Source organism: Pan troglodytes, chromosome 3, assembly GCF_028858775.2.
Source record: "Pan troglodytes isolate AG18354 chromosome 3, NHGRI_mPanTro3-v2.0_pri, whole genome shotgun sequence".
NCBI lineage: Eukaryota > Metazoa > Chordata > Mammalia > Primates > Hominidae > Pan > Pan troglodytes.
In genome coordinates this window covers 168,038,681-169,192,113 of record NC_072401.2, presented here as the reverse complement: position 1 = coordinate 169,192,113, position 1,153,433 = coordinate 168,038,681, and the positions used below count along the sequence as shown (strand labels likewise).

At 35.1% G+C, this 1,153,433-nt stretch overlaps 1 protein-coding gene and 2 long non-coding RNA genes across 6 annotated transcripts; 2 read left to right on the top strand and 1 right to left on the bottom strand.

Moving 5' to 3' along the window:
* Positions 1-122,044: 122,044 nt before the first annotated feature.
* Positions 122,045-145,729, top strand: LOC107974127 (uncharacterized). The gene is made up of 2 exons (XR_008547834.1): positions 122,045-122,106; positions 145,573-145,729. It is a non-coding gene; the product is annotated as an uncharacterized LOC107974127 (long non-coding RNA).
* Positions 145,730-308,240: 162,511 nt separating this feature from the next.
* Positions 308,241-818,499, top strand: SPOCK3 (SPARC (osteonectin), cwcv and kazal like domains proteoglycan 3). 4 transcript variants are annotated; one of them, XM_054683476.2, is made up of 11 exons: positions 308,241-308,345; positions 308,866-309,054; positions 481,840-481,885; positions 544,738-544,852; positions 632,405-632,528; positions 655,881-655,995; positions 757,427-757,546; positions 788,957-789,178; positions 801,610-801,672; positions 806,070-806,207; positions 808,583-818,499. In XM_054683476.2, exons 2-11 carry the CDS (start codon positions 308,866-308,868, stop codon positions 808,750-808,752), a joined length of 1,302 nt encoding a protein of 433 aa, XP_054539451.1. In that variant the 5' UTR covers positions 308,241-308,345; the 3' UTR covers positions 808,753-818,499. The 4 variants fall into 4 exon arrangements, with proteins under 4 accessions (XP_054539451.1, XP_054539452.1, XP_001151431.3 ...); XM_054683477.2 differs by lacking the exon at positions 308,241-308,345 and adding an exon at positions 308,459-308,589 and having other exon boundaries at positions 808,589-818,499; XM_001151431.5 differs by lacking the exon at positions 308,241-308,345 and adding an exon at positions 308,460-308,589.
* Positions 817,276-827,591, bottom strand: LOC129143792 (uncharacterized). The gene is made up of 3 exons (XR_008547660.2): positions 827,086-827,591; positions 818,415-818,498; positions 817,276-817,362 (listed from the first exon to the last, which is right to left on the bottom strand). It is a non-coding gene; the product is annotated as an uncharacterized LOC129143792 (long non-coding RNA).
* Positions 827,592-1,153,433: the final 325,842 nt, after the last annotated feature.

Sequence of the window (1,153,433 nt, the reverse complement as noted above, 5' to 3'; positions counted from 1 at the left end):
CATCATATTACCTGACTTCAAATTATAATACAAGCCTACAGTAAGAAAACAGCATGGCACTTGTATGAAAATTGATGCATTGATCAACAGGACAGAATAGAAAACCAAGAAACAAAGCCACACACCTACAGCCAACTGATCTTTGACAAAGCCAATAAAAATACACTTTGGGGAAAGGACACCCTGCTTAAAAAATAGTGATGGAAAAATTGGTGAGCAATATGCAAAAGAATGAAACTGGACCCTATCACTTACCATATACAAAAGTTAACTCAAGATGAGTTAGAGTCTTAAATGTATTACCAAAACCTGAAGCTATAAAAATACTAGAAGAAAACCTAGAAAAAACTCTTCTGGACCTTGGCCCAGGCAAAGAGTTAATGACTAAGCCCTCAAAAGCAAATGCAACAAAAACTAAAATAGACAAATGGTACTTAATTTAACTACAAAGCTTCTTCACAACAAAATAAATAATCAACAGTGATCAGACAATCTAAGAATAAGAGAAAATATTTGCAAACTATGCATATGACAAAGGGTTAATATCTAGAATTTACAAGGAACTTAAGCAACTCAACAACAGTAACAAAAACAAATAACCCCATTAAAAAGTGGGCAAAGGATATGAACAGACATTTTTTCAAAAGAAGACCTACAAATGGCCAATAAGCATATTAAAAAATGCTCAACTTCACTAATCATCAAATAAATGCAAATCAAAACCAAAACGAGACACCATCTTATGCAGTCAGAATGGCTATTATTAAAAAGTCAAGAAATAATAGGTGTTGGTGAGGATACAGAGAAAAAAGGATGCTTATACACTGTTGGTGGGATGCAAATTAGTACAGCCAGTATGGAAAACGGTATGGCAATTTCTCAAAGAACTAAGAGTAGAATTACTATTTGATCTAGTAATCTCACTATTGGGTATCTACCCAAAGGAACAGAAATCATTACATCAAAGAGATACCTGCACTTGTATGTTTATCATAGCATTCTTTACAATACCAAAGATATGGAATCAACCTAAGTGTTCATGAATAGATGATTGGATAAAGACAATGTGGTACAAATATACCATAGAATACTACTTAGTCATAGAAAATAATGAAATCATCTCTTTTGTGGCAACAGGAATACATCTGGAGGCCATTATCACAAGTGAAATGACTCAGAAACAGAAAGACAAATAGCAAATGTTCTCTGGTAAGTGGTAGCTGAATAATGTGTACACATGGACATCGAGTGTGGAATAATAGACACTGGAGAATTTGAAAGGTTTTGAAAGTAGGCAGCAGGTGAGAGATGAGAAATTTCCTAATGGGTACAAGGTACACTGTTTATGTAATGGCTTCACCACTATGCAATATATCTATGTAACAAAAATCCCATTATACCTCCTAAATCTATAAAAAAGAAAAATTAATTAGATATTAATATGTCATATGATCAAATATTAAAAATAAATGGAATATACTATAATATACTCTTGTTATAAATCATAATTGGTAAGTATCTACTTTTCAATGACCAAGAAAATGTTGTGTTTTTCATCAATCACACAAAACAAACCAGATGATTATTTAAAATATTTATTTTGTCAATATTTTAACATAATAAATATCGGCATAATTTAAAATTTAGGGATTTATTTCTGCAAATAACCCAGAAGCTGGTGAGAGGCATGAGGGGTATGCAGCATACCCGTCACCCCCAACCTGGCTGCCAGGCACTGAAGAGCAGCAACAAGGCTTCTCCTTTCCCTGACTATAATGCATGGGAAAAACACACACTTGAGCAGAGCTTGTTTCATTCGAGATTCATAAGGTCTTCTCCATATTATATCTGTTATTATTTGGAAGGCAGAGCATTCAGTTGTTCATTTTAACATAACTTTTTTTTCCTCCCAGGATACAATGTTTATATCCTTATTTATGAGCATTTTTTAAGTACAAGTACTTATTTAAAGATCTTTCCCAAGGAGGCTTTCTTAGGAAAATATTTTAAAAACACATTTTGTAGGAAGTAATACATTTATGTTAAAGTCTATGTTTCAATTCTGCTCCTACTGGGATCTTAACAAGATCTTATTGGTGTATGTGTTTAGTATTTCATTATTCTGTTTGTATAAATAATTTTACATTTCTTTTATTTTTTGATACATGGTGACTAATACTATCCTATAGGTTTTGTGTTAATCATGTAGGTAATATTTTACTATCTAACCAACTTAGAACAAGTTTGAACAGAATAGTCTAAAATCATACTGTCATGCTATTTTCCCTAAAAATAAAAAGGTGATTTTATAAAAATATACACTCTAAATTATTCTTTTTATGATATAAAAATGCACACTGCTTGAGCTGACATAATTAAATTGCCTATGTACCTAGATGATTTTTGGTAAGAAAAAGAAAACCCTGGAGCATTTAAATGATTTGCTACATTCATTTAAACAGGGTATTCAATAGTACCTAGTCATACATTTTCATTCTTTCTGCTCCTGATAGCAGGAATAAAGGTATTAACTTTTTAGAGTGATTTTTAATGCAATAAATTTGTTATTTTTTTCTGTTTAAAATACTACCCCCAGGGGGATTGCAAGTATTATAATTCTATATAGTTACCTTTTTATTACAAGAGTTACTTATCTTCCCACTCATGAGTAACCATGCTTACGTCAACCACACTTGAAATGTAATATTTTTATTCATTTTAGTATCAAATTAGAAATCATCCATCTTACAATATCTGCCAGCAAAATGTTTCCTCTCTCTTAAACCAGTAATTTCAATGTATGATTAACCTATTACTCTTCATTCTTCATGCCTGGCTTATCTCTGTTGTTATTTTCTTGTTGTTTCTTATCCACGTGTGTACTATACTTATTATTACATGTATTATACTTCAGCGATGGCAGAATATAATTAATACTCCTGTTATTTTTAATCATTTTAATATGCTGATATTTATGTCTATTTTATTGTTACATTGAGCATAAAAGGACTAGCAAAGAAAAATTCTATAATTTTTTTTTTTTTTTTTTAGACAGAGTCTCGCTTTGTTGCCCAGGCTGGAGTGCAGCGGCGCAATCTCAGCTCACTGCAAGCTCCGCCTTCCGGGTTCAGGCCATTCTCGTGCCTCAGCCTCCAGAGTACCTGGGACTACAGGCACCCGCCACCACGCCCGGATAATTTTTTTGTATTTTTAGTAGAGGCGGGGCTTCAACGTGTTAGCCAGGATAGTCTCCATCTCCTGACCTCATGATCCACCCGCCTAGGCCTCCCAAAGTGCTGGGATTACAGGCGTGAGCCACCACACTGCCAAAAAATTCTATACCTTTTTTTTTCTAAAAACTTTTGATAAAAATGCACAGGACTAGAAGTCTTGGATCTTTAAAGATACTATACATAAATGTTTCAAGAGTGAAAATTAAATTTAATTTTAAGAACTTAAAAAAGAGGGAGCTTTAGATCAGCTTAGTTAAAATATAGTACATTAATATTTGATATATATATATATATTTTTTTTTTTCTTTTTGAGACGGAGTCTAGCTCTGTCACTATCAGGATGGTTTCGATCTCCTGATCTCGTGATCTGCCTGCCTTGGCCTCCCAAAGTGCTGGGATTACAGGCGTGAGCCACTGTGCTCAGCCTTAATATGCTTTTTAAAAAATGTCTATAGACTGCTCAGACGCCATTAACTAAGAAAGGTATAATCACTTTTAAACTAATGTAAAAGTTAGGAATTGAAAAAGAAAAGTATAGTCTTCAGGAAAGTAGTGGAATAAGAAACTAAAATTGTATCCCTTCAAAATAGGCAATTAAATTAAATACTGGGAAAAGCTGTCAGTACAAATTTTGGGGAACACGGAAAATTAACCAAAGGTTTGCAACAACCAGTGCTTGCTTAAGAAAAACAATTGAATCTTGATAAGAACAGTTAAATGTGTGGCATTTTAACTACCCCCATTCTCATTTCCCACTTTTCAACTCTGGTAGTATTGGAAGTAACAGCTCACATTTCCAGTACCATAGGAGAAGATTGGACCTCATTAATGAGCAAGTGTAATTTTTTTTTTTTTCATCTGTGTGTTGGTTCCTTGGAAGACTGGCTCAAAGGGCTTATCTTTATTTCACCTGACTCAGAACTTGCCCAGCGCTAAAGCTGCCACCTAAAAGGAAATGAAAGGATGCATATGTTTAAAGCATGTATAGGCAAATATTTTAATTGTTTCTGTGTGTGGTTAGAAAACAATTGAGCCACACGACAGACTAACTTAAAACTTGGGAGGAAAGTCTGGGAAATGAGATGTCTATGAGTAATTTGAAAAACTCTTCAGAGGATGTAATTTCCAGAGTTGCTAAATTATAATATTCAAAATATCCAGTCCCCAACCAAAAAGACTGAACATGCAAAGAAATAAGAAATTATTGCCCATATTGAGGAAGAAAAAAGTAGTAAATAGAACTGTCCAAGGGGAAGCCCAGAACTTAGATTTTCAAGACAAAAACTTTAACTCAGCTATTTTAAACATGTTTAATGAGCTAAGGAAACAATGTCTAAAGAGAAAGACAAATTGGAACACTGTCTCAAAAAATATAGAATATTAATAATGATATTTAAATAATTAAAAGTTTACATAGGAATTAAGAAGTTGAAAAGTATAATAACTGATATGAAAAATTATATAGAGGGGGCTCAATAGCAGACTCAAGCAGACAGAATAAAGAATCAGCAAAACTGAAAGTAGATCAATTGAGATAATCCAGACTGAGGAACAGGAAAAAAAAAAAAAAAAAAACTGAAGAAAGTCTTGGAGACTTCTGTACCAATTCATTCATAATGAAAATCCCAGGAGGAGAGAGAAAAAGGGGCAGAAAGAAATTTGAAGAAATAATGACTAAAGATAATCATAATTTGATGAAAAATGTTAATCTACACATCAAAATGCTCAATGTACTCATAGTAGAATAAATTCAAAGAAATCTATAACTAGATACATAATTAGACTTTCAAAAGTCAAATATATTGAAAACATCTTGAAAGCAGCATGAAAAGATAATCATCACATACAAAGGATCTTCAATGAGATTAACAACTAATTTCATATCAGAAAACATAGAGGTAGTGGGATGAAATATTTAAAGTAGTAAAAGAAAAGAGTCACGCAAGAATTCTATATCTGGCAAAACCATTCTTCAAAAATGAAGGAAAAACCAAAACATTCCTAGATAAAAACAGAGTTTATCACTAGCATATCTGCCATACAACAAATTCTTTTTTTTAGTTTTATTTTTCCATAAGTTATTGGGGTACAGATTGCATTTCGTTACAACAAATTCTTTTTTTATTTAATTTTTTAATTTTTTTAGTTTTATTTTTCCATAAGTTATTGGGGTACAGTCGGTGTTTGTCTACATGAGTAAGTTCTTTAGTGATGATTTGTGAGATTTTGGTGCACCCATCACCTGAGCAGTATACACTGCACTGTATTTGTTGTCCTTTATCCCTCGCCCCCCCTCCCACTCTTCCCCCAAGTCCCCAAAGTCCATTGTATCATTATTTTTTTTTCAATGCTACTTAATGCTTTTTATTTAGAGATGATGTGTTGGCCTTCTTTTTTTTTTATTATTATACTTTAAGTTCTGGGATATATGTGCAGAATGTGCAGGTTTATTACATAGGTATACACTGCCATGGTGGTTTGCTGCACCCATCAACCTGTCATCTACATTAGGTATTTCTCCAAATGCTATCCCTCTTCTAGCCTCCTACCCCCCACAGGCCTCAGTGTGTGATGTTCCCCTCCCTGTGTCCATGTGTTCTCATTGTTCAACTCCAACTTATGAGTGAGAACATGCAGCATGTGGTTTTCTGTTCCTGTGTTAGTTTACTGAGAATGATGTTTTCGACCTTCATCCACGTCCCTGCAAAGGAGAAGAACTCATCCTTTTTTATGGCTACATAGTATTCCATGGTGTATATATGCCACATTTTATTTATCCAGTCTATCACTTATGAGCATTTGGGTTGGTTCCAAGTCTTTGCTATCGTGAACAGTGCTGCAATAAACATACGTGTGCTTTGCTATCATAAACAAATAGTATGTTATACTATTTACATGTATTGATCAGTTACTATTTGTTTATGATAGCACATAACATAGGGAGACTAAAGATCTAATCAATTGCAAACAGAGGACACTTCTCATAAAAAAGGAAGTACCGCTTGGAGGGCAGAGCGAAGTGGCAGAGAGAACCATGGATGTACTGGGTACCTTCTTCCATTCTTTCTGGGAGAGCAACTATTTGTGACTTTTCCCTGGAATAGAGGAATGTGATGACATGTTTCTCGGTGGATTTCAAATTGGCTACAGATTTGTGGCTGCTATGTTTTCTCTTCTTCCCTCTTTTTAACGGTTGTTAAATTTCTATCTCAGCATTATGTTGGATGTGGACAGTAAGATGGATAACTTATCATTTTATATCACTTTCTCAGTATCCAAAGATGCTGCATTTGAGCTGTTGTGCTTGAGAAACTGCACATAATGAGCCTCACCTGGACCCAGGCCTAATTCACAGTACTCGATCATGGTCTTCAAGGTTGATGCCATGATTGGGGGCTTTGGAAGACAGTGACTGTAATTTGCATTATGGAAATGATATAAATTTCTGTTTTTTAAGCCACCTAGTCATTGGTACTTTGTTAGGGCATACTTAGTAAATTAATAAATAGGTCATCAGGATAAAGTATGAAAAATTATTATACATTTTCCAAAGTACAGGTCATGGGTAACCTTGAAAACACAGTTTATGTTGAGTTGTAGGGATAAAGCCTTGGAGTAGGTTCACCTGAGAAAGAGAGGAGAGAAAATGATGATGGCAAGTAGAGAAACACTTCGAGAAGTTTGCTGAAAAGGGAAGGAAAGTAAAGAAGCATCAGACAGAGAAAAAATAATAGCATATTTGTATACTGCTACGGGCTTAATATTGTCCCCACCAAAATTTATATTTTGAAATCCTAGCCCCAGTACCTCAGTCCTAAAGTCTCCACAAAATGTGACTGTATTTGGAGATGTGATCTTTAAAGAGGTTAAAATGAGGTCATTAGGACTGGCCCTAACCCAATGCAAATATGACTTATGTCTGTAAGAAAAAGAAATTTTGGGCCAGGCACGGCGGCTCATGCCTGTAATCCCAGCAATGTGGGAGGCCGAGGTGGGTGGATAACCTGAGGTTAGGAGTGCGAGAACAGCCTGGCCAATATAGTGAAACCCTGTCTCTACTAAAAATACAAAAATTAGCTGAGCGTGGTGGTAGGCACCTGAAATCTCAGCTACTCGGGAGGCTGAGGCAGGAGAATTGCTGGAACCTGGGAGGTGGAGGTTACAGTGAGCCAAGATATCTCGCCATTGTACTCCAGCCCAGGTGATAAGAGTGAGACTCCATCTCCAACAAAGAAATTTGGGCAGAGACATGTACATGTACAGAGAGAAAATGGTGACACAGGAAGAAGGCTGCTATCTACAAACCAAGGAGAGATGTCTTAGAACAAAACTGCCAACAACTTACTCTCAGATTTCTAGCCTCCAAAGCTGTGAGAAAATAAATTTTTTCATTGAAGCCACCCAGTGTTGGTACTTTGTTATGATATCCCTAGGAAACAAAAACATAAACTTTTGGAATAAATCAACAAAAAAAGGAGAACTACATAATGGGTGAGAAAGGGGAAGAGTTTTTGGAGCAATGTCCTTGATGATCCTATAGAGCATGAGATCTAGGGTATAGCTGGAAAGTATGACCTTAGGAAGGAGCAGGAACAGTTTATCTTTAGTAATAGAAGATAAAGTTAGTAATATGGGTCCATATATAGGCTGATAAATGTAATGTTAAGGACATTTGGAGTTTCTCTGTAAATTTTATTTAATTTTCTCCGTGAAACAGGAAGCAATACTTAGGTTAAGGGAATAGAGGTAAAGTCATCATTTGAGAAAGTGGGAGATGAATGGACCTGAGAAAGTCAGGACAGTTTCCAGCAGAACTGAGGGGCTATATCATGCTAGTGATAATGAGTTTAAAATGAGATGAATAAAGATAAGTGTGTCTTTTATTCTGTTTCCATAAAGCATCTGAGATTTAGAACTTCAATTTAAATTGTGAATTATGTATTTATGTAGACAATAAACAGATAATTTTGAAGAAATGAGAGATGATTTACAGGGAAGGTTACAATTCATCTACAAAATATGAATCTAGGTTTTTTTCAGGGGAATTTGACCTTCGAAATGATTGATAGAAAAATGTAGCAAAAGGTCAGATCAAAAAGGGGAGAGGGTCTATGTGAAGTCTTTCCTTATGCATTTATGACACATAGAAGAGTTAATATAGTCTAACTGCCTGGGCTAAGGCCATAATTTTTAATTTTGAAGAATCCTTTCTTCAGTTAGAGTGGGATAAATACTTCTCCCATCTCAGGAGAACTTCAAGAAATTTTGTGAAAAAGCTCATCAGGCCTTAAAATCATCTACTTCCCATTCTTTTTTCTTTTTCCCTTTGCTCAATCACCTTCTCCACGCTTTTATCACTTGCTTGTCAGACAGCCCCCAACATGTTCAGAATTCTCAACTGCCATATATCAGTACCATATTGTGCAAATGCTATAGGAGTTAAGACTGATCTTAAGAGCTGGCATTTAAACATACCTTTACAGTGAACATCACTTGTGTCATTAGTAGTCAGTTAAATGAGGATGAGTAACACATCTTCAAAAGATTCAAAACAAATCACTTGGAAAAATACAACTGGACATACAAAAATCACATCTATAGAGTCACATATTTCACATTTATCTGTGACTGTCCATTAAATAGTATACTTGGAAGCCAACTTCAGTGATGAGTACATAGCTAATTTCCAAAAACAGCCCATTCCAATTTTGTAGAGTTGTATTTATTATAGTTTTCAATTAATCATAATCCTTTGGGATAAGTGATGGGGCTCATTATGAATGCATTTGTGTATATTTTCATTCACTACACACTTTTCTATTTTACTTATAGAATTAACATAGGATACTGAATATATATATTTATATTTATATTTTATTTATATTTTATTTATATTTTAATATTACACATATTTTACATATACAAATTCTGTAACAATAATACGTTGCTATATTTTTGTTTCCTTTTCTCGTGCCCCTTTCTTGTCTGCACCATTCAGCTTATAACAATTTTGTCTGTGCAAATTTGAAATTTTACATTTTTACCCACACAATACCTAGACTATTTTATCTTATGTGATATGCATTTATAAAATGTCATTTAATTTTTATGATTCAAAATTAGTATCAATCAATATTCTCTTATAACTATTTAATGAATAACTGATGAGTATTTTTTATTTTGGGGCAAGTGTCACCTCTGATGACATCACTAATATTTTAATCTATTGAGTTCATATTGCTGGTCCATACATCCCAGGGAAGGAGAATATAAGAGACTGTGTAAGTATGCTTAGAAATACTTTAATTAAAATGATTAAATTAAATTTTAAAAGCAAAGTGAATAAGAATAGTCAACATGACATAATTACAATAAATCACTCTCTAATATATAACAGTGATAAATTTTAACCCAGGTTCTAACTTCTACTAGCTACGTGACATTGGAAAAAATTCACAATTACTCTAAATTTTAGTTCTCCTATAAAATGGTAATCCAATTATTTATTTTACTAAATTATTATGAGTTAATTAATAAATGTAAAATTTTAGCAAATAGTAACTGATCAATACATGCAAATAAAGGGCCACTCTTTATGAGGACAGCTTAAAAACCAAGCACCCAAATAAAATCGGGTACCTGCACTATATACTCAATTTGAGAGAGAGTTTTCTAAATCTAGTTTTATCTGGTTCTTTCTACTTATTCTCATGGCTGGAAGTTTTTCTGTTGCATTTCCTCATCTCAGGCTAGGTGTGTCTTGTGGCAACATCATTCTCTTTTACCTTCTGCCTTTTACAGCCTCCAAATCACATGTAGTTCAATAATAATTGATATGGAAAATTTATGTAACTTTCCTGTTTGATAAATGTGTGCATTTCAAGAGAATAAATAACCTCCAATGAAGTATATGTCATCAGACTATAATCTACAAGCTTTGTACAAAATTTGTGTTACTTATCATTCCTTAAAAATATTAGACATGTTTTATGGCTAGGGCTCTTCCTATGAGCATCAATACAACATCCTAGGTTTTGAGTCTGTTGACTTTCTTACTTTTAAAATCTCTTCTCCATCATATGTAAACTGACTTATTTGCATGATTGTAACCAAGTCATAGCTGTTATGAATAACTACACAAAAATCAAAATCTCAAAATATCAAAATCTCAACTCCGGCAAATTCTTCTCTGACCATACTTCTACATTTTTAATTCCTAATAATCCCATTTCAGTATACTTCATTTTACTGTGGTCTTTAATCTGTTAATCCTACTAGTTTTTTGTTGTTAATTACGGCTGGAATCATATAAGTTATCTTCCAAATGAAGACGCTTTTAAGAAGAAAGGGAACACTCAAACTATTCAAAATTATATGATTACTTGAAACACTTGCTTATTAATCAACAAATAGGATTCATTATATTCATAGACCTCTGAACAGTTTTTTATACCTAAATGTGGTATTATTATTTTATATCCAGGCAAAGTTTTAAATGTAATATTGATTCTCTGAATATTAAAAATAGTATATGAGAAATATTACCCCGTTATTGATTCACATATACTTTAATCAGTTTCCTAGCCATACTTACAGCAATGGACAAGAAATATCCACTATAAAATTAGGGTATTTTTTCCAGTAGAGTTTATTTTTCTTTAAATAATGTTACTTCTAGTTTTCTTCAAATTTCCATTTTATGCTTAATGAGTTTAAAATTGCTAATCATTTTAACTGAAGCTTCTCTTTGTAATGCTATTTTTAAATGAGATAAATATTCTCATGTGCTGGAATAACTGGTAAGCTGATAACGAACTCTGCTTAGTGGAGACCATTGACAATTTTATTTATTTGCATTGAAATATACAGAATTTACAAATATGATGTTTGTCTCCATCCAGAGCACTTTTCGTAACAATATATTGTAAGACAATGTGTGTGAAGTAATTTATTTGTATTTGTACTTTTTCAAAGTTTTGCCTATTTTGATTCTTCAAAATTGTGGTGATGGCTTTTTTAAAATAGCTTTTCTGGAACCTCTCACAAAACATAGATAGCAATAGAATAGGAAAGACAAAAATCCATGGACAATATTGACAACAAAAGTACATAACAAGTTACTTCTCTAGTACCAGATATGCAAATAGCAGCAAACAACTAAAAAAGAGAAGACCTGCATACTATCTGAGTCAGTGAAAGAGGACAGCATAGAGAGTCAGTAGAGTTTCCAGTGAATCTAAGAACAGAACAATTCCCAAAATTGCCACGTATACACTGGAGAGCATGTGGTCAATTTGTAATCAGAAGCTGAAACTAATAGTCCACATGCTCCAAGACAAGTTCTACAAAGGCTGGAGTTGTCACATAAAAACTCTTGAAACTGACCAATCGGGATTATTTTTTTTGCATAAGTTTGCACAAAAAGCAGAAACTGCTGGAAACTGAGTCAACTTTGAGGTCAAGAACAGTAGAGTTAAAGGAAGAATGCAGATACTAAGATAAGTGAAAAAGGAAAACAGAATTGGCACTTCGCAAAAGTGCAAGCTACTTATTTTGAACCGTTAAACAGAGACAACAAATAAAACTTCTATGGAATTAGATTATTTGACTTTTGTACAACATTTTCTGCCTAATTCATAATTCCTGAAAGTTTGGAAATGCAAATTTCATATCGAAATAAACAAAGAACTGGAAAAGTTCAAATCTTATGCAAAAGTTTTAAAAAAGTATAATAAGGAGCAGAATAACATCCTTTTTCACCATGAAATTATGCCATAAACCACACCAACAAAATATATAAAAACATGGTTTACTCTTTTGAAATTAGCCAAAAGACATGAAAATAATAATATGTAACCTCAAAAAATTATACAGAATAAAATAACTCAGAGTTAAAAGAACTCAGAAAGAAAGGAGGCAGAGCAAGATGCCAGAATAGAAACCTCCCACAAAGACACCAAGTTAACAACTATCTACACAGAAAAATACACCTTCATAAGAGCCTAAAATCGAAAAAAACAGTCCTGACTCATCAATGTCAATCCCCCAAACCCTGGCAACAGCGGCATGGTGAGGAAAACGTCTGTGGCATCGGGCAAGGCAGAACAGAACACCTGTGAGGCATTGAACTCAGTGCTGTCGTGTTAAAGCAGAAAGGAAAATCAGACCAAACTCAGCTGACACCTGCCCAAGGAGAGAGGACTTATAAATCAGCCCGAGCCATAAGGGACTCACCAGTCCCAGCTGTTGAAACTCAAGTGCCTGCAAACCTCTCCACCAAAGGCTACAGCACTCTGTGACTCCAAGTAAACTCGAAAGGCAGTCTACGACATAAGGACTGCAACTCTTAGGTGAATCCTAATGCTAGTAGGCCCAGAGACAGTGGACTGAGGGGCATGCAAAATACTGAGACCTTAGCTGGGGCAGCCAAGGGAATGCTGGCATCACCACTTCTTTAACCCCAGGCTGCACAACTTGAGGCTTTAAAAGAGTCCCTTTCCTTCTGCTTGAGGAGGAGAGAAGGAAGCGTGGGGAAGACTTTGTCTTGCATCTAGGATACCAGTTCAGCCACAGCAAGATAGGGAACTGGTTGGAGGTGTGAAGACCTTGTCCCAGGATCTATCTTGCAGACAACATTTCTAGCCATACCATGGGACAGAAGTGAACCTGCTATCTTGAAGGAAAGGACCCAGTCCTGGCAGCATTCATCATCTGCTAACTGAAGAGCCTGTGGGCCCTGAATAACCAGCAGCAATGCCCAGGTACCACACTGAGGGTCTTGGGTGAGTCTCTGAGAGTTGTTGGCCTCTGGTGTGACTCAGCACATTGCCAGCTGTGGTGGGTATGGGGCAAAATTTCTACCTGAAAAGAGCAGAGGGAAAATTAAGGGGAGTTTTTCTTGCACCTGAAGTACTAGAACAGCCACAGAGGGGTAGAGCACCAACTAGGCTCTTGGAGTCCTCGATTCCAGGACATAATTTTGGATGGCATATCTGGACCTGCCTTGGACCAGAGTGGAGTCCACTGCTCTGAAGGGTGAGTACCAGGCTAAGCAGCATTCACGACAAGCCAACTTAAGAGACCTTAGGCATTAAGGGAACACTGGCGGTAGTCTGGTAGTACTCCTTGTAGGCAGTGCCTATGAGGTGAGGCTTCTCTGCCTTTGGAAATGAGAGAGAATAGTGGTTAAGACTGCATCTTTTGGTTTCAGTACCAGCTAAGCCACAACACAATAGAATCCCAGGTAGACTTCTAAGGTTTTTCACTCTAGTCTTTGACTCACAGACCTGGCTGGCTTTGCTACCTGCTGATTGTGGAGCCTTGGGACCTTGAATGAACCTAGGTAGTAGCCAAGGAGTGGTTACGCAGGCCTTGGGCAAGACCCAGTGCCATTCTGGCTTGAGGTTTGACTCAGCAAAGTCATAGTAGTGGTGGCCGCAGGGGTTGTTGTGTCAATTAACCTCCAGCTTTAGGTGACTCAGAACAAAGAGATTCTGTATGTTTGGGGGAAACGTAAGGGAAGAGAACAAGAGTCTCTTCCTGAAAATCCAGAGAATTCTCCTGGATCAGGTCCAGGACTATCAAGATGGTACCTCTACAAGTCTACAAGGACCACAGCATTACTTGCCTTGGGATGCCCCCTAAAGCAGATACAGCTTAGATCACAACACCCAAGTCCATTTAATTATCTGAAAAGCCTTCCCAAGAAGGACTGATACAATAAAGACTACAATAAATACCTAACTCTTTCATGCCCAGACACCAATGACTATCTACTAGTATCAACAACAATTCAGGAAAACGTGACTTCACCAAGTGAATTACATAAGGCACTAGGAAACCAATCCTTGAGATAGAGAGATATGTGACCTTTTAGACAGAGAGTTCCAAATAGCTGTGTCGAGGAAACACAGCACTCAATAAATGCAATTAATTTGTTGCCTACAAGAAACACACTTCACCTAGAAAGATATACATAGACTAAAAATAAAGGAATGGAAAAAGATATTTCATACCAATGGAATCTGAAAAGAGCAGGATTTGCCATACTTACATCAGACAAAATAGATTTCAAAACCAAAACTCTAGGAAGAGACAAACAGGTCACTATATAATGATAAAGGAGTCAATTCAGTGAGAGGCTATAGCAATTGTAAAAATATATATGTATCCAACACTGGTGCACCAAGATATATAAAGCAAATATTATTAGACCTAAAGAGAGAGATAGGCCCCAATACAATAATAGCTGGAGACTTTAACACCCAACTTTCAGCATTTAACGGATCTTCCACGTCAGACTTAATCTGCACTATAGACCAAATGAATCTAATAGATATTTACAGGACATTTCATCCAAGAGGTGCAGAATACATATTCTTTTCCTCAGCACAAGGATGGTTCTGAAGGATAGACTATATATTAGGTGACAAAACAAGTCTTAAACCATTAAAAAAAATACCTGAAACAATATCAAGTATCTTTTCTGACCACAATGGAATAAAAATAAAATTAATAACAAGAGGAATTTTATAAATTATAAAAATACACGGAAGTTAAACAATGTGCTATTGAATGATCAGTATAAATAAATTAAGGAAATGGCAAAATTTCTTGAAACAAATGATAAGGGAAAAACAACATATCAAAACCTATGGGATACAGCAAAAACAGTAAGTAGAAGTAAATGTATAGCTATAAATGTCTATATCAAAAGAGAGGAAAAACTTCAAACAAACAGTCCAATGATGCATCTCAAAGAACTAGAAAACCCAAAATTAGTAGAAGAAAATAAATAATAAAGGTCAGACCAGAAATGAATGAAATTAAAATAAAAATAAATTACAAAAGATCAATAAAACAAAAAAAATTGTTTTTTTGAAAAGTTAAACAAAATTGGCAATCCTTTAGCCAGACCGAGAAAAAAGGAGGGAAAATTCAAATAAATAAAATTAGAAGTGAAAAAAGGAGACATTACAACTGATACGACAGAAATTCGAAGGATCATTAGTGGCTACTGTGAGCAACTACATGCCAATACACTGAAAAATCTAGAAGAAATTGACATATTCTTAGATACATACAACCTATCAAGATTGAATCTCAAGAAATCCAAAACCTGAATAGACCAATAACAAGTAACATTATTGAAGCTGTAATAAAAAGTCTCCTACTAAAGAAAAGCCAGACACCTGATGGCTTTAGTGTTGAATTCTACCAAACCATTAAAGAAGAATTAATATCAATCTCACTCAAACTACTCTGAAAAAATAGATGAGGTAATACTTCCAAAATCATTCTACAAGGCCAGTATTATCCTCATGTCTAAACAAGACAAAGACACATCAAAAAAAAAAAAAAAAGAAAACTACAGGCCAATATTTCTAATAAATATTGACCCAAAATTCTCAACAAAACACCAGCACTTTTGACATAGTTCTAAGAACTTACACTGAGGAAAAGTAGTCTCTTCAATAAATGGCGCTGGGAAGAGTGAAACTAGACCCTTATCTATCACCACATACAAAAACCAAATCAAAATGGATTAAAAACTGAAATCTAAGACCTCAAACTATGCAACTACTACAAAAAAACATTGGGGAAAATCTCCAGGTCATTGTTCCAGACAAGGATTTCTTGAGCAATATCCACAAGCACAGGCAACCAAAGCAAAACTGGACAAGTTGGATTACATCAAGTTAAAAATCTTCTGCGCAGTGAAGGATACAATCAACAAAGTGAAAAGACAACCCACAGAATGAGAGAAAATATTTGTAAACTATTCATCTGACAAGGGATTAATAACCAGAATATATAAGGAGTTCAAACAACTGTATAGGAAAATAGCCTAATAATCCAATCAGAATATTAGTCGAAGATTTGAGTAGACATTTCTCAAAAGAAGACATATAAATGGTAAACAAGTATATGAAAAGATGGTCAATATCATTGATCATCAGAGAAATGCAAATAAAACTACAATGAAATACCATCTCACCCCAGTTAAAATGGCATATATCCAAAAGGCAGGCAATAACAAATGCTGGCAAGGATGTGGAGAAGAGGGAACCATTGTACACTTATGGTAGGAGTGTAAATTAGTACAATCACTATGGAGAACAGTTTGAAGTTTCCTCAAAAAACTAAAAATTGAGCTACCATATGATCCAGCAATCCCACTGCTGGATATATAACCAAAAGAAAAGAAATTAGCATCAAAGAGATATTTGCACTCCTGTGTTTGTTGCAGCACCATTTGCAATAGCTGCTGTTTGGAAGCAACTAAGTGTCCATCAACAGATGAATGAATAAAGAAAATGTGGTACATATACACAATGGTGTAATATTCAGTCATAAAAGATAGAATGAGATCCAGTCGTTTGCAACAACATGGATGGAACTGGAGATCATTATGTTAAGTGAAATAAGCCAGACACAGAAAGACAAATATTACGTGTTCTCACTAATTTCCGGGATCTAAAAAATCAAAACAATTGAAATTGTAAACATAGAGAATAGAAAATGATTACCAGAGGCTGGGAAGGATAGTTGGGGGGCAGGGTGGAGGTGGGAATGGTTACAAAAAAAAGAAAGAAATAATAAAGCCTAATATTTGATATCACAATAAGGTGATTACAATAGAGAATTATTCAATTGTACATTTTAAAATAACTTAAAAGGTATAATTCGATTATTTGTAATTCAAAGGATAAATGTTTGATGGGATGGATACTCCATTTCCTCATTTTGTGCTTATAATTAAGTTAATGCTTGTATCAAAGCATCTCACTTACCCCATAAATATATACACCTACTATGTACCCACAAAAATTGTTTAAATCAATTTTTAAAAGAACTCGGAAAGAATAAGAAATAAAGAAAAAAGTTATTACAGAAATGAAGACTAAAGTAGAAGCAACACAAGAAGAAATACATGCAACAGTTAATTCCTTAAGAGAAATAGAACTTGAAATGGATTAAACAAATAAAATAGGCAATGAATAATTAAGAAAAAGTATTAAATATTAAAGCTAAACAAAGTATATCTGACATTATAAATCCTTGAAAAAGAAAACCAAAGCAAGAGAACAGATATAAATATTAAATATAATTAAAATAAAAGTTGTTCTAAATAGATATCATAAATGATTTGTAACTGCATATTAAAAATGCATTCACATACTAATAATATTGATCCAGAATGACCAACAGCAAAACATACTTAAGTAATGTTATTTAACTTTAAAGAAAAGAAACCTTTGTCATGTAGGAAGAAAATAGGATGACTTATTAGAAAAATTAAAATTTGATTGTTATAACACTTTTCTACAGAACTGCTTATGTCAGCAGAAAAAAAGTAACATACTTAGGAAACTTGGTGAGAGGAAATTTAATTTAAGGAGTTTTATATCCAGGAAAAAAATGAAATTTAAGTGTAAAAGCACACGTGCATTTGTCTGTTGTAAAACTAAGATACCTCAGATAAAACATTTCCAGACATTGAAATTATTTAATATATAAAACATTCCCAAGTAACATGGTTTCTTGTCCTGGAAACATTTTTTCATTAACTTCCAAATTTATGAACATGAAAGAAGTCAGGAATTTTTGTTCCTATGACTTCCCTAAAATGTTACCAGAAATACTAACATAAGCATTGGTGATGAGCATTAAAGATACAGCTAATTGCAGACTTTAAGACTAAACGGATAATAAGAGTGAAAAAATATATTTATGTACTGTAGTATGCACTGGCTATATACTATACCAATAATGGTATAGTTCAACTATTTTTTTAAAATGAAAGAGAATGGGAAGAGAAAAATATCAAAAGATAATAAAAATGTTATCGAAGCCCTACAAGGGCTGCCCATTCACCTTAGTAACAGCCCTAAATATGGATGACAATATGACAATTGTTATGATGGCTCAGTGAACATAAAGAATAAAATTTTGAAGGTAATGGCAACTCATTCATTCTCTGAATGATTCTTTTCATTTAATTCATAATCAACAGACATTTATTGAAGAGCAATTGTATGGCTGACACAGTTCTCATTGCTGTATTTCTAATAAGTATAATATAATATTGAAAATGTAATATCTACAAAAACGAAGTTTAAGCCATTTAGCTTGTCTTGAAACATCAAATGGTTGCACAAAAATATGCCAATGGTTTTCATAAAGTTGCCCTTTGTTTAAGTTGAATATTCCACTTCTCTTATAGCACAAGAGGTAGGCTGTGACTACAGTAAGTCAGGATCCTATTAGAGCTAGCATGATTAATCATTTGTGTGCTGTAAAACTAAGATACCTCAGATAAAACATTTCCAGAGATTGAAATAATTTAATATATAACAGTTATTCCCAAGTAACATGGTTTCTTATCCTGGAGACATTTTTATCATTACCTTCCAATGTTTTGTTTTTACATCTTAGTAAGACATCACAAAAATAACATAAAATACATTCAAAATTCATTAAAGCTGATTAAACCAATACCAAACAAGTAAAATTGCCTAAGTATAATAATTGGTTCTTACACAGGAAAAAAAAAATCATCCTATTGTGTTAGGGAAAGACTTTCATGAAAACAGACTAGAAATTTGGGCTTAATATATAAGTAGGATTCTGAATGACTAAACCAAGAAATAAACATGTTATAGAAAGTATTAAATGAAGAGGTGGTTGAGAAGTAGAGGCAGTGTTTATACTGTAAATATTATGATATAAATCCATATGTAGATTTCATTTTGACCTTGACTATTTAACATAGAGCTATTTTGAAAATGCACATTTTGTCAAAGGTGTTTTCTTTACCAGCTTTAATAGAAAATGAGAGTATTTATTTATAATTCCTCAGACAAATTCAATTCTGCTTACTGCCTTTGGGTTAGCACATTACTTTCAGGTCATAGTTAGCAGCAATATAATGCAAGTATTTTGTGATTTAGACATGAGCTAGAATTTAAATTGCATCTTCTGATATTTTGCTGTTTCAGGATAAAAATGAAATGAAATATGCTCCTTATGGAGCACATTTTTTTGTGAAGAAAACAGAAAATAGAATAATGAGTGAATAAGCTAATAGGTGAATTGTAAGTTAACTATAAATAAAACAATAAGCTAAATAAGTGCAATATGTGCATGTTGAATAGTGATCATTGTTAAAGAAAAAGATAAAACAGGGAAAGGGTAGGACGGTAATTAGGTTATAAAGGTCAATAGGAAGTACTCCATGAGAAGGTGACAGAATGGAGCCATGAAAGAAGTGAAACAGTGAAGTGAGAGAGACAGGCAGGCAGGACACCAAGTGTACAGACATGGAGGCAGGAGTGTGCCTGGCCGTGTTAGAGAACTAGCAAGGAGACTCATGTAAAGTAAGGAAGTGATAGGAATAGGGAATAGGAGCACAGAGGTAACCAGCAGTCAGCTATGCCAGGACCTTATGGCTATAGACTGCCTTTTACGATTAGTGAGATGGTAAGCCATAATGTGATAGAGCATGGGATCACCACAAGCCAAGCTGGTTTTAGTAGGATCATTTTCTCTGCTGCACAGTGATAGAATGTAGAATGGAAAAGAACAAAATCAAGAAGACCAGAGAGTAAGCTATTTAGTAAGATGACTGTGGCATGCCTTATGACGGCAGCAGTGGGGTGACACGGAGAGAGTCTGGATTGATAAAACACACAGACGCAAAGTAACTGTGAAGCTAATGGAACTTTAGCTTTGGGACTCTCCCCTGCACAGGCTCCTTCCAAAGAAGGCCTGTATCTTGAAATGAATGTCTTATGGCTGCTAGCGTGTATGCATGAGGGACAGTGGATAAAAAGTTGAGGAGATGGAGGACTGAATACAAAGGAGAAGCAACTTTTGGGCCAGAAATTAGCCTGTGGGAAACTCTTCCAAATATGAGATGTGTAAATTTTTAAGTGCAGATTTTTGTTCTGATTAATATCTAGCCAAAACAGAAGTTCCTGCCTGTCAGAAGCATTTGATAATTCTTCATACGAAATTATAAACGCTTAATTTTTAAAATATTTTGATGAGAAGAGCATGAAACAGAATTTACCACAATTCCTGTGGTTATAGGTCAGCAACTTACAGTGTTATTACAAATAGTAAGTTCAACTGTGTTTGAAGTCTCATATTTTATGCATTATCATGAAATGCATCAATGAAAATAACTTAAAATTCATAACTAACCACTGAAATATAGGCATCAATGACAAACTGGGTAATGTAATAAATATTATCCGCTCAAAAGATACCTAAAGTATCCCTACATGAAAATTGAGATGCCTTGAAATGTTGTCATGTATGAAGGAAAATATGTAAAGATTATTCCAAATTCCAAAGACTTTTCTAGAATATAAGCAATCCAATAAACTTAATACTTGTATTGCATCGCCAAAAGTAAGTTGTAAAGCTGAAATTTCACAAATTTTATTTCCAAAATAAAAATTTTAAATTTTCAATCAACTGTTATGAAGACGTTAAATGTCTTTTTCTTCTCTTTAAGAATATTTTAAGAATCATCATAGGAGAAAGTATTCAAGAGCATGAAGTTAGAATTTATAGGGAGAAATGCTATAAAGATATGTCATGTAATTACATAACAAAACATTATTTTATTTTGTATTTTATAATTTTTTGCCATTTATCAGCTATCCAAATTTTGTATTATATTGTGATTTCTGTTATAAATATATATTCACATTTATGCCTAATTTTATTTTCAAAATTTTTGATTTTGTTTCTTGAAGTGGCCTGTCTAAATTGGAAAGGCTTCAGGTTTTATGCAAACCCTATAATTTGAAGGAACAGCTGAAAAGGTTTACTGGTTGATTGAAGTGGGGCATGAGAAAAAGCAAGAACTTAAGAAGATTTACCAATGTTTCGGTCTGAGCAACTGGAAAGCTGGAATTGTCATCTGCAGATATCAAGAAGACTATGAAGGAGCATATTTGAGGAAATAATAAAAAATTCAGTTTTTAACATGTTATCCTTAAGGCATCTATTAGGTGGGGATGGCAGAGTTTAGAGTACAGGATAGAGGTTCAACTTGAACATGTAAGCCTGAGAAGCATCAGCTTATTAATAGCATTTGAAGCCATGAGACTTGATGAGATACCACCTAATGACATCTAACAAGGCCTAACCATGTTTCAGTCAACAGCAAACCATATATACGATGGTGGTCGCATACAATTATAATGGAGCTGCAAAATTCCTATTGGCTATGAGCTTCAGAGTCTTCTTAACTTTATGGCAGAAGCATTACTCACAGTTTTGCAGTGAGGTGGGTATAAATAATTCTTCACTGCCAGTTATATAAAAATATAGCAAAAACATAGCACATTCAATTACACACAGTTTATATACTTAATAATGATGATAAATGACTATATTGCTGGTTTATGTATTTACTACACTGTACTGTTTATCATTATTTTAGAGTGTCCTTCTTCTACTCATTAAAAAAAAAAGTTAACTATAAAAAGCCTCAGGCAGGTCATTCAGGAGGTATACCAGAGGAGGGTATTGTTATCGTAGGAGATGACAGTTCTATGCCTGTTATTGTTCCAAAAGACCTTCCAGTAGGACAGGATGTGGAGGTGGAAGGCAGTGATATTGATGATCCTGATCTCATATAGGCCTAGGCTAATGTATGTGTTTGTGTTTTAGTTTTGTTGTTGTTGTTTTGTTTTTTGTTCTTTTGAGACAGAGTTTCACTCTTGTCACCCAGGCTGGAGTGCAGTGGTGCTATCTAGACTCACCGCAACCTCTGCCTCCCAGGTTCAAGCGATTCTCCTGCCTCAGCCTCCCGAATAGCTGGGATTACAGGCATGCACCACCATGCCTGGCTAATTTTTTATTTTTTAGTAGAGACGGGGTTTCTCCATGTTGGTCAGGCTGGTCTCAAACTCCCGACCTCAGGTGATCTGCCTGCCTTGGCTTCTCAAAGTGCTAGGATTACAGGCCACTGCCTCTGGCCTGTGTCTTAGTTTTTAACAGAAAAATTTAAAAAGTAAAAAATCAGAAAATAAAATTTTAAAAAATAGAAAAAGCTTATAGAATAAGGATATAAAGAGACAATATTTCTGTACAGCTGTACAATGTGTTTATGTTTTAAGCTAAAGGTTATAAAAGTCAACAATTATTTATAAAAACTTTATACAGTAAAAAACTTACAATAAGCGAAGTTTAATTTACTAAAAATGAAAGAAAATTTATTAAATAAATTCAGTGTAGCCTAAGTGTACGGTGCTTATAAAGCCTATACTAGTGTACAGTAATGTCCTAGGCCTTCACCTTCACTCACCACACTCACTCACAGACTCACCCAGAGCTACTCCCAGTCCTGCAAGCTTCGTTCAGGGTATGGTCCTATCCAGATGTACCACTTTTTTTCTTTTATACCACATTTTATTGTACCTTTTCTGTGTTTAGCTACACAAATAATTACCATTGCGTTACAATTGCCAACAATATTCAGAACAGTACCATGCGTTACAGGTTTGTAGCCCAGGTATGTAATAGGCCATACAATCTAGGTTTGTGTAAGTATGCTCTGTGATGTTTACATAATGATAAAATTACCTGAGAAGGCATTTCTCAGAATCTATCCCCATTGGTACGTGACACATGACAGTACATAGCAGATATGGAACACATAGTTGAATCTATAAATCTAAATATTAGGGAAGAGATTTGAGATAATGAAAACAATTTAAGGGTCATCAGCACAAAAACTTTTTATATGTCTGAATAAGACCATGATGAAGTGAAGATAAAGAGAAAAGAGAAGTGACTCCAGAACTGAGCCCTGCCTGGGTCATTCACTTGTTAAGGATGAAGGCAATGAGGAGCAATCAACACAGGAGAGTGAAAAAGGAGCAGTTAGAGGGGTCAGAGTAACACAGGGAGTGTGATGTCCTAATACACCACACACATGCCAAGAGAGTCTGAAAAGCTTTATTATTCCTATAATGTGGTTATCAAACTGATCCAAAGTGGCTTGAGAGCTGAGAAAAGAGAGTCGGTGGGGGGAAACATTATGGCTAAGAGGTGGGGCTAGGTTGACACTTCCTAGACTTCCAAAGGTGTGAAACTCCCATTGCTGCCCAAGAACATAGCATGCAGGCTTTCTTATCAGGTTGCTCAGATGCAGAGAAAAAAAAAAAGGTGAGGCTTGAAAGGCACCACGGTGGCTTCAGGAGAGAATGCAATGAGGGAATTGGGAAATAATAGAAATGAATAATTCAGAATTTTCTGTAAAGGGAAGGAGAAAAAGAAAGAGGTGGTAGAAATAGGGTCAAACGGATATTTTAAGATGGAAAAAATAACAATAATTTGATAGGAGTTATGAGAAAGGAAAACCTTGATGCAGGAGACGGAGGCCAGGTCGCTTGAGTGGGCAGAAGGGAGTGAGGCTGAAGTTCCCGAGTGACAGGGTGGAGCGTAGCGGCACAGAGTAGGTGGGGTTTAGATGAGCTGGGCGACAGCTTGTTGGAGCTGATTTCTTTTTTTTCAGCTTTCTCCATGAAATAGGAAATTAGGTCATCATGTGAAAGCCAAGAATAAGGGTGTCACCTTAGGGCAGAAAAAAAAAAGAGAGTAATAACCATCTTCGCTTTAGTTAATGGTACCTGGAAATTCACCCAGGCAATACAAAGAATGCTTTGACACTGTGAAAATCTCTTGCCTTGAGTTATTTCTAAGTTCCCTTCTGTACCATAGGAATAGCCATTCCTTATAGAGTACTTTCCAAAATGAGGCAGAAGCGCCTGTACTTGTGTCAAAAAAAACAAAAAAAAAACAAAAAAAAAAACTTCTTTCTAAAGGATAAAACCTATTTTGTCCTTTGTAATTAGAAAGAAACCTTAGCAGGTTTTATATGAGATTCTACAAATTTTACCTACATTGATCCCCTTAAAGAAAAATGCATGACATATTTAAAATGCTATGCCTCAAGGTCACTGCCAAGCATTCTTATTTTATGTAGAGGTGCTATGTGCCTCTATTCAGATTTTATTTTGCCTGTTTGTTAACCTCCAGACACAAATGATTCTTTGGAAGGAACATCTTAAATTTTATATAGTTTTAGAGAGCCTTTTGCTTCCTTTCTTTTTCACATACATGATCGTCAACCTCTGAGTAATTGTAGTTTACAGACCAAAAGTAACATAAGCATAGATATAAATATATATGTACCAACACATATATATTTAAATATTCACTATAACCCTCAAAAAAAGAGAGAGGTGGGATTTGCCCATTTGAATGCTAGAAGCATTCTGTATAGTGGATACCAAGAAATCATAAATTTATAATATGAAGCCATTGTGGCTTGAGGGATAAATATTCAGTACCTGGTATTACCTGATAAAGTCATACATATGTATAGCTCCATTTTATGTGATAATTACTGAATCTAGCTTTAGCATCTGCTTTTACCAGATAAACTGAATGTATTATTTTGGATAAGGCGGTCACAATAATTCATAGCCTTGTGAAGATTTGGCAAATAAAGGGGTCATAAGAGAGAGAGAGGAAAGTTGACTATAAAATTTTATTAGAAGATTAATATAAAATAACAATTATCTGCATTATATACATTTTTAGAAATTGTAAATTGCATCTTTAAACTCCAGATTCTCTAGGAACAAAGTTAAAATAAAGCTTAACCCAAAGACATCTGGAGGATTTATGAATTATCCATTTTAGCCTTTGAATATTAAAGTGACTTTTATCACATTTCAAAATAGCTGTGCATCTCCTTTCCACTTACAAACAAATAACTCAATGTTTCTTTGATTTTGTTCAACTGCCTACTATCTAAAAGCAAGTGATAAGCTAAGAAATGTATTTTAATAATGAAAAAGATAAGCTGAAGAAGAATGTAGGCAGTTGTTCAGAGATATGGGTGTAATAAATCCACCTTCACATCTAGAGATTCTCTGCTTAGTATGATCAACTTTAAGTTGAATCTTTAAGCTGACTATATCCTCAATGCCACCTTATTTTTCCTTGGTATGGTTCAAGAGCACAGATCTCCCTGAGACATCATTATTTTCTTAAAATATTTTGAATGAAAATAATAACTCTTTAGGCTGACTCATACTAAAATTGAAATTCTTAGTTTTAATAGAATTTCTCATAGTTTTTCAGTATTAAAAATTAGATGTAAAAGGAAAATTACTGCAAAATAAATGAATACTAAAAGAATTAGAGAAAATATAAATATTTTTTCTTGAACTAGGGGTGCTCATTCTAACCTTTAACGTAAAGAAGTACATTGTAAAGAACTAATAGATTTTATATATAAAAGAAAATATCTACACATGGGAAACAAAGTTTATAAATAACCTTAGTAGATGAAGAATTTTTAAATATTAAGAAACAATAAACACACAAAAGTAGAAAAGAGTAGACAGGGTGAAAGAAAATCTCAAAAGAAGTAGGGATCTCCAATGAATGTTAAACTATATTCAAACTTCAATTCATCGAATAAATAAAAGTTAAAGCAAGAGTAGAGTAGCATGTTTTAAAATACTCATTTAGCAATGATCTTTCAAAGTGAAAATTAAAATGCATAGTATTCATTAGTGGTCCAATCATATATTGTTAATGCATGATGCATAATGTTAAAACTTACAGAAAGACAATTTGTCAATACATATCAGCATGTTGCCATCTTTTGGTCTAATAACTATACTTGTAAATTTTTGTTTCAGGGGAAAATGAAAGATATACATAGTGATTTTATCTCTTGGTAGTTTTAAATTTATAAAATCCATATAGGGAAATAATTTTGTTTTTTGCTAATTTCTCCTCCCTCTCTTTCATCTACATACCTGCATACATGGATATAGGTATGTAATACACGTATGTAGGTATATAATCTGCTTCTGTCTTTCTGTTCTGTCTCTGTACACAGACACACATGCAATAGGTCACAATAGATGTATGTATGTACATTTATATATTTTACAAGATGAATATTTTGACATATTTGAAACATGTATGTATATATGTATATGTATATACATGCATGCATATAATACTGTATCATATACACACATAAATACTCACAGTGTAGGTAAGTACATTTTATGTTATTGATAAGAAGTTCAACAGTTTTGCCTACTGTGACATTGGACTTTTCTACTATCCTGAAAACTCTGTATTCTTTCCTTATAAGTTTCAAAGAATCCATCAAACAAAACTCTAATTATTGCTTGCTTTATTTATTTATTTATTCACTTATGTATTTATATTCCTACTCTGTGCCAGGCACTCTGCTGTACATTGGTAATAGAGTATTGAATTAGACAAAGAGCTTCCTTGCCCTTCTGCATTGTAGGTATTGAAATTATAAGTGCAAGAACTTTCATGAAGGAGATTTTCAGGGTGCTATAGTATCATTAAATAGAACCGAAGTAGTGATGGAGAGGGAAGGTTTGCATGAAGAAACAGCATTAAACTGAATATGAAGTAGATACATGGGGCTTGGGCACTAGAAATTGCAAAAGATGAAGGTTATGATAAGCACAAAGAAATTCCAGCGGAGGTACTAGCCCTTGGCTTCAAGAGTAGAAACAGAAGGATAAAGAGACCTGTATGGTTGAATCTTAGGAAGGAAGAGAAAGCAAGGTAACAGTAGAGCTTCGTGACAACACACAGATAATTAGGGGCCGGATCATGTAGGAATTAGTTGATAAAGGTTTAGGTTTTATTTAAATTGTAATGGAAATTTATTGAAGATTTATATATAAAAAACTAAAAATGTAAAAATTTACCTTATAAATATTTTGGAGAACAATCTGAAATGATCACCACAGTCCAAAAAAAGAATGGTTGTGATTTGGGCTAGTGTGATGGAACTGTGAATAAAGACAAGTGGACAAATATGACCCAAATTTTGGAGAAATAAACAGTAGTACTTATTCTTGAGGTGGGTAAAGGTAGGAAAAGGAAATTGAAAAATGAAGCAGGAATCTAAGGATTCTCTTTTGAGCAACTGGGTATCTATAATTTCTCTTTGCTGAAATGTGGAAGATTGTAAGTATCAGGGATAATAAATATCAGGAGTTCAATTTCGGTCATTTTAAATCTGAAATTCTTGTGAAACATCCAAGGTGACATGTCAAGATTGTAGCATATCTGGAATACAAAGTAAACATTTAAATTGGAATATGTATCTGTGAATATTATCATTTTTAGCATCATAGGTATAAATGAGGCCATCTAGACAGAAAGTTTTTAAAAAACTGCAATAACTAGGTCCTAAATTCCTTAACTTAGAAATTTACGAAAATACAGACATGTAACCTCAACACTCTGAATCTCTTCTTCAGTCAGTCTAGGTTTCAGGGTCCAGGAATATGCAGTTTTTAGAAAAGTTCCCAGGCTCACTGAATAAATCTTAACAACATGATTGTAAATATGTAAAAAACATCAAAAACTTTTAATGCTAAATTAACAAATTATTTATCACAGTGAAATATTTTTAACACGTTTTACTCTAAATTTGACAGACAAAAGAAAAAATTAGCTGTATTGGCAAATATATAAACGAGGTAATTCACAAACTTTGAATACATGTATAAAATCTGAACACCTCCCCCAAATTGAATAAACATTCCTTTTTAGCCTCTATTAATTATTAAATTTGAATTTACTTAATATAAGACTACAAATAAAGACAAAAAATTGCCAAGGATACAGGTAATAAGATTCTGTTCTATGATCACATGCAATAAAATTAGAAATTAAAGCCAGAAGACAGCAAAAGTAAAAATTAATCACTTCTGGCCAACTCTTGAATTAAAAAAGAAAACATAATTGAAATTACCAAGTGTGTAGACTTGAAAATCAACAGAAGTGTTACCTACTAAAAACATGTAGGATGCAATTCAAATAATATTTAGGGGAAAATTTATAACCTTGAAAGCATTAATCATTAATCCAGTTATATTGAAAATGAATGAACTATTCAAAAGAAGCTAGAAAAATTTTCAAATTACTCAGTGAACTAAAAAATATGGCAGAAAGCACAACTAAGGGTAAAAGTAACTATTAATAAAATAGTAAACAAAGAAAGAAGTGATCAATACAATTAAATGCTAATTATTTTAAAATACAAATAAAATAGACCCATATCTGGATAGACTCATCAAAAAATCATAAGTAAACAATGATTAAAATTGGAAAACTGACAAAATTTGCATTTAGAAGAGATTTTTAAAGAGTATATCAAAACATTTTGAAGAAATATAAGCTAATTTTGAAAAGAGATGAATGCTTTATTAGAAAGAAATTAATTACCGAAATTTAAATAGATTAATAATTAATTTATAAATTAAAATTATAATTTAACATAATGTCATGAGTCCTAAGTAATATTTTTAGATGGTTTGAGCAAAAATACAAACATGAATAGTTTCTTTCTTCTGCAGATTTTTCTAGACTTTGAAAAAATTGGGACATCTATTCAAATGATTTTAATAATCTATTAGGACATTAAAATTGACATTTGACAAAGGCAGTGTAAAAAAAAAGAAGCATTGTTATTTGAAAATAGATGAAAAATCATAAATGAAATCAGCATATTTCTTAAGCAAATAAGAGTGAATGACCCTAATAGCATGAGGAAACTTTCAAAACAGAAGCAGCAACTGGGGTATGATTTTTCCTACTTCACTCAAAAATATACCAAGGATATAGATTATAAGATCCTGTTTTATGAGGGCAATACAATAAAATTAGAATCTGTCAGGATTTATCAGGGCTGTGTGTCAGAATTTAAGAGAGAGACATTAGCTCTTTCTTGGACTGTGAGGTTTTATAAACTGCATGATTATGAATAAGACAGGGTAAACCCTAGCCTGACCAAGCTTGGTACAGGCTAGAAGCTTTTGGCTCACAGCTGTAGAATATGGAGAAACCTTGACTTCCATCCCTGTTCCCCAACTTCAGCAGTCATTGCTGGGATAACATTAGCTCCTTTCCTGGAGTTTCCTGGGATTAGAGCCCAAGTATTACAGTTGCAGCTGTATGATAACAACATAGACAAATAGCTTCCAGTCCTGATGAGCCACATCAGCATTCTACCAGGTTTGATAGCCTACCATACTTGTTTTTTGCATATTTTTATAGAAAAATTTGAGTTCGCAAATTATTCTCTTCTGCAAGAGACCAAACCACTTTCACCAAGGCTAGTTTGCAAGGGAGTTGTTTTGGATGAATTAATGGTTACCTTATAGTCTGTCACCCTTTGAACTGGTGAGCTCTGTGCATCACAGCCCACTTTGTCAGCATTACCTATCATCTCAGCCCATTGGATATGCAAGGCTAGTTGCTGACTTCCTCAAGAAGACACAGCAGGAATAATTGATTGCTGCCTAGGAAAAAATGGTCATCATTAATACCTGAAGCTCTCTCAATAATATGGAATAATACCATGTCTGATACCATGTAGTACTATCACTACTATTCCACAGGAAGTGTTTTTGTTTGTTTGTTTTTACATCATGGCCAGAGGGTAGTCATGAAAAGTGGGGCCCAGATAACTTGGAGTGGCTGTGTGATGAAGGTCTGAGAAAATCTCTCAAACCTTCTCCAAAATCTAGAAAATTATTGCCATTCTCTATGACGAGAGATGTGTTCAACATGGCATGCTAACTCTGGAGATCTGAAGTCTATTTTTGGCACTGGTTTGTTTCACAGAAACAGCAGTATGGCCTGATGGAACGTGCCAGGAGGTTGGTAGGATCTTAAAGTAAGATTGCATTTTAAAAGGTATTGAAATGAGTACAGTTCTCCCTTGCCTTATTTAGTACCTAATGAAAATATAGCATCATGAAGTATTAATGGAATAACTCAGCCTCTATGAGCATGCACAACAAATCCAGAACAATCTGGATGACAGTCTTCCTGGAAGGATCCAAATGAAAGACTGTTAATATGTACAACTCTCATTCCCTGCCTCTACTTTCTCTGGGAAACATTTATTTCTAGAAGCATCATACCTTCTGTCTCATACCTGGGTGATCATCTTAGCAATTACTCAGAACTAGTAGTCACATTCTTCACCCATGTGGTCCTGTGGTAGTTCAAGTTTATTTATTTTGTACCCACACAAAAGTAATGACAGCCAGCATAATATCTGTGAGTCAGAATATCTGAGTTGAGACAGTGTAGGAGTATCAAGTATTGCTTCACACTGGGGCCTCCGTAGAAAGTCAGGAGAAAGCAGCACCTTCAAGTTGATGTCACCTACCTTTTGACAAATAAATAGAATCTAGTATTTCCAAATGCCTGAGACAATGAAATTGGAAGAATATAGGAAAAGTGAGATCATTCATATATTTCTGCTACTCAAACTTCTGCCATTTCTCTACTTCTGGGCCCCCAAGAGATTGCAGAGAGAGAGAGAGAGAGAGAAATTCTTGCAAAGGATGACCTTATTCAGGGCATGTGTGGTTTAAGTGTCCCAGTGGAACCTCCAGTCCTATCAGTGAGTGGCAAATGCAGGGTCAGCACAAATGCTTTCTAAGGTAAATTCTCCAGAGTTGTATTGCCCTTGTGTTTTGTAAGTGGTGTCAACAGACTAGTCCTAAGCTGTTTGGATGATATCTACTAATCCCAGTAGATAACTGAGTCATCCCTCTAAGGCAGAGGTCCCCAAACTTCTTGGCACCTGGGACCTGCTTCATGGATGATAGTTTTTCCACAGATGGTCTATGTGTGAGGGAGACGGTTTCAGGATGAAGCTGTTCCATCTCATAAGGAGCACACAACCTAGATCCATCGCATGCACCATTCACAATAGGGTCCACACTCCTAAAATAATCTAAGGCCACTGCTAATCTGACAGGAGGCAGAGCTTAAGTGGTAATGCTTGCTTGCCCACCACTCACCTCCTGGTGTGTTGCCCAGTTCCTAACAGGCCATGGACCAGTGGGGGTTGAGGACCCCTGCTCTAAGGTTTCAGTGGTGTATGTGTGTGTGTGTGTGTGTGTGTGTGTGTGAATTCACTCCTCTTGTTTCTATAGTTGAGTCTCCAGTTCAACACAAATCATTAGATACTCTGGACTCCTGAAGTCCTAGGGCAGTTGACTTGAAATATCTTGGAGACCACAGTGTGGAAACATGTACTTGAATTACACTAATTCCAATGAGATTAGATTTCATGATGTAAAGAAATTTTGCAGATGAAATTAAGGTCCCATTTCATTAGCCTCATGAAATGGGCTAATCACATGAGGTTTCTAACCTTAATAACCTTAAATAGGGTTATTATCTAAATGGACTAATCACATGAGGCCACATGAGGTCAAAAACAAGAACTGGCCTGTAATCCCAGCACTTTGGGAGGCTGAGGCGGGCGGATCACGAGGTCAGGAGATCGAGACCATCCTGGCTAACACGGTGAAACCCAGTCTCTACCAAAAATACAAAAATTAGAGGTGCGTAGTGGCGGGTGCCTGTAGTCCCAGCTACTTGGGAGGCTGAGGCAGGAGAATGGTGTGAACTCGGGAGGCGGAGCTTGCAGTGATCTGAGATTGCACCACTGTACTCCAGCCTGGGCGACAGAGCCAGACTCAGTCTCAAAAAAAAAAACAAAAAACAAAAAACAAAACAAGAACTCAGAAATCTGAAGCATGAAAAGGATTTGATGTGCCATTACTGGCTTGAAGATAATGGGGAATATATGGCAAGGAATGGCAGTCAGCCACTAGGAGCTCAGGGCAGTTTCCAGCTGACAGCCAGCAAGAAAATGGGTACCTCAGTACAACAACATCTAGGAACTTAATTCTTCCAACAAGAAGCATAAACTTGAAAGCAGATTTTTCACCAGAGAATTTAGTTCAGAAATCAGTCCAGACAACACCTTGATTTCAGCCTTGAGATGCCCTGATGCCATACATTATGCCATGCTGGGTTTCTGACCTATGAATTGTGAGCTAATAAATGGACGTTGTTTTCAGCTACCAACTTAGTGGTACTTTGTTATGAAACAAAAGCAAACTAGCACAAAACAATATTATAAGAACGATATTTCCACTCAAATTTCATAAGTAGTTGGGGAGGGCAAGATGGCCGAGTAGATGCAAACAAGTGGAACAGCTCCCATGGAGGGAGTGAGATGACTGGTATGCTGTTAATAAATCTTCAGAGGGAAGGCATTGAGAGTGGATGGAGGGAAGACACAGAAGCTAGGCTGAAGGGGGAGAAAGCTGGCCCCACATGGGCTACCATACACTGGGACTCATTTTTGAGCTGTAACAGCTCCAGGGGAATGGGTGAGCTGAACTGGCAAGGAGTAACCTGCTGCTGCCACAGGCCTCTGGAATCATGCAGGAGGGGACGCCTCAACCACTCACGAACACTTGAGGTGGCAGAAAAAACTGCTTAGAGAAGTGGTGAGGCAGCAAGCCGCCTGATGTGGAGCCCAGAGGGTTTGGTGAAGGAGTGTTTGTAGTGGAATATATCCAGGCTATCCCTCTAGGCTAGACTTGCTCCCAAAAAAGACTTTAGCCCTAGGGGAATAGTCAGACCTGATCTCTGCAGGGCATTCTTGCACATCACATGGGGCTGGTATGACCGGAGCACTCCTTGGTCTTCTGGTTTCTCCCAGGGAATCATTCTGGCCACACCTGCTTACACAGCAGTCTCTGGTGCCTGGGGTTTCACACCATAGCTTCTGCACCAGCAAACCATACCTGACCAGTGGAGAGCTCCAATGAGGTGGTTTCTATGGCTGCACAACAACCTGCACTTTCCCTCTCCATATTGCAGCTTCCCCAGCCCACTCCATTTCCCACATCACTTTGCTGACACATGTCTACACAGGCAGATTTTGCTTTACTTGCCCTACCAGCATGTGGGTGTGCAGTATGCTCCCCACCCAACCCTTGCTGACACCATTGTAGATGGAACCTTTGTGGGCACAGACCCAGCCAACCTCACCCATGCCTGTGCCCCACCGTTGAACTAAAACCAAGCAAAGAACAGAGGATCCTCCCACACCCTGAGTGATCACTTCTGTTCGTGGGCACAGAGAACATGCCAAGACATGCACTGGCCAGCACCCCGCACCAATCCAACACCACCTCCAGTGCGACAGTGCACACAGTCTCCAGCAGGGCCACCCACCCTGGCTTGCCCCACAGCTACCTGACCTGAGCCACTGCCGTAAACAACTGCAGGGAGGCAGGCACCCCTGTATCTACTAGCACTCTGTTGTAGCTGCTGCACCTCAGCCCCCACTATTGCAGTGGTCTCCAAACCTCGACCAGCCAGAGAACAAAGTCAGGCCCCAACATAAGAGCATGCAGTTTAGGAGTTGGGAGCTGAGCACTGGCCCAGTAAAATCTCCCAGAAAGGAAGCCAGTTTGATGAATCCACGTTATACCCCAATCAAACCCTCCAGGTCATCAAATAGGATTAAAAGACAACCCTTTGAAGGTAAGCAAACTCAAAGATTGAAGGTAGAAAAGCCCACAAAGATGAAAAAGAATTACTGCAAGAACGCTGAAAACTCGAAAAGCCAGAGTGCCTTTTTGCCTCCAAATGACCATATTACCTCTCCAACAAGGGTTTGGAACTGGGCTAAGGCTGAGATAACTGAAAAGAAAGAAACAGAATATGAAGAATAATGTTCATTGAGCTACAGGAGTACGTTGTAACCCAATGCAAGGAAGCTAAAAATCATGACAAAAAAATGGAGGACCTGACAGACAAACTAGACAGTATAGAGAAGAACATAATTTATCTGATATAGATGAAAAATACAAGAATTTCATAATGCAATCACAAATATTAACAGCAGAATAGACTAAGTGGAGAAAAGAATCTCAGAACTTGAAGACTGACTTTCTGAAATAAGACAGACAAGAATAGAGAAAAAAGAATAAAAGGGAATAAACAAAACCTCTGAGAAATATGGGATTATGTAAAAGGACCTAATCTATGACTGATGGGTATACTTGAAAAAGATGGGGAGAAAGGAACCAACTTGGAAAAGATATTTCAGTATATTATTTATGAGAACTTCCCCAACCTTACTAGAGAGGCCCACACTCAAATTCAGAAAATGCAGATAATTCTGGTAAGATACTTCAGAAAAGGATTATCATCAATAAACATGATTATTAGATTCTCCAAAGTTGAAGTAAAAGAAAAAAATATTAAAGGTAGCTAGAGAGAAAGGTCAGGTAACCTACATAGAAAAGTCCATCAAACTAACAGTGGACCTCTCAGCTGAAGCACTGTAAGCCAGAAGAGATTGGGGGCCAATATTCAATATTCTTAAAGAAAAGAAATTCTAACCCAAAATACCATGTCCAGCCAAACAAAGCTTCATAAGCAAAGAAGAAAAAAGATCTTTTTCAGACAAGCAAATGCTGAGGAAATTTGTTACCACTAGATCTGCCTTACAAGAGTTCCTGAAGAAAGCACTAAATATGGAAATAAAAGACCATTACCTGCCACTATAAAAACATATTAAAATACACAAACCAGTGACACTATAAAGCAACCACATAAGCAAGTCTACAAAACAATCAGCTAACATCATGATGACAGGATCAAATCCACACATATCAATATTAACATTAAACAAAAATGGGCTAAATGCCCCAATTAAAAGACACGGAGTGTCAAGCTGGATAAAGAACCAATACTTATTGGCACGTTGTCTTCAAAAGAGCTATCTGACATGGAGTGACACACATAGACTCACAATGAAGGGATGGAGAAAAATCTAACAAGCAAATGGAAAATAGGTTAAAGCATGGGTTGCAATCCTAGTTTTGGACAAATCAGACTTTAAACCCACAAAGAACATAAAAGACAAAGAAGGGCATTACATAATTGTAAAGAGTTCAATTCAACAAAAACATCTAACTATTCTAAATATATGTGCATCCAACACAGGAGCACTCATATTAATAAAGCAAGCTCTTAGAGACCTTCAAGGAGACTTAGACTGCCACACAATAATAGTGGAAGACTTTAATACCACCACTGACACTATTAGACAGATCATTAAGACAGAATGTTAACAAAGACATTCAGGACCTGAACTCAGCACTGGATCAAATGGACCTGATGATATCTGTGGAATTCTCCACAAAGCAAAAAACAAAATACAAATCTCATCAAAACATGGCATACTCTAAAATCAACCAAATAATTGAAAGTAAAACATTCCTCAGCAAATGCAAAACCAAAGTGCAATCAAGTTAGAAATCAAGATGGAGAAATTCACTCAAAACCATACACTTACATGGAAATTGAATAATCTGCTCCTGAGTGACTTTTAGATAAATAATGAAATTAAGGCAGACATCAAGAAGTTCTTTGAAGCTAATGAGAAAAAAGAAACAACATACTAGAACCTCTGGAACACAGCTAAGGCAGTGTTAAGAGGAGAATTCATAGCACTAAATGCCAACAAAAGTTAGAAAGATCTCAAGTTAACAATCTAACATTACAACTGAAAGAACTAGAGAAGAAGAGGGAACAAATCCCAAAACTAGCAAAAGACAGGAAATAACCAAAATCAGAGCTGAACTGAAGGAGATCTATTAATTTGTTCTCACGCTGTAATAAAGACATAACAAGACTGGGTAATTTATTAAGGAAAGAGGTTTAACTGACTCACAGTTCCACGTGGCTGGGAAGGCCTCACAATCATGGCAGAAGGTGAATGAGGAGCAAAGTCACATTTTACATGGCAGCAGGAAAGAGAGATTTTGCAGGGGAATTCTCATTTATAAAACCATCAGATCTCATGAGACTTATTCAGTACCACTAGAACAGTATAGAAAAATCTGCCCCCATGATTCAATTATCTCCACCTGGCCCCACCGTTGACACATGGGGACTTTTACAATTCAAGGGAGATTTGTGTAGTGACACAGCCAAACCATATCCAGAGATGAGGACATGAAATCCATTCAAAAGATCAATGAATCCAGGAACTGGTTTTCTGAAAAAAAAAAAAAAAAAAAAAATGGGTAGACCACTAGCTAGAAAAATAAAAAAGAGAAGAGTCAAACACCATCAGAATTGACAAGGGGGATATTAGCACTGACCCTACAGAAATGCAATCAACAATCAGAGAATATAATGAACACCTCTATGCATATAACCTAGAAAATCTAGAAGAAATGAATAAATCCCTGAGAATATACACCCTTCCAAGTCTGAGCCAGAAAAAAATTGAAACCCTGAATAGACTAATAACAAGCTCTGAAATTGAGGCAGTAACAAATGGCCTACCAACCAAATAAAGCCCAGGACCAGATAGATTCACAGCTGAATTCTGCCAGATGTACAAAGAAGAGGTGGCACCATTCCTACTGAAACTATTCCAAAAAAAATTATGAGGAGGGACTCCTGCCAAACACATTGTATGAAGTCAGCACCATTCTAATATCAAAACCTAGCAGAGATAGAACAAAAAAAGAAAATGCCAAGCCATATCTTTAATTAACATCAGTGCAAAAATCCTCAACAAAATACTGACAAACAAAATGCAGCAGAACATCAAAAAGCTTATCCACCATGATCAAGAAGGCTTTATTCCTGGGATGCAAGGTTGGTTCAACATATGCAAATCAATAAATATGATTCGTTACATAAAGAGGAATAAAAACAAAAACTACATGATTACCTCAATGGACACAGAAAAGGCCTTTGAGAAAATTCAACATCCCTTCATGTTAAAAACTCTCAATAAGCTAGGTATTGAAGGAACAGAACAAAACTATTTTAAAATCAACAAGAAACCAAAAAGCCTGAATAATCAAGATAATCTCAGGCAAAGAAAACACAGCTGGAGGCATCATGCTACCCAACTTCAAACTATACTACAGGGCTACAGTAAACAAACAGCATGGTACTGGTACAAAAACATGCACATAGACCAATGAAATAAAATAGAGAACCCAGAAATAAGACCCCACACCTAAAACTATCTATTCTATGACAAACCTGACAAAAACAAGCAATGGTGAAAGGATTCCCTATTCAGTAAATCACATGGGGATAACTGGTGGTCATATGCAGAAGATTGAAACTGAAACTTTTCCTTACACCATATACAAAAATTTACTCAAGATGGATTAAAGGCCTAAAATAAAACCCCGTATTATAAAAACTCTGGGAGACAACCTTGACAGTATCATTCAGGACATAGGTATGGGCAAAGATTCATGAAGATAATGCCAAAATCAATGGCAACAAAACCAAAAATTTACAAATGGAATCAATTTAAACCAAAGAGCTTCTGCACAGCAAAAGAAACTATCAACAGGGTAAACAGACAGCCTACAGGATGGGAGAAAAATTTTGCAAAGTATGCATCTGATAAATGTCTAATATCCACAGCATGTAAAGAACTTAAATGTACAAAAAGAAAACAAACACTCCAATTAAAAAGTTAGCAAGGGACATGAACAGACACTTTTCAAAAGAAGGCATACATGCAGCCAACAAACATATGAAAACAAGCTCAACATCACTGATCATTAGAGAAATAAAATCAAAATCATGATGAGATACCATTTCACACCAGTCAGAGTGGCTACTATTAAAAAGTAAAAAAATAACAGGTGCTGCATGGAGAGAAAGGAATGCTTATACACTGTTGGTGGGAGTGTAAATTAGTTCATACACTGTGGAAGACAGTGTGGCAATTCCTCAAAGTCCTAAAGGCAGAAATACTATTTGACCCAGCAATCTCATTACTGGTTACACAAAGGAATATAAATCATTCTATTATAAACATGCATGCATATGTCCATTACAGCACTATTCACAAAAATGTGGAATCAACCTAAATTCCTGATATGGTTTGGCTGTGTCCCTGCCCAAATCTCATCTTGAATTTTACGTCCATAATTCCCACGTGTTGTGGGAGAGACCTGGTGAGAGATAACTTGAATCATGGGGATGGTTTTGCCCATACTGTTCTCATGGTAGTGAATAAATCTCACAAGATCCGATGGTTTTATCAGGGTTTTCTGCTTTTGCATCTTCCTCATTTTCTCTTGCTGCCACCATGTAAGAAGTGCCTTTTACCTCCCATCATGATTCTGAGGCAACCCCCCAGTCATGTGGAACTGTAAGTCTAATTAAACCTCTTTTTCTTTCCAGTCTCGGGTATCAGCAGTGTGAAAATGGACTAATACAGTAAATTGGTACCAGTAGAGTGGGGCACTGCTGAAAAGATACCTGAAAATGTGGAAACGACTTTGGAACTGGGTAACAGGCAGAGGTTGGAACAGTTTGGAGAGTGCAGAATAAGACAGGAAAATGTGGGAAAATTTAGAACCTCCTAGAGACTTGTTGAATGGCTTTGACAAAAATGCTTATAGTGATATGAAAAATAAGGTCCAGGCTGAGGTGGTCTCAGATGGGATGAGGAAATTGCTGGGGACTGAAGCAAAGGTGACTGTTGTTATGTTTTAACAAAAAGGCTGATGGCATTTTGCCCTTGTCCTAGACAGTTGTGAAATTTTGTATTTGAGAGATGACTTAGGGCATGTGATGGAAAAAAAAAAAATCTAAATGGCAAAGCATTCAAGAGGTGACTTGGGTGCTGTTAAAAGCATTCCATTTTAAAAGGAAAACAGCATAAAAGTTTGGAAAATTTGCAGCCTGATGATGCAATAGAAAAGAAAAACCCATTTTTTTGAGGAGAAAAGTCAAGCTGGCTACAGAAATTTGCACGATTAACGAGGAGCCAAATGTTAATTCTGAAGACAATGAGGAAAATGTCTCCAGGCCATGCCATAGGTCTTCAAGGCAGCCCCTTCCATCACAGACCCAGAAGCCTAGGGGGAAAAAATGATTTTGTTGGCTGGGACCAGTGTCCTTGTGCTGTGTGTAGCCTATGGACTTGATGCCCTGCGTGCCAGCCACTCCAGCCATTGCTAAAAGAGGCCAAAGTACAGCTCAGCCCATGTTTACAGTGGATGCAAGCCCCAAACCTTGACAGCTTCCATTTGGTGTTGAGCCTGTGAGTGCACAGAAATCAAGAATTGAGGTTTGGGAAGCTCCACCTAGATTTCAGAAGATGTGTGGAAATGACTGGATGCCCAGGCAGAAGTTTGCTGCAAGGGTGGGGACTTCACGGAGAACCTCTGCTAGGGCAGTGTGCAAATGACATGTGGGGTTGGAGCCCCATACTGAGTCCCTACTGGGGCACTGCCTAGTGGAGCTGTGAGAAGAGGGCCACCATCCTCCATACCCAAGAATGGTAGATCCATCGACAGCTTGCATTGTATGCCTGGAAAAGCCGCAGACACTCAATGCCAGTCATGAAAGTAGGCAGGAGGGGGGCTATACTCTGCAAAGCCACAGGGGCAGAGCTGCCCAAGACTATGAAAACCTACTTCTTGCATCAGCGTGACCTGGATGTGAGACATGGAGTCAAAGAAGATCATTTTGGAGCTTTAAAATTTGACTGCATTGCTAGATTTTGGACTTGCATGGGCCTTGTTTCGGCCAATTTCTCCCATTTGGAATGGTTGTATTTACCCAATACCTGTACCCCCATTGCATCTAGGAAGTAACTAGCTTGCTTTTGATTTTACAGGCTCATAGGCAGAAGGGACTTGCCTTGTCTCAGATGAACCTTTGGATTGTGGACTTTTGGGTTATTGCTGAAATGAGTCAAGACTTTGGGGGAATGTTGGGAGGGCGTGACTGGTTTTGAAATATGAGGACATGAGATTTGGAGGGGCCAGGGGCAGAATGATATGATTGGCTCTGTGTCCCCACCCAAATCTCATCTTGAATTATACTCCTGCAATTCCCACGTGTTGTGGGAGGGACCTGGTGGGAGATAATTTGAACCATGGGTGCAGTTTCCCCCATATTGTTCTCATGGTAGTAACTAAGTCTCATGAGATCTGATGGTTTTATCAGGGGTTTCTGCTTTTGCATCTTCCTCATTTTCTCTTGCCGTCACCATATAAGAAGTGCATTTCATCTCCTGCCATGATTCTGAGGCCTCCCCAGCCATCTGGAACTGTATGTCCAATTAAACATATTTTTCTTCCCATTCTTGGGTATGTCTTTATCAGCAATGTGAAAATGCTCTAATACAATTCCCGTCAATGATAGACTGGATAAAGAAAATGTAGTACATATATACCATGGAATACTATGCAGCCATAAAAAAAGATCATGTTTTTTTGCAGGACATGGATGGAGCTGGAGGTCATTATCCTTAGCAAACTAACACAAGATCAGACAACCATATACTTCATGTTCTCACTTATCAGAGGAAGCTAACTGATGAGAACATATGTACACATAGAGAGAAACAATGCATCCTGGGGCCTATTGGGGAGTGGATGGTGGGAGGAGAGAGACATCAGAAAAAGTAACTAATGGGTACTAGGCTTACTACCTCGATGATGAAATAATCTGTACAACAAACCTACATGACACAAGTTCACATGTGTAACCAACCTGCACATGTGCCCTTGAACTTAAAAGTTAAAATAATTAATTAATTAATTAATATAACTGCATAAGTGGCAGTTCTAATCTATATGCAAACTTATAATTTAATAATACTAGTAAATTAATTATAAAAAATAAAGGGAAGTGCTAGGAAAAGGGATGATAATTGGAGGGTACAAATCTGTCAGTATTCAGAAATTATTGTAAAGCTATAATAAAATTAGTATGATAAAATTGCTATATTAAAACAATAGACAAATATATGTATGTAGCATAACAAAGAGTTTCTAAACAGATAAATATGTATATGGGAATTGATATGTGCAGAATCAGCATGCAAATAAATAAGGAAAGGACAAATTTTAAATAAAAAGTATTGAGAAAACTAGATTTTAATATTAAACTAAATAAAATGTAATTAAATCCTCATTTCACACATAACAATAAGTTCTAGATATTTTAAATATCTGCATTTTAAAAAACAAAGCCTTGAACTCTTACTAGAAATCTAGAAAATTTTTATGACATTCATGGTATAGGAAATAATTGCTAAGCTCATTTTTTCTCCCTTGCAAGGAAAATAAAGTCATATTCCATGAAGTTATTTATTAAATTTAACTATATAGAACTTAAAATTTTACAAAAGTGCTACAAAGTAAAACATAAGTAAACAACAGAAAAAATATTTTTACAATATGTATGCTAACAGATATGTATGTTTATATATATATAAAAAATATATAAACATGTATTTTAATATATCTACATATTCTGCACATACACATATATGTATGTTTATATCATATATTACGATACAAATGATATATACAAAATATATCTTAGTATATATTCTGTACATACACATACATATATGTATATTTATGCATGTTTATATAATACAAATATGTATATTTAAATGTATCATATATATATCAAGAACAGCCAGTTGAAATAAAGTTGCTAAAGAAATGAATGAGCAATTTTACAGAAGGAAAGTGGGAATTGTTAAAATATGTATGCCTAGATGCTTAACAACCAGAATTAGGGAATTGCAAAATGAAATAAAAAGAGACACTTTTTACATGTCAGGTTGAAACAAAAAGTCTATAAATTCCAAGGATTTATAATGATGAAGTCTTAGAACTGCCAATAAGAGGGTACATTAGCATAACCTTTCTACCATCTAATGAGATACTTTCTAGTAGGATTAAAAATGGTCACACTTCCTGACTCAATAATTTATCTTCTAGATTTATAAGTTGGAGAATGTGTACTCAAAAAGTCACATGTACTCAAAATCTCATTTTCAAGAATAGTCAAAATTGTGTCTCTCATAAACATTAGTCAGTATCCCAAACATTACAAGAAAAAGAAACACATAGAATATCACCTATTTATAAAATAGCATACTACACAACAGTAAAAACAAATTTTATCTACACGAGTAAATTGTTGAGTATTTTTGCCTTAAATATAAATTGGTGAATGAAGAAAGTAGAATTGAAGCTACTTGGAGAAATGGTTGATTCTAAGACTGGCACTAGATTTATATAAAAGAAGAAAGAATCATCTTGTAGTGCCAAAAAGTAAAGAAGTGAGAAGGAAGAAAGAAGGAAAAGAGGGAAGAAGAACTATAGTAATGAGTTTATATAAAAGGGACACAAAAGACAACTGAAAAACTGACTGAAGTTTGAATAATAGGAGCAACCAAATAATAAATGACTATTACCCCAAATATAAAACAAATATCCATCAATACATACTGATATGGCTTGGCTCTCAGTCCCCAACCAAATGTCATCTCAAATTGTAATTCCCACGTGCCAAGCAAAGGACCTGTAATCTCCACATGTCAAGGGAGGGAGGTAGTTGGATCATGGGGGCTGTTTCCTCCATGCTGTTCTTGTGATATTGAGTGAGTTCTCATGAGAACTCATGGTTATTTTATATAAGTGTTTGGAAGTTCCTCCTTTATTCTCTCTCCTGCTGCCTTGTGAAGAAGATGCCTGCTTCTCCTTCTGCCATGACTGTAAGTTTCCTGAGGCCTTGCAAGTCATGCAGAACTCAATTAATCCACTTTCCTTTATAAATTACCCAGTCTCAGAGAAGTTCTTTACAGCAGTGTGAAAATGGATTAATACAGTGAATTAGTACTGAGGTAGTGGGGTACTGTATAAAAGATAACCTGAAAATGTGAAAGCAACTTTGGAACTAGGTAACTGGCAGATGTTGGAACAGTTTGGAGGGCTCAGAAGAAGACAGGAAGATGTAGGAAAGGTTGGAACTTCCTTGAGACTTGTTGAACGGTTTTGACCAAAATGCTGATAATGATGTGGACAATGAAGTCCAGGCTGAGGTGGTCTCAGATGGAGATGAGAAACTTCTTGGGAACTGGAGCAAAGATCACTCTTGCTATGCTTTAGCAAAGTGAAGGGTGGCATTTTGCCCTGACCTAGAGATCTGTGGAACTCTGAATTTGAGAGAGATAATCTGAAATTAGAACATATGTTTAAAAGGGAAGCAGAGCACCAAAGTTAGGAAAATTTTCAGCCTGATAATGGACCAGAAAAGAAAAAGTTCATTTTTGGGGGAAAATTTCTAGCTAGCTGCAGAAATTTGCATAAGTAACCAGGATCAAATGTTAATCACCAAGACAATGGGGAAAATGTATCCAGGGGATGTCAGAGATCTAGGTGGCAGCCGGTCCTATCACATCCCATAGGCCTAAGAAGAAAAAATAGTTCTGTGGGCCAAGCCCAGGGCCCTGCTGCAGTGTGCAGCCTCAGGACTTGGTGCCCTGTGTCCTAGATGCTCCATTTCTAGTTATGGCTAAAAGGGGCTAAAGTTCAGCTCAGGCCATTGCTTCAGAGGGTACAAGCCCCAAGCATTTGTGGCTTCCATATGGTGTTGGGCCTGCTGGTGCACAGAAGTCAAGAATTGAGGTTTGGGAATTTCTGCCTAGATTTCAGAGGATGTATGGGAATGCCTGAATGTCCAGGCAGAAGTCTGCTGCAAGAGGCAGAGCCCTTATGGAGAACTTCTGCTATGGCAGTGCAAAAAGGAAATGTGGAGTTGTCGCCCCAACTGGGGCACTGCCTAGTGGAGCTGTGAGAAGAGGGCCACCATCCTCCAGACCCCAAAATGTTAGATCCACTGACAGCTTGTACCATGCACCTGGAAAAGCCACAGGCACCCAACACAAGCCCATGAGAGCAGTGTGGGAACTATGCCCTGCAAAGCCACAGGAGTGAAGCTGCCCAAGGCTTTGGGAGCCCACATCTTGCATCAGTGTGACCTGGATATGAGACATGTATATCAGGCGGAATTCACCCCCAATATTTCACATAGATTCTTTTCTATTTTCCCTAAGTGTCAGCCAGTCTGAGAAATAAAGGGATAGAGTACAAAAGAGAGAAATTTTAAAGCTGAGTGTCTGGGGGAGACATCACATGCCGGCAGGTTCCGTGATTCCCCCCAAGCTGCAAAACAAGGAAGTTTTTATTAGTGATTTTCAAAAGGGGAGGGAGTGTACGAATAGGGTGTGGGTCACAGAGATCACATGCTTCACAACACAATAGAATATCAGTGCTTCACAAGGTAATAGAATATCACAAGGCAAATGGAGGCAGGGCGAGATCACGGACCACAGGAATGGGGGTGAAATTAAAATTGCTAATGAAGTTTCGGGCATGCATTGTCATTGATAACATCTTATCAGGAGACAGGGTTTGAGAGCAGACAACTGGTATGACCAAAATTTATTAGGCGGGAATTTCCTCATCCTAATAAGCCTGGGAGTGCTACGGGAGATGGGCTTATTTCATCCCACCTCTGCAACCATAAAAGACAGCTGCCCCCAAAGCAGCCATTTCAGAGGCCTACCCTCAGGGACACAATCTCTTTCTCAGGGATGTTCCTTGCTGAGAAAAAGAATTCAGCAATATTTCTCCCATTGGCTTTTGAAAGAAGAGAAATATGGCTCTGTTCCACCCGGCTCACCGGCAGTCAGAATTTAAGGTTATCTCTCTTGTTCCCTGAACATTGCTGTTATCCTATTCTTTTTTCAAGGTGCCCAGATTTCATATTGTTCAAACACACATGCTCTACAAACAATTTGTGCAGTTAGCGCAATCATCACAGGGTCCTGAGGCCACATACATCCTCCTCAGCTTGCGAAGATGATGGGATTAAGAGATTAAAGGTAAAGACAGGCATAGGAAATCACAAGGGTATTGATTGGGGAAGCTATAAGTGTCCAAGAAATCTTCACAATTTATGTTCAGAGATTACAGTAAAGACAGGCTTAAGAAATTATAAAAGTATTAATTTGGGGAAATAATAAATGTCCATGAAATCTTCACAATTTACGTTCTTCCACCGTGGCTTCAGCCAGTCCCTCTGTTTGGGGTCCCTGACTTCCCGCAACACATGGAGTCAAAAGAGACTATTCCAGAGACATAAGATTCTAACGACTGCCCTGCTAGATTTTAGACTTGCATGGGGCCTGTGTCCCTTCGCCTTTGTTTTGGCTAATTTCTCCCATTTTTAATGTGAATATCTATCCAACACCTGTACCGCCATTTTATATAGTATTTATTTCATTCTAATCAATAGAGGGACATTTTGCAAAATACCTGACCACTACTCCTCAAAATTACGATGACCTTTAGAAATAGGAAAATCTGGCTGGGAAGACAGACTCACACCTGTAGTCATAGCGCTTTGGGAGACTGAGGTGAAAGGATCACTTGAGGCCAGGAGTTTGAGACCAGCCTAGGTAACATGGAGAGACCCTGTCTCTAAAACATTATAATAATAATACAATAAAATTAGTAGTGTGTGGTGGCATGTGCCTGCAGTCCTGGCTACTTGGGAGGCTGAGATGAGATAATCTCTTGAACCCAAGAGGTTGAGGCCACAGTAAATTGTGATCCACTGCATTCTAGCCTGGGTGACAGAGCAAGACCTCTTGTCTAATAAAAAAAGAAAGGAAGGGAGGAAGGGAGGGAGGGAGGGAGGGAGGGAGGGAGGATGGAAGGAAGGAAGATAGGAAAGTCCAATAAATTCTCACAGCCTAAAGTCATGACAACTAAATAAAATGTAGTTTTCTGGAAGGGATACTGGAAAAGAAATAGGACATTAGATAAAAACTAAAGAAATTTGAATAAAATTATGGACTCTAGTTAATAACATTATATCAACATTAGTTCATTAATTGCAATAAATGTACCATACCAATATTAGGTGTTAATAGGGTTATTAGGTAATAATAGGGAAAACTTGATGTAGTGTTTATGAAAATTCTCTGCACTAGTCTCTCAATTTTTCTGTAAATCTAAAATTTATTTTAAAAATAAATTTATTAAAAAGGAAAAGCAGAAATAGGATGATACTATTTTTTAAAAAGAAGAAAGTGTACTAAAAGGCAAAATTATTTGAGGGTGTATTATTATATATTACATCACATTATATATTTCATATTATTTTGGTATCTTTTATTTTTAATCCTTCAAACTTAAAAAAAGTTTATATGTGAAGAAAAGGGAAGTTCTGTTGCGAGCACATGAAGTTGGATTATCATTGATGCGGACCATCACATAATTACTGACTTGTTTTATTTTTAAAATTTGGCAAATAATAATTGTACATATTCATGGGGTACATTGTAATGTTTCAATAGATATAATGTGTAGTGATCAGATCAGGGTAATTAGAATAGCCATCACCTTAACATCTATCATTTCTTTGTGTTGGGAATATTCAATATCCTCTTTCTAGCTATTTGAAAATATATATTATTGTTAACTACAGTCATCCTACAGTGCTATGAAACAGAAGAATTTATTCTTCCTATCTAGCTGTAATTTTGTGCCTTTTAGCAAATCTCTCCCTATTCCTCTCCTTCCCAGCCTCTAGCCTTCTCCATTCTACCTTTTACTCTGTAAGACCAACTTTTTTAGTTTCCACATATGAGTGAGAATGTGTGTTTTCTTTCTGTTCCCAGCTTATTGCACTTAACATAATGCCCTTCAATTTCATCTATGTTGCCTTGAATGACAAGATTTTATTCTTTTTTGTGGCTGAAGCGTGTTCTATTGTATGTATATACCACATATTCCTAATCCATTCACCTGTTGTTGGACACCTCTGTTGATTCCATATCTTCCTATTGTGAAAAATGCTGTGATAATGGAAATGCAGATGTCACTTTGATATACTGATTTCCTTTCCTTTGGATAAATGCCCAGTAGTAGGATTGTTGGATCACATGGTTTTCTATTTGTAATTTTTTGAGGAAACTCCATAATGTTTTCCATAATGGCTGTGCTAGTGTACATTCCACCAACAGTGTATAAGAGTTTCCTTTTTCACCAAAACTTGTTAGTTTTTGTCTTTTTAATAATAGTCATCCTAACTGGGGTAAGATGATACCACCCTAAACACATCTGATTTTCTATGACTTGATTTTATGTTACATTTCTTTTCCTTCTCATAGCCACGTATTTTAATTGTGATAAGGAATTCAAACAACTCTATTTAATATTTAGCTTTATAAGTAGCAGCTGGAACATCTTGGCAAATGTAGATGTGCCACAACTTCTTTGCCTTGCAGAATCTTTTCCAAAAAATGGAGTTCATAAGAAGCCACCTCAAACCAGGCCACCAGGACTGCAGATTTTTGGATCCTAAATGCTAACAGGTAATTTTTGTCTATGAAAAAACTTAAAACAGCTGAAAGCCTACAAAGATATAATGATTTGGAAATAAAATTGGCATGTATTTATGCTATATTATAGATAATATGCCTAATTTCCTCCACTTTGTCTCTACACAGGTCAAGACTGTGCACCCCAGAAGTATGAAAGAAGCAAAAGTGCTCTTTGTTCTCTTCTTATATTCATTATTCAAACTCACTTTCTACATACAGATGGCAGAAAGCATCTGGTTAATGGGACCTCTATGTAGTTTTTAAAAGGTTCCAAGAGTCTTTTCAAAAAGGGGTAGTAGCAGGGTGCCCAGCTTTCTGTAAAAAAAGAAAACAACAACAAAAATGAGTGGTATAAAGAATCCAGAGAAGGAAGAGGAACCAGAGGAACACACTGAAAGTACAAAGCAGTGGTTATTCAGTCACTACAGAGACAGTTCTGCAAAAGTGATAATGTGGTAATTATTTAAGACTGTGCTAAGTGGACTTGACAGGTAATTACTAATGACATTCTTGTTGTTATGGCCCAATGGGGAATACAGATAAGCTGATGCAAGTCATTTGACTAAAAACATCTGGTTAAAGATCATTGTTCTCTGACCGAGTTGGAACATAATATTAATTAGAAACCAAAGGGGTGAATGGTTCTGTATATTACCAAAGCACTACAATAGCCAGTCCTTCCAAATCTGCAAGTTGGTTCACTGGTTCAACCTCATCTTGCTTTCCTTCAGTCGTAGTGAGAAATTAGCTTCAAGAACTCATGAGAGAAAAAAGTCAATTTTCTAAAGCAAAGTTTTGTGCATTTATGAAACCTTAGAGGAAAACCTATTTATTTACAACAGTGGTTCTTAACCTTTTTGTAAAAGATGACAGACCTGTTAGAGAATGTGATAAAAGATATGGTAACTTTCTCTGTTTATAAAATGAGTGCACATACGAACCTTTAGTGTTTCACAAGCAATATCTTGGGGATCATTCAGGCACTAAGAAATCACAGGTTAAAAACATAATTTTTAAAAACATTTGAAACCAGGAAACTATTGCAGCCTATTACTACTTCTACAATGGCACAAGTGTTTCTACAATCTTAAATAAAAATAATTGTGAAAACAAGTACAATGCTGCATGTTGTTATTAATTTATATAAAACATTTAGACACAGATTAAATTTAGCATTTAAAAGGTGGAACATATATTGGTTTGGTGATAGGGAGCAACAAATTGTACTGAAAGCTTTAAAATATGGAAGGGAGACTGTCTCAAGAAAATAACTTTTCACTTGAAATTGGAAGTGAATAGGAGCAATGAGTTTGCTAAATAATTTATAAATATAATAAAGAAAATATGTAGGGATGTTTTAAGTAGCCTGTGAAACATCAGAGAATAAGATAAATATTTTTATTCCATAAAGTGTTATTTTGGCAACACAACAAATTTATAGGTGAAAGGAGATTGCTGAACCTAAGCAGAAAACAGATGTCAATAACAGTCTTTTTAGATATATATGTTTAATTATTTTAAATATATGTTTAAATTATATGTGTTGAATTATTTTAAACATATGTTTAAATGTTATATGTTTAATTATTATAATTATTCAAATCTAAATTTTATTGTACAGATGAATAATATCTTTTTTTATTTCTGAATTGACAGATATTTATGGAATGCTTGTGATATGCCTACCTAAAATAAATCGATTTGTACTCCAGGAGGAGATAATAGTAAATTATTAAACAAAATGTATAGTTGTTTTTTTCATGGAACATTCATCAAGCTTCCATGTTAGAAGAGGTGGCAGAGTTAGGGGCTTCTTGTGATCTGATCTTAGCCTACCTTTCTAACCTTTTTCTTTTTTTTTTTGTTATTATACTTTAAGATCTAGGGTACATGTGCACAACGTGCAGGTTTGTTACATATGTATACATGTGCCATGTTGGTATGCTGCACCCATTAACTCGTCATTTACATTAGGTATATCTCCTAATGCTATCCCTCCCCTCTCTCCTCACCCCATGACAGGCTCTGGTGTGTGATGTTTCCCACCCTGTGTCCAAGTGTTCTCATTGTTCAATTCCCACCTATGAGTAAAACATGCAGTGTTTGGTTTTCTGTCCTTCTGATAGTTTGCTCAGAATGATGGTTTCCAGCTTCATCCATGTCCCTAGAAAGGACATGAACTCATCCTTTTTTATGGCTTCATAGTATTCCACGGTGTATATGTGCCACATTTTCTTAATCCAGTCTATCATTGATGGACTTTTGGGTTGGATCCAAGTCTTTACTATTGTGAATAGTGCCACAATAAATATATGTGTGCATGTGTCTTGATAGCAGTATGATTTATAATCCTTTGGGTATATACCCAGTAATGGGATGGCTGGGTCAAATGGTATTTCTAGTTCTAGATCCTTGAGGAATCGCCACATTCTCTTCCACAATGGTTGGACTAGTTTACAGTCCCACTAGCAATGTAAAAGTGTTCCTATTTCTCCACATCCTCTCCAGCACCTGTTGTTTCCTGACTTTTTAATGATCACCATTCTAACTGGTGTGAGATGGTATCTCATTGTGGTTTTGATTTGCATTTCTCTGATGATCAGTGATGATGAGCATTTTTTCATGTGTCTGTTGGCTGCACAAATGTCTTATTTTGAGAAGTGTCTGTTCATAACCTTCAACCACTTTTTGATGGGTTGTTTGATTTTTTCTTGTAAATTTGTTTAAGTTCTTCGTAGATTCTGGATATTAGCCCTTTGTCAGATGGGTAGATTGTGAAAATTTTCCCGCATTCTGTAGGTTGCCTGTTCACTCTGATGGTAGTTGCCTTAGCTGTGCAGAAGCTCTTTAGTTTAATTAGATCCCATTTATCAATTTTGGCTTTTGTTGCCATTGCTTTTGGTGTTTTAGTCATGAAGTCCTTGCCCATGCTTATGGTACCATTTCTTCTGAAACTATTCCAATCAACAGAAAAAGAGGGAATCCTCCCTAACTATTTTATGAGGCCAGCATTATCCTGATACCAAGGCCTGGCAGAGACACAACAACAAAAAAAGAGAATTTTAGACCAATATCCCTGATGAACATCAATGCAAAAATCCTCAATAAAATATTGGCAAACCAAATACAGCAGCACATCAAAAAGCCTATCCACCATGATAAAGTTGGCTTCATCCCTGGGATGCAAGGCTGGTTCAACATACACAAATCAATAAAAGTAATCCATCATATGAACAGAACCAAAGACAAAAACCAGATGATTATCTCAATAGATGCAGAAAAGGCCTTCAACAAAATTCAACAGCCCTTCATGCTAAAAACTCTCAATAAACTAGGTATTGATGGGGGCGTATCTCAAAATAATAAGAGCTATTTATGACAAACCCACAGCCAGTATCATACTGAATGGGCAAAAACTGGAAGCATTCCCTTTGAAAACTGGCACATGACAGGGATGCCCTCTCTCACCATTCTTATTCAACATAATGTTGAAGTTCTGGCCAGGACAATCAGGCAGGAGAAAGAAATAAAGAGTATTCAATTAGGAAAAGAGGAAGTCAAATTGTCCCTGTTTACAGATGACATGATTGTATATTTAGAAAACCCCATTGTCTCAGCCCAAAATCTCCTTAAGCTGATAAGCAACTTCAGCAAAATCTCAGGATACATGTGCAAAAATCACAAGCATTCCTATACACCAAGAACAGACAAACAGAGAGCCAAATCATGAGTGAACTCCCATTCACAATTGCTTCAAAGAGAATAAAATACCTAGGAATCCAACTTACAAGGGATGTGAAGGACCTCTTCAAGGAGAACTACAAACCACTGCTCAACGAAATAAAAGAGGACACAAACAAATGGAAGAACATTCCATGCTCATGGATAGGAAGAATCAATATTGTGAAAATGGCCATACTGCCTAAGGTAATTTATAGATTCAATGCCATCCCCATAAAGCTACCAATGACTTTCTTCACAGAATTGGAAAAAACTACTTTAAAGTTCATATGGAACCAAAAAATAGTCTTCATTGCCAAGATAATCCTAAGCCAAAAGAACAAAGCTGGAGGCATCACGTTACCTGACTTCAAACTATACTACAAGGCTACAGTAACCAAAACAGCATGGTACTAGTACCAAAACAGAGATATAGACCAATGGAACAGAACAGAGCCCTTGGAAATAACACCACACATCTACAACCATCTGATCTTTGAAAAACCTGACAAAAACAAGAAATGGGAAAAGGGGTCCCTGTTTAATAAATGGTGCTCGGAAAACTGGCTAGCCATATGTAGAAAGCTGAAACTGGATCCCTTCCTTACACCTTATACAAAAAATTAACTCAAGATGAATTAAAGACTTAAATGTTAGACCTAAAACCATAAAACCCTAGAAGAAAACCTAGGCAATACTATTCAGGAAACAGGCATGGGCAAGGACTTCCAACCTTTTTCTCTACCACTTCTCCATTGTTCTCATTACTATACATATGCTAACCTGCTTTTAGGTCCTACCTTTTGACCTTTCATATTTGGTGTTCTTGGAAAGGAAAGCTCTTCCAACAGTGATCACCACCCCAACATCTACTCATAACCCCAGTGTCCTCTAGCTAACTCCAACTTTTTTTTCAGGTCTCATTTTATTCCCCTCAAGTTTATTTGAGCTTTTGTAGTTCCCCAAACATATTTTTTATATTCTTCATACTTCAAATTATTTGCTCAAAGTCTGTGTTATTTTACTAAATGAAATGATCCATAATGACATGGATTCCAAGGCTCAGCAAAATTCCTCGAACAGGGTAGGTAGTTGATAAAGATTTAAAGAATAAATCAAGATGTGAATAAGCAAATTGTTATCTAATTATTACTGAGGGATTATAATTTATAGGAGATTTAAGTGTGTGTTAAGGGATAAGACCTATGAAAAGAATGCAGAGGTCCATTGCTGATGGTAGAAGATGCTGTCACTATAAGCAAAAACTGTATGTCACACCTATAATGGAAGTCATAAAAACCTATTTGGTTGAGACTTCAGCTCATCCATTTATCCCTTCATCTATCCAACCATCCACAATTTACACATTCATAACAATATATGGAATGCCCAATAAACAGTAAGATATTGCTCTCTATTTGTTTTTCATAAGATTCTCTAGCATACAATACAGTGTTTTGGTATAGAGTAGAAGCTCAACAAATATTGATTGAAGCAAATGAATTCATGTGTTGATTTTGAGCCACAGAACTAAATAAAATTAATACATTCTAAGCTCAAGGTAAAAGGAATTTCTAGGTTATATTTCCTCAAATACCAGTATTTTGGCCCAAATTATCCATGTTGAATATTTATATTGCATAAACAGGTTGGCATATTTAAAAATTAGGCTTTCTTTTTCTTTCATTAGATGATTTAATTCTGAGTTTAAATCCATTGCAAATAAGCACAAAAAAGGAGTACATAGAATCACACACTTACAAACACTTAAAATCAAAACAGAAAAACAGTCATCATCTGTTCCTTTCTCATCAAACCTTAATTTGATATGCAAATTAGTATGGCTTCTGCCCATATCTAAGTTTTACTTGGGTTTGCTAATTCATTATACATAATATAGCGCACAGACACAGACATCTATTAAAAAATTACACTAAGATCTTGTTATAATTTCTAATATTTTATTTACAGATACTGACAGTGTGATGATTTTTAATATTCCAAGGTAACCAGTGATTTTACTGTAAAATGTTCACTAATCTATTTTCCTGATTACATATTTGATTTTATTCTAACAAAATGACCGTGTTTTCTTGTTATATTTCATATACAAGGGATACAAAGTTGAATTTAATAACAATGGGCTCATTTTGCAGAAGAAGTAAAACCCTAAACTAACTTTTTGAATGTGAAATATCCCTGAATTTATCCTCCATACATAAGCTAATTATCATCTTCAACTAAGATATTAATGTAAATAATTAGTTTAGATTTACTGAATTTGACACATGGCTTGTAAAGCAGAATTATAGACAAACATCTAGAAGAAAAAGTTTACTTGATTGTATTACTTATTATTTAGTTATGTTATTAACTACTGTATATGAATTTTCTATTTTTATTATTGAATTATTCATGTGTAGCAATACTGTTTTTCTCATTCAATTACTTAAAAGAATTATGTAAAGATAAATTTATAGTGGCATATATTAAACCATTGACACAATAACTTCAATACACCAATCAAATGTCATTTGTCATCATATGATATTCTAAATTTACCGAAGAAATCATCAGTATCGATTATTACAACTTTTTAAAATTAATTTTTAAGAGATCCTGACTTCTTTTTAAAAAAGTGAAAGTCATGCCTAATACCTTTGTCTTTAAAAATCTTTATCTATACCTTTATAATTGGTCACATCTATTAAAAAAAAAAAAGAATTTGGTCCAAATTGATTTTATCTCCATTTGAACCCCAGAACATCAGTGAAGGGTATCAGAATATTCCATTCCAAAATATGTCTCTTTAGCATACAGATTATTTTGAGCTAAAGGACATGAAGACTAGTGGATGCAAGAAAAACTCTTTATCTCCTCCTAACTGCCCAAAAATAGAATACAAATGTCCCCTTTTGTTAAGGAAATTTTCATTTACAAATAAAATTTCCATTTATACAGTTATCTCCATACCAAGAAGAGAGCTAGTGTCTGAGAAAACTCTTATCACCTGAGAGATTCTTATCTGCCTAATAAGACAACGCTTTTTTACCACACATGTCTCCCTTCGCCTTCCCATTACTCCCCTCCCCCACCTGGAAGTCCGAGACCCCTTTTCCTTTGTTTAGTCTAAGATGGTATATCCACAGATATCATCTAGCCACCTCCTTGACAACCACATTCTTTGAGAATTCCCATGCATACTTAATAAAAGTGGTTTTCCTCTTGTTAATGTGTTATCTACCTGTTTGATATATGGGCCCCAGCCTAGGAGCATAGAAAGAAAAATATTAAATATTTTTAATTTCCTCACATAAGGTAGAGTCATAGTCATAATTCGCTCTGCTTAGTTCTTCTTCTTCAGCCTCTGGGCATACGAATCTGTCACATACCTCAAACTTGTTGAAGGAATTGATGAGAGCTCAATGTAATGGCTGAAAACAGCTTGACTACCAATGTAAAAATAATAAGAAACATACATATTGGTCTCTTCCCCTGTCCCTGACACAGGGCTTTTAAAAATGGTTATAATTCCTGAGCTTTTGGGGTGCTAGGAAAATATTTTGTTTCGATCTTTGGTCTCTGTCCCTGTTCCTGAGACACCTCCTGATATTGTTACCATAGGTAGTCAGGCAAACATTGGCAGGGCAGGAGAGTAACCGCACCCGCTACCAGGAATATCAGGCGACCATCAAGGTTGTTAAGCTGTCTATCTAAAATAATAATTGGATTCACCTGGTGCCAGGGAACGGCAGGTCTCCCGATAGAGACAAAACACGTAAAGTTGGTGATAAGCAGCTTTCTGATAAGATCTCAGGAGTTGAGTCACTGGGCTCACACATGCAGAATAAAAAGCAAAATGGCAGAGTTTAGCTGGTATATGACCTTCCGCTAGAAACACTTGACTGGTAAGGGAAGAACCCCTCAAGTGAACATGTGCATAATTTCTGTAAACACACTGCACACGCAGCCCCTCTAAAGTGCTGGCAGGCCACTGGACATGTGGACATCCCACCCCAAGGGAAGAATCAGGGGAGAAGAGACAGAACCGCTTGGAAGCATGCCAACATTTAAAAGCCCACGTCAAAAGTCAAACAGCTCACTTGATCTCTCAAGTCACCCACTTTGCCCTCTTCCAAGTGTATTTTACTTTCTTTCTTTTCTGCTCTAAACTTTTTAGTACATTTTCACTCCTGCTCTAAAGCTTACCTCAGTCTCTTCCTCTGCCTCATGCTCCTTGGTCAAATTATTTCTTCTGAGGAGGTAAGAATTGAGGTTGCTGCAGACTGCTATGGATTCATCACTGCTAACACTATCCTTGTCAATAGGGGTGATAAGAGAGTCTTCTGTTCTAATATTTGATCTTTGACCCCAGTTTCTGGCACATAGCTCTTATATTCTTTGGAATTTCCTGGGTGATAGGAGTGTCTGTTGTTCTAATGAGGCCACACTTTGTGGGCTCCTGGATAGAGACTGGTCACTAGAAAGACCAACCCATAATTAGAAGCTTGGAGCTTTCAGCCCCATTCCCCATTCTCCAGAAATTAAAGAGGAACGGTAACTACAGTAAATAATTAGCCATACCTACAGGATGAAGCTTGTGGCTCACGCCTGTAATCCCAGCACTTTGGGAGGCCAAGGCGGGCAGATCACGAGGTCAGGAGATCGAGACCATCCTGGCTAACACAGTGAAACCCCGTCTGTACTAAAAATACAAAAAAAAAATTAGCCGCTCGTGGTGACGGGTGCCTGTAGTCCCAGCTACTCGGGAGGCTGAGGCAGGAGAATGGCGTGAACCCCAGGGAGCGGAGCCTGCAGTGAGCCGAGATCGCGCCACTGCACTCCAGCCTGGGCGACAGCGAGACTCCGTCTCAAAAAAAAAAAAAAAAAAAAAAAAAAGGCCCTGAAATATGGGGCTCAGAGAGCTTCCAGGTCTGCAAATACATGAGTATGCTAGGAGGTTGGCACACCTCAACTCCCTGGGTAGAGAAGCTCTTGCACTCAGGACCGTTCCAGGCCTCACCTTGTGCATCTTTTCATCTGGCTGTTCCTCTGTATCATTTATTTTTATCTTTTATTAATAAACCAGTAAGTTAATTGTTTTTCTGAATTCTGTGAGCTACTCTATCAAATTCATCTAACCCAAGTAGGAGGTAGATATCCCCAATTTGTAACTGGTCAGTCAGTCAGAAGTATAGGTGACAACCTATTACTTCTAATTTGTATCTGAAGCTTGGGAGTCGGGGCAGTCTTACAGGACTGGGTCCTCAACCTGTGGGATCTGATGCTATCTTCAGTAGATCCTGTCTGAATTAAATTGACTTTAGGAAGCCCAACTGGTATCCACTGGAATGTTGCTTAGTGTGTGGGAAAAATATCTCCCGAGCACATGTGGTATCAGTGATGTTAAGGGGTGAGTCACAGTAGAAAAACCACCTTTGTTTCCCCCATATTTTAAAGCAAGAAAAGGGGGAAACACTTCAACAATAAATTCATCTGTCATTTAACTACACTGATGCCTTAGGCAATTGTCTTAAGTTCTCACTTTTGTTTCTGTGTTTTGTCCTGTAAAATGATGTATAAATACTAAATTCCTCATAAAATTGTGAGAAATAATTAGATAGTCCATTCAATATAGTTAATGCAGTGTCTGGGTTCATTGTAATCACTAGATGTAATTTAGCTTGCATTAGCAACAGTATTAATATTTGTATTATATGCATCATGTAAATCTATGAATTTCTGTTCATGAAAATTAATTATTTTTATAATAACTATTGCTTATAGATAGAATTTCTTATATCTGCACTTACTGTTAGAGGAGGAGTTATCCTTTGACAAACTGAATTTTACCTGAGGCCTGTGCTCCTAGAAAACAGGGAAAGTTAAAGGAATTCTTTCTTTTTCTGCTCCCTTTTGTATTCCAGGGAACAACTTACTGTATGGAATTTTCTGTTTTTTTTATATGACTTAGACAACACTTGTGCACCCTTTGCTTACCTAGGACAAGGCCAGGCACAGAACTTTCAAATCCTCATTCTTGACTTATAAATGATTAGCTAAACTGTTTTGTACTGTTAAAGAAAAAGGAAATTATCCATGATACTTATTATATATGGTAAGGAAGACTTCATTCAAGGGGGATTTTTGCAATAAGCGTAGGGATCATCACTGCAATGAGGTTTTACAATGGGAGAGAAATTGAGCTCAACTCCAAATAAAGCATGGTCAAGTGGTAATTTATAGACAAGAAGCAAAGTTGGGGTCAGTGGCAGAAACATTACTAAAAGGAAACATCAGGGATAAGGGAGAATCTGGCCAAACTGACCTAGCATGATCTTGCTGAAGGCAAGCCAGGGTGATCGGGGTGATCAGACATCAACTGGGGGTTGGTGGAGTATGAGAAACTCAATCAGATATCAAGGGTGATTAGATATTGAGAATAGGGAATTGTGGTTAAACTGTTCTAGCAGGATTCTTGTTGAAATCAGACAACGCAGACATGAACAGGGAAGTCCAAAAGTTGAGGACTACTTGAGCAGAGAGTTTAGAAGAAGCCCGAGGAGAAATTATCAAGAGAGGTATGTTTCTTCAGTACCCACTGATCAATGGAAACAAAACTTCGCTTAAGCTTCTCTCCTTCCCTCAAGCCCCTGAAGTTGGGCCCACCCTCAGCCTGAGGCAGTGTATACCCTCTCTTTAACAACCTCAAGGGCCCCTCACAAAAAATAGGCTGTCCACAAAGTAAAAAAATTTTGATTTACTATCAAATCCATACCATCCTTTCATCCTACTTCTTTACATCAGTTCTTCCATGTCTATAAGTAAGACCACTTTTTGACTAAACCTTTAGACACTAACAGATCATCGTATTTTTTCCTATTGCAAGAGTCCCCTCCAACTGCCACCTTGCAATACTCCTCTCCACTAAAATTCTTCCCTTACTAAGTCTAGATTTGTTAATTTGACACCTGGTACAGGTGTGGGTAGTTCTGGCAAGTTGATTCGCCATGTAATGAACTAGTAAATATTAGTTATATATACCCTTTATCTTTCTTCCTTTTCTAGGAGTAATTATATATACTGAAAGGGGATGTTTGCATGCATAACCAAGACAGTAGTCACCTTTAATCTAACTAGAATATGAGCATATATAAATGTGTCTAGCTTAATACATAAGCTCCAAAGACGGCCAGGAACATTCTTTTACTTTGAACAGAACAGTATTAAAAATGTAAATAGGTTCTTTCTCTGAAATGTTAATAAGGGATAGGTCAAAGAAAATAGAGTAAACATCCATTTTTAGTTGTTTAGTACTATATCTTCACTCATGCTACAAATCCCCAGAAATGTTAAAAACATTAAGTTTGCAAATATATGCATAGCTTCAATAAAAAACATAAAGGTTAATAATTAACAGGATAAGAAAAAAAAATTTTAATGTTATAATTTCAAAGAAGGAAAATGTGACTTTCCCTCCCACTCGAATATCACTGGTATTTTCTGATCATCTGCTTCTAATGAATATGTGACAAGATTCTTGGCTCATCATTGAAGGCTGGTCTTGCCTTTCCCCTCCATAAGGACAAAAAACAAGAAACAAAGACTCTTTTACTTTATTTTGATTTTCCTTACAAAAGGATTTTGTTTTTGCAAGGAAAAACAATTCTTCATAAAAAGTAGTTGTATGCTACAGACATTTTATGAAAACGTAAGGGCCTCACAGTGAATTTTAGGACCAGGCATGCAATTTAATAATAATAAGAGAGATCATTTTTTTAGAGGACTCATTCTCCCATCTTAAGCCTCCTCCACCCCTTGCCTAGTTTCTTTGAAGTGAACAATTTCTCACACTTTGTTATGCAGAACAATTCAAGAATTTCTTATCCCCACAACAGATTCAGCTCTAGGAATACTATAATATGTGCAAATATTCATTAATAATTCTACTAAGCAAATATTCATTTACTGCATAACTCTAACCCTTAGCAACAGAAAGCACTGGCAAAAAATCTTGAAAAATAAACCATAATAGTATTATTGAGCAAAACCTTCTAAGTATCATTTCATTCTCTGACAGGTTATCTAAGTGGAAGGAGCAGAACTAAATTTATCCTCCCCTTAATATTAATCATGGCACTTTCATGGCAAAAGCATCTTAATATACTTCTCTTATTGCTGTCTCTTTAAATTACGCTTTTAACATCACAACTGTTTACGTGATACTTTACACAATGTATAATTGTGAAAAATACAGAAGAGAACAACCTAACCGAACACTCCCCTTTTCAATTATGAGAGTGTATTAGTCTGTTCTGACAGTGCTATATCTAAAAACAAAACAAAACAAAAACAAAAAACAAGACTGGGAAATTTATAAAGAAAAGAGGTTTAATTGACTCACAGTTCTGCATGACTGGGGAGGCCTCAGGAAACTTAACAATCATGTGCAGGGGGAAGCAAACACATCCTTCTTCACAAGGTGTCTGGAGAGAGAAGTACCAGCAGGGGAAAAGCCAGACACTTACAAAACCATCAGATCTTGTGAGAACTCACTCAATATCACAAGAACAGCATGGTGGAAATAGGCCTCATGATCCAATCACTTCCTGCGGGTCCCTCCCAGGACACATGGGGATTATGGGAACTACAATTCAAGGTGAGATTTGGGCAGAGACACAGCCAAACCATGTCAATCTGCCCCTGACCCCTCCAAAATCTTATGTCCTCACATTTCAAAACACAATCATGCCTTTACAACAGTCCCACAAAGTCTTAGCTCATTCCAGCATTAACCCAAAGGTCCAAGTCAAAAGTCTCATCTGAGACAAGGCATGTTCCTTCCTCCTATGAGCCTGTAAAATCAAAAACAATTTAGTTACTTCCTAGATACAATGGGGGTACAGGCATTGGGTAAATATACCCATTTCAAATGGCAGAAATTGGCCAAAACAAGGGGGCTAAAGACCCCATGCAAGTCCCAAATCCAATACGATGGTAATTGAAACTTAAAACTCCAAAATGATCACTTTTGACACCATGTCTCACATCCAGGTCATGTTGGTGTAAGAGGTGGGCTCCCACAGCCTTGGGCAGCTTCATCCCTGTGGCTTTGCAGGGTATAGCCTCCCTTCTTGGGTTCTTTCACAGCCTGGCATTTAAAAGCCCGTGACCTTCCAGACCAGCATAGTACTGGCACTGACCCAATGTCTGCAGTGGCTACTGCCTGGCTACTTCTGATGTTTATTCAAGGCCCAAGGCTACTTTAGTTAACAGGTAGTTGATCCTACCAGGACTAAGCCTGCCTATCAATATAGCAGATTTCCTTCCGGAGCAAGGTGAATCTAGGAATGCCATCCAAGTGCAAAGGCCTAAAACTGGGACTTTCAGGAATCTGTTGGTGCTTTACAACTGAGCTCATACCCAAGTTGCAAGACAAAGCCCTCTGTTTTCTTCTCTTGCCTTTTCCCAAGTGGAAGGAGTCTCTCCCTGTACTGGACTTTCTGGAGCCGGGGGAAGGGTGATGCAGGCAATCCTTTGGCCACCACAGCTAGCATCTCACTGAGTTGCATCCCTAGCCCACTGCCTCTGAGATCAGCACAGCACCAGGACTCGCCCAAGGACTGCCGTCTCTATGGCCTGACTGCCACTCAAATTTATTTGAGGGGGTCCCAGGCCATTTTTGTCAGCTGATAGTGAAGCTGGCCTGGACTCAGATTTCTTCTTCTGGGATGGAGGATGTTCCTCTGGCCCAAGACTGGTCTAAATACTCCCTCTATGGGCACCAGCCGAATTCTGTCCAATGTGTGTACCACTGTGACGGGGCAGCACTGAGTCCCAGTGCAGAGTCCCACACTCACTTTGCTCTCCCTCCCCAAGCACATTTTTTGAGCTTACTCAAGAAAGCTCAACAAAGATTTTCTGTCCACACTGTGCTGCCTGGGGTTGGGGGAGGAGCGGAGTAGGCAATGCAAGACTATCTTTCCCACCCTCTTCAACTCTTAAATGCAGTCTTGCTTGTTATGTTACAACCGGTTACTGTGATCACTCACCTGATTTTTTGTTGTTGTTCCGAAGAAGACACTTTCTCGTGTGGGTGGTTGTTCAGTTTAGTGTTCCTACAGAAAGAAGGTTTGCTGAGGGATTCTATTGAGCCATCTTGTTCTGCCTCCTCTGATAGTGCTTTTGTATATTTTACAAACCTATCTCAAATTCAAAATTGTTCTAAACTAAAGCATAAAAGGCCAATATTTCCAATGGTTGGTTCTGCTTTTTGTCCCCAAGGTTGATTTTTAATTTTTTAATTGAGTTATATCCCCTTTCAGGGTTACTTGGAATGGGATGCCTCATGAGTCAGAGGGTAAATTACTGCAGGCAGTCAGATTAAAAGAACCACAGGAATATAGAGGGTTCGAGCACTGGCTAAAATAAGACTCTTTTATTTCCTTTCACTAGAGATCCTGTTTGGTAATATATGTTTTTAGTTTATGTCCCTCTTCTTCAAGCATCACAGTTAGCTTACAGACAGCTAACCTCCAGTCTCACAGATGTATTTTTCTCTGGATTTGACTTAGAATATCTCACTCTACCATTCTTTCATGTAGAGCTTCCCTTAATACATTTTTCTCTAGTCCCAAAACTTCTTTTCATAAACTAATATATTTCTGACTTCCTAAAACTCCAAACAGCCAAAATAAAATCAACATTATTTTTCTTTTAAATTTTTCTAAACTGACCTTATTTTCCTGCTAGTTCTGCCTCCTTTCTTTATAATTATAATGCATTCTTACATACGTATTAAATCTTAGTTATAAAGGGAACTTCCCTAAATTATAACTTCTTCCTAGACAGGGAGGTATAGGCCATAAATATAACTTGGTAAGTTAATATTTTTTGACACAGGCTATGTAATATATATTATTCTTTGAGTCTTTACATATATACCTAGAGAGACTTCTTAATTTTCTAATTCATGAGTTTCAAACATGTTTGTCAGATATTTAGTAAGCATAACAGAAAAGCTGGATTTTGTAAGCTGATGTGAAATGTATGGATTATTACCCAACTGCAAAATTATTTTCTTTTACATTATGACAGCATCAACTATCCTTTCACCTCTCTTCACCCAAATAAATCAGATAATCTTATAGCACTCTTCTGTTCAATTTGCTTGAATTTTTTTGTTCTTACCCTCAAATAAAGCATTGTTTTATTATTTTCGAATAACTAAGTCTAAGAATTACTTTTGCAGTCTGTATTTTCTTAAAATGGGCACTCTCCAACATTATTATATCATTTTGTAAAATCAAAATAGAAAATAAATGAATATTAAATTATAATGAAAGTGTGTTTCTATTGTTCTTATGTGTCGTAACCTTTATTCACTCTTTAGTTTGCTATGAAAACTTATCTTGCTATTTTGTAGAGAAAAATAAGAGAAAACATGAAGATGTATTTCTAGAGATAAAGAAATCATTTTATTCTCAAGCATTTTATCCTCTCAAATATCTGCCTTTGAATTGATCACTACAGAACTCATCATTACTTCATAACTCATCTGTGAGAGGCAATGTAAGAAAATTAATTTCTCAAAATGTGAATGATACTAATAGGAGAAGAGGATGCTGTATTACATCTATTAAGTTTTCAAAAGCATCAGATGCTGCCAGGAAAAATACTCTCAAGACACATTTGATAATAGTGCTCAGTTCATAATGAGGTTCCTCTGAATCAATTTTGCATAGTCTCTGTATCAACTGTAAGGAGATTGCCTATTAACAAGTGGGATTGACACTCAGCAGAATGGTGACAATAATGTTTTATCCTTGCAATCCTAATATGCTGATGCTAACATTTTTGTCTCCTCTATTATATGTCTCACTCTTAGCAAATCTTAACGCTCTAGATGTACCCAGTTGCTAGATCTTGCATTATCTCCTATTCACGTTGTATCTTTCATGATTTCATTCTTGCCACCTACTCAGAGATTTGAGGACAGGAGGTGGTAAAGAATAAGTATGTGACATTAGCCTGTAGTAGATTCCCAGTTCAAGACCTTAAACCCAGGCCAGGCTTAAGAAAGAGTGTATGAAAAAAATAAATAAATAAGAAAAAAATAAAAGAAATTATCTAGTTGAATGCCAACACAGTCACAATTCAACATGATAATTTTCATATGGATGGGATTCAGGACACACTACCCCACAATATGGCACTGTGGCATTTCAGAAGATGGCAGGAGTAGGAAAAGGCCTCTCTTATCTTCTCTCACAATTTTCCCCTGAAGAAGGCCGTAAGAATTCTTTTTAAATTCTAAAGTAGGTAATAAAACTCTCATCCCAGATGAGACCATGGCCTCCCAGGTCTTCTCCCTATGACTGGAGGAAATGAATGAAGATGCAGAGACACCAAAAATGAGAAATAAAAAAATCTAAACAGCTCTTTCTAAGTTTCTCCAAGTTTATTACCATTGCATCATCCTTTTTTATCCTACAGTCATACTCCTGCACAGCTGTCCATAAAAATACACAGATTTCTCCATTGCTTTGGGTCTTTGTTTCTGAAGGCTCAATGTCATGTAAAACTCAGTTTAAGTTAATATATATGTTTTTCTCTTGTTAATCTGTCTTTTGTCATAAGAGTCTCAGCATAAATCTTGTGATGAGTGAGGAAAAAATGTGTTCAACCCTACGGTTTCTGGCACCCAGTGCTGGGTGGCTGAGACACCCCACTTACACTGGAGCCTGTGAATGAGATTCATAAACAGCTGGCAAAAAGCTGGTGAAAGGTGAACATTCTTACTAGTCAGTTCACCTGCTTCTCTACAGTTCCTGGTCAAGAGACAAAGGTAAACATTTCTTCTGTTTCTTCCTTTCAAAATTTAGATGAACAGAAAAAAAAATTTTGGATTGTAATGCTTGTGTAAATTTAATCTTTTGGTACCCATTTGTTATTGATCCTTTCCCTCCCAAGGACAGCTATCTATTTCCTGTTTGTCTTATTTTGTGTTCTGAGAGAAGTTGGCTTTGTAACCACTGAGAATATTCTGTCTGTCTCTGTCAGCTGGGTGGTGCAAGTGTCAGCTTGCTTTAGGCAGCCAGTCCAAGAGGCTGGTAGCCCAAGCACTCTCTTTGATCAGTCATGCCAGCTGTCAGGGAAGTTTATAATAAGAGGTCCCAGTCTTCCAGGGGATTTTGTCATTTCAACCTTTGTTATTTTACAACAAAGGTATTCTTTTGACAGCAAAGGTCTTTTAGCTTGTTTCTGTTGTGGTTCTGGATCTTGAGAAGGTTGCATCTTTTTGCATTCTTTTTGAAGATGTTTCTTGCATTCATAGTTAAGTCATAAAAGGCTTACTGTGTTTGGTTTTGAGTCACTTGATAGATATCTTTGATTTTTTTAAATAAGAAAAAGTGAGTTCAACATTGCTAGGAAGGGTTTTTTTATTCTTTGTTTTAAAGATCTCTATGATCAGAAGTCAGCGTGGTTGACAGCTGGTACTAAGAATATATCAAGGATACTATTGAGTCCTCTATTCTCTCCAATGGGTCATGCTTCTCCTATGGGTACTTACTCGTCACCAGAAATCACTCTTTTTGAAACCCTGCTAACCATATATTCTGCTCTTTCTGTTTGTTTCCTTTCTTGTTGGAACGATTTTTGCTAAACATAATGTAGAACGTCATTGCCCTCTTTGGGAAGATTAAAATCCCCTCAAACTGGCTTCTGTAAGATTCTTTTATTTGCTTCTGGTCCTCCTTCCTCCTTTTGTCATCTTCAGTCATTCATCCAGTTTCCTTGAATTATCTGTTATGTTGCCCATCTAAGCCCTAAGCATTATCTCACATACTTTTTTTTTTTTGTGGTCAGAGCACGTAATGTCCACTCTCATTACATTTTTCAAAAATACATCTTGATTAACTATAGTCACCTTGCTACACAATAGATGTCTTGAGATGTATTTATATATAATTATGGATACTCTGACCAACATTTTGTGTGTTTCAGAACTTTTATGAAATTTTTAGAATTTTGGTATGTCTTTTATAATGTTATCAGTTATAATTTTATTTATTATGTTAAAATGTTGTATCCCACAGAAATAACCAAATTTTCTTGTCAATTGCATCATTATTATAATAAATTCTCATTAGATCCATAACAGTGATTATTTTAGCTCTTTTCTACAGTTATTGTTTTACTTTGATTCTTCTCTGCAAATATTTGCAACCAGTAAAAGTCCAACATTGGTTTTTCTTCAAGGAGATTCATGAAATAGACTCTGATAAGTACTTCAGAATATAGGTTTCTTATAAGTTTAAGTTCACACCATTGGATTCAGTAAAAATATTTAGAAATCCAATAACGAAACTGATGGGTTTATACAATCACCAATCAAAATTAAACAGATCAATAATTAATTACATAGGACTGAATGAACTGAAGTCATTTTTATGAACTTTTATTTGAAGCATTGCTGCTTCTTTAATGTTTTGTTTTCCAAATTTAAGAAAACATTTCCTACTCTTAAGCTATCTATAGCTTACACAATTTAGTATTTTTTTAATAAACAAAGATAAAACAATTACTTTTTTTACTGCCTTATCTCTCTATAATTTGGAAACTATTAGTATTCTTATTTTTATGGTAATATAGGTATTTGCACGAATTAAATAAGAATCTGTTTCTGTAACAGGACACAATTTGAAGCACTGGTAATATTACCAAGATTTTGACTGGAATATCATATTTTCAGATATTACCAGACAACTTTAAGAAACCAAGGTTGACTTTGTAGAGCAAATGAAAGCCTTTGCTTATTATAGTTTGGGGCTGGTGGGAGGAATTGGCTTTATATCCTACATACATGATTCCCATATATGGTTCTTGTACATGGTTGCCTTAGTGATGAGTAAGGGATGTCACTTCCTAATAGGCCCAGGAATCTTGATATATTTTCTGCATATTGATAAGAGTTATATTCACTTAAATATGTAGGTATTACAGGCAAAGTCTGATGACGAGCCCTTAGCTTGGTTTCCTAGCATTCAGAGACTTTCAAATGTCTAATCTGAGATTCCTTATTAAAATTTTCAGCAAAGGAGACTTAAAAAGAGACTATATACTCAATGACAGTACTAATACTTGCCTTACTTGTGTAAATAATCAGGCCATGTTTAATAAAACAAAAACTTTTGCAAACAAATTAGTCTTACTTTGATCATCTTTGGTAGAAATAGAGGTAACTGTAGAAAGAAAAAATATGATTCAGAAAAAAAATATGTGGTACACTTGTTATTAGATTCTAGCCCTATTCATTGTTTTTGAGGTTGTATTACAAAACCTGAACCAGATTATCCAATATCTGACTATAACTCTCCAAACTAATGTTTCCAATTTTTCTTCTACTCTTCTCACTTGCTATCACCAAATATTAAAACTCTCCTTTTCTGAATACCCGCAAACTAAAGCTGGACAGCTTGACATAGACTTCAGAAAAGTCATCACAACTGCTTAAATACAGACAGGCTTTATGCCTGTTGCTATGTGGGATACTCCAAAAGTTTACTGGGGCACCTTATGCAGACTACAAACAAGGAAAATCTTTCAGATTGTCACTGCCTACCCTCCATTTGAAGATGCTTTAAGCTAGTATGTAGAAATCATCTCTACCAGATCTCCTCTAGACTCAAAATTGAGTTTATTCGTAGTTCTAGCCTGTGTCTTTCTGTTGTTTTCATGTAAATGTCTCTTAAATTCCTGATTGATTACACCATACAGTCATAACTTTAGTGGAAGCAGCAACACTGCCTTCTGAAATGAGATACAACTTAAACTGTTGGGACCAACCTAATTCTGGGACTGAAAGACTGGTTTATTAACTTATTAGACAATTCACCAATGCATTTTCAGATGGGAATGATGAGTGTTAGGACATACTACCCCAAAATATGGCACCTTAGCATTTGGGAAAACAGCAGAAGCAGGTAGATCTCTCTGACTCTCTTATTATTATCCACTAAAGAATACCATAAAAGGATTATCTAACTTTTCTCTACAGTAGGTCACAGAACCGTCATTCCAGAAAAATCTTCCCTATACTTGGAGGAATAAAGATATAGAGATGTCAGGAAAAATCTGAAAAAAAAAAAAAGATTTTGCTAACCCCCCGATCCTTCCAGTTTATTACCATTAGATGGTACTCTTTTGTTCTCCAATCATACTTCTGCACAACTGTCCATACAAATAACAGATTTCCCCATTTCTTTTGGTTTTCATTTCTGAAGGCTCTCATTTGGTGCAAAACTTATATTAAATAAATTTACATGCTTTTCTTTTATTCATCTGTCTTTTGTTACAGGCATCTCAGTCATAAACCTTGCAATCAGTGAGGAAAACAAATCTTTATTTTCCCTACAATACCAATTTATTTATTAGAGGACAATTTCTGCTTCCTAATAACTATAAGGGATATATTTCTTCTACCTGAATATTATGTGAAAAAATGCTGGTATTATTTGAGTCCCCAGTACAAGCCTTACCTAAACTAACTCCGAATATTTCAGTCATGAGAATTGTATATATTCTTTCCTTTGTTAAGCTAATTTATTAAATAAACTATGGCAATTTTCAGTAGCATATGAAAATGTTACTCTGCTGATAAGAATTTTCAAGAGAGCGTGAAATTTTTACTCTGTAGGAACTGGCTGTTGCACAACTCCTCTGGTGTAACTAATATTGACCTGAGCTAACAATCGAAGGTGCGTCAGAAATATACTCCAATAATCAGATTAAAATATGTGATTTTCTAACAATTTGAATCTATCCCTGGGAACACAAGATAAAAATTTAGAAGCAGTTTGGGTTAATAATGATACAGAAAATAAAAATGTATATGAAGTCATTGACATATTAAGTTAATATTTTCTTTCCATTTGTCCAACTAGTTAATTGGAAGTTTGGAGATTAAGATCTGCTAATATAATTATTTCCTAATAAACAGATTTATTTTTCTTCCTTTTAGAAATAATATGGCATATAGTATTGTAAAATGAAAAGCAGAAATGAGTACAAGCCAACCTCCATGAGAACATGGAAGTCTATATTTAAACATTATGAATAAATCCAAGAATAGCTGTGGTGATGTACTTATCAGAGAAAATGTTAGGAAGTGATCTTAACTTTAATCTGCAATTTGTGGGCACTCCTATAATTATTTCCACATATTGTACAATTTGCCTTGCTGTAAAGTATTTCTGTAAAACAAAAATTCTAATTTAGATAGTTTCTTATCTGTTGTTACTTTCACTCCCTCCACTTAATTATATACTTTATTCAAAATATGGGCTCAATAGAATAATTCATTCACTGCTTCATTGTAAACAATTCATAAATACTTAAAACTATTAAGAAGTGTCAAATAATTCTTTTACCAAAAAACTAAAATAACTTTCCATTTAAATGCAAGAAGTCAAAATATGAAGTTTTGTTTTGCATAGACCGTTTTCTACTTTGGGAATTAAACTTTTATATCAACAGATTATGTAACACAATGTATTATAGTTAGGAATCGGTTATATTGTGAGTGGAAAGAGTATGTTAAACTTATGTAAACAATTTAAGTGTCTTAATGACATAAAATATATATTTCTTTGGAAACGTAGTTTAATGGTTGCCATGGATTTTTTGTAAAAATGAAAATTTTACTTTCCCTCTTAATGGCTATGAGAGAGATTTATAGATCTGTTTCTCACAAATAATGTCTGACAATAGAAGCATTGTTACAATTTTACCAGATATACTTAATCATGAATAAGTAAATCCTGCATAATATCTTCCCTAGCCACTATTCCACTTTCCTATTTCAACCAGCTCGTTTTCTCACCAAGGTTTTCACCAAGGACAAAACCAGATGCCCAGCTCCCACTGCCCTGAGTGGGGCCTCTCCTGGGAGCCTTCCACCAGCCTCCCGAATCAAAGCAGGAGTTGTTCAGGAGAAGGAATATTTGAAGATTTTAAATGAGACAAACAAATTTCTAGGGGAGCATATGTAAGTCTGGAGCTGTAGTCTGGGGGGATATGACACAAAATTGTGTAGTTAAAAAACTTTCTTCAGATAAATCTAATGACTCTGTACTGTTTCACCTGCCTTCTGTCCACACACTCTCTGCTGATTGATGGTGCAATATTAAATATTACCAGACTCTTTATATGTTATATTCTGCCCTGCTTTCCAAAAACCTGTAACTGAAATACCTTTCTGATAGACATTCTAGGTCCTGGCAAGTATAGTTCTCATATTTAGTGTGTATATTTTATTCCCACAGTTTATTTACCTACAAAATATATTGTGTCATCAAACAACAATAAACCTGGGCATAGGAAAAGATATTTTAATCAAAGTTATTATTACAATGAGGGGAGGAAAACTGTTGAAATAGGGAGATGTAGGGTTGTTGCAATAGGAAAATCTTCCACCATGTGATCTACAAGCATAGGTAGAGAGAGGGAAAGGCTAGGATTAAGAGCTCTTTCTGCCCCTAAGACCCAGCACTGACGTAATTGATTTGCAAATTACAGACTTTGAAGAATGAGTCCACATTGGAATAGGCAAGGAATCTGTTGATAATAGACTCCTAGGCTTCCAGGAAAACTGGCATTTTTTTTTCCTAAGAAAGGGGTACATTTTTCTTATGAAAATATCCCAGTAATTTGATTCATTGAACTTTTTGGAAATAATTCAAGGTTACACAGATCCTCCTATTCTCATTTTCTGTAATTAACTAGTTATGCTATAAATATGTAGATGAAACCCCTACATTTTTTTCTTTTCAATCTCCAGAAATACTCTCCAAATCTTAAAACAATTAAAATTAAAGAAGTCTCCTACATCTGTTTTTCTGTTAGAGTACATTCATCCCCAACCTCAGCTTACTCATGTCAGGTTTCCTTATTTCATCCATTTTAAAATTGCAATCCCAGCAGCTTATGGCTTGGTAAGCATGTCAAAACAAGGTTATGTCTTCAGAATTACATTTGAAACCTCACTGAGTTCTGAAATATCCTTTGTCAAGGAGAGAGCTACAGTATATATTCCCCTATGAAATTCCAGAAAAAAAATGTTTATTTTGTATCATTAACATTGTCCACCTGTCTAGTTGTTCTTTTTATTCATTCATCATGTACTGTATTTATGATGTGTTAGGTGCTAAGGACACAGAAATGGAAATACATGCCCCTGGCTCTCAAACAGCTGAAACTTCAGCAGAGACACAGACATACGCAGAGACAAAGATTACACCACCGTATGATAACATCTTAATGTTTATAAGCTCAGGGTACATGGACAAATTATATTTCATGCAACAGTTTTACATTAATATAGGATTTAGAATCCATGAAAAAGTACAAATTAATAATTTTCACTTCTTTATGAGGTTCTTAAAATGTCTTATCCTTAACAGAAACCACAGATGAGAAATACAAGAAGTGTCTGGTACAACATGACTGCTGTGATTATTAGTCTAGGTAGAGTAAGTGCCATTTAGAATTTAGTGAGTCAGGGCCTGGGGATGCATACACCACCTGTCACTCCCTCTTAACAGCTCTGATCTTGGTCAACTTCTTAGAATATTATTGCACCATTTTTCAATCTCTGCCTGCAGTAGTTTAACACAGTTCCTGACACTTATTTATTTATTTTGCAATCTAAGTTGATATAGACAAGCATTTTTGAAGGCAGCCCTAAGGCCAAGGAGAGTATTTATATCTACTGTGATGCAGAGAATAACTGAGCCAATAAAGCATTCAATAGATTTTGCACTTTTCCCATTATGTTTCTGAGCTTCCTGTGGGTATTCTATGAAAGACTGTAGATGTTCTTAATCAAGAAAAACAACGTATTTCTTCCATCATTCTGTACTTGTAATGTTTTTATTTAAACAGATTTCTTGTCAAGTGATATTGAAGTTTCAAAAATATTTTCTTTATCCACTGGAACATGTACAATGATTCCCATGTATTGGTATTCATTGACCATATTCAATTAATTTTGATAGCCTGAGAAATGCATTGAGGTTTTCCACATAAAAATTTTCTCCTTAATATAAGTCCACATGAAATTCAGTCATGGCCAATACAGCTAAAAAGCAAGTACCTAGTAAAGCTCCATTGTGAACACAGAAAAACCAATTTCCTTAAAGTTTTCAACTTTAAGGAAGTGTGGAAGCCTGAAATGTCTAAGCTGTTGTACTGCTCACTGCTTGCTGAATTTCTAGTATTTCAGTATGGAAGATGCTTTCCCTCTGAGGCTCCCTGGCATCCCTGACCCTTGGCACATCCAAAAATTAGGATAGATATGTAGGTAAATAGGTAAATAGATAGATAGATAGATAGATAGATAGATAGATAGATAGATAGATAGATAGTTGACAGAAAAAAGAAGCAAGGAGAATCTAGATGTTGAATCTGCCAATATCTAGATATATATAATGCTAGATATAGCATTACATGGAGGAAATGCTATGTAAATTTGTTTTTAAGTAAGTGTAAATATTTTCAATTAAAGAAGTTTTTATTTTTATTTTTAGTTATTTATTTATTTTTTTGAGATGGAGTTTTGCTCTTCTTGCCCATGCTAGAGTGCAATGGCGTGATCTCAGCTCACCACAACCTCTGCCTTCTGGGTTCAAGCGATTCTCCCACCTCAGTCTCCCAAATAGCTGGGATTATAGGCATGCGCCACCACACCGGGTTAATTTTGTATTTTTAGTAGAGACGGGGTTTCTCCATGTTTATCAGCCTGGTCTCAAACTCCCGACCTCTGGTGATCTGCCTGCCTTGGCCTCCCAAAGTGCCCACACCCGGCCTAAAGAATTTTTAACTAAGAAATTCATTACATTTTCCCTCAAATTAGTATGAATAATGGAAAAGAATACAGGGCTACTGTGGAGGGAATAAGAAATAAAGATGGGCTAGCTCATTAAGAGTATCACAATGTGAAGTGTTCTGACGAACTCACATCCCTTCATTTGAAAAGCACTGCAAGTCATAAACCTGTAATGATGTATCCAGAATCAGGGCAAACTGTTTTATTCAATATTTATTTCTTCTCTAATTTTCACCTTGATGTGGAATTCTAAAACATAGAACTTGATGACTTAATAAAATTCAATCTTTTTTTATCATTAGGTGCCAGCTCTTCCTTTAATATGTCTAGACTCATCAGAATCTCTAACTGCTGTTTTTAACTAGTTTACTCTTTATGTATAAGGCCACTGGAGGACAAAGAGAAAAGCTGGACCTGTTCATGTGAATGATGAAGTTATATTTTTCTTGTTCCTAGAAATAGATGATGCAAGAAAACTCTTTTCTTAACATTATGCACTTAATTTGAATGATTAATTAGGTTCTTAGTTTAAATTTCCTTATATGATAACCTCCTATTCTGTGACATTTAGCAAGCACAACTTAAATATATGAATTCACAGAAGCCACATGCCTTCAATTACAAGTCACTGCAGCATTGATAAATCCCTCATACGGGAATTACTTGATTGATGGTTTTCATGGATAGTTGGCAAGAAGATAAGAAGAGGGATATTAATAGCACTTTCTATATTGGTTTTAGTGAACTGATAAACAGAGAGGGAATATGACAAGCAATACCAACAATCAAATCTATCGGACTGTTGAAAATGGAAACTACTCTTCAAAAACAGAAGTTAAGCTGGAAAATTCTTTTGAGTTTGCAGAATTCAAATTTTCATTTTCATGTCTCACATTTGCAAAAAAATGAAATCAAATAACATGTATTAATTTAGAAACTCAAAATTAAGCTTAAATTATTATAAGTCTTTCAACTCCAGAACTAGGTTAAATTGTTTATGAAGAATTAAATACAAATGTGAAATCATGAAAGGCATACCATTAAGTGACTTTCTTACATAATGAAAAACATTCAAGGTTATTAGAACAAAATACATAGCTTGTTCTTTTATCATTATTCTATTATATTCAAAACTTTATATTTAATGATCCAGTGTGATCCACTGAACCCCCAAACATGATAAACCTAGCATTATCTATTATCTACTAATTTCATAATGACTCAAAACTCCAAAGCATGAAAAGTTCTAGATTTCTTATATACATGATAGGTATGCATTTATATTCTATGAGTCTCTTTTTGTCAAATCCTGACCAAAAGTTTCAAAAATTCATGTTGCCAAATGCCTTAAATTCAATATGAAAAATTTGAATTTTTTAAAAATGGTAACAATTTGAAAGGAATATTTAAAAATATGAATGATGATGGAAAATGATAGACTAGAGATGATTTAATCCAGGGAAAAGAAGTCCAAATGTGTGTACTTAAATTTACCCAGTCTCTGTGAGACTAATGCCACAAGCCTGGGAGGCACTATAAAGAGAGAAGGCAGCTTCCTTACAGAGGATCATATATTAATTCATCTCTTAATGTCTCCAGAGGACAACTGTATATTTCAATCAAAGATTATTAAATACCAGTGATTTCAGGTGTCATGTTCCTATCCCAAGAATAGAATTTCTGACTCTTCTATATTTCTTGATGTTTTCTGTCACTTTCTCAGTCCCTCAGTATCTGCCAAATCTCTCTTCTCCAGTTGTACTTCCTTGGAGTTGCATTGTCAACATTACATTCAACAAATGATAATTGAGAATACGGGCTGGTCCACGGTGATTCAACATCAAAGAAGAGAACGTGTCTGTATTCATGGAGCTTACATTCAAGTGTCATGGAGAAAAATGTGTCAGGTTATAGGAATAAAGAGAACGTGGTGAGGGCACTATTTTTAAGGAAGGCTTATCTGAGGAGCAAAGAAACCTGTGCATTTAATATCTAGAGAAAGAGTGTTGCTGGCAGATGCATCTGTAAATGCTGGAGAGCTGAAGTAGGAACTAGGCCAGTGGAGCTGAAACAGAATAGGGAGGAGCAGAGTGCTGGGGATGAGAGGAGGGATGTTACTGCATGTCAGATCCTAGTGGATCAAACTACCGAATTCAAGTCATTAGAAACCTTACGATAGCCTCCAAATATATAGAGGGACTTGCCATTTTTCTCTGAAAACACAAGAGAAAATTCTCTCACATAGAAGTATACATTCAAACCTAATGTGAAGATGATATTTTAAGAATAAACATTATTAATCATAAGAATAGATTGACACTAGTTATATAATCTTTTAGAAGATCATATTTTTAAAACAATGCATATGTATTTATTAGCTCCACAAACATGTATCAGCCTCCATCAATATGAATATAGTGATATTGGCACGAAAATATAGTGATGGAGCTGCAGTTCCTGCTTCCAAATGAGCTCCAGTAATAAGATCTTTGCTAAGTATACACAAGACTGTAGAAAAATCAAATCAACACTGTACTGCTCATTTATAAGAGGATCATATGGTTCTGAAATTGTTTAGTTGTTTTTAACCCCCTCTGTCTTATTGTAAGTTTTGTAAGATAAAATGTTGACTGGTTTGTTTATTGTTGTATTCTAAACTCGGAACAGTATTTTAAATATAGAAAGCAGTCATAATTATTTATTGCAAGAATGAAAGAACTAATAAAATAAACCTAATAAGACCTACGATCATGATGTATTATGAGGGTTGTGGGACACACCCTGGACCAGGGAGGTAGCGCAGGAGAAAAGTTCTTTAGAGAGTTTCTAGGCAAGATAATAGCTGAGCTGAAGCTTGAGGCACCCATAAGAGCTAGTCAGAGGAGGCAGAGAAAGCATTTCAAAGAGAGGAAATAGTTTGTGTGAAGGCATATAGTTTACAAAACATGGGCTATTCCAAGGCTTTTAATACATTCTCTATTACTTGAGCAAAGGATATCTATGAGAAAATGGTTTGTGATCAAGAAGTTTCCTATATGTCATGCCAAGGCGTTTGTATTTTAGACTGAATGTGATGAGTACTGATTGAAAGAATAGGACCCTTACATTGCTATTTTAGCAAGATCAGTCTATTGGGAATGAGGAAGATGTTCTGAAGGAGCCAAGAACCAGGGAGTAAAACCTAATTAGGAAGTGTTTACAGTACTCCAGTTAAAAATAATAAGGGCAGTGGCAATGGGTGTGATGAGGCAGAAAGAATATTGAAGGATACATTAAGACATGATAATTGCACATTGAGAGTAAGGGGCAAAAAGATGGCTGGCATGGTTTACAAGTATTCACTCCTCATTTGTCCAGGATTTATTCCTACTAAAGGAAGAGAATAGGCAAACATTTGTTCCTTGATACTTAAATACCATTTTAAAGAGTTCAAAATCTCTATCTTCTAACCCTAGCTCTCTTGTATGTGAACAAATCACTTTTCTTTCCTATCTATTCACAAACTTGGTAAGAAACTCCATTAGACAATAGATGAGAATGCATGTTAAAAGTCACAAAATTTACAAATGTTACTGTCATTATCATTTTACTATTTTTATATACTACTTTTACTTCCCATTCCATCTTACATATTTGATTTTACTTAAACTTTCCCACAGTCAGTCTCCTGCTTATATTTCTTCATTTTTCTCTTTTTCTTCCTCTGTCTCTCTCATTTTTTTGTTCTCTCTTTTAACGTGATACAGTTAAGCTAATTCCTCCTCCCCAGCAATGAATGATTTCACCGTTAAGAGAAACTTCAACAAAGTACATATCAGACTATTTTCTGCATTATCATCTACAGCATAGGAAGTATATATATATATATACACACACACACATATGTGTATATACACATATATGTGTGTATATATGCGTGTGTATATATATATGCTAACAGTCATATGGAATGTGTCACATCACAAATTTTAGTATTAATCATAATTATGATAACAATAAATTGATTTTTGAAGATTTACAAATTGCAGGGCGTTTGCATTGTCTCATTTAATTCTTACTGTAATCTTGTAGATAAATAAGACTGTCCTAATTTCACCTAAATCCCAAATCTGAAAGAAGCATATGTAGCATACCCAGTGTAGGAAGATGAAGATCAAATCCGTATGCACATGTCTCCAGAGACTTTGCTCTTAGCGTTCACCTTCTTCTATAGAAATATACCTACTGAGATAAAAGGATATTTTTTGGCTGGGTTACTACCTTCCTATTTCTAAGTTCATTTATTCTATAAGTATATATTTGATACGATACTGTGCAAGATGCTGGAAAAAAGCCACAACAATGCGTAATACAATACAAAATATAAATACAATGCAGGTAAGTGTAAACAGGTTATGAAAATTACTTATTTGTACATAAATATAAAATGCTTTACATTAGATTGTATTTAAATTTAAGGAAGTTTCTAAAATAAAGCATAAAAGCATACAATTACACAGAACGTTCAGAAAAAATTAAGTTTAGGACATTAATAAATCACTGTTTTAAGGAAACCAATTTCTAGATCTTTACCTTTCATATGCATTATTTCTTTTAAAATCTGCACAGAAAATCACCTATGGTGAAGATCTTGAAGAAATTATCTTTTCCCATCTCCCTTTTTGTAACTGCCTTTATTTCACACTTAAAAATGGAAAGCATATCTGGAATCTTCCTGTGACATATTGTCGAAGGTTGTTAACTTCTGTGGTACCATACAGAAGGGCATTTACAAATACTGATATTGAATGTGTGTGTAAATGTTTCTCATTTATAAGTAACCAACTTTTGCAATCAAGTAGTTTCCAATCTTTGCTTTCAACAAAATGAAAGTCTCATGAAAAATCATCTGATGGGCCTTCAAAATTAAATTTGGAGTATAAATAACCTTGTGAATTCAGCAAGGAGTTCAAACTTGTTTAGTGACATTGGTATAAGAAATTTATCTCTGTCTTGTATTTAAAATATTGTCAGTCTTTATTAATATAATAAGAAAAATAACAATAGGGCTGGTGTTATATCCTGTGTCATTCCAGCAAAAGTTGGAATAAAATAATAATAAAATTATTTTATATTATTTTAACTTATTTTATATTATTTTAACGGGTTGGTTTAGACTAGTTAGTTTAATGCAATTATTTATATCTGATATTGTCACTTTATTATTTGTTCTTTGTTCTTTCCCTCTGTTTTTTAATCTTCTATTTCTCCTTTCCTGCTTTCTTGTAGGTTACTTCACCATTTTTTAGTATTCCACTTTGATTTATGCGTAGTGTTTTTGAGTATATCTCTGTGTTTTTTTTAGTAGTCTCTCTAGGGATTACAATGTACATAAGTAATGTATCATAGTCTACTAGAATCAACATTTTATTATTCAAGTGGCATGCAGACTATTCACCAACAGTTAGGACCTTTGACTTTTTCTGTTTGTGATATAGTGGTCTGAAATATTACTCCTACATACATTGAAATATTAAACAAAGTTTATAATATTTGCTTTCACCATCAAATATGATTTTAAAAACACTAGGGGAGAATAGCTCATTTTCTTTATCTAATATCATCCCTTTCTTTTGCTCTTTCCTTGTTCCTGATGTTCCATGTGTCCTCCCCTTATCATGTCCCTTCTGTTTGAAGAAATGTCTTTATCCATTATTTTAGAGCAAATCTGCAAGTCATGGATAAATCTTTTCTTTTTCATCGAGAATATGTCTTTTTCACTGAGAATATGTCTTTTTCACCTTCCATCCTCAGGGATAAATTCTCAACTGAGAAGTTTTGTTTCCAAAACGTAGTTTCCCTCTTTTTTTCTGGACAGTTTTAATGAGAAATCTGTTACATTTTGATTAGTTATCCCTCTATACATAATGTATCTGTTGTTCTCTTTGGTTCCTTTCAAAACTTTTTCTTGGCCTTTAGTATTCAAAAATTTGACTCTGCTATGTCTTGATATGAATTTCACTGTTTGCCATGTTTGGATATTGTTCAATTACTTGAATCTTTAGGTTTACATCTTTTTTTTTAATTGGGGAAGTTTTATGCCATTGTTTTATTTCTTCACATTAGTTTTTTTTAAATTCTTTATCATGCCCTCTTCTTCTTGGGCTCAAATGACATGAATTATAGATCATATCTATTGTCCCACAGGTGTTTGAGGCTCTGTTCATGTTTTAAAAATCATTTTCATGTCTTTTATGAAGACTGGATATTTTCTATTGTTCTATCTTCAAATGTGCTAATTATTTTCTCTTTCATATTCATTGCACTAACACACTTGTTCAGTTTTTAGTTCCGTCATTGCTTGATGAAATTCTAAAATTTCTATTTGGTTATTATTTTGTCTATTTCTTTGTTTGGACTTTGTATTTTTCCATTTGTTTTAGGAGTGTTCATAATTGTTTGTTGGAACATTTTTATGATACCTGATTTAAAATATATGTCAGATAATTCCAACATTATGCTATCTCAGTGTTGGTAATTGTTGATTTTCTTTCCCTATTCAAAACTAAGATTTTTCTGGTCTTGTTAGCAAAACTATTTTGAATTATGTCCTGAACATTGTGGGTATTAAGTTGTGAGATGTGAGTTCCTATTTAAATCTTCTACTTTAGCAAGCAGTCAACCTGTTAGGATGAGAATGCACATTCTCGCTCACTTTCATGGGCTATGGTTTGAATATCAATTTAGTTTTCAAAATATTTGCAAGCAATTCTGGTCTGCTTCACTTGTGTGCTACTCAGAGGTGAATCTGAGAGGTTGGTGTTATTTCATAAAATGGTTTAGTGTTTTTGCTCTGTCATGTCTGATTGGTTTTATACATGGCCCTTCAAAAATTTTAACAGCACTTCATACGTAGATTCAAAGAATTCTTTTCTCCAGCTCACACCTCTCTGTAATCCTTCTCCAAGTCTTTAACTGGGAGAGATGGGGAGCTGTGTGTTTGTTGTCATTCAGTTAGCATGAGGCTGAGAAAGCCAACGGGGCTTCACTCCAAGGGCTCTCTGCAGTGCCTGTAGGAATAAGGAGAGGACTGACTCATGATTGCCGGGTGGAAATGGTTGGCAAGGCTTTGTTGATAGTCTACATGGTCATAACAGTCAGTGGGAAGACAGAAGGGTTTAGCATTTTGAATGGTATTCTTCTGGAATAAGGCAAATTTAGCCAAAAAGGTTTGGTCTTGTAGGGATACTCATTTTCTCATCTTTTTATTCCTCTTTCAGTGTCTTTTAATTATTGTTTTATGTATTTTGTGCAGGGCTTTTATTTGTAATTATATATATAGTAGAATGGTAATTATATATATATAATTACTATGTGTGTGTATATATATAGTAGAATATATATATAGTAGATCTACTATATATAGTATATATATATAGTATGTATATATATAGTAGAATATATATATAGTAGATCTACTATATATATAGTGTATATATATATATACTATATATGTGTGCCATGTGGGTACTCTTACCTTTTCAGCCTCACTCCTACACTTACACACTCGGCTCCAACTATAATGAACCACTGTCACTTCCCAATTTGCCAAGGTTTTGCCTCTTCTTGACACTCACTTATCACTTTTACCTTGGTAGAAACAATTCATTCTGATATATTAATGTACATATAACCAATTCCAGAAAAACTTCTTAAGTGCTCCTGTTACTGCCTATATAGAACTCAAAAAGTAGCACTTATTATTCAATATAATCAAATTTCACCCTTGATTAACATTGCCTTCCTCAATAGACTATTAGTGTAATAAGAAAGTTACTATTTCAGTTTGTTAATTAGTTTATCCCCAGACCCTGATACATTGTAACTCTAAAAATATTTTTTAAAGAATACGTGTGTGATAGAAGGGTTTAGGCCTGGGTGACAGAGCATACAATGGTGTCGTATATAAGACAGAGGACCAAGTAGGTGACTCAATTGCCTAGCAGACAAATTACAATGAGTCTTTCTTTGTACTTGGTGACTTTTTGTGGCAATAGCACTTCCATTTTCATATAAGTGCATTATAGTATGGGAAGGTCCTGGTGGGTCTGTATGTTTGTTTCCCACATGAGCCAATTGCAGTTAAAAGTATGTATAAATCAGCACAAGATAAGAAAATTTGAGGCAGGGTGTGGTGGCTCATGCCTGTAATCCCAGCACTTTGGGAGACTGAGGTGGGCGGATCACGAGGTCAGGAGTTCAAGACCAGCCTGGCCAACATAGTGAAACCCCGTCTCTACTAAAAATACAAAAATTAGCCAGGTGTGGTGGCGCATGCCTGTAGTCCCAGCTACTCAGGAGGCTGAGGCAGGAGGATCACTTGAACCTAGGAGGCGGAGGTTGCAGTGAGCCCAGACTGCACCATTGCACTCCAGCCTGGGTGATAGAGTGAGACTCTGTCCAAAAAAAAAAAAAAAAAAAAAAAAGAATTGAAAACATTTTAAGTATATAAGGAGTAATGTTTCTTATAATCTGAAGTCTGGACATGTTTAATTGAAAAATACATGCTATTGTGAATGAATTCGGTCAGACTTGTAACTGTCAATCCAAGACAGCAAAGGGAATTTGAAGAGGTCCATAACACAGGAAAAAAGCATAGCTCCCTTAAAGATGTTAAATTAATGAATAAAAAGTATTGTTTGTCCTTGGCTCTAAGTTTCTAAAATGCAGCATTGCTTTGAGGTTATCCTTTCAAAACCTAATGTGTACAAAACCTAATTCTCTAAGTTGTTGAAATGTAACAAAAGACACTTGTTATAAAGGAAATCTGAGAAATTATTTTTAGGAAACTTATGAAGACACTGAAATACAGCTATTGATACAGTATTGTCTCTTTTTAAAAATTGATCATATTAAACAAGCAATACAGAAAAAGTCATAATGGTAAAAAGCACTGATGAGATGTTGTGTTTCCAGCCTGGCATATAAGGAGTTCAGAAGTCCACACTCCATCCTAACAAGTAAAAAGCAGAACAAACTGAAAAACCAGCAACCTTTCTTAGATCTGTCAGAGAAATGAGGCCACAGGGCAAATTGCTGCCTGCAAAATTGGAGAGATAGATGGATACACACAGAGAATCACAACTTACAAGGTAAAAATAAACAAAAACGAAAACTATAGTGGAAACCTCCGTGGGGACAACTTCTGGGGTAGGAAAACCTGAATTGCAATTGATAAATTCCTGGAGGCTTAGAGTAGACAAGTCTGAGAGTTAAACATTCCCATAGAACCCAGTCATAAGGGGGACCCTATGCTTTTGTGAATTTTACCTTTAACAGTTCAAACAGTTCTCACACTGAATGTTGGAGAAAAACATCCTCTCATACTTCTGGTGGGAGAGGGGAAAAGTAACACTTGAAATATGTCAAAGCATTGTGTTCTCAACAGCCTGAACTCAAGCAAAGTTAATTTAACCCAGCCTAAACTGTTGGGGAGTTTTCAGGGCCTAAATGATCTGTGTGAAGAGAAGTATTCAACTTCAGCCATCTCTAGCCCCATCCATTCTGGGTAACAGAGTTTTAAAGTTCACAAGACAGAGGCACAGGGTCACTGAAAGACTGAAAATCATAGAACTATAGAATTCACCCCAACTCCACACTTTACCATCAATTACAGTAGTACATCATGCCCAACTACCAAGAAAAAAATTGCAAGTTATGTTAAAAGGCAAATAACACAGTTTGAAGACAAAGAGCAAGCATCAGAACCAGACAAGGCAGGGATGCTGGAATTATCAGACTAGAAAATTTTTAAATTTGCCAAGGGCTTTAACAGATAAAGTAGACACATGCAAGAACAATGGGCAAGGTAAGCAGAGAGATGGAAAATCTAAGAATAAAATAAAATAAAATGCTAGAAATCAAAAACACTGTAACAGGAATAGAGGATGCCTTTGATAGCTCAGTAGACTGGGCCCAACTGAGGAAAGAATAACTGAGCTTGAGGATATCTTAATAGAAACTTCCAAATTTGAAAAACAAAGTGAAAAAAAAAACTGAAAATAAAAAATCCCAGAACAAAGATTCAAGAACTATGGGATGACTAGAAAAAATGTAATATACATGTAATGGGAATTAAAAAAAAACAAGAAGAAAGGAATAGAATAAATATTTAAAGCTACAGTGATGGAGAATTTCCATCTGTTAATGTCAGACACCAAACCACAAACCCAGGAATCTCAGAGAATTCTAAACACGATAAATACTTTAAAAAATACATCTAAGCATATTATATATTCAAACTTCAGAAAATCAATGATAAAGATTAAATATTGAAAAAAAGCTAGAGGTGGTGGTTTGGGGGACTCCCTACCTATAGAAGACCAAGGATAAGAATTACATCAAATTTCTCCTCAGAAATCATGCAAGCAAGAAGAGAGTAGAATGAAATATTTAGTGTTGACAGAAAAAAAAAATCACTCACCTACAGTTCTGTACCCTGTGAAATTGTCCTTCTGAGGTGGAGGAGTAATAGACTATCTTAGACAAACAAAAACCAAGAATAGTTTGTGCGCAGTAGAATTGACTTGAAAGAAATGTTAAAGTTAGAGAGGGAAAATAACATGGTCAGAAACTCGCACCTACATAAAGAAAGGAAGAACATTGGAAAATAAATAAGTCAGAGAAGTTAGAGAAGGAAATAACAAATAAGTTAGAGAAGAAAAATAACATGGTCAGAAACTCGAACCTATATACAGAAAGGAAGAACATTGAAAAAGAAGTAAGTGAAAGTAAAGTAAAACCTCATTATCTTAACTCTTGTTGTAACAGACAAATATGACAAACTATTCTACTGTATAAGTTATACACGTTTATATTTACTTATGTTGAAAAAGTCAATTAATGAGACTGTCAGGTAACCTGAGAAAATGTCTCTGAGACTCTTCACAGGCAGCAAGGAACACCACCTGTGAAAAGTGAAGGGAAAAGAATTGGCAAGAGGGAGAATCCAAACTAAAATGTCTTATTCTAGACATAATGTATAAATGAAGTCGTGGAATACAGAAATTTATCAGAAATTTGAAAAGAAGTAATGAATCTGAATAGGTGAACTTATTTGTTAGTAGCCTAGGTCCTTATATAATTGTCTGTAAAGGAAAGTATTTCACTGCAGAACAGGATACTATCTTAGCAGAGCATCAATTTAATACAATTTTTAAAAAATCTTATAAATTTTACTTTTTATATTAGCATACTCAGCAATGACTTTGCTTCAGAATGGAATTGCATTATGAGACTCAAAACTGAAAAAAATGTCATGCAAAATATTAGAAATGTCTGAGTAATGTCATATTCAGACAATGTCTAATAGATAAAATTATTAAAAAATTCTCAAAAAATAAAAATGCTAAAGCATAAATTAAAACAAAATACTGCTTTGTTAATAATAGTGTTTGTAAGACATACCCACAGAGGTGGAGCTCTTGTAAACCTAGTTTGCATTTTATGGTCTAGTCGAGGGTCAACAAACTTTTGCCAAAGGCTAAAATCATCACCACCACCACCACCACCACCACCATCACCACCACCACCACCACCACCACCGCCACCATCACCGCCGCCGCCGCCACCACCACCACCACCACCACCACCACCACCACCACCACCACTCCCTTGTTTTATAAATAAATTTTATTGGAACACATCTATGTCCTTGTTTCCTTATTATCTATGGCTGGTATTAGCGTGGTCTACAAAGCCTAAAACATTTACTCTTTAGTTCTTTACAGATGATGTTGCTGACCCCTTGGTCAAGCTTGAAGGTTTGAAAGAGCCTCTACTTTCTTATGAAGCCAGATTAAAATCTTGGGAACTTCCACTCCTCTGGCTAGCCACATAATTCAGAAGATAAAAGCATATTTATAGATAATATCAGTCAGGAGTCCAACAGAAAACATAGGTCACCCATATTTAGATTATTCCAAGATGATTTATCAATAAAACAAAGATTTATAATGGTATAGATGGGTATATAGCAGAGAAGCTGTTACTGCAAGAGCCAGAGGTAATCAAAAGAAGAGGCAGGTACCAGAACACAAAGGAGAGAGAGAGAGAGAGAGAGAGAGGAGGGAGAGAGAGAGAGAGAGAGGAGGGAGAGAGAGAGAGAGAGAGGAGAGAGAGAGAGAGGAGAGAGAGAGAGAGGAGAGAGAGAGAGAGAGGAGAGAGAGAGAGAGGAGAGAGAGAGGGGGAGAGAGAGAGGAGAGGAGGGAGAGAGAGAGGAGAGGAGGGAGAGAGAGGAGAGAGAGGAGAGAGAGAGAGGAGAGAGAGGAGAGAGAGGAGAGAGAGAGGGGGAGAGAGGGAGAGAGGGAGGGAGGGAGGGAGGGAGGGAGGGAGAGAGAGAGAGAGAGAGAGAGAGAGAGAGAGAGAGAGAGAGAGAGAGAGAGAGAGAGAGTTGTAGAGAAGATTACCTTGAGAGAAGCAGTAACCTTTGGTCCAAAGACGCAGGAAGCTTGACTGACTTAGAAGAGAAAAGAGCTAGAGCAATAAATCCCTGACCTCATTTTCCCCTTCCCTCCAATCTCCCACTGTGTATCTCACTGGGATTTGAAACAGAAGACGCGGGGCATAGAAACCAAGACTTTCATTGTAAACCAGGTCAGCCTCTTTGGGTAGAAGACAGAGTAAGAAAGGTGAAAAGTGGATCAGAGATGAAAAGCCATTAAATATGACTAGAGAAATATGATTGACTTTTTCAATAAGTGGGGTGCCCAATCAGCCATTATAAAAACAAACCAATTGATGTTCAGACTAACAGATTGAGAGACAGAGAGAGAGAAAGGGAGAAAGAGGGTGTGTGTGTGTGCGCACACGCATGCCTGCAAGAAAAGAGACATGAATGGTTAGGAAATTCACCTCAAAGTCTGTGCAAATACACACATGTGTGTGCACATACAATAAATAATGGGAAACAATATGAATGGAATTAAACTGTTTTCCCCTAAGGATGCAAATTTCTAACATGATATGAATCAGGTTCTCTAGTTACTCTAGAATATTATTGAACAATTTCAGAAAACAGCAAAGATATCAAGCTCTCATGCATGTTCTTGCCAAATCATTGTCTATAAATTATTTAATGAGGAAATTTTCAATTGCAGCTATGACCAAATTCAAACAATGACATTAAGTTTTTGAGAATATCCTCTGTCAAAAATTGTTTATGTAGGTTGCAGCAAATACAAGCTATACCCATAATCTGTAATATAAGTCATTTAATTCTTGTATTATAAATATAAGAAGTTCTGTAAAAATATCTTCAACACTTAATTAGATTAAGATATTTTTATTGGAAGCATAAATTTCATCTAACCTTTTTGTAAGCCATGACATTGCAAGTTGTTCATCAGTATCTCCCTTGCATATTTCATAGAATCAGGAAATTTGTGAACAGCTTTGCAGTGGGCTAAAACAATTACTGAGTAGGCTATTTTCTATTAATAGCTATCTTTGCCTTCCATTTTATCTGAGCTATTTTTCAAATCCATTAAACTATAAAAAAAAAATCCTATTGCAAATGATTTTGCCTATAAATATGCAAATAAACTCTGTCCACTGAAATGCAATTGATTATTCCCTGTGGATATTGACCAATTTTGCATCTATTTGTAAATTCAGTTCAGCATTCCAGAGTACCTAATACATGTGTGGTTTTATGAACTCTTCTCAGAACCAGTTGTAACACCTCACTGTTCCCCTCATTAACTGAAGAGTTAAACGAAATCCTTAACACATGTCTATTTTATATTTAATGATCTCTACGAGTGTCATGATTTTACCATGAAAAAAATGATCTTTTACTAATAGCATGACTAAAGCTAAGGGACATGATTTAGACTGGAGAAGACACATTAGCTTCTTAAGAAGCTTTAAAAGATATTGCTCATTCGCTAGAGGGTAGAAGCAGGATTGCTCAGCGGCAGTTCAAGTAAACATCAATTTAAGCACCATAGGCTTTAGGTGTCAAGTTGATAAAGGAAACACCTTAAAAAGACAAACACACACAACGCTTCTTAACTTGATCTGTGATTTTTATGATCAACTACAGTACTTAAAAAGCCTGCTGCCGAGTACTTCGAAAACACCTCAGAGAATGACAGGGTATGATTTCTGTTCTTTTTTATGGTAGAGAAAAAAGTAATTTTATTGTTGTTTGAATATTTGTATACACATCCTTCAAGCTTGGGTTCTCTTATTATGAAGATTGTGGGTTTCCTACTGTTACATACTGTTATCAGGTTAAGGAGAAAAGGTTCACATCTCCTGCAAGATTAATTAGTTTTTTTGCCAATTTTAAAGGTACCATCTATATCTTGTAGGCTCAGAGAGAATTTGGCAGCATCATCAATCACTTCCCAGTTTGCTTTTATACTAGTATATATAAATAATCTGAAGGTGAGCATGCTTTGTGTATAGTTACAGAAAAATGTTTTCCCTTGAAGTTTTACAATTTCATGTACAAATTGACCCATAAGAACCTCTGATAATAGCTCAAAGGTTCAACCTATATAACATGTAAATATTAAAGTAAATGTTTTAAAATGTGTGTCCTTTGTCATGGAAATTATGTTTAATGCCATAAACTAAAGTTACGTGTGATGAGCAATTAGAAATACAACTCAGATGTTTTCAAAAATTGATGAATAAGTGACAACCTGGTTTAAAGAAATAAACAAAAAATAACAATAACAAAAGGCTGTAGTTAGGATTTAGATCTATTAACCCGTTGAATGGACATATCAGCAAACATTAAGGAAAATAACATTCATTAAATATTGATAATAAATCTTGTTAACAAGTTCAGCAGAGGCCAGACATAGTAGCTCACAGCTGTAATCCCAGCACTTTGGGAGGCTAAGGTGGGAGGAAGGCTTGAGCCCAGGAGTTTTAGACCAGCCTGGGCAACATAATGAAACCCTGTCTCTGAAAAAAAAAAAAGAAAGAAAGAAAGAAAGAAAAGCTGGGCATGGTAGGGTGCACCTGTGATACCATCTACTTAGGAATCTAAGTTGGGAAGATCATTTAAGCCCGAAGAGATCAAGGTTTTAGTGAGCCATGATCGTGCCACTGCACTCCAGCCTGGGTGGCAGAGTGAGACCAAGTCTTGGAAAAAAAAAAACAAAAAATCAGCAGAATAGTAGAAAAAGTCTTTTCTCATGCCTCAGCCACTAAAGGTTAGGGGGGAAGCTATCCCTTAGTTCGTCCTCATTCCCTATAGACATTAAAGCTTTGAATTTATGAGTTGATAAAAATAAGCATAATCTCAACCACATCTTTTTTAACAATTGATGACTTATTACTAATGACCAAAAAAACAAAATTATCATTAGTGGTGCTTAAGTGCAGGGTCAGTGACCTATAGAAACTTTTGTAGCTTGCTGTGTGAGCCTTAATGAGTCCCAGACAGCCTTGGAATGTAGCCAAGAAAGCAAGTTTAGAGGCTGTTAAACATATGGTGAAGAATAAACAGATCTGCTCACCCCAGGTTAGCTACTCAACCATTTCCTTGGTTCAGATTAATAGTTTGTCGCAAACCGGAAGACTATCACTCAAAATGATTTATAGCTATATGGTAGCCCAAATTTGTAATTCATAAGCTTACTGGTAAACAAGGAGATAGTTACGACATCAGCTACAAGGTAGATTTCAGGCAACATGGTAAATCTGACACTGGCTGCTTCTATTTGTAATATTTGTTGGCATAAAAATTGAACACAAAAGTTGGAAGTTAATTTGGCCAAAAGTAGAATGATTAGAATAATATACCACTCATCTCTTTTGTATGTTGACATATTTCTCCATTATCTCTTTGGGTAGTTGATCAAGGGAAATTCTATAATTTCTGCCTCTAGGGCAAAGTGAATCTGCCTTCATAGGCATTTAAAATGACAGATTTCATGATTTGGGGTATAGGCTTGAACGTAAGGCTAAGCATAAAATGCAGGTATATTTTAAATACCATTCCTCACTTATTATACCCATTGTCTGCATCACACACACATACATACACAAAACTGTATAAAAGAAATAGTGCGTATGTTCTGAACCTTCAAAAATAACAAATTTTAGGTTTGAAGTCTCTTAGGGCAATTTAAAAAATTCCAATAGTCTTTTGTTTATTGAACATTATTTTTTTGTACAGAATTCTCATACACTTGTTTCACTAATATAGAGTACTGCCTTTAATAAAAATTGAGATTTTATACTTTCCAATAAGTGTAAGTTATGCCATCTTCTCTTTTCTAGATCATTGTGGTCTTAGTTTGCTTAAAAAGTTTATCTTGCTTCAGGGGCTAAAATTTTTGCTTTTTATTCTTAACACATTTCTACTTTGCCATCCGCAAGCTGTATCACTTGCCCATTTTAACATACCAGAAATCTTTGGAAGCATCATTGCTTCCCATCAGCCATGGGATGTGCTCTGGTTACCTTACTTCTTCCATTTAAGTTCTAGCTCTGCTTACCTGTCAAGGAAACCCTGGTTTTCCACAGTGAACAATAGTGTAATGAAAAGAAAGGCACAGCATGCGAAAAGGAGATGTGTACCATGTCTGCTGGGCAGTCAGGGTGATACCAGGGACTAAATGCAAATTTACACTTCTAAATTTTACTAATTATAAGCTTCTGTCACTTTACAATATAATATCCTTGAGCCAGTTTAACTGTATCATGCTTAATAATGGATTAACTTCCAATACTGCCTACACTTCATATATATATATATATATATATATATATATATATATATATATATAACTATAGTTATATGGAATATCTGTTTAACACTTTTCTAAGTGATGTGAAAAACTACTTCAATATTAGAAGAGGGGATGTAGCTCATTGAAATATTAGAAGAGGGGATGTAGCTCATTGAAGAACAATTAAATTAATTGCCTTTTGCCTATTTTTAAAAGGTAAAAATACCTAAAGCACTTCATATATATACACACATATATATACATATATATATGAAGTGCGGGCATATATATACACATATATGAAGTGTGGGCAGTATTGGAAGTTAATATGTATAAATATATATATGTGTGTGTGTGTGCATATATATATATATATATAAAATCACAGAGTCAAATCTATATGCCTGTCAATAGCTCTAAATATTGATGTACCTGTGAATAAGCCTGTGACAGCCTATAGGTTGATTCATTTATCTCTATCCAGTCAGTCTCTTATTCTATTATATAATGATTTCCTATGTTGCCCTCTGTCTTCAGACCCACAATGCTTCTTCCATGATCCTCACTCTCAGCTTATAAACTTTCTTGCTTATTCACTAACAATATTAATTCAAAGTGAAGGAATATTCCTACCATCATATCTATTTTTTTTTAGGTCTGCCTCAAGTAACACACACGTGTTCCTAGCCATCTAAGGCCAGACTCCATCTTGCCCTAGCTCTCATTTTTCCTGCTTACTCAGGAATATTGCTTTGAGTCTCTTGTATACTTTACACATCATTAACTTTTTCCTTTTCACTGGATTATTCAAATCAACATACAGTCAGAACTTCATTTTCTCTCATATTAAAAAGAAACAAAGAAACAAAAAACTTCTCTGGACCCCACATATGCTTCAAGTCACCTCACTGTTCCTCTGATTCCCTGATCCCTGTTTTCAATGTTAGTCTTCGATTATTTTTGAATCCACTCCACTCAAGTTTTTGCCTTTGTTATTCCAACAAAACTGTTTTCTTCAGAATCCCAAATTACTTTCATATTTTTAAATCAAAGGCAAATGGCCAAGTCTCACCACGCTTTATCTATCAGCAGTATTTGGCTCATTTCATTGGTCTTTTGAAATCTCTTCTTCATTCAACTTTCAGGATACTATCCCCCTTGAAAAACAAAGATAGAGTGGCAAGTATGAGGCTGTTGGCATGTTAGGGAGCAGATTCTGTAAGGATCCTGTGTGTAACATTAGGAAGCCTAGATTACCTGCAAGCCACCTGGAGACAAAACAGAATTTTATGCATAAAAGCAACACAATAGTATTTGCTTTGGAAAGAGAAATCTGAAGGGAGTATTAGTAAAAAGAGAGAGAGAGAGAAAGCAGGTGATTGCATTTTTGCTCCCAAATATTCCTACCCAATAAATATTCACTACCCAAATATTCACTACCCAATAAAAGAATTATCCATCTACCCTCTTCGCAATAAAAAGTGAAGTATCTCTCTCTAGGCCAATTATATTTCTGTATTCATTGTTAGGCTTGGCCATGTGACATATTTGGACCAATAAAAGATAATTGGATTTGAATTATGCTATGTTCAAGCAGAGGTTTTAAATGTAATTGTGTGATCTAGCTTGCTGGTTGTTTCCTTGTCTTCTGAAGTGAGAATAGCATGTCTCCAGGAATAGTTGTCTCCTTAGGCTGGGTTCTAAAAAGAAAAAACACGCAGAGTAGAGGCAAGTAGAGCCTAGCAATCACAGTGAACAATCGATCTGTAAGCTAGAAGTGCTTTCTGTTGTTTTTAAGTCACTTTGCTCTGGAATCGGAAGGCAGACATAAGTTTATTTTCAACATAAAATAAAAGATACTTGGTAACTGATTATTTGAAATATAAACAAAATGGGAGAGTAAAAGAATAACCTGGTGTTAGAGTGAAAGGGTTTCTTTTTCAGAAATATGTGACTGATGTTAGATATATAGTTAACTTTCTTCAGAAATTATATTGAAAGCTGAAAAGAAATGGCTACAAAATTAATCTTACATGAAGCCAGAAAACCATTGACTATGGAGATGTCTCCTGTCGTCTTCAACAGGGTGCAAAACTGCTTGTGGTTGGGAGCAAAATTAAATACGAGAAAACTGTAGATTCTTGGAAATACATCTTCAAGTCAACACACTGGTAATTATAGTAACAGAGAAAATATTATTTCAACAATTCTTTCTAAATTAATTTACAGATTCAGGCTGAAGAATGGCAATACTTTACTGCTAATGTTATTCAATAAATTGAAGCGATATTTTTGCTCAAAATTTGGTTTGAATAATGTGCAATTTAGCCCTAAAAATCTTAAACTTGTATCTGGGAGTTATATATTTTCCTTATTGAAACCAAATAGCCAAGTACCCAATTATAGTTATATATAATATCTGTTTAACACTTTTCTAAATGATGTGAAAAACTACCTCAATGTTAGAAGAGAGGATGTAGTTCCTTGAAGAACAATTAATTACCTTTTGCCTATATTTAAAAGATAAAAATGCATAAGGCAGTTGAACTAATCTCATTTAAAGTTCAAAATAATCCTGCTTTACTGGCCTTATCTCATTTAATTTTCATAATAACCAAAATAGGTATTATCTTTATTTCCCCCATTATATAGAAGAGCATAAGTAATTTTCCTAAACTCATGGAATAAGAGAGGGAGCTGGAGTCAAATTTCTGTCTATTTGCTTGCTATACATATTTTCTGCCTCTATTGGACAATGCAAGTATTTAACCATGGAAATATTGTAGCTTGCAATTCATGGATTGAAGTACTGCATACAATTTTAAAAGTAGCAAGTGTTAAGATTATAATTCATACAGGATATATCTCAGGATAAATTGAAGATCCATTATTTAAAGACTGAAGCACAAAATAGGAATTAGTTGGTGGTGATGTATACTGAATTGCTTTGAGAATAATTTCTTTTCTTTTATTATTATACTTTAAGTTTTAGGATACATGTGCACAATGTGCAGGTTTGGAGAATAATTTCATTGGAAGCCCCCTGCACTCCACGCACACAAACATATCCTCATCTGATTGACAAATATTTTCCTATGATTATGTGATTACCAGGGCCTCTTTCTGTTATTACAATACCACCTGCCCACTCACCATAAGCAATTATTGGTTCCAGGTTGTGTCGGGCCTATGCCACAACTGTCTAAGTCTTAGATTTTGTGTTTTTACATTTAGACTACGAGGAAGTTACTCAATCTCACTTTGGAGCTCAAGTTTGAAGTCAGAAAACTTAAGAAATATTAGTGGCCACATGTTATTCAATGCTTAATAAAAGATAAAAAAAAGAAAAAAAAAAAGAAACTAACAGGCAACAAAAAGGAGGGAAAAGAGAGGTCCTCATGGAGTTCATGTACCTGGTTCTAATTGTTCCTACGTTTCCTGTGGGGTTTTGTTTTGGTTTTTTTTGAAACTTGTTTAGATTTCCTGAGGAAATTAATTCCACACTTTATTTAAACTTGTTTGGGTTCAGATTCTACCACTTTTAATCAATATAATCCTGAATAGACAAAATTTCAGAAAGCTTTTATCTTAGCTTAATAAAGTTATCCACAAAACATTTATTACACATTTCAAGGTGAGTTCTAAGAAATTAGGCGACACAGATAAAGCATTATTCCTTGTACAATAAAGAGGAGAGACAGACATTGGTAAGGAGACACAAAAATTGCGTATGTGCACAAAAATTGCTACAAGGAATAATGAACTTTGCCTACTTCATCTAGTCGACAGCTGGATCAAAAAAACTCCTATCATCTTCCAACTGTATACCCACAACAAAGGATGAATTTACTTTCCTGAAAAGTCATTTAATGTGAAAACATCCGAATAATGTCAAAATGAAATTCTCTGTCACTTACATGCAGAAAAAAATAAAATGCTAAAGAGTACCCCCATCTACTCAGCCAGTAATATGGAGCAAGAAAATAAAAAATACAACCACACCCTTCATATTTAGCCTTGAGATGATTGGAGATTATCAAAATTTTAACTCACTTCCATAAAACAAACTGAAATCTGGAGATTAAACCTAACAAGTATATGTATGCATAAATGTATATGTGTGCATGTGTTTTTGAATATATATGTATATGTTTTATGTATCTAGTCTCAACTATAACAATTCTCATCACAATCAAAATTTAAGTTTTTTTCTGAATTACAAAATTTAAGTATTTTTCTTAATTACTTAAGGAAGCTTAAAAGACTGGTAAGAAATTATCACCTTGCCCATCTTCTGTTCACTGCTCTATCCCTAGCCACCAAATCCATTCCTGATACAGGGTAGGTATCAATGGAGAATTGCTGAACAACTGATAGATCATATTAATAAAAATGATATTAGATAATATTGACCTGAGATTTCCAAGGAGCAGTGAAAGACATAAGTGTGAGATGATTGGAGATTATCAAACTTTCATCTAAGTTATATTATCAAAGTTGCGGTTTCTCAAGAAGTAATGAAAGAAATGTGTGAACCCCATAGCAGTTCATGGAACATTATCTAGTTTCTGAAAAGCCCAGTGTCCACCTAAGTATTATGGAAGCCTTCATCCATCAAACCATTATTTTGAGCTCTGGTCCTATGTACATACTCACATATTCTGACAAATCTACAATCACAATAAGATGGAAAAGGTAAAACTGAAAAACAGAGGCAAATAACAAACAAAAAATAAATATATCACTACACTGGGACAGTAGCAGCAGAATGTGATTGTATGGAAGTTGGTGACCTGTAGCAGTTTACAAGAACTCTGTGAGAACCCCTGAAAATGCTCACATCTTACAAATATTTAACACAATATTATTATTTTCCTCTTTTTCTCTTGAATTATGTTTATCTTCGAGATTAATTGTTTTTGGGAAAAAAATAAAGTTATCCAAGAGAATTATTTATTGAGCCTGGATCTATGGGAAGTACTAGTTAGAAGAAGGAAAAAAATCAAATATTCACATTTGGGAGAAGACGGTTGGTAAGGCTAGAAAAGAACCATGTATTCAAAAGTAATTTGTCATAGAAATAGTTTTGGTTTTGGTCAAATACACAAATATTTGTGTATATATTCTATGCATATAAGGAAATCAAGTAATATATAAATGATATATCTCAAGTAATATATAAATGATTTTCTTATTAAGAAGCTTGATATAATAAGAAAACTTGAGAACTCAACAAAACAATATCTTTTTTAACAGCATTGAATAAACTCTTCTCACAAAATCTTTGAATTTGTCTTTGATTCAGATTTGATCTCTCACTTAGAAATACATACTCACTGAATGGCAAAACATGTTGTTTAACAACATTAGTGAGAATTTATAGTTATTTTGAAAATCTGCTAATCTCATAATAATGTGAGGTATTTTAAAATTTGATTAAACTCTAAAGCATTACACTTCGATGTCTTTTTTGTTATTTTAATGCTCACTGTAATATAACTTACTAGCAGTAGGTTTTCTTTAAAAGAAAACATTCATTGATAAATGAATATTTGCATTTGAGCCTGGATCTCAAAAGAATTTTTGAGATCTAAATGGATAATTTAGAGTTTTTCAAAAGAGTATGAATTGCTCTGATATTTGTCCACTGAGTACTCAGAAGTCATCTTGGTAGTATTAAAGAGAGACAAGAGAATACATCAATTACTAACGAGATTTATAAAATTGAATCCAGGGCATCTAACAGAAATAAACTGAGGATATATGATGGAGTGAAAGGAGAAAAGTAGAGTCACGAATTAAAATTGGCTTCCATGGAGTATCGCTACAGCATCACCACCAGCAAATAATTATCAAGCATCACATATAATAAATATAATACTAAGGATGACTACTCTTGGATATGGTAAATATATATTTTTAAATATCTTAGTTAGTAAAAGCCAAAACCTAAATGTTAACTTAGGTCTTTTAGGCCTATATTAATTATTTCTTTCTGTGTACCATTTGTATTCTCTGATTCCAAAAACTTGTATCCCTTCTGCAGGCAAAATATCCTCACCTTATTTGAAGGTTCCCAGCAGTCTCATCCCATCACAATATTAGCTCAAAGTCTAGGATCTCATGACCTAAATCAGTCCCTAGTGGGATGAGGCTGCCAGGGCACAGTTTCTTATATACAGTTTCTAGAATGCAGTTCTTCTTTATCTTCAGACCTATGAAACTAAGGAGACAAGTAACTTGTCTCCAACATATCAATATAAAGTTTGGGTAGGTGTAGAATATTTGTTCATCTCTGTTCAAAAAGTAGAGGGATCAATGAGAGGCACAAATGAATCATTGATTTATAGTAATTCTGAGTTCCAGCCTGGCAAATGCTGAAAATGTATTCATTAGATTTCAAGGGTGCAATTAGTTCTCCATGGTCCTAGGCTCTGCACTTTGGGATCTGGCTTCTGCTCTTTGGGGGATGCTTCCCCTACCCTAAGCTGCCCATGAAAAGTAGCATGGGTTTGCAGATGAGTAGTTTTGTCAGCCCGCCTCCAAATTTTAGTAGAATTTCAATAGGATTTTGTGGGTCCAATGACCTCTTTACAATTTATACTGTTTCTGTTCCTTTTAGTAAAAGATGTCATAGTTTCTATGGATGTAATCTCAAAATCGTGGTGGCTCTTCTGTGATTTTTTTTGTAAGAATTATCCATTTAGATTTCAAAAGCCGCAGCTACAAGTTTCTATAATAAGCTCTTCTCCACCTCGGGCTCCTGTTGAGACTGCTGAGGGATAACAACCTTAAGCTTCCTAGATGACCAATTTTTTAAATTGAGAGGATCTGTGGAGCACCCCCTTAATCTCCTTAGAGAATCTTTGATTTGGCACCACCTTTGGTCTTTCTGTCATCTTAACAAACACATTTGCAGTCACATCCCCAGATTCATCTTTAGAGCACGTATTTCTGGCAATGCCCCAGATTCAATATTTGCTCCGAAGCCAATTCTTAATTTTGGCATGATTGTCATTTGGAAAGGTTGAGAATTTTCAAAACCCTCAAGACTTGACTCCTTTCCATTTTCCAGTTCTTCCCTCAACTTATCTTCCTATTTTCACATTTTACTCTAAGCAGCACAAGAAATCACATGTCACATTCAACACTTTCCTTAGAAATCTCCTTAGTTAGATCATTCAAGTAATTAGGCATATTTTCTACTTCACACTGTAGTGCAGGCAGTCACATTGCTAATCTTTTTGGCACTACATAAGGCAGATTTGCCTTCCTGCAGTTTCCAATAATACATATTTTACCTCCTTATGTGGCCTCAATGACACTGTCCTCAATGTGCAAAATTCTACAGTCTGCTGAAGGCAGTGTAGGCTTTTTCTAATACACTTCACAAAATTCTTCCAGACACCACCCACTCACTGCTCAGTTCCAAGGCCACTACCACATTCAGGTATTTGCTACAGTAGAACCCAATATTTCAGTACTAATATTATGATTAGTTACTGTATGAGTCAGGTTTCTCTAGAGGGACAGAACTAATAGGATTGATGTACATATGACGGAGGGTTTATTAAGGAATATTGACTCACAGGATTGCAAGGTGAAGTCCCACAGTAGGCCATCTGCAAGCTAGGGAGCAAGGAGCCAGTCCTCAAAAGTAGGGACCTCAGAAGTAGGGAAGCCAACGGTGCAGCCTTCAGTCTGTGGCAAAAGGTCAGAGAACCCCTGGCAAACCACTGGTGTAAGTCCAAGAGTCCAAAAGCTGAAGAACTTGGAGTCTGATGTCCGAGGGCAGGAAGGATCCAGCAAGGGAGAAAGATGGAGGCCTGAATACTCAGCAAGTCAAGTCCTTCCAACTTCTGCCTGCTTTATTCTAGCTGCACTGGCAGCTGATTAGATGTTGCCCACCCAGATTGAGGGTGTGTCTGCCTCTCAAATTCCAATGACTGAAATGTTAATCTTCTTTGGCAACACCCTCACAGACACACCCAGGAACAAAACTTTGCATCCTTCAATCCAATCAAGTTGACACTCAATATCAACCATCGCAGTTACCCACTGCTGCATAACAAATTACCCTATAACCTAGCATCTTACAAACAAACAAGTGTAGCATCTTATAAACCCAGCATCTTATAAACAAATAAACAAATTCCCAACCTAACCTAGCATCTTACAAACAAACCTAGCATCTTATCCAAACAAACCTAGCATCTTACAAACAAACCTAGCATCTTATCCAAACAAACCTAGCATCTTACAAACAAACAAACAAATTCCTAAAATGATTATCTCATAACTTCACTGGGTCAGGAATCCAAGTGTCACTTAGCCAGCTGGTTCTGTTTCAAGGTTTCTTACAAGGCTGGCAATGAAAGTATTGATTGAGCTGTGTTCTCATCTGAAGGCTTTTCTGGGAGAGTATCTGTTTCTAAGGACACTCACCTTGCTGTTGGAAGGATTTAGTTACTTGTGAGCTGTTGAACTGAGAACCTCAATTTCTCACTTGTAGTTATCCAGAAACCTCTCTACCATATGGACCTGACAACATGTTGGCTCCTGACACAGCAGCTGGCTTCCCTTAGAACAAATGGCCAGGGGAGGAAAAGAGAGCATCCCAAGACAGATTCCTCTGTCTTTCTGTAATTTAATCTCGGAAGTGACATTTCACCACTTCTCATCACCACAGTCTATTTGTAATAAATGATACAACCTAAGTTTAACATCAAGAAGTGGGAATCATTTAAGTGTAATTTAGAAGCTGCCTACACAAGATTCTAGTCTGAAGTTTTTCCTCCACACCACAGTAGGAATTTATTATTACATTTCTTCTGTATCTCTAGTGACAAAATCTAATGGTGCAAGTGCAACACATTAATGGAATTTTTTTCTTCTGGGCAAAATATAATCCATTTTACAATTATACCTTAAGTTTTCATAAATAAAGGGTGGTAAAACCTGCCTAGGTTAGGATTTCAAAAACTATTACTTTTAGTATTCTATTAGTGTTTTCATTAGTATCAATATTGTCATTTTGAAATTGATTAGAGACAATGATTTATGGATCTTTCATATTTTTATGTAACTTATGTGCAAGGGACTAACATACTCTGTTCCAGAGTCTTTTCAATTTTTGTGTAGTGAATAGCTTTGGAAGGTGGTGTGTCTCCCTCTAGAGCGAAGAATAGACAGGCTCAACACCCAAGATAATAAAGTTAATCTCATCATTAAGAGCAAAAGTTGGACACACTGTCAATTTTTAATTTTTGTTTTCTAAACTCAAGGTTCCTATTCTGTAACACAATACTCTGTGCTTGCAGGTTGTATGTGGCCAATACTCTATGCATTCAGGTTATATCTGGCCAATACTCTGTGCATGCAGGTTATATTTGGCCTTCTTAACATGGATTAGGGCTCAGAAAACAGATACAAACATGCTGATACTCTGGTTACTGCTATTACTATGTGTAATATTTACCCTTCATCTTGGACTCAGGAGTCTTATGTCTTCAACCAGCATCTATAAACTATGGCAGACGACTGTGTTAACTTTTAAATAGGGTAAAATCTCAGGCCTTCATTGTTCTCACAACGGTTTTGGTAAAATTTATTAAATTTTCATTAAAGATCTTTATTATTGATGAGTAATACTCCATTGTGTGGATGTACCACTGTTTGAGTGTCCATAATTCATCTACTTTTAAGCTAATATTGTTTGAAAGATGCTATCTGATTTGTTTTAAATTTTAAGGACCTATAAACAATTGAAATTGTATCCCCTCAATTTTATCCATTCACATCTTTGCAAACAAAAACTATAACTAAGGATTATTGCCGTTTGTAAAGTTGTGTTTATATTGTTAGTATTTTTTAAAATTCTACCAGTGTTTCCTTTCTAGAAAATACTACAGAATTTAGATTAATTATATGAGGATACTTTATGTAGAAAAAAGTCTATGTATTTTCTCCTGAATGTTGGGAAAATGCCATTACTCATTTTACTTTAAAACACTTGAGTCTAGGCTGACTCTCTTTTCGGACTTAGCCTGCCTGCACCCAGGTGAAATAAACAGCCATGTTGCTCACACAAAACCTGTTTGGTGGTCTCTTCACACAGATGCGCATGAAATTTGGTGCCATGACTCGGATTGGGGGACCTCCCTTGGGAGATCAATCCCCTGTCCTCCTGTTATTTGCTCAGTGAGAAAGATCCACCTAAGACCTCAGGTCCTCAGACCGACCAGCCCAAGGAACATCTCACCAATTTTAAATCAGGTAAGCGGCCTCTTCTTACTCTCTTCTCCAACCTCTCTCACTGTCCCTCAACCACTTTCTCCTTTCCACTCTTCAATCTCTCCCTTCTCCTAATTTCAATTCCTTTCATTTCCTGGTAGAGACAAAGGAGACACGTTTTATCCGTGGACCCAAAACTCCGGCGCTGGTCACGGACTGGGAAGACAGCCTTCCCTTGGTATTTAATCATTGCAGGGATGCCTGATTACACACTCACGTTTCAAGGATGTCAGACCACGCAGGGACGCCTGCCTTGGTCCTTCACCCTTAGCGGCAAGTCCCGCTTTTCAGGGGAAGGGGCAAGTACCCCTCAACCCCTTCTCTCCTTGTCTCTACCCCTTCTCTGCTTTTCTGGGGCAGGGGCAAGTACCCCTCAACCCCTTCTCCTTCACCCTTAGTGGCAAGTCCCGCTTTCCTAGGGGGCAAGAACCCCCAATCGCTTATTTCCGCACCCCAACCTCTTATCTCTGTGCCCCAATCCCTTATTTCCACACCCTGACCTCTTATCTTTGTGCCCCAACCCCTTCTCTGCTTTTCTGGAGGGCAAGAACCCCCCACCCCTTCTCAGTGTCTCTACTCTTTTCTCTGGGCTTACCTCCTTCACTATGGGCAAGCTTCCACCTTCCATTCCTCCTTCTTCTCCCTTAGCCTGTGTTCTCAAAAACTTAAAACCTCTTCTACTCACACCTGACCTAAAACCTAAATGTCTTATTTTCTTCTGCAATGCCACTTGACCCCAATACAAACTCAACAGTAGTTCCAAATAGCCGGAAAACGGCACTTTCAATTTTTCCATCCTACAAGATCTAAATAATTCTTGTTGTAAAATGGGCAAATGGTCTGAGGTGCCTGACATCCAGGCATTCTTTTACACATCAGTCCCTTCCTAGTCTCTGTGCCCAGTGCAACTCGTCCCAAATCTTCCTTCTTTCCCTCCCGCCTGTCCCGTCAGTACCAACCCCAAGCGTTGCTGAGTCTTTCTAACCTTCCTTTTCTACAGACCCATCTGACCTCTCCCTTCCTCCCCAGGCTGCTCCTCACCAGGCCGAGCTAGGTCCCAATTCTTCCTCAGCCTCCGCTCCTCCATCCTATAATCTTTTTATCACCTCCCCTCCTCACACCTGGTCCGGCTTACAGTTTTGTTCCGTGACTAGCCCTCCCCCCCCTGCCCAGCAATTTACTCTTAAAAAGGTGGCTGGAGCTAAAGGCATAGTCAAGGTTAATGCTCCTTTTTCTTTATCCCAAATCAGATAGCATTTAGGCTCTTTTTCATCAAATATAAAAATTCAGCCCAGTTCATGACTTCTTTGGCAGCAACCCTGAGACACTTTATAGCCCTAGACCCTAAAAAGTCAAAAGGGTGTCTTATTCTCAAAATACATTTTATTACCCAATCTGCTCCCGACATTAAATAAAACTCCAAAAATTAAATTCCGGCCCTCAAACCCCACAACAGGATTTAATTAACCTCGCCTTCAAGGTGTACAATAATAGAAAAAAGTTGCAATTCCTTGCCTCCACTGTGAGACAAACCCCAGCCACATCTCCAGCATGCAAGACCTTCCAAACGCCTGAACCGCTGCGGCCAGGTGTTCCTCCAGAACCTCCTCCCCCATGAGCTTGCTACGCTTGCCAGAAATCTGGCCACTGGGCCAAGGAATGCCCGCAGCCCGGGATTCCTCCTAAGTCGCATCCCATCTGTGTGGGACCCTACTGAAAATCGGACTGTTCAACTCACCTGGCAGCCACTCCCAGAGCCCCTGGAACTCTGGCCCAAGGCTCTCTGACTGACTCCTTCCCAGATCTTCTTGGCTTAGCGGCTGAAGACTGACACTGCCAGGTTGCCTCGGAAGCCCGCTAGACCATCACGGACGCCGAGCTTCGGGTAACTCTCACAGTGGAAGGTAAGCCCGTCCCCTTCTTAATCAATACGGAGGCTACTCACTCCACATTACCTTCTTTTCAAGGGCCTGTTTCCCTTGCCTCCATAACTGTTGTGGGTATTGACGGCCAGGCTTCTAAACCTCTTAAAACTGCCCAACTCTGGTGCCAACTTAGACAATACTCTTTTAAGCACTCCTTTTAGTTATCCCCACCTGCCCAGTTCCCTTATTAGGCCGAGACACTTTAAATTATTTGCTTCTCTGACTATTCCTGGACTACAGCTATATCTCATTGCCACCCTTCTTCCCAGTCCAAAGCCTCCTTTGCATCCTCCTCTTGTATCCCCCCACCTTAACCCACAAGATACCTCTACTCCCTCCTTGGCAACCGATCATGCACCCCTTACCGTCTCATTAAAACCTAATCACCCTTACCCCACTCAATGCCAATATCCCATCCCGCAGCATGCTTTAAAAAGATTAAAGCCTGTTATCACTCGCCTGCTACAGCATGGCCTTTTAAAGCTTATAAAATCTCCTTACAATTCCCCCATTTTAGCTGTCCTAAAACCAGACAAGCCTTACAAGTTAGTTCAGGATCTGCGCCTTATCAACCAAATTGTTTTGCCTATCCACCCCGTGGTGCCAAAACCATATGCTCTCCTATCCTCAATACCTGCCTCTACAACCCATTATTCTGTTCTAGATCTCAAACACGCTTTCTTTACTATTCCTTTGCACCCTTAATCCCAGCCTCTCTTCGCTTTCACTTGGACTGACCCTGACACCCATCAAGCTCAGCAAATTACCTAGGCTGTACTGCCGCAAAGCTTCACAGACAGCCCCCATTACTTCAATCAAGCCCAAACTTCTTCCTCATCTGTTACCTATCTCGGCATAATTCTCATAAAAACACACGTGCTTTCCCTGCCAATCGTGTCCGACTGATCTCTCAAACCCAAGCACCTTCTCCTAGCCCTCATGTCTTCGTGCAGCGGCTGCCACTGCTTTAATACTTTTAGAGGCCCTCAAAATCACAAACTATGCTCAACTCACTCTCTACAGTTCTCATAACTTCCAAAATCTATTTTCTTCCTCACACCTGATGCATATACTTTCTGCTTCCTGGCTCCTTCAGCTGTACTCACTCTTTAAGTCCCACAATTACCATTGTTCCTGGCTGGGACTTCAGTCTGGCCTCCCACATTATTCCTGATACCACACCTGACTCCCATGACTGTATCTCTCTGATCCACCTGATATTCACCCCATTTCCCCATATTTCCTTCTTTCCTGTTCCTCACCCTGATCATGCTTGATTTATTGATGGCAGTTCCACCAGGCCTAATCGCCACACACCAGCAAAGGCAGGCTATGCTATAGTACAAGACACTAGCCCGCCTCTCAGAACCTCTCATTTCCTTTCCATTGTGGAAATCTATCCTCAAGGAAATAACTTCTCAGTGTTCCATCTGCTATTCTACTACTTCTCAGGGATTATTCAGGCCCCCTCCCTTCCCTACACATCAAGCTAAATAGACACTTTCACTGAATAAGTAAAGGCCTTTCCTACAGAGTCTGAGAAGGCCACCGCAGTCATTTCTTCCCTTCTGTCAGACATAATTCCTCAGTTTAGCCTTCCCACCTCTATAAAGTCTGATAACAGACCAGCCTTTTTTAGTCAAATCAGCCAAGCAGTTTTTCAGGCTCTTAGTATTCAGTGAAACCTTTCCTCCATCTTCAAGAAAAGTAGAACGGACTAAAGGTCTTTTAAAAAAACACCTCACCAAGCTCAGCCACCAACTTAAAAAGGACTGGACAATACTTTTAACACTTTCGCTTCTCAGAATTCAGGCCTGTCCTCAGAATGCTACAAGGTGTACAGGAGCCCATTTAAGCTCCTGTATAGATGCTCCTTTTTATTGGGCCCCAGTCTCATTCGACACCAGACCAACTTAGACTGTGCCCCCAAAAAAACTTGTCATCCCTACTATCTTTTGTCTAGTCATACTCCTATTCACCGTTCTGAACTACTCATACATGCCCTGCTCTTGTTTACACTGCCAGTTTACACTGTTTCTCCAAGCCATCACAGCTGATATCTCCTGGTGCTATCCCCAAACTGCCACTCTAAACTCTTGAAGTAAATAAATAATCTTTGCTGGCAGGACTATGCTGAATCTCCTTAGGCACTCTCTAATCAGATGTCCTAGGTCCTCCCAATTCTTAGACATTTTATACCTGTTTTTCTCCTTCTCTTATTCCATTTAGTTTTTCAATTCATGCAAAACCGTATCCAGGCCATCACCAATCATTCTACACTACAAATGTTTCTTCTAACAACCCCACAATATCACCCCTTACCACAAAATCTTCCTTCAGCTTAATCTCTCCCACTCTAGGTTCCCACACCTTCCCAATCCCGCTTGAAGCAGCCCTGAGAAACATCACCCATTCTCTCTCCATACCACCCCCAAAAATTTTCGCTGCCCCAACACTTCAACACTATTTTATTTTTCTTATTAATATAAGAAGGCAGGAATGTCAGGCCTCTGAGCCCAAGCCAAGCCATCGCATCCCCTGTGACTTGCACATATAAGCCCAGATGGCCTGAAGTAACTGAAGAATCACAAAAGTGAAAAGGCCCTGCCCCACCTTAACTGGTGACATTCCACCATTGTGATTTGTTCCTGCCCCACCTTAACTGAGTGATTAACCCTGTGAATTTCCTTCTCCTGGCTCAGAAGCTCCCCCACTAAGCACCTTGTGACCCCCGCCCCTGCCCACCAGAGAACAACCCCCTTTGACTGTAATTTTCCATTACCTTCCCAAATCCTATAAAACGGCCCCACCCCTATCTCCCTTCACTGATTTCTCTTTTCGGACTCAGCCCGCCTGCACCCAGGTGAAATAAACAGCCATGTTGCTCACACACACAAAAAAAACAAAACACTTGAGTCTAAACTGAGGAACACCTGCTTCTTCTGGAGCCCAGCCTGAGAGCATTTCAGTATCTCATGCACCAGAATGATAAACACCTGTGTGCTTGGTCATGAAGTTACTGACCTTATGCCAAAGGAAAGTGAGCTTGGCTGGAAGTTTGCTATTGTCTAGCAGAATCTTGATATCTGTGAAATGATAACCCAGTTATTCCATCAGGGAATTCTTGTATAGGTAGGTGTCCTGTTCAGTCAGTTCAGTATCCATCTACTTAATAGATTTTATTTAGCATTTTATTAGTTAAATTATGAAAATAGAAGCTACTCTAGTTATTCTGAGTGAAAAGATACATTGGGAATTAAATAGAATTTTAAAATCACTGATAAGGTGGGATAAAAAGTTTATGAAGGTTTTCAGGAATTTCTAAATTGTAGTGATGACAAGGTAACCATCACCAATAAAATTAGCCAACTGCAGATTCAAGGTACACTCTTTTCAGGGGAATGCCTGCAAGCCACAGATAAAGGTTTATATCTGCTGTCTTCCAATGCCCACAGACCTGCTGACAGCAGCATAGTGGCATTGCTTTTCTTTTCGTCTCCCATATTTTCCACAATTGCCTCCAAAGCACAGAATCTAACTGAAAATTGATGTTAAGGAAGTCTTGGCACTATGGTTTTCAGACTTCACATACAAGGGATAACTTAGAAGAATAGAGATGGCAGTAAGTATCAGCCAGTGAGACACAGTAGAGTCCACCCTTTATCATCATCCTTATTAATCATTTTATTTTATTTTTTAATTAAAGCATGGTGAGTTTTAAAAACTATTGTTTGAGCATGGATTTAAAATTTAGAAAAGAAAAAAAAGTCAACAAATGGAAGATATAGAGCCCATATATCATTGAAGGAGTTTTGTACAATGGAATTCAAATTATGATCATAAAAAATGGAATTTTAGACTTTGTATCCCTCTTACTAAGATTAAACTTAGGAGGGTCATATTCCATTGGCTGGCTATTTGATTCCTAGACCTGTGGGTTCTACATTTCCAGAGAATGTGCTAGGACAATACCTCAAATTCACAAACTGTTATCTCCTAGAGGATGCCAACCTGTATTTCAATAAGCCATTCCTCCATTCTATAAGGCCAGATGCTTCTGGATGTTAGGGTTCATTGGTAATGCTGAAGAACATCATAGCTATTATCTCATTATCTTACATTTCACTGTGATGTGATTTCCTCATTCAGAAGCATTTCTGCTTAGACTCCTATAATAAAGCATAGGTCATTCAGAAAGTTGAGTGTATAGGTCTGGAAGTGGCATAATTGACATAGAAGTAAATACAAACTCAGAATGTATTAATTTAATTGAAGATAAATTACTACCTTTTGCTTGCTAGAAGGAATCTAGTATAATTGACATCTGGTATTAGGCTAGTTCAGCTGAAGTATGGCTATATTGGAGGGCTATAAGGTATTCCTACCACTCTATCCATTCCATTCCCAAGATCAAACATGCTGTGAGGTGCTTAGAAAGTAGGTTGTCTGAAGTACATGGAAAAGTTATTTGGATTATAAAGAGCCTCCTCTGAGGTAAGGGCCCTTTAGTAAGCATCCCTCTGTGACACAGACATTAATTTAGCCTATTCAGAAAGGAGAACTCACTCCATTTCCCCCACTTTATCAGTCTTTGTATTTGTCTTTCCAAGTCTTCGGTTATCAGGATAACCATTGGTTCTTTACATCTCTGTTTTCAGGAAAAGGGGAAAACAAGGTGTTTCAAAAATTTTCCACATAGAAGATTCACCTTCTCTAGTGTTGTTTATGAATATCTCAAATGGGATTGTAATATAGGAGTAGAACATTTTCAATTCATCCATGCATATCATGCAGGACTTTCTGTAAAATAGGCCCAATTATTTTTTTCTACTCATTTAACTGACAGCCAAAACTTCCTACAAAGACCTATGGGCATACTGAGAGAAGCACTGTACCAGATCTGTAACTGAATCACAGGAAATATCAATAAATTTTTACCCTGAAACTTACTTGAGCCTTGAGCAATGTATTCTAGCTAGATTGTATGTATGCAGATTCATGAATACTCGCATGCCTCATGATGGAATGCTCCCATGTATTTTTGATTCTGAGGCTACAGTCACCTCTACCTACCTGATTTGTGATGGATAGCTCTGGACATATGGTTAAATGGCATCTAAGAGTCATACATTCATCTTCTATCAGATTCTGGTAAAAATCCAAACAGCTGATTTGCCAAGGGAATTGCTTTCTAGAGAGGGAAAAGTTAGGCTTGAAATTTTAGTGTCATTCTCTAATTCTCTATTGTAGGCTGCCATCATCACTGTTCAGTGTTTCAGACGACCATAGATATTCCAAACACGGTAATACCTGCTGGGACACATAGGTGAGTGAAAGAACAATGTATTCTTCAAGGTTTATGACAGCTATGTAGCCATTTCATTCTCTGAATTTCTGTGAAAGTTGGCATATTTGAGTAAACTAGATTAGATCAGAACAGAATTGCAAATTGTTACATTTTTATTAGCAATAGATGATGTAAATCATTGAAGGGATTATCGGGAAACAAGTAGGTTGACAAACTAGGAAGATAATTATAGTGGCCAAGTTGGAAAAAGGAGAAGGAAAATACTTAGAAAGTCATTTAGTTACTCCAAGTAGAAAATGTTAAAGTTCAAGTGAAAGCCATGGTAATAACAGTTGAGAAAATGAGATTCAGTTGAGAATTGTGAAGGCAAGAATAGCTTGATTTAGTGACAGATTAATTGTGAAGGAAAAGAGAAAGGCATTGGATATGATGCCCAGACTTTATGTTTTGGCAATTGGTTAGCTAATAGTGTCTTTCACAAAAATAGACAATACTGTATAAAGAGTCTCTGTAGCAGGACTGATCTAGGGGAGCATTCAATTTTTAAACATGCTTACTTTGAGGCCTCATTTGAAGCCTGTTATCTATGTGGGACTAACACAGAGAATAGAAGCTTGAGCTGTTGATTTAGAAGTCACCAATGTTTGACTCCTGGCAGTTAAATATGCAAAAATTAGTAATAGAGTCTTTAAAACTGAAATATAACTGTTGATGTGCAACTAATATTTAGTGATAAAGATGTTATTGGAAGATTATTGGTGAATCTCCGCATTATTACCCCTAATTTAATGGCTTAAAACAACTGCCATCTTAATATGCTTCAAGATTTTGTGGGTCAGGAATTTGGAGATGGTTCATGCGAACAGTTCTTGCTTAGGATCTCTCTTGCAGTTTCAGCCATTCGTTGGCTGGAGCTCCAGTCATGTGAAGGCTGGACTGTGCTGTCATCAAAAATAGCTTGCTTGCATGGCTGTTGGCTGGAAGCTCAGCTGTGCAGGTGACTGGAGTTGCTGCTCATCTCTGTGTGAAGTCTTCTTCAAGGCATTATGACCTTGGGGTAATAGGAATTCTTATATGACAGCTAAAGGCTCCAGGTTGACTTATAACAGCACAAAACAGAGTTATAGCTAATTGTCTTCTATGACCTAGACTCAGACTGCATGTAGCATCACTTCCTCTGTATTTTCTTAGTATAAATAAACACGGATTTTAGTACCAATATAAGAGAAGATGACATAGATACCCTTCTCAGTGGAAAGAATCTCAAAGATTTTACAGATATGTTTTAAAACTGACAAGCTTCCATCTCAAATGGAGCTTCCTCATAGCTCTCTTGTATTAGTTTCACTTTACTGTTGTAACAAATTCCTACAAATTTAATCCATTAAAGCAAAAAAAAAAAAAAACATTTATTATCTTACAGTTCTGAAGGTCAGAAGTCTGAAATGAGTCTTACAGAGTCATGGTCAATGCTTGTGTCCTCTGTGGAGTCTCCAGGGGTGACTCTCTTCCTTGCTTTTTCTATTTTCTAGAGTCAGCCTGCATTCCTTGGCTCCTGGCCCCATCACCCTGACTTTAGTATCCATTGTAACATGTCTTTCCTAACTCTGATCCAGGACAATCCCCTCATCTTGAAATCCTTAATTAAATCATCTGTAAATCTCCAGTTAGCATGTAAACTAATAAATAAATAGGTTCCAGGGGAAGGATGTGGATACCTTGGAGGGGCCATTGCTGGACTTACCACAGCCGTGGATGGGAACTGGAAGGCTTAGCATGTTTTCACACAATTTGTATGTAAGCAGAACAGATAGATTTATAAGTATTGACCTGCTGTAACCCTCAGTCAGCTTGGCTCTATAGTTTCAAAATATGTTAATATTTATAAGAACATTTAGCGATAACTTTGTTCAACTCCATCATTTTGCAAGTTATAAAGCTGAATTCCATTGGATTACATACATGCTCTAGCCTATTTGTAGCAGAAACATATATAGAATATAATCTGTCTGACTCCTGGCCTAGCATTCTTTCAATTACACTACTCGGCCTGTGAGTTTGACAGAAAATTGTAGTCTTGATGACTTTACATACAGTCCAAGAAAAGCAGTGGAAAAGCATCCACACTCCTTTTTTGCTCATGCTAACTGCTTCAGGATGAGAGACTCTTGCAAAAGAATATTCATGATGATAGTACGAAAATGAAAATCAGTCACTTACATCTACTTTCTGACTTTAAACCAACTTAAATTCTATATCATTTTCTTTATTCTTTTTCTTACTGTGGACGTGTTATTTATTTTCAGTCTTTAACAGCATATATACATAATTTTATTTTCCATTTGGGCTAAATCTGAGTGCTTCGGTGCTCAGAATACCTGGATATATGTTTTTTCTTCATCTGTGCTTATTCCTGAAGGACTAATTAATATATTAATATGTGCTAAAGCTGCAGAAACTAGTAATACTATATTTTTAAGGTTAGCATATTGAGTAAATATACCATTATATAGTTTTTCTTTTATAAAAGAGCTTCTTTGGTCAATTTGCATTTATAGTCAGTCAAAATAATTTTCTATATTTATGATAGATGGCTTAGGGATACCAATTATATTTCTGATATAATAAGTCATAGAACTTGAGTCCCAGTTCAACAACCCACACAGTAAACTAGTTCTTTAACCTCATAAGGTTGTTGTCAGCATTAATTCACAATTGTTTGAAAAACTGGTTTGTAAGCTGAAAAAATGTCACATGAGTAGTAAATATTATGACTACTGTCACATTTCTTGCCTTTTCTTTCAGGGTCGCTATTTCTTCTGCTAATGAATAAAACCTCAATTTATCTCCCAGTATAAATAGCATCTACAGGGATAATGTTAGTGTATGATATTTTCAAAGCACCAGAAAAAAATAATCAAGTCACACAAACAAAAGAATGTGGTTGAAGAACTGGAGTTATCCATCCTGATATGATGTTTTGAAGGTCATCACAGAGCCATGATGGATCAGACGTACTCTCAGCCTGTTTTTTGCCTGCAGTATAGAAGCAATTTTTGCATGTCATTACCTTTAGCTACAGCCTACTGTCATTGGCCCTTCCTCTCACAGTGACCTTTAGCTTGTTTCACCCTGGGGAAACTGCTAAACTTGTATTTAGCAGATTCTGTACTCCACTCCTGGAGATTTGGATGAAGTGGGTTCTGGGTATGCAATAGGAATCTATAATATTGCCCAGATGAATCTGATTCAGCCAGTAGATTATACCAGGAAGCAGGATCCTAGTATAGCCATGTTAGAGTACAGTCTTTGTATATTCATAAAAGTAGAACTAAAATGTATTTACAACTCAATTTATGGATGTAGGTCAGTTATAATACCTAGTTACATTCATGCAATTCCTATACCAGTTTGTGAAACTTGCTTAAGTACTCTGTCTCTCTAAGGACCTGGCTCACATAGCATCAGATTGCAACTGCTTTTTCTCTAATTTTACCTCTTTTTATTTGATTGAGACCCATGATATGTAAAGCTGGTATTCACTAAATGTTTTCTTTGTGTTACATTTTACAAAATTTGAATTGTAAGAAATCATTAACTTCTCAAGAGACTTTTTCAACATATAGTTTGTGTTTTGCTACAGTTTCTTCAGCTAAGCTATGGACTACATGTTCCATATTCCTTCATATGCATGCAGAGTTTGCTTTCATCAGTGTTACTACATATAAATTAGTTAGACATTATGGTCAGTCCCATTCTACAGAGGGAGATTGGACTTAAAATTATTATCTTAATAAAGACAACATGAAGTTCTAACCCACTACTTCCTTTACTGACTTTGCCTGGAGTAAGCATCCTGTATTCAGGAGCAGGTGTTAAAGGTGGCAGGCCTGTGTTTCTTTTTCTTTCTCTTCCTTTTAATGTTTTCCTTTTCTTTCTCTTCCTTTTAATGTTTTCCTTTTCTTTCAGCACAGGAAATTTGTATGCAAATGTATGTACCCACTTTCTCCCATTTATGCAAGGAAACAATCGTAAGTGAGATATTATTTGTTGAATTAGGGAAGGATAAAGTGTTTAGCCTTCTAATTTCTCTTAAATATCCTTCCAATGACAGACACAACATCTGCAACTTTTCTTCAACTTTACCTCTCAGTGGTATGAAAAACAATTTTTACAAATACACTGGCTTTACAGTCTTCAAAGATACAAAACTGTACAAGAAGGAACTTTACTGTATTTAGTAGGTTGCTGCTTTTCTTACATAATAATATTCTTGTGCCAGAAGAATTATTTAAGGGATTACCTAATTATGTCACTGGCAAGGATTTAGTAATGGTGAATATTTAACATTTTAAGAAATAGTCAAGCATATTGCTGAAGTTTGAATGTGTCCCCCAAAGTTCAGATGTTGGAAACTTTATTCCCAATATATCAGTGTCGAGAGGTGGGACCTTTAAGAAGTGGTCAGGTCATAAGGGCTCTGCCTTCATGAATTCATTAATGTCATTATTGAGGGAGTGGGTTTACTATCACAAGAGTGAATTTTTCATAAAAGTGAGTTTGGCCTCTTTTGCTATCTTGCTCACATGGCCTCCTACCTTCCTGCCTTCTGCCATGCGATCATGCACCAAGGAAATCCTCCCAGGAAGCGGCCCCTCAATTTTGCACTTTCCAGCCCCCAGAACTGTTAGCCAAATAAATTTCTATTCATTATAAATTAGCCAGCCTGTGTCACTGCAGCACAAAACAGACTAGCACAGCCATAATACATAAAAGGATGAAAAAAATAAAAATATGTAATTTGAAATAGGTAGGATGAGCCACAGTTGGAAATCAATTGAGAATTATCAAGCAAATTATAAATTAAGCTGATTCTCTACCTCCTCAAAAAAGAAAAACAAACAAAAAACCTGGAGTGTATATTTACTTCAATAAGAACCAGTTTGAACATTTAGGTGATATGGCTACTTAAATCATCACAGAAAAAATAAGTGCCTATGAAATCCCATATATTTAGTAATATATACAGCAGAGTTCCTTATCTGAATTAAATTACTATCTGGTGTATATTATGACCTTTCCTATCACATTTTATTATGTGATTGTCCTTCGTGAAATTTCTCTAATGTGCATATATACCTTTAAATCTGCAGAGACGAAAAATGCCTACAGGAAAAGGTCACACCACTGTACACTGTGCAGCTCCAATTTCAAGGGAATATGAAATTCAGGGACTGAGTAGCTCTGGATCGCTTCCATGAAACTGTCAGGAGAAAGCGGCGGCCTTTAATGATCACAGGCCTCTATGTTCAATTGAGTGTGACTAGATGAAGCAAGAATTCAAACTGAGTCTCCTCGGTGAATTGTCTACTGATTGAGATGTAGCTCACTGAGAGGGAAATGGTCCCAAGGGATTGTGAGTCTATTGAGAAAGCAGGAGCAAAACCTGCTTTCAGGCATGGTTTGGGTGCGCTAGGAATTCTAATGTAGTAAATAAGTAAAGAGTGGGCTGAAGTTTTTAAGGTATTTTCTTTTATGTCTATTAGACATTCTAGATATGTTTTAGGGGATTTTTTTATTCCCTGAAATTTCAACAGGAAATAGTTTTTGCAGTAAATCATGGTACCTTTAGAAACATCTTAACCTCTGATTGTAGCTAGATTTCCAATAGTACATACCACCTACCTAAAAACAGATTGATCTACATTGAAATAGAAACAAACCAAAACGGACAATAATAGCCAACCCATTTTTGTGCATTGATATATAATCAAACTACATTTTACTGTGTGACCAAGGTCCTGGTTATAAAATGATACCAAGAATTGAACATGAAGAAAGGTCATTTTACCCAATCTATTTATTTCACAGATGAGCAAGCTGAGAGCCTATAGTACATCAAGAGTAACTGGCACATTAAACATCAGAATCCCTGTGTCTTTCTCATGAGTCTAAGATTTTTATCATTATGCTACAATGAAAGTAATGGAAGTTCTACAAATACATACAGTCGGTACACTTATATAGCATTTGTTCAAAAAGGGTAATCTAGACCAGCACCATTAGCGTAACCTGGGAACTTGTCAGAAATACAAATTCTCAGGTTCCATTCCAGACTGAGAAACACTCAGGTTGGAGTCCAGAAATCTATGCTTAAAAACTTCTTCTCCAACTCCGGGTGATTCTGATGCATATTAAAGAACCATTTTAACAAAAGTGATTTCAGGGCCACTGATGTATGTAACAAAACTTGGAACATCTTAGACCTTTGCTCTTTCCACATATATTTTAGAATCAGCTTGACAAATTCTATAAAAAGAAATTATTGCTGAGAGATATTAAATTGGTATTGCATTCAATCTAGTGGTCAATTTTCTAATTGACACAGTTTGATATTTGGTCTTCCTATCTAAGAACATGAGTTAGGTCCCCATTAATTCAAATGTTATATAATATCTTTAAATAAAGTTACTTAGTTTTCTTGATTATATCCTTGTTCATATTCTGTCGTATTTGTCTCTGTATATTTTTGTTTATATTTAGCATTATATTTTCTATTAGCTCATACTGGTTTACTGAAATGCAATACTTTTTAAATACTGACATTAAAATCAAAACCCTTTCTTAAATCTCTAATTAATTCAAATAATTTTTGTGGTATATTGGCTAATGACTCCATTGGTGTGTTGGTTAGATTAATGTCCTGTGCCTGAGTTTTTAAAATGATTCTAATATTGAACCATTATAATATTGTTGGTTATAAATTTGAGAGGAAATACATTTTATTAGGTAAAGTGCTCCTACTATAATGTAATTTTTCAAAACTTTTTAACATAAATCATTCTAGAGTCTGCTTGGGCTGCCATAGCAAAATTCCTCAGGTTGGTTAGCTTAATTAATAAAAATTTATTTTCTCACAGTTCTGGAAGTTGGAAGTCCAAGATTAAGGTACCAGCAGGGTTGGTATCTGTGAAGCCCCTATCCCTGGCTTGCTAAAAACAGCCTTCATCTTATGTTGTCTTCAAGTGACTTTTCTCTTTGTGTGGTGCATGGAGAGAAAGAGAGAGAGACAGAGACAAAGAAGGACTCTCTGGTATGTCTTCCTCTTCTTATAAGGACACTAATTTTATTGGATTTGGGCCCCATTCTTAAATCTCATTTAACTTTAATCATCCCTTTAAAGACCTTGTCTCCAAATAGAGTCTATTGGGGATTAAGATATCAACATAAGGATTTTAAGTGGACCCAAATCAGGCCACAATATTCTGCCTTCTGGCTTCTCCAAAATTCATGTCCATCTTACATGCAAAATACATTCACCCCCATCTCAGTATCTTCAAGATTCTTCATGCATTTTAGCATCAATTCCAAGTCCAAAGTCTCAACTAAATAGAGTCCTAATCAGATATGGGACACCAGGTATGATTCATTCTGAGGCCAAATTCCAATGTCCCAGTTTGAAGGCCATAAGCCAAAAGAATTTTCTCTTAATCTTGGGGAGGCCAGCCTTTTGGGCTAGTCAAACTTTCAACTGATTAGATGAGATCCACCAAAATTATGAAGGGCTGTTGGCTTTATTCAGTCTACCAACTTAAATATTAATCTCATCTAGAAACACCCCCACAGAAACACTCAGAATAATGTTTGGCAGATGCCTGGACACCTCACTCCGTGGCCCAGTCAAGCTTACAAGTAAAATTAACCATCACAATTATTATTATTATTATTTTGATACAGTGTCTTAATCTGTTGTTTAGGGTGGAGTGCAATAAAGCAATCTCAGCTCACTGAGAACTACGCCTCCCTCGTTCGAATGATTCTCCTGCCTTAGCGTCCTGAGTAGCTGGGATTGCAGGTGCCCGCCACCATGCCTGGCTAATTTTTGCAGAGACGGGGTTTCATAACATTGGCCGGGCTGATCTCAAACCCCCTACCTCAAGTGATCTGCCTGTCTCAGCCTCCAAAAGTGCATGGATTACAGGGGTGAGCTACCACACCCAGCCTGATTTTTAAATTATATTAATTATATTTTTAATTATATTTTTTTCTGGATCCATTATGAGAAACATGCTTGCATATATGCTACTATTATGAATTATATTGACAAATTATTATATCAAGAATACACCAAAATTGATAATACAATAACATGATTCTGTACATTATTAGATCATTTCGTTTCTTAGGGTACTTATAAGAAAGATTAAAAATTTTTTTTCTTCTTTTTCCTTCTGCTTTTTCTTCTTCTACTTCTCTTCTCTTCCTCTTCTTCTTCCTCCTCATTTTCCTTCTCTTTCCATAAAGTTTATATAACATGGAATTAACTGTGCCTTGAAAATTTTTGTTTTTATGTGAAAAGGAATTTCAGACTTTTAATATTTGTTCATTAGTATTTTAACTGCTAATTCAGTATATTTAATTGGTAATGGATTATCCAAGTTTCCTATTTTTTCCTTGGTTTAGTTTTTATTATATTTTCTCTAAAATGTTCTCATTTTTAAACATTTTAAATGTGATCTGCCTATAGCATCTGTGGCAAAGGAACTTAAGCTAAATGACCTAACCCAGCTTTTATCAGAATTCTGTATTGGAGTATTGGGGATGTACATATCTACTAATGAATTGGTGATTGGCTCGAAACTATTTTTCGCATGCGTATAGCTATCTGGAGATTCTTGAAAGAAAGTGGTATGATTAACATGATTGAATTCAGGGTATATCAGGTCTTTGACCATCATAAAAATAAAGGTACATAGTATCTCATTCTATATGTTAACAATTTTTAGGAGAGGACAAGTCAAACAACGTGCCAGTTCAACCATTGTCTTCTGCCTCCGAAAGTGGTAAACAATTATCAAAAATTTGACAGTAAAGCTAGAAAGAAAGAGTGAGGGAAATGGGTAATTTATAAAGAAAAGCAGTTTAATTGGCTCACAATTCTGTAGGCTGTACAGAAAGCATGATGCTGGCATCTGCTGGCCTTCTAGGAGAGGTTGTGCTTAGGAAACTTGAAGTCATGGGGGCAAAGGGGGAGCCAGCACTTCACGTGGTTGGAGCACGAGGAAAAGAAAAGAGCAGACAAGTGCCGCAAACTTTTAAACAATCAGATCTTGTGATACCTCACTCACTGTGCCGGGGACAGGACCAAGGAGGATGGTGTTAAACCATTTAGAAGTCTGCCCTCATGATCCAATCACATTCTACCAGACCTCACCTCCAACATTGGGAATCACCGTTTGACATGAGATTTTGTGGGGACACAGATCCAAACCATATCAGATGAGTAAATTTATTTTTGAAATCATGACTGTCTGTAACATGCAGAATAAAATTGGAAGACACATTAAATTACCTAGTCTCAGGTATTTCTTTACAGCAGGTGAGAACTGACTAACACATCATCTCCCCACATTCCCCTCACTCTTTCACTGAGCACTTAAAATATTTCAAAAGCTTCTCTTTGTGTGTAATAACTTTATTGATAAAATTGACATATCATATGTATTAATGTCCCAAGTCTACCATAACAAAGTACCCAAAATGGGTGGCTTAAAACAGTAGACATTTATTTTCAGATGATTCTCCAGGCTAGAAGTCAAAACTCAAGGTGAAAGCAGGACCACGCTCCTTCTGAAATTAGTAAGGGAGTCCTTCCTTCATTCTTCCTAGCTTCTGCTGGTTTGCTGGCAATCACTAAAGCTCCTTGACTTTCAGATGCGTAACTCCAGTTTCTCCCTCCATCTGTCTTCACATGGTGATCTCTCTTTATGCCTCTGTGTCTTCACATAGTCATATGTGAAGTTCTTTCTTGTACAGTGTGTTGTTCTTTTTTGCTCAGTTTATAAAGACATTTTATCATCTGGCTGCTTACTTCAGTCTCTCCTCCTAACATTTTTCCCTGGTAGATTAACTTCATTAGCCTCATTTTACTTAGATATTTGAGTAATATTCTCATCCTGATACAGGGATTTGCATGCTTTTTCCTCAGTGATGTAAGAGTTCTACTTTTCCTTTCTCTTTCTTCATCTACTTAATTTCTTACATAGCTTTTATATCTCCACTTATATGTCATTTAATAGAAATTTATTTATGTTCAATGTTCTTTTTAATAAGAACACTTATTTCAATTTTTATTCATAAATAATTGTGTAATTATTTGATAAATGCTTTTTCCCTCTTCTAGTGTGATAGCTTAGTGAAAATTAGCAGATCATATTTTTTGTTGGTCAATACTCACTGTAGGAAGAGGATGATGACATCATAGATCCTAAATTTAAAGAGGTGGAATATCCCTGATCCAAATTCATATTTTGAAATATTTACATATGCATAATGGAATATCTTGGGAATGGCACCTAATTCTAAATACAAAATTCATTTTTGTTTTATATGTACCTTATCAAATAGCCTAAAGGTAATTTTATACAAGATTTTAAATAATTTTGTGCATGAAACAAAGTTTGTCTACATTGAACCATCAGAAAGCAAATGAGTCACTATCTCACCCACTCATGTGGACAATCTGTGGTTGACATTATCATCATTCCTTACTCTGAATTTATGTGCTACAAATAGGCAATCATTTTCTTCTACATATTCATGCATAAGTACTGAACAGTAAAAAAAAAATAAATAAATAACGTGCCATTAATACAGTGAAAAAGCAATGTGTTCAGGGTAGCTAAGCAGCACAGTGGCATCACCAGAATACCTAGAACAGCTGCTAAAGAACAACAACAAAAAACAATTGCAGGCTTTCAGTCTCACCTATGATTCTGTGTTTTGAATAAAAGCCTACTGTATACCCGTATTTTAGTTTTTTAGGTGGGAAGAAACATCAGAAGCTGTTGAGGGACCAGAAAGTGGGTCCCCTGGGAGGAGGAGGCATTCTGTGGGATGGCTTTTTAAATGTTTCCGTCAGAGTCATCTGCCTCATTAACAATTTTTGTGTTAGAAATCTCTTTGATTTTATAAACTGGCATGATTTTTTTCTAGTATGAATGCACATTGCACTAGTGCATGCATAAGCCCATCATGTTTTCACCATGTCATCTATAGACTCTTTTTCTGTAGTGTTAATAACATCATCTTCATCATCACCATCCTCAAGATTACCTTGATTCAGAACCATGTTGGCTATTTTATTATCAGTCAATAAATAAATAATTGGAGCCTCAGGTTCAATGTTAAAAACTTCTTCACTATCCACTTTTTTCAGTTTACTGACTTACTCTAAAGATATATTTTTTGCAAATGTAAGGAGGACATGCGTTTTCTTTCTTACTTGGCACACAGAATTCTTGAATGTTACTATTCTTGAATGTTACTACCTTGTTCCTCATCACGGACATAGTCACAGGCTTTGTGCCAGGCATGCACAACTGTGTCCTCAGCCACTGTATTCCAAGCATTGGCAACAGCACATATGGCATCCTTCATGCTAAACTCCTTTCAAAAACCTTCCACACCCATGCCTCTGTTCACTACTGCTAGCATGCTGTTTAAGAAAGTGTTTGCATATTTACTGTTTATTGTTTTATGAATGCCTTGGTCACATGGCTGAATTGATGAAGTCACATTTGGAGAACAGTTCATGGCATACACATTATTTTTGATGAGAATTTCAACTGCAGTATGAACAGAATGTTTTTCAAGAAATGACAAAATTCCGCAGCTGTCATCCATCCTACTTCCCTGCAGTAGGCACCAGTCACTGGTACAAAATGTTTGTGAAGCCAATCAGAAAAGGTGTCCCTAAAAATCCATGTTTTTTGTTGTTGTTGTTGTTGTTAGCATAAAAAATGCACTGATAAGAAATCTACTGTTTGAAAACATAAGCTTTTGCCCCAGATAGCAAGTTTACACGTATGCATGCCTGCTGCATTAGCATATCCCAGCCCAGTTATTCTGTCCTTGGCATCTTTAATTTCTATAGGGTCTGTCTCGTTAGCTGTAGTCAGTGTCTTTCTGGGGCAATAACACCCAAATGATGATGTTTTATTAGCATTATAGACTTATTATAGCAACAGATTTTTTTTAATCAATGATGACCTTGGCATACTCATCAATGAACTTCTCCATTGCTTCACGATTAGCAGATGTTTGCCACCACAAATCTTTAAAAATGTAATGCTATATCTTTTCTTAAATTTTCGCAACCAGCCTGTTGAATATTCACAGTTCCTTTCCATTTCAGTTCATTGTAATAGATCTTTGTTTCATGATCAGTGTACCATTAAGTGGCATCTTTTCACTGTCATGCTCACAGGTCAACTTTTCAAATGCACGATCGAGATATTCATTGTTAGCATTAAGTAGTATTTTTATATTTTTCATTAACTTCTGTTTATGACTTGCAGCATTGACCTTCAACAGTGTGTCCTTCTGTTCTTCAGGTCATAAATGATGGTCATTCCAACAACATGCTCTTCTGTAGGACGTTTCACACTTACACTGCTGTGCAGTTTCTCCAACAGACACAGAAACTTGTCTTTCTGTGCTATAGATAAACATACATGCTTTCTCTTTCTCTTATCAATGTAACCCATAAGATCTCTGCAGGCCTTTTTTTTAGCATTCTCAACAATATCTTTATACCACACAGCAAAGAATAAATAAAAATCATAGTGAATAATGCACATAGGTCTTGGGCCCATGTGGGGCATCATTGGAAACTTGCTGTTGGAACATCTGGCCTGCATAGGTGTCATTTATACCCTTTGTAGTCATGCTTGCATGGGGGAATCTGGGTATGTGTAAATATGCTACAGCTGAAGAGGCCTGGGAGGGTATTTTTTCCCATGGGGATGCTGAATAAACTTGTGTTGCGTGCCTGAATTTTGACTGCTACTCATCACACGTGGCCAGGTGTGGAATTTTCCATTTGCGGCATCATGTCAGTGCTCAAAACCTTTTGGATTTTGCTTATTGTAGCCTTATAGTTTGAAGTTGGGTAATGTGATAGCTCCAGATTTGTTCTTTTTTTTTCTTTCTTTCTTTCTTTTTTTTTTTTGAGACGGAGTCTTCACCTCCCAGCTTCACACCATTCTCCTGCCTCAGCTTCCAGAGTAGCTGGGACCACAGGCGCACGCCACCAAGCTCGGCCAATTTTTCTATATTTTTTAGTAGAGACAGGGTTTCACCGTGTTACCCAGGATGGTCTCAATCTCCTGACCTCGTGATCCACCTGCCTCGGCCTCCCCAAAGTGCTGGGATTACAGGTGTTTGCCACCACGCCTGGCCAGCTTTGTTCTTTTTACTTATGATTGCTTTGGCTATTTTGACTTTTATTTTTGGTTCCATATAAATTTTAAAATGGTCTTTTTTTTTTTTTTTTGAGATGGAGTCTCATGGCCCAGGCTGCAGTGCAATGACACAATCTTGGCTCACTGCAACTTCCCCCTCCCAGGTTCAAACGATTCTTTTGCCTCAGCCTCCTCAGTAGCTGGGATTACAGGCACCTACCATCATGCCCAGCTAATTTTTGTATTTTTAGTAGAGACGGGGGTTTCACCCTGTTGGTCAGGCTGGTCTCGAACTCCTGACCTCATGATCCACCCTTCTCGGCCTCCCAAAGTGCTGGGATTAAAGGCAGGAGCCACCACGTCCAGCCTACAGTGGCCTTTTCTAACTCTGTGAATAATGAGTGTCATTGATAGTTTGATAGGAATAGCATTGAAGCTGTATATTTCTCTGAGCAGTATGGCCATTTTAACAAAGTTGATTCTTCCTATCCACGAGAATGGAATGTTTTTCTATTTGTTTGTGTCGGCTTTGATTTCTTTGAGCATGTTTTGTAGTTTTCATTGAAGACAGCTTTCACCTCCCTGGTTAGCTGTATTCTCGAGTATTTTATTCTTTTTATGACTATTGTAAACGGAGTTGCATTCCTGATTTGGCTGCCAGCTTAGACGTTATTGGCATGAAGAAAAGCTATTGATTTTTCTACACTGATTCTGTATCCTGAAACTTTGCTGAAGTTCTTTATCAGATCAAGGAGTTTCGGGACTGAGACTGTGGGGTTTTCTAGGTATAGAATCATTTCATCTGCAAACATGGGTAGTTTGACTTCCTCTTTTCCTATTTGGATACCTTTATTTCTTTCTCTTGCCTGAATGCTCTGGCTAGGACTTTCAGTACTATGTTAAATAGGAGTTGTGGGAGAGAGTATCCTTGTCTTGTGCTGGTTTTTAATGGGAATGGTTCCAGCTTTTGCCCATTTGTATGATGTTGGCTGTGGGCTTGTTATAGATGGCACAGATGTTATACTTCTTACCATTTTGAAGTATATTCCTTCAATGCCTAGTTTGTTGAGGGTTTCTAACCTGAAGTGATGTTTAGTTTTATTGAAAGTCTTTTCTGCATCTATTGAGATGATGATGTGGTTTTTGTCTTTACATCTGTTTATGTGATAAATCACATTTGTTGATTTGCATGTGTTGAACCAACCTTGCATCCTTTAAATGGGTTCTTTTGATTTTATCTTTTTTTATGCCCTTAATGGTTTGATCGTGGCAAGAGGTGGTTATAGTGGACTGGCTTCAATTTTATATGATTTTAGGCAGCCAAGGCTCAGCTCCGCACTTCTGGGCTGCATGCTCTAACTCTATTATTAGGGCCCCAGCTTTGTTCTTTGAACCCTGGAGGTTATGATCCTGATGTGTTAGGGGGGTCAAAGTATTTTCAGACCACTGGCCACAACACTCTGATGGGTGGTGCTGACCAAAGAACATCATTGGGGCAGTAGCAATGAGGTCTGTGCTCATTCATGTGTGAGAGGAGCAGTGGCAGTACCGCAGGGTGCATGGGTGTTGGCTGGGCTGGGGTACCAGTGGGGAAGGGGCTGTGGCCTTCATGTACATGCTGATGCTGGTGGAGGCAGCAGCAGAGGATGCAGGACATTGGTTCACCTGAGGATGCTGGCTTTCTTTTGTGTGTGCTTTTGCAGCAGTAGTGGTTGTTGCTCAGGGTGGGGGACAGTGTTGTTGATGTCTGTGTGCTTGTTGGTGCCAGGAGTGATGGCTGCACAGAGAGTGGGCAAAATCGCTGGCATCTATCTGGGCATGTGTTCACACCAGTGGTGCAGTGGTGGTGGAGGGGGATGGAGTACGCTCATGCCAGCAGTAGTGGTGTAGCAGGGGGCATGGGCACACACTGCCCTTGCAAGGGGAAGGAAGCAATGTCTGCCCACACACAGGCTCAAGGCAAAGCAGAGGAGGGGTGGTTGTGAGTGAGTGCATGCTGACAAAGCAGTGCTGGGGGAGGGTGCCGGTGGGCTGATGCTATCAGTGGGTGCCATTCTGCTGGAGCGCTGATGGTCAGGCGTGGTCTGCCAGTGAAGGAGCTATGATGTAGGCCTCTGGGATGCACCCTGGTTGGGCATCAGAGACTGCATGGCAAGTGGACATGGCCAGGCTGGGGTCCTGGGAGTGGCCAGCAGACATGGGGCACCAAGACCAAACTGGCCCCATCTCACTGGCAAGACTGCTCTGCTCTGTCTTGCTCCAACATCCTCCTGAGGCTAAAGTCTTCCAGAGGACCATGGTGAGCCTTGGGGGATGGGCATCTCTGGCCATGCTCCACTGCATATGTTCCTGCACCAAACCCGCTGGGCTCTGCACAGGCTGCAGTCCTGACCCTACTGCCTCTCTAAGCAGTCTTCCTTTCCAGCTCAAGTGTCTGTGGGGGTTGCTAGGTTTCCAGCTGCCAGGATTCCAGACCTCTGGAATATGTAACAAATGAACATGATATGGCTCTAATGACTGGAGGAACACCAGTGTCCTTTACCTTGAGCCAATTCAGGTAAAACGACATAGACATACGTGGAGTGGTTTTAGGGAGCAGAGAGTTTAATAGGCAGGAAAGAAGGAAGAAGTTCCCCTGTATTAGACAGAGGGAGGGGAGCTCCAAGCTGACAGAACAAACTGTGAGTGTGACAGAAAACAGTTGGTTATATTAGGAGGCTGGAGGAAGAAGTGTCTGATTTACCTAGGGCCCAGGGGATTGGTTTGACAAGGAATGTCATTCACGTAACCCACAAAAAAACTGTTCCTCTCACTGTAACATTTTAATATGCAAATGCACAGTGTCGTGATATTTTACACACGTGGAAGTATCTGGAGGTGGCCATGATGCTTGGCACACATGTTGTCAGAGGAAAAAGGCGGGAATTGCCATATTGGATGGACCCAATTTCTAATGGCCATCATTTGCATATCAAAGCTTGCCTGCCTAGCCCTTCAAGCCCTTTTTCTGCTAGAAAAGAAAAGTTTCTCGAGCTGCTTTAAAAGAAAAAAAGACCTTACCAAGGACCCCTTATTCTCTCTATCTGCCTAAAATAATTTCTTAATAACTCCTATAATACTGCCCCCTGAGAAGATGTCACCCTAGCTGCTATTAGGGGGTTTTGGGCGACAACTCTTTCTGGATACTTCTTCTGGAAAGGGGCGTAGAGTGGGGACAGAAGCTAGGGTTCCTCCTGGGGTCGATCTAAGAGTCCTTGGAAGAATGGAGTGTCCATGCATCGTTTGGTTTGCAGCACCATTTGGAATTTGATTTTGCTTCTACGCAAGAGGAAACAATTCAAGTTATAGTATTGTGTATACAAGCTCCAAATATTAATACAAGACATATAAGCAAGAAGGGGCTTAAAAAAGGAGCTAACCAATTCCATAAAGAAGGCTGGAATTCATTAAAGAGGGATTGTAGCAACCTGGGGCCTGCATTTTCTCTTAGCCTGTCAATAATTTTGATGCCATCTTTAAGTACCTGTAGATTTTCCCCTACTTTACTAGGGGTGTTAATCTAGAAGCAGTGCATTTTATTTAAAAGTGCACAGGTGCCTCCTACTTCAGCTGTAAGGACATCCATGACCCGCCATCTATTTTGTGCTACTACTGAGACTAAAGGATCTATAGATTGTTATTTTGCCTCTATGGCCCTTACAGTTGACTTCCAACCTCAATGCATCATAATAGGTATATTAAGTACTGATCTTTCAAGGAGAGGGATGCCCGTAAACCAGAATAGACCTTGGCTATAGAATTTCCCATTTATGGTTTTTCAAGATGGGACTGTCATTTGCATGCCCTCTCCAGTCTGCCCTTTCAGTTAAATCTCCATATGAGGGCATGGAAATGATAGATTTCTTTGTTCAGCGTGTTTGAGATAGTGCAGTTTCTAGAAAAGAGCCTACGTTAGGGATGTCCACAGATGATGCTGCCATCTCGGTAGAATTTAAAAATAATAAGTCGAGAGCTACTACTACTATAGTACAAGTTCCCTTCCAATGCCTTCGGATAATTAAGTGTATCCAGGAGCCACAAAGGAAATCTAGCCCTGTTCCTTGAAGGGACGGTTTTAAGTTGTGGCTTGTGAGAGACACCAGCAAATTTTCCTCATATCTTAGAAGTTTCCCCTCTTTACATATAATAGGGGCATCCTTGGGATAAGGAAATCAAATATTTAAGATAGTCATTTACGATGCTGTTTGGAATTTGACATACCAAGTGAGAAGGGTCCACTTGACAAATGGAGTTTCAAAAAATTAGAGACATAATATGTGCTGGCCAATATCTTAGATGATGATCCTTGTGGCAAGGGCTCTTAGTCCAGATGTCTCCAGTTTGCCTATAGATCTGTAACCTGCTACTATTAGCAAACATCATACAAGAGTCTGGAAATCTATCGGAGGGAATGTTTGGAAAGGCCCATGTGTTATTCTTTACATTATAGTCAAGGTGGTTATTTAGAGCATGCCACTCCCATTGGGACTTCCAACCAGGAGGGGAAGCTAGATTCTGAAAGCCCCCTCTAGGGCTTCTGATCCTTTTATATTACGCTTTTTGCAGTCTCCTCCCCAAATCTTTGAACTATCAGCAATTACAAGTGTGATGTTACAATATCTGAGATCTCCCACGTATGGTCCTTCCCGCTGCTTTTGAAGCCGAGGGAGGTGTTTGCTATTACTTTGTCAACTTTCCCCAGCCTAAGGGTGTGAAGTTTATCTTTGGGGAGAGTGTTCTTTGGCACTTGGGGGCCCAGTGTTCTCTGAGGGGAGTTAGTCACCTAATTGTAAGTGCTCCCATACCTTGCCCAATTTATGCCTGATAAGTCTTTAAGGGTTAAAGGGAAAGCCAACAAAGGGAATCCTAAGATGGTGAGATCCAGGTCATTGTAAGGTTCCTTAATGTCATTGAACTGAGCAAACCACTTAGGAGAAACTCAACAATTAGTCTTATTGTACGAATGGGCCATGGCAGATATGGTAGGAGCTAAATGGTGTGATGTATTACTAAGTTGTATAAAAAGTCCTAACAGACTTAGTGATAGCAAAATGCTCATGTTTACTTCTTGTTAGTAACAGTTATTACTGCTATGAGGATAATAATTAAGCAAAATGCTATAGTAATTGAGATTCTCTTTCTAATATTCCACACTGAGGGTGCTACAGTATATAGTCCCACTGCAAATAGAGTGAGGATAGCAATTCCCGCAAGGATGGCATAGTACATAATTTCCATCTAAAAGAAGTTCTAATATTTGGCTCAAAAGGAGAGGTAGAAATGACAAAAAGTATTTGGTGAGGTAGGAGTGAGACTGAGTAAGATAAGTAGTTCTCACTCAATTGCTTATTTTTTGTGTGTGATTTTCAGCTTAAGATCTCCTATTTCACCACATTGATATTCAGGACATTCCTCTGGGCTGCCAGGGGTTACTCCCTCAGCTCTCCAGGCTTTGACTTGAGTGTGATGTATGCAAGAGTCAATTCCTGTAACTTATATTGCTGAGGGGGTTGAAAGAAGAACAGTGTAAGGCCCTTCCCAGCTTGAGCTTAGGGAGGGAGAGAGAGAAGGGAGAGCCTTTACCAGTACTATATCTCATGGGTTAAATAGAGGTGGTCCAATTTCCTGGAAATTGGCTTTCACTAATTGTGCTAATTCCTGTTGGAAGGGAGCCAGAGAGGTTACATGCTTAACTAGCTCAGAGGTTTCCCGATCTAATAGAAAATCATTGGTAAAGAAAGGCCATCTGTTCAGCAACTCAAAAGGGCTAAGACCTAATTTTGAAGGGGTGTTTCTTATTCATAGTAAGACCATGGGAAGAAGAGTGACCCAAGGAAGAGGATTTACTTGCGATAATTTTCTGAGGTGTCTCTTGATAATATCATTAGTTTTATCTACCTTTCCTGAGGATTGGGTTCTCCAAGCACAATAGCAATGATATTCTATGCCTAGTGCTTTTGAGACCCCTTGTGGGACAGCTGCCTTAAACGAGGGCCCATTGTCACTTCAAAGGTACTTAGGTAGACCAAGGCAGGGAGTTATTTCATTAACTAACACTTTTATTACCTCAGAGACTTTTTCTATATGGCATGAAAATGCTTCTACCCAGTTAGTGGAGGTAACTACCCATACCACCAGGCATTTAATACCCTTTGTCCTTGACACGTGGGTGAGGTCTATCTGCCAGTCTTCCTCCAGATGACTTCCTATTTTTTGGGTTTGAGGAGGAAGGAGTTGCCTGTTCAGGGGATTATTTTTAAAACAGACTTTACAAGCGTTAACAACTTACTTGACTGTTTTTAGTAAGTTCTCTCCTGAAAACAATCTCTGGGCATACTGATAAGTTTTATCCTTTCCCAAGTGAAAAGTTTGGTGAAGGATTTTTAAGGGCTTTCCATTGGCTGGAGGCTGGCAAGTGGAGTTTGCCATCCTCTGACTATAACCATCCTGAGGGCTGAAATGTATACCCTCAAGAAGTGGCCCATTCTATTTCTATAGGGCAGTATTGAGGTTTAGTTTCTGTTATGGAGCCTTCCGAGACTAGAGGGGTTTGAAGTGTATTGATGTTTTGAGGCTTCCTTGCCACTGACTTAGCTGCCTGATCAGCTAATCTATGTTCCTCAGCTACCTAATCTGTTCCCTTTTGATGCCCTTACAATGCATCACTGCTATCTCTTGTGGAAGGAATACTGAGGATAATAACCTATTAATTTCCAGGTGATATTTTATAGGAGACTCATTGGTGGTAAGAAAATGTCTTTCCTTCCAAATGGCAGCATGAGTATGGAGAACCAGGAAAGTATACTTGGAGTCAGTGTAAATGTTAGCTGCCTTTCCTTTGCTTAATTCAATTGCTCTTGTAAGAGCTATTAGCTCAGCTAATTGAGCGCTTGTGCCTGGAGGGAGAGATGCACTTTCAATGACGTCATTTAGAGTGACTACAGTGTATCCTGCCTTACGGATCCCTTGTTCTGCAAAACAGCTCACATCTGTGAAGAGGGTCCAGTCTGGATTGTCTGGTGGAGTTTCCCTGAGATCTTCCCTGGCTGCATAGGTCTGTACTATGACTTGTTCACACTTATGCTCAGGTTCCCCAGTTTCCTTGGGGAGGAAAGTGGCTGGATTTAGGTGAGAACAAGTCTTTAACTGGATGTGGGAACCCTCTAACAGCAGGGCCTGATAGTTAAGGAGTTGGCTCTCTGTTAGCCAAAGGCTCCCCCTATAGTGCAATAGTCCTGCCACATTATGTGGGGTGTAAACAGTTAAATCATTTCCTAGGGTTAATTTGGAGGCTTCTGGATCAGCAGAGCCACTGAGGCAATGACTTGGAAGCATGCTAGCTATCCTGTAGCCACCAAATCTAGTTCCTTACTTAGGTAACCCACTGGCTGTTGATCTGGTCTTTGGGTCTGTGTTGAGACTCCCGGAGCCATTCCCTTCTTTTCTGATACATACAGATTGAAGGCCTTCCCTACAGGGAGGCTGAGAGCTGGTGCCTTAAGCAAGCCTTGTTTTAGCTGGTTAAAGGCCTTTTGTGCTTCAGATTCCCAGGTTAAAAGATTAGTTTTAACTCTCTGAGTTTCTTTTATGAGGTTGTATAATGGATAAGCTATGTCACCATACCCAGATATCCATTGTCTACAAAATCCTGTAATGCCCCAAAATCCTCTTAGTTGCTTGAGGGTTTTGGGGAGAGGAAAGGAAGAAATAGGCTTAATGCTTTCTTCCCCTAATGCTCTGGTCCCCTTAGATGGCACTAAGCCTAGGCACTTCACTGAGGTTTTGCAAAGCTGGGCCTTGTGTTTTGAAACTTATATCCTCTGTTAGCTAAGAAGTTGAGAAGAGCGTTAGGGCCTTTCTGAGAAGCTTCCTTAGTTGGAGCACAGAGCAGAACATCATCAATATACTGCAAGAGCCTAACTTGGGGATGAGATAACTCAGAGAAGTCTTTTGACAGTGCCTGTCCAAACAGGTGAGGACTATCTCAAAATCCCTCAGGCAGCACCATCCATGTTAACTGCGCGGTCTTGCCAGAGGGATCTTTGAATGCAAACAGGTATGAGAGTCTAGATGTAATGGTATGCAGAAAAAGGCATCCTTTAAATCTAGGACTGTAAGCCATTTAGTTCCCTCAGGTATTTGAGTTAACAGGGTCTAGGGATTAGGAACCACTGGATGGATTGGAACTACAGCTTCTTTAATAAGGCGGAGGTCCTGAACTATCTCCATTCCCCATTGGGTTTCTGCACTCCTAATATTGGGTGTTGCAAGGGGCTATTACAGGGTTTGAGGAGACCATGCATCTTTAGGTTATTAATAATGGTTTTTAGCCCTTTCCTAGCCTCTGGCCTCAGGAGATACTCTTTCTGGTTAGAAAAGTAGTGGGATACTTAAAATGGTCTGGACTGGCCTAGCGGTTACAGCTAGACCTATTCTTGAGTTGCCCACATTTCTGGATTAATGTTAGCTTCCATCAGGGGGAGATAAACCATTTATCCTGAGGCTATAAGGATGCTGGTCCCCACTAGGCATAAGGCTGCTCCTCTGCCTAGTAAAGGAGGGAGACTTTCAGGCATGATTTAAAAGGCATGTGTAGATAGTAAGTCCCCCATCTGCAACTAAGGCATTGAGCAAAGTATCGGGTTAGAGTTTTTCCTGAGACACCCCTATCGGTCATGCTATGGGAAGAGGGGAGCCCTGGATTAGAGAGGAGGAGAGAGACACTGGCTTCAGTATCCAGAAGATCTACCTTCCCTCCTTCAATCTCCAGAATCACCCAAGGTTCCTGTGCTGTAATGGCAGCCTGAGCCAGGGGTTTGAGCCCCAGGACCTGTCAGTCCTTCTGGACCATTTGTGAGACTGGTTCTGCACCCAGTGAACTCTGCCTCCAGGGGCAGATCCATCTCCAGTGGTTTCTGCCACAGGCTGGACAGGACCAAGGTGGCTTTGTCTTGCTGCCTGGACATTCCTTCTTAGAATGCCCTGACTTGCCACATCAATAACAGCTAGTGGATGCACCTCAGGGATCCTGGACTTTGCAAGCTTGCAACACTGCCACTAAAGCCTCTGTCCTTCTCTTGTATTTCATCTCCTTGCCTTGGACCTCTTCTAGATCCCTATTGTAAAAGACCAAAGTGGCTATTCTCAGGAGGTTTTCTGCACTGCTCTCTGGTCCTACAGCTTGCTTTAGTAGTTTCCTTCTAATATCAGGAGCTGCCTATGTAATAAACTTGTCCTTCAGGATGAGCTGTTCTCAACTGAATCAGGGGATAAAGAGGTGTGTACCTCTCTCAGCTTTTCCATAAAGGCTGTGAGATTCTCGTCTGGTCTTTGGTCTATCATGGACAGTTTAGAGTAATTGAGAGGTTGGGCCCTGGTTTTCTGGAGGCCCCCTATATGTACCTTAAAAAGTGCTTCCTTTTCCATTCATCTCTTGGGTTATCGGGGTTTCAATCCAGGTTGTCTACTGGAACTGCTTCCCTTACTAGTGGAAATGGAGTTTCCACTTCTTCCTCACCTTCCCTACCCCCTTTCCCCCTTGATCTGCTATGGGAGGCATGTTTCTTGTCTCTGCATTTTTCTGCTGCCTGCAGAACGGCCTCCTTTTCAGCTGCAGTGAGGGTCTGACTTAGCAGCAACATAACATCCCACCTTGTGGAGTCAAACATCTGAGTTAAATTTTGGAAAATTTCTATATACCTAATGGGATCGTCAGAAAATCAGCATAAGTCTCCCTTTATTTGCTTAAGGTCTTATAATGAGAAGGGAACTTGAACTCTCATGGCACCATTTCTATCAGGTATTTCCTGCAGAGGTAAGAGTGAAGAGGGGAGAGTAGGATATACTGGAGATGGTGGAGCTGGAGAAGCTGATGGTAGTATTGTAGGGAGACTGGAAGGGTTGGGAAATTCAATAGCTGTCTCAGGTTGCTCCTCTGGAACCTGTTTTATCTCTGCAGATCTATTCCCTGTGGGCTTGCCTGCCATGGCTGCTAAAAGGGGGGCTCCAAGCCGAGAGAGGAAACCCTAACTGTGGCAGAAAACAGTTGGTTATATTAGGAGGCTGGAGGAGGCAGTGTCTGATTTACACAGGGCCCAGGGGATTGGATTGACAAGGTATGTCATTCATATGCCTGCAAAAATACTGGCCCTCTCGCCCTAGCCTTTTAATATGCAAATTCAGGGTGCCATGATGTTGTACACACGTGCACACATGGAGATATCTGGGGGCGGCCATGATGCTTGGCACACATGGTGATGAGAAGAAGGCGGGAATCGCCATATTGGATGGACCCAGTTTCTAAAGGCTGGCATTTGTATACCAAAGCTTGCTGGCCTGGCCCTTCAAATCATTTTTCTGCTAGAAAAGAAATGTTTCTGGAGCTGCTTTAAAAGAAAATAAAACCTTACCAAGGACCCCTTATCCTATCTGCCTAAAATAATTTCTTCATAACTCCTATAATAAAAGATGAGGTGTTGAATTATAATCCTTCTTGTATGAGTCTATGGAGTAGGGATTAGCAAACTTTTTCTGTAAACGGCCAGATAGTAAATAGTACTGGCTTTGCAAGTTTTATCATTTCTATTGCTGCTGCTGAGCTCTGACATTACAGCATGAAAACAGCCATAAACAATATGTAAGCTAATGGGTGTTGCCATGTTCCAATATAACTCTATTTAAAGGAGCACAGATAGAAAGCACGGAAGATAATTTATGTATAAATAATATTTATTCCTTATATGACTGCTGCTATTTTTTGTTTGCACTAAAATTATCAAATTATTATGACAACTTCCTTGAGAGAATACTAACCTTTCTTCATCATTTTACTTTAAAATATTCAAAATGTTTTAAGTATGCTGACAATAATTTAATAGCATTAAAATGATGAAATGGTGAATTCCTGAAAAACTAATTCACACCCACAGTTTGTTAGTAAATGAAAAAGCTAGATATTAATTATAGGGATTAACATTTAGTATGTGCCAGATCACAGAAATGTTCAGCAATTTATTTAATCTATTTGATTTTAAGCTTCTAATTTGAAATATTAGATTTTAAAGTTAAAATACATTTAATGTGAATTTTACATTAAAAACAAGGATCTTCCTCACTTAGTGAGTGTTGTCATATTAAGATGAAGACCTTGAATTCCCATGCACATTGCTGAATTGTAACTGGGAAAGAAAAATCGCTAATAAAATTGCTGATTCACGTAATTACGAACAGAAATAAATTTCATAGGCATAAGCAGCGATGTGTCACTCTTGTCATCTCTGCCTTATGCATTAATTTTTTGTTTACATGATATAATTTTATGACTCTAGGGTCTCAATTCTAAAAATTAAAAAAAAAATACTAATATAACATCTTAAATTAGCAGCCAAGAAAGGAAAAGGAAGTGAGTGTAAATAATAGGAGATGCTAATTGCATAATTTTACTGTTCAGAATTTGGAATAAATGTCTAATTATTCCATTTTTCTAATACATTTATAACATAAAATTAATACAATTCTGAGTTTTGTTAGGTTTAAGAGGAATTTAACATTTTATATTCAAAAAAGACTGGCTTTATTTAAATTTTATGAAAATGTGCTTTGATGTATTAGTGTCTATAGGAATAATTTAGCAACCCTTCATCTGTAGTGTAATTCCAGGGAACTTCTTTAATAACCTTTGCTATTTTAGCACCTGTGAAAACAATGTTCTTCTAACTTACACTTTTAATTTCCATTATCTTAATTTGCATCTATTAAACTGTCTAATTTAAATTCACAGTTTTTCATTAAAAAGACTTAACCAATGATATGGGAAAGATACTCTGGGACTTTTTCCCCCAAATCTTTGTCACCTATGAATTTCATCCCTTACTAAATCTTGGGTAGAAATTTTATTCTGGGCAATATATTTTCAAAGGATAAAATATGTTTGATTAAGGAAAACACCAAATGTTTTAAAATTAATCTCTCTCCTAAATTAATAGTGTGAGTACTCTTATAATAAGTCAAAATACAGCAAATCATATATAGAAATAAAGAAGGGGGCAATTGTAGGCCAAGAGCATTTTTATGTATATTATAATACTACATCTACATTGAACATCAAGAATGTTATACCCTTCACGTCTACTGATTTTTCATCCGTATCTTTATCCACAAAATACTTTGGGACACTTATTTTTAATTTTATACTTATATTCCCACATACTGATTTTATATAGTTATCCACAAATATCCAAAGTTTTAAAAAGAGCTGTGTAGAAGCTTATTGGTTTTCCTTCATATGTTAGTAAAGATAATGACATTGTCCTTCTTGACAAGGATATATACATGATAAAGATGCAGTTTAAAATTCTAACATCCATTAATTAAGTAAATTTAGAATGCTGATCATGTCTTTGAGGTGCAGATCATTGTGCTGGGGCTTGTGTGAGATAAAACATTGAAGTTTTGTCTACAAAGAAGTCTATGTTATAGAAGTTATACTGTAGTAGAAGAAATTTGTAGTCATCATTTTATGTACATTTTGAATCACAATAACCCACTGCACTTTTGTAGCTTCTGTTTGGACTACAGGGAATAACTTTGTACTGTATGGTCTAGCACTGTAACAGGGTTTGATAAAAACAGTTGAATAAACTGTTTCCAGATGGCTCTGTTATTCCCCTTCACCTTTAATCCCCCACTTTTCCCAACCTGAGGCAACTACAATTCTGACTTCTATCACTCATTGGTTAGTTTTTTCTCTTTTTAATCATTTTGTAAATATAGGCATATAAAGTACACTATTTTGTGTCTGGCTTTCTTTGCTCATCATTATATATATGAAATTTAGCCATGTTATTATGTGCATCTTTTCTTGTATTTAAAAAAATCACTGCATGACGTTTGCTTGCATGAATATATCATAGTAGCATATCCATGTGGTTATTTGTGAGCTTAAGTTTTCATCTGATTTATTCATATCATGAACAAAACTACCATGGTTTGGATATTGGATATAGATTCACTATACTTAATAGTGGAATTTGCTGATTTAACAGATTGGCAGCTGCTTAGCAATAGCAGATAATGTCAAACCATTTTTCAACTATGTAATGATATATCATTGTAATTTTTATATGTATTTCCCTGGTAATTAATAAGACTGAGCAACTTTTTATATGCTTAACTGAATTGCGTTTTTAAGTCTTTGTCAATTTTAGTTTTTAATTGAATTGTATTTTTTTCATATTTGCTTGTAGACTTCTTTAAATATTCTACACATGTGTTCTTTATTATATATATTAATTATAAAACTATTTTCCCAAATTATGGCTTGTCATTCTTTTTATCATGCCTTTTTAATACAAATTCTTAATTTTAATTAAGACCCCTGCAAATCTTTTGCTTTAGGATTAATGCATTTTATAGTTTTGTGCATTGTTTATGAAATCTTTGCTTACTCCAGGATCATGGATATATTCCCTATCCCCTAGAAGCTTTATTGTTTATCCTTTTACATTTGATCTCTCATTCTTTTCTGATTTAATTTATTTATTATGTGATGTGGAAGTCAAGTTTCACTTTTTTCATATTGTTATCCAATGATTTAAACATCATTCGTTTTTGAAAGGCCATCTTTTCCCCCACTGAATCGCAGTGGGCTTTATTTTAAATTAGGTAGCAATACATGTATGAACCTTTTTGTTATTGTCGTCGTCGTTTTTTAAATGCTTTATTTGTATATCTTTGTGCTAATCTAGCTTTGTCTTACCTACTCTTCTAAGCTATTTGTGATAAGCTATTCTTGAGTTTCTAATTTTCAGTGTTTTATAACTTTAAGTATATTACAAAATGGTACTGCATTCAAATACCTTCCTAAATTTTAGAGCTATTTTCTAGTAGTAACAGTCAGAGCTAGTTGATTTTAAGACTAGTTACCTGTGGCATACAATAGCAGATGGAAAGAAGTAATTGTGAAAAACAATTGGTCAGGGGAACTACGACCACTATGACCAGCTTTTTTCTTATGCTGGACAGCAGACTCAAGATTATGACAACCCCCTCCCCCATCATTATGAATAATATATGGATAGTCTTTATTACTTAGGATTTAATGAAAATTTTAAAAAGATAATAATTTACTTAAAAATGCCTGAACTTTTGTCTGAAGTGAAACTGTGTACTGAACTTTTGTCTGAAGTGAAACTGTGTATATTTGACTAAACAAATGACAATTCATAAAGAGAGGTGTTTGTATGTATTTTGTTTTTCTGTCAAAGAGTATTGCAGAAATCTATAAGTAACATCAGTAATGTAATCTAGTCTGAAATTACTTCTAGAGGTCCTGTTGATTTGCTTCTGAGTCATGTGCTAAATTATTTTATTCTCATTATATGGAAATTAAGTGTAATTGCTGCAAAGCTTTCTGTAGTAAAACTGATAATTATATTAATTCTCAATTATAGCAAGTTGTGCAAAATTTGCTTAAAGTAAGAAATCTTTATTTTTAACTTTTCAATAGAGGCTCTGTTTTCTTCCCTTAAACTCTACATTCTAGAGTGTGTTTGCTGCTGTTCCACTCCTTTCGCTAAATCTGAGTGAACCAACTGCAGGAAGGAAATTTCTAGATCTCATCTCAAATGTGCTATAGAGTTATTTCCTCGGCACCAAATGAAAATTTATTTTCCCCTCTTGCGTGCTTCACCATCTACTAAGGTATTCCAGGGTAGTACAACAGGTAGTCAGGAGTGCTCTGTGATTAGGTGTAGCAAGTTACCTGGAGCTAGTAAATTCCAATGTCTGTTACTAATCTCCTCAAGAAGGTGGCTACTTGAAACATTCGTTTACTTCAAGAAATATAAATCGTATTTTCCATATGTTCATTAACAGTTGTCTCAAGAAGAGCAAATGAACAAAATACTCCATTTGAGATAGTTAAAGTGAAAATAGATACAGAGATAAGATCATGCTTCAATGGACTTTTCAAAATACACCATTTAGGTAATCTCAGTTCATTGACGTTCACTTTTGCTTTTACAGACTATTTTCTAAATCACAAATATAAAGGAAAGATTCTGAAATAATCTTTTAAAAATTAAAGGTTAGAGAACAAGAACAGAGAAAGCAACACACTAGTCACAGTATTTGAGTGTCTTGTTTTAACTTTCATTTTGATTTGTAATGACTGTAGCTTCTCCATCAGAGTTGATGAAAAGGTCAAGAAAATGGTTCGAAAAAGAAAACTACTGGCCTAAGAACAGAAAATTATCAAAATAATATAGTTATTTTCTTTTCTTCTTTAAAATTGTTCTTTCTTTTCTCTTCTGTTCTCTCCTCTGCTCTCTTCTTTTTTCTCCCCTCATTTTCTTTTTTCATTTTCTTTCTCTCTCCTTACTTTTTTCTTTCTTCTTCTCTTTCTTCTCTGCCTAATATTCAAGTTTCTGATGTCTGTGTATTTCCAGTATTGTTTTTGAGGGTAAGGACGGCACATATGTGGCAGAATAAAGACAGCTACCATAGAAGTGAACATCTATATGCTTCTTATTCTAACAACAAGAAATGTTTCTGCATACCTTAAATGTGTCTCATTTAAGTAAAAAGAGGACGAAACAGAAGAAACAGAATAGAAATGTTTTGTATTATTAGTTGAGATTCTGAGTTATCAAAAAAACTTGGTACATTTTCTGTATACATGCATTAGATCGTTTAAATATATTTCTTTACGTATCCAGAAATTTTTCTGTTAGACTCTCATTGCTGGTTTCCACATCACACTAATCACATATGTGTAAATGAGACTCATTTCAGTCTCATTTCTTGATCCTCCGCATTGTTTTACATTATCTCTTGTCCAAAATACTCTTTCCAAAGTTATCCTAGACTTCCATAGTATACACAATTCTGAATTGTTTCTATTTATCTAGCCATTGCTTCACTTTCACTATATTAAAACACCTTTTCTCTGTCTTTAAATATTTTATTAATAAAGATCTCTGCCTAGCCCTAGGCTTTTCTTTTCGGATGTTTCTACTCTCAGTGACCTTATCAATTTCCTTGGTTCAATTAGTAGGGTAATGCTTATGACTTCAGTTTACACCTACAGTCATCCATTTAAAACGTTCAAATCAGTATATCCAACCTGCTACTAGAAATTTTGTCTGGCTGTCTTATAGGTAATGCATTCAGTATGTTCACCATTGACCTCATTACTTTCCAGAGCCCTCTCCTACCCAACTTGCAAAATTTGCTCCTCATTTAATATTCAATTTTGGCCAATGGAACAATCATTTATTTGCCTCAAACAGAAACTTTAGAATCACTCCTGACCCTTATTTTCTTCTAACCTACAATACCCAGTCCATATAAATAAACACCAAGCTTTTTAGTTCTCTTTCCAAAACACCTTTAAACTTGTCTATGTATCTCTAATTCCACTAACATATCCTATTCCAAGACATCCAAGATCTTTTCTTTGGACTATTATAATAGATGGCTAGTGAACTTCTCTGTGTCTAATCTTCTTCTCTTCTAATCTATCACACACTGATAAAAGAATGTGATCTTTTAAAGTACAAATTCTGTCAACTTTTGGCTTATTAATTGTTTTTCAGAAAAAGTTCAAATATTTTAACATGATTGTCAAAGCTCTCTGTGATCTACACCTGCCTATTTGTTAAGATTCCATGTGTTATAGTGAGCAAATTCCTACTGAAACTATTATAAGCAAAATATGAAACTTTAAATGACCCAAGGTAGAATATATATGCATGGGAGAATATATATATGGTATATTGCCAAGTTAGAATATCTATCTATCTATATGGCCAAGATTAGAAAATGAGGTATCTGGTATAGTGTAGAAGATTCTCTTTTCAACTCTCATCTGCATATCTTGAGTGCTCATTACACATTTTTTATGAGTTTAGATTGGCTTATTCTGTGTTCTATGGCACACATTACAACATAGATACTGGTTAGCACTCTGAATTTTATGTTTTGTTTGTTGCAGGGAACAAATAATATAAAGCCTGACATATTTAATCAAACTAAATTTATCATAAAGAACTCTGACATAGAATGTGTCAAAACCCATTCCTAGTCAATTGATTGTATTGTTGAATTCTCTGAAATATTGTCTGTTATTAAAGCAAAACTAAGATTATTTAACTCATTGCAGTAAGAAAAAATACCCTTTTGACAGACTACTTAGTGTTTCAGAAGAGGAAACACTATTCCTCTTCAGATAAATATTCAGATATGGAATATTTATCGGACTTTGAGGTCTGAGCTTCAGTGGCTTCATGATATATTTTCACAATGGTGAACTGTTGCAAAGTGGGGTTCATTTGTGATATAATAATTTAGAAATGACACAGCAAATCAAGCGGCTTAAAGTGAGCTTGTTGCTTATTAAGTAAGCAGTTTGCCTAGATAAACCCTCTATAGCCTTTGATAAAGTAATCTGTAGGGATTTCCTGAAGAGAACATGATAGTTATTTACTGACTTAGTCTCATATTTCCCTTGCAAAGTTTTCCTGGAAGACACAACTAAATAATATTGGCACACATGGCCTATTATTATTTAAGTCATATTTAAAGACATTTTCTCAGGTCACAGTCTCCTCATTGTTTTCATTGTTCAACCATTCCTGGAAGATAGACCATTACAGTCTGAGGACGTAATCAATCCTGGTGTGTATCACTATTTGAAGAGTCATGCTTGAATATCAGGCTTATGGTGGCACTGGTTTCAATTAACATATATATCAAGATTTTCTCTTCTTTGGGGTAGGTGATTGTTGTATCATCTGATGGATTTATAAGTCTGAAGATTATACCTTTAAACACCATAGTAAAAATAAATATTAACAGAAGGATTCTGGTTTGTTTGTTATGTAATTCTAAGTCAAGAACCAAAAGTGGTAAGATTAAGCCTAGAGAACATATTCTATCCCCAATATGAACTCTCAGAATTAGATACATGGGTATTAGCCAAATACCTAATTTCATCATGTCTTCATTTTATTCCCAAATCTGCTAAGTAATATTAAAAATCAGAAAAGAGTATAGCTATATAAGTACAGTAGTCTTCTTCTAAGATGGCATGTATATTAATTCAAAAGGCCAGTGTTATATCTAGGGCTGCTCTGTTTTGGACCACCATCTGTCCAATCTCATAAACTTCTTAGGTGAGTAGGTCTATAGGCTGACTGATATTGTATATGTTCCCTGTCAATGTTTTAACATTTAGAATTCTCCCCACTTGCCAGGCATCTTGTAAAACATGATATATATAAGCTTCAGGTCAAAAAACAATCCAGTATTTTCTTTGGTATGGTTAAGGTTCTAGATGTTAAAAGGAGACCAACTTTTCTCTTTATAAATAAATCTCTTTAACCACTTTAACCACTTCCAACACTATAAGCGTCTGCTGATTCATATGGCTTATGTAGCAAGGCTTCTTACAACATAGCAGGCGTTCTTTCCTGCTTTGTTATCCACTCAACACTGACAGCTTTTCATATTGTTCAGTAATTGGGCCAGAGAAGTATCGCTAAGTATGAAATACGCTGAATTCAGAACCCAAAGAGGCTCATCAGGCAATGAGATTTTCTGGGAGTAGGAGGGGCAAAATGTAATAATTAGCCTTTACTTTAGAGACCACACACAGGCATGCCCCTGACCCCTGAACTCTTGGACTCCTAAAATTTTATGGATGAATCCAGAACATGAATCTGTAGAATATCCAGACCAGAATCTGTGCTCACCCTCCAGAACACGTGCATCTTAACAATGCCTCCATGGTGCTAGTTACCTCTTGCCCATCTGGTCCAAACAATATGATCTCATCATTGTAATGTATTGATGTGATTCTCTGCAGGATGTCAAGATGGTCTGTACTTCCTTGGACTATATTATGTTATGTTTCTGATTGGGATAGGAAATGATTTATTCACCAAATCAGTGGCTGCATACCATATACCTGGGGTCATATAAGACTGCTGTGACAAAAGCACTACAACTGTAATAGCAGCTGCAATTAAGGCCACTATTGGACTGAGCTTGCAGTAGTCTACAGTCACATTGGTGAATGTGTTTGAAAGTGTCAATCTGTACTTTATCTGCTATCATTATTTGGGTCCTCACTGGCAGTGAGGAAATGAATAATCCAGTTCTAAAATCCCATGTTATATACATCGTTGCAGCTGGGTTCTCCAGAAGCAGGTGTTGGGACATATTTTGGTGCATGATGTTAAGGATTAATACCTGTGTGAAGTAGGTGAAGTTAGCAGGATTAAGTAGAAGACAAAGCTGAATAATGATGTAGACCTGAAAAAGCTTTAGTCTACCTAATAGAGAGTTCTAGCATAAGTATTGTTCAAAAGATTGCTCCATGTTAGGCCAAAATAGTTGGGCCTTTTTACCACCACCTTGCTCAGTCTCAAGATTCAGGATTCTGTGGGAAAGGTGTGGTATTGATTAGTTCTCTTTGGTTGAGCTAAACTATCCACTGACTGTACTTGTCATAGGTGGGCAGAAAGTCCTTAATTAAAAAGGGATGTGGGTGGTATTTGTGTCTAACACAGATGGTAATTCATGTTTACGGTACCTTCTCAACATCAGGTTCATGAATTCCTAGTGCATCTGAGGAATGCTCAGTCAATTTCCAAAGGGGAGAGAGCACAACTAAATCAATGTGCTCAACTCAAATATTACAAGGCACCTACATTTATGAGAATGTCTATTAAATGAATTGTATTCATTAGAGTACAGAAAGGTAAATATCTTTACTCAGCTCTGTAGACTACTTCCTTCATCAACTTTCACATGTTTATTTTGCTTTCATGAAAGACATTTATATATAAATGTACAAATATATAAAAATGTACAAATATATAAATATATATTTATATATTTATTATAAATATATAAATATATATTTATATATTTATTATAAATATATAAATATATTATAAATATTTATATATTTAATATATATTTATATATAATATATATTTATATGTATAAATTTATATATTTAATATATATTGTTTATATTTATATGTATAAATATATATTTATACATTTATATATACATGTATATATTTATATATACATGTATATATGCATGTATATATTTATATATAAATATATATTTCTATACAAATATATACATGTATATATAAATAAATATATTCAATATATAAGTATATATTTATAAATTTATACATTTATAAATGTATATATAAATATATATTTATATATTTATACAGTTATATATAAATGTATACATAAATAAATATATTTAATATATAAATATATTTATAAATTTATACATTTATATATAAATGTATATAAAAATAAATATATTTAATATATAAATATATATTTATATATTTATACATTTATACATTTATATATCAATAAATATTAATATTTATATAAGCATATAAGTATATGAATATATTTATGTATTAAATGTACATATTTATATATTTATAAATAATAAAATGTATAAATAAATAAATATTAATATTTATATAAATATATAAATGTATATAAACATATATATTTTTTCAGGCATTAAGACATCTAGATCTGTGTAAAATAAAAACCTTACACTCTCAGCTTTGTACATTCTCTCTACTGCAGCTTGGTCTGACTTCACCCGAAGAGTCAGTAGGTAGAAAAGTGCATGATCTATTTCTTCTCTATATCACATGAAGCAGTTTGAAACCATCCCATTTCAGTATGCTTCAGATACTTTTTCTTCTAAGTGATGTTTATAGCCTCTACAAGGGTCTCTGCATCTCAAATATATGCCAATACTGTTCTGGTGATATCACCTTGCCTCTAGAAACAAGGCTGTCTTAATGAGGAGTCCTTTTCAAAAAGCCTTATAATCGACCACATTTTGCAGGGTTTATCTCCAGCCCACTGAATCCTTAAGAATCATTTTTTAAATCTTCAGTCCCAAAGTAGATACAAAGCTAGCCATTTGAGTTGAGCCAGATATTATTTCCTGAGCTATTTAGTCTCCAAAGCACACATGCCAAAGTCTACAAATGGTTATCTTGAACATTATCTCACAGAGCTTTAGGTGATATAGGTTTATCTTCAAAAGCAAACTGGCAATTCCAATAAAATAAATTCACCATCTCCAATCTCCACAACTTTCTAACAAATCTTATTTATGTTCTTCAGTCAGGTAATAAACTAAGGGTCACAAACCAGATTCCAAATATTTTATCTAGTCCTATTTAGGTGATGGTATTTCTGTCCAAACTTTAAAACAACAGGAAAAGTCTCATTTAACATATTTGTGTATATAGATCCACTTCTCCCAGCCATAGAAATACATAAGAATCCTCATATTGTTTATCTGCAGAAGGATGGTAAATTTAGGAGAAGAAAATGGCTCAGGATTTCACAAAGCGAAAATGGCAAAAGAAATAATTAAATTGCAAAATAGATTACATATAAATAGTTCAATGGTACTATATAGCTTTCATTTTGAGGATGTAATGATATAATACATGTAACATGCCTACTACATATCATGTGATTTGCTTTATCTGATCCCATGTATCCTTGAAGATGTAGTCTCATAGATACCTCTGTTTTGGAGATGAGCAAACTACAGCTGCATGATTTGTTAACATTTCACTACCAGTAAATGGCATTCTACATTTCAAACCCAGTTCTGTCAGCGTTCAGAGCCCAAATATTTCCAAAGATGTTTTTCCAGTCTGTATTTAGGTATGATCAGCAATGAAGAGATGGAAGGAAATTAAGGGTCCTGCTTAATCTTCTTACATTTATTTATAATCTAATTTATGTTTGTATAATATAACTCCTATTGTACCACTCACATTTTGTCACTGCCAGGCATTAGTTTGTCTTTAATCAACCTAGTGTGTTTATACTAAAAACATCCAAGATTGAAATGGATAAATTTGAAGAAGGCCATTTGGGTGATCATAGAGGAATCTCAATATTAATGACTCCACAGTGCAGGTATCAAATAATAATTTATTCCTATTGGTGGAACCCAAGAGAGAGATTTGTGTGTGTGTACCACCCATATATACATAATATATATACATACATATATGATATATATTAATATATAAAATAGATAAGATATAGATGTGTATTTACATGAATATATGTGGGTGTATATGTAGAGAGAGAGGACAGTAAACACACACACATATTCAAATAAGATAAGATGATTTGCATGAGGGTGCATTTATGTATAAGATAAGGTGCATTTGCACAAAAAACTTGAATACAGAATTGAAGATAGACAAATTATTTAGATTGTTAAATTGTGTAGGAGAGGGGCATTTACTTCAGCCACCCGTATCTAGGCAGTAACCATAAGAAATATTTTAAGTACTTAATATATAGCAGGTGGATAAAATAGACACATTTTTCTATCACAATGCGGCTTATATTTTATCAGCATTAATAATTAAACAAGTAAAAGTAAGGGTGTTTGGTTGGTCTATGGTGAATGGGGTCACCACTACTTAACCCATGTCTGTTATTAGAGGTAATTAACAACACCTCTGTTTCAAACAAACAATTATAATTACACTTGCCAAATGCATTCCAAAATATTTAGCTATTAATCATTTATTGCCTCTTTTATCAAGAGCCAGTCTTAGGTTACAAAGAGAGAATATCCCCTTAATAGGCAAAAGTAATTTCCTAAGGTGAATATACAAAATGGATCTTTAATGACTAATCCTCATCAGCTTTTAACTTAAATGCCTGTCTCATCTAAATTAGCTAAGAGATTTAGATGATCAAATATGATAACCTGTTAAGAACCCTTGGATTACATACCATAATTATGTGACTCAAAATAAAGCCGTATCATTTACATGGGGTTAGATTGCTAACTCGCATTTGCAGAATATTTTATTCAGCACTTACTCTGGTGTGTAATTGAACATGAGGAGGGGCTGTAATGTGGACAAGTTATATTTTTTTTTGACTTTCAAAATTCTTTTTTTTTTAATGTGTGTATATATTTTATATTCCTTTTTTTATTTTTTTATTATACTTTAAGTTTTACGGTACATGTGCACAACGTGCAGGTTAGTTACATATGTATACATGTGCCATGTTGGTGTGCTGCACCCATTAACTCGTCATTTAACATTAGGTATATCTCCTAATGCTATCCCTCCCCCCGCCCCCCACCCCACAACAGGCCACGGTGTGTGATGTTCCCCTTCCTGTGTCCATGTGTTCTAATCTAAACCTAATAAGGACCTGAACATTTTGTGTTATTATTTCTGAGCAAGTTCAACACGGCCAACCAACCATGTCACTGCAGCTGCCACCATTATTGCTACAGGTAGCGAAACCTCATATTTGTGGTGCTAATTGACAAGGTGAGACCATGGCAGTTAGCATTGGCCAGAGTAGACTCACAGAGAATCTACATTTCCCAGTGACAATCTGGAGAGGTTTTGATACAAAGCACAAAGCTGTAGTATAGCGATGCCCAATGGGAACATTGACCAATGGAAGACAGGTTTTGGCAGGGGGCTTTTGGATAAATTATTCACAGTTCTTCATGGCAACTGAAGAATGACAAGGTTCATATATTTGGAAAGGAGACTTTTACTTCTCATAAAGGGTTGCGGCCTGCAGGGTGGCCAATCTGATATGTTGGGGAGCACAGCCTCCAGTCAGAAGCCCAAAGCAGTTTGAGGAAGAGGAAAGGGGATTACGAATTTATGCTGAGCAGTAGGGCTGACTATGCATACTAAATAAGCTATAAGAAGAGCCATAAATATTTATAATGGGAGAAATGCGCGCATGCGCGATGGAGCTTCATCCTCTTTCATGGGTTCCAGGTAGACTGTCCAGAACCACTCTGTGGTTGGTGGTTTCTTCTCAGGAAAAACGTTGGTCAACTGTTGTGTCCAAACAGCAAAAGAGAGGGCAGTGTCAGTCGGTTGGTTGATATCATTGGTGGAGTTTTTTGTAAGGGCTGGTTTCTGTATAGCCTTTAGGGAAGATAACTTAATAATGACTGTTAGGGAAGTAGGGAGTATAACTAAGCAAGGTGTGTCTGACCTTCTGTCTGTCCTGACCAAAAACTCAGTTTTCAAGTTTACTCTGGGGTCCCCTTGGCCAAAAGGGGTTCCATTCAGTCAGTTGTGGGGCTTTCAATTTCATTTCTATTTCTCACTTACCTGGAAAGGACCCTTTCAAGACATACTACTTCATGTAACCTCCGTAAAGATACACAGAGAAACTGGGCAGTTATCTGCTTCTGGCTGGGATAGGATCTTACACAATGCTGTTTCTTAAAAATCCTTTTGAACTTGAGGAAAACTTACTCATTTCCTTTATTAATAAAATATGTCCCACCAATTTCCCCAGAGGCAAACCTTCACTCCATTGCCTATTCATTTATTATCTTATTTTTAAAATATGTGTTAAGCATCTACTATGTGCTAGTAACTATGCAGGATATAGCAATAAAAAAATAACAGAAATAGTTTCTACCTTCCTGGAGCTCACATTCTAATGTTACAGAGTAAAAGAAACACATGAATACATATATATTTATGTAGGCATAGCAGTTAGCAATTAGTGCTGTGCAGAAAAATGAAGCAGTGGAAGGGGAGGGATTTGTTAGTTAGCAAAAGGCTCTTCAAGGATCTGACATTTGACTCTAAATAAAGGGGGCTGGCCAAATGAATATTAAAAGAAAAAGACATTCCAGAAGGAAGAGTTAAGGCAAAGGGCTGCAGAGCTGCATGCTTGGGGCTTTCACAGAACTGGAAGTCCAGTGTACCAAGGGAAGCCATTGCTTCTGATGTTCTTGTTTTAGGAATGCATATTCATGGCTAAGGACACAAAGGAGTAAATATAAACACAATAATAGCATGCTTTGTGCACAATGAAGGGCTATCCTTAGATCCCGTTAATTTTTATCAGAATGAGCTTTCCAAATCTCAAATAGAGGCAGGGCATCACTAATATGACATGAGCATATGTATTTGCAGCTAACTAATTAAGCCTCATTCTTTGCAAATATTCACTTACATCACATCTCTTTGTGAGAAAAAAATCTATGATGTCTGAGAAAATTTTTTTTGTTATTAAAAATTAAGTGTTATTAAGTGTCTCAGTCCCTCTTGTGACAGACTGATAATGTGGCCCATTTAACAGTCCCTGTGAATGAATTTACGTAAGAAAAGTCCCACATTTACTTTCCTTTGAATGAATGTAAATATGATATCAATGGAAATATGAGCATTTTAGAGATAATAGGAAGGGAAATGCATAATCCACATATATAGCTATATTTCATCCTTGACAATGGTGATTAGATGGTTCCCAATTTGAATATTACTTTCTATTCAAACCAGTGTTTTCAATTCCATAAATATTTATTGTGTGCCTAGTATCTGCAATGCACTGTTCCAGGCTGTGGGGACATATTTGGAAATACAACACAGGAAAAGCTCTGCCCTCTTGGACTGATTTTTCTGTTTTGTGCTCTTAAGTTTGTACCAGATTTTAGGTCTGATAGGAATTTATTTTGTAAAGCTATAATAAATTTTCAGATTTATTAAATGTTGATTTGGAGCATAGAGATACGAAATTAAGGCAACCACTATGGAACTCAAGAGTTCCATTTGAAAGATTTATGCTTTCTTTCTTTCTATATGGGCAGCAATTTAAAACACCTTTTTTAATAAAATGGTATGCCATTTTAATAAAAGAAAATGTTTTTATTAATAGACGTATTCTAAGTTGTGAAATAGTGTGTTCATTGTGGTGCTTAAAACATCCTAGCAAGCTTTAGTTTAAGCATTTTATTTATTGCTATAAGTATGTTTATCTACAGTAGTTTTACAAGCAAATATTCCTAAGTGGTAATACAGCAATTCTGCTTTACTTTTTCTAAAATTTACTCAATTTACATTGACTTGTTTGCTCTCTTTCATTCTTTTTGACACAGCATTACAAAGAGATTACTTAAGTGAGCGAAAACCAGACCATACATTTCTTGCAATTTCCATAAATCCACTGTGGAACTTCAAAAGCAATATTTAAAAAGTTAAGCAACAAGACAAGGTGTACTTAGAAATAAAAATAATGGATATTTTCTCAAAGAACTACAAGCACATGTTTTGTACCTGTAGTCCAAGCTACTTGGGAGGCTGAGGTGGGAGGATCACTTGAGTGGAGAAGTTCTGGGCTGTAGTGCCCTGTGCTCATCAGGTTGTCCTTGGCATCAATATAATGCCCTCCTGGGAGCAGGAGACCACCAGGTTGCATAAGGAGTAGTGAATTGGCCCAGATCAGAAATAGACCAGGTCAAAATTCACACACTGATCAGTAGTGTGATTGAGCCCCTGCACTGCAACATGAGCAACAAAGTAAGACTCCATCTTTAAAAAGAAAAAAAGAAAAAGAACACTGTTTTGCATGTTTATAGAGCTAATCGTATGCTAACTGCCTCTTGATTTTATCTGTCAACATTTGGATTTTAAGAAATGTTGTTAATGGCATTATCTTTAGAACTGGGTAGTCTCCAAGATGTTGCCTCTCTACTTGTTTCATTCAACATATGTTTATAAGGTACATACTATGTTTCAGGCACCAGGACTATAAACAAAGAAACAAATAAAACATGATCCTTATACATTACATTTTATTAATAGAGGCAGAGTCATGAGAAAATAATTACACTGAAATATGGCAGGTATATTTAATGTGTGGACTATGATACAAGTTCTATGATTGGAAAAGTAAAAAACCATTCTGTTTCAAGGCATCTATAAAATAACTGAAATATCTCAAGATAAGATGGAAGGATATTCTTAGTGTATCATAGCAAGAGAGAAGGGAGTGGTGTAAGGAAGAATTCTCAGGGAATGTCACTTCTAAGCCAGGTCATCAAGGACAGAGATTTTATCAAGCTAAGAAGAGGATAAAAAGTGATACAAGTAGATGAAGCAGCATGCAAAATAGCATAGAAGAAAAGGGGATTGTGGAGTTCTAGAAACTGTAGAGTGATCAGTGTAGCTACAGAAGGTAACTGATTTTAAACAAATACATATTTTTACTCTAGTAGCAGTGGGATAAATAGTTTAGAGGGAGCTACATAGAAAAATGGGTGATTTGGGAAATAGTTGTAATAATCCAGGGAATAGTGATTTTCTTCTTCATAAAGAGGTAGCAATGAGAAAAACAATTTAAGAGAGAGCATAGATGAAGAGTTGATCATACATGGGAACTGGTAGGAAATGGTAAGAGAAAAGAGGTATTAAGAAAGACTTCTAGTTTTCAGGAGCTATTCCTGGAAAAAATGGGAGCATGAAAATATAATTTCATAAAACATTAAATGTGGAAATGGCACAGATTTTGGAGATACTATGTTTAGATTGGGAGATTAGAGATAGCTAAATATTAATAGAGCACAGGAAAGAAGAAGGAAAGTGTCTAATGTAACAGAAAAGACAGGTGATAAAAACCTTAAAAGCTGACACTGCATTTCCCAAGTAGAACATTTTTAGTGACCAGAAGGAGGAGTTCCAATGGGGCAGTGAATTAAAATTTAAGATTGTAGTGAATCTAACAAAAGGACATAGAGCCACAAAACATGCATTTCTTTTTAAGCACAACGGGCCTAATGGGAAGCAGGAAATATATATTTTTGATATTTCTTTTATTAAAGAAATGATAATTTAATAAATGGTGCTGGGAAAACTGGCTACCCATATGTAGAAAGCTGAAACTGTATCCCTTCCTTACACCTTATACAAAAATTAATTCAAGATGGATTAAAGACTTAAACGTTAGACCTAAAACCATAAAAACCCTAGAAGAAAACCTAGGCATTACCATTCAGGACATAGGCATGGGCAAGGACTTCATGTCTAAAACACCAAAAGCAATGGCAACAAAATCCAAAATTGACAAATGGGATCTAATTAAACTAGAGAGCTTCTGCACAGCAAAAGAAACTACCATCAGAGTGAACAGGCAACCTACAAAATGGGAGAAAATTTTTGCAACCTACTCATCTGACAAATGGCTAATATCCAGAATCTACAATGAACTCAAATTTACAAGAAAAAAACAAACAACCCCATCAAAAAGTGGGCAAAGGATATGAACAGACACTTCTCAAAAGAAGACATTTATGCAGCCAAAAGACACATGAAAAAATGCTCATCATCACTGGCCATCAGAGAAATGCAAATCAAAACCACAATGAGATACCATCTCACACCAGTTAGAATGGCAATCATTAAAAAGTCAGGAAACAACAGGTGCTGGAGAGGATGTGGAGAAATAAGAACACTTTTACACTGTTGGTGGGACTGTAAACTAGTTCAACCACTGTGGAAGTCAGTGTGGCGATTCTTCAGGGATCTAGAACTAGAAATACCATTTGATCCAGCCATCCCATTACTAGGTATATACCCAAAGGACTGTAAATCATGCTGCTATAAAGACACATGCACATGTATGTTTATTGTGGCACTATTCACAATAGCAAAGACTTGGAACCAAGCCAAATGTCCAACAATGATAGACTGGATTAAGAAAATGTGGCACATATACACCATGGAATACTATGCAGCCATAAAAAATGGTGAGCTCATGTCCTTTGAAGGGACATGGATGAAATTGGAAATCATCATTCTCAGTAAACTATCTCAAGGACAAAAAACCAAACACTGCATGTTCTCACTCAGATGGGAATTGAACAATGAGAACACATGGACACAGGAAGGGGAACATCACACTCTGGGGACTGTTGTGGGGTGGGGGAGGGGGGAAGGGATAGCATTAGGAGATATACCTAATGCTAAATGACGAGTTAATGGGTGCAGCGCACCAGCATGGCACATGTGTACATATGTAACTAACCTGCACATTGTGCACATGTACCCTAAAACTTAAAGTATAATAATAATAAAAGAAAAGAAAAGAAAAAAAAAGAAATGATAGTCTTGAAATACATTTAGGTTTATTTTAAAGCCAGTATAGAATTTGAAGATAAAGATAGGAATAAGAGTGGATAAGGAAAAGTCTCTGAAGATATGGGAAATTTATTCAACATACAATTGAAGTACAAAAGAGGAAGCAACTTCCTCTGCCTGCGAGAGTTGACAAGCACTTTGTGGTAAGCATCCTATCCTATTTATTACATTTTAAAATATTTAACAACTAGTGCCATAGAAATGTATATGTGCCTTTTTTTCTTTTTCTATAACGATATGAAATGTTACCAGTGCAATTTATCTCTTCTGTCGTCCTTTGCATGGTGTGTTCAATCTAGCCAGATTATACCTAAATATATCTATTTATGGAATAATGAAAGAATGGAAGACCTATGAGTGATTTAAAGCTTCTCTGGTTATCAGTTTTACCCAATAAATGTCATTTTCTGTTTAAAGATCACAGTGCTCCTGGTGTGTGTGTGTTCCTGTTGCTGAACCTTATTAAAGGTTTGCTAACTGCATAAAGATGAAGGAGTACCAACGTAAAAGGGTAAAAGGAAAAGATGAAGGTTGTTTGTTTGTTTATTAGAGTGGTAAGGTATTTTAGGTTTTGGTGTGACTAACCTTTTCCTGGGAATGCATTTCAGGCTACTCTAATCTCATTCATTAAGTCACTACTCAAGGAAACTCAGACTAATGCTATGTTCTTGCAGGAAGTATTTTTTCCTTTAGAATAACTTCTCTCATTTTTCTAAAATAATATCCTTATAAGATATTAATAAACATTATCTGATAAAAATACTACTGGCAAAATAATCAGATAATGCAAAAAAGATTGCCCTGTTTTAAAAATTTCAGAGTGTCTGTGATAGCTTCAAAGCACATCTCATATTCTTTGGTAGTCTTTTTACCAAAAGGAGTCCAATTCTCTCCGCATTGAATACAGGATGGTCTTAGCAACTCGATTTTAACCAGTGCTAGTAGGTGGAAGTGCTGCTGTCGAGACTGTGCTAAGTCATAAAAAGGCCACGCAGCTTCCTCCAGCTCCCTTTCTACTAGCAGGATGCTTATTCTTGAAATACAACCACCACGCTGTGCAAAGGCCAAGCAGCCACATAGAAAGTCCATATGTTGGTGTTCTGGCAGCACCTCAAGCTGAGGTAGCAGCTGACAGATGAACTATAAGAAATACAGTCAATTGAAGGTGCAGGTGATTCCAGCATCCAGCCTTTGCCCAGCCCCAGCTGATGCCAAGTAAGCCCTATCAAACCTTTCATGAAGATTCACAAGCAAAGTAAATGTCATTGTTATAATCTTTGGATTTTGTAGTGGTTTATTATCTAACTGTAGATACTAGAATGACCATCTACTAGCTAATGATATAATGCAGTTTGTGAGAGGAAGAAACTATATGTTGTTTTCTGAAATTTTCTCATAAATGTGTGCACTGTAGAATCCAATTTGAGGAATGCTTAACAGCAGTCTTTTTTCTGAACTTTTCAATCATCCTCTTCCTTTAAAAAAATTTGCTGAGCATTATATAGGGTATATGTCTTAAAATGTCTACTGTTTTCATCTATGATTTTCCAAAACTATAACCCGATAATGCTGCATTTTTCCAAGGGGCCTGTCACTTCCACTACACATACACATACACACACACACACACCCACCCACACACACACTTTCCTTTATTGTTAGGACAGAATAATGTATAAAGTAGAAGTTACCCCAACTTGTTATTTTGGTTTATTAGAGAAGAATTTATGAACCAAATAATTTGGGAATTTCTTGGACACTATATTTTAAGCAAATGAATACTGGATAGAGCTGGCTATTCGAAGTACTTTCATAAAATATTGTGTTCTATCAAAACCATCTTTTTTCACTATGTGAATGTACATAGTATGTTTCCTTACTGATATCATTTCGGTCTTATTCTTCTTTGGTTATCACTAAACTTCTACCTTCGCATTCATACATTTCCATGAAACTATGTGCTTTCAAGAACTACATTTTGTACTCTGCCTTTCCTCTTCAGAAGTATATTTCTTTTGATTATGGAATACCTGTAGCACATTGCCATTTTCCAATCTTGATTTCCATTTCACAAAGTCACAGTGAGAACAATAAGATTATATTTACCTTCCTGTTTTAGAGTAATTTCAGTTTACTTACTATCTATCCTTGATATGTTGGTTTATAGATACTGAATCTATAAATATACTAAAATGATAGAACCTTAAGCTATGGTGCTGAAATGCAATTTCAAATCACAGATGGTGTTTTCAAACAGAGAAACTCTTCATAGATTTTATTTTCTCTTCCGTAGTCTCAAAGCTCCAGGATAATCTGCTACACTGTAATACAAGGTTTCATTAGACCTATTGAGTTTCTATATTTAAGACTCAGAGTACTGAAAAACACACTATTTATTTTTTGTATGTTTTTCATTCTTCCCATATTCAATTCCCTAACTGTAATCAAATTTTGAAATTATTTCATTTTTAACAGTTTTTCTATCTATACTAAATCAATAATAAATGCATATGAAGTCCCTTCTAAAAAAGTATCATGTTTAGGACAAAACAATCCTGTATTAATAACAGAAACACTCTTTTATCTGTATGTTGTTATTTTTTGTATGGCATCTATGAGTAAAACTAGAAAACAACATAGCGTGAAGGAACATAGGGCTAATTTTCTGAAAATCTAGACAGTAAATTAAATTTTATGATAAGCCAATAATTAATTAGCTATGGGTGAATGGACAAATATAATTACAATAAAGCATTATACAATTCCAAAATAATAATTCTGCATTATCCTATGTCAATTTTTAAAGCATCTAAAATGTTTTTTCAGAAGTTGTTCTGAAATATAAGAAAATAAGTTAATTCAAATATATTTATTCAGTATCTCTTATAACAGTTTTAGACATAAGAAATACATAATGAATTGGAAAAGAAAATCTTTACTCTCTTTAAAATACACTGCAGTAAGGGTTATAAAGAATAATTGTATAAAGGAGGAAACAAATACAGTCTTGTGTCACTTAGTGACAGGGATGTGTTCTGAAAAATGTGTTGTTAGTTGATTTTGTCTTTGTGTGAACATCCTAGAATGCACTTACACAAACCTACATGGTATAGCCTACTACACACCTAGGGTATATGATACAGCCAATGGCTCCTACTACATACCTAGGGTATATGATATAGCCAATTGCTCCTACTACACACCTAGGGTATATGATACAGCCAATGGCTCCTGCTACACATCTAAGGTATATGATATAGCCAATTGCTCCTACTACACACCTAGGGTATATGATACAGCCAATGGCTCCTGCTACACATCTAAGGTATATGATATAGCCAATTGCTCCTGCTACACATCTAGGGTATACGATGTAGCCAATTGCTCCTACTACACACCTAGGGTATATGATATAGCCAATGGCTCCTACTACACATCTAGGGTATATGATATAGCCAATGGCTCCTACTACACACCTAGGATATATGATATAGCCAATGGCTCCTACTACACATCTAGGGTATATGATATAGCCAATGGCTCCTACTACATACCTAGGGTATATGATATAGCCAATTGCTCCTGCTACACATCTAGGGTATACGATGTAGCCAATTGCTCCTACTACACACCTAGGGTATATGATATAGCCAATTGCTCCTACTACACACCTAGGGTGTATGATATAGCCAATGGCTCCTACTACACATCTAGGGTATATGATATAGCCAATGGCTCCTACTACACATCTAGGGTATACAATATAGCCAATTGCTCCTGCTACACATCTAGGGTATACAATGTAGCCAATTGCTCCTACTACACACCTAGGGTATATGATATAGCCAATGGCTCCTACTACACACCTAGGGTATATGATATAGCCAATGGCTCCTACTACACATCTAGAGTATATGATATAGCCAATGGCTCCTACTACACACCTAGGGTATATGATATAGCCAATGGCTCCTACTACACATCTAGAGTATATGATACTGCCAATGGCTCCTGCTACACATCTAGGGTATATGATACAGCCAATGGCTCCTGCTACACATCTAGGGTATATGATATAGCCAATGGCTCCTGCTACACATCTAGGGTATATGATATAGCCAATGGCTCCTACTACACATCTAGGGTATATGATATAGCCAATGGCTCCTACTACACATCTAGGGTATATGATACAGCCAATGGCTCCTGCTACACATCTAGGGTATATGATATAGCCAATGGCTCCTGCTACACATCTAGGGTATATGATACAGCCAATGGCTCCTGCTACACATCTAGGGTATATGATACAGCCAATGGCTCCTGCTACACATCTAGGGTATATGATATAGCCAATGGCTCCTACTACACATCTAGGGTATATGATACAGCCAATTGCTCCTGCTACACATCTAAGGTATATGATATAGCCAATTGCTCCTGCTACACATTTAGGGTATACAATGTAGCCAATGGCTCCTACTACACATCTAGGGTATATGATACAGCCAATGGCTCCTACTACACATCTAGGGTATATGATATAGCCAATGGCTCCTGCTACACATCTAGGGTATATGATACAGCCAATGGCAGGTTACTGCACTGAATACTGCAGGCAATTGTAAGACAATGTATATGTTTGTGTATTTAAACATATCTAAATAGAAAAAACACATTGAAAACATGTTATTATAATTTTATGGGATTATCATGGTATATGTGGTCCAACATTTGCCAAAATGTTATGCTGCACATGACTGTAATTCAATTTCAGGAAATACTAAGGGCTAAAAGAAAGAAAAAAATCAAAGCAAAGCATTAATGAATTAGTAATTAGGACCCAGGTTAGCAGTAGTGTATGGGTTGCCAGAGACACAGAATATGTAGGTGATAAAATCTATGGTAAAAAAAATAATATTTGAACGTACATTTGAAAACTGTGTAAAACCAAGGCATGTGAAGTCTTGGAGAATAGCATTATAGGCAAGGCGAAAAACCATCCAAAAAGCCCAGATGAGAGTCATTTTGAGTACTGAAGAAATCAGAGACAGTCGTTGCAGCAAGAGAAGCAAAGAAAAGAGCTAGAGTATAGCACGGCATTAAGAGCACTGCCTGGAGCCAGAAAGCTTCAGTTAAATCCTGGCTCCGCTATTACATAATGCCGGGCAATTTATTTAGCCCCTCTGAACTCTCTTGTTTAATCTGTTAGTTGGGACTAATAGCATTCTTGTCTTATAGAATTAACAGGAGTATGGAACGATTAATACATCTGAAGGCCTCGGAACAGGGTGGGAGCTACATCAGTGTTCTCTGATGCTGCACTTACGGTAGGTGAGGTCACAGAGTTAGTCAAAGACCAGATTATATAGCACTTCGTAGGCTATGACATGAAGTTTATATTTTATTCCAAATGTGATGAGAACGTTAGAGAATTCCAAGAAGATGACAGATGTGATCTGATTTATATTTGGAAAAGATCAGTTTTTGTGTGCTGAATTCAGGACAGATTGTGCCATGTGGTGTTTGATGAGCAAGGAGACAAGTTATGAGACTATTTCCATAACCCGGGCCAGAGGTGAAGTTGGGTTGTGCACTGATGAAATTAAAATACTTTTATTGGTCTTGATTTTCACAACCGTAAAATTGATTCTATACCTGAAATATAATTCCTGGACTTGGATATGAGATATTATGGAACATTGAAAAAATATGAATCTTTAAAGTATAAGAAATATCTTGATTTTAGTCCTACCTCTGCTATTAGTGTATTGTATTAACTTGGGTTGGTGGCTTGATATTTCTAACATCACTTATACAGAAAATCTGTCACTTAACTAGATGACAAAGGAGAGGACTTCTGGCTCTAAAATTCCATGTTACTTCTGGTCCTAAAATTCTAAGCTAACTTTTATTTGGAGTTTAAAATATATATTTTAATATGAAAAGATAAATAAAGTGTTACATATTGAATCAAAAATAATCTTTTAAATTGTTGATCAGTTTAAGTTTAGCTTTTATTTCAAATAAATTTGTTATTTTCCAAATTGAAAATATTTGTCAGATAATTATCAATAATCGTATAATTTTCTCATGTTTTATAAGGCATGCATAGTTTCTTAGTTTTAGAGTTATGGTTAAGGGAAAAATCCAAAACATTTCGAAAATTTGCATTCATCAAAGTGAATTGTTCAGTTATTTTCAGAACTACATATGATTATGTCTAAAAATATTTTTAGGATAAAAACTTCTCAAGGCTAACACATGAATATCAATTTAAATTTATTTCTGTAGTGCACAGTCCCTCACTGGCATTTATACCCATCTCTCTTTCTCCTGTTTGCTATGATACTGCTTTCTCTTTATTTGCTTCCCATCCCTTGCATATTCTTGTCCAAAGCCAACAACCCAGCGTTCTATATCAGTTCCCTCCAGTTTGTTCTTAAGGCACTTCATGTTTTCTGTTGAGCATTAGAGCATTTTATGAAAATAAATGAGCATCATAAACTCAGTAGCAAAAATAATTTAAGAACTTTGATATCTTAGGGTTGCAAGTTCTTCTGAGGCTTTAAATTCCTTGGATTTTTCTGATTTAAAACTCTATATCAGGGATAGTTTTCACAAAGAATACAGCCATTTTTTCATTTAATTGCATACTTCATACTTTGTTTTTAACCAAATATTTACTTTAAAAATTGCAGCTAAAAAGTTTTTAGTTTTTAAACCAGTGTACTGCCAAGAAACATTTAAATCAAGAAACTTAGTATTAGGCTAAATTACTTAGTTCAATGAGTTATTTAATAGTAATTTTCCCTTAATTCTACATAAAATATAGAATATATTTTCTTCTAATGTTATCACACATGTTGATAGATGTTAGGAAGTATACCATAGCTTTATCTGGATATGATGTGCATTTTACTTCTTTTTCTTTTTATTACTTTTATAAATGATAATGTTAACTGTACAGGTAGTTTTTAATTTTTACAAAGTACACTTTTAGAAAAGTATCCATAAATTTTTGACAATGCATTTAACAAAAAATGCTCTTAGAGAATATAATAGATATCATTAACACGTTAAAGTGATTGTAAAATAAAATTTATGAGAAATGATATAGAGTTTCAAAACCATATTCCAAAAATTGTCTGAATATATTAGAATAAACATGTTTGATAATAATAAAAGATAGAAATGAAACCATAATCCATTTTTAGAATACTACTGAACTAAAATAATATCATTATGATAATATTCCATAGATTTGAATTTATATATTCTTTGAAATTTCAATATATTCAAGAAAAAATTACTCAAATGCTGTCTATTATCATTTGTCTTGAATATGATGAGGCAATTTTGGTCCTTACCATGAAAAGAATATTCCTGTGTATATTACCACTGCTATCTTATGATAAGGGGATATGATAACTCTCTCATTTTTACATTTTCTCTTTCTTGCTAAAATAGACTATAAAGTAATTAGCCAAGAGACAAGAGGCTCAGAGGCAATTTTAAGTGCTAAAACAATGACATCCAGTTTTTTCTTGCTTCAATGATATGAGGATATGGGGAAATAGCAGCAAATTGAGCTTAAGAAAGACTCTTGAGAAACAAAAGTTGAAAAATAATAGGGACATGGGTATCTAGAAGGATTAAAAATGTTCTCCCCTCTTGCCACTACACTCCAGCCTGGGCGACAGAGCGAGACTCCCTCTCAAAAAAAAAAAAAAAAATTCTCCCCTCAATGTTTAGGAAAATTGGCCCGAGAGGTCCATCTGATTTTAGAATTACAGGAAAAATGGTCAAGATTACATGTTAGGGCTGCCTTTTATCTGATTTGTCTATAAAGTTTCTTTAGATATTTTATTTCACAATTTAATTATCAAATTAATTTGTACCTCTGTTTAACAGGGTAGCATGCAATAAGGTAATTAGTTCTGATTCATAATATATGAAAGAGGTTTTGCTTTCAAATGTTAATATTTAAGTTGATTTAAGACTATAGACTAAAATAGTAAATACAACATTAACTCTTAACTTATGCTTATTCTCCATAGATGTCAAATTACAGGTAACTATGAGTTTTTAAATAGTCTTTTAAATCAAAATGAGTATTTCCAGAACACAGAATTCATATGAAAACTAAAACAATACACCTCCTTAAGATGACACGTAGTACTACCTTCATAATAAAATATCCGGGGGAGAGTACAAATGATGAAAGGTTTTAAAACATGTTGCTGCAGGCATAAAGACCTGCATATTTATTTAGGGAAAAGAAAATGAAAAAAAATTTAAATCAATGTTTCATAGGTTGTCTCTTTTATTTAAATGAAAATTACTAAAACATTTAGAACATAAAATCATACTAAAGATAAGTGTCAGACTACAGGCTAATGTGAAATAGCAAACAAAACACTGTTATTCAACAATTTCTGTAATTCACGTTAGTGCAAAATTGTCTATATGCAAGTAGCTGTGTTATCTGAGTTGTTAATCCTTATACACTATGAGATTTAGAAAATATGTTTAAAAATCCTTGTTCATCTCATAGCACTGTGAAAGCAAAAGTTGCTCCAAAGTTAAACAGGCAGGGAAGACTTTTTCAAGCTATTGCAATAGTGGAGAGAGGCCACAGCTGTCTGCACTCAACGCCACTGAAACAAAGGGCAAGAATTTAAAAAAGCTAGAGTGCAGAAAGGGAAGATCAAAGGCCATCTCTGTTGTAACTACAGAAAAAGTTAGACTCCTACTCAACCGCACAGCCTGGGAGACAGGGGCACTATCTTGCTTGATAATTACATTTCAAAGGGATGACTCCCAGGTTCTTGACAGCCCTGGGTTGTAAAATTGGCAAGTTTTTTTTTTTTCAAGATTTACATTTCAAAGGGGCAGAGAAAGAATTTACAGTTATAAGTTTTCTAAGGTAAGTGCTCCAAGAAAAAAAACGTCAGAGCATACAGTCAGGAAGAAGCCTGCCTAAAATCTAGTCACAAGGGAAACATTCAGGCTCCCCTGGTCAGCATGCATGCACATATGCACATACATGTTCGCATGTACCAGCAAAACAATAATGGTGATCATCATAACAACACCTAGGTGCTATATTTTTATGATCTTATTTACTAATCTGAGTTAATCATCAAATCAATCCTATACTCTTGTTCTTATCATTATTCCCATTTCAAAATGAGGCATCTGAAACTCAGATACGCTAAGTAACTTGCAGAAAAGTTTAGAACATAAATACATGTAGTATGAATTCTTCAGACCCTAAACTCTTAAAAATCAGGTAATAGGCAAAGCATCTTTGATTACATTAAGGTATTCTTACTTAATTTGAACCTCACTGAGGTTTGCTGGGCCCCTTTCCTTGGCTGATGAATGTCACAGAAAAATAAAACTCAAGTTGCTTCTACTCAGCCTCAGCACTTGGAATGGCTCTGTTTAAAGAAGCAATGGAATGGCTCTGTTTAAAGAGATGACACCAAGAGAGGCATCCCTCCTTTCCCTGTGGGAACTAGAGTGCATCTATTCTGTTTTGTTTTGTTTTGTTTTGTTTTGTTTTGTGAGATGGAGTCTCATTCTGTTGCCCAGGCTGGAGTGCAGTGGCGTGATCTCGGCTCACTGCAACCTCTGCCTCCCGGGTTCAAGCGATTATCTTGCCTCCACCTACCGAGTAGCTGGGACTACAGGGATGCGCCACCACGCCCAGCTAATTTTTTGTATTTTTAGTAGAGACAGGGTTTCACCATGTTAGCTAGGATAGTCTCGTAATCCAACCGCCTCGGCCTCCCAAAATGCTGGGATTACAGGCATGAGCCACCGTGTCTGGCTGAGAGCATCTATTCTTATTTCCAAGAAGGCTGTCTTACCCTTCTGTCTTTCCATCCTCTTGCATGTGGGTCTGAGATATATATATATCTCAGTAGTATATATATACCCAAAACAACCTGTAGTATACCCAAAAACAACCATTATTCCCCCCAAATATAGATATATATATCATATATCTATATATCACATATATATGAGATACATATATGAGATAGATATATATGAGATATATATTTTTATTTATTTCCATCCAGCAAGAGGATGGAAATATATATGAAGGAAAAAGAGGACTCTTCTTCCTTTAGAGGAGATGAGGCTAGAGGTCTAGTACAGGAGCACAGGCCTGGAGTGAAAAAGACCTTTCAATGTTAACCTTGGTGATTTCATAGGATTAATAAGGAGAAAGATGGATGAGCCATGGGTAATTTTTAGCTTCAGAGCACGCATTGAACACTCCAGCAAGCCCCCTGTGCTGCAGAAGGTATGTTACTCACATCACTAAGGAAAATTCTTTGCAGTCTTTACTAAATTTCAAAGATAAAATGGTCATTTCCATCTCTCCTTCCTATAAACCACGAGTCTTATCTTTGTTTAGCCAAGTATTTCTGATTGAAAGCAAAAGGAGTATAGCTCTTTGAGTTGTATCCAGGATGAAATGATGAAAGGAGTGTTGAGTTGGAATGGATGTACAGGAAGAAGAATATGAGTTTGCCAGTCAATTCATCCAACAGCCTTTTTTTTTTTTTCTTTATTCCATATAGTGGGAGATGACTACCAAAAGCTCAGTTCTAGGGGTTTTATTCCAACTAATCTTAGCCGGTTCAGCCAATAAACACTTCTGGAAGATTAGAAGATGAGAAGAGAGAGATGCCAGGGGATTCCTTTTACTCCTTTTTTTCTGTAAGTAAATGGCCGTCAATGGCTGCATCTCCTCTACTGACTAAAAAAATAGCAGTTTGAAGAATAATGAACCCATTTGTAATCAAAAGGAGCCAGTATCTATACAAACACAGATAACACAGAAGCAAAGAAGAGAGGACAGAAAAAGCAAGCAGCAGAAGGACATTCACCAGAAAATGTTAGTATACAGCAGAGAAAAATGTTTAATCATATATTTCACTATAATTTTTAAATGAAGCAATTACTTGTATAAAAAAGAACACAAAGGTCTGTTATTCACATTGTGGTTTCACAGAAGAGTTGGAGAGACAGCAGGAAGAAAAAAACATGAGAAAACATAGCTCAGAAATAAAAGTTAAAAATTAAAAATTAAATTGTATTTATTATTATTATTGAGACAAGGTTTTGTTCTTTCACCCCAGGCTGAAGTATAATGGTACAATCATAGCGTGCTGTAACCTCCAACTCCTGGGCTCAAGTACTCCTCCAGCCTCAGCCTCCAAATTAGCTGGGACTGCAGCTAATTAAATTATTGAATTAAAAAATATTAAACTGCCATATCGTAAAGAGTAAATTTCTTGAATCTGAAGATTAAAACATATACTATATGTAAGAAAAAGGTAAACATAATGTAAAAAACAGTATTTCACTAAAATGTCTAGACTTCAAAGATAAAGAGTTCTTTGTTTACCCAGGTAGAAAGAACTGGTTGTCTATAAGGAGAAATGTTATTTGCTTCATGGTTCATACTTTCGAGCAATATTTGCTTTTAGAAGCCAGAGTAAGAATGTCCATAGATTTCTGGGGAAATGAAAGTTATAACTAAGAATGTTACAGTCAGGTAGACTGGGATTAGAGTATAAAGGCAACATCAAACATTTTCAAACATCGGTGCCAATAAACCTTTCTTCAAAAGTTATGACAGGATGAGTTTTAGCCAATCAAGGCTTGTATGGGAGTAAATATTGCAGATTGATGCTGAGTATTATATCTATTATGATTAAAGGGGAGAATGTAAGTGTTGTGAATGCTACTGGAGTTTTTATTACATAAATATTAATAGCTAGAACTAGAAAGGAGAAAGAAGCTGAGAGGTAGTGTATGTATCATCTTTAACATACAGGGATTAAAAAAATTTCTAGTACAGTGTTCTGGGCACAGTGGCTCACACCTGTATTCCCAACATTTTGGGAGGACAAGATGGGAGGATCACTTGAGTCCAGGAGTTCAAGAGTAGCCTGAGCAACATAGCGAGATTCTCCAATCTCTACAAAAAATCAAAACATTAGCCAGGTGTGGTGGTATATGCTTGTAGTCCCAGCTAATTGGGAGGCTGATGCTGGAGGATTACTTGAGTCCGGGAGTTGGAGGTTACAGAACGCTGTGATTGTACCATTATATTCCAGCCTGGGATGAAAGAACAGACTTTGTCTCAATAATAATAATAATAATAATAATAATAATAATAAAAAGTAACATGTAAATATACTTAGAATACAAAAGTTTAATCAATGAATAGTGAGCCAGCTGCAAAGACTTGCCCTCACTGTCTGGGGGTTGATTTCAGTAAGCCAATTACAATGGGGGATGGGGGTGAGGTGCAGAGAGCATTAGGAGTGCCTATAGGTCAGTTGGGAGTTTCTCAGGTGAGGCATCCCAGGTAGCTCCTTGGGGTGGGGAGGGTGTGGGGGCTGATGGAGTCTGCATAGTGGTTACTGGGATACACGTTTTTGTTAAGTTCAAAGCCCTGACTGTTGGCATCCAAACATCTCTTCCCTGCTCATTGCCTCCCCCAGCCACTCAGCCATGCTGATCCCTTCAGTGTTCTTGGTGGGGTGAGAAAGATGTGGGAAAGCAGGGGAATTGCTCATTACACTCTCAGTTTCACCTGTGGGAGGAATCATCGGCCAAGGGGGTCTCTCTTGGCACTGAGCTGTGTGCCCTTTGGGTGCCATGAGTAAGGTGAAAGTTTTACCCCTTTCATTGTGTCTATTCTAAGATGTTTTTACTCCTACATTACTGGAACTTCTCAACTGAACTCTTGAACTCCCACAAGAGTACTTTTGTCTGGTGGGTGGATGTCAAAATCAGTACAATGTGGGGAGATGATAGCAGAAAACTTCTATTCCACCATCTTGTTGGCTTCATTCTGAGGGAGGCCATATTTTGGGAAAATGGTAGCATATTGTCTGGAGTGCATATAATTATGAACTTTGCCTTCTAATTCTGAATTCACAGTTTCTCTCAAATCTTCATGTAGTTTCTTTCTTCGGTCATTCTCATTCAGTGCCAATAGTAAACCAATACTGAATGAGATCTTGACTTCATTTCTTAGTTTATACCAACTTTTCCAGACAAACATTAATATAACTAAACAAAATTACATATTAATTCTCTTTGCCCGAGGTTCAGTGGAAAGTTTCCAATTATAAATAGATGTTTTAGGAAGACTTTATTATTGGTATGTCCAAATTTTAATTAAAGAGATTGAATGAAGACTGAAGCTTTTCTTGTTATGCTTCTTTGTAAGTATATTGATAAAAATTTCTTCTCACACGAAAATATTTATCTTTTGATATGAATAACACTTTATTTTTAATTGGAGTTTTTACTTGGAGTTTTAATGGTGTTGAGTGTATGTTATGCATTTAGATTTTATGACATGATATTTGCTATAGATTTTACTGTACTTTGCAGTATGTGAAGGTATTTGCACAGGTTAATTTCTATATTATCAAGTAGAATAGCTTATCTAGCATTTTAAATGGAAATGTTATGGAATGCTGTGAATTATGGCTTGATATGCAGAGCCAATTTTCTCAGGTTTATAATAATTTATGTCATAGGTCTCCTATAGTAATTTGAACAGTTAGAAATTGATTGTAACTTTCAAAGTTTTTTTCCACATAAATACTGTCACTCCTGACCTCTTTTTCTGGAGTTGCAGATTTTTTTTTTTTTTTCAGCGTGTGACTTGGAATTTTGGCTAGGGATAAAGTTGTTTTCATTAATCCCTTACTATTTGGTATCCCTAGAACTTTCTTAAGAATAAATTAATTTTTTATGAAAAATAAAAAGATTCTGCTTCATGACAATTTGAGGCTCTTAGGAAGCCATATCTTTTGGTGCGGAGAAAATAAACAGAACAGATATATGTGGATATTTGTATTGAATTGTGTATGAATATATATTTTTAACATTTCTGTGTAGGTTCTAGTTCGTACTAGTTAGACAGAAAGCTAGTAATACACTGTAGTGATGAATAATATTTATCCTTTTTTTTAACCTTTCTATTCTTTAAAAAACTTTTCAGCTCTGAACTGATTATAGGTCATGAGGCATAAATCTACAGATTTCTAATTAATGTGTAAGCCTATATTTTCTTATATCATAACCAGTCTGTTATGTAAGATTTCTATAATACTGTTTTTAAAAGTATTATTATACTTTTTTAAAATTATTTATTTATTTATTTATTTTTAGATATGGGGTCTTGCTCTGTTGCCCAGGCTGTAGTGCAGTGGTATGATCAGGGCTCACTCTACACTCTAACCCTCGGCTCAAGTGATTTTCCTGTCTCAGCCTCCTGAGTAGCTGGAACTACTGGCACATGCCACCATGGCCAGATAATTAAAAAAATTGTTGTAGAGATGGAAGTCTTGCTATGTTTCCCAGGCTGTTCTCAAACTCCTGGCCTTGTGCAGTCCTCTTGCCTCAGCCTCCCAACGCACAAGGATTACTGCCTGGCCAAAAATAATACTTTGTCACCAAGAATAGTGTGATTTTAAATATATTCGAGCCCCTAGGTAAATTAATTAATTAACTAAGCTGGCAAGCATGACCAATGTCAGTTCAGTCTTGTTCATTCTATGCTTGCAATAAATCTGTAGTTAGATGTTAATGAAGGCTTCAAGTTCACCCATTAGTCACTGTATTTTTCTATGTGATTCCATATGCTTATTAAGTTGTTTCTTTTAAACTACTTTTTCAACTAACCTCATTTCCCTGAATAAAAGCTATAGAAGAAAAAAAACCCTCCTAACATAATCCTTTGATCAAAATGTACAGCTATTAAAGGAACTGAAGTTGATTGCTCCTAAAGGCACATAATCCCATTTTTCCACAACTGTGTACAGCCATAAATGGGCAAAAACATGCAGGCCTGCTTCTCTGATCCTGGGCTTTGAATTTTTAGTGATGACAGCTAACTAATAAGAGCTCCCAAAGGTAGCAAACACATAGTAACCGGCTGGAGGGTCTCTTTAGTCCTATGTGGAGACAGTACATCTGTGGAAGAGGCTCTTCTTCCACACGTTTAAATTGTCTACAAAAGTAAATCTTTAACTACACATGAGAAAGAGAGGGTAATATTTTTACATCGCAAGTGCCTCTATCAATGTTTGTGAAAAACGGTGGCAAAAAGTCTGTTGTTACTTTGACTGGTAACATAAAGTTAAGAAAAGTGACCTGTAACTATCTCAAAATGTTCTTGTTAAAATCTATTTATTATATAGTATGGCCCAAAGATTGATCAACTTGTGGGGGGTGATTAAGAAATAGACACTATTGTGGCTCACACCTATAATCCCAGCACTTTGGGAGGCCGAGGTGAACGGATCACCTGAGGTCAGGAGTTCGAGACCAGCCTGGCCAGCATGGTGAAACCCCATCTCTACCTAAAATACAAAAATTAGCCAGCTGGTGGCAGGAGCCTGTAATCCCAGCTACTCGGGAGGCTGAGGCAGGAGAATTGCTTGAACCCGGGAGCAGAGGTTGCAGTGAGCTGAGATCGCACTATTGCGCTCCAGCCTGGGGGACAGGAGCGAGACTTCGTCTGAAAAAAAAAAAATTAGACACTAATGGAAATGACTTAAAAAGATAAATATCAAGGAATATTGGAAAATTGCAAGAAAAAGTGTTTGAATGGCAATGTTTAGGAAGAAGTAAGACTATAAGACATTAGAAACCAAAAGAAATACATTTTGAGAGTGAAACCTCCTACTGTGCTTTAAATTACAATTAACTTTTTAGGGGAAATGTCCCTGGCTTTCAAATACTTGACATTCATACAACCTAAACTTCATACATTAAATTTTGATGCCTAAATTTGTATATTTATGCAAAATGTTGCTTTTCATATATCATCGACAATAATTCCAATCCTCATTGCCAGCCTCTACCATTGGAGAAAAGGTCCAGGTGTCAACCTAATCAAAAGAAGGTGTTTGCCAGCTTTTAATATGGCCAAGGGGCTGTGTCTAGTGTAAGCAACTCTGTACCCCTCACTTGCTATGAGAATCATAATTTTATCTCACAGTTTTAATATGGTTTTGACTCTTATTTATATAATCTCTCTCAAAATGTATCTATAAATGATTCTTTAAAGTCACAGGTTTTGGTTTTTATAAGTACATTAAATACAGGTCAGAAGCCCCCTCCACATATGCAAATCAACCTCAGCTAATTTGATTCATCATATTAATCACCCTTAGGGTATTTTAGAAAATGTATTTCCCCGTAAACATCAATAAATATTTGAAATATAATAGTAATCATAACAATTTATTATAACATTGTTCATCCTGACTCCATCGAATGGCCATTCATCTGAACAGTTATTACGATATCCATACAGTATTCAGATAACTCTCTTTGACACTAATAAAGGGCATATGACATTTTCAAAATTCGTAATCTTTCTCTTTGCTTGAAAATCTATTGGAAACAGTGTTTGGCAATAGTTTTGAAATAATATCCTTTGGAACTGGTTCATTTTTAAAGATCCTAATATTACCTCTCCTCCATGTACCTCCAGTATTTCAGAAACAAAATGGATTTGGAGAAAATATCTTCTTTATTATTATATTACATTAATTAAAATAGCTCTGACTCTATAAATTTTCATTCTCTTTCTCTAGTGCTTAATTCATTTATTTCTTTCTTTTCTGTCCATATTTTTTCCAATCCAGGATTGGTGTTTTTTCTCCAAATCTTTCATAAAATATTGATACAACCACACGTCTTCACAGTGTTTCTTAAAAGCACAAGTTCTCAGTTACTTGTTAAATGTAATCTGCAATGCTGGATGCCAGAAGAACAAATAATAAAGAAACAAAAGAGCCAGTCAGCCAAATGGGATCTACACTTCTCAGGAGAGGCTCAGTATAGTCCTTTTATTGGTGTGAGAGTTCAGGGAAAGCCCAACCACTTGATGGGAGAGAGAGAAAATTTTATTACATTTTCCTGGAGATCATGTCTAAAGGCAAGGTAGCTGAACTTCAGAGAGGTATCACAAAACAGGTTGCATTTAGAGCCAGTCAGTGCCATACGGGAGCCAGAACTCTCTGCAACCGACTGACATCCCACCCTCACTAAGTCAATAAAGAGGAGTGAGAAGCTAGGTGGTTGTCAGCCTGTAGATGAAGTATGCAATATTGTGCGAGGTTATTCTCCCACTTCCTCATGGGGGAGGGAGGGAAGGTGCTTTCCCCTTCTTCAAGACAAGTGAGAGAGATTTCAAAAGATTATCCTCCTAGTGAAAGAGTGCTATCTCATTCTTCTGATGGAGGATACTGATAGGCAGAACTTATAGATCTACCCAATTGCCACCATAAGAATGCAGTGTGGCCACAGAGTTCATGGGAGAGCATTGTAGGAGCCTAAGAGAGTGCTGGTTTGTTGCTTTCTGTACCCATCCCACATGTGAGTGAAGAAGAGTGGGATGCTTAACAAGTGATCTCTGAATTTTAGGGGCACAAATAAGCATGGAACCCAGTGCCACCTTTCAGTCTAGAGATTCCTGAAGGCAGGTAACACAATCTCTCTGGTCCCTGCTAATCCCTCCTTGAAGAGCTCCATGCCATTCCAGTTTCCAGCCACCTCAGGTCATATGAAAAGATGGTCTGCCATTCTTGTGGCTTTCTCACGAGGAACGCAGAGGATGGAGGTGGGGAAGGAGCAGCACATCTCCACAGGCAACTACAAAGCCGGGTGATTGCTAAGCCTGTCCTGGAGAAAGGATGAGGCATCCATACCTGAAGAGAACAAAAGGATACATGGAAACCCTCCTTGGGAAGTGGTGTTCTCAAGCTAGAAAAGGCAAAGACAAAATTGATTCTTAATTCAAGAAACTCAGGCACACCAATTCGCAAAGACTACAGCATAATCAGAGCCACTGACATTACACAGACGCTGACTGAACCAGAGAAAGACCATAAACCTCTTTGCAACTGTGGATTTTCAACGTATCACATAAGAAAGAAATATCCAGCGGGGCGCGGTGGCTCACGCCTGTAACCCCAGCACTTTGGGAGGCCGAGGCGGGCAGATCACGAGGTCAGGAGATCGAGATCATCCTGGCTAACACGGTGAAACCCCGTCTCTACTAGAAATACAAAAACAAAATTAGCCGGGCGTGGTGGCGGGTGCCTGTAGTCCCAGCTACTCGGGAGGCTGAGGCAGGAGAATGGCGTGAACCCGGGAGGCGGAGCTTGCAGTGAGCCGAGATCGCGCCACTGCACTCCAGCCTGGGTGACAGAGCAAGACTCCGTCTCCAAATAAATAAATACCTAAATAGAAAGAAATCTCCCACTTCTCATCTCTATCCTTAACCTCAAAGGCTCCTAAGCCTAGAAAATGAAGAAGGAGCCAAGACTTTGGGGTCTGACCACACCTGCTTTCCCCTACTTTAAGCAGCTGTACATACTTTGGTGGTCTGCTCTGGGGAAAGGAGTGAGATCATTTTTGAATTAAACGTGAAACCAAAGTTAGAAAGGAATAAGTCTGAGGCTTAAACGTTAAAATTCTGCTATTCTAGTAAACCAAGTGACAAAACAGTTGCAGAGCCAGAAAATAAAGTGTTGTTAAGGACCTAAGCATGCAGTGGGAAAGACAAAAAAGCAGTTACTGGGAGAAATAAACACATAAAAGAACTGAGATTACTCGTGTATATATAATAGACATTTAACAAGTGGATTTTATCCTAACTCTTCTGAAGTTCTGTTCCCTGCAAAGGTATTATGGCCACATATCTCTAGATCTGGTGTTAATATGCATTAGAATTTTTTCTTAAATAAATATTAAAAGTAGCCAAGTCACAGTGTGTACACAATTCTGGAACACTGGTCCTACAGATTAGGCTAGGCAGAGCTAGACAGCCGAGGTTACACCATAATCAGCATTCCAGTAACAACCCCCACCCCACTCCACCTTGCCCAGTGCTATCGATATTGATAGGAAAATGAGACGACCCTCCGTACCATTATGTAACAATGGCAACACTCTAGCCAGTCAAAGAGATGGCTTTATTAGGAAAGAGAGCCTCTGGCACTCAAGGCTGTCATCACCCAATCCATCTCTGAGCTAACTGAGTGTTCCTGAGCCAAATTCCTGCTAAACTCCCCAAATATCAGAAAAATGAAACCCCCAGGCCACCAGATCTGTCATGGTTCTTTCCTTTAGATATTTGCATTCCACTGATATGCATGTCTATTTTCCCTGATCTGCTAGTCCATCAACCCTGCCTGAAAAATAAATGAGGTTAGTGTGGCATGAATTGTACTTAGTGTGCCCATGGTGGGTCTTAATGATTACGCCTTCCTCTCCTAGGGGCTCACAAATCATTCGTTTAATAATTGGATTTAGAATCATTTGGGGAATTGATGTCAAGGTCACAGACATGTAGTTTACAAAAGGCACCTGCTTTCCCTTTCAGAGGATCAGAGTAGGAGTCTTCCAGCACCTCTCCGTCTTCAGTGGCTCACACAGAGCCCCTGCCAGTGGTCTCCGTGGTGAAATGTCTCTATTCCCTGACAAGTCCTCAGACCTGGAGAAATGAACACATTTAAAATTGCTAGGGGTTTTCTTATAAACCCTTCACCCACCTTAGGTTTAAATTCATTTTCCTCAATGTTCATTCCAACTTTTTTGTGTGTCAGAAATTCATTCTATTTAGAGAAGGTGAATGCAACATCAATGTATTGATATTCAGTTTGTTGAATGAGAGCGATTGTGAATCTTATATAATCTGCCAATTCATGGAGGATTGGGGATGTACTTAATTATAATATCTAGCATTCTACTTCTGCATGGGACATTGCTGATAAAGATTTCCTTATAACTTAGCTTTGAGAGATCTAATTCATCCATTAGGCTCCTGCTGAGGCATATGTAATGTCTAAAGACTTCTTAAGATGAAAAAATGAATATGTATTCATTTCAAGTCAAATTTCTGAAGTTACTTCCCAATATCTGGAAACAAGTCTTACAAATGTGTGTGGAAGGATAAATTTTGTCTAATAGTTATGTGTTAAAATCATTTAAATTCATCTCATTTTATTTCTAATTTTTTTGGCATACCATACATGTTACCATCCAAGAAACTAGCTTTAATGGGTAATTTGATTTAAACTCTACAAAGTTAACTAGCACATTTGATCAACAAGTAAATCAAGGTCCCATAATGATGGAAGAAATGAATGCCAACTTTTAAATTAAAAATTTAGAAAGCTTATTTTTGTACTATGTATAACTCCTCATTGTTAGATTTTATTTGCTGAGCAATGAATAATTTTTCTTTTTACGTATTTTTAAGTTTTGTGCACATGGGTCTTGTTTTCTGTGGTATAGTTCCCTACAATATCTTAGAATGTGTAGTACTGTTTGGTTAAGAGACTGAATAGATTCATCACATCCAGTGTGGAACTGTAATGTGGGACTGATTTCCACACACAAAAGCTCCAGATGTTTATATGTTTCCCAATATCAACTTAATAGACTGAGAAACAACGGCAAGGACAGTGAAAAGCTCCCTTTGCCCCCCATGCCGTTTCTCCATCTCCCAGAATCAAGCAGTTGTTGCAGAGTGCATTTTTAAAAATTTTAGGTGAGACACTGTAATGTTTTAAAATGTCATTGATTTCTTAAAAATTGAAAGTTAAAAAATTTATAACATTAATAAACATATTGCTTCTTATTTTTAAGTTTTGTTTTGTAAAGAAAGGAAAAGTCTGGATTTTCATTTTTTTTATGGCTTGGGAAATTCAACCTAAATTTACCAAGTGACTAAAATAAATAATAGTGTACAGCATAGATATTAAGCTTTTCAAGTAGTCTGAGATACCCACAATAAATTCATTAAAAGTTAAGCAAATATGACAGATATTAACTTGATTTTTTTTTTCTTTTTTTTTTTTGAGATGGAGTTTCGCTCTTGTTGCCCAGGCTGGAGTGCAATGGCGTGATCTCGGCTCACCGCAACCTCCGCCTCCTGGGTTCAAGCAATTCTCCTGCCTCAGCCTCCCCAGTAGGTAGGATTACAGGCATGCACCACCATGCCTGGCTAATTTTGTATTTTTAGTAGAGATAGGGTTTCTCCATGTTGGTCAGATTGACCTCAAACTCCTGACTTCAGGTGATCCGCCTGCCTTGGCCTCCCAAAGTGCTGGGATTACAGGCATGAGCCACCGAGCCCAACAAGAACCTATAGTCTTATAATTATCTACAAGGTTGAACATTATCACATGAAAATACATATAGAAAAATGAAAACATAAGTATAAGATATGGCATTGGAAAATCTGTGAGAAACAAAGGAATTGACTCTGCTCTAAGTAATAGTTAGCAGTAACATCTGTCCATCTTTATTTTCTATATCTTTAGACATGCACAATTTTGTTCATGATTTATCTACTATAATTTCAGATAACAGTTCTAAAGTATCAACCAAATGAAAGGCGATTATCACCAAATTATAACACTAGATATTGACAATATCTCCAGAATGGAAACATTTTAAAATTTTGATAAGGACCACATACTGCATTATTAAACTTCTTGGAATTTACCAGGTAAAATTTGTCCAGGCTGAATCAGGAAAAATACAAACCTCAAAATTTCACTCTGTATTAAATTGTTTATATCATATTTTATTTCAAAACTTTGAAAAAGGCAAGGCACTATCCTTATTAATAAATGATGACCTATTCTTTAGGGCTTAATTTGCTCCATCTGAAAAAAAGTGATATTATAAATAGAAAACTATATAATCAAAAATATATATTGTAATGATTTACTTGGAAGCCTCTGAACTTAGTGTATTATTCATAATTCAAAAACATTTACTGAAATAAGGTAATTTTCACTTTCATGAACAAAACTTTGTACAGACATAAATTTAAAAGCTTGTGGTCATCCAATATAAGTGACAAGAAATCACATAATGTGCGTTACCTGTTATCCTTTTAAAGAGTTAGTTTATTATATCTTAACACCCATTCTAATCAACCAGATACACTTTCTCAGACCATAAGCATGGCAGAAATAGAAGGCTATTTAGAGTAGAAAAAATCATTGATTTTAGAAGTGTCCACTGATAGACTATGAACAGACACAGAAACAAAAGAGTTAAAACATAGATAATGTGTTCTGTTATAATTAATTATGCAATAAAATAATTGTGATTCATGAGTATAAATTGACAGTGAGTCATCAGAAAGTTTAGGTTTAAGGTCCACATGTAAAAAGGTAGAAGTGGCTGGGCACGGTGGCTCATGCCTATAAATCCCAGCACTTTGGCAGGCAGAGGCGAGTGGATCACCTGAGGTCAGGAGTTTGAGACTAGCCTGGCTAACATAGTGAAACCCCATATCTACTAAAAATACAAAAAATTAGCCAGGTGTGGTGGTGCATGCCTGTAATCCCAGCTACTTGGGAGGCTGAGGCAGGAGAATCGCTTGAACCTGGGAGGCAGAGGTTGCAGTGAGCTGAGATTGCACCATTGCACTCCAGCCTGGGTAACAAGAGTGAAACTCTGTCTCAAAAAAAAAAAAAAAAAGGTAAAAGTATGTTGTGTTAGTTTCCTAGGGATACCAGGGATATCATAACAAAACACCACAAAAACAATGGCTTAAAACAACAGAAATTTATTCTCTCACAGTTCTGGAGGCCAGATGTTCAAAATGCAGGTGTTGTCAGGGTTGATTCCTTCTGGAGGCTCTGAAGGAAAATCTGTTACGTGCCTCTTTCCTCACCTCTGGTAACTGGCAGCAATCTTTGACATCCTGAGCCTTATAAAGGCAATACTCTAGGCTCTGCCTTTGTCTTCACATGGCATTTTCCCCCATTTCTGTCTGTATCCAAATCTCTCTTTTCCTATAAGACATCAGTTATTTAATTAGAGGTCACCCTAATTTAATATGACCTCATCTTAACCTTATTCATATGGAAAGCCCCTGTTTCCAAATAAGGTAATATTCATAGGTTCTGGATATACAGATTTGCAGGGGCCGGGGTGGGGGTGTGTGGAAGTGGGACAAGCAGACTATATAACCCAGTTCAAGTCTATTCTATATTACAGAACAGATTTCCGTTAATTTTCTGACAATTTCACCACAATTGCCCCATCAACAATATGCTAGCCTCAAAAACATTTCCCTTTGCACAATTGCATATTAGAATCTCTGTAAACAGAATATATATATATATATATATATATATATATGTATATATGTGTGTGTGTGTTTGGTTATACATAGATATATAAACTATTCATAAATATATATGTATGTATAAAAATATATATATATAGAGAGAGCCCCTTTTTATTTCAAAGTTAATTTTATAGAACTGACCTCAGTTGCATGTGTTTCTAATTGTTTCTTTTCTTTAAACTTCGAATTTTTAATTGTGATGGTAAAAAACACATAAGACCTACCGTCTTAACCACTTGCAAATATAACAAGCTTCCTAAATGAAAAGCACTACTGTAAAACAAATTCCATTAAATAAGGTGAAAATAAATTGTCAGTAGAAAGGGGAATTTCTAAAAACTAGCAAATTAAATTTATTCCAACTTAACCGCACAAGAACTTGGTGATTTTTCACAAAATACCTTTGTGTTTTATTAAGAGAACAGTAATCATCAATGTTCATGGATGAAAAGAAGGGATTAAAAACTACAAGACCATGGCAAAAATGAGTATGTTTGAAACTGCAATTTGACATCACCTTCTGAATCAGTCTATGACCCTCAAAAAAGGGCAATATAATTATTTATGAATTAACATGGATTACTTAACAATTACCATAGTAATTTCTCCTTTCAAATGTATGACTCATTTTGATTGTTCAAGTGATTTTTGTCTAATAAGAGTTATCTATTATCATTAAGTAGAAGAATGATTGCCACAAACGAAAATATCCAAAAGTACAATCTATAATTTTTAAGAATGCAAATAAACTAAATCCTTGGAGCACCTTTAAATAAAGGTATCACAGAAATATCCAGAACAGGAGTCAAATACATCATTTTGGCCAATATGGAGTAGCAAGGTTTTCTACTTCACAATTGAAAGAGTTGTAGCTTTTATAATTTCTTCTCAACACTGTGAAATACGTAAAACAAGAAGATACTTCTGAGTCCTACATTGTCTTATTCTCTTGTTATACGTAGTCTTAAAGGGTCAGTAAGTGTGTTCTGAAATGTTTAAAAAGCTAATTTTATACTAGTGAAATCAATAAATAACGATGATAGTAACACAAATTAACTGAAGTGTTAAATCAATATAAAGGACTTGAATTTTATGCTAGTTTCAATTATCTACTTTAACGTTCTGCTATGAAAAAATCAAGAGTTGACTATAAGTCAATAAAACAGTCTCCTACACTTCATGGATATTTTTACTGCAGAAAAATTATTATTAGGATTGCCTGTGGTTTTGGATTGCATATTCCCTGTTCTCCAGAACTACAATAGTGGATACAAACGTGCACACACACACTTTGAGAATAGATTCAATATTACACCTGCACTTGCTTAAATTCAAATTCAGTCTCTGCTAGTAGCTATGAGATAGTGGTTTAGTTTCTTATTCTCTGTTGTCTTTGCTTCATCTGCTGTGAAATGAGAATCGTATAGAAGCCCTCTCATATGCTTGTATGTAGATTCAAATGAGATAATGGACATAAAAGTGCTCAGCTCGGGGCCTGGCAAGTAGCAAGTGATTAAGAACATCACCTGTTCTTACCTGTTCTGATTTATACCTGTATATCGGAGGAGCTTTGCCCCACATGCAAGAAGACGAAGAGCAGGGCTTTCGTGGACAAACAGCACATGTTGAGGGCTCCATATCTTTGTGAAAGAGTTAAAAGCCGTATGGGTAATAATGATGAGCAACAAAAAGCAACATGTAGTATTTGGAAAATGACTGTGCTTCAGAGATACATAACTTTTTTTTTTTAGATGGTGTCTTGCTCTGTTGCCCAGGCTGGAGTGCAGCGGTGCGATCTTGGCTCACAGCAAGCTCGGCCTCCCGGGTTCATGCCATTCTCCTGCCTCAGCCTCCCTCCCGAGTGTCTGGGACTACAGGCGCCTGCCACCACGCCCGGCTAATTTTTTATGTATTTTTAGTAGAGACAGGGTTTCACCGTGTTAGCCAGGAGGGTCTCGATCTTCTGACCTCGTGATCTGCCCACCTCGGCCTCCCAAAGTGCTGGGATTACAGGCGTGAGCCACTGCGCCCCGCCGGATATTTCTTTCTTATGTGATACTTTGAAAATCCACAGTGGAAAGAGGTTCATGGTCTTTCTCTGGTTCAGTCAGGGTCTGAAAAGGAACTTTTATACTGCTGTTCATTCAACCTGGAACGCTTCCCGTCATACGTTTTTGTGGCTTGCTCCCTATCTTCGTAAATGCTTCTGCTAAATATCACCTTCTTAGAAATGCCTCCACTGACTGCCCTCCCACCATATACTCTCTTTTCCCTTATCTTCCTTTATTTTTCTTCCTATCAGTTATACTACTTGGCAACTTCATTTTCTTTTTTAAATTTCTTCTCATTATTATATGAGTCATGACAATGATCACTGTTTTCTTTGTTCAATGCCATAATTTCAATGAACAGAAAATCATCCTTGACCAAGTGGACACCACAAAAATATTGGTTGAATGAATGGATGAGTGGATGAATATGTTTCATCCATTCATTGTGAATATTTCACATTCACAATGCCCAAATAAGATAGGTATTGCTTAGATTCCCATTTCACCAATAAGAAAGTGAGATATAGACAGGTTAAACAACTTGCCCAGCTAGTGAGCTGAGCAGCAGAGCCAGAACATTTTGTCTGATTTCATTTCATAGGTATAAAGATATAGACACCAACTATGTTACAAATCCACCCTTACCCCTTGAAAAGCAATTCAAAGCTCATATCCTTCCATGATGGCTCAATAGCACTATTCGCAGGTACAATTATTAAAGCCTTACAAAGTACACTTAAAATCCTGACCCACTTAATGCCAGATCGAAGAGTTATGTATATTAGCTAATTAGTAACCAAATAACATTCTTTAAATCCTCTAGGAAATGTGTTTCAGAGAGAAATTAGCAAAACCATTGCCAAATCGCTGGTTCATTTGCCTAAGAAGTCACTTTTTTCATTATTAATAACCTGTGTTCCGGGTATTGAGAGCCTTAAAAATCAATGAATATTGTTTCAGTGTAATTGTCAGGCTTCAGACCATAAAGCACTACATCATAGATTTTCAATAAGGTGGTAATTGTGGACAAAATTGCAATAGAAATTTACTCAGTAATAATGTATTTTCATAATGTCTGTGCTCACTGAGAATCATTATCAGCTGAATTTTTTTAGGGTAGGGCCGCAGAATGGGAGATTATGAGTTGGAGCTAATGGACTGTTCAAGTTTTATGATAATAATAAGCTTTGTTCTTATTTAAGGGGCAGGAATTCCAATATTCAAAATGCCATTTTCCTAGAGAAACAGATTATCTTCTTGGTCATGATTTCTTATGATTTGAGTAAGGAACAGTTTATTTCTGACTCTGTGAAATGGGAATTGTGAAATGCAGTTATCAATACCATCACCAAATGTATACAGCATGTACCTGTTATCAGACACTGAGATCCATGTATAATTTGTTGATTAAAATTGTCTCTTGGAGAAAGACAAAGACAAGTTAAAGGTTGAAAGAAGAGCAGCTGTGGTTAGAAAGATGCCGCAAATAATTTTAATTATTTTCCTTGCTTTAAAAATATTTAAAATACAGAAATACTAACCAGATGCTAAAGGTAAGTGTTGCATTCATAATTTCTTTGGAAACAGAATGGGGCTTTCCTTACCATTTAGAAACTCTCCCTATCCTTAATTTCCCACTTCAAACTAATTCAAAATAGCTAAGCTTATTGTTTTAAATCTCATCAGCCATTGAAAATATTGGTTATTACTCCTTATCTAAGTGTTTCCTTTCATTATCTCTTCTGACACAGCAACATGTTTGTTTTCCTCTTAGCACCTGACATACTTCTTTATCTCCTTTGAAGTTTTTCCCTTGGTTACCAGGTCATTAAATGCAGAAGTTCCTCAAGCTTTGATGGTAGATATCTTCATTCTATTTACTCTTCATTAGACACATGGTGTCAACATCTTACCTATAAACACACTTACATAAATGTACAGCCCTAGCCCAGACCTTTTCTAATATTAGCACAAGACTCACAACACATCTTATTACTGGATATGTCTTCTGGGATGACTCATAGGCAATCCAAATTCTATTATTTCAATAGCGAACCTGTGATCTTATTTCCAAACTTCATCAATATCCAGTAATAATTATCTCAGCAAATGGTATCATATACAATCCTGTCACTTGTTTTTCTTTTACTCTACTCTCTAATTCTCCATATTTGATTCATTACCAAATCCTACCAATATTATATCCTACATCTTGAATCCATCTAATTGTTTCCATTACTATCACAATAATCCTAGCCAAAGTCTTTTCTGATCTATTAAAATAGTTTCCAAACTGCTAACAATCATATCTATACTGTTACTTTCTGCAATCTCTTCTTTGTAATGCAACTGACGTAATTACTCCAGACCACAAGTCTAATAGTGTCAGTATCTTGCTTAATTCCATTCAGTGGCTTCCCAATCGGTTCCATTCAAGGAAACTGAAAATTGCAATGAGTACTTGAAACATAAATTCAATACAGGAAATTGCTTACTACATTACTGAAAGGCTAAAAGAGCAAAAATCAGATAATCCAGAGTTTAAAGATGACAGAAAGCAATTACTCTCTCTAGGACTCAGGAAACAAAAGGGAAGAGTTAGTATTCCAAGAATCTCCAGGCTCAGAGGAGCCGTCCTAATGGACTCTTGATCAGACCTGTGAAAGGAAACTTCTTACAGCTGGTGCAAAGAAAGACAGAAGAAGTTGGCGACTGGAGCCCAGTGCTGCTGCTGTTTCCTAGAAAACAGGAAGAAAGTAACATCTCCCTTCTTCCTACTTTTCAGTCTCCCTCTAGAATGCTTACCTACCAGCAGAATCTAAAAGAAGGAACTCCAGGACCTTGTTAGGGGGCGGTGAGGAGCTGGTCCACTTCCCACAAGAGCAAAGGGTAAAAACTGCCTATTTGTAATGCAGAAAAGATTTTTTTTTCAATTAAAATCATTACTGTACAAAAAGAAAGAAAAGAGAAAGCGATGTTTGCAACCTTGAACAAAACCTATGGGTGCCATGGCCATGGCCACCTCTGTCTTTTGCATTTCTGACTTAAGTCACTCCTTCTCTATGTTAACTAAAGGTCAAGACTGCAAACAGTAAGAGTAAGTCAATACTTGTCTTCATGTATTTTGGAATATGATTAAATAATCACCTAATGCCTTCCAATAAAATAAAATCAAACCCAATGCCTGTATCTATGTCTTACTTTATGTGAACTTGGAACTCCATTTTCCTCAGCCAGTTTCCTATAGGGAATAGGTAACATTTCTTTATTGAGGAAGGATACAATCACTCTAAAATTCTTGGAGTTGAAGCTGTACTCTTTGTGATACACATGATGGTTTTCATTCCTGGAAGCTGTGCTTAATAGATAGTAAAATTAAATTGTTTCTGTCTCAAATTTTTCTTGATATTATAAAAATTTAATTGGAGAAATTTTTAAGTCAGATGAAAGGCAAAATTATGCTGGAAGGTGATATTATTAATAACATATCTCTCATTAGAAAGTTAGGGAAAATATCATAATTATATAGTGGTAAAACCAATTTCAAGATGTTCCCTTTAGTTATACTGCCAATGTACAAAAAGATATAGAAATTAATTGTACTCGTAGCAAAAATTGTTAGTGGAAAAGTTTGTCTAACAGAGGTTTATATCTTTAGGACTCAATCAAAATTTTAATGAAGGATTACAGTTGGGACTTATGAAAAATAAAGAACTCTATGTGGATTTAGCCTGAGCAAAATCATTTAGTCTAAAACATTGATGATTTAAGGATTTTAGGATTTAAGCTATTCACTTCCTTGTGTGTATTAAGGTTGTTTTATAAGATCTGCGCTGAATTTGAGCCATTAAAGAATCATTTGCCAAAACAAATTTTCAGTATGGTGCAGCTATGTAGGAATTTTCCCTTTGATTTTGCAGATTAAAAATCTCCTCTTCATCTTATTATAACTGGCAATATATTCATCTCAGTTAACACCACTTTTTTTTAAATATTAAAGCTAGTGAAGCAATGATTATCTTAATTTTTTAGGACACAGTCTCGTAACTCCAACAATCAGTTTACTTAATTAAGCACTGCCTGTCACAGTTACTAATATCGATCATGTTATGTATATTTATTAGTATTCTGACTTAAAAATTGTTAAGTGCTTAAAAACCTTATCATTTGTTATTGTTACTTATGCTTCAGGAGCCCACTTAAACATTTTAAAATGAGATTTTTAGAAAAATGATTAAAATTACTTTTTTATGAATATGTAAGTATACATCAGGTATTAAAGCGATACATTAAATAAGAAAAAATTCCACTGCTATATTCAATGGTTTGGTGACATAAAACTTTGAGACATCAGCAATGTAAGAACTGGACTCAGATAACATGATACAAACGTAGGAGTGAATTGTCCTCTATTCCAATAATTATTTCATATTTTGATATTTATGCTATTTCAGTTTCTTTTGTATAATTGGTTCTTCTCAGCAGATGACACTCAATGTGCATTTTACAATTTGTAGGACTGATTTTCACTAAGTACGAGACATCTGCAGACTGTCTGCTGGGCCTGACCAGTACCTTGAACAATCAGACTAGACACATTATACATCTGCCATCTTTGATCATATAAACTGCTGCAAGAAGCAAAATGAATTTAAATTTCATACTGAAAAGAAAGTGTCTGAATGCCAACTAGTACACACAAAAGATTACTATCTGCATTGCCAGGCTTGGTTTGTCTGACTTTAAATGTTTTAGCAGCTAATTCTTATGAACTACTGATGTTCTCATCATTTAGCAAATGGATCGAACCACTATAGCAGTTAGCACCCCGCCTCTTCTGCTTATCATAGTTAATGTGTTATGAAAAAGGCTAGTGTGAGACTTTTAAAAAATGATGAGGTTTGTTTACATTCCACTGCTAAACAGAAAATAATAATCTAGGACTTAGAGATAATCTTCAACAGGTTTAAGGCCATGACAGGGTAAATGAAGCTAATGTTTCTCCTTTTGAGTATTTCTTTGGAGGAGTGATGATGATCTGTTCACTTGGGAAGATTACAACCTGCTCCCAAGTAGCCAAAAATCATGTCATTTCTATTACTGCAATTGATTTTAAACAGAGAAAAATAATTTTAAAACAGTTACCACTTAATAACACTAGCTTTGTATCACTTATTACACTTTATTGTTGACAGTTATGACTGAAAACATTCTACTTAAAAATACTTTAAACAATGCTCATCTAAACTAATGCTAAATACATCAAAATAATAATACAGATAATAGATATTTCGCCTGAATTCTCTTTTTGGTTTTTAACCCTAATTTATAATGCAGTAATTATGTCATAGCTTCAACATCGTTGTCACCTGGGCATATGTGAGGATTCTCAAGAAGAGAGCAATATATAATATGAGGATTGAATAATCCTCCAGCAAGGTATGTTTTTTTATAATCATAAAATTTCTCATTGTACTCAATATTGGAAACAATTTCATTTTTGCAAAAGTCTATTATCCCAAATATTCAAGTGATTTTGGCTTCAAACATTCTCTATTAAGATAGTAATTTAATCTGGGAAGAAAAAGCACATCAGCTGCTCTTATAGCCTGCCTAATTGAACATCAGAAACGAAGATCCAGGATTTTTCCAAAAGAGCCCTCCAGCAGTTTATCCATTTCTACTAGCAACAGAAACGTTGCTGGTTGTCAGCCAACTAATTGCACAAGTTTCTAGGTCCTAGGGTTCTAGAAATGTGACAAATCAAAAGCTAAGGAGTACGCTCAGAAAATATCTTCTACTAAGGCTTCTTCTACCGCCTTGCTTCTTTCTATAAAATGATGAAAATTGCATTTGCCTTCTATCTGTAGAACAATACAAATTGCTGGAGCAGGTTGTTGACTTATTGACTGATTCTAACTATGTTCCTAGTAGCTTGAGATGCATGTACCTGTAGGACAGCATTACATGGAAATTGTCTTTACCCTATGAAGTGGAAATTTAAGGAAGCCAATGCTTATACTGGCAGTCAGGAAAGGTAGATGCAAATCATGAATGTAAATGTTGAGAAAAAAGTAAATCAAGATAAAACAGCAAGTGGGAAAAATGCTCATTCTTTAAGGATTGGTAATAAGTGCCTTCTGTAAAATTGAAAGCAGTGGATATGACCCCTGTGCCTAAAGTTGCAGGTTTTCTTTTTTCAAGAGAGTGTTCAGTTATACTGATCACCAACCTTTAATTTCCCTGGAGACTGCCTTAGCATCAACCCTAGAGCACACCTTAGACTTGAAATCACCAGGTCTCTAATTGTCTCTGGGATGATAGATTGTGATTGTATGATAACAATTCTGCATCACAGTTGGGTGTGAAAACGTTAGGCTGGAAATATCTTCTGGAATTTAGAACACAAACAAATTTGGCTAAACTCTGTAAAGTTATAGAAACTCTCCTACTAATTCATGATATTATTTCAAATCATGATATCACTCCTATCATAAACACACACACACACACACACACCCCTATGGAAATTATATTTTTAGATAGATACACTCTTTAATATTGAGTACTTATCCTACACTCAGTGTCAAAGCAGTAAAATTTTATGGGCCTATTTTTAAAAATCTATTCTATTTCATATAATCTTACCTTTTAAGATCCAGCACAGAAAATAACATCAAAATTTCTTCAGTGATCCAAGCTAGAATCTTTAAAGTGTTTGATAAGTCAATCAAAATATATTTATTAAAATGTACTATATGTCAAACTATGTATTGTAGATACCAAAAATATAATAGTGAGTAAGGCACACTGAGTCTCTGCCCTCAAATCATGATCTATATTTTTTTTCAGAGGGTGCAGAAAATAAATGCACATGAAGTATATAAGAAGGAATATTTTTGGTGCCAATGAGAAGAAGATTTTGGATGCATAAGAGAAGATTGCGGGTATTGGGGTGTGGCTTTAGCCAGTGCAACAGTAGAGGTCTTTTTGAGAAGATGTCTGAGCATAAGACAATCATGCAAAATTTCGAAGAATCGTGTTTTAAGCAGAAAAGAGAATGAGTACAAAGAACTTGATATGAGGCTGAGTATGCTGTGCCGAGTGAACAAAATATAGGCAAATATGATGAGAGCAGAGGGAAGGAAGGGTAGGATAGAGGATGGTATATGGTAAGAAGCAGTCAGAATCCTGTCTCCAAAGGCCAACTGCAATGTAAGGAGTTGGTGAAAACAAGTCTGAATTGACCCACTGGCCTACAATATTTATACGTGTATGCCTTTCAGTTAAATCATTTGAGCAGGTGGAGTTAAGCTCCTTCAAATATTGATGCTACTGAAGCATTTAAAAGGAAAATCCTAACCAGAAGTGTTGTTTGACAAAGTAACAGGAAATGAAAGTGGTCAATAGTAATTCTGTAAAGTATGGCGCTTAATTCTACCGGATTTATGTCCTATCTTCTCCTTAACTCCTAAGGATGGATACTGAACCCGTCTTCTTAACTCTTCTTCAACACAAGTGACCAGACAGAGTAGTTGGCAACCAACAAACCTGCACGTTGCGCACATGTACCCTAAAACTTGAAGTTTCATAATAATAAAATTAAAAAGAAAAAACATATACTCACAGGACAAAATAACAAGACCTCTCAAGATAAAAACAACAAACTGCACAACATATGCTACCTGAAACAGAGTTACTGAAAGAAAATAATTTTAAGAAAGTGAAAATATATATAAAGAATTAAGGAACAACACAAGAAATGATAATAAATGGCTGGGTAAAAGCATTAAATATAAAAATTGTATAATAGTTCAAGTATCTGATGGAGAACAGTAAAGTTGAAATAGCTAAGTAATTAATTGGGGAATTGGAAGAACAGATTGAGGAATTCTCTCAGCATCCAAAATAAAAGTAGAAATAAAGAATGTATGTGAAATAAATCTAAGCAACATGGAGGACAGAAGTAGAATTCATAGCAGCATGAAAACAAGAGTCTTACAAAAATAGAAACTAAGTCAGAGATTAATACATATATGAAGAAAAATTGAAATAAATTTCCCAGATCAAAATACTTTTTCAAGTTCCCAGATGGAAAGAGCATAAATGAGCCACACAGGAGGGATCAGGGAAAACTCACACCAAGACTTTTAATAAATCTAACATGGTTAAATACAAAGGTAAAATGTTAGGAGCTTAACAGGAGAATAAGATTACTAAGGAAGGAATAAGAACTAGGTTGGCATCGGAATTAGTTGCAACTTTGGTTGCAGAAGCCATTAGAGTGACATTTTGGAAAATGAAGGGAAAAATTGGACACTAAAATTTTATATCCATCTAAATTATCATATAAGTATGACAGCATAATAATATTTTCAGGTATATGGGGTCTCAAAAAGATTACCACATCAAAGCAGACATTGAAACCTCTTTTGCAAGAAGCATGAAAGTAAGTAAATAAATAAATCTAGAATGTGTTGAAGGCATGTGGGAAATAAGTGTAATTAAATATAATGATAATAATTGTTGTTCTAAAGAAACGTTAAGTCCATTTGTTTATGTTATAAACAAAATATTGACTCATATTAAAAAATTGTAAATATTACCTTAAATTTTACGTAGTATTACTTAAAGAAGAAAAATGGAGAGATAAAAGAAGTATGAGAGCACATTGAAATGCTTGCCTTGTTAGGGGAAATATATAGGGAAAAAGTTTGTGAAATCATTTAAGATGAACCCATTTTAGTATCATATTTAAATTAAGGGCAACCATCTTGCATAGTAAAATAGAATGTATAACGTAATTCATCAGAAAAAAAGTCAGTCTGTTCAAGCACAGCACAAAAAGAGGAAAAATCCATTCTTTATTATTCATAAAATATACAGTATCGATTAGCACAATTACATATTGTTGCAGTGAAAGATTTTAAAATAAACCATTGTAACCCTGAGATTTGCATTCCTTACTTTAGAATCACACAGGAATGTTTTTTCATTGTATCTCTCTAAAATATGCTTTGATGTTTTTCCACTTAAACTTGTGAGTAAAAACAACAAAAATAAAATAAGCGGAATAAAATAATGATGAAAAAGTTCAAATCAATTAAAAATAACATTATAGGGCAAACCGCTTGGCTCCCCTTCCCCACTGTGGAAGCTTTGTTCTTTCGCTCTTCGCAATACATCTTGCTGCTGCTCACTCTTTGGGTCTGCACCGCCTTTAAGAGCTGTAAAACTCACAAAAACAAAAAACAAAAACAAAAACAAAAATTATAGAGTTGAAGGTGTTTTTTCAGATACCAGTGGGGATAAAAGAACTTAAGTAGTTTATAATCTAATTAATGTATTTAACATACATAAGAAGACCTCTCAACGCTAAGGAAAAACAGAAGGCTCCAAGATGTACATGTAAAGGAAGTGTAATAAATAATAACAGATTAAAAGAGAAAGTAAACCAGAGCCCATGGCTCAAGGAAGTTTTCTTGACAGAGATGGAATTTGAGCTAAGACTATAGATTTGGAGAGGGTGAGGAAGAAGAGAGTATCACTAACTGACATATGCTATGTGCCTGGCACCCAACACATTTTATGTAACTTAGTTACCAAAATTCCATTGACTGAGGCTCAGACAGTTTAAGTTAATAGCCATGATTCGCACTGCTATCTATTTGCAAAGTTCATATCTGTACCCAGGTATTGACCCCAAGACCTATCTACTTTCCATTACACAGTGCTAAAATGTATTTTAACCTGAAAACAGGCAAGCAAAAGTAGCCAAAATTCAGGGGAAAACATGATTAAAACATCCAGGGGTTGTCCAGAATAATTTTATTGGTACATACAGTTGTTTTGGGAGGAAAAGGCAGAAAAAGCTCAAAAGATAAGTGGAAAGTGGACCTAAAATAGTTGAACTCAGGCATTGAGAGCAGCTGAGGAATAAAATTATAAAAATATCAGTTTAGGAAGATTAATATAATGTTTAATAAGCAGAAGCAATTAAATAGAAAATAAAGGCAACGGGACCTGTTGATTATGGCAACAGTAAAGAAAAGCCTGACACAAGTTTGGAAACATTTTCTGAGACTGTTTAGAATAGACGTGTCATTTAAAAAAAGAGAAAATATTAATGTTCAATTACCTGCAGTACTTTTAATTTTAAGTGGGATGATTATCTTGGATATGCTTTAAACAGTAACTAAAGTTTATTGCTTCGATTTGTTTTTATAACAAATATAAATATTAATACATATTGTAAACAAAATGCCTTTTATACTTCTGTAATTTTTGGATAGACAAAATTAATTAAGCATATGTGTGTGGAAAGTGGAAAGTAGCACATTGTTATCTGAAGAATGAGATGTAGAATAAATAAAGGTTGAATACAATATTTCCAAATAGCAATGAAGTGTCAGCTGAGATTCAGTAATGTGAATTCCAAATGTGTTTGATAAAGATGATTTCAACGCTTCCCAGGAATCTTTCAGGGCCTGGAATAGAAGTAGAGATTTTGGCAATGAGCTTCTAGATGGATCTAACTACTGTAAATTTATCAATTAGGGCAAGTAAATCAGTACTGTTGTTTTAGTATTTTGTATTCTTACTATTTTTTTCCTACATATTGTTTCAATTACTGCAAGAGAACTATTAAACCACCAACTGTAATTGGAATTTATCTATTTATTTTCACTTCTGACAGTTTTTGCTGTATTTTTGAAACATTATTAAATAGGTATATTAAAGAGGTAGTTTGCTATGTCTTTTTGATCAATCAACCTCTTCATCATTACAAAATGTCCTTCATCCTGTGATACTCCTTGTGAAGACTTCTACTTTGTCTGATATTAACACAGACATTTTATTTTTTTAAGTTTTATCTATGTCTTTGTATGTAAAGTGCCCCATTTGCACAACTAAAATTATAGTATCTCTTGACTGGTAAGAGAATGGAATAGAAGTGGTAAGAATAGGTACTGGGTACTGGGCATTTAATACTAAATGAAAGTGATAAGATCATAGGGCTTATTACATAATTTATTTCTTATTAATCAAGCAATCAAATGAGCCTGAAGTCTTCCAAAGATAAATACAGAACTAAAAGAAACCCATCATTCTTTTACATTTTATAACATATACGAGTTAGACATTAACTTCACAATAAAAGCAAAGGGCCCACAATAATTTCTTTATAGCTTTCCCACATTGAAATGCAAATAAACGATTTTTTAAAGTGGAAATTAATGAAGAAACAGTAATGAACCTCAACTATAAATGACAAAGAGTGTGTGGCAAAATGTGAAATTTATGCCAAGATAAGGGATGAAGAAGAAAGTTAAATATTTTTCAGATCTCAGAATAACAGAGATTTCCCTAAAAGCAAGTGTCTGGACTGTGAAAGGCCTTTTCTATGCGTCTTTGATTGTTAGGAAGAGAATCTGATGGAGAGAGAAGTGGAGAATACATCTGCACAGATCAAGTTTGATAGAACAAGAACAGAGGTGGATACAAAGTAGAAATCTGGCCAACACAAAATTATTGGTTTTTCTTACATTTGGATAGCTTGTTATCAAAGAAAATGATTCTTACTACTGCAAAAGAGTTTTTTTTTAATTCTACTTTAAGTCTTATAGCTAGTAAATGGAGAAAAATATATTTTGATTACCATGAATTTCTATTGCGCGGCCATTTTACCATATCATAGTTGTATTTAGAAGAGCCTCTTTATTCTAAGTATGGCATCAGATTGCAGTGAGTTTGCTCTTCTTTTCATTTTCTCATTCACGACACATCCTTCTATGTCATTAACTAGAACCTTCAAATGACATTGCCAGCATTGGTGATCTTGACTACGTGTGTATGCTTTCTCTGCCACCAACCACACCACATTGGCGCTCATACCTTCGAGGTAAGAGTAGTGTGGGAATAAACCCAAGCAATAGTCTATCTTGCTCTGATTCCCCATGCAGAACACCAAGTCATATCTCTACTGCTTCTCCTGAAGTTACTAACTTAATTCTTTCTCTAATATTGATGCCATCTTCTGCTACTACAGATTCCTGTCTCTGATCAATACTTATTTACTGGTAATACTGACCATTCATTGGAAATGCTTTAAACATTTTACTATTGATTTGGAGGGCCTTTATTCTATTAGTTTTCTTCTATTCTTATTTAGAGAATTTTCAATAATTGGATGCTAATTTTAATTAAATTAATTTTTGGATATTTTTATATAATGTGTAATGTGTTTTATTTTCATTGTTGGTGTAATATTGATGTTAATTCCAACACTAGTGTCTGTAATGAGAAACTTGTACTTTCTGTCTGGAAATATGTAAGGTTTTTTCACAGTATCCTTAGCAATCAGTATTTTCATAAAGATAAATCTAGGGTGGTGCATACATTCATTAAATATAGTTCATTGGTACCAATGAATTTGTAAATTGAATATTACTAAGCTCAGTACATTTTCTTTATTGTGTTTAATAATTGCTTCCCTGTATCTTTCCTTTTACCCTTCCCAAGTTCCTATTGGACCTTTTTTCAGTCTCTCACCACTTTTTTTTTTTTAATTTTAAACTTTATCCTTATAGGGCAAGGCAGGAGTTATTTTACTTTTGTTTGCTTTTTGCTTTTCCTGTATTATTTCTTTATTCTAAGTTGTGAAATATTATTTTCAATTGAATTCCTAGATTAAAAATTTAGAGGTAAGCAATGATCAGTTCGATATTCCATTTGTCTATTAACTTTTAAATTTTATAATCTTGGTAGTCATCTTTGTAGAATTTTTGAAGAAGCAGTTGAACAGTTATGTGTAGGTGCATATGTTTTATATGCATATTCTTAAGAATTCGTATCATTTATTTATTAAAGTAACTTCAGATCTATTTGTAAAGAAACCACCAAGCATTTGCAACTTTCTCTTTCTCTCAATTCATTCTTTGAGTAGTAATTTTCCTTTTTCAGATTACAATTGTGTTTCACAATGGCCACTTTTGTGTTCTCTAATAACAACAAATTTTGTCATTCATATTTTCAGAAAATTAGAAAAACAGTTTTTGCTTTTAAACAACACAAGTCCATAAACTGGTGAACCCTCAGTCTGCCTAAAGTGTGGGGAGCAGGCGCCTCTGCTGGACCTACCTGGGGCAGCATCCTTCTAACCAGCATCAGACTAACAGCTTCTTGCTCAACAGCAAAGTTCACTTCCTGCTCCTTGTGTCCCCTGAAGGTCAACAGGATTGAGCACTCCTCAACAGGGGGAATGCGACAGCCTTTCTTAGAGAGCATCCCCAGGCTCCGAAAAGCTGAAGAATCTTAAGGACTTGTAGAGCCCTCACCTTTGACTCAGTTCTTGAGAGCGAGCTTATTCTTTCCCTTCTCTGAGAACAGGCCTGGTAAAACAGAAAGTAATATACCTGCAGTCTACCATCATCCATGCTCTTTCTTGCTCTTTATTTACAGTCTAGTGCTGAAGTAGCTACTTTATTTTCAAATTTTCTGTATTTATTAATTTTTCTATTAACAAATGCATTTCAGGATATGCTTTTTCTTCTAAGCACCAATCTGTCCATGAATCAACAGTTGTTTTAACCCATGAATCCTTTAGAATAGTGACTTTTGCATTGACAAAGCAAAGGACATTTCAAATACTTTTGATGATTTTAAATTATATGTAAACATATAAACAGAATATGTAGGCACATGTACAGCATATGCATTTATATAAATGCTGGCATATATATTTTCTTTTGGCATAATACACTGTATTTTCTAAATGTCTCAAAGTTGTATAAGAATATACTAAACTTTTTCAGTTGTGTGTGTATATATTTATGAATAATAATCCTTTCAACAAAATTTTATTGGACACTATGTGTCAGACATTCTTTTAGGCACTGGATATACAAAAGTAAATAAAACAGACAAAAATCTCTACTGTCAAGGAGCTTACATACTAGGAGAGGAGACAGGCTAGAAAAGCAAGATAAGTTCTATTGTGTGTTGATTTCATACCATGCAACTTTACTTAATTCGTTTATTATTTCTAACAAGTTTTTGGTGGAGTCTTTAGAGTTTTCTACGTGTAAAAACATGTTATCAATGAACAGAGACAATTTCACTTCTTCCTTTTCAATGGGGGTGCTTTTTTTTCTTTGTCTTGTCAATTGCTCTGGCTAGAGCTTCCAGCACTATGTTGAATAAAGTGGTAAGAATAGGCATCTTTGTCTTGTTCCTATTCTTAATGGAAAAGCTTTCAACTTTTTACTGTTGATTACGATGTTGGCTATGGTTTATCATATATGACCTATATTGTGCTAAAGTATATTCCATCTTTACCTAATTTGTTGAGAGTTTTTACCATGAAAGAATGTTGAATTTGGTTAAATGCCTTCACTGCATCTGTCGAAATGATAGCATGGGTTTTTCCTTCATTCTGTTAATATGCTGTATCACATTTATTTATTTGCCTATATTGAACTATCTTTGCATCTCAGATATGCTGTTGGTGCGTGATTATTTTAATGTACTGTTGAATTTGGTTTGCTAGTGTTTTGCTGGAGATTTTTGCAGCTATGTTCATGAAGGACATTGGTCTATAATTTTCTTTTTTGTGTGTGTGTCTCTGCTTGGCTTTGGTGTCAAGATAATACTGGTCTCATAAAGTATGTCTGAAAGTTTTCTCCCACCTTCGTTTTTGTGGAAGAATTTCTATTAGTTTTTTAAATGTTTGGTAGAATTCAGCAGTGAAGCCAACAGGTCCTGGGCTTTTCTTTGATAGGAGACTTTTTGTTACTGATTCAATCTCCTTATTTATTGGTCTGTTCAGATTTTCTATTTCCTCATGATTTAGTCTAGATATACATCTAAAAAATTTTCCTTTTCCCCTAGGTTGTCAAATTTATTGGAATATAGTTGTTCATAGTATTCGTCTCTTATGATCCTTTGTATTTCTGAGATACCAGTTGTAATGTCTTCTCTTTCATTTTTTATTTTATTTATTTCTGAGTCTTCTTTTTTGTTAGTCTAGATAAAGGTTTGTTGATGTCATCTTTTCAAAAGCAAACTAAATTTCTATTTTTTCTATTATTTTTCTATCTTCCATTTATTTCTGCTCTGATTCTTCTCATTTCTTTCCTTGAACTAGCTTTGAGCTTTGTTTCTTTTTCTAGTTTTCTGAAGTTGTTTTTACATTCTCTTTTCTTTTTATTTTATTTTAGTTTATTTTTAACAATTTCAAATTTTATTTTTGAAACAAGGGTTCATGTGCATGCAGGTTTGTTACATGAGTATATGGCACCATCAACAGTAGATTGAACATTAAGTTATTTCATTAAGTTATTAAATACCTAATAACATTAAGTTATTTCTCTCTATTATTATTAAGTTTACTTCTATAAACTTCCCTTTTAAACTGCTTTTGCTGTGTCTCATAAGTTTTGATAAGTTGTGTTTTCTATTTTCATTTGTCTCAAAAAATTATTTTCTTTTTAATTTTTTCTTTAATTGGTTTTTAAGAAGAATGTTTTTTAAGGTCGACATAATTGTGAATTTTCTAAAATTCATAATATTATTGATTTATGGTATTTACCATTTTGGCTGGGAAGGGTACTTGACATGATTTCAGTTGGTTGGGGAGTATACTTGACATGATTTCAATCTTCTAAAAAGTTTAAGACTTATTTTGTGGCCTAACATATTATTTATCCTAGATAATGTGCTTGAGAAGACTGTATATTCTGCTGCTATTGGATAAAGTGTTCTGCATACATCTATTAGGTCCATTTAGCTTAAAGTGTAGTTCAGGTCCAATAGGTCTTTATGGATTTTCTGTCTCGATGATCTGTTCATTGCTGAAAGTGGAGTATTGAAGTCCACTATTATTATTATATTGTAGTCTATTTCTTTCTTCTGATCTATTAATATTTTATTTATATATTTAGATGCTCTTATAATACATATATAAATGTGTTTATAATACATATAACTTCTTGATGAACTGACATCTTTATAATTATACAATGACTTTGGCTGTTATCATTATTTAAAAGATTTATAGGAAAATATTGACTAAATGGGTGAACAGGTGGGTAATCTCAGGAGAGAAACAGAAACTGTAAAAGAGAAGCAAGTGGAAATTTCAGAACCAAAATATACAATACATAAAACTAAAAAAGGAGGGATAAGCTAACCCAAAATATATATTAGAGACATACAGATATCAATACTGATATCAATATAGACAATTGGAAGTATAACATATGATTTGATATTTTTGTAATTGGATTCCCATGAGAAAAGAAATGAAAGAACAGAATAAATAAATATTTGAAGAATTAATGATGAAGAGACTTCAAAATTATGGTGGAAACTTTAATATCAATAGAAAAGAAAAAAATTGCATAAATACCAAGAACATTTTTTTCTTATCATTATTATAAGTGGTTTAACTTTTCATCCTATACAAATCCTGTATATTACGGGATTTATAACAAACGCAGAAGTTATGTATATGTATATATATACACACAGCTGTATATATGTACAAACTGATACATATATCAGTATATACTTATATATATGAACACTGATATATAAAAGTATATATTTATATATGTACATTGTTTATATATATCAGTTTATATATGCAATTACAGAGATGAATAATTTATATAAATGGTGGATGTTAAAATCAGTTATACATTTTTAAGTTTCTTGAATTGTATGTAAAGTAGTATAATATTAATTTAAAACTCGATGTGATATAAGTTAATGATGCACATTGTAGTCCATTCAGCACACATTAAATTTAAAGCAACAGTGTGTATCTAAAAAGCCAATAAAGTATATAAAACCAAATATGAAAAATTACTAGGTTAATCCAAAAGAAGGCAAGAAAGCTATAATTAATAGGCCAAGTTGTTGGACTAGATTAAAAAGAAAGACTCATTTCTATGCTATTCACAAGGGACATTTTAACTATAAAAATATGAAGAATTTGAAAGTAAAGAGAAGGGTAAAATGTACCACGCAAACAATATACAAGAGAGATTGTGTGCCTATATTAAAATAAACAAAACAGACTTCAAGACAAGGAGTGTTCACATGATAGACAGGCCATAGATATAGAGATCTACATCATGCAATAAAAGGGTTAATATATCAGAAAGACATAACAATCAATAATTTGTATGCATATAATAACAGAGCTTTTACATTTATGAAGTTACCATGATGGGAACTAAAGCGATAGTCATATCTACAATCATTGTTGGAGAATTTAGCCTCTTACTAAATGATGGACTAAGCAGTTCAAAAATAATAAATATATGAAAAATTGATCAGTACTTTTGAACAACTTAATCTAAATGCATGTAATGAATACTGCACACAGTAACTTCAGATTAACATTGCTAGTATTTTATTCAGGATATTTTCATCGTTATTCATAAGTTATATTGTTTAGTTGATATTTTCTCCAGATTTTACTAGCTTTTATCATCAATATACTTGTTTCATAAAAATAATTTAAAATTTTAAATCTTTTTCAGAGATCTGGAATAGTACATATAACATTTAAATTTTATATCTTTAAAAATTCGATAGAGACAAAGTAAATTGAAAATCTTCTGGAAAGCATACAATCATCCTAGATGCCATTAAAACCATTAATGATTTATGGCTTCCATAATAAAATGTCAAAATATCAACATTAACAGGAGTTTGGAGGAAGTTGATTTCAACCTTCATGAATGGCTTCGAGGGATGCAAGCCTTCAGTGGAGGAAGTACCTGCAGATGGGGTGGAAACAGCAAGAGAACTAGAATTAGAAGTGAAGCCAGAAGATGTGACTGAATTGCTGCAATTTCATGATCAAACTTGAATGAATAAGGAATTGCTGCTTAGGCATGAGCCAAGAAAGTGGTTTCTTGGGATGGAATGAAATCTATTTATGGTGAAGATGCTGTGAACATCGTTGCAATGACAACAAAGGATTTAGAATATTCTGTAAACTTAACTGCTGAGTAACTACCAGGGTTTGACAGAATTGACTTAAATTTTGAAAGAGTTTCTACTGGGAGTAAAATGGTGTCAAATAGCATTACAAGCTATAGATCAGTCTTTTGGGAAAGGAAAAGTCAAGTGATAGAGCAAACTTCATTATTGTTTTATTTTAAAAAATAGCCACAGCCATCTTAGCTTTCAGCTACCACCACCCTGATCAGTCAGTAGCCATCAACATCTAGGCAAGAACCTCCACCAGCAAAAAGATTATGACTCACTGAAGGCCCAGACCATCATTAGCTTTTTTTTTTTTTTTTTTTTTTTTTTTTTTTTTTTTTTTTTTTTTAGACGGATTCTTGCTCTGTCGCCCAGGCTGGCGTGCAGTGATGTGATCTCAGCTCACTGCAACCTCGTCTCCCGGGTTCAAGCAATTCTCTTGCCTCAGCCGCCTCCTGAGCTGGGATTACAGGTGTGTGCCACCACACCCGGCTAATTTTTGTATTTTTAGTAGAGACAGCGTTTCACCGTATTAGCCAGAATGGTCTCGATCTCCTGACCTCGTGATCCGCCTGCCTCGGCCTCCCAAAGTGCTGGGATTACAGGCGTGAGCCACCGGGCCTGGCCGATCATTACCATTTTTAACAAAAACTATTTTTAAATTAAAAAAGAAAATCTGGCCGAAGTCCTCTAAGAATTCATCCAGAACTGGTATTTCCTCACCATTCAATACTCCGTAATATATCACCTCCGTGGTTAAAATGTTGATAATTTGTATAGCTATGTATGAAAATTAATATCTTTAATCATTCTCTTTCTACTGTAATCAATTTTGGTAAACACTATTTTCTTAGAGATTTATTAATTTCACCTAGGTTTTGAATGTATATGTCTACAGTTGTAGAATATACTTTCTTGTGATTTTTTTCAAGTGATATATTTTCTTTATTACAAAAATAATTCACTTTCATTGTAGAACATTTAGAAAATAGAGATAATTTTTTTTTTTTTTTGAGACGAAGTCTCGCTCTGTCACCCAGGCTGGAGTGCAGTGGTGCTATGAAAATACAGATAATTTTTTTAAAAAACCAACCCACTCATCATTTACCCCACCCCTCTGAACAGCTAAATATTGCTACTTCTGGTGTTTATTCTTCTGGGCTTCTTTTCCAGGCATAAATACACTTTAAAATATTTGCTTAACAAACATCAGATCTTACCTGATTATTGCTTTTCAACATTCTTCTTTACCTGATTGAGTGGTAAATATTGTACAGTATCAATCAATATAAATATTTATAATTTGCAATTGTAAATTTTAGTAGCTTCTGGTATTCTATTCTAAGACCATGCCATACACTTTTAATTATACATTTATATACATTGTATATACATTTATTTTTTATTTCAATAGTTTTTTGGGGAACAGTTGGTGTTTGGCTACATGAATAAGTTCTTGGTGGTGATTTCTGAGATTTTGGTGCACCCATCACCCGTATCTACCCAGAGGAAAATAAGTCATTATATGGAAAAGATACTTTCCTGTGATTTTTGTAAAGTTCCTCTATTGCATTTTGAAGAATACATTAGATTTAGAAGAGCCAAAATGATAAGTGAAATCAGTGTAGAAACAGAAACTACAAATCATTATTTCTTACCTTATCTGTACTTTTTCTCTGTCTTTTTTTTTTTAATTTGATGCATTAGTCAATAAGGTCTTTTTAGTTTTAAGATTTTTGTCTTTATTTGAACTTGAGACAAACCTTTTTATGATTATGATTATAACAAAGATTATTTTATCTATTAAACTGGTAGATTTGTGCTCCAAACGTTTTTCTCTTTTCTTTAATATTTACATCATTTTTCTTTTTGTACTATTATCTTGCACCTTGCATTTCTTTAATCTTTCAATTATTAAATCAGATACATAATAGTTTTCTTTTATCCATAGGCCAAATGATCCAAGTCCCTCAATGGATGCTTGAAAGCTCAGATAGTGCTCAACCCTATAAATACTATGTCTTTTTGATCTGATAATGAGGTGGCTACGAAGGGACTAACTAGCAGGAAGTGTATACAGGGTGGATACACTGGACAAAGGAAGGCTCCATCACCCGGGAAGGACGGAGTGGGATGGCAACAAGATTTTATTATGTGACTCAGAACAGCATGCAATTTAAAACTCATAAACTATAATTTTTCACTTACTGGATTTGGATGTGCATTGACCACAAGTAACTGAAACCAAAGAAAGTGAAACTGTGGATGATGGAGGCAACTGTCCTACTATATCTTTACAATATCCCATTTAAGACAATTTAACTTCTTAATTTATAGGATTTTTTTCTTCATATCAAGTGTCACAATTTATGGATGTAGGAATGTCTAGAACAGTAATTTTACTTATACTAAAATCTTCTTTTTGTCTGTTTGTTTTAATAAATTCTGTTTCTACTATGTTACTTCTTCAGTTTAGTGTGTTTTGTTGCCTCTCACTTACGGTGCTGTTATTCTAGAAAATATTCGAGAATTCCGATTGCATTTTCATATTTGTATGTGCTAACTTCTGTTTACCTTTGCATTCTTTTATTCTGCATATTTATGGCTGTTATTTGTGTTAGTTATTTCTTTTTCTGAGTCATCAGATTTCTGCTTGTTCTTTTCTAAGAATTATTTAAAATGAAAGTGGCACACTCTATTACTTATTTTTTTCATCTTTTAAGGGGTTTTAAAAGATATATGTGGGAGGTCGAGGTGGGTGGATCACAAGGTCAGGAGATCGAGACCATCCTGGCTAACACGGTGAAACCCCGTATCTACTAAAAATACAAAAAATTAGCCAGGCGCTGTGGTGGGGCCTGTAGTCCCAGCTACTCGGGAGGCTGAGGCAGGAGAATGGCGTGAACCCGGGAGGCAGAACTTGCAGTGAGCCAAGATAGCGCGCCACTGCACTCTGGCCTGGGTGAAAGAGCGAGACTCCATCTCAAAAAAAAAAAAAAAAGATGTATGTGTCTTCAATCTAACTTCTTGTTTTAGCCTTCCACATTAAACGTTTTTTTTCTTTTGCCATAAAATTATAAATTTTTCTTAAGATGGTTGACATTTTTTAGCTTCCATTTATTTTTAAATGAGAACAAAATATGGCAAAAATATTAACTAGCTTTTTTAAAATCTTTTTTATTATCTCAAGTGTATCATTAAAATCAAAGATTGGCCTAGCACGGTGGCTCACGCCTGTAATCCCAGCACTTTGGGAGGCCGAGGCGTGTGGATCACGGAGGTTAGGAGCTCGAGATCAGCCTGGCCAACATGGTAAAACCCTGTCTCTACAAAAATACAAAAATTAGCCGGATGTGGTGGCAGGCACCTGTAATCCCATCTACTCAGGAAGCTGAGGTGGGAGAATTGTTTGAACCTGGGAGGTGGAGGTTGCATTAAGCCAAGATTGCACCACTGCACTGTAGCCTGGGCAACAGAGTGAGACCGTCTCAAAAAATATAAAAAAAATTAAAGTCAAAGATTATAATAAGTTCTTTTCAGTGTTTTTGCCCATGATTAGCTTATCTGTTGTACAATTTTTATAATATTTAACTGTAAATAAAGGTAAAAAATACACAAATGCAGTAACAATCTTTGAATTTAGCCTACATTGATGAAGCTTTGAAAAATAATTAAATTAATAAAATTAAAATAGATTAGAAAAAATATAAAAATTATCCTTTAGTTCACTCTATTAAAGAGGCCTGTTTTCATTAAGCTTAATGCATAAGAAAGGTATATAATAAGGCTTAACATATGAAAATGCTTAAAGAAAGTGATAGTGTTATAACAATATTTGGAAAGTATTACCTAAATTCTCTTTTCTAATTGTAGCCTTTACAAATATACTATAACGAATGTTCGCTTACATTGTTAGTAATTGTTTTTGCATTACTCTGTATTTTGAAAAATTGCTGTATGAATTAGAGAGCAAATAAATATGCAAATTAAATATTTCAGGAAATAAAAACAACATAAAGGCTAATGATAGCAATATAATTTTGAAAATGCCTACATAATTTCAAAACACTTTCTCATTTCTTGTTCACGAGGCACTTAACACTTTGAGGTTATTATCAATATCAATAGTAAACTAAAATTACTAATTGATATTGCTAAATACCTGCAGTATATCAGAGATTAAGTTTCCTTCCATATTTTTGTTCAAGAATGTCTTCTTCAAAATATAAAAGTTTATACACCAATAATGTTCAAGCTGAGAGCCAAATCAAGAATCCAATCCCATTTATATCAGCCGGAAAAAAAAAAGAAAAGAAAAAATAAACTTAGGCATGCATCTAACCAAGAAGGTGAAAAAAACTCTACAAGGAAAGCTACAAAAACTGCTGCAAAAAATCGTAGATGACACAAACAAATGGAAAAACATCCCATGCTCATGGATTCAAGGAATCAATATTTTCAAAGTGCCCACAATGCCCAAAGCAATCTATAGATTGAGAGCTATTCCTATCAAACTATCAGTGTAATTTTTCACAGAATTAATAAAAAGAAAAACTATGCTAAAATTTACTTGGGACTTAAACAAGAGCCCAACTAGCCAAAGCAATCCTAAGCAAAAAGAACAAAACCAGAGGCATCAAATTACCCGACTTCAAGCTGTACTATAAGGCTATAGTAACCAAAACAGTGTCGTGCTGGTACAAAAACAGACACACAGACAACTGAAACAGAATAGCGAACCCAGAAATAAAATTGCACACCTACAGCCATCTGATGTTTGACAAAGTCAACTAAAATAAGCAATGGAGAAAGGACTCCCCATTCAATAGATAGTGCTGAGACAGTTGGCTATCCACAGGCAGAAGAATTAAAGTGGACCCTTCCCTTTCACCATATACAAAAATTAATTCAAGTTGAGTTAAAAAATTAAATGTAAGACTTCAAACTATCAGACTCCCAGAAGGAAACCTAGAAAACACTATTCTGGACATTGGTCTTGGGAAAGAATTTATGACTAAATCCTCAAAAGCAGTTGCAACAAAAATGAAAATTGGCAAGTGGGCCTAATTAAACTAAAGAGCTTCTTCACAGCAAAAAAGAAAACCCACAAAACTATCAACAGAGTAAACAACCTACAGAATGGGATAAAATACTGACAAACTATGGATATGGCAAAGGTCTAATATCCAGAATCTATCAGGAACTTAAACATTCAACAAGCAAAACACAAATAGCCCTATTAAAAAGTGGGCAAAAGACATTACAACAGACACTTATCAAAAGACAACATACAAGTGACCAGCAATCAATCACATGAAAAAAAAAATGCTCAACATCACTAATCATCACAGAAATGCAAATCAAAACCACAATGAGATACTATCTCACACCAGTCAGAATGGCTTTTGTTAAAAAGTCAAAAAATAACAGATGTTGGTGAGGTTGCAGAGAAAAGGGAATGCTGATACACTGTTGGTAGGAATGTAAATTAGTTCAGCCACTGTGAAAAGCAGTTTGGAAAGTTATCAAAGAACTTAAAACAGGTGAGGAGCCAAGATGGCTGAATAGGAGCAGCTCCGATCTACAGCTCCCAGCGTGAGCGACGCAGAAGACGGGTGATTTCTGCATTTCCATCTGAGGTACCGGGTTCATCTCACTAGGGAGTGCCAGACAGTGGGCGCAGGTCAGTGGGTGCGCACACCCTGCGCGAGCCGAAGCAGGGCGAGGCATTGCCTGACTCGGGAAGCGCAGGGGGTCAGGGAGTTCCCTTTCCTAGTCAAAGAAAGGGGTGACAGAGGGCACCTGGAAGATCGGGTCACTCCCACCTGAATACTGCACTTTTCCGACGGGCTTAAAAAACGGCGCACCAGGAGATTGTGTCCTGCACCTGGCTCAGAGGGTCCTACACCCACAGAGTCTCGCTGATTGCTAGCACAGCAGTCTGAGATCAAACTGCAAGGCAGCAGCCAGACTGGTGGAGGGGCGCCCACCATTGCCCAGGCTTCCTTAGGTAAACAAAGCAGCGGGGAAGCTCGAACTGGGTGGAGCCCACCACAGCTCAAGGAGGCCTGCCTGCCTCTGTAGGCTCCACCTCTGGGGGCAGGGCACAGACAAACAAAAAGACAGCAGTAACCTCTGCAGACTTAAATGTCCCTGTCTGACAGCTTTGAAGAGAGCAGTGGTTCTCCCAGCATGCAGCTGGAGATCTGAGAACGGGCAGACTGCCTCCTCAAGTGGGTCCCCGACCCGTGACCCCCAAGCAGCCTAACTGGGAGGCACCCCCTAGCAGGGGTAGACTGACACCTCACACGGCCAGGTACTCCAACAGACCTGCAGCTGAGGGTCCTGTCTGTTAGAAGGAAAACTAACAAACAGAAAGGACATCCACACCAAAAACCCATCTGTACATCACCATCATCAAAGACCAAAAGTAGATAAAACCACAAAGATGGGGAAAAAACAGAGCAGAAAAACTGGAAACTCTAAAAAGCAGAGTGCCTCTCCTCCTCCAAAGGAACGCAGTTCCTCACCAGCAACGGAACAAAGCTGGACGGAGAATGACTTTGATGAGCTGAGAGAAGAAGGCTTCAGACGATCAAATTACTCCGAGCTACGGGAGGACATTCAGACCAAAGGCAAAGAAGTTGAAAACTTTGAAAAAAATTTAAAAGAATGTATAACTAGAATAACCAATACAGAGAAGTGATTAAAGGAGCTGATGGAGCTGAAAACCAAGGCTCGAGAAGTAAGTGAAGAATGCAGAAGCCTCAGGAGCTGATGCGATCAACTGGAAGAAAGGGTATCAGCGATGGAAGATGAAATGAATGAAATGAAGCGAGAAGGGAAGTTTAGAGAAAAAAGAATAAAAAGAAACGAGCAAAGCCTCCAAGAAATATGGGACTATGTGAAAAGACCAAATCTACATCTGATTGGTGTACCTGAAAGTGATGGGGAGAATGGAACCAAGTTGGAAAACACTCTGCAGGATATTATCCAGGAGAACTTCCCCAATCTAGCAAGGCAGGCCAACATTCAGATTCAGGAAATACAGAGAATGCCACAAAGATACTCCTTGAGAAGAGCAACTCCAAGACACATACATAATTGTCAGATTCACCAAAGTTGAAATGAAAGAAAAAATGTTAAGGGCAGCCAGAGAGAAAGATCGGGTTACCCTCAAAGGGAAGCCCATCAGACTAATAGCGTATCTCTCGGCAGAAACTCTACAAGCCAGAAGAGAGTGGGGGCCAATATTCAACATTCTTAAAGAAAAGAATTTTCAACCCAGAATTTCATATCCAGCCAAACTAAGCTTCATAAGTGAAGGAGAAATAAAATACTTTACAGACAAGCAAATGCTGAGAGATTTTGTCACCAGCAGGCCTGCCCTAAAAGTGCTCCTGAAGGAAGCGCTAACCATGGAAAGGAACAACTGCTACCAGCCACTGCAAAATCATGCCAAAATGTAAAGACCATCGAGACTAGGAAGAAACTGCATCAGCTAACGAGCAAAATAACCAGCTAACATCATAATGACAGGATCAAATTCACACATAACAATATTAACTTTAAATGTAAATGGACTAAATGCTCCAATTAAAAGACACAGACTGGCAAATTGGATAAAGAGTCAAGACCCATCAGTGTGCTGTATTCAGGAAACCCATCTCACGTGCAGAGACACACATAGGCTCAAAATAAAGGGATGGAGGAAGATCTAGCAAGCAAATGGAAAACAAAAAAAGGCAGGGGTTGCAATCCTAGTCTCTGATAAAACAGACTTTAAACCAACAAAGATCAAAAGAGACAAAGAAGGCCATTACATTATGGTAAAGCGATCAATTCAACAAGAAGAGCTAACTATCCTAAATATATATGCACCCAATACAGGAGCACCAAGATTCATAAAGCAAGTCCTGAGTGACCTACAAAGAGACTTAGACTCCCACACATTAATAATGGGAGCCTTTAACACCCCACTGTCAACATTAGACAGTTCAACGAGACAGAAAGTCAACAAGGATACCCAGGAATTGAACTCAGCTCTGCACCAAGCAGACCTAATAGACATCTACAGAACTCTCCATCCCAAATCAACAGAATATATATTTTTTTCAGCACCACACCACACCTATTCCAAAATTGACCACATACTTGGAAGTAAAGCTCTCCTCAGCAAATGTAAAAGAATAGAAATTATAACAAACTATCTCTCAGACCACAGTGCAATCAAACTAGAACTCAGGATTAAGAATGTCACTCAAAACCACTGAACTACATGGAAACTGAACAACCTGCTCCTGAATGACTACTGGGTACATAAAGAAATGAAGCCAGAAATAAAGATGTTCTTTGAAACCAACGAGAACAAAGACACAACATACCAGAATCTCTGGGACACATTCAACGCAGTGTGTACAGGGAAATTTATAGCACCACTTGCCCACAAGAGAAAGCAGGAAAGATCCAAAATTGACACCCTAACATCACAATTAAAAGAACTAGAAGAGCAAGAGAAAACACATTCAAAAGCTAGCAGAAGGCAAGAAATAACTAAAATCAGAGCAGAACTGAAGGAAATAGAGACACAAAAAACCCTTCAAAAATTAATGAATCCAGCAGCTGGTTTTTTGAAAGGATCAGCAAAATTGATAGACTGCTGGCAAGACTAATAAAGAAAAAAAGAGAGAAGAATCAAATAGACGCAATAAAAAATGATAAAGGGGATATCACCACCGATCCCACAGAAATACAAACTACCATCAGAGAATACTACAAACACCTCTACACAAATAAACTAGAAAATCTAGATGAAATGGATAAATTCCTCGACACATACACTCTCCCAAGTCTAAACCAGGAAGAAGTTGAATCTCTGAATAGACCAATAACAGGATCTGAAATTGTGGCAATAATCAATAGCTTACCAACCAAAAAGAGTCCAGGACCAGATGGATTCACAGCCGAATTCTACCAGAGGTACAAGGAGGAACTGGTACCATTCCTTCTGAAACTATTCCAATCAATAGAAAAAGAGGGAATCCTCCCTAACTCATTTTATGAGGCCAGCATCATCCTGATACCAAAGCCGGGCAGAGACACCACCAAAAAAGAGAATTTTAGACCAATATCGCTGATGAACATTGATGCAAAAATCCTCAATAAAATACTGGCAAATCGAATCCAGCAGCACATCAAAAAGCTTATCCACCATGATCAAGTGGGCTTCATCCCTGGGATGCAAGGCTGGTTCAATATACACAAATCAGTAAATGTAATCCAGCATATAAACAGAACCAAAGACAAAAACCACATGATTATCTCAATAGATGCAGAAAAGGCCTTTGACAAAATTCAACAACCCTTCATGCTAAAAACTCTCAATAAATTAGGTATTGATGGGATGTATTTCAAAATAATAAGAGCTATCTATGACAAACCCACAGCCAATATCATACTGAATGGGCAAAAACTGGAAGCATTCCCCTTGAAAACTGGCACAAGACAGGGATGCCCTCTCTCACCACTCCTATTCAACATAGTGTTGGAAGTTCTGGCCAGGGCAATTAGGCAGGAGAAGGAAATAAAGGGTATTCAATTAGGAAAAGAGGAAGTCAAATTGTCCCTGTTTGCAGATGACATGATTTTATATCTAGAAAACCCCATTGTCTCAGCCCAAAATCTCCTTAAGCTGATAAGCAACTTCAGCAAAGTCTCAGGATACAAAATCAATGTACAAAAATCACAAGCATTCTTATACACCAACAACAGACAAACAGAGAGCCAAGTCATGAGTGAACTCCCATTCACAATTGCTTCAAAGAGAATAAAATACCTAGGAATCCAACTTACAAGGGATGTGAAGGACCTCTTCAAGGAGAACTACAAACCACTGCTCAACGAAATAAAAGAGGATACAAAGAAATGGAAGAACATTCCATGCTCATGGGTAGGAAGAATCAATATCGTGAAAATGGCCATACTGCCCAAGGTAATTTACAGATTCAATGCCATCCCCATCAAGCTACCAATGACTTTCTTCACAGAATTGGAAAAAACTACTTTAAAGTTCATATGGAACCAAAAAAGAGCCCTCATCACCAAGTCAATCCTAAGCCAAAAGAACAAAGCTGGAGGCATCACGCTACCTGACTTCAAACTATACTACAAGGCTATAGTAACCAAAACAGCATGGCACTGGTAGCAAAACAGAGATATAGATCAATGGAACAGAACAGGGCCCTCAGAGATAATGCCGCATATCTACAACTATCTGATCTTTGACAAACCTGAGAAAAACAAGCAATGGGGAAAGGATTCCCTATTTCATAAATGGTGCTGGGAAAACTGGCTAGCCATATGTAGAAAGCTGAAACTGGATCCCTTTCTTACACCTTATACAAAAATCAATTCAAAATGGATTAAAGACTTAAACATTATACCTAAAACCATAAAAACCCTAGAAGAAAACCTAGGCATTACCATTCAGGACATAGGCATGGGCAAAGACTTCATGTCTAAAACACCAAAAGCAATGGCAATAAAAGCCAAAATTGACAAATGGGATCTAATTAAACTAAAGAGCTTCTGCACAGAAAAAGAAACTACCATCAGAGTGAACAGGCAACCTACAAAATGGGAGAAAATTTTTGCAACTTACTCATCTGACAAAGGGCTAATATCCAGAATCTACAATGAACTCAAACAAATTTACAAGAAAAAACAACCCCATCAAAAAGTGGGCGAAGGACATGAACAGGCACTTCTCAAAAGAAGACATTTATGCAGCCAAAAAACACATGAAAAAATGCTCACCATCCCTGGCCATCAGAGAAATGCAAATCAAAACCACAATGAGATACCATCTCACACCAGTTAGAATGGCAATCACTAAAAAGTCAGGAAACAACAGGTGCTGGAGAGGATGTGGAGAAATAGGAACACTTTTACACTGTTGGTGGGACTGTAAACTAGTTCAACCACTGTGGAAGTCAGTGTGGCGATTCCTCAGGGATCTAGAACTAGGAATACCATTTGACCCAGCCATCCCATTACTGGGTATATACCCAAAGGACTATAAATTATGCTGTGATAAAGACACATGCACACGTATGTTTATTGTGGCACTATTCACAATAGCAAAGACTTGGAACCAACCCTAATGTCCAACAATGATAGACTGGATTAAGAAAATGTGGCACGTATACACCATGGAATACTATGCAGCCATAAAAAATGATGAGTTCATGTCCTTTGTAGGGACATGGATGAAACTGGGAATCATCATTCTCAGTAAACTATTGCAAGAACAAAAACCAAACACCGCATATTCTCAGTCATAGGTGGGAATTGAACAATGAAAACACATGGACACAGGAAGGGGAACATCACACTCTGAGGACTGTTGTGGGTTGGGGGGAGGGGGGAGGGAATAGCATTGGGAGATATACCTAATGCTAGATGACGAGTTAGTGGGTGCAGCACACCAGCATGGCACTTGTATACATATGTAACTAACCTGCACATTGTGCACATGTACCCTAAAACTTAAAGTATAATAATGAAAAAAAAAAAAGAACTTAAAACAGAACTACCGTTCAACCCAGAAATCCCACTACTGACTATATATCCAAATATAATAAATCATTCTATGAAAAAGACACCTGCACTAGTATGTTCATTGTAGCACTATTCACCATAGATACAGATTCATCCCAGGTGTCAAACAACATTAGATTGAATAAAGAAAATGTGGTACATATACACCATGGAATACTATACAGTCTTAAAAAAGAATAAAATCATGTCATTTGCAGCAAAATGAATGGAGCTATAGGCCATTATCCTAAGCAAATTAACACAGGAAAGGTGAACAAAATACTACATGTCCTCACTTATAAGTGAGAGTTCAATATTGGATACTCACGAACATAAAGATGGCAACAGTAGACATTGGAGACTCCTATGAGAGGAAAGAAGGAGGTGGATAAGTGTTGAAAACCTAACTCTTGGGTACTACACTCACTACCTAGATGATGAGACCATTCTGCATACAATATATTCATTCCACCTGCAAAATTCTCATGTAACAAACCTGCATATGTACCCTCTGAATCTAAAATAAAAGCTGAAATCCTTTTTTAAAAAAGTTTGAATTACCACTTGAAGAATATATTAAATTTAGACAAGATAAAATGATAAATGGAACCACTATGGAAGCTGATATGGTTTTGTTCTGGGTCCCCTCCAAATCTCATGTTGAATTTTAATTCCCAGTGCTGAGGGAGAGATCTAGAGGGAGGTGACTGGATCAAGGGGGCAGATTTCTCCCTTGCTAATTCTCATAATAGTGAGTGAATTCTCTTGAGATCCGATGGTTTAAAAGTGCGTGGCACTTCCCCTTCACTCTCTCTCTCTCTTCTGTGCCAAGTGGAGATGTGCTTGCTTCCCCTTCCCCCTTCTGCCATGATTGCAAGTTCCCTGAGGCCTCCCCAGCCATGCCCCCTGTCTAGCCTATGGAACTGTGAGTCAATTAAATCTCTTTTCTTTATAAACTACCCAGTTTCAGTATTTCTTTATAGCAGTGTGAGGACAGACTAATACAAAGCAGAAAATAGAAGTCACGTTCAGAAAACCACTGGTACATCATTTAGGTGGAGATGAGAGGGTTCATGCAAGGATCATCAGACACTGAGAGCCTTCTTTGGTTTTTCCTGTGTCACTTCTTATCTCCCTCTTTTGTTTATTTCTTGTTTACTCGTGCATCTCTTGTCTTCTACATCATATTGAAGGTTGATCCCATGCTCCTGGTCAGTAATTTAGATACTGTCTTATACTCTCAAGGAAAACGAAAAGTTGCCTGCATATTCAGAAAGGAGACAGGTTAGTGACTGTGTGTGTTATCTGTCCAAAAGACTGACAGTTTCTTCTAGTAGATGCTGAGATCCACATTGACGAAATGTGTATTCTGCAGTTATAGCATGTCCTCTAAATGTCAGGTAGGTCAGCCAGACTTGGTGGCTCATGCCAGTAATCCCAATGCTTTGGGAGGCTGAGGTGTGAGGATCACTTGAGCCAAGGAGTTTGAGACCAGCCTGGGAAACATTGAGAAACACCATCTTTAATAATAATCATAATAAATTAAACTAGATCAAGTAGGATGATGGGTTTTCATAGATCTCAAAATTCTCCAACTATTTAATTGCAGCTTTTTCTATTCCTCCTTTGTATTTTGAAGCCCTCATAGTATGTGAACATGCATTTAGAATCATTAGGTGTTCATAAATTAAATCCTTTATTACTATGTAATACCCTTCTTTACAAACATTTGTAATTTTTCTTGTTCTGAAATGTACTCTCTGATATTAATATAGTGGTATTTTTTCATCCGTTTAACTTAAATTTATGTCATTATATTTAAAGCGTGTGTCTTGTAGAAAATATATATTTGGAAATTTCCTCTTATCCAGTATGACAGTCTGCAACTTTAGTGTTAAAAAAATTCATATTCACAGTGATTTTTCGTTGTTGTTGAGTTTAAAGATACTGTATTTTTGTTTTCTATAGGTATTTTTTCTTCCTTCTTTTGGGTTGATTCTTGTTTATAATTCTATCTCTACTGATGACTTATTAGATATTGCTTTTAAGATTTTAGATGTTATATTTCTATTTAAAATAATGTATTTTTTCATATGCTGTCATCACATAATGTTACAGAGTTTCATGCATAGTGTACAGATGATTCTCGATTTACATTGGGGTTACATTCAGAAAAACGAATCGTAAGTTAAAAATTTATTTAATACATGTCACCTATTGCACATTATAGCTTAGGCTGGCCTACTGAAAACATGCTCAGAACACTTACATTTGCCTACTGTTGGACCAAATCATCCAGCAACACAGTGCACTGTACGGCATGGCTGCTTACTCTCGTCATCGTGGGGCTGACTGGGAGCTGTGCCTCACTGCCCTTGCCTAGCATCGTAAGAGAATATCAGACTTCATATTGCTAGCCTGAGAAAAAAAATTTGAAGTACAGTTTCTACTGAATGCATATCAGTTTTGCACCATCATAAAGTACAAATATTGTCAATCAAACTAGTCAGGACTATTTGTATAGTTCTTTATTTTAGACAGGGTCTCACTCTGTCACCCAGGCTGGAGTACAGCGGCCCATTCATAGCTCACTGCAGCCTGGACCTCCTGTGCTCAAGTGATCCTGTCACCTCAGCCTTCTGAGTAGCTGGGATTATAGGCACATGACACCGTGTCCTGCCTGTCTGCAGTTCTATTATACCCCTCTTACACTTTGTGCTATTATTGTTACTATGTATTCTCATTCTGGTTTTTGTTATAAAGCCCACAATACATTAGTATTACTTTAGCTTACAGAGCATCAATGATCATTTATGGTGATTAAAATAAGAAAAAGTCTTCCATATTTACCTCATGTATACCATTTTTAATGTAGTTCATTTCTTTCTGTAGATCCTAATTTTCCTCACGTGTCACTATCCTTTTGCATGACAAACCTCCTTTAACATTTCATGTAGTGCAGATTTTCTAATCGCGCTCTTTATTCACTATGGTTTTTCTGAAAAAGTCTCTTTTATGCTATTAAAATCTGGGATGACAGTTATGATTTCCCTCATACTTTAAAGAGATCACTTCGTTGTCTTCAGGCCTGCACAGCTTCTAATGAGAATCCTTGTGGAATTCTTACATTTGTGGTTATATATGGGATGTTTCTTTAACCTTTGCCTGACTATCAGTAGTTCTTTTTATTTTTGTTCTTCAGGAGTTTATGATGTGTATAGGTGTGGCTTCCATGTGTGTGTGTGAGCCTGTATGTGTGTTTCCTGCTTAGGATCTCTGGGCTTCTTGCATGGGTGGCATGTTATCTTTCAAAAAATTCAGCAAGTTCTAAGCCAGTAACACTTCTAATAATTCTTCTACCCAAATCTCTCTCTTTTCTTCTTCTGGAACACGTTTCTTTTCTGTAGCATTGCTTGATACTGTGTCACGATTACTGGATGCTCTATTCTGGTTTGTGTTTTTTTTTCCTTATGTTTTCATTTGTGCAATCTCTATTGACATACTTAAGTTTGCTCATTCTTTCTTCAGCTGTATCTAGATGCTTCCAGTATGAGTCTGCTAGTCAGCAGATCTTTTTTGTTTCTTTTTTTTTTTAGACGGAGCCTTGCTCTGTCGCCAGGCTGCTGGAGTGCAGTGGCATAATCTCGGCTCACTGCAACCCCCGACTCCCTGGTTCAAACGATTGTCCTACCTCAGCCTCTCAAGTAGCTGGGATTACAGGCACGTGCCACTATGCCCAGCTAATTTTTGTATTTTTAGTAGAGATGGGGCCTCACCATGTTAGCCAGGCTAGTCTCAATCTCCTGACCTCGTGATCCACCCACCTTGGCCTCCCAAAGTCCTGGGATTACAGGTGTGAGCCACCGTGCCCGGCCTAATCAGTGGATATTAAAATAAAATAATATCTCAAATTAGTCAGGTGAGTCTGATATAATCACAACAGTCCTTAACAGTCAAATAAGGAGGCAGGAAAAGGGTCAGGTAACACAGATAAAAACAAAACAAAACAATACAACTTAATCAACAATTGGAAGGGGAACATATGCTAAGAAAAACAGGCAGGTTTTGGAAGCTGGAGAAGGAAAGGAAATGGGTTATCCTCTAGAGCTCTGGAAACAATGAAACTTCTGACACTTTAGTTTTAGTCTGGTGAGATCTGTTTTGTACTTCTGAGATCCAGATGGGTGAGGTAATATACGTGTGTTGTTTTAGACCACCATGTTTGTGGTAATTTGTTGCAGGAGCAACAAGAAATTATACATTGGTTTTCCTACCAGGCACAGGGTATTTACTTGTACATCTCCTCCAGAAGCAAAGTATAAATTGTCGGTATGCTAAAGCCAGAAATGTTTCCTACTCTTTTCTCAGAGGTGGACAGATTTTGTTTCTATGTCTTCCCTGGAAGCAATAAATTTTCACCTCAACCCCATAGCCAAGAAGGCTTAATGGCCTCTCCTAGTGGCCTAAGGCTTTGTATTCTTATGAAAGAAGGGTGAGTTGCAGTAGGGCAGATCTTTGCTCCTGTGAACAAGCCTCATCTCTTAGACACCTGCTCTGTCAATGGGGCTTCTAGTCTTATGCCCTGCCACCAACCTTTTTCATAAGTGTCTGTTGGAAGCCTGTGGAAAGGAGCCTGAAAGTCAGTCTCATCTCTTTTTCCATCGTATGCTACTAAGAATTTTTAAAACATCTTTTTTTCTTTGCAGTAAATGTTCACAGGACGGCTCCATGAATTGAAAGGTTTTTGTGAAATATGAGCTATAAGGGAAACACTCTAATATTTTTATTTTGCATTGTATTTACCACAAACATGTTTCCAGGGAGTTCTTCATATCAACTCAGGTCGTGACTACCCATAAAATTTTCTTTAAACATTTCCCTTCCATTATGCTCAGTCTGCATGTTCTCCTGCCATTTTAACACTGAGATATTATTTAAAAGCACCTTAGGGTTACAGTTAGTGCTTCATACAGTTGCTTCATATCCACCCACTTATACATCACTAATTTAACCTTTTAAAATAGAAATTAGCTCAATTTGGAGAAAGCCAGATTAAAGTTGGAACAGGTTAGGATGAGAAAAGACAGAAGGCAAGCCAGGAGCAAGGACAGAAGAGTCAGTGGTTCACATTGCATGAAGCATACCAGTTGGAAATCTCATGTGATTTTAACCTGTATCCCAGCAGAGAGAATTTCAAAGCTGTCATATCAAATAAAGAAGTTCAAGGTAAAAGCCAAGACTATCAAAGGCAACAGTGGATAAATTCTTATGAAGAGATAAAAGGTGTTGAAAAACACTTGGGATTATTGCCATCTTCTTAGAAGATTTATAATTCTTCACCGTGGTTGGATCATGACCAAGGAAAAAGAAGGAAAAGATTTCTTCTAAATATGTAGACTCTCCTATGTTTCAATCTTGTATTTTTCAATTGTAATGATAGACAAAATTTTTGTTTTATTCCCACATTTTACTGACAGTGCTGAAGTTACCAATAATCTTTCTTTCAGTTTGCAATTCCCTAAACATGACACCAGTTTTCATTCTTTGACTACTTCATGGCCTTCACTACCCTTTAACCCATAATTTTCAGCACAGCACAGAAATTAAGCTACCATTTTACTTCTCTGACTCTTTCTCATCAACACCATCATTAATATTAACTTCTCTAATCTCAGAATGCAGGCTTTGCCCTCATTGTCTTCATAAATTTTTTCAATCATCAGTAACTTTAATTGCTCATCTTACTGATACCAACTCCTTTGTCTGTCAAGATTTACCATGCTCTTACACCAATATACATTTTCATTTTTCTTTTTAGTACACATTTACAGTCAAGCAGGAATAATCTCTTCCTATGCTTCGCAGCTCTCAATATCTCTAACTTTTAAGCTCTTTGCAGGAAAGAAAAGCACATCTTTTCTTGCTTGCACTATATACTTAAATGCACATTAAATACATAAAGTGAGATTTTGGGAGGGCAAGTGCATTGCTGTAGAATAAGGTAGAGTTACTTTTGTATTAGAGAGTTTAGAAAACAATGTCTGAGTGGCTATTTCTAGTTATAGCACAATAAGCAAGAAAAGTAACATTATCCCCTAAATCACGGCTTGTTTCTGTTATGGGCCTGGAAAAGGATCCCACTTCGTACCATAGGAATTTATAACCCTCCCAGGTAAGGTTATAGATATAGAGTCATCTAAGACTGAGGGAATACATTTTTAAACCAAATAAAGTTAAGAACTGAGATTGGATGAGCCCTCACTCTGGCTGCAGCACTGGCAGTCCTTAAATGGAAAGACTTTTGTGACTGGGAAAGAGAAAATCCATCCAGGCTAAAATGCAGCCAGTGTGTGTCAAGGCTGGGAGTGGGCATGGGGCTGGGGAAGCATTGCTAAGTGTTTTAAATGAAATTTTAGAAGGAGCTTGATAAAAATTTTCCTCTAGGACATCAGTCATCATAAAAGTACTTAATATGAATCATCCTGCAGTTTTTCATAGTCCATATTCCTGATGCCTAAGTCTCCACACCTCACCTCCGGCTCATTCTTGTAAACTTAGAAGACTAAATATCTATATTTAGAGTTTAAAATGTTGATAACTTTAAAACAATTACATTATCTTTTCAAATTAACAAATAATTTATGTGTTGACCACAAAGTACTGCATGCTTTGCTAAGTGCCTAAAATATAAAGAGGGATGCACACCAAATCCTCTCCCATGATATTGGAAGAGAATGTTTTTTAACAATTACAATCTAATTATTTGTAATAATTCTTCTGGTTGATATCTCTAAAAAATATTGGGAATGTATAACAAAGAAGGTAATTAATATTTCATAAAGCAATTCAGGAATACTTCAAAAAGGTAGTACAATTTGGTCTCATTCACAAAGTATAGATGGAAGCTAATAAAGAAGATAAAAAAGAGAAAGCATAAGAAGCATTCTGGGCATGGCATATTTGGAAAATTCAGCAAACCTGAAACCTTGAATTATAGGTGCATGGTAGAAAGTGCTAGGTGAGAAAGGTAAAAATGAACTAATTTTGAGGGTTTTGTTGAAAATATCATAATTAGGATTTTTGACTTTATATAATAGACAATTGAAATTGTTTTGTCAGGTAGTTGCATAATAAGACACGTGATTTAGGAAGATAATTTTGAATACAATGTAACAATTAAATGGCAGGATAGAGAGAGAGAAAGGGAGACCAGTGAGTAGAAGGTTTTGAAAGAGAACAGGTAAGAAATGATGTGGGCCTGAATTAGGTCAACAGAAGTGATGATTAAGAGAAGGGGATTGCTATTCCTAAAATGAACTTGGTCAGATATCATGTGGGTCCATAGTAAGAGGAGGACAATAGAAAGGAGTGCAGGGATAAGAGGAGATGTCAGGATAAAGTAGAATGGATAGGAATTCAAGTGTTAACAGTGGGTAGCAAGACAGGTATGAGCAGGGCAGGAGAGGGCTCCCCCTCGCACACACAAGGAGTGTCAGGTGACCATCCAGTGATGGTCAGGCAGTTGTTAACTGTCACTCTAAAGTAATAATTGGTCATAGCCATTGCAAGGGAAAGGCAGTCTCCCAGTAGATTAAAAAAAAGACCTGAAACTGATGATCAGCAGCTTCCCAATAAGATCTCAGGAGGGGGTTCAAACATGCACATTAAGAGGCAAAATGGTGGAGTTTAACTGGTATGCTAGACTGGTGAGGGAAGAATGCCTCAAGAGAGCATGCGTACAACTTCTGTAAACACACTGTGCATGCCCTCCTCCCATGTGCTAGCGGGCCACTGCACATGCAGACAGTCCACCGCAAGGGAAGAATCAGGGCAAAAGAAATGCAAGACCCTGGAAATACGCCAATGTATAAAACCCCAAGTCAAAAGGTCAAACCACACACCTGATCTCTCAAGTCGCCTGCTTGGCTCTCTTCCAAGTGTATTTTACTTCCTTTCACTCCTGCACTAAAACTTGCCTCAGTCTCTCCTTCTGCCTTATGCCCCTCAGTCAAATTCTTTCTTCTGAGGTGACAAGAATGGAGGTTGCTACAGACCTGTACGTATTCACTGCCGGTAACAAAAGCTGACCTTGGAAAGTTAGAGTCTCCAAACATGAATTAGGAATAGGGATGACAGGCTGGTAGAGCATTAGTTTCAAATGATACTGTAACTGCCCAATAGGTTCATTTTGCCCACTGCCCAGATAGAGCTAATTTATCAAGATAGGTGAATTGCAATAGAGAAAGAGTTCAATTCATGCACAGGGGACTGAACAGGAGACCAGACTTTTATTATTATTCAAATCAGCTCCTCTGAAAATTCTGAGGCTAGGGTTTTTCCAGGATAGTTTGGGGGAAAGGGGATGACTATAAAATAGGTGTTACTGACTGGCTGGGGGTGCAATTATAGGAGTGTGGAAAATGGTCTTTGTGCATGTTGAGTCTACTTCTGAGTGGGGACACAGGACAAGTTGGCAGGTCCAGGTGGAGTCATCATCTTCAGAAATGCAAAAATCTGAAAAGAAATCTCAAAAGGCCAATCTTTGGTTCTACAACAGTGATGTTGTCTGCAGGAGTAATGGTGGAAATTCCAAATTTTGTGACCTCTAGAATAATAGCTGGTAATCTTTAGGTCTACACCTTAGCGGGATTCAGACTCCTCTATCCTAGTGGTCTCATTAGCTTCACGGGGCAGTGGAGTTTTGGGGAAAGGCTATGATCATTTAAACTATAAACTAACTTTCTCCCAAAGTTAAAGGGCCCAAGATCAGGAATGACTCACGAAGGTTTGAAAGTTAAAGGTAAGATGGAGGTTGGTTAGACCAGATCTCTTTCTCATAATATACTCACTGTTATAATTTTTGCAAAGGTAGATTCAATTCTAGGGCCTGGAAAGTCAAGTGATTCTGGGACATCTGTCCATATATAGGAAATTCAGATTTCAGGCTGGGATCAAGTAAAAAGTTTCTTTCACAGAAAAATGAAATATGTGTGTTACACTGAACCTAATTTTACCTGTCCAAAAAAAAAAAAAACAAGGAAGCTGTATTGTTACAGGGCCTTTCTCTTAGGTAAGGAAAAACAGGCCCCAATAACAAGTTATGAGCCTGGAGGTGATGTTCTAATGAGAGGACAGGATACCAAAAGATGGTAAAAAAAAAATACAAACTTATCTGTCAATTAAAATAAATAAATAAAATAACTTAGTATACAAAACTGTTCACAAAACCAACAGCTACATGACATTTTTAATTTATATCTGCTATGCTATCATTCCTTTTGGCAAAACTGCATTAAACAAAAAAATTTCATGTTAGTCTTCTATGAGCTGTGACTAGACAATAATGAATGGTATTTGTGATAGTATTTGGGGAAGAATGGATCAGGGAGCACTTGGAGTTTGCTATGATAAAGGACTGTAATATACACTTTCCAAAAGTGATTGGAGTGAAGCTAAAGTCTATTGGTTAAAACAAGAAGTAATGTAAGCCACAAGGAGATTATAAAGAGATTATAAATAATCTTGCTTCTAGAGAATCTTCTGAAATAGCTGGGAACTAAATTTCCCATAATGAGTTAGCAGTCATCAGTCCTATAGTCAGTGAGGCAATGTGCCTCCAAAAGAGAGGTAATCTCAGAAGGTTCTAAAATTTAAGAATATGCTGGAAATTAAAGCACTGCCAAGTTATAACAACAATGACAATAAGATATCTCCAGTGTCTGATTGTGTGGTTAGTAAAATCAATCCATGATATCTCCAGGATTTAAATAATTTTGAGTAGTCTTAATCACTCTCAGACCTTCAGAGGGACACATGTACTCTATTGCGGAGATAAGGTATCATTTTTATAACTGCCTAAATATCTAAATTATTATTTAGGCATTTCTCTAGAAATAAACATATATGGATTTATTATCAAAATATCTTACTTAATTTGGAAAGAGTGCTATAATTGTCCCATAACTGATCATACGCTTGAGTTATGAAAATTATTTAATATTATTTATGATGACGAAGAAAAAATCTGATTTTCTCTTTCTCTCAACTCTGAGTCTAAAAGGCTCATAAGCATTATGCAATCTATTCTACTTTAAGCAGGTTATTGATTAAACTTTTACAATAGTGGCTTATGACTTTGTTTTATGTTTTATGAATCCTAGTTCAACATTAATTTACTTAAATGTATCATCTCTCTCTTTTGTCCTGTCCATTCTGTCACAGAGATTTCTCCATTTGAGCTGAGTTGCTTTCTCAGAAACATGAAATAAGTGTGCTTCACCAAACCTAATTGTACTTGTCAGAAAAAATACTGTATTGCCATTACAAAAATTGTCAAGACAAATTAAGTCATAGAGAATGTGATAATTCATTTGGGAAATCATGTTTTACAATTTGTTTCATTTTGTGTGACTTAACATAGTTCTAAAAGAAAGAAATAAAAAAAAGTTCTCTCTTTAGAAAATGTATGAACACCATAAAGAATGACAGTTCTGTGAAAAGCTGTCTCTAGCTAAATGATAGATCTACTTCCAGACTTGAAAACAAACGGTGTATTAAAGATTGGTATAAAATATGTCTTTGACTGCTATATAAACATTTTAGTAATGTGATTTCTTTAGAAGGTATGCTTAATATCTCTGCCAAGGAAGTTTCTGAGAAAATATGGTTAAATATCTGACCTCACCTCTCAGTCACAAATTCTACATTCATATTTATTACTATATAGATAATAAAGATAAGGAAAGATGAAAAAGTGACTACTCAGTTTTAATGACTAAATCATGTTTCAATTTCAGTGCTCCAAATCATGCATTAAGAACTGACTGTAATAGCATGGACACCTGACATAAAAAACAACAAATGCCAGGCTGGGCTTGGTGGCTCACACTTGTAATGTCAGCACTTTAGGAGGCTGAGGCAGGCAGATCACCTGAGGTCGGGAGTTTGAGACCAGCCCGGCCAACATGGTGAAACCCTGTCTCTATTAAAAATGCAAAAATCAGCTGGGCGTGGTGGTGCCCAGGCTACTCGGGAGGCTGTGGCAGGAGAATTGCTTGAACCCAAGAGGTGGAGGTTGCAGTGAGCCGAGATTGTGCCACTGCACTCCAGCCTGGGTGACAGAGCAAGACTCCATCTCAAAAAAAAAAGAAAAAGAAAAAAGAAAAGAAAAAAAAGTAAGCTTTTAAGGGTGAAATAAATTACATATTAATACAATTCTAAGTTAATATTATTAACAGAAAACATGAGACAAAAAAAAAGCATTAAAAACTTTCTTTCAAATATTCTACTTTCATGCTGGTCCTAATTGGTATAAGTAGGAAAAGGAGAGTTTAAGGTGGGAGCATAAAAGCATGACAGAATATAGATTTAAGGATCACAAAAGTTGGTTTGAATTCTGCCTTTACTACTTTCTAAATATACATTAATACAGTGTATGGTATATTGCATGTAATACTATACATTAATGCACTAGTGGTAACTATCCATTAATACATCTTACTTTTATGCATTTCAACATAAACTACAAGTATCAATATCCTTCTTTGAGTATCTTGGCATGCATGTCAGTATCTAGCCATCCATGTTTGTTTACAATTTTCTCCTTTTGCTGTAAAACTCAGAGGCAATTAAATGTACATACTTAACTGCACACTCATTGAGCTTTTGACAAATACAGTCAACAGTGTATCCCAAACCCCACAAAATAGACCATTACTATCTCCCAGAAAGTATAACATTGTTTCTCAATATAAAACACTTCAGTCATCTTATGACTTAAAGCTGAAGAATTAGACATTGATTAAAAATCACATTGGTAATATATGAAAAATAAATGAACAAGGCAGTTTTGCTATTCTTACCATGACAACTGGAGATGATAGGAAATCGAGACTACTACAAAAAGGGAGCAATGATTAAAAAAATCATTCACTCAAGATCAAAAGAGCAAAGCCAAAATGGTACCATAAAGGATATTGTAAGCTCAGGAGTCAGAATTCAAAGAACATGACATCTTTGTATGTGTTTGTGTACCAAACGACAAAACGTATGTACGTTCACCTGTATTACTCAATAACTATTTGTTTAATTTTTTAAATGAACATTTTGATAAAACGTATCAAGCAAAAGTAATAGTAACATCAGAGATAAATTACACAGCTTCTGTAGTAAATAACACAACATTATTAAAAAAGAAAAAGTAAATGATTAATTGGAGATGTTGAGCTAAAAAACAAACCAAAAAATAAAAACAAGAGATTTGAGTTTGGAAAACTTTTTTTAAAATCTTTCCCTTTCAGAGTCCTCCATATCTAACCAATCTTCAAGAGGCATGTGACTATATCTAAATAGCTTTCTAATTCTAAAAATTGCTTATTTTCCAAATTACTCTGTTGACTTCCTTCTTCCTACTCTTCTATACCAATGACTGTGTCATCCTGAAATAAACTACAATGTTTAATGTTAGGAAATTCAAAGGCTTGAAAGTTTGATCTTAGTAGGCTAAAATATGTGAAAGGCATAGAAATAATGGTATGCAGAATATTAGAAGAATAGACAAACTAATTGGAATAGTACTCCTCACTCAACTGCAGGTAGGCACTGCTGGAGTACTTACCAGGGACAACTGGCTGTAATTAAGCCATGTGGAATTTGAGTACATACCCATTATGAGATAAATTAGGTCACAACTTGTATAGTTTCACATAATGGAAGAGTGCCACTCTGCATTCACTATATACATGATTATCTCTAAATATAGCAAGACCAACAACAATTTCAAGTGCATAAGTTGATGATAAAAAGTAATCATTACAATAAGTGAAGTAAGATATCAGCTTTTGTTGGAGTAATACACTAAAGCCTTGCCACTCATTAACAACCTTCGATATAGTCAGAGGAATTAAATCCTGAAGAATAATCCTCCTTCACTCATGAAACATGACCTATGAACACATATTTACACACTTGTACACACACACACATATATATATATATATTTAATTTTGACTTTGTTGGTTTGAGTTATCTATTTTAAATTCATTTATTGGTTTGGCAAAATTTCATCATTAGCCTACTTAATTTCTACATCTTCGTGAAACTTCCACAGTACTTGAGAAATAAATCTCTTTTAATCATCCTCCACTTCCTGAGAGGGTAACATTCCCCTACCTGTGCCCAAAAGTTCTTTCTATTGTCTGCAGGGAGACTCATTTTTTCCTGCATTCAGAAAATATTGACTTAAATTTGCTTCATAAGTGTACTGTATCTCTTATTCCCTGAGATCCTACAAACTAAGTACAGCAACACTATTCTTCATTTATACAGCAAGTGAAAAAAAAAAAAGGACTTTCTCTGAACCCCACACCTAAGGGCTCCATTTTCCCAGACAAAATAATTAATACTTATGGGAGGGCTCAACTGGAGAGCATGCAGTTGTGGATGTCGCTGCCTTTAAGCCCAGTTGTTGTTACCTCCTTTTGTGCTCATTGCAGTGTCATTCATTCATGGAAACTTTGATAACTGATACCAGAAAACTGGGCTGCAAATCTGGAAGGACTATTTTTAAAAATTTGCAGACTTTAGGCACCAAAACTTTTGAAATGTCTCTCCACATCAAGTCAAATATATTAAACCACAGGAATATCTTGCTTTAAACAGTTTTCTGGAAATCTTTAAAAAGTTTATATATTAAAATTGTGTTAAGTAAATTATTTTGTTCTGTGATATAAATTTATTTTTTCAATATATTGATTTACAGTTTATTAGTGCATGCATTTATTACATTTTCACTAATTTAAATCTTTTAACTTCATAATCTAAAATAGTATATTTTGTACTTATTTCTGTTTGTATGTATGCATATGCATATATATGTATGTTTAAGTCTCAAAAAATTTTCTATGTTTTTGTGAAGTTTATAGATCTTGGATGCTAGCTGGTTTTTTTGTTGTTGTTGTTTGTTTGTTTGTTTTAGACAGGATACCAATCTGTCACCCAGGCTGGAGTGCAGTGTGGTACAATCTCGGCTCACTACAACCTCCTCCTCCCGGGTTCAAGTGATTCTCCCACCTCAGTCTCCAGATTAGCTAGAACTACAAGCATGTGCCACCACTCCCAGCTAATTTTTGCATTTTTTGGTAGAGATGGGGTTTCACCATGTTGGTCAGGCTGGTCTCAATCTCCTGAACCTCAAGTGATCCACCCACCTTGGTCTCTCGAAGTGCTGGGATTGCAGACATAAGCCAATGTGCCCTGTGTATTCTGGCCTTTTAATGATCATTCTTTAAAAATGCCCTCCCCAAGACCAATATTGATAATATATTATCCTAAACGTGTCTGTAATAACTGCAAACAAAAAGACAATCCAGGAAACTGACCTAACTCAACCCATTTACTCTCATTAAATTTGTCTATGCCAATATGAATACAAGAAGAAGGCTCTTAATGTGTTTCCTCAGCTACCTTTAGTTGTCTCAAAGATTCTTTGTAAAACCATCCATTCCTGCTTTCCACAACCTCTCCTCTCTTACTTTTTTTACCTCCAAATTCCTCTTTTTCTAAATATAACAAACTGTCATATGATTCTGTCCATCTGAAGTCCTCTCACTTACCTAATCACTTTATATAAAATTCCTACATGTTGCTTTTTAAAGCTAAGTTTTTTTTATTATGATGGAAATATCAAATCATACTAGAAATTGCAGAATGTTAGAAGCAAAATTATCTGTAGGTCTTTAATTCATGTTTCAAATTGTTAATATTTGGTGTATTTGCTTTACATATTTTTACATTTCCTTATAGTGTATAAACAATTCTGTATTACTACTTTATACATAGTTTCTGCTGATTATAAAAGTAACAATTGATCATCACAAACATTTTGAAAAATTTCAGTGCAATAATTTTTTATGAAAACACCCAGAATCCCCTTACACACAACTATTATTAACATTTTTCTGCATGTCATTATAATTTTTCTATGCGTATTTTTATTGAATTATACACTATATGTACCTTTATAAGCACAATTTATTAAAAGAAACAGGCATGGGTGCAAGATAAAGCATGATTAAAGGAAAGAGGTATATTCAAAGCAGCTCCAGATGACTATTTCATAGTATTTCTAAATTTAAAAGACATATTGATGTGAATTTTAATGCTGGAGAAAATAACTTCTTAGGTTTTTTAATAATAATGCAAACACTTAAACAAATGATAGCATCTAACATTTAACGAAGACATACTCCAGTCTGGACATTGCCAGTTCCTGTGTGTGTGTGTGTTTCAGTTTAATAATAACTTATTATATAAAATAATATAAATATATAATATTTTATTTTCTGTCTATGAGTGAAGATAGGCATAAAGTAGTTACATAATCTCCATTTTTTTAATGCATTAATTTTGGAATGCCTATTATACTAGGTCCTGCATTCGTTTGTAAAGATAGAACATGAGAAATACCACAAAATCTAAGGTACCCTGACAGTAAGTGTCAGGCCAGAATGTGAAACCAGGGTTTGAAATGCTCCTACTCTGGAGCATAGTTACTTACTATTACTCCATGCTGTCATTCTGCTGCTTTCTGGTTTTGTCAGAGATACTTTGTTATTTTTGCCAGCAGGGTGTTCTAAAAGTAAAACTATTTTAGCAATATTTGCAAGTAATAAGTAGAACAGAACATGAAACTATTTTATGACCAGTAAATCTGGCAAAGATTCCTTAAGAAATGTGAAATGAAGTTAATGCAACTGATGTCATGATACCATGAAATGAAGAAATTGGGTTACAGAATGGCTTAGACCAAGACGTCTGACCACAGATCATGCAATTAGGTTTCCTTTTTTTTTTTTTTTTTTTTTTTTTTGAGATGATGTCTGACTCTGTAGCCCAGGCAGAAGTGCACTGGTGCGATCTTGGCTCACTGCAACCTCCGTCTCCCGGGCTCAAGTGATTCTCCTGCCTCAGTCTCCCAAGTAGCTGGGATTACAGGCGTGAGCCACCACACCCAGCTAATGTTTTGTATTTTGAGTAGAGACGGGGTTTCACTATGTTGGCAAGGCTGGTCTTGAATTCCTAACCTCAGGTAATCTGCCTGCCTTGGCCTCCCACAGTGCCAGGATTACAGGTGTGGGCCACTGCGCCCAGCTCTTTTTTTTTTTTTTTTTTTTAGATGGAGTTCCGCTCTTGTTGCCCAAGCTGGAGTGCAATGGCGTGATCTCAGCTCACTGCAAACTCCGCCTCCCCAGTTCAAGCGATTGTCCTACCTCAGCGTCCCAAGTAGCTGGGTTTACAGGTGCCAACCACCACACCTGGCTAATTTCTATCTTTTTTTTTTTTTTTTTTTTTTTTTTGTATTTTTAGTAGAGACGGGGTTTCACCATGTTGGCCAGGCTGTTCTGGAACTCTTGACCTCAGGTGATCTGCCCACCTCAGCTTCCCAAAGTGCTGTTTTTACATAAGTTTCTTAATTTGAGGCTTGAGTATAAGAAGCTTCCCAAAACGATTGTTCAACAATTTCCCTATCTTAAATTTCTTATCCTTTATTCAGTTTTAAGTTGGCTAAAGATTAACTTCAACAATTTATTTAGTGTAATTCTATAGAAAGCTTATCATCTGAATTTTACATATTACATAATGTATTTTAGTTGACTTGATGTATTGACATAAATTTAATAATAATATGACATCAGATTTATTTATCTTTGAGGAATTTCACATTACACAGTGGTGTGTTATCATCCAGCATATTTTCTAGACCTCAGTAGATAATATCTGCTCTTTTAATGCCTTCAACATCGGCATACATTTAGAATTTTTTAAAATCTATGTCATTCCCAATTTTTGCTAAAAAATTTCCAAGTTTGTGCCTGTAAACTAGAAAGCAATAGTCATATGTGAGCCAAAGAATACCAAATTAAAGACAGGAAGAGTATTTACACATTATACTCTGGATGCAAAATCATCAAAGTTATCTTCTTCTAGTTCACTCTCCAGAGGAAATTGCATGGGCCTTCTTGAGGAATCTGACTAGTTCAGTAAGAAAAATCAATGCCCAGATAGAAAACTCTGCAAGGAAGGCAGCAGTTTACCATTTCTATCCTCATGTTCAGGGTTTCCAGTCAGATTTAATACCCAAAAACAGATAACTAGGCGGTAACTTTGGGCTATCGCAACACGTAGAAACGTATGAAGAGATTGAGAATTCTCTCTCCAAATACCAAGCATGAAATTGAATAAATCGAAGAAAATTATCAAAAACAACCATTCCTCAGGGTTCTAGAAATTGATGAAAGACAAAGTAAGTCATGGAGTAGCATTTATTCATGAAAAATTGATAAAAGTTTTGGAGATAAAGAGAAGGCAGTAGGCCTTTTTGCTCATGGCTGCTACCATTTTAGTCATTACAGCTCATTCAGAGTGGATGTTTTATTAGAGCAGGACTTAGGAGGAAAACCAACAGCTTCTGAACTGCAGTGTAGACATGATTCTGGAGACAGGGCAAAATGAATGGCTGATGTAATTTTTAAGCAAGAAGCAAATGCAATAGGAAACGAATGTGGAAAACACACCACTCTGCTGGTGTGAGGAGGCAAATAGTGGTCCAGTCAAAATTTTAACAGAGATCCTGGAAGTAAGAGAGCCATAGCAGGGCTAAGATAAGCTGCCCAATAGCTCTTTCTGACTAGAAAACTTTATGCATCTAGAGAGAGGAACTGTGAAGTCCTGGATGAAAGTATAAGTCCAGGCAGACTTAAAAACTGGCTGAACTTTGAATGCACTCCCCAAACTACACATAAATACACCAGCAAAGCATATATGCTTTATAGAATTGAAGTATTTGAGTACAACCCCTTCCCAAATTATTAGCTGACCACTAAGCTATGCAGTGACACAAAAGATCTCAGTCAGGCTAAAAAATAAAAATAGGATTTAGCAAAACTGTGGAGAGTCATAGTGGCTGCTCACACTGAGACAGATTCAGCTAAATCATGGGGTAAAACAATCAGAATCAGGTATTACTAAAATATGTACTATAAAACATAAAATATCCATTTTCCAAAAACAAAAAATCCTAGAAATATTCAAAAAATATGACCAATAATCAGGTTAAAATATTATCAGTACAAACTGATGCAAATTGGGCTAAGTTAGGTCTAACAGGAAACATTTTATTCAACTATTATATATATGTTCAAGGAATTGAAGTATATATGATAACTTAGAAATGAATGATCACAATGACTTAACAAACATGGAATGCAAATAGATTAACAGCACCTATTTTAAAAGTCTGAAATAAAAATTTTAAAGTTGAAAATTAAAATAACCAACATGAAAAAATTACAATATGGATTCAACCACATTTGCCAAGGCAAAAAGCAAAGAGTAACCAATAAAAGGTGAGTCAGTACCATTGGATTTGGGCCAGCGTTTAAACAGCTTTGAAGTCATCACTCTTGTTCTTGCAATAAGGAAAACCTTAGCAAATGAAAAATCAATGATGTGGATCAATCAGAGCATTGAGGTTGTAGGGCAAACAACCAATCTGAAATCTGGAGAAAAAGGCAAATCCATAGTTACATCTGAGACCTGCTTACCTGGTGCAGATGCTGCCAGAGCAGTAAACAGGGAGAAACACCCACATTGTTAGAAGCTGAGTGTGGAGTGGTATGAGAATGAGAAATTACTGGGGTCTGCAGTGTTGGAGAGCCCAATTTTATAGGTTTTACCTCCAGAAACTGTGCCAGGTTCTTATAGTGAAAAGCAGGAAAGATCCCCGTGTGGCTCTGACAAAGGGAGGGAAAGAATAACCCTTGAGAGATACTCCAGAACATTCTTTTTAACAAAGACCTACTCCGCAGAGAAAGATGTTCTACCACAGCCTAATCTCACCTGAGGAAAGAACATTTCTCTGACTCCAAGACCCTGCAGCCTTCCAGTCTCGCATAAGGAGGAAGAGGAGAGCTATACCCCTAGAGAAACCTGTGAAGGATACAGGCAAGAGAATGCATTTGGTGGGCACTCTGGAGAAACAGCTGATTCTAGAACTGGAAAAGAAATGTAGAAGATGATGCATGTGAAACATCTTGGAGTGTCAGAAAGCAAGGAAGTGCTCAAATACACACACACGCACACAACACACAGTGATGGGAGTATGTCAAAGGCATACAGGAGTCAACTGAAAGAACTGCCACTGGCCAAAGCAGAAACAACTTGAGCAATAAAATAAAGTAGTATTAGATTATAAAGCAAAATATAAAATAAATATTCAAGAGTTTCTTACTCTCTACTGATAAAAGTGAATGATTGAATAAAGAAGGAAGACATGAAACATCCGTGCATTCCAAGGAACTTATGTAAATGATCCTCTCTCAAGAAGGTGGAATATAACTCCCAACTCTTTAAGTGTGGATTGTTTACAGTAAATTCTCTCCAAAAAGTACAATTTGGAAAGGGGGGTGAAGGAAGAGTGACTTTAGCATGGGGGGATAGGACAAACACAATCAGCCAAGTGATCAAGGTTAACAGCAACAGTGAAAAGTCACATTGCTAGTTGGTACCCTTGATATGGTAAGATGGCACTTTACCTCTGTGTTCTTCCTCCCAAAACTTCCAAACACAGTCTTAATCATGAGAAAAATAAAATCATACAAATTTCAAAAAAGGGACATTTAAAAAAACCTGACCAGGATTCCTTAAAACAGTCAGGATCACAGCCACCAGAAGCCTAAGGATTCATGCCTACTAAATATTACGCATTCCTCTCAGTAGGACTCTGGGACAGAAAAAGGACATTAAGAAAAAACTCAACACAGTATATACTTAGTTAATAATAAAATGTATCAATATTGATTCATTCATTGTAACACATTTACCCACAGTTAAGTAAGAGGTTAGTAATGGGAAAAATGTTGTACCTACATAATTTTCCTACAAATTAAAAATTGTACTAAAATTATAAGTTTATTTTTAAAAAGTGTGAGTCATGTTAAAAAACTAAGGGTGCTAATCTAACAGATTCCCCAATGCCCAAAACTGCAACAATTTGAGCAATAAGATAAATATTATTATAATGCATTAAGATAACATATCCCTATAAATATAAATAATTAGTGGAAAAACATATATCGGAGAAGAGATAGCTTTTTTACAGAAGAATTCAAACTAATAAATGCAGAAAGAATGCAAGAAATTGGAAAATCTTGACAATGCAACAATTATTACTGTGCTATTTTAAAGGCACAGTAATAATTGTTGCATTGTCAAGGTTTGATAATGGATGCTAAAATTAGTGGATAAACACCTAAGAGAAAATAAGATATTTGTGTAATCTTTTAGTAGTTGCTAAAGATATTTACTAGTTGCTAAAGGAAAATGTTTATGGTGGGAAACTTTAGCAAACACCACCTTCTACAAATGATTTAGTTTAACATAAATAACAAGACATAGCGACATTATATGTGCTGTCAGATATGATGAAATTAGAGAATCCTTACTTTTGTGACATTCATGCCAAAAATAATAATCTCAATCAAATACTAAGAAAGCATCAAACAAACCCGAACTGAAAGACTTAAAATACTTGACCAGTCCTATTCAATCAAAAAGTGGGCAAAGGACATGAACAGACACTCTTCAAAAGAAGATATTTATGTGGCCAACAAATATGAAAAAAAGCTCAACATCACTGATCATTAGAGAAATGCAAATCAAAACGACAATGAGACACCATCTCATACCAGTCAGCATGGCAATTATTAAAAAGTCAAGAAACAAAAGATGCTGGCGAGGCTGTGGAGAAATAGAAACGATTTTACACTAATAGAAACGATTTTACACTGTTGGTGGGAATGTAAATAAGTTCAACCATTGTGGAAGACAGTGTGGTGATTCCTCTAGGATCTAGAACCAGAAATATCATTTGACCCAGCAATCCCATTACTGGGTATATATCCAAAGGATTATAAATCATTCTATTATAAAGATACATGCACACATATGTTTATTGCAGCACTATTCACAATAGCAAAGACATGGAATCAACCCAAATGCCCATCAGTGATAGACTGGATAAAGAAAATATGGTACATATACACCGTGGAATACTATGCAGCCACAAAATGGAATGAGATCATGTCTTCTGCAGGGACATGAATGAAGCTGGAAGCCATCATCCTCAGAAAACTAACACAGGAACAGAAAACCAAACACCGCACGTTCTCACTCATAAATGGAAGCTGAATAATGAAAACACATGGACACAGGGAGGGGAACAACAAACACTGGGGCCTGTCGTGGGGGCAGGGCAGGGGAAGGGAGAGCATAGGGGCAAATAGCTAATGCACGTGGGGCTTAATACCTAGGTGATGGGTTGATAGTTGCAGCAAACCACCATGGCACACGTTTACCTATGTAACAAACCTGCACATTCTGCACCTATATCCCGGACCTTAAAATAAAATAAAATTTAAAAACAAAAAAAAGTGTCAAGACCATCTACTGGGGAATGCAACTATAGACCCTAGTGGGAAAATGACAGCTTTCCTCCTAGAACACTAATCCATCAGAGCCATGTTCACAGACCTGCATTCTAACTGTTGGGTGAGCTCAGAATATGTGTCATTGGTTAAATGTAAATGCTACATCCTCAAGGATAGTGCACCCTGACAGGTGCACTCAACATTGGCTTCTTAGCTGAATATTAAGTAATATATTTCAGTGTTCTGTTTCATTGCATCAGGGTAATTCATTAACTAGGAAGATCAGTGGGGTTCACAAAATTGTCTCGAACAAATCCCTTGTGAAATATCTTGCAATAAATTGATCATTCGGTAAGATCACTTGGGTAGTGATGAGAAAAGTGGCATTGCAGTAAGGAAAGACAAATCCACACCCAGCATAGGTATTAATTCCAGTAAAGACTATCCACTCCTCCAGAGTAGAAAGGTGTGATGTCATCATACAACCAAGTGGCTGACTTGTCTTAAAAGATGGCACCATAGCAAGATCGCATCTCTAGTCTCTGCTCCTGATGATTGAATAAGCAGCATCATGAAGAGCAATGTTAGCCTTGCTGATAAGGAAATGTTGAGTCCATTTCTAACTTTCACCTCTGACTCTTCATATATCTATTTTGCGTGTGCTATGGTATAGATATCCCAAAAATAGTTTTGTGTACATTTTTACATTCCTTACAAACTTGTTATCAAAAATATTAATATTGTTTATTAATTATCTTAATATAAAAATCTCTCAAAATAAAAAATTATTTGGATGGTTTAACATCAGAAATGTATTAATATAAGGAATATTTCTTGATGTTTAGAAATTTTTCTTGGGGGGCAACATGTGCGGTGGCTCACACCTGAAATCCCAGTGCTTTTGGAGGCCATGAAGGGAGGATCACTTGAGGCCGGGAGTTTGAGACAAGCCGGGGCAATATAGAGAGTCCATCTCTATGATAAATATTTGTTTTTAACTGACTTTTATAGATAATACAAAAGACGTGATACATTATATTACACTGATTCATTTCGGAGAGCTCAGAGCTGAATTTAGTAAGCAAATATAGTACCCAAATCACTTAGGGTTTCTACGTCATCCTCCAATATATTACAAGACTGTGGTCACTCACCAACCTTTTTAAATTTCATATATAGAAGAACAGTGTTATATAGAATAAGCAGCATTGGAGTGAGTGGGAATAATGAAACCCCAGGAAAGCTTTGCTATGCAATAATTAGTCCTAAGGTTCTCCTACCTTTGTAAAACCTACAAGAAGAAGATATACATGAGGCTTTTGGGAGAATAAAGTAATATACTTCATGTAAAACATTTGTAAATTAAAAGGAACTATAATAAATTGAGAGTTCTGTCTAAAAGGCATTAGCAACTTTTTTAAAACTATGTGTACTTGTTTGCATAATTACATACAAATTTATGAAAAAAATATACTTGTTCAAATCCAAAATAGTCTAGTTTATAAATTGCCAGTAAAATAATTTTACTTGTCAAATATATATTTCAAAAGGTTAAATAGTTATTAAACAAAAATTGTAATATGAAATTTAAACAAAGCCATACAAATGAAAACAAAAACCACGTTAATCACTCTCAAGTTCCAGTAACAATGTAACATTTTATATACACTATGACTACTATGTCTTTTACAAATTTGCTATTTCTAGTTTACATTGTGATTTATATTTTTTTAATTTATACTTTAATAAGACTATCATAACAGTATGTGATTGGAAATCACTACATTAAATCAATCAATAGGAGAAACAAAACAAAACTAAAAACCCTTAAATGAAATAGTAACTATGATTTTACCGGAAAAAAAAGTTTAAAACTTAGTAACTTCTGATGACAAATATTTCTTCAGAAAGATTGTGGAAGTTTCTGAGGCTAATCTGAAGAATATAAAAGATGTCTGACTTTTTATAAATGTGCTTACAGTACTTTATAAGGGCTTAAAAAATACAAAACGTAAAAATTGAAAACTATTAACAAAGGATCAATACAAACTAGTTTTATTCTGTTTTATGAAAATTAGCACTGAAGCACTGGGTTTTAATATTTTAAACGTAAATGTGGTAATAACTCAGTTTATAAAGTATGATAGGAATTATTGTCCACAAACTAGTCTGAGCTTCTGAACACAATCTTATCAGCATGTTTACAAAAGAACTTCAGTTTTGAAGATAAAGTAATTAATGAAATGAACTATTAGGTTGAAAATTAAATTAATTCCTCAGAAGAAGTATATTTTAACAAATAGGATCTTAAAACTATTAGAGCAATAAATTGCCTCAGATAATTTTAATCAAATTTTAATAATATTTCAATACAAATCAAATCATTCTGGTTACATTTATGTTAAAGGATGCATGACATATGCATGCTTGCATAATTTCCTAATTTGGAAAGCTTTATGTGTTGCAAAGGCACTTGAAAACTAAAAGCCTATACTCATTCATTTGAGAATATTTTATTCTGCCTGATCTCTCTTAATTTCTATATCTCAGTTTACAGAAGCCTCAATCTCCCGAGAAGAGCAAAAGGATTCAAAACTGTTAATAACTAACTCGTCAATATCTACCACTTATGTGAAATAAATCAATAGGGATAATAAATTATTTAATACTTCAATGCATGTCGTTATACAAATATTTATTCATTTTATAAATAATGTTCCATAGTTGACCCAAAACTATCCGCAGTGAATATTTTCTGTCTTAATTATGTTTACCTTTGCTATTCTTTTGAATTCATATATAATTAAATTATCTTTGAGGCATCCCAGAGAACTAAACTTGTTAGCAACATTTCTACGAAAATTTGTTTGGTGACGTGTGATTTAAGTGGCATGGGAATTTTATTCAATTGGATCTAAATATGAGCAAATGGCTCTAAAAAAATCCCTTTTTCTGAATTATAATATTATTTGGAAAGCTAGTTAATTTTTATATTTAATTAAAACACTCACATGGCATTTGATTAATAGTTCAGGACATACATTGAAATATACTACATAAAATAATTGATCAATATCAATAAATTGCTTGGTTGGGAAGGATGCTTCTCTGTTAAATTCTAAAGAAATAAGTTACTACCAAAACACTCTACTCTGTGAAACCTTCATCATATGGTTGCCTTAGGGCATCTAAATCTAAGTTGCATGAGAGCAGGAACTTGTCTGTCATGTTCTTTGATATATTCCAATTACTTGGAAAAGTGGCTGTAAGGAAATAAATAAATCTCTTCCTCAGAAGACATTCAGTGTACAGGCCATCCATGTCTTCCAACCCCGGGTGTCACACAAGGTCATAAACTTGATTCTGATCATATTTCTTGAGTCTGTACCAATAAATTTGATCATTGAAGTAAACGTTAAAAAACGGAATTTCAAAATGTAAAGAATATTTAATGTTTACACATTTCTTCAAAGGAAATGTGATCACTAAAAAAGTTGTAGAATAATAAAATGTCTAAATTTTGAATAAACAAAATCACAATTAAAAATATGGGTGTGTGTGTGAGTGTGTGTGTATGTGTGTATTTAAAGAAAGCAGTTGGGTTGTTGGATGAAAGTATACACTTTGAAAGAACAAAGTATGATGGAAACACCTAGAAATAAGACAAAATCAAAATATCAAAATTACTTTTCAGAATTATTAAGTTTAGTATATGAAACATCAAGAACTAAGCACAACATTTTTTCTGAGTTCTGCTTGAAACATGAAAGAAAATTAAGAAATGGATAGGTCTAGTGGATAATCTATGTTAAGAGATGGCAGAGAAGGAAAAAATGTGCTTTTCTATTTAGTTTCTATATTTTTCTAATTATGAAGATAATCTTCAACCTGAAAGAATAAAACAATAGTTTTGGAAGTACAACTCATGGTTAAGGAGGAGTTGGTAAGAGTTCACCACAAGTCTTCAAATAAATCAGGTCTCTAGCTGAGATGAGTTAGATTGAGGTGCAAATTTTACAAAAGTTACTTCAGGTCTAGATACCACTAGTATTTGAAGAATCATGGAAATGAGAGCTTTGACAGAAGATTTAAGATAGGCAAATATCATGCTTTTTCAAAGAAAAAAATTGTAAAGGCCAGGTATAATTGCTAAGATTTATATCAGTCACATATTTATATTGTTTTAATTTGTATTAAATTATTTAGATAGTTTGTAAGGTTAACTAGTGAATAAAGTATAACTAGATTCTAAATATCATTCATTCAAGCTATAAAGAAAATTACTTCTATTTCTTTAGGGTTTTTGAATAAAAAAATGTAGACGTTTTGTATAAACATACTATATTAAATTTGCTGGTAAGGTTTTGCCTAAAAATAAATAGCTATTATGAATATTTGAGGGTTGGTAGTCATAGATTTATTAAAAAGACATTACCTAATGACAATAAAAAAACTGAAATCAAGGGCTCTGTATTTGGCCCTATCTTAATCTATAGTTTAATCAAGTACTTAGATCAAGATAGAAAATGCAAGTATATCACAATATTAAATTTGAAATAATAGCTAATACATTGAATGATGGAATCAATGGCAGCAAGGTTGAAAATGACTGCTGGACTAGACTTTAGCTCAATGAGTAGAGACATGTTTATCTTTGTATAAGTCTCTTTTTAAAGATTAGACAAAAATCTATTTAACAAGGAAAGGGATAATATATGTCTATTATCTTCACATGGATGAAGAACTATCTTGTAATTATTACTTAGGGATCAAAATAGCCTATTTATAAAATGATAAAGTTAACGATTTTATTAATAGTAAGGTTCACAGGACAAAGGTAACATTTCCGCAGTTATTTTTTATTTTATTTTTATTTTTTTAAGACGGAGTTTCACTCTTGTTGCCCAGGCTGGAGTGCAATGGCACAATCTCGGCTCACTGCAGCCTCTGCCTCCTGAGTTCAAGCAATTCTCCTGCTTCAGCCTCCTGAGTAGCTGGGATTACAGGAACCTGCCACCACACCCGGCCAATTTTTTGTATTTTTAATAGAGACAGGAGTTTCATCATTTTGGCCAGGCTGGTCTTGAACTCCAGACCTCAGGTGATCCACCCACCTTGGCTTCCCAAAGTGCTGGGATTACAGGTGTGAGTGACCGCGCCCAGCCCAGCAGTTCTTAATGAAATTCAACATAGAGTCAAAGTATGGCATTCAGTTGGAAGCATTTATTGTAAAGGAAAATAACATACTGAGAAGACTGAAAAACTGTTGAGTAACAAGAAGGCAAGTAACAAGAGAAAATATTAAACAAAAAGAAATACACAGCCAACAAGTATATTAAAAAGTGCTCAACATCACTAATCATTAGAGAAATACAAATCAAAACTACGATGAGATACCATCTTACATCAGTCAAAATGGCTATTATTAAAAAGTCAAAACATAACAGATGCAGATGAGGTTGTGAAGAAAAGGGAATGCTTATACACTGCTGATTGCAGTGTAAATTAATTCAGCCATTGTGGAAAGCAGTTGGGTGGTTTCTCAAAGAGCTCACAACTACTATTCGACCCAGTAATCCCATTATTAGGTATATACCCAAAGGAATATAAATCATTCTACAATAAAGATACATGCATGCCTATGTTCACTGCAGCACTATTCACAATAACAAAGACATGGAATCAACTTAAATGCCCATCAATGGTGGACTGGATAAAGAAAATGTGGTACATATACACCACGGAATACTATGCAGCCATAAAAAGGAACAAGATCACGTTCTTTGCAGCAATATAGATGGAGCTGGAGGCCATTGACCCAAGTAAACTAACACAGGAACAGAAACCCAAACACTGCATGTTCTCACTTGTAAGTAGGAGCTAAACATTGAGTATGTGTGGATATAAACAAGGAAGCAACAGACACCAGGGCCTACTTGAGGGTTGAGGTGGGAAGGAGGCTGAGGATCAGAAAACTACCTATCGGGTCCCATGCTTATCACCTGTGCAACAAAATTATCTGTGCACCTAACACCCATGACACACAATTTACCTTATAACAAACCTGCACATGTACCCCTGAACCTAAAATTTATTTTAAAAAGAAAAACAAATGAACTTGAAATATCTAGTCCAGAGAATCAGAGATATCTGGTGAAGTATGTATGAGTTCAAACAAGGGAAATCTAGATTTACATTTTAAAAATTGGAAATCCTTTCTTATCTTGTAATACATGCCCATCTAGAGGAAGAGTAGGGATAAATATGCAAGTAGCAGAAAAAGGCAGAATGAATTATAAGTCATAAAGAAGAAAATTGCTGCAAAGTGAGTGGAAAGAACATGAAGTTGTGATAGCGATCCTGGTTGATAAATACAAATCATGAAGTATAGAAATTAAGTTAAATGGTTATTAGTAAATATGAATAATTTACATTATGAATAATCTTCTAGATAAAAAAACAAGCACAGAGAAAACAGAGATGGGAAAGTAAGAAGCTTGCTTAGGATACAGAAAATGGTTCAAATTGATTACAGTTTTGCTAACAAAAGGTAATAATCAAAAACGTCTACTTTATTTTATTTAGAGAGGTGATATGATTTAACCTATGCTTCATAAAACATAATCTGGCAGTAGTGTTCAAGACAAAATAAGAGCCTATTCCAATGAGAGTGTGCGGCAAGACAATAGTACTAGGAATGGTGGTAGTGGCATAAGGGTTGTCAAAGACATCACAAGGTACAGTTAACAGAACTCAGCAACTAAATGACTAAAAACAAAGGCAGTTCAATAATGTACTATCATATTCAAAAAGAGGACAGAGGCCGGGCGCGGTGGCTCACGCCTGTAATCCTAGAACTTTGGGAGGCCCAGGCGGGCAGATCACGAGGTCAGGAGATCGAGACCATCCTGGCTAACACGATGAAACCCCGTCTCTACTAAAAATACAAAAAATTAACCGGGCATGGTGGCGGGCGCCTGTAGTCCCAGCTACTCGGGAGGCTGAGGCAGGAGAATGGCCTGAACCCAGGAGGCAGAGCTTGCAATGAGCGGAGATCGAGCAGCCTGGGGCGACAGAGCGAGACTCCGTCTCAAAAAAAAAAAAAAAAAAAAAAAAGAGGACAGAGGGTCAGCGATGCTGAATGGAGAAAGAGTGGTATCATTAATAGAAATAGGGTAGAGGAAAGGGCCAAGAGGTGAAACAGGAAGCATAATGACACTTTGGCACACACCAAGTCTGCAGCACCTCTCACATATTAGAGAAGTATCTGTATATCCCAAGGAATATTTCAATTCACACCGACTTCTGTCACCACTTAGTTTACTTCATGTAGCTATGGTTCACTTCATACAATATGCATTTTTCTAAATCAACATATGTACATTTTTAAAAATTACATGTTAATAAGCCTTAGGAAAATTTTCCAAATCTTTTAGTGTCATTACCTTTCATTGTATTTTATTTTTTATTTTTTATTTTTTTTATTTTTTTTTATTTTTTTTGAGAGGAGTCTCGCTCTCTCCCCCAGGCTGGAGTGCAGTCGCGAGATCTCGGCTCACTGCAAGCTCCGCCTCCCGGGTTCACGCCATTCTCCAGCCTCAGCCTCCTGAGTAGCTGGGACTACAGGCGCCCGCCACCGCGCCTGGCTAATTTTTTGTATTTTTAGTAGAGACGGGTTTCACCGTGTTAGCCAGGATGGTCTGGATCTCCTGACCTCGTGATCCGCCCGCCTCGGCCTCCCAAAGTGCTGGGATTACAGGCATGAGCCACCGTGCCTGGCCTTTAATTTATTTTTATAGGTTTAGGGGATACAAGTGCAGTTTTGATACATGGATATTTCCTGTAGGGGTAAAGTCTGGGTTTTTAGTGTATCCATCATCCAAATAGTATACATTGTACCAATTCAGTAATTTCTCATTCCTCACCCCTCTCCCAACCTCCTACCTTTTCAAGACTCCATTGTTTATTATTCCAGTCTCCATGTTGATATGTACCCATTATTTAGTTTCCGCCTATAAGTGCTAACATGCAGTATTTGATATTATATATATCATATTATATTATATGTTATGTCATACTATATATGTTATAGATAATATATATAGTTTTATATAATGTTATATATTATATTACATATAACATTATACATATAATATATATAACGTTATATATAATAATATGCTTTTTATATATAACATTTTATTTATTCAATCATCTGTTGATGGACACTTAGGTTGATTTCATATGTTTATTACTGCAAATAGTGCTGCAATAAACATATGCGTAAAAGTATGTTTTTGATATAATGATTTCTTTCGGGTAGACACCCAGTAGTGGGATTGCTGCATTGAACTGTAGTTCTACATTTAGCTCCTTTAGAAATCTCCATGCTGTTTTCCATATATTTTGTACTAATTTATGTTCCCAGCAGTGTGTAAGTGTACCCTTTCTGCCACATTTTTGCCAACCTGTATTATTTTTAGCTTTTTAATAATAGCTATTATAACTGGTCTAAGATGTTATATTATTGTGGTTTTATTTTGCATTTCTCTAGTGATAAGTGATGGTGAGCATTTTTCAAATGCTTGTTGGCCATTTGTATGTCTTCTTTTGGAAACTGTGCCTTCATATCCCTTGCCCACTTTTAAATGGGATTATTTGTTTTTCTCTTGTTGAGTTGTTTGAGGTCCTTGTAGATTCTGGATATCAGTCCTTTGTCAGATGCATATTTTAGAAATATTTTCTTCCGTTCTGTAGGTTGTCTGTTCACTCCATTGATTATTTCTTTTGCCGTGCAGAAGATTTTTAGTTTGAGTCCCATTTGTCCATTTTTGGTGTTGGGGGTTGTTTTGTTTTGTTTTTGAGATGGAGTCTCACTCTGTTGCCCAGACTGGAGTGCAGTGACAAGATCTTGGCTCACTGCAAACTCCACCTCCCTGGTTCAAGCGATTCTCCTGCCTCAGCCTCCCGAGTAGCTGGGATTATAGGCACAGGCCACCATGCCTGGCTAATTTTGTATTTTTTTAGTAGAGACAGAGTTTTGCCATGTTGGCCAGGCTGGTCTTAATATCCTGACCTCAAGTGATCTGCCTGCTTCAGCCTCCCAGAGTGTTGGGATTATAGGCATGAGCCACCACGCCAGGCCTGAGTTGTTCATTTTTTTTATTGTTGCATTTGCATTTGAAGTTTTAGTTATTGATGTTTTGTCTAGGCCAATATAAAGAAGAGTTTTTCCTATAAAGAATTTTTATAGTTTTTTGTATAAAACATTGTGTAATTTCTGGTCTTAATTTGTCTTTAACCCATCTTGAGTTAATTTTGTATATGGTAGGCGATATTGGCCCAGTTTCATTCTTCTGGATATGGCTGTCCAATTCTTAGAGCGCCATTTACAGAATAGTTTGTCCTTTCCAAAGTGTATGTTTTTGTCAACTTTTTCAAAGGTCAATTGGCTGTAGGTATGTGGCTTTATTTCTGGATTCTCTATTCTGTTCCATTGATCTGTATGTGTATTTTTATACCAGTGAGATACTGCTTTGCTTACCATTGCCTTGTAATATCATTTGAAGTCTGATAATGTAGTGCTTCCAGCTGTGTTCCTTTTTCTTAGTATTGCTTTGGTTATTTGGACTTTTTTGGCTTCATATAAATGTTGGGATTGTTTTTGCTAATTCTGTGAAAATTGACATTGGTATTTTGATAGGATTTGCATTACTTGTCTAGATTGCTTTGGACAGTATGTTCATTTTAATGATATTGTTTCTTTCAATCCATGAGCATGGGATGTTTTTTCATTTGTTTGTGTCATCTATAATTTGTTTCATCAGTGTTTTGTAGTTTTTCTTGTAGAAATCTTTCACCTCCTTGATTAAATGTATTTCTGGGTATTTTATTTTGTGTAGTAATGATAAATAGTGGTTACTTCTTGATTTGGTTCTCAGCTTGATTATTATTGGTCTATAAAAATGCTACTGATTTTGTACATGTATTTTGTATTCTGAAACATTGCTGAATTCATTAATCAAATTTAGGAGTCTTTTGGAGAAGTCTTCCAGATTTTGTAGGTATAAGTTCATATTATCAGCAAATAGAAATAATTTGACTTCCTCATTTCCAATGTGGCTGTATTTTCTTCTTTTAATCTTGCCAATTGCTCTGGCTAAGATTTCCAATACTATGTTACATAGGACTGATGAGAGAGGGCATCCTTGTCTTGTTCCAGTTCTTAGGGGAAATGCTTTTAGCTTTTCCCTCTTCAGTATGACATTAGCTGTGAGTTTCTTACTTATGTCTCTTCTTATTTTGAGGTATGCTTTTTCTATGCCTAATTTGATGAGAGTTTTTATCACGAAGGGGTGCTGAATGGCAGTAAATGCCTTTTCTGCATGTATTGAGATGATTATATTTTTCTTTTAATTTTAATTCTGACACCAAGTCAGATCCAGAACTGGGTAGGGTCCAGGAGACTCCCTGAGGCCTGGATTGCCCAGCTTCTCAGTGGAAATGTACACCACAGAGAAAGTCTCTCTCCCTTTCCACACGCTGAAGACTGACAGTTTTTTGGCAGGGCCACAGCCTGGGCTGTTGCCCACAGCTCCTTTAAAAGTATGTAAAGTTTCTGGCCGGGCACGGTGGCTCACGCCTGTAATCCCAGCACTTTGGGAGGCCAAGGCGGGTGGATCACGAGGTCACATTTTTTTTTTATCAAGCTCCTGCGTTCCTTCTTGGATAAAAATTCACAGTATGAATCTCTACACACTATTTTGCTCTTTCTAAGTGGGTGAGGCATGGAAACAAAGCCTTCAATCTGCCATCTCGGGGGAAAAAACTAAAAGAATTTGATGTATAACATACATACATAAAAAGAGTATAAATTCATGCATATATAGTTTGATGAATTTATAATAAATAAACTAATATGTGTAACCAGCACCAAGATCCAGAAATCACATATCTTCATCACCACAGAAGACTCCCTTGAACTGGTTTAAAAACTCCTCTCCTGAGGTGATAATTGGTCTATCCTAATTTCTAACAGCCTGCCTTTGCATGTTATATAAATGAACTAATACAGTATTTACTCTTTAATGTCTTTCTCCTGCTCAGATTTATAATATTTATTTATATCTTTTGTATAGTTGAAGCATCTTTATTTTTATTACATATAATAGTTTACTTTCTGAGTATACCACAATTTATGTATCCAATCTACTCTTGATGGACATTTGATAGACATTTGGAAAGCTTCTAGATTTTGTGTTACTAATTATGCTGCGATTAATATTCTTATACATGGCATTTAGTGAGTGGGGTGTGTGTGTGTGTGTGTGTGTACACAATGCATATCTACTGAGTATGTACTTTATAACTAGAGGAGGAGTTACTCGGTCAAAATTATGCATATGTTTGGTTTTAGCAGATAGTGGCAGCTTTCCAAAGTGGTTGTACCATTTATATTCCCACTAACATTATTAGAGAGTTCTGGTTGCTCCATAGTCTCACCAACACTTGAAATTGTCAGAGGCTCATATTTTAGCTATTTCCGGTGGTGATTTTAATTTATGTATCCTTGATGACAAATAAATGTGAGTATTTTATTCAGAATTGGCATTTCTGAGAAAAAATTAAAAAAACAAAAAAATAGGCATTTTAAATATATTTACTGAACAGTTACATATTCCATTTTATAAAGTGTCTATATAAATCATTGGCCTATTTTTCTACAGGTATTTCTTTTTATCTAAGATTTGTGTTACTTCTCTATATATTCTGAGTATGAGTCTGTTACCAGATATATGTATTGCAAATATCTTCCCCCATTCTGTGGTTTTCATTTCATTTATTTTCTTGTGTCTTTTGAACAGACATTCTTCACAATAATGTAAGTCAATTAAAACATTTTTCTTTCCTTATGGTTTGCATTGTCTTATATTCTGTTTAAAAATATACTCCAGGTCATGAAATTGTCTTCCCATAATGTCTTCCATGGACTTTATCATTTACCTTTTACATTTAGACCAGCAATTCACGCATAACTTGTTTTCTGAATGGTGTGTGGAAACAGTCAATATTGTTTTTAAAAATGCAAATACCTCAAAAAAAGTCATTTGTGAAAAGAGTATATTTTCTATATTGTGCTGTGGTGTCACCTTTATCAATCATCTGGTGTCTGTATATACGTAGAACTCCTTTTCGAATCTATTTTTTTACTGATCTATTTTTTATCTTTGTGCCAAGACTATGATGTTTAATTATTATTGCTTTGATAGATGGCAATATCAATCTTTCAATTTTATTCTTCAAGAATGCCTTGATGTTTCCTGGACATTTGCATTTCTGTATAAATGTTAGAATTAGCTTATCAATTTACATACACATAAACACACTCACATTCCAACTGATATTCTGATTGAAATTACATTGACTCTATAGAATTGATATTTTTACAATACTGAGTCTTTCTATTAACATATTATTACATTTCTTAAGATATTATTTAATTTCTTTAAATAAGCAGTAAAATTTAAATTTTTAAAAATAAACTGTCTTATATATTACATTTTGTTAGCTTTATTCCTAGATATTTTCCTGATTTTTAAAATAAACTGCTTGGTACGGTAAATATAAAAAAATTGTCATTCAATTATTTTATAGTATTAGATTTTGTATTTTGTATTTACTCAAGGTAGTGCTCAGTGAGCTGCTACTGTAGATTTTTCTTCAGTTTTCATTTCTTGTTTTTAGAAGCTCTTCTTCCTTTGTGGATGTCTTTGGTTCCTTGATATTCCTTTTAGGATTACAAAGGGTTATGAATGCTACTATTCTCATTATACAGTTGGAGTGCAGAATTCGCTAAATGCCATGCTGTTAGAAAATCTCTTAGGTAAGCAGTTTCTGTCACAGTAGTCACCCTCAGGAGTGACAATGATGAAGTAAACCACCTATATGTGTGTGGCAAGGACATGATAGATAACCTTTGTGTTTTCTTTCCCCATCAAGCTGTAGCAGCTGTTTGCATAGATAACAGTGACCAGTAGTAATAATACATTCTAGCAAATTCCTTTTTAAATATTAATGCCAGGAAGTAAATAACTTAATAACATATAAGTAAAAAATGATGAATGCTATGAGTAATGCAAAAAGTTTCATAGCAATGAATGTTATCTGTTTGATACCTAGCCCTCCCTGAATTATCCATCATGAAAACAAGGAGTATGAACACAGAGTAAGACAACATGGGAGAGTAGAAGAGAGAAAATCAAATAAGGAATCTCAAATGCAGCCTCTCCCTTGCCTCCCAACCATTGTGAACACAAATCTCAATGAACATTTTGGTGAATAAGGCAAGTACATTTAATTAATTTTAGTCAAGCAGGCAAGCACAGCTTTCATTTTGTTTTGTTTTAGATATTGAGGTCTCGCTTTACAGAAAACAATTGTTCAAGGGATAACTGATTTATAATAATCCCTCAGTGTGCTCATGAAGAATATACAGTGATATAAGTATAGCTAGAAGGATGTGAATTTCTCACTACTATAACAAGGATTGGTTTAAACTGGGAACAGTTACAAGCAAACTGGGCTTAGGGAAGATCAAATGTTATGGAACAGAATTCAATTATTCATTCTCTGATTTATTTTTTCTTGGTTTCCAATATTAATCCAGTACCTACTCTATGTGAACAGAAAGGGAAAGGAAAAAAGGAAAGAAAGACAAAAAGGAAATATGTTTCCTGTCCTCAAGGAATTCCCATTTAGCGGGCATTAAACATTCTGATTTATAAACAGTGAGTTGACATTGAGTACAAATATTATCTTCCTAAAATAAGCTATTGGTTAATAACAGTGACTATATGAGAGCCTGATGTGTCAATTACAGTGGTTAAGATTTGAAAGGATATACTTAGTTGGCATGAAAAAAATCTAGGACCTTTTCAGTGTAACTGAGGATTCACTGAAAGTGCTCATTTCTGATATTCTGGAGACAGTGTTATTGAAGATTGGCTTTACAAAATTTTAAGTGGCAAAATGTAATTTCAGAAAACACAGAGTGCCTGGTTAATGGAGGCATGCACCCTTTTTATGCAGTTGTTTAACTGCAAATGATCCAGAGGCTAAGGCAGATTATGTTCCTAGATCTATTCAGGGTCCTCAGAGAGGCCCATCTATGAAAATATATATTTGCCATTATTTTTGTTAAATATAATTGGGAAGCTGGGGTCTGAAAGAAAATATACAATTGTTTTTTGAGAAAGGATAATATTATAAAATCAGATAGAAAACAGTCTGAATTGTAAACTTTAGGTATTCCTTCTTGTACTTCTGCTTTGAAATGAAGGGGAGAAAAGTATAGTTAAGGGCACATTTATTCCTTTGTGCCCTTTCTACATATTGCTGCTTATCTATAGCAGTACTTCATAAGCTCATGAAGTTGTTGCTTTATGACATGTTATTGAGCTCTTGACCTATACTTTGAGTAACTTTATTTTCTAAGTTATAACCTAGCCAAACTATATATATATATATATATATATATGAATAATACTGTTAAAATTCAACAAACTGGGAATGATTTTCATATTTCAATTTAAAATATGTAAAGCTAGAAGAAGATAATACTTCAATCATAGTTCAGAAAGCAAAATCCAACACTTTTCAAGTAATTGCTCTAAAATTCCTCTCAACTGATCAGTTCTTCATAATCAGAAGATTTTTTATTCTTTCTTATTTTCAAGAACATCACATTAAAAATATTTATGAAAATATTTATGAAAACAAGAACAGAAAGTCCAAGAGAGGAAAATGGAAACCAGCAGAAGGCTCTACACATTACATTTCCACTACAAAACTATAGGCAACTTCTGAAGGAAATAAGAAAAGATAACAAGTATTTACCCTTAACCATGTGCCCTTTATTCTGCTTGACAAATGTTTATTTTGAGCAGCAAGTACACTGAATGATTAGTAATGAAGGCTCATGGTATGAAATCCATAACTTAAGATTCAGGACAAAATATATATACCTGAAATCAAACAATTTCTAATTGTAGCATTCACATCAATATATTTGCATTTTAAATGTTATGATCTAGTAAATAAATTCTAGCTGCTAATTGTGAGATGCGTGATAAGAAAAATTGCCACATTGATGGCCTTTTCTTAAATTAATATGTAAAGCACTTTACTAAACTATGGTTCTCAATTGTTGAAGTAAGTAGACTTTTTTTCCTTTTTCTAAAACATCTCAACCAAGCCAAACTATACACACACACACACACACATATATGTATACATATATGTATGTATGTATATATGAGTATATATATGTTTTAGAAAACTTTTACAAAAAGAGAAGAGCTTATATAAAAATTTATTTCAACATTTTGTAATTTTTAACTGAGTAAAATATATTTTAATATAATCTTTGTCAGTTTACAGTTTAAGATATTCTCTAGAATTTCACTGCATATTTAACATAATAAAACATACAGGCCATTCATTCCTATATTCATTTTATAATCGATGATGTCATGAAGAATCTATTCTTAAGGAACTGTTGCTTTCCTATTTCTCCATAGATAGTAAACTTCTCTTCCTAGTGGCTTAGAAATCTTTGAATAAGTTCAGCTAATGTTCTGTTAGCTCTTAACCATCGTTTTCTACACCCATAGGCTTTTCTATAACTAGACTTTTAGAGAAGTGACCTACTATTAAGCAGAGGTTCTTTTTGTCTCATTTGTTTTTTTATGAGAACAGAAGGTAAGTGTGAAGCAAAAGCAAGTATTTATTTGGATAAGATGAGTATAAAGTACATTTGATTTTACAGAGAGAAAGAGACAGAGAGAGAATAAATAAATAAATAAATAAATAAACAAACAAACAAACTGGCTTGATGTAATGTTAACCTCTAAGCCATTAGTAATCTATAACCCATATAAATCATCCTCAATATCCAAATATATATGGAAAAAATCGAGTAAGTCTTTTCATGCCAACATTACTCTTCAGTACACACTTCAGTGACTAATTTTTCATTTTTCTCTTTACACTCTTATAGCATATAAGTACAAAGAACTTAAAAAATAATATTAACCTGACATTATAAATGGTTTTTTGTCTTCTTATTGTTAGGCTTCATAGCTTCATTAACCTTTTCTCCCAAACACTATTATTTATATTAAGTTTATACTTTCATTCTGCAAAAAGAGTAACATAAAACTAAATTTCATAAGAAAATGAGACACAATATCTATTTCAAACAAATATTCCTTTCGTATAAAAAAGCCGGGTAGATGATGTATGTGAGAGACAGCAAAAGCTTTGCTGGCTGCACTGGGACAAATGAGAGGAATGATGGTGTTACCAATGGGCATTCACTGGGGTGACGCTGACCTGTGTCAGTCCTCCGCTTTCTTCCATTCAATACAACATATGTTTGATTGAAGGATTTTTCTCAGGTAGGCCTTAACAGTTACTTCATTAATGATCCCAGTTTCAACCAGTGACCCAGAAATGAAACGCTACATTTCACAAAACTGCTGGAGAACACTATAAACAAGACTTAAAAAATGTTATGTCCTTGAAAACATGAAATCCAGTATACTGGCATATGTCTTTTACTCAAAATAGAATTCAAAAACAAAATGTTCCATGGGCCACAGAAGCCAGGCTAAGTCTGTGTTTAAAAAGAAATACAAATCTCTTCTCTGTAAGTCAAACATCAGAAAATCTGAAATGTGAAGCTACTGTGGTACAAGATCAACCCTACAGTTTCTTTCATATACCAGTTGTACCATTTCAATATTATTTATAACTCTGAGGAGACTACACAAGTTATTTCACGATTTTTGGAAGTATTGATTTCAGAAGAGAATGGAGATTTTTTTCACTTACACAAAAACCATTAAACCTATTTTGGCACTAACTGATAGCCTAAATGCTCATCTTTAATTCAAACAATAATTATGCTGACCCAATTCTTAAGAAAAAAACCTTGCTTAGGAATTTATATGTTTAAATAAAATATTAAGGCTTCTTTGATTCTCACAAAATGAAGTGCAAATGTAAGTCTAACAGATAATCAGTTTAAATACAGTATATATGAAAACTGAATTTCATATCAACCTGCATAGACATTTTCTTGACTATTTATATATAAAATGATTTTAGATCATGATAAGGTTATACTTATTTAACCCAAACATCTTAAAGATCTCTCTCTCTCTCTTTCTCTCTCTCTCTCTACCTACCTACCTACCTACCTACCTACCTACCTACCTACATACCTACCTACTTACCTACCTAACCTACCTACCTTACTATCTATCCTGATGTAATAGTGGGGATGTAAAAGACTTAATTCTGTGATTGCTGATCATTTAGCACCAGTGACTGCTAAGTAACTTCTACTGAAGTGTTCTCCAAAATGCCCACAACTTTGCATTCACACCAGCAAAACATGTTCTAGTTATACTGCATTCCCACCAGCATTTGGTATTGTCAGATTTTAATTTTAAGCATTCTAAATGGCATATAAAGTAAACTCAGTGGGTTTCATTTTGTATTTCCCTAATGACTAATGATGTTGAGCTGTTTTTGTTGGACTAATTTCTCATGTGCACGTGTTCTTTGATAAACTACCCGTTCAATCTTTTGTCTATTTATTTCTAGTTACTATTATAATTTACTTTTGATCATTTTTAAGATATTCAATAAATATGTCTTTTACCAGATATATGATTTGCGAATATTTTCTTCTATGTTGCGTTTGGCCTCCCTAATCTCTAAACAATGTCTTTCAATATCCAATTTGTCATTTTTTTCTTATGATTTTTTTTGATATTTTATCAAGGTAATACTTAAACTAAGGTAACAATAGTTTTTTAAATATATTTTATTTTATAAATTTTATAGTTTGGGGGTTTAAATTTCAGTCTATAGTGAATTTTGGTTTTGATTTTGTATCTGCTGTGTAGTGTTGATTGAGGTTCATGTTTTTGCACATGGATAGCCAGTTGATCCAGCAGCATTTGCAGAAAAAAAAAAAAATAACTACGCTTAATGCATTGAATTGGCTTTGCACCATTGTTTGCAAACAATTAATGACATACATATCTATTCCAGGATCCTCTTTTTATTTCCAATGATCTATATATCTATTCTTTTGCCTATACCACGAGTCACCAGATTTTTTTTTTTTTTTCAGTAAAGGGCCAAATAGTACATATTTTAGACTTTCCAAGTCTCATATTTTTCTTTGTATTTTTACTTTCCTAATCTTTAAAAATACTTGTAAAAGGCCAGGCATGGGTGGCTCATGCCTGTAATCCCAGCACTTTGGGAGGCCGAGGCGGGCTGACCACGAAGTCAGGAGATCGAGACCATCCTGGCTAACAGGGTGAAACCCCATCTCTACCAAAAATACAAAAAAATTATCCAGGCGTGGTGGCGGGTGCCTGTAGTCCAGCTACTCGGGAGGCTGAGGCAGGAGAATGGCTTGAACGCGGGAGGCGGAGCTTGCAGTGAGCCAAGATTGCGCCACTGCACTCCAGCCTGGTGGACAGATGGAGATTCCATCTCAAAAAAAAAAAACCAAAATTTGTAAAAAATAGGCTCACAGTTCATACAAATAGAGACTATGGGCAGAACTTGACCTGTGGGACATATGTTGCATTCTCTTAGCCTATATCACACTGTCTTGATTAGCATAGCTTTTCAAAAATTACTGAAATTAAATAGTGTGAGTTTTTCAATTTTATTGTCTTATGTCGACTTTTTTGGCTACAATAGTTTTTTTTTTTTTTTTGCTTTTCTATATACATTTTAGAATTAGCTGTTAGTTTCTATAAAATTTCCTTAGGAGATTTTGAGATTTTGATTGAATTGCATTAATCTTTAGTTTGGTGAAAATTAAAATCTTAATAATATTGATTTCCTCAATTTGTGACTACAAATTATCTCTGATTTATTAGATTCTTTTGTTTTTCTTCATCAATGGATTGTACAATTTTCAATATACAGATGTTGAACATAGTTATTAGATTTATACCTATTTTATGGATTTGATACTATTATGAATTATAAGGTTTTTTAAAATTCAAATGTCCAGTTGTTCATTGTCAATAAAGAAAAACCACAACGATCTTTTCCTGAATTTTAACATTATGTCTTATGAACTTTCTAAACTCACTTAGTTCTAGAAGTTTTATAGTAGTTCTTTTGGACTTTCTATGTAGACAGTGTCATCAGTAAATAAACTAGTTTTATTTCTTCCTTTCATTTTTTTTTTCTCTTTTGTGTGGTCTTGCACTGGCTAGGACTTCAAATACAGTATTCTGTAAAAGTGGTGGAAGTGAGGGCTGTTAATATGCTTCTGATCTCAGGAGAGAACTTACTCTGAATTTAATCATTAAGTATAATGTTGATTGTAGTAGTGGTAGTTTCTGCTGCTGTTGCTGATCTTTTACCAGATTGAGGAATTTTTCTTCTTTTTATATATAGCTGACATTTTATCATGACTATTTGTTGAAGTTTATCAAATATTTTTTCTTCGAGTATTTTTCTTCTTCAGTCTGTTGAATTATATTGATGGATCTTCAACTGCTGAACCAGGTTGGAATAAATACCACCCAGAAAATGGCTGACTAGAGATGTCAGATGCCAGTTCTCAGAAAGAAGAACCAAAGTTGGTTCTTGCACATAGTTATTCATAACTCGAACAGAGCATGAAGGGGAAAGTGCTGGAGCCTAGCAGAGCCTCATGGGATGAACCTGGGGCACAGTAAAAGCACAAGCAAGAGGCTCTTAGAGTCTGGTTAGGATCCCCGAGGAACTCGTCATCTGGCAGAAAGGGCAGGTGAGAGTGCTTCGTCTCTCCTCGCCCCTGCAGCTGACCTCAGGTATCCAAACTGTTGGAAAGCTCCTCTTCCCTCATGAACCCAAACAGTGGTGTGGGTAGCAATTTTGGAACTTCTTAAGAACATTACACCAGACCACCAACTCCCACAGAATCTCTGGCCCTTCCTCCCGACCCAAGAGGCAGTGGCAGGTGCCAAACTGGGGGCACAGCCATTGCGGGGACTGCGTCCTGCACAGAGAACCTGAGCCCTTGTGTCTCCACATCACCAGAGCCCCTGCAGACATTCCCTAGCCTCTGCCACACAGGGCTGGGGGATCCAGGAGAACTGAGGGGTACCCAGTGGTCTAGGTCTCCTCTTGGGACTACTGCTCCTAAGGGAAGGGAGAATGCAGAGCACCAAGGAAACACCACTTGGGACAAAGAACACAGGGTCTCCAGGGAGGGGAGTAAGACAGCTTCATGTCTCCAAGTCTTTCCCAAGTTCCTTATCATCACAGAGACACTATCTCTAGCTTTCAAGTGTATCAAGCAAAGATCCTTGCAGTAACCTTGTCTCCCAAGGCTAAGACTCTTCAAAAATACCAAGAAATCCATGGCAAATTGTCTCTCAACAATGTCAATCGTTTTTGTTTTTATTTTCTTTAGATGGAAGACAAAATCGTAAGCATTCTATGTCCTAATTTAAGCAACTAATTGTGTCCTGTTCTCTTGTCTTGCTTTATGTATCTGTTTCCATTTTTTTAATGTCCTTTCCATTAAAATATTGTCTTATTTCCCTTATGATTTTCTCTTGGATGCAACTATGAGTAACGTATTGTTTAAATTTCTAATTATTTTAGAATTTTCCATATTTTCTGTTATTAATTTTTGACACTTGATTGCATTATAATAAAGAAATATACATTATAGAATTTCAGTTCTTTAAATTTGTAAAGTTTTTTTCTGGCCTCACATATCCTCTATCTTGGTGATTACTTTCAAATGCATTTAAAAGAAAGTACATTCCCTTGAGTATTCCATAAATGCATGTGAGTGTTCCATAAATGTCAGTTAGGTCAAGTTGGTTGATAGTGTTGTTCAAGTCTTCTTATACTTATTAGTTTTCTGTTTATTTTTTCAATCAGTTCTTGAGAAAGGATTGTTGAAGTCTCCAACTGTAATCGTGATGTATCTATTGTCCTATCATCCTTAACTGATTTTGCTTCACATTTTGAAGCTCTGTTCTTAAGAGCACATTCTTTTAACATCACGGTAGTTTTAAACATTATGTGATATCTCTACCCTTAACAATTTTTTATTAGGCAATATCTCTGCTCTTGGAAATTGTTAAGTCTGCTTTGACTGATATTAGTATTCCATTCCAGTAAAATTTATCTGCATAATTGGATTACTATTTACGGCTTTTTTCTTATTTTTAAGCAGCTGTCCTGATTTTACAATATACATCTTCAGTTATAACTGACTACCTTTAATACTATTATGCTGTTATATTTGTAGTGTTAGTAACTTACAAAAATGGAGCCCCAATACCTCTCTTCCATTTCTGTGCTGTTATTTTTATGAAATTCATTGCTGCTATTTTCCTTTAGACAGCCAGTTCTCTTTTAAACTATTTACATGGAGAAAAATGACTTTATCTGTGTTTATTCAAATCCATGTTCTCTTTTCTGTATGTGCAGAGCTATGTTTTTGCCTAGTGACAAATTTGTTCTATCTGTGGAATTTTCGTTACTATTTCTTCTGGTGAAAACCAACTAGCAAAGAATTCTCCCAGTCTGTCTAAAAGATATCTTCACTTTTTCTTCATTGTCAAAAAAATATTTTCACTGACCATATGATTTAGAGATGACTTAAATTTTAATTTCATCAGGTTGATGATGGCAGTCCATTTTCTTGTATACATACTTTCTGACGAGAAGTATTCTGTAACTCTTGTTCCTTATATGTTGCGTTTTTCCCTCCTCTGGCTGCTTTCAAGAGTTTCTCTTTATCTCTTTATCTTTGCTTTCAGCATTTTGACTATAATATGTCCAGTTTTTTGTTGTGTCTCGTTTCTCTAGTTTGTTGCTTTGTTTTCTCTGAACTTGTCAGAACACCGGTATAATGATTGTCATTAGTTTTGAAAATTAGTCATTTGTTTGTTTGTTTCGAGATGGAGTCTCTCACTCCATCTCCCAGCCTGGAGTGCAGTGGTACAATCTCCGCTTACTGCAACCTGTGCCCACAGAGTTCAAGCAATTCTCCTGTCTCAGCCTCCCAAGTACCTGGGATTACAGGAGTGCACCACCACACCCAGCTAATTTTTTGTATTTTTAACAGAGATGGGATTTCACCATGTTGACCAGGCTGGTCTTGAACTCCTAAGCTCAAGTGATCCACTCCCTCTTGGCCTCCTGAAGTGCTGGCATTATAGGTGTAAACCACCGCACCCGACCTGGTTAGTCCTTTTCTTGTCAAAATATTTCTTTGGTCACTGTCACTCTGTTGTCTCTTTCTTAAATCCCAATAATACGTATGTTAGGCCATTTAATATTTTCCCACAGCTCTTGCATACTTTGTTCCTTTTCTTCCTTCTGTCCTTCCTTCCTTCCTTTTTTTCTGTATGTCTTTCAGTTTGGGTGGTCTGCATAGATGTGTCTTCAAAGTTCACTGATTCTTTCCTCAGCTATGCAATAATGAAGGTATAGAAGGGATTCCTTATCTCTGTTACTATTTTTTTCTTTTTTAGAATTTCTGTTTGCTTCTTATAGTTCTTATCTATCTGCCAAAACGTCCTATTATTCATGCTTGTTGCCCACCTTTATCATTAAAACACTTGAGAGGTTAATTATATGGACTGGTTTGCAGATAAGTTTTTTTTTAAATATCTTCTCTACTTTCAATTTTTGGTCTTCCCTTTGTTGCTGTGCCTCAAAGCTTCTCTTTCTGTCCAGGCTCTAACTTCTTCTCCAGCAGTAGACTACCATTATTTGTTAGCCTAGCGGTGGGAGGAGATGGTGGGGAAAAAAGTATTCTCTTCTTTCTGGGTCCCCAATCCTAGCTATGTGGTGTTTCCCTGGTTTCAGGAGATGGGCCTTCCCAATGATCCTGATAGTCCTTCTTCTTTGCTTTCTTTCCAATGTTCTGCACCAAGAATAGTTTCCTTCCCCTTCCCCAGAAGTAGAAGATTTTTGTTTGTTTTACTGTTTTTGATTTTCTTCTCCCAGCAGCAGATCTTCACTTGTGCCCTGAGAGCAAAGTTTTGCTCTTCTAATTCCAAAACATTTAAGGTTTTGTTCTATAAGGTAGGAGGATCCAGCTGAAGTTTCTTGCTTTTCCAGAATGGCTGTTGCTCCTGTGGTCCATGTACTATCAGGGACACTTTTTTTGTTTGTTTTATCTCTTACCCTGGCTGCAGTCTTTATTTCGAGCACCCAAAGATTTCTATGGGGAAGAGTGTACCAGTGAATATAATAAGTTCTCTTTGTGTCTGCATTTTCCAGGGTTTCTGTGTTCTCAGACTCACCTACACTTGGCTTTTAACAATTTGCTAAGAATTTTTAGATGACAATGCTATTCTTCTTAATAGCATTTATGGTACCCAACACCTACCCTATGCTATGTTCCTTGGAGGCACTTATCTTTCTTTAGCATATAGACTTGTGAGTTATTCTTCATCCAGGTCTTTTCACTGATTCAAAATAGTATTGCTTTTATAAATTATATAGCTTTTTCTTGTGATAAGTGCAGGAGCAATGTGTTTTCCAGTATTTTATTTTCTAAGTCAGATACCTGATACATTTGAAAAGCTTGAATTATATTTGAATTGAATTTTATGTGATTTTCATATAGAAAGCAAGAAATCTTAAAAAGCATCATTTTATATACAATCTTTGTTACAAAAATCTAAAGCAATATTTTATATATACACATATTTAAAATTATTATTACTTAATGAGATGGGGTCTCACTATGTTGCCCAGGCTGGTCTTGAATTCCTGGGATCAAACAATTCTCCCACATCAGCCTCCTGAGTAGCTAGGATTATAGGTGTGCAACATTACACCTAATATTTTATATACTATTTATTATATCTATATAATATATTACACATTTTATAATACTTTATAAATGATTCTAAGAACCAGAGTATATTATTTTACCTGTGTCCCAAAGATTATTTTCATATATGATATCACAAATATTGGTTGCATCCAGATTCTGTTGAGTCTCCAAATGGAATATTACAATTTCTGCAGTGTAGTAAATCACTGCAGCAGGTGAGTGGCTGCCAGAATGAATGTTTAAAGGGAACTTTATATCAAATTACTGAGTATATATGCTTTTACTTGTTTCAGGTTTAAAATATAGAGAAGTTAAAACACAGAAATAAAGTCCCGTATAAGTCAGGATGGCATAAGTGGACTTCAAGTGGTTAAGGTCTTGCATTGTCTAAAACAGCACTGTCCAATAGAAAATTATACAAAGATGAAAATGAAATAATCAGATAATGAAATAATCAAAGTGATAGCAAATTTCCATGAAATATATGTGTGTGTAAATATGTTTGTGTGTTTTAACAAAGATAGATGTTCATTCTTTGAAAAGACTAACCAACATTGTGACCAAGAAAAAAAAGGAAGCATAAATAATAATAATAATGTATACAGCTAACAAAAAAGTGACATTTATATACATCTTACAGATTAAAAAGATATAAGTAGCTTTATGCTAATGAATTTGATGATTTAGATGAAATAGTCAAAACCTGAGAAAAATTTAAGCTTTGGAGATAAGATAAAATAGAGAATCTGAATAGCCTATACCTATTAAGGAAATTGTATCTGTAATTAAAAACAAAAATTAAATACCTTAACACAAAGAAAAATTCCATGCCATAATGGATTCAGCAATGAATTCTACCTAATAACTAAGGAGGAAATATAACTTTTCCAGGAACTAGCAAAAGAGAAACTTCCTCAGCCTTTTCTCTTGCAAATCATTAAACCTCATTTTAAAAATAGGAGGCCATTAAGAGAAGAGAAAACTGGTTATTCTCATGAATATAAAAGCAAAAATCTGAAATAATATTTGCAAACCAAATCCATTGAGATGAAAATGAATAATATTTTATAATTAAGTTGTATTTAACTCAGGAATGCAGAGTTAACCTTTAAAAAAATCAATTAATGTATTTCCACTAAATAAAACAGAAAAATCATATCATCTCTGTAGATGCAGTAATAAATAAAAATTAATTAATGATAGGCCGGGCACAGTGGCTCATGCCTGTAATCACAGCATTTTGGGAGGCCGAGGTGGGCAGATCACCTGTGATCTGAGTTTGAGACCAGCCTGACCAACATGGAGAAACCCCATGTATAATAAAAATCGAAAAAATTAGCCAGGCATGGTGTTGCATGCCTGTAAACCCAGCTACTCGGGAGGCTGAGGCAGGAGAATCACTTGAACCCAGGAGGCACAGGTTGCAGTGAGCCGAGATCGTGCCATTGCACTCTAGCCTGGGCAACAAGAGTGAAACTCCATCTCAAAAAATAATTAGAATAATAATTAATGATAAATACCCATATAAAGTAGATATAAGTGAAACAAACTTCCTTAATCTGTTAAAGAGTATCTATAGGCTGGGCATGGTGGCTCAACCCTGTAATCCCAGCACTTTGGGAGGCCAAGGTGAGTGGATCACTTGAGGTCAGGAGTTTGAGACCAGCGTGGTCAACATGGTGAAATCCCATCTCTACCAAAAATACAAAAATTAGCTGGGCATGATGGGATCTCTTTGAGATAATCCCAGCTACTAGGGAGGCTGAGGCAGGAGAATCACTTGAACAGGGAGGTGGAGGCTGCTGTGAGCCCAGATTATGCCATTGCACTCCAGCCTGGGTGACAGAGCAAGACTCCATCTGAAAAAGACAAAACAAAAAAGGAAAAACAACTATCTACAAAATATTTACAGCAAATGATGATAAATAGTGAAATATTGAAAGAAACATCTGAGATTCGGTGGAAGATGTCAAAATCCTTTTTTCTTTTAAATGTTGTACTGGTTCTAGCCAGTGAATTAGACAAGCAAATGAAATAAAAGTTACAAAGACTGAAAAGAATTTCTACTAGGGAAAAAAAGCACAAAATCGGGTATGGCCAAGAACTCAAGCAGGCTTATCATAAGATATGCAAATAGTCAATACATATATAAAAAGGTGGTCTATTTGATCTGACATCAGTGAAATGGAAATTAAAAGTAATGCAAATTAAAAATAAGATGCAACACATACTTTCACCAGTGTCTAAATGAATGATGTAACAAATGTAGCTGAGGAAATGGAAAAACTGATCTTTTATATATACAGGTGATAAAAAGTTTAAATTTCTACAGAACTACTGGAATTACCTAATAATGTTGAATATGCATATATCTTACTAACCAGAAAATCTACTTGTATGTTTGTACTCAATATAAATGTGTCTGTGTCTATGTATGTGTGTGTATGTATTGTTGACCTGTTAAGCTTGATTCAATTGAGAAAACAAGGTAAATTTACACATACACATATACACATAAACAGACACAGACACATTTATATCGAGTACACACATACACACACACACGCACACACAAACATAGACATATAATTTGTAATAGCCAATACCTAATAAAAATCTAAATGCCTATCAATAATCCAATGGTGAACAAATAAATTTTTATTTATTTATGCAATTTAATACTAGAGCAATGAAATGAATAATATTACCTTAAACACACCAACATGGATAACTGTCACAATGATAGAGGCAGGAGGCAGCTAAATGTCTAGGCAGACAGGGAAGGGTCTCAGAGAACCCCTGACCCACCCAGATCACTGTTTATAGGGGGCTGACCTAAACATGCCCACAGTGAAAAATTTCATCCCTTAAGCCATGCACAATAAGGGAAATAAATCAACGTGGAGTGGCTCAAACGAAGGGCCCGCATGCACACTGGAAGCATGGGGTGGGCCCACCAAGAATTCATGGCTTATGCTAGGAAGGAGCCTGGCCTCTTCAGCTCCTGTGTGGGAGCCCTGGTATTCAATTGTGAGGTGCAAACCTGTTTGCAGGACCCCTCTTTGCTGAGAGCCTTCCATTTGCTTATTAAATTCTGTCCTCCTCACCCTTCAATGTGTCCGCGTGGCTAATTTTTCCAGCTTGTGAGACAAGAACTGGATTTAGCTGAACTAAGAAGCAAAAATCCTGCATCAACAACATATGGCTGGATGAATAAAGACAGACACAAAAGTATAAATACATGTATATTTGCATTTATATAAAGTTTTAGAAGCAAAACTAAACTCTAGTGTTACTCTAGTGTTAGAAACCAGAAATTTTTTGAGGGAGAGTAAGGGAAGAGTTGATGGGTAAAGATAGGAAGGATTCTTCTTATACATTAAAAATATTTAAATTCTTGTGTTAGGTAGCGGTTACACAGATATTCTCTTTGAGATAATTCAATGGGTTTCACATGTATTTATATTTGCCTACTTTCCTTCTATATGTGTTTTATTTCAGTATTTTTAAAGCAAAAAGACAAAACAAAAATGAGAAAACTGTATTATTTTTAGATGGCATAATTTTTTTATAAATTCACATCTCCTTGTATTAGTCAAACTTCTTCAAAGAAATGAAACCAGTTGGATGTGCATATATAGAGAAATAGATTATTTTAAGAAATCAGCCCACATAATTATGGTAAATGGGACATCCGAAATTTACAGGTTGGGCCTGCAGGGTGGAGACACAGGGAAGGGCCGATGTTGCAGTTGGAATCCTAAAGACATCCGCTGGCTGAATTCCCTCTTGCTCGGTATGGGGAATGGGGTGGGAGAAGTTAGTGCTTTGTCCTCTTCCGGCCTTCAACTGACAGGATGAGGCTCATCCACACTGCAGTGGGCAATCTGCTTTATTCACAATCTGCTTTATTCAAAGTCTACTGATTTCAATGTTAATCTCATCCAAAAACATGCCCACTGAAACACCAAGAATAATGTTTGGCCACATATCTGGGCCACATATCTAGGCACCGTGGCCCAGCCAAGTTAACACAAAATTAATCATTACACTTCTTTTCTGAATCATATTTATATAAAACTTTTCAAATATTAAACAATATAAAATTATTCAACAACATACCAATTGATTAAATGCAATCCAGAAAGTGAAATGCAAAGGACTAAAAGCTATTACTTTCATTTTTTAAAGCTCAATCCTCTGTCACATTTTCCCCTTATTCCTTATAATAAATTTATACAAACCAATTAAACTTTAATATTTAGGCATGACTAACAGATAGCTGTTAAGTAAGTAGACTATAATTTGGGGAAGCATATATAAAATCAATAGTATTTAAGATCATGTTATCAATTTTAAGTTTCACTTATACATAGAAAAATGTATTCTTAGCCAGTGTATAATAATTGATTAATGGTTTGATAACTATATGTTCTAGAATGTTAAAGCTAGATTGTCCAAATTTCTGTCTACAAAGAATTCATTTTTTATTTAATGATGACTGATCTCTCTAAGAATACATAATATAGAGACTTTTAAAATATATATATAATTCTGTTAGCAAAATGGGTAGACTTAGTAGTAATTTTCCTCCAAGTTGATTAGAATTCTAGGGATTTGCATTTTGGTTCAGTTTAATACATTTGTCAGATGGAATCTTAAATTATATAGTAAGCTCTGAAGGCTAAATTCCTTTATAATGGCATTGTTTCAAGATTTCTCATGCTGATTAATGCAAATCTCTAAATGGATTCTTATTTGGTTAACTGTAAAGCTTGAATCAGTTGAGAAAACACTCAAGGTAAATTGTTTGCATCATTTAGGTAGTCACTTTCCCCTCAAAGTTGTACACAGCTCTGTTAGTGTTGTTTTTAAATTATCGTGGTTGTATTTATGATGTCTAAATTGCATGCTTTGAGATTGAATGAATGACATTAGTATTTCATAGATATGTTACTGGTCATTTTGATAGCATGCCCTGTGAAATAACAAAAATGTGGCTTATTCATTAGAGATTTGCAAGTAAATTCTACAATTTCATTTTTAATGATTGAGTATAGGGATTAGGTGGGTTTGTCTTATTTTGTTTTATGCTAGAAAACTGAAAATAGGAATAATTAATGGCTAATTTAAAAATATATTAAAATTTTCTCTAACACTTAGAAGGTACTCAAAGTCACCCCTTGGTCTATGATTTCCAATGTTCTCTTGCACTCTGTTCCAAACTCTCAGAAATTTTGATCATTAAGAATACACAACAAAAACAAAGTATTCTATTTCCTCACATGTAATCAGATACCTAGTTTTTAAATCTATTTTTATCTCCCTGCCTTCTATCCCTCCATGTTTCTCTACTTAAGGTAAAGCTGGTTTGTAGACTTTTCTCTGCCAGGGAGAGAAACAAGAAAACAAGTTTAAATATGCCCCATATTGAGCACTGGAATTTGTAAAATAATTTTGTGTAAAGATAAAGGAATATTTTACTGATGAGAATCTTCAGGGGAATCTGAGTAGCATTTTTCAAAATGTAGTCTATAAACACCTGTGGGATAATCACCTGGGTATATTATTTAAATGTAGATTTCTGGACCCCATCCCGAATATCTGAAGGTCAGGGTGGGAGATTGGGATGGAGTACGGAGAGAGTGATAAACCTTGGATTCTACATATTCATTAACAATTTTCCTTTACACAGTTTTTTAAGAAAAATATCTGTTGTAGGATATTTTACACATTGGTAGAAATATTTTTAAGTAAAAAAGGAATGGTAACATTTGTAAGTCAAGTTTTTCCTATCACAAACTTCCACCGTCAGCCTGATTTCAAATGAAGAATTATGCAAAGGAGCATACAAAATCTAGCAAGGTAAGACCTTATAGGTTATTAAAATCTAAAATTCTAAGTCTACATATTTGGACCAGAAAATTCTTTGTTATTGGGAACTATTCTGTGCATTCTAGGATGGTTAGCAACATTTATGGCCTCTACTCAGTAGATGCCAGGAACACATCCACCTTATTGTGACAATCAAAAATGTCTTCAGAGAATGTCAAATGTCCTGGGGAGTAAAACTGCTCCACCTCTGTTGAGAAACTCAGGTCTAGGGAAATGTTCACAGGAAACAGATTTCTTTTTCTTGTACTTTCATCTACAAGTGTTCTATTTTTTGATGACTGTGAAATTTGAATAATCTGGAAAATATCTACCATTCATATAGTTGTTTATATTTTCAACTTTTATTACAAGTAGCCTAAAAAAGTTGGTCTACTTTTGACAAATTGGCTTTAACTGGAAAAGCTAATATTCTTTTTTGCCTCCCCGATCTATCAGTCACCCTTTCATTCTACCAAACCATTATCTTGTCCTTCAGTATTATTTTTTGGCTAACTAAATTGAGATATTTTTTTTTCATGGTTAGAAATGGAGAGTCAAAAGTTATTTCAAACTAAACTATTTTATTACATATAAATATTTTTTTGTCTTTCCAGAGAAGTATGATACTCTGCAACCTTAATTAGCTACATTGCTAATAAATTACTGACTGAGTGTAAACAGTGGTAAAATTAGCCTAGTAATTTTATATTAAATCCCCAGTCTTCCATTAACTTAATTTCATAATTTCTCATTGGTACCACATTCAGTTAATGGTATATCAAATGTTCTCCAGTGTTTCAGATATGCATGAGCCAAAGCTCCCAAAGTCATGACACTCCCAGTCTCAATATGAGATTTGCTGTTTCTTGGATCTACACAACTGCCTGCTGGTATCCCTGGGAGTTCCATTGAGGACTCAGAGGAACATATGGCCCTATGTATTGTGTCCTAGGTTCATAATGAAGAATAAGCACAAAACATGTCAGAATTATGCTGCACTGTCAGGAAAATTCCAATCAATGTAAGCTCAGCAGCTTTATTCTCTAGAAACAGTGTTCTGTCTCTAGAGAGCCACCTACGTGGGCATAAAAATGGAAAACAGCAGCAGTATATACATTCTGTGAGCTGGCGTCCTAGAATGTTTAGTGGTTTTCTTAAAACTGCTTTCTGATAAATCTCCATGAAATACATTTTTTCTACTTCCAGTAAAATAAATTTAAACTTAAAATAGTTTCATGTGCAAGAATAAAGTGTTGGTTGTATTTTAAGGATGAGAGGAGCCTTTTTTTCTTAATTAAAAATTTTTTCCCAGGATTAGTAGACCTCACTGTTGTATAAGTATTCAGAAATCACAAGGGGGCACTCTTATACTAAATACACCAGGAAAAATGGTAAGATTTCAGTGTGTGACTTTTTTTAAGTAGTTTTTTTTTTTCATAACAGTAGTTCTATTGATATATACAAAATACTATTTTTAATGATAAATTTAGAATATTCCTCACATGTTACTGTGTCCATAAAAAAAAAAATCTCAATTCACTAACAATTGCAGCAAAAAGTTTAAATAATTGGACTCTCTTTAAAATTGTACTACAAAAATAATTTTCTCTTGAGAATGAGAAAATATTTCCATTGAGAATAAAAGTTTTAGAATGTATGGAAATGACTTTTTTTCTGCTTATACTTAGAAATATATTAATGAGTTTTCCATTTGCAATGTTTGTTTGGTCAGCTAGTAAACATTTAACATTCCATGAATTTTACATGATTTAAACATTTTAGCAGGAATGCATAATATATTTTACTTTAAAATGAAATTGTATTATTCTCTTTATATGGTGCAAATGTTATCTGGAGTGTTTCAGAGACGGTAATGATATTTGAGGATGAACCAGATAGAGTTTTTACCGTTATGACAACATTAGGACTAGAAATATGAGGTAGTAGGAGTAGTAATAAACTAAGTGTTTCACATGAGTATAAAGCCAACATTATGCTAAGTCATAAGATAATCTATTCCTCTTATTAATAATCATAAATAAAAATGAAAAATAGATAATAACTCTTACAATTTTAATTTTAACACGTTTTATGTGAAGAGGCTAAGGGTATTCCAAGATGAACAATAAATGACAAATTTATTGATGTGGTATTACCATTTTAATTTAACCTGATTTCATTAGATTTCAATTGTTTCAAATGAATGATTTAAATGAAAGTTAAGCCAATCAATGAAAGAATTATGAATAATAAATATAATCATGTTTCCAAGGAAGCTACCCATAATATCTAGAGAAGAGCTTAGAGTAGTTAAAGAGTTCCGGGAGAAGTAAAAAGAACCCTTAGAAGTTAGAAAAGTTAGGGGGGGCAAGATGGCTGACAAGAAGGAGCGGCGATCAGAGGCTTCCATCAAAAAGAACCATAATAGCATGTGAATCTTGCCCCAACAACCAAGCTATCCAGGTTTTCTCATCAGAACTGACTAGGCGGCTGGCGTGATCCATGGAAAGGAAGGAAGAGCAATGTGGTGCCATGGCCCACCTGAGAGTCACAGAGGGCAGAAGAGCTCCCACCCCCCAGCCAAGGGAGGCACCTTCTTTAGTGACATCTCCAGGCGTGGGAGCAAATCAGATGAATAGGGCCTGAAGAAAACACCCAGCAAACCACAGCAGCTCTACAGAAAAGGGACCTGACCATTGAAAGATAAACAAACATACAGAAAGCAACAACAGCATCAACAACAACAAAAAGAAAAAGTCCCCACAAAAGCCCCATCCAAGGGTCAGCAGCCTCAAAGATCAAAACTAGACAAACTCATGAAGATGAGAAAGAATCAACAAAAAACATGCTGAAAACCCAAAAGGCCAGACTGCCTCTTCTCCTCCAAATGATAGCAATGCCCCTCCAGCAAGGGCACAGAACTGGACAGAGGATGAGATGGACCAATTGACAGAAGTAGGCTTCAGAAGATAGGTAATAAAAAACTCTGCTGAGCTAAGGGAGCATGTTCTAACCCAATGCAAAGAAGCTAAGAACTTTGATAAAAGGTTAGAGCTGCTAACTAGAATAACCAGTTTAGAGAGGAACATAAATGACCTGATGCAGCTGAAAAACACAGCAGGAGAACTCTGTGAAGCTTACACAAGTATCTATAGCTGAATCAACCAAGCGAAAGAAAGGCCATAAGAGTATGCAGACTACCTTGCTGAAATAAGATCCTAAGACAATATTAAAGAAAACATAATGAAAAGGAATGAACAAAGCCTTCAAGAAATATGGAACTATGTAAAAAGACCGAACCTAAGATTGATTGGAGTACCTGAAGGAGACGAGGAGAATAGAAACAAGCTGGAAAGCACACTTCAGAATGCTATCCAGGGGAACTTCCCCAACCTAGCAAGACAGGCGAACATGAAAATTCGAGAAATACAGAGAACATCACTAAGATGCCCCACAAGAAGATCAACCCCAAGACACATATTCATCAAATTCTCCAAGGTTGAAGTGAAGGAAAAAATGCTAAGGGCAGCCAGAGAGAAAAGCCAGGTCACCTACAAAGGGAAGCCCATCAGAGTAAGAGCAGACTTCTCAGCAGAAACCCTGCAAGCCAGAAGAGATTAGGGGGCCAATATTCAATATTCTTAAAGAAAAGAATTTTCAACTCAGAATTTCATATCCAGCCAAACTAAGATTCATAAGCAAAGGAGAAATAAAATCCTTTCCAGACAAGCAAATGCTGAGGGATTTCATCACCACCAGGCCTGCCTTGCAAGAGCTCCTAAAGGAAGCACTAAATATGGAAAGGAAAAACCGGTACCAGCCACTGCAAAAACACACCAAAATATAAAGACCAATGATACTATGAAGAAACTGCATCAACTATGCGCAAAATAACGAGATGGCATCATGATGACAGGATCAGATTCACACATAACAGTATTAATCTTAAATGTAAATGGGCTAAATGTCCCAAAGAAAAGACGCAGACTGGCAAATTGTATAAAGAGTCAAAAAATCCATCGGTGTGCTCTATTCAGGAGACCCATCTCACATGCAAAGACACACATTGACTCAAAATAAAGGGATGGAGGAAAATTTACCAAGCAAATGGAAAGAAAAAAAAAAAAAAGCAGGGGTTGCAAAGCTAGTCTTTGAAAAAAACAGACTTTGAACCACAAAAGACAAAGAAAGGCATTACATAACAGTATAGGGATCAATTCAACAAGAAGAGCTAACTATCCTAAATATATATGCATCCAATATAGGAGCACCCAGATTCATAACACAAGTTCTTTGACACCTACAAAGAGACTTAGACTCCCAGACAATAATTGTGGGAAACTTTAACACCCCATTGTCAATATTAGACAGATCAGTGAGACAGAAAATTAACAAGGATATCCAGGACTTGAACTCAGCTCTGGATCAGGTGGACCTAATAGACATCTACAGAACTCTCCACCAAAAATCAATAGAATATACATTCTTCTAAGCACCACATGGCACTTACTCTGAAATTGACCACATAATTGGAAGTAAAATACTTCTCAGCAAATGCAAAATAACTGAAATTATAACAAACACTCTCAGAACACAGTGCAATCAAATCAGAACCCAAGATTAAGAAACTTACTCAAAACCACACAATTACATGAAAATTGAACATCCACTCCTGAATGACTCCTGAAAAAATAATGAAATTAAGGCAGAAATCAAGACGTTCTTTGAAACCAATGAGAACAAAAAGACAGTGTACCAGAATATCTGGGACACAGCTAAAGCAGTGTTAAGAGGGAAATGTATAGCACTAATTGCCCACATAAGAAAGCTAGAAATATCTCAAATTGACAACCTAACATCACAATTAAAAGAGCTAGAGAAGCAAAAGCAAACTAATCCGAAAGCTAGCAGAAAGCAAAAATTAAGATCAGAACAAACTTGAAGGCTTTAGAGACCCAAGAAAACCTTCAAAAAAATCAATGAATCCAGGAGCTGTTTTTTTGAAAAAATTAACAAAATAGGCTGGGCGCGGTGGCTAATGCCGGTAATCCCAGCACTTTGGGAGGCCGAGGCGGGCAGATCACAAGGTCAGGAGATCGAGAATATCCTGGCTAACACAGTGAAACCCCATCTCTACTAAAAATACAAAAAATCAGCTGGATGTGGTGGTGGGTGCCTGTAGTCCCAGCTACTTGAGAGGCTGAGGCAGGAGAATGGCGTGAACCCGGAAGGTGGAGCTTGCAGTGAGCCAAGATTGCGCCACTGCACTCCAGCCTGGGCGACAGCGAGACTCCATCTCAAAATAAATAAATAAAATAAAATAAAATAAAATAAATACACCACTAGCAAGTCTAATAAAGAAGAAAAGAGAGAAGATTCAAATAGACACAATAAAAATTGATGAAGGGGATGTCACCATTGACCCCACAGAAATGCAAACTTCCATCAGAGAATACTAAAATTACTTCTATGCAAGTAAACTAGAAAATCTAGAAGAAATGGATAAATTCCTGGACAAATACACCTTCCCAAGACTAAACCAGGAAGAAGTCGAATCCCTGAATAGACCAATAACAAGTTCTGAAATTGAGACATTAATTAATAGCCTATCAACCAAAAAAAGCCCAGGACCAGACAGCTTCACAGCTGAATTCTACCTGAGGTACAAAGAGGAGCTGGTACCATTCCTTCTGAAACTATTTCAAGCAATTGAAAATGAGGGACTCCTCCTTAACTCATTTTATGAAGCCAGCATTTTTTCTGATACCAAAACCTGTCAGACACAGAACATTTCAGGCCAATATCTCTGATGAATATCAATCCTAAAATCCTCAGTAAAATACTGGCAAACCAAATACAGCAGCACATCAAAAAGCTTATCCACCACAATCAAGTCAGCTTCATCCCTGGCGTGCAAGGCTGGTTCAACATACACAAAGCAATATAATACATCACATAAACAGAACCAAAGACAAAAACCACATGATTATCTCAATAGATGCAGAAAAGACCTGTGATAAAATTCAACATTGCTTCAAATTAAAAACTCTCAATAAACTAGGTATTGATGAAATGTAGCTCAAAATAATAAGAGCCATTTATGACAAACCCACAGCCAATATCATATTAAATGGGAAAAAGCTGGAAGCATTCCCTTTGAAACTGGCCTAAGACAAAGATGCCCTCTCTCATCACTCCTATTCAACATAGTATTGGAAGTTCTGGCCAGGGCAATCAGGCATGAGTAAGAAATAAAGTGTATTCAAATTGGAAGAGAGGAAGTCAAATTGCCTCTATTTGCAGATGACATGATTCTATATTTAGAAAACCCCATGATTTTCAGCCCCAAAACTCCTTAAGCTGATAAGCAACTTTAGCAAAACCTCAAGATAGAAAGTCAATGTGCAAAAATCACAAGCATTCCTATACACCAAGAACAGACTAACAGAGAACCAAATCATAAGTGAACTTCCATTCACAGTTGCTACAAAGAGAATAAAATACCTAGGAATACAGCTAACAAGGGATGTGAAGGATCTCTTCAAGGAGAACTACAAACCACTGCTCAAGGAAATAAGAGAGAACACAAACAAATGGAAAAACATTCCATCCTCATGCATAGGAAGAATCAATACTGTGAAAATGGCCATACTGCCCAAAGTAATTTACAGATTCAATGCTATTCCCATCAAACTACCATTCACATTCTTCATAGAATTAGAAAAAACTACTTTAAATTTTATATGGAATCAAAAAGGACCCCATATAGCCAAGACAATCCTAAGCAAAAAGAACAAAGCTGGGGGCATCATGCTACCTGATTTCAAACTATACTACAAGGCTACAGTAATCAAAACAGCATGGTGCTGGTGCCAAACAGGCATATAGACAAACAGAACAGAGGCCTCAGAAATAACACCACACATCTACAACCATCTGATCTTCAACAAACCTGACAAAAACAAGCAATGGGAAAAGGATCTCCTCTTCAATAAATGATGCTGGGACAACTGGCTAGCAATATGCAGAAAACAGAAACTGGACCCCTTCCTTACACCTTATACAAAAGTTAACTCAAGATGGATTAAAGACTTAAATGTAAAACCCAAAACCATTAAAACCCAAGAAGAAAACGTAAGCAATACCATTCAGGACATAGGCATGGGCAAAGACTTCATGACAAAAATGTCAAAAGCAATTGCAATGAAAGCCAAAATTGACATATGGGATCTAATGAAACTAAAGAGCTTCCGCACAGCAAAAGAAACTAGCATCAGAGTGAACAGGCAACTTACAGAATGGGAGAAAATGTTTGCAATCTACCCATCTGTCACAGGTCTTATATCCAGAATTTACAAAGAACTTGAACAAATTTACAAGAAAAAAACAAACAACACCATCGCAATTGGGTAAAGGATTTAAACAGACACTTCTCAAAAGAAGACATTTATGCGGCCAACAAACATATGAAAAAAAGCTCAACATCACTGATCATTAGATAAATGGAAACCAAAACCACAATGAGAAACTACCTCATGCCAGTTAGAACGGTGATTATTAAAACATCAAGAAACTATAGATGCTGTTGAGGCTGTAGAGAAATAGAAATGCTTTTCCACTGTTGGTGGGAATGTGAATTAGTTCAACCACTGTGGAAGACAGTATGGTGATTCCTGAAGGATCTAGAACCAGAAACACCGTTTGTCCCAGCAATCCCATTACTGGGTATACACCCAAAGGATCATAAATCATTCTATTATAAAGACATATGCACACATATGTTTATTGCAGCGCTATTCACAATAGCTAAGACATTTAATTAACCCAAATGTCCATCTATGATATACTGGATAAAAAAATATGGTACATATACACCATGGAATACTATGCAGCTATACAAATGAATGAGATCATGCCCTTTGCAGGGTCATGGATGAAGCTGGAAGCCATCATCCTCAGCAAACCAACACAGGAACAGAAAACCAAGCACCACATGTTCTCACTCATAAGTGGAAGTTAAACAATGAGAACACACGGACACAGGGAGGGGAACAACACACATCAGGGCATGTTGGGGGGTGGGGAGCCAGGGGCGGGAACTCAGAGGATGGGTCAATAGTGAATAGTGGCAGCAAACCACCATGGCACACGTATGTCTATGCAACAAACCTGCACATTGTGCACGTGTATCTCGGGACTTAAAGTAAAAATTTTTTTTAAAAAGTTAGATATACTTCTGGCTCTGCCATTTCATTAGTTGTACAACTATGCGTCTATCTATTAACCCCTGAGGTTCTCATTTTTTTCATTGCAAAATGAGAAAAACTTTATTAACTTTTAAGTTCTTTCTATTTCTAATATCTATGGTTCTAATAATGATCTTTAATAATAGTTATGCCTCATATAATAAGCAATCATTTGCTCGTCCTTCAAGTAATTAAGAATCAGAACAGTTAGTAGAGGAAGACAAACTACTTATTCATGGAGTTCTTAAATGTCAAGTTACATGATGATATGTTCTAAGATTGCGGTAACCCTATGTGAAATTTTACAAAGCAATATATAATAATCATTTATATTAAAATATATTTAAGAAACTTGCAGGACCTAAGTTAACATTCCAGGAAAGTTATGTGACTTTTGGAAATAAATACTGTTGAACCAATGCTAGAGAAATGACAGTCATCGTTATAAGCCATCAGGGTGGGGATTTGAGAATTTCTTCTCATTATACTAAGATTTGCCTTTTAGAATTTATATTTATGCCACATATAATCATATGTTGGTTGTGGTTCTATGTATGAATTTTTATTATATTGATTTTTAAAATGGCCTGTGTAATTTAAGAAAATGTTACTATTAATGATTACATTGGGCACTCATTTTTACATTGGGTTTAATCATTCAATTTCAACAATATTTCTTTAGCTTCTTGTTCACAGAAGCCAAACCATATGTCAAAAGCTCACAGCTGGTTTTAGTCACAAGCTTTGAATTGGAATTTAAGTTTTCTAATTCAAATCCCAGTGATTTCCCACAATGTAAGAACTACCAGAAAATATGTTTTCTGTGTAGTTGACCATTAGTCTGAAGCTTTAGAAATATCTTAAATTTTAAAGCTATAGGTACTTGAAAAAAAACTATGTTTATCACGATTTACTTGTATTAAAATACAATTGACTCTAATCACATGGATGTTTTAAAGAAAACTGCACCCCTAAAAAAGAAAATCCAAGTTCTCTGTCAACATATTTTCTTAATATTGTCATGGTATATGTCTACATCACGGTCAAAAGTGTCGTGGGTTTTGAAAAAATATGATAATATCCTTTAAGGAGAGATGGTAAAAAAAGAAAATAGACATGACTGGAGAAGTGTTTAAATGCTAGAGCCATGAAAAATCTCTTTTTCATTCAAAAACAAATTTAATTTGTTTCATTCAAAAACACCTATTGTTTTTCAAGATATACTCTATTGACTCAGACCTGAAATTCTGAGTAATGCACATACACCAGGAATGACAAATCACACTGAGAAAAGACAATGTGTATGACCGCATAGTCTTTCTGTAATATATCAAAATGTGAGTCTGAGGTATCATTTTCTCTTTTTCTTCCTTTTCTTCCTTCCTCCTTCTTTCAGTTTTTCCTTTACTAATTCTTCCTACAAACTATCTTTGACTTTATCCTTCTCTACTTTATTTTTTATACAATATAATTGCCTAGTAATTTCTTCACATCAGTTATCTGCAATATTTCCAAGAATATTTTTTAGACATACTAGTAGGAAAATGCTGTGTTTCTGTTTCCTGTGTTTGTTTTTTACTTAATGATTCACCCAGAATTTAGTGATGGGTTGAGTCAGGCTAGATTTTTATGCCAATAAATGTAATCACCAGCTGAATGCTTTCTCTTCCAACACCTTTTATAAAACTAAATGACTCATGATCTTTCTTTAAATTAAAATATGTGGCTAATTTTCCCTTTCACTCATAATATGCATTATAAAAATATTAAACCCTAGAAAATAATAACAAATACTATTATATTATTATCATCATGCTTACACAATATTATCTTTTTTGTTTTATTAGTTTTATCTTCATTTTAATTTTGATCAATTTTTGATCACACTATAAACAATTTTATGTTGTTGCTGTTGTTTTTTATGTATTTATTTCATTTCTCCACATAAAATGCCTCATGTTCTTTTAAGATCTTTGGCAACATGTTTAATTGCTGTATAATATCCCATTGGTATATAATATCCTTTTGGTTAGTTATATGATAAAATCATGTTTCCATTGTTTGTTATTATCGTACAGTGAGAAAATGTCCCTGTACTTTACATAAAACACAAGAATTGCTTATTGTGCTGACTATATAAGTTGATTTCATTTTGTTGCAGCTATAAATGATACTGTAATAAATACTTTTGAGTGTCATATTTTGTTATTTTTGTTGCTTCTTTATTTACTTTTGGTAGATTCCACAAATGAAATTATTGACACAAAGGGTAATTATAATGTAAAATTTGTAATAATAAAACCCAATATTTTCCCAAAGATTGTATTACTTTATTTCTTACTAGTTGTATATAAAACAACCCATTTTACCACACTTCTGTTAAACCATCAGTAATTTTCAATCTTATGATTGAATCTTATGTTAATCCACTACAAGAAACATGAATTTCAAAACTTACCCCAGTGGTCCATTTGATATTTTCCACACAATGTCAAATGACATCATGGGAAGCATCCTTTTGTAAACCAAAGTTGACCAGAAGTGATCTCTGTTTTAATTAATTAAGCAGCTCTTGGTATTAACATAAGAGTCAAGAAATTGTACCCCTAATTTTACAGCTATGTTTTAATGAATTTTACTAATTAGATGCCCCATTGAGGATTGTCTTTTTGATTTAATTATTATGTAACATTTCTAATGTCATCAGAAGATAATTCTAAGAGTATTTTTCTTAGTAATATTGCATCTATTTATACAAAGGAGAAAGGTTCACACGAAGCTGACTGGTGAGCTGTCTGCATTAAGATTTTCTGATTATGCTGTACCTCATCCTTTAGATATTTTGGCCTTTCATACTGTACACTGCAGGCTGGCATCCCATATTAAATGGAGTTCCCGAGTAACCTATATCTTTAACTGGGTGTTTGTAAATGTTTTTAAGAAACTGTTTGAAGATTCCCATTCTTTCATATGGCATCATCATGTTTTTATTTATTGAAGAGATGCATATTTAGCACCTCAATTAAGAACCAAACACTAATCATCAAACACATACAAATAATAAAGAATGTCCCTGCCTTCAAGAAGTTTAGATTCCAGAGAGTAATGAGACAGGAAGACAATTAATAAGAAAAATTATTCTTTTACTGATAATGAGCAATAGGAGCACAAAAAAAAATAACAAAAATTGCCCAGAGAAACTGGGGCCTTCCGAGGCATTTTAAAGAAGAATTGAGGTTTGAAATTATGCAGGTGTCATGAAACTGTCTAGGAAGATGAAATGGCATGTGTTAAGATATGGAAACTTTTCACATGTATTATAAAAATCCAAAGGAGGATAGAGTCGTAAAGAAAAGTGTAGTAAACTGTGAAAACTGCCACAGAGATGTCAGGAGGAAGACACAATGTTATTTGGACCTTGAGAAATAGTTGCAGCACTGTGGTATGGGCAAAAGCCAGATTGTTTTGAATAGAGTGGTGAATAGGGAGTGAGAGAGTAGAGACAATAAAATGAAAGATATAGACTCATATCTAGGTGGTGGAATAAGATTAAGGGAGGTTGGTTTCATTTCTGTTTTCATCAGTAACTCATACTTATTGACCACTTACTCTGCATTGTAAATTGTAAAAATATAGCAGAGAACAAAAGAGAATCTCTGCTATCTGTTACTGATTTTCCATTTGAGGTAAATGGGGGTATAATATGAATATACACAAAGTAAATAAAATAATCTTAGGTATGTAGATTCCTTAAAGAAACCCAACAAGGTAATATGGCATTTAGCCACACGGCAGACCTGCTTGGACCAGAGGTCATGGAAGATCCTATGTTGAAGTCATAGTTGGTACTTAGCCATGGGGCAGAACTGCTTGGACCAGAGGTCATGGAAGATCCTATGTAGAAGTCATAGTTAAGCTACAAAATTTATGTTGTAATGAAGACAGTCATGAAAAGATCTGATGGAAGAGGATCCTAAAAAAAAAGTGGAAAGGCATTGAGACTGTTAGGAGCATCACATATTGGAAGCAGGGAAGCTAGTGTGTAGCTAATGAAAAAGAGAGAGAAGAGACAACGGGGTGGGAGGGAAAGTTGGCAGGCACATTACCAGAGGGCCATGTGGGAAGGAATTAGGCATCCCAGTTTGTACTCCAGTTGTAATGGCGATCTGTCAGAGTCTTAAAGAAGGAAGCAGCAAAATATATATTTTAGGAAAATTGTTTTGCCTGCTCTGTGGACTTTAAAATAGAGGAGAGAGCAGCACAATAAGAGGAAGCAATGGGAGTTGAGCTTCCTGCTAATTTAAGCTGTTGCATTGGGAGAAAGTTATGTTCTTTTGATAGTTACCATATTTTCTTGAGTATACTATATTTTGTAAATTTGTACAAGCTACTTGAGCCTTATAAGCCTCAGATTTCTAAGCTATGACATGGTTTAGTAAAAATAACTTTCCTACTCCTCACTGGTTTGTTGTTTGGATTAAGTAGAGTCATGTCTATGAAAGCTTTAAATAAGCTGTAAAGCATTTGACTTGTGCTATTATGGTCTGCTCTCTTAAATTGGCATTGGCAACAACATCTGCTTCCTCAGAGTTACTTCTGACATTGAAAGGACTAAAAGGAAATATAACATAAAACAGTTTTCTTAATGAAACTCAACAAAAAGTAGATACATTTCTGTGAAATATGACTTAATGGTTTTGGTTTTGATGCTTAGTGACTTTCCCAAATTCCCACAGTTATTTATTAGCAGACTTGACCTTACTCAATTTATCATGCTCAGATGTCTATTCTTCCTTTCAATATTCAGAGATCAAAGATTAAAATTCCAGCCCAAATAATATAAAAGAAACAGCTTAAGGGATTATGCTTAATCAAGATTAAAATTATGCTTATTAAGTCAAGAAATATGGTATCTTCTTTGTGTATATATAAATGTATATATATTTTTTAATTTTTTGGGTGGTTGTTATCCTGATTAGTTGTGAAAAGACTCAGTGTGACTGAATCACAAATTACAGATGCATTTAGGGGAAAAGTCAAGGCTTTTTATTTTCCCACTAATGTGGTCTCTATGCATTTTCTGTCAAATTTAACTTTTAAGTTACATAACACTCTAAGCTACATGGCCACTATTGGTAAGTAATGGTTTGGTTTCTGATGTGTTGTAAGTACACACTGCTTTCTGCTTACTCCACTCATGGAAACAACGAGCAATCTAACATCAAAATGACACTGCAATTTTGTTTTACTACTTAGTATTTTTTATTTGTTTTGTCAATTATGAGCAAATTTGAATATCCAAACTTAGAATTCAGTTAGATTCTTGACCTGTACATTTTAAATAAATTCTAAATTCATCAGATTGCTCCATTTCATTTCTAATCAGAATTATATCCTTTATTGAAACTCATTTTTTAAATTTTATTTTATTATTATTATACTTTAAGTTTTAGGATACATGTGCACAATGTGCAGGTTAGTTACATATGTATACATGTGCCATGCTGGTGTGCTGCACCCATAAACTCGTCATTTAGCATTAGGTATATCTCCTATTGCTATACCTCCCCCTCCCCCCACCCCACGACAGTCCCCAGAGTGTGATGTTCCCCTTCCTGTGTCCATGTGTTCTCATTGTTCAATTCCCACCTATGAGTGAAAACATGCAGTGTTTGGTTTTTTGTTCTTGCGATAGTTTACTGAGAATGATGATTTCCAATTTTATCCATGTCCCTACAAAGGACATGAACTCATCATTTTTTATGGCTGCATAGTATTCCATGGTGTGTATGTGCCACATTTTCTTAATCCAGTCTATCATTGTTGGACATTTGGGTTGGTTCCAAGTCTTTGCTATTGTGAATAGTGCTGCAATAAACATACTTGTGCGTGTGTCTTTATCACAGCATGATTTATAGTCCTTTGGGTATATACCCAGTAATGGGATGGCTGGGTCAAATGGTATTTCTAGTTCTAGATCCCTGAGGAATCACCACACTGACTTCCGCAATGGTTGAACTAGTTTACAGTCCCACCAACAGTGTAAAAGTGATCTTATTTCTCCACATCCTCTCCAGTACCTGTTGTTTCCTGACTTTTTAATGATTGCCATTCTAACTGGTGTGAGATGGTACCTCATTGTGGTTTTGATTTGCATTTCTCTGAAGGCCAGTGATGGTGAACATTTTTTCATGTTTTTTGGCTGCATAAATGTCTTCTTTTGAGAATTGTCTGTTCATGTCCTTCACCCACTTTTTGATGGGGTTGTTTGTTTTTTTCTTGTAAATTTGTTTGAGTTCTTTGTAGATTCTGGATATTAGCCCTTTGTCAGATGAGTAGGTTGCGAAATTTTTCTCCCATTCTGTAGGTTGCCTGTTCACTCTGATGGTAGTTTCTTTTGCTGTGCAGAAGCTCTTTAGTTTAATTAGATCCCATTTGTCAATTTTGGCTTTTGTTGCCATTGCTTTTGGTGTTTTAGACATGAAGTCCTTGCCCGTGCCTATGTCCTGAATGGTAATGCCTAGGTTTTCTTCTAGGGTTTTTATGGTTTTAGGTCTAACGTTTAAGTCTTTAATCCGTCTTGAATTAATTTTTGTATAAGGTGTAAGGAAAGGATCCAGTTTCAGCTTTCTCCATATGGCTAGCCAGTTTTGCCCGCACCATTTATTAAATAGGGAATCCTTTCCCCATTGCTTGTTTTTCTCAGGTTTGTCAAAGATCAGATAGTTGTAGATATGCGGCGTTATTTCTGAGGGCTCTGTTCTGTTCCATTGATCTATATCTCTGTTTTGGTACCAGTACCAAGCTGTTTTGGTTACTGTAGCCTTGTAGCATAGTTTGAAGTCAGGTAGAGTGATGCCTCCAGCTTTGTTCTTTTGGCTTAGGATTGACTTGGCGATGCAGGTTCTTTTTTGCTTCCATATGAACTTTAAAGTAGTTTTTTCCAATTCTGTGAAGAAAGTCATTGGTAGCTTGATGGGATGGCATTGAATCTGTAAATTACATTGGACAGTATGGCCATTTTCACGATATTGATTCTTCCTACCCATGAGCATGGAATGTTCTTCCATTTGTTTGTATCCTCTTTTATTTCGTTGAGCAGTGGTTTGTAGTTCTCCTTGAAGAGGTCCTTCACATCCCTTGTAAGTTGGATTCCTAGGTATTTTATTCTCTTTGAAGCAATTGTGAATGGGAGTTCACTCATGATTTGGCTCTCTGTTTGTCCGTTATTGGTGTATAGGAATGCTTGTGATTTTTGTACGTTGATTTTGTATCCTGAGACTTTGCTGAAGTTGCTTATCAGCTTAAGGAGATTTTGAGCTGAGACAATGGGGTTTTCTAGATATACAATCATGTCGTCTGCAAACAGGGACAATTTGACTTCCTCTTTTCCTAATTGAGTACCCTTTATTTCCTTCTCCTGCCTAATTGCCCTGGCCAGAACTTCCAACAATATGTTGAATAGGAGTGGTGAGAGAAGGCATCCCTGTCTCGTGCCAGTTTTCAAAGGGAATGCTTCCAGTTTTTGCCCATTCAGTATGATATTGGCTGTGGGTTTGTCATAGATAGCTCTTATTATTTTGAGATACGTCCCATCAATACCTAATTTATTGAGAATTTTTAGCATGAAGGGTTGTTGAATTTTGTCAAAGGCCTTTTCTGCATCTATTGAGATAATCATGTGGTTTTTGTCTTTTGTTCTGTTTATATGCTGGATTACGTTTATTGATTTTCATATGTTGAACTAGCCTTGCATCCCAGGGATGAAGCCCACTTGATCATGGTGGATAAGCTTTTTGATGTGCTGCTGGATTTGGTTTGCTGGTATTTTATTGAGGATTTTTGCATCAATGTTTATCAAGGATATTGGTCTAAAATTCTCTTTTTTTGGTTGTGTCTCTGCCCGGCTTTTGTATCAGGATGATGCTGGCCTCATAAAATGAGTTAGGGAGGATTCCCTCTTTTTCTATTGATTGGAATAGTTTCAGAAGGAATGGTACCAGTTCCTCCTTGTACCTCTGGTAGAATTTGGCTGTGAATCCATCTGGTCCTGGACTCTTTTTGGTTGGTAAGCTATTGATTATTGCCACAATTTCAGAGCCTGTTATTGGTCTATTCAGAGAGTCAACTTCTTCCTGGTTTAGTCTTGGGAGGGTGTATGTGTCGGGGAATTTATCCATTTCTTCAAGATTTTCTAGTTGATTTGCGTAGAGGGGTTTGTAGTATTCTCTGATGGTAGTTTGTATTTCTGTGGGATCGGTGGTGATATCCCCTTTATCATTTTTTATTGCGTCTGTTTGATTCTTCTCTCTTTTCTTCTTTATTAGTCTTGCTAGTGGTCTATCGATTTTGTTGATCCTTTCAAAAAACCAGCTCCTGGATTCATTAATTTTCTGAAGGGTTTTTTGTGTCTCTATTTCCTTCAGTTCTGCTCTGATTTTAGTTATTTCTTGCCTTCTGCTAGCTTTTGAATGTGTTTGCTCTTGCTTTTCTACTTCTTTTAATTGTGATATTAGGGTGTCAATTTTGGATCTTTCCTGCTTTCTCTTGTGGGCATTTAGTGCTATAAATTTCCCTCTACACTCTGCTTTGAATGTGTCCCAGAGACTCTGGTATGTTGTGTCTTTGTTCTCATTGGTTTCAAAGAACATCTGTATTTCTGCCTTCATTTCATTATGTACCCAGTAGTCATTCAGGAGCAGGTTGTTCAGTTTAGACCAAAATACTTTTGGATTTGTTGGACTACCTAAAAATTGAACAATAAACTTATAGCAAAATTACATATTCTGTGGCATAAATCTGTTATTTTAAAATGAGTCCAACTTGAAACTAATAGTGATTCATTTTTTTGAAAATTATTTATTGAATACCTTCTCTTTAATAGAAGGGCTAAGGCACTGTTCTTAGTACTTGGTGCACATGGATAGGAAAAAAAAATCCTGACAAACATGGAAATAAGTTTCTAGTTGTAGGAGACAAACAGTAAGCAATAAACATAATGTTGAATAAAGTATATGATATTAGAAGTAAATGAGCACTAGGACAAAATTAGAGCAGGGTAAGGATTTGTGTATCTATTTAATGTGTTCTTTTTTTCTGATGATCTACTTTTATAGAATTGGCATCCTCGGCATCAAACTCTGCATTTATAGTTTCATTTTGGTGTTCAGCCCAGACTGGCAGGAATTCTTCAATGCCATTTCCTAATTTCTGTGGGACAGAATCTGACTGTTCCAGCTTGAGTCAGGGTTATAGTCAATTATGAACCAGGGCCAAAATATGTCTTATAGATCTCCAGTTAGAGGCTTATTTCTGTGTATAGAAGTTCTCACAGATGAGGGTGGTGAGCTAGACATTCACAGTGCATTGGCTTTTTATCTTCCAGTTCATAATTGTAAAATGGCTCATAGAGGACACATTCTTAGAGCACCCATTCAGTGTCCCAATTTAGGGGCAGATTGGTGAGACAGTTTGATAAGAATTGTATTCATACATCTCTTTTTTTTTTCAGGGAGGAATGTCTTCTCCAGACAGTCTTCTTCAGACTCTCATATCTCATTGGTCAAGACCAGGCCACTAGTTCAAAAGTTAATATCTGGCAGTTTGATAGGAAGGCCACGCCGGTAAGGAAAAGGTGGTAGGAGATTTAGTCAACCCATGGAATCAGCTCGTATTGAATTATCAGGTTTTTTGACACTCCCTCAAAGTATTGATTTAAGTGCATTTTATTTATCCTTTACTCATTAACCTTTATAGAGGTTAAGAATAAATTAATTTTCTATGACATTTTATTAGAAAAATTAGCTTGGTTAAAATTTTCAAGAAACACTAGGAAGTTTGTTAGTTAAATATTGTAAATTCCCTTAAACCAATACTTACATAAATAACTTATTGAACATAAGTAATATATGAAAAAGCCAAAGATCTTAAAGGTATAATTTAATATATGATTACCAATTCTTTTACTCAGGTGACTCAATTAAAATGTCTAAAGTCATGTTTCCATTAATAAATTTTGGTTTAAATTTATGGCAAACACATAGAATTTAATCATAAATTAGGATGTTTTTGGAGAATGGATTTTGGGGGATATTAAATATAGAGCAAAAACTCAAAAATCATTCCTTTAAAGACAATGTTTTGTTCTCCCTTCTCTGTGAAACACAGGGACATTCTTCCCATACTGAAGACTAAAGAAGATGGCAAACATGTTATTCTTTCTTTTAATAAATAGGTCTTGACTGATAGTTACTATTATGAAGCTTAGGGTACAATGTTAAATTATTCATATACTGTTGTTACAGGGAAGGGGTCCCGAACCAGACCCCAAGAAAGGGTTCTTGGATCTCACGCAAGAATTGAGGGTGATTGCATAGAGTAAAGTGAAAGTAAGTTTATTAAGAAAGTAGAGGAATAAAAGAATGTCTTCTCCATAGACAGAGCATCCCCGAAGGCTGCTGGTTGCATATTTTTACGGCTATTTCTTGATGATGTGCTAAACAATGGGTGGATTATTCATGCCACCCCTTTTTAGACTATATAGGGTAACTTCCTGAAGTTGCCATGACATTTGTAAACTGCCAGGGCCCTAGTGGGAGTATAGCAACAAGGATGACCAGAGGTCACTTTCTTGGCCATCTTGGTTTTGGTGGGTTTTAGGCAGCTTCTTTACTGCAACCCATTTTATCAGCAAGTTCTTTATGACCTGTATTTTGTGCTGACCTCCTACATCATCCTGTGACCCAGAATGCCTAATCATCTGGGAATGCTGCCCAGTAGGTTTCAGCCTCATTTTACCCAGCCCCTATTAAAGATGGAGTTGCTCTGGTTCACACACCTCTGACACTTTGGTTTTAGGGACATTGCTGTCATCCGGTGAAGATATTGGCATGAAAAATTAATTAAAATAAAGTATAAAGGCTAAAATAGAAACATGGGAACAAGATACAGTATTTACTGGGAACATGGAGAAGGAGTATCTACTAGCATTGCATAGAGAAATAGAGGAAGTTTCCAGAGAAAGGGGGCATCTGAGCTGGTCGTATAAAAATTATTTTCCCAGAGAGTAGAAAACAAGTGGCCTCCAGTAGGGAGGAATCAACATACAACAAAGCACAGAGATAGGAGAAGGCACCGAATATTCAAGGAATGCTTAATCCTTGCATTAAGAACAGAAGAATAAGAGTAAGAAAATAGACAAAGATGGGACTGGAAGTATGATCCCATGACACGATATGTTCTAGGAGCACTGTGAAAGATCCTTTTATGATGTTGAGGAGAGGGACCTTTTTTAAAGCAGCAGGAAGCTACCAACTCACCAGAGGTGTTGAAAGAAGAGACGTTATGAACTCGTTTAATTTTTAAATTGTCATTCTGACAGCAACAACGAAATACCATTAAACACCCACCAGATGTCAAAAACTAAAAGGACTAATGACATGAAAAGTTGACAAGAATATGGGAGTCACTGGTGCACTCAAACACTTGTGGGAGTGTAAAATGTACATCACATTAGGAAAGTGTTCAGCAGCTTTTTTTATAGTGTTAAACAAATAAACTTACCCTATGACCCAGGAATTTTATTCCTAATTATTAACCCAAGAGAAATGTGTGTGTATATATATATATATATATATATATATATATATATATATACACACACACACACACACATTTATTATATATATATTAAATATATATATTTAAAAATATATATTTAAATTGCACAAGAATTTTACAGTAGTATTATTTTACAGTAGTATAATAGCCAAAAATTGTATTCAATCCAAATGTCCATTAATGGCAGAGTAGACAAACATATTGTGATATATGCATACAGTGGAATACTACTTAGTAATAAAAATGAGTAACCTACTTTAAAATGGGACAACACGAATAAATTTCAGAAATATTATGCTGAGCAAAAAGCTAGTCACAAAAGAGTATGTACTGTGTGAATTCACTTACATGAAGTTAAAGTAGAGCCAAACGAATCTATTCGTTTGAATAGATCATGACTAGATTAAGTATGTATTTATTAAAACTCATTAAATATTTCATAGTATCTGAATTTTATTTAATTTTGCTAATTGAGGCAAACATTACCTCAATTTGTAAATATATGACATCTTTGGAGGTAGCAGAGGTAAACTACAAAGGGAAGAGACTGATACCAAGAATAGCACGAAGGATGACTTATTACAGGTAAAAGGTACGGGTTTGAATGAAGACAGTGTGATGACATGTAAGAGAGCAGATTTTATACAATTTCAGAGGAGATGATTGGGTTCACAAGAGCGTGATGTCAATGTTGGTGGGTGAAAACAAAGAGGAGAAAATTAAGAATGGATGTACTTTGATGTCATTGTTAGAAAAAAACATTGAAGGGCAACAGACCAAGAATAGCCAAAGTAATAGCCAAAAATAATGAAGGCTGACATTGTCAGACTTCAAAACTTACTCTAAAGCTTCAATAATAATTACAGTGTGGTGTTGGTGAAAGAATAGGCAAATAGATCAATGGTACAAATAGATAACTAAGAAATTGACCACACAAATATAGTTAACTGGTCTTTTACAATGGAGCAAGGGCAATTGAATGCAGAAGAGATAGTCTTTGCAGTCAATGATGTTGGAACAACTGGACATCCATATGTAAAAAAGTGACAGATTTTATACTTTTCACAAAAAATGAACTGAAAATGAATTGTAGACCTATAGGTAAAATGCAAAACTATAAAACTCTTATGTTAAAGGAAAATTTTTGACAAATTAAAGTTAACAGAGTTTAACTGAGCAAAGAATGATTGGAAAATTGGGCAGCCTCCAAACCAAAATGGGATGAGGTAGACTAGCACTGCCATGTTGTCAAAGAAGATTTACAGACAGAAAAAGGAAAGGAAGGCACAGAAAATGGAAGTGAGGTACAGAAATGACCAGATTAGTTATAGCACAGCATTTGCCTTATTTAACATGGTTTGAACAGTTGACTGCCACTGACTGGCCGAAGCTTGGTGATTGGTACAAGAGAAGGTTACAGTCTGTTTACACATCCAGTTAGGTTATACTTTCTATGTACACAGGGATCTTCAGGCTGCACTTAAAATATGTAAGAAGGTAGCGTTCAACTAAACTTAATTTAATACCTAGAAGGATCTTGGGTTTGGCAATGAATTCTTACATATAACATTGAAAGCATGGTCCATGAAAAAAAAATTGATAAGTTGAATTTCATTGAAATTTTAAAACTTCTGCCCTGCCAAAACACTGTTAAGAGAATGAAAAGACAAGCCAGAGACTGGAAGAAAATATTGACCAAACACATATCTGATAACAGAGAACTATCTAAAATATACACAAAATCCTTTAAATTCAACAATAAAAAGAGAAACAACCTAAAAAAATGGGCAAAAGAGATCTGAATAGACACCTCACCAAGAATATACACGGATTGCATATAAGCATATGAAGTGATGGTCCATGTCGTATGTCATTAGGGAATTGCAAATAAAAAGAACAATGGAATACCACTACACATCTTTCAGAATGACTGAAATATAAAACACCAATGACAGCAAATGCTGGTGAGGTTGTGTAGCAACAGCAACTCTCGTTTATGGCTTGCAGGAATGTAAACCGGTATAGCCACTTTGGAAGATAGTTTGGCAGTTCCTTACTAAGCCAAACATATTTTTACTATGTGATCAAGCAATCACACTCTGATATTTACCCAAATGAGTTGAAAAGTAATGTCCACATTAAAAGCCTGCACTGAAATATTTATAGCAGCTTTATTCATAATTGCTAAAACCTGGAAGCAACCAAGAGGTCCTTGAATAGGTGAATGGATATATGAATTGTGGTATACGAAGACAATTGAATATTATTCTGCAAGACAGGAAAATGAATTATTAAGCTACAGAAAACTTGAAAGAATCTTAAATGCATATTGCTATGAAAGAAACCCACCTGAAAAGACTGCAGACTGTATGATTCCACTTATGTGATGTTCCGAAAAGGCAAAACTATGACAACAGTAAAAAAGATCAGTGGTTGCCAGGGTTTTTAGAGGAGGGAAGGAAGGATGAATAGGTATACCTCAGGGCATTTTGAGGGTGTGAAATTATCTCCTATGATACTGTAATGGCAGATACATGTTATTATACATTTTTCAAAACCCACAAAAGGTACAACACAAAGAATGAATCCCAATGTAAACTAGGGACTTTAGTTAATAGTAATACATCAATATCAGCCCATCAATGGTAACAAATGTCCCACACTGATGAAAAATGTCAATAGGGGAAATTGGTGAGTATTGGGGAGGGAATATATGAAAACTTTCTGTACTTTCTGCTCAGTTTTTCTGTAACTTTAAAGCTCTTCAAAGATATTTATTCAGGAAAAATACTGAAGAAAAGATTCAAAATAAAACAACGATTTCAGTTTGATATAGGCTATGTAGGTCACATTTGTTATTCAGGTGAAGAAACATAAAAGCAGTGAATATATCTAAGATCCAATAAGAAATGAATGTAAATCTACATACAGAAAAAAAATAATAGTCTACCTTAGAAATCTAAGAAATATTAGCATTTAAGATTAAGTTGAAGGCTGGGCGTGGTGGCTCACGCCTGTACTACTAGCACTTTAGGAGGCCCAGTCAGGCAGATCACTTAAGGCCAGGAGTTCAAGACCAGCCTGGCCAACATGGCGAAACCCCATCCCTTCTAAAAATACAAAAATTAGCCAGGCATGGTGATGCATGTCTGTAATCCAAGAATCGCTTGAACCTGGGAGACAGAGGTTGCAGTGAGCCAAGATCACAACACTGCACTCCAGTCTGGGCGGCAGAGGAAGACTCTGTCTCAAGGAAAAAAAAAAAAAAAAAGAACAAGTTGACAAGCCAGAAAAAGAGAGAGCGAAGGATTCAGTAGGAGCTGAGAAGGAACAGAATGGATTGGTTTTATGTAAGCCAAGAATGAGTAGGTTTTGTTGTGTCAAGTGCTGCAGAAAGATAAAGTAGCTTATAGACAGTGGGAAACAATGTGAAACCTAGGCTACTATTTTTAGTAAAGAGGTAAGGATTTAAGCCAGTCTGTAATGAGTTGAATTTTAAAAAAGGGTTTAAAAATTTAAATTGCAAGAGCAGAGTCATAATTGAAAAACATGATGAAAAGAAAGAAGAAAGGGCAACCACCACTGAGTCATGATATTTTTCTGAAATTTCAAGGCAGCTTTACCTCGCTGGACTTAAAATGGAAAATTCAGGTCTTTGATGAAATTTTGATGTTGCTATTGTTGACATAGCATATAGCCAGTTAGTGATATTCTAGAGAATTTTGAACCATACCTACAAAATGTGGTAAGTTCATGGAATATTTAATATGTAAAGGAAATTTCTCCAGAATAAACCTAGCAACAAATGATTAAAGTTGTTTTTTTTTTTTTTTTTTTTTTTTTTTTTTTGAGACAGTCTTCTAGAGTGCAGTGGCATGATTTCAGCTCACTGTGACCTCTGCCTCCCGGGTTCAAGCAATTCTCCGCCTCAGCCCCCCGAGTAGCTGGGATTACAGGTGCCCACCACCATGCCTGGCTAATTTTTTTTTTTTCTGTATTTTTAGTAGAGATGAGGCTTCACCGTGTTGGCCAGGCTGGTCTTCAGCTCCTGACCTCGTTATCCACCCACCTCACCCCCCCAAAGTGTTGGGATTACAAACTTGAGCCACCACGCCCGGCCATGATAGAAGCTTTTGTGTGTGTGTGTGTGTGTGTGTGTGTGTGTGTGTGGTTTTCAAAGTGACTGTATAATTTTTATTTTATTATTATTATACTTTAAGTTTGAGGGTACATGTGCACAATGTGCAGGTTAGTTACATATGTATACATGTGCCATGCTGGTGTACTGCACCCATTAACTCGTAATTTAGCATTAGGTATATCTCCTAATGCTATCCCTCCCTACTCCCCCAACCCCACAACAGTCCCCAGAGTGTGATGTTCCCCTTCCTGTGTCCATGTGTTCTCATTGTTCAATTCCCACCTATGAGTGAGAATATGCGGTGTTTGGTTTTTTGTTCTTGCGATAGTTTACTGAGAATGATGATTTCCAATTTCATCCATGTCCCTACAAAGGACATGAACTCATCACTTTTTATGGCTGCATATTATTCCATGGTGTGTATGTGCCACATTTTCTTAATCCAGTCTATCATTGTTGTACATTTGGGTTGGTTCCAAGTCTTTGCTATTGTGAATAGTGCCACAATAAACATACGTGTGCATGTGTCTTTATAGCAGCATGATTTATAGTCCTTTGGGTATATAACCAGTGATGGGATGGCTGGGTCAAATGGTATTTCTAGTTCTAGATCCCTGAGGAATTGCCACACTGTCTTCCACAATGGTTGAACTAGTTTACAGTCCCACCAATAGTGTAACAGTGTTCCTATTTCTCCACATCCTCTCCAGCACCTGTTGTTTCCTGACTTTTTAATGATTGCCATTCTAACTGGTGTGAGATGGTATCTCATTGTGGTTTTGATTTGCATTTTTCTGATGGCCGGTGATGGTGAGCATTTTTTCATGTGTTTTTTGGCTGCATAAATGTCTTCTTTTGAGAAGTGTCTGTTCATATCCTTTGCCCACTTTTTGATGGGGTTGTTTGTTTGTTTTTTTTGTAAATTTGTTTGAGTTCATTGTAGATTCTGGATATTAGCCCTTTGTCAGATGAGTAGGTTGTGAAAATTTTCTCCCATTCTGTAGGTTGCCTGTTCACTCTGATGGTAGTTTCTTCTGCTGTGCAGAAGCTCTTTAGTTTAATTAGATCCCATTTGTCAATTTTGGCTTTTGTTGCCATTGCTTTTGGTGTTTTAGACATGAAGTCCTTGCCCATGCCTATGTCCTGAATGGTAATGCCTAGGTTTTCTTCTAGGGTTTTTATGGTTTTGGGTCTAAGAGACACGTGAATGTTTCTGCTTGTGATGTTAAAACAGAATCCCCTGGAAAGCTAAAGATATTTTTACACACTTTATCTTTACCTCTAATTTGTATTTTATTATTAAATTTAACATGAGGTGTCAGACCAAAAAGTATAGCTTTTATTTTTAAATGTAGTATTGATTACAAGAAAGTATTTGTCTTATGAACCCATTTTCTGTTTAGAAAAAAAAGTGGAACTCACTGCCAGCACTTATTTAATTTAACATAAACATGCTCTTTGAGGCTGAAGAAAATGTGACTGATTTTCAATGTGAAAATAAGACATAAAAACTGTTCTTGGAGTTCTCTAAAACCAAAACTGGTCTCTAATCCTAATGTAACAGAAATGTATGTGATATAGGATTAGAGACAGAGTATTCTCGGGACAAATGAGAAATGGGTAGATAGTTAATTTCCTAAGATAATCAAGTTGACCATAAATAATTCAGCATTTAGGCAGTTTGAATGGTCAATCACATTTGCTTTTGTCAAGTATATTTGTGTTACTCTAAAAAAATGTTTATCAAAATAGTGAGAATAATCATGAAATCACAAAGGTGATTTACTGAATAAATGAGATATAATGTTTTAGAAATACTCAGAACAACAAACATTTTAAATTTTTTTTTGTTTTCTGACGTGCTTTTGGTTGTTAAAACGTAGTTCATAGGGCTGGGCCTATGTTCCCAACTTTTATTAGGTTTTTCTTGTTGGTTTTTTTGCAATACTTTCTTTTAGTCTAAGTAGATATTTTCTTCACTTTTTTTGCTAAACATGTTAAATCTTGAAATATATTGTATGAGGTTTTAAAATAAATCTAAGTTCTGAAATATTCATACTCTTTAGTTGTCATTGTACATAAACAGTACAGTATACCAAAAATAGTCTATTTATGTTGATTTCATGTCTTTTGAAGATAAATTACTAAACTTCATCATGTTTCTAGCAACAAACACACACATGAGAAGGTCGTGACATAGTTGAAGCTTTCTACTTGCAGCAATTAAATCGGTCCCACAGGACAACTCTGAGAATTGCTAAGCATTCTATGATAATCGTATTTCTATCAATGAGCTGCTTATTAGGTTGCTCTGGTTAATGCAATTAAATTAAGAGCAACAGCTGGCATAAAAATAGATTGCTACAGGATGATTGCTAATAATTGTAAAAAATTGTTCCAGAACCTTTTTAGTTTTACCTGGGATAAAAAACCATGAAAGTTCAATTTAGTTATGTTGATGTAGAAAATATTTGTAACAATGCAAAGATATAACAATGGGTATTAGTTAATTTCAAGATAGTACAGTCATATAAAGTAATACTATGAAATCATTTAAAATTATATGTTCAAGACTGTAATGGCATGAAAAATATTAATAATGTATTGGGAAGATGAAAAATTCAATTCCAGTGTCTTTTGGGGAAGACTAATTCTTACTGTAACGGGTGATATATCTCATGCAGTTTCTGGAGACCTGAACCCAGTCTCACAGAGAGAAGATGCCAATTCTACAAGCTTTCCTTCTATGCTTGTATTTAAGTTCAGTTCAGGTGGGAAAGAAAAGTTTCCTCACCACAAGGAACAATATTTTGATCCTTAGGTTTCATGCATTTCCTTAATTTTTACAGTAATAGAGAAAAAAATTATTGTGAAAAAATGGTTCTCAAAGGTGCCTTAAAATAAATTCATTATAAATTAAAGTCAAAGAATGACAGATTTGGCGGGACCCTTAGAAGTCATCTGGTTTCACCTGTTGTTTTATTGCTAAGAGACATTGAGGAAATAAACTCTTGACATAGTTTTGAGCTCAAAAGTTGATGGTACAATTGGGGCTAGAATTTGAAACATAAATATTATGCAAAACTCATAGATTTTACGTATGGAAAAAACCTGATAGAAATTTAATAAGAAATTGACAAAAATCACAATTTCTCAGTATCACAACTCTCAGAAAACAACAGATGGCTTAGTAAAACACAAGTAAGGATGCAAAGTTTTGGATAAGAAAATTTTCAAACATGATCATATATAATATATCTATAGAGATATACACATATGACTGTAATTAACAGAAAAAAATCTATTACTTTCAAATGAACATTGAACATTCACAGAATATGATCGTGTAGTAGGCCACAAAGAAAATCCCATCCAAAATTTGAAGTAAGTGTTTTCAAGCCACAATCTATGTAATATGAGTCAATACTTAAAGAACATATATGTTCAAGTAAATAGTCTACTGGCATGTTTAAAAATGCATACACCTAGATAACTCTTTGAAGAATAAACAATAAAAATTAAAAATTATTGAGGATTAAATGACAATGTATCATTATATGTAAAAAATAGTGTGATGCGCTCAAAATAGTAAATAGAGGGAAAATTTTAGCCTTAAGATCATGCACTGGAAATCAAAACAAAATAGAATAATTTTATTAGAAAACAAAAATAACTTTAAAAAACACAAAATTATTTCCCAAAACCCACAAGAATAAAATAAATAAAACCAAATATACAAGAAAAAGAAGAATGGATCAATAAACCTCTGGAACATATGATCACAAATGAAAAAGAACTGAGGAACAAAATGAGAAACACAGAAAAAGACTAAAATATATATTTAGAATACAAACATTCTAGAAGCATATTTTGTACATCTAGAGTTAGATAAATGCAAATGACTAGAAAAGTGCATAAATTTCTTGGGAAATGTAATTTCATGAATTAGAAGCTTGAATTGATCAAAACTCATAAAAGGTATGCTGAAATCTACCACCTGAATAAAAACAAACCAAAATAATATTATGAATTACTTCATTTAATCTGCCTCAACAATGGGCACTACAAGTTTTCTACCAGTTTATGTAAGAACATGATACAAAACAAAAATATTTCCATATTCAATCTGCAAGTGAAGGAGAATTCTTATTTAATATTTTTTAAATTTCAGTAGCTTTTGGGGTACCAGTGGTTTTAGGTTACATGGATTAATTATATAGTGGTAGCTCTGAGATTTTACCAATATGTAGCTTTTTGTCCCCCGCTGCTCTCCCACCCTCCCCCTTCTAAGTCTCCAGAGTTCACTACATCATTCTGCATGTCTTTGCGTAGTCATAGCTTAGCTCCCACTTATAAGTGAGAACATACCGCGTTTGGTTTTTCATTCCTGAGTTACTTCACTTAGAATAATGGCCTCTAGCTCCATCCAAGTTACTGTAAAAAACATTATTTAATTCCTTCTTATGGCTGAGTAGTATTCCGTGATGTATGTATACCACATTTTCTTTATCCATTCGTTGATCAATGACCACCTAATTTGGTTCCATATCTTGCAATTGTGAATTGGGCTGCAATAAACATACATGTACATGTATCTTTTTCATATAATGATATTTTTTCCTTTATATAGATACCCAGTAGTGTGACTCCTGGATTGAATAGTAGGTTTACTTTTAATTCTTTAAGGAATCTCCATACTGTTTTTCACGGAGGTTGTACTAATTTACATTTCCATCAGCAATGTTTAAGGGTTCCTTTTTCACCACATCCATGCCAACATCTTTTTTTTTATTATTTTTAATAATGGGCATTCTTGGAGGAGTAAGGTAGTATCTCATTGTGGTTTTAATTTGCATCTCCCTGATGATTAGTGTTACTGAACATTTTTTTCTTACATTTGTTGTCTATTTGTATATCTTCTTTTGAGAAATGCCTATTCATGGAATTTGCCCACTTTTTTATGGGATTATTTGTTTTTTTCTTGTTGATTTGTTGGATACACGTGAAGGAGGATTCTGACTTGAATTCTAAACATGAAAATCCCCGAGAGAAATCTCTCTTGTGAAAATAAAATCTAAACCTAAAATATTAGAAAATAAAATTAAATAATACATTAATAAATCATAACTGATCATGGTTTATCCCCATGTGATAAGAAGTCTGTTTAATTTGCCACATGAAAACTTGGGGGAGAAGACGGAGAATCATGTGAAGTTAAAAAGCTTTTGATAAAAATATGTGAAAATTGTTGTATTTAGATGGAAAACCACGTCAACATAAAAATCAGTTATCTATAACAATCATTATATTTAATGAAGAAATAGTGAGTACTATACGTCCTCACTGACATATGAATATGTCCTCTTCAAAATTTAGGTGTTGCTAATGTCATAATGTTTTTAGAAGTGAATAGACCCTGAGGGGTTTATCCCTCATGAATGGGATTAAGACTATAAACGAGGCTTCATGCAGTATTCTCCCAGCTTGTTTTGTTGCCCTTCTAGCTTCCTCCATGAGGAACAGTGTTTCTTCCCTCTGGAGGATGCAACCCTCACCAGACAAGCAAACCTGCCAGCACCTTGATCTTGGACATCCAAGTCTCAAGAAATCTGAGAAACAAATTTTCTGCCATTCTTAAACTACCAGTCCAAGGTATTCTGTTATAACAGCAAAAATGTAAAAAGACAACAGATAAATTATCATTACATAATAGAGGAAAAAACACCAAAATCTCCTTTCACCAGTATTACTTAGTATTTTATTAGAGATCCTACCCAATTTAAATACATAAACATCGTGAAAAAGTCATGTAAACTGCAAGGACATAACTTTATCAAATGATGAAGAAATAACTGTCATTATTTACAGTTAACTTATTTGATTTACTACAGCCACCAACAATCAATTAGAAACAATATTTGAAACAGGATTAACAATAACAGTAGCATTACCCTGAACAGCAATACCATACATTTCCAAAATATAAGAAAAAAGTAAATGTTTATAAGAAGAAAATTCTAAAATGGTACAGAAACTTGGTAAAGAAGACTTGTTAGTTGAGAGACACACTAATATCTTCAATAGGTATGTAGATAAACTAATTTCCTCCCTCTTTCTTGAGTTACTGAGCAGTTTATAGTATGTCTTATATATGTTAAAGGAACTCTTTAAAAAATACCCCCATCTTTTGTCCATAGATTTTGCTAACATCCATTGAATGCTTAAAGCATGATAATATTTATTTTCTTTTTAACCTATGATGCACTAAGTAAATTTTTTAAACTCACTTAAATTAGATGTTTTCTATTCTGTACCTATCAATTTAATCTTTTTTCCATTGAATTGTAAAACATTTTCTTATTTTTTTGCATAATAAATGAATTGATCCTATGTTGTGTGTATCAAATATATTTTCTTTCAGTTTTTGCTATTGTTTTGCTTTTGTTTTGGATGCTTAATTTGTTTTGCCTAAAAATTATTTTCTTTTAATGTTATCAAATTTAACTATTTTGATGTTTTGGCTTTCTGGACTTTGGTTATGCTAAACAATGTGTTCCCCATTCTAAGATTACAAAGTCAATAAACATTTTTTAAAGATTCTGTTTCTATAATTTAAATGTTTGATACACCCAAGATGTATTTTGATATGATGAGTGAGGTATTAGATTTTTAAGTCAGTGTTATGCTGGCACCCACAAGATTCCATTCTTTAACTTTCAAATACTTACTTAACTTTATAATTATCTGCTTCTAGAAGATTTGAGGAAAATTAATCCATGTAACAACCCCTACCAGGCCATTTTTTTCAATTTCATTTGTGCCAGTTAGCACTTTTAGTATAGATTATAATTTTTTTTTATCTTTTTGTGGTCAGTAATGGTGATTTATATTTTTATGGAAAATCATTAGTTTCTTCTAAATTCTTTAAATTTATTTGCCTACAAAGGGGCTAAAGATATTTGTATTACTAACATGTTTTCTTCAGAATATGCGACTATTTATATAGTCAGAGGCCAACTTTGGAGCATTATTCTTGTTTGTATTCCTAGATTAGGTTACCTAGATGTTTTCCATGTTTACCCAAACATTTCTAAAGTTATTTATCAATTCCATTTTTTTAAATTAATATTTTTGTATTGCTTTATAGTTTCAACGGGCTTTCCTGGGTTTCTTTTGTTCTTTTTTGGTTCTTTATAAGTTTTTATGAGATAGTCGCTTCATTCATTCATTATAAAAATGTGTACTTCTCAAAGTTGTACATTTAAGGTTAATCATATCTTTGTCTCTCTCTTTCTCTTTTATTTATACCCATGGAAGAACTCCCCATTCTCCCCTCTCACAGTCCTTGTAAACCACAATTGTATTTTCTGCTTCTACTAGTTCGAGCATTATAGATACCTCATGTAAGTGGAATCATGCTATCTATTTTTCTTTCTGTGCCTGGTTTGTTTCTCCTTCCATACTGTCCTCTAGGCTTATCCACATTGTAACAAATGACAAGATTTCCTTCTTTTTTTAAGACTGAATGTTTTTCCATTATATGTATATGCCACGTTTTCTTTATTTATCCATTAATAGACTGGTACTGTTTCCATGTCTTGACTATTGTGAATAATACTGCTATGAACATGAGAGTGCAGATATCGCCTTAAAATCCTGATGTCAGTTCTTCTGGATGTATACCCAGAAGTGAGATTGCTGAATTATGTGGCTGAATTATGTGAGATTGTTTTTGAGAAAAGTACATACTATTATTTTTTTTGTAGATGATCCACCATTTTATGTTCCCATCAACAGTGCATAAACAGAGTTTCAATTTTCCACAAACTCCCGCAAACTTATCTTTGTTCTTTTACAACGGACATCCTAACAGGTGTGATGTGACATCGGATTGTAGTTTTGATTTGCATTTCTCTGAAAATTAATGATATTGAGCACTTTTTCATATACATGTTGGCTATTTGATGTCTTCTTTGAAGAAATGTCTGCTCAAGTCCATTGGCCATTCTTTTTTTTTTTTTTTTTTGGAGTTTTTGCTATTGACTTGTAGAAATTCTTTAAACATTTTAGAATTCAACTCCTTATTATATATACAGTTCGTGAATATTGTAGGTTGCCTTTTCATTTTGCTGATTGTTTCCTTTGTGGTGCAAACTTTTGACCAACAGAACAGAATAGAGAGCCCAGCAATAAACCCACATATATATAGTCAACAGATCCTTGAAAAGAGGTCCAAGTATACACAATGGCAAAAGAATAATCTGTTCAACAAATGATATTGGAAAAACAAGATATCCACTTATACAAAAATGAAATTGAGACCCTACCTTATATCATAAACAAAAATCAACTCAAAATTAATTAAAGACTTAAGTACTCCTCCTCTGGGTAGCAACAAGCAGCCTGTGGTGGCCAGCCCCTAAATCATTCCTCTGGTCCCCTGGCCTTTTCCAGTACCAATATCTGCCCTAAAGTGGGCTAGGGAAGATAAATGACAATAAAAAATCTGTCAAAGGAAAGAAACTTGCAAGATAACAAGACATTTTCTCCCAGAGAGGAGATAGAAATAGATATATTGAATAATCAAATCAGTTAATCCTTTAGGAAAAAGCTCTGGTGCTGGCAGCTATTGACCAGTAAGTTCTGTGCTTTCCTTTTACAACTGGGAATTTTTATTTGGTTATTCTGTTACTCATCCATCATTGTACATTGGATGTACAGAGGGAAGATATCATGTCTATTATTTGATGGCTAGGATATCAGTAGCTATATCTTATATTGATGGAGAGGATGGCCCACTGCTCAGAAAACCCAAATTTAAGCTGATGGAACAAAAATTTGGCTCATTTATGAAGGACTGAGTATATGCAAGCATGGAAGAACACATGGACATATAGATACCCAAAGGATAGTTGATCATATGTAGATAGATACAACCCAATATCTATTCTCCCTGTCTTAGTAAAAACCATCTTGGGTTTTGCTGAGCACATTGCTAAAGCTAAAAGACTACATTCCTCAGCTTTGCTTGCAGATGGGTGTGGGCCAATGCTTAAGTTTTGACCAATGACCAATGACCATACATATTCAATGTATATTGAAAAATATACCCTTATTATACCTTTCTTTGCTCCCTCTTCAATTCTATTGTTTGAATATGATATCTGCATGTCCAACAGTCATCTGGGATAACATGAAGGCCACTACCTTGGGATGGTTCAGAGAACTGGAAGAATTTCCAGTTTCCCATTAATGTGACACTACCTTAAGAGACATGCTTATGTATGGAATCCTATTATGTGCTATTATACTAGCTAGATAAGGACGACGTTAATTTGGGTTTCTATAATGTATTCGGTCAAGCTTCATTCTAGTTGATATATGTTTTGTCAGCTGTTAAAAGTTTTATTATTCATCTCTTTCATAACCTTATATTTATCCTTCCTGATTGGCCATGGGCTAAGAAATAAGAACTAATATTTTAGTATTATTAAAGTTCTACTAATTTCCCACATACTGCCTTTACTCTTTAGTTTACTATTTAATATGATTTGTTATAATTATTTGCATATTTCTAACAGTGACTTCATTAACATTAAATATTCCCATCGAGCTATACATAGCTATACAGCCTTGTCAGGTTATATAACTTTAAAAAAACAATTCTCTATTGAATTTGATCTTATGTGATATTAGTATATCAACCCATGCTTTCTTTTCCTTGTATATACCTGGTTTTATTCACATTTTAATTTCAACCTTTTGAATCACTCTTTCTTTTTGACAATTTATTGATATAGTCAATTTGAAGCTTAGTTATTGATCAAATCTGATAATCTTTTCTTACAAAGTGAATTAATTGCATTTAACATGTATTTCATAATCAATTTAGTTGGCCTTAAGCCTGTGTTCTAATTTTAGTATTATATATTGTTTTATTTTCAAAACTTCCTTGCTTCTTCATTTAGTTTCTCTTTTTAATTATGTAATCTTTGTTCATGATTTTTCTAACTTGAAAAGAATGGTTTCTTTAGTTCCTTCAATTTTTACTATTTTAATATTGAGTAATATAGGTAAACCTTCAATTTGCAACAAGAGAGTTCAGTAGGTGATGGCTGGGGAACACAGAGTTGAGTATGTCTCTTTTAGTCTTGACATCATCAGGAAAATCCACAGGAAGCAGATTATGAATAACAATGCAGATACAGCTTAGGATAACTTAATTAATAATTTCAAAATGTTTAGACATATGATATGTAGACCTCTGTTTGTATGTACTCTGGCCCCAGACCCCGAAAATTTTAGGGGCAGACATATATTTTAAAAACCACCATACTGAAATATAATTATTATTAAATATTTGAAGCAACATTAAGTGTGTTCAAAAGCTTCTCCCATTCATAAGTCTTGAGATTAAATTAATATACTTAGCGTAACTGTGATCAGTAATACTATGCCTGTGAAAGACCCATTTTCTCTCTTCAAGAAGCACAAACCCCCAAACTCCTATTACACTTGAACATTTCCAGTCTGAATTTACCAGTGGATTCATTTATACTCACCTACAACATTTGAGAGTGTGAAATGTTCTGCATCGTATTGACATATTATGAATTTTTATGTAGTAGATGTGTATCACTTTGTCTTTGGAAATAATCCTTCATACATAGCTTCTATATTCCCTACTCATTGTTCTTCTATTTCTTTTATCCCTTGAAGCAAATACAGTTTTCTTCTGTTTTGTTTTAATTTAATGAACTATTATCTGTTGATCAAAATATGTGAACTCAAAGGACTACTTTGAGTTGATTGTCATTTAAGTCAATACATAAAAGAAGTTTGATGAGGCCAGTATGACAGAGCAAGAGAGTTATTTGTGAGGCTGATAAAAATATTGCAAAGCTTACCAGACAGCAGTGGCAGTGAGTAATATCTGCCTGAAGAACTCACTCAGTAGAACCTATCTATTTTCTAAACTTATAGTAGTATTGCGATGTCATTTTAATTGCTTATTAATATGCAAATTCTCAATGTGATTTCCTTTTCCCTATAGTAAGATAAGAGGCATTTTACAATGGATTTCAAAAGGGGAAGATTCTCCCAATGGCAAAGGATGTTCTATTAAATGTTTCAGGAAGACTCATTTTACCACTGAAATATTTAATATGAATATATTGTCTTGTTTTAAGGTGAGAAAGGTAAGCTTAACTCAGGGCTCATAATACTCATGTGGCTCTGATGGACAACACTGACCTTCTATGTGAGCTTTTTAATTTGTAAAACTAAACTGAAATCTCATCTTCAGTGTTTCCATCTTGAAACATCAATAGTTTCATAATAATTTCTGGAGAATTATAAATCATTTTCTCCTCATAAACTAATGAATAGGTTGGAACTAATCTAAAAATAGGGACATGATTCATTCTGAAACTCCCCAAATATTTTATTTTATTAAAAATGATTTCATATTCAAAGAAGACTTCAGGAAATACGGAAAATAGAATACAGTTATTAACTTTCACCCTCTCTTAAAACCACACTAAAATAAAGATAAATCAATTTTTAAAGGTGCATAAATGAACAAGGGAAGAACAGAGCAGGTTACATCAGCTACAAAATGCCGACGATGAACATTAGATGTCGAGAGAAAATAATAAGTGACCCCAAAACACAGAGTCCTTAGAAGGTAAACAGGGAAGCAAATTAAACCATAATAACACTGCACCATCCCCAGAAGACTACAGAACAAGTGGCACCCAGTTACTTCTTCATGTGTAAGTGAAGAGAGGGTTAAAATAAAGAGGATTGGCTGAAAATTCACTTAAGAAGCATATTACCAAATCAGATCTCCCTGAGTTAATACTCAGAATATATAAGCCCCATTATACAGTCAAAATATTCAGCCAGTATATGAGTTAAAAGAAATAGTTATCTGAAATATGAGGAAGCATCTGAAATAAAACATAGAAAGTAGATAAACAGAAGAAAGTAACATGGAGGAAGCAAAGTTTGTGCAGATTTTAAAAATAATTCGAAAACTATAATTAGCATCCTCGGAAAAATTGGCAAAAATATTGCAACCATCAATCAAGAACAGAGTACAGTAAAATCGGGGACTGTCAGAGGAAACAAAGAGCTCTTGAACATATATGTGTTCACATATATATATATATGTATATCAGAAAGGCATATCTCAACACAATATTCAGGAACTGCCTTTGAAGAGAAAAGGGGAATTATTTTCTCTGAGAGCGGAGAAAATGTGAACAGACACATAAAAGTGGGCCGAAGACTTTTTTTTTTGAAAAGTTCAAGAGGTTAAAAACACAAATTAAAGGAATTCTAGAAAAGGGGAACCAAGAAAGTTGGGATAAAAATCACTAATAAGATATTGTTAATGAAGATTTTTACTTCCCTTAGCACACTCATAAGGGGACCTACTAGATGGTGTATTCCACCAAACAAGGGCAAATTCTGAGAAAGAGGATGGTGTCAGGTACGGGGATGGGAAGTCTGTGGCAGAAGAAAGGCATCAGAACTCAGCAAGGTGACGGTGAAGGTCAATCCCAGGAGGACAACTGTGTGCCAAACCTAGAGACAAAGACAAACCGTCCAGGTGGGAGCAGTCCAATGGCTCTGAATTAGATTTCCTCCAAAAGAGAAAAGCTGGCAAAATTGTTTTCTCTGTCATTGTTGGAGAGGATTTAGAGAATTGGTAAAAAGCTAAAACGTTAAAAATTGAAAAGATCTAAAAAGAAAAGAACATCAACAGTAAAAAATTTGCAAGAAAGGAAAAGCAGTTACAACTTATTACATGGTTCAACTCGGAAAAGCATTTACTTCATGAGATGAAGGCAAAAGCCATATGTATGTATTATCGAAGTGATAATACACTGGTGCTGGGATGATGCAGGTGTGTGGGCCACAGGTAAGGTGTAGAGAAGAGAAGGAGGCCAGGAGAATCAATAAAGGAATACCTAACAACAGAAAAATAAAGAGTAGTAACAAATGTATAATGGAGAGATATGGAAGTGAAAGGTAAAATTAACAAACGGCTCAAAAAGATTAAGAAGTGAGAGAAATGGGAGTATTGTTCATACAGTGCTATGTATGTAGAATGATTTATCTTGCATTGAGAGGCTGAGGCAGGCAGATCACTTGAGGTCAGGAATTCAAGACCAGCCTGTCCAACATGGTAAAACCCTGTCTCTACTCAAAATACAAAAATTAGCCTGGCGTGGTGGTGCATACCTGTAATTCCAGCTACATCAAGTTTCATGTCAAGCTCGATAGTGAGCTATGAAATACATTTGTTGGTTACATTCCTTTAACCAAATGAGCACAGTTGGAAATAACAATATAGAAAATATCAAGGCAATAAGAACATTGTTATCAATGTAGTAAGGGTGAGTTGTTTTTGTGAAACTTGTGTCTGTGTGTATATGAGTTTTTGTGCTTTGTGTTAGTGTGACTAAAATAAAATGTATTTATGTACTTCTAATTTGAAAATCCTTTGTTTAGTTAGTCTAATTCTCTAGTTATAAAGAGGGAAAGAGTGCCAAGTAGGTGTTGACTTTTACACATAAGCAGACAACTGAGAACAAAAGTCCTCTTACATGAGGGTTATTTACAGTAAAACATCTAATGTAATGGAGTGTTCATAGCCTGTAAAATCAAAAGGCCCTGCAGTGATACTCCAGCCCTATCATTTAATTGATTTACAAATAGTGTTGACCCCTACAGTTTTCTGTCATCTCTTCTGCTCTTTTTGTCTATGTTGTTTATAACATTTGTATTGTTTTATCATTTTAGAGGTTTCCTAAGGAGCCAGAGATAAATGCCTATGTTTGATCCCCCAAGGTTTGACTACAGTCTGCTATCCTTCTTCTATTACACCATGTTTAGGAAAATGTGCTACCTGAGGAATTGTATTGCTTACTAACTTTATAGTTTGTGATAACATTTATTCTGTGGCCTTCAGCTTCTTTGTTCATAAAATAATGAGGCTGGACTTGTGTCCTGTCTCTACAAACTCCACTTCAAAAACTGAAGCATTTCCTTTATTTTATGGCCTATTCCTTTCCAACTCCTATTTTTAGAATTTTTCAATATAAATCTTCCAATTTGAATAGTTAACAGTAAGTCTCATAATTTCATGAGGAATTATTTTTCTCTTTTTCAGAAAAGCGACACAAAATAGAAGGCAAAGCTTACCAAGTTACTAGGATCAAGTCACTGTGGTAAATAATATGAAATGAGTTTTCACTTTGGTATTTAAAATTTTTCCCTGGACCAGATACCAAAATGAAATTTGTTTGACTAAGAAAATCAAGTGTTAGTTTGAGTTTATGCATGTGTCTCTGTCTCTGTGCCCGTGCAGATAGATACTTGTATACTCGTTTGTCTTTGGGGTTTGTCACCATCACTAAAAGAAGTTCTAACAAAAAAGGTTAGTAGAGTTGGTGGATGAATTACTTCTTTGAGGCTGAGATATTCTAATAAGATGCCTAGGCAGATTAAAAACTATATAGATTCAGAAGTTCCAGATTAGAAGATACTTTCCATTTGTTGTTTTCCATTCAACTGAGCCAGAAATTTCCTTACAGATATTTCTCATACCAAGTATTTCTCCAGCTACTACCCGACGTTATGCAATGACTGAAAATTTGTCAAATCATCACTCTGAATGTAATCTCTAAGGCAGTATTTTTGGATTCTTCTAACTGTGGTGGATATTTGCTATATTTTGTGATATCTTTTGAAGAATCTTCTGTTTAAGGAAATTTCTTACAGGTCCTGCCTATCCAAGACAGAAGTCAGAAGCTTGCTTATACAGTCTTGTTGAAGTTACGCTCTATGGATCAGACACTATTACATTCCAACAATGTCATACCGCATGCATAACTCAGAACACATTTTTCTGGTAATGATGGTGGAAGTGAATAGAGTGATAGAATTCACAGGAACGGTTCTGGATAGGCCAGTGTTTTTGAAAGTTTAGTCTTCAAGAATGCTTTTCTGGCTCTCCTGGATACTTCATGAGTTTCCACAAATCTTTTTATTAAGCATGTTCTGTTTAACCTCAGCTGTCTGGATTCTGTAGAAAGAGAGTGACCAAAAGACTGAGATTTTTTTTCATGTCTACTCATATTAGGTGAAGAACTAGGGCAGAGTCAAAAAGTATTAAAAGGGAAAACTATATATGATGTAATCAATAAGATAACCTTTTCAAAATTTAATTCAGTCTCTCTTATATCTAGCCACAGATTTGCTCACTCATTTTGTTGAACACCTATTTTGGGCCCAAGGCATGCAGAGCTCATTAAACAAGCTCTCCTCCTACAGGAATATACAGCGTAGTGGGAATATAACAAACGGACAAAATTTTAGGGCACTGTTTCAATAAGTACTAGAACATAGATATGCACAGAGAAAAACAGAGAGCAGAGAGTAGCCAGTCAAGATCAAGGGAGTCAAGATCAAGGGAGTCAAGGAAGGCTTCCTAGAGGAAGGGTTATTTAGGTTGAATAGTCACATCTCTTTCTATGACTTACAAATCTCTTAATCCTTATCCTAAAGTTAGAAAAAAATATGTTAGCCAAGCATGGTGACTCAAGCCTGTAATCCCAGCATTTTGGGAAGCCAAGGCGAGCAGATCACCTGAGGTCAGGAGTTCGAGACCAGCCTGACTAACACGGTAAAACCCCATTTCTACTAAAAATACAAAAATTAGCCAGGTATAGTGGCAGGGGCCTGTAATCCCTACTTGGGCAGCTGAGTCAGCAGAATCGCTTGAAGCCGGGAGGCGGCGGTTGCAGTGAGCCGAGATCGCGGCATTGCACTCCAGCTTGGGTGACAGAGCGAGACTCCGTCTCAAAAAAGAGAAAAAAGAAAAAGAAAAAGAAAAAAAGATATGTTGTCTTGTGCAAGGAGGTAGTTCATGAAGAAGAATGAACCAAAAAAATCTTGCCTTAGGAAATTGTAAAAGAGCATGTGTAAATGACTTAAATGGGACTGTGTGTCACACATTTCTCCATCTCCTTTTACAGGAAATGTCTAATCCCACCCTTCTCAGATACCTTCCTTTTTTAGTTGTTCAATTGGAATATGTAACCTATCTTCTTTTTAATAGAAAAGACTTAGCCCCTCCCTGAGAATGGATATAGTACATGGGAGTATTGATGGCTCCATATCATTCAACGATGTGGAGGATGTTGCCTATGGTTAAAGAAAATTAGGTTGATGTGTAGAGAAACTGAAAGATGTGGCATAGTCATGGTGGCTGTCAAGCCTCAGATCATTACGTTTGAAGCCCAATTACATCCTAGTGCTCCTTGCAGTGTTTTCATCCCCTCCTTTGATTAAGTCCATCAGTCCTGATTGAGTTCAGATGCCTATTACAACATGCCACACACACACACACACACACACCACAAAATAAGTGACCTACCATGATAGACTTTGTATTATTTATCTACTGCTGCATAAAACATTATCTCCAAAACTTAGTGGTTTAAAACACTAAGTATTAGGCGGGGCACAATGGCTTGCACCTGTAATCCCGGCACTTTGGGAGGCCAGCGCGGGTGGATCACGAGGTTAGGAGTTCGAGACCAGCCTGGCCAACATGGCAAAACCCTGTCTCTACTAAAAATACAAAAATTAGCCGGGTGTAGTGGCAGCTGCCTGTAATCCCACCTACTCAGGAGGCTGAGGCAGGCAAATCACTTGAACCCGGGAGGCAGTGGTTGCAGTGAGCTGAGATCGTGCCATCACACTCCAGCCTGGGTGACAAGAGCAAGACTCCGTCTCAACGAAACAAAACAAAACAAAAAACCCAGTAAGTATTTATCACTTCTCATAGTTTCTGTGGGTCAGGAATTCAGGAGGAGCAGTTGACTGGTCAGTTCCAGTTCAGAGGCCCTCATAAGGTTGCAGTCAAAATTTTGACCAGAGCTACTGTCATTCAAAATCTTAACTGCATGGAAGATGTGCTTCTCAGGGGGGCTCACTCAGGTGTCTGGCTGGCTGGTAGCAGCCATTTGTGAATAGTCTCAGATCTTTTCTATTCCTGTCTCTTGAGTGTTATTACAACATGGTGGCTAGCTTTTCTAGAGCAAGCAGTATGATAAAGAAACACACACAGAGAGCCAGGTGAAAATTATTATTTTTATTACCCAGCCTCAGAAGTCACATCGCATTATTCCTGCCATGTTTGATGTGTAAGACATGTGTCACTAAGTTCAAAGTATTTGCAGACACGTTTTAAAAATATCCCACTTTTACGAGTTTCTTTCTTGCTTTTTTTTTTTTTTTTGATGGAGTTTCATTCTTGTTGCCCAGGCTGTAGTGCAATGGCGTGATCTCAGCTCACTGCAACCTCCGCCTTCTGGATTAAAGTGATTCTCCTGCCTCAGCCTCCTGAGTAGCTGGGATTACAGGCGCTCGCCACCATGCCCGGCTAATTTTTGTATTTTTAGTAGTGACAGGGTTTCATCATGTTAGTCAGGCTGGTCTCAAACTCCTGACCTCAGGTGATCCAAAGTCCTTGGCCTCCCAAAATGTTAGGATTACAGGCGTGAGCCACCGCACCCAGCTGAGTTTATTTCTTTCTATCTGAAATGGTTACCCAATATCATCAGGGACTCATGTTCCTATCGTGTTTTTCTGACATCTTCAATAATTGACTTGCATTATAGAGATGACAAGATGTTGGTAGAGTTCTAGCCATCTAGGCCTTTATCCCAGAAGTGGGAAGAAGAAAACTGGTAGTACCCTTACCTTGTAAAGACATTTCAAGAGAGAATTAATGAATTCTATTTAAACTTAATTGGCTAGAACTATGTTGCTCCCTCAGCTACAAAGAAGACTGAGAACTATCGTCTTTTATTAACAGCTAAACTTTAGAGTTCTGTTTCAGAGGGCTGGTGAAGGCAGATATCAGGGTAGAGCCAATGAATTAATTATTTAAAAGCAGTCAAGAATGTCCAGGTGCAGTGGCTAATGTCTGCAATCCCAGTACTATGAGTGGGCAAGTTGGAAGGATTGCTTGAGGTCAAGAGCTCAAAACAGAGTGAGACCACCATCTCTATGGAAAACAACAACAACAACAGCAACAACAACAACAAAGAACTTAGCCATGCGTGGTGATGGGCACCTGTAGTCCCAGCTACTTGGGATGTTGAGGTAGGAGGATCACTTGAGCCCAGGCGTTCGAGGCTGTACTTGTGCTGGGATGATGGGGGTGTGTGGGCCGCGGGTGAGGTGAAGAGAAGAGATGGAGGCTATGGTTGCACCACTGCACTCCAGCCTGGGAAACAGAGTAAGACCCTGACTCTACAAAACACATCAAAATAAACAAACAAACAAAAAACAGTCAAGAGATTCCTGGTTTTGGTGAAAACAATGGTGTATCCCATTTTACCCAGAATCTCCTTCTTACAGCAGAAAAAAAACCCTGAACACAATTCAAAAAATCAGTATAGGAAGACTCTGAAAGGTTGGAAAGAAGGAAATGAACTGCTTAGGGACCTCAAGAGTTGAGAAACAACAGGAAGATGAGTTCCCTGGGCTCCTTATTCTTATCCGTATATCCCAGACAAGGTAATGCAGAAGGCTCCAACCTGGAAGTGGCAAGGGGAACAGACAAAAATCCTCAGAAAAAAATCTGGTTTTCTTTAGCAAAGGACTTGGAAAAGGGTAGCCTTACAGTGAAACCTGTTTTTGGCAATAACCACTCTACTCCAGCCAAATGTCAGTGAATAAACTGCAGTTTTATACAGGGGCACCTGTAATCCCAGCACTTTGGGAGGCCGAGGCAGGTGGATCACAAGGTCAGGAGATCGAGACCATCCTGGTTAATACAGTGAAACCCCGTCTCTAGTAAAAAATATAAAAAATTAGCCGGGCTTGGTGGCGGGCGCCTGTAGTTCCAGCTACTCGGGAGGCTGAGGCAGGAGAATGGCGTGAACCAGGGAGGCAGAGCTGAGCCTCCACCCTTACTAGTCATTGAGAGATTGAATAAGGCAGTGTGAGTCCCAGATAATCAGCACTCCATTTTTTCCCCAGTTATTAGTGTTACTGGAGTCCAATGGGGAGTCAAACTTCCATACTCACCAGTTATTAACAAAGGTGACTGAGGTATTGGGAGTAAAAGCTAGTTGGCATTTCTGCCTCCAACCCATCCTTTAATGTCAGGTGGCTCCAGAGTAGTTGAGGTTTTCCCCTCATGCTAAGCAACAAAGAGGTGTGGGTCACTCTTCTAATTCCCACCTCCCAGATGCCACTATGGCTAAGTAGGGAGCTCAGTTCCCTGCCTTGCTCCCCAACTCAAAGGCAAGGAGGTATCCCACTTTTGATGGGAAGATGTTGGCAGTAGCTGAATGTCCATCTCAAGCATCTTCCAAAGGCAATATGTTGTTCCACTTTTGCCAGCAGTAGGGTTGGCAGGACCCAGTTGGAAAGCTGAACTTACCCACCTAACTCTGGTTATATAATTCAATAAGGGGTGCATACTTAAAAAAAAGATGAAGTAGAATCCAGTCATAACAGAATATCCAAATTGAGAAAGGCAATTGACACACATTAATACTAAGGTGAAATCAGTTGTTTGAGTTAGCTGACAAAGATTATTGAAGCATTAAAATTCTTCAACAAGCAGTTACAAATTCTCTTTAAAAATGAAAATAATAAGAAATATTATCAAGCAAATAGAAAAATATAAAAAGAACAGCCAGGCGCGGTGGCTCACGCCTGTAATCCCAGCACTTTGGGAGGCTGAGGCGGGTGGATCACGAGGTCAGGAGATCGAGACCATCTTGGCTAACACAGTGAAACCCCGTCTCTACTAAAAAATACAAAAAATTAGCCAGGCCTGGTGGCAGGCGCCTGTAGTTCCAGCTACTTGGGAGGCTGAGGCAGGAGAATGGCGTGAACCCGGGAGGTGGAGCTTGCAGTGAGCCAAGAACACACCACTGCACTCCAGCCTGGGCGACAGAGTGAGACTCTGCCAAAAAAAAAAAAAAAAAAAGAACCAGGTGGAAATATGGAAATTATAGAACTGGAAAATATAATAACTGAAATAAAAACCTCACTAAGTGGTAGGGTAAAGTTGACCAGTCATAGAATCTGTGAACTTGAAAATCAGTAAACACATCAATTGAATTTATTTAAAAAGTACAGAATCTCAGTGAGCTGTGAACCAATAACAAAAGAACTAACATTTATTTATTGGAGTCAAAGAAGAGGACTCAGAAAAAAATGCTGGCAAACTACTTGGAAAAAAATAATGGGCAAATACTCCCCAAATATGGTGAGGCAGAGACCTACTAATTCAAGAGATGAATTAACACCAAATAAATATACCCCCCCACACATTCTAAGCTTCTGAAAACTAAGAATAAAGCAAAACATCTTGAAATTGTCCGGAGAGAGAGATTGTGTTACATAGAGAATAACAATTCACATAACAGTGGATTTCACATATGAAACAGAAACCATGGAGCATAAAAGAAAAGGTTGCATCATTTTCTAAGTGCTAAAATAAAAGTACTGTCAACCATGAATTATATATCTGGTGAAACTATCATTCAGGAATGAAGAAGAAATAGAGATAGTCTCAGATGAAAGAAAACTAAAAACAAGAATCAGAGTGAACAGGCAACCTACAAAATGGGAGAAAATTTTCACAACCTACTCATCTGACAAAGGGCTAATATCCAGAATCTACAATGAACTCAAACAAATTTACAAGACAAAAACAAACAACCCCATCAAAAAGTGGGTGAAGGACATGAACAGACAATTCTCAAAAGAAGACATTTATGCAGCCAAAAAACACATGAAAAAATGCTCACCATCACTGGCCATCAGAGAAATGCAAATCAAAACCACAATGAGATACCATCTCACACCAGTTAGAATGGCAATCATTAAAAAGTCAGGAAACAACAGGTGCTGGAGAGGATGTGGAGAAATAGGAACACTTTTACACTGTTGGTGGGACTGTAAACTAGTTCAACCATTGGGGAAGTCAGTGTGGTGATTCCTCAGGGATCTAGAACTAGAAATACCATTTGACCCAGCCATCCCATTACTGGGTATATACCCAAAGGACTATAAATCATGCTGCTATAAAGACACATGGACACGTATGTTTATTGCGGCATTATTCACAATAGCAAAGACTTGGAACCAACCCAAATGTCCAACAATGATAGACTGGATTAAGAAAGTGTGGCACATATACACCATGGAATACTATGCAGCCATAAAAAATGATGCGTTCATGTCCTTTGTAGGGACATGGATGAAATTGGAAACCATCATTCTCAGTAAACTATTGCAAGAACAAAAAACCAAACACCGCATATTCTCACTCATAGGTGGGAATTGAACAGTGAGATCACATGGACACAGGAAGGGGCACATCACACTCTGGGGACTGTTGTGGGGTGGGGGGAGGGGGGAGGGATAGCATTGGGAGATATACCTAATGCTAGATGACGAGTTAGTGGGTGCAGCACACCAGCACGGCACATGTATACGTATGTAACTAACCTGCACAATGTGCACATGTACCCTCAAACTTAAAGTATAATAATAAAAAAAAAAATAAGTAAAAAAGAATCACTAGCAAACCTACCTTTGAAGTATGGCTAAAGGAGGTTTTCTAAAGAAAAAGAAAATGATAACCAAAAATAGTCTTAGAACTTCCTAAAGGAAATAAGAACATTAAAATGGGTAAAAAGTAGGGTAAATAAAATAATACTTTTCTTATAAGTTAAATCGTATTTGATAGTTGAAGCAAAAATTATAATGCCATTTAAATGTGTTGCCTCATGTATGTAGAGAAAATATTCCAGGTAACAAATGAAGGTAAGGTCTTTTAAATTTTGTTCAAAGAGGTAAAACCTCAATATGAGAAGTTAAGTATGTATATTTTGTTGTCTAAAATAACTAAGATCTTTGGTCATAAAATAAATCTCAACCAATTTAAAAGAACGAATCATACAGAATGTGTTCTCTGACCATTTGGAAAAAACTAGAAATTAATAATAAAAAATATAAAAATCTCCAAGCATTTGGAAATTAAACAGCACATTTCTAAATAATGTATGTCAAAGAAGAATTCTGAAAGAAAACCAAAAATACATTGAACTGAATAAAAATGAACACGAAATACATAAAAATATGTGAAGTGAAACTAAAGCAGTGCAGAGAGGGAAATTTCTTCCACAAAATGCTTATAATTAGGAAAAAATAAAATTCCAAAATTAATAACCTAATTTCCTACCTTAAGACATTAAGAAAAAGGGAGCAAAATAACCCAGACAAGCAGAAGGAAGAAAATAATAAAGATTTTTTTAATTAATAAAATTGAAACCAGGAATATGTTAGGTTGATGCAAAAGAAATTGAGGTTTTTGTCATTAAACGTCATTAAAGGTAATGGGAAAAACTGCAGTCACTTTTGCACCAATGTACTAACAGAGAAAATCAATAAAACACAAAGTTAATTTATCAAAAAATTAACAAAACATCATAAAACTCTAGCAAGACCAACAAAAGTGGAATGAAGAAACAAATCACCAATATTGGTAATAAAACGGGCGCTATTACTACAGATCATGCAGCCACAAGAAAGATATGAAGAGAATGGTACAAATAACTTTACACTCATAAGTTCAAAGACTTGGAAGAAATGAATCAGTTCCTCTAAATCCACCCACTACCAAGCCAAGATGAAATATATAATCTGAATAGTTCATATACCAAGTAAAATATTAAATTTGTTATTAAAAACTCCTTTAAATAGTCAAGAAAAAATACCTCAATTCACAGTACAACCCGAGCTAAATTGAGCTGTGTCATTGTCGATTGCAACCCAGACCTTGATTAGAAAAGTAAACTTTTAAATTATTGTTGCCTGTTTAAAAAATTTTAAGAGCAAAAATATTTTACTTATTAAAAAAACAAAAGAGTTTGCATTATTGATCTGTGCTATCCCATGTGTATTTATGTTCTAAAAAGTAAGACAAGAATTTGCTTGATTCACAGGGGAATTCTCTGAGCATCAATGAGCACTAGAAAGCTTTCCAGGCAGCTAAGTGAGGCATATTAGATTGAAAAACACTTCAAAAACATTATTTTAAGAGAGATTTTTTTTGCTTCAACTTTTCACTGTTATACACTCTATTTGTGTCTATATATTAACGTTTTAGATAAGGAAAAACAACATTATTGTGAACATCATGTTATTTCACATCTCTCTGATTTTATCCACCTTCCTCCCTCCACAAGACATGTTATTTTTACCACTCTTTTTCTGACTATTAAGGCTTATTTTTCAAGGTTCACATCTTGTCTTTTAAATGACCCCTTTCTTTGTTCCCACAGTATCCCCTGCAGATCTCTGGTAGAAATTGGTTACATTTGCCATCTTTGATCCTGCCATTGGTGAAACAGTGCTCTAATCTTCTGTTCTTTGAAGAACTAGTCCCTCTCAGACTTACAAATCAAAGATTTGGTAGAGACTGTTTCCTATCACTGCTTGAGTGTTGGGTTATCACTGTCCACTTCTCATCATCTTTGCCACCAGGGATTATTTTAGGGTTGGACATGTAACCAGATGAAAACCAATATGATACAAGGTCAGAACTGTTAAAGCTTCCAAGGTGGAGGAACTCTTCTTTTCTTGTGAATGAATTTTAGGACAAGAATCTCTCCCTTTTCCATAATGTGAGATTTGTAAGTGCTATGCCATTGTTTAAGGCACCTGAATTTGGAAGGTTGAAGTTTCATGTTATAAAGTCCACTGATTGAACTGGCACATGATGGAGAAGCTCACCAGCTTTGTTTGAGCTGTTTGTCTGAGGTCAAGCCTACCTGTCAACTTTTTATTTCTATAGGACAATACATTCAGATTTCAGTGCCCTCATTAATTCAGGAAGAAACCTGCTCCATATATTATCTATCTTCACTCATCATACTCTAATTAAATTATTAAATTATGTGTTTTTGCTCACAAGAGTGTGAGAGATCATGTTTCAACTTAGCCACATATTTTATCCCTAGTTTGAAGCTTATTGTATAACATTTAGAGAACAATCAATAAACATTTAAAAATTGTTTCACATTTTAGTTTAATTTTTAAACTAAAATTAAACTAATGCCTGTTAAAGCCTGTTAATATCCTATTCCTTTCCTTACTTTCATTTATCTTGTAGAAAACAGGATGCTTGGCACGGTATGTATGGACAGTAATCCTAACCTTATACTCCTTCTTAGTATGACTGCCTCACATTAAGGGAACTCTCCATTTACCCAAGAGGACAAAAATAAGTGGCATGAATTTGCAATAGCACTTGGGATAGTTTTTATCCTCTGAAAATAGCTAACCCATGGTAATTTAACAGCGAATGATATATAATGCCCGTTTTGCACTAGTCAGCTAAAAATAAACAAACAACAACTTACAAAGATAAACATAGAAGGTTCTTTGTAGATCTTGACTATAGAAACTCTATAGCTATTTTAGAACAATATACCTTACTCAGCAAGTAGAATTCTGAGTCAAAGAATAAACTGGCTCCCCATATATTTTTATATTAAGATCATTAATAAATATGCAGGTTTAACAAAATTTTAAAAACACATTGGTATAAATCTCAAGAACCGAGGTGTTTTTAGAAATCTTTTTCACATGCAAATTTTTAAATTGAATAGCCTTAATATAAGAATGTGTGTCTTTCTGTGCATGGGCATAGAGTGAAATTATTTTTAAAATATTCTTAAACATTTTATTTTATCCTTTTTTGTGTCAGTGTCTCATAGCCCTCAGGAAAATTTAAATATTTATAATTAATGCTCATTGAACTTTCAGAAAGTCTTTATTTTACGAAGTCAAAACATATATCTCAATTGAAAGAAAACACAAACTTTAATTGTCTTATTGGCCATTTTCCTATCATCTCCTTAGTAATCAGTTAATTCAGTCAGATTCACCCTATGGTTTAAATGTTGAAAAATACCTTTTTAAGAATTATAGTAATTGAACTGACTAATGAGTTTCCAATATCTACTACAACTGTTAAAGTCTGTTTATCCACTGAATGTTTTAGATTAAGTTAAATCACAAGAGGGCCTGTTTATCAAATTAGGTACCTAATATCTTCCAAGTTTGCTTCAGTGGGTTCATCTCTAAAAACAAAGAAACAAACAAACAACAACAAAAGTCTGTTAACATCCTATTCTAGAAATTCCATTCTGGTTTTGTTTGTTTTTGATATCCTCAATGCACATACTAGTAATGGTGCTACTTTCTATTAAATTAAGAACACATGATTTTTAAGACGTACAAGACTTCAGTAAATACAATTCCAAAATGAAGACATAGAGTGTTCCTTCTTGACATCATTTTATGACGTCTTTAATTTACTCCTGAGTTTTTAATACCCAGGGTTTTGCTTCATTTTTTTCATCTTTTATATGCTTAATTTAAACTCATAGATGGATTTGGTATAAGGCACAATTCTAGATGGTTGACTTTTATATATCAGGTATTGTTTCCCTAGCCTTATAATGAAATGTTTCAGAAATGGCCAAATTTTGTTTTTAGGTTAACTCATATATCATTAAACTACAGCTTTGGGTGAAGTCAGACACTTGGAAATCCCTTAATGCACACGTCTCCTTACCTTCCACCAGCTGGGAAGGTAATGGGAAGCATGTATTCCTACAGGGAAGACAAACAACATTTGCTTGATTGGCAAACACTTTTGCAATAAGGAGAGAGAGGCAGTCTTGGTTAATTCCCTTCTCAGCCAACCAGTCGGATTGCCTGCTGGGCTACTGGCTTGATGCTGCTGAGATGAAAGATTCCAGTGGACAGGGTCATCATTTGAGTCAGGGACTAAGGTGCTCATTATACAAGTGGAGCTGCTTCTGCCTAGCTTAGCAAGCTCCCTGAAGTAGCCATTCTCTCTTTTCCTGCCTTTAATTATAGATGAGTCCTAGCTCTTACTGAAATAGAGATAGATAAATAAATATGCAACAGGTGGAGAAGGAAAGCTATGGGGGCAGAAGAATTAAAGAGCATAAACAGAAGATGATTCAGAGATATTTCTACATAGAGAAAAAATATCTAGAAACAAAGTAGCTTGATCATTCTCCAGAACTTTCCTTTGCACTTACTAGCTATAGGATCTTAGGCAGTGAAGGCTAAAAGGTAGCATGCATGTAAATTGCCTGGCTCTGTGTGTGGCACATGGAAGTTGTGCAATAAATTGGACCTTTCCTGCATATCCTCATGTTGGTTACAGATAACGGAGTAGCATGCTTTTATAGTTGTTGGGAAAAAAATAACCTATGAAAGACCACTCCGTGTGTGTGTGTGTGTGTGTGTGTGTGCACGTTGTGCACGCATTTAAATAAATGGAGTTATATGAAGGTCATGGATCCAACCTCAAAGGCGGTTAGAAATGGACCAGCTGTCATTATATATGCTTAGCATTTTTATTTCTAGAGCTGTGGCATGTCTGAAAATGAGGGTAAGGAAACCTTCAGAAGAAATACATTTAATTAAAATAATACCTATCAAAAATGTTCCTTACATCTTTCATGATAGATATTTGTGGATTGATTTACTGAATGTTTAGAGAGAAAGAACTAAAGGGACAAATACACAAATATGAAAGCAAAGTTCAATCTAGCAGTGGCCTCAGCATTGGCTTTTCATAATGTATCTAAACTATGATTCTGCATCAGGTGGCAGAATGACAACAAAGGGGCTGGGAATCTGAAGACCTGTGTCTTGCTCTGAGTTCCAATTTTGTAACGCATGATCTGAAAAATAAAATCAAGTCCCAGCCCTGGCACCAGCGTCTCACTTTACCCACCTCATATGCTGCACCCTGCTTTCTGCTTTTTTGGCTTCTCCAGTTTTTTAGACTGGCTCTCCATCTATCTGGGAAGCAGTCAGTGAAGTATTTCTTGTCTACTCACCCACCTTGACTTACAAGGCTCCTGACTACTCTTCCAATATCTTACCGCCCACCTAATCCTCTTCCCTTATTATTCTCTGCTGTGTTTTGCTCTCAGCAAGCTTTCAATGAATCCCCACTGAGGTGATAACTGATAACCAAGGTGTTAACTGAAGTGTGAATTCTCCTAGGATTATTTAAACCTTGAAAGCAGGCTGTTTGAGGACCAAAATATTGATATATAGAGAAACTGACAGAAACCTTTCCCTGTGATTAATAACATCACAACATCACACCTACTAGACTTTGACTGTCACTACCAACATGCCCACTTATCCTAGACAATGGCAATGGCTTGGAAAGAGAAGCTTAAGGAGCTGTAGGAGCAGTCAGGGTGACTGGACCACACCAGGCCAACACAAATACACAGTAGACAGGCTCACTCTGCCTCTTTTGACTTTAGAATTTTAAACTTGCAATTTGCTAGTAAATCCTACTCTATCTTCAGATCTGTAGTTTAAAACCCTATCAAAGGCATTTCTCCCAAGATGAATTCAACTGTCATTGTTTGTTTTTCAACAAATGTCACAACTTGGAGACGTCCCTGTGGAGCTGCAGTATGGGAAGCTGCCAGTGAAAGCTAAATGTGAAAACATGCTATGAACATTGGAGAGTCAGCCACAAAATAGACGTATTTGGGGGGGAAATGCGGTAAAAACATAAATATATGTGCTTCCATAAATCTAAAGGTGACCATGTTGGCCTTAGATGGTGCCAGTTATTGAGCTAAAATGTATGGCAGATGCTGAAGGGGATGAGTGTTAGAGCATTATTCCTCATCAAGTATTTTGTAGCTAATAACAACTATCTTTTTAAAAGGTAAGTTACAAAGGTTAGAAGGTCATTTTTACTTTTAAAATTACTGACTCCTGCCAAGTATCAGTTTCTTGTAAGAAACAATTTCTGTGCTTTCCCTATTAGACTTAAATTTAGAAATAATGAGGTTTTAAAACATGATGAGATATTCTTATTAATAATAAAGTATCTCTTCAAATTTTGAGGTAGAGAGCTAACGATGAGAGTGTCGGAGGTCAAAGGACCAGGGGTCAGGAAAAGGTGATAGCGGAGAATGGACCACCTACTATTGTCTTAATAAATTTACTAAACAAGAATTTAAATATGTAAACTACATGGTAATAACCCTCAGTGAATAGGCAAAAATAAATATCTTTGAAGAATTAGCACACATCTATATTCTTAAAGTTTTCTGACATTTGTTCGTGTCAATCAGGGCTCCCATGAATTGCAGTAGTATGTTCCGTGTTTTTCTCCACTAATTTCATTCATCACTGTAGAAATGGGGGGAATTGAGAAAAACATCTTTTTCTGAGTTACAAATAGTAATAGAAATTTCTTTCCTATATAAATATTACACATATATTTCCTACCATACATATTATACATTTATTTTGAAATATTACATTAAAAAAGGAAATTAACATTAAACATTGAGTTTGGTCGTTATGTTAATATAGATTGCAAAATGTTAGACGAGATTGATATGGAAAATGTGTACTGCTGCTATTCGAATAGCTTCTGAAGTTTTGGAGGCTACAAGAAATTTTCAAAGGTCGTAGCTTTGGGAGATGTAGTCTTGGCTGAAATCTCTAATAATTCAAATAGAGATTCATAATGTTATTGCAGTCTATTGGCTTACAGACATTTCTTGATTTATGTGTAATACTCACTTCACCTAAATTCTCTAAATATGAGAGAGTCTCTGTATCAGATTTTCTCTACAAGGGGCTAATTACTGATTTCCTTCCAGTTTATTTAGAATATGTAGAAACGACAAGGAAAGCCAAATATTTTGTCATAAATAGAAGTTTGGAATATCAAATTGGTGTTCGGGCTTCAAAACTCTCTTCTTATTTTGCAGGAGGGAGACAGTAGGCTTTTAAAGTTTCAGATTCAGGTTCTACGTTCTAAAATGAAGTTGCCAGGGAGTTTTTATAAAGGGAAAAATGCAGCTACAGTATGTGGGAGATATAGGTGTTCTCAAACGCCCTACCTCGTTATGCTTCTCTCTCTCAAAACAAACAAACAAAAAACACACACACACACACACAAAAAAAAAAAAAAAAGAAGGAAAAGAAAAAAGGAAACTGCAACCTTTAACATGAAACTTTGCTGTCGGTAGTAATCCAGAAGCTCACAGCAAACTTTAAATTTTCTGAAATTAAACAGATCTCCCAAGACCTTGTGGATAGATGGCTTTTCTTTAGGGAGGAGCTGAGTTCAGGAGCTTTACAGGGTAGGAAGTCCAGGTATTCTTATTTATTGATGCATAAAGTTTTCCTCAGATCTTGTTTCTCACGTCTGCCTGACAACCCTGGAAATTGTGGAGCAGAGGCAACTGCGAGAGATAGTACACTTTGTGTTAAATCCAGGAGCAGAGAATGAGCTGGCTGTCTCGCGAACATGAGAACCTCTTCTGGAGGGGAGAGGTTACAAAGCAGATAAGGATTCCTAGGCTAGGAGCTACCTCGTCCTCTGGCTCCAGCCAAGCGTCCTATCCGGAGCCAACTGCAGCTGGGATCCAGCGAGAGGAAGGTGGGATAGGAGGAGGTGGAAGAGGAAAAAAACGGAGGTCGGGGAGGGAGGGGGAACGGAGGGGAGTAAGCTGGAGATCCGCGCGCGAAGGGAGGGAGGAGATGGGGGGAGCGCGCCGGGCGCAGGGAGCTGAGTGGACGGCTCGAGACGGCGGCGCGTGCAGCAGCTCCAGAAAGCAGCGAGTTGGCAGAGCAGGGCTGCATTTCCAGCAGGAGCTGCGAGCACAGTGCTGGCTCACAACAAGGTGATGTGCCAGGAAGCGGTTTTGTGCCCGCTCGGGCTGCTGCGGCTGGGGCTTGCTTCCTTATACCCACCTCTCCTCCCCTGGGTCTGCGTGTGTGTGAGTGCCCGGCTTTTGGGGGTAAAGCCTGCGGGGAGGGGACACGCTTGCCTCTGCTTGTCTCCTCCTCCCTCTACCCTCGTCGTTGCTAATGCATGTTTTCCAGGGTCGCCCCTGGCTTCGTACCCCTTATTTGACACTGACATGCCCCCCCACCCCCCGTTGTGTCTCCTCTCCCAGATGCTCAAGGTGTCAGCCGTACTGTGTGTGTGTGCAGCCGCTTGGTGCAGTCAGTCTCTCGCAGCTGCCGCGGCGGTGGCTGCAGCCGGGGGGCGGTCGGACGGCGGTAATTTTCTGGATGATAAACAATGGCTCACCACAATCTCTCAGTATGACAAGGAAGTCGGACAGTGGAACAAATTCCGAGACGTAAGTTCCGCGCACCCCCATCCCCGGGCACACGCGCGCGCTGCTCCGAGGCGGGGGCCACGGCCGCCGGGTGTGGGTGGGGAGTGGGCTCCGTTTTCTGAGGAGAGGGGTTTAGGGAAACGCGGCGGCGCAGGGCTGCTGGGGAAGTTCACAGTTGCGCTGCCCCCTCCCAGCTGGTTCAAGGGCTTGCTTCTTGGATGCACAGGAGTTCAGGTCTCACCAGGTTCCCACTCTTCCTCCCCCACCCTGCTCTCCCCTGTGCCCCCTCCCGGCCCACAAAGGTTACAAAGTGCTGGCTCTACCCTCTCAACTTTTGAATGGTGTTTCTGGCACTGGTAAACACAGCAGATGTGCCTTTGCGATGTATCGCTACTAAAGTAACTAGGATCGATCCCGTCACTAATGGTCCATTAAGGAATTTGAGGGAGGAGGTAGGAAGATGTAAGATTTATAAATGCCCGCTCTCCAAGGGTGGGAGGATGTTTGGCGGCACCAGTAAGGACTCGTTGAACGCTCCCGCTTACATAAAATTGTCGATCGGATTTGTGCTTCGACATGACTTTAATCCAGAACATCTTTGCAATGCATTTGATTACATTTTATTCCAAAATGAATCACTGCCTTGAACTCTGCGGGAAGAGGTTGCGAGGGCGGGAGGATTGCAGGTGACAGCGATAAAAGAGTTAAACCGTAGACTCCCCTGGGGAGTTTTCAAAAGGGTTATTAAGAGGGAGCCAGGTTTCCACACTTGAAGCTAGTGGCCATGGCTCGCCAGTCATTTTTATTTTCCTCACCTGATCTGAATGGAGCCCAGTAAGAGCTGCTCACGTACAGAGCGCGGTACAACTGGAAGCCTTGAACTTGGTTGTCCCAGTGAGGAGGCCGCCCTGATGGCTGAATACCGCCCCCAGCCCACCCTTTAAAACGCGGAAGGCCTGAACTGGAGCGAGAGTGATTCCCAGACACATTGCCAATCCTTACCGTGACATTTGAGAGAATTTCTCGTGGAGTCCATCTGCAGTGCCCTACGTGGAGATGAGTTAACTTCTTTCATTAGCTCCGACTCAGTCGCCATTTGGGAAAATAAACGGGAGCCTAGGCTAGCTTTCATCCTGCCTCCTCTAACCCATTCTCTCAGCCTCTCCATGAAGTAGCTGACAAGCCAAATCTAGCAGAGGGATTCTTGAAGAAACACAAATTTTTACTTTAAAATTAGGTTTAGCCATTTGATTGAGAATATTTAATGGAGAACTTTGCCTACATACTTCATGAACAAAGCTTAAGCATCATTTTATTGCTAAATAAATGCCCTTATAAAAGAATACCCGTTGCATATTTGTTTTAAGTTTACACCAATATTGAGTACAAGCAAAAAGGATAGCGAGTGAGATATTCCTAAACCTAAAGAAAATTTGTTTATCATGCCCTCATTTGGCAAAAACAAAAACGAAAAAAATTGAACACTTCATCAGTATTTGAACAGTGTTTGACATTATGACATTTCATTATTTAATGGCTGCTTTAAAATCTTCTAGAAATGAATTTTTGAAAGACCTCTCAACAATGGGATATATTTAGTAGATAATACTGGTTGCATGCTGTTTTCTATTTGTTTTGGGGTTTTTTTGATAAAATCAACTACACAAGATTCTTCGCTGAGAGAATTGTAAGAGTATTACTATCTTCAATGAGAGCAGAGATAAAAGCTTTCTTCTCTAAAATGTATTTTAAATTTTGAATAACTTGGTATTCTCTTATTTTATTCAAATTACTTTATTGAATTATTGAGGGACTTGGACAGTTTGTGAATGTGTTTGACTTAAACTATTGAGACAAGCTGAGTTGCCTACTATAGAGCTAAATATGCTAGAATTTATGGAGTCAATTTCTATAGAGACAGAGATTTTATTGCTCTATCATTCTCAGTTATTCTTCTAGGATCTCAAGGAAAAAGTCCATCAAAATTGTACATAAATTTTAAAAAGGATTTACTGATACATTTTATGCAAATATCTGTTTCGAAGTATATGCAACACCTAAAAATAAATACTGATTTATTTGAAAAATTTTCATCAGGTTTTAGTATTACCATTTTAGTAAAACAGTTATGTTTTTGCAAAGATGACTTCCGGAGGGAATGGAGCAGATAAATGCCATCATTTTTTACCCTTGAACCACCTGTTGCTTATTATTAACATGATAAAAGGTATGCTGACAGTGTGGTTTCTCAAATAATAATTCAGAATGCATAATATATAATCCTTATCTAGACCATCCACCCCACTGCTATTTATGCATATTCTTTCCCTTTTGGGGAATCATTAGCTTAATAATCTTTTCTGTAGCTCTCAGGATGTTATTTTTCAGTTGGTTTTCAGCTGGAAGCACATGGCGATAAGGCATTACTTGAAATACTACTATACTGCATGAATCTGCCTTTAAATGTTCTGCATGAGCATTCATATCTCAAATAATGATTTATGTACTCACTTTATATGAGGGCAAAGAAATGGAATTCTGAACCTCTTATCTGAGAAACAATTTAACTGAAGTACTTTTGTGCTTTTTTCCCATAAAATATAATTAATTTTATTTATAAAAAAGCCTTGGAAAGCATCAGCATAATTATTGCTTGGATTAATCCTTATGATTATTTTTTCTTCCAAAGTGACTGTTTTACATAATCAGCACTGTTTAATAAGTGACTCCTTAATGAAAGTTTGAACTGTTCCTTCTTTTGAAATACATTTTAAAACTATCTTAAATAATATTTAAAAGTACAATTTAGCATTATATTTTAATTGAATAATTTAAAAAATAAATGTTAGTCTTTATATATTTGTAATATAAATATGTAAATATAGTTGATTTACAATAAAGCTTTAGGAACAAAGAGCATGGATAGAGTTACGAGAGAGTAGGTGAGCATAAGAACTACTGCCGTTGAGGCTCATTTTCTTGATTTCCTCAATATAAATGCTAGAGAAGCAATGAAAGCAAAGACAAGCTTACAGTGAATAGGTATTAACACAGGAGAAACAAGTTTGCAATGAGTAGGTATTAACAGAGGAGAAACCTCAAGTATTTTTGACTGCTCTATGCTAGCAATGTCTGTTGAATAAAGTTTGTTACCTTTGTTGTCTTTTTGAAGGATGCTTGGAGTGTATGATGCTTAATGTTATAGACATAAAGAGCTTTCACTGTTTTGAAAATTATTAATTTATTTGGTTATTAGTATAAAAATTCTGATAAAGATTTTAATATCTATGTTTTAGGAAAGCATACAAATTTCACTTAATCTAAAGATGCAGAAAAGTCAACACATTTAAACATAAGTACAGTAGATAGAACCAGCATGCTTTACTTAGGTTATAATTATGTGATTTTGAAATAAAATAAAATAAAAACTCCCTCAACAGTGGTATATATTCAGTAGATATACTGGTTACATGCTGGTTTTTTTTTGGTGGGGGGCTCTGTTGACTAGTGATAAAATTAAGGACACAAGATTCCTCAGTGGGAAAATTGGGGGGTACCATTACTTTCTCCCAGAGCAGGAGTAAAGGATTCATTCATCCCATTCTTGTGAATATATTAGAAAAACTGGAAATCAGCATCGTTATGAGGAAACTGAATTATTAGCTCAAGTGGTTTATGTATTGCATATTTCAAATATTTATATTTTATAGTTTAATTAAACCATACCCTTTATCATGTAATAAATGAGTATGGAATTTGGAACCAATGAATTAATTAGTAATGCATGGTATAATAACATTATCAAAATTATCTATTATTGATTTCACTGAAATACATAAATTAATTAGGAATGACAAAAAAAGATAAAATATGAGAAGCCCTCAAATATTATATTTTGGAATCAATATAATAAAAACTTAGAAAAAAGAGGAATGATGGCCATGCTAATTTTTAAGTAACTCATATAATAAAAACAGGATTGTACCCTTTAATGGAAATTCAAATAGTTCTAGATTAAATTAAATTTGTTTTTCAATAAAAATACCTGGGGCTCATTCTGAACTTTTTGTTTTAAGGAATGGTGACCACTAGTGTTATAGAAACCATAATCAACTTCAGTTTACATTTATTCCTTAAGTGATGTTTAATATCCTTTGAGTATATTTAACGTAATAATAAAGTTCTACAGTTTAACTTTACAGATTTAACCTTAATGTAAGCTAGAGAACATGTAGAATATTGAGAAAATGTAAAATACAGGCTGACATGTCTCAGAGGCACTCAAATTATAAGTTGACTTTTAAAAAATACCTGATTTGCGGGTGTTGAATAGTAAGCAGAACATTCTTAATTTGTTTTTTCTTTTTATTTGCCTTTTTCATCTAAGGTGAGGCTCTTAAGTGCACAGATTATTTAAGAGATAATGGATGATGGTGTGGGATAGTTCCTGGCACTTAGTGGGCTACAGAGGGGTAAAGATTCTCGAGGGTCTATCAACTTCTACTGTTGTTAGAAAGTAAATACAACAATTTGTTTCTATGTCTACTCCAAATAAAGTATTCTGTGGCTCTACAGGCCATTAAAATTCAAACAATGAGAATCTTTAAGGAATGCTGTCTCAGTACTTTGTTTAGGTTTATGATGTGCCCTGATTATATTTCTTGAGTTACAGGCATACTCTTAGCATTGAGGGATCCTCCTTTCTGGCAACAAAGTTGTGCTATTATACTTTTCAACAATATGTATCAAAAATAAAATTAAAGATTTATTCGTAATTTGGATATATTTAATAAAGTGAACTACTGTTCTCTCTGTTTAAGAATGCTTTCTCAGTAATGGATATCCAATTCTTATGAAAATGTACATTTTCAGTGTTTCTCACTATGAAACAACATTTGTAACTGTGGTAATAATTACCTATATTTCACTGTAGTTGAGAACATAGGCATTTCTTGGGAATTCTTCACAGTTAATTGAGTGCATTATCATGAGTGTTTTTCTCTCTTTCTTTTGCTTTTTTGGTGATTACAGGCACTGGGTTTAGTTCTTAAAAGCTTGTGAATATAGTGTATATATTTGCAGATCAGAACTGGTGAAGAGTGTAGCATGCAGTAGTATTTTTATTGGACTATTATTCATATTGTTTAAATCATGGGGAGATTTAATGGAGAGAGGCAATTGACCTCTTAAGAGAAGCAATAGGCAATCTTTGATGATTCTGGGACCAGTGAGTAACTACAGCAGCAAAGGGCTAGACTCTGGCAGCATCCTGACTCTTGTTTTTGTCATCAGGATCCTAGTTAAGCCATGATCACAGTACAAACTCCACACTCCTATTTTTTAAACCTGCTACTACAACCACTATCCAGCTTGCCAGTCAGGATTTAAGTTTGGTTTTGTCATCAGGTATCACATGACGAAGGAAGGCAGGTCAGAGAATGTCCACTGATCTGCTTGTTTCTGAAGGGAATCTTAGCTAGAGCTGGTATCACATTATCAGATTCTGTCAGGAGGTATGAATTGATCACAAAACTTTACTCGATTTTCTATGTGTTCATCCTAACAGAAATGAAAGAGAAGCAAGCAATACTTTTAACCCTCTAGCTTTCATAACTTCCAGTCAATGACTAGAAAAGTGTAACTAAGTGTAAAAGTGTAAGTAAGAGAAACAAATTACTCTATGTATGTTGTATATGTTTATATGTATTTATGTGTGTAGATTCATGCATAAATGTATATCTACATATATGTGTTATGTGTGTATGTCAAGTTGACAACAGATTAATCTGAAAGCAGAGGCAATTATATATTGTGCTATAGGTTTTTTGTATGCACCAGATATGTGTATAGTTATTACACATAACATGTTGAGTAGAAAGCCAACATCCATCTAGCCACCCCCAAAATGTTAAGACATGTTAGGTTTCTTTATTTATTTTTTTTCTTTTCCTGGTTAGGTTTTCTGCATCTTATAACTTAAGATGATTTCATTTACTGTTACATGTGTGGACACAGTGTGCTTTTCTGTTTCTTACAGCTAGTCAGCTTGCTTGGGATTATATATTTAAACTTTTTAGCTAGATATACAAAAGGAACATCGTGTACCGCTATAGAGCATTTATGTTGCTACTCTGACAGTAAGACTTTGGGGTTGGATGCTTTTAGATCTTATGATTGTGACTCAGAGTGACATTTTATGTTCTTACACAACTTTAGTTTTCATGATCTGGGTCATAATTTTATTTCATTTTATGTACTTATTTTTAAAGGCTGATCTTTGACTTCTGTAAATACTATCCAAGTCCTGTAAGCTCCTGGAGTATTTATATGTCTTTTTTCATTTATGAAAATCATTTCATCTTTTCTATTCTTTCTACCTCTTCTAGTTTACAGATTTGGACACCCCATTAGACTGTGAACTCCCTACAGCTACAGATCGTAGTCTCCCTTCCTCTCCACAATCCTACAACTCGCCTAGTATTACCACAATAATTGTCTCAGAGTTATCACTAGAAAATACTTACTAAATGAGGTGACATTATATTCAATATACATTGCCAACTGAAAAATCCTTACCTAAAGGTTTTTTAGAACTGTGTTGTCTTTTACTGGTCAGTTCAATTTCTGGCCACCTCAAGCCCAGTTTTGTAATTTAAATAAAATTTCAATTTTTATAAAATATAAAGTTATAAGTATTGAACCACTTTAGCCCTATAAGTTCCAAAACGTGCCAAAATAGAAATGCCGTGTCCAAGCTGTCGTGTCCAGTTTTAGAATGGTCAACAGCAGATGACAATGACAGGCATCATGGTGCTCCCTCGGCCAATTGGTTCAATTCCTTTTTCCATAGTTCCTCTTCAACAACATAATTGTGTTGCTCTAACATCTTTAAATATTTTTGCTGCCTAATAGGTAATATCAAGCACTAGCATCTTCCCTTTCTTCTTCAACTACTGAACTTCAATTAATGGTTGTATAGGTAAATCCAGATACTTTACTGACAGTTCAGATTTATTTCTTTCTCTTCCACCTCACTTACAACTGCCAATGCGTTGGTTAGAGAGAGGTTAAGTTCCTGCAGAAAGGAGACCCTGAATCAGAGTACCCGAGTAACGATAGAATTCTCTTTTGCAAGCATGAGACCATCAAGAAACGGGTGTCCAGGCCTGGGCTTTCAGGGTTACTCCCTTAAGCAAGCTTCTCTATTAATGGCCATTTCCTATCTAACAGGAGGCGTTTAAGAGAAAATCTAGGACAATCACCTTGTCCCAGAATTCACCTGAAAGTCATCACACATTACTTCTACTTGTATCCTACAGGCTTGAACTTAGTTACATGTCAACACCCAGCTACAAGGGATACTGGGAAATTTAATCTTTAATGGGAATGATCAGCACTAAAAGAAAGCAAGCGATACTCAATACTTGGAGAAAATGTTGGTAACTACGGTATCTGGTTATGCTCTTTCAATCATCTAAATATCTCTTGAAAATATTCTCAGTCTCCACCCCCGTGTCCTCTGATGGGAATGTTTTTTATCATTGCCTGTCAGTTGTTTGCCTCCCTAATCAATCTTTCTTCCAAATTCCATATTATCCCAGTATCCCCTTAGCCATGATGGACATGCTTGAGTAGTGCTTGCTGGGCCAAAACTATGACACCTAGTACCTCCTGTTCTAGATGCAGGAGTTTAGTAGTAAGTAGTAGAGTGCTAATTTCTAAAAGGAAATTTCGAAGGTCAAAACCAAAGCAGAGTGTCCAAAAAGCTACCATGTTAAGGAGAGCCTGAATCTACTTACCAATGCTGTTTTCCTTTAGTGAAATCATTTAGCATGACTTCTGTGAAATCTTTTTGAGCTGTAGAGCTTTGGTCATAGGAATGGAATTCCCTGTGTTAAGGCATTAATGGTGATTGGTGGGCAAGAATCAGAATTTACTTCTCACATCTCTTAGTCAAAGAACAGGATATTTTCTTGCTGTTACTGGTGTATTTCCTCTGATGCAGAAAAAGGAAAGTACCACTAATAACATTTTGCTGAAATAATACTAGAAGTGACACCCTTGCCAGGTTCATGCAGCTCTTAGGCTTGAAAGCAAAGAAAACAATCTTTTTGGTTCTAGTATCTCTGGGACAGTTAGGAAATAAAAACTGCAGCAAATCAGATTTGCCAGAATTCCCATACAGGCTTTACTCTTTAGATTTTTTTTTTTTCTTAACATGGGAGATTACTGGCCATTAGAATGCCTGAACTTCTTAACTGAATCATAAACAGAGATGATGAATTGCACTGTCTATCAGGTTTTGTTTTTTGGAGAGATCCTTGAGTTTTTCCATCTTCATACTTGCTACAGAAAAACGTTCCTATTTATTTATCATTTTTCATATATATTCATGGCATGATTATATTACAAGGGATGATTATATAATTTTGCTTAATATGTTACACATAATTAAATTAATAATAGTAATAATATAGTATACAAATATGTAAGGTAAAAGGGTAGGTAAAAAGTCTTCATAAAGTTATTTTTCCCTTGCAGTCATGTCATTTCTCCCAAAGGATTGATGCTTTCCCTAATATTCTTCCACCAGAAGTTATCTGGCCTTCAATTTTCTGCTCACAAGCTGTTTCCTTTATCGAGGAAATAATGGTCTGAATCAGAAATGTTGTCTCCCACCTCCGAATATATATTGCAGATTTTTCTATTTATAAATTAAGAATAATGGCCTAATAAAAATTTTTATTCCCTCATTCAGAAATAGCACCATTATATTTCATTAGTTCATTTATTGGTTTTAAAAGCATCATGTTGAATAAATAATAATAATCTTAATCTGTGTGAGGTAGATTCTTCCTGTTTTTATATGTGGCTTGTATATTTTGGAAACTTTTAAGCCATATTATCACTCTTGTTGTAAAACAGAGATAATTAAATTCAGTATTCTGTTTTCATAACGGTTTGATTAGAAAAGTTATTGATTATTTAAATTATGTTATTTCAATATAGAAAAGAAAGTTTTGGACGGGTGTGGTGGCTCATGCCTGTAATCCCAGCACTTTGGGAGGCCGAGGTGGGCAGATCTTGAGGTCAGCAGATCGAGACCATCCTGGCCAACATGGTGAAATCCCATCTCTCCTAAATACACAAAAATTAGCTGACTGTGGTGGCACGTGCCTGTAATCCCAGCTACTCGGGAGGCTGAGGCAAGAGAATTGCTTGAACCAGGGAGTCAGAGGTTGTAGTGAGCTGAGATCATGTGCCTGCACTCCAGCCTGGCAATAGAGCAAGACTCGGTCTTAAAAAAAAAAAAAAAAAGTTTAAGTATCTTTTTATTGCATTTATCTGTATTATATATATTTTTTGTTAAGTTTGAACATTTGGTAGCTTGGTTTACTGTTGATTAGGAAATTAATTAGGAAAAAACTTACATTTGATATACGTGGCTATTTTAAACAATCAAATAACGAGTGGTATATACAAAAATTGCTTCTTTTTCCACAGCATTCTCTTAAGCTTTTTTATGTGGATTTAGAATGAACTATATGTTAATGTTTCTATTTTCAGATTGTTATAGCATTTCATCAGTAAAATATCCCACATCTTTATCTACATTTTTGAATATGCAAGGACAAATAAACTCTATTTTAACTTTTCCATACTATTTTTTCATCGATTCCTCTTTTTGTCTTATTTTATTCTCTGAAAATTCCAGCTAACTATGGTAATTAAATTTAAACACAATGTCTTTAATAGTGCACTAAACATGTATATAGTAAGCAAGATGACAAAGATAATAAAAATGAAAAAATATGTGTTAGAAAACTATGATGTCAGAATTTATAAATACAACTTTATTAGATATTTGATGGAAATAATTTTAAAATCTTTTAATTTAATTAATGGCTGTTTTCTAACCAAATTACTTTTAAAAATAAGTTAAATCCACAAATAGTCTGTATTTTATATGTGAATAGGGTACTCAAAATTTGACTCACTATGGCTGTAGAGAATGATGATGGTAAAAATGCACTCACCCAAAATATCAAATGAGGTAAGTACTAAAAATTTATAATAAAAATATGACAGACTCTTCCTTGTCTAGAAATTGATAATAATATAATAATAACAAGCACTTTAATACAGCATATCACATGCAAGGAGTATTATAAGTTCACTTTTAATTTAATTTTTTAGGAATAAGGACTGGCTATATTGCCCAAGCTGGTCTCGAACTTCTAGGCTCAAGTGATCTTCCTACCTTGGCCTCCCCAAGTGCTGGTATTACAGGCATGATTCACTGTGCCTGACTAGTTTTTAAAAAGTATTAATTAGTAATATCCCCATATGGAATGTGCAACTGTTAATCCATTGTGCAGCTGAGGAAACTCAGGGCCAAGATCACACAGCTAGTATCAGTCAGGGCTCTCTCCAGTAGTAGAATTTTGGCTCCAAAGACTTTGTCCTTAAACACAGAAGAGTAATGCTTCTTCATCTGTTAATGCTGTTTTGGGTCTGTGTTATATGCTAGGCACTTTAAATATATTATCCCACTTTAATATATATATCTCTCTCTATATATAATATAATATCTCCCTCTATAAATATATATTTATATATAAACATAATATACATAAGCATATATAAATATATATGCTTATATATGAATATTCATATTTATAAATGAATATATAAATACATATTTATAAATGAATATATACATATATTTATAAATGAATATAAAATATATATTATATTATATATTCACATATAAAATATACATTATTCATATATAAAATATAATATATATTCATATAGAAAATATATATTCATATATAAAATATAATACATATTCATATAAAATATGTATTATATATTATATGTTTACATATTTATATATTCATATATAAACATAATATCTATGTTTATATATTTATATATTCATATATAAATATATATCTATGTTTATATATTTATATATTCATATATAAATATATATCTATGTTTATATATTTATATATTCATATATAAATATATATGTTTATATATAAATATATAATATATGTGTATATATTATATATTCACATATGAATATATAACATATGTGTATATATTATATATTCACATGTGAATATATAACATATGTGTATATATTATATATTCACATGTGAATATATAACATATGTGTATATATTATATATTCACATGTGAATATATAACATATGTGTATATATTATATATTCACATGTGAATATATAACATATGTGTATATATTATATATTCACATGTGAATATATAACATATGTGTATATATTATATATTCACATGTGAATATATAACATATGTGTATATATTATATATTCACATGTGAATATATAACATATGTGTATATATTATATATTCACATGTGAATATATAACATATGTGTATATATTATATATTCACATGTGAATATATAACATATGTGTATATATTATATATTCACATGTGAATATATAATATATACACATATGTTATATATTCATATATGAATATATATAATATATATATTCATATAAATATATGTTATATATTCATATATGAATATATAACATACGTGTTATATATTATATATTCATATATGAATATATAATATATATGTTTATATATTATATATTCATATATGAATATATAATATATATGTTTATATATTATATATTCATATATGAATATATGTTTATATATAAATATATATGTTTATATATAAATATATATAATTTTTAATTGTAAAAAGCACTACATAAAATTTACTATAGCCATTTTTAAGTGTATAATTCAGTAGTGTCAAGTATATTCACATTGTTTTGCAACCAATCTCCAGAACTTTTTCATTGCAGAACTGAAACTTTATACTCATTTAACCACATCCCATTTCGCCCTTCCTCCAGCCCCTGGTAACAACCATTCTACTTTTTGTTTCTATGAATTTGACTACTTTAGATATATAGGTGGAACAACAGTATTTGTCTATTTGTGACTGGCTTTTGTTAGCATAACATCCTCAAGTTTCATCTATGTTGTGGCATGTGACAGGGTTTCCTTTTTCTTAAAAGACTGAATAATATTCCATTGTATGTATATTTTACATTTATCCACTTATCTGTCAATAAAAAACCTTGGGTTACTTCTACCTCTTTGCTATTGTAAATAATGCTGCTATGAACATAGGTATGCAAATATTTCTTCAAGATCCTGCTTTCAGTTATTTGGATATATACTCAGAAGTGGAATTGCTGGATCATCTGATAATTTTGTCTTTAATTTTTTTAGGAACTGCCATACTGTTTTCCGTGGTGGTTACGCTGTTTTACAGTCCTACTCACAATGGATAAGTGTTCCAATTTTTTTGCACCTTTGCTAACACTTGTTAATTTACATTTTGTTGTTGTTGTTGTTAGTAGCCATCTGAATGGATGTGAGTTGATATTGTGGTTTTGATTTGCATTTCCCTAATGATTAGTAATGTTGAGCATATTTTCATATACTTGTTAGCCACTTGTACAGCATTTCTGAAGAAATGTCTGCTCAAGTCCTTTGCCCATTTTTAATTGGGTTACATGTTTTACTTTTTGGTAAAATCTTTTAACAATCATAAAAGTAGAGATTATTAATCTTCTTTCACAAATAAAGTAACTCAGTATCAGCAAGCTTAATCAACCTGCTCAAAATCAGTGAAGTTTGAAACGACTTTCTAACTCTAAAGACCATGTTTTTTTAAAATTAACAGTTGACCACTTTAAAACAGTTACTACAGACAGCTCAAATTGCTTTTTTTGTTGTATTATATTATATTATTTATTTTTTAAGAGACAGCAATTTGCTCTGTTGCCCAGGCTTCAGTGCAGTGGTGTCATCATAGCTCACTGCAGCGGGAAATTCCTGGGCTCAAGTGATCCTCCCACTTTCGCTTTTCAAGTAGCTGGGACTACAGGCATGTACCACCAGGTGTGGCTAATTTTTTTTTTTTTTTTTTTAACTTTTTGTAGAGACTGGGGTTTCACTTTGTTGCCTAGGCTGGTCTCAAACTCTTAGGCTCAAGCCATCCTCCCGCCTCAGCCTCCCAGAGTGTTGGCGTTACAGGTGTGGCACATTGTGCCTGGCTTGGTTTTCTATCTTTTGACATAAAGTTGGTCCTTTTAAACGGTCACATTGACTGTCTATTTTCTTACCTGCTAGACCAAGGAATTGATTAAGGTTTGCAATTTGTATTAGAATTTATTGTCCTTTATACAGAATATGATCTTGCTATAATTTGATCCGTATATCTTGAAGCTGCAGTAGGAAACTTCTAGTTGCCTGTCCTTCATTAGTCTTACAAATGTCAGTAGTTTCAAATCACATACTGTTCAAATAGTAATGTTTATCCCTACAGAGGTACTATATTTGGCAACAGCATATTACTGGCATTTTTATTACTGACCTTTTCTGATATCAAAGTGCAGGTCTGAATATCTTATGTGGTCAGAAATAGCTGTTAAAAGAAATACTAGGCTGGGTGGGATGGCTCACGCCTGTTAATTCCAGAACTTCCAGAGGCCAAGGTGGGAGGATGACTTGTGGCCAGGAGTTTGAGACCAGCCTGAGCAACAAAGCCAGACCTCATCTCAGCAAAAATTCAAAAAAAAAAAAATTAGCTGGGTATGGTGGCACATGCCTGTTGTCCCAGCTATTCAAGAGGCTGAGGTGGGAGGGTTGCGTGATCCAGGAGGTAGAGGCTGCAGTGAGCCGTGATCACACCACTGCACTGCAGCCTGGATGGCACAGTGAGATCCTGTCTCAAAAAAAAAAAAAGTTCTTACAGTTTCTGTTGTTTGGATTAGAAGTTTAACATCTTCAGAAGCTGTTTTTTAAGTGTTACTGTGCCTAATTTTTAATTTCTACAGTTGTGCCACCACCCCCTCCTTTTCTTGGCTGAAGAGAATTTGACTTCTTCATATTATCAAATTATGTAAAATGGAAAAAGGAATTATTTTCTTTAATTAAATTCTAGGATTCACAACTTATTATCATATGTAATCAACATACATATCATTTGTAATACAACATAAGTGTAACCATTGCTGAATGGGTTCTGAGAAAACCAAGCAATCTCTGTCCTAGTAGAAAACATAGTTTTCTGTTTTCCATGTTGAATATCAAAGACAGATGTAATGTTATTGGCTTAAAAAAATGAAATCCTATCATATATAAGATAGGGTGGAATATATGTAAGTTTTTAAGAATATTTTGTTGTCTACATATATTTTGAAGTCCTCTACGTCTAGAATTTCATTTAAGATATTATGAACAATGACACTGAACATGGGTTCTGTTTTGGAGATTTTAGCAAAAAAGCAAAATTAATTTGCTGCTACACTGAAGAAAATATAAATTTGAGTAAATTAAAATTCAGTGATTTCTGTAATTTATTTTTAAGTTACAGAGAACTTAATGCTAAATTTTATACTAAGTATTTATGTGAAATAAATGGTTATATGGAATATTCTGTAACGAAAATTAAAATAAATCTTTCAGTCAACTTGAAATCTTTATGTTGAGTGTTCTAGATAATTTTGTGAGTTCTTTATTCTTAGCATAAGTAAAAGCTCATTTAGCAGGAATGAGAAAGGAACCAAAAATGCCAAAACTCAATCTAATTAATTGTCTTCTGATATGTAAAACATTGCAGGACATTGTGCGCCTGAATACTGGTAAAATATTAGATATACCTCCTAAAAATGGTAATTTGATAGTCCGTTAATCACAGCTCACTTTTGCTTTTCTATTACCAAACTACTTTGTGACTTTCAAAATATTTACATAGGGTACAATAGGCAAGATACTCTGAAATACGAGCTTGCTAATTGCCTTGGCACATGGTATTAGCATCGGCTGAGAATCAGTTTTAGAATATCAAGACAATATTTATAGCCTTTCATGGCATACAGTATAGTGCGAAATTATAGACAACCTCCTAGTCTTCCAGTAAGGCTGCCTGAGGTGCCCTTGGCAACATCTGATATTCTCCTCGGATGTCCCTGAGGCAGTCAGATTCATCTAAAATGAACAATCCCTGAGGCAAAACTTTTCTAGAACATTGTATCAACAGCATTAACCTAGTATTACCTGAGACATTTTTCCTTGACATAAAATATATTTTTTTGGAGTTGAGATGTTATACACTTTATAGTTTTAAAGAACTATTGTACTTACTGAAACAGTGAATTAAAGGCACACTCCACACTGATAACTAGGAAGTGCTAGTTTGGAAGCTGTGAAATTTGAAAGTAACACTAGGCAAAGGAGCATTTGTACATAGACCACACACTTAGTACATTATCCTTGGAATTTCTTTTTGATTAAATATGCTAACTTTCTTTGCTAATGTTATTGTCATTTAAAATTGTTTATTTCAGAATTTAAAGTTTTTTTTTGTCTTTCGTTTACATATTTTTCTAGATAAAAATTTTTTAAAATGGGAAGGTTGTCTATGGAGAATGACATGTTTAATTCAGATAACAAATTAGTGGTCAAGATAGGAAAAAAATCCCACATTTGTTTTTAGGGACTAAAATATATTAAAAATTTTTAAATGTATACCATGAACCAAGTTTTGAATATGTTTGAGAAGCATAGGCAGTTTTTAGGTCAGTGAATGAGATCTGGACATCTAATTTCAGAACTGCTTTGTTTGCTTTGAGTTGCTGAAAGCTACCTGGCTTTGCTACAAGAAGTCTTATGTTTATTCTTGGAAGGAGTGCCTCTTTATTGAATATGCTGTTTGCTCTAATGTGTAGATTCTAGAGGATCTTTGGCATCACCCTCAAAGGTGACAAAAGCACCCCTGGTGCTAGTTGCTACTCTTGAACTAGGATCAGAAGTCAAGTAAAACGTCAAAACATCATCTAAGGCCAAGTTAATGTTTACTGGGGATCTCAGACACTTACTTTGCTATTAACACACGATTATTTTTTAGCTAAGGGCAGTTCCCTGACTTCTGATTGTTCAGCCTATGTGCCCCTGAATAGCTTTTAAGTGCTATTCAGAAATGTGCCATGTTAGAAACATAAGAAAGCTTGTTCTTGTAGCAGTAGTTCTTGTAAGTGGTAGGTAGTTGCATGATTTAGGAATTGTAATTAAAAAAAGTTTGTTCTTAGTTATTGGACTTTCATAACTTAATTTTCACCTTTTTATTTTTGGACTATACTGTGATGTTTCTGATTTGTGTTTGTTGTTTGCTAAAACCCTTTGGTTTGTGGGTTTAACTTTTTTTTTTTTACTTTAATGAAACTGTATATTTAAATAACTTCCTCCTAGATGGCCTAATAAAAAATCCATAGTTTAATTTTTATAGCAATGTTGCAATATTTATATCATGTATAGCCATTTAGTATGTGAAAATATGTATTTCAGATTGAGTTTTAAGTTGGGCACATGTTATATTATCCACCACCAAGTTTCTTTCTTAAATAAATATTGGCTAACTCACCTAATAATCAAAATAAGCTGTGTAAACGACATATTAATAGAATTTTGTATGTTATACGAATTTGCAGTAGCATATTTTTTAGGTTTTTGAAATATTTTCATATACAGTCTTCTCTCAGTATCCATGGGGAATTAGTTCCAGGACACCCCCACCAGGAGAGATACCAAAATCCATGGATCCTCAAGTCCCTTATATAACACAATGTAGTATTTGCATGTAACCTACACTCATTCTCCCATACACTTTAAATTACCTCTAGAGTACTTATAATACCTTATACAATATAAATGCTATGTAAATAGTTGCTTTACTGTATTTTTTAGGAAAAAATACCTAGAAACAACAACAAAAAAACATCTGTACATGTTCAGTAGAGAGGCAACCATCCGTTCCTTTTTTCCTCGGTATTTTCAGCCTGTGGTTGGTTGAATGCATGGACGTGAAATTCATGGATACAGAGGGTCAACTGTATTACAATTTTTAACTGAAATAACCTTGTAAATAAAATTGTCCAACTTGTTAAGGATATTCAAATTATTATTTAACAAACTTTTGTTTAATTCTTTTTAAAGTTTACATTCATTAATAAAAGGCAAATAAAGTAGCCACATAAATTTTTTTTCACAGTGTTTAACAAATTGTTTTTTGTTCTTTAACAAAGCCATTGGATAAGGCAATTTGTACATGTGTTTAGTTTGGCAATGTAGTTTATCTCTAGTCTCTGATCTTATTTATATTTATTTTAGGATTTCTCTGTACTATTGTCATTCAGTTATGAGTGTTTACTTTTGCAACATAATAAAGTGTTTCTACATGTATTAAACTGATGCTTTTCCAAAGCTAATCTTCTGGGCCAAAAATCCTTAATTATTTTGGGGCGCAGAAACTCAGAATTTGAGGATATCTATGGTCACTTTTTCAGAAAATACTTAGATATACAAAAAATTGTGTATAATATTCAGAGAATTCACAGTTCTCAGCTGTGATTATTTAAAACGTAGGTAAAAGTGAGTTGTGCAATGCCATCATTACTACAGAATACAACTCTTAAAGCTGTGCAAAAAAAAAATTTAAATGACCTTGCTATTACAGGAAGTTTATTATTGATGATATCTTGGACTCTTGTCTTCCTCCTCAGCTTTCCCAATCACATCACTTGCATATCCTGTCAGGGTCTTCTCTGCAGTATTTTTCAAATCCAAGACTGTTCACTCTTCTTTGGGCCAGATCCTCATTATCCATCCCTTAGGCTAGTCTTGTAGATAACCTTCATGTTTTCAGGCTTCTCCCTGCCTGCAAGCACCAGTAATACTTTTTTGATCAATTATTTTTTTCCCAAATCATAGTTCTGATCTTGTTCTTCTGTTTAAAATCTTCTATTCATCTTTTAATTTATTACAGAACAGGATTGCATATAGCTGCAACTGTAAGTTGCCTTCCAAAAATCTGTAAACGGTATTTTTTTCGGTGGGATAAACCGCAAACTCCACATAATGGATCAGTTCATATATATGTATAGTCACGTTAGAGGGAGATCATGTGATTCCTAAGTCTACTGGAGACTCTTCAAATATTGTAACATATACTTGGAGGGTGGCTGTTCATCAGAAGAAGTCTGAAGTGAGACACAGAAAAATCATTTACCCAGGCAACCTTTGCCAGTACTAAGGAAAGACAGTGGTCATTTCTAACATTACTCTAATGCTCTACAACATGTACAGGTCAAAAATTTTCCTTTCTTCAATTCCATGCTCACCCAGCAAATTTCTGATTTTAATGTAGCTCAGCCTCAGGGAGCAAATGTACCAGTCTTCCTGAAACATGTTTTCTGCTAACAGAACAAGGTTTCTGAGGCTTTAGGGCTGAAGGCCAAATCATGGATGGTGGGAAATTCATCAAGGTAATACTGCAGTGTGAGCTCTTTCACAGGCAGCCAGGATGTTCCTGATGATAGACAGGTCTTACCAGAAGCTTTCTATTCAAACATCAACACCAAACAACATCCACATTTCCTATTCCCAAATCCAAAAGCTCTTCACTACCTGCCTCCAAACCATATTTGCTTTCGGATCCTTGTTTCTTCTTTCATGCATTCTTCACACAAATCAGGTATCACCTATCTTCACGCCACATTTGCTGCTCTTTCTTTTTTTGTGTCTTCCTCACAGTGAGTTTTTCATCTAGAAAAGGCGGCCTTTGTCCTGTTATGTATCTCATTCTCATTTTTCATGACTTATTTTTATGTTTTCCTTTTTCCATGACCTCTTCCATGATTACTATAGTCACATGCAACCTGTCTTTTTCATGAGTCCCTGAAGCACTTTTTGAAAGGCGGTGTCAGCAGTGGAAACAGCCGTGTTTCTTAAGAGTTCTGTACCTTGCACTCCAGGAGTGCAGAAGGAGTAGTAGTCATAAAACATTCAAATATGGGTAAGTGAAGCAAACTGAAACCTATTCTTTGCAGATCAGGTATAGGAGTTAGTAGTTAGTATAAATACCCCAACCCAGGTTAATATTATTAGTTGATAATACAACATTTTATCTTATTTCTTCTGTAGAAATTTTCTATTGATCCTGGCAGTTACGGAGCACATATTCATTTTTAATTTCTAGACAGTCTTTCCTAAATTTTGATTTTTGCATTTAAACTCTCATTTACTTTACAAGAACACTGTAACTTTTTACTATCATGTTTGAACTACAGTAAATATATAGTAAATATATATACAGTAAATATATATATGTATATTATCGAGGGTTTGCCATGGCATATGCAACATGTTTTTGCTCTTCCAAGCAGCCAACTCCTGATCTATGAAAATGTCAACAGTAGGCTGCTGGGTTTCTGCTGTAAGTCATCACATAAATTAGGTGCCCCAAGGTAAGCTTTCAAACCTAGAGAAAGGGTTCTCACTGCATCTTGTCTGAACTCAAACTTTCTAAAAATGAGAAACATTTTAGGTAAGAAGAAACACTGGTGAACTGCTATTAAGACTCAAATGATTCATTCTAAGATTCACCCTAAGATTCATTCTCTGTGTGTAAAATTACAGAAAAGTGAAATTTATAGACTTTATTTTTCCTGGAAAAGCATCTATTTTAAGATAACTTTTAAACCTGATTTTATAATAAAAATGGTAAGAACAATCACTTGGGAAAAACCAAATGATTGTTATTGAGAAGACAAATAATCTAATGTATATTAAGTAATGTGAAGTTGTAGTCATGAATTTTAAAAATGACAGTGTTTTTAGTACCCCAAACAAAATTGAAATCATAATTTCTCGCAAAACTGTTTTTTTCTATTTGCTGATAATGTTATAGTGTTATGCATTCAACTCTGGAGAATCTAAAATACTAATGAGAGACAAGTGGGTTTATAATCTATGCTATATAGTTACTTAAAAAAGATAACGACAAATATTTTTATAGGTATTTTATTCTTTAAACTACATAAAAACAGTAGTAACAACAAATACAATACTGAAACCATTACAACTGCTACCTATTGGGTGGTTTCATGATGGTATGCTTTGCTATATTCTTAAAACCTTTTCTAAATTTACATGTTGGAAGACATCCTCAACCAATATAATAAAGGTTGCATCTTTGCATCTACACTCATAAAATCAAAAGCAGAAATGAGGCTTTTGAGAACATAATTTGGTATCAAATCATGCACTCCAATTGCTTGAATATTACCATAGCATTTTATAGTACAGGATTATAATGTTTCAATTTTCATCATAATAAAAAAGAAAAATATTTAAATCAAGCAGTCTTGTGACAGTACAATAGATTAAGTCATCTGTGTGATGAAATGCCACCTTGACGTTTACAATTTTTTATGGTGACTGCTTATTGATATTGTGATCTGATATGTTATATATTTTGTGCTCTTTTGTAAAATTTCTAAAGATTCAAGATTCACCATGTGTCATCTTTTAGGATTTCATCATCAAACACTGGTAATGCAAGGTAGTTGAATGTATTTATATTGAAGCCTTGATGTTTTGACTTATAATTGGTGTTGAAATTGATCATGGAGGAAAAAGAGATTTCTGTTTCCTCCATTATATTTAAATGAATATTTCTGGTAATAGTGTTTATGTTTCAAACTCTAGCTCCATTTTATCCATAAAGTAGCAGATGATATTGGCGAAAAGACAAAATGAAAGACCACCAAAATAAAAGAAAATTTTCTTGTTAAGTATTAAAGTTTTCTCACTTATAGGGAGAGTTAATTTTATAATATCACATAACCTTTTTTATAATGTTATCATTAATGCAATTTGTGACATGAAAAAAGCAAGAATATTTAATATCATCAAATAGCAGAAAAGATTTAAAAATAGTTACAATTTTGAATAAACTGTGACCTATCTCTCTGGCATTTTGGCTCCACGTAACACAGAATTGCATCTGTTTTTGCACAAACACAGGAAGAAATTGCACATGTAAACAGTTTTATTCCATGGACAAAAATAAAACATTAAGTTGATTTTCCCTAGCAAGGAACTGAGGCCTAGAAAAGCAACTTTGCCATTTACTTTGCCATCAATGAGCATAGGCTGACACCAGGCCATCTATCTAAACTTAAACGATTCAATCACATGCTGCCAGTGACAGTATTAACATTTCTGTAAATAAACGTCTGGAAAATGCTTAGATGTAGATTGTGCTCCAGCATCTTCACTACAGACAGGGGTAGTGGCCAAACCAAATGTTCTAAGGTAATTCTTAAAGGCACATGGACAAATGCTCTATGTTTCATTTGTTTTGTATTTTGTCATGTAGCTTGAAAATATTCAAAAGTCACTCTAATTTTCTAAAATACCTTGACCACACTGTTTCTAATACCCTAGAGTATAATTTTCTAGTGACATTATGTAAGCAAATTGGAAAAATGTACTTTATCAATTTTGAAATGGCTCTAAATGTATTTTGAATTGAATATGATTTCTGTTCTCTATTATGATGTAGTGGGTGGAGAAATGTGTCCCTTGGCTGTTGGTTCTCTGAATTACATTAAATAGTTTACTGAGACAGATACAACTTGTGCTATTATCAAAGCAATAGGAATAGAAAAATATGGTTTAGGTTAAAATCATCAAAATTTTCTTGAGTCCAGGTTTCTGTCTATATTCAGAGGTATAAGAGTAAATCTTTGGCTGGGCGCCATGGCTCCTGCCTGTAATCCCAGCACTGTGGGAGGCCGAGGCGGGTGGATCATGAGGTCAGGAGTTCAAGACCAGTCCTGGCCAACATGGTGAAACCCCGGCTCTACAAAAAATACAAAAAGTAGCCAGGCATGGTGCTAGGCGCCTATAATCCCAGGTACTCAGGAGACTGAGGCAGGAAATTCTCTTGCAACTGGAAAGCGGAGGTTGCTGTGAGCCGAGATCACATCATTGTACTCCAGCCTGGGCAACAAGAGTGAAAGAAACTCTGTTTCAAAAAAAAAAAAAGTAAATCTTTTTTAAAAAGTCAAATAAACAAAACAAAACTGTACTGAAAAATCTAAAATGAACACAACACAGAGTGTAGTGCTTTGGAGTAAAGGCATATATTAGAACAGGTTTTGTCATTTATTATGTGTTTGTTTATATTAATAACAACCCTGTATTGTAGGTATTATTGTCATTATTTTCCAGAAAGCCAGAATAAGCAGACAAACAGATAATAGTGGTCAGAGATTTGCCTAATGATGCTGGAGTCAGTATGTTTACACTGTCCATTGTATAGCAATTTGAACAATTTGGTAAATAGTAATGCAAATAGGTCTTGAAGTTTCTGTTTTATATCTGCATAGCTCAGCAAAGGAAAATTGCTTCACTAAAACAATTGATTAAAAGTATGCTTTTGTCTGTTGTTAAAATGAAAAGTACTATATTTACTATGTTCCAATATGTACATGTATTAGTCCTTTTTCATGCTGCTGATAAATACATACCCGAGACTGGGCAATTAACAAAAGAAAGAGGTTTAATGAACCTAGAGTTCCATGTGGCTGAGAGACCTCACAATCATGGCAGAAGGTGAAAGGCATGTCTCACATGGTGGCAGACAAGAGAAAAGAGTTTGTGCATGGAAACTAACCTTTTTAAAACCATCAGATCTCATGAAACTTATACACTATCACGAGAACAGCATAGGAAAGACCTGCCCCCATGATTCAATTACCTCATAGAGGGTCCCTCCCACATCACATGGGAATTCAAGATGAGATTTAGGTGGGGACACAGCCAAACCATGTCATTCCGCCCCTGGCCCCTTCCAAATCTCTTGTCCTTACGTTTCAAAACCAATCATGCCTTCCCTGCAGTCCCCCAAAGTGTTAACTCATATCAGCATTAACTCAAAACTCTACAGTCCAATGTCTTATCTAAGACAAGCAAGTTCCCTTCCTCCTATGAGCCTGTAAAATCAAATGCAAGTTAGTTACTTCCTAGATACAACAGGGGTACAGGGATTGGGTAAATACACGCATTCCACATGGGAGAAATTGGCCAAAACAAAGGGGCTACAGGCCGCACGCAAGTCCGAAATCCAAGGGGCAGTCAAATCTTAAAGCTCCAAAATGATCTCCTTTAACCCTATGTCTCACATCCAGGTCATGCTGATGCAACTATGTATATTAAGTACATAATATATGTTAATCATTATTTCTGTCATTATCAATTACATAATTTATAACTTAAGTTGAACTTAAAAAAAATCGTTCATTGTTTAGCAATTAAACCACATTCAGATTAAGCATGTTTTCCAAAATATGGAGGATGTATCATTTTCCAATAAATCAGAAGTGTCTATGCAATAACTGAAATATGTGATCAGATATTAAATTAAAAATGTGTATATATATATATATAGAGAGAGAGAGATACACAGAGAGAGAGAGCCTTCTGCGCTTACCTATTTTGCTCTCGAGCTAGTCATATATTTGTATGACTCAGCCTTTAAAAATGAGAATGATATTTGTTTTTTCAGGAAATGAGAGGATTATTATGAATATCAGGCAATCAAATGTATGAGAAAACACTTTAGAAAATAAATTGCTAAAATATCATTTCAAAAACAAACATTCTTCATCTATATAAAGTCCTTCTTTGCTAAATACACACATTTATCTTTTAATATTTACAGAATTTATAATAAATAATCATTGAGATTGAAAACATGTCAGTAAAGAGGAAAAGACCTCTTTGTTTTTAAATAATCATGTGTGCCACTTTTAGCCCACTACCCAAGACGTACCATCTCCTCCCTGAAGAATCCTTGTGATAGTTGAAAAGATTGACATGTTGAATAATGATTCAATGCACTGTGACAATGGAAGTCAGATAAGTACATGCAAATTACATCTGTAGTGGGAGGTGATTCAATGAAGGCCTCACAGAGTCCATGACAATCTGTGTTTTGATGAATGAGCAGAGTTTGTTCTTTGAACAGGTGGAAGAAAGCATACCTGACAGGGATCTACACGTGCAAAATTATAGAGGTATAAAAGTACGTGGCGTGTTCCATAGGTATAAGAAATTAAATGTGCGTAAACAAATTGTGAATGATAGAGAGTCAAGACAGAGGAGACTGAAAATTATTAGGACTAGGATCTGAAGTTCTTTCCAAAACCTGCTAAGCTGATGATTTTCATAAACAAAGGAGCGCTCCTACAATTGCCTCCTTGACAGATTTTGATGGATATCCACAAAGTCAGAGAAAGACTTTTGCAGTTGCTGCTACCTGAACAACTTGTGATGTCCCCCTTCACTGCCCTATATTTAATTCAAAATAGAAAGCAGAGTGAGAAATTAGTATAAGGAATTCCCATTAAGTTCTGCTTTTTTTCCCTATGATGTCTACTTTGCATTATTTTAGAAAAACTATAAATACAAAATTCACTAAGGTTTAAAAATTTTTTTTGTATATTGTAATTGTCTGAGTGTCCCCAGTTGTCTGAGTGTCCCCAATTTGCTAGTGTTCTAAGCACATGCTCCTGCATTCTCAGGTAATGCAGTACACAATTATTGATCTTCTATGTAATGGATGGTGCATCCATCCACATTTTATAATCTGGCTATTTAAGTGAGAAAATGAGAACTGAGGAAAATGTGTATTCTAGATAGGGCAACAGGAGCTCTTTAAGGAAAGTGGGGATTTTTTGAACATAGGACGTACAAAGACATGAAAGATTTTCTTCTAGCCTCCAAACACAGAAAACATGATTCATTTCCATACCATATCAGATTGAAAAATTCTTCAGTGTTAGCATTGTGAAATATCTTTGAAATATCATTTTTATTTAAAATTTATAGGCCTTTTGCATTTTGTTCCATTCTAGTACTAGTGAAAAATTCTACTCATCCATCAAAACCTAGTTTAAGAATCAAAAAACATATTTGCTTCAATTTAAAAATAATATTTTCAAATATTACTTAGAAAACTGATATATTGGGAGTTCAGGAGAAACCACTACATTTCCAGTAACATGGAACATTCCATATCATGGCACCCAATACAGGAACCCCAGTCCGAGAAGCACAATGTTAACAAAAGCCATTTTACCTTTCTCTTGGCTTATTGAAACTAAATTGCAGATGCCCTTCTGTCTTTAGTGGTGACTCTAGTAGTTGTGATTGTTGTACAGCAAACAAGACAATAATTGAATTATAATATATTCATCCACTTCATTTGTAGATTAAAATGACAAAAAAGAAATTTCACTATTAGTGATCTATGTGCAAATACAAATAAATAGTTAACTAGCATATGTAATTTTTGAAAAGAGTGATTGCAAACAAATATAACTCTAAGCTGTTAACAAGATTTTAATGTTTTCCTTATCAAGATATTGTTTTAAGATTCTCATTAGTTGTAACCTTTATAGGAAAGTTTCCTTGCTAAATATTAACAAAATAATCACTATTCCTTTTCACAGATAAAATCATGCTAAATTTACAGAAATATTTTCTCATATTTTTAGCAGATCTACATGTAAAAACAAAAATCTAAATCAAATGTCATTCAGCTTACTATCATCAGGTGGTAAATATGTTATCAAAAATGTGCTTAGTTCAACAAGGAGTAACGGAATAGAAATGAAATAAAAAATAAAGACCAGTTAAATTTGGAATATTAGAATGAGAATTGAAGATGTTTGCCCAAGATGACATAGCTAGTAAGTCTTAGAGTTGGTCTGTTTGACTCTGAAGCCAAAGATCTTAGTCAGTGTTCTCTACTGATTTCCTAAATTACAAAGAATTTTCCTAAAAGTAAGTGACTTGAGTCTGTAACTATTTGGAGAGAAATAATGCTCCAAAATAAAATACACCAACTACATTTCCTATTATATCTCTGCTCGCAGAGGGAACAACTGTGAATAAAATAGCAAACTACAAATAATTGAAACAAATGTTACCTCTGTTGTTATTATTATACCATTTTAATTTTACTTATCATTCAATAAACTCTAAGAAATTGCCCCCGACCAGTTTTTTTCCCCACTTTTCGGCAATGGTGATTCAAAGACAAATATTTTAAGGGAACTACCTTCATCTTTTCAGTTGGAAAATTTCTTATAGAAGAGGTTTCATTGGCACAGTATTGAGGAATGAGAAAGTGTTTGCCAAATACTTAGGGATCTGGGAGTAGGGGTTGCCTTCAAATCAGATGGAGCCCTGAGTAAGAGTATCAAGTACCTCAGAAGCTCAGAAGGCCATTTACACAACAGGCTTCCTTGGCTTAGCATTAAAATGCGTTTTCATGTAATGAAAAGCATTGCGGCTCAATTCTTGGTTAGCAGAGACAATCTGAAACTGAATTTTTTTTTATTATTATACTTTAAGTTTTAGGGTGCATGTGCACAATGTGCAGGTTAGTTACATATGTATACATGTGCCATGCTGGTGTGCTGCACCCATTAACTCGTCATTTAGCATTAGGTATATCTCCTTATGTAGTTCAGAAAATGAGTGATCCAAAACTTATAATTGCATATTAACTTATTGAAATAGGTTTACATTTGTATTAACTATTAATCGAAAATTGTCTAACATGCTTCACAAGATTTAAAATGAGATATTAAAAGAAATATTTTAAATAGGGCTACAGATGGTGGGTTTGTAGGTAATAAATGAATAAACAACATTGTTTTAAATTATGCTATTCATTGTTTAAAATAGTTAAAGATTCGTGTTTTAAAAATATACAGCTATAGTGATTTTACACCAAATACATGACATATGATGTAGTAATTGAAAATATTATTTTATTTTTATTTTCTACATTTTTTTTAGTTTTTTTATTAGAAAGTAAGACAGTATTCTGTTAATATATAATCTTTCTAAAATAAATCTTTCTAAAGTCATAATGCTAGGACTCTGAGAGTCGTAGTATTGGAATGTTCATTTACCTCTATAAGCAGGTGTTTATTTTGTCAAAGTAATAGTTTATTGTCAAAGAGTTTAAATAAATCACAATATTATATAAACAGTAAATCAACACATCTGTCAATACTTATTACCTATGCATTCTCATGTAATTTTATGTCAAATAAATAAAAACAACTTATAGACAAAATTCACAGTTTATTTTCATAAAATTTAATTTAATTTTTATAGTTGACACGTAATAGTTGTGCACGTTTATAGGGTACACAGTATTGTTTAAATACATACTACATAGTGATAAGATCAGGGTAATTAGCATATCCATCATCTCAAACATTTATCTTTTTTTTGTGTTGGGAACATTCCATATCCTTCTAGCTTTAGTCATCCTACAGTGCTATACAACACTAGAACCTATTCTCCTGTCTAGTTGTAACTTTGTATCCTACAACAGATTTTTTTCTATGGAGTACTTTCAAATTGGCAGCTGGCCTCTTAGTCATTTAGTTTTGATAATTTTCAGCAACATAAGTTTTTCATTACATTAAAAATCTCCAAGTCCAGGACTATCACAAAACAAAAGAAAAAAGAAAAAAAAATTGGTATCTGTTAACAGAATTACTTGAGTCTTAAGATGGAGTTTTATTGTGTTCAGTTGATATAATGTTTCATTTGAACTGAATATCTCACATTTCACTGTAAATATTTAGTTTTCCTCAAGACTCATTAGCTACCAAAGCAAACATACATTTGTTGAGAAAAGTGCCACAAGTCATTCTTGCTGATGAACTTTTTAAACAACATAATAGTTTTATTTTTTTATGTAGTTCTTACATATTTTGAATCAGCTTTCGTTTAATAAAAATAATTCATTAAATTTTGTTTGCAGATATATATATTTATATATCCACATACATATATGTTATTTTCTCTTCAGGATTTAAAGGTTCAATTTGTGTATGCAACATACATAAACATACTTCTTTTTTTTTTTATTTTTCAAGATGGAGTTTCACTTTTGTCCCTCAGGCTGGAGTGCAATGGCAAGATCTCAGCTCACTGCAACCCCCGACTCCTGGGTTCAAGTGATTCTCCTACCTCAGCCTCCCAGGTAGCTGGGATTACAGGTGCATACCACCATGCCCAGCTAATTTTTGTATTTTTACTAGAGATGCAATTTCACCACATTAGCTAGGCTGGTCTCGAACTCCTGACCTCAGGTGATCCACCCTCCCCGTCCTCCCAAAGTTCATAAACATACTTCTTTAAAAAATCTAAAATTATAGGAATGTAATAGGAATGTACAGGTAGTTACATTAAATAAATTGAAAAATCAAGATTATTTTCTAAATTATTTCAACAAATTAAAATTGAAAATAAAAACCTAAACAGTTTTCCTATTTAAAAATTATTTTGGGGCTGGATGCGGTGGCTCATGCCTGTAATCCCAGCACTTTGGAAGGCCGAGGTGGGCAGATCATGAGGTCAGGAGTTCAAGACCAGGCTGGCCAACATGTGAAAACCCGTCTCTACTAAAAATGCATAAATTAGCCAGGCATGGTGGCGTGCCTGTAATCCCAGCTACTCCGGAGGCTGAGGCAGGAGAATTGCTTAAACCCGGGGGACAGAAGTTGCAGTGAGTTGAGATCATGCCATTGCACTCCAGCCTGGGTGACAGAGTGACTCCGTCTCAGGAAAATATATATATATTTTTCATATATATATATATATAATATATATACAATATATAATATATATTTTATATATAATATATATATTATATATTGTATATATATATACAATATATAAATATATGTATTATATATTATATATAATTTTATATATAATTTATATATATATAATTATATATAATTATATATAATTATATATAATATATAATTATATATAATTATATATAATTATATATTATATATAATAATATATTATATATAATATATATATTATATATTATATATATAATATATAATTATATATATAATATATAATTATATATAATTAATATAATATATAATTATATATAATTATACATATATAATACATATAATATATTATTATATATATAATTATATATAATATATATAATTATATATATATAATTACATATAATATATATAATTATATATAATTATAAATAATCCCAGCCCATTGGGGCACGGTAGTGGGAAGATCACTTGAAGCCAGGAGTTCAAGGCCAGCTTGGGCAACATAGCAAGACCCCTTCTCTACCAAAAAAAAAAATAGCTGGGGATGGTACTGTGCACGACCCCCAACACCCATAGACATAGCTACCTAGGAGGCTGAGGGAGGAGGATTGCTTGATCCCAGGAGTCGAAAGGTGCAGTGAACTGTGAGAGTAACACTACACTCAAGTATGGGGTGACAGAGCAAGACCTGATTTCTAATAAATAAATAAATATTATTTTCATTAGGACAAAGGCTGTTGCTATAACAAAGACCCGTCGCCCCCCACCCCAAAAAAAAACAGTGACTTTAAAAGGTTAGAAGATGATTTTTTTCTCATGTAACAACTCAAGCCTAATTAACCAAAGAGAGTTCTGACAATGGCACAGTGTGGGGGTGACATGGTCTGGCTCTGTGTCTCCATCCAAATCTCATCTTGAATAGTAATCCGAATTGTAATCCCCACATGTTGGGTGAGGGACCTTGTGGAAGGTGATTAGATCATGGGGTGGTCCCCCCACGGTGTTCTTATGATAGTGGAGGAGTGCTCATGAGATCTGATGGTTTTATAAGTGTCTAGCATTTCCCCTGGTGGCACTCATTCTCTCTCCTGCCGCCCTGTGAAAAGGTGCCTTCCGCCATGCTTGTAAGTTTCCTGAGGCCTCCCCAGCTATGTGGAACTGTGAGTCAATTAAACCTCTTTTCTTTATAAATTATTCAGTCTCGGCTATTTCTTCATAGCAGTGTGAGAACAGACTAATACAGGAGGATACAAGTTTTTTCTTTGTTGTTTTGTTTCACCCTTGTATCCAGAGAGTTTCTATCCAGTGGCTTATGATAGCCACCCTCCTTGTGCCACGACATCTATATTCCAGCCATTGGGAAGGGGAGGAAAGGAGGAAGGGCAGGATTACTTTGCAGGGCTCAACCTAGGAAGTTGTATACAACAATTTCACTCATATCTGTTTTGCTAGGATTTAGTGATATGCGTTCACATAGTTACAAAGGGATCAGGAAGCCAAATCTTATAGCTGTGTGTACATCTAAAACTAGAGGTTCTATAACTATCTCAAGGAAAGAATGGGTATTAGATGAAAACAAGCAGTTTCTGCCACAGAAATGTTAGAATATATTATTTTAGAAATTTTACAGGGAAACAGTCCTTGCCTTAAATAGTAGTGTATCATTTAGAATATTTCCGGCTGCAAGTATTAGGCAATGCAGCGAAAAGTGGTTTGAACTATAAGAATATTTTTTACGTCATATGGGTAGAGCTGTGACAAGATTGGTTATTTCATTTCTCAAGGAATTTTTCAAGGGCTACACTCTTTTTCTTTATTTTTACTCCACATCTTCAGCAAGATTGTCATTCATAGTTTTTTCTACAAGGTCGTAATTGGCTGTTGTAGCTCCAAGGCATTACATTCCCAGAAAGCTACATCCAAATGCAGGGAGGGCGGTTCCTCATTGCTTTACCTTTCTTTTCTGTCTTTTTTTTTTTTTTTTAATCGGATAGAAATATCTTTTCTGTGATCTCCTAAGCAGTCTCATCTCAGGTTTCCGTGACAAATATTGGGTCATACATTCTTTGCCTTGGTTTCAAGGAGTATTAATACTTGCTATTTTTAGCCCTTTAACAGAAAAGAAGATATTTGGGAAAGTCTGCTGTAATGGCATCCAAAAGTCTCTACCACAATTAAATAATGTAACTTAAAATATGTATATAGGTAAGATGTTTGCTTATTTACTAAAAAAATCCCTAGAAAGTTTATGAGGAAGCTATTATACAAAATGGAAGTGGTTTGCTTCTTTAACATTGGATTTCTAATACATACAGTTTTTCATGACCTTATATTACTGTAGTAATACTACTCATAAGCCTTACTAAAAAAATCAGTAAGTAATATTTTCACATTATAACAGTAAACACAAAATACAGAAATTCGTTAATAGCTGAAAAGATTTTGGAGTGTCAAGTCATGACTTCATCTAATTAAATATTTTATAATTTATTCACACATTAGGAATAATCATGTTTTAATTGTGTATGCATCAATACAAATATCAAAAGAACATGATTATTATTTTATAATATTCACTTTTTAAAAAACCAAATAAAAGAAACATAAAAATGACAAAAGAATGCTTAAGTGGAGAGAAAAAATTACTATTAAATATCTTTAAATATAGGCCAAATGGTTTAGTATTCCCCTTTATCTACATCTTAATATTGCTGACATCTGGTTTTGAGCTAAGAATGCATGAATAGGGGAAAAAAAGCAATCTCCATAGTTTTTTTTTTTATTGAATACACATAAGTTTATTTTGGGAACAGTTCATTTATCAAAAGTATAAAGAGATCCTTATTTCATGGGTAGAAGGTGATGCAGTCATATCTCTACCCTTCACAGTTGAGATTGGCAACATGGTTTGTAATAGAAGTATTAAAAAATCAGAGGGAGAATTATAACAGTTAATTTCATTGCAAATAGTAACAATTGGGTTATTTAAAGTGGTTGTGGCATAAATGCTAGGATGCATGTGGTAATCCCAAATGCCCCAATCCCAGGTATAGCAAGTGTGTTTTAATGATACCTGCTAACTAAAATGGTCACTTTCACAAAGCTGACTATATTTTATACACTTTGCATAAACTGTCATGTAGACAATCTATTTTTTCTTTCTCTCATGTCTATATAAACCTTTATAAAGACTATAAAGTGATTCTGTATATACTACTTTAATCAAAATTCCTATGTGATTTGCATAAATAATAGATTGCAGTTGCTGCTATGAGACTGCTGATATAGAACTGCATAATTGGAACAAAATTTGATGAAAATTACATTGTTTCAAGTGTGCAGGCAGGACATGGCATCTAAGAGTGAAGTTTAACACTTAATCCAAACACTTATATTTGGAGTAGGTGAAGCAGGTAGTACTAACAGTGGTTTTAAAATTATAAAACAACATTTTCTACACTGTTATTTAATAAATTACACTTAATTTTTGAAGCCAAAGTGTATTCAGTTGACCAAACAATCAACAAATTCTGGTCTATAAATTAAATAAATTTCATGAAGGTGAACAAAGGTGAAGAACAGTAATTATATTTTCATGAGTTTATGATAACAATATATAAAACTGAAAAATTTGCTCCAAAAGAAGTCATACATAAATCATACCATCAGTTTGGTTTATTCTGGAAAGGTCTGCAGGTATAACTCTAAATTTCTTTAGTTAGGATCCTTAGAAGATACATTAGTTTAAATTTCATTCTCCTACAATACTGCTAACTTTAGGTACATCACAGAACTACCAGATGCAATGTTTGGTTTAGAAATTGTCCCACATTAGTAGTCATTAAAGAAGAAAAAAAAAGATGATTTCTTCTTCTGCTATGATTCAGTAAATGTGTTTTTAATATGCATATATTTATGTGGGAATATATTTTTGCATCTTGATAATTACATAAATTTATACAAGTATTTTATTAATTAGAAGTATTACTCTTGCAAAAGCAGGCATGCATTTATTTTGAGATATTTATTTCCAATAATAATAAATAGGATTTCAATTTAAGAAGTGCATTAGATATATTAAGGATGATATGACAGCTTCTGTGCTCATAGCCTCCATATTTTTCTCTTCCCAATTCTCATATATTTTGTAGAATTTTGGGATGTGGATTGTGTATTCTACATTATTTCTTTTAATGACTGAGGAAAACATTATCATCAATCACCATCATTATTTCAAATAAGTTTTAACCCATTATAATTTTATAAAAATGTACAGTAATCATAGTTGTTACTACTGTTGAAAAGAGATAATACAGTATAGCTTTGATTTTCAAATTTTTTATGTTCTTACCTAATTCTTAAAGGAATGCATGTTTATTTTTCTTCTCTTGACTTTTCTCTTAGAACTTAAATTATCTCTCTTTTCTTTCCATCTCTGTCCCTGCTTTTCTATCCATCATGCCACCAAAGAGAAATTGCCAGTATCTTAAGGAAGAAATTTTACTCAGCTCAATTGTTTTAAAGTGTGATGAGAAGCTTTAATAACCTATGCAGCAAGAGTTAAAATTAAGTTGTTTAATTATAGCTGGTGTGCCCGCATACACAACAGTGGGTGGCTTCTGCTGAAGGGATGTGTTTGGGATGAATTGCTATAAAGAATGCCATACCAAGAGGATACACTTTCTTTCTTTGCCAACCAAAATTTCCAGGTACTTTTGTTTTTATACAATAAATAGTGTTTTACTCTCCTACATTTACAATAAAGTGACATGTTATAACTCAACAGAATTTCCAACTTGTTTTCTCAACTTCCAAGGTTAGAAATTGATAGTTAATCTTGTGGGAGCCCTGTTGATGGTGAAATCAGCAACTCTGGGGAGGCAGTTTACATCATTTGACCTTCTCTTGCTCCTTAGTATCTGCTCATTATCTGATGACTTTCCTATTCATCGCTGTTATCAGTTGTAATATTATATGTATGTTATTAGAGTAAAATGCTTAGGTTTGAAATATACGAAAAAATTGTTTGCTGAGAGCACTTTATGGTGTATCTAGTGGCTGATGGAGCCCATTGCTTTTTCAGTATAGTACTCCTTGCCGTACTTTGTAATTTCAACCTATAAATTTAGTTAATGAAATCTAATGTGCCATCCTTAAACAACATAAAGGATATATTTTATAATAGTATTGTACCTGTGTCAGCGAAATAGACTAGATTTTAATTTCTACACTAGTCTTATGTGTTTAACAGTAGATGCTGTTGTGTTTCTTTGAATACATAGAAATATCTAAGCTGATCATCTGTTTAAGCAGGATTTCAATCCATCAAGTAAATGAATCCCCTTCATATTTTATCTTTTGTATCCTGAATTTTCCTACAAGCAGTGATTATTGAAAAATACTTGATTGTATTTTTAGTAATATCTATGGAACAGATTTCATATGCTGCTGCTGAGTTTCCCTTCTGGAGAAATTCAGAAATTTAAAAAAGTACTTTCTTGTCTATATAGTAATTATGCCAACATTTGAAAGCATCTATTATGTCTTCTGTTTTCTCAGTCAAACATTCACTATTAAATAGATTACATATTATTCATGGGGTTTTTTCATTTTTAGTAATTACATATTTTTTATTTATTTGTAGAATTTTTCTAAAGAAGGATTATTTTTTCCAAATTTGTAAAGATGCTCAGAGTTTAGAATAGTACATATAATAAGTACAGAAAAGTTCAGAAAAATTTTTCTATGATTTCATTACCCAGAGATAATCATAGATACATGTATTGGCACTTAAAGTTATTATTATTATTATTATTATTATTTATTTCACACATTATAAGTTGGGTTTCACAGAAAACCAGCTTTCAGATTTGAATGCAAGAGGTTTCCTGGGGGCTATTCTTGCAAACATCTGTGAGAGGACAAGGCGAGAGAACTGAGTAGAGGAAGAAGCTGACCTAGAATGAATTCATAGCAGCTGTCATAACCAATCACATGAAGAACTGTGGAGCTAAAATGGCTCTTAAGAATTCAATCTCTTGAGGCAAGGGGCCAGTCTTTGTTCTTGCACATTGACTAGTATTTGAATATGGGTAACCCAGGGATGGAGTGTACCTTTGGGTTAGGCAGCTGCCATTGGCAGAAGGCAATACCTGGAGAATATCTCACCTATAAGCCATCAGCAGCTAACACACCTCACAGCTGGGGAATCAGATACCTGAAGAGGTGTCTGGGGAACACTACATCTACTAAATACACACACACACACACACACACACAAATATTTAGCATATTGAGGATCATAACTAATATACTTCCTTGAAATTTTTTATACTAACAATGATTTCTGTGACTTTATGTATTAGAAATTTCAGGCATCAATCAGTGCTGTGCTGCTTTCAAGTAACTTGAATGCAATTTTTACTTTTCTGATTTTTTTTCTGATAAGTCTATACAAATAGTGATCACTTTATTATGTACACAAAAATATACTTATGGCCAATGCAATATGAATAATGGGATATTTTCCATAAAAAATGATGGGTGTTTTTAGCTACTACCTAATATGTTTTCTGGAGCTTCTTAAATTAATAAATAAACTTAAGAATCATATATTATAGGTCTGATTAAATAGGATTTAAATCTATTACTTTTGCTCCAATCTATTACATTAGAGACAAATTTATTGAGTTTAATTTTGTAACCTAAGTAGGTTGCTGTAAAAGTCTGCCCTTGAGTGAGCTGAAATCTGTTATCAGATTTGAACTATCGTTCTCAGAAACTGAGCTGGGCAAAGAGATGAGGTAGGATTCAAAGCATGGACACTAAGAGATCTGAAACAGCGTTACAAAATAAAAGAAAAACACAAATAAAAACTAACAAAAAAGTATGTTCTTTCCTAATTTTTTAAATTATTATGAGCAATATCCTAATTGTAGATTGTATATACTGGCCTTGTATCAACCAAATGCAGATTTTGGTACTTCTACATCTAATTGACATTTGTTCATTTTAGATGTATGTGTGGGCATATTTGCGTAGACATGGGATTCATTAACTCTTACTTTTTAGAGAAGTTATAACTTCAACAAGGTGGAAGTTCACTATTTTCCTCCAGAAAGCTCTGAGACATCTATAACCAAACTATCACATAGGGATGTCATCTAGCAGGGCCACAGCCATTCCAGATATTCTAATCTGGCTTTGGGGGTTGTGACAGGAACCTCCACAGAAAGACTTTAATTTTTTTTGATACTAAGCAACAAGAAGTTTATGATAGTATTAATAACACCAAATGGATCTCATTCCTCGTAGCTCCATTTTGACATTCTTATTTTCAAGAGGAAAATATATTGTCAAGACTCATATTACTATGGTTGGCTAAAAATATGTATAATCTGATTCCAGCTATATTCTATTTTAGGGAATTAAATACAGCCATGGACATAGATTTTTTATATATCATAAAGATGGGCCAAACACAAATGAATAGAAGGCACACTCTTTAGTGAGACAAGCTACATCAGCAACTTTAGTGGAATTGTCAAGAATGTTGCAAAGCCACACACTGGTTGGCCCTTTTGGAATCAGAGAGAATGAGGTGCCTTCTGCAGGCTTGCCTTACACAGTTTGGATCTGTCCTTTATAAATGGTAATGAAGAAAATAATGTTTTTTGTAAGGATCAAAATACTTTTTTGCAAAGGCCATTGGAGATTCACTTCATTTTTCATGCTTATTTTTTGAACACAGACTTAAAACATAACTTCAGATGAGCGTGGAAGTGGAAATAGCTAATTGGGGCAAACCTTATTTTTGTCCAGTTTCTTAATTATTCTAACGTTAATTTTCACAGGTTTATTCCCAGTTTTGTGGGATTTTTTTTTTCTGGTTGAAGGCAATGAAGACATTAGAGTACAATCTTAAAATAATATTAAGGAAACTTAACTTTTGAGCATTTATGTACAAATTTAGAATTAATGAACTATAGATTTCTCACACTTAAATTTCCATTAGTTTATTTTCACTTTTGTTATAATTTCATCTACCTTATAAGTAAGAGCCTAAATTTCACATGTCACAAATTAAAATGTGTAAATTTAAAATAATTTCTACTTTTATAGATGTTTAACTTGTCTGTTTTGCATTTAGTATCATTTTTGAGTAGCTGAGAAGGTACTCCTTAATCTATATTATTGAAATTGGTGAATTTATACAACTGTGCACAATTCTGCATTTAGGTAGATTTGAAACTTTATTTGACCTCTGATAAAGGCAAATTGAAAGCACCCATGAAAGCTTTAACAAAAATGTGTGTAATAATCCATCCCAAGGCTAGAAATTCAAGGTTGGGTAAATTATCATGGCTATCCAGAGTTGACCCAAGCCTGGTAGATGCACCCTAAGCTAACCCTCAATGAGTCACACCCTCACACCCTTGTATTAACTTCTACCCCTAAGTGTAGGTGGAAACTGTGATATGCTTCTCAACAATAAACCTTGATAAAGGTAATAGAAGGTCATTCCCATGATTAGCTTCTGTTATATGGCAAAGATAATGTTATATGGCAAAAATAAATCATATATACTATGATAATGCCATAGTATATAAAATTCCATTTTAGCAGACTGTGGGAAAAGATTGTCCTGCTGGCCTTGAGAAAGCAAGCTGCCAGTATATGAGAGGGCCTGTGCGAGGACCATCTGACAACTGTCAGTGGCTCCTAGGAGTCAAGAGTGGACCCTGATAATATAAAAAATGAGGTATTCACTCCTACAATAGCAAAGAAGTGAATTTTTGTCAACAAACATCAAAGCTCAGAAGAGAACCCTGAACTCTAGAAAAGAATGCAGCTGCACAAAATATGAGGTCTGCAGCTATACTCAGCCACCATTTCAGACAGATGATTCATCTTGTAAACAGATGATGTAAACTTACGGAATCAATAAATTCAGTAAGGCACTATAAATGTAAAAAAAAAAAAAAAAGAAAAGAATGCAGCTGGTTGACACCTTGATTACAGCCATTTGAAACCCTGATTTAAGGACCTAGTGAAGTTGTGTCCAGACTACTGACACATGGATAGTGTGAGATTAATGAATGAGTGTTGTTTTAAGCTCTTATATTTGTGGGTAATGTGTTACATGGCAATAGATAACTAATACAACAAACGTGTTAATGTTGGCAGTTCTGTGTAGTTTAATGAAATAATGAAAATGAAAATAAAACCCCAAAATACAAGCAAGTACAACATAAAATAAGAGGAATATTTTGGTTTATTTATATACCAGGGTGCTAGGCATTTAAAACGATATAGTAGCTTTTGGTATATCTTTAAATGAATACAAATTGGTTGCAAAGTATATACTCTTTGCAAGCATTCTGAGTATACACAGAGTATGCTCTGTATGATACAATTTTTTCTTAAAAATTAGTAGATATAAATGCATTACAAAAGAACTGATAGGATATACACTAAATTAAATATGGAGAAGAGGATTATGATAATCTAAAATTTCTTTGAGAGTGACATCAGCAATACGACAGAATAGGAGGCTCCCCACTGGGTATTTCCCCCAGCAATAGTAACTTGGCAGCCATTCACAAATAAAAGTACCTTTGTAAAAGTTTTGGGACTCAGGTATTCGGTTGTGACACCCCAGCGTGTCTCTGAGAGCCATTTTGAGAAGGAAGGTCTGCACCCAGGTGGCAGAGCTTCCTTGACCATGGTCCCTGCCACAGACACAGAACAATCCCATCCTCCTGTGAACACATCTGCAATGTGTTTTAGCCTTGGTCCTGCCTCCAGCATCATCTACCAAGGGACCTGAAAAGAGTCATACACACCCACACTTTGGGTAATAGGCCTGCTGACCTTGGTTCCACAGTAAATACTAAAACAGCTCTGAACTTGGCTCTAGCCTGTCTCAGTCCCAGTCTAGGAGAGGTCCTGCCTAGCTAGGGACTCACCCAGTGACATGCCTGTCTATGCCCTCAGATGCAGGCCCACTAACCTGGTCCCAGAGCAGATCCTGAAATGGCCTGTAACTTGGTTCTAGCCTCTCTCAACAGTTCTGCACTCCTATTACCTTCTTGGAAACACATACATGGTGACCCTGCAGGCAGGCATGCTTACTCTAGTCTGACTTTGGATCTTGAAATGGCCTTGTAACTCATCCTCAGTCCCTCTTAGTCATGGTCTGAAAAAATGGCACAAGGGGTAACCCAAAGAGAGACTCACTTGAAGCAGCTCTGTACTTTGGCTCCAGCTCCTCTCAGCTACAGTCTGAGAACAATCTTGCCTGCCCAAGTACCCAATGGGTGAGACACCCATCTATGTCCCTTGGTCTGACTGCAGATCCTGAAGCAGCCAAGTGACCTGTCTGCAACTCTGCTTACTCATGGTCTGGGGCAGTACTGCCCACCCTGGAACCCAGCAGGACTCACGCCCATCCATGTCACTAGAGGTAGGCCTGCAGACCTCAGTATCAGCTCTGGACCCTGAAGCAGGCCTGACTCAGTTTCAGACCCCCTCAGCTGTGATTTAGGGGCTAGTACTGCCAACTCAGGTATCTTTACAGGGACCGAATGGGAGACCTCCCAGATACCTAGTGGGAGCCATATCCATCCAAGCCATGGTAACAGTCCCCATGTCTTTGGACCCTACTGTGGAGCCTGAAGTGGTGTATCCTTGTCCCAGCACTAGCCCTACTGGCCAAGGTCCTGGAGACAATCCAGTCTTCTCAGGGAACAGACAGGATCCACAACTACCTAAGTCCCTGAAACAGGCCTGCCAGCCAGGGACCTGATATTGGACCATGCAGCAATACTGTGACCTGGTTTCAATACTAATAAGCTACAGTCCTAATGGCAGTCATATCAGCCAAGGTACTAAAACAGGAAAAGGTCTTTTCCTGCTGAAACTAGTCTGCACACTCGGAGAGGCATTAACTCCTTCAGATGCACAGACACCAATGAAAGGCTACGTGGATCACAAGGAATTAGAAAAGATGACACCACAAAAGTAAACTAATAAAGCTCTAGTAGCACGCCTGAAAGAAATGGAGATCTATAAGCTGCCTGATTTAAAGAAATTCATCTTAAAGAATCTTTCATCTCAATGAGATGCAAGAGAATGCATGTAGGCAACTAAACAAAATCAAGAACACAAACATGAGAAGTTGAACAAAATAAGTCTCATACAAAAATAGAAAGTGTAAGAAAGAACCAAACATAAATTCTAGAATTGAAAAATACAATGACAGAAGTGAAATATTCATAGAGAATTTTAAAACCTGCCTTAGTAATGCAAATAAAAGAATCAGTGAACTCAAAAACAGGGTGTTTAAAGTGAGACAAACAGAGGAACAAACTGAACAGAAAATGAAAAAGAGTGAAGAAAGCAGAGGAACAATCAATAGAGAATGCAAAACAGTGTAGAAAACATACTGGACCTATCGGATACCAAAAAGCAAATTAATATATGCATTATGTGATTTTCAGAACGAGAAGAGAGGGAGAAAGTGGTAGAAGGCATATTTAAATAAACAATGGCTGAAACATCCCAAATCTTGAGATATGGACATCTAGATTTGTGAAATTCAAAAAACCCCAGGCAAAGTCAATCTAAAGAAGATAACCATGAGATATGTTATAATCAAATGGTCAAAAGTCAGACGGAGAAAAAATTAAAAGCAGCATGAGGGAAGTGGTTTGTCACCTGTAAGAGAACTCTCATAAGATTATCTTTGGGTTTCTCAGCAGAAACATTGCAGGCCTGAAGGGAATGGATTAGTATATTTAAAGTGTTGAAACAAAAATAACTGCCAATTAAGAATACTATATATGGTAAAACTGAGCTCACTGATAAAGACAAATATATAGTGAAATTGGGATATTCTGATACTGCAATGGTGATGTATAAATGGTGCTGCATAAATCACTTTTAACTTTATTAAAAAGTTAAAAGGCAAAAGTATTAAACTAACTATAGCTATGATAATTTATTAATTGGTGCATGATATAAAAATGTGTAAAGTATTACCTCAATAATATAAAATGTATGTGGAGGAGGAAAGTAAATGTGTGGGGTTTTTATGCGATTGAAGTTAGTTATAATTTTGAAATAGACTACTATATTATAACAAAGGTATTTTATGCAAACCTCATGGTACTAACAAAGCGCAAACCTCTAACAGATATGTAAAATATAAAGGGAAAGGAATAAAACCGTAATACTACAAAGAAAATCAACAAGTTAAATAAGAGACAGCAAGAGAGAAAGAAAGGGACAAAGGTACTATAGAACAACCAGAAAACAACAAAATGGCAAAGTAAGTCCTTGCAAATTAGTAATAACTTTAAATGTAAATGAATGGACCCAACAGACACATAACGAAGACTTCACCCAGCAGCAGCAGAATACACATTCTTCTCAAGCTCACACAGAACATTTTCCAAGATAGATCATATGTTGGGTCAAAAAATAAGTGCTAACAAATTTAAGAAGATTATTTCAAGTGTCGTATTCTACCACAATAGTATAAAACTAGAAATCAATAACAACAGAAAATTGGGAAATTCACAAATATGAGGAAATTAAACAAGACATACCTGAACAACCAATGGGTCAAAGAAGAAATCAAAAGAGAAATAAAAAAGTATCTTGAAACAAATGAAAATTGAAACACAACATATCAAAAGTTATGGGAGGCAGCAGAGTAAGTTCAAAGAGGAAAGCTTACAGTGATAAATACCTACATCGAAAAAAAATAATTTCAAACAAATAACTGTACATCTTGAGATGTCAGAAAAAAGACACTAAGCTAAAAGCTAACAGAAGGAAAGAAACAGTACAAGTTATAACAGAAATAAATGAGACACAAACTAGGGAGGCAACAGAAAATAATGGTAAAGGTAAGAGTGTTTTTCTTAAAAGACAAATAAAATAGATAAATTTTTAGAAACATACAACCTACCAACAATGAATCAAGAAGAAATAGAAAATTTAAACAAGCCAATAACAAGGGTGAAGATTGACACATTAATAAAAATGTCTCTCAACAAATAGAAGCCCAGGAACAGATGGCTTCCTGAGGTGAATTACACTAAGCATGTAAAAAAGACTTCATTCCAATTCATCTCAAACTCTGCCAAAAAAAGTTTGGAGAGAACACTTCCATATTCATATTATGGGGTTGGAATATTATGAGGCCTATGGGGTTGGAATATTATGAGGCCTAATACCAAAGCCAGAAGAGGAAATTACAATAAAAGAAAATTATAAGCCAATATCCCTGAAGAATTTAAATGTCAAAATATTCAAAAAATACTATCAAACCAAATTCAACAGTGAATGAAAAGGACCATATACTATGAACAAATAAGATTTATCTTTGGAATGCAAAAATTGTTCAACATAAAACAATCATTAAGTGTGATATACGACATTAACAGAATGAATAGTAAAAATCAAATGATCATCTCAATAAATGGAGAAAGACTATTTGGAAAAATTCAATATACTTTTATGATAAAAACTCACAAAAAAATTAGGTAAAGAAGGAATGTATTTCAACTTAATGAAGAACATATATGAGAAGCTTGTGGCCAACCTTATATTAAATGGTGAAAGCTGAAGGTTTTTTTTCTAAGATCAAGAACAAGAGAGGATCACCACTTTTATCACTTCTATCAGCATATTACTGGAAGCCTTAGCCAGAGCATTAGACAAGAAAAAGAAATGTAAAACTTTCAAATATGAACTGAAGAATTTAAATTGTCCTTGTTTGCAGATGATATAATCTTATATGTAGAAACATATAAAGACTTCACAAAAAAACTGTCAGAACTAAGACATGAATTCAGTAGAATTGTATCATACAAAGCAATATACAAAATTATTTGCATTTCAATCTACTAACAAGTATCTGAAAAAGAAAGCAATCCAATTTACATTAGCATCAAAAAGAATAAAATGCCTAGTAATAAATTTAACCAAGGAATTGAAAAATCCATACACTGAAAACTAAAATATTGATGAAAGAATTTGAAAAACACACAAATAAATGAAAAGATAACCCACGGATATATTCGTAGATTGGAAGATTTAATGTTGTTAAAATGTCCATACAATTGGCTCTTGAGCCACTTGCTTGAGCCCACTCCCACTATACTGAGGGTAATTTCATTTCAATAAATCTGTGCTTTTTTTGCTTCATTCTTTTCTTGCTTTGTGCATTTTGTTTAATTTTTGTTCAATAATAAAAAAATTTAAAATATCCATACAATCAATGTTAATTATAGATTTAATGCAATCCTTGTAAAATTTCCAATGACATTTTTCACAGAAATAGAAAATAAAAAAACAATCCTATACTGTGTATGAAACCACAAAAGACCCTGAATAGCCAAAATAGTGATTAGAAAGAAGAACAAAGCTGGAAGCATTACACTTCCTGATTTCAAAATATACTACAAAGCAAAGCTATAGTAATCGAAACAGTATGTTCTGGCATAAAAACAGAGACTTAGACCAATAGAGCAGAATAAAGAGATCAGAAGTCAATTAATGCACTTAATGGTAGACTAACCTTTGTCAAAGGGGTCAAGAATACAAAATGAGAAAAGGATATTGGATATTCTCTACTATAGATGGTAGTAGTAAAACTCGATATACAAATGAAACAGAATGAAATTGGACCCTTATCTTATATCATACACAAAATTTAACTTAAAATGGATTAAAGACATAAAAGTAAAATCTGAAACAGTCAAACCCCTAGAAAATAAACATATGAACAAGGCTCCTTGACATTTGTTTTGGCAATGATCTTTTGGATATGATACCAAAAGCACAGGCAACAAAAGCAAAAATAAACAAGTGAGACTACATCAGAATAAAAAGCTTCTTCATCGCAAAGCAAATAATCAAGAAAATGAAAAGGCAACCTATGTAAACTATTTGTGAACCATAAATCAGCTAAGGGCTTAACATCCAAAAATATGTAAAGAATGCATGCAACTCAATATGCCAAAACAAATAAAATACAATTCAAAAAGGGTCAAATGACATGAATAGACTTTTTTCCAAAGAAGATATATGAATGTCCAATAGGTATGTGAAAAGATGCTCAACATCACTAATAATCAGGAAAGTGCAAATCAAAATCACAAAGAGATATCACCTTACTTGGCTACAAAGGGTATTACCAAAAAGATCAGAGATGAATGTTGGTGAGGGTGTCAAAAAGGGAAGCCTTATACACTGTTGGTGGAATTGGAAATTAATACAGCCATCATGGCAAGTAGTATAGAGTTCCCACAAAAAATTAAAAATAGAGTTACAATACAACCTAGCATTCTTGCTCTGAGTATATTTCCAAAGGAAATAAAATCAATATGTTGAAGAGATATCTGTATCTGCATATTTATTGCAGCATTATTCACAATAGATGAAATATGAAAACAATCTAAGTGTCCTTCGTGAATTAATAAAAAGTGATATATATGTACAATGGAATATTATTCAGCCAAAAAGAGGAAATATTTTCATAGGTGACAACATGAATGAAACTGGAGGACAGATTTCACCTATACTAAGTAAAGTAAGCCAAACTCAGAAAGACAAATATTGTGGGATATCACTTATATACGGAATCTTAAAAAGTTGAACTCGTAAAAGCAGAGAGGAGAACAGCATTTGGCAGAGACTGGGTGGTGGAAGAAATGAGATGTTGGTCAAGGATACAAACTTTCAATTATGAGATGAAAAAGTTCTGGGGATTTAATGTACAGTGTGTGAGTGTGACTGTAGTTAATAATACTGTATTATATACTTGAGTGTTTTTAGACAGTAGATCTTAAGTGTAATCACCACACACACACAATGGTAGCTATTTGAGATATGAGGGATGTGTTAATTAACTTGGTTTTGGCATATCAGATTTCACAACATGTATGTAATATCACATTGTACACCTTGAAACATACAATTTTTATTTATTGTACCTCAATAAAGCTGGAAAAAAATAATAAATTTTTTGGACCTTTAAAAGTTTATAAAATCAGCTTGTTTCTTGGTTAAATACTTATGAATGGCATTATTGGCTTATATGGTAAGTATATTATTAATTGCATTTGTAATGAGCTGACAAACTATTTCTAAATATGATATGGTATATTAATTGATTTTTAATGTTGAAGCAGTCTTGAACATTTTGCATATTTAAGTGAACTTCAAATTTGACTTTGTCTAGTGTACTTTTCTTATTATATATTGTTGGGTGTTATTTGCTAACATTTGTAAAGGTTTTTTATTTTTTGCCCTTTGTCTAGACTCATGAGAATACTCATCTGTAGTTTTCTTGTAATGTGTGTAGTTTTGATTTTGGGGTGAGGTTAACTTCATAAAATGAGTTGGAAAATGCTTCCTTCTTTTCTTTCTTTGAGAAGAATTTCTGTAGGGTTGTTAACTATTCATTCTGAAATGTTTGACGGACTTCAACAGTGAAGCCTGGAGTTTTCTCTGTGAGAAGAACTTTAAATGCAAATTCAATTTCTTTAATATATCTAGGGCTATTCAGGTTACCTCTTTTCTTGTCTGAACTTTGGAAGTTGGCATCTTTTAATCATTTTGTCAATTTCATTTAAACTGTTGCGTTTATTGGCAAATAGTTCTAATATTCCCTTATTATCAATTTAATGTCATAAGATTTATAGTAATGCTCCCTCTGGCTTTCTTTATATTAGCAACTGTGGCTTTTGAAAAATAAATCTGGTGGATGTTTAACAAGTACAATGATATTTTCAAAGAACCAGGTTGCTTTGACTGGTTTTTTTTTTTTTCTGCTCTTTTCTTATTTATTTTCTCTGCTTATTTGGGGGTCAAATTTATCTCCGCTTTCCATGTTTATTGATTTTAGGCTTTTTATTTTGGCATTTTAATTATTTTAATCTTATTACTGTCATTGTGCTCTTGAAGTTCCCCATCTTTCATCTATTGTCCACTTTCTTCTGCTATAACATATTAATGATAAATTTTAAAGACCTTTTTTCTTATCGTTCCAGTATCTGGGCTATTTCTAGTTCTATTCTGTCCACTATTTCATTTATCAGTAGTGACCTCTTTTCCTCTTTTGTATGCCCTGTAATTTTTTATAGAATGCCTGATTTTGTGAGTAAATGTATAAAGGAACAATAGAAAGTGAGTTAAGTAATATTTACTCCCCAAAAGGGGCCTCTCTCTTTCTCGTCCGGTCTTTGGTGTGGGAGTCATAATCAATACAGCGGGCTGTTTTAGCTGAGTTCGGGTTTGATTGCTGCCATATATACCTTTCGTGCATGAGTCTTCAAATTCTTTCAGTCGTGAACCTCCACTACTTTGTACTATCTGGATTATCGTGGGATTTTTCTCAATATTCTTTCTCAACCTCAGCTTTTAGCAGCAGACTCTTTTATGAAACTCAGAACTGCAGATTTCTCAGTATTCCTTTCACTCATCTGGTGACAAACAACCTCTGTCTCCCACTCAGTTCAGGGTAGAGTGGGCAGTCTTTTTTCTTCCCCTTACCCTTGCATGGCAGCCCAGATCCACTTCATATTTGTACATTATCTAAGGCACAATAAAGTGTCCTTCATGGCTTTGCATAGCAAATGTCCTCTGTAATTAATGGTGTCAGAATAATGTTTACTAAAGTAGCACTGCACATAACTCATACTCATTTTAATTGAGGAATCATTTGATAATAAAGGAGTTCATTTTTCTAAAATTATTAATCATAAGATATATATAAAAATGGAAGATCCTAATCAAAAGATTTTAAGTGAAAAATTAATGTAATCGTATTTATAGTGTCTTAGTGACCAAGAAAAAAAATTAAACAGCATAAAAAGATTAATCATAGCACTTTACAATAGCAAAAAAAGACTGGGGCAAAAAAATACCTCTAATGCCCAGCAGTATTTCATTTATTAAAGAACTTGTGGAATCAAAAGTGGATGGTTATAAATGAGGGAGAAAAATTGTAATGTGTAGGGTGTTATATCATGGAGAAAGTAGAGACCATGTTGGGTTCATAATTAGGGAAGTGATAAAATGAGAAAAAAATGTAAGAAAGGGTAGTCTGAAAATTAATTCTTGCTGATAAATAGGAAGAAAGAGTACAATGAGGGAGATCATCCTGGCAAATTGTCATTGAGAATGGGAAAAAAAAAAACAAAACTGGAACCCTAAAGTTGCTTCTAGAAACAAGAGGCAAAGTTTTGTGTGAATGAAACGTAAAAGATGAAACAGAAGTTGCAGCATGACATCCTGAAAGAATTGTAAGGTCACCATGAAAAATGAGATGGTACATGTCTGATGCTTTAGGGGAATATGATACTTGCAACTCTATTAACTGTATATGTTTTTAAAATTAACCAATATAAAATTAATCTAAAATTATAATTTCTGGCCTCTTAGTGAGATATCTTATATCTAGCAAGTGGACTACTGTCTTTTTTTTTTTTTTTTGAGGCGCAGAGTCTTGCTCTGTCACCCAGGCTGGAGTGCAGTGGCACGATCTCGGCTCACTGCAGCCTCTGCCTCCCAGGTTCCAGCGATTCTCCTGCCTCAGCCTCCCAAGTAGGTAGGACTGCAGGCGTGTGCCACCACGCCCAGCTAATTTTTGTATTTTTAGTAGAGATGGGGTTTCACCATGTTGGCCAGTCTGGTCTTGAACTCCTGACCTCAGATTATCCACCTGCCTCAGCCTCCCAAAATACTGTGATTACAGGCATGAGCCGCTGCACCTTGCTGGACTACTGTCTTGAATAGAGACTTGTTTTCTTTTGTTGTTGTTGTTGTTGTTGTTGTTTGTTTTTTGTTTTTGAGACAGAGTTTTGCTCTTGTTGTCCAGACTGGAGTGCAATGGCATGATCTCGGCTCACTGCAACCTCCGCCTCCTGGGTTCAAACGATTCTCCTGCCTCAGCTTCCCAAGTAGCTGGGATTACAGGTGCCCACCACCACGCTCAGCTAATTTTTGTATTTTCAGTAGAGATGGGGTTTCACCATGTTGGCCAGGCTGGTCTCAAATTCCTGACCTCATGATCTGCCCACCGCGGCCTCCCAAAGTGCTGGGATTAACAGGCGTGAAACACCACGCCTGGCCTAGAGATTTGTTTTAAATGTGAACAAGTATTTATGAAATGAGAAAAATGTAAAGCTGGAATATGTATTTTTAAATGTAAAATAATTTTTTTAGATTTTTCTCTTTGTATTTTGAATCTTATTCTAATTTTGCACTTAGGTTTCTCGTTGAGTTGTAATATCCAGGTATAATATTTTATAATTAATTGTTGAATTTGATTTTGTTTTTCTGAAAAACATTCATCCTAAAGAGAAACTCTACATACTATGGGAGTCTTCTAAATTATTCTTCCATCTCTGTCCTCTTTCCAATATCAATATCATCTACTTTTATATCTTTAGAGCTCTGTTGTAAAATAAATCTCAGCAAATTGTAGGACTATTGGGCATATGTTATATTTGAGGGTACATATGCAGTTTGGAAATAGTACAAAGCATTTTACTGTCCCCTTTCTGTAATACAGTAGTTGTAAAAGTATGTAGGTTATCAGAATCTGGGATAAGGGTGAAGGAAAGAAATGAAATAATATTTGCATTTTTATTTTAGAAACTCGTTGGTTCAAAAAAAATCCTATCATTGTATTGTCAGGATCTACCTTCTAATTTTTGTAGAAGGGCAGCTGTTACTAGAGAGGAATGCCCCTCCCACACTATTTGTTTATGCTAAAATATGGTGAACTCCAGTCTTTCTGGTTTTTCATGTTTCTTGTCATAGATATGACTTCACTGACGACTGTATTTTCCTAATCAGCTCAATTATTTGTGGGAGAAGAACCCACACAGCAGATGGCATTTATACAGGGAAACTTGACTTATGGCCATGGCAGAGCTTTGGATGATTTAGGGTTGGTTCTCTGGTGGAGAAAGAAAAAAGAAAGGGAAGAAGGCAGAGGAATGAGAAAAAAAGTTAAGATTAAAGAACAGACAGAAATCTTTACTGACTGTTAAGTGTGTAGGCACAGGATGAGGCACCTGCTCTTGAAAGTATGGGTAACATTGGAGGTCAGGATAAGATGGCTGCCAATTTATCAATGGTGGGAATATTACAGTAAAAGATAAATGCGTGACATATTGTCAACTGGGTTTAATCACTGTTTTAATATTTAGTTAAAAGTGATTCCTAATCCCCCCATATTCCACGCCCTGATGAGAGTCCAATGCCTTAAAAAATTTTTAAAGATTTCTGTGAATGTTTAAGAACCTAAGATTGTTATGATTACTACCACATTTTATGTTTTGCTTTCACCCAGTTAATTTAATCTATTAACACAGAGGTAGAACCCAGACTCTTGATTTCCAACCATCCACAACACATAATGCCAACAAAATATAATTCATACAAGGCAGATAAAAGGTAACCAACTTGTTTGTTTGAAATAGGGAGGGGCAGGGGGTTTTACATTACATATTCAAACAACTTACAATTGAATATCAGACATCTCTGTTCTTAACAACAATTTCTACTTCCTTCACTACTACATCAATGTCTAGACTTACCCCAGCTCACTCTTCAACACCAATTGCCTTCCATTTCATATTTAAAGGAAGTTAATGATGATTTTGTTTTCTTCCCTAGAATACTACAGATAGCTAATTCTCTCAGAGTCTCAGCTTCCAAATTAAGAAATTTTAAAGGTATTTTAAAATCAGACTGTTCTTATACTCAGAGGAAAGCTGGTGATAAGTGTTTTATTTTCCAGTTTTTAAAAGTTGTGATATAATGGCTAAGAGAATCAGTCTTCCTGGAATAGTATACTGGTTTCATCTCAGGTTAGCAAATCTATTCCTTACTTCTCTAACCTATAAAATGGAGATGACAATATAATCTATTTTATAGGTTAGTGATGAGACTTAAAGGAATTAATTCTGGTAAAGTGCCTGCCTGCAGTGGTACCTGGCTCAGTGTGAATGCTCAGTAAATGTTATCTCCTACTAAATCTTGCATAAATGAGTTTTTTGCTGGATACAACAGAGTACCAATTATCATGGGAAAGAATGATATATAGTGAATTAGGAGCATTTAAGACATACATAACCAAGTGTCCATGCTATTTGCCTTCTGAATTCCTGTGAGTTGAAACATGCCACCTAAAACTGAACTGGCTGTTTCTTGATTAAATTTAGTGATATATTCTCTTGTCAGACTAAAGGAATAGTTAATGCCCAGATACATGTATGATGATTCTTTTGGGGAAATAGGCATAAGAGTGAAAGGGGATTAATTTCAAAGTCCCTCAATATTGAAGCCTCATTTTTAAGGAATATGTTCAATGTGCACATAAAAAGAACAATTTCTTTCAGTGTATATACATTTAACAAGAACAAATGGGAAGTTAAACAAATTACCTTCACAACCATTTTGATTTATTAGCATCTTGGTAACTCATGAACCATTTGGGCTTCAAATAAATGATCCTGGTATGATATTCAAAAAGGTTTTTCAATCAATGTTTTATGACCATCTCTAATAAAAGTTTCTATGTCTAGATATTTATTCTACATCTTCCTTTAATGGGCCCTGAGGGTAATGTTAGGTTGATTCTGGTAAGCTCTCATGGCTGAAGACTATTTGCTGTCATTGTTCTCATAGGCTTTTAGACAATCTCTTATTTACAGTCTGATAAATTGTAGGCTTCTCTTCATCCTATTTTTCAAAGGATAGCTTTTATTATTCTGGGAATTTGTTTCTTTTAGACAAACTATAATTTTATGTGGCTATTGTACCCTAAGATTCTTTTTGCAATAGTAAAATGCTAATATCAATGAATATCACAAGGCTTTTATTCTCTTTATTCCTATTTTGTTTTGTTCAGACTCTTTTTTTATCATGAAAGCACTTCAGTATCACATTTTATTCATATGTCTTTAAGAAGATAATTCATTAGAAATTCCTTCTATGCATTTTGTTTTAAAGAGGTGTCATTTTTTTTCATGCTGAGTATTTCAACCTAAATTCTGACTAGAAGTCATTTTTTATTTTTGTACTTGAACTTTTTATTTCCGACTTATGAAAAAAATCTTTTAAGTAAGTGTAAAAGATATTTTGGAAAGAAGATTATATTGGCTTTATGATGTGCATAATAAGCTACCTAAAAACTCAGTGGCTTAAAACAATGATCATTTATTATCCTTCAGATGTCTGCAGTTGGGCTGGGCTGGGCTGGACTGGGCTGGGCTGAATGTTTTCATTAGGATTTTCTGGCTGGGAGTCTCTGCTTGTTACTGCAGTTCTGTGGGTTAGTTGGAGTTGCTCTGTTCCATATTCTCTAACTGTCTTAGGACCAGGAGGGCCTGCTGTAATCATTGTAATGCTCAAGAAATAAGAACAATCAGGAACTTGGACAGTCTCTTCAACTCTGTGCTCAGAATGGACACACTGCCATTTCTGCCTTCAAAGCAAATCACATGGCAGGATGCAAAGTTGAGGGATAGGCACCTGCTTTGTCAATGATGATGCCATGGACAGGATATGAGTACAAAGACATGTAAAAGATTGAAGTCAGTGTTACAATCTGCCAAAAGATAAGTAAGAAAGAAAATGGGCCGGGCACAGTGGCTCATGCCTGTAATCCCAGCACTTTGGGAGGCTGAGGCGGGCAGATCATGAGGTGAGGAATTCAAGACCAGCTTGACTAATGTGGTGAAACCCTGTCTCTACTAAAAATACAAAAATTGGCCAGGCATGGTGGCGTGCGGGCCATCCTACCTACTCAGGAGGCTGAGGCAGGAGAATCGCTTGAACCCAGGAGGCAGGGGTTGCAGTAAGCTAAGATTGCACCACTACACTCCAGCCTGGGCAATACAGCAAGACCCATCTCGAAAAAAAAAAAAAAGAAAGAAAAAAGAAAATGAAAACTGCTTTGCGAACACTTGTCAGGTATGTTTTTATGATTGCAGATTTTTTTTTCCATTGACTTCTGACTTCTTCCAAATATCTTTCTTTGAGCATAAGACTCAGGAGTAGATTTTTTTTTTTTTGTCTTTCTTTTGTCTTCAAGGAATTCCTTCTAGAATCCTTTTATTCATATATAAATGTGAAAGGGTTAGGTGGAATCAGATTGGGGGGGATCATGTTAGTTCTGGCTAAGTATGCATACTTTCTTTTCTGCTGGAAAACTAGACAGATATTGCAGTCTGTGGTTGTTCTTTGAGGGCTAGAAAACTAAGCATTACTTAAAACTTGATAACCAAGGGGAAAAAAAGTTGCCAGATTAGGCAGTATGCATTCTCTAATATTTTGTTGTAAACAGAAAAATTGCTAGAATTTTACAAATTGTAACTCTCTACAATGAGTTATTTAGAAAGTCATTAAAGGATAGATTAAAAGACAATAGCTTAAAAATCATGAAGTTCTAATTTTTCTGCTATTATTTAATTTATCCAATAGCATCATATTGGGCATCTTACTGAACACCTTATTGAGCATCTTATCACATGTGCTGGGTGGGGATACTACAGGGGACTTCATGGTACTTACATTTTAGTGGTAGAAGACACATAGGAACAAAAATGTGTATTACTTGGGTGACTATTGAAATGAAGAAAAATATAGCAGATAAAATTAGTGAGAAGAAGCAAACATGTCTTCATGTATTGGGTGGTCAAAAAAGACCTCTCTGCAAATGCAACTACTGAGTATAGCTTGGAACAAAAGGTAGGTAAGAATCATATGTTTATTTAATTAAAGAGCTTTCCAGTTAGAAGACAAAGCAAGTGAAAACATCCTGGGTTGGGAGTATGGGAATTTGAGTTACACCAAGGAAGTCTTTATGACTGGAATGAAGGAAGCGGAGGGGAAATACAGAAGATAAAGTCAGAGTGGTAGTAAGGAGGAAGATCATAAAACAACTTTTTAGGCCAAGACTAACAATCATAACTTTAGACAGATAAACAGTTATTGGAAGGTTTTAAACAAGCAATAACTTGATCAAATTGTCTGGAGAATAGAACAAAGGTAGAAACATGGAGGCAAGTTAGAAAATTCTTCCAACAGTTTCAGAAGATGACCCGTAGCAACAGAGATAGTAAGAAGGGGTTGGACTGGAGATATATTTTGAAGGAGGAGGTCACAGAATTTGCTAATGAATCCTTGGAGAGAGGAGTCAGGGATGACTCAAGGCTTTTTGTCCTGTGCATTTTAAGAATAGAGTTGCCTTGTAACAAGATGGGGAAGATTACTCAAGGAGGATGTTCACAGAGAAATTCAGGAGGTTTTTAGGGAGAATGTTAAGTTTAAGGTCAGTAGGGATATAGATTTCAGAGTCTGGAGGATTAAGGGAAAAATGGGAACAGAGGTATACATTTGGAAGTCATTAACCTATAGGTTATATGTAAAGCAGTGGATCTAGCTGAGGTCCTCTTTAATTAATAATTATGAATCAGTGCCATGGATTGGTCCTATTCAATATAGTCCAAGTTAATGTAAACATTTAAATAACACCCAAATAATTTTAATTTTAATGTAAATGACTTCTATATTTTTAAATTTTATGTAATGGTTCCATATCTACTTATTATCACCTCATCGGGCTGAAAATTTGTCTGTAACATATGCTTTTAAAAACAAAATATTTTCTCTTACATGGATGTTCTTATTCTAAAAATGTTCGGCCATGTCTTCCTGATTTAAATCTAGCCTTTCTTAAGTACCTGGATTATTGGACTCATAGTCATAATCTTAGCTATTTTTCTGGTGGCTATAAAATATAAATAGGCCAGGCACAGAATGAACCACCAACCAGGTTATTGATTCTAAAATATAAATGCTGCAATATCACTGTGATTCATCATTGTGTGCATAAAAATGAGACCACCTTATAGACCTCAGTATTTCTTGCTTATTAGAACCTATTTACATATTTATAGAAACGTAACCTCTCTTTCAAGGTTCTCTTAATTTTATCCTTTCTCCTCACGGGTAATGAAACTTGAGCTCGTGATTGTGGCTTAACACTCACTCTCAGGCTGCTGCTCACATGGTGATGTCCCTGTTCTGTCCTGACCATGACAGCCGCTGCTTTTGGGGGCATTCCTCAATGTTCAGGTGTTCCTGCTGCTAAGTACAACTTTGTATGAGTGGAATCATCCTCGATTCTACCTCACAGTCTCCTTGGCATATGTCCTCCTCCTCTGATGTCTATGTCAGAAGCATTCCAGAGCAGGGTTTTTTTAAGACCCTGAGTGGTTACTGTTTTTCTGTATTTTACTTGGCTCTTCTCTACCAAGGTGCTCCCAAGGAAGGCTGAGTTCATTTGAAACAACAGTGCCCAATTTTACTCAAAAGTACTACTTCTCTCAGACCCTCAGGCTCTGTCATTGAGTCCAGCTTGTAAACTACTCCCCTTTCACTGAAATGGAGTCCCTCCCTGGAAAGCCACATTCCCTTCTTGCAGTATACCTTCTTTGGGGCATTAACCTTGCTCCTCTGTCCATCCTGTACTAATCCTGGCATATTTGCCATTCTGTGAGTTACTTAATTCTCACCATTATATTTTGAGTTTTATTCTAGAAAACTCACAAGCCCCCAAGTCCATCAATAGACACAAATTTTAAGTGTAAGGTGAAAGATTTCTTCTTAGTTCTCCTAAGAGACATGCCTAAAATTCAGTTCTGACATAGCTGAGACCCCTGCCTCTTACATACCGTGAATGAAAAGATCTTTATTAATATAATGCGGTATCATTCTGACATGCATAAAACAAAATGTGCAAAGTCTACTTCTTTAGAAGGTTAAAGTATAGCAGGTAAAAATCAATATAGATTGTCATGGCTGTTCATTAAATTTTTATATTAAGATTGTAAGAAACCCATACATAATAAATTAGATAAAGAAAATAGAACATCTATGAATGAATAAAAGTTACTTGATTATAAAATATATTTCCTGTGGGAAATTATGTTAGCAACTCAAAGAGTTTTGTGGAACCAAAACTGCTCGGGGAAAGAATGGGAAGTAGATTAATAAGTAGATTTATGTGTATGTGCCTGCCCTGGGACATTTGTAAGGATTGTCTATGGTATTTTTTGTTTTGTTTTAAAGACTTTGAGCTGGACACAGGCTCTGCAGCAGAGAGTCTGGCTCATTGGCTGTGGCTAGCATAGACACATAAAAATGGAGACTTTCATCCTAGAAAGTTTCTACGTTGGCCAATAAGGAAGAAACTAAGGAAAATGCAGTTTTGTAACAATGGAATGAAATATAATATCTAATCAGGGCCTATATCCAGTGTAAATCTTACCCTAGCCACCTTGAGTTCCATTTGGCAGACTCTTCCAGGACTCTGATAAAAATAAACTGTTTCGTGCAAATAGCAGTGTTACAAGTCAGTCATCTTTACAAAATTTTACTCAGGAAATCCCAAAAATAATTCTGGAAAAGAAATAACTGCTTGCAAAATTTTTAAATTGACATTGAAAGTTTTTCATCAAATTTAATTTGATATGACATAATTTCAAACATCTTATAAAAATTGTCATTTTAAAACCAATTAAACAATTCTCTTTAAGCACCTAACAGGATATAAAAATATACCATTTTATAATACCATGTATTTTATTTTAATTATGTATGTATTTTGTATTTACATCATCTTTTATTTTTATGAAATCATGGTTTTTATCCCCTTTCTTAAATTGTATGAATTCCCTAAATTACACAATGAATTTTTGAAAATCTTTTGCTCAGTATGTTATTATCATATCTCTTTGAATAAAACTAAAAAGTTATTGAAATTTTTTCTCACATCATAAGTCTCTAAATGTTAAAAATGTCTATAGGATTAAGTTATGTAACAATTAATATATGTTGGTCAAACAAAGAGCATATATTACAAACGTATTCCAATTGTTAACATAAAATGTTAGGAAGGAGGTGAAATTGGAACTTTCAGTGAGACAAATGGGGACGTTTGGTGACTTGATTAAAGGTAATTTAATGGACAACAGTATTTTAAATTGCCTTAGTGATTTTCACTTAGGAGGCTTTTTCATCTTGGGGTAATGCTCAATGTATAGTAAGAGTCTGCCTAAGTGAAAATTGTTATTTATATGGAAGAATGTTAAATTATTTAAACAATGGCAAAGGGTTGAATGTAAATGTTGAGAAGTGAAACCCTCACCATTGGCACTCATTCAGGCAGAGTAGTTTTAAAAATAGAAGTTTACAGTCACAGAAATTGAATCCTGTGAAAGCATTCACAGCATCATACCTCTTAGAAGATCTTTGTGGTGAGCTCTGGGCTGGGAAATGTGGCATTATGTTTGTCACTACAGCTGCTGCTGGCTGCTGATAATATAGCACAATGGCCAAAGGCTTAGAATCTGGAACTCAATTACCTGGGTTCAGTTCCTGCTTTGCACATAGCTGAGTGACCTTTGGTGAGTTATTGAAACTTCCTGAGCCTCTGCTTCTCTATAGATAATTCAGAGACAGAAAAAGAGGAAAGCAGCTCTGATATTTGGAAAAAGAACTTGAAATCTTACAGCTAGGTCTTAGTATTGGTAGGAGCTGGACTGACAATCACAGCAAAGCCTTGGTGTTCTCCTATGAGACATAAAGAAATCTCACAGAACATCAACATCAGACAAGATGATTCTGGACCTGTGTAAAGATAAAGACAGGCAAGTTGACAATGTTGACTAAGTGCAGATAAAAGAAAAAGGTCAGTGTAAAAACCACAAAATGTCTGCTGATATGAGTGATTGCTGCTTTGTTAGCTTTATTATAGTCTGCCCTCCATTTAGAAAACATTTATTAATATACCTAATCATAGAACTATTCCTGTCCCTTCACAGTACCCAGTCCAGTCTGCCTTCTGGAGCCCTCTTCCAAAATCATCTTGCCTAAGCCTGAATCCCATAATAAGTCCTTCCAATCACTCTCTGAGGTGCTCCATGATTCTCCACGTACATCCCTCACTGCCACAAGTATTCAATCCAACTCATGCAACTATAGGCGTTCCCTTTGTGGTCCTTGCTTGGAAGGCATGTCAGTGGTGATGATAATAGTGGCATCTTCCTTATAAGGTTTTCATGATGATAAAGTTAATTAGTGTGTGGAAAGTGCTCAGAACATAACTGACTGGAAAAAAAAAAAAGTGCTGTTAGTTGTCCCTCTGTCCCTTCTTCCTGGGCCTTTTGATCTGTGCTCTTCTGGGTTCTTCTCCTGAAGAATTGCCATCCTCTACCATACCCCTGCTCTCAGGTTACTCAGGCCACGGATCAATAACTCAGTTGTCTGCTCATGTCAGGAAGAGCCCATGATAACTAGTTCCTCATCAAATAATTGCCCTTCTAGTTTCTTGAACTTGGCAAACACTTTTCACCTATTTGGTAGAGGTTAGTGGAATACTGCCTTGTTAATGATAAAATTGGGGCTATCTTGAAAAAATAGCCCTGTCTGTCGTCTTCATCAACTGATTTGCTCAGCAATCAACAATGCTGTGGACATAGAGTTGAACAAACATAGTCCTTGCACTTAGTACTGCTGTGATCTCATGCTGTGCTTTTGTGCTGAGTAGCTATGTTTGCAACGTTTGACAGGTCTCTCTCTGCCCCCGTGAACCACTTGGCCTTGTCTCCATATGGAGAAGTTCTTACTACATGCTTGCAAATGCTGAGGATTTCCCTGCCATGTTATGAACAGTCTTATTTCTACCCTGTCCAGTTCCAATCCCTTTCTTTATATCACACTCATTATCTAGGTGCTGCTGCTCCATGTTTAGTAGACTAGACTGAATGGGATATAGCGAATTGATACCCAAGAACTGAAAGAGATGGAAGCACTTGCCTTTATGCAAAAAACTAGTTTAATATACATACTGTGAAGATACATTGACAACAAAAAAATGGCATTTAATTATATAATTTAGGAAGATTTAGACTAGAGCAATTCATTAGAAAAACATACAATTTGAAATTCTCTGGTAAAAATGGGCATGCTAATAGAATGTACATTATAAAGTGGTTGGGAAGATGAAGATGAAGTAGTTGGTGAGAATTTAAGGTAACGTGCTTAGCTGGTTGCTTCCGTGTGCTAATCACTCAATATATCTGTGATAGGTAGAAAAATGGTTCCCCAAAGATGGTCATGCCCTGATCCCTGTAATCTGCATATATTACTTTACATAGCAAAAGGGATTTGGCAGATGCGATTAAGTATTTGAGACTGGAAGATTATCCTGAATTTTCTTGTGGCCCAATGTAATCACAAGGGTCATGATAAAAGGGAGGCAGGAGGGTCAGAGTCAGATAAAGAGATTAAGTCACAGAAGTAAAGGTCAGAATGACTGGGCCATGAACCAAGGAATGCAGACAACCTCTAGAAACTAAAAAAAGCAAGGATAGCATTCTATAGCACCTCCAGAAGGAATGCAGCCCTGATTACACCTTGATTTTAGTCCAGTGAGACTCCTGACTTCTGGAAATAGAAGATATTAATTTGCATGGGTTAAATCATTGTGTGTGGTAAGTTGTTACAGCAGCAATAGGAAATTAATACAATACACTAAATAGATTTTTTATTATTATTGATAGTATTGTATTAGTTTGCTGGGGCTGAAATAACACACTACCAGAGTGGCATAAATAGCATAAATCTATTTTCTCACAGTTCTGAAAGTTGGAAGTCTAAGATCAAGGTGTGAACAGGGGTGGTATTTCCTAAGGACTCTGAGGGAAGGCTCTGTTCCAGGCCTCTGTTTAGCTCATAGATGCGTATCTTTCCCAAGCCTTGACAGCATCTCCCCCTCTGTCCATGTTTCTGTGTTCAAGTTTCCCCGTATTATAAGGACGCCAGTCATATTGTATATAGGCCCACTCTAATGAATTCGCTTTAACTTGATTACATCTGTAAAGATCCTGGCTTCAAATAAGGTCACACTCTGAGGTACTGGGGCTTAGGCTTTCAACGTTTAAATTTTGAAGGAAACAAAAAATCCATAATCATTGTTTTGTGCCTTTAAAGCAAATCCTAAAATTTTAGAGCAATGACTATATTCTCAGAAACAAAAAGTATCTAAGGATTATTTTAGTCGTAACTTTGATTTGACAAAGGTGATTCTTTTAAAGGACACCATAATTGGGAATGTGCTGTATTGCAGAGGGACCATGACTTATTGGTTTAATAAGAAGTAGTATCATTGATTCTACCACTGGGATACAACCTCAATTATGGGAAATGGCAATTTAGCAGTTCTAAAAACAACTCCCTTTTATAATTATAGAGAATTTCCTTTAGCGGCATCAGAAGTTCTATAAGTCACTCATGTTTTCCCATGAGGTCCCCATAAGTATGCGGTTACTACATCATTTTGAGCATCCCTGATAATTCTGCAGGTAGTAGGTAAAACAGCTTGTCTAACATAGCACGTGGCAGCTGTATCCTACTACAGAAGAAGGAAACCAAATCATAATTAACAAAAATCTGACTTTCATTAGATTTGTCCTGGATCAGTGGGGCGTAAAACTTCAAGGACTCCTTTGAGAATGTATATTACAAAAGAAAAAAAAAAGATTAGTTTCTCATGAGAAGAGTTTGTGTGCATGCCTGTGTGTATGTGTGTTGGTGTGCACGTGCACGCGCATTTAAGTTGCATAATTTTCAAACAAGTTGAAGAACTTTTAAAGCTTATTTATGGAGCCCCCAAGGTCCCACTCTATAACCTTTTATCTGAAGCAGCTTTTCCTCAAGGCCTCTCGTTTGTTTTAGCCACCTTTCAAGATGTCCTATCTTTATTGGCTTCTAGAGCCTTCATTCTCATCCGATAGGCTCTAGGCTCATCTCTTGATTCCAAGCCAGTACCTGCTACCTAGTGTTTGACCTGACTGGTCCTTTAAAACTTCTCTGAATGCTGCACTTCATCACCTGCCTCCTCCTTGTTTCAACCCGGGGAACTGTAAATCCCTATATATTTTTGGTCACCTCTGTTTAGTGGAGTAAATTTTTTTTTTCAAAATTTTAGAGTATAATCTGTAGTGTATGTATAACTAGTAATTTTGCTTATATCTTCTTTCCCTGAAACATAAAATGTACCCTTAAAATGCATTTTTATAAGAAAGATAATGTATTTTTAAATCGTATATGTTATCCTTTAAAAAATACATTATGATTTTAAAAATTTTTTAATAAAATTGCTATTTGCTTTATGAGTTCCAATATTTCTTGTACTGGACAAATCATACACTAATATAATATCTTATGACTGCTGTTTACATTAATATTATATAGTTGTATGTTTTATTTGGATGGATATTCCATGTGTTCTTGCATAAATAAGTAAGGAATAAAATGTTATTGTTTCATTTCTGAAGCTATTAAAAAACAATGGTAACCAAATATTGAAAATCTTGAGGAAAATGTAGCAAAGAACTTAACTTGGAATGAATTATGTTGCATGTTACCTTTGCTCTAGCTATTCCTCTGCCTGGAATGTCTGGTCTATCTTTGCTTTCTCCCAGTTAAAACTCCATCAATGAAGCATTTCCTGAAACCCTCAGGCCTGTAGGGCCCTATGAATCCAGGGATTCTCTGTTTCAGCAATGACCACATAAGGCTACAATCACTAATTTCTTCTTCCTCTCCTCCTAGTCTTGCTCGTCATCCTCCTCCTTCTTTTTTGTCAGTTTTTCTCACTGTACTCTGAGATTCTTGAAGTCAAAGTTGGTTATTGTTTGAAACCCCAGCATTAAGCACAGTACCCATTACTCAGTAGGCACTCAAATATGCCTGTTCGATTAAGAAAAGAAAGCTCAAGCCAGTAAAGAAATGATTGGGGAGAGGAGTTGGAATATTCTTTGTATTATAACACATTTTTCTTGTCATTGTCACTATGAAATAATTTTAGAAGGCCATATGAAGAAATTTACTAGCAGGGTGTAATAAACATCCTTCAGATTCAGAGCACTGGTTGGATAGATATAGTGGGGGAAAAGACTAACACTTCTTTCCGGAAATTTACCAAGTAGTTGGAAATACAGCCTCAAACTACGAGAAAGAAAAGTTACAAAATTCAAAGGAACTTAAAAATATGGAAGGCAATATTGTGCAGGCAATTTACATATATATTGAGAATCTGTAATAAAGGTGATTGTACTCACTGTAGTAGAAGGAGCAGAAAATAATGAAAAGTAAAAATACAGAGATATTTCACTTTGTGTTGCAACATCAAATAAAGTGCCACTTCTGCATAGATAAACAAAGTGCTTACGGGTATCCATTTCTCGCCTTTCATCCTGAAGAATGAAAGTGGGAAGTCGTAAAAACATAACTCAAGGCAAGTGAAACATAAACATGGAATACTGTCCTGGACTGCAAATGCCTCGTGCTAATGAATGATAGAGATGAAACGAAAACATTTGATTGGCATATGGCTCTATACATTTCCAGCCTAATTAATATAGAGAATATGAAAGAGAAATAAGAGAAGGATTTATTTCTGTGATCAATTTTCTAAGATTTTTAAATAATTTGTACCTGAAATATTATTTAAAGTAACATGCTCTTGAAAAAGCATAAACTCTGAAGTTTTCCAAATTCCCTGAAACCTTTGGTGAATTGTCAACCAGATGTGTCTTTCCAAAATGAAATACTTGCATATATACATAAACACATATACATATATACACACACACATATATATAGATGTATACATACATATGCACACATATAGGTAGATATTCTCTATGAAAAATGTTTATTATAAGTCATAACCAATTTATAAAAAATATGTCCCTAGATATAACTTGAGTATAATAAAAACTAACTGATTTAACTCATTTGGACAAATTAAGGAAAACTAGTTTGAAGTTGCTTATATATTTTAGGAAATATGCTTTCATTTATATCTATATATACTAATGTGAACTATCAAAAGGAAGAAATAATTATTAGGAATCCTATTTCAATAAATAAATATGAATGGTTGGTTGTCAGTTTATATACATAAACATTGGATTGGGCAGCTTTTGCCTTCATTATGTGCTGTTTTAGAAAATGAATGACTCTCTGTTGGGTATGAAAAATGGTATTTGATTATTTACTTCCAAAGTGCGAAACTAAAAATTGGTATAGTCCCAGTGTAAAGAGAGATATTAAGTCAATGAAGTTTGTAAAAATGGCTTTGTGAAGAAATTTTGATTATGAACTTTGGTTCTGATTTGGCATCAGCAATACTGGATTTGTAGGCACAGCAAATGTTGTACCCTGGCCCTTGCTATGTCTGGCTGTCTCTGTCAGTCTCTTGGTGCCTGTCTTGAGTGCCCACTGCTGAGAGATTCCAGGCTGGCCTGCACAGACTGCTCTGCCTAGAGACTCGCCAGAAGCAGCTGACTTTTGCTGTCCTTCCCATTAGCTTCTTTCATTTCTTAAAACCCAGTTAAGTTCATCTCCTTCCATATCTTTTTACCTTTATGCAGTATCCTCTTTATCCTGTTCCTGTACTTCAGCCTTTTCTATTGCTTTTTTCATTATGGGGCTAGTAGGGGGTGGTAATCTTCTTCTTTTTCTTTTCTTTTTTTTCTAAATTTACTTTTTATCTTTCTATTTATTCCTGTCTCGTCCCACGTACAAGAGAATATAAATAGATGAAATCATGATAATGATGCCTAATAAGACAGAAATGCCTTTATGTTAAGGAAAATTATGCCATAGATTTTAATGCAAAGTTAGATATAATCAAAATATAGTATCATTAACTTTCAAAATATTCTTACTTCCCTAGGGTTTGTTTTGGATTGTCTCACCTGCCTTGTAATTTTCTTCTAATTAAGTCTATATTGTTTTCTCGAACAAACATTTAAGAGGAAATATAAAATTTGGTCATTTGGTTAATAAGTACATTATATTATTATCTAATGATTGTAAATATTAATATTTCAGCTAAAATAAGGCCTGATTAAGCAATTGATTATTAGCATGAGAACTTAAGTACCTTTTGTACATTTTTCCCCATTGGAAAATGGGTTACATGCTGTAGACAAGTACTTAAACACATACTCATGGAAGCTAACCTGCTTTGTATTTGGAAATGTCTGAATTATATTAAATTTCTAATGATGAATTGAATACCTTATACCTTTTATTAGATGTAACCAAACAAAACTGCATAATTTCAGTTCTTATCAACCTGTGCACATTCTACACCTTTAATGTGTAGCTGGTTAGTTTGAATAATCAAAATAAATAATTTGTCAAATAAGCCCTTCTTTCCTCATTTATTGCTTTAGTAAGTCAAATTTTTATTCATAGCAAAAGTGTTTTAACTGAAAAACGTGGGGGATTGGGTGCTTTAGTCTTTCAATCATCTGTTCTTAATATAGGTAAGGCGAAATACTTGAAAGTTACTCTCCTCTTGATAATTTCTGCTTCTTTGTTGCTTGCAAATTTCTCCCCATTTTTCCGTCCTCTTCTCCTCACCCCATTTGCTTTTCTTTTGAAATCATGAACCCTTAGAACTGACTTGATTTTTTTCAGCTGTAAGTCAGAGGCCACTGTACTGTCAGTAAATAGAATAATCTAAAGTTTGAATTTTGAAAAGTTGGAACACTTGAACTCTGACTCTTCTCTACCTTGGGGCTCTAACAACTCCACGTTCTGAAACATGATGTTCTTTCTGAAGTGTTTTCAGGTTTTCAATAATTGTTTATTTTCTTTATCAAGTTTTCTTAAGAAAAGGTAAACTTAAAAACTTGGTAGAGACTAACAGCTTAAATCTTGGGCTCAAAGCTGAATTGCTGGATTCAAAGATAAGTTCTGCCACTTTCCAGCTGTGTGACTTTGGCAGGATATTATGACTCGTGTGTGCTTTGGTCTTCTCGTTAGTAAAACTGGAATGATTAGAGAATTGTCATGGAGATTTAATGAGTTAATACAAGTTAAGTATCTAGATTAGTGCCTTTCCCATTCAAATTGCTCAATAAATGTTAGCTCTCATCATTATCTCTGCTTAGAAAAGTGTATAGTTGATGATGGCCATATAGCAAATATTATTGAATGAATGATGGATTGCCTCTATGTACTGTCAGCACCTGGTGCATTGTTAGCGCTTTTGAGTTGCTTAAAGGTATCGGACATTCAAAAACTGTCTTAGAGTAGATAAAGTTTAAGTTACTTTTTCTTCTAGCATTTTATATAGAACAAATCAAATACACATCCCTTATTTGTATGTACAATAGTGAAACAGTAACTTTCCTAAATGGTGACCCTGGGCATAAACATAAGAAATGACTAGTCTTTTGAATTGAATTTCAGCAATGTTAATACTATTCTACCATTATTAAATATACTATTTGTATTAGTCCATTCTCAGCTGCTAATAAAGAGATACTTGAGACTGTGTAATGTATAAAAGAAAGAGGTTTAATGGACTCACAGTCCCACATGGCTGAAGAGGCCTCACAATCATGGCAGAAGGAGAATGAAAAGCAAAGTCACATCTTACATGGTGGCAGGCAAGAGAGCTTGTGCAGGGGAACTCCCATTTATAAAACCATCAGATCTTGTGAGACTCATTCATTACCACGAGAATAGTATGGGGGGAAACCACCTTATGATTCATTTATTGCCACCTGGCTCCACCTTGACACTTGGGGATTATTACAATTCAAGGTTAGATTTGGGTGGGGACACAGCTAAACCATATTATTCCTCCCCTGGACCTTCAAAAATCTCATGTCCTCACATTTCAAAATCAATTCTGCTTTCCAACAGTCCCCTAAATTCTAAACTGATTTCCGCATTAATTCAAAAGTCCACAGTCCAAATTCTCATCTGAGACAATGCAATTCCCTTCCTCCTAAAAGCCTGTAAAATCAAAATCAAGTTAGTTACTTCCCAGATACAATGGAGGTATAGGCATTGGATAAATACACCCACTCCAAATGGAAGAATTAGCTACAGACCCCATGCAAGTCTGAAATCCAACAGGGCAGTCGATTCTTAAAGCTCCAAAATGATCTCCTTTGACTTCGTGTCACACATCCAGGTCATGCTGATGCAAGAGGTAGGCACACACAGACTCGGGCAGCTCCATCCCTGTGGCTTTGCAGAGTACAGCTCCCTCTTAGCTGCTTTCACAGTCTGGCATTGAATGTCCATGGCTTTTCCAAGCACACATTGCAAGCTGTCAGTGTATCTACTATTCTGGGTTCTGGAGGATAGTGGCCATCTTCTCACAGCTGCACTAGGCAGTGCCCCAGTGGGGCTTCAACCCCACATTTCCCTTCTGCACTGCCCTAGTAGAGGTTCACCGTGAGGGTCCTGCCCCTGCAGCAAACTTCTTTGTGGGCATCCAGGCATTTCCATACATCCTCTGAAATCTAGGCAGAGGTTTCCAAACCTCATTCTTGACTTCTGTGCATCTGCAGGCTCAACACCTCATGGAAGCTGCCAAGGCTTGGGGCTTGCACTCTGTGAAGCCATGGCCCGATGTGTACCTTGGATCCTTTTAGCCGTAGCTAAAGTAGCTGGGACTTAGGACACCAAGTCCCTAGGCTACACATAGAAGCGGGGCTGTGTGCCTGCCCCACAAGACCATTTTTTTCCTCCTATGCCTCTGGGCCTGTGGCTGGAGGGGCTGCTGTGAAGGTCTGTGCCATGCCCTGCCAAGACATTATTCCCATTGTCTTGGTGATTAACATTTGGCTCCTTGTTACTTATGCAAATTTCTGCAACTGCTGGAATTTCTCCCCAGAAAATGGGTTTTTATTTTCTACTGCATTGTCAGGCTGCAAATTTTCCAAACTTGTATGCCCTGCTTCTCCTTTAATCCTAAGTTCCAATTTCAGATCATCTCTCTCAAGTTCAAAGTTCCACAGATCTCTAGGGTAGGGGCAAAATGCTGCCAGTCTCTTCACATAGACAGAGTGACATTTACTCTAGTTCCCAAAAAGTTCCTCATCTCCGTCTGAGACCACCTCAGCCTGGACCTTATTGTCCATATCACTATCAGCATTTTGGCCAAAGCCATTCAGCAAGTCTCTAAGAAGTTCCAAACTTTGCCACATCTTCCTGCCTTCTGAGCCCTCCAAGTCTCTAGGAAGTTCCAAACTTTCCCAGATTTTCCTGTCTTCTTGTGAGCCCTCCAAACAGTTCCAACTTCTGCCTGTTACCCAGTTCCAAAGTTGCTTCCACATTTTTGGGTATATTTACAGCAGCACCGCACTCTACCAGTACCAATTTACTGTATTAAGTTCTTTCTCCTGCTGCTAGTAAAGGCATACCCAAGACTGGGTAATTTATAAAGGAAAGAGGTTTAATGGACTCACAGGTCCACATGGCTGGGGAAGCCTCACAATCATGGCTGAAGATGAATGAGGAGCAAAGTCACATCTTACATGGCAGCAGGCAAGAGAGCTTGTGCAGGGGAACTCCCATTTATAAAACCATCAGATCTCATGAGACTTATTCACTACCATGAGAACAGTATGGGGGGAAATCACCCCCATGATTCAGTTTTCTCCACCTGGCCCTAACCTCGGCATTTGGGGGTTATTACAATTCAAGCTGAGATTTGGGTGGGGTCACAGCCAAACCATATCACTACTATTCATACATACGTTAAAGGTACCGATATGAACAGTCCCCTGAATTTTCAATACCTGCAGTAACATATTTATTAATACATATACAGAATTATAAGTATATATTGATAAACTAAAAAAGGTCTTCTCAACTACTTGATACTGGAGCAAACGTTCCCTGTCTACATTTGACTCAATTTAATCCTGGTGTACCTTCTCACTATACAGATCCTCTATCACAGAAAGTGGGGTTTTGTACTTCTTAGGATGAATTGTTTCACAAAAGATACTAATTAATTTTCCTTCATGCTCTTATCTTCATAATAGTGAGAAATACCATACACTTTGATGATTTATTTACAGTTTTCCGAAAGTATTTTAACAGGCAGATGGAGTTTGACTCAAGGTAATTACACCAAATTGCAAGGCACTTGCAGAAAGAAATACCAACTTTTAAATCATGTCTCATAATTAGGAATTGCCAAAGGCAGTTGGTGAAAGAGGAATCTTGGTAAAAATACCCCCATTCTCACCAAAACGCAATCTTAGCTTTCACAATGGCAAAGGAATTACACTCCTTACATCCTCCATTTGAAACTATTTTTTAAAAATTAAAATATCAATACTGTGAATATGATTTTTTGCGTGCTTGTTTCTTGGATTATTGATGATCTCATTCTTTGTAATCAAAATGCATCATTCTTAAGAAAGATATAGAAAAGAGTACAAAAGGTCAAGGTGAAATTTGCATCAGGAAAGACAGGAAAGTTACGTAAGGAGTTCAGCTTGCCCCAGCAAGAATAAAAATAAAATAAAATGAAACATCATATGAGGACATTTGAGTTGGAAGTGTCCTATAAACTCCTAGAAATATACAGAAAGTTAATTTATTCCTGATTCTTTAAAAATATTTAGGGCATGGAACTCCACTATAAGTGTAATTCGTTATGAAAAGACTCAGTTTCTTTCTTAAGACTAAAATCTTTGAGAAATACTCAGAATAGTTTCGCTTAATATTTTCTTCCGCTACAGAATCATGATACAAAAAGGCTCCTTGGTATTTTAAAACCATTGCCATTTTCAAAATCCCATGCATACATTTTTAACAGTTTTCAAAAGAAATATGTAAACTGCTATTCTCCCGCTAAGGAGTGAAATTAATGATTGGTGGGCCACATTTCAACAGACCATTTACCTTCCATTGTCATAAATATTAGCTGTCTGACAGGACACTATTAACCAGTCCCCAGGAAACTGATTGCTGAAAAGCCTTACAGGTGCTTTTATAACCAGAGTTATAAAAATACAGAAAACTCTTAACAGCAAGAGCACATGAACTCTTGACAGTCTAGTAAGAAATTCAACATTTTCCTGCTCTTGAGAGATGGATTGTAGTACAGTGTCACTGACAGATCAGTTTACCTTTTAGTACAGTACAAAAAGAGAGAGTTGTAGGCTGTCAACAACTTCAGGAAGTAAAAAAAAAATGTATATAGCCTTGAGGTACAGTTGAAAAGAATTGTGCCTACTGGATTCTGTGGAACATTCAGTTATGTTTTAATTTCTTGGAATGTTAGGTACTGACTTCTTATTTTTAAAAAGATTTTTTTTCTGCAATCTTCTAGTTTTTTCCAGGGAATATTAAAATGGTGTAAAATTTCTAGTTCTCTACAATATCAAAGGAAATAGCTATATTGGATTTGATAAAATACAAGTTTTATAACAGTAGTAATTTTCCAAATTTTTGCTATAGAATTTCATTGCATGTGGGTTATGAATTTCTCATTGTTGTCTATAATCCTCTATTTTGAGCAGTAACTTGTCATCCATCTTAGAGTTTATTGCCTTTTCATTAAGATGTTATTTAAACCATATAAAATTTCATAAGTCAGTTTCATAAATAAAGATTTTCTTTTTTTTAAGGATAAAGATTTTCTTAACCCATTCCAAATAGATTATATTTCTTTAGTTCACATATGTCCTCTCAGGGTGATATCATATCTATCAATTTACATTCAGATTTTTCTTGAATCTCTGATAACTCCCTCTTATGTGCAACTGCAATATTGTGTGATCTATAATAGTTCGGTGTGTGCTCAACAGGCCTCTCTCACACTACATGCTCCATTTGAAAGTCATTCCTTATGGCATTTATATATAGCTTTAACCATTATATTTTTGGTTTATGTATATTTTTCAGTACATGTATGCTTTCAGGTATTGTTTCTAATTTCTAGGAATTAAACCAAATTTAACATTGAAAGAGGTTAGGTTTTACCTTGTTTCTTGTTTAGAATTGGTGATCCTGACTTTTAATAATCGCCATTCTGACTGGAGTGAGACGGTATCCCATTGTGGTTTTGATTTGCATTTCTCTAATGACCAGTGATGATAAGCTTTTTTTCATATATTTGTTGGCTGCATAAATGTCTTATTTTGAGAAGTGTCTGTTTATATCCTTTGCCCACTTTTTGATGGGGTTGTTTTTTTCTTGTACATTTATTTAAGATCCTTGTAGATTCTGGATATTACACCTTTGTCAGATGAGTAGATTGAAAAAATTTTCTCCCATTCTGTAGGTTGCCTGTTCACTCTGATGCTAGTTTCTTTTGCTGTGCAGAAGCTCTTTAGTTTAATTAGATCCCATTTGTCAATTTTGGCTTTTGTTGCAATTGTTTTTAGTGATTTAGTCATGAAGTCTTTGCCCATGCCTATGTCCTGAATGGTATTGTTTAGGAAAAAGTCAGAAAACAATAGATGCTGGCGAATTTGTGGAGAAATATGAACACTTTTACACTGTTGGTGGGAGTGTAAATTAGTTCAACCATTGTGGAACAGTGTGAAGACTCCTCACTGATCTAGAACCAGAAATATCATTTGACCCAGCATTCCCATTACTGGATATATACCCAAAGGATTATAGATCATTCTACTATAAAGACACATGCACACTTATGTTTATTGCAGCATTATTTACACCAGAAAAGATTTGAAACCAATTCAAATGCCCATCAATGATAGACTGGATAAAGAAAATGTGGCACATATACACCATGGAATACTGTGTAGCCATAAAAAAGGATAATATAATGACCTTGCAAGAACATGGATGTACTGGAAGCCATCATTCTCAGCAAACTAACACAGAAACAGAAAACCAAACACTGAAGGTTCTCACTCATAAGTGGGAGTTTAATAATGAGAAGACATGGACACAGGGAGGGGAACATCACACACCGGGGCCTGTGTGGGGGTTGGGGGAAAGAGGAGGGAGAGCATTAGGACAAATACCTAATGCATATGGGGCTTAAAACCTAGATGACAGGTTGATAGGTGCAGCAAACCACCATGGCACATGTATACCTATGTAACAAACCTGCACAATCTGCACATGTATCCTGAACTTAAAGTAAAATTTAAAAAAAAGAATTTGTGATCCTAATAAATCCCATATAATCTCATTAATTTTTTTGAATTCATGTTTATATCAAATTCATGTATGCTGACTTAGAACAAATAAATACTTTTAAATTTCAGAGCAATATAATCACATTAATCATAAAACCTCACATGATTATGGTATATATGTGAATATGCTGAAATATTTTCTTAGCTAGAATGTTACTTATTTTGAGTGATACAAAAATGAATAAATTGGAGTTAGAATTAGTTTATCATCAAATTACATTGATCACAACTTCCTATTCCCAACTGAAGCTTTGTTAGTTCTTGTCTGGACAAGTCTGAATAGTTTTGTTTTTTCTGGGTTTAGTATTTTAAAGAAAATGAGATCCGGAAATTTTAACCTTAAATCCTAGGATTGTATTTTTTATTCCAGGTCCTCAAATAAAATTTCCAAGATTTCCTCACATGTCTAGATTTTATGGAGTAAATGAAGACTTTTCTTCTAATAGACTATAATTGATAAGCTATAACACCAGTTATATCACATAAACACATCATAACTCTTGTCCAAAGACATAATTTATGTTCACATTTAAGGTCAGGATTTTTTTCTGTATCATACTAACTTGAATCATATTCATTGTTCACTTGAGTGATTATCAGCTAATTTGCTGATTAAGAAAATCTGGTATAAAGAACACATGTTCTGAATGAAACTGGAGGACATTATGTTAAGTGAAATAAGTCAGGCATGGAAAGATAAGCTTCACATGTTCTTAATTATTTATAGGAGCTTAAAATTAAAACAATTGAACTCATGGAGATAGGCAGCAGAATGATGGTTACCAGAGGTTGGGAAGGGTAGTGGGGAGGGGTGGGCAAAGCGGGGAGAGTTAATGGCTACAAAAATATAGTTAGATGAATAAAATCTAGTGTTTGATAGCACAACAGGCCAACTATAGTCAATGATAATTTATTGTACATTTAGAAATAAGAGTATAAGTGGTTTATAACACAAGAAATGATAAGTACTTGAGGTGATGGGTACCCTGTTTCCCCAGATGTGATTATTACATGCTGTATGCCTAAGTCAAAATATAGCATGTACTCCATAAACATATACACCTACTATGTACCCATAAAAATTAAAAATTAAATAAAATTTTCATGTAAAAAATAAATGTTTTAAAAAAGGAACACACGTTCATGTACTGACATTTTCTCATATTTAACATGATAAGGATTACCTAAAATTTAGGTTTGGCAAAAAAAAAAAAAAAAAAAAAATCCCCCGACAAAAAAACCTATGTTTTAATTGTTGCATTCAAGTAGTACAAAATTGTATTTAAATAAAAATTATAATAAAAGCTAAGAAAAATTTTAAATAACACTTTAATATAATTCAAACATGTTTTAGTATCAAATATGTGTCATAAAACATGGATGATGTATAAGTTGATATTTATATTGTATTTAGTAATTATAAATAAAAAAACTAACCACCCAGAGAATGAAAATAAGCTGTCATTGCCACTGCTGAGTTCACCTGTAATCTCTTCCACAGTTTAATTTTTCCACTATAATTTTGCATACTAAACTTAATTTAGTATGATTATTGTATGAACACTGCACGTCTTCATATTTGGTGGTAAAAATTACCCTCATATTTAAAATCATATAAGAAAAAGTCGAGAGTAAATACAGTTGGCATTTGCTGAACATTTCCCATGATAGGGGAGGCAGAATTATGCAGTGGAGGCAGAGCGCCATAATTATATCCCAGCCGCAGCACTTTCAGTAACTCTCTTTCCTCTTCTGTAGTATTAAAAGGTGACAGGTAATAATGTATACCTTCGAGCAGCACTGTCCAGTGGGCCTTTCTGTGGTGATGGCATTGTCTATATTCTGTGCTGTCTAACACAGCAGTCATCGGGCACATGTGCCAGTTGAAGTGAAAAACTAAATTTTACTTTTGATAATTTAAACTTAAGTAAGTACATGGGGCTAGTGTCAACTGTATTGGACAGCACAGATTTGAAAGAGTGTTGTTCAAGTGTTAAATGAGATAATTCATAGATAGTGCTTAAAATAATGCCCAGGGTAGGGAGGAGAATATTTTCCTCACCCATTGCTAAGTTTGGGGCTAAGTCTCCTATAACAAAGGCAGATTAACAAAAGTAATGCATACAGATTTATTTAAGTTTAGTGTAACACAAAAGCTTTCCTAAATAAAGACATCAGAGAAACAGATAAACTGGTGTATTTTTTTGTGCTAGGTTTGGTGAAGAGGTGGTTAGTCAGGGAGAAGTGTGATTAGACAAAAGGGTATGACCTAATGTTCATAAATTGGTGGGGAGTGGTTTAGCAAGACCTGTTTGTCCAGAGCCTTCTCTGTGTCTTCTTTTTTTTTATTATTATACTTTAAGTTTTAGGGTACATGTGCACAACGTGCAGGTTTGTTACATATGTATACATGTGCCTTGTTGGTGTGCTGCACCTATTAACTCGTCATTTAACATTACGTATATCTCCTAATGCTATCCCTTCCCCCTCCCCCCACCCCACAACAGTCCCCGGTGTGTGATGTTCCCCTTCCTGTGTCCATGTGTTCTCATTGTTCAATTCCCACCTATGAGTGAGAACATGCAGTGTTTGGTTTTTTGTCCTTGTGGTAGTTTGCTGAGAATGATGGTTTCCAGCTTCATCCATGTCCCTACAAAGGACATGAACTCATCATTTTTTATGGCTGCATAGTATTCCATGGTGTATATGTGCCACATTTTCTTAATCCAGTCTATCATTGTTGCACATTTGGGTTGGTTCCAAGTCTTTGCTATTGTGAATAGTGCCGCAATAAACATACGTGAGCGTGTGCCTTTATAGCAGCATGGTTTATAATCCTTTGGGTATATACCCAGTAATGGGATGCTGGGTCAAATGGTATTTCTAGTTCTAGATCCCTGAGGAATCGCCACACTGACTTCCACAATGGTTGAACTAGTTTACAGTCCCACCAACAGTGTAAAAGTGTTCCTATTTCTCCACATCCTCTCCAGCACCTGTTGTTTCCTGACTTTTTAATGATTGCCATTCTAACTGGTGTGAGATGGTATCTCATTGTGGATTTGATTTGCATTTCTCTGATGGCCAGTGATGATGAGCATTTTCTCATGTGTCTTTTGGCTGCATAAATGTCTTCTTTTGAGAAGTGTCTGTTCATATCCTTTGCCCACTTGTTAATGGGGTTGTTTGTTTTTTTCTTGTAAATTTGTTTGAGTTCTTTGTAGATTCGGGATATTAGCCCTTTGTCAGATGAGTGGATTGCAAAAATTATCTCCCATTCTGTAGGTTGCCTGTTCACTCTGATGGTAGTTTCTTTTGCTGTGCAGAAGCTCTTTAGTTTAATTAGATCCCATTTGTCAATTTTGTCTTTTGTTGCCATGGCTTTTGGTGTTTTAGACATGAAGTCCTTGCCCATGCCTATGTCCTGAATGGTATTGCCTAGGTTTTCTTCTAGGGTTTTTATGGTTTTAGGTCTAACATTTAAGTCTTTAATCAATCCATCTCGAATTAATTTTTGTATAAGGTGTAAGGAAGGGATCCAGTTTCAGCTTTCTGCATATGGCTAGCCAGTTTTCCCAGCACCATTTATTAAATAGGGAGTCCTTTCCCATTTCTTGTTTTTGTCAGGTTTGTCAAAGATCAGATAGTTGTAGCTATGTGGCATTATTTCTGAGGGCTCTGTTCTGTTCCATTGGTCTATATCTCTGCTTTGGTACCAGTATCATGCTGTTTTGGTTACTGTAGCCTTGTAGTATAGTTTGAAGTCAGGTAGAGTGATGCCTCCAGCTTTGTTCTTTTGGCTTAGGATTGACTTGGCGATGCGGGCTTTTTTTTGGTTCCATATGAACTTTAAAGTAGTTTTTTCCAATTCTGTGAAGAAAGTCATTGGTAGCTTGATGGGGATGGCATTGAATCTATAAATTACCTTGGGCAGTATGGCCATCTTCACGATATTGATTCTTCCTACCCATGAGCATGGAATGTTCTTCCATTTCTTTGTATCCTCTTTTATTTCATTGAGCGGTGGTTTGTAGTTCTCCTTGAAGAGGTCCTTCACATCCCTTGTAAGTTGGATTCCTAGGTATTTTATTCTCTTTGAAGCAATTGTGAATGGGAGTTCACTCATGGTTTGGCTCTCTGTCCGTTATTGGTGTATAAGAATGCTTGTGATTTTTGCACATTGATTTTGTATCCTGAGACTTTGCTGAAGTTGCTTATCAGCTTAAGGAGATTTTGGGCTGAGACGATGGGGTTTTCTAGATATACAATCATGTCATCTGCAAACAGGGACAATTTGACTTCCTCTTTTCCTAATTGAATACCCTTTATTTCCTTCTCCTGCCTGATTGCCCTGGCCAGAACTTCCAACAATATGTTGAATAGGAGTGGTGAGAGAGGGCATCCCTGTCTTGTGCCAGTTTTCAAAGGGAATGCTTCCAGTTTTTGCCCATTCAGGATGATATTGGCTGTAGGTTTGTCATAGATAGCTCTTATTATTTTGAGATACATCTCATCAATACCTAATTTATTGAGAGTTTTTAGCATGAAGGGATGTTGAATTTTATTGAAGGCCTTTTCTGCATCTATTGAGATAAGCATGTGGTTTTTGTCTTTGGTTCTGTTTATATGCTGGATTACATTTATTGATTTGCATATGTTGAATCAGCCTTGCATCCCAGGGATGAAGCCCAGTTGATCATGGTGGATAAGCTTTTTGATGTGCTGCTGGATTCAGTTTGCCATTATTTTATTGAGAATTTTTGCATCAATGTTCATCAGGGATATTGGTCTAAAATTCTCTTTTTTGGTTGTGTCTCTGCCCGGCTTTGGTATCAGGATGATGCTGGCCTCATAAAATGAGTTAGGGAGGATTCCTTCTTTTTCTATTGATTGGAATAGTTTCAGAAGGAATGGTACCAGCTCCTCTCTGTGTCTTCTAAGAGAAGGATGTTCCTTTCCTCTGGTTATAGGGAGGGCATCTCAGGAATGAGGATATTATGACCTGCTTTATGAGAGAAGGGCAAATGGAAAGTAAGAGAGAAACTTCTGCTTCTGATATTCTCTCAGGTTCCAAGATGCCATATTTTGGGTAGTTGTTCTGAACCCTATCACAATCATATATTAATTATTATAGTAATAATCACCATGGTACATATTGGGATAAATGTTAAAAAGACATGTTTTCTTTTAATACTTTTAGTAGTTATGAGAGATAGTTATTACTTTTTAGATGAGAAAATAAAAGCTTAATTAGGTTAAACAACTTACCTCAGATTATAAAGGATTCACACCAAGGACAGATGGATAATTAAACCTCTGTTCTTGCTAGTTCCTGTGCTTTTGCTAACATATATCATTGTATATGTTTGAGGATTGAGCTCAAGTAAGATGTTTGCTTTTGAAATTTTTGTTCTAACTATGTATGTATGAACACTTTTCTGATTAACTAGCTCTGCCTTCCTTCTAGTTTGCATGAGTAGGTATTTTACTGTTACTGAGATCTTTCCATGGAAAAAGCAGACAATAAACAAAATAAAAATATTTTGATGAACATTTACCTCAGTTACATTTCTTTAAAGATCCCAAGTGATATCTATTATAAAGATTTCAATTATAAGTTCAGGTAAAAAGTTTAGATAATATGTGTGGATTTGATTTTGTTACCCATTTTATTTCTCCTACACTATTTCAAGTAAATAGAGTTTCTTTGAATTGAACTATGTGAAAACTGTAATAATCTTAGGCTTTTACTAATAACTATTACACATCACACTCTGAAAGAAAACCACTTAAGGGCTAGTTCACATCTTAGAAACTCTCAAAGGTTATTTACTTGGTTCTAGAGAGAATGGTGTTCTGGTAAGGAGAATGATCTTTTGTGTATAATAACAAATCCTGACAAAACTCTACTGTACTTCAGAATAAAAACAAGATGTGTGATAAATTGTTGCTGACAAGTTGGTGATGACACCCACTGCATTTCATACAAATGTGTATATGTATTCACATTTGATGGCCAGGCATGACATTTTAATATATTTTTCAATTATTGTTTAAATAATTATGTTTAAAACCCCAGCAGAGACCATTCTTGGGGGTGATGACATGAGGGCTATATTATCTCTGTGACTTATTACCAAAGACTATAGTGTATATCCTATCTCTATATTTTTTAAAAAACATCTCATTTAAGGTTAGAGATTAAAATTACTGTAAACTACAACTGAGTAGGCTTAGATTTGTATTCTTTCACATGTATATTTATTTTCTCTATCCTCCTCAGACTATAAACAATCATCTTCAGCCTCAAATATCTATGTTAATATTAGTAAGTAAAATGCTGTAAGGATATAGTTGTTTTTACACTTGATCTATATAGCACTCAAACATATTTGCCATTTAAAAATAAAAATTGAAAATAATATAAAGACCTCTGGATTATTATCAAAACAAAAATCCACAATGACTTGCATATAGGGCTTGTTGCAAACCCTATTACTTTCATTACTTTCAGTGAAGTGGAATTGATGTGGCACAAAAGAAATACAGGCAGAAGGGGTGGCAGATTTGCAAAGATGGGGAGAAATATCTGAGAAACCAAAACTACGTTTGGGGGTGTGTCTGTGTGTGTGTGTTTAAACAATAATAAAAATTGCACTAGCATTTCCAGAAGTGTGCTTTTTAGAACTCTGGATTGGTAATATGTTTACTGTTACATTAAAAAGTTTAAAAAAAAGTTTTAAACAATGATTTATTGTGTTTCTTTTTTAAAAACCTTTCCTATCTGAAAATGCTTGGTAAATGTCTCACAGAAGAAATATAATATGTGACATTTTTCCAGATGTTTTTAATGTCAGAAACTCCCACCCCAACTACCCCCACCTCATTTTTTTTCTGTTGATCAATCTACAAGGTTATTTAGATTTAAAAATTTTATATATAGTTGGTCAAGAAAATTTCTAATAGTTTTATGCAAGTGTTGTTTTATTGCTTTGCATGAGTAACATTTAAACCAAAAAAATTGTAAATTGCTTTAAATTATTATATGCTTCACCTTTTAAATTCTTATCTTTCCGAAGTCATGATATAATACTATACTTAGACCATGTCAGAGCTTGGGAGATAAACATTACAATCTTTGTAGAGCTGGTTGTTCTCAAAAATACTATGGCTAACAAACTAAGCTTTATAATTTTGAATTTTCTCCCGCTTTCTTCTCTACTATTTTTTTAATTCATAATCTGTTTCATAGATTGTTAAAGCAGAACTTGGGCAAAACCATAGGTTTTGAAGGAGTTGTTCTGAATATTATATTTTCTGTACTTCCACTACCCCTCCCAGAATAATGCACTGACAGATTTTGCAAGTAAAACTTAATGCAAGAGATCCAGCATTTACTGTCAGAATTTCAGATCAGGTTTCAGTATCATGATATTTGATAAAAATTACAGAATATTTTCAATGAGCCCTTTGGTAGAAATCCATTGTTTGGCCTAATTCCAGTTTAAGTAATTGTCTTTCTTTAAATCTTGCCCTGTAATTTCCATTCTTGAATTGTGGAAGAGTCTTAATAATTCCATTTTCAGCTCCAGATGTTTTGGATGGGAAGCTCTGGATGCTGTCAATGCTTACCATGGGATTGGCATAGCTGATCATGCTTTAGGGCTCATTTTGAAGAGGCTGTTTTACATAAAATAGGGAAATTATGCACACATCAGTAAGTTACAGAATTTCTTTTTCTAATTCTTTGCTTTATGTTTTTACTTTTAAGTAAATCCTGTATTTCACATCCTTTATAATTAAAAGAAAACTCATTTATGCCTTGTAGTTTTTGTCCATGGAGTAGCTGTTGTTTATCTTTTCACATGCCTGAACTACAAAAAGGGGACTAAAGCACTGAAAGATTAACACTCATGCTCGAATCATTGCTCATGGTGCAGATAGATTAAGTTGTGCATGTGTACATATGTGTGCAGACATTTCTTCAGTTGTTACAACATAATTGGGAGGTTATCTGGAAGCGTTCTAAGTTACTGCATCCCTGTGTTTTTATGGATTGAAGTTGAAAGAGTTATGAAACAGAATTATCATCATTGCACCCTTATTCCCATTAACGATATCTCTATATCTGCACTGGCCCATAGAGTCGCTATGAAGTACTTGGAATGTGGATAGCACAAGTTAAGATTTTGCTGTATATGTAAAACAGAACACACAATTGTGAAGACTTAGCGTTAAAAATAATGTAAAATATCTCAACTCATATTGACTAAATGTTATGATACTATTTTGAATTGTATTAAGTCAAGCATATTGTTAAAGTTTATCTGTTTTGTTTTAACTTTTCTATGTGGCTGCTAGAACAACTTTTTTTTTTACTTTTTAAATTTTTTGTTAAATTTTACTTTAAGTTCTCAGATACATGTGCTGAACATGAAGTTTTGTTACGAAGGTATACATATGCATGGTGGTTTGCTGCACCTATCAACTTGTCATCTGAGTTTCAAGCTCTGCATGCATTAGGTATTTGTCCTAATGCTCTCCCTCCCCTTTGACTACTAGATTTTAAATTTCATATGTGGCTTGGATAGTATTTCTATTAGATACAGCTGCATTATGTCTTCAAATATTGCAGTCAATATTTTTCTCCCTGCTATTTTCATTTAACTTCTTTGACCCTTTCAAGCCTTTCTATGTTTTCCTGTTAACAAAGTCCACATTTAATACTCTCTGCCCAGTGATTTCAAATTTATTCTGTGAAAGTTTTAAAACTCAAGTGAATTAAAAGTGTGTTCAATCTTTAATGAGTTGAAAAATATTAGATTTTGAGCTGCTTTACACGGCAATTTTACTGTATCTCATGTGTTGTTTTCTTTCTTTCATATGTTTATCATAACTTTAGTTTTAACTTGGGAATATTGTTTGGTTCCATTTTCTGGATTTAAAAATAGTAGATATTAGCAGATATGCTGGGCGTGGTGGTTTACGCCTGTAATCCCAGCTCTTTGGGAGGCCGAGGCGGGTGGATCACTTGAGGTCAGGAGTTCAAGACCAGCCTGTCCAAGATGGTGAAACCCCATCTCTAACAAAAATACAAAATAGTAGCGGGGCGTGGTGGCGGAGTGCCTGTAATCCCAGGGACTCAGGAGGCTAAGACAAGAGAATTGCTTTAAGCCGGGAGGTGGAGATTGCAGTGAGCCAAGATTGCACCACTGCACTCTAGTCTTCGACAGAGCAAGACTCCGCCTTAAAAAAAAACAGTGGATAATCACAAAATTTTTGAATAAATTATGATACATTTATAATACATTACTAGATATACTGTATAACTTCCTGTTATGAGGGCAATAAAAACTTACTTGGATGAATGATTTAACACAGGTATTAGGTTAAAATAATTTCAAGGCAAAACATTAGGATAATTGAATACTGTTTTTCCTCTCATCGTCACAATTACCAAACACCAAGAAAGCAGGAGAGATTGGAAAGTGCAGCATTATTGTCACTACTTTGCTAGATGCTAGCAATTTCATGTAAGGTTCCTGTGATCCGATTTTGGAGATGCTATTCTACAGAGCTTCTATTTCTCAACCATGGACTCCAATAAAGATGACATACTGTAATGACGCCCTGAAAATCTGTAGTCATTCTGTAATGTGAAGATTGATTTACAAGAGGATCACAGAAATGATAGAAATTTTCAATTTTTGTTGAATCCCAAGTAATCATAGGCAGGGGGGGATTTCTGAACAGGTTATGGGAGGATTGTACTGGAAATGAATGTTGAAGAAACTTCTTTCCTCCCATTTCTATTGAGGTAATTTCTTTCTTTAGCTCAGTTGTTTAAATCTATGACAGCTGCATAGGAACTGAGAACTAAAATAATCTTTTAGCATTGCAGCCAGCTATTATTTTTCCTTCCCCTAACCCTCTCATATTGGAAAAATAACCTCATTTTTTCTTGGTTGCTGACCACACTCATTCTGCACGTATGCTTTGCGCTGGGGCCTCTGAGTGTCCCTAGGACCGTAATCCTGGTCCCAAAACAGGCACCAAAATTGAGCTGCTCAAACCCTTTTCTGGGAATTTTGGAGATGAGGCTGGAGGGAATATAATCTTACTCTCTTTCTAGATGCAGTGTTCATAAACATTGTGTGTGTGTGCACGCGTGCATGTGTGTGTATGTGTGTGTGACAAGGATCACTTAGGTGAAGTCTATGAACCCCTTCTTGGAATAATATTTTTATAGGAACATAATAACATACTTGGGATTGTAAAGGACACCATTTTTATTAAAATTTATCAAAATATAACAGAAAAACTAAATATGTGATAAATATTGTATGTGATCCTTAACAGAGAGAACAAAAACTAGTATTGGGGGCTTGAGGCAGAAATGAGAATGAAACAGGTGTGTAGAGAAAGCAGAGAGGAGAACGGAAAGGAAGGCTCTGACAGTGATTAAAGCCCTAGCTCTAGTTTTTCCCTGAAACCTACCTATGTCTTGTCATTTTTTCCCCGCTTAAACTAATTTGAAGTCGGTTACTGTCACTTGCAATCAGAATATCACTAAGTAATATAATTGTCTTTGTTAGTTGATGACTTAAAAACTCCTTGTGTTTTGATGCTATGTGTCATTTGAACGCTAGTGCTGTATTCACTGTGTTTAATAGACATCTAACATGCTAGGAAAAATACTGCTAAAATTTAAAGCCACAAAGTGAAATATACGACTTTCTGTCTCTTAAGATTTTTAAGGTAATGATATAGAGTGTTGTCCAGTAAAACTTTCTATGGTAATAAAAATGATCTATATTTGCATTATCCAATACTGTAGCCACTAGTGCTGTGTGGTTATGGATCACTGGGAATGTGGCACGAGTTTCTGAGGAGCTGAAGTTTTAAAATTTAATTTAATTTTAATTATTTTGATTTAGGTTCAAATAGTCACATACGGGACAGCAATCCTATAAAGCAATCCTCTTTGATTTATATAATCTAACAGTTTTCTAAGAAAGAAAGTCTAGAATTGATGCCAAAAGCTGCTCTGCTTTACTGTCCCATGGGCACCCCATTTATTCCCATGGTTTTTTGCTTTGTTTTGTTTTTGTTTTTTGAGAGTGATCGCTAAGTGCATGGCAGGAAGATAGCCTCATGGAGGGCAAAGAGCATTAGATGATCTGCAGATGATCTGTAATTCAGTCAAAGCCTGATCACACATACTAACCATATGTGGTGGTAACCTTAGGCAAGTTATCTCACCTTACTGAACCTCAGTTTTATCATCTGTAGAATGGCAAAAATAGTATCTCTCTCATGGTGTTGTTAGAATAAAATTAAACACCTTTAAAGAGCTTAGCATAGCATCTAACACTATTATTAATCAATAAATGATAGATATGATTGGATTTCTTTACATTGGGTAATTGTTAAAATATCCAAATAGATAAGTTCACTTTTGTGCATGCTAAACAAATAAATAGATAGGCTAAACAAACAAAACATTTCATCTTAAGAAAAAAATTAATTTTTTTCTCAGTATATTTGGAGCAAATTTTAAAAAACATATTTTGATAAATACTCTGGTCAATATATTAAGATAGATATTAGAGTGGATTACTACTTTGGAAGCATGTGATGCTTCATTTATTTGTTTTCTTGAACTTTTCCTACTTTTTAGAAATATGATTTATCCTCTTGAAATAGGAAATTCTGCTCTCAGCCATCAACAAGCACTCATAATTACATTTTACTTCTATTTAAGTGCACAGTGATTATTTAAAAAGTTGAAATTTCAGTTTAGTCCAAGCTTAGATGATTATTTAAAGTGTTCAAGTGTTGCTTTTATCACACAGATGTGTCAGATATCTGTTATGAACTGTCAGGAAAATGAGTGTTCAATGATGCTACTCGACTGTCTGGATTAGTTATATTCTCTACCTTGAATAAACTGAGAAACTACTCCATGGTTCGTTGTTATACATGTAAAATATCAGCATTGGTTATGTTCTCCTAAAATGTTTCTATCCTTAATCATTTTGCGGCTCTCTTCATCCTTGTGTAGTTATTGGTGGATTATCTGATCTGCGTACACTGAAACTTTGAGTCATCTAACAACTATTCCACAGTGTTCTGGAACATTTGTATTAACGGTATACTTCAGCTTGGAATCTTAAGTTGTAAAATTATGTATGGATGTTCCCATAACTAATGGCCACTTTAGGACGCACGGTGTTATTTTTTATAATGATGTAAGCTACTTATATTTGTATCTCAAAATACCTTATCTCACTTTTTAGAACTGTTGTTGTTTCTCTTTATTAATTTGCCTTGGGGCTTCATTACATATTTTAAATTTTAAGTAAAAATTTCAGAGACTCATTGTTGTGTTTTCTATGAACAAAAGAGGTTTGTTGATAGGGCCCGTCTCTACTGTCTAGTGAAAGCCAGTGTGACACTAAAAATGCAGTAAGTCATTAGCTGTGAGATGGCTTACTTAGCAGAGCATAGCAATGAAACCATACAGCTGCTGAATATGACAATATTTTCACAGTTAGAGGAAAGATATTTAAGATTTTATTTCACACTTTAATTCCCTCCCTTCTTTTTCTCTTTATCCTTCTATAACATTGAAATTAAGAATGTGGAAAGTGAGGCTGGGCATGGTGGCTCACGCCTGTAATCCCAGCACTTTGGGAGGCCGAGACGGGCGGATCACGAGGTCAGGAGATCGAGACCATCCTGGCTAACATGGTGAAACCCCGTCTCTACTAAAAATACAAAAAAAAATTAGCCAGGCGTGGTGGCGGGCGCCTGTAGTCCCACCTACTCCTGAGGCTGAGGCAGGAGAATGGCGTTAACCTGGGAGGCAGAGCTTGCAGTGAGTCGAGATCACACCACTGCACTCCAGCCTGGGCAACAGAGCGAGACTCCGTCTCAAAAAAAAAAAAAAAAAAGAGGAATGTGGAAAGTGAGAAAACACTAACAACAAAAAGTTAGCCTGAGCAGCCTTTGGGATTGTTGGCAGGCTTGCACCAAGTGCTGCCGCACCCTCTGTCTTTAGCTCTTGCTAGCCTATGTCATCCTATCCAAAGTGAGGATGCTATGCAAAACCTTAGAGTGTCATTTCCTCAATTTAGAGTAATGAATTTTAACTCGACTACGCATTGCAATCACCCCAAAAGAACTAAAAGTTGTTGATGTCTGAGGCCTACCCCAGAGACTCTAATTTAGCTCATCTTGGGTGTGGCCTGGGCATCGACATATCTAAAAAACTGTCAACAGATTCTAATTTGCAGTGCAATTTGAGAACCAACTCAGTAAACATCAACATCTGTCGTGCTTCACCAGATGATGGGCTCAGATGCAATATTGTCTTCAACTGCCTCAATCAAAAAGGTAAATAAGGCAATCAATGCTCTTAAATTTTATACTCTGATCATAAATATTTTTAAAATAAAGGACATGCTTATCATTCACAGTAATTTGGGCATTCATATTGGTGACTCTCTGGATTACTTGATTGTGTTGATACAATGAATTTCCCAATATTGACCATGGGTATCAGCTGCCATCCTTAAGACTACTTAGGAAAGCTCTACCTCTGCAAACACTAAGTCAGTATATTCACACTGACACAATCAGATAACCCCTTGCAGCCTTACTCTCTCACTTTGTGGATCAAACATAATGTCCTTACTTCTTCAGTAATATCAAATATTCATCTCCCATTACACACATACCACTATAGTGATTTATCACAATCATAAGTCTACGGGTTTTCTATTTTCCTACTATATTTAGGCATTTATTTTTCAGTACGGTCTAAGCTGGTTTGCACTCCCCAGACAGTTTAATATTTGGCTGTGTCTTCCACTCTTTCCACCCTCTTTCAGGATATCTCTTCCTCTGATCACTTCTGATTTCAACCTCGCCTTTCCCTACCTTTCCTGGTTGTATGTAAGATTTCCTTTGAAAATCTACATCTGTTCTTTCTTTTTCACCTAAATACATCTATTTATTCAGTAACTTTTCTGCCAAACTCCTTTAGTATTTAAAGTATTCATTTTTACATTAAAAAAAACCATCAGTAGTCTTTATAGTCTACACACTGACCTTCAGACTAACCATGCTTCTAATAATTCTCTGTAAAAAAATTTAATAGGGTCTTTATTGCCAAATTCAAGGATAGCATTTCAGGGCTCTAAATGCTGTAGGGAAACAGATTAAAAGCCCTTATTCCATTCATGCATTACTTTGAACAGTTATGGAATATCTACTGCGTAGGTGTCTCTTTGAAAAATAAAATTAGTTACACATCAAGAGAACAATTCAGCTGTTTATTGAACAGTTATTGTCAGTCAGATGCTTTCCCCCAAATCACCCAATTTCATCCTCATGACAGCCATTTAAATGAAATACCTGAAGCTTAGAGAAGTAACCTGCCCAATGTCACAAAGCAAGTAAGTGGCTGAGTTCAAATTCAAACTCACATCTCTGCATCTATACTTTTAGTATATGTGTGTGTGTATATATATATATACGTATATATATATACACACACCATATATATAGTGCATATATATCTCTCAAATGTGGAAGGTTCTCTACAATTAAGGAACTCATACGTTAATAATAATAACATTTGATATTTTGTTAACAGCTTAAAGAAATCCTGATATATAGACCTTAAGACTCCAAAATGAGAGAAAGCAATGTCATGCGATAGTAATAGCCATGTGTTCATGTGCAAACACTAATAGGCCCAATCAACATTTAGATTTTGACTTGATTTCAAAATATTAGTGTATAAATTAACAGTGTAAAATTATGAAGTTATGAGCAATATCAAGCAATAGAAGAATATTTTCTTCAAAGCATAATTGTAGCCCAGGGTGTATCAGTTTATAGTATCCCATTGGCATACTTCTTTTGGCAGGTATTTCCCTCATGAAGACTTCACAGGAATCTTTAATTGTTTGCAAATGAACAGTTTTTAGCCAGAAGCACCCTTCTGTATAGCAAATAGGGATTGCTTAGGGAAAAAAAATAAAATGAGTAAGTCAATCATGAGTAAGTAAATCAGCATGAGAACAAAGATTATGCCTTATTTGCTGTTGTTTTCTCAGTACATAGGAAATTTTATCATAGTAGACCATATATATTTGCTATGCAGAAGAATTAATTGAGAACTACTGAGAGAACTGAATGATATACAATTGTAATTGCTTTCAAATATCCTTTAGACCAAAAGCAGATATTGCTCTTGTGGTCACATGGCTTAGAGTTCTTTTTGATTTAATTTCCTATATGCATTATTAATGCTCAGTGAATTTAGTTCAAGAGACATGTCCAAATTTTCCTTTTTTATATGATAGATATTCAAAAGAATTACTCAAATTAATACATCCTTCAAAGTGAAACAAAATATTCAGTCTATCATGTAGCACATCTTAATTTTATTTAGATGTTGTTTGATTCTAAGATAATGTTCCAAATTTTTTTTAGCTTTTCAGAACAAATGTATTCACCTTGTTCACTTTGCCTTGCAAATTATTTTTAATATGTATGAATAACTTTATGAAATTAATTTATTCAGTTTTGGTTTCAAGGAAGGCACTATATTCAAAGAAAAAAAATTTGTTAAATAATTTCAAAATCTGAAATTAAATTTAAAAAATTGCATATGTCCCTAAGGGCTATTGGTTTATATACACACATGAAGGTATATATGTGAAGACTATACATGGTTGTATTTATAGGAAGCTTAGAGAGATATCAGTTATAACAGAAATCTGTAGTTAGGGAATGACTTACTTTTACAGAAATAATTATATTGCCCTCCTTTTAATGATGACTAAACAGGTAAGTGGTAGTACAGTAAAAGTTTAACACAATTGGTTGAAGCCAATTAGTTATAGTATTTTATAATACTTAAGCCACTATGCCTCATTTGTGAACTCTGAGAGTCTATTTCTCAGAGTCTATTATCATCTCTGACCAGATGATAATAGAAAGTTCTTTTATAGAACGGTTTTTCAGTCTCACCACCACTGACATATTTGGCTGAATAATTCTTTGTTGTGAAGTAGAGGCTCTCCTCTTTGTATTAGGACATTAGTGGCGTCTCTGGTCTCTACCCACTAGATGCCAGTAGCAACTCCCCAAACACCTAAATTGTGACAATCAAAAATGTCTCGTGATATTGGCAAAGATCCCCTGGAAGACAAATTCACCGGTTCTCAAGAACACTGTTGAGAGTGATGAAATATGGAAATGAGGCCATATCTCCATCATTGCAGTGGAACTCCTAATTTCAAAATCACCAGTGAACTGCTGGTTACAGAGGTCATTTTTTGGATCTCAATTTATTGTTTTATCGGCAGTATTTTTCAGTTGATCTTTCTTTCTTTTTTTTTTATTATACTTTAAGTGCTGGGGTACATGTGCAGAATGTGCAGGTTTGTTTCATAGGTATACACGTGCCATGGAGGTTTGCTGCACCCATCCACCCGTCACCTACATTAGATATTTCTCCTAATGTTATCCCTTCCCCAGTCCCCACCCTCCAGATGGGCCCTGGTGTGTGATGTTCCCCACCCTGTGTCCATGTGTTCTCATTGTTCAAGTCTCACTTATGAGTGAGAACATGCAGTGTTTGGTTTTCTGTTCTTGTGATAGTTTGCTGAGAATAATGGTTTCCAGCTTCATCCATGTCCCTGAAAAGGACATGAACTCATCCTTTTTATGGCTGCATAGTATTCCATGGTGCATATGTGCCACATTTTCTTTATCCAGTTTATCATTGATGGGCATTTGGATTGGTTCCAAGTCTTCATTATTGCGAACAGTGTCATAATAAACATACGTGTGCATGTGTCTTTATAGAAGAATGATATATAATCCTTTGGGTATATACCCAGTAATGGGATTGCTGGGTCAAATGGTATTTCTAGTTCTCGATCCCTGAGGAATCACCACACTGTCTTGCACAATGGAGTACCTCTGGTATAATTTGGCTGTGAGTCCAACTGGTCCTGGACTTTTTTTGGTTGGGAGGCTATTAATTGCTGCCTCAATTTCAGAACTTGTTGGTCTATTCAGGGATTAGACTTCCTCCTGGTTTAGTCTTGGGAGGGTATATGTGTCCATGAACTTATCCATTTCTTATAGATTTTCTAATTTATTTGCATAGAGGTATTATAATATTCTCTGATGGTAGTTTGTATTTCTGTGGAATCAGCGGTGATATCCCCTTTATCATTTTTTTATTGCATCTATTTGATTCTTCTCTCTTTTCTACTTTATTAGTCTGGTTAGTGGTCTATCAATTTTTTTGATCTTTTCAAAAAACCAACTCCTGGATTCATTGATTTTTTGAAGGGTTTTTTGTGTCTCTATCTCCTTTAGTTCTGGTCTGATCTTAGTTATTTCTTGTCTTCTGCTAGCTTTTAAATTTGCTTGCTCTTGCTTCTCTAGTTCTTTTAAGTGCGATGTTAGGGTGTCAGTTTTAGATCTTTCCTGCTTTCTCTTGTGGGCATTTAGTGCTATAAATTTCCCTTTCCACACTGCTTTAAATATGTCCCAGAAATTCTGGTATGTTGTGTCTTTGTTCTCATTGGTTTTAAAGAACAACTTTTTTTCTTCTTAATTTCATTATTTACGCAGTAGTCATTCAGGAACAGGTTGTTCAGTTTCCATGTGTTTGTGCAGTTTTGAGTGAGTTTCTTAATCCTGAGTTCTAATTTGATTGCACTGTGGTCTGAGAGACAGTTTGTTATTATTTCCGTTCTTTCGCATTTGCTGAGGAGTGTTTTACTTCCAATTATGTGGTCAATTTTAGAATAAGTGCGATGTGGTGCTGAAAAGAATGTATATTCTGTTGATTTGGGGTGGAGAGTTCTGTAGATGTCTGTTAGGTCCGCTTGGTCCAGAGCTGAGTTCAACTCCTGGATATCCTTGTTAATTTTCTGTCTCATTGATCTGTCTAATATTGACAGTGAGGCGTTAAAGTCTCCCACAGTTCTTGTGTGGGAGTCTAAGTCTCTTTGTAGGTTTCTAAGAACTTGCTTTATGAATCTGCATTCTCATGTATTGGGTGCATATATATTTACAATAATTAGCTCTTCTTGTTGCATTGATCCCTTTACCATTATGTAACGCCCTTCTTTGTCTCTTTTGATCTTTGCTGGTTTAAAGTCTGTTTTATCAGAGACTAGGGTTGCAACCCCTGCTTTTTTTGCTTTCCATTTGCTTGGTAAATATTCCTCCATCCCTTATTTTGAGCCTCTGTGTATGTTTGCACATGAGATGGGTCTCCTGAATAAAGCACACTGATAGGTCTTGACTCTTTATCCAATTTACCAGTCTGTGTCTTTTAATTGGAAAATTTAGCCCGTTTACATTTAAGGTTAATATTGTTATGTGTGAATTTGATCCTGCCATTGTGATGCTAGCTGATTATTTTGCCCATTAGCTGATGCAGTTTCTTCATAGCATCTATGGTCTTTATAATTTGGTATGTTTTTGCAATGGCTGGTACTGGTTGTCCCTTTCCATGTGTAGTGCTTCCTTCAGGAGCTCTTGTAAGGCATGCCTGGTGGTGACAAAAATCTCTCAGCATTTGCTTGTCTGTAAAGGATTTTATTTCTCCTTTGCTTATGAAGCTTAGTTTGGCTGGATGTGAAATTCTGGATTGAAAATTCTTTTCTTTAAGACTGTTGAATATTGGCCCCCAGATCTTTCTTTCTACATTGAAATACCCTCTTCAGTTGGCTTCTGAGAAACCACACTCTTGATTTTTCTCAGACCTCACTGGCATCTCCATCTCAGATGTTTTTCTTGGTTCCTTTTCATTTCCTTGGCCTTTAAATTAGGGTGACACACAGCCTTACTCATGACAACTCATTTTTCGTAAATTTCCTTGGTGACCCTGATCAGCCGACCCTGTTCAGCCCCATGGCTTAAAAAACATTATATACTTCCCACATTTATAACTTCAGATGTCACTACTAATATATCTAACAGCTTAATGGTACTTCCACTTGATTATGCAATAGGTTTCTTCAAGTTCATATGTCCAAAGCAGAAATACTGGTCTTCCTGCCTGCCCAGCTACTTCTTCCACAGTCTCCCAAGTCAGTAAATGGCAATCCTCTTCTTTTACTTTATTCAAATGAAACAAACAAAATAATCCTTGACTTCACTCTTTAATGGTGCATATTCAATCTATCAGTAAATCATGTTGACTGTATTTCAAATAAATCCAAAATCAGTTTCTCCCCAACTCCAGCATGACCATCCTGGATATATTATCATGTATCTCTGGGATTAATTTAATATCTCCCAATTTACTGTGTTACAGTTTTTTTTTTTCTGAACAGCATTTCGAGTGGTCCTTCTGAAAATAAAATGAGCTTTTATCAACACTATTAATTTTGAGATGCCTATGACAATGCTATGTTAAACCCTCCAATGGTTCTCTGTCTCATTAGGGTCTTTGCTCAACAACTGTCTGCTCTCTGGCTTTCTGCTTAACTCTGACCTCTTTTCCACTCTCTTCTCCAGCTTCCTGTTTTCAAACATGTGATATGTTGCTTCCACATCAAGATTAATTGCACTTGTGTTTCCTTTTCCCTAAGGTTTTTTTTTTCCCTAGATATCTGCATGGCTCTGTCCTTCACATTTCTTTCAGTGGGACCTGTCTTGTTTAAAATCACAACCTTCCACTTTTCTCTTATTTATCTTTCCTACTTTCTCCCTTCTCCGTATCATTTATTACCTATCACTATCTGACGCTCTTCACTAATATTCTTTTTCCTCTGCTTTTATATTTTATGGAGTGCTTGTTAAGCCCAAAACCTAGGTCTATGCCTGGCTAATAGTAGATGCTTACTAAAAACTTGCAAACTGAGCAAATGAATGTATGAAATGTAAACAGCATTGAGCGGCTATGTTTTTTTCAAGTAGACATGAAGCACTTGAAATTATTTTAAGAAATTAGTGCATAATTTTACACAGCATATTTTCTTATGTTCGGGTAATTGACTGTACATTATGAATAAGGGATATTTTTAGTATAGTTGAGAAGTTATTTCTAATAAAGCACAGAGATTATTGTTAGGGTGCTTTTAGCAGCTTATTTGTAGAAAACAGTAGAGAAAAAAGACTGTTTATGTTAGTTCCATAGACTTTTAAGTTGAGCTTATAGATATCACCAACAGAAGAGGAAAAGAACAAAATAGGAAAAGGGGAAGGCTAGAAACAGGAAAAAATATATGAAGCAAGTAGTAGCAAATAATGTTCTGAAGAGCATGTGCTCGTTTGACTCAGTTGTATTCTGGTGACTTCTTCCACGCCTGGAACATAACATGTGCTGTGTAGTATTAGTTATGTGAATGAATTATGGATAAATATCTTCAGTGACTTTTAAACCCTCTGCTCTCTCACCCATCTGGCTGGCCCCATGTTAACTCTCATGCCACTTTCCAATCCTTGCTCATATCTATTATTTTGTTGGCTAAGTACCTCATTCATTAATAGAATTTTACATATAAGCTAAATGTTTATTTAAAGTATTTGGCCTGTTTCACACTGAAGTTTTGTCTTTTGGAGCAGTGAGGTGGTGAGCAGTGCCTGAACTCAGGGTTTTCCATTTGGAAAATCAGTGCTTTTAGTTTTTGATTTTTTAAACCGTATTTTTTGTATAAGATGCTATTATAAACCAGCCCAATTTCAGGGATAAAAAATGTAAAAAAATGGCAGCTGCCAGTTTTAAGACACAGTTGATTATCCTCAACTCAGCAAAGTGAAAGGTATGTATGTATGAATCAAGAAAATATAGTAGTTGGCTTTTCTACTGCCTGCATTATGTTATCAAGGATGAGAGGGAACTAAAAATAATGATCACTTACTGTTTGCTAGGTATGTGTTAAGAGCTTAATTTTCTGTTATTTAATTTGTAATAAAAAATATTATCACACTTGGAGATAGGTGACAAATCAGAAATTCAGGAGGTGAAATTGAAATCCATGTTTCTCTGAATCCATAACCCAAAATCTTTCCACTTTACAAGTTACCTGAAGATACCTGAAGGACAAAAGTATATTTGGCACCTCTTTCAGTTTGACTATGATTCAGTAGGAATGTGGGAGGGATGTGTGGTCTATTGGACAGAACCGATGTATTTGTTTACTTTTATGCATTAATTGTTAAGTTATCTGAGTAGCATATGCCCACAGTTTTAAAGACTTGAATAGTGCTCAAAGGACATAATAAAATAAAATAAGTCTCTGTCTCTATTTCCCCTCCTTTGATGCAACCATGATCTATTTTTAAACCATTATTCTGGCTTTTACACATCTCTATATTTCTAAATACATGTGAAAGTTGCTAAATATTAATTCTTCAGCTAGTGGCATAATATTATGTATTGACTTCCTTTTATCATCATGAGGACCTGGTTGTTTTGTTGCATCCACACCTTTGTTGCCTTGCTCCATCCTCCAATTTATTTAGCTAATATTTTCACTAAATCAAAAATATTAAAAAAGAATTTATATTAGTATACCTTTGTCCCTATTGTTCATTTTTGAGCATTATTGTGTGCTCTGATCCATTTTCTATTCTTAACCTATTTCCTAAAATTAATAATTCGGCAATTAGTTTTCATCGGCTTAATCTCCTTTGCATCTATTGCTACTTTTCCTCACACCTTCCAATAAAACTTTAGTTCGGTTTTCAATGAGGTCAACAGAAGGTGTGATTTCTTTATTCACATTATTTTCTTCCATTGTTTTGTTCAAAGCATTCCTCCTAAAATAACTATACCCTTTCTATCTTTGTTGCTGTCTTGTGACTCTCATTCCAAGACATTCTTTGTCAGTATATTATACTTTATTTGCTTATTTATATTGATGGATTTTTTTTCTTGTGGCTGCCTCTTTTTTGATTTACTACTTTAATAGGAAAGAATAGCTTCCAGTAGTTTCGTTACCATAGAAGCATGATGATGGCATGCCTGCTGATTGAATCTTACTGCATCAACCTATTATGCCTTAGTGTGGTTGCCAGCCTGGGTTCTCATCTCACCACCATTTTAGAGACATCCTTGACTATTCTTTTGACTGGGTCTTCAGTTTTCTCTATTTTGTGGCTGCTATTTACTTGCTCATATTGCTTGGGGACCTCTTCCAGCAGTCCCCTGAAGAAGAGTCTGTTAAACACAAAAGTTTTGAGACTTTTCATGTCTAAAAATGCTTTACTCTTCTCACATACTTAATTGATGTGTCAATAAAGTATATTCTAGATTTTGGCAGGGTAAAAAACTCTAAATTGCAAATAATTTTCCTTTAGAAGCCATTGGTCCATTGACATCTTCATTCCAGTGTTGCTGTTGAGAAAGCCCAAGCATTTGATTTCTTTCCTTTGCAAATAAGCTTATTTGCTTGCTGAAAGACAGTTAGATTTTTTCTTTCTTCTAATTACAATATTTTGTCTTATAGTTTTCAATCTGTTGTGCTGGGTTCTAGGTAGCCCTTTTAAATTTGGGAACTGATATACTTCAATTATGATTATTTAGTTTATACTTTGTTGCCTTCTGTTATCTCAGTGGAAGGTATCCTGTACTTTTATTCAGAAGTTGGACTTCTGGATTTGCCCTCTAATTTACTGATCTTTTCTTTCCTATTTTCCATTGCTATCTTTTTGCTCTAGTTTCTGGAGGTGTAATAAAATTTATCTGCCACCTGTGTTGTGCAAGCAAAGACAGATGGACAAGCGCACACACAGCAGACCTATTGGATGAGCTGCCATTGGGGAAAACACAGTGGCAGAATAAAAGCAAGTTTTGAGATTCCCATTTATGACTGCATTCTAAGGCTGAATTGGACACCAGATTTCGGAGAGGGACCCTGATTTTAGAGCTGTGGGGCTTTTAAATGTAATGGTTGGAAAAGCACTAGGTCCTCCCCTGTTGTGATTAGAGATTAGGATAAACTAGAAATGTGGTGTTGTGGAAAAGTTGCTCTATTTATAGCCTTTCAAGTCAACCCTGTTGGTGACAGACGAGCACTAGGACATCTAGAAAAATTAGGAGGCTGAGGTCCAAAACCTTTTTTTTATGACTGTACAACATCTCATATGAGCTCCAGATTTGCCATATTGGCATTTTGGTATGGAAAAGTATAAAATATCCATCCTTCTCCTGGTGTAATTGGGGCTGAAGTCCAAATCTGTCAGCTGATCAGGACTTATCACCTTAAGCAAGGAGCTAAAACTGTTTTCCATAGAGCTTCTCAGGAGGCCAACTCCTCTGGGGTCAGCCTGATGGGATTGCAGGGGCCAAGAGAATTTTTCCTCCCCTTCTGAAGTCTAGAATCAGCTGAAATGAACTGACAGTAAATAGATTAACAAGAAAAAAGGTATATACGTTTATCAATGTGCACATGAACATGGGAATCCCTCTATATGAAACTTAAAGAAGGGCTAGATTGTTGATGCTTAAATAGCACCCTCTTTAAAGCAGAGAGAACGATGGGGGATGGAGGCAATTGTGAGGGGTAGCAAACAATTTTCAGGGAAAATAAATAAGCCCAGAGAACAGACCGTGGGCTGAGACAAAGTTTTTCTGAACTCTGGGGGAGGTGGCAGGAAATTGAGGGGTGGAGCTTCACTGTGAACAAAGGTTTTCTCATTTTGTTGATAAAATCTCCCAGATAATTTCTTGAAACTATCATCAGGAGAATAGATACACAATCTGTCTGGTTGTGGTGACAACTTTTAGTCTTTTCTCCAGTGCTTAATGTTTCCTGGTTAATAGATGAGATTCCTAGGGAAAGGGTCTTAATACAATGACAATTATTTGGAAGAAACTTTCTTCAGGCAGATAAGTTCCCTGTCACCTAGTATAACTATATAGTATTGGGAAAAAGAGGATCTAATTGAATGAGTCATGATGTTATTTGCTATGGATTACTTTAAGTGCAGTGAAGCTATGCACATCATAACACTGTTTAGGTATAAGCTATGTCTATTAAGATAAATATGTATAACATTTTCCAGTAATCTTCCAGAATATTTACAACTGTTACCAACAATATGTTCTACAAGATTTCTTGTCTTAAATGGAGTTGATGGAGCATATACACTCATTCACTATTATCCAGTGTGCTTTGTGCTACAAGCAACTGAAAACCAAATTCAAATTTAAAAGTAAATTAATGCATCATCTCACAGAAGAAAATCAAAGGTAAGATGGCTCCATCCAGTGCATTCAGCTACTTAATTATGAGACTAAGCACCCAGATTCTTTGAATGTCTACATTCTGCCATTCTGTATGACAACTTCTACTGCAGACTTGACTACATCATATTGGCAAACTCGTTCAGGTATCATATTCAGATACAGTAATGTCCAGGAAGGTAAGAGGGGCTGCCTACTTCTTGGTGGGAGTATAAAACTTTTCCCAGAAGACTGTGGTGCAGAATTGGGTTACATGGGAACAACTGAGTCACATAGCCTTTTGTAAAACAAAAATTGGCTAGAGTAAGGTAATTACCACAGCTAAGTTAGAGTACTAATCTGAGAGATGAAAGATATAAGCTATAATGGAGATGTTATTTAAGTTTCTTTTTACCTTGAATGGAAATGGTTTTGTAAAATGAAATTCAGGGAAATAACTGAAATTTTGACAAATAAAATTCTTGTGAAAATATGAGCCATTGTTGATTGTGTTAACAAAACTCAATCATTTTGTTTGGAAAATTCTCATAGCCACATCCTCCAGTTTTACATTTAAAGAGAAATAAAAGCACTTTTATATATTGAAAATATATCAAGAAATTGACTATTAATTATTACCCAACATGTCAGCTCTATTAGTTCATGTGTTTCTATTTCATACTAGCATAACCTTCAGATTGGCAATAATTTTAAATATGGTTTTTCCAGAATTACTTTCCATGGTTTCTACCAGAATTATTATTTCTCACAGAAATTTGGGCCATATTTATAAACACATTTAACATTTTTTTGTATATTTCTTTTTCTAGTGTAGTTCATTAATTTATATGTATCAGCTGAGTAAATAACATTCAGTGATGGGCACATAAATTATTTTCTAAGTGCCTTCTGAAAAGTTGCTTGATGCAATTATATATCCCATTTATATGCTCAGCTTCTTATCTGCTTTCTTACATGGTTTTAAATGGATCATCGACTAAATGAATCTATTATATGGGCTTACAGATGAAACATGGTTGTAGAATTGAAGGGCTTTGGCTAGAGTCCCTTCATATCACAGAGAAAAGTAACCTAGTAATAAGGTCTTGTCAGATTGATTCTATTAAGTGAAATTTTTCATAGTCCTTATCTTCCAACAAAGTTTTTGACACTGCTGTGTTTAACATTTTATTGTTGTTAAAATTTTAATGAATTAATTTAATTATAAATCATATTAATTGAAGATGATGGATTTGCATTAATTTATTCTAGTCTTATGATTTTTTCCTTTTCAAATGATTCCTGTAAATGTTTAGAAGATAAAAATATCTCAAATAAGAGCTTCCCTCTAGTATATTTCCTTTTATCCACTTTTGCATTTGTTCTTTTCTTTTTTGAAAACACAATGACATTTTTTAGGGTATCTTTTCCAAAGCAAATTGGCTTTCTCTTAAGACAGCTCTTTCTCATCAGTGGGACTGCAGCAAGGAGCAAGCTCTCACTTCTCCTTTCTCCCAATCTTATGCATTCTTGATATGGGCTTATTTATATTTTTATTTACAGGATCCAAAAGATAGGTTTTCTCTTTAAACTCTTAAAGTAGATGGGAAATGAACAGAGTAATTCTAGGCTATGAAGTGTAAGCAGCTGTTCCTTCTTCCAAGGCTGGAAGAAGAGAGAAATGAAATCCTGTATCTAATTATTGTTTTTCATTCACCTCTAAAAGTCTCTGTATATGTCTCTCTCAATGACAATATAAATCTTCAGTAAATGATACTATATATGTATACGACAATTATGAAATAATAAGAATAATCTTTTTTAGTGACAAAAATTCAGTAAATAGGACTAAACATTGAAGGAAAAATAGTAGAGTTAATAGAGATGGTCTGAAGTTAAAACCTAATGTTTTCAAGGTTTTCATGATACCCTATTCCAGAACCTTCTTCCTTTATCATGTCTGATCCTGCTATGTCTGTAGATACTATGAAAAATAAAGAAATGATCTGAAAGGTGCTTGGATTCTAGTTATATAACATCACTGAATAAAAAGTGACTTTTTAATAAAATGGTGCTCAGATAATTGGTCATTAAAGAAAATATAAATTTGAAATACTATTAGAGTCAAAACCAACACTAAAATAGATTTAAGATTATTTAAAATGTTAGATATTAAAATGTGGCATCATAAATATCTTAATAGAAAAATATGAGTATTTGATTTTTATTACTCCTAATAGAGAAGGATTACCTTGGCTTAAAACCAATAGAAGAGTCATGTTAGAACAGTTTAATACATTTGAATACATACACATGTATTAGATTTTTTTTTGCATCAGAATTTAGGCATATTTTAAAATGTAACAGTATGAAAAATAAACATACTTAAGCCCAAGTATTTTAGTAAATATTTTTGTGATTTTGGTGTTTTAAAAACTTTTATCCCCTGTCCTTTTTCTGTATTTTGCCTATTACCTACGATGGGCAGGAGTTAGTTGTATAGTCAGAAAATACATAAAAAGTGATACCCCTTTATGAAAGAATCAATGATATATAGGAATGAGGTCAGGCTAAAGTGTTGTAAAGTTGATAACTGAGATAAATTAAAATTGTATTTTAGATTTTAAACAGCATATATGGAAAAATCAAATTTTCTCCAAAGAATTAATCAATAAAAGTGATAGGATTTTCAATTTTTAAATAAAAATAATGGATTTTAAAATTTATTCTATCCTCCTCCATATTGAATTTTTTAAAAGTTGGAAAACTAAGTTTGAAATGTAACCACACCTATTTTATATGATATTTGATTAACTCAGGTTCTACTATTTCTTTATTTTCCACTAGATCCCATGGATGAGAAACACTCAGGAAAAAATGACTGTATTTATGATTTTTGTTTTCACTGAGCATTTTTAGTAGCAATTTATCTACTTATTTATTTGGGTATCGCCTCAAGATATTTCAGAGGAGATGCAATTTTTCTCTCTGTTCAGTCCATATTTGCTTTAGAGAAGCACTCACATAAGGAAGAGAAAGGGAAATAAGAGGCTGCATTTAGGACCAATACAATATTTTACATAAAAATTACCTATATTTAGTATTTGGCAAAGCTATTTGGGGTAGCCATTACCCCAGAATTATAATGCTGGATTTTTCCATAATCAAAGGTGTTAATTTTATGGGTGAGAGAACTGAGGTGCCATAGGATTAAATGACTTAATCAAGGTCATTCTTTCGTCAAACAACTACTGACCACTCACTAAGCCATCTTCTCAGCACTGGAAATCTAACATTAATATATTTCATGAAAATTTCTACTGTCCTGGAACTCATATTCTAATGGAAACTCCCCAGTGTTCTTAAATGCCATTCTGTATACATTCCAGTACTTAACACTCCCTCAGCATTTGAAAATTTTGTTAATATGAGTAAACACTCATGTCTGGTATTTTAAAAAATTATAAAATGAAATATTTCTCAGAGTTTTTGTAATCTAGGTCCTCTCCAGCAATTCTAAATGGGCCAGAAATACCAAAGATTCATAAAAAATAAACTGCAACAATAATCAGCAAAATCGTTTGACAATATGTTGACTGATAGATCTTTATTATTGCAAATAGAGAATACTGGTGGTTAAAATAAGTGTTTCAAAACTTGTCTGAAATATATAGAATCTTTGATATGACAATAGGTTTCACTTTCACTGTTGACCACTTGAGTACTTTTATTGTCATATTTATGTTGTTCTTTTTATAGAAATATATGTTATTGTTATACACAGCCCAAAAAATGGTATTAAGAAAAAATTTCGAAGCATTCATAATCTCACAACTAGAAAATAAACTATTTTTAATCTTTGCGTCATATCTTCACCACACACGCACACACACACACTCACACACACTTAAGTATCCTCTGTTCCTAGATGGCCATAGAACAGTGGTTCTCAACTTTAGCTTACATGAGAATTACATTGAGGCCTTACAAATTCCTGGGTTGCACCACCAGTTTCTGAACCTCCTGATTTGGGGTGGGGCTAGAGATTTGCATTTTCAACAAGATTCCAGGTGATGCTGACACTGCTTGTCTTGGAGTTCACACTTTGAGAACCACTGCCTTAGAGGGGAAAAAAAAAATGAAAATAAGCATATTTGGACATTAGCTAAAAGGTGGGATATTCTTTGTATCCCTTCACTGTTTGTTGCTTTAGGAGGGTTTTTACATGTACTTTTAAAAAGTGGTCTATTCTTCATAGGACGCTGAAAGGATATGGTTGCCTTTTTAGCTCATTAACAGATCAAATCGGAAGTGGAATGACACCTATAGCAGCATTATGTACACTGGAGAATGAATGTGTTTTCCTTCAATCATTCCATTGACAAGTGCTTTATTCAGCAGTCAATCACTAAAACTTTTGTTTTAGTTTCTGGTGGATTAAAACAGCCTAACAATTTTACACACACACACACACACACACACATATACACACACACACACGTTTTATATAGGACAATAAATAATATATCTAGGTTGAAAAAAAATGGCGAGACATTGTATATGTTCTGGGTTTTTGATCTGCCATGAATTTCCAGTACACTTCCAATATGACTCATATAGTACACTGGTGGTCAGAGTGTTCATAGGCTGCTAAGACAGGTGAACTCACTCCAGTGAGATGCTGGACAGTGAGAAAGATTACAACTACTTGTGATTGAATCTAATTAAAATTACTGTCTTCCCCTGATGACAATCCCAAATTATTCTTTTAGATCTATGCACTTTCTATTAAAAATGGTAAGATTGGGAATTACCTTCTTCCTCCCATGTGTGCTACATTTTAAAAATTGAACATTGTCATCTCTTAAAACTTTCCAAATCTTCTGTATATTTTGAATGCTAGTAGATATAAAGGCTTAAAACAGGACATTTTCTATGTATGCATTTTCAGACTTTGAAGATAAATGACAAGACAAATGGTCTTTTCACTTTTCATCTAGACATAATATTATGTTCAGGAAAATTTAAATCAGTCACTAATTATATATAAATATGTAATTATTAATGTAATATTTAATATATTAAACACATATTTTATATATATATTTATATTTATATGTGTTTGAGCCAACAGCATCTTAAAAGTATTTTCTTAAGTTCTACTTGAACTAAAAAGTCAAGATCAGTGTTGGGATCAATCTTTTTCACTTTATGGATCTGGAAACTCTAAATAGAACTGGGAATAAGGTATTGAATAATGCTGACCAATGCACTAAGAAAACAGTCAATAAAATGAAACTGAGAAATAATCCAAGCTAGGAAGGTAAATATGCTACATAGTTATATCTTTTTACATGACTTTTAAGGAAATCTCCTATAATGGAGCAATGTGGGGAATATAATAACAACTGAAGGACTGTATGCAACAACATAATAGAATATTCTGAGTAATGGTAAATACGACTTTTGAAGTCCTTTGAATACTTTTGATAACCTTCAGAACACAACTTTAGAAAGAAAATTAAAGTTTGTGATGCATAAATTAAACCAGCAGAAATTCTTTTTTTATTATTATTATACTTTAAGTTTTAGAAATTCTTAAAGTGACAATCATATTTGGTAAAGCCATAATATGAATAACTACCCAGACAGTTTTCATGCTATTAAAATGATACCAAAATTGAAAAATAATAGCAAATAAAAATTAAATTGAGAAACCAGTTTATTAATATCAGTACTCCTTGCCATTTGCCCTCCAATAACAATGCTTCCACTCCCAAATATCTAGTTTTTCCTTCAGGAAAATTTAAATAAAAGGTGTACAAGTCATCAAGCGCCACGTGCGATGGCTCACACCTGTAATCCCAGCATTTTGGGAGATTGAGGCAGGCAGATCGCCTGAAGTCAGGAGTTCAAGACCAGCCTGGCCAAAATGGCGAAACCCTATCTCTACAAAAAATACAAAAAAAACTAGCCAGGCTCAGTGACGCACACCTGTAGTCCCAGCTACTCAGGAGGCTGAGACAGGAGAATCACTTGAACCAAGGAAGCAGAGGTTGCAGTGAGCCAAGATCATGCCACTGCACTTCAGCCTGGGCAACAGAGCAAGACTCTGTCTCAAAAAAAAAAAAAAAAAAAGAAAAAGGTGTAAAAGTTATGAAAGTTATAAGGCAAAGCATAATAAATATAGCATGCCTACACCAACATATTAATTTTTGTATTAGTTGACTGTGCTTATTTTGAAGAACAACAGATTCTGTTTGAAATTTATTAGCTGCCTAATACTCTCAAGTGATTTTTATAGCAATTTATTTTGTAGTTTTAAACAGAGATAGAAAATTTTGGACACAACCTTACTAATAGGGGAAGGACTTCTGAGAATGTCCCATGAAATGCTGTGTCCATTCATTACCTGTCCTCTTGCAGCATGAATCACAGGCATCATTTAGAAGCCAAGGGAAAACAAAACAAGCTTCTAATTACTAATTATGTTAGAATTAAACCCAAGTTAAGTAAGATAACTCGTGTGATTAAAAATAAAATAGATTTTACTTCACTTTTCTCTGTTAGGCAGCCCCAGCTATCTATCTGACCACAGTAATCAGGCTCTGTTCTGTAAGACATCTACTACTGGATATCTGCTTTACAAAAGAATGCTGGACAGTGCATTCATTTCCTATTGCTCTGCAACATATTGCCTCAAATGTCGTGGCTTCAAACAGCACAAATTTATTATGTTACAGTTCCGGAAGCAGAAGTCTACAGCTGGTCTGATGAGGCTAAACTCAAGTGCTGTGTTACATCTGGGGACCTGCAGGAGAAACCTCTTCCTTGCCTTGTCCAGTTTCTAGGTGCTGCTGGCATCCCTTGGATCCAAGTTCCATCACTCTGACCTCTGCTGCCATCCTTACATCTTTCATGCTGACCCTCCGGCCTTCCTCCTAAAATGATCCTCCTGATTACATTGGGCCCACCTGAATAATCCAAATACTCTGTCTATCTCAAGATCCTTAATTTAACCAGTTTGGAAAAACCCCTTTGCATTGTAATATAACATATTCCTGGAATTAGGATGTGGACATATTTGAGAGGCCATTATTTTGCCTACTATAGGAAATAATGGAAATGTTTATCTAATGATAATATTTAGTCTCTGCAGTGGATTGAATGGTAGTCCCCAAAAAGATACATCCATGTCAAATCCCTCAAACCTGGGAATGTTATCTTGATTGGAAGAAAGGATTTTAGCAGATGACATTAAGGACCTTGAGAAGAGGAGGCCATCCTTGATTATCCAAATCCAATGGCATGTGTGTATATATAAGAGACACACAGATGAGACACATGCAGAAGAAGGAGAAAGTGTGTAGATGGAGGCAGAGATTGGAGTGAAGTGGTCACAAGCCAAGGAATGCCAGGGTTTATGGGCAGCTATCCGAAGCTAAGAGAGAGGTAAAGAATGGATTTGTTCCCCTAGCTTCTGCCAAGGCTTTGATTTGTGGCTTCTGGCCTCCACTACTGAATAAGAATACATCTCTAGTTTCAAGCCACCTAGCCTTTGGTAATTTGTTACAGTAGCCAAATGAAAGCAATATAGTCTCTAAATTTCAAAGTTCAGAAATATCCTTCAAAGGCTAAGGACTTTTTAAAGGAGATTAAAATAAATAACTTTTGATAGTTATCTATTTCATAAACTGTAACTGTATAATCTTAAAGACCTTAACATGCTAAGACATGTCTTTAAAAAAATACACAGAACTTTCATCTCTAGAGACGTGATTTGTCATTTATGATAATATTTGACTTGTCTTCTGTGATAACAATTGAAAGATAAATGCTTGGTCTCTGATATGAAATGTTGTAGAAGTTGAATGATTTTATATAGCATTAAAAAGAGTTGACTGTAGTTCTGCTATTGATGATTTACGCAAAGTAAATTTTTAAATATCTTGTGTTCGTATTGGTTGAATTCAAATGATTTTTAAGAGAAGGGATAGAGTGGACATGACATCATTTATCCTAGGTGAAAAATACAAAACTTTTTAAAAAATTCACATGAAATGTTTTTTTTTTTTATTATACTTTAAGTTTTAGGGTACATGTGCACATTGTGCAGGTTAGTTACATATGTATACATGTCTTTAAAAGAATACTTAATAAGGGAGTTAGGTGATTATTTATTGGTGTTGGTATTTGTTTCTCAGTCTTTACAAATTTTCTTGGAGAGATGCTAGATAAAAAAGTAACATTCAAATATAAATACCTGGACTTCACTAAAACTTTCTAGGGAAACAACCATATACTTACAAATGTCCTAAAATATTATAGAAATACAAATATGGAACAGATTTTTCTTAGGTTTTGAGATTCATAGTACTTATACTTCATGGGTTGGTTTGTTCTGTTTCTCATAATTTCTCTTGCAGCGTTAAAAAAATTCTATTCAAGCTTTTGAAAATGTTTAAATTGCTTTCAAATGAAAATAGTGGCATGGTGAAAATGATTGAGAAAACCATACACAAAGACTTTAAAACAGAATGGTCTACAGTTATCAGAGAAGTGAAGGGATTAGGACTGTTATCTCTATACTCCCAGGTTTTTGTTTTGTTGTTTGGTTTTGGTTTTTTTTGGGGGGGACGGAGTCTTGCTCTGTCACCCAGGCTGGAGTGCAATGGTGTGATCTCAGCCCACTGCAATCTCCGCCTCCCATGTTCAAGTGATTCTCCTGCCTCAGCCTCCCAAGTAGCTGGGATTACAGGTGTGTGCCACCACAGTCAGCTAATTTCACACCCAGCTAATTTTTGTATTTTTAGTAGAGATGGGGTTTCACCATGTTGGCCAGACTGGTCTTGAACTCCTGACCTCAGTTGATTCACCGTCTCAGCCTCCCAAAATGCTGGGATTCTAGGTGTCAGCCACCACGCCCAGTCCTACTCCTAGTTTTTGATGTCATAGTGTAGCACATTTTATCTTTGGTTGAGTTCATTTTAAAAAAGTTTATTTTTAATAATTTAATTCTTAATGTGATAGAGAAAGTGGCAAAACTTTAGCTGTGGACAATGAAAATAAAGTAATCCTGGCTATGTCACTCACCATGAGATCTTGTTCATGTCTCGGTGTGTTTGTACAATTAATTTAGTAATATTTTTAAAAACCCTGAACCTTAGATTTATTCGACTAATATACATTTAGAATATCAGGTCTATTAAGGTTTGTTAATTTTTGATCACCATTTGGTCTAGAGTCTTGAACTCTACCTAACATCAATATAATTGCTTAACAAAAATAGACATGAATGACATCTCTAAGCTATTTATTAGTAATATTTCCCTCTGGAGTTAAGACATCTTTTAAGTAAAGATCATATTTTAGTATCTTGAAGCATATTTTAATCTAAATTTTTCTAGTGACATGGTTTATAATACAGTATTTTATGATTCAGTCCTTTGCTTGTAATTCTTAATTCTGATTGACTGTAAGACAAAACTGATTTTATGTAGCATTTCTAGTGGAGAAATTGTTAGTCATACCTTGTAAATGTCTAACTGTCTTACTTGGACTGGGTTTTTTTTAACTGCCATGTTTTGATAATTATATTGATTTTACACAGATGAATGTGGTGTTTAGTTGCAAACTGCTGGTGGAAAGATGTTTATATTAAGTACAAAAACATCTAAATTAAATACTATTTTTTATTTTAAGTTTCACAAATGACATATTAGGTTAAAATATGGGTAATGAGTATGAGCCATCAGAAATTTTTAGGCATTATATCTAATGGCTTGACTTCTTTGTTTTCTCTATATTGACTTTGCCTCTTATTCTTATATTCCATATATTACCCACTAGTTATGTAAAATACGCTTTTTTCCAGTAAATTAAAAAAACTCCAAATTTTTATGTCTAATTTAAATATATTTAACTTTGATAATTAAAAATTAAAACAATCTATTATTTTTAAAATATTTGATTTGCCTGGGTACAGTGGCTCAAGCCTGTAATCCCAGTGTTTTGGGAGGCTGAGGCAGGAGGATTGCTTGAGGCTGGGAGTTTGAGACCAGGTTGGGCAACATAATGAAAACCTCTCTCTACAAAAACTGGGAAGCTGAGCGGGGAAGACGGCTTGAGCCCAGGAATTGAAGGCTGCAGTAAGCTATGATTATGCCACTGCACTCCAGCCTGGGTGACAGAGCAAGATCCTATCTCAAAAAAAATTTTTTTTAATTAACCTTATTTTTGGAAAACATAATTGGAAATATGTTTTTGCCTTAGAGTGTTAAATATAGATGTCACCAAAACACCCTCTCATGACAAGATAGCTTCCAGATTTTCACTGTGGAGATTAAATCAAAAACTGTGCAAGTTGAGCATAAGAAATTTTAGTGCAACTTTAAATAATATATATCTCACCCTTTTATGCAGTTTCAAAACTGACAGTTTTTCTCCTTCCATTATGACAAATTTATATTTTATTTTTTATCTAGGTTCTTTCACTGTGAAATACAAGCTTCTAAATTTACGTATTCTCAAGTCCATAGGTTTAAGTGCATTTGCTGACTACATGTTTTATGATTCTACATAGCAGTTTGTGCTTTAACTATAATATTTTTTAAAATATCATTGTATTTGGAGTGACAAGGAAATGAAGAAATATTATATCTGAAAAAAAAAAGAAAGAAACAGAATGTCTGAAATTACAAAAGGAATAGACCAAAAGTATACAAGAAAGAGATTGCTCAAGCACTAAACAGAATGGGATGAAACAGATGAAATAGAACACTAGCAAGGAGAAACTCCAGTGTCCTGTGCCCTGCCTCAGTAAATAGATGATTCTGGAGACAGGGCACCAGATAAGAGTGTGTTTCCAGTAATATTCCCCAGGGCTGTTTTTAGTGAGTCCAGAGCTAGCACATTGGCACTTAAGCCAGGTATCTGATACTCTACAGCCGTATTTCTCAAACTTGGACTTCCATCTGATTCATGTAATGGGATGCTTAAAATGCTGTTTGCTAAGCCCTATCTTCACAGTTACTTATTCAGTAGATCTGGGGCAGGACTTGAGAATCTGCATTTCTGAAGTCTTTGTGGGTGATGCTGATTATGCTTTTACATGTCTCAAAGGCAGTATGTTGAGAACCACTACTCTGTGTCATTCTCAGTCTTGTACCTCTCCTGGTGTGTTTGTCTTAGGAGATGGTGTCAGTGGCCAGCAGCCCCTGAATCAAGGGTATAGAGCAGGAACACAGTACGCTCTCAGGGTCATTTCTCATCAATGCATTTCACTCCACAGTCTGGTAGGGTTTGGAAATGGCCCAGGTGCCCACAATAATACAATAAACCCCATCTATCACCCTGGAATCCTCCATTCTGGGTGGGCCACGAGGGAGACTGTTGGGAATGGATGTTCTTGGTAAACCTAACAGAAGAGACAAACTGAGCAGGCAGAGTGGACTTTAAATTCCTTCATGTAGAGGGGTGATTAGGAGGAGAACAAATGGCAATACTAGTTTCCAACCCTTTGAATGAGAACTTTTTTGCTTATCTGTGGTGGCAGGTATCATGAAAATGTTGCACAGACCTTTTGTTTAGCTCATCAGCTATCATTAGTGTTAGTGTATTTTATGTGTGGCCCAAGACAATTCTTCTTCTTCAGATATGGCCCAGGGAAGCCAAATGGTTGAACACTGTTTGTCTTCTCTGGGCCACAGTATATGAACACCTCCATATGCTACACGGGAATGGGCAGTAGGCACAAGTAAGACACAGGGAGATAAATACTGAGAAGAAGAAGAGGACCACTACTTTTTTTGCACAAAGTAATAAATGGTGGTGTACCCAAAATTCATGTGGAGAAGACTAAGAAGAGAGGTAAGTGATCTACAATGTTAGATGTTACAGAGAGGTCCAGTAAGATGAAGGGTAAAAAGCCTTTGTTTGGCAATAAAAGAACTAACTTTGGGAGGAGTTCGGTGAAGTGGTCTTGGTAGAAGCAAGGTGGTTTTGAGCTTAGGAATGAATGAGAGGAGGTGTAAGGAAAGAGTTTTTCAATGTGCTTGAGTATTCGGGGAAAAAGTGAGAAGGTCTATCTAAACAATTTTGCAATTTATGCATGGAAAAGAAGCTTGAACAATTTTATCTGCTGAAAGCAAAGATCTAGTAAAGAGAGAGTTTGAAAAACAAGAAGGAAAGAGGTAATTAATTATTGGAGAGGAAGGTGATAATTGATTCTGCAAGTTCTTTTGGGAAGTGAGAGAGGCCCAGTGTCCAGAGCACCAAGGGAGCTATTAAACGTCTAATGCTGTTTCAAAGGTCTTCCTCTGACTGCTGTCACAAGTGTATGGTAATTTATTTTGATAATTTCATTATACCTCTTCTATAATGGGAAACCAAAGTTTGAAGAAGTTTAGGAAAATTTATTTTCTTCTCAACTTTTTCAGATCTTTGCTATTTATCATCACTCTATTTTTGTCCACTTCTATACATGAATAATTGGTTACCAATTAAGAAATTTTCCAGGTTGTGCATGGTGGCTCACGCCTGTAACCCCAGCACTTTCGGAGGCCGAGGTGAGTGGATCTCCTGAGGTCAGGAGCTCAAGACCAGCCTGGCCAACACGGTGAAACCCTGTCTCTACTAAAAATACAAAAATTAGCTGGGCGTGGTGGCAGGCGCCTGTAATCCCAGCTACCTGGGAGGCTGAGGCAGGAGAATTGCTTGAACGTGGGAACCAGAGGTTGCAGTGAGCTGAGATCATGCCATTGCACTTCAGCCTGGGCGACAGAGTGAGACTCCATCTCCAAAAAAAAAAAAGAAAATTTCCAACAATCTTTTACCCAACAACATTTTAGGTGGCTTATTTTTTTTCTATAATATAAAAAAGTAGTTTTTTTTCTGTAATATAAGAAAGTAGTCTTGGCAATACAACTAAGTGCAGAAGAAATCAGTTCGACTTGATTGTGTATGTGTGTGTGTTTTTGGTATCCTGTATTTGTCAAAGCAAATTAGTATCTGTTGACACATATGAGGCAAAATAAAGTACTAATACTTGATTTTGAGTCAAATCTTACTACTATTGTTCATAAATACTTTATTGGAAACCTTTATAACATATCTCTTTTTAAGTTTAATTTTCCCTTCTAAAATATCAATCAATCAGTCAATCAATTCTCCTCACCCAATTGTCTATTCTATAGCTGGTCCATAATGGTCCAAGCCATTCATCACCAGGATACGTCCTGGCTGTACTTTGCAGTATGATGGTAAAGTTGCCAGAAGAAGAGAGAGGGGAATACATAGGCCCAGGCACAGGGCAGGTTTCTTTAGTTTTGTTTTCTACCAGCAACAGTATGAGATTTTGTGAGTAGGGAAAAGTGAGGGGTGGAAGAGGAACCAGAGGCTGAAATGGAAGTTGAAGTAGGGTTGAAATGCCTGGAACAGATAAAATAAAATTAAACAGATTTTGCTGGTGTTACTGTGTATGTGGTTTTCTAAAAGGATAAGTTGTGTGCTAATTAGGACTTGACTGTAAGGATAAAAGGCTGGCACACTGAGGTGAGCTCAGGTATAGTGGGCCTGAGAAGAAGATCATTGTCTATTTTAAGGACTTTTTTTTTTTTTTTTGTATTGCAGGGGTTGGAAATTCATAGGTATATAAGCTTATCAATATGTTGGCAATGAACTTTTTTTTTGTTTTTTTGACAGAGTTTGACTCTTGTCGCCCAGGCTAGAGTGCAATAGCATGATATCGGCTCACTGAAACTTCTGCCTCCTGGGGTCAAGCAATTATCCTGCCTCAGCCTCCCAAGTAGCCAGGATTTCAGGTGTGCACCACCACGCCCAGCTATTTTTTTGTATTTTTAGTAGAGACGGGGTTTTGCCAAGTTGGCCAGGCTGGTCTCGAACTCCTGACCTCAGGTGATCCACCCACCTTGGCCTCCCAAAGTGCTGGGATTACATGTGTGAGCCACAGCGCCCGGCCTACAATGAACTTATTGTGAGGCCTTCACAGACTTGTCCAGTCAGATTGTGGACTGACTGACCTTATTGTAGGTGTCAAACATTGTGCTTGATGTAGGGTTAGGAGTTAAGAGTTTGGGCAGACTGTTGCCTCTTTTAATCCAATAACAATTTTCACTCTTTTCTTTTTTAAGCTGGGTATATAGTAACCTAGAATAAGTATGTATTTTCAAGCCTCTGTTGTGGTTAGGTGTATTTTGTACCTGTTATTGCCAATAGGATATGAGTAAAAATAAAGTGTGTAACTTCTGGATTGTGCTCTTGAAGAAAAAGGAGGTCATGCCCTCCATTTCCCTTTTCCTTTCTTCCTTGCAACTGTAAATCGGAAATAATAATTGTGGGATCATCTTAGAACATGAAATGAAGCCAAGATGTTGAAGGTGATAGAGCAATCAGAAACAGCATCAGTCACCAACACTGTCAAACTGAACTACTATTTCTGCATCCTCTGAGTGATCTCCTACATGAAAGAAAGAAATGGAGGGTTTTTAATTTTTATTTATTTATTTTTTTGAGACGGAGTCTCCCTCTGCCACCGGGGCTGGAGTCCAGTGGCGCGATCTTGGCTCATTGCAAGCTCCGCCTTCCGAGTTCAAGCCATTCTCCTCCCTCAGCCTCCCGAGTAGCTGGGACTACAGGCGCCCGCCACCACGCCCGGTGAACTTTTTTATATTTTTAGTAGAGACAGGGTTTCACCATGTTAGCCAGGATGGTCTCAATCTCCTGACCTCGTGATCCGCCCGCTTCAGCCTCCCAAAGTGCTGGGATTACAGGCGTGAGCCACCACGCCCTGCTGGAGGTGTTTTTTTTTTTTTTTTTAAGCACCGTTTTATTTTTATCTTTTGTTTCAGCAGTCTGAGTCCTAACTAATATACTTGTTAAGATCTCTAATCAATGTATTCAATAAACGTTTACAGAGTGCTGTATGCCTGGCACTTTTCTAGATTCTACCAAGAGTGAACAGCAGTCCTCTACCCCAGCCAAAACATAAAAATAAATAAATAAATAAAAATCTCTGTGCTCAAAGAACCTTGTAATGGAGGAGCTACCCCATAAGAAGGATAAATACATGGAAATATATAATTTCTTAATTAGTACTACGGAAAAAATATAGTAAGGAAGGGACGAAACTAAATTTTAAGTGATAAGTAAACTTTAAGATAGCATGACAAGAAAAGACTTCACTAAGATAGTGACTTTAGAATTAAACACTGAAATAAGCAAGGAAAGCAGCCATGCAGATACTGGGCCAAGGGAGGACATTCAAGCAGAGGCCCAATGAGAGCCAAGACCACAAGACCTTATTGTGCTATAGCAAGGGGAGAATACAATTGGAGGTAAGTGAAGGAGAAGACAGTTTTAAAAGATGAGATCAGTGTGATAAAGGGACCGTATATTTAGAGTCATGGTAAGTATTATGGCTATTCCACAGAGGAACTGTGAAGACCATTGAGGGCTTCTATCTGATGACATAATTCAATTTATGTTTCAAAAGAGGCATTCAGTTTAATTTGTAGAAAATCAACTGAAAGTCTCAAGAAAAAAAAAAGAAAAGAAAAGAAGGCAAACTTAATAGAAAGCTGTTGCATCATTTAGATGAGAGACGATGGTAAATGGGTTACGCTGTTGACAGGATATATTTTGAAGGTACAGCTGACCAAATGGAGGGTGTGGGGGAGAAAAGGGCATCAGAGATTTCATTAAAGATGTGGCATGAGGAACTAGAAGAACAGACTTTCTGTTAACTGAGATGAAAATATCTGACTGCATGAAAACCTGATGCTGGCTGTGGGGAACAAGAAATAAGAGGGGTTTTAGACATTCTGAATGTGAGGTTCCTATTAGATATCTGAGTGGAGATATTGAATAGAGATGATAGACATCTCTGAAGCGTAGGGGAGAATCTGAGTTGGAGAAATAATTTAAGAAGTCTCAGCATCTAGACTATATTTTAATCATAAGACCAGATGAAGTCCCTGGGGAGTGACAGGTTAAAAAGAAAACAAATTCAAGGACTAGTCTGTAGCCTTGGGCCATTCAACATTCACAGGTCAGGAACATTAGGAGGAAGCAACAAAAGATAATAGGTGGGAGGAAAATATGTGGGGGTGGTATCCAGAATTCTTAGTGAAGAAAACATACCATTAAGAATGTCTTTTTGGGGCAGGGCGTGGTGGCTCAGGCCTGTAATCCCAGCACTTTGGGAGGCCGAGGCAGGCAGATCATGAGGTCAGGAGTTAAAGACCAGCCTGGCCAACATGGTGAAACCCTGTCTGTACTAAAAATACAAAAAATTAGCCGGGCGTGGCAGTATGCACCTGTAGTCCCAGCTACTTGGGAGGCTGAGGCAGGAGAATTTCTTGAACCTGAGAGGGTGGGAGGTTGCAGCAAGTGGAGATAGCACCATTGCACTCCAGCCTGGGTAACAGAGCAAGACTCAGTCTAAAAAAAAAAAAAAAAGAAATGTCTTGTTGGAGCTGTCTTTTCTGGGCTCAGGGAAAAGCAGAAAATATGACTAACTGAGTACTGTAGTCTGCAGACACGCCATGTGTTAATTGGACTGTCAATCTGGCAGAGAGTGGCAGAGGTGGGTGGAACAGTATACAGTCAAACCTAGAACCATGGAACATCTTGGTACAGACAGATAATGGCTATTGTAAACTATGACTGAATCCAGCCAGGAGTGTAGATTATCTGAATCACTGCAGATCTACACATTTTAACCTTAGCACAACTACCAGTATATTTTACGCTTTTTAAAATAAATTTGCAGTGCCTAGTCTGGACAGCTCATGAAATAGAAAGCCACACCACCATCTTCAGGAGAAGAGCTGTGAAAGAGAATCTTAAGTTATAATACTTTTCCTTATAAAATTATGCTGGACTTCTAATGATATATAGCTACTGCTGATATCATTTATTTTTTATTATTCATTAACTTATATATCATTCATATATAAAAATCATTTATAATAGGATGCTTTGTATCATTGTATTGAAATATACTTTATCACTTTAAACATTATTCAACTTTTCTATGTTCTTGTAATTTTATTTGCCTCACTCAATGTTATGCTTCTTGAAGACTAAAATGATACTTTTTAACTTTCTTTATTCTGTCCTCTGCTTGTTCTACCTTTTTTTCCCCTTTCACAACACTAGTGTTACTGAGGACATGACGTTTAATTTTTTTAAATAATCTCTTTAGCTCTGAAAACTCTCCGTATTCTTTTTATTTAATTATTTGGTAACATAGTGTTTAGTGCTAGTTACCGTTATGTTAAGGCTGGTACTACTATTATTTTGAATAAAAGATAGAGACGTTTGGTAAAGATTGCGAAGGTGGGTAAATTTTATTGAGTTGATTATTGTTCTTTAGCACCACTCATGTGAAAATATCGAAAATTTATTTTATAATTTAGTGTTCTCCAGAAGTTGTAAATGAGTTAGCAGTAATTATACATTTCATTAATATTCATATATCTCTTTACTATATTTACTTCCTCTTCAAATGGCAGCTCTAAGAAATGAAGGAAGAATAACGGATATGTATAAACATATGTCTGTGTTGTATTATATTCATCAGAATGGGTGATGACTTCACAAGTACAATGTGACAATGTTTTCACGCTACATTCTAGTTGTATCATGTTCACTGAGGTATTGTAATCCTAAAGGAACTAAAATGACTTTTCCTGTCTATCTATAGGGATGACAAAGGTAACTTACGGCCCTTTACACTTTTTATTGCGTAGTGCAATATAATAGCAAAACAAATGTACAATTGAAAATTATTAATGGGAGGCTGAAGTGGGTGGATCACTTGAACTCAGGAGTTCTAGACCATCTTGGGCAACATGGCAAAACCCCGTCTCCACAGATCAAAAATTAGCCAGGCATGGTGGCTCACGCCTGTCCCAGCTACTTGGCAGGCTGAGCTAGGAGGATTACTTGAGCCCAGGGAAGCCAAATCTGTAGGCTGCAGTGAGATGTGGTTGCACCACTATATTCTAGACCCTGTCTCAAGAAAGAGAGAGAAAGAGAGAGAGAGAGAGAGAATGAGAAGAGAAAAAGACAACAAAAGAAAAAAGAGAAGAGAAGAGAAAAGAAAAAAGAAAAGAAAAGAAAGGAAAAAGAAAAGAGGGAGGGAGGGATGGAGGAAGGAAGGGAGGGAGGCAGGGAGGGAAGATTATTAATGAAAAACTTGAAATTATGGTTTGCCATGGGTAAATTCACAGGTTTCTTTTTGTATTTCTTTGCAGTTATCTGACATTATGTGAATGATTGTACATTTTATTCATGATTTTTATGTATGACATTTATAATAGTTTTATTAAATATAGTATTAATATGTTGAAATTACCTGAATTATTATTTCATAGGGGATGGCTTCTTAGTGCCCCCAAGCTGAGAGGAGTTTCAAAGCAATTATATTTTGACAAAAATGTTTGGAACAGCAGGCTATCACTGCTATGTGGTTGTTCTCTAAGGGTGAGGAAATGGGGAGCTAGTAGATGAACATGAATCCTACTGATAACATTTTTCCAAGATTAGAAATGAATAGTATAAAATTTTATTATGCAGTCACATAATATAAGGGATTCTATCAGATAAAATTTTGCCTTCCACTATCTCTTTCAATATTTTCCTCTTATCTCTTCCTATTGCTTCCTATCACTTGATTTAGCTCCGAGGTAGGAAAATTAATCTCATCCACATTCACTTTTTTTTTTGTTTGAAACCAGAGAAGAAATCTCTACATGAGGTATTAATGGATTCTGACATCTCTCATCTAACACTATAACACAAACCTCAAGGGAAAATACAATTGAATTGCTGACACGAAGAGAGATGAGAACTGGCTAAGAGAAATTTTTATGAGGAATTTATTATTGTTATCCATCCACTGATCTGGAAAAATATGAGCCATGTCCAAGAAAAGAATAAACTTCTTTAACCTGGAGAAGTCCTGTGTGCTAAATGTCAATATTCTGGAACTGCTCTGATCATTTGCTTATGAATTTATATAAATTATATATTATTTAAATATATATTAGATTTAGGCATGGCTATCATTTTTTCATGATTGATTTTAAATAGATTTAAAAAAACACCCAGGTTAGATTGTTGAACTTTTCAGTGCTGTTGAATGGTTTCTGGGTCTGCAGAATAACTATCAAAATCCACTGAATGATAAGGACTACTAGTAATCCAGTGGAGTTAGGCATTTTGTTGTATTGAAAAAATAGACATTTGCTAATGATAAATGTAAGTGACTTAATCTTCATTCAAACTATGATGTTACCCAATGTTGGAATGGATTGAAATGGTAACATTGGGAAGAATAGATCTTTAATCTATAGGTTATAGATTTTAAAATAACCTTTCTAAAATGAATCCTTTTATTTATGCAAAGATAACCATTTTTGATGTTTAAAAACTTTTTTAAAATGCACTTCTGTTAAAATGAATGAAGTTATAATCATGTAAAGTCATATTTCCTATTATATCAAAGGTTAATATTTGTTAAAATGTGCAGTTAGCAAATTCAGCCACAAATCCTAAATTCAAGGACAAACAAAAAAATCCTCTTCATTATTTCTTGACAATGTATGCTAACAGAAATTACTAACTATAATACTAAGTACAAACACTGAGTGATCGAATTATTTATTTTTCCAAAGCATTTTTATAATCAATGCTAGATTGTCAAGTCGTTACTACTTTAACATGATAGCCAGAAGCATCAATATTGTTCTTGTTTACATGAATGGTCTTTAACATAAGTATTAATAATAACTATAATGTCTAAAATTATAATATCTAAAATTTTTACAACCTTACTATGTACCAGATATGGTGGTAGGTAATTTATATATATTAGTCCATTTAATCCTCACATCAACCCTCTAGGATAAAATACTGTCATTTCCACTTTATATATTAGAAAATTGAAACACAATGTTTTTAAATAACTTGTCCAAAGCTTCATAGCTAGAAAGTGATAGAGCAAGGATCTAAACTAAGAAACCCTGGATCCAGAGTCTAACTCGTTAACCACATAATTATTGTGCCTCTTGAAATTAGGTGTAATTTTGAAACTTGCATTTAATATACAAAGATATGTATGTGTACATTGTTTATGACCCTTATTTATAGAAACATAAAATCTACCATGTATGTAATTTAAGAGATATACTGCTTTAACATAAAATATTTCAGTGGAAGCGATTTACCCATTTTTAAATGTAGCTATTTTCATCAGAAAGGGGTTTATTCTTTTATTTCTTTCTTTCCTTTTTTCTTTTTTGGTTGAAACCTTTGGGGCATTAGTAAGAAGAAAAACGATTATTTGACAGGACAGTAGTGATGATCACACAAGATCACATCCACCTGTCTTCTGGGCTCAGTCAGGTAATGAAAATTGTTAAATATATGTTAACATGAAATAGTGGGTAGCAGAGTACCCATTATGTTATAGACATAACATTCTCTATTTAAATACTTCAAATGTGTTGTTTTTCTGATATGCATCAAACAAACAAGTCTATGACTGATGTCATCCCTCAGCCCTTCACTTGTGGTTTATTTTTGCTATATAATAATGCAAGTATTTCTCATGATGGTTTAAATGACTTCAACAGATGTTACTTTGGAGATGAGTATTTTGTTAAGAGATGATATCAACCTTTGTTATTCATTCTGAAAACTTTAGTAACCCGTTATTTATTGGCAGAACTTATTTTTAAGGGATATTATAATAAAAATCATCAAAAGACATTTCTTTATAAGGCTCGGGGATGTCAATTCCTAAAACATCTGCTCTCATATGTATTTATTGGGAATTATTTCATATCCTCACTCCATCCTTTCACCAAAGTATATATGATTACTCTCTGATCACACCCTCTATGCGAGAGATTGTTGAAATGCTGCTCTTCACCTCTCTTAGAGCCTACATTCCAACATAATCAATAGGAATTTTGTTTCTATTTAATTCTAGAATTGCCATTACAGATTATTTTTGTTATTCTCCATAGTCAAAAGGAAATGGTGCTCCCCACCTCCTCACCCCGCCTTCTAGTTCAGAACTTAAAATTGCAGTGAGCCAGCTTTTGTGTATTACAGCTGTTGGTTCACCTTTCATGTACTTGGGAACATGATGAACTTCTTGATTCAGCCCAGATTTTTAGGCATGTAGATAAATTGGAAGGGCTGAGATTGGTCACTGAGAGAACAGTGAGAGTCTGAAATAATCAAAGTACAAGTAAGAAGGGCTTAAACCAGCAGCGGATAATAGTAGAAGAGGGGATAAAAATGGGAAAGTTGATATGGGTTACATAAAATCTCTTCTTATAGATTTGCTATTGACCCCTGAGTATTTAGGAAGAAAGTGACAAAATAGCCAAAAGAAGCCAGCATTTATGCTTCCTGATCAACAAATGCCAAGTTTTCTTTCTTTTCCTGTAGAAAAAATATAACATACTTGTAAAACAGGGCATAATGCCACTTTGATGAAGCTTCTTCAAGAATAACTGTACATGAAATATGAGCAATTTGTCTATTTAAGATTTAACTGAGATGGCAGCTGGTGTTCAGAAGGATTCATTGACATGAATTTTAAAGTTGAAAATGCTACATAAGCAATCATAAAATATAGACACAGTCAAAATAAATGAGACCATCTCTAAAGATATGAACTATTCACAAGGACATTCTGACTCCATAACGTCAGTGCCTTTTAAAAAGATTAATATGGTTATTTCTAGGTATTATTAGGATGAATTTATTTAATTAAGAGTGAACTTTAGAGATAGGCATTCTTTGAAATCTTATGGAGCAGTAACCGAAAGAAAAGTAAGGAAATAATTACACTGGATTTATAAGTGATTATGGAGCTCCTCTAGTAAGAAAGCACTTAAATAAGATGTGTGATTCTCATTATGTTCTATAAGCTATAAAATCACTTTAGCTTCCGGATCTAGGTTGTTTACTTTTTGGATTAATTATAATCATACACACATAGAAAGAAACATCACATTCAATACATTATTGCTTAGCGAAATTCAAACAGTCTGGCAAGTAGGAGAGGGTGTTATAATACTGAAAGAACTTTTCAAGCAGGAGATCAGAGCTCATATGTTGGTTTGACCAAAAGGATCTCATGCTTCTAATTATAGGTCACATAATCCTGCATACCAAACATTTTATGTAAAAGAATAGTAGAAACTGAGGTAGGTGCCATTTCCTCTCACTGTTTTTCTGCCGTGCTACCAAAGTGGAGTCGGAGTCATCCTAATTTGTATTTCTGCTGGGTTTCATGGCACAGTCTGTTGGGTCTTATTAAGCTTTGTTGCATTTTAGTCAGACTTTGTTCTCCTCTGTTTCAAAGATGCAGAATGAGACTAGGTCTTTCCCTGGAATGTGTGCATTGACTTCCAGAAATCTCTTTATTCCTTGCAGCCTAACCATCAGTTCTCAGGATAACTGGAGATTGCACTTTGCTCCCCAGAGCCTCCCTTGGATTTTCACCTTCTGGGAGAGCCCTTCCCACCCTGCTGCTCTGCCCCCAGACCTCAGTTGCTTGCTGTTTTGTACTTCCTGAAAGCCCAGGGTATGTTCTGTCCACAATCCGGCATTGACCCTGGCTTTGGGCAAGCTCTAGCCTATAACTCTTCATGAAGGTCTGTGTACTACGTGGGTGGAGGGTTCCCCTCACTTGGTTGCTCTGCCTGAGCCAGCCTGTTGCAGCTTTCTGCTGCTCTGTGCACTCTAGGGCAGATCTCTCCTCACTCTTGCCCGGGACTCAGGCTTCCTCATATGGCCCCTAGGTGCTCAGTAAAGGTCCTGTGGAAAAGAATTGGTAGGCAGGTCAGAACACATTTTGTGACTAGGGCTCTTAAGAATTCTGCTCCCTCATACCAGCCCACAAGTGGCAGTTTAAATTGTGTTACATATTGTGCTGATGTTCCTTTTCCTCTTTTAAAAATTTTTATGGATATGTAATAGTTTCACGTATTTATGGGGTATATGTGATTTTTTGATACAAGCATACAATGTGTAATGATCAAATTTGGGTAATTGAAAGATCCATCATCTCAAACCTTCATCATTTCTTTGTGTTGGGAGCGTTCCAGTTTTTCTCTTGCATTTACCATGGCCCCAGTGTTGAAGGCAACCATTGGTCATTTCTGTCCCAAGAAGCATTTGTCTATATCTGGAATTCAGTGCCTCTAATTTTCCCTATGGTGGGATATATATATATACATATACACAAAAGTATATATATATACACACAAAAGTATATATGTATATACACAAAAGTATATATATCTATATACAAAAGTATATGTATATACAAAAGTATATATATAAAAGTATATATATACTTTTATATATATACATATGTGTATATATATTTGTGTATATATGTGTATATATATACATATATAGTATATATTATATATGTGTATATATACACATATATAGTACATATATACATATATAGTATATATATATGCGCATATATACATATATACTATATACGTATATATATGTGTATATATATACTATATACGTATATATGTGTATATATACTATATATGTATATATACGCATATATAGTATATATGTATATATATACATATATACTATATATGCATATATATACATATATACTATATATGCGTATATATACATATATACTATATATGTGTATGTATATATATACTATATAGTATATATACATATATACTATATGTGTGTATATATATACACATATATAGTATATATGTATATATACAAAAGTATATATGTATAAAAGTATATATACTCATATATACTTTTATATATATACATATATGTATATATATTTGTGTATATATATATTTGTGTATATATATACACACAAAAGTATATATATACAAAAGTGTATATATATATACTTTTGTGTGTATATATATTACAAGTGTATATATATACTTTTGTGTATATATATATTACAAAAGTGTATATACTTTTGTGTATATATATTACAAAATATATATATATACTTTTGTATATATATATTTACAAAAGTATATATATAACTTTTGTAATTTATTTGACTTGCTTTCATTTTTCATTTCAAAGAGGAAGCAATCATCTTTTGTAATTTTCTATATCTTAACTATAATTGGAGCTACACTTATTATGTTTCCAGGTTTTTGCCATTAAAATTAATATTGCAAAGAATTTTCTTCCTCATGCCTTTTGGGGGGTGTGTGTGTGTGCGTGCATGCGCGCATGTGTGTGTATGTGTCTGTACACATACAGATACCTCTTGGGTATTTTTATAGGAGTGAAATTTCTGGGACATAGAGCATGCATAAGTCATTTTATTTACATATATTTTGTACTCCATGAGATGTTATTAAAGCCTTAATATTTATTTAGGTTACCACATATTTTTCCTTTTCATTACTCTTTATTGCTTACTGAATTTTAGTGCTTTTCTCTGTGATCATATCCTCCTACCTGAAGAACTACTTTTAGTAATTGTTTCTGATGTGAGCCCACTGCTGATGAATTCTCTGTTTCAGTTTGTTTAGAGATATTTATTTTTCTTCTGCAATTTGAAGTGTATGGATACAGACTTCTGTTCTGGAAGCTGTTTTCTTTCAGGACTTTAAAGATGTTTAAAATCATTAACTTCTGTTATTAACATCTTTCCCCTGTCTTCTGGCTTTCATAATTTGAGCTGAGAATAGTTAGCTCTTAATTTTCATTGTTGCCCCTTTGAAGGCAACCATCTCATATTTCCCTACTTCCTAACAACTGCATTTTCCTTTTACCTTACATTTTCCCTTTACCTTACACTTTATTGTGCCTGGTTAGTTTTTGTACGTTTGTTTCTATTCCCCAACATGGAAATCATATTTCTTGAATCTATAGCACATTTCACTACTTTTAAAAATACCTCAACAATTATTTCAAGTATTACAGCAGTATTACTTTCTCCTTCTTTCTTCAATTATAATTATACATAAGTTACCCAGGACCAATATTTTATCTTATGCTTCAATTTTATTTTCATTTAAAATATTATTTTGGTGCTTCATTCTGGAAATTTTGTCCTGAAATATATTTCAATCAGTTATTCTTCCTTGACTAATTCTTGTGTCATTTTTTTTTTTCTGTACAAGGCCAGATAGCAAATATCTTTTACTTTGCGGGACACACAGCCTTGGTTCACAGCTAGACAACTCTACATTGAGCACAAAAGCCGCCACAGACAATATGTAACCAGATGGGCATAATTGTATTTCAAAGAAAAATATCTCTCAAAGCAAGGAATAGGCCAGATTTGGCTCATAAACTTCAGTCGCCCACTCTCTGGTTGAATCTAATCTGTTAGTTGTTCACAATATCAAATATTATATTTCCCGTAGCTATATAATCTTATAGGCTCCAGTTCCCTGGTGAAATTTAACATATTTCCTGCTATTTTCTAAGCATATTATTTTAAATTATTTTAACATAGTATCTCATAATTTTAATGTGTGCATCTGATTCTATTGTTTGTTTTTTCTCTTAGTCCTGTCTCTTGCTATGCCTGTTAACTTTCCATGAATGCTGGAGTCTTAGTATGAACACTGTAGCAACTCTGAATGAGACACTATCTTTAGCACATGGTTAACGTGGAAACATAGCACCTTACCACAACACGGGTTTGAGTCATATCAAGGCTGAGTTTTAGTACCCAAAAGACCTGGTCTGTTTCTTGTTCAGCATTACTCAGAGTTATTTATTTTCAGAAATCTCAAGTGAAAGTCTTAGGAATTTACCAGAAGCTCTATTCATTGCCAAGTCTTGTCTGTCACACTTTATCTCCCTGCCACTCTGTGACTGCTGAAAATTACATTTAAAGGCTCACTCCTCCATACTGGATTCCTCATAATTTTTTTCTGTACTTGCACTGCTTATAAATTCGTGAGTATTAGAGGAGACACGTGCAAGCCTTCTTATTTTTCCTTTCTTGAGGGAGCTCGTATATTTAGTCTTGGCTGTCTTAGGATCCCTGAATTTCATCTCCCAGTCCTAAGAAATGGGAAGAAACTCTGTTCGGGTTCTCTGTCTCTTCACAGCCCTTCTACTTAGCTTATCAGCACCTTTTTCTCAACTTAGAGAAAGGTATTTTTACCTGTTACTGAGAAGTGGCATAGCTATTAGGTTTTCGTCCATGAGTCCCTATTCTCCAGGATTTTGGCTTTTCAAGTACTGACTCACTTGCTAGCTCTCCGATGCCTTCAGATAGATGTGTATTTTCTCATTGTTTGTTTGTCGAATTGACCTCTCTCTCGTTTATTTTAGAGGAGAGTTTGGTCTGCTATAAGCTAGTCTGGTATTCCTGGAGCATGAACATTCACCTATGACTTTTTAATCTCTTGAATACAATTAAAAAGGGAAGTTTTCCCCTCTTTCTCTCACTTTGCGCTGGTGATTTTCAGCTGGCTGTTTCAACTTTGTTCTCTGCATATTTCTTCTCTGCTGTGTGCCTCAGATGGTCCTATAAACTCCTTTAGCCACACTCCCTTCCTGAATGGCTTCTTATTGGGTTTAGAGAGTGGGAAGCAGCAAATGAAGGAGCAAAGCACTGCAGCTGAGAGAGGCTGAGACATTCATCCCCTCTCTTCATGGAAAAAGATACTCTTCACCTTTGTCCATAGCGCTTGTGCGGTGGGTGATCTTCCACAGATGCCGCTTCCTCTTGGTGTTGGTACCATTACATCCTGCTTCTTTCTTGTACCGTAGGCCTATGGGTAGGTAATGAGGTTAACTGCTGTTGCTTGAAACTTGGCGTGTATCCTGCCTTTGGTTGTCCCTTTAATCCTGCCAACTTCTCCCTTAATAGACCCTTAGGTAAAGTTTTTATCAGTTAATCCTTTGAATGTGCCATCTATCTGCTCAGACACTGACTGAAACCCATTCTTATTCCTATTCTGATAATTAGATGGTATTTTAAGGCTGAGTAGCTGGGATAGTTTTTTGCTGAAAACTGTGGCCTTTTTATTTATGCAAACTTGTGTTTAATTGAGAGCAAAACCTAAAAGATAGTTAATGGTAAAAAAAAAAAATTTGTAAGAAGAACCCTCCTGCCATGCCAAGTGCATACTCATATAAATGTATAATCATAAAGCACAGGATTAAAAAGCAAAATGTTAGGTTACTGTGTAGAAAAAGATTTATAGAGTTGTTCAATACGAATCTAAGTAGCAATGTACTTCAGAAATTAGTCAGTAATTAAAATGCAGTGGTTTGGACTAAAGTGAGATTAAAAAAGCTCAACTGGCTTTAGTTTGTCACTGTCATTGACTTTGAGTATTTTTCATACTACAACAATTGGCCTAAGATTTGCACTTCTTCTCTTGACATGTTGACCTTTCCACGTTGATTCTTTCTACCTGCTGCTAAGATACAAAATCAATATGATCAAGCAGGCAAATCACCTGATACTGAAATAGCCTGATAATAGGGGAGGAAATCTAGTTATCCAGTGTCCTTGGATATGCTTATACAAGTATACAGACAAGCACACAGGCCTACTTTCATGTAGTTCTTGGTTTACACTTACACATCTAATATATATGATTTTTTTTTAAAAAGAGCACTTTTGAACAGAGTCCTTGGAGCATATATTTTAGGGAAATTTTTGATGGGGTCTCTCCTTGATGACACCCCATGGTATTTCTATCTGTTTTCATTCTAAGGCAATTTTGTGAGGCTTCTTCCAAACCTCATTTCTTTCCTATTTCTGCGTTTCACCTGACATAGAACTATTTGAAACCAGGTCTGTAATGGAACAATTTTAAAGGAGTAATACAAAGGAATGGTGCAGTCTTGATGTTTTCCTACCCTTTCCCATCTTTTCCACCTCCTGTTGGAGACATGACAATCTTTTGGAGACATGACAGCCCCCTCAATCCCTATGTTTTCCTGCAAGAGTCCTGGATCTTACTGAGGAAAAGAGTGAACCCATTGTTTCTTTCATATGGGAATAAAGTAGGTAGGCAGACCCTGACAAAATCCCTTAAACCATAACAAGTCAGTACCTATCTAGTCATAAATATGCTTTAATACACTATTTAAGCAATTTATATTTAAAAAACTGACAGGAGTTGCATACTTGTAACATTTTAGAAAAGTCATTTTTAGAACACTTTGCTCTATTTTTAAAGTGTTTATGGTTACTTACTGTTCTATCCTCTGTGAAAGACACTCCTCTAGGGGATTCATATGATTTAGACATTTTCAGCAAATTATATTGTACTCAGGTATTTTATGAGCTAATAGTTTTTAAGAGTGATCAAGCATATATATAGATTTAAGATGCTAGTATATTTCCTGTTGAATGTTTCACCAAACTAAAGCTTCTTAAAAGTTACTTTGAGGCTGGGGGTGGTGGCTCATGCCTGTAATCCCAGCACTTTGGGAGGCTGGGGCGGGAGGATTGCTTGAGTCCAGGAGTTCGAGACCAGCCTGGGAAACATAGTGACACCTCATCTCCACAAAAAATAGAAAAAAATCAGCCAGGCATGGTGGCTCACTCATGTAGTCCCAGCTACTTGGGAGGCTGAGGTGAGAGAATCACCTGAGCCTGAGAAATCAAGGCTGCAGTGAGTCGCGATTGTGTCATTGCATTCTGGCCTGGGCAACAGTGCAAGACCTTGTCTCAAAAAAAAAAAAAAAAAGTGCTACTTTTAAGCTAGTGGCACTATCTTTTATAGTCTATTGTTATGAATTCAGTCATCAACTCTGGCAACAGGATGCTTTTCAAAATTTACAACCTGCTTTGGCCTTTGTCAGCAATCTTCCCATAACTCAACTATGATAATGACATTGCATATTCGCACATTAGGATGAATTAATGTTAACTAGAGATAAGCTGAGATATTTACTTTTAGTATCTGGTTAGAAATTAGTCCTAAAAATTTTTAATTGTTATTTTAAAAAATTAAGCAAGTATTATGTAGAATAATGTCTTTTAATAGTTTGTTTAGAGTGAATAGGTCAGATGGGGCTAATTGTGATCATCCTGTCAGTGAGGGCCTCATTCTGTTTGGCTGGGATTAGGTCTCATGAAAAAAAAAAGTGATCGCTGTGACTGCTCAAATTATGAAAACCTTTCTAGGATTGTGCTGCAATTGCAAAATATGTTCTTGAGTCTGCGGGCTTTGTTATCTATCTTAATGATCTTACTTGCATGTTTACATTTGGTATTTGCTTCAGTTAAGAAATTTCACCAGTTTTTAGTTTTGAATTTTTTTCCTCATTTAATAATTTCATATAAAGTATACGTATAGGCTATATATACAAATATATAGTCTATACATCCACATTTGAAAATATGTCATTTATTTCAAAAAAGGGAAAATAAATAACACATCAATTATTTTATATTAAATTATATTCTTTTGGCCCTGTAAGTGTCCAGTAGCTTATTATCAAATAGAATATATTAGTATGTCATTCCAAAATATTGTGATGATAACTGTGTAGCAGATCCTTGATGATCATATTTTCAAAAAAATGAAAGAAAGTAAACAATAAAATCTCTCAACCAGTATAATAAATTATATGGTGGCATTGTTAGCACTGACACACTCATCTTCATTTTAGGAACATTCACTAGTGGTTACTAATCTTAGGTTGAAAGGAATTTTTTTTAGAGATATTTAACTATATTATTAAAAGTTTCCTGGAATTTGGGGCTCTATTTTGGAATTTTTCCCCCGTAAGTGTATTTATTCATTTATCCATAAAATGTTTATTACTTCCTTACTCATAATAGGGGTTCAATGGGTATTGTCTTATGGATAAATGATTAAATAGAACGCAAATGAAGGTGATATGCATACTTTCTTTGATGAATTCTTCCCTATCACCTTTTTGTTCTTTGGTTCATTGATCTTTCATTGATTAAGAGTCTGTAATTTATCACCCCTGACACTGGATTTCACACTAATAAGTTCAGAGACAGGAATCATATAGATAAGAGTTGAGAATTCTTTCTGCAAGTGTGTATTTCTTAAAAAACGTAAAGACATTTTTGTACCCAGACCCCTCCATCACCTAAAAAGAAATGTACATATGGTGGTGAGAGTTTATTTCTTTTTCTTTCTTTCCTCTGAGAAATAGAGAAAAAGAGGCCATAACCTGAGGAAAGATGGGAGAGGACATATTTCTGCTTCAAGAAAGAAAGATGTGGAATACTCTTGGGGGAATGGGGGAAAGTGAATGCATTATAGGACAAAGGGTGTTGGGTACCATTAAGCTCCCATTTGAGATGAGAGATCACAAATGATGTCAAAGCTTTCTTGCCTGAGTGCTTCCCTCCAACTACATGCAACTTTGTGATTTCAGACCCCAAGGAGGGTTAGATGTGGCTTAAAGAATTATGCTTTACCCAAGCAAATACCCTAGAGAGAGGAAGGCATCAGGGAGTTGTGTGTTTACATGTCTAAAAGAAATGTAAGTTCAGGCTAGTAAGGCTAGAAAGTAAGAAATGGAGTTCAGGCTAGTAAGACTAGAAAGGAGGACATGGGGGTGGGGTGGTAAGGAACATAGAAAATGCAGTAGAAAGATATGATTTTATGATGGAGTATACTATGCTGTTTATTTTCTTTTTTCTGAATGGAAGCTTTCATTGTTCCTTCATATAGTATTTTGGTTTTTCTCTGTTTTCTTTTTTCTTCTTTAAGGTCTTGTTTTTCATTCTATTTTATTTTTAGAGCAATTTTAGGTTCTTAGCATATACTTTTGTATGCTTCAAGAGTTTCTCTTTGTAAAACAAGTAAGACCAAGAGGTATTAGAAGAGTTAAACTTTATTTTTAATTTTTGTGGGTACATACTATATATATATAATAAACATATATATTTATAATATATTTATATACAAATATATAGTTATAACATATATATAAATATATATTTATAATATTTATATATATTATATAAATATATATTTATAATATTTAGATATATATTATATAAATATATATTTATAATATTTAGATATATTTTTATATAAATATATATTCATAATATTTATATATATTTTATATAAATATATATTCATAATATTTATGCATATTATATAAATATATATTCATAATATTTATGCGTATTATATAAATATATATTCATAATATTTATGTATATTATATAAATATATATTCATAATATTTATGTATATATAAATATATATTCATAATATTTATGTATATTATATGAATATATATTCATAATATTTATGTATATTATATGAATATATATTCATAATATTTATGTATATTATATGAATATATATTCATAATATTTATGTATATTATATGAATATATATTCATAATATTTATGTATATTATATGAATATATATTCATAATATTTATGTATATTATATGAATATATATTCATAATATTTATGTATATTATATGAATATATATTCATCATATTTATGTATATTATATGAATATATATTCATCATATTTATGTATATTATATGAATATATATTCATCATATTTATGTATATTATATGAATATATATTCATCATATTTATGTATATTATATGAATATATATTCATCATATTTATGTATATTATATGAATATATATTCATCATATTTATGTATATTATATGAATATATATTCATCATATTTATGTATATTATATAAATATATATGTATCATATTTATATATTATATAAATATATATGTATCATATTTATATATTATATAAATATATATGTATCATATTTATATATTATATAAATATATATGTATCATATTTATATATTATATAAATATATATGTATCATATTTATATATATTATATAAATATATATGTATCATATTTATATATTATATATGTATAATATTTATATATATTATATAAATATATATGTATAATATTTATATATTATATAAATATATGTATAATATTTATATATTATATATTTATAATATTTCTATATTATATAAATATATATTTATAATATTTCTATATTATATAAATATATATTTATAATATTTCTATATTATATAAATATATATTTATAATATTTCTATATTATATAAATATATATTTATAATATTTCTATATTATATAAATATATATTTATATTTATATATTGTAAATATATATTTATAATATATATATATTATATAAATATATAATATATATTTATAATTATATATTTATATAATATATGTTTATAATATAAATATAAAATATATATATTTGTGGGGTACATGAGATATTTTGATACAGAAAGGCAAAGTAAAATAATCACATCAGAGTAAATGGAGTATTCATCACCTCAAACATGTATCCTTTGTGTAACAAACAATCCAATTATACTCTTTTCATTATTTTTAAAAGTGCAATTAAATTATTTTTGACTACAGTTACTGTTCTGTGCTAGCAAATACTGTTTTCTACCTATCTTTCTAACTACTGTTTTTACCCATTAACCATCTCCACTGCTTCCCCCACCCCACTATGCTTCCCAGCGTCTAGTAACCATCCTTCTACTCTCTCTCTTTCCATAGTTCAATTGTTTTAATTTTTATCCCCCACAAATAAGTGAGAATATGTGAAGTTTCATCTCTCTGTGCCTGGTTAATTGCACTTAACATAATGACCTCTAATTCCAGCCATGTTGTTGCAAATGACAGAATCTCATCCTTTTTATGGCTGAATAGTATGCCATTGCGTGTATTTACCACATTTTCTTTATCCATTCATCTGTTGATGGACACTTAGATTGCTTCCAAATGTTGGCGATTGTGAATAGTGACACAGAAAACATGAGAGTGGAGATATCTCTTCTATATACTGATTTCCTTTCTTTTGGGTATGTACCTAGCAGCAGGATTGCTGGATCAAATGGTAGCTCAATTTTTAGTTTTTTGAGGAACCTCCCAACTGTTCTCCATAGTGGTTATAGTAATTTACATTCCCACCAACAGTGTACGGGGGTTTCCTTTTCTCTACATCCTCACCAGCATTTGTTATTACCTATCTTTTGGATAAAAGCCATTTTAACTGGGGTGAGATGATATCTCATTATAGTTTTGATTTGCGTTTCTGTGATGATGAATGATATTGAGCATATTTTTATATGCCTGTTTGCCATTTGTATGTCTTCATTTGGCAAATGTCTATTCAGACCTTTTCTCATTTTTTGATCAAATTATTAGATATCTATCTATAGAGTTGCTTGAATTCCTTATACATTCTAGTTATTGATCTCTTGTGAGAAGGAATCTTTCACTTCTTTTGTTAAATTAATTCCTAGGTATTTAATTTTATGTGTGACTATTTTAAATGGGGTTACTTTTTAATTTATTTTTCACATTGCTCACTGTTGGCATATAGAAATGCCACTGATTTTTGTATGTTGATTTTGTATCCTGCAACTTTACTGAATTTGTCCTAATTACTTTTTTGTGATGTCTTTAAGTTTTTCCAAATATAAAGTTATATCATCAGCAAATAATGAATTTGACTTTTTCCCTTACAATCTGGATGTCCTTTATATCTCTCTCTTGTCTGGTGACAGTGGGCATCCTTACCGTGTTCCCAATCTTAGAGGAAAGGCTTTCTGTTTTTCTTTATTCAATATGATACTAGCTGTGGGTCTGTCATACATGGATTCTATTATGTTGAGGTATTTTTCTTCTATCACCATTTTTTGCAGGTTTTTATCATGAAGGGATGTCAGATTTTATGAAATGCTTTTTTCGGCAACAATTGAAATGATCATATGGTTTTTGTCCTTGATTCTGTTGATATAACACATTGATTGATTTGTGTATGTTGAGCCACCCTTGCATCACTGGGATAAATCCCACCTGGTCATGACTAATGATCTTTTCAATGTGTTGTTGAATTCGGCTTGCTAATATTTTGTTGAGGATTTCTGTGTTAATATTCATCAGGGATATTGGCTTGTAGTTTTCTTTTACTTATGTATCTTTGTCTGGTTTTGGTATCAGGGTAAAACTGGCCTAGTAGAATGAATTTGGAAGTATTCCTTTTCCCTCTATTTATTGGAATAGTTTGAGTAGGATTTATATTAGTTCTTTAAATCTTTGGCAGAATTCAGCAGTGAAGCCAGTGGGTCCTGGGCATCTCTTTTATTGAGGACTTTTTATTATGACTTTGATTTTATTAGTTGTTATTGGTCTGTTCAGGATTTGGATTTCTTCCTTGTTCAATCTTGGTAGGTTGTATTGTCTAGGAATTTATCTATCTCTCCTAGATTTTCCAATTTGTTGGCATAAATTTGCTTGCTCATAGTAGCCACTCATGATCCTTTCAATTTCTGTGGTATCAATTGTAATGGCTCCCTGTTCATGTCTGATTTTATTTACTTTGGTCTTCTGTCCCTTTTTTTTTAATTCATTGGTCTGCCTAAAGGTTTGTCAATTTTATCTTTTCAAAAAAAAAACTTTTTGTTTCATTGATCCTTTGCATTTTTTCTTTATTTCAATTCATTTTTTCTGCTTTAATCTTTATTATTTTTTCTTCTACCAATTTTGAGTTTAGTTTGCTCTTGCTTTTCTAAATAAATGATGCATTCTTTAAGACGCATCATTACATTATTTATTTGACATTTTTCTTAGTTTTTGATGTAGGCACTTATATTTATAAACTTTCCTCTTAGTACTGCCTTTGCTATATCCCATAGATTTTGGCATATTGTGTTTTAATTATCATTTTTTTCAATAAAGTTTTCAAATTTCCTTCTTAACTTTTTAATTGACCCAGTGGTCATTAAGGAGCATATTTGTTTAATTTCCATGTGTTTGCATAGTGTCCAAGACTCCTCTTGTTATTGATTTCTAGTTTTATTGCATTGTGGTCAGAGAAGATGCTTGATATTATTTCATTTTTTTTGGAATATTTTAAAATGTTTTTTTATTTTGACATGTTATTCTAACATGGTCTGTTCTTGAGAATGATCCATGTGTTGAAGAGAATAATTTCCAAGCTGTTGGAATGTATTTCCAAGCTGTTGGATGAAATGTTCTGTATATACCTATAAAGGTCATTGGTTATATAATGCGGATTAAGTTTGATGTTTCTCTGTTGATTTTCTATCTGGGAGATCTGTCCAGTGCTGAAAGTGGGGTGTTAAACTCTCCAGCTATTATTGTATTGGCCTCTCTCTTTAATCTAATAATATTTGCTTTATGTATCTGGGTACTCCAGTAATGATTGCATACATATTTACAATTGTTATATCCTCTTGCTGAATTGACCACTTTATCATGATATGATGTACTTCTTTGTTTCTTATAGTTTTTGTCTTACAATCTATTTTGTCTTATATAACTACTCCTGCTCTTTTTTTGGTTTCCATTGGCATGAAATATCTTTTTTCACCCCTTTATCTTCAATCTATATGTGTCTTTACAGGTAAAGCATGTTCCTTGTAGGCAACAGATCATTGGGTCTTTTTTAAATTTTTTTAATCCATTCAGCCATTTTATATCTTTTAATTGGATAATTTAGTCCATTTAACATTTCAGTGTTATTATTGATAAATAAGGACTTGCTCCTGCCATTTTGTGATTTTTTTTTCCTGGTTGCTTTGTGGTCTCTCTTCCTTGGTTTCTTCCTTCCTATCTTTCTTTTAGTGAAGGTGATTTTTTCTGGTGGTATGATTTTTTTTTTTTTAATTTTTGTGTATTTGTTGTAATTTTTTAATTTGAGATTATCACGAGGCTTGTAATTACTATATTATAAATGATTATTTTAAACTGGAAACAACTTAACACTGATTGCATAAACAACCAAACAGAAAACTAATAAAACCCTACACTTTTAACTTTGTTCCTCCACTGTTTAAAATTTTCTTGTTTCTATTTATATCTTATTGTAACTTCTCTGTCTTGAAAAGTTGTTGTAGTTCTTATTTTTGATTGGTTCATCATTTAGTCTTTCTACTTAAGATAATATTAGTTTACACATCATAATTATAGTGTTATAATATTCTGTGATTTTTTTTTCCTTCTGACTGAAAAACTCTGTAGCATTTCTTGTAGGATAGATCTGGTTGATGAAATCCCTCAGCTTTTGTTTGTCTTAGAAAGCTTTTATTTCTCTTTCATATTTGAAAGATATTTTCACTGGATATTCTATTCTAGGGTAAAAGTTTGTTGATGTTGTTTTTCTTTCCTTGCTTCAGCACTTTAAGTATATCATGCTGCTCTCTCCTGGTTTGTAGGGTTTCCAGTGAAAAGTCTGCTGCCAGATGTTTTAGAGCCCAATTGTGTGTCTCTTTTTTTTTTCTTTTTGCTTGCTGCTTTTGGGATCATTTATCCTTAACCCTTGGGAGTTTCATTATTAAATGCCTTGAGATAATCTTTGGGTTCAATCCACTTGGTGTTCTATAACCTTCTTTTACTTGAACATTGATATCTTTCCCTAGATTTGGGAATTTTCTCCAGTATTATTCCTTTGAATAAACTTTCTACCTCTATCTTTTTCTTTACCTCCCCTTTAAGGGCAATAACTCTTAGATTTGTCCTTTTTAGTCTATTTTCTAGATCTTGTAGGTGTGCTTCATTCTTATTCTTTATTCTTTTGTTTTCTCTGACATCTTATTTTTAAATAGCCTGTCTTCAAGCTCATTAATTCTTTCTTCTACTTGCCCAGTTCTGTTATTGAGAGACTCTGATACATTGTTCAGTATGGCAGTTGCATTTTTTCAACTCCAGAGTATCTGCTGATTCTTTTTAATTACTTCAATCTCTTCGTTAAATGTACCTGATAGAATTCTGAATTTCTTCTGTGTTCTCTTGTATTTACTTGGATTGCCTCAAAACAGCTATTTTGATTTCTCTGTCAGAAATGTCACATATCTCTATTTATCCAGGATTGGTTTTTGGTGCCTTATTTAGTTCATTTTGTAAGGTCATGTTTTCCTGGATGGTCTTGATGGCTGTTGATGTTTGTTGGTGTCTGGGCATTGAAGAATTAGGTATTTATTGTAGACTTCACAGATTGGGCTTGTTTGTACCTGTTCTTGTGAAGACTTTTTACATACTTGAAAGGACTTGGGTGTTGTGCTCTAAGCCATATCTGCATCAGGGTCCACCAAAAGCCTAGTAATGCTGTGATTCTTGCATACTCATTGTGGTACTGCCTTGGTGGTCTTGGGTAAGATCCAAAAATCTTCTCTGGATTACCAGGCAGAGATACTTGTTCTCTTCCCTTATTTTCTCCCAATCAAATGGGGTCTCTGTGATGACCTGCCTGGAGTTGGGCATGAGGAGGCACAAGCAACCCTGTGGCCACAACCAGTGAGACAGCACTGGGTCAGAATTGAAGCTAGCACAGCACTGAGTCTCACCAAAGGCCCATGGTAACCGCTGCCTGGCTACTGCCTATGTTTGCTCAAGGTCCTAGGGCTCTACTATCTGCAGGTGGTGAAGCCAGCTAGGCTTGTGTCCTTCCCTTCAGGGCAGTGAGTTTCCCCAGGCCTCAGGCGGATCCAGAGATGCCATCTGGGAGCCAGGAACTGAAGTCAGAAACCTTAGAAATCTACCTGGTGTGCTATTTTATTGAAGGTAAGATGGTGTTGAAACTGCAAGACAAAGTCCTTCCCACTCTTCCCTGTCCCTTCCATGGACAGAGGAGCCTCTCACTTTGGCAGACACACAGGGAGTACTGCCAGGCTAGTGCTGATGCTCCCATAGGCTAAAAGGCTCATCAGCGAGCTTATGGTAAATGCTGTCAGGCCTGGGATTCACCCCTCAGGGTAGTGGGCCACCCTCTGGTCCAGGGCAGACCTAGAAATACCATCCAAGAGCTAAGGCCTAGCATCTGAGACCCCAAGAGCCCACTTGGTGCTCTGTCCCACTGTGGCCAAACTGGTCTCTGAAGCCAGCATTTCTCAAAAATCTTACTCAAGGTCCATGGTGTAGTACCTGGGTATTGCTGTTGGTTCTTCAGTGACCAAGGGCTCTTTAGTCAGCAGGTAATTCATTCTTCCAGGACTAGGTCCTTCCCTTTCAGGGAGTGGGTTCCCTTCTGGCCCAGGGTGTTCCCTGATGTGTTGTCTGGGAGCTAGTACCTGGAATGGGGGCCTCATGTCCCTACCAAGGGGTGGGCTTATATTCAAGATGTAAGACAAAGTCCTCTTTACTCTTCCCCCTTTTCCCCTCAAGCAGAAAGAAGGAGTGACTTTTTTTTTTTTTTTTCTGTATGCTATATTGCCTGGTGTTGGGGAGGGGCAGTACAAACACTTCCTTAGCCGTCCTGGCTGGTGTCCCACATCCCCTGTCTCTGAGCCTAGGACTTGCCTAGCAATTACAGTCCTTATGGCCTAGAATGCCTTTCTAGTTTATTTGGTACCCCAGAGCACTTTAGCCCATGGTGGCGAGGCTTGACATAACCCACGTTTCAACCGCTGGGATGGACAATTCTCCTCTGGCTAGGAGTGGTTTAAATGCTCCCTTTGTGTGTGGGCATTGGCTGAGTTTAGCCCAGTTCTGATTTTCACCATGACAGAGCAGTACTGAGTTCAGGGCAATGAGTTCGGCAGCACTGGGTTCCACAATCACTGTACTGTGTCTCCCCAGAGAACACATATTCTCCACGCCATGGAGGCCACTGCTTGAGGATGGGGTAGGAGTAGTATAAGCAGTTCAATACTGTCTTTTTTACCATCTTCAGTGCTTCTTGGTGATATGAAGTAAAACCACGTAATGTGATTGCTCACCTGATTTTTGGTTCTTATGAAGGTGCTTTTTTTGTGTAGATGTTACATTGCTGTTCCTGCAGGGGAAGAGAGGAAACTGGTGAAGGCTTCTATTTAGCCATATTGGTCTGCCCCATCTGGAATGTTCTCCAGAATATTTAAACTTTAGGTTGTTGTCTACTGAGGCCTGATCTTTGTGCTTTATTATGAGGTCATTCCAAATAACAGCTGAAAAAAGAGATGTCACCTGTAATCTATCTTGTTACCTGAGGTTTCAATCTGATCTCCTTATAAGGCTTCCTCTTCCCAGTCTCCACTTGTTCTCTTTTCAGCTTAGGTACACAAATAAAGTGGTTATTTCAACCCACAAGGATCCAAATTATGACACTCTTGCTTATTTAGATTTTAGGCTACAAAAAAATGAAAAGAAAAAAAAAAAAAGTAAGAGGGCCAGGTGCAGTGGCTCATGCCTGTAATCCCAGCACTTTGGGAGCCCAAGGCGGGCAGATCACAAGGTCAACATGGTGAAACCCCGTCTCTACTAAAAAAAAAAACTTAGCCTGGCATGGTGGTGCACACCTGTAGTCCCAGCTACTTTGGAGGCTGAGGCAGGGGAATTGCTTGAACCTGGGAGGTGGAGGTTGCAGTGAGCCAAGATCACATCACGGAACTCTAGCCTGGCAGCCTTGTGACAGAGCAAGACTCTGTCTCAAAAAAAATAAATAAATAAAGAGTAAGAATTATGAATTGAAGATACTGGTGAGTCTTAGGCATTTAGAGAATTAGCATATTGAAGGAAACAACCTGGAGAGATAGGAGTAGTGGTTGGTGAGGAGGATGTTTCAATTGAGTTCTTAAATAAATAGCACTTATTGGTAATTAACAAGCATAGATCATAGCACTTATTGGTAATTAGCAAGCATAATATGATCATGTGAGTTTCAGAGGTATGTAGAGAACCATACATTGAAGAAGAGGACAAGTCGCTGAGAGGCCAGGACTGAAAGTCATCAGTGTGGATAATGAAATTACCAAGGATTTTGCTAAGAGTGGTTGTGGAGAAATTATCATTAAGTCAGTCTCAGGGAATAAGTAGGGAGACTAACGAGTCTAAAAAAGGTTATAATTAGGGAGAAAGTTAGTGAGTATAACAAGAAGGGTTTGGAGAACCAAAGCGATAACATTTTGGGGAAGTGGGAGGGAGAAAGAGCTTAGAAATGACTAGCAGGCCCTGTGACAGTTCTTGAGAAGTCAGCTGGACACCTACTCCATGTCTAGGCCTTTGCAGGAAGAATGTAATAAAGAAAACAGCCACCACTTAAGAGAACATTAGGGAAAGCAGTATCCTTAGTACAGAGCCAGTTTCAATTAGTGAAAAATATTAATGAGAATGTCGAGACTAAAGATGTACGAAGTTTCACCAAAACTGACCATGAGTTTCAAAGAATTACCATGCATAGGTTCCAGGATATATATAGGGGTGTTACATAACTGAATGAAATTTGAGAGTGATGGTAACACATTTGGAGTTTAAATCCTAGAAACTCATTATGCAAACATAAGAAACTAGAAAGATTTGTATAACACTCTCTATTTCACAGAAATATATTCTAGAATGTGCAAGTGATTACTTGTTTCGGAATAATTGGATTTTGGAATATAATGATTTGATTGATGGTATTTTGCTTAACTGAGATCATCTACTTATAAATTAACCAACATTTAAATAATTAACATACAATAAAATAGAATCATCAAAACTCTTTTAAGAATATTTTAATATTTTTATTCTATGTAAATCCATTGCTTTTCAGTTGATATTTTATATCCTAATTATTTGTGCATATTTTTAATGCAGAAGGGATAAGATGGGAGGGTGAGATTGACTCTACATTGATTAATAAATATAAGAAATAATTTTCTGAGAGAGAATGAGGGTTGTGTGTGTGTGTGTGAGAGAGAGAGAGAGAATGTGGGTGTGTGTGTGAGTGAGAGAGAGAGAGAGAAAGACAGAGAGAAAGAAAGAGAGAAGAGAGAGAGACAGAGACAGACATGGAAAGGAAAGTGGAAGAGATACCTTTAGGATGTTTTTGATTACTGAGCTAAGCAAGCAGTGAGTCACTTTTCGTAACAGAAAAGAGAAAGCTGGCAGCTACTGAATAGAGTCAGCTGGTTAGAAGATGTCGGTCAGTCAGAGAAAGAGAGGACGTCTAACAATAGCTGCCTGTGTTACATGGCATTTGAAATTACTGAGATAAGAGACCTTGGCAAATTACACCTTGGTTGCTTTATTTATTGATGGAAATAAAATATTTTATAGGAAGTAAATTGATAGTGAGAGTTTGGTATTCATTACTTTTAAAAAGGATAGACATGTCTTAGTGATCCAAGCTTAAATTCACATCAAATGTGAGAATAAATAACTTCTGAACATATTATAAATAAAAAGTAAAGCCTAAGTGATGTTAGTTATACTTATTGTGATAGCTCAGACCAAATTGTACATAATTGTCATGAAGAAAGAAATTAATGTGTCAAGTTATAATTCAATTTTGAAAAGCTCTTCAATGCTTTACCAAGATGCGTTTGAATAGTAATATCAGTTTTTCTGTGAAGTAATAGGTTAATCATTCAAAAAGGGAAACTTAAGCAGAGAAAAGGAAAAATTACAGACAGTGACAGACATGATTCAAACTGAAGTCCATTAAATGCCAACCCAGTGTTCTTTTAAAATGGTAGCATTGGGAGATATACCTAATGCTAGATGACGAGTTAGTGGGTGCAGCGCACCAGCATGGCACATGTATACATATGTAACTAACCTGCACAATGTGCACATGTACCCTAAAACTTAAAATATAATAAAAAAAAATTTTTTTAAGTATAAAAAATAACAAATTTTAAATAACTACTGCTTATGTACCTGGTGGTTTCAGAAGGTAATGAAATGAAGAAATTATGATTAAGAGAAACTTTACATTTATTATGTAAACGTGAAAGATACTCATAAAGTATAGCTTTGGGTATATGCCACCAATTTCTGAGCCTTTACAGAAATTTGTATGTCAAATATGCTTGTTTTTCATTATCTCCAACTTTTGCAGGTATTAAATTTCACGTACCTCTGATCTAAGTTATTTGTCACATGTGCATCTAATTTTCAACAAGAAAAGATTATTTTGATATATCAAAATGATCATTATATTTTTCCTTGTGTATTCATATTTTGTGCCTTTACAGCCACTTCAGTAGGAAATCAGGAATTATATATGCTGTTAGATCTGCTATATTTAATTCCAATATTTTAAAATATATAAATAACTTAAAATCATAAAACTACTAAAAAATGAAGACAATGTTAAAACCTTGCAGTTTTATGCTTTTAATACATTAACCGAGATTCACAAATATAATTGTATATATTAACTATAAAAAGTATAATAAAAATGAATGGGAAAAATCTCTAGAAAGAATCAAAAACAACTATTATATTTTTATTCATTTACTACATAATGATTCTACACATCCTATGTGACAGACTTACTGTACTTGGTGCCCTGGAGCTTATGAAGATGAGTTAGACGCTGATCCCTTCCTTCTAGGTGCATAAATTCCAATAAAGTAAATAATTCATAAGATAAATAAGCATAAGCTTGTTAGATAAGGAGCCATACATCAGAAAGTGATAGATAAAATGTTACAGGCATTTTGAAAAAAAAGGCATAGCTTCTTCTGGGGAACCTGGAGAGGCTTTTTGGAATATTTGGCATGAAGCTGCTTATCAAAGGTTAGATAGTTTTTGGAGTTGAAGACAGTATCAAAGAGTGAGAGCTAACCCACCAACAAAGAGATGATAAAGCGAGTTAATTAAAATGCTTGGAACAGAAAAATAAGCTAAGTGGGAGAATCAGAGATGTGAAACAGAGAAAAAAAAACAAGGTTGGAAAATCGTTGGACTTTGTTCTGTAGGTGATGAGAATCTTTGAAGATTTTAAACAAGGCTGTGAGACAATAAGAGCTGTACATCAAGATTAGTTCTGTAAATATGGAATACTTTCCTAAGTGGGGCATTATTTTTGAAAATTTTAAAAGTAAAAAGAAGGAATTTAAATAAATAATAGATAGATTAGATGGAGAGATAGATAGTTTATATCTCCTTACCTGGAGCAGAAGCCACTGAGTCACAAAGTTCTAGGAACATTTAAAAATTAATCAAGAAAAATTGTGGAGAGTGAATGAAGACTAGGCAGAGATTGGGCAAGCCCTATAAGTCTGCAGTCTTAGCAGGAAGAACCCACTTTATTCTGTGTTTCATCTCTGGAATTTCCAGCAGGTTCTCATAGTAAATCTCTGAGAAAGATTCCTTCTTGGTTCTAGCAGGTGGAGGGGAAGAGTAATCATGGCTAAAAACAGAATATTCTCCACAACAAGACTTAGTTTCCAGTAGAAAAGACCTTATAAGAGTTGTGTTACAGGTCTGGGATAAAGGCATTCCTGCCACTAATAGATACTCTAGGTTTTCTGTCACACCTAAGATAAGGTGTTAGGAAGGAAGCTATACCACAGGGGACACATTTATGAAGGTCACAGGCCAGAGACACAAGCACACTAAAAGATTAAGGTTAATTATGCATTATTTAGTTTGCTGTTTTTGTCTTAATTTGCTTAGAATAATGGGCCCCAGCTGCATCCATGTTGCTGCAAATGACATGATTTGATTCTTTTCTATGGCTGCATGGTATTCCATAGTGTATATGTATCACATTTTCTTTTTCCATTCCACCACTGATGATCACCTACATTGATTCCATGGCTTTACTATTGTGAATAGTGTTGTGATGACATGAGTGTGCATGTCTTTTTGGTGAAATGATTTGTTTTCTTTTGGGTATATACCCAATAATGAGATTTCTGGGTCAATAGGCTCACTACCTAGGTAACAGGAACAATTGTACCCCAAGCCTCAGCATCATGCAATATATCAATGTAAGAAATAACAAATCTGCACATGTACCCCTTGAATTAAAAATTAAAGTTGAAATTTAAAAAATTAATTGTAAGGTGGCAGATAGCTTCCACTCCACACATCTTACCATGACACCCATAAGACTCCAGTAGAATAATAATAGTAGATTACAGTGAAAAGCAATGTAAGACACAGATTTTTTTCTGAGGAGCAGTATTAACAGAAGCCTAATGTCAAGAAAAGAGAAAAAAAAATGAAGATACTAGAGACTGATATACCAAGACAGGTAATAAAATGAATCATATAAAATACTCAAAACTTGAGAATATAAGTTCTCAAATAAAACTGAGAAGGCAGAAAACAAGAGGCTTAAAGAAAAATGACATGCAACAAATTGAAAGCAGTTATTTAAATGTTAGATATTAACCCAAAGCCCAACTATATGGTGGTTCTTAGAAACTCAACTTAAATATAAATATATAGATAGGTTAAAAGTAAAGGAATTAAAAAACACATGACATGCTAACTCTAATGAAAATAAAATAAGAGTAACTATATATTAATTTTAGATAAACTCACCTTCAGAATAAATAAAATTATTAGGGATAGAGGGGGGCATTACACAATGATAAAGAGATCAATTTTCTAAGAAGACATAACAATACTAAACATGTATGTACCGCACAACAGTGTCAAAACGTGTAAGGCAAAAACTGAGGGAACTGAAAAGAGAAATAGACGTATCCATTACTATAGTTGAAGATTTCAACATTCCTCTTTCAGTAATTGATATATCAAGCAGGCAGAAAATTAATGAAAATACAAATGAATGTACAATAGTATTAATCAACTTGATGTAATTTACATATTTAGAATACTACATCAAGGAACAGCAAAAAAACACATTCTTCTCAAGCTCATATGGAATACTCATGACAACAGACTATACTCTGGACTAAAAAACACAACTTATCATATATTTAAAAAATAAAAATAATTGAAAATATGTTCTCAGAGTATAACAGAATTTATTATAAATCAGTAACAGACAGATAGTTGGAAAAATCCCCAAATATTGAGGGACTAAAGAACACACTTCTAAATCACATATGGGTCAAAGGATAAGTATCAAGATGTTTAAAAAATAATTAGATCTAAATTTAAAAATGAAGTTACAACTTACCCAAATTTGTAGGATGCAGCAAAAGAAATACTTATAGGGAAAGTGATCATGATGAATATCTATGTCATCAAAGATAATTCTAAATTCAAGAATCTAAGTTTACACCTTAGAAAAATTTGAGAAAGTATTGTATTCTATTCTCTGACTAATCCTAAAGTAAGCAGTAGAAAAAAATAACAACTGCTTTTAAAATAAAGTTTATTAAAATATAGTTTGCTGGGATTTTGATTTTGATTGCACTGAACCTGCAGACAAAAATGACAATAATTGGCATCTGAATGATATTGAAGCTTCCTATCTATGTACATGAAATATCTCTCCATTTATTCAGGTCTTTTTATGGCATTCTTCAGAGATTTATAGTTTTGCACATAGAAAGCCAATAGCTGTTTTGTTAGATTTATGCCTAAGTATTCCATTGGTTGATAATGTTGCAAATGGTTTTTTTTCTTTAGAATCAAATTCTTATTGTTCCTTGAAAGTATACAAGAAAGCCAGTAACATTTGTATATTATCCTTGTATGCTGTGTTTCCTTGCATTCTTGCTTATTAGTACCAGGAATTTTTATTTCATTGCATTTACTAATAAAACAATCATGCTAGTTCTTTCTTTTTAGAAGGTCATTAATTATTAAAATAATTATACACATACGTGCACATACATATATATATTCAGATTTTTAAATTTCCTCATGCAAGTTTGGGAGGTTTATGTCATTCACAGAACTGAATCATTTTGACTAAGTTATAAATTTTGTGAGTACAGAGTCCTTCATACTATTTGTTTATTATCCTTTTGATGTCCATGGGTGAGTAGTAATTGATTCTTCTTATATTTTGATTTTGGTAACTTCTTCTTTCTCTCTCCCTTTAGTTACTATGGCTACAATTTTATTTTTCAAATAACATTTAGGTGTTAATTTTATCTACTGTTTCCATTTTGAATTTCATTTCTGCTCTAATTTTTGTAATTTTTTTCTACTGCTTGCCTTAGGATTAGTCAGAGAATAGAATACAATATTTTCTCTGGTTTTCCTAAGGTGTAAATTTAGATTATTGAATTTAGAATTATCTTTGATGACATTACTGTTATTCAATATCCTACTGGTACAATAAGACAAAATGATAGAATAAAAAAAGAAGTGAAAGTTATGTAGATTCACAAGGAAGAATTAAAACCATCTGTGATGGTTCATTTTATGTGTCAGCTTGACTGGGCCAGAGGGTTCCCAGATATTTGGTTAATCATTATTCTAGGTGTGTCTGTTAGGGTGTTTCTGAATAAGATTAACATTTGCATGATAAACTGAGTAAAGCAGATTGCCCTCCTCAATGTGGGTGGGCCTTATCTAGTTTGTTGAATACCTGAATAGAATTAAAGGCTGAGTAAGAAAGAATGCCTTCCTCTGACTGACTGTCTTCGAGCTGACAGTGGTCTTTCTCTGCCTTCAAACTTGGATTCAGACTGGAACTTATACCATTGTCCCACTCAGACTCAAACTGGATCAATACCATTGGGTCTTCTGGGTCTGAACTTCTAAGGTCCATAACCATGCGAGCCAATTCCTTAGAATAATCTCTTTCTCTCTGTGTCTTTCTCTATGTACATTATTCTGGAGAACCCTGAATAATACATTATCTTTGTTATTCTATGACAATGTCTTGTATATAGAAAATACATATGAATCTAATAACAGTAATGAGTGAAGACATAATTTACTTTGTTTCTGATCTTAAAAGGAAAGTGTCTAGTTTCACATCATTAAGTATAATACTAACTCTTGGGTTCCTGTGGATATTATTTATCAAGTTAAAATGTTCACTTCTATTCCTAGTTTGCTCATAATGAGCAAATTCACATTATGAATATATGGCTGGCTTTGTCAAATATTTATTCAGCATTAATTGATCGTTAGATTTTTTTCTCTTTACTTTTTGATATGGGTGGATTACATGGATTGATGTATGAATTTTGAACAAGCTTGTATACCCAGAATAAATTTCATTTTGCCAGGGTATATACTTATTTTATATGTTGTTGATTTTTACTTGAAAATATTTAGTTGAGTGATTTTACACATATGTTTATTAGTGTGTGTGTGTAAATTTATTAATACTTACAATGAAAAGAGCTCAACAGTGAGCAGGAAGAAAATAATGTGTGTATATTATATTTAAAAAATATTGTTACATTTTTGCTCATGCAGTACTTCAGCTGATAGTCCTCTGTCTTCTTATAATTTTTCTGAATTATTGTATTTTTAATTTTAATAAATGGTCTCCTTTCACATGTATTGTCACATGTATTATACTTGATATTAAATACAAAATATTTGCAGGGAGTTTAAATTTACCTCTATTTTATATTTACCAAAAATCTGTTACTGAAAGTTAAGTCACTGTGGCAGATGCAGTTTAAGAAAACTATGGATTTATTCTAGCCCAAGAATTCTTAGTCTATTTACTGTGTACATGCATGCTATAATGTGAGGTAAAGGCACATAAGTTTGGAAGAAATCAGAATGGGCTTAATAGAAGAGTCATCATTTGACATAGACCAAAGATTGCATATTGAGTTTCCTCAAGGATCTAGAACCAGAAATACCATTTGACCCAGCAATCCCATTACTGGGTATATACCCAAAGGATTATAAATTGTTCTACTATAAAGACACACACACACTTATGTTTATTGCAGCACTGTTCGCAATAGCAAAGACTTGGATCCAACCCAAATGCCTATCAATAATAGACTGGAAAAACAAAATGTGGCACATATACACCATGAAATACTATGCAGCCATTAAAAAAGGATGAGTTAATGTCCTTTGCAGGAACATGGATGAAGCTGGAAACCATCATTCTCAGCAAACTAACACAGGAACAGAAAACCAAACACCATATGTTCTCACTCATAAGTGGGAGTTGAACAATGAGAACACATGAACACAGGGATGGGAACATCATGCACCGGGGCCTGTCAGGGGATGGGGGGTTAGGGGAGAGAGAGCATTAGGAGAAATGCATAATGTAGATGACGGGTTGATGGGTGCAGCAAGCCACCATGGCACATGTATACCTATGTAACAAACCTGCATGTTCTGCACATGTATCCTGAACTTAAAATAAAAAAAAGACTCATAAAATTAAGGGATATATTCTGGTAATTGGTTATCAATATGTATTGATTATTTGCGGTAGAAATTTGAGTAATTCCCCAAGCAAACAAAAGGATTCTAAGATTTGCAATGTAATTATGGTGCAATATGGCATGTGAAATAAATAAAAGTAAATAACAGCAGTAGTGCATTGTAATCGAAGCAACATCTCCAAGTTGCAAGAATTAAAGTGGGCGATGTTGATAATAAGAAAATACTAAAATGACTGAAAAGAATTAAAATTAACCACTTAGTCAATCAAAATTATTCAGAATTTCTCTATCATTTTCATTATATAATATTTTATAGAACTTACAAACTATTTGGCAAAAGGAAAAATGAAATGCATAGACAAATGAAAAACTCGCTATTATTTATTTGACATTATAGGAAGTATAAAAAGTGACAAGGTGGAACACATTTTGCATCAGGGAAATTTTCAGAGTTGGTGAGTGTAATAATTTTAGGAGCTTGTTTAATTTTTCATTCAAGCCTTTGAATGGAAAATTTTCTCTATTATTCTTCACTGTTGGACATTTTACAGCTTCTCAGCATTTTCCTCAGTATGCGGAGAAATTAAGTTAAAAGGACATAGACTTTGCCACTGTGTAGAACAGAATAGAAAGTTTACAAATTACTGATCAAGACATGGAAAGATCTGTCTAAAATTCATATTTTGGATATTCTGGTAATTTATATTCTCCAAGTTATCACTGTTCTCAATTTCTACGAAGAATGTAGAGTTACCTAAATAAAAGGAAGATCAAAAGCAAATCACTGCAAGTTTCAAATACATTTTATCAAATCAGATCAATGTAATAATTCAGAGGAGAGAGAACTGAAAGAAAGGCACTAAGATAAAATGAGAATGCTTGCCAGGAGCGTGTGAGGTGATCAGGGAGCATGTTGGGACCCTTTGTTACAGAAGGAAATCGGGAGACAACCCAGAAGGCACATCAAAGAGGATTTATTTATGTTTGTGATACTAATGGGGAAATCCCTTAGACTAGAGATTAACATTTTCTGGGTCAGAATGCACTGTTCCTCACGGCACAGTCCCTCACAGCTTCCCTTGGCTAGGAGAGGGAGTTCCCCGACCCCTTGTGCTTCCTGGGTGAGGCGACACCCCACCCTGCTTCGGCTCGCCCTCTGTGTGCTGCACCCACTGTCTAACCAGTCCCAGTGAGATGAGCTGGGTAGCTCAGTTGGAAATGCAGAAATCACCCACCTTCTGCATTGATCTCTCTGGGAGATGCAGACCAGAGCTGTTCCTATTCCGCCATCTTGCCAGCCAACCCCTGGTGGAAGGAGGACAGGCACTTATTTTCACAAGGCAGCAGGAAAGACAGAGATATTTTTTATTCTTAATATCCATTTTTTCACTTACTGCCTTACCATTGTCATTGCAGGGGAAGAAAAACTTACATAATTTCATTTTGAATATTATTTGGCAAAAATATAGATTATAAATTATTGTTCATAGGACATAAGGATTTAGAAAGTGAGTAGAGGGAGAAATGATTCATGGGGATTTTCCACTTTCTTTATCCTTTAGGATTTCATTATTTGGCCACAGTATTACAAAAATTAAACCTTTTCTATTATTCTCCAGGATTCATTAGAATGCACATTTGTTTCTGATGGTGACACTGCATATGACATGTAAAAAGTCGTGTCCAACACGGTATTAAATAAATTATATCCTAATGAGGGAGCAGCAATTTTCATGTTTTAAATTATATATGAAGAGATACAGTATTAACATTTAAATATCAATATATAATCTAGAGAGTGATTTTACATATTTCTAAAAACCTGCTGATATCACCATTTGCAAATGAGGAAATTAAGCTTTGAGAGTGAATATAACTTTGTCACATAATTAATAATTTGTAGTGTCATAATTCCATGCTGATCTTCAAAATCTCTGATCCTACATATATTGAACAGTTCATTATGAAATAATAATGTAGCATGTTATTAGTACTTGTAATCAGTTCATTGTTAATAACATGCTCTTTTTGTTATGCCATGTAGGTATTTAAATATTCCAAAGTCCTTTAAAATAAGAGAAATATAATTTTTTATTTGGTGTCTAAGCCCAAAGATGGTCAGAGAGGCATCCAGGGCTAGCTGTTAGGGGACAATTTGCAGTAGTTCAGTGTGAAATGCTTTAAACTATGATGTTTCTGTTGTACTTAGCTATCATTAAGTATTTGGCCAAGTCTGCACTAATAGGATGTAGCCATAGCAATGAAAATATTTTTATTTGATTATAATTGGATCATTTTGATTACTTGTTAAACTTTTAAAGACAGTATGTCCTGATTTCTACTTAGCCCTCTCAATTTCTTAGATCTGCATTATTTGTTGGAACAATGTAATGTTAGTTAATAATGGTTAATTTTGTTCTTTAAGCCATTCAACTATACTTGGAAAAGAAAAACAGGTTAGTAAAATAGTTTTCAAAATATTCATGTCAGCTGAGCTCGGTGGCTCACGCCTGTAATCCCAGCACTTTGGGAGGGCGAGGTGGGTGGATCACCTGAGGCCAGGAGTTTGACACCAGCCTGACCAACATGGAGAAACCCCATCTCTACTAAAAATACAAAATTAGCTGGGCATGGTGGTGCAGGTCTGTAATCCCAGCTACTTGGGAGGCTGAGGCAGGAGAATCACTTGAACCTGGGAGGCGGAGGTTGTGGTGAGCCGAGATCTCTCCATTGCAATCCAGCCTAGACAGCAAGAGCAAAACTCTGTCTCAAAAAAAAAATAAATAAATCCATATCTACTACTGTTGCCTCAGAAATTAAAAATATTACATGCTAAAAATATTTAGAGACTTCACCAAAGAGGGCATAAAAATGGCCAATCAGCACATGAAAAGTTGATCAACATCATTAGTCACTTTGTAAATGCAAATTAAAACCAAAATGAAATACCACTATACATTATTAGAATGACCCCAAAAAAGGGGTGAAAAGAAAAAAAAAGACAATGCCAAGTGCTCATGAGGATGCAGAGCAATTGTAATTTTTACACATTACCCCTGGGAATGTAAAATGGTACAACCAATTTGGAAAGCAATTTGGCAGTTTCTTACAGTTAAACCTACACATACCGTATGACTCAGCAGTCCTACTCATAAGTATTTATGCATAAGAAATAAAAACATATGTCCACACAAAACTTGTTATAAATATGCATAGCACTTTTGTTCGTAATTACCCCATACTGAAAACTATCCAAATGTGCAGCTGCCGAAAGGATACCCAAATTGTTGTACATACAGACAATGGAATATTACTCAGCAATAAAAAAAAACCCAGACCACTGAACATTACCACAATATGGATTAATCCATACTACAGGAAAGAGCAAGAATTGAAAAGCTGTGTACTCCATTATTCCATTTGTATAACATTTGAAAAAGACAGATCACTGGAGGAAGAAAGCAGATCAGTTTTCACAAAGGCCTGAAGATAGAGGATTTACTATAAAGGGATATGAAAGAACTTTCTCAGGTGATGGAACTGTTCTATATCTTGTTTGTGGTGATATTTACATGACTGTATATATTTGATACAACTCACTGATGTGTACATCTAAAGGGGGAAATATGACATGCATAAATTAGACCTCCCATAAAATTGACATAAATTTAAAACATATATCATTTTTTTAAAAGTCTAATTTGTGGGATTAAAAATTCCCCAATATACTGGATATGTGTATTTTGGGCTGAAGCTGTCAAGGCCTTAACTTTAGATTTTGTATAAAAGCCATATAAATTTTCAAAAGTAACCAATCACAGAATAAAGAGTGTACAATTGTCATAGCAGTGCACGGGCTAAAAGAATTAGAAAACAAAGCAAAAACTGATATTTTTAAAATTCAGGGAAAAAATTAGAAAATTAAATTTAAAGAGTAAGATAGAATATCTTAACTCATGCCACTTCCTCTGGGAAGCCATCTCTGGACATACTATGTGAAATTGCTACATCCTAGACATTCTTAGTCTTCTGTATTTTCTTGTAGTTTTTGTTTGTTTGGTCGGTTGTTGTTTTTTTATTAACAGTTATATTATCTCAAATGGCATGTAGAAATACATGTATTTATATATATATGTACACACACATATATATAAACTTATTTTTAATCTTTATTGTAAGTTACATATCAGATTTGTCTATTGTTTTTCATTTATAGAATACCAGCACCTCATAACTAAGTGCAGTTTCAATATGTATATGCTGACCTAATGAATTGATGAATTATTGAACATAACAAATAAGCTTGGTTTTTGACATATGCAATAACCACATCTACGATGAAGAATGATTGATTAGTTCTTTATTGTATGGGAACATATGTGAATGACTAAAAATAAACCAAGTATTTACAACTTGTTTAGTACAATTACAAGGTAGGATTCATCATCGAATGTAGGTACTAGCTACTATAAAAGGGATTTTTTTATAGTATGCAAAGTTTTAATACTTGCATTGACCTTAAAAATGAGCAGCCAGGCATGGTGGCTCACGCCTGTAATCCCAGCACTTTGGGAGGCCCAGGAGGGCGGATCACGAAGTCAAGAAATTGAGACCATCCTGGCCAAGGAGGTGAAACCCCATCTCTACTAAAAATACAAAAGTTAGCTGGGCGTGGTGGCACACACCTGTAGTCTTAGCTACTCGGGAGGCTGAGGCAGGAGAATTGCTCTAACCTGGGAGGCGGTGGTTGTAGTGAACCAAGATCGTGCCACAGCACTCCAGCCTGGTGACCAAGTGAGATTCCATCTCAAAAAAAAAAAAAAAAAAGTTTTCATAGGTGTTATTTGCAAGACAACCTACACTTTCTCCATGTTTGGAAACAGAAAGTAATTCAACACTGGTGGCCTTGCACACCAGGTTTCTGAGAAAAGATTAAAACCCTAATGCAGTGATTCTCAGTGTGGTACTGACCACAATGGCATCAGCATCATCTGAAACATTATCAGAAATGCAAATTCTGAGGTTTAACCCAAGACCAGCTTACTGCACCTCTGAAGGATGAGCCCAGAAGTTTATGTTATAACAAATTTCTATGTAACCAGAAATCCATGTTATAGAAGGCGTCTATTGTATGTTAACTTTTCTCCTATGCATCTAGAATAGTACTTGTTATATATCATCCTGCAGAAAAATTAAGAAAAGAGTCATCTTTACTTTTGCTTCTAAGATTTTTTTTTCAGGAATAATTTCTCTTATTTCTGATAGACACAACTCATAAACTCTCTTAGTGTCAGTATATTGGTGGTATATGTTATCAGCGTTTGCTTATCTACTACCATCTTTTTCTGGTTCCATAAAAACAACAGCTAAAAAAAACTATACCTACATCATTGATTTTATTAAGCACAATTCTGATAGCTAAAGGCAGAAGGCTTTTATTTAGATTATAAATAAATGATGTTTTGAAACAATGTGTACCAGAATTCTATCCTGATAGTCCATTTTAGCTCCCTAGTATGTGGGAAGTAAATGAAACATGAGGAAATGAAATATCTTCCATGTCAGTAATGGTGTTTACTTTATATATGATAACTTGAAATAAATTCAATAACTTTAGGCGATTTACTGCAGGAGCAATCTCAGATAGCATGTACTCACCATCAAACAGTTCTAAATGACTCTGAACGATTCCTAACATCTATCTTATGGTGAAATGTTGTAAGAATTGTTTAAGCACCTAGGAGGAAAAGGAACAGATATGTTCTGGGGATAAGATTTGTGGAAAAGTATGCTCTGTTGTCACTAGTATAAGAAAAAGTAAATTTTCTGTCAGTGGTTCTTACTGTAACGTCAATATATTTGTTACAAATGTCAGAATAATTGTGTTCTGTATTTCAAGAGAGTAGTGATGACACATGTTTTGAAATTCTACATCATAATATGATAGTTAAGAAAGCAGAAACTGAGGATTCTCTGCCTAGTTTCAAATTCTGGCTCTGAAATTTATAAGCTCTGTGGTCTTGGGCATGTTCTTTATGGAACAGCTATGTTTCAGTTTTCTCACTTACAGAAAAGAAGTTATAGTAACAACTGTACCTCATAGAGTTATGATTATTAAATGAGTAAAAAATTTTAAGTTACTACAAACACTGCCTGGTACAGAGTAAGCATTATCTAAGAAATAAAATTATTTGCCAACAAATTATTTAGATCATTTTGTTCAAAGAAATATGTCTTGTTTATATTCTTATAGATCCAGGTAGGCCAAGTACTATAGTCTGCTATTCCTGCATCATGATTGCTATCTGGGCGGTCTACTCATTAATATTCATTGTCAAGTCCCTAAACTACCTTTACTTATACATTTCTGAAGATGGTGAAAAAATACTATACTTGAAAAAGTTTAAATTTGTAATCTCATTAATTCAATGATCAAATATTTCTCAGTCAACTGTGTTGTGCGTTGTGCTAAAGGCTGTAGAGGCTATATAAAGAATGAGCCTTGGTTGTTTTTAGGGAGCTTTTGGCTCTGTTGAGTAAAGTAGATATTTATATAATATAGCAGAAGTAGAAAGTGAATATTTTCATCTGAAACAGGGAAAAATACAATGACAGTTTAATGACACTTCCTCTGGGCTTGGAAGAATAAAAGTGTTGATTGTAGCAAAAATGCTGTGAAATAAACATTATCATTATTCCCATTTAACAGTTGTAAACAGAACAAATCTGGAATTTCAAGGTAACTTTCCTCAAGCCACAGAGCCCGTCAGTTAGCAGAACCCAGAACCATGTTCAGACTCATCTGATTCCAAAGCCAGATCCTTTTTAGTCTACTTCTTAGGTAAAGGGATGACAGAAATAAGATCTATCTGAACTTCCACTATCAGCATCCTTTTGTTTTAACTTCTCTTGTGTTTGAGCTATTGATCGTTAGTGAGTGGACAGTATGTTAGTCTCACTTTAATAAATGGATTTTATTATATGAAGCTATGATGTAATTAAAATGTGGTTCATTTTGCAATAACAAAACAAGGACTAAAATTAATGTCTTCTGATGAACTATTATAGTTAAGTATATTATTTCCCATAGATTTTCAGAAAACATTAAAATCAATAAGCTAAGTAAAATTTCGCTATTTTATTATCAAATAATTTTATTTTTATGACATTTAAAAACCTTATTTGTTGAAAAATGGTTGAAACAGATAAAGAACATAACCCCATGAATACATTAGTGAAGAACTGTAAAAAGAAAGTTTCCACCGATAATTTACTTTCTCATAGCCTAGTAGGTCAAATATCTTATTCTGCTCTTCCCACATCACCATTGTAATCTGGGTAGTTTATCCCAACAATGGATGTTTATTATTAAGTACCCATAATATATCATGTGCTGTGTTTGACATAAATACCTATATCATAATGAGATGTCATTTCTGTTCTGGGAACTTAAACTGAATACAAATATATATTACTTCTACTTTGAGGTGGTATGGACTTACCATCTTGCCAAATAAGTTGCCATCTGTACAGGGCCTTATAAAAATGGACTGTATTTCCCCAAGTAAAAATGATGAAGGAAAGTTTTACGGAAACTCAGTATAGCACAGCATGAAAATCCAGTCATTCCTAGAATGTATATTTAGAATGATTCTCTTCTCTTTTGGCTATGACACATCTTCCATCATGACGCTAGATTCCTCTTTTCAAACGATGAATTTCGCCACATGGCTCTCCCTCATTAAAAGAAAAATTACCTCCCATTGAAAGGAAGGAAGCAGATATTTCAAATTAGTATTGTTTGATTCCAAAGTCACCAAATTCATGACCTCTTAAAAATGGTCATGGAAAGAACATTGAAACTGGAGACAGAGGTCCTGGAATAAATTTAACTTTCATTTTTTAACAACCAATATGACCTTTCTGGGCACCTGCCAGAGATCAGTCCAATTTGATAAGCAATTTAATAGCTAAGGAAAAAAGTCTGTTTGGGCATTTTTTTCTCTCTTTTCATTTTTTCTCTGCTCTATAAAGTCTTTTCCCTTCCAGGATAAGCATCTCAAATTCCTATAGTCATTCCTCAAAGGACATTTGTGTTTTGTTTTTTTTTTTTTCTAGATTCAACTATCAGACAAGGGAGAAATGAACTGGGGTTATTACTTCCTTTGATCCCAACATTTTGCTTGCCTGAATTAGATGACATTAGAGTTTTTATCCAGATCACTGTTAACTGTGTCAAATGGTTTGCTCATATAAGCTTCCAGTCAAGTGAACCCATCACCCTGGATCCCTCTGGACAAAAGTAGAGGGAAGGGATCAAAAACAGATTCTTCAATTAATAAGCCTCCCACTGTCAAACTGAATTTCCAGGGGCTGTTTGTACCTACAAGACTTTTTATTATATAATGGGTTTCTATGTATGATTGCTCTCATTTTTAATATATTTATAAATCACATTGTCGTCTAATTTAACATTCTAATGTGAAACTTAAAAATATTATTTCTTGATGGTTATTAATAATCAATGTGTAGTTTATATTTACTTTCATTCTAACTTTCACCGAAAACACCAAGATGTAAATTGAACTCTTAGGAAGGTGGGCACCTCAGATACCTAAGCTCCTTTAGTGTGGATCCCTCCCAGACTTCCCACTTCCTATGATAGGAAATTTAGAATAATTTCAAGACCAAAGGCAGTACTAGTCATCACTATGACCTTTTCGGCTACACTCCACATACATAAGGGCTGTTGCAAAAGCAGCTGTCAAGACAATGTTTCTGGACTATGCAAGTTCTATCTAGATTTCCATTGACATCAGTGTATTTGCCTTGGGGCTGTGCAGTGACATTGAGTATCAATGGTGAACTTATTCTCAGAGAAGAAAAAATATAAAAGAGAGAAATATACAGAAGAGGAAAATATTGCAGAGAAACTGAACTTAAAAAAAGAAAAAATATGCAATAGTTTCTTATGGTAGAACCAATGTTATTATGCACATTTCCTGTTTGGAGGTTGACAGAGATTATGATTTCCAGCATATTCAGGCAATGATCAACTATATCATTTTTCTGGTTCACATTTTCTCATGATATGGCCTATATCTTTTAATAACTTTTAATATATAATAAATTGAGAGACCTAATATTAGGTGCTCTTGTACATGTATGTTAGCAACACATATTCTCATAAACCATGAAATTTGAGACTAATTATTATACTGTGCTTATCCTCTTAAGTTTCAAACATTGCAAACCAAGGATTATTCTCCATATTTTACATGACCTTGAAAAACACCTGACCTTTCTGCTAAATAATCACCCAAGTTACTGACATTTCATATCAATAAAAAGTTTTCAGTTAGCCTACCCAGGCGATGTACCATTATTTAACATTTTGTGATCTTGGTAGAAAAATGTAACATAACAATTTAGGTTTAAAAGCCCTGAAGCTAAAGAAACTAATTTCTAAGACTTCAGTGTTATAACTGATGTTCAGGAACTATGAACAAAGAAAATTAATAACTTGTATAAGTTTCTATAATCCTCTCTTGTTATCCCTATCTTTCTGAAATTCATATAAATTTTATCAATGGGTTTCACATCATTCATGCAGACTCAATACTCTGCTGAATGATATAACCTAGTTTGACCACAGCATTTCAAGTAGACAATTATACTAGCAAAAGTCCTAAACTAAGCCTGCCCCTAAAGTAAGTATAAAATGAACCTGAAATGAAAGGTCATACTTAGTTGTCTAAACAAAATGACAATACAGTCCTTCACACAGCGGAGCAGTCTGCATGGAGATACCAGGTTGTACACTCAGCTATATTGTAGATAGAAGCACTGGGAAAGGAAAGGCCACGTCAGTGGGCTTCATCCAGCCACAGGGACACTTAGAGTTGAGCAAGTTGAATTCATTATTCACTGCAGCAAGAGAGAATGCACATGGTGGGGAACCGTGGGGCATCTCAGTAGGAGCAGATGACAACCTGACACAGGATTTGGGCTTGGTTGGAGGAATCTTAGGGAAAGTCTGAGGAAGTAGAGGTTTGCTTTGGGTTGGGTGTTGACAGAAATTTTCTGGCAATTCTATGACTAGCTATCTCAATACATCTTGTCTGTAGGAAGAACAGCCTAGGGCAACCATAAAGCTGTAATTAGTTAAGAAGTACCACTCATTCATTGTGTGAGGGGGGCTCTTTGGTATTTTGAAGTTTTTACAACGATGTTGTTACAACGACGTTGTCTGAAATGAATGTTCTTTAAGATTGTTAATATCCGACAGGAGAACATTATGGCTTATCTGTGAACCCAAGAATTATAAAATCACAATGGGCCTGAGCTGTGAAGTCAGATCAGTTTCCAGTATCACGGTTGGCCTTTCTCTCTCTCTGTCTTTCTCTCTCTCTCTCTTTCTCTCTCTCTCTCATACCCATTTTCTCTCTTTATTACTCTCTCACCCCTCCCTCTTCCCTTCCTTCCCTCCCTCTGTCTTCCCTCCCTCCCTCTGTCCTCTCTCTGCCCCTTCCTTCCCTTCCCTCCCTCCCTCCCTCCCTCCCTTTCTTCCTTCCTTCCTTCCCTCCTTCCTTCCTTCTTGGAAGAAAAACCTCCAACATGGCAGTCTTTTGAGATTTGTGTTACAACTAAGAACTGAACAAAGATCAAGGAAGGCTGTAGGTCCCTGACCCCACAACCTCACCAAGACATGAGAATAAGAAAATCTTAGTCTAAATTCATCCAACTTCATTTTAGTAAACAAGCATAAAACAGTCATATTGCCTGCTCGTATGTCCTTGAATATCTTTCCATAGATATTCCTCATAACTATGAAACTCTGTTGTTGAAGTCCCCAAAGCAGTCACGGACAATATGTAAACAAATTACAACACAACTTTATTTACAAACAGACAATGGCCAGTTTTGGCCTGTCAGCAGTAGTTTACAAAACTCCCACGTAAAGGCAAAACCAACTGATCTTCTGGTCATATTGGGCAACTTCTGTAAAAGATTTGGCATAAAACCAAACAGATCACACAAGGGATTTGAGGCTCACACTTTTTCTATCCAACCATATGACTAACTTATACTACATAATTAACTACCTTTCTTGTGCAGATTTCTATGACACGAATATTGATTCCTGACTAGGGGATTTCAAATGCTAATTAATCAAGTGCTAAGCACCTTTTAAACATAAGTTGCACACATGTGCTTCAAACTCTTCATACCAAAGTATTTAAAGAAAATTATCACTCAGATGATGTATTTGTGAGATTTGGGTTTGTCAGGACAGAGATTCACTTGGGTACCCTAAGTATTGGATATTGAGTGTGAGGATGCATGCGTTGATAAGAGAGATGCATGAAGGATTCATGGGAGGAACAAAACTGTACTACAGCTTGACATTAGGAAGGCTGGAATGAAATGCCATTCAGGAGATGAGACAGAAGTTGGCCAGTTCTTTTGGTTTTCTCCTGTATCTTAATAAGACTCAATTCTGCTTTCCCTACTCCTATTACCTTATCCATCCTGTATCTATATATTTTCTCCTTCACAATTGCATATTAGCTGTAGATTTTGCTTAGCCATCCCTTGACTTTCTCCTATTTTTGGCTCCCTCCTTGCCTCTCTCTTTCCCAAGGTATTTCCACCTGCTGATGTTGCTACTGAATCTTTAGTCATTCACAGAGTTCCCATTTGAATTCTCCAGACAGAGATTTTAATGACAACTTAATCCTGTTGTAAAAATATTTTTCCATCCTTGGTTTTGCTTTTCCTTTTTGGTGGGGTTGTGGCAGAAATATCTAAATTGTGTGTTAGTATTGTCTTTATTTCATATTAACTACACATGAACATAATATGCATGAGTGAGTGAGTGAATATATGAATGGAGAGTTGACTCTCTACAATGTTAACAGGAGAGCCACTGACTTTTTTTCCTTTTAATATTATTTCATAGTAAAAAAAGAAGACATCAACACTTTATTTACTGAAAGTTTGTTAAATGCCAGAAATTGTGCTTGGTGTATTTATGTGTTCCATGTAGTAATATCTTCAAAGCCCAGCAAAGGTGATATTATTCACAGTTTTTCAGTTGAATAAATTGAAGCTAAAAGTATATAATTTTTTCAGTGACCTTCACCAGTTAGTTGTTGAGCTAGAACTTTTACCTGTCTGTATTATTTCTAGATTTTCTGCTATGCCATGCTGCCTCAAAAGCCAGCATAAGAGCAAAAACAGGGATTTATCAGGTGAGCTTCAAAGAAGCATTCTTTGAAGAATATAGGATATCATCATCAAGAATATAGGACATCTGTAATTCCAGCTACTCGGGAGGCTGAGGTAGGAGAATCACTTGAACCCAGGAGGAGGAGGTTGCAGTGAGACGAGATCGTGCCATTGCACTCCAGCCTGGGCAACAAGAGCAAAACTCCATCTCAAAAAAAAAAAAAGAAAAAAGAAAGAGAATATAGGACAGAATCATCAAGATAAGACAAGAAGTTGGCATAGAAAACGGTAATCTCAAAGTCTCCTTTTGACTTGTGGTGGGTGTGCCTCCTCCCAGCCTCCTTGCAAGAGATAATCTAACATGCCATTTATTTTTCTATCTCGGGTAGGTAGAGGTAGATAGTATGACTACCATCAAAATCTGAGTTAAAATTGCATGGCCTCTGTTGCTTTTGTCATTCCACTTACTCTTCTAAATCTCACTCTTAACCTATTCCCTCAAGGTGCCCCCTAGATTTTTAAACACTCTGTTTAGACGTCACTCCTAGAGCTCTGCTTTCCTGAAATGGAATATGATCTTAAGTGACTCTTTGTCCTTTCTATTTCCTTTGGATGAAGATGAAAGAAAGGCTCATTCCCGTTAATAAGAGCACAGTACTGCTCAAGATTGCTGTAATTTCTTGTTAGGAATGACTGATTGTATGTTCTCAGGGAATGTTTGCAATACAAAAGGAAAGTTAATCAATCAAAATAACTAATTGTTGGGACAATTGGAAACTTGTTTGCAAGTGGCATTCCTTAGTATCAACTGACCTTCTTATGCCTTCTTACTTCCTCAGCCACTAGTGCAACAGAACATAAGTCAGACAATATTGATGGCAAATTGTCTCTTCACCTGCAAGGTGAACTATCTTAGAGAGTAAGCAGTTGAATATTAGGGACATATAGAGTTCTAAGGCCAAAATCCATGAAAAGTACTCAAGTTTGGAAAATGGTGGGAGTGGAGAACATCTGTTAAAGGCAAATTTGCCATCTATGCATTTTGCAAGAACTCTGCTTGGTGAGAGATTACCTCCTCCCCCCAGATAGCAGATTCTCTCAACTTCCTCTTTGTAGGGATTTTAAACTCTACTCACTGCTTTTTCAACTGTCTAAATCCTTTTATCTTTATAGCACATATGGCCTCCCACCCTGAAACTGGTAGGCACAGTTTTTGATCTAATTTAATACCCACATTACAGTATGTTTTAAATATCATATCACCAAGTCCATAAACATCTATGCTAATGTATGAAGTAGCTCAGCACTGCTCAAAACACATTACAGTTGCCAACACCATAAAATCCCATTTACTTTTTCTTAAAAGTGTTTGATATCGAATTTGCTTTCCCTGAACTGTAATTAACAACATTCTGAACTGCTTACAAGATTCAATTGACTGGCATTATTAATCACACATTCACAGAGAAGTTGACCATTACATTTGATTTTTTTTCTTTCTTATGTGTTTTTGGCATCTAATCACTGATGAAAACTAAGGAAATGGCCCTTTTCACCATGTTCCATGAACATTTATTTTCTTGGTGTATTTAGTCTATAAAGATTTATCCCCATTTCTATTGGATGCTGATTCTAAATTTCTATAGACATGGAATTAAACCAAGAAACAGTATTTCTTGTCAAGAGGAACAGTTTATTCCAGATAATTAAATCCAGAAATGTTCAAAGAAAACACAGCAAGGAGCATAAATTAGATTCTATCAAGGGATATAGGTTGTTCCTCACGAATGGATACTGACAAAACAATTTTGTGGGAAGCTTTGAAAAGTCATTAATAGTTTTGAAAGTTTTGAAGACTAGCACATTTTGAAGAGGAAAGAAATAAGGTTTAGTTCTGTGTTTTAAAAATTTACTTCAGATATTCACAGATGTTTCAATGTTTCGTTTTCTTATATTTGACAGTATCTTTGAATATGAATCTAAGATTTCTGTGCATATACCTTTATAAATGCTAGAGACTTTTTTTTTTTTTTTATTTGCCCAAATGCCATTTGGAGATGCAAAGAATAAAATGTAAACATCTAAATAGAATAAATTTAGAAAAACTGAGATCTTCCCAGTGATTGTAAAACTGCTCTCCTATTTATAAAAGTTATATAGAACTGTACTGAGTACAAAGCCCCAGAGTCAGACTCTAAGCTCCAGGCATACAGGGAGCACTTTAGCTTTTGCCTAGAGCTGCAATATAAGACGACTGTAAGTATTTGCTGAGTAAATCAATAAGCAATAATAATTTAGGTTAGGATTCCTAAATTATTTTCCGTAGCAGATTGCTACTTGCACTTGGAAATTAAATAATAAAATTAAATATTAGAAAATTGACGCATAATAAAATTAACCTCTTCTCATCTGTAAATTGAGGTAAAGGATGATACCTGCATCATAGGGTGATTATGGGTTATTATTATTATTATTATTCAAAGAAAACTTAATACCTGAACTCTCTCTAGGTATTAAGGACTCATGAAAATATGTTAATTTGTTGATTTTTCCAGAATGCATACATCAACCTTAAAACACTTTGGCTTGCTTTGAATCTGGAAATAAATAAGAAATATATATCTTGCAAAACCAACTCTGATTATGAGTTTGCCTATATATTTCACCTTAGACAACTTACCTTTTGCTATACTACCTATAGCCGTCCCCATTCCTTCCCAACCTTCCAGATCCCTCTGAAAACACACACACACACACACACACGCACACGCACACACAAGAGTTATGACCTGGATACATATAGGTATACATTTACCTATTACATAGGTAATAAACATTATGACCTGATAATACAGAGTTTCTGATCTGATAGTGCCTGTAGTTTCTAGATTTCTCTATACTTCCTTGCATCTCCGTCTTTTTGTTAGTACTTCTGCATGAAACATCTTACCTAAGCCACAGCTCTCATGGCATGCATTCTGACCCTGATCATGTCAAACTAAGGAAGGTTTAACATTTTGTATTAATACATAGCTACATTATGTTGCTGCCATGACTCTCTCTATAGAATGTAAATTACATGAGAGCAGAGACTATGTTTATGCATTTTCATCTTCCAGTGGTTACAGGCTACCATGGTATGGCATAAAGGTGTTAAAGGAATAATTTGTTAAATTAAAGCCACGTTTCCTCTCCATGTTGCCTCCTTTTTCTTTTCTTCCTTCTTTCCTTCTACCTTTCTTTCCTCTCTTATATTTATGAATGGACTCACCTGCAGGTAATAAGTGCAATAAATAAATTAAATATACAAAATACATTACAATGGTTACCAATAGTAATATTTTCTTCTATAATATTCAAAACTTACATAACTTTGGGCCATATTAAGGTGCAAATGAGGAGTACAGAGCATCGATAAAATGAATTATTTGTTAAATATTAGTATTGGGCCACATTAGAAAATCATTCTTTTTCTTTTATTCAAAAAAATGAACAGGGAAGCAGAATTTTATGTCTTAGATGTTTGAAGCAACTTTCTTTTTTTCTAACTTAAAACACATGTAATATAGAGATTGTCTTTCTGTACACAGGATTATTCTAAAGGGAATCTTGTTCTCTTAAAAATGTTCTGGTAGTTTGAGCTAAGATGCAATTAGATAAGAACATCTTGTGCATTTCCTTGAGTTTCATTTCTACACTTTTCATTTGGGCTATAGCTTTTTTTCCTGTTATGGGTGAGAGAACATTAGTGCAAAATAGTAGGCAATGCAGGATTATTTGTCTCTAAAGAATTTTGGTGTGTGTGTGTGTGTGTGTATGTACAATGATTTTTGAAAACTTATCTCTCTATATTTAATGAAATTATTATCCTTTTAAAACTGACATTTTCAAATCATAAAATAAATACTGAAGGAATCCCATTATTTTAGATGCATATATTATTTAGAGTCACAATATAAAATGAAATGAGAAATCTTCTGGTGCATTTCATCTGTACAATTTTTTGCTTCTTATTTTGATCTCAATTGACGTATTTTAATGCAATGTCTAAAATATCAACTCAATTCCATGCATAGTTTTACACATAAGTCTCAGATTGCCAGATATTCATTTCAATCTCATGTGCAGACTTGACTGAATTATAGTAAACGTATATTTATTGGTATGTTTCTAAAAGGATGTAAAAATCGTAAGCTAAGTTATTAAAAGACTATATAAAATTTAAAATGTTTCTAATTTTTAGCTTTTGATGGCTCAAATCACATCTTTTTGATTTTCTTGTTATACATTATTGTCTATTATATTGGCTAATGCAAAAAAATAGTTTCACAGTGGGTCATAAGCCTAATCAATTAGTGGACACCTAAGAAAATAGGCAGTTTGTACAGTTTTTTAAAATTGTTTATTTTGTAGATTATCATTATAAGGGATATTTGTGAACATACAGGGTACAATTTTTACATTGGTTTCCATTGCATAGAGTGTAAGCATTATTTAAAATCTTCTACTGTGTGTAGTTCATTATAATTAGAGATGTAAATTCAAACTATATATTAGCTATGTTATAAAATTTTTCTGTGATTTATTTTTTAATATAATAGACTTTTCTTTTTTTTAGAACAGTTTTAGGTTCCTAGCAATATCGAGCAAGCAGAAGGTACAGAGTTTTCCCACATACTCTCTGCCTCCAGTACTCAGGTCTCCCATGATCAACATCCCTACCAGAGTGATCACACTTTGTTACAATTGATAAACCTTCTGGACATATCATTAGCCTCCAAAATCTATAGTTTACATTATGGTTCACTGTTGATATTGTTCATTCTACTGGTTTGGACAAAAGTATAATGGCATGTATCCACCATTATAGTATGGCACTAAATAGTTTCCCTGTTCCCCAAATCCTCTGGGCTCTGCCTCATTCTTCTCCCCACCCAAACCCTGGCAACCATTGATCTTTTCATGCCTCCATAGTTTTACCTTTTCCAGAATGCCATACAGTTGGAATAATACAGTATACAGCCTTCATAGATTAACTTCTTTTGCTTAGTAATATGACATTAAAATACATTTCCCTCAATGTATTTTAACGGCTTGGTATCTCTTTTCTCGTTAGTGCTGTGATTCATTTTAATGTAAGTTTTTAAATGTGCAAACATATTTATCTTCCATGGCTACATTTGTTGATAGCTGCTTGATGGGCGTAGATTAATGTAAGAGAGAAGAACAGATATATGTCCTAAATCACATACAAAATAGAAGTAAAATATTGACTAGGTGTGGTGGTGTGCACTTGTAGTCCTAGCTACTTTCAAGGCTGAGATGGGAAGATTTCTTGATCCCAGGAAGTCAAGGTTGCAGGGAGCTGTGGTCATGCTACTGAATTCCAGCCTGGGCATACAGTAAGACTTCATCTCTAAAACACAAAAAGAAAAAAGCAAAATATTGTTATTGTTTTTATCTCCCTTTACCATAAGCAAAAATGATTTAAGTGTACTTTTCCCAGCTATCAAATTAACTGAAATATTCACAGCCTTTTGGAGATGTGACATTTTATTATTGGTTGAATTCGTAGATTTTTATCAGAAATTGCAAACTTTGAGGCAGCAAGTCTGGGAGACACATCTCTAACTACATTTCTCTATGTCATAGAGATCAGTGTGGCTCAAAGAATGGTCCACAGATTGGTGCTGCTCTGTAACCCGAGTAGGATGGGTGCAGAAATTGAGTGTCAGCATTGGAAAAGCGTTCACAGCAACTTGACAGAAAAATTATATATTGATTAATTCTAAAAGCAATGAATTTGCCTTTGTATTTTGCATGTCTTTTTTTCATTTCAATTTTTAAGTGGTTAATTTTCTTGTATTTTGTAAAAGGTTTGTTCCATAATCGATTGGAAAAAAAAATAAAACTAGTTCCTCCTGACAAATAGCTTTAGAAGCGCTGCCAAATAGTACAGGCATACACAGCAAAGTTTACTGAATTTGAAATTAAACAAAATGAGTGCACAATAGGGCAACTTTAGTTAACAATAACTTACTGCTTATTTCAAAATAACTAAGAGTGGAAATGGAATGTTCCTAAACCAAAAATGATACATGCTTGAGGTGATGGATATTTCAATTTCCCTGATTTGATCGTTACACATTGTAAATTTGTATCAAAACATTATACATACTCTATGTATAACTATTATGTATCCATGAAAATTTTTTAAAGGAAATGAGTGAGATTTGACTTCTCTTTCTTTGAAAATCCTGACAATAGAAAACATGAAGTACTGTTTTGTCAAATGAGAAAAAGAGTTTCCACAGATTTTTCAGCAACTCCTCGCCCTCCCTCTGTGGAAGAGAACCTCTAAAATGGCTGCCATGATCCCTACATTCTGGTATTCATGCTTTTGTGCTCAAATTTGGGCTAGTGACTCACTTCTCCAAAAACAATGCTATAGCGATAGGATGTCATTTTGAAATCAGCTTTAAAAAGACCACATTCTATATTACCCATCCTCTCACGCTCTCTTGGAGTTCCCACAGTAAGGGAAGCCATGATGTGAGTTGCCCTGTGGAGAGGCCCATTTGGCAAGGAACTTGAACTGAGCCAGTGAGAAACTGAAGCCCTCAGTTCAAAACTTAGCAAGGAACAAATCCTGCCCCCAAATACGTGAAGTATTGGTCAAGACTTCAGAAGAGCTGGCAGCCTTGGTTGACACCTTAGTTTCAGCCACGTGGAAGAGTTGCAGGCAGCAGCGTTCAACTAAACCATGCCCAGATTTCTGATACTCAGAAAGTGTAAGATAAATGTCTGTTGTTCTAAGCTGCTAAATTTTGGCATAATTTATTTTGTAGCTATACACAAGTGATAAATCTTTACTGAAAAAGGGGGTGAGTCACGTACTGCCACTGCAAACTCAAGTGGATTCCTGGGGAACTGTTGTTAGCTACTATCTTCCACATAACCCTTTACTGATTATTATGATTCTGTTTTAGCTTTCAGGTAAACTAGCTATTTTATTTTTTTTTTAGAAAGTGTGTTGATTATTTGGCAGTATTATTTTAGTGTTTTGAAAAAAGTGAAATCTAAAACTAAATATTGGGACAAACTCCAAGATATACACATTATACTAAATTTTTGAATAGTGCAAAGGGTGTTTTGAAAGTCTTCTGTTTATATAATTTTAAAGAGATAATAAAGGATATAATAGTCACAAAGCAAAGCTTTTAGATAAGAATGAATCATATTTTAGTTCAAAGATTTTAGAAGCCATGAACTATGAATGTAACACTGTTACTACAGGTAATAGCAACTATGCATCAGATTCTCAATTTATACATGTAGAAACCAAATAAGAACAATGAAATAAATTAAAAATAGCATCTTAAAAACAAAAATCAAAACTCAGTGGGAACAAAACAGCTCTCAGTTTGTGTCTAAAAACAGATATGTTCAAAAAAGGTATTCACAGGTATTAATCACAATAAAGGACTCAAAGGGAAATAATTAAAGTTCAGTTATAAATACATCCTCCCTAATACCTAACCAGTATACAATATGAAAGAGCTTATTTTTGCTACTAGAGGGGAAAAAAAGCACAGAAATACATTCTTGGCTCAATAATGAAACAATGAATGCACCATTTTTCAGGATAGTACTTTCTTAAAAAGATAACTATTATTTTACTTTCATTTGTGATGACCGTTATTTATTTTATACAATATTTAGTTGAAATTTTGAACAGCACTGTATTTTTGTTGACTCTATATGAAAATATTTAATCAGACGGACATGCATTTAACATTTTTATGTTATATAAATGTATGTATTTATATTTGATGATATAATTAGTCTTATAAACTATATTCAATACTTAGCATTATAGATGATTTAAAATTATGAATTATGAACACTAAGATAATGTTATAAATATCAAATGTAAAATTATGGAAATACTATAAATATTTTTACATTATTAATATGATACAAATGTATTAATATTTATTGCACATATGGAAACATAATTTTTACAAAGAATGCAAAATAAATATGGAAATATTGGTATTGTTATTTTGCTTAAGCAGTAAACAATATCTAAAGTTTTGATTTACTAATCTAAGAAGCATTCTAGGATTAGAAGCACATTTTTAGTACTTAGAGGCACTTGACCTTAATTTAGCCTTTGATTTTCATTTTAAATTGAGGATCATGAAAATGTGGAATAGATATTTGCAACCTGTGTCTAAAATGTTTTCTATATAGTACATCATAAAGCTTTTTATAATCTTATTTTCCTTGGCTTCAGAATACATATCGTGATTTCTTTTTCTAAAAATATGATAAATTCATCTGTAGATTGTATCCAAAGCTAGATGAGATACTGATGGTCAGAAAAGAAAAATAAAAGTACTTAGAAAATTTAGAGACATTAAGATTTGAGAATAGAATTATGCAAATTCTATTAACGTTCTTAAAATTAATGTTCTTTAAGAACAATAAACATCTTCTCCATCTCAACAAAAGATTTATTGTTTCCTATATGGAAATAGGGAAGTATTCCATTAAATATTGCTTTCTCATTTTTTTAAGCCTTCTTTTGTGGGTGAAGTATAGGATGGTATAAGATAGTGTAGTAAAAGACCAGATACTGAATATTTTAAGCTTTTCGGGCCTTATGGCCTCAGTCATAACTACTGAACTCTGCTGTGGTAAGCACTAAAGCAGTTATAACATGTAAAAAAAGGGGTGTGGCTAATAAAACTTTATTTACAAAAACAACTTGTGGGCCTGGCCCATAGGCCATCATGGCTGCTGACCTGTGGTATGCTGGAATGGTTTCAAATGAAGGCTTTGGGGCTATACTTCTGGGGTTCTAATTTCAAGAGCACTTCTAAATAGTTGTGTAAACTTTAGCAGATCATGTAATCTCTCTTTGCTTCACTTTCCCATCTGTACAATGGGAGTGATAGAATCACTTACCTCTTGCAGGTATTGAGAGTAAAGTGTTCAGAACAGTTCCTGGTACAGGGTGAGTGAGTAATAAATTCAAGCCACTATTTTTATTAAATGTTTTTACATGTGTTAATGTCTTTATAGTTACAATGAAGATTCTTAATATTTAAAAGTTCTTACCACAATGAGATACCATCTCGCACCAGTTAGAATGGTGATCATTAAAAAGTCAGGAAACAACAGATGCTGGAGAGGATGTGGAGAAATAGGAACCCCTTTACACTGTTGGTGGGAGTGTAAATTAGTTCAACCATTGTGGAAGACAGTGTGGCTATTCCTCAGGGATCTAGAACTAGAAATACCATTTGACCCAGCGATCCCATTACTGGGTATATATCCAAAGGATTATAAATCATGCTACTATAAAGACACATGCACACGTATGTTTATTGCGGCACTATTCACAATATCAAAGACTTGGGACCAAGCCAAATGTCCATCAGTAATAGACTGGATTAAGAAAATGTGGCACATATACACCATGGAATACTAAGCAGCCATAAAACAAGATGAGTTCATGTCCTTTGCAGGGACATGGATGAAACTGGAAACCATCATTCTCAGCAAACTATCAGAAGGACAGAAAACCAAGCACCGCATGTTCTCACTCATAGGTGGGAATTGAACAATGAGAACACATGAACACAGGGTGGGGAACATCACACACCGGGGCCTGTCAGGGGGTGGGGGGCTAGGGGAGGGATAGCATTAGGAGAAACACCTAATGTAGATGACGAGTTGATGGGTGCAGCAAACCAACATGGCACATGTATACCTATGTAACAAACCTGCACGTTGTGCACATGTACCTTAGAACTTAAAGTATAATAAAACAAACAAAAAGTTCTTAATTTATTTATTGAGGCGAAGTATTTCTTTGTGTCTTTCTCTGAAATAAATGAATTATAAGTTTTGTATATCAATTTAAAACTAACCAGTACACATTCTCTATATATTCAGAGGGATTCTAACCTCAATTTTCAGAGACTTTCAGAGACAAATGAGGAATTGTCCCAATGGCACTGTCCTTTTGACACTATTTATTTTATTTATGTTTTTAATCTGTGGTAAGTCAGGGGGCATAAAATGCTCTGTAAAAAATAAAAGGCTCACCAAAGTGTTATAAATGAATTCTTTCAGGATTCTAGGACACAACTTGGAAAATGAGTGCTACCTGGGTAATAAATGTGACACTTGGGGGCTTGAAGCAGATAGTTTGTCTCATATAGATAATTCCTTTATACCCAGACAAAGCTTTACCTAATCTATTTTGTGATCAAATCATGTATTAAGTATTTCTACACAGGAAAGTTTCCTCTTTTGTGAAATTTATTGGCTTAACTGTTATGCTAGCCATTCTTCCCCTAATAAGATGAGATGTGTAAATGAGATCATATATATGCCATAATATATAACCTATTTCAGAATAAAACAGATTGCCATTGCTATTTTTTAGCTTTAGAACTAGCAATACCTTATGATTTATCCAAGCTATCAAAATACAGGAAGCAATAAAAGTTAATTATAATAGGAAAATTCTAAAGTTTGGTTTGAGAGGGTTTGGGAGATTATAATCACATAATACAGAAATCATAGAAAATTTCCCTCCCAACTCCTTAGCATAGAGCTACAAAATCATTATATTATTTATATTTCTGTATAGATATATAAAGATTAACAAAGTATTTGTCAATAAGTGGAACAATAGCATATTAAACTTTGCTTTGATTATGGAGATTTGAATGAAAATAAAATGGTTGTAGAAAGGTTAAAAATCAGGGGTCTCCCTGCCATTTATGCTTCCCACAACTATAAATATTTGGCTGGTTGACCTACTCCTTGGGAAAAAGTAGGATCTTTCAGTGTGGGACTTCTGGCCCAATCTTTTCTTTCCTGGAGAAGACTAGGGGCCCAAAATACTTTCTGTAATTTTTGTTGTGTTTGTAATTATGTTCTATTTGGGTGGAATTTGAGACTAGGACCTATTTTTCCACTTACTGGCTTGTGGAAAAAATAATTCAACAGTGATGGTTGTTGCTTTCAAGCGAGACTTAATAGAAACCAGTGGGTCAAGATTGGGGAGTTAGTCAGGAAAGTAAGTTTGGATTCAGAATAACTGATGGGCAGTAGGGGATGAATGAAAAATCCAGAAGGGAAAACAAGCCAGTGGGTAAGAAGGAAAAACTCAGAGAAATATGGATGGAATACAGATTAACATTCATATGCAGAGCCAAGTTGCTACATGATTCCTCAGGATTTTCTCTAAGATTCTTCTACAGGGTTACATAACCATTTTCTAAGGCTAAAGCCAACATTTAGCATCAGGTACTCAGTAGGGGAATGACATTGGAAGGATTTGCGTGATTAATTACAGCAAAATCCTGTGAACAAGGGATTGTTTGGAGGTTCTGTATCTGTGTATCCGAAGATGCACTGTTATGAAAGACATGCTTGACCTGACTCAAGATCTTGTATATTTTTTTCATCTTAACCATTGACTAATTGTATGGCCTGGAGACCTTCCAGCTAGTCGTTGTTCTGCAACAAACCCGCCTGCTACGAACCAGCCCAAAATGTAGTGGCTTAAAACCACAGTTTATTATTTTTATCTTATGATATCATGTTCTGACTTTCCTAGCTGGCTGCTTCTCACTTTGAGTCTCTAAAGTGATGGCAGTAAAATGGATGCTGAGTTTTGAGTCAGTTAAAAGTTCAAAATGGTTCTCTCACATGGTTGGCAATTGATTTTGGATGTCATCTGGTAGCCCTGCTGGGGATATAGACAAATGGCTTCTCTATGTGGCTTGGGTTTCTCTTATGGTGGTTGGCTGAAAGGTTTCTCATGAACTAGCACGAGAATGTCCTGAATGCCATTCTGCCACATATTATTAGTCACGCAAGTCATAAAACCATATGCTGTTCAAAGGGAGGAGGATGAAAATTCATCTTTTGTTATGAGTAAGTAGCAGGATGAATATGCAGTGAGGAAAGCCATTGATAAAGGCCATCTTTGGAGATCATCTGTGCCTATACAATAGAAGCTTTGGATTCTTTATCTCTAGGAAGAACTAGGTGATACTTCAGATACCTTGGGAAATTAAATTTTTGGGTCCCTATGTCCTATATCAACATGTTTATAAGTTAGGTTCACCATGAAGACTTCTCACTAGCAACATTTCAGATTTATTTGTTTTCTCTTCTTGCTCCCATCATGCTTTGAATAGGTTTCTCTTTACATACTTAGTCCATTCTGAATGCATCTGGCTTTCACATTAGATTCTGAGCTCCTTGAAGTCACAAGCTGTGTACCGCTCAATTTTCTTTTTCCTTAGAATCTACTGGAGCACAATAAATATGTACTGGAACAGTTGAAAAAAATAAAATCATAAGTCTGATATGACACTGGAAGATTAATAAGGTCATAATTTATATGCATTTGGCATCAGAAGTCAAGGGTCAGGGGTCACAATGGAATGATCAAAAATCTGCTTTCTAACCACCTATTCCATATATTATAATCTTCCTAAAATATACCATATATTTTATTCAAAATTTTTATTTTTACATGATATAATTTAATAAATATATTCATTTGTAGCATAATGATTGACGACAATTACTAGAATGTTTTCCTGGCTATAAAAATAATTAGTGCCATTTTTAAAGGCATATTATGAACTAGAACTATATTAATAGTTTGTATACATTAATTTAATATTTACAAAGCTTAACAACATTATTATTAGTCTCAATTTTCAGAAAATAAAATTGGAAGTCAGAGTTGAAATATCAGAGTAAATGGTAGATATAGGGTTCAAGTTTAGACTTTTCTTCTTCTAAAAGCTTGGTCTTTTCCCTGATGTTCTATTATTCCTTACTGTTTGCTTTCTTTGATATTTATTTTTCATTCTAATATATTAATTGAAACTGTTAAGCTAAAATTTGAAAATTTGTTCCAGGACAAATTCATCCTTAGATCTTCATAATTATTCTTTTTAGCATTTTATTAAATTTTTATTTTTTCATCCTAATTTAATTGAAATTGGAGCCAATTGTTATGTAAACGAGATCACTCGTTAAACAGTGAGGTATTCATTTTGGGGACAAGAGGAAAAATGACATTTTAAACATTTTAAACAGTGATACATTAATGAAATACAATTAATAAGTATTAACATAATAAAATGTAATTCTGAATGCCTTAGAGTAAACAATGTAACATCAATTGGGACCCTGTGAATTAAAAAGAAAAAAGTAAGACAGTACTATTGTAAAAGCCTGTCTCCTTTTTGGGTGTAGTATAGCATTGATGCTATTACTTTAAGGGAGAATATTGCTAAGATGTTCATTTTAATAATAAAGTGTCAGTAAATATAGTTGGCAGTACCATAGCTGAATCTAATGTTGGTTTTTATGTATTTCAATTGGATGACTCTATACAGAGGTCTTATATGAAATCCTAGATAGTTTGACATCAGACTTCAGGTAAGAAAGTGAAATGTTATAGGAATATTATCAGCTAAACTCTTTTCATATAGATCGACCAGAATATTCTATACCCCACCTAGAACTGGACTGTCATATTTGCTTAGAATATGGGCATAGTGTAACAAAAATAGTTACCATTGGTAATCATCACTTTGACATTCATTTCATATTTGAAGTGTGTCTTCAAAAGCATTATCCTCTGTGTCTCATTTTATAATGATGTGATCTTTTTATAGCAGTTAACATAAATTGCAAAATAGTTGTGAAAATATACAACAAAATTGTGTTCAGTAGACTTCAATAGTGTCTCTGTTTAGTAATATTTAAAAGTGTGGTGCTTTGTAAACTTTTTTTAAACATAGATTTTAGTAAGATTTTATTGCCGAAACCGCTCTTCATAGCCGCTGGGATGACTTAAATGGCTTAATAATGGCTAACATAATGCTTGAGTATTACTCTTTTTATGTTCATCTGTAGGCATTTATGGAGCTTTTGGGCCTCAAGATCTCCTATTCCCAACTGATTCTGTATCAAACTCTGTGAGGATGCTTAAGCAATCTCTGACCTAGTTCTGTGCCAATCCAAATTATTCCTTCAGACAATGGGAGAGTTTATCAGTACAGATGTAGCTGTGTGGACACAAATGAACCTAACAGTTGACCTTTCCATGTAAGCTTATCCTTCCGACCCACTTCACCTGTACAAAGCCTAGTTGTAACCAGTTATTGGAACAGGAAGCTAGCTTCTCCATATTGGGTGTGGTGTTTATTTACACTGATCACCTTTCTGAACTTATAGTTATATTCTGTATTTATAAGAAAATAGAAATTTAGTCAGATATATTTGTATGTTATTTATTATAGCTAAATATGATAAGTAATATAAAGGCATAGAGCATGGACATATGACAGCATAGTTATATAAATGACAGTAAGTCGATACCAAAGAGTATTATATAGCCATTAAATATTTTGGAGAAGAAAACCCATACAGTTGTAAAGTGTTCTTAATAAAATATTACACAAAAATCTGCATTTAAAATTGAATGTTTAATATACTTTCAATATTATATTTGTGGAGAAAATCTGTTACTAGTAGCAGTACTTTGTTGTAAGATATTTTGATTCATTTGTCTTTATTTACCAACAACCCTACATCAGCTGTATTCAAATGAGTGAATTTTTCTTCCAGAGGATATTTGGCAATAACTTGTTACACTTCCCTTTTGTCACACCTTGTAGTAGTATCCCCACCGGTATCTCATGAGTAGAAGCAGAGGATGGTACTAAATAGCGAGCAATGCACACAATAGCCTCCCTACCCCTAACACAACAAAGAATTATCTGGCTCAAAATATCAATAATGACAAGGCTGAGAAACTATGCTCTACAATACATAGGTGTGTTCAATAAAGTGCACATATATTTTATTTAAAATTAGAGAAAAAGATGCAACATTAAAACCACAAGGAAAAAGACAGTTTAAACAATAAAACACATAAACCCAATTTTTATGTATACTTTATTTTGTGGAAAACTTACAGTTATTATTTCTGTAAGTACAAGAAGTTGGCAGTGGTTTAATATTAAAGTCTAATGGTGTCTGTAACTCACTCCATAAGTTTTTGACCATATGTGACAATAATCCAATTTTGCCTCTTGAAACATTCAGGATTGGTTTCAGTCGTTTAAACCCAGAATTTCTCCAATTGAGGGCAACTCTTGTAGTTGTTTTCTTAATCCCTGGTTGGCTTATTTTGGATATAAATTGAAGCCTGAGAACAACCAATATTCACACAAATGTTTTGAAACAAAAGAAATTGCGCCTGAATGAACACTTATGTGAAAATACTTTTATTTCTCATCCTGGCAAAATTCCTAAGATTTAATGAGGTGAAACTGTTTTTTTGTTTTTTTGTTTGTTTGTTTTAATTTAAAGAAAACAAGTCTAGTGATGTGAGAACACAAAGAATATGTCTAAAAATGGCTTAGTAGTGGGACTGCTTTGCATTTCCATCATATATGTGTCTGATCCCCACAGTGGCCAGGCTTTGAGATTGCCCTTGACATAACCAGGAGAACCAAGTTCATGTTTTACAATTGTGATTATAGATTTTTATATAGCTGTGGTCCCAAACGAACCAAGCTTGACCATATGATTCTGAAGGAAGATCATTAAATGTGGTTGAGGTTAGATTTTAAAATTATATTCTTTTTAAATATACGTTCCCCTAATTCCTGCTTATCTATGCAGGTGTTCAGTGTTGCAAACACTATGTGCTGTGTGAAACATGCTGCTTTGACATCATCTGACTTCAGTGCTAACAATGTCAGTTCTACACGTTTTCCACCTTCTTGGGCTCTGTGATGTTTACATGAATGGAGTCACTATTACAATAAAAACTTAGCCACATCTTTTTGGGTGTTGCCACTGGTAGCTGTACCATGTCAGTATAGTCTGAGATGACAGCAAAAACATTTTTTCTTCTTGCATTTACTATAGCAATAAATGTACGTATTTAAAAATTTGCTGCATTTGACTTTTTTTTTTTTTTTTGGAGAGGGCATTGGATTTGAAAATAGGAGGAGGAGGAGTTTATGGCTGTTTGTAAGAAATCAGAAAAACAAAGGATTTGGTGAGCAGTAATGACAGCTTGTCCGTGGTGTTGCCCAAAGACACTGACAGACATAAACTTGACCCTTACGAGTAGCTATTAAGATTTAGCACCTCCTTTATTCCAGATACTGTGCTGGCATTTTACACATTTGATAACTAATCCCAATATCTCCCACTCAAATAGGTAGATATTATTTTTCCAACTTTCATCACAGGAATCTGAGGATAGTCTAGGCCATCGTCTTTTCTAAAGTGATGCAGCTAATAAGTGGTAGAGCCGCACTTAAAATTCTGGTTTGCCCGTCTCCAAATCCATCACTCACGTGTGCATGTCTAGCTTTCTGTTCTGCTTCAGGAGAGGCCTAAAACTGTAGCTGCCCAATTCCTCCCCATGCTTGGAATGAATCATAGTCATCATCCTCAAATAGTAAGATACATTTTTAAAAATAAAAGATATTAAATGAGTATGTTACGTTGCTCAGCTCAAGTTTTGAGACATTTAGTGGAGTAATTTAATTTGAAAGTCTAATTTTCCAAGAATTGTATCATGCTATAATTGTATTTAAAAATATTTTAAAGACAATACATAATCAGTGTTTATTTAATTATCCAGTAGCATTATCCTTTCTTAATCTAATCCTAGATAATTTAGTGGAAAATCTATGTGTATAGATTGCTATAATTTGCCCTCCTCTTAATATAACCCTATCTGGACATAAATATATCAACTACATTGATGTCATTTTTTTCTTTTTGTTTCATTTTTTAAAAAATTTGAAGTTGGTGGGGTGCAATTACTGAAGGTAGTGATTAACTGTTAGTCACATTAAAAAAACTTCTGAAACTTAATTTAAAATTTTCATAAATAAATTAAAGGATTGCATTTATTTCTATGATTGAAGTCAGTGCTACATTTTCTTCCTTATACAGTGGAGACACTAAAAAAGAGGCTAGAAAGAAGATTCAAAAAAGGAAGATAAGTCATTATATAAAAATGATAATTGCACTCATATGTTTATCACAGCACTATTCAGAACTGTAAATATATTAGATTTAATCTAACTGCCCATCAACAGTTGATTGGATAAAGAAAATGAAATACTATTCAGCCATAAAAGGGAATGAAATTATGTCTTTTGCCTCAACGTGGGTGGAACTGAAGGCCATTATTTTAAGTGAAACAACTCAGAAAGAGAAAGTCAAATACCTCATGTTCTCACTTGTAAGTAGGAGCTAAATAATGTGTACACATTGACATAGAGTATGAAATAATACATGAGATACTTGGAAGGGTGGGACGGTGTGAGGGGTGAAAGCTGAGAAATTACTTAATGGGAACAATGTACACTATTCAGGTGATGGTTACACTACAAGCTGAGACTTCACCACTATGTGATATTCATGTAGCAAAACCGCATTTATACCCCTTACATTGATACAAAGAGAAAGAATCTCTGCTGACCCCTTTTGAATTCTGTAGCTTCTGTAGCTTTCCAATTAACTGACTTGAGTGGGTCTAACAGTTTAGAGCTTGGAAATGTTACAGCTTCACCATGATGTGCTACTCTCTTTCGGCAGGTTACCATAGTGACAACAGTATGTTAATTTCAACAGTGATATCTTTTTAATTTATAATAAAATATGATATTAATGAGGAATTTTATAAGGCTTTTAGAGTGGTAAAAACGGTAAATAAATAGACATAGTCTATTTGGCCTTACTTTTAAAAATTCTTTTCAGTATACGTTGCGCTACATTTGTGCTGTACTGTCATATTTACTAAGTATATCGTAAATATATTGCATTGATTCTTTTCCATATTAAAGAATTAAACTTTAGGCAGGACTTAATTAGGTGTGCATTCTTTTCAACCTCTAGATTGCATTTTGATGAACTTCTTAGATATTCGATTAGCAAGAGAATGATTTGCATAAAGCATATTTACACTCCATGGGCCACTGCGGAATCACTTGGTATTTTCCCTGCTAAATTAATAGTTCCACTTATTGTTGTACTAGGGGACAATGAAGTTGTATAACTGGAAACTGGTAAGATACTTTATAGCTTATTAGCTTTAGGTAATTATCTGCATGTTATATTATGCACTGAATTGTAATTGAAAATATTGCATTGTAATATTTAGGAGAAGTGGCAACCAAAAATAGTTAAATTGTTATAGTAACCATTGACTTGCAATGAAAATGAACAGGTTTATTGAAAGACATTTCTGTAACTTGAAAACAGTGTGTTCCTTTTTGATAACTATTCTTTTTCTCTTGTTTCTTTTTTATTTTTATTTATTTATTTTATAATTTGCTGCTTGCCATTGCAGGAAGTAGAGGTTTGTATACAGCTTCTGTGTTTCATATTTAATTTTAGATTTTATATGAACCCTTGCATTTTAATTACTCGTATACACTCAATTCACATTATTTTCCCCCTTAGGATGATTATTTCCGCACTTGGAGTCCAGGAAAACCCTTCAATCAGGGTAAGAATCTAACTATTTTAAAATAAAAACCTTTACATGTTCATAATCATTGTACTTTTAGAAATGATATTTATTATCTGGTTAGGCTTGAAAATACTAAATAGAAGAGCTTACATGAATGGAAAAATTTGTGCAATAATTACTTATATTTCAGCATAATATTTTTAGAAGTAAGCTAATTAGTTATGATTATGTCAGGATGTCTTTTATTTTTAGATACATGTTTTAGATGACTGATTTGGGCTTCTGAACCTTACCAGGTTTATTTTTATCAGTAGATACAAGTCACTTCATCCAGTTTTCAAGTACATTCACTGGGCAATAGATTTATTTGTACAAACTTTTAAAACAAATGGCTTTTTTTTCCTCTTTTCCAATTAATAAAAGGTTTCCTTTAAGACTAGTAAATTAGTAATTAGACTCAGCTGGGGTCTTAACAAGCCCCAAAAGGAAACGTGTTATACAAAATTAGGGCTTCCCCACCTCCTTTCAAACAGTTTGCAATTCTGATTAACTTACCTTTAAAAGGAAAACAGGAAATAGGGATGAAAATGAAAATACTTCTACATGTGCAATGAGAATGGACACATCAAGCCCCAAGCAATCATAGTTACATAAATGACTAAAGAGATTTGTTTACTAAAGTTCACATTTAAAAAGTATCTTACTTTTAAAGTTTCTTTTTGTAACTTTCTGTAGTCTCTGCAAAGTAGAAAAAAAATTTATTCTTTACATAGAGTATATAGTAACCGTGCAAAAGATAATACTTTGTGAAGTAGTCAGACTTAAAAATAGAAGTTTTTGTAAGAGTGTTTAGTAAGTGATTAGATGATGAAGACACAATATGTTATTTAAAGGAGCTCAGAGTATTTTGCTATGTTACCAGATTTTTACTTAATATTTGGGGTGACTGCTACAACAACCAAGCTGTATGAGTGAGAAACCACCTGTGTGGACCTAGACATAGACCATCATCAACATTGGTATTAACATGGAGTCTGAAACAGTCATTCAAATCTAATATCTTCTTAAAATGACTTTTTTCTTATATATTTCATTTGATTTCACTATTATCCAGTGTTTGTTTGTGAGATCAGCATTTTAAAATTCTAAAAGAATTAATTTTGAATTTGTTACTAATAAGTCAAGCCAATGCTCTAAAACACAGGCAATAAAAAAATAATGACATGCAGACAGAGATGTTATTTACTGGCTTTCTTGGGAAATGAATTTTTATGATGGAATCACAAACCTTGTAAAATGGGTGTGAGCTATGGAATTTGTCATACTTGGTGCATCCAGTTATAATAAAGATGCTTTTATTTTCCTTTATGTGTGCATGACAATGTGTTGAATTGCAATTTATCTCTCATAAAAAAGAATGCTATTTGAGAGTCTTCCAAACAATTAATGATACAAGATTGATTTGCTTTAATATTAAGAGAGGTTTTTAACCTACTAACTTAAAAATATTACGTTTGTCAGGCAGGGATAAGCTTATGACATGATAATAGCTAATGTTTATGAAGAATGTCATATTTTGAGTCACTACTCCAAGTGTTTGATATATATTACTTAATTTAGTTGTTATAACCCTGCAAGGTAGATGAAGAAGTTAAGATATTGAAAGCAGTTAGTTAAGCTCCTGCTCAGGTGGCAGAGTGGAGATTTAGATTCAGTCAGTCTGAACCCCCAAACCTGTTTCCTAACTGCTATGCAATATTACCACTCATATGATAACACTAACAAGAAATAATGGCATCCCGATGATATTTTGAAGTTTATGCTTTAAAAATGCACATTTACTTGAACAAAGCTTTATTTCTATATGTTAAAACAGTATTTTTAGACTATCTGATCTCAAGTTTTGATTTCTTGAACATATATAGTTGATAAACATGTAAGAAAGTTTTGTATCAAAAAAATAAAAATCGAACAAAAATTAGATTGAGATATGTGTATTTGTTTTTGGCTTTGAGTCAAATTGACCAGCTAGTTGTAGACCACACTGAGGAGTGAGCAAAATAATCCTATTTCCATCTAAATAGTGTCCATCATCTAGATAGAAAAGACATGAGATATGTTCATTTCTAGTATGTTTCTTGCTTTTCTTGGTGACAGACTCTTCCTTCAAGTATTATTTTCTTTTTTGTTTGTTTTATCTTTTTCTTTTTTTCTGTGCCTGGTTTATTTTGCTTAACATAATGACCTCCAGTTCCATCCATGTTGCAAATGACAGGATCTCATTCTTTTTATGGCTGAATAGTACTCCATTGTGTTCAAGTCCTATATTTTCTTTCTTTTTTTTATTTTATTATTATTATACTTTAAGTTTTAGGGTACATGTGCACAATGTGCAGGTTAGTTACATATGTATACATGTGCCATGCTGGTGTGCTGCACCCATTAACTCATCATTTAGCATTAGGTATATCTCCTAAAGCTATCCCTCCCCACTCCCCCCACCCCACAACAGTCCCCAGAGTGTGATGTTCCCCTTCCTGTGTTCATGTGTTCTCATTGTTCAATTCCCACCTATGAGTGAGAATATGCGGTGTTTGGTTTTTTGTCCTTGTGATGGTTTACTGAGAATGATGATTTCCAATTTCATCCATGTCCCTATAAAGGACATGAACTCATCATTTTTTATAGCTGCATAGTATTCCATTGTGTATATGTGCCACATTTTCTTAATCCAGTCTATCATTGTTGGACATTTGGGTTGGTTCCAAGTCTTTGCTATTGTGAATAGTGCCGCAATAAACATACGTGTGCATGTGTCTTTATAGCAGCATGATTTATAGTCCTTTGGGTATATACCCAGTAATGGGATGGCTGGGTCAAATGGTATTTCTAGTTCTAGATCCCTGAGGAATCGCCACACTGTCCTCCACAAGGGTTGAACTAGTTTACAGTCCCACCAACAATGTAAAAGTGTTCCTATTTCTCCACATCCTCTCCAGCACCTGTTGTTTCCTGACTTTTTAATGATTGCCATTCTAACTGGTGTGAGATGGTATCTCATTGTGGTTTTGATTTGCATTTCTCTGATGGCCAGTGATGGTGAGCATTTTTTCATGTGTTTTTTGGCTGCATAAATGTCTTCTTTTGAGAAGTGTCTGTTCATGTCCTTTGCCCACTTTTTGATGGGGTTGTTTGTTTTTTTCTTGTAAATTTGTTTGAGTTCTTTGTAGATTCTGGATATTAGCCCTTTGTCAGATGAGTAGGTTGTGAAAATTTTCTCCCATTTTGTAGGTTGCCTGTTGACTCTGATGGTAGTTTCTTTTGCTGTGCAGAAGCTCTTTAGTTTAATTAGATTCCATTTGTCTATTTTGGCTTTTGTTGCCACTGCTTTTGGTGTTTTAGACATGAAGTCCTTGCCCATGCCTATGTCCTGAATGGTATTGCCTAGGTTTTCTTCTAGGGTTTTTATGGTTTTAGGTCTAACGTTTAGGTCTTTAATCCATCTTGAATTAATTTTTGTATAAGGTGTAAGGAAGGGATCCAGTTTCAGCTTTCTATATATGGCTAGCCAGTTTTCCCAGCACCATTGATTAAATAGGGAATCCTTTCCCCATTGCTTGTTTTTGTCAGGTTTGTCAAAGACCAGGTAGTTGTAGATATGCGGCGTTATTTCTGGGGGCTCTGTTCTGTTCCATTGATCTATATCTCTGTTTTGGTACCAGTACCATGCTGTTTTGGTTACTGTAGCCTTGTAGTATAGTTTGAAGTCAGGTAGTGTGATGCCTCCAGCTTTGTTCTTTTGGCTTAGGATTGACTTGGCGATGCGGGCTCTTTTTTGGTTCCATATGAACTTTAAAGTAGTTTTTTCCAATTCTGTGAAGAAAGTCATTGGTAGCTTGATGGGGATGGCATTGAATCTGTAAATTTCCTTGGGCATTATGGCCATTTTCATGATATTGATTCTTCCTGCCCACGAGCATGGACTGTTCTTCCATTTGTTTGTATCCTCTTTTATTTCATTGAGCAGTGGTTTGTAGTTCTCCTTGAAGAGGTCCTTCACATCCCTTGTAAGTTGGATTCCTAGGTATTTTATTCTCTTTGAAGCAATTGTGAATGGGAGTTCACTCATGATTTGGCTCTCTGTTTGTCTGTTGCTGGTGTATAAGAATGCTTGTGATTTTTGTACATTGATTTTGTATCCTGAGACTTTGCTGAAGTTGCTTATCAGCTTAAGGAGATTTTGGGCTGAGACAATGGGGTTTTCTAGATATACAATCATGTCATCTGCAAACAGGGACAATTTGACTACCTCTTTTCCTAATTGAATACCCTTTATTTCCTTCTCCTGCCTAATTGCCCTGGCCAGAACTTCCAACACTATGTTGAATAGGAGTGGTGAGAGAGGGCATCCCTGTCTTGTGCCAGTTTTCAAAGGGAATGCTTCCAGTTTTTGCCCATTTAGTATGATATTGGCTGTGGGTTTGTCATAGATAGCTCTTATTATTTTGAGCTATGTCCCACCAGTACCTAATTTATTGAGAGTTTTTAGCATGAAGAGTTGTTGAATTTTGTCAAAGGCCTCTTCTGCATCTATTGAGATAATCATGTGGTTTTTGTCTTTGGCTCTGTTTATATGCTGGATTACATTTATTGATTTGAGTATATTGAACCAGCCTTGCATCCCAGGGATGAAGCCTACTTGATCATGGTGGATAAGCTTTTTGATGTGCTGCTGGATTCGGTTTGCCAGTATTTTATTGAGGATTTTTGCATCAATGTTCATCAAGGATATTGGTCTAAAATTATCTTTTTTTGTTGTGTCTCTGCCCAGCTTTGGTATCAGGATGATTCTGGCCTCATAAAATGAGTTAGGGAGGATTCCCTCTTTTTCTATTGATTGGAATAGTTTCAGAAGGAATGGTACCAGTTCCTCCTTGTACCTCTGGTATAATTCGGCTGTGAATCCATCTGGTCCTGGACTCTTTTTGGTTGGTAAGCTATTGAATATTGCCACAATTTCACAGCCTGTTATTAGTCTATTCAGAGAGTCAACTTCTTCCTGGTTTAGCCTTGGGAGGGTGTATGTGTCCAGGAATTTATCCATTTCTTCTAGATTTTCTAGTTTATTTGCGTACAGGTGTTTGTAGTATTCTCTGATGGTAGTTTGTATTTCTGTGGGATCAGTGGTGATATCCCCTTTATCATTTTTTATTGCCTGTATTTGATTCTTCTCTCTTTTCTTCTTTATTAGTCTTGCTAGTGGTCTATCAATTTTGTTGATCCTTTCAAAAAACCAGCTCCTGGATTCATTAATTTTTTGAAGTGTTTTTTGTGTCTCTATTTCCTTCAGTTCTGCTCTAATTTTAGTTATTTCTTGCCTTCTGCTAGCTTTTGAATGTGTTTGCTCTTGCTTTTCTAGTTCTTTTAATTGTGATGTTAGGGTGTCAATTTTAGATCTTTCCTGCTTTCTCTTGTGGGCATTTAGTGCTATAAATTTCCCTCTACACACTGCTTTGAATGTGTCCCAGAGATTCTGGTATGTTGTGTCTTTGTTCTCGTTGGTTTCAAAGAACATCTTTATTTCTGCCTTCATTTCGTTATGTACCCAGTAGTCATTCAGGAGCAGGTGGTTCAGTTTCCATGTAGTTGAGTGGTTTTGAGTGAGTTTCTTAATCCTGAGTTCTAGTTTGATTGCACTGTAGTCTGAGAGACAGTTTGTTAAAATTTCCGATCTTTTACATTTGCTGAGGAGAGCTTTACTTCCAACTATGTGGTCAATTTTGGAATAGGTGTGGTGTGGTGCTGAAAAAAATATATATTCTGTTGATTTGGGGTGGAGAGTTCTGTAGAAGTCTATTAGGTCCTCTTGGTGCAGAGCTGAGTTTAACTCCTGGGTATCCTTGTTAACTTTCTGTCTCGTTGATCTGTCTAATGTTGACAGTGGGGTGTTAAAGGCTCCCATTATTATTGTGTGGGAGTCTAAGTCTCTTTGTACATCACTCAGGACTTCCTTTATGAATCTGGGTGCTCCTGTATTAGGTGCATATATATTTAGGATAGTTAGCTCTTCTTGTTGAATTGATCCCTTTACCATTAAGTAATGGCCTTCTTTGTCTCTTTAGATCTTTGTTGGTTTAAAGTCTGTTTTATCAGAGACTAGGATTGCAACCCCTGCCTTTTTTTGTTTTCCATTGGCTTGGTAGATCTTCCTCCATCCTTTTATTTTGAGCCTATGTGTGTCTCTGCACGTGAGATGGGTTTCCTGAATACAGCACACTGATGGGTCTTGACTCTTTATCCAATTTGCCAGTCTGTGTCTTTTAATTGGAGTATTTAGTGCATTTACATTTGAAGTTAATATTGTTATGTGTGAATTTGATCCTGTCATTATGATGTTAGCTGGTTAGTTTGCTCGTTAGTTGATGCAGTTTCTTCCTAGCCTCAATGGTCTTTACAATTTTGCATGATTTTGCAGTGGCTGGTACCAGTTGTTTCTTTCCATGTTTATTGCTTCCTTCAGGAGCTCTTTTAGGGCAGGCCTGGTGGTGACAAAATCGCTGAGCATTTGCTTTCCTGTAAAGTATTTTATTTCTCCTTCACTTATGAAGCTTAGTTTGGCTGGATATGAAATTCTGGGTTGAAAATTCTTTTCTTTAAGAATGTTGAATATTGGCCCCCACTCTCTTCTGGCTTGTAGAGTTTCTGCCGAGAGATGAGCTGTTAGTCTGATGGGCTTCCCTTTGTGGGTAACCTGACCTTTCTCTCTGGCTGCCCTTAACATTTTTTCCTTCATTTCAACTTTGGTGAACCTGACAATTATGTGACTTGGAGTTGCTCTTCTCGAGGAGTATCTTTGTGGCGTTCTCTGTATTTCCTCAATCTGAATGTTGGCCTGCCTTGCTAGATTGGTGAAGTTCTCCTCGATAATATCCTGCAGAGCGTTTTCCAACTTGGTTCCATTCTCCCCATCACTTTTAGGTACACCAATCAGACGTAGATTTGGTCTTTTCACATAGTCCCATATTTCCTGGAGGCTTTGTTCGTTTCTTTTTATTCTTTTTTCTCTAAACTTCCCTTCTCACTTCATTTCATTCATTTCAACTTCCATTGCTGATACCCTTTCTTCCAGTTGATTGCATCGGCTCCTGAGGCTTCTGCATTCTTCACGTAGTTCTCGAGCCTTGACTTTCAGCTCCATCAGCTCCTTTAAGTACTTCTCTGTATTGGTTATTCTAGTTATACATTCGTCTAAATTTTTTTCAAAGTTTTCAACTTCTTTGCCTTTGGTTTGAATTTCCTCCTGTAGCTCAGAGTAGTTTGATCGTCTGAAGACTTCTTCTCTCAACTCGTCAAAGTCATTCTCCATCCAGCTTTGTTCCGTTGCTGGTGAGGAGCTGCGTTCCTTTGGAGGAGAAGAGGCGCTCTGCTTTTTAGAGTTTCCAGTTTTTCTGTTCTGTTTTTTCCCCATCTTTGTGGTTTTATCTACTTTTGGTCTTTGATGATGGTGATGTACAGATGGGTTTTTGGTGTGGATGTCCTTTCTGTTTGTTAGTTTTCCTTCTAACAGGCAGGACCCTCAGCTGCATATCTGTTGGAGTTTGCTAGAGGTCCACTCCAGACCCTGTTTGCCTGGGTACCAGCAGCGGTGGCGGCAGAACAGCGGATTTTCGTGAACCGCGAATGCTGCTGTCTGATCGTTCCTCTGGAAGTTTTGTCTCAGAGGAGTATCCGTCCATGTGAGGTGTCAGTCTGCCCCTACTGGGGGGTGCCTCCCAGTTTGGCTGCTTGGGGGTCCGCAGTCAGGGACCCACTTGAGGAGGCAGTCTGCCCGTTCTCAGATCTCCTGCTGCGTGCTGGGAGAACCACTGCTCTCTTCAAAGCTGTCAGACAGGGACATTTAAGTCTGCAGAGGTTAGTGCTGTCTTTTTGTTTGTCCGTGCCCTGCCCCCAGAGGTGGAGCCTACAGAGGCAGGCAGGCCTCCTTGAGCTGTGGTGGGCTCCACCCAGTTCACACTTCCCGGCTGCTTTGTTTACCTAAGCAAGCCTGGGCAATGGCGGGCTCCCTCCCCCAGCCTCGCTGCAGCCTTGCAGTTTGATCTCAGACTGCTGTGCTAGCAATCAGTGAGACTCCGTGGGCGTAGGACCCTCTGAGCCATGTGTGGGATATAATCTCCTGGTGCACCGTTTTTTAAGCCCGTCGGAAAAGCGCAGTATTCGGGTGGGAGTGACCCGATTTTCCAGGTGCTGTCTGTCACCCCTTTCTTTAACTAGGAAAGGGAACTCCCTGACCCCTTGCGCTTCCCATGTGAGGCAATGCCTCGCCCTGCTTTGGCTCACGCACGGTGCGCTGCACCCACTGTCCTGCGCCCACTGTCTGGCACTCCCTAGTGAGATGAACCCAGTACCTCAGATGGAAATGCAGAAATCACCCATCTTCTGCATTGCTCACGCTGGGAGCTGTAGACCGGAGCTGTTCCTATTCGGCCATCTTGGCTCCCCTCTCAAGTATTATTTTCAAAAGCTTATTGATGTATTGAACATAAAATCATTTAAAAGACAACTTTTTATGAGTATTTTTAGTTTTTAATTTACCATATTTTTCACTGAATTATGGACATCCATATTAGATCACTATAAGTTGATTTTCCCCTATTTCATTTATAAGAGGTTTGCATGTTTTCTTAAAAAAGTGAAGAAAAAGTTACGTTGTCATTATATTTTTATACTGATATTTATACTATTTTAACAATTAATATATGCATTTAAAGTTATCTTCTACTTTAATTTCTATAGAATGCACCATAAAGCATGAAGAAATTAAGGTGTCACCAATGAAAATGTTAATTAATATTTCATAATATGAATGGTGTAAATTCTCAGCACAAAACTCCTTTCTATATATGCATACCAATACATACATACGTACATAAACATATCGATTACATATTTTCACTTGGACAGACACATTTACACTTGCAAATTTGCTTCTAGATAAAATAAACTAATTGTTCGTGTACACCTGATCTACCTTTTGGTTTAACCGTGACATATTTTTCATCTCATTTAAGTTTCTTTTAATCAATCATTTTTCCAGTTTCTTTATGTTTTACCACTAAAACAGTAAGAGTTTTGGGGAAATAAAATGTTTTCAAATGAGCTTAAGTAAAAACTATTTTGATGATGGTAATCTGCTTCAAAATGAGCTAAAGCATGCCAATACCAACAATATATTGTTCTGGGCATCTCCACACTGATTTTTCTGTGATATTACTTCTCTTCATTAGTGCAGTTAATCATGAGTTGACATGACAGAAATTACCTGAAAAATTGTTTTGATGAGGACATACATCTTGAATAAGGCATAAAATGTATATGCTTTGCTACATTTACTATGATAAATAAACTGAAGGGAAAATGCAGGTGTGAACCTAGGTGGTAGCATGATAAAGATTTTAAACAATTAATCAATGCTTTAGATGAATATGCTGTAGCTTTCAAAAATAAATATTCACAACTTTCCATTCACTGTGTTAAATCTGCCTTGTTTGTGGTCATAAATTGATATTGGTGTGTAACGGATACATCAGTAAAGTTCCTAGCAGTGAATCTTGACAGTTGCTCAGAGAATCTGCTTGAACTGAGGTACCCTATCTACAAGGATCACCTTTTATTTAAGTGTTATTTTCTCCAGCACACGATAAATATCATAAATCTCTAGGTGTCCTAAGGTGAAAGATTTAGAAGGAAAATATGCTTTCTAGGTTTTCCTAACTTTGCTATCCAAAGGAACTTGGAGTGTCCCTACTTGTTCTCTACCATGGCAGTAAATTATTATGAATAAATTAAAAATGAAGAAGATCAATATACAGAGATCCAGAGATATAAGAACAAACCCGTTTCATTTCTTGATGTGTTTCTCCTGCTCCTCCACGTTTTTGGGGATGTTGAATTAGGGGCAAGAAGTGTAGCTGTGGCTTAGGTCAGCATCCTTCTGTCTTTTCTCAGCGGTTTCATTGTGTGCTTTCTTCTTAAATCAGAGCCTCTCAGGAAGGGCAGCCTAACTCCTACTGGTTCATTAGATTGCAGTTAATTCTCTTTTTTTTATTTATTTGTTTATTTATTTATTTATTTTTGAGATGGAGTCTCACTCTGTCGCCCAGGCTGGAGTGCAGTGGCCTGATCTCGGCTCATTGCAACCTCTACCTCCTGGGTTCAAGCAATTCTCCTGCCTCAGCCTCCTGAGTAGCTGGGATTACAGGTACCCTCCACCACACCTGGCTAATTTTAGTATTTTTAGTAGAGACAGTGTTTCACCATGTTGGCCAGGGTGGTCTCCAACTCTTGAACTCAGGTGATCTGCCCCTTGGCCTCCCAAAGTGCTGGGATTACTTGTGTGAGCCACAGCGTGTGGCCAAGATTGCAGATAATTCAATGAAAGTTCCCAAAGAGGATGTATGTGAGGAAACCATTTCTAAACTCAAGCAGCTCAGATAATCTAGCCATGAGAGACAGATACACGGCAGCTAAACTTATAACTAGAGGAAGCATTCTGGCAAGAATTAGAGGGTCTGGGGAGAGGCAGTTTTGAGAAAAAAAAAAAACAAAAACCAGCTCTTTGGAAGGGCAGTCATGTGTTTAGCCATATACTTATCCATTGTATTTATTGCTTCAGAATCATTTCTTAGAGCTTTATCTGATTCCCATCATTTTTTCCATCCATTTGCAAAACATCTCACATATAATAACATTCACAGCCTGATATGTCCTTTTGCAATCAGTATTTGGCTACAAAGGAAAAGCTGTTAAGATTTCATCTGGAGCTTTTATTCCCTTCAATGAACAGAGCTGTTCATAGTATTATGGGTGTAATTATTTCCGAAACTGAAAAAGACTAGTGTTTGAGGAAATGCACTCCTAACTTAGCTTCCTCTTCTTAAAATGCATTATTATTATACTTCTTAAGGAATAGTTTATGTAGATTAGACAATATCAATATTGGCTGTCTCCCAGATGTCTTTAATTTTTACTTATTTACATGAGTATCATTTATTTTTTATGCTTTCAGATGGCATTTATTGACAGTATTCTGAAACAATAGAAAGGTCTGATCCATGCTTCACAATAGGGGCATGGTGGTATCATAATGCTGCTTTGTTTAAGAGCTTAGGGACTTTTGGCATTTTTCTAGTGGAAAAATTGGTGTTCCCAGTATTGAAATTCAGTGGAGGAAACATGCAAGGATGATTACATGATTACAGTATTTTCTGAAAGTGCTTTCAGTCATTTAGAAATGTAAATTCTGAGCCTTTATTTGATTAATTCACATGAATTGATTTAGGAGTTTTGAATATTTTTGGACAAGTTCCCTGTTTAGATATTCAACTTCTAATAATCTTATCAATGTATATATCCTACATTGGTTGTATCATCCATATTGGCTACCTTAGATCATAGAAGTCCTTTGTATCCCTGAGGAAAACCTGCTAAGAAATTATATTCAAGCTAGAAACCAACAGTAAATGCTCATTTATTCTATGTCAGATTTATTACCTAAGAACTACATAGGGCTTCTAAATGAGAAATTTATTTCATTATCCAATTCTTACTTCTTTATACAATGATGGTGTTTTATTTGTTTTACACCATAGCCCATAAAATATAGCACCAAAAATCTTTGATTGTTTTGTTCTATACCAAATGAAAGTACATGTTCCATAAAATAATAAATACTGTGTAAAGGTCTGTGTTTTTAATTCATAAGGTAAAATCAAGATTACTATATAATACTTGATTTACTTCATATCACATTAGCCTACATAGGTGTGCAAGAAGGCAAATTATATCTATTTTCCATTTCCTTATATGTTATTAAATTGTAATCAAATATATAGAGCAGGAAGTTAATCAAATTAATTTAGAAGGTGTTCAGTGATTTAAGAAACAATATTCTTCACAAGCCGACCCTGACTTTCAGGAAGTGAAATGACAATGGCAGAATTTAAGTGAAGACACACAATCTAGAAATGGAACCACTGCTCTTTTGACAGGCGCCACCTCAGTGGCATCACTGCAAAGTCCAGATTGCCTGACACCCTGATAACCAATGATTGGGGGTCAGGTCAAAGTCAGGGTCGGCTTGTGAAAAGTTGTTAAACAACATGCTAAGTGTGAAATGTCAACCCTCCCTCTAAACTTTCCCTGTTCAGAGCATCAGATGAAGACTTCATTGGGTTTTACAGTGGTTTTCTGTGTTTTGCTAGTCCATTGAAGAAGGGAGTTTGAAAGTTGTTGTATACTGCTAATGATTGTCTGCCCATGTCCTTCCTGAAATAGCATGATTGTTTATGGAAAGTATCTTTAATAAAGCTGGATACAGTTTGTCTTGGAAAAAACAAAGAAAGAAACAATATTATAATCTGAAGCCTTGTTAATCTAACACAACAAGAAGAATTATTAAGATTGAAAAAACTCTGGACATACATAGAAAGTCATACTTTTACCAGGAGGCCTCTGCTGGCTAGAGAAGTGATTCTCAGTCCTTGCTGTGCAGGAGAATTACTTCACACTCATTTAAAAAGTATAGTTGTCTAGGCTTGATCCCTGAATGTTTTGATTCAATTGATCTCTTGATCCCTGAATGTTTTGATTTAATTAATCTGGGCACTTTGGTGTGTGTGCTTAGGCTTTTTTTTTATTATTTTCCTTTTTAAAAAATTACAGTAAAATATATATAAGATAAAATTTACCATTTTAACCATTTTTAGGAATATAGTTCAGGGGCATTACGTACATTCATATCGTTTTGCAATCATTGTTATTATCCATCTCCAGGACTCTTTTCATCTTCCCCTTAATGACTATCTTCAGTTTATTGGGTATGAACTGAAACTATACATGCATTAGACAATAACTCTCCTTTCTCTCTTCCCCTCAGCACTTGGCAACCCCAATTGTGCTTTCTGTTTCTTTGAATTTGACTTTTCCAGACATCTCCTATAAGTGGAATCATACAATCTTTGTCCTTTTGTGGTTCACTTATTTCACTTAGTGTAATGTCTTCAAGGCTCAGCCATGTTGTAGCATGTGTCAGAATTTCCCACTTTTTAAGGCTGAGTAATATTTTATTGTATGTATATCCCACATTTTGTTTCTCTGTTCATCTATCCATAGACACTTATGTTACATCCACCTTTTGGCTATTGTGAATAATGCTTCTATGAATGTGTGTGTCTAAATATGTTTGGGTCTCTGCTTTCAGTTCTCTTGGTTATATACCTGGAAATGGAATTGCTGGATCATATGGTAATCGTATTTATTTGGGAAACAACCATATTGTTCTCGACAGCTACTGCATGCTTTTATATTCTCACCGGCAATCCACAGGGTTCCAATTTTTCCTCATCCTTGTCAACATTACTATTATTTTAAATTAAAATTTATCCCAATGGTTGTGAATGTGATTGTGTTTCAAACTCCAAAATTTGTTATTTTATGCAGGTATAGTAGAGAATCATAGGGTACTAGCAATGGCTTATCAAAATAATTCATTTCTGTCATTTTCTTTAGTAGTACTGAGAATTTTGTGTAGAAAGAGTTCTTATTAAAACAGTCCAAAGTGTCAGAGAATTTTAACTAACCTATTCACCTTTCAGATCTGGTGCCAGAAGCAGGTACCAAAGGGCTTTGAGAATAAATTGTGGGAAGCAAGAAAACCCCCAAAGAAAAATCATTGCCTCCATTGAACACACACTCCCTATATGTCAAGTATTTTATAGAAGACACTTACACTACCTTAAAAAGTAGATACAAAGCTAGTAAGTGGTGTAGCGGAGGTTTGGAATTTTGTATTTGTGGTTTTGAAGGACATTTACTCTTTTGTTATGAAATACCGATTTATAATCAGCTTACCTGGTTTATTTCTCAACTCAGAGTATACCCTTTTCATGAGAAGACATGGTGGGAATGGCACAGGTGAACACAGGCAGCTAAAGGGTCAATCATTTGGCATATGTTGTTGAATCATATATAGAATTGTTCCACAAGAGAGCATATGAGGTGTTTGTAACTTGTATTCTAATTTTTAGAATCTCGAAATATAGTGTTTTAAACTGACTGCCTCTAATGTCTGATCTTTATAAATGATCTTTAGATAAATTTAGCATTCATCTGATAATACATCACTTAATATCTAGATTTTAGAGCATGATTTTTCTGATTCTAATGAATATTTTATACCAAATATTATTTAAAAGTCCTTTCTCAGGTCAAAATAAATCTATTTGCATTGCTCCTCAAACTGACTCATGGTCTATATAAAAAAGAGGTGATATAATCTGAGTTTGTATTTCAAAATCCTCATTGAGACACCAGCGAGTCTAGTGTGTTTGTTTGCTTTCACATAAACCCTCTAAAAGTTCCACGTGTAATCAACCTGTACTTCACTTCCAATCTTTAGACAGTATACTTTGTTTTGTGGAGAAGCTAATATCCTAAAGAATTTGAAATTTGCTAGTATTGTACCCACTTTACTTACAAATATTTTATAATTCAGTTTTGAACCTTTCTTGTTAGTAAGTAGGGAAATAACTCAAAGACAATAAAAACTTCAAAGATGCTTGAACCCAGGAGGCAGAGTTTGCAGTGAGCTGAAATCATGCCATTGCACTCCAGCCTGGGTGACAAGAGCAAAACTCTGTCTCAAAAAAAAAAAAAAAAAAGAAAAAGAAAATTAACTTTTCTTGAAATACATTGGAATATGCTGTGCTTCTATCTTTGCATATCTGATCATCTCCATAGGTTTAAGATTTAACTTTCATATGAAAAAAAGCTAAGTGATTTTTCAGTTAACACTTCTCATTGGAGAACTAGATAAATTATCTTTTTATGGTTCAACCACCAGTAATTCTTCAAAGTAAACAAGCACTTTTACATAAATACCTGCCCCCACATATGTATCTATCATTATTTATCCATGATGTCATGATGATTATTGTGTAATTAATTGTGCCAAAATTACAAGGATAAATAAAAATGAATGAAGGATAAATAAATATACTATGACTGCTCAATTCTTCAATCCCAGTTGTATTGAGATTGCATCTAACTGGATCCTTCCACTTAATCAGAAATGAATTAATATGGCCTTAGATTTAGAAACCCATAAAATTATCTTCACTAAAACAAGTTTCTCTCTATTACACATTTTCCACCATGGAAATATTCTTTCATAATTTATGTGTTAGCTGAAAATACATTTTTCTAAGGCATTTGTTATGGAAGGAAATGCTATTTCCTAAGCTGTTGAAGTTTCCAGGTATGTTCAGTTTTATACAGTTGTCAGGATCTTCTAGTTTTCCTATCATCTGAATAACAAAATACTATGTAATAATATATATTGGGCATGTCTGGTTTCTTCCGACACTTATTTTAAAACAGTATAAAATCACCTGTATAATACTTTCACTTTTGAAATACATCACACACTACTTTTTTTTTCTTTTGCATTTTTGTAAATTACCTAACAATCTAGTATCTAAACTCTAGACTAATGCTTGTTTACATAGTCTTAGATGTCTAGAAAGATGATGAGTTGAACATATTTACTTCTACTGTTGAATACTAGGTCTTTTTTGACAATATAATTAATATATAATTATTTTAGGAAATTGCCTCTTACATGCTTTAATTAAGATAATGTCTAGTATTTTTATACACTTCCTATAACTTTCTAGAGGAAACCATATATGGAACTCAGGAATAGTTCTACTTAACATATTTTCTTTTCTTTTCGATACAAAGTATCTCTCAGGAGTGCAGTGACACGATCTTGGCTCACTGCAATCTCTGCCTCCCTTGTTCAAGCAATTGATTCTCCTCGCTCAGCCTCCCAAGTAACTGGGATTACAGGTGGACATCACCACACTTGGCTAAATTTTGTATTGTGTAGAGATGGGCTTTTGCCATGTTGGCCAGGCTGGTTTCAAACTCCTGACCTCAAGTTATCTGCTGGCCTGGGTCTCCCCAAGTGCTGGGATTACAGGCGTGAGCCACAGCACTAGGGTTACTTAACATATTTTCGACCACCATTTAGCCTTCTCATTTAGTTTCAATTGTTATAAAATAGATAGTAAAGATAGTGGAATCCCCAGTGAAGACAAATATTAAAATGCCTATAGAAAAATCATTGTCTGACTGCCAAAGTTAGAATCTAAATTTTTATAGTGTCTTAAGTTTAGGTCAATAATGTTAAGTGAGTTGGCAAGCTTCATAAACCAACCAATCCAATAATTCTAACATAACCCATAAATTCATATTATGCATTTTTCTTAGTGGCTTATTTTGGGAAATTCATACAATGATTTAAAAGTCATAATTTGGCATTTGCAAAAAGAAACAAAAGTTTACGACTAGTTATCAATCAATATGAACTTATATGTCTAGCCTCATCAGGTTGTTAGAATACATCTTCAGTCAAAAGCAAAATAGTACTTTCCTGATTTTTAAATCTTTAAATTTCTACTTAGTATAACTTCTCTCTACTCAAATTATTTTTATAGTTACCCTATTTTTAAAATACTCATTAGATGTTACAAGCAGTTACATTTATGACAAGATGTCATCTATCAAACTCAAGCTCTACTTTCCCTATGAAGATACCTCTTATGACTGTAAATGCATTCTCTTTTAAGTTCACTATACTTATCTTCAGAAATGCCTGCCTTAGAATTCACTTGGTCTTTGTTTTGTGAGAGTTAATGTGCCTTCTTGATTGAGATCGTAAGCTCGTCAAAGTCCTAGCATGTAGTTATATCCATAAGTCCTCTACAAAGTCCTGTACCATTGCAGATAAATATCATATACTCTTCACTAGAGTCAAATTTAGACATTTCTCTTTCTCCATTTTGTTTCTGTTTCTGAGTCTTTGCTTCTGTCTCCCCACAACTTCTTTGTTACTTCAAGTCTAGTTTTAATAATCAGCCTTCCTCTTAACACTATTGTTTATTTCATGCTCATTGTGTACAATTATCTTACAATAAATTGAGTTTTAAAAATAAATAAGAATCTCAGAAAGGTGCCAGGTGTGGTGGCTCAGGCCTGTAATCCTAGCACTTTGGGAGGCCGAGGTGGGTGGGTTATGAGGTAGGAGTTCGAGACCACCCTGGCCAACACAGTGAAACTTCATCTCCACTAAAAAACACAAAAAATTAACTGGGTGTGGTGATGCACACCTGTAGTCCCAGCTACTAGGGAGGCTGAGGCAGGAGAGTCACTTGAACCCCGGTGGCAGAGGTTGCAGTGAGCCGAGATTGTACCACTGCACTCCAGCTTAGGCGACAGAGTGAGACTTTGTTAAAAAAAAAAAAAAATATATCAGAAAGAAAAAAAAGATAATAAAGGAACAGAATAAATATTTGAAACAATAATGACATAATTTTTCAAAATTTGTGTCAGACAACAAGCACTGATGCAGGAAGCTCAGGGAACACCAAGAAGAATAAATGCAAAAGAAAACCACCCACATCTAGGCATATTATTTTTAAGCTGCAGAAAATAAAGCAAAAACAAAAACAAAACAAAACTCAAAAGAAGCCAGGCAGGAAGAGGGGAAACACATTTCCTGTAGAGAATCAAACACAAGAATCACATCAGCTTTGCCTCAGAAACCATGCAAGCAAAAAGAGTCAAAAAATCAACATGCTGAAAGGGGGTAAAAAAAACAAGTTAGAAGAATATACCCTGATGTACCCTGTTAAATTTTACTGCTAAAGTAAAGAAATAAAGAGTTGTCCAGACAAGGAAAATCGGGGATTTGTTGCCAGTAGACATACATGACTTGCAGGAAATATTAAAAGAAGTTCTTCGGAGACAAGGAAAATGATATAATTCAGAAACTCAGATCTACATAAAAAGGAAGGTTACTGAGAAAAGAACAAGGGAGGGTAAAAATGGATTTTTTTTCTACTTTTAGTTTATTTAATAGATTGTAGTTTGTTCAAAATTATAATAGCAACAGTGTATTCCAGTAGATATGCTTATATATCTGTCCTTATTTATGCTTATGTATAGATGAAATGAATGACAGCAAAGTTATGGAAAGAAGGAATTATAAATATTTTATTATTGTAAGGTACTTGCACTACCCATAAAGTGGTAGAGTATTATTTAAAAGTGGACATGGATTACTTATAAATACATGACACAAACTCTAGGGAAACTACTTAAAACAGTATAATTTAAGTAGTAGAAACTACTTAAAGCAGAAGTATAATAAATATTCTACGAAATGAGAAAAATAGAATCCTAAAAAATGCTCATTTAAAATCACAAAAGGCAAAAAATGAAAGAAAATAGAAACAAAGCACAAAGCTAACAAATAGAAAACAGTAACACATATGGTAAATATTATTCCAACTATATCAATAATTACTTCAAATACCAATAGTCTAAATGCGCCAATTGAAAGACAGAAACTCTCATAGTGGGTCAAATACGAGAACCAACTATATGCTTAAAAGGAACCCACTTTAAATTTAAAGCTATGTATAGATTAAAAGTGAATGGATAGAGAAAGATATACCATGCTCACACTAATAAAAAATAAGCAGAAGTAGTGGTATTAATTTCAGAAAAAGTAGACATGAGAACAAAGACAATTATCAGGGACAAAGAGGGACATTACATAATGATTCTCCAAAAAGATAGTCTTTAACTTGCATATGCCTAACAAGAGAACAAAATATGTGAGGCAAAACCTGAGAGAACTACAAGGAAAAATAGTTGAATTCACTATTGTACTGGAGACAACATCCCTCCACTAGAAATGCACAGATCTAACAGGCAGAAAATCAGTAAGAACATAGTTGAACTCACAGCACCATCAATGAAACAGATAAAATTGACATCTATAGACTGCTTCATCCAGCAACAGCAGAGTAAACATCCTTTTCAAGCTCACATGGAACATTCACCAATATAGGACACATACTGTGACATAAAACACACCTGGACAAATTAAAGTAATAAAAATCATACAATAACTTCTGACTGCCCATAATGGAATTAAAGTTGAAATCAATAACAGAAAGATAACCAGAAAATTCCAAAGTATGTATTGATTAAGCAACATACTTGTAGATATCACATGTGTCAAAGAAGAAATACCAAGAGAAATTTTAAAATATTTTGAATTAAATAAAAGTGAAAACAAATTATCAAAATTTGTTTGTGGCGTGCAGTGAAAGCAGTGCTTACAAAGAAGTTTATACCATTGAATGCATACATGAGAAAATGTGAAAGATCTAAAATCAGTCTTACAGGCTCTTAGTAAACTTGAAAAGAAATTTAAGTCTGAAGTAAGAAGGAGAAAAAAATAATAATTAGAGCAAAAATCAATTAAATTGAAAAAAGGAAATCAATAGACAACAAAACCAGAAACTGGTTCTTTGAAAAGGTCATTAAAATTGACAAAACTCTAGCCAGGCTAAGAAAAAAGAAGGGTCACAAATTACTATTATCAGAAGTGAAAGAGACAAAATAGCTACAGATTTCATGAACATTAAAAGGATAATAAGTAAATATTATGAACAACTCTGTGCCCACAAATTTGGTAACTTAGATGAAATGGACCAATTATTTGAAAGACACAATCTGCTAAAACCTGAACAAGAAGAAATAGTCAATTTTAGTAGCCTGATATCTATTAAAGATGTTGAGTCAAAAACTAATAACCTGTCAAAACAAAAAATATGAAACTCAGTTGGATATACTGGTGAGTTCAAATCAACCTTTAAAGAAGAATAAAACAATTCTCCGCAATTTTTTAGAAGATAGAAGAATCAAAGGAAATACTTCCTAACTCATCCTAAAAGGCCACCATCATGCTAATATCAAAATCAGACAAACACATTACAAAGAAAAGAAAACAAACACTGTAGACTAGGATCTCTCATAACATGGGTGCAAAAGTCTTCAATAAAGTATTGGCAAATCCAGTCCAAAAATGTATTATAAGATTAATGCACTACAATCAAGTCAGGTTTATCTCGGGAATGCAAGGCTGGCTCAATATAATTCAAAACCAGTTATCCCAACACATTAAGAATATAGAGAAGAAAAAAAATTACATAGTAACATAAAGAGATGGAGAAAAAGCATTTAACAAAATTCAACACCTATTCATGATAAAAACTATGTATAAAGTAGGAATAGAGGTTGACTTCTGCAACCTGATAAAGAACATCTATAAAAAACCTATAGCTACCATCATACCTAATTATGAGAAACTCTAAGCTTCAGGAATAAGAATGTTCCTTTTCACCACTGCTTTTCAACTTTATAACAAAAGTCCTAACTAATGCAATGAAACAGAAAAGGAAGCAATGATATACAGATTGAAAAGGAATAAATAAAACTGGTTTTGTTCCCTGGTGTCACTGATGTAGAAAATCCTAAAACAAAACCTCCTGGAATTAACAAAGATTATAACAAGGTTGCAGAATACAGAGCTATCATACAAAAGTCAATGGCCTTCCTATACTTCAGAACAAATGGGATTTTACATTAATGCAATATCATTTACATTAGTACCCTCTAGAATGAAATACTTAGGTATAAATCTAACCAAATATAAACAAGCTTTCTATAAGAAAAGCAGAAAACACTGATGAAAGAATGAGCTATCAAGCCACAGAGGAATGAAGGATGCAGACTACTAAGCGAGAGAAGCCAATGTGAAAAGGCTCCATGCTATATAATGCCACCTAAATGACATTCTGCAAAAGAGAAAACTGTAGAGACAGAAAAAGTGATGAGGTTGCTATTGAAGAGAGAACCAGTGGTGTGTGCCTCACCAAAATTCTACCATCTCTTAAAAAACAGGATAATCTGCTGCCAGTAATAAGTAAACATTAGTGAATAGCAATGATCAGGGACACACAAATAACTACCCCTTGTCCCACTTGTGGACATGACTTACTTGACCCTTAGGTATCAACCTAAAGCCCTTATAAAGCATCTGGAAATAAACTTGGTTGATTATTCTATTTTATCTAAAAATTCTGTGAACATGTTCAGAAACACTTGATCATTTTTGAAGATATTCTAATGAAAGCCTTTTTAACCTTAAGAGGGATTTATTGTTTTTCCTTTATAGGGGGTGGTGTAAGTATAAAACTGTCCTAAATATGAATTACTTTTCAGGTTTCTCTTTCCTTCCACACACTAATTTAAGACATATTTGGTAAATCAGAGTTTTCTGATCAGTCTACTCATGAAACTCAACTAGGTAGGACTTTAACATACAAATGTATGAACACCAGGCCTGCCTACTACATCATTAGTTCCATGCCTGGATCTCTGAACTTTATATTTTCACAAACTCCACATCATATGTATTTGTTCCAGACATAGTTTAAGTTAAAACAATTACATAACAATTACATAACATATCCTATTTGTTGTTTCTGTTCCTCTAATTCAGTATTCTATAAGCAGCAGTTACAGTCAGCCCTCCTTATCCATAGGTTCCACATCCAAGGATTCAACCACAGATGGATAGAAAATACCTGCATATGGGTTGAATCCCCTGATTCGAAACTCATAGATAAGGAGGCCTGACTAAAGGACTTGGGCATATGCAAATTTTTGTGTCTTCTGGAGATCCTGGAATCAATTCTCTGCCAATGCTAAAGGATGACTGTACATTGTGTTATCTGTTATGTTTGGATAGTTATTGCTACACTTGATATATCTAATGAAAGGATTAAATAAAAGTCTAATAGGAGGGAAAATGGAATTTTGAATATACTTTTATTTCATTCAAATCTAAACATGAAATTGTTTAATGCAATGCTTATTATTGAGGAAGTTATTTTAAATCATATTTATAATTTACATTTTACCATTTTTTCATTTAATTTTTATTTTTAATTAATACATAAAATTGTATATATTTATGAAGTTCAGTGGGATGTTTTAATGCATGTATACATGGTATAATGATCAAATCAGAGTAAATACCATGTCCATAACTTTAAGCACTTACCATTTCTTTGTGGTGGCAGCATTCAAAATACTTACTTCCATCTATCTTGAAACATACAATACATTGTTATTTGCTATAGTCATCCTACAGTATAATAGAATAGCAAAGCCGAGTTTCACTTCTGTCTTGTTAGTGATTTTGCTCCTTGTTAGAGTATTTTCAGAGTATTTTTCACATACATTTTTTCATTTGTTCCTCACAAGAAAAATCTTTGAAAATTTGTAGGGGGAGTAGGATTGTTGCTAATTCTAACACAAGAACAAACTGGGAATAATTTAGGGTTTGATTTGCACAGATTACACAAATATTAATAAATGCAGTTGAGATCAGATTTTAGATCTTCTAGATACTAGTTTTGTGGTTTTCAAGATATCATGTAGCCTCTGTTAATTTAATAGTTTAATAATGGTTTATTGTTAGAGAATAATTTTCATAAGTGCAAAATTTAATAATATTAGCTGTCATTTGTTGAACACATACTACACACCATTAGCAGCTAGCCAATATGTCACTCAAGTCTCACACAAGCTCCCATTTTTATTGCTTTTATTCTGTTGCCATGTTTATTATTTTATTGCTCCTTTTACAAAGAGGAGAGACAGTGATATTCAATGAGGAAAAATAATTTGCCCATGATCCTACAGCTATTTAGAGTAAGAAGCAGAATTTTAATCTATTTTGTTTTACTCCAGATTCTGAGATTCTCCACTCACACATGCTGTTTCTGAATCATGAGCAAGGTGGGCATTTATGCCAGTGAGCCCGGCTCTATCCATGACCACTCGTTACACCTTCGAGTGAGACCTCATGAGAAAGCTGCTGTTACCACTAGAAAATGAACTAAATTCTTGCCACTCACTGTAACTTTGTATAAATCATTTAAATCAAACCTGTTGGGTTTTTAATTTCTGATTTTTAAAATGAGAAAATAATTGCAGAAAATAACTTACGAGGTCTCTTTTATCCCCTAAGTTTCATCTTTCTAATCTTCTACAAATTCATCGAATGGCATATTAATAATTGTATCTTTGAATGTAAATATTGACATGTTATAACATTTCATTCTGCCAATAGTTTACATTTATATTTCTTTACAAAAGAATAGTGATTTTTCACTATTTTCACTTTACAAAAGAATGAATTTTACTTTCAGGAGAAATTTACAAAAATATGTTGGGGAAATCTTTGTTAGCAACGTATTTCATTAAAGATATTTTGAAGCACATTGCTACCATACATAAGGCCAGCTAAGCATTAGTTAAGAAATGCTTCTGTAATATTTTGCAGTTTCTTATACATTCTAATTTGAGGCTAACAGCATGTTTATATGATTGGGAGAATGAGGCTTGCTATTTCCAACTTCACAGTCACTTAATCAAAAAGGTAAGGGACTTGCCTAAAGTTATATGAAATAACTATAAAGCTAGTCATTTATATTAAGTGGTACATCCAGGACCACAACTCATGTCATTTATCACTGAGTGCTGTGCCTTCCCACTATCCTATATTCTGAAATAATCACACGCTACTTTTCACCATCATATTAAAGATGAGCTAGCTATTCCCTTACTGCAGTGGGGTTGCTTGTGTTTCCAGTTAAAGCCAGAACTTTTGGAAATTAAAATATTTTTAATGCAAGATAGGAGGCAGTATATTTAAAGTTTCTAAGTGACGTTTAATGAAAGATAGGCTGCATAACTTAAGAAAATTTTGTAGGCTTTGGAATCAGATAATACTAGACTTGAGTCTGCGCTTTACAACTTAGTCACTCTGCAAAACTGGAAAAATTAATTAACTCAAGGCCAAAGGCAACATTTTTCAGATTAACATTTAGCTTAAGCCCAAAAGAATTCCAAGAGATAGATAATAAAAAGGTAGAGGAAGAGGAGAGGTGAGAATATTCAAGCTGTCATTTAGGCTCAAGGTGTCTTAATTGTTTATACAACTTTGTGTGGTATATATACATAACATTCATACATTTTAAAAATGTTTTCCCCTATACATTTAAAATACAGATAACACCTTTTATTCTGATATATTAAATAGTCCCAATTTTCACTTAATTTTGACAGTGTATACAGTGCAACTTTTCAGCATTTTTTTTTTTTTTTTTTTTTTTAGTAAATGGAGGTAGGAGCCAATGCATACATTTCTATCCTCTACTCATTTTAAATTAAAATATTCTCTACTCATTTCTATCCTTGACTCATTTTATTTCTTAGGAAGAAAATGGATGTCAATGCTGTAAAAAAAAAAAAATATATATATATATATATATAGACACATATATACACACACATACACATATATAATGTGCTAGTTGTTAATTCTAGAAATAAAATTTTTACATTTATTACACTTATTAATTGATTTTAAGTGTTATTGTCTCCTATGAAGTAAGGTAAGATCAGTGTTGTGGATGGAGTTATGTCCCCCCAGAAGATACACATAAGTCTTAACCTCCTGTGCTTATGAATGTGACCTTAACTGAAAATAAAGTGACCTTAACTGAAAATAAATAAACTGATGTAGAATAAACCTAGATGAATGCCTAGTTTTGATTTTAATATTAACAACAGTATATATTAATTGTAACGTTTAATTTGTGAGTTAATTCTGTAACTTTATATAGAGTGTATGTATTTTGGATGAATATTTTTGCTCAAGTAGCAGCTGTTTTTCTGGCTTTAGCATTCTGATTTTTTTTTTTTGAAAAAATAAACAAAACATGCACCACGCTCTTACTCTTAGACCACAGGTTCTCTATAGGTGGATGGCACCCTGGGAGTGGTCATGTGACACAGATCTGACCAATTAGAGCCTCCCTGCCCCTGTTCTCAGTGAATAGTTACCATAACCAGGCTATTAGATTCTGGGACGTGTGGAGTGAATCACGGGAATGAGAAGCTCTCTTTTTTCAAGATTAGCTAGAAAATATAACATAAATTTGTAGATAATCAGAGCCACCTTGGCAAGAACACAAAATGTAGGAATGCTATGTTAAGAGATGAAGAAAGTATGCCATGTCTGAAGTGAGCCGTAAACATAAATTTCTTTACCCTTTCTTTTCTTTCTTTGGTCAAACCAGTTTTCATTCTCTTATGTCCAACTGAAAGTGTCCTAATGATATAGACACTATTATCTGGACCTGAGTTGTAAGGAATCCTAAAATTTTTGAAGTTGAGTGAGCTGAGACAGGAGCAGAGGGGATTCCTCACATATAAGAAGTTGGTACATCATGCTGTATTATAGGAATGCAGTGATTATTTTGTAGCCTACTGTCTCTGGGGTCTCATAGCATGTGCTGTTGAAACTGGTCCTTTTAGGCTCATGCTAGATAATTGTCCTTCTCCTGAAAATTGTGTATGTTGATAGTGTATAGAATTGTACTTGTCCCAGAGCTTTCTGTTTCTGTGACTGGTTTGTCGTTATATCAGTGCTTAAAAACAAAAACAAAAGTAACAACAACAACAACAACAAAAAGTTTTTTACTTTCACAAAAGCTAGACATGTACTTTATCTAATTAGGTGTGCAGACAAGTTCAGGAAAATACTTGATAAAACTATGTTATGTCAAATTATATATTTGGTATGAACCAGATTTTCCTAAAAGGTTAAAGCCACTCCACTTAAGTTAGTTGTTCTAGGTGACACATTCATCTATAGTGACTTCTTTGTTTCTCTTCCATTTGGCCCCAGCAATGCCGAAGAGTTCAAGTGCCTTCTGGGCTCTCAGACTTTCACAGTGTGCCTGTGGAGCCTGAACTCTGAAAACAGTGAGCTGATCTGGGCAGTCATGTTGAAGATGCTTTTAGATATTTAAAAAAATCCTTAGTGTGTGGACAGTGTTCCTGTAAAATAGTTTTTTTTTTCTTCTTCTTCTTCTTTTTTGAGATGAAGTCTGGCTCTGTCGCCCAGGCCAGAGTGCAGTGGTGCAATCTCGGCTCACTGCAACCTCCGCCCCCAGGGTTCAAGCGATTTTCCTGCCTCAGCCTCCTGAGTAGCTGGGACCACAGGCACACCCCACCACGCCGGGCTAATTTTTGTATTTTTAGTAGAGACAGGGTTTCACCATGTTGGCCGGTATGGCCTTGATCTCTTGACCTTGTGATTCACCCGTCTCGGCCTCCCAACTTGCTGGTATTACAGGTGTGAGCCACCGCACCTGGCCCCTGTAAAATCTTTTACCTGCATAGTTTATATAAAGCACAAGCAAATATCCTCAATTTCTCCCCTACTTTTGAGGATGGCAACATTGCCTCAGTGAGTGAAGAGCTGAGCAGCAATGGTCTCAAATTCTCAACTCTACAATCTCTTTTGTAAAAAAATGCATAATTTATAAGTGTAAATCTTCAACTTACCTTATCACTTGATAATGGTCAAGATCTTTCAGGCAGTAAGAATAAGATAAGGATCTAGATCCAAAATCTCACCCAGGGAGAAACACTCTATGTGATCTCAAGAGTAAAATTACAAAATTTTCAAACAATATGGATCTCCCAAAATATTTTTTTGTTGTTGTTGGTATAACAGCGTTAGAGGGCATCCATACAGCTAAGCCATCTAAATATTTAAAAAAAATAAACCATAAAAACCTAGAGAGTCATATTTATTTTTATTAGAATATAGAATAATATAAACAATATGTGATGCTATAACTTTGCTTAGCCAGTAGCTGTTCATTTTTGTTTTGATGGATTGCACTTCACAGAGAGGAGTAAAAAAACATAGAATTTAAAAGTAGACTATTCCATTAAAAATTTTAAATTTCAAAATACACCATATCTTAAAGGCATGAGCTACTCTATCAGAAGTCTTTTATTTCAGAGGCCACTAAATAACAGCCTAAAATGATCCTAAATAACTAAGTCAGCAAGAATAGTTAAAAATAGTTTTTTGTGTATTTCTTCTGCACCCGGCTTACAGTAGGACTAAAAGTTATTTTTGGTTGAAACTGTGACTGGGCACAAGGCTGCAGTTGGGATATAAATAAAGAAATAAGGTCAAGGAAAAAAAGAACATCCATGAAGGAGAAGAAACTTTCAAACTTTGGGTGTTTTTTTACTTCATATAGAACAGAGAAAAAAAGCAGATAAGGGCACTGTGAAGTCAAATGATCAGTTCTAAATATCCAGGGAAATACATTTTGACACATCGCAAAAGCATACCAAACAGAGCTCAAAATAGTTGAGCCAATTTGGGTGTCTCATTAGGAATATTTCCTTCTATCAATGGGTAACTAAATGAGTAGGGAGATTCTGATTTGAATATATTTGGGCAAGATAGATTAAATGGTCTTTCATAAAACTTTAAAATATGAAGTTAAAAAATGGATTATCTCATTGGGAGCTGCGTTCAGCAGAAGCTCACATGTAATCTGTAGTGATATTTAAGCTATGGTGAATAATTTAATTTTTCTAAAAGATAAGGGAAATGGGGGTTGTTAAGGCAGAAATACATTGGAACAGAATTGCTAATGCAGAATGACACGGAGTTGCAGAAATCAGGAAGAAGTAGTAATTGTGGAACTCCTGATAGTAGGCACATAAGTTAGCAGGTTTTAACTGGCTGTTGTATTAATGTTCAAAGACAGGGCATCTAATCTTTTAGGATGAGAATGAAGGTTTGACTAAATAAGGATAGATATAGGTTCACGCTAGGGTTCTAGGAAATGTTTCCTAGCCAGGATTTGGGTAGGGAAAAAGACGGGGAAACAATTACCAGAACTGTGAAAATTGCAGATTGGGTTTCAGGGTTAGACAGCAGCCTGCTATCACATGTGAGAGACATGATCAGGGGTGGTTTTGCAACAAGGGTAGAACATGGTTAATCCATGTAGATGTGTTAAATTTGGAGCTGTTTAACTTCCTTCTGCTTAAGGAAAGGTAGGTCCTGTAGGGACTTTTCTTGAGCTGGCTTGTAAGGTTTCAATTTCCTACCCTAGGATACTTTTTTTTTTTCATCGCATCTTACATTACATTATCTGCTTATCCTAACATTTAAACCTGTTCCACTTTCTGTATTGTCCTTCACTCTAAATGTGAGATCACACTGAGATGTTCTGGGAATCATATAGAAATAATGGAAGGCATACAGCAAAACTCATGACAGCAACAATAACAACAAAAAAGTACTGCTACATCAGGTCTCTTGAGTCATTCAGTCTACAGAAGAAATAGCTTTTTTTGTCCTTTGACCTTTATCCCCAAACTTTACCCTTGTTTGTGTTTTTCTTCTATTTGGAGTTGACCTAAGTATTTAAGTTGGCAGAGTTACTCCCTTATTTGCTACTCACTCGTCTAGTTTTTTGGTTGTTTTTGAAACCTACACTGAATAGGTTGCTATAAAGGTTTAAACTGATTTATAAAGATATATGTTTTATCAATAGGTAGATATTAATGTGGGAACTAATACATAACTCAGAATATACTTGAACACACATGTATTTGTTGGCAAAATGTTTGCTTAACACAGGAAGAGTCTCAAAATTTGAAATTCTGTATGGAGATAAATTACTTTTATATTTATGTACTCTGCCTGTTTTTGTTTTCACCCTGAACAGTACATTATTGTTGATTAGTTTAAAATAACTATGTCCTTTCAGATGAATTTAACATTGCTTTATATGTAGATGTATTAACCTCCAACGATTTTTCTAGCTACAGCATTTTTGGCTGAAGTTAAATTGGAATTCTCACCAGATATAGATCTTGGAGGCCATATTTTATCTGTATTAAAAAGTTTGCTAGTGACAGTACATATGTACGAGCTATAGTTTTAATCATAGAACATGACTTAAGTCTTGCTGAGCTGATAAAATCATTCCCATGCTGCCAAGGTAGGTTTCATTTTGTGGTAGTGTTTTTAGTTAGATGGTTAAGCTGGTATCAAACTGTGCTTTTAAATCTTATCTCTATCTTTCTATTAAGCAAAAGACATTCAGTGTCTCATACTGAAAAATACCGGGATGACCTTGTATCAGTTGAGTCTCTCCATACCCAGGATAATTTGTTATTCAGCAGTTTCTTTTTTGTTGTTGTTATGTTGATACAGCTTGGGTATATGGACTCAAATTTTACCTCTAATTTCTAAGTCTAATATCTTGTTTCAGAATGCCTTTTTTGCACATGAAAAAATAGTAAATACAATTTTGCGTATGTATATTAAAATATTTTTTCACTTATTCCTAGATTGGCTGCATTTAAATAGCTTCATAGAATTTATAAGAATTCTGAGGGTTTTGATAATCTGGAAATCTTTTAATTCCAATAGTCAGATTCTTTCTGAAAGTTACTTTTTATTATAAGATATTTCTGCAAGAAGATAGTGGCTATTTCTGTTAATATTTATTTTCTTATGTTAGATACAATTTCTGTGGGATAGGACTCTGAAGTCCAGTAGTATATAATACATTTGCTAATTTACTTAGTAAAACACTTTTAATGACATAAGACAGCTTATGAATTTGACATGCGATCATTAGAAGAAAATAAAGAATGTATTATAATTTTATAGAGGACTGCCTTAATCTAGTAAATTCAAATGGAGAAGTGCCTTAATCTAGTAAATTCTAATGGAGAAGCAAGACTATTTACTAGTAACAGCAACCTTAAATTCATCTTAAATTTCTATAAATATTTTTGGTAACACTGGAGCCCAGGCAGGCAAGGAAGATTCCCTTAGCATCCTAATTCATGTGTTTTGGGAATACTATAGTGTTGTGTTGAGAATCATTCTGAGGTTCACCATGGATTGGGGGTGTGAAGGCCTGCATGCCATGTATTTACTGATTCGCTAGAGTGATTTCAATTATTGTTTGTTTCTGCCTATTCAATTTAACCTTCACTTTCCTATCTTCAGATAAGGAAAAATTCTTATAAGACTGGTGTGAGAAGTAAAGAAGATCAATGAAGCCTTGAGAACTTTACTTTAGCCATATCAAACCCTTAATAATAATAATAATAATAATGAATAATTGCTTATATTATGAAAATATAACTTATTGAATTTTTATTTAAAGGACCAAATATAAATTGTTTTACCCCAGAATTATGCTACCTTTCTTTATTTAAAATATATTTATAATATATTGATTTAAAAATACAAGCTCTTAAAAATGCTCAGTGGTGAATTACTTTGGCACTAGGGAAGAATTCTTTTTAGTTTAAAGAAGTCATATAATAATGCTCAGCACTGGTGATTTCCCACTCCTAATTTAGTAATAATGTTTATTATAATGATGATGTCATGATACCATGATATTATGACTAATATGTCCTGCCAGTGGCTCTGAACTAAATTAAATCACAGTGGCAATAATGGGCAATCCTGCTGAGTATCTCTGCTAAGCATGAACAATTAAGAAACAAAGCCATTAGTCGTAATTGAAGAATTCATGTTTATATGTAGCAGTTTTTCACAGGGAACTAAGAAGATGAATCCAAATCGGCCCCAAATAATAAAATAACCAGTACTCATTGCCTCATTAGCATCTTAAGAGATAATGACAATTGAGCTCTTTAGTATGTTTTTCAGAACCTAATTAGAAATGCAGCTTATAATTTTTAGAATTGGATACAGAACATGTATTTGTCAAAATGTCATTTAAGTTGAGATCTTCCCTTTTATGCCTTTTTTTCTATGATAATTAATAAAATCATAATTATATCTTAGTAGAATGCAGTATTTTCTTCTTTTATAAAGCTCGGGTATTTTAGTCATAAACACACATGTATGTTCTGCATACTAAGGTCTCGGAAGTCAGTTAGCAATCATTAACTGAGCATACAGTACCTGCTGAGAGTGACTTAAGATACTTTTTATGATCTTAGGAATTGCACAAATCCATTATGTGATTTTACAGATGAAGAAACCAAAATTTGACACTATTGTAATCTGTGAAGCTGGTCAACATCTAGCCCTATGTGCCATTCTCTTCAACAGCAGAGCGGTGCCAAGCTTCATTCCTCAGTTTATTTTATTTTCTTGGTGATACTCAGTTTGCTATGCCTAGAAATAATTACCACCTCAATTTTTGCCTCTGGAGCTCTAGCTGACAACATCTTTATATTAATGATCATTGATATTAACTGAGCATGTTTATACTGAGGAATTAAATCATATGTAAGAAGTGGGAAACTTTCTTTGTCTTTGCTTCATATACTACCCCTCTCTCAAAAACAAAATCCTGCCCTAAAATCTTGATTTTATTTAATGATTTTTGCTATTTTGATTTCTTGGGCTTGTAAATTTGGATTTGTTTTTCAGCCTCTTCTTCTAAATTCAGATTTTCTGTTTATTTGTTGAAGTAGGTGTACTTGCTCTGGCAAGTTTATGTGAATTTTGGTCTTTTAATGCAAGCAAAATAAACCAGCCCTGGCTAAGTTAAACAAACAGGAAATGACTAACAGAACTCTAGATACTTCAAATAAAGGAATTAATAACATTGCTACCCCTGTACGTGGTCCAGATACAAAACCCTAAAGAACTGAATTTGAATGGCAGCATTTAGTTTAATATTTCCTTTATAACTAAAGTTGTGTCATGTCTATCATTGGAATACAACCACATTGGCATGAAGAGGGGCAGATCCCTAAAGGAAAAGAAAGGAGTTTCAACAGAGAGAGGGAAAGATTGCTGGCAGATGCATAAACCCTATTTTTAATTATTTTCTCTCTCCATTCTTACGTCATAATACTCTACTTCATGCCCGGTCTTGTCTCTAGTTTTTCTTTGCTCAATGTTTTAATCCACTGTAGGCGAGCAGACATCTTTCAACTTTTGGCTCTGTAATTCAAATATTTTTCTCTTTTCTGCCCTGTTCACTTAACAGTGTGCCTTTTTCTTGTAAGTGAGCCATTTATCATTATAATAATATTGGAATGTGTTCTTAAATAATTTGATCACAGTAACTGTGCTTTTTTAACACCTTATGTTGTTGTTAGGGAATAAAGTATCTTAGTAAAACGGGATAATATTTGTGTTTGTAATAGACAATAATATCAAGTAGATTTGTTCTTTTCCCCCTCAGTAAATGTGAATATCCCTTTTCTAAAGTAGCTCATATAATAAAACAATTGATAATATTTAGGTTATAACAAATATAGTTATTCTATTTACCTTGTCTTATTTCATACCTCTAATAGAGACAGTAACCTTGGCACAGTAAGACTCAATAAATATAAAGCTATCAATATCAGACCAGGTTTCTATTAATTGGAAGCTATTATTCTGAATATAAAAATATATGAATTTATCTAAACATTAAGGTGAAGATTAAATCCAAATTTTAACTTTTGGTTGCTTACTCATTAAATGTAATTTGTCAATTATCCTTCAAAGATATGATGCTATATATGAAATATGATGAGAGAAAAATTTAAAACTCAACACATGACAAATATCTCACGGATGGGAAATGGAGCAATGTGCCTGGTTCAGGCTGTGGGCTTTTTGACTTCAGTCTGACATCATAAAGAGATGGCCAAGAGTTCCTGCAGCTTGTTGGAGAAACAGGGATTAAAAGTGTCCTTGCTAGAAACTTTATTTAAAAACTAGGATTACTGTTTGAAAACATGGGTAAGGTAGGATTCTTACCTATTGGGGGTTAAGTGCAAGAATTCAGCAACCAGGTCCTATATGGTAGAGTCTCTTATTGGGGACATTCACATAGGTTTATTTAAATGACATGTCTATCCTGAACCATGAAATTGAGCCAGTCCTCAACAAAATGAGGTACAAATCATAAAACAATTTACCTTAACCAAACAATGTAAACAGGCTAATATATCATACCGTCCAAAACACTCATAGGCCCTTTGCTACAGAATGTCATTTTCTTGCCTTTAATTAATACATTTCATTATTTTGGCCAACAGTCAATACCTTGAGGTAAACAAGAAGTCAATCCAGACTAGCTAAAATTAACCTGTGCTTTGCAGCCAAGAAACTAAATCAATTGCTAAGAAATAAATTCAGCACAAGCAATTGAACAAAATATGGTAATCTGATCTTGATAAAAAATAATGTTTATCTTGCTCAAAAAGACAATAAAAGCAGGTATAAAAAACAAAAGATTAATGAAAAGCAAGTAAAAATGAAATGAGATTCAGTGTATACTAAAAGAATTTTATTGAAAACCTAAAAATAATTTACTCTCTGCCTCTTTTCTCTCTCTCAGGCTCTCTTTTTCTAGATGGATGGATAGTTGAGGATTAATGGATGGATGGAAAGATAGATAGATAGATAGATGATAGATAGATAGATAGATAGATAGAATGAGCCATTAAAATAACACTAAAAACAAAAATAGAAATCTTTATGAATAGGTGAAACAATAGAAGAACAAGAAAATACTAAGATACTATGTGATACTGAAGCACAGACATAGTAAAACAGAAACAGAAAGAAATAAAGCCCAATACAAAGAATACGTTTTGAATAATAGAAGGATGATTAACTCAACATCGTTCTAACATGAGTTCCAGAAGTTAATATTAAGTGAAAATGGAAATAACATGAAAACATTTAAAAATGTAATCATTGATAAATTCCATATTGAAAGAGGAATATAAAATATATGTTCAACAAATGTCACAAAAGATTGAAAAAATTCATACCTACATCCTTATTGAAGAACAGCAAATATAAAGAAAAATCATAAACATGCCAGAGAGAAAAGACTGATTATCTAAAAGGAAAGCCAATTATGCCTGCAGCATGTATCTTACTACTAACAATAGATATGGGAGGAAAATTGACCCATGTCTTTAAAATTGAAGGGAAGTAAATTACAATCTACAATTCTGTATTTAGTTAAATTATAATCTGAAAGCAAATGTAAATAATGGTAATTACAGACACACAGAAAGATAATTTTCACCCTTAGTCCCCTTCTAAAAAACATCTGAAAGGTATATTTCAAAAGAAGAATAAAATAAAACCTGGGAATAGAGTAAAATGCAAAAAATAATGGTACATTTAGTAAGATTATCAGAAATTGGTAACAGAAGATGGTAAATTTAATTTATTATGACTCTAAAAAGGTCAGAGACTAATTTTATAAGCCCAAAATGTTTCAGCCAAAATGTTAAAAATCAATAGTGACTTGGATGTGAGTAGTAGTTGGTGTGATTAATGATTGCTGGAAGCTGTTATCCTCAGCAAACTAACTCAGGAACAGAAAACCAAACACCAAATGTTCTCACTTATAAGTGGGAGCTGCATGATGAGAATACATGGACTCATGGCGGTTAACAACACACACTGGGGCCTGTCTGTGGGGGCAGAGAAAGCATCAGGAAGAATAGCTAATGGATGATGGGCTTAATACCTAGGTGATGGGTTCATCTGTGCAGGAAACCACCATGGCACTCGTTTACCTATGTAACAAACCTGCACATCCTGCACATGTACCCCAGAACTTAAAATAAGCATTGAAGAAAAAAGATTGCTAAGATCCTAGTGTTGTTTGCGAGAACAGGCAATGAAAACTTCAGGATTTGTTAGTAGAAACAAAGAGTTAAGTTAGTTTATGAAGTGTGATATGTTACCACTTAAAAACAATATCTGCAATCTAGTGTTCATGGCAGAAACTGTATGTTGTTCCTATCCTTTTTGAATAGTATTAGAATGTCAAAATTTTGTTGGGCACATGGCTACCCAAAATAAAGAGATTTTTCAATCTCCTTGGAAGCAAAGTATGGCCATATGACTAAGTCCAAGTGGAATACTTTTGAGAAAGTCATATGTAACTTTGGAAAATTATACATAACTGCAACTCAAGAGATCATGATAGATACGAATAGCAAGCTTGCTGCCAAGAATGGCAGAACAGCAATATAAGGGGCCCTCAAGTCTGTAGCTCCATACTTGGCCCTTGGCCCAGACAGCATAAATTTTTATTAAATCATTATATTTCATTTCAATAGTACACATGCAGGATTATTCTGTTGTTGTTGTTGTTGTTGTTGTTGTTTTACCGGTTTCACTCTGTCACCCAGGCTGGAGTGCAGCGTTGTGATCATAGCTCACTACGGCCTCAATCTCCTGGGCTCAGGTGATCCTCTTGCCTCAGTCTCCCAAGTAGCAATACATGTACTACCAAGCTTGGAATTTAAAAAAAAAATGTAAAGACAGGGTCTTGATCTGTTTCTCTGGCTAGTCTTGAACCTCTGGCTTCAAGTGATCCTCCTGCCTCAGCCTCCCCTTATTCTTAAGTGATACAAAATTTTAACTCAATTAAAAAGAATTTTAAAATGAGAAGAACAAGGAGCATTACCAGTCCAACAGAAGATATCAAAGAGAAAAACAGAAGTATGGTAAATAAAACATAAAATAAGGGGACAGGAAGTTCAAACATGTGGTGATCACAGTTAAATATAAATACATGCAACCCAACTGTTCCATTGAAGAAAACAAAAAATAAAACTTAGGTACAGTTGATTCTTGAACAACATGGGTTGAACTGTGTGTTTCCTCTACACAAATTTTCTGCCACCTCTGACACCCCTGAGACAGCAAGACCCCTTCCTCCTCCTCCTCGGCTTACTCAACTTGAAGACAACGAGAATAAAGAAAGATTTTTATGATGATCCACTTCCACTTAATGAATAACAAATATATTTTCTCTTCCTTATGATTTTCTTAATAACACTTTTCTCTAGCTTACTTTATTGTAGAAATATAGAAAAAGAATGCAAAACATGTGTAATGGACTGTTAACGGTAAGGCTTCAACAGTAAGCTGTTAATAGTTAACTTTTGGGAGACTCAACAGTTATACATGGATTTTTGACTGCATGGGGGTTGATTTCTCCACCCCTATGTTTTAAATCAAAAGAACTAAAACAACATAGAAATTTTATAATAGAAGTCTTAATTATATATACTATTAAATAGAACAAAGAAAATCCCCAAACAAAATGCAAGACAAGGGACATTACCTAGTGAGCAAAGGAATGATTTCCCAAGAAAATATCAGGTAAGACGAGGTTGTATGAACCAAACAACATAGTCTTTAACATGTAAACATTGACAAAATTAATGAGAAAGTGGATGAAAAGTGCAAACATGAAACAGAAATTTAGCACAATTTAATCAGAAACATTTTAGAACAAGCAGATAATGTTCTAAATTGTGAAGACTGTATGAAGAAATTTTTCAGGGTGTTACGGTGTCATCTTAGAAGAAAACCTGATCTTTTCTGTCTGAAGGAGTTGGGAAAAACTTCCCTGAAGAATGACATTTCAAAAAATGTCAAGGATAAATTAGGAATTAATCAAGGTGAGGGGGTGGCCAAATTCCAGGTAGAGAGAACATGAAAGAAAAGATTTGGGGATTTAATGATTTGATTACAGTTCAGGGAGAAAATTATATGATAGGAGGTAAGGATAGAAAATTCTGCAGAAACCATATCATATAAGGTATTCTCTGATCCTCTTCAGTCACCTCAAAATGTCACGTTTTAGAAAGGAAGATACATGAGTTCAAAAATAAAAGCCAGACGCTTGAGAAAAAAAAAAAACTTCAAATGCCAGAACTTACTTTTCAACCAATGCGATATATTTTCAGATGAAAATAATTTAACATACAGGATGAATTATATTCAAAATGCATACAATATCTAGATGTAAAATAGTGTATTGTCATAAGCTATTTTCACTTTATCAATTAATTTGTAGAAATTTTTATGTTTTAGTTCTTTATTATTTTGACTTCAAACAATAGGGAAGAGCTGATTTAAAATTTAATAATTCAATTACTGCTATATAGTGATATCTGCAGTGTGTTTAGAGCTATTATTATTCTTGCTCAGAGGCTTAAGCCAGATGATTTTATTTGGCAAAGGGTGTCACACCAGTCATCGTCTTCTCTGTCTCAGAGAGAACTTCCAATAGGCAGAAAATTGCAGAGTGTTTTTCTTCCTTATGTTCCTATCCTTAATACTTTCTTTCAGATATTGTTTGTAGTTCTTAGTAAAGATGCCCATACCTCTAATATGAAGAATTTCTTGTGAAATAGTGATCTAACATATATGGCAACTAAGAAATTCCAGCACTAAGTTTTATTGAATTACATAAAGTGAGGAGATTCCCTGGGCAGTTCTTCCCTTTTCTACAGTGTGTGGCCAGTTAACCCGACACAGGGCTCTGCATGGCATGTATTCAACATTAATTGATTTACAGTCACATACCACATTATGTTTCAATCAACAACAGACCACATATAGGATGGTGGTTCCATAAGAAAACAATGGAGCTGAAAATTTCCTGTCACCTAGTGATGTCATAGCCATGGTAACGTGGCAGTGTGACATAATCACCTTTTCTATGTTTAGATATGTTTAGATGTACACATTCTTACCATTGTGTTACAAGGGCCTACAGTGTTCAGTGCAGTAACATGCTGTACAGGTTCGTAGCCTAGGAGCAATAGGCTCCACCATGTAGCCTAGGTGAGTAGTAGACTGTACCATGTAGGTTGTGTAAGTACACTCTACCATGTTTGCACAAGGATGAAATCACCTGACAATGCATTCCTCAGAGGAAATCCCCATTGTTAAGCCAGGCATGACTATATTTATGTTACGTAGTGTTTTTAAAATGTAAGAATGATTAAAGAGGTAACTATAATTAAAAAACACATGCTTTGGGGCTGATATCTGGTGCATTTTGTTTGTACTAGTTTGGGATAACACACTCTTGGTCTGAAGTTCTTGGTGATAATGACAGTTGCTAAAGCTGTCTGTAATCCTGCTTTTGGTTCTCACAGACCTAAGTACCTGACCTGGAGGAGAAACCCCTGGATGATCAAACAGGTCTCTAATTGGGTTAATATCGTTATACATATTATTTCTAAGTTAAATCCATATTAAAATGTAATTAAACTTCAGAAACTCATTGTACACACATTATTTTATTTAAGGCCACAGGTATAGTGTATTTTTACCCTTTCAACTTGTTTAAGACACTGCCAGTTTCATCAGAGAGCCTCATGGTGGCTGTTTTCATTGATGGATAGTTTTGGTAGGCTTGGCCTGCTGGTTAATGGGGGAATTTGAAGCTTGAAGTCAGGGTGAAACCATCTGGAGACGGGCAGTTTTTTCTAAGAAAAAAAAAAAACATTCAGTGGCCAAAGAATTGTCCACAGCTGCCAAAGATCAAAGAGTGGCCAAAGAACATGAGCAGAAAATGATAGAACCAGTGTGACCAGAAGGACGAAGATATTTTCAGATATATTATCTACTCACACTGCATCTATTTCTAGAGGACTATCCATATAGCTCTCCTGCTGCATCTTATCCTCAATGATCCAGTCTAGACAGATAGCTTTTTATGATACATGGCATAAATCTAAGAAAATAATAATTTACATTTCTACCATAGAAAGGTAAGCACAGTTTCAAGCACTTAAGAGGCACAAATAATAAAATATTAGTAAATACAGTATTTTTTAAAGGACTCCTTTAAAAATTTTTAAAAATTTTTATTTTTATTTTTCCATAGGTTATTGGGGTACAGGTGGTATTTGGTTACATGAGTAAGTTCTTTAGTGGTGATTTGTGAGATTTTGGTGACCCATCACCCGAGCAGTGTACACTGCACCCAATGTGTAGTCTTTTATCCCTTGCCCACCTCCCACCCTTCCCGCCAAGTCCCCAAAGTCTATTGTATTATTCTCATGTCTTTGGGACTGCATAATGTCTTATTTGAGGGGTTACTGACACATACCCTAATGTATTTGTTCAAATTGAAATTGAAGAATATTTTAGTTGATATAGTTTGTTTACATCTTGCCCACTGATTATTTCAGGGTTGATTTCTAGAAATATAATTGTAAGGTTAAAATTAACTCTCAGGGCATCTCTTACATAATCTAATAGAATTTATTAGAAGAAATTTATAAACCAGTTAAGTTGTAAGAAATTTATACATTTAATTGTGACCCTTTTATACTATTTGAGCTCCTGATCTTACCTATAAGTAAAAAATAAATTTGAAAATAATTCTGACTATTGGAATTAATAATAATATGATATTTCTAAACTCATTTTTAATTTTTTTAGCAAATCTGTCATTTTCAGCTGGAAAATGTCAGGGAAAAGACTGTACAAATCAGTAATTAAAGAGAGTTGAGTAGAAGTTGTGCGCAAAAGTGTGAACAGGTTAAGGGATCCAAGAAAGGATGGTGAAGCACCCAGGATCTAGCAACAGAGAAAATTGTCACCACTCCTAGGACTGACAGGATGCAGGGAACCCAGGCAATTCTTCGAGGCAAATTGTAACCACGGGAGAGAGATTCACCATTAATAGCATCTGCATAGGTGAGGCGTGCAGACATGGAGTAGCAGGGAGAGAAAAGGGAGAAATATACATTTTGACTTCTTTCTGCCTCTGTCCACCAATAACTTTGTAGAGGGCAAGGAGGTCGAGATGATAAATTTTAAAGAGGTCAGACTTACAGCGTAGAGCAGGATAGAAAACAGTCTGGCTTTGCATTAGGGGGATATTCAGCAGGGTCTACTTTCTTTTCTCCCCAGCATGTGTAATCTTGTCCTTTCTCTAGCCCATTTCTCCACGTGGGAAACATACAAAGTCCCAGTAGTCTCACCATATCGCTGTAAGGGAGTTTCAGTTTTGTCATATCTTTACAGAACCATGCCTGGAGCATTACCAACCACCAGTGCTCTTTAAGTACAGAAGCAGAGAAAAAGGGGGAAAAATAACTCATCAAAGAACTACGGCTGTTAAAGTCACCACTGGTGTCATGAAAGCGAAGTTAGTAATTAACCGTGGCTTCCTACACTGGCATCCATCCCATACCTCCACCCCCTTACTCTTTGCCAACAACTTTTTGCTTGTTGAGTTTTTCTTTTTTTTTTTTAACCTAGTGTGATGATCCAAGTCTTAATTCCCATATGATTGATATAATTATAGTATCTTTATTTGGTGGTTGCAATATCCAATAAACCAGTACTATTAGACATTTGAGTACCAGAATGCACCCAAGTGAATCCTCTGGCTACCAGACACAGTACCCATGGCTATCAATAAGTCTTTTTTCTGAGTTCATAAAAGTTAGTCCATGGAGATGCATTTTGGATTCCAAGATGCAGAATGGTCCCCCTGAAGAATTGTGCCATATCGGGACCTCAGCAATGACCTCTGCTCTTGGCTGTTTTGGCAAACGTCAGTATCCGGATAAGCCTTGTGAGGGGAAGACCATTAGTTCGCATTGACTAAGTGAAAAACCATTTAGCCAAAAAAAAAATTCCTGTGCGTAGTCTCTATACATGTCACCACAATCATTGTGTACATGAATTTCTTGAGCAAAAACTGGGAAGACTGGAGGAAAGACCTTGGGGACTAGAAAAAGAGCTGACTGTTATAAAAGATTTGAGAGCTCTCTCTGGGTGGCATTTATATGGAACAAAAAAAATCTGCTTCCTCTGAGTGTATTCCTGGAGGATCATCTACGTATCTCTCTCACTGACTTCTTGTCCCAATCATTTAGTCTTGTTCTTCCCATGTCCATAACCAGCTGGCCAGCATATCAACCCTGGCCATGACTCAGGGTCTATTTGTAATTTAAGTCATGTTGCCTCCCACATACAGCACATTATGAGATATGCTGCCCTAAACTCTAATAGGATTTACCTTTATCACTATATTTCAGGGTTACCTCTGAAGAGGTTCATAATGCAATGGAATTCATTTCTGACCTATCCATAAACTTGGGCTGTACTTTCAATTGTATCTTTTTCACCATCTGAGGCCCTACCTGTGGGTTGAGGGAAAAGTGGTACAACAATATGGCTCAGCACCATGGGTATCTGAGTCACTCACTCAGTGTATTTGTCTTCTCCAGAACTTCTTGGCCTTGCTCTTATATATACACATTTTATTTAATGATGGTGTGTTCCTACACATTAGAAATCACCCAGTTTATAATGGGCAAATTGGGCTGCCTAGTTTCTTGGTTTACTCCGGTCAGACTTTGGGGACAAGCTGGATAATATTTTTCAGTTGCAGAACAGTTGATGGCAAAAGAGGAATGTGTCTCATGTGAATATCTTAGAGATTTATATTATATTTCTCCTACTGGGTCTTGGATCATAAGGCTCGCATAGCCTGGCTGCTTGCTTCTCAATCTGGATCTGGTGCAGGTCTTTTGTTTGCTCCACGCCCAACCTAGACACACAGTTTTATGAGTTATTCAGTACTAGATGGGAACAGCACATCCAAATGATGTTCGGGTATCACACTGTGCTCCAAACTAACAGAGTTCCTTCAAACTTTACCAACGTGACATATCCCAGAACTTTTGCAGGGTTTATCTTCTGTTCTCTGGCAAGTAAAAGAATTACTAAGTTATAGAGGTAGTATTATGGTACTGCAATTATTATTGTTATTATATAAGCTTAATACCCACCGAAGGAGAATTGGGGTCCAAAAGCCTTTAGTTAAAATGTACATTTTCTATTACTGAGAGATTAAAAAACAATCTGGACATGTCTGTGTGTCTGGTTGTTTGAGAACTCCGTGGGTTCATTTGTGCCATCCGAAATTATCTTGATTTGGATTGCTGTTTAGCGCCACCTGGTGGTGGCCGTTTGACCTTTTTTTTTGTATAGATATAGGTCGTTCTGGCTCCTGTGCAACCTACTAGGACAGTGGCTGTAATTCTAGGAATTTCCTCAAGTTAGTTGGTGCCAGTTTTATCAATCTGATCTGGGGAAATCGACCGGAGAGAGGGGTAGGGATGTGGGAACTCTCTTGATCCCTGGCATTTCCCTGTTTAGCCTTCCTTGCCTAAGTTACCACAGTCCCCAGATAAGAACTTTTGACACCCACTTTTGAGAACTTGACTGGGAAGAAATAAGAGCCAGTCACACATCACTGTTTATATATCTCCAGTGAGAGGACTGATGGGTGGGCTATCACAAGATTTTAATAGATTTATTTTACCTTACAATTTTTTTCCTTCAGGACTAACTCGCAAGAAATGACAACATAAAGAAAATCATCCAAATTTCTGAAGTGTATAAGATTTATAAAATTTACAAATTATATAAGATGACTTAAATAGACATTTAATGAGCCACTTTGTGTTAATATTTTCTATGTTTTTGCTATAGTAAATAGTAAATATCTTTGGAAGAAACATTTGATTTTTAAAAGTCTGAGCATTTTATTTTAAGATTAAGTTCTTTCAAGGTCCAGTATTCTTATAATTTTTATTCAATGAGTGACACAGTATAATAATATTTTATCAATCGGTTTCAATAGGTAACCCAACTTAACAAGTGCTTCTTCAATTTCATTCTCAGGAAAAGTCAGTACTTTAATGAATCTAACAGTATATTTCCAATTAGAATTTGGAATTCACTTTTTCCACCTTTTAGTTCTGGCCCTAAGAAACTGATGCATCTTAACTTACTCCACCCATCTTCTTCAACTTTATCCCAACAATTTCGAAACATGCTGTTTTGATTGTTGTTTTGCTTGTATTAGTGGTTATTAGAGGTGAGCTTCTTTTTTTTGTAATGGGAAGTAAGGATATGGTTATTTCATGGAAAAAATGATGCTTCTTTCATGTGTCTTTGTGTTGCTAAAACAAAATACCACAGGCTTGGCAATTTATGAAGAACACATACATATTTCTCACAGATCTAGAGGCTGGGAAATACAAGATCAAGGCACTGGCATCTGGTAAGGGTCCTCTTGCTGTGCCCCCATATGGCAGAAAGTGGAAGAACACAAGGGACGTATGAACACTGTTCTCACATGGCAGAAGAGTGAGAGTGAACTCATACCCAAAAGCCCTTTACATAAGAGCCTTAGTTCATTCATGAGGGCAGCACCCCCATGACTTAATAACTGCTCCAAAGACTCCATCTTTTAATATGCCAAAATGCAGATTAAGTTTCAACATGAATTTTTAAGGGGATGCATTCAATCTATAAGCAATAGAGAAACTTTGAAGACATGTTACCCTCTTTGGAAACTGCAAATGCTATTCTAGAAATTTCCCCTCGAGGCCAGATAGGCACTTCATCTGCCTTAAAAGTTATATGGCTATTTTACAAAATGTTTTATTACTGAATGCATGGGTTTCCATATTTCCAAACTGCTGTATCTATTTTCATACTACCTCCTACCTGACCAGTAAGGCAATGCACACATTTTAGATTTCTTTTATGTAGGCACTCCACTGCAAGATAGCAATATCTGCCTCCGTGAGATTTACTAGGCTACAGTAACAAAAGGTCCCAAAGTTATCTCATTTCAATTAAAGTTTCACTTCTGTAACATCCAATAGTATTTCCAAGTTCAGGGGGGCTTGTGCTCCAGTCACTCATAGCAACCCATGCCAATGCAGCTTTTCCCTCTTCAGTACCTGACCTTCCAGTGCCTTGGAGAGCACCATCTCAGCTGAAGTAGAAATATATCACAGAGGATGGTGAAGGAGAGATAATTATGGGATGAGTCTAAAATTGGTACACATTGCTTTTATTTATGTTCTATCAATTAGAATTCAGTCACACGGTTATAATTCTTTAGAAAAGAAGGTCAGAAAATGAAATGTTCAGGAGAAGAAAAAATGATATTTGGAGAATGCTCAGTAGTCCCTAATACACATTTTAATTTTTGGTAAATAAATACCTTTAATGTGTACAGGTACAAAATTGAAGAATACATGATTTATTGCTTACTACTTTTATATTTAAGAATTCGGGATAAAAAACTAAATGCAAATAATTTAAAATAGAAAACTGCATACTTTGTAGTATTTACAAAACAAGTAACATGTAAAATATGAAATATATGTATATATTGTATACTATATATAATTTTGTATATTTAACATTCTCTATAAATTATATATGGTTATAACTCTATGTATATGACATATATTTAACTGTATATATTTATATATCATACGTAAGTGGAAAAATACAGAAACAATAAATTTGCATCATTTTACCACAACCCTAAAGCTTATCAGAAAAATTTAGCCTTTTATTTTGAATTATAAGACAGAATAGGTTACATTCTTCTGTGATTTAGAAGCCTCAAAGGCCACAAACAATAAAATGGGTGCCAAAGACCCAGAGATTTGAAAGCTTAACTCAAAATGTAAGACCACTTAGTTGGATAGTGCAAAGAGATTGTGAAACTAGTTTTGTGAACCTCAGCTCTGAGTTTTACAAGAGAAATTGAAGACTGATCAGAGGGAGGGTTGATATTCACTTATGATGAGTTGGTGGTGTGCCGGGTGCATCCACTGCCTCTTGGGAAAGGGAAACAGCTGATTTTTTATCGTTTCAAATGGCTTCATTGTGCTCACTTGGAGAGACTTGTGTCCCATTGATCTTGAGGGACTTGAGAACTAGTGGTGATTCTGGCCTGGACATTTTAATGATAAAAATCAATGGAAATTGCTACTTCTGTTTGTAGCAGGGCAAAATTGAGGTGGCTTCACTGAGAAAGAAAGTATCTTCCTTCAAAGATAGGGTTAGTGCTTCCATTTGCTGCATACTCTGCTGATAGAAGCCAACATGAAGCTATTCCAAATGGACCAAACAGACCACCTGAAGGACAGGTGGCATTCCAACTGAAGGATAGATAATAAGATATTGGATTCTCAAAGGCTGCTAGGTAGTAAAAATTGACTAGCCAGAGGGGAAAAATGACCTATCCAGAAGACACAGTCAGACATCCTCTGAAGGAGAATCTCCAAGGAAACAAAAGTAGCATGCCGGAAGAGGAAGAACCAACAATTGAGCGTTGGTCATCAAGTGCACAGATGCCAGCAGGGCCTGTTTTCTTTTCCACTGTTCTTTTATTTTGGGCGAATGGCTATAGAATCACAAACCATATTTAGTGAGTGGAGGGTATGGGAAGAAGACAAGAATTTTCCTCATCCCACTCCAGAATTCCAAAACTAAAGTAGGACCCCAGGTGGAGAGTGAATGGAATATGGAGACATTCTAAAGTATGTAATGATTAAACCAGGCTGGACACTTCATTATATAAAGGTGACTAAAAATACTGCCTGAGATTTTATGTGAGAAAAGGAAATATTAGGTGCATGGAGAAATAGTAGGTGTAAAAAGCAAAACTCATCAGGAGCAAATTGAACACTGCAAACACTTTCTAAGAATTAGATTGTTTTTTATTAACACTTGTACTCTATTAATCAAGATCATTATACAAGTTATAACTATATATCAGCATAAAAAACTTAACTTGAATATGTGAAAAAATATAATATTTTTACTTAGTCCATAGTATTTGGTTTCTTCCCAAGTCCCTAAAAGAGAAAAATCTCTTAGTAAGTCCCTTCGTGAGAAAAAAAAAAATGTACAACACGACTTGTTACTTACTCTAATTTAACAATTAGATAACAATTCAATAAAATAATTCAATCTAATCAATATTGGGTGTTTTTAATCAATATCACCCAATATTGGGTTTTAATCAATATCCTGTTTTTAATTTTTTTAAAGACTGAAACAAAGGTTTTAAGTACAGATGTGTTGAAAGCTGTGTCAAACATTGCTATCAAAATAGCTAACACACACATGCATACACACACTCACACACACACACACATACACTCATATACAAACGGTCAGGGTGGGGCTGGGCTGGCAGTGAGGATGGAGATGGTGAGAGAAATGTTCTTAACTCAGGTATCTGCATTGGATGTTTAGTCTCTTAACTGTCTCCTCATTCACTTTTCCTCTTTCCGAGATAGTGTCTGTCTGGGTGTAAGGTGGGCATGGCTGGTGAAGGGGAGACTTAGCCCTGCTGAGTACAGACTGCAAATTATCTATCATGGCCTCTATCTATCCAGTGGCTCTACTCCACTCTGGAGACAAGATCACTTCAGTCTGGAGAATGGGTCTCATGCCAAGCCCTAGTGGCTCTGAAATTAGTGACTATGCTGGGTAGGAACTGAGGTGGCTTTAAAAGTGCAAACAAAGATTTCCTTTTGACTGAGCAGCTCTCCTCCCAAGGTTATTAAGATATGTTCATGTCTGAGACTGTCCCAGTACAGTTTTGTGTGATGGCCTCTGTGTTACTGTACAAATGCCCCACTGTTTGGAGTTTTACTCTCACTCTTCCGAGCATTGCCCAAAAGTTGAGCTGAAGCCCAAGGAAAGGGAAATGGGAACCCAGGTTCAATTACTTTGCTATCTGCCCTTGTTATTTCTCCATTTTTCCCCTCATTTATTCCAAGATAGAAAATATGGGGAGGCTCTTATATTCTTTGCATGTTTCAAATCTTGTCTTTACTACACCCTAGCCTAATAGAGATCCATTCCATTCCACAGAATAATCCTATGATCTTGGTCTTTCAGACTCATTGTTGATAGCTTACGTAGGGACAGCAATGGTGTAGTCAGAAATCTGGGAAACACTTTTCCAAAGCTTTGCGTCTCAAAGTAATTAACTTGCAAGTTCAGCCGTGGCTCACACCTATAATCTCAGCATTTTGAGAGGCCAAGGCTGGTGGATCAGCTGAGGTCAGGAGTTCAATACCAGCCTTGCCAATATGGTGAAACCCTATCTCTAGCAAAAATACAAAAAATTAGCCTGGTGTGGTGGTAGGCGCCTGTAATCCCAGCTACTCAGGAGACTGAGGCAGGAGAATCGCTTGAACCCAGGAGGCGAATGTTGCAATGAGCTGAGATCACGCCACTGCACTCCAGCCTGGCGACAGAGCAAGACCAATTAAAAGAAAAAAAAAAAAAAAAAGATTTTCTGGGTTCCTTTTGCATCTCTCAGTGACATATCCAGCTTTCTTCATGGGGAAATTATATGCAATATAGTGAAGATTTTACATTCTAAAAGTTAATTGTGCAACGGAAATTTACAATTTTCCAAACATTTTATCTAAGTTTTAAAGTTGAACAAAAATATATAGCAGCATTTTATCCTCTTTAACCTTTTTTACTATTGATCAATCCTGAAACACTTTAGAATCTCATGTTCCAGATTCATTGTTGTTCTGTTTTTTAAAAAAGATGTTCTTTTTATTCTCCAATAGCTTAATCAGAAAAATAAATTTCTAATATTTAATATCAAAAACTACTTACAGACTTAACTGCTTAGCCATTTGTGTTGCTTGCATTATTTTTCATATCATCAAGCCACATATTATAATTCCACAGGCTTTCCTGTCAGTTTCAAAAATTGGACTCTGCTATAACTATTCAGTCAGGCCTAATTGGATCGTCAATTTACGACCCGAAGAAAGTGACTATAAATACTGTTTGAATATTTTGAATATTTGGATAAATACTTTTTTTAACAAAAAATTCCCAGTGTCTTTAGATTTTTAAATTAGGCACTTTGGCATATTAGCTCACCAGATATGGCAAACTATTAATCTGATAGATCAATGTTAAAGATGCAGTTCTTTAGTAAATAACAATTAGGAATTTTCATTTGCACCAGGATGAACTACAGATTAGCATGTCTAACAAAATAAGGTTACCGAAAGGGCTATGAGTGTCAGAAACCACTCTATCATTTGATGCAATTACTTGGATAACTTCTGGGTTTTAATCTAATCACGCCTAAGTAGATGGCAGTCAATGAAAGTTTCATTTAACAACAGTCAGATCATTACTTTCCAATGGATTGTTTTTTGTAAGCAGTGATATTAATTGGAAATGACAAACTGAAGACTAAGAAAGATCCATAAGGCTCATTTACCTGCCAGGTTGATTGTTAACCTTGCTTAGCTAAAATAGTTTATTATTCTTGCAATTGCAGCTCTATTTAAGCAACATCAATCTCCTGAAAGAAGGAATTATTTGAAAAACATTTACAAAGCTTTAATTTGTAAACTAGGTTCTAAAAATTTCTATGCAAAATTAAAGATAATTCTTAGGTTTAAATTCTATTAAGTTGTTACTTTAGCCAGTATTATCGGTTTTACAAAATAGTCTCAGTTTTAAAAGTCTGGGCATATATAAAGCCTCTTTTCATTTTTAGAGTATTTAGATTCCAGTAGTGAAACCCAAGTCTTTTATAAACATTGCCAACAGTATTTGAATGACGTTTTGGGAAAATGAGATGCAGTTCTGTGTCTTCTTTCATGTCATAACTTGGTTTTTTAAAATTAGTTTTATCTATCTATAGGGAGCAGTATTTACCTTCTAGAGGAGCACCCTCTGTGAATGGGGAAGAACTGAATTATACTATCTAAATTTTAATAGTGGAATTTTTGATGTTTATTTCTGATTGCCTGGTTTTGTTGTCCTGAAATAGTTGATTTAAAAGGCTTTTAATATTCTTATATTACAAAAATATTTTTAAAAATAATAATATCTTAGAAAAAAGAGTAATTTTCTTTTCCATTGAGGTATAATTTACTAAAATAAAATGCAGTAATTTTAAGTGTAGTTTGAGACATTTTTGTGAATGCGGATACCTGAGTTAAGAACATTTCTCTCACCATCTCCATCCTAACGGCCAGCCCAGCCCCACCCTGACCATTTGTGTAGGGGTGTGTGTGTGTGTGTGTGTGTATGCATGTGTGTGTTAGCTATTTTGACAGCAATATTTGACACAGCTTTCAGAGAAAACATATCTGTACTTAAAACCTTTGTTTCAGTCTTTAAAAAAAATTAAAAACAGGATATCTCTCTGTCACCCAAGCTGGAGCATAGTGGCATTATCATAGCTCACTGCACCCTCGAACTCCTGAACTTAAGTAATCCTTCTGCCTTAACTTCGTGAGTAGCTGAGACTACAGGTGTACGTCACCATGCTCGGCTAAATTTTTATTTTATTTTATTTTTTGATGTCATGGAGTCTCACCTTGTTGCCCAGGCTAGTCTTGAACTCCAGGCCTCAAGCAATCCTCCTGCCTCTTCCTCCCAAAATACTGGGATTGCAAGCATGAGCCATCTTGCCTGGTGTGTTTTAAGGCTTAGTTTCATTATTCTTTAAAAAGAGTTTATGTGAAAATTATTATGTTTACCTTAAAATAGACAAAAAAATAAACTCACTCAAGAAAAAGTAGAATTTATTTAGGGAAGTGGTGAGTTTAGAGTCAAAAGGATTTTATTGCATGGAGGAAATTCTGTGTCCTACTAGAGGGCTGAGAAAGGCAGATTGTTACTCAAAGTGGGCCAGAGATCCTCCAGGAGGAGCTCAGTAGAAGTGCAGGGCATGTTACAAGAGATTTTATAGGGGTTTCATAGCTAATCAACCAAAAGACAAATGATAATGGCCAAATATAATGCTCTCTATGTGCCTGTAAATACTCTAAGCACCTAACACACATTCATTCAAAGTTACATACACATCTTTTCAACTCAATGTGAATTCTTAAATATATTTCTTATGTGTTTATGCACTACCTCCCAGGCTAGTTAAATCAAACAATTATAGGATATTTTATTTTACATTTTAGAATTAATAGCCCAGTTTTTCCAATTTACAAATTAAAACATTAGGTTTAGGATGGTTAGGGGATATCATCAAGGAACTACCGATAAACATTACTTTATCAAGCCAAAGCCAAAATCGCCATATTAGTAGGGGCTTTCTTTTATGATTCTATTTCAGACAGCCTTTTTGTGTTAAGCAAATCATAGATATATTCAGTTCTAACACCGGAAAGACAATCCCAAATATAAATCCTTAGGGTGAGAATTCAGTATCTTCATCTTTATTATATATCATGTAATAGATTACAAAATGGAAACCGGTAAAAATATTTTATGATAATATTTTATAATACAATAGTTTTATAAATAATATTATTTATACTAATATTCACTGTATTTAACATATACGGTGATCAATATTCTGAAAGGCATCTATTTTATAAAAGAAATCCTATTAGCATTTATTTTATTAAGAAGTTTAGAAGACAATATTATATATTGACAAAGAAAACAAATGGTAGCGAACCAAAGAGAATGGTATTTCAAAATCTTCCTCAATCCTTTGTCTAGAGTAGAACAATAGTAGAATAAATTTCTGCCTTGTAATAGCATTTAGATTTTTCATTAGCTTTGATTTGTCAATGTAGTAGCTTTTGCTTTTAATAAACATGTATTAAGATATCATTGAAATAAATATTATGGTATTTTGGTATTTATTTATTACAAAATAAATTAATCCTGCAATGCATCAAAATCTGCTAATAGGTAGCCTTTCACATTTCATATTTGCAATGGGGAGATCAGAGTTAGAGTACATGGATTTTATACAACTGAAGTAATATTAAGTTTTGAAACTAATAAAGTCAATCCAAAGACTCACTGTATTTAATCACTTTTAGTACCACAAAATTGACTGTCAAAATTCTAATTAACTATCAAGTATTACCTCTACTTTCTATGCTGCTCAGTTGCAAAGCCTTTCATTATAACATCTGGCAAGTTTAAAAAAATCCCAAGAAAACCACTTCTTCCTATAGCTTTACAGCATAGAGTTACAATGAAAGAAACTGCTATCAGAACAACAAAAACATATTTAACGCTTTATTATTAAACATTAAAACGATTTTAAAATCATGTTAAAGTTACTGGTCACTTCATTTTTTGTGAGAGCACACAAATAAGCTTAAAGAAACATTTTAGCAAATGAATGATGGCTATGTACTGATTGCATTATTTCGTGTTGTGATTTTTCCAAAATTGCCACTAAACTCTGAGTTTTACTATTCATCTGCTTTTAAATCATGATAACTGTCCAACTTAGTCTTAGTTTTCTTAATTTTTTTACCCAAGTGCTAAAGAGCTATCTCATCACCTAAATATAACTTAATCACCTAATATAACTACATCACCTAAATGTAACTTAAATACTGTAAGTTACAATTGAAATTCAAGAGAAGGGTATATTTGCTTATGTGTTTGCCATAATAGTGGCAGATATATGTGCCACAATACAAAATTTTGATGATAAAATATAATACCCAGGAAGGCAAACTGAATTTTTACATATACAACTTTTTTTTCCAGCTCATATGAGGAAAGTTACACATTTGCATATATACTAGTAGAGGCTGTATAATACCAATAATTTTTAACACTTGACAACTTCATTCTAAATGAATTACATAACTACTTGTACCTTTATTCACTGATATTTGTGTTTGTATGCATCTTTCTTTTAGATTTTCATTTTTAATTATTAAAACATAGTCCCAAAACATTACTGGAAAAATCAATTTGAATAGAAGTTGCCTCATTTTTTCAGTTTTTTAATTTATTCATCCCAACCTTGAAAAATGTCACTCGATTAAATGTGAAATAAACTGTATTTTTAAAAGAATGAATGGAGAGTAGAAAATTATTTTTATTTGAATCACACACAAAAATATTAAAAAGATATAAAATAAAACAATAAGAGGATTATCATACAAAATGTATACCCTAAAAGATTTTGCACAGTTGTAAAAAGCATACCTCACATTTGGTTCTGAACTTCTTGATGGTTAAATGAAGGATGGAATATAATTAATATTTACAAGGTTAATGGTCTCCAAAAGAGACTGAATTCAATAAAAGCAATAGGTCTTTTATGTCTTTATTTGTTAGAAAGCCACATTTGCTGATGAGTTGATGTTTATATGGCCAACTAATGTATTCATCTCCTTAAAGCTCAAGGCTTGCTATTCTAAGACATACTCAAATTCTTGAGGAAAGGACATAGCATTTAAAGCTATATTTTAACAACATCGATCCTGGGGAAACTTTTTGTTGTCATTATGGTTATCGTTAATATTTTAAAATTGTTAAAATTACTTTAACATTTGCATATTGAAAAATGTGAAATTGTAATAAATAACAAAGATTTGAATTTTGGTGGAGGAAAGTAACAATACAAAGTAGAGGTTGAGGAATACTGGGGCATGGAAACAATGATGACTACAGAATAGAAAAGGAAAGTATTTTAGAGAGGTTGTTTGAATAGGTATGCTTAAGGCAACAACCCCTGAATCAACTGATGACATTTCCAGCTCTCTCCTTCCACGATTTGGGGATTTTTGTGTGATGTGAATATTGCCATAACTGCCTTCCTTTGGATTAGTACTTGCCAGGTAAGCTTTTCCCGCATTTTTTTTTTTTTGTATTTTTTACTCAATTCGTATTGTATTTTAGGTGCAGCTCTCAGGAACCCTGAAGAGGTTTTTATAAGTCCAATCTAAGATTATCTCTTTTTTTTTCTGTTTCACCAATTGTGAGTTTTGATATAATTGAGTTCCTTTTTATCATTTTACTTTGTGCTAGTTTAAAAGTTATGAGATCTCTTGCTCTTCTTTGAGTAATTTGTTTTAAATGTTTACATGCACCACCAGCAAAACTGGATGAAAGTAACTATATAATAATTTGCTCCATTGCCCTTATGAAGAGTGCTAGGATCTTAGATCACATTAGTCACAAATCTTTGACATTCGACTTCCTCACTATTTTTAATGAGTTTCACCTCATTTTATCTCCCACCCACTGGAAATTAATCATTTTTCTATTAATATTTTTACTAACATAACTAATTTCAAATCATCAAATTTTATCAGTTTATTGCTCATCATCGCTTCCTGCAATTCACTATTCCTTCTGGGTCCATTGATATAATTTCCTCCTATTTGTTGAAGCATATCCTTTTGTTGTTCTTTCAACATGTACAAATTGTGCTATACATTTAATAATTTTTTATGAATGTATCTTTATGAACATATTTTTCATAAATGTATCTTTCTTAAAGAATAATTTGGATGTGTCTGGATTTTTTTTTTTTTTTTTTTTTTGAGACAGAGTCTCACTGTATCACCCAGACTGGAGTGCAGTGGCGTGACCTTGGCTTACTGCAGCCTCAACTTCCTGGGCTCAAGTGATTCTCCACATCTCAGCCTTCTGAGTAGCTGGGACTACAGGCACGGCCACCACACCCAGCTAATTTTTGTACTTTTTGTAGAGATGGGTTTTTCCATATTGCCCAGGGTAGCCTCAAACTCTTGAGCTCAAGTGATCTGCCCACCTCAGCCTCCCAAAGTGCTGGGATAACAGATATGAGCCACCACGTCTGGCCTGGAATTCTTATTTGATAATTATTTGTTCCTCACCACAATATATGATTTCACATGTTTTGCCATGATTTGCCATTAACTCATAAATTCACTCTTAGTCTGTGGTTGTTCCCTGAAAACAAACTGCTTTTTCCTTTTGGTTGCTTTCAATTTACTCCCCCCACCCACTTATTGTTTATTTCTTTGCAGTTTCAGCATAATGTGCTTTGGTAGTTAGTTTAATTTTAATAATTATACTCAGAACTCCCTATTATTTCCTCTGAAGGCTAGGGTTGTTAATCTGCAACTACTTTTTAAATTTTAGTTCTTTTTAATTTCTAGAAGGTCTATTTTAATTTTTTTCATATTATCATGTTGTTTTTATATTTCTATATTTATTTTATATCTTTAATCAAATATTTTCTCTTATGACATGAATTAATATAAACATGCTTAATATTTTGTCCCTTTCTGATTTTACAAGAATATTTTGATTTCTTGATATGCTAGTTTTTGAGTGGATTAAATTTGGATTTTTGAGTGGTTTGGATTGTTTCCTGGTGTGGTTTGCAATTTTGTGTGTGTGTGATCCTCTTCATTATGTTTATTTTGTTATTTTTGTTGTTGTTATTTTTGGTATTGCGAGGGTTCTGTATGCACTGGCTGGTGAAAAATTCTGATGCTGCAGAAATTGCATTTGTTTCTCTCACAGCCTTAGAATTTGTAACTGGTTTCCACCAATATTTTGTTAAATTATGAGCTTGAATTTTTTTACACCGTGAAAGTAATATAAATTAAAACCTCACCACCAATGTGCAAAAAGACTTGGAGTTTTATATCCTTTCATGGTAATTATTTTTTAAACCAGTGTCTGGATACACTTGCAATTTTATGTTTATTTTGGTTAGTTGCTGGGCTTTCTTATTTAATTAAAGAAGGAGCTCTTCAGGAATCCAAGCTTCAAAGAGTTCCCAAATCTAGTTCCCATTTTCTTTGCATTACCCAAGAGAACATGTAAGGCCCTCGGATACATACTAAAATTGCCAGATCCTAGCCTATGGTTTAGTATTTTTTTTTTAAGTTATTTTGTTGTTGTTGGATGTTTGTTAATATTTTTTAATTATAATTTTCCTGGATATGGGACAGACATTATTGAAGGATAAATAGATTATCATGTAAATATGATATGAAGCATATTAGTTATACAAAAGAAAAAGTAATTGAAGACCTTTTATTTTTTAAAACTTTTTAGGGGTGTATTATTCTTTTTAATTGTTATGGATTCTGGGGGTACATGTGCAGGTTATTACATGGATGTACTGTGTAATGCTGGGGTTTAGCATCTAGTGAACCCATCACTCAAATAGTGACCATAGTACTAAATAGGTAGTTTTTCCAGTCCTTCCCCTGCTTCCCTCCCTTCTTGCTGTTGGAGTCCCCACTGTCTATTGTTTCCATCTTTAGGTCCATGTGTACTCTTTGTTTAGCTCCCACTTGTAAGTAAGAATATGTGGTATTTGATTTTCTGTTTCTGTGTTACTTCACTTAGAATAATGGCCTCCAGCTGTATCCATGTTGCGGCAAAGGACATGATTTCATTCTTTCTTATGGCTGTATAGTCTTACATGGTGTACATGTACTATATTTTACAAAAGACATTTGAAAACAGTAGTCAGCATATAAGCACAAGTTTACTTGGTTAAAGAGAAAAATGTGACTATCTAAAATGAGAATTCATTTTTGAAGAAAGAATTTCTTAAAAAGCCTGCATAACATCATTATATGGTCCCTAAATATGTGAGACTTACATATTCAAATCCTCTACCATAGCCTTTTATGCTACAATTTTTATAGCTTCATGCTAATATTACCTCTAGTAATATAGTTTATAATGTTGCTAAGAATTATAAATGTCCTAATATGACTTAATCATTCTATATTTGAAAATAATAATTAAGTATATATTTATATTATAGTAGGATCTACATGGTATAAGAATCACGTATAAAACATTACAATAGAATATTAATCTTCCTGAAATTCTTTATGATCTAGTACATCTTTTTAGACCTTCAACTCTGTATATAAAAAGTTATTTTTAGATGTAAAGCTTGCTATTATAATACTAATGGACTGCTACTACTGCTCAAGCTCAAGAAATAAATATATTTATAGTTTTAAAACTTATTTTCATGAAGTGTCTTCTTAGCCTTACCAATTTGCATGAATCTTGTGCACATTTTATTAGCACTGAATTACCTTTTATTCTTTTTCCTTTTGACACTTAGAAACATGTGAAAAATTTATTTCTTTCATAAATCCTCTTGAAACAAAATAAAATTTTGAAATAGACTGATATTTAGAAGGTCTAATACCTTAACGTCATTAGACTGTGGCCAATGGTAATATTCATAATTAAACACTGTCCTGTCACCTTCACTCACGAGAGGAGGAAAAGCTGTTGACAAAAGCATCATCAGTAACTTCTTAGAGGTTCTATTGAACACAGGCAGGCTTGTCACAAATTTAAACTTTTTCATTTTAAAGTTATAAAGCCTAGTCAATACTTTTCTTGCCACAGAAGAAGAAAAGGATTTTCTACAGCTATAATAAAGGGCATTTTAGATTTCTACAGGGCAATGACCTTGTTTTATGAACAATGTGACTGACTTCTTTGCAGCCAGATAGTTAAGGTTTTATGGAGAGTGCAGTAAGGACTGACCTGTTGCTTAAATCAGATTACAACTGGCCCTCAGAATAGGCAGACTCCACATCTGTGGATTCAAGCAGCCACGGACCAAAAATATTTGAAAAAAAATTAAAATAACAATATAACAATTAAAATACTGATAAAATAAATATAGTATACCAACTATTTTATAGCATTTACATTGTATTAGGCATTATGAATAATCTAGGGATTACTTAAACTGTACAAGAGGATGTGTGTAGATTATTTGGAACTACTACACCATTTTATATAAGGGTCTTGAGTATCTGCGGATTTTGGTACCCTCTGGGGTCCTGGAACCAATACTCTACAGATACAAAAGGATGACTGTATATATACTGTGTTAGCCACAGAAGAATAGAGCCAGAAGCCAGGGTATTAATGTTTTCTTGAGCTCCATTAAATTCACACATTTCTGAGAACTGAAAAATAAGGCTTCAAGGTGAATGCAGGGATATATGTACTCCTTGGAAGAAGGCTCTGGTGATGGAGAACAGGCTTATGAATTCTAGTGATAACAACAACAAAAACTTCCCTTAAATACATCTCCATGGAAAGGAATCTCTATAGAAAAGAATGACAGCAACATTTACCCAAAGAATCCTTGGAAGTGGCCATGCTGTGATGAAAGAGCAAAGTGGCACCTGAGAGTTTTGAGTTGCGAGGGATAAAGAGTATGTGAGAGGAGCAGTGCTGTAGTAGCAACAGGTATGAGGAAACAATACCCCTGGCTAGAAATATGCCTGGGAAAAGAGGCGGAATTAAAATAGAACATATGATGAATATTTTAAAAATAGTGAAAAATTAATGAACAGATCAAATAGTTAAAGGTTTCCCCAAAAAGTCTGTATTTTGCATTAAAATGATAGTGCTTTAATATGAAATGTAAAGATCAGATTAAATAGATGGCTTTTAGGCATTGTTGAATGATTTTCTGGGTAGGCGAATTATCGGAATACAGTATTAGGTTCCAAGCAATTGCATATGGAACTGATTTATTAGAGAGAAAGCAACATATGTAAGCATAAGAATGAACTCTCAGAATCAAAACTAGACAAATACTCTGGTAATAGTCAATCTTACAGTCTTTTCTGCTTGTCTTACTAGATATTATATATGAATATTATTTCAGCAAAAGTTTTAACTTTTTATTCTGTTATAGAGAATATAAAGGTCAGCTGAGCACAGGACATTGTTTCAGCTACTCTGAATCTCACCGAAAGCTCAGGAAACGGGATTCTTCAGTGGCAAATTATTCAGGTTTTGTAATTCCAAGGGCTTGGGTTTGAAACCTGGTTCTACTAATTGCTAGTTATACATCCTAGGATAAACATTGTATTTGATCTATAATTTTCTGATATCTAAAACTGAGATGCTAACATGTTTCAGAAAATGGTTTTAAGGATATTTTACACATAAACAAAAAAGAACTGTACTGGCACAGAGCAGATACTGAATAAATTGCAATAATTGAATGCTCATATAATATCCCATCCAAATGCTTAGAACGGATGTGTATAGAATTTTGAAATTTTCATATTGTAAAAAATCAATATGATTTGTGTATCATATAATGCATGCAACTATATGTATACCCTGTAAAAAAAAATTATAATTCTGCAGCACACCACCCTGCAATTAAAAATAGTAGTCCTTTTGAAGCTAAATGCTAAATTGACTTAAAATCATAAATTAATTTACATTAATTCACAGTATCCTTTTCTTTATCAAATGAGATTTTCACAAGTATTTGCAAGTCCCCGACAACAACAACAACAAAAACAAAGACTTTTCAATTATCAGAGGTTTTTGGGTTTTGTGATTGTAAGTCAGTATTTTAAAGGACATTGAAATTCTAAGGTTTAAGAACTTTCCAATCATTTCTCGTCCAGAGTAGAGGGTTTGCACAAAGTATATAAAGGGATTTTGAGTACTGTTTTTTTTAATGGTTTCTGCATCCCTGTTCTCAAAATATTAAGGCGATGGGCAAGAAGTTGATGACTCCAAGAAAATCATTGTCCAATCTGTGTGCGGCGGCTCACACCTGTAATCCCAGGCCTTTGGGAGGCCGAGGCGGGCGGATCACGAGGTCAGGGGATCGAGACCATCCTGGCTAACATGGTGAAACCCCATCTCTACTAAAAAATACAAAAAAAATTAGCCAGGCGTGGTGGCGGGTGCCTGTAGTCCCAGCTACTCGGAAGGCTGAGGCAGGAGAATGGCATGAACCCGGGAGGCAGAGCTTGCAGTGAGCTGAGATCGCACCACTGCACTCCAGCCTGGGCAACAGAGTGAGACTCCATCTCAAAAAAAAAATAATAAAGAAAAAAAAAGAAAATCATTGTCCATTATTCTGTTCTCAGTATGTGTAAAACCTGGGAGATGGTGCCTGAGTTCTCTGTTCGAGCCCAAAAATGTGCTGTGGGAAGAAGATAAGAGAGTTGGCCATAAAAAGAAGTTTTCCATCTTTTTACTTTAAATATGTCATCAAGCTGAACATCCTAAAAATCTAACTAGATTACAAGACTGATTATGTTTCTAATGTACATTCTTTGAGATGACTACTGGAGGGACATCTTTCCCCTAACCCTCCTTGGAATACAAGATCCAAATATCTAGGTGACAGCTGAGTATTAGTATCTGGATGTCACCACAGGCATTTCACTAATATGAAAGATAAGGTCATCACCTTAACTTCTCACAACTAAACTTGCTGAATTTTTTTTCTCACCACCAAATATCTTATTTATTGTTCAGTGGTGCCACCAAACACCATTTCTTTTATTTCAACCAATTTCCCCCTTCTATTATATTAATAATTAGACCCTATTGAATCAGTGTCCTTCTTGAAATGCATCCCCTCTTCTCCATCTTCACACCCATTTATCTTAGATCAGGTTCTTATTCTTTCTCTCTCATACAGCTGGTTGATATCCCTGTCTTAATCACACACACTTCAAACCATCTCCAAATTCTTGTGTGTGGTCTTTCTGCAATAAATAATCATGCCACTCTTCTACCTAAAATCATGCCAGGCCATGACATTACCAAAACGATAAAACTCTGGAAGGCTAAGAAGCTTCCATCTCCCTGTTCAGTGTTTTCCACGATACTCACAGGCGATATGAGCATTTTATATTTCACTGGTCCTGAACTATCTGCCATTCCATGAGTAGGGCATCCTTTTTCTACATTTTTGCTATTTATTCCATCTACTTATACTGGAGCTTCATTTTGTGCACTTGGTGGGTCCTATATTCTTGTAAAACTTACCTAAGGTGTCGCTCATTCTAGTTTTCTCCCATTCACCATCATGTGATCTCTCCGTCTCTCTGTGTATGCATATTATATATTTTTATGTAAGTTCCACTTAACAATGTATTCTAATTATTAATAACTATTTATACATCTCTGCCAACAAAAATGTTGAGTCTGCTGGAGACAAGATACAATTCTTGTACGATATCTATCCTAGCATAAACTAGGAAGAATCAGGCCTCATCCAGCCCATAATGGTGGGAATGCCTGAGGCAGCAAGGGTAGGTGAGACCAAAAACAAATGTGAATGAAGCCCAGGGCTTTGTCTGGAAGTAACTGGGAAAAATTCTGGACTAAAAAACAAGTATTCTGGCAAAAGATTGAGGGAGATCCTACACTGCGAATGTAATGACGCTCAAAGGATACATTATATGGCAGTTGTTTAAAATACAGATGGTGTTTTCTGAAACACAACCAAAAAAAACTTACTTGTCAGGTACCCAGGTTAGTTTACACTGACCAGAAAGTTTATTAGAGATTAGGATGAAGAAAAGAATATAGCCAAGTGAAGTCAAATGCAATTGCTGAAATCTTTCTAGAGGTAGTTTGACTGGTTGCTGGAGAGAAAACTAAATACAATCATGCGGAACAGAAGAGGAGACGCTAAATGGAAAACAAGATGGAAAGAAGAACACAACAGAGGGAGATGATGAATTTATGCCAGGTCCCTTTAAGGCACAGGATTGATTCTAATCCATGGACTTCAGCCAAGAGAAATTTGTTGTGTTATTGTTGTGGTTTCAAGAATAAAATCTTAGGCATCTGTATTTACAGTGTGTAATGTTTTGTATTTTTTAAGCTGCCAACAATGTGAGTTCTACTAAAAAATACAGATGGTTAAAATCTCATGCACAGAAAGTGGTCTTTTTGTTACTGTACATGCTATGTATCTGATTCTTTATATTTATTTTCTCCTATATTTTCCATCTCCTGACAAATACTGCTCCTCTCTTATTTGGTCATTTACATAGAATCCTATGTAAAACTCATTACATTATTTTTCATGTGTTAAATTTGTTCTATTTTCACTGTATATCAATTTTTGAGTTCCATTTTCTTGAGCATACATGACAAAACTGTGTGACAGAACTTTTGGAAATTATCGAATGCAGATTTTATAAGGTAAAGAAAAAAACAGCTATAATCATACCAGTCTGCATTGGAATCGTAACTAGATTAATCAAAATTTTATATGTACTACAGTGTTTTATTTCAAAATGAAAACACTCCTTTTTCAGAACATAAGTCCAAGATTAAATATACTCAAAAGGAGTATATGACATATATGTACATATAGTACAGAGGCAGTACATTATTTAATTGTTAGGCAGAATTGTTTAATGAATTTTAAAAAGTGATTTTAGTAATTAGAAATCAACATAGGCTAAACATTAGAAATAGCTCAAAACACTTTTAATATCTTCTAAGTTATAGTGTGTTTTTTTCTTTTATGTTGTCCAACAAGAAGTCATACACTTTTGTAGTGCAGTATTTCGAAGACAGCTTTTTTTACCTAATGATGATTCAAACTGGATAGTCTGAAAAGAATGTTGTAGCAATTTACATTTGCATAGTGAACAAAGTATATTTAACATGTTATAGACAATGAAAAATTAATATAGTTTATTTTCATTATTAAAGCTACTGACCAAACAAGGAAAGCTATAATTAATCTAATCATTACTTATTTAAAAAATTATCTTAGTATGGAGAAAATTGAAACATTTGTCTTCCAAATAGATGCGTTTAATGTCTTGACCACTTTAGCATGGAATAATATAAAATGTCTGTTAGTTAAAATGTCACCAATGATATGTGTTAACATTCTTTATTTTAAATCTCATGGTTATGTAAAATCTCTAACAAGAGTTTTGCAGAAATATACTTTATATATTGAAATCAGTAAGATATATGTGCATATATATTATAGCTTATATCTGTATTTTATATTGAGTATTAGGCCGAGGGCAGTGGCTCACCATTGTAATCCCAGCACCTTGGGAGGCTAAGGTGGGTGGATCATTTCGGGTCAGGAGTTCAAGAGCTGCCTGGCCAACACATGGTGAAACCCCGTCTCTACTAAAAATACAAAAATTATCTGGGCATGGTGGTGGGCGCCTGTAGTTCCAGCAACTTGGGAGGCTGAGGCAGGAGAATCACTTAAGCCTGTGAAGCGGAGGTTGAAGTGAGCGGAGATCGCACCACTGAACTCTAGCCAGGGCGTCAGAGAGAAACTCTGTCTCAAAAATAAAATAAAATATAATAAAATAAATAAAATGCATTGATTATCAAAATATATTCACTTTATTTAGGCTATTGACTAAATATGCTTAAGAAACAGCTTGAGTTACCCTCAAAGATTATCTCAAATCCACATTTTATTTCCACTGGTCAGCCTGGAACCCTTCCAAATACTTCTGCATATTCCAAATGCACATTTTTCTGGTTTTCTCTTTGTGCACTAGAATTTTTTGTTTACCATATTTCATTGTTTCTTTCTCTCAATTTTGGCATGTACCAAATCTGGACACTCAGTGCCTTTTGTTTATTTGTACCAACTCCTCCTCTGGTCTGCCCCCAACAATAAATTAAAACAAAGTGTCTCTGGGATTAACCATGAACGATCACCAATAGCAGTATTATTTACAATAGCCAAAAAGTGGAAACAACCAAAATTCATATCTACTAGTGAATAAATAAAATGTGGTATATATGTAAAATGGCATAATATTCAGCAATATAAAGGAATTAGGTAGTGATTCATGGTACAACATGATTGAACTTCAGAAACATTGTTCCAAGTGAAAGAAGCTAGGCACAAAGCACCACAAATTTTAACATTCAATTTATATAAAATGTCCAGAATAGGAAAATATCTAGAGATGGAAATTAGATGAGTAGTTGCCTAATACTAGTTGGAGGGGAGAGGGAATAGGGGATGATAACAAGACGATATGTTTGGGTATTTTTGGTGATGAAATTCTTCTAATATTGATTATGGTGATAATTTTATAATTGCAAACATACTGAAAAATATTGGTTGTAAACTTAACTGCCCAAATTGTGTAGTATGTGAATTACATATAAATAAAGATGTTATAAAATGAAACCGTCGACATTTCACATAGCCTTTTTGTTGACAGCCATCAAGACAGTTTTGTTTGAAGAAATGGTGGTCCAAATATTATGCACAAATGATGTAAAAATGAAAATGCAGAATCTCAGTTCTTACTATGATATATTCATCCAGTCTCCAAATACAGCTCTAGACTATTTTTGGATAGCCAAAGATATCCATTAATGTCCACTGACATTTTTGTTTGTTCATTTTGTCCCTTTTATTGACCCACCAGCATTTATCTCGGGAAAGCAAGGGTATAGATTGCAGTTTTCCACTGTCATAAAATACTTCAGTAACATACTCTAACTTTATTTCACCACCTTTGCTGCTTAGAAGGCAGTAGCAACTACAGAGAGTTTGAGTCTTAAAGTTTCTATTTTGATAACACATTGTCTGATCATAGGCATATGTGCCTCTTAGCTTCTGAATAGAGTGGATGAGACAACTACAGCTAGCTGTTAACTCTGAGTTATGTGGGTAGAAGCAGAAGTTTCTCTTAATAGAGAAAGAATGTGAAGAAAGTTTACAATTAAGCATTATGTAAATGACCTGATCAAATTGTGTTTGATGGGATTTGATACCTCCATTTTACAGAAGCTTATTTTAATATTTTCTTTGCAATTTTTTTAGCTTTAGATCCAGCTAAGGATCCATGCTTAAAGATGAAATGTAGTCGCCATAAAGTATGCATTGCTCAAGATTCTCAGACTGCAGTCTGCATTAGTCACCGGAGGCTTACACACAGGTAAACATTGTTAAATTTAATCCCACTGATTGAACAGTGCTCCTTACCAGGAATAACTGCAGAGTATAAATATTTGGCAGTGCCTGCTAATCTTTTATGCAGAGTTTTATTGAAACAGTTACAGAAGCTTAGTTAATACAATTATGATTCACTTGGGTTAAACATTGGTATCAGTCACAATTACTACAGATTATAGAATTTGAGGCATATATTATTAAATAAAGAAGGTCTTATAAAGATGATATTTAAAATGTTATATCTAGATGTTTGTGCTTTTTCAAGTTTAAGGAACAATTAGTTTTGTTCCCTCCGCATATTTTTGTTTGTGGCTATTCAAACATCTTTATTTCCCTCAGGAGAGAGTTAGAAAGTTAAAGGAGAGAAAATGATTGATGTTCATAAAAAGAGATTAAAAGTCACGAAATAGGGACTTGGGACTTGAACCCCTCAGGACGCCTTCTTCAGGGGTCACTCATACCAGTGGAGTCCTTGTATCTATTCGCTGGATGCTGATTCACAATTTCTAAAAAAGAAGGGAGGATTTCAAGTATCTTATAACAACCAGCACTGCTTCTGTTAGACGGGCTCTGTTTTGGGAAGGACCAGTAATTTAGAAATAGCCTGTGTAGTTTGGTGCTGAGTCTTAAAAATTTGAACGCGCCACAATCAAACATGAATTCATTGTTTAACCGACTGAAACAAGTGGTGTATTCGTTTCCTTTATCATTTTTAAAGTTATTTTTGAGAATACTCTTTCTCTGATAATGGACTTATGTATTGCTTTTAAATCAAATGAACAAAGAAAATTTTGCTATTTGTGTATGCTCAGAGAAAAATTGGATTTTTGGCTTTAGTGTACTTGCATATAAATTCTATTAAACACACCAACAGTAAGAGAATAAGAATAATAATATTGGAAAATAAGAACATAAATAGCATTTCTAGGAAACAGCAAATATTTAAGTTACATTGATGTTTCTTATAATGTAAGAGGACATATACATAACACCCTGTTGTACATGCCAAAAGGATTAGAAGTCTTTATTCCACAATGTTAAGTCTATAGTGGCAGATTTCTAGAACCAAGGGAGGTTGATATAACAAAGGTATGCGGGTTTGAAAATGTGTTCACTTGGGTTAGAATCATGGTATATCAATAATGTACTTGTGGAACAGAGAGAGGGAATAGGAGAAAGAAAACAACAGTTTGGTGATATAAAGAACAAAAGACTTCTTGGAAATCACAATTCTGTAAAGTTAGCCTACTAGGGGAAAGCACAAATGGGTGAAGCAGTTATCAGTAACATATCCCCCATCAATCCTGACTTTGATGCTAATTTTACAGAGGGATAACAAAGCTTTGGGCCAGAAACTCATTTTTCTATTTATTTCCTTAGGATTCTAAATTTCTTGGCATTTCTATTAATTAATCATACAAATTTAAAAACATTAGTATGTGAATGTGTGTATATTGGGGGTGAAATAAAAAAGAGAAGGGTGTCAAAAGGGATTCATATATGATCTCTCACCTAAGTTACAGAGACTAAGTCAGTTTATCTCCCTTAAAAGCAAAAAACTGTTTTATCACAAGTTCTAGAGACCCTGGGAAAGATTTCCATGTGCAGACATTTAACAGCTTTGAAAAGATTCACCTGCCACTTCACCCCTGGTCCCGTGAACCCAAGTCAAAGAGCAACCAAAGACGTCGCAGTTAATATCATGTCTGTGGCAGAGACACACTCGTTTTGACACTTGCTGGACACTGAAGCTAAGAGAGGTTAAAGTAACTGACTCAAGACTACAAAGCTAGAAATTTTCAGAGCTTCAACTCTAATCTGTACTGTTCGACCCCAGAGTCTAAGCTTTTTACCACTATGCTGTCTCGTTACTTCTCTGACTTATTAAACGGCTTAACTACAGGCAAAAATCTTCCTTGACATGATAAAGACTATCAGAAACCGATAGCCAAATGTCCCTTAATATATAAAATTGAAAGATCTTTAATAGGGCACTACTGAAGCTTTGCCTTTGGTGTAGTGGTGGAGAGGGTTCAGAGGGGAGACTAATATGCTTTTAGTGGGTGAATTTCAAAATGTTTTATGTGAATAGTATTTAGTCCTGTTCTATTTCTGATAGAGACTATTTATAAATGTCCATTCAATCCATGCTGTATTCAATAAATAAATCACTAGTTTCCAACAAATTGATTTTAAGATTAATATTTGATGTGCTTTATTTGCCTTGAGGATGTCAGTACATAGTGATTATTTATACAACACTTAGGGAAGAAGAGCTTTGCCAAGCACTTTGATCAATAAAAATGGCTAATATAAATAATCTAGATCTTAGATTTGAGGATTGTGTGTATTTTGGGGATGTGGTAGAGAAAGCAGGGAAAGACGGCTTAATTGATCAATTTTTGTCCATTTGCATAGTTTAGAATACAAATTGCTACCTTTTTTCCATTTAAAGGAACAACTTATTCTTTCTTCCCTTGATCTCATAAAAGAGAAAGGAAACCCGCTGTTTCTTCCTGCAAGGGGAATACAGTTTTTCAAACACACTTTCCAGTCTCCTCTTCCCAATACATCACACTCATTTCTCCATTGCTTTAGAATTTTAACCTTCGCATCTTACAGTGCTCACAACATTTGTAATAGTTTGTCTAACATTGATCTCCTTCGACTGACTCAGCTCAGTGAAGGTGTCTTATTTACTGCTGTGTACCCAGATCTTGAATTACTGCTCAGTACATGTTTTCTTTGAGGAGGTTAGTAAAACAGCTGCCATTTGTAAAATATTTAGGAAGAAAATTTTGACAAATAGTTTGATCAATTGAAATGGTCAATCTAGGTAATCTAGGTTTAAACATTATTTTCTTAGTGCTTTGTGTATATTTGTTGAAAATGAATTAAGAAGGGTATAGGCATCAGTCAACAAGTATGTTTTAATGGCAGAATAAATGAATGCATGATTTATCAAATAAAAGGAAAGGGAGGATTTTTAAATATTTTATTTTATTTTATTTTAAGTTCCAGGATACATGTGCAGAATGTGCAGGTTTGTTATATAGGTAAATGTGTCCCATGGTGGTTTACTGCACCTATCAGCCTATCGCCTAGGTATTAAGCACCGCATGCATAATCTGTTTATCTTGATGCTCTCCCTCCCCCTAACCCCCACCGACAGGCCACAGTGTGTGTTGTTCCCCTCCCTGTGTCAATGTGTTCTCATTGTTCAGCTCTCACTTATAAGTGAGAACATGTGGTGTTTGGTTTGCTGTTCCTGTGTTAGTTTGCTGGGATGATGGCTACCAGCTCCATCCATATCCTTGAAAGGCACATTATCTTGTTCAAGAAGGATATTTAAACATGAAATGAGGGATGTAACAATTGGTTTTAAGAAACTAGTAGGTCCTTCACTTGGATTTGTAAATAATTGAAATAATTAGTAAATTTCTCCTTCCTCAGCGTTTTAAATAATAATAATTGTCCTCTGAAATCAGAAAAATAACATGATTAGGTGAATCATAGTTTTAGTCTAGTTTTGACCACCACTGCCGGTGTAGAGGATGGTGTAAACCATCCAAATATGTGATGTTCAAAGTCATATATTTGGATATTGTCTCCAAATGGCTTTTTCTGTGAAGAACTGGTCTCAGAGCAGGTGATATCTTTGTCATTGTGCTAACTTTCTGTTACCATTATCATTACCAGTTAAAAGAAAATAGTAGTATGAATAATGAGAAGGAACTTTAGCTGCAGCACTTTTTTCCAATATGGTAACATAACCCATTATTTAGATGCTTTAATATGAAATACATGATGGGTTTCCCAAGCTTTGAATGTGATCCACTTGTTATATTGTTACCCTTGGGGAAAGATCTGCAGATGCTGACAGCTGAGGGTGATTGTTTCATTGTTTTTGTATATTGTGAACAAGAAGCCCAGTGTTTTATGCTCCCTTGCTGCCTGTGCAGCTGCAGATAATTAACACTATTTCTAGATCAGTGTTGCTGGCACCAATCGATGCTGCTGATATTAAAAGGAAAAGGTTTGGCATAATAAGACAGAGTAAGGTTGAATAAGTTGTAGGACAAAACTAGCCATGTTAATTTCTACTTCATTTACACTGAAGGATTAAAAGAAAAAAAAGAATCAATAAGGAAGTGCTTTTGACCTCCTAAGAAGGCATTATATAGAAAATGATGAAAGTAGTGTAAAATGCTACTTATCAAAAATAATTATCAAAAAAGTGAGTCCTAAAATTTATCTATTTTAACTATGCAATCTTGGAATTCATGGTTTATAATGACTATTTTTAAAAGAAGATCTAAATGTATTTATATGATCACTGATTGAATAGCTATGGCGTTTGTGTTTCCTTTGTTGAAATATTGAAAGCAGAAAGATTTAATCACAAAGCAGAAGTTATATAGTGTTCCACAAATGTTTGCTGAACTGAATTGAACTTATCATAATCATTTAAAAATAATGATTCTTATACTTGAGAGATATTTAACTTCTATGGAATATGACTGTATTAATAATGTCTTCAGAGAGAATTAAATCCAGTATTTATTTCACACTTAATATATGCAAAACTCTTTACTAAATGCCTTAAATTGATTTAGCTTTTACAGTGATGCTAATGCTTTATACTAAGCATTATTATGCCCATAACTGAGGCTCAGAGTTTCTGGGTGTTCTGCTTGAGATTAGTTCTATAGAAGCATAATTGATAGGTATAGTTAGATAGATAGGTAGATAGATAGATGATAGATAGATACAAAGTGTGGATTTCAGATTTGAAATCATGCCTATCTTGTTTATATATACATTTTTTCCATAATTATCAATTTTATGTATATGAACAGATGTTTATAGATACTTAACTTTTCATAAATTTATTTTAGTTAGGATGACGAAGGTTTGCAAAAGTTTTTAAAATTAATTACTTTTACAAATGGTCATTGTACTTTGGATAGTGAATTAGTATAACATTGTTTGATTCCTCTTCTTAAAAGATAGATCATAACTAAACTTCATAGTTTCCTTTATGTCTGGAATTTGATATCTGTATGCACACACACAGACACATACATACATGCATATATGTGTGTAATTCATTTAATCTTACAATAGTTGGAAGTAAGATGACTTACAGTTGTTATCCCCATTTTACCTCTGATAAAAGCTGAGACAGAGAATTCACTTAATTTGTTCAATTGGTAGACTTGGACACTGAACCTGGCCATTGTGGTTCTAGAATTTGTGCTCTTATTATGCTTTATTGTCTTATGTTACTTATAAAGTATGTTATATAAATGAGACATTCTTCTAAGCATTGTAGAATTGTTACTTATCTTACCAGCACCCTATATTTTCAAAAAGAAAATTTCTCTACACCTATTGCCTAATGTACTGTTTCTCAGCATGTTTTAGCCCACATTCTTTTTTTGCTGAATATACACTTTTTAGGTTCTCCAGTTATTCTATTATCACCCTGAAGGGAGCATAATATCCCCTAGTTGAGAATTGCTATAATCAGAAAATTCAACTACTTAGATTGTGCATCTTAGTCAGTCAATGTGATTTGGTCAGGGTTTATATTAGGTGTTATGCATTACAAAAACAGAAAGCATGTTTCTCATATATGAAAATAAGTCACAGGATTGACTTTATTTTCGAAGTACACAACACACCTTATCATTATTGGGATATATTTCCTCTCCAGTTGAAAATCAGGAACCTGTTGGTTAAAGTCCAAAATCCTTCTCGTGGTCCTTTATAATCTGGCCCAGGAAGCTTTAGAGCCTCCTCTCTAGTTTTCTCCCAATGGCACATTGCAGATTTCTTACATCAGGAAATTCATTCTGTAGAGAGCCCAGAATGTATGTCAGAGCACAAGGGGCCAGAGCCAGAATGCCTGGATTCACAGTTTAGCCCCACTGTTCTTAACCATGTGATCTTGGACAGGTTACCCAAGCTCTGAGTGCTTCAGATTTTTCTGCTGTAAAGTAGGTATCATACAATTGGTACTTTCTGCGATGTTGTTTTAAGGATTAATGACTTAATGTGCAAAAACAATTAGAACTACTTCATCCATGATAGGCATTATGATAGGGTTAGCTATTACTATTTATTCCTAAACTCGTTGTATATTTGATGATCATGGGTGTTGGTTCTGGCTGTGTTTTATTTTCTCGCGACATGTCTTGCCCACTTGTTCCTTTGTTCTTCGGGCAGACTCCGTTTCTGAGAAGGCTTTTCAGCGTAATGGTTAATGGACGTAATTTGAAGCTAGACGGACTAGCTTTGAAGTCTGGCTCCATCTCCATTTCTCCAGAATGACTTTGAGCAAATTAAATTATCCCAGACTCAGTTTTCTTGTTTAAAACATAGACTTGATAATTATACTATGTATCTCCCTCTGTTTTTGTGAGAATTAAAGACATAATTTGCTTAAAGCACTTTTCACAATGAAAGCACTCAATAAACATTAATCATTGAGAAAGGTCTATTCACTCTCCCCTCCCAACCCAAGGTAGAATTAAATATGCCTGCATCTTTGTGCCCATAGCACATTAGAAGTGCTTGTTAACCCACGAATATTATAGTGACTGTATATTTAATAGCTAACAGGTGAATTATTGGGTTGCCATAGACAAAGTATTTGAGAAAATTGATTTACTCCTGTCATGATCATAGGATATGAAATTTAAGATTACCTTATACGTTAAATAAAAGGAAGGGCGTGATTTTGGCAGTTGAGAAGGAAGAGAGTGGAAACAATGAGCCACCATTGTGTTATAGAAAATGTGAGACAGATGCTTAAAGAGAAATAGCATGAGGGTGGGCATAGCTTTGGTGGGTTAAAGATTATTAGGGTACTTAAAATTTCAACAAATTTGCTGCCCTTAATGATTCTCTGCTTTACATCCTTTAGCATTGCCTATGTCCCCATGACCAGAGAAGACGATCTTTAGACCAGAAGTTCCAAAATACACGAGAAGGATTCACAGGCACTAGACGCCTCAAGGGATGTCAATTTTTTTTTGAGTGAGCATAGCTAAGCCCTTGCATGTCCTGTCAGAGAGATTTTATTTCTCCACTGGGCCTAAAGGCTCCTTCTGCTTAGCAGGAACCCTCCTTGCATTTGAAGGAAGGAAATTCTGAATCTGAGTAGAGATCCTTCGCAGTTCTGCTTGCAATATATACTGGCTTTGAAGCCTGTATAACAGATTTGTAATGAATGTGCCTCCGTGTATACTTCTGAATCTTGTATACCAAGATTTCAGCTGTGAGAACAGGGGTTTAAATCGATGATCGGTAGAAGAGGGCAAATAGAGCAGCTAGCCACAAAAAGGGTGCACTATGACACAGGGAATAGATGAAGGCCAGTTGATGGTGTAATGTGAACAGTGAACAGAAGGAATTCCTTCACACATAAGCTGTTACTCTGCCATCCAATTAAGGCTTCATTAATGTCCCCTATACAAGGAAAAGAGTATGAATTGGGGGGAAAAAAAGTACAGCAAAGGAAGATTCAAATAGTTCCTGGTTTCTTGTTCCCCAAATAGACAAGAATCTGGTATAAACCTTTGGAGAGAAAAAATTGGATATTAGTTAAGGTTACTTTTAAAGAAGTATTTTGGATGGACCTTAATATCTCTTAATCAAATATCCTTAAGAGATGAAGATTAAAATACTCAGGTTCGAAGTAAAGTTTAATCAACATTACTTAGGTTTCTGAATTGCAGGAAGGGCTATATTTACACAAATATGTAGTAGGTGCCTTTCATATAAAAGAAAAACTATTTTTTTGTCTATGAGAAAGAGGAAACTAGCTGCCTATTAAGAATAATGATTATTCTAGTTCTTCCAATTCAGTCTATTTCTATATTGCTTTATTATTCTGAAAGAACTGAGAAAAACTATGATTGTTTATTAGCTACATAGAAAAGGGAAGAAAATATTATACAAAGGTGATGTAAGTGATAGCAATTTTAAAACTTCTTTATTTTTAAAATTTAACGCTTATGAAAACAACATGTGGATAAGGTAACAACTCCATATAATGGAAAGGAGTACAGATTTGATTCCTTCCTCCGCAGACCACTCAGTTCCACTCCTACACTTCCAGGAATTATCTACACACACACCCACACACATTTACACAAACACACTTACCTCCAAATGGGAATATTTTAATATATATTTTTGTGCCTTGTTTTAACGTAACATGTTTTGAACATTTGCAATTCAGGAAATGGATTTTATCTCATTTCTTTGAATGGCTGTAAAGAAACCCATTACAAGACTATCCCATAATTTACTTAACTTAATACTTTATTGATGGACATTAGGGTTAGTTCTACCTTTTCTTATTATCATGCTTTGTACAACACGCTTCAGCATGTATCTTTATATAGACGTGTGTGAATATTTTTGCCATAAATTCCTAGTAGTTGGATTGCTATGTCAAAAAGAAAATATGTTTGAATATTGACATGTATTGTCAAACAACCTCCAGAGTGTGTCAGTTTCTCTACTATAAACAATATGCTGATGCCTGCTGTTTCACCCCTCTACCAGTAAAGAATACTGTTTAGATATTAGTAATTTTGAGTTTTCAACTGTCGTAGTTTATTTTTTATTTAAAATTGGTATGGGCTGGGCACTGGTGGCTCATGCCTGTAATCCCAGCACTTTGGGAGGTTGAGGTGGGCAGGTGACTTGAGGCCAGGAGTGTGAGATGAGCCTGGCCAATATGGTGAAACCCTGTGTCTACTAAAAATACAAAAATTAGCAGGGTGTTGTGGCGCATGCCTGTAATCCCAGCTGCTCAGGAGGCTGAGGCACGAGAAATCACTGAGCCAGGGAGGCAAATGTTAAAGTGAGCCAAGATCATGCCATTGCACTCCAGCCTGGGTGACAGAGGGAAACTCTGTCTCAAAACATAAACAAATAAATAAATAAATAAATAAATAAATATAAAAACAAAAAGTCACATTATCTTTTTTCAGCTTCAGGAATAAATGTATGTGTGTGTGCCTTTAATAATGGAGGGGCTATGTAGATACTGTTGGTGGTTTCATATCAGCCATTATCTCTAAGTTGTAACATGGTGAATCATGGTAAAAAATAGTGGTGAATTAGAGGAAATTGACTATACTGATAACATTTTTTAGAACTTAAGCAATTTTTTCAAAGAAGAGGATAGTTTTAGCACAAGATAAGGAGACTTAAAAAAAGAGGCTCGACAGTGGAAAAGAAGTACTGGATCCACAAGCTGTAACAAAATGTGCATAATTTATTTACTCTCACTATTATTTAGACCTATTACTTTAATGCAATTAGTACTTGATGGACAGGTGCTATAGTGAACTTAATTAGTCCTTTACATATTTCTGTTTTTAATAATCTCTTCATTAAATGAGTATTTCTTATTCTAAATATTTCTCTCTCCAGTTCATCAATTATATTTCTTAAAATTTTAGAGTATTTAATATTATCATTATTAATAATGTGATTTCCAGTGATCAATTGGGATGATGCTTGCTATGAATTCATTAATAAATTCATTTTATTTTAATCATGACATTTTAAATATTAAATCCAAACTTGCTGTTACTGAATTTTTGTTAAATAATTCAACATTTTGGGTAAATTATAGCTAAACCTCCTCCTAGTCAACTGTTGGCAAAGAGACAATTGTATTTCTGGGTAATGGACATTAAGGGCTGGAGCATATTAATTTTTAAACTTTGTATAAAATCTTTTTTCTTGTTGCTGCCTAATGTAGATAAATAATTAGGAAATTAGTAGTCATTGCTGCTATATTTCAGCCTGAATAATCTTTCTATTCCTAAATTCTTGCTTTATTTTACTATTTTCTTTAGATTTTTAAAAAAATATTTGTAAGAACATTTTTAAAAAATTTTTTTATTATACTTTAAGTTTTAGGGTACATGTGCACAATGTGCATGTTAGTTACATATGTATACATGTAAGAACATTTTTACTGTTGGGCCTATCTAATGTCAAAATATGGAACTCAATTTACTTCTTATTTATTTCTGTCCTCACATTGTGATTTTGAATATGTAATTTGTAATCATTGATATTCAGTTTTGAGCAGAGAGACAGCTAGCCATAGAACAAAGGATGATGTTCCTCTTTCACAGGGTAGACTTGTTTCTGGAAAGTGCCTGCCAGGGCAGGTACTAGTTTCCTGCAGCTCTTCCCACTAGCCCTGACATCTTTCTGAGATCAGGGGACTACTTCTTGCTTGTCAAAACAGAACAAAAGTAATGCTTATCACTTCGGAGTTCAGATGGTTAAGATATGGGTGTGACTGCTTCCCCCTTCCCTTTCTACTTATAAGATGGAAGCAGATAATTCTGAGATCTAAGGGATGGTATAATCACAAGATATAATGAAATTTATTTCCAGAATCACCATAGGAATGATCATCCAAGAAATAGCCTCACTGGCCTATTATATGAAAGAAAAATAAACTTTTGTATTAAGACAACGAACTTTTTAGATGTGTGAGTAGCTATCATTATCCTGATTAATAAATCTATTTGAAATTTACTACCAAAAAAACGTAAGAATTACATTGATGGTGGAAAAATAATGGAGGCGTGTGATGGGATCTTAGTAATTATCTCATCAACTTTTTCATTGGTTAAAAGCATAGGAGACTGTGTAAGTGTTTTGAAGAACTTGTCTACTGGGGACTAGCTGTGGATATGCCCTAACAATTGCACATAATTCATTTCCAAACTTAAACACTTATTTACTCTTACAGACAAAGCTGTAGCACATAAGACACAAAAAATACTGGAATTTCCAGATGATCATAAAAAATTACTCTAGACTATGGGGCTTCACTAAACTTAGAGGGATTTTGCCTGTTATTAAGGCTTATATAAAACAGAATATAAATTATATTCATTTAAGCCTTAGGTCCCAGATACTTAACACATAATTATTTAAGTGAGGAGTAAAGTATATTCATCTGTAGTGATATAAAGACAGCCACACAGGTCTCAGTAATAATGTGTGCGATAGAGAAACCTAGATTTTAGTCATAAATATATTAATAAATAGACAACTGTGTGACTCTGGACAAGTCAGTTAACAGGCAACTAACTGTGGCAGCAAATAATGGGAGACTTTGAAATCCCACAGGTCTACTGGTTTAGTGACAAAATATAAACAGCTAATACATCTGTAGGGGTAGAGTACATTCTTTATCATTTTCGTAGGTTTCTTTCCTTCCGTTTTAGCATTAGGTTGACTGATATGTATCTAGGGTTTGCATGTAACTAGAATAATTTTGGATCTGGAAAATTCTTTAGAGATATTTAATTCCATCCTGCATTCTAAATATAAGGTAAGGATTATCATGATTATGAAAATATAAGGAAGAGGATTAGGTTGAGAATCATAGAAATAGAAATAACAATACCTGCTTATTGAAAAGAGTTTACTAAGAAATTTGTAGGTATTTTACATGTATTAATTTATTTTGTAGTTACTATTATTTTCGTCCTTTTACAGATTAAGACAATGCAACTCAGTTGATGTGAATTGAAAAGGCTATACCAGTATTAATTGCCATAGCTAGGAGTTGAATTTAGACCTGTTCAATTTCAAAGCCTCCCATTATCTGCTGCCTATGAATTCTATTATTAGTTGCCTGTGAACTGACTTGTCCAGAGTCACACAGCTGTTTATTTGTTACTATATTTAAGACTAAAATCCACATATTGCTATTGAAACCTATGTGGCTGTCTTGATATCACTACAGATGAATATGCTTTATTCTCAACTAGACCATTCACATTTTCTGCTAATTGTTCTGTGTCCTGAATCAGTTTATATCTCTTTTTATAAAATGCTACTGTAAAACTCTATTTGCATTAAGCTGTATATATTGCTATCTTCCCTTCTGTTCTCAGTGGGCAAATTCAGCATTTTGCTCACAGAGAAAATAGAAAGCATCCAGTAGGGTCTTTTCTGACATTTTGCTTACTGACTTGTGCAAATATCAGTTTAATTAATACTCATGAAACACTCAGGACAGTGGCTTCTATTCTTATTCTTGCTTTTATTATTGTTACTATTATTTTTATCAACCACGACCTTCATCATCCTCTTCTGCATATCCCTAATCCATCAGCTTGTGTTCTCAGCTCTAGAACCATCATTTCTTATGTTTGTATTCCTTGATCTAACAATTATTGCTTTGTGTAATATTTTTAATCTTTCTCTATCTGTTAGCTTATTGCTTAGCATATATGAACAAATGCAAATTTCTATATTTTTAAAGCAAGCATACAAAAATTCCACTTCTTTTACAACATAGGAGGAGAAAATTATTCCATACCCTCTCTTTACCTTTGGTTTCCTTCTAATTCATATTGAGCAATTATGCTGCTCTTTGCAGGCAAATCTTTTAGAATAATTTTGTTTTTATTTTCTTGCCTCCCATTTGCTTTTCCACCTACCACACATTATAAAAATTTCCAACAAGTTATGTAGTCCTTCTGTAAATAGAAATTTTTACCTGCTCTAACTTGTGATTACTTTATTTATTAATTTGCAATGTCTATTCAGCTAAAGCAGTGAAACTACTTTTCCACAGGGCATTGGTAACTTCTATGTTGCCAAATTTATTGTCTAGTTTTTTTTCTAACTTGAGATTTCTACTGCATTCATTTACTCAAAATTTGTTTATCATTGAACACACATATTGATCATCTATTGTGAGCCAGTAATGCATATAGGCACCTGGGTTATGGTGTTAGAAGGACAAAGAAAACCTCTAATCTTGTTACTTTCACATTTTGGAGTGGAAGACAGACAATAAAGAAATCAAACAATACGCAATATAATTTAAGATAGTGATCAATGACAAGGCAGATATAGAGGTGACTGAGGGAAGAGGCAAGGTGGCAGAGCAGTTAAGGAAACTTTCTCATTATAGATAATGTTTGAAGAATTACTTGAGTGAAAAGAAATGAGTCATTTTCAGATATCAGGCAAGAGTGAGCCAGACACAGGGAACAGAGATTGCAAAGATCTTGTAGTAGAAACGGACTTGGCATGTTCCCATAAAATGGTAAAATGGCCAGTGTGGTTATAAGAGAAGTAAGATATCAGGTCCAAAACTGTGCAGCACTCATATCTTATAGGGCTTTGAAGCTGTGTAAAGGAGGTTTTGAATTTTATCGTAAATGTAACTGGCAAACCATGGCAGGGCTTCAGTCAAGATACAAATAAGAAATGAGTTTCCTTTCCAAAGGATCACTGCATGTGCTGTGAGAAGCAACAGTTAAATTCTAGGTCCAGCTAGTCAGAGGGTGAGGGCAGTAACTCCTGGGGGAAGATTCTGGTGGTGCAATGGGGTTGGTGAGGGTACAAGTGTACAGAATGGACAGTCAAACCAAACACTTGAGGATGAATTGGATATCTCATTTTGGTGTGTGTGCACGTGTGTGTGTTGTGGAAGAAAGTTGTGAATCTGCAATAAATCATTACAAATAGCCTGGTATTTGTTGAAATGGCAATGTAAAATCACTAGATTAAAGCTGTGTCACTGATATATCATCCTAGATATATTATTTTACTTCTCAGAAATTAGAGTCCCTTTTATTGCTGCCCTTGTTTTCCCACTTCACTTGGTAGTAGTGATCACAAATTGTGAGCCTGCTTTTGTGATGATACACATCGCAGGATTCAGGAATTCTTCATTTGTGTGCTGTAAAATTATAAATGGTAAGATGGCTTGGAAACACTGGGGCCTAATCCTGAGAAGGTGCAGATTTCCCAGCCAATCACCACGGACAGGCTAATGGGACACTGTGACAAGGCAATCTGTGTGATATGTGTTTCTCTTTAGACAGAATATTTGATATCATTGGGAGTCCCATCACAATTGTATGGAATTTAAGGACAGTTTCTCCAACTAAGGAAAGAGACTTTTTATAAAGTGTCTGTGTGTCAAAGTGGGGTGTGATGGGTAACACTTCAACATGCTAGCATCCTTGATATCAGTAAAATCTCCTGTGGAAAACATGACAAAAAAGGAATTTTTAATTATGATTTTAACTAATGATTGACATAATAATTACATACTAAAAAGAAGAAATTCTTCAACAAGTGAAACATGATAAAATTTGACATTGAGATGTTTTGCTTTCCAGCATTTTACTTTGTCTTTTAAACATGAAGATCTATTGAAATGATAGTGTTGTAGATTTGGAAAATTTAGAAGAGTTAAGTTTGAAGTGAAATTATTTAATTTACAGTTTCTGTGATTCAAAATTTTATGTATTTTGACACACTAAAAAGGGGAAAGATATGTTAAACTCTTAGAGCCTAGAGACAGAAAATGTAATAATATCACCTTAACTTTATCTGTTACGTTTGTTTGAATATACTAAACCAAATTGGAAATGTTGATATCCTAATATTTGTATGATTGCAATTTTCTATTGAGATATAAGCAGTATCTGCTTATCTACTTTTCCCATTTAGCTTCATAGAATAAATAATCCTCACTCCAAGAAATGGCCTTTGTATTTATTTTAATGTGAAAACAAAATTGCTTGCCTTCCCAACTAATTATATAATACTAGTGTTAATCTGAGTGCAAGAAAATGTGGTTCATTATTATCATTTTATAGTCACATCCCATATTGACACTTTGTAATATTGTAGAACAGGTTCCAAGGATTATTATTGTGATACTTTTCAATTTAAGAAATTCTAACATTGAGGACAACATTGAGTCCTGAATGTTTGCTAAAAACAGATAATGAGTACAAAGTGACATGTTTTCTGTGAACAGTTTTTCTTTTAAGGGAGATGTGCACTATAACTAAAAATTGCAAATCCATTTTAATAAAGTTATTTGATGCAAATATTTCCATTGTAACCTCCATATATTCAGAATAATGGGCCTGGAAGATTTGAATTGTTGCCTCTTTACTTGGACGGATTAAGTCTAAACTATAGCCAGCTGATGATTTTTGCAGTCAATTTGAAAAGACCTTTCTATTCTGATTTTTATTCCAATGTTGAATTTTCATTGTGGAGGACTTCTTAGGTTCTGGTTTCAAACAATCCAAAGGTACCCTGTAAGAAAATAAGCCAGAGTTTAAGTCAATTTCTTTCCCAACTTCCGTAGTGATTCAAAGATCTGAGAAACATTAAGAATAATGAAATTATCAATGATAAAGAATATTACACCTTGGGCTTCTTTTCTGGAAGCTAAAGTATCTCACCGTTTAAATGTAGACACTTCTGGGGCCCTATTCTGAATGGCTCCTTGACAGCAATTTCCCTGTGTTCTTCCAAGCCAAACTCACTTTGGTTATAAAGACCATGTAAGGAACTAAAAGCGTGATCATTAAAGACAAGAGTTAAAGAATTATTGTTATGAAACAAAATGATTACAGAGGACAAATTAATTTTTAAATTAAACTTTAAAATGGATACTGTATATAGATTTCATGGTCTGTAGTTAATTGTATAGACAAACAACATTGCTGCTAAGAGGCTAAAAGGAAGAAACCAAGAATTTTGAACTGTCTTAGAAGAGAGGATTTTATTTTATGCATCGTCCAGGACATGTATGCACCTTGAGAATGAACTCTTACCTTGTCCCTGTTTATTCAGTTTCTGCTGTTGTGATAATCTGCAATCTCTCCCTCATATATAGAGAAATCTAACCCTGTTAACACCCCTCCTGTTGATCCTTATGCCACAAATTTTTTAAATGGAGGAGTGTATCAACAAACAATACAACTCCCAGTATTTTCTTATAAATTTATTACAAAGCACTTAAAAGAGTCAGTATTAATGTTTGACTAATTCAAAAGCTGATTAAATTTTTCAGCTACAAGAGGAAGAAAAAGTCAACTTTTGTTGAGATCAAGCTATACAGTTTATCAAATTATATATTTGATGTTGTATTGCTTTCGATGTTTTATATCCTAATTCCTAATTCGCCTTGGTTCTTACTAGATTCTGGAAAGCCATACAACCTTGCTCTTTAATCTGGTAAATTATCAGTATAAAGATGAATAAACTATTGAGGAAAATATAAAAAATATTGCATAATTTAAAAATAATTTAAGTGCATTTGTGGTGTTAAATTTATAAGAAGTACCCTTCTCTAGGTAGAGAGAGAGTTGCTTCAAACAATTTGTATTATTCTTTTTAAACATAACGGTCTGAAGAATGATTAGCATATTGATGAAGGTGATATTATTTTATTATTTTTTAGGTTTTCTACAGTTTTTCTAAAAGAAGCCACAACTGTATTACAAGTATTTCCATGATGCATGGTCTTTTCTTTCTCTTGTTTTATTATATTGAAGTAAATAGGAAAAAGATTTTCAACTCAGTACATATTTATTAAGTACCTACTATCTGTAAGACATGGTACTACCCATTGTAGAAAATTCAAATTAATAATGAAGGCTACTATAGTCTTGCTTTTCCGTCAGCATTAATTCAATTGAGAGATAACTACATAATTCCACATAGGGGCAATATACATTTTTCAGGGGCTCTATGATTTGAATATTTTATTTTATATTTAATTAATTATTATACATATATCATGGTAACATATTAATCACATCAGATGTTATTATTTCTTTGTGTTGAGAGCTTTCAAAATCCTCTCTTCTAGCTATTAAAAAATATACGCTAAACTATTAACTATAGCCATCCCATGCAGCTATAGAACACTAGAAGTTATTTCTCCTATCTAGAAGTAATTTTGTTTCTGTTAACCTCTCCCTTTGGAGAAACATGGATGAGCCCAGAGGACATTACATTAAGTGAAAAAAGTCAAGGAACAAGAAGGTAAATATGACATGTTATCACTAATACATAGAAGCTAACAAAGTTGAGGTCATAGAAGAAGAGAATAGAACTGTGACTATTAAAGTCTAAAAAGATTGGGAGGAGTGAAGATAATATTCATTTAAATATAAATATAAAATAATTGTAAACAAGTAAATAATAGGTTTCAGTTTTATGAAGTCCTGTGCTATGCTATGTGTCAGAAACAAGCAGAGAAGAAAAAAGCAAAAACTGGCAAGATTAAAATTAGTAGTCATTAAAATTGTCTCTTTCCAACTACACCATAGTCTAGTTTTCCTCCTTTGGGTATAGACTCAATACTACGTGGAAAAAGTCCTGAAAGTTAATGATTGCATTATTAAAATGCAAATACATTTTATATAGTATAGAGTTGTATGTATAGTATATAGTTGTACAATATAGTCGTACAATTCTTCCTTACTAACAAGATCTCCACTTATACTCATTGAACAATTACCTCAGGAAAGAACTTAGGGAAGAGGGGTTGATAAATCACAAATATTGCACCTTATGCTTATCTATAATTGGCTACTCTCCTAGTTCCTGGGAATGCATTATTTAAGTACAAGTATGGCCTCAAAATATAGGGCCACTGTGTTCTTAATAAATGGTCTAAAAATAAATATGGCTTGAGTTTTACATGTTATGTTTCTACTCATTTTAACTTTATTCATTTAGTGACTCAAAGGTATAGTTCTTTTCCATGTGTATAGAAATATAAACATAATAAAAAAATCCAAACTGCATTTTCTCTATTTAGTAAAATTCATAATTTATTTGATTTTATTTATATGGATAACCCTAAAATGTTATTTTCACCTATAGGAGTTATTTATATTTTATTTATTTTATTTATTTATTTTTGAGACGGAGTCTCGCTCTGTTGCCCAGGCTGGAATGCAGTGGCGCGATCTTGGCTCACTGCAAGCTCCACCTCCCGAGTTCACGCCATTCTCGCTCTTCAGCCTCCCAAGTAGCTGGGACTACGGCGCCTACCACCACGTCTATAGGAGTTATTTTTAATGTATTTATTATTATGTGAGATTACAAAATATGTGTTCTGATTTTTCTACATAAATGATGGATAAAAGATACAAAGTCATCAAAAGACAGTTTTGCATTATCAGTAAACTCTGTATTGATGGTATGGTATATCTTCCACTACACTGATGGCGGCAGCAGCCCGTCTTGGGCAGCCACTGTGAAGACACTGGCTGCAACAGGGGAGGCATGGCTGGGGTCACATGCTCCATGGAGCCAGAGGGGAGTTAGGAACAGGTGAGAGAGCCTGGCCCCCTGCTGGTTCAGCAGGGTGGGAGCGCTGTGCTCCTGGGCACAGCTGCAGCCAGCCAACTGCAGCTCCAGATCCAGGCATTGCTGCACTCTGGGGACCCAGGATCCCCCCGTTCCCACAGACTCAGAAGTGCCTGCTCCCACTTCCTGCCCTCTCCGAACTCTGGCATCTGCTCTGTGGTGGGGCAAAGTTGCAGACCGTGTGTGAGCTGAGGGTGATGCTGACACACCGGCCTCCCCACCTCAGTCCCCACCAGAGTTTGGGTGCTGACCAACGTGGGACGGAGGCCAGGGGTGCTGAGGCCAGCTTGTGCAGGCCAGCAGGCTCCCCTTGGTGTAGACAGCCAGGGTGCCATGGATGACAAGATTGATGGATGGCAGGAGTCAGACAGGTGCCTGGTGAAACCCGTCTTTCAAGCCAGGAATGACCTGAAGCCCGGGAGCCAGACTGAATGAATAGTTCTGAATGAAGATGGTGGACAGGAGCGAGAATTATGGTGCTTTTTCCAGGCCTGCCCGTGGCCTCCCATGGACCAATCAGCATGCACTTCCTCCCTTCTGAGCCCATAAAAACCCTGGACTCAGCCAGACTCACACAAACATCAGGACTACCAGCTACAGAAGGAGCTACCCACGTTGGGTCTCTTCAACTTGTCGGGATGACATGCCTGCAGAAAGGAGCTACCCACTCCAGGTCTCCTACCCTCTGAGAGCTGGACACTCTTTGGGATCTCCTGCCTGCAGAAAGGAGCTACTCACTCCAGTTCTCCTCTTGGCTGACAGCTGGACACTTGTTGGGATGACCTGCCTGTGGATAGGAGCTTCCATTCTCCTCTCTGCTGAGGGCTACACTCATCAGGACGATCTGCATGCAGAAAGGAGCTACCCACCATGGGTCTTCTCTCTAATGAGAGCTGGACACTCATGGAATGCCCTTCCTGTGGAAAGGAGCTACCCACTATGGGTCTTCTCTGGGCTGAAAGCTGGACACTTGTTGGAATGACCTGCCTGCAGAAAGGAGCTACCCATTTCAGGTCTCCTGAGAGCAGTTCTATTGCTCAATAAAGCTCTTCTCTGCCTTGCTCACCCTCCAGTTGTCCCTGTACCTCATTCTTCCTGGACCACGGCAAGAACTTGGGACCTGCTGAATGGTGGAACTGAAAGAGCTTTAACACAAACAGGGCTGAAACACACCCCCTCCCCCACTCACCATATTATGGGTGACAGGAAAGAGAGAAGAGCTGTGGTCATTCTGGGAGCCCAGATTTAGGGGCTTCCCAAGCAGGGCTGTCATACTCTCTTTGGGGCTTTGTGGTTTCTAGTGGCTCCAAGCTTCTAGGCATCACCACATTCCCCTCACACAGGTGCCTACAGCAGAAGCTGCTTGTGGTACATCTGATCCAGCCATTGGCTTGCATGGATCCAGTGCCTGTGCCAGAGCCTGGAAGCTGCCCACCCTGCTGCAGCTGCTGGTCTGCCTAGCTGTGCACAGTGGCCGGACCCGACGCTTGCTCATGCAAGCACCCTGCACCACTCTGCTCCTGGCTTGCCCTTGGCAGGTGTGGGATCTTGGCTGCTAGCATGAGCCAAGCACAGCCTGCCAGGCTGAGTGGGTGGAATGAGCCCAGTGGGCCCAAGCAAAACTTGGGCAAAGGCTGGTACCACCAGCCACAGAGGTTTCATGCTGGAAAAGTGACACCCAAAGGATCCTGTGACACTTGTGAGCTCTCAATTGACATAATCAAGCAAATTCTTGGTAATGGTAATGGAGAAAGATTAAAGAAGATATTATTGTATCTCTTCATTCATTTATTCAACAATGATTTATTATCTGCAATATGCCAGATATTCTAGGCATGCCAGATACATTAATGAATAAAAGAGATGTACATATTGCTGTCCTGCAGGCTAAAGTCTAATATGTTTTTCTTTAAGTGAAGAATAGACATATAAATACAGTATAAAATCACTGCTGTGAAGTTCACCATGAAAATGAAGTTGGTATGATATCCAAATTGGCAGACTTGTCAGGTCTCTGAAGGTGTGCCATCAAAGCATGAACATGGAGAACTAAATAGAAGTCATCAGGCAAAACACAGAAAGAAGTGTGAGGCAGAGGAAACAGCTTGTGCAAAGGACCTAAGGAAGAAAAGAATGTGACATGTTTGAGGAACTGAAGGGAAGGGGAGCAAGAATCTAGAGCTGCATTTTGAACATGTTAAATTTAAAAATCTCATGTGGTAACCAGTAAAGATGTGAAGTAAAGTGGGTGGGAGGTTACAGTTATCACAAGAGCTCAGCTTGGAGATAGATTTCAACACATCAATAATATTAAAACTCATGGAAATTGATGAGAACATTTAAGGAGAGATTGAAGACAAAAATAGAGAATAGATCCCTGGGAAATTCAAACTCTTTAGAGTTAGGCATTGAGGAAGAGTCTACAAAAGAGACAGGAAGGAACAACCAGTGAAGTAGGAAGATGATAAGGAGTCTCTGGTGTAACAAGAGCCAAGCAAAATTTTAAGGTGAAGGTGGTTGTTGGCTGTTTTTTTCTGCACAGAAGTAAAAAGAGATAATTACAGAAAAAAATAACCATTGAATTTGGCAATCTGAATTGGTATTCAGAGCAAAACAGATGCAGGAGTGAAGGGAAAATAGGAAATTAGAAATTAGATTTTGGGGAAAAAACAATGGAAATGTCTCATTAAAAATCAAGGAGTTTTTGTAGTGTTTTATGTTGGTTTATTGTAGGGTTGGAGTTTACCACCAGAGACTGTTTTTCATTGACGGGGAGTTCAGTAAAGCAAGAGAGATTTATGGTGCAGGAGAAAGAGGGGCAAAGTCTTTGAGACAATGAGAAGAGAGGCACCCTGCATATGGATGTGTGTATGGGGGCTTACTCTGGGTAGGAAGAGGAGCTCTTTTTCAGTCTCACCAGAAATAAAGAAGACATCTGCAGAGATGCATGTGAATCTGTGGCTCTTAAATTGTGAAAGGGATTTTTTTCCAGGAAACTTATATTTTCTAAAAGCAGTATAAATAGATAACCACAGTTCTTAGAACATAGGAAGTGTTTGAAAAACAGAATTATTATGATTGTTCTTACTGTAATTTGAAGAAGAATACATTCACATACTTCATGATTCAAAATATACTAAGGTATGTACAGAGAAATGTCTCCTTCCCAGCCTCTTCCACACTCATATCCCTTTTCTGGAAATAAAAATGTTTTTGATGTCTTCTGAACATTTTTAGAAATATTTTATTCACATACAAACAAATGCATTTTATTATTTTCTTTTTCCCTTAATTTTCTATCATCTTCACTTTGTATATGTGTGTGTTGTATATTTATACTCAATAAGTTACTTTGAGATCACACTTAGTAAATAAAACCGTCTTCCTTCTTCTCCTTCTCCCCCTCCTCTTCCTCCTTCTCCTCTTTCTCCTTCAGAGTTACATTGCATGCCTTATTACTGTTTTTAAACTGTTAATGCAAGTGGCAATTTATATAAAGTACATCACTCCAAGCTCAGAACATGGTGGGTATACAATAAATGTTAATTTCCTTCCTTTTCTCCATGTATTGGAGATTTTAAGGGACTCCAGACCAAACTAAGCAGCACAAAATAAATTCATCTGTGTTTTTTATTCATCTCTGACCTTAAAATTTTGTTCAAACAATAGAGATCTTGTACTGTTCCCAATACCATCTTGTTCAAGTTCTTTTATTACTCTCCCTATTTGACTCATAAGGCCTTGCTTTGATTGCTGTTCATTATCCTTTTTCCCTACTTGTACTCAATCTCTGCTTGCCATTTCCCAGTTTGTCTTAATCAGGGCTCCTGAGTGCAATAGGTGCCAGGAATTATTTCATATAACAGAAAAAATAAAATAAAATATGAATTGGAAAGAGAAGTAAGAATTATGGAGTATGAGAGCTCAACTGTCTTAACTTGTGAAATTGCCAATCCTAATAATACTAATATGGGCTTGGCCCAACATTAGTGAAAACATGGTTATGATATACTTAATGGCAGACTAAATCAGAACCCCTTAATCAATGTCTGCTTCCTCTGTAATAGAAGACTCACTCTTTGTTTTCAAAGAGTCAATGGAGACTTTAAGCAGAAACTTTGAATCATGGCTAGACTTGGGTCAGAAGCTTGTGTTACTAATAGGAATCTAAAATCTTTGTGCCTATGCAGTTGCAGTTTTATCAAGAGGGAGAAAATTGATCTAATGCTATACTGATTCAAATCTGTTTTACACCTTTCTTCTTAAAAGAGAAGAGTTTTGGCAGCCTTCCCAACTAATGGAAGATTTCCAGAAAAAAAAGTTAGTAACTATCAGATTCTGGCTTCACTATCAATGGAACAATCATTTAAGAAGCATTAGGTTTAAATGACTTACTCTAGAATGCTCATTCTGACTTATCTGATACCCAAATCCTCCAAATATCCTTGAAAATATATATTCTGCAATTGAAAACACAAGTATTTGTTATCAATCCATATTACACATTACTATGAAAGTAACACAGAGAAAAACATTTCTGGAATTTCTGCAATTCAAAATGACAGTCATTTTAAAAATTGGCAAGGAAAAGATACAATATTATCAGAGAATGCCATGATTATGAACATTCATAAATAGTTCTTTCTTGCCTACTTAATAATTATCATAATGAATATTTTAAAGTATTTGTGAGATTTACAACTCTTTATACATTTTGGTCTTCATCATTTTGTCTACATTTTCATAACTGAGATTAAGTCTAAATAAGTCTGAATTAATTGACTCTACAAAACAAGACCTTTAAAAATAAGTTAATCTCTAACTTGTACATCTCTATTAAATACAACATGATTATAAATAAATTATAAACCTAATAATGTAAAAAAGACAGACTTAATAGAAGATATATTTTGAGTAAAGTGTCTAAAAACAGCAAAAAGTAATCCACATTTAATTGCATTAAAGACATAAAGAAGAATCACCAGATGCTCTGTTTTTTGTGACAATAAAAGTTTCAAATACAAGTTTCAAAATAAGACTGGCTTAAATTTTTGCTCTGCCTTTTATTAACCATGTGTGCTTATCACACCATCTTTCTCAATTTGTTTCTTTGCATATAAAAATTTAATTTTAAATAAATTTAATTATTAAAAAGAATCAAATGGTATAATAAAATAAATACAATTTGATTATATATATAATATCTGTGAGATTTTTATGGCAAGTATAAAGTGAGTAAAACAAGTGGTGAAAATATTTAGAATTTAATGGCTAGATTAAATTCTTGAAACTAGAAATAATAGGATCAGTTGTGGCACCACTTAAGTAAATATTTATTGAGCAATTATTTGTGTCGTGTGCTTTTCTTTATGCTAGAAGTACAGAAACTTAATTTTAAGGAGAAAAATAAAGAAGGAGGACAGAGAGTATTGGTAGGATGAAGGGAGAGAATGTTGCAGGTCTAATTAGGGTAGCCGGGATGGCTGCATTGAGTATGGAAGAACCTAAATAAAGAAAGGAAGTAGGTTGAGTCACTTGGGTATCTAGGTTCAAATTCAAATATCAAGGACTAAGGTTGAAGTCAAGACTGAGAGTTTCAGGAACAACAAAATTCAAGCCCCTAGTTACATTTAAGCTCTACCTAAACTCTTGGGCTATACTGACATTGGGTTGCAATAGGCAAGCATAGGACCATGCAAATCAATTGCAGTTATTCAGGTGGGAGATGTTGATGGCTGGGATGATAGCAGTGCAGGAAGTAAAAAAGAATTGAGCTTTTGAAATACTTACATTGAAGAGCCAGTAGGGTTTGATAACAAGTTAGAGAGGAGAAGTCAATGATGCCTCCAAAAGTTTGATCTGAGCAACACAAAGGATGAAAAGTAAGATGGGAAGAAAGTGGTAGGAACAGACATTTTTCTTGGTTAGTTAATTGGCTGTTTTGTGTGTGTGTGTATGGTGGGTGGAGAGTGTTGTATGTAGGGGTTGAATAGACCCTCACTTCAGGGCATATTAAGATCAAGATTTCTATGCATCCCAGGCTAGATATATACCCAGAAGAAAGGAAGTCTATTGAAAAGATATCTGCACTCCCATGCTTATTGCAGCACTACTCACAATAGCCAAGATTTGGAAGCAACTTCAGGGTCCATGAGCAGATGAACAGATCAAGAAAATGTGGTACATATACACAATAGAGTACTAGTAAGCCATAAAAAAATACTGAGATCCTGTCATTTCTAACAACATGGATGGTACTGGAAGACATTACATTAAGTGAAATAAGCCAGGCACAGAAAGACAAACTTCACATGTTCTCACTGATTTGTGAGAGCTGAAAAGTAAAACAATTGAACTCATAGAGATAGAGAGTAGAAGGATGATTACCAGAGGCTGGGAAGGATAGTGGGGAAGTAGGAGATGAGGGCAGTGGGAATGGTTAATGGGTACAAAAAATACAGTTAGATAGAATATATAAAATCTAAATATTTGATAGCACAACATGGTGACTACAGTCAACAGTAATTTATAGTATATTTAAAAATAACTAAAATTATAGCTGGAATGTAACACAAAGAAATGATAAATGCTTGAAGTGATGGATAACCTATTAACCCTGATGTGATTAGTGCACATGGTATGCCTGTATCGAATACCTCATGTACCCCCATAAATTTATACACCACCTCTGTACCCATAAAAATTAAACATTAAAAATTTTTTAAAAGATACCTATGTAGTTAGATACATGAATCTGGCATTTTGATAAAGGTATAGCATGATGACTTATATTCCAAATTATACATATTGTCTTAGTCTGCTTTCTGTTGCTGTAACTGAATACATCTGGATACATGAGATTGGATAATTTATAATGAAAAGAAATGTATTTTTTACAGTTCTAAAGACCGGGAAGTCAAACATCAGGCAGCTACATCTGGTCACCTGCTGTGGAGGGCCTCATGCTGTACCCTAACATGGACAAAAGCATCACAGGACAAGAGGGAAAGGGTGACAGCCTAAACTGGCTGTTTATGACAGACCCACTCTCAGACCCACTCTCATGATAACTAACCCACACCCATGATAAATTGTTAATTGATTAATCTATGAGAGAATTAATTTCTTTATGAGGGCAGAGTCCTCATGACCTAATCACTTCTGAAAAGCCCAACCTTTCAATAATGTTACATTCGAGATTAACATTCAATGTAAGTTTTGGAGAGAACAAACATTCAAACCGTAACACAAAGATTTCTAACTGAATGATAATAACAAAACCATGTCTGTAAACAAAATATTTAGCAAGTACTGAATATTATCAGATGCTACTGAAAGATCAAATCAAGGACTGAGAATTTACCATTTGGCTTTTAGTAATGTGAAAATCATTTGTAAACTTGACAAAAATATTTTTGGTGTAGTGAGAGTTTAAGAAAACTTGGTAGGAGAGAAATTAGAGACAATGAGTATACACACATATAGAGAAAGAGACAGAAAGAGAGGAATTCTGTTGTAAAGAAAAAGAGAGAAATGGTAGATACATATTATAGATTATTATTTGGTATTAAAAACATTTGTTATGAGGATTAATTTGTAAACATTATAATGATTAGCAAAATAATATGCACATAGGCATGGATTATTTGACTGTAAATGAATTCAACATGTATTTGAAAATTATTGAAGTATTATTATGTTCTTTTAGTATTAATAGATTTCAAAATCTGAAAACTTTCAATGTCTGTCCCCAATTCCAAACTCTATGATCTTGATATTCTTAAAAAAATCCTTCATAACCAAAAGGTAGTCATTGGTGGATACTTGATTATTACTGCCAGAGGATTTTGCATGACGAGGTAAAAATAATATTCTATTCACAATATTCACAGTAATCTTACCTATTTAAAAATTTTATTAAAGGATTGCTAGACTTCCATGAGAATCTTAAAAATGACTTTTCAAATTTACCTCATGAAGATGAACTGGTGGGCTTTGCCATTGATGTTATTTTTCAGTTTACTCTTTAACCCATGAATATTTGTCATGCAGTAGCTTCATATTTTAAAGAACTATCAAATTTAGGTATATAAATAGGCAATATTTGTTTATCAGATACATATCTTAGCCATAGCCAACTGATTTCCATAAGTAAAGATTTTTTTAAAAATGTGTATATATATTTATGTATTCCAAAGTCTTGTATCATAATGTTTCTTGGTAAAAGTTGTTTTATTTTCCTTAAAAAATTAAAAGTAACTTGCATTTCCATTGAGGTTATCTTTTGCCAGTCTTGGATCTATCTTTCCTAGCGGCCATTAAATCAACTTGTGATCAAACTACTCACTTTGTCTAGCGACAGTGTATTTAAGGCAAATTTATTTTGCATGAAATTTAATCCAGGCATAGCAGACAAATATTTTTCATTTCCATTGCATACTAATTATATTTCTTTCTTCTTATATTTCTTATATTTCATACTAATTATATTTCTTTTTATTAAATTAGTTGATAATGTTTAAGAATTTAATTGGTAAACCTCATCTGGTTTCAGCGACAATAACCTGTAATGAACTCAGTACTTTCTATTTAGCTAAGAGGTGAGCCCTCTCCCATTAACAAACTCTTTACTCTGCACTGTGCTATTATTGAGTATATTTTGGAGACACTTCTTAATATGGATATTGCATCATGGAAATAACAACATGTATTAATTCACTTTCACACTACAGTAAAGATACTACCTGAGACTGAGTAATTTATAAACAGAAGAGGTTTAATTGACTCACAGCTTTGCATGGCTGGGGAGGCCTCAGAAAACTTACAATCATGGTGGAAGGTGAAGGGGAAGAAGGCACCTTCTTCCCAAGGCAGTGGGAGAGAGTGGGGAGGGGTGCAGGGGAAACTGTCAAATGCTTTTAAAGCAACAGATTTCATGAGAACTCACTCACTATCACAAGAACATCATGGGAGAAACTGCCCCCATGATCCAATCACCTCCCACCAAGTCCCTTCCTTAACATCTGGGGATTACAATTCGGGTTACAGTTTAAGATGAGATTTCGGTGGGTAAACAGAGCCGAACGATATCAACATGTACATCTGGATATGCCTAAGCCATTGTTTGTAGTTTAAAATGAGAAAGGCATACTTTATTCCAAGTTTATCCAAACTACTGAATTACTTTAGTGTGATGAAAATCAAGTGTAATTTGATTCAGTTTTCAACATGTCACACCTGTAGTTATTTTATATATTGTTAGTAGTAATTTACTTATTGTTATATATTTTATATTATTTTATATAGTTTAATATATTGTTAAGACTGTAGTATAACTGACTCCAGTCAGTTGTTGATCAATAATTAAGAAAAATAACCAGCATGTGCTTGCTTTAAAATAAACATCCTTAAAACAATGTGGACTCACCACTGGGCAAATTTTAGTATTTATTAAATAGGTTATGAAGCATTTGACATAGGATTATAGAACTTTTCATTTTAATGTGTTTTAATAATCTTAAGAGCTATCGATGTGAAAATCATTGTTTTTGTTGTTTCTTTTTCTCCCCTCTGAGAGTTTTAAAAAGTGGGTGATGTTCTTTTGATTTGTCAGTTTTTCTTTTTGATGTGCTTGTCAAAACAGGGAGCTAACTTGAGACAGTCTGCTGAGGCTGCCAACCCGGCTATTTAGAATGTCATCATTTTACATTGTAACATTGCTGAGTGATGAAGGCCAGCTGGTGCATTTAAGTTTCTTATTGAAGATTTTCATCTGATTCATTATTGTGATTTGTGGTTTTGTACAGAAACACTTAATCATGCTTATGTAGCAAGCACTTCTGAAGCTGCTGAAGGCTTTCTCTTTCGCTGAGTAATTTGTGCTATCAATCTGCTAGTTTTGAAGAATTTCCAGCTTGTTGTATTATCAGTGTTTGTTTGCACAGGAAGTGATGCACCACAGAGGCTGAATTTATAGTAGTGGTTTGCAATGGGATAATGAACAACACTGCTTCCTTCATAATGTTATTATTATATAACTTGGATTAGCACAATTATTATGTATCTATCCAGTTATAATTCTCTCATATCATCTCATGAGCCAGCAGGAATCACTTGTGTTTTTGCAAAGCAAAAGTACACTGTACCTTGTGCCTTGGCTATGTACCTTCATTCGAAAGATACTGGCCTTTAGAAAGATACTGGCCTTTAATATTTTGGCATGTTTCCTTAGTAGTAGTAGTAATCTGACAGAGAGTAATTCTCCATTTGCCATTGGTGAAAATTGCCCTAATATTTGTGTTTAGTTGTAAGCTGAAGCTAATAATGTCTAGTATGTTTCAGGAAAATACATACGTAGGGAATGCATTACTTTAGTGCATTATTGGAGTATTCGTTGAGTTAGAGGAGTTATGTTCTTAAGCAGTTAGTGTTTTGGTTTATAGCTTCTTTTAGATTCACATCTAATACTGAATATTGGGCAAATAAAAGGTATTCACAGAAGATCAAGATGAAAAATTATTTTTATTAAATACTTTAAATTATCTTTTATTATTAATTGAAAAAAATACTTTCTCTTCTTGTGAAAAGAGAAATATGACTCCATATTTGCTTGTAATTGGGAGAAATAGACATGTTAAAAGCCACAGACATGAATGTAAGTACAAAATATCAAGTAATCTTCGAATCCTCTTAAAGACTTTTTTCTGCCTTTGCCCATGTTTGCCTTCTAAAAGAGTCAAGCACTTTTAAAAAAAGCACCTCTGTTCTCTTTTTGGAGCTAAGCAATACAAAAATATATGTGACACATTGGAACATGGGGGGAAAAATAAAAACACAAAATAGCAAAATTATTTACATGATGGAAAACCTAGGGATAATCTATGTACAAATATTTATGTGTCAGAAAATTCATGAACCTTTTACCTTTCTCTGTGTCACATCTTGCAAACACCTCTAGAACTTTCTTCTGAAGTATGTAAATTATACATTGAAGTTGGGTGCCAGAAAACGTCTATGCCTATACTTCTGATGTGTTTCAACTTGTCTTTCCTAATTTAAAAAATCAAAGCCAGGTATGCTGGTATGCGCCTATAATCCCAGCCACTCAGGAGCTGAGATGAGAGGATCCCTTGAGTACAGGGGTTTGAGGCCAGCCTAGGCAACATAACAAGACTCTGTCTCTTATAAAACAAAAGTAACAAAAATCAAATTTAATAAGTCATATGACTGTAGTTGGAGTTGGCAATATACCAAATGGCCTTGATATATTTCTATTTCATGGGGTTGGGGTTTTGTAATTGTAATTTTATGATACACTATAAGTGATCAAGTCCTGTGTTACTCTGTTTTTTTTTTTTTTTTTCTTTTTCTTTTTTGACAGTGTCTTGCTCTGTCACCCAGGCTGGAGTGCAGTGGCACAATCTCAGTTCACTGCAGCCTCCACCTCCTGGGTTCACGCAATTCTCCTTGCCTCAGCCTCCCGAGTAGCTGGGATTACAGGCAACACCTACCTCGCCTGGCTAATTTTTGTATTCTTAGTAAAGACAGAGTTTCACCATGTTGGCCAAGCTGGTGTTGAACTACTGAATTCAGGTGATCCACCCGCCTCAGCCTCCCAAAGTGCTGGGATTACAGGCACAAGCCACCGCTACCAGCCACTCTGTTTTTGAAATCTTGTTTTTGGAATTTATAATTGTCTGTATGCCAAGAAACATAAGAGTGGTGGTACATTGATTTTAGAGTCACAAAGAATTCCAAAGAAGTGTAGCCATTCCATAATAAAGTCCCAAATCTGAACATTATAGGTAAGGAGCTAGTGTAAGTCAGCCTGGTGTGAAGATCTGTGTAACTAATAAATGACCAAAAAAGAAAATGTTTACATGTAGATGGAAAAGGTCAATGAACTCCTCAGACCAGAATCTGGTAAGATGATGAAGTGGGGCAGTCAGCATACTCAGACTACAGCTACTTTACCTCTGATAATTAAAGTTATTCATAATTGCATTTTGGCAAAAGAAAGACTAGTGTGTTTCTAAGCCTTGAGATATAATTAGCTGAAGAAAAATATTTGCATTTGATAGACTGAAATACTTCTAAATTCATGTGGTCATTATTGAAAGAATTATTTTTGTGTATATTGACATAGAAAAATCAATAAAACATAATGCATTTTTATCAAGATCAGTATCAAGATCATATTTTCCTAAGACTACCCATAAAGCTACTAGAAGACATAATAGGCAATGGGTATAGGTATGTCCAATTTTTGAATTACCTAAAAAAAAGGAGGCTTTGATGGAATGACTGGTATTGGATTAGCCTTCTGTATTAGTCTATTCTCACCCTGCTATAAATGACTACTGGAGACTGGGTAATATATGAAGAAAAGAGGTTTAATTGGCTCATGGTTCCACAGGCTGTACAGGAGGCATGGCAGGGAGACCTCAGGAAACTTACAGTTATGGTAGAAGGGCAAAGAGGAAGCAAACACATCTTCCCATGGCAGCAGAAGAGAGAGAATTAAGGGGGAAGTGCTAAACACATTTAAACACATTTAATGTGTTAAAAGTGTTAAACACATTTAATGTGTTAAAAGTGTTAAACACATTTAAACAACTAGATCTCATGAAAACTCACTACCACAAGAACGGTGAGGAGGAAATTCACCTCCATGATCCAGTCACCTCCCACCAGGTCCCTCTCTCAACATTTGGAACTACAATTCAACATGAGACTTGGGTGGGGACACAGAGCCAAAGTGTATCATTCCATCACTGGCCCCTCCCAAAACTCATGTCCTTCTCACATTTCAAAGCACAAGCATGCCTTCCTAACAGTTCTCCAAAGTCTTAACTCATTCCAGCCTTAACTCAAATGTCCAAGTCCAAAGTCTCTTCTGAGACAGTGCAAGTCCCTTCTGTCTATGAACTTAAAAATTCAAAAACAAATTAATTACTTCCAAGATATAATGGAGGTACAGGCATTTGGTAATTACTCCCATTCCAAAAGGGAGAAATCAGCCAAAAGAAAGGGGCTACAGACCCCATGCAAGTTTGAAATGCAGCAAGGCAGTCATTAAATCTTTAAGCTCTGAAATAATCTCCTTTTACTCCATGTCTCACAACCTGGTGCAAGGGGTGAGCTGTCATGACCTTGGGCAGCTCCACCCCTGTGGCTCTGCAGGGTACAGCCTCCTTGGCTTCTTTAATGGGCTGATGTTGAGTGCTTGCAGCTTTTCTAGGTGCATGGTGCAAGCTGTCAGTGGATGTACCATTGTGAAGTCTGGAGAATTGGCACAGTTCTCATAGGTCCGCTAGGCACTGTCCCAGTGGGAGCTCTTTGTGTGGGTTCCAACCCCACATTTCCCCTGTGCACTGCCCTAGTAGAGGTTCTCCGTGAGGCCTCTGCCTGTGCAGTAGACTTCTGCCTTGACATCCAAGCCTTTTAATAAATCCTCTGAAATCTAGGCAGAGGCTCCCAAACTTCAATTCTTGCCTTCTGTGCACCTGCATGCCCAACATCACATGGAAGCCACCAAGGCTTGTGGCTTGCAACTACTGAAGCAACAGCCTGAGCTTCACCTTGGTCTGTTTAGTCATTGCTGGAGCTGGAGCAGCTGGGATGTAGGGCATCATGCTCTGAGGCTACACACAGCAGCAGGGTCCTGGGCATGCCCTCCAAAAAGCATTTTTTCCTCCTAGGCCTCCAGGCCTGTGATGGGAGAGGCTGCCAGGAAGGTCTCTGCAATGCCCTGGAGACATTTTCTCCATTGTCTCAGCTATTAAAATTCAACTCTTAATTATGCAAATTTCTGCCGCCTTGATTTGCACCCCAGAAAATGAGTTTTTCTTTTCTACCACATGTTCAGGCTGCAAATTTTCCAAACTTTTATGCTCTGCTTCCTTTTAAAATATAAGCTCTAGTTTCAGGTCATTTCTTTGTTTATGTGAATGAGCATAGGCATTTGGAAGCAGCTAGGCCACCTCTTGAACACTTTGCTGCTTAGAAACTTCTTCCACCAGCTACCCTAAATCATCTTTCTCAAATTCAAAGTTCCACAGATCTCTAGAGGAGGGACACACTGCCATCAGTCTCTTTGCTAAAGCATAGCAAGAGTGATCTTTACGCTAGTTCCCAATAAGTCCCTCATCTCCATCTGAGACCACCTCAGTCTGGACTTCACTGCCCATATCACTATCAGCATTTTGGTCATAACCATTCAGTAAGTCTCTAGGAAGTTCCAAACTTTCCCTCACCTTTCTGTCTTTTTTTGAGCCCCTCAGATTGTGCCAACCTTTGCCTGTTACCCAGTTCCAAAGTTGCCTCCACATTTTCAGTTATTTTTATAGCACTGCCACATGCCTTTTGCCAATTTTCTGTATTAATTCTCACACTGCAATAAAGAATTACCCAAGAGTGGGCAATTTATGAAGAAAGGAGGTTTAGTTGGCTTACAGTTACATGGACTAGACAGTGGGACTGACTGGGGAGGCCTCAGGAAACTTACAATCATGGTGGAAGGCTGAAGGGGAGGCAAGCATGCCTTCACATGGTGGCAGAATAGAGAGAACAAAGGAGGAAGTGCTATACACTTTTAAACAACCAGATCTTATGATAACTCACTATCATGAGAACAACAAGGGGGAAATCTGCCCCCATGATCCAATCACCAGGTCCCTCCCCCAACATTATGAATTATAATTTGACATGAGATTTGGGTTGGTGGACACAGAGCCAAACCATATCACCTTCCCTTCAAAAACCACTATAACAATGGGCACAATGTATGAAACAAACATATTCAGGCACTGGATAACCAGCTGTACAGCTCAATCTTTGAGTTAGAGGGAATCAGATTAGGCGGGTGCCAGACAACTATGCAGACAGGTAGAACCCAGAAGATGAACCCTGGTTTCCCAGCTTAGAATTCAGGGCTGCTGAGGTGACCAAATTTGCAGATCACGTTGATAAAGATCAGGGAACTAACTACTTGGAGGAAGTACTTCATAAATCAGCATGGGGTAGTTCTCACATCTTTGACCAAATAGAGAAGATGCATAAGTTTAGGGCAAAATTTAGCTCCTAGGGAGCTGTGAATTCAGGGGATACCTAGAGCTTGCATGATGCTGGTAGGTATAAGAGTTTCAATGAATCAGAACATGGAAACCTCTTTTTGGAATCTATGGGGCTCATGACACTCTAAATGAATCAGTCTTTGGGAAATAGAGCTAATTTATCACTATAACAGTGTCATCAAAGTGTGATCTATAAACTCCTTGGGATCCCCAAGACTCTGCTAGAGGGTCAGTAAGGTCAAATTTTTTAAATAATAATGTTATTATTGTAATAATAATGTGTTTGCATTTTTTCCACTATGTTAAAATTTGCAGCGATGTTACCAAAACACAGTGAATAAACTTCCTAATACTTTAGCACAATTCAAGGCAGTGGCAACAAACGATGATTGTAGTCATTTTATTCTTCACTGCTCGGAAACTGCGGTATAAAATAACAGTTTCACTTCAGAATATCCTTGACAAAGTAGTAAAATGTATTAATTTTATTAGCCTCAACTCGTGAGTATGCTTTTGAATTATCTGCATAAAGAAATCAGAAGGACGCATAAAAACATTCTGCTGCAAAATAGAGTAAAATGGTTGTCTGAAGGGAAAGCACTTGTATGATTGAGCTGAAGACAGACCTGGCCACATTTTGTCACAGAATAACAATGTTATATGAAATAATGACTGAAAGAAAGCCATGGTTATTCAGAATTGGGCTTTTGGAACATATATTTTCAATAATGAGTGAAGTAAATCTGTCACTTCAAGAAAACACTTGATGGGAAAAAAAAAACGCTGAAAGGATGGATGAATAAGTGGTGATCCATCCGACAATGAAGTACTCATTAGCTCTAAAAAGAAATGAGCTATCCAGCTATGAAGAGACATGGAGGAAACTGAAACCCACATTACTAAGTGAAAGAAGCTAAGCTACATACATATTATATGATTCCAACTATATGACATTCTGGAAAAGGCAAAACTATGGAGTCAGTAACAAGATCAGTGGTTGCCAGGGTCTGAAGGAAGGAATGGAAAGGTGGAGCACAGAGGATTTTTAGAGAATTGAAACTATTCTTTGTGATACTATAATGGTGAAGACATGTCATTATACATTTACCCAAAACCCATGAAATGTATACCAAGAGTGAATATTAATGTAAACAATAGATTTTGTGTGATTATAATGTGTCAATATGGTTTCACTGATTATGATAAATGTACCACTCTAGTGGGGATGTCGATAATAGGGGTGTTGAGATCCATTTGCTGAGGCAGCAAGTATATGAGAAATCTCTGTACCTGCTACTCAATATTGATATGAATCTAAAGCAGCTTTAAAAAATAAACCCACAGACCAAATGTTTGATTAATGGCAATAATTTTTCAGACTTGATAAAGTAGACAAGTTATAGATCTGAGAAGTCCAGTGAATGTCCAGAGAAAAATTACACATTCCACAAAGGAGAACAATGATATCAATAATGACTAAGTGGTCGTCAGAAACAGTGAAGGCTTGATGATAATAGAACGACACATTTAAAGTGCTAAAAGAAAAAAAATACCAAACCAGAGTCTGCAAAATTAACTTTCAAAATTGAAGGAGGAACAAAGAGATTTTCAGAAACAAAAAAATAATAGAAAATTCTTTGCCAGCAGACCTTTCACTCCAAAAACTCTAAAGGCAGAGAGAAAAGGAGAGGGTAAGGAAAGAAAGAGAGAGAGAAAGATAAATACAGCCATGAAAACAACAGCAAAAGGCTGAGTGTTGGCAAATGGAAATGCACTATTACCCAGTTTTAACATTTTACATGAATTGGTAAAATATTGACTCTAAGTAGTCTGCATGAATTTTTGGGTATTTCAAATAATTAATAATAAAAAGCATGTTATTTCCATAAATAATTACCTTTCTATTTTTACTAAGTTTTCCAGATAAACAGTCATTAGTCCACTAAAACACATTAGGGGCTTTTTCAAAAAAGTGTAAGAGCTCAAAATGGCTTCATTGCCAGATGCCTAGAGATTAGCCTTGTAAACACTGAAAAGTCCTAACACAAGAGAGATTGGTATTTTTGTCTTTACATCTTTACAGTTGTTCACATTCCTGGGCATGGAGTCACAAAATAATAGCATTCAAATTATTTTTAGTTAATATATATTTATTACTGATGACAGCTTAAAAATATCCTAGAAAAAAAATAAAATGTATTTCCTTATGAAAGAGAGGTCCAATTTATTGACTTCTTTAATTTTAGTTCTTTGATTTTTCAAGCTGTTTATTTTGTTTTCCTTTAACCTGTCCTGTTCTCTTTTAGAACTGGAATATTTTGGCAAGCCTAGTAGATTTGCGTGCCTTCCCTCCATCTCCTCATAGAAATATTATTATATATAATATCAACTGTATATTTACATACGTATATTTAGATGTGAAATATTTGGGGAATCAAACTCATCCTGTTGTATACCATATGATGAAATAGAATACAAATATGTGATGAGAACATTACTTGAGATCCTGTGTTCCCTAATTGTTTAAAATTATTAGTATTTTGTGTGCATTTTGAGTTACCATTTTTCTAAGGACCTAGAGAATATTTCATATAAATCAATAACAATATGGTTGAGACTTAGGAGAATACTGTAAAATATCTGATGTCTAAATACTTTTAAATCCCATAGCAACATAGGTTAATCTGCTCCTCTTTAGCTTTGTTCCTATTTTTACTTAGTTTTTTCTTTCTCCTCAGAACATATGCAATAATGAATACTGATAGGAAGAAATGAAATGTTTATTCACAAGTAATACCTCAGGAGAAATTTAAGTTATTTTGAAAATAATACCTTTAAAATACAGGACTGTTTATCCTTTAATTAATTTTATTCATTCAAAATTTATTGATCATCTAGTATATATTCACCTCAACACAAGGCAGTAGGTTTGCTCTCAGAGTACACAATCTTATATAGAGTATAAAAAAGTACAAGATAATGGACTAATTATTATGTGAAAGGAAGTGCAGATTTTATGAAAACAGATAGGAAGAGTACCTGAGTTTAATCTTTGCATCCTGAGACTATAATTATGACTATAATTTATATTTTAAATAATATTACTAATCAAGGTGTTTGACCCACTGACTCATGATATCTAATATCTGATATAATAATTGTCTCTCATTTATGCTTTTGAAAGTCAGGAGAAAATAAAATCTGACATTGGGATAAAAAACAAGTTGCAAATCATGCCAACACTGTATTCATATTCATGTCCTCCCACTGACAAATAAATAATGTTAGCCAAAGGCTTTGCATAAAAGGAAGTCAACAACATTTTCTGTGCAGAATATTTAATAGCAAATTTTAATTTGTTTTTTTAAATTGAATAAAAAAAGAAATAAAGTGTCAGTTTTACATGAATCTTGCCTATTCAGTATCATCCCCTGGGGCTTAAGTTAATGAATTTTAATACCAAAGACTTTTTGGCTGCTTGAAGGCCTCAAAAATCCTCTTAGTGTTACGGTGCTAACACTAAATCATTGAATATATTTCATTATCAACAATGATGATTCAAGAACAAAATTCTAACTGACAGAAAATAATGTTACCTTCTTATAAAGAGTACGAAAGAAGCATCTGTGTCATTCTGTGAGGTTAACATCTCAATTTCCACATAACACATTACATTAAATAAAATAAACATCATTGCTCACTCACATTTCTATGTCTCTTTTCAAATCACATGGATTTTTTGCTACCTGTCAAAAACATCAAAAAGATGCTCTTACTTAACTAATTTTAGTAATGGTAGTCAAGTTCAGGACAAAAGTTTTTATGATCAGGGAGAAAGTTATGAGGTCTGATTTCAAGTGACAGAAATAGTAGAGCTGAAGCTTAAAAAAATTAGGAATTAAGATTTGATGATGCAGGTTCCTAGGACATATACTTGGAGAAACTTGGACTGCAGCAAAGAGAAGGCAAATTGTCCTACCTAGAACATAGTGTGTGTGAATGACTGCATGACAAAAGGAATGGCATTTATTCAATGATGGATCTAAATAAAATAACATACAGCAAATTTTGAACTGACCATGTTGTGGTCTTTGCATGTTGACATTCTCATGATTAAAGGAGCTGATGCCTCTTATTGTAAAATTATTCTGGGATTATTAGAGTCTGATGAAGTTTCATCTGGTGCATCACCATGCTATTTCCCATAGTTAGATTTTGAAAATAATTTGTTCTTTGATTAAAAATAAAATAAGTCATTTTCAACAGCTACCTAGGCTTCTCTGTTCCTGAGACCTTGTAGGGTCTATGGAAGTCGTGAAAATGGTGACATAAGTAGTTTTCTAATGCTGAAGTGTCATGCACTTCAAGATAATATTCTAGAATTTAGATACAAATTCAAAGAAAATAGGTTTCCACTATAGCACTTTCTTCTTTCTCTTCCTTTCCTACATCTGTCCTCTCTAAAATATTTCATTGCAAATGGCATTCTTGTTAACTATAGAAGGTTCTCTAATGCTGCTGAATATCATGATACAAACACTGAAAAAAGTTCTAGTTTAACACAGATGATGGTTTATTACTCACAACAATAGCAGTACTCAGAGAAGTGTCATTTCTACAAGTTCCCTGGGCCCCAATACCCCCAGGGTGACATAATAAGGGCCATGTGACACCTTAACACACTGTGGTTTCTATTACTGAGAGGACATCTAAATATCTTATAAGCAGTGTGGTAGACAGAACAATGGCCTCACAAAGACATCCAACATTACCAAACCTGTGAATATCTTACATGTCAAAGAGCAGTTAAGGTTGCTAATCAGCTGACCTTATGATATGTTAAATTTCATGGATTATTGGAGTAGGCTCATAGTAATCATAAGGGTCCTTAAATATGGGAAAGGAGGAAGAATAGTCAGCTTCAGAGTGATGTGATTTGAGAAAGACTCTGCCTTCTTTGAAGAAGGAAGGGGGACAGCAGGGAATCCAAGCTAAGGAATGGAGGCAGCCTATTGGAGCTAGAAAAGACAAGGACTAATTCTTTCCTAGAGCTTCCAGAAGGAAAGCACTGCTATGATGTTTGAACTCCTGCAATGCTCACAGAAACTGGAATAGGAATGATAATGACTCTCATTTCTCTGATGAAGATGCTCAGGTTTAGAGCAGCTGGTAAGTGAGGCAGAAGATTTTGAACAACTGGTCTTCCTCCAGGGCTTATTAAACAATTAAAATAATATTTTTGACGTTTTTGACTTTTTTGTTTGTTTGATTCTTGAATTGCAAGGAAAAAATGTCCCGGAAACTATCTTTTGGAAGGTTTTGAAAGACTTTCTTGTATAAGCATTAAGGAATATCTCATAGAACTCAAAGAGCAGAATTGATTCCGGCCTCAGGAATAAACTTGAGCCAGAAGCTTGAATCATATCTGAACACTTGATATGTTTTTTTTTTTCAATTTTTCTTCTTAAAAGGAAATGACATCTTGGTTTCTTTGCCCATGACTATAAAATTTATATATATCCAAATTCAAGAGACAAGCTGAACAGGTCAAACAAAAAACACATTTTATTTTTATGACCCCCCACTAAATTATCCTCCAGAAGGTTTCTTCAATTAATACTTCAATCCTCAAATTTGGGAGTGCTCAATTCTGCATATCCTCTGTTAGATTATATGCTTAAAATGTTTGTACATTTCTATGGCTGCAAATGTATTCTATGCACTCATGTTTTAAAATTTTGCAGGTTTTTTTTTTTTATTTCATGGGTAAGACTCACGTATTTAAAGGTTTTTTTTAAAATTGATGTTTTAAAATGTTGTGAATTTCATGGGTATAAATGTGATTAGATTATTTTGTACTTCGCCAAGGTTGACAGTTTTTTAAAATGTTTTCTTCTTTTATTGTATGATTATATCATTTGCCTATCTTTCCATATTTATCCATTTTGTTAACATTATGAATACATGTAGTTCAATAAATGTAAAACTCTAAATCTACAACTGCCAGATTATTTAGCCTTAGAAACAATAATGGTCATCTCTAATCTAATCTACAAGCTTTGTTGGATCTAATTATCTAATATGTGATAAATTCTCCTCAGCCCTTGATTCTTCCTAAAACATCGTATCCCACTTCATTCCAACTATTCAGTTCCCAGTTCCCTGAAAGACTGACCAGGTGGGATTTCTTAAAACTCGATCCCTTCTGTGCCTGTCCACTGCCAAGTGTCTTTCTCCTGCTATTCGTTGCACATAAATATTCTCGTGCATCCTTCACTTATCAGTGTTCATCCTATTCTGGGTACAAACACAATTTGTCACATTCTGATCCCAAGCATTGATTTAGCTTATCTCACTAAACTGGGTGAGACCTCTCTTGTTTTAACAATTCCAAACCCCATTGTCACACTCAGGGAAGAGGCTGAGATGCCTGAGAAATCCTTTTATTTGTATGGCATAGTTCAAGTAGCTGTCCTCCACTATCAGACTCACTGCCAAAGCTGCTAAGATTGATTATTTTATATTCTGGGGTAATGAGTATTCTGAGACAGCAGACACATGTATCCATCCTTCAGAGTAAATTCCAAGTGCTTTATATTCAGTGAATTTTTTATGATGTTCCCCACCTAAAGTTATTTCTCCTTCTTCTATATCTCATAGAAATTTATATCCCTCATTGTGGCCTTTCACTATAATATAAGTGATACCTACCATCTGCTAGGGTCTATAACTCTCCTTGTCCTTTTTTAATCTTTGCATTCTCCCTATCAGCCTGCACAAAGCCTTGCTTTGATGTTAAAGTATAACAATTTCCAAATTAAGATAAATAAAATTGTTTTAAAAAGTATCTTTGAGTTATCAAGGGATTTTACTTTTCAAATCAAACATTTCCATACTGTCTAATGTTTTTACAATGAGTAATACTACTTTCATAATCAGAAAGATAAAAATATATATGGGAGTTATTAGGTTTATACTCTAGGGGTAACATTATGAAATAGCTCCAAAAATCATTAAATCTAATTAGAGTAAATTCTCTCAATTATTAGTCTAATATGCTTTTATTGTGCTTCATTTTGAAAATAACCATAAAGAGGAAATGGAAAAATTTTAATTTTTTGTGCCTACTCCCTTAATTAAATTCTATGTTTACTTATTTTGAATATTTCCTTTATTCTTTTGTCATATATATGGTGCACATAAAATAGTCTTAATGTAATTTTAATAGTATTACTGGTCTTTAGAAAATACTGTCTCAGCTCTAGCTCTACAAGGTTTAAAAATTGTGGTTATATTATTAAGTAAAGATAGTATTTCACATCATTTTTTCCAGTTGTGTTTCTCTCTTACCTTTCTAGTCCTTGAGAATTCAGTTTTTTGTTTTGGTTTTTTTTTTTTTTTTTTTTTGAGACGAACTCTTGCTCTGTTGCCCAGGCTGGAGTGCAATGGTGCGATCTCAGCTCACTGCAAACTCCACCTCCTGGGTTCAACAGTTCTCCTGCCTCAGCCTCCCAAGTAGCTGGGAATACAGGTGTGTGCCACCATGCCCAGCTAATTTTTGTACTTTTAGTAGAGATGGGGTTTCGCTATGCTGGCCAGGCTGGTCTTGAACTCCTGATCTCGTGATCCACCTACCTCGGCCTCCCAAAGTGCTGGGATTACAGGCATGAGCCACCAAGCCTGGCCAAGAATTCAATCTTTTAGCTCACCTACCCAGTTAACCTAGTTTTCTAATTTTTCTCATAAGCACTAATTCGTTGAAAAAAGTCATAGGCTGTATTTTCTAACTTACATCTTTCTTGATCACTTCTTATTTCCTTTCCTATTTTTTTGCTTCACTAACTTAAGAGGAACCTGGTACACAATATCAAATGAGCAACCCACATCTGCAATAACAACAACATTTCACACATTCTAAAATTATTAACATGTAGTTAATGCTATGCTTATAGCATCAATTGGATGCTTGTCACCCTTTATAAATAAAAATTAATCTTTTTGTAACTAGTTTTCATTGAATATAAAATGTTATCAAAGACATAACATTTTTTAAACCTGTCACTCTCTTCCCTTCCCCAACACATTTACAGATTTTATGTTCAAAAAAGGAGAGAAGGCTTTCTGTCTTGGTTATCCCTTTCCTGTGCCTATGGAGCACTTGTTGAAGGAATGAAGTTTTCAGTTCTGGTGATACAGTAGTAAACAAAACAGACCAAAATGCTTGCCATCACAGACCTTAGGTTCTAGTAGAAGGAGACAGACAATAGCAAAATAAAGAAATTTCAACTTAAATATTGCATTCTCAATTTGGACTTTCATAATCACCTGAAGTTTCAACCCTTCCTTGTATGTGATGTATATTTTCCTGTACCCTGATTATTCTCCATATAACTTTATCACCTTCTGTATATTTTACTATGTAGTTAAGGTAATAGGAGAAAAGGATCACTCTAGTTGCTTTTTCTGAGAAAATACTGAGGGGTCAAGGATAAGATTTGAGTCAGGGAGACCTGTGAGGAAGCTGTTGCAATAACATAGATGAGAGATGACAATGGCTTAGTCCAGATTAGTGGCAAAGGAGGTGTATTAGTTTGTTCTCACGTTGCTACAAAGAAATGCATGAGACTGCTTAATTATAAGAAAAAAGGGTTAATTGGCTCACAGTTCTGCAGACTGTAAGGGAAGCACAGTGGGGTCTGCTTCTGGGGAGGCCTCAGGAAGCTTCAAATCATGGCAGAAAGCAGAGGGGGAGCCGGCTCATCACACGGAGAAAGCAGGATCAAGAGAGCAAAGCTGGAAGATGCATACACTTTTAAACAGCCATACCTCAAGAGAGCACACTCACTATTGTGAAGACAGCATCAAGGCGGATGGTGTTAAACCATTCATGAGAAATCCACCCCCATGGTCCAATCAACTCCCACCAGGCTCTCCCCCTAGCATAGGGGATTACATCTCAATATGAGATTTTGGCAGGGACATGCATCCAAACTATATCATTCTGCCTCTGGCCTCTCCCAAATCTCATGTCCTTCTCACATTTCTAAATACAATTGTGCTTTCCCAGTAACCCCTCAATTCTTCACCTGTTCCAGCATTAACTCAAATTCCAAAGTCTCATCTGAGTAAAGCTAATCTCTTCCACCTATGAGCCTGTAAAATAAAACACAAATTGGTTACTTCCAAGATACAATGAGGGCATAGACATTGGATAAATACTCCCATTCCAGAAAGGAGAAATTGGCCAAAAAAAAGAGACTGTAGGCCCCATGCAAGTCCAAAACACCACAGGTTAGTCATTAAACCTTAAAGCTTCAAAATAATCTCCTTTGATTCCATGTCCAACATCCAATGCACACTGATGCAAGAAGTGGGCTCCCAAGGGCTTAGTCACAGCTTATAGTAAGTGATGCATACACAAGATATTTTGAAGAAAGAGCCACCACTTCTGCCTTAGACTGTGAAAATAAAGAGGAGTCAAAGATGGCTCCAGGAGTTTTGCTTGAGCAACTAGAATGATGGAGTTGCAAATAAGCGAGATGGACAAGAATGAAGGAGAGACCCATTTAGGGAATGAGGAAGTCAGGAGTTCAGGCTGATGTATTATTACTAAAGGGAAGTGTACTTTGAGAGAGTGAAGAGTCAGTGTTGCAGGAAAATAATGCATGAGTTCAGGGCCCACTTGAATTTACTAGTTATTAGTTTAAAGTGAGACAAAATATTCACATCATGTGGGGGATTTGTTTTTGCATTTATTATTCTCTCTTCTGACATAGGATGTGGCTCTGTCACCCATGAGGGAGTGCAGTGCCGATCTTGGCTCACTGCCAGTTCTGCCTCCTAGGCTCAAGTGATCCTCCCACCTCAGCCTCCCAGTAGCTGGGACTACAGGCACCTGCCACCTTGCCTAGCTAACTTTTTGTATTTTTCGTAGAGACAGAGTTTCACCATGTTGGCCAGGCTGGTCTCGAAATCCTGGACTCAAGGGATCTGCTTGTGTCTGCCTCCCCAGTTGTTCAGATTACAGGTGTAAGCCACCATGCCTGGCCGTGTTTTCTTTTAAACATGTACAACTGCAAGAGTGCAAGGGAAGAGTTGGGACGTTGCTCACTGTGTATGATGAAGTAAGCGAGAGGCAAGGAAGATGAGAATGTTTGCAGGAGAGTGAGTTTAGTAATAACTTATGGATTCTAAACTGGGTAAGTTGAGAAGGGAGAAATAAGCATGGTGAGGGAGACTGAGAAGATTCTGGTGAAGTGGAAGAATTGAGGGCATTGGGTATGAGAGGGAGTGGGCTTAGATGTGAGAATATGGAGATTCTACAGTTTTTGGTAATACAGTACTCTCCCCTTATCTATGGTTCTGCTTTCTGTGGTTTCAGTTACCCATTTTCAACTGCATTCCAAAAATATTAAATGGAAAATTTCAGAAATAAACAATTTATAAGTGTTAACTGGCTTGCTGCTCTGAGTAGTGTGATGAAGTCTCATACCTTCTTGCTCTGTGAATGCTCCCTTTGTCCAGGGTTCTTGCACTGTATGTGCTACTTACCCATTTGTCAATTAGTAGCTGGTTTGGTTATTGGATCTACTGCTGAGGTATTACAGTGAGTGTGTTCAAGTAACCCTTATTTTACTTCACAGTGGCCCCAAAGTGCAAGCACAGTGTTGCTGGCATATTGCTATAATTGCTCCATTTTAATTATTGTTGTTTATCTCTTACTGTGCCTAACTCATACATCAAATTTTATCACATATATGGATCTATAGGAAAAGAATTGTGTGTGTGCGTGTGTGTGTGTGTGTGTGTGTGTGTGTATGTGTGTGGTTTAATATTATTCATGGTTTCAGGCATCTACTGGGGGGCTTGGCACATAACCCTCAAAATAATGAGGGACTAATGTAACCTGAACTAATGTATAACCATAAAAGTGAGTGGCTGAATTTGGGTGGAGGAAAAGATCATGGTTATCAAAAGTAATGAAAGTATCTTCTATATGGATACTGAACTCACCAAGAACTGTTGGAGTTAGTGACAATGTACCAGGAACAAAAGCCATTGAAGAATAATGACAGTATGGGGTCTATAGAGGACTGTAAAGAGGAAGGATGGTGAAATTTGATGATGTGAGATTCAAAAATGAACGCTTTCCAGGAAAAGTGACAGAAGAGAGATAGGGACATCTATCCTGCTTCTCAGCTCATGATGGGAGTCACCTAAGAGGGAAAAATAAAAGTCATTTCTTGAAAGGGCTGAAGAAACAATGTATCAAGGGACATACAAGTTGGATTAGAGCAAGAAAGAAATACATATACTTATAATTTATATTTCTCTATATTTATATTATCATTTATATTATAATTAAATATAATTTATATTAAATTTAATATAATTAAATTATATTAAATTTAATATAATTTAATAATAATAATTTAATAATATAACTAATTTAATAATATAATATAATATAATATTTATATTATAATTTATATTTCTATATTTTAGGAAATATTCAAAACTATGCTGATGAGCTACTGACATGTGCTGAAATGCATAGAGCCCTGTTTAATCTGTGGTAGTTACGGACTTTGAGTGCCTATAGGAATGGCAAATTAGTAATATAGCAGTCAGCTCAAGGGAGTGAGTGAGAATACTTGATTAAAATAAATATAGGTATTATGACAATACAATATTCTTTAAAAATATATTGATATATTTTCCTAGACATAGAAACTCATACATTTTTCTGTTTAACCCAGAAATATTAACAAAGGCTTTTGTATGTTTGTAGACTATTTAATTAAAAAATGATTTCTGTGAATCATGAATTTACATAACAGTGATCTCACCTAATAGTTTCCTGGATTCAAAAAAATAACCTTGAACCAAGAGTTAACATTAGAAAGGATTTCTGTGAACATATAATAGATACTGTAAGTTTTTGCTGTGAATTAGTAGAAGAGTCAACAAGGATGAGTCTCAGAAAGTTATGCTATGTGAAAGAAGACAGCTCCAAAAGACCACATATTGAATGATGTAATTGGCATGGGATATTCAGGAAGGGCATATCTACAGAGATAGAAAGTAGATGATTGGCTGCCTGGACCTGGGGGTGGGGGATGGAGTTTCATGCCAATAGGCACTAAGAATCATTTGTGATAACAGAGAAATTGGATTGAATTTGGATTGTGGTGGAAGTTTATTTAAAACCATTGACTTGTAGAGTTAAAAATGGATACCTTTTAAGGTGGGTATATTATGCTTCAATAGAAACACAGACCAATGGACTAGAATAGAGAGCCCAGAAATAAATTCACACATATACAGCCAACTGATTTTTGACAATGGTGCCAAGAACACACAATGGGAAAAGGACAGTTGCTTCATTAAATGGTGTTGGGAAAACTGGATATCCACATGCAGAATAATAAAATTAGATGCTCATCTCTCAATATATACAAAAATAAACTTAAATGGGATAAAGACTGAAATGTAAGACCAGAAACTATGAAACTACTAGAAAAAAAATCATAGGGGAAAACTTCCATAATGTTGCTCTAGGCAAGAATTGTTTTGAATAAGACCTCAAAAGCATGGGCAACAAAGCAAGAATAGACAGATGGGATGATATCAAACTATAAGCTTCTGTACAGCAAGGAAACAATTAACAGAGTGAATAGACAGCCCACTAAATGGGAGAATATATTTGCAAACTATATAACTGATAAGGGGTTAACACACAAAAATGTTATTTTTGCACCAACCTATTATAAAAGGAACTCAGATAACTCAATAGAAAACAACCTGATTTTAAAATGGGCAATATACTTGAATAGATATTTCTTTTTTTTTTATTATACTTTAAGTTTTAGGGTACATGTGCACAATGTGCAGGTTAGTTACATATGTATACATGTGCGATGCTAGTGCACTGCACCCACTAACTCGTCATCTAGCATTAGGGGTATCTCCCAATGCTATCCCTCCCCTCCCCACCACTCCACAACAGTCCCCAGAGTGTGATGTTCCCCTTCCTGTGTCCCTGTGTTCTCACTGTTCAATTCCCACCTGTGAGTGAGAATATGCAGTGTTTGGTATTTTGTTCTTGCGATAGTTTACTGAGAATGATGATTTCCAATTTCATCCATGTCCCTACAAAGGACATGAGCTCATCATTTTTTGTGGCTGCATAGTATTCCATGGTGTATATGTGCCACATTTCCTTAATCCAGTCTATCATTGTTGGACATTTGGGTTGGTTCCAAGTCTTTCATATTGTGAATAGTGCCACAATAAACATACATGTGCATGTGTCTTCATAGCAGCATGATTTATAGTCCTTTGGGTATATACCCAGTAATGGGATGTCTGGGTCAAATGGTATTTCTAGTTCTAGATCCCTGAGGAATCACCACACTGACTTCCACAATGGTTGAACTAGTTTACAGCCCCACCAACAGTGTAAAAGTGTTCCTATTTCTCCACATCCTCTCCAGCACCTGTTGTTTCCTGACTTTTTAATGATTGCCATTCTAACTGGTGTGAGATGATATCTCATTGTGGTTTTGATTTGCCTTTCTCTGATGGCCAGTGATGGTGAGAATTTTTTCATGTGTTTTTTGGCTGCATAAATGTCTTCTTTTGAGAAGTATCTGTTCATGTCCTTCGCCCACTTTTTGATGGGATTGTTTGTTTTTTTCTTGTAAATTTGTTTGAGTTCATCGTAGATTCTGGGTATTAGCCCTTTGTCAGAAGAGTAGGTTGCGAAAATTTTCTCCCATTTTGTAGGTTGCCTGTTCACTCTGATGGTAGTTTCTTTTGCTGTGCAGAAGCTCTTTAGTTTAATTAGATCCCATTTGTCAATTTTGGCTTCTGTTGCCATTGCTTTTGGTGTTTTAGACATGAAGTCCTTGCCCATGCCTATGTCCTGAATGGTATTGCCTAGGTTTTCTTCTAGGGTTTTTATGGTTTTAGGTCTAATGTTTAAGTCTTTAATCCATCTTGAATTGATTTTTCTGTAAGGTGTAAGGAAGGGATCCAGTTTCAGCTTTCTACATATGGCTAGCCAGTTTTCCCAGCACCATTTATTAAATAGGGAATCCTTTCCCCATTGCTTGTTTTTCTCAGGTTTGTCAAAGATCAGATAATTGTAGATATATGGCATTATTTCTGAGGGCTCTGTTCTGTTCCATTGATCTATATCTCTGTTTTGGTACCAGTACCATGCTGTTTTGGTTACTGTAGCCTTGTAGTATAGTTTGAAGTCAGGTAGCGTGATGCCTCCAGCTTTGTTCTTTTGGCTTAGGATTGACTTGGTGATGCGGGCTCTTTTTTGGTTCCATATGAACTTTAAAGTAGTTTTTTCCAATTCTGTGAAGAAAGTCCTTTGTAGGTTGATGGGGATGGCATTGAATCTATAAATTACCTTGGGCAGTATGGCCATTTTCACGATATTGATTCTTCCTACCCATGAGCATGGAATGTTCTTCCATTCATTTGTATCGTCTTTTATTTCATTGAGCAGTGGTTTGTAGTTCTCCTTGAAGAGGTCCTTCACGTCCCTTGTAAGTTGGATTCCTAGGTATTTTATTCTCTTTGAAGCAATTGTGAATGGGAGTTCACTCATGATTTGGCTCTCTGTTTGTCTGTTATTGGTGTATAAGAATGCTTGTGATTTTTGTACATTGATTTTGTATCCTGAGACTTTGCTGAAGTTGCTTATCAGCTTAAGGAGATTTTGGGCTGAGACAATGGGGTTTTCTAGATATACAATCATGTCGTCTGCAAACAGGGACAATTTGACTTCCTCTTTTCCTAATTGAATACCCTTTATTTCCTTCTCCTGCCTAATTGCCCTGGCCAGAATCTCCAACACTATGTTGAATAGGAGTGGTGAGAGAAGGCATCCCTGTCTTGTGCCAGTTTTCAAAGGGAATGCTTCCAGTTTTTGCCCATTCAGTATGATATTGGCTGTGGGTTTGTCACAGATAGCTCTTATTATTTTGAGATACATCCCATCAATACCTAATTTATTGAGAGTTTTTAGCATGAAGCATTGTTGAATTTTGTCAAAGGCCTCTTCTGTATCTATTGAGATAATCCTGTGGTTTTTGTCTTTGCTTCTGTTTATATGCTGGATTACATTTATTGATTTGTGTATATTGAACCAGCCTTGCATCCCAGGGATGAAGCCTACTTGATCATTGTGGATAAGATTTTGATGTGCTGCTGGATTCGGTTTGCCAGTATTTTATTGAGGATTTTTGCATCAATGTTCATCAAGGATATTGGTCTAAAATTCTCTTTTTTGGTTGTGTCTCTGCCCAGCTTTGGTATCAGGATGATGCTGGCCTCATAAAATGAGTTAGGGAGGATTCCCTCTTTTTCTATTGATTGGAATAGTTTCAGAAGGAATGGTACCAGTTCCTCTTTGTACCTCTGGTAGAATTCGGCTGTGAATCCATCTGGTCCTGGACTCTTTTTGATTGTTAAGCTATTGATTATTGCCTCAATTTCAGCTCCCGTTATTGGTCTATTCAGAGATTCAACTTCTTCCTGGTTTAGTCTTGGGAGAGTGTATGTGTCGAGGAATTTATCCATTTCTTCTAGATTTTCTAGTTTATTTGCGTAGAGGTGTTTGTAGTATTCTCTGATGGTAGTTTGTATTTCTGTGGGATTGGTGGTGATATCCCCTTTATCATTTTTTATTGCATCTATTTGATTCTTCTCTCTTTTTTTATTATTCTTGCTAGTGGTCTATCAATTTTGTTGATCCTTTCAAAAAACCAGCTCCTGGATTCGTTAATTTTCTGAAGGGTTTTTTGTGTCTCTGTTTCCTTCAGTTCTGCTCTGATTTTAGTTATTTCTTGTCTTCTGCTAGCTTTTGAATGTGTTTGCTCTTGCTTTTCAAGTTCTTTTAATTGTGATGTTAGGGTGTCAATTTTGGATCTTTCCTGCTTTCTCTTGTGGGCATTTAGTGCTATAAATTTCCCTCTACACACTGCTTTGAATGTGTCCCAGAGATTCTGGTATGTTGTGTCTTTGTTCTCGTTGGTTTCAAAGAACATCTTTATTTCTGCCTTCATTTCATTATGTACCCAGTAGTCATTCAGGAGCAGGTTGTTCAGTTTTCATGTAGTTGAGCGGTGTTGAGTGAGTTTCTTAATCCTGAGTTGTAGTTTGATTGCACTGTGGTCTGAGAGACAGTTTGTTATAATTTCTGTTCTTTTACATTTGCTGAGGAGAGCTTTACTTCCAACTATGTGGTCAATTTTGGAATAGGTGTGGTGTGGTGCTGAAAAAAATGTATATTCTGTTGATTTGGGGTGGAGAGTTCTATAGATGTGTATTAGGTCCTCTTGGTGCAGAGCTGAGTTCAATTCCTGGGTATCCTTGTTAACTTTCTGTCTCATTGATCTGTCTAATGTTGACAGGGGGGTGTTAAAGTCTCCCATTATTAATGTGTGGGAGTCTAAGTCTCTTTGTAGGTCACTCAGGACTTGCTTTATGAATCTGGGTGCTCCTGTATTGGGTGCATATATATTTAGGATAGTTAGCTCTTCTTGTTGAATTGATCCCTTTACCATTATGTAATGGCCTTCTTTGTCTCTTTTGATCTTTGCTGGTTTAAAGTCTGTTTTATCAGAGACTAGAATTGCAACCCCTGCCTTTTTTTGTTTTCCATTTGCTTGGTAGATCTTCCTCCATCCTTTTATTTTGAGCCTATGTGTGTCTCTGCACGTGAGATGGGTTTCCTGAATACAGCACACTGATGGGTCTTGACTCTTTATCCAATTTGCCAGTCTGTGTCTTTTAATTGGAGCATTTAGTCCATTTACATTTAAAGTTAATGTTGTTATGTGTGAATTTGATCCTGTCATTATGAAGTTAGCTGGTTTTTTTGCTCGTTAGTTGATGCAGTTTCTTCCTAGTCTCAATGGTCTTTACATTTTGGCATGATTTTGCAGTGGCTGGTACCGATTGTTCCTTTGCACGTTTCGCTTCCTTCAGGAGCTCTTTTAGGGCAGGCCTGGTGGTGACAAAATCGCTCAGCATTTGCTTGTCTGTAAAGAATTTTATTTCTCCTTCACTTTTGAAGCTTAGTTTGGCTGGATATGAAATTCTGGGTTGAAAATTGTTTTCTTTAAGAATGTTGAATATTGGCCCCCACTCTCTTCTGGCTTGTAGTGGGCAGACTGACACTTCACACGGCCGGGTACTTCTCTGAGACGAAACTTCCAGAGGAACGATCAGACAGCAGCATTTGCAGTTCACGGAAAACCGCTGTTCTGCAAACACCGCTGTGGATACCCAGGCAAACAGGGTCTGGAGTGGACCTCTAGGAAACTCCAACAGACGTGCAGCTAAGGGTCCTGTCTGTTAGAAAGAAAACTAACAAACAGAAAGGACATCCGCACTAAAAACCCATCTGTACATCACCATCATCAAAGACCAAAAGTAGATAAAACCACAAAGATGGGGAAAAAACAGAGCAGAAAAACTGGAAACTCTAAAAAGCAGAGCACCTCTCCTCCTCCAAAGGAATGCAATTCCTCACCAACAATGGAACAAAGCTGGACGGAGAATGACTTTGACGAGTTGAGAGAAGAAGGCTTCAGACGATCAAACTACGAGCTACAGGAGGAAATTCAAACCAAAGGCAAAGAAGTCAAAAACTTTGAAAAAAATTTAGACGAATGTATAACTAGAATAACCAATACAGAGAAGTGCTTAAAGGAGCTGATGGAGCTGAAAGCCAAGGCTCAAGAACTACGTGAAGAATGCAGAAGCCTCAGGAGCCGATGCGATCAACTGGAAGAAAGGGTATCAGCGATGGAAGATGAAATGAATGAAATGAAGCGAGAAGGGAAGTTTAGAGAAAAAAGAATAAAAAGAAACGAACAAAGCCTCCAAGAAATATGGGACTATGTGAAAAGGCCAAATCTATGTCTGATTGGTGTACCTGAAAGTGACGGGGAGAATGGAACCAAGTTGGAAAACACTCTGCAGGATATTATCCAGGAGAACTTCCCCAATCTAGCAAGGCAGGCCAACATTCAGATTCAGGAAATACAGAGAACGCCACAAAGATACTCCTCGAGAAGAGCAACTCCAAGACACATAATTGTCAGATTCACCAAAGTTGAAATGAAGGAAAAAATGTTAAGGGCAGCCAGAGAGAAAGGTCGGGTTACCCACAAAGGGAAGCCCATCAGACTAACAGCGGATCTCTCAGCAGAAACTCTACAAGTTGAATAGATATTTCTTAAAAGAAGACATATTAATGGCCAACAGATATGTGAAAAAAATGCTCAACATACTAATCATCAGGAAATACAAATCAAAACCACAATGAGATATCATCTTATTACAGTTATAATGGCTGTTGTCTAATAGTCAGAAGATAAAAAAAAAATGTTGGTGAGGAAGTGAAGAAAAGGGATCTCTAACACATTATTGGTAGGAATACAAATTAGTACTCCCATTATGGAAAAATAGTGTGGAGATTCCTCAAAAAAATATAAAACTTGAATTACCATATGTTCCAGCAATCTTACTACTGGGTTATATATTCAAAAAAAATGCAATCAGTAAATAAAAGTAATATCTGCACTCCCATGTTTATTGCACTACTATTCACAATAGCCAAGATATGGAATCAATCTAGGTGTTCATCAACAGATAAATGGGTAAAGAAAATGTGGTATATATGCACAACGGAATGCTATTCGACCATTAAAAATGTCCTGTCATTTGCAATAACAGGGATGAAACTGGAGGACATTATGTTAAGTGAAATAAGCCAGGCACAGAAAGACAAATAGCACATGTTCTCACTCATATGTGAACTTTTAAAAAGTTGAGCCCATAGGAGAGTAGAATATAGGTTACTAAAGGCTGGGGAAAGTGGTAAGAAGGAAGGAATGGGGAGAGGTTAGAGAATAGGTACAAAGTTACAGTTAGTTGGGAGAAATAAGTTCTGGTGTTGTAATACCCAGTAGGCTGACTACAGTTAACAATAATGTATTGTATATTTCAAAAAGCTAGAAGAAATTGATTTGAATGTTCTCACCACGAAAACAAAAAACCAATAAATATTTGAGGAGCTGGACATGCTAATTACCCTTATTTGATCATTAAACAATATATACATTTATCAAAACATCCCACTGCACCTCATGAATCCGTGCAATTATGACGTGTCAATTTAAAATAAAATTTGTAAAAGAAAGAAAAGAAGTAACACAGAGAATGTTTTAGTACAATCTTTAAGCAACAAAACTGGGATCAAAAATTGAATGTAGTGCTGGTGGGTTTTATCAGGAAAAACTATTATGTTTTTCTTTTTTTTAAATTGCCAATGATACTGTAATTGGAATAGCAACATATTACATTCTTAGATCCAATAATCTCATTTGTGAGAATGTTTCCTTAGGAAAATTATTTTCAAAGGTGGCAAAAGTTACATGCAAAACTTTGCTACTATTGGGAAAAATGCTTTAGTAAACAAAGTTCTGCACAGCATTATAATGAATGAACATTCAGGAAATCATGCAGTATTTGTGCTATGGAATTTTTAGAAAATGATAACGCTCTAAAAGTTTAGAAAATCTGTGTGCAGTATTAGAAAAGGTGATACACTCAGTATGTTAAACTATAAATATATATTCATTGGCCCCAAAATTCAAAAGTTAGAACAAAGCATGGGGCTGTTGGTTGACTATATAATTGCAATATAATTTCTATGTAAGAGATAATGCAAAGTAATAGGAGATGAAAAAATTGTGACTTGTTATTTCAGAAGCACAAATAAGTTAATTTTATATGGTAAAATAATGGGTACTTCTAATTTCTTAAAAAAAAATAGTGCCTGAAATTTGGTCGTTATGGGAGGGTATCAGGTAAAATGCTCAGTGGTATTTTAGGATACATTTTAAGTAAACCTGGTATAGTTAACTTAGAGATGACAAATTGAGAAAATTATTGTCCATCTTAAATCAAAATATTTTAGGGTTTTTCATTGGTGATGTTGATTGTTTTGTACTGAACACCTTCATTTATCCATTCGACAATTATGGTATTGTTCATCTACGATGTGCCAGATACTGTTATAGGTGCTATCTGTGAGAAAACGGAGCTAGACACCATTCCTGCCCATGCTGTACTTACATTATAGTGTAAAGAGAAAAAATAAAAGCACTAACAAGTATTCACAAAGTAACTAGGATATTTTTTAAAGGACCAAGTGCTATACAAAATGTAGAGTAGGGGAAGAGGGATCCGACATGCCAAAGCGACAGGGCAGGGCCAGAATGCAGCGCTGACGAGGATGATGGTCAGGGAAAGCTTCATTGTGAAGGTGATAGTTAAGCCAAGATTTGAAGTACTGAAGAAGCTAATCGATTGGCTGTCTGGGAAAGAGTATTTTGGGCAGAAAGAAAAGCTAGAGCAAAGGACTTGGCGGCACACGTTAGCAGGAATATGCTAGCATGCTCATGGAACAGCAAGGAGGCCAACGCGCAGGAGCAGGCTGAGCCTGGGAGCAGACTGAGCCTGGGGGAATGAATTAGATGTGCTCTGAAAAATAAGAGTCTGATTATGTAAGACATTGTATACTTTTGTAAGGCCGTTGGCTTTTACTCTGAAAGGAAAGGGGAACCATTGCAGGGTCTTAAACAAAGGAGTATATGGCCTGAGTTATGTTTTGAGACAATTACTCCGGCAACTGTATCAAGAACATTTTGTAAGATGTGGGGGTTTGGAGAGTAAGTTATTACTCTCCAAACTGGGACATTTTTATGAGCAAAACAGAGATAACCAAATGAATTAAGAATGTCCCAGATAAACAGGGCCTATGGTTATCGTAGTTATTCGTGGTCCTAACCAATAAATAATAAATATATTTTTTACAAAATGCAAGAAGTTTTGCAGAGTGGTTAGGGCAGACACCTCATTGAAATGGGGTTAAGAGAGAATAGGAGGTTCTTCCTCTTTTACTACTTCTGAACAATTAATCCCTGAAGGCTTTAAGTGGAGCAGAGTATGGGAGGTTTTCACCTCAGGTGGAGAAGGTGTGAAGGCTCGGAACGAAGTATCAATTCCCATGTAGGGTAAGGAGGGAAAACTACACCTGTGTGATCCTGTGGGAGGTTTTGGAGCCTGAACAGTAGAAGCAGGATGTGTTTACCCAGGAACTCCTACTATGAGATGTCAACTATGCCCATTGAGTGATGGTCTTGTGCAGAGGATCGGAGCCCAACTAGGGATGCCATCTAAGCATGAGATATTGGTGGTCAATTGGAGTGAGGAGGGTACCTGCACAGGACACAGATTGATTAGGAGAGGGTGAGAAAATAAGTGGTCATGGCTATATGTTGATGGGTGGCAGGAACAAGAAGGAAATCAGTGTGAAGCTGTAGGCAGAATCTATATGGGAAACTGATTACGTCAAGGGAATCTGTCTAACAGATAACATATGAAAGAAAATCCGAGCCTGGTTTCTTGTTTTAGAACAGAGTTACAAATATGAAAGGGAGGAAGTCATAATAAATCTTGAAGTGTTATATTAGAATCATCATGATTTATAATTTTGAAAACCTATAGTTATAAAAATGAATATAGATGCAAATATAGGTATTTATATGTATATATGGATGTACATAAATGAATGTATTTCCTATATCTATTTACTGAGGGTGCCAGGGAGTCATTACATCCTAATTGTAATGAGTATACCTGGTTCATAGGTCTTGGTTTCTAAATATCATCCTCCACCAAAAAAGGCCAAGGCTTCTTGCAGTAATGGTTGAATCTAAACTGAAACAAAGTTAACAACATGAGCCAATAACATCTTACTGTTCCAGAAAGCAAAGAAGTGCTCAAAGATTGATAGTGGTATATCAAAAGAACACAGAAGTCAGCGTGAAGGGTCTGCAACAAGACAGGTGGAAGAATTCAAGCACCATAATAATGATGGTACCAAATTATAACCCACTGAATACAATTGGAAATCATATCAGTAATATAAATAAATGAGTGAATAAAATGAAAATTTGATGAGAAATGGGATATTTACATAGTCTTAAAGTACTTCCACCACAAATACTTTTGAACTACAGAGGGAAATGAATAACTTTAGAGTGAAGAATACTGGAAGATACCACCATAATCTAGTGATAGAAGTTACTGTCACTCTGAAAGGAAAAAATAAAATTATGAGCCACATAAGAAGATGTGACAAAAATAATATGTAATTTCTGTGATACTCCTGCCAAAGTTGCAGAACCTCAATCTAATCTTTAAGGAACATCAGATAAACCCAAACTGAGAAACATTCTACAATGTAATTGATCTATAATGTTTAAAGGAATAAAAGTTATGAAAGCCACCCCTCCCTCAAGAAAAAAAGAACACTGAAGAACTGTAACTGTTTCAGGCTAAAGGGGTCATTAAAAAAAGTGTCAACTATATACAAAAAGTATGATTCTAAATTACATTCATTTACTAAAAAGGACATTATCAGGACAATGAGCAGAACTCAAATGAGGGTTAGATGGGAGTGATGTATCAATCTTATGTCCTCATTCATATGGTTGCATTGTTGTTATGGAGGAGATATGTCGTTGTAAGAAATACAGACATATTGGGGGAATGATAGAATATCATGTCAGAAACGGATACTCATATATCTATACAATCCCCTCCCTTTGAGGTTAAAAAAAAAGAGACACTTCTCTGTTTTGAAGAATGTTTTCTGTAATTCTTAACATTTTTTAATTTTTTCAAAAAAAATTTTTTTTGAGACAGTCTTGCTCTGTCACCCAGGCTGGAGTGAAGTGGCGCAAACCCGTCTCACTGTAACCTTCACCTCCTGGGTTCAAGTGATTCTCCTGCCTCAGCCTCCTGAGTAGCTGGGACTACAGGCATGGGCCACTATGCTCGGCTAATTTTTGTATTATTAGCAGAGATGGGGTTTTGCCATTGTTGGCCACGCTGGTCTTGAACTCCTGACCTCAAGTGATCCACCCACCTTGGCCTCCCAAAGTGCTGGGATTACAGGCAGGAGCCACTGTGCCTGGCCTATTTTTTTAATTAACATAAAATTTCATGTATTTATCATGTATCACATAATGTTTTAAAGTATGTATACATGTGGAAGAGTTACATCTAACTAAAGGAAGTGGAGTTTACATGAAAAGCATACGACCACTTTAGTACTTGTCATAGCAAGCCACAATAAATAAGAATATACTTTGAAGTAATACCCTGAAACATTTCAAAATGATATCTAATGTAAGCAAAATAGAAATACATTATGTACTTTTCAGTTTTCCTTAAACATTTTTCCCCTCCAATTCATTATATTTTCACTGAACTGTAAAAAATTGAACAACTACTTGAGGTTTTTAGCCTGATATTTCTGTGTTTTCATGATGTGTCTTCTTTTTGTCAAATTTTAATGTAAACTTTCACTAAATAATGTGATTAAGTTCCAAAACATTCTGACTTTTTACTATTATGTCTCTTTTTTATATTAAGTATTATATCTCTTTTTAACTTACTTTATGCCTGCAGAAGATATGCATGGCTCAATGTGTTTTCTCACTGCCTGGGGACTCCCAAAGAAATGCCTATGACCAGTAGCTATGAGTGGCCGGAAATCAATGTTTTCCTATAGGTGGACATTAAACAGATATCTGTACTCCAAACACATTGGAATTTGTTTAGAAACTTTACAGAAGCAATTATCACTTTATCATTTTTAAAAATTCTCAGCACTAGAATTTGAAGTGTGCTATAAAATGTTTTTTAATTGGTGTGTTCTTGCACATGTTAATGTAATGCCCTTGAAGAGCAAGCTGTCAAGAAAACCAAATAGAAATTTTTGAACATTTTGTTAAAATGACACAAAAACTATTTACATGGAATGCAATGTTTTCTTCTTTCCTGGTATGGAAGAAAAAAAGACAGAATATATGCACACATTTTCTCCCAAACTAACTAATATAAACAGCTTCCACATGTCAAACTTTTACATAATGATGATTCTAAAATGACTTAAAATTGCAACAAGTCACTTTCATTAAGCCATGAATATTGAATAGTAATTATTGCTTAATAGACTTTTTATAAGACACTATTTACAGTACAGCTGCTAAGTTGCTATAAATTCTGCTTGAATGTATCATGCAAATATCAACACCTGTGATACTTTCTAAGTGTTATGCCAAATTCTGTAGGGTATTCTTAGTCTAATCTTTTCTACCGCATTGCTTTTGAGTTTTTGGCTTATTTGCATTCTTCTTTGCATTTCACCTCAAGAGAATAGTATCCATTTATTGAAATATATATAGTGTTCTATGAAAATTGGAGGTTGTTTTGAGGGAAAGGATTTCTCAGTATTTCCAGAGTTCATGTCTCCTTTGCTTTAACTTTTGTTTTTTTGTTTTTTTTAACTTTTGTTTGTTTTTTTTTAAGTGGAGGCCAAGGCAGGTAGATCGCAAGGTCAGGAGATCGAGACCATCCTGGCCAACATGGTGAAACCCCGTCTCTACTAAAAATACAAAAATTAGCCGGGTATGGTGGTGCGCTCCTGTAGTCCCAGCCACTTGGGAGGCTGAGGCTGGAAAATCACTTGAACCCAGGAGGCAGAGGTTGCAGTGAGCCAATATTGTGCTACTGCACTCCAGCCTAGTGACAGAGCAAGACTCCGTCTAAAAAATTAAAAAAATTAAAAAATCAAGAAATGGAAATGGAAACACCGAGTGACCTATACTCAAATAGTGCATTTATTAACCACATTTTAATGTCTAGTTATATTTTGTTAGAAAGTCTAAGGGAGATACGGTAACATTTAAGTGTTTATAAAGTTATGTATTAAAATATCAAATGGCATTATAACAGTTTTTTTTATTTCTGTATAACAAATTACTGGAAAACTTAGTGGCTTAAAACAGCAAATACTCATCTCAATTTCTATGAGTCAGATGTCTGAGTGCAGCTTAGTTGGTTGCCTTTGGCTTAAGGTCTCTCATGAAGTTGTCTTCAAGCTTTGGCTAGGCTGGAGTCATTTCAAGACTGCCTGGGGCTGAGTGATTCACATCCAGTCTCATCACACAGTTCCCTAAAGGCTCGGTTCTTACTATGCCCCAGGAACTCACCACAGGACTACTCACACCGTGGCAGCTTGCTCCTCAGTGCGAGTAATTCAAGAGAGAGCAAGAGAAAGTGAGAACCCACTGAGGGCAACCACAGTCTTCTTGTAACCTAATCACAGACATTTCAACACGATTGTCTTCTGTATATTAGAAGGAAGTCAGTGAGTTTAGCTCACACTCAAGGGGAAGGATCACACAAAGGTGTGAACCAGAGGCAGGGATCACTGAGGACCATCTTAGAGGCCAACTACCCACAGATATTAAAATGTTAAAAGGACAACACTGTATTACCAAAAAAAACAAAATCCCCTCTTGGTAGATATTTTGGCTTTCAGACTGTAGCTGGAAGGAATAATACTGCAATTGATAAAAAAGGAAACAGTTACAAGACATATGAGATAAACTCTCTTCTAATGGTTCTGTGTTTCATCCCGGAGTTAGTAACCAAGATGTCTTTCTTAAATTCACTTTTGCTAATCCCAAGGACAAAATCATGACGGAAAAGGATCCATTTTTTTCTGTTTCTCTTGTCCACAGATTCTAAGTTTACTTTCTTATGGTTTTAAATTCCCATAGAAATTGACCAGCTTTTTTCTACATTCTTGGGAGGCATAAATTGATTGGCCTAGCTTCTGGCTGACAGCCCTCTTGAATCTGTTTTAACTGTGACCAAACGTGACTGTGCTGATGGCTAATGTGACACCTTGGTTCTTGACTTCTTGCTTTAAAAGAATTTAAACAAGAGACACACAGCAAAAGAAGTGCAGCATAGAGTAATTTACTGCAAAAGAAAAATAATATTTGGAAAATTAGGTGCAGAATAGACAGTTCATCCTGAAAGGGAGGGAATTCAGGATGGGCTGCTCATAAGGATGAGACAGCAAAGATCAGCACTTGGGAGACTTCCTTAACAGGATCTTACGTTCTTCATAAGGAGGTGGGAAGAAGAGTTACCAGTAAGCACTAGTTGCTTACTAGTAGTAGCAACTAGTGCTTACTTGCTAATAACTCCTCTTCCCACCTCCTTATGAAGAATGTTAAGACTCCTGTAAAGGAAGTCTCCCAAGTGCTGATCTTTGCTGTCTTAGGTTCTGGGTGCACATACACAGTAGCTGTACAAGCTTGTTCATATTTCACATATCTCATTAGCATCTTAAATCTCTTCCTAGGGGTTTTTTATTATTACAATGAGCAAAGGGTCAGTTTGAGGACAGGTAAAATCAAAATGCACATGCTGTCTAGAAGAGAAAGTCTCTACCGAAGATAGCTTTGCTTGAATGAACTGAATTACAGTGCAAATGCTGAGGCCTATTGTGTTGATTGTACAGTCACCATGGTTGCTGCCTCCCAAGAACACGGTCACTTCCTTGACTCCCTATCCTGCCTCAGATGCAGCATCCACATCTGTTTGTATAGAATGGTCAGTGTCTCTGTCGCGGACTTCGGTAGGGAGGCTGTAGTGGCTGAAACTCAGGCCAAATCACCTTGTAGTTTTGAGAGAAGAGAGGATGTTGTAATCTAGGCTCACACTCAAAAGGTAATTTCTAGATATTATTATATCATCATAGTCAGAAGGATAACTGAATCACCAGAACAAATATTTCTTCTCTCCTGAAAATCATTCCTAGATTGTTTTAGCAATAGTAGAAAAGATGTCATTGACCAGTCTGACTGCTCACCATGCGTGACTTATACACTTGGTCATTGCATGTTCATGTCCATTTTCCCCATGTATTTTATTAATCCCATTTTAAATATCTTTCCTTTAGTAATACAGAAAATGTTATTTTTTTGAATCATTAAATCAAGTTATCTGTTTATTGCCAAATAAAACCTGGAAAAAAGTAACTCAACTAAAGGATTTTTGCCTTATGTGTTTCTAGTTTCTCTTAATTTTATGTTTCTAGTAGCAATGGCCTTAAACAAGATAAATAAATTCAATTATGTTTACCAATTTTGTTGGAAATATATTTGTTGGAACAGCTTTTCCTCTATTAAACAAAAAGATAATGCGATTTATTATTTAGAGTGTTATGATCAAGACTCTGGTTTTGAACTATTTTAGCAAGACCGAGGTGACTAGATAAGATCAATTTAGAAACCAGTTAGCAGTTAATGAGCTCCTACTATGTATTATATGTGCTACAGCCTCTTCCTCCCAGCCCAGTAACAAACATAGACACATTTTATTTGCCAAATAACTTCTCTTCCTGCAGATCCCAACTCAGGTATCATTTCCTGCATAGAACTATGGATCTCCTTCCTTGTACTTTGGTAGTCACAATTTTACATCTATTTGGTCTTCTTTAAAATTCACAATTCTTCCCACCCTACTGTTATCTTCATAAGAAGAAAGTTCTTATGATATCTGTTTTTATTGCTTTGTTCTTATTATTTTATTTATGCTGAACTCTTTTATCCCCATCATCTTGTATAGCTTATTTTGCAGAATAAATAATAAGTAAATATGTATGGAAAGAATAAATGAAAAAAAGAATGAATCCAAGTTATGGGTATGATATTAACTCTTAACTGCATTCTCCAAGTAAGTTTTGGCAATCTATTTTCATTCCCATCAATTCCATCACCTAGTTTTTAATTATATTACATTACTAAAATCCATCCTTTCTTTCTGAGGGTCACTTTGGAAAAAGAAAGAATCTATGTTCTACCAAATACTAGCTCTGGTAGGGCAAGCATGCCATTTAACTGTATAGAGCCTCTATCTTTACTTTGTAAACATGGATTATAATACGTACAAACATATAAACATGTTTCATACATTTCATAGGATTTAAAGAGAATCTGTGTGTGTGTGTGTGTGTGTGTGTGTGTGTGTGTGTGTGTGGTGCGTGTATGTGTGTCTTTATATATCTAATCAGACAAACAGTAGATTCTCAAAAAAGGTTGGTGTTCTTATTCATAACCACTGATATATTTGTCTTCGCACATTAGCACCTCTTTTTTGGAACTCTTTTCTTCTTTAACACCTGCGGTATCACACTATATGATTACTATATATGTATAGTATGATTATTCTTTTATTTAACTAGAGTGCGACTGGTAGTATGTTATGTTGTATTTATTTACTGACTAAATGTTGATTATGTTTTTTCTATTCTCCTCATTTCCTTCTTTTTTTCCTGTCTCCTAAATGTGTGTGCATGAAATAATATTTTTATTCTTTTCTCCCCCATTCTTTTTCTTAGAGATTTCATTTGTATCTATAAATTAAAATAATGGCTTCACATTTTTATCATGAATTCTAAAACTTTGTACTTATGTGCTTTTCGGAGTTTGTTATAAGTTTGCAATTACCTACTAAACATTTTTTTTTACCAGATTGATCACCAGCATCTGAAATTCAAAATGTCTTTAACTCAAGTAATTATGAATATATACTTCCTGTATTCATATTCATTTTCTAGAAATATAATTTTACATTTCCCAAATCAAAACTTCAGAGGAAACTCATTCTTGCACATAATCAATGGCAAAATTACATCAATTTCTCTTCCCAAGCGGTTTTTACACCTGCTCCTTCCATAGTTTTTCTCTGCCTTCCACTTTTGTATTTGTATTAATTTATGGCTTAGCAATCCTTTAACTACTTGAGAGGATTCCCTCTGTCATTCTTCAGATGACACTGTATTAATTTTTCAAAATCACTTCTAGTCATCTGCTTAAAAAGTTCTGCTTAAAAATACAAACTCATGGCTGGGCACGGTGGCTCATGCCTGTAATCCCAGCACTTTGGGAGGCCGAGGAGGGCAATAGGGTGGTTAGATAGGCCGAGGTGGTCAGGAGATTGAGAGCTTTCTGGCTAACACGGTGAAACCTCGTCTCTACTAAAAATATTAAAAAAAAAAAAAAAAAAGTTTAGCCGGGCGTGGTGGCGGGTGCCTGTAGTTCCAGCTACTCGGGAGGCTGAGGCAGGAGAATGGCGTGAACCCGGAAGGCGGAGCTTGCAGTGAGCCCAGATCGCCCCACTGCACTCTAACTCTAGCCTGGGCGACAGAGTGACACTCCGTCTCAAAAAAAAAAAAGAAAAAAAAATAGAAAAAAGAAAAAATATATAAACTCACATTACTTTAGGGATAATCTTGAAACATCTTTACCTAATAATCAAAATAATCAAAACTCCAATTATCTCTCCAGCTGTATTTCTTACAACTTTTTGGCTTGAAGAAATTTCTCTTTTAGCTCAGCTGGAACAACTACAATTACTGAAAATGGTTTTCACTGGAAATACCATATATATAGTAATATATAATATATATTATATAACATAAATATATGCTTCTAGAAATGTATGTGCTAGAAATAATCAGACAAGATCTCATAGACGTATGGAAAAGGAGGGTTTATCACAATATTGTTTTAATAATCATAAATTATAATTATGTATAACATATATACGTGTGTGTATATATATGTATATGTATATATACACCTTACACATCATTCATAGCCTTGATCAAATGCTACATTTTCTAAGATTCTCCATGGAAATCCTGGGAAAAATTACTTTCCTGTTTTTTTAAAATTTCCAGAAATGTATTACATTTATTTTCTAGTCACGACTTGAGGCTTATTGAAGTTATGGTTTCTGCTGCGTTAAACACTTGTGCCTCTCAAGTGCTTATTTTTGGTATCTACCAAAAATCTACCTTTTGTTGTGACCAGGACAAGTACTTGGGTTGTAATGCAAATCTCAACTATTTATTCACACTATGTTCTTACACATAGTGAAATTCAGCTAAAATCAATCAATTAAAAAATAAATAAATAAGTTCTCAATGTGTGAATATCAAGGAATATTCTTGTAAATAACCCATTATCAAAGAAAAAGTTACAATTAAGGTTAGAAAATATTTCAAACTGAATGAAAATAAGATTATCAAACATGAAAATATGAAGACATTTGGAATATAGATAAATTCGTGTTAGTGAGAATCATGTAACCTTAAATTTGGTATGTTAGAAAATTTTTAGAAAGTTGAGAATTATCATTTTAAGTATTTAACTCAAGACAGTAGAATAAGAATCAGTCATTAAAACTAAAAGTAGAAATAAGGAAATAAGAAATGTAAGATAAATCATTAATCAAATAGAAATCAAATACATAGTAGAGAAATTCAGCTCACCTAAAGCTGGTTTTAGGGGGAATAACTAATAAAAAAGATTTATCCCTATAAAGAAAAATAGACAAATCTCCTATCAAATATGGGAAAAGGTGTGCCACTGGATAACTAGAGATCCTACAGACATTAAAACAATCCTAAGGGCTAATTACCAACTACTTTGCTGTAATAAATTTGGTACTTTTGGTTAAATGTACAAACTTCTAGAAAAATTTATCTTATCTCATTCAAAACAGAAATCTCTAGACATAAGTGTTTTCCTCATTAATTATTTTAAATATTTAATAATGAAAAATAAATATTGTATACACACGTCTAATTAATAGGGTTTTAATTTTAAAAAATTAATTGTAATTAATTAAATTAAAATCAGACAAGAACTTTTTAAAAAGTGTATGTTAATATTGCTCATGAATACATATGTAAATTCTTTTTTAAAATTAGCATAGTCAAGCCTAGGTAAAATGATAATGCATCACAGCTCAGTATTGCGTATTCTAAGAAAATAAGCTAGTTTGGTTTGAAATCCAAAAACTAGTCAATGTAATTAATACAATAAAAGAAATAAAACTTATAATCCTCTCATTAGATGCAGATATTTATTAAATTTCAATACCCCTCAATACTAATTCATGATTAAACCTCTTATGAAACCGAAAATGGAAGGAAAAATCTGAACTTTCCAAACCTGACCTTCTCATACAAATTCAATTAATTCTAGCTCAATCCTTTTAGTAATTCATCATGATCTTTTTTTATTATATACCACATCTAACCTTTAGGCAAATCTTGTTATCTCTATCTTCAAAATATATTAGAATGCAGCCACTTCTCATCACCTCCACTGCTATCACTTTTGTTTAGACCACCGTCATGTCTTGCCTGTGTTAATGGAATTACTTCCTAACTATGTGGCTTTTTGTGTCATCCTTGTTTTATTGTACTTTTGTTTCAGTCTACACAGCTGAGAGTGATCCTTTAAAACTCCTCATATTAACCCTTATGCTCAAACTCTATAATGATTCTTCTTATCACTCAGGGTAAAAACCAAAATGGTTTTTACATTTACAGTGGTTAATATGACTTTGTCAAGAGCTGTGGAAGTTTTGAAATTTTACCCTACTTGCAAGCTAAAAGTTAGCCTGTTATTGTTTCATGAACACTGGCAGAAAGCGTGAGATTCCTGGCTTTGTTAAACTAGAACTTTATTAAAGCAAAAGCTGTAACCAGAGCTTCATATTTGTGTAGGTTCCCCATGTCCCAAAGTTCCATGGGCGCAGAACTGATGCTGAAATGGTTACCATTTCGCCCATTGGACTGCAATTGAGGAGAAGAACATCGAGCTTGGAGTTTTGCCACTTTTATAGTAAGTGGGAGCAAGCCTGCCCTTTGCTGAGGGAGATATTATCTCAAACTCACGGTTGTTGGATGGAAATTCAACCCCAGGAAACAGTTGGGATAAGGAACAGTCAGGGCCTATTCTTGGCATACCCCAAGGGAAAGTACAGGTGGCCAAGCCCCATGGTGGATTGACTCCCTCCACAGCCCCATAAGTCTGAGCTTCCATTACATTTCTGACCTTTTCTTCTACTATTTATACTCCTTGCTTATCTGAGGTTATGCTGCCCACTTGCTATCCCTCTAACAGGTCAAGCCGACTTTTTTGCTTCTCAGAGTGACTTTACTCACAGTTTCCTCTAATTGGAATTTTCATAGATTCTTCCTTCACCTCCTTCAGTTTTTTTTTCTTTTCTCAAATGTTAACATTTCAGCTTTTAGCTTTCTATATAAAACTGCAACACAACCACTTTTTCTTCTTTGTTTGTCTTCAAAGTACTTCTTACCATTTAAACTGCCTTTCTGGAAGGCAGTGAAATGGAGCAGGAAGCATTTTATCTTTAATTTGAAAATTTGCTTCTAGAAATGTATGTGCTAGAAATAATCAGACCAGATCTCATAGACGTATGGAAAAGGAGTGTTTATCACAACATTGTTTTAATAATCATAAATTATTATAATAAATAAACACATATAGAGATCACATAGATTATTATAAGTAAACACATATATAGATCATTTCTAAATACATACATGTACCAAACAACTGGCATGGGGTATCTTTGGGTGGTGATATTAAGTGTGACTTTTCTTTTCTTTCATTTTTTTTTTGAGATGGAGTCTCGCTCTGTCGCCCAAGCTGAAGCGCAGTGGCGCGATCTCGGCTCACTGCAAGCTCCTCCTCCCGGGTTCTCGCCATTCTGCTGCCTCAGCCTCCCGAGTAGCTTGGACTACAGGCGCCCGCCACCACGCCCGAATAATTTTTTTTTTTTTTTTTTTTTTTTTTTTGTATTTTTAGTAAAGAGGGGGTTTCACCATGTTAGCCAGGATGGTTCCATCTCCTGACCTGGTGATCCACCAGTCTCGGCCTCCCAAAGTGCTGGGATTACAGGTGTGAGCCACTGCGCCCGGCCGTGACTTTTATTTTCTTATGTATATGGTTTCATAATTTCTTGCTATTCCCTACTATTTTGAACTCATTTTTCTCCATTGTTTTCTTTGTGTTTTGTTATATGGCTCATATTTTTCCTCCTCTTTTCATGCATTATTAAGAATTATGAAGAGTTTGAGATTTTACCCTACCTGTAATCTAACAAATCTGCCTGTTTTCATTCTATGGGTGCTTGTAAAACACTCCTGGGTCACAGATAGAGGACCTGATTACCTGTGAAACAGAAGGCAACATGGAACATCAGCATATTTATTCACTCCTCTTGTTCCTAGTCCCATGGGGCAACATGGCTGGACCCAGCCAGATACCTGCACACACCATGGATTGCATTGGAGGAGAAAGATCCTGAACTTAGATAACCAAGAATTTTATAACGGTAGTAAGCCTCCCTCTGTTTTACTCTAGAGGGAAACATTATATTTATTATAATGGACAGTGAAAAATTATGCCCTTTCTCTCAGAGGAAAGCATTATCTCTATGTTCTAAGTCTCTTTGCAAATTTACTCTTCCTCGAAAAGATTTTCTAGCAGAGCAGTTGGTGCCTTGCTATAAGATGAGCAGACATGGAAGATTCACATGAATTGTCTCCTAACATTAATAATACATGTTAAATAATAATAATAATGATAAATTTCCTATTTGGAAAGAGAATTGAGATTTCCTGTGAGAGAGAGGTGAGGGAAAAACATAACTTTCTGAAAGGAATTTAACCATTCAGGGAGGGATTCCCTGTGGAACCAGCACTTGAGCTGAGATTACGGCTGGGCATCCAGAGCCAGAAAAGCAGAGTGAGGGGAGAGATGGGGAAGTCAGGCAATGCCATAGCTCCCGAGTAAGGTGAAGGCCTTCTTTGTTTATGTAAAGATCAAAAGGAAGCCGTTAAAATTTTAATTATAGTTTTTTGGTTATTTGGTTGCTTCATTTTATCATTTTTTAGCAAGAGAGTGGCAAAATTAGATTATCATTTGAAAAAGCTCTTCTAATTTTGGCATACAGAGCGTCAAAAGGGATTCAGAGAGCTCCTTTAATGTTATTTGTAGTATCATCATTTTAATATTGTATCAATAAAATTTATTCCTGTTTGAAGTTTGAGTAAATTTGGCAATCACATTAAAAAAATTTCCCCAAAATACCTTCTGAGCAAATTTATTAATGCATGGATTTGTCACTGCTTTTATACTTACTAGGATTCTTATTACAAGTATAAATGGCTACTTACATTGATTATTATATCAACAATCAACCTGTTACATGAAAATCAGAGGGATACTAGACACACAATAAATCTTTCCCCTATCAATTAGATAGTTCTTAAAATCAATTTAGTTTGCCAGAAAAGCACTTTACTTTGTAATATCCACAGATAAAGAAGCAGAGTGAATAAATTAAGCAAGTGAATTTTTTTAACCTCTATTTATCTATCTACTTACCTGTGCATCCATCCATAGATCAAATAGACTACATTCTCATGAGGTTGAATTAAGCAATTAATTTAAATTTTTTTCTCCTAGATTTTGTTTCAGTGAGAAACAAATCAGTTGACATTCACCAAATTGGCATTTTTAGCAACAAAAATCTCCCAACATTACATTTTATTATAAAACATAATACAACTTCCAAGGAATTCACTTGTGGCTGGATTTTCTTAAAGAAAGTTTGTTTAATAACAAGGTTCATATCAAAGATAAATTATCTATATTGGCTTAATTATCATATTGTTGTTTATAGCTTTGATGTTACCAGGATAAATACTTGGTCTGCATGAGGGAAAAGCATGATATTATGTGAAGGATATCTGACCACTTGTGTAGGGAAAAGGCTCTTGATAATATGACTGAAGATTTATATCCAAGAGTACACACTTTAGGAATTTTCTTGATAAAACAGATATGATACTTTCCCATTATTTCCAGAATAAAATAATACTGATTAATAACTCATGGGACATTTTTGGCTGTCTCTTTTATACATTAACTGTGGTCTTACTGAACATTGTTAAGTTAAATAATGCAATGAGTTAACATATTTTCAGGCTTATTACTATGGTTCAGGGATGTATTCTTAAAATATGCATATCAAATGCATTATTCTGAAAGCAATAATGGTAATAACTGAAATTTGTGTTTCTGTCAATACTTAGAAAACATCACAATTCTTATTTTCTTCCTCTGTATTTCTATATTCATGGACTTTAAATGTGTAGAATGTAGGACACAGGAGAAGTGTCATGAAAGGAAGAGAATAAAAGACCTAAAATACCAAGAGTAATAGGGAAGGCCCAATAGTAATGGAGAGGGCACATCCATTTCCCCAACAATTTTCTGCTTAATGCCTATTGAGATCCTGATACTGGCTGCTCCTTCTCTCTAAAGAAATGTAAAACCTTTAACTATGTCCCTGTTCTAAAATCAGAATTAGAAAACATAACACAAGTGATCAATACTTGGGAAATGAACTTTAGAGTGAAAATAAACACAAAATATAAATTGAATGCTCTAAACAATGAAATGGAGGTAGATGAAGAATAGATACCAATTATTGTCTATTATTCACGGTTTTTAAAATAAATATTTTTGAGCACTTATGTATTACAGAGTATTCTAGTCATAGGCATAGAGTAAATTAAGATATGCATAAATCTCTGTTCAAAAGGAACTTATATTCCAGGGGAATAAAATTATAAACAAAATTAATATGTAAAGAATATAATATTAAATATTAGGTAAACTAATGTGATATAGGTTTTTTTTATGTGCACCAGTGGATTGTTTTAAAGCAATATTCTAATTGCAGGGCTAAAAGCAACTCAAAGGTTTTCTTGTCCCCCCCCCACCCCCCACACACACCTAGAGTAGTGTGTTTGTATGCATATAGAAAATTGCCTCTGGGCCGGGAGCGGTGGCTCACGCCTGTAATCCCGGCACTTTGAGAGGCCGAGGTGGGCAGATCACTTGAAGTCAAGAGTTTGAGACCAGCCTGGCCAACATGGTGAAACCCCATCTCCATTAAAAATGCAAAAATTAGCTGGGCGTGGTGGCGGGCGCCTGTAATCTCAGCTGCTCGGGAGGCTGAAGCAGGGAGAATTGCTTGAACCTGGTAAGTGGAGGTTGCAGTGAGCTGAGATCGCACCACTGCACTCCAGCTTGGCGACAGAGTGAAACCCTGTCAAAGAAAAGGAAAATTGTTTCTGTGTGTAGGCAAATAACTACAAGAAACGTAGAATGAGACATTAATGGAACCCCTAAAATAGCCCACTTACCTGTTTTGGCAAATGACAAATTGACACATTTATATGTTGAGTAACAAATCTAGTAAGTGACTGTGTTTTATATTTAAAACTTAATTTTAAAAAGTGATATTAGGAATCTTATTAAAAATGTAATATTCTGGGACAAAAATAAATTGATCTCATGGACATAAGTTTTATAGGATAATGCATACTAACTTTCCTGTCTATGCTTTGCCTTATGATCACTTGACAGGAAACGCAAATGTTTTCCATAAGTGCCTTCTATGGTAATTTAAGTGTCTGACCTTTTCATCGTGTAGTAATTTATTTTTAGTCATTTCTCTTTGATTTATTGTCCTCATGAAAGGTTGCTTTTTTATCATTTTTGTGGTGCCAGCAGAATTATTAAAGAGTTGTCCATTGAACTGTGACTATCATTGTCTTTTTTTTTTTAACAAGGGTAGAATACTGAAAGGATTTATGTCAATTTCATAAGACTAGCTCCTTTCTACAAAAATACACTTGTTGCTTATAATGACAGAGGAAACTACTATAATCAATGATGATTAAAATGACCTACACACATATAGCACAAATAGTAAAAGAGGTATGTTGACAGCTTTTATATATGTAAACATATATTACTTTGTGTTTATGGCTCAATCGTTACTCCCCTTTTTCTTCCCTTTCATCTCCAATGTTTTGAGGGAAAAATATGTTTTCTTTGTAATTTTATTAAAACTAGTTCCTTTTTTTTACAAAGATTAGTTATGCTTCTAGCAAAACATTTTTTTATAAACAAAGTCAGTCGATTATATCTAGCAGAAAAAAGATTCAATAAAAATAGTATATAGAATTAAGGAGTCAGAGAGCTAAAAGTTTATTAGAAAGTATTCCAAAACAAAATGACTCTACATCATGGTTCATTTTCCTCATTTGAAACTTTAAGTATGTCATTGTTTAAACATTATTTAGATGAATAGTTCTTAACAGACTAAGTAAAGACCACTACATTTTGCTATGATAGTTATTATAACTGTTAATTGAAGCAAACATTATACATATAATCAAATGTTTAAATTTTTTAAATTATGTTCTCACATATATTAGACTAATAATTTACATATCTTAGACTAATAATTCAAGCTAAGTAGGGTGTGGGGAACAGCTAAGAGGAAAAATCATATAGCTAATGGATATCTTATCTTCCAGTTGAGCAAGGTGAGTAGTATACATCTTGTTTTTATACTTAAATGAAGCAACACCTCCCAAAAGCACTCAAGAACTGAACAGATAGTTGAGAAGGGGTTCTTGAATTTGTGAAGAATCTGCATAAAAATGGGAGATTTCTGATGAAAACAATTACCAGGATTCTCAAAATCACTATAAGGATATTTAAACTACTGAAATCTTGCTCTTTGGAGTTAATCCCCCTGAAATCTTCTAGGGAGAAAATACTGATCCCAACTTTGAAAATAACGGAGTTTAATAACATTGATCTACAATCTGTTTGCCCCTACATTGTGAGCACAATCAAGAAGGAAAAATTCGAAACATTCAGTTTCTGAAGCACTTTGACAGCTCTGGGAAGATTTAGAATATGCATGAAAATCTATCAAATTACTCACTTCTGCAGTGGGAAGGAATAGGAAATTACCCCTAAACTAGTATTCTCAGAGCACTAAACCATCAATTCAAACCAGAACACCTCTGCTATGTGTTTTAAACATAAAGCTAATATTCTGCCTTTCTTTTTAAAGTACTTACTTTTTTAAGAGCTGTTTTGGTTCACAGTAATACTGAACAGAGGGTACAAAGATTTCCCATGTACCTACTGCCCCCACACATTGCAGAACCCTCCCCATTATCAACATACTCCTCCAGTGTGGTGCATTTGGTACAATCCATAAACCTATATTGACACATTATTATCACTCAAAGTCCATAGTTTTGTTGTTGTTGTTGTTGTTGTTGTTGTTTTGAGGCAGAGTCTCACTCTGTCACCCAGGCTGGAGTGCAATGCCATGGTCTCAGCTCACTGCAACCTCTGCCTCCTGAGTTCAAGCGATTCTCCTGCCTCAGTCTCCTGAGTAGCTGGGATTTCAGGCACCCACCACCACACCTGGCTAATTTTTGTATTTTTAGTAAAGATGGGGCTTCACCATGTTGGCCAGGCTGTCTTGAACTGCTGACCTCATGATCCGCCCGCCTAGGCCTCCCAAAGTGCTGGGATTACAGGCGTGAGCCACTGTGCCTGGCCTCAAAGTCCATAGTTTACATTAGAGTTGACTCTTGGTGTTGTACATTCTATGGGTTTGGACAAATTTAAAATGACATGTATCTACCATTATACTATCATACAGAGTAGTTTCACTCCACTAAAGTCATCTGTGATCTGCCTATTTATCCTTTCCTCCCTAATAACCCCTGGCAAACCACTGATCTTTTTTGTGTCTCATAGTTTGCCTATTCCAACATTTCTTATAGTTAGAATCTTACAGTAGGTAGCCTTTCCTGGTTGGCTTCTTCCAGTTAATGCATTAAAGTTTATTTTTAGTGCTGACTAATGTATCATTGTCTGAATATACCACAGTTTATTCAATCACTTGCTGAAGGACGTGTTGCTTGCTTCCAAGTTTTTGGAATTATGAATAAAGCTGCTATAAACATCTGTCTGCAAGCTTTTGTGTGGACATACCTTTTCAACTTTTTGTGTACTTACCAATGAGTATAATTGCTGGATCCCTTGGTAAGAGTATGTTTAGTTTGAGAGGAAGCTGCCAAACTGTTTTCCAGAGTTGCTGTATCATTTTGCATTCCCACCAGCAATGAATCAGAGTCTCTATAGTGCCACAATCTCCCCAGCTTTTGGTGTTGTCAGTGTTCTGAGTTTTGGCCATTCTAATAAGTTTATAGTGCTATCCCATGGTTTTAATTTGCAAGTCCTGAATAACATATGCTGTAGATCAACTTTCAATATGCTTATTTGCCGTATGCATATCATCTTTGGTGAGGTGTCTATCAAGGTCTTTGGCTCATTTTTAAGTTGCATTTTTTTTCTTATTGTTGAGTTTTTAATATTATTTTCATATTTTGAATAACAGACTTTTATCAGATATGTCTTTGGCAAATATTTTCCCCCAGTCTCTGGCTTGTCTCGTCATCATTCTCTTGACACTGTCTTTCACAAAACAAAAATTTTTAATTGTAATGAAATACAGCTTTTCAATTCTTTCTTTCATGGATCATACCTCTTGCGTTGTATCTAAAAAAAATTTCCAAAACCGAGGTGATGTAGATTTTCTTCTATGTTAAATTCTAGGTGTCTCCTAGTTTTGCATTGTACATTTAGGTCTGTGATCCGTTTTGAGTTACATTTTGTGACGAGTGTGACAACTTTATGGGTGTATTCATCTGTTTTCATGCTGCTGATAAAGACATACCTGAGAGTGGGGGAAAGAATAGGTTTAATGGACTCACAGTTCCACGTGGTTGAGAAAGCCTCACAATCATGGCGAAAGGTGAAAGGCACTTCTTACATGGTGGCAGCAAGAGAGAATGAGAGAGAAGCAAAAGTGGAAATCCCTTATAAAACCATCAGGGCTCATGAGCCCACATGAACTACTACAGGAACTGTATGGAGAAACTGCCCCCATGATTAAATTATCCCTCACAGCATCCCTCCCACAAAACGTGGGAATTATGGGAGCCAAAATTCAAGAGGAGATTTGGGTGGGGATACAGAGTGAAACCATATGAATGGGATAATTTTACTAGTCAGGTTGTAAAGTATTATTATTGAAGAAATTATTTGAAATTATTCTGTATTATGTCTTCCAACAAGTAAATCCATATTTTCTACCTTAACTTCATATTAGTTTTTCTGTCATAATTTGCAGCTATGAAATATATATATGTGGACTTTTTAGAGAATTTAGGGTCCATTGCTATTAGTCACCTTACACCCCTTTTTAAGGGATTTAAGCATTATAAATCTTGAAATTAAGTCATTCTGAATTTTTTCTCTTTCACACCTTATGGAAATGTTGAAACGCGAGAGAGACAGACTCCTCTCTTGCTTTACTTTGTTCAATATGGCCATTGTCCCTTTAAGTGTATTTCAGAGGGTCCTTTTTGCAGAGTTTGAGGTAACAGGGCATTAGTTACTAACTTGCTAAAATAGAACTTGGGATGATTTTTGTCTAAAAATAATTATTCCATACATACCTATTACTAGTTTCTCCTGCGTCTCACATAGAGGAAAAGGAGGTCAGGTGTCATAGGGAAGAGGTAAAAGTTAAAGCATCTCTTACCAGCTGTTGGGTTGCTTGGACATAAAGGCAACATTTTAAAATTCTGCCAAAGAAGCCAAAAACTAAGTTCAAATACTCATCAAAAAAAAAAACAAAAAAAGCAAAAACAAAAACAACAACAGCAAAAAACACCCAGATATCAAACCTTCCCATTGAATTATTTCAAGTGGGATCTGAATAGCATAGCCTGAAGAAAATACCAAAGGCAGCCATTTTCTCTTAAAAACAGGTATAATATTCCTCAAATATTTGAGAAAACTGAAGTTCTACAGATTTGGCTATCTGTGCTGTGTGGCTATGAGTATGCTGACCTACTCCTAAGAGCCCATAGGGTTCAAATAATTATTGAATATGAGACTCAATGAATAATTCATAAACTGAATGATAATTTCTTCTTGTGTTCTATATTTAGTAAAGCTTTACCATTTATTCAACATCTGTGTTTCACTCCGGTCAAAGGGCTTGTAAAATTTAGCTTCACCAAAGGGATTATTATGTCATCACTTATTTTCTCTTGATGACTATGCTATTCAAATAATAATTTTCCTATAAAAATTTCTCTAAGCTTTGAAAAAATCTGTCTACTAATCATTCACTCAAGTGGTTGTGTAAATATATGAGTGTAAATTAATGTGTGTAACTTAGAGAAGAAGTTTATTTGATTTTCTAGTGGGACATAGATATATTTGCATACTTGTTTAAAGTGAGTTGTTAAACAAACAGAAACTGGTAAATAAGCTTAATGCGTTCATGTGGCTCCATGAGTTTTCTTAAAATAAATTGGATTTTAGAACTCTTTCACTTTGCACATTGGGAAATTCACAAGCACAGCACTGACTCTGAGGTATATTTTGTTGAGAATTGTATTTTTGCTTTTAAAATTTCTTCACACTCTCAAGTCCAAGATTGAGATTCTATGCTTTGAAAGTTAGAATCATTTGTAAATATTTAAAAAAAAAATTTACCTTGGAGTGGTTGAATTGATGTCTCACTAGAAACCAAGAAGGCTAGAAATCATTTTCTATTATTTCATTTTTTGACTGTGTTAAAATAAGATGTATTTTAGATATTAATATGTCTAGATTGCTTCAAATATCTATATTATTTATCATAATGCTATAACAAATTTACCCCCAAATTTCAATGGTATCACACAATATAAATGTACTTTTTACACACACGTTAAACTAGTAAGGGTATTCTCAGGTTCAGGCAGTGAGGTCTCTTTTTGGTTGATTTGGGGAATACGTTTTTTTTTCTATTTTGTAGTTCTACTATTTCTTAGAGCAGGGTCAAAAACTAGACCTGTGTACAAAATCTTGCTGACAGTCTTCTTATGTAGGACCTGAGAATTAAGAATGGTTTTTGTATTTTCAAAGAGTTGGGGTAAATAATCAAAAATGTAATATTTAGTGATACATTACATTATATGAAATTCAATTTCATTGTTCATACAAATGTTTTATTAGAATACAGCTATGGCTACTTGTTTATGTATTGCCTGTTCTATAAGCATGCTTGTAGAATTTCCTTCTCTAGCCATGCCATAGTAATATATAAGCATAGATATTTATCTCTCTATATATCCACTGACATTTGTGGGACAAGATTACTACAAAGTTATATTTAATCTATTGCTGGGAAGTGATTAAAGTACCCCAGGGAACCCCAATCCTAAATAATGCTAGTGTTACTTTTATCAAATCAATATTAAAACAAATAAACTTCTAACAAGAAAAACAATTAGAGTAAAAAAGTGTTATTATTTTATCAAAAGTCTCTAACAAGTTGCACTAGATTAAGTTGCCCATTTCAGCTTCCCTTCAATATGATGGGAAGACGGTGGCTAACTCCTTGGCAGCATTTTCCAGGTCGGTTTAATTTAACCATGGGAGTCCACACCCTGGGACCTACTAACGTTTTTCTTCAGCCTAGCCATTCCACTTACCAGCCATGTGTTCAGCAAACATGATAAGTCATTAGTCATCTCTCTATGCCTTTCAGGCATTGTTAGTGAGGGAGTTAGGAAGTGTAGAAAATTCTTAGCATGTAGTATATTTTATGGCCTCCAGTTGGTCAGAAAAAAGCTGTCAGAAGGGCAAGAGAGACTGTGGTGAGCATTTTTCAAGGGGAAATTAGCATGAGTTCGTAGATTAAATGGATCTTGTTATTCTAAAAAGTCATGTGACAAACCAAAACATGCAGTAAATTAACAGTGTTCTGAAAGGTTTAAAGTATTTTTTAAAAGCCTTTATAAATTACTCTTCCACTTACAGTTGTGAAGAGCCAAATTTTTAATTTCCTGAATGCTTGCTTCCTAAATAAATAATGGAAAGCATGCTAAAAATTCTAAAACACAGGGCAGAAAAGAGTCTTTGATAGGCTGAACCTACCAAAGGGAAGAAATTATGTTAAATGTTTTGTGACGTTCCTTTATATTATGGCATAAAATAACATTGAGGAAAAAAAGACACTTGTTTGAATTCAGAGGCAAGTTTATTATTTTTATTTTATTCTAACTGACTGGCTTTTAACAGGCAAGCTAATGTCAACCTTGGATGTCACAAAGCCTGTATCTTTCCCAATTCTGTGACACTAAGCCTTATACCCACTACTTTCTTTCAGCTTTCCTCCAGTGACCACGACTGCTAAATGCAAAAGAACAAAAAGAAACCCCATTATCATTAGCCCCCGCTTTAATAAAATTTAGGGTCAAATGAGGGATGTTGATATGCCTGCCATTTTTAATTTTTAATGCATAAAAATGGGGTCTTTTTTTTCTACTCTTTACAACTTTAACAGTTATGTAGTGTCTAAAAATCAGTAAAGTGTAAAAAGTACAAACAGTGCTGAAATTCACTGGGAAATTAGATGAATTTAAATACCTTTTGTTTGGGAACCTAGAGTTGGTCTTTACTGACAGAAGAATCAGTTAGACCTGGATGTGGTTTGTGATTAAGACAAAGCATAGATGGGAACAGTCTTGTGGCTGCTAATGGGCAATGTATGAGTCCCAAAATATCATCATGGACCATACATTTTTCCATTAGATGTGAAAGAATTGATTAGACAGGGCAAAATATACTGTCTATGTGAATTTATGCATGGAATTAATTATGACATCTCTCCAAACTAGGGACTCCATTCCTGAAGCTTTTTTTTATCAGAGAAATAGAATCTCTCTTTTCTGAGTATTCTCCCTGTTGTGAGCTAAATGATGGCCTAAAAGATATGACCATATCTTAGTTCCCATAATCTGCGAATATCATCTTATAAAGCATAAGAGTGAATATTACTATGTGTGCCAAAAGATATGGTTACATTAAGGATCTTCAGAGGAAGAATTTATCCTAGATTATCAGGGTGAGACCTAAATGTAATCACATGTATCCTTATAAGAGAGAGACAGGGAGTTTTGACACAGACAAAAACAGGAGAAAGTGGTAGGAAGATGGAGTAGAAAGTTGTAGCCATAAGCCAAGAAATGTCAATAGCTACCAGAAACTGGAAGAAGCAAGCACAGATTATGACCTGGAAACCCCCCACTGGGAGAGTGTAGTCCTGCCAACACCTTGATTTCAGTCAAGAGATACTGATTTTAGACTTTTAGATTCCTAACGGTGAGAGATTAAATTTCGTTGTTTAAATCAGCAAGTTTTTGGTAAGTTATTACAGCAGACATGGGAAACTAACACATCCCCCAATCTTAGAAACTATATTTCTGGAAGTGTGATCTAACGAAAGGAAAAACAGGCATTGATTGGGCAAATTGCACAGAGGTCAGAATGCTTGGTATGTTGACTCCAAAGGATGCTGAGATTAAATTCAACTTATATGCAATATCATACTGTGATTAAAATGACATCTTTTACTGCCCTGCTGCTTCCTGCGTGCTTGTAAGTGGAGTTCAACAGAAGTTAGAAATATTTGTAGGCTACAGAAAGTGGCCTTTGCTCTAAGTGGGTCCATAATCTCCCAAACTTCAGAATTAGAGAAACAGCATAAGGAAGGAAAGAGTAGGTATTAGGCGCAGATACGTCTCCTAATGTCATGAGAGATGTCATTAGAGCATGAAAGGGACTCAGAATTAGGGGAGTGTGAGTATAAATTGGGTTAAATAGGAAAGATGACTATATAGGTGGTTGTTAGAATTGACAAGACATATAAAAGCATAAGGGGAGTTAGAAAATATTTACAAACCAATGGCATCAAAGTCAGGACCTCAAAGATGAATATAACTTCGTGAGATAGGCTCTATATTGTCCTTATCACTTCTTGGACTATAGATAAATCCTACAAAAAGCTACTCCTACTTTTTTGTCCACAAATAAATTCTGAATTCCATGAATGTAATGATTCTATCCCTCTGATGCCACTAGGGTGTGAAATTCTTCCTGAATATCTTGTAGGGCAGCGGTCCCCAATCTTTTTGGCACCAAGGACTGGTTTACAGGGGAGTGGGAGATGGTTTGGGTATGAAACTGTTTCACCTCAGATGATCAGATGCTAGATTCTCATAAGGAGGGCAACACCTAGACCCCTCGTGTCCGCCATTCACAATAGGGTTTGCACTAATGCCACTGCTGATCTGACAGGAGGCGGTGCTCAGGTGGTGATGCTGGCTTGCTAACCTCCTGCTGTGCAGCCCGGTTCCTAACAGGCGACGGATACTGGGCCACTGCCTGGCTTTTGGGGACCCCCGTTGTACGTTTATGAGCAAATAACTAAACAGTATCTAGAAGGGCGCATAGGTACTATTTGTAGGTTAGAAGATGATAATTTATTAGGAGAGATAGTGATGGGAATTTTAATGGTACCTGATTCAGTTCATAGAACATTTATGTAGCTGTAACTACAAGTAACAATAATAAAACTGTTTTTGAAAGGCTTTTTTATAGTCTTTAATATATAGTACAAAGTATTGAGATACAATTTCCAGGAGAACAGTTCCTTGGCTAGTGAGTCTGCCCCTACTCCTGGTTATACCAATAAAGAGTCAACACGGGCTGGGTGCAGTGGCTCATGCCTGTAATCGCAGCACTTTGGGAGGCCAAGGCGGGCGGATAACAAGGTCAAGAGATTGAGACTATCCTGGCCAACATGGTGAAACCCCTGTCTCTACAAAAAACACAAAAATTAGCTGAGTGTGGTGGCGTGCGCCTATAGTGCCAGCTACAGCAGGCTGAGGCAAGAGAATTGCTTGAACCCAGGAGGTAGAAGTTGAGCTGAGATCGTGCCACTGCACTCCAGCCTGGCAATAGTGTAAGACTCAGTCTCAAAAAAAAAAAAAAAAAAAAAAAATCAACACATGTTTGAAAGTATACTCTTCCAGGAAAGGAAACCAATACAATCTGATAGAAAAATGCTATAGGATAAAATATTAGGCTGTCTTTTAAATTTTATTAATTACTTGTTAACTTGAAAAATCAGACATGTGATTGGGCAAATTGCTGTACTTCAAATATAGCTGTCAGAGCTAATGCAGAGTGGAGGTTTCACACTTAATCGTTTGTTTCATCCTGTAAATCAGACTCAAGCAAAACATGGTAGTTTCTTTCTTCTTTCTGCAACTTTCCTTTTCCAATAAAGCAGTAAGCTAGGAGAAAGGCAATGATAATGACTTCCACAAAGACAGGGTATGAAGGAAAAGCTGTGTTTTGTTTCCCTGAACTTTGGATGGTCCTTAATGACGGTTTACTTAAATAAAATGCAGCATTTAATTGTTAAATGGCTCTGCTGAAGCTTTCAGATCTATTTTTAAAAGCAGCTAAAATCATTGGCTTCTGTTAAGAAAATTTTTTAAAAATTAAAAGAATTTTTCACAATCAAGACATTTATATGTATATATAAATGTGTTTTCAATAGTCAAACAGAATATTTTTCCATGTCTTTTAGGAAATGTTGCACTGTTAGTCATTTTCTTTTGGTAAAATATTTTTCTCGCTTTAAGCTGCATATCTGTCACTGCTATTTTTAAAATGTGAATACATTTTTCCAAATATAGAATCTCCTTGATATTTAAGAATCACATATTTTTATGAACTCAAATCTTAGTTCACACTTTGCTCAGTGCTGACACTATAAGCTAGTTAAGGTTAAAATAGTAACACAGTTAATGGTTGAAAGCTTGTTTTGCTTATGAACATTAATATCTTGAATGAAAATAAATATACCTGTCAATACAAATTAAATAGAACCAATTCATACCTTAGTTAGTTAATCCTTTTACTAATTCAGAATCTAGATTATGATATTTTATTATTTATTTCACACCATATAAATTTCAGATTTCATTAGCCAGGAGGTATACTCTCCAGACACCACCTTGTATTTTGGTGGTGATGAAGATTCTAACTAAAATTTGAGGTAGTGATGCTGTCATTTTTAACCTATTACATCAACGGGTCTAGAAATTTATGGAATATTGGAATGTGGTTTTCCATTACATTTAAAATTTTATGTGTATGCTTATGGTAGGAAACATAAATGGCCCAATGGAAAGGATAACCCTGGAAGTCCATATTTATGAATTGTACGTACCAGAGACTTGATAATTAAGCTCTGTCAATTTACTTCTTCCTAGCCTTACAATTTAAACGCTAATACACACTGTATAAGATTGTTAAAATGATAAACAATGTAATATATGTGTCTGTCACATAAGGCTATCAGCATACATGTAAATCTAACCTTAGATTTATTTAAATACTTGGTTTAGTTCCTAAAATAATGCATTTTAATATTATACTGATTTAAAAGAAAAAATAACTTTCTAACACTTCTTTCAATGATGATAACTATACATAGCTTTTAATGAGGTAATTAATTTGTCACACATGAGATTATAAATTCTTAATCTGTTGGCTTGCATTTTGCTGGAAACGGGTTTATAAAGATTTCTTGTCCATTATAACTCCTGGTAATGACTCTTTATATCTTATACAATGAAGATCATTTGCAGTTGAATATACCTTTTTAAATGAAGGGGTTTTTAGTAATTGAAATAGTGTGGAATTAAGTGTGTGGAAAGAGTATGGACCTCGATCACTACAATCTGAATTTGACATCATCTACATTTTATACATTTCAAAGCTATTTTACTCATTCAGTCTGTTGAGGGTCAGATTGAAAAGGAGATTGGAAATATGTAGTCATGTCATTTGTCGTGATGCCTATTGAAATTTTGAAAGAGTTTATTGGTGCCTTCAGTAATTATGAATATGCTCACCACTTAAAAAATCATTTACTTGACAGTGTATATTATTCAAGTATGATAATAACTGGATCTGTTCAAAGAAATTGGTGCTCATTATAAATTATCCACTTCTCTTTAAACTCTAAATCCTGATGTTTAATTTAAACGCTCTGTAAAGCGTATACTTTAAATCACTGATTGTTTTGATTTCTTGGTAACTTTTCTACATCATACTTGTTGGCCTCATAAGCACAGTTCATATTGAAAATTTATTATTATAATCATTCTTTAGATTGTGTCTTAGTTTATGTTGCTATAAAGGAATACCTGAGACTGGCTTAATTATAAAGAAAAGAAGTTTATTTGTCTGATGGTTCTCCAAGCTGTACAAGAATCAAGGTGCCAGCATCTGCTTCTGGTGAGAGCCCCAGAGTGCTTCCACTCATAGCAGAATTTGAAGGGGATCTGGGGTGTGCAGAGATCACATGGCCAGAGAGAAATCAAGACAGAGAGGCCAGGCTCTTTAAATAATCAGATCTCACCAGAACTAATAGAGCAAGGACTCACTCATTACCATGAGGATGGCACCAAAGCACTCATGAGGGATCCACCCCTATGACCCAAACACCTTCCCCCAGGCCCCACCTCCAACAATGGGAATCAAAATTCAACATGACATTTGGAGGGAAAAAACATGCAAACTATATCAGATTGTAGCTAATTTATCTTAGGAATAATTTTTAAAGGTATTTTTCATTAATTACTTCTCCCACTGTATTTTAAAATATGTTTAAAAATTGTTTTTTTGTGAATTTCTGTCCTTTGAAAATATATAGAGCAAATCAGGTTGTTATTCATATTGCAGAATAAGCTATGTCAAATGATTTCTTATATAACATCCATTTTTTATAGCAACATTGTTAATAGTATTTTATTTTATAAAGTATTTTAGTCTACAGCCTAATCCTATACCACCCTGAACCTATCTGACCTCTTCTGATCTAGGAAGCTAAGCAGGGCTGGGCCTGGTTAGTATTTGGATAGGAGGCCAACAGAATACTTTTTTGCATTCATAGAGTATATACCTTACTTAAAATTTATTTCTTATGATATTTTCCTTTAATGCTCAAATTCCTGACATACAATATAGAAATCATTTAAAGTAAGTAGTGTTCATTGTAGATTTAGTAAGTTCCATGTAGGCTTTTCCAGCTTTTATATAATTTTCTCACACTGAAAGATAATTTACTGCAGTCAGCTAATAGCAACTGTCCTTTGCTAAGACCCATGGCAAAATGTAATAAAAGTAGCCTTCTTTCCTGAAAAGTTATGACCAATAGGGAAGAAATCATGACTTGGCAGTCATATCTGAAGAAATAATCCTACCACAACTCTGGCAGAATTTTAAAAAGCAAATGATTTGGGACATGAAATAGTAGGTGTATTGAGTGCAGAAGAAATATATTAAGTCACCATCAGTTGAGATATTCCACAGAATATCTCTTCTCACTTGAATGTTGTTTTATGAGATTATAATCAAATCCTTCTGTTAATAATTAAATTAATATTGGTATGTATTAGTTTTCACACTGATATAAAGAAATGCCTGAGACTGGGTAATATGTAAAGGAAAGAGGTTTAATTGACTCACAGTCTCACATGGCTAGGGAGGCCTCAGGAAATTTAACAGTCATGGGGGAAGGGGAAGCAAGGCACTTCCTTCACGAAGGAGCAGGAAAGAGAAAAGTAAAGGAGGAACTTCCAAACACTTATAAAACCAGGAGATTTCATGAGAACTCACTCACTATCACAAGTGAGTGACAGTGACCCTGTATAGGATGCAGTTATAAACTAAATAAATTTTAAGTCAGATTTTTAGAAGTGAATATTTTGTTGAAAAAATAATTGTCTGAAAGTCATACATTTATTCCAGTGGAGCTACTGTTGGAAGACCAATTTCAGAAAATGTTCAGAGTTTTTCAGCCAGCTTAGGTTTTTTACATCATAATCCAACCACATCCCTCCCTCGACACGTGGGGATTACAATTTAAGATGAGATTTGGGTGAGGACACAGAGCCAAACCATATCTCTCCTAAGGTAAATATATAATGCATAAATTGGCATTTTATTCTGCTTGCATATTTAGGACGTTAAGAACTGAGACTTTCTACTATATGGTATCAGATTCAAGAACTACAAGGTTTAAGAAAAATATTTATTTAGAGAATCAATGTGTTATACCATTTATTTTTATGATTTCTTGTTTCTTGACATTGTAATGCAAATATTATTTTATTTGTAGATGGCTTTCATGGAAACTGTGCCTCTTTTAACACAACCACGCCACATTTTATTTCCTTTCATTCATTGGTTATCATATGACTGGGCTCCCTCCATGTCTTTCATTTGCTACTTGAGACAGCCCAGCATTGCAACTTCAGCATTTCTAGCTCTCTCTTTTAACATCCAACCTCATCCTTCACCCCATAATGATATATTTGCTTCACTTGTTAACACTAAATCAAATCCTAAAATCATAACATGTGGCCAATATGCACTATTTATGCTTCTAACTTTTGCTAAGCACCTTCATATAAGTAATTTGATTAAAGATTTATAGACTGATGGATTACTCAAGATCAAGTGATCCATAATAATGAAACCTGTCATTGCAGAAGTGAAGAAATTAAGACCAAGGGAGGTGGCTGGCTTGCCAAGGCTGATTAATGAAATGGGCATATGTTAAATTCAAGTCAAGTTAGAATGAGAGGGTTTTTTGTGGTTTTTGTTTTTTTGCTAACCATTTTGGTAACATCATTTACCCTCTTTCAGAAATCAGTGTAAATCCTGAAACATGGAAGTTTTGTTCAAATTATTTTGTTAAAATGAACATGATTAACTTAAACAGAAAACTAAGTAGAACATAAATGAGTAAATGAATGTAGCAGCAATTAACATTATAGTTATTAGGAAAATGAGACTGTTGAGCTTTCATATGAGACTGTTGCTAGAGACATATTGAAGACTAGAGTGAAAGTTAAATCATGAATACAAGATAATAGTTCAGGTGGTAAGAAGATAACATGATTCAACTGCCTAGAAGTGAGTCACCTAAAAGAACGCTAGCAATAGTATGAATTCCTCTTTAGTTATTAGTTTAATTTTCCAGCTCTTAAAAACATAATAATATTTATAATTATATGAAACTATCTTAGGGCCTTGAATCTGGAATCTTTGAAACGAATGATTCTGAGGAAAAAAAAAAAGAAAACTTGAGTTTATTATATGTTATTCAATTTGCTTCGTTTCCCTGGGTTCAAAAATACAATTTCTTGTTCCTTAAGGGAAGGGTTGTGACCCTGTATAGGATGCAGTTATAAACTAAATAAATTTTTAACTCAGATTTTTAGAATTGAATATTTTCTTGAAAAAATAATTGTCTGAAAGTCATACGTTTATTCCAGTGGAGCTACTGTTAGAAGACCAATTTCTGAAAATGTTCAGAGTTTTTCAGCCAGCTTAGGTTTTTTACTTCATTAGTGGAAGCAAGTTGTATCACCCTATTTGTTAATAATTTCAAATAACTAACTGCAAATGACCTTTGGTGTATCAAAAAATTAGATGTATGCTCAAAGGTTAATCTTTTCTGCACCTAGAATATTCAGAATAATGTGCCTAGTTGTGCTCTTCCCAGATCTAGTTTCTTACCTGGGGCATTCCTCTTGCCACAGTTGCCAGGCAACCATTCTCATAGCCTGAGCCAAATACACCTTTCCCTAATCATGTTGCTTTGCTCATCTTCACCTATACAATGACTACGTGACTTCACTTCTCTCTTAGAAACACGTTGCTCTCTCTTAAATGGGGCCTTCAAAATAGAATTAAAAACCGACCAACAACAGATGATTTCCGTGTATATATAATTTATATATGTTTACATATTATATATCATACATAGGTATTAAGTGTTAAGTTTTTAATGTTACATCTTCATCTACTTGGCTAATTTTTCTAAGAACAAAACAAAAATTTAAATAGACTAAGAAGAACACTAATTCTGAGAACAATCTCTGATGCCAAACCAAACACATTATGAATCATAAGAAACATTTTTTTAAATTATTTTAAGTCCTGGGATACATGTGCAGAATGTACAGGTTTGTTACAGAGGTATACACATACACCTGCCATGGTGGTTTGCTGCACCTATCAACTCGTCATCTAGGATACATTTTTATAAAAGGAGTCTGGAAATGCAAAAATCTCTCCCATGATGAATAGTGATATTACATATAGGTGGACAGGTGATATCACATAGAGTTGGACTTCTATAAATTTGTAGAAGTACTTTTGTATTCCTATAATAAGACTGAGAAATGCATTTGTATATTGTTGGTGATTATATTTCACTCCAGCAAATCCTGACCAGCATCAAAACTAAATAAAAAGTACCATTTTTATTGATACACTCATAAAACTTAAAGTATAATAATAATAAAAAAAGAATATGAACATGTTTATTTAGTGTTCCGTATGGTTAAAACTGGAAGGAATAAGAACAACTAATCTTGTTTTACTTCAAAATCTATTTTACAAGTACATTACAATTTTACTTTTTAAGAGCTCATTTCAGTTTCACAAATTTCTAATAAATCTTCAATTGTATTTTATTTTATTTTTTGAGACGGAGTTTCACTCAGACTGGAGTGCAGTGGTGTGATCTTGACTCATGGCAACCACCGCCTCCTGGATTCAAGCTATTCTCCTGCCTTAGCCTCCTGAGTAGCGGGGATTATAGACATGCACCACCATGCCTGGCTAATTTTGTATTTTTAGTAGAGACGGGGTTTCTCCATGTTGGTCAGGCTGGTCTCAAACTCCCAACCTCAGGTGATCCGCCTGTCTCGGCCTCCCACAGCACTGGGATTACAGGCGTGAGCCAACGTGCCCAGCCAAATCTTCAAACTTTTTAAAAATTTACTTCTAGTTATATTTACTCTTTAAATTAAAATTGAAAGATTTTCTAAGTCATAAATGTTATATTTATAAGAGAAATTTATTAATACAACAATGTTTAGTTTCCAGATATCATTAGGGTTTTTAAAATTATATGTGTTAGGAAAGGAGAATGAGATGAAGTAAAAAAGAGATATGGAGATGGGCTACAAACCTAACCATAAAGGACATATACGTCCTATTTTTTTTTTTTACTACAATCCTCTTTTGCTCTGATAAAATACTTTTCACTGATTAGAAGCCCAAACTTGCTTATACTTTCTCCTAATGTATCTGAAGAGCAAATAATTGTTGCATAATTTCATGTCTTGTTTGATTACACACAGTGAAAGTTCAGTGCAAGTAGAATTTTTTTTTAAATTTGTATCTGCTACATTTTCATAATTTATAAATCTGGAAGTGTTACAGAATAGTCCACGTTTTTCAATCATTGTTTTATCTCTCACTAGGATATTGTGCCAACTGTTTTTCAGGAAAAATTTGCATGTTTATTTTCTCCCATTGTATCTATTATATGATGAACTTTGTAGCAAAGCAAGGTTTTAATGTGGTCTTTTGGCAGAATGTACAAAACTGAAATAAAGAGAACGTATTTGGAACTATGATAGGCTTCATGAAAATCTTTGAGAGACAGAGAGAGAGAGAGACAGAAAATAATCAATGTGTAATGCCCACCCAAACTCTGGCAAAATTTGAAACACATAGTTCAAACTTCTTTCCTTATAATGAAAGTCCTTAAAATGTGTCTTGATAGTATTTTGGGACCACTATTTTGTAGGTTTGACATATTCATGAAAAGAAAACAAAAAGCAAAAAGAAAAAAAATGTTTCTGGTAAAATATCTATTCTCATCCTGACATAGGCATCAAATTACTGTCTCCATAAGCAGTTGTAATAAATGAATATTGATTTACTACAGGACTTTTAAATATTAAATGTGTTTGTATGAACTCTCAGTTAATTTTTTTTCTAACTTTCAAGCCATTTTCCTGACTCTGTGTAAATTGTTCACACAAATAGGCAAAGGAATAAAGCAATTTAACCAAAGTGGGGAAACAACCAATCGTAAGTGTAGGTGGCAGAAGAGAATGGATTTTTTTTCCAGTTATTCTATATCAAAGCTGCATGGATCTATTTTAAGACACTTTTACACAACAAAAGGAGATTTGTTATCACTAAACCTAGCAATTTGGCTTTCTAAATACTGATAAATCCTGGAAAATTGTAATTCTTTATTTCTGTTTTCTCTAAAAGTAAGCCACTCTTACTTTTAGGCACCCAGTGAATTAGATGTCATCTTTTTTATATTGTTCCTAATGGAACATGAGGACGGCTTTTAAGAAGGTGCCAGATGTGTGAGTTCTTTATTGCTGAGCAAGTGTTGCTTCTGTTTCTGAGGCTATCAAAAGGGTTCACATGAAGAAATACAGCTATCATTTATATGTGACTAGCAGAATATATTTAAGGAACATATTCTTTTTTATCAGAGGCAAGCCTTAAGATATAAATCAAAAGATTATAATGAAAAATATGGCATGAAATAATAAATTAAAAATGAGAATAGTTTGTTGATTCTAATGTATCGTCAGGAGTTGGAATGGCAGTTTAGGAGAGGAATGAGCTAATATAAATGTATATTTTAAAATAAATATGCTCAATATGCTTGCTTTATTTTTTTAACAGGATGAAAGAAGCAGGAGTAGACCATAGGCAGTGGAGGGGTCCCATATTATCCACCTGCAAGCAGTGCCCAGTGGTCTATCCCAGCCCTGTTTGTGGTTCAGATGGTCATACCTACTCTTTTCAGGTAAAGACACCTACAGTTGTTTAGTTTGAAATAAGTGATGCATACTTATTAGTAAATGATTAAAACCATTGCTTATCCAATGTGATAATTCAAATTATTCATTTAACTTATAAAATAAATGAATAATCTCACTGGTTTGGAATATGATTCAATGTGCATTTGTTTTTTCTATATCAGAATTTTTAAGGTTTGAAATACTAAAGCTATGAACCCTCAGATATCAAAGCCAACCTTTCCTTTGTTGCTACTATGAAAGAAGTCAGAAATGTTAGCATGCTGTACAATAGCTTTAGTGATCAATATTATTTTAACAACAATAAATGTGCTACAATCTGTCATTAGAATTACTTTTTTTAATCTCATATTTTATCTCCTATATTATCTCATTTAAGCCACCAAAAATCTCTTTACCAGATGAAAAAACCAGGATCAGAAAGGCAATTTGACAATTTTCACATATTTAGTTGACATTGAAGCTAGGATTTGATATAATCTCTGATTCCATGCCTTTGCCCTCTCTTCTACATTGTTGTTCTTCCCAATTAAGTGTCCCATATTGTGAAAATATTTTGGGATTTTTACAAACTTTGCCTAAATAAGACATTGATAAATTTCCTTAGCTTATGTAACAGAAAGTAAGGAGTTCAGGTTCACTGTCTTTTATCTGAAACCCTAGGGACTGGATACATTTAAAAATTTAGATTAAAAATATATATATTTTAGAAAGGTAGTGTAGCATATTATGCAGTGTCCCTAGAAGGAGCTTACCCTATAATTAAACTATTAAGCCAGGTGCAGTGGCTCACACCTGTAACCCCAGCACTTGTGAGGCCAAGGTGGGCAGATTACCTGAGTCAGGAGTTTGAGACCAGCCTGGCCAACATGGTGAAACACCGTCTCTACTAAAAATACAAAAATGCATCAGGCGTGGTGTTGGGCATCTGTAATCCCAGCTGCTCGGGAGGCTGAGGCAGAAGAATAACTTGAACCAGGGAGATGGAGGTTGCAGTGAGCTGAGATTGTGCCATTGTACTCCAGCCTGGGCAATAAGAGCAAAACTCTGTCTCAAAAAACAAAAAACAAAAACAAAAACATATTAATACATTTTTAAGCAACAATTTAAATATTCTTATAAAGAGTATACATTAAATCTATAAATAACCTTTCTTCAGTTCATATCTGATTGTGCTTACTGCAAAGTTATTTCCAGAATTTTTTTACCTTTTATATGTTTTGGTTTTGTGGATACCTGCTTATGAATCATAATCTGTCTGAGCAAATATTTCCCCAAAACTTCCACTTGCCTTTTACAATTACAAATCTGGGAAAGTGCACTACGATGCTCTTAATTAATTCAGTCACTAAATACATACATAGTACATACTAGGTGCCAAGTACTGTGTATCCTTAGTGAAGCTGTCATATGTCTACCTGCTAAACTTTTATAGATGTATATAGAAGCGGAGTTATTGCTAGGAGAGGAGTGTGTCAGGGGTCCTTTCAACATGGTCTTGATCTTGGTGAATTTAACATGGTATAGGTAGGGCCTTGGCTTTGCAAGTTTAGTGAATTCCTGTTGCCAGTACAAGGGAGAGTGAACCTATCTCATATTATAAAATTCCACATGGAAATTATGTATAAATCATTTTGCTGATTTATTGACTTATAATGAAGCATGCAGATTGTAATATTCAAACTGATAGGAAGAACTACAGATGAAGTAAATTTTAATCCTAATTTTATCTGGTGAGTGTAGATGATTGAACAAATTGAGTCAGTGGTAGAGAGATTGGAAAGTTTTACTGGCATCCACCTAAGTAGAAGTATGTCTTTCTCAACATTGGAAATATGTGCCAGAAGTACTGATATGTTTGTGCCTAGGGTGTCATCATCCCCAGAGAGTGCTAACAGAAGTCTACTGGCTTCTGCTGACATTTTTGGGACTCTTTTGAGGTTGCTCCTAGCAGGTGATCCTTCCTTTCCCAATTTAGTTTCATAGGACACCAAGTTACAATTATAAGTGGAATTCTACTTGATGAGACTTGATTGATGATGTTAGAGTTACTTAGCATGTAAGAAATAGCCCTCATATTCTCATTCAAGACTAAAAGCACGTATTATACGTAGATTAATTCAGGTATATCTTCAATTTCATGGGGTTTCCTCATTGTTCTCCTTGGGCATGAGGCACACTGTGATACCTTGGCTTATAAATCATCTAATTTTATTAGTAGTATCAACACAACCAATCTTATAGATAATCCATATTTGAATTATTATTTTAATATTTATTTACATAAATGTCACTTTTAACAAATGCTTTTTTACATAGAAAGACATTACAAAAAGCATGCTTCAAGTGAATATGGGTCTTTAATAGCCCTAAATCATCATTTTTATTTCTGTTAATTCTAATTTAACTTAGTGACTTTTCCACTTTGAACCATGCATCCTAATCTTAAACTTTTGCATTGACAGCAATGAGACTGAGCTATATAAAACAATGAAAACTAAGTAGAACTCTTAGCCCAGTAAAGATTTAGGTGAAACTATCCCTACTAATCTTTTTTTAAGAGTTTATTTGATTTGAATCTCAAATTAAGGACTTCAATATGTTGGTGTTTTTTTGTTCCCCCCTCATAAGAAAGTATTGCCCTAGGCTATTTAGCTACTGATCAAGAACAAAGACCACAAAGGCCAGTACCTTCTTGTAAATGTCATTTTATTATGTTCCCAACATCTGCTTATGAGAGTTGAAAATAGAATATAGGTAAGATATCACAAGATCTTTCTTCTGGCTCTTGGATCACTAAATTTTGTCAATAAACTTGCAAATTATGACAGGTCAGATTTAAACACATTTGAACAATAATGATGAGCTCCAAATTCTAAGCTCAGTAGGGTCCATGAAGCTCCTTACTTGAAGTTTTAAATCCCCCCCTGAGTAGTCCTGATATGTTAAAGATTAGTCAGAAGCCAGATATGATGAGTCTTGGATGTGGGGCCCTACATTCAGTGTGGAAGTGCAGTCTTGCTGTGGAAGCCTTTCCTATTCATCTGCTGAATTGTTGACCCATGCATTGATACAAAGGGTGTTTTTTTAATACTACAAATAATATTCCTACAAGTTCTATTTTAGACCCACAATGTTTGTTCATTACTTTCAGCTCATTTTATAGAGAGGAGATTATAAATGATATTTTCATTGCACATCTTAACCGGAGGTGAGGTCAGGTGCAGGAGCTGGGGGATGTGGTGGGAAAGAGGAATATCAGAAGGTACACAAAGAAAGACTTTAGCCAAATGACATAACTAAGATATAATTTTGAAAGGTAAACCTCATTATGCAAGGTGACCAATTTTGAATAATTATTTTATTTGAGTTCAAGCTTTGAAGTTAATCAACGTTTTTAGAAATCCTCAGTAGAGTATTTTAAAAATGCATACACAAAAAGAAAAATGAATAGATGAGGAACTATGGATAAATAGTCTTACTTGAAAAAATCTTGGGACATTTGTGATTTTCATAAAAAGTATTTTTGGAACATTGCCTTTTTTCCTGTTAAGAAAAATTATTTACTTTCTTTAGAAGCCTATTTAATCTTTCTTTTTAAAAGAACCAGTGTTCTCTGAATTCTTTCAAATTCAGCAATGCCAGAAAAATAAAACTATAGTCTGTTCAAGGTTGTTTGAGAGGTAATCGTTCTTGAAATTGACACAAAAGATGAAGGCCTTCGTTTCTTTACTTCAGGCAAAGTCTATTTTGATTGTATTGTCAAGCTGCAGTAAGAACTAGGAATGTTCTTCAATATACCATTTATGTTAGATCATGGATGTATTTCTCACTTTGTTATGTAAAATGTACGTTACATTTGCCGTGAGCACAAGTCAATAAATAATATTAACCTTTTAGACTTGAGTAGAACATGTGTAATATAAATTCCCTGAGGACAACAGTGGATGATTTTAAAGTCTTTTCTATCATATTTAGTGATGCAGTGCTTGGCAATTGAACTAAACAATCATGAATTCCTTAGAAATTAGTATTGTTCATAAAATTGTGTGTGTGTGTGTGTGTGTGGGGGGGGGGGGGGTTTTGAAGGAAGGCAAATATAAAGCTTACCTATTTTAGACTGCAGTTTTCAAATCCAGCTGTAGAGATGCTACTTAAATTGATTTGGAATGGGGCCCCATGAATTTGAATTTTTAAAACTCCTCATGTGACTTTTATGTGTAGCCATGGCTGAGAATCACTGTGCATCCCTTCAAATTATTGCCTTTGAATACTTAAATAAAAGGTAGGTGTGTGTGTGTGTGTGTGTGTGTGTGAACAATAACATTAGCATTAAAGGGGAAGGCCTAATTTTTTTATTACAATTCAAAAACTTTCTATTTTAAGTTTCAACATGCTACTATAATGTTTTAACCTTTCTGTCATTTATTTTTTCCATATTTGAGTCATGTTCTTACTTTCTCTTAATAGTTATTAATTCTAGCAACTATATGAACATTTTGAAAGGTAGATAATTTCTGACACCTAATCATGAGAAGTTTGATATGTTATACTTTTTAGTATTTAGTTGTTCTATCTTCTTTCCTCTGAATATTTAGAGCTGAGATCATTTGATTTTGGAAGATCCACTGTCAGAAATGGATGTGCACTCTTTCTATTTGACTTGCTTTTCCACTTAGGTTGCGTTTGATTTTTGGCTGAGGTATGCCAACTCGATCAATATTACAGCACCAGAGCATTATCATGATCATTTATGGGGATACATTCTTATTATAGCACTGAACATTAAAGGAAATAATATGAATGAACTTTATCATAAAATTTCAAATTTAAAAGGAACTTAAAAGAACATCTAGGACAAATGTCTATGCAATAAAGTCCCTGGTATGAAATCATATTCTGCGAGGTAAACCTCTATATTTGAGGAGTGTTCTAGTTGTCAAAAAAGCCTTCCTCTCCTTACACTGATTTTGTTTCCAACATTCGCTATCCTTACTCCCTGGAACCATGTGCTGAAGCACAAAATACATCCTCTCTTGTCTTCAGTTACTGGGAAAAATGTGAATTCTTAAATTTGCCACTTACAGTGAAGCAAACAGCTAAAAGACGCTTGCAAAGAAGCTTCACAGGTAGGAAAAGAACTCATTTTTTGTGTGTTTGTTTTGTTTTTTCAAATCCCTGATTGCTCATTGACTTGATCAATGACTGATGCCTTCTTCTAAGAGAACACAGGGTACATTGCTCCAGAATACCTTCACCCCAGTCCCTTTACTTTTACATGCATTTCTAGATACTAAGTTCTTTTCCTAATGCTCTGATCAGTGTTTCCCACAGCTTGTTGCCAGTGGTCTATCTGTGGGGAAGATATAATGCAATGAGTTAGAGGCACAGGTGCCTGATTTTTGTCTACCATTTACAATAACTTGTGTTTTGATCTTGCAATATGGGAGCCCATGGCCTTTTCACTACATTAACTTTCATAACCTCATATATACACTTGTGTGTGTGCATATGTATAATGTGTGTGTATATATATAAATCAAACATTTATGTAGACCATATTTTCTGGCAAATACTTTAAATATTTTAAATATGTTAACTGGTTATTATCCCTCCTTTATAGATGAGAACCGTGAAGCACAGAGAATTTAAGTCATTTGACCAGTGTTACTCAGCTAAGTCCAGAGCCCGTGTTCTTAATTGCATTTCAATTTTTTAATGTAAAATTGAAGCAAATTCATTTTTTAAATTAATTACCCTTCATTTTTTTCTATATTGCTACACATGATGTGGTGACTACCTTTATTTGAATCACTAAAAAAAAATTTACAAATAAAAATATATGGCTTTTAAATTTATTGTTTCTCACTGAATTAAAGCCTGTGATATCAGATTAATGATAAAAATATATTTTTAGATATTATGCATGATAAATAAGCCTATATTGTCAATTTTCTATGATTATTACTCGTTGCAGAAAACAATCTTCTGTGTCTTCTTGAAGCTTTAAAATTTTAACTTTTAGGGTTAGGTCTATGATACTGATTCGTTTTTGTGTATAGTAGAAGGTAGGTTTTTTTTTTTTTTTTATGTAGCCAACCAGGCCAGGCATGGTGGCTTATGCCTATAATCCCACCATTTTGAGAAGCAGAGATGGGAAAATTCCTTGAGCTCAGGAGTTCAAGACAAGCATTGGTAACATGGCAAAAACCCGTTTCTACACAAAATTTTTTAAAAAGTAGCCAACCAGTTGCAGAATCGTTTATAGCATCTTACTTCATTGGATTGCTTTGATGTCTTTGTCAAAAATGAAATGGTCCTAAAAGTGTGGGTCTGTTTCTGTCTTTATTATGTTCAGTGAACTATTTATCCTTAAGCCTGTATCACGTCTAATTTGTTGTACCTTAATGCTGACTTTTGAATTCAGATGCAAAGTCCAACTTTGTTATACCTTTTTAATATTGCTTTGGTGTTTACCCTTTGCATTTCCATAAGAATTTCAGAATCAGTCTGTCAATTTCTATAGAAAACAAGCTAGAATCATTTTTTAGATATTGTGCAGTACTGAATCTTCAAATCCACACACTTGGTATATCTCTCCATTTAGTTATATTTCATTAATTAATGTTTGGTAATTTTCAGTATAGAATTTCATAATGCCCTTTATTAAATTTGTTAAGTACTTTTTTATTAGTACTATTGTAAATTTAATTTTAATTCAGTTTTTAATGGTTTGCTGATAGTATATTGTTATATTGTTAATTTTCTATACTGACTTGTATATTGCCACTTTGCTAAATTCACGTATTATTTCTAGTAATGTTTTGTCATCTCTCCAGATTTTTTTACATATAATATCCTTCTCCATGAATACATGCAGGTTTATTTCTTCCTTTTTTATCTTTCTATTTCTTGCCTTAGGTTTTGGTTAGGACTTCCACTACAATGTTCAATGTATCTCCTTGCCTTAGTCCCAATTTATAAGAAAAGTGTTCAGTATTTTCAACATTAGGTATGAAGTTACCTATAGATTTTTGCATGTAAAAAAAGAAAAGTTTAAATAGAGCTTAAGCCCGTGTTAATTAAGTTTTCTGTAGCCATCACAGAATAGAACATATAATATCAGTGTCTACATCTTTTGTTACTATATACTAAAAAAGGACTAACACCACATATATTCAGTTGTGGAATTTTCATGTTAACTTTTATATCTTAGAGAGCTTGTAGTTTATAAACAGTCCATCTAGTTTGTATTTATAAGGAATGCATTTATCTAAAAAATCCTAAACTATGTAGAACATGTTTAAATATACATGTTCTTTAAGAGAAGTGTAATGATAATAATAATACTAGGCATATACTAGTTGTGGTAATAGAAGTTCTAGTAATATTTGTAGTAATTGCTAAAATAACTGTATAATAATATCAGTTAATATCCTAAATATTTTATGTGTAGTAAATTAATCTTTAAAAAAAATTACAAGACTTTTTTTATAATGTCTACAAACTAGGGATAAAGAAAAGGAAGCCCATGTCAGCCATAAAGCTGGTGAATTACAATGCTGGAATCAGAGCCCAGTTAAGCGCACACACAGTTAACCACAGCACTGTACTGTGCAATAAAACTCCCAGCAAGACCTTAATTGATGCATTTATCACATGTGAATTTTACCTGAATGATGTCCTTTGTAACATTAATTATTCATCACTTTGCCAAGGAAAAAGAATACAGGAGGTGATGGGAGAGATATAAAGAAACCATATATATTTCAACTCTGCAAAAAGATTATAGAAAAGTAAATAGGTTATCCATGTGTATCTGTAAACCAACCTCTTTTTATCCTCCCTATTTTTCTCCCCTTCTCAGACACTAACACCCCCAATTCTACTCTCTACTTCCAGGGGCTCAAAATATTTTTTAAATCCCACATATGAGTGAGAACATGTGGTATTTATCTTTCTGTGTCTGGCTTATTTCAACTAATATAATGTTATTCATATGTAAAGATAACTATAGCATGTGCCATCCTTACTATGTTTGTAGAATTTATGCCAGCTGAGTTACTCAAAAAGTTTCTAGTTAATTAAGTAAATGTATGTACAGCACCTTTGGAAGAGTTCCATAATCTTTTTGTCAGAGGCACCCAACTCATATCAACAAACAAAATATTCTTTTAAAAAATTAACATATCATTATTGCATAATGTGTGTTAATGAGTATTCTAAATTAATATATTAATGAATGACTCAATTAAGCTAATGCGTTAATTTATATATGCATTAACTTCTTAATTTAAACAATGCTATAAGATATATAACATACACTAACATACACTAATATTGTTCCCATTTTAAACATAAGAATTTGAAACAGAGAGATTTTAAATAAGTTCATAGGGGATAGAACTAGTAAGGAGCAGGACTAATAATATGGCTATGAATAAAAATATAGATTATATAAAAGTAATAATATAATAAAATGATTTTGTATAATATGTAATTAAACATGCTAATTTTATATCAATAACTAATACACAAATGATTTCAAAATTAATATGACAATTATTTTTCCAGATAAAGAAAAAAATAGTATGCCATATATTGTATCTATCTATATCAGTTTATAATCATTTGAATTATAAAATAATAGAATGTGGCTGTCATATCATTTTTAGGGTATCTGAGCAAATTATATTTTTTCCCACAATCACACTGGATATACTCTATGAGCACTGTATGTTTTAGTGGCCTTTAACCTCTTCCCACCCTAAATGCACTCTACCAAGAAAATTAGTCTTGTTATGTGAATTGACAGTGGATTAAGTATGTTTTTGTATCTGAAGCAAGCCAAATAAACAGCCAAATGAAACTAGAAGGTAACAACACTAACATAGAAACTGAGACAGGAAAAAAAAAAAACCTGTCAATAACTAGAATCCAGAAATATTAAGATTAATGGCCTGTGAAAGAATGGTAGAGTAGGCTCGATATGAAAGCAGTCACGTCGATGAATTAGACAACCCCTCTGAACAGCTGTGCCTCCAGTGAAAAGAAAGCGGGAAATATTTGTCATCAGGCACTAGAAATCTGAAAAGTAACCTACAGGTCCTTCCAGTAGCATGGGGTAATAATACCATTATTATGGTATAATGTTGATGCTTTTGAGCTGCTCTTGCATGGGTCTGGTGTTCTGAATTACACTACAGCTGAGCAGAGGTCAGGCAAGCCCAAAGCTGAGAACATTTAAGAGATTTCATATATTAAGTTACACCAAGACTTGGAAGCCTCAATATATACTTTCTCTGTAGAAATCTATTATTAATTCAAACTTCTAAGGATTCCACAGAGTTTGTTCTGCCAACTCAAATTCACAATTTGTTTAATAAATTTTAATATTTATTAATTTTTAATAAATTAAATTATAAATTATTTATAATTTATATTATAAATAATGTATAAATAAATATAAATTAAATAAATATAAATAAAGGGGCACACTGATACAATACAAATAAACTAATAAACAAAATGAAGCAAGCTAACAGGAGCAAGAGTGAACAATGCCAACAGCAAGAACAAGACAAGATTTGTATTTTAAATACTTAAAATTCTAAAATTGTTAGAGACAAATTATTAGTAACAGACATCAACTGTATAATATATATTAATGTATGAAACATTTAAACATTTAAAAAGATATTTAAATATTCAAGCAATACCAAACATAATTTCAGAAAAAATTACTCAGCTTTTAAAAGAGCCAAATAGCATTTAATTAAAATATTATTTAATTAAAAATTAAGTCAATAGATTAAACAGCAGATTAGATGAACTTCAATCAAGATAATGAACTATAACTTATATATATGTGAGTGTACATGTATATGTATTATGTATGTAACATAGAATAATAAGCTATAATATATGTAAATATCATGTTACATATGTGTGAAATATATGCAAATATTATATATATCATATATTTATGTACATGTATACACATACGTATTTCTGAAAAATGACCCAAAAAGGTAGAATATATAGACTATAGAGTAGAATGAGAAAGTATCAAAAGTTTAATCTGAAATATAGAGAGTAATCAGAAGTAATAACACAGAGAAAATATTAGAAGAGAATTTAGTTGAGAATTTTAGTTGAGAACTTTCCAGAAGTGATGAAATACATGATTCCACAAGTACAGGAAACACAGTGTATACCAAGTAAGATAAATAAGAAGAAACCCAAGTCTAGACACGTTACAGTAAAATGAGAGATTACCAAAGTAAAGTCCATCCAGACAAAAAAGCCATATTACCTACCAAAAATATTGTACCATTATACCAACAAAAAGCATCTCAGCAAGATTAATGTGATTCAGAAAATGGTGGAAATGTACCCTTAAAATATTGAAAGAAAATTTTTAAAATTCAAAAGCCAGTATTTCAGAAGAAAATACCTTCTAAGTCCGTTTGCTACATAAACATCCTTGAAAAGAGTGCACGGAACAAAAGCTGTCAGTGCCTCTGATTGCATGATTTGCAAAAATGTGAGTGAACCCAGGAGATCTGCCTCCAAACAGTATCTGCCCTTTGTTTCCATATCTTGGCTTCTGGAGAATGTTCCTCTACGTAGGCCACTCCATCAACAGGTGTTTGAACCAAATCTGTTCAATTTATCTCATGTAGCTTTTAATTAAGGATATCATCAAGGGAACTCTAAGCAGGAGGATGATAAAAACCTGCAAGCAAAATTTATCTCAGCAGTGTCTCCGACCCCCCACTCCAGGGTCTCAGAACCAACCTCCTGGACACGTCGCATAAATCATCCAGATCTACCTTATACATCCAACGTGGCTTTTGCCTTATGTGTTTGTCTTGGGCTTTCTACTTGGCCTGTGGAATTAAGTCAGGTGCAGCAGGATACACTAGTGATTGCATAGATGTCACTACTTGACCTACAGAGAGGCATCTTGGACAATTGTGTCATCCAAAATATCTGGTCAGTGGACTGTGACTGACCTGAATTCCTTTCAGAAACAATGTCCTGTCATTGATCACTTCACTTCACAAAATGTGTTAGTGAAACATTTGTTATCAACTTTTCTATTTGCATACCTCCTGTTATGAAAAGAACTTCCTGCAAGGTATCTATAAATGATGAGTCTGTTGTCCCATTAATGTGACTTTGCAGTTGGGACCTATATCGTTCAGGAGACATAGACTGACAGTGCATCAAATATGGCTCTCCAGCCTGCTGTCAGATCTCAGGTTTCCCAATTCAGTTAGAATAACAGACTCTACTCCTTGTTTTTGGAGTGATAGCTTGAGGGAAGTGTGCCTAATTTGTCTTGGTTTTTCTAGCAACCAGACTGGTAGCATTCATTCACCCCACAGAATGAGAGGGGAGGTGGGAAAGACGTCTGATGGTGTTGACAGGTGATTTGCATGGGAGGTTCAGGAGCTGGTGCCATCTCCTGTTTCTAGACTTCTCTGGTAAGGTTAAGTGAAATGGAAAAAGGAATGTCTGGGGAAGTCAGACACAGCACGCAGTTAACTTTAAGACACTTGCAACACTTTGAGAGACACACAAGGACATTTCCTTGGGGAGGAAAGATGTCAGGGTGGCATGGAAAAACAAAAGCTCATGAATGTATCTTGTCCCTCTATTTATTTCAGAGTTGAAGTTGTTCCCTCTCCAGGAATACCTGGTGTTGTTCCCCTTCTATTACCACAAGATTAGTGGGTCCCATTACAATCACTAAAATTTTTCTTTCTTTCCATCAACTCCTAAACTTTACACAAGAACATTTTATCCATAAGAGTATATTAGGAGGGACAAGGGAAGTTTTATAAAGAGAGACCCATTATGTTTTCAACTATGGCCTGCGTGTACTACTATCAGTGGATTCAAAGAGCAGTGTGATCCACAATTGAGTTTGAATCCCTAAGGCCTCCTTTGGACAGGCTGCCAACTGGAGGGCATAGCAACCAGGGCAGCCTGCAGTTGCTGGCAGGGGAAGTAAAGAGAAATTCTCAATGTTTAAAATAAGTATATATAGCCTCCTTGCATCTTATTCGCTACCTAAGAGCCAGCTGAGAGGGTATGCTCCTTTTCTGGGGACAGCAAAATTCAGGGACCAAATTGCCTTACTAAGATATGTGAACCATGTGGAGGTGAGGGAGGCAGAGACATAAATCTTTTTGAGTTTATTTTTTAAGAGCCATTCCCAATGCCCAACAATATCAGATTCTTGTGGATGGTCGGGAGCATGAAAAGTGCTTAACTACCTTGCCGGCCAACACATTACTGAGTAGATTAGGTGATAAAAAGTGCACTGTTGTCAGACTGCAAATAGCCCAAAGAGCTACACATATGACACAGATTAGTTTTAAATGGTACAGTGATGCTGTCAGAGCCAGCTGGTAAAACTGGAACAGCGGCAGCATTACCAGAAAAAGTCTCAATAGAGATTTGTAGCTCAAGGTGCTCATGAGGGTTGTGGAGCCCCACAGGTAGGAGATGTGACACAACTTGCTGGGTGGCTTCCAAATCAGCCTGTTGGTTTAGTTGAGTTGTAAAGGACCAAGGAGAATGCCTAAGTGGGGAATATACTCTCTCCAATACCCAAAGAATGCAATAAGGTTTGGGGCCTACATTTTGGTGGTAAGAATCAAAGAGATAGCAGTTTTTCTTCACTGTTAGAGAGATAAGCATTGTAAATCCACCTGCATAGCTCTAAGAAATATAGTAAACAGGGGCCAGGCGCAGTGGCTTATGCCTGTAATCCCAGCATCTTGGGAGGCTGAGGCAGGTGGCTCATGAGGTTAGGAGTTCGAGACTAGCCTGGCCAACATGGTGAAACCCCATCTGTACTAAAAATACAAAAATTAGACGGGCATGGTGGTGTGTGCCTGTAATCCCAGCTACTCAGGAGGCTGAGGCAGGAGAATCGCTTTAACCTGGGAGGCAGAGGTTGCAGTAAGCTGAGATCATGCCACTGCACTCTAGCCTGGGTGGCAGAGCAAGACTCTGTCTCAAAAAAAAAAAAAAAGAAAGAAAGAAAGAAAGAAAGAAAGAAAGAAAGAAAGAAAGAAAGACACTGAACAGATGCCAAATTTTGTTAGAGTTTATCAGCCATCTCTTCTGACAGAGGTGTAATAATACTGTAGTCAGAGTCATGGAGATAGAGGCTTTGGACTTGCCAAACAACAGGGTATCATCTGCATAGGAAAAGCTTTAGGCATTTAAGGTTTGTTAAAGTTATCCAGAGAATTACAACCCATAGTGTACATAGATAGATAGATAGATAGATAGATAGATAGATAGATAGATAGGGATGAGGAGATTTATTTTAGGAATTGAGTCATGTGGTAATGGAGGCTAACAAGTACCAAGATCTGTTGTCTACTAGCAGGAAAGTCAGGAAAGATGATGATATAATTCAGTCCGTGGCCCAAGGTGTGAGAGTCAAGGGCCAGATGGTTAAGTCCCAGATGTGAGTCCAAAACCCTGAGTGGAATGAGTGCTGATGTCAGAGGGCAGAAGATAGATGTCTCAAGCAGAGAGAGGCAATTTGCACTCCCTAGGCCTTTTTTATTCTATCCAGACCCTCAACCAATAGGATGATGCCCACCCACATTGGTGAGAGGGTCTTCTGTACTCAGTCCACCAATTCAAATGCTCATCCCTTCTGGAAACATCCTCATAGTCATGCCCAGAAATAATGTTTGACCATCTATATGGTATCCCTTAGCCCATTCAGATTTACACATCAAATTAACCATTGTATGAAGTTACACGCACCTATTTGTGGCAAACGATAAGAGGTTTCCATCTCCCACAAGAAAACTTCTTTACACGTGAATCTTGGCTCACTCATGGTAAGGGAGAATCTCTTCTACCATTTACCAGATAAAAAAGTACAAGTATATAGCACATCACTACCTAATGTGAATTCAGATGTGGAAGCAAGAATAGCATGCATTGAATTGGCCCCAAAAGCCTCACAGGAAAGGTCATGTTGGCTTACCTTCCTTATTACCTTTTATAGTGTAAACCCTGCCCAGATATTATCAGTTGAATCCAGTGCCACCTTCTCCAACAGAACCAGACATAACAGTGACTTGGGTTGGGTGCCTGCATCCAACACAGTCTTAAAAGCTTGTATCACCCCCTGTTGCAAAGTTCTTCAGTATAGGTGAATGAGTGTACTGGGCCTTCTGTCTCACTTGGAGAGAGAGAAACCTTGAGACCATTGTCAAGATAACTTCCTCCCCCTGCCCAGAGGTTAGTGAGCAATAACCAACCAAAGCACCATTGGAACAGTTTGAGCCAAACCTAGTGTCCAGACATGAAAAATAATTTTTTTTTCTTTTTTAGCGAGAGGGTCTTTCTCTGTCACACAGCTAGAATGCAGTGATACAATCACAGGCCACTGCAGCCTGGAATTCCAGGGCTCAATGATCCTCCTGCCTCAGCTTCCTGAGTAGCTGGGACTACAGGTGCACAGTACCAGCCCAGCCACTTTTTTTTTTATTTTTATTTTTGTGTAGAGATGGGATCTCACTATGTTTCCCAAACTGGTCTCAAACTCCTGGCCTCAAAGTGCTCCTCCTGCCTTGGGTTCCCAAAATGCTGGGATTACAGGCATAAGCCATGACACCCAGACTAGGCTTGAAACTTTTAATAACAGAGAATATGGGTGAGCCTTTCACTACCCTTGTTCATGATTTGGGTGATATAATTCACTACTAGGTCTTCTAATATGGTCTGTGGGACTTGTGTTCTTTCACTTACAGAAAGCCACTTCTCAGCGAGCATCTCATCATCGTTGCCAAACACCACTAGATCTGTGAAGGGTCTGAAAATTTTATCCCATTTGCAAGATGCTGCAATTTCTTGGAGGTTGGCAGAAGACATGATACCCTGGGCCAGAGACAAAGGAATATTGTACTTAGTGCACGGGCAGCATAATCTTTGATGTTCGTGTCAGTTCTCCTTTGCTCACAAGTCCCGCAGGGGTAATGCACAGTGGCATAGTTTGATGTTCTTCACACATTGATTTTGTGTTGCAGCTAAGGAAATCCCAGTATTTTCTAAAAGACTGCAAACAATCCCACCCAACCTTTGCTCATGCAGAGACATTATCTTTTTTTACTGGACAGAAAAAAACCCTTCTCTCTCTTCCAGAAGGAGACACTACCTCTGTCTTGCAACTGTATTTCCTAAACAAACAAAATTGAATAGATAATACAGAACAAAAGGCTGCCAGTGTCTCTGCTCCCACAAGGTACAGCAATACACTGGGTACTTGTCCCCCAACACTACACAATAATAGGGCAATTCTATTAATATTAGACAAACTAGATTTTCACATAAAAGCCATAGAAAATGGCAGAGAGAATTACTACATAATGATTAATATGTTAATTCTCCTGGAAAATCTGATACAATAGTTCCAATCATGGAAGTATATAATAAAATAGTCTCGAGATATATAAAGCAATTTTTACCAGGACAAACTGTCATATCTCATCAGCACATAGTGAGATTTTAGTACTCTTAGTAATTGATGGAGCTACAGGGGAAAAAAAAAGTTAATCTTTTCCCCTGCCCTCCCTGGCTCAAAGTAAATCAGAGGGGCCCCCCAATTGGTGAAGGGGGGAAGGGTTGAGCTCTCTAATATATTCCTGATGGTAAACCCACCTGTATTTAAGAACATGGGCCATGTAGTTGGAAAAGTTCCTAGAATTTTTATGCTACAGAGGAAGGCAGCAAGAATGTAAGACTGATTCTATTGCACATTTAAGAAAATTGGTTGAACATATAACTAAATGTAAGTTTCTCATTCATGGAGAAAGTATTTACAAACATGGAAAAAGGCAATCGGCAAAGAATTTTGACACATTGGATTGGCATTGAGGAAGGCAGTCTCATGTGCGGTCTTCTGACCCCCACTCATCCACATAAAGATGGGCCATGAGACTGGAACACATCCTTACCGAGAGAGAGGGAGGCCACACAGCCTGTGCTTGGCTTAGCACCTTGTGTGGGAGTATCTCTTCCTGTTTCAAATGTAATGAGTGTTCCTTTGTTCTGCCTAAGCATGCACCTCGGTGGCCCCCAGGCAGGCCCAAAGCTTTCTGGATTTCAGATTACATGTAAGAGAGGATGGGTCCTTCTACTGCAGCAGGAAACAGGTGCACATCAGTTGCCTTGTGTCAGCTGCTGGAGGGTCCATTAGCCATGGGTGGGGGCAGGGCACAAACACATTGAAGCCGATCTTGCTCTGTCTCTTCCTCATGTGAGTAAAGCATTGTTTCTTCCAGGGCTGCCTTTTGAAAATTTCCCTTGGTGACTCCCATATTAAGAAGCAATAGACAGAAGTGTGTAGGGTTCTCCCCTGAGATTGATAACCCACTCTCTGTTTCACTTTATCCTCATGTTTCTTCCTTTTTATACTCACTTTCCTATAGAAACTTACTCTTAATAATGTTCTAACTGCTCTGATTAACAGTTCCTTCCTCTTCGCTATGCCACCATTGCCAGGACTTCTCCTTCCCAAATGTGTGTTCTGGGCCCTGGTGTCAGATGTACACATTTTCTTGAAGTGAGTCAACAGAGGGCATTTTAGGGCTCAGGAAATCATGGCTTTTTAGGTTAATCCCTCAGATTTACTCAAGGGGAGACTTTACACGGAGGAAACACTATGTTTTATGTGTTCGTATAATTGTGCCAAAGCTAAATTCACCAGCTCTTGCCCATCTTTCTCATTTAGAAATCCCAAAATATACTGTTGCTACCAGTGCATAAAACAGTTTGGGGACCATTGATCATTTCACATGTATCTTGGTTATAAAAATAGTACATATTTTAAAATAAGCCCTTGGTATTTCTTAAGCATAATAAACAAGGAATTTCTTCACATTTTATATATTTTAAAGCAGTTAATGTAACAATTTAGTTATGTAAACCACATAGACATTGAAATGTATGTACAAGCTATCACACTTCAGTATTTTTATGTTTGGGTAACCATTGAAATCATCTACTACTTTGAAGTATTCAAAGTCTTTTCTTTGTTAGCTAAACTTAAACTTCTGCCCTGAATCTTTCCGCTACTTGCATTTTTGTTTACAATGCATCCCTTCTTGCTTACTCCCATTCTTTTAAAATATTGACTCTCATTTATATCTGTAAAGTTAATTTCTTCTGAAATGCTATACCCATGACCTTCTATTCTCATCTTATTTTTTATTATTTTTAACAACACTTGTATCTCTTTGAAAAATCCTCTTAGTTGTTATTTGGCAAATCTCGTATTATATACTAAGGTAAATAATAAAAAATGTAAGTTAAGAGTAAGTAAAAATGATTTTATTAATCATATGTATCATACCAATAATTAAACAACCTATTTTTATAGGTTTTATTTTACTTGAAGCTATTTTAATTGAAAGCAACATTAATCTGGAATAATTTAAACAAGAATTTTGATTTGAATGACAAAGTTTAATTAAACAAATAAAATGAAATTATTATAAGATAAACCTACTAGCCTTTTGATCTTTCCATTTTTAAAATGTATTACATTTTGAAGTTTAGGATCATCCATGTGTCCAGTTGTTTTCTTTTCGGCATTTTCTGATATTCCACTGCAGGCTATTGTGAGCTTTGTGTCAAATGAGAAATTTTTGCAGAGTATTTTGAGATGTGTTTAGTTTTGGGAGAAAAATAAAATATTCATATTAAAAATTCCTGTTTGGAAAATTAGAGATATACTGGTCCAGAGGGTATAGTACATCTGAGAGAATGGGTTTAGTAAGGTAAGGGTTAGGTATGGTTTTGTTACTTTTTTTCCCAGAAGTTCTCCTTGGTCAGTTAATCTGGTTACCAACTGGAGCAGTATTTTAACTTGTTCGTGACTACATGACAAGGATTGCACACTTACTAACCTGGGTTGTAGTGTCCTTACTTCCTCATCTCAGCTTAGTTAGCTTAAATTCAACTAGTCCTTTACAATTGCCAGTTTCTAGATGCTATCTTGAATGCCTAAAGTTTGAAGTATAAGGTAAAATGAAAAATTAACTTGCATATCTGTGAGCCTTAGAGACTGCTTGAATTAAGAACTTTAATATTCTCAGGACTCTGTGGGTCCATTTCTCATTTTCAGTTTGCCTAGGAGCACCTATGCTCACATCTCTAGTGTTACCCTTGCAAAGGGCTTGCCTCTCTTCCCTCTGACTGAATTAAGAAAGCAGGAACATGACTCTCACCTGCCCTATGGCACAAGACTTTTTTTCCCTGTGGTGGGGCCAGTATGATATATTATTAATATAACATTTTGTGATATAAAAATAAGTTTTTCGAAATCAAGTTTCTGGTGAGAAAAGGAAATGCTCCTCCAACGAAGCAGGGTGTTATTCCGTGATGAAATGTAGAGTGTTCCACAAAGAGAACAATGGTGTAGTGTCCACTGTGGTGCAGAAGGTTTTTAATGTTGTTACTATGTTTAACTTCCTGTGTGTGTATGTATGCTGCAATTAAGACATTTCTGTGTAAATGATATATCCTGATTGAATGAACAAATGGATTTAAGGCTGGAGTCCTCATTTCCTCTTGTGGTTATGTTTGAATGGGGAACACCATTCAATAGGGATCAGAAGAACTTTAGTGAACGGTGTTTTCTTGGGAAAGGGTTAGCTACAGCTGAATATGAGGAATGCCGTTTATGAGAGTTCAAAGCATGTCTTTGATATTGGCTATTTAGAGCATTAAAAATATAATACATTAGTCAGTCCAAGATAGATTAAAATGGGGAATAAAAAAGTGACTCATGACATTCCATATTTTCTGATTTGTTTTTCACTTGAATGAAAATTTGTATTGCTACCATAAGAAAATAACATTGCTGCTATTTCTATTGCTGATTATATACTTGTTCTACATTAGAACTATAAAATAGTGCTTGAATCCCATTTCAGCCCTATATTTTTTTATCAGTTGCATAAGCTCTCTAAATTTCACTTGAAAAATTTATTGTAAAAATATGTCTTGTTTTTATGATCAAAAGAATAATACATCTAAACTGCTTAACACAGTGTTTGACATATAGTAGTGCCTCAATGAAAGTAGGCCATTGTCAACTGTATCTTTTCTTGCTTTAGCTGATTTGTATTTTCTGGTTTCTCTAGATAATTAAGTTGGTTTGTAGAATTGTTATTGACAGTTGGTTTGTAGAATTGTTATTTTATATGGATTACTTTAGTGAATGCCCAAGAAAAAATTCCTAAGGGAAATATGGAAGGGATCTTGAGAATTGAATTAACCCTTTCATTGCCTTACAGTAGACTAATGCCTAATCAAGGCTTCTCAGTCTAGGCACTATTGACATTTGGGGCCAGATAAATCTTTGTTCTGGCAGGGGGGTTGTCCTTTGCATTGTAAGATGTTTAGCAGCATTCCTGGCTTCTAACTAGTAGATGCCCAAACAATCAGTCTCCCTTCTGCCTCCAGTTGTGACAAACAAAATTGTCTCAAATGTCAATTTTGACATTTGAGGGGGGAGTGAAATTATCCCCAGCTGAAAACCTCTGCTTTAAGCCATGTAGCAGGGCCATGATGATTTCATCAGCTTGAAAACTGGTAACAACAGCCTGTCGCAGTGTTTGCTGACCCTGAAGGTTGGGCTCTTTTTCATATGCCGCATTTTTTCCCAATAATATGATCATATTTTCTTCTTCAATCCTCTTATTAAACAAATGACTGTAAAATAACTTTCCGTGACTAGTGTCAAAATCATTCTGCAGGCTTGCTTTTCACAAGAACTCGTAACTTAAGTGATCTCAATACTCGGGGTCTTAGATAATCAGGAAAGCATTAATCATGTCTTTCTCTACATTATTTGCATTTTTTGGTAATTATAGACTAATGAGCATGCCCTTTATGTGATATTTTAGTTCACATATACCTTTATAAATATTTCAGCTTTGTGGTAATTAAGTAAATTGAACATTATTAATTAGAAATGCAATCAGTGGGTATAGCTAAAAAATATTTTAAAGTAGCATTTTTTAATGTCCTAATATTCTTTGAGTAAAATTCTCCATGGAATTTTTTTCCAATTTTAATTCATAAGTAAATAAAACTAAGTAGCTTTTTGATAAAAAGTAGCTAAAATCATATGATTATATACAAAGGGCATATTTGCTATACATCTGATTCTGTTATTCTTTATAGAAATGCATAGAAAAAAAGGTGTTGAGTAGAATCATTCTGAAATCATTTCACATATAAAGTAACTTTTGCAAAGCTATAATTTTATCATTTCATGAAAATCATAAAGACAGCTTTGAAATTTTTAAATTGTAATTATGCCAAAGAAAGCTACAAGCTGAAACATTTTGATGAAGAATTAACCAAATTTTTATAAAGATTATGTAATTCTCTTGTAAGTTATTCTCCTAGTGCCTAATGATATAAAAAATGAATCATCAACTTTTGGGCAGAAAATATGATTCCTGTTATTCATAAACTAATAGTTGTTGTATGTTTGTTGTTCATTCAAGTATTAGCCAGGCTTTTATGTTGTTTATATTTTAAAAATCACTGCTAAATAAACTACATTTAAAGCATAAATGAGTGTGGTATAACACATCTATGAAGGGAGATAAACATATATTCAAATGGTAAAATTTAATATTAGCTATAATTAATATTGACTTTTGGCTTTGTCTGCTCCTATACCACTCACAGTTGCTCCTGAACTTTTCTTAAATTATGTCATGAATCAGAATTATTATATGAGAAAGTTCGGGGTTCTGAAATATTAAGTTAACAGAAGTTACAGTGCAGAATATTAAATTTGAAGTTGTAATTCATTTGGCTTTCATTAAAACATTCATAATTGCTTAACTATTTATGTCTACCTTCGAATAGATTTTGGACTTCTTAATTACATTTAAAAATGCACTGTGATTTTACTGACAAAATCTTTTTTTTTCAATTTTTGAAGCATTGAATAATGAAAAATAACAATACCATTGAAAGTGTTCTCTTGAAAGGATCAATATGCTACTATAAACATGTTCAAAGTCCTTAATAATTTTTAATCATTTGTTGCAGGGCTCGTTAAGAATTTCAACTGTCCATTAAGGAGTCACTTGACAAGAAAAAATAAAAATATTGTAGAGACATGAGTAATCTGATTAGCTATTGGGTGCATTCGGTGCTTCTTGATATCAGCTGAAGCTGAATTAAATTAGTCACTGGTGCATTTGTCGATTGGAGCCAGAAAGTCTACCCTATTTAATTTTAAAATCATTTTCTCTGAGTAAATTATGGCAGTAGCCACCAAAGAAGTCATATTACTTCAGAATTAGCAAGATCTATTTCTTTTAGAGTAGGAAGATAATTATTGACTCTTAAAAGATGGAGCACACATAGGCTCAAAATAAAGGGATGGATGAAGGAAGATTTACCAAGCAAATGGAAAGCAAAAAAAGAAGGGGTTGCAATCCTAATCTCTGATAAAACAGACTTTAAATCAAGAAAGATCAAAAATGACAAAGACGGGCATTACATGGTGGTAAAGGGATCAATGCAACAAGAAGAGCTACTATCCTAAATATATGAGTACCCAATACAGGAGTACCCCGATTCATAAAACAAGTTCTTAGAGACCTGCAAAGAGACTTAGACTCCCACACAATAATAATGGGAGACTTTAACACCTCATTGTCAATCTTAGACAGATCAACGAGACAGAAAATTAACAAGGATATTCAGGACTTGAACTCAGCTCTGGACCAAGTGGACCTAATAGACATCTATAGAACTCTCCACCCCAAATCAACAGAATATAAATTCTTAGCAACACATCACACTTTTTCTAAAATTGACCACATAACTGGGAGTATAATTTTTAATCATGTCAAATATACAGTTATAAAATATTATTCTAGACATAAATGAAAATTACTTAGGCTTAAAATTCTACCAGGAGTAATGTTTACAAAGAAAATCAAGCCAGACACAAGTAAAACTAAACTAAGAAGTTAGCCAACAAATGAAAATATCATGTGTCATAGTATTTTTGATTGTTTAAGAGTATTCAGCTTTTACTAGCATTTACGGAGAGCCTGGTTCATGATAGCTACTGCGTGGGGAAAAACTGGCTGTTTGGTTCTTAAAACTCTGGAAATTAGGTATCATTATCCCAGATTTTTTAATGGGAAAATTGAGGCTGACAGCATTTGAGCAACTAGCCCTAAATGTTACTTTTAGGAGATGGTACTCAGAAGATTTAGATTCAGGCATTCCTCTCTTCTAGACCACTTATTTATCTTTTTCCATTACCTGTGTGGTGGAATCACAAATGCACTGTCATCACCATCTTAAGTGTTTTCAATCCTGTGGTCATACAAGCACCGAAGAGAGGCATGCTATACTGTTTTTTGTAAAACAAGTGAAATAAACTCTAGGGCTTGTAGAAACGTAAGATATGTGACAATATCTTATTACAAATGCACATTTATTCCAATGTAAGACCTATGGGAAGTTCAGTCTAAAAACCATTTGCACACGAGGATTAGAGAGACACTAAGCACATCATCACACCAAAAATATATGTGAAATATATATACATACAGAGTATATTATATAAAGGCTACATAAATATTTGGTTTATTTTGTATGTATATATATATGTTTGTTCTCTATGTGTATGAATGTGTGTTTGAGCTATGGTGCTATGTTTGTGGAAAATCACAAGTAACTATAGAACTATTTAATGAACACATCAATTTACATATATATATTTTACAATTCTTTGCCTGAGGGATATAAGATGGGCCATTTGATGCTGTGCAAGTCACTGGCTAAAGACTGATGCATAGAGTCTCTGTAGCCAAAACTTAGAGTCCAATAAGTAAGAGAAGACATGCTTACTTAAGTAACCAAAAACCGAGATTATATTTGAGAAGCTCAAGAGATGTACTGTCAAACTCTATGTCATGCGTCTCTCCATTTGATTCTAAAATGTTCTACTCATGTCATATAATAGATCTGACAAACTAAGAATGACTTTTAAACCTATTATATTTCTCAGTGACTGTTCACCAAAATGATACCCAAAGCAACTGCATTTCTGCCTCTTTTACGAAGCAGTAATACTCTACATAAGTGTGTAATATTGCACTTTAGTATTGGAGACGTATTACCTGGTGGAAAAATCTCCAAATTACATGCATCAAAAATTACCTTTCTTTCTAAAAATTTCTTGAGTTTCTACTGATATAACTAAAGCATTTGAATTACTTTTTTTTTCTCTTTTTATACAGTGCAAACTAGAATATCAGGCATGTGTCTTAGGAAAACAGATCTCAGTCAAATGTGAAGGACATTGCCCATGTCCTTCAGATAAGCCCACCAGTACAAGCAGAAATGTTAAGAGAGGTAAGTGACAAAAATATATTTATAATTTTACATTCATCACTCTCTACTAAAATGTTTTGCAATAAATGTTGTCATTAAATACACAATGAAGTTTGTTTTTATACAAATACCCAATATCATTTATATTTTTATTGAAGATATTTTCCTGTTAGCCTCAACTATTATAGCAAGAAATGATTTTCTTTAGATTTCTATTTATTTTGATAGTAATAACTAGATACTTCTTTCCTATGTGCTCATCATATATAAGAAATCTAAACCAATGCATTCTATAAACAGTTGTGTCTAAAACATGTGTTTTATATCTATTTTTTTCTTTTAGAGCAGAAAACTGATTATTGATAAAGTAGTAAGTAATTAAGTGGTTTGATCAGATCTGCAACTGCTCAGTCAATTAATACTAACCATTTTAAATAAAGATGTCTACCCCATGTATACAGTTGGTGTTTCATAATTTCCTGTGTAATAATTTTATAAGTTAAACTTTTTTTTGACCAGATGAAGTCTTTAATTCATTGTTTTTATTGGTTTACTATCTAATAAAAATAAAATGCATTCAACTAGATATGTACTATAATATATAACTTGACTTAAGATTATTTATTATAGTTTACATGGTATCATTATTATATTTGAAATATTGTTTATGCCTTTTTAAAAAGTCTCCATGGCTGCTAGCTCCAGCCCTCAGCACCTCTAGATAAAGAAGGAAGTGTGGAGAATAGGTGCTTCTTTAAGTCAAAAAATATTTTATAGCTTTAGAGCACTGTCATCAACAGTTATATAATTTATTACTATTGAACTCTTCTAATAATTATTATTGGATGCCCTTATTAATGTGGATAAGTAATTTTTGCCCTTTTTCCTAAAAAATGTGAAGAATGGATATGCAAATAGGAAAAATGTATTCAGTATGAAATTTCTTTAATATAAACTTATGTATTTCATTGAGCATGATATATTTGTTATTCCATATTAAAGTACCATATAAATATTTTATTACAGATATAACTTCCGAACTTCAGTTATGCCACTTATATTGGTATTAACTCATTAAGTAATATTTAAGATGAAAAAACAAAATAAAACTAAATGTTATAGCATTGCCTTTAAGAGAGACTATTTTTATTATTCAAAAATAAATTAGTCGATTTGAAAATTAATGGTAAATTAGTGCTCAATCATTAGATCCTGTGAAGAATGACACCAGTTGGTAGAAGAGAGATGCCACACTGCCTTTCAGGAGCTCTCTTCTTTTTTTTTTTTTTTTTCCATAAGTTATTGGGGCACAGGTGGTATTTGGCTGCATGAGTAAGTTCTTTAGTGGTGATTTGTAAGATCCTGGCCCACCCATCACCCGAGCAGTATAAACTGCATCATATATGTTGCCCAGGAGCCCTGTTCTTTAAGCCTCATCCTTGCTGACATGCCCTGGTCTAAGTTTAACTACCCAGTGTGGTTCCTTCTGTAGTCCTCAGCCCTCATCTCCTCCAATCCACTCTCTTCAACACAGCCCAAATAAGGACTTTCAGTACCACCTTGAATATACTAATTAGCCCCCAGATAATCAAAAAGCTACTTGTGGTTTCCTTTTAACTGAAATTCTTTGATGTTTGTGCCTTCCTCATTCCCACTTCTGATGGAGTACATTTTCACAATTAAATTGAAGACAAAACTGACCACATTTATCTCTGGAAATCACTTCAGGTGGGAAACAAATCCTACCAGGTTCACTATCCATGAGCCAATTTTTTCACTGAAGGCTATTAAGAACAACATTTGAGATGTGGTCATAGTAAGTGTATATCTCTAATGTATCACAGACTTTCAAAAAGGCTTTACTTCGATGAGATTTCCCGCTTTTAAACTTCGTTTTGAATGAAAAGGTATTGCTGATATAGTATTAATTTATGATAATCAACCACAAGCTGCAAAAGGAACTCTAAGTGCATTAAAGATGGACGGTAGCACATCTGAGAAGAGGATCTCCTGTGAATAAACAATAATTATTTTTCATATTGTCAAATTTTCTGTATAGTGTGTATATTAATATATCAAGAACGAAACTTTTAAAATTCATATCATCAAGGGATAAAGATCATTTGTGTTCAATCGTGCGTAGAAAGAGAGGCAAGAAGAATTTAAACTAATCCTGCTCTGACAAATTGTCAGGGCAACGCAAGTACAGGATTTTGCTACCTGCTGTGGAAAAGCAGTACAGTCAATTTTGAGTGTCATTTCTACACAGTGCCAAAGGCTGAGAGACAGGGGAAATATAAAACCGAGTTTAGTATCATTTCTAATCTTTCAACTGTCATTTACATTAGAAGCATGCTTTAGGTAGACTGTGCAGTGCAGGAAATTCTATTTAATATCTTCTCTGTTCTAGAAAAAGTGAGGAATAAACTACCAACAATGAGATATTTCTTAAATCTTTCTGACTTCCTATATTTAAGGTCAAATTAGCACCATAGTATGTTTTCCTATGTTAAGATCAGAATCTTTAAATCTACTTGAAATGCATTAAAACTAATAAATATAGATTTTCTTCATAAAGTATGAATAAATAAAGTTTTTCTCTATTTCTCTAATGTACTTATTAAGAAATGTGCATAAATTGGTCCAAATACATACATTCAAGTATTTTAAATAAATAAAAACAGATAAATTCCATGTTTTAAACCCTAAATTCTGACTTTACATAAGTAGATAAGCATACACCCTTCAATTAGTAACTTAGCTATACAGTTTTCTCATTTTCTAACTCATAAATTTAGTATTACACAGGCCAGTGTTTTGCAGTCCCTTTAATGGATTCCCTCCTTTTCTTCCATCTTTTTTTGTTAACGTACTGTTCAATTGCAAATAAAAAAGTATTATTTGTAAAGTAGATCAAATTCATTCAAAGGATATTGACATTTCAGCTGATTTTTAGAGGCCTCTAATATTTTTATGGCCAGGAAAATGTGAGATTCAGAGTTGTGAGCATGGTCTATGAATAGACCATTTTCTACAGATTTTATGTATGTGTATAAAATGTAATCCTAAGAATTAGAAAGGACTTGCAAAACAAAAGTTCATTGAAAAAGAACATTGAAAAATGTTGTAGAAAACATTTATTTTTAAGTAGGATTTTTCTACCCTAGACAAATCTTAAATTGTCTACACAACAATGGTACATAAGCACAGTAAACTTTAGACATATGACACATCTAAAGTGCTCCATTGGTTTACTCATTTCACTGGTTAGAGTCAAAAGATCATTTTAATTGACATTTTCTGTTTGTTTCAAATCTGGGTATTCCAAAGTTCAAACTACTTTTCTTATGATTATGAGTTTTATGGTTTTATATATCTAACCTCTTAAAATTTAATTCATTTCAACTTATATCATTTTGAATATTTTAACCCCAACATGCATTTAAACACATACTCTTTATGCACCTTGATAGTTTGAATTGTTGAGTTTCAGTGAAGCCTGAATAGAGAAGGAAAATAACCTATTTTAAAAAGTAACAGGTGAAGCTGGGTAAAAAAAGGAGGAAGTAGAAAAGGAACGTGGAATCCTAAAGGCCTTGGGCACCTTCAAGAAAGCCATCCCTTGCTTCTAGGATACAGAGTACTTTCAAGGAGGATACAGTGCAAATCGGTCGTTGCCAGACATGAAAGCTTTGGAATTAATTTATCTGAGTCAAACATATGAAAATGTTTATGTTCTTGAGCAAAGAGTTAACATTTCCAAAACTGTTTTTCTAAGTTTTACTTGAAAAGAGTTAACAGTTTCTAGTAAATCTTAGAGAAATTTATTATGTTACTGAGAAAATTTTTTTGTTTGTTTGTTTGAAGTTGGGGTGGGTGGTTATTTTAGAAATAAGGCAACCAAGTCCCAGCAAGGATACTAGATGAAGAAATAACAGGAAAAATTGAATTGGGGTAATATTGCTGAGATGAAATTCACAAGGCTTTAAATCCAATTGGATATGATGGACAAGGAAAAAGAATCCCTCTAAGATTATTCTGAATTTAGTAATCTGGGTGATTTATAGAATGCTAACCAAAAGGACTAGCTTATTTTTCTGGACCTGTGGTTTGTAATTCCTACTAATCCTCATCTGCATTTTTAAAAATACAACTAGAGGTTTCTTTTATTGGGAGCTGAGAATCATGTAACTTATCATATTTCTCGTTTTGCCTTATTCATATAACTCTGTTATCCTACATACTAGACTTTAATCCTAAGTGTGTGTGTGTGTGTGTGTGTTTAACTAGTTTATGGAATTTCTTTCTGGTTTGTGCATTGTTATCCTGTGGAGAGCCTAACATTCATTAAGGGTATAAATTTTAGAATTCCAGTCCTTCACTGCTGTGTGGTTCTTAGCTATATACTTAAGTTTATGAGTCTCATTTCTTCATCTGTAAAATATAAAATATATAAATCATTAGGATTTATGGATGTATTTCCTCAAATTTAACCATCTTTGCATTTCTATTTCATTTCAAAAGATTATACCTGTAAAATGCTGCTGAATCCTAGTAAATTACATAACTTTTTCACATATTAAATGCCATTTGTAATTTTATTTGTGGTGCTTTTAACATCATATTGGGTGGTAAAAATTGAAGAGATTTAATTTTTTCTATACTTAATAGTATGTATTTGCATATTTTGCAAAATATTTGTACATTGAGAGCTTGAAACAACTCATCAGTACAATTCTTTAGCCTGAAAGTTATTATCGGTCATTTTTTTTTTCTTTTTTTTTGTTGTTGAGACGGAGTCTCGCTCTTTCATCCAGGCTGACTGCAGTGGCGCTATCTTGGCTCACTGCAAGCTCCACCTCCCGGGTTCACGCCATCCTCCTGCCTCAGCCTCCCGAGTAGCTGGGACAACAGGTGCCCGCCACCACGCCCGGTTAATTTTTTGTATTTTTAGTAGAGACGGGGTTTCACTGTGTTAGCCAGGATGATCTCGATCTCCTGTATAGGTCATTTGCTTTGACAAGTCTTTCACATTCTTTTATAGCTACTAGCCATTGCAACATATATTTCCAGACACAGAGAGAGGGATATGTAGCCATGTATGTAGTTATATACTGCTTCTTGATACAATTACTAGTCTAAATGTACATTATAATATTTTGTAATTAAAAACAGCTTTTCTAGGTGATCTAGGTCATCAGGAAAGATAATAGTGAACTACCATCTGGACACATTTGTTAATGCCTGTACTCCCATTCCTTTATGTTTTAGCAGTTATAATTTTGTGACATTATTTAAATTTTCTTAAATTCTTTAGTACTTGATTTTTGACAATTTCTATCAGAATGTGTGTATTAAAATGCAAATTAGGCACTGTTAAAAGAAAGCAGTTTTAATGATTCATATGCTGTTGTCACGAGTTACTAAAAGACATTTGTTTCAAACCTTGGCCCTTGATGTGAGCTACGCATTTCTAAGTACAATGGGTCCAGCAATAAAGTACAAAAATCTTGTGCTGGCTTTTATTCTTTATTGGGACCCACACCAGACACAAGTTTGAGACAGATTTGTAATGAGTCCTTCTCACTTCAGAGATCATTGGTACCCATGAAATTTTAGTATGAGGTCAGAGATCATTCAACAACCACAACATAAACAAAAAGATAGCTGTTTATTTAACAAAAGATATCTCATCTGAGACTGATTGTATTATTTGTAAATGGATGTGGGGACAATGAGTATAGGTTTGTAATCATTAGCTTCCTTTCCATATTAAACTGCAAAGCCTGATAATTTTTATTTACAATATAACAAGGTATGGGACTGAGTTATTCTATAATCTGACACAGTCATTTTTTCCATTATTCATTTCAGTACTCTGAGTGCTATGGAACCCTATCAAGAAACAAAGTTTATTTCATTATTGTGCTATGATTATAAGTTAACTGATTTAAGGAAAAAGTATTATTGATTAAGAATTAATGTATGCCATTTTCCAACTGACAAATAATTTAGTTTTAACGTTTAATTTTGTATGATGGAATTTTTTATATCCTCTGAATTATGGAATGGATTTTCAATGAGAAACAGATTAACATCAGTGTATTAATATACTCTTGCAACATGCATGCTTCTCCATAACTAATATAGCATATTCATAAATGGTAAGTTCTTCTGTAATTTTGTTTAATTGGATCCATGGAAAAATAAAATTAAGTAAGTTTATTGGCAAGTGTTGCATAATTATTTATAATAAAAATTAAGTTTTACTCATTTGGATTATTTGAAATACGTTCTTGGATTAAATTAATGTGTCTGAAAACAGAACATAACCTGAAAGAGGACAGTTTTCAGTGTCTTCTCTGAAGACTATTTTTGTGTTAAATAATGAATTTCATATTTTACACAAATATTTTACATTATCTGTGAAACTGATGTTGGACTAAATTTTAACTTCCCTACTAATTTTACTTAGAAATTTTGAATTTTGAGCTTATGTAGTTGTATGTTATCAGATATAAAAGTGAAAAATAGCTCTGTATTAATTCATGTAGCACTGAAGGATGTTTAAACTTATTCCTTCTTTAACTCCTTTCCAATACATAATATGGCATGTTCTTTTAAGATAACTATTTACAAAATGCAGTATAAGCACTCACTTAAAAGCAGTGGTCATAGTCAAAATATTTAACAGGTTTGAACTGGGTCCCGACAAATCACAATTGATGCAAGCCCAGACAGCACCATGGTACAGTGTGGTTTGGCCAGAAGATGAAATCAGAAACTGAGTATTTCTTGGTTTAAAATGGATATGTTGAGATATATTAAGAGGTTGATATTGGTGAACTCTTTTCCTGAGATCTGTATGTTAAGATGAATACATTTCTTGAAAAAGCACATAAAATTACCCTGGAGGGAGTGATACTGTTTTTCAGACTATCTCTACACTTTAACTTATATCATGCTGACCTTAGCTTAAGTGTGCTTTACACATGTTAATTCTAACGTAGAAACCACATGCCATTCAAGCTTATTACAAGGAAGGAGACAAATAATAATTATATGCACACAAATAATAGTGCAAAATCAAATATTATTTCTATAATGCACATGGCTGTCATCCCCCTTTCCACCCAGTACGTATCTTAAAAAGTATGGTCTACCACATATTCAACAGCATTTACTTGTAGCAATATTAAATATAATGTACAATAATAAGGAGATGTTTGCTATTCCACTTCTAGTATAGGATGTATTAGCTTTCCAAATATATAAATAAGGTCAATTGATTTGTATTTAGATCTTCTGTGAAATCCTTTTGTGCATGGAAGAATAATGAAATATTTGAAGTTTAGCATCACACATTCTGAACAGTCTCTTAAAATTATATTTGAGCTTATAGTTTCTTTATGTAACTTAGCAGCTTAAAAAAGTCTAGGAGGATTTCAGGATCTCATGATAATTTTAAGCCTCAAGATAAGAAAGGAAAGCAAAGTTAAGGCAGTATTTACAGAGCCTCATAAAGAAATTGTTGATTTGATATTTCAGAAATAGGAAAAAATTCTCAAAGATTGTCAATTTTAGATATAGTACAAATATTATCTATGTTTTGTGGAGCGAAATAAATAATGAAGCCATATGGAATTAAAAGTAATAAATAAAAATGAATTCTTTTTCTGTAAAATATATTTGATACAAGTAAGTTAGTTGAAGTAAAGACACTGTATGTACAATTCTATACTTTTTAATTTTGTAATTATACTTTGAAATCACTTGGTTAATTACTATTAATCAATTTACTACATTAATTTATCGTAGGAATAAATCATTTCTGTTATGGATATATCATTTTCTGTTATTTGCAAATAACAAACTTTAGACATTTTGCAAGTGACTAAATAAGAAAAGGAAAAAAATGCAATTATGTGACCGATGTTTCTATTTACATGTTAATGTAAACTATGCCTGTGAATTTTTTAATTTCAAAAACATTACAAAAGTAAAATTGTATTACATTTTATTCTATTTAACAACTAATTTAAAAGTATATTTTGAAAGTTTGTATGGTTTTCTGAGTTTTTACTTCTTTTCAGTATTAGATTAGTTTATTTGGAAATCATATTACAAAGGTCTATGAAGAGATAGGGAATAATATAACAAAGATGTAATATATTTAGCAAATTATTGAACATACCAGTCCACAAAGATTTTCAGTGAATTCAACATTTATGAGGAATGTTATATAGGGATTTTTAAATACTTAATGAGGGACATATAAAGGTTAAACCGGATGGTTCAAGAATGGAGGAGCATGAGCAATTAGGAAGTTGGTAAGAATTGAGGCTTGAAATGATTGTGATTAAAATATTAGAGATAGGAAGCAGATGATAGATTCAAGAAATGTTTAGGAAGCTAAATGGTTATGCCTTGTCGATTGACTTTAGGAAAGGAGAGGAGAATTAATGATAACTCCTGAGAAGATTATGGTGATAAAACCGAGATGGAAAAATTGTTAGAGAATCAAACGACATGGGAAAGTTGTTAAGTTCAATATTGGACACAGTGTTTTTAAGGTGTCAATGGCCAAACCAAGTATAGACACATTTGCCTTTACACATCTAAGAGAAGTAGTCTGGGTTTTTCTAAAGTAAACGCTGGAGAATTTACAGGTAATACATCAAATCATGAGAGTGAACAAAATCCACTGAGGAACAGAAAGTGAGAAAAGCAGTGGCTCAGTTCTGGAAAAGACTATACATGCATGGGTCAGAAAAGGAAGAAGAATCTGTGGAGGACTTAAGGAGAAACAGGAGAGAACAGTGTACCAGAAGCTGAGGAATAATTCTGACTTGAAAGAGATGAAGAGCTTGACTCTTGACTACAGAAGGAATGTTCAGTAATATGACACCTGAGAAATGACCACAGACTTCAGCTATTAGAATATCAGTAGTAACTATAGAAAAAGCAACCTCAGTCTACCAGGAGTTCAATAAAATAAAGTGAACAAATTACTTGGCATATATAGTAGGTATCTGTATCAGTCTGTTCTTGCACTCCCATAAATAAATACCTGAGATTGGTAATTTATAAAGAAAAGAGGTTTAATTGGCTCACGGTTCTGCAGGCTGTACAGGAAGCATCAGGGCTTCTGCAGCTCAGGAGGCCTCAGGAAATTTACAATCATGGTAGAAGGCAAAGGGGAAGCAGGCATGTCTTACATGGCCAGAACAGGAGGCAGAGAGAGAAGAGGGAGATGGTACACACTTTTAAACAACCAGATCTTATGAGAACTCGGGACAGTACCCAGGGGAAAACTGCCCCCATGATCCAATCACCTCCCACCAGATCTCACCTCCAACATTGGAGATTAAAATTCAACATGAGATATGAGCTGGGACACAGATCCAAACCATATCAGTATTCAATAAATGTTTCTTCTCCCACTGGTCTTCCATCCCCCATTCCCAACATGTAATTTGTTTCAGTGGAGTTCAAAGAACACAGTACAAATGTAAAATATGAGGGAAAGTGGTGAAAATAACATTTATCTGGCATCTACTATATGCAAGGTAATTTGCCTTTGTCATTTCATTTAGTTCTCAAAATATGTACGTATTTTTTAAATCTTACACTTTTTTTTAGAGACAAAGTCTTGCTATGTTTCCCAGGTTGGTCTCAAAGTCCTGGTCTCAAGTGATCCTCCCACCTCAGCCTCCTGAGTAGCTAGAACTATAAGTGCACGCCACCATGCCTGGCTAATTTTTTTTTATTTTTATTTTTGTGGAGACAGGATCTCAGTATGTTGCTCAGGCTGGTCTCTAAATCCTGGCCTCAAGTGATCCTCTTACCTCAGGCTCCCAAAGCGCTGGGATTACAGGCATGAGCCATCATGATCATGCCTGGCTATAACTCTTATTGGTAAACCAGCTGGGAACATGAGGAAACTGAAGTTCCAAAGTGAAGAGACATTTCTTTAATTTAAAATAGTTGCCAGATAGTCTTTCTGCCTTCTCTATCTACACTCTGCATATATATTTTTTTTAATTAACAGGCTGATTTTACCCCAGATTTGTCACTTTTCTAAATTTTGGTTAAATCTCTTAAATTTGTTAAACATAAATCCATAGCCATTTTAAAGTAAAAGGGCTAGATTAATATCATTTTGCCCTTACTAGTATATGCTGGACACTCCTTTAGCTGCATGTATTATTTAAATGTCTTATTTCATCTAGTCCTCACAAAGCCCTAGGATGTGGATGCTATTTGTATCCTTGCTTCACTTTACAAATGATTAACCTGAGCCACGGATAAGTTAAGTAACCAGTCTAAAGTCACACAACTAATAAGCACCAAAGCAAGGTTTTGAAGCGATGATTGCTGCCTCCTAATTACAGTGTCTTACCAGCCCTTTGGAGTCTCTCTTTCTGTTATGGTCACAGGTCATGTGCTCCTTCAATAACAGTATATAATTTTGGTGATATGTGTGAAATAACTTAGAGTATTTGTATGATTTTTACCAAGCAGAGATATATAAAGAATTGACATTGTATTTTTAAAATGAACTTACTACAAGCTATGAGTTAAATATACATTTTAAAGATTTTTTATACATTTAAAATATACATTTTATACATTTAAAATATACATATAAAATATACATTTAAAATATACATATAAAATATACATTTTAAAATTTTTAAAAATTTATTGGCCTATGTTGCCTATGATTTTGGCCAACTTCTTTTTTTTTTTTTTTTTTTTTTTGAGACGGAGTCTCGCTCTGTCGCCCAGGCTGGAGTGCAGTGGCGCGATCTCGGCTCACTGCAGGCTCCGCCCCCCGGGGTTTACGCCATTCTCCTGCCTCAGCCTCCCGAATAGCTGGGACTACAGGCGCCCGCCACGTCGCCCGGCTAATTTTTTGTATTTTTAGTAGAGACGGGGTTTCACCGTGTTAGCCAAGATGGTCTCGATCTCCTGACCTCGTGATCCGCCCGCCTCGGCCTCCCAAAGTGCTGGGATTACAGGCGTGAGCCACCGCGCCCGGCCCCAACTTCTTATAGTGTATATATTTGGGAGCCAAATTTTCATGAAATATTACATAATAAACATTCTGAGATGCCAACAAGTAAACATGCATCATTTATTTTTCTCTCCTTAGAAGTTTTGTTTATAACTTTGTTTCAATTATTTTTCGAGATGGAGTCTTGCTCTGTCGCCCAGGGTGGATTGCAGTGGCGTGATCTTGGCCCACTGCAACCTTCGCCACCCGGGTTCAAGCAATTCTCCTGCCTCAGCCTCCTGAATAGCTGGGATTACAGGCATGTGCCAATTCGCCCAGATAATTTTTGTATTTTTTTTAGTAGAGATGGGGTTTCACCATGTTGGCCAGGCTGGTCTCGACTCCTGACCTCAGGTGATCCACCTGCCTCGGCCTCCCAAAGTGCTGAGATTACAGGCATGAGCCACCGCGCCCGGCCATTTTGTTTATATCTTTCCTGGTAGCATTTTTCATATTTCCAAGGTGATGCAGGATGATAGCTATGGTAGCAATAGATGATTTACTTAATGTATTACTAATTAATCTTTTCTGTGCATTTCTTGTAAAGTATATTATACCAAATTTCTACTTATTGGCAAAATTATTAGTTTCTACTATTTTTTACATAATTAGTAACCAGTTAAATGTAAAATCACTTGTAATGAAGTTATTACTACAAACAAAAAAATCAGTTCAAGAATTTTAATATATTTTTCCCAAATCATCTCTAAGAATGAAAGTATGGTTTATCTCTGAACAAAAATGACCTGTTAATGAGAATGTACTCTGAAATGGATTGTGGAAACATTTTACCTCCTGCTTACTGTTCTTTTGAGATTTTCATTCTTTTTTCTTCTATCCCTACCAAAGATCTGGTATTTAATAGCACTTGATTTAAACACTGTTACATTTGCCTAATAATACGTTTATATTTATTTGTATTTAGCTTGTGTTTTCTGAACGTGAGATCTCTAATTGCTTTTATTTTATTTTCTGTAATGGAACTCTTCACTTAAAATTTGGCAGTTTTAACACCATAAAAGAAATATCTCAACTCTAATAACAGAATTTACCCAAAGCAAGAATAATCAAGGAATGTTCAATGATACCAGAGAAAATAGCTGCAGAGAAATCTACTTTTTGAATCACAATCAGTAAGTCTAAAATGGCTCTGAAAGGTTCAGAATTTTGGTTTCTATAGGAGAATATTTTGACACCAAATAATTTGTGTACATGGTAAAATACTAACTAGTACAAATCAAAATATAATGAGATCAACTGTTCTTGCACAAACCCTTTAAATCCTGTTTTATTGATTAGAGGTAGCCACTTTAACCACTATGGTATTTCATTCTTTTGGTTGTTTCTATTGTAACTTTGATGTGTGTATCCCTTCACTGATAATGTATCAATTAGAGACAATATTTACTATTTTGAAAAATAAATATTTATCTTATTTCTCTACCCCAAACTTCCCATAGTGATAATAAATTATTATTAAAGTTATCTCACTGATAATTTTTAACCTTTCAATAAATGTAAACTTTTTTCTTGTTTCATCAAGTTCAGAAAAGTGTCACCAGCACCCTTAATTTTACAACAAGTTCTGCTCATTCGTCTCGACTTCCTTCACCTACATATATTTTATGTTTTTTACACTTAAATATTTAACTAAAACAAGTCTTCCATGATTAGTCTGGAGTTTGATACTAAATGTTAAAAATCAAAAGATACTATTAATATCGTTTGTAAATAATTTTTACTATAATATAGTATATTATGCTATATACACATGTTCATCACCACTATAAAATGCTGTACATCCTTGTGCCAATAAAACTAGAATGCCAAGACCTGATGGATCATCTATTCAACATTATCGTTTGCTTAAAATCATGCCAAATTTTAGTTAACATGATATTTGATATTTTTCTGCTTTTACTTTTATGTGTATTTATTTTATGCTAATTGTTTTCCCCAGGCCGTAAGTTTTTGTTTCTTCAGTTTCTTAACTCTCTTCCACGGAGCTTCTAAATAGGTTTCTTTTTCATCAAGAGGAAAGAACAAAATTCCATTGCCATATTTTCAAAATTCTTTAGTCTCAAATTGTAAGAAAACACCAGTCACATTCCCAGCGGTATGTAGGAAAGCAGTTCTTCACAGTGTTCCCACAAGTCTTGAACTACCTTCCCAAGCAAACATTCTTGGAATAATGTTTCCCTTCAAGTGAGTGGGTGGAGTTATTGAATTAGGCTATAACAAAGCCCCTCACTTCTCTGAGGAGATTTGTTTAATTCTCGCAGTAGTGAAGATAATGCCTTCTTCCAAGGCAACAGCGAGTTAAGTTTGCTCCCAATCCCAAATAGGTTGTGTTTTCCTGAGCCCCGTGCTCCTCAGCTGTGCCACAGATCTGTGTGCTCCGACTTCCACTGGGCTGGCTCCTGTTGCTTCTGTGTGACTTGAGGGGGCAATGGGAATTCATGTGAACAAGAAGAAGCTTTTGCTACCTGCTGTGCCATGAGTAGTAAACTGTCTACATTCTTTCAGAGTTGTTTCAATTACTGACCAAATTTCTGAAAATGTGGTAACATCACAGCTTTCTGCTGCCTAGAAACCACTTGCTCTTCACTTGGCACTTTGTCTATTCTAGACCTTTCTACACTCTGTCCCAGTCCAGTCCTGTCTGGTCCGAAACCTGCACAAATTCTCATCTGTAACACTTGTAATTTCCGCTCCTAGTTTATGTCCATAATTACTCTAATTTAATATTTTCCATTTTCTTATATTGTCTCCTTTGGTTTTCTTGACTACAGCTATATGCCTTAATATTTTCTTAAAGAGGGTGTGGGTATGGTAAACTTTTTAGGAGCTTCAATATCAGACAACTCTTTATTTTGAACATAGAATTGTTAAATAGTATGGTAAATAGAATTTAATGCCGGATAAAATAGCATATTTCCTCAGTATGTGAAAGCTTTGATCATTTGTCTTCTAGCTTCTGATATTGTAGACAGCAATAATATTATTTACATTATAGAAAATGATGTATGAATAACTGAAAGGAATATCATGAAAAGTATTTCACCATTAAAATTAATAATATAGACAAAAATATCATACTAGAAAATCTGAGGCTATATAAACTAACTTGGGATTTTTGAACTATTAACTTTTTCTGAAAGTAAATATTTTAATAATACATAGTTTCAGCTTATTTTTTAAATATGCAAAAGTGTTGCAGAAAAGTGATACTGATTATCAAAAGTAATAACCAACCTATCATAAATATTTATATGGCATTAGTGATTTACATATTGTAAATTTGACAAATATATCTATATGTCCTTTAAAAAACTTGTAGATCACTCACTCCTCTATGGGATAATTTTCTTAAAGATTTTAGCCATATGTAAGCATAGCACAAATTAAGGTGCACAGTTATTTGTTTAAGACAAAAATGTCTTACAATACGGGCAGATTAGAACAACTTTCTGATATTCTAGTCTATTTATATAAATAGAAGGTATTGACATAATTACTTAACTAGGTCAGGCAAAAGAGTTATTATTAAAGTTCTACTACTTTAGGGATTACTTTTTCCAATAAGATATTAAATTTGCATCTGCCCTAATTTCTGTCATTTTGCATATATGTCATGTACCAAATACAATTCTACAATCTACTTTTCCAAAACTTTTGATTATCATAAAGTCTTCTATTTAAAACCCAAGTGTCCAGGGAGTCACTTGATTCCTGTATTTAAACTCACAGTTGTAGGGGCCACACATGTGTGTGCTTACATGGGTGATACTGCCACTGACCTGAAGTTTGACATTGAGGAGATTAGCAATTACATGCTAATTCAGTTTCCTCTTCTACAATGTAGGTAAAGTAAAATCCACTGAGTATTTGTGAAGATTAAATTGAATACACAGATACAATGTCCTTAGCACGTTATATAAATAATCAATTCTACTTATCAAAGACCTATATTTTTCAAGGGTCTGATGCTTTTTCCCTACTTGGAAGCTAACAAGCCTGCCTGCCACAATCTCACAGATGCTGGCAGCATACAGGAGACTTTGAAATCAGAGATATAGGACTCTGATTGTTGTTCACAAGAACTTCTTGCTTGCGTTCATTCTCCTTGGTCACAAGCTCACAGGTGGGATTCAGCTCAGGAGAATGCTGTATGCCTGGTGGGGTTGAGTATTAGCTGAGCAATGCCAAGCTTAGGTAACCCCCATCCTTATAAAGAGGATAGTAGCAAACTTGTCCAACCCAGAGAAAGACATTATCTTTACTATTCTGGAAAGCAACAGATTTTGTTCTCTCCCCTGCATGGCGACACTACTTCAATCTCCCAAGATCATTTGCTATACATGCATCTTCAAAATGACAGTCTGGGACAAAAGCTACTACAAGGTGCATGTACACATGAGAGACACTTGGGAAATTGTTCTTAACAATATTATTATCAAATCCATTCCTTCTTCTGAGTGAATACCCACATGCTTTTGAGATCTTTGATGCCAATTTGCCTTCCTCTTTTTCCTTTAGAATCTGTCCCTTTTGTTTCTGTTGAGTTCTATACCCTTCCCCAACTACCAACCTATGTTCTTAGCATCTACAGTGCCTAGTTTAGAGAAAATAATTGTTCAAATTAAATGAGTTGAGTTTATGAATTTATTGGTCAGGAATCAAACTAATTTAGTAGTAACAGGGAATCTTAAAGAAAGGACATTAGAATTTATCTACACCATGATTCTCAAAGTTCAATATATGTCTCCTATAAGTATTTGAAATGAAAACTTTCATTTTTATTAAAATAGGCTTTATTTGTGGAACAGTTTAGGTTCACAACAATATTGAGCAGAAGGTACAGCGATTTAACATATAACCCATACATCCACACATGTATAGCCTCTTCCATTATCAACATCTTCCATCATACTGCAATTGCATCATTTGCTGCAATTGATGAAGCTATTGATACATCATTATCACCCAAAGTTCATAGTTTACATTCAGGTTCACTCTTGTTATTGTACATATTATGGGCTTGGAGAAATTTATAATGACAAGTATCAATCATTGTGGTATTATACAAAGTAGTTCATTGCCATAAAAATACTTTGTGCTCTACCTTTTCATCCCTCTCTTCTCCAAGCCCTGGAAACCACTGATGTTTTTTTTTTAACTTCTTCATCATTCTTCTTTTCCAGAATGTCATTGCTTTGGTTTGGTTTGTCCCCACCAAAACTCATGTTGAAATTTGATTCCCAGTCGTGGTGCTGGGAGGTGAGGTCTGGTGGAAAGTATATGGGTCATAGCAGCAGATCCCTCATGGAGACTAATGCCCTCCGAGAGGGGTGAATGAGCTCTCCCTCTCTCCATGATAGATGAGTTCTTGAGAAAGAAGGTTGTTAAAAAGACTCTGGCTTCCCCTGTTCCTCTTTCTTGCTTCCTTTTTCACCAGGTGATCGCTTTACACATGCCAGCTTCCCTTCTGCATTCCACCAGGAATTGAAGCAGCATAAGACCCTCACCAGATACAGATGCCTAATTTTGAACTTTCCAACTACCAGAATCATGAGCCAAATAAAGCTCTTTGTTTAAATAAACTGTCCAATCTCAGGTATTCTGTTACAGCAACAAAAAAATAACTAAGACATTCATATAGTTAGAATCATACACTATGCAGCCTTTCATATTGGCTCCTTTCACTTAGTAATGTTTATTTAAGTTTCTTTGATGTCCTTTCATGGCTTGATAGCTCATTTCTATTTGGTGTTGGAGAATACTGCTTTGTCTGAATGCCCCACTGTATTTATCCATTTACATACTGAAGGATATCTTGGTTTCTTCCAAGTTTTGGCAACCGTGAGTAAAACTCATATAAACATCCATGTACAGGTTTTTGTATGGACATAAGTTTATGTGTATACCCATATGTATAGTTTGTTTTTGTTTTTCCGTCTTGAGTTTCAGTTTGTCATTGCTAGTGTTTAGGAGGCTCACTTTATATCCTGCAATGATGCTAAATTAGCTTATTAATTTCAGGAGACTTTTGTAGATTCTTTAGCATTTTCTATGTAGCCAGTAATGTTCTTAGTGAATAAAGATAATTTTATTTCTCTATATCCTATATGTATACTTTCTACCTTCTGTTACATATTCTACTACTCATTCTTGTCTTATTACACTACTAGGACTTTTACTGTACTGTTTAATATGAGTGATTAGAGGATATTTTTCTTGTTCTGAACCTTAGGGGAAAATATTTCAGTTTGTCATAATTAAAATACTTAAGATTATATATATATATGTGTGTGTGTGTGTGTATGTTTGTGTGTTTGTGTGTGTGCGTGCCCTTTATTAGTTAGAGAAAGTTTTTCTTTATACCTTGTTTTGTCAAGAGTGGGTATTATACTTTGTTAAATTACTTTTCTGCCTCAATTGGTATGCTTAATTTTTTTTTCTTATTTGGTATTCTAATATGTTACATTTCATTGATTTATGAATGCTGAACCAGGCTTACTTCTTGGAATAAATACTGCTTACTCTTTCTATATTGTTTTATATATAAAATAATTTATTAATATTTTTAAATTTTTTTTGCTAAAATATCATAAGATATTTTAGTTTGTAATTTTCTTGTAATGTCTTTATCTGGCATCAGTATTAGGGCAAAGACTGTCTTATATTATTTGTAGTGTTTCTTTCTCTTCAAATTTCTGGAAGATTTTGTGCATAATTGGTAATTGTTTTTTATAAATGTTCCATAGAATTCACCACTGAAGTACCTTGGCAGATCTTTTCTTTGTTTGCAACGTTTTAACCAAGTGTTCAATTTTTACAATAGATATACAGTTATTCAGATTATGTATTGCTCCTTAAAAGAGTTTTGGTGGTTTGAGTCGCCAAGGACATGGTTTGTTTTACTAAAATTATCAAATTTATGAGAATATAGCTGTTCATAATACTATCTTGTTATCCTTTTAATGTCTATGAAAGCAGTAGTGATGACCCTTTGGTCTGTCCCGATATTGCTAATTTTGCCCTCTTTTTATTTCTTGGTTAATTCATCTCTATGCTTCTCAATTTTATTGATCTTTTCAAAGAATCACCTTTTGGTTTCATTGATTTTATTTATTGATTTATTTTTTTAGTTACATTGACTTCTGTTTTTTTATTATCATTTTCTTCTTTTTACTTGTTTATATTTAATTTTTTCTTCTTTCTCTAGTCTCTTGAGGTGGAATTGTATTAGTCCATTCTCACACTGCTATAAAGAAATGCCTCAGACTGGGTAATTTATACAGGAAAGAGGTTCAATTGACTCATGATTCCACATGGCTGGGGAGGCCTCAGGAAACTTACAATCATGATGGAAGGCAAAGGGGAAGCAAGGACCTTCTTTACATGGTGGCAGGAGAGACAAGTGTGAGCAGGGGTAATGCCAGATGCTTATAAAACCATCAGATCTTGTGAGAACTTACTCACTATCATGAGAAGAGCATGGGAGGAACCATCCCCATGATCCAATCACCTCCCACCACATCCCTCCCTCAACATGTGGGAATTATGGGGATTATAATTCAAGATGAGATTTGAGTGGGGACACAGTCAAACTATATGAGGAACCTTAGGTTATCTTCTTTTCTAACATATCTATTCAATGCAATAAATTTCCCTCTAAACACTTCTTTATGTTTCAAAAATTTTGATGAGTTGTATTTTCATTTAGCTCAAAGTAATTTTTAGTTTTTCTTCAGACTTCATCTTGACTTGTGGGTTACTTAGAATTATTTTGTTTAATTATAAAATATTTGGGGCTTTTTCAACTATCTCTCTTATTGATTTCTAGTTTTATTCTTTTGTGTTCTAAGAATATACTTAATATGGTTTTTATTATATTACATTTTTATTGTGTGTTTTATGGCCCAGAATGTATTCTGTCTTGGTGAACGTTCCATGCACATTTTAGAAGAATTCGGGTTTGGGATGGAGTATTCTGTAAATATCCATTAGACTGACAAGATTGGTGGCACTTTTTAGGTCCCCGATACACTTACTAATTTTTTTGTGCTTTATCAGTTACTGATAAAGTTGAAGTCTTCAATTGTAATAGTGCCACTATCAACTTATTACTTTGATAGCTTTGGTTCCAACTAAGCTGATCTCAGCTGTCCCTCTTTTATGGGAGTAGAGCAGAATTCCCATCCCTGAAATGCGATACTGGACCAGCATTTCCCTCTGGTGAAGTCCTTCTCCTAAAGACCAGGGATTCATTAGTGAGAATAGTCTAAGAAGATTTCATGATAGCCACACTTCCTTTCCTTCTTCCAGGGTCATGTGGAGAACTTTCTCAGATCCTCCCCATGAGGACATTGTAGGGTTCCTAGAGGACAAACTGTAAAATGTGAGCCTTTGATTGTAGCCCCAGGAGTTTCTCAGTTTCAAGCTGGATCACACTCAGCCTCCAGCAATTAATAAAAATTACTGTTTAAGTGTTTCTACTTGTTTATGGCATTCATCAACTTATGCTTTAAGTAAAAAATCCCAGGTGCTGTATCTCTATGAAATTGCCTTACTCTCCAGATTTCGTGTGATGATTTGCCCTATAATATCAGTTATCTGAAGGGTGCCAAAAGAGTCAGTGTTTTCCAGTTTCTTCAGGTTTTCTTAGTATAAGTATGGGAATGACTTTGAAGCTCCTTACATGTTGGAGGTGAAACTGTGAATCTCAAACACACACACACACACACACACACAGAATTCTATTGGTTATAATTACATAATGTATTGGTGTATAATGCTATCAGTTGCCTTTTGAATACAAAGATGGCACTGTGACTCAGTGTAAACTGTTTTTACTAGACATGGTGCCATTTCTTTCATATAAATATTGTAGATGTTATAGTATTGTTATCTTCTCACCCAGATTTTCTGGAAACCAAGAGCACAAATATGCCAAAAAGCTGTGCTCCTTGAGGGTTTAGTTTGGAGCTCTGAGAGAGAAAAGGGAGAGCCAAGGATCTTAATTTCCCTGGTTTACTTAGATGGCCTTATGCCTACTGCTTTAAGACTTTTGACTATATAATTTGGCATGTGTTTAACTCTGATTGCTTGAACTGAAAAGACCAAAATATCAGCAATTTACATTTTGTGAAATTAGCAGCACTGTCCTTTTAGCTATTCCTGCTGATCCTGCAAGATCGGGCACCAGAGAGTCCTTCCAGGCATTTGTTTGTGGTTGCTCAGTTGAGTCAAATGGAGAGCTCTGCTCCATTAGCCTGGGAGCAGCTTTGTAATTTTCTGAATAATTAATGAAAACACCAACAGTTCTCCCATCTAACTAAACATTTGGTTTTAATTGATTTTCTTAGCATACAGTTCTTTAAAACTTTATTTCCAAAAATTAGGCTTGATTATCAAAACTATAAATTTCGTTGAAGCCACTAATGTGTAAACATAAAATCATGCTAGTACATCATAGCATAGAAAAAAAAGATAATAGAGAAATTTTGTAAATTTTGGCCAGAGACCATTCTGTTTAATTTAAATAGGCCCTAATTCCAAGTAGTTTGAGAAATGTACACAGAGCATGTAGCCATTGTTTTATTTTCGCGGGATTAAGTGAAGAAAATTATATTGATATAGTTTGACTTTTTCAACAATGTTGTCCTTTTCTTCTTATGTTTAAATAGATAAAAGTATGCATAAGCTAGATTACTGTTTCTCAGAGAAATGTGAGTTTTCCTGGATTTATTTTATGATCTATACTTGAATACTATGGTCATCCTCCTGAGATTACCTGGACATAGGTTTTAAGAAAATTCAACTTCATACTTCCAAATTAGTTCAGGTGACACTCAGTGTAAGATTTATACTCATTGTAAGATTTAATTTTTTAGAGACATGGTCATACTGTGTTGCCCAGGGTGGAGTTCACTGGCACAATCATAAATCATACCTCACCATAGCCTCTATTCCTGGGCCTAAGCAATCCTCCCACCCCAGCCTCCTGATTAGCTACAGTTGCAGGCCTGTGCCCCCATGCCTAGGTTTTTTTTTTTCTTTTCTTTTCTTTTTTTGTAGAGATAAGGTCCTGCTATGTTGCACAGGCTGGTTTCAAACTCCCGGTCTCATGTGATCCTCCCATCTCACCATCTCAGCCTCCCAAATTGTTGTGATTGCATGTGTGAGCCATGGCACCTGGGTAATTTTAAAATTTTGCTTCCAGAATGTGTAACTAGAGTAGCAAGAAACAACAAAAACTCAAAATTATATAGTGGTTTGCAGTTAGCTAATTTATTTCCTTAAAATTACAACTGAAATGGAAATAAAGAAGTTTAAATTCTCAAAACTTATTTTTAAAATAATGCCATTTATTTCTTAATCCAACAAATCAAATGGTAGATGTACCATATACATATACTATATACATATAAAAGTAATTAAATTTAAATTAAATTTAAAACAAACTTTTTTCTGGAACATATATATGTTGGCAGTCAAGAATATTTTTACTTCAACATAATGTGTTTCTCAATTTCAGTTTTTCCTTTCACAAATTAGTATCTGGTACTTAAGATTAAAAACATCATAATACTTTTATGGCCTAATTTATATGCCTACTATTAATGTTTTGTAACTATGCCTAAATATAATTATTTTATGTTACCTTTATATGAGCGTATACTACACATTTGCCTAATCTTTAAAACCATTAAATAATTTTCTTTACCTGTAATTAATTATTTTTACTTATTTAATATAATTCATTAGTCAATAATCATTTAAAATTTAGCCAAATAACTTTTCCAAAATTAGGGAATTCATTTCTAGTGTATTATGCTTATAAACCATTCATCTCAACATGTGATTACTTATTAAATAATAATAGTGACTGTTTTATGATAATCATAGTAGCTTAAACTCAGACTTCATTTGTACTGAAACCTGTCCATTATATCCTATAATTTTAAATAACATTTTCTTTTTCTCACGAGTATGGAACACTCTTCTCTATCTCTTTCTCATGCATATTAAAACTTTATGGATGGAAAATATAAAAATAACTTCCATCACTTTATCTGAGAAATTATTATCATTATTATCTTTATAGTTATTATTATTGTGATATTCATCCAGAATGTCAGAGGAAACAGTAATTTGAAATAAGACTGTAGACTGTGTTATTCCAAAGAATCTCACTAAATCACTTCACTCTCAATTCTGCAAACTGTGCATTAAAATGATGCCTTCATCAGATGTCTTCTTTACTCTTCTTATATGGGGCTTCTAACTTAGGTTAAGCTTGCACAGAGGAAGGTTCAATTTGTTTGCTCTTAGTAGCTCCACAGTCATGGTCCAATTTAGTTAGAACTGAAGTATTCATGATTATATTTATTCAGAAGCTCAGTTTTGTGTACGATAAATAATTTGTTTTAAGGATCATGTTTTTAATTATATTTATCCTGAAGTATTTCAACCTAGAAATAACACGGACATGCAATATGGAGTTGATGAGGTAATAATGCATTCATGAAGATTAAAAACGATTTTCAATAGAGAAACCTATTTATATTTGCAGGTATTTCATTAGCTCATTTCTGATTGGAAATATAATACTTTCCGGAGTATATCCTTTTGAAATACTCAATTTTCATGAAAGTTGTCAACCAGACTCCTAGTTTGATCATAAGTTAATACTATACTCCATCTTACTTCTCTTTTGAGAAGTGTCTGTTCATATCCTTCACCCACTTTTTGATTGAGTCGTTTTCTTTTTTCTTGTAAATTTGTTTAAGTTCCTTGTGGACTCTGGATATTAGACATTTGTCAGATAGATAGATTGAAAACATTTTCTCCCATTCTGAAGTTTGCCTGTTCACTCTGATGATAGTTTCTTTTGCTGTGCAGAAGCTCTTTAGTTTAATTAGATCCCATTTGTCAATTTTGGCTTTTGCTGCAATTGCTTTTGGGGTTTTAGTCATGAAGTCTTTGCCCATTTCTATGTCCTGAATGGTATTGCCTAGGTTTTCTTCTAGGGTTTTTATGGTTTTAGGTTTTACACTTAAGTCTTTAATCCATCTTGAGATAATTTTTGTATAAGGTGTGAGGAAGAGGTCCAGTTTCTGTTTTCTGCATATGGCTCGCCAGTTTTCCCAGCACCATTTATTAAATAGGGAATTCTTTCCCCATTGCTTGTTTTTGTAGGGTTTATTGAAGATCAGATGGTTGTAGATGTGTGGTGTTATTTCTGAGGCCCCTGTTCTGTTGCATTGGTCTATATATCTGTCTTGGTACCAGTACCATGCTGTTTTGGTTACCATAGCCTTGCAGTATTCTGTGAAGTCAGGTAGCAATGATGCCTCCAGCTTTGTTCTTTTGTTTAGGACTGTCTTGGCTATAAGGGGTCTTCTTTAGTTCCATATGAAATTTAAAGTAGTTTTTTCTAATTCTGCGAAGAAAGCCAATGGTAGCATGATGGGGATAGCATTGAATCTGTAAATCACTTTGGGCAATATGGCCATTTTCATGATATTGATTCTTCCTATCCATGAGCATGGAATGTTTTTCCATTTGTTTGTGTCCTCTCTTATTTCCTTGAGCTGTGGTTTGTAGTTCTCCTTGAAGAGGTCCTTTATGTCCCTTGTAAGTTGTATTCCTAGGTATTTTATTCCGTTTGTAGCAATTGTGAATGGGAGTTCACTCATGATTTGGCTCTCTGTTTGTCTGTTATTGGTATATAAGAATGCTTGTGATTTTTGCACATTGGTTTTCTATCCTGAGACTTTGCTGAAGTTGCTTATCAGTTTAAGGAGTTTTTGGCCTGAGATGGTAGGGTTTTCTAAATATACAATCATGTCATCTGCAAACAGAGAAACTTTGACTTCCTCTCTTTCTATTTGAAAAACCTTTATTTCTTTCTCTTGCCTCATTGCCCTGGCCAGAATTTCCAATACTATGTTGAATAGGAGTGGTGAGAGAGGGCATCTTTGTCTTGTGCCGGTTTCAAAGGGAATGCTTCCAGCTATTGCCCATTCAATGTGATATTGGCTATAGGTTTGTCATAAATAGCTCTTATTATTTTGAAATATGTTCCATCAATACCTAGTTTATTGAGAGTTTTTAGCATGAAAGAATGTTGAATTTTATCAAAGGCCTTTTCTGCATCTATTGAGATAATCATGTGGTTTTTGTCATTGGTTCTGTTTATGTGATAGATTACTTTTATTGATTTGTATGTTGAACCAGCCTTGCATCCTAGGGATGAAGCCGACTTGGTTGTGGTGGATAAGCTTTTTGATGTGCTGCTGGGTTTGGTTTGCCAGTGTTTTATTAGGGATTTTTGCGTTAATATTCATCAGGGATATTGGCCTGGAATTTTCTTTTTTTGTTATGTCTCTGCCAGGTTTTGGTATCAGGATGATGCTGGCCTCATAAAATAAGTTAGGGAGGGCTCCCTCTTTTTCTTTCATTTGGAAGAATTTCAGAAGGAATGGTACCAGATCCTCTTTGTACCTCTGGTAGAATTTGGCTGTGAATCCATCTGGTCCTGAGCTTTTTTTTTTGTTGGTAGGCTATTAATTACTGCCTCAATTTCAGAACTTGTTATTGGTCTATTGAGGGATTTGACTTATTCCTGGTTTAGTCTTGGGAGGTTGTATGTGTGCAGGAATTTATTCATTTCTTCTAGATTTTCTCGTTTATATGTGTAGAGGTGTTTATAGCATTCTCTGATGGTAGTTTGTATTTCTGTGGGATCAGTGGTGATCTCCCCTTTATCATTTTTATTGTGTCTATTTGATTCTTCTCTCTTTTCTTCTTTATTATTCTTGCTAATGGTCTATGTATTTTGTTAATCTTTTACAAAAACCGGCCCCTAGAATCATGGATGTTTTGAAAGGTTTTTTGTGTCTCTATCTCCTTCAGTTCTTCCCTGATCTTAGCTATTTCTTGTCTTCTGCTAGCTTTTGAAATTGTTTGCTCTTGCTTCTCTAGTTCTTTTAATTGTGATATCCAGTGTGTCAATTTCAGATCTTTCCAGCCTTCTGATATGGGCATTTAGTGGTATAAATTTCCCTCTTAACACTGCTTTAGCTGTGTCCTAGAGATTCTGGTATGTTGTCTCTTTGTTCTCATTGGTTTCAAATAACTTCATTATTTCTGCCTTAATTTTGTTATTTACCCAGCAGTCATTCAGGAGCAGGTTGTTCAATTTCCTTGTAGTTGTGTGGTTTTGAGTGAATTTCTTAATCTTGAGTTCTAATTTGATTGCACTGTGGTCTGAGAGACGGTTACAATTTCCATTCTTTTGCATTTGCTGAGAAGTGTTTTACTTCCAATTGTGTGGTCAATTTTAGAATATGTGCTATGTGGTGCTGAGAAGAATGTATATTCTGTTGATTTGGGGTGGAGAGTTCTGTAGATATCTATTAGTTCTGCTTGGTCCAGAGCTGAGTTCAAATCCTGAATATCCTACTTAATTTTCTGCCTCATTGATTTGTCTAATATTGACAGTCAGGTGTTAAAGTCTCTCACTATTATTGAGTAGGAGTCTAAGTCTCTTTGCAGGTCTCTAAGAACTTGCTTTATGGATCTGAGTGCTCCTGTATTGGATGCATATATATTTAGGATAGTTAGCTCTTCTTGTTGCATTGATCCCTTTACCATTATGTTCTGCCTTTGTCTTTTTTGATCTTTGGTGGTTTAAAGTCTGTTTTATCAGAGACTAGGATTGCAACCCCTGCTTTTTTTTTTGCTTTCCATTTGCTTGGTAAATATTCCTCCATCACTTTATTTTAAGTTTATGTGTGTCTTTGAATGTGAGATGAGACTCCTGAATACAGCCCACTGATGGGTCTTGACTCTTTATCCAATTTGCCAGTCTCTATCTTTTAACTGGGGCATTTAGCCCATTTACATTTAAGGTTAATATTATTTATGAATTTGATCCTATCATCATGATGCCTTCTGCTTATTTTGCACATTCGTTGATGCAATTTCTTTATAATGTCATTGGTCTTTGTATTTTGGTGTGTTTTTGCAGTGGCCGGTAGTGGTTTTTCCTTTCCATATTTAGTGGATGTGAATATGGAAAGAGCTCCTTTCCATATTCAGGAGCTCTTGTAAGGCAGGCCTGGTGGTACAAAATCCCTCAGCATTTGCTTGTCTGTAAAGGATTTTATTTCTCCTTTGCTTATGAAGCTTAGTTTGGCTGGATATGAAATTCTGTGTTGAAAATTCTTTTCTTTAAGAATTTTGAATATTGACCCCCAGTCTCTTTTGGCTTGTAGGGTTTTGGCAGAGAGATCCACTGTTAGTCTGATGGGCTTCACTTTGTAGGTAATCCGACCTTTCTCTCTGACTGCCCTTAACATTTTTTCCTTCATTTCAACCTTGGAGAATCTGACGATTATGTGTCTACAGGTTGTTCTTCTTGAGGATTATCTTAGTGGTATTCTCTGTATTTCCTGAATTTGAAGGAATAATTTTAAGTATATAAAAATTATAATATTTGTGACCACAAATTGTAAATGATAATACAAATAAAACCAATGAGTAAACATAAAAGTCATGTGATAAATAGTAAATGCTTTTTGAAAGCTCTTGAAAGAAAAATAATGGTAAAGATTTAGTTCAATCTTCATTTTTACTTGACTTATCTGCTAGAAAAGGGGAAAAATCAGCATCATCAAATAAAATGATTTGTGTAGTATTAACAAAGCATTTTATTGACTTTTTAATGGCTACTCAGGAAGATTAAGTCATTTTCCCAATATTTATGTATTTAACAAACATAACAAATATTTGTAAAAGAGAACACTTAAAATGTTTAAAGTTTAGATTATTTTGTAATGTAAGATAAAAAAGTTAGTAGCAATACTAACTCTTAACCAAAATTGGTTATTTTTCTTATACTCTCTCAATGTCATGTCACTTGTGTATGAGCCCATGAATTTGACAGGTGCATTCCCTCTTTGTTACTTTTTATTCAATTTGCTACATTCAAGTCTTTTTCATAGTTTTACTGGCTTCCTATTTTTTATTGTTTTTTCTTTCCAAGACTCCTAACTTGGTTACCTTCAAACATCCCAAGGCACAAAAGCCATATCAAGTTCATCGAGTAGGAAGCCTACTTCCCACCTGCTTTTTCTAAATTTAATTACTGCACTTATTTTCTAGGCTTCTATTTCTGTCTTTTGATCCAATCTGAACCTACTTGCTGCATGAACTCCTGAATTTATACACACTTAAGCAGGGTTTAAATTGCTGTGCTAAAAAATACAGCCAACTAAAAGTGCCAAGGAAAAACTTAATTTGATTAAGCAAAATATCTATTGAACAAAATGCCATCATTCAGATTTGCTAGGATACACTGTAAATTTCTAGAAGGGCAAAAGGGAATAAAATACTATCTGGGGATTGCTAAAGTGGAGCTAATGGATCCACAGATGTAAAAGCAAATTATTATAATATAGAAAAGCAAAAGGAAGAGTGTGAAGAGGAATCCCACACCAGACAAATGTTGAAAAAATTTGCAGCTGCTTCCAAAAAACTCTACTTTGTAGGGACTTTCCTGAAGTTTTCATTGCAATACAGATTGCAATTAAAATGTCCAATCAGAAAAGGAAATGTCTAATCAGGCTTTTAGGAACCCCAGTATGTTGTGGATGACCAGCATGAGTTCAGAGGTCAGTTCTTCAGGGAAGTGCCGCCTATTGGAGCACCTGGCTGGAGAGAGCCACACATAAATAGCACAGGAAGGGCAATCGGGATCCTGCACACTACAAAGGAAATTTATTTCACTTTAATCTTCAACAAACGTATTGCTCAAGGCACTCTTGGCATTATATTTAAACATCTACTCAAATGGGTTATTTTGCCATTTTTAAGAAGTGCTGACCTAGAATTTTGAAGTGGAATTCAATAAATTGGGATTTGCTTTTATCCAAGTATATCTAAGCACACATGTTTTTAGTATTGCTAGTAAGAGACTTTGAGAAATACAGAAAGGCAGGAGAGAGAGAAAAAAAGAGAGAGAGAGAGATTGACTGGTTGCTACTTAACCTACTCTACTTGAGAGAAAGACTCTTATTCTTTTGCACAGTTGCCTTCAGGACAGGCTCTTATTCAGGTTTTTGATTTTATCATTTACCTTTACATGATCATATTCTGTGGCTTGAAATCAAACTAATTAAATGTGTTGCTTACCGCACTTATCATATGGAAAGGCCTGTATGTAGACATTCTCCTAGTGGAGATTGAATCAGAGTCATGGCTTTTGGATGATCCTAATTGTTTATCATTCTGAGTCGGGAGAACTAATTACTGCAGCTACTTGCCTAGGAAACAAAAACCAATAATTGACAGTTAAGGCTCTTCCCATTAAAATATTTATGTGCAGTGGTACCCAAAATAATAATTTTATTCCAGACATTATAGTGCTCCCAGTAAAGATTGAGAATCACCAAACCCACATTATAACAAGTATTCTATGAGGTTTACAAAGCAATTAAACATGGAGTTATATTTTATGCATATATATATATATATATATATATATATGAATTTGTGTGTGCATGTACACATGTGTTTTCCTGTGTTCTGAGTGAGGAATGTAGTGGGAGGTTCTGAAACACCTCCAGTCTCTTCCCATCATCTACTTATTAACCCTTAGTAATAAGTGGTGTTGAGAAGTGTATCTATGCTGGGCCTCTTCTATCTTCCTGATTCTTTATTGAATGAGTGTATGATATATCATACATCAATTGCACTCCTTGATCATTGATTTTGCTTGCACTCCTTTATCATTGATTTTACACAATTTAAGTATGCATCTCAGTATTTCTATTTGCAGCACTTAAACACTTATAATAGTCTCATTAACTATTTAAAGTTCCTCTAGCTCTCTCTCCTCTTTCTCGCTTCCTTTTTAAAATTTGTTTTAAAACTGTGTCCCTCATGTTTTCTCATAGTGGTGTAAAAAATTCTATTGCTGCTAAATTTTTCAGTAATAAAAAATTTTCCTGAATAATTATACTTAAAATGTCTCTACCCCAGGTAAGAGGTGATCGACAATATGATACTTATCAAACTAAAGATTCTAATGCAAACAACACCATCCTGGCTAAATAGGCATCAATGCTAGTGTGATCATTCCATGCATAATCTTCCCTAGAGAGCCCTAAAAATTCACTGTCAATAGATTTCTTTTATTTGACTTACAACACTCTAGGTGATATGATACCAGCTATGCCTGATTCATAAGAACACAGAAAGTCTGTCACTCATTCCTACATAGTTGAGTGACTTGCAGTTGTATTAGATTATCTTACGTTCTCTTACATTCCAGTGGCAAGATAAATTGTAGTCACTGTGGTTAACCTAAATAGGTTATGGTCTTCTTGATAGATACTGGTAAATATTTGCTCTTGTCACCGATACATTTGTAAACTCTCTTCACAGATTACTTATAAAATATAGGATACTTCTGCTGTTGTTGACTGTGTAGGATTTTCCTAGAATGTCTTTGGAAAGTGTTATTTTCAAATGTGGTGCCCTATTTCTGAAGATGTGTCCTATTTAGTACAAGGAACCCCCTGGGTGCTAATTATCCTTAAAACATTCCCCTTCTGATCTTTCTTTACAAAGAAAAATTATAGTTTGTCTATTTTCCCAAGGCCCGTTGAGTGAATTATCTGATTCATAATAATAATTTTATTCCAGTTGATTATAAGACATGTGAATTTTCTAAGAAAGCTCATATACTGGCATATGTGTGTGATTACAAATATAAAAATGCTCTGGCACTAAAAATAGTCACTGTTTATCATATGTTGTATCTATTGTCAAATATTAGCTGAAATCTAGTGTCAAATATTAGCTGAAATATCCCAGACCAGTTTGTTTTCTTTGTAATTGATGATTAAAGAAGAGTAAATACATTTGTGCAATTTTAAACTCAAGTTGACTTAATAGAATTGCTCCCACAGATGTGGTTAAGACATAAACCTCTATGAGAAATAATATCAGTGTTTAATTTTTATATTTGTATATCAGTCTAGGCCTTCTATATGTATATGTTTATGTATATTTTTATAATACTTAATAACAGAACTATATTTTGAGAAATGGGTCAGGAGGTGATTTCTTCATTGTGCAAACAACATGGAGTGCACTTACATAAACCTAGATGGCATAGCCTGCTGCACATCTAGGCTATATGGTATAGCCTATTGCTCCTAGGCTACAAACCTGTACAGCATGGTAACTGCACTGAATACTGTAGACAATTGTAACACAATGCTAAGTATTTATGCTTTTAAACATATCTAGACATAAAAAAGGTAAAGCATTGTGCTATAATGTGACAACCTCTACTACATTACCATGGGATACAAATTTTTCAGCTCCACTATAATTTTAGGGGACCACCATTGAATATGCAGCCAGCTGTTGACTGAAATGTTATGTGACTTGTGACTGTGTATATGCATATAGCAAATTGTGTGAGTGTGTCTGTGTGTATAAATTTATTTCTGCTCACAATGAAAAGAGCCCAACAGTGAGCAGGAAGAAAATAATGTGCTTGTATTTGTTTCATTTTAAAAATATTGTTACATTTTTGCTCACGTAGTACCTCAGCTGATAGTCCTCCTCTGTCTTCTTACAATTTTTCTGAATTATTCTATTTTCAATTTTAGTAAATGATCTCCATTCCACATGTATGATCACGTTTTTATGCTTGATGTTAAATACAACATATTTGCAGGGAGTTTAAAGTTACCTCTACTTGATATTTATCAAAAATCTGTTACTGAAAGTTAAGACACTGTGGCAGATGCAGTTTAAGAAAACTCTAGATTTATTGTAGCCCAAGAAGTCTTAGCCTATTTACTCTGTACTTACATGCTATACCATGAGGTAAAGGCAAATAAGTACCATAAAAATATGGAGACAAAATTGTGTTGAAGTTTAGAAGAAATCAGAATGGGCTTAATAGAAGAGTCACCATTTGACATAGACCAAAGATTGCATATTGAGATAGAAGCATGGAGAATGTAGACAGAGCAAAGAACCCTATGAAATTCACAGCCATAAGATTTCACAAGGAGTTTGGGAAAATAGGGAGCCTTCCAAATTCTCAGTAGAATTATTTATACCTGATGCTGCCAGATACTAACTCTTATCTATATGGTATTAAATTGGGTCTGAAATGGTCAGTGAGTATAATGGAAGAAATCACATTCTATTAAAACAAATCTATCAAGTATCGTCCATACCCAAGTGCTATGCTAGGTACTACAGGAATACACATAACCATATATTGTCCATGTTCTACATAATTATATTACAAAGCCAGCTTTGTTAATGTTAGAATTCAAAATGTTGGCTAAAAGAATTAGCCAGGGTTAGTTTTACTTTTGGACTATAGGTTGAGGAGAATTTATTCCATTGTAATGTTATCCCCAAGATACATAGAAAAGGAGAATACAATTATAAGAAAATAGGATAATATAGATCACTGCTTTTTGGCAAGGCAAAAGAGCTAAAAGCCTAACCATGTACAAACAAATCCCTGAAGGACTGTGGTTAGCCTGTCTGGCAGACAATTCCTATACTACTTTCTCAGCATATGAATGAATTACTTGAATGACTTTATATTTGGAGCTGGAAAGACATAAATTTTATCTGTGAAATATCTTCAGAAAAGTTTTTTTCTTAGTATATTCAAACCACTTATAATAGAAAATTTAAATTCAACTTTTAAATTTTCTTCCAAGTTTTACCTCAGTTGCAGGAAAGAAGATGGCTCTGAAATTCCTATCTTCAGTTATTTGTTGAACAAGTTTGGGTCCAAGACACACTGGGACCTCCATAATGGATGAAGAGAAAGCCTAGTTCACTTTAGATAAATGAAATATCGAAGCTGGAGCAACAAGACTTTCCAGCTGGCTCATGCAGATTTCTGAAGGTCTCTGTCCAGCAGAATCCCCCTTGTGCCCCACTGTGTCCCCCATTTGGTACAGGCCTGTACACCCACCAGTGTGAATGCAGCTCAGCTTCCTGCCAGAGGTGGGGTCTGAGCCTTGGGCGGTGATATGGTGGCCACATTCCCTGAGGAGATCAGTGCAGCTCCTGTTGACCGTTGAGTGAAGACCATGCCATCTGCATGAGTGAGCTGGATAAACAGAGAGAAACTACCACTTAAAATTCTTAAAACTTTAAAAGACAAACTGTCTTCCGTATGTAAATATGATATCATTTACCCATTGTAGAGTCAGAACAAGAAGTCAGTGTCTCTGAGTAACTCATTTTACCCTTGAAACCTGCCTAGATGTGACTTCAGATGATATGATGCCTTGTATTTGGTTAGTGCAGCAGATGTAGGAATCCAGGCATGGATTTGTAGAATTAGAAAATCAAACTGCCAAAGAAAAATACTGCTTTAGTGTACATATGATTTCAATTCAGTCAATTTTTATTGACCTACTAATGGGCAAGACACTCTTTTTTTCCAGTCGATTGCATATCTATCTATATATAGAGAGAGATATAGATATCTAGATATCTACATAGATAGATGGATAGATGGATAGATAGATAGATGGATAGATAGATAGATAGATAGATAGATAGATAGATAGATAGATAATTTTTTTGAGAAGTGCCTTGCTCTGTCACCTAGGCTGGAGTGCAGTGGCAAGATCTCGGCTCAATGCAACCTCCTCCTCCCGGGTTCAAGCAATTCTCCTGCCTCAGCCCCCTGAGTAGCTGGGTCTACAGGCGCATGTCACCACACCCTGCTAATTTTTGTAGTTTTAGTAAAGACAGGGTTTCACCATGTTGGCCGGGATGGTCTTGATCTCCTGACCTCGTGATCCACCCACCTCGGTCTCCCAAAGTACTGGGATTACAGCTGTGAGCCACCGTGCCTGGCCGACTGTATATATTTTTATGATTTTTAAATGACAAATAACAATTACATATATTTATGGGGTAAAATATGATGTACAATGTATTCATTACAGAATGATCAAATTGGGCTAATTAGCATAGCCTCAATATTTTATCATTTCTTTGTGGTAAGACCATTCAAAATTCCCTCAGCTATTTTGAAATATACAAAACATTATTATTAACTACAGTCACCATGCTGTGCAATAGAACATCAGCACCATTTCTCCTATCTAATGGAAACTTTGTACCCATTGGCCAACTTCTCCCCTATTTCTACCCACTCCACTTCCTCCTCCTCCTCCCCTCAGCCTCTGGTAACCACCATTTCATTCTTTACTTCTGTGAGTTCAGCTTTTTTAGACTCCACATATAAATGAGATCATGCCATATTTGTCTTTCTTTCTGTCTGCCATACTTATCTTGCTGTACCTGCCATATTTGTCTTTCTGTACCTGTCACTTAACATAATCTCCCCTACATTAATCCATTTAACCTTTTCAATAGTCTTCCACTAGAATGTAAACTTGATGAGAAAAGATGATTTGTCTTCCTTGCCCTTGTAACTCCTACCCCATAAGAGTGTCAAAATGTGTTCCCCAGATAATCAGGATCAGCATCACCTGAGAAAGTGTTAGAAACTTGGTAGAATTAGAAATACAAATTTTCAGGCCCCTCCCCCTCCCCACACCTAATGAATCAGAAACTCAAGAAACAGGGGTCCAGAAATTTGTGTTTTAATTACCCTCCGAGTGATTCTGATGTAAGATTTTCCTGGCACATGATGCATAAACTACAAGTTAAAGGAATTAAGTGAGGTTAAATAAGAATGGTAGTAGTGAAAAGACAGTAAGAACCACATTTTTTGTTTTTTTTCTTTTTTCCTGTGCATACAAAATATTGAATAAAGGCATTTATTTTACAGCGAAAATATTTTTTCATGTGTATAAAGAGTAGCTGACCCAATTTAATAAGAAACAGTTTGTACTACATGGAAAAATGTTGGTTAAAATTTCAGAGCAATCAGGAGCTGGTGCTAACCCTGTGTTACCAATAAAGATCAGCTGCTTTTAGGGAAAAAAATAGAGTCGCTTTGTCTCTGTAGGTGGCTATTTCTCTCTGCTCTCTTTGGTTTGTATATCACAGGTTGCCGTGAACTTAAGCTGCATTTTTTTTTTATTTTTTGTCTGTATGTTTTAAAAATTTATGTTGCATTTCTCAGTGAAATGTCAAGATCATAAAAATTTGTGTGAGAAGTGCTGAGCTGATTGTTGGGGGGTCAGGGGGAAACTTTTTTCTTGGCCCTCTGAAGATTTGCTGAAAATTCACTGACAGCAAATTTCATTGTTCTCTTTGACAGTGTATAAGTCTGTTCTGGTGTGGTTACATTCTGGTTTTAAAGGAAAAGGAAAACAATTGTTCGCAGGGATGGTTGTGGATCTTAGGCAGATAAAGGAACGCCAACTTCTTTGAGACAGGCAGTGGGGCGGGATACAGTTAGAGACTTTGAGGATTCTTCAGTTCAGCATGTCAATGCGTTACAGTTTGGAGTATTGGTTTCTGAGTCCCAACGTAATACTCCTGGTGATAACAGTAGAAAGAACTTTCCTAGCACTTGATCAACAGAAAAAATGCACTCACCCCTTAGAAGCTGCTCAGGGATTGTATGTATTTTTGTGTGTGTGTAAGTTTTCTCAACAGCTCATTAACTTATTAATTACCTCTTGGCTATTAGAATTCCAACTGGAAAACAATTTTGCTGTATCTGAAACTCTCCAGCCTCTCTCCACCTCCAATAATCCCCTTCCTACTTAATTGAGTCAACAGTATAATTTTGATAACATTTTTCAGTAATTAAATTCTTAAGTTATATAAAAATAGCATACATTATTTTAAATATTATGGACAGTCTATAACATGATTGACAGAAATCTTGAGATGAATTATAACTGATGATGAGGCTGTACATTTTTACAAAGTTTTTTAACAAAGAATCCAATTTATTGTAGCTATTTGTGTATTTCTTAATTATTCTGTTCAGTGAACAAAGCTGAACAAACAGTACCAAACATAATCTGTTAGTTAAATCAGGATTTGGACAATTGAAAATAGAATATGTTTGTATTTAAAATCAAATCACATATTTATTCAGAGTTTACTGTGTACAGATTACCATGTTAATGTACTGTTGGAAAACAAAATGAATATCAGAATCCTCCTCTCACATCAAGAATCTGCACAAAACATGAACACCAATGCAATGAAATTCTAACATTCTAAGGTCTGCTGATGTAGGACAGTACTCTTCTTTGCTTTGGGAGGGAGAGTTTATTTACGTATAAGTTCAATATATCTATAATGGTTAGAATGCTACTAAGAAATGCAAAATATATTGAGTTGAGCTATGTGAAGTTGCCTTTTTGTAGGTAAAAATCATAGAATATCGGAAATTTCATATTGCTCAAACTAACATTGTTTTAAAAGGCTGATTTACATTTTGTAGAAAATGGTGCTTTGTTTTTGGCTAATTTTGTTATTGATTCTGTCTATGGCCGACTTTGGAGACCATCTTTTTTTCTTTTTTTTTTTTTTGAGAGAGAGTCTTCCTCTGTCGCCCAGGGTGGAGTGCAGTGATGTGATCTCAGCTCACTGCAACCTCCGCCTTCTGGGTTCAAGCTATTCTCATGCCTCAGCCTCCCAAGTAGCTGAGATTACAGGCACGTGCCACCATGCCCAGCTAGTTTAGTATTTTTAGTAGAGATGGCTTTTCGCCATGTTGGCCAGGCTGGTCTGGAACTCCTGGCCTCAAGTGATCCACCTACCTCTGCCTCTCTGAGTGCTGGGATTACAGGAGTGAGTCACTGTGCCCAGCCCACCATACAACTGTTATTTAGTTCATTACCCATCCTGTAAAATGCTTTGAAAACTTCTTAGTGAAAAATTGACAGAGTTTTAATGCCTTTGTGAACACCAAATTAAAAGGTGTTATTGTGACCTTGAATAGTTGTTTCAGTTTCAAAAGAAAATATGGTCCTCTATGAAAATAATTTATAAAAATAAGAGGAGATCAACATGTAGGAAAAATTTTACGCTGCTTAATATTTCCATTTTTATGTTATAAAATTGATGTAAACCATTTAGAAAAAAGTCTTCATACTTATTCTTACAATAAAATAACTATTCACCTATCTTACATTTGACTTTGAATTTCACCTATTGCCAGTTTTAGTTCTTCTTCTATTACTGTTTTTTGTGTTGAATAAATTTAAAAATATGACTTAATTTTCAGAAGTACTAGCAACCTATTTCAATATCTAAATGGATACAATTTTAAATGTGTCATCAAATTTTAGATTTTTTCCTTTGAGAATCTGTAATTTTGGAGTTGATATTAGGTCTTTATTTTATAAAAGAAAAAAAATCACATCATAAAAGTAAGAAGAAAATAACCAGCCTAGAAATTGAGGTTAAAACTGAAAACTGCTTACATCTAGTCCAAAGATGGTCTCACTAATTCAGACTTTTACAGGCAGTTCATATACTTCTTTTCTCATAGTTATGTTAATATTTTAATACCAGCAATAAAATGTAACAGTTACCATTTTAATAATATGTTTTGAGACTTTCTTCTAATTTATTCAATCCCACACAATGTTTCCATATACTGTATATACCTCTATCCTTTAAAACCTCTGCTAACTTCTGTCATCTAAAGAATGAAGTTCCTAGATTTGGAAAGGGGAGGTTTATTTCTCATTAAGGGTTGTCGCATGCAGGGTGCCATACTGACAGCCTGGGAAGCATAGCCTCTGGTCAGAAGCTAGAAACAAACACTTTGAGGAAGGAAAGAACAAGATGGGGATTTATGACTGGACAGAATCCCTCTATGGTTGGTGGTCTCTTATCAGAAAAGAATGCTAGTTGGTTGTTTTATGGAAACCACAGTAGAGCAGGGCAGTGTCAGGAGTGGTACAGGTCTTTCCAAAGGGTTCCTTTCTGTTTAACTCTTAGTGAAGAAAGCCTAATGGTGGTTAGGGATGGAGGGGGTTTAATGGGTCCTGTCTGACCTCCTATCCTATCATGGCAGCACCTCAGTTTTCAAGGTTTCCCTGGAATCCCCTTTGCCAGGAGAAGAAATTCAAAATTTTTTTTTTTAATTATTACACTTTAAGTTTTAGTGTACATGTGCACAATGTGCAGGTTAGTTACATATGTATACATGTGCCATGCTGGTGCACTGCACCCACTAACTCGTCATCTAGCATTAGGTGTATCTCCCAATGCTATCCCTCCCCTCTCCCCCTACCCCACAACAGGCCCCAGAGTGTGATGTTCCCCTTCCTGTGTCCATGTGTTCTCAATGTTCAATTCCCACCTATGAGTGAGAATATGCGGTATTTGGTTTTTTGTTCTTGCGATAGTTTACTGAGAATGATGATTTCCAATTTTATCCATGTCCCTACAAAGGACATGAACTCATCATTTTTTATGGCTGCATAGTATTCCATGGTGTATATGTGCCACATTATCTTAATCCAGTCTATCATTGTTGGACATTTAGGTTGGTTCCAAGTCTTTGCTATTGTGAATAATGCCGCAATAAACATACGTGTGCATGTGTCTTTATAGCAGCATGATTTATAGTCCTTTGGGTATATACCCAGTAATGGGATGGCTGGGTCAAATGGTATTTCTAGTTCTAGATCCCCAAGGAATCGCCACACTGACTTCCACAATGGTTGAACTAGTTTACAGTCCCACCAACAGTGTAAAAGTGTTCCTATTTCTCCACATCCTCTCCAGCACCTGTTTTTTCCTGAATTTTTAATGATCGCCATTCTAACTGGTGTGAGATGGTATCTCATTGTGGTTTTGATTTGCATTTCTCTGATGGCCAGTGATGGTGAGCATTTTTTCATGTGTTTTTTGGCTGCATAAATGTCTTCTTTTGAGAAGTGTCTCTTCATGTCCTTCGCCCACTTTTTGATGGGGTTGTTTTTTTTCTTGTAAATTTGTTTGAGTTCTTTGTAGATTCTGGATATTAGCCCTTTGTCAGAAGAGTAGGTTGCGAAAATTTTCTCCCATTTTGTAGGTTGCCTGTTCACTCTGATGGTAGTTTCTTTTGCTGTGCAGAAGCTCTTTAGTTTAATTAGATCCCATTTGTCAACTTTGGCTTTTGTTGCCATTGCTTTTGGTGTTTTAGACATGAAGTCCTTGCCCATGCCTATGTCCTGAATGGTAAAGCCTAGGTTTTCTTCTAGGGTTTTTATGGTTTTAGGTCTAACATTTAAGTCTTTAATCCATCTTGAATTGATTTTTGTATAAGGTGTAAGGAAGGGATCCAGTTTCAGCTTTCTACATATGGCTAGCCAGTTTTCCCAGCAACATTTATTAAATAGGGAATCCTTTCCCCATTGTGTGTTTTTCTCAGTTTGTCAAAGGTCAGATAGTTGTAGATATGCGGCGTTATTTCTGAGGGCTCTGTTCTGTTCCATTGATCTATATCTCTGTTTTGGTACCAGTACCATGCTGTTTTGGTTACTGTAGCCTTGTAGTATAGTTTGAAGTCAGGCAGAGTGATGCCTCCAGCTTTGTTCTTTTGGCTTAGGATTGCCTTGGCGATGCGGGCTCATTTTTGGTTCCATATGAACTTTAAAGTATTTTTTTCCAATTCTGTGAAGAAAGTCATTGGTAGCTTGATGGGGATGGCATTGAATCTGTAAATTACCTTGGGCAATATGGCCATTTTCACGATATTGATTCTTCCTACCCATGAGCATGGGATGTTCTTCCATTTGTTTGTATCCTCTTTTATTTCATTGAGCAGTGGTTTGTAGTTCTCCTTGAAGAGGTCCTTCACGTCCCTTGTAAGTTGGATTCCTAGGTATTTTATTCTTTTTGAGGCAATTGTGAATGGGAGTTCACTCATGATTTGGCTCTCTGTTTGTCTGTTGTTGGTGTATAAGAATGCTTGTGATTTTTGTACATTGATTTTGTATCCTGAGACTTTGCTGAAGTTGCTTATCAGCTTAAGGAGATTTTGGGCTGAGACAATGGGGTTTTCTAGATATACAATCATGTCATCTGTAAACAGGGACAATTTGACTTCCTCTTTTCCTAATTGAATACCCTTTATTTCCTTCTCCTGCCTAATTGCCCTGGCTGGAACTTCCAGCACTATGTTGAATAGGAGTGGTGAGAGAGCGCATCCCTGTCTTATGCCAGTTTTCAAAGGGAATGCTTCCAGTTTTTGCCCATTCAGTATGATATTGGCTGTGGGTTTGTCATAGATAGCTCTTATTATTTTGAAATACATCCCATCAATACCTAATTTATTGAGAGTTTTTAGCATGAAGGGTTGTTGAATTTTGTCAAAGACCTTTTCTGCATCTATTGAGATAATCATGTGGTTTTTGTCTTTGGTTCTGTTTATATGCTGGATTACATTTATTGATTTGCGTATATTGAACCAGCCTTGCATCCCAGGGATGAAGCCTACTTGATCATGGTGGATAAGCTTTTTGATGTGCTTCTGGATTCAGTTTGCCAGTATTTCACTGAGGATTTTTGCATCAATGTTCATCAAGGATATTGGTCTAAAATTCTCTTTTTTGGTTGTGTCTTTGCCCGGCTTTGGTATCAGGATGATGCTGGCCTCATAAAATGAGTTAGGGAGGATTCCCTCTTTTTCTATTGATTGGAATAGTTTCAGAAGGAATGGTACCAGTTCGTCCTTGTACCTTTGGTAGAATTCGGCTGTGAATCCATCTGGTCCTGGACTCTTTTTGGTTGGTAAGCTATTGACTATTGCCACAATTTCAGATCCTGTTATTGGTCTACTCAGAGATCCAACTTCTTCCTGGTTTAGTCTTGGGAGAGTGTATGTGTCAAGGAATTTATCCATTTATTCTAGATTTTCTAGTTTATTTGCGTAGAGGTGTTTGTAGTATTCTCTGATGGTAGTTTGTATTTCTGTGGGATTGGTGGTGATATCCCCTTTATCATTTTTTATTGCATCTATTTGATTCTTCTCTCTTTTTTTCTTTATTAGTCTTGCTAGTGGTCTATCAATTTTGTTGATCCTTTCAAAAAACCAGCTCCTGGATTCATTAATTTTTTGAAGGGTTTTTTGTGTCTCTATTTCCTTCAGTTCTGCTCTGATTTTAGTTATTTCTTGCCTTCTGCTAGCTTTTGAATGTGTTTGCTCTTGCTTTTCTAGTTCTTTTAATTGTTATATTAGGGTGTCAATTTTGGATCTTTCCTGCTTTCTCTTGTGGGCATTTAGTGCTATAAATTTCCCTCTACACACTGCTTTGAATGCGTCCCAGAGATGGTGGTATGTTGTGTCTTTGTTCTCATTGGTTTCAAAGAACATCTTTATTTCTGGCTTCATTTCGTTATGTACCCAGTAGTCATTCAGGAGCAGTTTGTTCAGTTTCCATGTAGTTGAGCGGTTTTGAGTGAGATTCTTAATCCTGAGTTCTAGTTTGATTGCACTGTGGTCTGAGAGATAGTTTGTTATAATTTCTGTTCTTTTACATTTGCTGAGGAGAGCTTTACTTCCAAGTATGTGGTCAATTTTGGAATAGGTGTGGTGTGGTGCTGAAAAAAATGTATATTCTGTTGATTTGGGGTGGAGAGTTCTGTAGATGTCTATTAGGTCCGCTTGTTGCAGAGCTGAGTTCAATTCCTGGGTGTCCTTGTTCACTTTCTGTCTCGTTGATCTGTCTAATGTTGACAGTGGGGTGTTAAAGTCTGCCATTATTAATGTGTGGGAGTCTAAGTCTCTTTGTAGGTCACTCAGGACTTGCTTTATGAATCTGGGTGCTCCTGTATTGGGTGCATATATATTTAGGATAGTTAGCTCTTCTTGTTGAATTGATCCCTTTACCATTATGTAATGGCCTTCTTTGTCTCTTTTGATGTTTGTTTGTTTAAAGTCTGTTTTATCAGAGACTAGGATTGCAACCCTTGCCTTTTTTTGTTTTCCATTTGCTTGGTAGATCTTCCTCCATCCTTTTATTTTGAGCCTATGAGTGTCTCTGCACGTGAGATGGGTTTCCTGAATACAGCACACTGATGGGTCTTGACTCTTTATCCAATTTGCCAGTCTGTGTCTTTTAATTGGAGCATTTAGTCCATTTACATTTAAGGTTAATATTGTCATGTGTGAATTTGATCCTGTCATTATGATGTTAGCTGGTTATTTTGCTCATTAGTTGATGCAGTTTCTTCCTAGTCTCGATGGTCTTTACATTTTGGCATGATTCTGCAGCGGCTGGTACCGGTTGTTCCTTTCCATGTTTAGCGCTTCCTTCAGGAGCTCTTTTTGGGCAGGCCTGGTGGTGACAAAATCTCTCAGCATTTGCTTGACTGTAAAGTATTTTATTTCTCCTTCACTTATGAAGCTTAGTTTGGCTGGATATGAAATTCTGGGTTGAAAATTGTTTTCTTTAAGAATGTTGAATATTGGCCCCTACTCTCTTCTGGCTTGTAGGGTTTCTGCCGAGAGATCCGCTGTTAGTCTGATGGGCTTCCCTTTGAGGGTAACCCGACCTTTCTCTCTGGCTGCCCTTAACGTTTTTTCCTTCATTTCAGCTTTGGTGAATCTGATAATTGTGTGTCTTGGAGTTGCTCTTCTCGAGGAGTATCTCTGTGGCATTCTCTGTATTTCCTGAATCTGAATGTTGGCCTGCGTTCCTAGATTGGGGAAGTTCTCCTGATAATATCCTGCAGAGTGTTTTCCAACTTGGTTCCATTCTCCCCGTCACTTTCAGGTACAGCAATCAGACGTAGATTTGGTCTTTTCACATATTCCCATATTTCTTGGAGGCTGTGCTCATTTCTTTTTATTCTTTTTTCTCTAAACTTCCCTTCTCGCTTCATTTCATTCATTTTATCTTCCATCGCTGATACCCTTTCTTCCAGTTGATCGCGTCTGCTCCTGAGGCTTCTGCATTCTTCACGTAGTTCTCGAGCCTTGGTTTTCAGCTCCATCAGCTCCTTTAAGCACTTCTCTGTATTGGTTATTCTAGTTATACATTCTTCTAAATTTTTTTCAAAGTTTTCAACTTCTTTGCCTTTGGTTTGAATTTCCTCCTGTAGCTCAGAGTAATTTGATCATCTGAAGCCTTTTTCTCTCAGCTCCTCAAAGTCATTCTCCATCCAGCTTTGTTCCGTTGCTGGTGAGGAACTGTGTTCCTTTGGAGGAGGAGAGGCGCTTTGCTTTTTAGTTTCCAGTTTTTCTGCTCTGTTTTTTCCCCATCTTTGTGGTTTTACCTATTTTTGGTCTTTGATGATGGTGATGTACAGATGGGTTTTTGGTGTGGATGTACTTTCTGTTTGTTAGTTTTCCTTCTAACAGACAGGACCCTCAGCTGCAGGTCTGTTGGAGTACCTGGCCGTGTGAGGTGTCAGTGTGCCCCTGCTTGGGGGTGCCTCCCAGTTAGGCTGCTCTGGGGTCAGGGGTCAGGGACCCACTTGAGGAAGCAGTCTGCCCGTTCTCAGATCTCCAGCTGCGTGCTGGGAGAACCACTGCTCTCTTCAAAGCTGTCAGACAGGGACATTTAAGTCTGCAGAGGTTACTGCTGTCTTTTTGTTTGTCTGTGCCCTGCCCCCAGAGGTGGAGCCTACAGAGGCAGGCAGGCCTCCTTGAGCTGTGGTGGGCTCCACCCAGTTCGAGCTTCCTGGCTGCTTTGTTTACCTAAGCAAGCCTGGGCAATGGCAGGTGACCCTCCCCTAGCCTCGCTGCCGCCTTGCAGTTTGATCTCAGACTGCTGTGCTAGCAATCGGTGAGTCTTTGTGGGCGTAGGGCCCTCTGAGCCAGGTGTGGGATATAATCTCCTGGTGCACCGTTTTTTAAGCCCCTCGGAATAGCGCAGTATTCAGGTGGGAGTGACCCGATTTTCCAGGTGCCGTCTGTCACCCCTTTCTTTGACTAGGAAAGGGAACTCCCTGACCCCTTGCACTTCCCAAGTGAGGCAGTGCCTCACCCTGCTTCGGCTCGTGCACGGTGCGCGCACCCACTGACCTGCACCTGCTGTCTGGCACTCCCTAGTGAGATGAACCCGGTACCTCAGATGGAAATGCAGAAATCACCTGTCTTCTGCGTCGCTCATGCTGGGAGCTGTAGATGGGAGCTGTTCCTATTCAGCCATCTTGGCTCCTCCCGAAATTCAAATTCTTAGCATCACATTCAGAGTCCTTCAAAATCCAGAACCCTATTATATCACAAATTTGTTGCATAGCACTTTAACTATAGAGATCTTTTATTCCATTCAAATTTTTTTATTAAAATATAGCAAATGACCCACATTGAGATACACCACCTTAGACACATTCGTATGTCTACTGTCTACTGTCAAAAAACAGAAATTAATAAGTGTTGATAAAGATGCAGAGAAATTGGTACCCTTGTATACAGTTGATGGGAATGTAAAATGATGCAATTGCTATGGAAAACAATATGGCAGTTCCTAAAATAATTAACAATAGAATTACCATATGATCCAGCAATTCTACTTCTGGGATATACCCCTGCAAAAATGAAAGCAGAGTCTCAAAGAAAAATGTGTAGACCTGTGTTCATAGTAGCATTCTTTCCATTATTTAAAAGGTGGGAAGCAATCCAGGTGTCCATTGAGAGATAAGTGAATAAACAAAATGTGATATATACATAAATGAAATATTATTAGTCCTTTAAAAAGTTAGAGAATTCTGGCACATGCTACAATATGGATGAACCTCAGGGCATTATGCTAATGCCAGTCCCAGAAAGACAGGTACTATGATTCCACTTACATGAGGTAGCTATCACAAATTCATTGAGACAGAAAGTAGAATGGTAGTTGCCAGGAACTGGGGAAGTAAGGGTGAATGGAGAGTTGCTGTTTAATGAGTACAGAGTTGCAGTTTTGCATGACGAAAATTACATTGCTGTAATTATACAACAATGTGAATGTACTTAATTCTACAGAAATGTGTGCATAAAAAATGATGATGCTGGTAAATTTTATGTTATGTGTATTTTAACACAATTAAAATAGATGTTTTATAATAGTAAATGAATATAGATGCCTTTAAATTTCTTGCTCTCTTATGAAACCTTCCCTGGCCAAACAAGGATTAAATGATTTTTCTCTAATTGTGCCTATTATTAGTGGTGTCTCCTGTGGGGTGCAGACTCCAAGTTACTTACATTACTTTTAATGACAAAAAAAAAAAAAAAAAACAGAATTACTTTTGCATCAACCAAATAAGACAATCCACTATAGTACAGAATGAACAGATTTGAATTTCTTTTTATTTTTACTAAATGAATTACCATCTCCTTTATATGTAATATGCAGACTGACAGAAATACAAATGCACATACATAAATTATGTGTATAGAAACAGGAATGAATACAAAAAATTCACTGATCAAGATACCAGCTAGTTATCAGCCCTTTAAATTGATTGTATATACTATTTTTCTAACCTACTTGAAAGACTATATGCCTCATTTCAACAACCCATAGTCTCAATGACAAGGCCTGTGTTTTAGATATTCATGTATTTCTAAATTCTCTGAATATATTCATGTGAAATTAAAAAACAACAAGTTGGTAAAATGTTGGCTTCTTTACTTACACAATTTCTTGAGTTTCTGAATAAAATGAAGTCTAATGATGCCCATGGTGTTGGTAAATATTGAACAGCAATCAACGACATAGTTTACATCACCTGTTAGAATAAAGTAGTAAACAAAATTACCCATGTGATAGTACAGAAAGGGTACAACATTGCACTTGGAACTAAGGGAGTAACAAAAAGGAGGAAAACAGTAGCATACAGGGAGAAATTACACCAGGAACTATGCACATGCCCTCCTCAAACACTGGCCGGCTTGTTGGCTCCCAGAATCTTATCAGTGATCACCTGCACAAGCGCCTCATATTTAAGCTCTGAACCAAAGAGTAGCAAATGTAGATATAATATATTCTGTTAGTACATGCACAAGAGTTCAAATGTTGGGTCACTTTTGTTCATCTGTTTTTGAAGGCAAGTACTTATTTCATGAGGTATCCAGCCTGGAACACTCAAAGCACCTGGCAGCTCACCAAGCATTTCAAATGGGAATGCTTTCCTAGTATATCCAGCAAAAGACACTTATTGACCATTTCTCTACATTGTGTTTTATATCTCAGAGCATTTCAAAACATCACTCTAGCAAAAAGAATTCTGTCTGCCTTAGAGCCAACTGATTGGCCCCAAGGATGCTGGAAACCCTGACAGAGGCAAACAGCAGGCAAATGTTTTAGTATTTTTTCCCCTTTTCCTCAAATTCAAAGTTTCTGACTCCCTTTTCTAGTCAGTAAAAGTACATCTATGCTGTAGTCATTTGAAGAGTTAATTGATCAAAGCTCTACTGTACTCCATCAGTTTGTAAGTAACTTGCAATATGAGCATTTATAAACTTTAATGCAAGTAAATACTGAAATTATTATGGTAGCTATAATGTACTGCTTCAAAACTGAAGTTTGAGTTGTTATAATTTTTTAGAAGTTTCCATGAGAACACCACCATCCAACATTCTGAATTTTAAGAACTATTGTGTGTAATTTGTAGGAAACTTGATTGTGATTTGATTTTGGGTTACAAGCCAGATGATTTCTAGCTTTGATTTTAGTAGGTTCATGAAATGTTCACAGAATGCAGATGATACAAATCTTCTGCCAGTTTGGCTGCATAACTAGAAGTCTTTGAATTATTACGTGCTTGACATCTGAATTATCAAAACTTTAGTGATGTTCCTTTTTTCTGTTTTATTTCATTGTATATAGAGCAATTTCTGCCTAATCAGTCTTTTTAAAGCTGACCTATACAGAGATGGCTGGTGTTGGATTATTAAAATAATCCTGAAAATTGTCATTGCAAGCTGTAAAAAAAGTAAACATGATTCTTATATATATATATATATATATATATATAAACTAGGATTTTCCTTTTGAATTGTGGCTTAATTTTACCCAAAAATGCTCTACTTTCTCCAAATTCTAGGGCAGCATGAAGGTAGCTTACTAATGTGTTATGAGCATAATCTCCAGTGCTGCTCATTCCATCACAACACTGTGTCCAGGTATAAATATCTGCATATTCCTGAACAGAGCATCAATGCTTTTTCCCTCAGAATTTGGTGTATTCAGGTGCCTTATGATATTAGAAAATATAACATCTTGATATGTTGCATTCCTCAGAAACCTTTAATTTATATAAATAATTGGCCTGAAGGCAGAAATTCAGTAAATGTTTAACAAGTCTCCCTATACTACATATCTGACTGAATAATAAAATAAAAGGAATCTCCGAAGTTGCTTAGCTCCTCCCAAATGGCCTGCAAACTGGTAAATGGAAAGCACTTAGCTTGAAAAAGAAACTTACGTCTGTCTTATTTCCTCCATCATATGACCAGACTTTTGCAGTACAGGATGACATATCAGTCTTCCATTTTGATGTAAATGAATGCTTGATTTTTGTTTTCTTCTTTCACTTTTCTTTTTAATAGATTTCTTGATGGCTAGTGGGATTATTTTGCTTACTCACAGGGTAGCATTTACTTTTGTCAAAAGGCAACTTTTTGACAAAATTAAGCACAGGCTTTCTTCCTGTGAGATAGATTTGGTTTAATGTACTTTATAATTTAACCACATTTTTGAACATTTACCTGGGTTGATACTGTTTTGTGTACATTTCTTGGAAAATCAGGAACCAATTTTCTTTTTAAATCTTCTGGTTCATTTCTTAAATATGTCATTAAAGACTACAATATTCTGTTAGGCTATTGAAAATTTTTAAATTGCCTTGCAAATTACCAGAGACCTAAGAAATTACACACAAATCATTAAAATATAAATAAAACATAACACTACAGTATTAAGCTCTTATTATTTACTTAGGGTATTACAGTATACCAATTTCAGGTATGTGAATTAAAGTGAGCTAATGTCCAAAAATAAAAGCAGGCTTTAAAGTATTTTACCAGCTGTCTGACAAAAATGTATGACCAATGATGTTTTGGTTTGTGCCTGAAATATTAAACATTAGACATCTTTTTTTTTCACTTAGGATGAATCACAAATATTTTTTCAACCATATTTATTCCTATTCACTGTTAGGATGCTTGGACTACAGTATTAGTCCAAATTAATTAAAAGGATAATCTATTAATCTACAATATCTAAAATTATATATGGTAATATTACTTACATTTATATCATGTATTTTTTACATAATGAACCAATATGAATCTGTCACTTAAAAGGCAAATGATAGAAACATACTAAACATTTTTTTGCTATATTCTTACACCTTTAGTATAGTGATAGCATTTCTCTAATTTTCCTTCTTAGCCATAATCCCTGGCAGACCAAAAAGAAGTCAGGTACCACATAACAACGTTTCAGTCAAGGATGGATGGCATATATAAAGATGGTCTCATAGATTCTAATGGAGCTGAAATATTCTTATTTCCTAGTGAGGTTATAGCCCTCATTTAGTCTTAGCTCAAAGCATTACCTTTTTTACGTTTAGACTTGTTTAGATGCACAAATAGTAAAATAGTTACCATTGTGTTTTAATTGCCTACACTATTCAGTACAGGAGTACAAACTTGCTGTGCAAGTTCGTAGCCTAGCAGCAATAGCTTTTACCATACAGGGTATACTCTCTAGGCTTAGGTAAGTGCAGTCTGTGATGTTCACGAAAGGACCAAGTCACCTCAGGATGCATTTCTCATAACCTATTCCCATAATTAAGTGACATGTGACTGCATACCATTATACAGCTAATTTTATTGCATCTTAAAGTAATTTTTTGTCCCATTGCTTTAAAAATCACCTAGTTAATAACTTGGTGGGAAAAATTCAGAACAGGGCTTTTTAGATTATGTGTTTGAAGTTGTTGAACTATTGCTTGGTAATTACAAAAGAGATGTTCTGGCCATTTGCAAACTGAGCTCCCAACCCTGTTTTCTACCCTCTGGTAAAGTTGGTTTGTTTGTTCTCCTAGAGACATTGTTTACAAAATAGAAACTACTTCAAAATTCCTTCAATCACTTAAACAGTACTCAGGAAGTATTTTTTTCTGAAATATGAGAAAAAATATAAGATTATAAGTTATAGCACAAAGTGAAATATTTAACATAATTTAAAGCCACAATTAGATTTGTAGTTTTTTTGTACAAGGAAGTGTAGTTGTATAGGGCATACGGTTTTTCTGCTAAAATTTCATATGCCCAGTGTCACTTTTTTACATTAATAAACATGTATTAAAATGAAAAATCTTATTTTGGTTTACCAATTGTTCTTTTTGCAAATGGTTCAGTCATAAATTGCTAATTATTATATGATTTCAACATTTTAGAATTATAAAATATGATTTCTTGTAGCTAATTTATCCTTATCTGTGATATCACAAAGATTCATAAATTATTTAATGTGGTACAATATTACTGAATAATGTGGGTTACAGTAGAAATTTTATATTGTTTAACATAATTATTTTAGATTATAGCAAATTCAATCATGTTTGTGAATTTTCATACTAGGTTACACCTATTAACAAATATTTCACCTTTGATAACAGCACATGCATTTGTGTTCTGCCTCAGCAATCCAAATATCAACAAAGAAAAAACCACGGACAGGTAAGATTAGAACCAGATATCACTAAGCAGAGAGCTATTTCAGCATATTTTGAGCAACTATAGTCAGGAAAAATGATGACAGTTACTCATTGTATATACACTGTATAAGCCAGGGTTCTCCAGAGAGACAACAAATAGGATCTAGGTAGGTAGGTAGATAGATAGATAGATACATAGATAGATATAGATATAGATATAGATATGTATAGATATGTATATCTATATCTACATCTATCTATCTTTATCTATCTATACATATATCAAGAAAGAGACAGATAGACAGACAGACAGACACTGGCAGGCAAGACATCCAGAAAAGTGTTGCAGTTTGAGTCCAAGGTGGTCTGCTGGCAAGAAGTCAACCTTTTGCTTGTATGGTCTTCAGCTGATTGGATGAGGCTCAACCCCACTATGAAGGGTAATTTCTTTACTCAGAGTTTACTTATTTAATTGTTAATTGCATCTAAAAAAATGCCTTCACAGAACCATCTAGAATTATGTTTTATCAAACATCTGGATACCATGGCCTAGCCAGGTTGATTCACAGAATAGACTATGACATAAAGTATGTGCTAAGACATGTATTACATCAATTTCCTGTAGTCACTACAAAAATACTCTAAGGTAGGCATATAATACCCTATTTAAAGGTGGGGAAAAAGTGGTTAATATACGTCGAGTAACTAGTAAATGACAGTGGTAGAATTTGAACTCAGGTAGCCATTCTGGTACCTTTTGTTTATTTGTTTTTGACCCAAAGAAACACAAGACATCAGTGGGCTTTTCTAAGTAACTTCCCAAATTGTAGTGGCTTAGAACCACTTTCAGTCTGGGCTGGCTCAGCCGCACTCTGTTGGCCCACATTGCGTTTATGCTTAGCTGGTTGCTGGGCTGGGGCTGAATTGTCTAAAATGGACACATTCACACACCTGGTCATTAGCGCAACGTAATCTGGGATGATGAGGATAGCTAGGCCATGTTTCTCATCACCTAGCAAACTAGCTCAGCCTTTTCTACATGATGATCTCAGAGTTTCAAGCCCCATTATTTAGGATGCTTTCAAGCCTCTGTTCACGTCACCTTTGGCAACATCCCATTGACAAAGGAAGTTACATTGCCAAACTAGAGAGAGAGACACGTATTAGTTATTTTCTTATTGCATAACAAATTACGACTAACTTAGTGGCTTCAAACAACTTGCATTTAGTACGTCACAGTTTCTGTAGATTCAGAGCCAACTGGATCCTTTGCTTGAGTACTCACAAGGCTGCAATCAAGCATGGGCCAGGGCTAGGGTCGTGTGGGAGTCTCAGGGCTGTCTTTCAAGCTCCCAGATGGTTGGCAGAATTTATTTCCTTGAAACTACAAGATTCATGGTGGCTTATTTTTTCAAGACGAGTAAGATAATTTTTGCTGCTGTATCTTGTCCCTTAATTCTACACCATTTTTAAATGACTCACTATTAGGTGAGGTCCAAATGTACTGATGTCCTTTTTGATTAACTCACAGTCAACTGATTAGAGACTTAATTGCATCTGCAAGATCCCTTCACCTTTGCCAGATAACATAACCTAATCATGGTGAGAGGTGACAATGTGCTGGTGGCCCTCGCTCGCTCTCAGCACCTCCTCTGCCTCGGCGTCCGCTCTGGCCAAGCTTGAGAAGCCCTTCAGCCCACCTCTGCCCTGTGGGAGCCACCCTCTGGGCTGGCCAAGGCTGGAGCTGGCTCCCTCTGTTTGCGGGGAGGTGTGGAGGGAGAGGAACTCGCGGGCCAGTGCTTGTTCTGGGTGGGCACGGGCTCGGCGGGCCCGGCACTCAGAGCGGCTGGCAGGTCCTAGGCAGTGAGGGGCTTAGCACCCAGGCCAGCAGCTGCGGAGGGTGCGCCAGGCCCCCCAGCAGCGCCGGCCCACTGGGGACGCGCTCGAATTCTCGCCGGGTCTCATCTGCCTCCCCACGGGGCAGGGCTCAGGACCTGCAGCCTGCCATGCCTGACTGTGGGGTCCCCCGCAGCCCAAACCCCCCCGATGGGCACCATCCCCTGCTACACAGCACCTGGTTCCATCTACCGCCCAAGGGCTGAGGAGTGCAGGCCCGCAGTGCCGGACTGGCAGGCAGCTCCGCCCACGGCTCTGGCACGGGATCCACCAGGCGAAGCCAGCTGGGCTCCTGAGTCAGGTGGGGACTTGAAGAACTTTTATGTCTAGCCGCAGGATTGTATATGCACCAATCAGCACTCTGTGTTTAGCTCAGGGTTCGTGGATGTGCCAATCAGCACTCTGTAACTAGCTACTCTGGTGGGGACTTGGAAAACCTTTATGTCTACTTAAGGATTGTAAATACACCAATCAGCACTCTGTGTCTAGCTCAAGGTTTGTAAACACACCAATCGGCACCTTTTGTCTAGCTCAAGGTTTGTAAATGCACCAATCGGTGTTCTGTGTCTATTTAATCTGGTGAAGACTTGGAGAACTTTTATGTCTAGCTAGAGGATAGTAAATGCACCAATCAGCACTCTGTGTCTAGCTTAGGGATTGTAAATGCACCAGTCAACACCCTGTCAAAAGGGACCAATCAGCTCTCTGTAAAATGGACCAATCAGCAGGATATGGGTGGGGCCAGATAAGGAATAAAGGCAGGCTGCCAGAGCCAGCAGAAGCAACCTGCTGAAGTCCCCTTCCACACTGTGGAAGCTTTGTTCTTTTGTTCTTTGCAATAAATCTTGCTGCTGCTCACGCTTTGGGTCCGCACTGCCTTTATGAGCTATAACACTCACTGCAAAGGTCTGCAGCTTCACTCTTAAGGCCAGGGAGACCACAAACCCACCCAGAGGAATGAACAATTCCAGACGCAACGCGTTAAGAGTTGTAACACTGACTGAGAAGGTCTGCAGTTTCACTCCTGAAGCCAGCGAGACCACAGACCCACCAGAAGGAAGAAACTCCAAACATGTCCGAACATCAGAAGGAACAAACTCCAGACACACCATCTTTAAGAACTGTAACACTCACCGCGAGGGTCCGCGGCTTCATTCTTGAAGTCAGTGAGACCAAGAACCCAACGATTTTAGACACAATGGGAGAAATATTTCATAGTCACTGATATTGCTCATACTCAAGAAGGCATCATATAGGCTGTACAGAGCAGGAGGTAGGAGTGTTGGAGAAGTTCTTAGAATTCTGCCTTCCACAGGCAGAGGGGAAGATTTGTAATATTACTTTGCAATAACATGTATGCAAAAAAGGGGCATTTATGGACATTTTTATAATTTTCCATAGTAAGAAATGAAAGCAAATTAAGGAAGGCCATATTTATAAGAACTAGTGAAAAGTGACAGACACAAAAATAAGAGCTAGAACGTACAAGAAAACTAAATAGGTTTAAATTTGGAAGAAGCAGAGAATGATTCCTTATTTTTTAACAATAGAAGCCAGCGCATAATGTAAAAGAATCTTTTTTCTTACTTTAAGAAATTTTTTTTAAAATTATTGTAAATTGACTATTTGTAATTCTATAAATTTATGTGAAATTGTTTTTCTTTTGCTTGAATCTACACTTACTATTCTTATTCTGTGACATCCTACTGGTATGGCTAACATCTGGCACTCCACAGACAGAAATGGAAATGATTGAAGAAATTAGGAATTGATAACTGACCTTCAGTTAAATAGCCACAGCTCCTTAAAGCGTTTTTGCACCCACGTTTCTAGCTTGTTTATGTCGGTCTCCAATAATTGAAGAGGTAAACTTCAGACCCACAACACTTAGGCTTGCTTCTTTCCTCTCAAAGAATCACTCTAAAATTAGTAAAAAAAAAACTTTTGCGGGCCGGGCGCAGGGGCTTACGCCTGTAATCCCAGCTCTTTGGGAGGCTGAGGCTGGCGGATCATGAGGTCAGGAGATCGAGACTATCCTGGCTAACACGGTGAAACCCCGTCTCTACGAAAAATACAAAAAATTAGCCGGGCATGGTGGCGGGCGCCTGTAGTCCCAGCTACTCGGGAGGCTGAGGCAGGAGAATGGCATGAACCCGGGAGGTGGACCTTGCAGTGACCCGAGATTGCGCCACTGCACTCCAGCCTGGGCGACAGAGTGAGACTGCATCTCAAAAAAACAACAAAAAAACTTTTGCTTGTGGGAAGATGAATTAGACATAGCTTTTCCTATTCCTTCTCTTAAGTGCAATTAGAAACTTGAAAATTATGTGTATGAAAATCATGAGTCTGAAATGTAGGGAGAAGGTGGACAACTAGCTAGGGACCTCAGGAACCAAGGAATAGGTGAGTTCCCTGGTTTATTTTATTTTATTTTATTTTATTTTATTTTATTTTATTTGCATTGTATAAACAAGACTTGGAGCTGACAAACTAGAAAACCCAAAAGCTAGAAAGCCCAGAAACATCAGATATGATGAGCACGGATAAACAAACAGAAAAGTCCAACTAAACCCTTTTCTCTTTGTAGCCAAAGGGCAAGGACAGGTAAAGCTAGGAAGAGAGAAACCTTTAGACAATAATTGCTCTCTTGCATCTAAATAAGATTTTAAAAATAATGTAGACAATATTCATCCAAATCAGACAAGGCTGAATGGGGAACCTGTACTTTCAGCATTTTCAAGTGATTGTGAAGCACCTCAACTATGTCCCAAAGTACTATGAAAAAATGCTGTGTAGGGAGCTGGAATTTTCCTCTCCACTAGGTGGAATTGAGTCTCCCTACACTCAAGTGTCAATACAAATCATACGGAGAACTTAGATTTCACTTCCACTGGAGATAATGAGGTACCACTCCTTTTTCCTACTGAAGATATTACTGGGAATTCTGCATTGGGATAGACCCTTTAACTGAGGAGGTCAATGGAGCTGAAGCTCTGGGCCACCAATCTCAGTTCTTGTGATAGTTAGCAAAGAATTGCAAACACTAAAACGCAAGCTCAAAGCAAAGTTTATTGAAGCACAGTAATACACCCTCAGAGGGAGAGTGGACAGATTTCCCCGAAGTGAAATTAGCCCCTCTTTACAAAACCCAGGGGACTTTTATGGGGGTTTTGTGGGGAAGAGTTGTGGTTTGGGCTGTGTCTGAGTGACAGGATGATGGCATTTGATTGGCAGTTTATGGTTATATAGCTAAAATTAAACTGTGCACATTCATACCCATAATTTGTTAAGAAAAGCCCACAGGCAGGAGGTAAAACCACATGTAAATTGATTATAATGATGGTAAATGAGCTTAGGGTGAACTTGAGGACACAGTTCTATGGTACTTGACCTGTGCCATTTTAAGAGATTTTCCCTAGTTTTTCGTTCTCCGTGATGTGCTGGCCACAGACTTTACCAGGAACTTCATCCATTAGTGTGGAGTTAGGGCAGTTCTGGGACTCCCCTTAAGTGGGCTGGCCATGGTCTGCCTTAGTGACAGCCTTTTTTGCCCTCTTCTCTTACCCTGTGCTAATGTCTATCTAACTACCAAACAGAGTGGTATAAGAGGAAGTCTAGTGGAAAGTCAAGACTTTCACTACCACCCAGTGGTAATGAGACCCCTTCTTCCTGTTGTCAGTGGAGGTAATTTTAGCAACAACAATGAGACATTCCATATGAGTGGTGGCCTACTAAGGAATAAGAACTTCCCTCTCACTCATCCGTAACCAGGAGGCACAACTCCTCAGGGTCAACAGTGATGAAACAGTGAAGCAGGCTTCTGACACCACCTGGCAGTAATGAGATGGTGGCCCTCTGACTTCTGCCAGAGCAGTGTCAGAAAAAGCCAACTAAAATAGAACTGTGACTCAGATCCAGAGTCTTACAAATTAGTACCCCAAATGTCTAGGTTTCAGTAGGAAGCTGCTCATCATTCCAACAACCAGGAAGACAACAGACTGAATGAAAAATGTAACCACAGACACTAATCCTCATAAGATACATATGTTAGCACTATATGACAAAGATTTTTTTTTTTAAGATGGAGTCTTGCTTTGTTGCCTAGGCTAGAGTGCAGTGGCACGATCTCGGCTCACTGCAACCTCCGCCTCCTGGGTTCAAGCAATTCTCCTGCCTCAGCCTCCCAGGTAGCTGGATTACAGGTGTCTGCCACCACGCCCAGCTAATTTTTTGAATTTATTATTATTATTATTATTAGAGGTGGGGTTTCACTGTATTAGCCAGGATAGTCTCGATCTCCTGACTTTGTGATCCACTCACCTCGGCCTCCCAAAAGTTCTGGGGTTATAGGCGTGAGCCACCACACCCGGTCTATGACAAGGATTTTAATGTAGCAATGATAAAGATATTTCAGTGACCAAGTATGAACATACTTGAAACAAATAGTTTTTCTAAAGTCCCAGCAAAGCAATAGAAAGTCTCAGCAAAGAAATGGAAAATGTAAAAAAATAACCAATGGAAATTCTGGAATTAAAAAATATAAAAACCAAAATGAAATTAAAAACTCAATGGATTGACTCAGTAGCATAGTGTAGGAGACAAAGGAAAAAATAATCAGTGAACTTAAAGATAGAGTAATGAAATTATACAATCTAAGCAACACAGAGTAAATAAACCAAAACAAAAAACAACAAAAACACCCAGATCCTTAGGCATCTGTGAGACTACCACAAAAGACCTAACATTTATGTCATTTGAGTCTTTGACAGAAAAGGAAAACCAAGTGGAGCTGAAAAAGTTTTTGAGAAAATAACAGTGGAAAATGGCACATTTGACAAATGACATAAACTAATTCAAGAAGCTGAGCAAACCCCAAACAAGATAAAGCTAAAGAAATCCACACCAAGACAAATCAAAGTCAAACTTCTGCAAAACTAAAGATGAAGAAAGAATCTGGGAAACAATGAGAGGAAAACAACATTTATCTATAAAGGAAAAACAATTTGTTTGGCAATGGACGTAACATTAGAAACAATGAGGGCAAGAAGAAAGCAACACGATATATATCATGAGATGAAAGAAAAGAACTGTCAACCCAGAATCCTTTGTCAAGTGAAAATATCTTTCAAGAATTAAGGGAACATCAAAACATTTTCAGATGAAGGAAACCTAAGAAAATTTGTAGCAACCACAGCTTCCATAAAAGAATAACTATAGGAAAGTCTGGAAAAAAGAAAGAAAATGCTAAAGGAAACAATATTGAAACATCAGAAAGGAAGAAAGGACATGGTACAAAAAAGTAAAAGTCAATAAAATTGACTTTCCTTTTCCTATTGAGTGTTCTAAATTATGTTTGAGGATAGAAGCAAACATTATAACTGTCTAACGTGATTCTAAATGTCCACAGGATAAAGAAATATTTACGACGTTATATCTCACATAAGGGAAAGTAAAGTGATGTAATGGGAAGTACAATTTCTATAGTTCTTTACAACTAGTGAAATGATAATATCAGTGCAATCTATTGATGCTTTGTATATATAATGTAATGGCTAGAACAAGCAGTAAAAAGCTATACAGGCCAGGTGTGGTGGCTCAGGCCTTTAATCCCAGTATTTTGAGAGACAGGCAAGAGGATCACTGGAGTCCAGGAGTTTGAGAGTAGCCTGGGGAACAGGGTGAAACACCATCTCTACCTTAAAATAAAATAGAGCTCAAGTCCAGAAGGTATTGGTGGGCTTATTCTGAAATTATTCACAGGGGCATTGAACTATTAAGTTTTAATGGCTAAAGCTGGTGTGTCTAACTTCACACTACTCAGAAAGAAAAAAACTAAAACTTACACACCTAAAATCAGCCAAGAATCTTAAAGACTTCCCAATCTTTAAAGAAGAATGAACAAAACTCCTGCCAACTTTTTATAGATGTAATAAGGAAGGAGAAAGTCCTCTCTGGGCACTTATTAAAGATGGTGAGGCAGTCTTTATTCAAGAGGTGCCATTGCAACAGGTATAGGAACCACGGCAATGAGGTCTTGCAATGGGAGCGAGATTGAACTCAATTCCAAATACAGTATGGACAAGTGGGAATTGATAGCCAAGTAGCAAGGCCCAGTTAATGAATGGAAAATTACTAAGGTAAAACATCAGGAGTAAGGGAAATTTTTGTTCGACTCATCAGAATTATCTCTGAAAGTAGGCCAGGGTAATAAGATACGGATGGTAGTCAGATACCAAGATCGGGGGATTTTCACTAAATTGTTTTAGCAGAATTCTTTCTCAGGCTAAGGTCGAACCTGGTCAGAAAGTACTCAAAGGAGAGTTACTAAAGGTTTGATGGAAAGAGTCTTTTCAGGAATGGAGTGCCAGGTTCAACAGAAATCCATAGGGCTCTAGATGAGGCAAAAACAAAAACCACTCCATAGGGGCCATTTTTACCACCTAGGAAATGGAACTGCCACAAAAAACAATCTTCACTGAGGTAAATTCACAGGGCAAAAAAATCTCAAGTCACATAAGAAAAAATATGTCAGTACATTCAACTAAAATAAAGCAACAACAACATTTCCTCTCAACCCCTACAAACAACGATGCCTTGTGGCAGTTTTAATATAAGTTCATTGTAGTTGTTTATTCATGCCATTAAAGAAAATGAAAAGAATGGGCAACCAAAATATTAGTAATATGCTATTTTTAAAATAATTCTTAGAAAGCTGAAAAAATGATAAAATCGTGTTGAGAATTTAATACATGATTCTTTGTTATATTATTCTTGCACTGTTTTGTTCTTTAAGCTTTCAGAAAATAACTCAAAAGACTGAGAAGGGGTACTATAATTAGCTAAAGTACCCAGGATATAGGGGGTCCTCATTTCATCTATTTATTAGACACAGACAACTTGAGAGCAGAAAGACCAGGATAAAAGTTATAATAAAATTGTACTCTGCTAAGATTCATATTGTTAACATAACAATACACTTTTTTAAAGGCATCTCAAAGGTTTCAATAGTAAAAAAGAATTTTTTTTTTTTTTTTTTTTTTTTGTGAGACAAGAGTTTTGCTCTTGTTGCCCAGGCTGGAGTGCAATGGCATGATCTTGGCTCACTGCAACCTCCACTTCCCAGGTTCAAGCGATTCTCCTGCCTCAGCCTCCTGAGTAGCTGGAATTACAGGCATGCACCACCACATCTGGCTAATGCTAATTTTTTTATTTTTAGTGGAGACAGGGTTTCTCCATGTTGGTTAGGCTGGTCTCGAACTCCCGATCTCAGGTGATCCGCCCACCTCGGCTTCCCAAAGTGCTGGTGTGAGCCACCATGCCCGGCCAAAACAGAATTTTTTGAATGAATATTTATATTGTCTCATGAAATTCCTCTGGTGATGAAGAAAAAGTGTCTACAAAGGATAAACAACGTTTAAAACCCACAAACGTATAGCCCACTGAAGCTAAAATACAGAACAACATACAAGATAACTAACAAATTAGTTAAGAAATAGTTTGACAGAAGAGGAATAGTGAAGGTTTCATACAGATGTATGAAAAATGAAGGCCTAGTTTCACATTAGCTATTCCCTTTCAGCCTTTTTTTGAATAGTTTAAGATATAACACAAAAAATAACTTCAGATGTTTAAAAAAATAAAGGATTTGTTTTGTTTCCTTTGGTGTCTTCTACTTAAATATTGTTTTTGAATATTTCTAACAAAATGCTGATGTCATTGTTGGCACTAGAATCATTCTTTGCTTTATGAATTCTGTAAATAGACAAAAGTTTTTTGAACATTATAATATTTAATAGATGTTTAAATTGTAGGAAGAATTAATCTCAGCAATGATAATAGTTATTTACACTCTAAGGTATAAGTATAGCCAATTAGTTCAGAAACCTTTACTATTCTGTGATGAATAACAATTTTATAGATAAATGTAAGACATGGTTACTATTAACAGTACTTATATAAATATCACAGTAGAATAACAGAAAAATATTTTTATTGGTAATCGGTTTATACTTTGCAAATTCAGATTTTTACATATTAATGGTAAATCTTCATAGATCTAGTTCAGGAAGAGTAAAAACCATCCAAATTTACCTAGGAAAGTGTTGGGATAGTAAAACAAAAAATAAAGATTTGTTTATATAACTATTATTGAGAAATCAGAGTACAGTGGAAGTACAGATTAATCAAAACATAGTCAAATTTTTCTAATTAAAAGAGAGATAAAAAAGATGGGGGAGAAAGAGAGAGAGAAAAACATTACTTAGAATCCCTAACTCAAAAAAACTTCTCAAGCAAAATATAGAATTCTGTGGTCATATATATTTTGGGAAACGGGATTCATTTTCTAGACTAATATTTTTGTTCAATTTGTTTGTTTTTTCTCATCTAATTTCCAAAACTATTTAGCAGTTCAGATATTTTGTGAAACACACTTGAATAAAAGATACCAAAGAAAATGTCCTATTAGACTCACATGAGAAAGCAGACTTGGGCTTCTCCTTGGCAGTAGAAAGCGCTAGAAGAACAATGGTTCCCAATCGAATTTTCTCACCTGACCATAGAGAAAAAGCCTGGTACTCTAAAAATTTATAATCTTCTTGAGCTCATCAGAGAGCAGTGGTGGCAAAGCCATCAAATAAACTGAATTTCAAAGAGGAGCAAGAACTCTCCAATGAAGATAGGCCACATGGGCTGTTTCAGATTTGGCAAAGCGTGTGAGAAAAAGGTGGCTGCCTATGAGCGATCAGAAACTGGGGATTTAGGTGAGTTAGCAAAGCCCAATTACAGCAAGATGAGTTGGTTTGAGATGCTTGGGAGCCACAGAAACAAAGAGAGTTTGCAATCAATTCTAAGTTATTTTCCATGGACTTTTATTGGTGCTCAAGAGAAATATCTGAGACAGGGCAAAAGACCAGAGAAGTGTGCAATAGTGTTAAGTCTCTGGGGGAACACATTTCTCTCACCCCTCCTCCCCAAAGCAGGAAAATACTCTTGCTTCTTGGGGAGGAGTAGAAGGAAAACGTTTTTGCTCTGAGTAAGATATTGGAAACCGTCTTAGCCAGTTTCCTTCAAAAGCTGAAGTAGAAGCAAAATCTCTCTACATGAGGAAAGACAAGACCACTCTTGAGCAGAGGAACAAACCGCTCTTAAGCAGAAGAACCATTTTTCCTCCAAGAGAGGGCAGGTGACATGACATGTGCCCAAAGGCAACCACAGATAGAAGACAGAGTTTGGCTACCACTGGGAGGAGAAGCAAAAATGCTAAAAAGGACACACCACAGGTTCTAGGTGCACCAGGCAAGACTAAGAGATTTAACTATTAAGCCATTAGTGGAGAAAAAAGGATATCATAAAAATTCAGTTAATTCAAAAGGCAGAAAAAGAGGCAAAAAAGAATGGGGAATATGTGGGGCAAATAGAATGTAATGAGCAGTATGTAACTAGCATATGGTAGCTTTAAATCCAACCATATTAAAATTACTATAAGTGTAAATGTAATGGCAAATGTGTTTGCACCTAACAACATAATTTTAATGCACATGAACCAAAAACCGATAGGAACCAAAAGGAAATACACATACCCACTATTAGAGCTGGAAACTGCAACATTTGCCTCTTAGTAACCAATACTACAAAAATTGAGAAAATCAATAAGTTTATAGAAGACCTGAATAATACTATCAACCAGCTTGACATAACTGACATTTATTGAACATATCACCCCCAAAGAGCAAAATACACACTCTTTTTAAGTGCACACATGATAGTCACCTAGTAACCCATATCTGGATCATTAAACAAACATCAACAGAATTGAAATCATGTGATGTATATTATCTGACAAAAATATAATTGAACTAAAAATTATTAAATATTTGGAAATTAAACTTCTAAATAAGCCATGGATTAAAGTGGTAGTCACAAGTGAAATTAAAAAGACACACACACACGTATATAATATTTGTTTGCTTTTTTAAAAATGATATCAACTTTAATTTTAGATTCAGGGGTACATGTGCAGGTTTATTACATGAGTATATTGCATGATGCTGAGGTATTTGGTACAATCAATCCTGACACCCAGGTAGTGAGTATAGTACCTAATAGTTAGTTTTTCAATCCTCGTCCACCTTCTTCCCACCCCACTCTAGTAGGACCCAGAATTTATTGTTGCCATCTTTATGTCCATGCTTACCCAGTATTTACCTCCCACTTATAAGTGAGAATATGCACTATTTGGTTTTCTGTTCCTGCATTAATTGCTTAGGATAATAGCCCCTAGCTGCATCTATGCTGCTGCAAGGAAATTACTTTGTTCTTTTTCATGACTGCATAGTATTCCATGATGTGTAAGTACCACATTTTCTTTAATCCACTATTGATGGATATCTAGGTTCATTCCATGTCTTTGCTATTGTGAATAGTACTGCATTGAATATACGTGTGTCTTTTTGGTAGAACAATTTATTTTCTTTTGAATATATACCACTAATGCGGTTACTGGGTTGAATGTTAGTTCTCTTTTAAGTTCTTTGGAAAATTTCCAAACAGATTTCCACAGTAGCTGAACTAATTTATATTCCCACCAACAAAGTATACATGTTCTCTTTTCTCCTCAGCCTCACCATCATCTGTTGTTTTTTTGACTTTTTAATAATAGCCATTCTGATTGGTGTGGGATGGTGCCTCATTATTGTTTTGCTTTGCATTTCTCTGATCTTGGGCATTTCATTGCTGGCTAGCCATATTCAGAAGAAAGAAACTGGACTCCTACCTTTCACCGTATACAAAAATTAACTCAAGATCAATTAAAGATTTAAATGTAAGGCCTCAAACTAAGAATCCTAAAAGAAAGCATGGGAAACATCATTCTGGACATTGGCCTTGGGACGTAATTGATGACTAAGTTCTCCAAAGCAATTACAACAAAAACAAAAATTGAAAAAGGGTACCTAATTAAACTAAAGAGCTTCTGCACAGCAAAAGACACTATCAACAGATTAATCAGACAGCCTACAGAATGGGAGAAAACATTTGCAAACTATATATCTGACAAAGGTCTAGTACTCAGAATTTATAAGGAACTTGACAAGCAAAAAACAAGTAACCCCATTAAAAAGGAGACAAAAAGCATGAACAGATGAGTCTCAAACGAAGACACGCGAGCAGTCAAAGCTTTTCCCTTAAGAACTGAGAGAAAGAAGAGGAAATTAAATATAAAGCAAGCAGAGGGTAGGGAATATTAAAGATAAGAGCAGAAATAAATGAAATTAAAAAAAAAAACAAAAATGGAGAACATTGATGATACCGAAAGATGTTTTCGAAAAAAAAAAATAGGTCCATATAATAGACAAGACTCTCAGATTGGTCAAGAAAATAAAAGAGAAGACACATATTACCATTATAACCATAGATGTTATTTAATAGGATAATGAGAGTATGTTGTGAACAACTAATTTCAATCAATTTGATATGTTAAATGAAATAGACAAATAATTTAAAAAGCATAGATAACTAATGCTTACTCAAGAAGAAATTCATATCTTGAACAGCCGTATATCTTTTTTATCCTATATAGTTTAATAAAATTTAATTTGTAATTAAAAACTGTCCCACAAAGAAAACTCCAGACCCAGATAGCTTCACTGGCAGGTTCTAACAGACATTTAAGAAAAAACAAAAAATGATACCAGTTTCTACCCCAAATTTGCTAGACAATAGAAGATAAAGAAATACATGCCAGCTCCCCTTATGAGGTTAACATTGTGTTGACACAACTTACTATGTTAAATGAAAGCTACAAACATTAATAAGCAAAATCAAAAATGACTTAACAAATTCAGATATATATACCATGTTAATAAATCTGAAGACTCAACATGGCTAACATGCCATTTCTCCCCCAATTTTTCAGTAGATTCTACACGATAACAAATTAAAATTCCTACAGATTTGTTTTTGATTTTTTGCTAGTTTGTTTGTATGTTTTTGGTAGAAGTTGAAAAATTGATTCTAAAATATATATGAAAAAGCAAAACAGAACAGACAAAATAATTTTGAAAAAAAAAGTGCTGGAGGGCTCACATCACCTCATTTCAAGATTAGAGATAATTTTTAATGACATTTTTACAAACCAATGAAGAAATTACAAAAGAATTAAATAGTTTCTTCCTTGAGGAAGTTCTCTAGCTTTTTTTAGATGTTAGTCTGTCCTTGGTCCTACCTTGTTGATCACACTTTCCCAAAAACATAGGAAAATACCGAGAAGATATGATTGTTGGATCTTTTTTTCGAGCGGGGCGGGGAGGGAGACAAAGTCTTACTCTGTGCCCAGGCTGGAGTGCAGTGACCCGATCTTGGCTCACTGCAACCTCTACCTCCAGGGTTCAAGCAATTCTCGTGCCTCAGTCTTTCAAGTATCTAGGATTACAGGCATATGCCACTAATTTTTGTATTTTCAGTAGACAAGGTTTTTGCCATTTTGGCCAGGCTGGTGTTGAACTCCTGGCCTCAAGAGATCCTCTTGCCTCAGCCTCCCAAAGTGCTAGGATTTCAGGAGTAAACACTGCGCCCTGCACTTGTCGAATCTTAATATGATACAAGCTGAAGAAGAATGGATCCTTTAATGAATGATACAGTGAGATTCAGAATTGTTAAAATAAGTTATGAAATATGTTTAAAGTAACAAGTTTTAAATGAAGAGAAACATTTATTTAGACTTATATTCAGAGTCCTAAAAATCATTTCTGAAATGACAAAATAAATGATCTGATTTGAAAGCAATTCATGTAAAAAACAAATTTACTTATAATAGTTTCCAATATGCAAATTAAGGGACAACAGTTACTATTAGGTTATTAAGGCAACCTTGTTTAATGGGAGTGTCTAGATTAGGATACGCAAACCATAGAGTAGAAAGGGTGGTGATTGAGAGATATCTTACGTAAAATGAAGAGTGGTATAAGAAATTAAGGTATTTAGCCTGAAGACAGTGAAACATTGCTGGTTCAGAAAGGTGAGCATTTAAAAATTCAAATACTTGCCAGATAAAAGAGAAATGAGATTCTTAAAATTCTCACAAATACAAATTTTCAAGAGACATAGATGATACAGTCAATTCCACCACAGTGTCAAGGAGGAAGCTTTTTCCTTAGAATCTTATCTGTTTTTATCTTATGATAATAATAATCTGTGTGCCTTGGGAGATAAGTAATAAGATACTATTAGACAACTCCTGGTGTAAAACAGTAAGTGGGAAAAAATCTTGCCCACGTGTTATGATAAGCTACACAATATTATCTAAGACAATATTATCTATCTGAGACATAGATGATACAGTCAATAAGTCCTGTTTGTTTAAGCAATTTAAATTTGCATCAATAATATGGACTGTCCTACCAAGCAGGAAACTTCCTCAATAAAAATTTGCATAGAAAGTATTTCTGTATTGAGACGATTAGTAAGTTAAAAGATCTTTCCAAAATGCTTGTGCTTTTAGAATTGTTTTAGTATTTTTAGCAAATAACTAAATAGTAAAATGCAATCATGCTCTACTTGATTAAAAAAATGGTAAATCAAATAAAAAATTCCAAGTTGGAAAGTTGGAAAAAACAGAAAAATAGTTCTAATAGTCTTTTTGCCCTAAATGTATAAAATATTCAGCCCTATTTACAAAAGAAAATACCATGTTAGTGAGTAGAAATATTTTCTGCCACCTGGCTAGTTATGAATGCTGTCATTCTTTACAAAGGTAGTCTTTATCTGCTAACTTTTACATAGTGTAATCTCCAGTTAAACAAAATTACTACCATTTTGGATGTGTCGAGCCATGTTAATCTGATATGTTATGTATACTTTATAATCTATATCAGCAGTATCTAATCTAACCTATGTCTGTGTTTGTGCTTGAATCTGTGTATGTGGTGAGGTTACATCATTTCTGTAAAGATTTGTGGAAACCACTTGCAAAAACCAGGTAGACCCACTATCAGTTATGTATATCATTTAAATTGGCTAATTAAAATCCTCATAAGCAAACACAGAAGATTTTCAATATTTCAGATAAAATTATTTTTAATAGGGAAACAGTAGATGCATCATCGTTCTTTTCAGTAGAAATATTACATCTCAGCACATTCCTCTCTATTAAAAGCAAGATACATTTCTCTTGGGTGATTCAAGCCTTTTTGGAAAAGCTTGAGTGAAATAAAGATCCATGGTCAAAAGAAATACTTACTTCATTGAAATGTAACATTTGTATATCCACAGTCACTGTGTATGTGATATCCTATATTCTGTAGACATTTTTGTTCTTAATGTGTTAAAATGAACAAAGAATTGACCCAGGTAACTGCTTATTCTGCATTTTCACAATGCAAAACAATCATTTTCCTACCACCACAATGTCAAGGAGGAAGCTTTTTATCTTAGAAATATGGTTAAACTCTATGATATTATAATAATAGTGTGTGTGCCTTGGGAGATAAGTAATATGAAACTGTGAGACAACTCTGGGTGTAAAGTAAAAAGTGGGAAAAATTGTTCCCCACATAATTTGATAAGTTACACAATATTATCTAATTCCTATGTATTGCTGATAATAAATATTTTTCTTCTCTGAAAATAGTCAAACAAAAATGTGTAAATGCAAGCTAAATTACATTTGGAAAATAATCTAATTTTCTAATTGAATACAAAGGAAATTTTGAAAAATTTAGGTTATAAAAATTTATTATTTAAGTATGAAATTGTAGAAGAAATAATGTATCATGGCACTAAATGTATAAACTGTGACTAGTTGTTTTCTATATTTTTCCATTTATAAGGAATTAATATTCAGTCTAGTTCTATGGTATTTAAAATATATGTAACAAGAAATCTATTGGACATATCAACCAACAAATTTTGAAAAGCTGAAGATATTATACTAAAACTAATTAAGCTTGTAATTATAAAAAAAGAAATAAGGGGAAATGATTAAACCATTGAATGCTGTGCTGCTTATGTATTTTTCTGATGTATTTTCTTTTAAATAACAATTCAGATTCAATGATTTGGAGAAATTTAAATCATATTTATGGGCTGCTAAAAGTTTTTCATTAAAAAGAGAGATGCTCTGTAATATATGAGGCATATTTAGCATATGTCCTCATAATGTGGTCTTAGAATGATTTACATTCGGTCATACAGTTTTTTTTTTCCCATGATGAGTAAGGTATGTATAAGGACCATTATTCTCACTCCCAGATTTGAAGTGGGTGTCAGGTGCAAAATGCTGTAATGTATGGGGAACACACTTGGTTTCAGCAAACTCTACAAATTTACTGCTAATCAGAGCAAGTAACAGCCAAGTCAAGCTGGCCAGAATGTACAGTCCTAATATATTTTTCTCACTTAAAATGATGCTGTTATAGTTGTTTTTGCTGTACTTTTCTCTGAATACTGACCTGAGCCATTTATTTTTCCCATGGGAAAGCCTAGTGGTAACTGAGGGCAGCTCTGTGTTGCTGTAAACAAAATAAAACTTGCTACTAGAGAATTCAAGTCCATAGCACAGTAAGTGTTGAATAAATGTTATTACATTTTATTCAACTCAATGAACAATTGTAATGACTGCCATTCGTTGGGTGCTTGTCTCATGCCAGGCAGTGTTCCCAGCTGCTGTACACATCCATATCTCAGGTAAGCAGCAAATCTCTTAATTACCTCTTCTTATCTCCTTTCCAAAAGGCAGGAGGTGGTTCTTAGGAAGGAGATATATAGTAATTAAATCCCTTGTCAAAGATTGAGTATTCAAGGAAAACTTCACTTAGAATTAGTTCATATAGTTTGACACTATTGGTTCTTTATCAAAAGGTAAGTTAATTCTAATTTTCAGGCTATACGCTCCAGAAAATATTGGCAAAGTAAAAGCAAAATGAAAAACACTATTGGAAAGATAAAGTTTGATTGAATATAGGGACCACTGACAGAGTCTGTACTTCCTTTAAACTTTAGATTACTAATAAACAAACAAAGCAAAATGAAATAAAGTCATGTTTTTATTTTTTTAATGGGCCCAGCAAAATTTTTAAGAAGGTCTCTAATTATTTCAGTTTTGTCTTAGTCTCATTCCTTATCTCATCTCTGGAGGCAAGTAAGACTGGACAATCTGATTCTCTGTCCAGGCCATTTGCCCTCTTCGAGGGCTAGAGGTGGATCAGACCTAACTTCACCTAAAACACAACATGACTACAAAGGGGTGAGTGACATAGATTTAAAGAAAAGAACAAGAAAGGAATGCCACAAAGACAAAAATCATACTCATATTAAGGTACTGTGCTCCCAGAAATATGGGATGTGGGCATTCCCACATAATCCAAGGTTAGAATGTAAATTGAAAAAAAATTTTTATTTATTGACTGTAAAATTATACGTGCTCTTTGGCCTATTAAGTTCATGGCTTGGAAATTATCCTTAATATCCATTTGGAGAGTTCTCCACAAAATTCTTAGCCACACCACATGATGTGGAGTCAGAACAACTAGTTTGGCCATTCTCTTTTTGAAATGATTGCTCTTTCTTGTTATTTGAATGAATGAGTGAATGAATAAATAAATTTTGATTTGACAGTCTATTAAATTATCATATTCTATTGACTCAGAGATGAACAGATGATGCACCATTATTTTATATGCCGCTAAGAAGTTGCTCATTTTACTTTTAAAGCACCTTCAATTGCCAAATTGTACAACATTTAAGTGAGAAAAACAAAGTGCATCTTAGAATTGATGACATACGATAACACACAGTACAAAATACAGCTCGGTATTGATGTCTGCTTTGTAGGCTATAGAAAAATATATCTTTTTTTGCAAGTTATTTTTAAAAAATGTTTACAATCTCTGTTCTGCTTTTGTTTATTTGAAATATGAACAGTCTTTGCTTATCTAATCCTTACCCACATCTTGGCTCTTGGATTTTACAACTCTACTATATTACTGTCTTTCTTAAAAAATTTAATAGTTTTTGGGGAACAGGTGGTTTTGGTTACATGGATAAGTTATTTAGTGGTGATTTCTGAGATTTTGGTGCACCTGTCACCCAAGCAGTGTACACTGTACCCAATATGCAGTCTTTTATTCCTCACTCCTCCCTTCCAACCTTCCCCCTGAGTCCTCAAAGTCCGTTCTATTGTTCTTATGCCTTTGCATCCTTATAGCTTAGCTCCCACTTATAAGTGAGAACATACAATATTTGATTTTCCATTCCTGAGTTACTTCACTTAGAATAATGGCTTCCAGCTCCATCCAGTTGTTGCCAAGGCTGTTGTTTTATGGCTGAATCATATTCCATCCTGAATATACCACTTTTTTTATCCACTCATTGGTTGAAGGGCATTTACACTGGTTCCATATTTTTGCAATTGTGAATTGTGCCGCTATAAACATGAATGTGCAGGTGTCTTTTTCATGTAATGATTTCTTTTCCTATGGGTAGATACCCAGTAGTGGGATTGCTAGATTGACTGGTAGTTTTACTTTTAGTTCTTTAAGGAATCTCTGTACTGTTTTCCACAGTGGTTGTACTAGTTTACATTCCTACCAGCGGTGTAAAATTGTTCCCTTTAAGTTGTGAAAGGTGTTTTTTGACATCTGTTATATTTCAGATGAGTATAGATAAGATTTGCAGTAAAATAACTTAACTATACAATAACAGGATATTATTGTAGTAAACAATAATATCTTAACATAACAATAAGATTGTTATGTAAAACTATTAAGTAAAACTTAAGAGAATCTTAAGTAAAACTATTAAGATTCTCTTATTGTTATGTTAAGACAATAACAATTGTCTTAACATAACAATAAGAGAATCTTAATAGTTTTACTTCTCAGGTCAGAAAATATAAAAGAAAAACACTGGAACCTATGGTAAAATTAGGGCAAGATCAAATCTAGTGTTACTTGAGACGTAGACCTTCATCAAGTGGATTATTTTCTGAGGTACCTTATTTGTCACATAATAGTGACTTTTTATTTCCATGGGTCATATATATTTGAAATCTTTAGATTTCTTATGAGTATAAAACTATCATGAGCAACATAATGTCTGAATAAATGAAATATTTCAAGGCCAAATTATTATTCCACAGTTCCATTTAATTAAATGCGATTCCATTCTTACAGGAGACTAATATTGCTAATTTCATGTATTCATCTTCATAGAGTAGGTTTAAATTGCTTTTTTCCCCACTGGCAATACAACTGTAGTAAAGTGTATCAATTAGTGTAATTTTCCCTGCAAGGATATGAGAACTCCAGTCAATTACGTAAAAATAATGGGATTGATGATCTCTCATAGTATGTATAGTGATAGGTGACCTGGGATTGATAAATTTAGTTAACACTGTCATCAAAAGTGAAGATTCTTTCTATTTTTCTATTCTTGTATCTTTAATCTTCTTCTCAAGCTAACATGTAACAAAATACTGGCCCCTGCTAGTTCAGGAATCATGGGAAGAAACAGCAATGATCAATAAAAGTATAGGGCTGATTCTTCCTTATGTTTTTATTTCATTTTTTGTGTGTTAACCAAAGAAACCTTTCACAGACGCTCCCAGCAGACTTAGTGTTCTGCGTCTTTGGCCAGAACTGGATCACATGCTCATTCAGAAATGTGTCAGTAGCAAATTAACTTAGATCAGTCAGATATTATCATACTAGAGAGAGAAGAAATACTCTGGAATAAGATCTAGGCTCTGTAAGAGTGGAATAAAAGGGAAACAACTTTGGGATGGCAGCAATCAATGTTGGCTTCAGTAACTCAATGTTCCAAAGGCTCTACTATTTTAGTTATAAGTGGGATAATCTATTGGATGTATTGTAGAATACTTCGAGGGATTTGAGGCTGATCAAGGAAAAAGATGTGGTCACTAGAGTTAGTAACAAACAAGCTTTATTGGGTAGCAATTGAACAGGTTGCATGAGATGAGAAATCCATCACAGCATGAGACAGTTGAGAGGCTATGGCTCCCAGGGGTCACTATCTAGAAGGGAAATCAATGTAGAGGGGCACTGGAATGGGACTGACCTGTCTTGGTGATGTCACTCAGGAGCAGGGCAAGGGACACTGGGTCAGAGAACTCCCTGGAAGCAGCAGCTTAGGGACTTAATACTGCAAAGCCCTGTCTCATTAACCGATAACAGCTGTTGGGTGAGGTTTGATAGATTATGCAAACCAGGAAGGTACTAAAGGCAAAAACTTGCTTGCTTAGGCTATTTTCTAAAATAATTGGATGTTTATAAATTTGAGTGTGGTGCCAGTGGGCTTTGGAGGTAATGAGTCTCAGCCTGCCATCAAGAAATCAATAACTTAGAGGCAAAAAAATAGAAGTTATCTTTGGCTCATTTATATAACACCTATCTCATAACACCATTGAGTTGGGGCCAAATGAAACCAGGGATGTAGATGCAATGCATATTCACAAAGGAAATAATGGATATTCATATTTTAATATTGGTGAGAATTAATTCTTCTCTCTAGTGACTTGCTGCAGGATCACAGTGCTGCTGCCAGTGTTCCCTGACCCTTAAATCGTGTTTGTTGTTGTTGTTGTTTTGGTAAAGAGTGAGTCAGAATTTTCACAGAAATTATAAAATGACTTATGTCAGTCAGCATAAGCTAAGTATTGCAATAAGACAATACCTAAATCTCAGCAACTTCACACAATGAAAGTTTACCTCTTTCTCACGTAGCAGTCCAATAAAATATACATCAGTCAACTTTTCATGTTGTGACTCAGGCACCCAGGAATTTTTTTTATCTAGTGTCTCTGCTTCAGAGTCCTGTATCAAGTCCTCTGGATTTGGTCAGAAGATGAAGGAAAATAGTAGAGAAAAGGGAAAGCTGTTTTCAGTTGTCTCAGCTTGAAAGTGTTTATCACTTTGACTCACATTCCGTTGGTGAAAACCCAAGATTGTTTTTGAAAAAATGAAATGTTTATATTTTCACAATGAAGGTTTTACATGTGTTACAAAATAAGAAACCTTTTCGGAAAGTCCAAAGAAGAATGTGAGTGTTCATCATAATGTGAACTCTTGGGAAGGAATGAGTTGAATTCCTGAATATCAACTCCAGTCACATATGCATATGGCTTCCTAAGTATGTATTTTTGGTTAGTTGTTAGCCAAGATAAACTTATTTTTTGCTAGTTTAATGTTTTCTGTTTTTGTACCATAAACAGCAAAAGAAAAAATGTGAGCTTCTCTCACTTTTTAAAAGAAGATATTAAACCAAATGAAAGCTGCTTAATAAACAAGATAAATTCAAATCCTTAACATCTGTACTTTTATATTAACTTTCTAGAGTTAAAGGCCCAGAACTTACTCACATTTTTCTAGATGGACTGAACAGAAGACATATGTACTTAAGGGGAAAAAAAGATGATAAATTACAAGAATAAAAGATTTTAGGAACCAATTGTTATCAGGATTTCAATCCTGTTTGAAAAAGACAGCTTGGAGTGTACGGAGTGCAATAGTGCCTTTGAAAATGACTGTTATTCGATCCAAGAAACAATCAGCTTAGCTGCCAGTTCTCCGCATGAGAGATCAGACATCCTATGAGTGCCAAAAAATTTCTCAAAGAAATTATGAAACTGCTTCTATGGGTGAATCTATGCATCCTTAGGGCTGAAAAATCTCAGAGACATTTAAAAATAATAGCCAGAATTTATTGAGGGCTTCTGATGGCCAAAGAGTGTTCAAAGAGGTTTTCATGGGATAGCTCCTATAATTCCCATAGTGACTCTGTGTGACAAATACTGATCCACATTTTCAGAGAGAAAATTAAGAGACAGTGAGATTAAGCAATTTGTTTGAGTTCATTTCGTTGGTCAGCGGGAAAACAAGGATAAGAAGGCAGAGCATTAAGCTTCAGAGCAAATACCATTCATGACTGTGCTATGTAGACTCTCACTAGGGAAATATGGCAGCTTCATTGTGAGATAAGCACTGATATGATTAGTGTGATTATATAATTCAAAATCAAACCTCAATATTATTTTTATTGTTAGGATCAAATTACGTTTAAAAAAAGGCAGAAATATTTCCAGAATATTCTATTTCAAAAAGCATTTTAAAAATGCTATTCTACTTAAATACCTACTCGATCATTTGTATATTTTTTTCACATATTTGATAGTTAATTGATCTATCCTATAAACAATAACACATGCAATTTTAACAGTTATATTTAGATAATTGATATACCATAAAGTTCACTCGTTTCACATATACAGTTAATTTTAGTAAATTTACAAATGTGTGCAAACTTTACTACCATCTAATTTTAGAAAATTTACATTATCCCCAAAGAAATCTCATGCTTATTTGTAGACATTGTTAATTCCCATCTCCATCTCCTGGCAACCACTAATCTACTTTCTGGCTCTATAAATTTTCCTTTCTGATCTCTGGTGTCTGGATTCTTCTTAGTGTCACTTTTTTTGAGGTTCATCTATGTTGTAGCAGGTTTCAGTACTTTGTTCCTTTTTATTGCTGCATAGTATTTCATTGCATGGATATACTACATTTTGTTTATCCATTTACCAGGAAATGAAAATTGGATAGGTTCCACTTTTTGGTTGTTGTCAATAATACTGCTATGAACATTTCCATGCAAGTCCTTGTGTTACTATATGTTTTCATTTCTCTAACAGTGGGATTGTTGAGTCATACAGCAAGTTTACAGTTAAATTTTTGAGGTACTACCAAACCAAACCGTTTTTCAAAATGTCTTCACCATTTTACATTTTCACCAGCACTGTATGAGAGTTCCATGAGAGTTCCAGTTGTGACAACACTTTGTATGCTCCGTAACAAATTGTAGCTGTGAAGTGGTATTTCACTTTATTTCTTATTTGCATTTTCCTAGTGACTAATGATGTTGAGCATCTTTCCATGTGCTTATCAGAAATTTGCATATCTTCTTTAATAAAATATTTATTCAAATGTTTTATATTTTTAATTTGATTTTTCTATTTCAACTGGATTATTTTAAGTCTCCTTATTGAATTATAATATTTCTTTATGTTTTCTGGCAGTTCATTATCAGATATATCATTTGAAAACATCTTCTCTTTCTCTCAAGCTGTGACCTACCTTTTCACATTCTTGATAATGACTTTGATGTGCAGACATTTTTAGTTTTTATGAGGTATGTCAATTTTTCATTTATCAATAGTGTTTTTGGTTTTGTAGCTAAGACGTCATCATCTAACCAAAGGTCACAATGATTTACTTCTTTTTTTCTGAAGCACTTTATAGTTTTAATTATTTTTTAAAAAATTTTGAGATGGGTCTTACCCTGTCACTCAGACAGAGTGGCATGATCTCTACTCCTTGCAGCCTCCACCTCACAGGCTCCAGCGATCCTCCCATCTCAGCCTCCCAAGTACCTGGAACCACAGGTACACACCAACACACCTGGCTAATTTTTACATTTTTGTAGAGACAGGGTTTTGCCATGTTGCCCAGGCTGGTCTTAAATTCTTGGGCTCAAGTGACTCACTCAACCTCACCCTCCCAAAGTGCTAGGTTTTAACTCTTAAAGTTGGGGATACACTCGCTTTAAGTTAATGTTTGGTATGAGAGTTGGCATCTTTGTAAAAAAAAATCAATTGACCATAAATCTTACAGCTATATGATCCTAAATGTAAGGATTTATATCAAGACTGTCAATTTTCTTCCATTAATCTAAATGTATATCTGTATAAACCTCTACTGTTGTACTATACCAGTACTACATTGCTTTGTTTATTTTTACTTTATTTTTAGTTGATGAATAATAGTTTTATCTATTTATGAAGTACAATGTTTTGATATATGTACATGGAATGACTAAATCAAACACACTAACATATACATTGTGTCATCACTTTTTTGTGATGAGAACATATAAAATGTGTTTTTATAAATAACTGTCAAAATATATAGTTATTAACTATAGTCAGTATGCTGTTCACTGTTTTAATTAGTCAACTCGCTTGTTTCCGAAAAAGACTCTCCTGAGAATTTGATAGGCATTGCCTTCCATCTGTACATGAATTTGAAGAGAATCATCATCTTAAAAATTCATTGTCCAGGCTGGGCACAGTGGCTAATGCCTGTAATCTTAGCATTTGGGGGTTGGTGAGGCAGGAAGATCACTTGAGGCCAGGAGTTCAAGATGACCCTAGGCAATATAGCTAGACTCTGTCTCTACGAAAAATTATAAATATTAATCTGGACATGGTGGTGCATGCCTGTAGTCCCATCTACTTGGAAAGCTCATGCAGGAGGATTGCTTGAACCCAGGAGTTCAAGGGTGCCACTTCAGCCTGAGTGACACAGTAAGACCTTGTCTCCAAAAAAAAAAAGAGTCTTCCAATTCATGAATGTGGTATCTCTCAATTTATTTAATCTTTAATTTCTTACAGCAACTTTTGTAGTTTCAGTGTGTACATGTTAAATTTATTTTTATTTCATTCATTTTGATACTTTTGTGAATGGAATTGTGTTCTTGATTACTTTTTTGATTGTCCATTGTTAGGAATATATAATTATATTTGTGTATATTGGTTCTGTATCCTGTGACCTTACTGAACTCCTTTATTAGTTCTATTAATTGTATGTATGTTTATGTGTATTCCTTAGGACTTTCTATACAGATCATGTTGTCTGTAAATGAGGACTGTTTTACTTTCTCCTTTTTAAATCCTGATACCTTACGTTTATTTCCTTTGCCTCCTTTCTCTGACTGAAAGCCCCATCACTATGTTGACTGTAAGTAGTAAGAACAGATATCTTGGATTTTTCTTTATGTTAGAGGGAAAGATTCAGCCTTATGCCTTCAATTATGATGTTAGTTGCAGGTAATTTTTTGTAGATGCCCTTTGTCAGATTGAGGAAGCTCCCTCTCATTCCTAGTTTTTTGAGCATTTTTCTTGAGAATGAATGAATGGGTATTAGATATGTTGCATGATTTTTCTGAATCTATTGAGATCATCATGTGATCTTCTTTCCTTAATATGTGCAATTTAAAAATAATGACAAGGGTAAGCAAGGATTTGGATTTGCTTTATTGTTTGTCCAAATATTACCAGGAGAGTATTTATATGATTTGCTAAAAATCAGTGGTAATTTCACAAGTATACAATGTGTGGGAATAGACTTTTATGTCTCAAATTATTAAAAAGTCTAGAGACTTTAAAAATATCTTGTGTTCCTATTAATTTTTCATTTATTAGTCTCTTTCAGTTATAAAAATAGAAAATTCGCAAGGTTCTGTTTTAAGTCCTGTTGATTGAAAAGCATTTTAAGAGTCTTATCTGTAGTTGCAATAAGACTTAAACTAAGCTGGAATGTTTTAAAATAAAGTTTAGTATGGATATAAAGTTATACTTTAACAGAAGAAGTTTTGAAAGAAGTACAAGTCTTAGGTGCAATTTTCAACAACAGCTTTTACCATTAGTTGTGATAAGTGAAGTATGTGCCTATTTTAATTGGTAATGAGAGAGAGAAAAAGAGAAAATTACTAGATATGATGTTTTAAGTTTATATTGTATAGAAAGCAAGTATAGCTAGTAATTTGTGATCCAAATAAAATTACATAAATCAAAAGTAAGTTACACTTAATCATGCCAAGGGAAGAAAAATTGAAACTACTTTTTAAAAGATTACTGTATAGTACTCATCAAAATGTTTTTACTATAATGCTAGTTAAGGTATTGGTGTATTATACTAAACAAGAGTTTTGAATCACATAAAAAAGCTAACATTTATTGAACACCTTTATAATTATAGGCACTATATTGAGAGATTTAAAAGGATCCTCTTTGATTTTAGTTAGTTGGCACATAATAATACACACACACACACACACACAATGGAATACCATTTAGCCACAAAAAAAGGATGAAATCCTGTCATTCACAGCAACAGGAATGAGCCGGGGGAATATTATGTTAAGTGACTTAGATGAGGAACAGAAAGATAAATATGACATATTTTCACTCATCTGTGAGAGCATTAGCTATTTTGTTTTCAAAACAGTTATCTGACAAAAGTGATAAGTGTGTAATCTTGGACATATTATTTAACTCTTTGAATCTTTTTTAATTAAAAAAATGAACATTATAATAGTAACCTAAGTCATACGGTTACTGATATTATTTTTAAAAGTTGGTAATTTTAAAGAGTTAAGAACAAGACCAGACACATTACATGCATTAACTCAATGCCCTTATTTTGTGTTTTAGGGCTGTATAACTATGTGTGTATCTGTCAGTTACTGTCACAGTTTCTTAATCCACTCCTCCTCCTGAAATCTGTATTATATCTCTCTCTGCCCTTGAAGCTCTTTTTCTTCTTGTATTATATTTTGTTTGATATAAATGTTGTTACCTTTGTTTTCTTTAGATTTTAATTGCCTGTTTTTCTTTTTACATTCCTTAAATTGGATTCTTTCTTAGAGCTCCTCTTTCTCTTTATTTAATGTCTCTGGACTCAGGATGAGGAAGTGTTGACCAGGGGACACGCAGCAGTGGATATTGTGTTTGCATGAAACAAAATCTACTTTTCACCCAATTTTGATTCTTGTTTCACTTGATATTACTCTGTGACCCTGAACTTCTGCTACTATCAGTTGGGATACAATACTCTATGGGTCCCTCACATTTAAGCCCATATTATGAGCAAAGGCACTGTCTACCCTCATTCTGACCTTTTCAAGGATGTCTACATGGTGAACAGCCTTAGAAGAAGATGAAAGTGTCTCCCTTGAGAGTAAAAAGCAGGTTTGCTTATGTCCTGGAAAATAAGAGGTAATGTTTCCCACCCAGTGAAAAGAGAAGGTTTGTCTACAGCCCATTACAAAAGATACAGTTTCCTAAGCTCAAGTTTCCTTTCCTGTAGTGCAACACACTATACAGGCAGGTATCACCTGTCCTTGTTGTGTCATCTGGCCCTTATCACATTGCCCTGTGAATCAGACCTTCGGGAAATAGCAAGAAAATGATTATCCTCTGACTGCTCCTGTCGCTGTGGGTAATAAACTGACCTTGGTTTCTTGCCCTGAGTCTGGGTCTTCTGCCAATATTCATAAAACTATGTCAGGCTACTGTGTAAGTAGGGTAAGCATTCACACTCATCATGTTCTTGACACTATTCTAACACAAAGTGGAAAGAATATAAAATGGTGCACCCAGTACAAAGTTAAGATAAAAGGGCATCAAACCCCTCCCATTGCACTGGGCCCTCGACCTCTGGGCTAAGTTTTTCTGCTTAACACCATACCACAGAGGCCTTCTGTCTTCTAGGAGATTTTTAATAGTGTTTTCCTTAAGGTTTTTATCCATATTTGTTTCTTACTTCTGTGGTTTCTCTAGGTTTGGGCTCTGGAAGAGAATAAAGATTATGTGCCTTTTCAATATTTTGTCAGACTGCATAGAATTTCTGTGATTTAAAATTAGTTATGCATTCATCTTAACATAAAGTGTTTGACTTGTATATAATATCCTCTCCAATCAACACAGTGATATTATACGTCTCCAGAGGAAGCTTGTCCTTGAAGGAAAAAAAAAATACAAATTTGGCAGACTGCAAAATTGCATCCTTACAAAACACACAAAATGCTTTATAAAAATGCTACTTGATGGCAATGAAATTAATTAAAAATCCTCAGGGCCAAAATGTACACATACATAAGAATCAATTTTGGCATGAATTAGCAGAATGAATAATGCAGTATTTAGCACCAATTACCTAGGATATATAAAGAAGGTTGAGACAGCCTAGAAGGACAGCACATATTAAAAATTACATACATATACACAGTTGAAATAGAATCTGTGAACAAAGCCTATTCATTTTTAAAGCTAAAAAATTTTGAAGGATAACTTAATTTTTAGCAAAACAGGGGCTCTTTATATAAAAATGACATTAAATGAATTTGAAATGAATTACTTTCATTTCCAAAGAAGACAGAAAAGGACAAAACGAACTGCAATTAAACCAGAAATTATTTACATTCATTTTCTAGATAATTACTTTATCTTAATAGAGGAATTATTAAATGGTTCCTACCAGATTACGTTGTTATATTTTTAACCTCTGTAACTATAAGAATGCAGTAGCATAGTAGCAAGAACAATGTGAGTTGCAAAGCCTTTAATAACAGGATTTGTTACATTTTTATGCAACTTAGCTAGCTGTATAGATTTGAGTTAACTATGTACATAATCTAAGCCTCAGTTTCCTCATCTTTAAAACAGTGATAATGCCTCTTAGGGTTGATTAATAAAAACCTATTAGTAGAGGTAACACTTTTTTATTATTTATTTATTATTTAAGAGAGAAGGTCTTGCTCTGTAGCCGAGGTTGGAGTGCAGTGGCACCATCATAGCTCATGTAACCCGGAATTCCTGGGCTCAAGTAATCTGCCTCAGCCTCCCAGGTTGCTGGGCTTATAGGTGCCCACCACCAAGCCCAGATAATTTTTGTTATTTTTGGTAGAGAGAGAGTCTTGCTATGTTGCTCACTCCTGGCCTCAAGTGATCTTCCCACCTTGGCCTCCTGAAGTTCTGGTATTACAGGTGTGAGCCACCTTGCTTGCCCTACATGTGTTAAATCCTAAAAATATGCACATCTTTTTAATAGATCATATTCAATGTATGTAGGTGTTTTATGAAAGACATAATTTATTCAGAATTTTATAATCACATCAAATAAATGTATAGTTTTCCACTACTAATAAGGTCAGTATGGTCAGTATTTAAGCTACATTTAATACCATTATAATTTTTTTATTCACTTTTTGTAATTATACAGTTTTGTGGTCATAGGTCTTTTTTTTACTAATTAGTTGATGGGCACAGTATCATCAGTCTGATAATGTGGGGAAAATTCCCAAATACAGAAAGGGTTTCCCTGTACATCAGTTAGATCTTAGTTTTGAAAAAGAAAAAAATTATCATGAAGTTTTAAAATTAAGCTTTTCCATACTCATTCTAACAGTCATTTTAAGAAATGAATATGCATACACAAGGGAACTTCAAAAAGTTCATGGAAAAATAGAATCAAAAGATAAAAGTAAAAAATATGGATTTTGTTTTCCAACATAAGCTCCATCAGGTTCAAGACACATTTGTAGCAATGATATCAGCCATCATTGAGTCCATCCCTAAATAACTGAGGGGGCTCTGGGAATTTACCATGCAGTCTTTTTACATTTTTAACTAGAGAAAAGTGGGTGCTGTATTAGTCAGTGTTCTCTAGAGGGACAGAACTAATAGGATATACATATATATGAAAGGGAGTTTATTGGGGAGAATTGGCTCACACAATCACAAGGCGAAGTCCCAGCATAGGCCACCTGCAAGCTGGGGAAGAAAGAAGCCAGTAGTGGCTCAGTCCACCCAAATCCTCAAAAATAGGGAAGCCAACAGTGCAGCCTTCAGTCTGTGGCCAAAGGCCTGAGAGCCCCCAACAAACCACTGGTGTAAGTCCAAGATTCCAAAGGTCAAAGAACCTGGAGTCTGATGTCCAAGGGCAGGAGGAATAGAAGGAAACATCCAGCAAGGGAGAAAGCTGAGAGCCAGAAGAATCAGCAAGCCGCTTATCCCACCTTTTCCTACCTGCTTCGTTCTAGCAGAGCTGGCAGCCTATAGGATGATTCCCACCCACCTAATGAGGGTGGGTCTTCCTCTCCCAGTCTACTGATTCAAATGTCAAACTCCTCTGGCAACACCCTCATGGACACACCTAAAAACAATACTTTACCTATCAGCCATCTAGGCATCCTTCAATCCAATCCAATTGACACCTAACATTAATCATCACAGGTGTCTTTTAAGGATTTTTTAAGATTAGGAAACAAAAAGAAGTCAGAAGGAGCCAAATTCGACTCTAAGCTGGATGCCTAACGATTTCTCACTGAAACTTTCACAAAATTGCCGTTGTTTGATGAGAAGAATGAGCAGGAGCATTTTCGTAGTGAAGAAGGACTCTCTAGTGAAGATTTTCAGGGTTCTTTTCTGCTGAAGCAGAAAGTTATCGATTTGTAAGTTGCTGATTTTAAGGTGGGGGATATTGTTCCTGTAAACTTTTTGTAAGGCATCAGTAATTTCACTATTCTTTTACCCAAGTTTTACCATCAATTTGATTTTTTTTGTGCTTCAATTTTAGCAGAATTCAAGTTGCTCTGAGAGGGACTCTTTGCAAACCAATGCCTTATCCTCCTTAGTGCCTCAAATTAGATTCTATTCAGACATGTTATAACAAATTAGTATCAGTTTATTTATTTGTATTTTATATTTTACTTTTTTTCATACCTTCTCTGTCTGAGAATATGAAATTTATTTTGGTACAAAAGAATTTTGAAATCCATGCAGTTTTTTTCATAATATGCAATTTCCATAAACTTACTGAAGACTCCTCTATATGCAATATAAAATATATATTTTCTTATTTCCCTCAAATTTAATTGATATCTAATTATATTTTACAATATTATATTGTATATGCAGCATATGTTATATTATAAAAATATGTAATTATATCTATTACTCTAATTTTTCCCAATTATATTTTTGGATATTTCTTTTTCTGATAATAATTCCTCACTGAAATGAATTATTATTTGAGCAAATAAATATTTGATAATAAACTTCTAGTTGCTATATAATAATTTTAGAGTTGCTGTTCTTCAATTTGAGGTAAGTGACGCATGGATGTCATTTCAGGTACATTCCTCAGAGCCTGCCTAATCCTTGAGTTTTCATTTCTAACTTCAGATTTGAATCTCGGGGTGTGACTGTGATATGTTATGTGAGAATATGCTGCAGACCCTTTCTAAACCTTCCCTGGATATTTATTGCTTATTCAATTGTGCAGTTATTTAGCCTTTGTCCTACAGGCCATTAGTGGTCTTCTCAATTGTGGAGAGACAATGAGATCAGATTTACTTTATGAAAATATATTTTAATTTAAATCACTTTAAGGTTTATGTTACATTAATCATGGACAGAATGTGTGTATGGAACATTAATCTGAAACAGTGAGAATAAGCAGCTGTGTTTCCCTGATATGATAACTATAGTATTTGTGTTAATTGTGCAATGAAATGGAATCATTGGAATGGAAAATTCATTATGCTACATTAAAGAGAGAGGAAATAAAAGTGCAAATATTTATTGATTCTAGAGTAAACTCCCACCAACGCCCCAAAAGCCATACCTTTGATGATAGCATGTGACCAATGAACTTGAAAGAAATCATAATGTATTGTTACTCTGTATGTATACATGTGTGAGTATATCTGTGTATGTGTGAACTTTGAAAATATATAGCCTTTAAGACTTTTAAATAATAAATTTAATTCGTCCCAGTGAAGAATTATGATCTGATGGAAGTATATGCCAAAGTAGAAAAGTTCATTCCAATATCATACTGTTGACATATTTTAAATATTTTAGTTGAACTAATACAAATATAAATGCAATGGAAATAGAAGCACTATTTCTAAAAAGTTATCCAATATCATTCATTTGGAATCCTTTTCTGCATTTAGAGTGAAATGTTTATGATGAATTTGTTATCTGAGTATGAAAATGTATCTTAAGTGAATCTCTATCACCTGCATACTTCCCTTAAGGGGAATCACATGTACCACTTTATTTTTATGTGAATGAACAGTTACTTTGTGTTAATTTTGCCTGCGTTTTCTTACTTTATGTTAACTTTAATTCTTATGTTAACTTTACTTTTCATATAAGCCCGATTATAGTTTAAATTTAAATTAAACAGCATTTGTTAGAATATTGAAGACCTAGCTGAAAGTGAGTCAAATATTAAATGGTAATCTCATATATTGGGTCATAGAAAATCATCATTATGGAATAAATACTTGATTAATTTTGTGCATTACTATGATTTGGGTGAGGTCCTAAGCTCATTAAGAACAGGAGTTAAATTATCAATGAATTTGTTAAATCAAAGATATTGCATAGAAAAATGATTAATACAGGAAAATACTGACTGGAAACACTAATCAGTATTTGAAAGTGAACATTTCTAGATTCTTTAATGTTCCGATTAAATATTTGTTAAAGTATGCAACAAAATGAGCAAAACACAGATCTTTAATTCTGAGAGTTGACTATGGCTTACTATCTTTGTACAATTTGAAAAAATTAAGAAACATCCTTATTAGCCAATCTAGGCAGTCTCAATCTAAATAATTAAATGAAAACATTTTCCTAAAATACTGTTTCCAAGTAGTAATAAAAAAATACTAAAAGCTTCTTTCAAAACTAAAATTTGATTGAGATATAATAAAGTATAGCTTTGAAAATTAAATGAGGTAATTTTATCACTATGAATAAGTATACTGTATTGCAAATAATAGCAATTCTCTTCCATTATTTTCCTGGGATCACTGCTTCAAGGTTAGGACTACACTCCATATTACTAAATTTAGCAATCACCAATCTCTTATCTTAACTGATCTCTGAGGAGCATTCTGTACAAGTAACTGCCACTCTCATATGTGAATCATTCCATGGTCTCTAACTAGACCATGATGCAATCAAACTAGAAATCAATATCAAAGATGATACTAAAATCCCCCACATCATTACACATTAAGAAATATACTACCAAATAATGTACAGATCAAAGAAGAAATCACAATGGAGTGAAAAAAACATGAAACTATAGGATAATAAAAATACTAGGTTATCATAACTTATGGGATAAAGCTAAGACAGTGCTTAGAAAGAAATCTTTAGACTGCAAACTTTAGATGTAAAAAAAAAAGAAGAGCAGAGTATCAGTGAGCAAATAATCTATCTTAAGAAGTTAAAAGAAAATAACAAATTAAACCCAAGAAAGAAAGAAAATAATAAAGACAAAAGGACAAATGAATAAAAATGTAAAATAAAAATACAATTCAGAGGATTACAAAAGACAAAAGTTAGGTAAAACAATTGATAATGGGAATGCGAAATAGAAGAAATGCACAAATGAATAATCGTTTATCGAGAAGAGGATAATACAAGGGTCATTAGAAATAAAAATATAATAAAATTTTAAACTTTTGGTCAATACATTTGAATATGAAGTTGAACTAGATAAATACTGAAGAAAAATCTTACTTAAATTAACAAAGAAGAAATGTAAAATTTAAATAATTCAATCCTATTTGTAGAAGTAGAGTTACAAATTTACAGCTTTCTACAAATAAAAACCTAGGCCCAGATTTTTTTAAAACACTAATTTTATTTACAGATCTTTCAATAACAGAAGATACAGTGGCACACTCCAGTTTATTTTATATGCTCAATGTTATTTGGTAATAAAATATAAAGGAAATTAATAGGTCCTTCTCATCCATAACCATAGTTATAAAAACCCTAAACTAACAATAAAAAATGATAATCTAGGAATATATTTTTAAGAAAGTATGATACATCACCACAAAGCTGGATGAATTCCAGGATTTGAAGGAAGTTTTAATATTAAAAAATCAGTTTTGTTTATAACACTGAAAAAATGCATTGTGAATCACATGCTTGAAATTATTTAATAAATTTCAATACCCATTGATGATGAAAAGCTCAAGGAATTAGTAATTAAATTGAAATTCCTTAATCTGAAAATAAATATCTATAAAAACATATAGCAAATATTTCTGTTAAAGAAATATTGAAAATATTGTTTTTGAGAAAGTACAAGGACACACTCTGTAATGTCTAGCATTCAACATTTTATCTAACCGAGTTAGGTGGTATGTAAAGGGAAATTAAATAAAACTAATGTTAGTGATATGTTGTTATATTTTATTTGCTTTATGCATGTTATTATATTTTATTTGCTTATGCACATGTCAGTTTCCTCTAGTTGAAGACTATCAGGGACACACATGATGTTGAACAAAGGGAGGTTGATTGGCTTACTGCAATAAAGGACAAGACACATTTGGATTTGTGCTAAATGATTTGGGGAAGGGTTCAACAAAGTGGGGCTTGACTCTGGATTGGATATTGGCAGAGGAGAAGATAACTGGATGTTTGGGTTGCTTAATAATTTTTATGGAGAAGCGGGTAGGAATGAAGTAAACCTAAAACTGTAATTGATGTATTTGTGGTTGTTATTCATATTAGTCAGGAAAGGTGTTGGAGAGACATATTTGATTAATTTCATGGTACGAAGAAATTTTTGTTTTTGTCTGTGCTCATACATGATTACAGAGTAGACTTAATTTTTGTCTTGCTCCATCATGGTCACGGAGTGGGCTTGTCTGACGTTGATGTTCTGAGAAGCACCATGGCTTAGCTGGGAAGCCAGAACAACTTAGGAACACCAAAGCTTCACAATTGGTGCCCAATCATCTCCAGCTATCAGGGGCTGCTTATCTCTTTATCTCATATTATGTCAGTTGATTATTATATCAACATAGCAAAGTAAATGTCATTAGCTTTATCGTATTGATGAAGCAAAAACAAAACCTGAAAGAATAATTTGTCTAAATTGAACCCAGAGTTCAAACATTGACTCTCTGACTCAAAGTATTATTCTATTTCAACATCTCTTCATTTAGGGTCAGAGTTCATGGAATGAACATAAATATGTATCAGAATTGTTTGTTAATACTTAAAATTATCTTCATTTATTCATTAACCATAGGATGATGTTAATCACTGAACAGAGGAGAATGGCCTAAATATTTGGAATAATAATTGAAAAGGAATATTCATTGGAATAGTATGGCTTAAGCCATAAAAGGAAGTGGCCCTACAGTATATAATCTGTTTAACAAGAGATTTCTGAATTTCCTGACCAACTGTCCACACTGACACTTTATAAGAATAGTAGGGGGATCAAAAAAAGGAAGGAAAATAGGAAAGAATGAAGGATGGAAGGCAAGCAGGAGGATGGAATAAATAAATATATATATATTGAGCACATTAGTTTTCTAATATCCACTTATTTATTTTTTACTGTTTAAACTCATTATTAATGAGAGAAGTATGACAGAATCTACAAACCATGTAATATTTGATCTAACTGTACTTTAATTATCATGTTTTCTTGTAACTCTGGTTTTTATACTCCAAAGATGTGTAAGAAGCAAATTTATATCCATTTCCTAATAAAAGATCTTTGTTTAAAAGATCATTGAAATCAGTCTTCGTAGTACTGATTCTGATTTCAAGTGGGAGCAAAATGACTTCATTTGAGAAATAATGAGGTTTTCACACCATCAAACAGAAATATTCCTAATCCATGAGAACCCATCCAATTTTGCCTCTGTTTGTAGATGAGGACTTTATAGACAAGACTTAGAAATGCAGGAATCACTCTATGTATTTCAAGGTAATATTATATGTTGCCATAACACTGAAAATGTTGGAGAAACAAAAGTCAAGGGTGGCAAGTAGTAGAATCAGATTTTTACTAGCTTTCAGGAAGTATATTAGTTAGCTCAGGCTGCCATAATAAAATACCATAGGCTGGATGACAAACAACAGTGGTGTCTTTTCTCATTGTTCTAGAGGCTGAAGTCTGAGATCAGAGTGCAAGGCAGCATGAGGGAGTTTGGGTGAGGGCTCCTTTCCTGGTTTGCAGATGGCAGCCTTCTTGCTGTGCCCTCACATGGCAGAGAGAGAGAGAGAGAGAGAATTTCTTCTTTGTGTGAACCCACAGTCCTATCACATTAGGGCCCCACCTATATGTCCTCATTTAACTTTAATTACCTCCCAGAGACCCTATTTGCAGATACAGTCACATTGGCAGTTAGGGCTTCAACATATGTGTTTGGGAGAGAAATAATTTAGTCTATAGCAAGGAGAGAGATGGTAGATACCAAAATCAGCTACTAAATCAACTAGAGGTCAGTGACCTTTTTGAAAAAAACAAGCAAACAAACAATCACACAAACAAAGAAACAAAAACAAAGGGGCAGCTGCAAAATTTCACATCTAACAATGCTCATAGTTCTACTTGCTCCTACTAGAGGAATAAAGATGCTATGACTGTGCTTTTTCTGTGTTTCAAATATAGCTTGAGTCCCTGTTAAGGTAAAATCTACTCTGGAAATATGCTGCAGGGATTCTGGAAATGTGATTTAAAGTTTTGCAGCCTTTTAATAGAGAACATAGCAAGATAAAATGGTCCCTAATTAGAAGTAGTTATTATGTCATTGACATGCTATCAAAACTAGTATAGAGAAGAAAAATCTCAAGAAAACTGTGAACTTCTATGGAAAGAAAATTTAGGAGCAGAGAAAATATTATGTAACTCAAATGCCATCTGAGATCAAGAATTGGAAAGTATATATAATCTAGGAAGGAATACAAATAGTAAGAATTTTTTCTTCTTACCTGATAAATAGAAGAGTTGAAACAGATGATCGTTAAATTTTGCTTTCTTTTTTATAGTATGTGTCCTATTCAAACTTCAGCATTGGCAAAAGCAACTGGCAGAAACGAGTTTAATCAAAAAGGTATTGTTGAGTGCCTCATTCACTCTGCTCAACTGGCAGCAGTGGTCTTGAGTTCACATCATTGAATAAAATAATGAGACAGGTCAGGTTTTAACTAATAAACATTTACTTTGCTTTATTAAAGAACACAGGACAAACAACAACACAACATGCATAGCAACAGCATGGTGAAGCTCTCAGTGCTCCACGCATGACTTTGCTAATCAGTCACTCTGCACTTAAACATGTAAGAAACTCCTTAAGTGACGAAGATGAGATAACATGATCCATCGTACCTTGAGAATCCGCTGACCCTGTTCTTTTTTTTTTTTTTAGGCTTTATGCATAGTCACTCAGTCCCAAAGCTAGCCATACAACTCTTTGAACATTTTATGTCCAGCTTCTATTCTCCAAGCCAGCTGCATCACCTCACTACAGATTGCTTATTACTTGCAAAACTCAGCAACAAAGTATACATTCTTGGTCTAGCATACAGTGCTTGGCTAAATTCTCATTTATCTTTTATCTGATATAACTATAAAGTATTCCCCCTTTATCTGCAGTTTCATTTTCTGCAGTTTCAGTTACAGTCCTAAAATAGATGAGTAGTTATAATACGATACAATATTTCGAGAGATAAAGATCAAATTCAAACAACTTTTATTAGACTATGTTATAATAATTTTATTTTTATATTAGTTATTGTTGTTAATCTCTTACTGTGCCTAATTTATAAATTAAAGTTTATTATAGGTAGGTATGTATACAAAAACACAGTATATATAGGCTTTAGTACTATCCTAGGTTTCAAGTATCTACTAAGGGTCTTGAAATACATCTCGCATGAATAAAGTTGGGGGACTACTATACTACTAAAACTTCCTTGAGTTGGTGTTGTAAATATTTGAACCTTAATTATTGGGATGCATACTTTAAGACAATGCATTAATAGTATGAAACACTAATAATCCAAACAAACAATTGTGTTTTTCCAAATTTTACTAAAATGTTGTCACCTGCTTTACATAATACATTCACATATTTGATATATATGTAGGACAAATAGTGTTTAAGATTTCTTAAAAATACATTTCATTTTATAAAAAATAATATTTTCATGAGAAGCCATGAAAATAGCTTTCTCAAATACCTATATTATATGTTGCCATAACACTGAAAATGTTGGAGAAATAACTTAGTTCATTAACATGCAAAATAGAAGCATCAATTGTAGGTTAATTGCCTGAGAAAGAAATAAACAATCTCCAGGGAGATGACCTTGTTAAAACAAAATTATTCACTTATGGTAAACTGTAAAATAGAAGATATAAAAAATGTAGCATTATGTATTGATTGTAATCAAAAAGCTTCCATAATTTATTATTGAGGCCTTGCCAAAGACTTGAGCCATGTGAAGTATTTGAGACACTAATAAATAACATTTTCTAATTTGTGGATTCAAATTAAAAAGTGACATACATCTAAATGTTTGTATATTGTTTATATACATGAAATTTAAATAGCAATGAGGTGGCAATTAAGAAAAATATTCTTGTTTTAACAATATCACATAATTTAAGCATTTTTTTCAACATTGCTTTTAAATAACATTACTTTTCTACAACTCTTAATTACCTTTGAATCCAGTGTATGGAGTATAAACTCATTAATGTCTTCTTGTGCTTTCCCGCAAACAGCAACTACACTTGAATGCAGTTTTAGATTAGACCTTTTACTATGTGGAAGAAAACTGGCTAAACTATTTAAATAGTGTTTATTGTAAACAATTTTCTGACACGTGTACTTATGGTATTTTATGAACTTGAAAATTTGTCTGCTTGTTTCAGACTTACATATTTTGCTCTTGCAAAGCCAGTCAGTTTTTATTATGTCAGATGATTGCCAAGTGTACCAATCTTTGAGCTTATGACTTCATTTTTTACCCCGCAGTAATTTTCTTAATGGCTACTAGAATTGATTGTAATAGCAGGCATGCCTTCTATCAATATTATGCAGAAGTAAAAGCAGTTCTTGGCAGGTTCCTGAATGGAATTCATCTGATTAAATATGCATTTTTTGATTACTGTCTAACCTTCTGCAACCTCTACTGTCTGTCTTTTGCCATTAAAGATTAATCTGCCAGTCTATCAGATAAAATAATAATCTGAATGGATCTGCATGACTTTACCTAATCTATCAAATCGTATCAGACTATTATTTTTACACATTGTAGGTATATGTGACCATTAAATTACCATCAAGTAGGAAAGAAAACCCACTAGAATGCAATGTTTGTTTTATATGTATTATAAAACATATTTTCTGGATATTTATAATTTGCCAGACCTACAAAAGAAGAATCTCAAGGAAAGTTTCTTTTAAAAAGAGTAACATTGTATTTTCCATTGTTTTATTCAGCCATCCATCCAATAATTTTAGAGATCTGTTTATTATCAGTGTACTTCTATTGTGAAAATTAGGTATTCATGAAAATATATAATAGGTGTAGTTCAATTTCCCTTTTGTGAAGTATCATTTATAAAAAGGGCATATATTACACACACATATCCATAGAATATTATTGCCCAGAAGAAAATATTGTTCTGTTGTAATGAAAAAAAAAGTGTTGGTGATACTAGATATTATCTCAATCTTGGAGATGCATATTGGTTGAAAGCATCTTAAATATCTGAATAAATTAACATATTTTCAGCCCTGGCATTTTTTAAACTTACTTGACTTTGGAACATTTCCTCATGAAACAACATACAGCACTCCACAGAATAGTAATTCTTAAGGATGTCTTGGGAAATGCTGTAGTAGAGTTGGCTGCCTAATCAGTGTATTTTTCTCAGGGTGGCTAGAGACAAAGGCATTGTTTCTAGACATAGCATCATCAGTTGCACTTGGGGACAAAGGAAACATGTACATTTGGTTTTCCCATCACTTTATGCAATAGGCAAGTATGAGTGATTATTGTCAAGGAAATGTAATATTTAAGATTCCACAAGAAGCACATACAAAGATTTCTAAATGTATATGAAGATTTAAAATATATCTAAAAACATGTATTTGAGAAGAAGAGCTTCTTAATGTTCACGATGCAAGTTTTAGATGGTAACAATTACATCCTGTGACATTGTGATAATGTGCCTCCAGCTCAGGGCTTGTCTACTGTTATGGCCTGAATTGCATCATATGTTGAATCCCTAACCTCTTCTACCTCAGAATGTGACTGTATTTGGTGATAGGACCTTTAGGAGGTAAATAAGGTAATATGAGGTCACATGGGTGGGTCCTAATCCAATCTGATTCATGACCTGCAAAGAGGAGAAGATTGTCTTCTGCAAGCCAAATAGACACCACAGGACAAAGAAAACCTGCTGACACCTTGGTCTTGGACTGTACCTTCCAGAACTGTAAGAAGATATATTTCTGTTATTTATCTTTCACCCAGTCTGTGGTACTTTGTTATGGCAGCCCCAGAATTCTGACGTCTTACAAAGCTTGTACTTACTAAGAAAACTTACTACTACTCCTAAGCATGGATTGGGCCAAACCAAGCAAAAGGTCACAGTGCAATGCTGCATTCACCCCTTTGCCAATAAAAAAAGTCTTCGAACCCCCTTCATCCCATAGAAGCTGCTAGTGAACCCCTCTTTCTTTCAGTTTTATTTATTACTGCATGGTTCTGTGGTTTCTTTGAGAATATAGGGTAGCTATTAAAGTTAGAGAAGGCTTCTTTCTCTGACCAACTCTACAGTTAATTTGCATTTAATAAAATAGTAGGAACAATCATGTATACATTCAGATTAATTAGATAAGAACATCTCACTGCTCTTTCCAGAACTACAAATTAGTAATAACCCTAGGCATAGAATTTTAATAGCATTTTGGTTGCATTATTAAATGTCATAGATAAATTTAAGTTTTAGTGTCATGTTCCATTAGTAGAAAAGATCAGCAGATATTTGAAGCCACAAATATATTGATTCAAATGTTTTAGATTAAAAAGTGTGTTGGCACAAGCTAATATTCATTCTCTCACTATCCTCAGGACATACATTGATTTATCTATGTTTTGCAGGACATTACATATTCCAACAAAGTTTGTCATCTTTAAGACGTTTGCCCGGAATACCACATTTTCACTTGGTCTTGTCCCTAGTTGCTCCTGCTTTTTGAGAGACCTTTTTATAACCCCAAATGCCACCAGCTGTCAGAACATAATGAATCATGTATTACTACTGCCCAAATGCCTGCTCGGAGACTCATCTATTCAACTTGTACTCTCTAATGTCTGAACAAAATGCCTTCAGTACAGAACAACTCCATCCTTAGGCTGGTCCTCAAAAGGCAAATTATTTATGAATCAAAGTTTCAGAAATACTTGTGAACATCAATATTCTTTAATGGCTATAGAAATTGTACCTCATGTTTTAATAAAACTGCGTGATTTATAGCAATGCTGAGGACTCATGCTTTTACTTTCAGAATTTATCACTTAAAAATTTTAGTGTGGCTTTAATATAGAGCACACTCAGACTGAAATAATCCTTGGTAAGGAATAATTTTTGAAGATATATGTGCATGTGTGCTCATGTGTGTGTGCTTTATTTGTCAGAGAGCAATTGGAGACCAAGTTATCTGATTTTACACTTTTGTGCAACAGAAACACCACTACCGCAGACTCTACTCCAAATCTGTCCCTCTATGACAATTCCTGGAGGAATTTTTAAACGGAACTTTTTAAGAAAGAGCATTTAGAATTGCTCAAATCTGCCCTGGAATGAGGCTTATGTGCATTTTACTCTAAAATCAGGCAATTAGTTGTAAGTTGTATACACACACACATATGTATGTGTGTGTATATGTGTGAACATATTTATTTTACATATATATCCTGCTTTAGATTTTCAGTTCCTCTTCATTTACCAGGCTAACCTTCCAGAATAGTGCTAGGGCTGAACATCTGTGACCCCTTCAAATTCTTACGTTCCAATCCTAATCCCCAAGCCGATGGTACCAGGAGGTGGGACCTGTGGGAGGTGATTAGGTCATAAAGGCTGAGCCCATGTGAATTTGATTAGTACCCTTATAAAGGAGGCCCAAGGGAGCTTGTTAGCCTTTCTGCCATGTGAAAACATAACAATAAAAAAATGCCGTCTAGGAAGGGGGCCCTCACCAGACACTGAACCTGCTAAATCTGCCAGCACCTCGGCACAGTATGCAAACTCTGAGAAATATATTTCTGTTTATAAGCCACTCAGCCAAAACGGCTGTTATTACAGCTGATCAAAAGAATTGCTGTTCATCAGGCCAAAGACATGCTGATCCTTTTCCCTTCATTCATGCTATTCTTGTCCCTTCAATCTTTTCCTAATGTCTTGAGCCTCTGCTTGTTTATTTTCTCACAAAGTCTTTATTCATTGATTTTTACAGACAGAAACTCAAATATACCTGCAAGCATTCAGCATCATTTACTTATTAAGCAGAAAATGTTTGCTTATTCTCTAATTTATTTTTTCTCTAATTTATGTGTTCTCGGTGTTTTGTACATGTATTGTCTACCTCAAGACAGTGATGGATATATTTTTTAATTTTGCTTTGGGAAAAACTTTCTGACTTGGCTCTGTGTCGAAAACATATCTCACAATTGAACAGAATGTAGAAGCTGACATTTACTTTAAAGCTTCATGAACATATTCCTGGGAGGAATTCAGGAATCTCTCTGTTTCTGGCTTTCTTTCATTGTGCAGTGTCTGCTATTCTGTAGATTACACATTCTACATTTATTTTTAGTGAGATTGTCCTAGATTAATATGTAATTCCTGCCATTTATGCTACTTTATATTGGAGAACTTTTTCTAACCTTCACTGAGTTGTTTCAATTGCTACATACCTATACTACTTCATTTCTCAACAATTCAATTATTCATAAATAAATTATAAATAAAACAATGCACATTTTAAATATATTTGAAATATTTTCTGGAATTTAAATTTTGTATATTACAGAAACGAGTTGTCTATATGTATTGAGAGTCTTTAAATATTTATATTATTTGATCCAGTAACTGAATTTTTAAAGGTTTTTCAAAGGAAACACAGTAATAAGATACAGTAATAATTTGTTGAATAAAAGTTAATCCTAGGTCTTTTTAATAAGCCCATAAACTAGGAACTATATTCTTGACACAATATTTATTGTGGAAATTTTTAACATGTTATGATATATTCATATAATGGAATTTTTGTATCTACCATATACGGTCATGTGTTGTTTGATGACAGGAATATATTCCCCTTTTTTTGGTAGGGAAGGATGGTAACTTAAAACAATAGAAATTGTTTTGAATTAGGAGTACCAGATGTGCTACCGAATACCTATGATTTGGACAAAGTAACATGATTCACTAGCTGATGGTGTTATAAAAGAAGCTGATACCCCAATGTTTGAGTTGATGAGTATGATCAATAATATATTTTATCACTTGTTATTGTGGGAACATCATAGAGCATAGTTAAATCAATCTACATGATGTAGCTTACTATACACCTAGGTTATATGGTATAGCCTGTTGCTCCCAGGCCACAAATCTGTACATCATGGTAATGTACTAAATATTGTAGGCAATTGTAACACAATGGTAAGTATTCGTAAAGCTAAACATATCTTAACATAGAAAAGGTACAGTCAAAATATGGTATAAAAGATTAAAAATGATACATGTATATAGGACGTTTACCATGAATGAAGCATGCATGATGGGAAGTTGCTCTGGGTGTCACTGAGTGAGTGGTGAGTGAATGTGAAGGCCTAAGACACTACTGTAAACTCTAGAGACACTGTATATTTGGGCTATACTAAATATTTAAAAATATTTTCTTTCACTAATCAAAATTAACCTTGGCTACTGTAACTTTTTTACTTTATAAACTTTTAATTTTTTTAACTTTTTGATACTGTATATTTCCTTTAACATGCAAGCACATTGTACACTGTACACAAATTTCACTTTTGTTATATCTTTGTACCATAAATATTTTTCTATTTTTTATTTTTTACTTTTTAAACATTTTTTTGGTAAACCTGACACAAACACACACATTCGCCTAGGCCTACATAGGGTCAGGATCATCAATATCACTGTCTTCCACCTCCACATCTTGTCCCACTGGAAGCTCTTCGGGGCATTGACAGGCATAGAGCTGTCTTCTCCTACGATAACAATGCCTCCTTCTGAAATACCTTCTGGTATTCTTCTGGAGTACCTCCTGAAGGATCTGACCAAGGCTTTTCTTGAGGAGGTGTCACTCTTTTCAGAAATATGTCTATATTGGTTTGCTTGGTTTATTTCTTTTTTTAAATCATAAATTCGCTTGTAATCAGATAATGCACCATGAATATTCCTCTTTATTAATAAAGACCTTTCAATCATGAGGTCCATGTTTTCATTTTTTTTTTTTTTTTTTTTTTTTTTCTGAGATGGAGTCTCTCTCTGTCGCCCAGGCTGGAGTGCAGTGGCACGATCTCCGCTCACTGCAAGCTCCGCCTCCCGGGTTCACGCCATTCTCCGGCCTCAGCCTCCTGAGTAGCTGGGACTACAGGCACCTGCCACTACGCCCGGCTAATTTTTTTGTATGTTTAGTAGAGACAGGGTTTCACCGTGTTAGCCAGGATGGTCTCAATCTCCTGACCTTGTGATCCACTCACCTCGACCTCCCAAAGTGCTGGGATTACAGGCGTGAGCCACCGTGCCCGGCCATTTTCATACTTTTTAAGGAACTTGTTGAGGTCTGCAAAGCCTTCTGCTAAATCTTTCACTGTGAACTTTCTTGTCGGGGGGTTCCTCTTCTTTTTTCTTCTCAGTTCGCTTTTATTTTGCCTCTTTAGCTATGTGTTCCTGCTTCAGTTCCAACAAGTCCCATTAGTCAATTTCTCAGGAATGACTTCTAGGAGCTCCTCAGTGTCATCCTCATCTACATGCAGATTAAAGTTGTTTGCCATCTCAACTACAGGCTTGTTGGTTTTTGCAACCTTCTATTCTTGGAAAATTGTTTGAAATCATGGATGAACCTTTTAAGTATCTTCTTCCTGATGCCATTTATACACTCCTTCACAACATCACCCTATGCCCAAGCAAAGTCCAGGATACAGTCACGGATGGCATAATCCTTCCAGAGTAGCCTCAGTGTCTTCCGAATGTCTTCCTTGGTTGTAGCAATAGCCTGGGCAAATGTCCTCAGGTATTCGGCCTTCAAAGCTGCTGTTACTCCTTGATCCATTGGTTGGATGAAAAAGGTGATGTTTGGAAGAAAAAATCCTCACTTTGATATTGGGATGAAAGTCACCAATAAAAGGAGGCTGTGCAGGAGCATTATCAACAATAAGCCAAATCTTGACAGGTATGCTATTCTTCAAACAGTACTTCTCCATTTTGCTCACGTAGCAAATCAGACGGGCATCTTGGAAGAGGAGCTGGGTCATGCATAAACTATTGCTCCTGCAGTACACAGGCAGTGTGTGTTTATTGATAATAGGCTTGAAAGCCCTGGAATTCTCACTGTGCAAGATCACAAAGGGTTTCAATTTGTAGCCTGCAACATTGCCCCCAAACAAGACTGTTATCCCATCCTTAAAAAATCTTGGCATTAAATTGGTGTTCTTAGGGATGAAAGTTCTTTCAGGCATTTGTTCCCAGAATAGGGAGTTTTCATCCATATTGAAGATTTGCTCACGCAAGTATTTTTTTCTGCACAATCAGCTTATCTGATTGTGGAATTACACAATCTGATTTTTGGAAGTCCCCAAAATTCCTCAGCTGCTGCTGTCACATCAGTACTTGCATACTCACCATTCACTTTTACATTATATAATGAATAAATAACTATTCATGAATTGTTTAAACCACCCAGAGCTAGCAGTAAATTCCACATTGTAGTTGGGTACTGTCTTTTCTTAGAATATTGCAAACAAATTTTGCTTTGGTTATAATTATCATGGTGCCAAGAGGGATGTGTTTCTGTGTCTGCTCTTTAATCCAGATCCTAAGAAGTTTCTCCGTATCTAATATAGGCCATTCTTGAATTTTTCTTAGTCTTGTTGCCTCCAAGAAGCAGATTCTCTAACAGCTTCTGTCACTTTGTTCTTGTTGTTGATCATAGCTATGGTGGAATGGAATATGCCTGCCTGGGGAGCAATAACCATCACTGGTTTTCCACCTTCATAGTTCTTAATCACTTTTCATTTAGTCTCCATGACAATCACTCTAAGGGGCCTCTTACTGGCAGAATTAGCAGTGGCTTTTGCATTGTTAGGGGCCGTGATGAACAAGACAAGAGAGTAAATCAACTGAGGTTACACAATCAAGGGCTGCAGTAAACACGAGATGTGTGAGGCTTCTGTGGGCTTAACACAGCATACTGTCTTCATGGAAACTTTTTGCTTAGTAAGTAGGATTACACTCTGAAGTACTGATAAAAAGTAGAGTATAATAAATACATAAATCACTAGCGTAGTTGTTTATTATAATGATCAGGTATTATATACTGTACATAATTATATATATCAGACTTTCTTACCACTGCAGCACAGTAGATTTGTTTACAACAACATCACAACAAACATGAGTGATGTGTTGACATTATTAGATAATAGGAATGTTTCAGCTCCATTGTAATCTTATGGGAGCAACATTGTATACGATGTTCTTTGTTGCCCAAAACATTGTTATGCAGCATTTGACTGTATTTTGTTTTCAGATATTTTAATGACCTAAAAAATTATCATTTTATAACATAACAAAAAGGTGTAACAGTAAATATTGTTTATCTAACATTATTCAAGCTATGTAAAATATGCATAGCAGATATACACAATAAATATTTTATAGTAGCTACTTATTAATTATAGTGTTAAATATACTGGTTTATTTTTATTATTGTTAATATACATTAGAATCTGCATTTACAAAATTGGCATCTCTTACTGTGTACTCAGAAAAAAATAAGTTTTTAATACTGTTATAAAAAATGTTAAAATGTTTCCATCACTCATGTAAAGTAAAGTAGAGTTTAAAATTTCTAACAACTAGATGATTCATAATTGGCCTTTCAAATGAAAGAAGGAAACCATCATTATGGAAGATTAGAGCCTAGGAAAAGGAAATAGAGATTCTTGGAAGGATATCATAAACTAAAAGTCACCAAAAAATAAATAAAAAGCCAAAAGAGTTCTTTGAGATTATGTAATTTCTTCTTGTTGTTTACATATTTGTAGCCAGGTTTATCTGAGCATGTATTGAATAAAAAAGATCAAATAAAGCAAATATCAAAGCTTTGTTAAAAAAAAAAAAAAAGCCACTTAGAAACATTGCACTCCAGCCTGGAGGACAGAGTGAGACTCCATCTCAAAAAAAAAAAAGAAATAAATAAAGGTGGAAATCCATGCCACTTAAATTATAAATATTTATTAATTACCTTTTGTACCTCTCCCAGCGAGGTATAAAAATAGAGTTAACTCAAGAATATATGATTATCTGTACTTGAATAATTAAGAGTAGAGTCCAACAAGTAATAAATCCTCCTTACTCCTCTTCAATCTGAAATAAACATTGTGCCATCAGAGCACTTTGTCTTATATTGTCATTTTCATGTCTCTAGGACATCGTGGCCCTAGGTAATGGGAGGATTGGAGTTGACACTGAGAGACATGTACTTTGGACTTTTCTTTGTGTAATGGACATATCTTGAAAGAAAATAATCACATTGGAGCCAACTTAAGCCTTTTTGCCTTAGAGTAATTGTATTCTGCCAGATTTTAACTGTACTACACTTATATACAAATCAATCCCATCAGGAAGACCGTCAAAATTCCTAAACATTACATTGTTGGAAGGTGGTGGTAGCAAATATTTTTTATTTATGAAGAGTAAGGAATGATGTGTTGCATTTCTTCACCTCATAGATCAGACTTAGAAAAATCTCTTTACCAAAAATTCATAAGGGAAAAAATAATAAATTATGCCTGGTATTTTGTGAACTAAATTTACTGAATTTGTTTAAATCACCAATACCTATACCACTTCATTTCATCATCTGTGACATAAAGTATTATTTTTTAACATTAAGCAAAAATGAATGGTGACCTTAGAAGTGCTTTAAAAAACTTTATGAATCAAGTCTAGTAGAGATAGGAGACAGCTTGTTAAATATACTATTGGAACAAAACTTAAAAATTTTCTGAAAGATAATGCACAATAAAATGTGGACTCTACCTCTGATTTGAAACTTCCCAGAGCATCCCCTCTGCTTGGACCTCTGTATTTTCATCTGAGCTTCCTTATTGTATAACATAATCATAATTAACAACTCATATTGCCAGATATGAGTATATTCATTCTTTAATAAATTCATGTTCTTGATAACTACATTTAAGTATGTTATATTGTGTCTTAGTCAATTTAGTCTACTAAGAATAACAGAATGCCACAGGCTTATAAACAACAGAAATTATTTCTCACAATTCTGGAGACTGGAAGTGCAAGATCAGGGCAGCACCAGCAAATTCAGTATCTGATCAAAGCCCAGGTCCCGGTTCATAGATGGCCTTCCTCTTGCTATGTTCTGACATGGTGGAAGGGGAGAAGGATCTGAGTGGATTCCATTTTAAAAGAGCACTAATGCCAACCGTGAAGCCTTTGCCCTCATGGCCTAATCACCTCCCAGAGTCCCTATCTTCTAATACCATAACACTGTGGATTAGGTGTTATACGAATCTGGGGGAACATAAACATTCAGTTAGTACCATGTGAGGGAATGAGGGGACATTTTAAGAGATTTTTGTAATAGGCAGAGAGTTTTGTTCCTATTAAAATGTAAGAAATTATGTAAAAGTTTGGCACCTGAAAAAAATATTTATTGACTCTCAAATACAACATGAAAATAATAAATAATTACTATTAATAAATCATTTATTAGTTATAAAATATATCAACTTTATTAATTTTTAAATTTTATATTTATCAAATTTAATTAATTTCAGGAAGTGTATGGTTTAAACTTTCTAATTTGGCAAGAATCCCTGTTTTGGCCAATGGTTTCAGATAAATTACTGCCAATTTTAAAGTAAATCGGTTAATTATTGGCAAATGAAAATTAAATTGAAAAATTATTTAAAATGTTTTCAAAAGTTTTATACATAAAGTATTATTTTTAATAATACTCCAAAGCTAAGATGTCCTGGGCTTATGGAAGTTACTGAAATGTTCCTGAAATCTCTCCATCAATTCTCATTACACATGAACCTTTCTGAATAATAAATGCTCAGAATCTGGGATGCGACTATACAGTATTCCTGTGTAGATATATTACTGATATACTGTTTTTTGGTAGGAAAAGATGTTAATTTGAAATAATAGAAATTGTTTTAAATTAGGAGTACCAGATGTGCTACCAAATACCTATGATTTGGACAAGGTAACATGAATTCACTAGCTGATGGTGTTATAAAAGAAGAAGCTGATACTCCACTGTTTGAGTTGATGAATATGATCAATAAATGTTCATGGTCTTCTCTTAGATCTCACCTCCATAGTGTACATGATGGAGTGCTATGCTGTTAACACACTTGCTATTAAAAAAGTGCTGAATACACAACAGAGCGCAATTTAAATGAATGTGTTTGTATACATGTAGTATACCTGCACGATACATTTTTAAGAAACGGGCCGGCGCGGTGACTCACGCCTTTAATTCCAGCACTTTGGGAGGCCGAGGTGGGTGGATCACCTGAGGTCAGGAGTTCGAGACAAGCCTGGCTAACATGGTGAAACCCCGTCTCTACTAAAAATACAAAAATTAGCTGGGCCTGGTGGCGGGGGCTTGTAATCCCAGCTACTCAGGAGACTGAGGCAGGAGAATCTCTTGAACCCGAAAGGCAGAGGTTGCAGTGAGCCGAGACTGTGCCTCTGCATCCCAGCATGGGCAACAAGAGCGAAACTCTGTCTCAAAAAAAAAAAAAAAAAAAGAGAGAGAAAGAAAGAAAAAGAAAAAGAAACAGAATTGCTGGGTCAAGGGTTAGATGCATTTGTAATTGTTTTTTTAATTTTAAAAATTTTTTGTTGACTTTTGAACATTAATACAGCTATATAGTACATAATTCAAAAGGAGAAAGAGATGAATGGTAAAAATAAAACTCTCTCACACCACTTTCTTCCATTAATCCAGTTCCCTTGGTAGTTACTTCTTTATATAAATCCTTCTAGAGATATAATGATGCTTACACAAGTATGTATGCATATGTAGAATTCCTCTTTTTCAAGTAGGTTTTTGTTTTCTTGTGCCTATCCCTTTAAGGGGAGCGGAAGACCCACGTCAAGATGGCTTAAACAGAGACACCAGGCTAGAGTGTAAGCATTCATATCAAGAGTGCGCTATTTTTTTTTTTTTACATTATCACCTCGGCCTCAGACATGGTGGACCTTATCAGTAAAAGTGATGGTTTCTTTGATTTTCACTGTAGCTTATTGTTTTCCCTGGATGAAAGGATGGCAATGAATTCTGTACATTGCTCTGTCCCTGGCCAAGAAATCTCAATCTTACTGCCATCTTGCTCTGCACTGGGCACAGAGCACACACTCTGTAATTATCCTTCACCAGCTTCCTAGAAATGCCCTTCACCTCTCTCTTCCATTAGTTCTTGTGACCCAGACATCCTCTTGTTGATTTAATCTCTGGTGTATCACATATTGTACTAGCATCCTGGGGAAAGATTGTATGGATGGTTAGTTTTTCAGATCCTGTATATGTAAAAATTTCTTTACCTTACTTTCCCACCTGATTTCTCTTAGAAATATGAAATAATTTTTATGTTGCTATGCTGCCTTTCAGTGTTATTTAAATATTGGAAGGCATTTCTGATTCCTTATTCTTTGTATGTAACAATTTTAGTTACCTTCCCCCGTGGAAGTTTATAAGATCTTCATTTTGTCTCCAGTGTTCTAAAATGTCACAATGATTGGCTAATTTGGTCATCCCACCATACCAGGTACTGGGGGATTCCTTTTAATTTAGGAGCTTATTTCCTTTAGAGCAAGCTTGTCCAACTCATGGCCCACAGGCCACATGTGGCCCAGGACAGCTTTGAATGTGACCCAACACAAATTTGTAAACTTTCTTAAAACATTATGAGATGTTTTTGCATTTTGTTTTTTTTAGCTCATCAGCTATCATTACTGTTAGTGTATTTTATTTGTTGCCTAAGACAATTCTTCTTCCAATGTGGCCCAGGGAAGCCAAAATATTGGATACCCCTACTTTAGAGCTAGGAAATGGTCTGGGATGGTATTACATCCAATTACATTACATTATGTTATTTATGATACATATAATATAATGTATATGGTATATATTAAATGTAATAAAACATACTATAATTGCATAATTTTTAATCAAATGGACAAATGAGTATTAGCATGAATTACTTGTTAGTTGAGGAAATTGCACATTTACAGCATGCACAGGGGATTGGTCTGCAGTAACAACGTCCTCTAAACAATGTAAATTAGTGGCTTTCAAAATATATTTTCAAAATATTTTTGCAGTAAATTACTAAATTTGAATGCTATATTTTAAGCCAGTCACACACACATAATATATTCTGCTAACTGCTTGTTGCATAAACTATTTTTAAAGAATATAATTGTTGATAAATAATGATATCTTTAAAAAACAAAGAGGAAGTTACTTTAGTTCCAAATGTCAAAGTTTGCCAGTACAATCTTTTTTCCAATAGAAACATTATAGTACTTTCTTAAATATTTTATAGTTTTTTCCTAATCACAAGTTATATAGCTGTTTCTTTTCTGTGCTTAACAAATATATAGCATTAAATCAAATAGGAACAGTATATATTTATAATAGTGCATTCCTACATATACTGAGTATATGAATAAAGAATTATAAATTGTGACATCTTACAAGAGGTATGGCCAACAATAAATGTATAATGATCATTTTGGATTTTCAACCCTTTATTTTCTCTGATAACCTATCACCCCAGCATAAAAAAGTATTTATGACATAAATATTATGACTCAATTTTTGTGATGTTACCAATACAAATCCTCCAAGTGTCATATTCTAATTAAGAGCGCAAGTAGAATTCCACTAATAATACTTCTTTATTGAGTAAAATGTTTTTGTCATATTACATCTTATTTTAAAGCATATATTTAACTTTGAAAAAGCTGAAATGCAGTCACACCTTTTTCTTTTAGTCATTGTTACCTTTCAGTTTATTGGACTAATGAGAGAAATAGCACTAACATTATACTAAGATATTATTCAAGACTTGTGTTGTTTCTCTGTTTTTAGCATGCAGTGACCTGGAGTTCAGGGAAGTGGCAAACAGATTGCGGGACTGGTTCAAGGCCCTTCATGAAAGTGGAAGTCAAAACAAGAAGACAAAAACATTGCTGAGGCCTGAGAGAAGCAGTAAGATTTCTAAATTTGATCATTGCTACTGTATCTGTTATGAAGTTTTATTTCCAATGAACCACTTAGAACAAAATACATATTTCAGTATTTATTCACTGCATATATACTGAATAAAAATCAGAACATCATTACTTCCAAGAACACCTGTATTATTTTGCAAGGAAATAAGGCATTTGGGACAACTCTGATTGGAGGAAAAGGGAATGTCTCCTCAGAGGGTGTTTAGCTTTCAGTAGAATAGAAACAATGGGAATATTCTTCAGTGTTTTATTAAGGTGGTAAAGAGTAGAACAACACAGAAAATAAAGGTAAAAAATTGGAGTACTTAGATTTTTAAAGAATACAACAGAACTCCCCCATATGGTAGCCTTTCCAAGACTGCTTTGCTGGTGTCTCTATTTTGACCCTGTGTGAAATGGATCAGTAGACAAGAGAGGATATCTGCAAATTAAATAAGTAAAACACAGAAGGAAAAAAAGGAGCCATATACCTCTTACAATTTTTTTTAATTATCAGTATAATTCTCTAAAAGTTTTTTTAATTCCTTGGAAATAAGAAATACAAATTGAAATAGGGTACTTGTTATGAATAATTTTATAAACTTTTCATTTTATATTATTTTCATTTGTATAAAAATGTGTTTATCATGTAATGCATGTAAAAGGATATCGAAACACGGGCTGAATCTTTCAAAGATTGAAGCATGTGCTCCAAAACACAAGAAAAGGGGAAGGAGTAGCAATTACAAGCCACATCTCTTGGCTGACAAAGAAGAGCCAGATGTGTGACATTCATCGCCTATCCTGATGTGATCCATCCACTCTCACCTGCTACCCTCAAAGTGCAGTTTCTAACAAAATGGTGTAGTAAGATAATCCTCTGTAGATTCCTAAAATGCCTTATTTATTTTTTTCACATTAAGGAATTTTCTACAATTCCAATCTATTTTAGTTATGAATCTAATTTACATAGTGAAATGATTTAATGCAGAAGTGCAATTAAGCCATTACTTTTAGATTAGTAATTGTCTTTGAATGCGTAATGACTATCCATATATTTCTTTTTATGAATTTCATGAAGAAATTGTAGTATTTTTCATTTCCTATAGAAGAGTTCCTCAGGCTTATCTCTGGATTTATTGGTTAATTTTTTGGCAAATGTAAATATTTTGATGCCTTTGAGCTTTAACTTGCCTAATAGAAATAATGATTCAGTATATTTGCCTCTGTATTTATGAAGAAAAGATGTCTGGAGTGGGGAGAAGGTTTCTTCCATACCCTTACATATTGATTTTTTAAAGATTCATGTTCACACCTGTTTTTAAAATTCATATCCACTCCCAATATTCATAGATGAACATTTTTATTGCTTGCGCTAAAATTTCTCCTTTAACCTAAGCTTGAGTTCAGACTGATGCGCACTTCCAGATATGGAGATAGATAATGAAGAACATTTGCAACACTCAGCAAGGTGCCTGGGTAATTGTACACATTCACAAATATTTTCCTTTCTAGCTTTTTCTGTCAATAAATTCCATGTGTCAATAAATTCCATGAGACTCTCTAAAGGTAGTAGATTAATTATAAGAAACTTCTTTAGAGTTGAATATCTTTGGACAGGATCGGAAAAAGTGGGCCACAGGATTATGTATACTGCTTGAAGGAGTCAGAGACCAGCTAGAAAAAAATTTCCAAAGGGAAGTTATCCATTAGAATAGGCATGACAAATCCACAGACAAGAAATGGCTGGCTCCCTCGGCTCCCTCAGCTCCTCAGATCTGTGCACCCTATGGGTGAATCCTTCTTTGGGTTTATCTTATTTAATTTGTGAACCAGCCCTCCAATATCAGACTCCCATCTCCTTTCTATTTTTATTTTCCCTTCAGAGCATTTATCAGATCTAATATAGTGATAATCTACTTGTTTATTTAAATGTCTCTGTCTCTCTCCCAACCAGAGTACTTAAACTCAATGTAGTAAGAGGTCTTTATTCACCACTGTATTTCCAGAACCTAGGATAGAGTTTGACATATACTATTCACTAAATAAAACTGAAAGGAGTTAATGAATGAATGAAGCAAAGAAGCAATCAATATACTACATTGTGTACCCATACCATAGTTTAGTCACTCAATTAGTGCCCTAGGAATGATTATTGATAATATTCATTATTTTCATCATGACAGTTATTACTGTAGTCAATTTTTATGCTTTTATTTCTGTGAGAAAGATTACAAGCAGTGGAAGCAATGAGTCAAAATGTGCATGCATTTTAAATTACATAAGATAATAGATATTGCCAGACTGCTTTGTAAAAAGCTTACGGCATTTTGCATTTTTACCAGCAAGACATGAGAGTTAACTTTTCCCAGCATCCCTAATAGCAAAAAATATTACCATTCATTTTAACTTTTCCATTCTGATGAATATGCCATTATATTTCATTGTTAATTAAATTTGTATTTTATTTATTAGTAGTGAATTTGAACATTAAAAAATGGGGGGAACTAAAAAGCACAGTTTTCAACTTATCTGATATTAATGTTATCACCCCTACATTCCATTTTATCACATTTGTTTAATATCTTTGTTAAAAACTTTGATCAGCTTTTCTTTATTATATTCATTTAAGTGTCTTTCTTGTGAAAACCCATAGTTTGGTTTTGATTTTTTAATATGACAGTGAGCAAATGTTGGGGTGTTTTTGTTTTTGGTTTTGGTTTTGGTTTTTATCTTTTTTTGAGACAGCGTTTCGCTCTTGTTGCCCAGGCTAGAGTGCAATGGCATGATCTCAGCTCATTGCAACCTCTCCCTCCAGTGTTCAGGCGATTCTCCTACCTTAACCTCTCGAGTAGCTGGGATTACAGGCATGCGTCACCACGCCCGGGTTATTTTGTATTTTTAGTAGAGATGGGGTTTCTCCATGTTGGTCAGGCTGGTTTTGAACTCCTGACCTCAGGTGATCTGCCCGCCTCGGCTTCCCAAAGTGGTGGGATTACAGGGGTGAGCCACCGCACCCGGCAAGTTTTTGTATTTTTAATAATTAAGGATGTGGTTAAGTCAACATAAGGCAGAGAAAAATATTCTGATAAGATATAGAATGTTTGTCTTCAGGCATTTTATACTGAAGCCAAATAAAAATGTATTTTACAATCTCTTATTTATAGCAGACAAAAAATCCCATAACATTGTGTCATTTTAATAAGGAGAGAAAAATCAAATTTTGGGTTTGCATCAGTATAATATTTGATACTATTGTTAAAAATCTTATAAGAAATCTTTTAAAAATTAGCCAGCATTGATGATGAAAAAATGTTTTTCATGAATCTTTTATACTTTTTACATTTTATTCATTTTTTACACATTTTTGGGATGATTAGTCATTTTCTATTAAGATAGCACTATATTTTTTTAAAAAAAGTCTTGTATATCTTGTTTACAAAGTTGCCTTATGTCATGATTTTTCCTAAGAAAATCATTTATAATTTTTTGTTATAATAATTTTCACTTTATAGCTATAATTATGAGGTGGATAATTGTAAGGTTTGTCAGCATTTTGTAGTAAATAAGCAGATATTATGAATATAAATTTTATACATTTTTAATATTCATATACTTCTTTATAGTATATCATTTTAATGTGGCAAGAATGAACATGTTTATTAACAGAGCAAAGTATATGCAGCTTCTCTAAACTATAAAAATAAGAGATAAAAAGTATATAAATTACAAAGCATGCTTTTGTGTTTTATCTTTTTAAGAATGATCTAGATATTAGATTAGATATTGATTAAGGAATACCTATTAACTAACTTAATCTAATATATATCTATTTTAAATTACCAAAAGTTCTTGGAGATTTTTTTAAGTTGGCTTTATTAAAAAACATAATTACTGTTGAAATAAAGCTTGTCATCTACATGATTTAATTTGGTTAAAAACAAATTTAGGGTTTCTGGGTTTTTTGTTTGTTTGTTTGTTTTTAAATGGAGTCTCACTCTGTTACCCAAGCTGGACTGCAGTGGTGCCATCTCAGCTCACTGCAACATCCGCCTCCTGGATTCAAGCAATTATCCTGCCTCAGCTTCACAAATAGCTGGGATTACTGGTGTGTGCCACCACACCAGCTAACTTTTGTATTTTTAGTGAAGACGGGGTTTCACCATGTTGGCCAGGCCAGTCTCAAACTCCTGACCTCAGGTGATCCGCCCACCTCAGCCTCCCCAAGTGCTGGGATTACAGGTATGAGCCACTGCTCCTGGCCAAATTTATGTTTTTTACAATCTCAAACACTTAGTAGATATAATGCTAACAATTGCATCAGTATACCTATATATGTTTAGGAAAAATATATCCAAATAGAATAATAATGTAAGCTATGTTATATTTAATGCCGATAACACTAGAATCATAGCTATGTTTTATTAAATAATATAAAACCAGTCATTTTCGCCAGTCTTTTTAAAATTACGTGAATTGAATTTTTAAAACAGAGTTATTCTTAGTAACCCTATGCCTAATCATTCCATTTTCATATAGAAAACGTCACAGTAGGCCTGCATAATAATGTATAAAAACGCTTGTTTGTGTTTTTTATTAAATGTTGTTTATTTTATGATTTTACTTAATTTTAAAATTATTTGTTATTGATGCTTAGTGAATAGAACTATATATTCTTGAATAGTAATTAAAATCAGAAAATTAACCAAATCACCTGTTTCTTCTAACAGCAATCTCTATTTTTATTAGTTATTACTTACAAAGTATTTTGTGCTTGTTTATATTTAGTGTCAAAATAGTGATATTATGTGCAAACATGCAAGAGAGGGACAAATCACACGTTTTTCTGGTTGTACAAAGAAGAATGCTTAAATGCTAATATCTATTGTTTAATGTGTACAATATTACCTTTGACTTAGATCTTTGTCTTTTGATGAATCTGTATCTCCAATTACATTTAAATTATTAATGTAATGTTCATTAAAATGGTCATTTTTACTATCTAGAAATACCATAGAGCTTGTTTTCTATAATATTAGAATACGTGTGAATAGAATATATAGTTTCTTAAAAACTAATTCTCAATATTTACATCTGTTTGGTCTAACTTTAAAGACTAGCATACAAGTGGAAAGTTAATGAATGACTTCAAGAAGTGCATCTGAGCTGGTGCTGAGCTGCTTGGCACACAGGAGGAGAAAGCAGAAGGGATGCTAACATGTGTCTTCTTTGTCAATACTTTATCTCCTTAAATAATCTTAAAAATTCAGCACTCCATTTCACTGCAAAGTCTTAGATACGTGATTTTTCCAACCCCAAATATAGGGCAATAAAGGCCATAGGTACAATCCAGTAAAGTTGGCTGCAAATAGTGGCCACGACAAGGGCCAATGCTTTGCCAAACATTGTTGAGCATCATTACAAATATTAAGTTGAACCTTATGAAATTACCAATTTTGGAACTACAAAACAATAGTTTTTAGAGGTCAACCTGATATAAGTCATCTAAGAATTGACTACTTGTTATATTTAAGTTAGTCTTTAGACTTTAACCTATTTTCTTTCCCTGAGTATCACATACCTTTTATTTGTGTTTAATTTCCCAGTTGTGTTATAATAGGTAAGAATACAAATTAAGCCATAATATTTTTTTCTCTTTTTCCTAATCTCATGATCCAGGATCATAATCTCATTCTTAGTATTTATATCCTAACTGCATGGCGGCTAGTGATCCGTACGCTGAGTGCAGAAGGGTAGCATACTCTCTAACTTCATTTGTTTCCTAATCATAAGCCAGATTGCTACAAACTGTGAGTACAGATTACTCTTAGGGACTAACCATTGCCTGCTGACTTCTCTGTGACTTCCAGAAAGTGTTATAGAATTTTTGATTAATATAATTCCTCATAGTAAAGGCACATCCTTCATATCTGTCTTTTACTTGTCCTAGAACACTCTTCCCCCAGGTATCTGTATGGCTCGCTCCCTCACTTCATCCAGCTTGTTGCCCAAACATTCCTCACTAGGTGCCTTCCCTTCCACCCCATCTAAAATAGCAACAGCACCCCAGAGCATTCACCTCTTCTTTATGCTGCTTCATTATTCTTTCTAGCAAATATTGCTACCTGATATATGAATGTTTACTAGTTTATTTTCTCTCTCTTCCAAATAAAATATAAGCACTCTAAGGTCAATAGTTTTCCACTGTAGAACCTGCAGGCACTAGAAAAGGCCTTGGCATATGGTAGGGACTCAATAACAATTTGTTAAACGAACAAACCAAAAAGTCTAATCACAAATTGTTACCTAGACAATGTCCTAACTTCAGAAGAGTGATAAATTAGCCTGTAGCTGCTTGCTTATATTTTCTACATAACATAGTTTCCAAAAGGGCAAGATTCTGATGATAGCAGAATTGGATTAAAAGGGTAAAATCTTAATGAAATTTAAATGGAAAGATATTTTGCTTTTTCAAAAAAGTCAATGAACCTTGAAAGTGGAATATAGTTCTATAAAAAAGGGGGATTTTCTAGCCTCACATACCATCAAATCAAATCAACATTGCTATATGTTTTGCATTAGTTAACATTTAAAATATAATGAAATATATAGTCTTTTTAGTAGCTATTTTAGTAATTGTACTTAACTCTTAAACACATTATGATAGTAATCTGAGATTTTAATCAACCAAATTGTATTACAGCATTTGCATAAAGAATTCCACAGTCATTACTCAAGAATTGTATTTTACTTGAATCTTGGACAGTGTAAATATTTCATAGCTAAATGATTTGAGTTGACAAAATGGTCAAAAATGTCATAGCTTTAAAAAATAGTGTTTATACAGTCTGTCATTATTTTTTAACAATCGACACCTAATTTTTATTTTATAAAGTCAGGCTTCTTGAATACATTTTGTTTGTATTTACTTTAGAGCTATCACTGAAAAACAAAGGAATGATCATAGAAAAGTAACTAAGATGGTAAAAATCTTAAAATGTGTTTCACGATAAGAAGTTGAAGGAAATGCAACTATTTAGCCTCTCATCCTATTATCATTAGCATGAAAATGCTTGTTGATGCTTTATTCAATAAGAATATGTTGTGCTTACTATTATCAAGATACCTTGATTTTGTTTTATTATTTAAATCTCCAAAAATTACATAGCTGAAATACTATACCCAGGCTTTTAAAAATATGGCTGCAATTGAGAATATATAATTCTTGAAAGTGACATTGTACTAATTTTCCCTTTAACAATTTGGAGAGCATCAGGACGTTAGCATCATATGCAAAATCCCCAGATTAGCAAAGTCTGACTAAGATTAAGATAATGTCTTATATCTGCTTTCCTACAAGCCAAATGTTCTCCTCAGTCAGAGAAAATGATAGAATTACGTAAACCTTCAGGGTAAATGAATACATTCTAATTTCTTACCAAGATACTGCTCACTTTATGTCATGCTGTCTTCACATTAAGAGAAAGACTGAATTTGGAATCAGATGGTTTAAAAGAATGCCACATTTTAATGTAATTAGGAGTCTTCTAGGTATAGCAGGAGACTTCATCTTTTGAAAACAAAATATTTGAGAAGATTAGATAAATTTTCTTATTTCAAGTAATAAAATGAGAGATCCATATCATTGCTTATTTTGGTTCTAATTATTGAGACATCTGGCATTTTATTCTCTTTTATTCTGTAGACTCTTAACTCCTTATAATAAAATTTAATTATATGCTTAAGTATTACTAAGGTATTGTCTTAAGATTTGTATATTTTAATTTTGCTGAAATTATATGATTCATATATAGCTAAATTAATGTAATCACATGTAGTTTAAAAGTATTGCTATAAAATAAAAGTACTAAGTGATTGATGTACTGCAGTAAAATTATTTTGTTACATTATCGTGTCCTGAGAAATTACCGCATTGGATCTGCTAGGAACCAAACTTTTGGTTATCCTTTATTCTTTAGGAACTGTATTATTCCAAACAATGGCAATTGCTATCAGCATTGGCTATTTTTTAACATTTCTCACTGGGTGAATGAAATGTTGTCAACTTTATTACATTCTGTTTTCAATAATGTAAATATTTAATTTCAAAATAAAGCCATGTAGGGTGTTAAGCAATTTTAGCCAGTCATCTGAACTATCAGAACCTACTCAAAATGAAACAACACCCCCCCCAAAAAAAAACAATGAAAAGGTTAAGAAATCTGCAGAAAAATAAAACAAAACAGAAAATTTTATGTTACCACATATATTTAGTCAATTATAGTCCATTGTAAACATTATTCCTGTTAAACTTTACTCCAATGCCAGTTGAGTAATATATAAAATCCTTGAATGTTTGCAAAACAGGTGTCTTAAAAGCATCAAGAAGTGATAGTTAAAACCAATAGAAAAAGTATACATAAAAACAAGTAAAATAACTAAGAAAAAAATTATTTGGGGTTGTTTAGTGAGAAAACATCAAGGACTGCAGTCCTTGAACCATATGCTAGCCAATACGAAAGCTATTAATTTTATGATGATTCCTTTGAGACATTAATGAGTGTTAAATGATTTTCAACATATCACAGCAAGGAAGAATCCATATAACATTGTATATTTTCCATTTTCTTTATTTTTATATTTTGTATTTTGATTGCGCAAGTAATGCATGCTTTTTTTTTAAAAATAACACGTGGAGGTATATTAAGAGAATATCTTCTCACCAACTCCATTCATTCCCTTTTTTCATGAGGTAGAAAATGTTAGCAGCCTGAGTTATATGATTTTCCAATACTGCTTTCTTTTTTTTTAGACAGACTCTCGTTCTGTTGCCCATGCTGGAGTGCAGTGGCATGATCTCAGCTCACTGCAACCACCACCTCCCAGGTTCAAGCAATTCTCCTGCCTCACCCTCCCAAGTAGCTGGGATTACAGGCATGTGCCACCATGCCTGGCTAAATTTTGTATTTTTAGTAGAGACAGGGTTTTGCCATGTTGGCCAGACTGGTCTTGAAATCCTTACCTCAAGTGATGCACTCACCTCGGCCTCCCAAAGTTCTGGGACTACAGGAGTGAGCCACCATGCCCCACCAAATCTACTTCATTTTCATACAAAGATATGTGCTTACAGAAACAGACCTATTTTTAGCAAATATAAGCTCATACTATGCACAGTATGTGCCAGCTTGCTTATTATTACTGTTTATTTTAACCTGTTAACATTTCATTGTGTTGCAAATATTTTCTCACTACATCCTTTCTATTTTGACTTTAGAATATCTCTTAGTTCATGTTCTTTAAGAAAGTCTTTCTCACAAAAATACTGATTTGTATATTCTCCTAATGTATATATTTTTTGCACTTAAATCTTTAAACCTATTTACAATTTATTAATGTGAGCTCAGATTCTGGCAATAAATTATGTACCCTTATTGAATTAAAAATAATATATTTACAGCTAATTTATGTTTATTCTTATGCTTGCATTTTCTTTTTAAATGCTACCTATTTTTTCATATTTCTTTCTATTATTGATTTCTACTGTAATTCTGGTTAGTTTCAGTATCAGACTTTGAATGACTTTAGTTCTTTAAATTTGTTGAGGTCTATTTTATGGCCCAGAATATGTCCCATCTGCACATAAAAGGAACATGTATTCTGTTGTTATTTGTTGGACGATTCTGTCAATATAAATTATGCCAAGTTTGTTGACAATGATTTTCAGATCTATACCCTTACTCTTTTTCTATCTACTTACTTTAGTGAGTACTTTTAGAACAGCGTTGATGTTTTCAGATGTAATTGTCTATTTCTCTGTTCAGTTCTATTAGATTTTTTCTCAGGTATTCTGGAGACTCTTTTAAGATACATTATACATTTAGGGTTACTGTATCTTCTTGTTGAACTCTTTATCATTATGTGATGTATGTTGGTTAATGGGTACAAAAACAAATAAAAAGTAATAAGATCTCATGTTTGATAGTACAGTGGAGGAACTATAGTAAACTGTAATTTATTGTGTGTTTCATATGTTTCAAAATAACTAGAGAAGGGGACTTGGAATGTTCCCAAAACAAAGAAGTGATAAATGTTTGAGATGACAGATACTCCAATTACCCTGATTTGGTCATTATTTGTTGTATATTTGTATCCAAATATCACATATCCCATAAATGTGTAAAGATATTATATATCCAGAAAACTTAAAAAATATTCATCTTTCTTTTTTAAAATATATTTTCACTGGGTAAAGTATACTGGGTTGAGAGCTTTGTGTTTTGTTTTGTTTTGTTTCAGCATGTTACCCCTGTCATGCCGCTGTTTCTGGCTTGTGGGTTTCAGCTGACAAATCCGCTATTTTCTTTACTACTCTGATGAAATATGTATCTATTTTAGAGATGTTTCTCCTCATCACTCTTTAAACAGTTTGACGATGGTGCATCTAGATTTTGTTTGTTTATCTCTTTGTTTGATTGGTGTTTATTCTGTTTAGTGTTCTCTAAGATTCTTATCTCTGTGGTTTGATGTCTTTCATTAATTTTGGAGAATTCTAAATTAATCATTGAAATATTCTTCGACCCCATTTTTCTCTTTCTTCTTCTTCTGACATTTTAATTACTTCTCTCTTAGATTGTTTGATAATAACCACAGCTCTATTATGTTCTGTTTTCCTCCTACTCCTTTTCACCTTCTTCTTCTTCCTCCTTTGTCTTCTCTCTTCCTCCTCCTCCTCCTCTGTTTTATTTTCTTCTCTTTCTCCTTATCATCCTCTGCCTCCTCCTCCCAAACAATTGTATTTGTTTCTTTCCTATAGTTTCCATCTCTAGTTTTAATGCAAGTGTTCGCCATTTATACTACAGCCTTTAACTTATTAATCATTGTAATTTTAAAGTATTTCTCTGATTATGTCTACATCTGTTATTTCTAATCTGGTTCTATCAAGTGCTTTGTCTCTTGGCAGTGTTTATTGTCGGTTTATTTTCTTCTTCCTTTTATACAGGTCTCTTTTTTTGGTTAAAACTGGATGTATTGTGTAGAACAGTAGAGATGGATGTAAATAACATTTGTGCCTGGAATTAGTGATGCCTCTTCTTTTGCATGGCTTTTAGTACGGCAGTTGAGCCAGTCTATTCTGAAAATTAAACTAAGTTTTGGCTTTGGTTTTTTTCTTGTTATCCTCACTGCATCTCAGGCTTCAAGTAACTATAGCGTTGCCTTGTGCTTAGCGTGAGACTGGCTTGCCACAGCCTTTTTCTCCACTTGTTTCTTGATTTTTCCTTTGCAACTGAGCCTCAGAGAGGGTCCCCCTTCTTGATTGTACCCCTCCACCATTGATAGAAGGTTGGCACTTCTTAAGCAACATTTGCTGCTCTGGTAGTGAGAGCATTCCTTCATATTTTTGTTAAGCTACAGCTTTAGGAAGATACTGTGTATCTGAATCTCAAAGGTAGGACTTTCTCAGAAATCCTATTGCCCCCTTAGTGGAAGAGGTTCTTTAATGGTCTATACTCAGGATATTCTCCTGATCCTTTCCCAGGTACAGCTGTGTTTTTAACTCTTTTCCTTTGGTGCAAGGGATCCTCACCTATATCTAGAGAGTGACAGGATATTGGGCTTACCCCTAGGAATTTAAGGTTTTCTTCCATAAGGTATGTAGGGAAGATGGATGTGGTTGGGAGTTCATACCTTTCCCACAGCAGCTTCTGCTTCTCAGGTAGTTTCTTGGGTCCCTTATCTTGCCCTAAGTCTTCTTTGAGAGTACACTCTGAGATCCTGGAGTCATGTCTGTCAATGTTTATGAATTCTTCTTTTTTTTATGGTTTCCAGAGGTTATTTACTGTCATTTTAGCCTACACTCAGCCTTTAGCAATTCACTGAAAATATAAATTGAATTTTTCTTATTAGCTTACATGGTATTTGGTATCTGTCTCAAGTAAGCCAGTGTTCACGTTCCATCCTTTCTTGGAGGCACATGTCTTTTTTTAGATTCTGGGTTACTGTATTGCTCTAGGACATAAACTCACTTATCGATTCAAGAAAATTGTGGTTTGCTAATTACTCAGACTTTTCTTATTGTTTATTTGTGAACAATACTCTTTTTAACTTCTCACATTCTAGGTGAAACCAATGAGTCCTTGCCTTTAATCCTAAGTAATATTTTCATGAATGGAGATTATTGGGTTGAAAGTTTTCAATTATTTTTTTCTTCACTTAATGATGTTATTCAACTCATTTTTGGTCTCTAAAATTTCTGACGAGATGCCAGACAAATTGAATTATTGTTTACCTCTATGTGTCATATTCTCCTGCTGCTTTCAAAATTGGCCTTAATCTTTAGGTCTTGAAAGTTTGACTATGATTAGGAATGACCTTTGTGTCATTCTGCTTGAAAAGTCCTGCATATCTTTAATTTGTAAATGTAAGCATTTAAGCAAATTTTCTGCCATTATTTTTTCAAATATTTTCTTACACAATTATCTCTCTTCTCTCTTCTGGAACTTCAAATGTATATGTCATAGCACTTGATATTACCTAACAGTTCCCTGAGGTTCTATTTAGTTTTTTCTCAATCTTTTTCTTTTTTTTCAAATTAGATAATTTTGATTGATCTATATTCATGTTTACTTACCTTTTCCTTTGTGAATTTAGTTTTAATTTAAAAGGGTTTTTTTTTGTTACTGTCATTCTTACATTCCATTTAGCTCATTCTTATAATTTATATTTCTCTACTGTTAGTTTCTATTGTTGCAATTATTACAAGCATGTTTTCTTTTACCTTATTGAATGTAACAATCTTAGTTGCTTTAAAATGATATCTGCTAATCCCAACAACTGGATCACCTCAAATTTATTCTTAATTGATTATCTTTACTTTTTTTTTGAGAATGAGTTCCATATTTCTGATTTTTAACGTGTCTCAAAATTCAGGATGGTGTTCCAGACCTTATGAATATGGAATTGTGTGATGCTGCCTTGCATTATTTTTCCCCAGAGAGTGTTGCTTGATTGACTTAACAGATGATTAACTTTGTTGGTCTCAAAATGGAAACTCTCTTTCTTGGATGCCAGCTTCAATCTCAATTCAGTGTTCTAGTCTTAGCAGAGGTGATTGAAGCCTGTGGAATACATATGTGGCTGATAGATCATCCGAGTTTTGGGTAGGTGGTATTTGGTGATAATTTATCTCATTTTCTTCTTGGATTTCTTCGGCTTTCCTCAGTGGCTATACACAACTTTCTGATTCTCCAGGCTAAAAAGTCTGCATTTTTTTTCTACCAGTGTTATTGCTACCTTGCACCATGAAAACTCTGCCTACCCCCAACTTAAAAAACAGCAAAAATTGGAAATTCACTACACATAACCTCCTTCCTCAACATGCAGACTACAACAAGAATCTGCCTACTCTATTAACTCTTCATACACTTCCTGCTTTAGGAAAAAAAAAAAGTCTAGAATTTAATTATTTATCTGCGGCAGTGCTGGTTCTATAAGACCATATTCAACAATTACTGAAAGTGGAACCTAAAATAATTTTTAAAATGACAGTTTGAAGAGAGGAATTTTGTCTTACCTGTCCTTGAATAATCAAGGCCTAGTAGTGTGTATTGAATCCTGTGTGGACCAGAATGGTGCTTTTCTTTTCAATACCTGCTGTTTACCCCTTCCCCTCGCCAAATCGGACAGTATTACAGTACTTTAAAAATATTAAACTTTCATTAGTGAGGACAATTCAGTCATTCAGAATAGGTTTTGAAATGCACATTTACCCAGATTTTGCTTTCATTTGAATGATTTTACTTCAATTTATGTTCCTCTCAGCTATGCTATTGATTTACTTGAGGACTAAACAAGTAAAATTGATAATATAGGCCTACTAGTTCATAAGATTGGGAAATGTACTGCTTATGTGTCTACATTCTAGAAGTAAATAACCTCATTTACTACAATAACATAAATAATCAGGAAATGTTGAATTTTTTATTGTAAATATTTATGTCTGATAGCTTCTGCTTTTCAGAATTTTTTGAAATATCTTTGAAGAGAAGAGACATTGCTTGACAATTCTTACAAAATATGACATGTCTTGTAGGGCTCTGGTGCTTTCCAAGGGATTACAAAGATTGGTGAGTGTGGGAGGTTGAGGAAGCAGGACAAGCAAAAGCATTTTCAGTATTAATAAGCACACTGTGGTCTGGACCTGGAATTTGTAATCTATTAATAGTACTGATACCATAGGGTTCAGCAATTAAGCATAAGTATTTGCCTTATTTCATGTAATCCTTACAATGCAAAATAGTCATTATTTACTTCACTTTATAGTTGAAATGGTTGAGAGGGAAAAACCCAAAGTCACACAGTAAATGGTTGAGCTAGGATTTAACCCCAGGTTTTTTGGTCTAAGAAATGTAACTTTTAGGTATTTATATACCTTTTTTGAGACAAGGCCTCACTTTGTGACCTGGGCTAGAGTGCAGTGGTGCAATCATAGCTCATTGCAGCCCCAAACTCCTGGGCTCAAGTGATCCTCCTGCCTCAACCTTCTTAGTAGTAGCTGTGACTGTAGGTGCATACCACCACAACTGGCTTAGTTTCTTGCTTTTTATAGAGACATGGGGTGATCCTGCCACCTTGCCTCTCAAAGCGCTGGGATTAATGGCCTGAGCCACCACACTGGGCTTGAAACCTATACTCTTTCACTAATCACGTAATCTCCCAATCAATCTCTCAGAATCTAAGTAATAGCAAACCAATATCAAGTACGTGACTCAGCTAGGTTGCAATAACTGCCTCTGGTATACATGTACATGCTGGCACATATACATGCTCGCACAGAGAATGTTTTCCTATTGCATTTTACCTAGCTTGGGAATGTTTACAAAATATTAATAACAATTATTTTTTTATTATACTGTTTCTCAATGTTTTTGTTTCTTTTCATGTAAATAAAAAATAACTTAGATTGAGATAGATCAATATATGCATTTAAAACAATTTGAATTTTATTAAAAACCTTTATCAACTCTCTAGAGAAAGATTTTTGTTCATTTAATTCTTCCTGTGTTTTGTTTGCTTACATTTATTATTGGCCTGTGTGCTAACTATTCAAAATTTACAAAATGTATCTGAGTTTTAGAATCCTGGCATTTAATAATTACAAACATGTTTGTAATTTTCATATTTTTCAGTTAAAAATGTTTTCTCAATGTCCTTCAGTCTTTGCATTTCTGCCTAAAGGAATTATTTTAAATCATTACTTTTAATGCAATTATTTACTTATTGTTTATTTCCTTGATAATTTTCTATGCCCTTAAGTGAAGATTTCTTTATGTTAATGTATTCCATAAGTCATGGCATCTGCATCCAGCAGATGTTTAGGTGGTTATATTTCTTTCTTTTTACAATTAAAGAATGCTCTCTTCTCTAACATTATTTTCATCAGGACACATAGGATATTGGTCTTTTTCCTTAACTTAGTCCTTGAGTGAGTGTTGTTAAGTATTTTCCTTCCTAGATCCCTTTGTTAAGCTGTACCTGCCAGCTAATAATGATAAATTTGTACTGTTTGGGTTGTATTCTCTACCTGTAATCTCACTTAGTTTTTAGCATCCAAAGTTGTCAATGTTACCTAAGAAGATGAGGAGTTAATTGAATATTTTCTTCCAATTCATATTTTAAAATGTCCTTTGAAACCCAGCAGAAAATGTTTTTGTTGTTTTTTGTTTGTTTGTTTGTTTTTTGTTTTTTTTGTTTTCTTTTGTTTTGAGATGGAGTCTCGCTCTGTCACCAGACTGGAGTGCAGTGGTGTGATCTCAGCTCACTGCAACCTCCACTTCCCGGGTTGAAGCGATTCTCCTGCCTCAGCCTCCCGAGTAGCTGGGACTACAGGCACCCACCACCACACTTAGCTAATTTTTGTATTTTTAGCAGAGAGGGAGTTTCATCATGTTGGCCAGGATAGTCTCGATCTCTTGACCTCCTGATCCGCCTGCCTTCGCCTCCCAAAGTGCTGGGATTACAGTCATGAGCCACCGTGCCCAGCCCAGAAAAATGTTTTTTATCTGCTTCCTCCTCTCCTTCTGTCCCTCTGTCAAATTTATCTCCATCACAAAGTACTATTACTGGTTTAACTCTTCTTAGATTTTCAAATTTTACCTCATGTGTTATATCCTTTATTGAGCATTTGGGGCACTTTGCACTATTTTCTTTTTTCTCTGTTCTAGAGCACCTGCTCTACCACTTGTCACTTTGGGTTTGTTGTTGTTTGAATGCACATTTATATCTGTTCCATATTTAGTATTCTTCATGCGTGTGCCCCACTCTTTACAGTGTTTGGCATATACTTAGCACTTAATTCATTTAATCAGTCTTTACAAAATATTTTTAAATTCATACTATTTGCCAAGCATTGCCTCAGCCATTCAGGATTCCAACAGTGAATAAAGAGACCTTTTTCACTTCATGGGCCACCCTCTGAGTCTACCTTCCTGATTTCTTCTCACCTGTTTGATATCTAAATGTTGGTAGTCCCAAAGACTTGATACTTTTTCTTCTAGCTGTAATCATTACCTTTAAGATTTTGTTCAGTATCCCATTTAGAAAATCAGCTATATACAGATGATCTTCAAATTTATACTTCTAGCTTTGATGCCCAGAATCTTACATTTAACTTTGTGTTCCAATCTTCTCTTGAAAGTTCAACAGGCATTTCAAACTTAACATACCCAAAGCCAGATACCCCATACAAACCCACTCTTCTGCTATCTTTCTCAACTCAGTAAATGTCAAGTCCATTATTTCAGCGGATCAGATCAAACACCTGGAAGCCATCCTTGAGAAAAACGAAGCAGAGATGAAAATGGGTGATCTCTAGGTAAAAGGCAAGTTTTTACTGTGACATATGTGAGTGAGCAGACCACTCATGCTCTGACCCCGTCACCTGCCACTTTCTCCTCATCCACTCTACTCCAGTCACGTTGGTTCATTTTTTTTCTGCAGTGACATTAATCATGCTCTGACCATAGATCCATTACTCTTCCTCTTCCTTCTACCTGGAATGCCCTTCCCTCACTCCCCCAGATAGTCATAATTTCACTTCCTTTATATTTCTGCTCAAATAATCTCTCTTTAGAGACATTGTGGTAGGAAGAATTCTAAAGATGTCCCTCCCAAGGTTTCTGACTCCTTGTTATTCAGCCACACAGTAGTCTAGGTACTGCTATGATATGAAGGTATTTGCAAATGTAAGCAAGTTGCACTTAAACTGTTAACATATCCAAAAGGAAAATCTAAAAGAGTAAAGACAGCAAAGGTGGCAACAGAATTTGTGAAGAAGGTTTCTTTGGAAAGAGCTATGCTATGATTCCACCATTCCTATAAGGAGGGATGAGGGTGCTTACACTTCAAATTGTGAGAGAGATTTCAACAGAACCACTCAGACAGCTTTATATGTGTTCCCAGACAAGCAGACTGTGGCCTGAATTTCGCCAGAAAAATCTAAAAGTCAGAGGCAGCTGTGATCTGCTTACTTATTTGTTGTCAAAGGAAAGTTGCTGCTGCTTTGAAATTAAAGGTCTGGGCAAGAAATACAAGAATATTTACTGTGGATCAGATTTGAATGCCACAGGTGAGAACAAATGTACATTCTGCCCGAGATGGCTGTTGGGAATACAGAGTAAACTCCAGTGGAAACATGGATCACAGATATCCAGGGACAAAGAGGTGGTAGCCAGAGAAAAATATCACATATGACAAGACATATGCTTGTATGTTTACTCTACAGACCCCTGAAAGACCCAAAAAGGGATCTAGGGGTATAAAAACAGACGAAGCCTTTAAAACCTGATAGGCCCATACAGCACTAAGTCTTCCTAAGACAGTTATCAATTTGGTAAGAAACTCCCTGTCCACTCTTATGTATCTTTCATTCATCCACGTAAAAACTGGAGGTGGTCATAAAAAAGATGGAGGAGGAGAGTTAGAAGTAAAAATAGAGAAGGATTAAGGAAACATCATTTTCTCCTTACCTGACTTTGCACCAGCAAAATATCCAGCTACAGAAAGAAAGAATCGGATTTGGAACTGTGATTATTATATAACATTAGACATTTTGCAATGCCAATTATCTTATATTTGTACCTTACAAGGACAATACAACTTTTTGTTACTGAAAGCTGAGATGAACAAATTATGGGACCTCCTGAGTTTTCTTCCAGAGATAGGAGAAAACCTTTACCAAAAATCACATATTTACAGAGTATAAGAGAAAAAAAGAGTCGTTTTAGATTATATCCTATAAGCCCTATTTGTTCAATATATGCATATATGTGCATGGTGTGATCAATATACTAGTTAATATAAAATGTGTATGTGTGCCTATGCTTATATACATGTAGTGTGAAGTTCAAATGAGGTAGGTGGATTAGAGATAAAGATTGTGAGCTAATGGAGTGTTAGCTAAAACAGTATAATTGAATCAGCACCCGTAAAGAGCTGATGTAGACTAGAAAAAAATCAGCTGAGAAGTGAACACTGAGAATACCAATATTTAAGAGCTAAGTAGTAAAAGAACATAGGAAGAAGACTGAAAAAATGAATACATAAGAGAATAGAATGTTGTAAAATGTCTTAAGAGTTAAGTATTTTCTTCTTATACAATCTCTGGTATAAATTTTTCAACACAATGCGATCTAGCTTTAAACTCTAGAATCATATTATTGATTGTCAAACATCTAAGTTAAAAAAAACAGTTACTTTTATTACACTGCAAAATAAAGCATCAGTTTTTTCACACCTTCATTACAGTCTCATAACAATTAAAATTTTAGCTTAAATATTGAACATCTTTATGATAATTACTTGACTTTTGCAACATAGATAACTTACAAAGGTTTTGCTTAAAAAGATTTTCCTTTATTTTCCGGTATGATGTTTCTTATAAGATTTAGACCTGGTCAGTTCCATTTAGAAAAATTATTACAAAAGTTTGTGAAAATAATCATAATGAATAGAGGAGACCCTTATAGAAACAATGATCTGAGAAGTAACTTTAATGAAGTCAAGGAATGCCAGAAACCTTAAGATGAAGCTAGGCATGCTGGCTCATGACTGTAGTCCCAGCACTTTGGCAGGACAAAGCAGGCAAATTGCTTGAGGCCAGTAGTTCGAGACCAGCATGGGCAACACAGTGACTCTGTCTCTACAAAACACAAAAATAAAAAATTAGCCAGGCATGGTGGCTTGTGCCTATTGTCTTATCCTTAGGAAGCTGAGGTGGGAAGATCACTTGAGCCCAGGAGGTTGAGGCTGCAATGAGCCATGATTACACCACTGCTTCCAGCCTGGGTGACAGAGCAAGACCCTGTCTCAAAAGCAAACAAACAAAAAGGAAAGAAATCTCAAGATGACTACACTTAGAGTCATATCTAGCAATCTGAATTCACTCTAAAAGTAATTTTTGCACAGCTCTGCAGTTTACTGTTTCTGAATTATTTAAACGTTCATTTCAAGTAATATTCAGACTCCTAAAAACTGCTTGTGAATATTCTGTTGTATCAATTTCCCAATAATATCATATTTCAATTTTATAAATTCAAATTTTCCCTTACTTTTTTCCTCTCTTCTAATTTGATAGAATAGCAGATTTGATTGTATTAGATGGCTACTAGATAATATTTCATATGCAATTTCTTCACCATTATTATAATGATGTGAATTGTATGTTCCTGGAAATTGGACACAGAGTCTTTTAGGGAAAGAAAAGTTTTCACTGATATACTTAGGAGGTCATATTGCAATTCAGACACAATATAGATACATTCAGAATAACATAATAGAAAAAATGAATATGGAATGTGGCATTTTGGAAATACAGCAGATAGCATTGCGTACTTTAAACATATATTTTATGTACTTTTTGTTCATTTGACATACTACTGCATTATTTGTAGTATTTGGTTCACTAGTTCTAAAATCTTAAATGTGAAAAAAGTAAGGATCAATAATAAATTATTACTGTTTATGTTTAACTTTCCTTATATAGCATTATCTTCATGTAGTTTTAAGACTGACTATAAAATAAAATGAGATTATTTATAATGATCCATAAATATACTGATTTTCCATGATTTTCTTCAAAATCTTCGGTTTTATGGAATTTATTTTGAGGCAGTTTTGACTGAATATTCTTCATTGCAATTTTACCAAGCATGCTAAGAACTATAAAAATATGGTCTATAATTAGGTGAAATATAAGTCCTGAAAATATTACCGGAAATAACAGTGGTTATGGGAGGAAGAATTTAAAACAGCTAATATAAATAATTTTATGATGTACCATGTAAACATCCTTGACAGTTTAAATATATCATTAAGTATTCTTTTTGTCAATATAGTGTGAAACAAAAGTATATTTAAACTTCCAATAATTTTTCTCACTCTATTTGAGGAAAGCTTATTCCACAATTCATATATCAATATAAAAGAATGTTTCTAAACATATGATGTGCAACAGGTATTTAATGACATTTAGGCACATTAGAACTAAGAGTTTATCTTTTATACTAAAAATCAATGAAATTCATACAGGTGTGCATGCTTGCTAAAAAAACGATTTGATGAAATGTAATAATAATGGTTTGGACTGAGGATGTCAAACTACCTAACTTAGATTCAGGTCATTGAACTGTGTTCTACCACTACCTTGCTTTGTTTGTTTTTAATATACCTAGGCCTTAATGTGCACATCTAGACAATGTGGGGATTCTTCAAAATAATCTATTTACCTTGAAATTCAAAGATAGAGAAAGCTTATATTTTTGTTATATTTTAAATATCTCAATAAACAAAATTGTGTTACAAGAGTCATCAGGATGATGAAGCAACAAATGCTGAGAAGAATGTTAGATATTAAATGATTACAGTATTGTAAATTATATATATACCTTTCAAATATGATTCTTTTGAGGCTACAAATATAAAATGAAATAAATTTGGTGAAAAATTTTCTTATTCTGAACTTCTTAAACAATAGCTACTATTGGGTGACTTTGAGAGCTCTTGAATAGTGCTATCATTTCATCACTATATAATACAATACAAATATAATATAATATATTTATATAATCTATCATATAATCACTATGTATAATATATATAGCATTGTATATATAGTATTATATGATAAATATTTATAAACAAGATCAATAGACTTAAAAAGGAAACTGAAGTTCTAACCTGAAATCTCATTCATGTCACCACAATGAAAATCAGCTTTTTAACTCAATTTCTGGTGTCTAATTTGTCTTACGTAAACATAGCCACTCCAGCTTTTATGATTAAATGTTCCATTATTTTACTCTTAACCAGTCTGTATCTTTATATCTAAAACGGGTCTCTTAGAGACAGCATAGCATTGAGTTTGACATTTTTGTCTGGTCTGACAATCTCTACCTTTTTATCTAAGGGTTAGACCATATTAATTTAATGATTGTCAATACGGTTGTGTTTAAAACTTTCATCTTGGTATTATTTTATTGTATTGCTGTTATTTTCTTTTTCTCTTATCTTGCCTTATTTTCAATTAGACATATCAGTTTTATATTTTTTCATGATTCACATTTCAGCTCCACAATTGGTTTAGATGGGAGGCAAATAATGACTTCTCAAAGATGTTCACATTCTAATCTCTGGACCTGATATATTACATGGCAAATGGAACTAAGATTGCAGATGGAATTAAAGTTATGAATCACCAGACCTTTAAATAAGGAGATTATCCTGGATTATCTGGATAGGCCCTATCTAATCACATACATTCTTAAAAGAGGACATCTTGGGCGTGGTTCCAAGATGGTCGAATAGGAACAGCTCCAGTCTGTAGCTCCCAGTGTGAGCGACACAGAAGATGGGTGATTTCTGCATTTCCAACTGAGGTACCTGGTTCATCTCACTGGGGCTTATCGGACAGTGGGGGCAGGACAGTGGGTGCAGCCCACTAGTGTGAGCCAAAGCAGGGTGAGGCATCACCTCACCAGGGAAGCTCAAGGGGTCAGGGAATTCCCTTTCCTAGAAGAGGGAAGGGGTGATAGATGGCACCTGTAAAATCGAGTCACTCTCACCCTAATACTGTGCTTTTTCAACGGTCTTAGCGAACAGCACACCAGGAGATTATATCCCGTCCATGGCTCGGAGGGTACCACGCACATGAAGCCTCACTCGTTGCTAGCACAGCAGTCTGAGATCGAACTGCAAGACAGCAGCGAGGCTGGGGGAGGGGCGCCTGCCATTGCTGAGGCTTGAGTAGGTAAACAAAGCTGCCAGGAAGCTCCATCTGGGTAGAGCCCACTGCTGCTCAAGGAGGCCTGCCCGCCTCTGTAGACTCCACCTCTGGGGGCAGGGCATAGCTGAACAAAAGGCAGCAGAAACCCCTGCAGACTTAAATGTCCCTGTCTGACAGCTTTGAAGAGAGTAGTGGTTCTCCCAGCATGGAGTTTGAGATCTGAGAACGGACAGACTTCCTCCTCAAGTGGGTCCCTGACCCCCGAGTAGCCTAACTGGGAGGCACCCCCCCAGTAGGGGCAGACTGACACCTCACATGGCCGGATACCCCTCTGAGATGAAGCTTCCAGAGGAACGATCAGGCAGGAACATTTGCTGTTCAGCAATATTCACTGTTCTGCAGCCTCTGCTGCTGATACCCAGGCAAACAGGGTCTGGAGTGGACCTCCAGCAAACTCCAACATACCTGCAGCTGAGGGTTCTGACTGTTAGAAAGAAAACTAACAAACAGAAAGGACATCCACACCAAAACCCCATCTGTACGTCACCATCATCAAAGACCAAAGGTAGATATAACCACAAAGATGGGGAAAAAACAGAGCAGAAAAGCTGAAAATTCTAAAAATCAGAGCACCTCTCCCCCTCCAAAGGAACACAGCTCCTCCCCAGCAACAGAAGACAGCTGGACAGAGAATGACTTTGACGAGTTGAGAGAAGAAGGCTTCAGACATTCAAACTTCTCCGAGCTAAAGGAGGAAGTTTGAACCCAACACAAAGAAGCTAAAAACCTTGAAAAAACATTAGACAAATGGCTAACTAGAATAACCACTGTAGAGAAGTCCTTAAATCACCTGATAGAGCTGAAAACCATGGCAAGAGAACTACATGATGAATGCACAAGATTCAGTAGCTGATTTGATCAACTGGAAGAAAGAGTATCAGTGATGGAAGATCAAATGAATGAAATGAAGCAAGAAGAGAAGCTTGGAGAAAAAAGGGTAAAAAGAAATGAACGAAGCTTCCAACAAATATGGGACTATGTGAAAAGACCAAATTTACGTCTTATTGGTGTACCTGAAAGTGATGGGGAGAATGGAACCAAGTTGGAAAACACTCTGCAGGATATTATGCAGGAGAATTTCCCCAACCTAGCAAGGCAGGCCAACATTCAAATTCACGAAATACAGAGAACGCCACAAAGATACTCCTCAAGAAGAGCAACTCCAAGATACGTAATTATCAGATTCATCAAAGTTGAAATGAAGGAAAAAATGTTAAGGGCAGCCAGAGAGAAAGGTCAGGTTTCCCTCAAAGGGAAACCCATCAGACTAACAGCAGATCTCTTGGCAGAAGCTCTAAAAGCCAGAAGAGAGTGGGGGCCAATATTCAACATTCTTAAAGGAAAGAATTTTCAACCCAGAATTTCATATCCAGCCAAACTAGCTTCATAAGTGAAGGAGAAATAAAATCCTTTACAGACAAGCAAATGCTGAGGGATTTTCTCACCACCAGGCCCTGCCTTACAAGAGCTCCTGAAGGAAGCACTAAACATGGAAGGAACAATCGGTACCAGCCACTGCAAAAACATGACACATTGTAAAGACCATTGAGGCTAGGAAGAAACTGCATCAACTAATGAGCAAAATAAACAGCTAAAATCATAATGACAGGATCAATTTCACACATAACAATATTAATCTTAAATGTAAATGGGCTAAATGCTCGAATTAAAAGACACAGACTGGCAAATTGGATAAAGAGTCAAGACCCATCAGCGTGCTGTATTCAGGAGACCTATCTCACGTGCAGAGACACACATAGGCTCAAAATAAAGGGATGGAGGAAGATCTACCAAGCAAATGGAAAACAAAAAAAGCAGGGTTTGCAATCCTAGTCTCTGATAAAACAGACTTTAAACCAACAAAGATCAAAAGACAAAAAGAAGGCCATTACATAATGGTAAAGGCATCAATTCAACAAAAAGAGCTAACTATCTTAAATATATATGCACCCAATACAGGAGCACCCAGATTCATAAAGCAAATACTTGGAGATCTACAAAGAGACTTAGACTCCCACACAATAATAATGGAAGACTTTAACACCCTACTGTCAACATTAGACAGATCAACGACTTAGAAAGTTAAGAAGGATATCCAGGAATTGAACTCAACTCTGCACCAAGCAGACCTAATAGACATCTACAGAACCCTTCACCCCAAATCAACAGAATATACATTCTTCTCAGCACCACATTGCACTTATTCCAAAATTCACCACTTAGTTGGAAGGAAAGCACTCCTCAGAGAATGCAAAAGAACACAAATTATAACAAAGTGTCTCTCAGACCACAGTGCAATCAAATTAGAACTCAGGATTCAGAAACTCACTCAAAACCACTCAACTACATGGAAACTGAACAACCTGCTTCTGAATGACTACTGGGTACATAACGAAATGAAGGCAGAAATAAAGATGTTCTTTGAAACCAATGAGAACAAAGACACAACATACCAGAATCTCTGGGACACATTTAAAGCAGTGTGGAGAGGGAAATTTATAGCACTAAATGCCCACAAGAGAAAGCAGGAGAGATCTAAAATTGACACCCTAACATCACAATTAAAAGAACTAGAGAGGCAAGAGCAAACACATTCAAAAGCTAGCAGAAGGCAAGAAATAACTAAGATCAGAGCAGAACTGAAGGAAATAGAGACACAAAAAAACCCTTCAAAAAATCAATGAATACAGGAGCTGGTTTTTTGAAAGGATCAACAAAATTGATAGACTGATAGCAAGACTAATAAAGAAGAAAAGAGAGAAGAATCAAATAGATGCAATAAAAAATGATAAAGGGGATATCACCACCGATCCCACAGAAATACAAACTACCATCAAAGAATACTATAAACACCTCTACACAAATAAACTAGAAAATCTAGAAGTAATGGATAAATTCCTCGACAAATACACTCTCTCAAGACTAAACCAGGAAGAAGTTGAATCCCTGAATAGACCAATAACAGGCTCTGAAATTGAGGCAATAATTAAGAGCGTACCAAGCAAAAAAAGTCCAGGACCAGATGGATTCACAGCCAAATTCTACCAGAGTTACAAGGAGGAGCTGGTACCATTCCTTCTGAAACTACTCCAATCAATAGAAAAAGAGGAAATCCTCCCTAACTCATTTTATGAGTTCAGCATCATTGTGATACCAAAGCCTGGCAGAGACACAGCAAAAAAAGAGAATTTTAGACCAATATCGCTGATGAACATTGATGCAAAAATCCTCAATAAGATACTGGCAAACCGAATCCAGCAGCACATCAAAAAGCTTATCCACCACGATCAAGTTGGCTTCATCCCTGGGATGCAAGACTGGTTCAACGTACGCAAATCATTAAATGTAATCCAGCATATAAACAGAACCAAAGATAAAAACCACATGATTATCTCAATAGAGGCAGCAAAGGCCTTTGACAAAATTCGACAGCCCTTCATGCTAAAAACTCTCAATAAATTAGGTATTGATGGGATGTATCTCAAAATATTAAGAGCTATTTATGACAAACCAACAGCCAATATCATACTGGATGGGCATAAACTGGAAGCATTCCCTTTGAAAACTGGCACAAGACAGGGATGCTCTCTCTCACCACTCCTATTCAACATAGTGTTGGAATTTCAGGCCAGGGCAATCAGGCAGGAGAAAGAAATAAAGGGTATTCAATTAGGAAAAGAGGAAGTCAAATTGTCCCTGTTTGCAGATGACATGATTGTATATTTAGAAAACCCTATCATCTCAGCCCAAAATCCCCTTAAGCTGATAAGCAACTTCAGCAAAGTATCAGGATACAAAATCAATGTGCAAAAACCACAAGCATTCTTATACACCAATAACAGGCAAACAGAGAGCCAAATCATGAGTGAACTCCCATTCATAATTGCTTCAAAGAGAATAAAATACCTAGGAATCCAACTTAAAAGGGATGTGAAGGACCTCTTCAAGGAGAACAGCAAACCACAGCTCAACAAAATAAAAGAGGATACAAGCAAATGGAAGAATATTCCATGCTCATAGATAGGAAGAATCAATATCATAAAAATGGGCATACTGCCCAAGGTAATTTATAGATTCAATACCATCCCCATCAAGCTACCAATGACTTTCTTCACAGAATTGGAAAAAACTACTTTAAAGTTCATATGGAACCAAAAAAGAGCCCACATTGCCAAAACAATCCTAAGCCAAAAGAACAAAGCTGGAGGCATCACGCTACCTGACTTCATACTATACTACAAGGCTACAGTAACCAAAACAGCATGGTACTGGTACCAAAACAGAGACATAGACCAATGGAACAGAACAGAGCCCTCAGAAATAATACCACACATCTACAACCATCTGATCTTTGACAAACCTGACAAAAACAAGAAATGGGGAAAGATTCCCTTTTTAATAAATGGTGCTGGGAAAACTGGCTAGCCATATGTACAAAGCTGAAACTGGATCCCTTCCTTACGTCTTTTACAAAAATTAATTCAAGATGGATTAAAGACTTAAATGTTAGACCTAAAACGATAAAAACCCTAGAAGAAAACCTAGGCAATACCATTCAGGACATAGGCATGGGCAAGGACTTCATGTCTAAAACACCAAAAGCAATGGCAACAAAAGCCAAAATAGACAAATGGGATCTAATTAAACTAAAGAGCTTCACAGCAAAAGAAACTACCTTCGGAGTGAACAGGCAACCTACAGAATGGGAGAAAATTTTTGCAATCTACTCATCTGACAAAGGGCTAATATCCAGAATCTACAAAGAACTCAAACAAATTTACAAGAAAAAAACAAAGAACCCCATCGAAAAGTGGGTAAAGGATATGAACAGACACTTCTCAAAAGAAGACATTTATGCAGCCAACAGACACATGAAAAAATGCTCATCATCACTGGCCATCAGAGAAATGCAAATCAAAACCACAATGAGATACCATCTCACACCAGTTAGAATGGTGATCATTAAAAAGTCAGGAAACAACAGGTGCTGGAGAGGATGTGGAGAAATAGGAATGCTTTTACACTGTTGGTGGGACTGTAAACTAGTTCAACCATTGTGGAAGACAGTATGGTGATTCCTAAAAGACATAGAACTAGAAATACCATTTGACCCAGCCATCCCATTACTGGGTATATACCCAAAGGATTATAAATCATGCTGCTATAAAGACACATGCACATGTATGTTTATTGCAGCACTATTCACAATAGCAAAGACTTGGAACCAACCCAAATGTCCATCAATATAGACTGGATTAAGAAAATGTGGCACATATACGCCATGGAATACTAGGCAGCCATAAAAAAGGATGAGTTCATGTCCTTTGTAGGGACATGGATGAAGGTGGAAACCATCATTCTCAGCAAACTATCACAAGAACAAAAAACCAAACACCACATGTTCTCACTCATAGGTGGGAACTGAACAATGAGAACACTTGGACACAGGAAGGGGAACATCACACACCAGGGCCTGTTGTGGGGTGGGGAGAGGGGGGAGGGAAAGCATTAGGCGATATACCCAATGTAAATGACGAGTTAATGGGTGCAGCACACCAACATGGTACATGTATACATATGTAACAAACCTGCACGTTGTGCACATGTACCCTAGAACTTAAAGTATAAAAAAAAAGTGGATATCTTTTCTCCCCTGTATTGAAAAAGAAATGAGATGGAAAAGGAAGTCAAAGAAATGGCTTTGAAGATGAGGAAAGTGACCACAAGCCTAGAAATATGGATGGTGGCTAGGTGGAAATTGTCCTCCACTGGTAGCCATCAAGGACCCCAAACCATCAAGGGCCCCAATACTATAACTTCAAGTAAGTAAATCTTGCCAGCAACCCCACTGAAAAAAGAAACAGATTATTTGCTATGGCCCCAAGAAAGGAACTGCAGATACCTTGATTTTAGTGTTTTGAGATCTCTGTTGGACTTTCAGCTTACAGAATTATGAAATAATGAATTGATGTTACTTAAGATATTAAATTTAGTGGTCATCTGTTACAGCAGCAATATCAAACTAACATAGTTAATTAACTACATTTTACTTTTTGGTGTTTGCTCTAGGGTTTATAGTATATATCATTAACTTATCACAATGTACCTTCAAATAATACTGTAACACTTTACATATGCTGTAAGAAACTTACCAGAGTACACTACCCTCCCTACCCCAGCACTCACATTTTGTGCTATTAGTTTCATACATTTTAATTCTACCTATGTTGTACACTCCACAGTACTTTGTTATGGTTTTTGCTCTAAACAATTCATTAGCTTTTAAAGTGCTTAAAATGAAAGGAAAAAAGTTTTCTATGTTTACCTACATATGTAGCATTTCTGGCCCTCTTCATTTCTATATGTAGATCCAGATTTCCGTCTGGTATTATTACATTCTCTGTCATGGTATTATTACATTCTCTGTCATTATTACATTATTATATTTCAAGAGTTGTAACTCTTGAAATCTTTCAGCTTTACATTGTTTTTAGAAGGTCTTTCTTTTAGCTTAATTTTTGAAAGATAATTTTGCTAGGTATGGCTTTTTCTTTGTTTGAGTACTTTAGAAATTTTCCATTCTCTTCTGGGCTTCATAGCCTCTGAGGAGAAGCTTGCTGCCATTCTCATCTCTGTTCCTCTGTGCAGAATTTCTCCTGTTTCAGTATTTGTCTGGCTACTTTTAAAGTTTTTTTTTTTTCTTTTTGATGCTGGCTTTCACCAATTTGTTTATGGTATGCTTTAGTTTGGTTTTCTTTCTTTCTGCTACTTGATGTTAATTGTACTTTGTGTATCTGCATTTGTAATTGTTATCAAATTCAAAAAGATGTAAGTAATTATTTATTCATATAATTTTCTGAACCCCACACTTCGAGTATTCTTCTGAGACCTCAATTGCTGATATGTTAAGGCAAGTGACATAGTCCCACAGTTCAATAAGACTCATGGTTGGTTTTTCTTTTTCATATTCTTTCTCCTATGTGCTTTATTTTGGATAAGGTTTTTCATATGTCTTCAGTTTCAAGGATTTTTTTTTTCTTCTGAAGTGTCCAATGTGCTTTTAATACCATCCAGCACATATTTCGTTTCATTTATTGTATGTTTCATCTCTAGACATTCTAGTTAGAATGTTGCATATAGTCTCCAGACAGAAAACCCTAATTGGCGAATTCCTAGCTCCTGGTATTCTGCTCAGTTTCTCTGGGAAGTTCCTTCAACTTACAGAACCCTGTAGTACATATCTCATCTACTTCTGCATCCTCCAAACTGAGTCTGAGCTTTCAGAATTGGTTGAATCCCAGAGAAGTTTTTGTCTTTCATCTGTTTGGCTGTACCCAACTCTCTTTCCCCAGTGTTCTTTTCCTGCCAGCCATAAGGTAGATAACAGATATTCATTTTGGAATGATATGGCCGTTTCTCTATGCAGACCCTTTTATACTTTGGATCAAGGGCACACCAGAAATCTCACACCAATGTTGCTTTATTCATGTAACCCCTGGGCATTTGGCAACTTCTGGTAATTAGAATAGTTTAAATCAATATCTCAAAATATACTATTTTAAAATTTTGCTTCAAGGTAATAGGGACCTAATCTACATTTTTAACCTTACATTTCCAGAACCAAGGTGAGCACTTGCACAGAAAATAGGAAATAAGGAATTCATGTTTACTGTTTGTTTGAGTGAGATAACTCTGTTTTGATTCAATAAACAATTTTACAAGAGAATTTAAACAACAACAACAAAAACACTGAAATTCTTTATACTTTTATGAAAATGCCAGAAATACCTCTTTTACCTTTGTATTCCCATTTTCTAATATGGTGATTCACAGATATAAGCATTAAATATCTTCTGAAAATTAATAAATTCCCAAAAGTTTATGAAATTGTAAATTTTTCAAGCCCCCAAATCTCCTATTTAATTTTTAATCCTAAGTGTCTACATTTTTATTTCTATTATTTTTATAACTCAAAGTATAACAAGAAAAAAAACTATCAAAATAGATTTTGTATTACTAGAACATAAAATTCGCTACAAAATCTGAGAGAATTGCACTCAGAAATGTTTAAACTACTCTTCAAACCCTGTTGTTGAAGATTACATCATTTTGATACCGTTTTCATAAGTCCCCATGTCTCCAATACATCCTCTTTTCCATGCAAATAACTGAGTTATTAGTTTACTTTCACTTGTAATGAGTAGAAAAGAGAAAATTAAACAACAACTAGATAAGCAACATACATATGAGAGCTCACTGAATCCCTCAAAATAAGAATTGTTGAAAGCAAATTTTTAAAATAGTTCAAAACACTGACATTGCATCTGATGCTATTTAGGAAACGGAGGTTCGTGAGGTCTGCAGCTTACCAGGGGTAACCCATGTGGAGTAGTGTGTAGCTTGAATACAAACCCAGTTCCGTCATCTCTCTATACCTGCTCTATACAGTGCACCATCTGGCCTCTCATAATAACACATTTGCATTTGTAAAATTTCCGTGAGGGAAGCAGGAGACCAAGTGGCTGTGTAAATTACGTGATGATTATTCTTTCTCTGGTCAATAGGTTTATGTGAAATAGCACAGTCACCATAATCCTACCAAGATATAGGGAATTATTAAAGTTATTACTTATTTTGTGTAAAGTCTGCTTTTAAGATCATATTTTCAGTGCTGTGAATAAATATAAATTTTATTTTTTGTTCATAGGATATTTTAAAATAGTATTTACATATATCTAATGAGACATTTATCATGATGTACTATTTATTCAAAGACATTTGATCAGTAAAGTAATATAAATAATATGTAATTATAATAGTAACTGCCATTGAATGAATGACTAATTAGTACCAAATGCTTTCTGGTTAATTAATTCTCACAACTATCCTGAAATGTAGATACTACTATATCCACTTCAATTTGAAACAAACTACTCATGATGAATTTAATGCTCTACTTCTCTAACTATTCATTAGATGTCCTACACTAGCTACCTGCTATGTTGACTTATTTTGCTTTCTGCTAATCGTGTCTTTCATATTTAACTAATCATTTTCTTTTTTTGCCTTTAGGATTTGATACCAGCATCTTGCCAATTTGCAAGGACTCACTTGGCTGGATGTTTAACAGACTTGATACAAACTATGACCTGCTATTGGACCAGTCAGAGCTCAGAAGCATTTACCTTGATAAGAATGAACAGTGTACCAAGGCATTCTTCAATTCTTGTGACACATACAAGGACAGTTTAATATCTAATAATGAGTGGTGCTACTGCTTCCAGAGACAGCAAGGTAAAAGATGAGATCCTTACAGATGCAAATAGTTGACCTGCATGTCAAATTTTACTTACTTTTTAAGAAAATAAAACAGTACACTATGCTCATTCATTTTGTGTATGTTTTTGTAATTCAAGTGTCTAATAAAAGAGCAAATAAGAAGCATGTTGAACAAATAACTCTGCCAGAGATACAACATATGCTAAATAGGATGAAAAATAGTAATTAATATTTTGTATTAATGCCAGTACATTACAGTTTCCATTATGAACCACCAAGAAGCACACAGAGATATTAAGAACTTAGATATGGAAAGTAATCATTAAAATTAATTTGCTATCTGCTTTGCCCACAATGTAAAATAAATGGATTTTTTATCACTATACTGTGGAGTTTTAATGTTCTATTTTGTGATCTTATTAAATGAGTTGAATGAACCAGAGCATTCACCATAAAGTTATTTTTACTCATGTGATTTTAAAATGATTTAGTCTTTCAAACTTTTCAAAATAGCTTACCTTTTATAAAATTCACTAGCAGAAAAAGTGTCTTAATACTAAGGAGGAGGTGAGGTAAGTGAAAAGTTGGAATGACACCAATTCTTTATGCATCTTTCTGTATTAGGAAATGTAAACATAATGTAAAATTGGAATCAGGCTTATGGAATCAATTGATAATTTATATTAAATATGTATAGGGGAAAAAACAAGAAACTCACATTATAATAAAGTTTTGAGAAACTAAAGAAACAATGGTAAGTGTAATGTTGATGTTAATTTAGGAAAATACCCTGGTAATTAATGTGGTAAAGCCTGCTATTGTCAATGCTTTTTTAAATTCTTGAGAACTAAGAGAAAGAACAAGATACTTTACAATATCAATGATTACCAGCCTTCGATAAGGAAAACCAGCACATTATATGGGGTAGTTTATTATCTCAATAACTTTTCCATATTTAGTAATAGTTCAGTAATTAGGGATGAAATGAATATGCATAAATTGATTAGTGGTGAGTCAACAGAAGCTTTAATTGAGTACAGTAACTTAACTATTTATAAACCACTCTAAACAAAGTTTAAAAAATACATTTACTGTATTAAAATATTTATTACACACACAAACACACATTGTTGGCTACATTACATATGTGCTTTCAAGTTAAATACTCCTAAAAACTTACATCCTAGTATTAATGACAAGTGTACATTTAAATAATTTAAATAATAAAAAGAAGTAAATCCAGCTAAACTGCCAGAAAAATACACGTAGTCATGTACTCTTTTCTTATGATGACAAACGTTATTTTAATTTTTTATTTTTATTTTTTGGTGTTATGGTAGCATATTTTTGGTGTCTATACACAAACATTTAAAATATTCTGAATAACTCTGAATGCTTTGTCTACAGAAATAGATAAATACTTTATCTTAGAATATTCTTAGGTTTTGTAGCAATATTTGCAGGATTGATTAAAGGTCCCCATAGCAAAATTTTATGTTATCTATGTTTCATTTAAATTGTAGCATTCTCCCAAAGTGTTAATTTTTGTATAGCCATATGAAGATTTACTCTCTGAGATCATTTAATGCATAGCAGAAATAGTTTAATAAATGGTACCTAAGCTAGTAAAAGAGCTTATACAATTTCTCTAATGCTTAGAAGGGTTTGGCTAAACTCTTAGCCAACATTTCATTACTTTAATTGCTAGAAGTTACAAAAGTTCTCAGGGTAACTGAGAAGGCATGCTAGTGATACGATACAACTTTGTTTTTATGTATTCTTTTAGTTCAATAAGTAATTTTGTTAAAAAATCACCATTAATTTATATGCTGATTTTTTCAAATATTCCAGCTTATAAAAGAATATTTTCCTGAAATTCTTGTTTGCTGTAGCTATAAATATATATGTGTGTGTGTGTGTGTGTGTGTATATATATATATATACACACATATAACTACTCTATATATAGCTGCTATATAGAGAGCTCTCGCTCTCAAAAATAGGATGGAATGAGAGGTTATTTAATCTAGGCTTACTTAAAACTGCCATGAAGACTACAGTTGCATAGTGTGGAAAAACAACTGGAAAATAATGATGTTTTTCTAAAAAGTAACTTTCACATTATAAAATTAAAGTTAATTTTGAAAGTTTAATAAATGAGTTTATAAATTTCAGCTGGGCACAGTTGCTCATGCCTGTAATCCTGGCACTTTGGGAGGCCAAGGCGGGTGGATTGCTTAAGCTCAGGAGTCCGAGCAGCGTGGGCAATGTGGTGAGATCCTGTCTCTACAAAAAACACAAAAATTAGCCAGGATTGGTGGCACATGCCTGTAGTCCTAGCTACTTGGGGATCTGAGGCAGGAGAAGGAGGTTGGAGGTTGCAGTGAGCTGAGATGGCACCTCTACACTCCAGCCTGGGCAACAGAGTACCAGAGTGAGACCCTACCTCAACAACAACAGCAACAAAAGGAATGTACAATTTCAAGCAAGTGAAATATTTGTAGTTTTCCAAGGGAAAAAAATGTTTTAATTTTAATTGAGAAACAAATTTGTTTCTATGGCTAATTTTCTAAAATCATGACAATTAAGCAATACAAAATGAACATGGTTGTAATTTGTAGAATTCTTTATTCTAAGTAATCCTGGAAAAGTGAGTAGGAGGAATATCGATTTGGGATTTTAGCTACCTTACGTGTTAAGAATGTGCTTTCATAAAAGTATGTCTACTTTTACTTAATCTAAAAAGCTAATCATTTATTAGTTGCTATTCTATTGAAAACGCTGTTGTGTAAGATAAAGGAATGATAAAGAAAACTAACATTTATTCAGCTCCACCTAGTCTTTTGTGTACATAAAATTATTACTGAAATAGCCCTGTGAAAGTATAAATATTCCCATTTTATGGCTAAGGACTGAAGTTTATTCATATTCAACAACTTCACATTATGAAATCAGTACATGAATAAACTGGTATTTGAAATGAAACTCCTTGATTTCTGTCTTCAAATATTTGTAATTCTACTTTCAGAAATAACAAAGTAATTATATATAAAATGCCATAGAATCATCAGTGCAACTTATTGGATAGCCTTATTCAGTACGAATAACATCAACAAGTCCTTTTCCAATAACTAGTTTATGCAGGGTTTTTTCTCAGGAATGAAATGAAAATTAATGACATTATTGGAGGTTATGCATACATTTAATAAACAGGAAGAGATGTCAGTGTAGTGCATGGGGGATTAATTCATTCTTTTTAAAATATATGATTTTCCTATTAAATCAAATAAATATGGAGGATTTGGAATTGTGAATATTTGAAATTTCTATGAATGAAATGAATCTAATAAAGTTTTAAAAGTATAACCATTCTATGAGAGGCTACGTGACCAATAACGTATTGAGAAGAAAAGTGATTAAGGGCACTGGCTTACTTAAAAAACTGCTAGAGGGCTACCTTGTTGTAAAACTTCAGGGCACCATTGATAGTGCAATTCAGGTAGATGGTATGTACCCTGTTGGAGTTGTGCAGTACACAGCCTGTGCAGCCATATGCTGCCAACTTAGAGATTGATTCACAAACCTCCATAATGCCCACTTTCTTTTCAGTTTTGACTCTATATTATCCATATATATTTGACAGCTAAAAACAAGTATTTCTTAGAAATGACTTCTTTCAAGCATAGAAAACATACTTTGTATTGTAGTAACTGTTGGAAACATATATGTATTTTACATTTATTTATCCCAATTACATTTTCTTTCTTTAGTTCAAAATTTCATGGGTAAATAAAAATGCATTGTTACTGTTGTATTGAAAATTACCAATTCCTAATATAATGACTCCAATGTAGGGGTTTGGGTTTTTAAATTCAGAATGCAGAACCATCAACAATTTTATATTCAAAACAAACAACATCTGGAAATTTAACTTCTATTTTTTTTTTTCATTCTTCTTTTCCCTACTGGTTTAGAACAGTTAATAAAAAATTCTGATTAAATTTTATATTTTATTAATTCGTGATTCTCATACAGTTTTTAAGCACATAAAATAAGAATTTAGCATAAACTTAAAACACTCGTTGGTAGCAAACACATTGGGGGAATACATCTTATGAGATGAATCCATGTCTCTACCCTAAGCTGACCTATTAGTCCTTACCATGTGTAGACCTAATAGTCTGATTCTGTCCAAACTTTAATGCAATTAGTTAGGTTACTATTCTTTTTCTAGATCAGTTCTTTGCAAGTGAGTTTAAATGACAGATGAAGTCTCAGTTAAGTGCTCTAAGAATACCTAAAGGCTAGACTTACAGAGCTGGCTAATAAATAATAAGAAAATAGTTTAAAAGCAAATATTATATGTACTTGAACAATCCACTCAGTCATGATTTTCTTGAAATTCTAAAATGTTCTTTTACACAGAGCTTGTAACGCTGGTAGGCAGGCATATTCTCTGAGGTTACTAATCAAAATTCCGATCAAATGTACGTGGATTTTCAGGTTTAGACTCAAATGCACGAGGGTGTTCAGCTAAACATTAGAAATCCTATTTCTGCTTTACAATAACTAGCCAATTGCAACTAGAAGAACTGTTTTCAATATAATATTGAAACTTCAGCTGGACTCTTTCCTCTTAGTTCTCAAATGTCATATTTGGAGAGCTATAAAATTTTAAATGTCTGTATAAAAAACTATGCAATATGATTCCTAATTCTTTAATATAAGAGACTCAGAAGATTATCAGGAATAACAAAGGGATCAATTGGATCAATTTCAAAATGAAATAGAGCAATATAGTAATTATACAAGATTTTCAAACAGGTTTCCTTTACATTTTATTTTTTTATTTTTATTTTATTTTATTTTTTATCATACTTTAAGTTCTAGGGTACATGTGCACAACGTGCAGGTTTGTTACATATGTATACATATGTATACATATTATACATGTGCCATGTTGGTGTGCTGCACCCATAAACTCGTTGTTTACATTAGGTATTTCTCCTAATGCTATCCCTCCCCGCTCCCCCCACCGCACCACAGGACCTGGTGTGTGGAGTTCCCAACCCTGTGTCCAAGTGTTCTCATTGTTCAATTCCCACCTATGAGTGAGAACATGTGGTGTTTGGTTTTTTGTTCTTGTGATAGTTTGCTGAGAATGATGGTTTCCACCTTCATCCATGTCCCTACAAAGGACATGAACTCATCCTTTTTTATGGCTGCCTAGTATTCCATGGTGTATATGTGCCACATTTTCTTAATCCAGTCTATATTGATGGACATTTGGGTTGGTTCCAAGTCTTTGCTATTGTGAATAGTGCTGCAATAAACATACATGTGCATGTGTCTTTATAGCAGCATGATTTATAATCCTTTGGGTATATACCCAGTAATGGGATGGCTGGGTCAAATGGTATTTCTAGTTCTATGTCTTTTAGGAATCACCATACTGTCTTCCACAATGGTTGAACTAGTTTACAGTCCCACCAACAGTGTAAAAGCATTCCTATTTCTCCACATCCTCTCCAGCACCTGTTGTTTCCTGACTTTTTAATGATCACCATTCTAACTGGTGTGAGATGGTATCTCATTGTGGTTTTGATTTGCATTTCTCTGATGGCCAGTGATGATGAGCATTTTTTCATGTGTCTGTTGGCTGCATAAATGTCTTCTTTTGAGAAGTGTCTGTTCATATCCTTTACCCACTTTTCGATGGGGTTCTTTGTTTTTTTCTTGTAAATTTGTTTGAGTTCTTTGTAGATTCTGGATATTAGCCCTTTGTCAGATGAGTAGATTGCAAAAATTTTCTCCCATTCTGTAGGTTGCCTGTTCACTCCGAAGGTAGTTTCTTTTGCTGTGAAGCTCTTTAGTTTAATTAGATCCCATTTGTCTATTTTGGCTTTTGTTGCCATTGCTTTTGGTGTTTTAGACATGAAGTCCTTGCCCATGCCTATGTCCTGAATGGTATTGCCTAGGTTTTCTTCTAGGGTTTTTATCGTTTTAGGTCTAACATTTAAGTCTTTAATCCATCTTGAATTAATTTTTGTAAAAGACGTAAGGAAGGGATCCAGTTTCAGCTTTGTACGTATGGCTAGCCAGTTTTCCCAGCACCATTCATTAAAAAGGGAATCCTTTCCCCATTTCTTGTTTTTGTCAGGTTTGTCAAAGAGCAGATGGTTGTAGATGTGTGGTACTATTTCTGAGGGCTCTGTTCTGTTCCACTGGTCTATATCTCTGTTTTGGTACCAGTACCATGCTGTTTTGGTTACTGTAGCCTTGTAGTATAGTTTGAAGTCAGGTAGCATGATGCCTCCAGCTTTGTTCTTTTGGCTTAGGATTGTCTTGGCAATGCAGGCTCTTTTTTGATTCCATATGAACTTTAAAGTAGTTTTTTCCAATTCTGTGAAGAAAGTCATTGGTAGCTTGAAGGAGATGGCATTGAATCTATAAATTACCTTGGGCAGTATGGCCATTTTCATGATATTGATTCTTCCTATCCATGAGCATGGAATGTACTTCCATTTGTTTGTATCCTCTTTTATTTCATTGAGCAGTGGTTTGTAGTTCTCCTTGAAGAGGTCCTTCACATTTCTTATAAGTTGGATTCCTAGGTATTTTATTCTCTTTGAAGCAATTATGAATGGGAGTTCACTCATGATTTGGCTCTCTGTTTGTCTGTTATTGGTGTATAAGAATGCTTGTGATTTTTGCACATTGATTTTGTATCCTGAGACTTTGCTGAAGTTGCTTATCAGCTTAAGGGGATTTTGGGCTGAGACAATGGGATTTTCTAAATATACAATCATGTCATCTGCAAACAAGGACAATTTGACTTCCTCTTTTCCTAATTGAATATCCTTTATTTCCTTCTCCTGCCTGATTGCCCTGGCCAGCACTTCCAACACTGTATTGAATAGGAGTAGTGAGAGAAGGCATCCCTGTCTTGTGCCAGTTTTCAAAGGGAATTCTTCCAGTTTTTGGCCATTCAGTATGATATTGGCTGTGGGTTTGTCATAAATAGCTCTTATTATTTTGAGATATGTCCCATCAATAGCTAGTTTATTGAGAGTTTTTAGCATGAAGGGCTGTTGACTTTTGTCAAAGGCCTTTTCTGCAACTATTGAGATAATCATGTGGTTTTGTCATTGGTTCTCTTTTTGTGATGGATTACGTTCATTGATTTGCATAGGTTGAACCAGACGTGCATACCAGGGATGAAGCCAACTTGATGTGCTGCTGGATTTGGTTTGCCAGTATATTACTGAGGATTTTTGCATCGATGTTCATCAGCGATGTTGGCCTGAAATTCTCTTTTTTTGCTGTGTCTCTGCCAGGCTTTGGTATCAGGATGATGTTGACCTCATAAAATGAGTTAGGGAGGATTCACTCTTTTTCAATTGATTGGAATAGTTTCAGAAGTAATGGTACCAGCTCCTCTTTGTACATCTGGTAGAATTTGGCTGTGAATCCATCTGGTCCTGGACTTTTTTTGGTTGGTAGGCTCTTAATTATTGCCTCAATTTCGGAGCCTGTCATTAGTCTATTCAGGAATTCAACTTCTTCCTGGTTTAGTCTAGGTAGGGTGTATGTGTCCAGGAAGTTATGCATTTCTTCTAGATTTTCTAGTTTATTTGTGTAGAGGTGTTTATAGTGTTCTCTGATGGTAGTTTGTATTTCTGTGGGATCGGTGGTGATATCTCCTTTATCATTTTTTATTGCATCTATTTGATTCTTCTCTCTTTTCTTCTTTATTAGTCTTGCTATCAGTCTATCAATTTTGTTGATCCTTTCAAAAAACCAGCTCCTGTATTCATTGATTTTTTGAAGGGATTTTGTGTCTTTATCTCCTTCAGTTCTTCTCTGATCTTAGTTGTTTCTTGCCTTCTGCTAGCTTTTGAATGTGTTTGCTCTTGCCTCTCTAGTTCTTTTAATTGTGATGTTAGGGTGTCAATTTTAGATCTTTCCTGCTTTCTCTTGTGGGCATTTAGTGCTATAAATTTCCCTCTCCACACTGCTTTAAATGTGTCCCAGAGGTTCTGGTATGTTGTGTCTTTGTTCTCATTGGTTTCAAAGAACATCTTTATTTCTGCCTTCATTTCGTTATGTACCCAGTAGTCATTCAGGAGCAGGTTGTTCAGTTTCCATATAGTTGAGTGGTTTTGAGTGAGTTTCTTAATCCTGAGTTCTAATTTGATTGCACTGTGGTCTGAGAGACAGTTTGTTATGATCTCTGTTCTTTTACATTTGGTGGCTGAGGAGTGCTTTACTTCCAACTATGTGGTCAGTTTTGGAATAAGTGTGATGTGCTTCTGAGAAGAATGTATATTCTGTTGATTTGGGGTGGAGAGTTCTGTAGATGTCTATTAGGTCTGCTTGGTGCAGAGCTGACTTCAAGGCCTGGATATCCTTGTTAACTTTCTGTGTCATTGATCTGTCTAATGTTGACAGTGGGGTGTTAAAGTCTCCCATTATTATTGTGTGGGAGTCTAAGTCTCTTTGTAGGTCTCTAAGGACTTGCTTTATGAATCTGGGTGCTCCTGTATTGGGTGCATATATATTTAGGATAGTTAGCTCTTCTTGTTGAATTGATGCCTTTACCATTATGTAATGGCCTTCTTTTTGTCTTTTGATCTTTGTTGGTTTAAAGTCTGTTTTATCAGAGACTAGGATTGCAACCCCTGCTTCTTTTGTTTTACATTTGTTTAGTAGATCTTCCTCCATCCCTTTATTTTGAGCCTATGTGTGTCTCTGCACATGAGATGTGTCTCCTGAATACAGCACACTGATGGGTCTTGACTCTTTATCCAACTTGCCAGTCTGTGTCTTTTAACTGGGGCATTTAGCCCATTTACATTTAAGGTTAACATTGTTATGTGTGAATTTGATCCTGTCATTATGACGTTAGCTGCTTATTTTGCCTATTAGTTGATGCAGTTTCTTCCTAGTGTCAATGGTCTTTACAATTTGGCATGTTTTTGCAGTGGCTGTTACTGGTTGTTCCTCTCCATGTTTAGTGCTTCCTTCAGGAGCTCTTGTAAGGCAGGCCTGGTGGTGAGAAAATCCCTCAGCATGTGCTTGTCTGTAAAGGATTTTATTTCTCCTTCACTTATGAAATTTAGTTTGGCTGGATATGAAATACTGGGTTGAAAATTCTTTTCTTTAAGAATATTGAATATTGGCCCCCACTGTCTTCTGGCTCATAGAGTTTCTGCTGAGAGATCCACTGTTAGTCTGATGGGCTTCCCTTTGTGGGTAACCCGACCTTTCTCTCTGGCTGCCCTTAACATTTTTTCCTTCATTTCAACCTTGGTGAATATGAAAATTATGTGTCTTGGGGTTGCTCTTCTTGAGGAGTGTCTTTGTGGTGTTCTCTGTATATCCTGAATTTGAATGTTGGCCTACCTTGCTAGATTGGGGAAGTTATCCTGGTTAATATCCTGCAGAGTGTTTTCCAACTTGGTTCCATTCTCCCCATCACTTTCAGGTACACCAATCAAATGTAGATTTGGTCTCTTCGCATAGTCCCATATTTCTTGGAGGCTTTGTTCGTTTATTTTTACTTTTTTTTTTCTCTAAACTTGTCTTCTCGCTTCATTTCATTCATTTGATCTTCAATCACTGATACCCTTTCTTCCACTTGATTGAATCAGCTACTGAAGCTTATGCACGCATCACATAGTTCTCATGCCATGGTTTTCAGCTCCATCAGGTCACTTAAGGTCTTCCCTATGCTGTTTATTCCTGTTAGCCATTTGTCTTATCTTTTATCAAAGTTTTTAGCTGCCTTGCAATGGGTTTGAACATCCTCCCTTATCTTGGAAAAGTTTCTTATTACTGATCTTCTGAAGCCTACTTCTGTCAACTCGTCAAAGTCATTCTCCATCCAGCTTTGTTCCGTTGCTGGTGAGGAGCTGCGTTCCTTTGGAGGAGAATAGGCGCTCTGGTTTTTAGAATTTTCAGCTTTTCTGCTCTGGTTTCTCCCCATCTTTCTGGTTTTATCTACCTTTGGTCTTTGATGATGGTGACCTACAGATGGGGTCTTGGTGTGGATGTCCTTTTTGTCCATGTTACTGCTATTCCTCTCTGATTGTTGCATTTCCTTCTAACAGTCAGGACCCTCAGCTGCAGGTCTGTTGGAGTTTTCTGGAGGTCCACTCCAGACCCTGTTTGCCTGGGTATCACCAGTGGAGACTGCAGAACAGTAAATATTGCAGAACAGCAAATGTTGCTGCCTGATACTTCCTCTGGAAGCTTCGTCTCAGAGGGGCACTCAGCTGTATGAGGTGTCAGTCAGCCCCTATTGGGAGGTGTCTCCCAGTTAGGCTACTCGGGTGCCAGGGACCCACTTGAGGAGGCAGTCTGTTTGTTCTCAGATCTCAAACTCCGGGGTGGGAGAACCACTGCTCTCTTCAAAGCTGTCAGACAGGGACGTTTAAGTCTGCAGAAGTTTCTGTTGCCTTTTGTTCAGGTATGCCCTGCCCTCAGAGGTGGAGTCTACAGAGGCAGGGAGGCCTCCTTGAGCTGCTGTGGGCTCCACCCAGATCGAGCTTCCCGGCTGCTTTGTTTACCTAGTCAAGCCTAAGCAAAGGTGGACGCCCCTCCCCCAGTCTCGCTGATGCCTCACAGTTGGATCTCCGACTGCTGTGCTAGCAGTGAGCAAAGCTCCATGGGCGTGGGACCCACCAAACCACGTGCAGGATATAATCTCCTGGTGTGCCGTTTGCTAAGAAAGACCATTGGAAAAGTGCAGTATCAGGGCAGGAGTGTCCCAATTTTCCAGGTACCGTCTATCACGGCTTCCCTTGGCTAGGAAAGGGAATTCCCCAACCCATTGCATTTCCCAGGTGAGGCGATGTCCCGCCCTGCTTCGGCTCATACTCTGTGGGCTGCACCCACTTTCTGACCAGTCCCAATGAGATGAACCCAGTACCTCAGTTGGAAATGCAGAAATCACCTGTCTTCTGCGTCGCTCATACTAGGAGCTATAGACTGGAGCTGTTCCTGTTTGGCCATCTTGGAATGATTCTCTTTCTTTACATTATAGATTCTATAAGGTGAATTTTTTTTTAGATTCTGCAAGATTAAGTTCACATATTAAACTACAAAGTATATGTTAAGCACCTATCTCATTCTTTATTCCACTTTGTTACATGAAATTTAATAATTGAATATTTTGAATTCAATGTATTATAAAATTTTAAAAACATTTAAATTAATATACTTTGCCTTTTTCCTAAAAAGTTGTACCACAGGACAATAAGATATAGTATATTATTTTGCAGTTTTACTATTTTCTAATGCCACTTTTATATAGCAAGCATTAACAGCAAGCTTTTAGAATATGAACATAAAATGCACTAAACTGCTTGCAGATAAGACTGTATATATTACATATTATATGTGTATATAATTACATACAGTTATCTCTTAGTATCCGAGGGGGATCGATCTCAGGACCACTTGTGAACACCAAAATCAAGTCACTCAAATGCCTTCTATAAAATGGCAAAATATTGACATATAACGTATGCATATCCTGTTATATACTTTAAATCATCCCTAGATTTTTATTTTTTGAAAATTTTCAATTAGCGGTTGGTTGAATCTATAAATGCAGAACTCACAGATATGAAGGGCAACAGTAAATATAAGAGTAATAATATAAGGCAAACTATATTGTGACTATTCAGAATTTTACATTTCTCTGTGAACGTCCTCCTTCAAGTGGTTGAGTTTGAAAATAGGCCAAGACTATTTCCAGATTGGTTTAAATGTTTTCAGCTTATTTTTAAAATAACGGCTTATCAGAAATAATTTTATATTATATCCTGTTCCTAAATTGCATATATGGCTGAAACTAAAAAGACTAATATCTCTTAACATTATACAATATTAAAATTTATAATAAGGTCTTTAACATAACTGGAAAGAAGCATTAACTTTTTCCTAGATTACTTTTGTAACACAAAGTTACTTGTCTATATCACAGAAACTTTTAAATGAGGGGAAAACATAATCAGTTAATTGCTTCAGCAGCAGTCAATTAGTTGAATTTACATTTCTGACTTGATTGACCTTTTAAAAGTAAATGATAAGAAGTATTTTTCATCATATAAGTTATCTTTTATACTTTTAAAAAATCCAATCCAGGAATTCTGAGGAAAACCAAGGTGATATATTGACAATTAGGAAAGTAGTATGAGTGCTCTCTCTGTCTCTATAGATAGATAGTAGATAGATAGATAGATAGATAGATAGATAGATAGATAGATGATAGACACATGTATGTACCTATATGAATGTATCTTTATAAGTAAACCAATTAATATGTAATACATGTCTTCCAAAGGCACAAAAAGACTAAGTGAAGTTTGATAACATAGAAATTACACTTTCTTTGTTTAACTAGAATCCTTGAAGTAACATTTTTAATGTCGTTGCAGACCCACCTTGCCAGACTGAGCTCAGCAATATTCAGAAGCGGCAAGGGGTAAAGAAGCTCCTAGGTGAGTAATAGATCATTCTTCTGAAGGCTTTATTGCTTACATAAATAACCCCAGGGAAACAGCAACATAAAATCAATATTAATCCAACAAAGATAGACTGCACTAAATTTCAGCAACAAAATTTATGAACTTTTTGAAAGCCATTAAACTTACTTTTATTACCTTACCTATTGAAAGATATTATGTCTGTTTTATTACCCTAATATAATGTTCATTTTGAAAGTTATTAAGTAAAAAGAGAGATTTAAGCAATGCTAAAGTTAAAACATCAGCAGAAAATTCAGTTCAAATTCTATGGTGAAGATTTAAGAATTGATGGCAAATATATATATATATATGTATATGTGCTATTTAAAGCATGTAGTTTTATAAATTGGGTGAAAAGTGCTCTGAGTACCTCAGGGAAATTTGAATAGACTTGTTGGTATTTTTCATTAGTGTTTTTTACTACCCTTCTTTTAATAAGTAAATGTATAAGTAGATAGATATTTCAGATTTTATTCAAAGCCTTGAAATATTTGAATGTTTGGATATAAACAGATTATTAAACTGTTACATATGAGTGGTTTATTCTTATAAACTTACAATTTTTAAATAAACTATTTTTGGAATAGTTTTACATTTATAAAAACAGTGACAAAGGTACATAGTTTCCAAACATTCTTCACCCAGCTTCCACTAAATATAACGTCTTGCATGTGCCAAATAACGATGAAACATTTGTAAATATCTAAGAAATTAGCATTGCTATAATCCTATTAAGTAAGCTTCAGACTTTATTTGGTTGTCACCAGTTTTGCCACTGTTCTTTTTCTATTTTAGAATTCAAAGCATGACAGCACACATGCAATATTTCTTTTCACGTATATTAACACACTCGTGTATTTAATGGCACATAACTCTAATGTCTCTGGATCTGATTAATCTGTTTTATATTTTGACTTACTATCTTTGTAATTACAATATATTACATTTAAATAAGAGGATTTTTCACATTACTTGCAAATCTTTGTTTCAGTGCCCATTGTACAAAATTAAAAGTTTAATGTTTTGTAATAAAACATTTTTAGGTGTGAAAATTACTGATGATAAATGCTACAATGTGTCATGTTTCTTTTGACCCTGTTACAAGATGCAGGAGATACCACAGCTCACAAATGAAAATAATACATTCTGGCTGGGTACAGTGGCTCACGCCTGTAATCCCAACACTTTAGGAGGCCAAGGTAGGCAGATCACCTGAGGTCAGGAGTTCGAGACCACCCTGGCCAATATGGCAAAACCCCACCTCTACTGAAAATACAAAAATTAGCCTCGCGTGGTGGTGTGTGCCTGTAATCACAGCTACTCTGGTGCCTGAGGCAGGAGAATTGCTTGAACCGGGGAGGAAGATGTTGCAGTGAGCCGAGATGGCACCACCATACACCAGCCTGGGTAACAGAGCGAGACTCCATCTCAGAAATAATAATAATAATAATAATAATAATAATAATAATAATAATAAGTTCTTATATAGATTTGTCTTGGCAAATCAAAGTTTAGCCATGTACCATAAAGAAAGCCATTGAAATTCAACTTAAAAATATTTTCTACTTAAATTCTATTAGTAGCAAAAATCTATTAGAATACAGGTTTTGATTATTTGAAGGTATAAAAAAATACTTAGTTCCCATTTGGGAAGAGTTACCTTCATTATTCTTTCATAATATAAATGAAAATTATTATAGAGAACACTAAAGTCTTTAAGCATTTCTTCTAATTTGGGTGGGGTATTAGTACGTGTCTGAAATTGATCACTTGTTATATAGGAGTATGATGCCCCATGTCCTGATTTGGAGATTCAGTCTTTGAAAGGAAAAGAGAATATTCTTAAGAATTATGCTAAAACTTCAGACATCAACCAACTTTACTGGCATAAAGTATCAATTATGGTCACACTAACTATACATCATAACATGTTTATGTCAAATTCAAATGGTAGTTGTAAAAGCTGTAGATGTGACAACATTGAATTTTTTCCTTATTTTTTTCTGGCCTTTAATCCATAGAAAGCATTCTGAAGTTAATGATATTCTGTCTATCTAATTGAAAGATTAGCAGTTCAGCTATTTTGAATAAATTATAGTTTTTTAAACTAAGTTAATCTACATATAACAAATTTCAAACTTTTTGAGATAGTGAAGTTATGATGTTATATGGTTACAAGACTAAGTTTTGTCTTTTATCCATTTATTTATTTATTTTTTAAATTTCACCAAATAACTGTTATGCTTCTGGTCACAGAAAAAAGAAAAAAGTCAGAAAATAAAAGAAAATATTCTTATCTCCTGGAACTTATATTCTGGTGTTGGAGTACTTATTTAAAAACACGACTTCACTTTTAAATTACTAATTAAGGGTTTATCATGAGCATTGTGCCATAGAGTATGTTACATTTTATAGATATAAAAATAAGTCTCTAGTCGGGGATGACGGCTCATGCTTGTAATCCCAGCATTCTGGGAGGTTGAGGTGGATGGATGACTTGAAGTCAGGAGTTTGAGATCAGTCTTGACAACATGGTGAAACCCCATCTCTACTAAAAACACAAAAATTACCTTGGTGTGGTGGTGCATGCCTGTAATCTCAGCCACTCAGGAGGCTGAGGTAGGAGAATCACTTGAACCTGGGAGGCAGAGGTTGTAGTGAGCCCAGATTGCCCCACTGCACTCCAGCCTGAGTGATGGAGTGAGACTCTGTCTCAAAAAATAAATAAATAAATAAATAAATGCTCACCATCACTGGCCATCAGAGAAATGCAAACCAAAACCACAGTGAGATACCATCTCACACCGTTTAGAATGGGAATCATTAAAAAGTCAGGAAACAACAGGTGCTGGAGAGGATGTGGAGAAATAGGAACACATTTACACTGTTGCTGGGACTGTAAACTAGTTCAACCATTGTGGAAGTCAGTGTGGCGATTCCTCAGGGATCTAGAACTAGAAATACCATTTGACCCGGCCATCCCATTACTGGGTATCTACCCAAAGGACTATAAATCATGCTGCTATAAAGACACATGCACACATATGTTTATTGTGGCACTATTTACAATAGCAAAGACTTGGAACCAACCCAAATGTCCAACAATGATAGACTGGATTAAGAAAATGTGGCACATATACACCATGGAATACTATGCAGCCATAAAAAATGATGAGTTCATGTCCTTTGTAGGGACATGGATGAAATTGGAAATCATCATTCTCAGTAAACTATCACAAGGACAAAAAACCAAACACCGCATGTTCTCAGTCATAGGTGGGAATTGAACAATGAGAACACATGGACACAAGAAGGGGAACATCACACTCTGGGGACTGTTGTGGGGTGGGGGGAGGGGGGAGGGATAGCATTAGGAGATATACCTAATGCTAAATGACGAGTTAATGGGTGCAGCACACCAGCATGGCACATGTATACATATGTAACTAACCTGCACATTGTGCACATGTACCCTAAAACTTAAAGTATAATAATAATAAAAAAAGAAAAAAAACATAGAGTAAAATTAAATAAATAATAAATAAATAAAAAATATTCATCTATCTGTTCTACTATTCCCAATAGACTGTGTTCCCACTCGACCATGGACTTGAGATGTTGTTCACACAACAATGAAAATGAAGAGAACCTAAATATTTCTAACCATAGACGATATCACAATGTAGTGGTGAAAGTATGCAAGGACAGTCAACACACACACACACACACACACACAAACACACACACACAGAGAATGGAAGAAGTAATCAGGAATCTTTCATTTTGAAGAAGACTTTAAATTGTGGGTCACATTTACGTCAAATCTTAAAGTAGAAGAGAGAGGAGAGAGATTCTAGTCGACATAATGTGTAAAGAGACAAAACAGCATTGAATTTGGGAAAAACACATAGCTTGATTTGGAAAGAACTTGGAATATAGGAATGAACATTTGGGGAAATGAAAGTAGAAAGTTGGCAGCGATGAAGGCAGATGGTGACAGGTCTTCTGCCATGCTAAGTGGTCTGGGTGATTTAATATAAGCATGGCACTAATCAGATTTTAATTCTGTATTGTGCCTCTGAAACACTACCCTTTGCACAGTGAGAACTAGTAAGATAGTACTTTGCTTTACAAAGGAAATGAATCCATGAACTATAAGCAGTTCACTGTGGCAATGGCCAGCTCCATGACACAAAAGACTTCCCTGATTTCTTCTAAGGCATCACTGGTATCTATCCTGGAATATAGTGGACACTCCATATGTGTAAGTCTTTAGTGCATTAATGCATAATGGGTGCTTCTCAGAAAGGAGAACAGCTTATTCATAAACTACATGTGTGTGTTTGTATGCCTGTGTGTTGTTTCAACAGGACAGTATATCCCCCTGTGTGATGAAGATGGTTACTACAAGCCAACACAATGTCATGGCAGTGTTGGACAGTGCTGGTGTGTTGACAGATATGGAAATGAAGTCATGGGATCCAGAATAAATGGTATTGCAGATTGCGGTAAGGAGAAGGGTTACCTATTTCATAATTTTCTAAGCACAGAATTAAGTGCTTTAGAGCCTCATTCATTTGTTCAAGCATTTAATGAGGACTTACTCTATGCAAAGACTGTAGAATATCTAGGGTGGAGGGAGTGACAAAAAAAAACTTACTCCTAGCATGTTAAAAATTTGGATAGATAATAAGTGGTCATTGCATAATTTAGATTTTCTAGAGAGATTAATTGAAAGCTGAGTTCCTTTCCTACTTCAAATTCGGAAAGTTGTTGAGGTACTTCTTTTCCTCTCAGCTAAAGCAGACCTTTCTCATTCATCCTACTGCAAGTCAATAAACTCTATTTATCGTGTCTTCAGATGACACCCTTTTGTCTGTATACCTCTGGAGATGGTAACTTAGGGAATATGTGGGTTCACCAGCCAAAGAAATACAAACCTTTTTAAAGTAAAAGTCCATAAATTACAGCTATATAAGCATGTTTCCTTGTGCTTGAGTGAGGAAAATGTAGTTTGACTGTTTAAAGGGAATTATAGCTAATATTCTAATTCTTTTTTAGGAACATGGATTTTTTATGTATATATTTAAAATAGAATGTAACGCTTAGTTGAACATAACATACATGCATTTTAAAGTTTCCATTGTGGTACCATTTGTACTTCATAAAACATTTTTCTAGAATGCAAGTGTCAATTTTCTTGGTATTATAGACAGTTTTCATGACAAAAGCCACCTCATTGTAGACACACACGCGCGCGCACACACACACACACCAGGAATTAATTCTTTGTGTTTCAATTAATATAAATGATCAAAAATGAGAATAAAATACTTTTTAATCTTGCATTTTAGAAAATATTTAGATGTATTCTTCAAGCAAATTTTAGACTAATAAACTAAGACTATTAAAAAAAGATAAACAATAAAAGTAATCTCATTTAAACTTTAAATTCCTGCTCTGAATCCATTTGTTCATAACATTTTTAACAGCTTAGTTTTGGTTTGCTGACCTGGCCAATGCAGTTAGATTTAAGTAGGAAGAAAGAGGATTCAATAGCTGCCTTACATAAATTTTACATATAGGGAACACATCTTTGTAATGTGTGCTGTAAAGTAGTTGCATTATAAATTAATTCTGTTGTCATTGATGACAATGATGGATACATAACTTTTTTATGTTGTAAATAAAAGTTATATGGAGATGAGTTCCTTAAGTGAACAAGAACATTGCTTTTGGAACGTGGACATCTGAGTTTTCTTTACATTTTATAACTAACACAGTAGATGAAGTTGGAGAACTAAATATTTTCTTCAGTTAAGATGGGAATTTTAGTGTGTTGTCTTGTGAGATCAACCAATTTATAAACCTTGAATTACATCAATAGGATTTGTTATAATTAGATACCAAATAATTATAAGAATAAAATATTAGAAAGAGTATAAAATAAATCCACGCTAGCATTTGAGGAGTTGAAAAGTCAATATACAGTGAGTGCTAAGATGTATGTGCATTATTGCCTCCATAAGTGTTAATGGTTATTTTTAAAATATTTTGTAAAATATTAGTTTTCTGTTGCTTTAGTAACAAATTCCCACTCAGTGGCTTAAACAACACACATTTATCCTACAGTTCTGTGCCTCAGAAGATCAACATAGGTCTCACTAAGCTCAACATCCAGATGTCAGCAGGATGGTGCTCCTCTCTGGAAGCTTTAGAGGAAAATCTGTTTCCTTGCCCTTTTCACCTCTTAGAGGTAGCTCTCATCCCTTGGTTCATGGACTCTTTCCTCTAAACTTAAGCCGACAACACTGCATCTCTGATCATTCTTCTGTAGTCATAGCTCCTTCCCACTCTATCTGGAAAACATTTTTTTTTATTTTAAGAACCTAAGTGACAATTTGGATCCACCTGGGTAATTCAGGATAATCTCTCCAATTCAAATTCCTTTACTTAACCATATTTGCAAAGTCACTTTTTCATGTTAAGGTAACATTATAGATTCTGGAGATTAGGAAATAAATATCTTTGGTAGGGCAATTTTTCTGCCACACTTGTAGAAGAAATTTTGAATTCTTTGCAAAATGCACAGTCTGACATGAATTTCTATAACAACTGGGATGAGATCAATATTACTGGACTGGAAATCTTGCATAACATACCTCAATAATGATTCTGCTTTTAGCACATACATTTTAACAAATGATAGATTTTTAACATGTGATAATTTTCCAGAAAATGGATCTTTCCTTATCTTTGATAAATAAGATAGAAAACAAATTACTTTCTAAAAAATATTCTTAATTTTTATAAGGATTTTATCTTTCAGAAATTGACACTATTCAGTCAAATAAAGGTTATGTTTACTTTCACTTGTTTTAAGCTATAGATTTTGAGATCTCCGGAGATTTTGCTAGTGGAGATTTTCATGAATGGACTGATGATGATGATGATGAAGATGATATTATGAATGATGAAGATGAAATTGAAGATGATGACGAAGATGAAGGGGATGATGATGATGGTGGTGATGACCATGATGTATACATTTGATTGATGACAGTTGAAATCAATAAATTCTACATTTCTAATATTTACAAAAATGATAGCCTATTTAAAATTATCGTCTTCCCCAATAACAAAATGATTCTAAACCTCACATATATTTTGTATAATTATTTGAAAAATTGCAGCTAAAGTTATAGAACTTTATGTTTAAATAAGAATCATTTGCTTTGAGTTTTTATATTCCTTACACAAAAAGAAAATACATATGCAGTCTAGTCAGACAAAATAAAGTTTTGAAGTGCTACTATGATAAATTTTTCACGAGAACAAACTTTGTAAATCTTCCATAAGCAAAATGACAGCTAGTGCTTGGGATCGTACATGTTAATTTTTTGAAAGGTAATTCTAAGTGAAATTTAAAATAAATAAATTTTTAATGACCTGGGTCCTAAGGATTTAGGAAAAATATGCATGCTTTAATTGCATTTCCAAAGTAGCATCTTGCTAGACCTAGATGAGTCAGGATAACAGAGAGATACCACATGGCAAGAAAAACAAAGTGACAATTGTAGAGTCCTCAATTGTGTTTACATTAATAGTGGTGTTTTTACCTATGAAATTATTCTGGATCTAATAGGACATTTTACAAAATGGCAAGTATGGAAAACCATGGATTCTGAAAGTTAAAAATTTAGTTGTTCTCCCCAGTGTGTATTTTAATTTGGATGGCAGTCTCAAGCAGATTTTTTAAAAGATTCTTTAATAACATGATTTGTTTGCCTTTCTAGATTTCTTTATCTTTCTGACCAGCAACTTAGGGAGCAGAATTTAAATTAGGAAGACAAAGGGAAAGATTCATTTAAACCATATTTTTACAAAGTTTGTCATTTGCCCCAAGGTCAAATTTTAAATTCTTAATTTTCATTTTATTTCCCATTTTAGGTAAAAGTTTGCATTTAATCTTAGAATTATGTTATTTTTGTTAGTAGTGTGGAAACTTAGAGAACGTATTGTATGGTGCCTTGCAAAAATAGAGATAGAAAGATTTTAGCATGCATACCAATATAGTATATTACGCAATATATAAGCACACCTAATTAACAGATTAATATCAGTAAAGGTATTGCTGCTGGAATGAAGAAAATGGGATACGTTTCTTTCTTTTTTTCTATTGTTACATAATTGCCGTGTGGACTTGTTTATGATTATTGTGTAGAGTAGCATTTAAGATTTAACTGTAGCAAAAATTACTTTAACCGCTGTATTTAAGTTAGCATGTTAATTAATTGTGTAGACATTTTGGCACACCATCACTTTTAACTATATCATACCAATGGTTTTGTGCCCATAATAAAAATGGAAAAACCTGTTGAATGTTACGTATTGGTATCTTTAATTTCAACAGTGGGTAAACTGGTTTCCCAGTATACAATTCATTGAAAGCAAAATTGATTAATTATTTCCATTTAATTTATACACACTCAATACAAAATTTAATGTTGACTTTATGTAATAAAGTATAATGCATTTTCTTTTTTACTGTTTATGTATAGTTTACAAAATAAAGAATCTTGTAACCAAATTGAACTGTTCCTCAATGGTCTTTCCAGAGTACACATAGTAGCATGAAGCCTTCTCAATCGAGTCCTTGATTTTTAAAATGAATGCATCACAAACTAGCTAGGGGAGTTCCCTGAAATTTTAGAATTACAAAATTAGCGCTCTTGGAATCTTGAATATTATTTGTCAATGTACGTTAAAAAAAATTTTGTTGGTGATGGTTTATTTTGATTCATTTGTCAATGTACGTTAAAAAAATTTTGTTGGTGGTGGTTTATTTTGTTTCATTTGTCATAATATTGTAAAATGGATCATATTTTTGTCAAGGCTGTATTTTAAAACCCATTTTTATGGTGTCATACTTAACATATTTGGCTAAATTTCTATAGCAACAGCATTTTGAAGAGTAGTCAGATAGCCTTGTCTATTTAACAAATGTATATAAATATAACTGATTGGGAAGAGACAAAAACAAATTCTATACAGAGGTTTAGCAAATGAATTTAAAGTAACAAATATAGTAATGTTGAAGTTAGGCTTTTTTAAAGAAGTTTCTCTGAGACTCCCAAGAAAGCAATTAAATCAACAGCAAATAGAAAATAAAAATAGATTACACTATAAAACTTTATGTAAATTATTTGTATACAATATATATTTGTGTGTGTGTGTGTGTGTATAAAAATTCTACTTGTAATGTATATTAGGTCTTTTCATGATCATTTAATTCATTTTAAATATTTTGACACAATACAATTATACCTATACATTTATCCCCCAAAATATAAATATTGGACAGCTACTGTAAATCAAACAGTATTCTAGACACTAGGTATTCATTAATGAACAAAATAATTATGAAGTGTAAAGACAAGCAATACATTATTCCTATCCCATAATACAATATAGTTATAATCTCCATTGGAATAAATCAAAGAAAGATATTTACTAGATTTAATTTGAATAAAAATGAGGTATGTTGAACCCCCAATGAGAGTCCTTGATAGAAACCCAAAATCTTAATATTTTAATTAAAAAGAATCCAAGTATCTCAACAGTTTGTTCTTTCTTAAATTGAAATCTGATTCATAGGTATAAAGTCATACAATACAGTCTATAATAGTGTCTTATTTTTCTAATCTGTGTTATTTAGAAAGCACACATGCAACTCGAAAATTACAAGACATTCGGAATCACAGCAAATTAAAAATGGAAACATTAGAGAAAATGAGTAGAAGAAACATACAAATAAAATAGCAAGTGTTCCTTTTATGCCAAAATCTAGTATGGAAATTAATGATGCTTTATTTTTGTACATATAGGGGATGGTAATTCTGCCTAATACTATTGGGGAAAAAAAGCTAAGTTTAAAATAAACATGAAACATTTGAATATTGATCAAAATGATCAATAATTCAAACTCTGTATTTCTGCCAATCATTTAATAGAAAAAATCTATCAAACCAAAATATCAAAATTATTAGCAAAAATTTTCTAATTAATAAAACAGCTTCTAAGAGTACTTTATTCTCTGTATACATTTTTACAGTATTTTTATTTTACATGAAACTAATGATGTGAAAAGTAACTCATAAGCATTGATCCTTATAGGCTAGTGACAGTTTATTTAGAGCATATTTACAGAATTGCATGAATAAATACACATTTTGTAACAAACAATTTGATGATTTGTTTTATATAAAATTAATGAAGCATTGGTGTTGGCTATATGCAATAGATTATTAAGGGCTCCATACACAGTCTATTTTTAGAGATTCCTAATAGCTGGGGGGAAAGTGGAGAATGAGCCACACTGAATACAGCCATCATAAGTAATGTGCTTGTTCTGCCTGACACAAGTGTGCACATATGCACACACAAACACATGTGTGCACACACGATTAGTCCAGTGTTTTCTTTAAATTTGAAATATTCAGTACATTGATTCACATTTATTTCTCTTTTGTTCATGATGAATAAAAAGTACTAGACCATATCATACATTGCTCAGGTGAAGTAAGAAAATTTAAAAATCTAGAATATTTAAAGTGGCATGAAGGTATAAATAAATGATCATATGAGTTCCTTGTAGCTTATTCTATTTGACATTATTTTAAACCTAATAGCTGATATTAAGGTTAACATAATGAAAGGTGACATTTTCATTCTTTCTAGTACACATTTTTATAGAAAATGGTATCAACTGTTTAATTCTGTGTTGTAAAAGTATTTCATGAATTATAACTTGGCTTCATGAAACTTTTATTAATTATTAAGTCAATGAACACTTCAAAGAGAACATCTTAAGCTTTCGTTGTATACAATATATATGTCATCCCTCCTGGGGCAAGACAAATCAGAATAGCCCTTTTGAATAGGAATTATTTTCTCTCCTCAATTGTGTATGAATATCTGCTGTCACTGTTCTACTTAATATCTTTACCTAATTTCTATGTCTCAGTTAAAAGCTCAGCAAGTAAAATTAAGATAAATGAATTTATGGTTCAACATGATTTAAAATGGCAAAGTAAGCCCTTGTAGGTGGAAAGATTTTTAAAAATTGCAACAACCAATAAACACCATCACATCCATATTCAACTCTTTCGAAGATATCCTTGGGGAATACAATTTTAATATATTTTAATAATCAAATATCCCATTCATTCTTAAGTATACAAATACATATATTGCTAGGTTTGGAGTCCATATGCCTTATATTTTTCATCTGTCAAATGTAGCTTAACGTATATATCCTGGAGAATTTATGTGCAGGTTACATGCAACACAAATTTAAAGCAGGAGCATGGTGTTTATCCTGTAGTAAATATCCACTACATGCTAACTTTTTTTTAGATTTTTAAAATAGGTTAACAACAGCGGTATTATTGAAGTTTTCAAGATGAGCTGTCAGAATTATCTTCTCTTTTTACAGCTTTATTCACATTAATTCATACAAATGATCCAGTCGATAGTACTCTCATATACTAAATAGACATAATAAATCGTGCTCACATCATACAGTCAGTGTAAGGATGAAATGAGTTAATACATGGTGTCCGGAACATAGTAAATACCAAATAAATGTCATTATTTTTGTTACTTATAGAAGCTTATGAGGCATAGAAAAAGTCATATGAAGAAATGAAAAAATAAACTTCAAACCTAAGTATCTTAACTAGTTGGCTTCCCTAAGTAATTATTCATTTTAGAATAGGTACATTTCAAGAGAAACATGAACTAGGGTTTATGTCAACTTAATATATGTACCACACATGAAATGTCATATACATTAAATTCATGCAATCGGCTAAGATTTGGATGTTATTTTTTCTTACATTGGAGATAAAGTATCCTAGAAATCACTAATACTCATCATTCCTGGTTCTTCTCTCCTTTCTGGACACATGTGATATCTTCCTTTTTTCTTCACAGTAAATTTGAGGCCATGCAACTAGTTCTGGCCAATTGACTGTGAGTTGAAGTCACATGTATGGTTCTTGACAGGGCAGGTGTCACAGCCATCAGTTTATAGGCAGTTGGGATGGAACAGTGACAGTGCCGTATCTTTACCCGTGTCTCTCAGTTCCACTAGTTATTTAACCATGTCATGCTACTTCCACATTTAAATTTGCAACAACTGTCCAAAACTGATGTCTTCTTCTTAAACAACATGTAACATGTTTTGAAGCCATCTCAAATCGTTGTAAAGTGAAGTAGAGCATAAACAAGTTAATTCTGCTGTTTAATGAAATGTATTTGTATAGCAGTCCAGGAAATGCAACTGCTGGAGTCAAATCTCTGAGCTCAATCTGATAGTGCTTTGCGACATTGGGCAAATAATGAACTTTGCTGTAACTGGTTTTCTTCATTTGTAAAGTAATAGTAGTGTTAGGATTTAATTCATAAGGCTATAATAGTGCTTCAGTGGAAATTCTAGTAATAGACATAGCTCAAAAAATTTAGCTGCAATAAATAAAAAAAAAAAAAGACAGTAAGTATAGTGGTAAAAGCCACGGACAGTGTAGTCTACCAGGTCTGAATCCTGGCTCTGGCATTCATGGACTGCATGACTTTAGGCAAGTTACTTGACATCTCCATGGCTTAGTTTTCTCATCAGTGAAATAGGTATGAGATTAATTCTCACCTTAGCACATGTGGCAGAGGATTACAAATTTTAATACTTATGAAAGCACTTAAAACAATGCCTAGCCACATAGTCAGCACTGAATAATAGTTATTATTAAGAAGAGGGAAATGAAGAAAAGTAAAATCAAGAAACCAGCCACTATTTTAGATCTATCATATTTTTAAGATGGGAATATAGAAATTGTTATTCCCATTTTCTCTGTTAGGAAACAGCTAGTCCAGAGAAATAAGGTGATCTCCAAAGGTCACCAGGGATATCAATGTAGAAACTAAAGCACAAACTTAAGAAACATCATCAGCTCAATGCAGTCCAATATCAACTTGCTCTTGAGCTCTCATAAATGTTCTCTCTTAAAATGTAATTCCTATTTAAAGGCTAACCTTTTCAAAACATCGATTATCCACAATGTCTTATCCAAAAGAGTGGTTATTTATAGAAAATTCTTAATGTAATTTCACTGTAATTCTTTTTTTTTTTTTTTTTTTTTTTTTTTGAGGTGGAGTTTCAGTCTTGTTGCCCAGGCTGGAGTGCAGTGGTGCCATCTCGGCTCACTGCAACCTCCACCTCCCGGGTTCAAGTGATTCTCCTGCTTCAGCCTCCCCAGTAGCTGGGATTACAGGCGCCTGTCACCACTCCTGGCTAATTTTTTGTATGTTTAGTAGAGACGGGGTTTCACCATGTTGGCCAGGCTGGTCTTGAACTCCTAACCTCAAGTGATCCACTGTCTCGGCCTCCCAAAGTGCTGGAATTACAGGCGTGAGCCACCGTGCCTGGCCATAATTATAATTTTTAATGTGTCTTTTTAATTGGTATGTTAAATAGTGCTAAGTTTCAATATTCTTTTTAGCCCCATGGGGGTAAGATGTAGAAGTACTGGAGTGGAAATAAAGACAATAATTACAGACTATAAATCTGTTTTAGAGCTTACCAGAGGTTGCATTAAAGTGTAATTTAGAACTTACTAGATTTAAAAGAAAAAACATAATTTTTTTAAAAAAGCATTCTTGTAATTTAAAAACAATTTATTATTTTGGGGGGATGAAAAAATAGAGGTGGAACTATTAGGAGTATGGACAAAACAATTTCACATTCTCAAATAGTTCTAAGGAGTATAAATAAATATGTGACAAATCATGTCACATTTGTAAAAAATTTAAGAACTTTTATTTTCTCATATAAGTAAATATTAGTATGACAATAGACCATTATTGGTAAACTACTTCTCAGTTTATTTTAGCCAGGTACAATATTTCTTGCTATGAAATGTAAATATTAAACATTTCTCTCTTTTAGGATAATGTGTTTCCGGTGCTCATCATTTTCACTCCAAACAATCAATGCCTTTTCACAACTAATTTGATCGTCTGGAGAAATATAGCTAAAAGATAAAGGGAAAATGCCCTTTACTGTAAGACATGTTTGTGGAAAAATTAACCAAAAGAAGCCTCTAATTTGGACCTTACTTTCTTCTTATAAAATTAAACGATAGCAAAATAGATTGTGTATATGTTACGTTTGGCAAAAGAAAAAAAATGAATGATTTTGTACAAGGTTGGTTCAGTTGGTCACGTGAATCTCGGACTATTGAGACTCTTTATTTGATTGATTAATGTGTATTTGGTGTCAACCTCATAATTACAAGAGCAATGGGTGACTATGTCAATCTTAGTTTATTTTCTAAAATTTGAGGTAATTTGAATAAATTTTTGTTTTCATGTGAGTCATCTGGGTATTATTTTTTATTGGGTATACCTAGAAGGATTATTATTTGAAGTAAAACTGCATGCTGACAATTTATAGTGAGGAGAAACAGAAGTCAATTAATAAGTATAGGTAAGTTACATTACATTATATTTTACGTTAATTACCACATACACTTGGCATTTAATACACTTGAAGTGTTCCAGGGCCACAAATGCATTTTTAACTTGAATCACTCCTACTCTAGGCAAGTGAGAATAAACTGCTTTCTTGGTGCTATGCTTTAAACATGGTCTGTTTGGCTCTGTCAAGTCTCATGTCGAAATTTGATCTCCAGTGTTGGTGGTGGGGGATGCTTGGGGGTGTTTGGGTCATGGGGGTGGATCCCTCATCAATGACTTGGTGAGATTCTTGTAGGAGCGACAAGAAGTGGTTGTTGAAAAAAGTCTGGCACCTCCTTCCCTCTCTCTTGTTTCTTCCCTGCCGTGTGATTTCGGCCCGCACTTCTTTCCTTCCCTCTCCACCATGAGTAGAAGCAATCTGACTTTCTCACCAGGAGATGCTGGCACCATGTTTCTTGTACAGCCTGCAGAATGTGAGCCAGATAAACCTCTTTCCTTTATAAATTACTCACCCTCACCCTTTATAACAGCACATACTGACTACGACACTTGGCTGGTAAGGAAACCTAGCCGTTCACCCAGCATCCAATTTCAACATGGCTTTACAAGACCTATCTCTTCCCTTTTTGCTAGTGGCAAACTCTTATTTGTGTTTTAATCCCCCGCCGCCCCGCCTTTTTTTTCTTTTTTGAGACCGAGTCTCACTCTGTCGCCAGGCTACAGTGCAGTGGCTCAATCTCAGCTCACTGCAACTCCACCTCCCCAGGTTCAAGCGAGTCTCCTGCCCCAGCCTCCGGAGTAGCTCGGATTACAGGCACGCGTCACCACGCCAAGCTAATTTTCGTATTTTTAGTAAAGACAGGATTACACCAGTTTCGCCAGGATGATCTCGATCTCCTGACCTCGTGATCTGCCCGCCTTGGCCTCCCAAAGTGCTGAGATTACAGGCGTGAGCCACCGTGTCAGGCCTAATACCTTTTTTTTTTTTTTTGGATGGGGGGGAAATTGCAGTATAGTTTGAAGTCGGGCGTCATCATGCTTCCAGCTTTGTTCTTTTTGCTTAGGATTGTCGTGGCTGTATGGGCTCTTTTTGGGTTCCATGTGAATTTTAAAGTGGTTTTTCTAATTCTGTAAAGAATATCAATGGTAATTTAATGGCAATAGCATTGAATCTATAAATTACTTTGGATGGTATGGCCATTTTCACAATATTGATTCTTCCTATCTATGAGCATGGACTGTTTTTTCATTTGTTTGTGTCCTCTCTGATTTCTTTGAGCAGTGGTTTGTAGTTCTCTAAAAGGAGAACTTCATTTCCCTTTTTAGCTGTATTTATGGGTACTTTATTCTCTTTGTAGCAATTGTGAATAGGAGTTCATTCATGATTTGGCTCTCTGCTTGTCTATTGTTGGAGTATAGGAATGTTTTTGATTTCTGCACATTGATTTTGTATCCTAAGACTTTGCTGATGTTGCTTATCAATTTAAGGAAATTCTGGACCAACAAACATGAAAAAACAGTTCAACATCACTGATCACTAGAGAAATGCAAATCAAGATCTCAATGAGATTCCATCTCATGCCAGTCAGAATGATGATTATTAAGAAGTTAAGAAACAACAGATGTTGGTGAGGTTGCAGAGAAATAGGAACACTTTTACACTATTGGTGGGAATGTAAGTTAGTTCTACCATTGTGGAAGACAGTGTGGCAATTCCTCAAAGACCTAGAACCAGACATACCATTTGACCCAGCAATCCTATTACTGAGCATATATCCAAAGAAATATAAATTATTCTATTGTAAAGACATATGCACATATATGTTCATTGCAGCACTATTCCCAATAATAAAGACATGGAATCAATCAAAACACGCATCAGTGATAGACTAGATAACGAAAATGTGGTAAATATACACCATGGCATACTATGCGGCCATAAAAAGGAATGAGATCATGTCCTTTTCAGGGACAAGGTTAAGGTGCAAAGCAATTATCCTCAGCAAATGAACACAGGAACAAAAAAATCAAACGTCACATGTTCTCACTTTTAAGTGGGAGCCGAACAGTGAGAACACATAGACACAAAGAGGCGAACAACACATACTGTGGCCTGTCAGGGAAGGGCAGTGAGAGGGAGAGCATCAGGATAAATAGCTAATGCATGTGGGGCTTTATACCTAGGTGATGGGTTGATAGATGCAGCAAACCACCATGGCACACATTTCCCTGCATAGCAAACCTGCACGTCCTGCATATGTATCCTGGAAATTAAAATAAAATAATTTTTTTAAAAAGAAAAAGAACTGCAAATCATAGGGTATACAGAAAACTTTGACAAATATCTCTGAAGAATGTTCAGTGTGTACCAAACTACTGCCAATAGTTTCTAGTTGTCTTTATAATGATCTCTAATAGGAAGTGACTTTATGACTAGTTTTAGCTGGATAATAATATCATATCCTCTAGTGTGATTATAGGAACAGTTGTGCCAGAATCTGATCCAGAATCTTGCAAGGTGAAAACACAGTTGATATAGCAGCTCAGTTGTATTCTTCCCAGGGTGGCTGCAACCCGAGCCTCTCTAATGCCAGGAAAGACATTGTCATGCCTCACCAAAACAACTGCACTCTGTTCATGTAGTACCTCAGGCAGATTGATTTTAGCCCTGGATTTCGATGGGGCTTCATTCCAAGAGCTGTTCATTTAAAACACGGTCTAGGATATGCTATAAGGAAGATCTGTTAAACATTTATAAATATCACAGTCTATTTTAATCCTTCATGCTCAAGGAAAAAAATGACAAATAATAAAGCCCAAAATGAAAATTAAATTTATGTAATAGATATTGCATGCTCTTTCTGTAGTACCTAGTTAAACTATAGCATCTCTATTAATCATTTTCAAAGGGCATTCCTAGGGCATTGCTCATGCATGCATTATTATGGATGCGGCTACACCTGGATGTGTAATGCTCCATGCAGTCTTTTGTGTCTCCAATACTGACTTCTGAAAATAAAAATGACACATTAAAGAAGAGAAAACACATCAGTCAATTTTACACTTGTCAGTGCCCAAATGAGAAGAGGATAATATTAATACATATAATTAATCTGGGGAACTTCTATTGGATTTTCATGACCTTTGTAATTTCTATACCCCAATAGCATATATATCCTAGCAAATGGCCATTATAAATGGAACTGTTTGTGAAAAATGCAGGCTATTAACCAGAAGGTCTTCATGGGGAGAGGCATTGCAAGGAATTCAATGAATAGTGATATCCCTTTAAGAGAAAAAGAAAATAGCTGAGTCCCTAGAGCCAGAGGTGAACAACAAATGGCTAGTATAATTGTGGCCTGGGTCCAAAATGTCATGCTCTCTAGACTTAGCAGAAACTCCTGTGCAGTATTCAATGGCTACCAAATTAAATAAACTCAAAGTTCTTTGATTAAATGACTATGTTCGTAGGCCTTCCTTTTTTTTCTTTTTCACCTTTAGTCAAAAGTATTGCCCTAGCCACCCTCTAATGGAAGAAGAAAATTGTCTTTCTTTAGCATGGTTCATGTGAAGCACACAGTTTTATCCTGATAGTAATTATATGGCACTTGACATACGCAGTTCAAATAAAGTTGTGAAAACTTGTTTTTAATTGATCCCCTCCTTTATCTTGCCAATTCCATATAGCAGCATGTTGGCTAGTGAATAGTTCATCAGATTTGCCGACCAGGTGAGGCCTTGATTTAAAAGTTTCTATCACTCCAACAATTCATTTGTGTTTCTTTTCATCAAAAAATAAAAAGGATGACTAAATATCATCTTGTTTCATAGTGGTATATGTTGTTAATGTTTCCACTTGGATATTTACAACTGGCTGCAAAATAATGGATTATGCTATGCCATACTCCTTCAAACTTCTGTTAAACATGATGATTCATTATTTTCCTTCAAGTTCTAGCTTATCTCAGAAATGGCTGAAGGTTGTTACCTCTCATTTATATTTGTTACCTCTCTTTTCTACTTCTGTCTTCTTGCAAAGTGTTAGGAGTTATGAGTCAGTTTCCAAAGCTCATGTGCGCTCTTGCACACACACACACACACACAGTTTCCTATGCCCGTATACAATAAAGAGAAAGAAAATACCCAAACATTAATTTTTATATAATCAGAGAACTTACTTTGAAACGTATTGAAGTTTTTATTCTTCCCTCCACAACACATGTAATGAGCAAATATATAGAATATAATTACACTTGGAAAGTTGTTTATCAATTTCAATATGTTCAAAACTAATTATGCTGAAGGTTCTATCAAAGTTGTGCTGGTATTGATGGAGCCTATAATGATGTCTTCCTTGCATGAAAAGGCCATAAACAAATTGCTGTTGCCTTAAAAGTACATTAATTTCTCATTGTAGGTTAAGTTTCTTTTTGACAGACTGAGCATGAAGTCCAAGCATTACCACCTGCTTAATGATAAAAGCCTATGCTGTAATATAATTGAGTTCTAAGTTAACTCCTTCATAAAATTAATGAGGAAATAAGTGATTGGGTGTTAAAGTAAAATACTGAGTGATTATTTTATATTCTTATTTATTTATTTTTTATTTTTTATTTTTTTGAGACGGAGTCCTGCTCTGTCACCCAGGCTGGAGCGCAGTTGGGCAATCTTGGCTCACTGCAAGCTCTGCCTCCTGGGTTCACGCCATTCTCCTACCTCAGCCTCCCAAGTAGCTGGGACTATAGGTGCCCGCCACGATGCCCAGCTAATTTTTTTGTATTTTTTAGTAGAGACGGCATTTCACCTTGTTAGCCAGGATGGTCTCGATCTTCTGACCTTGTGATCCACCTGCCTTGGCCTCCCAAAGTGCTGGGATTACAGGCATGAACCACTGTGCGCGGCTGATTATTTTATATTCTTATATAAATGCCTATAATTACCAATAGTAATAGTAATACCAATAGTAAAACTATTAGTAAATAATCCACCAAACCTACATAACAATAGTTCTAGTATAACAATGTGAATTGTCTGACTTCTTTAATTGTTTTATAAAAACACAACTTGAGCAACGTACTGAGACCTTGTTTCTACAAAAAAAAAAAAAAAAAATTCTTTTTAATTAGCTGGGCATGATATCATGTTCCTATAGTCCCAACTACTCGGGAGGCTGTGGTGGGAGGATTGCTTGAACTCAGGATTTGGAGGCTGCAGTGAGCTATGATCATGCCACTGCATTCCAGCCTGATATACAGAGTAAGACCCTGTTCCTAATAATAATAATAATAATAATTTTATAAAAGCAAGTGTTTAACTGAAGTCCTCAATACACTTAACTACAAAGCAAAAGTGATCTTGATACATAATTTCATAGAGAAAAGCATTTGGCAAATTTATGAAAAAATAATATTTAATCCATTTTCTTACCAAAAAAAATGGAAGCCCTAGATTTCATGCGCGTCCATGTGAAGAGACCACCAAAAGGGCTTTGTGTGAGCAACATGGCTGTTTATTTCACCTGGGTGCAGGCAGGCTGAGTCTGAAGAGAGTCAGCAAAGGGAGATAAGGGTGGGGCCATTTTATAGGATTTGGGCAGGTAAAGGAAAATTACAGTCAAAGGGGGTTTGTTCTCTGGCAGGCAGGAGTGGGGGTCACAAGGTGCTCATTGGGGGTGCTTTTTGAGCCAGGATGAGCCAGGAAAAGGACTTTCACAAGGTAATGTCATCACTTAAGGCAAGGACGGGTCATTTACACTTCTTTTGTGGTGGAATGTCATCAGTTAAGGTGAGGCAGGGCACATTCACTTCTTTTGTGATTCTTCAATTACTTCAGGCCATCTGGGCATATAGGTGCAAGTCACAGGGGATGCGATGGCTTGGCTTGGGCTCAGAGGCCTGACATTCCTGCCTTCTTATATTAATAAGAAAAATAAAACAAAATAGTGCTGAAGTGTTGGGGCGGCGAAAATTTTTGGGGAGTGGTATCGAGAGAGAACGGGCGATGTTTCTCAGGGCTGCTTCAAGCGGGATTAGGGGCGGCGTGGGAACCTAGAGTGGGAGAGATTAAGCTGAAGGGAGGTCTTGTGGTAAGGGGTGATATAGTGGGGACGTTAGAAGAAACATTTGTCGTATAGAATGATTGGTGATGGCCTGGATACAGTTTTGGATGAATTGAGAAACTAAGTGGAATAACAGAAGGAGAAAAACAGGTATAAAATGTCTAAGAATTGGGACAACTCAGGATATCTGATTAGAGAGTGCCTAAGGAGATTCAGCATAGTCCTGCCAGCAAAGATTATTTATTTACTTCAAGAGTTAAGAGTGGCAGTTTGGGGATAGCACCAGGAGATATCAGCTGTGATGGCTTGGAAAAACAGTGTAAACTGGCAGTGTAAATAAAAGCAGGGCATGTATGAGTAGTTGAGAATGGTGAATAGGAATATGACCAAACAGAAGATAGTAGGAATGACAAGTTTTTTGGGGGCACAGTCTAGGTTGGTCTGGTGTCTGGAATGAGACTGGGGCCTAATAAAAAGAAGTGTCTATATAGGAGCTTAAATGGGCTGTACCCTGTAGCATTCCGAGGACAAGCCTGAATTCTGAGAAGGGAAAGTGGTAAAAGTATTGTCCAGTCCTTTTTAAGTTGGTGGCTGAGCTTGGTGAGGTGTGTTTTTAAAAGACCTTTAGTCCATTCTACTTTTCTTGAAGACGGAGGACCATAAGGTATATAAAGGTTTCACTGAATACTAAGAGCCTGAAAAACTGCTTGGCTGATTTGACTAATAAAGGCTCGTCCGTTATCAGACCGTATAGAGGTGGGAAGGCTAAACTGAGGAATTATGTCTGACAGAAGGGAAGAAATGACTGCGGTGGACTTCTCAGACCCTGTGGGAAAGGCCTCTACCTATCCAGTGAAAGTATCTACCTAGACTAAGAGGTATTTTAGTTTTCTGACTCAGGGCATGTTGAGTAAAGCTAATTTTCCAGTCCTGGGTGGGGCAAATCCTTGAGCTTGATGTGTAGGGAAGGGAGGGGGCCTGAATAATCCCTGAGGAGTAGTAGAGTAGCAGATGGAACTCTGAGAAGTTATTTCCTTGAGGATAGATTTCCACGATGGAAAGGAAATGAGAGGTTCTGAGAGGCGGGCTAGTGGCTTGTACTATAGCATAGCCTGCCTTTGCTGGTGTGTGGCGATTAGGCCTGGTGGAACTGCCATCAATAAATCAAGCATGATCAGGGTGAGGAACAGGAAAGAAGGAAATATGGGGAAATGGGGTGAATGTCAGGTGGATCAGAGAGATACGTTCATGGGGGTCAGGTGTGGTATCAGGAATAATGTGGGAGGCCGGATTGAAGTCTGGGCCAGGAACAATGATAATTGTGGGAGACTCAACAAAGAGTGAATATAGCTGAAGGAGCCGGGAAGCAGAAAGTATATGCATCAGGTATGAGGAAGAAAATAGATTTTGGAAGTTATGAGAACTGTAGAGAGTGAGTTGAGCATAGTTTGTGATTTTGAGGGCCTCTAAAAGTATTAAAGCAGTGGCAGCCTCTGCACGCAGACATGAGGGCTGGGCTAAAACAGTAAGGTCAAGTTGTTTGGACAGAAAGGCTACAGGGTGTGGTCCTGGCTCTTGTGTAAGAATTCTGACCACGCTAACCATGCCTAGGAAGGAAAGGAGTTGTTGTTTTGTAGAAGGTGCGGGGGTTTGAGAGATCAGTCGTACAAGATTGGCAGGGAGAGCACGTGTGTTTCTATGACAATTATGCCGAGATAGGTAACAGATGAGGAAGAAATTTGGGCTTGATTGAAGTAATGGGGGCTGTCTGTGAAGCTTTGTGGCAGTACAGCCTAGGTAATTTGCTGAGCTTGATGGGTGTCAGGGTCAGTCCAAGTGAAAGCAGAGAGGCTGCGATTAAGGGTGCAAAGGAATAGTAAAGAAAGCATGTTTGAGATCTAGAACAGAATAATGGGTTGTAGAGGCAGGTATTGAGGATAGGAGAGTATATGGGTTTGGCACCACGGGGTGGATAGGCAAAACAATTTGGTTGATAAGGTGCAGATCCTGAACTAACCTGTAAGGCTTGTCTGGTTTTAGGACAGGTAAAATGGGGGAATTGTAAGGAGAGTTTATAGGCTTTAAAAGGCCATGCTGTAGCAGGCGAGTGATAACAGGCTTTAATCTTTTTAAAGTGTGCTGCAGGATGGGATATTGGCGTTGAGTGGGGTAAGGGTGATTAGGTTTTAATGAGACGGTAAGGGGTGCATGATTGGTCACCAAGGAGGGAGTAGAGGTATCTTATACTTGTGGGTTAAGGTGGGGGGGGTATACAACAGGAGGACGCAAAGGTGGCTTTGGATTGGGAAGAAAGGTGGCAATGAGATATAGCTGTAGTCCAGGAATAGTCAGGGAAGCAGATAATTTAGTTAAAGTGTCTCAGCCTAATAAGGGAACAGGGCAGGTGGGGATAACTAAAAAGGAGTGCTTAAAAGAGTATTGTCTAAATTGGCACCAGAGTTGGGGAGTTTTAAGAGGTTTAGAAGCCTGGCCGTCAATACCCACAACAGTTATGGAGGCAAGGGAAACAGGCCCTTGAAAAGAAGGTAATGTGGAGTGGGTAGCCTCCGTATTGATTAAGAAGGGGACGGGCTTATCTTCCACTGTGAGAGTTACCCGAAGCTCGGCATCTGTGATGGTCTAGGGGGCTTCCGAGGCAACCTGGCAGTGTCAGTCTTCAGCCGCTAAGCTGAGAAGATCTGGGAAGGAGTCAGTCAGATAGCCTTGGGCCAGAGTTCCAGGGGCTCTGGGAGTGGCTGCCAGGTGAGTTGAACAGTCCGATTTTCAGTGGGGTCCCACACAGATGGGACGCAGCTTAGGAGGAATCCCGGCCTGCGGCCATTCCTTGGCCCAGTGGCCAGATTTCCAGCATGTGTAGCAAGCTCCTGTGGGAGGAGGTTCTGGAGGAACGCCTGGCCACTGCGGTTCAGGCGTTTGGAAGTTCTTGCATGCTGGAGATGTGGCTGGGGTTTGTCTCACAGTGGAGGCAAGGAATTGCAACTTTTTTCTATTATTGTACACCTTGAAGGCGAGGTTAATTAAATCATGTTGTGGGGTTTGAGGTCCAGAATTTAATTTTTGGAGTTTTATTTAATGTCAGGAGCAGATTGGGTAATAAAATGTATTTTGAGAATAAGACGGCCTTTTGACCTTTTAGGGTCTAGGGCTGTAAAGTGTCTCAGGGTTGCTGCCAAACAATTCATGAACTGGGCTGGATTTTTATATTTGATGCAAAAGAGCCTAAACGCTATCTGATTTGTGATAAAGAAAAAGGAGCATTAACCTTGACTATGCCTTTAGCTCCAGCCACCTTTTTAAGAGTAAATTGCTAGGCAGGAGGGGGAGGGCTAGTCACGGAACGAAACTGTAAGCAGGACCAGGTGTGAGGAGGGGAGGTGATAGAAAGATTATAGGGTGGAGGAGCGGAGGCTGAGGAAGAAATGGGACCTAGCTCAGCCTGGTGAGGAGCAGCCTGGGGAGGAAGGGAGAGGTCAGATGGGTCTGTAGAAAGGGAAGGTTAGAAAGACTCAGCGACGCTTGGGGTTGGTACTGAGGGGACAGGCGGGAGAGAAAGAAGGAAGATTTGGGATGAGTTGCACTGGGCACAGAGACTAGGAAGCGACTGATGTGTAAAAGAATGCCTGGATGTCAGGCAGCTCAGACCGTTTGCCTATTTTACGACAAGAATTATTGAGATCTTGCAGGATGGAAAAATTCAAAGTGCCATTTTCTGGCTATTCGGAACTACTGTCAAGTTTGTATTGGGGTCAAGCGGCATTGCAGAAGAAAATAAGGCATTTAGGTTTTAGGTCAGGTGTGAGTTGAAGAAGTTTTAAGTTTTTGAGAACACAGGCCAAGGGAGTAGAAGGAGGAATGGAGGGTGGAAAGTTGCCCATTGTGAAGGAAGCAAGCCTAGAGAAAAGAGAGAGTAGAGAAATGGAGGGAAGGGGTTCGGGGGTTCCTACCTTCCAGAAAAGTGGGAAAAGGGGTTGAGGCACAGAGATAAGAGGTCGGGGCATGGAAATAAGGGATGAGGTACAGAAATAAGGGGTCGGGGCATGGAAAAAAGGGGTCAGGGCACGGAAATAAGGGAATGGGGCATAGAGATAAGAGGTCGGGGCACAGAAATAAGGGATTGGGGCACAGGGATATAAGGTGTTGGGGCATGGAAATAAGGGATTGGGGTACAGAGATACAAGGTTGGGGCACAGAAATAAGGGATTGGGGCACAGAGATAAGAGGTTGGGGTGCAGAAATAAGGGATTGGGGGTTCTTGCCCCATAGAAAAGTGGGACTTGCCGCTAAGGGTGAAGGAGAAGGGGTTGATGGGTACTTGCCCCTCCCCCAGAAAAGTGGGACTTGCTGCTAAGGGTGAAGGAGAAGGGGTTGAGGGGTACTTGCCCCTCTCCCAGAAAAGGGGAGAAGGGGTAGAGACAAGGAGAGAAGGGGTTGAGGTACTTGCCCCTTCCCCAGAAAAGCGGGACTTGCCGCTAAGGGTGAAGGACCAAGACAGGCGTCCCTGCATGGTCTGACACCTTTGAAATGTGGGTGAATAATCAGAGAGGTGTCCCTGCAATGATTAAACACCAAGGGAAGGCTGCCTTCCCGTCTGTGACCGGCGCCAGAGTTTTGGGTCCACGGATAAAATGTGTCTCCTTTGTCTCTACCAGAAAATGAAAGGAATTGAAATTAAGAGAAGGAAGAGATTGAAGTGTGGTGCCAAGATTGAAAGGAGAAAGAGGTTGAGGGATAGTGAGGGAGGTTGGAGAAGAGAGTAAAAAGAGGCCGCTTACCGGATTTGAAATTGGTGAGATGTTTCTTGGGCTGGTCGGTCTGAGGACCTGAGGTCGTAGGTGGATCTTTCTCACGGAGCAAAGAACAGGAGGACAGGGTATTGATCTCCCAAGGGATGTCCCCTGATCCGAGTCACGGCACCAAATTTCATGTGCGTCCGTGTGAAGAGACCACCAAACAGGCTTTGTGTGAGCAACATGGCTGTTTATTTCACCTGGGTGCAGGCAGGCTGAGTCGGAAAAGACAGTCAGCAAAGGGAGATAGGGGTGGGGCCATTTTATAGGATTTGGGCAGGTAAAGGAAAATTACAGTCAAAGGGGGTTTGTTCTCTGGCAGGCAGGAGTGGGGGGTCACAAGGTGCTCAGTGGGGGTGCTTTTTGAGCCAGGATGAGCCAGGAAAAGGACTTTCACAAGGTAATGTCATCACTTAAGGCAAGGACCGGCCATTTACACTTCTTTTGTGGTGGAATGTCATCAGTTAAGGTGGGGCAGGGCATATTCACTTCCTTTGTGATTCTTCAGTTACTTCAGGCCATCTGGGCTTATACATGCAAGTCACAGGGGATGCGATGGCCTGGCTTGGGCTCAGAGGCCTGACACTAGATATGGCAAGAAAGCAAAAAATTTTCAAGCAAATAAAAAATTAAACTCCACTCAAGTCTCATGTTAGCCATGAAGCCTTTCCCATGAACTACTACCCCTTTTTAGACAGTTAGTCTGCTCCTTCACTGTATTTTCACCATGAGTTATAACACCTTTCACCCCTTTCTCATGGAACTCACCCCACTCTCATGGAATGTTGGAATGTAGCTATAATTTGCATATCAATCTCACAGACATGAGGAGAATGGCTTACTCTTTTTTAAATCACAGCAATAAACACCACCACTAGATATAGCTGATGCTGAGCACTTATTAAGAAATGAAATTATTAGGCAGAAAGCAAACAGCTTGTAATGCTAAAGGGACACCATAATGCAGAGTAGGATGACAGTGAGCTAGAGCTGGAGATGGGGAAGAGGGGCTGGCAATTGAACCAGTTACGAAAAGTTAAGTCTGATAGTTGCTGAGTTCTGGAAATACTTTAATGGAGAGCTGTGTAAGAATGGTTCAGGTTTGGAGAGTTAGAAAAGTATTACAGAAAACAGAATTCGTTAAAATGCAAGTGTGTTTTGAAAAAACTAAAGAGTATTAATGATCCATTCCATCAGTAGAGATTTGACAAATGTGATAGTTGATAGTATTTACTCTGTGGATCACACTAAACCCTAGAGGTCTACTCTGAAATGCTTTGATAAACTCAAATATGTCTCAGTGCTGTTTCACTGGAAAAATCAATTGCCAGTCCCACGTGGATGCTTCAGCATCCCTTGACAGCTATGATACTTTCCATTCATTACACAGCTCAAAGATAAGAATCTGTTCATCTGTTTTAGGGACATTGTCTTATACTTTGAAACCTAATGAACAGAAATTGAACTAAGAAGAACTATTTATTTCAAGGAAATATTATAATTCTAACATGACTAAAGAGTCATCCTAATGCTGAGATAATTTCTGAGAGAATAACCTATTAATTTGATTATTTGGACTACAAATAAAAGAAACCAAATTCAAACTACTATGAATAAAAATAGAGAACATTGCATTTTATCAGTGGAGGTCCAGGGTGTGCCAGCCTATAGTCTCAGCTTAATCTAAATATTTACCCTCTTTTAAAACACACTGTCTTTCCCCTTTACCTGTTCTGCTTTGCTTTGTATTTACTTTCAGCTAACAAAGGTTGCCTTGTAGCAGTTCTTGGTATTTTCTTGTTAACCTACTGTTAGCTTAAGCCAGTGTAGTAAGAGAGAGCATTATTTTTCTAGAAAAATCTAAGAAACTGTAGAATTAACCCTGATTGGCCCTGTTTGGGTACCATCAAATTTGTGAAATCATCATTACAGAACCAAAGGGTGACCAATTCATCTATGTGGATGGGAAGTAAGAGATTCTCCAAAAAGAAGAAATGGCTCCATAACACGGGAAATTTTTCTTGCCTGGGGTTAATGGTGGATTACAGATTCCATTTGTTTTAAAGAGATGAACTGTATAGAAAAAAACAGGGCTGTCTATTCCCATAAAATTTTAGCATTCAAAATATGCTTAAGACATGATTGCAGCTAATTCCTATTAACTTATTAACTGTGTTTTCCTGCCTTTCTATACAAACCTTTATATGTAACAGCACATCCCTGGACCCTGGGCCCACTTGAACCCTCTTTTTGACTCTTGCCTTTATGGATTCAAAATGGCTTTGAATTGCCTACCCTGATATAAAATTCTATAAAAAGAAACACATTCTATTATTGAGGCTGTGAAAAAACATGCACTGCAACACATTGCTGGTGGGACTGCAAAGTGGTACAACTTTTGGCAGTAAATTTTGCAATCCTAACAAATACCTACACATCTACTTACTGTTTAACCAACAATCCCACTTCTAAGAATCTTCCCTGAAGATACCATTTAAAAATCCAAAAGTACAGACGCACTCATTCTCTGTAATTGCAAAATATTGGAAACAATATAAATGTTCATATATAGGAGATTGATGGAATTAACCTACAACATATCCACGTAATGAAGTACTTCAAGGGTTTGAAAAAATAAATGAGGAAGACCTCTTTGAAGTTAAATGAAGTAATTTTTAGGATACAATTTTTAAGTGAACAAAAGCAAAGGATATGTACACAGAATATCTCTCACAAGGTACTTATTTTAATTGCATAGGAAAAAATAAAGTAACTTTATATTGGATAAACAGAGCAGACACCATGTTAACAATGAAATCACAGCTAATATTCTTAGAAATAAGACATATCTGTAATCTATATCTCCTGACATGCACTACAAAAAAAAAGGCACAGTATCATTTCTGCGACCTTGCAAAACTTCATAATGGCAATTTAATCTCAAGAAAACCTCAGACAGTGCTTGCCTAGAGTGACATCAGCAACATGGTAGAAATAGGAAGCTCCTGAATTCCTCCATGTATGGATGCACCAAAGAAACATCTATTCATAGATCCTTTTCCTCTGAGAGAAAGTCAGACCAGTTGAGAAATGCCTATGCACCAAGCAACTGAGAAAACATTCACATCAAAGGGGTAGGAAAAGCTTAGACATACTCAGGCACTATACAATCAAGAAAGGAATCTCCACTATCAGGCTTCTCCCTGTGGAGAGGAGAGTTTGGAATTCACATGCAGTGCCCTAACTCTAAGGTTCCCCCATGATATGGCTCTTAATTAACAACGATGGGAGCAAGGGTCTTCCTAGACTGCGGGAAAGAAGGTGATAATTTAATATAGGAGCTCGAGGGCTTCCAGGGGCTTTACTTCCTGGGAGCAGTACCAAAAAGTGGCTTAAAATATGCAGGCTTCTGTCTCTCCCCAGATCAGGCTTATGATATGCTCTTGTAGTGTCTACTTGGTGGCCTGGCTGCTAACTATCTTGTATCAGGGAGTTAAAGGAGTAGATAAATATTAGCCCAGTTGGCAGCCTGAGAGGCAGACTGACACTTCTCCAACCTGCTCCCATTGCTTGCCCCAGTAAGAATTCTAAGATTTATTAATCTCCCTCCTGGTAGGAGTTAGTTCATACATCTAGCACCCCAACTTTTAAAGCTTCCATTTGAGGGACTGTATCCTAAGCCTCTTAGCTCTGGGAGCAGAGGGGACAAAGTATATGCATGTCTATATAGGCCACAGAAAAAAGTGATAGTTTTACACAGGCATGTAAGCACTCTAAGAGCCTTCGTGCCCCAGGAGCAGTTCAAAAATTGGGCTTTAAAAATCCATCTTCTTGTTTTTCCCTGGAAAACATTTATGACATGAATTGAGTATCACAACTTTTACAGCTACCTTCTGAAGGACTTCATGCTAAACCTCCTAACTCTGGGAACAGAAGAGAATAGGCATATGTGAGTTTCCCCAAATTACAGAACAAAGACATGGTTTTAAACAGTCAGATAAGCATTATTAGTGGCTACATCCCCTTGGAACAGTGCAGAAAAGTCTGAAAGGGACTTAGAGCACAAAATTCCAGTGGCTATTTGATGGCCTGGATGCTAACTAACTTGTATCAGAGAGGTAATTTGGCAAACAATAACCCTATAACAGCAGGAACCAAGCTTGGCATGTCCTTTCAGCCCACCACAGTGATAAATTCACACCTACCATTTTTCCTGGAAGGTGTTTGGCAGTACACTGAGTGCCACAGCTTCTATAGTTTCCACTCAAGGGACTGTCCTCTTAATAAATAAGCTCTGGGAGTCAATGGGGTTTTGCATTTTTGAGTGGCTCTAGACCAAAGAGTTTGATATACAACAGACTGTATTCTGGACAGTATCTCCCCAGGATCAAAAGGTGCAGCATGAAAGTGAGTGCAGACATTTGCCACAGACCCTCTCTCTGGCTTAGTGCACAGGGAACTGAAGATAGACATCCGTACTCAGCTTCACTGTGAAGATAGAAGGAACTAGAACACAGCCAAGCCTCCAACCTTATCACCTACATCTAAAGAAGCTAGATCCTACTTTTCTGATCTGAGGTACTGATAGAACATGGTATATCCTAAGTTGGAGGGGGCCACCTAAAGAGAGAAAGGAGTCTGAGCAAGCAAAAAGATTAGAGGGGCAACTTAAAATCTTTGACCAGATGGATTGGTGATATTCTTCTCCTACATGAGCCCAAACTGACAAGTCTAGGAGAGGTAGTTGCTTATTCAGTATGTAGAAACAAACACAGAAAATCAAGGAAAATTAAACAATAGGGGAATATGTTCTGAGCAAAGGACAAGATAAATCTCTAGAAACTGACCCAAGTGAAGTGGACATATGTGATTCACCTGAGAGAAAATTCAAAATAATGGTCATTAAAATGTCTATCAAGGTCAAGAGAGCAATGCAGAAACAAATAGAGAACTTCAGCAAAGATAGAAAGTATAAAAAAGTAGCAAAGAGAAATCATACTGAGGAATATAACTGATCTTAAAGTCCAATAGAGCAACAGCCAACTAGACTGAGGTAATAAAGTGTCAGTGAACTTGAAACAGGTAACTGGAAATCATCCAATGTGAGGAGCAAGAAAAAAAAAGGAATGAAGGCAGCTTAAGAGACTTTTGAGACACCATCAAATAAAACAACTTACGCATTATTGGCATGCCAGAGGGAAAAGAGAGATAAGAGGACAAAAAAAACAAACACATTATTCAGAGAAATAATGGCAGAAAGTTTCCAAGTCTGGGTAAGGAAACAGAAAGCCAGCTACAGGAACCCCAAATACACCAATAAAATGAAGCAAAAAGATCCACACAAAGATATACTATAATCAAATTACTAAAAATGAGACTAAGTTGAAAGCAGCAAAGAGAAAATGAATTATCACATATAACGGAATGTCCATAAGACTATCAAAGGATTTTTCAGCAGAAACCTTGAAGGCCAAAAGGTAGTAGAATAGTAAATTCAACATCCTGAAATTAAAAAAAAAAAAAATCAGAAATATCATACCAAGCATTCTTGTCTTTCAATAATAAATGGGTAATAAAGACTTTCTTAGACAAACAAAAGCTGAGACAGTTTACCACCACTAGGCCAGCCCTACACAAAATGTTAAAGGTTGCTCTTCAGGTTGAAGGAAGAGGACATTAGTTGTAACATGAAAACATATAAAAGTATAAGACTCACTGGTAAAGCAAGTACATTGTCAAATCCAGAACATTCTCATACTATAAAAGAAGTAGGTAAATCAGTTATATTTCTAGAATAAGAGTTAAAGGAAAAACTATTAAAAGCAATTAAAGCTACAATAACTTGTTAAGAGATGTAAATTACAAAAAGATGTAAAATGTGACATCAAAATCATAAATTGTGGGAGGAGGAGGAGTAAAAGTGTACAGTTTGTATATGCAATTAAAATTAAGTTATCAACTTAAAATAGTCTACGGTAATATAAAATATTTTATATAAGTCTTAGGGCAACAACACAATGAAAGCCTATAATAGATACACAAAAGATAAAAAGAAAATATTTAAAGCATACCACTAGGAGCCGTCAAATCACAAAGAAAGAAAACAAGAGAGGAGGAAAGGAAACAAAAATTTATAAAACTGTCAGAAAACAATTAAAAATAGCATCAGTAAGTTCCTTACCTATCAGTAATTACTTTAAATGTAAATGGAATAAATTCTTCTGTCAAAAAACATAGAGTGGCCAAAATGAACATATATACAAACTCATACAAACTGTCACACGCATCCTTATGAAGAGACCACCAAACAGGCTTTGTGTGAGCAATAAAGCTTTTTAATCACCTGGGTGCAGGTGTACTGAGTCCGAAAAAGGAGCCAGCAAAGGGAGATAGGGGTGGGGCAGTTTTATAGGATTTGGGTAGGTAGTGGAAAAGTACAGTTAAAGGTGGTTATCTCTTTCGGGCAGGGGCAGGGGTCACAAGGTGTAGGGTGGGAAGATCATGAGACTCATTGTCCAGGTTGGGAATGTCACAAGGTTGAATGATTAGTTAGAGTGGGGCAGGAACAAATCACAATGGTGGAATGCCATCTTTTGTGGTTCTTCAGTTGCTCCAGGCCATCTGGATGTATACATGCAGGTCACAGGGGTTATGATGGCTTAGCTTGGGCTCAGAGGCCTGATATTCCTGTCTTCTTATATTAATAAGAAAAACAAAAAATAGTGGTGGAGTGTTGGGGCGTTGAAAATTTTTGGAGGTGGTATAGAGAGATAATGGGCAATGTTTCTCAGGGCTGCTTCAAGCGGGATTAGGGGCGGCGTGGGAACCTACAGTGGGAGAGATTAAACAGAAGGAAGGTTTTGTGGTAAGGGGTGATATGGTGGGGCTGTTAGAAGGAGTATTTGTCATATAGAATGATTGGTGATGGCCTGGATGCAGTTTTGTATGAATTGAGAAACTAAATGGAAGGCACAAGGTCCAAATAAGAGAAGGAGAAAAACAGGTATTAGAGGACTAAGAATTGGGAGGAGCCGGGAAATCCAATTAGAAAGTGCCCAGGGAGGTTTAGCATAATTATTTGCCTGGTTGGCGAGTTTTTGGGCTCTATCGTTGAGTTTTTTATGTTGTCATATACCAGGCAAGATCGACTTAGGTAAAAACAACACTCTTCATTTAAAAATATATACAGTCCTCCTTTTTCAGCAGTGAGTAAGTTGAGGCCTATTCCTGTCATCTTATATTAATAAGAAAAATAAGACAAAATAGTGATGAAGTATCGGTGTCATGAGGGGAACAGGAAGCTGTTTGGTCCTATTTGCAAACAGATTTTTGGGAGTAAGGAAAACTAGTGTACATGTGTCTGTCCAATTCATACGCAGACACATGTAGGTGGAGGAGCCACGGAGGAAGAAGAGACCTTTGTCAGGCAAAACTGCTCCTTCTAACAACCCCACAATATCACCCCTTACCACAAAATTTTCCTTCAGTTTAATCTCTCCCACTCTAAGTTCCCACGCCGCCCCTAATCCTGCTCAAAGCAGCCCTGAGAAACATCACCCATTATCTCTCTATACCACTCCCAAAAATTTTCGGCGCCCCAACACTTCACCACTATTTTGTTTTGTTTTTCTTATTAATATAAGAAGACAGAAATGTCAGGCCTCTTAGCCAAGCTAAGCCATCATAACCCCTGTGACCTGCATGTATACATCCAGATGGCCTGGAGCAACTGAAGAACCACAAAAGATGACATTCCACCATTGTGATTTGTTCCTGCCCCACTCTAACTAATCAATCGACCTTGTGACATTCCCCACCTGGACAATGAGTCTCATGATCTTCCCACCCTGCACCTTGTGACCCCTGCCTGCAAGAGATAACCACCTTTAACTGTACTTTTCCACTACCTACTCAAATCCTATAAAACTGCCCCACCCCATCTCACTTTGCTCACTCTCTTTTCAGACTCAGCCCACTTTCACCCAAGTGAAATAAACAGCCTTGTTGCTCACACAAAGCCTATTGGTGGCCTCTTCACACAGACTCCCATGACCCAAACACACACAGACCCAAGTATATTCTGCCTACAAAAGACTCACTTAACCTTAGAGGATAGTGATAGACTGAAAGTGAAGGGTTGGAAAAAATATATTTTATGCAAATGGATACAAAAAGAGAGCAAGTGTAGCTCTGCTTCTTTCAAATAAAATAAACTTTAGGGCAAAAATCAAAATAAAGGTCATTATATGGTGACAAAGAAGTCAATCCATCAAGAGGACATAATAATTGTAAATATTATGTGTACATACACACACATATATATATACACACACACAGCCCCCAACATCATAGCATCTTTATATATTTATAAATATATAAAGCAAACATTAAAAGATCTGAAGGGAGACATAGACTGACTGGAACACAATTATAATTGGGTATTTCAATACCTCACTTTCAATACAGAACAGGTCATCCAGACAGAAAACCAATAAGGAAATATTGAACTTGAAACACACTTTAGATCAAATGGACCTACACAGGCGTACCAAACATTGTACTAACAACAGAAAACAGATTTTCCTCAAGTACATATAAACACACTTTCCTCAAGTACATATAAAACATTCTCAAGAATATTTAGACCACAAAACAAGTCTTAACAATTTTAAGAAGATTGAAATCATATATTTCACGTATCTTTTCTAAGACTATATGAAACTAGAAACTAATAAGTGAATAAATTATGGGAAACTAACAAATAAGTAAAAATTAAGTGATATGCTTAATATTTAACAACTATTGGGTCAAAGAAGAAATTAAAGGAGAAAATGTCTGAAGACAAATGAAAATACAAACTGCCAAAACAGAATTCATCAAAAACAGTTCTAAGTGGATAGTTCATAGCAATAAATACACCAAAAAAGAAGAACAACCTCAAATAAGTGGACAACTTTAGACTACACCTCAAGGAACTTTAAAAATGAGCCCAAAATTAATAGAATGAGGGAAATAACAAATAACAGAGCAGAAAATGTGGAAATAAAGACTAGAAAAACAATAGAAAAGATCAACAGAAATTAGAATTGTTTTTTTGAAAAGCTAAGCACAATTGTCAAACCCTTAGTGAGACTAAGAAAAAAAGAGAAAAAAAATTCAAATAAAATAAAATATGAAAAATGAGATGTTACAACTGATAATACACAAATACTAACGATTATAACAGACACTATGGAAAAAATGGACAACTTAAAAGAAATAGATAAATTTCTAAAAACATATAACTTACCTAGAGTGAACAAAGAATAAATTGGAAATCTGAACAGACCAATAATGAGTAAGCAAGTTGAATTAGTAATTTAAAATCTTACATCAAAGAAAAGCTTAGGGTTTCACAGATGAATTCTACAAAAAACTTATAAAAGAACTAATATCAATCCATTTCAAGTTCCTTCAAAAATTGAAGAAGTGGAAATACTTCCAAACTTATGAGGCCAGTATCACCTTGACACCAAAATCAGACAAGAACACTATAAGAAAACTACTGACCAATATCACTGATGAATATAGATGCAAATATCAACATAATACTAGAAAATCATATTCAACAGTATATTAAAAAGTTTAATCATCATGATGTTTTGGGATATATCCCAGGAATGCAAGATTGATTCAACACATGCAAATCAGTACATATGCTTCACTATATTAACAGAAAGAAGAAAAAAAAAAAAGAAAAACAAAACAAAACATGGTCCCAATAGATGCAGAAAAACCATTTGACAAAATTCAACACCACTCATGATTAAAATTCTCAAAAAATTAGGCATGGAAAGAATGTTGTGTTAGGGTTCTCTAGAGGGACACAACTAATAGGATTGATGTATAGATAGAGGCAAATTTATTAAAGAGTCCTCAAAATGTCTGATCATTTCCCTTTCCTCAATGCACAGTTACCCTGGTAAAAGGCCAGAGGTCTCCTTGGGTAAAGATAGGAGAAAGATTAACAGCATATATTGTTGGTAGTATAGTGGAGGCTTCCTCAAGGGGAACTGGTCTCCTCTTCATTCAAAGGGTTCTGTGTCTGTAAACTGGTTAAAATCTGAAAACTGATTGAAGGGTCATGATTCTCTGTTTTGTTGTCGTTGTTGTTGTTGTTGTTGTTGTTGTTTTGAGATGGAGTTTTATTCTTGTTGCCCAGGCTGGAGTGCAGTGGTGCGATCTCAGCTCACTGCAACCTCCGCCTCCCGGATTCAAGCGATTCTCCTGCCTCAACCTCCCGAGTAGCTGGGATTACAGGTGCCCACCACCACATCTGGCTAATTTTTTGTATTTTTAGTAGAGACAGCATTTCACCATATTGGGCAGGCTGGTCTCGAACTGCTGACCTCAGGTGATCTGCTGGCCTCGGCCTCCAAAACTGCTGGGATTACAGATGTGAGCCTCTGCGCCCAGGGATTCTCAGTTTTTATAATTTAAATTAGTCTTTTGTCCACTAGAGCTGGAGGCCTTCTGCTTACATGAATTAAGAATGATGTAGGCTTCCTAACATCTTCACTTCTAGGAATTCTGTGATTCATTAGCCAGTGCCAGAGCTCTACATGAGTCACACTATTCTGATTGCCTCTTTGCCTCTGCTGTTCATTAGGGTAGCTACACCCACCTTATTTTTGATTGTTGAGTGCCACCACTTGGCCCCTGCCACCTCGGGATCCCATTGCATTTAAATTTTGTAGTTGGGTGACTGCAGTTCCTACTGTAAGATCTGGCATACAGAGAAGAGCAATCACAGAACTCTTCAAGGATGCAGGTGCTGCCCTCACAAATCTATTTCACAAAGTACTGGTCAAGGGTATATCTTCTGGACTCTCCCAGCTGGGATAAGTAGGTCTAAAGTGACTAATCCACTCTACCATCCCAATTTCCCTAAGCCTTTGCATCCCCTCCTCTACATTAAACCAAGGGAGATCAGGCATTTCCAGCTCGTTCACAGTGGGCCATCTTTTAATTTGTATTTCAGCTAATCAAGCAAATAAAGGTTCTATTAGAACTTTTTAAGCTCTATTAATAATTAAAGAAATTATTAAAACTTAATTTCTTTAATATAAGTGAATGAAAGATGAATTCCTATCACTTGCAAGTAAGTGTCTTGGGAGTGATGAGTATAATCAATGTTATTTTTAAAAAATAGTAAATATTTGGACATGCTCTATTATATATTAAATGTCCCTATAAAGCTACCCTCATGAAAATACTGTAATTCTTTCAATACAAAATTTTTAGAAAGATCCAGAAGACATAAAAATAAAAATAAAATGTATTTGTTAGACACAGTGGCTCACACATGTAATCCCAGCACTTTGGGAAGCTGAGGCAGGAGGGTTGATTGAGCACAAGATTTTGAGATTTTGAAGTTGCAGTGAGCTATAATTGCACCACTGCACTCCAGCCTGTCAGAGTGCAAGAGTCAGTCCCTAAATATATATAGAGATATATCTATATCTATTTACATATCATATATATATGATATATAAAATTAATACAGCAACAATTCATAAGTCAAGTAGTATAATTAGTAAGTCTCCTGGAAAAAATATATAATTCACATCTTAAGTCACAAGTACAAAAAATAAATTAATAAATGTTTGATTATTAAATATAAAAATTAATGCTTAATTTTTAAAATGAACTCATAAAAGTTCTAAAGGAAAAATGTAAGTGACTACTCATAGGATCTTCACATAAAATAAGACCTTCTAATAACATTTCAAAAATCAGAGACTCTAAAATAAAGATAGGTAGATATTATTATATTAAAATATTAAAATAATACAACTGTTTTAATTTTATATGAAACTAAATACTGTAAACCTTTTTTAAACCCAACACATTTGACCAAGAGTTGCAGCAATGAAATACACATAGGGCTAATATTCTAATTAAGAAATATCCCTTAATTACATAAATAATAGATTCTAATTATTACATTTCTAAAACAAAATACATATACACACCACTCTGATAACAATAGACTCAGGTATAGTAATGTTCCTATACTGTAAAGATGGTATAAAAAATTGAGGATAATATGGCAAACTTCATCTAAAGTCTTAAATACATATCAATAAAATCATGTAAATGTTTGTGAAGATTTATTTACAATATAAGCAACATTGTAATACAGACAACCAAAAACAAGTGGAATGTCCTAAAACAAGATCTATACAAATATATACACATGTATATTGATTTAGTTTGGATGTGTGTCCTAGCCCAAACTTCATGTTGAAATGTAATCCCTAGTGTTTAAGGCAGGACCTGGTGGGAAGTGCTTGTTTGGATCAGGGGGTTGGATTTCTCATGAATGGCTTAGCACCAATCCCGTGGTGCTAATGCTGTCCTCATGAGAGTGAGTGCATTCATGTGAAATCTAGCCATTTAAATATGTGTGGCACCTCTCACCCCTCTCTTGCTCCTGCTTTTGCCATGTGATGTACCTGCTCCCCCTTTGCCTGCCACCATGATTGTAAGTTTCCTGAGGCATCTAGAAAAGCAGAAGCCACTAAGCTTCCTGTACAGCCTGCAGAACTGTAAGCCAATTAAACCTTTTTTCTTATAAATTGCCCAGTGTCAGGTGCATATATATATATATTATTTTGTTTTAAGTTCCAGGATACATGTGCAGGATGTGCAGTTTTGTTACATAGTTAAACGTGTGCCATGGTGGTTTGCTGCACCTATCAATCCATCACTTAGGTATTAAGCCCCACATGCATTAGCTATTTATTCTGATGTGCTCCCTCCCTCCACCCACCAAACAGGCCCCAATATGTGTTGTTCCCCTCCCTGTGTCCACGTATTCTCATAGTTCAGCACCCGCTTATAAATGAGAACATGCAGTGTTGGGTTTTCTGTTCCCGTGTTAGTTTGCTGAGGATAATGGCTTCCAGCTTCATCCAAGTCCCTGCAAAGACATAATCTTGTACCTTTTTATGGCTGCATAGTATTTCATTGTGTATATGTACCACATTTTCTTTATCCAGTCTATCACTGATGGGCATTTGGATTGATTCCACATCTTTACTATTGTGAGTAGTGCTGCAATGAACATACGTATGCGTGTGTCTTTATAATAGAATAATTTATATTTCTCTGAGTATATGCCCAGTAATGGGATCACTGGATCAAATGGTATGTCTGGTTCTAGGTCTTTGAGGAATTACCACACTGTCTTCCACAATGGTTGAACTAACTTACATTCCCACCAACAGTGTAAAAGCACTCCTATTTCTCCACAGCCTCACCAGCATCTGTTGTTTCTTGACTTTTTAATAATCACCATTCTGACTGTTGTGAGATGGTATCTCATCATGATTTTGATTTTAATTTCTCTAATGGTCACTTGTGTTAAGCTTTTTTCATATGTTTGTTGGCTGCACAAATGTCTTCTTTTGAGAAGTGTCTGTTCATGTCCTTTGCCCAATTTTTGGTAGGGTTGTTTGTTTTTTGCTGTAAATTTGTTTAAGTTCCTTGTAGATTCTGGATATTAGACCTTTGTCAGATGGATAGATTGCAAAAATTTTCTCCATTCTGCAGGTTATCTGTTCACTCTGATGATAATTTCTTTTGCTGTAGAGAAGTTCTTTAATTAGATCTCATTTGTCAATTGTTGCTTTTGTTGCAATTGCTTCTGATGTTTTTATCATGAATTCTTTTCCCATGCCTGTGTCCTGAATAGTATTGCCTAGATTTTCTTCTAGGATTTTCATAGTTTGGAGTTTTACATTTAAGTCTTTAACACATCTTGAGTTAATTTTGGCATCCTGTAAAACAATAGACAAGCAGAGCACCAAATCAAACTTCCATTCACAATTGCTGCAAAGGGAATAAAATACCTAGGGATGCAGCTAACAAGGGATGTGAAGGACCTCTTCAAGAACTACAAACCATTGCTCAAGGAAATTAGAGAGGACACAAACAAATGGAAAAATATTCCATGCTTGTGGATAGGGAGAATCAATATCGTAAAAATGGCCATACTGCCCAAAGTAATTTATAGATTCAATGCTATTCCCATCAAACTACCATTGACATTCTTCACAAAATTAGAAAAAATTACCTTAAAACACATATGGAACCAAAAAAGAGCCCATATAGCCAAGACAATCCTAGCAAAAAGAACAAAGTTGGAGGCATCATGTTACCCAACTTCAAACTATATTACAAGACTACAGAAACCAAAACAGCATGGTACTGGTACCAAAACAGACACATAGACCAATGGAACAGAATATAGACCTCAGAAATAAGGCACATGTCTACAACCATCCGATCTTTGACAAACCTGACCAAAAAAAGCAATGGGGAAAGGATTCCCTATTTAATCAATGGTGCTTGGAAAATTGGCTAGCTATATGCAGAAAATTGAAACTGGACCCCTTCCTTACACCTTATATAGTCCCAGGTATTTCTTTCTTTCTTTTTTTTTTTTTTTTTTTTTTGAGATGGAGTCTCTCTGTGTCACCCAGGCTGGAGTGCAATGGTGCACGATCTCAGCTCACTGCAAGCTCCACCTCCCGGGTTCAAGCCATTCTCCTGCCTCAGCCTCCCGAGGAGCTGGGACTACAGGCACCTGCTACCATGCCTGGCTAATTCTTTTGTATTATTAGTTGAGACGGGGTTTCACTGTGTTAGCCAGGATGGTCTCGATCTCCTGACCTCGTGATATGCCCACCTCGGCCTCCCAAAGTGCTGGGATTACAGGCGTGACCCACCACGTCTAGCCTCAAGTATTTCTTTATAGCAATACAGAAATGGACTAATATACATAGTTATACAATTATATACACACACACACATATATATACACATAAATACATGTATATATACACAAGAATGTTTATCATAGATAAAATAGTATGTTTATATATGGATATACATATGTATACTATGTGTGTGTGTATATATATATTATTTATTTGTATCTGTAAGAGAGAACTATTATATTTCACTTACCATATTGAACAATTACATGTGCATTTGTAGTGGTGAAATTTTAAATGAGTTTTCTTTTATTTCTTGTACTATTTTGTACTCTTCAATAGATTCTAAATTTTATATAATGGTTTTGAAATGTCCTGCAATGTTCCTAATTTTGTAATTTTAGATTGGTCGAGAAACTGAATATGAAGAACTCTAGATTTTCCACTTTACTGTAGTTGGCTAGCTCTTTTAATAGTTATTGTATAAATGAAACTATTACTTTTTGAATGCTTCTACAGAAGAACAGCAAGTGCTTTTTTAAAAAAACCATATCTCCTTTTCACATTTTAAAGTGTCAAATTTTCACCGCATAAAAGATGCTCGTCACATGGAAGATAAGTTTTCCCCTGTGATTTCTCATGACTGCCCCTCTGCCTCTTGATTTTTTACCATGCTGACTCGTCATTCCTCCTAGTTCAATGCCTCAATCAGACTCTCGTTCTGATTGGCTTTATTCATCTTTTTGCTTCCTTTGACCTTCAGGTTCGCTTGTTCGTTTCATACTACTCTCCCTATCTTTACACTTTGGAGATAAGCAATATTAGCCAAACCAAGCTACTCTTAGCTTTTTGCAAGGAGCAGGCTAACCAGAACATTTTAAAAATTGGAAGTATATTTCAAATACTTGCTTTAATAACATTACAAAAATAATATGTGTTTTTACTTCTCTACTTTAGTTGTATCAGTTATGCTATAAAAATATTTATCAAAAGATTTTCAAACTAGCTAAAATTGTACACCTTTTTGAATAGATGATGATACTATTCCTTCAAAAAGAGATTATTTTATGACACTGGTCCCTGATGCTAATTTATCCAGAGATTTTATAAAGCACACTAATATACAAGAGGATATAGAAAATGTCTTAAAAGAGATTTTGCATGGGCAGTTTTTAGTTTATAGGGTTTGAAGAAGAAAACCTGTTGTATATTATTAGTTAATTTACCAAAATTTACAAAGACATCTAATACATTGGCCATATTCAAGATTTCTGGATTCTGAATTAAAATATAGCAATTAAAGTAGCTATTTATGTACTTAAAACTCTCTTAACTATTATCCCCGGAAGCTGTGAATGCTATTCACAGCCACTCTAATTTTTAAATTTCCTTTGAAAAATCAAAGCACCTAGATATGCTAAAGGTATGAAACCTGGAATATCAAAACAAGATTGAGAATAGAAATGGCAACCCTTAAAACAATTCCAAACTCTTTGTGATTAGGTGCCAGTAAAGTTTTGTTAGAGTTTCCTAGGGTAGCTTCTCGTTTTGTTTTAGATAAAACTCTTAAACATATGAATGGAGATGTTATTTCTGTAACCTTACTATCCAAGATCTAGGGAAAAGAATTTCAAGATAATTTTGGCCATCTCTCTACTCATTATTTTTCAAGACTACAGCCTCTCATGTTTCATTATAGATTAAAATGATCCAATGATTGCGTAGGGTAATTAAGAATGATAATATATGACAGACATGTGAGCCAGAGTAATTTGCTATAAAAACAAAAGTTACAATGACCTTTTTTCCAAAGCTTTAGTTTATCTCAATTGAATAACTTCTCCTATGTTCTGAAATAGGAAACTTGTCATTATATCGAAGGTAAATTACTTGAACCTACTCATAAGGCACCAAATAAAATTGAAGCTGCATAAGAAAACAGGACCTTTCTTGTTGCCCTCTTCTCTTCTGTTCACACAGTATCTCCATCCCTTAACACTTTTTTTACCAGGGTTGCTGTAATTGTCTTATAACAGATCACTATTCTTTCCAGAGTCTCCTAACTCCCACTTCCATTAACATCTTCTTCAAATGGCTGCAGCTATTTTTACTAAAATGTGCACCGGATTACCCTCTCAGCTTGGATCATTTAATGATTTTCAGTCACTTCCAAACCCTTAGCATGGCCCCTCCAATCTACCCAGGCGTATGTGCGTCCATACATTGTATACTTCGGTTAGCCAGAATAATATGTCCTGCTGTCATTTGCCTTTGTGTTTTGGCATTTTGTCAGGAATAGCGCTCTTTCTTCTCCATCTATATAATTCCAACTCATTTTTCAAGACTCAGTACAAGTCAAGATAGGATTCAGGTCACCCATATTCGACGCTTCTCCTTGGGGTGCTTATCCTTGTGGGAAGATGGTGCATGCCCAGCCTGCTTGACTAAATTGAAACTGTGACTTGCTTTGCCTAATTACATGAAGGCAGACTTGGCGAGAACTTATAGAGTCAGAATAAACATAATACTCCATGATCCTTTTCTTATACCATGAGATGGAGGACAATGCAGATAGTGGCTATTCCATCAGTTTGTGTACCCAAGTGAAGATGATACAAACCAGGATAATAACTGACCTGCAATAGACAGGTAGCGCAGAAGCCACTGAGATTTTTTCAGTGCTCTGTTGCTACAGCATTAACTAAACTGTCATAACTGGTGCATTATATATTTCTACATTGTAATTGATCACTTTATTTTTGTTTTTCATTATGTCTCTCCCACTGGCCTTTGGAGTCTGAAGAAAGAAACTGCAATTTTCAACTCTTTTTTTTTTTAATAGCAAGTAGTACAATGCATCAATCATTAAAGGAAGGAAATAAATGTTGATAGAAGAAATGAGAATAAAGCTTTGTTGTAAAAATTTAAGTCAACTCTTCTAGCAACTCTAGGATGCAGATAAAAGCATAAATATTTTTTCACTTAAGCAATAAATCAGCATTTTGTTTCTCTGCAATGAGATTGTTTAGATTTAATAGAGACTAGGTAGACAGACTTAAGCATATGCATTTGTTTTCATTTCTTCAACAACCACTTTTTGGTGTCTATCATTTGCCAAGCACATGGTAGGCATTGTTGTAGATGGATAGAAACCCTGCACTCAAGGAGTGCATTTTGCAGGGCTAGGAGAAGAAATGGGCTAGTGTAATGAGCATTTAACATAGAATATGATAACTACAATGAAGAAAATCATCAAAAGAACATTCAAGAGTTAGTACGACTTATTCAGGTACAAAGAGCAGGTCAGGCATTTTAGTTAGAGGAAGCAGCAGGCATAAAGGCCCAGAATCAAGGGAAAGCAGAGACTATGAAGTAGAACATGCAACTGATGAGTAAGATGTGAGGCGTGAGTGGTCAGCATGGGGCTGGAGTAGTAATCAGACCACATCACTGGGCACTAGTGTACCACATCACTAGGCACCAGTGTGCCACATCCAGTGCATTCATCACAAATGCACTGAGGAAAGCATTGAAAATTTTTCATTAGAGAAGTCACAAGACCAAATTTGTGATATAGAAGTTGCATTCTATGGGTATGTGGAGAATAGATGGAAATGGTTAGGACAGAGAAACTAAAGACGTGAACAAGATTTTAAAAGGTCGCCTTGTGTTAAAAAAAAAAAAAAAAAAGGTGAGCTGGGACAAGCATATCTTCTTTCTCATGAATTTCGGAAGTGGAAAGAAACTTTCAGCTACAGTTGAAGCAGATGATGTGAGGTGGTGATGGTAATCAAATTTACCAGGAGACAAACTCAATGAAGGGTAGAGACAAATATACATCTGCTGGAGTGACTGATAATGGCTGAGGGAAAATGGGTGATTCATGTCTTTTGCAGGACACTTGCACACTTGCCCCTTGATGAGTCTTTCCTCCACCTCCTGCTTGCATGAGCTCCATCTCGAGCATGGCTTCTTTACTCCTTCAAGCAACATGCCTGTCTCTTACATCACTTCCTATGTCTTTAAAATAATCCATCCATTCTGAGACATAAGATTGTTTCTGTTCTTTATTAAAAAAGACCTTAAAACAGATGGTACACTGATAGCAATATGTAATCAATAACTCACATAAACTTCGTACAAGCAGTCATTTCAAGAGGAAGCAATTATACAGGAGGAATGGGAAGACAGGATATAGAGCTTGATAGAAAGGGTGAGAAGACCTTAAAGGAGAAGAATTTTTTTTAAAAAAATTTACATGTTCTAAAACAAATATATTCTTCTGCTACTGAGAAATTAATCAATATGTCCCTGTATTTTAATATAGCAAAGTAATTCAAACAGCACATTTGAAAAAGCACCTTGGGATATTTCCAGATAAGAGATGTTGTCATAATATAAAAGGCTATTTTTCACTCTTTGGTATTACATATTTCTCTTTTTATAAGTTTGTCTGCTTCAGGGTAATAACATTTTGTTACATGTGGCAGAGTGTTTTGATGTGTATCAAGATTCCTGTTTACCACTTTATCTTCTTTGAGACCCATTTTATCCCACTGCACACAGCTATTTGGGGCCTGAGGGAAAAGGGATCTTGGGTGACAGGATGACAAATTGAAATATTTGACAATCTTCTTGCAGTTTTTGGTCCCATTGGGATCTGATGTGAGTAAAATTGTGATGATCCAATTTATGGCACAGTAAACTACATTGGCAGAACAGCCTAAGGTCACTTGGGAAGAGTAGTTGCAAATCAGTGACACATTAGAATTTTTTTAAATATTTACTATAATAACATGGGTTGAAGGATTTATAAAGGCATGAAGGGTAAAAGGTGGGGATTCTTTCTGCAAAGGTTTATGATCTAGGTTATGTTGTGTGCAGTCACAGTGGCTGTTTCCCCCAAAGGACAGTGTGGTCCAGAGATTAAGCACTAACATAGAAATAAGAACATCCATTCACACATTGGTCTCACCATTTGTCCTTCATTTCTTTAACTTTTAAAGAAGCCATAGCCCCTCTTTTCTATTTTGGAAAGTGTTATGACTATACTGAAGCAAATACACCTAATACCTAGAGTTAGTAAATGGAAGGTTGTTGTTATAAGCGTGCAAAGATCTGAATTAAGAGGGCACCATTTCTTCCAGGTATATTTGACAGGATATGCAAGATCTAAATTATGAAATACTTATTTGAAGTACTTGCTATTACTTCAAGTGAGCACTTGTCAACAAAATGTTTTCAATAATAAATAAAAATATAAAAACTGAAGCTGTATAGTAATTATTGAGTATTTAGATATCCTAAAAAGGGACATATGTATAGATATGTATGTACCTCATTGAAATGATAAATGGGATATTTTAGTCAGTGCTGTATTGATTTTAATGGATCATTTTATTATAAATCCTGGAAAATATTTGTAGACCTAAGTTAGAACTGTCATAGGAGGTACTCGAAAAGGATACTGCCCGCATTTGACTGTCACACTTTTTAGAATGATTATTCTTTTAATACCTTTAGCAAAAGGACTGTGAGCATCCTCGTCCCATTGGAGGAGGATGTCTGTCTTCGAATCTAGGGCACATACATTGCAAGCTCTATTGTTTTTACCATGCCTTAAGTGAAATAGTGTTCAAACAACCCAAGAAGATTCTTGGTTTAACATTATATAAACTTGGAATACCATGTTACTATGTCTATTTTGTGGTTTGTTCTAAAATCTGTGCTGTCCTATAGGGTGGTTTGTTCTAGGATCTGTATTGTCCAATACAGTGATCACTAGCTGATGTTGCTGTTGACGACTTGAAATGAGACTGGTGCGTCTGAGGAAAAACTGAATTTTTTATTTTGATTAAGTTTTCATACTAAGGCAATGTGTGATTATTAATTTTATGTGCCAACTTGGCTGAATTAAGGAATACCTGGAAAACTGAGAAAGCACTATTTTTGGGTGTGTCTCTGTGAGAGTGTTTGCAGAGGGGATGAGCAAGTGAGTCTGGAGAGGACTAGTTGGGAAGATACATCCTAAAGGTGTACAGGTTCCATCGAATTTGCTGGTGATCTGCAGAGAAAAAAAAGAAACAGAGGTGAAAAACACAAAGGTGAATGTGTTGATCTATTTGCTTAAACTGCTCAGCCTATGCATTCCAGGACACACACCAGCAGGCCCCTGGGTTGTCAGGTCTTTGGCCTCAGACTGAGACAGTTACATCAGCTTCCCTGGTTCTCTGGACTTGAACTGAGCCAACTACCAGTATCTAGGGTCTCCAGTTTGCAGACTGTCATGGGACTTCCAAGCCTCTATAAATTCATGAGCCAATCTCCCTAATAAATCTCCTCTCATATATATTATATATTATAAATATATGGCTCCTATATATATGAAATATATATAGCTACTATACATAAGAGATATATATATATAGCTTCTATAAATAGGATATATATACACCTTCTATACACATTATATATACATATATATATATCCATTGATCTTATCTTTCCTGAAAACCATAACTAGTATATTGTAAAAAAATATTTCTCTGTTAAACATAATTTTATTGTTTTCCTGGACTGTATCTCATTTTAAACTTGCATTGCATAAACATTTTTGGTGCATTGTAGCATGTTTAGGACATATATCATTTCTAGTACTATACTTATGGAAACACATAGATTCAGCTTGCATAATTAAGTGGTGCAGGAAACTATTTTGTTTTAAACAAACTAGTGATTCTGATGCAAAGATCAAATGAAGATGTAAAAGCTAGAACTGTTACCAGAAAAGTTGGAGAGATAAAGAAAACTTTGCACATTTCAGGATTAAAGACAATTATAACCTGGTGCAGTAGAACAAAATAGAAGATCTGTGTGTTGTGTGAAACAAATAGGTTAAATTTGACAAAAGGGAAAATATTAAAAGACATTTTTGGCAATAGATAAAAATTTGATGAAGGATTTTCTCCCAATCTTCAAAAACTATTAACAAACTAGTTGTCTAAAATCAGAATAAAGTGAGCAACAAAAAATATTGATGATTTAAAACTATAGGTTATCAGCTTGTAACTTTGGCCAGCTAAAACATGGCTGAGTTGTTGCACAAAAATCCACCGCATTTTTAGGTGAAGATATGGTAAAAGAAAAAAATTATTTTAGTTATAATTTTTTTGAGAAAATTATGATAAAAAACTAAAAAAGATATTTGATGAAATTGAAACATCTTCAATAAAGCCATCAAATTTCCATAGAATATAAAACCATTCTAATAACATCAAAGATTAATGGATTCAAATTCTGAAAACTTGAAAATAGTTAACCTTACATGTGTCATACAAGAGACAATCCAATTAACATACTGGTATGCTTTGTCTGAAAGGGCTTCTAAATATACAAAGAAATGTTGTTATTTTGCAGACTAAATAATTAATATCCTTGCAAAGATATTTTCAATTTTTTATATATGTTAAAGAATAACTTCAACTAGAAAAAAATAATTTTACTTATGTGTAGAGTTCTCCAGCTATATTAGATCAAAGATCCAGAATTATTGGAATTTTTAAATATGAGACAACTTCAAAGACAAATCAGGTTTTCTAAAAAATATGAACCAGGTTTGTTAGTGTATATGCAAATAAAAAAAGAAAATTTCGTGTTTAAATTTATTATGGGAAAAGTTTTAAGTATGGTTGGAAAAGCTTGGGTATGTGAGTCTTTTCAACAGTAAATTTCAGGACATCTAAATAAAGATTATTTTTTAAAACAAATTTGCATCAAATTGGAATATGCTGTAAGTGTAAAATACCCATCAGGTTTTAAATTTTGAGTATAAAAAATGTAAATATTTTTAAATGTTTACATTAATTGCATGTTAAAATGATAATATTTGGGGTATACTTTATTGTATAACATATTATGAAAATTAATTTCCCCTAGTCTTTTTTAATTTAAAAAAAATTGGCTGCTAAAATATTTAAAATACATCTATGGGTTACATCATATTTCCACTGGGCAAAACTGGCTGTTTAGAAATGTTATTGATCAAAGTCTTAGTTGTTAGTATTGTATATTTAGATCCTCCTTCTAAAATTGTAAACTCTTCTAAAACTGTAAACCATTTCCTCTATGCCATAGATTAGCCTTTCAACAAATTATGTAATAGTAACAAAATATCTTGTTTAGTTTATAATTAATTATAATTATTTTATTTGTGAATTCAAAAGTATGTATAACAATTGGCATGTTTTATTGGTGAAGTTGTTATCTGACAGAAAACAAATGGATTTAAAGTATCAATAAAATATCACACAAAAAAAAGTTTGTAAAAAGTTAAGCCCCATATTTTGGATAGCAGATAAATCATAGCCAACATGCCAATGTTCAATAATATTATTCATATAAAGGTAGTCAGAAGTCCAATCTTTTTAATGATTCTAGAGTGCTCCATATTTAAAGATTGCTGAATACTCCACATTATCTGAGTGTTAGATAATATTTTCCAGTTTTGCATTGATAAAATTGATGTATAAATACAACAAATGAATTGAAGTTTCTATGGTTATTAGGATGACAACAATAAGTATATTGATACCTATATCTACATAGTCACAGAACATCAAATTGTGCTTGTCTTCTAAGATTTACACCTTTTTTTATTGCAAAATGGTAACTTGCCATCCAACAATTTATGTGGTGCTTGAAATTTTTAGCAGAAGAAAAATCAAATTACATTTTTTATTTGTTTATGAGTTAATTTTATTCTTGGTAAGCCTGTGAATTTATTCATTAACTCAAAATTATTTGCAAATTCATTTTTTTATTCACCAAATCTTTTATCAACTTTGAACTCAGTGCTATCAATATAGAGGTCAGGGTTCAGCTGGTCATAGTTGGAATATTATGCCATAATTATGGAAAACATTACAAATCAAGGCTTATTTTTGATTTTTTTCCCTTTGAGAGTTGGTTGTAAATCATGTTACCAACATGCCACAGTGAAAACATCAACTTTTACTGAGTACTACTTTGAACAAATGCTAAGAATGACTTGAAAATACGTGAAAATGAAACAGGTTCAGTGAGTTTTAGTAATTGAAGGATAAACTGCCCAAATTCAGAAGAGTAACTCAAGGCTAACTTTCAGCCTTTTCTTTACTCCATTTTACCATACTTTCATTGGATTAAAAAGCGTGGATATAAATAGAAATGGATAGATTGTGGTTCTTGGGAACCAAAGTACTAAAATAATCTTTGTACATTTTTGAAAGGGAACTCAGAGTACAGCTAGATTAGCAAATCGGGAAGCAGGCTCAAGAAGAAAATGACTCTGCTAGAAAGACCTGTCTCTTGGGGTTGAAGAGTGAGATGTGTCCACAGTGACAAACTGGGTATTGGCTTGGAAGGGATCATGAACGGTCCTTGAAAAACTCTTCATCCTCACATCTTGCAACATCTCTCTTCAGGAGGATTAAGATATTCTCAGCCTATTCACTTCGTATCTTCATGCTGAAACTCTTTCCCACTTTTGAAATGCACTCCTCTCCTTCCACTTTTCAGTTGCTAATTTGTATTTCTTTATCCTTCCCGATTCAGCTCAAGTATGGAGGGGAATGAAGGCTTTTCCTATCTTCCAGGGCACTCCTAGCTTACCCATATCATGTAACTTACCATGCTGTTCAATAGGGTATGTTTATTTATCTGCCTTCTCCACAAGACAGTAAGGGCTTGGACAACCAAAATGTGTCTTTTCCAATTTTATATTCCCATTGACTAACATATTGGGTAGCACAAGCTGGACCCTCAGTAAACGTTTGCTGAAGTATTAAACTGCCAATTAAAGCCCTGGATTTGGGCAGTTTGTTTAAACAAGCCCTTCTGCATATTATCTTTAGGCTTTATGTAAATTCTAAGGACTGCCTCCATATCCCAGCTTTCACTGGAAATAATTCCAGTAAGATTATTATAGTCAGTTTTCAGCCATATAAATGGTAGAATGCCAAAAGTGACATATTCAGTCCCTTAGCTGACAATTTGGTACCAAGTTTAACGTTGATCTGTTTCCATTTAGGAATATTTCTCTAAATACCTTGATATGAAATCTAAAATCATCTAGTCGACTACAGACCAGGCATATTATAAGCGTCTGATAAAAATATAAACATATAATAAAGAATGCCAATATTACCATTGCCAGCATGAAAGTCATTTCAGACTTAGCTTTCTAAAGTAAAATAACGAGAAACTGCCTATATGAGGCTTATTTCCTTCAGACTAAATATACACTTGCCGTGGTAATGAAAGTTTTAGGAATTTTGTGATCAACACCATCACTACATTTGTAATGCATTTTAAACCAGATCTCGTTCAGAGGATGAGTGAATGTCTTTAACATCCATAAGATAAATTAATTCTCAATTCATTAATGGCTTCTAGACAAAGATACTGCTGATTCTTAGGGCTTTTCACCTGTTTTGCAGTGAAAAATGACAAATTAATGAAAGTCTTGTCATGAGGTATTTCCACTAAGCACTCTGTAGACTAAGCAAGTTAATTAATTTCTTTGTGTTGCCTTAAGACAGAAGTTAGGACAATTCCCAAACTATACAGACAAAGCAAGAAGGACTGCTTTTGAATATTAACAAACAGTAGGCTATATTTGTCAGGAGGAACTTATCTTTGGGAAGGCATATGTTTAGTAATGTAGGGGAGGAAAAAGCTGGTTATTAAGCATAGAATGTTGCATACAGTGCTATAAGAATAATCAAGAGATCCAAAATCTAACTGAATCTTCACACATTTTCATGATTTCCTGCAGACTTCTATGTCCATAACGGCTTTCAACTTTGGGATGAACCTGAAATACTCTGATTGAATTGCACAGATCATGAGCTGCCAGCTGGTGTTTATGTACAGGTAATCACCAAACCACCAGACGTGGGTGCTGGCGTCCGTGTCCCCATCCACATCTGTTTCCCCACATGCTAATTTCACTGTTTTGAAATTTGTTTCTTTCCTTTCTTCTTCCCTTTTTCATTCATATTAAATATTTTTCAAAATATTTATTGAGTACTTACCATGGGCCAAGCACTTCTCTAAGTAATGGAAATAAAAAGGTGACCAAAATCTGTTTTGTCATTGCATTCACAGAGCTGACGATCTCGTGGCTCAAATAGATATTAAGCAGATGATTCCTTATATAAGGAATAACTATAAAATGAAATAAGACTTACAAAAGAGAGATAAGAATGTTGCAAAGATTTAAAGTCTGAGAAAGTACTTCCACTCTAGAGTCTAGAAAATGTCTTTCCTAAGAGGCATTTTATCTGAGATTTAAAAGACAAGTAAGATCTAAGTGAAGCACAGGTGAAAAACCAGCATGTGGAAAGATTGAAGTAGGAAAAAACATGATATGTTCCAACACCAACACATGAGAAAATTTTATTTACAGACTCGTCTGTAGAGCATGAAAGAGACAATAGTGCAATTTACGGCTGGAAAGGTAAGTAGAAACTCACTCTCACGTCCTTGTAAACTGTGTTAGAGGTGTACATGGCCTTATGGAAAAATATAAATATGTGTGTATATGTACATCTATATTTACACATATAGAGAGAATGCACTTTGTAGACTACATTAAAGATATGTGTATTAATTTATTAGCAGTGGAAAGATATTAAATGTCTTAAGGGGAAGGGATTCTCACAATAGAACATTTACCTTTTTAAAGAGACTACCATCATTGTGGTTTGGAGAATGGATTGGAAAACTGTTGAGTACATGTGGGGAAACCAATAAAGCATTGTCCATAAGTTAAACATGGTGATAAATTGATACCCTTCAGTTGTATTTAAGAAATAAATTCAAGGAGTAGATCATATATAGGGGGTGCAAGCTAAAAAAGGTATCAAATTGAAATATTTATTCATAATACAATATTATGCATAATAATATGTATTTTTCTGGTCCTATAGAGAAGTCTAATAAAAAGCAAAGGCAGGAATATTGTAATAGATGGATTAGAATTAAGATCCATTAAAATAACAAGAAAAAAGAAATGCATTCCATCATTTTAAAAAATATTATGAAAATATTATGGAGAAAAGATTGCAAATATTGATGGCAAAATGATTGATGGCAAAGTGTAGTTAAGCTTGCTATTTATAAAATAAATATGTTTGATATTTTATTTGATGAAATTTCTTTTTCATTCAAATGAAAATTCAATCTGCAAAGAATATAATGAATATACATTTGAGGACTTATTTGAGCATATATATATGCTTTATAAAATATAATATGTAGTGTGACTTTGATGAGATTCAAGCAAATCATTGTGTAACCCTCCTCAGAGGAAGAGTTGCTTTGATATGTCAATTGATAGCCCCAGCATTAATCTTGACAATGTTGGATAGACTGTAGACAGATTTATTAGGCTGAGAGACTTTTATTTAAGGCCAGAGATGAATAGATTACAGAGAAGAACAGTGCATTAGATGTCTGTATCAAGATCTCCACATAAGCATAGAATTTAAGTGTACTAATCAAGTTTCCCTTATATCTTTTTATGCAGCAGATAAGGTTTATCAAAAGCATAATTATGAAAGAACTAGAACGAAGGCAGAATTGGTGCTTGTCCTTCTTGCCTTATACCTGAGAAATACAAAGACAGAGAAAGAAAAGTGTGAGGCCTATCATTTGATACTAAGGCTGTTTGTCACTGATGAAAGAAGAAGAAATAACAGTTCCAGCAGCAACTAGTTCAAGGACTCCTGGGGATGTAGCAAAGACAATTCTTTTTTGAATATATAGAAAAAAATACATGTGAGGTTTTGTTAAAAATAATTTTCAATCCATTTAGGTGAATATTCTATCCAGAAAAAAATTACAATTATCAGAACCTCTGTCAATGCTGGTGTTCAGTGCTTGACAACAATACTGCCCTAAGAATATGTCCTATCCCACTTCTATACTCTTAGTTTCCTACCAGATCAGATAGCTATTACTTAATACTGTAGCTAATTCTACCCAGAGTCTTCAGTTTTAATTCAATACTTCAACTAGGGCAGACTTTTGGCTAAGAGTACTCTGCCCTTCTTAGTGATTATGAAAGTGACCTGAAGTTTGAACTTCATATATACACGTACAGTACTCCAGAACAGGAGGTATACTTACTACTAAATGATGTGGCTAGTTAGAGAAAGAGACCACCGGTGAGTTTTTGTTCTCCCAATATTATTCCTCAGTATATTACCCCACTCCCCATAAATATGATACCCCAAAATTTATGTTATAGATAGGGTCAACATTTTTAAGATAGATACAGCTTGAATCACTTTCATTCAGCACTTGAAACTGTGGGTTATTTTGTATCATGGCACTTGCCCAATTCCACATAATTTATAGTATGTCAATCATGGCTACCAGCATCTCACAGAGTCATACAAATCCCCAGAGAAAATAACATTCTTATTGAAAGGGACTATTACCTGCTGAGCCAACTGCCTGCTTCCAAGCAGTTGTTGTTTATACATAAGGCACACCATTTTTATTTAAATATATGAAGCATGAAATTAGCCATACTTTTTTATTATCACTTATTTATTTTTTTCTTCACTTTAGATTTATGTATGTTATTCTTCAAGGCTGATGGGGAGGAACCTAAGTGATAAATGAATGATTTGGCATTCATTAAGAGAGAAGAGAGAGATCTGCTTCTGTCTGGGCAATCTTGAAGTGATACAATGAGGTTTTTTTAAGGTTGATAAAGAAACCATGGGGGTGTGTGTGTGTGTGTTATGCTGACTATAAATGAATTCATATTTTAAGCAAATTTCTATCCATTTGTATCCTCAATTATATAAATAGATAACATCTCTGTATGATTGCAACCACACAAACACATAGGGTAGCACGGGCATCTTTTTCAAGCAAAATGATGGCTGGCTTAAACCTGTGTCTGCCTTGGGAAAAGTTCAGTATAATTTTGGCCAGACAGTAGGGTGACTGGATTAAATTATAAGCGTTATGCTTATGATGTCATGTCTTTCACAATCAAGTAAATTTGTCTAGGTATCTGTATATACATTTATATGGATACTGAAACAATAGAATTGGATTGGACTAAGTCCATTAACATGATTGTGTATGCCTTCTGTGTCTTTAAGAGTTTTTCATTTTTAATGCTGTGTGTGAGTGTGTGTGTACTTATGTCTGTGGGTAGGAGAGGATTAGACAGTGAGGGATAAGGGAGAGGGACAGAAACAGAAAGAGAGAGGTCGAGAAAGAGAACATTGTTGAGGGAAAAGTATACAAAATGCATCACTAATGAAGAGAAAATAATATAAATTACAAATTATTGCACCTTCACTATGTGCAAAAATTATTGGTTGCCTTCTCCTATGCTGCCTTATTTTACCCCATCACAATCTACTTATTGGTTATTATTGTAGGCATTTTACAGACGAGGAAACAGGTTCCTACAGTTATCTTTCTAGGTCACAGAATGCATAGTGAAATAGGATTAAATTCATACTTGCCTGTCTGCCAAATTCCAAACCCATTAAATTCCCACTATATTATGTCACTAGTTTTAAGAAAATGAGGCAAGCTATAGTTTATTACCTTGGAATAATATCTCAAAACTTAATAACTGTTTTTGTTGATAGTAATAAACATTATATGTCAGATGAATCTCTGAACAGAAAAGGCAAAAGATCAGTTAACAGGTTTTTTCAGGGAGAATAAATAAAACTATGTTTTAAGAAAAAATATTTTCTTATGAGCAGTTTATAGGCTATTTGGGTCAATAATTCTTTCAAGAATTTTTTAATGTGGCTTTTCATTCATAAAAGAATGAATTTAACACCATTAGGAGGATCTAGTTTGAAATGGCATCTTGTTTCTACCGAGAAACCCTGAACACAAATGGAACAAATCAGACATTAAAGATCAGGATGCTTACTTTTATGGATATTTTAATTTTGCAAATAATAACTAATATTCTTGCAAAAATGAAGAATGTATTTTTATTCTGAAAAGGAATATGCTTTTCCAGGATCCTAAAGAGAGAGAAATAATAAAATATGCCCATGTAAATTTTGGGTTATTACAACTTTATTGGATGGAACTAAAACATGGAAGTATCTGAGTTTTAGATCACCATGAAAACATTTGAGTGCACTTAAATTTTTAAAAGTATTTCTGTCATTTGTACAAGAATATGATCATTCAGTCTAGGGCAGTACAAAGCAAACAAGACTACAGTTTCGAGGGCAATAACTTTGAAAAATAGTGCAAATTTAATTTAAAATAATGGTGCTATATTTCTTATTGACATTACTTTATAAGCTTCCAAAGTGAGTGATCCTTCTTCCAAATCCTCTGCTGATCATTGACCTTCTGTTATGTTTATATGTTTATATCTTGCTACCAAAGAAGATGGTAAATTTGCCATGAGATATAAGGAAAATTGACATTGAAAGTCACCAGCATGTTTTGTAAAAAATGAAAAAACATGCCAACCCATCAGTGACCTATGCTTTTCAAACTATTATGTCTCTGAGGCATATAAAATAGAAACACATTGATTTGTTTGAAGACTATGTCCATAAAAGACATAACTATTTTAATACTTCAACAAAGTTATCTGGAATTAAAGAACCAAGGAGATTTCTATGTCTATGGATCATTTTAAAAAGCCTTCATGAGTCAGACAGCGTAAATCTAGAAGAGCAACCTAAGGTTCAAACAGTTGAAACACAAAATGTCTGCAGAGACCAGAGAGTCGGGGGTAGAACTGAGGTCAGGGCTGAGTGTTTGAAGTATTTGAAGCTAAGTCCAGAGAAACCCGAGTTTTGCAAATGCACGATCAGTTGGGCACTAGGTAAAAGGCAGTAGGAGGATGGGATGAGATCCCTGGGAAAGGCTCAAAGAGCAGCATATTTTGGTTTACGCTTTCTTGGACTAAGGCCTTATGGGATTGTGTTTAGCTTAAAGAGCTATGGACAAGACCAAAAAGCATTTTGATAAATGAGACTTTTCCCAAATATTGTTTGGGAAAAAAAGGAATGAGATTGTGGATTAGACAATACTTCTGAATCTAGTCAAAAGTGGGCAAGAAATGCAAATCTTGAGCCATATTCTATGAATGTTCAAGATCCCTGGGATTGAAGAAATTATACTGTACACTTCTCTGTTCTCTTTTTCTCTCAATCCTTGACTTTTCCCTTTCTGATACTGGGTTTTGTTTTCATTTGTTTGTGATTTGTTTTCTTAATTTTTATTTTCTTATTTTTATTTTTTAAGATTTAGGAAATTACCTGAGAAATAACAGGCTACTATATATTTCACGCATGAGGAATCAGAGAAGTATGATTTTTTTTCTTCTTATTTCTTTCCTTTCCTTTGACCATACTTCTTTACATTCTTATACATTATTTTCAGTCAAGATTTGCGACAGCTGGGACACTCTGGTGAATTGTGGTTGTAGAGCTGGGAAATCTCTCAAGTAACCACATTAAGTCTAAAATTGGAGAGAGGCAAACTTCCACATCAAATCAGAAAACTAAGCTGTTCGGTGTAAGTGGGTTTATTTATTTTTAATTTTTCAGCTCTAATATCTAGATACATATGCCAACCTATCCTAATGTGTTCTTCCTCTCTCCTCTGAGGCTGTGACTGCAAGAAAAAAAGGTTTATCTTTCTTGTATTTGGTTATGCTTTTGTTTATCATGTGGTTATGTATGAACTCTTTTCCCTATGATAGCTATCCATGGACAACATCTAATATAAAACTTCTTATACTGATTTCTTCATGGTTTGTTGCACTGGATTCCTCCTTTTAGCATGTGATTCTTTGGACAAGACTTGAGAGAACTCTGTAAATTTTTTGACATAGTATGCAAAGTTTTGTTTGACATTTACATGATAAACATGAACTACTAGTACAGTACACTTGGTTTCAAGACATGACACGCTTAAAAAAATTCCATCAAATATGGATTTAGTCCTAACAGCCCAGTTGATGAAACATCAAATTTCAGTCATCTGGTGATTGCTCTTCACAGCGGTTCCAGTTACACTGCAGAAAATAGAATCCTTAGAAAGGGATTTGTTCCAAGATATTAATGTTTTATGGAATGACTGATAGGGTTACAGATACAGATTCTGGGAGAAATTTTCAATTTGATTCCCTGGGTGTTCTACCAAAGTAGTTACTGCCTTCAAATTGAGAAAGTGCTGTTCCATCTGTTGGCTTTAGAGCCATACCCTGTTGCTCGTCAGGAATCCTCCACATTCAGGAAGCTTCTCACTATGTCAAGCCATAAAACCATTATCTTACACATCAGAAAAATAGATGCATTGTAATAAGTCTCTGCTAACACAGTAGTTGAATGAGTAAATGTCTGTAAGAGTAGGCTTATGTGACAAGTAACAGAAGCTTTGGGATTACTACTTCTGCTTCAGTTTCTCCTCATCTTACAATGCATCTGATTTAGTACAAATCTGAACCACATTCTGAAATCATTGAGGTCTAGACAACGTAATGTTTAGCCTTCCCAGTATATGGTACAGGAATGAATGGACACTCAAAGAAAGCTGGGATTTTTGCTGCACCTCAATCCCCCATATCCATTATAACCCCTTCTCCTTTCTTATTGTGCAAAACTTGTACATGATGGAATTTATGAAAAATTGTTAAAGACATCTGATCAGTTTTCTTATGGTCACTGATGAAATACTCATTTCCAAGCCTATGTGGACAGCTCCTCCTTTATGCCACATTTTAGAATCACGTACTCTCAGTAAGCTTTGATTTCTGGTGCCAAGTATACCTGCAGCTGCCCTCCTCAGGAGACCTGCCATCTCAGGTTTTATTCATCAGTACTGGGAAAACAATCAACTGTCTTCTGAGTCTCTGAAACCCTAACGCTTTCCATGTATTTGTCAGAGTCTCCTCTTAATTCAAAGTACAGAATCTCCCCTATTCTCTTCTGAGACAATTTAACTCCATTCCACTTTAAAGACTAGAACAGTTGGGAACCCTGAACTCAAAAAACCAAAACAAAATTCCCTCAAGTGCAAGAAAATATTTACAATTTTGTTTATGCTGCTTCTTTTCTGATAAATGGAGTGAAGCAAAAAGGAAAGGCAGTAATTAATTTTACAGTAATTCACTGATGAAGTCTATGTGCATTTTCAGTGTGGAACAGGTGGAGAATGGCTCATAGCTTTCTTTGGCTTACTGAAGGGATCTGTGATTGCAATATGTTAAAAATCACTGCCTTAGATGATTCCATTCTAATCTAGGGATGCTCTTTATGGCACTTTCTCAGCCTATAGGTTCTTCTACAGACATCTCATAAAATACTGGCACCCCTTCTAAGCTCTGGCACTCATTCTAGATTTAATTTGGCAAACTCTGTTTTATTTTTTTGCCTGTTGGCCATTGCTTGTTGGAAACACTTCACTTCACTTAGGACTTAGCCTCTCTATGTGCCCACTGACTTCAAATTTCAGATTTCTTATTGCTTCCTCAATTCCCTTCCCTGGAAATCAGAGTCTAGATCTTCTACTCCTCACACACAACAGCTGTCCTCAGATCCTGGAAGCCCAGATTCAGCCGATATCACCTCCTATTGTTAGTGCCATGATTTTCTTCTTGTTTGGATGAGAGAAAAATGTAATCTGCTGTTAAATATATTTTGTGTATGAGACTTTGCAGCATTTAACTTTAGTGCCTACCAAATATAAAAATTAAATTCATTACATAAAATTGATTCAACTTTATTTTATATTTAGGTATGATATATAATATTTTAATATATAATCAAAATTATCACTGTACTATGATACCAGGAAAAGATCCTGACTTTAAAAATCAATTTATATTACTTGAAGAATGTGTGATGTTGCCATACCAGCTGTGAGCGTGAAGGGTAAGTGATAACACATCCAAGATTGATTCCTTGCAGATTGGTCACCCACTGAAATGCCCCCATAAATCAACTACAGCGGAGTGGTTAAAGCAATCAGTAGTAACCAAACATAAAGCTTGGAGTTCACTCCCTGATTGCACTAGGGGAGAGGTTTGTCCTTTCACAACCATGAAGAAGGCTCATGCAGCAAAGCCTGAGAGTAGTTTGCAATATAATGCAGCTGCAACTGGAATGCTGGAGCCCAGATCTTCTGATGATTTCAGATGCAGGACTAGCAGCTCCCTTGAACTATAAACACTGAGCTGGCAGGTTCTGCGATGTCATATTGTTATTATATCCTGGACTTTGATCCCATAAGAGGTTGGATCAGTACTTTTCTAGTCCTAGAGCTAGAAAGTCCTGCAGCTCAAAACCCATACCTGGAATTGAACATCTGCACCTCTCTAGAATGCAATTGAAAACATAGGACGTAAACACCTACTGATACTATTCCATCTCCATTACTTTTAATCAATAATGCCACTCCAGCAGGTCTAGATTGGGAGCTGCTGGGCCATTTGCCTCTGTTCTCAGGGTCAAGTTGATGCCAGCAGAGGCACATTTTTAACTCCAGGCTGTTTAAAAAGGGCAAACTAAATAGGACCCCATCTATTTCCTTTACTTTTGCAATGTCATATCGAATTTCTGGATCAATATTCCTTGCCATATGGACATTCTGCTAGCTGTTTACTCTTTAGTGAAGGTGTGGATGCATGCACTCAACTGCCACAGGAGCACGGGAGTAGGAGAGTGTTTGAGTGCCTGGATGAGTTCTCAGTGTTCACTGGGGTGGTCTCAGTGGATATAGGTCATATGGAATGAATACTTTTCATGGAAAACCCTTGCTATTAGAAAGGGAATACATGAAGCATACAATGTGTGTTAGCAAAGCTGCATATTACAGTTTGTGTCCTAAAACCTTCTGGGAAAACTTCCAGGCTGCCTTGAATTCCTTGAAGTGTCTCCTTCAGGCAATGACATTCATCACTAATCTGTCATAACACTGACTCGCCATCTTGTAATGGACATGGCTGTGGGGTGACAGCGACCCATTTCAGTGTTTGCTATTTTGTTCCTGATGCAGCCAAACCTGAAAATTACACATAGTTACAGAATCCAGGACCTGGCTCTCAAAAATAGATTTATTGAGATGCTAAGGTAGTTTAAGCTTTGGCTTTACCTCCAAGAGGCCATTGTATCTAATTTTATATTATTAATATTATTTCCTCAAAGGGCTCTCAAATTTTGTAAGTGTCAGGCCCAAAAAGAATGTGGTTACACAATTGCTGCCAATGGAAATAACTGTCAGCAATGAATCCTATAATGAGAGTGGGCAAGTCAAGCCAATGTCTGTTCCACTCTCTAGGACTGACACATTTTCCCCAGGCAGAGGAAGAGGCGTGGAAGCAATACTGCAGGCTCTGGTCAGCTTTCTCTTGAGCCCACAGTTCAGCTGCAGATATAGCCTTCTTGCACATACCAGACTGGATAATGTGATTCTCTGGGCCATTCTTTCGAAGACTTTTGTTTGTCATGTCTGCTTATCCTCAAGTGTCTTCAATAAAAATGTCAGTGACTAGCCTCATAATCCTTGAAGACTGTGGCATGATGTTTAGAAGCTATGATTTTGCATCAGGAGAAGATAGACAGAAAACTGATTTAGGGCTGATCTGCAAGAAGATTTCCCAGAAAATGCTTAATATTCTTACTCCTAATTTATTATTAGAGCTATAGTAGAAGTAGAAGTCTTTTGGGTTGATAAGGAAAGATCAGAAATGGTACGTCTTCTATTCAACAAAGGATCTCTGTTTCCTTTAAATTCCATTAACTGAATGAGACACATTTTTTATTTCTCTGGATGCATGAGGCTATTCTTGCATTGTTATAAAGAAATAACTGAGACTGGGTAATTTATAAGAAAAGAAGTTTTAACTCACAGTTCTGCAGCCTGTACAGGAAGCAGAATGCCAGCATCTGTTTTTGGGAGGCCTCAGAGAGCTAATAATCATGGTGAAAAATGAAGGGGGAGCAGGTGTGTCACACTGGGGAGTGGAAGCAGAAGAGAGACAGTGAGTAGGGAGGGGTCACACACAAACAACCAGATCTGTTGAGAACTCACTCACCATTGTGAGGACAGCACCAGGCCATGGAGGATCTGACCCCATCACCCAAACATCTCCTACAAGGCCCCACCTCCAACACTGGGGATTATAATTCAACAAGAGATTCGATGGGGATGTATGTTCAAGCTATATCAAAGGGTGAATCAAAATTCTCTATTTTAATATACATTAATATCTCCCCTTTTCAGTCTTGCAATGGCATTGTTGACTTGAATAAAAGTGAAAGAATAAATGATACAAGGACAGAAAAAACCTTCCCCAATACACTTTTGCTTATTTGCCAGCTTCTGTTTCAAATTGTGGCTATTCTCATTGCTTTTCCCGCCTAGAATTCTCTTTCATTCCCCCTGAGACTTCACATACATTTGATACATGATACACATATTGCAAAATTCAAAATGGCATTTTAGTATGCACACTGTGAATTTCTCATCTACTTTATCAATTGGGGTTTTGTTACAGAAAACAAGCTGTATCTCTTAGGTCAAGTGGAGGCAAGAATTTAATCTGAAAGATTTGAAACAAAATCCAATATCAAGAAAATATTTGGCATTAAGTATTATTTGGAATAGGGGTTTGATATTTGGGAGAATAATATTTTATTAAAATTTTCTTACTCTTGATTGACACTAGCCAGATACCATTGTGTGAGTTAATACCAAATTGTTTGATAGAAGAAGGGCTCCTACTAACAAAAATTTCAGTAAGCCAGTTGGAATTATGTGGCTTTGCTCATTTTTTTCTGCATAGCAGCACCAAGTTAAATTGAATCATGGTCTGATGATGTTGCTTGTTTACTGTGCCCTCACAGGAGCGCCTTTGAACATTTGCCACTTTAAAAAAGAAAGCTGTCAATCCATCTTGATTTGTAGGTCTCCTTGGGAAATGAACATTTCTTTGTTGTTGAAAGGCTCAAAAAACAAACAATCCAGATGGCTGCTATCTGCACTACACATCATTCCTTCCCTTCAGGTTTTTATCTGTAGTATATTTATTACAACCGCATTGTTTTTTCTCAGTTGATATTTTGCCATTATTGGCTTAAACTGATAGAAATCTTAGCCTTATTCCTTTTCTTCCTTTTTTTTTTCGCATTTAGGACAACTGGGTTAAGATTAAAAGATACAAACTTACAGTGTGTTAAGTAGACTGCCTTTGTAGCAAAGCAGAAAGATTTTAAATAAGCTGAATTTGAAGCATTACCATTTAAGCCTTATTTTAAAAAATTCTTTTACTTCTTTATATATTTATACATATATAATTTAGATATATATGTTTATATACCTTTAAAAATAAACTTTACTGAGATATACTTTACATTTAACAAAATGAACTGCATTAAGTATATATTTTGATGAGATCTGAAAAATTCATATACCTGTGTAACCACTAGAAAAAATAATACACATAATATTTCTATTAACCTCAACTTTCTTTATGGCACTTCCCAGTCAACTGTACACATATCTGACCCACAAAAAACTACTGGACTGTTTTTGGTCACTAAAGATTACTTCGTCATTTTTAGAGTTTCATATGGAATCATACTGTGTGTATTCTTTTGTGCGTTGGGTCTGTCTCTCAGTTGAATGGTTTTCAGCTTCATCTCCTTGTTACTATTTGATCAGTAGTGCATTTACTTTTATAGATGAATAGTCGTCCAATGTAATGCTATACTTTTTCTTGTTAAATCTAATTTATCAACCTCTTGTGGTTACTGCTCTTTGAATTGTAATTAGGAAATTTGTACCAACCCTAAGGTCAGGAGGATATTCTTCAATGCAATATTTTAGAAACATGATTGCTTGGACGTTTACATTTAAATTTAAAATCTATTTGAAATTGATATTATGTATCAGATTAAAGGCAAGGTTATTATATGCATATGGGTATCAGTTCACCCAGCACCATGTATCAATATAATAATCCCATAATAACTCTTACCACAATATTACTTTGTTGTTAAGCAGGTGAAAAAATACATAAATATTTGTTTTGAGACTCATTTATATTTGATTTATGTATCTATTATTGAAATATTACTATATAGTTTAAATTACTATAGCTTTGTAGTAAGTTATGATATCCAAATGGTAAATCTTCATTGTGGTCTACTTCTCGAAGACTGTGTTGGATGTTCCAAACGCTTTGGACTTCCATTTATATTTTAGATCAATTTGTAAATAGCCACCAAAAACATGCAGGATTTCTTTTTTCTGCAATTTTCTTGAAACTATAATTTGGGAAAAATTAAAGTTTTAATATATTAAGCCCCACAGTCATAAATGGCTAATTTTATAATCATTAAAGCCATCTTTAATTTTTTAAATAATTTTAACATTTTGACATATTTTGACAACACATTGTGGTTCATGCCTGTAATCCCACCATTTTGAGAGGCCAAGGCTGGAGAATTGCTTGAGCCTGGGAGTTTGAGACCAGCCTGGGCAACATAGCAAATCCCTGTCTCTACAAAAAACACAAAAATTAGCTGAGCATGATGCTGCATGCCTTTAGTCCCAGCTACTCAGGAAGCTAAGGCAGGAAGATTGCTTGAACCCTGAAGGTCAAGGCTGCAGTGAGCTGTGATTGCACCATGGTACTCCAGCCAAGGCAACAGAGACAGACTCCGTCCCCACGCTCCCCCAAAAATTGACATATTGAGTGGAATGTTTACTAAACTTCTTCTTAGATTGAATCACAAGTAGTCGTTTTGTGTATACATTTAATGTGCTATTTTTTGTTGTAATTATATACACATTTGAGATTTATATTGACACTAAATCCAGCAGATTTGGCTAATTTACTTAATAATTATATTAATTTATAGAATATTTATTACTTTCTATTAAAACAATGTTGCCATATTCAAATTGTATGTAGTACTGTATAGACACACATACACATGAACTTACATTACACTTTAACATATTTATAAACACACACACACATACACACATACATATAGACAAATGTCTACTGTCCAGGTTAGGCAGTCTAGTACACATTTAATAGAAATAGTGAAAGTGGATCGTCTGACTTATTTTTCCATATAGAAGAAAAACTTTCAATATTTCACTGTTAGTTATGAGGTTAACTGCAGGTTTTTGTAGACACGTTACACCAGGGTGAGGAAATGTTAGTCTACTTCTAGTTTTCTGTTTACAGAACTTATTTATAACTTCACAGACATTGTTATTCTTGTAAACGATAGTAATTTGAGTTTTCTCTTATATTTACAATTTCCAAAACTTTTCATGTCTTCATAACAACATTACAGTCTGGGAACATTTCTATTGTGCCTGAGAAATTTTTTGTGGTATTTTCTTGGTCTGAATCTGCCCATCAAAAAATTTATTAATTTATAATCATCTGAAAACTTTTGCCTCCATTTCTGAAGATTGTTTCTGCTGAATGTAAAAATCTAGTTTCATATAGTGTTCTGATAATGTCATATTTCATCTCTGACTCCCATAATTATTGATGGGAAGTCATTTGTCAGTCCTATTGTTGCTACCCTGAAGGTAACATGACATTTTTCCTTCAACTGCTTTACAGATTTTTCTTTTTGTCTTTTGTTTTCAGCAATTTTAATAGAATATTTGTTGGTGTGGTGTTCTTGATTTATGTCTTCCTTTGAGCTCATTGATAATTTTGGATCTCGGGTTTGTTGTCTTTCATAGGTTTTGAAAAATTTTTAGTCAGTAGCTCTTTTTGACCCATTTCCTTTCTCCTTTCCTTCTGTTACTCTAATTACATGGATGTTAGATCTATTGTTACTGTCTCTTATGTTTATTTTATTCCTTACTCCAAGTACTTTTTCTCTCTTTTAGTTTGGATCAATAATCTTCTATTCCAATGTTAATGATCGGCAGCTAAACTCAAAAATGAGTTCTTAGTTTGAGTTACTGCGTTTTCTGTTCTAGAATCTTGATTTTCTTTGTAGATTACAATTTACTAGTAAAACTCTCCATCTTGTTATTGACTTCCTTAAAAATAATTATTTTGATCCTTTCAAAGTTTATGTCCAATTATTTTAAACTCTGGACTACTTTTAGTTCTGCTTCATTTTTAGTATGGATTTTGTTAATGATCTAGACGATACATTTTAAGACAATCTCCAGATTTTTTGATACTATTCTCATCAAGTGGTGATATAGCTCCCAGTGGAACTGGTCGGACTCACTTGTATTCAATAAAATACAGTGGAAATGACACTACATAGAAGTCGAAGCTAGGTTAGAAATGGTGATAGAGTTTCCACCTGGATTCCTCAGAATAATAACTTACCTTGAAGCCTTCAATCACCATAGGTTATACCACATATCCTAAGACCACCATGCTCCCAAGAATGCCAAATGAAGCCCCATAGAAATATAATACATTGTGAGCTCTAAGTCAGCGTTTGGAGAAAGGACAAGAGCCAAAAGAGATGCCTAGAGCAAAATAAAAACAATTAAGAAAATATTCACTGTTAGAGTCTTGCAAGTGAAGGCTTTTTATATTAAAAAAAAAAAAAGGAATGTGCTTTTCAGTTTTATACTGTAGGTGTCTTCAGAAGACACTCCCTCTCAGGGCCTTGAAGTGCCACACCTGCACTTTCATGACCCTGAGCAGGAATGCCGCCTTAAATTTTGTGTCCTAAGCACTTCTCTTGTGTCACTCTAGGCCAAGTTCTTCTCTGAGTTTACATGGAGAGGGAGATACTCAGCTATTCCCCAGCTGCTGCAGCTCACACTCGAGGCTTCCTCAACAGTCTGACCACAACTATGTGAAAGGCCTTTTGCCAGAAATGCCAGCCAATCCCTACACCAGTTGCTGATGCACAGAAACATTCTGGATAATAAAATATTTGTTGTTATTTTAGACAGAAAAACCACCAAATTTTTAGATTACCTGCTATGTAATAGTTGATAACCAAAACAGTGTTATTATTTTATACATGGTAATTTCTGGTTGAATGCTATACATTGTGTGTGAAAATTTTCAGGATCTGAAGATCATATTTTAATAAGATCAACTTATTGAAAGAGTAATGAAGGTGACCTGAAGCTTAATTTTCAGTGGGTTTATTCTGGTTTGCAAGTAGTTTAAGGTTTTTTTCTTTGGTTTTGATCTGGATTAATTGTAAAGTGAAGTGTTTTCTCTTTCTTGTAACATTCTAAGGTACATTTGTGTGTGTCTCTCTCTCTCTTTCTCTGTGTGTGTGTGTGTGTGTTCTTGGGACTGTGAGATGGACAAAAACTTAGGCCTCTTGTTTAACCTTTTAGCAGCGTGTTTCTACTGTGCTTCTTCCGTTTTCGACCTGAGCATTTCAAGAGTCACCAAATAACATTGAGGACAAACCTGGGCAGAATGTCCAATTCACTCCTCCAGTAATCAAATTTGTCTAGCATTTTGTCCAAGTCCTGTCTTCTTAGTACTTCTACATTTTAATTTTTGCCTTCCATGCCAGCAAGGCTGCCAACAACTCTGGACCACAATTTCAGCTGAACTTCAATGGCCTCAGACAGGTAATGGGAAATGTCCCAGGGGAAAAGTGACAGTTAATGTGAATCTCACATAAATGAGTTTCCATCATTTCTTGGATCTTGCTTTCTTCCCACATTCCATGTCTTAGTGGCTGCATTTACTTAACAATGAAACTAAAGAGATGTTTTTCTTTTTCATCCAGTTTTATACTTTTTGGTGATAGAGGTCTTTCCAAGCTCTTTTGCAGTTTGACACATTGAGAAATTTATTTCTGTCTACTCTGATACTTTCTGTTACATTTTAATTCAATTCAAATATAAATATATATTTTGAATACTTACTGTGTAACTTTTATTTTTATAACATTGGTCAAAATATGTTTTCTTTCTTCAAGGACTTTAAACTCTAGTGATGGTTTTGGATCAAATTGATAAGAAACTCGAATCACATGTAGAGTAATATATATTAAAAGAAAAAGATTTATAATAGTTTTGATATTCTTGGTGCTATATGTCTTTTAGTTTTACTGCCTGGTCTAAGAGCCGTCTCCTTCATATATTCTAAATATTAGAATCCTATATTCATCTGTTTTGTAACCTGTGTCTGAGTGAGGTGACCATGCTGCCATCTGTTACATTTCTTGTATGATGGCTGTTGCCCTCATTATAGGTTATTGCGAGTCTCCAGGGGCTAGAATCTCTTTGCCTTTGAGCCATTTTCCAACAAAATAAAAATGGCTGGCATTTCCTCTTGTCACTACACAAGCTGTATTGTAAAGATTGCCTCAATTGTAGCATCACTTATGTTATCTTAAGCAGAATTGATTTTGTTTTCATGTTGTGGGAATGAAAGTTGGCTCAGTAAAAAGCTTTTCTAAGTACCATGTTGCTGTATTTCATGTACCTGAATCTTCACATCATGCTGATTTTGCATAATAATGGTGACATTATTTAGTATTTATTCTGGATATTTAGACAGAAAAGCATTTGAGATACAATCTACCATATGTGTACCAGAGGAAGAAGGCGTTCTTTAGAGTTCATTATCACAAAATTAAAACAACTGGGTAGTTCTTTCAATTTAGCATTAAGACTCTAGTGTCAATTATCTTCTATTATTCTGGCCAAAGCCAGTAATTTTTATAGGAGACAGAATGAATCTTGTCACTGAGCTTTTGTACTCTGTGAGATAATGTGAGAGGCATATTATCTGTGTCTGAGCATTTTTCAATTCATCTTTCTATTTTTTCACAAAGGTACAGCTAAAATATTTTTAACTTTCTGAAAGCCAAATGCCAAATCCTAAACACCTTTAGGATCTGATAACACTACCATGCACCATTTCCGTCAGCCTCAGTTCTTGATTTTTCTGTTCAGATATTTCTGTATTCGCTTGAATTGAGTGTAGGCATTTTTTCATCAATTTTAGTAAAAAATGGCACTTAACTTGAAGTAGGAAGAAACACAAAGTAAATCACAGCATATGACTATAGGACAAAACTGAGATCCAAGAGAACTGGGCTCTACTTTTGTTACCATAATTTAATGTATGATCATGGAAAGTAACTTGATTTGGCATATCTTCATTTATAACGTAGGTAGAATATATTTAATAAGCTTTAAGTTTTCTTTCCATGAAACATGTGCGAATTTTATGACAGCTAGCATAGTCCTGGTCACATGTAAGCCATCCCAGAAAAATGCTTAGTAATCCTATTATTTATTAATTCAGCTTCAGAGAGTACATTTTTTTCTCAAATGCTTTAACATTTTTTTAAATATTTTTATATATTTATAAATTTTTATTTTCTTTTACTAGGCTTAATGTCATTGAACTTTTTACATTAGGGTCTATATTCCAACCTTTTATATTTTTTGTTACTTGTCCCTAAATATGTATAATACTCTGAATTATCTCAGCCTCCTTCTGTATTTGGCAAATTCCATCTTGCACTAGAGAATAATCATTAATTTATACAGCTTATCCTCTGTGAAAGTGTAGATCAAATTTAATGTTTAGAAAATAAATCCTGAGCTTCGAACCACCTCCATGCTAGACACTGAATATATATGTCACAGATGCTGATGAGAAGTATCTTATTTAATTTTAGAAGAGATCGTAAGCAGAATAAAATCAATGAAAACCATGTAATAGTAACATTATTTCACTTTTTACACAAAACAAAACATTATGTAGACTTTTTATTGTAGCGACTGATATAAAACTGTTGTCATACATACATGGTGATATTTTTGGTCAGTATGATAAATCTAAATGCCAAAAATGTTTTTAGGCTGAGAATTACACTAATAATTGAAAATATTTTCATGGTAGCTTTCAGAAATCTGAAAATATTTATGGAATATTTCTGCATTATGTTACCATATCTAAGTTCATATTAAACATACTATCAGACTCATAATGTGCTATTCTTTCTGGCTCCACAATTCTAAAAAACACAGAGACAGCAAATAGAACCATTCTGAAAACAAGTGATGTGACAAAATTTTAAAAAAATTTTTATGTTCTATTAATCCTGAAACTACTATTAAGTAAAAAGCATCACCCATGTTCTAACTATTTATGAAGCACATGCTCTCTCTCTCTATTGAAAATACTGACTTCCACTTATCCCTACCACAAATCATGTAGTCAAACATCCACACACACTTTTTCCTACCACTCAACTTGGCAAAAATTACTTCATAATTTTCTCCTAATAGTACTCATATACTAATCAATCACTAAGTTGTCAGATTTTCTGATTTTAAATCTACTTTTCTTACATACTAGATATATGACATTGCTTATTAATTTATGTATTGAAAATTATGCTCCTTACTGGTAATATTTGCACCAACCTTATGGAGTTTAATTAAGGATCCAAAGAGAAACAAATGCAAAATTCTAATTATAATGCCTCCTTTTTCTCTTTTCTCTTAGATCAACTAATGCTGTTGAATATAATGTTGATTATTGGAAGCTTGCCCTTTTAGTATCTTTTGTGTGAAGCACATGCTTCATATAATAATCAACCATTTCCCAATTTTGAAATATTGTTTTCCAATATTTTTCTATTCCAAATAATGCTTTATTGAACATGCTTGCATGCATATGTTTACATATTTGTCTTACTTAAACTTTAATAACTATTTTCAAATTGTTCTCTAAAATGATTGTAACAAGTTAAATTCTTACCAAGAATACAATTGTCTAAATCTCTAAATCTCTCAATCCTTTAAAATTATCTTCTAATAAGTAAAATGAAATATCATTAGTGTTTTTACATTTTATTGATCATTCTGAAAGATAATAATCCTGGAATTTTCATATGCATTTATCAGTTGAGTTGAATATCTTTAAAATTTTTATTTTATAGGAGCTCTTTGGACTTCGGGGATATTGGCTCTTGTTTTTTTTTTCCCACATGGTAAATGTTTTCTCCGTTTTTAAATTTTATTTTGAATATATTTATGGCCTATTTTTGAAGATTTAAATTTAACTTTATGTAATCTGTTCTGCCTTCATTTTTGTTGGTTTTGTTCTTTATGGTTTGCTGAGTCCTGCTTACAAAAGCACCCTCCTGGTAAGGATGTATAAAAGTTTTAGTGTCCTGCATGTCTCTTCCATGTTCTATAACAATAAAATATTCCCTAAGTGTCTAGTAAACCAGGACTACACTTTCCCCTCAGGCTTCCATTGTGACTGTGTATGGAAGTGGACATTCCTGCAATAACGGTCAACCTTTGATAGGGGTAGAGTATAAATACAACAGTAATGGCTTCATTAGAACAGATTCTTTTCTAAAAGTTACCATTTTAAAAAAGAAAACATACATATTGAAGGGCAACAGAGGTCTGTTTCAAAGCATTTTACAAGGATGATTTTCAAGATATAACCTCTCCTCAAATAACATGAGCCTGGGAATTTGGCAGTTAATCTATTTTGAAATAATTCAATCTTAATCTCAATCTAATCTTAAGTCCTACCTAGTCTTAACTAATGTGTTAATTTCTATTTTTACAATGTTTTTCACTTTTGACTTTCCCTTCCATAAAGTTAATGGGAAGAGAAATACATGTATAAATTTTTGACTACATTTCCCATGAATATTTCAAAATGCATAAACTGTGTGTGTGCATGTGTCTCAAAAACAATGTGGGAAGAGTTAGATAACAACAGCAATCAAAGAAATTCAAATCATTATGCATTTCTTACTCAGTATCTCACGTCATGATTTTCAGATAAAGACAAGTGCTGGAACCATCTTTAGGTTTACTCACATGTCTGGCACCTGAGGTTGAGTTTCTCAAAGAGTTGAGGAATGGAATAGCTGAGTTTCCTCAGCCAACCCCTTTATCTCTGTGTGGCCTCTTTCTGTGATATCTCCAGCAAGGTAGCTTCCTAGATGACTGACTCTTACAGAGGGAGAAAGAGAGAGGGAGAGAGGAAAAGAGAGAGAGAGAGAGAGAAAGGAAACCAGGTGGAAATTGTATCACCTTCCTCAACCTAGCCTTGATAATCACTCAGCATCATTTCCACCTTAATCTTTCAACACAGAAAATAACAAGGGTATTTCAAGATTGAAGAAGAGGACATAGCAACTCTAAATTTCTATGAGAAGTACGGTAAGTAACTTGTACACATGTACAAAAACAATTGTGATGTCAAAAAATAAGAAATTCTTTAAATTATTTCAGATACAAAAGTACCATAGAATGCCATATAACATGAAACCGATGATATATCTCTTTAAATATTAAGAAGGAAGGATCTCTAATACATTTAATTTTGAAATATTTTCATTTTTAATATATTGAGCTTTATCATCACACATGTGTGTTATTTGACTCTTAAAACGTTTGACAGGTTGAAATATAACAATCTCATTGTTTTAGTTATATTTTATTTTTCATGTGGTTAACAATAATACAGAGTTGAGGGTGAACATTTATGATCCAAAAGAATTTTGTTCCTCACAGTTTAGCTGAATATACTACTTGAAGTAACTAGAATATATATTTGTTATACTGATCTGGAGAATTTTGTGCTCATTTTATCACATCTCTGAATGTTTTATAACAGCAGAAATTATGTTCTTTAATGTCAACATTCTTATCTTTACCTATCTATATGTGGTGAAAACTATAGATAAATAAGATAGATAAAACTGCATTTTTTTCAGGTTTGTGCTAGTAAAAGAACCAGGAGTTAGTTTTAGGGTTTAATTTATACCTAAATCTTCTCTCACCATAAATTTCTAGAAACTACAGTGAATCTGGACAACTCAATTTGAAAATCACTGCAATGATAATTTCCACTCTCTCTTTTATCAATAAAACATTCATGTATGAATAGCTCAAATTTATTTTCTGGTTTAAACATAAAAAAGTTTATACCCAGTCTCTTTTATTGAAATACTAATAGTCATGCTTAGATGTATTTGCTCAGTATTTTCTCCACTAATATCCAGTCACTTTCTGCTTCTCATCAAAATTTCTCAAAATACAAGTATATAATTGATATTTTTCCTTTACTTCTAGTGAACTTTAATATTCACATTTAACTTTCTGAAACTCAGCAGTCAATATAATTAACAACAGCATTCAAATAGTATAATTCAGTGGGTATTTTCTAATCCTTCCCACTTAATGTCACCATGTGTAGAATTCCTTGAACCACTTTAATCTCTACACTTTTTTTCTATACTTGCATTGTCTATTTCATGTAGCTCTTATAGCCTTATTCTTTTATTCATTTGTTCAACATAGACATACTTCCTGCTTTTTTTATGGAATAAATAGTTTGGTGGAAGACACATAGAAGTGCACAGGAAACTACCATACAGTGTTATTATACTTACTGTAAAGTTCATGATGCTGTGCAGATATACGGGAGAGATCCCTATTTCAGGCTCATGAATTATAGAAGGCTTCTTGGAGACGGTGGACTCTCAACTTACTCCAGAGGACAAGTAGGAATTATTCAACAGAAGGATTATTTAGAAGTGGGAAATTATCCCAAACAGAGGGAGTAGTATTAAGAACGGGTCTGAGATAAGAGAGTGTACGGGGAAATTGAAGCCTCAGTCTGGTTGACTTCTGTGAGGTGGAGTGTGTTAAGAGTTGAAACTGAAGGGATAAATCAGGGCCACATTTTGCCAGGATATTATTTCAGCCCTATACAAACTATAAACCATTGAGTAGTTTTCAATCATAAAGTGTATGCTCAGATAGGTTTCTTTTATCCACTCTATTTTATACTTGTTTCTCTTTTATGAATGTATGCTCTATTTCCATTTTTTCTTCTCTCCTACTCTCTTTGAGTTTACCTAGATACATCTTTATAAAATTCACGTATGTTTAGCTTACCAATTTTAAGGCTTTGTTTTCTTTTCATATGTACATTTACTATATTAATTTTTCTCTAAGAATTGATTTAGTTGCACAAAGAAAGAACTGATATCTCTTTTCATTATCCTTATTTTTAAAATACTTTTTAATTTGTATTATGGTTCATTATTTTATCAATGGGTTAGTTCAACACCTATATTATAATTTCTAAATTTATGGGCATTTCTTTCTATAAAATTGTATTGATTTTTAGCTTATTTGCTGTGGGGTCAGCATTCATACCTTATAGGATTTCAACTCTTCAAAATTTGTTGATACTTGTTTTTTGACTAAAGTACCCATATAAATTATATCCAAACAACCACACTTTAAAAGGTGAAAGGGGGAAGTAATAATTAATGTTGAAACAACAGGAGAGAACCAAAAGTATCTCAGGCAAACTGGATGTATTATTACTCTATTTATAACTCAATGTGTGGCCAATATTTGTAAATTATCCATGTGTTCTTGAAAATAACACATTATTTGAAGGTCTTGGGTGTAGTGTCATAGTTAGGAGACCATTAGGTGAGCTTTATTATTTTTATAACATTTATATTCTTATTGAAGTTTTATTTGATTGTTTCATTCGTTACTGAGAGATTTATGTTAAAATCTCCGATATGATTTACACCGATTTCATCTTTCAATTTTACAACTTTTGTCTTAACTCTTTGAGACCATGGAATTGCATGCATATAAATAAGAATTCTTAATTTGAACCCCGGAGGTGGAGGTTGCAGTGAGCCAAGATCGTGCCACTGCACTCCAGCCTGGGTGACAGAGCAAGACTCTGTTTCAAAATTAAAAATAAAAATAAAAATAAATAAGTAAATAAATAAATAAATACTTCTTTCATATTATTAGTTAATTGAACATTTTATTAGGAAATAATTAATTTTTCTTATGAATGCTCTTTTGTCTCAAAATCTAATTCGCCTGACATTAACAATATTACTATCATTCTTTGATAATTTTTATTGTATATATTTTTATTGATTTCAAAGAAATGGAAAGTCATTATTTCCTCAAACATTATTTCTGAATATCCTGTGTATTTTCTCTTAGTAGGACTATAATTGAACTTTTTTAGTATTTCTAAATAAATATATATATTTTTGGAGACCTCTGTCGCCCAGGCTGGAGTGTGGAGTGCAGTGGCGATCTCGGGTCACTGCAACCTCCGCCTCCCGGGTTCAAGCCATTCTCCTCCCTCAGCCTCCCTAGTAGCTGGGACTACATGCGCACGCTGCCACGCCCGGCTAATTTTTTTGTATTTTTAGTGGAGACGGGGTTTCACCGTGTTGCCCAGGCTGGGTTCGAACTCCTGAGCTCAGGCAATCCGCCCTCCTCGGCCTCCAAAAGTGATAGGATTACAGGCATGAGCCACCGCGCCCGGCCAATATTTCTTATTCAGAGTATCTTATTGATTGTTTTACCATGAGCAATAATTGATGTTCTTTAATTGATGTTTATTCTATTTACATTTAATGTATTTATTCCCTTTTCATTTAATGTATTTAATGACACATTTATATTTGAATTTACCATCTTACCGTAGTCTTTCTGTTTGGTCCAGCTATTCAGTTCTCTATCTGTTTTCCCTGCTCATATCTTACTCTTCTTCACTTTAGCAAGGTATTTTAAAATTTTCTCTTTATTTACTTATTGTATTTTGGTAATTATTCACCTTTAATATTTTAATATGTGGTCAGTATTTCTAAATTCTTATCGTATTTTTAAGTATATATTCTTATATAGAATATATACTAATGTATATATCAATAATATATAATATATACTAATTCTAATATTTCATATATATTCATATACACATTCGTGCGTATAGATTCATATACACATTCGTGCGTATAGATTCATATACACATTCATGCGTATAGATTCATATACGCACATTCGTGCGTATAGATTCATATACGCACATTCGTGCGTATAGATTCATATACGCACATTCGTGCGTATAGATTCATATACGCACATTCGTGCGTATAGATTCATATACGCACATTCGTGCGTATAGATTCATATACGCACATTCGTGCGTATAGATTCATATACGTACATTCGTGCGTATAGATTCATGTATAGATTCATATAGATTCATGTATAGATACATATATAGATTCATATATAGATTCATAGATATTCAGAATATATAGACTCACATATATATTCAGAATATATAGATTCACAGATATATACAGAACATATAGATTCACATATATATTCAGAATATATTCATATAAATATTCAGGATATCTAGATTCATATATATATTCAGAATATATATTCATATATAGCTTCATATATAGATTTATATACATTTACATATAGATTCATATATATTCATATATAGATTCATATATAGATTCATATAGATTCATATATAGATTCATATATACATACATATATTCATATATATCCACATATATCCATATATATCCATATATATCCATATATATACATATATACATATATATTCATATATATACACATATATATTCATATATATTCATATATATCCATATATATTCATATATCCATATATATCCATATATATCCATATATATTCATATATCCATATATATTCATATATCCATATATATCCATATATCCACATATATTCATATATATCCATATATATCCGTATATATTCATATATATCCATATATATCCATATATATTCGTATATATACATATATATTCATATATATCCATATATATCCGTATATATTCATATATATACATATATATTCATATATATCCATATATCCGTATATATTCATATATATCCATATATATGTATATATTCATATATATCCATATATATCCGTATATATTCATATATATCCATATATATCCGTATATATTCATATATATCCATATATATCGTATATATTCATATATATCCATATATATCCGTATATATTCATATATATCTGTATATTCATATATATTCATATATATCCATATATATTCATATATACATATATAGATATAGATTCATAGATATCCATATATATCCATATATATCCATATATATCCATATAGATATCCATATACATATCCATATATATATCCATATATATTTCCATATATATCCATATATATCGATATATATCCATATATATACATATATACATATATATCCATATATATCCATATATATACATATATACATATATATCCATATATATACATCCATATATATCCATATATATCCATATATACATCCATATATATCGATATATATATCCATATTATCCATATATATCGATATATATATCCATATCCATATATATATATCCATATATATCCATATATATATCCATATATATCCATATATATATCCATATATATATCCATATATATCCATATATATATCCATATATATCCATATATATCCATATATATCCATATATATATCCATATATATCCATATATATCGATATATATATCCATATTATCCATATATATCGATATATATATCCATATCCATATATATATCCATATATATCCATATATATCCATATATATCCATATATATCCATATATATCCATATATATATCCATATATATCCATATATATATCCATATATATCCATATATATCCATATATATCCATATATATCCATATATATCCATATATATATCCATATATATCCATATATATCCATGTATATATCCATATATATCCATATATATCCATGTATATATCCATATATATCCATATATATCCATGTATATATCCATATATATCCATATATATCCATATATATTCATATATATCATATATATCCATATATATCCATATATATCTATATATCCATATATGTATCCATATATATCCATATATATCCATATATATCCATATATATATCCATATATGTCTATCTATATATCCATATATATCCATATATATCCATATATATATCCATATATATATCCATATATATATCCATATATGTATATCCATATATATATCCATATATGTATATCCATATATGTATCCATGTATGTATATCCATATATATCCATGTATGTATATCTATATATATCCATATATGTAAATCCATATATATATCCATATATGTATATCCATATATATCCATATATGTATATCCATATATATCCATATATGGATATCCATATATATATCCATATATGTATATCCATATATATCCATATATATCCATATATGTATATCCATATATATCCATATATGTATATCCATATATATCCATATATGGATATTCATATATATCCATATGGATATCCATATATGGATATTCATATATATCCATATGGATATCCATATATGGATATTCATATATATCCATATGGATATCCATATATGGATATTCATATATATCCATATGGATATCCATATATGGATATTCATATATATCCATATGGATATCCATATATATCCATATATATATCCATATATATATCCATATGTGTCTATCCATATACATATCCATATGTGTCTATCCATATACATATCCGTATGTGTCTATCCATATACATATTCGTATGTGTCTATCCATATACATATCCGTATGTGTCTATCCATATGTGTCTATCCATATACATATCCATATGTGTCTATCCATATACATAGCCATATGTGTCTATCCATATACATATTCATGTGTATATTCTCGTATACATATTCGTGTGTATATTCTCGTATACATATTCATGTGTATATTCTCGTATACATATTCATATATATTCTCATATATATATTCATGTATATTCTCGTGTATATATTCATATATATTCGTTTATATATTCATATATATATTCGGGTATGTATTCATATATATATTCGTGTATATATTCCTATATATATTCGTGTGTGTATTCATATATATATTCGTATGTGTATTCATATATATGTATGTATATTCATATATATATTCGTATGTATATTCATATACATATATTCGTATGTATTTTCATATATACGTATGTATAGTCATATATATATATTCGTATGCATAGTCATATATGTATTCTTATGTATAGTCATGTGTATATTCGTATGTATAGTCATATGTATATTCGTATATATAGTCATATATATTCGTATATATAGAGTCATATATATATTCGTATTTATATATTCATATATAGTCATATATTCATATGTAGTCATATATATTCATATATATACACATATATTCATATGTGTACACATATATTCATATGTGTACACATATATTCATATATACATATATTCATATATACACATATATTCATATATGCATATATTCATATATATTCATATATAGACATACATATTCATATATATTCATATACATATATATTCATATATATATATATACCAAGTCTCTTACACTACCCTTACAAGTTTTATTCTCTACTAATAAAGGTATCATGATGATAGGAATTTTATACTCCTTTTGGAAAAGAAGACAGCAAGTAAATTAGAATACTTTAACTTCATGACTTACATGTTATTGTTCTTGTGTTTTCTGATTATATATGAGTATATATAGAAAGATTATATAGATACTGTTGATTAAATTTATTCAAATACCTACTTACATTTATTACCATTATCTAATAGTTTTCTATTTTTATTCCTTTATGCATCTCCAACAATGCTTCTGAGAATCTCACCCTCTAATTAAGGATATCTTCATAATTTCCTGTTTTTATTTTTTAGAAGATGATTTTTATTTACTATTATTTTGTAAAGATTCTGGAGGAAGTGTTGATTTTTAAGACAGAAGATACATTCAGTTAGGACATTGAATATCTTTCTTATTACCCTTGCTTGTCTCTTACAAAACATACTGAGAAGTATTTTTATGAGACTTCTAAATTGCTTTATTGTTACAAATGTGGCTTTTATTTTTTTATTTTTATTTTTTGCTTTAGGGGTTTTGCTGTTTTACTACAGTTTTTTAAAGCTTTACTTTCATTCATCTTGCTTGTGTTTCATTAAACATCTTGAATTTTTGGATTATTGGCCTTCATCAGTTTTTGAAAACCTTAGTCATTATTTCTTCAAATATTACTTCTCCTATTTTCTATATTTTCTGCTAGTAGGGCTATAATCGAACATTATTTTTAGTACTTCTCACTATGTTTTGTATATCTTTTATCTTCTCTTGTTTCATTATTTTGAACCTCTCTCCTTTATTACAGATGGATTACTGTAAGTTCTCTCCCATGTTGGTAATTATCTCTTCAGTTCTGTGTAATACACAGTTATATAAGGTTGGTGCAGCGACCAAATACAAATATTGTATTATTTTTCTGGGACTGCAAACTGGGTATTTAGACACACAGGTAGCCTCAGGTATTTCTTGGCTTATAGATGACTGTCTTCTCCCTGTGCTTTACATTGTTTTCCACTTATGGTTGTCTTTGTGTCCAAATCTTTCTTTTTTAAGGAATCCAGCAATATGTATCAGGGCCCATTCTAATGAGCACATTTTAACTTGACTGCCTTTGAAACGATACTGTTTTCACTAAATATCTCATTCTGAATACTGAGGAATAAGACTTCAACGTTTCTTTTTTTGGAGGTTACAATGTATCTTATAACATCATTCACCCAGTTCTTAATTTTGGTTAATTTTTCTTTTTCTTTCTTTTTTTTTTTTTTTTTTTTTTTTTGGCCAGAGTTTCAATTCAGCTCTTTAAAAAGAAAAAAAGTGTAATTTCCTTTTTATAGTTTCCAGTTCTCAGCCAAAATTATTCATTTTTAACAGTTATTTTCCTAAACATTTTAAGCATACTTGCTTTACAGTGTTAACAAAAAAAAAACAAGAGATTTGTGGAGGAGTTTGTGAAAAATCTATGTGTATTTTTGAGGGAAGTTAAGCACTTGTGTAACAGCTTAACATATGTAGCATACATTCTACGTTCATTTTGCAGTGGGATTTCAATATCAAAATAAGAGAGATTTTGGCTCAATATGTCATATGGTGAACTACTGGGCACAAAGGAGGTTTTTGCATATCCTCTATAAGCCAGTGGAAACTGGCTGGAGATTTGTGGCAGTTTATCATGAAAGAACGTTTGTAAGGCTCATCCTTAGTCTATTGAAAGTTGTGGCAGGACTGCAAAGCAGGAGAAGGTATCAGAATGGTAAGGAGAAAAGCCTGCATTGGGTGGTCTTTAAGCAGGAAGCTACAAGTTTTTTAATTAGCAGATTCCAGGTGGTCAGTCAGCCACCACCAGGTGTTCTGTCTGAGGTCAGTTGGGGAATTTTCAGCTGTAGCTGTTTTGACATGTTTTTGAGAAATCGGTTCTGCTTAATTACAGGAATAAAAACCTTGTGACAGGTAGTGACATGTATTTTCTTTGTGAGCCCAGGGATATGTGACCAGCCTCTCACCCTGCCGTGGCCGTTTGGTTCTGTTTTGTAGTTTTAGTATGTCTCTTTTTAGCCAGAGAGTTCATTGTGTTTGTCTGCTGAGGTGTATTTTAACAATAGTCAGTATACTAATTTCAATATCAAGAGTCATTGTAGGTTAGTTTTCACTGACTTTCTTTTTTGATTGTTTTCATTTATATTCAATTTTTTCTTGTCTTTGGTTAACATCGTTTTTGCCTAAATAATTTTGGAAACAAGGCTAACATTCTCTTTTTACTGAGGGAATTTTTATCTGATTATATAAGGTATTTGTTGGCACAAGCAATCAAGTGGGTGTATCTATGTAAATATAAACAAAAGGTAGACTATAAGAAAAAATGCATCATTATTAGATATAGAGAATACCACTAACTAATTTTAAGAGCATTAGTGAGAAAAAAGATTTAACAATTTAAGACACATGAATTTCTGATAGTACATGGAATAAAAACTAATAAAACTAGAGAGAGCAATTGATAAATTTCCTTCTATTGTTGGATGTTTTACCATAACTTTTTCCATATAACGAGACCCTGTCTATATCCCCAAAACAAATAAATATGAAATAATTAAAAAATAAAAGAGACAAAAAACCAATGGTTATAGAATATTTGGACACAATACACAGGCTTAATCTAATGCACATATAAAATATGAATGGAGCTTATTAGAGACTACATGTTCTTCTCAAGGAAATCTAGAACATTTACAAAAATTAATCCTGCACTAGACCATTAAGCAAATCCCAACAAAGTTCAAAGAACAGTTTCATAAAGATAGAGGTAATATTCAAAATATTTATCAACTGTTACACCATGGGGCTGATAAATTTCAAAAGATGACTGACCACTTAGATGAATACTTGATTAATAATTATAAAGTAATACAGTCAGCTCTTGCATAACTGTGGCTTTCCCACCACAGATTTAACAAACCATAGATAGAAAATATTTTTTAAAAAGCAATTAAAATATATAGTATAACAATTATTTTCAAAGCATTTACATTGTATTAGATATAAGTAATCTAGAGATGATTTAAAGTATATGGGAGGATGTGTGTAAGTTATATGAAAATATGGTGCCATTATGTGAGGGATTTGAGCATCCACAGATTTTGGTATCAGAGGGGGTCCTGGAACCAATTCCTCAGATACTGAGGGATGACTATACATCCTGTCATGTGATACTGGCTGAACATCAGCCCTGAAAATAGGCTTAAGTTTTTTATTATTAAACAATTAAGATAAAAATAATAAAGAAAATTCATGTATATTTGGAAACTTACAAGCATGCTTTTAAATAACTCATGAGTCAAAGAAAAAAATGAGACTTAGAAATTACTTAGAACTGAAAGATAAAAGTTCTATATTAAAATTTGGTATGCAGAGGACATCTACTGTTGTTTATGATGGAATAGTAGGTGGTAGACACAATGATCTCTCTCCTTTTTCAAATTCTTTCTTCCCTTAGTTTCTGAGAAAACGTTCTCAGGTTTCTTTTTTACTTCTGTTGCTGCTTTAGCAGTCTTACTTTCCAGATCTTTCGCTGTATTGTCTAAATGTCGGAGTTCCCCACAGCTCGGTTCTTAAATCTCATCTCTTTTCCCTCACTATACTCTCCCCCTTGGTTATTTCATCCAGCCTCAAGGTAGTAAGTGTAATCTATGTGCTCAAGGCCACCAAATAAATACCACTAGCCAGCTCTTCTCCCCTGAACATCAGGACAGAATATCAACTGCCCGCTTGGTACCTTTGCATGAGTTGACTAACTAGAATTGTTTAAATCTACTACTCCTAAAACCTAACATTTCCTAAAATGAGCTTCTGATATTTAATTGCCAACCCTGTTACTCTAACAGTTTGTCAAACTCAGTAAATGGCAATAACATTCAACCTGTAGCTCAGACCAAAATGTGGAGTGTTCTGATCTCCTCTCTTTCTTGCCATATTCTGTGGGTTTTATCTTCAAAATCTGTCCAGAATCCAATTTATTTTTTAACCCCCACTGCTACTACTCTTCTCTAATCTATCATTCCATGTATTGTAGATGATTGGAAGGGCTTCATATCTATTCTCCCTAACTTCTACTATTATCCCTTTTCATTTATGTTCAATTTAGCAGCTAAAGTGATCTAGTTAATCCTAGCTAAATAAATGTATTTTTTCCTTGAAGTCATGCAATAATTGTCTAGGTAACCTTGTTGAAAGCCAATATTGGCTGGGGGTGGTGGTTCACGCCTCTAATCCTAGTACTTTAGGAGGCTAAGGCAGGCAGATCGCTTAAGCCCAGGACCTCGAGATCAGCCTGGGCAACATGGTGAAACCCAGTCTCTACAAAAACTACAAAAATTAGCCAAGCATGGGAGTTCACATCTGTAGTCCTAGGCTCGCTTGAGCCTGGGAAGTTGAGGTTGAGGCTGCAGTGAGCCATGATTGTATCATTGCACTCCAGCCTGGGTGACAGAGCAAGACCCTCTCTCAAAAAATTAAATAAAATAAAATAAATAAAAGTTTCAAATGAATATCCTATAGCTCACCCTCTCATCTTTTTTAGGTCTTCATTCAAATATCAACCGAAAAGTTGGCTGTCTGTCTACACTATTGAAAATGGCATTTCTTCCCTTATCATGACATCACCTTTGGCCTTCCTTGCTCTCTAGTTTTCTCATGAGCCCATAAACAAGATTACTATTTCTATTATTAATCTTTTTATTGTCTCTTTTCAGTAAGTAATAAATCTCACAAGGATAGAGATTTCTAGCTGTAGCATCCTACAATGTATTTACAGACTATTGAACTGTACTTGACCATATTAAATATTCAATATTCTTCAATATATATTTTTTGAGTTAATGAATGATTGGATAAGTGAATAATATACTATGGAATGAAGAAATATGATTGCAGCAATAATATCTGAGATATACATATAAATATGAGCATAGAAATTGGAAAATTTTGGTAAAATAAAGAGCCATATCCTGGGTAGAGCAGTAATAATTACATTAATTAAAGTTTTATTTCAAAATGTGCATAAGTAGATTAACTGAACTATTATACTTTCTTTCAATTAATATGCTATTTAATTAGATTAAAACCCTTTAATGTGAAATACATGTTTGAATTTTTATATGCGATTTTATTTGATTGGACAATTTATTTCCGTAATAACTTGGGTTAGTGTGTTGGGTCTTAGCCTTAAAAAGTTTACATATTGCTTAATTAATATTTGAGTCTATTTCATACATCTTTTGTCAGTGCTGTTTTAAAATCTCCCACAAAGACGATTAGTAATTCTGTGGGCACCAAAGAACCATATAGTTTGAAACATGCTTCAAAGAATGGTAAGTTCATACCTAAAATATTTATTTAGAAAATTAATAGATTTTCTCCAAATTCAACTTTAGGTTACACACCAATACAGCTTCACACAAACAAGTGAAGCAGAAAGCCAAGGTTTGTCACACTGACAACCATTCTAATAGCTCTAAAAGTGCAGAACAAGACAGCTGACTGAAATCCCTGTTGGTGTTTCACATTCTCAATCTGAGTCTACTTTTGTTAAATGGTATATCTTAGGCTCCTCTTATCAGAGAAAGAACTTAAGTAAATATGAGAATATTAAAATCTCAGTACCACAAGGATCAACCATAAATTATTTCTGTCTCATGTTATTTCAGGTCAAAAAATCAACCACATGACAGTTCAAAAATACATGAGGAGAAGGCCATTTGTTTCCACAAAACTGAAAAAAAAAATCATCTACTAAGTCATAGTTTCAGTTTTAAGAAATATTATCTAGAACTTATTTATTCATCTGTCCTCATTGCTTCTTAGTTTTCATATACTCTTTTAAATTTTTGACAATATTATAAGTTCTTATTACTCAAAGCTATCTTCTAGACATTAACCATCATTACCTGGAATCGATCATCTGCAGGCAGTAAAGAAAATCTTCGTATAACCCTTGTGCACTAGACTTTGGCCATAAAATAGCTTAATTCAGGCAAAGTCAGGTTTATTTGCTATCACCTTTTATTTTCCTTTGACTCAGCCACATAGTAAAATAGAGGCACTATATAAGTATTTACATCCATATTATCACTGTTTTACACTGGGTGCTCTAGAGGCAAAGCCTGAGACAGGGTTTCAAGGGAACATGATTTATTGGAGAAGTACTATTCAGGGAAAGAAAAAAAAAATCTGTTAAGAGAGTGAACAAAGTAAGAGGAGGAGGGCAAGAAGCTAAACAAGAATGTGACCTTAGTTCTAGTACTGGCCTGATCCAAATGGTAGAGATTGGATTCTAAAACCTATGTTACAACAGAGACTTGGCCTCCATTTCATTGAGGGCTTTGAGTTTTGTATGCCTTTATTAGTCAGACGATAGCTACTCTGCTGGTGAAAGGTGTAACCTCCCAGGTCTTCCTGGTGCTATTGATGCCCATCAGCCAAGGAATTCCTTTCAAGAAGGTCACAGGTGTAAACCATTAGCCACGACACTTGCATCCACTAAGGAATGGGCATGCTAACTGGAAAATGGGAACCAGAAAGAATATCAACAGCATCTACATCAGTCTATTCCTTGCACTCATATTACGTTTACTGCATCTGGGCAACATCTATACAAGACTCCAGTTAGTCTGAATTTCATTTTGGAAGAAGTTGGTTTAGTGGGATAAACTACAGCCCCAAATGTTATCATTAATCCTAAAACCATAGGATATATTCACTAGATCCCTCCTTTACCACATATTTTATTTTCCTCTCACCCTTGGATAGCACTTCCACTGTTGAAGTGGCTTCCCTGGTGGGGTGACTCAGACCCACGTCATTGAGAGGTCTGAGCCTGTTTTTTCTGTTTTTATCTGGCTATGGCTGCTGAACTTGAATATTTCCACTTAACACTGTACATAGGAGTAGCAAAAGATATTCAGCAGATTATATGAATGCCAAACATTCCTTCCTGACCCTGTTAAGAAGGAGTAGTCCTACATCCTTAGGACATTCAGCTTCAATTACTCCTGCTGGTGTTGTAACTCATTTTTGAGCCTGCTGGCCTACTGGAATGAAGAGCTCAGATTCCTGATTCAAAATTATTGAGACTCTGACCATATCCCTTGATACACTTGCCTCCTCTCTGGAAACCAGGCCATCTAGTTATACAGAGTTTAAGAAGCTGTGGGATAAATACAAATACCATCAATGGGTTTTTAAAAGTGAAGGTCACTTTTATTTCTACCCCTTGTTTGCCAGACTCATGTAGTCTGTCAATGCAGGGCAAATAAAGATTTAATAGCAATTTGTTTAAGGTCTATTACCTATCCTGAAGGGTGGCACCTTTCAGGATGATTCTCTGAGGTATCATCTCCAAGCTGGTTTCTCTGCTATGTTTTCAAGAATCTTTTCTACTACTCTATTAAGTCAGCCATTTCTGGGTGGGGCATGTCGCAATAGAACCATTCAGTCCTATGGTTTTGTGGCCACCAACAAATCATTGCTATGATGTTATGTGGGCTCCCATGTCAGTAGTACAAATTCTGTGAGCCCTTTAATAGTGATGTTGGCTGAGGCATCGCAGGTTAGATATGCATATTTATATCAAGAGTAAATACCAGTCCTGATCAGAATAATCATTGCTATTTCTTGGCTGGAAAAGATTCCATGTAATTCAGTTGCCTTCAGAAGGCTTATTGGTCTCTTTGAGACATGGTACCATATCAGAGATTCGACCTCAGGATCTTCTCATGACAGATCAAAATTCAGCAGAAGCAGTGACTAGATTAGAATTTGTGAGAGAAATCCAAGATGTTGGCCCCATGGATAGCCTCCATCTCTGCCACATGGCTATTCCATTCATGAGCCTATTGTATTAATACTGTGGAGCCTGAGGATAGAAACTGATACCTGTTGGCCAAGTCATCCTATCCACCTGGTTGTTTAGTGCTCTTCTATAATGGATAGTTGCTGATCGGCATTAACAATTCTTCAAATATAAAGAGCTTCCCATTATGCACCCAATTCTATAGATCTATCCAGACATCTGTTTCCTAGACCTCCATCCACGTAGGAGATTAGTCAGGGTGGTGGGAGAAACTACAGGAAAAGGGGCAGGCCTTCTGAAAGGTCAGAAGGCTCTGCATAGGTTTGGGGGATAATAAGCTGAAGGCAGCTATTCTCTTACCCTGAGGCAGAGGGCGAGGAATAGGTACAAGGGAGTGTACAGCAATTTATCTTAAATAGGCTTATTAACTTATGTTGTCCGGAAACCGACATTTGATCATCCGTACCCAAGACTGCTCCCTGAAGAGGGGAACAATAATGTTAATTACCCACAGATTGTGTTGGCTCCAGGCTTTCAGCATTATATCTGTACTGAAATAAAGCAAGCAGCTCCAGCTATTTGAGACTGCTCACTCTCCATCCACTAAGTGCCCAGCAGTCCCCTAGCGGCTCTTACACGGCATACCTGTGTCTGAGTACTCCTTTCATCCGTCACTTAGCCAGGGTCTGCAGGACAGACCCGGCACCTCCAGGCTCTATTGATTTTAAAAGTCTCACTGTTTTTAGGCCATCTATATTATCTTCTACTGCTCATAAGTATCTCTCTTCCTTCCTCCGCCTCTCTCTCTTTCTCTCTTTTTATCCATATATATGTATATACGTATTTGTATGTGTATATATATAAAATTGTATATACTTCTCAGGTGAGAAAAACTGCATATTTATACACATGTATATGTGTACACACACACATACACACACACACCCCTCAGGTGATTTCTATTGCTCACAAACTGCATGATGATCTACACTACCCTATTGGCATCAGTTCCACACCAATTTTTCCCTGGAGGCTGCTTTGCAGACAAATTTTACCCAAAGACAGTTTGGGGTTTTATTTGTTGCTGTAAGTGGTAATTCTGGTTTTACCAGATCATATCCTTCTATGTTGAGTTCTCACAACTCTATCATTCCCCCATGGCATTTTTTTCCAAGTTTATCAGTCTAGACTTTGTGTGTCTATAGATTTGCTACTTGTTTTTGATCTGTAAGAAAGTCTTCTATATGGACTTTATTTGGAACAGCTAGTCAAAGATAAAAACTGCTAAAGGATTTTCTAAAGTATTTGTATATGTTTATGTAGTATTTCTACAGTATGTCTACACTCTTCACAGTATAAGACCCTAGATCCTATAATATCTTTACTGTGAGAATCTACCTTTATGACAATTATTTATGGAAGCATCAAGGTATCAAGTAATTCATGTGTTTATTTTTTATTTTTAAATGGTACCTGAGGAGTCTGCGGAAATATGTTTGTTTCTATATCATTTCAGATAAATGAATTATCCCAAAATTATATCTGTCACTAGCATACAGATCTATTTTATTTAGGCAATTTGATATGTCCTAGAAAACATAACAGTTCTGTCAATTGAGCTTCTGGTAAGGAAGTGGCTTCTATAGGAACGACTATACTACATATTTTAATGAACCCTGATATTTCCCTTTACATATTTAATATAAAAGTGACCTATTCAAAAACATTAAGTCATATTTGGGTTTTGGGATGTACAAAAAAATCTGTTGTGAGCATGGACAATTCCTTAATTACAGATATATTCGTGTAATTTTCCTTCATTGGTGTTACAGATTTGGCGTATTAGGAATGCTACATCAGGGGATAGTAAGATGAGAAAAAGAAAGTCACAGTTATTGATCATTTGTTAGTTAGTAGAAATATATTGAGTGTTTTTTTAGGAACATAAAATTTTACTAACTGTAGTAACCTCAGGTTTACAAGTGATCCTGTTACAAAATCTAAAGATGCTTTAATCAATTTAATTACGGCCTGAATGTTTTGGAGGCAAGCAAGTTAAACCTTGGCTACTGGATCAAAGTTAGTTTCTTATTTTTTTAGGGTTGGGTCATTTTTGTTGATACATAATAATTACACATATTTTTGGAGTAATAGGGAGGGAAGATGAAAAGAGGTTGGCTAATTAATGCAAAAATACAGGTTAGATAGATGAAATAAGTTTTGGTGTACAGATGGGTTTTTATTTTACTTTATTTTCTACTTTTTATTTTAATTTTTGTGGGCACATAGTAGTTGTATATACTTATTGAACATATGAGATGTTTTGATATAGTTATGCAATGCATGGTAATCACAGCATGTAAAATCACAGCATGTAAAAACCATCCCCTCAAGCATTTAGTTCAGATGGGTTTTTGACGTGTATCAAGTTGTTGAGATAACACCTCTTGTAGATGCCCTAATCTCTTCATGTTTACTCAAAAGATTTTTGATAATCTGAATTTTTATATGCTCTACTTTAATTAATCTGTCTAGATCTGTAGTGTTGTAGTGTTTTGTCCACGGGATTCTGGGACTATAACTAATTTTCTGATAATTAATCAAGCCATGGATACTGTAGGTATAATTATGCCTAGATCCATTTTGATCTGATCATGGCTTGGGATTGAAGCATATTTTTTATGAAAAGAGATATTACCTGTTATATTTGTAGTAATGCGTTACCACGAATAAGGACGTATTCTTATAATGAAGCCAAAAGATCAGAATTTGGAACTTTGGAAAGGACATAGGATGGTGAAAAATACTCAATACTTAAATGGCTCCGGCAAATTGAGGTAAATGAAGTTCATTTTCCTCTAGTTATCTATAATTTACTAGACTACAAGTATACCTTTTATTATCTTCTTTCATAATCTGACACCAGTGATTTTTTTCTTTAGTCAAAAGTTCTTTTTCTTTCACTTGCTACAAGTCAATGTGCCCTCTATCTTGGCTTTCAGGTCTGTATTTTACTCTAAGGGATCTGACATATAGAGCTGGGATGAATGGTTGATTATAGTAGCATACATAGCAACAAGAAAGGTGTATTGTCCATATGTAGTTATCAACAAATTCTCCTTGGAAATTTAGATAAAGGTCCTGGAATTTTTGGGTGCTTATGTTTCCCTAGAAGAAATATCACTTGACAGATTTTGGACAGCTCTCTTTGTGTTTCTTAGCCATCAGGGAAAACTGGTTTCTTTAATGGCTTTTTTGTTCGTGGTATGTACTGGTTTCCGTATGTCAAGGTTCCCATTTTACACAGATAATCTTTTTTTTTTTCTGGAGTGGAGAGTTATTTTGTTTAAAGAACCAAAAGTTTTGCCAATTATCAATTTGTTTACTTTCTAAATTCCTGAAAATGTCCATCCACACACTGGAAATTTCAAGATTTTATTTTATTTTTTAAAAAACTCCCCTAATTCAGGTTTACAAAGAGAGAAGACATAATATCTTTACTCCAGTTGCTGGGCCTAACCCGTAATACTGAAACTTTTAATGTTTGAAAGTTTTCTGGCATCTAGTTTTAGTTTACAACTTTGAGTTTTTGTCTAGTCTAATCTTAAAATATTCTCAAGTTGCTTTATGTAGTGTATTTTATTTTTATTAGCCTGTAAAGGGAATTATTTTAAAATTTAATACAAATGGGTTACTTAAATCTTAATCTTAACATTTTTTAAAGAATTTCTTAAATCCTTAAAAATTTTATTTTTTAAATGCTTAAAAAATAGAGCAACAGTTAATGGGACTAATTGATGTAGACCTTTAGGCCAGGATAATTAGAATCTAACAAAATTATTAATTCTGTAACAAATTTCAGCCCATATTCCCAAAGGTTAGAAAAATCCTCGATTTTGGAGATACTTTGCTTCTAGGCTATGGCTTTAATTCAGCTCTTCTAGGTCTGCTTCTGGTCTAGAAATTTTAAAATGTGATTGTTATTTTCCTTTGAAAATCCTAAAGAAAGGGTGACATTTGGAAGGTCAGGGAAAGGAACAGAAGGAATGGAAAAAAATGAATGGGTTGCTCAGATAAAGTGAGTACAAGAGAGAGAGATGTGAGTTGAATAGGATTTAAAAAGAGAGAGAGTCTCTGAAAGGGGACTCTCATAGAGTTCAAATTTTCTTCTCAAACCTTAGCATGCTGCCCACATGTTAACTATTAAATGTTTATTGTTTTGACTCCTAGAATTTTTAGGATTTCTCTTAAATACATCCATTCATTGATTTTGACATAAGAAAATTACCCCATAATAGACATTGATAAAGAGTGAAACTTCGGCTTGTAGTGTGATTTATATAGGAAATAGTTCTAGGAGGAATTGAGACTTTGGCATAGACTCTCTATCATAGAAACACAAACGGCAAATGAAACAGGTGACCATGGGGTGCTCATGATTATTGAAAAGTAAACTGTTGTGGAGAGTGACGAACATTTTGAGACCAACATGAAGCCAGGGAGAGCTGTAAATCAATGACTCAACAGTAAATCACCCTAAGTAAAGTGAACTTCTTTCACAAATTGACAAGTCCCCTCATGATGGTCATGACAGAAAGGCGAAATTTGACAAGTTGTTATTTCAAGATAAAATTATTTAAAATGTCAAGACAGAAACCAAAAAGCATTACACCCTAAGTGTGGGGTCCTTCTTAGCACAGACAGCTCTAAATAACTGTACTGGAATAAAATCGATAAAAATGTTAGGACAGACATGGGGGCTCCTGCCTGTAATCCCAGCACTTTGGGAGGCTGAGGAGGGAGAATTGCTTGAGACCAGGAGATGGAAATCAGCCTGGGCAACATAGTGATACCCTGTCTCTACAAAAAATTTTTTTAAAAAATGTATACCTAGGTGTGGTGGCATGCACCTGTAGCCCTAGCTACTTGGAAAGGTGAGGCAGGAGGCTCATTTGAGCCTGGGAGGTCAAGGCTGCAGTGAGTTATGATCATACTACTGCACTCCTGGGCAGCCTGGGTGACAGTGAAAGACCCTGTCTCAAAAAACAAAGAAACAAAAACTTTTATATTACGTTTTAAATGATTACTGACCTTATATTGGTCTTAACATGGATATGTAGTCAAATATTTTGAACTGAGCAATAGACATAATTTTTTCCAAAAAAGGAGGAAGCTTTATAAAAGGCATATTGCAACAGAAAAAAACACTTATTCATTTTCATGACATGTAAATTTATTTCCTCTTTTTTAATAGAATTTCTCCAAAAGGGTTTTTCCTATGAAAATAATTCTTACCTCCACCTTACCTTATTTGAAATGAAACATAAAAATTTGAACTGATTTTATTAAACAAAAATTTATTTACTGTAGCACTGTAAATTGATATACAGTGTATAAATTTACAAAACATTTTTGGAGATATTATTTATTATCTATTTATATTCAAAATGCATGGTATCTCTAGATTAGGTTGTTCTCAAAATAAGATAAATTCACTAACCCTCTCACATATTTAAGAAATAAAAAGTCAACTATTTTTATAAAATTAGATTATAAATTAAGTGCTATGACTCTGACTAGAATTTTTAATAATGACAGATGGAATCACATTATTGAGATTGTGCTAATATTGAAACATTGAGGAGTAATAACTTTTTAATTGTCTTGCCATTTAAATATAAGCAAATGCTCTGTTATTATATATAATTACTGAGAATTCTTGCATGTAAGCTGTAAGTCAAAAATATTAAAAATTTCCCTATATGAAAACCACTATAATTAGAGATGGCAGTCACCTTAGCTAAAATTAGTTTATATGTTTAACTTCCACAGGTATATCATTATTATTTTTTAAATGATTTTTATTACATAAATGAACCATTAACATTGTATTTCTTCATGTGTTTTTCACTATGTGACCCTGTTCTCACTGTCACCTGAGTTAAAATTTTAACGTCATTTTTAGCTCAGTGCCTGAAACATAGGAAATAAATTTCATGATAATTATGGATATTTATAAGACCAGGTATCAAATTTAAAAGGAAGAATATCTGACAAAATTAGTTGATGTTATAATAATGTCAACATTTTAATGAAACTTTATAATTTCCAAAGTGCTTTTATATATATTATCATTATTTTAAGAATTATTTTGAGCATTATGTGTCAAGTCTTATTCTAGGCACCGATGACAGTGTTAATGAATCAAACAGAAAAATAAATCTGCATTGATGCAATGTCTGCTTACTTTATAATAACAGGAAATACTGTCAATACAAATACAATACAATACTGTGGAATACAAAAAATATATTTTTATGTCATATAATGATAAGTATAACAAAAATGAAAAAAATTAGTTTTCATGTTTTAAACATTAAAGGGAGGGAGATGAGGAGTGTGGAAATGGTTGCAATTTTAAGCATTGTGGTCAGAAAAGACCTCCATAGAGAAGCAATTTATAATCAAGGTCTTGACGGAAAAGAGGGAGTCCAGATCCCCATGTGAATAGCATCCAGGCAATGGGCAGTGTAAGTTCAAAGAACCTGAAGTGAGAGTAAACGTGGATACAGTGTACAATACATCATGGAGAGACTTGTGTACTGCCAAATCATGTCAATCCACTATAAGAGATTTGTCTTTCTTTAGGTCTGAGTGGGAAACCACTGGGGTGACTTGAGTTGTTAACTAGTCCAAATGAGTTAGAATTTTACGTAATCATCTAAAAGAATAAGGATGATGACGTGAATAAAAGCAGTGGAGGTGGAGGTAGTAACATGTTTTGTTTATTTATCTATTTATTTATTTATTTATTTATTTATTTATTTATTTATTCTTGAGATGGAGTCCCTCTCTGTCACCCAGGCTGGAGTGCAGTGGTATGACCTCAGCTTACTGCAACCTCTGCCTCCTGGGTTCAAGTGATTCTTCTGCCTCAGTTCCCGAGTAGCTGGGATTACAGGTACGCGCCACCACACCCAGCTAATTTTTGTATTTTTAGTAGAGATGAGGTTTCACCATATTAGCCAGGCTGGTCTCGAACTCCTGACCTCATGATCTGCCCATCTCAGCCTGTGAAAGTAAGATTACAGGCGTGAGCCACTGCGCCCAGCCGTGATGTATTTTAAAAGAATTGACTCCTGGATTTGTTATGGGGCATGAGAGAAAAAGGTTAATCAAGAGTGATTCTTGGGCTTTTAGTCAGATCAGCTAGAAGATTGGATTTGGCCATGAACTGCAATAGGGAAGACTGCAGGAGGTATATGCCTTGAGAGAAAGATAAGGAATTTATTTCCGAATGTTTCAAGTTCGAGAGATCAAATACAGTTGGAAGTGGATATTTTAAAACCACGGACATATATGCTTGCCTGGAGTTCTGTGGAGATGATTAGGTTAGAAGTATAATTTGGCAACCATGAACATAGAAGTAACATTTAAAGCTTTGGGTAGGCACAGAAATACAAACAACCCTCAGAAAATACTATAAAAACCTCTATGCAAATAAACTAGAAAATGTAGAAAAAATGGATAAATTCCTGGACACATACAGCCTTCTAAGGTTGAATCAGAAAAAAAGTTGAATCCCTGAATAAACCAATAAGAAGTTCTGAAACTGAGGCAGTAAATACCCTACCAACCAAAAAACAAAAAACAAACAAACAAAAAAAAGGACCAGGACCAGTCTTACAACTGAATTCTATGAAAGTTACAAAGAGGAGTTGGTATCATTTCTTCTGAAACTATTCCAAACAATTGAAAAGGAGGGACTTCGCCCTAATTCACTTTATGAGGCCAGCATCATCCTGATACCAAAACCTTGCAAAGATACAACAACAAAAAAAAGAAAACTTCAGGCCAATATCCCTGATGAAAATCAGTACAAAATTCCTCAATAAAATACTGGCAAACCAAATCCAGCAGCACATCAAAAAGCTTATCCACCACAATCAAGTCAGCTTCATCCCCAGGATGCAAGGCTGGTTCAACATATGCAACTCAATAAATGTAATTCATCACATAAACCGAACTAAAGGCAAAAACCACGATTATCTCAATAGACACAGAAAAGGCCTGCAATAAGATTAAACATCCTTTCATGTTAAAAACTATCAATAAACTAGATATTGACGGAACATAACTCAAAATAATAAGAGCCATTTACGACAAACCCACACCAAATATCAAACTGAATAAGCAAAACCAACAAGCATTCCCCATGAAATCTGGCACAAAACAAGGAAGCCCCTTCTCATCACTCTTATTCAACATAGTATTGGAAGTTCTAGCCAGAGCAATTGGCAAGAGAAAGAAATAAAGCATATTCAAATAGAAAGAAAGGAAGCCAAACTCTCTTTGTTTACAGATGACATTATTGTATATCTAGAAAATCTCATTGTCTCAGCCCAAAAGCTTCTTAAGCTGATAAGCAACTTCAGCAGTCTCAGGATACAAAATCAATGTGGAAAAATCACAGGCATTCCTATACACCAACAGTAGACAAGCAGAGAGCCAAATCATGAATGAGCTTCTATTCACAATTGCCACAAAGATAATAAAATACCTAGGAATACAGCTAACAACAGAAGTGAAGAACCTCTTCAAGGAGAATTACAAACCACTGCTCAAGGAAATCAGAGAGGGCACAAACAAATGGAAAAACATTCTATGCCCATGGAAAGAATCAATGCCATGGAAATGGCCATACTGCCCAAAGTAATTGATAGATTCAATTCTATTCCCATTAAACTACCATTGACATTCTTCACAAAATTAGAAAAGAATACTTTAAAGTTCATATGGAACCATAAAAGACTGCATATAGCCAAGATAATCCTAAGCAAAAAGAATGAGCTGTAGACATTATGCTACCCAACTTCAAAGTATACTACAAGGCTACAGTAACCAAAACAGCATGGTACTGGTACAAAAGAGACACAAAGACCAATGGAACAGAATAGAGATCTCAGAAATAAGACTGCACATCTACAACCATCTGACCTTTGACAATCCTGACAAAAACAAGCAATGGGGAAAAGATTCCAAACTTAATAAATGAAGCTGGGAAAACTGGCTAGCCATATGCAGAAAATTAAAACTGGACCCCTTCCTTACACCTTATACAAAAATTAACTCAACATGGATTAATGACTTAAATGTAAAACCCAAAACTATAAAAACCCTTGAAGAAAGTCTAGGCAATCCCATTCAGGACATAGGCATGGGCAAAGATTTCATGACAAAAACATCAAAAGCAATTGTAACAAAAGCAAAAATCTAATTAGACTAAAGAACTTCTGCACAGCAAAAGAAACTATCATCAGAGTGAACAGACAACCTATAGAATGGAGGAAATTTTCTGCAGTCTATCTACCTGACAAAGGTCTAATATCCAGAATCTACAAGGAACTTAAACAAATTTACACACACACACACACACACAAACTTTAGAAAGTGGGCAAAGGACATGAACAGACACTTCTCAAAAGAAGTCATTAATGCGGCCAATAAACATATGAAAAAAAGCTCAGCATTACTGATCTTTATAGAAATGCAAATCAAAACCACAATGAGATGCCATCTCACACCAGTCAGAATGGCGAGTATTAAAAAGTCAAGAAACAACAGATGCTGGTGAGGCTGTGGAGAAATAAGAACACTTTGACACTGTCGGTGGGCATGTAAATTAGTTCAACCATTGTGGAAGACAGTGTGGCAATTCCTCAAAGACCTGGAACCAGAACTACCATTTGACCTAGCAATTCCATTACTGGGTATATACCCAAAGGAATATAAATCATTCTATTATAAATATACATGCACATGTATGTTCATTGCAGCACTATTCACAATAGCCATGCCATGGAATCAACCCAAATGCCCACCAATGATAGAGTGGATAAAGAAAATGTGGTACATATACACCATGAAATACTATACAGCCTTTAAAAGGAATGAGGTCATGTCCTTTGCAGGGACATGAATGGAGCTGGAAGCCATTATCCTCAGCAAACTAACACAGGAATAGAAAATCAAACACCGCATGTTCTCACTTTTAAGTGGGAGCTGAACAATGAGAACACATGGACACAGGGAGGGGAACAACACACTGGGGCCTGTCAGAGGAGAGCGGGAGGGAAGGCATCAGGACAAATAGCTAATGGATGTGGGACTTAATACTTAGGTGATGGGTTGATAGGTGCAGCAAACCACAATGGCACATGTTTACCTATGTAACATACCTGCACGTCCTGCACATGTAATACAGAACTTAAAATTAAATTAAATTAAATTGAAAAAAGGATTTGACATACATTAAAACAAAAAGCTTTGGGTAAGAGGGGATTACTACAGAAGGGAAATTGGGTAGAGAAAGATAGAGATCTGAGAACTGAGCCTTGGGACACATCAGTGCTAGTGTATTGAGGAAGAAAAAGAACAAGCAAAAAGAGCTGAGAATGAGGGGTCATATAACAGGAGCAATAAAGAGAGTAAATTTCCTGAAATCAGTGAGAGAAAAATATTTCAAGAAGGAGGACATAGTCAAACATAAGAATGTTAATGAAGGTTCGAGTAAGTTGAGAATGAATCATTTCATTTACCAACGTGAAAATTATTGGTGATTTTGCAAGAGCCAATTCAGCAAAAATATCCAGGAAAAGATTCAAGAGTAAATTTGGGGGAGGGATTAACTGGAATCAGTGAGTAATAGCAACTATTTTAGGAAAGGGAGGAGAAAAAGGACAATGTCCAGAGAAGGATGGAAAGTTTTAGTAAATAGCAATGGAATTGGAGGCAGATCATGTGGGCACAGGTGCTCGTAGAAGTGTGGATGCAACGGTGGAAGGTTGTGGGAATCTCTTCTATTGTATTTTATGAGTCAACTGGATTTCAGATCATCTCATAAGAGTGAAGATAGGACTTCAAATCTTAGGGTTTTGAGAAGAGGAACATGTAAAATCATCATCCATGAGAGGAGGAGAGTGAGTGGACTAGATAGAGGCTTGTACTAAAATTACTGGAAAGCAATAATGGCCAATTTGAAGTTAGATGTCCTACATTTAAAGCACGATAGTCGGCATGCCTGCTGTGGCTCAGATATTGTTTGTTTGGCCCCACTATGTTTCATGTGAACTTTGATCCCGAGTGCTGAAGTTGGGACCTGGTGGGAGGTTTTTGAATCATGGGGTGGATATCTCCTGTATGGCTCTGTACCATTCCTACTGGAGTGATTGAGTTCTTATACTTAGTTACTGTGAGAACAGGTTGTTGAAAAGAGTCTGGAAACTCTTCGTCTATCTTCCTTCCTCCATTGCCATGTGATGCCTGCTCCCTTTCACCTTCCGCTATGAATGAAAGCTTCCTAATGCCATCACCAGAAGATGTTGATGCCATACTTCCTGTACAGCCTGCACAATCGTGAGCCAAATAAACCTATTTTCTTTATAAATTGCCCAGCCTCAGGTATTCCTTTATAGCAAAACAAATGGACTAAAATGATGGATGTGTGTTTTTCTCCTATCATATTTGAATGCACAGGTGTAGTTATAGGAGATGAGATTACATTTCAAATGCAGATTTGTCCGGCATCCGTGTATTAGACAGGGAACCTGAGGCAAAAGTGAGGTTTTGGAATTTCAGCTATTTATAGAGAGGAGTGAGACAATAAGGAAGTAATGAAAGTATGTGAGGATCAATGACTTGTACATACTAGTGGGGTCTAAAACTCATAAATAATAATCCATATGTGAAGCCGTATATATAATTTCCATTTTCAAATGGCAAAAAATCCAGTCTCAGAAATTTTAGATGAGATGTCTGTTCCAAAATTGAACACGTTGACACAGTTCATGTCAATCCCCAAATTGTAGACATTTCTGACCCCTCACTTACTGTTTTTCCACAAGGTTAAGCTCAATCCCTCTACAGTAATAATGGAAAATGTCTCTCTAAAATAGTTGATTTTTTAAAGATAATCACTTTGTCATTTTCCACAATAACCCCAGGAATTATTTTAGTAAGTACCTACTTTTGAGCAGACATCTCTTGATTTGATAATCTCTCACCTGAGTGCCTTTATACTCAATCTTAAATATCTGTGAACTTTTTCCTTCAGTTCTATAGCTTAGTTGAAACAAAGTAAAATGAAAGTATTAAACTTATTTAAATATGACCCTTGTTTTCCTTTATATTGAGCATGTTGCCAATGCCTTGTGCCAACTGAAACTTCTTCACTAACCTCATGTTCCTCTTAACCATCCGGTCATTTAAAAATTCAGATTTATCACTAGTTAAATGCAACAGTGATTTACAGTTATTCGTGAACATTTGTCAAGCTTATATTTACCCAGTTCCACAAACTCAAAACTAATTGAGAGTAATGACTTGGAAATAAGGATTTGTTAGCTAAAATAGAATTAGCTTCTCATGTTATCTATTCCTGGCCCAGTGGCCAGGGACAGATTGGTCTAGAGGGGAAGGGGGCACGTATCCAGCGAAACTAATTGGAAAATGGGACAGCAGCAAAGGAAAAAAATGTAATCATTTAAAGTGGTTCTACGTGGTGGTTTTTGTAAAAACCTCTGCTCCAGGAGACTCTCCATGTTTTAGGCCTGCAGCCTGGCACAACAGCATCTGTAATTAACCATGGGGAAACTTCACCCCCAGCATGTCCTCAACATAATAATTGGACATAATATTCATCAATTTATCACAAATGCCAAAATGAATTATGCTTTCCAATGGCATTTTTTGCAATATTCTATAGTAAAAAACATACTACCTGAGGTTATATAGCTAAGTTTTGAGTGTGACTTTCAATCTAAGAGTTTTGATTCTTTGGGTAAGTCATTTTATTTCTGAGCCTCAATTTACTCATCTACATAATAATTTCTTTTAAGAATGGCAGATTTTTTAAATCTCTATGCTTCAAATTTGACAATCTGAATTAACTCATTTTGCTATGAGACATATGGTAATTAGAATTATCATCTATTGTCCCACATCTCTTCCCTTTATCTTATGGTTTTTCTGTTTTGTTTTGTTTTTCTGGTCATATTATTATACATGGACAGGGTTTATAATATTTACAGTCTGTTAGGGATGATAATTTCCAATTTCTTAGGTTCAATCTCACATCTGAATGGACCACCAGACCTTGTATCATGGCCTCTCCATTTTTTAATTCATATTAATTGATTTCTTAATTGGCTACACAACAAAATTTTAATGATAGTAAGTAGGGACTATCTCACAAGATTGTTTTAAGAATAAAATTGAGCAAATCATACATAAGACAATTTTAGGGAAACCATATTCAGTGAAAAATGACTCATGTTAGGCACATTAGATATATATGCCTTCAAGGGCAAATTATCTCCATTTCTTTAGATGGAAAAATTGAAGCTCACTGGTGATAATTAGTGGGTCAAAGATAACAGGATAATGATGAAAGATAGTGACAATGCTCAAAGCCAGGTCTGTCTGATGAAATTGTGGGCATTTTCCACTGCAGTTTGTAAACTATACAGACATACTAGTGACAGGTTTACTTCTACGGAAGATGTTCTTCCACGCTGGGATGCATTCTATCTGTGATTCATCCCCTGTTGTATAAAATTTAGACTTTTGGAGGGCATGCTTGGAGCAAGAGGTAAATTGCTCAGGATGTAACTGGAAGGACCACTAGTAGTGCCCAAAAGGTTGAGTGTTCAAGCTTCAGAAGCAGAACTAGAATTCCTATGTAACTATAAGAATGTATTTAAAGTAATGAATACCCAGCAAAAAGATAAAGGAGATAAATCAATTATATGAGCATTCTAGGTTATTCAAATGTTCATTCTGAAGTTTAGATTAAAGCCTTTAAACTAGGCAATATGAAAATGTGTGCCTTACCTCCTTTTTATGTTAAGTAGAAATAAAAGGAAAGATCTTTTCATTATGCATGTTCTTGTTTCTCTTTCTTACAATTTATGAAGATCATAGTAAGATCCCACTTACAATTTATGAAGATCATAGTAAGATCCCACATTAGAGAATATAACTTAAAATTGTTTCTTCCAATTAATAAATACAAGTACATGAAAAAATTAAAGTGATACTAGTTTGACTATTTCTCAGTATCCAAGATGTCTGTATTTATTATGCTTTATAATTTCACCTATTATTTTCTTCACTTCAATGTAAAATGAATTGAAAAATTATGTCCTCCAATTTTTTTTTGCCACATCAAATGTCGTAACTTTACTTACATCTATATATCTAAACGATTCCAGTTGCTGGTATATTTCAGGAGGAAGTAATGAGTGTATACTATTTTTATTTATATTTAAACTTATATTTGCAGCATAATTTTCAGTAGTCTTTTACCAGAGGCCAGAAAAGGAGGAGGATGTAGGAAAAAATACATAAATGTATTTGTTGTTGCTGAAATGTACACTTAAAAATGGTAAAGATGGTAAATTATATAAGCATATTTTACCTCAATAAAAATAGCTTTAATAAAATTGTGGCAATATGAATACCTCGAAGTAGAAATCTCATGTAGTAGAATACTATAGAGTTATGTATCTATACACACACACACACATTATAGATATCAGTAGTGTCTTTTACTCTGGGTGGTAGAATCAGAGGAAATCTTAAAGATTTCTGTGTACCTTGCAGTGTTATAAATTTCTTTCAAATTTATATAACTTTTATAATTTAAAAGATTACTTATTTAGAAAATATAAAAACGGTGTGTTTTCTATAAAATAGCACTTGCAAAATAAAAAAGCTCTCCCCAGAATTTTTTTTTTACAACATTTCATCATTCAAACCTTGGAATAGAACATTAAGTGCAAGGCTATTTCCTAAGAGCAATTGGAAGAAAAGTATGTTTAACAAAATTACCCTCATTCCAAGTAATCATACAAGCAAAAGAAAAGAAACTTTGTTTGACTTCCCATCATCACAAGTTTAAATTAAATTCTCTCTTCTTTTTGTTTCTTTGTTTTCAAATCTGTTTTGTTTCTGTGTAGCTTAGAAAAGGATCATTTTGTGTGAATTCCTCATCTCTATAGGAACTCTAAGAAAATAGAGAAAGAACTGGCGAAGTTGGAACAAACACAAGCAACGAAATTTTTTTTTTTTTTTTTTGGCTCGTTTGTTGTTGGTGATTGTCCAGCCATCTATATTTTTTATTGTTCGTATGCTGAAATTCTTCACCTGCCCATTTTGTATTGCCTCTGCCGCCCGGAGGACAGATTGTTCTTCCAGGCCCTCATTGTGAGGAGGAAAGGATGGCTATCATAGATAATAGCATCAGCAGGAAGGTTGTTTTCATCTTTGCCAATGTGTTTGGGAATCTGAGGTAAAGGAAATGAGTGCTTTCTTGTTATAAGGCTTTGCTCTATTTCTTTTCATTCTCCTTGATTGAAACTAGCGTTCTATAAATGGCTACTTAGTAAAGGATTTAGTTCCTATTGAAGCTAAAATGAAAGCCTTTAAAAGTGTAACTTTTCTCTGGAGGTAATGTATCACCAATGTGTATGAGTGTGTGTGTGTGTGTGTGTGTGTATATGATGTGTGCATGTAACATATATATGTACATATGTGTATCTATATGTACACGCATACACACACACATGCACACCCCAAAGATGGACTTTAATCACAAAAATCTCAAAATGAAATTATTTAATAAACTATTTTCCAAAATACACAGTGTAAAAATTAGTTACACGGGAAGATGTAGTTGTTTTAGAGAAAAGATTTCAAAGAATAATAGAAAATAAAATTTGAGAAACAATAGAAAATAAAAGAAAAACAATAGAAAATAAAATTAAACCATGTTTTTAATCAAAGTTTCTTAAAGCTTTATATGCTTATGTGCACTGTAAACTTTATAAAGTAAATAATATAGCCTGTTCTCATCTTATTTGACAATAAAATTCTTTCCTCATGAGGCAGTTTTCATGATTACTGTTAGGTACGATATCTGCTGAGTGACTCTTTTCTAGGGCTTAAGGGGTTGTGATAATAATTGAAAATATCTATTGACAAAAAAATAGATATTATATAAGACATCAACAAGGTGGTGAATATAAATTCAATATATAAAAAGAAAAACAATAAAAAAATACAATAGCAACAAAAAACAAACAGAACACCCAAGATCATATTAAAAAGGCAGACTCATTTGGATTCTATATGTGTGTGTGTATATATATATATATATGTATACACGCACACACGCTTCTCTTGAACATACATATATGTTCAATTTATATATATTTATATAAATTCATATATTATATGAAATATATACATCTTATATATTATAAGATATATATTATCTTGTATATATTATATTCCCTATATTAGTATATAAGATTTATATATTTCATATATATACATGTATATGTTCAAGATTTGCACAAGTCTGTTTAGTGTAGCATTTTACATAAAAATAAGTAATAAATTGTTAATAAAATTAGCAACAGCTTTATTGAATCAGATTTTATCATGCAACCAATATCCATAAAGAGGTAATTCTCTATGGGTTTCTCATATTTCTTCATGTTTCTGAGAAAAAGACACTGACTGCCACTGATTCATATTTTTTTTTAAGGATTTTTGTGCAGCGAACAGTCTTAGAAGATAGAAAAATGTTACGCATGATTACTGTCCAGTTGAAAACACTCAGGTTCCCTATAGTTCAGTGTTTCTCTCCTGTAACACAATTCTCTGCATGCCCAGGAGTCACCTGGACCTCTTTGAATTTTTCCATGAGTACTGGGGCTTCAGGCAAAAGAAAATGTGTTAGACACTCTGACCCCTGCTACTATTGAGAAAATTAATATCCTTTGTCTCTGACCCAAGAGTGTTATGTCTTCAACAACTATAAAACTGTAGCAGGCTGACTTGCAAGCTTGCAAATATTATAAAATCTCAGACTTCTCCTAATTCTTGAAAAAAGAAAACAAAATGAAAATTAGAGCCACATATATCAATATCAGCAAATCTATAAAATATAATGTAAAATGAAATACGTCAATTACACACTATATAATTGCTTACATAAGATTTTAAAATGTGCGAAAATGTTACTATATATATTTTGTATGGGTACATACATATATAATAGATACATAATATTACTCCTCTATATGGTAAACACTTGAAATGGACTGCATGTTTGTGTCCCCCTAAATTTATACTTGGAAATCCTAAATCCCAATGTGATGGCTTTAGGAGGTAATTAAGAAACTGAAGGAAACTGGGTGGAGCCCTCATGAATGAGAGTAGTGCCCTTATTAAAAAAAAAAAAAAATCTGGAAGATTTTCTCATCCTTGTTATCTTATGTCAGGATACAGGAAAAGACTGTCTGAAACCCAGAAGAGAGTTCTAACCAGAACAAAACCATCCGGGCACCCCGATCTCAGACTTTTAGCCTCCAGAATGATGAGAAATAAATTTCTATTGTTTAGTCCCATAGTCTATGGTAGTTTGTCATAACAATTGGAACTCACTAACACAAAAATTGGTACCTAAAAGTAGGGGTGCTGCTGTAACAAATACCTAAAAACTTAGAAGTAACTTTAGAATTGGGTAAGGGGTAAAAGCTGGAAGAGTTTGGAGGTGCATGCTAGGAAAAGCCTAGATTGTCATAAACAAATTTTAAACACAGTTCTGTTGAGAACTCGGAAAGAAAAAAAGGCTGTAGAGAATGCCTGTAACTTCTCAGGGCATATCTGAGTAATCATGAAGAGAATATAGGTAGAAAGAAGAATGGTAGAGACCACTCTGATGATGTCTCAGATGAAAATGTAGAACATGTTATTGGAAACTGGAGGAAAGACTATCCTTGCTATAAACTGACAAAGAACATGGCTGAATCATGTTTATGTGCTAGTGTTTTGTGGAAGGCAAACTTGTGAGTGATGAAATTGTATATTTAGCCAAGGACATTTCTAAGCAGTGTGTTAAAGGAGTGGCTTGATTTCTCCTGATTGCTTATCGTAAAATCTAAGAAGAAGAAAGATGAATTGAAGATGTTATTGATCATCAAAAAAGGAACCAGAACTTGAAGATTTAGATAATTATTTGCCTGTACATATTATGAAAATGGAGAAACAGTGTTCAGAAGAGAACACTAACAGTGTGAACAACAGACTTGGTCAACCATCTCAGCGAAAGCCAGGAATGGAGACTGGATTAGAATAGCAGAAACATTGCCAGCTGGAACCAGAGAAAACAGAGAAAACAGGACAAAATGGAGGAAGACTGCCAGACTTCTTAGACCCTAGGACCAGACCATAGAGCTGTTCAGCTACAAACACACGTTATCATTCAAAAACAAGGGAAGACAGCCCCAAATGCATAGGCATAGGGAGCAGGATGCCTCCACCTTGACTTCAAAGGACAAAAATGACATCCAGAAGAGCCCTGGGGCTGGGGGCCACCATGCAGAGCCCTGGGGGTGCTACCTTTTCCATGACAGAGAATCATGGCTTGGGTGGGGCCACCCCAAAGAGCTGTGGCATGGATGAAATGACTACAGAAAGAGATAGCATGGGCAGCACCCCACTGAGCTGTGGGAGTGATGTTGCCACTTCAGTGGCTCTGGAAGGCAGGACCTCTGCCCCAGTTTATCTGAAGGTGGAACCGCCATTCCAGTGGGGCTGGAAGGCAGGGTATGGAGCCAAAGCAGATTACTCTCAAACCTTAAGATCTCATGGAATTTGCCTTGCTAGGCTTAGTACTTACCTAGAACCTCTTATCCTTTCATTGTTCCTATTCCGCCTTTTGGAATAAGGATGATTATCGATGCTTGTGCCACCACTGTATTTTGGAAGCATGTAACTCATTTGGAGAAAAATTTTGTCTCAGGATAAATTATACCTTGAGTCTCACCCATTTATTAAATCACCATTGATTTAGATGATGTTTAGGTAAGATTTTGGACTTTAGACTTTAGAGTTCATGCTGGAATGAGTTAAAACTTTTAGAGCTGTTGGGATGAAATGAACATATTTTGCATGTGAGAAGGACATGAATTTTGAAAGATCAGGGGCAGAAAGTACTGGACTGAATGTTGTGTCCTCTCAAAATGTATATGTTGAAATCCTAGTCCTCAAGGTGATGGTATTAGAGGTGGAGTCTTTGGAAGCTAATTAGATTTGGGCACAGTTTCCCAGATCATGAGGGTGAAGCCCTAATGAATGGGAATAGTGCTGCCATAAAAGGGACCCCAGAGAGGGTTCTCACTCTCTGCCACTAAAGACACAAGAAAATAGCAGGCTGCAACTCAGGAAAGGGCCCCCCACTATTTCCTGATGATGCTTGGAAACTTGATCTCAGACTTTCAGCCTCCAGAACTGTAAGAAATTAATTCCTGTTGCTTAAATCTCCCAGGTTATGGTAATCTTTTATATGAGCCAGAACTAAGATGACACCTAAGGCTAGAGCTGGAATGAAATCATTTGTAATAGATTTTTTTTTTAAAGAAATCTGGAGAACTCTGGCATCTTATATGATATATACAGAGCTGAGAAGCCATCATTTCTGCCTTTACAACAGCAAAAAAAAAAAAAAATGTTGAGCAAACTGAAAATCAACAACTCTTTTTAGATCTGTCAGAAAATTGAGGTCACGAACAAACTGCTGCCATAAAAAATTGGAGAGACACGTAAACAGAGAAAAATCACAACTTAATTGAAACCAAAACCCAGGAGTAGAAACTTGCCACTGGATCCAGTGCTGGAGGGAACACCTGAACTGCAACTGAGGAATTGCTGGACTGTCAGTGTGCATGAGCTGACAGTTAAAAATTGAGGGGCCCAGTCTTGGGGGGACTCAAAATGTCATGATTTTTACCTCCAGGAGTCCCACCAGTTTCTCCTGTGAAGGTCAGTGAAAAGTCCCCTCCAGCTTCCAGTATCTGGAATTTCAAAATAAGTCCAGAACATTCTCTTCTCCTTAACAGAAGCCTGCCTTCAAATGAAACTACTTTACCAGAGCCTACACAATTTGGGTTTTCCAGAACCTAACTGGGAGAAGGTGGAAACCCAAATCAAACAACTCTAGGGATTTAAAAAAACAAAAACAAAACCAAAAACACCTCAGAAGCACTTGTGAAGGTCACATATCTGGTGCACAGTCTCCCTAAAAGACTGAAATTGAATTATAGGACTATACACTGCTTCTCTTAACTCATATTTTACACCACATAACTCATGCTCCTGTGTAAGCGATTATGATGGAAAGAAAACCAAGACTCAGGTCCTATTTTGAATGAGTCTCTAAACAGACCCAAAGACATCAAGGAAAACAAAAACAAGGACACTAGAGGACATGATAACTTTTGACACACACAACTACTATGAAGAATAGACACTTCTGACTAGTAAACAAAAAGTCATGCCTCAAGACAAAAAATGCCGTCTGAAGATAAAAAGTAAACATCTGAACCAGACTGATATGGCTGGAGTTTTGAAATTATCAGACTAGAAATTTAAAATAATTCTAATTAATATGTCAAGAGCTCTAATGGATAAGGTGCACAACATGCAAGATCATATGTCAACTGAGAGATGAGCATTTTAAGAAAATGTTATAAGGACATTGTTGAGTCAAACAAAAAAAAACTGTAACACAAACGCAGAATGTATTATATGTTTATAAGTAGATTAGATATGGACAAGGAAATAATTCACATACTTGGAAATGAAACTTCCTAAACTGAAAAGGAAAAAAAAAGAAAAAAATCAAACAAAATATTCAAAAACTATAGACAATCACACAAGGTGTTTCATATGTTTAATGAATGGAAATACTAGAAACAGAAAATAAAAAGGAGCAAAATACATATTTGAAGTAATAATGGCTGAAAAATTTTCAAAATTAATGACAGACACCAAACCACAGATCCAAGAATCTCAAAAAACACAAAGCAGGACAAATGCCAAAAAGTCGACACCTAGGCACATTGTATCATACTGCAGAAAATCAAAATGAAAGAAAAATATTAAAAGTAGCTCAGTTGAGGGTTACAGGCAAGGGCAGATAACTCTACTTATAAAGGAACAGGAATGAGAATTAAATGAAACTTCTGTTTAGAAAACATGCAAGCAAGAAGAAAGTAGTGTGAAATGTTGAAAGAAAAATAAAATACTAACCTAGAATGCTAAACCCATTGGAATTTTCCTTCAAAAGTGAAGGAGAAATAAAGACTTTCTCAGGCAAAAAAAAATGTATTGCCAATAGACCTGCCCTTCAAGAATTATCAAAAGTAGTACTTCAGAGAGAGGGAAAATGATATAGCTCAGAACCTCAAACCTACATAAAAAAAGGAAAGGAAAAGCATGGCAAAATAAAATACATGATGGCAAAATAAATGGCATTTCAAAAATTAAAATTGATCTAATTCATAGCAATGTGTCCAAAATAATGATATCAACAATGTATTCAGTGATTATAACTGACAGGTAAGTGTAATGAATGGCAGATGTGTTAGGGAACAGGAAAAAAGTATTAGGAACACTCTCAGATAAGGTATTTGCACTATCTATGAAGTATATAGTGTTATTTGAAAGCAGACTTGAATTAGTCAGAAACGTGTATTGCAAAGACTACAGCAACCATTAAGATGCAAAAGAGCGATTATAACTGATATATTAAGAAAGGAGAAAAATTGGAATCATACAAAATGCTTAATTTAAATTAGAGGAAACAGAAGACCTGGAAAACAAAAATAAAAACAAGAATAAGGGCAGTAAGTAGAAAATAGCAATAAATATGGTAGATAGTAATCCAATTATATCAACTATTTATGGAAATGTTAGTGATTTTAGTACACCAATACACAGAAATTGTCAGAACAGAAAAAAATAACCAAGGGCTAACTATATATTGTTTACAAGAAAATCACCTTAAATATAAAGACATGGACAGATTAAAAGCAAAGGGATGGAAAAAGACACACCATGCTAACACGAATCAAAAGAAAACTATAGTAACCATATTAATTTCAGATGAAGTGCACTTCAGAGCAACAAAAAGTATCAGGGATAAAGGGGACCATTACGTGATGATAAAGGTATGAAGAATCCAAGAAGTAAGAACAATTCTTAAGGTGTATACGAAGCTAACCACATAGCATCAAAATACATGAGACAAAATGTACAAGAACTTCAGGGAGAAATGAACAAATTAATTGTTATAGATAGAGATTTCAACCCCTCTTAATCAGCAATTGACAGAAAATCAGTAAGGTCATAGTTGAATGGAAGAGCATCTTCAATCAACTAGATCTAACTTTCATTTATGGAACGTGTTATTCAACAGTGGCAGAACACACATTCTTCTAAAGCTCACATGGAACATCCACCAAGACAGACCACTTTCTGGACCATAAAAGAAAACTTAACACATTTACAAGAATATAAATCATATGAAGTATGTCCTCAGACAATCATATAATTGAATTAAAAATCAATAACTAAAAGATAGCTGGAAAAATTTAAAAATACTTGAGATTTAACAGCACACTTCTAAATAACACACGGGTCAAAGAAGTCTCAAAATAAATTAAAAATTTTTGAAATAAAAATATATAATATAAAAATGTGTGGAAGCCAGCAAAAGCAATGCTTAGAGAAAAATTTACAGAAGTGATACATATATTAGAAAAGAAGAAAAATCTGAAATTATTCATCTAAGCTTCTTTAGGAAACTAGAAAAAACTTAAAATTCAATCATAAATTTAAAAGATTAAAAACAGAAAATCAACAGGGAAAATCAAAATCAGACCCTGGTTTTTTATATATAAAATTGATAATGGACTATCCTAGCTAAGTAAGGAAAAAAGAAACATATTACTAATTTTGGAATTAAAGAGAGCCATCACTACTAATCCCATGAAAATTAAAAGGATAATAAAGAATATTATGTAAAACTCTATGCTCATAAATTTGATAACCTAGAAGAAATGGATCAATTCCTTGAAAGACACAATCTGCTAAAACACACAAGGAGAAACAGGCCTCTATATCTAAGAAATCGAGTCAATAATTAGTAACTTTTAAAGTTGTCTTCTCTGGTGCAGGGGTCCCCAACCCCAGGCCATGGACCAGTACTGGTCGGTGGCCTGTTAGGAACCAAGCCACACAGCAGGTGGTGAGTGGCAGGCAAACAAGCATTACTACCTGAAATCTGCCTTCTGTCAGATCAGCAGCAGCATTAGATTCTCATAGGATTATGAACTCTACTATGAACCGCACATGCAAGGGATCTAGGTTGCATGCTTCTTGTGACAATCTAATGCCTGATGTTCTGAGGCAGAACAGTTTCATCCTGAAACCATCCTCTCTCCCTCCCCATTTGTGGAAAAATTGTTTTCCATGAAACTGATTTCTGGTGCCAAAAAGATTGGGGACTGCTGACTGCTGCTTTAGTAAATTTAACCAAATTTTTTTCTTTCTTTTTTTTTTTTTTTTTTTTTTGAGATGGAGTCTCGCTCTGTTGCCCAAGCTGGAGTGCAGTGGTGCGATCTTGGATCTTGGCTCACTGCAAGCTCCACCTCCCGGGTTCACGCCATTCTCCTGCCTCAGCCTCCCGAGTAGCTGGGACTACAGGCACCCACCACCACACCCGGCTAATTTTTGTATTTTTAGTAGAGACAGGGTTTCACTGTGTTAGCCAGGATGGTCTCAATCTCCTGACCTTGTGATCCGCCCGCCTCAGCGTCCCAAAGTGCTGGGATTACAGGCGTGAGCCACTGTGCCCAGCCCCAGCATTTTTCAAAAGAAATTATACCAAGGTCCTACCATTTCTTCCAGACAATAGAAGTTGTGGTAATATTTTCTAACTAATTTTATGAGGCCACTGTTACCCTAGTACCAAAAGCAGACAAAAATATTACAAGAAAGGAAAGCTACATAGCAATATCTCTCATAAACATAGGTGTAAAAAGCCTCAGCAGAATATAAGCACATCAAATCCAGCAGTGTCTAAAAAAATACACACCACAATGAAGTTGGATTTATTACAACTATACAAGACTCACTTAACAGTTGAAAATCAACTAAGGTAATCCATAACATCAAAAAGCTAAATCAAGAAAATTGTATTACATTAATAGATGCAGAAAACACATTATACTAAATTCAACACACATTCATGATAAAACTCTCAGAAAACTAGGACTTCATTTAAATTAATCATGTGTTGGAAACTCAATCTCCAATGCGTATTATGCTATAGGACCAGAAGATGGCATGGTCAATTAATTGCCGACTTCCTCAGCAGACTTGCTATAAAGTGGAGGCTTTGTTTTGACACAATACTGCACGTGATTTGTATCAGTAGAAAACAACTCTGTCAACTCTCAGCTAGAAGTTGCAATTGAGGCGCTACAGGCAGGAAAGAAAGGCAAATTTATATCCAGAATATGTGTCTGTTCTTATCTAAGTGAGTTGCTATTCAGTAGAATTAACGGGTCACCAAGGAACTGATTGGTCTTCTCAAGGACTAGAGTAATATCAGGAGATTTATGTTTTAGGATTGAATAGAATACTCTGGCAAAACCAAAGATCACATATCATGTACCCTAGGCCATAATAATCATCTCCAGATAGGACAACATATCTGGTACAGCAGCTGCAAATGAAGCTTAAGCTTCATTGAATTTGATGTAATTCACTTTCATCCTCCAGTATTTGTTGCACTTTTGGAAAACCATGTTACTAAAATAAATGGGAATATGATGGAGATAACACTTCTGTTCTTCAGGTATTTAAGAGTGGTGCTGTTCTCTACCGTTCCCACTTAGATATAATTGTATTTTGGTTTGCTTTCTTGGTTGATTGTGTGGGGTTTCAAAAGCTCCCACTTACTCTTTTTCACTGATAGCTTATCCCCTCACAAGCCAAGGAACCAACGTCCAATATATGGTAAATGCCCATTGCAATTACACAGTAGGTGACTAGAGAAAGGTCCACGGAGTGTCAGTACACCCAGCAGACCCACTGCAGCCTGGACCTGGGCCTAGAATTCTGCCTATTACTTGTGTCTGTTTTGTCCTTCCCTAGCACAGAGGCCACAATGATATACTGGATCTCTGGAAATCAGTGTTAACTCATGACTGTTTCTAGAAGTTCTCACAATGCCTGAATGTCACCCTATTACCATTGTACTGATATTCAAAAATGACTATTGGATCCTTTGAGAAAGACTGGAGGAATCATTGCTGCACAAATTTGCAACGGTGTTGCAGGCTCCTTCTTCCTAGGGGCCTGCCCTTGCCTTCAGTCAGTAGGTTCTAGGTCTGAGAAGTAGTAAGATCTGGGAACTAGGCAATAATTCTCAAACTTCTTTAGCCTCTTGATCATTCTCCTTGCTTTCATTTTCATTGTCAAGATAGATCAGTACTCTTGCTCAATGCCTATTTACCTTACTGCCAACAAGGCCACGCTCTGCTAAATATCTTCATGGTTCTCTGTGGTCTAGCCCTCTAGTTGCCTTTGCAAACTTACTGCTCATTTATTTAATTCTACCCACTTTTAATTAAGAAGTTTAAGTGACACTTCTACTGGGGATTCTATTATCTCTATTGCTGTTAGGTGGTGTAGATGCAAATTCAACCAAATCTGACCACGAAGACAACCACCACTGAGCTTCTCAATGATATTGATATCCCTGTCTCCAAGATATTCATTTTAATTTTGATGAGACAAATATCCTCTGGGCCCTCCCATGGAAAAAAAGTTAGCTGGTGTGTTCTCCCTATATATAGAAATGTATATTATACATGTGTACTATATACAGAGTATATCTAATCTTCCATTGGAAACACACACTCTCTCTCTCTCTCTCCATATATATATATATATGTTGTCAACATATACATATAGGGAGAGAGAGTGTTGACTACATATATATATGTGTGTGTGTATATATATATATGACAACATATATATGTTTGTGTATATATATATATGACAACATATATATATGTTGTCAAGGAGATCTTCACTGTTTTCTTTTTCTCCAGGGCATCAATTGCACTCTTCAACACCCTATCTGATTCCATTGTCCTTATAATTATGACTTTCTCAACACCTTCCGTATGCCTGATATATAGATATAACTATATCTATATCTATCTATCTATCTATCTATCTATCTATCTATCTATCTATCTAACTATGCCATAGTATATCTGCTCTTACATGCCCACTATTATAAACTCTTTGGTCCTTTTCACTATGGCAGCTCTGGCATTTTTACTTCACTTAGTGCTGGCCATGGCCCTCTGTTATCTTCCAAGAGCCATCCTAGAATCTTTTTTGCACCAACTTCCAGGGTACATTCTAAGCCTCTAAATGCAGCTTGTTTACATCTTTATGGGAGTATGCTCCTATGATTAGTTTCTGTATATATAGCTCCTACAGAGATGAACTCTCCCTTACGCAGCTTTATGTGTCCCAACATTAACTGAGGAATTTCAGGATCCAGTCCTTCACATCTTCTCTTGGCTTATGTTCTGTAGTATATGTTGGCTAGATACTGGAGTTACTATGTGGTATAGGCCCTTTCCTTTCTGAGCAGTCCCAGCACATCTCTGTTATGAATTTAAAATAGTCATCGCTCTGGCACTCAGAAGAAGCAGAATGAATCCTGGAGGCAGAGGCCATGAGTTACCTTGCAAGGCAGAATCCTTGCTAGCTTTCAACAGAGAGGAAAGGGCCACTTCTTCAAACTCAAGAATTCCAGGGTATTCGACATTGTGACAATTTGAGATTGTCACTGCATTAACTCTGATGTGTCCATCAGAAGTTTCCAGGTCCTACTCCTTTTCAACAGGGCCTTAACCTTGGGAAAAAAATCAGCAGGGTTGTGATTTTCTCTTCCTATATAAAGTGGATCTTCAGATTTGTTTTTTCTCTGCAGCTGCAGTAAATTAATTCTTTTTATATGTTGCCAAGGAGACCTTCACTGTTTTTCTCTAGGGCACCAATTGCACTCCTCAACACCCTATCTGATTCCATTGTCCTTATAATTATGACTTTCTCAACATCTTCCATATGCCTGAGTTATATCTGCCAGGGCATTTGTTCAGCCACTGTTTCCTCCCAGTTCAACATTTCTACAAATTTAACATCTGTACTGCTACCACATGCCAGGTGTTATCATACTCCACTCTCAGTGGAGTGAGGGTGATGATTCCTCTGTGTTCGCAGGCAGGAGGGTTGTCCACCTCCAAATCTCATTTAGAGTATGCTTCCTCAGACCACCTTTGACCAACTCTTTGAGTTTAGATTCTGCAGAAAATAAGCTCTGGGTGTAAAACGTGTGTGCAGGATTTTAATTTGTGTGTGCTTTTGGAAAGAACACCCGTGAGGGGATGATGGGAGGAGACAAAGCTGACTTGTGATGTGTTACAAACTGAGGCCTCAGGAGCTGGAATGTTTCTTCTCAGTTGTTTTAAACTAAGGCAAGGGAGTTGGGTTTTGGACATCCAGAGTGACAAGTATTGGACACAGGCAGCCTCTGAGGAGTTATCTAATTTGGGGCCAGGCAATGTCTTTCAATCACTGGTGATTTCAAGGTGGAACTCAGTTGTGAGCTCTTAGCATATTGCATTTCTAGCAGCTGGAATGTAAGTGCTTAGGCATATCTGGGAGGCAAACCACAGCAGCCATTACAATATACTTTTCTTCACTTAAGAGGGGCTTTAGAACAATAGAAAAAAGATCTTTAACTTGTATTCAACATGAAAACACAGCTTAATACATGTGTAATAGTTTTATTCATTTAACAGGTATTTATTGATCATGATAGGTGTTGCATTACACAATTTATGTTGAAATCAATGTTCACTGTGGGTATTACAACTATTTTAGTTACAGTAGAGCTTAATTTGAGATAAAAGAGCTATGTTAATGAAACAAAAGTGTCCTCATATCCTGATGACACTTCTTTGCTTAATATTAATAAAAAGATGTGGAGATAATTAGCATGAGAATTTTCTAGTGATTATATTAATCCCTTTATAGCTTTATATTCATGCATTCTAAAGGTCATCATTTTATTTTAAAAGTCACATGTTCTTTCTAACCAAGTTTTACCTTATCTCTTTTCTTTGTTGTTAAGTGGGACATGTTGACCTTATAGGTTTTTATTCTTAAAAAAAAAAAGTAGATGAGACATTATATGCAGCTCAGTTTGTAAGTCATTACTTTTAGGAATCAAACCTTGCCGTGGCAACAAATCCTTTCTTTTTTATTGTGCTTGAATACCTGGCTGGGTTTCTCCTCCACTTGGTGCTATGATATAACATCCTGCTGGTTTTGATGTAGCTATTACTGCATAATAAGAGAGCAATTGTGTGTTCAATCTCAGTGTGTTCAATTGTGTACTTGATATATCCTCAGTCAGGGATACTTAAAGATATACTCTGGAGCCCTGGATTTGGAAGTTTAAAAAGGCTTATTTTATGTTTTCATGTAATACCAACCAGTTTATTTAACTTTCCTTGATGTTGCCACAAGTTTGAAATGATTTCATTTAATTTGTTTGGCTTATGATGAACTAACAATACAAAATAAGGAGAAATATATTTCTAGAGTCATTTTATGTAGACTCATAGATGTATTTATTCTGAAACTGCTTCTCCTTAGGGATGATGAAACTCTGCTTTTAAAACATTCTGGTTGAAGTGATTGACTCTTTTAAAAATAAGATTGTAATAGTCCAGAACACATAAAGTTGAGAGATTTTCTTCTCTTTTTCCTTTCTTTTATTTTTTTATTTTTTTCGAGACAGGATCTCATTGTGCCACCCAGGCTGGAGTGCAGTGGAGGGATCATGGCTCACTGCGCCCTGACCTGCTAGGCTCACGCAATCCTTGTACCTCAGCCTCCTGAGTAGCTGGGACTATAGGCACATGCCACCACACCCTGCTAAATTTGTATTTTTTGTAGAGACAGGGTTTCACCATGTTGCCCAGGCTGCTTTCTAACTCCTGAGCTCAAGCAATCCACCCACCTTTGCCTCTCAAAGCACTGGGATTATAGGCATGAGCTACCACCCCCAGCCTGAGATTTAATTGTATCTGTGTATATGGTGGCAAACAAGAGTCACTCTTTAGTTTGTCTAAGCAAAGTGATGAGCATAGTAGAAAGAATTTAGCTCGAATCACTCAAAGATTCATTATTACAACTAATATCAATAATACTGAATGTACAATCTTCAAACTACATAAAAATACATGTTAAAGAGAAAACCTCATGACACCACCTCAACCATCTCTAGGGGTATTCATTATCAAAAATTTGGTCTGTATTAATATACAACATTTTATAATATATAAATATCTTCATGTTTGTCAATATGTTTTCTGATTTAGAATGGGATATATAGTTTTCTTCTTCAACTTGAAAATTTCATGCTATATTATGTTGTGGATTTATATCTGCCTTCTTTTAAATGACTGCATGATAGTTTTTATGGTTATATGGTGGTTTGTACCTTCCTTATCGGTTGCTTCTTCATGTATTCAATATGTATTTGCTACTTTATTCTCAGCACTACTGATATAGTTGCAAACATGACAGAATACTTTTTCTACCTTCACAGATTTTCTATAAAGAGGAGATATGTCATAAATAACAAAATATATATTTATGGATGTGAATATTATTAGTTGTGTTTTATTACAAATAATAATACTGTGCATAACATTACCTGTTTCATTTCCACATGTGAGTAAGTATCTGTAAGATAAATTCATGTAAGTAGAATCACTGGCTTTAAAAATACCTAAAATTCAAAATAGTTCAAATTGCCCCCTATAAATGCCCTCTCTACATTTTTATGTTTACTAATACTCTATAAGTGTAATCATTTCCCAACTTATTTTCTAGTATTGAGTGTTATAAAATATTTCATTATCAGCCAATCTTGTAGGTGACAAATGGTGTCTCATTAATGCTTTATTTTGTTTTCAGTTGTGTATGACTTATATTTTGGTAATATTATTAATCTTATTTATTTTTATGAATAAATTTTATTCTATTTTCAAATCATGTTTATATTGATTGATTGATTTAAAAGTTCCCTTACATATTATAGATTGTCACTGTTCGCTAAATATGTTAGTTAACTGGTTCCACTTTATCATTTATTCTTTCATTTGTTTGTGTAAACTTTGCCATATATTTTTAAAGAAATGAATTTCAATTCATTCCTTTAAATGAAATTTAATGAAATTGTATGGCTAGTTATTCATGCATAGGCTATGTCTTTCTGTGGAAGTCTTTCTCCATAATGATAGTTTAAAATATTAACTAACAGTACCTCTGGATCCAGACTAGATGGAATACATGCATTCTAATCTATTCCTCCTGCTAGTTGCAACTAATAACTCTGAACAAAATACACAGAGTAACAATCAGAAGACTCTGAAAATAACAATTCAAAACAAACAAGACAAACCAAGTAGGGATCTTAGATTCACTGCAATCTCAATTAAAGTCCCAGATATTTTTGAAAGTAACATCAACTTCCAAAACTTATATGAAAATGTAAAAGGCTAAGAATAGTCAAGATTTGACAAAAAGATAAAAAAAGAAAGACCTAATCTAACCTATATGAATGTATTTATAAACCTGCAGTAAATAAAGTAATGTACTATGAGCTCAAGGATAGTCACTTGGACTTATTGTGGATAAGTCTTGTTTCAGACATTGCCTAATGCAAACAATGCACGTTCTTCTAAATATGGCTGAGACCACTGGCTTATATTGCACAAATATATGCAGTCTTATAATACAGAATTTGTTTGTAGTAATATCTTACAAATATATTATTTAAAGATAAAATGTTTTCTCAGATATCAAATAACATCTTTGTTAATGCATTTTACAAGTATTTTTTAAAGTTTATGCATTTGAAGTAATTCTCTTGATTTTATTATGTTTGGTGGCACACTTGTTTCTTGGAAGCACTTTTTCCCACTGGGATAATAGTTAAGTGAGAATATTCTTCATACTTTTAAATGATAAATATGAGAGGAAATGTAATACTTCAAAAAATTTTAATGTAAAGTTCAGTGATTTCACTTGGCGTTAATCCACGCAATTTAGCCTAAAAAGGGGTAGAAAATAGTATATTTTGAAGATGAAAGTGCTGTAAGATTTAGCAGTTCATATCAAGGACATTTCCAGAGTAAACAGCTCATTAGCAACCTTATCCACAAGGAGGATATGATCTAGTTATAATGTTTAATTATTCCTTAAATCAAAATTTATACTTTCTTAAATTACACAAAAGATCTGAATTACTTACAATAAAGTCAACAGGATAGTATCGATATTTTGCAATTGTTAGGGCACCAAAACAGACAACTACAAAGAGATTTTTAATAGTAAAACTTGAAGAATGAGTGGTAATTTTCTATTGGGAGACAGAGGGCATGAGAAAAATCATTGATTATTCTCCCAATGCTTTCCCACTGGTCTGAAACCTAAAATTCCCCTTTCACTGTATGATGTGGCTTTTATTCAGTGATGTACTGAAGGTTTTGTATTTAGCTACCTATGTATTATGTAATATGTAGATGTTTCTACTACATTGTAGATAACATAAAAGGTATCAGGTCATTTTCAGAAGTTTTTGTTAAGTGGAAATGCAATATTGCATTTCCTTTCTGGAGGGTCTGAAGATAATTTGTTTCCTGGCTATTTACTATTTCTTGCCACTAACCACATTCACTTCCTCATGACCCCTTCTGCCAGCTTCAGAGACAGTAATGGTGAGCCTTTCTTTCTCACATCATATAAACCTGCCCTCCCCTCCCTCTTAAGGATCTCTGTCATAACATTAGGTCCACCTGCATAATTTAGGATAATCATGCTTTATTAACCATATTAGTAATCTTAATTATATCTGCAACATTAATTCCTCTTGGCATATGTGGTAAAATATTCATAGGTTAGAGGGATTCGAATGTGGACCTCACTGGGGAGACATTATTCTGCCTACCACACAAATAAATGTCTTCATAATCATTTAGGATCATGAAGTAGTGACAGAAAAGTGCTGTAGGAACAAACATATGAGAGACTATTTAAAAATACTTAGTTACTCCATTAAACATTTATTTTTCTCTTGTCATTCATTATTTTTCTTTTTTTTGTCATCTAGCTGAAGAGATGTTATCATTGAAAGAACTGTGAGTCCTGGCTACTGCCAATTTTCTTTTTCTCAAGACAGTTTCAGGGAGTTACAAAAAACACACTTTACAGTGGATTAAAGATAGAGCTCAAATTCCAGCAATACAAAATCTTTATTTGTGCTCTAGTTTCTTTCCCTTTCTTAAAACTGAGATTTCAACCTAATAAGCTTAACACAATATTAGTCTCAGAGTTTCACACCATATGAATAAAAAACCCTCAGATGTTGAATTTTATTCTCTATATATAATAAATAAATTATATTCCGTGATTCTGTTATGGGCATTTAAAAATCTTTTTTTACATAAAATGTCTTTCTAAATAAAGTGTTTTCTACAAATGTAGTTGAAGCTCATTTATTTTGATAGCATATCTTGTGCAAGCTATATAGCTGCATATTAATAAGAGGTCAAATCTCCAAGGAACCTTGTTCTATCATATGTGAGGGAAAGGTGGATGCCCACAAAATCTGTGATGTTTTGGCATTTTGTATTTTTTTCCCTATATTATGAGACAATTAGCAATGTTACCATGGTAATTTTTTCCATATTTCCTTCAGACATACAATAGTGTAGAGTGACATTGATCCCAACTACTAGATAATTAAGATTAAAAAATTTAAAATCTTAACATGAAAGAAAAGAATTAAATAGGAATACTTCTAAAAATAAACTGAAAATTATCTAATAATGGGTAAATTCTAGTTATTACTATCATTTACTATCATTTTCTAAAACAGACAGCATCATTTAAATTTGTAATAAAAGTCTCAAAATATTAAAACTGATATGTTAGCCAAATATAAACTCACATTTTCAACACTTTGTAGGTTATAGATCAAATACACCACCACATAAAAATAGGAGTTTATTCAATCAATCATTCATTCAAAAGCACATTTATTTTGTATTCCAAGCACTGGAAATAGAGTACTGACAACAGTATTATTGTTTATGGAGCTTAAATTCTAATAAATGTTTAATTTTAATGTTTTACACAATGTTACAAAATGATATGTCAAGAAAATAAGCAATTATTGCTATTATTTATCTGTACTATTTCCAAACCTATTTGAAAGTAAAATGTATCAAGGATTAAATTTTTTAAAGTTACATTATTTCTTGCAATGATATGTTTGTTCTTATGGGACAAACTCTTCCACAGATAACAGCTATGACCTGTAAAATAATTACTTAAAAAATCAACTTTTGGAAAACATTGAGGATTTGGCCAAGGTATCTTATATAGGACCAATAACATTGGATGGAGATTTCATCTGACATTCACATCACAGAAAAAATACTTTGGAGTTTGAAATAACCCAAGTTAACTCTCTGCTAAAAGAAACAAACAAAAACAGTGGCACCAAATAAAACAACAAACAAAATTTCTTCAGAGGAACATAGCAGAATCAAAAGCCTCTACAATAGCACATCGTGTATAATGTGCAGAATAGAATGCAAATTTAGACATAAAAAGAAACGGAAAAAAGTAAATGATACACATTTACATTTTTGCAATGTCAATCAATCGAAACTGACCCTTAGTGATGATGATGCTTGAGATAGTTTGGGTATTTGTCCCCCGCAAAATCTTATACTGAAATGTGATCCCCAGTGTTGGGGGCGGGGTCTGGGGGGAGGTGTTTTGGTCATGGGAGGGGATCCCTCATGAATGCTTGGTGCCCTCCTCGCAGTAATGAAAACACAGAAGGTCTGGTTGTTGAAGAGTCTGAGACATCTCTACTCCGACTCCCTTTCTTGCCATGTCACATACCTCATCCCTCTTGGCCTTCCGACGTTAGGAAAAGCTTCCTGAAGCCCCACCAGAAGAAGATGCCGGTGCCATGCTTGTATAACCTGAAGAACCATGAGCCAAATACATCTGTTTTCTTTATATATTACCCAGCCTCGGGTATTCCTTTATAGCAATGCAAAACAGACTAACACAATATTGAACTTAAAGCACCTGTAATAGTTATGCTCAAGAATGAACTGTAGTCCCCGCACTTACTTGCAATTTCACTTTCCACAGCTTCATTTACCCACAGTAAACCACAGTATGAAAATATTAAGTGGAAACCCCAGAAATAAAGAATTGCTAAGTTTTACACTGTATGCCATTCTGAGTAGTAAGATGAACTCTTGCACTACCCTGCACCATACCACCCAGGACATGAATCATCCCTTTGCCAGTGTATCCATGCTGCCTGCACTACTTGCCTGTTAGTCCCTTCGTAGCTGTCTCGGTTATCAGATCAACTGTCACATTATTGCAGTGCTTATGTTCAAGTAATCCTTCCTTTACTTCATGCTGGCAATTTGAATGTGCCGAAACAAAGCCATAAAATGCTTCCTTTAAGTGAGAAGTCAAAAGTTTTTGACTTGATAAGGAAAGAAGGAAATTTTATTTTTAGATCTATAATAATAACAAATCTTCTGTCCATGAAATCATAAGCAGTATATTGTTATAATTGTTCTATGTTGTTATTATTAGGTATTGTTAATAAACTTTTACTTTGCCAACAAATTAAACTTTATTATAGGTATGTATGTATAAGAAAAAAAAATCTCAGAAGTATCCCTGAATAAAAATTGTATGGTATTCTATGGTATTTAATGAAGTTTGGGGGTAGAAAAATAATGTGATTTAAATGAAAGATTAAAATTTTTGATACTATTGTGGGTCAAACAATTGCTGGCAAAAATAATTTGTCAGTCTTGGTATCGTCCCAGATTCTCAGACAACATGGGAACCTATGGATTAAAATAAAAGCACAAAACCAAATGTATGTGTCTGTCCGTCAACAGCTAGACTGCAGCCATGATTCAGAGCCATAAAATCATGCTATTCCTTGATTCCTAGCACTCTATAATAATAAATGTTTGTTGTTTTAAGCTGAAAACTGCTGGGGCAATGTGTTTCATGCCATATAATACATAAATCTATTTTTATTATGAAATACACCATAAATATTGGGCTATTAAAAAGTGGAAAGTAAAAGGACGGTGTTGTAAATCCAGTTTATATAATTTTCCAGATCTGTTTAACCATGGGTTTACTGCTTGATGTTACTGATGGCTCTCTAGGAACATCATGTAGCACCAACTACATGCTTTAGGCCACAGAGGGGTGATTCCATCTTAACAGTTTTTTAATGAGTTTTAGTTTGTCATAGTTTTATATTTCTTAACATCAGATTACTTTTATTATTTTGCTCCATTTATTATGAAATTTTGATTTACAATCTCATTTTACAGAAAAAGATTCATTTTCATTTTTTGAAATTTTGTGGTTTTGATGTTGGCTGCCCTTGCCTTTATTCCCACATTCCGACATGAATCGGTTGGGGAATGTCTTAGAGCTGCTCGTGATCTCATTAGACGGTTTGTTTTGTTTCTGCTCCCTCCCTAGATTCTATATGCATCTTTTCACCTGTCTAAATCATTTTTTGCTGTAAGCCATACCTTAAGAAACTGTCAACAACAACTTCAACTTTTTTTCCAGGCTTTTTTCACAACGGGGGATGCTCTCCCTGAGTGCTTAAGGATAAGTAGTGAGCCTGGATACCATCCCCTGTTTTCTCATGAAGCGCTTTCTCTGCCTCACAGGAACTGATTTCTCCACAAATATTGCAGCTTACAGTGGCCATATAATTTATCAACTAAACCAGAGTGAAAAGGGGCAATATTAATAACTGTGTGTAAAAAACAACTGTAGACTTAGACTGTCTCAAGGGAACCAGAGCCTATGGGCAAACATAGCTACCACAGGGTCACAGGATCTCTCTGCAATGTTTTTAGTTTTAGTTGTTTTTTTTTTTAACCTGATTTTCCTTCATCTCTATATTTAGAAATTGGAGGGGGCATATCAAATTTGACTTGAGGTTAAATTATTGCTCAATTTTACATCTTAGCTTCAAATTTTACTTGTTTTCTATTGCTACACTAATTCAATCTGAGTTTCACATACTGCCATGTGCATTTCTTATGCTGTTCTTTTTAATAAAAGGTTTTATTATTTATTTTAACCTTTGAATATTCTCTACTACTCTAAACCACACTGGAATAACTAGTAAAAAGAATTGTATGCAAAGGATAGATAACTTTTGAGCAATTTTCCATAAAAATACATGCAGGAAGGAAATAACTCGCAGGTTAGTGTTGCTCAAACCCTGCACATTACAAATAAAGTCTTGACTTGACTTCAGAATTGGCCTTGGTCAGCTCCTCGGAGATATCTTCCAAGCTCTTAGAATATTGTGCCTGATAAAAATGCTTTGTTTGCCTAAGGCTTTGGAACATGCATTACTAATTTAATCAGACAGTATGGGACCTGGAAATCGTTCTTTGAGAAAGGAGGAAATACAGGACGTGAGGACACGCAGTCAAGCAACACAATAGAAGGATTGGAAATCTGATAGGATTAAAAACGACCAGAATGATAATGTGGAGGAAATAAATAGAAAAATGAAAAGTGTAGGTCAGGCTGTGATATTGGAGATTAAGATTTTGGAAGTGGTAGATTTTCTGGCAATGAAGGATTCTAGAATATGATCATGGGAATGACTAGTTAAGAAAGGAGTAGGACAACATTATTATTCTGTTACAACATTATTATTACTGTTACACACGATATATAGTCTAGTTACTGAGTGGCCAGGGTGTCAGACGACGTGTTGATGTACATGCTGAGCACAACAAGTTATTGAAGAGTAAAGGTATATTTACCTCGTATTCCCCTCAGCCCCATTACTGTACATGCTTCAAGGAAAGTGATGTTCTTTCATTTTTTCACCATTTTAAATATTGTGGTATAATACATATAACATAAATTGTACTATCTTAACCATTTAAATTATATAACTCAGTGATAATAAATACATTTATAATGAGCAGCCATTACTACCATCTATCTCCAGATCTCTTCAACTTGTAAAATAAAAAGTCTATATTCATTAAACAATAACTCCTCATTTGCCACTCCTCCCAACTCTTGGAATCTACCGTTCTACTTTCTGTCTCTATGATTTTGAATACTGTGTGTACCTCATAGAAGTAGAAGAAAACAGTATTCATTTGTGTGTGTGTGTGTGTGTGTGTGTGTGTGTGTGTGTGTGCCTGGCTTATTTCACTTAGCATAATGCTCTCAAGTGTCTTCCATGTTGTAGTTTATGTTAGAATTTCCTTCTTATTAAGGCTGATTAATTTTCCATTGTATATATCTATCACATTTTCTTATTTATTCAGTGATTAACATTTGGGCTGCTTTCATGTTTTAATTATTGTAAATATGCTGCTATGGATATATGAGGATAAAAATATCTCATGGGGATGCTGGTTTCAATTCTTTGGGGCATATATCCAGAAGTAGAATTATTGGATCATATGATAATTCTGTTTTTAATTTTTTGGCCAACCACCATACTCTTTTCTACAGTGGCTGTATCATGTTTCATTTCTACCAACAATGTGCAAAGGTTACAATTGCTCCATATCATCACCAACACTTGTTATTTTATGTTTTTGATAGTATCTATCCTATGTGTGTGAGGTGGTATTGCAGTGTAGTTTGGATTTGCATTTTACTAATGTTGAACATCTTTTTTTGTGTTTATTGGCCATTTGTACACAGTTGTGTGTCTTCTTTAGAGAAACGGCTGCTCGCATCCATTTCTCATTATTGAATTGGCTTGGGTTTGTTGTTCAGTTAGGAGTTCTTTACGTATTCTGGATATTAATCTCCTAGATTATATGATTTGGAAATATTTTCTCCCAATTTGTGCATTGCCTTTATACTCTGTGGATAGTGTATTTTGATGCACAAAATTTAAAATGTTCATGAAGTCCTCTTTGTCTAGCTCTTTTTTTTTTGTCACCTGTGCCTTCGGTATTATATTCTGAAATTATTGTCAAATCCAGTGTCATAAAATGTTTGCCCTATGTTTTCTTCTAAGAGTTTTTTAGTTTCAGGTCTATAATAGGTCTCTGATACATTTTAAACTAATTTTTGTGTATGGTATTAGGTAAGGGTCTAAATTTGTTCTTTCACATAGAGGTTATTTATTCCTGTCCAATTCAAATGCACGCCCCCCCGCCCCCCAGCCTTTTTTTTTTCTTGACTAATTGCCCTGGCTAGAACTTCCAGTATTATGCTGAACAGAAGTAGAGAAAGCCGGCATCCTTTTCTTGTTCCTGATCCTAGAGGTAAAGTTTTTAGTCTTTAACCACTGAGTATGATGTTCACTGTTGGTGTTTTTGTTGTTGTTGTTGTTTTTATGTGGCCTTTTTATGTTGGGAAAATTTCTGCTATTTCTAGTTTATTGAGTGCTTTCACCATTTTAAAAAAACCCTTTGTTTTTATAGAAAAAGTGATGAATTTTGTCATATGACTTTTCTACATCAATTGAGATCATCATCCTTCATTATATTAATATAGTATATTACATTGATTTATTTTTGAATATTGGATTACTACATTACAGAAAAAATCTTACTTGTTCATAGTGTATAATCACTTTAATATACTGTTGAATTCAGTTTGCTAATATTTTGTTGAGGATTTGTGCATCAATATTCATAATGAATATTGGCCTGCAGTTTTCTTTTCTTGTAGTGTCTTTGTCTGGTTTTAATAACCAGATAATGAATAGCCTCCTAGAAGGAGTTAGGAAGTATTCCATCCTTTTCAATTTTTTGGAAAAGTTAGAGAAGGATTAGTGTTAGTTCTTTAAATGTTTGGTAGAATTCACCAGAGAAGCCACCAGGTACATGGCTTTTATGTGTCAGGGAATTTTTATTTACTGATTTAATCTAGTTTACTAGTTGTAGGTTTATTACTTGTATTTAATATTAATCGTTTCATTCTGATTTTCTATTTATTTGTGATTTAGTCTTCACAGTTTTTGTGTTTCTAGGGATTTTTCCATATAAATCTAGGTTATCCAATTAGTTGACATACAGTTTTTCATAGCACTGTCTTATAACCCTTTTAATGTCTGTAGAATTGGTAGTAATGCCCCTACTTTCCTTTCTGAGTTTAGTAATTTGAATTTTTTCTCTTTTTTTTAGTCCATCTAGCTAAAAGTTTATAAATTGTTTGATCGTTTTAAATAAATAATGTTTTATTTCATTGATTTTTTCTTTTTATTTTTTTTCCAGTCTCTATTTCATTTATCTCTGCTCTCTTTTTTTTTTTTTTTTTTACTACTTCTTTGCTTCTGTCAGCTCTGGTTTTAGTTTGTTCTTCTTTTCCTAGGTCCTTAAGTTGTAAAGCTAGATTGTTGATTTGAAATATTTCTTATTTTTTAATGTGCTTATAGTTATAAATTCCCTTATAGTATTGCTTTTGCTGCACCCCTAAGTTTTAGTATGTTGTGTTTTTATTTTCATTCATCTCTAAGTATTGTCTAATTTACTGTGTGATAAATTGGTGGCTTAAGTGTGTGTTGTTTAATTCTCACAAATTTGTAAATTTTTCAGTTTTTCTTCTGTTATTGATTTAAAACTTCAACACCTTGTGCATAAAGAAGAGGCTTTTATCTTTTTAAATCTGTTAAGACTTATTTTGTGGCCTGCATATGATGTGTCACAGAAAATGCCACATATGCACTTGAAAAATATGTGCATGCTATTGTTGTTAGGTAAATTGTTCCTTACATGTCTTAAATCTAGTTGGCTTTTTGGTTGTTTAAGTCCTCTAGTTCATTAGTTATCTTTTGTTTTGTTGTTCCATCCATTGTTGAGAATAGGGTATTAAAGTCTCCAGCTATTATTGTAAGACCATCTAGCCCTTCAATTCTGTTAGTTTTTGCTTCACTTATTATGATGGTATGTCTCTGGGTGAGAAAATATAATTGTTATATGTTCTTGCTGGGGTGAACCTTTTATTAATATATAATATCCTTCTTTTCCTCATGCAAACTTTTTAATTTAAAGCTTAATTTCTCTGATACTATTATAGCTAGCCCTACTCTCTTTTGATTACAATTTGCATAAAATATCATTTTCCATTCTTTCACTTTCAATTAATGTGTGTCTTTAGATCGAAAGTAAGTCTGTCATAGACAGTGTATAGTTAAATAGGTATTAAAAGAAACATTCCGACAATCTCTGTCTTTTAATTACAGAGTTTAATTCATTTACATTTAAAGTAATTACTGAAAAAGGAGGGCTTTTTGTCATTTTAATATTTTTAAAATATATGCCATATAGCTTTTTTGTCCTTTACATCCTACATTACTGTATTCTATTGTGTTTAGGTGATTTGTTTTAATAGTGAAATGGTTAAATTTCTTTCTCATTTCCTTTTGGGTATTTGCTATGGTTATTTTCTTTGTGGTTCCCATGGGGATTATAATTAACCTCTTAAAGTTATAAAAACTTAATTTGAATTTATACAAATTTAACTTTAATAATATATAAAAACCTGTTCCTATAAAACTCTGCCCATACTCCTTTTAGTTGTTGATATCTTCAAATTACATTGTGCGCCCAAAACATAAACTGTACTTTTAAATGTGTTAGTCTCTTATGTAGAAAATCAAAACAGTAATTACAAACCATTGTTGAAATACGACTAGTTTTATAATTCTCCATGTACTTACTTTTAATGAAGTCTTTACTTTTTCATATGGGTTCAATTTATTGTGCGGTATCTCATCTCTTCATTTAACTCATTAGGACTCTATTGAGTTTTTTTGGTTTTGTTTTGCTTCTTCTTTTCCCCCACAGGACAGGCTCATGGTAATAAACTCCTTCAGCTTTCCTTTATTTAGAAAATAAAATAAACTTTAAGAAAATAAAGTCATGTGCTGCATAATGGCATCTCAGTCAGTGACAGACTGCATATGTGACAGTAGTCTCTTTACTTTGAAGGACTAGTCTCCCTTACCTTTGAATAACTGATTTGCCAGATAAAACGTTCTTGTTTGACAGTGTTTTTCTTTTCTCTTTTAGCACTTTAAATATATTGGAGCACTTCCTTTTGGCCCCTAAAGTTTCTGATGCGATATGTGCTGACATTCTTTTTAAGGATCTCTTTTATATGGTGAGCCTCTTTTTTTGTTACTACTTTCAAAATTCTGTCTTTTCAAAATTTAGTTAAATATATCTCAGTGTATCTTTGAGTTAATCTTACTCTGAGTTCATTTATCTTCTTAGATGTTTCTATTCATATCATTTATCAAATTTGAGAAGTTTGTCAGGGTTATGATGTCCCATGGGTCCTTTAGATTCTGTTCACTTTTTTTCATTTTTTTTCTTTCTTTCCTGCTCCTCAGACTCGGTAATTTCTGCTATCCTAAGTTTATTGATTCTTTCTTCTGACTGCTCAAATCTGTCTTCAAACCCCTCCAGTAAATTTTTCATTTCAGTTATTATACTTTTTAGCTCCAGAATTTATTTTTTCTTTTTTGGGTTCTATCTATTAATGTTTCCATCTTTGTTCACGCATTGTTTTCTTGACTTTCTGTACATCTCTTTTTAAAACTGTTTGAGCTTCAAGACAGTTGTTTTAAAGTGCTTGCCTGGTATATCTTCTAGCAGGTCTTTTTTGGGGGATAATTTTTGTTGATTTATTTATTTTTCCTTTAAATGGGCCACAGTTTCCTATTTTGTATTACGACTTGTGATTTTTGTTGAAAACTGGACATTTAATCTAATTAAGTAATAATTATAGAAATCATATTTTTGGTCTTCCTAGGGTTTGCTGTCTTTTATTGATTGATTGATTGATTGATTGATTGATTGATTTTAGGCTATCTCCACAAGGACCAGCCTAATGTAAGATCTCATGTCTTTCCTAAACCTGCAGTACATGCAGTCACTTTCTATTTTTTGTGTGTATATGAAGTTGCATTTGAATATCCTGGTGTTTAATGTCTGGAACCCTCCAAAAAAGAGGATAAAGAGAAAAATGAAGAGGGGAAAAGAGAGCACCAGTCTTTTAACTTACCTAGAAGTGACTTGTGCTAGAATGAGGAGGCTTGGAACAATGGATGGAGGTGCAACAACAATGACCACTCATTTCTTTGTCTCTACCTCTATCATTAGAAACAGCAATCAGAGCACAGAACCCCAAGATTGGTAGGGCAAGTAGGATTGCTTTCACCCACCCTGCTTGTGCAAGTTGAGGGCAAGCTGCTCCAAGAACATGTGCGTGGCTGCCTGCCATGGTACTGAAGGATGGGGAACCAGTAGTTTTTGTGTTAAGAATTGAAATTGGCTGAAAATTACTGCAATTTACCATCCAAGCCTTCCCCTGGAAGTCACAAGCCTTCAATAGTCTCTACAGTTCCATATATGGTCACGTATCACTTAACAAAGGGGATACGTTTTAGGAAATGCATTCTTAGGCAATTTTGTTATTGTAAGAACATCATGGAGTGTACTTACACAAAGCTAAATTGTATAGTCTACTATACATCTAAGCTGTATGGTATAGCCATTGCTACTAAGGTACAAACCTGTACAGATGTTACTTGACTGAATACTGGAGGTAGTTGTAGCACAACGGTAAGTATTTGTGCATCTAAACATATTTAAACAAAGAAAAGATGCAGTGAAAATACAATATTATAACTTTATGGTACCACTGCCATATATGCAGTGTGTCATTGACTGAAGCGTCATTATGTAGCACATGACTTTAGTTACCTTAGACAGATTCTGCCACTGCAATTTTTATCCAGGTGTGGAGACAGATAACTGGTACTTCTCACTCTGCCATTTTCCCACAATGCTCTACCTCTTTCATTTATTTTTTACACAATCAATTCCTGATATAGACTTTGCGTCTAAAATGAAAATCATAATATGTATTGAAGGAATTGACATTTTATATGACAGCAAATCAAGAGTATTTTTTTTAAATCCTATTAAGATTTCCCTTTCAGGAAAATTGGAAGACCCACTGCTCCTAGTCGTTATAATTTTTTTCTCATAATTTAAACTACCCTCGCTATTCTTTCAAATACATGCATTTACACATCAAAAGGCCCCTCATTAATTTAAAAATATAATTCTAATAGATGAAGTCTCTACTTCTTTCCCTTCTATCTCCACGTCTCATTCTTTTTCTATTACACACACACACACACACACACACACACACTCACTCACTCATACAATCCCCAGTAATGTTTTGATTCTTCCAAGTCAAGGAGGTGGTAACTGTATAGGGCAGAAGTAGGCAAAAAAATATTAAGGCCAGATGGTAAAGATTTTAGACTTGTGAACTACCAGCTCTGTTGCAGCTACTCCACAGTTTTAGGGAAAAAGCAACTGTAGACAATACTCAAATCAATGAGTTGGCCACGTATCAATATAACTTTATACACAAAACTAGGTGAAAAGTTTGAAGGCCTATGTTTGGTGACTCTTGCCCTAGTGCATTAAGAATTAAAAAGACAAAAGGAGTTAAGTCTGTAAATCACTGTTTATAATGCTAAAGTGTACATATTCAGTAGAATTTGCCTATGGCGGTATCTTCTTGTTTCTAGTTTCATATTTTTTTAAATTTGAATTTTTTCATGGTACTTCAAAAAATAATTCTCATCAGTATGGATTTTGAGGATCTAAGTCAAGAAGTGATTCTCATTGAATTCTGTCTCTGTTTTACTTTGTTAATAATTTATACGATTAGTGTTTATTATAGTATAATGCATCTGCTTTTATATTATCATGGAATTATTGCTATATGTCTTTATATAGCTACATATAACTATACCTACATCTCTCTATTTTGAGAAGTGATATCTGTCAGCTTTGCATAAGATTTTCAAGGCCATTAGCCATACATTTTTTAAAAAAATTCCTCCAAAGAGCTTTTGTATTTCAGATATTTTAAGAGACTATTAAAGGGAAACAAATAATTGTTTATAATTATTTAAAATTGATAATGTCTTAGATTAATATTATGGCGATCTGTTGATCCTCTTTTGGAAAATAGCATTACAAATTTTCTCTCAAAGATATTAAGTAAGACTTCAGGGTGTATACAAGATTTTAAGTAATGACTAAAGTCTTTATTTTTTGTAAACTCTAGGTTTTCTGTAACTTCTGTAAGAATTAATGCTTAGATTTTGGCAGGAGGTTGACAACTTACATATTAGTTAAATCAAGTAAAGATTATTTCTTCCTATTTTAATTAATCCAATTCTTCCTGCTGGTAGGACACAAGTCAGGGATCTTCACTTGCTTTTCTGTCTCTTAGTATCTTTCAGTCATAAAAACTAACAGAGGGGCAGAAAATAGCAAGACATTTTGTAAGGTTCTTGATTCTCACCAAATAAGAATTTCTAGCAAAGTATTCATTTTAGATAAAACCGAAAGATATTAAAAGTGAAATTATGAATAAAGGAGCAGAAGAGATTCTGATGAAGAAATTGCTGAGTTATTTTGCCAATGTCTGTGAGAGAGCACTAAATGTTTAATGGCATTATAATGATGATAAGCTTAGAATTAGCTTGCTTCAGCAGTGTTCATGCCCAGAGAGAATATTTGATGCACTTTAAAATGTCATTTAGGTAGGATTTACATAGATAGGGATAGTTAGATACACATATAGATATCAACTAATATTTGTTTTGCTTTGACAATTGTTTATTACCGCGATCTATGACAGGGCACATAATATATTAAAACATTTTGCACAGCCACTGAAAAAGGCAAATTAACCAGTTGCCAGGGGATTTTTAATTGAAAAATTGATGACCAAATCCAGGCATGCTAATATTTTAAATTATTACTTTTCTAGATTAGACAACTTTAGAGTCCAGAGTGTTGACCACTAAATGATGTATCCAGCGAATATTAGATAATTTTAATAAATTGAAGATATAAATGAAAAGAAGCAGATCTTCCATTGTTTGTGATTGCATAAGAGAATATTCAGATGTTAGGTATCTAAGTCAGAGAAGGCTCTCTCCCTAGGAAAACAAGTGGTAACAGAGGAGTCTGTTCCTTTGTTCACATGGAGCTTCACAATTTCATATAACTCAAGTTTAATGTTATTATTTTGCTATGAGTATCAGGTCTCTGAATAAGCTAGTAGTAATAACATCCAGAATCCTAGTTAAACATGTTTTATCTCAAAAATTACTATCAATACCCACATATTTTTATGCAAAAATAAATCCCTCAATACAAAGCACAAACTCTTGAGCATTTAATAAACTATTGATAATGAACTTTTTAGTGTTTCAGGCTACCTTTCTTATCAGACCTAATATAACTTCAAATAAACCAGTTAAATGCAGATAAATCTAGAAAGAAAATCTATTTTCCCAGCTCTGATGGAGCTCTAGATAATAGTAATTGACAGAGAAACATTATTTCTTAACTGTGTTACCATAGCTAATTGCGGTTTTCTTTTATCTTTCGTGCATTTATAGACATCTAATCATTTAGCTTTTTTTTTTCTTTTTTAGACTAAGTTTTATACAGAAATAACAGTTATTTCATACTGTGATGTCCTGGAGCTGAGCTGGGTATTCAGTCTATTAAAATGATCATATCACAAAACTAGCAAAGTCCTTCATATTCCAGCCTTACCCGCTCCTCATCAAGAGTACATGTTTTTAATAATGCAAGACTCCAGATAAAACAAAGTTAAAACCCACTGCTCACTTTGATTTGAAGAATTTATTATCAAAACAGCATTTTAAATATTTAAGAAGGAATGGCAAAACCACCGAAACCCTCTAAGTCTTCTGGGCTGTAACTGTCAATTTTTGCTCGTTAGTTTTATTTTTTAGCAGTGGTTAGCAGTGTTCTGAAACACTATTTCAGAACAGATATGTTTTTCTATTGGCGATAACTTATTATCTGAATGATGCCTGAGACAGGATCCAGGGGACTCTTCTGCTATTGACACCATTAAAAATAAAACAAAAAGCTAACAAAATATTCCTTGGATGGTGACTTGTTCTAAGTCTGTGGATTGATCAGATCTATATTTACATGGAAATTTCTGGGGATGAATGTGTGTGACTTTATTGCATGACAAATCTAGGCTAGCAGTACTCTCCATTCAAGATTCCCAAGGAAAACAGAAATCAAGACAGGGAAAAGGCAAACTTTATTACCAACTACTTCATGGTAGTCTACTGGTGAGATGAGCTTGACAATATGGGAAATAACCTGCGTAAGGTTGATGGCACCTAAAGCATAGGACTACTGCAAGTCCAAATGCCAGTTTTCCGTGTTTCCCACATTACCACGGCACCCAATCAGATCATTACTCCCAACACATAACAGGGTCTCAATATTGTTGAATGAATGAGTAAATATCACTCTCATGACATTAAAAGGCAAATTCAGAGGAAGAAGCCAGGTAAAATGTGTTTGACCATCTGCTAAGGCTCATTCCCATAAAATGTGAAAAAGCCAGTGGTCTTGGTTTTACAGAAATAGCAAACAAACCACAACAAAAAAATAACTTTTTCATGGAAGTGCACTGAGTGGGGGGGAATGTGAAAATCTTTGGTCATATCTTTCAGTTATTGTGTGTGTTCTATTATTTTGTTTAAAAAGATGAATTTAAAACCACACATGTGGTCAACCAGAGTTTTTATTATTTTTTCATCAGTACACTACTTTTATAACAGTTTTTTATTCATAGTAAAATTGAACAGAGAGTACAAAGAGTCCTCACATAATTTTCCCATAGATTCTTACACACAAACACACAACTTCCTCCACCAACATCCCCCACCAGTGTGGTAAATTTGCTATAATCAATGAGCGAAACATTTACATATTATTATCAACCAATGTACATAGTTTACCTTAGACTTCACTCTTTGTGTTGTATATTGTATAGTTTTGACATAGGTACAATGGCATGTATCTGCCATTATAGTATCATACAAAGTAGCTTCACTGCCCTAAAAATCACCTGGTTCTACCTTCCTCCTTTTCTTTCTTCAAACTCCTGGCAATCACTGACTTTTGGCTGTTTATATGGTTTAGCCTTTAGAAAAAATAAGAATGTCATATACTTGTAATTATATAGCACATAGCGTTTTTAGATTGGCTTCTTTCGTTCAGTAAAATGCATTTAAGGTTTCTCCAAATCTTTTCATGACTTGACTGCTCATGTCTTTCTTTCAGTGAATAATATCCATCTATATGAATGTAGCACTATTTATTTGTCCATTTACCTACTGAACGATATTATGCTTGCTTCTACATTTGGGCAGTTATGAATAAGCCTGCTGTAAACATCCATGTCAGGTTTCTTTGTGGACATAGTTTGTAACACCTTTTGGGAAATGCCAAGGAATGTGATTTCTGGATCTTATGGTAAAAGTACATTTAGTTTTGTGTGAAAAGGCCAAAATGTCATCCAAAGTGGCTGTACCATTTTGCATCCCAACTGCCATGAATGAGAGTTCCTGTTCCTACACATCCTTGCCAGCACTTGGTGTTGTCAGTATTTGGGATTTTCTTGTTCTAATAGGTATATGGTGATATCTCATTGTTGTTTTAGTTTGCGAATCTCTGATACCACATAACTTTGAACATCTTTTCAATTGCTTATTTATCATCTGTATATCTACACTGGTGAGATGCCTTTTCAGATCTTTTATGAATTTTCTTATTCTTGAGTTTTAGTTCTTTCTATATTTTGGATAACAGTTTTGTCGGATATATCTGTTACTGTTCTCCCAGTCCATGGTTTATCTCCTTACTCTCTTGATAGTGTTTTACAGAACAAAATTTTTTCATTATAATGTAATCCAGTTTATCCGTTTTTTTCTTAAGATTGAGTCATTGGTGTTGTATCTAAAAAGGTATTGCCAAATTCAATGTCACATAGGTTTTTTACTATACTATCTTCCAGGAATTGTGTAGACGTGTGTTTTACATTTTGGCCTATTATCCATTTTGAGTTGATTTTTTGGGGAGCTGTAAGGTCTACACTGTTTTTTGTTTTTGTTTTTTATATAGATGTTCAGTTGCAAAGGAGCAAAGTTCGCTCAGTTCAGGAGCAAAGTTTAATTGTCTTTGCTCTTGATCAAGGCATAGGCATAGTCAGTCCAGATCAGCTGAATATATATTTGTATAGGTCAAGTTCCAGGCTCATTTTTCTGTTCCATTGATACATTTGTTTGGGTTTAAGCCAATATAATATTGTCTTGATTGCTACAGTTTATCATACTATTTGAAGCCAGGGGTGTCAGTCCTCTGATTTTGTTCTTCTTTAATATAGTGTTGGCTCCTCTTATCCCTTTCCATATCTGTATAAACTTTAGAATCATTTTGTTGATATCCACAAAATAACTAGCTGGTTTTACATTAAATCCACAGATCACATTCAGAAGAACTGACATCTCAGCAATATTGACTCTTTCTATCTATAAACATGAAACATCTCTTCATTTATTTAATTCTTTAATTTTCTTAATCAGAGTTTTGTAGCTTTTCTCATATAGATCTCAAATGTATTCTGTTAGATTAATACCTCAGTATTTCATTTTTGTATTAACGTAAATTGTGTTCTGTGTCTAATTTCAAATGCCTTTTTTTTCTGATCTAGGAAAGCTACTGACTTTTATACATTAACCTGTATGCTACAACCTTGCTATACTCACTCACTAGTTCTAGGTGTTTTCTGTCAATTTCTTGGTATTTTCTACATAGATAATCATGTTTCTGCAAATAAAGATATTTTACCTTCCCAATCTGTATATCTCTTATTTAATTTCCTTGTCTTATTGCATTAGCTAGGACTTCCATTATGATAGTGAAAAGGCATCGTGAGAGGAGATATCCTTACTTTGTTCTGGATCATAGTAGGAAAGCTTCTAGTTTCTCTGCATTAAGTATAATGTTAGCAGTAGGTTTTTACATATATTTTCTTTATCAAGTTGTGGAACATTCTCTTTATTCCTAATTTAATGAAAGTTTTTTTTTAGCATGAATAGGTGTAGGATTTTGTCTAATGTTTTTCCTCATCTATTAATATGATCATATGATTTTTCTTCTTTGGCCTGTTGATGTAATGGATTATGTTAATAGATTTTTGAATTTGGAAACAGCCTTGCATAGCTTGTATAAATCCTACTTTGCCATGGTGTGTAATTATTTTGTACATTGTTCGATTCAATTTGCTAACATTTTGGTGAGAATTTTTATAACTTTTTATGAGAGAAACTGGTTTGTAGTTTTCTTTCATATAATGGTTTTGTTTGGTTTTAGTATTAGGGTTATGCTGGCTTTATAGAATGAGCAAGCAAGTGTTCTCCCTGTTTCTTTCCTTTGAAAGAGATTGCAGGGGTTCTGTATCATGTTTCTTAAATGCTTGTATAAATTCACCAGTGATCTTAGGTTAGGTGCTTTATAAAAATAATTAGAAGGAAAAAAAAAGAAAATAAATAAATTCACCTGTGAAGCTGTCTGAGACTGGTGTTTTCTGTTTCTGGTTTAGAGCCTGGTGTTTTCTGTTTGGAATAATAATTACTGATTATATTTATTTAATAAATAAAGGTCTATTCAGATTGACCATTTTTTCTTGTGTGTGTTTTGACAGATTGTGTCTTACAAAGAATTGATCCATTTCTTCTAGATTATCAAATTTGTAGACATTGAGCTTTTCATATTATCCCTTTCCTACTCTTTAATGTCCATGGAATCTGCAGAAATGTCATTTTTTTCATTTTTGATATTAATATTTTTGTCTTCTCTTTTTTGCTTTGTTAGCTAGGCTAGAGACATTGATTTTATTATTTTTTCCTAGTAACCAACTTTTGCTTTCATTGATCTTTCTCTGTAATTTCTTGCTTTCATTTGTATTGATTTCTGCTAAAATATTTATTTCTTTTCTTACCTTGGATTTGGTTTGTTCTTTTTCCAGTTTCTTAAGATATATATTTAGATGATGAATTTTAGATTTTTTTCTATTCTAATATGAGTTTCATGCTCTAAATTTCCTTCTCAATAATAGTTTTGCTGTATCCCACAAATTTTCATGTTTTTAATTGTTAATTTATTATAAAATATTTTTAAAATTCTCTTGAGATGTTATTTGACTTGTATTATTTACTCTTTGATTTCTTAACTCTTAGAAGATGCAAATATTGTGCAAAACAGCAGCCCAAAATACTACTCTACAAACATCCTTGAGAGAAATCCATATAAGCACAATGATCAGCATATAGAAATAAAAGTAACAGTTCTTGTCTTACAATAATCAGAACTTTGGAACTCATGAACTATATAAACATCTAGAAAACTAAACTTAAACACTTATAAAACTTTGCAATTGTCCACTAAAATTTGAGGCCAGGGTTAAGCATGTCTTGCACTCCTAAAAAAGAAAGGTTTATCCTTAAAGTAAGGCTAAAGGAACTAAAAATGACAGTCATCATGAGACCATGGGCTTCAAGTGGGGAAACATCTCTCAGATCTGGTTCCCATATAGGAGTAGATATTAAATTCATCTTTTTATTACAACCAAAGGAGAAAGACCATACCCAAATATAGATGAACTTTTAGACTTGAGGATAAAATTGATCCAACTGGGAAGGCTAAAGAAAGGTTTTGAGGAGAAACTTGGAACTTCTCCAAGAGTCTAATGTTCTCCTTTCCTTTCTTTCTTTCACAGAACAAACTTCTGCTCCCAAAATTAGGCATACAGAAAGCAGAGACAGAGAAAGACAATTTATCTGAGCAAAAATCCATGAGCAGAAACTTCTGTGGGAACTAGTACTAGGGTAGGAACACCTAAACTGTAAATAATTAGTTCTAGAGACTCAGTGTGGACAAATTTGTATGTGAGCAAAAACCCATGCTATCTTTCTGGTATTGAGGTCTATTTACATGTTATCTTTTCATACTGTCTTTACTTGCTATCTTTGTGGTATTGATTTCTATTTTAAGTATGTTGTCATCTTAAAGCATACTCTGTATGATCTTAATTCTTTTATGTTTTTTAAGGCATGTTTTATGGTACAGAATATGGTCTATATTGGTAGAAATTCCATGTGAGCCTGAGAAGAATGTGTTTGCTGCTGCTGTTGCGTAAAGTAGTCTATCAATGTCAGTTAGATCCAATGCTTGCTTGTGCTGTTCAGTTCTATTATGTTCTTTCTAATATTCTGCTCCCTGGATGCGTCCATTACTGATAGAGGATAACAGAGGTGTGGAAATCTTCATCTATACAGTGTATTCTCTTTCTCCTTACAGTTCTATCAATTTTTGTCTCATGAATTTTGACACTATATTATGCACACACATAATGGATTGTTATGTCTTCTTGGAAAATTGACTTCTTAATCAGTATGTAATGTCCCTCTTTATTCCTGAGAACTTTCCTTAATGTGAAGGTTATTTTCTCTGAAATTAATATAGCTATGTTAATTTTCTTTTGATTACTTTTACCATAGTTTTTCTCCATCTCTTTGCTTATAACCTATCTCTGTCTTCATAATTTGAGTACAGTTCTTATAAGTGACATATAGTTGGGTCTTTCTTTTGGATCCACTCTGACGGTCTATCTTTCAATTGGTGTATTTAGTCCATTTATGTTAATACTGAATATTGATATAATTGCAGTACTCTCTATCATATTTGTTTTGTTTTCTATCCTTTGCCCTTATTTTGTGTTTCTATTTTTGTCCACTGTTTTTCAGTTGTATTTGTTTTCATTTGAGCATTTCTTATGGTTCTGTTTTCTCTTTTCTTAGTAAGTCAATTATACTTCTTTTCCCTTCTTTACTGGTTGACCTAGAGTTTATAATATGCATTTAAAACTAATCCAAGTCCACTTTCAAATAACACTTTACTCCTTCAGTGATAGTGCCAATGCCTTCTAACAAAGTATTCCTAATTCTTCCCTCTTGTTATTTTTTATCATTGCTGCCATGTACTTCAATTATCCCTATGCTATAATCATGGAATACCTTGTGCTATATTTTGAACAAATTATATATTAGATCATTTAGGTATCAGAAAAATAAAAGATTTTATTTTACTTTCTTTTATTTTTTCTGTAGTTTTTAAAAATGTACGTACAAATTTATCATCTTTTATTTTTTTTTCTCTGTTAACTTTTGTAAAAGTTCTTGTAAGACAGATCCACTGGTAACAAAGTCCATCAATATTTGCCTGTCATAGAAAGACTTTTTTTTATTTCCCAGGGGTAATTTTTCTAGTTAAAGAATTCTATGTTTTTGTTTTTTCTTTCAACGCTATAAACATTTTACTCCTTTCTCTTGCTTGCATTGTTTTTGAAGATGAATGTAATTCTTATTCTTGCTCCTCATTAGACAATGTACATTTTTCCTCTGCCTTCTTTCAAGATTTTCTGCTGTGAATATGATACAGAATGATATGCTATGCCAGTGAACATGACTATGATATAAATGTAGATTTTTTTGACATTTATCCTACTTGATATTTTCTGGGCTTCTTAGATGTGTAGTTTGGTCTCTGACATTAATTGGAGAAAAATTATCAGTCATTATTTCTTCAAGCATTTCTTCTGTTCTTTTCTTTCTTCTCTCTCTGTTATTACTGTTACACACATTATACTTTTTCATTTGTCCCACAATATTTAGATAATCAGATTTCTCTATTTTTTCTTCTTCTTCTTTAGGCTTTTTTCTCTGCTTTTTAGTTTTGGGAGTTTCCTTTGACATGCCCTTAATTTGATTGATTCTTTCCTCAGCCATGCCCAGTCTCCTAATGGGTCCACCAAAGGCATTCTTCATTTATGTTAGTGTTTTTGTTTTTAGTATTTAATTAAATTCTTTCTTAGAATGTTCATCTCCGCCTATATTACTTATCTGTTCATGTATGTTGTCTACTTTATCGACTGGATATTGATGGATAAGCTTTGATATGCCTTGGCATGTTAATTATTGTTTTTGTTTTAATTCCAAGCCTGCTAATTTCAAAATCCTAGCCATATCTGAGTCTGGTTCTTATGCTTGGTCTGTCTTAAAACTGTGTTTTGCTTGGTTTTTGTTGTTGTTGCTTTTTGTTTTTTTGTATTTTTTGTTTGTTTGTTTGTTTGTTTGCTTTTTAATGTGACATAATCTTAGTTGAAAACAGGCATGCTATATTCAGTAATAGGAGCTGTGGTAAATAGGCATTTAGGGATGTGGAGGTAATGAGTTCGGGGGATAGACAAGAACTAAAAGTCTAAGAACTAATCAGGAGACTACAGAATGCCTTCTTTGCATTCTGTAGTTCTTAGACTTTTAATGAGCAAACATACCTAGGCTATGACCTTCAAAAGTCCTTGTCAGTTTTCCCATTGCTTTCAGGAAGGACAGAATGGCTAGAGGTAGCTGGAGTTGGATATTTCTCCTCCCCCATGTGGAAGGCTAGAGTAGGGTAGAATTGAGTATTCTTACTCTAGGTCAGGTAGGCCCTGGCATAACTCAGTTTACTCTATGGTGAGTAGTTTCTCATGAGGGAAGTCATTGTTAAAAACAAAATGTTTTGGGCATATTTCAATGTGTCTACTTTACCTCTCCCTCTGCTGGAAGAAAGAGTTGTTTTTTCTCCTATCTTCACTGTGAGAATTTGTAGGACTCCAGAAGGTCAAATTCACAAAAGTGTATAGTTTTCTGTATGATCCCTGGATTTATCAACTCTCAAACTTGTCCACATTGAGTCTCTAGAACTCACTACTTACAGTTTAGGTTTTCCTACCCTCGTACCAGTTCCCGCAGAAGTTTCTACTCATGGATTTTTGTTCTGTCTTTCTCTGTATCTGCCTTCCTGTATGCCTAATTCTGGGAGCAGAAGTTTGCTCTGTGAGAGAAAGAATGGAAAGGAGAATATTAGATTCCAGGAGAAGTTCCAAGTTTCTCCTCAAAACCTTTCTTTAGCCTTCCCGGTTAGATCAATATTATCCTCGAGTTTAAAAAGCTCATCTATATTTGGCTATTGCCTTTCTCCTTTGATTACAATAAAAACACCAATTCAATTCTACTTCTATTTGGCAACAAGATCTGAGGGATGTTTCCCCACCTGAGGCCCATGGTCTCCTGATGACTGTCATTTTTAGTTCCTTTAGCCTGACTTTAATGATAAACCTTTCTTTTTAAGTGTGAAGGACATTCTTAACTCTTGCCTTAAAATTATGAAGTCTTCTAAGTGTTTATGTTTGGTTTTCCAGATGTTGATATAGTTGTCGAGATCCATGGATGGCTGAGCAGTTCTTCAGGCAGTTTTATGCACAGGTTTTCTCTCTTCTTGAGTCCCCAGATTTTAATATAATCAAATAATATTCCACTGTCAACATATTGACACAGAAATTTTTTCGGTGCTGCTTTGCCAGCTGGAGACCTCTGCGGCTGGCAAGGCCCCGGCCTGGGCCTCGCTTAGCTCTGGGCTCTCCACAAGAGACACCCCACCCACTTGGCCATTCAGGCTGCACTTAGCTTGCACCTCAGCCTGAATCCCTGCTTGCTGCAGGATCCACACTCAGCCTGTGGCTGGGCCATGCGTGCTTCAGCCTGTCCATGCTACAACTTGTTCAGTCCCACAGCCCTGCTCTGGCCCACGGCTCTGAGGCTGGCCCAGTCCCGCTGCTGCTTCCTGTCATGTGGGGTGGCTGCCTTGCATCAGTAGAGGGGTGGACGGTTACAGTGTTACAGCCTTTTTCATACCGACATTCAGCGGGTCCTGAGTTCTCGTCCCGCATCCAAGAAGAATAAGGTTGAACTGACAAAGGAAGGGTAAGACGGGTGGAGAAGAGTTTTATTAAGCAGCAGAACATCTCTCAATAAAGAGGGGACTTGAAGCTGGTGGGTCCCCACCCGAAGGTGACTATTTTCTCCAATCCAAAAATCAAAAGACCCAAAGTGTGGCTGAGTCCGGGACTTTTATGGACTCAGAATGGGGGAGTCCATGATGATTTGTTTGTGAGTATGCAAAAAAGGCTAAAAAAAGGCACCACTCAGAAGTGGGCATGACAGTGCAAAAAACGAATTAGGGAAGTGTAGGTATATGTAAAATAGGTGAGGGGTGGGAATCAATCAGAGGAAAGTGCACGAAATGGGAAGAGAGGTTCTCAATTCAATCTGTGGATTTATCCAAGACTTGGAGCTTGGCTTTCAGGCTTTAAACTGTCTTTGGTTTGAAGCTGGGGTTTCATTGAGGACCCGCCCCTTTCTGTCTAGGATTTGTCTGCCTCCTGCCACTATCAATATTTTCTAACAATGCGGAGGTCTAGAAAATTGCCCTTGCTTTTCAAAAGATTAAGTAGTTGTGACAGTAAACTCAGCTGTTCTAATTCATAATGGAGCATGAAAGTAGCACTATGAAACACTGACATTCCAAAAGAAAAAGCTCAATCACATAAGCAAATGAATGAGGAGTCCATGAATGAGTATAAGCAAAATTAACATTTCTTGGTACTAAGAGAAATCAGCATGTTGCTACCCAAACACAGGGGTTCGTTCTAGGTCCTGCTGCTTGCCACACAGAAAGCCAATCATTGAGGTGATGAGTAATGCCAGAGAATAAGGCTTTAATCGAGTGCTGCAGTCAAGGGGATGAAAGATTAGTCTCAAGTCCGTCTCCCGGACTGACTAAACGTAGAGGTTTATACAGCAGTGAAGAAATGTAAGCATGCATGGGAAGACAGAAACTCAGCAAAGGTAAGGAGGCAATCATGATGAATGAGCAGCCTGGCAACTCATTGTCTGGGTGAGAGGATCTAGGAAGTTTTGGTTCTTTCATGCTTTCTGAGAGGCCGAGCATCCTTTCCTGAGGAAAGAACTCAGAAAAAAACGAATATTAGTTTAAACTTTTAAGACCAGAAGGGTCAATTTATATGTTTTTCCAAAAAAGCTGTCTATGGGACTATTGGGTCAGTTTCAACATTAGATTTTGACTTGACTTACTGATCATTTTTGCTTATTATATTCTCTCTATATAGTTGACCTGAACTTTTTCAATGGTAATTTTATAACTTTTAAGGCTTTAAAGTATAGTTATATTTAGAGTTAGATTTGACTTTATCCTCATGCAAAAACTGTATATAGCAAGTAAAAGCTAAGTGTAAATCTGTACACATAATTCAGGGAACCTTGAAAAGCTAACTATGTAGGCAAGATGTTATGAACTCCATGGTAGACAAGTATATGTTAGTGACTGGTTGTCTTGGAGATGAGATATTCAGGGCCATGTAGGAATACAATTCAAACCTATTCCCTAGCAAGGTCTTATGAACAATACTATTCTGAAGTGATATAGACCTGTAAAACAACAGTCTACTGATAAGAACTGTGAGTTTCCGATTTATTGAATTTTGTTTATGTAATCAATTTTGGCCCCAGATCTTGAACCACCCTGAAATTTTAATATGGTGCTTTTATTCAACATAGAAATTGAAGAATGTTATTGTGAGCATGCCTAGAGAAAAAAAATGTGTGTTTTAAAATGTTATTAGAGTGAAAAACACTTCTATTTTTACCTGATTCATTCTTAAAGGTATAGATACTTGTACAATAGGGTGTAAAGAGTGAACTGAGATGAGAATGTTTTAAAAATACTCTTCTCTTAGCCATTAATACACTCAGGCATTAACATTGATAATGTTTTTTTCATAAATCTAAGTTACTTTTTCTGTGAGTAGAGAAAATTAATGCTGCTTAAAGTATTTCCTAAATTATTTTATTTCACATTATTATGTCTCAGGAGGTATATAAAACTCTAGCCTATGGCAATAAGAGAAGATAACATTTTAAAATTTCTTTTTAGAATTATAATATGCACATATAAACAGATATATGCATAAATTGTCCATTTCTATCTCATTGAATTTTCATAAAATGAACACTGTCCCTCTAGCACCCAGACCAAGAAACATATAACCAGAAACTTACTCCTTGCTGTCTTTCTATCACTATCCTTCAGTTAGGTAACTATAATCCTGACTTCAAATACACTTGAATAGATATTCCTGTGTGTGAATTTAATGTAAATGAAATCATACAATATGCATTGTTTTATGTTTGGTTTTTCTCAGCATTATATTTATGAGATCCATCCATAATATCCGCCACACTCTCGTGGCTTCATAATGTTCTATATTATGCATTTTATTTTGTTTAAGCATTTGTTCTTTGCATGAATACTGATTTTTTTTATTATTTATTCATTCTCTAGTTGATAGCCATGTGATTGTTCTAGATTTTGGCTATATAAATAGTATTGCTGAGATTTTGTATAGATTTTGGTGATTATAAATAGCATTACTTTTGTTTCAGTGGGGATTAAGAGTTATGACAAAGAAGAGTTCACTTTATAGAGTCAAAAGAGGAAACACTGAAAGAGTGTCTGATTGGCAAGTGTTTGATTAAGGTGGGAGTTTTGGAAGTGGGAGATTTGTAATCCATCTTCAGGCACATTTGGTAGTTTCTGATTGGGTGCAAGGGAACATTTCAAAAGAAAAAGTGCTTTTCATTGCTTGAATGGAGAATTTTCCATGGCTGGGCCAAATCCTGGAACAAGTGGGGATGCTTTTTCAGAAGTCAAACTGTCATAATGGTTTTTATGGACCTGAGATAGGGAAGTATTTGGCCATAGAAAGAGATTTCTCAGAGCATTATTTTACAGTTTTTCATGGGAGGATTAAAGCATTCATGTGTAGGGTTCTAGCCTGATTTATGGCCATGAAAGGTAACAAAAAGATTTTCTCCTTGGCCAAACTCTATTCAGGCTCCTTTAAGCCCTCTAGGTGTAGATCTTCAGTGCCTGTTCGTGCCGCGTTGCACCACCAGTTGCAGCAAGAATTCTGGTAAGCCTGTTTAGAACAAACCCCTCCTTACTCTTATTGCTCAGGTTGAAGTCTAATGGCGCGATCTAGGCTCACTGCAGCCTCTGCCTTCCAGGTTCAAGTGATTCTCTTGCCTTGGCCTCCCAAGTAGCTGAGATTACAGGAGTGTGCCACCATGACCTGCTAATTTTGTATTTTTAGTAGAGACTGGGTTTCACCATGTTAGTCAGGCTGGTTTCAAACTTTTATCCCCACCCACCATCCTGCAGATGATGTCTGCTCACCCTGGTCTGCCTTCAGCAAGAATCCTCTTAGGTCAACGTAACCAGAATCTCCCTTTATCCCTGAATTTTTTTCTTAGTGAATTTTCATTTACTGAGCTCCACCCCCAACCCAAACTATTCCTTGGCTATGAACACACAATTTTATTGTTGTATTTCAAATTGAGTTTGGTTTATAATGGAGTCTCTTCTCCTCTATTGCAAGAGTTTCTGATTAAGATCTGCTTTACCACACAAACTATTACCCAACTCTGTTTTTCTTTAGCAGAGAAATAAAGAAAAGAAAATAAAACAAAGAACACAGACAACAAATGACATTAACTCTGGCTAATGAATTTCAAATATCAGGTGTACACTAACACATCAGTCTGGTTGCATGGTGCCAAAATAAGCCATAGTTCCTTTTCAGTATTTTCTCCATTGTGCTGAGAAGGATATTGACTTGGATGATCCTCCTGAAAGTCTCTTAGGAGTTCTGGCCAAGCAAAGTGCTCGATAGACAATGGTGCAACCAGAAGCCCGAACTTCTCTGCCAAACAACAATTAACTCACTCATATAGAAGAGCAGCTTTCCACTAAAGACAATATAAACTCCAAAGCCTATGTTCAATTTATATTACACTAACAAAGCTCAGCATCCACTCCTAAACAGAATACCCAATAATGCCATCTGAAGCAGGCATGCTTTCTTTCAGTGAATTTAGATATCACCCAAGAAAAAATGAGTAGGTAGCTATTTTATATGTGCATAACTAAAAGGCACATTTAAATATTACACTTAATCTCACATAGGAGATTTCTGCTTCCCAAAGCCAATTGATTTTTGCACTTTTAGAAGAACTGAAAAATGTAAAATTCCTAACAAATTTAAAACGTGTGTTTTCTAAATTAATGAATAAAACAAAGAGCAAATCTCATAACACCTATTTACCACTATGCCACTATTTATCCTTAAATATTTAAAATTTGCATTCTATCTTACTCTGAAATGTTCAAATAAAAAAATGCAATCTTTATTTTTCAAATTTATTAATTTTAAATTATATGTGTTAGGCCATTATTGCACTGCTGTCAAGAAATACCTGAGCCTGGGTAATTTATAAGAAGAGAGGTTTAATTGGCCCATGCTTCCGCAGGCTGTACAGGAAGCATAGCACTGACATTTACTTCTAGGGAGGTCTCAGGAAGGTTTTCCTCATGGTCAAAGGCAAAGGGGAGTAGGCACAGCTCATGGCCAGAGCAGGAACAAGACAGAAATACTGCAGGGAGGAGATACCACACACTTTTAAATGACCATATCTCATGAGAACACACTCACTATCACAAAGACAGCACCAAGCCATGAGGGATCTGCTCGCATGATCCAAACACTTCCCACCAGGCCCCATCTGCAGCATTGGGAATTATAGCTTAACATGAGATTTGAGCAGGGGCAAAAATCCAAACTATATCATTTCTGCCCCTGTCCTCTCCCAAATCTCATGTCCTTCTCACATTGCATAATAAAATCATGCCTTCCCAACAGTCCCCCAAAGTCTTAACTCATTCCAGCATTAACTAGTTATTAGTCCAAAGTCTAATCTGAAAGAAGGCAAATCCCTTCTACTTATGAACCTATAAAATTTAAAAAAATAATGTTGTTTACTCCCAAGGTACAATGGAAGTGTAGGCATTGGATAATCATTTCCATTCCAAAAGAAATCAACCAAATTAAAATGGCTACAGGCCCCGTGCAAGTTCAGAACATGGCAAGGCAGTCATTAAATCTTAAATCTCCAAAATAATCCCTTTGACACCATGTCCCACCTCCAGGGCACATTGGTGCAAGGGGTGGGCTTCTAGTGCCTTGGACAGCTCCACCTTTGCAGCTTTGCAGGTTCCAGCTCCTGGGGCTGTTCTCATAGGCTCGATTTGACCTGTTGCTTTTCCAGGTGCAGGGTGCAAGCTGCTGGTGGTTCTATCATTCTCAAATCTGGAGGATGGTGGGCCCCTTCCCACAGTTCCACTAGGCAGTGCCCCAGTGGGAACTCTCTGTTGGGTCTCCAATGCTACATTTCCCCTCTACAATAGGAGGGCTTCTGTGAAGGCTAGTAGGGCTTCTGTGAGGGCTTCACCACTGAAGAAGGCTATGTCTGTCGATTGCTGAAAGTGGGGTTAAAAATCTCCTGCTATTATTGTATTGCAGTCTAATTTCACCTTCAGATCTATTAATGTTTGCTTTATATATTTAAGTGATCTAATATTGGGTGCATTTTTATTTACATTTGTGATATCCCCTTGCTAAACTCACCCCTTTATCAGTATATGATACCTCATCTGTCTTCTTTTAACAGTTTTAAATTTATAGTTTATTTTATCTGAATATAGCTATTCTGCTCTTTTTAAATATCCAGTTTTGTGGAATATCTTTTTCTATCCCATCATTTCATTCTATATGTTTCCTTGAAGGTGAAGTATGCTTTTTTGTTTTTTGTTTTATTTTGTTTTTTGGTGGTGTTGGCAGCATATAAGTGGGTCTTGTGTTGTTTTTTTTTTAACCCATTGCACGATACTATGGCTTTTAATAAGCAAATTTAATCCATTTACATTTAAAGTAATTATTCATAGGTAAAAATTTATTACTGCCATTTTGTTATTTGTGCTCTAGTTTTGCAGATACTTTCCTTACCTCTATCTTTTTTTTGCTTAATTTTTCTTTAGCAGTATGTTTTGATTTCTTGTTTTTATTTTGTGTGTGTAAGATTTTGCTTTGTACTTACCATGAGACTTAGACAAAACATTGTATAGTTTTAACTGTATAACTATATAAGTTAATAACAATATTGATTGCAAATAAAACCTTCTACACTTTACTCACTTCCCTCCATTTTGAATTTTTGTTGTCACAATTTACACCTCCTCACATTGCGTATTCCTTAAAATTATTGTAATTATTATTACTTTTAACATTTTTATTTTAATCCTCATACTAAAGATACAAACAATTCATATACCACCAACAGAGAATTAAAGGATTCTGACTCTGACTGTGCACATACTTTTCCTAGTGGATTTTGTACTTTCAATGTTTTTGTGTTACCCATTAACATTTTTTGTATGTTTTAGCTTGAAGAACTCTCTTAGCATTTCTTGTAAGGTAGGTCTTGTGATAATGAACTCCCTCAGCTTTTATTTATCTGAGAAAGTCTTATCTCTTCTTCATTTCTGAAGGGAGCTTTGCTGGCTGCTATTTTCTTAATTGTCAGTTTTGTTTTGTTTTGTTTTTTTCATTCAGCACCTTGAATATATCATCCTACTGTCTTCTGGCCTGTAAGATTTCTGCTGAGAAATTTGCTGTTAGGTGTATTGGAACTCCCTTACATATTATTTGTTTCTTTCTCTTGCTACTGTCAGAATGCTTTCTTTGTCTTTGATTTTGAAAGTTTGACTACGTTATGTCATGGGGTAGTCTTAATTGAATTGAATCTGAGTGGAGACTCTTGACCTTCCTGTTCTTGGATATTTATATCCTTCCACAGGGTTGGAAAGTTTTTTTTTTGGCCATTATTTCTATAAATACACTACTCCCTTTATCTTTCTTTACTCCCTCTTGACACCAATAACTCAAACATTTGCCTTTGTAATGGTGTCCTGTAAGTCCAGTAAGCTTTCTTCACTACTTTTCACTATTTTTTTCTCCTTTCTCCTCTAGCAATATGTTTTCCAATAACCTGTCTTGAGGTCACAGATTCTTTCTGTCTGCTGTTGACGCTCTCTATTTTATTTTTCATTTTGCTCATTGTGTTTTCAGCTCTAGAATTTCTGCTTGTTTTTTAATTATTATTTCAATCTCTGTTAAATTTCTCTAAATTTCTGATGCATTACTCTATGTTTTATTTAGGTTTGCTGAGTTCTCTTTAAAGAGCTATTTTAATTTCTTTAGAATGCAGTTAATTCATCCCTTTTACTTTATGGTCAGTCACCGGCAGCTTATTTTGTCTGTTTGGTGATATAATAATATTTCCCTGGTTGTTCTTGATCCTTTTGGTTGTGCATCAATGTCTATTCATTTAAAGATTATATATTTATTGAAGATTTTGCAGTCTGGCTTTGACCGAGAATGTCCTCAACAGTAAACCTGTCCAGACATTCTGAGCAGGTTGTGATCCCTAAACCCATGACCACTGCAGCTGTTGTAGCACTAGAGGGCACACTAAGTCCAGGATTGCTGCAGCTGGCACCATCCTGACTGAAGCCTTTTGGCTTTAATGGTTGGCACAGTGGCTGGCTAAAATTAACCTGGGGAAGACTCAGTGAGAGCTGCTGGGCTGCATTGGGAATCCATCCAGAGATTTAAGCCTGGAAGACCCACTGACCATGTTTTCTGCAGTGTAATGCAGAAAACTGCTGGTGGGTAGTTTTCTTCATTGGCTAAAATGCAGAGCAACCACCAAGATCTACATGCTTGTTGCTGTGAGCCCCATCCCTGTTCTTGGTTTCTAACTGACCCCAGATGGTTTAGCTTGTTGATATAACCAAGGTTTCCTATGAAATGAATCAGGTGTGAGCCTCCTGTGAAGGATCACAGAAGCTGAATGTTCACTTCCAACTCACTTTTCCCACTATAAAAACTCAAAGTCTGGGGAAATTCTCTCTGTGTGGTGCTATGCTGTCCTGGAGAAGCGGTGACACAGTCAAAGACAGCCATCCCTCTTACCATTTGATCAAGGCTTTTCTTGGTTTTGTGGTCCGAGAGGATATCTCAGCTTCACTTCCAAGTTCTGGTATATTCACAGTAGTATTCTTGTCTGTGGATAGCTACTAGTTGAATTTCTGCGGAGTGGAGTAAAACCAAAGAACTCCTATTTTGTCATCTTATAGTGTCACCACTTTAATTTTTTAAATTATCATATTGTGACCCAGAAGTTTGGGTAAATGAAAAATAAACGTAAAAGCTCTGCTTGATGTGAAGGCAAAAGTTCAAGAGAATTCTGTTGGATTTTAATCACAGGATTTTAACTGGGAAGCCATTTGTCTGTGATTCTACTGCAACATGCGTTCTATGTTATAGTAAGATAGTATTTAAAATTAGTTGACTTTAAATGATGGGAATATTTTCTGGATATAAAAACTGAACAATGAAAGGAATATTGTATGGTACATATATTGATTTATCCTTTGGGTGGGTCTTCATTACTTATTTCTGCTATTTTATTCTATCCTAATTCATTTTACAACCATATTTATGTGTAATTTGGAAGTTCTGTCTTTCTGCTATCCATCTGCTAGCCAGTTGTCTAACATAAAATTAGCATGTTCCAAAATGTTACTGGCAATAAAGTGATCTAATATGACTTTGCTTCCATAGCTACTAAAAGAACATTTATCCACGCATCTCTATGTGCACATTACAAAATTTAAAAGCTATCTATGAGATCTCTACAAATCTGGTGTTTTGGCACAAGATTTATAATAGTAATGAGTGTAGGATTTTTACATTATCACTGAAAATAGTGTCCAATTTTTATTAAAATTTCCAGTTACTTTAAAGCTTTTGGGTAGTGAGACGTTTCCAGTAAATAGTTCCATAAAGCTTTTGGCAACACAGAAGATTATAATGGTATTAAAATCAATATTCCACCTCTGTTAACTAAAGAAAACTCAAAATTTAAAAAAAGGCAAGAAATACTCTAAATTTAATTGAAATATAACTACATAACATTCTAAAATTTATTTTCCGCCATCCACTGGCCTCTTCTCTGGAGCTATAAATATTCAAGTTTTCCCAGTATTAAGCTAAGTATACTAAAGAGAGGAAAAGAAAGAAGAGGGGGGAGGGAGAGAGAAAGAAAAATAGAGAGAAAGAGGAAAAAATAAAGTTACCAACATGTAATTTTACTTGTAAAAATTTCTGTAATTAGAATTTTACTTGTAAAATTTCTGCATTTTCCTTTTTCTTTTTATTAACATTTTAAAGAGTATTTAGACAGAAAATGAGTAACAAAAGTCCAGTTGAGACATTCATCAGCAAACGAAAGGGAAATGCATCTTAGTAAAGTTATTCTTCAGTTCTAGAAGACAGTCTACTTAGATCCATATAAAAGAACAACTCTCCTCATTGGTTTCATACTTCGTAGATTAATATTTACTAGCTTTTTAATCATAAAGTAACAGGAAATTTTTGCTGTTTATCGACCATAAAATATTGTTCTGAAGTTTTTGTTTATACTTTAGAAAGAACCAATTAAGTACATTTTCAATAATATGCAAAATATATAAAAAATACTAAATATTTTTATTACTTTGTGCAGTAGTGAAACAATTTTGAGTTTGAGTAAAAATCTTTGTACTTTTACAAGAAGAAAAGTTATACTCTTAGAGCTTTTCAAGTATTATTTTATATGTGCAAATGAGATTTATATTCAAAAGAGTTTACATTATATTCATAATATGTGGAAATGTTATTGAACAAATTATTTTTTGTATTAAAAATAATTGTATCTTGTCTTTGACTTATAACAGAGGGGAAAAAATGTTAGGATACATTTTACTTGGCAGAAGACCTGCATTTAATTCTCAATTCACACTGTTTGCATCTCTAGCATATTTCTAAGGGCCCATAACTATGGTAAATTATTTCCACAAATTGCTTAAATCTTAAAATATAAAGTTATGCTTAATGAAATTATAGTTTAATATTTTATCTCTTTTAAAGAGTTTATTATTCAAGTTCAAAGGGTTTATTACTATGACATCTCATAATCCTGCAAATCATTAAAAAATGTTTTCTTGGCTTAAATTACAATTTTACGATTTTGATCAATGTAAAGAGCCTAGACACATATTAAATTTAAATTAATAGTCTTTAGAAACCTGTAAAATTTCTATATTAAAAATATAGATGTTTTATTAACTAACCAGAGTTTAAATTAACATTTTAAATTTTTTATAGAAAAATAACTCCATTAACAGAATATGTGTTCATGTATATACACATGTAATCACCTGAAAATTTGTCAGTTAAACATATTCTGTGGAGAAACAGTTAGTAAAATAGATAGTTCTTTGTTTCTGTCTTTAGTTTTATCTTGTATACAAACAAAATTCTAGCAAATATTCCAAAGTAGATAATTATTTTAAATGATCTGAGAAATAAAATACAAATCAGAGATAACAAAGAAGGGTTTTCTTAAGGGAATTTTTACATGCATAGAATTTTATTTTACATAATAATACATCTATTAAAACAATTCCAAAATGACAATCTAGACTTAATTTTATCATTTGCATAATTCAATGCTAAACTTAAAACGTTTTTTATTCATGTGTCCATTAACATTAATTAATTTTAAACATTTATAAATAATTTTAAAATAAAATAGAAGACAAATTTGAGACCACAGGAAAAATGTAAAAGACCTGAAAGATAAGCTTGTATCTCTGGTTTGATGATGTCTATGAACTGTGAATTTGAAAAAAGAAAGTGTATTTTGTTTAAGTTTTACAAAGTAGTGTCAATGTTAAGGGTTTTATTCATGAAGAAGAAGACTTATGAATAATTTACCAAACATTGTTGTATGGGAGGTACATAAAAAACAAAATTAGAATTAGTGTTCTCTTTCTATAAAGTGACCACATTTTTCTGTATCTAGATACAATTTGCATTATCAAAATATTTACCTAATTAGTTGAAATTTTTGAAATAATCCTGAATCATTTTGACAAAATGTCTTTATTTTTGAAAAAGAATTAAGTTCTTAATATTCAGTGATATTTTTTGCTGTGTATTTTCGAAACATTTTTATAACCACTTCTTTATTTATATACCATTATTTCCTTACTATTTGTCTCTTCTGATGACCCCTCTCAGTATTTTTTTGTCTTTCCCCAATTCAGATTCTAAATTTCAAAGCAAACTAAACTATGAAAAAGCCTTATAAACTTTAACTTGTGCAGAGAGGGGTTTCTTGGAACAATCACCAGGTAACATAAAGTTTTGCTCTTTCTCCATATAAAGTGAATTTAATAGAAATAATTAGGATTCTTTGGCGTTATTTAAATTTTGATTAACTCAATACTCCTACTAAAGCTCTTTAGTTGATTGAATTTAGGCTAAAAATCCTGACCAAAAAAATAAATTTCAATTGTCATAACTATGTATAAATTACAAATACCAATATATTTAAATAACTGTGTACTTCTCAAGGACACATTTGTTTTTATAGTCAAAGACTGTTTAAAGAAGCTTTCTACCAAAAGATGTATTCCTAAATTACTATGTTCTAATTTCGTTGTTAGTCAGGGATAATCATAATATAAGATATAAGCCAAGAAACCCTGAAGATTTTCAGTACTCTCACTTTATGTAGCATTATTTACCCCTGGAGTATAATTAAACGCATCATTATATATTAATTTTGTGCTACATCTCAAAAAGTGATTCCACTCTTATAATTCTGATTCTGGTACAGGAAATTTTATCTTCTGGGTGAGACATCAAAGAATATGTGTAGTTGAGCCTCAAGGGAAATGATTACTAGAGGTTGTCAACAGCTACAGCAACAATAAAACTCTACAACTTTGAGACTTAGCTTTCTATCTCACAATTTAAGAGATCTAAGCCATCTTCAAATCATGAAAATCTATCTTAGCTTAAAACCTTAGGCCAGGGCCCTTTGGAAGCTTCTAGTCAATTTTTGAGAGGATATAACCTTTTATCAAGAACTTTGATGAAGACGATAAGTACAGAAAGGAGACAGTTTCTACACACAATCCAGAAAACAAACTCCAAATGATTAGAGGCACAGCTTGCCATGTTTTAATCTGCTTACATTTCTTCTCTCATAGTTATATTCTTTCCTCTTCATGTATTCATTGCCTAGATTATTAACAGATTCCTTAACCTCTTATTTATGATATCCATAAATATTTTATTCTTCGTTTTGCTTTTGGAACCTTTGGTCACCCCTTTTTGTGTATTCAATACCTGTCTTTAGATTAAAATAAACCTCCTATATAATTACTGTGTTTATACTTGCATTCATTTGGATGGCAGCTAATTTCTTCTGACACTAGTTTCATGTAATAAGGAAGATAATTTCCTCCATTAACGGACTCAAGCACCAAATGACGTTTTAGATGACCATAAAATACTGGATCAGATGGTCAGAAATATATATTAAAAAAACTATTAAATCATGCCTAGATATGGAGGTATCTGTCTTAACAATAACAATACCCAGCAACCATTCCTTGGAGTTAATCTTTGTGGCCAAACTTGCACAGAAATAGAGTTTCTGTACTATTATCTCCTGTTTAAAACATGACTACAAACCCTGAATTAGATCCTTCTCTTGGTATTTTTTTGTGCTATAATGTTTGAATGTGTCATCTCCATAGTGTGGAAAACTGCTGCATAGACATTGTTCCATCAAGTGATCCAACAAATGACCTTCAAATAAAAACAACAAAAGAAATCTGGTACCGATAAACGTTGGAAAGACTACCAGCAGAGCCTTTTCGTATATCCACAATACAGCAGAAAAGCAGTGAAGATTTAAATGGCTTATGTTCACAGACTGTGATGTAATCTCCATGGTGGGCAGACTAGTGACTAAAGAGGGAAAGGTCTGAGAACTTTAACCAATGTAGTTTTCCCCCAGTGGTTAAAAAAAAAAAAAAATGTACAGTTACGTGAATACTTTTTTTGTGACTGTATTATTAAGACTAAGGGAAATAAAAGATATATTAGAGTGTGGTACTATGAAATATTTATGCTCTGAAAATACAATGTGAATCAACAAAAACACAAAACGTCTGAGTTATCAAGACTAGAAGCCTGTTGACCAAATTTTGATGGAAGACGTCATCTCACCATGCCCATGAGTCTACAGTTATTCTGTCATACACACTGCCCAATCTCAAGTAGTTCCCAACTTTGCAATGCTTGTCTTAAATTCAGTTATTCAGTCCAAGCTCTAAAACTTCATTCTTCTCGTCTTTCCCTTTTTGAGGTGCTGATAAGTATCAACCAACATCCAGCAGGGAGGAGTGGTTCACACTTGTAATCCCAGAACTTTGGGAGGCAGAAGCCCGAGGATGGCTTCAGCTCAGGAGTTTGAGATCAGCATGGGCAACATGGTGAAACCTCGTCCCTACAAAAAATACAAAGATGAGCTGGGTATGGTGGCACATGCCTGTAGTCCTAGCTACTCTGGAGGCTGAGGTGGGAGGATCACTTGAGCCCAGGGGGCAGAGGCTGCAGTGATCCAAGATCGTGCCACTGCACTCCAGCCCAGGCAACACTGGGAGACCTCATCTCAGAAAAAAAAAGAATCAAGCAAAGATTTTTTTAAAAAATTCAGTAATTCTGTTTATCCAATAGTATTTTCTGATAGTGCTTTGCTAAACTGAAAATTGACAAAAGCTATAAATAAACAAATCAGTAGTTTATCTCTGGGATAGCAAGACATGCCAGAAGTTGAATTGGGAATCAATTCGTTCCACAATAGATACAATAACAATAAAATGCCTAGAAACAATGCCCACTAGAAAGGCACAGGACCCACATAAATAACACAATAAAATCATATCAGAAGACATAAAGAAAATCTCAACAAATGGAAAAGTAAGCCACGTACTTGGGATGAAAATATTTCATAGATTTGAAAAAGAGTATTCATTTCTCCCAAATTATTATAGAAGTTATATAATTTTAGAAGGGCACAATAATTTTTTTTCTTTTTAGTTCAGTAAATCTGGCTGGAAATTAGCATAAAAAAACATGAAAAACCAAAACCATGAGATACATTTGTCCTACTAGATCAGCATCTTCTCTAATGGCACTGTAATTAAATCTAGCTCTATTGTGCTGGATATGAGAAAAAGAATAATCTCACAAATCATTGGTGGATGCATATATTGTCACAGCCTATTTGGAAAGCAATGTAGTAATATCTATTAAAATTAAAAATACATATACATTTTGACTTCACAGTCTTACTCCTGGGAATTTTTATCACAGAAATAAAAGTATATGGCCACAAAAACATACTTATTGCAGAAATTCTTACAGTGGCAAAGACTAGAAAACCAAGGAAATGTGCAAATGAGAAATGCTTAAATAAATGAAGTCAAATCCACACCAAGAATACCATGTAGTCAATAAAAATAATATGCTAGTATGAAATTTCTCAAAGTTTTATTTATAAAATCCTGTATATATGTACATACATATTCATTTATATACATATATGTATATAAAGTATATATACTAAAAATCTAAATATACATATCTCATATAATTTTGTAAAACAATGGTCGGCCATTGTGGCTCATGCCTGTAATCCCAGTACCTTGGGAGGCCGAGGCAGGTGGATCACCTGAGGTCAGGAGTTCGAGACCAGCCTGGCCAACATGGTAAAACCACGTCTCTACTAAAAATACAAAATTAGCTGGGCATGGTTGTGGGTGCCTGTAATCCCAGCTACTCAGGAGGCTGAGGCAGGAGAATTGCTTGAACCCGGGAGGCGGAGGTTTTGCAGTGAGCCAAGATTGTGCCATGGCACTCCAGCCTGAGCAATACAGCAAGATTCTGTCTCAAAAAAAAAATATATATATATATATATATATATATATTTATATGTATGAAGTAGTAAGATACATATGTCTCTAAAATAATTGCCAAAATAACCTTTTATATGTGTTTAATACATGCATATACACAAATATGTATCTATATAGTTATAGGAGGATTGATAAAAATATATAGGGTTTTTGTATGGGTTTATGGTTATGGTCACAGAAACTGTTGTGTATGGAGATGAAGAATAAAGAGAAAAGAGAAGTAAGGCATAAAAAACAGCAGAAAATTAAAAATTTGTGTATTTATGAAAATTTATATATGTGAATGTATGTGTGCCCAATATTTATACAAAAAGATTAAAATATTCCCCAAATTGAGAAAAAGTCAAAGAAAACATATATTAAGAAAGCATTTTGGATCTACGTCTGCCCCCATCCCACCCCTGACCTCACAGGTAAAGAAGGCTATTTGGGAGCTTGCTCTCTCTAGGTAAGTTTTTTTGTTTGCTTGTTTGTTTTGTGAGCTTGGCTTCAGGGCTGTATTTTGGATGGAGCAGGAAATTGACATCTGGCTTCTGGATATGATTTGCTGGAAGCTTGGGGAAAAGGGGCAGGTATGCTAACTATGAGGTCTGATCTGAGTGAATAAAAATAAAAGCAAATCCTACCAAAATAATACTGGGTTTTGAAATCTTAAGATAGACACTGGCATAGACAGTTGATATGCACTGGTGTCCAATAAGCTCCTTTATATTTCCCAGTACCCATTACAAACATGTGGAAACATGCAATGAGTTCAGTCAACGAATAGTATGCAGATAACAATATGTGTCTCTTATGAGCTGAGATGGTTTGTCTGCTTTACATGTCTCTTTCATAGTGACCTTGGAGGCTGTATGTTTCAGATGGCACAGATCCATGACAGAAAATGGCCGTGCAAACCAAACTGGACGTTGCCTAGCCTTACTAAGGTAGAAATTTTGCTACCTTGAAATGGGTTGCTGCTTTAAGAAATTCAAATGTGTGGCAGAGTTTTAGGGGAAGTAGGTAGTTAAAAAAAAAAAAAAAAAACTGAAATTGGAGAATAGAAAATGAAACAGTAAATACTTTAAGAAAATTATCAGCCAAAATATGTATAAAAGTTGATATGAGGAATAACTTGAAAAATATAAGATTAGTAATGCAATTTAACACCTCTTGTCTATGTTTGGTATGTGATTACAAGAAAGAAGATAATTCAGGAAGAAATTAAGATTGTGTTTTATTTTGGTGTTGACTTTTTAAAATGTTAAATGCAAAGGTTAACAGAAAAATTAAAAATGGTCAATAAAAATGGCTCAATTGCATTCAAAGAAAAATGAGATTTAAGGTGTGGCAGATACCGAACTCTCAGTTGGATCAAGTGACTCAGAGCAAAAGTCTGATGAAGTGGTTGACCTTCCCCAAGCAAATCTAATGGCTTCAAGGAAGCCAGCATTAGAGTAAGGCAGATGCCCACGGGGCAAGGAAGCAAAGGAATCACACTTGAGCCTGTCACCAGGAAGGAACTTGACTGCATTTAATGGAAGACGGAAGTGACTGGAAACCATAGACAAAAGCTTACAATAGTCTTGAATAATTCGATTGCCAAAGAAATCACAAATCCAAATTTTACAAAATTTTTAACTTTATCAGCCTTAAAACATTATTTAGGCATTTATACTTTTCACAAGGAAAAGGCTGTGAAAGCTGAACAGCACTCAAGGATGTAGTCTTTCAGACCCTCTTTATACACACACAAAAAAGTAGATAAAGACAAAGGGGCTTCTCTGGAGAAAGGATTCAAATCCTCCTTAAAGAATTCCCCTACACCCTAAAGATAGCAGGCTTTACTAATGCCTGACCAATGGGACTTTAGAATTGCTAAGGATCAGTGATCGCTACATCTTCTCATCTTTCCTCTTTCTTAATAAAGTGATTATTGCAGTTTTCCACTTCATATTTCACCACTTTATTTTGAGCATGTGGTGTGTGAAGGTGGAAGTAATTTGCATTTACGTATCTCTTTTGACTGAAGAAAGAAAATTCCACAGGTGACGAACAGGTTACTGCATCATTTAGCAATCTTAGATGTTTACGTGGATACATTAATAAGAGGGGACTTTGTGTGGATTCTCTCAGAGAAGTCAGGAACTGTTCTTTTGATGGAAAGAACAAAACAAAGGGATACTTGGTAAACAGAAAGATTGCCTGAATTATTTCTTAGTGGTTATCTATGAGTCCTTTTGTATTTTGCAGCATACCTTAGAGTTAGGAATGGTGCTAGTTTTGATCAATGGATTGAAGGTAAATGATAGTCAGTTCGGGGTCAGAACAAACAGTCGTCAGCATGTTGCCTCCATCTCTCCCTTCCTCCTCTTCAGTAGCCATGGAGCCATGTAATCCACATGAGGTTGGTTCAAGGTGGATGAAGGATGTCTATCTTGCATCACAGTTTGGGTGATTGAGAAATGAATTTTCTTTGTGTAAAGTCATGGAGATATTGGAGTGTTCTTATTATAGCAGGCAGTTTAAAATATACTGACTGATACACTGAACACACTGACCTAGTCCATGGCTTCAGAAAAGCTTTCTGGGAAATTAACATTTGAATGAGCTCTGAAAGATATGTAGGCATTTACAATGCAGGATGTTTCTATGGAGAGGGAAAATGTATGACATATAAAGACTTTATGATCCTTGGTACTGTGCAATAGACACTCTGAATATTACAAATGCAAGCAAAATAAATTTTATAAAGAGTGTGCAGGCTCAGAAGTATCACTCAGGATAGAGATTTGCACAGATACAGTACAGCCCATAACCTCAGGTAATCATCCTCACCACTGTCATTGGTGGCTCAGGAAAACTCCACAATTCGTTCCCCATATGCTTGAAACACAAGGTGACTATGTCTGAATGCTGTGAGGGTTTATAGATTTTCCCATTGCCAATGTCAAAATTAGACATAGGTTTATAGCTCAGTGAAGATTTGATCAGTGGGAGCTGTTAGGTAAGTAAAAAGACACATTTATTAACTGTCAAATTCTTCTTCTCAGATAGTAAGAACTTAATCAATTCTTACATAAAGAATTCTTCTTTCCTAGTAGTGCTGACAGCCTATTTTCTTGTTTCTTTTCACATTCCATTGTGTGGAACTAAAGTACTCATGAATTAACACTGCACTCACAGTGATGGCAAATAGTGGTTGAAGAGCACTTTACAGTATTAAAAATTCATATCATTCTTAAATTTATAATGTTAGATGAAATATTAGTGAAGTGTTGCATCGGTTATTTATTTTGGCAACAAAATTGAAGTTAAATATAGCATTCATTTTTATAAAGATATATAATGTTTTGCTACATTTTCAGTGTTTAGATTCAGTTTAACTTAAGTAACTTTTATTTGTATTTTTTATTTTTCATTATTTATAATTTGCCTTTTACATTTAATAATAGTTTTGAAGAAATTTAATTATCCTTGAATAAGCCTAGGTGTTTTGTTGAAAGAACAGGGATGGAAATTTTGTTAAAACGTCATATATATTTTGTTAACCTTCATTACCTTCATTTTAACAAAATCACTACTTTTAATTGTTAGGTGCATAAATATCAATCTCCCTTCAACAAAACCCTGAAACTTGTACAATAATAAATGTAGTTGTCTTTGACAATTTTGTCATAATTTCAGTCAGATAAAAATCTGAACTTTATATACATTTCTAAGTTTCATTTTTATTAAGACATTTTATTTTATAGTTTATTAGATTTATTAGCTTTTATAATTATATAATTAACATTTTAAATACAAGGTAGTTTTCTCCATGAGCCTACTCCTGCTCTAAGCTCACAGATATTAGGAGGAGCATGCAACACAGTAAAAGTAGTAAATATGTGAAAAAGTATGGAAATTCCAAGAACCAAATTAAGTTGAATGTAGCTGAAGCTGAACAGATCATCACGCTCACTGAGGCTGCAGAGGTGGGCAGGGACACTGTAGGTCCTCAAAGGTCATAGATAGAAGTCTGGTGTTTACCAGAAGTATGAAGAAACTATTTAGGAATGTGATCACATCATTGACTCATTCATTCACTTTGATAATTATTAAGAAATTATTTTTATAGGATCATACAAATTTCTAGCTCATGGAGATAAGAATTAAGTATAAATACAAATATATGCTAATGGGAACACTTTTTTTTTCTGAAAAGGTAAGGGATAAAAGACTACAAATTTCATACAGTATCTACTGCTCGGGTGATGAGAACACCAAAATCTCAGAAATCACCACTAAATAACTTATTCAGCCGGGCGTGGTGGCTCATGCCTGTAATCTCAGCACTTTGGGAGGTCGAGGTGGAGGATGACCTGAGGTCAGGAGTTTGAGGCCAGCCTGGCCAACATGGTGAAACCCCATCTCTACTAAAAATACAAAAACGTTAGCCAGGTGTGGTGGTGGGTGCCTGTAATCCCAGCTACTCAGGAGGCTGAGGCAAGAGAATTGCTTGAATCCGGGAGGTGGAGGTTGCAGTGAACCGAGACCATGTCATTGCACTCCAGCCTGGGTAACAAGAACAAAACTCCATCTTAAAAAAAAAAAAAAGAAAGAAAGAAAAAAAGAACTCATTCATGTAACCAAACACCACCTGTTCCCCAAAAACCTATGGAAAAGAAATGATACCATAAATAATGAGCTTGGGAAAACTACTAATGTCGCAATCTAACAAAATAAAACCTTGAAAGCAGTTGCCTTATCTAACTTCCTGACTCCCTCCATTTTGTGTTGATAGCTGGAAGTTACTGGAAACCTTACTGAACTTCTTTCTCCCTTTGGACCTTATTTCTGAGTGACAGAGAGACTCTTCAAAACTTACCCTCTTTATAGATGAAGAAGTAGTCGTTTCCATTCAGACTTCCTTTTAAGAACTTAGGTGATGCTTTATAATCTTTTTCTATCTTATTACAAAATAGTTGACATTACCCACAATAGGTATTAAGTTACTCACATTTATATAGACCACAGAGTACCTTTAAAGGACAGAAAACCTAAGTTTAAAACAAAAGAATAGATCTTGAAAATGTAGTTGTGAGGCCTGTTGGGTACAGAAAGCAATACCCCAAAATATGACACTTTGGCATGTGAGTGCTTGGAATGAAAGAAAATTGAAGGATCTTTAGAAACAAGCCTCAGAACCAAGGTCTTTCTCTGACCTTTCCCCTCCTCCCTGTCTCTCTGATCTTTTTTCTTCATGAAGAAAAAAAGGGCTCTCTCTAGAATTTCCTTTTCTGACTAAGAAAGCTGCTTTCCAAAAGAAATGCAATTGTTTTCAAAAAAAAAAAAAAAAAACCCTTCCTAAGAATCACATCAAATAACCAGAAAAGATTAACCACCAGAGAAGAAAAGAGACTGAGAATCATCACCACACCTAGACAGACCTCTCTTCTATTCTTCTGAGGACAGCTCAAAGAGATTACCTGGGAAGCTTTATCTGGATAAAAAGACTACCTTTGTTCACAGTGACTCTCTGCCACTTGCTTTCTCACCATCTCCCTCAGAGCTCAAAGGAACTTTGTTATTTACCCCTTGCTCTATAAAGAAGGGTATATAAGCATCTGGACCTCATTGGGTTATCAGGTAATCATTTTCCTGTGATTACCCTTGCTTATGTACATTAAATTTTGTATGCCTTTTTCTCCTATTAAAAATAAATAAACAAATAGAAAACATATGTACCTATTACCATATATTAATTGTTTATACTTAATTTATTATTAATCAAATAATATATTTAATTTAAAAATATAAACAAATACAAATAATATGTTTATATTTAATTAACATAAGTTATATTATATACATAATATATAATATATTATTATAAGTTATTTATATTTATTATTCATCAAATAATATTTAATTAAAAATATAAACAAATACAAATAAGCTGTTTATATTTAATAAATATAAGTTATATTATATATAAACAATATATAATATAATAATTATTATGTTATTTATATTTAATTTAGATTCAAAAGTGCAAACTTTTCCTGAAGTAAAAGGGGGTAATAAAGAATAGAGTGATGAAAAGAATGGTTGGGGTTAATTAAATCTTTACCAGTTTCTATTGAAAAGATAATATTGGTTGCATTATAAAGATTGATGAAGGCCCAGAGTACACATGGAGAATCTGTTTGGATGGTACTTTAATGATTCAAAAAAAATTGTTAGCTTTGACTAACATGGGTCAGCAGAAATAGAAAGGAATAAAGATAATTTAAAAATAAACACAGAGAGAAGGGAGAGACTGTGTCAAAGATGAATGTTGGGTTTCCGGCATACAAAGCTGAATCAATGCTCTTATCATTAAGCAAGATCAGAAGTGCTGAAAGTGAAATAATTATAAAGCAGAGACTATGAATTTAGTTTTTTGCATGTGTATTTTGAAGTACTTTTGTAGCCTCCAAGGATATCTGTATACATATATACAAGTGTATACTGTATACATATACAGTATACAGACACACTTGGAGGCTACAAAAGTACTTCAAAATACACATATATATACATATATACAAGTGTGTACTGTATATATATACAGTATACAGATACCCTTGGAGGCTACAAAAGTACTTCAAAATACATATGCAAAAAACTAAATTCTTAATGTCTGCTTTATAATTGTTTCACTTTCAGCACTTCTGATCTTGCTTAATGATAAGAGCATTGATTCTGCTTTGTATGCCAGAAACCCAATATTCATCTTTGACACAGTCTCTCCCTTCTCTCTGTGTTTATTTTTAAATTATCTTCATTCCTTTCTATTTCTGCTGACCCATGTTAGTCAAAGCTAACATTTTTTTTGAATCATTAAAGTGCCATCCAAACAGATTATATAGTATGTAAATATATACTATATAACTATTTTGTGTGTATATATATATATATATATATAAAACCTGAAATAAATATGGACTCAAGTTTGAGCTCTGAACATGTTTAAGTATTCAGAAAAAAGATTTAGTTTACAGGTGCTGACTCAACAGAAGAGATTAAAAATCAGTCTTTTTCTGGGGAGACAGCCACAGGGATTATTCTCAGAAGCAAATTAACAACTCTTCAAATATAAAATCAAAGGATGTGAGAATTATGACAGTTGTAGGTAGGTTTTTATATTGGTAGTCAATGCTAATCAATTTTTCTGAAAGGAATGTAGTGTCTCAGCTTCTCTGGGAAGTATGATATAAATGCATTTACTAAAAATGGTGGATGAAATATTAAAGTTTTGAGTATTATTGGAGAAATGTAAAAGTAGTCATTGCAGAGGATAGGAGAGTGAGTTAACCTGGTTATACTGTGGGCTAGTTGATTTTTATTGGAACCAATCTGCCTTGCTGTGTGACTTCCCAACACTCTTCTGCTCTGGTTTATCTAGAAAACACATAAATATGCTTCTGCACGTTTGAACCGACAGTCTCAATGAATAGATAAAGGAGAAAGAAATTATAATATAAAGAGTTGTATAAAGTGATATACCAGGTGATCCAATGAAGGAATTGAGAAAATGAGATCTCAGATATATTAGAAACCAACTGAGTTGTCTGTGGATGCCAGTACTGGTTGTATTAGCAATAGTCAAACAAGGTACTCAGGTTGGGCATCTTCTGGTGAGAGAAGGAGCACAGCAGTTCTGACTGGTAGAACGGTTCAGAGTATGTGCCTAGGGGCTGTTTGGCTACAGCACATTATAGGAAAGAGCCTCTCCAACATGGCAGCCTGCTTCATCAACACATGTAAGTCGAGAAAGCAGTAAAAAGATTCTGCTACCAACAATTCATTTTCATAACCTAATCACAGAAGGGATAAACTTTTGTAAACTGATCACAGAAGTGACATCCCACTGTTTTTCCAAATTCTATTGGTTAGAAACAAATCACTAAATTTAGCCTACCCTCCGGAGGAAAGGATTATACACAGGCACGAATACTGGGAAGCAGGAATTATTGGCATCATAGACGTCTACCTATCACATCTATCTATCTATCTATCTATCTATCTATCTATCTATCATCTATCTATCATCTATCTATCTATTAGTCAATCATTGTGTGTACGCTATCATTATGTGTATGCTATCACTAAATTATACACTTTTGATACAATGTTAAGTATATATGCTGAATACAGTTAAAATTCAAATATAACTTTTGATTTTATAAAAACCATATGAAACATATAAATTTTCCTATTTTCCAAGAAACATTGATGGTCTATCATACTTCTTTTGAAATAGACAATATGGCAGACTTTAGGTATAAATTTGTTTAAAAAAATCAGAAGCATAACTTAAAAATATCAGAAATAGCTGATGATTAAATGGTACAAAAGGTAATTCTAACATTCCCTTATCCTCATATTTCCACATTATTTTGGCGATATGTGGTCCACCATTGTTAAGCTATCACTGTATAGCAAAATACCTCAAGATTTAGTTATTTAAACAATAACCACTTATTTAGCTCCTCATTCGTCTAATCTCAGCTAAATGATTCTTCTGGTTCCTCATGTGTCTCACTCCCTCATGTGTCTATGATGACTTACCGGTCAGTTAGGTGACTCTGTTATGGTGATTGGCTGGAAGCTGCCTGAGGCACCTAAGCTGTCCCCAAAATGGTCTCTCATCCCCCAGCAACTTAGCATGGGTTGTTGGCATGGCATGACATGGGTTCCAGACAGGGAGCATGAATTTGCCTGGCCCCCTGAAGGATAGGCTGAGAATTGGCACGCCACTGCTTCTGCCACATTCTATTAACCAAAGCAAGTCACCAGGCCCAGACCAGTCAGATCCAACAAGTAAGGAAATAGACACCAGTTCTTGATGGAAACTGCTGTAAACTCATATTACACAATGGTGCAGATGCAGTGAATGGTAAGAAATTGTAGCCATTTATTTCTGGTCTTATTTTCTTGGAAAGATGACTCTGGGTTGAAACTATTCTCAAATTATGTTCAGCGAAGTTTACGTTTTTTCTGATTTAGATAAATGACCATGTAGTCAAATGTATTTTAGAGGCGAAGTGGCAAGTAAAAGTCACTATGCATTCCAGTGCATTGTTATTTAAGGAAAAAGGGATTGGAAATAATCCTAGCCAACATCTCATGTTTTCATGTAAAACATGAACCTATTTCTCATGTCAAAACATGCACACACACACACACACACACATATTTGGCCCTCTCTGTATAATAATTTAATAATGAGGATCTAAATAATCAAGTATACAAGCCAGATTTTAAAAAAATATTAGGTCTCACAGTTGTAGCTATAAATTATAACTTTGTATCCATTAATCCCCTCATCTCAAATCATTAGCAGCTGGCAATGGTGCTCAGTCATTAGCTCATTAATCTCTGTCTCAGTTCCTTTCATGACACATGTCTGTAGGGTGTTGTTCAGTTACCATATGTGGTTGTGCTGGATGTTCCCACCAAATTGGGCCCAAATGTCTCACGCAAGAGGTGAGGGGATCTGAAATGCATCCTATTTTCCAAGGCTGTGTGCTTCGCAGCAGAGCACTTCAGCCCAGAGGAAGGGATGTCCAGAAAAATTGGTGAATGGACTTGAGGGCATTCTGAAAGATTGCCCATCAAAACCCAAAACATATCGTTGTAATTTGATTAGTGATGTCTGTCCAATGCTTTGATAAATACTTTGTTATGGAAAACGAAAACATATGACAAAGGTAGAGATTGCGCCTGAGGCTGTTACTGAGTGGCCGTTTCTTGTTATGTACCAACGACTTCAACACCATTGATAGCTCTGAGGTGGTGCACTGCCTGCACAGCACAGGATTCCCTGTGCTTTCATTTTCTATTCTTTACAAACAAATAAAAAGGAAATGTGTATACATATAAATGCTCAATTTTTTTAACAATGTCACAGAATATCAGGTACTAATGACTATGGAGCATTTCAGGAAATTGAGCAGAGCTTTTAAGCCATTAAGGAAAAAAAAAAGATTGAAATAATTTGCTTGTTTGGTTTTGTTCTATTATAATGACAATTGAAAGAAATGTAAGGGCCATTCCCCTCCATATTAGATAAGACAATTTTTATAGGCACTGGTTGTTATTCTATGTAAGTAATTTCAATAGAAAACTGATATATTATTTAATTATACAGTAGACATGTATACTTATTTAAAGTCAAGCAAATCAGGAGTATAGAATCAAATACAAAAATTCCTATGCTCAAAATACCTCCCACTGTCTGCACTTCAAATTGAGTCCTGTAGTGGTAATTGCTCTTGGTGGTTAGCATGTATATTTCTTCATATTTTTCTATTTATGCATGAATACACATATATACATACACATATATACATATTTATTCCAGAAAAATTATTTTAGAATAAAGAGCCTTTATTAATTTAATTTTATTTAATAACATACTGTGTGCATCTCTCAGTACAGAGTAAATAGGAATCTATCATAGTTTTAAAATGTACTATTCCAATTATACATTTAATATAATATACAGTCTTTCATTTATCAATGTTTCAGTTGATTTCAATTATTGCCTAATATGTAACACTTTAATTAATTCTTTACTCACATATTTTTATGAATGCAAATATTCCTGGATATTTAATTGGGAAATTGAAAAGTATGTGGTAGGCAAAATAAACGTTCTCTCTCCCTTCCCTCCAAAGTGTCTATGTTCTAATCTGCAGAGCTGTGAATGTTACCTTATGTGGCAAAAAGGAATTTGCAGATGTCATGAAGTTAAGGATCTTGAGATAGGAAGACTAGGCTGGATTCTCCAGGTGGATCCTAATTGTAATTACAATATAGGTCAAAGGTGGGAGAAGATGATGTGGGGAGGGAAGCAAAACTCAGATAAATAGCTGAGAGATAAATAGAAAAAAAATACAGACCTATGTGTACACTAAGTTTTGTATATATACATGTATTTCCTTGCTCTGTTGGCTGAGAGGGCATAGTGCCACTGACACTTCAGTAGCTTGCATCTTGATTTGTAAATATTATTCTCTACTAAAAGACAACTGGGTTTCTTGGAGAAATGACTGATTCCTAGGTTGGGGCCAGAAAATGACAAGATGATCTTGCAGGGTGTGTGTGTGTATGTGTATGTGTTTGTGTGTGCGCGCGCGCGCAAAAAGTAAGGAAGTGCTGAAAGAAACTAAGAAAAAATAAGAGGATAGAGCATGTCAAAAGGGCACATAAGTCAATCTGAAACAGTCCCAATAGCCAAAGCTGAAACATTTTAAGCAACAAAATAAATAATAATGATACAGGATTCTAACCTAAGATTTTTTATAAGGTCTAAATAAATGGGGGAAGAGATAAATCTTCTTTATAGATGAGTTGTAAACGTGACACAGAAACTTACTACTCCAGGATTAGAGGTTAATTTATTTCTTCTTGAATGTGAGCTGGATTTAGTTACTTCTAATAATTAGAGTATGAAAAAGATAACACAGTAACTTTAAAGCAGAGAAACTTGAAACTATGGTGGCCAAGTGCTGTGATTTGAATGTGTGTCCCCTTCAAAATTCATGTTGAAACTTAATTCCCATTGTGATGGTATGAAGAAGTGGGGCCTTTGGGAAAGTGATTAAGTTATGAGAGCCCTGCACTCTTGAAGGGATTAGTGCCTTATTCAAAGGCTGGGGGGAATTCTGTTTAGGCCCCTCTTGCTCTTCTTTCATGTGAGCATGCAGACTTTATTTATCCTCTTTTTGCCCTTTCATCCCTTCCACCTTGTAAGGAAATTTAGAGGGCACCATATATAAGGAATATGCCTTCCCCAGACACTGGACCTTCTAGTGAAAAAATAAAGTCCTGTTTTTTATAAGTTATTCATTCTCAGACAATACTCTCAAGTATTTTGTGATAGCAGCACAAATGGACTAAGACACCAAGTGATCAAAGTTGACATCACCAGGGATGCGTAATATTCTCATGCATCCTTGATATAATGAGAATACAAGGGCACTTCACCTGCATGTTATTCTTCTCCTGAATCTATAGTGAAGCCTAATTGTGAGAAAACATCAAACAAGCCCAAATTTAGGAACATTCTGTGAAATATTTAAGCAGTACTCTTCAAAATTGTTAAGGTCCTGAAAAGCAAGGAAAAACTGACAAACTTCCAGATTTGGCAATGAGTAAGTAGATATGATAACAACTGAAACTGATCTCAGATTAAAAAAATCAGTGGAAAACCTGATAAAATCCAAATAAAGGCTCTAGTTTAGTTAACAGTACACCAATATTAATTTTCTAGTTGAGACAACTATACTATATAAAACAACTATATGAAATGCTAATCTTTGGGGAAGCTAGCTGAAGAGTGTATGGAAACTTTTTGTACTATTTCACAACTTTTTGATAATCTAAGAGAATTTTAAATAAAATGATAAAAAATAAATTATTTAGCACTTATGTAACCAAAAAAATTCATCCAGTTCCAAAGGCAGTGGAAAAAATACTATGAAACCTGTAATAATATCAAACCTTTTACTCAACATGGTAGCCAAATAGTCATAGAGCTTTAGTCATTTGTTTTTTACACATCATCTTAATTATGGCCTTTTTAGAATTATTTAGGAAAATATTTTTGAGAGCATGAAGTACAAAGATCATATCATTATTGAAACAAATATAAAAGTGTTCCATTTGTTTAAACAATTTTTTTCAGATAACAGCCAAACCTACTTCTTTATATAAAAATACATAAAAATCCTCACCATATTAATTTACTTTGCAACTGGATTAAATACTTTTTCTTTACAAAGTTTTACTTTAAATAGCTCATTTTAGACTCTGTAAATCACACTGAGATTAGTTTAGTGAATATTAAATTTTTCTCCATGATTGAAAGAACATACAGTTACACAAATGCAAGGTACTATTAAGTGTTCTATGCTGGAGCATGTGAATTTTTCCCCAAAACAGTCTAGCCTAATAGCAAAGCAAAAATTGCTCACATTGTCACAGATTTACAAAGTGAACTCATGAAAGCAACCCTGATTTTTTCATTCTACCTGAAAGCTGAGCACAATATCATTGAAAAGAATGTTAATAGAATTAAGGACCCCCCTGGACTAAAATGCATGATTACTGCCATTATAACCTGTAGGAGAGAAGAAAAATCTCAAAATATTGCCCACAATAGAGGAAGCACTTAAAATACTGAACTTTAAAGATTCTGTAGCTTTCTTCAAAATGGATCCCTAAACTAGATTGCAGATAAGCCTTAGAATTTTACCCTTTTTCTAGCCTGAAGAGCTCAATCTGGATTTGGGTTTCTCTCCAAACTTACCAGGCACCTTGCCCCACCGTGGTCCTTATTTTGGTCATAAGTATCCTCTTCTGTCTCTTTCTTTTTTCTGATATTAATAGATGTTTTGGATCTCAAAAAGTGATTTAGCTCATAATATATCTTCCTTCTCTATCTCATTTGGTATTTTTTTCTTTCTGAGACCAGGGTGTCACTGGGTTTCCCAGGCTGGAGTGCAGTGGTACAATCACAGCTCACTGCAGCCTCAACTTCCAAGGCTCAAGAAATCCTCCCACCTCAGCCTCCTGAGTTGCTAGGGCTCCAGGCATGTGCCACCCATGCCTACCTAACTTTTTAGAGACAGGGTTTCACTCTTTGGCCCAGTCTGGTCTTGAGCTCCTGAACTCAAGCAATCCTCCTGCCTCTGCTTCCCAAAGTATTGGAATTACAGCTGTGAGCCATCACACCGAACCTTTTAGTAATTTTTATGAACCAAAATTTTGGCAATAGTTTAAAAGTCTGTTACTGTTCAATTCTGACAGTTGTACAATTGGTTTAATAATGACCAGCTATTTAAGCTATTTAAGATAAAAGAAAGTAAATACAAAATGTCTAATTTTCTTTGCTACACATGTATGTGGACAGTTTGTTGCCAACTAAATGTTTCATTCCTCTCTAGTGGGTTGCTACACATAAGACTAAGACTACAAAATCTGTCTATGCAAGTCATTTACTTTCATTATCTTTTACATTTTTGTCACTAAAGATTTATTGAGATTGCTCTAGGAAACTAGCAATGCAGAAAAACAAAAAGGTTGTTACTGGCCACAAGGAGCTTATGGCCTCAAGATCTTAAATTGGCAATTTACTATCTTATATATTATTAATAGTGGTCACAAAACACATTCATAACTTTGTGTTAAAATGTTAATATGCAACTTGCTTAAAAGAAAGATAAATATTGGCATTTAAAAATAAATAGAGTCTATAATTTTTTGTTTATTATTTAATTGAATACTTAGATAACAATAACAGACTATCATTAACTGCTACCTATATATTAGGTGCTAGGTAACGATCTAAATTAGGTTATTTAATACTGACTAGGGTTTTAAAGGGAAATTTCCATTCATTTTAATGTGAGTTGAGGCACAGTAACTAGAACCAGTCACACAGCTAGTAAGCGAGGAATTTAAAGGTAAACTAAATTATGTCTAGCTGGTTGTAAAGCTTATGAACCTATGTGCACTGCAACATGATTTTTCTGGTCATGTTTTAAAACATAAATCTGTAAACATAAAAAGGATTTAAATGGAACTGCAACTTTGCTGCTATTTTAAAGATATTACTCTATAGGTAATAGCTGTGGAAATCCCATTATGGGTCAGGTACTCTTCTAGGCATTGTGCATGTATTTATTTCTGTAATCTTAAAAACAACTCCGTAAAGTTAGTATAATAATTGTTTTCCCCACTTTATGGCTAAGAAAACTGAATCTCAGAGAGATTAAAGAATTTTCCCAAGATCACAAAGTTAACCAGAGGGGAGATTCAGGATTACTCAGGTCTATCTTCAGATACAGCACATTTCACTAGTTGACTCTACTCATCGTAAAAATATTCTACAGTACAAAAGAAAAAAAATTGATCCCATGTTTTTTCCATTTATTAGCATTCTTAATGCATAATTATTATTATGTCTTTGAATCTTAGAATTTGTGATAATGTCATGCACATAAGAATTGAAATTGTATACTGAACCTTTTAAAAATGTTTCTTGGTTAGATATCCACTTTGCAACGTCACATATAAATGCTTTATAATGATGTTATTCTAAAAACTTCATGGCATTTAAAAAATGCTCATGTCAATGTCTTCACTATAAAATTGATGGAAAATCTAAGAATAATAGAAAACTGGATGTTTGTATTATATAATACTTGAAACTGGGGATATTTATATCCTAAAAGTAAAAATCAGATTTTCAAACACTAAAGTAACTGGTTAGACCAATAATATCATTTTGTGCTGGATGAAGTAAAATTCAATAAATAAGATGGACCTTAAAAAAACTCAGATTTATTTCTGGATATATGGAAAATAATTAAAATTTCAAAAGAGACAATAATAATTGAATAGATAGAATGTAGCAATATTTTGAACACTGTGTTGGTTGAAAGACATTCCCTTGACATGTTTTCAATAGAGGCTGTTGTAGGTCAATTTGATTTGTCTGAGTCAATAGAATGAGATGTGTGAAAAAAATGTATAAGTTTTGATCTTCTGAAGCTTCTATGGAGGTCTTACAAATAGATTTTGGAGTACAGAGATTTCTGTCACACACAGTGCTAGGTCAACAATTTCCCGTAAACTAGAAAATATCTTTTGCTTCCATCAAACCATGATGTAATCAGGTAGAACCACATATATCTAAATGTGGAAACTATCTTATGAATTATCAAACTTAATCTTATAATACATGAGCCTCATGGATTAAAACATGACAATCTTAATTTGTATTTATAAACCTGATAACAATCGCTGATCTTGGTTATGTGTACCAAGCATTAGTAGGCACTTTAAATACATTACCTAATTTTCTACATGATTTTTACAAAACAGAAACACTGGATATTTATGTTTAATATTCAATTTTCAGCTAAATTGCACAGAACTATATGAAGAATGGAAGAATTAAGTTAATGTTCTATTTATTCAGGAAAATAATAATGCAGTTGGCTTATCTGGTATATGACCTCCTAGGGACATTTGGCTGGTAAGGGAAGAATGCCTCAAGTGAGCATGTGTGCAACTTCAGTAAACACACTCCTCATACTCTCAAGTGCAGGCCACTGCACATGTGGACAGTCCATCTCAAGGGAAGAGTCACGGGAGAAGGGACACAAGACCCCAGAAGCATGACAGCATATAAAACCCTAAGTCAAAGATCAAGTCCCACACACTAGATCCCTCAAGTCTCTTGCTTGGCCTTCCTCCAAGGGTTCTTTCTTTCTTTCCTGATATAGAGATTTCTAATAAACTTTCGCTCCTGCCCTAAAACTTGCCTCAGTCTTTCCTTCCATATGCCTCATGAGTTGAATTCTTTCTTTTGAGGAGGCAAGAATTGGGGTTGCTGCAGACTCGTACAGATTTGCCACCCTAGCAAACTGATTTTCACTATATTTCCTCCAAATAAAACTTATTATAGAAATAAGTAATATAGAATAAAGATAATATAGCAATGCTATCTTTCTTTTCATTTCAAAATTTATCTTCCATTGTCTTGCTTTCAACAAAATCAGGTTTGTATGGTATACTAAGGTCTGAGTTTTTAGATTAATAAACATGAAGTCACTGAAAAATTATATAATTTCTCCACCAATGGGATTCTTGAAAACCTATCAACACCCTGAATTTTGACATACAAGTCTTTCATTCCTAGGGCTTAACTACTGAATGTCACATAAACAAACATCAATAATGCCTTATGGAATTAAGTTTTTGCAAACACAAGAAAATGCATATTTATTTTTTGTACATTTTTATATGAAATTTTAATTTATATTAATGTCATTTACAACAAATTTAAAACATTCAGAAACAATTTCTACATTAAAAAAATCTACCAGAATAGCTTCTGTTAGAAAAATCTATTAGAGTCCTCATTAGGACTGATCCAGGTATATTACCTCTTGTAAGTGAGGCTATAAATGAAGTTGGTAAAAATAAAGTTTAATGAAGTTACAGAAGCCTTACAAGAGACTATTCTAAGTAGGTTATAATTAAATGGTTTTTAGAAAATAAGTCCTTTTATCATTCAATTTAATGTTTTGATATCTACTGATATTAAGCTTATTACTGATATTATTCAATTTCTACATAGCTACATTTCATGATATCAATACATTATTTGTGAAATTCGGTAATTGTGCCTTCTATTAGTGATGATAGTTTGGCATAAATATACTTTACATTGTAAATATATTTTATTTTATTTATTTTAAAATAAAACCTCACCCTCCTTTTACTACTCCTTCTTTCCTAGGTATCTGTAATTTTATCTTTTTTTTCTTAACAACTTGATTATGTGAAAGAAAAATAAGATCTTGGGAACCCAACATTACTATGCCAAAGGGGAAAGTTAAGCTTGGAAACTGAGCCACACAAAAAAAACTGCTTTTTCTTTTGTTCCTAAACAGATAGATTCAAGATAGGGGGCCACATATTTCCCCAGTTGGCCTCCCCCGACCCTGATAATGTAAATTAACAGCATATCCTCATGGAGTACAGGACAAAACTAGAAATCATCCTTGTACCCACCCCAAAGCAAATCACTTTCCATTTATTTAAATATTGCCCTTTCAGTAGGTATCTCTATGAGTCTGCAAGAACCACAGCATTACTGGGCTTGGGGTGCTTCATAAAGCAGAAACAGCTCAAATCACAACACCCAAGCCCTTTCAAATAACTAGAAATCCTTTCCAAGTATGGCTACAAATAAGCGCAGACAGTAAAGACTATAATAAATATCTAATACCTTAAATGCCCAGGCACCAAAGAATATCTAGTAGCATCAACACTATCCAGAAAAACATGACCTTTGTTAATGATCTAAATAAGGCACCAGGGTCCAATCCTAGAGATACGTGACCTTTCAGACAAAGAATTCAAAATAGCCGTGTTAAGGAAACTCAAAGAAATTCAAGATAGCACAGAAAGGAATTCAGAATTCTATCAGATAAATTTGACAAAGAGATTGAAATAATGTTTAAAAATCAAGTAGAAATTCGTGAATTGAAAAGTGCAGTTAACATACTGAGGAATGCATCAGAGTCCTTTAATAGCAGAATTGGTCAAGTAGAAGAGAGAATTAGTGAGCTTGAATGCAAGCTATTTGAAAATACACAGTCTGAGGAGACAAAAGAAAAAAAATAATGAAGCATGCCTACAGGATCTTAAAAATAGCCTCAAAGGGGCAAATCTACTGGCCTCAGAGGGAGGCCAGTAGACCACTCTTGCTGGAACTGCCTCAAAGCCTTATTTTCTTAGGGGAAATCAACAAGTCACAGATCAGTTCCACTAAGGGACCTGGCCAGGCTAGGACCATCCTGGACCCAAGGGATGCCCTGACAGACCTCAGGCCTCCTCCGAGCTTCACAGAGTGGCTGACAGCATGGCCCACTTTAACTCCAAGAACCAAGACACAGATGCACATAATTGTGTCTGGAAACTTCTCTTTTATGCAAGTAAAGCAGTGTCTGTGCCTCAAAGAGGAGGTGGAGAAAGAGATAGGAGTATAAAGTTTATTCAAAGGAATGATATCAGAGAACTTCCCAAACCTATAAGAAGGTGTAAATATCCAAGTACAAGAACCCTACAGAACACCAAGAAGATTTAAACCAAACAAGACTACCTCAAAGCACTTAATAATTGTGATGATTAATATTAGGTGCCAATATCATGGGATTTAAGGATGCCTGGATAGCTGGTAAAGTATTATTTCTGGGTTTGTCTGTGAGGGTGTTGCCAGAGGAGAGTGACATTTCAGTCAGTGGACTGGGACAGCAAGACCATCTTCATTATGGGTGGACACCATGCAATAAGCTGCCAGCATGGCTAATAAAGAGCAGACAGAAGAAGGTGGGATATACTGGCTTTCTGAGTCTTCTGGCTCTCATCTTTCTCCTATGCTGGATGCTTTCTTCTATTCCTCCTGTCCTTGGACATCAGACTCCAGGTGCTTCTGCACTTGGACTCTTGGACTTATGCCAGTGGTGTAGGGTCTCCCAGGTCTTCAGTCACAGACTAAAGGTTGCACTGTTGGCTTCCCTGCTTTTGAGGCTTTTGGACTTGGACTGAGCCACTACTGGCTTCTCTCTTCCCCAGCTTGCAAACGGCATATCATTGGACTTTGCCTTATCATTGTGTGAGCCAATATTTCCTAAAAAACTCCCTTTCACATATACGTATATCCTATTAGTTCTGTCCCTCTGGAGAACCCAGACTAATAAAATAATTAACTCCAAAATGTCAAGATAAAGAAATAATTCTAAAAGCAATAAGAGATAAACAAATAACATACATTGAAGCTTCAATACATTTGGCATCAGAATTTTCAGTGGAAGCCTTACAGGTCAGGAAAGAGTGGCATAACATATTTAAAGTTCTGAAGAAAAAAAAACATTTTTCCCTAGAATAGTATATCTGGCAAAAATATTCTTTAAACATAAAGAATAATTAAAGACTTTTCTAGACAAGCAAAAGCTGAGGGATTTCACCAAGACCATACCCATCCTACAAGAAATGCTAAAGGGAGTACTTCAAACAGAAAGAAAAGAACGTTAATGAGCAATAATCACCTGAAGGTACAAAACTTACTGGTAATAGTAAGTATACAGAAAAACACAGAATATGATCACACTGTAACGGTGGTGTATAGACTACTTTTATCCTAAGTACAAAGACTAAAAAATAAGCCCATGGAAAATAATAACTGCAACAACTTTTCAAGACATAGTACAATAACATATACATAGAAAAAAACCAAAAAGTTAAAAAGTGAGAGGATGAAGTTAGGCAAGTTTTCATTAGTTTTCTCTTTTCTTGTTTGTGCAAATAATGCTAAATTATGATCAGGTAAAATAATGGGTTATAAGATAATATTTGCAAGCCTCATGGTAACCTCAAACCAAATAATTTACAATGGATACACAAAAAATAAGAAGCAAGAAACTAAAGCACATCAACAGAGAAAATTACCTTCACTAGAGGAAGACATAAATGAAAGAAATAATGAATAAAAATCACAAAACAACCAGAAAACAAATAGCAAAATAACAAGAGTAAGTTCTTACTTATCAATAACAACATTGAATGAAAATGGACTAAACTCTCTGTATTAGTCTGTTCTCATGTGGCTAATAAAGATATACTTGAGACTGGTTAATTTATAAAGGAAAAAGATTTAATGGATTCACAGTTCCATATGGCTGAGGAGGCCTCACATCATGGCAGGAAGTGAGTGAGGAGCAAAGTCACCTCTTACATGGTGGCAGTCAAGACAGCATGTGCAGGGGAACTTCCATTTATAAAACCATCAGATCTCAGGAAACTTATTCACTACCATGAGGACAGTATGGGGAAAACCACCCCATGATTCAATTATCTCCACCTGGCCCTGCCCTTGACACATGGGGATTATTACAACTCAAGGTGATATTTGGGTAGGGACACAGCCAAATCATATCATTCCACCCCTGACCCCTCCCAAATCTCATGTCCTTACATTTCAAAACCAATCATGCCTTTCCAACACTCCCCCAAAGTTTTAACTCATTTCAGCATTAACTCGAAAGTCCACAGTCCAAATTCTCATCTGAGACAAGGCAAGTCCCTTCTGCCTATGAGTGTGTAAAATCAAAAGCAAGTTAGTTACTTTCTTGATACAATGGGAGTACAGGCATTGGGTAAATACACCCATTCCAAATAGGAGAAATTGGCCAAAACAAAGGGACTACAGGCCCCATGCAATTTTAAAATCCAACCAGGCAGCCAAATATTAATGTTTCAAAATGATCTCCTTGAACTCCATGTCTCACATCCAGGTCATGCTGATGAAGGAGGTGGGTCCCCATGGCCTTGAACATCTCCAATCCTATGGCTTTGTGGGGTAGAGCCCTCCTCCCAGATGCTTTCATGGCTGGCATTGAGTGTCTGTGGTTTTCTCAGGTGCACAGTGCAAACTGTCAATGGATCTACCATTCTGGGGTCTGGAGGACAGTGGCCCTCTTCTCACAGCTCCGCTAGGAAGTGCCCCAGTAGGGACACTGTGTGGGGGCTCCCATCCCATGTTTTCCTTCCACACTAGCCTAGCAGAGGTTCTCCATGAGGGCTCTGCCCCTGCAGCACACCTCTGCCTGGATATCCAGGCATTTCCAAACATCCTCTGAAATCTAGGTGGAGGTTCCCAAACCTCAATTCTTGACCCCTGTTCACTAACAGGCCCAACACCACATGTAAGACACCAAAGCTTGGAGCTTGCACCCTCTGAAGCAACAGCCTGAGCTATATATTGGCCCCTTTTAGACATGACTGGGATGCAGTACACTAAGTCCCTAGACTGCACAAAGCAGCAACCATGATTCCGACCCACAAAATCACTTGTTCCTCCTAGGCCTCTAGGCCTGTGATGGGAGAGGCTGCTGTGAAGACCTCTGACATGCCCTGGAGACATTTTCTCTATTGTCTTGGTGATTAACATTTGGCTTCTCATTACTAATGCAAATTTCTGCAACTGGCTTAAATTTCTCCTCAGAAAATGGGTGTTTCATTTCTATCATATCATCAGGCTTCAAATTTTCTGAACTTTTATGGTCTGCTTCCCTTTTAAATATAAATTCCAATTCCAAACCATAACTTTGTGAATAGATAAAACTGAATGCTATTAACAGCACCCAAATCGCCTCTTGAACACTTTGGTGCTTACAGATTTCTTCTCCCAGATGCCCTAAATCATCCCTCTCAAGTTCAAAGTTCCACAAATCTCTAGGGCAGGGACAAAATCCAGCTAGTCCCTTTCCTTTGTTAAAACGTAGAAAGTGTCAATTTTTTTTCAGTTTCCAACAAGTTCCTTATCTCCATCTGAAAACACCTAAACCTGGACTTCATTGTCCATATCACTACAGCATTTTGGTTAAAGCCATTCAACAAGTCTCTAGGAAGTTCCAAACTTTTCCACATTTTCCTGTCCTCTTCTAAGCCCTCCAAACTGTTCCAACCTCTGTCTGTTAGCCACTTCCAAAGTCACATCCACATTTTCTGGCACCTTTACAGCAGCACCTCACTCTACCAGTACCAATTTACTGTATTAGTCTGTTCTCACACTGCTAATAAAAACATGCCTAAGAGTGGATAATTAATAAAGGAAAGAGGTTAATGGACTCACAGTTCCACATGGTTGAGGAGGTCTCACAATCATGGCAGAAGATGCATGAGGATCAAAGTCACCTCTTACATGGTGGCAGGCAGGACAGTTGTGCAGAGAAACCCCCATTTATAAAACCGTCAGATCTCATGAGTCTTATTCACTACCACGAGAACAGTATGGGGGAAACTCCACAAGAAAACTATTAGAATTGATAAACAAATTCAGTAAAGTTGGAGGATACTGAATCTACATACAAAAATCAGTAGCATTTTTATATTCCAACAATGAACAAAGTGAAAAAGAAATTAAGAAGTAATTACATTTAAAATAGCCACATATAAAATGAAATACCTAGGAGTTACCCAAAGAAGGGAAAGATCTCTATAATGAAAACTATAAAACACTGATGAAGGAAATTTAAGAGGACACCAAAAAAATGGAAAAATATTCTATGTTCAAAATTGGAAGACTCAATATTGTTAAAATGTTCATAATCCCCAAAGCAATCTGCAGATTCAATGCAATCCCTATCAAAATGCAAAAGACATTCTTCACAGAAATAGAAAAAACAATCCTAAAATTTACATAGAACTTCAAAAGACCCAGGAGAGGCAAAGCTACCCTAAGCAAAAAGAACAAAACTGGAGGAATCACATTACCTGACTTCAAATTACACTACAGAGCTATAGTAACCCAAACAGTATGGTATTGGCACAAAAATAGACACATAGACCAATAGCACAGAATAGAGAATCTAGAAACAAATCCACAGACATACAGTAAACTCATTTATGACAAAAGATGCCAACAACATGCAGTGGGAGAAAAGACAATCTCTTCAATAAATGGTGCTGGGAGAGGCGGATGTCTACATGCCAATTAATGAAAATAGACCCCTGTCTCTCACCAAAAAGCAAATCAAAATGGATTAAAGACTTAAATCTAATATGTCAATCTATAAAACTACTACAAGAAAACATTGGAGAAAATCTCCAGAATGCTGGTCTGGACAAAGATTTCTTGAGTAATACCCCAGAAGCACAGGCAAGCGAAGCAAATACAGACAAATGGATTACATCAAGTTAAAAAGCTTCTGCAGAGCAATAGATACAATCAACAAGTAAAGAGACGACCCGTAGAATGGGAGAAAATATTTGTAAACTACCCATCTGACAAGGGATTTACACCAGAATATATAAGGAGCTCAAACAACTTTATAGGAAAAAATATAACAATCTGATTAAAAAATGGGGAAAATATTTAAATAGCCATTCCTCAAAAGAAGACATACAAATGGCAAACAGGCATATGAAAAGATGCTCAACATCATTTATCATCAGAGAAAGGCAAATCAAAACTATAAGGAGATATCACCTCACCACATTTAAAATCCAAAAGATAGGCAATAACAAATGCTGGCAAGAATATGGAGAAAAGGGAACACTTGTACACTGTTGGTGGAAATGTAAGTTAGTACAACTGCTATTGAAAACAGTTTGGAGATCCCTCCAAAACTAAAAATTGAGCTACTCTATAATGCAGCAATCCCACTGCTGCATTTATACCAAAAAGAAAGGAATTCAATGTGTCAAAGAGATACCTACACTCCTATGTTTGTTGCAGCAATGTTTACTGTAGCTAAGGTTCGGAAGCAACCCAAGCATCCATCAACAGATGAATGGATAAAGCAAATGTGGTATTTATACATGATGGAATACTATTCAGCCATAAAAAATAAGGAGATCCAGTCATTTGCAACAACATGGATGGAACAGGAGAATCATTATGTTAAGTGAAATAAGCCGGGAACAGAAACACAAACACTGCATGTTCCCACTTATTTGTGGGATCTAAAAATCAAAACAATTAAACTCATTGTCACAGAAAGAAGAAGGATGATTACCAGAGACTGGGAAGGGTAGTGGGCGGTTGGGAGGGAGGTGGGGATGGTTAATTGATAAAAAGTAGCAAGAATGAATAAGACTTATTATTTGATAGCATAGTAGGATGACTATAGTCAATAATAACTTAACTGTATGTTTTTAAATAACTTAAACAATGTAATTGGATTTGAGTTTGTAACTCAAAGGATAAATGCTTCAGGGAATGAATACCACGTTTCCCGGGATATGCTTATTTCATATTGCATGCCGGTATCAAAATATCTCATATACCCTATAAATATACACACCTACTATGTACCCACAAAACTTCTAAAATATAACACATTTTTAAATTAATTCATTTGGTGAGTGCAGCCCATTGTTTTTAGATAAGCTAAGAGTGAAATTGTGACATATTCTATATAAAATCTTCGAACTTCAAGTGAATTTTTGTCTTGAGTCCCTTTAGCAGTAACAACCAAAAAAGTCCATTAAGAGCAAACTCTGTGAAGACATTTGTTTGAAAGGGAAAACATACCCTTTGCTTTGCTGTGTATCTTCCAGTCTTGAATATTTCTATCTCTGTTCTCCTGAAAACCTAATAAGGGTAAGAATATCTACTGCTTCTAAGGAAGTTATTTATAAATCAAGCAATCCCTGATTGGTGTAGCACATCTGTATGAGGATAAATAAATAATGAATTATTAGTACTTGATTGGAAGCAGTGGTTTTGGGTTTCTCTGAGGACAGTCACTCTTGTAACTGCTTTGTTTCTTGTGGGACACTGAAAGACAGGCTTGTTTCTTGTTACAAGAGAACATTGGCTGCTGCATGGTACGTGGCTTCTGAGCCATTGTGAACTCCACAGTCACCCATATGGATCTTACCTTCTGGAACCTGGGCTGTTATAAGGGGAGAACATAACTCCTAGAGGTCTGAATTAAATGCTGCAAAGGATTCTGCTGAAATAAACCTTTGTGCGGCTCCTCTAGTAGGCAGTGATTTGTGATTCCTGCCGCATATTCTTCAGAGTAGATGGGCTACCCGTGGCCTGGGACAGCCTTGCAAATCAGAATATTTAGTTGGCAAAGAAGACCTCCTGGTGGGCAGAGTGACCTTATATGCCACAAAATAACAAGATTTTTAAAATGTCATAAATTTGTTTTATTTTTCTGGCTTACATATTAATCTTTTCTTTTCCCAAAGGATGGGGGTAGAAGCCTCACAAACTATGACAAAATATATTAGGAAAAAAAACAAGTATTTGAGAAATATAAAAATATCACAGCAAATTTATAGGTATTTATGGTACTGTCCCGATCCAATAACTCAATCACTTTATGAAATTTTTAGTTTCCTTTCAGTTACAGGCACTTGCTTAATGACCAAGATTTTGCCATTGATAACTTTTAGAGACTGAATATTTTAAATTATTGTATTATAATTCAGAAATGCAAGTGAATAAATATGCATGTGTATTTGTATATTAACATTTATATTTGAATTTTTATTTAAATATTTCGGGGTCAATAGCAAGCGAATATATTATTTTTTGCTTTTGCTCTAAGGAAGATTTTTTTTCTGTCTACAATTATTGTGTTTATTTGAGCTGAAGAAAGATATCGTGGATTTAGAATATAATTGTATTCTTAAAAAGAATAGTCATGGCTACTGTTTATCATAGTGAAAGGGTGTATAACAGGATAAGTACAGTTTCTGGAGAGAGGACCACACAGAACATATTTCTTTCTCCAGCAATAGCTATAATTTATATGGACTAATTTCAGTATTCTTCACTTAAGGAAACAATAGTTCAAAGCAACGGGGTAAGCATAAAGTTATCTCCAAAATTACATGTAAGAGAAGAAATATCTCATTAAATTAACATAAGTAACCACATTAGGAATTAGACCTTGATTAAAGTTATATTACATTAAAAAGTGTTCACACAAGACTTTAGGAAGAGAGAAAAAGTAATAACAATACATCTGAATGTTATTTTCCTTTTTCAAATTTGCAGTGCCTTTTTAAAAATTCTTGTTTTTACCTATATGTTAGGATCACTTCTCAAGAAAATTTTAAAATCATTAACCAATATCAAAATAATGGAAAATGAATTCTTCCTAAAATACACACATTTTAACCATTTACATCTTCTTTCACTTCTTTTAATTACAATGAAACGAAATCTTATCATCCTTTTTCCTCATTGTCATTTATCTTTGAAATCTACATATATTTCTGGGTTTCTTTTTTGAGACAAGAAGATCTTAAAGAAGAGTCAGGCAAATAATTAATTGCATTGCTTTCTATATTGTGTATTTGTGAATTGGCAGTGATTTCTGTTTTTTTTTTCTCATAACCTGAGTTTAATTTTCCCTTAGTGAATTTTTATTTACGTCTTTAATATTTGCTGAGTTTTATCACAGAAAATATTGCTTTTAAGTAAAATCCAACCTGTTTGAGAACTCTCAGAAATGTTTGGTCTTGCATGAACAGAAGAATGAAAACCATGTAGAACGGTTCTGAAACTACAACATTTGCGCTGTGTTGCTCCACAAAGAAAGAAATAGGCGTTTTAGAACCAAAATAGTAACATAATACAGATAAAACTGTGAGTCACAAAAGAATCAAATAAGAAAATTAGAATAAATATTTTAGTATAAGAAAACAATATAATCGAGCTGTAGATAATCCAAATGTGTGTGCTCAAATAAATTATTTAGTGCACTTTGAATGTGAAATAAACATTACTTTGTTAAAAAATGTCACTTTTCTATTTAGGCAAACATCTTGATGTTAAGTGTAAACGGAAGATATCAAAAATTATGCCCCAAATTTGAACAATTCTGAGTTTGTGTACTGCCTACATCAAAACATTCACTGGGAGTCCAGAGCTAAAACTAAATTTTCCTGATTAGTCAATGGTGTTCAAGAGTATCAATCAGCAATGATGGACTATTTTAAAATATATACAAGTTTAAATAATTTTGGCTGAATATGCCACTTTTTGCCTAAACAAATATTAAATTGTTGCTTACAACTATGAGAAAAACAATACAAAACAGCCATCCAAGTCATCAGCTCCATGTCCATTTTCTAGCATTAAAAAAGGAAAAGAAATATAAAAGCAAAAGAAAAAAAAATACTATGTTGAAGAAAAGACTAGAAGTATTCAGATTTTTGTTTTAAAAAGCATATTGATTTCTTATTTATCTAGTTATTATGGTCAGCCGTTTAAATGGTTTCATCTACCACTAATAACCCTATTTTCTCTTTAATGTCAAGACTAAGTCACAAGAATTGGGTTCCGCCTTTTTTTTTTTTTTTTCCGATACAGAGTCTCACTCTGTTGCCTAGGCTGGAGGGCAGTGGCACAATTTTGGCTTACTGCAACCTCCACCTCCTGGGTTCAAGCAATTCTCCCGCCTCGGCCTCCTGAGTAGCTGGGATTACAGGCATGCACCACCCACCCGGCTAATTTTTGTATTTTCAGTAGAGATGGGGTTTCACCATGTTGGTCAGGCTGGTCTCGAACTCCTGACCTCAAGTAATCAGCCCACCTTGGCCTCCCAAACTGCTGAGATTACAGACATGAGACACTGCGCTGGGCCGGTTTTGGCATTTTACCAATAGAACTTTCTACCATGAATTTCAGTGTTTTGAAAATGTGAAAAAAGTGGAATACAAGAAGATACCACAGATAATTGTATGGCCTCAGGCAAAATATTATTCATTTTTAGGATAAGCATGAATAATTTAAGATGATAATCTGGTTAAGAGCTCAAATTAGAAGATGTGAATTTGAGGGTAGGTATTATTAAATGATAAAAGATAATATATTAATCTCAATATGAAATTAACCCTCAGCCCTTCCCACTCCCTTAACATCCCTCAACAGTCAATAGTGAACTAGTAAAATAGTATTTTAATCCCAAACAACAACAAAGGAAACTAACGCTGTGTTTTCTGCTCCTCCTACAGCATTTCTCCAGGTACCTCGAATAACTAAAAATTCACCTCTAGAATTCTATCCCAATAGAAATGCCTCTTAAAAGAAACACTTAGAAGCACTCTGAGCCCCACCTCCTTACACCCTCCAAAAATAGAATGCAAAGTCAAAGAGGTAATGGAGTTTAATGTGAGGCCATTTGCAAGGAGAGATGTGGGTAGGTTTAAGGAAAAAGAGTCATAGCCACTCCCGCAGCTCTAGCTGTGGGTATAGTGGCCCTAAAAAGAGTAGCCAGCCTCAAATTGTGTCCAGACAGGTGGAAGAATATTCTAATGTCCCTCTCCTTCCGACCGCTGATCTGTTCAACTCAAGCGGAAGCCATGGGGTAAGGGAGCCGGAGTAATGTAGTGCATAGAGATCTGCCTCTGCTGAAAACAGTGGAACCGAGATGGTTGGAGTAAGGAAGACAGAGAGAAAAAGAGGATTCAATATGATGAGATGTGAATGTGGTTCTACCGCTCAGGAATGACATGGAGATTTTTAGTCTCTAGCCTTCCAAAAATCTTGTCAAAATTAAAATAATTGCAATGGTAGTAACTGTATTTAATAGGACAATTCTTAACTATTTCTAAGTTTGTTTTTTTTCCTCTCAAATAGTAACTCGATTGCTGCTTCAGTAGTACCTAACATAATATACTTAATAAATAATGGCTGGGCAGAATAATAGGAAACCAGCTAAAGACCAGGAACAGCGGTTCCGAACAGAACTAGAATCAGCTGCTTTTACCACCAGGCAATTAAAATAGACAAAGGAAAGTTTGAGACACTCACATATACACATCTAATTTGATTTTTATTTTCACAATATAATTTGTCATTCTATTGGTCTCTATTCTTCAACAGAGTTTATGATGCTCATTCTAGGAAAAATTAATAAGTATGTTTCTGGCCTGTGCCAAAGGCTTTTTTTATATTATGTCATTTAATCTTACAACAACCCTGAAGGTATGTTCTGTTTTCCCGTTTTTCACAGGAGAAAGGAAAACTCAGAACTATTTTGTTAACTATCCAAGATCACATAGCAAATAAAATTTGTTTATTTTAACCAAGTCTTCCTGAATCTGAGGCCCACGTTCCTGATCATCGTACAATACTAGCTTCTTATCATAACCAGAAATATAAAGAAACATAATTTTAAGCATCTTCTTCTTACACATGTTCAAAACAAAAAGAACTTCCTTTATTGTATTTGTTGTAGGCATACATTTAGTCTTGAAAATAAACATTGAGAATTCTCAAGATATACTTACCACTGCTTTCCTTAAGCCATTTGTTAACATCTCTCATCCTATCAGGATTCTGTCTCCTGAAATCTCCTCTGCTGTGGTCTTTGTTTTGTCACATCTTTCCTTCTTAGGAAATTAAAATAAATATTTGTCCACATTGACCGTATCTGCTTCACTATGGCCCTTAGACATAACTTTTTATTTGATGAGTACAGAAATTAGGTCTTCCTCTAAGTTTTCTGTGTTGTTATTCAAATTTATTTTCTTCTAAATCCAAATCTATGCTATTCCCCCTTTCTATCCTACAGCATTTGCATATTCTGCTCTTTGCTCTTCTCAACACAAAAGTACATAGTGATTTCTTTCTCATTCTATCTGTGCTCTGTTTCTGATTAGCTCTTTGAGTAGGGCCCTTTCTGACTATCAATATTTTTTCAATATCTTCTCACTATTTACATTTATTAAATCTCACATTATATTCCACTGCCATTTGATATTTTCTTGAGTTGTTAACAAGTAGAACCTTTTTGATATTATATATTTTAAATACAGTGTATTTTTCAAGAGCATGGAAGAAAAAAGTAAGCTTAATTCAAGTTGTTAATATTCAATCACCCAACAAATGTTTATTAAGCACTGATTACATACCCAGCACTCCTGTAGGATCTAGACATGTGAGAAATGAATAAGCAATCAAAATCTCTACCCTCACAGAGATCAAATTCTAGTCAGGAGAAAAAGAATAACAGAGAATTAATAAGCATATAAATAAACTCTATATCATACAACAGGTGCTATAAATAAAATAAGCTGGAAGAGGGTATAGGGAGGGTTAAGGTGATGATACAGCTTTTTAAAAAGTGGCAGAGAAACATCTCTGAGAGGATAACGTTTGAATAATGGTCTGAGAATGGTGAAGCTGTGTGTGTTAAGAGAAGGAGAGAATATAATCCTGGGAAAGGTGCTCCTAGAAGAGGGAAGAACAAGTACAAAGACCCTTGGGTAGAAGCAGGCTGCTGTGTGCTTACATAGCACATCAAGGAAGCCTGCATGGCTAGAGACAAGTGGGTTGAGAGGGATAATAACTTGCAGCCTCCTAGGTCATTGTAAGGACTCTGGCTAGTACACTGAACGACAGAGGAAGGCTTGGAAGGGTTGGGAAAGAGCACCAATAGCTCATTTAATATGAGTAGTCTTTAGAATTATATTTAGCATCCAATTCCATTAGACAGGGATTTTGTTGTAAGTCTCTAACAGAGTCTTAAAGCCAAGTATTTGTAAGAAAGTGACACACTAAATTATAAATATTGTCAATATTTTGATTAACTTTACTGTAGACTGTACTGATCTTAAAGTGTTTGCCCAATACCAAGTTCTTGTCTTTGGGGTACTGTTATGTTTAAACTATTTATTCAGGAAGATGATTAAATATGATTCTGTGTTATTGTATTGCTGTGTGTGGTGTGCCTCTTATACGTGTAAGGATTTATACATTCTGTTCATAACCATATTGCCAGGAGCCACTACACATTACTATAGTGCTTGCAAACCCAACTTGATAGGAATTTTACACAGACTAATGGCAATCTGGTAATTCATTAAAAAGAAAGCAGCTCAAATAAATAAAACATTGGAAATGCCCAGAGGTACAGTGGCTACTGCAGAATGAGATTTGTATGTGTCTCATGAATGTAAAAACACCCTAGAAAGTGATGATCCACATTTGCTCTGTTATTATCTTAAGTAGAGAAATCTTTCTATAGCCATGTTGCTCTCAAAAAGGCAGTTTTCCCATTTTATACTTTCGCATATGTATTTTTTCTGCTGTAAATAACCAAATTTAAATAACATTTTATTGATTTTATCAGAAAATATTATCTTCAATGGGAAGTTGTTCCAGAAAAACAGATAAAGATTAACCAAAAATAATTAAACTCATTCATTTACAACCATCCTTGGGGCAGTTAATTGCAATAGATACAGTTACTTACGTATTCTTTTCAGAATAGTCATAATTTTGCTATTTAATACTGTATTATAACATGTGCCACTTGCCCATCTTAATATTTTGACAACATACACCTAGATTTTGGTATGTTGTTTTTAACTTCACAAATGCTTCACTTTCAAACCTCTATTAGTCTGTGATTTAGGGCTCATAACTTTCATAGTTTGTAATAGCGTGGGAGAGTCTTTACTTTTGATAATATCGCTCCCCTTAAGGCATTTTCATGATGATTGCTGTGTATGACAAATGGTCATACTCCATTTGGTTCCTGAATTAAACAGAGAACATCAATCCAGGGATGCGAAGTGGGGGGTTTACAGGCAGGTTATTTCAATACTGCTTAATGTATGTACATGGCCCAACTGAAGTGGAAACTCTTAATATTTTCATAAAAAGGAATTAGACTTACTAATCTGAGTGCAGGGATGTAGCATGATGAGGCACTGACACCTTTCATTCTTCATCTCATACCCTTGGTCCCAGCGCTGGCTAACCTTACAGCTTCACATCCTTCTGGAAATTTAAAGGACTGGTGATGGATGGTGGTAATGTTAATGCTTCCATTTGTCCTGTGGTCTTTTGGTTGCTTATTCAATAAGAGGAAAGCAAGTGAGTGGGAGTTAGGTCCAACCAAGCATTCAGATAAATCATATGCTCCCTCTTTAGTTCAATCCTACTAATGCTTACTCATTCATCAGAAAAGGCATTCTCTGCTCTATCCCCCTGCCAAGAATATTACATTAGAAATAAAGACTTAATTATTATGAACTTATTTACTCTGAAAGCCAATCATTAGAAGTGAGGTCTAATCATTATTGACTCAAACACATTGTTTTGCTACTTAATACTATTTTGTAGTGAACCATACCAGGCATTGAGAAACATTTCTAGAATCTGCAGATGCTTAATGAGCACAAATTTTCATTTGCTTTTGTTATTAGTTTTAAGTACATAAAATCTTTGCTTGTTTCTTGACATACGTGGTCAAATTGATAGTGCAGGAGGCAGACAAATGTCCAGGCAGAAAGGGGCAGGTCCTTGGTAAAACCCCACCTTCAAGCCAAAAACATCCTGAAGGCTGAAAGACTGGACTGCTGGATCCAGATGAAACCTGCACCTTGGATTGAGAACTGTTTCTGTTAGTCTGCCCCTTCCTGATTGGTTCTTTCTAAATAATGCTTTATAACTATTTGACTGTTGCCTTTTCCAATACTACCTATGGCCCGCCCCTCCCCATCCTGTGCCTATAAAAACCCAGACTCAGCCACACTGAGAAAGATGACCTGTCTTCAGGTGAGAGACCACCTTCCTATCCCCTCTCCTTGGAGGGCTTTTTGGTTGCTCAATAAAATTCTCTGTTGTCATCACCCTTCAATTGTCAGTGTGACCTCATTCTTCTTGGATGCAGGACAAGAACTTGGGATCCACCAAATGGCAGGTATTCAGAAGGCTGTAACACCAAGGCCCTCTGCCCTCCACTGGTGTAAAGCAGGCACCCCATGTAACAGGAAGCAGTAGCAGGGTTGAGCCAGCCCTGGAGCACAGGCCAGAGCAGGGCAAGAGGCTGACTGAGCTATTAACATGCCACTGTCCATAGGGCTGCAGATAGTGGGACTAAAAGAGCTAATTGGCATGGTATAACACCCTCTCTGGGGATTCAGGGTCATGGGCACCCCTGCCTGGGTGCCCCTGCATTCCCCTTGGGGCGCCACACCTGGCCCAGCCACAAGCCCTACACAAAGTACACCCCTGTGCCGGCATTTGGAATGACCAGCTGGACCCCGCATTTGCTGGCTGACACACCCCCTCCCACCAAAGACTGAGTGCACAGTCGTGGTGGCTGCAGGATCTGCACCTGAGCGCAAGCCGGAAGTGACCCAGCAGGCCGAGTAGGTGGTGTGTCTCCTGCCACAAGCCTGGCAAAGGGCAGAGAAAAATTCTGCCTCAAAATAATCAGAAACTCTTTTGGCAATTCAAAATAAATTATAAATTGCTTAATATGGCTTGACACTTTGTGATTTAAAACGATAATAATTGAAATACAGCCATTATTTTTATCCAATGAACCTATAACAGTGAATACATAAGTGATTCTTCTGGAATTCTGGAATTCTCTGGAGGAAACACTCCTAACAATATATACTAATATAGCTCTATTTTAGATACTACTATATTGCATTATAAAAGGATAGATATTCTAAATTTGGTGAGGTTGTTGAAATAAATATTCAGGTTTTTAGCAGTCAAATAATTTATTTTCACTTGACTTGGAAAAATAAGGAGACCCTGGGAGGTTGTCTGAAACTGAGTCAGCTAGCTGCAAACCTCTTGGAAACATTTTTGTGGAACTCGTTAGTTGGGTAAAAATAACACCAAAACAAAAAAAAGCAAATTACATAAGGAAAAGAGCTGCTTTTGTCAGCCATAGCACATACAGTGTGCTTGCAATAAAATAATAGTTATATACCTTGTTTACTTGAAGTGTGTAAATATTTTAATAATATTAGGTTTTTTCTCCTAGCATATTTCAACAGCACCATCATTGTTACATTTGTTTGCAAGTATATAGCAACATATAAATATTAATCAATATTTAATCCAATATTTTCAGTTCATCTAGTTATCGCTGTTCATCCTTTCTGTGTTTATTTGGCCTTATGCCTGAGTACTTATTATTTGAAATAAATAAATTCATTGCATAAATGGTGGTCTTATTTTTCACATGCTTTTGCTCCATTGCAACAGGATGTCTTTCGGTTCTGACCATCTTCCTTTATATTTTAAATTTCAGTAGTATTTGGTGTACAGATGATTTTTGGTTACATGGATGAATTCTTTAGTGCTGAATTCTGAGATTTTAGTGCAGTCATCACCCTAGCAGTATACACTGTACCCAATACGTAGTCTTTATTCCTCACCCCCACCCCCAGTTTCCCCTCCCGAATCCCCAAAGTCCATTACATCCCACTGTATGTTTTGGTGTCCTTATAGCTTAGTTCCCACTTAGAAATGAGACCATGTATTATTCGACTTTCCATTCCTGAATTACTTCACTTAGAATAATGGCTTCTGGCTCCATCCAAATTTCTTCAAAACACATTATTTCCCTCTTTCAAAGGCTGAGTAATATTCCATGGTGTGTATATTCCACACTTTCTTTAGCCACTCGTTGGTTGATGGACACTTAGCATGATTCCATAGTTTTGCACTTGTGAATTGTACTGCTATACACATGCATCTGCATATATCTTTTTTATATAATGACTTCTTTTCCTTGGGTAGATATCCAATAGTGGAATTGCTGGATCTAATGGTAGATCTACTTTTAGGTCTTTAAGGAATATCCATCATGTTTTCAATAGTGGTTTTGCTAATTTACCAGCAGTATAAAAGTGTTCCCTGTTTATCACATCCATGGCAATATCTATCGTTTTTCGACTCCTAATTACGGCCATTATTGCAGGAGTAAGGTAGTATCTTATTGTGTTTTTGACTTGCATTTCCCTGATGTTTAGCGATATTCAGCATTTTTTCATGTTTGTTAGCCATTTGTATATCTTCTTTTGATAAATGTCTATTCATGTCCTTTGCCCACTGTATGATGGGGTTGTTTTTTTCCTGCTGATTTGTTTGAGTTCCTTTTAGATTCTATATACTAGTTCTTTTTCTCCTATTCTTTGGGTTGTCTGTTTACTCATGATTATTTGGTTTGCTGTATAGAAGCTTTTTCATTCAATTAGGTCCCATTTATTTATTTTTGTTTTTGTTGCATTTGCTTTTGGTGATTTAGTAATGAATTCTTTGCCTAACCCAATGTTCAGAAGAGTTTTTCCGATGTTATCTTCTAGAATTATTATAATTTCAGGCCTTAGATTTAAGTCTTTGATCCATCTTGACTTTATTTTTATATAGTGTTGGAGATGGGGATCCAGTTTCATTCTTCTACATGTGGCTTGCCAGTATTCCCAGCATTATTTATTGAATAAGGTGTCCATTCCCCAATGTATGTTTCTGTATGCTTTGTCAAAAATCAGTTGGCTTATTTGGCTTTGAGTTCTTTATTCTGGGAATTGCATTAAATCTATAAATTGTTTGGGAAAGTATGGTCATTTTCACAATATTGATTCTTCCCATCCTTGAGCATGGGATATGTTTCCGTTTGTGTCATCTATGATTTCTTTCAGCAGTATTTTGTCATTTTCCTTGCAGAGATGTTTCACCTCCTTGGTTACATATACTTTCGCAGCCATCATAAAGGGATGGAGTTCTTGAATTGATTCTCAGCTTATTTTTGATGTATAGCAGTGCTACTGATTTGTGTACATCGATTTTGTGTCCTGAGACCTTACTGAATTGTTTATCAGATCTAGGAGCTTTTTAGGTAAGTCTTTAGAGTTTTCTAGGTATATAATCTTATCATTGGTGAACAGTGAAAGTTTGACTTCCTCTTTTTCAATTTGGATACCCTTCATTTCTTTCTCTTATCTGATTGCTCTGGCTAGAACTTTCAGTACTATATTAAATAGAAGTGGTTAAAGTGGATATTAAAGAAAAGTGCTGAAAGTGAGTATCCTTGTCTTGTTCCAGTTCTCAGGGAGAATGCTTTCAACTTTTCCCCACTCAGTAAAATATTACCTGTGGGCTTGTTACATACGGCTTTTATTACTTTGAGGTAAGCCCCTTCTACGCCTATTTTGTTGAGGGGTTTTGTTGTAAAGAAATGCTGGAATTTATCAACTGCTTTTTCTGTGTCTATTGAGATGATCGTATGTTTTTTGTTTTAATTTGTTTTTAAGTGATGTATCACATTTATTGACTTGCATATGTTAACCCATCCCTGCATCCCTGGTATAAAACCCACTTGATGGTGATATACTATCTTCTTGATGTGCAGTTTTATTTAGTTAGCTAGTATTTTGTTGAGGACTTTTGCATCTATGCTCATCAGGGATAGTGGTCTGCAGTTTTCTTTTTATTATGTCCTTTCCTGGTTTTGATATTAGATCAGGGAAGATTTCCTCAATTGTTTGTTCAAATAAGTTTTCCAAACTTGTAACCTTGTCTTCTCCCTCAGGAATGCCAATCATTCTTAGGTTTGGCCTTTTCACATAATCTCATATTTCTTAGAGACTTTGTCCACTTCTTTTGATTATTTTTCTTTATCTTTGTCTAATTGGATTAATTTGAAAGCCTTGTCTTTGAGCTCTGAAAATCTTTTTTTTTTTTTTTTTTTTTTTTTTTTTTTGACTCACCCTGTCACTCAGGCTGGAGTGCAGTGGCTGGAACTTGGCTCACTGCAAGCTCCGCCTCCCGGGTTCACGCCATTCTCCTGCCTCAGCCTCCCGAGTAGCTGGCTTAGCCTCCCGAGTAGCTGGGACTACAGGCGCCCGCCACCACGCCCAGCTAACTTTTTTTTTGTACTTTTAGTAGAGATGGGGTTTCACCGTGTTAGCCAGGATGGTCTCAATCTCCTGACCTCGTGATCTGCCCGCCTCGGCCTCCCAAAGTGCCGGGATTACAGGCGTGAGCAACCGCGCTCAGCCTGAAATTCTTTCTTCTGCTTGTTCTAGTCTATTATTTAAACTTTCCACTACATTTTGTATTTCCCTGTGTTTTTCATTTCGTTTTCATTTTCTGTTTTTTCTTTATGCTATCTATCTCTCTGCAAAATTTTTTATTAATATCCTGAATTGTTTCCTTAATTTCTTTATGTTGATTTTCACTTTTCTCTGGTATCTCCTTAAGTAGCTTAATAATCAACCTCCTGAATTCTTTATTGGCTATTTCAAAGATTTCTTATTGGTTTGGAGTCATTGCTGGAGAGCTAGTCTAATATTTTAGGGGTGTTATAGAACCCTGTTTTGTCATATTCTCAGAATTACTTTTGTGGTTCCTTCTCATTTCGATAGATTATTTCTTCAAATTGTCTTGCCAGACTACAGTGATTGATATTGCTCTTCTGGGTCTAGCCAGATGGGGCTGCCACACTCCAGGCACTCCTGGCTAATGCTGGGGAGTATCTTCAAGGTGTCTGGTGATGTGACCCTGTCTTCAAGCTTTCCAGGAGTGGGTACCAGTATAAGCACTGATGGAGGTGGCAAGGGAGTGACATACACTCTGTGAGATTCCTTGGTTGTAGATACGCTTAGTGTCCTGGTTTTCACAAATGCTGGTTATGACTGTAGTGAACTTGTCATGTACTTCAAGTCAGAAGTACTCAGGACTTCTGGTTAGTGAGGGTGTTGTATGCAGTGGTGATAGCTGAGGTTATGTATTTATTGTCTCCTTCCTGGGTGCAGTGTTATTCTACCTGGAGACATGATAATACACTGACAGTCTCCAGCCAGGAGGCAGTGCTTGCAAGAGAGCACCAGCTGTAGTAATAGCAGTGGGATTTGAGCTTGCCCCAGATTGCCCAGGGGGAAGTAATCTGGTTTCATAAGCAATGCGCAGCGCTACAAAAGCTCCCAAAAGTTTATGTCTTTTGTGTTAAGCTATCAGGGCAGTTGGCAGAGTACAACAAGGTTAGGGCAGGGTTAGCCATGACAATCTGCTTTTAAATCTTGGAGACTTTTTGTCTTAAATAGTGCATGATAAAATATGTGTGGAGTTAAATAATACCATCAAATCAGTTTATCAAAACAGAAATTTAGAAATTATTCTTACTCTTCCTTCTTTCAACTAGTCATTACATCCTGTGGAGAGACAGTTGATTAAATAAAGACTCACTACTTTACTTCAAACCACTATTGGCTTTTATTGGGGCTACTGAGATGACCCCCATGAAGTCTCCTGCCTTCAGCGTGGCTTTCCTCTAAATATCAATCTCCTGCTTCAAATCTTTCATAGTTTTTTTTTTTTGACACGTGTGTAAAATTCAAAGCCTTTGAAATGCCACAAAGAATCTTCATAATCTGTATCTTGTGAATATCACTTGTTCCATTCTTCATACTCAAACATTTCTTTGCTCTGATATGCAAAACCATTTATAATTCTTTTATTCATATCTCCTCATATTTGCTCACATTATATTGTTCTCTCTTGATTGCCTGAACTCTACCAATATCCTTCAAGAGTTAACGCAAGTGTTAACTTTTCTAAGAGGACTTATTTGACTCAAGAATAGTTTTCAGCAAATACATTTTGAACACTTCCTTTCAAAAGTATTGCACTAGGCTGCTGAAATAAAATATTGAATGAGATAATTACCTTGCCTTTGAAAATGCCACAGGTTATTATTGACCAACTATATTCCCTTCTCTGTAGTTCCATACTATCTTATATGAACTGTGAATATTACTAGGGTCATAATATACCACGGTGGTTAACTTATGTGTCATTCTCTCCCTTTAAAAAATAAATGTCGTTGGTTTAATGATTATGTCTTGTTCATCACTGTGTCTCCAAATTCTGTGAATGTCTTTACTAAATATTTATAAATGAATACAAAATGGTCCTATCCTTGGCATAACTTATTTCTAGTACTTGAGGAATGGAGATCCACTAATTTTCGTAAAGCAAAAAAGTCATATTTTCTGCTTTGTCAACACCATGATTGTAAGCTGCTTAAGTTTTAGAGCCATAACTTCTATTTCTTTTTAATCTCCTTAAATTGTCTTTGAGCTCTCCATTTACTAGATTCTCACATGTGTTCTTAATGGATTAAAGATAACCATAATTTGAAGACACTGGTGAAAAATAAAAGGCATACATAAAAAACAATAGGCAATTTTTCCAGGTTGTAAATATTTTAACATTTTATTATTTCATGAAGATTGGCATTGTCACTGTGAGGGATATTTTATGTTCATTAAAAACAAATGCATAGCATTTGGAAGTTCTTTGATTTCATTTAAGTTTGAAATAAAAAGAAAAATCTAATATAAGGTAATAAAGATTCAAATTTCAAATATTAAAAATTAAACCACTAAAGAAACAGAGAAAGAAAATTATTGTATTTTATTATTGAATACTTAATTTTATATATTACCAGAGATTATTGTTTTTGATACTTTTTTCTTTGGGAATTTATGTTTTGAAAACTCATATAAGACACAGACTCATCAACATTAAAATTAAATTTTCTTAATATTATGCAGCAAACATAGACTTGACTAGAGTGTCATTTATTTCAGATAATTACCCCACATTTGATGCATTTTGCTTAAACATTCATGTCATTGATTTTCAAATTTTTTACTGCCACAGAAATATGTGTTTACTTACAAATTTACAGGGAATACAAGGTGTTAGATAGATAAAATTACCTGAAGACTTGATGGAGGTTTTTGATCTCTATCTGCTCTATCCTCTTTTTCCACTTAGTCTCCTATGATGCCTAAGTGCTCTGCAGACAAGGCTGTAAGGGAAATGATTGGCATATTTTAATTGTGTAAGTGCCAGAAATTTATCTTGTCTTCAAATTATTATACCCTACCCCAGCCGCACTGCAATGCTCTGGTGAATGGTGAATGTTTGCTTCAGAAGTATTGAAACATACATAGTATTTAATTTCCTTCTTGCTACTAGTGTCTTGTTCTTGAGGTTTGGATTCTTTGGACTTTGCCAACCGATCACCACATTACCGCTGTTGGCTTTACTAACAGTTTTCCCTAGTCCCCTTACCTACATTTGTAATATCTGAAATCTGACCAACAGAATTTTAACCTATGACCTAGGTCTTATTTGGCATTTATCTTGCTTGTGTAGAACTGACTTCCAAATCTTTATCACTGCTGTAACAATGAGCTACCAGCAATGCTGCTCTTAGACCTGAGCTAAGGGAGGCCTTCCCCCTGGGCCCCAAACCCAAAGGAATCCTGATTTTGGAGTATCTTTAAAGTAAGCTCCCTTCAGTGGCTAGGATTGGCCATGCAGGCAGGATGTTTTCATCTCTAACTCAGCCTCATGTGGGGTCCCAATGGCCAGGACATCTACTTGAAATTTTCTAAGCCTCTTCCAATGTCTGAGACTAGCAGCGGCTGTCAGTACCTTGTACTGTTTCTCTTATTCAGCAACGAGAAGCTATGTGACTTGCCAGTTCAGTACAAAAAAATAAAAAGTGCAGTTTTTCTCTGGTGTCTTGCAGTGTTGCTCTTCAGACACCGCCTCTCAGAATGTTCATTCTCAGCACCCAGGCACCATGCTGTAAATATCCTGATCTTCAGGGGAAAGCCATGTGGAGATCCGCTGAACCCAGACTGTGAGTCATGTCAGACTAGGAACAAGGCATAAGGAGAGGAAAGAATTCTGCAAGTTACTCCTGCCTCCAGCAGATTGATCACTCCTAGACTTTCAGTCATTTCAGCTGAGACCCAGGGTATCTTGATGAAAAGAACATACCATCCCCTTTCTGAAGATAAGGAACTAAATTTTGGGACAGTTTGTTACTCAGACATGGTTAGTCAGGAGAGAATGTGGTTCCTGGAAGAAGATTCTTTTCATGGTCATACCTAAAATATGTGGCATTCGTTTGGGGACCCGGTAGTAAACAGAAGCCTGATAGGCCTCAAGGAATACAGGGGTGAAGACTTACAGGAAAAGCTTACTTGTAGCTAGAGGAAAAGGGATATATTTCATGTAGTGGCAGTGTTGCTGCTTGTAGTGATATGGATTATGCAAAATGCACCTAATGAGTTGCATGATATAGCTAAAGAGACTAAGGGCTCAGTGTTAAAGGTGCTGACTGGCTTTTTCTATTTGCTTACAATAAATTATGAGAGGAGAGAGATAAACTAAAAAAATTAACTAGTCAGGTTTAAAGTAGAATTTTAAGAAAATATTGATGACTTCTGGAATGTGTTTTCACAACAGCAACGTATTCTCAAAGAAAGAGCCTAATCCCTTAGCATGTTTACTAGCCAAAACGTACTGTATCACATTGTAAGTTGCTTTAAAGTTTGTATTTTCTATTAAGTTTGCTGCATGGTGTATTCCTGATCATGTAAAAGTGTCTAATGGTTACTGTAAAATTAGAGGCTGTCCAAACAAAACTTAAAACCCTAAAACTTTCTCTCCAATGTATGATAATTCTTGGCTACACTAGTAAACAGTTTGACATGTGTTTAAACATAATTCAATTTTTTTATCAGATCGTCTTTTCTTAAAGGTATGTCTAATGAAGTGTGTGACTGTATAATAGAGGAGACAGTATTTGATTTTTAATTTTTATGTTAAATGGTTTCCACTGTTGTATGCCCATTTGAGTTTTTACAATAAAAGACAAATATAAAAAAAAAAAAAAAGAAAGAAAGCGCCTCAGAGCAAAGATCAAGTCTTGGGCGCTGTCAGAAGAACCTGGTTTCGTGGTAAAGACTAAGACAAGGGTATGATTGTCAAATTCCTTATTTTCCTTGTAGATTGATTTAAATTGGTATGTCATACCACTTCTCAGTTATACAAAAAGCTTTATGCATTTTAAGAGTGTGCCTCAGAGATTTTTTAAAAATTGGGCTTTTAGGAATCTTCTGTTTTTCTTTGGCAGTCATATTCTCTTTTTCTCCTAAAATTTTAGAAGTGTTTGTTCAAAACATACATAAGCAGCTTTCTTTCCTATTCCCATTCATTAATTTAACATGCTATTTTATGTGTGCATCTTTATTGGAATATAATTCATCAACAAAGCTGCTTTTTACAGAGTCTACAATTTGATTAGTTTTAACACATGTATGCAACTGTAACATTAACAAATTCAACAAAAGTAACATGCCCATGCCTCTATCCCCTCCCCAATCTCTAGGCAAACACTGATCAGTTTTCATTTTTTAAATAACACATAAATGTAATCACACATTATGTATACTGTTTTTGTTCATCATTTTTCACTCCAGACCAATTTTTTTGAGTTTCATCCATTTTGTGGCATGTATCACTAATTCATTACTTTTTCCTGCTAAATAGTATTATATTGTATAGATATGCCACCCTTTGTTTATTCATTCCCCTCTAGATAGACTTTTGGGTTGTTTCTGGATTTCTGCTATTGTAAGTATAGCTACTATGAACATTTGAATTAGAGTGTCTGGGATGATATATGCTTTTATTTCTCTGGTGTAAAACACCTGAAAGTGGAATGTCCAGATCATAGGGTTGATAGGTGTAGTTCAAACTTTTTAAGAAACTGCAAACTGTTTTCTAAGTTGGTATCATTTTACCTCACAGCAGCACTGTAAGAGAGCTCCAGTTATTTCACAACCATGTCAATGACTGGTATATTCTTTTTTTTTTTTTCTTTTTTTTTTTTTTTTGAGACGGAGTCTCACTCTGTCGCCCAGGCTGGAGTGCAGTGGCGCGCGATCTAGGCTCTCTGCAAGCTCCGCCTCCCGGGTTCACAACATTCTCCTGTCTCAGCGTCTGGTGTAGCTGGGACTACAGGCGCCCGCCACTACGCCGGGATAATTTTTGTATTTTTAGTAGAGACGGTGTTTCACCGTGTTAGCCAGGATGGTCTCGATCTCCTGACCTCGTGATCCGCCCGCCTCGGCCTCCCAAAGTGCTGGGATTACAGGTGTGAGCCACTGAGCCCAGCCCCTGGTATAGTCTTAAAAAAAAATAGCCAATCCAGTGAAATGTACAGTGATATCTCATTGTAATTTTATTTGCATTTTCCTAATGAATAGTAATGTGGAACATCATTACACATTCTTATTTCAAAAGGTGTATCTTTGGAGAAGCGCCTATGTTTCTCCTGGTTATGGGTCATCTTTTGTTAGAATAGGCAGATATCAAGACGTGAGCAGGAGGGGGAACCCCTGAGAAAAAGAGGTCAGGAAAATCTCACGCTCCAGAGACCGCTTGAAACAGTCATTCCAAATATGAGCAGAGACGAGAGGAAATACTTAGGCAGAAAGGAACCCCCCTTTAAGATATCCAGTAATCGCATACTCTGCAGCTAACCTGTCGGAATGTAGCTAGCTGCATGCTGATAAGGAAGGAAGGAGGACAAAGGAGAAATTCCTAAGAGACATGCAGCACAGTAAGCATAGATTTAACCGCTATACGACCTTCCTGGGGTTGCAGTAATGAGCAGTGCGGCAATTAAGTAGAATTTGTATCCAACACTCAGCCCGCACTAGCACATCAACTGACAGAGAGTAAGGGAGAATCCCACAAATCTGGGGCAGGAACTAGGTGGGGAAAAGGCAGGGACTTAAGGCACAATTGGGAAACTAGACAAAGACAAAGGCAGAGACTTGAGACAGAGGCAGGAACAGTCTGACATAATAAAAACCACAATGCAGAACTCTCGGGGCTGCTGGCTCATTCTCTCTCTCTCTTTTTTTTTTTTTTTTTTTTTTTTTTTTGAGAGGGTATCTCGCTCTGTTTCCCAGGCTGAAGTGCAGTGGCTCTATCTTGGCTCACTGCAACCTCTGCCTCCCAGGTTCAAACGATTCTTCTGCCTCAGCCTCCCCTGTAGCTGGGACTACAGGCACCCACCACCATGCCTGGCTATTGTTTTGTATTTTTTTTAGAGACAGGATTTCACCATGTTGGCCAGGCTGGTCTTGAACTCCTAACTTCATGTGATCCTCTCACCTCGGCCTCCCAAGCTTATTCCCTTTTGAGCAGCCTGCTCTGCCTCCTCTTTCAGAATATACCCTCTCTCCTACTACTTAACCCTTGCTGCTAGTACTGCTGTTTTCCCAGGCAGACCAGCCTGGAGTTGTTTTGTATCTGGATCAGTCTGTTCCTTTCTTGAGGTGTATTCTTTCAATACGTTCTTTGCCTTTTATTTTTCTTCAATAAACCTTTGCTTACTTTACTAATTGTCTCTTGGCCGAATTCTTTCTCATGAATAAGATAAGACCCAAGTACTCCTGCACTTCTTGGTAACAATCTTTTCCTGCTTCTTGGCATGTATGATAATTATAGATTGGAAATCAGACATTATGAATTTTACATTATTAGGTGCTGAGTTTGTTTTATTTCTTTAATATAGCTGGCCTTTTTCTAGTATGCAGTTACTTTACTCAGGATTTATTTGATTCTGTCTTTAAAGTTTCTTTTGAAAATTTGAATTTCTTATTTGGATATTTAATGACAATTCTTTTAACTTTTAAGGGTTGTTCTAGAATTTTATATGCATTATTAATTAATCACAGTATATTTAGAATTAATTTTGTACCATTTCACTTTGAATGTAATTATCTTGGGACAGTGAAGTTCCCTATAACCCCTTCTTTTGTGCTATATTAAAATACATATCTATTCACATTATGAAATCCACAATATATAGTTAAAATTCTTTTTACCAAAAATGTGTTTTTAAGGAAACTAAGATATTAAAAATTATCATTTTATTTATCTACATATATATCATTTCTGGTGCTGTTCATTTGTTCCTGTAGATCTGAGTTTAAAGTGACATTATTCAGCCAGAATAATATCTGACATTTCTTGTAATTCAAGTGTGACTTCAAACAATTCTTTGAGCTCTCATTTATCTGAAAATGAAGAATTATTTTTGAAGAATATTTTCATTAGATATAAAATTTTGGTTTTACATTTTTTCCCTTTCAACACGTCAAATATGTAACTTCATGATCTTTTGTGTGTCATTGTTTTTGATGAGAAATGAGCCATTGTATCATTGTTTCTGTATATAATAGCTTATTTTTTTTCACTGACTACATTTAAGGTTTTCTTCTTCATTTTGTTTTTAGTATTACGGTTATTCTATGCCTACTTGTGCTTTACTATGTGTTTATTCCGCTTGGGTTTCACCATAATTTTGGTTGATTTTTAAAATCAAATCTGAAAATTTTTCATTTATCAGTTCTTATAGCATGTGTTCTCCATCATTCACTCTATTGTCTCCTTCCAAGATTCCAATCACACACTATTAGAACACGGTGTGTGATTCCATAGGTAATTCATGATCAATTCATGCATTTTAATTATTTTTCTTCTCTCTTTCAGTTGGTATAGATTTTATTTCTATGATTTCAAGGTCATATTTCTTCTGCACTCCTGTAATTTGTGCTTAAGTCCAGGCCCAGGCATACCAAAAATAATGACCTCAGGTATTGCAGAATGCGTTGCACAAAAACATCAATAGATAATGTAAAGCAGAGTTGTGTTTATAATTATGGCTTAATGGCAGCTCATTTATGCTAAAAAAAAACAAGATAAAATACTCCAAATTCCTGCTGTTATCTGCTAATGAAGTAATAGAATAACTAAAGGGAGGAAAATAATCTGTAAAGTATTAACTGAATCCACAGTTTCTACTCTGCAATGGGCATTTACTTATGCAAAAATCATGTTGAACAAACACTTACCTTTATGATGAACAACGAGAAATGGTTTTCTCACAGCTCTCATAAGATAACATTGGCAACTATTGTCTAGTGGAATATTTAGGGTCAAGGGCTTATTAGATTTTATATATACTGCAAAAATAGTTGATTTGTTTAATGTTGAAAGGAATTATATTTTCCTATAAAAATATTTTTATTGCGAAGATTTTACAACATAGCCAATTTCTTTATTTGTAAGACTAATAATAGTTTTAAAATGCTAATAGCTAAGATTTGATGCATACCTTTGTTGTGATAGATACTGCTTCAATCTAAGGAGGTGTTCCTAAAAATAATTCAATTAATTTAGCATGATATTTGTGGCTTGAACATGGGGCAGTAACAGTAGCCAACAACTCTGAGACAGTTACTCTGATGAAGGTGTTCAGAAATATATTAGCTGGCCAATTATAAGATGATTGCTCCACAATGTGTCTTTGCCTGCCTGCTGCTGCCCTGAGTATCCTAGGAAAATTAACTTTCTCAGGAGTCTTTTTATGTCTTGAATTTTTTTTTTTTGGCTAGTGATGATGACGAGTGGAAATTCCATGCAAAGCCTCCATTCCCAAAACCATGGTCATTGTCAAGAGCTTATTAAGCAAGCACAGGGTGGTGTATTAGTATGTTTTCATGCTGCTGATAAAGACATACCCGAGACTGGGTAATTTATAAAGAAAAAGAGGTTTAATGGACTCACAGTTCCACATGGCTTGGGAGGCCTCACAATCATGGAAGAAGGTGAAAGACAAGAGAGAGAACTTGTGCAAGGAAACTCCCCCTTATAAAACCATCAGATCCCATGAGACTTATTCACTATCATGAGAACAGCACAGTAAAGGTCTGCCCCCATGATTCAATTACCTCTCACTGGGTTCCTCCCACAACACATGGGAATTGTAGAAGCTACAATTTAAGAAGAGATTTGGGCAAAGATACAGTCAAACCATATCAGGCAGCTAGGAATAGACGTTAACTAATATGCAGTAGGCTTACCCAGTTGATTGATAATAATGTTCTACTTTCTGGATGCCGTTTGGTGATAATTTGCTTAAGATATTTATGTGACTATAGTCTCATACTATTTGAGTGTTCCATAAATATAAGTCTTTTCAACACCTCCTAGTTGCAATTATCCACAGTCTTTATCTTGATAAGAGCCACTGCCCATGGAGTAGAACACTGGAACACAATTTAAAATTCCAGAAATGGCACCAGTTTTTGGGAAAAATTAGTATTCAACCAGTTGACATTTTAAACCAATGAGAAAATAAATACATAAACATATTATGTGATATCTATCTTAAATTTTGACTGCAAAAATCATATCCCTACTTACTACTTCAGCAAAACAAAATGTTAGCTTAATGAATTAAATATGAAAAGAAATGTATAATACGACTAGATTTTAATGGAAGTGGATATATAAATAGCTTTTTAGTGAGGAATATTTTCATACACAATAAATTTGTTAAATATATACGATATAGCTAAAACTGTAAAACTCTTGGCACCTGACAATGAATGGCACAAATATAATCTCTGCCCTTGTAGAGATAACATTCAACAAATATAGCTAAGTTTTTTTAAAAAGAATGAAATTATTATGAATTAAAATGAGCTCTATAAAGAAACAAAAGGGAAGAGTCAAAGACAGATGATCATGTTGTTGTAGAATTCTCCACTTTAGAAATAATGATCAGTGAACATTGATGTAAGATAATTTCTGAGTTGAGACGTAAATGATGAGGTTTGACCACACAAGCTTAACAGGAAAGCATGATATATGAGTGGGAGTAGAATGCACAAATCTTGCAAAGTGTACCCAAAGGAGATAGGATGACTAGTGCCTAGATGAGCTAGGGAGATGACACAGAAGACGGAAAATAACAGGATTGTTAACAGCTTTCATTTAGAAAAATGTAACCAAACTTAAAACCAGAGAGGAGTCTAGAATAAATTATTTACAAGTGACTATGTCAGAATAATATCCTTCATTTATGTTTTTAAAATAAATCAAAAGAAAAACTTAATACCATGACAGAAAAATGGGCTAAGGACATGAACTGCCAAATCATGATTTAGAAATCCATATAACCAACAAAGGTAAAACAATAAATGTGTTTAAACTCACAAAAGACTTAAATGAACTTAGCATAGGTTAAAGTTTTATTAATTATAAAATCAAATGTTCTCTTGCATTTAGTGAAAAAAATTTTATATTGTTTTGGAGGTAAAAATAATAGCAAGTTGGCCGTACATATGAATACATGAGCATATCATATCACAGATATAAAAGTTTATTCTTGTAAGATGCCTTAATAGCATGTAAAGGTATGTATATGTTAGGTGTATATTTTTCTATTATTTACAAAAATAAAACAAAAAATCAAATTCAAAAATCAAAATCAACAATAACAGATTTTTAAATAATTTATTATGCACCAATTAAGTGAAAAGTATATTACAATAATATAATGACTGAATAATTGAGGTATATGTTTTGATGAAAAATCCAAGTTATTACAAAGGGAACAAATTAATTTCTTAACTTTATATATAGCACATATACTTTAATATTATAATGGAAATATGTTTCAAATGATTTACTTAAAATGTTATCACTGGTTATCTGGCACGAGTGGAATTTTTAAAAATTTTTTTTCATTATCTGCATTGTTTAATTTATATTTTTTACTTTAATCAGTATTGGTTATATAATTTGAAATATTAAGTACGTAGTTTTAAAAATTATAGTGCTAATATAGTGATTATTTTTCATAGCTTAAATACAGTAGTCTTCCTTTGATAATCTTATAACAAGATATTATTTGTCTCTAGTTATTACAAATGTAAGAAAGAAGATATTTTTCCAAAAGTAATTTTTTTTTCTTTTTGTAGCAATAGCCATCTAAGAGTCTCTCATTATTATACACTAAATTTCACTTGATTGAAAAAACAGTGTTAAAAATAATTTATCTATCTTTTTCCTTAATGGAAAAAATAATCACTTAGTGTTCTTTTATGTGAACTTGCTACTCTTCAAGTCATATGTAAGTATATTTTTAAATAGTAAAATCAAATGTAATTTTATATATTCAAATCTTTTATATTTTTCTCAACTTTAAAATTTTAAGCCTTTTAAAAATACATTTATATTGTATCTAGCACTTATTTTTTTAAATTGCCATTAAGCTTTTCATTTTAGAGAATAAAACATTAGTTGTCATGGTGTTACTCTTGACTTATTTTAAAATATAGTTCTCAATAACGTTCTTTCACTTAAAAAATATAGCAAATTGGTACCTGGTTGAATTAACAAAGGAACCTGTGGGGGCTGAAAATGAAAATCCTATAAAAATGTGAGTAAGGTCACTGTAGTTTTTAAAATATAATATCATTAAAAGCCTATGACCATGCGTAGAATTTCTTCAAACTGTGAAAGTTCTCATGTGATACGCATAACTACCACACAAACAATAATTAAACATGGTTCCTTTGTATTCCCCATGATCTAATTCTCTTTATAGAGAATTTTGCTGAGCTTTTAATTGTATTAATGAAAAGTGTACTTGTGACCTTCATCTGACCTGATATAACATTAGACAGTTTGCCATTTCCTTTTGCTGAAGCACTTTCTTCACTAAATAGGGCAGATTGCAAAGAATTCTCACACATTTCTTGTAACTCTTTGCAAAGTAGTTTTAATTTCCAATGTGCTTTTTTCTGAACTGTGCTTGTTGCCAACTTTGACCAATAGCATATGATAGAAATGTTCTTGAGGAGTTCTGAGCATAAACCTCAGGAAACATTGCAGAGTTTGCACTCTCTGTATTGGAAACCTTCCTCCATGGAAACAATCCAAAGTTAGCCTCCAGAAGGATGGGAGACCTTGTGAGCAGAGGCCTCAGCTATGCCACTGTTACCAGATGAGATCCAGAGGTATAAAGGAGCCCAGGTGATTACATGGAGTAGAAACAAGCCACTCCTGCAGAACCCAGCCTAACACATCAACCCAGACAACCATGAACAATAAGCAAACAATGGTTTGCTATTAAGCCGATACGTTTTACAGCAGTTTGTTGTAGGCCAATAGATATCTAATGCACTTGTCTTTCAGGACACCAAATCTTGGTTTTCCTCATATCTCTGTAGCCATTGCTTCTGAGTCTGTTTTGCTGATAATTCCTTATCTGTTTCTCTCTTTTGGATGAAATAGAGTTCTCTTGTTTATCACTGTCTTTATAATCAGATTTATAAAGACAAATGGCTTAAAGTCAAATGGCTTCAAATACCATCATCATGCTGACAACTACTAAATGTATATATTTAGAACTGTCGCCTAAACTCTAGGTTTATATGTCCAAATACCTGCTTATTTCCATTTATATATCTATTAGGCATCCAAATTTCATATCTCCAAAACCTTACTCCTGGTTTTCCTCTCCAAGTTCATCTTGATTGCTCATCTCAGTGATTGACAAGCCTATTATACTAATTCCTCAGACCAACATCCTTAGTGTGATTCTTGCCTGCTTCTTTTGTCTCACACCCCACATCCAATCCATGAAAAAATTCTTTGTCTCTACCATAAAATTATCATACAGTATCTTGTCACTTCTCATCACTTCCAACCTACCATCCTGCTCCAAGCCACCGTTATCTCTCACCTGGATTGTTGCTATCGCCCTCTAGATGATCTCTTAACTTATTTTCTTGACACATAATCTCCTGTGTTGCTGAATTCTTCCACCTATTCAACAGAGAATTCAGTATCATTCGATTAAAACATAAGTCGGATTGTATTATAGATCTCCTTAAAACCTTCCACTAGATCATCAGTTTTCTCCCATAACCTTTTAATATAACCTCTTATTTCTCTTATTTTCCCTGGATATACTCCATTTCACTGTTCTTTTTTGCTCTCCTAAAAATTGCCAGAAACAAATTCAGTTTGTTTTTTTCCTGCTGGAAACTTATTTCTCCTACTATAATCATGAATCACATGCTCACTTCCTTCCAATCTTTGCTTAAATGTTATTGTCTCAGCGGCGTTTCTGCTGACCACTTTATCTGAAATTACATTGCATTCCCAATTCAGACCTCTAGTATCTATTCTTTCTACTTTATTTATTTTTATGCCACTTATTACTTTCTGATCTAGTGTATGTGTGTGCATGTGTGTGTGTGTGTGTGTGTGAGAGAGAGAGAGAGAGAGAAGGTATGCTATCAATTTTTTTTCTTGTTTCCCTGGCTAGAATATAAGTTCTATGAGAACAGAAAGTTTTGTCTTTGTCATTCACCATTCTATTTCTAGTGCTTGGAATAGTAACTGACATATAATAGTTGTCCTGTATTTCTTTCAAATGTATTAGTTTGGTAATTTATTGAACAGCTATAAAACTCAGTTTCTTAATATGTAAAATAGGAACAATAATGTATTTACTTCAAAGAGTTACTATGAGAATTAAATGAAATGCTCTCCTTCATTTTTGATTTTTGTAATTATTGTTTTCTCTTTTTTCCTAAGTCTGTGTAGTTAACAATTTATCAATTTTGATAATCTTTTCAAAAAACCAACTTTTGGTTTTATTAATTTTATTGTTGTTTTATTTCATTGACTTCTGCTCTGATCTTTATCATTTTCTTTGACTATGTTTACAGTAACTGCTTTAAAACCTTTGTCTGCTAAATCCAATCAAGGTTCATTTAAAGCCAGTTTAAATTGACTGTATTTCATCCTTAATACTAGTAAGAATTTCCTGCTTCTTTGCAAATCTGGTACTGTTTTATTATGAAAGGTAGATATTTAGATAATATTTTAACACCTCTGGATCCTGTTTTATTTTTCTCCCTCAGTGTACAGCTGCTGATGTCTCTGCTAGTTTTTTATTCTTATTGTAGTTTTCAGTCTGCATCCCCCATGGTCAACCCTTTGCATAGTTTAGTCATCAGTTACGGCTGTGGATGGAGGTTATGCTCCAGCACCACAAGCCCACAAGGCTTTCATCTGCTAATTGGACAGGATGCGGGCTGGAATGCATGCGATGCTGTAGCCTGTTCCGAAATCTCCTTTGGAGCTCATGATTTGCAGGACCCTCTTTGATCTCTCTCATGCAAGCAGAGTTTCTGTCGGCCTGGGGACTGTGGAGAACTTACCTCACTCCTTCTATCTATGGTTTCCTCAGTTTTCAGAATCTCCCCATTAAATTTCTGGTTGGGCCGTTTCTTGCCCTGAACCAGGACCACAAACTCGATTTTTCCTGACTGTTTGTAACAAAATCTGCCACTTGTAGTTAGCAAAGCCATAGGTGTTTACATCTCTGGTCCTGGACTGAATTTTCTATGTTGGGCGCCAAAGCTGCTGTTTTATTTATTTATTTTTATTTATTTATTTATTTTGGCCAGATCCAATTTGATGAAACTAAAAGTGTACACCTGTAAGTGGGGTGGGAGGGTGGAGATTGGGGGGTAATGGGGTAATCTCCAGCAAGAAGACCACCGACTCCAGTTTTTCTCAGTTTTTCCAGGATAAACATGCCTCAATTTGTTTTCTAATTTTGGTTAATTTCCAGTGTACCTGAAATATTTCTGACAAATTTTTCCTGATTTTTATATTTTATTTCTTCTGAGAGGGATTATCCAAATTGGCAACCTCTTCAGGTTACTCTTACCAGGAATGCCTCTTATTTCATTGTGAATAACTCAAATATACTACATTTTCAGAATAATCTCTAAATTATGTGCTTGAAGTCTTACATTTACATGGTAAACACAAATATGGATAATAGCCAGATTTTTAGGTGTGCAGATATTTATAATAACAGGGCTGAATGAAATTTTAAAAAATACTTGGCAATCTGCCATAGTGTCACAGAACTTGACTAAAGAATCTAAGAGCAGGAATTGTTTTTAACAAATCAATTTTCCTACTGATTTGAATTAAGTATGTACCTCTGTGAAACACATCTTTAATCATAAAAGCTTTTATGAAAATAAGTGTTTCAAAATGTGAAGCATCAGAGTATATGTCCCTATCTGAAGAGCATGTATATATGTGGCAGGAATTGTCAAATTTCTTTCTTGCTTTTTTTTTTTTTGAGATGGAGTTTTGCTTTTGTTGCCCAGGCTGAAATGCAATGGCGCGATCTCGGCTCATTGCAACTTCTGCCTCCCAGATTCAAGCGATTCTCCTGCCTCAGCCTCTTGATTAGCTGGGATTACAGACAGCTGCCACCGTGCCCAGCTAATTTTTTTTTATTTTTAGTAGATTTCACTTGCGTCCGTGTGAAGAGACCACCAAACAGGCTTTGTGTGAGTAATAAAGCTCTTTATTTCACCTGGGTGCAGGTGGGCTGAGTCTGAAAAGAGAGTCAGCGAAGGGAGATAGGGGTGGGGCCGTTTTACAGGATTTGGGTAGGTAAAGGAAAAAGGGGGGTTGTTCTCTGGCAGGCAGGAGTGGGGGTCACAAGGTGCTCAGTAGGGGAGCTTTTGAGCCAGGATGAGCCAGGAGAAGGAATTTCACAAGATAATGCCATCAGTTAAGGTAGGAACAGGCTATTTTCATTTCTTTTGTGGTGGAATGTCATCATTTAAGGCAGGAACCAGCCATCTGGATGTGTACGTGCAGGTCACAGGGGATATGATGGCTTAGCTTGGGCTCAGAGGCCTGAAATTCCTGTCTTCTTATATTAATAAGAAAAATAAAATGAAATAGTGGTAAAGTGTTGGGACGGCAAAAATTTTGGGGGATGGTATGGAGAGATAATGGGCGATGTTTCTCAGGGCTGCTTCGAGTGGGATTAGGGGTGGCGTGGGAACCTAGAGTGGGAGAGATTAAGCTGAAGGAAGATTTTGTGGTAAGGGGTGATATCGTAGGACTGTTAGAAGAAACATTTGTCATTTAGAATTATTGGTGATGGCCTGGATACGATTTTGTATGAATTGAAAAACTAAATGGAATAAGAGAAGGAGAAAAACAGGTATAAAAGGTCTAAGAATTGGGAGGACCTAGGACATCTAATTAGAGAGTGCCTAAGGAGATTCAGCATAGTCCTGCCAGCAAAGATTATTTGTTTACTTCAAGAGTTAAGAGTGGGAGTTTGGGGATAGCACCAGGAGATATCAGCTGTGATGTCTTGGAGAAACAGTGTAAACCGGCAGTGTAAACAAGAGCAGGGCATGTATGAGTAGTTGAGAACGGTGACTAGGAGTATGATTAGACAGAAGATAGTAGGGATGACAAGTTTTTTGGGGCACAGTCTAAGTTGGTCTGGTGTCTGGAATGAGACTGGGGCTTAATAAAAAGGAGCATCCATACAGGAGCTCAAATGGGCTGTACCCTGTAGCATTCCGAGGACAGGCCTGAATTCTGAGAAAAGAAAGAGGTAAAAGTATTGTCCAGTCCTTTTTAAGTTGGTGGCTGAGCTTGGTGAGGTGTGTTTTTAAAAGACCTTTACTCTGTTCTACTTTTCCTGAAGACTGAGGACTGTAAGGGATATAAAGATTTCACGGAATACCAAGAGCCTGAAAAACTGCTTGGCTGATTTGACTAATAAAGGCTGGTCTGTTGTCAGACTGCGCAGAGGTGGGAAGGCCAAACCGAGTAATTGTGTCTGACAGAAGGGAAGAAATGACCGTGGTGGCCTTCTTAGACCCTGTGGGAAAGGCCTCTACCTATCCAGTGAAAGTGCCTATCTAGACCAAGAGGTATTTTAGTTTCCTGACTTGGGGCATGTTGAGTAAAGCTAATTTGCCAGTCCTAGGCGGGGGCAAATCCTTGAGCTTGATGTGTAGGGAAGGGAGGGGGCCTGAATAATCTCTGAGAAGTAGTAGAATAGCAGATGGAACACTGAGAAGTTATTTCCTTGAGGATAGATTTCCACGATGGAAAGGAAATGAGAGGTTCTAAGAGGCGGGCTAGTGGCTTGTACTATAGCATAGCCTGCCTTTACTGGTGTGTGGCGATTAGGCCTGGTGGAACTTCCATCAATAAACCAAGTGTGATCAGGGTGAGAAACAGGGAAGAAGGAAATGTGGGAGAATGGGGTGAACGTCAGGTTGATCAGAGAGATGCAGTCATGAGGGTCAGGTGTGGTATCAGGAATACTGTGGGAGGCCGGATTGAAGTCCAGGCCAGGAACAATGGTAATTGTGGGAGACTCAACAAAGAGTGAGTACAGCTGAAGGAGCCAGGGAGCAGAAAGTATATGCGTCAGGTGTGAGGAAGAAAATAGATTTTGGAAATTGAGAGCTGTAGAGGGTGAGTTGAGCATAGTTTATGATTTTAAGGGCCTCTAAAAATATTAGGGTGGCAGCAGCCGCTGCAGGAGACATGATGGCCAGCCTAAAACAGTAAGGTCAAGTTGTCTGGACAAAAAGGCTACAGGACGCGATCCTGGTCCTTGTGTAAGAATTCCGACTCCACAGCCCTGCACTTCGGCTGTGTGTAATGAAAAGGGTTGGGATGAGTCAGGGAGAGCTAGAGTGGGGGCAGTCTCTGAAGCTGTCTTCAAGGAACGGAAAGAAGAGTGGGGAAAGGATTTAGGATCTATGGGGTCAGCTAGGTTTCCTTTTGTGAATTTATATAATGGTTTTGTTAGGATAGCAAAACCAGGTATCCAAAGGCGAAAGTATCCAACCATGCCCAGGAAGGAAAGGAGTTGTTGTTTTGTAGAAGGGATTGAGGTTTGGGAGATTAGCCAGACACGATCAGCAGGGAGAGCACATGTGTTTTTATGAGAATTATGCTGAGATAGGTAACAGATGAGGAAGAAATTTGGGCTTGACTGAAGTAATGGGGGCTGTCTGTGAAGTTTTGAGCCAGTACAGCCCAGGTAATTTGCTGAGCTTGATGGGTGTCAGGGTCAGTCCAGGTGAAAGCAAAGAGAGGCTGGGATGAAGGGTGCAAAGGAATAGTAAAGAAAGCATGTTTGAGATCCAGAACAGAATAATGGATTGTGGAGGGAGGTATTGAGGATAGGAGAGTATATGGTGTTTGGCACCATGGGATGGATAGGCAAAACAATTTGGTTGATAAGGCATAGATCCTGAACTAACTTGTAAGGCTTGTCTGGTTTTAGGACAGGTAAAATTGGGGAATTGTAAGGAGAGTTTATAGGCTTTAAAAGGCCATGCTGTAGCAGTCGAGTGATAACAGGCTTTAATACTTTCAAAGCATGCTGTGGGATGGGATATTGGCATTGAGTGGGGTAAGGGTGATTAGGCTTTAATGAGATGGTAAGGGGTGCATGATCGGTCACCAAGGAGGGAGTAGAGGTATCTTATACTTGTGGGTTAAGGTGGGGGGATACAAGAGGAGGACGCAAAGGAGGCTTTGGATTGGGAAGAAGGGCGGCAATGAGATGTAGCTGTAATCCAGGAATAGTCAGGGAAGCAGATAATTTAGTTAAAGTGTCTCAGCCTAATAAGGGAACTGGGCAGGTGGGGATAACTAAAAAGGAGTGCTTAAAAGAGTGTTGTCTAAGTTGGCACCAGAGTTGGGGAGTTTTAAGAGGTTTAGAAGCCTGGCTGTCAATACCCACAACAGTTATGGAGGCAAGGGAAACAGGCCCTTGAAAAGAAGGTAATGTGGAGTGGGTAGCCTCCGTATTGATTAAGAAGGGGATGGACTTACCCTCCACTGTGAGAGTTACCTAAACCTTGGCATCTGTGATGGTCTACAGGGCTTCCGAGGCGATCGGGCAGCGTCAGTCTTCAGCCACTAAGCCGAGAAGATCTGGGAAGGAGTCAGTCAGAGAGCCTTGGGCCAGAGTTCCAGGGGCTCTGGGAGTGGCTGCCAGGTGAGTTGAACAGTCCGATTTCCAGTGGGGTCCCACACAGATGGGACATGGCTTAGGAGGAATCCCAGGCTGCGGGCATTCCTTGGCCTGGTGGCCAGATTTCTGGCACTTGTAGCAAGCTCCTGGGGGAGGTGGTTCTGGAGGAATGTGTGGCCACTGCGGTTTAGGCGTTTGGAAGTTCTTGTGTACTGGAGATGTGGCTGGGGTTTGTCTCACAGTGGAGGCAAGGAATTGCAACTCAGAAATATGTTGCTACTTGGCTGCCTCTACTCTATTATTGTACACCTTGAAGGTGAGGTTAATTAAGTCCTGTTGTGGGGTTTCAGGGCTGGAATTTAATTTTAGGAGTTTTATTTAATGTTGGGAGCAGATTGGGTAATAAAATGTATATTAAGAATAAGACAGCCTTTTGACCTTTTAGGGTCTAGGGCTGTAAAGCATCTCAGGGTTGCTGCCAAACGAGCCATGAACTGGGCTGGATTTTTATATTTGATGAAAAAGAGCCTAAATCCTATCTGATTTGGGATAAAGAAAAAGGAGCATTAACCTTGACTATGCCTTTAGCTCCAGCCACCTTTTTAAGAGTAAATTGCTGGGCAGGTGGGGGAGGGCTAGTCACAGAACGAAACTGAAAGCCGGACGGGGTGTGAGGAAGGGAGGTGATAGAAGGATTATAGGGTGAAGGAGAGGAGGCCAAGGAAGAATTAGGACCTAGCTCGGCCTGGCGAGGAGAGGAGAGGTCAGATGGGTCTGTAGAAAAGGAAGATTAGAAAGACTCAGTGAAGCTTGGGGTTGGGACTGAGGGGACTGGTGGGAGGGAAAGAAGGAAGATTTTGGATGAGTTACATTGGGAACAGAGACTAGGGAGGGACTGATGTGTGAAAGAATGCCTGGACATCAGGCACCTCAGACCGTTTGCCTATTTTACGACAAGAATTATTTAGATCTTGTAGGATAGAACAATTGAAAGTGCCATTTTCTGGCTATTTGGAACTACTGTCAAGTTTGTACTGGGGTCAAGCGGCATTGCAGAAGAAAAAAGACACTTAGATTTTAGGTCAGGTGAGAGTTGAAGAGGTTTTAAGTTCTTAAGAACATAGGCTAAGGGAGAAGAAGGAGGAATGGAAGGTGGAATCTTGCCCATAGTGAAGGAGGCAAGCCCAGAGAAAAGAGACTAGAGACACGGAGAAGGGGTGGGGGGTTCTTGCCCTCCAGAAAAGCAGAGAAGGGGTCAGGGCATGGAAATAGGGATCAGGGCACAGAGATAAGAGGTCGGGGTGTGGAAATAAGAGATTGGGGTGCAGAGATAAGTGGCCGGGGTTCCTGCCCCTACCCCAGAAAAGCGGGACTTGCTGCTAAGGGTGAAGGACCAAGGCAGTTGTCCCTGCGTGGTCTGACACCTCTGAAACCTGGGTAAATAATCAGAGAGGCATCCCTGCAATGATTAAACACCAAGGGAAGGCTGCCTTCCCTAGTCCATCACTGGCGCCGGAGTTTTGGGTCCACGGATAAAATGTGTCTCCTTTGTCTCTACCAGAAAATGAAAGGAATTGAAATTAAGAGAAGGGAGAGATTGAAGTGTGGCGCCAAGATTGAAAGGAGAAAGACGTTGAGGGATAATGAGAGAGGTTGGAGAAGAGAGTAAAAAGAGGCCGCTTACCTGATTTAAAATTGGTGAGATGTTCCTTGGGCTGGTTGGTCTGAGGACCAGAGGTCGTAGGTGGATCTTTCTCATGGAGCAAAGAGCAGGAGGACAGGGGATTGATCTCCCAAGGGAGGTCCCCCTATCCGAGTCACGGCACCAAATTTCACTTCCATCCTTGTGAAGAGACCAGCAAACAGGCTTTGTGTGAGCAATAAAACTGTTTATTTCACCTGGGTGCAGGTGGGCTGAGTCTGAAAAGAGTTAGCGAAGGGAGATGGGGTGGGGCCGTTTTACAGGATTTGGGTAGGTAAAGGAAAAAGGGGGGTTGTTCTCTGGCAGGCAGGAGTGGGGGTCACAAGGTGCTCAGTAGGGGAGCTTTTGAGCCAGGATGAGCCAGGAGAAGGAATTTCACAAGATAACGCCATCAGTTAAGGCAGGAACAGGCTATTTTCATTTCTTTTGTGGTGGAATGTCATCAGTTAAGGCAGGAACTGGCCATCTGGATGTGTACGTGCAGGTCACAGGGGATATGATGGCTTAGCTTGGGCTCAGAGGCCTGACAAGTAGAGATGGGGTTTAACTATGTTGGCCAGGCTGGTCTTGAACCCCTGACCTCAGGCAATCCACCCGCCTCGGCCTCCCAAAGTGCTGGGATTAGAGGTGTGAGCCACCGCCCTGGCCCTGTATTGTCAAATTTCTACTGAATTGCTTCCTCCTTGTTTGACTATGTATCTGGCACTTTGCTCCAACTGAATAATACAGGGTAGAAAAAGCAAAGACTAAAAATTGCTTTTTCTTGGCTGAGCCAGAAATAATTTTAAGAATTGAAGTGAATGAATTTGTAGAACTCAATGATTCTTAACCATTCTCTCCTTCCCTACACCTTTCCATCTCTTCAGTTCCCAGGAACAGAAAACAAAGAAATAATCCAAAAGAGTGGGTGGAGTCCTAGCTCTGTCCATGTGGCTTTTCCACTGCTGTTTAGTCATGCCTGGGCTTTCCTTCCATGAGCAGGCATTGAAGGGGCCACCAACTGGTGCTCAGGAAGTTTGATGAAACTGTGGAAACAGTTGCCACACAGGTGTTGCCTCTTCTGACTGTGAGCTGATTTCTTTTCAGGTGTTCACCCAGAGGAAAGCATTGTGAAATCATTTCTTTGGGTCATCTTAAGTAATTTATAAAGCCGTGTTTGACTAGTAATAATTCTGGGATTTTAATGAAGTGGATAAATTCAGTGAAAAGTCAGAAGTCAGTGAGCAGAAAGGCATACTTTTCCTTCCCATGCGGTTGCCAAGGAACGCTTTTCCGTGGAGTAAGAAATGATGGCCTTTCAATGCTTGTCCTTCCCACTGATGCTTTTCACTATGTTACCGATTTGAAAGACCAAGTTTTTTTCTTTGTTTTCAGTTTTTCTCATAAAAGAAAAGAAGGAATCAGGTTTTACCTTCAATAAGTAAGAAAACCCCTATCTCATTACTTTCTACTTTTCAGTAAGTCCCTAAATTGGTGATGGCTTTTCAAATTTCTCTAAGAAAAGTAATGTTTATGCCGTTCTTTACTCTTCACCAATCCTTTGACTTTCTCTCCTTAACATCTAGACAACTGGACACCTTAGGACTGTGTAACTTCGTAACCTTATGGTGAGCTCATAAGGCTGATTTTAAGTTTTCTCAACAATGATCTGAAGTCACTTATCAATATACTAGTTCTTCTTCCTAATGAGTCAATTCTTTTCAAATTTCCAACATTTAAGTAAGCCCAACATGAAAATCAAGACTGTATTGATTTTAAAATGTGAATACTAAACTCTCTTTTCCTTTCATTTAAATTATAGAAAAATTGTGCCACAAAGAAAGAGCCAATCATGCATTTGATGGAAGTTATCATTTGAAATTAATTTAGTTTGTTTGTCAGGCACACCCCTTCTGCATAGTCACTACTTCATCATCTTGGGAAAAATTATCCTTCTCTTTTGTCTAAATAGAAAAATAATGGTGTTGATTCACATCACAGGATAAATTTCATTTCCAAGTAAATAATGTGTAATAATTACAGTGCACATATAGATTTTTTTTGGTCTCAGCCAAGAAGCACTGAGAACAGGAAATCATATCATTTATCACTTTCTGATATGAAAGATTGTTTTCTCCCCGTGGCTGCTGCTTGTTTACAGTTAGTAACAGCAGGTGGGGAGGAAGAAGCAACTCACTGCTTGCTTTGCTTCAAAGTGATTTATCCAATTCTTAGCGATACAGACAATATATATGATGGATGTGCTGTTTAATTAGACTGTTGTAAAAGCTGTAATTACATCTACTAAGTGCACTTGTATGTCTGTGTACATAAGCAATTTCAAAGAATGTCATTTATACTCCACCAGGCATTGTCTGGGCTTTTGGAATTGGTTTTAGGGTATATGTGTGTGTCTTCTGGGTTTTTATTTTGTAATCAATAATGACTTCTAAATAAAAGGATCTATTCAGAAATATCCTTTGAAAATACAGAAGATAAGAAAAATATAAGAGATCTTTTAGTATGAACTTTTGGGACACAAACATTATCAGTTCTACAATTTAAATTAAGCCACGTAAGAACATCCATTTTGAACATTTAAAAAAAAGTCTGATAATCCAATCTGGTGAACAGCTTATACAGGCATTAGCAGTGAAGTCTACAGAAGTTATAGTGTTCACCATATTCAATTTAGACTAACATTTGTGTCATGTTCATACCCTCTTTGTGATCCATTAGTAAAATGGCTTTGCCTTATTACATGGTGTAAAAGTGATTTATTTTAAGGTTGCTATTAGACTTTGGACTCATGCTGCATCTTCAGCTGTTAGAGAGCTATTGTAGCCAATACAAATGCATTCTACATCTGAAGCCGATGAAAAACATTTGCCAAAAGGCAAAAGAAAATTGACTTGAACAGCTCAGAGATTCTATGTAAATGAGCTGCTGTTCTTTTATTGTTTTTGTTTTCAAATTTTCCTTTTTATTACAATCTATTAATAGCACAGGTAGGCAAATTATATGTGCAGTATTTTCAAACTTTATTCCTAGAAAATTATAAATTTACTACTTGCACACAAACTATTTTTAAATGGAAATATTTTTATTTAATAGGGCTAAATAATGTTATTTACTTAAAAAATATAAACAAACAAGAAATTCTAAAGAAGTGACACCCTTCATCTGCCTAACTTATATCACCTATATTATTAGATATATATATGTCTAATATATATAATATATATTATATATATTAGATATTATATAATATATATATATCTAATATATGTATTAGATAAACCTAAGTTATATCACCTATATTATTAACTCTTTTATGTTGGCCTCTGTCTCCACTCCATGTCACTTCTTCCCAAGACTTTGCACCCTATGTTGTAAACCATGCCCGGCCTACGTTAGACTTTTTGAAACCCTCAGTGAGGAAGAGTTAAAGTCAAATTTTTGGCAATTGTTATGTGATTAGGAATGTAAGGACAAAGTAGGACAAAGTTTTGAAATGCCAGTAGATCAACCTGATTTACTCTGTTGCACATGTGAATAATTGTTGAAGTTGTAAAAATTGATTGCAGCTCCCTCCTCTCTAATTAATATTTTACTGAGTTTAAGTTTCTTCACTCTAAACATTATTAAAAGTAGAACAGTCTGATAGCAAAGCAGAGGAAGTAGATGAACCTAACAAACTTCATTCTTCCATATTCCAGGACTCGGCCACCATCATTCCTCATAGGTACTGAAGTCCAGTTTGAGAAATGATCAGCTGCATTGACAAAATGTTTTAAATAACTAATAAATATCTATTTATTTTTCATATCTTAATTTGATTTTGTGGGATTGTTTCATACACAGAAACTTGAGTTTGAAATAGCTTTATGAAAATTAAAACCACATCCAAATATGTTCTTGAAATTCAAAGACTTTTGAAAACTAGAAGATACCTTATTGTTTGAGAAACGTTTTCTTATTTCCTAAGTATTTTCTTAAGAATCAAACAAGAACTAAGACATTTTTGGATGTACGTTTCACTAAATACAAATGTTCAACAATAATTAACAATAAAACATTTATAAATCTCCTTATTTACATTTAGTTTATAAGCTCATAGTCAATCTATGTAGCAAAGCAGCATGACTTAATGGTTAAGAAGGTGGATTTTGGAGCCAAATTTCCTCAGCTCAAATTTTTATTCTGAGACTTATTACCTGTGTGACCTTGAGCAACTTGAGCTTCCTGAGATTATATTTCAATTTAAGAAATGGGAATAAAAAAGATCTATTTCATACATTCATATATTAGTCATAGTACACATTTTATAAATGATATCTTGTATTACAAGAAGAAATGCTATTATCAGACATATAATTCTCAAAATGATATTCACATCTTTGCTCTCTTGTAATTTCTAATTTTAAGGGCTTTGGACTGCTTTAGATGATATTTCTAGTATTTGTTGAGTGTCTTCTTGAGCCAGGCACTGTCATAGGTGGGAAGAAAGCACAGTAACTAAAATAGAAAAAAAACAAATTTCTTTTTGATGAATTAATGACTACAATGACTCGTACTAGTTGACAACGGAGTATAAGTTGAGGGAAGCTACCATTCTCTCAGGTCTCGTAGCAGAGGCCAAATTGCTTAGCAGAGAATCTTCCACATAGTAAGTGTTCATTAAGAATTAGTTGTTATTATTTACTGTGCATCTCTTCTGAGTCTTATTTAAAGATTATATTTCTGTAATTCAGAGTAAATGTCCTAGCTATGCTAACCTAGCTATACTAGCTATAACCTAGTAATGTAGCTATACTGAAGTCAGACTTTTTTTTTCTTTTTAGTCTAATATATAAAGGACTGATATAAATGTGACCTTTCTTCCCTTCCTCCCTCTAGTTGCCCGTCTTTCTTTCTTTCTTTCTTTCTTTCTTTCTTTTTTTTTTTTTTTTTTTTTTTTTTTTGTGACGGAGTCTTGCTCTGTCGCCAGGCTGGAGTGCAGTGGCGTGATCTCGGCTCACTGCAAGCTCCGCCTCCCGGGTTCACGCCATTCTCCTGCCTCAGCCTCCCCAGTAGCTGGAACTACAGGCGCCTGACACCACGCCTGGCTAATTTTTTGTATTTTTAGTACAGACGGGGTTTCACCGTGTTGGCCAGGATGCTCTCGATCTCCTGACCTCATGATCCTCCCACCTTGGCCTCCCAAAGTACTGGGATTACAGGCGTGAACCACCGCACCCAGCCGCCTGTATTTCTTCTTTTTAAAATTCCATCTTCTCCCAGAGTGAACCTTTAACAAGATGAGCCTCAACAAACTTAGAGAATTATTTGACACGGATGACTGGTTTTATAAGAAATGATAGACATCTAGACGTGGTGTAGAGCATTTAGCACTGACTTCTCTATTAAAATTAACATTATTTATGTTGTTCACACTTAATCAATAGCTATGTAGCTATACTGAAGTAGAACACAGAAACAAAAATATGATTCCAGAAATGTCATATGAACTCAATCACAATCTTCATATACTAGGCCAGAATATATTATGAGGCTCATCATAATTTTTGGTACTTACAACATGTCCATGACTTATTTCTTGAAAGGCAAAAACAACTGTCTTACATTTTACTAATAACTCTCAGTAAGTTTTTAGAAAATCACAAGAAAGAGAAAATATATTTACCATTAAGTGGAAATGGATCATCATAGAGGTCGTCATCTTTATTGTCTTGAATTTACTGTTGGTTGTGACTATGAGCATGTGTGAGGAGAAGGATGATGGGAAACTAGCTGGGGCACATGTGAACAGATGTGAGGGACTCTTCAGTAGCCTGGTTTATCTTCTTTTCAGTGTGCTCCTTATTCAAAAGTAGAGCTCATTACAAAATAAAGACACAGAAGACTTTGGAGTATGATCTATGTTAATTTTCTATGTAATTTAGGGGATTGCTGATCTTTTTGAGAGGGTTGGAGCTAAGCATCAGAAGCAGTCTTCTTCTTAATATAATAAGAACAGAGAAAAGAAATGAAGCATTTTTGACTTAAAACATCAGTTTGTATTCAAATGAGCTTTTCTGGGATGTATATGAGAGAAAGACATATTTTTTTCATTAAAACACCTATTTAAGAATATAGTTGACCCTTGAGCAACATAGGTTTGAACTGTGTGGATCCACTTATACATGGATTTTCTTCCTCCTCTGCCACCCCTGAGATAGCAAGACCCCTCTTCTTCCTCCTCAGCCTGGTCAACATGAAGACAGCAAAGATGATGACCTCTATGATGATCCATTTCCACTTAATGGTATATATATTTTCTCTTTCTTCTGATTTTCTACATAACATTCTCTTTCCTCTAGCTTAAAAAAATCAGAAGAAAGAGAAAATGTTTGTACTAATCAACTGTTTGTGTCATCAGTGAGGCTTCTGATCAACGCTAGGCTATTAGTAGTTAAGTTTATGGGGAGGCAAAAGCTTTACTCAGATTTTTGACTGCACATGGTGCTGGTGCCCCGAGCCCCTCATTGTTCAAGGGTCAACTGTATATTCACAGTAAAATTCATTCTACACATCTTTCACACACCATCAAAAATGACATTGAAAAAGGTAGGACATTATTTCTCATAGCAGGAAGAAGACCCAACTTATCTTGAGAAACAGAGAGAGATTAGCAGTTGTCAGCTCTCATAAGTGAGTGAGTTCTTAGATTATTCATGTTCAAAGCAGGAAAAAAAAATAAAGTCACATTAATTGGATACTTACTATGTACCATGAACTATGCTAACTGCATTTATAATCTTATTACCTTAATGGAAGTATATGATTAAATTTTTTCTCAGCGTTGTGTCAATTATCTCAAGAGTCTGCTCCTGTCATTTACATTTGCCATAAAAATCTATGGAATAAGCAATATAAATGCACTTCATGCTTTCATGGAGTTAAGAAGCCAGCAGAAAGTTTAATCTATATTCAGTAATATAGCTTCAAGATTGGTCAAAGTCTTTAATAAAAGATAGATGACTATGTCTATGTGTTCTGGCTCTAAGAACTGCCCCATCTCTAAACCCGTTTTTGGCAGCTGTCATATGGAACAATGTTTTAGAGATTTACAGAGCAGAAAGCAAATATCAGATTTTTTGAAAAACTGCCTATAATTCAACTTTTCATCTTGATTTCTAACATGATTACTATGAACTTCAAGTGATCTCACTTGTGTTCTTGGAATAAAAATAATATGAAAAATTTAGAAATTTAAATCCAAAGTAAAATTTCACAAATTTTTTGGAATTAGTGCATTCTCTCTATTTAAGAAGAATGACTTTGACCAAGCCTGAACTCTGGTCAATCTTTCATTTTTATGTTACAATAGAAAATTTCAAAACTTTTTGTTATTATTTTAATATTCTCCTAGAAACTAAACAGAGGGTTTTTTTCTTTTATTTTCAATAAGTGACACCAAAGCTTCTTTACTGTGACAAATGCTGTCCAACATTGAGAACGTGGACATCACAAGACATAGCAGTGGTATCTTCTCCTCTGACATCTAAAAGGATGGTTGTTTTTCCAATTTTCTGATATACAATATGTTGTTATAAACTATAATCACTGTGATATTTAATAGATTTCTTGAACTTATTTCTCCTATCTAACTAAAATTTTGTATACCTTCACCAACATATTCCCAATTCCCCCACCCTCAGCTTCTGGCAACCACTATTCTATTCTCTGCTTCTGTGAGTTTGACTTTAAATTTTCACATATAAATGAGATCACGTGGTGTTTGTCTTTTTGTTCCTGTCTTATTTCTCTTAACATATGCCACTCAAGTTCAGCCATGTTGTCACAAATGACAGGATTTTCTTCTGTTTCAAGGCTGAATAGTATTTAATTATATATATATTTTATATATAACATATATATAAAACCACGTTTTCTTTATTCATTCATTTTTTGATGAACACTCAAGTAAACTCCATGTTTTGGTTATTATGAGTAATACTGCAATGAACATGGTAGTACAGATAACTCTTTGACATAGCGATTTCACTTCCTTTGTATATATAACCAGTAGTGGGATTACTAGATTTTGTGGCAGCTCTATTTTTAATTTCCTGACAAATCTCCACACTATTTTCCACAGGAGCTGTACTAATTTACATTCGCATCAGCCGTGTACAAAGGTTGTCTTTTTTTCCACATCCTCACCAACACTTGTTATCTTTTGTCTTTTTTGTAATAGTCTTTCTAATAGGAATGAGCTGATATTTTCTAGTGGTTTTGATTTGCATTTCTCTGATGATTAGTGATGTTGAGCATTTTTCCATATACCTGCCAGTCATTTGTATGTCTTCTTTTGAAAAATGTCTATATGGGTCCTTTATTATTGAGTTTTAATTCCTTAGGTTTTGCTAGTTAGAGGAAAGGGAACTTTGTTAAAAAGACCTAAGTTTCCTTGAAATAATCTGGGACAATTTGTCTCATCAGTAAGTAATGCTTATATTTACTCTTGTTGGAATAACAATAAACTTCATAAGCAAAGAAGAGTTTACTGGTGTACATACATATCATCTAGCATAATCTTACATCAACCAGAAAGACAAGTATTTTAGTAGCTGTGACAGGAAAAGTCTTCACCTCTTGCTGATTGTGAATCCCTGTTAACACTCTGAACACTTTATTTAAATGAGATTTTTTGTGTTCCTCTCATCCTACTTTCTTGGTGATTGACAGTGATCTATCGCTCACAAAGCAGAAGCTCTGATAGAATAATGAAAAGCCGATCGCTTTCCTCTTCCAACACAGTGTCTTTTCATCTCTTTCTCTAATCTCTGCTTATTGTTCATCTTTCACATTGTCAGTCACTGTGCTGTACAGTTTACAAATACAGGTGTGACAGGGGAGAAAAAATCGTCAATCCAATAATGCGAAGTCTATCAAGTACCTGCCTGGCTGCAGCTTGAAACTCCTTCTCCAGGCTCCTATAGAAGCCAGATCAGGGCTTAGATAACTGTTTTTCTTTAAAAAAGCAAATGGATTTTCCCTCTTCTCTCTGAAGAGCTACTCTGAGTGACTGAGTGAGATGGCTTATTCAAGGGCTCAATCTTGTTTTGTTGGATAGAGACTGATCAAGTTTTGGAAAGCAATGAAAAGAGAGCCAATGACACCTGGGTTTCTCCTTGTTAGAGAAAACACTTGCATTGTCTATAGGAAAAAAAACCCATATAAATACTTGGCTTTCAGACAAATACAATTTAATGCCTATTACTATGCTTGAAATAAAAATAAACTCATTGCAAAATTTCTTATTAACCAGAACTTGCAGATTTTGGTTCACAGAGCTGAATAAACTCATTGAAACAATAATAAACTCTCACTGTTTAAAAAATATCTTTCATTTTTGTGATTTATCTACTTGTATCTTAAAAGTAAATTCAATTTTGATTGAAATTAAGTTTAATTGGTTATTCAGAAAACTGAATGTGTTCTTTATGTAGCTATTTTCACTTAAAATTAGACAATGTAATTTTAAATATAGCAATAATGCCCAACATTTTTCATAATTGTTATACCAAGTAAATAAGGAAACAGAGGAATGTGACCTTACCCAGAGCCTAGCAATTTATGGGTCTTCAATTAATAGTGGCTATTGTAATTATGATTTTCTTCTTGTTATATTAAAAATTCAAAGATATGAAGAAATTTACTAAGGAGTAACTAAAATTGGAAAATATAATGCATTACACTTAGTTTGAATCAAAAGCACACTTCATAAGACCTGATTGAAACTGATCTGTCATCACCATATTCAGTGTGATAAAGCTATTGCACACTGTATTCTGAACTGATCTGTTTTCATGTGAGATACTGTGTAGTATTCTGGGTAGACTTTCTTTAGACTCACACACAGAATGTTCTCCCACCTACATATATACAAGAATGTTTTCTAAGTTGGAATATTTGGAAGTCATACCATATAACAAAAACCTAAAATTTATCCTGGAAAAGAAGATTCTTAGCGAGGAAATCTTGATTTTCTTCAAATATTAATTACACCGTGTTCAATGTGATTAGGTATAGTTATGTGAAGTATCAAAGAACAAAATTAGAACCAATAATTGTGATAAGAATTTGTGTTTAATATTAAAGAAAAACATTTGAAATTTAAAGTTAAGGGAGACTCTGCTGCTCGTAAGGTATAAGGTTCTATTTGATCAACCCTCTGGCATAAAACAACTTTAAATTCTACATAAATTATAAAATCAACTATCTGAAGACACTGAAGAGTGAGCAAAAGTAGAATGGACCAAAGAAGATAGAACTTATACAGGATTGACTATTGAAAGAAGACAGCATACTAACTAGCCTGGGGCAGACTCTAGACTTCCCAAGCAGAGCTACTCAGATGGAAAACTCACAGTCCTACTGGCTTGAAAAACTAGAAGCTGGGTATGTTAGCCTTCTGTTGTTACTACAACAAATTACCAAAAGCTTAGTGGATTAAAACAATGAAAATGAATCTTATTACAGTTCTTTAGGTTGGAAACTTGACACGATTTCACTGGGCTAACATCAAGGTGAGGGCAGGGCTATGTTTCTTTATTAAAGATCTGGGGGAGGATCCACTTCCTTGCCTTTACCAATTCTAGAAGCCATTCCTATTCCTTCGCTTATGGATGTGTCCTGTACCTACACAACTAGGATTAATTCTCTGACCCTTCATTACATCTCTCTCTGACCAAAGCCAAAATGGTTTCCTGGTTTTAAGGATTCATGTGATTAGACTAAGCCTACTCAGAAAATCCAGAATAATCTCTCCATCTCAAGATCCATAACCTTTGTCACATCTTTGAAGTCCCTTTTGCCATGTAAGGTAACATATACAGGTTCTGGGGATCAGGATATAGAGGTCTTAGGTGGGGAAAGTCATTATTCTGCCTACCACAATGGGGACTAGGGAAACTGTAGTTAGTAGAAAATGAGAGAAGTGGAATTCCAGACTGGAAAAAGCCAGACAAGGGTACTGTCGAATTGTAAGTATAAGTTTTGTCCAGTTATCTGAAGCACCAGTGCATGACACAGATTCCAAACAGTTCAGCAAAGGCTATGTAAAAGACCTGTGGTAAAATTTAAGCTTCTGTCCACTCTAGGGGAAGAGAGGTTTTTGGTATTAGTGTGGCTACATTGAAATAATAATAGTAATAATAATTAAAGGTGTCAAATATCTTGAAAAAACCTCCCAGAATGAATTCCTTATCAATGAAATATCCAAATAGACCCTGGCTGGCAGTCTTTAGAAAACATTACATTGTATGGAAGGTTGAGCTACCCAGGATTCAAAGTACTTTCCAAATCTAAATTTTTTTGATCATGATATTTGTTCCATGAGAAATAGGTTTACATTTTTTAAAGGCTATGTCTTTAAAGTTTTGAGGCAGTAAAGTTTAAATCTTTTTGGGATTCCAGGATTCCTAGAGGAATTTAGAAGATTGTTAAACTATTGGATTGGCATGATTACGAATATCTATAAAAAGCCCAAAGTTAGTTCACTATGTTTAGTGAGGAGGAAATATCTGAAGAGGAAAAGAAACTGTTATTTATTTAATTCATTTTATGTGTCAGAAAATTGAGTCCATAATTTTCATATACTAGTCATTTACTTTTCACAAATTCTTCTGAAGAATAAAATTATTCTTATTTTCAGAGGAAGATACTGAGGGTAAGAAGTTGAGTAGGCCCCCAGAAGTCACAGATTTGTTAAGTGGTAGACCCCTATGGTCATTTAAATGCTAGTTGAGTTACATCATCTGCTGTCCTATTGGGAAACTCACTTGGGGAACTTCTGTTGCCCTAACCTTGAGAACATAATGACAATAAAATAAAATCTTCTAGTATAATAACAAGATAATTAAGTGAGAAGTTAGATCATGGCTGAATTGGTGGTGTTTTCTGATATTTATATACACTGACATAAGAAAAAATACATACTTTAGTTGAAAAGGTAATAGTAGTCTTTAACATTCCTTTCTTTTCTAGCTTATCTTTAAGATTTATTGCTCCTTATAATTCTTGCATATTCTCTTTTTAAAGTTTTCCTCATCATGAAATATTTTACTTATTGTGTAACAGTCTTCCATATGCCTGCCATATCTCCAAAAAGTACACTATGATTTTATCTGATGCTTCACTTCTCCTGGTGCCTTTACCCAATTGCTTACAAAGCTTCTGTTCACAGACAGTGGAAAGAGGGAAAACATGGCACACCTATTTCTTAAAAAGAGATGAAATCTTGTGGAAAGTTTGGTAATTTAATTTTGCCATTGAAAGTACCAAGCAATAATTTGATACTGAGATTAAAGTAAAGGACAGAGAAGAAAATGGGTTAAAACAAACTATTTTATCTAAAGGGGAGAAATCCGAATGCTAACAATCTTAGTTTTGGGGTACAAATAAAAATCCATCACTAGGAGGCAAGTAGAAATATATTACCCTTTATCAAAGAAGAAACAGACAAAAACATATTGCTATCCCAGTAGGAACATTTCAATTTAGATATAAGAATACCTCACAAGGTATATGGACTTTTAAAGTTTCCCACAGATTAAGGGTTGCATAATTGCAATATTTGAAAGCTTGGGCAGTAAAATAAAATAAGATTTATAATCTCCAATATCAAGTGGATCTTAATGCTAACCCACAATCTCTCCCATTTTCCTTGGCCAGTTCACTTTCCCAGGGATTATTTAAAATATCCTTTACTTTTTTAAAACATCAACTCTATATTCCACAGTAAATGACCTCCCACCCAGGCTTCATAGATAATGTTAGATAGCATCTTACTTTTCAATCACAAAATTGGTTAAAACAACATTTCATAGACAAATCTATCAGAAACATTTATCAAATTTTATTAACTTGCAGCAAAGAAATCAAAATCATGACAAAAATTTTGTCATTTCAGAGAATATGAAAATAGGGTACCATTTCAGAGAGGGTAGGCAACATTTCACTTTTATAAGTGGCTAGTTTTGTTTTTCAGAAAGAAAGTTTTGTTTTAGTTATCTAGTTTAAAAGAATGCATGTATGTGTGTATCAGAAAGAGAGAATATATTTTATATATCCATAAAAGTTGTTGAAAAGAAAGACTGGTAACATGCTTCAAGATGACATCAATATCTTCTATCAGAATAATAACAGCATATAGAAAAAGCAAACGTTAAAGATATATCTGTATATGAAGTTAGAATTTAAAAGTTTCACACCTTAGCATTAGTGCACAATACAGTCAACTAACAGGAAAACATAAAATGGAATCAGGCAGAAAACAGAGGTAGAGGACCAAGCAATAATATAGTTCTAATTTTAAACCTGCCATTATTCAAGATTGTTGTAGGCTGCAAAGGTGCAGGATACAAAATATACTCATTTGTTACGCTTGGGACAAAACTTTCTCTTTGACAAATCTGTCAATTTACCTGGCTCTTAGGTTCCGTCTTCCCTGTCATTAAGTGTAGTGGAAGTCAGTTTCCATCTTTTTTAAAAAAGCAAATCCTTCTGCCCTTCCTAGTGACTTACTCTATTCACTATCTCTGAACTCCCTTGGATCTCCGATTGCTTTTCTGTACTGAATTATAATAATCAGTATTTACACATACTCAAAGAACTGTCTTCTGAATCAAATACAGTACACACAATCCTCTAGACTTTGATCCTTCCAACTTTTGGTTTGCTAATCTTTCTCAATTCATAGCCAATGATTGAGATGATTTTTTCTGATCTTACAAATGCAAATACCTTTTCCAATATCACCATTGCTCTTTCTCTTTTGCTAAATTTAATATACACTTATATCTGTATTTGTCTAGCCACCTATATATTTATATATAATTTAACCCTTTTATTACTTAATGATTTATTAGCATTGACAATTCATGCGGTTTGGCTCTGTGTCTCCACCTAAATCTCATTTCGATTTGTAATCTCCATAAGCCCCACATGTCAGGTGAGGATCAGGTGGGAGGTGCTTGGATCATGGGAGCCGTTTCCGTTTCCCCCATGCTGTTCTCATGATAGTAAGTGAGTTCTTAAAAGATCTGATGGTTTTATAAGGGGCTCTTCCCCCTTCATTCTCACACACACTATCCCACCTAATAACCAAGTTCTCTAACATCATCTACTAAAATCTCTACAGTCTGATCTCTGCTACCATCCCTGCCTCTTTATGGATCATGGCTTCCTACCCTTGCCCACTCAAGCCACAGTGTCCTATTAAAAATTTCAGGTAGTTGCTATAATCCTTTCTATCACAGAACTGTTTTTCACTTGATATCCCCTCTTTGGGAAATGGTTTTCCTCATCCCTCTATTACCATAACACCAACTCATCATTTAAAACGCAGCTGAAGGATTATTCTTTCCAGATCCTTCCTGGACCTCCCTATTATTCCTCTTATTATGTATGTGTCTCTTCATGGTGCTTTTCGTATTATGATTTTATAAGCACTTCTGTTATGAGTATTTGATTTCTTTTAATTTTAGTAATAGCTCCATGATTTTTTACCACCTTTATATTCACTGTGTCTGGTGAAGTGCTAAGCATTATAAATAAGTAAATGGATAACTAATATCATTGCTCACCACTGTAAAAATAAACATTTTGGTATTGCATTTTCATGTGTTATGTCCAGTTACATGGTGCAAGTAGATCGGTTCTCTTACAAGTGTTATCAATTCATACCAACTACAAATGTATTATCCATTATAAAAAGCTAAAATTTGAAAGGGAGAGGAAGGATAAAATGTCTGCTATTAAAAACTGAAATAACCACTTTGGTTAAAGTGGATACCAAGATTTATAGTTGATTGTGTTCCCCAGATCAACAGTTATTTCAACACTTTTTAGACACATTCATAGTTGAAAGCATTTCTTCATGAAATTTGTAAAAAGACTGCACAAAACACTTGCAGAAACTCTCTCTTACACATTTCAAAGTGAAGGGAGTAAAACTGCCTATAAAACTCCCATTAATGTCAATGAGAATCACTGACAAATTCCCAAGCAATACTTTGAAAACATCTTCACTGTTGCCTTGGGGCTATTGCTAATGCTGTGCACAAATAAGATTTCGCTCTTAAAGAGACAATTGCTTTTATGCTGCTGAGCCTATAGCTTCATTGATGCTAAACAGAGATGGCAACACAAGAACGCACCATTCTTTTTACTTATCTGAAAGGCATTATTACACTCTTTCTCTTCTGTGTCCTAATTTAAAAGAAGCAAAGCAAATCTTTCTCAAAATAAAGGCATAATATGATTAAATTGAGGTGACTTCATTTTTTTCTTTTTTTCCAAATATGTAGACATAAAACTCTATTTAGCCACTCTATTTATGAACCAGTTGCTGAAATTTCCCCTCAGATACATAAAATAATAATGATCAATCAAATTTGATTTACTGTACTACATAAATTATCTTTGATTTTGATCCAAACATTAGATTGCAAAAATTAGAAGACCGAAAAGAAAGAGTATTTTTATGTACTCTCTAGAACTCTGTTCTTTAGTGTGATATTTTAAGGAGACACTTTATACATTGGTCAAAACAAGTTTTCAAATTCTAGACCACAGGTTTTTGAGTACATATGTACAAAGCATTTAAATGAGAAAGAAGCAATTGAAAATGGATCTTCAGGAAAACTTTAAATAGCATGAGTGACTATTGCATTTCACTCTGCCACTTCTTCCATAATTGTTTTCTAGGTTTTCAATTTACCATTGGGAAATGAGGATTTTGAAAATAAGCAGACTTGCCTTTTCTAACTGATTAAATGGAGTGGAATGCAAGAAAGAAGGAATACTTATTAACAGAAATCAATGGAAATCCTCAGTAGCTTCAAAATTGTGTTAGTCTTTTTATTTGTTGAAAGAAGTAATTGTTTTTATATTTGTTAACATTTACATGATTATATTTCAATTTTATTTTATTTATTTATTATTATTGTTATTATTATTATTATTATTATTTTGAGATGGAGTTTTGCTCTTGTCACCCAGGCTGGAGTGCAATGGTGCGATCTCAGCTCACTGTAACCTCCGCCTCCCTGGTTCACGCGATTCTCCTGCCTCAGACTCCCGAGTAGCTGGGATTACAGGCATCTGCCACCATGCCCAGCTAACTTTTGTATTTTTAGTAGAGACGGGGTTTCACCATGTTGGCCAGGCTGGTCTCGAACCCCTGATCTCAGGTAATCCACCCACCTCAACCTCCCAAAGTGATGGTATTACAGGCACAAGCCACCGTGACCAGCCAAATTATCTAATGTCTTAGTTTGCCATTTGTTCATTCCTATTTGTAGATGGCATCTTATTCTGTAGTGGCCGTTGATTCTGAGAATCTCTATATGTTGAAGCCAAAATATAAAAAAATTCCATTATTTTCTTACTGTGAAAAAATTTTCAAGTTCTGTAGTATTGGCATCTTGAACAGCCCTGACTTGGTTTACACCTCCTTTCCTAAAAATAAATTCCATAACTTGGTGTGTAAATCACGTTGAGAAGAACCTCATTTTCTACATTTTGCTTGTGATTATCAGAAGTTGGCCCAAACCTACAACCCTGGTGGGCCTGAGGGAAAATGTCAATGGTGGAGTTAGTTTCATTTTAGTACCTGGGGAGAAGAAAGGACAATAACTCACACAGTAAGTCCTAGAGACAGAAAGAAATCCACTCTATTCTTCAGTACAAAGGTAATGGATCGTCAATTCTTCTACAGCAGTTTTCAACATCAGAAAATTTAGTATGTTCTACTTGTTCTTGTCTGCCTCTATTCTAGAGAGTCTGATACCTTTATCTGTAGAGGTTTGAGAAGAACATAAAACCATGAATAAGTAAAGAAACATAAATCACTGAAGGAAGCTCAATAAGCAAAGTATACAACACTAAATTGATTATGCAACATAGATTTTTCCAAATTGCGAGTATTCAATGAAAGAGGATTACTTCAACAATTAAGTCATGAAATTTCTGTTTGTTCCATGAACTACATTCCATGGACTACGTAACCCAAAAACCCTCTCACTAAAAAATACTTTAAAATACTCGAAAAACTGTTATGTCTTTAAATGTATGGACGAGTTTAGAAGAAAATAAGATAAATCTGAAGAAATCAACTGCAAAGTGATATCTGTGTGGAATTGTAATTCAGTCTTCTATATAAAACTGGATACATCCTCAGTAACATGTGTTCCAGAAAAATAAATAAATAAATTAGTGTCTTAGAAGAGGTAGATGTAATGGAAATATGTCTTTCTTAACTTGGGATCCTTAACATTTCAGAATCACAGTTATGCCCTCAATCAGTCTGTGATGTAAATGCATGTTATTGAGTAGCTCAGGACTCTACACTGAATAAATAACACATTAGTCCTAAGGCGGAGAGAGCCTTGGACACTTGGCAAAAGCAAATGTCAAACTGATGTGGACAGATACACCCTCAATCCAGGTCACATAAGATTCAAAAACAGGATGATTTGAAATCAAAATAACAAACCAAAAATAATCTCCCATAAACAAAATGCATCACATATAATGAACTAATCTAAATTTCAGGTAACAGAAAAATTAAATGAAGATTAGAAAATAATATTTATGATGATAAAAACAAAATTGTAAAAATGGAAGATATAAGGAGAGGATGACAGTATTTTTAAAAGAACAGATTTGAAAAATAAAATCTTGATACTAACAACAGCCATTGAAATGATAACATAAGTGGATGGTTTAAATAACAGTTTAGATATGGCAAAGAAAAGAATAAATGTCCCCTAGAACTGATTATTTGCTGAGAATGAAACACAGAGTGTGATCAAAATTGAATAAATGGAAAAGGGATTGAGAGATGGAGAATAGAATAATAATGTCTAGTGTATATGCAATGTAAGTTATAGAAAGAATAAAAACAAAGGGTACAGGCAACTTTCAAAGAAATACTGAGTGAACATTTTTCAGATCTGACAAAAGACATGGCATTCACAACAGATATCACGAGTCCAGAATACTTAACACGACTACTGTACCCATTTACATTGTGAGACCATAAAATTCCAACAACATAGAAGGTTGTTTTTCAAGATGTCTGACTAGACCCATTGATTGCCAATTATCTCCATAAAGAAGATAAATGTTACTAGTGAATGGACAAGTTCCAAATGGAAAACTGAGGGAAGAAAGCCAGGGCCTGTTGGAGAGCCTATGGGAAAAGATGCGATGCAGAAAAGGAAAGCTGCAGGAGTCTGCAGGGATTGACTCCCAGGGAACTCAGAGCCCCATGGAAACGGTTAGTAGGAGTGCCTCTCTGCTGCTCCCCTCACCCCTGCGACAATCTGCTGACTGCTAACACTGTGGGGAAACCCCTATGCCCTCATAACCCAAGGCAATGCTATCTGTAACGATTTGGGAACTTGCCGGAGATGCAGAACCGTGTGGCCAGCTCATGCAGGCAGGCTACACTCCTCCCAGGCCTGAACCCAGATGGCAGGCGCCATACTGGTGGTGCATTCACAATGGGCCACTGCTCTGCGCAGGGATCTTCTGCCGTTGAGTCACCGCACCACCAGATCCCTCCCAAACATACCTCACAACTCAGTCTGACTCTGGCATGCACAGGGGACTAGCGGGTCACTGAGTAATACAAATCTGGGTGTGGACCACCCCTCAGGGAGAGGGGAACAAACCCTGAGAGAATCCCTCTTGGGACAAAGAAAATGTGGGTGCAGAGCCAATCACTGAAGGGGGCAGCACTGATGCCTGGGAACAGACGTGGAGAGGGGGTGCTCTCCTGCCCCACCCCATCCTCTGTTGAGGTTGCAGCAGTGGTTCTTTACCCTGGGGTCTGGCGCATATGCACCTAGAGAGTTCTCCTTCACTTTTCGTAGCTGCCCCACCCCCGCTGAAAGCGAGCCTTTATATAAAGGTTTGGGCTCAACTCCTCCTTCCTACACAGAGCAGTAGTGACAGAGTTTGGGCCTTTCCGCACTGTGGCTGGGAAACAACGGACAAAGTCTTTATGAACTGAAGGTCATGAGCCCTGCAACAGGGGCATGATAGAGAAGCAGACCGTGTTCCTGCCGGCTCAGGATGAGGAACGGGTGCTACCCCTTTAGCTCCCCTTCCCCCGAGGCCTCAGCGCACACCGCAACAGAATCTCATCCTGCCACTGCTTGCATCACCTAGTATGCTTCCGCTGGTCATCAGCCTGCCTGAGGGTGAGCCGGCTATCGCTCTTAAGCGCCATCTATTGGACTGCAGTAGAAGGCGCGTAAGCGCAAATGAGAGGATTAGGTTCTATTTCTGCAAAGTAAGGGTATCAAACAGTTTGTGAGCATAGTTTATTTTTCAATATCTCTGTATATTATTATATGTTATATACTGTTATTCAAAAGAACACTGAATAGATTGACTACAGTTGCTGACTTTGTCTTTCGTCCGTTTATCCCTTTAAATCCTCAACCTAACAACAAATTCTAAAGACACTGCTTCTCAGAAGCTCTTCATGCCAATCAGCCCAAACCACGTTGTCATCACTAAGGCCAAGGTGACCTTTTAAAGCCATAACTTATTTAAGAGGGTCCCAGCATTGGGCACTACTGGCATTCCTTCTTCCTTAAAATACTATCCTTCATCGTTTCTGTGGCACCACGCTCTCATGGCTTTCTCTTCTCCCTCTATTTCCTACCCACGTTTTATGTTCCATTTTATCAACCTATTATGAAAGTGTGAACATTCTTCAGAGTGGTGCCCTAAAAACTATCCTGTCCTTTCCCCTTGGTTCCTTTTTTTTTTTTTTTTTTTTTTGGTCTTTTTCCAGATTACATGCAATTCATTTTTTTTTTTCTTAACAATCTCTTGGAAGGGCATGCACTCTTTGTTTTTTCTTCCACTCTCTATGCATTCATATGGAGACTGAATTTATATGTCTATATTTTTTTCCTGGGTCCTGCAGCATTAGAGTTCAAGGTGCCTATGTCCACTCTCCTTGGGCAACCACAGCTACTCTTTCGACTTCAGTTATTATCTAAGTGCTGCTCATTCCCAAATCTCTACCCTCAGCAGAGACATCTCTACTGAGCTCTTGACCCATATATTCAACTGACTCTTAGACCCTCCTCTCAAATGCCTCTGGCACTTCTGCTTCCGCATCTAAAACTGAACTTCTGTCTCCAAATGTACTTCCCTTGATAGCTTTCCAGAGTATCATCTTCTCTATTCCCTAATATATAGCTTTTATGTGATTCTTTATTCCTCCACCTCTCCCATTCAAAAACATTCTTACAGCCCTAGCATTTCTACCTCTTAATATTAGGTGTATATACTCCCTTCCATCTCCTCTGTCCCTGCAAAAACACAAGCATTCCTCAACTCAGCTGCCTCCTAATGACCTTCATCTCTCCAATATTGTTCCATTATGGATGCTAGCCCCAAAGAGACGCTTTAAAAATTCACACCTCATTGTGTCTTTCCCTAGCTTAACAATTTTCAGCTATTTGGCATTCTGTGTGGAATAATGTGTAAAAACTGTAGCATGGTTTCCAAGGCTTCTCATGAGATAATCCCTGCTTACTTCAGGCTTCACCACCACTGCCACTTCCCCACATCTACTGCATTTCAACCTGTTTAATTACATTATTCATTATAAAGATGTCCAATATCTAAAGCAGACTTCCTCCTTTGTCTTTTACTTACAATTGTTTAAATGGCTCCTCTTTTTTCCTTCCCTTGTTATTGAGTAAAAAAAAAAAATTCAAAAATTTCTTTAAAGAAGTGTGTCTGCAGAATTATTTGTCAGGCTCTGCAAATAAAGTTGTAGAAAAATATTAATTGCAGGATTTTTGATGTTTTGCTTAAAGATACATGCTGTCAAAGTTTCAGTGTTTCTGAAAGACAGCTGAAGTTCATAAAATGCATGGAGTAAACAAATAAAATGTCTGGCTATAGACCACCGGGAACATATCTACAGTGCAGCAATGAAGGCCTCTGCAAAAAGCATTAAGTGGGAATTGTTAAAGGATTATGGCTTGTTGTGAATGACTTTTTGAGGGCTGCAGGAAGCAGAGGTTTTCTCTGAACTGGGTGTTCTCAGGAAGAGGGAATAATTCCATAATTTGATCTCTTAGATTTTTGGGTTTTGTTGTTGTTGTTCTTGTTGTTTTTACTGAGAAAGGAGGAGTAACAGTTGGAGCCATGATTGGTAAAGAAGCAGCATTCACTGAGGCGAGATGGGAGGGAGGGAAATTGGTCATGTTTGTGGTTTGCGCAGTTCCTTGTTTTTATCTGTACTCAGTGAAAGTTAGAAAGGTTTCAGCTTGCATCACGGTCACAGAGTGCCTCCTCAGATGTCATTTTTCCTGAAATTGTGTGTGTTTAAAAGAAGAAAGCTATGGCCTAGCTCTTAATGTCATAACAAATGAAAACTCTCAAGGCTATTTTTTTCTTTCTCAAAAAGAGGGATTTGGAGACCACACAAGACAAAAAAAAAAAAAAAAAGATTGTAAACCTCCCTAAAAGCAATCACTTCAGCCTCCTCTTCTATGTCAAATAGATGGAAGTGATTGCAGTAAGTGATGGAGAGGGATGGGAGATGAGAAGTGATTTTAGATATAATTTTAAAGCTCACAGAATCTTTGTGAAAGTATTCCTAGGAATGGGGTTTCATTTGGGATATTGCTAACTCCCGTGGTATGGAAGCTGCTATGATGATAATAATTTCTCTTAGGATTCTGTTTCCTACTGGGTTCTGTGATCATAGAAGCTACAGTTACAGTGTGTGGAATGGATATTGTGTAGATGTTGTATGTATGCTGATTATCCATAAAATATACATTGATTAAATTTGTGTTTGGTTTCATGAGCATGACAGTCTTGGAGCTTTTGCCCAGAGTGCTTCTTACCTTTAACAGTCTTCTACCCACTTCCCTATCCGCTAAACCCTACTTACATTTTAGGCTTTAGATGAAAATTCTCTTCCTTGTATAATCTTCCCCTTGCCCATTGTGATTATTTTTATGCCTTCCTCAAGATCCTAAACTTTGCTTATCAGACACTTCGCATGATTTATTATAACTATTTCTTTCATTGTCTCTCTACTGCTGGAGTCTAAGTTCAGTAGAGGAAAGAACGATACTTGTCTCATTAAGAGTTATGTCTTCTGCAACTAGAGATATATTAAATTAAATCAAAATTTACTTTTGCTATTAAAATTGCAAAAAATGCTTGGTTTGTGGTAGGTACTCAATAAACAATTGCTGAATTAAGTTATTAATAAAACTTGTGGGAAAGAACTTCAAATGTCTTTAGTAAACTGAAATATTTGCTTTCTTCTCTTTCTCTTGCATGTGTTCTTTAATGTGTCAGCAGCATTCATTCACTTGTATTTCTTTCAACAATGTTTACAAAGGCATACTGTGTTCCGCATATTTGCATATTTTGTTAGACATTTGGATATGAAGATAAACCCTGACTCAAGCAGGGCTTTGTTGCCACAGAGATCTGTTGGCTACAGAAGAGCAATGTAACAGTAGAGTACTTATGTAATAAACATTTGCCTGGAGAAAATTCAGGTTGTTATAGAAACACACAGGAATATGTTAAGGCAGACTTGTTTGTGAGAAAAAAAGCACACTTAAACTAGCGCAAGCAAAGGAGTATTTACTATAAAGATATACAGGACATGGTAAGGGATCCTGAAATGCAAATACAAGAATTGTAAATGGATGTCAATATATTATAGGAAAGGTTCAGAGTTCAGGCTCTCAAAGGAGACTGCAAAGGTTAGTCTTTGGGAGGCATCATTTGCTCACTCTACGGCCTTAAGAAACAGTTTAACTTTTCTGTGCCTTGATATGTAGAGTGGTGTTCCCATATGTAGAGTAGACTGTGGTCCCAACCTCTTAAAGTAGTTGGGAAGATAAAATGAGTTAATCCTTGTGGACCATTTGGAATACTACCTGACACAGGATTCACTCGCAGTAAGTGTTAATTTTTGATTTTAATGGAATAGTGCTTTTTTGAGATGGAGTTTGGGAACTGGTTCCATATGTAAGACATATCTGGGAGCTAAAAATATCTTGGATCCTGGCTCTCACTTACACTTTGCACACCCAGATTTTCTTGCTTACCACTGTTTAGCTTCTTTATCTCATTTTTAGGTCATTCTCCCAAGGATGACTGTGTAGTCTGAACACTAGCAATGATCTCTTAACTGCAGCTTCTAACAATTATTGCCTAATTATTTTTGTGTTTCTTATTTCATGTTTCCAGGGGAAAGAATAAAATTGGCTTATCCTATCTGCATCACAGGCCAGAGAGGTCCTCAGTTTTCCTTTAGTCTATATGTGGCATCTATAGCCCAGTCACTTTTGTTTAGAGATGATTCATATGATACAAATGAGAAAATAATGTAAGATGCAATGTTGAAAATATGCCAATTCTAACATTTTATTATACATTCCTAAGAAGAAAAAGGTTAAAATTTCTAGGGGAAACAATACCAGTGAAGTAAAATGAATTTGTTGTAAAGCAAATTTAATTCTATATATAATAATAAAAGTAAACTTACAAATTTCTTTCCAGCTTTATTGAGGTACGATTGGCAAATATAAATTGTATATATTAAGGTACATGACATGATGTTTTGACATATGTCTATATTGTCAAATGTACCACAATCAAGTTAATTATTATAGACATCACTTTACAGGGTTACCATATTTTGTGTGTAGGGTGAGAATATGTAAGATCTTTTTCAGCAAATTACAAGTATACAATACAATGTTCTAAACTATAGTCACCATGCTTTACATTAAATCTCCAGAACTTATTTATTCTGCATAAGGGAAACTTCATAAAAAGTATATTTTTCAATGTATTTCTGAGCTAAAAAGAATGTAAAGAAAACTACTATATGCCAAATATATGAATGAAAGCAGAAATCCATAGAGGTAAAAAATTCAAAAGTCTGTGAGTCCCTGAAGACCCATGCCAATCTTTGCTGACTTCGAGCTTGTGTTTTAATGTCTGTGAAGTATGTGGGAATGGAGGGAAAAGTTCAGTGTTTGCTTGGAGAGATCACATGAGAAAGTTAGCAGAAGAGCCAGCAAGGCACTAGGTTGTGGGAAAAATTATATCTCACCTGAAAAAGGATAAAAACTTTCTGTAATGTTGTGGCCTTATATATATTTGGGACCTACCTGGGTAGTATCCAAAACATCAAATGGATGGATATTTATTGCAAAGTGTTCCCCGGTATGTAGAGCCTGCAGACATCAAATACAAATGCCTCATGGAAGAAAATAACCCATACAGGATAGCATACTTAGGAGCAATGACAATATTCATAATGGAATGATTTGGATACTTCAGTGATTACTGAGAAGTATTTTATAACTCTTTATACATACTTATATTTTTATTTGTAATCATATTTGTATCCATATTCATAACATTTATTTAGAGTGAAGTTTTTGTTATTCAATTTCAATATTCACTGCTTCTACTTTTATGATAACATCCCTAATCATGAATTATTTACTTGATTTCTCTCTCAAATTCCATTGACTAAATTCCATTTTACATATTATAGAGATGTGTGTATATCTGAGTTATTATATACGAAAGCAAGTCCTTCTGTTTCATAAACATATGAAATACAATATCATAAAGAGTATGTTATATTGAATCACAACATTTTTCCCTAAAAATATCTGTCGTTGTTCTAGAATTTTAGTACTCAGTGTTCCTGTGTAAAGAATGACTTTCCTTGTTTTGTAGGATACCTTCTATTTTCTTCCCCTATGTTCCAGAAATCTTTTATCCCTTAAATTCAAAATTGTGTCACACCAATTTTAGAGGTTTGTTTATTATTATCGTTTCAGATTTTAACTGGATGATTGATCGAAAGTAACAGTCCTTGATTATTTTCTTATGAGAAAGAGGTTTATTCCCAGATATCAACGACATTTTTCTACAGCCAGAAACACTGAATGAAGTACTACAACTCCCAAAGTGCACTGCTTCCTTAGCTCTTCCTGGACCAAACCCATTTCATTATTGCCTTTACATACCCATAAGTAAACCATTCATGTAGATTAATATAGATGCATCAGGGAAGGTGTTGATCAGTGTATGAAATAATCTATATCATACTACCTATTAAAATAATATATGCAAAGATATTCTCTTTCTTGTATCAAATGCTATTCTTCCACCTTCTGCAATACCTTGTTCATCTCTTACACATTTATGTGTTGTCATCTACTATGAATTGATAAAGAAGCTGATTAAATTCAAGATAAATTTATCTTTTAGGTACTATTAATTATTTCTGAAAGAACACATAGTGTGAATAGATATATTATAATTCATATTATAAATACTCTGGATGCTAATACTTAAACATTAATTGTTTCTGAAATCCCAGCTCCAACATGCTTTAGGCAGAAAAATTTAGTTGAAGAAAGAAAGAGCAGAGTAAAGGGGCATGAGAGGGACAATCCTAGAGACTGGGGCTAGTTCACTGAGAATAGAATAGTTCACTAAGAATAAACGTGACTAAGAGCTGTCAGTACTTTAGCTCCATTTGGCCAAGGTGGACTACAGAGCAAACTTAAATGCAGGACATGCCTTTAACAACACACCAACATTTTTGTCTTTGTAGAAATTATTTATTCTGTACATTAAATAAAATTCAAGTTCAGAAGAATAAATACAAAACTTTAGATATTAATTACGATTTCTATCTTTTTTCTGGAAAAAGGTAAAATAAAGTTGCAAAAACTCACTTCTCATAAAAAGATCTTACCTATTAATATTTCCCCTTTGTATATGAGGTTCCTTTCTACCTCTCCAGTACACAAAATAATGTATTATTCCTTTTATTATCAATATTAGTTTCTTAGATATAGTTTATCACAGTAAAATGACTGAAAAAAAGACTTATTTTCCTCTTATCTTTATTGGAAACCATTGCAGCTCCAATGAACCATTAGCTGTCTTAGTGAAGAACAGTTTAATGTTTACATTTTTTGTAATCTTCTTAAAATAAGAAAATGAGCTTGGTAAATGTCATTGCTGAGTTAGCTAAGTATTTAGCTAATACTGTGATCGCTTAATCTTTTACTCATTAATGATTTTACTAAACCTGTAATGGTATCCAGTTGAGGTCAAACATCTCTTGTGAGTTCTATGGAGAATTCATTTAACACTTAGAAATTATGCTTTGAGAAAAACAGATATTTAGTCTCACACACAAATGAACTTCATAAATCCATCATTTTTGGATAAAGCTGTCATCTGGCATGGCTTAAATGAGTTTAAACAATGGCCATTAGAGCCTCTTACAAAGTCAGTGAACATGAGCTCATGGTTTTTCCCAAGGATCTATCATGACTTTATATGGATAGTCTTAAAAAGTTTCATCTTGTCTTCTGTCTCTTTCTACTGGTTTTATAGTCTCCTCATAGACTAATCTAAAAACTCTTTGTTCACCTCTTGCATACTATTTTCAATCTGACCTTGTTCTCCTATGACAGGGACCATTAGTTAGGAGTGTGTTAATGAGAATAAATGCCAAGATAAAAAGGATAACAGAATCTTTATTTTATTGCCTTATAACAGAATCTTTATTTTATTGCCTTATAACAGAATCTTTATTTTATTGCCTTTTCTCTGTCAATGAAAAGAGTCAAACTCTGTAAAATATTTGAAGAGACTTATTCTGAGCCAAATATGAGTGACCATGACCTCTGACGCAGCCATTAGGAGGTCCTGAGAACATGTGGCCAAGGTAGTCTGGGTGCAGCTTGGTTTTATACATGTTAGGGAGGCACGAGGCATCAGTCAAATACACTTAAGAAATACATTGGTTTGGTCCAGAAAGTGGGGGCTTCCAGCTTATGGGAAGATTTTAAAACTTTCTGGTTGACAATTGGTTGAGTTTATTTAAAGACCTGGGATCAACAGAATGGAATCTCTGGGTTAAGATACAGGATTGTAGAGACCAAAGTTCTTATTTGCACAGGAAGCCCTAAGGTAGCAGGCTTCAGAGAGAATAGGTTGTAAAATGTTTCTTATCAGACTTGAAGTCTGTGTCGATGTTAATGCCAGAGAAGTATAATGAGGCATATCTGACCCCCACTTCCCATCATGGCCTGAAACAGTCTCTCAGGTTAAATTTTAAGAGTCCTGGGTGAGCAGTAAGTCCATTCAGATGGTTGGGGGGAGGTGCTTAGAATTTTATTTTTGGTTTACATCCCCGTGGTTACCAAGAATTTACTTCTCTGTTGAGTCAGGGTTCCATTCATTTGATTGATGGGTCTTCTATTGTAGCTTCATACTGCAAAACTGCCTATTAGTTGTGGAGAAAATTGAGAATGTTATGTCGCCAATGGTACTTGATATGAGTATTTAGATGAAATGAGGAAAAAGAACTAACACATTTAGAGTGACAATTGGTTTTACTAAAGTCCTGCAACTTAATTAAAAAATGCAAAATCTGCATAGATCAGAATGACCACCTGGTGGAAGTGGAGAATAGAATCTTTAAAATTAAATATAGTGAATTAAAAATAGGAGAACCATGAATCTTAGTAGTACTGCTATTAAAATACTCTTAGAGGATATCATTCTATTATATGTTGAAATGTGTAATCAGAATTGATAAATAGTGCAGATTAGCCCAATGGTTTTCAAATCATTTGGTCTCAGGTTGTGACTGAACTATTAAAATATTTTGGGAGTGCAAAGGACTTTTTGTTCATATATGTGCACTATGTTAATAACTGCATTAGAAACTAAAACAGAGATGCTTAAAATATATATGTATTCAGTAATAAAAATAATGAATCTATTATGTAACATGAACAATATTTAAATAATACAATTATGTTTTGCAAAATACAAAGATGAGAGAGAAGTGACATTGTGTTTAACTTATCAAATATGTTTAGTATCTGGCTCAATAGAAGAGATCTAGATTACTATATCTGATTCTACATTCAGCCTGTCGTGATATCACCTGTGAGGTGGTGTCCAGAAAACATCACTGTACACACTTGAAAAAGACAAATAGCATCTTAGTATTATTAGGAAAACAGTTTTATCCAAAAAATCCTTTAAAGGGGCCTCCGGAGACTCCTAAAGGGGTCTGCAGAGACCTTCAGGTTATGGTTTGAGCCTGCTGGAGTCGTAGTTAAGAGGATGCATTTCAGAGCTGGACTGGCTAGGCATGAGCCCTCTTCACTATATGATAGTTATTTTTCTTGGAGAAAGTTGCTTAACACTTGTAAAGCTCAAATATCCATTCTATGAAATGGACTTAATAACTATTTTGAGATTTAAAATATACATTTGTCAAATGTAACTCACTAATACTAAAAAATCAATAATTGTTTGTTCTTATTAAACAATGCAAGTATCTATCAAAGTGGACTTCTAGAAATCAAATTGTAACAGTTATATATTTTTTTAATTATTTGTTTGACCTGTTCATGACCGTTCAACATGTTAGGAAAGTTTTTAAAGAGTTTTTGACTTATACAACCATAAAACTAACTGAACCATGGGGCTCTCTTTATTGTCAACAGGATACAGGATTCCCTGTGTATATAAAACAAAATCCTCCCAAACTCCTTTAAAAGCAAAACAAAACAAAAAAACAAACAAAAAATAAAGTCTAAAGAATAAAATTAAGAAAAAAAAAGGAGACAGGTGACTGAAGGCAGGTGATTAGACATAGACAATGAATGACTTGCTTCAAGATGGCAGTCTGTGTAATACACAATCTCAATTGCTTTTTTAAACATATATTTTCAACAATTCTAGGTAGGAAAAATTTAGTATCTGAACAACTGAGGTAGTGATGCCATGATTAGGTATAAGTTTGAAAAATTTATTTGTAGAAACATTATGAAAGCATGTAAGACATACCATAATGAACACTTTATTTTTTAAGCAGGGGTAAGACAAAAGCTGTAAATTGCAAAGGTTAAAGATTAACTATTGTATTTATTATTATAATTAAACAAAATTTACAAAAGAGCCAAGCTGATACATAGGCAAGGGATTCTTAATGATTACTGTGTAGAACGTTAACTAGGCAGAGTGGATTTTCTTAAATATTGATTCCACAAATATGAACCTAAGTATTACAATTACATGTTTAATGCTTAATTTAAATCCGTATAATTAAATAATTTAAATAAATGCTGGGTTTTCATCTTTATTGGTTTATTTTACCATCTATAAGTAGTATTTTATCAGTAATTTCTTTTTGTAAATTATTATAAGTGCAGTTAGAACATACCTAAAATCAGTGCTAGTAGATAAATGGATTCCTAACAGTCAAAATGCACAGGATGCCCCGTTTAATTCCTCCTCTGTCCTTTCTCATAGCTTTCATGTGAGGGTTCTTGTTTAACGTGTTCTGTTCCTATTGTCAATCCTCACCTTACACCGCTACCTCCATCTGAACGATTCACTTCAGGTGCCTGGAATGCCACAAACCATGAGGCAGTAGAAGTGCTGCCTCACAAATTTACACAGGACTGAGGGCATGGGTGGTGTCTGCTCAGGATCTTCACGTAATCATCTCCTTACCTACCATAGATGACAGAAAGAATTTAATGAAAACAGGAAAAGACCTCAGACAGACTGTAAGCCAGACTCTTGGGGAAGGTAAAATACCTATATTTGAAATTATAGGTAGACACCAAATATCAAAGCGGCATCAGAGAAAGAACTAATTAAAAGGCAAACAGAGAAAATTATGAAATCTATTTCTGATTAGAATTCCAAGATTCTTTTTCATCTGGAAATTTTCTCTCCTATCTCAGAAAATTCACGAAATATTCTTTAGCAGTCGTAACACAGGAAAACTCATTCCAAGTTATTTTACGACCCCAAGTGAGTAAGTTTTTTGGGAGAGTGGAGAATAGGGAGAAGTAGATGAAGACACAATAATCTCTTTTCTAGGCATCCTAAATGGATTGTCTTTGCTTCTAGTTTAGACTTATGAGTAGGCTGCTGCTTAATACCCTGCAGGAGTTTCAGGAAACCCAACATGCCTCAAATTACACTTTCTTCATTTACTTGCTGACCCTTGAAATAATTTTAACACCGGTCATTGATTTTAGTTCTATAATTACAATGTAAAAGATTAAATGATAATAGCCTAGCCATAGAAGAAAAAGCACAGTGATAGTAAAGACTCTTAAGTGCCTTACATCTTTCTTGAAAATTAATCCTATCTGAGTAGAAAGAAAAAGATAATGTAATAAGATTATATGAGGGAAATACAGGTACATAGAAACATAGAAAGATAAGGTTCAGGGTAGAGAAGACAAAAATCATGTATTTCATATCAAGTAGATTTATTTAACATTAGTAAATATATACAGAAAGATATATAACATAATATGAATTCCTGGGTTGCCTTAGAATAGAATAAATACATACAGAAAGATATATAACATAATATAAATTCCTCGGTTGCCTTAGACTAAATTCCTGGTTGCCTTAGAAAATTGGAATCCTTTCTTGTGCCTTAAAAAGAAAAAAAAAAGCCTGAAATCAACGCAGAAGAGCAAATAAAAACACATATAACTTACTCCTTTAGCATAATTGGAAAACAGAGTACCATGAACACAAATTTGTTTGTAAATAGAGAAATAAACATCAAGCTGATATCATATGACTGTTCAGAGAGGGAAATGGAAAGCTTAAAATCAATTAGCACAGTATAACACCAACATCCAAGAAAGTTCTACACCAAGTGAGAAATACCAAGGACATTTCTGACACCTGATAGATCCAAGCACTCCTACAGGGAATGCATAAGAAATTATTCAAAATTTGATAATAAGGCAAAAAAGATACAATTAATTTTATAATTAAAATATATGAAGTTATTGTCATGTAGGATGTTTAGCATGTTTTTATTAAACTATTCCATTTATTTCAGCATTTATTGGTATGTGTGTTTCATTGAACACACACACACATATATACACACATAAGTATTTATATCTTCCTTGTTATCCTATAATACTATTGGTTTATTTCTATTAATGTGGTAAATAAACATTGATTTGGGATCATTGTGTATTTATATTCTAATTATGGTTTTAATATTTTGAAAATTCTACTTGACAGACCCGAGATTTAGTCTTGAGAAGACATTGGTTCTAGCAGGGAAGGTGGTAACAAAGAAGGTAGGCAATCTTGGACATTTGGTGATTGAAGAGATGTATTTCAAGGAACTGGGTTACTTGATTGTGGGGCCTGAAAAGTCTAAAATCTGTAGGGTAGATCCACAGGCTGGAAACCCTTGGGCAGTAGTTAATGTTGTAGTCTTGAAGTAGACATTCTTCATGGAAACCTCAGCTTTGCTGCTAAGACCTTGCAAGTGGTTAGATGAGGCCCACTTAGATTATTAAGGTCATCTCCTTCACTTAAATCTACTGACTAGATATTAACCATGTTTACAAAATGCCTTCATTGCAACAACCTATATTAGTGTTTGATTGAATAATGGGTACTACAGCTTAGCCATGTTGACATATAAAACTAAACATCACAGTGGTAAAGGGAATTAGAAAAGTAGAAGTGGGAATTAAGTGTCCTGAAAAAAAGCAAACAAGAGCCAAAAAAAAGATCAATTAATATTCTCCTAGCACCTGAAAACAATTCTGTTTTTTAAAGAATTCACAATATACAGATATAAGGAAATGCTCTTGAACTAAGAATGTCATAAATTATCCAAATTCTAACTCTCACCTGCATAAGACTGTTGAGAATCTATCATATGGCCATAAATGCTGTTAGACAAATGTATTTACACAAACGTATTTTGAGTATGAGTAAATTTGGAGTATTATAGGCAATACTCCGAACTGAAAAATGTTCTCAGATAAAAATTATTTGTTATAAAAAAAGTTGAACTCATGATTAAACAATTAAGTGTAGCTTCTCACAACGGAAAAGTGAAAATAACACAGGAAAATACAGTAAGTCCTCACTTAAGTCGTTGATACATTCTTGGAAAATGCAAATTTGAGAAAAATAGTGTAAAGTAAAACCAGTTTTACCATAAACTGACTAAGATAAACAAGAGTTAAATTCCTGCAGTATATTTCTGGTCACAGAAACATCACTAAACTTCTAAACAAAAACGCAAAACACTTTGAATAATAAACATTGAAATAAATGTGAGCTAGCTATACATACATTTAAGAAAAATTAAAAAGATAATTATTTACCCAATTTATGGTGAATTCAGGAGTGACGACAGTCATAATAGTGGTAGATTAAATCGAGAAATAAATCTTTGCAAAGCAAACATTGTCAGGAGCACCTCCTCTCACCATGCATTTCAAAAACAATCACAAATATGGTGGGTTCACTGAGACTTTGTACTGCATTATTTATTATTGTGCATTTGTAAGATTATAGCTCACTTTATGAATTTTTATTTTACAATAATTTGTATTCAGTCATTAATTCATTCATTTTCCAAACTGTTTATTTCTATTCAGAGTCATGGGTGCTTGAGCCCTACCCCTACAATTTAGGAGCCAAAGTGAGAACCAACCAGTCCTGAACCAACAGGCCTGGATGAGTGCATCCCATTGCAGGGTGCACTCACATGTGCCCGCACTCACTGGTCCCATGGTCCCACACTCACTCTTACTGGGATCGTGGAGACAAGTTCATTCAGCTAATGCGCACATCTTTGAGATGTAGGAGGAAACCAGAGTAACCAGAGAAAACCTACACAGACATGGGAAAATCATGCAAACTCCACACAGATAGTGGTCCCAGACAGAGTCAATTTCTCGTTCTCATCAACATGATTTGATGATCTGCTATATGCAATGATATTTACCAAATACAGAATAGAAATTGATAAAAAAAGTTTTCTTAAATCTGAGAGAAAATCAGATAAGAGGTAGTCAAGAGGTAATAGATATGAATATAAACTGACTAAGAAATATTGAATAAAAGTCTGAATAGAGAATACAAACATAATTTAACATTCTTAAAAAATAGAAATTATATAAAGGATGAGAAATTCACATGTATATTTGGGATCACTAAACCATCTCACACCAGTTAGAATGGCAATCATTAAAAAGTCAGGAAACAAGAGGTGCTGGACAGGATGTGGAGAAATAGGAACACTTTTATACTGTTGGTGGGACTGTAAACTAGTTCAATCATTGTGGAAGTCAGTGTGGGATTCCTCAGGGATCTAGAACTAGAAATACCATTTGACCCAGCCATCCCATTACTGGGTATATACCCAAAGGACTATAAATCATGCTGCTATAAAGACACATGCACACGTATGTTTATTGTGGCACTATTCACAATAGCAAAGCCTTGGAACCAACTCAAATGTCCAACAATGATAGACTGGATTAAGAAAATGTGGCATATATACACCATGGAATACTATGCAGCCATAAAAAATGATGAGTTCATGTCCTTTGTAGGGACATGGATGAAATTGGAAATCATCATTCTCAGTAAACTATCACAAGATAAAAAAACCAAACACCACATGTTCTCACTCATAGATGGAAATTGAACAATGAGAACACATGGACACAGGAAGGGGAACATCACACTCTGGGGCCTGTTGTGGGGTCAGGGGAGGGGGGAGGGATAGCATTAGGAGATATACCTAATGCTAAATGACGAGTTAATGGGTGCAGCACACCAGCATGGCACATGTATACATATGTAACTAACCAGCACATTGTGCACATGTACCCTAAAACTTATAACAATAATAATAAAAAAAGAAAAAACAGGAACAGAATAACTAAAGCAATAGTCCAAGAAAAAAATTTCCAGGACCACAAAAAAGGGCAAAGCCAAAATTGAAATCTACATATTGAATAAGTCCATCCTGTACATAGGAAAAAATTATCTATAATTTGAAACTGTTACTAATATCCCAATAAAACTATTACAGATTTAAGAAAGTCTTCAGGTTCTCCAAGTCATTTTTAACAAAATCATAAGTTTAGTGTTGGAATTTTTGAGATTAATTTTAAAAGCATGAAATAAGTTCCATAAAGTTAAAATACACTCTGATCTCTGACTTTAATATAATAAATCAATGTTTAAAAAATTGAAAAAGTAAACAATTCTCCTGGAAATCAAAAATATATATATACACTTCTATAGTAGCTATCTATTGCTGCACAAGAAACAACTCCAACATTTACTACCTTATATATAAAACATTATTTGCACATGAATCTGCAATCTAGGCCAGGATCAGCTTTGTGGTTCTTCTGCTGGTCTTGTCTGGGGCTAGTCATGCAGCTTCAGTCATATGGAGACCTGACTAGGCCTGGAGGAGCCAAAATGAGCCCAGTTGCCTGTCTGTTTCCTCAACAAGGAACACTGTAATATTGAGGACTCTCTGGGTTTCTCTCCCTCATTAGTTTCTTCTTTGGTGCTATAACCATAATTCTTAACATGATAGCTCATGGTTCCCAGAAGTCCTCTTCTGGTCTATATCCAGAATTCACATACTATTACTTCTGCAGCATTCTACCAGCCAATGTAATCATAGATGCAGCCCAGATTAAAGGGAATAAAACTATGTGGGAAAGGTGACATGGCATTGCCAAAAAATATGTGAAATGGAAGGAATTGTTAATAGTCATCTTTTGATATGATCAGTTAAACAGCTTCTGATGAAAGAAGTAATTCAAACTCAAATTACAAAATCTACTTTAAAAATAACAATAATGAAAAACCACATAACACAATATATGGGACTCATTCCATTTAAAGCAATGTTTAAAATTGAATAGAAGTATTTGCTTAGACATGAGGACTAGAAAAGAGCAAATAAAACTATCTGTATTTGTAGATAACAGGATAGATAATATGAAAAATCCAAGATAATCAATGGAACTCTCTAATAAAAAAAATTGTACAACTAATCAGGATTCAAAACTGTAATGAAAACCCAGGGTCTTTATATACATGAAAAGTTATTTACAAGGTATAGAGAAGAAACATAAAATAGCAATAAAAATAAAATGAAAAGATATATACAAATTTAAGGAAATGTAAACATATATTTTGTTCTTAGATAATACAACGGAATGTCATATGGATTTTGTCTCCCTAATTTAATTTCTAAATTTAGCATAACTAAAATAAAAACGCTAATTTTTTTCTTCTCTTGAAGTGAATCAGTTGGTTATAAGTTGTATTTGTAAAAATAAACACACATAGCTTTCATCAAGAGCCTCTAAATATGTGGTAGACTACACTCTGATTCCAAATAGACAGAAACATTTCTCCTAAATTGACAATATAAACAAATTGCCATCTCATCCCAACATTTTCAGCAATGCTTGAATATTTCTGGAGTCAGAAAATATTGCTTAATGTTTTATTTAGCTTGACTTTTAAATGAAAATTTTGCCTGAAAGAGAACAGTAATAGGATTCAGTCAAAAAATAACCCTATACCAGGAAATTGGGGGACAGTTGATTTTGTTTGAAAAAATTTAAAAAAACAAAGGAAAAGGAAAAGGGGGAAGAAAAAAGAAAAGAGGAGGAAGAATAAAAAAGGAAGAAATTACAACTTTAGTGTGAGAAACAGAACCTGAGTTCTGGAAACCTCACCCATTAAATTTTTAGTTCAGAACCTGTACTCAGCAATCAGCCTGCCTTATCAAAACTCCTTGCTGTATCTAATGAACAGTCCTCTGGTACCGAAGTTTGCACTTGTCAACTAAATATTTGTAAGAAATCTGTGTATAAAACAGTGCCAAAAATATATAAAAGTCTTAAATTAATGTGATGTGCAAATAAGTGGCATTTATTACTCATTTCTACCACTACTTGCACACCATAATGACATAGGTTACCAAGGGACAAGGTATTCTCCCTCTTAATTATTATTGGTTCTACAGAGAATATAGCCATTTCTTCATGGCACCATACACCTTTCCTCTTATGTAAAGGAAGAGCTTTTTCATCTCTGTACGTCGTAGCTTTAGTTTGTGATAAAGATGGAAAATATTTGAAGAAATCAAACATTGACATGAGGCTACAATATCCTGTAGCTTTATAAAAGGTATTTGGTGCTGAGCAGGCAGCAGAGTGCAAAAGCTGGTTTCATCATGTTCAATACAATATTGCCCTTCTACCTGTTTTGAGGAGAATTATATAAGATTCCAGATTTAACGCAAATATTTTTGAATTTTAAATATGTTCCTAGATTAATTTTTAATGAGACTATCCCACCAGTGAGTAAGAAATTTGAAACTCATATCAAAGGCATTTGCACAAGTCAATAATATCACAGATAATATAGTATTTTAAGTTCAGATTGTCACAGGTAAATAATTTGAAAAACATCATGTTAACAATAAATACTTTAACATATATTAGTGGCAAATTGATAATTACTTTGGTGATATTGGAGATTTTTACCTGTATTCTGATCGGATTGTTTCCATATCTCATAAAACAAATCATTAAAAAGGACCTGTTTTTCCAGGATTTTTGCATCTTTATTTATATTTTAATGATCTTTAATATTTAAAGAGTTCAAACTGAAATTGGTTAAAGATATTGTCACACATTAACTCATTATCTGTGAGAATCTCTAAACATACTGAAATCATTGATAGTTTCCACAAAATGCAAATATAAATTTAATTGAGAGATGGCATATAGATCACTTGGAAGGACATTTACGAATAACAGAAATACTCCTCAAACTTTTATAAGATTATTAGAGTGCTGAGAAATTACACTCCATTTTCTTTTAGGGAATGCAACCTGCGCATTATTGTCAATATTCTAAAAGTCGACTACCTAGTGTGACAATCAACAAGGACAAACTTGGATTACCTATTTGGTACATTCATTATAATTATTTCATTGAGGCACATTTTTGTGTGTTTACATATAAAATATAATATAATTTAATATAATATAGTATGTAAAATATAAAGGCAATTTAATATTCAACACAATTATTTCTTTCTGTTAATTCCCTAGCTGTTGGATTCATACAATTTACAGTATTTTAGGAGAGTATAGGCTATTATCCTTTAATTTCACATTAGGTTGAGCATATTCTATCTACTTTGTTTAAAAAAACTAAAAATAATGTTATTTGTCAGTAGAGCAAGTATATTTTGAAGAAAAGACAAAAGACTTAATTCACTAACTTGACTTTTAGTAAATCATGGCCAAAATAACTTCACAAATCTTAGGCCAACTCACTTATAATTGTAGGGATGCTGCTAACACCGACTCCACAATGCCTTAGTCCAAGCCTTCAGTGTCTCTTGCAGTGAGTACGGCAAGCACTAACTGCTCTCCTTGCCCATCATCTTGTATCCTTGCTAGCCAGCTTTCCACATACTTCAGAGGTAAACACTCATACATTGTGGAACTATTAAATGACTTCTCCGCTTAGAAGTTAGTAATTTTGCATAATCTGTAACATAATCAATATACCTTAGAATACCTCAAAATTCCTGATTCATACTCACTTTAAGTCATACAGAAACCTGGCAGTTTTCCTAAAATTTTTCCTTAGCATATTTCTACTCATCCTTGAAGGCCAAGTTAAAGCTTACCTAGAGTCAGAATTGATCATGACCTACTTGAGAACTCTTAATTTCAATATCATCATAAGTATATATGTCCCTGCATTTCATTTTTATTGGTTAACTATTTTATATGAAGATAAATAAAATTCTAAGTTAAATAAAAAACTCAGACCAACTGGTAGCCCCATACTCTGGCATAGGGAATCTACATGGTCTCCTTTTACCAGATGCCATATTGTTCCACCTGTTTGTTAGTTTCATCTATGTGATAGGGAGTGTTTGCCATATTGAAGTGTCAAGACAACCCTTTAGCACAAATTCCATTTGGACGTTCTTAAAGTGGAGACATCGAAACAAGCAGTAGTCTTTAGAAGAAATGCCCCTTTATCTATCATTTTACCAATTCAGGTTACGAAAGCTGACTCAAGTATTTTTGTTTTGTTTTGTTTTGTTTTTTGAGACAGAGTTTCACTCTTGTGGCCCAGGCTGGAGTGCAATGGCACAATCTCGGCTCACTGCAACCTCCACCTCCCAGGTTCAAGCAATTCTCCTGCCTCAGCCTCCCAAATAGCTGGAATTACAGGCACCCGCCACAATGCTCGGCTAATTTTTCGTATTTTCAGTAGAGGCGGTGTTTAATCATGTTGGCCAGGCTGGTCTTGAACTCCTAACCCCAGGTGATCCACTGGCCTAGGCCTCCCAAAGTGCTGGGATTACAGGCGTGAGCCACCGTGCCCGGCCAAAAGCTGACTCAAGGTTAAGCTAATTAAATTACAAAGTTTGTCCATAAAAAAAAAAATCTATTACCCATTCACTTTGATCATAATTTTGAACATACAATAAATTTCAGCCATGAGTTTTCTAATACATCCTCAGGAGATTTTTATAGACAGGTAAAATCACATGAGTTTTCCTGTTTTCTAATGTACAATATATTGGGGTAGATCTCACTTCACATTCCGCACATTGGCTACCTGTCTTCCTGCTGCAATCTGAGCTCCTTAAAGACAAGAAATATGTCTTATCCACGTTGATATTGCTTTTGCCTGACATAGAATTAACAATTAATAGATGCCAAATTCTTAAATAAATGAACTAACAAATTAGGGGGAGCTAAATAAACTACATAGGCTCAGGAAAGCAACATAGGGTATATCATAATTGAGGTAAATTTTTAATTATATATATTTGCAAGGAAAAAGCATCAAATAATTTTTAAAATTGAAAAATACCAAGCATTTGTGTGCATTATGTCTATGTGACAGATGTTGCAAGTGGGCATAAGGAGGAGAGTGACAGTTGACCAACCTCAGTGGTAACAGATATTCACCAAGGTTATTTCTTGTTAAACAAGGAAATATTTGTATTACAGATAAGAGTTATGCACACAATTGGACAATTTCCTTTAGAAAAAAGAGCTACATAGATATGATTATGTAATCAAGCGTCAGAACAAAATGTTTCTAAACTGGCTAAATGCTTGTATTCCAGCATATTTTCTTTTTTCTAAATTATGATATATATTTTTATTTCTCAGTATTGCCCTGAATTTATCTTACCTTAGAGAATTTCTTTACATATTCATAGGATTCTAAATATATTTATAATTCGGTATTCAAAAATATATTAAAAATAAAAATATACTAGATAGTGCATTCAACATCCTGAGAATATATGTATATAATTCATCAACTTGATAATTTAAACATACTAAAAGCCAAATATGTATTATAGACTTTATAACACCTTTATTGACATGTAATTCACATACCATAAAATTTACCTTTTTAAGATGTACAATTTGGTGCTTTTCAGTATATTCACAACATTGCACAGCTATCACAACTATCTAATTTTAAAACATTTTACCATTTCAAAAAAAACCTTGTAAGATTAGTAATCACTCTTCATTCTCCCCTTCTCCCAGCCTCTGGCAACCACTAAACTACTTTCTTTTAGATTTAATTATTCTGAGTACTTTATATAAATGAAATTGTACAATATGTGGCTTTTTATGAATGCTTTCTTTCACTTAGCATCATGATTTCAAGGTTCGTTTGTGCTCTGCTCTATGTCACTACACTTCTTTTACTAACTGAACAATATTCTATGCTATGGATATATCACCTTTTGTTTATACTTTCACAAGTTGACACATTTTTGGGTTGTTTTCAATTTTTAGCTATTAAAATGTTGCTGCTACATAAACCTACAGGCCAACTCACAGATATAAAACTTGCTATATATGATCTAATATGGTGGTATGTTTTCAGTTTTGTTGTTTATATGGTTAGATGAGTAATTGCTGGGTCATATGGTGGTAAATCTATATTCAACATTTTGAGGAACTGACAAGCTGTTTTTCAAAGTGGATGCACCATTTCATACTTTCACAAGTAATATATGTGTATTCTGATTTCTCCACAAACTCATCAATACAGGTTATGTCTGTTTTTTTTTTTATTTTTAGTCATCCCAGTGTGTGTAAGTGATATGTTATTGTGGCTTTGATCTGAGTTCTCCTAATAACTTGTCATCCAAAAGACCACCAGTATGGCAAAATAGTAGAAAGAAGAGTTTTACTGGCAATATCAGTTTGTAAACAGAAAAGAGACAGTCTCTAGCATGTACCAAAGATGTTATCTTCAAAGAGAAAAAAGCCAGGTGGGTTTTTATGCCTCACAAGGTCTGAATTACGCAAAAAAGTCATACTATTTAGCGGGTTTGGGTGAAAAGCTGTACGTATTTAAAAGAGAAGTGGAGCGTTTGTGCAATGGGGAAACATGTACCTAACATATATCCCATGTTCTCCTTGGGGCAGGCTTTAGCATTAAAATGAGGTGGAATTTGGCTCTTTACATCAAAAGATGAACTATAGAACACAAAGGCAGTTTGTGTGAAGTTTCTACAAGTTGGCTGAAACTGGCTTAAGGTCTGCAGTAGCTTATCAGAAAAGAGCCTGAGACCAGTCCTCTGTTCAGCGCTGTAGTGGTCTGGGTTGTAAATCAGAGTTAGGAAGGGTCTGACAATTTGCCTGATAGATCCTATTGGTTAGCAAGAGTGTGGTTTTACTTGTAGTCATAGAGACTTAGGAAGTTGCCATGCCAGCTCATCTCTGAACCCTGGTAACTTTTGTTTCCTTAACCTTAGAGTCCATATTAGTTGATAAAGGGGTATTTGTTTTGGTGTCTCAGATCACACAGACTACTGATGTTAAACATTTTGCGTTTGCTTATTGGTCATTTGTATCTGATTTAAATAAATGTCAATTCACATTATTTCACATTTTAAAATTATGTTTTAATTGTTGGATTGCATTCATTTATTTTGTATTCTGGATATAATATCCTTATCAGACATTTGATATGTTAATCCTATGTATCAATTTGGGGAGTATTTTACATCTTAACAATATTATGTCTTTCAATTCATGAACACAGGATGTCTTTCTAAGTCTTCTTTAATTTCTTTTGATGAAAGTTTATAGCTTCAATGTACAGACTTATACATCTTTTGTTAAATTTATTCCCAAGTATTTTACTTTTTTGATGCTATTAAAAATTGTTGTTTTCTTAATTTCCTATTCATATTGCCCATTGCAAATTTATAGAAATACAATTGGCTTTTGTATATTGAGCTTGCATCCTGCAACCTTGCTGAACTCATTTGTCAGTTCTAATAGTTGTTCAGTGGATTCCTTAAGATTTTCCATGTGCAAGATCATGCCATCTGCAAATAGGGATATTTTAAATTTTAGACCTTTCTATTTTTCTTGCCTAATAAAACTGTCTAGAACCTCAAAGAATGCTGAAAAGAAGCAACAACAGATATTCTTGCCTTGTTCCAAATTTTGGAGGAAAAACATTCAGTATATCCCTATTAGTATGATGTAACTTGTGGTTTTTTGTTTTGTTTTGCTTTTTGTTGTTTTTTGTTTTTTTTAATAGATGTCCTTTATCGTATTGAGGAGGGTCCATTCAATTCCTAGTTTGCTAAGCACTTATCACGCAAGGATGTTGGATTTTGTCAAACGCTTTCTCTGAATAGATTCAGAAGTTCATATAGTTCTTGTTCTTTATCCTGTTAATATAGTACATCATATTACACTAATTGTGTGGATTTTGCTAAACTAACTTTGCACTTCACGAGTATGTCTAACTTAATTAAGGTTTATAGTTGCCTTCATGTACTGATGGATTTTGTTTGCTATTATTCTGCTGAGAATTTTTTAATCTATGTCTATACTGACCTAGAACAGTTGAGAAGACTTACTTCCTCTTCTATTTTTTATAAGAATTTTTGTTGATTCTTTCTATAAACATTTGGCAGAATTCACCTGTGAAATAATCTAGAACTGGAGGTTTCTTTTCGAGAGGTTTTTAAGTTATGAATTCAATCACATTGCTCTTTATTATTGGTCTATTCAAACATTCAGTTTTTCTTGAGTCACTTTCCACAGTTTTCCTCTTTCTAGGAATGTCTCCATTTAATTTAGGTTATCAAATTTAGCAGTTAATTATAATATTCTTTCAAAACATTTTATTTATGAAAGATCAGTAGTGACATTCCTTCTCCTTTTTTCTGATTTTAGCTAAAGAAAAGAACTCTACTTACTAAAAATAAAGGAGGTGAAGAATATAAATATAACAGAATCAATAACATCTAAAGTTGTTTTTTTGATGATTTCAACTTGACAAAACTTTAGCAAGTTTGACTTTAATATTTATTATATCCTTCTTTCTTTGCTTTGAGTTTAATTTGGTTGTCTTTTTCTGGTTTTCTAAGGTGGAAGAGGATTATGTCATTACTCCATTTATGTGCCATTTTAATTCATTGTTGTTTATTTTACTATATATTTTTGAGTTATTTTCTTACTGGTCCCTGGAGATTAAATAAACACCTTAATTTAAAACTATCTAAGTGGGAATAATATTGGTCTAATTTCAATAGCATACACAAAACTTGCTGTAATATAGCTCTGTACTTTTTGCTTTTTTTAAATAGTTATTTTGGCTGGGCACTGTGGCTCACACCTGTAATTCCAGCACTTTAAGAGGCTGAGGCTGGCAGATCACTTGAGGTCAGGAGTTCAGGACAAGCCTAGCCAACATGAAGAAACCACAACTCTACTGAAAGTACAAAAATTAGCTGGATGTGGGGGCGGGCGCCTGTAATCCCAGCTGTTCGGAAGGCTAAGGCATGAGAATTGCTTGAACCCAGGAGGCAGGGGTGGCAGCGAGCTGAGATTGCGCCACTGCACTCCAGCCTGGGTGACAGAGTGAGACTCCACCTCAATAAATAAATAGATAAACAAATAAATTGTTATCCCTTTTAGTCATTGTATTTTATATCAGATAGAAAAAGAAAGAAGTTACAAATAGAAATATCTTCATGCTGTCTTCCATATTACCTACTAGTTAACTTTACTGATGTTCTTCATTTATTTTCATACTAATTAGTATCCTTCCATTTAACCCTGAAGTTCTTCCTTCAGGAAGATGTATTTTGTGTATGGCAGTTCTTCTAGTAACAAATTCTCTCAGTTTTTGTTTATCAAGGAATGTCTTGTTTCATCTTTTTTGATATAGATTTGTATATAATTGCTCTCATTTTATTGCACCGTATCCTCTTTTTATAGTATATCTGACACATGCATTAAATAACTACAGAGAGACCTTTTCTATTTTTTTAAAAGTGTTGCTAGATGTAGAATTTTTGCTTGGCAATCTTTTTTTCCTGCACTTTGAATTTTGTATTCTATTGCCTTCTGGCCTCCATAGGTTCTCATGAGAATTTAGGGGTTAGTCTTACTGAAGTTTCCTGTATATGATAAATTGCTATTCACTTGCTCCTTTTAATAATCTTTGTCTTTTGCTTTAAATTATGTGATTATGTTGTGCTTGCAAGTATAACTTTTTAGTTTATCCTACTTAGATTTCATTGACCTTCTTGGAAATGTACATTCAAGTTTGTCATCAAATTTGGCAAGTTGTTAGCCTTTTTTTTTTTTTTTTCAATATTCTTTCTGCTCCCTCATTGCTCTCCTTTCTTTCTGGAACTCCCATTGTGCATATACCGGTACTTGATGATGCTCCACAAGTTGCTAAACATCTGTTAATTTCTTGTTATTATGGTTTCCTTTTTGTTCCTCCGACTAGATATCATTTGACCTATATTTAAGTTCATTGTTTCTTAATTGTGCCAGTTCAAAATGTTGCTGAGTTTCTCTATATTTTTAAATTTCAGTTACTGTATTTTTCATCTCCAGAATTTCCATTTGGTTCTTTTTAAAAATATTTTCTACTTCTTTATTAATATATTCTATTTGATGAGATTTTATTTTTTACACTTCTTTAATTGTTTAGACAGGGTTTCCTTTATTTGTTTAAACATGTTTATAAAGGCTGATTTAAGGCCTTTGTCTAGTAAATCTTGTGTCTGGGTTTCCTTAAGACTATTTCTGTTGACTCTCCTTTTCCTTCCTATGGGTCATACACTGCTGTTTTTTTGCATACCTTACAACTTTTCATTGGAAACTGCACGTTGAGAAAAACATAATGAGATAACTCTGACAATCCAGCTCCTGTTTCTCCCTAGGGATTATTGTTGTTTCTGTTTGTTGTTTTTGTTATTGTTTTTACCATTGTGGCTTGTTTATCGTAGAAACTTTCCTATTCTAACTCTGTGAAGTTTATATTCTATTTGTATGTGGCCACTTAAGCCTCTGTTTTTTAGTTTGGTGGCCATCCATCTAGTGATTTGGCAAAGATTATATTTAATGCCATGAATAAATTATTTTTAGTCTTTGCTCACAAGGTGATATGTTAGGGCACACCTACAATGCTTCTAAGATATACTATTCTGTCTCAGCCTTCACTTTTTGCTTATGCAGAGAGGCAAGGTAAGACAGAGTTGAGAGATTAGGGCCTTCTTAGATTATTCTTGAAGTGCGCATAGCCTTACACATGTGTATGGCCTTTTAGATTCTCAGGATTATGTTAGAACCTTTCAAAGTCCCTTATGAACACATCACTCTTAAGTTTTTTAGTCAGCACCTCATTAGCCTCAACAGGTATCTCTAACTGAGGCACCTACAATGTTAAACAATTTTCACTGATCATTTTTTGACAAACACCCAGGAGAAAGGCATTTCACAATGAGAAAACTCTGTGCCAGATCTAATAAAGATAAGCCGTGTGAATTGGGCTTTTTCAGACAGCTGCCAGACAAGTCAGTTCTCTGAGGATGGGTTTCTTTTTGCAGGAGTCGGAGGCAGGAGGTGCTTTACACCTTTCTGTCTCCTTCAGTAATTGCAAATTTTCTGTTTTTCACAAATCCTGTGGGGCTACAGTTTACAAGGCTGCCATGGAGCTATAGACAGAGGAATCAGAATATGGCAAGATAAATAGCATGTTACTATGTATTATTACAGAAATTCAGCCATTTTCTTGAATAATTGTTTTTCATATTGTAGCAAGCCTTTTGTTAATTTCCAGAGTTCTGAAACAGTTTATTCTGAAAACTTTTTCCAGTGTTCTCATTGCTTTATGGAAGAGTGTATTTTTGAGGTCCCTTAACCATTCAAGAAGTGCTTCCATGATAAAGAACTCCATCTATACAGAACTCTGGTAGTCTCAGAGATTAGAAAAGGTATATTCACTATAGTCTAATACTAAATTTTTACTAACACTTGTTCTGATGAAAGCAAAATAAAAAATGTAAGAAAAAAATAATTATTCCAATATAATTTTTAAATTTCTTTGAAAGACAAGTACTTTTTTATTTTGCTGTGTGTTTATACTTTTAAAGACCTCCTATTTACATCACTACTTGACCATATAGATGAGTAGAAGAGAAATTATCCCCACGTCAAAGAGGAAGGAGATATGCAGTAAGGTCAACAAATTACTTATAGTTTCTTATTTAAAAATGGAACTTGGAAAGACAATATTAAATAAGGATATTTATTTAATATAAATATATTTATATATTTAATATTTTTAATTATTAAATTAAATTCATATATTTAATTTTTTCATATATTTAATATTTGTATTTTTTCTATTAAGTATTTTTTCAGCATAGTACATCATTTTGTTAGATTTCTTCTTTAAAATATTCAAGATTTTCCCTTTGGCTGAAATTTAATATTTTATTTTTTTAACATATTTATAGTTATGGATATAACTATAAGTAACATTTTTCATTTTTGCATTTAGTTTAAATTTTCATAACTCAATAAAATAAACATAATAAATCATTTTATTGTATATTTCGTAAGCGCAGTTACATTGACTGAAATGAGGTTGAAATGAAAAATAAACACAATAGGCAAACACAAACTCTGTGATCTATACTTCTGTGCTTTATATCTTGACTTATCTGAAAATGTGAGGAAGAAAATTATCTGTTCTATTGACAGAAGTGGTACAATATCCTGGAAAATGACATGATTTGTAATGGGATTTCTGAATTTTAATCCAGTTGTACCTACACCATCTGCTTGCTTATAAAATGAGTTACTTATTTTTCTGAGTCACATTTCTTCATGATTTTACATGAAGAGAAAACAATACTTGTATTATTGTTAATTGTAAGGACTAAATTAGATAATTTATTTGACAGTATTTTGTAGGCCACTTAAAGTGCAGTATAAGTGTAAGCAATTATTCTTTGTTCATCATAGTTCATCACATTTGCTCATTCACAAATAATTCTATTCTTTTAGGGAGTTATCGGCATCAAGTCTACGCATTTGCAATTAATTAAATACTTGAAAAATATTTCATCTTTTTTCATACGCTTTATTAAGGATTAAGGGAGTTTTACAACAATAGCAAACTCAAACATTTCACTCACAAAGTGTTGATATGAACATTAGGCATCAGATTACAGGCTACTTAAGGGGAATTTTTAGCATTATAATGTATGCTTCTCAATTAGATATTACATTGTAGCATAATATTATTGAAAAATATCTCTTGAGTTTCTAAGATAAATTAAAAGTACCTTTTATACTTAGTCCAATGTCAGGAAGGTTGTAAACAAAACTTTTCAAATATTAAAGTTTGCTGGCCAGAAAGTCCAATTATCAGTTTCGGTATGAATATATAACTAAATCATCTCACATTTTTGAAAAAAATAAAAGTTTTATAATGCCACAAAATATTTTAACTTTCATAATTTATTTCCAAGCTTCTTACTTCCTAGGAGGTATTCTCACATTGAAAAAAATCAATCTGCTAAATAAATCTCATTCAAATATCTACTTAGGTAATATGTTGAAGTAATAATCAGTAGAAATATTTTATACAACACATATTGAAGCCTAACAAGCTAAGATTTGCTTTCAGACAATCAATTGATATTTTTGTCCACATTTAGAAATTTCCCCCGTGTCAGCTACACATTTTCTTGCTGATATTTTGTGAGAATTTCCCTGAATAGGGAATCATAAGTGTAATACCAGAACAGACAGTTCAAGTGATGAGGTCTCTGGAGCAAATGGTGAACTATTTCCCCGCATTTGAATTCACAGATGATTGTCATATACAATGCTTTTTCTCTCACTGTGCAATCGTCCTGATATTTTTACCTATACCCTTTCAAGTGTAGTATAGCCTACATTAAATGAGACTGAATAAGGAAAATTAGTTTAATCTAGACAAGTGTTGAATGTTTTACAGATTGGCAAACGTCAAATCCCATCAGACAATTAACATGTATCTTTGAGAGTTGTATGGCAAACACTGGTTCTTAAACAGGCCATCTTGTTCTAAACAGACTCGTGTAAGAACAGCAGAATCAGACCTCTCAGGATGACTTCTCATGTGTTTCTTGGTCATTACATTATCTTCTAGTTTTTATTTTGTCTTCTCACTTTGGACATAGGTTTTAGCTATAGTATTTTTACTTACTAGTTACTTTCTATTAAGGCCTTGATTATTCACAGTATCTCAGGTCACAGATTGAACCTGCCACCTTCTTATGATTAACAAGTGTTGTCACTGTGAACATTCATTTTACCTTCTCTCTAGCTCTATACCACTTTAGAGAGTATGTTACCTCTGTCAGCCTCCAACACACAAGAATTCATCTGCTTTTGGTATATGCTATTTTTCTGCATTTTGGAGAAGGGATAAGGTAAAACTAAAGTAACAGAAAGCCAGAAGGTAGCTTTTGAGAATTCTAAGGAGTAGAAGCAAAACTTTAGATACTACTATTAAAATAATGTCTATTTATGTTATCTATTTTATTAATTTGCTCAACAGATAATAAATAACTTATTATTATAAATTTATAGTTTTGCTGGTAGTTGTGGTGCTTCTAATTTCTAAGTTGGGCAGAATGTGTTTTTATATATCTATGTATATTCTTTAATTCTATCATGTAAATCACTGACAGTTTGCAATCTGTCTTTCTCTGCTTGACTTAATGCATTACATTTTCTACCAATTTTTAACAGCAAGGGAAATGTTCCATATTACTACAACTCCTAAATAGAGCTTCATATTTGAGAAATTATACAATCTGGTTAATATAACAGTATGGAAGGCTATGGTTAAGGAAATGAATGATGAATTTAAAATAAAAGCTCCAAATAGAAAAGGAAAAATGCTAGGAGGTGTATTTGCTTTCGTTTGAGCTGTTTTTTTGATGGACAACTCTAGGTAACATGATCCACATATGTGGCAAATAGATTTTTCTTGAGGAATACTGAAACCTGATACAGTTTTATGAAAGGAAACTGATATTGAGTGATGGAAGATCCCCCTACAATCAGTGAGGAAGGAGCGGTAGGTCAGACAGACTAGATAATTGAGTCTTGAAACTGAGGTTCCAGACTCTCTCAAAATTATTCTTTATTTTTCTCTGTTAATTCAGCTTTTCTGGTAGTGTTAAAAATCAGAAGTTAAGATTAAGTTACCTCTACCAGCCTTCAACACACAAGTCAAACTAAGATATTCAGTTCTATCATAGTTATACCGCAACAGCATTCTCATCACCTAAAATTTAGCATGTCTGACTTACTGATTTTTCTCTTCATTTGTATAACAATATTTTATAATACAGTAGAATTCTTCCATTTTTGGTATATGTTTTCATAAACTCTTTGCCATCACCACGATCAAGATATAGATTGAAATATTTACAATTCATGTCTTTCTCTGACTCTCTGTAAACCATTATTTTTTTTTAACTGTGGGTCTCATTTTCTAGAATTTCATGTCAATAAAGCTATAAATATTATGCTATAGTCTCATTAGACTAATATTTTGAGATTCATCTACGTTGTTTCACTGTAACAATATTTTGTACTACAATTGTTTATCCATTTATCTGACAAAAAGCATTTGTGTTTTTCCAAGTTTGGGTTTCTTTTGAAAAGAAAACTTTTTCGAAGACTTTTGTCAGATACAGATTTTGTAATTTGTCCTCCAATCTGTGGCTTACCTTCTCATTTTCTTATAAAGAAAAGAATTACAAAAGACTAACTTTTTGAAGTCTGCCTCACTGATTTTTTTGTATGATTCAGTTTTTTGTCTTGTTTAAGAAATCTTTTCCTAACTCAATGTCACAAAGGTTTCCTTCTTTGTTTTCTTATACAAATTGTAGAACTTTAGCTCAGAGAGTGATAAAGAGATAGAAAGGTAGATTTTGATACATTTTATGTGAGGCACAGGTTCATTTCATTTTATTTTCATACAAATATTCAGTCTTTTAAATACCACTTATTGAAAATATTATTATTCCTTATTGAATTAACTTGGCATCTTTGCAAAAAAAATCAATGGAAAAAATAGGTGTCTGGAATCTATATTTGGTCCCATTAATCATATATCTATTAAATGTTAGCCTATCTTGATTATTGTAGCTACAATAGTAAATATTTGAATGAAGCAATATGAGTTATCTACTCTTGTTCTTTTTCAAAATTCAATACACTATTCTAGATGATTTTCATTTTCAAATAATCTTTGGACTTGTTTTTCTTTTTTCCAAACATATTTTCTAGGATTCTAATAGATGTTACATTGAATTTAGGATTTTCCTTTACATAATTATGATGCATGTGAATAAATACAATTTTACATGCTGTACTCCAATATACGTTACCATTATTTCTTTTTCCAGCCTTAATGCACTGACTATACTCTCCAGTAGATAGTAGTAGATAGAATTCATGAGAGATGTCCTGACTTTGTCCTGATCTTAAGTGGAAAGGCTTGATAATTTTATCATAGATTTTATATTATCTGTGGGTTTTTTTTAGTTGCCTTCTATTACACTGGGGGAATTCATTTCTATTTATAGTTTGCTGAAGCTTTAAAAAATTACTACTACTATTACTTATTATAATTATTATTAGAGACAGGCTCTTGCTCTGTCATCCAGGCTGGAGTGCTGTGGCAGGATCATAGCTCACTCTAACTTCAAACTCCTGAGCTCAAGCGATCCTCCCCTCTTAGCCTCCCAAGTAGCTAGGACTACAGGCATGCACTACCATACCTGGCTAACATTTTATGTCATTTTTTAATAGAGACAGGGTCCTGCTATATTGCCCAGGCTGGTCTCAAACTCCTGGCTTCAAGTAATCCTCCTGCCTTGGCCTCCCAAAACACTTGAATTGCAGGTGAGAATCACCATGCTGGGCCCTGCAAAATTTTAACATGAATCAATATTAAATTTTTTTCAAGATCTTTTTTGATATCCTAATTATGTACTCTGTACATAATTTTTCTTCCTTTTAGTATTAACATGATTAAGTTATATTAATGGATTTTCAGACATTAAAATTGTACTACATTTCCATGATAACTTCCACTTATTCATGATGCATGATCCTCTTGGTAAATGACTGAATTCAATTTGCTAAAATTTTGTTAAAGATCTTGCATCTATTTTTATAAGAAATTTTACTCTGTGGATCTCCCTTCTTGTGGTGTCCACAATGTTTGGAAAAAATGTTGAGGTCAGTGTTAACACTGGAATCCTAAATTCAGTTGAAATATTATCCCTCCCCATTTTATTTTCTGACAGAATTTATAAGAGATCATTATAATGTCTTTCTAGAATATTTGAAATAATTCACCAATGAGAACATTTGAGCTTTAGCTTTTCTTTGAAGGTAAGGTTTTCAATTATAAATTCAATTTCTTTATTTAATATAGGTCTTTTCACATTTTCTACATTTTCTTAGACAGTTGTAGCATTTTTATATTTCAGTAAATTTGTCCACTTTATCTAAGTTGTCAAATTTATTGCATAAAGTTATTAATTCTATTGTTATTATCCTATTAATGTCTGTAGGGCCTTTAGTGATGTCTTCTCATTCTATCTTGATATTGGTCATTTGCAATTTCTCTATTTCTTTATCTGCTTGTGTATCATTTTACAAATTTTGTAGATTTTTTTTCAAAGAATTACCACTTGGTGTTATTGATTTCTCCTCTGCTTATTTTATGTATAATCAACTTTTGCTCTTAGGCATTTCTCTCTATCTACTTTGCGTTTATTTTTTGATTACGAGTTTCTTAAGTTGGAAACATTGATTTTAGATCTTTCTATATTTCAAATATGTGTTAAAAGCTATGAATTTTTATTAAGCACTGCTTTACTTACATTTCTCATATATTGTTATGTTTTATTTTATTATTATTTAGTTGGTAATATTTTCTATTTTCCCAGTGATTTCACTTTTGAACAGTGCTATGTAAAATTACATTGTTTAAAGTTGTATTTTATCTTAAATTTAAATATTCGGATTTACCTAGTTGTCTTATACTTGTTAATTTTTAATGTAATTCAACATTTTCTGATAAATAAACTCTGTTTGATTACAATTTTTAAATTTAAGGACTTCTTTTGGCCCAGTAAATGGTATACTCTAGTGGATAATTTCAAGTATTCATATGAATACTTGAAAAAAAAGTGTTCTATAAATATCAACTAGGTCAACACAGTTCATAGTATTGCTCAGATTTTCTGTATATTTGGTAACATTTTTTGTCAATTTATTTTGAGAATTGCTAAGAAATGGTGTTAAAATCACTAAATATGCTTTGGTAATTGTGTATTTTTTTAATGTATTTTGAAGCCCTGCTATTAGGCAAAACATTTTTGTAATTATTTTTTCTTTCTCATAAGTTGATCCTTTTAAAAATATTAAACACTATTTTTATCTTGAATGATTAATTATGTTTATTAAAATATATTTATCTGATATTGATTTAGTCATCTCATCCTTTTTTCTGCTGTATGTGTAGTATGTTTTTCCATGAATTTTCTTTCAAACATTTATGCTTATAGTGCATATCATGTAGACAGCAAATAAGTAGGTCTTGCTTATTTAATCCAATCTGACAAACCCTTTCTATTTAATTGCACATTTAGTGTAATTATTAATATAGTTGAGTTGAATTACCATTTTGTTATTAGGTTTCATTTTTCCTACTTTTTTTCTTTAATGTTTCTTCTTTTTTGAGTATTTTGCTATACTAAAAACTCATACTTTTATGATTCATTGTTTGTGTTTGTTCAGGGGATTACAATATAAATCCTTAGTTTTCCCAATTGTTGCTGTTATTATGATACTACTACAAATTAAATATAGAAACTCTTCAGCCACGAGATGATCACCCCTACCCTATCTTTTATGTGCTAGTTTTAGTATTTTATTTATATGTTCTGTAACCCTACAAAATAATGCTACAAACTTAGCGTTAAACAAATTTTTGAATTACATAGTAATTAAGAAGAAGACAAAATACTTTTTCATATTTACCTAATATTTACAGTTACCATGCTTGTTATTTCTTTCTCTGTACCCCTCCTCCACTGATGGTGATGCAGACTCCCTGTAAGTATTTAACTGCATTTGTTCTGTCTTTAGGGCCTTCATGTAGTGGCTTGTTTACTATGTCCACTTTTTATAGTTATTTTCTGCTGACAGAGTTGGGAGTCTATGCAATAGCATCTTACACAATCATTAGCAGAAATTTGACTCCGTAAATATTTTAAAAAAAATTTTTTTATTATACTTTTAAGTTTTAGGGTACAGGTGCACAATGTGCAGGTTAGTTACATATGTATACATGTGCCATGCTGGTGCGCTGCACCCACTAACTCGTCATCTAGCATTAGGTATATCTCCCGATGCTATCCCTCCCCCCTCCCCTCACCCCACGACAGTCCCCAGAGTGTAATATTCCCCTTCCTGTGTCCATGTGATCTCATTGTTCAATTCCCACCTATGAGTGAGAATATGTAGTGTTTGGTTTTTTGTTCTTGCGACAGTTTACTGAGAATGATGATTTCCAATTTCATCCGTGTCCCTACAAAGGACATGAACTCATCATTTTTTATGGCTGCATAGTATTCCATGGTGTATATGTGCCACATTTTCTTAATCCAGTCTATCATTGTTGGACATTTGGGTTGGTTCCAAGTCTTTGCTATTGTGAATAATGCCGCAATAAACATATGTGTGCATGTGTCTTTATAGCAGCATGATTTATAGTCCTTTGGTTACATACCCAGTAATGGGATGGATGGCTGGGTCAAATGGTATTTCTAGCTCTAGATCCCTGAGGAATTGCCACACTGACTTCCACAATGGTTGAACTAGTTTACAGTCCCACCAACAGTGGAAAAGTGTTCCTATTTCTCCACATCCTCTCCAGCACCTGTTGTTTCCTGACTTTTTAATGATTGCCATTCTAACCGGTGTGAGACGGTATCTCATTGTGGTTTTGATTTGCATTTCTCTGATGGCCAGTGATGATGAGCATTTTTTCATGTGTTTTTTGGCTGCATAAATGTCTTCTTTTGAGAAGTGTCTGTTCATGTCCTTCACCCACTTTTTGATGGGGTTTTTTTTCTTGTAAATTTGTTTGAGTTCATTGTAGATTCTGGATATTAGCCCTTTGTCAAATGAGTAGGTTGTGAAAATTTTCTCCCATTTTGTAGGTTGCCTGTTCACTCTGATGGTAGTTTCTTTTTCTGTGCAGAAGCTCTTTAGTTTAATTAGATCCCATTTGTCAATTTTGGCTTTTGTTGCCATTGCTTTTGGTGTTTTGGACATGAAGTCCTTGCCCATGCCTATGTCCTGAATGGTAATGCCTAGGTTTTCTTCTAGGGTTTTTATGGTTTTAGGTCTAACATTTAAGTCCTTAATCCATCTTGAATTGATTTTTGTATAAGGTGTAAGGAAGGGATCCAGTTTCAGCTTTCTACATATGGTTAGCCAGTTTTCCCAGCACCATTTATTAAATAGGGAATCCTTTCCCCATTGCTTGTTTTTCTCACGTTTGTCAAAGATCAGATAGTTGTAGACATGCAGCGTTATTTCTGAGGGCTCTGTTCTGTTCCATTGATCAATATCTCTGTTTTGGTACCAGTACCATGCTGTTTTGATTACTGTAGCCTTGTAGTATAGTTTGAAGTCAGGTAGTGTGATGCCTCCAGCTTTGTTCTTTTGGCTTAGGATTGCCTTGGTGATGCGGGCTCTTTTTTGGTTCCATATGAACTTTAAAGTAGTTTTTTCCAATTCTGTGAAGAAAGTCATTGGTAGCTTTATGGGGATGGCATTGAATCTGTAAATTACCTTGGGCAGTATGGCCATTTTCACGATATTGATTCTTCCTACCCATGAGCATGGAATGTTCTTCCATTTCTTTCTATCCTCTTTTATTTCCTTGAGCAGTGGTTTGTAGTTCTCCTTGAAGAGATCCTTCACATCCCTTGTAAGTTGGATTCCTAGGTATTTTATTCTCTTTGAAGCAATTGTCAATGGGAGTTCACTCATGATTTGGCTCTGTTTGTCTGTTGTTGGTGTATAAGAATGCTTGTGATTTTTGTACATTGATTTTGTATCCTGAGACTTTGCTGAAGTTGCTTATCAGCTTAAGGAGATTTTGGGCTGAGACAATGGGGTTTTCTAGCTATACAATCATGTCGTCTGCAAACAGGGACAATTTGACTTCCTCTTTTCCTAATTGAATACCCTTTATTTCCTTCTCCTGCCTAATTGCCCTGGCCAGAACTTCCAACACTATGTTGAATAGGAGTGGTGAGAGAGGGCATCCCTGTCTTGTGCCAGTTTTCAAAGGGAATGCTTCCAGTTTTTGCCCATTCAGTAGGATATTGGCTGTGGGTTTGTCATAGATAGCTCTTATTATTTTGAAATACGTCCCATTAATACCTAATTTATTGAGAGTTTTTAGCATGAAGGGTTGTTGAATTTTGTCAAAGGCCTTGTCTGCATCTATTGAGATAATCATGTGGTTTTTGTCTTTGGCTCTGTTTATATGCTGGATTACATTTATTGATTTGTATATATTGAACCAGCCTTGCATCCCAGGGATGAAGCCCACTTGATCATGTTGGATAAGCTTTTTGATGTGCTGCTGGATTCGTTTTGCCAGTATTTTATTGAGGATTTTTGCATCAATGTTCTTCAAGGATATTGGTCTAAAATTCTCTTTTTTGGTTGTGTCTCTGCCCGGCTTTGGTATCAGAATGATGCTGGCCTCATAAAATGAGTTAGGGAGGATTCCCTCTTTTTCCATTGATTGGAATAGTTTCAGAAGGAATGGTACCAGTTCGTCCTTGTACCTCTGGTAGAATTCGGCTGTGAATCCATCTGGTCCTGGACTCTTTTTGGTTGGTAAACTATTGATTATTGCCACAATTTCAACTCCTGTTATTGGTCTATTCAGAGATTCAACTTCTTCCTGGTTTAGTCTTGGGAGAGTGTGTCGAGGAATTTATCCATTTCTTCTAGATTTTCTAGTTTATTTGCGTAGAGGTGTTTATAGTATTCTCTGATGGTAGTTTGTAATTCTGTGGGATTGGTGGTGATATCCCCTTTATCATATTTTATTGTGTCTGTTTGATTCTTCTTTTTTTCTTTATTAGTCTTGCTAGTGGTCTATCAATTTTGTTGATCCTTTCAAAAAACCAGCTCCTAGATTCATTAATTTTTGACGGGTTTTTTGTGTCTCTATTTCCTTCAGTTCTGCTCTGATTTTAGTTATTTCTTGCCTTCTGCTAGCTTTTGAATGTGTTTGCTCTTGCTTTTTTAGTTCTTTTAATTTTGATGTTAGGGTGTCAAATTTGGATCTCTCCTGCTTTCTCTTGTGGGCATTTAGTGCTATAAATTTCCCTCTACACACTCCTTTGAATGCATCCCAGAGATTCTGGTATGTTGTGTCTTTGTTCTCGTTGGTTTCAAAGAACATCTTTATTTCTGCCTTCATTTCGTTATGTATCCAGTAGTCATTCAGGAGCAGGTTGTTCAGTTTCCATGTAATTGAGTGGTTTTGAGTGAGATTCTTAATTCTGAGTTCTAGTTTGATTGCACTGTGGTCTGAGAGATAGTTTGTTATAATCTGTGTTCTTTTACATTTGCTGAGGAGAGCTTTACTTCAACGTATGTGGTCAGTTTTGGAATAGGTGTGGTGTGGTGCTGAAAACAATGTATATTCTGTTGATTTGGGGTGGAGAGTTCTGTAGATGTCTATTAGGTCCACTTGGTGCAGAGCTGAGTTCAATTCCTGGGTATCCTTGTTGACTTTCTGTCTCGTTGATCTGTCTAATGTTGACAGTGGGGTGTTAAAGTCTCCCAGTATTAACGTGTGAGAGTCTAAGTCTCTTTGTAGGTCACTCAGGACTTGCTTTATGAATCTGGGTGCTCCTGTATTGGGTGCATATATATTTAGGATAGTTAGCTCTTCTTGTTGAATTGATCCCTTTACCATTATGTAATGGCCTTCTTTGTCTCTTTTGATCTTTGTTGGTTTAAGGTCTGTTTTATCAGAGACTAGGATTGCAACCCCTGCCTTTTTTTGTTTTCCATTTGCTTGGTAGATCTTCCTCCATCCTTTTATTTTGAGCCTATGTGTGTCTCTGCACATGAGATGGGTTTCCTGAATACAGCACACTGATGGGTCTTGACTCTTTATCCAATTTGCCAGTCTGTGTCTTTTAATTGGAGCATTTAGTCCATTTACATTTAAAGTTAATATTGTTATGTGTGAATTTGATCCTGTCATTATGATGTTAGCTGGTGATTTTGCTCGTTAGTTGATGCAGTTTCTTCCTAGTCTCGATGGTCTTTACATTTTGGCATGATTTTGCAGCAGCTGGCACCGGTTGTTCCTTTCCATGTTTAGCGCTTCCTTCAGGAGCTCTTTTAGGGCAGGCCTGGTGGTGACAAAATCTCTCAGCATTTGCTTGTCTGTAAAGTATTTTATTTCTCCTTCACTTATGAAGCTTAGTTTGGCTGGATATGAAATTCTGGGTTGAAAATTCTTTTCTTTAAGAATGTTGAGTATTGGCCCCCACTCTCTTCTGGCTGGTAGGGTTTCTGCCGAGAGATCCGCTGTTAGTCTGATGGGCTTCCCTTTGAGGGTAACCCGACCTTTCTCTCTGGCTGCCCTTAACATTTTTTCCTTCATTTCAACTTTGGTGAATCTGACAATTATGTGTCTTGGAGTTGCTCTTCTCGAGGAGTATCTTTGTGGCGTTCTCTGTATTTCCTGAATCTGAACGTTGGCCTGCCTTGCTAGATTGGGGAAGTTCTCCTGGATAATATCCTGCAGAGTGTTTTCCAACTTGGTTCCATTCTCCCCATCACTTTCAGGTACACCAATCAGACGTAGATTTGGTCTTTTCACATAGTCCCATATTACTTGGAGGCTTTGCTCATTTCTTTTTATTCTTTTTTCTCTAAACTTCCCTTCTCGCTTCATTTCATTCATTTCATCTTCCATTGCTGATACCCTTTCTTCCAGTTGATTGCATCAGCTCCTGAGGCTTCTGCATTCTTCACGTAGTTCTCGAGCCTTGGTTTTCAGCTCCATCAGCTCCTTTAAGCACTTCTCTGTATTGGTTATTCTAGTTATACATTCTTCTAAATTTTTTTCAAAGTTTTCAACTTCTTTGCCTTTGGTTTGAAAGTCCTCCCGTAGCTCAGAGTAATTTGATCATCTGAAGCCTTCTTCTTTCAGCTCCTCAAAGTCATTCTCCATCCAGCTTTGTTCCGTTGCTGGTGAGGAACTGCGTTCCTTTGGAGGAGGAGAGGTGCTCTGCGTTTTAGAGTTTCCCATTTTTCTGTTCTGTTTTTTCCCCATGTTTGTGGTTTTATCTACTTTTGGTCTTTGATGATGGTGATGTACAGATGGGTTTTTGGTGTGGATGTCCTTTCTGTTTGTTAGTTTTCCTTCTAACAGACGGGACCCTCAGCTGCAGGCCTGTTGGAGTACCTGGCCGTGTGAGGTGTCAGTGTGCCCCTGCTGGGGGTTGCCTCCCAGTTAGGCTGCTCGGGGGTCAGGGGTCAGGGACCCACTTGAGGAGGCAGTCTGCCCGTTCTCAGATCTCCAGCTGCGTGCTGGGAGAACCACTGCTCTCTTCAAAGCTGTCAGACAGGGACATTTAAGTCTGCAGAGGTTACTGCTGTCTTTTTGTTTGTCTGTGCCCTGCCCCCAGAGGTGGAGCCTACAGAGGCAGGCAGGCCTCCTTGAGCTGTGGTGGGCTCCACCCAGTTCGAGCTTCCTGGCTGCTTTGTTTACCTAAGCAACCCTAGGCAATGGCGGGCGCCTCTCCCCCAGCCTGGCTGCCGCCTTGCAGTTTGATCTCAGACTGCTGTGCTAGCAATCAGCGAGACTCCGTGGGCGTAGGACCCTCCGAGCCAGGTGCAGGATATAATCTCGTGGTGCGCTGTTTTTTAAGCCGGTCCGAAAAGTGCAATATTCGGGTGGGAGTGACCCGATTTTCCAGGTGAGTCCGTCACCCCTTTCTTTGACTCGGAAAGGGAACTCCCTGACCCCTTGCACTTCCCAAGTGAGGCAATGTCTTGCCCTGCTTCGGCTCACGCACGGTGCGCGCACCCACTGACCTGCGCCCAGTGTCTGGCACTCCCTAGTGAGATGAACCCGGTACCTCAGATGGAAATGCAGAAATCACCTGTCTTCTGCGTCGCTCACGCTGGGAGCTGTAGACCGGAGCTGCTCCTATTCGGCCATCTTGGCTCCTCTCCAACTCCGTAAATTTTAAATGTTCTTCACATTACTAAATTTTGTGACCCTGGGATTATAGTTCTTTTACTGGGATATCATACTGTATAAATAGCAGTGGTTAGACAAGGATTAAAATTCAAGTACACAAAATTCGGGACAATGCCTCTTGTCCTGAAAGAAAACAACATTTCCCTAAAACAGTGTATTCTCAAAGCATTATCTGGTTTATAACTAACATTATATAATTTTAAATTAGCAGCAAATCTGTGGATTAACTATTGATAATCCAGATTTTTACCATCAGGATAAACTGGAGTATATTAACATGTCCAGCTTCACAACCGTGAGCCTTCAAGACCTATGCTTTTTCCAGTACACTGTGCTGCAGCTACTGGTGATGGGGAACCTTGTGAATAGAAAAACAACTGGGTGTGGTTGCTCAGGCCTGTAATCCCAGCACTTTGGGAGGCCGAAGTGGGCAGAATGCTTTAGCTCAGGAGTTTCAGACCAGCCTGGGCAAAATGGTGAAATCCTGTCTGTATTAAAAAATAATGATGATTAAAAAAAAGAAAAACAAATAAGGAGTCACAAGAAAAGATCATGCCTTTTCTATCCTGATTCAGGACAAGTGTTATCCATTGTCTATGAGTTTCTTTTTGAAACAAATAATGGAGTTTATCAGGTGTTTCAAATTATAATTTATTTAACATATCTTGCCAATTCACTTACACAGAATTGTTTCTAAAGGTTGAAAGCCTAAATAATAGAAATTAGTTTTAATGAAATGCAAGTGTTTTCCAAATGCAGGACATGGACTACATAAAATGATTTGAAGAGGTCCAAAGTATGTTGATTTCCAGATTTTAGGCCTAGACTGTCTGACATAGTAGGTCTGTAATAGGTTCTGCCAATTGTATTTTTAAATATTTCCCCAAGGGATTCTGATAAGCGTTGAATTTGGTAAACCATTTGAATGATGAATCTTGAAATGTAGGTTATAATGAAGAAGGAGAGGATTTTTGTTTTGTTTTTATAATAAATAAAGCACACATTCCTGATGGTGATGTGTTGTTTGCATTGTTACAATTAAAAGAGTCTGTTTCCAGAGAAGAATGCTAAATTTCTGAAATTGTAGTAATTTGGGGAATTGGTATAAACAATTACATAGCTGAGCAAGCACGTATCTTAACCTTACCTTGAGTCTATTACAGAATCTACCTTTATAGTAGAAAAAATAAAACCCTACTGCATACTGTAGCTTTTACCTAGTTCTTGTACCATTTCTTTGTTTGTTTAAGTATGAGGCAAAGTATAACCTGAGGTCATCTCTGAGATGCGGTGAAGTGAGAGATGGTACTGAGGCCTGGGTGCACTTGAGGCTGCTGCTACATAGTGGTGACTTAGAAAGCCTATTGGTGCTGCAGCCTTCTGCTAGAAAAAATGACCAGAAAATCATTCTTTATCCTTTTCTTTTCAACAAACCTAAGTGGATAAGGTTTCTCTTTCCCTTATGAGCTGCCAGGTGGCCCTTTTGTTAATTTCTAGAGTTTAAAAAGAAGCCGTTGGTATTTCACTTGATTTGTCCTGTGTTAAAATGTTCAAATCAATGAGGCTGAATAAGACCCTATAGGCATCTCTAAACTTCAAATTATTGTAGTTAAGGCCTTGAAGTCTATTGTCATATGAAGCAATGTAATAAAAATATATGCCTAGAAATGACTTACAAAGAGAGTAAGTCAAATGTAGAACACTATTCACTTCTCCTGCTAACAAGCACTTGACAGTTAAACCTATTCTATAGATAAAGCCACAAATTGTATTATGATTTAATTCAAACAAAATAAATAGAAATTTAAAAATTAGAAATTTTCACTTATTTGTAAAAACTTTATAGTCAGAAATTTAACAGTCAGATAAGTATATGCCTCATGGGCAGAACATGGCACTGGGAATCTTAGGCAAACACCGAAGAAGTTGAAGATATGATTCATAAATTTAATGACTCATAATCTAGTTGGAGAACAACCAGCAAATAAAGTTCTGGAAAATTATTACTTAAAAACAGAACAGAAAGTCATTAACAATTATCTTTCAAAGGAAGCTGCTGAGTAGTGGAGGTCTGGACTACCCTATAACTTGCCGATATCAGGCAATTTCATTGAACATACATGAAGTTACTCCACTAAAATCGAGACTTCATATAGATTATTTAGAATATTTCAAATAATTTTACACCCAGAACATAATTCTTTGTAGACATAAATGTTATTTATCTTCCTTTCTTCATAACCATGTGAGAGGCATTATATTCAAAGGAAAAAAAAAATGAACTAGAAATCAGTATGTCTGCCCCGTGGGCTTTCTTTTGCTATTTACTGGCTCTGTTCTTTTGCAATCACTAGACACTCTATTCTTCATTCCTGTTGAATAGACTTCATGCCAATTGCTCTAACACCACTTATGTTTGCTTTTAAAAATCCTAAAACACCATCCAAATGTGCTATTATTATTAAATGGAAAGCTGAAGAGGGAAAACAAGATATTTTGATGTCAAAAGGAAGAAAAATACCTTGTATTTTAGTCTAAATGATCCAGACTTGCTTCCTAACTTGATCATATTTGCCAGGAATGAAACGCTCTGTATTTCCACTATGTGTTGCTGGTGTAAGTAAAGCCATACGGTTCAGATATGAAGAAAGGAGCATGAGGTATGACAAGGAATACGTTAGAGTCTCTTGGAGAATACATATATATGTGTCTGTATGTGTAAGCTCTGAGCTAGATTTCTATTCCTTGGTGAAGTTGCTTTTTATATTCAGTTAATACAGATTGTAACAATGAGCATTTTCTCTGCATTACAGATATAGTGTAAGAACCTCTGGTTTTACTCTAATCGAAGATCATTTTGGATTATGAATTTCATGACATAAAAGCCTGGCAATGAAATCACATTTGGAATACTGCAGAAGGGCTTTGCTTCTTTGTTTATGATATTGAATAGAAAATTTCTGCTAAACACTCTATGCCCAGACAGGTACCATATAAAAGATATAACTCATAATCATATGCACACTTTTCTTAGGACTTTGACAATTTCAACAATATGAACTGCATGTAGGGAGCATAATGGTATTATATAAAATATTAATTTCAATCTAAAAACAAGTTGAATGCAGTAATAAATAATCAGTTTGAATTTACTAAAATACCTTATCTACTGCTATGTCCTTTCAATGACTCCTTTTTAATTTAAGACTTTAGTGTAGGTTGTGTAGGAAACACAAAAATAAATACAAGATGAACACAAACACCACCGTACCTGATATTAAGAGCTGAGAGTGGAGTTAGGGAGACACATATGTATACACCTGATAGTAAACTCAAGGATGCCCAAGTGCAGTGGAATTTCAGAAAATGAAGGAGAGAGAGCAGGTTTCTGAATACAGTGGACAGTTTCAGAGGAATGTGATATTTAAGCTTCCCTTGGAAGATGATATTTAAGCTCCCCGTGGGAGGATGGCTAATGCTGGCAACCAGAGACTATCCCTTTAACATGTGGACAGCTATGTAAATGTTACTCAGGATGGGTAATAAACCAGCACATTAAGCAATTCCATCATGATTTTTGTTTGCCATTTCTTGCCATAGAGAGGAACGTAATGCAGGTGAACCAGAATTAGTTGCATCTATTCAATTTAAAACGGATGCTCTCTGAGGATAAAAACATAAATAAATGAAAGTAAAGATTATAAGGCTATATGTCTACAGTACTGATACAGTACCTGTTTAAGTTTATCTTGACTTAATTAAAGTATGTCAAAATTAGGGTATTGGAATTTAGAAGCCATAATCAGAAACACCAAAAATACATAGACGCTGACCCGGTCCCAGTCTGACACAAATACATAAGGACAGGTATCTTGTCTCTTTCCATGCATTCTCACATTTCTAGGAATTATGACTTTCTCTGGGTTTTCAAGTGTCCTAGATGTTTAAAACCAAGTTATTCATGAATAGGACATATTGCTATTCACAATGTAGGACACTTTGAGACCAAGCAGGTTCCTAGAACTTAGGTGGGTGCCACTCCTGTTGGATGGCTAATAGGCAATGATGTGCTGGCTGCTCTAAAAGGGAGGATGTCACTGGGTCACACCAAGGACAGCTAACATGGCTTCTGGACTTAGCGGATGCACAGGGGAAAGGAGACCAAACAGGTTGGGCACTGACAAGGCTCTGGTGCAGGTTCCAGGGGTGAATTCCCAGTCTAGTGGGGAGTAGATGACTTCTATTGTTCTGACCTAGTTCTGCCAAATGTAGCCATCTAAGCCAAACCTCCGTGGTATCTCCCCTGTCATCCCTCTAGTCCTGGGAACCTACCTAGTCATGGCTGAGAGAAACTTTACTCTGACTCATCAAGCCTTTCCATACTCTGAGTTCCCTCAAGAGTTAGCCTCCTAAATCTCAAAAACCTGTGTGTGTTTTACCAAAGTGATAGTCATAATCTGCTGCATATATTAGCTAAGGCCACAAATGGCAGGGAGAGGCAGGATGAAGGGAGGATCAGAAATCTCAAAAAATAATAATAATAAAGCAAACACAAAACAGCTGGGAGAGAAAAGCATGCATTTATATTGTCTGAAATATTGTTCCATTGCAGTTTTCTCTAAGTTACTCTTGCTAACCTAAACATTGTGGGGAAATGAACCTAACAATTTCTTTTTTGTTTATTTTTGTATGACAAATTTCATATTCTGAGAAAAAATAGAAAAATGAGTACGGGGATGGAGATGGTATATTTTACACACACCATCACATATTTTGCTTTTAACAGCTCTGTTTCTCAGAAAGCAATGGGAATCAGTTCTGGAGCAAACTTTGCTCTTAATCTTAAAGCCATGGTATAAGAGGGAAATAATTGATGGTATAAAAGAGGTAAGTTTGAAGAACTTGTAGAGCACAGGAGAAAGAAAAATACCAAGCCCTCTGGAGTCGTGATGGGGGCCCTAAATGTATAGGTTCTGTGAAAGCACACTTGGCAGGTATTAAAATGATAAGATACATACTTTTGGTGTTTCTGATTATGGCTTCTGAATTCCAATACCCTAATTTTGACATACTTTAATTAAGTCAAGATAAACTGAAGCTGTTTTGGAAATAAATTAAACTTTTAAGGTGAGAAGGACATCCGTACATCCAAGTTGTAACCACTGGAAATGAGTGATAAAGCTAAATCTAATGAAACTGAATAATGGGTTAATTATGAATAATAATATTACTTCTTGCTTGTATCTTTTCATAAATAACAAATCTAAAATTTAACATTTATTTTCTAAGATTTTAGCTTTTGATATTTTGGAATGAGGGTTTTTTAGTATGGCAGTGATTTATATCTGCAATTCTACATCTGTATTAAAATTTTGACATTAACGTTAACTAGCATAATTTTTGCCATGTTTCTACAAATTCAGTTTTGATTCTAATACATGTCTTACCCATTACTAGTGAAATTCTAATTTTCTGATGTAATATTTATAATAGCTTCTCTAGATAGCCTGAAATTTGGGCCTGATATAAGTCAAATGCAGCAAAACTTTGGTATGTAAAAGAGCTGCAAAAAGTACTTGAAGTAAGAATATTTATGGTAACTCTAATTTCTGTATTCAGAATGTTGAAAATATGGCTGTTCATACCTAGGCAGTATCTTTACCTATATATCCCTTTTGACAGTCATTATTCAAAACCACAGACTTCATAACCCACTTTTCTTATCCTTTATCTTAAAACTATAAAGGAAGCAAATTATCTGAATTAATACAGTCACACTTGTGAGGGAAATAAATCACAATGCATGGCAGTAATAGCTGCTTTGACTTTAAACAGGAGGTCAATTTTTGAAGGTCAGAATATTTATTATCGGAAAACTCACTGTTTTATATAATATGATTCTTCTGCCATTTTGATATAAATAGAGCAATGCCCCCAAATGCCCTTTTCTTCTTAAGTACAGCAAAGAAATCAGGTGCTGAAATGATTGGGTCTGATAAGTTTTATTTCAGCAAGGAATAAAATCAATCAAGGATGTTCAATGGAAACTGCAAAGAAAAGAGGATTAATGCATTCTTTAGACAAAAGAGGTCTTCTCTACTTGAAGTTTATGCCACAGTGTGGGTATAATGAATGGTTGCCCAAAACAAATGGTTATTTGCATTCTTTTTTCACTTAGCTTATTTGCTATTAAAGAAATTCCCAGGGGGTTTATTTCAGCATTAACTGATTTTTGAAAAACAACACAAAGGAACTTCTCATCCACACTGATTTTAGGAAAAGTGTATCTCTGCTCATTCTCAGAATGGAAATCAAGCTTAAGTATATGTAACTTTTATATGATATAAAAACTACAGTTTCATTAAGTTTTTTCTCAATATATTCATTTCAGAAAGTTTTCTCTACATTACAGTAACATTTAGGACTACCTGGAGATTATTTTATCGACTTCAAATGATTTTTTAAAAATAAGCAGTGCATTGATAACTTTACATGGCACTTGTAATGTAAGCTTACCTGAACATATTAGGATGTCCCAAAATTGGTTTCCCTACAGCTTATTCTATTGTTTGTATTAGACATATATGTTACAAAGCTATATTTGAGTATCATCTGATTTTGTGTACACATTAACGCTTAGTGCTATATTGGGAACCCTTTTCTTATTTTGCTAAAAACATGGTAAAAACCAACTACTCTTCACATTTGAATATTTTTACCAACTTCTACCAAAATTATATGTATTACTTGAATGTACTTCATTTCAGTAGTTAATTATTTAGCTGTATTGGTTTTCTGCTATCATTTAATTCATTCATCATATTTCTACTGGTTACCTAATGTACTCTGGCCCCAGTAATAGGCATTAATAAACATATCATGGATCCTACCCTCAAAAAACTTACTCCAATAACAGACTGTGAAATGCAAAATATTTTCATAACATGTGTTAAGGGATTAAAACATGTAAAATTTACAGCTGTGACAAAATGGGGAAAATTACCAATTCTGCTTTGGAGAAAGGAGAGTTGAAGGCTTTTTTGAACTAGGGGTATTTCAGCTATGCCTGTAAAAGTAAGCCTTGTAAAGGAAAGCAGCAGTACATATATTAAGATATACAGGTTGAGGCAGCATGATTTATTCAAATATTTGCAATAATTTCTCTGTGTGCATAAATTTAAACCAAACAATAAGAATAAGTTTGTAAAAACATGAAAAAGTATGCTGGAATCAGATTATGATTGACCATGTTTGTGTGTCTATTGTTTATCTTCTTTGTCCAGCAGAGTTTCTCTCCTAGGTATCCATGCGTCTAATGATTGTCTAGGTTTAATCTTTGTTGACTACTAACACAAATGCCATACTCAAGTAAGTTTCTAAAATTATCTATGCTTATGGGAAATGAAATTTAACAAATGTATTAGTCTGTTTTCACACTGCTGATAAAGACATACCCGAGACTGGGCAATTTACAAAAGAAAAAGGTTTAATGGACTTACAGCTCCACATGGCTGGGGAGGCCTCACAATCATGGTGGAAAGCAAGGAGGAGCAAGTCATGTCTTACATGGATGGCAGCAGGCAAAGAGAGAGAGCTTGTACAGGAAACTCTTGTTTTTAAAACCTTCAGATCCCATGAGACTTATTCACTACCATGAGAACAGCATGGGAAAGAATCCCTCCCATGATTCAATTACCTCCCACCGGGTCCCTCCCACAACATGAGAGAATTCAGGGTGAGATTTAGGTGGGGACACAGCCAAACCATATCATTCCTCCCCTGGACCCTCCCAAATCTCATGTCCTTACATTTCAAAACCAATCATGCCTTTCCAACAGTCCCCTAAAGTCTTAACTCATTTCAGCATTAACTCAAAAGTCCACAGTCCAAAGTCTCATCTGAGACAAGGAAAGTCCATTATGCCTATGAACCTGTAAAATCAAAAGCAAACTAGTTACTTCCTAGATACTATGAGGGTATAGGCACTGGGTAAACACAGTCATTCCAAATGGGAGAAACTGGCCAAAACAAAGGGGCTACAAGACCCATGCAAGTCTGAAATCTAGCAGGACAGTCAAATCTTAAAGTTCCAAAATGATATTTTTTGACTCCATGTCTCACATCCAGGTCACGCTGATGCAAGAGGTGGATTCCCATGGTCTTGGGCCGCTCTGACTCATTGGCTTTGCAGGGTCCAGCCTCCCTCCTGGCTGCTTTCATGAGTGGGCTTTGAGTGTCTGTGGCTTTTTCAGGTGCACGGTGCAAGCTGTTGGTGGATCTATCATTCTGGGGTCTGAAGGATGGTGGTCCTCTTCTCACAGTTCCACTAGTCAGTGCCCAAATAGTGATTCTGTTTGGGGGCTGAACCCCACATTTCCCCTCTGCACTTCCCTAGCAGAGATTCTCCATGAGGACCCTGCCCCTACAGCAAACTTCTGCCTGGGCATCCAGGCATTTCCATATATCTTCTATAATCTAGGCAGAAGTTCCCAAACCTCAATTTTTGACTTCTGTGCACTCGCAGGCTCAACACCACATAGAAGCTGCCAAGGCTTGGGGCTTGCACCCTCTGAAGCCATGGCTTAAGTGCTATGTTGGCCCATTTCAGCCATGGCTGGAGTGGCCGGGATGCAAGGCACCAAGTCTCTAGGCTACACATAACACATGGACCCTGGACCCAGCCCACAAAACCACTTTTTTCTCCTAGAACTCTGGGCCTGTGATGGGAGGGGCCGCTGTGAAGGCCTGTGACATGCCCTGGAGACATTTCCCCCACTTCTTTTGGGGATTAACATTTGGCTCATCATTGCTTATGCAAATTTCTGCAGCCAGCTTGAATTTCTCCTCAGAAAGTGGGATTTACTTTTTTATCGCATTGTCAGGCTGCAAATTTTCCAAATGTTTGTACTCCGCTTCCCGTATAAAACTGAATGCTTTTAACAGTACCCAAGTCACCTCTTGAATGCTTTGCTGCTTAGAAATTTCTTTCAGCACATACCCTAAATCTTCTCTCTCAAGTTCAAAGTTCCACAAATATCTAGGGCAGGGGCAAAATACTGCCAGTCTCTTTGCTAAAACATAACAAGAGTCATCTTTGCTCCAGTTCCCAACAAGTACCTCATCTCCATCTGAGACCACCTCAACCTGGATTTCGTTGTCCATATCACTATCAGCATTTTGAGCAAAGCCATTCAACAAGTCTCTAGGAAGTTCCAAACTTTCCCACATTTTCCTTTCTTTTTCTGAGCCCTCCAAACTGTTCCAACCCCTGCCTGTTACCCAGTTTCAAAGTCGCTTCCACATTTTCAGATATCTCTTCAGCAGCTCCCTACTCTACTGGTACTCATTTACTGTATTAGTCTGTTTTCATGCTGCTGATAAAGACATACCCAAGACTGGGCAATTTACAAAAGAAAGAGGTCTAATGGACTTACAGATCCATGTGGCAGGGGAGGCCTCATAATCATGGCAGTAGGCAAGGAGGAGCATTTCACTTCTTACATGGATAGCAGCAGGTAAAGAGAGTGGGCTTCTGCAGGAAACTCTCATTTTTACAACCATCAGATTTCATGAGACTTATTCACCATCACAAGAACAGCATAAGAAAGACCCATCTCCATGATTCAATTACCTCCCACCAGGTCCCTCCCACAGCACATGGGAGTTCAGGATGAGATTTGGGTGGGGACACAGCCAAACAATATCAACAAAGAAGACTTTATGAGTTTTCTAAAAAAAAATAAAATTTATCAATATAACATTATGAAAATAATGGAGTTTTCAATTTTACAGATAAGTGACTTGATTAGAACAATAAAACATATAATCATCAATCTACATTACATACAATAAACAATATATATGTCATACTAATGTCTGTATTGTTGTATATATTAAGCATGTTATTATTTTCTAGAATTTTGTTGTAACATTAAAATAAGATGTCCATAAAACAATTTCTCACTCAATCATCATGTATTTTCCATAGTTTGTTTCCCTGAACTATAATTGAAATTATAATGTATCATTTACTGTTGTTGTATATCAAAACAGTCCAAAATTTAAAGACTTAACAACTTATTTCTTATAATACAGTGGGTTGACTGGACAGTTCTTCAGCTGGTCTCATTTCACCTGGGTCACTTGCATCTGTACTGAGCTAGTGTTTGGCTGGGGTTTTTGACCAAGCTGCCTTGACTCCCTTCTACACTGCATCTTTTCATGGCTTTAGGTTGGACTTCATCAGAGCATGGTGGCTCAGGGCTCTGAGAGTGTAATAGGGTAACTGTCAGATTTTTTAAAGCTTGATCTGGAAATGGCATTGTGCTGATTCTTTCCCCTTCTATTGGGCAAACAAGTCACTAAATCAGCTTAGACTTAAGAGGAGGTAAAATTGTCTCCACTACTTACAGGAGAAAAAGCATTTGCAAATAAAAATTAAGACATTTTTATTGGACACTTTTGGAGTTCACACACTGTGATGAACACAACTACCTTGCTCATTTCTTTACTGAGTAACTTGGTTACAAAATGATATGTACAAAATACAATGTTGTAAAAAGTGATCAAATTGACATACTTGGCCTAAATTTATTACTTTCAATTCTATAATGCTGAAAGAACTCTTCGATATCAGAAAATAATAAGATCTTTTTTCTTCTTTTTTTCATTTTTTTAAATCTGTTGATTTAATTTTTAACCAAAGGCTTATTTGGAATTCTGTTCTACAGTTTACAAATATTTTAAGGTTTTTTTTCAAGAGAACATTCCATTTTTTATTTCCAATTTAGTTCCATTGTGATAAGAAGATTAACAAAGCATTGGAGGACTGATATGCATTTGAATTCATTGAATTTTTTTTGTATTTTGTTTTGTTTTGTTTTTAAAGACAGATTCTTGCTCTGTCATTCAGGCTTGAATGCTGTGGCATGAAAACAGCTCACTGCAATCTTTTAACTCCTGGGCTCAAACCACCCCTGATTGAGCTTCCCATGTAGCTAGGACTACAGACACACACCACCACACCTGGAAAATTTTTTCTTTTAATTTTTTTGTAGAGACAAGGTCTTGCAATGTTGCTCAAGCTGTTCTCAAACCTCTGGGCTCAAGAAAAGCTCCTGCTTTGGACTTTCAAAAAATGGATGAGTTTTATTTTTGTTTCTCCCAGAAGATGTTTCATCTTGCTGATTTCTTTGTGTGTGTACCTTAAAAGAATTTGTACTCTCCTCAGTGGAGTGTTCGATTAATGTTATTTAGATCGAGTTGGTGGACTATATTGTTCATGTCTTCCGCATAATTACTAATTTGTGTCTACTTGTTCTATCAACTATTAAGAGTGGTGCTAAGCTCTTTGAATATACTTGTTGATTTGTCTATATTTTCTTGCAGTTCTATTAGTTTTTGCTTCATTGATTTTGGAGCTCTTCTATCAGGCAACTAAAGATTGATTGATTTATCATTATGAAATGACTCATATTATCCCTGACAATACACATATATATTATATATCTATAAAATACATATTATTTATATATATATATGTGTATATATATAATATATATGACCTAAAACCAATAATCCACGGATACTGGAGGGACAACTATATGTTAAAAAAAAATCAAAGGATGAAAAAGAATGTACTATTGTAAAACTAATCTTAAGGTAGCTTGAGTGGCCATATTAGTATTAGAAAAAGTAGATTCCAGGGCATATATGTATATAGATTACCTATTATACCTAATAAAATGTGCATGCTACGTAATAGTTGTTACACTGTATTGTTTATGGAATAATGACCAGAAAAATAATCTGTACATGTTAAGTGCAGATGCAATTTTTTTCTGAAATATTTTCAGTTCAAAATTGGTTCTTGTTGTTTTTTCAGTTTTTCTCTTACTTCAAGGGTATGGATCATACTTCTAGGATATAGTCCCATATATACTTCTAGGATACTTCTATATACCCTATATACTTCTAGGATATAGTCCCATACTTCTAGGATATAGCTGAGAGCATAGAATATTTGCCAAGCCTACCCATTCAGTTAACTATTGAAACGTGTTCAGTGCTTTCACACAGTCTAAACTGCTGCTTTTGGTTGGGCTTCTTAGAGCTTTCCCTGTACAGCTTCAGAGTTGAAAAAGTCTAAAATAAAAATGGAATACAGATTTTGGGTTTCAGTTATATACATTCCTTGAGATTTTTGTCCCCTGAAAACACAGCTGCTGTGACTGTACTGAAAATCCAATGTTTCCTCAGCCCAGGGAGACTTTGGCTTTCTTCTCTGAATCTATTCCACACAGTAAGCTGAAAATACTCTAAAGGAGAAATGTTGCCATAAGTATGGGTTCTATTGATTCCTTTTATCTCTCAGGGTTTATAACCCTTAAAGAACTATGAATGGTGGTCACTTTCAAATGCCTTCAAATGATTTCCGTTATGTTGTTTGTCCAGCTTTTATACTTTGGTGGCAGGAGTAGACTGCTAGAAGTGAATCAAAGATATCTGAGTCAGACATTCATCAATAAATAACTGAGAAAAAGATAACAATAGAAGTTTGGATATTTAAGAAAATCACATACATGCTAAAATAAGATATATAAATTAGTACCTTCAGTAGATGTATTCCTTAAATGAGGAGACATAGATTAGTTCTGGAAGATATAATAACAGAATTATCACAAAAACTAGAATAAAAATACATGGATTTAGAAATTATAAGCCTAGAAAGACATAGTTGCTAAATTCAGAATATTTAACAAGTGAATATTAGAAGTTTTAAAATGAGTTCAAAGAATTTCCATAAAAAACATATAGTGTTGTAATTAATAAAGATAAATTATAGAATGGATTGTTATGATACAAAATGCATATTTAGATAAGATGATTAAACTACATGGATAATGATAAATTAATATAAATTTTAAAACAAGAAAATCAAGTTATCCTTGAAACTAGATTGACAATGATCTTTGTATCTATGCCAATGAAAGCTAAAAGTCAGAAGAATAACACAAACTATTGAGACAAAAATATAAAATCCAAGAAAATTATATTCTTGCTATACAGTATTTAGATGCTGTGGTTAAAAATATACAGATGCACAAGCAAATATGTGGAGTATATCATCCCAGCATATATCAAATAAGAAAAATAACTGGGAGTGGGTGTGGAGAAACACTGAAACACTTCATGATCCAGAAGAGTTTTCACAATGGGGGATGATAAAGAAGAGAAGCAGGGAACACGTAGTTGTAATAAAAGTAAAAAAATAAATAAACATTTTAATAGTAATTTTTAAAAAATATATTAAACAATTTAATAGTAATTTTTTTAAAATATATTAAACAATTTAATAGTAATTTTTTTTTTTAAATGCAGTCTCTTTCTATCGCCCAGGCTGGAGTGCAGTGGCGCGATCTCAGCTCACTGCAAGCTCTGCCTGCGGGGTTCACGCCATTCTCCTGCCTCAGCATCCCGAGTGGTTGGGACTACAGGAACCTGCCACCAGGCCTGGCTAATTTTTTTGTATGTTTAGTAGAGACGGGGTTTCACCGTGTTAGCCAGGATGGTCTCTCAATCTCCTGACCTCGTGATCCGCCCGCCTCGGCCTCCCAAAGTGCTGGGATTACAGGCGTGAGCCACCGCGCCTGGCCTTTAATAGTAATTTAATAGTAATTGCAGCAATACTCCAAAATTTGAGAGTAACGACTATATTAGTAAAACCTAGGAGCGTGGCACAATGAGAAGAAGACTGATAAAGACAGGCCAGGGGACTTATCTAAAGTGGAAGAACAGTGAAACGAAGGGGAAAACATGAAGGAATTATTATACAATTATTTTGAATGTCTGCTTGTTTGTGTGGCATGCAGTAAGGAAAATAGGCAGGAAGGTAGAGAAAGTGAAGAGCATCATTGTGGATCAAGCATTAATTTCGTCTTTCTTAGTAGGTAAATAGTCAATTTGAGCATTGCCATTTTAGTAAGGAGTCATGCATTTCCTCTGGGTGTTTAAATATGTGTTATCAAGGTTCACCTTTTCATGGTATATTATTTTACAGTTATTTTAAACCTTCTCGAATCTGTAGTTTGAACTCTAATCTCTTTCCTATATTGTCTGCTTTTTCTTCACTATTTTAAAAAATTACTCAGGCTTTCAAGACATTTATCGGTGTTTATAAGAAAACATTTTAGATGTATTAATGCTTCTTACTATTTATTTGTTTTCTATTAAATAATATCACTTTTATCTTTATTCATAACATCTCCTTTGTTTCGTGTTTTATATTGTTATTCCTTAATATTTCTTAATCTAAGCATTTCATTTATTTTTTATATATCTTAAAAATATTTTCAATTGTAAGTAGTCTGTGGAGAAGTTTTATGGTGACACTTTGGTACTAGTACATTCTATCTTATTGTTTTCTTTCTAGTATCTAGACAAAGCACTTAGTGTCTTTTTAAGTCTGATCAAAGATTTCTCTAGTGTGAATTTCTTGTTAACCGATTATTTTTTCTGTGAATTTTTTATTACATATTTTCATTTTATCATATGTTGGTCTGATAATTTATCTTGCTGTCTACTTTTGAATTAGTTAATTTTAAAAATTATGGCCTGGTACATATTTTTGGCTAATGCCCCGTGTGTGTGTGTGTGTGTGTGTGTGTATACGTGGGAGTGGGTGTATATATATATACACACGTATATATATACACACACGTATACACACACACACACACACACATATATATACATATATATGTTCTACTTAGATATATGAGTCTTGTTCTATAAACAAATTACTAATGCAGATTGATTAAAAATAGCATTTAATTTTTCTTTTTTTAAATTTATTTTTATTATTATTATTTTTTATTATTATACTTTAAGTTTTAGGGTACATGTGCACATTGTGCAGATTAGTTACATACGTACACATGTGCCATGCTGGTGTGCTGCACCCACTAACTCATCATCTAGCATTAGGTATATCTCCCACTGCTATCCCTCCCCCCTCCCCCCACCCCACAACAGTCCCCAGAGTGTGATGTTCCCCCTCCTGTGTCCATGTGTTCTCATTGTTCAATTCCCACCTATGAGTGAGAATATGTGGTGTTTGGTTTTTTGTCCTTGCGATAGTTTGCTGAGAATGATGATTTCCAGTTTCATCCATGTCCCTACAAAGGACATGAACTCATCATTTTTTATGGCTGCATAGTATTCCATGGTGTATATGTGCCACATTTTCTTAATCCAGTCTATCATTGTTGGACATTTGGGTTGGTTCCAAGTCTTTGATATTGTGAATAATGCCGCAATAAACATACGTGTGCATGTGTCTTTATAGCAGCATGATTTATAGTCCTTTGGGTATATACCCAGTAATGGGATGGCTGGGTCAAATGGTATTTCTAGTTCTACATCCCTGAGGAATCGCCACACTGACTTCCACAATGGTTGAACTAGTTTACAGTCCCACCAACAGTGGAAAAGTGTTCCTATTTCTCCACATCCTCTCCAGCACCTGTTGTTTCCTGACTTTTTAATGATTGCCATTCTAACCGGTGTGAGACGGTATCACATTGTGGTTTTGATTTGCATTTCTCTGATGGCCAGTGATGATGAGCATTTTTTCATGTGTTTTTTGGCTGCATAAATGTCTTCTTTTGAGAAGTGCCTGTTCATGTCCTTCGCCCACTTTTTGATGGGGTTGTTTGTTTTTTTCTTGTAAATTTGTTTGAGTTCATTGTAGATTCTGGATATTAGCCCTTTGTCAGATGAGTAGGTTGCGAAAATTTTCTCCCATTTTGTAGGTTGCCTGTTCACTCTGATGGTAGTTTCTTTTGCTGTGCAGAAGCTCTTTAGTTTAATTAGATCCCATTTGTCAATTTTGGCTTTTGTTGCCATTGCTTTTGGTGTTTTGGACATGAAGTCCTTGCCCATGCCTATGTCCTGAATGGTAATGCCTAGGTTTTCTTCTAGGGTTTTTATTGTTTTAGGTCTAATGTTTAACTCTTTAATCCATCTTGAATTGATTTTTGTATAAGGTGTAAGGAAGGGATCCAGTTTCAGCTTTCTACATATGGCTAGCCAGTTTTCCCAGCACCATTTATTAAATAGGGAATCCTTTCCCCACTGCTTGTTTTTCTCAGGTTTGTCAAAGATCAGATAGTTGTAGATATGTGGCGTTATTTCTGAGGGCTCTGTTCTGTTCCATTGATCTATATCTCTGTTTTGGTACCAGTACCATGCTGTTTTGGTTACTGTAGCCCTGTAGTATAGTTTGAAGTCAGGTAGTGTGATGCCTCCAGCTTTGTTCTTTTGGCTTAGGATTGACTTGGCAATGAGGGCTCTTTTTTGGTTCCATATGAACTTTAAAGTAGTTTTTTCCAATTCTAGTGAAGAAAGGCATTGGTAGCTTGATGGGGATGGCATTGAACCTGTAAATTACCTTGGGCAGTATGGCCATTTTTATGATATTGATTCTTCCTACCCATGAGCATGGAATGTTCTTCCATTTCTTTCTATCCTCTTTTATTTCCTTGAGCAGTGGTTTGTAGTTCTCCTTGAAGAGGTCCTTCACATCCCTTGTAAGTTGGATTCCTAGGTATTTTATTCTCTTTGAAGCAATTGTCAATGGGAGTTCACTCATGATTTGGCTCTCTGTTTGTCTGTTGTTGGTGTATAGGAATGCTTGTGATTTTTGCACATTGATTTTGTATCCTGAGACTTTGCTGAAGTTACTTATCAGCTTAAGGAGATTTTGGGCTGAGACAATGGGGTTTTCTAGATATACAATCATGTCATCTGCAAACAGGGACAATTTGACTTCCTCTTTTCCTAATTGAATACCCTTTATTTCCTTCTCCTGCGTAATTGCCCTGGCCAGAACTTCCAACACTAAGTTGAATAGGAGTGGTGAGAGAGGGCATCCATGTCTTGTGCCAGTTTTCAAAGGGAATGCTTCCAGTTTTTGCCCATTCAGTATGATATTGGCTGTGGGTTTGTTATAGATAGCTCTTATTATTTTGAAATATGTCCCATCAATTCCTAATTTATTGAGAGTTTTTAGCATGAAGGGTTGTTGAATTTTGTCAAAGGCCTTTTCTGCATCTATTGAGATAGTCATGTGATTTTTGTCTTTGGCTCTGTTTATATGCTGCATTACATTTATTGATTTGCATATATTGAACCAGCCTTGCATCCCAGGGATGAAGCCCACTTGATCATGGTAGATAAGCTTTTTGATGTGCTGCTGGATTCAGTTTGCCAGTATTTTATTGAGGAATTTTGCATCAATGTTCATCAAGGATATTGGTCTAAAATTCTCTTTTATGGTTGTGTCTCTGCCCGGCTTTGGTGTCAGGATGATGCTGGCCTCATAAAATGAGTTAGGGAGGATTCCCTCTTTTTCTATTCATTGGAATAGTTTCAGAAGGTATGGTACCAGCTCCTCCTTGTACCTCTCGTAGAATTCGGCTGTGAATCCATCTGGTCCTGGACTCTTTTTGGTTGGTAAGCTATTGATTATTGCCACAATTTCAGCTCCTGTTATTGGTCTATTCAGAGAGTCAACTTCTTCCTGGTTTAGTCTTGGGAGAGTGTATGTGTCAAGGAATTTATCCATTTCTTCTAGATTTTCTAGTTTATTTGCGTAGAGGTGTTTGTAGTATTCTCTGATGGTAGTCTGTATTTCCGTGGGATCAGTGGTGATATCCCCTTTATCATTTTTTATTGCATCTATTTGATTCTTCTCTCTTTTTTTCTTTATTAGTCTTGCTAGCGGTCTATCAATTTTGTTGATCCTTTCAAAAAACCAGCTCCTGGATTCATTAATTTTTTGAAGGGTTTTTTGTGTCTCTATTTCCTTCAGTTCTGCTCTGATTTTAGTTATTTCTTGCCTTCTGCTAGCTTTTGAATGTGTTTGCTCTTGCTTTTCTAGTTCTGTTAATTGTGATGTTAGGGTGTCAATTTTGGATCTTTCCTGCTTTCTCTTGTGGGCATTCAGTGCTATAAATTTCCCTCTACACATTGCTTTGAATGTGTCCCAGAGATTCTGGTATGTTGTGTCTTTGTTCTCTTTGGTTTCAAAGAACATCTTTATTTCTGCCTTCATTTCGTTATGTACCCAGTAGTCATTCAGGAGCAGGTTGTTCAGTTTCCATGTAGTTGAGCGGTTTTGAGTGAGATTCTTAATCCTGAGTTCTAGTTTGATTGCACTGTGGTCTGAGAAATAGTTTGTTATAATTTCTGTTCTTTTACATTTGCTGAAGAGAGCTTTACTTCAACGTATGTGGTCAATTTTGGAATAGGTGTGGTGTGGTGCTGAAAACAATGTATATTCTGTTGATTTGGGGTGGAGAGTTCTGTAGATGTCTATTAGGTCCTCTTGTTGCAGAACTGAGTTCAATTCCTGGGTATCCTTGTTGACTTTCTGTCCCGTTGATCTGTCTAATGTTGACAGTGGGGTGTTAAAGTCTCCCATTATTAATGTGTGGGAGTCTAAGTCTCTTTGTAGGTCACTCAGGACTTGCTTTATGAATCTGGGTGCTCCTGTATTGGGTGCATATGTATTTAGGATAGTTAGCTCTTCTTGTTGAATTGATCCCTTTACCATTATGTAATGGCCTTCTTTGTCTCTTTTGATCTTTGTTGGTTTAAAGTCTGTTTTATCAGAGACTAGGATTGCAACCCCTGCCTTTTTTTGTTTTCCATTTGCTTGCTAGATCTTCCTCCATCCTTTTATTTTGAGCCTATGTGTGTCTCTGCACGTGAGATGGGTTTACTGAATACAGCACACTGATGGGTCTTGATACTTTATCCAATTTGCCAGTCTGTGTCTTTTAATTGGAGCATTTAGTCTATTTACGTTTAAAGTTAATATTGTTATGTGTGAATTTGATCCTGTCATTATGATGTTAGCTGGTGATTTTGCTCATTAGTTGATGCAGTTTCTTCCTAGTCTCGATGGTCTTTACATTTTGGCATGATTTTGCAGCGGCTTATACTGGTTGTTCCTTTCCTTGTTTAGCGCTTCCTTCAGGAGCTCTTTTAGGGCAGGCCTGGTGGTGACAAAATCTCTCAGCATTTGCTTGTCTGTAAAGTATTTTATTTCTCCTTCAGTTATGAAGCTTAGTTTGGCTGGATATGAAATTCTGGGTTGAAAATTCTTTCCTTTAAGAATGTTGAATATTGGCCCCCATTCTCTTTTGCCTTGTAGGGTTTCTGCCGAGAGATCCGCTGTTAGTCTGATGGGCTTCCCTTTGAGGGTAACCCGACCTTTCTCTCTGGCTGTCCTTAACATTTTTTCCTTCATTTCAACTTTGGTGAATCTGACAATTATGTGTCTTGGAGTTGCTCTTCTCGAGGAGTATCTTTGTGGCGTTCTCTGTATTTCCTGAATCTGAACGTTGGCCTGCCTTGCTAGATTGGGGAAGTTCTCCTGGATAATATCCTGCAGAGTGTTTTCCAACTTGGTTCCATTCTCCCCATCACTTTCAGGTACACCAATCAGACGTAGATTTGGTCTTTTCACATAGTCCCATATTTCTTGGAGGCTTTGCTCATTTCTTTTTATTCTTTTTTCTCTAAACTTTCCTTCTTGCTTCATTTCATTCATTTCATCTTCCATCACTGATACCCTTTCTTCCAGTTGATTGCATTGGCTCCTGAGGCTTCTGCATTCTTCACGTAGTTCTTGAGCCTTGGTTTTCAGCTCCATCAGCTCCTTTAAGCACTTCTCTGTATTGGTTATTCTAGTTATACATTCTTCTAAATTTTTTTCCAAGTTTTCAACTTCTTTGCCTTTGGTTTCAAAGTCCTCTCATAGCTCAGAGTAATTTGATCATCTGAAACCTTCTTCTCTCAGCTCCTCAAAATCATTCTCCATCCAGCTTTGTTCCGTTGCTGGTGAGGAGCTGCGTTCCTTTGGAGGAGGAGAGGTGCTCTGATTTTTAGAGTTTCCAGTTTTTCTGTTCTGTTTTTTCCCCATGTTTGTGGTTTTATCTACTTTTAGTCTTTGATGATGGTGATGTACAGATGGGTTTTTGGTGTGGATGTCCTTTCTGTTTGTTAGTTTTCCTTCTAACGGACAGGACCCTCCGCTGCAGGTCTGTTGGAGTACCCTGCAGTATGAGGTGTCAGTGTGCCCCTGCTGGAGGGTGCCTCCCAGTTAGGCTGCTCAGGGGTCAGGGACCCACTTGAGGAGGCAGTCTGCCCGTTCTCAGATCTCCAGCTGCGTGCTGGGAGAACCACTACTCTCTTCAAAGCTGTCACACAGGGACATTTAAGTCTGCAGAGGTTACTGCTGTCTTTTTGTTTGTCTGTGCCCTGCCCCCAGAGGTGGAGCCTACAGAGGTAGGCAGGCCTCCTTGAGCTGTGGTGGGCTCCACCCAGTTCGAGCTTCCTGGCTGCTTTGTTTACCTAAGCAAGCCTGGGCAATGGCGGGCACCCCTCCCCCAGCCTCACTGCTGCCTTGCAGTTTGATCTCAGACTGCTGTGCTAGCAATGAGCGAGACTCCATGGGGTAGGACCCTCCGAGCCCGGGATATAATCTCGTGGTGAGCCGTTTTTTAAGCCCGTCGGAAAAGCGCAGTATTCGGGTGGGAGTGACCCGATTTTCCAGGTGCCTTCGGTCACCCCTTTCTTTGATTAGGAAAGGGAACTCCCTGACCCCTTGCGCTTCCCAAGTGAGGCAATGCCTCGCCCTGCTTCGGCGCATGCACGGTGCGCGCACCCACTGACCTGCGCCCACTGTCTGGCACTCCCTAGTGAGATGAACCCGGTACCTCAGATGGAAATGCAGAAATCACCCGTCTTCTGCGTCGCTCACGCTTGGATCTGTAGACTGGAGCTGTTCCTATTCAGCCATCTTGGCTCCTCCCCCTAGGATTTAATTTTTCTTATGCCTTTTTTATCGTTTGCTTATTTTTATATGTTCAATTCTTAAAGAGGCATATTCTCTCACTATATGTGAATTGTTTTATCAAGTTTCTTTATGATTAAGTAGTTTTTCACTTTATGCACTTGGCTGCTATGTTTTATACATGTAGATTTATAATGGTTATTTATTGTTTTATCATACCTTTTATTATTACCTAATATCTGCTGGTATTATGTTTATTGACTTTAGCTGACGTCTGTGTATAATCTCTGTGCTAAATTCTTTTTCAATCTTTTTTTTTCATTTTAAGTGTTTTTGTTGCTTAGCAATGTTATCAAGCTTTGCATTTTAACGGGAGTTTTTAGTACATATACATTTAATGTGTGACATATATATCTTGCATTTACATTTATTTTGCAGCTAATAGTTTTCTTCATTTTACAAAACAATTGTGATATGACCAAGGTATGTTTTTTCCCATTATATTTTCCTTCTGAGTATGCTTATAGGATGTACTATTTTTCTATATTTCTTTTATCTTGACTTTCCCAATCACACTTGTTTGCACAATTCATTTCTACTTAAAATAATTCATAACTGGAAACATAAGGGGGAAATCATACTTTAGTCATGCTTCCTCTTGAATGGATGTCATTTATAGGATCTAAAGGAAAATGTGAACAATTGTTTCTCAACCAGGATGCATCTTACCAGATTCCCATTTTTCATGGGAAGAGATGAAAGATTAATTTAGGCTCTTGAAGTATCATCCTGAAATAATGATTGCCATCAGCCTTTACAACACAATGTGCCTACCCAGCAGATTTATAGGAAATGTCCTACCTCTATGCTCTAGCCGTCACTGACTTCGACCTTTTTTACAGGCCAAAAAATAAAGAGCATAGCATTTGTTAAAAGACATGTACCTCTCTTAAACTCTGAGCAGACAATGTTGACAAATTACATGTTGACCTATTTTAAAAGTCCTCATTTAAAGCTGAATCACATTTAAAGGTTTCAGAGGACCTGCCCTATATCTTTTCAGGTCAGAATAACTGTAAAAGTAGGGGTTCTCCTGATGGATGAGCTAATTTTTGTATTTCACTAAAGCACAGGTATAAATAGATACTAATGATTTTTTAGAATCCTTGATGGCTTCTAACATGCTCTACATATTAATTATCTAATCATTCTAAGCTCTTTGATTTTTCTCAGGAGGAGGTTGCTGCAGGATGTCAAAGATTTTACAGCTTGAGCCTGTGGACACATTAAATAGATACAAAGAATGGCTCACATGTGAGAAGCAAAGTTGTCACAATGGTGTATAATAATTATGCTAGCAATACTGCATTAATCCAGGTTCCTTAGAAGTTTAATATAAATACTATATATCACACAATTGTATTGCCATTCCAGAAATTTGTACTAATGGATGTAGTAAAGGATGCTACAAGTTTTTGAGGCGTAATATATTAATAAGGATAAACCAGATTATGCCACAACAAGAAATCCTTGAATCTAAGTGCCTTTAAATAGTAAATATTCTTTTTTCTCACATAATTTGTCCAGTGCAAGTTGCTCAAGCATAATTGAGCATATCGTGGTAATTTGAAGCACCAGTCTAGTGTAATAATCACTATGTTAAATATTGCCTGCTGCTCTGTCAGAGAGAAGAGAAATAAATGCTGGGAACTCTCAACTAAATACTCTTCTCAGATCTCCATCATACCCATTACCCATTTACAACTCATTGTCAAGAAATGGCCATGTAACCCTATGAAACCAAAAGTGGACTGTGAAGTGTAGGACTGACTACCTCACAGTATATGGGCACAAATTATGTTTTCTTTATATTTCAGTCATGAATATACAAAATTCAATTTTTTATATGTCCAATCAGTGTTATAGTCTGTTCTCATGGAGACTGTGTAGCAGGTGGCCTGTCAAATTCAATCCAGTTAATCACGCAGAGCATATGGTGAGGACCATGGAATGATTTCTTAGACTTACCTGTGGAAAATTATTTCTGTTTTATTACATGACAAAGATCTTTGGGTCTTTATGAGAAGCAAGCTTTTGATATTAAAAAAAATATTGACTGAAGTATAAGTGTAATAGAATGAAAATAAACATATTCTGCATATCTTCTAATTTCATGTTAATAAAATATGTAATAAGTAAATAACATTCTATTGAATTCATGCACCCTAATAATTTGTTACAATTTTGCTATTTTGAAGCATTTAGATTTCATATTTTCAAGTCATAAAGAATATTAAAATGGACAAATAATTGCAAAACATTTTTCTAAATTTTTAGGTTATTTACACAAATAAATATAAATGAAATTATTGAGACAGATATTAGTATGCTCAAAGTTCTTTGTCAAATTTCTTAGCTGTTGAATTTTATTTATATTCAATATGTTTATAGAACAAATGCTATATGCTAACCAATTTCCTAAGTGACCACATACTCATAAAACACACACATCACACACCAAAGAACAATCTAGGGTATTATGGAGTTTTCATTACTGTGGCATAAAACTAATAATAAAAAGTAAAAAATTAACAAGAAAATTTCAGACTGCCGAAAGTGTCATGATACAGCACGTAGGGATATTATGATAGAGACTTGAAGCCTCTTTAGGAAATAGAAGGAGGGATCTCTTTTTGTAAGGTTTATTTGAGCTGATAACTAAATTATGTGAGGAAAAAAAGCAATCTAGGTGAATGCTTTGTGTGAGATTTTCATCAATATGTGAATGACTGTTAAATGGCATATGGGCAGTATTCTCAGTTATTTAAATAGGTAGATCTCATAGATAAAAATTTGTGTTTTTGGCACCATTGTAGAAAACTGACCATAAATGAGTGGATCAATTTCTGGGCTCTCGGTTCTGTTTCATTGGTCCATATGTCTATTTTTATGGTGGTAACATGCAGTTTTTATTACTATAGGTCTGTAATATATTTTGAAATCAAATAATATGATGTCACCAGCTTTTTTTATTTATTATTATTATTTTTTTATTTTTTGCTCAAAATTGCTTTGGTTATTTGGGGTCTTTTCTGTTGAATTTTTAGATTGCTTATTCTATTTCTGTGAAAATTTTCAGCAGAATTTGATTGAGATTACACTGAATCTACTGATTACCTTGAGACATTTTCACAATATTAATTCTTCTAATCCAAGAACATGGAAAGTCTTCCCATTTACTTGGCTCTTTTCCAATTTCTTTCATCAATGTTTGTTATGTTTGTTTGTTTGTTTGTTTTTGAGATGGAGTCTCGCTCTGTCGCCCAGGCCAGAGTGGAGTGGCACAATCTTGGCTCACTGCAACCTCAACATCCCAGGCTCAAACAATACTACTGCTTCAGCCTCCTGAGTAGCTGGGACTACAGGTGTGCACCACCACACCCAAATAATTTCTGTATTTCTTTTAGTAGAGATGGGGTTTCACCATGTTGGGCAGGCTAGTCTGGAACTCCTGACCTCAAGTGATCTGCTCACCTTGGTCTCCCAAAGTGCTGGGATTACAGGCATGAGCCACTGTGCCCAGCTTCATCAATGTTTTATAATTTTTAGTATACAGATCTTTCACCTCATTCATTAAATTTATTCCTAAGTATTTTGCTTTTTAATGCTATTATAAGTAGGATTGTTTTCTTGATTTTTTTTGTATAGTTCTTTGTTAGTGTACAATAATGCTACTGATTTTTGTATATTGATTTTTTCTTCTATGACTTTAGTAAATCCGTTTATTACAATAGTCTTTTGGTGGAGCACTTAGAATTTTCTATTTATAAGATCATGTCATGTTAGCTTCCTTTAACTTATTTTGTTATTTAGAAGGCTTTTATTTTTTCTTTTGCTTAATTGTATTAAGACTTTAAGTAGTATGTTGAATCCAAGTGATTTTTGTCTTTTTGTTCCTGATCTTAGAAGTTTGTAAATTTTTACTACTGAATGTCATAGATATTAGCTATGGGCTTGCAATATATGGTTATTATTGTTGAGGCAAATTCCATGTATACCTAATTTGCAGAGAGTCTTATCAAGAAAGAATGTTGAATTTTGTCAAATGCTTTTACTGCATCTATTGGTATGATCATATTTTTTTGTCCTTTACTTTGTTAATGCGATATATCACATTTACTGATTTACCTAAATTGAATCATCCTTGCATCCCAGGAATAAATCTTACTTCACCATGGTGAATGATTTTTGTAATGTGTGTTGAAATTGGGTTTGCTAGTATTTTGTTGAGGCTTTTGTGGCTATGTTCAACAAGGACATTGGCTTCAAATTTTCTTTTCTGATCGTGCGTTTGACTAGCTTTGGTATCAAGGTAATTCTGGCCTCAAAAAATGAATTTGGAAGTGTTCCTACTGTTCAATTTTTTGGATGAGTTGGGGGAGAATTAATATTAGTTCTTTCAGTGATGGTAAAATTCAGGCATAAAGCCATCAGAACTTGCACTTTTCTTTTGATGGGAATATTTTTTCTTAATTAATCTACTTACTTGTTGTTCGGTTGTTCAGATTTTTTTAATTTCTTTGTGAGTCAGCCTTGGTAGGTTGTATCTTACTAGGAATTGACCCATTTATTCTTGGTTATTCAATTTGTTAGAATATAATTGCTCATAGCAGTCTGTTATGATCCTTTTACTTCTCTGGTATCAGTTGCTTCTTATTTTAGTTTTGCTTTTATTATTTATGCCTTCTTTTTTTCCTACTGTAACCAAATATTTATCAGTGCTGCTTATAATTTCAAAGAAACTTCTTAGTTTTGTTCATCCTTTCTGTTGTTTATTTAGTCTCTATTTTATTTATTTCTACTCTAATTTTTGTTATTTCCTTTCTTCTGCTGATTTTGGGCTTTGCATTTCTTTTTTTAGTTCTTTGAAAAATAATGTCAGGGTGTTTATTTGTGATATTACTTTTTTAATGTAGGAATATATCACTATAAAATTTCGTCTTAGAACTGCTTTTGGCTTTTGGTGCATCTCATAGGTTTTAGTATGTTGTATTTCCATTTCTGTTTGTCTCAAGATATTTTTAATTATCTCTTTTAGGCACAGTCTCTTCAATAAGTAGTGTTGGGAAAACTGGATATTCACATGCAGAAGAATGAAATTAGACCCTTACTAACACCATAGAGACAAATGAACTCAAAATATATTAAAAACTTAAATAAGTAAGAATCTTTAAAGGCACTAGAAGAAAATATAGAGTTAAAAACTTCTTGACATTTGTCTAGTCAATGATATTTTTGATATGGCTCCAAAAGGATAGTCAACAAAAATAGCAAATGGGATTATAGCGAACTAAAACACTTCTGCACAGCCAAGGAATCAATCAACAGAGTGAAGAACTACGTTTCTGGAGAATGTAGCTCAGATTGGAAGAAAATATTTGTAAGCCATACATCTAATAAAAGGTTAATATCTAAAATATATAAGGAACTCAAACAACTTGATACCAAGAAAATAATCCAACTAACATATGGGCAAAGAACCTGAATAGGTATTTCTCAAGAGTACATACAAAAGGCTAACAGGTATATAAAAAGGAGTTCAACATCACTAATCATCAGCAAAATGCAAACTAAAGCCACAATATGATGTTATCTCACCTCAGTAATAATGGTTTTTTATCAAAAAGAAAAAGATAACAAGTGTTGGTGAGAATGTGGTGATAAGTGAACACTTGTACACTGTTGGTAGGAATGTAAGTTAGTATAGCCATTATGGAAAACAGTATAGAGGTTCCTCAAAAATTAAAAATAGAACTAGTATATGATTGATTCAGCAATCCCACTTCTGGGTATATATTCAAAGAGAATAAAATCAGTATGTGAAAGCAAAAGCTTTTGATAAAGTCCAATACCCCTTCATAATAATATTGCTCAAGAAACTAGGCATCAAAGGAACATACCTCAAAATAATAACAGCCATCTATGACAAAGCCACAGCCCACATCATACTGAATGGGAAAAACCAGAAAGCATTTATCTTGAAACCTGGACTAAGACAAGGGTGTCCACTCTCATCACTCCTATTCAAAATATTATTGGAAAGTCCTTGCCAATGCAATCAGGCAAGATAAAGAAATAAAGGGCATCCAAATAGGAAAAGAAGAAAAACTATCTTCGCTGACAATATGATTCTATACATAGAAAATCCTAAAGACTCTGCCAAAATGGTCCTATAACTGATGAATGATTTCAGTAAAGTTTCAGAATACAAAATCAATATAGAAAAATTATTAGCATTTCTATACACAAATAATATTCAAGCTGAGACCCAAATCAAGAAGTAACCCCATTTATAGTATCTTTGAAAACAAAATAAAATATCAAGGATTACATCTAACCACAGAGGTGAAAGATCTCTACAAGAAGAGCTACAAAACTGTTAAAAAATAATGTCAGGTTTTTTATTTGAGATATTTCTTTTTTTAAATGTAGGAATTTATCACTATAAAATTTCCTCTTAGAACTGCTTTTGGCTTTTGGTGCATCTCACAGGTTTTAGTATGTCGTGTTTCCATTTCTGTTTGTCTCAAGATATTTTTAATTATCTTGAGAAATCAGATATTGAAAGAAATCAGAGATGACATAAACAAACGGGAAAACATTCTATGCTCATGGATTGAAAGAATGAATATCATTAAAATGGCCATACTGCCCCAATCTACATATTCAATGTTATTCCTATCAAGCTACCAACGGCATTTTTCGCAGTTAGAAAAATATACTCTAATATTCATATTGAAACCACAAAGAACCTGAATAGCCAAAGTGATCCCTAAACAAAAAGAACAAAGCTAGATGCATTGCATTACTTGACTTCAAACCATACTATAAGGCTACAGTAACCAACAGCATGATACTAGTACAAAACAGACATATAGACCAGTGGAACAGAACAGAGAACCCATGAAATAAAGCTGCACACCTACATCCATCTGATCTTTGACAAATTCAACAAAAGGAAGCAATGGGGAAAGGACTCCCTATTCAATAAATGTTTTTGGAATAGCTGGCTATCCACATTCAGAAGCATGAAACTGGACCGCTAACTTTCCTTATATACAAAAATTAACTCAAGATGAATTAAAGCCTTAAATGTAAGACCTCGAACTGTAAGAGTCCTTGAAGAAAACCTAGGAAACAACATTCTGGACATCAGCCTTGGGAAAGAATTTAAAAATAAGCCCTCAAAAACAATTGCAACAAAAACAAAAATTAAGAAGTGGTACCTAACTAAACTAAAGAGCTCTGCACAGCAAATAAACTATCCACAGAGTAAACAGACAACCTACAGAATGGGAGAAAATATTTGCAAACTGTGCAACCAACAAAAGTCTAATATCCAGAATCTAAAAGGAATTATTTAAACATTTCAACAAGTAAAAAGCAAATAACTCCATTAAAAATGGACAAACAACATGAACAGACATTCTGCAAAAGAAGACATACAAGCAGCCAACCAACATTAAAAAATTCTCAACATCACTAATCATCAGAGAGATGCAAATCAAAGTCACAATGGGATACCATCTTGCACCAGTCAGAATGACTATTATTATTGAAAGATCAAAAAATAACAGTTGCCAAGGTCGGGGATAAGAGAACACTCGTACACTATGTTCTCTTTTACCTGAGGGAATGTAAACTAGTTAAGCCACTGCAAAAAGCAGTTTGGAGATTTTTTCAAAGAACTTAAAACAGCACTACCATTTGAGCCAGCAATCCCATTACTGGGTATATAGCAAAAAAAAAAAAAAAAAAAAAAAAAAAAAAGTCATTTTACCAAAAAGACCCTTCTGCTTGTGTGTTCATCGCAGCAGTATTCACAATAGCATAAACATGAACTCAACTAAGGAACCCATCAATGGTGGATTGGATAAAGAAAATGTGGTACATAGACACCATGAAATACTGTACAGCCATAAATAGGAATGAAATCATGTCCTTTGCAGCAACATGAATGCAGCTGAAGGACATTATCCTAAGTGATTTAACACAGGAACAGAAAATCAAATACCACATGTTCTCACTTATAAGTGAGAGCTAAACATTGGGTACAAATGGACATAAAGGTAGCAACAATAGACACTGGGAACTAATAGAGGAGAGGAAAGAAGGGAGGAAGGGTTGAAAAATTAACTGTTGAGTATTATGCCGTGTACCTTGGTGACAGGATCAACCATACTCCAAACCTCAGCATCACACAAGATACCCAGGTAACAAGCCCACATATGTACACTTGAATCTAAAATAAAAGTTCAAGTTATAAGAAAAAAGAAAGAAGTCAGTATGGCAAAGATATATCTGCACTCTCATGTTCATTGGAGCATTATTCAAAATAGCCACATTATTCACAATAGCCAAGCTATGGAATCAACAAGCACTCATCAAGAGATGAATGGATAGAGTGTGAGATTTTATATATATATATATATATGTGTGTGTGTGTGTGTGTGTGTGTGTATGTGTGTGTGTGTATATATATATATATATATATATATATATATATATATATATAAAACAATGGAATACTATTCAGTCCTAAAGAAATAAGTAAATTCTATCATTTGCAGCTACATAGATAAACCTGGATGACATTATGCTAAGTGAAACAAGCCAGATACAGAAAGATAAATATTACACGATCTCAATTATATGTGGAACCTAAAATTTGAATTCATAGAAGCAAAAAATAAAATGATTGATTGTCAGAGCCATGATTGGCAGAGCCTGGGGCATTTGGAGGATACAGAAATGATTGTCAAATTTCAGTTAGACAGGCTGGATAAATTTTGGAGATGTAATGTATAGCATGATGACTACAGTTTATAAGCATGCATTGTATATATGAAAATTGAGAGTAATCTTAAATGTTCTCAATAAACCCACAAAATAGATAAATGATATGTAAATTTTCGTGATTTAATCACATCACAATGTATCAAAACATCACATTATATGCTACAAATATGTGCAACGTTTATTGGCCAGTTATACCTTAGTAAAGCTGAAGAAAAAGAAAATTTATGTGGGACATGTTCACATTTGAAATGTAAATAGTCCTACAGGGGAGAGTAAATTGAATAATCCATCATTAACACCTGATGTATAACTGATATACCAAGTCCTGGAGTGAAGGAAGGTGAACTGGGATTCTGCGGGTAGAGAGAAAAGATTGGGAATCTCTGGTATTGAGCTTAAAAAAGGGCAGGTAGGGAGTTAGTTATAGGCTCGTGGAAAGAGCTCTGAACCATGGAAAAGAGAGGCTACAAAGATTAATGAATAAGGAATAATCATTAAGTCTCTATATTTCAGCCAAAGAGAAGCCTGGTTACATCACCTGCTTCTTTTATTCTTTCTTTGTCAATTGCCTTTCTGCTTATTTCTCATTATCTATCCGTCTCATTTTACTGCTACTACATTTTTTTTCACTTTCATAAGAAAGCATTAAAAATACATTACTCCACTCTGATTATAACATGATTTTGCCAAAACTCTTTAAACATCCACCAAAGTAATTGTTGCTAGTTGAATAAGCACTGATATTCTGAGACTAGAAATTCAATATAGGATTCATTTAAGCGTCGAAATGTCTCTGGGTGTCTTTTTTACTCATTATCTTAAGTTGTCTGGAAGCCTGATTTAAACATAAAACTGTTTTTTCTCCCCATGTGCACAGTTTAATGAAACAAAATAGCTTGGTAAAATTAAACCAATATTTGTTATTTGGAGGAAACACCCATCATTTTTCCAGAGAGGACATATTCCTCACATTCCAGAACTCTTTAAAAAAAGTGTTTACATATTGTGGCACTACCCATGGATACATACAATAGACCTTTCATTACTCAAAAAGACATTCGGAGCTGACCGAGAACATATATAAATTTCCTGTGTGTATCACAGAAACAGTGCTTGTACTGTCATGATTAGCATTAAGCATCAGAAGCCCATCCTCCAACTTGACATCCATATTCATTGCCCTCTCCAAATGAAAAACAATAACAAGGTTATAATACCACCTAACATGATGCAAACATCTTGTATAGAACTGAAAATGCACTAACACCTTTCTCAAAAAACAAGGACCTTGAGTGATGTTTACTATTCTACTTGATCTGCTGTAACTTAGATACTACAATATAAAATAAGCAATACTTAATATTATATATATTTATATGTATACTATTATATAAAGTCTATATGCATTCTATGTTACATAATAAGGGAATAAGAGATAGGAGATACAAAGATATTTGATATATATGCAAACACACAAATATATTCATAACAAAATAAGGAGGAATACTGATTTCTGCAACTGGTTACATCCTGTAATTGGTATTTATAATTATCTTCTTTCACTATCCATTCTGTATTCTCTTTACCTTCATCAGATATCTGAGCTGATCATGGTTTTTACCAAGTGGGGTGATGCAAAAGTTTATTCCTAAAGGATCTGGGCCATGCATGGTCCTGCTGGATTGGGTTGTTGTCATTTTCCAATGACCCTAATAACAGGACACAGTAGCGCAAAGAAACTCCCTAAGGGAGATCCGATATTCCAAACACACTCTTCTTTACCTCCATTGTGAAGTAGTAGCCCAATTTCCACTCAGTAATCAGGAACAATCACTCCAGTAAACATAGTAACTCTTTGTTTGCCTGTTGAATCAGAGACATAAAGAGCTCAAAGTGGCTAAGCAAGAGTTTTAATTTCAAATTTAATGAAATTGCTGTTTTGTCTCCTGGCGGATGGATTTCTCCCTTTGGAACTGACTTCTAGGTCAGCAGAACATAAAGTTTTGGGAACAGAAAGCAAAAATGTTGCTAGTAAGTCACTGGGCATAACAATGAGTGGTTCTACTCCCATTTCCAATTCTTAGTTTCTAGACTCATGAATCCTGGTTATGGGAGAAATAGCACTGTGCATTGCATGCTGATTCAGAGCATATAGTCTTCTGGGAAATTTTGTACCAGTCCTACAAGGTATTACTCCCTAGCTGGCATGGTAAATAATGACTTATTTCCTCTTTAGGGTGTGGGGAACATGATAAAACCAGTAAATTCCATGAGCATGGACTCATTACTGCACTTCTTTTGCTATGAAGTGAACTACTTGACCAGATGCTATGTGTGGAATGTCATGACATTAGAAAAGGCATTGTGTCAGTCCACAGATGGTAGTTTTGGCAGAAGCATGGCATACAGGGAAGGTGAATCCATATCTGGAGTTAGTGTCTTTTCCAGTAAGAGCAACATCCTATTCTTATAAGATAGAGGTGGTCAATTGTAATCAGCCTTCAACCAGGTAGCTGTCTGATATCTTCAGGAAATGGTGCCAGATTGGAAACTCAGAATTTGTTTCTGATGCAGGCAGATTGGGCATTCAGAGGTGGCCATAGCTAGGTTAGTCTTGGCGAGTGGAAATCTACTTGCTTATTCAACATATAACTTCCTCCTAGTGACTATGATCACTTTGTTCACAATCCAACTGAGTGTTAGCAGGAGCGGCTGGGGAAAGAGACCAATGGGTATCCATAGAATGGGTCAACGTATACATTTGATTAGTAAAATCCTCCTCTGGTTAGAGGTGAACATTCACATGGGACACAAATATCCTCATAGGTTTTTTTTGATCCATTCATAGAGGTTTATCTATACATCTCTTCCCAAGATTTCCTTGTCACACATTTTCCAATTATGTTCTTTCCAAGTATTTGACCGTATAGTTAAATCACTGGCCACAGTCCACGAATCAGTATATAATCACACATCTGACCATTTATTCTTCCAAGCAAATAAAAACTGTTCTAAATTCTGCCTACTTGGAAGAATTTCCTTCACCACTGTCCTATAGAAATATCCCAGAAAGGGGCCGTAGTTGTCATGCAGCCTGGCAGGTCATGCCCGCATATAGCACAGAACCATCTGTAATCCAAGTTTGTCTTCTTTTGCTCTGGCAAATGACCATAGAAAACTCCCATGAGGGGCAGGATGGAGGAGGGAGGGCAGTATAGCAAGAGTGGGGACCATGGATATTTGGACTGCTTCATGTAACTTATTCAGGACTTGCTCAGGACAAATTACATATTTACCATGTTCATTTGATGATGGAGTCTTGCTGTGCACGTACAACTTTATGGCTTTGCGGGTCAGATGATAATACCCAGTGCATGCTGGGCTGCTCAGGTCACAGGGTAATTTAGTGGCCCATGGTCTCTAAGCCTCAGTAGGAAGCCATACCTGTTTCTCAAAATAAGAGAAGTTATCTGCAGAGAATGGCAGGGCTTTGCTTCAAAATCCTAAAGGCCTACACTGTATTCATTTATAGGAGACTGCCAAAGGCTTTAAACAACATCCCTATCTGCTGTTGACATGTCAATAAATATTGGATCTGCTGGATCATATTGCCCAAGTTGCAGACCAGCATACACAGCAGCCTGAACTTGTTTCAGAGCCTTTGTTTGTTCTGTGCTCCAACTCAAAGCAAGTGGCTTTTGGGTCATGTAGTAAATAGGTGAGAGTGACATTCAAATGAAGAATATGTTACCTCCACAGCCCAAAGAGGCCCACTAGGATAGTGTGCCTCTTTTACGGTTGTAGGAGAAAACAGTTACAACAACTTATCCTTCATAAAACAAATCTTAACAAATGTAAAATAATTAAATCTTACAAAAATGTATTCTCTGACCATAATGGAATAAAACTAGTAACCAATGAAAGAAAGATAAGAAAATCTCCAAAATATGAAAATTAAACTACATGCATTTGAATAATTCATTGTCAAACAAGAAGTCTCGAGATAAATTAGGAAATATTAGGAATTAAACAAAAAGGGAAGTATAACAAAATTTGTGGAATACAGCTAAAGCAGTACTTAAAAGAAATAAAAAGTAGGAAAAAAAAGCTACACATGAATGATGCAAAATTTATCTTAGTCAAAGTAGAAAGTACAATATAAACTCAAAGCAAGGATAAGAAAAAAAATAAGGTAAAATAAAAAATCAGTGAAATTAAAAATAGGAAAACAATAGAGAACAATCAAGGAAACCAAAAGTAATCTCCTTTTCAAGGACAATAAAATTGATATACCTCAAGCAATATTTACAAAGATGAAAAGAAAATATAAATTACCAACATTGGGGACAAATGAGGATATCATTTTATCCCCTGCAGATATGAAAAGGATAGTAAAGTAACGTAATGAAAAATTATAAACACACAAGTATGAAAACCTAGATGAAATGTACCGTTTTCTTGAAAACTGCAAACTACCAAAACTTACACAAGGTAAAACAAATAGCTAAACTGCTTTATATCTATTAAAGAAATTTATATCATAGGTCAAAACATTCTGTAAAAGAAATATCTGAGAAAATCTATGAAACATTTAAAGAAGCCATCACACCAATTATCCAGAATCTCCTCCAGAAAATAAAGGAGATAATATATTCAAACTCATTTTATGAAGTCAGAATTACCCTGAAATTAACAGAGTAAAACAAAAAGACTACAAACTGATATCTTTCATGAAAAGAGGTAAAAAAGTAAATTTCAACAAAATATTAGCAAATAAAATCTGGGTATATATAAAGTAAAACTCCACTACAAACAAATGAGGTTAGTCACAGGATGGCAAAGCTGACTCAATATTCAAAAATCGATGTAATCCATCTATCAATTACTCTAAAGCAGAAGTTGGCCGAGTCTGGTCAGAGGGTAAAATGAAGCCAATGGACTATTTTGATGTGGATCACATTCTGAAAATAATGTTTACCTTTTAAGCATTTTTTAAAAGAAAAAAGTCAGATGCAACAGAAACCATATGGGCCCACAAAATCTAAAATACTTGGTTCTTTACTAGAAGTTTACTAACCCTGATCTAAAGAAGAAAACCACATTATTGTTCAATTTAGACAGAAAAGCATTTGACAAAATCCAACACTCACTTCTGATAAAAATCCCTAGCATACTAGATAGAGAAAGAAATTACTCAACTTGATAAAGGGCATCTACAAAATGCTACAATTAACATCATACTTAAGAAAGACTGAATAATTCTACATAGGATTAGGAACAAAACAATTATGTCCACTATCATCATTGCAACTGGACATCTTACTGGGTCCTAGTCTGTGTAATAAGTTAAAATATAATACAATTTAAAAAGAAATGAAATACATTTAAATAAAGTAAAAGACATTAAATTAAAAAATAAATAAAAGGAATTTATCTTTGAAAAGATTTGAAAGGAAGAAATAAAATTACCCCATCTGTGGACAACATAATTGTTTGTGTAGAAAATCCCAAGAAATTGACCAAAAAACCACAAAACAAACAGAAAACAATAATTAAAAACCTCTAATAAATGAGTTTATCAAGGTTATAGGACATGATGTCATCATACAAACAATCAATCATTTTTCTATATACTAGTCATGGCATTTGGAAACAGAAATTTCAAAATGAGTAGGGGAAAACTGGTAGTTATTGAATTCCCTTATGAGACTAGAATTTTGCACTTTTTATATTATCACTCTCCTCATTTGTTTTAACAAGATTGACAACAGTAAGAAGTGCAAGTGAAAAGATGTGAAGTAACAAGAAGTAACAGAAACAAAACATAATCAGCAAAATGCAGGTAAGTTTAGCTCATAGTCCATAGTTCATAGAGTTAAGGCTACACAGTGGTGAAGTGAAACTATTGCCTTACTATTCCATGTTTAAGAGATGGGTGAGGAGCCTAGGGTTTTGCCTAAAGGTGACTTTGGCTTTGAAGTGGGGAGTAAAGATTTCTGGCAATTTTGATACAGGCTTCCTGTCCCTTTTGTTTTAACCATTTAAAGCCTCTATGAAAACTGTATTAAATCAAAACAAAACAGAGCAGGTATCTCTATTTTGTCTAAGGAACGCCTGACTTCTTTTGTTTGATACCCACCACTTGTTAATTTCCTTAATTCTCCTTCAATATTTAATTTCTATTTTTTAACATACAAAGCATTTCTGTCTTTTTGGCATGGTAAAGCCCCTGTAATCAACACTCTAAGGCTTTCACTTAATGTGAAACAAAGGTGAAGTGATCAGACAGATCCAGATAGTCAAAAGTCAGTTTTAATTAAAGATAAATGCAGCACTACTATCCATATTCTTATCCATACTTCTGTGGAATTAGGAAGCACAGAAGTATAGAGTTTTCCTTTATAAATAATCAAGGAAAAAGCATGAAGTGTTAATTTCTCTTGAAAGAGAGTAAATTCCTACATCGTAAAAGGTGCATGGGATTTGGATTCGGACAAACACTTATTTAAATTTGAACTTTGCCTTTTACTTGCTGTATGATTTTGGGAAACTACTTAACTCTTTGAGTCTCAGTAGCCTCATAGCAATACCGTAACAACAGCCAAATTACAGAGCTTATGTGAGGATTAAGGTGTTCAAAATTTGTTGAATACAGTTGCTGCTGCCTTGGGATCTCTTTTTAGTCCTGATATAAGTGGTCTGAAACGCAGTAGCACCCCATCACCTTTGGCTGAGTTAAAACTTGCCCTCCCAGTTTGGTTGGTTGTGATATAGCCCACCTGTTTATCCTACTAACCCCAAACCTAACACATCTCAGAGCTGCTAACTATGATAGAATCTTGCAAATAAGTTCCATCTTCTCATGTGTTTTCTTTAAAATAGCCCATCCACAATCTCCCTTGGGAAAGCCTAAGGGGTAACCATGGAACCTAAAGGTGTTATCCCGCATGGTCCTTCTTTCTCTCTCTTTTCTCACACTCTCACTCTCTCTCTCTTTCCCTTTCAGCTGCTAGGGATGCTGCGCCCTTCAGCATCCCTAACCTCTCTGGAACTTGTGCTTAATAAATGTCTTCTGTTTCATGCATTTTAGTTTCATCTCCTCGTTGTGTTTCACCTGAAATACACACCCAAACCTAACTTTCCCCTCTTCAGAGCTCTCCTAGAGTACGGCTATGTTGGCTTAATGGCCATTCTCAAGAGAAAGACTTTGAGACCAAATTAGAGAGGAACCATAACAATAAAAATTATAATGTAAAGATAATAACTTTAGTCATGAACTGGAAAGAGTTTGAGCACCAGATAAGTTGAAAGTGTTGTAATTATTTTTTTCCTATGGCATTTGTGAAGCACTGATTCAAAACTGGCATATTGTTATATCGATATATGTGCTATATTTTATTTTGTGTAAACAAATTATCTTGCCTCCATAAATTTATATGAAAGTATATTGGACTTCACTAGTTATATTATTTATTATTGATTAGGCTATTATAGAAAACCCCATAAAATTTTAGCGACTTATGAGAGAAAGGAGGAATAGAAATGTTCAGGCATCTACATAAGCTAATTATTTTGCAAAAGTATACATCTAGTCTAAAATTATTGCTGTGTGTTATGTAGTGTTCCATTTGACAGTCTTGGCTTTCGGTGTGATGAATTCAATTTGTGTCTAAACTTTATTTTTAAAATAAATTATACTTTCTTTAATAGTATTTACTATAGAACAGAAGAAAACTTTACAGTAGAGACAGGGAAAACATACAGTTGGTAATTATGGAACTTATATTATTGGATGGGTTGAAGAATTTGAATATTAATCAGGTTCTGTCATAATGCCCAATTAAGGGCCTCTTATTGCTCTTAGTGTTATTGTTCTGATAATATGGGTAAGATATCAGGTATTTAACGGTTTTATTTTTTTGTTTGTTTGCAGACAAAGACAACTAGATTTAGAATTCTCAAAAAGGTCAAACTACTGAGAAGAACATGTAAAATACAGTATAGGAAATAAAGTTATTGTATTTCATGCAACCATAACTAATATTAATTAGCATTTACTGCACATTTAGTTCTGTACAAAGAGTTTAATATACATTTTTAAATGCAATTTTTGCAATAATCTAATGAGATTTATAATTTACCTTTCACAAATTTTCCAGGGTCTTACAAATACTAACGACAAAGCTGGAACCTTGAGACCAGAGCTAGCTGGTGTCACATCTGGGCTTGAACAAAGAGAATGCAGCCATATACTTGTCCTCCCACTTTGGTTGTTTGTGATATAGCCCACCTTCTTTATGCTTTCCAATTCCAGAAGAGTAGTTACTTACCTTAAAAGCTAGATATATGCTATCATTTTGCAAATCTCCACTGCTTGTATAAAATTTCCTGTTCATTTGTACATTGTTAATGCATGTTGCTTTGCTTTTTCTAAAATTATTTATCAATTTGAGCAGTTCTTCGGGGTAGAGTAAGATGTTTCAGGGAGAATCATTCATGCACTGAGAGAACTGTCTCGGTGTGAGTACTATGTACAATTTAGTGGAAAACTGTTATACTTTAAAAAAATTTTTATGGTGTAAAAAGCTATATGTTAGATATAGTTACAAAGTCAAATTATTCCAGTTATAAACTATGTATCATAAAAAAGTAGCAGTAATCTGGCTTCAATAGACAGGGATAGCTTCTCTTGCCATCTTTTCTTGTACTTATCTCTTCCTCTTTAAAGGCCTGACACTATAATTCAACCGTGCTGTAAAATTCCCCATAGCTGTAATTCCCTTGGGATTTGGGAAGTTTATAATGTGTGTGTTGGGACAGTTCTATTCCAGAGCCGTGGGCATTGTGTACCTTTTAGATACAGTTTATAGATAGAACGCTAATTATTTGCCTCTGTATACCGCCTAGCTAAAACATTCTATGTTCTGCATAATGAATTGATCCAGGGTGACACCCAGGAAAGCTCTTTTCTTGTTGTTGTTGACAGTAACTTTCTATCTTAATGCAAAGATATCAGGTGATACTGAATTATAATGGAAGTGATTTATGAGATGATTTTGTCATTCAGCACTCTTTACATTTAAATAGTACACTATGGTTGGAATAAGAAGTATAAAATCATGGCCCCAGACTGCAAGAAGTTCATTCATGCAATGGCATTTTGTGCAGAAATTGCAAAAAAAGGAAATCAATACGGTAGAATAATAACTGCTTAATGAGGGCATACAAATGCTATATGCCATAGTGAAGGGAAAGAAAACTACCATATTACTGGAAGGTGGAGTGGGGGAAGAGGGAGAGAGGGGAAGGGTAAAGTAATCTATTAGGTACTGTGCTTGCTACCCAGGTGATGGGATCATTCATATAGCAAACCTTAGTGACACGAAATTTACCCCTGTAACAAACTTCCACGTGTACCCCCAAACCTAAAAGTTGAAAAAAAACTACCATACATTTGACTAGAAACTCTGCTTGTGAAATATGGGATTTAACTAAATCTTAAAATATCTAGGAAAAGCAGCTAGTAAAATGTTGAAAAATTTCTTGGATAATTGAGCCTACTTGGTCAAAAGTCTTTTTTTTTTAATTTATTTGGTATCATGACACAACCCTAATCTCCTTTTTTGGTCTACATTATCTGGAATATTTGACAAGGAAGACAGGATATGGCCTTCTCCATAGATTGAGCAAAATAAACTCAGACTATCTTCTTCTTTCCATTTTCAGCAGGGCAGCATAACAGATACTTGACAATTTTAAATTTTTGATTATCTGAAAATTTGCACTCTTCAACACTGCCATGAAAAAAAACCTCTTGAAATACAAAGAAATGATAAGCTGATAGTTCAATGGAAGAATTCTTTAGATACAATATGTCAAGTCCCACACAGATACTGAAGGAAATAGTAGCAGATACAGTATGGCATTTGCAAACTGAATGCACGCAAAAACACCACTACATATATCTTTTATCAAAATATGGAAAAATTACTAATTACAACAGTTTTTTTTCTCTCCATTCTTCACTCAACATTTTTATTACTTATTTACTAAATAAATTATTCTTAAAAAGGTTTTCTCCACTTTTTGGGGTAAATATTTTCAAAAGGCTCATAGGATGGGAGGTGAGATTCCCTAGGAGGCATACTTTCAAGTAAAATTATGTAATTTCTAAACTAAATTCTGGAGAACATAGGGCTAGTTACACTCAGAGCTTTGGTCTGTTGAATGGGTATCCTTGTTCTGAGAGAAATGAATCAATCTGAGTTGCAGAAAGATTTTTCTTTAGGGGCAATGTCTTCTCAAAAGAAAGTCTGAATAGGAGAGAAAAGCAATCCTTCAGATTGCTTTTAGAGAAAAGCAAGCCTTGAGAGAGGCTTGGAAAGACACATCTACAGATGCATATTTTAAATTTTAAATGTAGTATATTTTGTGGGTAAATCATCCTCCAGTCTATCCTAAAGAATATTCAGTACATTTTTCTTTCAGGCTCTTTTGGTATTGATTTGCTTCTGGTAATAAGGAAAAGATTGAATCCCGCTTCAGGGCGCAGCCTGAGTTTTACATTTGCTACCATGCAAAATCAGAGGCTACCCACAGGAGGCTCTTCATATTTAAGTTATGTAAAGTATATAATGTTCAGTTAGAATTAGAGTATCCTAGTTACTGCTAGGTTTGGAGAAATAAAGGGAAAAAATGTGTTTCTTTGATTGAGGTAAACCTTAACTTAATACTTGACATATTTCCTTGGGTTATCTTTTTTGTAAGATAACTTAATACTTGTAAACCATTTAAAAGAAAATTGAAATTTGATGGGGAAAGCTAGATTGAACCCCCAGAATAGTTAGATATATCAGATTAAGCATAACACATACAGCCTGTGTAACAAAAATAGTTCTTTTTATATGCTAAGAAATAGAAAATTTGAGAAAAATACTTCCTTCTCTAAAAGTAAGAATTTAACAATTATATAATAAGAAAACATGCCATTTTCAAAGTACCCTTAAAAAAATCAAATTTTTCAGCCTAAATGATGATAATTATTTATTTACAGAACCTACACTCCTAGCTTTTCAGCTACTATTTTCACAAATGGCATTTTATGAAAGTATGATTTCATATATATTTATAATAACTAAAATCAACAATAAAACTTGTATTCAATAAACAATGCTTTGAATTGGTTCTAAAAGAAGTCATATATCACACCTACATGCATTTCTTTCTTCTGAGTCCATTTTATGTCACATATTAAAGAAACATTACTTATGGCATATGACTACTCTGGTGATAATTTGTCAGTGGATTATAAAGCTTCCATTAATTTTCCAAATGTCTAAAATGTAACAAATTAGCAGCTATTAAAGTGTAAATGGATTTGTTCCATTTAACAAATCAATTGTTTAGAACCATAGCTGACATACTCAATGTAAAATTTGCAATAATAAATGAGTTTATGGCTTTATTATATCCCAATGCATATGCAGTGGCCCTGTGGAAAAAATAATTTCAAGAACACAACTGTTCCTTTTAAACGGCAACATTGTTTAGAAATGCCCTAAAGAGTTGAAGTCAGTTAAAATTAATAACATAGGTCAGTATAAAAGCAATGTTTCGGAACCATTATAAAGCACAAAATATTCTGATGCAAGAATTTTAAGCCAACTCTCCTTTGGGGAAAAGCTTCAGAAACATCCATGAGTGTTTTCACAGCAAACAAGTATTAACTATTCACTGTTAAATAAGAACAAATAATAAAATTTAGAGTAAGGAGAATTAAAGTTTAGTTTTAGTCTAGAGAATTGCAGAAATACGGCAATGCATTCTGGAAACATTTGGGGACCATCAAAATTGTTGATTTCCATACAGTATCTGCAATCTATTAACCCCAGGGTGTTTTAGATTCTGTCTGAGAATAGTTCTTTACATAAGTAACTGAACAGCACCTACTTTTAAAAACACCAAAAACTGCCTCAGAATGAACTGTGGAACGTATGTTCTTTTGAGAACCTACCCTTAAAACCTCTATTGCATGCACAGATATTTCAGTTTAAAAGTAGATTATTCTGGATGTTCCCATTTTTGGGGGGAATTGTGGGGATGAGGGTTGGGTGGTGAAGATAGAATAATGTTGCTCTTATATTTCTTATAGAAAATAAAAATGCACCACATAATGATAAGCAACTCTCTAAAAAGTGAATGAGTTGCTTTTACTTAAATAATTTTTTAATCCACTCTTTAGAATTTTCATTTTTGTTGTTTTTGTTGTTGTTACTGTTTGTTCTAGAAGGGAATTGAGTAACAGTATGCCTGTGATGGTAAAAATAACTCTCCAACCTCAAGAAATCCAGTTAAATCTGTTCTAAGCAATGCAGCTCTTGACAGTCTCCCTGAGACCCAGTGATTTAATGTTGGTTCATCAAGCACATTAGCACAGCCTGAATTAGGAACCAGAGAGAACAGACCTGCCTTTATTCTGATTGGAATACATATTAAGGTTTATTCAGTTCCTTGATTAGTACTTACTCTTTCTCACCATTCCTTTTCCCAGTTCTCCTGAACAAATATATTGGGATTCAAATCTCAGCTTAGATGTTACTTCCTTCTCTTGCAGCTTTCCTGGGCTCTAAAATTGGGTTACGTACTTAATTTATGTTCCCACATCCCCCAGTAAATATCATACTGGCTTACACTTTCCTGTTTCTCTGTCTATAGCGCCCACCAAACTGTAAACTCAGGTTTACTGCTGGACACTTAGGATACTCAACATGAAGCACTCAACCTGGTATTATGACACCCAATTTTTGTTGAAGACATCACTTGAAGGGATTTATAATGATTTGTATTCATTTAAGAAAATGGAATAAATGAATTATGTGGGTTGGAAGAGTTTATGTTATCTTTGCTATATTATATTGGCTTATTTATTAATAATTGTTTGCCTCACCCACAATATATGGTATTCCCAGCACCAAGTGTGTGATTGATGCATATTACGTGCTCCAAGAGTTATCTGGTTTACATATCAACAAACAATGCACGATGCTGGCTAGGCAGCTAAAAGAAATACACTGCTATGGTACAAATGAATCTCCTCAAATTATTCTGTTGGATATTTAACCCCCAATGCAACAGTGTTGGGTGGTGGGACCTGATGACAGATATTTAGGTAATGAGGGTTCCACCCTCACAAATGGATTAATGCTGTTATTCAAAGGGCTTGTAGGAGTGGATTTGCTCTTTTTTGCTGTTCTGCCATGTGAGGAATAGTGTTTCTCTCTTTCAGAAGAAGTAATGTCCAAGGCACCATCTTAGAAGTAGCCACTGATTCTAAGATGGTGCCTTGAACATTTGGTGCTTACTAAACCTGCTAGCAACTTGATCTTGAACTTCTCCAGCCTCCATAACTATGAGAAATAATTTTCTGTTTCTTTATAAATTATCCAGTATGTAATATTCTGTTATAGCAGCACAAACGGAATGAGAAACACATATGTTCTTTTTGTACTCCTGTTGCTTATTTGCCATGCAAGTATGTATATGGTGTAGAAACTTACAAATTTATGCCTAAGGAAACATTCAGAAAGAGGCAATATCCTTTTTGGAAATAACAACTATATATTTTTTTTTTTTACATGGTATCTCCTTGGTTCAACATTTCTTTTTCCCCGGCCATATCTTTTTCTTGATATTTTACAAGACAACCAAAATAGGTAGTGAAACTAATTCTGAATATTAGATGAGCAATCTACACAGCTAACAATATATTTTAAAATATATTGTTATTTGTTTATAGATACATAACAATATATTTAGAAAATAAATTTATATATTGTTATATACGTATATAAACTCTGCTAGTAATTCTCAGTTTCTCTTGAGTAGTTCCTCTTGGTGAATCATTTGGCACGGTACTTTTAGGAAACTCTGCATTCTTTTGATTCTTCAATTTCTGGTTCTGTGTGGTTAATTTCAGGATGGTCACTTCCTTCTATCAGGTATAAATTACAACCCTGAGTTTTGGGATTCTGAGAAGCATATGGTTTTGCAAGGATGAATCAAGTTAGTGCACATGTATAAAGAATAGAAATCAGGTCTATGAACAAATGAAGAAAACTATGAGAGAATCAAGTGTGAGCGTAGTGGACAGTCTAAGGCCAGAATTCAAGGAATGCAAAAGCCAAGGGAAAGGTCTAAAATGGCTGCTCTGGTGAGCAAGTCCAATGTTTCTTGTTTCATGCAATGCTCTCTTGCATGTGGGATTTTAAACAGAGCATCCAGAATCTCTCAGGAAATCCACACCTATAAAGATTCTTCTGTACTTTAGCGTAGGGATTACAGATGCCTTTTATTATAAATAGTTGCATATAGATGTCTTTTCTCTCCTATTTGGCAATTTCCAAAGAACATGGTCAGTGTATAGAACAGTTTTGAAGAATCTATATTTTCTTTCTCCAGTCTTTGAATCCTTTGGAATGACGGGCACTATGCTGGATTAAAACCCATTCTTGCTCTTTAACAATGGCTTACTGTGTTTTTACCAGATTTGTGTTATTGCAAATCTCTAGTCCCTTGGCCCTAAACACATCTTCTAAATTCAACCTGTTTCTCCAGAAAAGGAATCAGCAAACTAAGGAATCAGTTCAAATCTAAATGACCACCTGTTGTGTAAGTAAAGTTTAATTGTAATTCTTCTATGCTCATTCCTTTTTGCATTTTCTATGGCTCTTTTACCAAAAGCACACATGAGTAGTTTAGATAGAATATTTTAGGTATACAAAACCTAAAATATTTGCTATTGACCCTTTACAGAAAAAGTTTGTCAACTCCTGTTCATGCTGTAGCCTCAATCTCAAGTTTAATTTAGATTACAAAAAAAATTCTACTGAATATAACCTCTTTATTTTTTCTCAATTGCCCTTTATCTGTTACTCTGCAAAGTATAAGATAGGAACTGAACGTATTCAGCTGATACTAACATGATACTAATACACATATGCCTGACTAACGTGTCCATTATTAACAACAGATTATTGACAATGTTCAATTTGTAGTTTTCATTATCTGAAATGGAACTCTATCTCATAAGTAATGCAAGATTATAAAAATAATTTTGACTGTATCAGTAACAGATTTCTAAAAATAATTTTTGTTCTATTTTTAAGCAACTTAGAGACTCCAACTTTATTCAGTTACATATGGGCCATTAACAGTTAACAGCTCTCAGATAAAGTCAGACAAAATGACTCATTAATGTCATGGTTTAGAAAAGTCTGACCAACTGTTTTTATTTCTATAGTTAGTTACTGACTAACCATTTTGGCAAGAATTTCCTGTCCTTTAGCCTCATGGGTTCACAGAGAGAGAACTACCCATGGGAAATAAGTTAGCCATATTGGAAAAATTTTTAGCATTAATACTGGAGAAATTTTTAGTATCCAAGGTAAAATTAAGTATAATTTAGATGGATTACATAATTATGCGTGTGTATTTGTGGAGCAGTGCAAACTGCACACATGATTTTATAAACTTTAAACTACAAATTTTGATTGTAACATTCAGTTGCTTTTCATCCAGTTTAGTTAACTTTATTTACAAATTTCATATCAATTAATTAAATAAATGGGAAACTTTTAAATAAGAGTGACTATACAGGGGAAGAGAGGCAGAGCAAGTTGTCCAAATAGAAGCCTCCACTGATCATTCTCCCAACAGGAACACCAAATTGAGCAACTATATACACTAAAAAACACCTTCATAGGAACCAAAAAAAGGGTGAGTGATCAAAATACCTGGTTTTAACTTTATATCACAGAAAGAAGCACTGAAAAGAGTAGAAGGACAGTCCTGAATTGCTGACACCACCTCCTCCCCACTACCCTGGCAGTGACCATGTGGCACAGAGAGTCTGTGTACTTAGGGGAGGGAGAGCACAGTGACTGTGGGGCTTTGCATTGAAACTCAGTGCTGCCCTGTCACAATGAAAAGCAACGCCAGGCAGAAATCAGTGGGTACCCACGGAGGGAGCATTTAGAACAGCCTTAGTTGGAGGGGAATCACCCATCCCAGTGGTCAGAACCAGAGTTTTGGCAATCCTTGCTGCCACTGCAGGTTAAAGGGCTCTTGGGTCCAAAATAGACTTAAAAGGCAGTCCAGGCCTTAAAGGCTGCAATTCTTGGGCAAGACCTGGTGCTCTGCTGGGCTTGAAGCCAGTGGGCTTAGGGGGCACATGACTTAGTGAGAAACCAGCCAGGCAGCTAAGGGAGTGCTTGCATCACCTCTCCCCAAATCCCAGGCAGTCTGGCTTGCAGTTCCAAAAGAGACTTCTTCTTTCTGCTTTAGAAAAGAAGAGGGATGAGTAAACATGACTTTGTCATGCATCTTGGATACCAGCTCAGCCACAGTATGATAGGGCACCAGGCATAGTCCTGAGACCCCCATTCTAGACTCTAGCTCCCAGAAGACATCTCCACACACACTGTTAGCCAAAAAGGAACCAGTTGCTTTGAAGGGAAGAACCCAGTACAGGCAGGATTCATCACTTGCTGACAAAGGGGTCCTTGGACCCTGAATACCTGGGTATTCAACCAGAATAACTAGGTAGTACTTACTGTCTGCCTTGGGTAAAACTTAAGAGATATACTGGCTTCCGGTGTGGTCCAGCACATTCTCAGCTGCAGTGGCTATAGGGAGAGACTCCTTCTTGCAGCTTAGGTACCAGCTTGGCCAAAGTGGGGTATAGCACCAAATGGGCTCTTGGAGTCCCCAGTTTTAGGTCTGGGCTTTTAGATAGCATTTTTGGACCTACCCTGAACCAGAGCAGAGCCCACTGCCCTGAATGGTGATTCCCATACCTGGCAGCATTTACCACAAGCTGACAGGAGAGCCTTTCAGCCTTGAGTGAATATTGAAGGTAACTTGGCAGTGCTTGCTGAAGGCCTGGGACAGTGGTAGCCATGGAAGAGACTCCTCTGCTTGTGGAAAGGGGAGGGAAGAGTGGGAGGACTTTGTCTTCTGGCTTGAGTGCCAGTTCAACCACTGTAGAATAGAGGATCAGGTATATTCCTCAGGTTTCTGACTCCAGGTCCTGGTTCTTGGACAGCATCTCTGGACCTGCCTGGAGCCAGTGGGAACTCACTGCTCTGAAGGGAAGGAGAAATGTCTGGCTGGCTTTAATACCTGCTGATTGTAGAGCCTTAGGGGCTTGGACAAGCATAGGCCATAGCCAGGCAGTGGTTATCATGGGCCATGGGCAAGACCCAGGGCTCTGCTGGTCTCAGGTCTGACTCAGTGCAGTCCTATTACTAGTGGCCACAGAGGTGCTTGTGTCACCCCTTCCTCAGTTCTAGGCAGCTCAGCACAGAGAGAGAATTCATTTGTTTGGGAGAACGTAAGGGAAATGAACAAGAGTCTCTATCTGGTCATACAGAATACTTCTGGACATTATTCAAGACCACCATGGCAGTAGCTCTATGAATCTCCAGGAAGTGCAGAATTACTTGGGCTTGGGGTGCCTCCTAATGCAGATACAGGACAGACACTAAAAACTTAGGCCAAGTCCCTGCCTTCTAATACTTGGAAAAACACCCAAACAACACCCAAGTCTCTACCTCCTAATACTTGGAAAGTTTTCCCAAGAAACACTGGTATAAATAGGCCCAGACAGTGAAGACTACAAAAAATACTTAAGTATTCAAAGCCTGGACACTAACAAACACCCACAAGCAACAAGACCATTCAGAGGCTGGGTACAGTGGCTCATGCCTGTAATCCCAGCATATTGGGAGACTGAGGTGGGTGGATCACTTGAGATCAGGAGTCTGAGACCAACCTGGCCAACATGGCAGAACCCCACCTCTACTAAAAATAAAAAAATTAGTCAGACATGGGGGTATGTGCCTAATTCTTGTGCCTCTGTCTCCAGAGGCACAAGAATTGCTTGAACCTGGGAGACAGGTTGCCATGAGCCGGGATTGTGCCACTGCACTCCAGTCTGGGCAACAGAGTGAGACTGTGTCTCAAAAAAAAAAAAAAAAAAAAAAAAAAAAGGAAAAAGAAAACAGGGCCTTCTTCATAGGCCTCCAATATGCACATTAAAAAATGTTTCCTTTTCCATTTATCTGTAGCGTCACTGGGGTTCCAGTTAGGGTTGTCAAGAGAAACTGTTTCCCTCCCTACTGGGAATGTTATTTCCAAACAAACTAACGAAGCACCAAGAACCAGTCTTGGAGAGACAGAGATATGTGTTCTTTCAGACAGAATTCAAAGTAACTTTTAAGAAAACTTAATGAAATTCAAGATGACATAGAGAAAAAATTCAGAATCCTATCAGGTGAATTTAATAAAGCATTGAAATAGTTAAAAAGAATCAAGTATAAATTCTGGAGTTGAAAAGTGTGACTGACACACTGAAGAATTCAGTCTCTAAGCAGAATAATTTATCAAGCAGAAGAAATAGCTAGTGAGCTTGAAGACAGGCTATTTGAAAATAAACAGTCAAAAAACACAAAAAAGCAAAAAAAAAAAGAATGAATCTTGCCTACAAGATCCAGAAAATAGCCTCAAACGAGCAAATCTAAGAGTTACTGCCTTTAAGGAGGAGGTAGAGAGACAAATAGGGGTAGAAAATTTATTTGAAGGGATAATAACAGAGAAACTCCAAAATCTAGTGAAATATATCAATATTCAAGTACAATAACGTTACAGAACACCAAGCATATTTAACTCAAAGAAGACTATGTCAAGACATTTAATCATCAACACCCAAGAGTGAGAATGGCAAGCACATTAACTGTGTTTTTAACTGGCTGATGGATGCCCATTATTGATTTGATTTGGTCCTAAAATGGAGGCTGAGAGCCCTAACACTAAAGAACAGAGTTGGAGTCTGCTCCTCTACTCACTGTTTTGATAAATGTCTACCTTGGCATCCTGGACAATGTCCCCTATATGAAGTGGCCACGTTCTCTGGGGTATATACCTGGGATTCGTCATCTCGCACCAGAGAAATTTAGGACATGGACACACATGAGAGTTTAGGAGCAGAGGATTAATAGACAGAATAAAGAAAAAGAAAAACAGCTTTCTCTCTATTGTAAGAGAAAATACTTCTGAGGGGAAAGACAGGCTGGTGGGTGCTCTGGATTTTATAGTCCAGCTTGAAGAGGCGGTGTCTGATTTACTCAGGGCTCACAGATTGATTCAATCAGGTGTGACGTTTACGTAGTGTGCGAGGAAGGCTGGTCACCCCACCCTGATCTTATTATGCAAATGAATTCTCCCCTTGACTGGCACCATCTTTTCTGCTCCTTACTTTACACGTGGCCTGCAGAGAAAGGAAGATGAAGCCACCATCTTGAACATGTCTAGTACCTAGTTCCTGTTTACATTCACCTGTTCAAGCTCCCAGCTTGCTTGTCTATGTCTGCAGCTTGACTTTACAGGATGCTCTTTGTTAGAAAATTATTTGGGGCTGATTTTCATTAAAAAGAAAAGCTTTACTGAGGACCCCCATACCCTTACTATATGCCTAAGTGGCTTCTTAACTCCTATATAAACTTCATCTATAAAGATACACACGGACTTAACAAAAAGGGATGGAAAAAGGTATTTCAAAAAAGTGGAAACCAAAGAGCAGGGGTAGCTATACTCATATCAGACAAAATAGATTTCAAAGCAAAAACTATAAAAAGAGACAAAGAAGGTCATCATATAGGTCATCATAAAGGGGTCAATTCAACAAAAATTTATAACAATTATAAATACATATGCACCCAACACTGGAGCTCCCAGATATATAAGGCAAATATTATTAGTTAGAGTTTGGGAGACAGATTCCAATACAGTAATATCTGAAGACTTCAAAATCCCATTTTCAGCATTGGCAGATCATCCAGATAGAAAATCAACAACAACAACAAAAATCAGACATAATATGCACTATAGTCAAAACGGATATAATAGATTTTATAAAAAGTTTCATCCAACAGCTGCAGAATACACTCTTCTCCTCAGTACATAAATTATTCTCAAGGATAAATGACATGTTAGGCAACAAAACAAGTCCTGAAATACTCAAAAAAGTTTGAAATAATATCAGTCATATTCTCGATCATAAGGGAATACAATTAAGAATGAGTAAAAATAGGAATTTTGGGAATTATACAAATACATGGAAGTTAAATAATATGCTCCTGAAGAAACACTGGATCAAAGAAGAAATTAAGAAAAAAATTTAAAAATTACTTGAATCAAATGATAATAGAAACACAACATACAAAAACCTATAGGATACAGTGAAAGCAGTACTAAGAGGAGAGTTTATAGCTATAAACTCCTGCATTGAAAAAGTAGAAAAAATGTCAGGTAAACAACCCAATAATACCTTTTAAAGAACTGAAAAAGCAACAGCAAGCCAAACCTCAAATTAGTAGAAGAAAGACATAATAAAGATCACAGCAGAAATAAATGAAATTGAGATGAAGAAAACAATATAAAGTTCACTGAAACATAAAGTTGTTTTAAAATAAACAATTTAAAAAATCAACAAATCTTTGGCCAGACTAATGAAGAAAAAAAGAGAGAAGACCCCAAAACTTACATCAGGGATGAAAAAGGAGTTATTACAACCAATACAACAGAAATTCAAAGGATCCCTAGAGGCTACTAGGAGCAACTATGTATCAATAAACTGGAAAGCCTAGAATAAATGGACACATTCTTAGACACATACAACTTAGCAAGTTTGAAATATGAAGAACTCTCACACCAGAACTGGCCAATAACAAATAATGAGATCAGAGTTGTGATAAAAATCTCCCTGTAAAGAAAAACCTGGGACCTGATGACTTCATTGCTGAATTTTATCAAATATTTAAAAAAGAACTAATGCCAATTCTACTCAAATTATTCTTCTGAAAAATAGAAAGAAGATGATATGGTTTGGCTCTATGGCCCCTCCCAAATCTCATCTTGAATTGTACTCCCATAATTCCCATGTGTTGTGGGAGGGACCCAGTGGGAGTTAATTTGAATCATGGGGGGGCAGTTTTCCTCATAATGTTCTCATGCTAGTGAATATGTCTCATGAGATCTGATGGTTTTATTAGGGGTTTCTGCTTTTGCATCTTCTTCATTTTCTCTTGCCGCCACCATGCAAGAAGTGCCTTTCACCTCCCACCATGATTCTGAGGCCTCCCCAGCCATGTGGAACTGTCAGTCCAATTACAGCTCTTTTTCTTCCCAGTCTCAGGTATGTCTTTATCAGCAGTGGTAAAATTAGCTAATACAGTAAATTGGTACCAGTAGAGTGGGTGCTGCTGAAAAGATACCCAAAAATGTGGAAGCAACATTGGAACTGGGTAACAGGCAGAGGTTGGAATAGTTTGGAGGGCTCAAAAGAAGAAAGGAAAATGTGGGAAAGTGTGGAACTTCCTAGAGACTTGTTGAATTGCTTTGACCAAAATGCTGATTACAATATAGACAACGAAACCCGGGCTGAGGTGGTCTCAGATGGAGATGAGGAATTTGTTGGGAACTGGAGCAACAGTGACTCTTACTATATTTTAGCAAAGAGCCTGGTGGCATTTTGTCCGTGCCTGAGAGATTTGTGGAACTTTGAATTTGAGAGAGTTGATTTAGGGTATCTGGTGGATGAAATTTCTAAGCAGCAAAGCATTCAAGAGGTGGCTTGGGTGCAGTTAAAGGTATTCAGCTTTATAAGGGAAGAAGAGCATAAAAGTCCAGAAATTTGCAGCCTGACAATGTGATAGAAAAGAAAATCCCATTTTCTGAGGAGAAATTCAAGCTGGCTACAGAAATTTGCATAAGCAATGAGGAGCATAATGTTAATCACCAAGACACTGGGGAAAATGTCTCCAGGGCAGTTCAGAGGTCTTTATGGCAGCCCCTGACATCACAGGCCCAGAGGCTGATGAGAAAAAAATGGTTTTGTGGGCTGGGCCCAGGGTCCCCCTGCTGTGTGCTGCCTAGGGAGTTGGGGCCCTGCTTCCCAGCCACTCCAGCCATGGCTGAAAGGGACCAGTGTAGAGTTCAGGCCATGGCTTCAGAGGGTGCAGGCCCCAGGCATTGGCAGCTTCCACGTGGTGTTGAGCCTGTGAGTGAACAGAAGCCAAGAATTGAAGTTTGGGAACCTCCAGCTAGATTTCAGAAGATGTATGGAAATGCCTGGATGATCAGGCAGAAGTTTGCTGCAGGAGCGAGGCCCTCATGTAGAACCTCTGCTAGGGTAGTGCAGAAGGGAAATGTGGTATCAGTCTCTACCAGGCCCCCACCTAGTGGACCTATGAGAAGAGGGCCACCATCCTCCAGGCCCCAGAATGGTAGATCCACTGACAGCTTGCACTGTTTGCTTGGAAAAGCTGCAGACACTCAACACCAGCCTGTGAAAGCAGCTGGGAGGGAGGCTGTACCCTGCAAAGCCACGGGGTCAGAGCTGCCCAAGTGCATGGGAACCCACCTCTTGCATCAGTGTGACCTGGATATGAGACCTAGAATCAAAAAAGATCATTTTGGAGCTTTAAGATTTGAATGCCCACTGGATTTCAGACTTATATGGGCCCTGTAATCACTTTGTTTTGGCCAATTTCTCCCATTTGGAATGGCTGTATTTACCAAATACCTGTACTCACGTTGTATCTAGAAAGTAACTAGCTTGCTTTTGATTTTACAGGGTCATAGGTGGAAGGAGCTTGCCTTGTTTCAGATGAGACTTTGGACTGGACTTCTGGGTTAATGCTGAAATGAGTTTAACACTTGGGGGGACTGTTGGTAAGGCATGTTTGATTTTGAAATATGAGGACATGAGATCTGGAGAGGCCAGGGGTGGAATGACATGATTTGGCTGTGTGTTTCCACCCAAATCTCACCTTAAATTGTACTCCCATAATTCCTATGTGTTGTGGGAGGAACCCAGTGGGAGATAATTTGAATCATGGGGGCACATTCACTATCCCCCATACTGTTCTCATGATAGTGAATAAGTCTCATGCGATCTGATGGTTTTATCAGGTGTTTCTGCTTTTGCATCTTCCTCATTTTGTCTTGCCACCACCATGTACAAAGTGCCTTTCACCTCCCGCCATGATTCTGAGGCCTCGCCAGCCATGTGGAACTGTAAGTCAAATTAAACGTCTTCCTCTTCCCAGTCTTTGGTATGTCTTTATCAGCAGCATGAAAATGAACTAATATAGAAGGAATACTTCCAAACTCATTCAACAAAGCCAGTATTACCCTGATACCAAAACCAGACAAAGATGCATCAGAAAAAGTAAGCTACAGGCTAATATCCTTGATAAATATTGATGCAAAAATCCTCAACAAAATACGTGCAAACCAAATTTTACAACATATTTAAAAGATTATTCATCATGACTATTTAAGATTTATCCCAGGGATGCAATGATGGTTCAACATTCACAAATAAATCAATGTGATACATCATATCAACAGAATGAAGGATGAAAACCATATGATTATATCAAATGATGCAGAAAAAGCATTTGATATGTTTCAGTATATCTTAAAGGTAAAAACTCTCAAAAAACTGTGTATGGAAGGAACATACCTCAACATAATGAAAGCCATGTACAGGGACATACAGCTAGTATCATTCTGAATGGAGCCAAATTGAAAGCCTTTCCACTAAGATCCAGAACACAACAAGAGAACTTGTAACTTTTGGCTTTATTTATTTATTTATTTTATATGGACTCGCTCTGTCACCCAGGTTGGAGTTCAGTGGCACAATCTTGGCTCACTGCAACCTATGCCTCCTGGGTTTAAGCGATTCTCCTACCTCAACCTCCTGAGTAACTGAGATTACAGGCATGCACCACCATGCCCGGCTAGGTTTTGTATTTTTAGTAGAGACGGGGTTTCACCATGTTGGTCAGGCTGGTCTCGAACTCCTGACCGCGTGATCTGCCTGCCTCGGTCTCCCAAAGTGCTGGGATTACATGCATGAGCCACCGCTCCCAGACGACCTTTGACTATGTTAAGTGTTCAAGTAGTGAGTTTCTAAAATAAATTGTATAGTTAATTTAGCTTTTTTGTTAATGTTTCAGAAAACTTTCCATGAAGATAATTTATAAATTTAGTATAAAAAATATTTTTACTTACTCTCACCTTTCATTACCATGTTTTATGAAGAAATATGTGACTCTATCCATAGTAAAATGGTTACTTTTGAAGCCATCAATGAATCATAGTAAAAATAAACATTTTGAAATTGCCCTCTTTATGAAGGGAAGAGAATGGAAGAGTACAATTCATGTTCATTTTCCTTTGAAGTTTGCTATGTGTTATATATTGAACATATGTGTGTAGAATGCTCTGGGGTAAATCTGAAAGCAGAAACAAATCATGACATTTATAACCATTTGCTAACACTTGGCTAGATTATTTTAGGCTGTCATAAATTTGTAGTGGGTTACCATCTGTGTCTCTTTAAAATTTATAACAAGGAAGGAAGGAGAATATGTCTCAAGATTTTGAGAGTTTACTCTCTGGGCATGAATTTAAAACATCTATTTTTTGCCCTAAATCAAGGGACTGTGTGTGCTAGTGATTTTTCTTACATACATGGCAATTACTACTGAATATTAACGCTGCTATGTTTTATACTGCAGAATCCATTTTTACATATAGTCTCTATTAGACAATTAAGAAATTCTCCTACTTGCTATTTTTTTGTTCTGTTCATGCGAATATAGCTCTTGCTCCTCTACTAAACTGTATGATTATTACTAAAATTAATTGCAACTAGTTAGTAAAAGGTACTCTGTGGGTGTGATAACCCATCTGATGTGACTAATATACTTTTTAGTTCTCACTTCTTTAAAAAATTTGTTCTATCATATATGAAAGTTTTAAGTCACCCAAATTAGAAATGACAGTGATAATAACTTGACATTTAATTCAATTTTAACCATCAACTTCAGTACATGAATTGAAAATATAGAGACAGGAAATTTTTATTTCCTTTTAAACAGCATATCCTTCTTAGATTGCTTTTTGAATACTCCTATTACATGTGAAGTACTTGTGAAGTGAAAATATCTCCTCTGAAATGGGCAAAGTGATTATGTACTGATTTCTGTGCTACAGTAATTAGCTTTTCAAAGGTTAGTAATTTTAGTTTAGCATTTGAGGGCTCAGTACTTTATCCTGTATTTTTGTATTTCTGTATAATTTTATTACTGGAATAATTTAAGGGCAGTCACATTCTATAATGCCTATGAACACAGCACTTTACTTCCATCTTATGGATCAGTTGCTTAGCAACTATGTGCTTGAAGATCAGATCTGATATCTCTCCCCAGAAAATGTCAACAACTAAATGGAATAGGTTAGAGGTTTCACAATATTTTAGCAGTTTACTGTATATGAAGGATTAGTAAGTAGATTCATTTTCCAATATGTTTTATTTTTGTTCCTAAAAACTAAGCCTCCTTTTGAATTACATTATTTGGAGGTTAAATATAACTTTTAACTCTATCTTCAAGTTACTCCTGATAGTTGACAGTTTGTGTCACGTATTAGTTCTTAGATTAATCAAAGTTTTGTAATCCAACCGAAAATGTTATTTTAATTGAACACCTATTATGTTCAAAATTGATTTTTACCTCCACTCAAAGGGTTTACAATACATTGGGATGACACATATTGACATTACAATTGACAATCCTAGTCCGTGTTTTATAAGTGACCAACAGGCTTAGAAGGTAAAGGAGTTAAGGGAAAAAGATAACAATAATATCCCTCGGTGTGATTTAAGAAAGGAAAATTATGATAGATTTATTGGATACTATGGATAGATAAGAAAATGAAAAACTTTCTAGATAGAGAAAATTAAGCTTCCCTCAATGCCTCTTAAATATATAGAGTAAATAAAAATAACATTTGCAAAGGCACTTAACATTTTTTCTTAAATCATTTTAATGCAATTAGTATATAATTTAAAATGGAACTGCTACCTCTAGCAATAGCTGCTATGAATGGTTTACCACATCAGATAATACGTGGAAGAGACATCTCCAGGGAAAAGACTGACTGTGTTACATTTGGAGATGTAGATTTGTTCTACAAAGACGTTGTGACAATTTACATTTTGATTTAAACTATTGTATTCATCCAGTGAACAAATATTTATTGAGTATGTACCAGATACAGAAATTGATGCAAGCTATGAAGAAGTGGGAAGGCAGGAAGTACAACAATGTATACAATATATTTAATACTCTCAAGTAGTTAATTGTATGAGTTACAAATTTAGCTTTAAGATTTTCAGAGTTCATCAGCAAAGGTAATAGCTAATCTAAATAAAGTGATTTTACATAATAGCTCAAATTAAATTATCTACATGAATATTTAGAGAATTTTTAGAAATAATTCCACATGTAAATTATAATAGATTCATAATACACTGTATATACAGACAATAGTAAAATTAATAGCTTTTTAAAAATTAGGTATTTTAAAAGACACCAGAGAGAAAACATGAAGGATACCAACATAAATTTTGGCCACGAATTGTAATTCTGGTAGATTTTTAGAATAGATATTCTGTTGATGAATCAAATATTCTATATAGGGCAGAAACAGAAGTAGTTATTTCACTGAAAAGTACTGATTGCAATGCATATCAAAATCATATGAGCAAAGATTATTAATATTTCCTTGGCAAGAATTAAAATGTGAGAGACTAGTCAAACCCAGGGCCTCTGTGCTTGTTGCAGTATTCCTACATTCCTAAACAGTCTGTGTTCTATTAGTCAATTAGTATATTGATCAAATAGTGACAGCTGGTGCCAAGAACATTTGAAGTTCAAGAGAATTACAAAATTATACACTAGTTTCTAAATTTTAGTGAATATGCTAAATCCTTTTACAACAAAATGAGACTAAAATAAATCTGTGAATATATCTTTATTATCATAGTGAACCATAAGCACTGACTCATTCAATGGTTTTGTTTTACATTTTTGAAATTATTCTATTTAAAACATATTTTAGACTTATTAAAATGATTTGTCATAATGTGCTAAGATGTGATTTGGTTTGAATTAAATATTTTTCTAACTTTATTTGCCCTTATGTTAGTTATGTACTCTATGGGTTACCTTTGGAATTAAACATGCTTTCTTCCCTTATTAGAATCTAATGAAGATTATTGTATTTAAAACCTTAACTTTATTTGTTCCATGTCATTTTTGCATTATTGTTTTCACGAATTTTAATTCTCTCTTATTTTAACTCCATAAGACATTACTATCATTGCATTGTCAGTAAATAATAATTTGTAAATATTCCCATTTTTACTCTTTCTAGCGATCTTTATTCCTACTTACATTTATATATTTGCTTCATGATCATTTTTTTTCTTCCTGTATAACTCCATTTAGCACTTAACACTTCTTTTATAGGAGGTCTTCTGATAGTAAATGGACAGGTTTATTTGTCTGAAAACATGTTCCTGCCTTCTTCATTTCTAAAGAATATTTTTACTAGGTTAATAGTTATTTGCTTTTAGTACTTATAATATTTTATTCCATTTTCTTCTTAGGAAGTGCACTTTAAAGTCAATATATATGTTCTCTTTGGCATTAGAACTGCTTTAAGAACCTGACCGGGTGCATGCAGTGGCTCATGCCTGTAATCCCAGCACTTTGGGAGGTCGAGGTGGGTGGATCACCCGAGGTTGGGAGTTTGAGTCCAGCCTGGCCAACATGGTGAAACCCCATCTCTACTAAAAATATAAAAATTATTCGGTTGTAGTGGCACATCCCTATAATCCCAGCTACTCAGGAGGCTGAGGCATGAGAACTGCTTGAACCCGGGAGGCGGAAATTGCTGTGAGCCGAGATTGCATCACTGCACTCCAGCCTGGGCGACAGAGCAAGACTCTGTTTAAAAAAGAAAAAAAAGAAAAAAGAAAAATTCTCTTGTTTCTCATTTTCCTCAGTATGACTGATGTATGCTGGGAGGTTTGTTTGTTTTGTTTATTATTTATTTATTTTTTTCTGTTGGAGTTATCTGAGCTTCTTGAATCTGTAGATCTATAGGTTAATGTCTTCCATTAGTTAAGGAAAATCTTCGGCCAGTGTCTCTGAGTATTCCTAACCCAGTCTCTCCTGTCATGTTGGAGATAAAGATATAGATATATAGACATAGATAAATATAAAAAGAGAAAATAGAGAGATAGATATGGACATCTGAGCATGGCTTGCATAATTTTTATAGCTTATTTTTTCCTGTTTGTTTTAAATACCTTAATAAGTACAGAACAATCTTGCAGATGGAATGCGGAAACTGTGGTATTTTCTGGGAACACCTGGAAGGCTGGTACTGACCCTTGGTTAATATAAGAATGAGATATGCTAGCTAGTGATTTATAATGTATTTGTAAAGTTTTACATTTCCCTGGAGGCATCTAATAATAGCATATCAACATCATTTAGGAATACATGGATCATTGGTTTGCATGTGGCGTAAACAGTTACATAGCCTGATTTTAGTAGTAGGACTAACAGAACAAAAACGATCTCTCAGTAAACTTGTGACTGCACTTCCCTGACACAAAGTTACCATCCACGTATCTTGATAATTCATAATCCAATGGAGTAAATCCTATGCCATTTAGAAAGGGGCCTTTAAGGGCTTCACTTGTAAATTTGTGAAATGATCAATGGCTGCCTGTCATTTATTTATCCTGCTGTACTATCAGCATTACCTTTACGTGAGTACGCTACGTAGAAAATTTTGAGTTCTTTTAATCATCCAACCCTAAGTAATTGTGGTAATCTCTGCTTCAGTTTGCATGTTTTCTATTTACCTGTTTTAAAGTTTAATTAACTAATCCTATATTCTCTTCTGTCTGATCTACTCTTAAGCCCAGCCATTGTATTTTTGATTTCAGATAGTATATATTTTAGATTTTGAATGACTTTTAATTATTTACAAAGATTCCATTTTTCATTTTGTATGTCTTATCTTCTACTTGCTTAGACATGTTAATTGTTTTTTTTTAAATTCTTGCCTTCTAAGACCAATATGTGTATTACTGGGGAGTTTGTTCCCTTTTTATGTTTTCTTTCTTTTATTTTAGTCATATCATGTTGGCGCTTCACATGTCTAGACATTTTGATTGAATGTCAGATGCTTTGTAAACACTCTCTCTCTCTCTCTCAATTTAGAGTCCTCCAGTGGTATTTCTTCCTCCAGAGTTGGTTCCTTCTTGCCTTTATTTGGCATGCGGAGCAATCACAGATCCTGATGCCCTTCAGCAGCTCAGTATAATCAGGGATTGAGCTGAGTTGGGTAAGACTTAACTCTATATCAACCTTGACCCTATTCCTAGGGCATGGCCCTCCAGTGTTTCTTTTCCTCTGCTTTCTGTGAATTTATTCTGCTACTTCTGGACTTTTTATTGTTTCATTGCCCTGTCAAGCTAGTTGTTTACCAATATTGCAGTATTTTAATTGTAAATGCTGAAGAGTATATTTGAATATCTGATTGGACTAGGTGCTCTCCATTGCTCTCCTTTGTAAGAGACGCATTCTTTACCATTTACCCTTAAATATAACTTTAGAAACAATTGTTTAGCACCCCTACAAAATGGTGCTACTATTCCATTTAGTTAATATATTAACAAGAAAATAAAGGCACATTTATGATGTTGACTTTTCCTTTCAAAGAGGTGGTGTTCTATTTGTTCTATTATAACTTTTGTTTGTTTGGGAATGTTTAAGTATTTGTTATATAGATTTCCCACATCTCTTGCATATATTTATTCTTAAGTATTTTATTTTAGTGTTAATAGAAGAAATTTTAGTTTCAATTATATCTTATGAATTGTTACTGTTTGAATGTATGAAGACTATTAAAATTTATTTATTCGATGTTAATTTTATATCTTAACTTCCTGAGTTTTGTTTTGTTATTCAGTTTTGCACTGATTTTGTTTTTCCAATATAGTATATTATTATCCATAATAATCTTACATTTTCTTTCAAATTGTTGTACATCTCTTTTCCTTTGACTGATTGCATCACTAGACTGGCTAATAAAACATTAACTAGCAGGTGAAAAATAATAATCATTCTCTTTTTCCTGTCCCAAGGGTTTTACCATGCTAATAGTATACTCTTCAATTTCTATTTCAAGTAATTTTTATCAGTAAAGTATGTTGGTTTTGTCAGATGGCTTTTTAGCATTGTAAAGAGATAATCTTTTGATTTTTTATCCTAAGAAATATCAATTGTATTAATCATTTTATTAATATTGGCTTGATTACTGTTTATTTAAAATAATTAAAACTTTAAAATATGTTAAAATAGTAAAATAGCATATTAAAAATACCACATAACATATTGAAACTACCAATACCAAAAATGCCATAGCATGCTGTATTATTTTTGTATGTGCTGTTGGATTTTTTGCTAACAGTTTTACTTAGAATCACTCAATCAATAATCATAAGTGAGACTTTTTTCTTATGATTTCTTTATCTGATTGAGAAATCAATGTTATGCTTCCTTAATAAAAACGATTTGGAAATTTTCTTACTTAATCTATAATCTGGAATCATTTAAGAAGTGTTAAGATTTCTGCAGTTTTAAATTTTGGTAAAATTCTTCTGTGAAAGCATCCATGTATGACACCTTTATTGGTGTGAGGGATAGGAAAAAGGCAGTGAGAAATTTTATGATTTTATTTTAGTTCTATGGCGATTTGTCTGTTTGCAATTTCTTTCTAGTTTTTTGTTATTTGTTTAATACATGTTATCAAGTTTATTTGAAATTAGTTGCACAAATTTCTCTTTCAAGAATTATTTCTTCTCTTTGTGATTATTTTGTATACTTGTGTTATTTTATTCTTTTGTGATTTCTTAACTTCCATATTTGGGCTATGTCTTTTTATGTTTTACTGGGCTAACTAATAGTTTGTCTATTTTCTTTTTTAAGATCTGACCTTGTGTAAAATTTTAATATTAGCTCTATTAGTCCTATATTTATTCATTTAATTTTTTAACCATATTAAAATATGTTCTTATATGTTCCATTACAGTAGTTTTAGTCCTTTTTGGGGGTGGGGGAAGTAGTGTTGCCAGGGTTTTTTTTTTTCTTTTTCTAGTTTCAGGAGTTACCAATTTATCTTCCTTTTGTCATTTTAATTAATATAACTATTTAAGCTTTGCATTTTTCAATGATCATTGCTGTAATTACATTTCATAGATTATGATATTGGCATGTTTATTATCATTTGTCATTAAACAGTCTGCAATTTTGCTTCTTCTCTGGGCACAAGCATTATTTAATGTAATAGCATTGATTTTCTGTAGGAGGAATATTTTAGTTTTTATTTTGTTGTTATTTTTAGTTTTTATTATATTCTAATTAAAATAGTATTTGTCTTACTATGTAGCTTATAGTGTTTTTATCTAATACATAATGAATTTTTATAAATGCAATATGATTACTTAAGAATACGGTGCATTTTCCTTTATCAAGCTCTAAATAGCAAACTATACCCTGTAGTTCTATATTAATAATTATGCTAACAAGCGATGTTCTTATATTTGCTATCTTATTTTAAAATTTTGTCCATTTCACTTAGTCTTTGGCTGAGAATAGTTTTTTTATCACTTAATTTTCATAATTTCTATTTCTACTTATTTATTCCCCAATTTTCTGTAGTTCCTGCTTTACAAAGGAGATTTCTACCTTATTTCGCTTGACAAATACAACTTCTTGCATGTTTTTCCTGTAATCTATGGTCTTTAGATTATCTAATGCAATGCTCTTCTCTGTGTCAGTAGAAAATTTTGTCTTAAATTCTATTATGTCTTTTATTACAGTTATACCTTATGTGAACAAAAAGTGTTGAATTATTGAATGAAACACACACAAATAACAAATCTTACCATAACCAGACATTTCTAATGATTCAAACAATACAGGTAATCAGAGGCTAAGCATTCTTTTCTTGGAGAAGTTCTATAGTACCTATTAATTCCTTTTGTCCCTGTAATAGGATATATTGTGGCTTTAGCTTTCACAGAGATTTGCTATGATTGATGAATGTGGAAAATTGCATACAGGGAGCCACTTATTCTGGAGCCTCCCCATTTTATACAAAGTATAATTAGTATCAATTAGACACTTTGTGTGGCTATATCCTTTCTACAGACAAGGGTGCCTCATAAATCCACAAAATTCAGTTCTGCTAACTATGAACAATACAGATAGACCAGAAATATCCACTCTAATAATTATGCATAGCAGTTTAAGTTCTTACATTACAAATGAATAATAAAATCTGGTGAGTGTTTCAATTAAGATGGTTATTTTTAGACTACATAAGTGCTCAAAAAGTTCTGAATTAACTTATCTATGAAGACATTGATTGAGAACAGAATCTTGTTAGTGCTTTTTAAAATAAAGAATTCAGATATGCTTAAAACTATAAGCACATTGTTGGACACCAAAGATAATAATAATTAATATAGACAGGGAAATTGAACTTTAGAGAACATACATATTTTTGTTGGTACCAAATTTTTATATCTGAATGTAGCTAAGAGCAATTAATACATTTATTCCTTTTAAAAATGTAAACTTAACTTTATTCTGTGCTACAACCTTGTTTTTTAAGGGGAGGGAATATTTACCATCTTTCACATTTCAGGTACTACAACACACACAACAAGTTTCAAACTAGCAGTGAGTATTTAACATATATTTTTTAAAAATGTATTCCAGGGAAAGTTAATGGTATATAAGTTTGTAAAACTATAAGAAGCCTAATATAAACTCACTCCAAAACTCTTAGATTCTTCTTCTAATGTACAAGTTATTAAATTTTAAATTAAAACCCATCTCTTCATTTTGTTTTCTTATTAATACTAATATTACAAAATATAATAATTTAGTACTTTTTTAATGAGGGGGGACAGTTTTATTTTTCCTCACATATACTAAATATGTAATTTCCTTAGAATATTAGGAATTCAATATCAATTAAAATTTTATGATCATACTGCTATTTAAAAATTTTTAATTGTGATAAAATACATAGAACATAAAATGTACCACCTTAACTGTCTTCAAATGTATAGTTTGGTGGCATTAAGTACATTCACATTGTTTTGCTATCATCACTAGCATTCATCCACAGAACTCTTCATCTTGGAAAAATATAACTTTTACCTATTAAACAACAACTTCCCAACCTTTGTCTCTCTAGTCCCTGGCCACGAATATTCTACTTTTTGCCCCTATTAATTTAACTACTCTAGATGCTGCTTATAAGTGGAATCATACAGCATTTATGTGTTTATGACTGGCTTATTTCACTTAGCACACTGTCCTTAAAATTCATGTATGTTGTAGTATGTGTCAAAATTTCTTTTATTTTTAAGACTGAATAATATCCCATTGTACATATATACCAAATTTTGTTTACCTATACCTATTGATTGACACTTGGATAATGTTATTATGAACAAGGGTTTACAAATCTCTTTCAGTCCTTATTTTCATCCCTTTTGGATATATACCCAGAAGTAAAATTGCCTGATCATATGGTAATTCTATTTTTAATTATTTAAGGAACTTCCTTTTACTTTTCCTATAGTGACTACATGGTTTTACATTCCCACCAGCACTGCAAAAACGGTACAATTTCTCCACTTCCCACCAACAATTATTTTCTGGATTTTTTTGTTTGTTTGCTTACTTGATTTCTTTTTGGTGATTTTTGTTAGTTCCTTTGTTTAGAGTAGCTATTCTAATGGGTGTGAGGTCATATCTCATTGTGGTTTCAATTAGCATTTTGCTAATGATTAGTGATATTGAGCATCTTTTCATGTGTTTATTAGTGATTTGTTTATCTTCTTTAGACAAATATCTATTCAAGTTCTTTACCCATTTTTTAAAAATTGTATTGTTCATTTTTGTTGTTTTTTAAATTGTAATTAGTTTTATACTCTCAATATTAACCCATTGTCAGATGTGTCCTTTGCAAATATTTTCTCCCATTCTTTGAGTTGCCTTTTCACTCTGTTGATGGTGCCCTGGGATGTATGGAAATTTTAATTTTTCTGTGGTTCAATTTGTTAATTTTCTTGCTTTGTTGCCTGTGCTTTTGGTGTCAAATTTAAGACATTATTGTCAAATTCAGTGTCCTAAACTTTTATCCTATGTTTTCTTCTAAGAGTTTATAGTCTTAGCCCTTACATTTACCCTTTAATCAATTTTGATTTAATTTTGAGTGTGGGGTAAGTAAGGGTCCAACTTTATTCGTTTACATATAGCTATTCAGTTTTCCTGCACCGCTTGTTACAAAGACTGTCTTTTCCTCCATTGAATGGTCTTGGCACCCAAGTTTAAAATCACTTGACCATGTATGTGAGGGTATATTTCTGGAATATCTATTCTATTTCATTGGTCTATATGGAAGCCTTTATGCCTGCCCCACTACTCTGTTTTGATTGCTGTAGATTTACAATAAGTTTTGAAATCAGGAAATGTGAAACCTCCAAATTTATTCTTATTTTTCATAATTGTGTGTGTGACACCTTCTTTTTCAAGATTCTTTTAGGTATTTGGTGTCCCTTGAGATTTCAGGTGAATTTTAGGACGCATTTTTCTGTTTCTGCAAAAAAACAAAAAACAAAAAGACAAAACACACACACACACACAAACATTGTTTGGTAGAGATTATATTGAATATGTAGATCACTTTGATTAGTGCTGACACCTTAACAATATTAAATTTTCTAAATCATGAATGTGGAATATCTTTTCATTTATTGGTGTCTTCTTTCATTACTTTGGCCAAAATTTTGGAATTTTCAGCATATAAGTCTTTCCTTTTCTTGGTTAGACTTATTCCTAAGAATTTTTATTAACTATCATCTATCTATTCATTTTTGAGACGTAGTCTCGCTCTGTCGCCCAGGCTGGAGTGCAGTGGCGTGATCTCGGCTCACTGCAAGCTCCACCTCCTGGGTTCATGCCATTCTCCTGCCTCAGCCTCCTGAGTAACTGGGACTACAGGCGCCCGCCACCAAGCCCGGCTAATTTTTTGTGTTTTCAGTAGAGATGGGGTTTCACCGTGTTAGCCAGGATGGTCTCGATCTCCTGACATGGTGATCTGCCCGCCTTGGCTTCCAAGGTGCTGGGGTTACAGGCATGAGCCACTGCGCCCGGCCAGAATTTTTATTATTTTTGATGTTACTGTAAATGAAATTGTTTTCTTAATTTTATTTTTGAAATGTTCATGTTAGTTTATAGAAACACAACTGATTTCTATGCACTGATTTTGTATCCTGTGACTTAGCTAAATTCATTTACTAAATAGTAATTTAATTTACTAAATTAAATAATTTAGTTTCTGTGTGGAATCTTTAAAATTTTTTACATATAAGATCATGTTATCTGTGAGCAGACATAATTGTATTTCTCCCTTTCCAATTTGAATGCTTTGATGAAGTTGTTTTAATTTAAATATCATTAGTTAAAGTAGCAAGTCCTTTAATTTATCTTTAGAAGTTACATTCAATTTAAGATAAACACAAGGCAACAAAACAGAAAAATACTTTTATCCAGACTTAATATCCACTTTGAAAAAATCATCATACTCCCATGAGCTTAGTTTCTAAAATAATTAATTTGTCATTTAAAAAATCTCTGCTTTTACTAGTATATGTGAAATGTTCACAGCTGCCCTCTGCCCCACACATAAACATTGAAACTGAAACATCCCTCAATATTTAAGATGGTTTATACTCTAAATGAGCTACCTGGCCTAAACTACGTTAACTTTTTTTATATATTTTTTAAAGATGTGGAAAAGACTATAAGTGCAATACTTTGCAAAGTGTATTATTTTCTTCCTGCTCCAATTTAGGTCAGGTTTCCTCCAAAAAAATTGATAAATATTTAGGACTTAAGCAAGGCAATTATCACTTTTCAGCCTTTTGCCTAAGATCAAGTGAAGTAAAGCACTTGTCAACAGTGACCCCCAAATGAACCTATATTTTCCACATTTGCTTCAGCAGGGAATACAGTAGTGCTTCTCTGTCATCTCTAAAAATATATACTATTTTTATTATGGAAATTTTATGACCATTTTATCAAATAATACACATTTGTATATGAGATTTATGCCTTTGAAGTGTGAGAAGGACATACTAAGCAGTGAATTTGTACCTGCAGTTTGCATGAATCCTTTTTAATATGTGTGAACAACTGATACATAGAACAGGATTAATTAACTATACAAATTAATTCAATCCATACTTATTTTAATTTTTCACTAATATGACTATCAAGAATTTTTCCTACAGATACATTAGCAAGAGTATGCAAAGATATATATACATACAAACCTATGTGCATAAAGAATATTTCTGCAACTCTGTTTAAGATTCCAATGTTTTGAAACAGCCCAATAAGTAATAATCATCAATAAATTAATATCTATAAAAATGAATATTTATGTATTAAAAAGAATATGTGATAGCTATTGTTAATTTTAAAACACTTCAGAAAATATGCATTGAATGATCGCCTTTTCTAAAAAAATATATATGTTCTTGTCCATCTAAATGCTACCTACTTGTGTATTAGCATCAATATGATATTGCTTTAAGAAACAAAAGTCTTAGATGCATAAAAGCTTTTAATATAGTTACCTCTAAGGAAGAGTTTTGGTGTGAAAATATTTAGAAAAAGTTATTATAATTTGGATAACTTAAATTATATAAAATTTTAATAATTTAAAATGTAGCTTTGTAATATATTTTCTTTCTGCTGTTGCTGATGCTACGTATGAGGACAAGACCTACATATACACAGATATGAGTATAAATCCACTTGAAATGAATTTTAAAGCATTTATTATACAATTCTGGTAAAGTCTATGAATAAGCTTAATGTAAGAAATACATTCTCAGGCAAATAGTCATGACATTTTTTAAAAAGAAAACATTACAAAAACAAATGTACCATGAGTAAATTTGTATCAGGTCTCTGTTCTATCCTGGATTTAAAAGGATCATTAACTTCGTTGCAGAATGTAAGCAGGTGGTGTGTAGAAAGAACCCCATATATCAAGAATAAACATTTTAAAATATATGAGTCCATTGAGGTTCCTTGTGTCAACATTGTGTGCAAGGAGCTAGAAAAGTAAATTTAGTTATTTGATTTGTGTTTGCAGCTAACCAGGTGGTGCAGCTAGACTTTTGTCCTGAAAGACAACAGTTTTCTGCTCCCGTCTCCTTTGCAGCATACACAAGCTAAAGTGACAGACAGCCTGATGATCTCTGCCTGTGGCTCAGCCCTGACGATCTTCAGATCCTAACTCCTTCATAGCGTTAAGAAAACTTCTAACCCCTGTACTCTACTCTGAGGACTATCATTTAGCTGTATGTTTGCTACATTTAAGCAGTGGTATGCTGCAGGGAAAAGAGATCCCAGCCAGCCCTGATTTGCAGTGTTGCATTGTAAGTGCTCCCACCTGGCTGCTTTCAAGCTACCAATGTGCTATCTCTGGATAAATATGGAGTTGGGAAAAGGTGTCAATAATCAGCTCTCATAAGCCATTGCAACCTGGCTCCAGCACATCACTGATTTAAGACACATTTAGTCTCTATTTGCTTCTTTATGCAACATGAAACTATAATTTTGTTACATTCTTAAAATGACTTTTTATTACATACGCTACACATGCACACACACCCATACAAGTTTGTGTATCTATGTGTGTATATTTGTATATGTGTGTGTATCTATCTCTCCATATATATATACACACACACACATATATATATACACATATGTATAGATGCATTTTTCCATCCTTTTCTTATTCCACAATGATGTGATGACTGGTGATATTCTAGGAAGAGGTTGATGAGAAAAGCTTGGTCCCAAAATGAAGATGACATGCAGCAGGGCCACAGCTGAGTCACAGTGGACTGTGTTCTGTGTTATGAGCAAAATACAAGCCTTTGTTGTTGCAAGCAACTGGTTTTGGGGAGTCATATGTTACCCCTACATAATTTACCACATATATGTAAGATACGGTCTCTGTGACCTAATGGAGTGGCCTGAGGAAGCATGACAGCCTGACAATGACAGAAATTCAGGTTAAAATATACTAGTTGGAGGAAATAATCTTTTCAAAATTGGTTCAAAAAATGTTTGGCAGTGTAGTCCCTTGTATTTTGAAATATACCTTTCTCCTAGTTACGTAACTGGGAATTCGAAATCACAGTGACAGCTTACAATGCATTTTTACGTACGTAAGAAGTTATTCTCATAAAGGGCTTTGCATTGCGATCCCAGCTCAAGTAAACATTTATGAACAAATCAGCTAACCTTAGTCTTCTTTCTAAAGCACCTCTGAATGAGGTACGATATGCAATCTTTACTTAAGTCATCATAATCCCTTTTACAACAAAAAGTCTAATGCATAAAACAGACTTAAATGTACTGCTGATGTTTCATCAAGATGAGCCGTAAAATAATTATGCTAATGTCAATGCTTTCTCTTATAAAAACCTAAGATCAGTCTTCCATTGCCTGCCATTCCTTGTTTTAACCTAGCCCTTTGCAACTTTTAAATGATTGGGGTAGGGAGGGTATTGCAGACCTTGCTACATTTCAAAAGGAATCACCAAAGCTTCCTAAAGTGCCTCACAATTCCTGTCATAACTATGACATGATACATACAGGCATATTGAACGTGGCTGTCCTCCCAGCTTCCCTCATTTGGCTCCCTTCTTAGAGCCTTTGTCAGTCCCTTATGCCATCTCCCCATTTTGGTTTCACTAATGTCTAGTGCATTTTAAAAAAAAAACCTTCATTAAACATTTTTAAAGGGTTTTCTCCTTAGTTCTACGAAATCTGTAGTTCAATTGTTGTAAAAGCAGTGAGGGATAGTGAAACTTGCCTGGGGATCTTTATCAAATTACACAAATCTTTAAATTATTCCCAAATTTCTGAACTGATATCACTATGTTACAGAGTTACTAGGTGTAGATGAAGAATCAGATGAAATTAGGAAAAAATTTCCCAGGTGATTTGAGTATGCCCATTTTTCACGTCACTGCACCCCTCACTGCCATCGCCCTTTGGGAATCACGAGTGTTTTAATTCTGTATTTCCCAAACTTGGTTACATCAAAATCACATGAAGAGTTGAAAAACAAGACCAACAACGAAATCAAAAACTCAAAACAATGTTTAGGCTCACTGTGATGTACTAAATTTCAGTCTCTGGAGTTGAAGCTGGAAACCTGGACTGTGAATAGCTTACAACTAATTCTGATGTAGATTCACTACTTTTAATTATCTCTGTCCCCCCAGGAAAACAACTGGGTAAAATTTCACACTCTGCCATCTTTGACTGAAGGTCTTGAGGTCTCAATTTCAGAGCTGTGGTGGGAATCACTTCTAACTAAGTCTTTTATCACATCTCCCTCTCTGACTGTGACTCTTCCACATTTAAGGATTTGTGATTTCATTGGATCCACTTGAATAATCCATGATAATCTCACTATTTTCAAGTCAGCTGATTAGCAAATTAATTTCCATGTGCAAACTTAATTCTCCTTTGCCATGTAACCTATTTACAGGTATTGGTGACTAGGACATGGAAACCTTTGATGTCCACTATTCTTCCTATCACAGTCCTTATAAAATGGATAAAGATTATTTTTTAAAATTTTGTTATGTGTGTGTCCCAATGTGTGTCTGTGTGTGTGGGGGGGGGTGTGTGTGTGTCCATGTCCTGGTACAAAACATAATTCTTACTATGGGTACTAAACAAAACCAAACAACAGCAAATACATCTATTGATCAACCTACCTACCTATCTGTCTATCATTTACCTTTCTATTTTTCTGTCTATCTGTATATATAGAAAACAACTGATGGCTGAAACTGGATCCCTTCCTTACACCTTATACAAAAATTAATTCAAGATGGATTAAAGACTTAAATGTTAGACCTAAAACCATAAAAACCCTAGAAGAAAACCTAGGCAATACCATTCAGGACATAGGCATGGGCAAGGACTTCATGACTAAAACACCGAAAGCAATGGCAACAAAAACCAAAATTGACAAATGGGATCTAATTAAACTAAAGAGCTTCTGCACAGCAAAAGAAACTACCATCAGAGTGAATAGGCAACCTACAGAATGGGAGAAAATTTTTGCAACCTACTCATCTGACAAAGGGTTAATATCCAGAATCTACAATGAACTCAAACAAATTTACAAGAAAAAAAAACCTATCAAAAAGTGGGTGAAGGATATGAACAGACACTTCTCAAAAGAAGACATTTATGCAGCCAAAAGACACATGAAAAAATGCTCATCATCACTGGCCATCAGAGAAATGCAAATCAAAACCACAATGAGATACCATCTCACACCAGTTAGAATGGCAGTCATTAAAAAGTCAGGAAACAACAGGTGCTGGAGAGGATGTGGAGAAGTAGGAACACTTTGACACTGTTGGTGGGACTGTAAAGTAGTTCAACCATTGTGGAAGTCAGTGTGGCGATTCCTCAGGGATCTAGAACTAGAAATACCATTTGACCCAGCCATCCCATTACGGGTATATACCCAAAGGATTATAAATCATGCTGCTATAAAGACACATGCACACGTATGTTTATTGCGGTGCTGTTCACAATAGCAAAGACTTGGAACCAACCCAAATGTCCAGCAATGATAGACTGGATTAAGAAAATGTGGCACATATACACCATGGAATACTATGCAGCCATAAAAATGATGAGTTCATGTCCTTTGTAGGGACATAGATGAAGCTGGAAACCAATATTCTCAGCAAACTATCACAAGGACAAAAAACCAAACACCGCATGTTCTCAGTCATAGGTGGGAATTGAACAATGAGAACACACGGACACAGGAAAGGGAACATCACACACTGGAGACTGTTGTGGGGTGTGGGGAGCGGGGAAGGATAGCATTAGGAGATATACCTAATGCTAAATGACGAGTTAATGGGTGCAGCACAGCAAAATGGCACATGTATACACATGTAACAAACCTGCACATTGTGCACATGTACCCTAAAACTTAAAGTATAATAATAATAAAATTAAAAAATAATAATAATAAATAAAATAAAATAGGTTTTGGAAAGACTTACATTTCAAAAAAAAAAAAAAGAAAACCACGAGGGTATTATTTTAACCTTTCGCTTTCTATCTTCACATCTAGGTTTTTTCTGAAGAAAAAAAATTTGTTAATTCAATTTCAGAAGTAGTGTGAAATAATACAGTCTTCTTTAATATGATAGTCTATATATAGTAAAACATGTCTACTATATGTAATTTATAAAACTCTATTTTTGAATAGAGTACAAATAGTTCTTAAACTGATTTACCCTTGAATTCGGAAATTAAAAGTAAAACAAATTGAATTTCAAATTGATTTGGGGTTGTATGTAATGTGAAATCATTTGAAAACATTAGAATTAATATTTTAATGGGAAGAAATAAATACATTTAATACCACATACGTATTAGTTAATAAAAATGTGTTTTCCAGTGATGAAGACAAAATTAAAACCATCAAGAACATAAGTTTTATTATTTACTACAGGGACCCATTCCATTTTTATTTTATTATGTACCACTAGATTCAAAAGAAAGTTACTATGTGGATAAATACAAAGGAAAAAATAATTTGCGTCACATGATGAACAAATTTTCAACAGTTATCAAAAAATATCCAAATTTGATATTTTCAAATAAATATTATTTTGTAAACTCTGAATAAAATTAAAGTTATAAACCATGGAATACTGACATTCAACTGGTATGCCAGATTGTCTGGTAAACCTCAAACCCTTCACAGGTTTCTTGTCAAAGGGATCCATATGTAAAAGTTAGTTTTGGTATAATTAAGTTTATATACTCTTAGAGTTTAATTGATCATAGAAAATATGAACCATGCTGTGATATTAAAAGGTGTACAATTTGCTGCTGACAACAGTTGGCAGAACTTATATCTTAAAATGATTGAGCACTTACTGAAATTTTAAGAAAATTTGTCATTCATGTGCTTAAACCTTAAGCATTTTCTCACAAATGACAACAAAAAGGCAAATAATGTTTAAAGAAAAACTGTGAACTGAACACAAATTAATCAATGTGTAATATAGATTTAATTTAATCATAATTGCTAACTTGTTTAACTCTATTTCTTCCTTGAATTCTCTTCAAGGTGCCACCAGAGAGTATTATTTATTTGGGAAAACAAAATGTGTTGCAAATAGCAAGCGGTGGGAAATCGAAGGCAGAAATGCTAATATTCAATTCAGAGAATGGGGAAAAGTCACATATAGAAGTATGTTTCTATCTACAATCTGTAAGTCCTATCACTGACTTTCATATAAGGCCAGCAATTAGGACAGTAATAAAATTCTCTTTTTCATTCTGGCTGAGATTTAACTACTTCAGTTAACTTTGGAAGCACAGCCATTCCATGGCTGAAATATCTGTTGAATTACCAGTGTTGTTGCTTTATGCTGTTGAGTCTAAGGAACCCGTAAGCCAAAGAGAAACTGCACACAAATGCCAATTTGACATCTATAGTAAGAATTTAGCGCCAAATATGTTAAGGGCTGCCCATTTAGTAGTAGCTCACGTTTATTTGGAAATTGCTTTGCCAAGATCTATGTAAGGTGATTAATGTACATTGTCATTTAATTTTCACAGAACTATTTTTACTAGCATTTTGGAGATGAGAGAAAAGGAAAAAGTAGACTTTATTCTTTTTACATACTCATGATGAAGACTGGATCAAGATTTGTAAACAAGAACTGAGAAAAAAATTGTTACATTTTGATCATTATGCTATCCTAAAAGTGTAATCCAAGTATGCTAAAAATAGAGTACAAATAGTTCTTAAATCTGCTTTACCTTTTAATTCAGGTATTGAATGGATGTAGTTGTCTTTCTTTTTTTATTTTCAGCTTTATTGAGATATAATTCACAAATAAAATTGTGTATTTTACAGTGCACGACATAATCTTTTGCTATACACATACATTATGAAATAATTACAATCAAGCTTGTTAACGTATCTATCATCTCACATTGTTACCTTGTGTGTGTGGCGACAGTACTTAAAACCTACTGTCTCAGCAACTTCCAAGTATACAATACAGTATTATTAACTGTAGTCATCATGCTCTACTTACTCCTGAACTTACTCATCATTTTTTTCAATTCAACTTTTATTTAGATACATATGCAGGTTTATTACATGAGTATATTGCACCCAGGTAGTGAGCAGAGTAGCCAATAGGTAGTTTTTCAACCTATACCCTCTTCTCTCCCTTCCCCCTCTAACAGTCTGCAGTATCTACTGTTTGTTTCCATGTTTATGTCCATGTGTGCTCAATGTTTTGCCTCTACTTATAAGATAGATAGACCTGCATGTTGAACATAAGTCAATACAGTATTTATTTGGTTTTCTGTTCTTGCATTAGTTCACTTAGGATTATGGCCTCCAGCTCCATCCATGTTGCTGCAAATGATATGATTTCATTCTTTTTTATTGCTGCATGGTATTCTGTGGTGTACATGTACCACATTTTCTTTATTCAATCCACCATTAATGGATACCAAGGTTGATTCCATGTCTTTCCTATTGTAAACAGCATGGCAATAAACTTACTTGTAACTGCAACTTTCTACCCTTTGGCCAGTATCCCCCCATTCCCTCTGCTGCAGCCCCTGGTTGCCACACATGTACACACAGAAAGAGAGAGAGAAAAACCCTCATGTATAGGTAGGGAGTCTATACAAGTGATTAGCTGGCTGCTGATCTGTCCATGTTGTGAGGAAACTATATGGAAGACATAAAACAAAAAAGTTACTGCCAGAAAGTAGGTGGAAAATTCCCAAGAGCTCACACAGACTTATTGGACTTATTGACTTTTTATGTTCTCATCAGTAAGATGGAAAGACCTCCTACTACATGGAGTATCAAGTAGAAGTAGAGTCCTCAAAGGGTATTGCCTTCACAGTGAGGAGAAATTAGCCCCAAGCTAAAAACTACTCTGGATTTACCCTAACAAAGTTGAAAAGTAAGCCTTAACGTTCCAAACTGAGTCCAAGTAACTCAACTACATTGCAGTAAAAGCCCAATACTCTTTGAAGAAATACAAATATATCATCAAAAAATACAAATCACAAAATGTGACATCTAACAAAAGTGATAAGGCATGCAAATAAACTAAATATAATCCATAATCAAGAGAATATTAATTAGTAGATACATAAGAATAAATGACAGAATTGTCAGATAAAGACACTGAAAGAGCAATTACAAATACAAACCACATATTCAAAATATAGGGAAAAACATGAACATAATTAAGCAAGTAACAGAAGTTATAGAAAGATCCAAATTAAACTTCTAGAGATGAAAAACATAGTATCTGATAAAAATACACTGGGTGGAGTTAGCTGCAGATTTAACATCATTGAAGATAAGGTTAATAAATAATACATTTGAAGACATACAATAAACCAGTCCAAATTAAAACACAGAGAGAAAAATGTCTGAAGAAAAAATGAAAAAAGCATCATGTGAGAAAAAAATCAAGCAGTTTACTTTAGATGTAACTGGAGTCCCAAATGGAGAGGAAAAATGGGGTTGGGCGAGGAAGGGGGAGCAAAATATTTGAAAAACTAATAGCTGAAAAGTTTCCAAATTTGATGAAAATTATAAATTTACAGTTTCATGAAATATAATGGACCACAAGCAAATATGCATAAAAAACCCCATAAAGGCACACCATAATCACAGCAGTTGAGCCAAAGAAGTGTGCCCAAATGTGGTATTTGATGCTTTCATATATGAGCACAGTATATCTTTCATAATGGTAGAGTGTACAGGGGACCACCCAATTTATCTTTCACATTTGAATCAGTATTTCAGGTATCAGAACAACTGAATCCTAAGAAACTCTACTCAATCAAGAGGCCACTTTTTGCCATGTACGTACCCCATCTAGATACATACAGATACCTGCTGTTTTCTATTCACTCAGTTCAGTAAACATGATATCACCAATGCATTGAACCAACATGATGTTCTATGGCATGATGAAATGATCAGTTTCTCCCAGGAGAGCTGATATATGCTTGAGAAAAGCAGAAATGTGTTCTGCTGTCCCCGTCAAGTGAAAGCAGAATTCTTCTATTTATTTGTTTGAAGTAAAAAGTATTCTCCAGTTAATACCTGTGTACCATTTTGTCCAGTATAAATACCATATTCAACTGGAGGCATTATCTAATTTTTAACTTACATTAATTTTTCAAGGAATAAATATCTTTTTTCACAGACAAAACAACTGAGCAAAAGGATCTTGTAATATGTTTCCTCAACTTTTATTTTATTTAAGATTTCATTTATGCCGTAATCTCTGTGATATTCCTAGGGATTTGGTATTGTTTCAGGCAAGCCTCTTTAAACAGAAAATTAGGAACTATTTCTATTGGCATAGAAAATAGATACTTGGTTTGCAGTGTACTCAGAATTATTGAAAATTTTGTAAAATTTTACAATTTAAAAGAATTGTAAAATGTCAGCTTTACAATTCACAAGTGAATGTCTTAACTATTTCATAAAATGCTTTGAAGTCATTCTACATTTACTTCAGAAATTTGCTGGATCAAACTCTAGGTCTTAATTTTGGCTGTATGAGCCCTGGAGCTTAAAAGTTTAAGAGATTATCTTCAAGAAATCATAACAAATCTCTGGATCAGTCACTATCCCTGGAGATAACTTAAAGTGTATAACCTGATATTTTACTTCTGTTTTGCACAGGACAGCCTAACTTGTATCTATCATACCTATCATATTTTACTATGTCATTTATCACTCCACCTATTCAAGTTGTTTTCAAAGGACAATTTATTCCAGCTAAACACAAATAATCAGGGTTCAGCTCTATGTAGCATGGAACACCAGCTTCCTGTCCTGTAACATCAATCAGATTCTCACTGACTTCAAAAAAACAGATTACATTCCCATCCAAAAATATCTATTACATAGACCTACTTTTGGTACCAAACACAATATGAGTTGCAGACATTAAAAACCACACTTTAGCTATTTTAAATAAAAATGGTTTTAATATAAGGTGTCAGATACTTACAAATAATTAGAAGGGCTGCCAGAGCAAGGCCTGAACTGAAACCAACAATGACTCCCCGCCAAATATGCACTTTGAACCCTAAGGACACTGCTATATCTGTTAATAAATCATGATGCTCATTTGTAAACTGTTAGCTCCAAAATTAGCCACTTTCATCAAAACCTGGGAATGAGGAAGGGATCTCTACAATAGCTGGTTATGGGAACATAGTGCCCTACATGGAATTTGGGAATTGGGAAGTTGTGTCTATTAACTCTGGTTCTAGGAAAATGCTACTTTAGCTATGATATGGGAACAGAAACTTCCTACCAAAACAATCTGCTTCAGTAGATCTTTCATTGCTCCAATAAATTCTGTTAATACAACACTGCCTAGTGTACTTACACAATGCTGCTTCTCTTCAACTCTAGGAAAAGTACCCAAATCTACCATGAGTACTTCTGATTGAACGATTTCAGCGAAATCCTGGATTTAATTTCTAGGATTTTATTTTTAATTCTGTTGTTTTATATTTTTATATAAATAGAAACAATTTACCCACAGGAGCTTTTAAAAAATATGTCCACCCATAGAGAGCATTTATGAAGAGTCTGGTTGCAAATAACTAGATTGCCTTCTCAATCAGTCAAGACAACTTTGTGCATATTTATGTTCTGTAGTTTATACTATTTTATATATATATGTGTGTGTGTGTGTATATATATATATATATATATATAATTTTTTTTTTTTTTTGAGACAGTCTCTCTCTGTCGCCCAGGCTGGAGTGCAGTGGTGCAATCTCGGCTCACTGCAAGCTCTGCCTCCCGGGTTCATGCCATTCTCCTGCCTCAGCCTCCTGAGTAGCCGGGACTACAGGAGCCCGCCACCACGCCTGGCTAATTTTTTGTATTTTTTAGTAGAGACGGGGTTTCACCATGTTAGCCAGGATGGTCTAGATCTCCTGACCTCGTGATCTGCCCGCCTCGGCCTTCCAAAGTGCTGGGATTGCAGGCGTGAGCTACCGCGCCCGGCCTGTTTTCCAAATATATAGTTCATAAACTACTTTAACAATACTAAATATTCTCTTATAAATCACATAATAATCTTACACCATGCACTCACCAGGTTTAGATATATATACCTCAAGGTGGGATGGTCCTTCTAGTTGACAATCACCATCACATTTATTTTAACTCAATTCTGTCCACTCTCTTCAAATGAGCTATATTTTTATTAATCCTAAATCCTTACCTCTTTTCACAACCCCTTTCACTAATTCTGGATAAACATTTAAAGCTTCTTATTAGAAATATCTATTAGAAAAATCACACTAGCTCATCAAAATCAATGCATCATCTCAATGTGTCTCATTTTAAAAAGTCAACTACTGTTGTAGCATTCTTACATCTTGATTAATGAAATAACTATAGATTATATTCAAACAAAATCCTAACAGCCATCTTTGCTTCTAAATCTCCTTGTCTCTTTGTTCTTCTGTTAGATTTTAAAATTCTTATGTAAAAATATATCTTTATTATTTGCCATATTCACTATATTTTATTGTAATTATATGTTGGTGTGTCTCTATTTCCAACTGGACTGTCACAGTTAATTTTTTCCAAACAGAAGCATTGGTGCAACATTATGGTTTATTTATATTTATATCACCAGGATTCATTTATTGAATGCCTAACATAATGTTTTAAATAAATAAACCAACAAATACAAACATACATTTTTCTTATCTGCATACACACGCATAAATGGAGTCTTAGAATAAAGTAGATGGAAAACAGAATTTCATGCACTACATTGAATTTAAGTAGAAATTTAAAAGCTGGCCGGGTGCGGAGGGTCACGCCTGTAATCCCAGCACTTTGGGAGGTCGAGGTGGGTGGATCCCAAGGTCAGGAGTTCAAGATCAGCCTGGCCAATATGATGAAACCCTGTCTCTACTAAAAATACAAAAAAATTAGCTGGGCATGGTGGCACGTGCCTGTAATCCCAGCTACTCGGGAGGCTGAGGCAGGAGAATTGCTTGAATCCAGGAGGCAGAGGTTGCAGTGAGCCGAGATCGCGCTGCTGCACTCCAGCCTGGGTGACAGAGCGAGACTCCGTCTCAAAAAAAAAAAAAAAAAAAAGAAAGAAATTAAATACATTGCACATGTATTTTAAGTTAATTCTGCCATTTTTTCAAAAAGAAATTGAGTCAGATATTAAATAACAACAAAAACTGTAGGAATTATAACATAAAACCTTTTGTGTTTTGTTCACTACAGGTTTTGTCACTAAAGAACTAAATGTAAGTAGGTATATGTACACAGCACAATGATAGTATCTGCTCAAAACTGTATTTGGTAATAGCCATATTGCTCTCTTGAGCAAAAATTTTAGCCATGCCTAACAACACTAATTTGCCAGAAACATACTAAAGATCGATTAAAAGTATCAAAACATTTGGAGCCTAGTTGATATATGTGATTATGAGTCAATTTAAACTATTACAGAATAACAACACTGGTTTTTAACAATACAAATAAAGCAAAAGTGTACACAACAGCATTTTATAAACCAAAATCAAAGTGGTGGTCTAATTTGGTGTGGCCTATGTTAAAGCTTCATTCAGAACTCCAAAGAGAAAATGTATTTGGTATCATTCTAAAAAACCGGGCACTATATACTTGAGAGGAATAAAACCTGGAAAGCAGGCAGATAACAAACTTATTTATTCAATTATTTATCTAATAAATGCCTATTAAATAACT

Coding starts and splice junctions, on each gene's coding strand:
- SPOCK3 (XM_054683476.2), top strand. CDS start 308,866: ATGCTCAAGGTGTCAGCCGTACTGTGTGTGTGTGCAGCCGCTTGGTGC. Junction 632,529..655,880: donor GTCATACCTACTCTTTTCAG/GTAAAGACACCT, acceptor CTTTTTATACAG/TGCAAACTAGAATATCAGGC. Junction 789,179..801,609: donor CTGCTTCCAGAGACAGCAAG/GTAAAAGATGAG, acceptor ATGTCGTTGCAG/ACCCACCTTGCCAGACTGAG.